The 1,153,433-nt window shown below is 43.2% G+C and overlaps 12 protein-coding genes and 5 long non-coding RNA genes across 77 annotated transcripts in view; 9 read left to right on the top strand and 8 right to left on the bottom strand.

The window, feature by feature from the left end:
• Positions 1–4,707: 4,707 nt before the first annotated feature.
• Positions 4,708–9,006, bottom strand: POU4F2 (POU class 4 homeobox 2). The gene is made up of 2 exons (XM_080588642.1): positions 6,277–9,006; positions 4,708–5,779 (listed from the first exon to the last, which is right to left on the bottom strand). The coding sequence occupies exons 1-2, from the start codon at positions 6,574–6,576 to the stop codon at positions 4,838–4,840; spliced, it is 1,242 nt and encodes a 413-aa protein (XP_080444768.1). The 5' UTR covers positions 6,577–9,006; the 3' UTR covers positions 4,708–4,837.
• A 13,046-nt stretch (positions 9,007–22,052) lies between these two features.
• Positions 22,053–29,021, top strand: LOC308193726. Its single transcript, XR_013949879.1, has 3 exons — positions 22,053–25,089; positions 26,248–26,314; positions 27,478–29,021. It is a non-coding gene; the product is annotated as an uncharacterized lncRNA (long non-coding RNA).
• A 1,547-nt stretch (positions 29,022–30,568) lies between these two features.
• On the top strand, positions 30,569–182,483 carry SLC10A7 (solute carrier family 10 member 7). 22 transcript variants are annotated; one of them, XM_080588679.1, is made up of 17 exons: positions 30,634–30,980; positions 34,267–34,349; positions 39,378–39,514; positions 44,063–44,138; positions 79,646–79,684; positions 126,025–126,060; positions 139,754–139,837; positions 150,681–150,846; positions 153,846–153,897; positions 155,439–155,512; positions 171,444–171,589; positions 174,833–174,871; positions 175,742–175,796; positions 176,089–176,211; positions 179,233–179,275; positions 180,077–180,343; positions 181,801–182,483. In XM_080588679.1, the coding sequence occupies exons 1-14, from the start codon at positions 30,881–30,883 to the stop codon at positions 176,091–176,093; spliced, it is 1,092 nt and encodes a 363-aa protein (XP_080444805.1). In that variant the 5' UTR covers positions 30,634–30,880; the 3' UTR covers positions 176,094–176,211; positions 179,233–179,275; positions 180,077–180,343; positions 181,801–182,483. The 22 variants fall into 22 exon arrangements, with proteins under 22 accessions (XP_080444815.1, XP_080444818.1, XP_080444817.1 ...); XM_080588697.1 differs by lacking the exons at positions 175,742–175,796; positions 176,089–176,211; positions 179,233–179,275; positions 180,077–180,343; positions 181,801–182,483 and adding an exon at positions 154,105–154,180 and having other exon boundaries at positions 30,628–30,980; positions 174,833–175,045; XM_080588690.1 differs by lacking the exons at positions 175,742–175,796; positions 176,089–176,211; positions 179,233–179,275; positions 180,077–180,343; positions 181,801–182,483 and having other exon boundaries at positions 30,655–30,980; positions 174,833–175,045.
• LOC308193725 lies at positions 79,693–100,670 on the top strand. Its single transcript, XR_013949878.1, has 2 exons — positions 79,693–88,392; positions 89,408–100,670. It is a non-coding gene; the product is annotated as an uncharacterized lncRNA (long non-coding RNA).
• On the bottom strand, positions 177,768–201,818 carry REELD1 (reeler domain containing 1). Of its 3 annotated transcripts, none has more exons than XM_080588669.1 (8): positions 199,012–201,818; positions 197,633–197,964; positions 196,300–196,522; positions 194,221–194,390; positions 194,042–194,107; positions 193,203–193,509; positions 192,405–192,468; positions 177,768–189,822 (listed from the first exon to the last, which is right to left on the bottom strand). In XM_080588669.1, exons 2-8 carry the CDS (start codon positions 197,850–197,852, stop codon positions 189,226–189,228), a joined length of 1,647 nt encoding a protein of 548 aa, XP_080444795.1. In that variant the 5' UTR covers positions 197,853–197,964; positions 199,012–201,818; the 3' UTR covers positions 177,768–189,225. The 3 variants fall into 3 exon arrangements, with proteins under 3 accessions (XP_080444795.1, XP_080444794.1, XP_080444796.1); XM_080588668.1 differs by having other exon boundaries at positions 198,929–201,818; XM_080588670.1 differs by lacking the exon at positions 194,042–194,107 and having other exon boundaries at positions 197,633–201,818.
• A 4,792-nt stretch (positions 201,819–206,610) lies between these two features.
• On the bottom strand, positions 206,611–212,331 carry LSM6 (LSM6 homolog, U6 small nuclear RNA and mRNA degradation associated). 2 transcript variants are annotated; one of them, XM_080588711.1, is made up of 4 exons: positions 212,186–212,331; positions 211,818–211,929; positions 208,472–208,585; positions 206,611–206,863 (listed from the first exon to the last, which is right to left on the bottom strand). In XM_080588711.1, exons 2-4 carry the CDS (start codon positions 211,909–211,911, stop codon positions 206,829–206,831), a joined length of 243 nt encoding a protein of 80 aa, XP_080444837.1. In that variant the 5' UTR covers positions 211,912–211,929; positions 212,186–212,331; the 3' UTR covers positions 206,611–206,828. The 2 variants fall into 2 exon arrangements, with proteins under 2 accessions (XP_080444837.1, XP_080444838.1); XM_080588712.1 differs by lacking the exon at positions 212,186–212,331 and having other exon boundaries at positions 211,818–212,185.
• A 38,476-nt stretch (positions 212,332–250,807) lies between these two features.
• ZNF827 (zinc finger protein 827) lies at positions 250,808–373,551 on the top strand. 13 transcript variants are annotated; one of them, XM_080588650.1, is made up of 17 exons: positions 250,808–251,199; positions 251,297–251,403; positions 252,791–252,855; positions 252,942–253,038; positions 292,720–293,730; positions 298,204–298,376; positions 307,970–308,453; positions 319,701–319,934; positions 334,217–334,465; positions 335,162–335,219; positions 340,236–340,339; positions 359,991–360,128; positions 361,662–361,833; positions 363,309–363,475; positions 366,083–366,274; positions 366,370–366,547; positions 369,424–373,551. In XM_080588650.1, the coding sequence occupies exons 4-17, from the start codon at positions 252,942–252,944 to the stop codon at positions 370,229–370,231; spliced, it is 4,065 nt and encodes a 1,354-aa protein (XP_080444776.1). In that variant the 5' UTR covers positions 250,808–251,199; positions 251,297–251,403; positions 252,791–252,855; the 3' UTR covers positions 370,232–373,551. The 13 variants fall into 13 exon arrangements, 12 of the variants coding, with proteins under 12 accessions (XP_080444776.1, XP_080444773.1, XP_080444769.1 ...); XM_080588647.1 differs by having other exon boundaries at positions 250,809–251,199; positions 252,472–252,855; XM_080588643.1 differs by lacking the exon at positions 250,808–251,199 and having other exon boundaries at positions 251,210–251,403; positions 252,472–252,855.
• LOC308193724 lies at positions 347,239–359,984 on the bottom strand. 2 transcript variants are annotated; one of them, XR_013949876.1, is made up of 2 exons: positions 357,520–359,984; positions 347,239–352,326 (listed from the first exon to the last, which is right to left on the bottom strand). It is a non-coding gene; the product is annotated as an uncharacterized lncRNA (long non-coding RNA). The 2 variants fall into 2 exon arrangements; XR_013949877.1 differs by having other exon boundaries at positions 347,239–356,568.
• Positions 373,552–394,240: 20,689 nt separating the features above from the next.
• Positions 394,241–400,697, bottom strand: MMAA (metabolism of cobalamin associated A). Of its 2 annotated transcripts, none has more exons than XM_080588678.1 (7): positions 400,514–400,697; positions 399,635–400,110; positions 398,448–398,570; positions 396,916–397,086; positions 396,316–396,401; positions 395,571–395,720; positions 394,241–394,598 (listed from the first exon to the last, which is right to left on the bottom strand). In XM_080588678.1, the coding sequence occupies exons 2-7, from the start codon at positions 400,053–400,055 to the stop codon at positions 394,311–394,313; spliced, it is 1,239 nt and encodes a 412-aa protein (XP_080444804.1). In that variant the 5' UTR covers positions 400,056–400,110; positions 400,514–400,697; the 3' UTR covers positions 394,241–394,310. The 2 variants fall into 2 exon arrangements, with proteins under 2 accessions (XP_080444804.1, XP_080444803.1); XM_080588677.1 differs by having other exon boundaries at positions 400,489–400,696.
• A 20,256-nt stretch (positions 400,698–420,953) lies between these two features.
• SMAD1 (SMAD family member 1) lies at positions 420,954–524,656 on the bottom strand. 6 transcript variants are annotated; one of them, XM_080588676.1, is made up of 9 exons: positions 524,640–524,656; positions 482,953–483,044; positions 475,788–475,868; positions 446,201–446,819; positions 433,039–433,296; positions 430,235–430,351; positions 426,494–426,715; positions 424,199–424,455; positions 420,954–422,370 (listed from the first exon to the last, which is right to left on the bottom strand). In XM_080588676.1, the coding sequence occupies exons 4-9, from the start codon at positions 446,598–446,600 to the stop codon at positions 422,227–422,229; spliced, it is 1,398 nt and encodes a 465-aa protein (XP_080444802.1). In that variant the 5' UTR covers positions 446,601–446,819; positions 475,788–475,868; positions 482,953–483,044; positions 524,640–524,656; the 3' UTR covers positions 420,954–422,226. The 6 variants fall into 6 exon arrangements, with proteins under 6 accessions (XP_080444802.1, XP_080444798.1, XP_080444799.1 ...); XM_080588672.1 differs by lacking the exons at positions 475,788–475,868; positions 482,953–483,044; positions 524,640–524,656 and adding exons at positions 450,317–450,468; positions 451,103–466,604; positions 466,796–466,963; XM_080588673.1 differs by lacking the exons at positions 475,788–475,868; positions 482,953–483,044; positions 524,640–524,656 and adding exons at positions 447,234–447,377; positions 468,253–468,393.
• On the top strand, positions 468,712–472,659 carry LOC308193723. The gene is made up of 2 exons (XR_013949875.1): positions 468,712–469,144; positions 469,262–472,659. It is a non-coding gene; the product is annotated as an uncharacterized lncRNA (long non-coding RNA).
• Positions 524,657–527,897: 3,241 nt separating the features above from the next.
• On the top strand, positions 527,898–557,730 carry OTUD4 (OTU deubiquitinase 4). 8 transcript variants are annotated; one of them, XM_080588662.1, is made up of 23 exons: positions 527,901–528,120; positions 529,942–530,453; positions 531,972–532,055; positions 534,999–535,049; positions 536,029–536,075; positions 539,020–539,092; positions 539,563–539,644; positions 540,452–540,596; positions 542,282–542,339; positions 542,716–542,833; positions 543,063–543,127; positions 544,363–544,463; positions 545,414–545,538; positions 545,646–545,826; positions 546,918–547,083; positions 548,116–548,236; positions 550,236–550,291; positions 550,840–550,923; positions 551,376–551,514; positions 552,587–552,666; positions 552,742–552,856; positions 553,602–553,642; positions 555,108–557,730. In XM_080588662.1, exons 2-23 carry the CDS (start codon positions 530,289–530,291, stop codon positions 556,338–556,340), a joined length of 3,330 nt encoding a protein of 1,109 aa, XP_080444788.1. In that variant the 5' UTR covers positions 527,901–528,120; positions 529,942–530,288; the 3' UTR covers positions 556,341–557,730. The 8 variants fall into 8 exon arrangements, with proteins under 8 accessions (XP_080444787.1, XP_080444781.1, XP_080444784.1 ...); XM_080588656.1 differs by lacking the exon at positions 527,901–528,120 and adding exons at positions 528,189–528,332; positions 528,619–528,705 and having other exon boundaries at positions 552,587–552,856; XM_080588660.1 differs by lacking the exon at positions 527,901–528,120 and adding exons at positions 528,189–528,332; positions 528,619–528,705 and having other exon boundaries at positions 530,103–530,453; positions 552,587–552,856.
• Positions 557,731–558,619: 889 nt separating this feature from the next.
• Positions 558,620–574,249, bottom strand: ABCE1 (ATP binding cassette subfamily E member 1). Of its 2 annotated transcripts, none has more exons than XM_080588667.1 (18): positions 574,110–574,249; positions 569,335–569,502; positions 568,705–568,790; positions 568,093–568,190; positions 567,599–567,716; positions 565,626–565,763; positions 565,412–565,481; positions 564,236–564,332; positions 563,359–563,448; positions 562,891–563,012; positions 561,984–562,205; positions 561,406–561,465; positions 561,262–561,320; positions 560,990–561,100; positions 560,750–560,892; positions 560,541–560,663; positions 559,383–559,494; positions 558,620–559,150 (listed from the first exon to the last, which is right to left on the bottom strand). In XM_080588667.1, exons 2-18 carry the CDS (start codon positions 569,435–569,437, stop codon positions 559,103–559,105), a joined length of 1,800 nt encoding a protein of 599 aa, XP_080444793.1. In that variant the 5' UTR covers positions 569,438–569,502; positions 574,110–574,249; the 3' UTR covers positions 558,620–559,102. The 2 variants fall into 2 exon arrangements, with proteins under 2 accessions (XP_080444793.1, XP_080444792.1); XM_080588666.1 differs by having other exon boundaries at positions 573,970–574,110.
• Positions 574,250–574,376: 127 nt separating this feature from the next.
• Positions 574,377–729,442, top strand: ANAPC10 (anaphase promoting complex subunit 10). Of its 6 annotated transcripts, XR_013949869.1 has the most exons (7): positions 574,378–574,513; positions 579,832–579,948; positions 581,325–581,415; positions 582,147–582,267; positions 689,151–689,238; positions 698,911–699,004; positions 699,944–729,442. XR_013949869.1 is itself a non-coding variant. In XM_080588706.1 (6 exons), exons 3-6 carry the CDS (start codon positions 579,834–579,836, stop codon positions 621,791–621,793), a joined length of 558 nt encoding a protein of 185 aa, XP_080444832.1. In that variant the 5' UTR covers positions 574,377–574,513; positions 576,049–576,173; positions 579,830–579,833; the 3' UTR covers positions 621,794–621,836. The 6 variants fall into 6 exon arrangements, 4 of the variants coding, with proteins under 4 accessions (XP_080444832.1, XP_080444833.1, XP_080444834.1 ...); XM_080588706.1 differs by lacking the exons at positions 689,151–689,238; positions 698,911–699,004; positions 699,944–729,442 and adding exons at positions 576,049–576,173; positions 621,563–621,836 and having other exon boundaries at positions 574,377–574,513; positions 579,830–579,948; XR_013949870.1 differs by lacking the exons at positions 689,151–689,238; positions 698,911–699,004; positions 699,944–729,442 and adding exons at positions 609,140–609,271; positions 621,563–621,699.
• Positions 669,824–748,695, bottom strand: HHIP (hedgehog interacting protein). Of its 3 annotated transcripts, XM_080588664.1 has the most exons (14): positions 747,975–748,695; positions 741,283–741,478; positions 733,775–733,931; positions 732,767–732,968; positions 697,031–697,182; positions 696,420–696,593; positions 695,191–695,334; positions 694,159–694,280; positions 691,998–692,121; positions 691,172–691,302; positions 690,499–690,580; positions 680,551–680,699; positions 677,900–678,024; positions 669,824–677,022 (listed from the first exon to the last, which is right to left on the bottom strand). In XM_080588664.1, the coding sequence occupies exons 1-14, from the start codon at positions 748,239–748,241 to the stop codon at positions 677,008–677,010; spliced, it is 2,040 nt and encodes a 679-aa protein (XP_080444790.1). In that variant the 5' UTR covers positions 748,242–748,695; the 3' UTR covers positions 669,824–677,007. The 3 variants fall into 3 exon arrangements, with proteins under 3 accessions (XP_080444790.1, XP_080444789.1, XP_080444791.1); XM_080588663.1 differs by having other exon boundaries at positions 669,824–678,024; XM_080588665.1 differs by lacking the exons at positions 669,824–677,022; positions 677,900–678,024; positions 680,551–680,699 and adding exons at positions 689,255–689,699; positions 689,975–690,092.
• Positions 748,696–748,827: 132 nt separating this feature from the next.
• On the top strand, positions 748,828–919,652 carry LOC308193719 (uncharacterized protein). 3 transcript variants are annotated; one of them, XM_080588709.1, is made up of 10 exons: positions 748,828–748,938; positions 758,454–758,560; positions 828,916–828,988; positions 897,481–897,600; positions 908,697–908,757; positions 911,172–911,327; positions 914,817–914,840; positions 915,980–916,053; positions 916,694–916,773; positions 917,319–919,652. In XM_080588709.1, the coding sequence occupies exons 3-9, from the start codon at positions 828,959–828,961 to the stop codon at positions 916,763–916,765; spliced, it is 537 nt and encodes a 178-aa protein (XP_080444835.1). In that variant the 5' UTR covers positions 748,828–748,938; positions 758,454–758,560; positions 828,916–828,958; the 3' UTR covers positions 916,766–916,773; positions 917,319–919,652. The 3 variants fall into 3 exon arrangements, 2 of the variants coding, with proteins under 2 accessions (XP_080444835.1, XP_080444836.1); XM_080588710.1 differs by lacking the exon at positions 748,828–748,938 and adding an exon at positions 748,973–749,376; XR_013949871.1 differs by lacking the exons at positions 748,828–748,938; positions 758,454–758,560; positions 828,916–828,988 and adding exons at positions 864,913–880,936; positions 883,698–888,903; positions 893,726–893,857.
• A 208,277-nt stretch (positions 919,653–1,127,929) lies between these two features.
• Positions 1,127,930–1,153,433, top strand: part of LOC308193722 — a 203,951-nt gene continuing 178,447 nt past the window's right edge. The window contains exon 1 of the long non-coding RNA XR_013949874.1: positions 1,127,930–1,133,590. This is a non-coding gene — a long non-coding RNA (uncharacterized lncRNA). The remainder of the gene's footprint in view (positions 1,133,591–1,153,433) is intronic.

Below are 1,153,433 nucleotides of genomic sequence, written 5' to 3' on the forward strand. Positions count from 1 at the left end.
GGGCAGCGGCTCCCCAGCCGGACCCACCGCACCGAAACCTCTTCGGGGGCCAACTGCGCAGACGGGGGTGCCCCCGGGTGCCCCCAGCCCCGGGCCCGGGGGGGGACAAAGGCTCCCACGGGTGTCCCCGGGGGCAGCACCGGGGGGGGCTCGGCGGGGCCCGGCTGTCAGCGCCGCCCCCCCGCAGCCCTCCTTAGCACTCTCATTACCGCGTTATTGCTTTCGCCCGGGGGAAGCCCGCGGAAGGCGGCGGGGGGGCGCGGGGGGCTCCCCGCAAGCAGCCCGGGGGGGGGCAGGAGGCGAGGATTTGGGGGAGAGCCTCGGATGCTCCCGAGGCCGCTCCCTCGGGGGGGGGGGCGTTTGGTGCACCCCGAAAGCGGAGCCACGGCCCCCCGGGGGGGTCCCCGAGCCCCCAGCCCCGAGGCCTTGGTGGGCGGGGGGGGTCCGGGGGGGCCCGGCCCCTGCCCGCTCCTTCCCCCAAACTCATCTAAATGCCATCAATAAGGGAGCGCGCTCCTTAATGAGCTCTCAACTTTAAAGACTTGAAGGATATTAACAAGCCGCTTGACAAATGGTGCTTAGAAGCACATTAAAGACGCTGCTAATGGAGCGCATAATGACGGCTAATTTTCGATCAGATATAAATTAGAGCCCCAACAGTTATTTGCCTTAAGGACTTTATGGAAATGAGCCCGCTCCGGATAAGCGGGGAGGCGAGGCCGGACCCTCTGCGCTGCGCGACGCCGGGTGGGGAGCGCGGAAACTGCGCGGAAACTGCGCGGAAACTGCGCCGCTCCCCGCGGCACGGCCCCACCGCCCCCGCCCGACGGGAGCCCCGCAGGAGGAGGAGGAGGAGGAGGCCGAAGGCTCCTCCTGGGGCAGGGCCCAGCTGCCCGGGACGCATTTTTCGTCCCCTGCCGTTTTGCTTCGGGATTTTGAGCCAGGGGAGCGAGATGTTGGCGTTGCCGTTTCTTTCTTCTTTTCTCCTTTTTTTTTTTTTTTTCGTTTTTTCTTTTTTTTTTTTCGCTCCGGCAACAAGTGCCGGCGGCGGGCCCAGCCCCGGGGGAGGCGAGGAGGCACCGGGGGCTCCCCCGGCGCTGTTAGCAGCCCCGCCGGGGGGGGGGTGGGTCCCGGCCGCGACCACGCGGAGTTTTCTTGGGGATTTTCTCCCCATCCCTCCCCTGGCTCCCCTCCCAGCTGCCCGGCCTCCTCTTCCTCCTCATCCTCCGGGCGCCCCTCCTGCCCGGACAGCGGGGACAGTTGCGGGGTGCCCCCGCCACGGCTCCCGCACCAACCACCCGCGTTCCCCGGGGGGGCGCACACGCACCCCCCCCCCCCCCCCCCCCGCGGGATTTGCGCGGCGGGCCCCCACTCACCCTGCGCGGCCCCGGGGCTGCGCCTCCGCCTCCTCCCCGCGCGCCGGCTGCCCCGCTCCGGCGATTTGTCCCTGGAAAAACGCGGCGCGCTCTTATAGCAGCCGCCAGCAATTAATATTGCATTAACCCTATTAAAAAAAAAAAAGGGGGGGGGGGGGAGGGAAAAAAAAAAATCGGCGAGGCCCGGAATACCGCGCCCTGGCAAAGCCATCTATTATTAACGACAGGGTAATTGGGGAGCGGGGCGGTGTGTCGTGGGGCAGGGCAGGGAGACGCGGCCGTGACAGCGTGCCGGGAAGGCAGGGGAGCCGAGGGTGGCTAATATTTAATTTCAGGTCTGTGGTTTTCTAATTCGAGATTAAAAGCAGTCACGTCTTTGAAGCCAGACACTTGGTGTAAACGTACAGTTAAAATATTCCATCCCGCGGTCCCCAGGCAGAGCTCCGCTACTCCCAGGCTTCATTAAATTTTAATTATCATCCCAGACTGGAGCGAGGGAAGAGGGGGAAGACCGTCCGCCTAATTGCGAGTGATAAAGGCGAGGAGGACGCCGGCAGCTTCGCCCTCCCGGAGCGCGCCCGGCGGCTCGGGGCCGCTCCCGGCCGGGGCAGGGGACGGCCGGGGGCTGCCGGGGAGCGGCGGCCGAGGAGCGGCGGAGGGGGCCGGGGCTCCCCGCGGGGCCGGCAGCTCATTGTCTCCCAAAACAAAGCGCTCCGAGGCCGGGGGGCTCCGGCAGCCTCCGCCCCGCCGCTGCCTCCCCGCTGCCTGCGCCGCGGCCGGGGGGCTCCGGGCGGCGAAAGGTGGGGAAAAAATAAAAATTAAAAAAAAAAAAAACACAAACGAAAGGCGTCTGCTTTCTGAGCGGCTGCCTCTTATCACCTCGCCGCTTAATTTTATTTCCATTCTCCCCGCGTTAAACGGGAAGCCCGGCTCGCAGGGGAGCCGCCGTGTGCCTGCAGACGGGGGATGTCAAGCGGAGACTCCCCGTGCAAAGTTAATTTCAATTCCCGAGGAGGATTTCGCCTCCTCGCTCGCTCTGACCCTCAGTAATTAGCTGAGATAACTAATGATTACTTACTTATTCCTTGTAATTATCTGGATTTAATAATTCGCTGTGTAATTTATTAATTCGCCCCTAATAGCCTCGAAGTGAGCGGCTCGCCGAGCAGGGCGCAGCGAGGCGGCGGAGCCCGCTGCCCGCCCGACGCCTGTCCCCGCGGCCGCCTCTGGGCTCCGGGGGTCCCCCCGGGTCCCCCCCCAGCCGCTGCCGCCCCCCGGGGGCAGCCCCGGCCCCCCCGGCCCCGGCCCCGCCGCCCCCCGCCTCCCTCCCGCAGCCCCTCCGCGCCCGCGGGGTTGCGTGATCCCGGCCCGCTCCGCCGCGGGGCTCAGCGCCAGGACAGCGCCTGCCCCCCCTCCTCGACCCCCCCGACCCCCCTCGGATCCCCCTCGGACCCCCTCGACCCGAAATCCCCGCTCCCATCCCCAACAGCCCGGCGGGGGCTGCGGGCAGGGGAAGGCGCCGACACCGCCACGGCAGGAGCCGGGGGCTGCGGGGCCCGGGGGGGCTCGGAGGGGTCGGGGGGGGGTCGGGGGGGCCTTGGGGGCACCTCGCCGTGCCCGGGCGGCTTTGAAGCTGCAGCTGGAGCTGGTGGCAGGGCGGAAAGATGAATATTTACGAGCGCTTTGCGGAGCATCTCCGCTCCCCTCCCCGCCCGGCGTCGGGTTTCCCCGGCTTTTGTGAGCGCCGCACGGTGAAAGCACTTTTTTATTTTTTCCCCCTTTTCCCCGCTTTATTTATACAGAAATATTTATCGATAATTTTTTGGTTCGCGACGCCAGAAGGAGCCGCGCAGGCTGCGGGGCCGGAGGGGACCGGGGGTCCCCCGCGTGTCCCCCCCGAGCCCCCGGGGCGGGGCGGGGGCGCGGAGCTGGCCGAGGGAGGGTCAGGGGGGGTCGGAGGGTGTGGGGGGGTCGGGAGCGCGTCCCCGCCGCGCTCGTCCCCCCCCTGCCCCCGGCTGCAGGTTGCGGGATTGGATTTCGATGGGAAAAGGGGAGCGGATGGGGTGGGGGGGGCAGAAAGAAGCAGCAAACGCGCCGTGCCAGTAAAACGTTAAAATCTTTTTTTTTTTTTCTTTTTTTAATGAAAGACGATTCAACACCATTTAAAAATAACGCGGTACAGGACTAGAATAAATAAACCTATTGACCGAATAAATAAATAAATAGAAAAACGGAAAGGGAAAAAAAATAAAAATAAATAAAAATAAAAAAGGGAAGCGAACCAAAGCAACGAAATCGGGTCATGTACAGGACTCAAGACTGGCGGCAGTCTCAGCTAGAACAGCAATACAGCGAAATCTGTACGAGGAGGTCCAGGTGCGCGCCCACCCCCACTATTTACAGGCGGCCGGGAGCGGGCAGTGCCCGCGCCCCCCCCTCGCCCTGCAGCGCCCCGAACAGCGGCACCGCGCAGCCCCGCGCCCTGCCCCGCACACGGCTTCCCCGCGGAGACACCTCCCAAAAAAAAGGGGGCCACCCCTCCGCGGCCGGGCACGGCCGTGAAAGGCGGCGAGCGCCCGGCGGCCCGCGTCAGTACGGGGCTGGCGGAGAAATAACGGGGCCGGGGCGGCTCGGGGCGGTGCGCCCCAGCTCCGGGGGGGAGGCGAGGAGGGGGCGAGCCGGGGTCCCCCCCGTGCCCCCAAATCTCTGTGCGACGCGGAAAACGAGGGCAGGAGGAGGGAGGGAGCGGCTGGGGCCGGGCCGGGCGCTGCGGGGCAATTTACAGCCGGCCGAAAGGGACGGTCGGGAGGCGAGGCGAGAAGCTCACGTTCAGAAATCCTACCAACACAAAATGTTCGATTCTCACTACCCTTTTTTTTTTTTCCTTTTTTTTTTTTTTTACTTTTACCAAGACTTAGATTAAAGAGGTGCAATTAACTCGAATGAGCACGAAATGAAGTTGCTAGAGAGAGAAATTAATAATTTACAAGGGGCTGTTTGGCGGCAATCTAATAACAGCTTTCGGAGACCAGTGAACACAGCGGGGTCGGCTCCTTCCCCGAGCGCTACAACTCCCGAGGAGGACGGGGGTGGGGGGGGTGGGGGTAGTAACCACAGTAAAAATATATATATATATTTATAATACGCAGTGTAAATGCAGAAAACCCTGCCATCTGTTTTTTTTTATCATTATTATTATTTAAATCAAAATACTTTAGAGGCGTCCCTCGCGGCGCGAGCCTCAACTCTGGATTCCAGTCTGGGTCCCGAGCCCCCGAGCGGGCTCCGGGCGGGCGCGGGGCCCCCCCCCCAAAAAAAAACTCTCCCCCCCCCCGACCCCCGTCCCCCCGGAGCGGGCCGCGGCGGTACCTGCCGGCCGGGGCGGCCCCCGGCCCCGCGCCCCCTGCGGAGCCCGTCCCGGGGCCCGGCGGCGCGGGGTGGGCGCGGGGCGGCGCGGCCCGTCAGATGCCGGCCGAGTACTTCATGCGCTTCTGCTTCTGGCGCTGGTTGCAGAACCAGACGCGCACCACGTTCTTCTTGAGGTCCAGCTTCTCGGCGATGGCGGCGATCTTCTCGGAGGAGGGCCGCGGCTGCAGCGCGAAGTAGGCCTCGAGCGAGCGCTTCTCGGGGGCGGCGATGGAGGTCCGCTTGCGCTTCTTCTCGGCGCCGCTGAAGAGCTCGGGCTTGGCCAGCTTCTCGCGGTGCGACTTCTCGGCCTCCTCCAGCCAGGCCTGCAGGATGGGCTTGAGGGCGATCATGTTGTTGTGGGACAGCGTGAGCGACTCGAAGCGGCAGATGGTGCTCTGGCTGAGCGAGCCCACGCCCGGGATCTTCAGGTTGGCCAGCGCCGAGCCCACGTCGGCCTGGGTCACCCCCAGCTTGATGCGGCGCTGCTTGAAGCGCTCGGCGAAGGCCTCCAGGTCGCGCGGGTCGGCGTCCACGTCGCTCACGCAGCCCATGTGCGCCGGCAGCCCGTGGCCGTGGGCCATGCCCAGCGCCGCCGGGTGCATGGGGTTCATGCCGGCCATGTGCGGAGCGTGGCCCGGCGTGGAGACCACGGCGCCGTCGGGCCCCGCCATGGCCCCCAGCGCCAGCCCCGGCGTCAGGTGCTCCAAGAGTTCCCCCTCCAGCGCCTGGTGGGGCTGGTGGTGGTGGTGGTGGTGGTGGTGGTGGTGGTGGTGGGCGCCCGACAGGGCGGACGGGTGGGAGATGGGCACGGAGGACGAGGAGGCGGCCGAGGTGCAGGGGATGGTGTTCATGGTGTGGTACGTGGCGTCCGGCTTGAAGGGGCTGTGGTGCGGCGGGTGGTGGTGGTGGCTCTTGCTCGGGGAGACGATGTCCACGGCTGCCAGGGCTTCGGCGCGGGCCAGCAGGCTCTCGTCCAGACCGCCGAATATATTGCTCTGCAATTGCAAATAGAAGGCGCACATACCGCTCAGCGGGGAATTCGCCTCCCCGCGCGCTCCGCCGTGCCACTAAAACCTTCCCCGCATGTTAAAAAAGAGATCCGGGGGGGGGGGGGGGAGGGGAGGAAAGGACGGGGAGGGGGGGGGGGAGGGGGGGGGGGAGCGGGAGAAGGAGCGGCACGGGGAGCGAGGGGAGCGGGCGAGGCGCGCGGGCTGCCACGGGCGCGCACACGGGCGGGCACACGCGCACACGCGCGCACACGAGGATGCACACGAGGATGCACACGCGCGCCGGCCGCCCCACGCCCCGGCGGCCCCACGCAGCGGCCCCAGGTCATAAAAATTCATGGGGGCGCCGAGCCCCGGCGCATGCATAAGTTGGGCGAGCGGCCCGGCGCCGCCGGGTGATTTGCTGCGCGGCCATGAAAAAATCATCAGGCGGCTCCGGGGGGCCGCCGAGGGGCTCCCCTTAAAGCGGGGCGGCGGGCACCTACCGGAGGGGTGGGCAGGCAGCCCCGCCGCATCGCCTCCGCGCCGCCGGAGCCGCCGGAGCCGCCGCCGGAGCCCGAGCCCGAGCCGGAGCCGCCGCCGGAGCCGGAGCCGGAGCCGCGAGCGGCGGAGCCGCCGGTGCCGGTGCTGCTGGGGGGGCTGGCGGCGGGGGCGGCGGCGGAGGGGCAGGGCGAGGCGCTGTGCAGGGCCGAGTACTTGGCTTCGTGGAGGCCGCCGCCGCCGCCGCCGCCGCCGCCGCCGTGGGGGAGGCCGAAGGGCTGCTTGCTGCTCAGGGACATCATCATCGTGCTCGCCGCCGCCGAGGAGGGCAGGGGCGCGGGGCCCGGGGGCCCGGACCCCCCGGAAAAGCCACAGGAGCCCCGCCTACACCCCTCCCGCGGAAAGAAAAAAAAAAAAAAAAAAAAGGAAAGAAAAAAAGCGAGATTTTTTTTTAAAAAAGGAAAAACTAAAAAAAAAAAATCCCTCACGGCCCCCAGCAGGGCGGCCGGGAGAGGCGGCTCCGGGGACGCGTGAGGGATGCTCCGGGGATGCTCCGGGGCTGCGCGGGGGCTGCGCGGGGTTTGCGCGGGGTTTGCGCGGGGCTGCCTCCCGCCCGGCCGCTCGCCGCCGTCCGCCGCCGCCTCCGCTCCGGCGCCGGCCCTCGCCGCTCGCCAAGTGCCCTCCCCGGCGCCGCGCCGGTGGGTTTTACTCGCTCCCCTCCCTCCCCTCCCCTCTCGGCTGTCACCGCAGCCCCGCTCCCCGCCGAGGGCCCTGCGCGCCTGCCTCCTCGGCCCCGGCCCCCTCCCCTCCGCCGCCGCCCCCGCGCCCACGCCCACGCGTGCCCCCCGCGCCGCGCACCTCCCGGAAAGGGGAGGGCGAAGGAAAACGGAGGGTGGGGAATTAAAAACAAAAATTAAAAAAATAAAATAAGAAAAAGAAAAAAGCGCCCCCACCCCGCCCTCGCCGCCCCCAAATCCGACCTCCGTTAGGAAATAAAAGGCGTGAAATAAAAGGGGAGAGGGGAGGGTCCCGTCCGGGCTCCCTCCGGAGCTCGCAGCCGGGGATGCGCAGCGCGCAGCGGCCGCGGACCGGGAGCCGCCGGGGGGAGGCGCGGAGCGGCCGCCGGGGCTCCCCCGGGGGCTGGGGGGGTCCGCCTGCAAAGAGCAGCGCTGTCCCGGCAACTTCCCTGCCGAAAGGGGGGGAAAAAATAAATATAGAGAGAGAAAGGGAAGGGAATCGGGGAAGTCGGGTTTAGTTAAGGTGGCCGGGTGTGTTTCCGTGAATTTTCGCTGTGCGCCAGGGAGGTTAAAATAAGTGCTTAGGTGTTTAATTCCTCACCTAAACAGCAGACTTGGTAATTTTAAGGGAAATAAAAAAAAATTGCATTGTATCAGCTCTCACTGTCGCCAGCTCAGAGAAATGAAATAAATCAAAGTTAAAAGCTTGAGTATCATTTAATTATGGTGCGAATAGCGCTTGGAAAGAAGTAGAACAACATCTCTAAACAAATTATGGCCGGGCCAGGAAGGAATTATTAGATTGAAATTTCATTTAGGCTCGGGAGACACAGCGCTTCAATATGTAATCTGTTATGCCTCATCTGATTTGTATGCTTAATTCAGCTTGACGAATTTATTAGTTTTCATAATAGTAAAAAAATTGAGCAGCACTATGGGCTAATGCATTGTGTGTACTATAAATTGTATGTCACCGTTGAAAGGCTGAAGTCTATAGAAATCTTTTATTAATGACAACGCAGGAAAGAGGATTTTCTTGCAAGCCTTTAAGGAGTTCGTGCCAAACCTCCGCGCTTTGCGTCTCGGTAGGCTATTAACATATCGTCATACTAATTAGGCTACTTCATGAGTGATATAATTTCAAACTTTAAATTATGTTCTAATTAACAAGGGTTGTCCAATTTGCTTAATCTTCAAAAGCCTTTTGGCTTGTCTAATTAGCCCAAACTACCGAGCCCCTCCAACGCCTGACCAAAGTCCGCGGCCGAGCTTTTCTGCCTCGCCGCCGGACCCCGTGCGATGGCCGGGGAGGGCCGGGGGGGGCGGCAGGGCCCGACCCCAGGCTCTGCCCCCCCCGACCCCAACCTCCGCACCCCCTGCCCCAGCTTCTGCCCCCCCCGACCGCAGCCGCTGCCCCCCGCGCCGCGCCGGGGGCTCTCCGGCGGCCCGGCGGGCGATGGGAGCATCATTCCCGTCCGGGGAAAAAAAAGAGAAAAAAAATTAAAAAAGGGGAAAATGAAGGAAAACGCCTCGTCTAGGCGCGGAGGTCCGGGGGCGGGCAGCCCAGCGGGGAGAGGGCTCCGTGCGCCTCGCTCCGCGGCTCAACTTCGGCGGCCGGATCCGGCGGGCCAGCACCTCCCCGCGGCGTGGGTGTAACCCCTCCCGCCTGCAGGGTAATTACGTGCGGTCGTTGTCCTAATGCATGCTGTCGCAGGGGAGAACGGAGAATGCATATCGTTAATATGAATTAATCTTGACTTTAATCGCGGCTGACAAGCCAGCTCCGCAGCGCCGGGCGCTCCTCGCCGCTGCGCGCCCCGGGACGGGGCTCCGGGCGCGGGGGGCAGCGGCGGGGACGGCCGAGGAAACTTTCCCTGCCGCGGGACATCCTCCCGCAGCCGGGCATCGCCGCTCCTCGGCCGCGGCCGCTCGCCGCTGCGCTCCCCGCCGGCCCGCGCAAAAGCCGCGCAAGAGCCGCGCAGCCCCCGCTGCCGCTCCGCGCTGGCCTCGCTGCGCCCTGCCCGCGGCCCCGCCGCCGAGCGAGCGCTGCGCTTCCCTCTCCGGGCTGCCCATTCGCTTGTTTCTTTGGGGTCTGGGCTATTTCGGCGCGGACGAGAGGCGCGCCGCGATCCGCGGCCGGATCCCCGGGGCGAGAGGGATGCTGGCGGCAGGGGAGGGCGCAGCCCCCGGTCCTAAATAAAAGGAGATTTCCCCCACATACACACACACACACACACACACACGCACACATACACACACGCCCACAGCCTGACCCACGCAGACACCAGGGGAGAAATCCCTGTCGCCTCTCATGTATCCGCGCTCTGATTTACGATTAAAATTTAACGCCGCGCATTCATATTTTACCGAACCTAATGCGCCCCATGAATTTTTAATCCATCGGGATGCGGGCCGCGCTCCGGGCGCGCTCCACCTCTGCTGCCAGCGCGGGCACCCGCCTGGACCCCCCCAGCATCCCGCACCCCGCACCCCGCATCCCTCCACCCCCATCCCAGCATCCCGCACCCCGCACCCCGCACCCCGCATCCCACATCCCGCATCCCGCATCTCCCATCCCAGCATCCCGCATCCTGCCCCCGCCGCCAGCAGCACCCAGCGGAGGAGCCACGAAAGCAAACTCAAAGCCCGGCACGATCAATGGAGATTTTTTTTTTTCTTTTTGCCGTCCGTGGCGCCTCGCGCTTCCTGGCACTAAAATAAATGCAAGAAATCGAAACTTAATTACTTGCAAGAAATCCTGAAATCCCCCTGCATAATTCGCCCCGCCGGTTCCAGCGGCGGTGGCGTTGAACCTCCGCCGTTCAGCCCCGCTCGCTGCGCTCCCTGCAAGGCCCCGGCCCCCCCAAGCCCCCCCGGTTCACCATCCCCATCCCCAGCAGGTGCCCACGCACCCGGCCCCGTCTCGGACCTGCCTGGGGTGGGAGGAAACTTTGCCACGGCCGCCTCACGGGGATGCGGAGGGATGCTGCGGGAGAACGAAGAGCACATTTGGGAGCTGCCTGGAAACCGAAGCGTGTTAGATTTGGCTTACATTAACAGCAACCCAGTGCAGAAGTCAGGGGATCTAACAAAACCGGTAATAACCGAAAAATAATTACAGGTGGCCTGTCCCCACTGCCCGTAGCCACCCAGCATCTCAGAGAAGGCTGAGCCCTGGTCCCCAGCAGGCTGCCGAGCAGCACCCAGGGGGGGCCACGCACCACCCACCGGGGGCTGCCTCCCCTCACCCCTCAGGGGTCCCGACGAGGGCAAGGCTGGCTGGGTGGCCGCAGCCTGCCTTGGGCAGGGCGTCTGGGCAGGCATCTGGCGGTGGTTTCGAGCCCCCCGTCCTGCTGTAGTTGGTGGTCAGCGTGGGCCTGGTCCAGCAGGGAAACCACGGATGGCCTCACACCTCCTGGGGCTTGTGAAGAGGGAAGTTCACAGACATAAAGCGGCATACAGTGGAAAAGGAAGTAATGGGCTACACAAAACTGATAAGAAAGTCAAATTTAAGTGTCACAGGGAACCTAGCTAGCTTAAAATAGCCCCACAGGTGGTATCCGTTCCCAACATCTTCCCCACTTGCTCCTTGTACAGAAAACATTAAGATCTCACAGATCACTAAAAAAAATAAATCCTATAAATCACAATGTGGATGTCCTCGGGACTCTATTCTTGCTGATCGAGACAAAACCATGGTACCTTAGATTACCCTTCATTATTATAATTTTTTTTAATCCATTTCACTTGTTATAGATGTATTATCACAAATCCCACAAATCTGCTGTCCCACACGAGAGGTGTACAACGTTCAGCTGCGGTATCTGGTGTGTGCCGTCGTATGTTCTGTGCTTCCCATGGTCTCCGTGGTTTTGGTGAGGTCTTGTCCTGCATTATGAGTGAGTACTGGAAGATTTCTCTGGATTTCTGCTTTTGTCCCTCGATTCAGCGTCCACAAAATCAGAGCATGAAGTTACTTGATCCTGACTGGAGATGAAGGATCTTGAGGGCTGGCATCTGCTGGATACGTTAGATATGTGCTGAAGGGCCCTGCGGGACCAGGGGTGCTGGGCTCAGACCTCCTCTACAGCAAACAGGCTCAACCTCCTTGAACACTGGGCTTTAATTCCCAAAACATGGATATGTGTGCGTAAGAGTGATAACCGTGTTGGGGGTGTCACCCTATACGTGACAATAGACACTTGTCTAAGTAACATTTAAGACTAATAACGAATCTTCAACCTTTTGCCTGATCTTGTTTTGTTTGCTTGGGTTTGGTTAAGATTCGGAAGAAATGCTTTCCATTTTTCCAACAACCTCCGGGCACCCAGCAAAGCCCTTCAGCAAAGCCCCTGTACACACACACACAACTTCAAATATTTTGCCGAATTGGAATGAACCAAAATTGCACTTAACTGCTTTGGTGTTTGACCAGAGACAACACGAAGAAGATGTGTTTTAAAAACTTTCAAACATCATCATCAACCGTGTGTTTATATATATGTATATAGCAAATACTAGCCCAAAGTAGGCCAAAATAGTGTTTTATTTTATTTTATTGTATTTTCTTTTGTTTTATTTTGGGGTCATTATGGCATTTTCATTGTAACATTTTATATTAAACTCTTTGAATGGGGGGGGTGGATTTGACAAAGCCTTTACTACCATTAAAACTCGTTTGCTGTGAGTGCTAGCAGCTGTGTAACAGCTTAATTATGGGCCAGGGAGAGATGGCTGCTTTGGCCTTGCTGAAGCTGTGCATGTTGGGGTTGGACATGTGGTGATGGCTGCAGCTTGCTGCCCCTGTCCTACTCCTGCCCACCGTTTTGTAGGGGAGGGGGATGATTTGTGTCTTTTTCCAAGTGGAGCCTGAAGCAGGCTCTCCCTGCCGTGCCTGAGAGGATGAGGGTTTGGTGGCAGGGAGTCAGGAGCTGTCCCTTGGCAGAGGTATGGCCTTGGTGGCACCTGGCTTTATTCTGGCACTAGTTGGTGCTTTGTGCTGTGCTGTGTCTCCAGTGTTGTGTGGTGTGATGTCTTATGGCATGTCAGAGTGTGTTGTGTGCTATACTATGACTTCACAGGTTGGCATGCCATTTTATTGAAATACGTAATACGAAATAATGTGTTTCTAAAAAGTAAGACCAGCCTTTGCCTTATAAATACACCAAAGGCAGGAGATGCTTCAACCTAGAAATACAATGGCTCACTCCATGCTCCTGAATTGCTCAGAGCACTTAAAGGTGGCCCAAAAGGCTGGAAAAAAAATGGTAACCTGACAAATAAGGGTTAAACACCTGGACACCAAAGCAAGTAAAGCTCAGTGAGCAGGACCCACCTGCTTTAGCTACCCATGGGCAGGAAAGAAGCTTGTGGGTGGAAAGGAGGTCTCCAGGCTGGCAGGTGAGGGAAGGAAGAGCGGTGGTTGCTCCAAGCCCATGTTTTCTGTTGGCTGAGCGGGTGGCAGAGTTAATTTACAGCATGGCATAATAAAACTGGATGGTCTCTGAGGGGATGGCTGGCTTACTCCTGTACCTAAATAATATCTTTTTAGGTAACGTTTTGATAAAGATTTTGTGTGTGTGCTGTAGTGCCGTGGGAGATGGTGGGAGGGTATCAGGTCACAGCAGGGGCTGCTGCATTAGCTCTGTCCCCACTGAAACCACAGTGTGTATCTAAAACCTCCCTGTCAGGCAAAGAGGGAGGGGAGAAATGCTAATTACGCATAGTTATGTAGCTAGATGTTGTTTATTTACTCCTTTTTAAGTCAGAAATAACTGAGTGAATTGAAAGCACATATGTTTCCTTTGTGTGCGCGCATGGAGGCTCTGAACGTTACGTGCTCTTGTGGAGTTAAACCTGGCCTGGGGGTGGCTGGCTAGCCTTCCTCTGAGGGAAGAGAAGCCATCTTCTGAGGGGCTGCTTGGGGGCCCCCCCTGTTTTAAAGGTGCAGGCTGATGTTACAACTATTTTTAAAACATTCTGCATTCCTTATTTAATTCTGTGTGACACCTGTCTTCTGTTTACTTCATTGGAATCACTTTTTTTTTTTTTGCACGTAAATCGAGCATTACACGTGAAGTGGTGAAAACACCAGATTTCTATATCTGCACGAGCAGGGGATGTTTATCTCCTTACTGGGGGAGCTGTTCACTTAAGGTGCTACAGTAAAGCAAGAGTGATGGGAGCTCCAAAGGAAAGCTGTGCTCGTGTGTTCTTCCCTATGGCAAAGCTCCTGCTGCAACAAACGAGAGTTTAGTCTCTGTCTAGAGGATAGACTGAGGCTGTACGAGTGCTATTAAAATTAAGAGTCTACACAGTTAAATTTGCAGTCTGGTTTTTCCTTTTTCTCAGTTTAAAAAGAAGTAACTCACAAACCGAAGGCTATAGAGTCTTATTCATGTAGCATATACACAGAGTTACTTTTTGAAGTCATCGTTATTCCTCTCTATAGTTTGTTGGCAGAAATTCCTGTCTGTTAGCATTTCCCTAGTTTGTTAGCTCATGCACATATGAATTGGACCTTCAATATTATGCTGGCCCACATCGCCATGTTAAGATCTTGGGGTATAGCAAATGTTCAGTTCAGGGTTATAACTTGCTTGAATTCCTTAATTTCATATAGTAGGTTTTTGTTTGTAAATCAATCCAGAAGTCAACACAGAAATGGTTTGAGTTCAACTTGCCATTGCTTCTGGTGTGAGAGCAACAAGTTTGTTTGCCTCCCCAGTTGGACAGGTTGTCTTACTGGAAGCGAAGAAGGGGTAAAATCATTTTTTGGATAAAACACCCCAAAATTTTGGAGAGGACAAAAAAGATAATTTTAGTCTTCATCTAGTCTTTTTTATTCTTATACCATGTTTCTGAAATGTATGCTAGTAGAAGATTAGCTGAAAGAGAAGAAAGTTTGGTCTGAATTGTCTGTGTCTACTTCAGATTGCCAGAGCTGTGCCATTCAGAACTCGCTTCAGGTTTTATAATTTATGCTGTTGTGCAAATAAGCTTACTTTTCTGCCATTACGTTGTTATAATCTGTCAAGAACAGAAGTGGATGGAGGATGATGGGATCTCAGGTAATGGCCTCGCAGGATGCTAGCGGAAAGCCCATGCCTCCTGAGGGTGACTTGTGGACCTAGCTAAATAACATTTCAGAGGAAAAGTGCTAGAGGGGGAAGGTAAACCCCTATATCTTCAGGATGAAGACATTTGTTCCTCTGGCAATGTGGAAAATAGTGCCATAGGGTTTGGCTTTTTTCTTTTTCCCATTTGTTTTTCATTAATATTTGCCTGTACAAAAGAACTCATCTCGGGTGTGGAGCAAGCTCACCCAGGAGCAGGGAACTGATGTGTTCTGCCTGCTGCTTCAGGTTACTGGCAATTATTGATATAAGGATGTCTTTGTGCATGTGGGACTTTAGCTAAAGCACCCAATTTCACACCCATTACCAAAATAAAGCAATACCAGCAGCATATAGAAACATTAAAATGTATGCAGGAGTGGGAGAAAACTGTATGTAGTGACTGGGATGGGGGTAAGAGGAACTGACCCAAGTGGGGTGTTAATAAACTCCAGAAGCAGGTAATGGAAGGAAAGGAAATGCTGGCTCAAGGAGATGAAGCAAACAGCGTACCTTCCTTTCAGTTTGGTCTCAATAGTTAATTACTGAGCAATGCCCAGTCCCCAGGTGTCACTGGGGTGCCCACATGCTGTTGTGTCGCCTCTGCAGGGGGATTGCTCCTGTGTCTTCAGGGGCTGCAAAGCGCAGTGGTGCCTGCTTCTGCTGGGCTCTGCAGAGCCTGCTGTGACATCAGTAAGTACGAGTTAATTGCAAAATTATTTCTGCGCAGCAGTAAGGGAAAAAACACTTGGGGCCAGTTTCCCTTAAAGAAAAAGGGGGAAAGCCTGTTCTACACTCATTTGATTAACCCCTGCTGTTAATCACTGCCAGGTTTATGAACCTCTATTACAAACTTGTTACTCTAAGGGGTTTCAGTTCAGTGATTGAAAAACAGCTGTAGGGCCTGGGTAGGTAGGAGTAGTAAGAAGTACAAGTAGAAGCGCCGAGACTTTGAAGAGGTGCATAAATAATTAGCAACATATTTCATGTGGACTTCTTCGCTGAGATGCACTGTCAGACCTGGGATTTTAGCAGGATGCGATGAAAATGTAAAAGGAGCTCTATACTCATTCTAATGTAATGACATTTAACCCTAAGACAATGCAGTGTGTTAGGAGCTGTTGTAGGTCACAGATACCAGTGCTGTGCTGCTCCTGCACCTGGTGCATGTTTTTTCCAAAAACCACCTGTGTCTGAAAGGCTCCTTACACTCTCATATCTTTGGAATCTTAGATCCATATTTCATAGTTGCAAAACATGCAACATGGGTGAAAACCTGAAATGCATCTTAATAAAGTGAAGTGATGAATAAATAGTGGCCTACACAGCTTCGGAAGATGGAGAGAAATATATGCAGGGAAAATAGAAAACAAACGGAGGAACTTTGGAAAAAAAAATTCAGTGATAAAACTCTAGGGCATACCCATGTAACCAGCTCCAAAGAAAGTCATGAAGAGTTTGGTCCTGTTAAAAGACACCAGTGCAAATTCTCTTAAAACTGTATGTATGGAAGCTGATATCACCCTACGTGTCTTAGGCACCAAGATTAAGACTGTTTAAAACATGGTTTGGTTCAGTGTCATCCCTTTTTTTTTTCCTGTTTGTGTTATAGCTGGTCCCTATTTTGGGCAATCCTTATTGTTTCCCATTAATCCTGATTTCTGGGATAAAGCCTGAACTCCACCTGTTTCACATGGCTTTGTTCATTCCCACCCTGTGGAAGAGCCCAGCGGTGTCAGTGTCAAGTTTGTCCAGTGGCTTGTTTCTGCCTTGACAGAAGCCAGCATCAGTCTCTCAGTTGACGGGAAATGTGCAGCTCTGTGTTCAGACACAGGTCCTTCTGCAGAGATGGATTGGTCTCTGCTACTCCCAGAAATGTTAACAGGATTTCAGCAAGGTCAGAACTTGCTGAGTGTTATTCCTCTTAACCTGAACAGAACAAACACTTCACTCCTCACCTCTTTCTACCAAGGCTTTCTGCTTAGCTTCAGAGCCTGTAATAATAGATCAAGTTCAGTGAGTGATCTTCACTTGGCCCCCACTTTCAGTGTGTGGGCTGAGTGGTGGTGATCACGGTGATCTTGCAGCAAGACCACAGGCCAGCAAATTTCCAGGTTATGGGCATGAGGATTTTTGTGCCGCCTCTGCTTATGTTAGGCATTGCATGGTCCCGCTTCGATAATGATTAGAGTTGCTCTCGAATACCTTCTTGCTTGGATGCACCTGTACGTTAAGACACTAGTACTTAGTTAGCCTGAAGCTGTATTTCCTCATTGTGCTTGACCAACAATTCTAGAAGAATACGCTATGCGAGGGAGGGTGGTGCTCTCTGCCTGTGTGCCACGTGGTGTGAAATGCAGTGGGGTCTCCACAGAATAGGATGCAGAGTGAAATGCCAAGTTACAGCTGATACAAGGAGGGGGCTGGCATCACCCCTCATCCTCCTGGGCTCGGCTTGGCAGCGTGCAGCCTCCTGGAGAAACAGCACGGGGTGCGCCTGGGCCCCGTGCCCATCTGCAGCACCATCCCCTGGCTCGCGCCCAGAGGCACTGGCACGGGCAGGGTCTGCAGCAACACAGCCTGACTCACGGTCAGCTCATCAATGACACCTCTTTTTGTGCCAGCGACGTCTGTCTTTTATTTTCAGTGGCCAACAGGGCAGGTATTCCACCTGACAACTGCGCGTGGCAGTGGTGCCACTCGGCTATTACCTTTTTAATATGCAAGGCAGGGAGGTGAGCCTTTTAAGTGCCAGGCTTGTGGGAGGTCATCATTAGTCTGTCGAGGTGTTTCTTTATTGCTGCCTTCTACAAATGTATTTGATATAGCAACTCCAAGCTCCGCTGTTTTGAGCAGACAAGATGTAGTGTTTATGAAAACAGACTTCTTGAAGCAAGCTGTGGGGGGGAGAAGGAGAGCTTGTTTACAGTGTTTTAAGCCAAATGGCTCCTTTGGCAGGAGGCTTTCTGTAACAAGTGAGAACAATGAGAATTAGCTCTCTCAGCACTTCAACATGCAAAGATTTTTGTCTGTAATGAGAAGAATGAAGCTTGTTTGACACAAACTACAAAACAGCACGGGAAAGATGAAGAAGGAGGGCAGAAATACATTACTGAAGGTGAGGAAAAACAAGTTTGCTGCTCTACTGTGAATTCAAGCGTCTTGCTCATTATAATGTCTAATTACAGCTGGCCTCCCTCCAGAGGAGGGGGAAAAGGTAAATCTTGCCAACTGTGCCAAATCCTGCTGAGGAACTGACCACGGCAGCATCCTACCTGACTCTGTATAATCCAAATAGTTCCCACTTTATTCTTCTGTACCCAGTCCTTCTTTATACAGAAATGCAAATTCCGTTTGGACTCCTGAGACTTCAAAACTGATTAGAATTTTTATGTTCCTCCGTTAAAGGTAAAAATAGGATATCCCAAGACAGCATCCCAAATTATAAACTGATCTGAGAAAATCGGAATAGCTTACGTCTGTCATTAGGTGAATGCTTGCTTTCAGCAAGCAGTGCCAGTGATGTGGTTGCCGCCTCATCTTAGCCGCCTTTCTGTATTTTTTTAGCTGTTTAGTAATAAATTAACATTATTCTATTTACTTGAATTGGGATATTCATCCATGTACCATTTAAAAGCAAACTTTTGTTTGTCTTTAAATCCAGTGTGTCACTGAGAACAGCAGAGAAGTTGCATTTGTGGTTATCCTGACTTTGCAGTCTTCCTGAGGACCAGAGCTTGAACTCTCTGCAGAGGCAGGGCTGATGCTCGGTCACCTGAATGTGTCTGGGTAGGTACAGGGGTGTACGGCCCCTAGGGCATGGTTCGCTGGTTTAGAAGCAGTGGTAGATGAGGACACAGTGGGGCAAAGGGAGTATTTATTGAGTTCAAGCTTAGTGTTGTCTGTTCATGGCCGGACATTTCCTCTGTAATAAAGGTGTAGGGCTCCTCTTTTTTCCTTTTTTTTTTTCCCCCTTTCCACTTTGCAACTGCAAGGCTAGCTGGTGTTGCTGGAGACCCACTCCTTTCCCACAGGCAAACAGTGTCATCAGTGCAGCAGTGGTTTGCAGGTGACTTTGGAGCCCAGCTTCCTGGCTCTGAAGCAGCTGTCAGCTCACTGGCCTGGGGACCACAGCCACTTTTCTTCTGGTCTGGTTCCTGGAGTCTGTTCACACATCGTGCAATCTAGTTACTCTGCTATTGCCCAGAGAAGCTGTGGATGCCCCATCCCTGGAGGTGTTCAAGGCCAGGCTGGATGGGTCTTTGGGCAACATGGTCTGGTGGGAGGCGTCCCTGCCCGTGGCAGGGGAGTGGAGCTAGGTGGTCTTTGGGGTCCCTTCCAACCCAAACACTTGTGTGCTTCTCCTCTACTCTTTCCAAGGCCTTCTGACAGCCTCAAAATGAGCTAGTCCTGAAGCATTTACTTTGTCCCTTACTGTCACCCATTCTTGTAGGTGCTTTGACAGTGTTTGTGAATTTAATTTCATCAAAAGCTTGTAATAGAAAGCTGGTGAAGTTGTCTGGGTGGAGGGGAAAAGCTGAGGCTGTGTGTAATGTAACAAGTCTTGTTTATGTAGCTTCCCGCTGTTTGGACACAGCTACATGCTGTTAATATTGCATTTGTACAGTACGTGCTTATTGCTAAGAATGGTGCTTATCTGGGCATAAAAAGGATGTTGGTAACTGATCTTATACACCCCTATGGCTTTCCAGATTCTTGGTACAGAAGTGACTTTTTGCCTCCTTAAGCTTCAATGCTGGGGTCTCCACTTGCTTCTGCTTGTCTCATCTCCCACATAAGTCCGTGAGTTATTGCTTGTATAATGAACATAGCTAAGGAAGTCAGGATATATATAGATTTTAAAGGAACTAAATAATTCTTGCAAAAGAGTCCAGGAAGAGTTATCTGGAACTATTGATCCTTTTATTTCTGTTGGCCATGCTATTTTCTTCATCAGAACTGTCTGGGAGAAGTAAAAATATCTGTTAAAATAGAGTGGAATGCCCCTCTTTTGGCTTTATCTCAAGTTCCCAGGTTAGACCCTGATCTGTTACACAGCTATAAAACAGGGTTAATGTGATTGTAATAGACACAAATCAGGATTAGGTCTGCAAAGCATAAAATGAGAATTATAGTGAAGCGGAGATTTATGGGGCTATTCCTAGTTATATCAGGAAAGGATAAAAACATGAATGTCTTCCGTAAGCACGTGGCTATATGTGGAAAAAGTTCAGTAGATATATATAACCTCATAATTTTTCTTCCATATGATAAAAGCTTTATTAAAATTTTCCTAGAAGAAGAGCAGCCAAGTTTGTTGCTATGAGAGAATCCTTACAACTTCAAGTCTGTGTTTGCACTCTGGAAAAACAGGGTGGTTTTTACTCTGTTTTGTTTTTTTCCCCTTCCAGCACTATTATGAAGTGTAATTAAACCAGGTACCCATATGTTTACATAGGAAGACAAATGGTCTGTTTATTTCAGCAGCTGCTTAACAAGCCACCAGCACAATCAATTAAATTAATCCCAGGAAATAAAACTTCAAATAAAGATGATATCTGAAATCATTTTTATTCATGGTTAGAGACCATGCAGATTCTTTTGACAAGTTGAAAAATCTTATGGGTGATGTTGAAAACTTCAATGTACAAGTGCTAATTCAATTTGAGGGGAAAAAAACTGACTTGATAGAATGGTTTCTGTAGAGATATTATGAGAATAGCAAACCCCCAAGCAATACAGAGGCAGCCAGAGTATTGTATGCTCATTACCTGAATTTTCAAACATTTAACAACTGTAAGAAGTATGAATATGCAAAGCTTCCAGACTCTGACCAACGTTTTTCTTTCCTGTTCCTGGAATGAAGAAGTCAGTGGCTTGCTGTCATTGTGCATACATGTATCTGCTATTAACTCGGTTTAAGTTGCATATGATTTAAAGTCATAGGTCTCTAACTCAGAAGAGCATTTAAATGAATCTGCCTCTTCACCTTAAAAATGTATGCAAGTGTAGCGTTGACCAGAATTTTAGCCACAGTTCGTTGTATCCACGTGGCTGTTGAGCAGCTTGGACCTTGTGGAGGCAGTGCAACATTCAACAATTTATTAAATCACAATAGGAAGATTAAAATGGGAGGAATACTCTCCTTGAAAGGGTGAGGGTCCTAAGCAACCATCCTCATCTCTAGGGGTAAGACCTAGAAAGGAAGGCCTTACAGTGGGTGTTCTCTGCCAGGGAATGGTTTGAATACAAATTCCTCTCCCTCATGGAACACCCCTTGACCTCTGTGAGGATTTTAGGGATGTGCCACCACAGCAAGTCTGAAGGATCCAACAGCAGTGTTAGTCTGCTTTATTTCAAGTTCTGGGCCAGATCCTGCAAACTCATTTGCATGAGCAGTCCGTTATGCCTGAATATTTTGTGGAATCATTTCATCACAGGTAAGTGTTGACCCAGGTCTTTAACTGGAAATGTGAAATACCACAGCTATATCGGTATTGCTCCTGGTACCTTACCTCTCGCCTCTTCTTGTGGGAACAGTGCCATCAATTTCTGATAGACAAAATAAACAAGATACATGTCCAAGACTTAAGATCCTACACTTACTGCTGCATATTCAAAGCTTTGATATCTAATCTTTGACAAGACAGTGGAAGCTGCAGGAACAGAGCTTAAAGAACAGTTTTTCTTTAAGGGTAAAATCATGTTGCTATAAATAAGGACACCAAGCTCTGCAGGTTAAGGCTAATGGGGCAGTAGCAAATCAGTTTATATTAGGATGTCTCTTAAGAATGAGGAAAATGTGTTTTAACAATAAAAATCTGAATTGTGTTCAGCACTGAAGAATGTAACTGAAAGGCAGTTGATGTGCTGCAAGTGCTTTTATCTCTTACAAACGGATTTTTATCCTTACACAGGCACTGAAGGATTTATTCTAGTGGATTTCCCTCTGCAATACCTGTGGTCTCTCTCCTCCTTTGCTGGTGCTATTTGCAAGAGACTTCTCAGCTGCCTGAGTGACTCAGTTCTGGTGAGCAGGCAAATGCTCTAGGTTATGACAAATGCTTCCAGGCTCCAAGCAAAGAGCTGGCAACATCTGTGTATGCTCCGGGTTCCTGGAGTCCTGTTCCTCTGGTTGTGTAGGTGGGGGACATGGGAGCACATCTGGCTGCCTGAATGTTCAGGTTTCCTTCCTGTGGAAACCCAAGAGTGCAGGGGAGAGTCGAGAACATTCCTTCAGAGTGGAGGTGGGGCACGTTACTATCTGGGAGCAGGGAAGTGCTGCAGGCCCCTAATGTGTGATGAGTTGCAGCAGAGGAGCATCACTGCTGCTAAGACATGTGGCTGCAGTCTCAGAGGAGCCTGTGGCAAGCAGAGCTCCTTGCTTGGCTGCTGGTGGCTCTATGCTGCACTTCCTTCATGGACTAATTGCCTACTGCAGATTTCCAGGTCTCTGTTAATTAACCCAAAACTTAAGTGGAAAACTGCACTGATTTTTAAATATCATGAAAAATATCCACCTACTCACCCACTGTAATGCATAGTATGTGTAATAGCTGAAGCCCATAGTATATGCATTTATCATGCTCAAGGAGTTCTCATAAAAGAAACCTGCTGGTCTTCAAAACACTGTGGAGTGAGTGTCTTGTGTGAACAAGGAGAGGATTGCAGGGAGGGCACAGCATCACGTTTGTGTGCCCAATGTTCAGAGCACAGCCCGGTCTAAACTACAGAGGGCACTGCCAACTGCTGGCTGGGGCTTGAGGCTTTAGCTGCCATGTGGCTTCCCAGCGAAGAGCTGACAAGTAATTTGATTGTGAGGAGTAATCAATATGCTGCTGCTTTCTTGAGTTGTACACGTTTCCTAGTAATCCAAATTTTTGTTTGGCTGTCATTGTTAAAGACGATCAGAAAAGAAAGGGTCGGGAATATAAATGAAGCATCCTATTGCTCTAGGCCATGCTGTGCCTAACTCGCACAAAATGCTGCTACTTGGTGCTAACTCCGTAGCTGTCTTTTTGCATAAGAAGGCTGGCTCTGGATTTTGGAATGCTGAATAGAAAATTAAAAATGCAGGCCAGTCGTTGGGAACATTGTACTTACTGTTTTAATAAACTTTTGTTTATGCCTAGAGGTGCCATTAAATTACCAGCCAGACATTAATATACAGTACACAAGGGATCTTGTATATAAGCAGTGATTATTACTGTGTGACTCAGACGGAGCTTGGTGCGTATACAGATAGCTGCTGGATGGCAGATGAAAAGTGAATACCTGTCTGGATAAGTAGTTGTGATACTTATACAGGGGATGTGGTGTTTGGTTGGCATGTTTTTCTTTTTTTTAAAGAATGGAGGAAAAAAAAGAAAGCTGTATCTTCAGAGCAGAAGCATGGCTTAAGGGGACAGTGGTCCGTCATGGTAGAAATGCCTTTACTGTCATGAAATAACAGAAGATAAGGACATGGTGTGATGATCCTGGAGCTCAGTGTACGAAGTGCTTCCAAGTGATGTGTTGTTCTGGACTCATTAAGCAGGCAGGTTCCTGATACCACCAAGCATCTGGCTCTGAGCATACAGGGATGCTGGAACTGGTCCATGCCAAACAGGGCTCGCGCCCTGTGACTCTGCGTCCGCAAGGGGAACAAATCTGAAGGAAGCTAAGGCTGCAAGGAGAAGCTGGAGCAAGCGTGGGCCATGGACAGCACTTGAATAGCAGGGTGGTGTGGCAAAATCAGATGTGTTTTGTTGCAGGCCTTGTGCTTGCATGCTTACAAAGACAGGAACAACCTCAAATGTGGGACTGCAGGAGTGTTGTGAGTTCATCTAGAAGGAAGAAATTCAAAATCTCTCCAGCTCCTGAAGAAAAATGTATGCCAATTAATTCTGAATTGGGATTTTCCTTTACATTTGATCTATTTCAGAATGCACCACAAGGAAAGCTTCCTATGAGGAAAGCTTAGAAACGCTCTCAGGGAAAAGGCACCATCGTAACTCTCCTGTTTCCTGAAGGGTTCGAGGCAGAGCTCTGCTTGATGAACATCCTATAAAGGGAATATAAGGCCCTAACTAATTCAGCCTCCTCAGACTCCTATTCTTCAGTCCAACTTACGTTACCAGATGATCCTTCCCTGTGTTTATCTGCCTTCCTTATTTCTAGTTTCTGTAGTGTGCTTTCTGACTTGCTTAAACCCACAAAAAATGAATCCCTTCCCTTGCTTACTACAGCACAATGCTTTGGCATATAAGATGCTTATGTGGAACAAAACTGGGGAGCTTGGATGAGACTTGAGAAATGAGCAACACAAAACCAGCCTTGGATGGCTTGTGTGGCATAAGCTGTGTAGATGGCAGGAAGTAGGGTGTGCTGCTTAAAAACCTTTGTGAGATCTGATTAACATTGGAATATTTCAAGGTTAGGGGTTTAAAAAGCTTATCCTTCAGGCTGTATCTTTCATTGTGCTGTTTATGTTGGGGTGGTACATACCCCAAAAGCCCTCCCTCAGCTTCCATCCCCTCTGTCTTTATCTAAATAGTCAGTTTGGGCTGGATGCTTCTGGAATAATGACTGCATCCAAAACTAATCACAGTGACTTCCAGATCTGGATCTGATAACTGACGACAACAACAAGAGGCAGTCATGTTTTCTTTCTATTAAATGTTTGTAGTGGAGGGACTGGATTTATTTCTGCGGTTTTGTTTTCCATTTATGTCATAATTTACCAGCAATACACAATTATGTCCTTTTTTGTTCAGCTTTATTCCCTTTTCCTTGTGTGATATTGTTATAGGCACAAAGTGTCCCAGTTTTTTAACACTTCGTTATTTATTAATGCCACAGATCGTGGGATGAAGGTTTGTCAGCATCCTCCTTTTTGCTTCTATTGACAGATACAGTAACTGTGCAGAAGCTGATTTGTTAATATATAGTTTTCAAAGGATCTCTTCCTATCTGGCTATATTTCTCCTCATTAGTTAGTGTACTTCCCATTAGCTTGTCTCCCTACCTGACTCAACTTTTGATGTTTTTGATTGTCTGCTTGCACACTTGAGATGAGTTTTCCATTTAACTCTGAATCTTTGAGGGAAGAGGAGGAGTGGAACTGATAGCAATAGTAGATGGGGCCTGATACACCCAGGTGCTCTTGTGCCTCAAGGACAGGGCTGGTGAGGGTGTCTGCAGGAGGCAGTGGAGGAGTTTGGATTTTGACTCTGTTCAGAGTAGTGCAAAGGGGAACCCTGATAACTTCGGCTTGGTGGTGCCTGTTTGTATGGAAGCCTGAATCTACAATGGCATTAATCACTGTGGTTGGCACTACGGAGGGCTCCATTAAAATGAGGTCCATTGTGTGCACATGCACTGCAGTTCCTTGATTGCAGTGCAAACGTACCTGGAATTATGCTAGCATGTTGCCTGGAGTTATGCTAGAGCTGGCGCAAAGAAGCGTTGTGGTGTGATCAAGATAGATCACACAAGATAGATCCTGGTAGAAATAACAGTTTAGGAAGAAAGCAAGCAGCCTAACTCGAGCACTGTGAAGGGGCCTGGTGCTGCAGGGACGGGTGGGAGCAGGTGCTCTGAGGACTGGCCTGTGCAGCACACGCACAGATGCTCCTCTGGGAGCACTTTCCGGTCCATTTTAAAGCAAATGCCAGATAAGGCTGTGATCAAAGAAATTGATTTGTGAATAATGTCGAATTTGCTTCCATGCAGGTAAATGACTGCATCATCAAGCTAGATGGCTGCAAGCTCCTGTGTTTCCCTGCACTTGGAATGGCCTGTATTTTTAGAAGGAGGGCAGGTAAAACTTCACTTTGTAAGTCTGTATCCTCATATGTATAACAAGGTTTTTTTTGTTTCCATCCTGCTGGGGGAAATCATGGTGGCTGGTGAGAAGTGAATGGTCAGACTTTATTTCAAGCATCAAACCAGTTCCATAACAATCAACAGAAGTCAACGCACCAAGGTAAGCACAGTGGATGTGTTTATGCTTGTACCTTTCTATTGCACATCATGTTGGTCCTGAGACCAGTCTCCCAAACATCCACATGGCTGTGGTCAGAGCTCAGCCCAGCTCTGGTTGGGGAATGCACTTGTCTTTTCTCTGGGGTGATGGAGGGCTGAACCCTGGCCTGCGGTGAAGATAGGATATGGTAATGGCATGCAGAGATCTGAGAAGCGATAAGCAACAGGTGCCATGGCATGGTGAAGACAGACTGATAAATCTGAGCCAAATATGTTCTCTGGCATCTTTGCTCAGGGAAGCTGGAGAACTTGCCCTGTTTCTCTGAACCTTTCAACTCTTCGGTTCTGTTAAAATCAAAAGAATACAAAGTTTGGAGCATGGGCTGTCCTTCCACATGGACAAGCCATTCCTTCATCAAAGATATACGTTAAGCTTCTAAAAGCCTGTTTTCAACAACCTGAAGACAAGTCCTTCTTCTAGCAGCTGCCTCTTTCTCAAGTCTATATGTGCTCGTGTATTTCTGGTTTCTCTGGTGGTTGCTCCTTGCAAACCTGACCTTTGTGACAAGTATTGTGGGCGGGGATGATCGCTCTCCTTGTTCTTCAACTTGTACGCTCTTCCCCTTGTGAGCAGCTAATTACTCTGAAACTGTAGTAAACAGCTGGCATCTGCACACATGTGCACACCCAGGAGCAAACATTGGCTGCTTCTTCCCTGTGCAAATATAGCAAAAGCTTTTATACTGAAACTGCTCATATTTCAGGGGTTTTGGTATGATTACTGCAAGACTAAAGAGCTATTTGTGAAAGTGCAGGGAGAAAGATATAAAAGTATTAGTATGTTCTTTCTGAAATGTCTTATCTAGCAGGTTAAATGTCACTGTTTATTGTGAAATCATCCAGAGAAGCTATTTTTACATTTTCACTTTCATTTTTCAGGTTTAAATGTGTACAGATTTTCATGTTTTTTTAAAAAGTTTTAAAATTGCAGTTCAAGAAGATTGGCATGATAAAACTGAAAAAAATTTCAATCATCTTAAAAATCCCAACATCTGAATGCATTATAGTCTTGCTGTCCAGTGTGAAACCATATTTCTCTGAAGAAGTGCAAAATATAAAAATTTTCTTCTTCCTCCCTCATCTATATGCTGTCCTGGAGGTCTAGACAAGAGAATATCGTGAGCAGAGGAGCCTGAAGCCAGTGCCTTGTGACTCCGTAGGAACAAGTAGGTTCTAGGAAAGGGGTCCCTGTTCCCTCAAATTTTCTTCCTAATGCCTAAGACTACTGCATGAGAATTTCACATTGGGCTCTTAAATAAAATAATAATTGCTCATTTGTTGGATACCTAAATATCTGAGGAGCCTTTATTATTAGTGTAAAAAAAAAAAAAGCATTATGCATTTAATGTCTCGGGGGCTGGGGGTGGGATCAAATCATTATAGAAATAAAAATAAAGATCCACAAAACCTTTTACCATCTTATAGCTTCTATTTAGAAAAGCATACCTATTTGTGTGTTTAAGTCCCATTAAGTGCTGTACTAAATTGAACTTGTACATAATTCCTACTACTGCATTGCACTAATGGTGGTAAGTTCTGCAGCTGGCAATCTGTAAGTGCTCATGGGCATTTTATAATGTCCAGTAGCAGCAACTAAATGACCCCTTACAGATAAGAGCATGAGCACCTGGGCCAGGACAGAGTAAGCACTGCGCACTCCATTTCCAGGAGCAAAACCAGCTAATGGGATCAGTACAGCCATTTCTTCCAGCTGCTGAGAAAACCTGAGATTATACCACTAAGTGCTTGTGAGAAATATAAATGTGTTGTAAACTGTCTCCCATATAGTTCCACTTTTTCTTCTCAACTTTCCTATTTATAATTAACACCTCGCTTTATCTTGTTCATTCTGAATATCTTTGTTCTTTTCAAGCTAAATTATTTAATACTCCCTTCCTCTCGTTTAAGCTCCCTTTATCTCATGATCCCCTCTCCTTTATAGTGAAATCTCTTCTGTCTAAATGCATAATCAGATGACACCTGCTACTATAGGACTTAAAAATCCCGGCACATTCCCTGAAGTACCTTAACTGTGTGTAGTTATTAGACAGCCAGGTATGTCATGCAGCTAAGAGGCTGAGGACTCAGAAGGAACAGGCTCCATCTGGCACAAGCAGAAGCCAATGTTTCAGCACCGGTTACAAACAACATAAGGCTGATCCTTCATGAGGTGAAGCCCAGAAACATGCAGCCCACTTCTGCATCTTTGCAAATGTGACAACTGGATGCTGCTCACACGCAGTCCCACTGATTTCACCAGGCTACCTGTGAGCAACAAAGGTCTGGTGTCATATAGTTACTCATGTCTCCATGCTTTTATATTATGCAGAAGGAAGCAACAGGGCCTTCAGAGGCAGGAAAGCATCTGGAAGCCCCGAGGTATGTTTGCATTCTGTTCTTGAAATAAATTGTACAGAAATGAAAATTTGGTCATGTGAAATCAGAGAGATGCTAAATTCTTGTTCTTGTACTGTGTCTGAGACACAGCTAAATATATCCTGACGCAGTTTTGTATGATGTAATGGAGAATGCACTTACACAGGTGCCAGATGACTCTGGGATCTGATGCAATCCCAGTGGTTAAATAGGTAATGCACAGTATCTGTATGGGAACCTGTCGAGGAAAGTGAAATGTTACAGGATGTGGTTCTGGATGGCAGATAGCGAACAAATGCTTCAACGTGGATGACAAATTGCTTATAAAAATAGTGATGCTGTCTTGCAAACAGACTTAGGACCCATGAGAGTCCTGTCAATTACACAATACATCCCTCGTATTTTCTTCCTTCCTGTTCCACATTGGTGGAGTAGGGCAGGGCTTACAGAGCTCTCTTATAAAAGCAGTAACACTTCAATCTTAAGAGATCTATATGCTTATGATATATGAAGAACTGCTTCTAAACAAAAACATCTAAAATACCTTTGTACAAGTCTTTTGATATGCAGCTTTGAATATCTGTGTAGGATCTTAAAGGTTATAGAAGATGACAGCCATGTGAATCCCTGTGTTTTGTAGTTCAGTGGGCAAAAGATGATTATTACAATGTTCAGATCTCTTAGAAAAATTTCCAGAAAAAGCATTCACTGAAAGCAATGGAGCTGTGTTAAAACTTTGTTTATACTTGCTAAAGAAAAAAAGTTAACATTTTTCTGTGATTTCTGACTGCTGGAAAAGCAGCAGATTTTTTTTTCTCTTAACTGTTCTAAATCTAATCTTCAGTGAGATAGCTTATCCTTCTCTAGAGGAGGAGAGGCGGCTGGGATGGTGTACAAGGAGTAACCCTTTGGGAAAGATGATGAGAATGTTCCAGAGCCTGGGGAGAGAACCCGAGGTTTCCAACTTTCTCCAGTTGGATCTGCTCTGAGCAAACACTCGCAACTCTCTGGCAACGTGTGCGCTCTACTTCCCACACACTAGTGCCCCACACTGCTTACAGCTGTCACTGGTTCCTGCCAGTAGCTCAGATGGCAGAGATCTGTGCTCTGACTCTAAAGATTGGAGTGACGGTGGTAGCCTGTGCATAGAAATGTTTTGGGGTAAACATTCAAAAGCTGAGAAGTGCTTTTGATGTGAAGCATGTTAAGATGTTCCTACAAATGTAACTTGTTCCTCTTGGATTCTGTGTGTAGGATGACAGTCCTGGGTTAAGTGATATCCCACCATATTGCCAGAGGATCTGTCAGTTGACACTTTGGCTAGGTTGGCTGGCGCTCAGCTAACGAACTCTAGTCTGAAGCCTTCCCCAACTCCCTGTGCAGCTCTTTGATATCCAGTTTGGTGTTCCATGCATGCATTTACTGCACGTCACTGAAGCCCTACTCAGAGACAAACTTCACTGTACAGTGGTTCCCCATTACTAAGATACTTGAATGCCTCACATATTAATTCATTTTTTCAGATCTGGAACAAAGGAATATTATTTTATTGGAGTGTATAAAAATATTTTTAACAGGAATGGGAATCCCGAGGTAAGTAAAAATGACTTTTTCAGAGTTCTCAGCAGCCGTAACCCTTGCTATACTCATATCATGGTTCTGACTAGCTTCAGCTACAAGTGTGAATCCTCAGTTTTGCCCCCAAATGAAGCTTGAATTAATTGGGCAATGTTAGAAATTAGCCATTAGTATTCATCTGTGAAGAGTGAGAGGCAAGGTTAGCACTGTATAAAAGCTGCAATGCAAATGCAGGGAGATATTGTCTTTGCTGCAGAAGGGAGTTTCATTGCCAGACCGAACACCTTCTATGCACACCCCTTCTTTGCATCAATCTGAAGCTTCTGCAGCAAGCGGTATTGTAGCAACTCCACACAGTATAAAATGAAGCTGCTTCTAACTTCTGGGGACATAACTTCTCGGCCTCAATAGATTATTCAGTATTTTGCTTTTCCCCAGTAACAATGCTTTTCTGAATTGCCCTAGAGGTGTTTGTACCTTTTAGCTGTGCTGGTGCAGAGTGAGGCCTCTGTGAGCTGATCTGTAGCAGCTGCACAGGCAAGTGCAGGAATGTTTTGCAGTTTGTTACTCGTACTTGAGCAGAGATTGAGGGCTAAGGTGTGCTTCAGTGATCTGGAGGAAAGCAGTGAACTATCTAATGGTTTTAAACTGTGTGTTTGGGATCCCCTTGTGAGAGGGAGAAGGCACATTCCTTCCATGCTCAAAAATAAATAAAATGCAGCTATGATGTATACATGTTAATAGAAGTGAATCTCACAGGACATACAGCAATACCTGCTTCCTGGAGTAGCTGAGATTACAGCTGAGCTCTCACTGCTTATTTCCCTGGTAGCAGAAACCATGTGGCACGGCTATTCCTTGAAACCTGAACACAGCTGTAGACACCGAAGTATAAAGTTACCCTGAATGTGTGGAAATTGCAGAGTGGAACTGTTGTGTGTTTAAAATGCCTTGGAACAAGGTGCCCGTGGCTGTGTGAGCAGCTGTGATGATAGGATGTTTTATACTTTATCATTTCCTTGTTAAGGTGATTTAGAGTGAGGGGGTCATGGCCAGGCAGAGACTAGGCTAATGAATCCGTCAAGGAAGCTGCGACAAGAGAGGAATGGGAAATTGAAAGCGCGGGTCGAGCGGCGGAATTGCACTTTCATGAGAGGGTGATTTAATGGAGATGGGTTTATTCCAACGTTAAATACGCTGAGTACTGCGAGAGGAATTTCCCAACTTTGGAAGCACGGCAATTCAGCGGGTGCTCCTACGTAATGAAGCGGGATAACTCAAAACATGAAGGTGCCTTTAGGGCACGAGGGGCGTTTTGATCCTGACGGGACGCCGGTGCCACCCGCCCACCGCAACCGAAGCCGCCCAACGGCCGCAACCGCCCGCTCGCGCCCGCCCTCCCGCGCGTCAGGCGCCGGGCGTCACGCGCCCGTCGTAATGTGCCGAAGCAGCGCGCACCCCGCCCGCCACCGGCCGCCGCCGCCCAGCCCCGCGCCTCACGGGCAGCTCCGCTCCCCCCGCCCCGAGCCCTCACGGCGGTGCGGGAGCTCCCTCCCCGCCCCGCGGCCGCTGCTGCCGGTGGCGGCCGCCCCCTTTGTGCGCGGCGGTATTAGGAGTCGCGCGGTAGCCATGGCGGCGGTGGGAGCGACTTGTCGCCGTCAGCGGATCCGGCCGGTCGTGGCGGCGGGCGGGCGGGCAGGCAGCCTGCGCCCCGCCCCGCCCCGCCCGGCCCGGCCCGGCTCTGCCCTGCCCAGCCGGGCGGCGGCGGCAGCGGCGCCATGGGGCTGCTGGAGCGGCTGCGGAAGGACTGGTTCATCGTGGGCATAGTGCTCGTCATCGCCGTGGCGAGGCTGGAGCCCGCCGTCGGCGTTAAAGGGGGTGAGTCCGCCCGCATCGCGAGGCGGCCGTTACCGGCGGCCGTTACCCGCGCGGGGCGGCCGTTGCCCCGGCCCCCCGAGCCTCCCTCGCGCCTTGGCCGCCGCTCCTCGGGCGGCCCGGGGCTGTCTCGGGGTGAATTCCCCCCGGTAGGCGCCGTGCGAGCCGCCTGAACTGCCTGAGCTCCTCGCGGCGAGAGCCGCCCGGCAGCTGGCCCTGGGCGGACTTGCGGTGGCTGAGCGGGAACTTGAGGAACTCGGAGAGGGGGGCTTGGCGGAGTCCGGCGTGTGACTGGCCTCCCGAGGGGGCAGCTCAGCGCAGAGCTCCTCGAAACCTCGGCTGCTTTCAGCCAGGGGATTTTCTCATCTTGGAGTAAGGCGCTTGTGCTCTAAAGATGGTTTTTCCATCCCCTTTTACCCCCTCACGGAAGGTGAGGGGAAACGGTGAAACTGCTTCTGTGCAAAATGGTGTTAAGTGCTCACGGTAAAGACGCCAGAAGGAAGATCTGTCGTCTCTGATGAAATGAAGCCTTTTGTGCTTGTTGCAGCCAGAGCTGATGAAATAGCCAGCGTTACTTAAAGATAAACAGCGTATGTTTAGGTGTACATATTGGCAGTATCAGCTGCTTAGTTGCCATTGTAACTTCAGTTCCAGATGCTCACAGTTCTCAAAAACAAGTTAAATTTTATACTTTTTTCTGATTGCATTCCAAAGATTTAAGAAAAGGAAGGTAGAACACTTCAGCAGAATTTGTTTAGCAACTCTGCGTTACAGGACTGGAGGAAGGATCTAGCTGTGCTTTAATATGCAGAGATTTTTTTTCTTAACAGCTGAAGTTTGAGGATAGACAGCTCCTCACTGAGGAGCTAACCTTTTTTTTTTTTTCTCAGGTTCTGGAAAAAAAAAAGATTTACAAATGGCTCTGAAAACTTGCTGTGGCAGCTAAGGCTCCCGTACTTCATGGAGTTCAGGGCAAGCAAATTCCTGCTCTGCAAGGATCCTTTCTTACATCCGTGTGCTGTTTTGCATAGGTGAATAGGGCTCATGTGGAGCTTCTCGCAGGATCCACGCTGTGTCTTTAGCAGATCTTAAAGACAAATTTGAGTTTATAGTATTAGGTGGTTTGTACCTGTCTGTTTGATTGTCACACTGATTGTTAGCAGCAATGTGGGAAACCCTGTAAATTAGAATATGAGATTATTTTTCCACAATTTATTTCCTGCATTTTATTGTGGAGGACTTCAATTTAATTATTCTATTGTAAGGAGATAGTACACATTGACATGGTATTGTTTCTGGGACAGTTAGCTTGAAAAAGCCTGTAAACATTGATAGTAATTGTCGGATGCGTTCCCAATAACAGTATCCCTTTTCTGAAGCCATGGAACCTCAGTGCTCATTTTAAAACCAGAGGAGGAAAAAAAAAAAAAAAGGTGTGTGTGCGTGAAAGGTGGTGGGGTGGAAAAAGTCAGCATATGAAAAAAGCTCAAAGTTTGTCATCCTCCAGGGGACAAAACCATGCACTGCAATCTGCAGAGCCCTACTGAATGACACGGAGGGCCCAGCACCCATACCAGTGGAATGCTGTGCCACAAATGAAGATTTGTGCTGGTCTCACCTTCAGGGCGCAAACCAAGCCCTTTTTGGCATGCTTCCCTAGTCAGTGAATGTGTCTATTTTGGTTTTTCATGAAAAGAGCTTTCCTGATCAGTCTTTGGCACACAAGATGAAGGGGATCTGTTCTGATTGGAATTCCCTGGGCCACATGAACGTGCGAGTGCTCTAGTGGTAGAGTTTTCTCCAGTGTAATAGAGTTCAGGCAGTCCAGTGAAAAACCTGTGACAGAAAAATTGGGTCCTAGAAGAACCCTCATCTTATCCAGACCACCTAACCAACTGTCTGTGTGCCCATATGTACATCTTCTAAATATTAGAAAAGTTACATAGTTGTCTATGTATGTAGAAATTATATATTTTTCTGTATAACTATTTATAGGATTCTTCTTTTTTTTTTTTTTCTCTGGCTTTTCAGTTAACGTTTTTTTGCAATTGATTTTGCAACTAGCCATGTGCTTTGCTGCAACTTTAACTTTTGCATTTCCTGGCTTATTTTTACATTGTGCTTCATATAGGCAGTTTGTTTTGCCTTTTTTTTTTTTTTGTACTTAACACACACACATTTTTAGTGCCTCATCAACAAGGTTATTTCAGAGTAGGATTTTTGGTTTAAACGACTTGAGATGCAAGCCTGAGTAGACTCAGTGTACTATCAAATCCCTCTAATTTAAGGATCATTGATGCTGCTCACATCAATGTGTCATTCATTCGAGAGAGCAGAAAGGATCTTCTCTTCTGGTGTGTGGAGTAAAGGCTTGCCTGTTTGCTGCTGCAGTTTTGCTCATCACAATTTATTGTCGCTTGCAGAGTTAGGATATTAGTTTGACCCCAAGTAGGCTGTTAATACTTTCTTTTTATTGAAATACCTGGTTGAATGCCTGTAAAAACATGCATGTATACTTTTTGCATTTTGTGGCTTTCAAAGTCAAAGGGTATTAAGATAATTCATCACTTTTATAGGAGTACAAAAACTACTTTATTTTAATCTCCTGAAAAAAAAAGTATATAACTATATATACAAATATAAGCTTTTAATATTGTGGAACCCTTGGAGGTGCAGGCATCTGCCCTGGATGCTCTCACTGCAGCAGTGTGTCTGAAATGTGTTCTCCTAGGGCTGGGATGAAGCATTTTGCCACAGCCCTGTTGTGGGGGAATAGCACAGAATTGCGTTGCTTCAAGGAGCTCATTGCAAGGAATGACTTGGTTTCCTTTCTGCAGGAAGCCAGTCAGGCATGTGTGTTGCAGGGGGGACGTCAGAGGTAGATATGGGAACGATGTAGATACCCTCGTGGAGGGAGCAGCTCATATTTTCATTTTAGTGTATGGTTTCAATTTTTGTTGCTGTGGGGGTACTCTGGTGACAGAGCCAAGCTCTGAAAACTCCCCCTTTTTCACACTTGCAGAATTTACCCATTAGTGGCCTGTAATCACGGGAGCCCAATCTTTACAACGCCATACCTCACTGGTCACTCACTGATTTGTTTTTATTTAGAAATGAGTAGCATGCTTTCTGTAACTTAACAGTTAAAACCCTACTCTTTTTATTAAGGAGACTTGAATGATTTGATTTTCTGCAGGTATTTTTCTAAAGATTCTCACTTACTTTGATGTAATATATGCATATAATTGTCTCTTTGACTACAGTTCACTCTGTTCTCTATATTTTTTAGGACCCTTGAAACCAGAAATTACCATAACTTACATTGCTGTTTCAGCTATATTCTTTAACAGTGGACTCTCATTAAAAACTGAGGTACTGTAATTTCTCATTGCTTCATCCTTGTTTTGCTTTAAAAGTTTTGTTGCTTTTGATCAGGTTTCAACATAAATGAAATACTTAATTACTATGCTGTTGTTGATGCTCAGAGAAGGGCCAACAAGAGAAGATCAAAATTAGACATTATATAATAACCCCTCCTTGATTTCAAGAGATTCTTCACAAGCTAGCAAGCGTGTTGAGAAGGAGAGCGTGAATAAATTGCACCCATCCGTAAAGACTTCGCTTGATTCTGTAGGGCTTTGGCTAAGTGGAAGTGCTGAGCACAATTTTGAGTGCAGAAGACTGGATCTACACCTGGGGTGCATCCCAACCCATATCAGGGTGAGACCCAGGAGCACACTGGCACCTGGCTCCTCCTACCATTGCGCATCTGCATTTCCCCACTGCCCAGTTTAGCTACTAGGCAGAAAACTCTGTGAATCCTAGGGTAGAGCTCTACAGGGACCTGGTCAGAGAGGGGTTCTGGGGATTCTCCATGCCTCCGCAGGACATGAAGAGAAGATGTGAGCTCTCTGTGCCCCTCTCCTTCATCTCATCCGCTGGTGCGTTCTCTAAGTAAGACTGGAGAGGCTAGTCACTACAGGGTTGATGCAAGCCAAGATCAATGGCTGGAAGTTAGCACATTGTGTAGGAATAGGACAACAGCTGGTATCAACACTGAAGTTCTCCTCTGCAGATGTGAGGCCAGTATGTACTTGTATGAGGTCCTGGCGATCTTTTCCTATGGGATTCATCTGTGGGCAGGTAGACTTGAGGTGCCTGTGCGCTGCTGCATATCACAGACATTGAGACTTGTTCCAAATTTGATGTTGCTTATTTTTCGAAGAGGAACGATCTGTGAATAAAAGGAGATGAGGGGAAAACCTCTTAGTGATGTGTCAGGGAGGGAGGGAGGAAGGGAAATGATGGCTGTGTGCCAAAAAAAAAAAAAAAAAAGGAGTAACCAGAGCTGAAGGGAAACACTGCATGTCTCTGCTGTTCTGGTTTCTTGGTTCCTTTTACTCTGTTGGCTGTGCTAATTGGTGATGCTGTCCGTATGTTGCATGATACTAATGCCTAAAGGAAGAAGCATGATACTGTCCAGAATTGCATGAGCTTCTGGGCAAAGTGGGATATAGATGAATGGCGTGTGTTAAACGTTTCTGTACCTGTGTCATGGTTATAATGGTAATATTTCTAATGGTGGCACTGTGTGAACTGATGGCAGCCCTCTTTCCCTGTGTCTGCGGGCACTGCTGGCACTAGTGCCTGGATAGTTCTGCCTGGATGCAGTAGAAGTGAAGCGAATAACTGTAGTCAATTCTGTAGCAGCTTTTTTTGAGCCTTGTGGTCTTGCATGGAAGCAGAAAGAACCATATTATCTATTTGCCTAGAATGGAAATTCATCCTAATGTAAACAGGCTGCAGAGAGGCACTTTCTCCACAGAGAAGAGGACCCAAAACCACAAAACTTCAGTGGTGTTTTCTGCTTTCAGGGTTAAGAATTCTTGTATACAGAGAAAAACATGTAAAACTTGCTTCTCTTCCGGTAGCTTGAATCCTTGAAGCATCATATTTGGAAAGCAGCTGTGAGGGAGGGAGGAATCAGTAGCACAGTCGAAGTCTTGGTTAGATTCTGAATGCTATTGCACCTCTAACTTTCTCCAGTTAAGGTGATGTGACTGACACATCCCTTGGCAATACGTCATGACCCACTTTGATAGCTTTCTTTCATTCTGCAGTTCTAAGATACATAGGTATCAGTGAAGCCTTTACAGAAGCTGGTGTTTATGTCTAGGTAGCTGATCTCCAGTTGTTTTGGAAGTACCAGTTAGGGGTGGTGCTGCATGTCCAGCTCTGTATTAGAAGCTAAGCCTTCTTTGAATTTCTGCAATGGGGATAGAAAATACAGAGGAAGAAAAACATTTCACTCATTGTACCTTGTGCTATTACTTTCTAAAATGGGTGTTGAAATCAATTTTTTAATGTTAGGAGGCCAGGTCATTATATTATTAAAATACTTTGGGGGCATGTTTTAATTTTTTTCGGCACAACCTAAAGTTGTTATTAATCAGTTAATCTATCTTTGTAATGGGTTGTTTCTGCTTTTGTCTTGATTAGTTCTTCACCTTCTGTGTGTTCTACCTTGGATAGTACTTTGATTGGAGTGAACTAGCGTTTGGTATGCTTTATGAAATAATAAAAAGTTGTGTAAGCTTTAGCTGATAAATCTGATAAAATTAGTACTAGCTGATGCTCTTCTTAGGTTACACTTCTGTTTCTATCTGCTGTGAAAGTGCATGCCTAAAAAAATTCCTCACTGTGCATTCAGAAAGCAGTACACAAAATAATTGCCAGCATTCAGGGGGAGTCTGTCTGCTCACAGCCTTGTTACAGTTTCAAATATAAAGAGGTCCTCTTTCCTTTGCAGAAATAGACGGTATCCAGGAATGACAAGAACATTTGATTGCACCTTACCATAATGCTCTTCCAGTTTGCAGCACCTGGATAGTTTGCTCTTTCCTTGTAGGGCCCCAGAAATAAGTCGCATACTTGAGTTATCCATTTCAATGAGGAATTTGGAAGGCCACTGAAAACAAGGTTTGCTTTGTTTGAGTTTTTGCCCAGAAGAGCCCACCTGTGACCATGTTAGTGTGACTAGGTGGCACCAGGTGCTGACCGGAAGGAAGCTTGGAGAAGCTCTCTGAAGGGTCTAAATTAGTGGGAAAGACAAGATAACCTGTTCCACCTGGTGTGCAGAAACTGAGTCATAACCGGCAGCTCCCAATGCCATTTCTGAGATTTCTGCTTCTTTGAGTGCTGTGGTGATGGAGGTATTTTGGGATAAGTCTTTGTAGATTGTTTAAGAAGGTAAAGGCTATTTTTTTCCAGTGTTCGTTCTATGCTGATACGGTCTAAGGAATAACTTTTTAAAACATGATCACCAGAGACATTTTAAAGACTGGTAATTTAGGTCTGCAAATACCTGTTCTGCTAGTACAGCATTCCTTCATGTGCTAGGTTGGCTGTGTTGTAATTGCCTTCCTTGCTCACTGGAACCTGTTACCAACCTTTCCCAAAGTTTTGGCTTGGATTTTGCTTTTGAAAGTATCAGACTTCTTGAAAACATCTGTTTTTAATGCATTTTCCAATTGTTGTAAAAACAGTAAATTAAGAGGGAAAGCAGGCAACAATGGTACAATACTAAAAGAAAAGGGTATCTTGTACAATGCTGTTGGCTCCAGTGTCTGCACGTCTGTGTGTGTGACATTGCCTAGACTGGGATTGCCGTCAGAGATTGGTCCACTAGGAGATCTGGGGCCGAAGGTGACATGGCAGGAAAGGAAAAATAAGCAGCTTTGCTGAAATAAGTTGCCTTATTAGTGTTTTTCTCAATTGTATTACTTACATTTAAAAATACACTTTTATGTAGGTATTTTGAAGTATCTTTTCTTCCCCTGTACAGTGTTTCTACTACTAGACACTTTATTTTTGCTTTCTTTTTGAGAAAGGATGAAATAGTGCTACAATGAAGCTTTCTGTAACTCAGCCAGTACTATGACAGCTTATGTATGAAGAAAGCCTATTTTTTCATGCAGAGTTACATGGTGTGTGCAAGAGTGTTCTTTATTTAAAAAATGAAGTAGTTGTTTCATTCAGTTAACTAAGAACCAAGAGTAGTGATTCTTTCTTGTTAAAAGTGGTTCAAGATGTACATTTCAAGTCCATGCTGTATGTAACTTTGTGAGAATGGGGTATGAACAGATGTGTAGATTTTCATGGAAGGTTTTTTTTTCCCAAACCCAAATTTGGAAGACAATTTTATTCCAAGAAATAAAGGAGGATATTGTGCTGAATTACTAGTACTTCCAGATGTGTATTTACATCAATGTGCATTTGGAGGATCGAAAATGCAGCATTTGATTGTTTTAAAAATAAAACAGCTGAATAACAATTCAACTCTCTCGTAGCTGAGAGGTAGCATGTGAAGATCTGCTGCTGTATTACTGTACAATACATATATGTATATTTAGTGCATCTGTGGTATCAGACCTAAGATACATGGAGAATCCTAGCAGATCTTGAATAAAAATGCCACCAGTTCTTTTTATGTTGCATTGTTTACTGAAGGGCGCAAGTTATTTTGAGAGATAGGAGAAGGACCTTGTCTTCTTGATATATGGGAGCTGAAATGTACAAGGCTTTTCTCTGATACTTGAAAACTCTACAGAAGATTCTTGTAGTGCCCGGAAAACAGAAACAGAGAGAGACATAGCTAACTGAAGAGCATATTGTGTAAGGATACTTGATCTCCTCTCTGGAGAGCTCTTACTGCTTTTGAGGAAAGACACCGTGTAACAGCAACATTTTATTTATTTCCTCAGTCTTCTAATCTGTTTTGCATCTTATTTCTCTGCATTTTATGGCTTAACTGTTGATAAGTTTTCATAGCCTTGGTGTTCTTTCTTAGTTCTTCTACATGAGCCTAATATTTTTGTATGAATTTCCTATCGGTACAATAAACAATCAAAATCTGCCACTGGATTATTTGCTTTTTATGTTTGTTAGATTTTAATTGTAATGTCAGGATCCCTTTTTCCTGGTGTAAAGGAGAATCACATTCTCTGTGGCTCTCTTCAGACTAGGGAAGCTTGAAATCACCCAGAACTACAAGTTTCCCTTCCTTTTGATACCAGCAGTCAATAAAGTAAACAGGCTGTCAGCATAGTTAACACAGGTTTTGAAACACAGTGCTGAGGCTGCCTGCCAAAAAGCTGTTGTTATAAGAGCTATGGTATTATTGAAGTGGTGGACAATTCTTTTGGAAAAACACCCAGGAGCAGATAGAGCTTTTATGTTGTCTGGATGTACTTGTTATTAAAGAGGAGATCAGATGATCCCTAAAGGTGCCTTTTTGACATGCACTTTCTATTATAAAGATAATCCTAGTTTTAAAAGCACGAATACGGTTTTACTTCAGCTGTTATGACTGCAACTTCCTCTCTTCTTTTTCTTTTGCAGGAGCTGACAAGTGCTTTGATGCATGTGAAACTACACCTTTTTGTCCAGATTTTTACACTTGCGTTCTTCCCAACAGCAATATGGCTCTTTCTTCAGCTATTATCAATCACACCTATAAATGAATGGCTTTTAAAAGGGTATGTGTAAACATAATGGAGTGAACAATATTTGTAGCTGTCTTCTTAAAGGGCTGCTTGTCCTGCAATGGGTGTTTGAAGAGATATTATGAGCAGATTTTGCTGTTTGCTTTTGTGCTACAGTGCTTTGTTGTTGAAAACAGCACGCACAAAATCATCTTTTCAGGAACCTGGTATCATTTTTAGAAAATCTGGTCAATTAGTTTCATATGGAGAGAGCTTGCAACAGGTTACCTTTTTCTTTCAAAAACACCTCTGAAGTGCTGTGCTGGGTCTCAAGGAAGGCTGAGGGGGAAAAAGAAAACATTCTGAAGAAAACCATAAGTCTGTGAATAAATACTAAACATGCCACATATTGGTATTCTGTTTTGTTTCTAAACAGTCTGTACTGAGCATCTCTTGCATGTGTACAGATAGGGGCTCAGTATTTGCTCCTAGCTAAATAACGGGGGAAAGAAAAAAAGATGGAATAAATTTGAGATGAGCAGAAGCTACGCTACCATGAAAACAACGTGTTTTAAATCTGTGGTGTAGTCTGCCAGTGTGTGCTTCCAAAGTTGTATTGATGGTTCAGTGGTGCTAGATGTTATGAAAAATCCAAAGAATAAAATGTTTTTTCAGAATCAAAGGTAAATACCTAGGACCATGCAGCTACGCTGGAATATGTGAATACAAAATCAATTATTTTAGAAACCTACTTTTAAAAATCCCTGTTGTTTCTTAGTACTTGGTGAAACATTGCTTGGGGAGAGTTCCCTATCTTTAAAAGTTTAATGATAAAGCTCCTTGTGTTTACATTTTTACAAGGCCTGAGCCTAAAAGAGTGTTTTGTTCTGAAGTGGCTTCTCCAGGCCTTCCACCAAGAGTGAAGTGGTCTAAATGATACTGAGAAGATGAAATCTGAGACAAAATCACTTAAAAGTACTTAGCTTTGCTTAACAGTGTTAGTACATCAAGCTAATAACAAGGTTGCAGAGAATGTTAATTTGTGTTTTTCCTCAGCCAGAATAGAGAAAGGATTTTCCATAGTGACAGTCTCAGTTTCTGAAGTGGAAGGTATGAGAAGGTTTTTTGCTTTTTCCTCTTTTCAGCACTTCTCATCCCATCTTTCCTGATGGCTCTTGAGCCACTTTTGTGCTTAGTATTTAAGGGAAGTGAGCTTTTATGTGCACAAAAAAACCTCCATGTAAAACTACAATATATATGTATAGCTATATATGAAATAATATAATAATATGGCTATATTAAGGAAAAAAAAAGACTCCTTGCTACACATGGAGTCTAAACTAGCCTAATTTTTCATGTTACCATGTTTTGTGTTACCAGCGAGCTAGTACACTTGTTGCAAGCTGTCTTGCAAGCACCTGTTCCTTGAGTACTATTTCTGCTTTGGCCACATCTTGTCTTAGTACAGTAAATCTATTGTATTGAGATTTCTTTTAAAGAATGGTCAGATTGGAAAGTTTAATGAAGGGTTATTTGGAAAGATAGCTTTCTTGATAAATACTGCTTTTTGGGACACTGCTTAGACTATTTGCTATTTCGTGGCACTGAACACATCCACTGCAACTGTACCTTCAGTGCTGTCTGTTGGAGAAGCAATTGAGCTCTGTTCTAATTAGTTAAAATAACTCATTTCAAAGCAGATACTCACACATATACATATGAGTACATGAAAGTAGACTGAAGAGAGGAAGTGAGGACTGCCTGTACTTTGCCTGCTCTATATATCTGGAGTTCATCGTAATGCCCCACAGGTGTAGTTTTTATTCTCTAAAAATACTGAAATAACCAAACAAAAATGGGGTTTGGCAAAGTTACTTCCTCATCATGGATGTTTATCACTGTTTTAGTGGGAGCTGGCTGATCACCCTCACAAAGGCCTGGGAAAACAGGCATATGCTCCCGAGGGTGTTCAGCTCCCTTTTGGCAGGGTGGCACACCTGGGGACTGTAGTTCTGCTCTACTCTCTAGACAAGGTTATGCTTAAAGGGCACAGTCAAGCCCACAGGTAATTCCCTGCATTGCTTCAGAATGAGTGGTAGATTCTCCCATCCTTCATAACAGTCTATTTCGCTGTGCTATTTGAGAGGCAAATTCAGGTGTTACCGGCTTTTCATCTCCGTTTCTACAGTTTTGTTTTGTTTTTCTCTGTGTCTGGGGTGATATTAGGAGGTTTGTTTTGCAGTTATTTTGAAATATATAAAATAGAGGAGGAACTGACATCACCAAGCATCTTTGAAGTTCGTTTTTTTGTTAACTGACTAGATTTTGCAATGACAGGATCTCTTTGAAAAAGAACATGATGCAGCTTATTAGTGTTTGCGCAGGCTCACCTCTTCTACTCTTAGCATATAGCATTTCCAGCACCGTTGGTAAGGCGCGAGATGCGAAGTCTAATACAAGATACAGCTTTGGTAGTTACATATCTGAAATACGTGAATTTGGAGCTTAGTACTCAGCTGTCTGCAGTATATCAATAGAACAGGTATTATTTATTGCCCTTCAGCAAGGGTTTAGACCCCTGATATTAGTGCTTATAACACTGCCTGAATGAGTAGAATATTTCAATTTTTTCGTTGTCTGTAATAATCTGTTGGCTATTAGAAGAACTAGTTTGTATATTGCTAGGGTTGCATATAGCTAATATAAAGCAAGAAAAAAAGGTGGTCAGGCGATTTACATGAATGTTTCGATACACATGATTAAAAGTATTTCCATTTAGTGGACTAGTGGACCAGGACTTTTGTGGATAGATATTTTCCTATAATGGATATTTAGAACCGTAGCTTGATAATGCTTTTTGTTTTTTAATTCCAAATATATTATTACAAATTTGAGAAGGTTCACAGAGATTGTGTTATTAAACCTTTCTCCTCTTACAGTGTGGAAAATCCCTGTCAACTGACATGCATACACTTGCACACATTTCATACCTTTCTGGATAACTTTGAACTTTAATCCACCCTTATTAGTGCAGGTGAGAAGTTCAAGGAGCTGACTGCCAAGAGACCACATAGGAAGAGGGATAGTAGTATTGCAGCTCATAGAGGGGATGGATATCAGAGTCACCATTTGTTCATCTGCTGTATATTTTTGTATATATTTGGGGGGGATACACTAAACTTTCCAGACCATTTTTTTTCCTGTGTTTCTCTTTTTTTCAATGTGAGCCTATCCTGCCAAGCACTGACAACTCCCTGCTTCCATAGACTTCACTCTAAGCTGGAGGTCCTATGTACTTCCAAGGTGGTGCTTGGCAGTTTGTGGGATTGAATTTATATAATGCTTACATTGGTTGCCTTTTTCCTTTTCCACAGTGTCTGTAGCTGACTGAATACTTTTGTTGTCATTTACCCTTTTCTTCTATTTAAGCTGTTTGTATTTTTGCAGTATATCAATTGCACTGTAATATGCTCCCTGTTGTTTGGATTTAGTGCTTCTGTTTGCTATAGCTTTTTGACACTGCATTTCTTGGGGATGGATTAACATAGTTACAAGTACAAAGCAGGTCACCACTAGTAATTGTGTTCTGAACTAGAATACTGTCTCAAACTCCAGTACTTTAAAAACAAAAGTAGATTCCATGTTTCGGGGAATTCACAGATCATTTAATTTCCTGCTTTCCTGTTCCTTCTAACTCAGCACAGGTGGTACTTCCCTCCTCCACCAGAAGGATTATTTTACTTAAGTTAATCATAACCTGTTGTGGTGTGTTCTTGTTTTTTCTCAATACATATATAAAACAAACCAGTTTTGTAATAACCACTTTTTTGTGGACTGTATTTAAAACAAAAGAAAGCTCACAAATTTCTCACTTTGCAACAACATTTACTATATACATTGGTAATTTTGCAGCACAAACAGTGGAAGAAATGACAGATGATATATTTTAGACTTCTAAAATGTTGGATAAAATTATTGACATTTCTATTAGTGGAAGTCAAATGACTTTACCACGAAGTGAAAACATATATAAAAATATAACATTTGATGGCCTCTTAACTTTCAGGAAATAAAAAGCTTAATTGTGATATATATATTTTTTGTAGTAATGGCTGATGGAAAACATAGTGGAAACCTAAAATAGCGGGCATGGTTCTTCTAGTTCTTGCACTTCTTAGTAGTCAATGTTTTCATCACTAAAGTTTGTTTTTTTTTTTTTAAGAAGTTAAGCTTTTGCATCCTTTTATTCTTTTTTTCCAAATCGATAACTGCATCTCAGCACGCTACAGACTTAACTACATTAGGACATACGATGCAGTTATCTTTGAGATATATGTGTAGATATATTTGTGAATGGTAAATAAAGTGATGTGTATAGGGAAATTAAGTCGCAGAGAGATCAAGCGTTTTTTTAGTAAATGGTGATATGACTTCTCGGTGTGGTGTTGGTGAGAGAAAGCATAGAAATTATGCCAGCTGGTACAGGGCTGTAACTACAATGCAAACTGATTGTGTTTGCTCAGCTATGTGGTATTTAAAGATTTTACCTTGTATAGTATTTCCACCTGTGGGGAACATAATGTTTCTTTTTGTTGTTTTCAGCTTGCAGACTGTAGGCTGCATGCCACCTCCTGTGTCTTCTGCAGTAATTTTAACCAAAGCTGTTGGTGGAAATGAGGTGAGTTTTCATTTTGTTCGGGAAAGTGTTTTTTTTTTTTTTAACAGAAGTGTGAAAAAATAGGTATTCATTTATTATGAACTTGCGTGGCAAAACACTAACTGCAGTGTGATGCTGTTGTGGTTTGTAAAAACTTCTTGAATTAAAGCTTGGGTATTGTGTTGGTGTCAAACAAAGGAAGTAGCGATGCATTCATTACCTGATGGCATTGGTCAAGCTGACAGAAGCTCAATTTTCTGAGGCAATAGAAATGTTTCTGATAGAAATTGGTATTAACATCTTTCTGCTTGTTGTTGCTTTGTAATTCCTAACCGTATAATGTTTGTATGCTGTGTACTGTTTATCTCAGAGACCACTAGGTTTTTGGAGGAAGAAATGTCCTTGCAGTGCTTGTCTGAACAGTGTCTATTATTAAGGGACCCTGTAGCAGGAGTTCCCCAAGCTAGAAGCTGCAAATGTAGCAAGTGAGATGATGGAGACACAAAAATGAATTTGAATCCTATAATGTTGTTTGAGACTGCATGAAATTAAATTTCTGGGAGCTCAGGGTTCTTTGTCAGTGATGTAATACAAAGTTCTCAACAGAAGGGAAATGCTGGAATTGAGGTTGTCTGTGGAAACTCAGTTTGGTCACATTATGTTTCTGCCTTAAAGTGGCATGTGCTGTCAATTCAGACTGTTTCTTTCTCCATAAAATACAATTTTTAGGAATACCAGGTAGCCAGTGTTTAGGAAATGAATGCAAGTGTGATAGTTAATAAGGTTCTTTCCTTTAGATCTGCTTCTTTGTAACTGCAGAAGCTGGATGAAACATGCTGCATAAGGAAGGGAGAGAAAAACCCTAGAAGAGGTTGGTTTCAAAGCTAGGATTGTTGTGGTGCACTTCTGGACTCTTAGAGCCAATTCTTAATTCAGTGATAGAGCTTCTGCATGAGGTTGGATGAACTGCATTTTTAAAATATGGCCATTAGGTGTGTACTTCTCATTTTCTGAGTTCAGACTCTTGGGACCGATTACTGTCAGCTTTGAAAACGCATGATAGCACTGAAATAGATTGAAGTTGTACTTTGTACTGACAAAGTGCTGTTTAATTGCTCTATCCTCTGAAGAGAGACCCAAAGCATCTCAAGTCAAGCATCTCTAATTATGGGCAATCCTGATGCACATCACTGTCTCACTTTGCTACCTGAAAACAAGGATCTTAAAATTGTCTGATGGAGGTGCTGTGAAGTGGATTAATTAGTGTAAAGAAATAATTCAGGTACATAATAGTGAGCAAAAGAGAAATAAGTTTTCTAGTTGTGATTTTAGATCTAGGTGCTGTAAATTATAAGATGCCCCATAGTGAACAGTGAGGATGAAATGAGCTATTGAATGAGTGATCATTCAGTGTTAGCAGTGTCAGTCCTATCCTCAGAACAAGGAAAAGATCCTCTGGAAAAAAAATAAGGTGTGATTGGTTAGTGGAAGACAGTATCATAAAGCATCTGTGTGTAGGGGTGAGAGAGATGCTTTCATTTCTTCATGATTAGAGTTTACTTTTATATGGTAATATTCTTTTGGTGCAGTGTATGTGTCGGTTTTTTATACCAGCTGAAAACCAGACATTCTATCATGTGAAGCTCAGGTTGTAATTGTATATGTCATGGACAAAGTAAGCTTGAACCTCTCATTCTTCTGTACTGAACTGGTGTTGGAGGAACGTAAAAATGCATATCTTGTTAATGATTTTTACAGATAACCGTTGACAGCAGAGGCAGAGTGAGTCAAGAATTAGGTCTTTGGACCTGTGAGTTCTCAGTCAGGCTCTAGGAAGGTAGGACATGAGTTGGACTCTGGTTCTTGTGGGTCCCCTTCCAACTTTGGATATTCTATGAATGTTTGCAAAAGAGAAACATCCTTTAAACATGTTTGCTGTAGGCGAAGTGTGTGGCAACTTTATTGCTAAAATTGAGCAAGTTTCCAGTGCAAGCAGATTTTTGAAATATGATGCTTCTCTGTCATTCATAATATTAGTTTTTCTTCTGAAGAGCAGCAAATCACATCCTTTGTGCTAGGGAAGAGCCTCTTATCTGTCCTTGCCACATTTCACCTAAGCTGTTGCTGATACCTTTCTCTTTAACACATGAGCAGAACAATGCTTTTTTTTCCCATTTTAATTTAAATCAATTCTCATGCATGAAGAAGAATTTAAATGTGGGAGTTGACTAGAAATACAAGCGTTTGTACTGTGAGAGCATTTGTTCTTAACAATGTCCCTTAAATTGCCGTTGTTTCATCAGGTGTGCTTCCGTAACCTGAAGAAATTGATTTGTCTGAGGGTGTATCTACACTGCATAATGTAATATGAAGATAAATGAGCTTGCTCAGAAGCAATATAGTGAGGGAGCACCACAAGAGCTAATTAGTCTCAGAAGTGTCCTGCCGCTATAGAGAGCAGGCACACCCTGAATAAGTGCTGTGTAGACCTCTGGATTTCTTGAGAGACAGCATATGGCAGTTATGGTAGTTGACTGTGTACAGAGGGTTTTAGGTTTTCTTTATTTAAGTAGTAGTGACTGTTGAATATCAGTTTGGACTTAGGTAATTCCTATGGAGGTATCAGGCACTGTGGTGTGGTGGGGCTGAGACATGGTTTCTGTTTTCAGCTCTGTCATTAACCTTTTGGGTGAAACTGAGTGGGGTATTGTACCTCTGGGGTTAGCAGTAATGGGTACTGGCAACTTCTTTGTGGAGTGTTTGAAGATCAGTGCTGAAAAGCCTTATGTAAGGCATGTTGTTCTGGGAAAAGGTGATTAAATATTTGGTCAAGTGCTTAGAAAGAGTCTACATCATTAGAAGCCGCTTCATATCAACTGGATTTTGTTGTATACCAATTAGAAAAATTGGTTGTGAGATGCTAAAATTGAGAGTTTTGTTAATCTTACAAGGATAGTTTTTTTAGTTGATACATGCCAGAGGGCAGCAAATAAAATGTTCTGCCTTTGCTGGCTAAGGAATTTGTGATCAGCAAAGCTAATAGTAAGAATTATCATTAAACGGTTTACTGTTTCAAAAGTTAGTGTTCTGGGATTTTGGGTAAACCCAGGTAAACTAAAAATCTTTTATTTAACAGTCAGTGTTTAATAGCAACTATACAATTTACCAGTATTGGCGCCTTTGCTTGCTGTAGCTGTGGCATTAAGGTGGGGAGAAGCATGCTGTTGTGATAGAGGCTTCCAAGCATTTTAGTGTTTGAACATGGAAATTAACATCTTCAGCTAGCTCTGATATGTGAGTGATTGGGTGGCTTGGGGGACTGGAAAGAGCTTTCTTCAAAGGTCATAGGAACTATAGGAGGAAAAAGATCTCTGTAGCTGTGTAAGGGAGAAATGGAAAGGGAACAGATAAATAGGCTGAAAAACAGTAGCAGAGTTCATAGGTGTGTTCACTTCTTTTTTTTCTGCTGTCAGTGGAGGAGAAATTCAATGTTGACATTAGAGTGCAAGAACAGAAGATTGTGGCTGCAAAGAAAATAGGAATGCCTAGTTCACTCTCAGTACTGGTTGTTAAAAGAGACTAAAGACAGGCTTTTCAAATCTCATTTCCTTACATATCACCAGTGATAGCAGCAGTAGAAGCGTTCAGCTGTTCAAGACAGTGTCTCCAGCGCTTCAGAATAACTTGTGTACCACTAGCAATACAGGTGCCACATCTTGGAAATATCTGACAGGCAGCATTGCAAGGAATTCAGCTGTGGGAGATGGAAGAAGAGATGGTGGAGATCAAAATATCTGTGCAAGTATCTACCTACATAATCCAGATGAGTTGCGAGCTGCTATTCTGTCTTGAGAGGTGTTGGCAAATGAGCAGTGTAAGTGGTAGGGGGAAGTCTTCTGTGCTTACTGAAAATCTTGGCTTTTGGAGGAGGAGGAAGGTTGGTAATGGCTACTCTTACTTCTCATGGGGTGGAAGTATGTGTTCTTGCTGTGATGAGTGGAAATAAAATTTGTGTCTAGCAGGGCTACCTGCTGACTCAGTGACCTATTCTTGGGTTTCTTCAGCTCATCTCCCTGATCTCTGTATGTGTGGATTGTTCTTTGAACTCTTTAAATTCTGGTTTCTTCTCTCCATTTCTCCCTCTAGCTCCTAATTTTCCATCATTTCTCATGGGATCTCTTCCTATATGTGGTTATTTCCGTTAACTCTGCAAACAGCTGTCTTAAATGGCCCATTCCTAGCTTTTGTTGCAAATAGACTTATTTCATCAGTAAAGCCTATGTCAGGTACAGAATTTAATTTTGTGCATATCAAGCTTATTTGAACAACAACAAAAAAAGTTCCCTTTCTCATGAGACCCCAGCTGGAGCACTGCATTCAGCTCCGGGTCCCCCAGCATAAGAAGGACATAGACCTGTTAGAGCAGGTCCAGAGGAGGGACACAAGGACACAATGTTGGAGCATCTCTCCTATGAGGAAAGGCTAGGAGAGCTGGGGATGTTCAGCCTGGAGAAGAGAAGGCTCTGGGGAGATCTCATAGTGGCCTTCCAGTACCTAAAGGGGGCCTACAGGAAAGCTGGGGAGGAGGGACTCTTTGCTGGGTAGTGTGGTGGTGATAGGACAAGGAGTAATGGCTTTAAACTAAAAGAGGGTAGGTTTACTTTAGATATTAGGATGAAATTCTTTACTCTGAGGGTGGTGAGGCACTGGAGCAGGTTGCCCAGAGAAGCTGTGGATGCCCCATCCCTGGGGGTGTTTAAGGCCAGGCTGGATGGGGCTTTGGGCAACCTGGTCTGGTGGGAGGTGTCCCTGCCCATGGCAGGGGGTTGGAACTGGGTGGGCTTTAAGGTCCTTTCCAACCCAAACCATTCTGTGAATCTTTGTACACTGGCAAAAATAAGGAGGTATCACCATGAACAATCAAAATCTAATTTTTAATTTTGTGACATTTTCTCATTTACTTAAATATTTCTGCCATCAGTAATGTTTATGAAATCTCATGATTTTTGAAGAGGACAGTCTTTGCTAGTTACAAAAATTGGAATGAAAAAAATCAGAAGGCCTCACTTGTGTTCTTAGCTCTTGTTGAGCCATGAAGGGTCAGAATTTTAATGACATTAGTGTTTGACAGCACCAAAAGCTGCTTAGCATCTTTTAAAAAAATCTTGTATTTTTTTCAATGAAATTATAAAACCTATTTCTTTAAAAGTCTACTTCTAACTATCCATTTCTGCAAGAGAGACAAATAAATGTCAGCATTTCAAGGTGCTATAAAGACAAACCTACTCAGAGCGTGCAGATCCTCAGACAGAAATGCTGCAGAAATGCCAGATATTACTACTAAGTATTCAGACAGCTAATGTCATACTCTCTTTAAGAATCAAAGTAATGAAGAAAAGAGGTTGACAATTAAATCTATAAGTCTATTATCAGTTTGGGAGGAAAAAACAATTTGTGATGACTTTTATGGCAACTTAATGGCATGTTTTTGAAAAGTATAACATAACAGGCAAGAACTGTGATGCAATTGTACAGATAAATTGTGGCGGACAGTTCATTTTATTGAAGAATACTTTGGCTATTTTGTTATCTCCTACACAACAAAGCTATTGATTTTTTTGTTTTGTTTTGGTTAAACTGTAGCTTATACAAAATCTTTTAAGGTGGTGTTTTTTTGTTTTTTTTTTCATGTTCCATATGGGTAGCATCTTTCCAAAAGGATGTTACGGCTTTTGTAAAACTAAGTGTTGCATATGTATGGCAAAATTTTGAAATATACAATAGAATATAATGAAGAAAGCTGTAAACATATTTCCAAAGTGAGATATGAAGTAAGAAGAAAGTTCTAAGAGTGATTTTTAAATTTATTTTTATGAAGCAAATGTAGACCATAAAACTTAATATAAATTTTAAAGGACCACACCAGCCTTTCTGGAAAAGAATTGGGGGAGAATAGTAACATTTTGTTATTATTGCCAACTGTTTGTTGGCAAAAATAAAAACATGCAAGAAGTTTAACTATTTTAAAGAACATTTAAGTTCTTACTGAGAAGTAAAATTCCTCTGTTTTTGAGTATTTTTGTTTTGTTTTGTTTTTAAGTAAAAACACAAAGGTGAACCCCTAACAGTGCTTCAAAGTCACAGGAAAGATTGATTTCTCTAAAAATATCCAAAGTTCTTTGAACTGTGTATATATGTACATTAACCTTTAAAAAAACCTGAAATGAATAAAAAAAAAAAAAAACAAGCTCTAATGGTTTGTGAGTCATACACTGCACCAGCATACCAAGAATGTTTATCCTTGGAAGGTAACACATGAACATTATGAAACAAAATTGTTTTAAGATCTTCAAATGAACTGTATGTGTCCTGGTCTTTAGTTGTCTTTGACAATATAGTTTTTTCTTCTCTAAATATAAGTGAAAACTTGCAATAACGTTATCTAAAATTTGATTTCTAAATAGCACTTAAAAGAGTGATAATTTTTAGGTTTTGTTTAAAAACAATAGAATGAAGTGACTTAATCTTTTAAAATTTAATACTGTAAAGGGAAAAACCTGTGATGAAATTTTTTTATTATTATTTCCTAAGTAATATATTTTGTCTACCCATGTAGACTAAGTACTTCTAGATGAGAATGTAACTAATTCTGCCGATACTACAGTGAAGTCTTTGGGAAATGTCTGTAGGTGTCAGAGGACAAATTTAGGGAAAATGTCTGTATTTCACATGTAGCAGTATAAAGAAATAACTGTAAGCATAAGCCTTGTATGTACATGGGAACTGTTGAGCTATTAAATTCACCCACTATATTCTAGTATTATGGTCTAATTTTTTATGTATCCTAAGAGTTTACTTTTCTTTTATCATTACTGTGCTTTGAGCAGATGTTTTTTATTGAACTATTTATTGACACTTAGGGTTTTTTCTTCCCTGAATAGTGAGTGCATTTTATATCCATCAATGCATAGGAGTAGCCGAAATTATTACTTACAATATGAATTTCATCACTATAATGCGTCCCAGTCACACAGCTCCATTAGATATCTCTGGAGTTCCTCATCATCTCAAGTCTTCTGTAACCTTAAAACAATTGTGGATTTTTTTTCCTTCCCTCCCTCATTGCTCTGCTTTCATTTATCATGAATAGTTCTAATACAGATCCACTATTACAACAGTTCAGAGCAGATGGGATTTCCAAAGGTACTCAGCACTGCTCTTAATTCAGTGGAAGCAAATTCAGCCTAATAGTGGAACTTCTGAAATCCCCAAATCTGAACATGTCACCTTCAAATTCTTTGCATCTGTTTGTACAAAGTTTAAGATTTTGCTGACACATTTGACAAGGAGCTCTTTTACTACAGTAAGGTGTCAGTGGATGAATTAGACTTGTGATAGACTTGTGAAAAAAGAATCAATTTTATTCCTGGTTGCCAGTACTTCTAATGCAGGGTCTTTTCACGTGGCTCATAAGGTGATCAGTGGAAAAAGCCCTTCTCCTACACTCCTGGGAGCCTGGAATTTTTTCACATCATCGTGCATTTTTGGGATTGGATTTTATGTCTCTTACTACTGGGTTTAAAATCGATTGATCTCTGTTCTTCCCTTTTCCTCACATTAGCTCTGAAGAGATCAGGCAGATGGACTAGATGATGTTTAAGGCCCCTTCCAACTGAACTATTCTATTCACCAAGTCACTGTGAGGACCCTGTTTCTATCCCCGTGTGTGTTTGAAAAAAAAATCTGTTCCACTGAGGTCACAAACCAAATGTAAGATGGTAGGCAAAGATGCTGTAGAGCAAAGAAATGAGGGAAATGCAATGAAAGATACTGCATCTTTTAACTGCATAACATTATTTACTGTAAGATGTATGGCAGAACTTGTAGGCTGTGCTTGTTCAGCCTTCTCAAATCTGGGGTGCTCGTAGCAGCTCTGCCATAATCTAAAATATAAAAAAACCTGTTTAAATTCTGCCAAACTGCCTGGGCTGTGTCTGGTATCTGGAAACTACCTGGAATTCTCATAGTCATGTGTTTTTTTTTTTTTACTGTGTTTGCTCAGCCATCCTAGATTTGCCTTTTTAAGTATTTTCAGAAGCCTTGCTGTCACTATTCTACAGGATGTGGCCATGGAAATGAGTTTTTTTGTTGTTGTTATTTTTTGTCTGCTATGGGACATCCAGTGTATGTTTAAGCTGTTCACGACAGCACAGGAAAAAAGGATGTTGTTCTCATGCTTGACAGAAATGGCTTTTTAAAGCAAGGTGGTTTTGTATTTGTCTTGATCTGCAGGTTAATTCACTGTAAAATTGTAGGGTGCAAGAGCTTCCTTTATTGAGCAGGGAGTGCTGTATGAAATGCATTGCCTTTGCAAAGCAAGGATAGGCACTGTTTGAACAAATCAGCAATGTTCTTATTAAAGTATTTACAGAGAGTGGGGTCTACTGCCCTGCTAAAAGTCAGCTTGGTTTTTAATCTTTATAGTTGTTCAAAAGAAATTGCAGATCTTTTACTGGTGAGGTAAATATGTTACTCTCCCTTCCACAGCCTTTAAAACAAAAGACCATCTTTTAGCAGAGTGATGGAGACTGGCAATACTTACTCTAAAGTGACAGCTTCAAAAAAATACAAGAGATTTGTTTGCAGTGGAGTGTCTTGTGGAGTCATAATTCCATTGAATGTCTGCACAATGACAACATTCACAGTACAGGGGTCCTTTTCAATGGTTACCTTTTGGCAAAGCAGTGCGGTTTGCTGGCCCTGAATCCTGGGGACATGCTGTGTTCTGGTTCTGCTGTCCCTCACCTGGTGGCTTGCAAAGCAAACACTAATTTAATATTAACTTTCATTTAACGATAAGCAAAGGGCTTAGTTGTTGCATGTGTTAGGATTGGTGTTAAATTACTGATTCAGGAGAAGACAAACTTTACAGCTTTGTTGCTTGTGTAAGTGGTTTATTTTCCGCAATGAACAATAAAAATGGTTCCTCTGACTTCTATTAATGTGCCCACTTGTCCATGTGGGCCTGGACTCTCTTGCATGAAGGGATGCTGCTGCAAATGGTTTAGCATGGTGGTTGGTGGCCTCAGCTTTGTGACTAAATGAAGGAATGTGTTTATAAGATTAGCTAAAGCTAATATGCAACAACATTAGTTGTCAAATATGGCATTAGTTCAGTATTTCTTTCTAAAAAAGAACATTTGAAATGATAATATATAGAACATTGCTAACATTTTGAAATCTCAAAAATACCTTTTATGTAAGATTGCTTGCAGCTCATTGCAGATAAACTGAAATCAAACTTGTCTATTGAGATAACAAACTGCCCTTAAGAGATATCTGTAGTGGATTTAGTCAAAGATAACATCATGGTTCTTGAAATTTGCAAGTTCTGAACAGTGACTTGCAAGGAGATAATGTGACATTGCTTCCCCTTCCTTATATCTGTCATTTGCTTGTTAAAATCAAAACCTGAGAGTATTTCACTTGGGAAGGTTTTTGTTTCTACTTAAGCACATTTTTAGCTGGTATGAATACATTTGCATAGTGGCTAATAGTAATATATAGGAAAGAAAGCGATCGGGTCTGCAAATTCAGTATTTGTTTTCTTCAGCTCCCTTTTTGGATATGCAAGTTAATTCCTGACTTGTACAAATCACTCGTGTACAACATTAAGAAGGATTTTCAGTTAAAATTACTATTATCTTTAAATTCACTTCTTTTTTTAAAGAAATTGAATTTATCAATTTATTCTTTCTTTCTCATCTTTATGGTTATGAAGGAACACTGAAGTTTTGGTCTTTTTTTTTTATTGTCAAGTGATTATATTTAATACATTTTAAAAAACCTGTCTTTAATACCGTAAAACCTCATTTACATTAAGAGACAAAACAATTTTCTACATTTGTTTGTTCATATAAAAATAAACTAGCCCAAATTTACTTCTCTCACAGAACTCTTATGAGAAGATAGGGTGTTCTAAGTGTTTCCAGTTTGTATTTTTCTGTTAGACTGTTTTTGTGTTTATTTGTTAGAACATTTGGCAAAAACTGTGGAGAGCAGTAGAGCAGCAAATTTTCTCTGATTCAAAAGCATTACTTCAGGCTCCAGTTTCTGGAAAATATTGGCCCTACTATGACTCTGAAAATAGCAAGCTGCTGTTAAACTGTTTTTGGAGATGTTGAAGAAAAGCCACATGCCTCCTGGGAGCTTTTTCAGATTTAAGGTCCCCATAGCCAGGTGTTTTCCTGCTCAGCTAGGGTTTTTGCTGGTGTTCCCTTGTGTGTATTGCCTTTTCTGTCTAAAATGTACCGGTTCTGCTGATACCTCTAGGTTAACAGGGACAGAGGGGAAATCACACCACTCAGAGTAGCTGTAGCAGGGGCTTGAACTCCTGTACTCACGTGGGGGGAGCCCCTGTGAGAAGATGGTAGAGTTTAGGAAATTTTGAGGGGCGAGGGAAGAGCAAAGGATCATCAGTGTGTTCAGCTTACTACAGGGTGCCCTGAAAGCACATCACCCCCCTATGATTTGTGTGTGGTGATGAAGTGGAAGTTTTACCATTAAACAGAATCTTTGCCAACGCATTCAGTACCTTGTCTTGTTCCCCCCCCCCACACTCCCTATGAGCTGGATTTCCAAACCATTTGCTTCTCTGGCTCACCACGTCCCCTTGCCGCCCTCAGGCCAACCTCTCAAGGCCCATGGTGTTTGCCTCCACATGCTGCTCTGTCTCAGGCCCACGTACGTGTCCCCAGGGAGCTGGTGGGAGCCAGCCGCTCGGCAGGGACGGCGCTACGTGGGAGCTGGCTGGAGCTGTGCTCACACCTGGCAGCATGTTACTGCTCATGGAAGTGCACTTCACGCTGCTTTTTAACCAGGGCTGCAAGCCTTATATTGAAGTGAATACAGTAGTTCCAATTTTATGTGTGTAGTTTTAGTAGTAAAAGGATGTGTAATAAGAAATACATGAGCAAATAAAATAGCACAGTTTATCGAAGAAAAGTCAGCAGCGAGAGACTGCTGCTGTAATGCAGCAGTTCTGATAATTATGTGGCTCATAAACTCAAAAGCATGTGCTTGAGCTGAATATTACTGTGTTTGAGTTGATAAGTCCAGAGCAATGGTATATTTCCTGAATTAATTTGCCAATTTACATATATTACTACTCCTGTGAAATTTTGAAACTCCTCGTTCTAGCAGATACTGTGCATTATTGCAGCAGAATTCCCGAAACATTCAATTTCTAGTGTGTGGATGGCTTTACTTAGCTAGACCTTTTTGTAGTTATATTTTATAACGATCTAAGTTCATTTAGTTTGTTGATATTGTTGCAGAACATCTGTAGTGTATACAGGATGTATGCTTTGATGCATACTGTGAGAGTGTTTCAGCTCTAACTGCATATCCAAAACCTTTTAAAAGGAAATCTCAATGAGTCCCATGGGGCAAAGTAAATTATTACATGTGGTGAACTCTTAAGTCATAGACCAAGGTCACGGCAGTGAGAGTGTATTTCAAAAAGGTTTTATCTGTGCTTGGAAAGCAAATGAAATCTCTCATCATTAACTTTAGAATTCTAGTTATGAGAGGATTTTCACTAGAGGTGAAAGATCAAGTTCATGGCGGACATAATGGAGTCTGAAAAGTTCTTTCTCAGACATAATACCAGGGCATGAAACATTCACTGAGGTTTTCACATCATCAACGGGGAGTTTACAACCTCTAATCCCGATACTGAAGATGAGAATTATTGTAATTATTTGCCATCCTTTGTGGCTTTATTTCAACCTTTTTAAATGAAAAAAAACACTTTTTTAATAATGTTGCAAAGACTTTTGGAAAATTTCGTAGCTTTTCAGCTATGTTGGTCTCTGTTACAGCATAAAGGCAAATACCTTCCTTAGTTAATAACAATAGTTCTTTCCTTCAATAGAAATATAATGTGGTAAACCTGAACAACGTTCCGGTCCCAACGGAATTAATCAAAGCACACTTGCATACAGTAATAACGGTATCCCTGTCCCGATCTGTTGATAGTCCACATAAAAAGAGACAAATATTGCAGTGAAACAGGGCAGAAAAGCATGAGTAGAACCGAGGTCTTCAGTGACCCAGACCATCATCCTGTCAGCAGAAATAGATATTCATTTGTCAGTTTATTCAGCAGACTTCTACATTGCTTCTAGACTTCACATGTGTGCATGCATGCATTTGAGTGATAGCAATGAGCAATAGAAATCTGCTCAATAGTGCAGAGTCTGAACTCTGTTACTGCGTCTTGGGAATGGTTTGGCAAATATCCCTGCCAATAACAGCACTCACTTGTTCACAGAGTTTACAGTGCTCAATTTGTTTGCTTGCAGAAGGGTTGAAATTTGCCAGGGTTGTGCTGCTTTTATAAGTAGAATATTAAGCAACCATATTCAAAAATGAAACCCTTTGTATTTGTACTCTGTCACGGAGGTTACTGAATTTACAAGAAGGTTTCATCTGTAGTGATTCAGTCCCATTTCTATGCCATTTCCCATCTAGATAAAATTCAAGGTTTGTGTTCTGTTTTCGTAAATCCTTTAATCTACTTTATGAAGAGGCATTTATTAAAAGGAATATTTGTTCCCTGAGTTACAGCTATAAATAACAAGGAGATGTATTTTTAGCAAGTGATACTTTAATTTCATTGAAAATACGAAAACAAAACCTTCTTTCTAGAGAATTAGCTTATACCTGGAACTAGAGAAAGCTTAAACAAGGAATGCCTATTAGGTTTCATTCATTTTGAAAGGAAGTACTTTGCTTAAGTAAAATGTGTTTTTAGGGAAACTTTTCATACATTCAATATACACGATTTCGTAAAAGTCCTATGACAAGAGGAAGCATGAGCTGGATTGACAGGTTACCCAGAATTCAAGAAATGACAACATTAAAGTTAGATTGGAATTGAATTTTTATGTCTATGGATATATTTTATGATTCTGTTTTTAAATTGCACGATCGCATGCCATTTTCAAAAACATATCCTGTAACATATTTTTCTGTAATGTTGATGTCACGTGTTATCTTAAAAGTACTTGCTATACTTTCATTATCCAAATGGTACAGACTATCTGTGTCAAGTGAGACTTTTTATATGGGTTATGTTCTCTAAGGTGTACATTTTAATAGTGTAGTCAATGGCCTCTCTTATACATTTTCTCTACAGCCAGCAGTGCAGCCTCTTTTGTATAGTTGTGGGGCGTTTCTATTTCTAAGCATAGACACAAACTTCTGTGACCTACCAATGCTAGCACATTTTTGCTATTCATACCACCCATGTCGATAACTTCTGCATGGCTTGATTCTCTGCAGTTTATGATCTGAGAAAGTCAGAACAATAGATGTTATTTGTAAGTATGGCATACCCAGAAAATACGCAGTGTTGTAAAATGCTGTCTGCAAATCCCTTCTGAAAATGAAGTAAAGCCACAAAGACATCTCTGCTCCGTAAGGGGTCTGCTGTCATGACCGCTTGAATAACAAACGTCTGCGTTGCTACTTGTGGTTTTTCAAACCTTCCTGATACTCACAGTAGTCATCAGCAGATAACAACAAAATACTTACCTTGTGCTCACATTTCGTTGTTTTAGTTGATTCCTCAGCATTTTACTTTTCAGTTTCCTTTGTATTACATTGACATTAAATCAGTTTGTAACATTTTTCTCTCTTTTTAAATAAAGGTACATTCAAAATAGTAGCCTCTGCCTTAGTTCCAATTACCTTGTTTTATTGAAATATGAATTGTAGAATGTTACAACACTTTATAGCCCAGGTATTTTGTGAGTCTGAACTCTCTGAGTCGTAAACAGGATTCAGATGTATTCACAGTTTTTTTTCTTTAAAGCATGCACAATTTCTTTCTTGTCATCTTATCAGTGCTGTTATGTTTACCACCCTGTCAGTCTCCCCTTGCCCCAGTATTTTTGCGTATTATTCACTGCATCCCCTGTAAGCATTTTGTCATGTCTTTAAATGATCACCCTGATTTTAATTTTCCTCCCCTTTCAAATCACTAGCCAGTTCCAGCATGTTGTTTGTCTTTCCTTACTAATATGCAGGCACGCTGAAATCTGCAGTAGACTATTTCCCAGCTGCCCAGACTGCTCAGTCCTACTAGCAGTCAGTGCTTCTAACTTTCAAGAGTATTTTACTTGAGCAAATCGCTTGCTATGCTAGTTTATCATAAAGTATCTGGTGAGGTGGATGGCTAATTTAGCAACACTTTCAGTACACTGTATTCATGGTTTCTTTATAAGCTCTTGTGGTTTTTTTTTTCTTGTTTTGTTTTGCAAGTGGCAGGGGGCAAGAGAGTCTTCTCATACTCTGTAATAATTTTTTCGCACCTAATGCAGATCTGCCATACAAGCAAATTTTAAGGAGATTTCCTGTCTTTCAAACTTCAAGCTCCTGAATTGTGCAGCGCAAGGCAATGGAAAATTTAATTTTGTCAGGTTATTTCTGCCTGTGGAGCATATTGTAATATGCTGAGACTTTATTTTGAGCCATCTCTCTTCTTAGATGTTTTTACAAAACTAGAAATAGTTGAATTTTGTTTTCCTGCCAATTAGCACATGCCAGCTGCTACCAGCAACAGAACACCTGTGCTGCTGTTGAGGCTACCTGGAAACTTGTGCCTGATTCTTCTCTTTCATCTGAGTGTAAATCAGTTATGTGTCTGTTGAAATCAAAGCAATGGGCTGAGTAAGTCGGAGTAAGACTTGCAAATGAAAACTGGGGTCTGTATGATTCACAGTAGGTGGATTCCAGCAGTAGTATTTGGTCCTAACTAGTCTCATTAAGCAAAAGTGTGCAGTTGATGTAAAACACTAGGTGGATATATAAATAAGTATGTTTTTGCATTTTTGCCCACTGTATTCTCATTTTGTTACTGCCATTTTGTAAATGGCTTTGTTTCAAAGAAATGAAACTGTGCCTATAAATTTAAAGTAGAAAATTGGAGACAAGTATCAGTATTGTTCATGCCATGAATGCTTCTGAAGGCAGAGCTGTATTTAAGTGTATTTCATTAGGTTGTAGAGTAACCATATTTATCTTTCTGTAGGAAGTGTCTTTGTCAGGAAATACCACCACGCTTGCCCTGTGCTATCGCCTTATGCAGGTATTAGAGGCATATAAAGACATCTTATTAGCTGATGAGCGGTTTAATTACAAGACAAGAAACAGCTTTGAGTGGAGGAAATGTGGAATTCTTCCACCTCCATTCAGAAGCCTATTCCCTTCAACCTTCACCGGAGGTAAAGGCAGCCTCCAAAACCTGGGTGAATTTCATCAGAGTTGTTTATGGATGTTTTCTCCAAGGTTTGCTCATACATACAGAAATAAACTATCCAAATGAAGAACTGCATAACGTACGTGCAGTCAGCAGTGAACTGTACAGTAATACTGTTAAATGGCTTAGATTAGGAAATAAAGAGAGGATGTAACAGTTGTATGCACAGCATTTCATGTACATGTTGAAATCAGGAGCCCTAGATAGACATTAGTACTTTGGAAGGATTAATGGATCTGCAGTGAGATCAATGCTTGTCATTAAAAATACCGTTCATGAACTGTTTTTCTGTAGACTGACCACGTTCTTGGAGAAGTTCCACATGTTGTTCAAGACATTACTGATATCCAAAATGGCTTTTCCTCTGTCTGTTCCACTGTTATGTCAGATATATGGAAGGTATTCCATTCCGTTTCCAAATTAGGAGAAGTGTTAACGTGAATTTTGTTTGAAGACCTTTTTTCTCTGGAGTTTACTTTCATATTTGATTTGCCTTTGTATGGATATATTGGCATTCCTGTCATGCTGCTGTGCTCACTTCTTCCAGCTGCTGACTTTTTGGAGAACGGCTGTGGGGGTTTTATTTATTGTTAGAAAACCTCACTGAATAGCTGTGATTTTCTGATGGATAGTGGAAGACGGCATTAGTTTCCACTGTTTGGATACCCATAGCACCTTAATTACTACTCAGAGTAAACCGAGGAGTATTTACTTGCTGAAACATTGGTTTATTTGCTGTTGGAGTTGTGGTGATGGCATATGGCTTTGAAAATATGTCTGTTGAATGTATGTGGAGTTGTAGTAGTAGTATTTAAGATGATCCTATAAAAACATGCTTACTTTCAGACACTGCAAGAAATCGTTGTTAGAATCTATGTCTACATCCTCTGTATTTTTCTGTCTTTAATATGTACGATTAGTAAGGGGCTCGCTTGCTTAATTGACTAACCATTTATCTTCTGTATATTTAGTGAAGTGATCTTATATATTCATGTGTGGAATATTGTTTGTTGTTGTTTTAAAAGGAGTAGGGAAGGTAAGTGTGAAGGATGCACCATTAAGGGTTCTGTGGCAAGCGAAGACAGCAGGTTTATAATTGTTTACAAGGCATAAAATACCAAAATTAAAAGTCCACATTGTACTTATTTTCATTTTTTTTTGTTACTTATACTGGTGCAATCTTCACTGATGTAGTCACATGCTATTTTTTAAACATGTAAATTTGACCTGTTTTACCTCAAATGCTTTTCTTATTACACTGTAGTTTGGATTGTTCTGCAATAGATGATGTACTAGTAAATACAGTATAAGTTTTTAATGTAGTATTGTGGAATATTTTATGAGTTTTTCTGACTTGTTTCTGTTGTGTAAAGCTGCATAGCTACTTGCAAGCTACAGCAGTCATAGAAGGCATCAACTAAACTGTAACAGGCTGACACAGCAAAGCTTTTAAGAGAAACATCTGTTGAGCAAATATTTTATATAGACAGCATACAAAACAGTTTGTGTTGTCCTGGTGTTACTGGTATTGTAAAATTTGTTTGGACAAATCCATGTTCATTTGAACAATGTACCTGCTTGGTGAGAGGAAGCAGGGACAATTTGGAGAATTGGGAGCATTTAATTCAGTCATATTCAGGAAAAAAAAAAAGCATCTTTTTGCACATCTCACAAGTATGCTGAACTGCACAGAAGTTTTTTTTTTTAACTGTCCTCATAGTGTAACTAGAAGCACAAGTTCTTTTCTTCTTGATTCAAATATTAGAGTGCATTAAGAAACTGCTAAAATACATGAGAGCAACTTTTTAGCACCACTTTTCCCACAGAGGAATGCTGTAGATGGTAAGAAGCAGGGTATCTGTGTTGTAAGAAATAAGAAGATAAAAGTAAAGTAGGGTGCTCTGTAACAGCCTGGTCCTCAGTTCAGCACACGTTTTTCAAACTGCTTCTGTCTGTAATACTCACGTAAGTTTTTGGCAAGGATTTGTTTACTTTGGGAGCTGATGCAATATGACAGAGTATTCAGAGTTTTGGGCAAAGCTCTGTTCTGAATGCTTTGAAAGTACCTTGAAATGAGGCTAAGTTAGATCATACAGGCCTGTATGATATCTTGGGAGAGGATTAGATTCTGCATTTTGTTAGTGCCCCTTTTAACTTGCCTTTGCTGAGGGAAGGGAAGAAAAGGTGTGGTGGTGGTTTTGAGTCAAGAAGTGATCTCTTATTACTGCTGTTATGTGCCACCCCTAGGTTTTAAAAATGATGCTGCTCAGAAGTATGTGTCTGGGATGATGTTCATGTTATGGGCATGCTTACCGTCCTCAGAGAAAGATGTGTGAGATTTTTATTTTCTTCTAGGTCTTGGTTCTTTCCCTTGCCTAGGACCACCCAGGACGTTGAAGTATAGGTGTAGGAGAAGGGTCTTCTTCTGCAGGGCCGCATGCTCAGCTCGAAGCCTACAGCGGTTCTTGTCCAGCTGCCCAGAGCACCACATCTGATGACACCTCTGGTTTGGGAAGGATGGGAACCTAACAGACTAGAGTTTGGGGCAAAACCCAGTTAGCCTCAGGTGACAGAAATGGTGGAAGCTTCTAGCCTTAATATTAAACCTTCCTTCCTTCACGTTAGTAGCCCATTTTACGCCTGTGGGCTTAGTGCTTTGTGAAGTGTGCTTTTTCTAAGCCCAGAGCAGCCAGTCCAGCACTAGGCTGATACTGCTGCACTTGTCAGAGGGTCATACTTTAATGATAACGTTGCTGGCAGTTAAAATCGAAGACAGGGAATTAGTCAAAAAGAGTGTTTGGATGTTGAAGTTATTTTTGTAGGGCTTTGAAAACATTATTTCGTCATGCAGTGTGTTGACCTTTCAATAAAATCTTTATTAAATCCACCTATTCCTTGCTTTTTTCTGTCTGTTTGCCCTTGCCACGTGTTCTCTCCTGGATTATCGTTCATTAGCTTCTCCAAAGAGATTAGCGGCTCCTTAAAACGGGATCATGTGTGTTCTGTGTGAAAGCTGAGCTGGCGAGCAGAGAAGCCACAGGATCCCCATAGAAATTCGAAGACAATTTTGATACTCTAGTCCACTCAAAAATCTGCTGATACTGTAATGTTTTTTCCCTTGCCAGGACCCTCCTTGCCTGGTGTCATTTCTTGAGCTCTCCTGGGAAGAGATTAGTCTAAAACAACAAAGTAGCCAGATGTCTGGTTCTGAGAGAGTCCCAGAGGCCAGGGTATGGTAGGCAACAGCAATCACTTGGGGCCGAAGATCAAAGGTACCTGAGAATTACTTATGGGCACATACTATGTGTTGTTCCCATTATTAACAGTCTGAGAAAATTTGTATCCCTAATTAACCCTTTTGTTGGTTAAATTTTCTTGCCAGTGCAGTCCTGCCTGTAATAACTATTTGCTCTTTTTGGTACCGTTACGTAAGTAGCTGTTAATTTAAAAACTAAACAAAAAATTGCAGTACTGTCAAAGTAGCAGATTTGTGTAACTCATTCAGATCCTCATTGTCATTTGTAAATAGCAGAAGTTAGCATGAGTTCTTTTTGTTTAGTGTGCCATTCTCAGGGCTGGTGTTATTCCTATGCAGGATTGTGTCAGTTAGGATAGTTAACTTGTCAGGATAGTGGGTTAGATCATTGCCTCCTAATCTAAAATGAATTCAGATCTACTCCCAGAGGCAGGATGTCTGCACATCACCGCTTTTTGCCATATCGATATTTCTAATGAAATGCTGAATAATATTGTTTAGTGATCAACATGTTTCTGTTATGTAGTCTAAAATAACGACTAAGATTGTAAGTATTTGAATTCTTGTAATGCTTTTAGGGTGGGTGGCTCTTGGAGAGAGAAAAAAAAATCTGATGTCAGCTTTCTGTGTTGTTTTTTTTTTTTATTCTCCAGATGAAAATATCAAGGTTATGAGTGGAATGGCTATTCTGCTAAGTGAAAACATTGCTTGTCATTGTAGAATTGTAGAGTTAGAACAATTTTTCTTAGTTTTAGAATAATAAACTGTAGTTATCAGATATGACCTATTGTCTGTGTTATGACTGCTACAATTTCACTGTCTCTAGTGTAATGTTCATGTGTGGTAAATACTGTGTGTATGTGTTTGAGTGGGAGGGTGTGAATTTCTAGTCATACTAAATATGTGTTTGCAATTTATTACCCTTGTTACATATGTTTAACAGATTTTTGAGTGATTAGTGAGAAGATCCCTGGAGTGATTTAAAAGACTGAATTTACTTACTTGTTTCAGTCTTAACAGTTTCTCTTCAAAACATGCTACTCAAGCAAGAACCCCCCAAAAAGCTGACTTGACTGGAAGTGCATTGAGTTTTTACATTTTTACCTTTGGGACAGGTATGTCTGTCTCTCTTCCAACATGGCCACAACTGCTGATTTGTTGACCCCCTGCTCCTGCTCAGTTGCATACCTTATCAGTATTGCTCTACACCCAAAGCAGTGTTTAAAAATAACTAACTAAATAAAAATCTGGTGCCTAAAGAAATGGCAGAGCAACATTTTCTAGTGATGCAGGTATATTTAGCCCTTCAAGCCCTATGGCTGTCAGCAGGTGTAGTTGATCATCTTATTAATATTTTGAGCCTCATTAAAATCTTGGTAGGATAGAGAACAGGTATTGTGCTTCTCAGAGATGTGAGGGAAGGGAGAGAATTAGAAGCACTACTATCTCCCTCTTTCTTTTTTCAAGTCCAAAGCTGGACTTGAGAAAAAAAAACAGGCTTTAGAGCAATTCAGATGCATGAGTAGACTGAGGAATAGGTGTAAATGCCCTATATAAGCTCAGTAAATTTGTGTATAGTTAAGGTGTTACACTGTATTCTGAATACTGCTTGCTTCTGAGCACTTCCATTACAGAAGAATCTTTATGAATCTGAAATAACTTTCAGAAAGGAAAAACATAGGAATGAAATAGTCTGCCCCCTACAAATCTGTGAGAACAGTTGATGAGCAGTTGGGGGCCAGGGAGGTATTTGTTCTGCTGGCAGTTATATACGGAAGAAAACATCTGTCTATTGCATTGATGTCATCCTCTCGGGTATGTAAGAATATAACCATAGAACAGTGTTATTGAAGAGCAGGGACTGTACCAAGAACTCAGTGAGTGAGTCTTGCAAATGGAAAGAAGAAAATTGTGAGTGAATACAAGTGTAAATTGTGAAGGAAACTAAAATACATCATCAGTGTGGACCCAATAGTTTGTCGCTGGAAGGAAATATGGTCTTTATAGGGATGTTGACATAGGAATTATGTTTTAGAAAATATGTATACATTTTCCTCCATGCAGCAACTTTTATATTTAGTAATTTCAGGAGTATTCACTGTTGTAAACACCCCATCATAGCCTGAGCACATCCTCTGTTAGAAGCTTAGGTCACAGTTTTCCTTTTATTATATCTCAGCTATTGCAACATTCTGACCCTGGGCTGTGTAAAACCAGCTACAAAAATCTCCTACTAAATTCATTGAGACACAAGCCTGATCTGTACAGACCATGAAATCAATGGAAAATCTGTATTTCCATTCACAAATGTATTTCCATTTACATGTTCCATTCACAGCAAGTGAAAAATGAGGAATGGAAATAACACTACAGCTTTCTGTTGTGGTTGGTGGCAATGCATCTGTAAGCACAAAACATTTACCATGAACAGCAGAAGGTTCTCGAGGACTTGATTATGCTTAGATTCTTGCTAGACAACTCCTGCTGTTGAATTTCTGGTTTTCTGGCATGTCTTGTGCAACTTACCTTTACTTCAGTTTGTGGAGGTTTTGACCTATAGCTTGGAGAAAGGAGAAAGTTAATTAGAATAAACCTCAAGAAAACGGAGTGTTAGGAAGGGATTTTTCTTCTAATCTCTTGTAATTAAAAATTGATCATTCCTTTTCCTGGTTTACAGCTAACCAAAGTCATGTATATCTAGCGATGTTGAAAGAGAAAGCCTGTAGTCAGTGTTCCAATTGACTTGGATGATGTTCACTCTGACATCGCCAACATGATGGCAGTTGGTTTGTGAGGCAAAGGAGAGGGTTTGAAGGATCATGAGATAGTTGAGAAAGCTTTTTCTCTAAATTGCAGACCCTAAAAGTCTAAATCAAGTCATAGTAGGTGTACGAGCTGGTGGCTGTATAAGAAAAACCCCTTGACTATATTAACATACTTTGCAGCCCCCTGGCTTATCCTGGTGTTTTGTCCATGACCCTTGTGCCCAAGAATGAATTCAATGCAGAGGGCTGGTTTTGAGCACTCCTCTCCCCGGTTCAGAGCGGTGCTGCTGCTAACAAGGTGCTGTGACTGTGCTGACAGGCGTGGACGGCCGTGCTCTGAAAATGAGCTGCTTGTAAAGCAACATTTTTTTTTTGTTGTTGACGTGTAGTTTTTATTACCGTTGTGGAGTAGAGGAGTAGTAGCAGGCAGAACTTCTATAGTGTCTGCTTTCTAAAATATTTAAATTACGTTGTTAGTATCATTTTATACGGTCTTTCTTTGACAGAGTATTGTGACATGAATTACTATCTATTAGACTTCTTTGCACTGATAATATAACAATGAAACAATTAAAATACAAATTTGCTTCTGATTACCTCCTTCTTCGAGAGGGCTAGATAAATGAAAATTAATGAGGTTAGGGAAATTTTGCTTCACAAGTGATCAAGTAAATCTGGGTCTGCACAGTCTGCAAAACATGATTTTAATAAGACTGTGTTACATTTCTGTTGTGTCTTCTGTCATTATGGGGAATTAGGGCACGTGTGTTTTTAAACAAAATTAGAAGTTGTTTTAGAGCCAAGGTCTTTTTTCCTTGTATTCTTTGAGATCATCTCCTACAACGTGAACTAAGTAGTATCTTTTACTGGTGTGTGTGTTTATTTTTCTTCTAATTAAGAAGAAATGAAGAAGAAATTAAGAAAAGCTAATCAGCTAAGTAAGTACCCGAGGTCTGCTCTGTTTAAGCAGCACACATGTTGTAAGTACAATGGCATGGGACAGGACAGCACTGAAACACGCGGCGCAATGGATTTACACCTTCCCTGTATGCAAGGGACTTGGCAGCATCAGGCACACAGGTGAGCTCCCAGCATGGCAGCACGCTGCCCCTGGTCCTCAGAGGGATCGGGGCACGAAGCTGTGGCTGTGCCCCACCATACAGCGGCAGCCCCCCACCCACCACCTCTTTCCCCACCCTGATGCTCAGGCCTGGGCTGAGGCTCTTGTGGGGGCCCGGCTGCAGCCCGCCCGAGGGCTGGGCCCATAGAGTAACGCCGCAGCCCCGTTGCCCACTGCTGCGAGGGGCGGCTCGGCTCTGGCAGCACAGTTACACACGGCGATTGAAAGGGCAAAGGGCTTGGCAGCAAAAAGAGCGGCCCTGCGCAGACGGCAGGGGGGGAGGCCGCAGGAGGGGCTCTCTCTAGGTGTGGGTATGGAGTTTGTTAGGAAACCAGTAATATAAATCCGCTAATTGAATTGTTATTTACAAGTCCCATTTTCTGATTTGTTTCTCTGTGCATTACCTCCCCCCCCAGTGCTGATGTACACTGAGTGCGAAGTGCTTACCAAAGCAGGCACTTAGGTTGATTTATGTTAAGCCAAGGTGCTATAATACACTGGTACCAGTGTACAATGCTGACAATGGTGTATTTTTCAGGACTTTGATTACTGTTTCATGCTCTGCTGCTATATAGCTACACTATGGCTTATAGCACTGATATGATTCTTTTATATATTATAGATAAGTATATCACTCTGAATTTTGTTGATACTTCCACAGGAGGAGGAGATACACAGATTATAGAAATATATTTGTTGTGGTGTTAGAGCAAATTGAACTTTAAATCGACTGGCTGGTGACTATATTGTGATGTTTTTCTGACATTTTTTTACAATAGACTTGACTAAACAGCAACTCAGGTTTAGAATGAATGTATGTAGCAGAGAAGAGAATGTTTTGTAAACAGCTTTTTTGCTTCCCCCTTTGATGGTATCACTGGTATGCAGAGGCTTTCTCTACCTTTTATCAGGCTTCTATTAGTGGCAAAACATCACTCAAAATACTAGCCAGACATGATTTCTAACATCCTTATTTGTCTGTTTCACCCAAAATGTGCTTATCACAGACAGCTCAAAGAAACAGTAACCTAAATGAAACTTTTTAAAGTGAGAGCTGTATTTATGAAAAGCAATTATCACGCCAGATACCAAGTTGTTAAGTGCTTATCTTTAGTTAGTCTTTGGTGTTTGTGTAAGATGTAATTTTGAATTGCTTGTGGAGTACAAGGTGACTTTTTCTGCTGCTTATGCTTGTTTGTGCATCCTAATTTTGTTCCTCAGTTTTGTGTTCACATGTGGTGACATTGTGCATTGCTGGTAAGGCGGTATGCCTGTCTTGGAACCAGGATCTCCTGCAGTACAGAAAAGTGAGCAGTTCTTCCACTTCTGACCTGGCTGTACTGTTCGCACAACACTGTCCATTTATGTATCATAGAGCATCTTACATTACTTAAGTGCTCTAAGGTGGAGAACATTCTGAATCTAGATTGCTTCTGCAAACTTATTAGGTCTACCTGGGTAGCTAATGTTATGTTCTGGGCTTAAATGGTGTAACAACACAATTTCGGTTCCATGCCTTTTGCCTTATTCAGTGCCTGTGATGAGCGACTGTCGCAGAATAGGTTGTAGCAGTGCCTGTGTTCTCCTGGAGCCTTTGCACTGAACACAAAATTATTGATTACTTCTTTTATTGAGTTCTCCTTGGAGTTCCCTGTGGGCAATTCAAAATGTATTGGCCTCGTCTCTACAGTTTCTTAGTAAGGTGAGAATATAGTTTTAAGCACAAAATACTAGAAAAAAGACACATTATAAACTGTTTTCCAGTTAGATTTCTTTTCCATGATTGTGTTTTTGTTTTTCTTTTACATTGTACATGCAATTCATTATTTAGTAACTGCTTTAGAAATACAGAATTTGGGCTACAAACCATGTTTAGTAGGAAATAGTTGGGGACTTTTTTTTTTCCCCTTCTCTTGTGTGTGTGCAATTCAGACTGTTTAGAAGTGTTTCCACTTTCTTTCAGGAAAATCTGTATGTAAATATTTTGTTTCAGGTCAGATTAACCTGGGTGAATCTTGCAGCTTTGCAAACAAGGTTGAAGTCTTCCACGTTTTTCACTGTAATTTAGGTGCTTCATGCCTTCATTTCTCTTGATAAGCTGATCTGCCTGGCTTTACCTTCTCAGTGCCTCATAAGAATTTGGTAACAGTGCTGCACCCTGGGAGATGTGGACCAGCTGAAAAGCTTTGTGCAGAGACTAATAGGGGTAGAGGCCATCTTCTGTTAGGTGCCTGAGCAATTCAGCAGGAAGCAGCAAAATACCAAGATGAAATGGTTAAGTTGTTTTGGTGTTTATTTTCTTTTTTCTTTTTCTCCAAATACTGTATGGGAAGTTGTGATTCTAGGGAAGAGAACTTGGGATTAAAGCAAATGTTCAAATACTGGAATCTCCCTGATGGTGGATATTCCAGTTTTCAGCCAGCTCTGGGTGTAAATGGAGAGTGTAGAAGCTCAGTGAATGCAGCCTCTAAGAGCATGGTTAATGCACATGGCAGGTTTGTGATCTCTTGCAGTAAAACAAGCTTGTGCATTTCTTAGACTAGCACTTGGCACAGCTCTTGGTGAGCCTCTGCTCTCTGCAGAATGTGAATGGGATTCTGTACATGAAACACTCAGATGTTTTCACCTTTTCTTCAGAGAAGTAGCATTTTTAAAGTATTTTGTCCCATTAGAGAATAAAGTAAATTACTTCAAGGAAATAATAAAAATGTCTTTAATTTAGCTGAGTCACTACATATCTTTTATTTATATGTACACAAATTATATATAAAATAAAAATTCCTACATTATATATGTAGGAATGAAAATTTCAAAGAACAGATCTGGTGTTTTTGTAGTTCATGATGTACTGCTACTGCTAGCCGGGTAGTTGTGAAATCAGGTCCGTGACCTAGACTTGACTGAGACTTGAGTGCTTATCCTTTAACTTCAGGGAAGACCAGCTGCCCTGGTCCTTTGGGTTAGAGGATATAGCAGGTCCCATGGAAAATGGGGCCATCTCACTGATTAGAATTGAAAGGTGGTTTGGGTGTGCTTCCAAAGGAAGGTAGTGGTAAGTAGCGATAATGTAGTTAGCTTTTTTCTCTGAAAGCAAATTTGGAGCTTCGGTTAGTACTGATACACTGCCGAACTCCTGGGACAAATTTTTGAGATAAGTAGCTTCTAAAGATGCACAGTTGCACACTTTTCCCCTCTTTTTTCCCTTCTGTGTGTGTGTATGTGTATAACTATTTCTAGTTAGACTTATGTGAATTGTGAATTTAAATTACAGGGGTGTCTGAACACTGCTTAGAAGACTGCTGTTGCACACGTAAAGATGGTTTCTTTTACCTGCAGGTAGTGGTTACAGTGCTAGTCTCTTCCTTATAGTATACTACTTTTCTTTCCTATCCCTTTGCATTTCTGCCACAATGTTGTAGCATGCAGAGCTTTGACTGGCCTCATGAGAGGGGAATTTCCTGTGCCATACAGTACTGGTTTGCAGGAAAGCCAAACGTTGTGCTATGGTTAAATAAAGAAAGAAGCTGTATTTCTTTGTGATATAACCAGACATTTGTTGATGAGATGAAAATCTCTGCATCTTGTAACTGTGACCTGTGACACATTCCGATACAAGCTCCGGAGGTGGAGGTTCGTGGATCTGTGCAGTGGGCCACTTTACACAGTGCACCTCCTTTAGATTAATGCTTTATTTCCTGGCTCCTGGCATTGCACGAGTAATGGTGAAGCTGTTCCCAGTGGCAGTAGTGACGAGGACTTTAATAACAATGCTATTCTGGGCTGGTTTGGATGGCGCTGCAGTTGAAATGTCTGGTTCTGCTACCAACTGCCCAGAAAGCAATATGACAGTGGGATATTTATAGAAAGATGCTGGTGCAGGCACAGCCTTACAGTTAATGCAAAGGGCACCTTTTAAAAAGTGGCCTTGTGCTTTCATTTCACTTCAGCAGGGAAGTAATACTCTTTGGAGTTGTGGGATGCATTGTTTAACTAGACCTCTAATCATGTTATGGATGATGTGTCTCCAGGAGAATCAGGGGACAAGACCTTTAAGTGTTTTTATCACAGCTTAAGATCTCAGAAAATGTGAACTTAAATAAAAGTATGTTTGGGAGGTTGTTATTGCTCTGTATCCTTTTGAGGATACCTTCTACAGTAATTTTTTTTTTTTTTTAGAGAAAGTCACTTACAGTTATGAAATGTTTGACCAGAAGAGAGGATCAAGTTGGCAGTTACTCGTATACCATAGTTTAGCTGAGCCTCCTTTATTAAATCATTGTTCAGCAGTCCATTTTTGCTGGTACAAGAGCTAGTGTCTTCACTGCTAAGGTAGTAAGCCTCAAGTCACTAACAAATACAAGATGTGAAAAAAGTTTGTGTAGGTTTCATACCAAAGTGTCAGTGACTGCTTATGTTCTATGTTTTTTACCCTCTAATTGTGTAGCACAGCCTGGTTCACATTCAGATGTCAGGTGTATGGCTGCTAATGCTCATACTTCACAGTACGTGGGTAGGAGGGAGAAGTTACATTTTGTGTCCTGATGTCTAGGAGAACTATGGAAATGGGCTTTCCATTTGGCCAAAAATTCATACAGCAGGTTTGGCTATATGACTGTCACAACAGGCCTTGGTGAAGTTTGTGGAGGAGGAAGTCAGATGCTAGAACAAGGAGTTTGCAGATAGTTAGGCACGTATATGTTCAGTGTGAGAAAGCATGTGTTGTTATGAGGCTGTCAGCTTTAAATCACTTGTTTGAATGTTTACACTGGCGCTGGACAGTAAATCTAGTATTTGCAGTTAAAATTCTCAAGTACAGGAGAAAAAAACACCCTGCCTCTGTTTATTCGTATTGGTAGCCAAAAAACCACTGTAGATGTTCAGGTTGCTTCCCCAGTGGGGTGCGTGGTGTAGGACCCACTGCTGGAAGGCACTCTATCTTATGAGTACTGTTTTGTGGTTTGTGCTGCAGCTGGTGAGAGGGCAGCAGACTTAGAAGGTTAAGCTACAGCTTTAGGGGTGCTGCTGGACTTGGAGTATGGCTGGTAAAGGACTCTGACACAAGGATGAAGTGAGAGCTGTGGTGGCCGCCTCCGCTGACAGCCCTTCTAGTTGCCAAAAGGCCACAGTCGCTAGAAAGAAGAAATCTCTGTTCTCCTTAACCTCATGAGGGCATAGACATGAGGTTGTAGAAGGGCTCTGTTGGCTACATTTATGTTTCTGTATAGAGCCTGGATAAGCCTTTTTTCCTGGTAAGTCGTGTGGGTAGCATATTGGTTTTGCATGCTATGCAGCCATGCAAGCATCTGATACGGATGGGTCTGTGGTATTTAGGATAAAGCAACGAAACTGCAGGACAAAGCAGCTCAGCGTTGTACAGCAGGTAGCATGTGTTGGTCAGGTGGTGTGCACTTCGTGTCTCATGAAGCATCTTGTCTGTACCTGAGGAGACCGTGTCTTGGTCCTTTCATTTGGGAGATGGGCATTCTGGCTCATGACAGAGGTTCTGCCCTCCTGGCTTTGTTCACGTGTCCTTTCTCGTGCTGATTCTGAAGGCTTTCACGTTCGTTCTGCTTTGTTTCCAACCCTTGCTCAGCATGGATTTCCTGTTGCTACTCTATAGATGATAAGTATCAATGGAAATTTGCAGACTGACACACAAATGTTCTGAAAGTTTGAATGCTCAGTGTTTGCTATTTGAATTGTTAACAAATGTTAACACACTCTGGTTTTATTCTCTCTTTAGTGTAAGTACTGTACTGGTTTTTAGTCTTCATCTCCTATTGCCTCTGTACAATAAATAGCAGGCTGACCCTCCAGCACTCCCTTGAGTCCTGCATGTTGTTCAAAGAAGAGGTTACCGTTTGTTGATGTAAGGAAATAGCAGGACAGTTTTCTTTCGTTCTCTCAGTATCGCTGAAACTATCGGTGAACGGAGAAATCCTTCAGTGGAGCAGCAAATACACTAAACAAGTGAGTCTAAAAGGCCTGCCTTCTGACACCCTTTTGATGGATGGTTTTGTATTTGTAAATATTATTACCAGCAGGCTGTGATGGTTATGAGGAACTACAAAAATGGGGGAGTGAAAGGCTGGTTTTCAACAGAGAGAACTTGGCTAGGAGTAGGCAGCAGGCAATAATTTGCTGCCAGCAGAGTCCCCAGCTCGTTTCCGTGTGCTGCTTGTGGCAGAGCACTGAGCCTGGCTGAAGCAGCACAAACTCATATTCAGGTGGTGGCAACCTCTGCCAGCGCAGAACAGATCTGTAGTGTGCACAGCCTCATAGCCTTGGCTCAATGATGTGTTCGGGAGGCATCATTCTCTGGATGATATTCCCCTGCTAAAATGCAAGCAGAGTGTTGGTTATTCTTTTTTCATATTCTAGAGCCCTTTCAACATTGTTTCCTTAAAACTGATGGTTACTGAACATTATTGAAATAAAGAAATGTTTTCATATTGTCAGCACAGCTCTAAAGGCAGGTTGGGGATGAGGTGGTAACTTTTTCACAGGGAACAGATGTGTTGGACCACAGGAAACACGGCAGTGGATAAAAACATAATCCCCTCCATATCTTGGTGGGCATTTTTGTTATTTGGTTGGTTGTTTTGGGGGTGGGGGGATTGTGCATCTTTTTTTTTTTTTTTAAGAGAATAAGATTATGTGTGCAGTTCCACTTCTCCACTGAAAAATGCAAGTAATTCAGTACTTTTAGGATGCTTTTCGAACATTGGATCATATTTTTATAAGATTGGATGAAAAATTTAGTTATTATCAGTGCCTGCAGGTTTTTTCTTTTTTTTTTCTTCCCCTCCATGAAATACCACTGCCTATCATGTATATAAACACCTAGGGCCAAACTCATGTGTAAGATGCATACTATGGCTTCTATTGAATTCAATATGGAGTGTATATACACCTCCAGGGCCAAAGCCAGGCTCTATTTGTTTCTCGAAGGTTATGCTGGAGTGTTAAAAAGGCATGTGCCTTGCCTTTGAGTGGGCAACTGTGCAGCCAGAGATTTTGCCGAACAGTTAACACTACCTCTTTTATTTTTGCTGTGCTGTAGCAGGATTTTATATGCATTTTAACAGTTATTTAAGAGTCCCCACATGCTTAGAAAAGAATCTGAATATATGTGCCTTTTTTAAAGCTGCATCATAACTAGGTTATTCCATCAATACAGCAGAGTGACTGGGAGCTGCAGTTGGAACAATATGTAAAAATACAGCTTGTAAAAGATTTCCTTTATTAACTGTCATCATCCACAGAATATATGTTCAAATAAACGTTGTGTAATAACTAAATTTGAGATTAATAGGCCCCTTAAGAAACAGCGAAGTCATTCAGGATAGTCAGTGAAAAATAGCCTGTAAGACTGTAACATGCACATATTGTCCTGCTTACATGCTCTCTCTGGTGTCATTGCCATTTATCAATGTCGGCAAGCTCTGTTCTCATTAAAACACTCTTGCACAAAAGCAACTTAATTTTCTTAAGAGAAGAGGACACCTGATTCAATTTAGTGCTCAAAACCAGGAACTTGAATATATATATTTTTTTCCCGTCTGAGCTCAGATGAATACTTATGAACAGCAACACAGATTAAACCTTATTAGGTATATTTATATTCTGTTTGCAGTAACAGTGCTGTGGCAAATAGCTTTCTACAGAGCTGTAACATCTTATTAATGGAAACAGCAGTTAAGACATGAGCTGCAGTAACACTCACATGAGATTTTATTTTTAAATAGGAGATGGAAGGAGTTGTTTAAAGGGACTCTGCCGACTCATTCAAGCTACTTCTGACGTCCTGGCTTCTTCCTCCACCTTCTCGAACTACACTGATCTCTTTGGGTAGATAAAATTTCCTTTTCTGTCCTGTTTGGTCAAGCCATTTCCATTACTTTCTTCAGCCTTTTTTTTTTCTTCTCTGACAAATAGGAGGCATGGATCTATTAAGTTTTTCATTAATAACACGGACACTATAATATGTTATACTACCACATCATGCTCTCTGTGTAATCCTGCAGTAGTACCACTGGAGTTCTTACCTTTCCTTCTCCAAATCTTTTCTACACTTCTAGGTTTTTTGCTCTCCTGCATTGTGCCATGCATGTTAACATGGATATTAACCTTATGTTTGGTACTTGAGCTGTATTTCCCACTAGTGTATGTCTGAAAATAAGGTTTTAGCTGCAGGTAATTGCAGGCCTACACAGAGTAGCTTCGTACAATGGCCAGACTGCTTCCTACTGAGATGCTTTGGGGCGTTTTAGTTTCCTTACTTTGCATCTTCAGCCTTGGCCCTTTCCACGAAGAGGGGACGGCTCATGGCCACGCAGGTCGTGGTGCATGGCACGTGCTCTGCATCCTCTCTGGGGTGCCTGGGAGGCACAGTTCCTGTGTAAGCTTCGGAGCAGCACAGTTGGGAAGGTTACTCAAAGGCTGCCAAATGACACTCAAGATTCGAATGTTTAAATGAGTTATTTTTATTTTTTTTAAAAATATAATTAAAAGTGAAAAAGCCTTTTTTTTTTTTATATGGCCCACATGTAAAGCTATGGGCAGCGTTGTTTGCCTGTGACACTGCAGTAAAAAGAAACTGTAGTTATGGTTGAGCTGTGCACAGCCATTTCATTTGAATCTTGACAAGAATGATAAAATGCCTTTTTTTTTTTGACCCAGGCATTCCAAATGTTGCCAGTATATCTTTTCCTCTCCTTTAGTGTAGTTCTGCTGCATTATTAGGGAAAGATATAGAGTCTAATTAATTCCAGGGTAGTTTGATACCAAAATAAAAGGAAATGGAACAGAGTTTAGAACGTATTCAGTATTTAATTCTATCAAAACCTTGGCATGCTTGTTTGATTTGCCACTTGAATCACATGTGCTTGAATGCTGCATGTACTTGCTGTGGTGTTTGGACACCCACCTGTGGGGGACTGCTCAGCCCCTTGGCTATGGCTTTGCTTTTTCCTTTTGTCTGTTTGTTGTTGTTTGTTTGTTTTTTAATAACTTTTGTAGCTGTGAGGATTGTCTTGGATCTTGTTGCTATCGCTGTTACAGATCTTAGCAGTGTTTTCTGTATATATATTCCAGGATAAGGTGGGAGATGAAGGGGTGAAGGTTTGCACTATTCTCAGGTATGGGAAGAAGAAAGTTTCTGCCAAATACTGCCAAGTAGGTTTCCTTCAGAGGTGGGCTAGTTCCTTCTCGCTTGAAAGTGCTCCTGGCCAGCCGATCCTCCCTGGTAATGCAGACCAGTAGGAGAACTCCCTCAAGCTTAGTGCCATAATGAGTTGACTGAAATTGTACCTGTTTAATATTAAGTGAATTTGTTGTTTAGCAGCACTAAGGCTTACTATTTCAAACTCAAGTGGAGATGTACATGCTCTTCAGTACTAGTCCTGTTAAGAGTACTGACAGTGACTTTCAGTCTTTGTTGTCTCCGAGTTGATATAAGTTTGAATAAGTGGTCTGGTTATTACCACTGCCGCTTTAGAACGCGGTCTAACCTTGCACTTCGATACATGGCAATGCATTTACCTCTTGAAAGGATCTTACCATTATTTTAGAGAGAACTCTCCCCTCCCATTAATGGTAAGTGCAATGTATGGTTTGCAAACACCTGCAAATCTGAACTTGGAATATTATAAGGACATCTAAATGTTTTCGTGTTGTGTTGCTTCAATTAAGTTGACTGCAGATAGTCTGATAACTGTAATAGCACAAAAGGAGCAAACACTAAAAAAAGTTGTACAATAATAATGACTAATAAATGTTTCAAATAGAAAACGAAGAGACTATTTGTATCATGTGTCAGCACTAATGTTTGTTGGTACTGTGCCTCTGAGGATCTCAGAGTGCTTTTTAAGCAATGAATTAATTTTGACAATACCCTGTGAGGTATGTAGGCAATATTATCCCTCTTGATAGAAGGGACTTGGAAGCACAAAAGTGTTTAAATTCTACAGGGTCATGCTACTAGGTGTGTTTAATTATAAACTGGAGCAGTTGATTTAGTTTACTACCAGTTTGTTTAATGCTAAACCAGAACCACAAATATAAACCTCGTTTTTGTGGGTGTGAGAAAAATTACTTCTAAGTTTATTTTGCAGGAAAAAAGGTTTATAAAGAAAACTGCAAATGTGGTCGCTGGCGTGTGTAAGTCCTCAGTCCCTGAGGTGAATCATCTGAATGACAACATATAGCTTAATTTGTGGTCTTCCTGATTTTTTTTTTTTTCCTCTTTTTGACTGTAATGAGTGTTTAATCCTCTGCCATGGACAATTCCTGACACTTTGGAGAAAGGGAGTTAAAAATTGCAAACTAATGTACCCCTGGACCAGTTGTGAATTACGACTTTTGCATGTGACTGGCTAAATACCTGAAGCATAACGTGTCTAAGATGGTCTTAGTACTTGTTAAATGCTTGAGAATAATAAAGCAGAAATCCTTCTGGTGAGTCAGGAAGGAAGGAAGTAACGAAGTTGGTTTATGGTCAAAATATATACCACCAGAACCATCTGGTGTCTCTTTGGCACCTTTCTGGGTACAGAATTTTTCCTGGCAGTAGAATTCCAGCATAATTTAAGCTTAAAAAAAAAAAAGTAATAATCGCGTCTGTAGATGACTGTCAGATCAGGAGTGGCAGCCAGTAGTGTGGCTAATGATAGATGTGCAGGGTCTTGCTGAGTGCATCGGTTCTTGCCAGCTAATGCTCTGTTCTTTGTGCGTTGTAGAAGTGCGCGGCAAAAAGGTTCAGGGCTGCCGGAGTTGGTTCTCTTGTGTCAGGAGATGCGCTTCAGCAGAGTCGGGCCCTGATCCAGCTTCTGATAGGGCTGGAGGCTTTTGAGATATAGAGTTAAGTTGAGCGTGTTAGGGAGGGAAGGACTACTATTTTTGGCCTCGGTCCATAGAGAGGACTTGACCAGCTTTCTTGAAGGGGAGGAGGAGTACAATTCTTTGCAGTAGATGGAAACGTAGCTGTCACTCTGCACACAAAGTCTGTGTGGGGAGGTGGGGACCCTTATGTTTCCTCCCAGCCTTCTGCTGCAGAAGTGGAGCCCAGATGCTTATATCTTTCAGATCTAACAGCTGATTTACAAAGTTTTATACAGCAAAGACTGTTCTGCAAATAAGAGGTCCTGAAGTGTGTTTAAAAACAAAAGTCTGGATTCACCTTCATGGAGTCGGAGGCAGGATGTTACAAAAGGCAGCTTTCTGCATCTTTGTCTGCTCGAAGTGATCAAATGCAATCAGTCTGTGTAAAAGAATGGCATGGGGCCAACAAATACCAAAGAGACCCCATAAACCTAGGTTGTTTTTTTTAACATAGCAATAATAGGAACTGCAAGAAGGATATATTAACAAAAGGTACCTGTAAGGACAACTCCTGATCTCCTGTACTGGAAATGATCATGTGCAGTGGGGTTGTGTGCGTGGGTGTAATGTGTCTCTCTTTTGCCACATAAAAGTATGAGTTGTACAGCTTCAAATACAAGGTGAAAATCTTGGTTTAATTCACACTTGTTGAAGAACCATTTTAAGTAATACTCTTGCTTTCAGCTGTGATCTCTGGCAAGAGAAGCTGTTTGGACTTGTGCCTCTTTTTTATGTTCAAAAAAGGAATGCTGATGAGGAAGAGGTGTTAAAATATGTTACTGTAGTTTACAACTGTCAACTATAATGTTTTATTTAGCTGTATCTATTCAGATGCTCCCTCCGCAACACGGAGTGCCATATGCCATTGTCCCTGTTAGTAGGCAAGTCAGCAAAGGTTTCCCAGTCTGCATTTGTTTTTGTATTTGGGCCACTGAGGAGCTGCAGTCCAGTGCCATCTTTTATTGATAGGGCCGGCAGAGGAGGAATCTAATGAAATTATCAAAGCTTTGAATTAATTATGAACTTGAATAAGAAAGCTAAGCTCTCTAGAGCCAAGGATCTCATTACCCATTCATTTTCATTGCATCCTCTTATGGAGCAGAAGGCAGGTTCAGCTACAGCTCCTACCCTGAATTTGGACTTTATTCAAACTTGCTAAACTCTCTAGCATCCACTTGTTATTAATCTGTGACTGAAAGTGTCCAGGGTGATTAATTTGACTCTGCTCTAAATCTTCATGTAAATGGTAGGTTTCCCTCCTCCCTTGCCTCTTACCTTTGCTGTGTGGCTTTTCATCATCAGACTGGCGGCCATACAAGAGTTTCTGTTCTTTCTTGGTAATTGGGGGAAGCTTTTAAAGACTCAAGTTTTAACTTTCTGGAATTTATTGAGTTAATGTTAAGAAATAATACGACTACCTTACATTTCCTGGATATTTAGGTAAGCACAAAGGTTTCAAAAGTCGTTATCAAAATTGTTTATTTTCCTATTTAATAAGACCATAAGAGTAAGAAGTAATGATTAGACATTTTGGCCTTAGAAATGTGGGGTGTTTGTGGTGGTTGTTTTTGTTTGTTTGTGTTTTGTTTGTTGTTGTTATTCCTGTTTGGAATTTGTTGTTCAAACTACAGAAACTTCTGTTAATACTTTACTATGATACTTTATTATGATGAACAATTAGCTTGTTTACCTAATTAATATTCCATTTTAAAAATTGTTGAAAGTCTGCAAAAATGCAGTGTTTTAGTTAAATCAGATTATATATATATATAAAAATATATTATAAATATATAATATTATATATATATAAAAATATATATATTTAATAGGTCAATGTGCCAAAACATTCTGGGCAAATTAAAACAAAATCAGCGAGATTAAGCTTCTGTGTGATATTCCTAGTTCTTGTGGATATTCCTCATAAGTTTACCGGCAAGGATTTTCTTCTCCTCCTGCTTTTGTCTGTTTCAGCACATTATTTATGAATGCACAGACTAGAACCTATCAGTCTTCATAAGTTACAGGCCACTGGCAATATTTTAAGCAGTGGCTAACTGCCTAATGGTCTCTGTGTATGTGTTTATTTGGAGAATCTAATAGCTTGTTGGGTGGGGGAATAACATTTTATTCTTGTACTGTAGTTATTTTACCATTGGTGATATTTATTTTTTCTCTCTTCAGGCAGCTGCTATATTTAATTCTGCTTTTGGAAGTTTTTTGGTGAGTAATGCTGTATTTATAAGTGCCTTAATAATCTTATTTAAAACAATGCCATTGGTATGTTTGTGTTTTTAACCCTGGTGTTGATGGAATTGTGCTATTCGTGTGGCAGAAATTTGAATCGTCTTTCAATTTAGTTCACCATGTCATTAAATACAGATATTACAGTTTCTTTTTGTTAAACTCTTGAGAAAAGTAGTGAATAAATTGCCACTAATCATGGTAAATTAATAACGTGTAAACACATCTTAATTTTCTCCTTAATGGGTTAACAGAATCTATTATTATGCAGATGTTTCAGACATGGGCATCAATATATTGATTTTTCTAATAAGGCCCATCAAATACTCATTATTTTCTATCAGGAGGCCGTGGATTTTGAAAAGAAAACATGACCCAGCTGATCAGAGAGTAGATGCTAATTTACTCAGTGACATGTCATTTGTTTAGCATATTTCACTGTCAGTGAAGCCACTCCGTGTCTCTGAGGAGCACACTAAAATAGCTAGATATGGGAAAGCAATCAATCCCGCTGGAAATACAGCTGTTTCTGTGAAAAGCTAAAACAGTATCTGTGGGCCTGGTGGTCTGCCAAGATTCAGATGGCACGCTGTTAAGAGCACTAAATAGGTATATTTGTGAAGAAAAGAAGAATAGATTTATTTGATTGTTAGGGAGACATTAAGGATTAAATACTAATTATTTTATACGTAGGCAAGCTACTGTGACTGATTTACTTGAGCAGATAATAATTGAATTTGCTCATATTTACTAAAATCTGTGCATGTTTAAAAGTGTGCATTTGTGATTTGAATTTTACGTCTCCAGAAAGAGGATGATGACATATAAAATGAATGAATGACAAACAATTCAGATTAGGAAATTAAAATGAAAACTGCAGGTGCAAAATAACTCACTTTATGTGTATTTTTATTAGGAAAAGCTGGAGTTGGGAAGTTTAGGTGTGTAAAGATATACCACCAAGAGAGTAAGGTGCCTGGCATTGTGAAGTTGTGCACTGTGCTGCTGTGTGGTTTTTTGTTTGTTTGTTTTTCTTTGTTTGTTTTTTTAGGGAATAGTTTACAGTTAGGAGGATAGAAACAAGTTCTGTGGGTATGGATGGCCATTCATGTTTTCAAAGTATCAGTCCCCAAATACTTGCTCCTTTTTGTCTCCTATCGTGTCCTCTAGAAGAAAGTACTTTCTGCTTCCGATTGCAGAATCCCAGTTTTAATGTGACTTCCAAGTCTTTGTGTGTGCATGGCATTTTGTCTTGTTGCTTGGCACAAGCTCTGGTTTCTCTGCTGTCCCTAGCTTTCAGTTCAGGAGGTTTCCTGGAATACCCAAAGGCTTCAGTTCAGCTGTCATTAGGAGAATGGCTTTTGACTTCAAATAAGAATTTAGGCCCCAGAGCATCTGACTGCAATGATGGATCCTAGTCAAGTAACATATACATATTTTAATTTCTAGAACCTGTTTGTAAGTCTTTGAAGAAATGTCAGTTTCAGAAGCTGAGGTAGTTTGTGGGTTCATGCAATATTCCTGATTTTGATCTTTGTTTTCTTAATTTGGTCACTGGAAAGTTCCATGTATTTATTGATATACAATACATATATTTCACAATGTACATATATTTTATATTTTATTGGCTTTAGGTATATATTTTTGAAATCTTGGAGTAGCATTGTTGTAGACCTTCTTATTTAAATAATTCCCTGGAAAGCCTTTTTCAAATATACTAAAGATTAGCTAAAATTAAGCCATAGTACCAGCTATTTTTCTCTATTTACTGATTTTTAAAATAAAATTAAAGAAAGTGGCCACTATTGAGTCACAAATATATATAAACATTTAGACAGCTACTGTGGTATCCTAATTTGAAAGCATGATTGTGTAGGGTAATATGTATATAGGACAGAAAACAAATCACAAATATGTTTACTTAAAGCTTTCCTTTGACAAACTTTTCCATTTATGATAATGATAGGGTGAAATGTGACTGAAAATGCAGGAGCAATAGGTAGTAGGACAGGGACTGTAATAAGTTGCTAGAGTTGTTCACAGTTTTTACAGTGCTGTAGTCTACATGGCCTTTAACTGAGTGATCCTGAACGTTCACTAGATCTGATCAATTACTTATTTTGTAAGCTTTCCATAAACAACCTGAGGAGCATCAAACATATATCAACTTGTTTGAAGTGAAAGCGCTTCTGTAAAATATGAAAGTAAGTGGCATATTACTGAGAGGTAGAAGTTCCAAGCAGTATTTTTGGAAATCCATCAGTTTATATCAGTGTCTAGCTTAGAGGCTCAGCTGGCTATAGTTGGAGATCCTACTTCTTCATACATCTTTGCTTCGTAATGAACGTAAATTGCATTTGCATTTTTCTTATTAGTGCCTGATACGTTGTCTGTGCATAGGCTTACGTGCATTAAAGTATCTTTGTGACCATAGCCATAGACATGTCCTAGAGCTAGTTTGGGAGGATCTGACCATCGGCAAGATTGCATTCTTTCTTCCTTTCCAAATCTTGCAATCTGAAGCACATGGGCAGGTTGCTGCTCTTGCATGTAGCCCTGACAAAGCCAGGAGGACAGTACGTTGCTCTCTGTTCTCAGGCTGTGCTCTGTGGGGCCAGCGCCTGTGTGTGATAGTGTAAAGCAAACCGATTGAAAAGGGCAGAAAGATGTGCTATGCTTTCTTCTTCTTCTTCTTTTTTTTTTTTTTGACTGGTAAATGGTCCCTGAGAAGTTAAATGAAAATAAACTGTGGAACAAAATGTCTGCAGGAAAAGTCTCACCTTAATGTTAGTGGTACTGAGATGAGCTTATTTGGATGTAAAAGAACATGTTGTGATGTGCAAAATGTTCAGCCACCAAATATGTCTTGATGGGCTGAATATTCTTAGATTAAGTACTCAGAGGTGTTTTCACTGGTAAGGAGATTGAAAATAAACTACCAAACAACAGCAAAGTAATTCCTTTTAAACTCCTCTGAAACCTATATTCCTGTAAATATGCCAGCAAAAGAATGCATGGAATGAGATTGTACATATTTACACTTAATTTAATAATGTCCCAGGTCTAATTAAAACACAGGATTTTAAAGAACTAATTGTTACAGAAAAGTGTTTTTATATAGCTAGACTGGTAATAACTAACGATAGATGAATTCAATTTACATAAATTTCAGCCAAGAGAATATTTAAAATCATACCACAGAGGATTGCTCTGAGTTGGGTAGTTAATATCATTATCTCCTTCCCTCACTTAAACAGTTTGGTTTACAATAATTGTGGAACTTAATAAGTGATTTCAGTTTTTCCTCTTAATGGGGTTTTAATAAAATCTTGATAGTGTTTTACTAATACTGGGTGGTTTGTTATCAGTAGGGGTGCTTCTGTAAAGCATACAAATGCACGGCAGGGTCTGCTTGAGTTGAAAAGCACTGAGATAGCTGCTTCCACTTACCGGCGAGGATACTTTTGCACCTAAAGATGGATTGGGATGTTCAGTATGGGTTTGCTGAGATTTTTACCACTGTATGCGTTACCACAATTCCTAAGCATTTATATTCTGCTTCTAGAAGTTGTGCTGCCACAGAAAAATAACGCTGGTTAAAGTCCAAAGCACAGAGCAATGCTGCAAAACATGCTGTGCTGGTGATTGTTCCGCTTTGTTTACCAGGATGTCTCAGCTTCTTTAGCTTTAAGTTCACCAAGGCACAGCCTGTCATAGAGGCTGTTCTTGCACTGAAGTGGAGCTGCATGCTCAGTTTGAGAGCTAAGCTCAAATTAAGGGGATATATGCCATCTGCATGGGAGAAGGAGAGGGCTGAAAACCTTGAAGACGATGTCTTCATGAAATGTTCTGCAGTGCTAGACCAGAAAGTCTGTTGTCTTACCTCTTTCTGTCTCATTAATCTACTTTCTACTTGAGACAGTGGGTTAGAAACTTGTAACAATATCCAGCTTGTGATATGAGTGAATGTTCTGATTCTTTGGCACCTTGGGATTATGAACGTTGCGTATGAAAAGAACAACCATCAGCTTCATCTTAAACAAAGAACTGTAACCAAAATCTGAAGGTCTGTGGTGACAGGAAATCAAGCAGAGAAGAGGGGATTTAGAGGGCTCTGATCTGGTTGCACTCCTGAAAAAAACAGAGCTAAGGACACCCAAAAATGAAAGAATGAGTGAATGTTGGTTGAGACTTCTTATGATGCTGTTGTGGATTAGCTTCGCTTTCTGTATTGAAACCTAGGCAGTACCGTAAGTTCATTGTCCAGGATACATCAGTCAGCCTGAAGGAAGGAACCCATTCCAGGTGTGTTTCATTTCATTAATCTCCTTTGTCCAAATTAAATATGTATGTATGTATGGCTTTCTTGTTTTATCTGACATCATTCTAAGGAGACAGAGATGGTTCATATTGTTCAAAAAACTCAAACATTTCATTTCTGGAGCAGTAATTTGGCTAATCGAACCAAGATTAGTGTTTTTATGTACATTGTCTTTCAAATGAAAGCTAAATCTGGAAGGGAGTATAGAAGTTAGCTTCTCACACATACACAAAGCCTAGTCGGTTAATGAAAATGTATGGAATTCTTATCTACTCTGTTTTAGCAGGCATAATGATTTACACAGCCTGACAGCACTAGTGCAGCAAGTAAATGCATTAGTCATAGTGTCCATTTTTCTTGCAAATTTGTGACACAGATTTAATTATGGGAATGACCAGCAACTTACAAATCTAATTTTGGTAGGCTGAGCCAACTTTTTTTATTTTAATAACAATGGATTTTTTAGCAATGATTTCATTACTATTTAAAGAAATCCACCCATATGGAAATAACCAATTGGCTGAATTTATTTATTTTACCTTAATGGACATTGAATGGTTTAGTTTTGTTTTTGTTTTTTAATATTTTTTCATCTCAGTTACTTCTGGAATGAATAACCTTACCTGGCTTAATGATTTCTATCATGAACATTGTAAATATTTTTCTAAAATCAGGTAAATGTATACCCCTTCGTTCCCTTTTACTTGTGTCTTTGCAGTATGAGAAGGGGGCAGAGCAGTCTTCTGGGATTCCCTTTTTACTGTGTTAGCTGTTTACAAGAAAACCTTGCCAAGAAATTCTGTACACAAGAGGTGCTGAATTCTGGATTCAGTAGTGTTTAATTGCAAAGCGGAGCAGCTTTATGTTGTGCCACCGCCCTTTCAGAAGTTGTCTCCTAGTTGTCTCCTCTTCCTTTTGTGAAACAGTGCAGTGGAGCTGCTGGTCTGAATTCTCAAAAATCCTGAGCAAGTTCTCCCAGTTAATCAGCCACTTGGGAATCCACCTCAGCCTTGAAGGATGGGTTTTTGCATGAGTGGAAGGAGATGGCAGATCTCAGCAGCAGTGAGTCGTTGGGCCAGGTATTCTGTACCAGGCAGGGAGAGTTTGGATTCCATGGAATTGGGAGCCCACTTACGTTGTCTTACTGTAACTTTCTCTTGTTATTTAGCATCCTCATTTGGATTTCTGCTAGCTTGATCTGAAATCTCAGTGTAAATTTGGACATCGTCAGCTCTTTCCAGGCCTACCAAGTAGCATTTTAAAACACGTAGGTCTTCACTCTTATTGTGTACTTGTTCTTTCAGTGTACAGCATGCTTAGTTTAATCCTTAGGCTTGAGTTAGCATATACTCTTTCTGGTACAAGCAAGGCAGAGTAACAAAGCTTGCTGTGATAGAGACCTGTTAACTGGTTAGTGTGGGCTTAAGGGCCCTGGATGCACATGACTACTGCGGGGATGGCTAGCCATGTGCACCAATCCCAGTATACTCTCTCTCTCCAAAAGCAGAGATGACAGAATGGGCAGCAGAAACAGTCAGAACTGTTTACAAAAAAAAATATCTCTTCCTATGAGCAACACTGAGCTCCTTTAAAATAAAAAAGTAAGTATAAGGATATGATGGTCAGAAAGTTAAGTAGAAGCAAATTAGATCCTACTGTCAAGGGACTGAGAGAAATCATGTAGAGGAATAACTGGAAATCTGAGTATTAATGTCTAGGTGATGTGTGGTGTGTTTGACAGTCTATTTGAAAAGACCAGTGAAGTCAGTAGGGATTTACACAGCTGGCTGGCACAGACTATCTGAGAACCAGTTCAAAAACAACAGCCCTGCGTTTGGTTATCTTTGAAAAGTCATGGAGAGGAGGGGCAGGTAACAGTAACCAGGAGGAAAGAAAATGTACTATTAAGCCTTCAAAAAAGAGTATCTTCTAGAAGACCAGTGATTAGTCCCTGTATTTTTTTTTTCAATGGCTAAAAGGAAAATGCATTGAAATCTATGTAGTAAGAAAAAATGAATCTATTAGCCGTCAACTGTTTATAAATGGCGTGGGCTATCGCTACTCTTAGTGCTTTCTTAGTTTTCCCATTAGCTTTTGGTACTGAACATTTAATTAATTCATCTCCGTTGGTCTTAAGGGACTCAAGCACCCAATTCTTCCAAAAAAGGGTTATTTAAAGGTAGCAAGAATTAAATATCTCTTTGCATTCTCTTTGCAGCCCAAAAGTAATTAACCACCATCTTTTTGAAAGATAAACAGATTTGTGCATTCCATTTTTTCCTCTTTCTCACGATAAACAACAGTGGGCAGGATTTTTTTCTTGCACCTACGTTTTTGGTCAGCATCACCATCTAGTGCTCTACCTTGACGTGGAACTTAGTGACTGGTTTTGAGACAGCACATTGATTCCCTGTCATATTATTTCCCCTTTGCCCCCCCCCCCCCCCCCCCCCCCAAAAAAAAAAAAAAATCTTTGCCAGTTTTATAGATAAACAGGCTCTCAGGGAAAGAAGTAGTGGAGGGTATTTGTGTAGTAGCATTTCTTGAGTTAGTAAAACAAGCAGTAAAAGTGGAAGTTGCTGGAGAAATTTCAGAGGCAGACCTCAGGCTGCTAGTTGTAAATCAGAAAGATAGCAGGAGAGTTCAGGCTGCTTTATTCTTCCAGTCCAGTTGTCATTTATGAATTGCAAAGTAAAGGGTGTGAAGTTTCAGGAGCTAAAACTGAGCATTCAAAGTACCTTATATTTTATGATCTGGCATATTTCTTCTGATCACATAGTGCATTGAAACTGGAGATGAAAGTGCCCTCGGACTGACTATGGTGCAATTTTCTCTCTTGTTAATGGAAATTGAATACTGGAAACATAAAAAGCTTGATTTCATTTTAAATGAATGCTAATGAATAACAGTCATGAGAATATGCATCTTTGGTAACTATCATTTGGGGAACATCTGGAGGAGGAGACGTATGTGTTTAATATTGTTATATAATCAGGCGATTTGTTGGATTAGTATGTAAATCACGTCTGTGCCTATACACAGTCCTAGCATAAAATCAGTTTGTTGTCTAAGATTACTTTTGTCATAATTTGTAGAATTCATCATTATCCTCTTCAGAGTAAAAATGCACCATTTTTGTCAAAAGAATGTTTGGAGATTTTTTTTTCTAGTTCTGCCTACTTTTTCTTAGTGCCCAGGATTTGACAAAACGATTGCACTGAGGTGGAGTTTGTGTGCAGGTCATCACGTTGAAAAGGTCCTGATACTAGTTTGTGATGCTTCTTGGCTTTTGTTTTTTCAGGACTTCCTGTCTTTCTACTCCAAGAGAAAGAAAATAAAATTAACAGGATGAAATATCAGTAGTTCTGTTACAAATTTAAGATCAAGATGTTCAACTTTTAGTCAGGTCGCTGAAGTTTGTATCATGGGATGACGTCATTCATATCACTTATTCAAAGATAGTTAAAAAAAAAAAATATTGCGTTGATAAGCTGCCCTGTGAAGTTTCCAACAAATATTTGGAGAACTGTTTGCATACTTTGTTTAAAAAGGTGAAAATTTACACAAAAATTTAAACAGTTTATTTGCAAAATAAGATTTAAACTTCTTGCAAGTAAGTGGTTGTGTCTCTGGGAACCAGATGTTTAAATTTTTTGGTTCTTTACCTTAGGTTGGTGCATGAAGGAGAAGTTGAGAAAGGAGGCTGTATGAAGGACAATTTGTTTTTTATTTTGCTCTTTCTGTAGCATCATTTAGTACTAGAAGAAGCAAAACTGCATTCCTCTAGGGCTGTGGTTGTATATAAGCATGTAGTCATTTCGCCTGATTGAAGGGTAAATGTTCCCTGCAGAAAGATTTGGAAATGCACAAAATATATAATTTCCCCCATCCTGTTTAAAAAATTCATCAAAAGAAAATGAATTTTTTTTTAGGATCTACTGTTAATGTGCTCCCCAGAAATTTTGGCTTCTGATTGAAAAGGAGCAGTGATCCTTCCTGTGTACTGCAGCTGTTAATCTCTTGCACAAGAAGAGTGTCTGTATTGGGGAAGCAGGGATGGGTAGAGAGGAATCACTCCTTAATTTGGAACAGAAGTATTTAAATGCCTGTCTTTTGCTACTTCACCAGCATTTGGAACTGATAACACTGCACAGAGGACTCATTTCTTGCATCTGTTTTTGTTCTAACATAGTGTTTTGCAGAATCACCTACATGGATGCAGTAATCAGTAATGCAGCATGGAGCTCTTTCTCCTTCTGTATCCACCAGATGTGGATTCAGCAACTGGCAAGAGTTGACTCCTAGAAAGCAGTATGCATGTTTCATGACATCCACTTACGATCAACAATGGCAGTGCTGTATCATTGTATGTGGACCTTCTTTTACCTTAAGTTGATTCTTTGGGGGGAGGAAAAAAAAAATCCCAAACACATTTATTTATTGAGCCTATTGATTTTTGGCCCAGATTAGAGCTCTGGCTGGATCTGGGTGGTGGGCTTTTTTTTTTTTGGTTGATTTTCTTTTTTCTTTGTGGTGTTTTTTTTTGTTTGGCCTAGCAGTGCCTGTTTAAGGCTCTGCAGTCCATGGGTTGGCAGTACTCAGCTGCATGGGGTATGAACAAGAGGGACGTCACTGTTGCTCTACACTGACTGGCTGGAAACCATTCTTCTTGCTCTCACGGTGACAAATAGTGTCTTATTGGAAGTGCTGGAGGCTAAGTCAAAAGCTTTCACAAAATTTTAAGCAAGGAAGGCATGGTTATCATAAAGCTGGATCCTTTGGAAATTTGTGTTTGTTATTTATTACTGACCTTTTAAAAAAAGCAGTTTGGGAAAACCATTGTGACCCTTCGGTATGAGACAGCAGTAGTTCATGAATTTTTTTGAATGGCTGTGCTCACGTTGTGGAGAGGCTTCTTTCATTATTATTTATACTTAAGCTCTTTCAAACTTTCAAAACAACTTACAGCTTTCATCCTTAACGGTACAGATTTGGGAATGACAGTTATTGTGAAAGAGGGGGAGAAATATTTGTATTAAAGGTCTGTCATTACCTGGCTTCTTTTAACAATGTTCTGTCAGTAGAATTAATTTTTCATTTTAACTTTTTTTTTTAAAAAAAAAAGGCAAGGGGAGGGTACGTACTGTCCTGGAGATTGCTCCTTCACCTCCCTTGAGACTTAGGTCTGCTCATAGAGTTTATCACCTTTCTGGGATGAAATGTGAGCAAATTTGGCTCCTTTCCACCTCATAGCATCTTCAGACTTTATTCTAATTCTCCACCCACACACCCTCTGTTTACTTTCCTGTAATGGTAAGTAAATTGTTAATTTGTTAAAAAGATTGTACCACAAAATTTCTTTTCTATAAAATTTTCTGAAGGTACCATCTTGGTCAAAGGGAAAGGACAGCCTAGATGATCATCCAACTTGATCGTCTGAAAATTGAGTAAGTCATACAAAACAGGGTTGCACTGAAAAGCGATGTGTGAGCTCTGACAGTGTTAACCATTTGAAAATTTGACATTTTTTACTTCCCATAAAAACAATACTTTCTTTTTACTTGTATCCAAATGTGGTGACCGCCCCACGTCAAATAGAAATTTTTCTATGTTAATACATGAAGATGGGATGTTGTTTCTGTTTTTATGAACTGTGCTGTGTACTATCTTCTGTTTCTCAACCAATGTCTTGAAAGCTCAGCAATGAACACTTCCATTGAATACCTTTTTTCTGCTAGTATTTATCTTGACTGAGACCATGCATCTGTGTTTGAGTGGGAACAGCTTTTATGCCCAACATAAACCCACTGGATGAATGCTGCATGTCATTTCACCCCTCTGTATCCTCTTCATGTATCACTTTGCACTGTGATATGCCACAGGTGCTGGTGTTGATGCCTACCTCAGTGGAAAAGTCATTCTAACTTCTTCCTCCTGGTGCATTTAAGGCATGTGCTAATGCCCTGAAAATGCACGCCTTGTCGTGCCTCGCTGCTTAATTGTGGTGTGGTTAATATCCCGCATTTTTAGTGCTGTCTAGAAAGTGAACGCTAACTATTCAAAAGAGAAATATATTACGTAGGATTAGATAACATGAATAATATGAAAGCCAGTTTTCTTTTTTTTTAATCCTACCTTTTAATAAAATGGAACGTCAAATATATGAGCATGTCTTTCAAGAAATGATCAAAAAACGTGAAAAGTTTCATATCCTTTTTAAAGTCAAATAATTATCCCCCATCATATATTTTTTTGTTAGATGGACAGTACGAAGATGAAAGAAGATTTTAAAGATAACATTGCACTTCACAGCCAACTGAAGCAGGTGTTAGAAATGCAGATGAAGTGTACTGACTAAAGGCTATATAAATTTGAAGTGAAAATGCCACTGGTCTGCTTGCAGTGCCCTGCACATATGAAGTTGCAGATAGTTAAATTATTAATCTTATTGTGTGAAACAGTGCAGCAGTTAGGGAGAAGGTCCTTGTGCATTTAAGATTTTTTTTCCTTGTAACTCCTTTAACTGTACATGTTGAACAGCTAACAGAATTTGCTTTGCTGTATAAGTTTCCCTGTGGAAAGGGAGTATATAATGGAGCTAGATATATTTGCAGTGTTAGTTTATTTGCCAGTTAGGTGTTTTACAGGAACATACGATGCAAGCACACAATTGTGGGTTAGGACAATTTGTGTGAGTGAAGGGGAAGACAACGTTAGTAGTGTTGCTGTACAAATCCACGGACACTGGGAAATTTAATTTCACTTGATCCTTAAGAACACTTCTGTGAAAGTGGTGTAAGGTGTTAATTTACAGGTCATTCTTTACTGCACTTCCCAGGCTTTGTGTGGTCAGTATTGCTCATGATATATAGGTGCCTTATTGGTGTAAAGCTTGTTAGGGTTTTGGTAGGACGGCATTCAGAGAGGGGTGAGGGTTTTTTCTTCGAGTAACTCAGTGACCTGCTAATAAACTGTACTAGCCTGTGAATTTAATTTTGTCATGACTTATCAGGTGCCTGGAGCTAGTAATCAATCTGTAGGAGATCTAATTCTCAGTAAGTAGAATTGGAAGTGGATTGAGAGATTTTAACTCTGAAAGAGGAACAGGGCTGAGGCCCTTGCTTAGCATAAGGGACAGTCCATTTTCTTCTCACTTGTGACTGTCACAGGAGAAGAGAGAGGTAGGATCTCTGCAACAGCCTGGGTAGCGTCTGACCATCGGGGGAGGCAATAACAGGGGCGTAGAGCAGGCCTCCATCACCTCGAATGACTACAAGAAATGGACAACTTTTGCAGTATTTTTGTTAGTAGGTAGTTCCTGGATCTGCTAATTCTAAATTAATGTTGTTTTTTTTTTTAAGACAATATTGTTTTGTCCATCAGCCCACAGGGTGTGATAGTTGCATTGGCAGCAGTTCTGCTCAGACTGGAAGAGCTGGTCTGTGAGTCTGTAAATATCCTGTCTATGGCTGAGAAAAGTTGGTTGTAAAGGGTGGAACGTATCCAAGTGTCTGTCCAATGCTTCCTTCTAGGTAGACAGCACCCAGCTGGCAAACCAGTCATCTGAAGTTCGAAAAGGCTATAAATGTTTATAAATGTCTTGTATTTATCTACTTTTTCCATAAGAGCAATGAATAAATCCCAGATGTTCAGTCATTCTCACTACCTGTTCAGTCTGCCCACAGGCACCTGGACTAAACTCTGTTTCTCTACAGTTTCTATGAACTGGTACGTAGAGATGCACGGTTTTGTTCCTTCAATGGCAGTCATTGTATCTTTTGCTGTGCTGCAGAACTGGGTGCAAAATTATATCAAGTCCTGTAAAGTTCCCAGAAAGACTACTGTGTGCTTTCATAATCCAGATAATGCACTATAATGAAGCAGTTAGCAAAGTAATGATGCTTACTTTACTCTAGTGTTAATTTGTATGTAGTGTTTCAGTAAGATTTTTCTGGTCATAAACTCTGAGGACCAGCTTCTGTCCATCTTTCATTCTTAGTTTGCAAGCCAATTAAAGCAGAGCAAAAGTGTATCGATAATTCATTTTATAGACTGTGGTGTCCCTAACAAAGAAATTTTGTGTGAAATAATGGGTAAAATGCATTTGTTACTATTGCTTTCCATATTTGTAGTAGATAGTTAAAAGATAAGCTAAGAGCATCACTGAAACACAAGTAGCATGTAAAATAATAAAATGTAGATGAAGCTTAACATTTAGAGTATGGCTATATTGCTTAGTTTACTCAGTCAATTAAAATGCAAGTATGGTTTTACTGCTCTTTTTTTCTTTTTTTTTCCTTTTTTTTTTTTGGTCCCTTCTTAATTTTAGTGCAGGCTTGCCAGCAAAACTGGCCTGTGTGCCTTGGGTCCTAGCTGTTTTGTCTTCCAGTTCCAAAATATAACCAATTGGTTTATGTATTCAAGTCAGAAAACTAAAACACAGTTTCATCATTAGTTTCTCAATTTGCTTACCCTAAAGCAAATAGTTAATGGGGGGCTGATGCTGCCCTCATTCACAAAGGCCTGTCAAAATGGGATACATCACTCCAAAGCCATTTGGAAAAATAGATCATCAGAGTCCTACTACCACAAGCTGCGGCATAATTATTGCATCATAAATGCTTGCAAAGCATTTGTTGGTTCTTTTTATTTTATTTTCCAATCTGATCTTTTTTAACTGTCAGAATTAAAGTTGTTAAGGCAATTCAGATGACAGCACAGCTCCCGTGGCAGCTGAGCTTGTACTGAGAACATCTCAAGCCCAGTGTTTGCTGTTGCAATTGTTTTAAAGGCCCTTAAACCCCTCTACAGCCTCTTCCAATTGCTATGCTTTCTTTTATGGGCAGAAAAGGCCATCACTGATGGGGGGAAAAACCCACTACTGCCTTAACATTTTACAAATGCAGTTTGAGCACCTTAAATTAGGGTGATAAAGATTAAGACTTCTTTTAGGCATATATTTTGACCTCTGGTAGTCACTGTCTTTGCTCATAGGTTGCCCAGGTAAATTTTAGGGTATATACACCTGGTGCATGGATTTCTTAAAGCCCTGTCAGAGGAAGGAGTTTCTTCCTCTTTGGAGAGTGAGCAAGAGGCAGATCCATCAGCCATCAGAGTTCAGTTGAGCACCGATGTGTCCAAGCAGTTTAAAAGAGGTTTGTGACAGAAAAGGGTTTGGGGACAGGAGGGGCCTGGAGCATGGTAGGTTTAAGTTAAGATGATGTATGGGAGGTGCAGGGTTGGCAGATCTCTGGGGAGTGCTTGGATTGCGGTGGCTTTGGCGCAGAAGGACGAACAGCAAGGTCTGGGTCAGGCCTTGGGGTTACCCTGAGGCATCCCCTGTCTGGCAGCTCCTGTTCCAGGAAGGGGCACACACACCGCAGCTGTCCCAGCCTTCCCTCTGCGCAATTGCCACGCATCCTCTGCCTGTCTGTTATTCTCCCTCCTGTGGCTCCTCCTCGTCGTCAGAAATGCAGAGGCCTCGGTCAAGTGATCATTGGAGAGCCAACACTAACACAGCACGTTTAATCTGAGACAGGAACATAGCTCTTCAGGGTGCTAACTTCAAACAGAAGCTGCTATAGTGATAAACTTTGGAATTAGATTTTCCAGACCGATTCTCTTACGAATATCCCAATAGAAAAATAATTGTTCTATGAAATTATATGATCAAGTTCTTGAACTGAACTCACAGGGAGTTTGGTTTTTATAGATAATCAGGCAGTAATCTTGTAAAGCCTTTGGACACTATTCTCCAGGTTTTGCAGGGACTATTTTAAAATCATGGTGAAAACCTAACTAGCAGAAGGACTGAGATGCTGAGGCGTGCCTTGTGCTATTAAGGTTCTTTTTCTTATCGCTTAAAAATTCATTGATAGAAATGGCTTTTTTTTTTTTAATGGAGATTTAGGAAGTTAAATATTGTGAGGTACTTCCTTCATTTTTAAGTACTTCTTTAGCTTCTCTAGTGCCCCAGCTTTGCAATAGAGTGTCAGTCCTTGTGCTGTGCAGGAGCTGTGATACAGATTGAATTGGGTATGTCTGGCACAGTGAGGGTGCTTGTGAGTGTGTTAAAAGCGTGTGGACAGAATTGTGTTTTTTTTTTCCCCCCCGCAAAAACTATTGTAAGAATTAGGACTGGCTTGTAAAAAGGAAGGTTTTTCTTACCTAATTGTTTTGAACTCTGAGCATACTTCCATCCTAGAACACAGGTATGAAAAATGGTTCTGGTAAATTAGAACACAGGAACTCTTGTTCCAGCATGAATGTGTCCATACCTGGAGCTGCCCTGGATTAGCTACTGCACGAAAGCCTGAATTCAGTCTGTGTTACACAAACAGCACAAGGGTCTCAAGAGGATATGTGCTTTCTGTGCTTCCTATTGGCAAGCGCAAAAGGAGATTTTTCACCGAGGTCTAGTAGTTGTGCGCACAACTGGCTGGTTTACATACAGAGCTATTAGATTTGCATTTAAAAGTATAAATATTTGAGGCAAACATGCAGTTTTATTTGTTTAGGCCATAATCTCATACACTATCTGTGCTTACAGTAACGTCTTACACAGACAGCACTGCTGTCAGCAGGCTGGATTGCTGACTTTTCATCCTGCTTTATAATGTGTTGAACACCGGTGTGCATGCTTGAGTGATAGAGATGGGGAGAGAAAAAACCTTTTCAGTGTAATTCTTATGACAGTATCTTTTTAGAAGCCGAATTTTTTTTTATTAGAAATACTCAGAGATTTTATTGTGTAAATTACAGAAAAAACATTTCTGAAGTCCTTAAGAAAGAGCCATTCTTTTCCTCTGCATCATGATAAATGTAGCAATTGTGTGTGTATACAAGAATAGATCATATTGAACATCCCCTGAGCTCCGTTTGCAGACAAGTCCTATCTCCACCATGACAAAATTCCCATAAGAGTTTAAATTATTAATGCCCTGGAATCTGCGGGGTTCAGCAGATATGTTCAGTGTTATTGATGGCAAACTTTATCCCTTTATTTCTAAGACACATAATGAAATAGGGAGTCCCTCAAATAACTGCATTTCGTGTTTAGGCTAATTTTGTAGAGGCCAGTGGGCTTTGCCTTAATGCGTGTAAATACAATTTTTCTCTTTTACAGCAGATTACATGGTAGATGGGAATGAGACTGATTTGGCACTAATTTATGAATCCTTCTAGCATCCTCTGTGTGCTGCACCCTGTGCGGGCAAGATGCTCTAATTAAGCTTACTCTATATAATGAGAGCTTTTAATGACAATTACTGATTTTAGTTACGGATGTTTAGGGACCATTTTTTCTAGCTTAAGATGATGTATCGACTTTCACAAGAGAAGACTTTTATTTTCACTTTATGCAATATCTCTCTTTTCTCCCCCCAGCATTCACAGCTGATAGGCTGACTGGTGAAACTGCTAAAGTGTAGCCACAGAGAATTATTGTTCAGTTAATTTAACTTCTGGAGCCATCATTTTTTCACTGTTTTTTATTTATGAATTCTAATCTGCACATTCACGTGTTCTTTTTCATAGCAATATAATATTTAGAGTGATGTTATACAAGTTACATTTGTTTCATATAACAAGATAAAACTGAACTTCACACTGAATATGTCACTGCCATGTTAAGCAAAAACATTTACAAAAGCTTCATTTTGCTCTTAATGTACTGGTATAAATGACAATTTAATGTGAGGCTGCCAATTTTAAATAGGAGTAGGTTTAATCTTTTTCTAATTTTCAATTAGATTAATTATAGTGGAAAACAGCAAATCCACTCCCAGTGCTAGATTGCAAAGATGCTTGACATAAGTCCTGCTCACTTTTTTTTTTAATAAGGCTGTAAGTATACTTCTCATTGACTGTTGTTATCTTTAAATATAAATACAGATTTGGACAGCTTCCAGTTTGGCGGTCACTTGAGAAAGTGAGCTATCAATAATTGAGAGATCAGTTTAACACTTGTGAGGAAGAGGCAGTTTAGAAGATTTTTTTTTCTTCACTTTCACTTACTCTTCGGGGGTGGGGCAAGAGGGGGCTGGGGGAACCTTTCATTGCTTTGGTTCCTGCTGCTGACAGTCCTGTAGTGATATTGGAGTTGTAGCATCTTGTAAATCCAGGGAAGCCAAAGAAGAGAACATGCGAATTTCCCCTTCTCCTTAGCACACCGTGGGGCCATTCATTCTGCACATCCCTTGCAGCTTGCTGTGCTGTCTTCTGTTCTAATGCAACTAGCTGCGGGGCTGGGCTGGAGGACGCACCTGGTCTGGCTATTGAAATAACCTGTTCTATGGCTGTTGTGGCTTTCTTGTGTTTCGTTCTGGTTTACATCCTAACTGTGTCAGTAGAGTACAGTATGATAAATCGGACAAGCGAGAAAATGGTATTCCAGGCTGTGGGAGCAGAAGTGAAAGGCTGGATGGAAGGGGAAAGGGAATGGCATCTTCTGGAACTCATTTACAGCTGAAGACAACGCTTGGGTAATCAGACCATGGGAATAACTTTGTGCTGCTTTATCTCTGTGTCCTACAAAACCTAAGGGCTTAAGTTTGATCTTAGCATTTTACAAATATATTTGTGTACTTCACATTTATTTCATAATTCTGTTCGCATGGTAACTAAAGGCTTTCAGCCTGTGGAAGACCACAGACTTCAGTCCCCTTGTTCTTCTGTCACTGCTGGTGGGAGTCCTGGATCTATGCCAAGCAGCTTTTCGTGCCCCCTTGGCTCAGTGGGCATATTTTTTGGCATTGTTTTTGACTTCTCTTGCTTAAAGAAGCTGCCCTGTCAAAGCTGGCTGGTTCCCAAGTCTCTCCGTGTGCTGCAAATTGGGTGGTGGTTTCAGGTCCCAGCCCATGTCTTAATTTCCAGCCTTTTCTCTCCAGTCCCTCCACCTCTCTGTAATTCAAAGTCCATGCTACAACTAGTGGAAAATAATGCTGTTGTACTGGAGAGAAGCCCTTCTATAGTGGTGTGCCCAGTTCGCACAGTTGCCACACCATCCACTTGGTGTCAGGCCTCTCTGTAGCACAGCGAGGACTGTGGTTGTGCTGGCCAGCATAGTTCTGGTGGCACTGTGGGGTATGAGCTGAAGGTTTCTTAATGCTCATGCCTAATGCACAGGCAAAAAAAAAAAAAAAAAAGTGTATCAATGAGGACTGCAGAACCACTGGGAGAGTTGCTGTGTATGAGAACATATCTGGAAGAAAATTTATTTTAGAGGTTTATACTCTTGAGTTATTTGGTCTGGATTAATAGGTGTGTTTTCCTTTCAGGGGGGACTGAAAATGTGTCCAAATGGGCAAAGTTAGCTGTGAAAAGCAGGCAGGGGGTTACAGAGAGAAGTGTCTCCAGATAAGTCACAAATAAAGTTAGTAAACGCGCCTACTAGAAATAACTTCTTGAAGTCTCGTGTTCTCTCTAGCGAGCTGTCAAGCCTTTCACTGTAACCTTGGAGTGATTAAAAGTTAACTTCAGTATAACATATGAGATAACATAAGATATGGCAGCCTTTTCAGGAAACAAGCTTGAGGTTATATCCTTTTTCTCAAGCTTCTCAGTGTAATTGTAAACTGCGAGGTCAGAGACTTGTGCTCTGTATGGTAGCTGCCACAGTGAGATCTTTCTGTGGGGTCAGAAGACTTCAGTGGTACAGATTTCATTTTGTAAAGCCCTGAACAGTGATGCAATTGAAATGGCTGGCTGAAGGGTATGTTGTGGGATGCATTGGATAGAGTTTCTGCAGTAAATCAAACCAGAGTCACTTCAACGTGATTTTGGGATCATTAGAAATGCATTAATTTTGATAGGTTGTCTAGGTGGATAGAACTACAAAAGGTATCAGAACATCTAAAAGTGACCTTTTAAAAGAAATGCTGTGACTTGGGAACCAATCTTGTTTGGGAAAAAAAATGGGGGCAGGAAAATGGGTTCCAAAGTGATTCAAGATGGGCATTAGGGAGTTTTATATATTTCAGTGATGACATCCCAGCTGTTCACAGTTCATTGCTGATGCCTGGCAACTTTGAAGCACACTAAGCTTCTTACTTGCTTGCTTTATCAAAGCAGCAGAGCAAGCAAAGGTGCTTCAGATGCTGCAGTCACGTGGGATTATACTACATGCTTCAAATAAGGGATAACTTTTCCTTAGCTTTTCCTAAATGTATTTATAGGTTCATTTCAAGTTACCCTGTTTCTAAGGTTTCTTTTAGTAAATGGAGGCAGGGGCTGCAGGTGTCACAGTGTCAAATGTTCCTATCCAGCACGTGTCAGGATATTTTGGCACCAACTCTGTTGAGCCCTTTCAAAAAAGAAGTGTGATCTAGTAAAATGGGACGTAGGTATATATAAACATATATGATATATAAATAATTTTTTTTAATCTGAGGTGCAATTCCTCACTGACTTCTGTGGTGACAGAACCGGTTTAAGAGGTGATAACCCTGCTTTCCCCTCCTCTCACACTGCAAAAGAGGTGACAATACATTGCTTTCTTGGGCCACGTTTTAAACCAGCACTGTGAAATGAACTGTCTTTAAAAACAAAACCTTGGTTTTTATCTTCCCCACTTGGATCATGTCTGTGATCCTTTTTAGAAATGGTCTCCAGAGTATGCCTGAAGAAGAGAAGCTGGTTAACTGTGGCCAAAAGAAGAGAGGCTAAGGATTACTATTTAAGTCAGCTTTGCTACAGGAGACTAAAGTGAAGCTGTGCCTTGTGTAAACTTAAAAGGTAGAATTTCTGCCCTGGTGAAAATCAATGGAAAAAGCTGCTCTGGTGCAGAAGTGCAGGGTTTCTTTAAATAATGTTTTGCTAGAAAACAGAAAGGTTTGAAGTAGTAGTTGATTTTGTTTGTTTGTTTTTTAGTGAATTTTGAAGTTTCTCTTGTCAAGTGTTGAAGTGCTCCGAGCCATAGCTAGGAAAGAACCAGGCCAGCTTCATATTTCATTCCAGTCTTGAGGTCTGAGCGTGGTTAGAAAAGTGGAAGTGCTATATGCTCATTCACATACCCTTACACAGCCTTTCTGATAATGTCCTTCTCATGGCTCTGCAGGATTCCCTTCCTGACCGCATGACAAATCATGTACAGAGCATTCTTTCTTTCCCCAACTAGGATGAATGTGTTCTCAGCTGGAGAAATGATATTGCTTTCAACCCCTTTTTGCTTGAATGGAACATCTGCAAATATTTTTAAGATAATGCTACTTTAAACCACTTATTTTTCAGTAGTGTTAAGAGTTGAGATACGAAATATTACAAAATGGGTATATAAATACAAACAACACTCCTAATATTATTAAAACTACTCTTTTTAGTTATTTAAAATCTTCCAGTTGCATTTTTTAGTATCTGTGATATGGGTGTCATGCCCGTCTGACACAATTTGTCAGTAAAATTCAGACTTGGTAATGATTCTGAGGGACAGGGATATTACAGAAAAGGGTCCAGAAAAAAATGTTAGAGTACACAAATCAGGTGGAGCCTGAACTCTTCTGGCTTTTGTGCAAAAAGCAGGAGAAATGCTCTGTGTGAGTACCAACGTTGTAACAGTGGAGCTTGAACTACATTGCTCCAGAGGGGACCTCTTACTGATCCTATCTGCTGCTTGGTAAAGCAAAGTGGGGGAATCTTCAGTCCTCATTTATTTATGGTCAGATCCTCTAATTCCCCCCAGAAAGATGAATAAACAGTCTTCTGTATTAGTCATTGTCAGTATGAACTGTGAGATGCATGTCAACACGGTGTTCTTTGTTTCTCCTGCTTGTAACCAGTCCTTTATTAAATGCCAGCTCTTAGCTTTTTAGTGCTCAAGCAATGGCAGTCAGCACAAAAATAATAGGTGTTTAACGCTTCCTCCTAATCAGTGGTCTTTGCTGCAAATTTTAAATGCTTTGGATGCACTGGGTGTGCACTTTGAAAAATCTTGTCTTGTGCTAGATCTCAATACCTTGTTCTTGAACTTCCTATATAAATGTCTGCTGAATCCATTCCATTCTGGAGCAGGTGAACAGATAGGCACACTTGTTCACTTCTTGCTATTACTAGTAACTTCTTTGACTCTTCAGGGATTTCTGTTAGAAATCCAGTAAAAAAGAAAAAGAAGACCAAAACAAAGAAACAAAACCCCTCATATATCTATCTGTCTCTTGGCTTTCTTTTTTGTCCTCTGGGATTTTTTAACGTGTGTTCATAAGACAGGTTATATACTTCTGAGGGAAGAGACTGCTTGATAAATAGAATACATATAGTTCTTTGCACATTGGGTCATCTAACCATTTAACGCTACTGTAAAACAAATAATGCAAATAACTCAGTGCTCAAAGTCCCTTGTTAATTTGTAGGTGAGCACTTATATCTTCCTTTTTATGCTTTTATTTCTCCTCTGTTAGTATATGAAGGTTGGATACAGATGAAATAGGAAGATGATTAACTGACAGTGTAGAAGAATCTGTGAAAGAAGCTACTCTAGCTGTTTGGCAACCATTTGCATAGTGAGCTGAACAAAAAGGAGTGATGCTTCTCAGTCTGTTTCAGTCACAGCAGCCTTGTGAATTGTAAATTATTAAAAATAGTTTTTACTTTTTTAAGAGTTTATTGTATTCCCTTTAAAGATAATCTGTGCTTTGAGTAAAAAAAGGAGCATTTATGTTTTCACTGGATTATTAAATAATTTGAGGCTATGTCATTTCTTTTTACTTGTATAACGTTCCTTTCTGGCTCTTGATTATACAGATAATATTCGTGATGTGAGAGAGAGTGAGTTAAAATTGTGGACAGGAACATTTAAAGAACCCTATTCATTTTTTAATTAACATTTACCTGTCTGTGTTCTCTCCATGTGCAATTAAGGTAACATTTAAAAAAAAATACTGTGCTCAAATAAGCCATTTCATAGTGGAAGACAAAGACAGTTTGCCAGGGCAAAGGGCAGGGTCATCAATTTGTATTCACTGAATGTGACATATATTGCATAAAGAGGATTTGATCAAACCTTTTTAATGTACTTTGTTCAAGAGGTTGAAAGCAGTCCTGCTATAATTGTCTACACTGTATTGGCCTAAGAAGGACAGATGGCTACTAGAGGACTCTTTACAGGTTTTCCCTTCAAATTGCAAGTATGTGATAAGTGAAATCCTGCCTTTGGATGGCATTACACTGTTGTTGGTAACTCAAATGCACAAACATGCATCTGCAAAATTTTCCCTTAATCCAAGTAGACTGGAGGAGAACTAACTGGTACTGTAGTTCATGTTCTGGGTGGTGGTTGTTTTTTTTTTCCTGTTGTTTTTTAGCAAGTTACTACTGTTCTTCATTTTGAGATTGAGGTTATCCCGAGATGGGGATAAACAAAGTATACAGAGAGCTGTGTTGTATGTATGTTGTTGACCATGGGTGATCATACAGTTTCAGTAAAATAATGAAGTTTTTCATCATGCCTGATCCACAGTGCATTTTTTGAAAATGATGGAAGTTTGTATTTTTTGCCTTGTATAAACACATTACTTGGGTGGTTAACTTTTCAGGAAGGTTCTCTAATAGAACAAGATTTTACATTTATATTAATGTAATTTATTTCTCTTAAGTTTTCCAACGTTTCTTATGTCAGCGAATACATTTGCATTTACTGTGAGCTTGTGCTGGTCATCTGAGATTCTCCAGTGTTCTGTTGTGCCTGAAAACCTGTCTCTGTTGAATACCTTATTCCGCTGGGTAACAGATTTTGTTGAAGAACTTATTTTTATCTGTTCTCTTTGTCCAAAGGAATAAGTATCATGTTGGAGGAAAATCTGATACATTTTGCTAGCAGATCTATAATACTGAAGTGCATAATTTGGCAAGAGCTTGGGGCTATTCTCCTAGCTGTTGGACATTTTACATCCCTCAGCCACCAGCGGTACATCTTGATTCATTAGAAAATGCTGAATGGGTAGGCTTTGTTTCCTCTGCAGCCTGGAAGTGTTCAGTCAGAAAGAGAACAGTGTCCTCCGTTATGGTGTTGTAGCTGTCTGTATAAGAAGCAGATGCACGATACCGAGGCAGTGGATCAGCAGAAAGCATCTAATTGCCAACAGAGATGACATTTCTCAAGTAATATTCAGACTGACCAAGCGGTCTTGAAGGCCATAGCTACAGATAAGTTCACCAAGGCTTGTACTGATAAAATACTTATTTCTAGAGTCTTTGCTGAGCTACTCAGAAGCTAACTTCAGTGAAAAAGGTGTTTTTGTGTCTCTTTGACCTTATAGCCTATTTTTTGAACTCACTATATTCTTTCATAGTTCTATCTGCAGATTATTAGGGAGCTTTCTGTTGGATCCATTATTCTTCAGTGACTTACTTAGATTAATTACACTTTATAATTTAATTATCTTCTTAATTTCTAAAGTTCACCTAATGTGTAGGTAATAGAACAATGGAGAGAGATTCCGTGGCTGCTAGGTTGTATTGTGAGTCTGGGTGGAAACAATATGGTTTTTTGATGGAAATAAGTTTATTTATTAATTGTTGGAACTGTATTGCAGTAAATAAAAACAGCCATCATAGGTCCCCCCTCTCCTTTTTTTTCCATTTTGGTTTAGATTAGCTAACTTTAAAAAATAATAAAAGCAAGTTTGGTTCTTTTTTTAATTTAAAAACAAAACACAAAATAGCTATTACATTTTGCAGTATTTGAGGAAAAGAGGATCAGTGTGATACTCTTTGCCATTTTTGTGCAAACTCACTGGGAATTTCTTCATTGTTAATAACGAATCACAAAGAATTGGGTTAATCTCCAGGTGATATATCGCATTTTTAATCATTGCTCTCTTGTTTTGCTGAAAAAAAAGTGTAGACATAAATGTGTCTAAATCCTTATTACCTCACAGCAGCTACAGAAGGTGCTCTTGGCAGATGTGTGTGATGTGGGTGACAGTAATGACAGTGAAAGGTGCAGGGCCTGATGGCTACAGCATGAACAACTGCAGCAGCATTTTGGTGCATGGCGCTGTTTCGGGGAACTAGAATTGGCTCCTGAGGCCTTTTAAAAATGAGTCTTCTGGATGGTTGGTGACAAGCGTTGAGGATTTTATGATGTGATATTGGCCCAAGTTAATCAGGTTGAGTACTGGCCCTGTGGTGATGGTTTCTTTCATAGACGGATGCCTATGAGCATCTGGAATGAATCTGTCATATTTCTTACAGCACAGGCAACTTGGATTAATTTAGGTTTGCGGTGGTGCGAGGAGGCACCTTTCAGTCAGTGTTTGTGAATGTATACTCACAAGTGGTACTTCCCAAAACTACTGATGGAACAAAGTTGAACTTGGCCACGGGGGCAACAAACTTTGAATGATGTCTTTGGAAGAACAAGGCAGGGAATGAGGCAGGAGTTCCTCGGAGGTGGAAAAGAAAGAAAATGAAGTCAGGAATGCATTTGTAGAAAGGTAAGGTGCTGGTTTAAAGCTACTGTCTTTAATGACTGTGGTGGACAGTCATTTTGATCTCCCTGTTGTAGCCATCTATGGGACTCAAGGTAACTGAACTCTGGTTCCCCATCCATTTGTTCTGTTGCCATGCTGGTGTTGTCAAATCACCTAACTGGTTGGGTGCATTCCATACAGCAGTCCTTTCGACAGGCAGAGGATCTTCACTCACAGCCTTTCTCTGTTTGCTATTCCAGTGAAGTGTAAGTTAGTGACTATATAGCATACATGTTTTACCTAGTTTTACAGTTTCTTTGTTGTTTTCACCATTTCATTGATCACTGTTCTCTTCCTTTAAGTGTTTTATCAACTTGGCAGCTTTGTAAGAGAAATATTCGGAGTGGCTCATCTTACTAAAAGGTAATGATGACTGGCCTCATCTCCATGACGTCAAAGTGGGATAGTTTTTATTAAAAAGTTAGGGTATTTTTTATTTAAAAAACAGAGATGTCCAACTGAGTAAGATGAGCACTTAACTACCCTATGCTGCTTTGAATACATCCCTTTTGATAATTTCAGCTGTGTATCTTGATTTTGGAAACAAGACTTCTATGCAAAACAGTATCTTTCAGTGGTCAAAAGCAGGTAATTTCAATTACACCTTCAAATAAAAGTCACAAGATGTCTGTGTGCACTTATAGAAATGTCTGTGTGCACCGTATGACAGGTTTATCTCATAGGGTTAAATATGAGTGGGGTTTTCCTTTTTTTTAAAATGTAGTTATTGATAGAAGAGGGAAATACAAATGTAACAAAGAATAACTAAACATGCTCTTCGAATTTCACTTGACAACAAGGATCAAAGATAAACACACTGCCACCTGTTAACATGGTATGAAAGGTGAGCATTGTGCTCTACTAATTTATTTTGTTCTATTTGAAACAAAGTTAACCAGCTCAGACTTAGTGTTATGTCAATAGACAGATCCTCTTTCAATTGCATTGTTTCTGACATACTGCTTCTGTTGTTGGTACGAGAGATGCCTCTGTTTCATGCTCATTTAGTCTTTCATGGACACTATAGATAAGCTGAGACAATAGTTTTCTTTCATCAAGCAGTCACTGAAAAAATAAGATATAACTATAGTGCTCATTAAAAATTATTGCTTATCTTTTCAGTGTATGCTCACCATTTTGTGCATGTATGCATTACACAGGACTTGCATAAATATCTTGAGTGATCTGTTGAGGGCAAAAGGAGGATGACTTTTATGAAAAATACCTCATGCTAACATAAACTTTCTGTAGTTTGCACAATCTTTAGTTCAGGTGCAAGTCTTCTTATCGATATGTTTCCTTTGTTATATGACTGTATTGTCAGCTCAATTTTCATGATGTTGTTAGAGCTTGAAAGCCTGAATGTGTGCAAGTGAACTATTCTACTGCTACTTATGATACAGCACCACGGTGGGACAGGAAGCTTCTCCATTCTTCGCAGTTTTGGTTGACTCTGAGTTATGTACTAATGAATTTGTATGCAATTCTGAAAAGTTTTGCCGGTTAAGGGAAAAGTGTCACTAATAGGCAGTGACAGGCTCAGGAAATATGTGCAGAATCTGCACCCTATGATACTATTGCAGCATTCTGATCTAGAAGAGTAGGGAATGAGTATGTATGCAGTGCAGCTAAGAGCTGGGCTGAGGGGATGTTGGAACATCCCAGTAGAGCTGCAGCTGTGAGGGCCCAGGGTTCACCACAGGGCGATTCTTATTTTCTGCACAGTGGGCAGGACTGAAGTCCCATTTTTTTGGCTCTGTCTCAGGTGTCCAAACACTCAGGCTAGAGGCACTCTGTATCCCATGCTCTGGTGGCTGCAGGTGGAGGGCCATGACAGCCCTGAACGAGTTGTTCAGTTTATATAGGTCAGGCGTAAATGAAGGTGAGCTCTGCAAGTGAGGCACCTATGTTTCCCTGTGCGCTCCTCTGAACAAAGAGAGGTGGGTTCAATTTGCCTATCCATACTTTTGCCATCTATGTAAAGTGAAATGTGTTTGTAAAGTGATAAAGATAATGCTGCGTGTCCTCTTCCTTCCTCCAAATGAAGTAAATCTCTGATGAAACAATGAGCTGCTGAAGCCAAGGAAGCTTCTAAGCAGGATGCGGAGATAAACTGGTAAACTAAATAAACATGAACTTATTTCTGTGGCCACATTTGACAGCATAGAAGAGGAATAAAAGTTTGAAATATACAAAAAAAAATACATCTTCGGCTTACAAATTTAAATTACTTTAATACATGAAATGGGTATGGAAAGTAAAATCATTAATTAAAGTTATTATCTCAGATACAGGAATTGGATAATGAAAAGGAAAAAGTTGAACTACCGGTATTTATATTGCATCTGCAAAGCCTACCATTGTTTTCCTCCTTTGTGCTTTATAATTTTAAGGTAGCAACACAGCAAGTTGAATCCTGATTTGACCTTACGTGCCTGGCTGTTCAGCTCAGTGGTTTCCCTGTAGAAATAGAAACTGACACTGCCTTGCTTGAATTTTCTTCAATCAATATGAGTGTGACACAATACAAATTATACAGTAGAATAGTATTTAAGAAACGCTTATCTATTGATACAGATGGATAGAGAAATAAGTTTTTATCTAAGAGCTTTCAAGGTATTCTTCAAGTGAAATGGAACCCATGGAATGACTTGTGTATTTCGTTACTTTTTTAGATACATTTTCTTCAGCTTTGTTTTTTTTTTAAACAGTATAGAATTCCTTAGTATAAAAGTTAGCAGAGTAAATGACTGCTACTGTACATCTAAAATGTAGCTATATAAAAATATTTATGCATATATTTCTTTAACTTTAAAAACAAACCCTTAGAGGGTATGCATTGTGAGCACAAGTCTACAGTAGCAGAACTGTTAATTTGCCTGACTAGAAATATTAACCATACTATATCAAATAACTGCCAGAAACAATTCCCCACCATTCCCCGTGACTTCATTTTAATTGATTTTTTTTAAACTTCCACCTTCTGAGATTTCGTTTACTCTGACAGAATGTTTATTAAATGTGTAAAAAGAAAATTGTTTTGTAAATTGTTTCCGAGAGTGTTTTTATCTTCCATAAATCGGTGGCTCATTTAACATTTCCCATCTACCTTTGTTTTCCACCCCCATGCTCTGCCTCATTTGTTTCCTTATTGGATTTGGTGATTAAATACTGATCAGCTGCTGGTCTGATCAGCTGGGCATATTGCTTTCTTTTAAACATTTTTCATATACACCCTGAGGACAGGGTTACACGAAGTTACAAACAGAGTGGGTGTGTGGTTAGTTGGTACCATTTGATCTGCTTTACAGATGATGTTCAACTTGACAATGAAAATTTGTAAAACTGATAATTGAAACAGACCCGTGTGTTACAGCAGAAATAAACAACCCACAGCAGTCCAAAAGGGCTCGCAGTTTGTCACTTTACATTGCAGAGCCCTAGTTTGTGTTCAGGCCTCTGATGCTAAACAGAATATAAGATACCATATGAATATAAGATACCATATGTTCAGTTGTAATACTGGATATAACTACAGTACTGTAATTAATGTAAATTAATTATTCCCTATTCTAAATCCGTTGGAATCGGTAGATTTACGGTGAGGGAAAGCTGGAACATCATGACAGCGAAGTGTGCATATTCGTTTGCTTTGCCCATAGCTGTGTATGAATGGTTTCTTCAGTGGGAGCCCTGAATGATAATTCCAGGGCTGGATTTGTCTTTTAATTGTTTACCCCTATTTCAGAAGTACAGTCAGAAATGAACTGAACAATTAAATAATTCTGTGAAGTGCTGATTCTTCTAAGGATGATTTAAATCTCTTCATTGTTGGCTTGGGAACAGTTATACCAGCCTGATGGCAGTAAGTTCTTTTGCTCTCAAGATTTCAAGCCTACTTCTTGATACACCGAGACTAAAACTTTCTGTGAATATTTACAGCATGTGTGATAATGAATATTAGTTCTGGAAAGCAGTTATCATTTTAAATATACATCCGTAGCTTTCTGTATGCTCCCTCTGTCCTTTAATGAACTAAGTAGCAGTACTTATTCATCTAAGCCACTTGATCTTCAAAAACCTAAGGAGCGAGGTAGGGTTGCGACAAGTATCACTTCACTTTAAGTACTGGGATCTGTGGCTGCTCTTTCCAGGCATTCCCTAGGTTTCACTCCAGCTGCCAATGAATTCTATTTCTTGGTTCTGTAATGTAAAAACAGGTACCAGAACACAATATTCATCCTTTGGTTGATGCCCTGATCAGATAATTGCTCATCTCTGTGTGTGGAAAGTAAACATAGAGGTGCTCTTCTCAGCCCAGATGGGCAGCAGCTGTGGGCATGCAGAACAGAGGGATTTGGGCACCTCTGTCATTCTGCTGATGTGTTACTAGGCCGCTACAGACTTGTTTGCACTTGGAGGCAATGGGATTTTATAGAGAACAAGTTCAGAGTGGGCATCACAGTTCTACTCTGGTAGCACTGTAGCCACTTTAATGACTGTGGCTTTCTACCTTTTTGATTACTTTTGGTAATTTTATTCTTTCTCTTCTTTCTTTATACTTTGCTCATTCTGTGACCTTTAGAAAATGCACAAATGCTAGGCAATTAGGCTGTATTTGTCTGGAGATGTATGCATGCACGTACATCGCATAATGCTACCAGTGGTGCAGCTGAACACACACAAAACCCTAGCCAACTGTACCTATGCTGTGCTTCTGTATGCCACGCTACAGTAGCTAGGTGTACCTGACTGCTAGTGAGTGTCCTAGCTGGCTGGTTATGACCCAGGTAAAACAGGTGGATACAAGCTAGGACTGAAAACTTCATAACAGGGAACGTCTGCGTGCTTGAGGAGACACATTTATACCATCTACTTCAGTGCCTGAGTTAGATTTCTGATGGAGCTTAAATGCAAAGCCCAGGCTGCTAACCTATAAGTTTAAGTTACATTCCTTAATGCTAAATGGTACAAAGAGCCTTCCTCTGCCGGCACACAGTGTTTAGTAGAGGAGGTTCTACCATAATATAGATTGATAATAATTTATCCTGCACACATGCTAATAGATTTGTGGAAATATGCTCAAATTATTTCACGTTTTTTCTTTAGTTTGAAGAGCTTTTCAGATCTTTCCTCATTCCTAATTTCTCAGCACTGTTGTGGATTGTAGTTGTGTCTTGCAAATTATTTCCTCCTTTTTGTTTGACTAGTAGAAATATTAGGCATGGTAACCACAATAAACATGTTTGTATAGCTAATAGTAAAACTATCAAATGGATTTTGCGTCATTAGCTGTCAGGGCTGCAGAAGATGAGTAGTTAAGTGAGTAAGTAATGTGTAACATTATCATTGACGGAACATTTCTTACCATTAAGCTTTCAAACTCTTATTCAGCTGTCAACACATGGGCACTTTCTGGAGCCAAATTCTCTCATGCTGTGCACTGCCTGCAGCTCGCCTGAAGCTCAACTTTGACTAAAATTGTTGATTTCGCTTCTTTTAGCCTTGTTCTCATTTAGCGTTAAAACCTGCTTAGAGTCTGCCTTTTATTCTGTAAAGTACACATGCATGTGTCATCCCTCGCACACTTCTGATGTGAAGTTAAGATGCTCAAAAGATATGCTAGTAATCGCAATGAATAATTGATTAGAAAGGAGTCTGGCAGTGTTAATTGTGAGGTGCAGCTGAGTGAATGCCAAAACAAAAGCTCTTCTAAATGTTTCCGAAAACCTTGTAAAGTCTTTAGCATTGAGCAACAGGGTCAGTGCACTGAAGTGGAATTTAAAGGAGGTTCTTGAATGTAATGGATTTTGACTTCCCTTTGTCATGTGCCTCAGTGCATCATTGATTGAGCACTCATTTGTTAAATCAGCTGTGTTTTTTGCCATTTGTCAGAGCATAGACACTTACTGCAGCCTTTTTCCCTTTAAACGTGAGTTTCTTGTCTTAATAAACCATGGGCGTAAATTAGTTTTTATCTAAGGTAATCAATTTTTCAAGCAGAGAAGCATGCGAAGGTGGTCACAAAGAAACACTTTGTGAGGTTTTGTTTTCATAACTGTTAGAAGAAAAAGGAAAGATCAGGGCTATATTTTAGCTGAAACATTGATAATTCATGTCTCTAAATTCAGCTCCCAGCAAAATGCTCAGAAATGATTTTATTTGGAAAGCTCTAAATGGTGTGCATTGAATGAGTAGTTCAAGGTAGCCAGTGTTCAGTCAATCCTTTAAGAAATGAGCGAAGGAAACCTGAGGGTTAAGGACCAAGCAGGTACTGTACGTTTGCAGCTATGCGAGATGTTCTCTGATTAGTGGAAAGGCTAATTACCTGGCGTATGCAGGAGTGCTGTAGGTGCCATGCATACCTGATTAGAGTTCTGACAGCAGGGCAGAAGAAAGAAGACCTTGAGAATGTGCCAAAAATATCCCTTTATGTAAGCAGATGCTATTACCCTTGGAAGAGAATAGTCACTTAGCCAGAATGGTTATTGCTGCTAGTAATAAGTATTCTACAGATGGGCCATCAACTTCTGAGAAATGTACATGTGCGGTATTTAATACAGCAATTACTTGTCAAGTCTGGAAATGTTCGTCTTGATGCTCTGTGCTTGCTGGATAAATGACCAAATCAGATTTATTTGCCGATTGTCATCAGAGCACAGAGTCTGAGCGAGGAGTCGGTAGTTGTCACAGACTGAAAACAAGCTGACATTTGGAGTTTTTTCAACATTGATACTGGTAATGAAGTTAGAAGGCGTTTCTTGATCTCATCACTAAGTGAGAGTTCTTCCAAAACGTATCTATGGGAAAACATGGGGAGAGCCTCAGCATCCTGCTGGATATAGGCTCCAGTGTGAGGTACGCTTGGAAGTGAACCCTCTAGGGGACTGTACTTTGTCAGTCTTTTAGGAAAAGGTTTTGAGGAGGGAAAGGACAGAGAGAGGGACGGAAAGGAGAGAGCCTGGGGAAGGCAAAAGCTGGTCACATTGACAGGAGAATTTAAAACGTATCGATAGCATAGAGTTTAGCACTGTAACTGTCTCAATATAGAATCACAGAATGTTAGGGATTGAAAGGGATCTTGAAAGATCATCTAGTCCAGTCCCCCAATATAACTAGAATGAAAAGGGATAGAGAATGAATTGTCAGCCCTGATATCACTTCTTTTTAAAAAATGGAAAACAACAACAAGAACAACAACAACAAAAAAAAACTTTTTTTTTTTTCCTGCAAGGTGCAGAATGCCGCCTTTATCCAGGATGAGATGTAAATGTTCAGCACCTTTAGGCTTGGGTCCATAATAAGCAGCAAAGTAAAATTGCCACCCAGTTGCAGGTGACTAGAATGAAGCTGCATTTTCACGTATTATAGTGAATTATGATAAGTTTAATTGCAGCCATGCGTTGCAATTAATAAACATGTTTTGTTTTGCTTTGTTGGCAAGTGCGCTGCAGTGACACCTGCCACAGTTGCAAAAGCTGTCCCACACAGCAGAGCCCTTTGCTCTTAAACCCGCTCTACAAGTAGCTTGTAACTTAAGCAGATGTTTTCATTTCTGATACTGTCAGGTGCTCAGGGAGAGTTTCTTTTTTTCCTGTCTCTGGCTCCCATGGCTCTATGAAAAGTGTGAGTTTGAAACCAAACAAAATAAACCTTCAGTCCACATCTTTGCTCAGCCTTTACATGTACATTTTCCTGTTTTGAGCTCTTTTAAACTGCAGCTATCAGAAAGAATAAAATAGTGCATCACCTAGTAGAGTACTGAAGTGATCATCCAAGCAATTTTCTTCTCCCTGAAGCCAGACAGCCAAAGCTTTTTATTACTGACTGACTGAACTTCCTCTGTCTGTCTGTCTAGGTTGCTAGGCCACCTACTTGTCATGATTTGTGATGTTAGATGCTTTTGATTGTAGGCAAAACAGAAATGCTAATTTAAAAATAATATTTACATTTAAAAAACTCTCTTGTATAAGATGTGCTATAAAACTGCTGGGTTATTTTTGATATATATATATATATATATATATATACACTTTTTTTTTTGTGGAATGCTCTGGCAGGCATCTGGCAGACTGCTCCCTGGGAGTGCTCTCTTGTTCACAGATCCCAAAGCTCTTCTCAGAAAAGCAGGGTGCTTAAAGTTTCCAAAGACATTTGAGAGCTGGCAGCTCATTTACAGCACCAATACTGGGAACAACCAGTCCATGTTATTGTTACTTTAACCTACAGGGTGATTGTTTCTGCTCTTAATATGAGAGAGGCTGGTCCCTTTTGTGTCAGGTTTGAAAATGAAGGTGATGGTGGCCTTGTACCCTTCTAATAGCAGGGCCTTGATTTAGCCACTGTCGTGTTACGCAAACCTGTCTTACGTGCATTTGCATTGCTGTACAGGTGGAACTGCCTTAGAGCTGTAACAAACAGTTATGTGCAATTGTAAATAGCCAATGCAGTTATTTTTTTGACTGCCACCTGTGTGAGTATGCAGCAAAACTTCAGGAATCTTTTTCACACTGAAATTACATTTATAACAAAAAAGGCTGATAATAAACTGATGGTGACTACAACACGGGGGTCGGGATCCCTTCTCTGAAATATATTTTGCATACGTGGACAGCCAGGAGCTGTTGTATTTCTCACTTGTAAGTCATTGTCTGCAGAATACTAGCAGGATCTGTGTTTAACACCAGGGTGAGGCTGTTGTTTAACCCCTCCATCTGATGGGGACTAAAGCTGCTTTATAATGAATAACCAGTAGTTATTGACAACTGATACTGAGCTGGATGATGGTGTTTTATTTTTCGTTATTCTTTCTTTTGGAATAGTTTCAGCTGGTAGATATCAATGGTGCATAACACTAACATGAGGTTGTGTACCTTAATTTGTGTTAGATCAATTGAGGAACCTGAGAACTACTTTGAAAATCAGTTCACTTATTAATCTTGGGATGGCTTAAATCTTACAACTCTCTGAGAAACTCACACGTTCAAGGTGGAGATGGCGGGTGATTTACTCCTTCCCTGACTCCTGTGGAGAGTACTGTTTGCCAGGTGAGGCAGTTCATGGAAGAAGTTAATCATGACAATAGACCCAAACAAGTCTCTTGTTGGTTAGAAAATCCTACAGGTCCTCAGTAAAAATTAAGAGCCTTAGGGATGTGTTGTCCAGCTAACCAGGTTCTGTGAATGTGTGTTGTCCTGTCATTTAACTGATTAGTTATAAGGGCTTTCACTTTCAAAAGGAATGTATCCTCTTTGCAGAATGGGAATTATCCTGGATATGGAGGACTGGGGTCTTTAGAAGTTGAATTCCACAATGATCTAATCCTGTACAGTGAACTTCCAGCCTGGCGGTGGTGCTGTGGGAAGAGCTGGGGCAAAGCCTGGGGAGGGAGACCAGAGCTAAAAAAAAAACAAAGGTAGGCTGAAGACCTGAGAAGAGGAAGGTAGAGATCTTGGACAACATCTTTCCATTTCGTAAAACATTTCCTTGTTTTACCTCTTCTAAAGTAGGAAACACCTTCCAAGTTAATACTGTCTTGCCATTTGAACCCTTGGGAGTGCAAATCAAAAAAGGCTTTCTCGTGGGGGCTGTGAAGGAAGTATTTTCTCTTAATTTGGTTCCACTCTCACACGCCATTACCCTTCCCTGCCTAGGCAGTCTCTGCTAGACTAGGACTGGTTTGTTTTCAGGAACAATTTTGCCCCTCCAGAAATACTCTGTTACGTTATGGAATCAAGGATCCACATTTCAGAGCAGATGATTTAAACCAAAACGAGTGTTCGTATCAGATGGTGGAAAAGCAGGCTCCTTCTAACAGCAAGTTTGAACAGTGTAACCCATACAGGAAGTTGGAGAACAAAGCCAAGTTTTTGTTTGTCCTACACTTCCACCTCTCCTTCCCCCACTCTTTTTTTTTTCTCTCTGATTCTTTTGGGCTAAAAAGTCAGAGTTTTCAGCTTTCTACAACTTACCTGTTCCAGTATGCCCAGTGCGTGCAGATGTCACCATTTCCAGGTGAACAGTGACATGTCACCTTTGGCAGAGGACACCCTACAAAGCACTCACTGCAGTGCACGTGGGTCTCTTGCTTGCTGCCTTACTCGGCTTCATGCCAGTTTCCTGCCTCTCCCTGTGCTAATGTGAAGTGGGCAGCGCTGGGCAGCCCGAGAGCCTTCCTAGATAGCACTTCTCTCTCTGTTTGCAAGGGAGATGGCAATGGTGAGCCCACAATGACTTGTGGAGGTGGTTTTTTGTTGGACCTGCTAGCACAAAATCAGTGTAGACAGCTCTCTTTTAATGAAACAGAGCTGTAGATTCAACCGTTTGCGTGCATGCTTCAAAGTGGTTATTTCTTTTAAGAAGGTGAGATGAGCGATTTAGGGTGCTCAGCTAAGTGGCATGCTGCTGTAAGCAAGACCTTGTTCAAATGGGTCACCTGTGACTTTAGAGATAGCATGTAATTGAAAAAATGCTGCTTTTTTTTTTCTGGTCATGAATGAGATCCTCATCCATACCCGAGGAATAACATTTTAAAAAATGTACATCTTCGAAGCAGATGGTTAAACTAAAATAAAATTACAAGATATTCTGAGACCCGTATGGCGTTATTGATAACAAGAATATGGGCTTTGGCCCACCCTACTCCAGATGAACAAAAAGCTACATTTTCTTGTTCCAAATGTGCATGTTGGGCATTTTAAGACATGTATTAAGCAGATGTCTATGCTGTGGGGATATCCAAAGCAATGCAAAAAAAAATGCAAAACAATACCAAAGTTTCATGCTTTCAACCCTGTGTTTGGACAATAGGCTAGAGAGGTGGATGAGCTCTTGCAAAAGCACAAAAACTTGTCACCAGGAGAAAAGAAGCAGTTTTTACTGCTTGTATAGAATTGGTGAAATGGATGATAATCACTGCGGTCGTGCTGAAGCATGTTTGGAGTCAGAATTCCAAAACAACTTCTCTGCTATAAAATAGTCTGGTAACTCTTCAAACAGAATAAAGATTTTTTTTTTTTTGGTTACTAAATGATCTTTGTCTGCACCTAGTTAATCTAAACAGAATCACTTTTCTACAGTTTGGTACTTTTAACCTTTGTGTGCTGTAGTGATTTGTGATTTTTGAGGCAGTTATTATATTATCTGCCACAAAAAGGTGCTTTATGTTCCCTTTTCCTTATTCACTCATTGATAACATATTCAACCTGTGAATGTTCAGCAATTTATGCACAATTCGGCTGAATACTGTAATAATCCATTCTAAGCATTAAAAACAGTTATCACAAGGTAACATTAGGTCAGCACACAGAGTAGGCTGTTCAAATCTTATTACTGATTGCTGAAGATTTTCTTCAGTTGTTTTTAAACCATGTAATTCCATTTACTATTTGCTTCTGGAAAAGGTGGTGTGGCAGCATAATTTGAGTTGAGACATCTTGCTTTTGATTCCCATTTGAAAGCAAATGCTTATATAATTTAATTTCTTACACAAATTATTTACTTCCAGGCTTTTTGAAAAGAAGGCTGCATCTTCAGTCCCATCTTCCAAAGTGGAGAATATTTACCCACCTACTACTGAAGTTCCTACAGAAGTTGATGTTATCAAAATACAGTGCAAGAGTTACTCTGGAATTTATGCAGATGTAGAAAGCAAGAAAGATTTAGGGTTACAACTGGGTTTTCAATCAGTTTAGTTTTTGCATGTCCTGTGGACATTTTGTAATCTGCCACCCACCCTCCCCAGGGGGTGGATTGGTAGTGTACCAGCTGGTGTGGTCTGTTTGGAAAATGCAAGATAATCACTCCTGCAAGACTACAGTCACAATGTCTGTAGAAATGTATTTGGGAAAACTAAAAAGAAATAATAGATTAAATAACCGCATCCTTTCTAACATTGTCTAACTAATTTATTAAGATCTGCATATGTTTAATAATGCTGTTGTTTTTATTGACTGTGTGGATATGTGTTTGTGTGCATTAAGTTTCTTCTTCAAAAACAATTTTATTTGAGGCTGAACTTGCTGGGTTTCCTGGAAGACAAAACCGTTTTTTCCCCTCCCTCTATGTAAACCATGCTATTTGACTCCTCTTCAGTATGTATTCATTATCTTAAAATAGAAACAACCTCCCCTCCCTGTGCTCAAAATCAACATTATTGTTGAATTCCCAGGCCTAAGAGAATACTGGTTGCATTACAAGCAAATAATTTTCTATTCTGTATGGTAGAAGAAACCATCAATTAGTACAAAAAGGGTTAATCATATTTCCCTTTTTAAAATACACCTTTGTTTCCTCTGTCTTGTGTTTGCCAAAGAAGATAGAATGAAATGGCAAACCTGTTTTTGTTCCTTTTCAAAAATCCCTGACAAGCCCATGACACAGGCTACTGCTGTAGCTGTACATTTCTATTCATTATTGATGACTTGGGGCCAGGCAGGCAGCACAGAACACAAGCAATATAGATTACCATATTGGGGGCTGGGTCTGGGGGGTTGTGTGTACGCGTGCGCACGCGCACACACGTGTGCGTGTATTTTGGTTGGGTTTGGCTTAACGCTTTGGAAATGCTCAATTCTGAAAGGAAATCATATCCGGGAACAATAAGGGAAAATAGAGCGAATGAGCTTTGTCATGCATTTTAATAAAACAATTTTGGGCACTTAGACTAAAGAAGAAAAAGAGAATATATGAGTGAGCTCGCTCACAAACTAATTATTATTAATTTAACTTTCTAGCAGTCTTGGCAGCAATCCTGAAGGGTCCTGAGCATCATTTATCCTAAGGGAATTTGGAGAGCATTTCTCACCCTACAGAGTGTAGGTAGCACCTTTGCTGATAAGGAATTTTGCTGACAAAACAAATGTAAGCTGTCTAATTTGTCTGTATTGATACTTATAGAGTAACAATGCTGTTGGTCTGATTTGAGAGGAGGGGTAGTATCTTATTTCACAGGTACCAGAGACCAAACCCATGGTTTGGGTGAGTGGGAGTAGTTATTCCAGCACTTTATAGATTTTGAAGTGGTATTCCTGAATAGTGAGTCACCAAGAGACCTTTGCAATCCCAATTAAGTGTTTTATTACTGCTGTTTAATGAATGAACGCTTACGGGTTTTTATTGGCACAACGTTCCTGCCCATTATATAAAGTTTTTCTTCCATATCTGATAGAGGAGTTGTACATTTTTTTTATACTTGTACTGTTTGAGTTTCTTGGCTTTAAGAAAAATGAGGGAGATAGGAGTTTATCTAAACAAAGTACATATGTTAAAAATATGAAATGTGTTTTGGTTCAAATATCGATGGTGTGTTTATGTTTTTTTTAAAAACTATTCAGTTTAGTTTTCAGTTAGAAGGAAGGGTATCAAAAGAAATAAATCCATTTTGACGACTGCTTATTTCTGTAGTATTTGTTATAGCTTCTCTTCCAGGTTTCTGTAATTTTCCCTTATGCTTCTGTTTTCTTTTGCACAACTGATAATCAGAGCACGAAAAGTTAATGCAAAGTTTAGTTAATTCAAAGATTATTGTTCTAAAACATTTTATATATATACATATACACTTCTGGAATAAAATACTGAGTTCTAGAGAGTGATTAGGTCCAGCTCACAAGGAAGATCAGAAAAAGCTGGTAGGGACCTTTCTCTGTATCTGATCTCTGACCTTGGACATCACTTTTCCAGTTCTCTTTTACATATTGAAGAAGCCTTTGAAAAAAAAAAGAGGCTGGTGTAGAGCATAAGAAAACCTGCTTTCTCTTGTTTTGGGAAGTAGAGGTGAGAAACCATTCCAGTGGAAGAGGGGCATTTAACTATCCCAAAAAGAAATATCAGGCAAAACATGATGTTTGTTTAGTGCATTCCTTTAATTTCTGTAGTTCTGGTTTCTCTTAGTTGTGACTGAATACTCTTTAATGTGTTTCAAAACATGGAATCAACTATATGGCTAATTTAATACTACAACTTCTCTTTTAGAAGGAATTTCTTTTCCCTGGAAGGTCCCACAGCACCATCTAGTGTGCCATCGTTTCCTGCTATTAAATGGTGTTGTGATAGGGGTGTTGAGGCTGGCATGTTTTCCTATTAATGTCTTCCTATTAATTAAAATTAGGATTTGCTGGTTAATGTAGGTAGATTCACTTGTAATTTTCTTTTTCAAGAAAATATACATGAAAATTAAATGGAAAAATAACTTTTTTTTTTCTAAAATGTGTATGTTACTGCATTTCTGTTTCCTACATTCAAAACAAGGAGAAATTGTAGTGCGTTCTTAGCACTGCACTACCATACATTGCACTTGACATAAGCTCCAAAGCATGTAACTGTGCCTTATATCCATATCATGCATGCAGCTGTTTATCAAGAAAGGGCCATGCTTACACCTGCAGGCACCCTGATCCCCCAAGCTGCTCTGCTTTCCTCCTCAGTCCCACTAAGGCCTTGCTAGGTGCTGTGGGAACCTTTCTGCCTGTGAGAAGTTACAGGATTGTGTCAAAATGACTTTTGCAAAGGGAAGGGGATCAGTCTGAAAAATGCACAGGTGGGGATGATTGAGAAGTCCCTTTCTTCCTTTTATGCCTCCTCTAGGGAAGGCCCACCTAATGGCAATGTGTAAATTGAGTTCCTGTGCTGATGTACAGAATTAGTGATCTTGTTCTCTGATGACACTGCACAAGAAATAAATCTGAACAGGAACAGACAGTGGTTTAATGAGCTGGAATTTGGAAAAAGTATTGTGCATATGAGGAAGTTTAAAAGATTATCAGGATGAGATGTGAAGGAGAGGGAGAAAGCATTGGGGCCAGGAATGATGGTCAGCAAGAATGACAGAAGAGGAAATGGGAAAGAGCTGGAGCTACTGTCTCGGCGGTATCATTGCATGCACTGAAGATGTTAACAAGACACCCAACTTCTTGCATTGTGCAAGAGAGCTAATAAAATGTTTCAGGAGGGCGCTGCAAGTTTGAGCAGGGAGTGTGGCTCGCTCCTGTCCCAAATAGGCATGCAAAGGCTCTCCACGACCCCTTTGGTCACGCACAGTAGCGAGAGGTTGCTGCAGCTGAAGGGAAGTGCAGCCAGGAGCAGTTTTCTCAGCCAGCAGCATCCCCCTGTCCATCGCGGGAGCTATTCCACATGCTGCCAGACAACTCCTGTCTCACCGAGTTTCACTCATGCTAATGTAAGCTATCAGGTTTCAGGATGCTTGACAGAAGCACTTATTTCCAACTCTGATTAAGACTTTTTTTTTTTTTGTATTTTGTGCATCATTTCAAGTGCTCTTCTTCACTTTCAAAGCCCAAAGAAGTTTTTATAGTTACTTTAAAACTCAGGGTCCTTACTGACTTTACTGTTTCGTAAAAAGAAAATTTCTGATGTGTTGAAGATGCCCTCTGCTGGGAAGCCAGGCAAACTATATTTATATGGAGTTTTACCTTTCTGAAATACTCATACTCTTCGCTTAACTCTCTACCCTGTACTGGAGCCTGACCCCTCAAAACTGCTGTAAACAATAGTTTCTCCTTTTGATTTTTTTTTTCCACTAAATTTACAACACAGGTAGTAATGTTATGCCAGTATTTCAGACCACTGTATTTCTGCCCAGGTTCTGTTAAGTACTGATTTCTAGCTGCTTTAATTAATTTTGATACCGTGTTGATTTCGTACTTGCATAAAGTGTGTGTAAGGGGAACATTTGCATTTAGTAATTCCTAATAAATAATGAAAATACTTTTGGTTTCTATGATTATCTGATGCTAGTACACTTTTTAATATCTTTTTTTTTCAAATTTCCCGTTCCATAGAAGAGAACACCAGGTTGTCACAACAGAACAAAGGTGGTGCAATGTCTGGAACAATTCACGAAGTACTATGCATAATCTCATAGTTGATATGAAATCTGGTTTATTTTGTCTCCTTCAATAAAGGAAAAGCCATTTGACACAGCACTTCTAATTTTACAGTTTTGTTATTAAAATCCAATATTGGCCTAATTCGATAAGTTGCAGCTATTGTTGTACTTATTTATAACTATAGTTGAATTTGGGTTATGCAAAGCTGTATTTTCAATTTTGTATTGTAGTTCGTTGACTTAGTGCTGTAGACTGAATTTAACAAAACGTGTGAATTTAACTTTGTTTTTTTCAATATCCTTTTGCATTTTCATATTGTATATTGTGGGGAGAATGGGTGTATCTAGCATTCTAAAAAGTATCAATTCATAAAGCCTTTGTTCTTCTCAGTATTCAGATCAGTCATTTGATATAAAACAGTACACTAAAGAGCTAAATTAAATATTTCACTCTGAAGTCCTACAATTGTATAATCCTTCTCAAGACCAATAACATCTTTGGAGTAGCTGACAAGGAAGGGATGTGAAATAGGAGACTTTTAGAAGCCCATGTTCTGCAGTTTAAATAATTTGGAAAATAATAAAATTGGAAAACAAAAGACAAGTGGTTATTTTGGAATCATGAGCTTCTGTGATGTCCCTGGGGGAGAACAACAAAGGAACACTGAAGATGCGTTGTGAGGCGGTGACTGAAATCACAAGCACAACGGAAAGTGTAGTTCTAACTCTACCTCTGAAATTGCAAGAGGTGAAAACCAACACTTACGTCATTTACATGGACTGTTTGTTGTTTTTTTTTTGGGGGGGGGGGGGGGGGAGGAGAGTGTATGCGTCAGTGTGGAAACTAAGAGATCTAGTTCAGCATCTAATTTAACACAAATTTGTCATTTCCAGTGTTGCCTTTAAGTAGGAACAAATGAACAGCATAGTTTTTAAAGCCATGCTTATACAAATACTGAAAGCTGCTCAAAGAATCCAGAAAAAGGATGTCTCAAATGCACCTGCAGTCACTTGGTCCATGTACTAATGCACTGAAATATTTTCCAAAGTATTGAAATTGTATTGAAATTAGACTTGAAATTGTATTAAAAAGGTTTAATAATCAAAACCTTGAGATGTGCAAAATTCACAGTTGCCTGTGCAACCCTTTTCTGTTAAGACTCCATTCATTACACAATGATGGTTTCACAAGGCCTTGCACAGGCCCTCACAATGTGACTTTTAGTTGTTTTGCTCTTCTGGTTTGAAACCAAAGAAGTATATTTAGCGTGGAGGTTTTAAACTTGTTCTGTGGTGTGTGTCTCGAGGCTATGCATCATCATTCTTGAGAACTGGGAGTGGGTGAAAGAAGCGGGTAGGCTCCTCTTTCCTGAGATTTTTGGCTGGTTATTCAGGTATATGAAAGCCCTGTTTCAGAAGTAGGAGTCGATCTTGTTGTAATGTCTAAAATTAAGATTACTACAGAACAGGTCAGCATGGGACTATATTTTAATTCAGCCTATTGAAGAGGGTGTGTAATGTAATGTCCTATCCAATAAGCAGTATTTTATGCAGGCACCATGTCACAATGTGGAATTGTAGAGCTGTGAGGGTTGAGTGTAGGAGAAGTCTTGCTGTCCTTCTCTTGAATAGATGGAGTTGACTTTAAGAGCTGTTGCAGTCTTTACAGTCTCTGTATCATGTTCTATAAGCTTTTGGGCCTTTGGGATAGCCCGCTTGTTTTCCTGTTGTGATGGTACCAGACTTTGAGAACATCTACTTAAGTGTATTGTCAGAAATTTGGTACTAGTTACCCTGTATTGCTCACAAACATACCTAATTCAGACCTGGAAGTACTTTACTAGGGGCAGGGCTACTATTTGAAATGAAAAACATTGTGAAGTGGTCTGCAAATTTGTCAAAAAAAAAAAAAAAAAGAAATATATTGGGTGGCACACAAAAAAACAAACCAAACCACCACCACCATTTCCAAGCACAAAAGCAAGAAAACAAATGACATAAGAAGAAACAGAAATAATACATGTTTTGAGGTAAAGTCCATCTCACACTGCAGGCAGAAAAACTGCCTAGATTGGTTTTAGTTGGGAGGTAGGGTGGGGAGGGACTTGCACTTTCTTTTCCGAAAAGTGGCACTGACTCTTGAAGAGGGAGCGAGGGGGACAACAAATATGCAGTACTGTTGTCTCCACATATGTGGAGATTGTTTTCTGAATGCATTTTCCAGAGTTCATAGCCAGTTTTCTCACATATTACCCTATCAGTAGTAATGGAAAAGCCATCCGGTTAACTTGTTAGTAACCTTTATTCAGTTTATAACTTAAGGAGGCTTATACTTTTGCTCCTTTTGTGCCCTGCACTAAATTACCTTTAAGCACATGAGTAGGTAATTGATTTCAGAAATTATGCATTTCTTCTGTGCCTTGATTACAAATATATATATATATAATATGCATGTATTATGTATTATGTATTTTTTTTGCCTTCTAGTCCTACTTCTAACAAACCAGAGGCTGCTTTGGTTAAACTTTTTTTTTTTCCCCACTTAGTAATTGCCATATGTGTGTCGTACTGATGACCTGTGAGAATGAAGAAAAATTGCATGGGAAATTTGTGGGTAAAGGAAACGAAGGAAAGTTCACATGTATTTCATGCCTCATTACAATAATCCTTACTTGTCTTCTACCATGTGTCCCTTTGGATCTGTGCCCACTTTGCTCTTACTATTTGCATAATTTCTTTCTTAATGATTTGCCATTATAGATTCAAATCCATTATGTTACTTCCTTTTGCTGTCCAATTTGGCAGCCAATTACATGTATTGATTCTACATATTCTCTTGGAGAAGAAAACACCTTCTAATATCTGCTCTACAGCAGTGCTGTACTGAATGAAACCTCTAAAAACCTTCTGAACATATTTTATCTATACAGGGCAAATAGCAATTAAATGCATCTCCATGTATCCTCCTTCCTGCTAAAGGGCATGTGCACATGCATGCACACACATGTATTTAAACTCTGTTAAGATAGTTTAATGTGAAGACGTGTTTTATGATACCGTAAAAAGAAGTGTATTTACCAGTACCTAATTTGACTGTTCAGACTCCTATTTTGTATCAGTGTCTCAGGTCAGGCTGAGATTTTGTTTTCTTCCTTTTCCACTAAAATCATTGAAATATATTCAGTCAGTCTCTCACATCAGAGGTGTAAATGGATTTCTTGAAAGTTTTTCTGCTGATGGCAAACGGCAGTCACTTTACAACTTTGACTCCATTGTGGGCAGCAGTCAGAAAACTTAACACTCCACCCGAACTTTGGAGATGCTAAAACTGTGTAATGACCTTGCATTCTCAAGGGCAGCTGCTCGGCTTCTGCTGGAAGTGCTAATCTACAATCTGTCTATCTCCATACACTGGGTGTTTGACAGCACTTGCCTGGAAAGCGAGGCAGGGAGTCAAAGTTAGATACTTTTGCTCTTTGATGGTGTTTGTGTCCGATGGACTTAAAAACAATAGTCTTATTTTTCCTTCCCACTCCTTTTTTTTTTTTTTGCCTGTCTTAGTCACATCACACAGGGCAAAACATGCCTGGTTAACAGCCTTCTAGCTGGACGGGGTAGAGTAACCATTCTCTTCCTCCTTTTCGTCTGGGTGAATTACATTTTGTTTTTACCTTAGAAACCTAAGTCATTGTCTGTAACTTCTGTCAGTTGGTTTTAGACTGAACGTGCTCTGTATGTTATTCTTTAGTGGGTCTGAATTGAGATGCGTCGCGTAGTGCTTATGAGCGTATTGAGGAGCACGTTTCTAACGAAAAGGTAATGTGTTGAAGTCAGGCAGTGTGTGCAGGGAAAGGTAATACCTTTTGTTAGATATGCTTTAGTCATGTGAATCCTTCAAGTCTGGAACAGAAACCTAAAGAGAAGGGCTTTTGCACATAAAAGCACACCAGTGTGTTCATATAACACATAAATGGGCTTTATGTACACAGGGTTTGGTTGTTCTTTTCCAGCTATATCAGGCAGTCTGATAGCAGGCTCTCTCCCCTAACAAATCTTGCCTTGTTTGCCCCTGTAAACAATCACAGTCAGCGCAGCACCACAGACTGAAAAAAATCCTTGGTATTAATGTAGTCCTTGTTTTTTCCAGCGAGAATTCCATATCAAAATAAAACATTAACATCAAATTAATCTCATTCTGCAACAGCATCTATTTTTTAGTATGAACTTGTCTGTACTGTCAGGTAATTGTTTAGCTTCCCAGGGAATTGCCTATGTGTTGCAAATGGGCAAATTCAACCTCATAAATCCTTTCTGTGGTGAGACAACGGGAAACTTACTTCTGATTATCAAGATCTCCAGGTTTAATTGCAAAACTTTCTAAAGAATTGCTGGAATTGACCTTTTGAACACTAGATTTTCAACAAGCACAGTCAGGATTCTATTTATGATGTATAAAGGGATTCTCTTCCCCTCCACTTACAGAATTAGGAAGAAGTGTTACTGTCACAGAGGTAACGTTTTCTTTTATGAAATTACATGCTTTGAACTAGCAGCTGTTGTTGCCCATTGCGTTAGTATCTCAAAGCTTCCATAGCAAATATGTACCAAGTCAGAGGTCCCGTCCTAAAGAGGAAGGATGCTGTCTTTATCCATCATCGAGATAAAGCAGAGGGTTGTTTTCTTTTGTTTTTACCTTTGCATTTTTCTGTAATGTATAAAAGTGCTGTGGGATGCTCTGAGGTATGAAGCACACAAGAAATGGCTAATGGTGCTGAATCATTGAGATCCTTCAGGTTTAGAGGAGAGCTGGCTGTAGGTGCATCGCCTCCTGCTCCATTCATGCTCCACGTTGCTCATGCCCAGAAAAATCTGAAGTTGGAAGCCTATTCCAATTGTTTTCTGCTATCCCAAAACTTCAAGGTGCTTAGGGAGTACTCAGCCACTTGCTACTGTTTGAGCTGTGCAATGTAGTTGTCAATGGGGAAAAGGGAAGAAGAGGCTCAGGTATTCTTAGTAGTTTTTCCAGAGTTTGCCCATTCTGATGAAGTGACTGCTGCATCCGCTTTATACAGATCTTACTGTCAGCTCTCCATTCTAAGCATCGTAGATGCTGCTGTTCACAAGTTCAGCTCTTAGTGCCTCCTCCCTTTCTCAGCTTCTGTTTCATCCTTTACAGCTGATGTACTTGAACATCTATATTTCTTTATAACTGTATCTGCATTTTGGTCTAGGCTTCCCTGTAAACAGTGAGTGACTCCCTAAAGCAATTCTTACTGCTTCTTCTATTTCTAGTCTTTTATGATCCATCTCAGCTGTGACATTTGCAAAAAGATAAATGATTATGGATAGCTAGGCTGTGGGGCAGTCAGATACAGCATATATTATTAATTTCAAAATATGTTTTAAAATTCTGCAGAGTCTTCAAGTTGTATAGCTTATCTGTTGTCTCCTCTACCCTTCTTGTGGCATTTACTTCTTGCATTTTGTTTTAAGAGTACAAGAGGAGCTCTGTGTGCATAGTGGGCACTAGTGTCTGAATTAGTGACTTGTTGTGGACCCAGAAAGTAAATACAAAACTAGTCATATAAGGTTTTTCTTTATATTAGCTTCCAAAATATTTAAGTAAAGGTGTGTTACTCAAGGCTAAATGAAAAGCTGTCTTTTTATTTAATTATTTTTTTTGTGTGGAGACAAAACCAAACAGAAAATAAGCATCCTTAAAGATGAACATAAGCAAATTTTGTACTGTCATTCCTTATACCATGAAGTTTATGAATAGCCAAAGGAACTGTTCTTGAGAAATGTTTGGATGAAGAACGGTCTTGTCTTAGAGAAATTCTGAGCAAGCTCTGTGAATTAGCATACATTAAATGATAAAATAATTTTGTTGAGCAACAATAAAATATTGAAGTCAGATGGAAGGATGATGGGGAATTGCTCTTTGCAGTCATGAAACTGATGCATGTCATGTTAACTCCCAACCCAAACAACTCATTTAAAGATTTGCTCTCATGAAACTTAAAACCCTCTGTTTTGTCCAATCATCAGCTTTAAACCTGTTCCTTGTCAGTGAAGACAAAAAATCCTTTTGCTTGCGTCTGCCTGGGGGATGTGGAAAACGGAGGTGGTCCTGTGTGATTAAATTAGATGAAAGACTTGCCTTCTACCAGTGAGACACGAAGTCTAATCAAGTGAAATGAGTTTTGAGATCTCAGCTCATTTCCTTGGGGAGTATCAGTTTACATTACACAGTCACGACACCTAATTCATCACAGTTGATGTGGCTTTTGCTCAGAAGAAGACTTGGGATTGGGTAGCACGGGACTCAATCACAAGTCTTCCCCTAAGGAGGGGCAGCCTCATGGAGTTAAGATACAGCACAGTGAGGGGAGAGCTCTAATATGTTTTTTAAAATAATTGATCTGTATTTCTGTCTTTCAGATTAGAAAGGCTTAGGCCCAAAATGGGGAAAGCTAGAGGTAGAAAAAGATAACTTTGTACTGAGTATAGTTGATAACATGATCGACATACAGATGCTAAAGAAAGTACACTGAAGAGTGAAGTTGAACTTTTTGTCACTTAATTTCCACGATGTTGAATGGCATTTGTGTATTTCCATGTATCATGGTAAAATGAAGAAAAGAGTATTCTACTTCCCTGACTAATGGACATTTTTTTTTATTTCTTCCAGGGCATTGTTGTAACTCCACTTCTGCTTCTGCTTTTTGTAAGTATTGTGATCTTAAGAAGTCTTTTTACTGAGTAATTTTGCATCTATTAAATAGCATATTTAATACAGAGATTTGGGTGGTATAGCCATGCTTAAGTAACGGGAGATGTTTCTGGTTGGTATTTGAAATAAACTGCCTTCCAGAAGGGACATAAAAGCGTGTCACAATGAAAGCAAACAGTAAGTGCACTTTACTGAAAGAAGACCAAAACTTGTTGCTGTTGCAGCATCACAAAACCCTGTGCTGCTGGGCTGGGTCAAATGCAAAGGCTTGCCACGTAAGGTGATCAACCAGTTAGGTGATCTCTTGAAGAGCTCTCACATGCAGGAGTTGAACAAGATTATAATGATCTGGAATGGGTGACAGGCCAGTTGGAGAGAGCGCTGCTGAGATCAACAAAGCTGCACTCTTGGGCAACTAAGCTCATGGGTATTTTTGTGGTAATGGTTAGTGATGTCGGAAGCAGAAAGACAAATGACTGGAGCCCTTGTTTATCACTAAGGTGATGCTGCTTCATTCCTGTTAGTTCAAGACTTTCTCAGTTGTTATGCTCAGTCAGGATCCTCAGAGTCTGGGGTAGAAGGGCAAAGACCAAGTTTTATCTTCAGAATGATAGTAGATATTATTGAATATACAATGAAGAGACTTTAACAGACAGGTGATGGCTCTTCAGTAAGTCCTGTGTCAGCAAGTCTTGATGCTTCTGGGGAATTTGCAGGCAAAGTATGGTGCAAGTTACTGGGGATTGTGGCTTCATGAAGAGGAAGGAAGTAGGCTGAAGCACTTCAAGGATTTCAGGAGAGGTGTCACTTGTCTTGCTTATTTATGTTACTAATCATATGATATGTAAGCCAGCACCCTGGAAAGGGAAGCAAGTGTGGAGTTAGTCTGAAATAATTTGTAAGCAGCAGGTTGTTTATAGCAGGGATGTTCAAGCAGCAGATGTACTATATACATATATAGCGGTGTATACTACTAAACTGGGACAAATAGGATTGTGAGAGTAGTTGTAACATCAGCTACTGTTTCAGTAAAGCTGTGTGGGAAGATTTTTATTTTAGAGTATTTTTATTTTACTGTAGCAGATTGTAATTTATGTGACACAGCTCTGTTTACACAAGACCTGCTTTGACTACATCATATACACACCAGCAGAGCTTTCCTTGTATTCTTGGGACCATGGACTTACCATGGTTGAGAAAGACAATTGCTCTAAGAAAAATGGATGGTTTGTTTTTCTTTCACCAAATAAATTGATTCCAGATGATCTGCTTCGCTGTTTTCCTCTCTTCTTACCTCCCATATGGAACATGTATCTTCCAGGCAAGCACTTATCTGGAGACTTGTGTCTTTATTTCTAAGCGACTGAAACTTCATCTCTTTTTACTTTATCTCTCTGGCAACTTTCCCCCTGCTATACCCCGCTGAGTTATGGTTCTCTGTATAGCCAAACCTAAGAAAGGACTGTTTTTTGTAGAACTTGAAACGTTAAGGAATGATCAGCATACCTTTTCAAGCAAGATAAAGATCTTTCTTTCAGTGACTTTATGGACAGATAACAAAATATTCTGTTCCCTAAATCGCAGTTTATTACTGTTACTTCTCAGTAGAGATGGTAAAACTTTTTGTGTGCAAGAACCAGAAGGCATAGCATATGCTTCTGTTCTTCCTACAAGCCCTAGAGATGTTTGTATAAGAAGTGTGTAAAATGCACATTAATTGTTCTGCTGTTTGTAACATGACTTCGAGCTGTTCTTTTTGAGGAAGATAAACACGTATTATTTTTTCATCAGAGTAATAACCAAACTAGTCTGGGGATGGGGGGAGTTGCCAAAGCTGCGGTCTTTGTCACAAAGCCCCAAACTTGAGGACTTCTCTTGGAGTTAAGTAAATATTTAAAACTCCTTGATACCTTTGCTGAGGTCTTGACACATAAAGAACAGTCATTCGGATCAGATCAGCCACACATCTTGTCAAGATGAGGCCCTCTCTGAAGGTTCAGTTTATCCAGTGGCAGGTATTTGGGACAGCAAACTAAATGTATGTGCTCTGCTGTACTCTTCCTGTACCCTGGCAGTCTACGGTTTGGACTGTTGAACACTTCTTTTCTTGTCAACCTCTCTAATTTTTCTTTGAATTTCCTTGATACATCTGTCTTCCTCAACATGCAGTGGCAGCAAGCACATAGCTCACACACTTCTGTTGGCTTGTTTTAAACCTGTTGCTTGATCATTTCATATGGTACTGCATCATTACCGTGGAATGAGAAACAGTGACTAGTAATTTCCTGTTTGTCTTTCTGTACCATTCATTAATTTAGTCATGCCAACTTAGTTTTAGAGCTTAATTAATACAGGGTGGGATTTCAAGTTTCAAGATACCGTTTACCTCAACAGTAACTGAGCTGGGCTTCTGAATACCATTCAGGGACCTGTGAACTCAATAATGCCTCCAGTGAATTTTGATTCATGAATTTGGTGCTCACTGGCATTAATTCTTCCACAGAGTCATACTACTATATAGTCTGAATGCTATATTCTATTAGTGATCCTATTTGTAAGGTTCCTTGTATATAGCACATAAAATATCCTTAGTGCTGCCAGAAGTAAAATAGATTGTTGTCCATTAGCTTGTTGTTGTTATGTAGCTTAACCTGTGGTAGTGATTATGGTTTAAATTTTGTCCCATGTGCACCGGAGAATATAGTGTTCTGTATTGCCTTTTCAGTTGCTAATTGCCTGGTAATGTAAATGTAAGTTGTCTAAACAACATTGATAAAGACATGTTGAAGCTTGTAATAAATAATGCATTTAATGCAAATAATTTGTCATCTTAAATGAATGGTGTTAAATGTAAGATTGTCAGTTACATTTCTGAAAACTGTATTTCTGCTATGAAACTTTTGGTTATAATGCTTACTCAAAAAAAGGTTTCTAAGAGGTTACATTTGATTTAATGAAACCTTAAATATTGTGCATGTAATTACCAGACTGTATCCTTGTGAGAACGCTTAGCTAGACTTTAAAGAATAGCAGCCTTCAGCATGGATACCTCTGATTAACGTTTTACCTAATAAGAAGCTATTGAATCTTGGCTTCCACATGCATTAATCTGCAATATCATCATCTTCATGTTAACTCTTATTATTAACAGTTAATATGATATATTCCCAGCAACGGTGTTATAAATGGGCAATGTCCCATAAACTATATATAATTGATTAGGGTTCATATATATGGTGAGGAGAAGCATTGAAACAAAGTACTGTAAGATACATCAGTTTCAAGTTAACATAGGTTTATGCTGTTCACATTTCTTTGCAACATTCTGCAATGTTTCATTAATGGTGATTAGGAGTGTGTGTACCAGAGCATTCAAAGAAGGATACTGTCTGTCTCCCTCTTGTCAGGTCAGGTACGTAGCTGAAACCAATTGATCATGAAGATTTTTAAGGCAGAGAAATAAGTTTTGATTTGTTTGCTCAAAAGTACATTGTAGAGAGAAAAAAAATGCTAGAAATTTTAGCAAAGAAGAAATTTTGCTTTTGGAAATAACCTTTTTGTAGTCATTATTTATTGATATAGTTAAGTAATTCCTGAGGAATTTAGTCACTTGGGTATGAAACAGTACTGTTACTTCCCTTTATTTTTGTAATAACATTTCCCCTATTTTTTTGTAATCTTTCAAAAGAAAAAGTTTTCATAAAGAGCCTTTACATTTCAGTGGTTTAAATAACTGCCTGTCCTGGCATAATTTCTGAGGAAATTATGAGAGCTAAGCAAGGTGGTTACTCGTGGAGGTGACAAAGTATCCAGTGAGCTAGCAGAGGGAGCAGAGGTAGGAGGAACTGACCCAAATCTGACACTCCAGCTTTGACTAGTGAACCTTGTATTTCTTAACCCAGTTCTATTGACTTAGCATAAACTCTCCATAAATATAGGTAAAAGAAGCTCCAGTCCATACTGATGTGTGGCTGAGACAGAGGCTAACTCCTATCCACCTGCAAGTATTTATGATTTAAATTCGTAAGTATGCTGCATTTGGGCATATTGACATTGCAAAAAGACAGTTAAACAAAAGGTATCATCATGCTGCGGAGATAATAGTGCTGTGATCTCTGATAGCCTCAAGTTGTCAGTGCCTTTTTATAATGTCTCATTTGAAAAACAGAACTTCAGGAGTACTGTATTCTGCAGCAGATATATATCACACACAGATATATATATAGATATATATATATCTATAATATCACACATGCATGTCTGTGACTGAAAAGCAGAAATAGCTATGAATGGAGTTTAATTTTCATTCAGAGATTTTATGTGCTTTTGTATCGCCCAGGATGGAGGGCAGCCTGATGCCTCAGCAACGTCCATGTCTCTTGGATTTGCCCTGGAATCAGTGTGTGTAGATACTGTACTACGGTGCAAGAGGAAGCAGTGACCTTTCGCCTGTGAGCATGGCTCTGCCCTTTCCAGCTGCACTGGAATAGGGCTCCCGCTCTGTTGTGAAATTTGGTTGAGCACATGGACTCACAGTCATACCAAGCCACAGAGGCTTATGATTTTGTTGATTGTATTTGGTATCAAAATACAAGAAATCAGTCATCTGCACAGTTGTTGGGGCCAAATGTGATGCTGCAGTTTTTATGGCACAGCATCCCAGCTCTGCCATGTTCTTAATTACTGTTTGAGGTTCAGTGCCTTGACAGAAGTGGTCTCTGCAGTTGTCGGAAGCACAGTCAGTTAGCTATCAAAGAAAAAGTCAAATTGCATGAAGCTATGCATCGTTATTGAAAGCTATCAAAGAAAATGTTAAAGATAAGTGTTCTAGATTTGTATGTACAGTCTTCAGAAGTGTGCCTGCAAACCAGTCAACATGGAATGTTAAAAAGCGGATACAAAATCCTTGTGTATTTTTAAGAAAACACTTGGCAAAACCTTCCTGTAACTGTCACACACTGCTTCCATGTTTGCTGTTTTACCAAAGGGGGCTACTGTGACATTTGTGTCACAGTGGACTCTTCCTAAGGCTTTATCAGCTTGCTCCTTTCCTTGATTTATTCAGTGATGTTTTCTTTTCTGGTAACTTTTTAAAGTTTTGGTGTTTAGAGTAGATGTTTTTATGGTGGCGTTGTCGTGGTGATGTCATAAGTGACAGAAATTTAGGTGTGGTCAGTGAAGGAAATTCTGTGCAAGTATTGCAGAGGAAACAAAAACAAGATGACTTCTTGCAGAAGTCAGATGACTGGTGAAGGAGGACATGAATGAAACTAGGTGTTGATTGAAATATTGAAGTTTAAAAATTTTCCCACTAAATTAAAAATTCCGAAATTAAAACTTTGTTTTAAAAGTTAATAATTCTCAATCTTTTGCCAAGTCTTCTCCAATCCTGTGCTACTGTATTCCAGATAAATCTTTTTATTAAAAGGAGCTCTCATTACTTAAAATAAACAAAAAAATGTATTTCTACACACCATGTCTTGTTTTTCCCCTCACACACTTGGTAAATGAAAGTTGATACTAGTCAAATGAATCGTTAAATATGCAAATATTGTAGTAGCTGGAAAGCCTTGGAAGTTGATAAGGAAGTTGATAATGGATTTCACTAGTATGTGACAAAAGGCTGATTACAGGGGGAGGGGGGGCAAGGGAAGAAGCACCACAGTGCATTAGCTGTTAAGAGATCAGCTCATTCATGTGAAAGATTTAAAGTGCATCATCATTTCTACCTGGTTATTTACCTCACCATTTACTTTCTCTTTAATCATTGAGAAGACAAAATACTCAGATCTGATCCAAACCCATTACAATTAACAAGAAGTTTGAAATGACTATTGTGAAATATTTGCATAAGCATTTTATTACATTTTCAAATGCAGGTTTTATGGCTTTATTATATAAAATTGCATACAGATAACAGCCAGGGAATAATCGGGGGTCCTTCTCTTCCTGCTGCATGTACAAATTATTGTATATTTGTCTAGGCAGAAAGCTCTAATATATGTAACATTTCTGTGGAAAACATTTTGTTACTTTGTTTTTGCTCTTGGAATTTTACATCTATACAGTGCTAGGGGAGTCTTTTATGCATGCATCCTGCTTCTACGCAGCAGACACTGAACGTACGTCTTGACAGGATGCATAGAAGCAGGACACTGGGAGGAACCAGTCACAGAACAGCCAGTCCTCCTCTATTTCATGCTGAGCGATTTATCTCAAAACGGAACATGTTTCATTTTAAAAGTTAAGATTTTTGCTCTCCCCTCCATCCTTGCAGTGCTAGAAACTTGCTGTCTCTGATAAGGAGATACTTCTAATTTTCCCTTGGTAAGTATTTGTGACAGGTCTTTTGCACATTTGTCGTTGCCAGAGTTACATGCACCTGAATAGCATTTCTGTGAGATTTATCTTCCTGGCTCAGACATAGTGCACATCTTATCCCCTTTCCTAGACTTCATTCAGCTAGGCTGAACAAACCATACGTTTTGAATCTTTGCTCATAAAACAGAACCCTCATTCTCAGGTGTTTTCCGCACCTGTTCTAGTTGTAATTCTTTCTTCAGTTCAGGTAAAAATAATTGTGCACAGTAGCAGGGTATTCTCAACAAGGGCTTATCCAGGCCTTGTACAAGCAGTTTTGAATAATTTATTTCTTCTGGTACATCGCTGCTGTCTTTTTCATGGATGCATAATATTCAAGGTTCTTAATTATCCTGTGATTTACTGATCTATTTGTTTCCAGTTAGTCACCCCATGTTCATAGCAGAGCGTTTGGATGCTAGTCCCAAAGTCGCAGCTCTCTAAGGGTACTAACCATCTAAATCTAACTCCTGCTTAGGTGCCTTTGGGTTGTATGTGTGGTCTCATTTCATTACAGGAGCCCTGAAGATCATTGTTCTGTGCTGAAGCAGAGTTGTAGCTCTGGTATAGTTTGAGAATTCCTATGGTTATGTTTACAGCTCTATAAAAGGCTTTAAAATTGACAAGTTTTTTTGGGTTGTCTTGGTATTTAATGTGTCATAGAGGAACCCAGCATGGGATTAGGAATCTGTGATCACTTCAACAAGAGATACCTAAAATGTAGTCTCCTTGCTCTACCAAGAAAAAAAAAAAAAAAGAAAAAGAAAATCATTTTAAAAGTTGGCAGTTTGTCAGCTTTTCTTTTTCTACACATCTGATTATGAAACTGACTTTTTTGGAAATGGGAGGATATATGCAGACAGGGTTTTTTATGTTTGTGCCAAATGAATTCCCATGGCCAGAGAAGTGTATAGAAATATGGAAGAATTTGCAAAATATACCATGAGACCAGAACATCTTTTTCCTTTTTCTTAGCAGAACTAAAGACCTATATCTGCATTTAAGTTTTTAAGAATAACAACAAAAGATCTGTATGTTAAAATACACAGTTGCCAAAGCACTGGACATGATCTGTGTTGTACCTTTAGTCCCTTTCTCTGAGGGAAGAGTCAACTTGCTGGTTTTGATAGGCAGACTTTAAAGCTTTATTTTAAAATTTATATATATTATTTTTGGTACCTCCAATTCTGCCAGTGCTAGGAAATTGAAGCTTATTTGCTTTTGAATACCAAACCTTGTTTCTTCTCATGGTATAGAAGCTCCATTCTCAATGATGTACCTCCCTTTCCCTTCCCTCTCCTGCTGTCCGCACCTATTAGAGGCAGACAGTTTCAGTACCAGTGACTCTTGATCAGTCTCTGGGAGCTGGCATCCCTTCCACAGCACCTCTGCCTCACAGAGCTATCTAAACATTGCTTGGGAAGGGTAAAGCAGTGGAGCAGGAAGAACATCCTAGTGACCTGCCAGCTCTGTGTAGACTGTTGTGAAATGTTAGGCAGGAATGACTATTTCATCCTTTTCAACCTCCTTCTGCAATTCCTATGATCAGAATAAATTAAAGACCTAAGGCCAGACAAGCGTGTATTCCCAAGAAGGTAAAATTAAGACTTACTGCTTTTTGTTTTCCTTCCCCTTTGGTAGTTGGTTAATGTAAATAGTTTGGCTTGCTACGTTCTTACTGAAACATCTTCAGACATCTTTCATAGAAATCTACATTGCAGAACAGGGAAGGAAGGTCAGAGTATTTAGTTTTTCAATTTTTGTGAGAAGGCTGATTTATACTTTCCTACCAGCGTATTTTTTGCATGCTTGAATAGATCAAAGAAACTTCTTTTGCTTGTTGTCAGACATCCAAGCTCCATTTCCTACCTGAAACCTGTAGCCAGGCAATGTAGAAGTTGTAGGTGCCTGTCAACACCATTCCCATGCAGTAGCACAGCCACTTCCTACTTCTCAGAGTCGGAAGATCACTGCAGTAACTGGCCAGGTACTTGGGTCATTTAGGGTGATGTGTATACTTTTCTGCTGTAACACAGCGTACCACAGTGACTGGGTCAAGATAAGGGTTCTGGCAGGAGTCAAGGCAAGGGAGGGTTTAGTTTAGCTGGTTGCCCTTGTTCGCTGTCCTTCATTACTGAAGAGGACCCCATCCACATCTTTTCTAAAAGCACATCACCTTCCACTTCCTTTCTGTAACAGGGCTGTCATCCACAGCAGGACGTAAAGGGCAGGGTGGTCCAAACAGGCCTCTGAGGCAGCTGAATCTGGACTGGATGAGAGTAACCAGAAGCAGTGATGAAGCAGCACTGAAGAAAAAAATTAAGAAGATAGGTCTCAGGGTATCCTGTCCCAAAGGTGGAAAGGAAAAGCTTAAATTTAACACCTCACATAAGAGAGCAGCCAGTGATCCTCCCTGACAGTTCAGTCCTGTTTTCACCCCTGCCTTACTTCCTTGTCTGTTCTTAACAAATGGTGAGGCTGAAGTTGGCTGACAGTGTTTTAGAGTACAAAGACACAATCTGAGGAAACATGTTAATTAGAGGAGAGCACTGGAAGAGTAAGGCCCCAGAGGACAGCTGCCTCTGAAGTGGACTCAATGTGTGCAACACATGTGACACCAGATTATAATTTGGAATGACTGGTAGGAGGTCAGTTTATTCTGAATCAGTGGCAGTTGTAGACATGGGAACACCCACTGTGATACCTACCCAGTCTGCCAGAAAGATGTGAGTGGAGAGGGCATCTGGCTTGCGGAGGCAGTCTAGGCCTGGAAGTGGAATTGTCTTAGTGTTATGCAAGCAAGGCTTTTGTTTGGTTTTGTTTTTACCACAACCAGTTGAGTACATCATATTAATTAAGGATAAGCCAATGTTTTTACCACAAACTCATAAACAAGCCCACTAAATAATTTGTTTTTCTAACAAGTCTCCTGAGAAGGAAAGTCTAAGACTGAATTAGCAAGAATGCAACAGGTGAGGTTTGAAGTACTGCATGGGGACAGCATTGTTTAAATTGTTTGGACAGGTTTCCCTGGAATTCTCTCTTATTACGGCCAGATCCAGCAAATACTTGCAGAAGGTGCAGTCCCTGCTCATGTGAGCTGTCCTTCTGAAATCACTCAGAATTTTTAAGTAAAAAGTGCCTGTTCCTTTCCACAGGAAGGAATCCTCAGGATTTTTTTTATTTTTTTTTTTTAATACTTACTCTATTCAAACATGTCTCACTCATTAATAAGCTTTTAACTGAAATGCTGCTATCCAGATTAGAACATGACAATCACTTTACAGTATTAAACTTCTCTTTAAAATAAGCACAGACAAGGACTGACGTGACAATATGCTGGCATGAAAATTTTTGATCACTTTTTGATAAAATGGTATGTTTTATTTCCATTAGAGATTGCAACCAGATTTTCTCTGTAGAGCAATAAATCATCAGCTTGAATCTGTTGATGTTCCTACAGCCGTTCTTAACAGGGCTTCTGGTTTCTTCCCTGTGAAGAAAGTTTTATATTTAGTTATGGATGTTGTTATAACAAGAAGGGCAGCCAAATATAAACAGATATTTTAACACAGCGCTAATTTCAGTGCAATGTGGAAGATCTAGGTGTTGGGGTTTTTTTGGCTTTGTGTTTTGTTCGTTTCTTGACAGCAAATGCAGTACAGATCTCAGTTTGATCCCACTAAAACCTGAGTAAAATCATAGTTATTCATTCTGACAATATTTGTATTTGTAAATGTTTAAAAAGGTTTGATCAACATTATATTGAATTTTGTTTCCTCTGTTCCTAAATTGTCACTACTCATCCTTACAATGGATGGGACCAGCACAGCCAAGTTCAAAGGAAGTCTAGAGCACAGGCAGCACCTGAGATCCCATGGGACACTTACATTTGTTAGCCTGATGACTTCGCATACTACAAACACTGAGGCAGTTCTTGGTCAAGTTCTGCATCCGTTATCTTCAGCTCCCTATGCATGTGCGATTCCTCATGGTTAGCCTCTGTGTGTCCAGAGGCTGAGTTAAAAATTCTTTTTCTTCTGGGTGATTGAAAAGTTCCTGTCTTTTTTTTTTCTTCAGCTTTTATCTATCTCCTGTGTCTTTCTCTGGGAATAGATTTAAGATTAAGATGATGCAGGAGTTTTTATAGGCTTGTTGTCTCAGATTCTTACCAAAAACCAAACAGCCCACTGAAGTTATTGTCACAATATACTGAAGGGAAGCAGAATTCAGAAATCTGCCTGAGGAATAAATAATATCAGTGCCGTAGATGGGACAGGGAAGTCTAACACCAGAGTAGTGCAGGAAGGGGACATGGAGCTGAGCAAACATGCTGCTCCAAACCTCTGTGCCTGTTGTGTAGCAGAGTATCGGGACCCCAGAAAGAAGCCAGCTCCACTCTGTTCTGTAGAAACTTAACGAAAGTGCTGGAGACTGGCACAATAATGGCATTCTCAACTACACAACTGAAACAGGATCAAAAATAGCGTGATCATAGGATCATCCAGAAGAGGGAGGAGTCATGTTAGAAGCAGCAAAATGACTTTTTTTGTCAAGAGAAGAGTGTTATTTTTTGTTTTGTTCTGTTTTTTTGTTTTTCCCTCCAAGCCAAATGTAGTTGAAGAACTCGCTTCCTCTGGGCAAAAGGAGTTAATGAATCATTCATTTATTTTGACGTTGTGGACTGATCTCTGTATTTTTGCCTCATTTAAAATGTAGTCAGGACATGACAGTTACCTGAAATGTCTGTGGTGGTCTTTTGCTGGTCCAGGTGACAGCAAGCCGAGCCTGAGTTGCTGGGGTGCAGTTGAGAAAGTGATGAATTATGCCCTACTACAGAAGATTTGTTTCTTTGAATACAATAATTTTATTTATCTTAGGGAAATTGGTCTGTGATATGAGTGGTTTCCTTTAGTATCCAATCACAGTATATGTAATTCAGTTTCTAATTGTGTAAAAATGTATCTATCTGTGTATATACTAAGTGCTACAAATCCATGATAACTTGAAGATGCTGTTTTAGAAGTAATATTTAAAAAATCTGGCAAGACAATTGATGTTTGAAAGGTTGCCTTTTCAGCAGTGTGTTACATTGTTAAACAGCTTTTCATTCCTGACTGAGAAACTGATTAAACACCCTCTAAGCATAAAACTTTAAAACAGAGAAGTCCAATCAATGTTTTTATAAAAATGCACAAGAGCCACTGTCAAAGTGTCACAGTTTCACAAAGCCGTGCAGGAATGTGGACTGCTTGGTTAGATTCTCTCCTCTGTGACTCAGGCAGATTTTAAAGTTTAAAAATCTTCACTTTCACTTGAAAAAGCTTCTTTGAATACACAGTAAGTAATGCTTTTAACTCCTCAGCATAGAGAAGGAAAAAAGAGTCCAAATACAGTTTGAAAAACTATGAACCTTTTAAAATTTCAAAAGCTCCTTACAAGAATTCAAACAAGGAGACCATGAGTGCTATGATGGCATTTTGATGCTCTGCTTTCTGCAAGGAATCAGGAATCGTGCAGATGAGCCCTGTTTCCCTTGGGAATGAGATATGAGTACTGTCTAACTTCAGGTACTCGTGTGGGTGATCTGAGTCTTCCCCTGGAAGCACTTCTCCCTCTTGCCTCCATGGGAATTTAGGCTCTGTAATCTTGGTGCTCTCACTTGCCACCCTTCTTGCAGACTGAAAGCCTCATCAATGACGTTATCTTCAGCTCCCCTCCAGCCATCTGCTGCACCCGCATCCCTTAGAGGGGATGGTGGAGCTGTGCATGAAATGGGTGAGCCCTTATTTGTTAAGTGGCCAGGCCGAATCTCACCTGATGTTGCCAGTCAAAGTAACACATAAGAAACAGACGTACCCTGGGTGTTCAGCCCAAGGCTCTCTACCTAGAGTACATTCAGAATGGGACTTATCAAAGAAAGTGGTGGGGTGTGTTTACAGGAGAATAGACTTTGTCTGGTCCTACTCAAGAGTCCCATGATTTCCTAGGGTGCTGGAAGGGAATTCAGTGTTGTGTTCTTTCCCAGTTTGGATGCCACCCACGCACCCCAAGAGCTCAGCTTGCATGCACACACAGCCCTATTGGTGTGTACACTGTTCTCCCAGGCAGTACATACACAGTCTGCAACAGTGGTCTACCTGCCCTTTACTCCTCAGGTGACTTTCTTTAGATACAGCTTATAGTTTTACATTTCTGAATAAAGTAAAATGCTTCACCATGGGAAACTTCTGTTTTTTTTCCGGTCTTTGAATTTCTGAAGAATGTTTTTATGCCAAACCCATTTTTATGGGCATATGTTGATTTTTCTAGGCAGAGTTATAGGAAGTGACTAGATTGTGTGATCACCTTGTCTATCATGCCTGCAGGTGGCTTTGAAAGGAAGACACATGTCAGAAGTGTAATGTGCAGTCAGAATGTAATTTATGAGAGTGATGTGTGTGAGAATGTAGGAAATCAGCATCATTTAGAAATGATTCTGAATTCTGTTTTCATTTTGAGGATTGTTAAGGTGAAGTGCAAAACGTAGAATAATGTGGATCTGTGAAATCCTCAGTTTAACATCGTTTACCCTCCTCCTGAAGCAAAGTTGTCTGAGGAAGTTCTGACAAGGCTGTTTCAGTTGTCCTAGTATATGTTTCTTAACATACATTCTATTGCTGTTACAGATAATATTAAACTAAATTACACGAAACTTTTCAATGACATAGCATAGAATAATTCCAATCAGAATGTAAAAAAATAGTGAGTATTTTCCTAAGCATTCTGAAGTAAGTTGCAAAAAATCACCTGTCTGAAGACAAAGCTCATCACTGTCTGTTTGTCGTAATGAGAGAATAGCTATATGCTTTCAGTAGATATCTCTTTTTTCAACGTCTTTGAAATAGAAACTGAATATCTTCACTATTAAATTTTCTGTTATTTTTATTCTGAAAATAATGACACCGTTTTTTTGTTGCTTGATATTTGCATAGATGGTATGGTTAGTTAAACTAACTGCTTCGTTAGGAAGAGGTTCACTCTCTGTCTTTTTAGAGTATCATCCTACAAATGCTTATATGCTTTACTTTGCACATGTGTGTAGTAGGGATTCAAGTAAATGAGTATTGATGGAACTACCATTTGAGGTTATAAAATAATCAACCAGGGATTGTTTTACTTTTGTTATTGTGGAATACCAAATGCTTTATTGGGACTTAACAATTAAACATGTGCACATACTTCCAAGTTTTTATGCATAAAATAAAAGTATGTTAACATGCAATATCTACATACTTGTAGATACTAAGAAAAAGTTGAATATTAATGGTATGTTTTTATTTTGTAGCTTGGATCATCCTCCTCTGTGCCTTTTACATCTATATTCTCGCAGCTGTTTATGACTGTTGTAGTCCCCCTTATTATTGGACAGGTATGTCTTTCAAATATACATCCTTGTTTAAAAAAATAAGATAAAGAAAGCGATCTTAAAGACAGACTGGCAACACTGTGTGCTCCACATAGGAAACAGCCTCAGGATAGTGAAGTCTAATATCAGAGAAAAGATGCTACAGTACTCCCTGGAGCCACATTGATCTTTGTGGAGATTGAGCATCTGTCCCTCACTACCACAAACACACACTACTGCATATCGAGAAGGGAGTTTGTGAACATAAAGCGGGAAAAATGGCAGCCCAGACTGTGAGAAATTCCAGCTCCATACAAATGAGCTTTGAGAATACTATATAGTCCTTTTGTCACATGTCCTTTGCCTGGATGATGAGGGAAGTTCTCCCTGTGTAGTGTCTGCTACTATTTACAGGAATAAAAAATTCTCTACCTTAAAAATATATGTAAGAGCTAAACAGCCAGAAGTTAAGAAATAGTAAAATTAAGGCTGCTTGAGCCATTTTGCATATGCTTTATGATAAGGGTGGTAATTGTACAATTGCAAACTATTTATTCTATGTGACTCCTCCATCATTTGTAACACTGGATGGAGGGTATTCATGGAATGAGCAGCTGTTCAGTATTTCATCTTTTACTCATTATTCATATTAGAACACAAGGCCTTATTTTTCATGGTGTATGACTGAAATATTTCACTGAGTGCAAATATACTAATTACAATATAAGGTTTTCTCTAACACTTGTCTCTGTGTTATATGCTTTTTCACAAATATTAATATTATCTTTTCTTCCACTTCATGGTGGGAAGTTGCTATATTAAGACCAAAAATCATAAGAAGTGTCCACTATATATTTTTTGGTTTTGCATACCAAAACACCTGGAGCCTAAATCTTAAATACTTGTCAGTATTTATTGTTCACAGGCATTCAGAATGCATTGAGAGAACATCAGAGGAGTTTGCTAGTAGTTCCAAAGGAGTACTGTTGCTGTCTCTGGAATCCAGAGTTTCACTCTGGGTTCAGCAGGAACTTTCTTAATTTTGTAAGCCCAAACCAGGCTTTGAAATGCAAAGTGTGGTTAAAATATATAGGTAAATGAAATTGGAGCCTGTAATGGAGTGTACTGGATAACATTAAGAATATCTGTCATTGCCTGTGCTATGTAGAACAGTGAATCAGTCTTGTATCAAACTGTAATAGCACATTTCAAAATCGGCATGTACTGTAACTTACTAAGTCCTAGTGAAGTTTGTTTCTTATGTGGTTAAAAAAAAAAAAAGGCAATTAAGCTCTAATAGGACAATGAGAATGATAAGCATAACAGTACTCACAGCATCCATACCTACATGACCTGGATTTTACCATATCATGTGGAAAATGGACATATTGGTCTCCATGTCCCTGAAGGTTACGGAATTGGTCATATGCTTTCAGTTAAATGCCTAAGAACCTCCTCATTAATTAGGACCACAAAAGATTGCTGATGAACATTCCTGTGTATCAGATTCTTATCTTGTCAAGAATAAATTAAGTCCCTTTCAAATGTGGAATGAGCAAAATTACTTGAGTCCTTCAGTCCTGAAAGGTCCAAAAGAAAAAAAAGGAAGTTCTTAGCTTAGTTGCCTTAATTTCTTGCCTTAATTTCTAGGAAATATGACGTTTCTGGGAAATCTTTATGGCAGCAGATCTAGGAATAAAGTAACCTACAGTGATAGAATATCATCAATCTGCAATGTGATGAGTATGATGATGATATTAGATCGCTAGATAAAGTATAAAATTTCAAGAGGACTTTGGGCTATATGTATATAATGGCATGTTACTTTGGAAAGATGTTGTGAGAAATTGCTATGTGAGATGACTGGTGGGTTGCAATTTTTAATGGCTACAACAAATAATAAGGATAAGTAATGTGAACTGAGCAGTAAGCATACAAAGCAAATGCTCTGAATGATCTTAAATTTAAAATCATAAACGTGATGAGACTTAACCAAGAACAGATGTGATTTAGGAGCTCTGAAAAAGACAAAAAGAAAACAAAATAGAGAATCTTAAAGCTTGTGTAACTCAATCACAAATTTATATAAGAATTTGTTTTTTATGAATACATTTCAGCAAGAAACAGAAGTATGATTCTCCTTTACAATTGTTTGAAGCAGCATCTGGAAATAAATGATGAACAGAAATAGCTCATATTCCTCCAAACATAAAGACTTTGTTTCTAAAGTTACTGTACTTGATTATATCTATTCAGAGAATATAGAAGAGAGGAAATGCTAAGGGTAGCTGCAGGTTGGAAGTGCCAAGGATGGTTTACATTGATTGTCTTCATCATGTAGAACTGTACGAAGGTAAACCAACCTGCCCAGATGGGAATAGAAGCCATTTTTGAAGGCAGATATCCAAAAGTAACGTGCAGTAACTCAGGGAAAAACAATAAGCAAGTAAAGCACTAACATCAGGAGGTGCAGGGATACGTCAGATTACCCTTGATCCAGAGGTGGCATGGATCTGCTCTGAATTAAGTGGGAGGCTGTGCGTTTCATGTGTGGACCACTGCTCACTCACTCCTGGACTGCTGCACAACACGTGGCGTAGCAACGTAGCAAAGCTTTGTGAATCGCGGGCTGCTCACTCTGGGATTCCAGATGCATTAAGAGATAATGGCCCACAATTCATGAATGACAGTTTCAGCAATTACTTCTAATTTATCATTTCGTGCCCTCAATTCCTTACCACGCAGAGCCACGCTGTTCAGCAGCACAGTCGGCACAAGAATGCCTGTTAAGGTTCCCTAGTAGCAAAGAGCTTGATTGGGAAAAACTGAGCTTGGAAGCTGCCTGCTTGGAGGATTACTGCTCTTCACCCTTCCTAACTCAGCTGTGATCAACAGAGGCTTTAAGCTCTCCCCACATCAGTGTAAAACAGAGGAGGTTGCTTAAAGGGAGTGTTCTCTAAGGGTGTTATTTTCCTTTAAAAAATCTTGCCTCTGGGAAAACCTGTGTTGCCTAAATGCTCGTTTCCTGAGCAGGCTGCAAAGCTGGCTGCTTGAGCAGCCCCCAAGGATATGAGCAAAGCAGATGAGGAGGTGCTTTTACGTTTGTTTTGTGGTGGTATTTGCTTTTTGGCAAAGCATATTGAGAGTTTTGGTTGCTTGGCTGACTTGTCAGATTTTTTTTAAATGATGGCTGGTAGAAAGAAGTCACGATAGTGTAATTGATGCTTGTTTTCTGCTGTGTCTCAAACAATTTTTTAGCATGTGGCAAGACTGCTGTTGACAGGAGTCAAACATGCTTTTCTAGCCGCTGACGATTAAAAGTGTAAAGGGCTGCAGGTACAGCCTCTGCTCAGGTGGTGACCGCCATTTGATAGTTAAAGAGAGAACTGGTAAAGAAGGAAGATACTGTGTTATCTGGAAGCCACCGAGGCTCACAAGTAGCCGTTGCTGATGCATGATCTTCAATAGGGAGGATTATTCAGTTCTTGGTCAGAGGTGTTTGTGGTGTCTGCAGTGGCCTGCATCTGCTGCGTCTATAGATGGTGTTTTGCTAGTAGGCAATATGTTACTAGGCAAATCGATATGGATGGCACGATATTGCATTTGTATTTACAGAGTTAAAAATAAGACCTCTCTGAGAAGAGGTCTCAAAGAGAGATACAATCTATAGTACTTTATAAAGACCTAATGTGCTATAAGCCTTGAAGGCCTGTGGTGTGTAAGAACTTATTTGTGTACCACTCTTGAACACCTCTAAGGGGAATTTGAGAATACTTGTTACACACTAAACATGCTTAATAGGTTGTCATGGAAAAGATTTTTGAATTTGTTCTGGTATCTTAAAGTTCTGATTATTATTTTTTTTTCTGAGCAGCAGAGTTCTGTAAAGTCTGATGAAAATTGCTGCTCCTGAGCCGTCATCTTGAAAAAAATAATTGTTTCCTTGGTTTTAGGTGTTGGTAATACTTCTAGGCAGCAAAATGTGTGGTTTCATGAAATGTCAAAACGGTTTCTTCCTGACCAGCTCTGAGAATTTGGCTGAAGACTGTTGTTTCTGTGCTGACTTTTGTCTTCTGAAGTGGCAGATAACAGGAACAGTGAAAGCCACTGCGATATTTCCTTTCCCCGTTCTGCAGACTTTCTCCATTCTCTACACCTAAGTGCTTATGACAGACTTATTTTATGTTTTATATTAAAGAGCGATTTATGATTAAATGTTAATGAAATAGAATTTTCACTGTGCTTTCATTATATTCTACTAGTTTGAACATTTTTCAAAGCAGCACACCAAAACCCACTGTTTTCTATGAATAAATAATAAAAAGCTTGTCTGTACATTATCATTCATGCATTCTCTAGTTGCCCCATTGGTAATTTGTCTGCCAGCGTAAAGTGGGCACTTCATATTAAACAGACCTTAACTAAAGCTAAAATTAATGTTATGATTCTAGTAGTTCTTCTTCCCAAATCTATAAAATGAAGTCAGTTGAACAGAAATCCTAGCTGAACGTAGTCACACTAAAAATCATGATGTTCTACAAGTAAAGGATTTTAAGTGCCTTCTGCGTCATTGCCCAGAATGTTCCAGAGGAACCCTATCAGCATTTTGGAGGTGTGTTTATAAATGCAACTTAAAAAGAGTTATTGCTATGTTGCAATACAAGTTGTCAGTGAAATTGAAACTAAAAGGCAATGTATTTATTTTTAAAGAATAAATCAAAAGGGAAGGTCATGTGGCAGTTACTAGTGAGCAGAAGGAACCATTCACCTAAACATAATGTTTGTGTATTGTGGAGAGGGGAAACAATACTCAAAGAAACTGTTATAAAAAGGGAGCAGTGTCAAATGCTTTTGTTCTTGTAACTTAAACTCATATGGAAGCAGCTCTGCTTTTTCTTCAGACTCTGGGGAGTTGCAGGGAGGAGGAGGAAGAGTGCTATCCTGGGAAACGAGTGCTTCTGGAAGCTTGTTGCAGAAAACTGAGATGGCAGATAAACAGCGTTCGTACCACAGTTCATTCCCTACTGACACTTGACTCAAAGAGGGAACAGAACCTAATCCCTACAGAAATATGAAGAAAGTAACGTACTGCTGTTACAGACTCACTTCACATTTTTTGCCATGTTGCACCTGTTCTTAATGTTTTAAAGCAACAGTTGTAAATTGCTCCAAAATGTGTAAGTTAATTTTCAAAATGGCCTCATGTGGGCTTTATAAAGCTTGGTTTGAAGGCGTATATGTGTCAGGAGTTACCTCTTGGGAGTAAATTGATGGGAAGAATGGAATAAAGTAGCTTTTAGAGGAATTTGATAAGCTAAGGAAAGAAAACAAGAGGCTTGTAAACATTTACTTTCCAGATTACAAAAACAATTTTGTGGTTTTCTTTCCTATCTTCAGAAATGACACACTAAATTAGATGCTCTAAAATAAGGGCAGATCTGACATTTGTTGATATCCTAGAAGCTACAGAACGGTGGGTGAGCTGGTACAAAGTTTGGGCCTTTATGACAGCATATAGGAGTAGATGAGAATGCACACCTTGACACGGGTACTGTCCCCGTGATGTGAGGTCTGCTCTGGAAAAGGGTCTGTGCGTTTGAGCTGCAGTATGGACCTTGGAGGTATGGAGGATTATGATATAACATAAATATGAGAAGTTGCAATTTATCTATTATTTCTTACAATCCATATAATCTCCCTTCTACCCCAGTATCTAATGCTTTCTAGTGGTTTTCACGATCTCTGTCTTCTTCATTCACTTTCTTTATTAATTTTTCAGTATATTCCCCCCTTTCATGTTTTCCAGCTTCAGTGAAGTAGTTCCATGCAGACTTCTTTCTTAGTTCACCATCACTATATAAGAAGGGATATTGAGAAGTCGCGGATCTGTTACAGGTATCCTTTGAGCCTGACTGATAGCTTTTCAAAAGAAAATTTTGCTTTGCAAAGTTCTGTTGCTATAAATAATAGTTAGGAATGAGTTAGCAATCTTACCTTAAAATACAAAGTATATTAGGTAACTGCAGCATTTAGGGCTAATGATAAATCCAGCATTGTTTCAGCTTGTTTCCGTGTGCATTTCAACACAAGGAAGAAGTGGCATGCATTTCTTTGTTGAATTGCTAAAGCCCAGGTGTTTTGTCCAGGTATTTTGAAGTCTGTACCAACAGCTAAAAAACAATAGGAGTAAAAGTGCAGTAAAAATGTTGTAAATTTTCTTAAAGGTTAAATCAGTCCCAAAGAATTGATAAATTCAGAAAAAAACTACTTTGCATAATGATGCAAATACCAAGAGATACTCTTGTAGGAACAGAAAAAATGACTTCATAAACATTTCCCCTGGTTTGTCATTTCAGGGGTTTACAAAAAAGTAAGTTAAAGACCTAGGTAGGTTTTAAAAGATGTACTTTATTACATATGTCAGAGATGGCTCCATTGCATATTTGTTGGTGGGAGAAAAATGCTCCTTGTTCTGTTTAGTTTAATTAATAATGAACATTAATGAATTACATTGCTTATTACATTTTTTTTTCAATCTTGCCTGTCCAGCATGTGAGTAGGCAGGTGGAAACAGTCTAACTGTATTTTACTGATGGATTTCTCTAGGTATGTAGTGTGACTGTTGTGAAGGTATAATAAGATAAGTGAATTGTTTTTCTGCAATGTATCTCATACTATTTTCATGTAAGATTTTGTAACGGATGAGTCTTATTTACCTGCTTTCCTGGAAGAGCAGATTGTGTTTGTACAGAGCACATTAAGTGAATTAAGCAGAAGAGCAGTTAGCCCATTTGCTTAGGAAGACTGGTGTTTGAACAAGAAGGTTATGGCAGGATACCAAGCAGTCTGGAGGAAAAATACTCTAGATGTAACCAGTCTGGTAGAAGAACTAATTTGAGATGGGTGTACAACTGTTAATTCATGTGTTATTACATTCCTTTGTTGCTGGAAAATAAATTTGGGGCAAGAGGAAATTTTGAGCCTGGAATTGTGTCTCTAAGTGAATTTGAGCTGATGCCTTTCAAGAACCTTTGGAGGTTACTTGGACCAAGGCACCAGGAGGTGGTTGCCTGATGGACACGTTTTTGTTTAGTTACCATCTAACTTTTATGTTTGTTTTTTTTTTTCTCAGCATCTCTCCTAATACAGTTTATTTATAAAATATCGCCTTATACTAAATTTTACTTCTCTTCCTCTCGTTTCTCCACTGAGCCGCAGTTTGAGGGAAAGATTCACCACGCCTGTTTTTTCACGTGCAACCTCTGGGTCAGCCATCTGGAATTCCCTGCACTTTTGAGGCTGGCGTGTGAATCTGCATGAAAATCCTTGCAGTTCTTCGTGTTTAATGGGATCGCTACCATAGGCCCAGAGGCCACAGGCTCTCCTCATAGAAGTAATTCTGCAGGAGTCTCAGCAGGGACAGGGGTTGCAAGGCCTTTGTACCTTAAGAGTTGTACCTTAAAAAATTGTGCATGCTTTCTCTGATGTGGTAACATCCAGCAGCATTTCCCCATGTAAAGTATGTTTTTAACTGCTTTTATATTTCACAGTGATTATTTTTCCAACATCTCTGCCTTTTTTCCCGTCCCTTAACAATGCATTGTTTTTAATTTCATTTCTTATGTGAGGAATTCCTTTTCACTAGGATCTGTGGATTTATTGCATCTAAAGAGTACTGTCCTTTTTGCTCGTTTTCATCAGTGTGCCAGTCTGATGCATCTGTTTTGGATGTCAGTCCTTCACATTTCTGCTCCAGGCTGTGGGTTCATCTGTTCACAGGAATATCACTTCAGACGTTTTCTCGAGTGCTTGTCTCTGGTGCTTGTCCCTCTCTTGTCCCCCCTTGTAGTGGCGTGTACTTCAAAATTGTGGGATCTATCATTTCAACTAAGAAGCAGCACCCCAGTATAGTGCTCGAGTCTGGCGTATTTAGTACAGCTCATAACATGCAAAAATCATTGTGTTAGCTCTCTCTGTGTTTGCAGACAAATGAAGCTTAACATTTCTGTCCAGGCTCCAACTTTACCTAGCAGATTCTTTATTTAATCATTTCAACCTGTGTTGTTCGTGGCTTTTCAACCTCTATTAGACTTGTTGTCAGTGTGTGCTGTCGCCACAGAGCTGCCAGGTTCCCTGGCTGACTCTGTACTCCTAGTGTGTGTTGTCTGTATTGTATTTGTGGGATTTGCCAAGATGTGTAGTGAAATAATAAGCTTGTTTTGTTTTGTTTAAGTTCCTATGTTTTAACACTGGAAAGTTATAAAATTGGGTTAAAAATTGAAAGGCTTTCAAAGTATCCTTGTCCTCAAACAACTCTGCAGGGCATGAATAAGTAACAAATAGATTGTTTTTCAGTCAAAATGAATCAGCAGACATGAGCTTCCCTGCTAAAAAATCTAGTTGAGCTCTTACAAATACCTGTAGGGTTATTTTTTTCTCCTCTTAAATTATATAAGAATTTGGATTACGTGGAATCAATGATCATAGGCTGAATTCACCTCTGAAATTATAGATTTTTTTTGAACCTGTGAGAAAATCAAAAGGTATTGGATACTGTGTTAGAGAGGATGTACTTATCTGTGTTTTTACAATCTATGTGTAGCATGACACTGGGTTGATCTGATGATTTTCTAAAGCCACAGTTTAGTCCTTCAGAATCTGATTACGTCTTTTTTTTTTTTTTTTTTAACATAAAGTGCAGTAAAAAGCCATAATGGTACTTATGCTTGCTCATTCACAATAGTTGCAGACTCAGTAAAGGTGGATATCTAAAGAAGGTGTCATCTGATTGAAGATTTTGAGGAAATACTGCTGGCAGCTTTAAAATGTTTTCCTTTCTCTTATACACCTGTCTATGTTAAATGTGTATGAAGTTCATATTGTCATGCACGTTGTATTTATACCATGTACAGACACAAGGTTATAGGTCCCATAATAAATACCTCCAGTTAATTATACCTGTGGCATAATTAACCATAACTTTTCTTTTTTCAGCATCTCATTAATGAGCTTGGTGGAAGGACCATGAATGTGTGGTCTCAAGTAGCTTTTCTTTTTCCCCAAAGTGACCTTAATTTAAGTTAAAATAGGAATTATTTTTAACTTCCTTAGAAAACACTCACTTTAGAGATGAAAATCTGTGCTTATTGCTTGCAAAGTCCAGAATAGGCTCATCTGGTCTTCCCAGTTGATCTCTGTCACACAACACACTGAATTTCTGCACACAGCTGTCCTGGCTCCCTTCCATCAGCGTGGCGGTCTATTCCTACCTGCTGGCCTGTAGGGAGGTGCCTGATGGACTCCTCTCAATGCTCTTTCAGAAGTTTGGCTGTATCACTGAGTTGTGTTCTCTCTCTAACATCTGGCAAATGTGAAATTTTAAAGTTGTGTTTTCACTGGGGTGCCGAGTGTTTTCTTGTGTGTTTTCCTGTAAATCTGTTATTCTTCATCAGCAGGAAGCTTACAAGTACTGTGAGGTGAGCACTGGTCTTCAGCCTGCTTAGCTTTTTGTGAACCTCAAGCGCAGTTTTTAGTGGGTGCCCTGCCATGTGGCTTATCGAGCCTATTTTCCGTGGTTACCAGGATAGCTGCTTACAGGACTTCCCTATTGAGAGATTTGCGAACAAGCTGGGAAGGCAGTGAGGAAAGCTGACAGCTCTGAGGTCAATCCAGCGGCTTTGGCGGTTAGTGTGTGAAAAGGTCCTGTGGTAGCTTTGGTGACGATGTTTTGATATTAATCTTGAATACCTCTAAAATGCTCTGTATTATTAAACTCATAGTGGCGTTGCTTATTAATGGTACTGCTATGGGAAGGTAATGAGATACCTTTAGAGCCTTCTTGGTAGAGTCGTTTCAGGATCTTGTGCTATGATTTCTGAAAGAGTATGGTAACAGAGAGTATTGGGAAGTCTCAGGAGAAATTAGGCAAGATAATGGGATCGCTGAAAAATTAACACAAGTCACAGCTGTATGAGAAAAGCTTTAAAAAGTTTTTTCAAACCATATAAAGTGAAGAGAAAAAATGAAAGTGGCTCCCCAGGCAGGGCTGAAATAGATGTATTATATCTGCTGATGCGTAGTCCTGTAGTGTTTGGCATAATTTGAAAGTTGAATTTACTTTAAAATTTATAGTTGTTTCTAAAAAAAAAATATTGAAAAACAACTTCATATTCAATTTCCTGAAATTGCAAAAGTTAGGCTAAGTAGAGTAGGTTTGCTTGTTTTCATGTGTTAATTCTCGTATTCTGAAAGCGTGCAAATGGCATTTGTCTTTGGATTTACAAAAACTCTAGATATTCAGAGTTTGAATTATTTAAAGTCCCACAACACATGCACTTTTGCTTTTCAAGCTTGAGTTATAATTTAATTAAAAACTTCTGGTGCATCGCTAGCTATTTAAATATTAAAATGTTCCATGGATCACTTTCGATTATCTACCATCATGAAATTCCTGAAGATGTCAGATTTTTAAGATTCCCAAAGTTGCACTTGGAATTGTCTGTTGATGCAATGGGGACTGTGATAATTACATACATCCATTAGTATCAGCAGAGGAGATAAACTTTGGGGAGGCTTAATGGGCATGTCTCAGTGACAGCTAGCAAAGAACATTTGGCATGATTAAGGATGGATTTGAATGTACTTGAAAATATACTCTCATTATGGACGCCCAGTGGAAGTTGCACTACAAATGTTAAATTCCCCAGAAGAAGAGTTGTGTGGCAGGGAAGCTTTGAAATCCACTGTGGCCGTCATCCAAATTACTCTCTTCTCTTTGTGTCTTTCCGCTGTCAGATTCACTTTGTGATGCCCAACTTGGTTCCCTGCATCTTTGAAAAGAGGCAACCTGTTGATTTCTGTGTTTCAGATTGTCCGAAGATACATCAGGGACTGGCTTGAAAGGAAGAAGCCTCCATTTGGCGCTATCAGCAGCTGTGTGCTCCTGATGATCATCTACACCACATTCTGTGATACTTTTGCCAATCCAAATATCGACCTTGACAAATTTAGCTTGATCGTAATAGTGTTCATAAGTAAGTTCAGTCTTAAAACATATTATTTATCAGTGATTCATGGGTGCAATGAGCTATATGTATTGCAAAGGATGGGGCTGGGGTAATGCTGAAATGGGGCTAGAGCTTGTACTTTTAATGTGTCTAGCAAAATAGATTACCAGACTTCTTAGGGGCTGGATGCTTTTAGGAGATTGAGTAAGCATTTTGACAAGGGTGAACCCTGCTACTTAGGTGTTCCTGAGACTACTCAGTGGACCTCCCCTTGTAAAGGGGCATGGTATTACTTTCCAAGTGTTTCTGACTGTTCTGATTTGCCTTCTTGTTTTTTAAACAGCCATATTTGCACAAATGAGACATTCCAAACAGAAAGGAAATATCTGGGTTTAAGCTGTTACTCAAAAGCATTGTTAAAACTTTTAAATAGTTCCTGACCATTTTACAAACCTAGAAACTAGTTGGGAGTTCGAAGGTGTTGATACATTTCTGTGGATGAACACATTTGGTGCAGAGTTTGTTTTAGAAGCACTCTATTCATTCAGCCTTAAATAATGCACACATGAGAATAGACTGCTGGTATCTTTGCCATCAGTTAAAAATACACTTGCAGATCACTACCTCCCAGGGAAGGACAGTGGTATACAGGCACTGTCTTCTCTCCCTGTAGGTAATTCCTGTCTTGCTTCAGACTGTGCAGAGACAGGAGTTTCAGTTTGCTTGAAGCAGAGGTAGCGATAGTATGCTACAGTATAAATCACGTTTTATGTTTTCTAAAACTGTTAGACTTTAAGAAATCAGTGCATCACTTTCCTGAAGTATGTGTATGTGCACGTTTCTGTCTAAGAAGAATCATGTATCTTATATAAATCCAACCGTCACTGAAGTCAGTGGGAAATTTGCCTCTGTACTTAGTGGGTCACTTTTTATTCCATTTTACATGTTCTAGTTGTGGCCTTTTTTTTATTATGAAACACTATATGTGTGTCAAATATTACATAGAATTATAACTGGTACTGTATAACTGCTTTATTTTGGAAGCAGAGAAGAGGGAAGCCATTCAAATGAGCTTTTGCAAAATGGAGGCAATAGTTGTTTGCACAGGCATCTGAGAAGGACCACGTGCCTAAATCAGTGTAGGATTGTCAGAGAAAAAGAGGGACATGGAAATTTCCAACTCTGACATAACATGCAGAGAAAGAGAACGAAGTAATTTCATTACTGTGATGACCACTACTTTGAAAAAAAGTTGCCTTTGAGATAAAAAGGCACATTTTTCCTTGAACAGTTGTGGAGTGGTTGCTTCCATTGCCCTTCTTTTACTTTCTTTTGACAGAGACAGCTCTGCATTTGTGCCATGTGTAATTATGTACACCACTTGCAGTACAATGCATTAAAATCATTATATATACGTTTTCGTTTCCAGTGTGCATAATTGGAGTTTCGTAGTACAAATATTAACATAAGCCTTGAAACTGCTAGGAACTTATTAGGCATTTGTTTTTGCTAAAACATTTATAAAACTGAACGATAAGGAAGTTGTGGAGATAAGTATGTATGCTATATTCTAGAAAAAAGTTTTTGAACCTACATTGGATATGTTGGCTGGATGCGTGTGTTATGTTATTACCAGGATGTGAAATTAGCACAAAGATTTTGAGATGAAACTGCATTTATTATTCTGCTGATTAATGTTGTCATGGAATTTTTATGTTAATATGCTAGCCACAGCAAAATATGCACGAGGGATAATTGGTAGTAACACATGCATATTGCTTTACAGAAGTATACGTATTAAGGGATTTTTTTTCTGTGCATGTTCAATTAATGTACTTAGCTGCAGAAATACTGTAATTCAGGAACAATGGATTGCTTCCGTAGTTCACGAAGGAAGTATTAAGTGCATGCTGAGGTGACATTTATACATCCTAGGAAACGTATGCAAGAGAATGGAAAATGTCACTGGTAATAGCTAATATCCCTGCCATGTTGCCCAGTTATAAACTGGGGTCAAAATCAAATGCATTGTCTTGGCTTGCACTACCCTCAGGGACACATTAGCCTTATTGCATTCACAAGTTTTGCAAGGAGAAGGGAGAGGACTCACCCCCAGATTCTGCTGAAAGTAAGAGCCCTCCCCCCAGCACACTCCCCCCGAAAAGGGCCGTACAGGTCATAGGGCTTCTCCTCCAGCTCTGCGGGGAGTTCCTGCCCTCCAGTGCAGAGCTGGTCTCTGCAGCCTCAGCAGCTACTCACAGCACAGCTGGGAAGCCGCCTCTGCTCCCTGAGCTCATTCCCTGCATCTCTGCAGATCGAGTGTGGGCTCTGCGTGTCCCAGAACCCCTGCGGGCATCACGTGAGCTGGCAGAGGAGTCCTCCCCTCAGGATGCACAAAACCCATCCACACTTACAAAGTTGACTGAGCTTGAATGAACAGCTGCTTTGTCTGATGTATGCTGCCCAGTTCAGGAATTAGCCTTTGTCTCAGAGGGAATTAAATGTGTATGATTATCTCCTGTTAATAGTGATCATTCATCAGGAGAGTAATATACCCACTGTGTGAGAATATTTATTGCAATCATGCTTACACATTGTACTTTCTTCTGTTAAATAGAAAGGGGGCTACATTTAAATACTTGGCAACCAAAGCACATCCAAGAGGTTTTATGTTGTTGATCCCATAAGCAAAACTAGTGAAAACAGATGTGCAGCATGCAACAGTGAATTTCTCTGTAATTCATTGTTTCAAGAAATACTTCATTCAGAAGTTACCTCGGGAAGAACTTGTGTAGTCAGAATACTAGCTCTGTCTTGGATGTGATGATACATATTGTTTTTGCAGACATGATTGTCCTAATCACCAGCCTTTAAAGGCTGTCATTGGATTTCTCTCAATTGACTTGGTCTAGCCTACCTTCTGATCTTTTCTGTGAGTGCAAAAGGCGCATACATGGTACTTGCAGAGATTTAAATGACGTTCACTTCTGTGATGCAAGTCCAGTTTTACCTTGTTTCTCTTTCAGTATTTTCTGTTCAGATGAGCTTCATGTTTTTGACCTTCCTCTTCTCTACAAGGTAAATGAGCGTCCTATAACAGAATGCTTGAATATTTTTGTGTGATATTTTGGTTTTGTGTGATACAAAAATGTGAAAGCACAGGTTTCCGAATAGGGGTGACCTCATTTTGATATTTCATATTGTCCTTACTGCATTTTCTGTTAGCATTTCATAGACTAAGAGAGCAGGACCTGAATTCTGTCCTTTCTTGTGTGTTAATTACAGAGTTGTTAAATCTCAATCAATCACTGCTATACCTCATCCACTGAAAAAAAATGGATTTGCACAGATGTCACTGAAGGTATAATTTGCCCTGCAGACATGCTGATGACATATGAGAGAGAGAACTCAGTTTGACTTTTTACATCTCAAGATGCATTTGCTGGGCTGGCAATCCACTCTTCTCTGTATATGTCAAATCTGTTACATTTATATGGTGATTCCTAAAAGGCAGTTGTCCCAAACTAACGTTTGGTATAGGTATTCTTTTTCTAAGAAGAACAGTTGTATGTACACTTCTCAAAAAACAGTACTGCAAGAATGGTGTTAGCCAAAGGCTTAGTGCATCACTTGAGCTAGTTAGAATATCCAGCACTGTCCTCTGATTTGTGCTTCCTGGAGTATTTTCCTCAGCAGCACTCTGCTGAATGTGAAGTGTCACAATATAGCAGACTCCAGACATATGCTTTATATAAATTATACAATATCTGTAAGGGGGAATCATAAAGAAAGGTGCCATGTCTTACAGCTACTTATGCTTTTTTTGGTGCCACAAGGAAATTTCTCTGTGACAAGGTCATACTGTGACCTTGGAAGGCAATTTTATATAACTTTTGAATGGCTATACTTGATCTGGAGGAAAGATCTGCCCCAACTGTAAAATCTGTAAAATGTAAAAAAATCTGTAAAACTGTAAAATGCTGTAAGTAGTAACCAGTTCAGACAGCATGATAAATATTTAGAATCTTAGAAAATTATTCCAAATTTGGACCAAAGAGTGATCCATTAACCAGTCATATACCTCTGCATGTCATTTTTCCACCTTTCCCGGCATTGCTTCCAATGTGTAAACCTTTAGATGAAGATTTTCTCTGAAGTGGAAGATAACTACCTGTTCTAAGCAATGTTTATAGTGTAGACTCAGTATACTGTCTAAATTGAGCTTCTTGTAACTGTTACATACTAGGAAAGAAAATCATAGGTCATGCTCTTTTTTATTATTTTTTTTTCACAGAGGCAAACCTGCCACTGCTGTGATATAGCATGTTTGCAAAAATAGCCCTGGCTGGAATAAAATTTGTCCTACATACTGTGTGTTCAGAATTCCTCTCTTTCACAGGGGAGCATATTCAGTAGAGAGTCTGCAACAACTGAGAAACAATTCTGCTTAAAAAAAAAATCAAACACTACTGTTCATTTGTTGGTAGAATTATTTCTGTCACTAGAACTGATCAAAGTGATGTGAACTTGCATATGGATCCTCAAAGTAATATATTTGATTGATGATGTTTTAAGAAGGTTTTTGCTATTAGAGGTTATTAAAACTCTTTCTTTTCTAGGAATGACTCTGGTTTCACACCAGCAGATACAGTGGCTATCATTTTCTGTTCCACACACAAATCCCTCACCCTGGGTAAGTCAGAAGATAAGCTTTTGAGCAAAACAACAGTAACGTTCATAGCCTGTTTTGTTGAAGAGGAAATAAAAGTAACTGTTTGCTGGCTTTTCTGCTTAAATGTTTTTCATTTCAGTGTGGCAAGTAATGCTACCAGTATGATATTAATTGTGGGATAATATTTTTGCATACATAAAATAAATGGTTATTACAGGACACGCAACGTAGTCTTTTCAGCTCAGATTTCAGGTGTATCGTTAAGACCTTATGGAAAGGTGGATTTTTCTTTCTGTTCTTATATTGCTGTTCTGTTGCCTATTCCGATATTGATAAAATTTCAGCTTTGTTACTAAAAATATTCTAAGGTATATCTTCCCAGTTTCACAATAAATTTCTTAAACCTCAAAACTAGGATGTACAAGTGAAAACAAAGCATGTAGTGTATTCAGTAATCACAAACAGATAATAGTCTTTTACTTAGTATGTGCGAAATGTATGTGTTTAAGTCTGCACATTTTGGGGGGCAGTGTTTTAATTATTAGAATTAATTTATCAAAATAATATTGAGATATTTGTCATTTAAAATCTCTTAGTGATAAGATGTTCTAGTGTAAAGTCACAAAATACTGTCTGAGAGTCCTGCTTAGAGTCACTTCATACTGCTTCATTCATTATGTTCAGTCAGTGAAATGACTAGTACTTGAATATTTTCGTGCTGTTTTTCAAAATATGAAAACATGTTTGATAGAGCATATGCAACTAAATATATGCCTTTTCAAGACATAAACACAGCTAGTGTCAATAAGGGAGTTAAGAGCTCAGCCTGAAGTAGGGGAAGAACGAGTTCAAACTTAGAGAGGTGAGATGTTTTCAGGTCAGTTTGATAAGGTAAAACTCATCTCAGGGTTCTTTGCTTCAGCCAGGCCTGTGCTGCAGAATGGTTGCAAGCATCCTTGGCAGACTGTGGGAGGTGAAGGAGTTCCTGGAATACAAGGGAAAGGCAAACATAATACCTCTTTTCGAAATGGAAATGAGGAGGGGCCAAGGAATTATAGATAGTGAGTTTAACTTAATTTCGTAGGAAACTACTGAAACAAGTAAATAATTTTAACAGTGTAGGAGGAAACGAGGAAATGAGTAAGAGTCCCATAGATTTGTCAAATGCGTACCATATCAAACCGAATTCGTTTCCTTTCACACAAGGTCCTGTGGTTTGTGGAAAAGTAGCAAAAGTTGCATGGGTTAAGAGCATCCTGGCTTTTGACACTATTGCATGGTGTTTTGGGTTCCACAGTTCAAAAACAATGTGGACCAATTGGAAGGAGATCAGAGGAGAGTGCCATAAATGACCCCAAGTCTCATAAATATGGCCCATGATAAAGGTTGAAACAACTGAGTTTATTGAGAGACAACAGCTGAAATACAGTAGTGATCTTCAAACGCATAAAAGGTTGATGCAAAGTAGGAGAAGTGACTCTTTCACAGTGGACTTTGAAAAAGGAAGAGCTTTGTTACAATGAATAAGATTGAAGCAGTCAGGGAAGCCTTACTGTAAAAAACACTTCAGCCGTGGAATATGTTGCCTATCAGTGTTGTGAAATATCTTATCATTGTAGACCAGCTTCAGTCAGGAATTAGATAAACTGGAGTTGACCCTGCCTTGGAGCAGTAGATAGATTAAATGACATTTGAGGTTCTTTCCAGCCGATTGTTCAAACTGAAGTTTCAACTAGTAAATGTGCTTGTATTCAGGAGGATGGTTATGTTTGTGTTTATAGAAAGCAACTCCACACCTAAATCATAACACACTACTGTACTTGCTGCAATATGGAGATGTATAGGAACTTAGGACACAAACATGATATTACAGAAGAAAAGTTGGTTGTATCTGACAGCACAAATGTGTAATTTGCTTCTTTCCTCCCCTGTGAAAACAGTTTTATATACACTCTATGAATACTTCTGCAGCATGTGATGGCACTGAGAAAATAACCACAAAGCCTTTTTAAAAAATATTTAAGTCCTGAAGGGGCTTGCTTACCTTCATCCAGGAAAAGCATTAGGGACTCTTCATCTCTTTCACTCGCTCTGCCAAGCATCCTCATGTAGCATCTTGACCCGCACCCTATGTGAACAGCTGAGTCGGTGCACATCTCATCTGCTAATACACTCTCCTTTTGATATTTTGTTTTCTTATCTAAAAGAGACTATTTCTAGGTTTCTAGTTTGCTTGTCTTTTTGACTTGTGTTTTCCCAATTCCAGATTACTGCTCTGATTAGCACAGCCTGAGGAGTCAGATATACTTTATATTTTGTTGCTGTCTTTGCCCAATCACAGCAACAACAAAAACAAAAAATATTTCAACCACCTTGACTTCAAGGACTCCTACAACTTCTCCTCAGCCATATATACTTTTATCTCATACAGATGTTTCATATGGATAAGTGTGCAAATTGAAACGAAAGAGAGTCATGGTGGAACACAGTATTACAGGACTGTTTCTTGGCTACAGACTGTTTCATTTGTGAGCTTCAGGACAGATTGCTTTACCTTCATCTTTGAAGAGCTTGTGTCTCAATTAAAGGCATATTCTGCTCTGTTTGGTATTAGTACCAGGTCTAGATAAGACAGAGGTGTGTAAGTACACATTTCTATGTAAATAAGGGGGATCGGGTTTTGTAAAGCCGTAGTGAGATGAGATATGCCCCTGAGCTGATGATGTAAACAAGAATTGTTAACCAGAGCAACTAGAATTTATTTCTTCACTGAAGTTGAAAGCAGAGTAGGTAAAATTAGTTCTTAAGGATCAGCCATTTCTGAATGACAGTTAAATCTATCTCTGGCAGTCGTGTCCACCCTGATCTTAGCAGAAACAAGAACAGACACATGTATTTTACCTCCTATTCTTTTGTTGTTCTGTCACATTTCTCCATGTCCAGAGGTGTTCACTATAAACCACTCAACAAGAAACCTTCTGTTCTCTTGTAGCAGAGAGAGTTTTTCTCTCTCTCAGTCATTTCAGTGCCTGAAAGCACAAACACAGCTCAGGGTCTGGTTTCATATCCATTGTGGAGCTGTGCTTTGTTTGTCTTTAAGATTCCAGTGGTAGTATATAAATGACCCCCCAACACTTGTTCTTTCACTTTGAAATTGATTTCTCTCAGCTTGGCAGGTAAAGCTCCAGATAGGTACGTCTGGTCCCTTCCCTGGGGAATTTACGATGGCACCGACAAAAGTGGGAGAAGAGCTGACAGCTTTAAAGCTTTAGAAGTGGTAATAGGAGAGGCATGAGAAGACTTTTATAAGTCACTTTCTCCCACACCATATTATGAAACCAACTAATTCCCATGCAGTGCATGCTCATGAGGCCAACTGCCACTTCCAGTGTTGAATCCATGAATAAGTGCTTGCTTTGCACGGAGATGAGTGCTGTTCCCATATGCTGGGTTTTATTTTGTAGACAGAACAGTTGACACACTTTTTGTCTCACAGATCAGAGTGCAGGGCATGTTTGTGTAAGGACAAATTACACAGGGTAGGTGCCTTTGTGTTTCTTAGTTAGGAGCACAAGCCGGTATTTCTGAATAGAGGTGGATGCTTTGGCAGTTTTTGAATACAGTACATCACACATGCAGAAAAAAATAATGTTATTTGTATTTCACGTAATGAGTGAAATGGGATATAAACTTACAAGTAGTGAAGATAAATATAGTATTCACAATGCCCTCTGGCATATTCACCCACACTTTGTTCTCTTTCTCTCCTTCCGCCTACTCACATATATGCATAGTGCATGTGAGCACACACATATGCGGACATTTGATGCATGGCTTTTATTAGTGCATTTGCCATTGATTGATTAGTACTTAGTATTAGTACTTCTTCTATTGATTGATTGCAGATGAAGTGACTATTTGACCTTTAATTATGAGCCTTGCTATTGAAAATGACATTGAGCTATGGCTTCACATAATCCATCTGGAAAGCCCGACATGATGCCATTCCCTGGAGTTCATTCAGTGAGAAGAGAAGAGGCCTCAAGGAAGTGCAAAGCTATCAGTGTGGCTCATCTAAACAATACTGCAGAGTTGTTGCTTGGACTTACATGAAAGTTGCAGCCAAGTACGGAACATTACTTTATCTTTGGCAGAGTTGGCAGAGTGAATTACTAGCCAGAAGTTACAACTCCAAAATAAAAAATTAGGATAGTCAAAAAATATTTTTAATTTACTTTGTGATACTTTTAATTTACTTTGTAAATTTATTTTATGAATAGAAAATGGAGTAGTGGTACTTATTTGGCTCTCACAAGTGCAAATGTCTGTAATGCAGGTATGATGAACAGCAGATTAGTTTAAAAAAAAACTTATAATGAAATCAGGGTATTTTGTGATGCATAGTGCATTTTTCCTTATTTGTATTTAACGATGTTGCTGTTCTTTCATTGTGGAATTCTTAAGGTAATGCAATCGAAGTTTCTAGGGTACAAAGTACTTCCAGGAAAGAATAATTTTCAAAAGAAAAGACAAAGCCCTTTGTATTGTTTTAATTTCATTCAAATTTATTTTTTTGAAATACTCAGCTACTTACTCTGTGAGTACAGAATTGATAGTCTGTCCTTGAACAATTTTTAAAAGCACTGTGTAATGCACAAGTGGATTCACAGACAGCTCAATTGTCTGTGAGCAGATCATCTAGGCTATGGATTAATCAGACCATGCCTTTCCTCAAGTTCCCCAGCTGCACAATGTGACAGTGCATCGTGCTCACATATAGCTCCAATCTGCTCACAGCTATCTAGAGTTTGCTCATGTTTTCTACAGATCTCTTTACAAGTTTTTCAGAGGTAAGTAATTATATTTGCACAACCTAAGCCACTGCTGTTTAATATTAGCTGTGTTCTTGCTTCATTTGGTTGTTCCTGTACCCAAAGTCAGTGAAATGCTGCACTAATCAAAAGCAGGCTCTTATTTTGTGGTGATAATCACCTTTTCCTTTAGACAGAAGAATGGCAAACTGTTCTAACTTGTGTTAAAATAAAAGGTAGATTTTAACAAGGAGGCCTCACTTAATTAATAATTCTGTGATAGAAGGTAAGATTGCAAAGTCAGATGCATTGCCCTAAGTGAATATTCAAGCCAAACTCTGTGGTTGCTTTTCTCTGCTCCTGGCAGAGAATTGTCCTCTAAGGTGGTTATTCACCAAGGGACGAACTGTGACTAGCAGTGAATGTGTGAATAATTCCATAAAGATGTAAAAAATAATCCTGGTTAATTGCTCTCTAAAAGTTTTCAAGAGTAAGATTTGTGATAGTATTTTCTACTTTCAAAATTTTCCTGTGAATGTTGAACAAGAGGCATTACTGCTGGTATCCTGTCATACTTCCTGGTGTTACTAGTGATTGAATTTGCAGATATTCTTACCTGTTCCAGACTTTTAATCTCATTTCCTACCCAGCTGTTAGAGTGATGTAAATGAAAATGATCTGGCTACTACTCTGACTGGAATAGGTAGGGTGTTGACCCTCAGAGAAGAAGGGAAGCCAATGTGAGAAATGTGATAGAAAGAGTGTGTCATGTGGATACCATGTCTGGGCTACGTATCCCTCACTTCTTCCAGAGGGTTAGGAACAGAAGGGCCCTCTTGATCCCATGCCTGCTTCTGAAATCCCAGGCGATTTAGTTGCTGCTAAAACCTTTCACCAGTTTTGTTAGCATGATTCTTTGGGTCAAACTGAAAAGTTTTTCTCATCTCTTCAGTTTTCACACAGCAATTGCTTGGAAGAAGCAGCAAGTCATTGGTTGGGCTTTTTCCTCTTCTCTATAGTTCACCATCTCTTTTTTCTCTGTCTCTGGAAAATAAGAACTGAGGATTTCGTATTACATGAGATGATAGGGGGGTGAGCAGAAGCACCCAAATCCACTAGACTTCTCTCCTGTCCGCATCTTTCTTCGTAGCCTAACTTGAGGGCAGCTGGATTGTCTTTCCTAGCTCATTAGTTTTGTAGAAGCAATGTTTAGTTCGTACCAAATGATATTATCAAACAGGTCATTATCATGTAATCGGCATGTAATTTTTCTCAGCAGACCCCTAAGGAAGCTGGGGAGTGCTGTTATTTCCAGTATGGCTGCCAGATCAGAATACTAGCAAAACCAAATTTAGGTTCGAGGCAAAGATTTATGTAATTGGAATAGTATACATGTTTCCTGATTGCACAGACTGCCTAATGCACCCAAGGTGACATGTCATTTTGCTGCATGTGCAAGCATTTCTCTAATACTAAGCGCACCACTCGCTTTAAGGAGACTTTCTGTGAGAAGTCAGACTGACAGTTTTGAGTAGGCTGTGGTCACTGGGATAGTCTGCATCAGAGCATATCTTTTATTTCTCCTTGCTACTCACATATGTCGCTGGGCAAGTGTCATTGCTCGTCTCCTTCATACCAGGGCATCCCAATGGGCTGTACTTTCAGGAAGGAAATGCCCTGGCAGGCCAACACGAAAGCGAGAAATGGTTTAGTCCAATGAGTTCTAGTGGCTCTCAGACACAGAGTACCTGATTCTCCGTTGCTTTTTTATCACAAGACTTGCAATGTAGCATATCTAATATATTGCAGTTTACTCAGTGTTGACCTCTTTGTGATTCCAGAAGGGAAATACTGGAGGAAATTAGGGAATCTCTTTTCCTTTCTGGCCTGAAACGTATGTTTCTTTGATTAGACTTTGAATGTGGCTAGAAATTCTGCACCAGCTCCCAGGGCTTCCTTTTCATCTGTATACTCTGCCAGTAGTAGGTTTTTTATTAATATTTAGAAAGTTTGCCTCCAGCAGTACTAAAATGTGCATCAGAGGACAACAGTTGTTTACTGTGTTTGAACTGAAGAATCTCACCCAGGAGATCTCATTCACTTGAAGTTTACATCTCTCAATCTCGACTTACAGAAAGAGATCGATGAATAACAATTGTCATTTCAGAGTTGCACCTCTCCAATTATTTATTTGGTTGTGTGTCTTCCCAGATGTACACATAATCGGATCAGACACTAAAAACCAGATTGCAGGTTTTTAATGACAGCAAGCTCGTACCTCTTTATAATAAAAAAATAAAAAAAACCCACATATCCATCTGTAAAATGATAATGACACAAGAGCCCTCCCAACCCTCCCTCCCCACCAAAAACAGTTAAAGTTAATTTATGTGCTTTAAGAAACTACATTATACTCAGCAGACAGCTGACAGGTTACCCTCGGGAAGATCCACGTTTGGACATGACTCAAGAATTTTTTTTTTACTTCAGTCTGGCAGAGGCTACAAGTGTCACCCATGCTAAAACTGTGAGTATTGAAGATGATGTTGAGTCTCCCTGAGAGAGTTGCATCTACATTTGCTGCTCTCAGTGCACCTTCTGGCAGCCAGTCTGAGCTGCTGACTCCAGACACTTCTGAAAGAGTGGGTGCAAAGACGTAAAAAAAAAAACAACACCAACAACAGCAACAAAAATTAGAAATCCTACAGTTCATGGAATTTTAGAATTTTAGGACGGGAAATAGTATCCCTTAGTATTTCTAGGTAGTGTGCTGTTTTCTCAAAATGCCTTCCCAAATGACTGGAACATTAAAGCTTTTCTGGCCTCATAGCTCTTTTTCTTGGACTCAGAAATCAGGTAAAGAGATGATTGAAGGAAAAATATGCTAGTATTCCTAACATTATTTTTTTTTCTTTGTGAAAAGAATGTTTTTTTGTTTTATCATTTATAATGAATTTGTGGTATCATGTTTTCCTTTGCGTCAAAGCTTCAGGAGAAAAAGACTTTAAAAAAAATCTAATTAGAAGATATGAAACAGTTTGGGATATAATCCTTTCCTTCTTGTGTTTACAAAAATAACAGGTGTGACTATAAAATAAAATTATACTTTTAAATATATATATATATGTAAATAAATCCACATAATCAAGATTTTAATGCTGAGAGAGATGTTGGCCTCAGCTGCATGTGGAAGGGGCAGTAATGTTGAAGGAAATAAACAAATCAAATCTCATCTTATGTTTTTAGGAAATTTGTCAGTCTGGTTGTCCAGAATTCCTTTCATTAGTGGATCTAACATATTAAACCTTCAAAAAGTATTGAATACAAGAATTGTAGAGAAGGGAAGGAAGTGTTTAAATTCTATTTATTTAAACTTCATAGCGTAGATATTAATAGTGAATTACAAGGAAGATTTTACCCTATGCCTTGACTATATTATGTGTGTGAAGAAAGAATTGATTCCAAGCAATAAAAAGCACTGAAGTGTTATGGTCAGCTTACAACATTGCTATGCCTGCGTTGTGGTCCCAAATTAAGGATGTCACATCTAAAATATGACTCATGATGGTTCAATTCATTCTTGTATTCCCTGTTAACTAATTATTACTACCATGTTGTCAGGCAGGTGGAGGAGGTGTTCTGGAGTCTGAGGCACTAGTCTTCAGTTGTTGATGTTACATGTTTCATTGTTGGCAGCTGGTAAGATTGCCAGTGTTGTTCACTAAACATCACTTCCAATCTGAACACATGCATTGAAAACCCAGAAACAAACTGTACTTTCTTCCTCTTCCATCTTTTACATTTATTTACTTAAAAATTTGATAGTATCACAATGTCTAGTTTTCTAGTAACTACTTAGATTTCACTTAAAATTGCTGATTTATGATGAGTATGGTGAGCCAGTTACCTGAAGAACAGGAATTACTAAAAGCATTCAAAGCATAATAGGTTTTTGTTTTTTCTTAGTTATGGCAAAAAAAGAAAAAATCCTTATTATTACTTACTTCCTTTCCTTCTCCTTCTTTATTTGAAAATTAGACCAGCTAAGTCTCTTACAACATAGTGTGGGTCTCAGTGAAATTCTTGCACTCTTATGGTAATTGTATGGACCACACTGTGTGATCACATCAGTCTGATTCAGTACAGAGCCTTCCCAATATTTCTAGGCCTCTGAAAGAGGTAAGTCCCCTAGTGTAGTGCAAGGGCCTGTTGAATGTTATGGTAAATCAGTTCTTTCCCAAGGATGGGGATGAAGGTGAAAATGTTTGATGATTAGGGTCCATGCAGATCTCCAACTTAACCAGGACAGCTCACTCACCTTTTTACAGTTTTCCCCTGCAGCCATTCCAGACTCCTTTAATCTCTCATCCAGTCCCTTGTAAAACCTCCTGATTAGATGTTTGTTTTTACCACTTCATGAGTCTTTTTTTGCTTTCCATACACTTATTACTGAGCTGAAATATAAAAACGTTATCTTTCCCCACCCCGATAATATTTTAAGCCCATGTCTTTGTACAGCACGTATATTTCTGTGGGCAGAAAGGCAAGGGGTAGTAGTCTCAATTGCTACAAACATTGCAGGTCCTTCCCAATCAGTCACTGAGTGTCATATCACCTGGAGACAGTTGTGGTTGTGTTGATGGATGATCTCCTTATCCCTACCAGTAAAAGTTAGATTTCCATGGTAACACTAGGTTTTGTCACCGAAGTGTGATTGAACCAAAAATGCCACAAACCGTTGTGCAGGCCTGTCTAGCCACTGTGAATGGAGTTTAACCTTGATATGGTTATTTCCTTTTGGACAAGAGAGTAGTTAATGCCATCTGTTACTTCTCTCAACCTTGATCCCCCTGCAGGGTACAAATTGACTTTAAGGTCTACAATCTCTTGATTAGGACTGAGAACAACAACAACAAAAAATCCTAGAGTTACAGGTGGAGATGGGCTGGAAAAGGATGACCAAATTCTACTCTGAGGAAGTTTTTGTCTGGGGAAGAGCTTGGCTGACTGTTTTAGGATGAGCTTGCAGTAATCTATTCTCCTTCCAGTTTAATGTGAATTCATATTACATTGGAAGGTGCTTTCTTCAGCTGAAAGTGGGTGTACTCAGTAGTGAGCGAGTATTTGTACTGTTACTGGTAGTCAGATATCATTCAGCTATTCCCATAACTGAAAGAAACTGGTCCTGAGGGAAGAGCATTTAACTTGAGTTCAGTGCATATTTAGGTGAGGGTAAAGAATCCTTAACTGGTTATTTTGTCAAAAGCATCATGATATCAGTATGTCATAGCAGAGTCTTAACAAGGGCAATAAACAACTTCTATCCCTGTGTAGCCTTCACTGAGGAGAGACACAGTATATGAACTTCTGCCTCCTCAAAATTAACCATTGCAATCTGATTTGCCTGGAAAAAAAAAAAAAAAGCAGGGAAATCCTTAAGAAAGTTTGCAAACCAGAGATTAGCAGTATGTTGCCACTCTGGCAGCTATCTGCGTGAGCAACCTCTTTCTAATACTGTGTACTGGATTTTTCAAGATCTCACCACCCTTTCCTACCATGCAGTCACTGGACTGCATGTGATGCTGTTCTGAAATTCAGCAGTAAAATTTCAGGTGCTCATTTGGCACTGTCTTTGCAGAGAGAAACTCAGAAAACCCCTGTTTTGGCAGTTTAGGAGGGGTTTAATGCAATATATGCCTCCCTTTGCGGGCTTCTCAGTTTAAAAAACGAAAAGCTTTTTGGCCTACTGATGTTCCCTTCACATCAATCCCTGAGAGGATTCTTCAGAACGACAGCATAGCATAGAGAGTGTCAGAGAAGCCACCATTCATACACCTGCTTCATTTTGTATATTGCAGTTGAAGATTATGGCAATTGAGAATTCTGAAATGTATAGATGAGGAGAAAAGGGAACTGAAAGTGCACAGGTTAAGGATTTTCTTCTGAGTATTTCCACTGCCTCTCTCTAACAGTTGTTTGATGCTCTGATTCGTTGTGATTTCATAGCCTTAGTGATGACCTCTTTGTTTTGTACCAAAATCTCTTTTCCAAAGAAGAAATGCTGGAGCATTTTGTGATTTGGAATGTGTTTCGGTAATGTAAGCAATAAAGTTTTAGGATAAATTGTTTGTTATAAAGACATTTAAGGGGAAAAACCTATACAGTGAAGTATCTAAGTAGAGCATCTAGCAATAATTCTGCTTTGGGTGTGAGAGATAATGGCCTGTGTTTCAGTGGTAATAAAAATGTTCTATTAAGTTCTCTGAATCCATCGCAATGTGATAGAAAACAGCAAATGATGAAACACTGCTTTGAGGGGAGCTTACACATCCAGTGAGCATAAAATAAACATATTAAAATAATAAAAAAAAAAACACTGATTTCCAGTACTTATTGTTTTATCACTTCCATCATGGGTATAGGATAAAAGAAAACTCTTACTTGCTTGTTAGAAGAAGAAAGCTCTTACTTGAAGTTCTTACTTGGCAGATGTCAGTTGAAAGCTCTGCTATGGAATATGCTGCAATGTCAAACTCTGTTGGGTAATTTTAGACAAATGTGTCATGTGTGACATGGAAATATGGCATGCTGTACATTAGTGATTTCCCAAGTGTTTGGATCAGGTAGTAATGTGCTGAGAAAGTGCTCTTTATCTCTCCGTGCTGTGTACTTGTATAGCAGTGGGGAAAGGCTTTTGGTAGAAATTACTTTAGTCAGAAAAAGAATCCATTTACAATATGTGCCTTCTAACATCCTTCAGACAATGCATTGTATTAAAGAGGCATTTTTTGATTAATGTTTTATAAACATTTTTCAGCATGACAGCTTAAAGTCCCTGTAAAATTGTAAATGCGTGCATAGTGCTCACTTCCATAAAGTCAAATGCCATCTCATAAAGTCTGGTTGGATCCTGTCAGTGACAGTGACACAGAATCAGTACCTTGGAGCATTAAAATTAATTTGCTTCATTTATATTACTGCCATGATAGCTAGATGAAAAGAGTCCTATATTTAAATTCTCTTAAAAATACCTTCAAATCTTTTAGGATTTTTATTATAATTATTTTACAGTTAACTAAATGTAGAGAAGCGCAGCATAATATTTTCATGGGCCTTTTACGAAGGGTGACTACAAAATATGAAAGTAGCAAAAGGGAAAGGGGAGCATGTGGGAGGTTATACTGGGTGCAAAGCTGGAGGAAGGATAAATAGCTTTCAGTTTTGTAGACTACTACAGGAACAGTGGCCTTAGACCAGCAGCTGATAAACCGCAGCCTTGGGACCAGACTGGGATACCCTAGAGCAATGGAAAGCAACGAGGGCTTTCCTATACCGGACCGTAAGAGCAGTCTTCTCACTCCTCCTTGCTTCAGTTCCTCAGGTGTGCGAAGTTCTTGCACGATGGCAACGGGCTGGTTGAGGATGGAGACGGAGAAAAGTGAACAGTACTCCATGTCACAGGGATAAGTCCCTTGTCTTAGTTGCAGTGGGCCTGTACCCCATTTCTGCTCTCTGTCCTCTCATCATACATAGTGAGTGAGGGTCATTGGCAGAGGAGTTGAACCAAGCTGCTGGAAGCCTGTAACTTCATAAACTGGAGCAGCATGGATTGGTGTTTGTGATGTGAGACTTCAGACCATGACACCAGTCTTAAAACTCACCAGTCTGTATACAACCTTTGTTAATTCCAGCATTCCTCCGTCAGTGTCAGTCAGGATGAAGACCCAAGAAAGTCAGTCCAACTTCCCTGAAATGCAGATAAGCATGATTTAATGGCTCTGTGAAAACAGAATGACAGATCCTTGCAGGTGTCATTCCTTACACATGTGAATGCTTCATTCTGTAAGTAAATGCCCTAGTGATACTGGGAGGCCACGGGGGAAGGGAGCATCTGCTGTATACTCTGAGGAAACGAGAATTATAGCTATGCTAGTGGCTTGTTTTCTACAACAAGTGATTTGATCCCGTGCAAAATTTTAGTTACCTTAGACTAAGCATGTAGCTATCATACTCCATTAATACCAAGAACAATATGCTATAAAAATGAGGAAAAGAATGGACAGCCCAAAATGAAGATAGCAAGCTCCATTTTGCTTAGCACCTTTATTCCTTGCCATCTATCCAAAAGATTTAGACTCTTCTTACAACAGCTCTTAAATTTAAACTCTTCTTACAATAGCTTCTTACAATGCTAATCTCATAATCTCATCTTGAAAATGCGTTCTGAGCTAAGATATAGCAAACAGCATCAGCCCAGTCATCAGATGGGATTTGTTTTTCTTTCTTTTTAGGTTGGGTCATTGTTGTTTTCAAATAATTTATTTAAAAACAAACAAGCAAAAAAACCACCACCCAGTTACTTATATTTTTAAGAGAGGAAAAAATAGCTGTTGAAAAATATTTTTCCTAAATAGGAATTGGTGTGAGCTTTATGCTCATGAAATAATACAATCATATCAATCATACTGATGCTTGCAGTTGCTATGTATTGGAATAAAAAAAGTTTTGATAATATTTTTAAAAAGTAAATAAAAAATATGTTTTTAAAAAAGTAAATAAAATCCCATGCTGTTTTGTTTAGGTTTGTGGTATTATGACTGACATAAGCATTTGTGACTGTAGTTTGTGGATCTCTGTCATGAAATATTTTTGGAGAGAGTTGCATACTGGCAAAGTTGGAATTGCAAAAATCAGAAGGTACATAAAAAGGGAACAGAGAATTTGCTTTTCTTTAAACTACTGCTTACCTGCAAAAATTATTACTTCTTCTTTTCACCAGTTAGTTTTTCCTAGTAAATAGCAGGAACTTTAATTGCACATTAGTGGCTTACAAGAACCTATTGTTGTGACATGTATTTAAACAAGCTGTGAATTAAGAACCTCTTTCCACCCTGCAATCTAATTACATTGTCACACTAATTATAGTATTTTGTATTTATATTTGACAACTTTAATTTTCTTTTCCTAGTTTACTGAAATAGCTTTCCTCTAGAGAATTTACATTTTAGTCTAGAATTTCTCCTATTTTCTTTCAGCTAGAAAATGTACAGTAATTTAAAGAATGCCTCAGTCACTTTGGATCCATTCTGTTCATGTCTCCACCATTAGTTTTCTGTGTGATCTTAGGCTGGTCATCTTAGTGTTCTCAGATTCTTTGTAGGAGTGCTGTTCAGCATACTGAAGTGTTTTAAAATCTGTGGATGACATTGCACCACCAAAATGCCAGGTGCTGTCTTATTAACATAAATATAGCGTGTTCATAGGTTGGGACTCTAGTTTATTTTTCTGTGGTTAGAGAACAGGAAAAGACATGTTAGGGTGAAGTTGAGACTGGAAACAGACAATAAAATCATTATCTGTTTACAAAAACAATGTGATGGGTATTTGAAGTAAATTGCACTCCATAATAGAATGCAAATGCCCATTTAATTCCTATCAAAATAGTGCCTATTCCTAAGCCCTAGAAATCAGTGTTAATAATAAGCAGTCCTGTTGTGTTGGTGATATGTCCCAGATACTGTTTTAAGGGTAATTATTTATTAATATTGAATTAAGTATGCAAGCCTTTAGTTTTTTGATTTAGTCTTTTGCTGGAAATAGCCACATAAGAACAGGCAACTGATATGGGGATGAGGTTGTTAGTGGTTTAATGTGATGAAGCTAATTAAAATAATTAAAAGAAATTGTGCTGTGGCAACTGTGAAGATTTTGGCAAGTTTAGCTGTGTGTCAGCAATAAAGGGGTACTGGCGGCGTAAATATCCAGCAAATAAGCTATGCTTCCTCCCAAAGGAAGGGAGACATTTTTATTAATGGAAATCTGGAAGGTTGTTGAGAACAGAAATTTATTCAAGACATAGATAAAAGTTGTTTATATGGCAACTTTGGTTGTTCTAAATCATCTACTAATGGGGAAATGAAGGTCATGTGCCACAGTGCTCCGTTTATTGTCACTGCTAAGAAAGACGACACAGATAAACTCTGTGAAAACTCTTGTCTAGTTTGGTTCGCTGCAAGGTTGATGCTGGTGGAAGATTCCTAGACTGACATGTAAACCAGGGAGAAAGTAAGGTATGTTCTCAGGGGGCTCCTGAGGACTAGCAGCAACCCTTGTCTGCAACTGGTCAAACAAGACAGGTGATGGTTGTGAGGATTGCCCCTGCCCATGCTTTGTGGAGCAGGTAACAAAGTTGCAAGATTTAAACAGACCATTTTGAACAATAAAATGTTCAGTGTCAGCTTAATCAGTTTCATTACTGCAAAAACTAAATCAAATGTAATCTTACATATCACTTCATCAAGTGGGAAGATTATGCATGGAGATGTCTAATAGAAGTAGCACTGTTGAGCACAAATTCAAGCTCTTCAGAAAAATGGCCTATGTCTCTCTCTTAAAATTAAGCTCTCCCAACACATAGCAACTTCTCTACTCCAGCTGCTCTCTGATTCTGCATAGGTATGGCCTCTTCATATTGCTCACTCAGTTCACTAAACCTTTTTTCTCTCAAGCTGTTTCTCTTCTGAAATATACAGGTAGAGCAGAGAGTTTTATTCTCTAACATGTGAGCACTCACCTGCACAGTCCTTGACTCTCCAACTGAACTGTGTGAATCAGTCTAAGGATGTCATTTGGGTACTTACTGGCAGGGAGTATGCCAGGAAAATGCAACCCTCCTCCAGTGGTGAATGGACTGAAGAAAAAGTTACAAGCAGGAGTTGGGCTGCTTGGATGGAGGACAATCATGAAAATATGAAACAGCACAGCAAGATAAAGTCATAAATAAACAGTACAGAGCTATGCTTGGCAACTGAGCATTCATGCTGTAGCACAGATGTATTTTATATCAAGTCTTCAGCAGGAGTTTGCAGCTATCAGCAAAATTAGAAAAGATCTTTATGGCATTCCCCTACTGCTTCCTTTCTGACAAAGCTTTCTCTGCAATGTATTTTTTTTTGTTGCTATTCATTTTCTTCCAGGTTTTTTTTGTAGTTTTTTTTTTTTTATATATACAACTTCTGTGCCTTCATGTTGTGTTTTCTTGGGGGGGGATTGGTTGGTTGGGTTGTTTTGCAAAATGCTTTGCTTTTGTCCTTGACTTGAAATCTGAATTGAGAATCTGTCTCCTGTTTTTCTGCCTGCAGGGATTCCAATGCTGAAGATAGTATTTGCGGGTTATGAGCACCTGTCCTTAATTTCTGTCCCCTTACTCATCTATCATCCTGCTCAGATTCTTCTTGGCAGTCTTTTGGTACCAACAATAAAATCTTGGATGGTTTCTAGGCAAAAGGTAAGAGTTGCTCTTTTTGATTTATAATAGAAAGTCTGCTATGAGGAAAAAAATACCTAAACACAAGTCTTAAACTCCTCAGTTTCCTTCTTGTAGATCCCATGGTAGGGATTTTTTGTTTTTTTAACTTCCTTTATGACAGTGGTAGTCACAATAGAGTTACATTAAAAAGGATGAACTTTATCCCCCTTGTCTTTGTAAAGGTTCAAATCCAGAAGTTAGACCTCTACAGCTTGTTCCTTTCACATCAGCAAGCATTCAGATTATGAATTCAGATTATATGCAGTAAAAATGGCTCAGTGTTCAAGTAATAATCACTAATAATAAAATGAGGACCCATTGTGAATTTAATTGAAGCAGGACGAGAACTTTTTAATGGCGGTAGGTGTTTTTTCTTACTTAGGTCACCCTTTACAATAGCAAGAAGTCTACAGACGTTTGCTGCATCACATCTCATGACAAAAATACAGCCTGGGGTAGCTTGTAGGATTATAGACTGTAACCTAGAGATTTTTGCATTGGCATCACTGATTCAAGTTGCAATTATTTCAGTACTGATTGAAGCTATTCACATCTGACGGCCATTCTGTGATTTGTATGAAATTGCAGTGGCTTCTGTCAGGTGCACAGAACACTAGTAGCCACCTCGCAGGCCAGTATTTGCAACTGATTATAGAGCTTTCTTTAATGTTTTGAGAGGATAAGGTGATGAGTGGCTGTGACAATGGAAGTAATCTTTGACAGTCATTTTAGGTGAAGGTTGAGACATATTGTGGAAAGCCTAGCTCCACCAGTGCTCTGAATTCTTCATTTGTCAGTGGTGAAGCTTTTTTGATGTCTTCTGTGTTTCCAATTTTCAGCAAAATTCAGTGGGCTGCCATTTTACTAGCTTCACTTCAGTAAAATCACCCTGCTAACTTGAATTCTAATCCTCAAATTACTCCCTTTGTGTGGCTCCATTTTGGTTACCTGAATTATGAGAAGTGGGAAAGCTCCCAGTTTTCCAGAAATCAGATCTTGTTAAGCTATACTTATCTTAGCATCCAAAAATGGAAAATTGTGTATCATATTTAATTTTGAGATTCCATCAGTTTCACGTAATGATAACTACTTAATTATCAGAATTAATTAATTATCAGAAATAATCAGGAGGCAGGTTGTTTAAAGAAAATTGCATGTTGTTCCTGAAGAATGATAGCCCAAAGTTGACGCTACCAGTGGCAGAACGATCCCTGCAATGCTGGCTTCTCTTCATTGTCTAGCTGCTCCCTGCTGCCAAGACCAGGAGTGTGGCTGGAGTTCATCCAGACCTCCCTGGTCCTCAGGGGTGGTAATGGCCTTCAAGGGCTGCTGTCAGTTGCTGCAAGTTAACACAGCCTTTAAACAGGGCATCAGAAAAGTCAGCCCAGTACTGGAGAGATTTACAGTTCACCAGCACTAGTTTCTTATTCATTAAGCTTCAAATAAACCTTCTGTGCTAATCAGACTGTAATGCTACCATAGAGCCACTTCAGGGGATTGTTGTTCTGTTGCAGCAGATTTATCAGTTGGTCTTCTGTATTATTCACAAATGTTATTTTAATTACTCTCATAAGAAGAATCAATGAGGTTGGGTCTGGTACAGTTGCAATAAGTATAACAGAAGTGAATATTGTGACTGGATAATGGTCTCCCGCTTTGAAAATAAACATGTCATCATCACCCTTGATGTTTATTTTCTATAAACACCTTGGCTTCATTTTGGCATCTCTCTTGCAGGGGGAGACGGTTATCCAGTCACAGTACTCAAGTGCAGTGACATTCTTACTTAATTATGATAGTACATGTGATCTGGTTGTATGAAATTGAATTTAAATATTTAGAGGTTCATCTGCAGTACGGTATTTCTAGTTTGTAAATATGGCAGCAGAATCTGCCAAACTACAAAGTTAAAATATTGTTTCCCCAAACAAAATGTGGAATGATGTCTCTCTCCAAAGTCTCTCGCTGAATAATACCCAAAAGACTAATCTCAAATGGCTAGATTTAACAATAGTTAAATGCTGGTGTTTCTGAGGGGAATATAGCCTATTTATTTTTAAAGGTTTAGATTTTTTAAAGGGTTTACATTTGTGCTAGAGTGTTTTTTCAGCAGTGCGTACAAGCTTGAAATGTACAATATTAAAGGTTAATATCTACAATAAGAAGACCCATCAGACTTATCTCTCAGACTGAAAATTGCTTGTTTAGCCAACAATCCTCCAAAAATAAGTGTCTTGCCCATCAAGCAAATGTCAGTCTGTCAGGGCACTTCCCCCAAAAGGACACGGAAAGCAAAGGTTCCAAATCTGATGAATTTCCCTCTCAGGCCACAAGAAACACTGAGTATTTTTTGTTGAACAGCACACTAAAAGAAGGCATCCTGCACAGTGCTCACATCTGTATAAAGGAGCAGCTGAAAACCTAACCCCATTTAAGCCTGTCACACTTGCCTCCTAGGTTAGAGAGGGTGCTTCCTGCCAAACTGGAAACATGAACACCTATCATTTGAGTTGAACCTCTGTCACATACTGAGTAGTTTAGCTACCATAATTGGCTGACCCTGCCATCGCTTCAAGGTTTCTCCATGGGGTTTCTCTCTTCCTTATAAAAACGTTTGGTAACAGCAGACTAAAGCTACAGACGTTTTAAACAGGATCCTCAGGTGTCAGTCACCTGGCTTAAGATCAGCTCTGGACTTGGCTTACTCTTACCTATCCTCAGAAAGGAAGGCGTAAACATCCAAGGTGCATGACATCCACCACTGGAACAGCGACTGTGCTCTGAGCAGGCTTTGAGCCACGTGGAAGGAGGCCAGGGACCAAAAAAGTGTTTGCAGAAGTTCTCATCACAGTCTTTCCCCTGAGGAGCTCAGAAGCTCTTGTATCTGTGCCACAGTTGGTTTCTTGACTGGGGTCCCAACAGTTGCTTTCTAAAAGACATCTGAGACCCATCCCAGCTTCCTTCACTGGCAATCTAGCCGTGTTCCTGAAGGTTCCTCTGTTCTGTCTGTCTGTCTGGATATGAGGAGGTTGTGATGGGCTATCAGAGAGAAAAAGATCGTCACAAAAGAGTGGCCTATTAGCTGCATGCTGATAACTTACTCACCATCCCAGAAGTACATGGAGCATTTTGTCTCCCCCTCAATGAAAAGCTTGTCTTGTACTGTTGATCTTTTTTTAATGTAAAAAAGTGACTGTTTTTTTCTTCTTTCCCTGTTCACAGGCACTGAAGTTAACCAGGCAGCCCAAAGTACCTGTGAAGGTATAATGATGGAGATGGCCTGTGTCACAGTGAATGTATATATGTACTATACTGTACACACAGACGATTGAGACAACTGGGTATTTGTGAATGTTGCTTCAGTGCATATTTTATTTTTATATATACATATATTATATATATATATATATATTAAAACGAGACCTGTTAAGTGCCTTACAGATGCATTTTTGGCAAAAACATTGTTTCCAGAAGCCACTTTGTTGGTTACTGCAAGAAGTTGTACAGTATTTTGGAGTCTTTCAGTTTTTATTTTTCTAACAGAGTGAAATGAAGAGGTCATGACTAACAGCTGTTTCTTCCATTATCCCTGCTTTGATGCCAGGGTGCACCAGCTGTAAGTTTCTGTTTTAAACTAGCCAAAATGACCAGAAGCCTATCCCACTGCTGGCTTACCCTGGAGAAGAGCTTTCTTGAAGGTTTTTTTCAAGATTGACTTGAATTCCTGTGTGATTCTGTTACACTCCCTAGTCATATGACTGTGACATGCCTTTTTCTTCTGAGTTTGTGTATACTCAGCATGGGGCCATCTATTGGATAGAAGCTGAGAAGCATGAATTATTTGCATTTGTTGACACAGTTGTCTAGACATTCCTTCAAAGTTAATGGTTTCTAAAGAAAATTCTTTCAATTCCATTGTATGATATTGTGCCATTGTATATCTTAAATGCCTCATAAGCTTCTTCAAAGAAATGGTCTGGTGCTTGGGTTATGAGTGAAATATTTGTGTTTGCAGCTAGGAGATCTTTTATAATTTACCCCTGAAGAACACAAATTTTTGTTTTTCTTTCTTTTTTCTTTTTGTTGTTGTTGTTCCTGTTTTTGTTTTCCTTCCCCTGGTGCAATGCACAGAGATCTGCAGTGACAGAATTTAGGATGTTAATATCGAAGCAGAGTCTTTATTGTAGTAAGCCAAGCTATGTTTTCTATATTGCTGCATTGGTAATGAATAATAGCTTGTGAGGATAAGAGTTGACAATTATTTTTTGTTGCCAATTAAAAAGATCCTTACAGTAACAAGAACACTATCTTAGCTAATTTGACAATCAGTGACAACTTTTTAGAAAATCAAATGTTACTTTTTTTAGTGAAACTATATAAAACATATACAAAATATTATTTCTAACGGGAGAGTTGAAGAGATGGGAACACAGGCATATATTTTAAGTACCTAGCCAGCACTGCGTCTTGTCTGTGAGATTAAGATTTCAGAAGAGGACTCTGCACCAGACTCTGAGGGTTCCTATCTGCAAGAGCTGTGCTGGCAACTGTGGATTAAAACATTAAAAGGAATGGAAGAAATTGGTCAAACACAGATCAATGTAAGTGCAGAAATGTCGTGTGTGTCACAGTTAACATTGCAGCAAATGGTGCGACTGAGCCAATCTTTAGCAGATGTAAATTATTATAGCTCTGACAAGGCTATAGGCATTTATGCAAGCTAAAGGTCTTTTTTATGGGAATAGGCATGTGAAATTCATATCCTTTAGCCTTACTGAAAAACAAATCGTCTTTGGTTTACCTAGTGTGTTTTTTCTAGTCTGGCATTCCTGTGAACAACAGGAAAGCAGTCTGGTACCAATCATCAGTGCTTTAGCTGATGGTCTGTGCAAGACTGCTCTGTAGCCATCTGTATGAGAAACTATCAGGAGCTGACAGTGTCACCTTATTCAAAATTGTTGTCACTGATAAATACAACCACATAACAAAGGTACGTGATGTGGTAATAAGCTGAATTCTTTCCATTCCCTGGAGAGGAATCAAACTCTGCACACTGAGTTTGTGGGAGGGCTGAGAGACGCCCACACTGTCCTCCAGGGCTGTGCTCTCTTCTCACTAGCCAGTAAAGCAAAGGACAGCCGGCAGTGAGCTCACCGTTTGGGTTAGTATGTCCCTAGATGGCAGTCAGATCCACGAACAGGCTAACCTGGGAGGTAACTGGAGAGAGTAATATGCATGTTCCTGGGCCCTTTCTTAAAAATTCCTTTGTCTGTGCTTAAAAACCCTCCTTGCAGCAGAGTCCAGACTCAGGACAGCTCCTTTTTGTTTGCTATAAACCTGAACATCCAGAATGTTGTAAGGATTTAATCCCACTGAAATTAATGTCTCTTTCCATGGGTTTTGAATGGCAAAGCAACAGTCCCAGGAAGAGTGATGGCTTTTTTTAATATATATATATACAGGACAAGTTCAAGCATACAGTAATTTAGTGTGGTTGTGTTGGCTCTAAATAGTCAGAACACTGCAGCTACCCTTACTGAGCTACCTCTGTGTACTGAATCTCCTACTTTCAGTACATCCAACAACTTGCTTAGATTCCACTGAAAACATCCTTTCTTTGTTAAATATTTTCTGCATTTAAGAATATTTCAGACTGTTTTAAGGTGGAGTTCTGTTAAAGCCTTTACAAAGTCATTTTTGCTTGGGGCAATGTAAATGTGTATGAGTGTTGGAGGTGTTGATCTGAAGGGCATATGAAGCAAAACTGAAATACATGTTTTAAATCCATACTTAATGAAACTTAGTTATGCATATCAATTCTGTTATGTTTAAAGACTATTAAGATGTTTCTGACTTGCTATGCTGATATGTTCTTAATAAACAGAATGATTTTGAATTTAATTTTGCAAAGAGGAAAACAAGATAAAATTACTTATTGAGGTCAACGTTTTACCTCTGTTACCTATGGTTTTTTGTTTGTTTTTTGAGAGTAAGCTTTTAAATTGTTTACTTGTCCTTTAAAAAAAAAAAAAAGATCTGTGAACTGTACTGAAATATTTTATGAACTAAACTTGGGGAAAGAAAGTTCTCAAAATACTGTAAATTATAATCAAATGGAAGTTAATTCATTGAGTTCCAACAATTTTTCAGTAGAGAGTTAGAAACGTTTTTTTTTTTTTTTTTTTTTTTACCCTTAAATTTAACAGAGATATTCGGTATAGAACATAATCAGGCAAAACTGGTGGCAAATGAGGACTTTGTGTATAAAACATAAGGATTTTCTTGATTGTTAATACTTAGCTTTTACATATCTGTAATCCTGTCTAACGTTATCAGAGCTAAAAAAAAAAAAGACAATAAAACAGCACTTCAGAGTTCACAGGGAATCTTGCCACCTCGTGTTGAGTTATTCAAACATTTAATTTTCCCTTTTGTGCAGTAAATTGAGAAGCTTATGATGACCCCAGTAATAGGTCCAAGATAAATCATTTTTTACATATTTAAAATTAAGATCTTTATTTTCTGGTTGTAATTCTTCTTATATATCCTTTAGCTCGTGTGAATAGGTTATATGACAGAAAAGCCACAGTCTCAGCAGAAGCTGGGCAGTTGTGCTTGTTCACGGACCAAAAGGAGAGTAATCTAGCAGTTTAGTTTTACAGAAGTAGTCCCCTCAGTTATTCTAGCAGTCAGAGAAAGAGGAACTTTTATTTGTGTATGGTTTTCTGTGAAAATATCTTGACAGCAGGAGGTTAGAAGGAAAGATGAAATATTGTCTGTCTGCAAGCACTTTTATTTATGTGTAAGTGCATACGTGCATAAAATATGAGCAGTTATATATGTAGAAATACTAGAAAGGACCAAGTCCCTGGTATACATTTTTTGCAAGTTTGCATATGGAGAAAGAGAGACTTTTTTCTTTTTGCTGTTATTCTGACATTAAAAATGAAATTTCAGACACCGAATCGTCTTTTGTATTGAATCATAATCTTATACAGAACCTTTACAGCAGATGATCACAGCATTGTATTTGTAAACTGTGGACTATTTTGCACTTAAATAGATGTTGATGCATTTGGGAATTACAACACAGTAAGAGGCTAAATCACGGTTTCACCATTCGGTTATAATCCAAATGTGTTTATATTACTATTATTATAAAGTGCCAGAAACACACAGAGACCTTTGCAAACACGTTAAATAGACAAGAGACTAAATTCTGTCCTTGGTTACACTTGGACATCTCCAGTGAAAAGGCTGTTAAGCTGTGGAGTAGTCTCCCAAGGGAAGCTGTATGAAAAGCCTTGCCATTGTTCTAACAATGCTCTGTGATAATGTAGCCTATGAAGAGAGTTAAATAAAGAGTATTTTATGTTTTATATTTGATGGCCTGCTCTTTCCAGCATGTAACAAACCTAATCCCTTTTGTCCCTATTTCCACGGGTAGCCCCAGTCTCCCAGACCAAAGGTACGGCGTCTTACTGGCACAATGTCTGAAGAGGGAGATTGTCTTCTCTTCGCAGTTTTCTTTTGTGAACCACGTATCACTTGCTATCGTTAGACTGTGAGCTCTTTTGAGGAGGCATTCTGAATTCATTTTTTTTTGAAATTTGTATGTACAGTTACTCTACAATTCTCATTCAGCAGAGAACACCCTACCCGATGGTAAGTAATCGTGAGTAGTAGGAACAAGTACTATCCAGTGGGTGTAGATTGCAGGAGTAGAAAAGGAAATGCCAGGAAACGGAGGTGCAAGGCATTGCTACAGGCAGGTCTGCTTCATTCTGGAATGCAGAGCTGTAGCAGAGGTCACAAAATCAGCCTCTAAATTGTTCTTTTGCCAGAAAGGTGGAGAGTGAGATCTTCAGTGAGAAGTGAAATTAAATTTGCTAGTGATTAAAAGGACAAGAGAGATGTGTTGGAAGCAATTGGTGCCAATGAGGCCTCTCAGCTGCTCCCCCTAAGCAAATTGCAGTCTCAGTGGAATATCGGCTTCTCAGTCCATCAAATTGCAGTAATCAAGTCTGGAGCTGATGGGAGCATGAGTCACCACTTAATTTTCTCATCAGTGGAGGCCAAGTTTTCAAAATATTTTTAGATGCATTTCTGTAGAGATTTCTGCCAGCCAGTGACCTATAAGAGTGACAAGGAAATGAGCAATAACTGCTCTTGAATCACACTCTGCTCCCTGCTACCTACACTGCTGACTGCTGTTTTGGGCATGGAGGGCAGGTAGACTGAAGGCCTTTGTGCAGAAAAGAGCCCCACTGAGTTGATCCCAACATCAGCATTCCCTAAGTGAAATACCGTTCCTAGATTTCAGTATTCCTCCTGAAGTTGAGCTCAGCTTACCTAAGGAAAAAAAAAATACAAAAGTCAGTGCAAGCTCTTACTGAAAAGCAATATAATAAAGGAGAACTACATGGCTATTAAAATAACCTATTTAACTCTTAACATATCTGATAGGTCCAAATCAGCTCTGGCTCTGTGTTGCTAGCCCAGACTGGAAGCAAGCAAGAGATTAGGAACTCGTTGTTATCCTTGCTCAGAGAGACAGCCAATACTTAGTAGCCGCAGCACACAGAAGAGGCCGTCTGTCTCCAAGGCATCCTGTGCGGGTGCATATTGTCTGCTCTTTACCTGTGTTCAGAGGTGCCGCCTGGCAAAACCATTTTTCACCCAGTGAAGAAGAAAAAACCCTCTCTGGACAGCATCAGCCATGGGTGGTCTCCAGTGAGTATAATTGTAATGAAATCAAAGGCTTGCAGATGTCAGCATGCAGATGTTCATCTCTGTAAGAGAAAAATTACTATTTATGGTCAGTTTTCTTATGAGATGGTTCCAAATTCTCAAGGAAATCAACTCTTAACAGGAAGAAAATGGGCTGCCTTGAAGGAAAGATGATTTCATTGATATGATTTAAAAAAATATGGAGGTCATGTGAGAACTGGCCTTTTGCCAGAGGAATTGTGGAAAATAAAATTTGAGAGTCCCGTGACAATAATTGGGTATGAAATTCTATTGACAAAAGCTTTTGCAATTCTGTGCTCTGTCCATTCCTTAGCATTGTGACTGCAGTCCTTCCCAATCAGCATCCTTTGTCTGCTGCACAGCCCATACCCGATGTTCCTAAATTGTGATGTCCCCATTTCCTGGGGCCTTCCCCACATAGTTCTGCATCTCACCAGTAGTGCTTGATGACATCTGCAATAACATGTCTTTTTTTCCCCTGTCTCTTCAACGTAACACTGAAGAACTTTAGACATGCAAATTCCGATTCCTATGTTCTTCATCGGGACTCGCAGCCCCCCTGTGCCACAGTGCCGGCACGCGTGTGGGCCTGCAGCTGGCTGTCGGATCTACTGCGGTGGCTGCTGCTCCGTCGGGCAGTCCCACCTTTGTTGATTGTTTCCTTTAGCCTTGGTGGCAGTCTAGGCTGTATATATAAATAGCTGCTAAAGCTAAAGGATTCTGGAAAAATTGCATCTCAGTCAGGGATCAAAGGATTCTCTAGGAAATAAATCCAGAGTCAAGATTACACTTTTCCAAGAGCAGAGTCTAATCCTCCTCTGCGTTCTTAGCTGTCCGATGCAACGTAGCGTTGCTGTAAAATGAGCGGGATTCAAGTCTGGATTGATGCCCCAGAGCCAAAGCCTCCACCCAGTGTTGGTGCTGACGGCAGTATGTAAAATGTATGTATCAATTACGGTGTGATATATTTTGCCAAGATCTTCAGCAAATCGTTGCCTGCTCTGTTTCATGATGTTGTTTTAAATTAGAGTCATTTCAGGAGGAACTCAATATTTATAACAATTACAAAGAATCTTTTTTATCAGTGAAATATTTTATATATTTCTGTTTCAGATTGTCTGAGAAATAAACTGTAATTTCCAAATAGTAGCTCAGGAGTCAGAAAGATGCATGTACAGTATTGACTCATGCATTCACTCTGCCCCTTCCCCAGAGCGCATGTACAGCCTTTCAAGTACTCGCAGAGTTGTCTGAAGTGCCCTTTAGGAAAATGGTATAACATCTCTGTTTAGGTCCAATTCCTCGATAAATAAAATATATCCCAGAGGCATAATATAGTGTACTAAAAATAAGAGTATGACAATTTCAGCCAGCTAATACAGTAACTCTGTTTGATGCAGCTCATTGAGTGTTAACGTGGGAAGTCTGTGTCTTTTCAGCTCAGCTGCCTACGAGCATCGAGCACGGCTCTTTCTCCAAGCCGGAGTCAAATCCCACAGCCACATTAACAGCAACGCGGGAGCAGTACTTCCCCAGCGCGCTCGTATTTGTGCCACCCTGTGTTTACAAACTCCTCTCCTTCTGGCCCTTCCCAATGTAAAAACATCGCCGAGCTGTGATACATGAGGTGTTTGTGAGTCAGCGGAACAGAAGTGCTGCAGTCTGTGGAGTCTTCGACCTGATCATGTTTCAGATCGGGTAGCGTGTATTTGTGATGCACGGCGCTAACACATAATCTCTCCACTTATGAAGGGCATAAAGAGCTGTGTGTTGTTATACAGTCATATATAAACGTGCCCAAATAATCTCATTTAAAGTATCTAACAGGGCATTGTTCTAAAAACAGCAAAATTCAAATCTTACTGGTACCATTCCTGGGCAGATTTTTAGTGTTTTTTTTTTTTTTTAAAGTAAGGTGCATATTGCATGTAGAAAAACTACCCTCCCAGTGTAACAGTATGTGTTACACTACCTTATATGTTCTGTAATTTAAAATTTTGCATGTATATAAGAAGTTGTGCTTGTCTAACTATTATTTTTGGCAGCAAACTCTCTCTGGTAATTCATCCCATTTGAATTTTTAGCTTTGGCTTATAAATAAATATGCTCCAGTGTACTGCAAGCAGCAGCTTTCTGTGTTTAAAAATTAAATTTTGTGAGAAATTTCAATGCATTTTTCAATATCAGTGAAAATATTCACAATTTATTTTGTTAAGATGGTATAGCAGTGTTGTTTGAATAACTGCTGTTTGGAACGTGTTTGATTTTTTTTCAGAAGCCCAAATTTAGGGTTTTATTGTCTTAGTAACAAAATGTTTGCTCTGAACAAAATCCCAGAAGCACAATACATTAGCAGAGAGAAAAGAGTATTTATAGCCAATAATTCAGCTGAACTCTTTTATAAATTATGACTGTAAACAAAGACAAAAGGGTGCCTTTTTAAAACCTTTTGGCAGCTTCTGGTTCCAGCGATGCTGAGTAAGGTAAGTAATGTTCTTTTGATTAACAGTCAAGCCTTGAGTGGTTTTCGTTTTAAAAAGTCTTTATTAAGCTTTTTTCTCAGTCATCTTTTTTGTTCTGTTTTGAATGGACTTCCATCTGAAGAAAACTTCCCATGACTTTTTAGCCTGCATTAAATTCACGCTGACAGATGAGAATTATTATTAATTTGCTCCAGAAAGAATTAACAGGCCGTGCCAAATAAATCCACTAAGTGTGCTATTCATCTCTTGTGCATATTATAGCTTAAAACTCATGACAGTGGTGCTGTAAAAATCAAAAGTCAAGTCAGTACTTTGACCTGAAGTGAAGAGACGGGCTTGGACTGAGGGTTGTCTGGGGCCTTATTTTTGTGTTGGCGGGTCAGCCCGGACTCTTGGTCTCTAGGAATGAATTTGTGCCTTCAACCTGTGCCTGGTTTAACAGGGTTGACCCCGGGGAGGCGCCAGGTGAGCCAGGGCTCCGCGCCCCTCGCCGGGGGCTCCCCACGGGCTCGGTGCCGGCGGGCGGAAGATGGCGGCGGGCCCCGCGGCCTGGCCCCGCACCGCCACAGGGGCACCGTGCTGCGGGCCCCGGGCCGGGGGAGCCGCCGCCGCCATCGGCGGGACAAGGCTGCCCCCTGGCGGCGCCGCGGGGCCGCGCAGGCCGGGCCCGGGGGTCGGTGAAAAAAACCTTGCACAGCGCCCACCTCTCCGTGTGCCCCTCCGCCATCGCCGGCCGCAGGTGGGCCCTTGCTCCAGGGCGGGCTTTTGCCCCCTCCTCACGTTCACCCCTTCGCTAACTTTCTTGTTCTGTCGTAACAGGTAGCTGAGAGGGCATGCGGCTGGGTGAGCAGTGGTTTTTGAGGTTCATCCCTAATTCTGGTGTGTGCACCCGATAACTGGCTTGCTTCAAACAACAGAAGAGCTACACAGATCAAACGTCCGAGTGAAGCAAGAGTCAAACAGGTACTCTGTTATTTTTATTGCAATAGCGTTAGGAGTTGCAGCCCAGATCTGAGCCCTGCTGCGCTAGATGCTAGAAGTGGAAAATGTTCTCATTACCAGGGTGCACAGACTGTCACAGATGTGAGCATGAAAGCCTGCACAAGCATTTTTCTAGGTCACTTTTACCTCTGTTAGAAATAAATAGGAAATATACATAAGGTGGCAATCACAGTCTTATTTTAATTTCTTTCTAGTTTGGAAAGATATGCATGAGAAGCTTTCATAAAACACTTTTTAAAAGGCTAGAAACTAGCTTGTGAGAGCATTTTCCTTCTCTTGTGCACTGTACACATATGTCTTGCAGTAGATGCAAGTGCCAGTCGCATCCACAGTAAGGCTGGAAACAAAATGCTTGCTGCTTGTTTGGCCAAGAGCTAGAGAGTTATGCCAGAGTTTCTGCGTGACACACTGCCCACTTAATTGGCCGGGTGTATGAAAGGAACATGCTATGCTTTCCCCACAGGAGAGTTTCTCTTATTTGTTGTTGTATCTTTAACCCTTCCCAGCAAATTTCAGCACAAAGGGTTGGTCTGCCTGCCATGTCTGATAACAGCATAGAAGATCGCAGTTAACTTGTCTGACATGTAGTGTTTGTACTACATTAAGCTTTGGGAATTACTGGTGACATTTTACTTGACTGGGTTAAATATTTTTCCACTTTGGGCCATGTGTTTGCATAATAAAGATCAGCAAGTCATATCTTCTGTGTTTCCCTCTATACCAACAGCATAATGTCCTTGGTACCTGGACACCACTTCCTAATGTACATCAGCGTACACTGATATACAGCAAGTCTGATCTTTGACTTGCCTTTGAAATAGGGACACATTTTCTGAACAACAAATTATGCTTTGACATTAGAAGGTGGCAATCTGTAATGGATATTGCAATCTGAAGATTCAAAGAGACTATCTGTGATCTTTGTCCTTAGCCTAGTAAGCTGGAGTCTCTCTTCCCTTCTGCGCATTATTTGATTGTAGTACATAACCTTGGGATGTACTAATAATCATTAGTCAGAGCTGATACATCCTTTACGGACCTGCCCTGCTAAGGAGATGTTCTCTAGAACAGCAGTAAATCAGCAAAACATGCACTTAAATATACAGTAAAATGTGGTTTGAGACATGATCCTTCATACATCATATAACAAAATGGTTTACTGAGAGAGTCACGCATACACTAATGAGAAAAGAGCACTTCTGCAATGAGACGTGAAAGGGGGAAATGATTCAGTGGTGGGAGGGAGGCTGGGGAGAGGTTCCAGATAAGCTCATTGTCCAAGGTGGTTGTGACTCCCCAGATCCTGCAGGAGAGCTGGGTGGGAAGGTGCATACATCTGCAGACCAAGGAGATGGCTGAAGCACAGGTGAACCCACAGAGGTGAGAGAGAAGTCAAAACCTCACCCTTCAGCAAGGCAGCTACTGTCACCTCTCCCTGTGTTCAGTTTGTTGTGGGGACGTGCTGAATGTTTTAGCCTCTGGGTTCCTGGCCTAGCTGCTTTGCCTCCCTTAGTTTATGTGGTCTCCAGTAGTTGCAGAAACTATGCCAAAAGAGCTGGCCAAGCCATCCTGCCAGATCTCCGTAACACCTAGGGCCTCTCCCAGCTCTGCTCTGTGGAGAGCGCTGCCTCCGTTGAGAACAGAGCTTGCAGAGGTTCGCCTGAGCTCGCACGTCCCTGGTGACCGCTGCAGCTGGGCCCACAGGGGTGGGCATTAGGTTTCACGCTTGGGGCAGGGATTTGAACCCGGGCTTCAAAAAGGGTTGATGGAAGAGCTCCCGTTTACCTCAACAAAGGAGAGCTTCCACACTTGGGCTTTTCCCGTGAGTCTTGTCACCCATTCTGGAGCTGACAAAAGTAGTGCATGTTTGGCTTTTTTGCTCGCGAGTGACAATTCAACCAGTGCAGGAAATGTCCGTGATGACTTAACCAAGCTTTGGGCCAAACGCTCTGCTTAATGTAACCTCTCTGCACTACGTTTAATGCCACTAATGTATTGGAGGGCTGCCATCCTCTGCTAACTGGAGTTGGGTCAGAAATCTTTTAATAGAGCAGATGCAGCGTAGTGTGAGACAACATCATCTCCCAGACAGAGGGGAACAGAGTCACAGAAGGGCTTGATCCAAACTGGTGTTGATACCATGAAAAAGCAATAAGAATCAGTAAGTGATGGTGTTACATGTTCAATACACAGGATTGATGATTTGGGGGCAGTGCTTGCTTTTTTCTTTTTCTTTTTTTTTTTAATGAAGCAGGGAGAAAGTGGGAATCACAGTGACACAAGATGGGAAAATGAGTATGCAAGTAAGGGAGCAATAAATGGGCATGTCCATAGAGTAGTTATTTCTAAAACTTTTTCTTTCTTTTTTTTAAATTAGGATAGCTTATACATCATAACAACAACAAAGTATTTCAGCCATAGGAGTTTTCACTGCTAAAACTGTGTTTCATGCCTGTTCGGTTGGTGGGGAGACAGACTTAGGATGGGTGTGAATTAGAGCTGAATGGAAGCTCCTCTGACACCTTCTGTCAGCAATTCAGACAAAGCGCTGTCACTTGGCTGAGGGATGGCGGCCTCACGTGGGCCACAGACTACTTCAGGCTGACCTGCAGCGGAGGAACTGAGATCCCCCACTGTTGAAATAAAGCCAACAGACTGACTGCATTTGTGACCAACACAGTCATACACCCAGAGAGGGAAATTCTTTCACTTCTCACTCTATTAAGTATTAGAATGGTTTGTGTCTTTCTCTCCCTAGGTCTGACTTTTTTTTTTCACTTAAATTTGCTACAAATATGAGCACAGGTTAATTTCACTAAAAGGTGAGTCACTTAAGAATGCGGGGCATTTGAATGATTGACCTTTTAATAAATTATTGCTCGTGTTTTTAGCAGCATTAAGAAGGGATAAAACCTCTATCCCTCTTGCCACGGCAACTACAATAAGCGAAACATCATTCAGAAGTCAAGAAAAAAACGCAAGCACTTTCAGTCTCAGCCAAGTCCACAAAGTAGCAGAACTCATTACTAATTCAAAGGAGATGTGTCCCTCAGAACACAACATTACTGTTTTTACTACTAATAATACTAGAGCTGCATAAATTTAACAGAAGGTAGAGTTTGGCAGAAGGCAAGAGTAGCACTGAAATGCTACTATCCTAATCAAACATCTCCCTCTTTCAGACTGAGGCCTTCATTTTCTGCAATCAGTCTGGTAAGAAGCAGTGCTGGATTATAGGGAAAGTGCTGGGGAGAAGAAGGGTACAGTTTTCAAGCTGTACCAGTCTGATAACATTAAACCTAGAGAGAAAGTGGAAGAGGACATAGGTATTTGTAATTTATTTATAAACAACTATGCCTTCATGAGAAACTTCTTAAAATAATATGTGATAGTTCTTTAAATATTTAAGAGTTTGTTGGCCTATTTTCTCAGTTAATTAGGAATTTTTTGGCTGCATTAACAATGAATTAAATGCAGTCTGCTTCAGTCACTAGACAGTTCAGCAACACTGAGATAGAGAAACATGATTTCTTTCTAAAGCATGACATAGGAGGCGAACTTCATTGTGTGTGTCTAGACTTGTGCTTAAAAAACTATAAAGTTCCTAGTAGCTAGTGCTTAAACTGGACTTACTGAACATAAAAGCATTCACCTAACACCCTTTGGAGTCCTGAAACAAATGTATTTTCAATTACAGCACTGCCCCTAACCTTGGCTACTCTGCAGTAGAAGTGCCTCGGTGCAGCCACCCTTCTCATCAAAGTGCGGTGGTTAAGACTGCCCAGGTCGTCTCTGCAAGCCGCATTTGTGAGTACATTTATTTTCTTACTCATTTATTTTATTGTTACTTGACAGGAATTTGGCCACATAGGGACTGTGAGGCTTCATGTTGCTAATCACAATGCAGCAGTATGGTCAGAAACGAGCTCTTCCTCAAGATGGAAGTCTCTATTAGCAAAAGATGTGCTGTGTTACCCTGCAGGGGTCTGAACAGGAGATCATATGTTTCCACTGAAGTCAGTGGCAGTGCAAAGGAGTAAGTGAGAGCAGAGCACTGACTGATTATCAAGCATGAAGATGGCCAGCTAGCTGGAGACGGCCACACTGCCCTGCTGACAGGGTTGTCTGGTCTCCCCATCATCGGGAAGGAAGTGTAAGCCGTCAAGATCCCGTCAGTATCTGCCTAACTTGGTGGGGCAGTATTGCGGGCTGGGACATAAGTTGCAGCACCACGGTTTAAGTCTGTTCTGCATTACACAGCTCAGTGGACCACAGCCCCTGCGCCATAGCAAAGGACACCAGAAGAGGGGATCACTGCTCTCTGAAAGGCTCTTAAGTTTACATCTCAGGAGGATTATTGTCAGGATTACTTCTTGCTCTTTTAAGGCTTCAGTAAAACAAACCTTTGCCCTTGTCTTCATCACCTTTCCTTCTTGGAACGTGTCAAGGGTCTTCATGTTTTCCGAGGGCTGTTTTAGTGCCCTCCTGCAGAAAATCACATGGTCGGAGGGAAGTTTGCAAACTCAGAGAAGGATGCAGTTAACTTACCATGCAGCCTCTGCTGGGGACCTCCAAAGTGACCTGGAAACGGCACTTCTCAGTGTGTGTTTCTGCACAGAGCGTTACTGAACTGACTCAAAATAAAAGACAAAGTAAATGATGGCTCTCAGGTTTAAACAAGCTTCCTCATCAGGTGCAAATGGATAGAAAAGGTTTTCTTCCATTTGCACCTGATGAGGTGGCATGTTTCTCCCCCAAAAGCTGGTGTTGGCTACCCTGTGTTTCTTTCCCTTAGATCAATTCAGCATCCTTTGGATCAATGTTCTCCACTAGTGAGTTATTGCTTTTTATTTTTAAATTGAAACTTTAAATCTAGTGGCAAATATTTTGTCATCTGAGACATACCAAGTGCACAGACCTAAACCTGTAAGCTTCTAAATGAGAATGGCTGTTTAAATCAGGGGTTTCTAGTTCCTAGAAAGGAGGAGAAAATATAACACTTGAAACGTTTGCTGAGATTAAATAGGAGACAACAGTACAGTGCAGAGGAAGAATTTCTATTCTTGGCTACACCCTTAAGGCAACAGGGGAAGTGTAATGGCTGCAATGACAGTTAATGAGCAGATATACAATATTAATTGTGGTAAGTGTAACACAGAACAGTCTATCTACGTTTATTTTCTTAGCAGCAGGAGCTTAGATATTTTTGACTAACACCTCTGTCTGAACTGGCTGCGTCACTTTTGTTTACCTCTACATGTGCATATACACAAACGACACTACTGCTTTCTAGAGTCCGTGTTCTGCACATCTGGGCCATTTTCACCTCTACGGGCAGCTGGCTTACCTACGTGGCTCTGCCTTAAGCGCTGCAAACATTTAGATTATTCTCCTTTTCCCGCTGCTGGGGGGGCTGACCCAGTTGTACTCAGCCTGGACCAGCACGAAGCTGTTCTCCCGGATCTTGCGGAAGTGCATCATCTCCCCGTTCTCTCTGACGGTGACGACGTCGCTGCCTGGCTCGCTGAAGGACACCTCTGTCCGCTTGTGGCAGTACTGGGTGTAGAGGCAGCGCAAGCCAGCTGCCAGAGCCAGGCCCAGGACGGCTGTGCAGACGAGGAGGATGCCAAGCTGGGCTGCTATGAGACGGGTCCCTCTGCGAGAGCCTTCTCCCTTGCCAGGAACAGCAGATTCAGGAGCTGGTCTGGTCACCCACGGCAGTGTATTCCCACCTGCTTCCTCTCTGACCTCCTTCTCCTCCTCCTTGCCCACGGAGCCTACCTCCTCCAGCGGCAGTGACGGCTTGCTTTCTGCCATCCGCCTCGAAGCCAACGACAAATTGCTGGTAGTGTCCGCGTCGCCAAACCAGGCTGTTGTCACAGCGGCTTCACCCAGGTGATGGCGCATCTGTAGGGCAGACCACGACGCTGTTGCCTGCAGGGAGGTTTTCAAGGTGGCCCCGTTCTCAGTGCTTGCCTTTGAAAGCAAAAACATGACAAAATATCCAGTGAGGGAACGGAAAGGAGGCGGATTAGATTCTCATCCACTACCAACTCCACTGTATTGTGCAGCTCTGTTTCTGATTCAAGCATCCCCTGGCCTTGGAAAAACTCTTGTTTCATCCCCTGTGTTACTCGGTAGCGTTTAGGAAACAAGCTAGATTCAGAACTGCTCTTTCTGTATCAAGTAGTCACAGGAGGTGAGGCACTGGTGGTTGATCCTGCAGGGGCAAGGTAAGCGTGTTGAATGGGCAGAGATGAAGGGCACAGGCAGAGAGGAAGGTCACTGCTTTGCATAAGTAAAGGTCTGCAGCTCCCATTGTTGATGTAGTGGTATTTTTCACAGGCATTGTTATCAGAAAAATCACTTAATTCCTGCCTTTAGTTATGCCACGGTCATGCTCAAAGGACAGGTGTGATCTTCCCAGCCAAGCTTTGTGATTGGGGTCACAGTGGGCCCCCTGTAATTCAGCGTTGCCCTTCTGAGATTGTGGATCAGGCCATGGAGCTGAGCGGCCTTGAGAAGGCTTGAGATGGCTCTTGGCATCAGCAATTCGGGGGCAGTCCCGTAAAAGCTGCGAACTCTCCCCAAGGCCTGTCCTGGTTTCTCAGTCTGCACAGCCAGTTTGAAATCTGCTGCCCTTCAGCACGGTTTAACCACACGTTATAGAGCTCCTTGCTCCGGTGCATTTCTAGGGGCTCTGCTTGGTGCCAGGCACCTTATTTCATCAGTCACAAAATGACAGCCACCCCATGCCAGGTCTGCAGTCCAGGCTTTGCTGCAAATATCATCCAAGACTAACTGTGAAACGATCTTGCAATTTAGGAGGCCCCCACAGAATTTTTCCATTCCCACTGCGCACCTGAGGCCCAATCTAAAACCTGTGAAATGTACTGGAGTCTTTTCTTTGGCTCCACTGAGATTTGGATCTGGCCCTTAGTAGCTGGCTACTCTCCAGCCTGTCCAGCCTGGCAGGCTTTTTCACACATCCATTAATTACACCGGAGAAAAATCTCACCCTCTCCCATCACCGGTGATTTCTAAAGCTTGCTGGGAAGGCCGTGTGACAGGAGCACAAAGCTGAGGTAGGAACCCTGGCAAGCTGTGACCCAAAGGGAGGCGGGGGTGGTGTCAGAGCATCCTTTGTGGAAGAGACAATTTCTGAAGAAAGGAAGGTGCTAGTAAAACACAGGTAGTAAATAAAAGAATTTCAGTGGTTGAACTGCAAGCTGTAGGGTAGCTGATGGGCAAAGTTAATATTGCGTGTGTATGGTTTGCTAGACCTCATAATGTCAGCTCACGTAGGGATATAGCGCAGGACTTGGGACTTTACTGTAGGAAATGGAATTTCCTTGCATGTCCTTGCCCTGTCTCACCATTTTTCTTCTTTCTCTTTGTACTGCTTCTCTCCTTTCAGTATTTTTATTTCATTATGCTCTTCTGGTCTTGCATTGCACAGTAACTTCCTTTCCATTGGTTACCGTCTTCTGCCATTTCTTCACTTCTCTCCATAGCACTGCCAGACGTGTGTCTCTACTCACTTACCCACATGCTCTTCCCAGCTCACAGCTCTCTCTCTCAGTGCAGCCCCACCACTCCCCCACGTCTGCTGTCACTTTGCACCTGTCCGTCCATCTCCTAGGGTCACTCCTTCCCAAAAGGCGCCCTCACCCGCTTGTCCCCTCTGACATCTCCAGCTCTCCCAGCTGTCTCGGGTGCACAGCAGAGAACAGAAGGACTGTGCTGGGCCCCAGCAGTCACCCTGCAGGGACAGGTGGGACATTGTCCCTGCAAGAGGAGCAGTGCAGGTCCCAGGAGTGCCATGCAGACTCTGTATGTTTAAGTTTTATACACAGAGCAGGCCCGCAGTGACACCACAGGGAGGTGACTACTTCAAAAGGCAAAAGAAAAAGGGCAGAAAGAGAGGCTAAATGCTACTAGGGAAATAGAGTCATTTTGGAGGGCACTCTGAGACTTAGTGTGCTATTAGGAAATAACATTTTGACTTGATGGAAAACAAGGAAACAGGCTTTAAAGTTTCTACCACCCTTAGGAGACTGAGGAGAATACTGGTTTGTTGTGTGCACAGAGTGGTGTGGAACTGCCCTCTGAAAGCATCCTCAGCTTTTACCAGAATGGATGAAATCTTTGACCTCCAGTGAATGTAACGGGCACCTCTGGAAAGGAATAGCTCAGCCTTCCACTGGAATAAAATGCACATATCCAGCAGCCTGTAGTCATGATCATGGTTACGTATGGAAAAGTTATCTCACATTGTTTTTGCAGTAGGACTCAGAAGTCCAGGCATCAGGCTCGAAAGGAAAAAAAACAACAACAAAACAAAAAGAAGACAGAGATAAAAAACAATTCCAAGTTAAGGTTAAAGAAATAAAACCTAACAGTCTCAAAGTAGTTTTAGTCACTCTGGAGACCTACGCAGGCTGCTTGGTCCTGTGAAGTAGCAGAGAGGTTTTATCCTCATCTTCTCTTAGAACTTTCACCAGCTTCCAACAATTCCTGCCATTGCAGAGGACATCCTCCCCATGCCCAGTGCTTACCTGCCCATCTTCTTTACACATCAAACACGGGTATGGTTTGGTAGTGCTGGCAGTGCTTTGTGCTCTAAAATATTGAAACAGGAAAGACACGGTTAATATACAGTATCTCTTGCTTCAGATCACATTAGAAGAACCCCTGGGGCCTACAGTATGCACATTTTGTAAAGAGTGCCACTTGTTGGAGCAACCTCATGATACACACAGTCAACGCACACCATACAGGGTCATATTTTTAGTAACATCTGATCATTTAGTCCTACCCTCCTCATTTACTCATTTACACCCACTGTATAAAACTTTGCATGAAAGGTCATATGGCCCGAACCTTTTAAGACGTCTGAGTAGACACCCTCAAGGCAAAATTTCATAATTGCCTGAAATCCTTTCTTCCTTTTCCCTGCAGGTGGAGAAATAGCTCTGCTAAGTTCACCATTTCTTTGAACATTTGCACACACTTTTAGAAAAATATTTCAGCAATCGATTGTGGTCAATAGCTTTTATCACGTTTTTCAGTCACCTGGCTAGGCAGCTCTGCTGGGCTAATCAGCAGAAGGCCTGTTCTCTGACTGCTCTCAGTTATCTCACTGCTACTGTCTGGCGTGTGCCATCTCCAAAAGGTTATTTTTGGAAAGTTCAGCAAGCAAACATCTTCTCACATCCCCTCTGCAGTCACAGATGCCTTGCTCCATGGACCCTCATCCACCCGCAGTGCAACCAGCATTGATTTCCTTCCCCAAGACTGCTGGGGAAGCGGCTGGTCCCACTGCCTAGTTATCGCATCGGGTGTCCGTGCAGTACCCGTCAGAGGGGCTCTGGCTGGAGGCGTAGTCCTGGAAGAGGAGGCTTTGCAGAGCGCTGGCCGTGCCCGGCTCTTGGAAGGTGAGTGATGGCTCCAGCCCCGGACCGCTGGAGTTGCTGCTCCCTCCGCTCCTGCTGGATGCGCCCAGCAAAGTCTGGGACAGCGTTGGCTCGGCAGTGGGCGATGTACCTGGGTGTGCACCAAAACCTGGCCCCGGTGCTGGTGTTGGGGTGAGGCCGGCCGGGCTGGCAGGAGCTGGGCTGGTGTGCTGGGGGGAGCTGGGGGCAGCAGCAGGAGAGCTGGAGCCTTGCAAGAAAGACATGGAGACAGAGCAAAAAGCAGAAGAGGAGCAGAAGTCGACTTTCTTTGCTTTGTTTATTTCAAATCCCACTTGGTGCTAGCATTTACTAGTAAGGATCATAGCAATGACTTTTTTTTTAAGTCACTTAATTTAGATAGGAACCCAGATGGAGAGTAAAGCAGCAGTAAAGAGCAAAGCCCACTGCCTAAAAGGCATTCAAGTAAAATAATTAAAACTCAGTCTTGATGCCATGCCAAAAAGGCTGAGAAACACATCTGATTGTAGTTTAAGTAAATTCTTTGAGTATTTTACCGATCAGAGGCTGCGTAAATACAAATAACTACATGCCTGAAGGGTAGTAGTCACATTTAGAGATGTTATTTAGGCAGTATTGCTAACTACATTTGCTTGTCTTTAGGAGATGGGATTTTAGGCAAAGTATGTTTAGTTTTTTCAGTAGCATTTTAGGTTTTAAGTCATAGGATCTGGCAGCTCTCTCTATCTTGTTGCTACCTTTCTTGGGACCGTCTCTGTTACCTTGGATGCCGACTTGTACCCTCACTTCAGGAAGTTCTTCACGGCCATTGCTGATCTCGCTGGCAGCTAAAAAAGTTAAATGGCCCTCTGTAGCTTGTTTATCACACTTGTCTTCAGTGGTTGCAAGAAATAAGCTGTAAAAATGCTCTGCTTGAAGCTGTCAGCAACAAAACACGTACCTTTGCTTGCTGTGCCAGCTACACGTGGGTCATCGGGTTCCTGCAAGGATGCAGATGTCAGGGGGCCGGCCTTCTTGGTGCCAGCAGACGTGGTGTTCAGCGCTTGTTGAGCCACAACAGCAGATTCAATCCTTGCCCAGTAAACAAAGTATGACTGGACTACAGAGATGCTGTTAAAAGATAATGATGAAGGAATTTAGTCACTCCGTACCATTAATAAAAGATCCGAATGCTTAGCTAATCACAAGGAGTGCTTTAATCTAAAGGCAGCACAAAAATATTTTAAAGGATTAGCCCATCACACATTTTATATTACAAATAAAAGATAGCAGGTCCCAAGTGAAAGATACTGGTTGAAGGATCACTCATAATTAAGGTCAATCAAAAAATGTGTGGGAACAGAAATGGAAGAGAAAAAAAAAGCCATTATATTAGCTGTGTTGGTAGGAGTACATTTGGAGAAGTTTGCATAGCTCTACATATAATCTTCCGTAGGCAGGGAAACAACAGAGGTATTTACTAATTAAAACAAGTCAGTGTAACTTGTACAAACAGCAGAATAGGTAGAAAAAAACACAGGCGCTCTGTCTTCTCAGCCCTTCAATATTTGCGCCTGCCTCACGCTCTGCTTTTTGTCAGGTGCCAAAGCTGCGCTTGGACAGCCTTTAGCCATTCGTCCCCAGAGCCTTATTCAAGCTGGATCTTTTTGGAGAATTTCAACCCGGATTGCTCAGCTGCTTCTGAAAATTAGATAGGGGGAAACAGCCCTGCTTTTCCTAGGCTGACTGATTCCTGGGAGAGGTTTTTAAGTGCAGCAAGGAGTCTTCTCAGATGCCATGACACAAGTTTTGAAACACAGATTTACGGTGTGGCTGGGGTCACCCTTGCAGGATGTGCCTTTTGCTGTCTGCCTTAAATCTGCCCAAATTTTACTGATTTATAAATAATTTTGTGGGGGATCTGAGAGCAGAAGCAACAGCAGACACAGGAGATGGGGCGAGAGCAGGGGAGAAGGGAACGGCTGGAGGTTTCTGCTGGAGACATGGCATGCGTGTGGGGGCACAGCCTGGCCTCGGCAGGGAGAGGCTCTGAGCGGTCAGCTTGGAGGGGCAACAGCCAGAGGGTGCAGGAAGAATTGCAGTGGGTGGCTAGGTTTAGGCATTGCTGCATTTGGGTTATTTTTATCTGCTTTCTTTTTCTTTTTTTTTCATGTTTTTAATAATATTTTCCAATCTGAAGCAGTGGGCAAAATGGAAATGCTGAGCAAAAATATTTTTGTTTCAATGGATTTGTGTTGAATCACGATGAGATGCACAAGCCGTGGCACTCACCGGGAAGCTTATGTTTTGGGGAGCAGCCAGGGATCTGGCCCAGCAGCTTCTGAGCAATTTTGTGAAGTCAAAACATAACAATTTATTCTAAAATGAAAAATCACTGTTCTCCCTCTAAGACAGCCAGTTAGAAAAATTTTAACTTCATTCCAGATCAGAACCAAAATACTTTGACTTCGGTGCAGAACAGCAATGTCAAGTTTTGACCCTGTTTTTTGACCCCAAGTTTTGCTCCCTAACTAATCCTACTGGGAATAATTCTGTTTGCATTTAACATAAAAACAAGGAAACACACACACAAAGCAAACAAACAAACAAAAAACCACTAAATTAAAAAAAAAATCAACACAGCAATGATATATGACATTGTCCTGTAGGCAGGGAAGTCCTATGGGCTGTGTTATTTAGAAAGGCAGGCAGAGTGATCACAGTTCTCTCCTTGTGCCTTAATATTTCTATGTCCTTAGTGCTTAGGCTGTCATCTCCCAGTGCATTTATTCTGAGAAAATAGTGGCCATGTAAATAAAAAGGAGCACTACCCAGCAGATACAAATGGAGATTTATACACCAGCTGGGGCACTGTTGCATCATTTGATAAGTATTTAGCTATATGGGGTTCAAAAGACATCAAACCACCACGCTGGACAAGTACAATGGAAAAGTACAGCCAAGTCCTTGAAAACTGAAAAATGAGAAAACCTGAAACTGCGCAGAAACTAGTTCTGGTTAGGAGCCAACATGTTCTTACAAAAATTTGATGTCTCCAATGGGTTGGTCTGGTGCCTTCCATACGAAGGACAGGTTTCTCTTCAGGGACTTGTCCGAGTGGGTGACAGTATCACCATCTTCAAAACACGTCAGCAGCTTGGAACCAGGAGGAATGAAGACAAATGTGCCAGCAATTTCATCGTTAGACACTTTGCGAGCTTGAAGCAAAAAGCCCATGAAATCCCGGCTGCTCCTCACCGTCACTGCAAGACAAGACATGGGACATGAAGGGATCTGTCTTGCAGTTCTCAGATTATTTTTTTTAAATGGAATTTCCATTGGCACTGTGAAATCAAAATAAAGCCATTGAAAAGAAACCAACATCCTACAATATTTGTCCTTACAATCTATGTTGGATGTGCTAGATTCAGGGGGCCAGACTTTACCCTTAACTTTGCCATATGACCTTGCACAATTTGCTCGAGTCTTTTTCCCCCTTGATTATATTGCTAACCATGCTGCGTTAGGCAGTCTGCAGCCATTTTTAAGGCGCGAGGTTTGGGTCTGTGCCTATGCAGAAGATTGTTCGCTGCCCTCAGAGGAGTATTATTTTGGATGGGAATGAACGGGCAGATGGCCAGGCTGGAGGACAGAACCTCGCAGCTCTGTCTGCTTCCTGCTTGGGTGCAGCACTGCTCGGGGTGGGTCATACTGCCCAACTGTCCCTGAGAGTCAAGGCAGTCACCTTACCCCCTTCATGGCCTGAAGAGAGCCCATCCCTTGCCGGGGATGGTTCATCCTGTCTCCGTGCAGGCATGAGAGGCAGAGAAGGTGGCTTGCCCTCTGGAGGTGCCTCTCACGTGCCAGTGCGTGTGATGGGTTCCTGTGTGGTTGAGACGCAGCTGAGACAAATCCCACCCAAAGCATCCGAACCTACCAGCTCGCTCTGGCAACCACTTGGTCTGCGACATGGTGAAAATCTGGAGCCAGGCACCACCTGAGGAAGCTTTAGGCAAAGTGCTGCAAACAGAATCTAGCTGTAAATACATTCAGTTCCCAGTGATGAGACACACAGCATAGCGCACCTGGAGCAGTGCCACGTGGAAGTTCTCTTCCCATCCCTCACAAAGATTAATGTCATCGCTTGCGATTAGTTAGCATGTGTTTTTTAGATGCATGAAAGTTTCTTAAATAATTGCTCTTCTGAGTCAGGACCACAGACCAGAAAGCTCAGTACACAGGGTTTTGAGTCACAAGTGGATGTAATTTGAAAGTCTGTGAAACTGCCACCAGCTAGAATTAATAACCACTTTTTTTTTTTTCCATGACTGGAAAGATCTGGCTAAGATATAAAATCAGCAGTTGTTCCTCACCTGGAACCTTGTCTCCTGGGAAGTAGAAGGACATGTTGGTGTGGATGGTAATGTAGTTGTTCCTGGGGCTGTGCAGCTGAGCTCTCAGGTGCTTGGGCATCATGTCAGCACAGGCGGAAAGACTGGCGCCATGCGAGAAGGCAGCCGTGTAGGAAACCAGGCAGAGGGTTGTGCACACCCAGCCAGCGATCACCAGGTGGACTTTCCTCCCGTCCTCCATGCTGCGTCGGGAAGACAGCAGGCAGGTTCACTTCAGAGCAGTGCCTTCTGGCAGCTGCAGTCTGTACGCGTGTCCGTCGCCTTTGAATTAGCTGAGCAGCCTTTCCCACAGCCTTTAAACGAAGAGGAATAAACGATCTCTGTAGCACAGGGAGCCTCTCTGGGAATCCACAGAATTTCACATTTTGAAGTAAATTGTTGGGGCTGGGAGGGAAGAGACCCCACCAGAGGATGCATTTCTTGTGAAGCATCTGTGGAGTGAATAGCTGGGAGAGATTTGCTCCGGAACTGTGGGTCATATTTAGCAGGAGGAGAAGGCTCTGTGCGGATATGCTCACGAGTCAGCTCAGGACCCTCTACCTCTTCTGAACTCTAGAAGTTCAATATTTCGCATGCCTTGCTTTTCGTGTCACTCAGATTTGGTGGCTGGCACAGAACATATTTCCAGATTAGAAAGAGTATTTTATTCCGATTTTTCAGACTGCACTTTAGAAAGTGAAGATGAAGAGTGAGAGCACCACGCTTACTGTGAGTGGTAACGTGTCATAAAGCAGGTAGCCCTGCTTTTAATGTAACTCTAGCATCTTTTGAACACGCAGCTTTTCTTGGCTTAGATTTCGTTACACTCAGTCAACAAATTAGATGCAAATGCATCAAAAGGAATCAGAGACCGAGGCGGTCTAGCCTGCACCTCCATTTACATCACTTCTGAAACTCACCAGCTGACGCTTAAAAAAAATCACATGATGAAGCTGGGCGCAGATGGATGCAGTTTAACTTTCTACAGCCGAGCATCATCACGTTCCCATCAGTTATGTTCCAGAAGATGGTCTGGGATTCACAGGAGCCTTTGCCAAACACCCCAGCCCCTGTGCTAGAGGCAGGATGCTGTTATGCTCTTAGTGCCAGCCTCCCCTCCAGATACACCTGAATCTCCCTTGCTGGGTGAGATTTCTCTCAGGAGCTCATGCAAGTACCTCTGAGCAGCAGCTCTGCTCCTTGGGAGGTCCCCAGGCTGCATTTTCCCCCTTCCCATCCCACCCCCATTGCCTCCCGCGCCCTTCACCACACACTCACGGGCAGCGGGGACGTCACCTCCAGGGCCCTGGACACCTGGTTTTGGGTCCAGGTTTGGGTCCGCGCTGTCTCCACGCACTTACCTCAGGACACACGCACCTCCCCGCTCACTGCCGCCGCGTCCCTCAGCCTGCCGGCGACGCATCCCGTCAGCGAAGTTCTTCGCTTTCTCCTCTAATGGGAAGTGCAGCAGCTGTTACTGCTGACACCCGCTGCCTACGGGAACGCGCCGGCAGTGCCCAAATCCAGCCTTAATCACATTAGTTTTCCCCTTTGTATCCCACCCCCCCTCCCCCCTTTTTTAAAAAAAAAAAAATCTCCAAGCTTCTGCAGTGAAAACAAAGGCAAATAGCAAGGGAGCGGGGGGGGCAGCAGCAAGCCATGGGGTGTGAGTGGGACACCCTGGGACCCCTCTGGGTGGGGCAGGGTGCCAGCTTCTCCAAGTACGCTCCCCTCGTCCTCAGGTCCCTGGTGAGACCAGGGATTACCCCACTCAAACCAAAAAGCTTGAAAGTGGGCTTTGTTGTGGCTGTGCTGTGCGCAGATTTGCATAAACAGCCTGTCTGTGTGCCAGTACGAAATCAACACGGCCATAAAAGCATCGCTGTTGCCTGTCATCACCCTGCCTGTGATCGGCTTTGCCATACTTGAGGAGGCTGCACGGTGGGTGACAGCAAAGTGGCTCTGGCCATACCAATGTCCTCTCATTGACTGACCTGGTCCTTGGTCACCCCTGGGCCCTGCCTGAGCTGTGCCAGTGCCCAACCATGGTGCTGGTCCTGGCCCTTGACTTCCCAGCTCAGTTTTGGGTCTTCCTAGTCTCTTCAGGGTGCTGTGGTGGCCTGGACTCGTGGCCACCATCGCCAGGTTGGTGCAGGTGCTGCTGGAGGCCCCTGATGGCACCGGCAGCCCTGTTTGGAAATCCCAATCCCAATCCTCATCACCCCAGAGCCCCCATTAGAAGGGGCTGAGCATAATGCCGGCGTGTTGCAGCCTCAGGTAGGGATGAAGGCACTGACCACCTCAGCGGCCATTTTCTCTTCAGGAGGCAGCATCAGGTGCCCACAGTGCCACAGGGCCCGGCCCTGGCCTTGTGGCAGGGCAACGCAGACAGCTGTGGCACTTACGGTTGTAGGGGTGAATGAAGAGGGTTTGGTATCCTTGAGTCCTCCTCGGCTGACAAATGTGTTCTTGCAGGTGCTTCGGCCGTGGCAGACACCACGACACCCTGCCCTGGGCAGTGAGTGGAGGTGGTCAATACATGCCTTAGCATGAAGCTGCTGTGTGGTGCTGGGGAGACGTGACTGGTGACAGCCCAGCTTTCATCTGCTTGACTGGTTTGAAAGTGTGGAATTGATGGTACTAGCCTCTCATCTGAGATCTGTACGTGAAAAAGGCTTTATATCCACTGATTTTCAGGATATAATGTAAGGCTTATAGTTTTCCTTCTTTTTGTCAGCAGAAGCAGAAAGTCTTAGCTGTAGTAGTTGAAGGAGAGGGACAGTTTGTTTTATTGCTTCTATTTCAGTTTGCAGTTGCCCATACTTTATATATTAAAAAAAAAATGCATTTAAGTAATGCTATAATAGTGCCTAATCCTTTCTTGAAACGAGGAAGGCTCTTCTGGCTATTCCTTACTAACTTATTCCCAAGTTAAACAATCCCTTTCTTGTAATTCCCGTGTAATAAGGAAGCAGTTCCAGACCTCTGCCCATGTGTAGGGAAAACATTTGAATCCACCAAACACCAGCATTGCAGGTAAGTGTGTCTTTGAGTCATAGTGTGGTGTTACAGTACCACACAGCCTTTTTCAGCTTCTGGTTGCCTTGAGCACGTGTTTTCATTGTGCCATCTCCAGTGAGCTCCAGGCCTCAAGTGGCTTTCAGCAGCACAGGGAGTGGTGGGGGTCCTGAAGCAAGTGGCCCCCAAGGGTTCATGGGGTTCATTTCTCTGTGGAAATGTATGGGAGAAAGCAGCAGAGCCTCAAACCGATGAGACCAGAACCAACCCACCTGCACCAGCACGGGATGTAACGCAGCGCGGAGCTGTCCCTGCACACTTCGGAGCTGGCACTGGGCTGCACGCAGTGTGTTGCGTGTAGGTACACCAGCTCTGCTCAGTGCCAGGTCAGAGAGATCTGCACAGCCTGAGCACATCTTTAACTGCTGGGCTGGTTTGAAATACAGCCTGGCGCAGAGTTCATCCCTGCTGTCTGCTCTCGAGCGGAGAACTCAGTGGCTTCAAAGCTGCAGTCAAACCAGACGTCACCACCACCTCCTGATAGAGATGGAAAAATCCCGTCACAGTCATTACCATGACATGAGCACCTACCAGCAGCCCCCAGCTGCAGGCTCTAATGCCAAGTGACAGGCATATGTTTCCTTAAGAAATATAGTCCTCCCCGTAGCCTTTGGTTGCATCACCCAACAGGACAGCATTGCCTCAGCCTTTTCTGGCCAGAGCTGTGACCTACTGGAGTCATTTTTGCTCAGCCAGGCTCTGTATGTCCTTCTTGTGATGGGGCCCAGACACAGACTAGGAAAGATCATGTGGCACTGCTGTCACTAGCAAGAGTTTTGGCTTTTTCCTGTCATAAATTTCTTTGTTAGTAGGAAGCTGGCACAGAGGAGGGGATGTAAGACAACTTACATCCTCTTCATTGATTTCTCAGCAACATTTGTGTTACAGATTTTTAGAAGAGAAAAATACTCAGTTGAGGCTTCAAAATAGAATTAGAGAAAATTGTACATGCTCCATAATAGCTTGATAATTAAAACAGTCTATAGACCGTGTAATTTGAAATTTCAGCAACGTAGTGCACAGAAAGATTGTAAACCCAGCAACAGTCCAGGCTCTTTGATGCAGAAACATTCTCCTTCTTGCAGGTTCCTTGTACATCTCCACATCAGCAGAGTGCAACAGGGACAGCAGGCATGGAGCAGCAGATGTGGAGAAGTACCGTGAAGATCACTCTGTAATGCGGGCATGGATGCAAGCAACCCCAAGCTGACACTGGAGCATGCTGGTTGCTTCATCGACAGGTTGAGAAATGCTCTGATACTGCAAGATAATCAGGGTTAAAACAAGTTTTAGCAGTCCATCCCACTCAGCCAGCAGCCACTTCAGTCCTCTGAACGAAGTTTTGGGGGCTTAGAGAAGAAGGAGCAGATTGATCAATTAGCGAGACAGAAGGTGGCAAGTTAGTTAAGTCGGGCTCACGAGGAACTGATCACTAAACCCACAAAGCTGGAAGTACTGTCTTATTTGAGTACTTCGTGTCACCTTTAAACTGGAAGCAGTGGCCAACATTTAAATGGGGAAGGGGGTTGGTAAAAACCTTGAGAAGTCCCACAAGTAGAATGAAGAATAATGCCTACAAACTGGCATCTCAGGGTTGACCCATGCATGTCTATGGCTCTGTGTTTGGGGAGATCAGGGAAAGCAGGATGCTTCTCTGACGTCTAGTTAGGAGGAAGGTCAGAAGTGCCAGCAGGTCCTTCTGCTTCTATTCCATCGGCTGGTTTTGCTATTCCTCTGTCAGACTTACTGGTTTGGCAGTGCATTCAGATGTTACTGGTGGGAATGTACTGACACATACACACATATGCAAAATACAGCGTGGCCTCTTGAGCCTCATTCTCTTACAAATTCTGCTTAACCACCCCCTGCCACTTTATTTTATTTGGTAACTACTGGAGCCTGCGTGGGGGTGCGGGTGGGGATTAGCGGAGAGGGATGGTGCAGGGCTCTTTCTGGAGTTCAGTAAGAGGCCTGGCAACAAAGAGCTTAATAAGAAAACGGGTTTAGTAAGGCAAAACGACAGGAATACAGATAGATAGTGAGTAAGCTGCACATCCCTTCAGATGCTGGGCACCCCACATTCAGGTAGCATCAGACAGCCTGGATGGATTTTTTTCCTATGTCGTGCTGTGCAGAGCAGATCTGACCCTGTCTGAGAGACGCTCTCCCTTTTGGCCATTTGAACTATTATGTGATTTCCTGTGAAAACAACTCTCTTCTTGAAGGCTGTTCTCATGAGAACGCCTGGCTGCCCTGCTCGATAAAGGGCAAGGCCAGGCAGGTGGCACAGGCAGTGGGAGCTGCCCGCGGGCTCCTGTTACGCTGCTTGATGCTGGCGATCCCGCAGCCAGGCGGCTTGCTACGCCTGCTCGGGGTGTCCTGATGTGCAGCGCTGACCCCTGCGCGTGAAACGGCCTCACGGGCAGGGTCAGTACCGGTCAGGGAAAGCTCGCGCCCGTGCGTTTTCTCTGTTTTGGAGACGTTTGGCACAGGAACCTCAGACTTTAAACCACTGGCCCTGCAGTTTGTTTGCTTTCAAAAATGACAATGAGCTGGAGCTGGCCGCAGGCATGGGTTGGCATATTAAAGCTCAGGCATCTCTTCGGTACCATCAGTGAAATGCTCTAAGGCGTCACTTTGCAAACACTTTCACACATTCTTTTGGCTACCATGAACAATGCAGCCGAAACCTACAGCGGTGTGGCGTAACCCGTTTTGGAGCTGGGCATGAACCTCAGGGCTTCATGGGCAAGTGGTGCCCAAAAGGATTCTGGGCGGCTGTCACCATAATGTTGTGAAAAAGCTGGGCAGAGCTCAAAGAAATACTGTTCAGAGTGCTTTTACATTAGATTTCCTTTCAGCGAGGACCCAGGTGGCGAATTGGGAAAGTGAGCAGTCAGCAGCGTGCACACCTTTAAAGCAAACCTCTCCCAGCACCCTCTGCTCCCTTCATGGAGGGGCACTGCAGGGCACCTGGGCCTTGACAGTAGCTGCACCTTTGCCTGCTCCATCACTGCTGGGGGTAAGTACCCAGCTCCTTGACCTCTTGCTCCCACAGAATGGGTGCCTTGCTGCTTCTGGTCAGGGTTTTGTTTAAGGCAATGTGGTGTGCTTTGGCTTTTCCACTTGGATTCTTGAGAAGTTCTGGAGTTACTGCTCTTCCCAGGGTCTGCCTGTGACCTGAAAGCATGGGAGGGGGCAGGACTGGGGCAGTGCTTGGATGGTCTTGTCTTGGTTTCGTGAAGTGAATCTGTGTGATGTTACTATGGTACGGAAACACCGCTCTGTCCTTTGCAACTCAATTAATTTGTTGGTTAGTTTTTGATTATTTGATTTTGGAGGCATTCTTTTAAGTGAAGTGGCTGCTGTTATGGCCAAGCACGTGTAAGTCACTCAAGGAAAGTTTGACATCCAGCTGCTAGGGAAATAGCAGCAGGACGTAGTAAATTAGGTAAAATGAAGGTCGTAAGTATTACTACCCGATAATGTCTGCATGAAGATACGCTTATAGTTGTAAGAGTACAGAAGATGCATCAAGTTGTTGGTGGCTCTTCTCCCAGTGGGGTAAGGATTTTATAAACTTGGCTGAGTGATTTCTAAGCATCAAGAGTTTGTGAAATACTTAGTTCTACTGTGTTTATATGCGTACATCATGAGAAAGATCGCCTTAAACTTTGGATAGCATTCCATGTGCTACTCTGAAAGCTGACTGTCCAGCATCTGATTTACTTGTAGCTGGTATGTTGTCACATATAACACAGTAAGTCAAAACAAAATCTAAAAGATAAGTAAAATAAAGATAAGTAAGATAAAACCACGATGAATGTTGTATCCAGCTCAAAACAAACATTGGAACGCTTAATTGAAATAAGGCTTAAATGTTCGCTTGACTTCAACACAGGGTCTGAAGCTTGAATTAAGAGGAAAATCTTGAAAAATGTACATGAAGGCCAGTGATTGTGGGACTTAAACATTTAATTAACTTATTTTAAAACTTGAATATGGATTGCAACAGCTCTTCTTTAATGCAAATTTTATCAATCTCACGTAGCAAATTGTGACTTCATAATCTAAAACACATTAAAATCTCAGTATTTAAACAGTCTTTTCCAAAGTTGGCGTTTAATTTGTGATTAGATCATGCACTGCCTTTTGAAGTAGCCAATCACAATTGAAAGTTGTTCCATAATTAGCCATTTAGAAACAGAACTGCAGCGATCAAGTTAGAGATGCAAACACTTGAGAATAAAGTCTATACAAAATGTATTGCTACAGCTGGGTAGGTAGAGGAGGAATAATAATAAAAAAATAAAACAAGTCTCAGGGACTGAAAAAGTACAGTAACCTGCCAGCTGTATAAAGACGACAAAACAAATGAGCAACTGCGTGCTTCACTTGGAGCACATCTTTCTTTTTTTAGAAGTCACTTACAGAAGAGCAAGCTGGTGATTTGTACTCACATTCTGGACCATTTTCAAGCCCTTGTCAAAGAATGATAAATTATTGAAGCATTTTATAAAGTAGCATCTCTATTTGTGTGTTCTGTAGTGGCTTCTGAAGTCTTTATTGTAGAAAGGTTAACTATTAATTGCAAAATAATTTGGAATTATTCCCTGACACTCTTTTTTTTTTTTTAGAAAAGCAACTTACATTTTCTGCCTTGTATAATTGAAATGTTACTGCTCCCTACTTGCATCAGAGTTACTGGTACTTGAAAAGAATGGGGCAATGTTACACTAACACAATTGTCTTGTGTTCATCCATCCACAGTTCAAAGTATTTTCTTATTCTTGGAGGCACTGTAAGCAGCTCAGAGAATAAAGGAGGGCTTCAAAAAACTCATTTAAAAAAGAAAAAAAGCTAAGTAACCTCACCATGAGGCACAGTACCCTAAATTATAGCCTTGTTCTGAGAAACAAGAAAGTGTTCTGAAAAAATCTGGATGTTAAGTGTGGTAATGGTCAGACTAAGAAACACCTGAACCTTCATATATATTTCTTGTCTGACTGCAAGTAAAAGGATTTTATAAATTGATGCAAGTACCTATCTAAAACTGAGCTGGATTTACTTGCTTGTCTTTGATTAACTGGGAGGGTTGCTGCAGAATGTAAACAAACAAGTTCTGACTTCACTGCCTGCGGAGATATTTCTCTTTCCCTTACACATACCCCATGCTATGAGCTCAGTATATTTTTTTCACATTTCTGGCTAGCACATAAAGAAAAGAGAATGTATGGATGGTGTTGAGAGAAAAAGCGCAAGCTATCTGAACAGAATCCGTGTGATATGTTAGCAAAAGCTTTTAGATTTCTAGTCTGTTTTGAGGAGTAGCTTTAAATAATAGCTTAAATTGCTTTTTATTGAAGAACTCCTTTGTTTTGGTTTTGCATCTCTTTACAAACACAAAGGTACCTGCAGTCGGGGGAGGGAGGGGAGTACGGAGGTGGGAGGTGAAGTGGCTGCTGGCTGTGCTGGGTTACCAGCTGAGAGCTTTTCACTGGTGACTGACTTCCACAGCGGGTGCAGTGCTACCCCTTAGGGTTTTTCTTCCATTTGACTCAATTCTTTCCCCACCCCTAATTGTTGAAGTGTCACTGTTGCATCCCTTGATTCCAATCCACAATTCAAGATGTTTCGGGTAATTTAACAGTCAGTAGCTGAACTTTTTACCCAATGACTCTTGCTACAGTTTGGCATTTAAAGCTGAATCTCTTCCAAAAAAGACAGGTCACTGTCACCAGATTCTTTTTCCTTCCTAACATCAGTTAAACGATTGTTTTGCCATGATTGCATGGCTGTGATTCTACACCTGCTTACCTCCCATCAGTATTTCTGTGACTGTTAGTGTAACCAAATGAGCTGTTGCTTTGAATTAGTCTTGTGGTACTGTTACATGCTTCATCTTTATTTTTTTCTGTACAGTGGAACAAAAGCAGTGTTTTGAAACAAAAACATTCAGGAAGCTTAGAGTGGTTTACATTTATTTAAAAAAATATTTAAACACTTGTGTATTTCACTTGTGAGTTATTAACTACAAATCAAATCCGTCTCGTCCCTTTGGAAAGGTTCACAAGTACAAATCAGCCTCCTTCTGGCATCTTCACATCCTTCTCTTCTGCGTGCTTATGTACAATACTGTGAAAACGAGAAAGCGGCACACATAAGAGGGCTCTGGTAAATAACGTGCAGGAGACTGTTTATTTAAAACATCTTAGTTCCATGGCTTGTCAAATAACTGTAATGAATCCCCTTCAGCATGAACAAAGTCAGAAACTTTCAAGTTTCAAGAAACATTATTACATTTACACATTATGTACTAACTTGGCTCAGTATTATATTCACAGCCAAACTGTACACTCCAGCAGATGAGAATAAACCCAGCTACCCTGCAGCATTACTGAGGAGAAAATCTTTAAGCAGCAGAATCAAGGGTGTTAGACGTGAATGTTACGGTCTTTCAACAAGAGCTGAAATCCCAAGCACTTCTGGCAAAGCTAATTACCCATGCGACAGCAGACATCTCTTACCTACTTGGCTGGTGATACCAGAGCACCATGTGAGGCAATGTTTCCCAGGCACTTAGGAATATTTTTTACCTGAGAGTGGGACTATGCAAACTGTATTTTGAATGCCCACAACATGAAATTGTATTGTGCTCCTAAAGCTGGGATATCTTAAGCTCTCTGCCCAGCCTGTACTTCATTTTCCTCCCTCTTATCCAATTGTTATTAACTTTTATAATAAATTCTTATTTCCATAATTGATTGTCCAGCTGCAGTGTCACAGTACTTCTTAGCATAATAAGCTAAATTCCTTGCAAAAAAAACACTTGGCCTTGCTCAAGGATTGTTTCTCCTCCCAAAACAGAACAGAATCTTTCATGCTGGTTCCACGGTCTCCTTGACTCTTCATGTAACGGGAGATTCAGTTCTTGTTTCTTTCCATTCCCTTTCCTGGCTTGCACTTTCTTTTCTGCTTAGTCAAACTCTGCTTAATTTACCTTTTCTACTAGTCTCTTCACATCTGGCTTTTGAACCTTTTATATTTTTAGATATTCTCCCTGGCATGTCCTGCTGCTACAGCCTCACTGATACCACAGCATCATTCCAGGAGCCTGGGACACCATCAGCCTATGATTAAAAGCAAGTCTCTTGCAGGGGGAAGGATGCTAACTGTCCTTGCAGCGCACTAAAATTCACGTACTGCACTGGGACAGTTGAAGGTTCAATAGCAAAGGGCAAGTGATTTTTCTTGACTGATCACAGAATCTGTACTACAAAAATAGCCTCCAGTACTAATGAACACCACTCATCCAGGTCTGTTCTTCGGGCTGGGGCATTCACACCTTAGGAACGCAGTGCTGTCTCTGTGTATTGTATCATCCATGCACCCAGCAGTTTACCTAGCAAAACACAGAACCTCCTGTGGAGGAGAGCCCACCTTGGCAGGCAGCAAGTGCAAAAGTAAACCTGTCAAGTGATAGGAACTTGAGGTCTATGAGTGGATAGAAAAGAGCACGCTTCTCCAAAAGACCTCTTGAGTTCAGAGGCAAAAAGGGCAACAAGAATGAGGAAAAGCACAGACCCTGAAAAGGGGCGCTATAAAAAGTAAACATATTAAGGTTTCCAAGGAAGTATGAAAGTAACATTCTTAAGGGAACCTGCTAACACCTCAGTCACACCTCAAATGCAGAAGTAAAATACCATTCTTTTACTGAGCAATAACACAGGGAGGAGGAGTTACCATTATTTCCTCGGATAAAGGCGTCACCATACTTGTTCTTTAATTGTCCATTTACGTATTCTTCTGTCTGTTCCAGAGCTATATTCATATACCCATCCAGGCAAGCCAGGACACCTGAAGACAGTGACAGTTTAACAGTGAATCAGCTTAAACTTATTTTTAAAGAAATAAAAATGCATTGCATTTGAACAGTAGAGGGAGGAAAAAAAAAACTCTTCACAACAAACTAAAAGCCCAAGCTTGCAGGTGAGTCAGTGGATCACAGTATTCTTAAAAGAACTAAGCTGTGAGTAAGGAACCTCAGGTTGTCTAGCAGCAACTTTATCAGTTGATATAAGGATGTGGGGGGAGTCATTGAGGCACGACTTTCAAAAGATCAACAACCTCCACTCTGAAAGTTTAGTTGTCCCTTCTTGCTTGTGTTTTATTCCTGAGAAGAACCTGTGACATTAAGTGTAACAGGGTAACCTAAGAACAAGACTACTAAGTTTAATTAAAACCTCTCAAGGATGGGACACCATACGCATTTTTCAGATTGGTTTTTATGCTTACAGACCCAGAATAATGTGGGCTGCCAATCTGTTTTTGTGTGAGCAAATCTAAGTCATTTTCAACAGGCAAGGGGTTTCCAAATGACACTGACATCTTCCCACAAAAATAAAATTACACTGTTTAATTAATGCACAGCATGAAAAAATCTGCTATATTAGATGGTTTCTTTATCAGGAAAATATGCATTAGAGTAGCACTGCCTTTAGAAGTTCTTATGTTCTGACTTCTCATAGCCGCTGTTCAGGCTGCACCTTGTTCACACAGTACTTGCACTGTGCCGGCAGTATGATGGCATTTTTATTCATAATCACTCCTCGGGATCTACACCCACCACTATGGCCAGAGCTAAATTTAACTTAGCTAATGAACAGACCGTTTGTGTAACAAACCAAATGTGGGAATTAACAGATGTAAAGAATTGCTCAGAGAATGCAATCTGATTTTTTTTGTGTGTGTGTGTACATGAAACAACTTCTAACAAGCTGTTCTTACCTCAGTCTTGCCTGTGCGTTTTCCCAACTTCACTGCTGCACAGACACTACTACTAAAATTACTGCCACTACTAAAATTAAGAACCTCATTTATTTACCTGGCATTAAAACTCAGGAATTATAGTACCTTGGCTGTATTGAGAAGGGGGAGAAAACTCCAGTCTGAGACTCTTCCTCTAGGGCATGTTCTCATTTTCCAGAACTGTTACTGTAATATCTTCCATTAAATAATTAGGAATTTAGTTTTTTCTGCCAACTTGTAATGGTTTGAGGATTGTTATTCTCCTGTGTGTTTTTCTTTTCTGTTTCCACGCAAAAGGGGAAAAACTGACCGCTCACAAAGTGTCTTTAAGCTCCTTGTAGGTCTGATTGTAGGCATATTAAACTAGCAGAGTTCCGGGCCTAGCTAAGGGGGCAGGTTACAAATGTATCTTAATGAGTAAAAGGTACCAGTGTTCTTATGGAAAACAGGAAGTACATCAAAAAACACCTTGCATGTACATTTAGGCAAGTGATGATGACTTGCTTTAATTAACTTTAATGAGCTGTCACTACATAATCCTGCAAGAATGAATTTACAGAGGCCAAAGACAGATGAGAAGCAGTGATGTTTTTCAGCTACCAACCCCACCTGACATGCTCAAACCATGTGGATCTCCAAAGAAATAACAGATTGCAAATTTCATCAGCTGAGAGACACTAAAGAGGGACAGGAAGGGATAATAAGGCACTGCTTGCCCTGTCAGTGAACAAGAATTTGAAACTGTCAGAATGCAAAGACTCCTTGTCACAGGACAAACAAGTCTTGTCTCACAAGCGCTAAGCTTAGCCAACTGTCCTGGTTCCAGTTAGGACAGAGTTAATTTTTCCTCCTAGTAGCTGGTAGGGTGCTATGTTTTGGATTAGGATGAGAAGAGCGCTGATAACATGCTGATGTTTCAATTGTTGCAGAGCAGTGCTTACACCAGGCCAAGGACTTTTCGGCTTCTCGCTCTGTCCTGCCAGCGAGCAGGCTGGGGGTGCAGCAGGAGCTGGGAGGGGACAGACCCAGGACAGCTGACCCAAACTGGCCAAAGGGGTATTCCATACCATCTGACGTCATGCTAAACAATATATAGGGGTGGCTGGCCAGGGTGGGGGGCCGGCTGCTCGGGGCTGGGCTGGGCATCGGTCAGCGGGTGGTGAGCAATTGCATTGTGCATCACTTGTTTTCTTACACATTATTATTATTAATACTATTATCATTATCACTATTATTATTATTATTGTTATTATTATATTCCTGTCTTAATAAACTGTCTTTATCTCAACTCACCGGCTTCACTTTCCCGTTTCTCTCCCCCATCCCAGAGAGGGAGGGGGGAGGGTGAGCGAACGGCTGTGTGGTGTTTAGCTGCCAGCCGGGTTAAACCACAACACCAACTGAATTAAACCTACCAGAAATAGGTATCTCTGGCACAACAGTAACGTTTAAATCATTCTAGAATAAAATGCCTAGCTTGTGTTCAACAGGAGATTATGATAGTTTTAGTTATGTTTGGATACTACTGGGGAAAAATTGGCAGGCTGATAGTCTTAGCCTAAGGGGAGTATGACCAGGCCACTTCACTTAACAGAAGTATAACTTACTGCTTAAAAAACAAACGCCCTATAATCCTGCACACAGTGCATGTGTGCAGGATGCAGATCAGCCAAAGAGTTCTGGAATAAAACTGCTGGACTGTGTTAAAAAACACTGGGCACACAGGTGCAAAGAACACACTAAGCTCTCTTCTGTATCCCTGTGTGTCTTGATCCAACACAAGTCTAGGAGTTGTTTAACCAAGCACACAACTAATTCTATTTTGTCCCTCATGTACTTCCTGATAGCACAGTTTATTGTTTGAAGCTTTTCTGGACCAAGGTCTGTGCTAGGAGTTGTAGAACATGAAGATAAAGAAAAGGGGTAGCTTCAAAAAGGCATGCTGTCAGCGCACTGAAGAGTGGCCTGACCATTTCAGGAGCTGTAATTCAAACCAATCTCCACAAAACTCAATTTAGAAACTCAGACTCATCCTGCGACTGCAGTCAGTCACTGTGGCTAAGGGTTGTAATGACTTAGATAGGTATTTTTAATCTGTAAATCCACCGTTAACCTCCTCTCCATCAGTTTCTCCAGAGCTGATTTCCTTACTGTCACCACTCTGAGGTCCATGTGCACGTACACCAAGACGCTAGCTCACTTGTGTTGCTTTTTGAGAGGCTCCAGACTCCCCGAACAAGGGGATCGCAGGCTTGCTGTGAGGGACAGGGCGCGAGCTTACCTCGGTAATCCACTCCGGAATTCAGCTTCACAACCACGGGCCTCCCGATGATCTGCTTCAGGAAGTCACTGGGGGTTTGCTTCCGCAGGCTCATCTTGGGCTCCCCGGGAAACTGGGGAGAGAGCGAGCAGCGGGTGAGCGCCGCTCGGGGCGGGCGGGCACTCCCCGGCGCTCAACGCAACACCCGGGCGGCCGAAGAGCCGCTAGAGCCGCTCCCGGAGCCGCAGCGCTCAGCTCCCGCTCGGCAAGGAGCCTCCCCAGGGCGGCCAGCCCTCCCTCCCGCCCGGCCCTGTCACGGCCCGGCCGTTAGCCCGCGGCCGTTGCCCGGCGACCGTTGGGCCCCGCGGCCGTTGGGCGCCGCCGCTCACCCGCCGCCGCCGCCTGCGCGCGCCCCGGCCCGCTCGCGGCCAATGCAGGCGGCCCCGCTACGGCGCGCCGGCAGGGACAAACCGCGCCGGGCGCGCAGCGCCGCCCGGGCCAAGGCGGCAGCCGGCCCGCCCCGAAGGACCCCGCGGGGGGTTTGGCTGATCCCCAAATTTAGGAACTGTCCCAAGTTCTTCAACAAGATTAATAATGATAATAATAATAAATAATAAAATAATAGTAATAATTAATTAAAAACCCACAAGCAAACAAAACACCGTGGTTTTTAGGAGTTTGGTAGCGTGACAGGAGTTAACCATCTGTGAAAGCATCTGGACTCTTTTTTTACTTTATTCTTCCATTATTGATAAAAAAATATTAATTTTTGTAATAGAGGGAAAATGTGCTCCAGAAAACGTGCTCTTCAGAACAGGGAAAAAAATTTTCTTCAGAGCATGGCCAAGCGTTCTCCCTTGGTTGTCTTCTCTTTTTAAATACAATTGCAGTCACATCTCCCCCACGCACAGCCCAAAATAAAGAAAAATAGCCCAAATCTCAGGCCAGGAGGCCTTCATCCTGGGGCTGAAGACCGGCCACAGTCGGGCAGCCATGCCTCACCACAGCCTGACGCAGCGGGCACCACGGGGAGCAGGCCGCACCGTGTCAGGTGGGTGCCAGGTTTGTTTTTTGGGTGTTTGATGCCAGCCACCCAAATCCTCCTAATTTCCTTCTTAATACCATTACTAAGCTTACAAATGTATCTATTCTGTAATACAGTAATCAAAATGGCCAAGTTTCATACCGTTAGCTCGCCGCTTCCATGCTCTGTGGCCAAGTCATGAATCCAAATCTGTTAATTTTTCCAGGATTGCCATAGGTCTCTAAACAATCTCACATGCTGTTCTTAGGGGTAAATTAACCTTCATGCAATAAGACACACATTTACGAGCACTTTGGTGTAGTGGGATTTGACCTGGAAAGAAAATTCCTATCTTGTAGATTCAGAAAGATTATGTAATCACATCTGTTAACACACAACCTAAAGAATGCTTTATTTCCTGAGTGATGAAATCCAAATGACCTCAGGAAGGTGGTCTTCAAAGGATTTAAGTAATCCACATCCAGCGGATTGCTTACAGAATTCAAAGCTTCAAGAATGAAAATAAAATTCAGACCTCATTGTTTAATGATTCTCTTTTTTTTGTTGTTGTTTCGGTCATCTAGATGAAAAAGGATTTAAATCTAAAACGTTGTGTGCATTGCTATGAGTAGATTCTTTTAAATACTGTATTGCTTTATCCTTTCATAGTGCAGAGAGAGTTTTTCCAGCTGTGCAACTCACTGAAGTCAGTGAGATGCTGCCCTTGTGTTTTAATCAAGATGAACTTGAAAGGTGAACATTGTAAGTGGTAGAAATTATTTATAATTTGGTAATAAAAGTTTATGTCTAACACTTCCAAATTTCATACATCTGCTATGTGCTGGCCTTGAGATATAGAACAGTTGTGATTGCCTTTACATTTGGCCTTAGATGAAAGGTCATAAATTACAATGATATTTTGTACTCATTCCCAGCTCGCAGAATTTCCATATTAACATCTTCACCTCAAACATAAATGGTTACAAAGTTACAAAGAAAAAGTTGCATTGGCCTTTGTCAACTGAACTTAATGATGGAAGTCGGCAGCTCGTATACTATCGCTAACTCTTAAACATGAAGCATCTCGGAATCTTTGTTCAGAGGACCTAATTAAAACTTTACAGTTAGCTTTAAAAAATGAAATGGGATTTGACAGTCTCTCTTTCTCTCTTTTCAATGCAATAAAAAACACTTCAAAGTTAGGGAGGTTTTTCTTTCCAGCCAGTTGAAATAAAAGCATTTCCGTAGAGCGAGATGGCCGTGTAACACAGAATGTGTTAAAAAGGACTGTCCAATTCTTCTAGCTCTTCTGAAAAGAACACCATTTACATAAGTTAAATGCAGGAGAACAACAATCCAGATGACAAAAGAATGTCTGTGAATTTGAATTCAGCCTAAATAATCCCTGGCTACAATCAGTGGATGAAAAAAGATGTATTAAACAATCCTCACCTGACAATTCTGTCACGGAGGACAAACCTGTCTGGGCCAAAGTCATGGCATACCCCAAGACTTTAAGAATCAACTTTGGAACCTACTTAGAAAAAGAAAAATGAGATGAAGTATGGGGCTGAGAACCAGTTCCAAATCCAGGGAAACTTCTTTTTCAGAGCCGCCGAGAGTGTGGGGCAGAAGGCATCAACCTCCGTGAAATAATATCAAGGTGGAGAACCATGCAATTCAGAATTAACACTGAAGTTGCAGGGTTTCCTGAGGGCCCTTAAGTAAACGCTGTACCACATTTCCAGAGTTTGAGAGATGGAGGGTGAGATTCTGCTCCTCCTGAAGTCAGTGGAGGTTTTGGTAATTACCTCTCTGTACTCTGGACACCTCTAAAAAAAAATCTTGAAAGTACACTGAAAATTTCAAAACAAATCCTTCTCAATGAGCTGGTACCAAAATGGTAACCAGTAGGGTGATAGTTGTCACAGCTTGTTTTTGGAAACCAAAGTCTCAGCAGAGGTTCCTGGCTGCTGAAAAATCACTTTGCCCACTGGCCTGATCCAACAGTCTCACATTTGTTCCACACTCTTCGCATCAAGGAAGCACCAAACATGTTTTCTCCAAAGCTATCCCTAAGGAAGAACTGAGCACATTGATGCCTTGTGCTGCTCAGCGTCACGACAAAAAAGCTTTTTCAATCCAAGTGGCAGGTCTTGAGGGAGCTGAGGATAACAACGTGAGAACCCAGCCCAAGGCTTTCTCTCTTCCTCCTGGACTTTCAGGTCTGTAGAAAAGAAAAGGAAGGTCTCTAGAAGCTTTCAGAGTTCATGTAACTCCCTCAGAGTTCCTGGCAGTGCTCTCCTTGGTTCACCCAAGGGATAAGCTTTCTTGTGAGCCTTAAGAGGTTTGAAATTCTCTGTGCATGCATTTTGATGGGAGGATTCAAGCCTTTCAGCATTTAAATGACACTCTATCTGCTCCTATACAGTGAAAGATCAAAGGTTTTTCCCTTAAATGAAGGCTTAGTTATCCAACATTATATCCAATGCTATGCTAGGATCATCAGAACTGCTGATTCCCAGCCATGTTCTCAATTAAAAAGTTAATGCATTTTTAAATTGGACCTTAATCAAATATATATATATATTGGTTCTGTGCTATAGATTTCAGACAAAGAGCGTAAAAAAATTCTGTTGTCTTCAGGTCCTTGCTTTGTGTTCCCCAGCCCGGGATGTTCATGTCATCCGATACGGATTAAGTGACATGATTACCTTTTGTCACATGTTTTTGTCTGCTGCTTTCTGTTTGGTTCAAGTATAGTTTAACAGATCACATGAAAACTGTGCTTTCTGTTACACTAAGTAAAGGCTGGATATATTTTTTTTATTATTATTATTTTGAAACAGCTAGATTATATCCAAATTACAATCAAATTGGACCCAGCCTTTTATGTTTAAACTTTCTAAAATATTTACATCAAAGAAACACAAGTTCTCTATTTTCTCCAGTACGGAATATCAATTCCAGATGACATTTCAATGTAAATTTTTCCATAGCCAGTTTGATGCTAATTCAGTACTTCAGGTTAAAATCCTGGTGTCAAGATTAAGCCCAGAGATGAGCTGAAATGGTTACTTTTAACTGACCTGCTGGTGTAAAGCATCTGCAAGGTTAGTTCCCAGCTCCCCAGAAGTGCTTCCGATAGCCACCTGAGGCTATGAAGTAAACATGGGGCTGTTCTAATTCATAGTGGGGTGAAAACAATCCATACCTTGTTTCAAAATTCCACGAATGAGGAGGATTGGGAAGCGTTCAGCCACCTTTCTGTCCCTCTGACCCTTTCCACCTAAGGATTCAGCTGATGCTCTAGGACAGAAGTAGACCTGGGGGAAGAATAATTCTCTTTTGGGGACCTGACTGGATCTGCCACCCCCTGACTTCTTCTGCCCTCTCAATGCATTTTTTCCATTTATCTGAGCATTCACAGGTATTTCATATATGGGAAAAAATTGTGTTGACCTCTCCTCAGAAAGAGCCTTAGAGCCTTTTCATGGATTTCAGCAAGCAGCAGATTGTGGATCAAGCCTAAAATAACTTGTGTTTTTGGTTTTTGTTTTGTTTGTTTGTTTTTTTCCATCAACACATTGCAGTCTTCCAGAAAATGTAAAACATTAAGCCTGAGCCCAGCAGTGCTACTTCACTGGATGGAGCAGCTAGCACAGTTTAAGGAACAGTTGTAATAGTAGCAAACTGAGTTTTATTGATGCAGACCACAGTACTATATATATATATATATATATACACACACAGTTATCTACACTTATATATACATATACTGTATGTATACCATACATATACAGTTACCTACACTTTTATATAATATATATATATTATATAAAAAGTGTGGATATGTATATTATATAAAAGTGTAGATAACTGAGGAATTTGAAGCATTTGCCCTGGAACATACCAAGAAAAAATACTGGAAAATGATGATGATGCAAACAAAGGATCAAGGCTTTAAGCTCTGGAGTTGTAAGCCCTTTGTTTCTGATGTTTGTACAGTATGAAGAAGCTCCTTAGACATTACTGAACTGCAAATAAAAATATTACTCAAATGTTAAAAAAATAAGCATGCAATGATTCAGTTTGTCTGTGTGAGGAGAGCCTTTCTGGATATTAGCCAGACTGGAAGCCACAAGTGGAGGCTGTGAAGTCAGTGTTCAGGGCTGGTACGTGTTACTCTTGTGAGGATACTGAAAAGAGGCAAAAAACACAACGGTGTTATGTTGTTCAGACTGCCTGGGTTCCCATATGCCTCTGCCAGAGGCTTCCAGGGTGACCTTGGGTGAATCACTTGCGTCCTCGGTGGCTCAGTTCCCACATTCATTTAATTAACAGAAACTTGATTAGATGGAAGAAGCTATTTTTATTAGTATACGTTATTTTTGAAGTGGAGGAAAAATAGGAAAGATATTTATAGAAAAAAATCAAATATTCCTACTTTCAGTAACTTTAAAAATAATTACTTAGTCTGCTGTTAATCCAGGAAACTAAACAATTAAGTATTTAAAATAATGGAGACTATGGTGTAATCACTCTGTTCTTTCTGTACCTTTATTAGCTGCAGAGCTGGAGAGCACAATTTCTCTAGAAATAAAATGTGATTTAATGTCAATGTTAGGTCACTCCTAGGGCATTTGTGAGCTGGTATTTTCCAGTACCCTTAATTCCTGGCCATTGACTACCAAATCGCTATTCCAGAGGAGAAGGAAGCAAAATTGAATAGGATGATTTTGTAATGTGTTAAAAAAAAAAAAAAAAAAAAAAAAGGTAAAATCAGGTGGGCGGACTAGAAACTCTGTATGCAAGATAAACAGTTTTGTTCGGAATAAAACAAAGACATAAATTTTCATATTAAGTCAAAAGCTAATTTTGAACTGAGTACATTATGCAACTCCTGTCTTTTTAACTTTATTATCCTTTTGTGCATATACTAGTGAAAATAAGGATGCCAGCTTTAAATATAGATCTGTCAATGTGGTGCGACTGCCTGTGACCCAGTCCCCAGGGTCTGCCGTTAACCTCGAACACTGTGTTCAGACCTGATTCCCTGGTGTTCGTGCACATGCAAGAAAATATTCCTATATATTTTACTCTTGACTATTTCGATGAGGAAAAGATATTGCTGGGAAAATTATATAAAAATGGTATTGAACACTATGACCTAAGTCTTTCGGATCTGTGATAACAGTTTTGATTATTACCTCTAGGAGAGGAGGATGATACAAGGAAATCGACATGCTGGCTCGTGGTCCATTTTTCGGCTTTCAGTTTTCACTGAAAGCTGTGCTATCAGTGCAGCTCCATTAGTCCTAGGAACTGTGGGGGCTTTAGGGCAAAGACAACACCCGTGTTTTCCCACTCACCCTATCCTACTTAGAAAATGTGGACGGCAGTAACGTGAAGTGCCTGCAGCTACCCAGACCCATCATTAAAATCACACCCTTACCACTGCCATGGACCTGTGTGGATGTTGGAAATGATGGTAAACGCTGAGAAGCCACTCAGCATAGACGTGACCTGTGACCGTGCAGCTGGAAAGGTTTGAAGGGTTCCTCTGAGGAGAAGAGAGAGGATACAAAAGCCTGATCAGTAGTCCTTGAGGGCTTTTGTGGCCAGGAAGGTGTTGGCAATATTGCTCTAAAACGGGTTATAAATCCTTATGGCTTGGTTCATTAAAGAGCTCCAGCTCTTGTTACTTTCCTCTGGTCTACATGAACAGAGGACTTCGTTCTAGAAAGATGAGGAAGAAAATCTCCTCTGCATTCAGGAGAAACTGGAAGATGAAGAAGCAAGCTATGTTTTTACCATGCACTGCTTTTCTTAGGTTTCTTGCTTCATTTCACTTCCAGCTCTGCTGAGCTGACATATGCTCTGGTTTCCTCCACAACGTATGTGGGATGCTCTGGTCTTGTCTCTTCAGACCATGGCCCGAGCAAGTCATCTTCTCAGCTACTGAATTCTTCCTATGCCACACGTTCACCTTCCTCGTGCAAATCATCATTTATCTATTTTTTCATGGTTTTCACCTGAACTCTTGCCTACTTGGAACTGACATTACGAATTGATTTCACGTAATGCACACAGCACAGTCTAAATATATTTATTTCCGTCTCTGGATGTAGGGTTCAGACATTAAAATCAATGCCTCGGAGGTGAAAAGTTTCATCATCCATAAATAACTCTTGAGCCATTCATTTCAGCTCCCCAAACAGAGTATCAACAATGGAGTATGTGATCTGGAAGATGAGATTGAAAATACATATGCTATGCTCCCATGCTGAAGTTTTCTCAATTGAACGGAATTCCAAATATTTAAGGAAGAAGGAAATAGGCAATAGCAGTGGATTGGTATTCTCTAAGAAAATGGAGGAAGTTTTTTTTATAATAAAGAAACATCTGTGATAATTTTATCCATTAATTAATAATACATAGATGACCACAAGCAGTGTGAGCAATTTGGGGATACACCAACAAAATTCTAGCTTGAAATAAGCACGCTAAGTATTGGGCAGGCTAGTCTGGAGATGTAGGATCTGTTCTCACTTTAGATGCTGAGCTGCTCTCAAATGTTTAGGTGGGTCATTTCACCTCTCCATGACTCAGTTTCCCTTCTGTAAAACACTAATTTAATATCTAGTGTTTCCAGATTGATGGATGAAAATCATTACCTAATAGCGAGGTATTAATATCCTAATCATGCCTTGAGAGTAATTTAGTAATTAGTAATTGGCACTGCTCAGTAATTATTTATATTTTTATTTGCTGTTTGTGAGGTATTTCTCTGCTGTGTGTTTTCTAAAGTCACATATATAACAACTGAACGTTGTCACTTTCCTGCAGAACATACAAGTCTTTCAGTATTTGTATGATATAAAGATGAAAAACAGGTTAGATTCTGGTATGTCATTTCACTCAAGGCTAGAGGGCCAAAGTCAAAGGGAAAATCTAATGATTTACTGCATGAGTAAGTGCACAGTCTATATATTAATAAATTCTACAGGACTGTATATTCACCCTGTTCTCATAGTGGGTTTTAAGCTTGAATTTTTTAAGGAATTGAAATAGAAAGAATTCCTTTTAAAAATTGTTCCACATTAAATAATCCATTTCAGAAATTGTATATTTATTTTTCAAGTAACCTCATTACTACCAGACTACTTTTTCCCTCTGACAGTAAAGCAGAGTGCTTATCTTCATATTTTCATAATGAAAACTCCCAAGCACAGGATACTGTGGCAGATTTACAGCCTGTGAGCAGCAGAACTGACAGGCATTTTAATATGAAAGGAGATATGATGTCTTTAATGTACAGTGATGTCACTTCTAACAAGGTAGAAGCCTGCTTTTTGCACTGCAATCACCATAAGGAGTGAAACCCGCCTGCTTCAGGAGCGACCTTTTAACCCAGGAAAAGGTCACAAATAATAGAAAAGAGAAGGGACTCTGCTTACTCAGGTGGAAGGGCACACTGACGTTGGAGGAGCAAGGCTATTGTGGATGTGCATTATCTCCAGGAAGTTGAAGCTAGAAATAGGCTAGCTGGAGCTAACCTTGAGAGCAGAAAAGGAAAGGATAATGAAAATCCTCAAGGGAGTGTTAAACTGAAAGCTAGATTGCCTGTTGACCACCTTTTTTCCTTTTATTCAACATTGATTGGACCTAATAACTTGAAAGTGATATTGACAGCCATATAGCGTGCCATTAGCTGGGCACATGATTATTTCGCTGGGAAAGGACAGCACCCCAGTACCAAAGCCTAGGTTTTCAGTTCTACATTAGACCAGCAAATTTAATACTTTGTCTAGGAAATATTTGCCTGTGATTTTAAAGGCTGATTTAAAATGTTCTTTTCATAAATCCCCTCTTAAATGCACTTCCAGCCCTTACCTGGAAGATTTTACCCTGCAATGCTGAAGCTGCACTGTTCTTAAACCTTGTATCTGCTGAAAAGGCCATAAAATGGCAAGAAATCTCAAGCCCCAATGAGTATCTTGTGCTAGCATTTGACTGGTGACTTCAGTTAAAGACAGGAAATTAAAGTATATGGGCGTACATATCCTCAAGAGAGGCTGTTCCTTTAAACTAAAATTCAAGAAAATCAACTTTGAGTGTTGTGTCATTTGATATTTTGACAGTTTGATCTTGAAAAGCATACCACAGTATAAAAATGTTAGCAACACAAAAAGTAACTCATTTGTTTTCCATTACCTTTGCAGGAATTGTAATTTTAAAAGAAAATGCTTCTCAGCAGGAATCCGAACCCTCATGTAGCTGGGATGATGGGGCACTGGAACAGTAATATTCAGGTGAGGCGAAACAGGGAGGAAAACAGTGTTGGCCAATCTCTATAGTAGTATTCCCAAAAGGAAGCACTAAAATCAACATAGCTGCCTATCTGTGGCCTGCAAAATCTGAAGTGATGGCTGATAGGGATCATGAGGATCCCTGTAATATTCCACAACTAATCCTGTATCATTTTGACTGTAATTTTTACAAACATGTATATTCTCCGAGGTGACATGACTTTTTTTTTTTTTAGTTTACTTTGAAACAGCTGTCTGTCTTCATCCCTCCTCAAAACGTAGGGAAGAGAAACTGCAGAATCGAGTTTGCATGTAGAAATAATCATCTTACATTTCAGTAGAAAACATCAGAAATAGTGGGAGTATCAGTAAATTATTTTCCCCATTTTGAGCCTGCTCTCCTGACCATGAAGAAACATTCCAAAGATCATCCCTGTGTGTGCTTGGAGATATGTTAATTATATTTTCCAAAAAGTAAAAATATTGGGAAGTGGGGTATGATGTGATCCTGCTGCAGATCCATAGATCGCCGGGGGCTGAAGGGGGGATCAGTTGCAATTAACGGAAGTTAATGATTTGAAAGATCCCATTATAGCTTTAAAAGATCAAAGATCCTTTGGCTGGTGACAAAAGCAGCTTGACACACCCAGGTAAGCTGTGCACTGCTTCACTTTCCATGCTATCTTCTAACTGTCAATATATTGGCTATGGACTCTGCCGAGGCCAGTCTCAGAAGGCAGGCTGTCACATTTCTCAAAAGATAAAACGTCCCTAAGGGTACAAAGAATACAGGGACACGAGCTGATAGACAGGAGCAGCACTGCAACTCTAGCATTTTACAGCTAAGTTCAATGAGTGAGTCCTTAAACGGATAATTGAATTGATAAAAGGCTTATATTTGCCCTGATTAAGCTTGTTCTGTCTCCATATGTAGGACTTGGGATAGTTTAAACAAAAATTGAGGAAGAAATTCAGGAGAGAGACATTCATAAGCTCTTTGAAAATGGTTTCACATGGAAAGCTTGCCAGTTGTTATGTCACATGTGCTGTTTGTCCCCACAAAAAATCCTATTGCCCAAGAAGGGTCATTTCCAACAGCCCCTTTTTTTTCTAGCTAAGGTTTTGTAAATATTTCTAGACTATGTCTCACAGCTTCCTGACTCATTTCCCCTCTCATCCTTGGTAGTTTTCCCATTTGTAATGGTGTAGCATCCCTGTGGCATAGAGTCACCTGGGAAAGTGCTGTAAGGCAAAAAAATTAAGAGATTCTAGCTATTTTTAATGACACTTGGAAGGCAGAAATACAGAAGGAGAACTACATCACATCAGCGTTTTTCAAGCTACTGCATTACATCAACCAATCTCATCGCTTGTGCTTTCCACGCTGCATACCTCTATTGGATCTTTGTTTGTAATTGAATTGTAAACTATCTGGGGAATGTGCTTTTGTTCTGTGTGTGCTTGTACATTGCCAAGTGCAAGAGGGTGATGGCCCATGACTCGGATCATTAGATGCTATGCTAATGCAATGTTTAAATAAATGCATGTCGGACTAGGGACTCATAAACTCCTGCTTTCAAAAGCTTTGGACTTACGCCTATGTCTGTCAACTTGGTTGACATTAGTGTCCTTTTTCAGAAAGCTCAGAGGGTTATGTTCTTTACCTCCTCAGCAGGCATGTGATGGCTTTCAGGGAATGAGTACTGTACCCTCATATGGGTAACAAATCTCTGAGCATTTAATAAAATTTAGGTAGTGTAGGGGAAGAACACCTCCTGTAAGGATGAATTTTATTTGCCTGTGAATTTAAGTACTGGTTCATTGCTATTTGGGGCATGAAGTTCAACTCATCTGTTCACTCTGGCCATGATTCAGGCAAATGTTTAGCGTCAGGGAGCAAACCTTGTATTGAAAGTGGTCAGTGAGCATCCCTGTACCTAGTCAAGGCAGTCTGAAATGAGCTAACGAGTTTGAACTCTATGCATCTCTAACATACAGCTTGTATTTGAGTTGAATTTTTGATGTTTGAGTCTCCTGTAAGTCATTTAATATGGCTTACAAGTTCTTCATGACCATGCTTGCATGCTTACACTCTCTCCCTAAAAATACATATATATATGTACATATATATATTTGTTGGGTATACGTATTTGTTTGAGTATTCTGATAGATTTTTGAGAACAATAGATTTCATTCACACTTTATTTATATGTATGTTTAGTGCTATTGCATATTTACACTAGTCTCACAGTATAAGAATCACAGAATAGTGTAATGTGCTTAAATACTGATTTTTCTTCTTTAAATAAGGCTGATTATATGCATATTTTTCTCTTCCACCCAAAGTGTTTTGGATTCCTTCCACACATGCAGCATCGCTCACCATTCTGTTTAAATAACTAGATTGGGGAGAATATTTGACTTTTTAGAACACCTTCTCTTTATGGAGAATTAAAGGTCATAGCTGGAAAACTGATCATCTGAGCTCAGTCATTTCTGTGTATTTTGTTAATTTTTCCTGGTTAATGGCCCTTTCAAATTCAGATTGCATGGTTACTTCAGACTCGCATCAGATGCTCCTTGGAAATAGCAGCTCACAATGGGAAAAGATAACCTATTTCCTTCAAGAGCTGTAGCTCTGTCTGTGAACTATTGGCATCATGTGAAGATTGATTAAAGTTCTGTAGACACTTTTTTAAAAAAAATGGGGGAGGGGGGGAACCCTTCTCCTTTCCTGTTTCAAAGAATAGCTATCTCAAATTCTAGCCACTTGTCTCTGAGGTCTGAAACTGTCTGATTCTGTTTATCAATTAGGGTGCCAGCATTTAGAACAACAACCAGAGGATAATGGTAATGAGGGACTACAGTCATGGCTCCAGGGGAACATATTAGTATTAACCTCAGTGCTAGGTCACGCACTACCCCTTTTAATGAGGGATATTAGGGCTTCCTAGACAGGTGCATTTTGAGCTGAAGAGTAACATAACCTTTTCTACCTTATCATGTCAGGTGGCAAATTTAAACCACAGTGGACTGAAATAGGCTTGCTCAGCACTCTGGATAATTTAATTCCTCAGCCATCTCTCCTCTTTATCTCCTGTTGACATGCTCCAGACTATAACATAATAATAAAAAAAACATGTTAAGATAAAAACCTTATGAAGGTGTACAGTAGGCTTTGTTCCCTTCCCCTTGTTCACCTTAGTGAACTGCAGCATGGGGTGCTGGTGATGGAGAAGCAATAGCTCAACCTGGATGTCGAGCGTGCTGGGCTTTGGGGTGCTCCTGCCTGCTGACAGACTGCTTTCAGAAGCTCTTGCAGCCTTACCCCACATAATGTGCAAGCCCAAGGGCTTCTAGGGATTGTGGGGGCTGGTGGTTGTAAATGGAGCTATACGAGGTTGACCTCCTGCTTTTCTTCGTGGTGTGCTTTTGCCAGTCTGTGCTCCTTTAGAATTTCTGTTTTTAAATATTACATGCGTACCTCCAGAAAATTACCTATTTAAGCTGACAATGAAAAGTTTCCTGGGACCCACCACCTTGCTTTCTGTTCCACAGTGGGCTCGCTCGTAAAATAAGCTTGAAGTATATCCTATTTCTCTTCAAGTTTTTGAGGATAAAAGCAGTTGATTTCATTAGCCATCAGTCAGGGACAGAATAGCTCATAGATCTGAATGTGCTGAATCCAGGAATCATTATTAATGGTTGGGAAGCAGTGTGATTCAGTGAAATATGCTGCTTTCCTCAGGAGTTGCATAAGAATTACCACTTTGATGCTGCTCCGTGATCTTGGATAAGACACCTAAACATGTTGTGACTCAGCTATCCCCTTTTCTAAAAAGGGCATATGGGAGCTTACCCTAAGGAAATATATTGTCACGGTGCAGTGCTTGGAGGCAGTGGCAGGGCCTCTTTGCGCTAAGGATAGCAGCAAAGGGTAGCACAGAGGTGCAGGTATACGAGCATTGCCTCTTCTGCCAGCAGCGTGGAGGCGAGCACGTCTGTTGAGCAGCAGCCAAGGTTACAAGAGCTTGGCAGTGCTGGGGAGCCCTTGCAGCCACCCAGCTGTCCTAGCTACAGGCTTGTGCTGCCTGCTGTACCGGAGGGCTAACCAAAAAGCCTTTTCCAAAGGGCTAAGATCATTAGTGAGTATCTAAAGGATGATACTTGTTGTAACATTGATTTATGAAGTCTTTTAATTACATTAGAATAGGTGTAGCCAGTCATGTGTCCGCAGTAGAACAAGATTTTGCAAGGCCAGACTAACGAATAAGCCCCTCTGCACCCCCTGAAGTAATCTGAGTCCCTCCCTTGTGTATGGATGGGAATTACAGCAGCAGCCACCATAGCATAAGTGTGCCAGTACCTAGAGAACAGCCCAGTGCAGACCCATCCGTCAATGTCCTATTGATCATATTAACAAAAGTGAAGTAGTCGTGTGTCAGTGCTAAAATGTAGCCCTGGTTTTATATCTGTGCATTCTTCTAGAGCTAATATAATTTAGTGATATCCTCTATAATTAAATATTATTAATAATCATGCGTTTTATTCAATTAAAGATGTTCTGGAAGCATCAGGCATCTTTTCACATCTGGCACAATGCAAAATTTCGTTTGGCAAGGGCTGCAATAACTCCACAAGGATCTCAAAAAGCCAGCTGAGACATCTTGAAAGAAGTTTCGATTAGTGGAGGGAGGTCCAACAGCAGAAAAATATATGCTGATGCTCTAAGCTTTCTTCTTTGACCCTCCCATTCACTGGTGCAGTTAGAGACAGACCTACAGTAGAGTTGCTACTGGAACTGAGCAGGATAAGCAATGGCTTTTCAGACATGATCTATTCCAGCTAGCCGATGATTGATTTTGGATGTTGGAATAAATGAGCTTACCTTTTTTTATAGTGGTAGAATTGTTTCTGGTGCATAAAAGTGTTGCATCACATTGGAACGCTTCCGGAGAGCAGCGGCAGCGATAGCTATATTTCAGGTGCCCTTCTTAATCATTCAGATCCAAGGAAAGATCGTGCCTTTGAACTGCTTGAGGGACAGTGTGACTGGCATCGGGTATAAACATGCCTCCTGCTACAGCTGAGGCACTGTGGTCAGTGAGAAGCTAGTGCTGATCAATGCCACCCAAGCATACCCATCAATAATAAAAGAAATCTATGACAGAAAAGGGTTGTTGTCTCATACCACAAAATGCCTCTTGTTAGCAGCAATGCTGTGCTCCTGAGGGGACAACTCACCGGCTAAGGAATAAGGTGGAATCCATTTTTAGGATGAAGGAATGCAGCTGTTGGTTCAAACTTGTGTGCTCTGTATTCAGTTGTTTTACAGTAGCAATGTCGACTGTTTTGTTTTTTAGGATTGTGATGTGAAACACTAGAAACAAGTAAACTAGTAACACTAGTTTAGCTGACAGCTAAACTTCGGTTTTGCTAACTGTATCCTTTACTGTAAACCAGAAAGTGTTTATCTTGCCCAATATTAATACTTGATTAGATTATCTACCTGTGGGATCACCATGAAACTGCTCTCTTATGTAGAATTACATACAACCACTTTTTCCTTCTTCAGCTACATGATATTTCTTTATGGACTGCAGAGTCAGCAGAGCTGTATGAACAGGATTCAGGAATGCCTCATGCCTTCTCTTAGCTCTGCTGCCTTAATTTGTAGGGTCCTGATCCAAGCCCACTTGAAGTTTTTGGATCAGGTCACCATTTATTTCAATGATCTTTGCATGAAGTTCCAAGAGATGTTTGTCATTTTATTTTATCTTTTTTTTCGTAGAAGAATTGTCAGATTATGGGGTCCCACTTTGGTCATTTAGGGATGGATCCTGGATCCTTACAGCAGAGGTCTCCAAACTTTTTTGATCACACGCCACTACCAGTAAAATCATTTTGAGTATGCAACCCCAATATCTATATTTATTTATCAAATGATATACATGTGCTACTGTACTAATATATTATGAATATATTAATCTGGTTTAAATTCAGTTTGTGCTAGAGAAATGACTTTAGCTTTTGCTTTGTATTTGTTGTTGTTTTGGGGCTGGTGCCTTTTTTTTTTTTTTTTTGATGAGTGTCAATATTTTGAAGCTTCTGTTCGCTGATTCCCATCAGGTTTGAACCCTGTTCATTTTCATTCAGGGTGAAAACATGGGCCAAGTTACACAAGGGTGTCTCTCCTATGCCCCTGACTACTTGAGCTGGTTCCACTTGAACTCTGTTGTCCAGGATAGCATTCATCCTGCCCAAGGCTGTTTGCCCATACATTTTTGCCTTGCCCTCATTGCCTTTGTCTTCAGAGCATATTACTAAATGTATTGGGACTAAATATGTTCATTTGTCTATAAGTAAGCCACAGGTAGAAATATTTACATGATCATCAAGAGTTGTAAATACATCGGAAAAAAAATCACATATTTTATGAAAACAGTAATTTCCAAAGGTACAAAAAAACACACATTCAACATTCACAGAAGCTGCTTACCTAAATGTCACTCTGAACTTTTGAAGTCTCCTTAAAGTCATCTTTCCCATCTCCATTTTACAACCTTGGTGCAGAGACCATGTCTACTTAATGTCTACATTAAAATGCAGCATGTCTACATCAAGATATTTAGCTACTATTAGGCACTGTAAAATGAAATGAGCACTAACTTCCTCATATCTTGCAATCCTATTAAAATAGCCATCATTCCCTTTCTCCAAAGAAATATTGTTTTAGCTGAACATACTAAGAAAACGTTTAAAAGTAGATTTTTTTTCTTTATTTTTAGTATATACTGTTTGTTGCATGCAAAATAAGTAATACAGAGAAAAGGAGGTATGGCTCTTTGGTGTATAACCTTGTTAACAATGCCATAACCTGCTTACTCAACAGGGAAAAAGGTTTAAGATAGCATAGCACACCACAGAATATAAAACCCCAACACCACACAGTAAGAAGTCTAGTATATCAGTCCCTGATTTAATATAGAAGATTTCAAAATGAAACCTTGGTGTAAGAAGCCCATCACAACAAATGGTTGGCAACATTGTCTTGCCATTTGACATACATTTAGAGGAGAGGAGCTGGAGCTTGTCCAACCATCGGCTCAGATGCTAGCTTGCCACTGTCCAGCGAGGAGTGCAATAGGAATGAACTCAGTACTACCTTATCTCCCGCTGTCATAGGAACTCAGTCACCATACTGGGTTTCATCCACTGGATCAATGCTGTACGTAATCTAAACTATAGCAGCTCATGAAAATGTATGACACTAAATGGCAACTGGTTTATCCATGGCTGGAACAAAGCCCACACAGAAGCTCAGCTCAAAAAATAGCCCAAGCAAAAGTGAACGGAAAGCTCTGCTTGGGTAAAATTGATAAAGGCAAGAGCTGAACTCAGCTGTGCATTTTGGGAGAGGCCAATGAGGGAGCTGCAAATTCTAGAAGGCCAAGGAATTCTCATCCAGAATATTTTGTTTAAGGTACAAATGTACATGCATACATCTGTGTGTGTGCAGTATGTATGTATTCTTGCATGTATTTATATAAAGAGCACAGCACTTACATATTCAGCAGTAACACCCAGTTGGTGCATAAGCTACAAGAAGAGAGAAGATAACTTGCTGCTAGCTACAGCGTACTTGTCCCCTTGTCAGCCTGAACTATAGCAGCAGTTTAATGTCACTGCTATCAGCGTCAGCAGCTCTTATGGGCAACTTGTTCATTACATGCATATTTGGAACCATTACTATGCAACATTAATTTTAATTTTAAAAGCTTCCTGTAACTTTAGCAATATGTAGCATTTACACATAAATAACCTTTGCATCAGAATCTAGGTCAACTCATTCCCTCTGTCATGAAAATAATACACCTGATACTGTCAGATTGAGGAAACTGATCTTAGCCACCTTTAATTGTTGTTTTAGAAGGCACGGGTTGTCAAACTGTTCTGTGTAGAGCAATATGACATGAAGAGTACCTCTGGCAAGTTGATTATATTTATCCATCTTGCAAGCAGTTGTCCAGCCTGTGAATTTCATCTCTTACCCTGCAGGACCATTTTGTAGCCAATATATACCTGCAGGATGCATAGGCAAAGAGCTGGTGAAGGCTTGCCAGGTTCCTGAACCTTAAAGCACTCGTGTTTACATATGCCAGTAGACCGACTGAAGTAATTGTGACTATTTGCATGGTTTAATTTAAGTGTTTTCAGATCTGGGTCTGCACCAATCAGCAGCAAAACTAATATAACAAAAGCAATAAATTAGTTTGATCACAGATCTTGTAAATGTTCAGTTGTGTAGTGTGAAGTGGTTTGGACAAAACGTTTGAGTCAGCTTGCCATAAGACGTGGAAGAGTTCATGCAGCTGCAGTCAGAACTGGGAACAGTAACCTCCATTGACAACCATATAGGAAAAAAAAATGCCTGAACAGAAGTTTATTCCAGTTCATAACCAAACATGATTTATAGTGTACCAGTTTCTATTCTTAAAATATTGCTGTATTTGTTTTCAGTACCAAAAATATGTCCTTGATTAGATAGCTTCAGTCACAAACAGCTGTGTATGTCTTCCTGCTACTTCCTAGCACAGACGGTAGTATGTGTTAGGACCTTACTAGAGCAGGAATTAATTGCATTGTATGGACAAATGCAACAATAGTGGGAATAAAAGATTTTCTAATTATTTTTTTCTCTTTATCAAATAAATATAGTGTTAAGAATACATCAAAATTCTGTATTAGTTTACATCTAATACTTTTTCCTGAATTTTTTTTAGTAATGACTTTTTTTCCTTACTTCTTAGCCAAAGTGGTTTGAAGTGGTCTTGACTTCTCCAGAAGCTTTCATAAATCATGTAAACAAGACACAGACCTTTGTTGTTTAAAGCTTGGTTAAGATGAGAATGTTAGTTACAGCTGTGCAATTTGAACTTTTGTTTCTGTTGTTTATGTTGATGCCACAACAGAAGAAGGGAAAAAATTCCCAAGACTCTCTCAATTTACAGGCCATTTGTAAATTCCATTGCTACTTTGAGGAAATACAGATTAAACCAAGAATCCTTGTCCTGGACTTCCAGAGGCATTTGAAGTGCACCCTGAAGTATAAATGAATAAATGGAAATACTCTTGTAAGGAATTACTGTATGTATTCTTGTATTCTGAGATAGGAATGTTTGTAAGGAATTATTGCCTCAGAAATTGGAATGCTTTGCACAAGTTTATTGAAACTTGGTGGGTTATTTTCTATGGCATTTAGATTGTCTGCATTTGGGACTTTTCCACTCATGTCAGTCTACGTTTAGCACTACCAGAGCCCTACGTGTAGATGAGACATTTGAGTCTTTACCAATAGATGACTTTTTTCCTGAGCAGGTTTGGGTGATACAGTAATACGAATGCCAGTATCTGCTGGTATATCAGAAGTACCATAGCCTGGCAGACAAGTCATAAGTGTCTTTCCTGAGACGTTGCTTTGTTTTATAGCCACTGTGAGAAACCTTGTCACATGTGAAGATGAGGTTACTGTACTCTAAAACTGAACAGAAACTCTTGTACAGAAGCTGCATGAAAATCTAAGGACCCAGTGAAGGGAGAAGTGGAAATTCGGTTGAGTGTGGCCAGCCCTGTGGCTGTCCTACTGACTGTCTGTGGCTTCATGTCTCCTCATGCCGTAATTCTCTGGTGACTCAGACCTGGTGTTTACCTGAAATACCACTGGGACAATGTTTGGAGAGCAAAGTCATGTGATGTTCTTGGCAGGCTGGGTTTCCTCTCTGGTTGTGTTTTCTAAATTAAGAAAAAAAACCTTGTGCTTTTGTATCTGGACATTAAGGGAAGGTATTTGCTGCACCACCACGTTACAAGCAAATGGAGCACTGTACGTGGAACACCAGAGTACCTGTCTAGACTTCACCAGCAAAATAATCCTTTCTGAGCCATCTGTTGACACTTAAGAACAGGATCTTAGAGTAGCAGTGCATCGTTGATGAAAATATCAGCTCAATGCTGAGCCGCAGATGAAAAATGAGAGGGTAAATTACACATTAGGGATTATTAGAAAAGGAAGTGTCATGGGTGAAACTGATGTCATGCAAGTGAGGAATTCAAAACGATTTCTTAACACAAGCCCGATACCCTGCTACGTTCCTCATTGCCCTTAGCAGTACCTCACACACACGCCTGCTTCGCGACCTCCCGCTGAGGGTGGCCGATCAGGGCAGACATCTTGCAGCGCCCCTTGATGCCCTGCAGCAGCCGGGCGGCTGGGGCAGGTTCGTTCTGACCAGTACCAGTTGGGGCCGGTCAGTACCAGTTGGGCCGGTTGGTACCAACTGTGTGAGGGGACGAGCTTAGCAAGGCTGGTCAGTCGCCCGAGTGCTATCTGTTGTCTCCTTCCAGAGGAGGCACCCAAGAGCCTGAGGAGCGAACACCAGCCGGGTACAGTAAGACATTTGGGTCTGGGAACGGGATGACAGAGAAGGGTTGTGTTATAAGATCAGGACTGGCCTGAAGACAGCAAGTAAGGGCTGATGGTTTGTTGTTTCCAGGCGCAAGCTAGTGTATAAGGAAGGTAACGTGGCAGGTCCCCAAAGTAGCAGCAAATCGTCACGTAATACCCAGGCAAGCTTTGTGGTGCTACTTGGTGTGCATATGTGAGGGATGACCGAAGTTTACATGAACTTGGAGGAGTGAGTACAATGTTACTAACCACACAGAAACCAGCCGGGGCTCAGGGAAAGTCTGAATCATCCTCACAGGCCGGAGTAGCCTGTGGAAGTACGCATCCGCAGCGAGCACTGCTCAGCTCTGTTACTGCTCTTTTATAAACATCTGCCTTAGGCCGCTGTGGGAGACGGGAGGCTGGGCTAGGTGCACCTTGGTCTGTCCTAGTAGAGGCACTGGTGTTCTTACCTACATACCGCTTTATCTCTGATGTGTGGCTCCTTCTGGACAGGAGCTTTGCAGACTCACAGACACCCAGAGCTCAGCCTGGTGTCTGTACCTGGGTGAATGGAAGTCTTGGCCATTGGCACTAGAGGATAGAGATAAGGAAGTGTCTTCAGCAGTATTGTTGACTAGCAGTTTTATGATATTTGATGGTTCTGAAGTCCCCAGTTCTTGGAGCTATGGGAGAATGCAAAAATACCCATTTCCTTGCAGAGGTTCAGGTTACACAAGCTCTTGGATTTGTAAGCTGTCCAAGAGGTCAAATCCAGTCAAATGCTTGTGTCGCTTATCTTGTATTAAATATTGCAGTAGTCATCTTATCTATCTGAGAAAGGTGAAGGGTTCAGTGACTCTGAGACTTGAATCTGTGTGCCAGAGAGTAAGGGAATTTTTCAAAGTTGCTGTATTATGCTTATCCTCTTAGAGTCAGACTTTTTTTTAGAAGGTGGTGTTAAAGACTCTTATATGGTTTAAAAGGTACAGCTAAAAAAAAATCACTTTGATTTTATTAATTTGTAAGCCACCACAGGTAAAGGGGTAACTTAACTTCTGTGGGCGTCAGTGGGAATTCTTGTGCTATGTGCTCAGCCAGAAATTAGAAGAAGACAGGAGCTTATAGAGGGTTCAGAAAAGTCTCTGGAGTTCACTCATATCAACCTACAACCTTATCACAAAGCCATGATTTTTAAGAGCTTCTGTAACTCTCAGATCAGCTGTGTAATATGAGGATATCTGTTGTCATCATACAAACAAATAAATGTCTAACCTTTGTGATTGAGAAAATCTGATAATATTAAAGACATTTGTCTCAACACCAGCAGACAAACCAGATGACTGCAGTATCACAGGGCTCTGAAGTACAGTTATTCTTAAGACAAGCTCATGGTATTTTTTTAATGCATTTAGGGTTAGCAGTCTTGGGATTTTCAAGCTTATTTCCTGTTTCTCCATTTTGCTTCCTATTTTAAGTTTTGGACAACAAAATGCTTGCATCTGTTTGCACGTGACAGTAAGCTAATGCTCTAAAAGTTTCTGAGACCAAGACTGCTTGTCTTGAAATACTTTGCTTCTAGCGGGTAAGCTGCTGGGCCACTAATGGCCCTCTTGAAGTTGACACTAATGCCTACAGTGAAAGGCCTTTCGCTACTGAAGAAGCTTTGCCATGTGTTACAAGGTGATGATGTTTTCACTACCTCTTCCTGATTTGCTTATATCTTCTGATACAGTCAAAATAATTTCACAATCTGTTCTTGTGGATTGTGTGAAAAACCAAGAAGCAACACCTTCCCTGTGAGCCCTTATTTTCAGTCTCCTTCAGGCTCTTATACTTAATTAATTAGCATTATTTTTGTTCAAAGCTTTTGGCTATTCTTTTTGGAGAGAAGCACTCTTAATTTCTTAAAAATTTTCAGAGCAACTCCTCTAAATAACACTGATACGCAAAAAATGTTTTTCTGTCTGGATTATGTAATCTTGTATCTGAACAATGTAATTTATTATCAATATCTGAAGTGGATGTCTGCAGCTTCCCCAGTATATTAATAGCTATATCCATTATTTTCTAAAGAAGAATCTCCTGGGCCTTTCCTGTGATATAAGCATTACTGCTAACTGGGTAGCTGGCTGGAAAGGATGATAGTGTCCCCTGCTATTATAAATCTAGTGAGCTCACCTTTAAATGTCTGTCTTTATTCTCCCCTTTGGGCATTGTTCCAGTCCCTTTTTGGCCATTTTATTTTAAAGAAAAATCCTGTCCATATGGTTGAAGAAGGAAGTGTACTTGCCCTCAGATTCAATTAATGTGTGCTTCTTCTATATATTATGGAACCAGACTGCCATTGTGCAGGAGAGAGAAAAGAGAGCGGTCTTCACTGAAAAACTAAATTACTAGCCCACATGCATCAAACAAGAATAAAAGCTCGTGCTAGAGGATACAGTAGATCTAAATATGCATGCCTTGATTCACGTAGACGGCCAAACTCTTTCAAACAGAAACATAATTTGACCTATGAAGTAATTAATGCCATGATTATGGGGAGGGAAGACACCACAGTTCAGACTGCAGCCAGACTGCTTTCCATTAATAGAAAGCTCTATTATCCCTTCCCCCAACACACATACTTATCTCAGTTTTTAAAATGATGGCTACAAAATTTCTTTGTCTGCATTGAAGGCATAGCAGATTGTTTCAGCAAAATTTCAATGCAAGTTTTTCAAGTAGTCTGATTCCGTTTTTTTTTTCCTCCATTATTTGAAAAAGGTAGCTTACTTTTTCTTTAGCCATGCCACATAAATCACTTTTGCCAGATTTTTGAGGAAGATAGATTGGCCAGTGTGGTACTCATGGCTACAGATTTTGTGAATCTCACAATTTATATATACATATATTGAAAATGTAATTAAACAACTTAATGAAGGGAAACCTACTGGGGACTTTCAAATATGCAGGTACTAACTCTGCTTCAAGAAAATCCCTGCATCACAGATCACTAGAAACTGCAGGACTAAACTGAGGATATGTCACTGCACATTTGCCCCTTTTTATTCACTTCCTTAGGCATTTGCTATTGGCTTCTGCTGGAGGAAAGGTAGTTGGTGGCATGGACCTTTGGCGTCTAGTGACGTCAACAAAAAGTTCATTTTGACTCAAAGGGAAAAAATATTCTTTTAGAGCTAGAACAACAGTTTTCTCATCCATCAGAGTAGAAAATCACTCTTTTTAGTTCGTTACAGAGAACAGTTCTTTTATGCTTTTCATATGATCATCTTTGATAATTATACGGAAAATTGCCATATTTTCAGCTTCTGGGGAAAAATATATTGACCGTTAAAATGTGATTGGAAATATTCACATTATTAAAGGTAATACTTTTTAAGATTATGAGCCTAAGATTGCTATTATACTTTTTTTTTTCCTAAGCACTTCCTATTTCTTTGTATTCCTGAAAATTACGCAATATAACTCAAAAAGTAGGAAATCCATGAACTGCAAGGGTAATAATTTATTAAGGAATTGTGGTTATTTTTGCAACTAGGTGTCTCTTCATTTCTGCAAGCTAATCAGTGGCAAAAAGGTAGGTTTTGTTATTGAGGTTTTGAGCTCTGTTGATCCCTTTTCCCCGAAGAATTGTCTTAGAAATACCTTTGAAAATTGAAAGACCTCTGGGATCTAATTGATGGCCATTCTCTTCCAAAATGCTTCTGAGGTACAGGGCCAAGCCCAGAACCCATGTCTTAGTTCTTCCACTGAAAATCTCCATCTGCAGTAGGCCTTACGAGGTCTGTGTTCATACCATTTCCAGAAGGGCAGACCCACTCCATTATCCCCGTTTTCCAGTGAGGTAAGTAGACATCTTGCCAAGAGTCACTAGAGAAGCCTGCTGCAGTGCTGCAGAGAAGTAGTATCACAGTTTATGCCTACATCCTTGATACTACCTCATTTTAAAACTGTCCCTATCTTTCCACTTAGAACAGCTATAAAATCAAGCTAATAATGTTTATACTTTATTTTGGAAGGAGCTTAGAGATTTAGAAATAAATGCTTGCTCTGCAAATGCAAAGATTTATTTTCCACATGGAGTAATTGCGGCTGAGTAAAAATGGGAAGACGATCAAATACATTAGAGAACTTCAGATCATGAATGGCTGTCAGTGACACTTCTTTTCCTAATATTTTAGATGCTTCTGTATAGATCCTCTAGGGAGGCTAATCTACATCCAAGAAAAAGCTTTGGCATCGTGTCACCTAACTTTTTGATGTCTGGCCCCTGACGCACAGTTCAGAACCTTATTTTAGGCACAGCCTTACTGGCTGTATGAATTTTGAATATCTTTTGCCAATGGGAGAGCAATGGAGTTGCATTGGAACACTGAGCTTGGAGGCAAGAGCCCTCTGCAAGTTGGAAATTAATTTTTCAAACGAACAAAATCTGTACTCTTCCGCAGACTTCACTGGGATTTAAAGACACTTCTTGTTTCAGGAAGCTACGTCTTCATTTAGGGGAGATTTATCCAAGTACCTCAGATACAAAACAGTCAAGAACTTTGCAGAACCCCATTTTATAATAAACCCTGTATAACAAACACTGGCCCTGGCCTTAGCAATTTTTTAAAAAAGGAGAATTTATGGCCAGAGTTTAAGACCATTTCCTTTGAAGATGCCCGAAGTGTAAACCGGGCATCTTCAAGCCCTGATAGGGCAGAGATGAATGAGAAGGTTGGCTGTCAGCCAGCAAAGCTGACCACAGAAAGAAGTATGATGTGTTGTACCTTGGCCAGCCTGTGCCGTCCTGACTTCAGGCCGTTCTAGAAAAGATACGTGAGGGCAAAGTCACAGTTCAGAAGAAGCCCATGCACTGAAACTCAGCAGCCTGGGACCACCTCTGCTGTTAATGCCAGCCTCTGAGAACAAACAAATTCAGTTAGACACAAAATCAGTCTTGTGGTTAAAAATACATGATTGCTCCAGCGTTTTTAAGCCCAACGTAATAGTTGAGTCCAATAGCTGGCTCTGAGAATGTAATGCTTAAATGCTGGGGTCCAGCCGCAGTACCCTGAAAGCGAAGTTCTGGCAGAAGGAATTGTTAATCCATCTTCCCTCTTTGCCTTTGCTGCCTACAGTTGCTGCTCGTTTGAACTTTTGTATCCTTTCCCCATTATGTAATGGCCTAGAGGTCACACATGTTCCTCTGCTTTGAATAATACATCTCTGTGAAGCCTCAGTATCTCTGTTTGAAAATTTATTTCTTTCATTTTAATATTTCATCAATTTTATCCTAAATGGATGACCTTAACTGGTTGCAGTTCATTTCATTTCTTCTCTGCTTAAATATTTTAAAGGTTCCAAAGTACAAACATCATTCATGCAGTGTGTAACAAAAATGCCCAGCTTGAGCTTTGGATTATTTAATTGTAATTGTCAAACTATTATTAAAATTGATTTTTTTTTCTTTTTTCCAGTTTCTTCTCCACCATTAGTTCTCCCCATTTCTAACTTCTTTTGTCACATTTTTTCCTGGTATTTAGCTACACTTCTCAGTGTAGAGCTATCCAATGCATTAGTGCTTTGCATTAGTGCAATGCATTACTTGTGAACATGAAGAACACTGTGCAAGGTGGGTAGGTATTGCATTCAGAAAGTACCTCAGTAAAATAACCGATCCAGTACTGAATACAGTAATCAGTGCTAGGTGCAAGCAGAACCTTCTGCCTTTTTTTGGAAGAAAAAAGAACTAAACCAATAGGTTTATGAGCTGGTACCACCTAGGTCCTGTGACTAACCTGGACTTCTTTAAGCTGAAAAAGGGTTGTATTTGAATGGTAAATCATCACAATATATAGACACACGACAGAGAATAGAAGGATTTAACAAATATCTGGTGTCTTAGCTGTCAAGTGGATTGTGCTGATAGAGGTGGCAGATCAGGTTCTTTGTAAGAGTAGCAGTCCTACCCCTTCCTAAGCCTTTTTAGCTAATTAATTTCTATCTTCATAAACTTCAGTACCATTTGGCTATGGCATTCTTGCTTCCTGTCCTGATCAGCTTAGCATCGCTACATGCAGCTTCACATTGACAGTTGCTGAGTTCCTGGTCTTACTGACCCTTTTGGTGTGTAAAATACCTTGGGCTATTTGGAAATGGAAGACAATAAAAGCTGTAAGTGCAACTTAATTTCATCATTGTTATTCTTCACTTATATGATGAGAAAGCAAAACTAAGATACGTGTCTTCATACTGTGGCATTTTTATTGAAAAGTAATAGTAGCATTCTGAAGAAATTCCTTGACTGCTTTTAAAAGAGGTGGCTGTTCTATGTTTGCAAAATATAAAAATCAGTATACAATCCATTTTTTAAATTGAAAATATTTGATTATTTAGGATGGGTATGTATTTTGCTGATTGCTGCCTTTATCTTTCTCTCATTCAGCACTACGGTCTTGCACTATTGGAACTATATCAGCAGTGTTAGTAAGACGTGGATCAATGTTTCACTTCTGACATCTGTGTCATGTTACAGTGTCATAACCTGTGCTCTGGTTTGGCTATGCAGTATTCCACACCAGAGAGAGACATTAAATCCTTTTCTTTCCCATTAAATCTCTAACTACCATATTGAGGAAAGGATGAAAGAAATGGCACCACCTCTCTTGAACTGGCTATAGGATTTTCTTTTACCTTGTGTGGTGTCACCAAAATGGAGGTCATTCAGATCACTTCAAGCAGGCATCTCTGTGCCTCCATGCAGACAAATGAGGACATCTTGTTTTCAAGTGTGGATCTTAGGCTGTGCACAGAGGTGAAAATGAGTTGAAGTGAGTGAATGGATAAACAGTTTGCCTCTTGTTTGTTCCTCGGATAGGGATCTGGCTCCTTGCACATCAGTCGTTTAGTCCTGTAAGGTGTTTTTGTGGTAGTTCCAATTTCCCTAAAGCCATAGAATAGGTGTGCCAAAAGCAGAGTAAATGCTTTGAATAGTCTTTTAAAGGATGCTCAAAATACTTCTTGTATATGTTTTGCCCTGTGGAAATAGCTCTTCTGGTTTCTGGAAAAATTACTGAAGGTAACCAGCACTGCTTCTGTAGCTACAGGTTTTCTTATTCAGGTGGTGTGGCAGGTAAGGCTGTCTTGCCTCAACAGGAAATGTGGTTAATACAATCCTTCAGAAAGCTTTTGCAAACATATTGTTCATGTCCCTCATTACGAAATTAAAAAGTATAAGCATTGAAAATCCTTCTAAATTCAGGTTTAAATCCTACAGGATCTCCTTAGAGTGGAGCATAGCTAGAAAGCTTAGAAATTAATTGTTAGTAGGGCCTGATACATTACAACAGTTGTGAACATGTTGTCTTTTTTAATTAAATGTTGTTAAAGGCACTTGGATTAGCGCACCTCATGCTTAAATTTAAATGGTTTTAATATACTTGTAAACAGTATTTCTGGGTAGTAGGCAAGTCAGACAAGGAATGGGAAAAAATACTAGCGCGTCCAAGAAGACCAGGAACTAAGGTACCGAGACAAAAGTACTGAGACATTTAAGTCTAACTCCCATGTCTTCTGTTCAGTAGAACAGCTCCAGTAACTGCATGGATATCCAGAAATCCATAAAGGAAATGTGGCATTTTTTCCAGAAGCAGGTTTGCCTGGGAATATGTCACTCTGGCCAAAGTGAAAATGCCCTGCTACTTTTTTCTTCAATAGGGTAAACATGCCCATGAATAGCAGTATTTTTTCTGTGACTACAGCTGCTCTTTTAACTCTCTGGTTAAAGACCTGAATTTGGGTAGCTAAAGGTTATGAATTCAAATCCCAGCCTCTACTTGCAGATGCATGTGTACACTTGACTGGTAACAATGCTGTCTGTATGTATACAATCATGGATCATTGCAGCAACACAAGTCAATTAGCCTTTGTGACACTCCATCATCCTGTGAAATAATTTTATGAACACTTCAGGGAATGTTGTCAAAAGGACAGTGCTGAGACCTACAGGACACAAAGAGTAAGGCGAGCAAAATGACCACCTTTGCCACAGGTTTCCAAACACTTCTGTGTTTACAGACATCTGAACTTCTCTGCATTCCCTTAGTGTCTCTTGGGAAATACAAAGGATAACAATTAACCTTTGCTTATTAGAAACCACAAAAAGCAACAGAAGAGCCTCTGTGGTGGCATGCCTCATTTGAACTTTCCAGGGATGTATGTCTGCAAGGACAGACATTTTGTGGTAGTTAAGATAGGTAGAGCTGAACCCCCTAATTACAATGTATTTTAGAGGACCCACTTTGCTTTTAAAGGCAATGGTACACAGTAGTCTTCAGCTTTGACCTGGGAAGTAAGAATCATACTGGGATAAGACAAATCTCCAGTCCTTCTTTAGTAGTTCCATTTCAATGGAAGCTATTTTGTGAAATAACAAAATACTCCTGATAGTTCACTTTTCCTGCCATTTTTTTAATTATTATTTTCTACTTCCATCCTTTCCCAAAAAGTCAATATGAATCTCTTAAGAAATACTATGATTTTGTACCCTCTTATTTTATTATTTTAATTTGCCAGCTGCTGTTGACCTTCTGTCTCTTTTTTGTTTGTTCAGATTTTTTTTTTTGTCTTCCCATTGTTGGAAAAGAAAAGATGAGTATGAGGGAAACTTTATTTTCTTTTTAACATGACTTCAAAGTAGAAAAAGCATCAGGTTATTAGTTTCTGGTTTAAGACTTTGGGTTTGAATTTCCCTCTGAGGAAAGCAGTAGAATTTTTTTTAAATTCATTGGTCTGTGTTTCATTTATTGTGGTGTGGGTTGGTTTGGTGTTTGTTTTTCGTTTGTTTGGTTTTTTTTTTTGGCTTTTTGCCCCACTGGATGAGTATGTAAAGGTGACAGTTTTTCTTCAATTCTACCTCCTGCCCAATTTTGAAATGTAAAGGAAAGTTTTAATTTTACAGAAAGTTTACAGGAAAGTGTGTTAATATTTTTTTTTTCCGCTGCATCCGCTTCGCTTTCCTTTCCTTTTCAGTAGTTTTCACTGAAGACTGTGTCTGTGACATTGCACACTATTAAGAGGTGAAATTAATGTAGAGGTGAAGTGTTAGACATGTGGGAAGCTTAAGAGGGGGCAATAGTTGAGGGAAGTAGAAAGAGAAGGAAATAAAATAATTTAGGAACACAACCAAAGATACAATTGTTTTGTTACTGTTTGACATGTCTGAGAAAGAAATTGAGACAAAAATCATAGGATAAAACTAAATGAAAACGTATGGTAAATCCTTAGAAGAAAGGAGTATTTTTTATAACTGGACAGCCAGCAGTGTAAAAACGAGGGCTTTTCCTGCAGGTGGCTGGCTATGCGGTGGCCGCCAGGCACTGGCCGGCCCCATGCCCACTTCGCCTGGCAGAAGTCAAGCATTAGGCTGGGTTGGAACTGGGGACTTTGAATTAGTCCGCCTCATGGATTCTCATCCAGGGATCCTGTCAGCTGCTCCCAAAGCCAAAGGGGCTTTCAGACCACCTCAGCTCTGCTTCTCCTCCTGCCAGGCCTCGCTTCAGGCCTGCTCACTCCTCTCCTCCGGCCCTGGGCTTTCAGCTCTGGCCTGCTTACTGCCCGAACGGCCTGTTCCCTGACAAGCTTCATTTCTTGGCCTTGCTGAAGCAGATTGTGATGTCTGATCCTGGCCCGCATTTCCAACGCCTTAAGATTCATTACTTTTCACAGGGAAGTATTACTGCTACCTCTTCAATTTTTTTTTCTTAAGCAAAGGCAAACTATAGGTCTTATAGGCTGCACACACATGCCATAGGCTAACCATGAATTAAAAACAAAAGATTGTCTTAAATAAAAAGCCCAATATTGTACAAAATTTGATAATGGGTTATATACTAAAGTAAGAGAGGTAATTATTCTATTTGACACAGTCCTGTGCAAGCCTCATTTGCAAGGCTTAGTTCAGTTGTGGGCACTAGGTTTTAAAATTACCTCAGTGTGTTGGAAAGAGTTCAGCTGACAGCAACAAAAATACCTAAAGGTTGAAAAATGAGGCCTTTGAAGAGAGGCTTGCATGGTCAGGCTAGGAAAAGAAAAAAAAAAAAAGGAAAAAAAGCTGAAGGCAGGTATAAAAATTTTAAAAATAACTAAAAAGGGAAACTATAAGGAAAAGAGGGCTCAGTCTCATTAGTGAAGAAAAACAGGATATGTCCAGTCTAAACTGTAGATTTAGGTGAAATGCATACATTATATTAAGAGTAGCTCTGTCTGAGTGTTGTGCCAGAAAAAAAAAAAAGGAAAAAAAAAAAAGGTAGAAAAAAACAGGTAGAAGGTCGGATGTCAGGGAGAAGACTCTGTGGTAGCAAAAAGTGACCTTCTGTCTTTCAACTCAAGTTGACAACCTTGACCAAGGAAGATACAAAGAAGCTGCTTGTGAGGCAGGAGGAGAGCAGCAGTCATGCCATGGGGTTTTTCAGATGATAGCCCAAACTTGTCCCTAGCCAGCATAATCTAATTAACTGATTTTCCTCCTTCTGAATCCACAGGAGATTCAGGCCATATTCACAAGAGCTGGTAGGTACAGTTTGATTTTGGCCTCATTTTATTTGCGTAGAACAAGAAGAGGTTGTCAAGGCAGTGTGCAAGTGGCTCTTAGGTATGCTTGAGGTGAGGTTGGTACCTCTTGTACAAAGGAATAAAACCAACTGTGTTCCTTGCAGAAGAATGAAAGTAACTTACAAACGGTTCTGTGTCACAGTATTGATTCTGTTCTTATATTTTCAATGCTTTGAAGCTGTTATGGTCTGTTGGTTCATTAAGTTACATTTACAGATTGTCCCTAAACATTTGCTTTTACGTAGTCTGCATTTTAACACTCTGTAAGTGCATATCAATATGTTCTGTCCTCTGTGCAAACCACAATCAAAGAAAACCCATTTCTGCAATGGCTAATGAGGTACTGGAGCAGTAAAATAAACAGGAGGAATTACACAGTGTCAGGAAACTTGACCAAAGAAATGTCACCTTCAGAGAAGCAGCAACTGAGAGATGACCTTTCACTTTATTACAGTGTGCCAAATTTGGCTGGATTTAGACAAGAACCTACAATTACTGAATATTTAAAAATGTATACTCTTATTCATGAGGAAGCTGAATAGAGTTGGGGGTGCTTATGTGAACGAAGCATATATTATGAAAGACATCTTTGACATACTGGCAAGAACCATGACTGAAATTACAGTTGAATTATGCAATTAGATTTTATTAACTATACATATTATTAAGGATTTTTTTTTCATTACAGAGGAAAGGATGTCAGGGTCTTGGTGATTGTACTGACCTCTTGTGCCACTGGGAAAGAAGTTGAGAGGCTTCCAGAAGAGCAATATAGTTCCTATTTAATCTTTAAATAAGAAAAAAGGTCAAGGGACCATTGCTGCTATTTTATTTCCTTCAAGTCTTCACCAAGGAGGCATCCCATTTTAATGTGTATTGCCTTAAACTTATACATATTTAAAAAACATATAATTCACTGAAACATTACATATTTTAAAATGAACTTTACAATGTATTTATAGCAGAACTTGCAAAGTGTAGGATATGCATGTATGTGGATCCTCAGAATTATGTAACTAACCTCTGGAGGTTTCTCACTTTAATTCACTTCATTTCTGATACAAAAAATAGAAAAGAGGAAAGAAAATCCTCCAACAGATTAGTTAAGATCTCGTAAAGATGTCATATCCACATAGATATTCACTTTTCATGCCAAAGGTAGGAAAAAAAAAGTGGTAATTTATATCTCTAATGCAGTGTTATTTAAGAATATTAAACACATGATTAAAGACAAGTAAATGAAAGTGAGCAGTTGCCTCAGGACAGGTAGGGGGAAAAAAATGAAAATAAAAAAAATAAGCATTTGGGTAATTACAGGGTCCTGCATTTTCCTTCCTGAAGTCCCCTAGTCATGCTACAACTTTGGCAAGCACCCACTGGAGAAATATGTAAAGGCTGTTCTAAGTTCCTTAACGTTTTTACTTCCCCTCCAAAATGGAAGAGTGCAGGGCAGGTGCAGCCCAGTTATTCAAATGGCAAATTGCTCAACAGCAACTGTACCAGAGCTGTTCCTTTCCTTGGCCTCTCTCACTTCAGTACAACCTTAGCCCATCTTCAGTCTCTACTTCTGCAACATGCAGAAAGCTATATTAAAAGCATGTTCAATTAGGTTCTGGAATTGAGCCTTCAGGATTTAGGAAGCGCCAGTACCAATGCCGCAACACAATATTAACTCGGTCTTTGGGCATATACACCTTACACTAATCTTCAACTATATGATTATTATTTTTTGCAGTGGGATGCAGCAAAGGCAAGCTGAAATTAATCGGAAAACCACTGGAAACTTAAGTTCAGCTCTGCGCCGTGGTCAGCAGCATGCCAATGCGCACACAGGTACTTCTGCCCATCTTTAACAGGCTTGAGCCTCTGCTTGTCTCAACTTTCATAAGCTGTCCCTGTCCCAGTCTTGCTGCTTTTCCATTCTTGGCCTCCTTTTCTATTCTTTTTGCTTAACCTTAACTCCTAAAGTTTCTCATCCTAAGACTGTCTACTGGGTCTCCTTTTCAAAGTCTTCCCATGCCATTCACTCACTTGCTTTTCACACCCAGGCACATTTCTTCCAATCAATTCCTAACCTTCCTTTGAATGTAGTTTTTGGTCTGTAGTTTTTGGTTGCTCAAATGAGAACAGGAAAGTCCATCAAACATGGCAGGTCAATTTCAAACAAAAAATTAAGAAAGGTAAAAAGAATAGCTTTTTTGTTGGCGGTGGTGGTATTCCCTCAGGCCTGTCCATTTTGGTTCAGGCATTAGCCAACCCCCCATGAAACTTCCCAGGGAGAAAAACAGCTGAGAGAAATAAAAATAAAGGAGAAAACAAACAAACCCACAACTGTCTGAGGCTTCAAAAACAGCTCATGTTACAACAGTTAAAAAAAAAAAAGGTATGGGGTTTGAAGGTCACAGTATCACATTTACATAGATAAAGAACTGGAGGGGAGCACTGAGGAAAGCATCCAGTGGTGCCCACTGCTTCCTGAAGAGCTCCAGTTGATGAGAAAATGGGAACAGTTGCCAGAACAACTCCCCCACTTCTGCCATCACTGACACAATACCAGACTGAAGGGACTACTGGTCTTAGGCCAGAGAGTGTTTCTTATGTTTGAATGGTATTTTATTGGAGGCATTCCTGGCCATCCTAGAATTCAAGAGGAGGAGTTGTGACAGGTTCTACAGAGACTTACTGCATAATTCTTTTATGTGTTAAAGAAAACTTTAAAGCAAAGTCTCAGTTTCCAACTGAAAGAAGAATATAGAGTGTTGTATAGAAGACAAGTAATACATGGAAGAAACTGCTAAGAGGAATATTCAGGATGGAGAAAAGTATGTAAAGCGGTATCTCACAAATCAGTGCATTTTAGTCCTTTTTGATTTCCAGTGTAGGTGTATGGGAAATGTTAACCTACTTAGAGTAAGTTTGCTTCTTTTAATTCCCTTTTGCAGATTCCTTAGGTTCTTCCTGAGTTCTGCAAACCACAGGTTAAAGACCGTTACAGAAAAGATGTAATCTAGGAAGTTACTTATTTCTAGAGATTCTTTCTCTAGTAAGAAAAGTAAGAGCAAATCTAAGTGGAGACTGACCAGATTATAGTATCAATCATCACTCTGTAGTAATATTTTATTTGTGCAGCTGAGTAATTGCAAATGCCTAGCTGACTTTGGGGGTTATATTTTTAAGCAGGTGCTCATCTGTTTAGGAAAGCAGGGGAAAGGCTCCAAATATTACATAAGATCTCCCCCCATGGTGCATCTGTTCAGCTCAGACTTGTCAAGGCACTGGGTTGTCATCATCTGTGAAACTGGATCACAAAATAAAACAGAATCCTAGATGGTCTAATAGGTCAGGAAGTAGTTTTGCATTTTTGTTTGTTTGTTTCTCCAGCACCTAAAACAGTGGGCTTACCCTTCTTTTTGGTTCCTAGCTGCTACTGTACTGAAATAATGAATAGAACTGTTTCTCTGATACCAAATATCGCACTGTTAAGCAAATCCTCAGCTACAATAAATGAACATAGTTCCGTTAAAGAGAATTTCATTTACAGGGAGTATTTGGTGCTGTATTTTGTATATAAGAAATAAATTAAATTGATTAGAAGAACTGTATCTTTTGCTAAACAATTATTCAAATATAAGTGAAAAATAAGATTGTGGAGAGCATTTGACAAAGAGAAGAATTAGCTAATAAATTGACTCTAAGCCTAAATTACGTGAAGACATGCCACACAATGGTTTTACATTATCTACTTTCCTCTGACTAGAGCATGTAGGCTTGATTGTGAAAGTACTAACATATAGTGCCATCACATATCAGTCCTATTAAGACAGAAAGAGAGAACCTGTTTGGACATTTTTTCATCTTAATAACACTACTTTACCACTTTAAAAAATTGAAATTAAAACTTTTTTAAAGAGAAACAATACCTCACACTGCTAGAACAAAGCTTCCCAAAACTTAATGATCCTGATTCCCATTTGCCTTACCTGCTCTGTAATCACTTTTGGCCCTTAAAAACTTTATGATGTTAATTCTTCTTTGAATAAATGTTAGTAGCCCAACCAAGAAGAGAAAAGAAAATCAGGTCTGGTGGGCCCATTTGCTTCTATTATTCATTGAAAAGCACGTGTGTGCGTGCTTATAACTGATAGAGTAAAACTTAAATACCGAAGTCAACATTATAAATTAGGAGTGAAAAAAATCTTTTTCTTTCTATCCTTGACATGTGAACTCTTTTCTTACCTCTTTTGTTTTCTTTCTTTCAAATGCTTTTGTTTTAATTCTCTATACTTACATTTTCCCTTTTCTTTCTCGATAGCTATCCTGCTTTTACCACTTAATGTTCTAGTTGTTCAGAGTTACTTCCAAAATCCTCACTGTTACATGTCAAATGAATTTCATTTAGGTCTGGACTGTGATCATCATTGAATCTGAAACCACGGAAGTTTTGGACATGCTACTGACTGGATTGCTGCTATTTAGCTTCCTGAGCCCTGTTTCAGAGTACGTATTCTTTTATTTGACTCACCCCCAAAGCACATTAGTTTTTGGTTTTACATAAGCTTGAATGTAATTCATTGGCCATGGGAGGTCTTGAGTCAAGTTGATTGATACACAGAGGTTAGAACAGAACTGGCCAGTCTGTGCCCCTTGAGCTGCTTGTAGCTAACTATTTAAGTACAACTCATGTGTTGGTTCCTGGGGGGCCTGTGGCATAATCTCTGCTCTCAGAAGGAGTGAGTCAGCTAGAGTCTGCAAGGCCAATATTACTGGATTTCTCTGGCCTCTGGCTGTTCATGTAGCTGAGCCCCATTCCTCAGGTGACTTCTGCAAGACTATGTCATCACTGAGCTCGCTGAACTGTTCCCATAGCCTCCCTAGCTCCAGAAAAGGATTGGCATCTTGAGGCTCTCAACACAATGAGATTTTTGGTATAGAGTTTGGAGGGCTGAGATCAGACATTCTGGGAAAAGACTGTAAAGTAGTCTGATCGGTTATGTTTTTAAGTGGTATCTTTTCCTCAACCACAGTAAATTCTTTTCCAAGCCATACGATCATCAAATTATCCCCCCCATCCTTCCCCCCCTCCCCCCCCCCAAAAAAAAGGGGGGGATTAATAGCAGAATCATATCTTTATAGGAAGCATCATATTTTTTGTGCCTGGAAAATATACCTTTTTTTTCTACTAAACTGAGCAAAAGCCTTCTCTTGGGCCTCGTCTTTCTGGATGGTGCCATCTTCTCAGAAATACATCATCATCAGAGTGCTTTGTCCCAGTGATGTATTACATTAATACATCTGTTGCTTTAATGATATATTAGTGTAATACCTTATCAGAGTGATGCATACCAATGACCTATTACTCAAAAGGTGGTGCCATTCAGGAATGAAAGAATTCATGGACATATTCAGTATAATTACAGAGATAAAAGCCAACATACATTACACTGGAAGCTGCTTTCATGGAACCAAGAACACCGGTATTATGCTAGCCTCTTCAGTGCCATTTTCTAGTGCCATTGCACTAGATTTCCAATGCTGAGGTTGTTACATCTCTTTTAAACCTTTTAAATATACTAAGAGCAACTACCATTAACCTTGGGTCACTGTGAAGCAGACTGTATCCAGCTACATTATTTTTACTATATAGTAGTACAGTACTTACTTACCCGTAACCGTATGAAACTAAGTAACATTAACCTCCAGATAGTCTGAAGAACATATCATATCTCATTATAATAATCTGGGCTTCATCCTTTGCTTGACTTTAATTATTGTCCACTCTCAAACATTCTCAGTTACATGACAGTTGAACTTCAGCCTGTCATTAACTGTAGGTTTCTTTAATCTTAACCTTCATTTTCTTTACCATTGCTTTACTTTTTTTCCAGTACTTTAGCCATTGAAAAACATGTGAAGTCAGTCTGGTTTACATTGTTTTGTGTAGTAAGTTAATTAAACATTTCAAAATACCACCCACAGAAGGTGGCAAAGAACAAATTCTACTTTCTACCTTTTAAACTTTCACTGTAAAGAAGGGCAAAAAATGTACAATTATATAAAAAACTCCTTTCTCCCCTCTGCCTTAACTTTCTCACTAATTGGGTTCAAGCTAAAGAGACGTTCCCATGACAGAGAATCAGAACCACATTTTGGCTTGTGGTAATTTAATTGAGGTACAAGGTATTGATTAGATTATTTATTTTTCCTCTAAATACACTTACACCGAAGTGTGAAGAGTGTTGCTTAGCAGAACACGGAGGCTTACGATTTGTTTCAGTTGTTTGTAGGGTATGGGGAAGGTTTGTAGGTGCCTGTAGATTTTTTTGTCAAATAATCCAGCGCAAATCTATTAGCAATTTACATACTGACACAAAGAGGGAGAAAAGGAAACGCAAAGAATTTATAGTACGTAAATACTGAATTTTTCCTCTTTACATTCTCTTCTGTTATGTTCGACTTCATTATTAGTGAGAGGTACCATTTTAATTTGCAGAAAGGATTGCTGAAACAACTTTCAGTAATGTATTTAGTCAGGCAGTCAGATAAATTCACAGAAACTTTGAATGGTCATACAGTATCATAAATGCAGAACATCCTACTCTTTACATTCCCACTCCTCCAAGGTCATTCAGCTGACCTGTCACCTTCTGGTTTGGAAAGCGCTGACCCAAATTCTTCTCCTGCCCCACTGGGGGAGGAAGAAGCAGAAGCTCTCTTTGGGGGAGTCTGATGAAAGAAATAGACTTGCTCTCATGCGTAGAGCAGTACTGAATAGAATAGCTTGTATAGGTGCTATGGAACTGCTGCAGCAGGAGGTGGCGTAACAGGTTGCAGTACAGGGGGAGGTGTGCAAATGTGGCAGCCACCAAAAGTGCAGTGCAGATCCAGGGGCAGCAAGTGGCAGTGGCGCTTGCAAGGGCCTTTCTGCCAGAAGGCTTATCACAGCCAAACTAAAGACTCAGGGCAAAGGTAGAAACCAGCATTTTACCTGAAAGTATAATTGCTCAAGTCACTGTACCTAGGCTATTTGCAACCTCTTATCTGAGGAAACTGGTTATTTCACTGAGCATTTGCTAGGATTCTTCAGTCCTGAAAATCTGTTGGGTCTGGCAGCTGAAGGTTCTGTAGTGTTGGCCTGCTGGCTGTAATGGGTCTAGTATGTTCCTGAGAGAAGTCTGATTTACCACAGAAACATTACAAATCATTATTAGCAAACACAGTAACAGTTAGTTCTGATAAACTACAGGTGAGCAGGCAGACCTTTGTGTAACGTGCCTTGTGTGTTGAGCAATAGGAAGGGACAGATTTGGTATGGGAAGAGTGACTAACAGGTGGGCTTCTGATACTACTGTTATTGATGTGGATATACTTAACAGAGCTTATGTAATAACATGCATTATCATCTCATAATATGTAATATATTTTGGGTCACAAACAGTCTTGTAAGGTGGGGAATAGGTTAGTCTTTTCTCAGGAGATGGGCATCTATCTGCATGGAGAGAATTAAATGAAATGCTTAGTAGTCTACAACAGTCTAGGGGACTGCAGGCAAAGTGTGTGGTCTCATCAGAATGGTTTAAATGGCCATTCAGTCGTATGCAGCTCCTGTGCCCTTGTTTTCTGCTTTAGAGGTACAGTTTGTGGGGTCTCTGGGAATCCATCTGAATGGTTAGTGACTTTGGGCTTTTGTTTTTCTGAGTTAATTTTAGCAACATCTGTTGTTCAATCTTGTTCACTGTGTGCTACACAAATGCTTTTGCTAGTGTGGTGCAGAAAAGAAGGAATGATAGGCAAGGTGGGTGGCAATTGCTTACACTTGCTCAAGCTGTACTGCCACTGAATGTCAAACCATGCCATGTTACTAGGCTGTGTCAGAGCACGTGTGGTGGCTTAGGACACCGCATTCCTTTTAGTTAAATGAATGATGAAATAATTTTATTTTAAAATAAATGAATTGGACTTCTCCTTTAAGCTAGATTTAACCATCTATAAATTTGATGTTTGGGGTTGAATCGATTGTTTATTTTCCTCCATAGTCCATGGAGAGAGCAAAGCTGCTCCAGGTAAATTCATCCTACCTTCCATAGGCTGGGGAACGATTGCAAACTGGCAGCACCTAACTGTATCTTCTGACAACAGAAATATGGGTTAATTAATTAATGTTATTAATTAATTAATAATTAATTAATAATTAATTAATTAATAATTAATTAGTTAATTAATATGGGTTAAACAGAAATATGGGTTATATTAAATGACTATGTCTCCCTCTTGGTGAAGACTAGCAGAATTTGCATTTGCTGTCTACTGTTTAAAATTGTTCAAGGCTGCTGTATTCCATTGATTTCATAAAACTTTGAAATAAAACCTTATGCTACTAGATGTCTAAAACTCTGTCAGCAACAAAGTGGACAGACTAGATGGAATTGGTTTGACAGAGGAGAACTGTGAGGTGAGCCACAACTTCTGATAAACCTACCGGTGTTCCTCAGGTGGATGCTGCTACCTACATAGCACAATCACCAGCAAGAGCTTAGTAAAATAACCCATATATGGTGTTCTTTAAAATAAAAAAGAAGTCCCTAAAACAATAATATGGAAGATCTGAACTAAAAAATGGTAAGGGGTGGCAGGGTATTAGAAATGGGTCAGCAACCACTTAATCTAGGGCAGGTGCAGCTAGCTGAGTTTGCCTCATTGTGTCCTAACACCTGGACTGCAAAATGCAATGGCTAAGGTGAACATATAGGATGAATTCTGCTGACTGCTATGGGAAAATTAACTTCTGGCAAAGAGATGAAAAGAGCAGTTGCAAGCAGTAAAGTGGCTCATGCCCTGGAACAATTTGCTTTGGTGCATGAGAGCTAGAGTCATTAGCCTATATGAGCAAAACCCTGGCTATGAGCAGATCAGTGAGGATTTTGACATTGACTGAATTGGGACCAGGATTTCACTGTAATTAGCGATTATGGCAAATGTGCAACAGTTGTGCTGCTGTTTTTAGAGCTGAACAGTTTGCTTCTGGTTTGTTGGTTTATTGTTGTTGGGTTTGTTTGTTTGTTTTGTGTGTGTTTTTTTACCAGTGCTAGAAACTGATTTATTCCTTCCCCCAACTTTTTAGGCCTGGGAAGCGGGGCTCATAAATCCCTGTGCTACTTGCTTTCAGAACGTGTGACTTAAAAAGTAGGGTTTGGCTGATGAGGATGGATGCATGAAAAGATCATTCAGGTAAATGACTGGTGTGTTCTGCATTAATTTCCTCTTCAGCCACTCAAGCAATGCTTGCTGACCAAAGTGTATTAAATAACCACATAAAATATTTGTGGATTATCTCTCAGGTACAGGAGGAAAAATGATTAAAAAAAAAAAGAAAAAAGAGGCACTTGTGGCAGGAAAGGATTTTTCTGTAAAATGTTGGTGCTGTGTCAGTAGTAATACAAGCATTCTCATCTCGTGTTGACATGATAGCCATTTCTGTTTATAGATAATTCTTGGGATGATATTTTTGCATAATAGCTCTTTTCTGGTTTAAGTCTTGCTGATCTCCAGAGAGCTGTGATAGTAAAAGATGAAATAATCTAGAAAAGGAGTTCACAGAACCAGTAACTCCATCAGGACAAGTAAAAACAACTGTTAAAATTTGAGGTCATGCCTACAAAGAAGTCTAAGAAAAAACAGTTGTTTATTTGGGGAGAAAAAAAAAAATCACTGTTTGGGGACAGTGTGTGGGGGAGTGTTGATCTATCAGAAGTCAGTTTTCTGCAGCAATGTTGACTTAGCTGACCAGCTGAATACCCTAAAACAAGTTAGATGACCTGGCTAGTGGGTCTACCCTTTAAAGCAGAAGAGGAGCATACTTAGTAGGGCTTCAACATCAGGATTTGATTCACCTTCTTCCCCTAACACCTGTTCCCACACAAAAAAAAAATAAAAGTAGAAATGCTGAAGTATTCCACAAAAGGAGGGGAAAAATAATACTTTGATCAGCTGTACCTGTAAATCTTGGTAAGCACCCTGATTGCCACCTGAGTCTGTGTTGGAATGACATCTGGCACCCATTATCTTCTGGCCTTCCTAGTTTCCTTCAGAGAGAAGTCGATGCATGGAGAAGGAGAGAGTAGTGATTAGCTTAGAGGACTTCCTGCAGCAAAGATGCAGTCTGAGAGACTGACAGAAAAGTAGTTGAAGACTAAGAGCAGAATCTTGTTATTTTAGCTCCTTAGCATTTGTCCTAAATCTTCACTCCATCTTTCCTTCAAACATTGAGGAAAGGCTATTACTATTTCTTTTCTACAGGAATGAACTATTAAAAGTGAGACGGGAAAAAAAAAAGGTACAGTGAGTTGTTTTGCACTTCCGTCTGCTCAGATCCTGTTTGTGGTTTAGAGTTCAACAGTTTTTCCAAAAAGAAGCAACAACAAAAATCAGAAACCTAAACCTTAATTAAGTCTAAAACTGCAATTAGAAGAAAGAAGAGAGAGAGAGAGGCAAAAACAAACATACAAAATAAACCCTCTCAGCTGCTATTTAGTTCTGGAAGTACTGAAGTTTAGCTTTCACTAGTAAAAGTTTTCCAGGCTTAAACTGAAAACAAACTATGGTGTGCTTTGACCAGTGACTGTAGTTTAGCCTGCTGTGGATCAAGAACGTTTCCACCAGTCTCCTTGGATAGAGGCAGTGGTAAGTGTTCTCCAAGTTTAAATAGGAATGTACTAACAGAATCGGGCTGCTTAGAAAATGCATTAGTAACTACTGTTTTCTTTCAGATGAAGGGAGCAGAGGAGAAGAGGGATGTAAAAGAAGAGCCAATGACACACAGTCTTTTACACTGCAGACCGATGGATAGGGAACTCCAGGATGCAGGTGAGTTAAGTTTAACTTTTTCTTGAAGGAACTGACTCTAACCCACAACTCCCACTTACTTTATAAAGTGTGCCTATATTACCTGATGCTTGGCTATGTAGGATGGGGAAACTTGTTGAGGAAAATGCATAAATAATTTATTTGGAAATAAGCATTAAATCTGTTTTTCACTAGCTCTAGGTAGTTTCCTAGTGTGTGGATTGGTCACAGGTCTGGTTCTAAGGCACCTCAGTCATAACGTATCTAGGGACCTCAGGGGCCTACCACAATTCAGGATTCTGCCCTAGAGCCGAGACTACAAAAGGATCTATTTTAACTTTTTTTTTTTTGTATTTGTGCATTTCATATGAGGCTCTCTCCCTCTCAAGTGTATGTTTACCGAAGCAGTGTTACTGTTATGACCAACTGCTAACAAGATCAAATGAAGAAGTAGAAGGTGCAGACCTGGGGAAATCGCTCCACATTTTCAGTGGTAAAAGTAGCAATTTTCTATATGCTCAGTATATGGTCATCAAAAAGATTGTAAAAATAGTAGAACTACAAAAGGTTAGTAGTGACAACTGAACACTTGGCTCCTGAATCCAGGGTGCGTTGGCACCTTTAGAGTCAAGTGACTCCTTTATTTTCGGTATGCGTCTTCTAATTCAGAACTTAAAAAACCCAGTGGTTTAGGATTGTACTGACTATTGCAAGCTATTGAGTTACAATGGCATAATGAGGTAGCTGACTGTGTGCTCTTCTCATCTCTGGCACATTTGAAGTGAAACAAAGGTATTTTAGTCTAACACATTGTACTTGCCATTTTAACAGTCTAAGAGGGTGTCCAAGAGCAGTTAGGAAAGTTCAGCTGATGAGCAGCAATTTATGAAACCATAGTAATTTATCATATGAGATTATCTATATCCTAATTTTTGTGTCTAATTCTTTCTCTGATCCTGCTCTGGAGGATATGAATTTTAGCAGCAGTTGCTCTCTGTGCTTTCCTGGTGGATAATAATGTTGCATGAATATCTTGAAAGGAAAAGGTGTGAGATTAGTGGGTAAAATTCGTATGTCCACTAGAGTCTCATTTACATATTCTGTGTTAATTCGCATCTTCTGTGTTAATAATGATCAGAAGTACCATTGCTAAGCCCACATGAGAACAACCCAAGTGTTTGAGTCCAGTGACAGATCTAATATGGAGCTGGACCAGGGAAGCTCGTGAGGTGGAAAGGTGTCGAGGAACTACAGCTTCAGCTCTCAGGGAGTCCAATAGAGTACGTGGGGCAATTTTAAAAGTGCACATGGACGTGCTGCGCTAACATGCTGTTTTCTTTAAAACACTGCTACTCCTCTTGTAATTTAATAGGAAAGGGTTGGCTGCAAAACATAGCATCTTTAAGCACATGGCGAGCCCTGCAAACAAACTACAAAACAGCTTGTTATTTTTAAGATGGTGTTGGATTCTCCTAAAGCTGTTTTCCTTTACTGCTTGTATTAATTTACTCAAAAGCTGACAGTGCTACAGTTTCCACAACATAGTAGCTAAAGGCCTGCCTGAAATTTGGTTCTAATTGTCTCATTTGTTGTGATTCAGCATATTTAACATTCAGGAGCAGAAACCGTAACGTATAGTTACATGTTCCCGGGGGACTTTTTTTTTTTAATCTTATCTTTACGGCACTCTTTTAACACAGAGGAAACTAAACGTTTCCTCTGAATGCACCACGGTTCCCTCAGACACCACGTTAAGGATCACCCCGTGAGGCCGGCAGACCAAAGCCAACAGCGGGGAAAGCCGAAGGTAGGGCTGGCATCGCCACAGCGGCCCCAATATCGCGACACAAGGCGGGGGGGTCACGTCCTTCGGGCACCTCCCCGTCAGGGCACCCACCCCGCGGCGACCCGCCCGGCCCCGCCGCTCCTCACAGCCGCCGGGGGCGGTTCCCCGGGGCCGGGGGGAGGCCGCCAGCGCCCCGCCGCGGCCCGGCGGCCGGCCCGGCCCCGCCGGGCACCCCCGGGCAGCACCCGGCAGCCCCTCACGTAAAGGGCAAGGCAGGATGGAGCCCCCGCTGCGGGCCGTGCCCGGGCTCCCCCTCCGGCCTCGGGAAGGAGGCAGGGTAAAATGGCGGGAGGGAAACCCCCAGAGGCAGGGGGTGCCGCTGTAGGTGCGCCGCCTCTCCTCACCTGAGGCCGGTGTCCTCCTGGTGAGAGGCAGTGAATGGTGTGCTGGGTGTAACGAGGTGGCCGTGGCATGGGCTGGTTGAGTCATCGGCTTGTTCTTGCTAGTCAGGTGTAAAACAGACTCGACCTTGTGCAGGAATTTTATTTCTGCACCCGTAAATAAGTCACTGTTGTATCTTCAGCATGCTTAACCTTGTGACTAGAAAACAAGTATTGGCCTGTCACCTAATCTTGCATTTGTGACTTTGTCATCCTCTGTCTGTTGACACAGCCTTTTCCTTCAGCAGACTTTCTCCCTTACACAAGAAGGATTTTTAATACAGGAGGTAAGGTGTTCTGTATTTTAAAGGACAGGTGAGCAAGGCCTGCAGCATTGCCTGGGTCTTGCACAGCGTAGGCCAAGAAAGAAGCACCTTCACTCCAAGCATCTGCTAGTGTAGTTGCCTCAGTCTGGGGTCCGAGGAGGTACAGTCCCTCAGGGCAGAGCTCTGAAGGCTAAGGGTTGTAATTCTTGACTACATGGCAAAATTGCATCTTACCACTTTGTGTATACAATAGCTTTACTGTGCCAGTAAAGACCTGAGGCTTGGTTGTACAAGGAGCAGCTAAAAACAATGGGACACTCAGTAGTAAGGGAAGCATCACAGGGGACAGTGTTGCTGAGATAAAGGGAGCCTTTAACAAGGCCTGGAGATTAGCAGTTTGTCAGAGAAAGTCAGTTTGAAGGCCAACTATAGAGAGCCTACGTTGTAAGATGCTGGACAGAGAAGTCTTCATACTACTGGAAAATGTTGAAGGCACAGCAGTTTGGAGATGGGGAGGAGTTTGATAAGGGTTTGATTTTGGCAGCAAATGAAGCATGAAGCTTTGAATTTGATAGGATGATTGAGCAGAGGAAGAATATAGAGTTTAGGTGTTCATGTAGGTTAGAAGAGTGTTGTGGGTCAGGATGAAGAGGAAGAACGTGCTTCAGTTGTAGAGGTAAAATTGGTGTTATTTTCAGCATGGGAGAAACAGGAATAGAGAACTGGATACAGTAACAGTTCATTGGTAACTTGGGAAGAGAAGGGGCCTTTAAGCTCGAAAGGTTTGCAAGTTAGATATTCCCTCTATTACATGATGGGATGACAACTTCAGTCAGCTGCAGTGTTAGAGCTGTCAGGCCAAAAGGTGAAAAGGTGTTAAGAAAGAGCACTTTCAGCAACTTGGATCTGAATTCTAGCTTTCCTAGCAGACGAAAATGTCTACATCTTTTTAGCACCTTCTGTTTTCAGTTGTGTTGGTTGGTTTTTGTTTGTTTGTTCTTGTGGGCAGCTTTTGGGTGAGGCTGTGGGTTTTTTGTTTGTTTTTGCTTTTTGGTGTTTTTTGTGTGTTTTGCTTTTTTTTTAATGTATCTAGTTCCAGGGAACTTGTTGTACTATTCTTTTTAATAATATAGAAGCACTGAGAGCATAAAGCAGGATGTTTGGTAAAAAAAAAAAAAAAAAAAACAAAAAGGCCATGTGTTGTGATGATCTGAAACATAGTCAGCAATGGAGGATGACAGTTTTCATATTTTTATGTTCTTCAGTGAAGAGTGTGATGAGCTTTCTACATCTTTAAGTTGATTAAAAGTTATTGATGGGAGGGAAGTAAGTGGGTGCCAGACTTGATTAACATATCCAGTTGAGCAGAAGGTGTAAATATGTCTGATGTGGTATCACCAAGTATGAGGCCTGGAAGGCTGCATGAATCCTATAAACCTAGTAAGCTCTGAACAGGAGAGTTCCTCTCATATTTTCTGCATTATCCTTCTCCCCAGGGCAGATTTCCTCTTGCAGTAGGATCAGAAAGACATTATACACCGTTTCTTTCTAATCTTGTCTCTGCTGTGGTGCCTTTTTCAGCTGTTTTCCCTTAGAAAGCTTGCATTTGAGTACCTTCATGGCCCTCTTCCCAATTGTTCTGCTACTCAGCTGATAATTTAAAAGCCACTGACTTTGCTTTTTGTCCCCATGTAAATGAAAGCATCCTAGTACCTCCTTCCTGAGTTGACTCTTACATGGTTCATGAATGAAGTAGCCAAAATGTGTTGTGTTTTGTTGTTGTTTTTCCCTTGTTCTTTGCACTGTGAGGTACAGGCCACCTAACTTCATGATTATTGAGACCAGGAAGGTTTATTAGTTTTCTCTTGGTTGCCATTCAGTACGTTAGAATGAACAGAATGTCCCAAATATAATAAATTTTCCAAGAAAACCCAACAAAAACATCTTAAAACTGATAGGCCTTGCACAAGTCAACTGCTTTGTTGGACCCCTTCTCTAATAGTCATTTGCTTTGACTTTTCCCTGTTATCACCTGCCTGATGACCTTCACAAGACTAAGTGGGCTTAATGCTCCAGCTGGGCAGGGAATATGTCCTGTTCAGGCTTCTGGCAGTGCCTGTAGATTTGACCTGTGCAAAATCCTCACAGAGTATAAAATATGGAAAAAATACTTCTCCCTTTACCTTAGGAGCACTTCTGCTTTTCTCTTCCCCACTTTAATACAAAAATGTGCGTTCTGTTGCACACATGCAAAGGGATAAATAGATGTTCACTCAAATGCTTTCTAGTACGTTCTTCCATTTTCTGACCATCAGTTCTTCATTTACACACTTGCTTTTCGATTGGGAAGCAAATAGAGCGGCAAAACCCCTGTCCCACAACTCTGTCATTTTGTTTGTTGCCCCAGTTAGGGGGGAAAGAGATGTGTGAGAGCATGTTGCCTTGGTCCATTACTCCCTCTGCAGGCAAGAGCATGCTACTCTTTGCCGAGATTCAGCGTCATCTCTCTGCAGTGCGAGCACCTTGGGTCTTGAATAGCACTGCTGGAATCAGCAGGTGTTTCTCACTGTACAGCAGCAGCAGTATCTGTTCCAAAATCTAAATGAGAGCAAGTGTAACAATAAATTAAATTGTGTACCTCATGAATTGTATATGTATCTTCCATGAAATAGGAACCTCTAGGGCAAGCAGCCAATGTATATGAGAGCATAAATGAGTAAATTGTATGCCTACTGGTGAAAGAAGTGAATTGCACAAAGGAAGAATGGGTGCAGGTTAGCAAGAAAAGCAATACATTAAAAAAATAGAAGAAAGAGCAAGAAAAAAAGTGTTTTCTTGTGTTCAGATGGAATTTTCTGGGTTTCTTGATTCATGCCCGTTGCCTCCTATCTATCCTGTTGGTGGGCACTACTGAAAGGCGTCTGGCTCCCTCATCTTCATTCCCACCCCTCACACGTTTGTATACATAAGTCATCTTTTCTCCAGCCTAAACAGCTGCAGCTCTTTCAGCCTCTCTTTATAGGACAGATGCTCCAGTCCCATCGTCATCTTTGTGGCCCTGTGCTTAACTCCCTCCAGCACGTCCGTATCTTTCTGATACCAGGGAGCCCAGAATGGGACACAGAATTCCACATGCAGCCTCACCAGTGCGTAGTAAAGGTGTGAGATTGCTTCCCTCGACCTGGTGGCAATGTTCTTCCTAGTGCAACAGAGGACACTGTTGGTCGTCTTGGCTGTGAAGGTGCATCGCTGGCTTGTGGTCAACTTTGTTGTCCACCAGGACCCCAAGGGCCTCCTTGAAAAAATTGCTTTCCAGTTGGTAGGCCTCCAGGATGTACCGGTGCCTGGGATCATTCCTCCCTAGATGCATTTCCCTTTATGAACTTCACAGAATTCCTCCCTGCCCAGTCCCTGCCTGGAGCCTGTCAAGCTAATTGAATGGCAGCACAGCCATCTGGTACATCAGCTGCTCCTTTTGGTTTTCTGTCATTTGTGAACTTGCTGAGGGTGCGCTCTGTCCCTTGTCCAGGTCATTAATGAAGGTGCTAAACAGTATTGGATCCAATATTGACCCCAAAAGCACACTGTTAGTGACTTGCCTCCAATGGCCCTTGTACCCTTGATTACAGCTCTCTGGTCCCAGTCGTTCAGGCAGTTTCCAATCCACCTCACTGTTACTCATCTAACCCATACTTGGTCACTTCATCTATGAAGACGTTATGAGAGACAGTCACAAAGGCTTTACTAAAGTTGAGGTAAACAACACCTACTGCTTTCCCTTTGTCCACCAAGCATGTTACCTTATTGTAGAAGGCTATCAGGTTGGTTAAAAATGATGTTCCCCTGCATAAGCCCATTCTGACTACTCCCAATCACCTTGTCCTTCAGGTGTGTGGAAAGCCTTTCCAGGAGGATTCTGTCTGTCAGCTTTGATTCCACACAGTCAAGGGTGAGGCTGAGTGGCCTGTAGTTCCCTGGACTGTCTTACCTGCTCTTGTTGCAGACAGGAGTGACATTTGCTGTCTTCCAGTTTTCAGGAACCTAGGCTTAAAAATAATTCAGGAGATGGGATCTGCTTGCTGGACACCAGAGCTTTGTGCAACCAGTCCTTTAAGAAAACTCTCAAAATCTCACCCATTGGTGCTGTTTTCATTGGCCTCTAAGAAAGATGTATTTCTGTCGAATACTTACATAACTACCCTTATCCTTTGGCAGGAGAAATAAATAGTTGTAATTTTTAATAAATACTTAATGCTTCTCTGACCAAATAGTAAACTGAGATGGAGTGAGTAGCTCCTCTTTTACAGGACAAGAATGGAAACATTTTAGTCACATTTCCTCGAATATACTCTCATAGGTAGAAATGATGATTTAGAGCTAGCATTTCATAAATTATGATACAGGTGTAAAAATAAGAGACTTCAAGGTAAAGAAAATGACAGGTTTCTTGGCCTTTCCATTTGTTTCTGCCTTAAAAAGGAAAACAGTAGCTCCCAATGTATGTATGATCATTCTGAGTCAAGAAGTTGAACACACAGGTGTTTGCCTTTTCCTGAGGCATACAAAGCTCCCTAGCTAGTGAATACTCAATTGATATTTTCCTCTCAAGGTTCTCCTGTGGAACCTTGCACTTCCCACCTGTTCCCTTGTGCTGCTTTCCCTTTCTCTAAAAGCCACGCTTCAATCCCTGTGGCACTGTTTGCTGTCTCTCTTCTTGTTATGTAGCTGCATCCCTCAGCTTTCTTGTGTGCAAATGTAAGCTGCTTCCTTCCAGTCATCACTTCTTCCCCTTTCTTCCTACTCATGAAGTTGCGTGCTACTCCATGTGTGATTTTTCACTATTATTAGCCTGCTTCTCATGGACAAATAATTTGCATCTTACTGTAAACTACAAGCTTGAAGACATTGGGTGGCCCTGGTGCTGAAAAGTAGGGGCTAGAAACAGTATGTCTGTCAAACTGTGTGAGCAGGAGTTGAGGAGACCAGACTATTCCTAGTACCTCAAAAGACAAATAACCTTTTCCTCTGTGCTGTTTGGTATGACGGGGAAGTGCCAAAGCAAGAAGATACTCCCTACAGGAGGGGACCGGCCACATGACTTCATTCTCAGCAGGCAGCGGTGACAGCAGGCTGACTTGCAACCCAAACCCTCCTGCCTGCCAGTGGGTGAGGGCTGATTACTGAGGACATGCGGCATGGTGAAATGTAGCTGAATGCCATGTGAAATTCATCACACCAGGCAGGTGAAGTCTGCTAGGAGCTTGATCTCCCCATACTCCTCCTATCCCTTACCTGCATGCGTTTCCTTTCCCTGGGAACATAAGATCTCATCACTGTCTTGTTTTCTTGTCTCCCAATTGCCCTTCTATTCTCTTTCACCCTTCTTTAAATTATTGAGGTGTTGGGAAGAGGGCATAGTTGGCCTAGTACTGCTAAAGTCTACTATGCCTTCCTTCTTTCCTGCTGCTGCTGGTAACATGCTATGTCAGAGGGAGAGAGCGATGAGTTTGGTAAATGCACAGTCCTAGATGGTAGATAAGCCCCTTGGGAGCTTGCCAGTTCTCGAGGTCCAGAGCAGTCTCAGTATTACTCCAGTGTTTTAACACAAAGGTAGCTAGTGAATTGAGAAACCAGAATTGATTTCCCTGAGGAATTTGCCACCTTGCTGGTGCAGTAGAAACTCTGCCTCTCAAAGTATATGTAACAAGGTGTTTAAGAACTTAGACACACTTCCATTTAGCAAACAGCTGTGGCTTAAAATGCTGTTGCCTTTCTACTAAACTAAGCTGCAAGACTTCACCCTGAAGTAGACAAGGAGGCCAAATGCATTCTGTTCTGCCAGTGTGGGGGTGGAAGCAGTTAGCTCCTCCAAGAGGGTGGTAATGCCTTAAACCATGGCAGGTGTTTGCTAATGTGCGTGTGCCTAAATCTTCAATTAACCAGTGACTAACAGGAGGCTAAGTGGAAACAAAATGATGGAAGGAATGGTTTTGGTCTCACTCTGATTTAACTTAAACCACTCTTAAGATGGGATAAAGCTACTGATTTGAATGTCTTTAAGTGGAGAATGGAAAATGGTGCAAGAAGATCAAGATTGGGGCAGATATATTTATATATATCATTCACATTTGTAACTGTAATAGCCCTAAGCTAAGTGTTCTGATTCCCTTTTGACACAAATTCTTTTCATCAGGTCAGAAGTTGCTTAGTATTTTACATTGCAAAATATGAAATTAAGTCTGTATGTTTAGTTTGTAGTTTGTAAGACGTTGCTGGTTTGGATTCTGGGGAGAAATTCTGTATCTTACGGATCTGTAAACTGAAGGCTGATAGTTAAAGGCTCAAGTGAGGTTTGTTTTTTCAAAACATGCTTACAGAAAAAGGGCATGAAGAGGTAGTATAGTGAATTATGTAAGTAAGCAGCCAACTGCACTTATGGTTATTAAAATCAGAAGATCTCCTTGGTAAATCTGAAGGAACACCACAGTAGTTGGGTAGCAACTGTGTCTCTAGGCCTCTAGTCTGTGTATTTCTGGCCTCTAGTCTGTGTATTTCTGGCCTGCAGACCCCAGGATTATTCAAGAGCATGGGTTTAAGGCTAACAGCCTGTAGTATTGTTTTTTGTTATAGTAGTGGTGGTTTGTTTGTTTGTTTTCTGTTTTAATTGGAATTAGGAGGTATATCACCTTTCCTAAGTAGTGTCCTATACTAGCAGCTGGAACATGTAAACACTGTAATTCTTCTGAAGGGATTAACATTCTGAACTTGCATTGCAACTAGAAGCAGCTTATGCTGAAATTATTATAAAATGATTATGGCTAGTTTTTTTTTTTTTTACCAGGATCTGGACAATATTCTGACACAGCTGGCTGTGGTTTAGCTAAGAGATACAGAATGCATTGCACTCTTCCTTCCTGATGCCTCCCCACTCTGAGGCTGCAAGACCATAGGGGGAATTCATGAGACTCGGGATCTTGAAGAATGTTCCTGCTGCAGTGTATTCTCTGTTCACGATCATGGCATAAGCAATTGAAGAGTCAGAAGAGTACTGCCAGTGATTTCAGTGGTTCCAAAAAGAGTTTTTGTCTAGTTTGCTCTCCTTGACCGTGGCCCTTGCATTATGTTTTCCATTTAAAAGACAAAGAGGTTAAAAACTTTGGGGAAGGAGAACTCAGTTGCCTCTTTCAAAAGCTAAAGCCTGTTTGTGGTTTAGGATCCACTGGTTATGCAACTCTGCCTCCCACTTTGTAACTGTTTATTATCTGTCCCAAGGTGGTAATCATCTGATAATGACTTCTGATCATTGTTTATTGGCCTTTGTGAAACCAGTCAGTGGCCTTGCCAGTTATTAACTTGCCATTATTTATTATTATTACAAATTGGTACTTAATGTTGTTAGCTTACAGAGCACTTGCAAACAAGGATGGTGGTATCCATGGTACTATGAATCCTATGGATTTGTTCGTCCCCTTATGTTTGCCTCTTAAACACTTCAGAGCAAGAAGTTTGTAATCCAATCTTGTTTGCAGGATTGATTCATAGTTACTGTTCAGTGTAGGAATATTGAACTCAATTAAAAGAGAAAAGAGGAGGAGTTTAGGCTACTGATAATCTTCCTCCAAGAGGTGTGGGAAGGAGTGTGATTTTGATGGAAAACAGGGTCCCTGGTTAGATATTGAAGATACAGGGGCTATAGGCAAATACCTTTGTTCAGTAGGAAATTAATCTAAAGATACAAGTAGCATTGAAGAGAGTCTGTATATCTTTGCATACACAGGGGGACACAGCAATTCTTCTGGTAGGCTGTACTTTAAGCAGAGGTGGCCTAGTGCCGTAGCTACCATAGTCTCGTGGTTTGGGGCCCAAGAACTGGATATAATGGCCTTTTTTCTTTTTTTCTCAGTACAATTTTATTTTTTCTTTTAAGCTGACCTTGACAACAGAATTCTTTAAAGCTTCAAAAAATAAAGCTAGGACATCAGTTAGTTTTTAGGTTTCAGTTTAGCAACCTTTTCAAGTGTTTGTTACATTATATGAAGATAGTTTGGATGCTAGATAACCTGCAAAGGTTTTAAGAACATTACATCATTTGTTACTGTGTAAAACCTTATTTACTCAATTTGTTTCATTTTTCTCATGTGTAAGTGAAGAAAATATTTACTTTGTTCAAAAGTGGTTTCTGGGGCTGAACTTAATTCATATGTGTAACTAGGGTTGGTGTTTGGAAGGTGCCATACGATCATTACTTATTAATAGCAGGACCTGCAGAGGCAATGCATTATTTATATTATGTTATCTGTGGAAGACTCACAACTATTTTTTTGTGTCTGGACTAGAAATGTTCGAAAGTATGGTCAGCCAACTTCTGTCTCTTTTCCTGCTATACCACCAAACATGTAAGGGAAGATTATTTTTTAAATGGCATTATGCCCTAAGTCATCTTCCTTAAACCACTGCATAAAAGCATGTAAATTTAGACCTGGTGTCTTTGATTTCAATGTGATTGCTGGATGCGATATTTTAAGTAGGACAATGCGCAGAGTAGTGCAATTAACCAGGAGAGGTACGAAGAACGAAGCCGTTCCCATATAGACTACTTCCAGGCATGGGATTAGAAACTCGTTAAAGCTGAAGTATAAAGTTTCTCCCTGATAGTTCATTCAGCCATTGGGATTTCTTTCACTGCAGAGCAGGCTCAAGGCTTGGCCCTCTAAACCCTTTGTCAAACTGTTGGGAGATCTGTTGAAGCCAAGGTCATCTTCAGAGATTTGGTGCTGCTCAGTCGCTTGCCAGCTCCCATGGCGCTCTCAAAGAGCGGTGTTCCCCCAGTGTCCTTACTGCAGTTGCCTTAACTCCCCTGAAGGGGGGTTCAAATGATGGAGGGGAAAAAATTAGCATATTGTAAATTAATGCTGACACTGTCAGCATTAATTTATGCCAGAAATGCGTGAGGAGTAGAGGGTGGAAAAGAGTGATGATGCAGAAAGCAGTATTTTCCGACATCCCGTTCTCCACAGAGCACCTGGAGAAGGGCTGCCACAGCGGTGGATGGCAGCACGAGGCAGGACTCGTCCCTTTCTGAGGCAGCTGCCTTGTGGCCTCCTGTGCGGGTAGGGGCATCCAAGCAGACAGCGAGCCGTTGCGTGCAAAGCTGGCTTAGTTAACACAATTGCCATTGGAGTGGTTCTAAAAGATAATAAGGAAGGGTTTATTCTTCTTAAGCTGCGGCTCCTGTTAAGTTAACAAAGTTATGTTGCTTAAGTCCCAGGCACGTCAAAATTGAGGTTTGGGAGCAATAATAATAATAAAAATACCCCTAATATTTTTGGTTAATATTACTCGTGCTATACGAATCTCCAAAACCAGTGTAATCTGGAGAACTGAAGGCAAAGACAGGACTTGAGTACTCTGGGACTTGGTACTCCGGTACACTTGGTCATGAGTAGGTAGGTGTAAGGTATTTGTTTGGATTCATCTCCAGCCCTGTATCACTCTGTTATGTACTTCTTTTTTTGGCTTCTGGATTAAAAGTAAATACACTTCTCCATGAAAACGAAGTATTTTAGCCATATCGGGAAATGAGAAACCAACTTTAGTCAGGAGGCGTGTTCTGTTTCAGAAGTCTCACCTTCTCTGTATGTTTGGTTTTAACGTCAGAACTGTACTCACGTCAGGGAACCTCAGATTCTCTCCTATAAACCTAATCTTTTAAATCTTTGTTTTTCCCTGCGTGGAAGAGGCAACTGTGCTGTGAAATGGGTGTAATATTATATGAAACCTTTCTAGCGTGAGGCGATTAAGAGTGCTGAGGTGACTGCTTAAAAGATATAGGCTGCAAATCTACCGTTTTGAGTTTTCCTAGACAGCTGTTTATAGAAAATAAAGTGTTTTGGAGTTAGGATAAAATACGGTGTGATAAAATGATGAGTCAGATTGTCAAAAGCAACCAACCTAATAGGTATACATGGGAGAATAATGCATTTTTTGTTTTAGTTGCAACATCTGACTCATGATTTCGATTATGTATTCTGCGAAGTTCAAAGTTTCCTTACACAAAGCGAGAGCTATATGAAACAACCGTGCTTCAAACCATTTTACTTCAATTGTAGTAACAGGTTTTAGAGTTTAAATCATTAACAACCTCTGTGTGAACTTTTATCCAAATGACTGCAAGTCACAAAGAGAACACTTCTCTTTCACGAAGTACCTTTTGTGCTTCAGTGAGACCCATTCCCTCTTCTATTTTTTCCCCACCTTCATGTCCGTCTTTGAAGAAAGATGTGTGATTTGTGAAGTAATGAAAGTATGTATCAGTTAATGAAAACTGCTATACTGCCTTCATAATGCACACCGAAATTGCTTCGGGATAAAGCTTCGTCTACCCGCATTACAGCAGGAAAAAAGTAAATTTCACAAGTCCAGCTTGCTGTGTGCACTGCAGGAGTTTCATGTGGCAGTTAAATCAACTATTAGGGGTGACCTAAGCGTGCTTTCCTCCCCCGGCACGTGCACTGCTCCAGGAGCTGGGATTTTCAGGGGGCTTGCATTTCGTCCCCTGCTTAGAAGCTGCCCTGGCACAGCTCAGAGCCTGGTGCCGGGCCACTGCATCCCCAGCTCCCTTCTCGCTCACTTTGTGCACCGCCTGGGGCAGGGGGAGTAGTGCTCAGCCGGCCTCCCTCCCCCTGACCCTGAAGTTGGTTAGGATCGGCCTCTCCACCCCTGTGCCTTTTCATCACGCTTTTTCTTTTCTATCGCAGGAAGGCAAAACGCCTTGATTTATTATTATTGATTTATTTTTTAAATAAGGGTGTGTGTGTGTTATTTTCTCTCTCCCCAGAACGGCGAGGGGCTTCCCGAGCGAGCAGCCGAGCCTCAACCCCCCCCCCCCTTCCCAGCCCCTTCCCTCCCTGCTCGTCCTTGCGGGGCGGACCGGCGGCGGGTGCGGGACCGGGGCAGCGCACCCCGGGGCGCGGGGGCACCTTCCCTTCCCTTCGTCCTGCCCGGCCGGGCGTGTGCGTGTGTGTGTGTGCGCGCGTGTGTGCGCGTGTGTCCCCGGCTGCCTCCCGCGGGCGAGCCGTGAGCGCCGCCGCTGCCCTTTGATCCCGGCGTTAGTGTTAGTTAGGGGCCGGCAGGAGCGGGGCGCAGCCCTCGGCACCGCCGCGCCAGCCCCGGCCCCGGCACGGCGCCCGCCCGCCGGGACCGCAGCCCCCGGCCGCTGGGAGGGAGCGAGGAGGGAGCCAGAGGAGAGAGCACGGCGAGCGGGGACAAGCCAGGTGCACGGCCGGCTCGGGGGGAGAGAGCAGAGAGAAAGAGCGCGGGGGGAGAGCCCTCGGCGGTGGCTCCCGGGGAGCCGGCTCCAGCCCCCGCTCCCCCGGCGGCGAGGGGAAGCCCGCCCCGGCTGGCGGCTCCCCCGGGGGGCCCGGCTTTGTGCCTGCCCGCGCCCCCCCTCCCGGTCTTATTTGATCTCCCGTTAACCGAGGAGGAGAATGTGAAAAAAGGGGGAAAATGCCCAGGAGGAAGCAGGAGCAGCCCAAGCGCCTCTCTTCACGTAAGTGCCCCCTCTTTTTGCCATTTTCTCCTTCCTCCTCTCCCCGTCTCCTTCCCCTCTGCAGCCGCCTCCGTCGTTTTGTGCATTAGTTTAGGGTTACAGAGGTGAAACTGACAAAGACACAGCCTGGGTTATTCCTCTTTTAGGTCTGAGCTAAGGCAGCCATGTTGGTGATGAACAGCCTTGTGCCCTTTTAATTTTTCCTCTCTCTCTCCTTTCCCCCCTTCTTTCTTCGCGGCTCTCGCCCTTTCCTCCCGCTCCCTCCCCTCGCCCGTGATTGTGCATTTGTGCTGGGGGGGGGGCGGCGTGGGCTTCTCTTTGGGGCCGGGGGGGGGGGGGGGGCGATTTATTGGGGTGGGGAGGGGGGCTAGCACCGGAGGGGAGGGCGGCGAGAGGGGAAGCGGCTGCTGGCGTCTTGCGCGGAACCAGCCGCGAGGTCCGGCCCCGGCTAAAGGTTGCGGCGGGGCTGGGCGGCCCGGGAGCGGGGGGAGGCGGCGGCGGCGTTGGGGGCACCCCGCAGCCGCCCCGAGGGGGGCCGGGGCCGGCGGGGGGAGGCACAGCGTGCCCGGCGAGGTCCCCGCAGAGCCGAGCGGAGCGGGGAGAGGCGGCGGCGGGCTCGGGGCTGCCGCCGGGGAGGGAAGGGTCAGGCGAGCCCCGGGCGCCGGCGGCGCTGCCCCGGGCGCAGGGCTAAGGGCATCCCGCGCATCCCCGGCACGGCTCGGCTCGCCCTGCCCTGCTCCTCCGCGCTCCCTCCCTCCCTGCCTGCCTGCCTCCCTCCTCCCCCCGCCGTCCCCCCTCTTCGCAGAGCAGTTAACTTTTCTCCCGCTCCCCGCACGAAGCGCTCGGCAGCCAGTGCGGGAGACGCGGAGGGGAGGGGAAGGCACCTAAAAATACCTTGCCCCTGCGTGGCCCCGGGGCCGGTTCAAGGCGACCGGGGGTGGCCGGGGGCACTGCCTGCCTGCGGCTGCTCCGCTCGGGGCTCGCCCGCAGCCCCTCCGCGCCGGGCCGGGGGCTGAGCCGGCGGTGCCGGAGCCGGGCTCGGCGGAGGGGAGTTGAGCGGGGCGGCCCCGGCCGGGGGGCGCAGCGGGGCCGGGCCCTGCGCTGCGCGGCCGGCGCCGGGCCGGGGCTGGGGCTGGGGCCGGGGCCGCGCTGCCCCCGGCACCCCCTGACCCCCCCGGCCGGGGGGCGGCACTCGCAGCCCCGCCAACAGCAGCGCCTCCTTCCCTCCCCGCTTTCTTCCCGCCGGGGTCGGGTTAAGGGCTCCACTTGGGCTTTTTTTTTCTTCTTTTTTTTTTTTTTTCCTTTCCTTTCCTTCCCCTCCTCCTCCTTCCCCTCACCCCTCCGCTCTCCGCTCGCCCCTTGCTGGCGGCCCCGGCGGCTGCTCCCCCCGCACCGCGGGGGCGGCCTCCGCAGCGCCCGGCTCGGCCCGGCGGGGGCAGGGGCCAAGCCCGGGAGCACCGGGCCTGGGGCGTCCGGGGGTGGGGGGGGCGAGCGCCGCCGCCCCGCTTCGGCCCGAGCCCCCCGGGGGCTGCCCGGCGGGGGGAGGCGGCGCCGCGGCTGGCCCGGCGGCTGACCTTGCCCTCGCCCCTGCCCCTGCCCTCCGCCCGCCTCCCGGGCTGACACGGCGCCCGGGCTCCATTTTAGCTCGCTCGGCCGCGCCGCTCCCGGGCGCTGCCTGCCGGGGCTCGGCTCCGGCGCTGGGCTTTGGCTGCCCCCGCCTCCGGGTTGCGCCTCAGGCTCGCCTCGGCCCCGACCTCCTGACCGCCTGCGCCGGGAGGGGCCGCGGCCTCTTCCGCGCCGCCCGGCTGCTGCCTGCATTGTGCCAGCCGAGCTCCGTCCGGGGGTGCTTTCAGCGTTTTATTTTAAATGCACGGCCTAATTTGCAGATTAATTTTTTAGTTAAATTCGTGGAAGATTTTTTTTTCTCTCCTGACGTGTGAAGCATGCACACACTGTATGTCCCACAGTAATGCTACTTGTGAAATGGGTTTTATTTAAGTTCTTTTACAACCAGATTGCACTGGATTAAAAACTATCATTTGACAACGTCCCCCCCCCCCCCCAAAAAAAAAAAACAAAACACCACCTAATAATACATTGGATAATTCAGGAGAATTGTAGGAATACTGTTACAGTCTGCAGCCCTGCAGGTTCAGAAGATGCCTTGGAATTCATTGCACTCAGTTCAGGGTGCAAATGCTATAAATAGTGATTTTACTTTTTTTAGCAACATATTGCTTTAATGGCTACTCAGGGTAAAATACATTTTTATTTTGCAATTCCTGCTGTTTTTAGCAATGCATTTATTAAGAGTGCATACATTTTTCATTTTTAAGTGTTAACAATAGCAAAAGAACGTGAAGCACACCATGCGGATCTGGAAGGGAGATGGCTGATACACTATTCAACCTTAACTCTGCCCCAGTGTGGATGTTACGCTGTGATTCAGCCCTAAGCTATGTTACAGGTTGTTGCTAGCACATGAACACTCCCCTGTGCACCTAAATGGCTGTGGGGCTCGCTTTGACACATGGCACCTTACTGAACCCCTCTGTGATAATTTGGGTTCTATCAGCTGGGGAAATAAACACTAAGACATGGTTCCACTGAATGATTTGGCAATGCTAGAATGCAAATGAGCAAATGTGGCTTAGTAGAGTAAGTCCCGTGGACTTTACTGTAGCTAAGGTAGGAAGCTGTGTTTTCAGGGTGTCTAGGCCTTACTTAGGCCTTACTTTCCTATAAATTGTGTACCCCGAAATGCACCTGAAGAACACAGTCGTGCTGCTTGAAGCGATGGTGTACAGCTGCTGCTGACTGGGATGCTTATTTTATACTTCTGTACATTGACTTCACTGGACAACTGTTCTGTAGATTTAGAAGTAATTTCACAAAAGAAGATGGCACTGCCAAAACACATCGTCTGGTGGAGAAATTTTATGTAAAAGAAGAAAGAGTTGTTTTAGGCTGTTGCAACAATTTAACTTGGTTTTAAGTGAGTTGCCAGATACTGATGCTGAAGAGGTTGAAGGAAAAAAGGGTTGATTTTATTAGATGTAATAATACTATGCTTCGGTGGTATTTGCTTAAAAGGGCAGAGTTAAGGCTGGGCCCTCAGTTGCTGGAGTTGTTTACAGCATAATTTGGTTTGGAAGGGTCCTTTGGAGGTCACCTGGTCTACCCCCCTGCTGAAAGCAGGGTGAACCTCAGAGTTCAGTCAGGCACAGGGGCCATTTGAAATGCCGCCGTTAAAATATTGAACTGGGGTTTCCACCTGTAAAGGCGTGAAGTTTTTGGAAAATCTTTAGTCACAGATGCTAGTGGAGTGTCTTTACTCACTGCAAAATCCAAGTGAATCCTTTTTAAGATACAAGTGAATAAGGACAGGACTTTAGGAATTCCTGGATAGACAGTGGCTTATTCATACAAAAATGAAATAGTAGGGCAGCTAGCCTCAGTTTACAATGAAAGAGTTAGGTTCATAAGTTAAAAATTTACCTAGTGCACGTGTGTTATGATTACTTCTGCATGCACCTGACTCAGACAAATCAATGCATCTTCACTGGAATGTTTAAAGGAAGTCTATTCTTTAGTGTGACTTAGGTTTTTTTGTTTGCTTGTTTTTGTTGTTGTTTTGTTCTGTTTTTGTTTTCCCTTTAACTACTTCAGTGCTTAGACCTAAATAAAGATGTTTTTTCTCCTCTATTCTGTGTCTATCAGAATCTTTAAAAATGTATGTATAAGTACAGCTTTACTTTGTTTTGTTCTCCTCATGGCCTTACCTACCACACTACCTCACACAATTTTCTTTTCTGAGAGTCCCTGAAAGTGCATTTCTTCTGAACTTCACAAATGTGACTTGGAAGAGATCAGCCGGAAAAGCAAAAGTTCTGGAAAGTTGTGAGACACTTAAGTATTATTTAGGATCTAGACCACTATGTTGCCTTAAGTATAGCAATCAATACTCTTTGGGGTTTGATTCAGTCTCAAAGGCTTGTTTGCAGTGTAGTTTGTGAATGAATGCCACAATACCAGGTATACAAAGCTTGCATTTGTTATATCAGACACGATTAGAAGCTACATTCAAAATTTTGTACTACTACTACTATCTGAAGAATGTGGTTCATTTAGGACAAACTGCTACCTACTTCTGTTCACAATCTTTTGTTGAAGATAGAGACGCTGCATGGATACAATGTTAGTTTTGATATCAAAAGCTAGATGTGTGATAATGAGGGGGCATAATTCTTCTCGCTTTCATGGTCAGGTACTTTGCTGAAGTTTTAAGCTGTCTCTATACCGTAAAAACAAAACAAAAAGCACAAACTCTGAAGCTATTTATTATATTGTTTTTTGTTGCTGGGCTATATCATCAGAGTGTAAAGAAAATACTGACAGCGGAATAAATTAAGAATAATTGAAAGTTTCCTACTTAGTTTATTTCAGCACCTTGCTGTATTTGATACTTTCTAATAGCATGAGATGGTGTTTTGGATGTTTTTTTCAAAAGAATTCCCAATGTCAGAAAAGCTTTCACCAGCATTTGAGAGTTTGTTCTGAGACACAAGGCTTTTACCAGGAACTGGAATCTCTCTTTTAATAGTGTTTATTACCTTACTATCAGGCATTGCATGTACAAGGGGAAGCTTTTAACATATTTTCTATTTACTATTTTTAACCTCTCACCACTGCAGGGATCATGATATAGCTCATTGTCAACAAGAGGATCCATGTAGGGAAAATTATTATTCTTAGTATGATTAGGTTAATAATTTCATTGCCATCATCATAGTTGTCCTGGTGGTACTGTAATGTACCTCTCAAATGAACAGCAGCATTTTGTTGGATGGAGTAGCATCTGCATTACTCCATCTGAAAACACTGTTCTTATTTTGTCCCACTCATTATAGCAAAGTCTTCACTGACTTTTCAGAAATACAATCCCCATAAAGGGAGAAGGTTTTTGATGTCTGAAGTTCCTGTCTCTTCAGATTTGCTTCTTTTTTTTTTTTGGGGGGGGGGGGGAGGGGAGGGGAACAACATTATATCAACTACATCGCTTGTATAAAGTCATTCAGTGGTCAGTGTCTAAAGTCATTCAATAGTAGACTATGTCTTAGTGTTGTCTGATAGTACAGAATATAAATCACACTGGAGTGTAAATTGGACTACCACAGAGTCAGTGTTGTGCTCATTAAAGTTACTTAAGTTTTTAGGATCTTACGAATTGCATTTCAGAGAGGGCAGGAGTACAAAAGACTGTAAAACACAAACAGGGAAACCTGCAGGTAGAGCAGTAAAATGAGATGTGTAAGAACATGCAGACAATGCATTTTTATTTTTAAGTCTTAAAATGGACAAAGAAAGAGTGCAACTTCATCTTTGTAACAGAGTGATTGTTGTCTTTTTTATATATAAGAAGGCAGGAGTAGGAAGAATTTAGTTTAAAAAAAAGAAAAAGAAGAACAGCCAGGAGGAGCTGGCTGTTCAAAGTGAAGTATTAGTAATTTCCTATAATTTAATCAGACCAGATCCCAGAGCAAGATAATGAGAGCATGACCTACAAAAGAGGACTTTTTGGAAGTTAAAAGGGTTTCTAACATGAAGCTTCACTAGGCATGTGATTTGTCATGAAGCACCATATAGAGGACTTTTTTTTCTTTCACATTGCAAAGAAATCATAATATAGACATTAGTTCAGATGGTTAGGGAGAGCTAATTTGGCTTATGCCTGGAATCCTTTTACTGTTACAGCTGTTAAACTACTCCAGAGTCATATTTGAAGAATTTATCTTCTCAATAATGTTTTGTTCTGGTTCCTGGTACACCATTTTTTTGGTGCCTAGTTTGCTCTTCATGGTACTGTGATTTGTATCAGTTCAGTTTACGTATACAGAACCCGCCATGGTGTATGTGTGAAGTGTCACGTGTTTTATGAAAATAATGTGCAGAAATCCTGAGTTCAAAGTAACTGGCAGTATGTAATGGATGTCAATTTTCAAGGGGGAGGGGGACTTCTCTGCTTCTCTTTTCGCCCCCCAAACTAAGACTTTTTATTTCACTTTTAAACATTGTTCATATGAAGAACAACAAATGACGTGGGCTGATATGATCATAAAGAATAACAGATGATATTAGGCTGAAGGAAAAAAAAAAACACCAACAACTCAAAAAGGTAGATATTATCCCTTTCCCCAAAGGATTATTAGTTTTTTTTAATTTAAATAATAAAACTCAGGCTTGACCAGACTTCAGTTCAAAGGAAGCATGCTGCAGGGTATAGTCAGCATGTCTCTGCACATATACACTGCATTATGGCTAATTCAACGTACGATTCAGTAACATATACCCATAAGTTCACTTAAGAGCTTGTCTTTCAGTTTTTCTTTTTTACAGATAACTCGGGGTCATAAATTACAGAACCGTTATGCTCCCAAAGACGATTTCTCTTTTTCTTCCGTACCTTCAGTAGCATTTACAAGCTGGTGTTCTACTGGGCCTAGACACCAAACATGCTCAGTCTCAACCTGTTGACTTAGCAGTTGGCTCTATCGCGTAAAGTTTCTCCTGCTTTTCCAGGGATTTCATGTTTGTGGTGTAATTACACCAAATGGTAGAAGCTCAGGTTAAGCCTAATGCTCAGGCTAACCTGTTCTGTTTTGCAGGTTAAAGAGTTATGATTTTTTTGAGAAGCATGCAGTAAGGAGAGAAAACCTGGACTGCGTAAGCAGCCCTTTCCCTTGTTCTTTTCAGTACTTAGGTGCTAGTGGTGGAAGTTGGGGGGGAAAGAATGGCTGATGTTGATAGCACAGTAGACCATGAAAGAAAATTTGTTTTGCAAGTCTGCTGATTTAGCTGCTGCTTAGAATAAGTTGCATTAAAAACAAAAGGGTTACCAGGTGGTAGAGGTCTTGTAACGCATGGCTTCATCAGCAGTTTCAGAAAGTCAAGTTAGGTTCCAAACATCTGCTCTGTTTCATTTCTTTTGTTTGGGACACTCTCTCACTAGGATAGAAATAAAAATTTCAAAACAACTCAAAGCAAGCTCCTGTCGTCGTTCCTTTGAATTCTGCGTGGTCCAACCTCTAGGGATTCCTATCCTCAAGAAGGGGTTATAACTCTGCTGGCCCTCATCTGAAGGTTGCTGCTTGAATGTCTTTTTCCTTTACCACAGGGTTTTCTAAGCAGGTACAAAGAATTTTTCCCTGCATGGTCTTAAACTAGTAGGACAGAAGTTTTACCTGAAAGTTTCTGTATAGGAGAAGATTTGGTAAAGGCTTACTTTAAAATTAGGGCTTCCTACTTTAAGTGGATGTTTTGGATGTGTCCTGGGTCTTGGTGCCTGTTAGGGTTTGTAAGATGGTGCATCAGGGCAAAAGTGGGAATTCAAGTGAATGCTTAAAAACAAATGGCAAGTAACTCTTAGAAAAATGCATTAAAAGAGTCGATGGTTTTAACAAGTGTGACTCCGCTTTGTGAGTGATCCTTATGTGTGAATTTATTAACGAACAGGAATTCTTTGCAAGTTGGAGTCTTTGACTGGTGTAGTAGTACAAATGAGCAACGATAATTCGTCTCAAATAATTTGTTTTCTCAAAAAAATTAAAATAGCATCAGATCTTCCACAGCAAGATGATCAGGGAGTCAAAAGTATGTAAGGAAAAGGGAGGGTGGTGGGCAACTGGATTTATCCAGCAGCTGGTGTTGTGGCTGTTTGTGTTTGCATGCTTTCCTGAAGCAGAGGCAGAATTACTCCCCTTATAGGCCACTGTGTCAAATCTAGACCTCGCTACTAGTGACTGAGAACTCACTTCATCTGTGATTGGAGCAGAATTTCCCCTTGTCTGCTTTTGTATTTCTAGCACTTTGAGGCCATGAAGAGCCCTTCTCAGGCACCGGTGTAAGCGTAACAACCCAGAGCTGCTCTAATTTCTGCTGCCCACTGGCTCTCATCCTGCTCCTCGTTCTGGAGAGGAAGGGCTGACATAATCCTTTTGTCAATTCTGTGTGGCCAGAGGGAGTTGTATGCACAGAGAATAACTCTGAAGGGGGCTCTTCTGCCCACCTTGAGGTACTTTTACATTGCCCATAAGGTCTAAATGGACTTCACGATAATTGCTTATATGTCTTCCTGCGGAGCGCTATGCCACATTGAGATAACAAAGCAAGCTCTAAATAAGCTACCTTGTGTATGGGAGGCAGTTATCACAGCAGTCTACCCAGGTTAATTCAGCTATAATACTTCTGGGTATACTCAAGCTGGCTCAGATATCACTACATAGCACTGTGTTATTTAGTATAGACATATTCTCATGAGAATCGGAGTTGTTGTCTTTGAAGGCGTTTACTGGCCTGCATAAAAAGTGTGGGTAAAGCCCACAGAGTTTTCAGCCAAGAAGTGCTCTTTGAAAAAATCAACTCAACTCCCATTGCCATTGGCACGCTTGTTTGTTTGTGCAGCAGAAAAGCCAGTGATGGAATGGATGTAGACACGAAACTTCCCCTTCACTTCCAGCATTCCTCTCAATCTGAATTTTAGGTGGATTTGTAAGGCAGAATACAGAAATGGACTGTGCCCTAAGTAGCCACAGCATTAGTTTCTCGTAGCATGAGCTCAACACAGAATCCTAAATCTCTTTAAATTAAATCATGTTTCCACTTTTTATTCGGTGCTTGCACATTATTTACGTGACCTCTAACTTTTCTTAAGGTTGAAAGCTGAGGCGGTGCCTTAGTGTGTCTAGGAGCGAGGAGTGTCTGTTCCACATGGAAAGAACTGCTCCTGTGTGTTAGCCTACCCCTACGAGTAGCTTCCTAATCCTCTCTTATTTGGCTTTGCTTGTTAACCCCAAGCAATCCTCTCAGGGTCAAAGAAAGCAGCTGTCTTTGGTAGCAAACAGCATGACAAAATAAATACTTCTTCAAGCTCCCCTTAGATACGTTACCATAATATCATCCTTGTGGGAGGAATTAGAGAAAGAGAGAATATAATTTGCCATGCTTTAATCTGACTTTGGGAGAGAGAAAAAAGTAAATTATAGGGGACTCGATTCTTGTGACATTTATGGGAAGGAATAATTTCAGTATCTAAAACCTAAACCTTTTGTTTCTGAACCAGTCAGCAAGCTAATGTGCATAAAGCACTCAGGTGAGTAATGGGGCAGAGTAAGATGGTAAATCAGGAGCACGTTATTTACCAAAAATAGATCTAGAGAAGCTGCATATAAGCAAAAATAAACAGTGGTTAATAACAAAGATCTTTGTGAGATCAGGTATGCTGCCTGATCTCACCTGCTGTGCTTGAGTATTGACACACGTACAGTTTGTGAGCTCCCCTCTTTGCTTTGTGACCCCTTGACATAGGTTGTAAACACAAGAGGCATAGTTAAAGGCATTGCAGCGGTTTGGTCTGAGGCTTCCCTGGTTTTCTTTATTGCAGCTTACATATTATAGTAGTGTTGGAATTTCTAATTGGTTTTGTTGTTTCTTTTATTTCACTGATCACTTGAACAATCTTCATAAATGTCTTCTAAAGCAACAACTCCATGTTTTTTAACAGTATTTTTCTAAGAATCGATGTTTTGGAGTGGTTACTGTGGGGTTTTCTCTTTCTGTATTTTAATAAGAAGGAAAGAAAGTTCACAGCATTTGCTGTCCCTACCTTCCCAAGTTCAATATTTAAAATAATCTAAAATGACTAGAATGAGTTCCATTTAACCAAATTTTTAAAACCAGACCATAGTGGTTTTTATCAACAATGGGCCAGCTTTGCAGTCTTCCTCTGATTGCCCTTGTGCTGCTAAGGTGATGCAGATGTGGTGGAAGTTGCCTTCGTCTTCCCTGACGGGGATTCTCATTGCATGGGGATGTTCCTAGGGGGAAAATAACACTGTTGTTTCTTACGTCTCAGTATCACTGAAACTTGAATAGGCTGTGAATCAGAGACGGAGCTGTGGTCACAGATGGAGCCGTGGCTGCAGCTTACTGGGATCTAGTTATTCCTAGTTAACAACCATTTCCAACTGCCCCTGAGGAGCCAATCCCCAGGTTTTGTGTTAGAAAATGCAAGGGAGAATCAGAGATCTGTAAAGGCTCATGCTTCATTCCTCCTTTGCCAATGCTCACAGGTTACACAGCAGAGAACCTGGCCCTTTACGTAGACTGAACAGAAGTGTCTGGATTATTGAGTATGTAGAGATAGTGATTCTTTCGAGCTGAGTGGAAGGAATTGCATTTGCCAGAATGCCACTGGGGCTGTTGGGAAGTTAAGATGTCTTATTTGTACTCAGAGAAGGAAATACTGAGCTGACCCCAAAGTCAAAGTAAGTGCAAGTCAGAATGTTCAACAGTGCATCATATCATCGAGGCAGGCAAATGCACACGCTTCTTTGACAGTTTTTTGAACTCCAATATGTCCTTTATAGGAAGAGCAGCCAGCCAGCCTCCTGCAGCAACAAAGATCGAGAGACAGAAAGAGAGGCTGTGTTCTTCTCCCTTCCTTAGAAGCTGGCTGAGTTACCTTTGTGCACAGGACGTGAAAACCTGACTTTAGCAAGCAAGAATTTTTTTCTTGCTGTTTTTCTGGCATGTAAGTTACAATTGTTGCTTGGAGTGGTCTTTGCATCTAAGAGATCTAGATTCCAATGACAGAGCTTTCTGGGTTATCTGGTGTTCATGAGGATGTTTGGAGGCTCAGTGAGACAGTTCACTGACAAGAAGTGGACAGTTTTTTGGAGTTCTTGTTTCTTTTTTTTTTCCTGTAGTTCAACAAGAAGTTATTTTCAGAGATTCTTCACACCTTTTGGGAGAGAGCTTCACAGACATCTCTATTTTTCCAGCTTTAATCCTTGTGTAGCACTACTGCACTGATGAGAATTAGTTTTCTTCCTTTTTCTCCAAAACCACGTGAGATGTAATCACTGCTTTTATCACTGATAATTCATCCTTTTTTTTATCCTTTGCCAGTCAATATTTATGGTAAGTTTTCTAGACCAGCTGGAGAGATTGGTCAGCTTTTTCCTATATGTGGGAAAGCAGAGATTTTTCATTTGGTACTTGCTATTTTTCATTTTGGTAATGCCACTACTTTGTCAGTGTCACTGCCTGAAGATTTGGCAGTTGTATAAGTTGATAGAATGAAAAGTTACTTGGAACTGGTTCAAGAGAAGACACAACATGCTTTTAACCCCTTGGGGAGAAGAGGAAAAGTTAATGCTGCCATTTGTGTTATTCCAGACATTTGTTGGCCTTGCTTGAGATACTAGAGCCAGCAGTCATGAAGAAAGCAGACGAGAAGTAGCATGTTCTTCTGTAGGGGTCTGATTTCACGTGAGTGTCTCCTAGACTTCTGGTTTATGCAGTAGTTATTAGACATCTGAAAGTGCTCTCAAGAACTACCTTGTGCATGAGAGACAAGGAAATATTGTTTCCTTCTCTTTTCTTGTGTTTGTATAGCACTTAGGGGTACAAGTCAGAGAGTCAGTCTGTTGTCCTCAGCATACATGGCCTAACAAAAAATAGTTTGTCTGAAAGACAGTCTGTATTCTAATTAGATGTACTGTAGGAAAGATGCATTTAGCAGTTTCTCAGTGAAACCAAGGCAGCAGTGAATGAAGTCATGCATGTGGACAGCAGTTAGTTGTCCCTCTGAGAAACAGAGGTAAGCAGGAAAAAAAAAAAAAAAAAAGGAAAGCACATTCCTTGAAATGACTGGGTATGTTCTGGATGTTGCTGTATGTTTTTTCCAACAATTTTGAAACCTAAAGAGCTTTCCTCAGGTATTGAAAGGATGCAGGGCTTATATTATTCTGTCACAGTACAAACCCTGGTGGGATTTCTTCCCTTCTCTGTTCCAAAACTTGACCATGTCTTTGAAAAGACACAGGAAACCAGATCTGTTGCATAGTCCTCTGTACTTATTGACTTCTGTGTGTAGAGAAAGAGGATGATGCATCATTTTCATTTTGGTTTCAGCTTCTGTGTCTTTAGTCAGATATTTTCTGTTCTTTTCTGGAAATCTCTTTCTATTACCAGTGAGAGAAGTGGTATGGAAAGGGAAATTTTACCTGAGATCATGTGCATCTACCTTGCCACAGATTTGATATTCCCTTTTGAGCCTAAACCAGCTCACTGCTTCCAAGCAAGGACAACAGCCCTTTGTGGTTTTCCCATGTTCTCTTGCACCTTTGAGAGTTGCCTTGTTCTTTAGATTCCCACAAGGGGCATTAAGGCTGCCTGCCTGACGAAGAAGTCAGTACCTGCAGTGCCTCAGTAGTATTTCTGCCCCACCACCTTGCATTGAACATTCATGACTTATTCCTGTTTTATGGGTGGTGGTTTGGGAGGGAAGGCACTTTGGACTTGGTACGAGGAGCTGAAGGGGGACTGGGGACTTCATGCGTCCTGTGTATATCCTCAGCCAGGCAGGAAGGTATGGATGGGGAGGCAGCGGGTGCTCTTGTTGGCGTGTTCGGGTGTGCTGAGGGATCATTGAGGGCTGTGCACTGAGCAAAAGTAAGTGTGGAGACATTGGCCTCCAGTAATGATAGCTGGGAAGCTTTACTTTCTGAAGCCATGGTTTCTGCTGTTTAGAACCCTTTTTTTTTAAAAAAAAAAAAAAAAAAAGCCTGTTGGCAATTAAGGATTTCTTACTAATTTAAACAGTTGGTTTTGGCAATGTACAGATCGTCTTGTCATAGGTACTGTTACTACTAATGCAAGGTTGAAAAATTTACACCAGAATAAGAGTCAAGGAAGCAGATAATTGACTGATTTATCAACCTTAGCAGACCATTTTTTTTCTGCTAACATTGTGGTAGCTATGGTAAATTTACTCTGGATTGCTTAAGGGTACAGATCGTATATAGTTAGTACAACACATGAGGGCACCTCCTTGAAATGAATGGGTGAAGGAGCAGGTAATCAGCCAGCATGGCTTTGGTGCCTCCGTTAGCCTTTTGGGCAGTGGTGTGTCCCCTAGGAGGGTTTGGAATTGCCCTGCCCAGGACAGCTGATAGCATAGGAGCTTTATGGCGTTTCCCTGGTGTTTCTAGATCCATCTCAGTCTTTCAGGTCATTTGAGAACTTTCTGTAAACTTATCACCATGCGTAAGCCATTATGCTGAATTGCTGTTGTGGTAAGGGGAATTATTTATTTTCATTGCAAATTGTTTGTATGCGACCAAGTGGCATGTTTGAACACTTTTCTCACTTTGGTCAGCCCATTTTGCCAGATGAATTGACGCTTGCAACTTCTCATGCACTTCTTTTCCGACTGTACGGGTGACTAAAATCTCGTTGCTGTGGTGACCCTGTCAGTTTTAAATGACTAGCCACACTAAAATGAGCTGCACATATTGAGGGTAAACCAATGTTACAATAATCTGCGCTGTAAACCGATCGCTTTTCTCTTGGCTGCTCTAAATTGCAAGGAACATGTAAGGATTTTTGTCCTTGCTTTCTGCTGTCGGGGCTGTGACTGTTCTGAGGCTTGCAGTACGTTTCAGGCAATGAAGATGCGCTTTGTCGCAGTAAAGAGTTGAGACAGAAATCACTGCAGCCAGTTCTGGGAGGTGGCAGGTCAGGTGCAGGCCTTAATTAAGATGAATTGTTAGCTGATGAAGGCACTGAGTGAGTAAGAGCAGGCGGTTCATAGATGTATTTCAAAAAAATAGAGAACACAGATATGCAAACGAGAGTGAACCACCGGTTTTATCTGTTACCAAGTTAAATGAAGATTAGAAAGCAAAGCTTTCCAGCCCTTTTTGGCACCTAGATCATACATAATATGATAAGAGAAACTGTGCTAGTCATGCTTAATGCCCTACTTCAGTTTTGCTATGGGTACTTCTTCTCTTGTGAAGTGCTCACTACGTAAAAGTGACACCTGCAAGGGTGCTTCTCTGAATTTTCTTCTGGTGTTTGCCAAAGCCTTTTGGATACCTCTGACAGCCAAGAAGAGTCCAATTGCTTTAAGATGCCTTGAGCCATCCAGTCAGCAGATAGATCCTCTAAACCCTCCGTTATGCCTAGTCTTTTTCTTGGAGATTGATCACCTCAGCACCAAAAAAGCGTTGCTGGGCATGCAGAAAGAAAATCTGCTGGTCTTATTTCAGCTATTCAAGGCAGATGTTTACCTCTGAAAATGTATGTAATTCCTCTATTTCCAAGCTTTTCATTCAGGGTCAGAGGTCAAGTTTTTGGCTAGTACTGCGATCACTCCTATGTGCTAACCCCTTTTTTAGAAATCCATTGCCTTTAAGGGACAAAAAGTATAAAGAACTGAGGTGGTTGTTACTTTTTTTTTTCTCCTTTTAGCTATCTTAATAGTGTAGTATGATCCTTCCATTTTCTCAAGTAGAAGTGTCCAAGTGAATGGATCTTGTCTTCTGTAACACCCAAACAAAATGTTATGCTGATGGATTGAGAATGCTGAGGTACTTCACTGCTTGAACTCATGGTGATTGTTTAGTCTGACCATAGTTTTCCCTCCTTCCCTCTCTTTTTCTTTTTTAAGTCAGAGATACTGCAGCCTGACATCTTCTCAGGAAAAAAAGTTAAGTCTTGATTTTGGTGTCTTCAGACACCAACAGAGGACTATGCCCTAGAATCAGACTACTACAAAACATGTTGGTGTTTGGAAATAAGTAATCAAGCCTCTGGTAGGTTCTAGTTTTGTGTGCAGTAAACAGTTCTTCAAAGAAGACTTCATTAATGGCCTGTCAAAGCAATAAAATCTCTTCTCGCTCATGGAGTTCATTTTCATCCAAGGATGTCTTTAAAATACAGATTCCTATACTGACCATTTGGCATTCATGTGATTATCCCCCACAATAATTTGATTTAGAGTGGAAACTAAATTCCTGCATTTAGAAATCTTAAGACCGTAGAAAGCTTTTCCAAATTCTTTGCTAGAATTGTTTGGGGTTTCATTTCTAATAAAGGCCCACGTTGGGAAATCTTAAAATATTTCTGGTCCTTTATGAGGTAGGCTGACATGGTAGGCCTCAACGCTTTATATGCTAAGGATAATCAAAGTGTTGAGAATAATGTTTAACTCTTACTTTGGAGATGCCAGCATCCCTGTTACCTTCTGGTATTTGACACGTTCTCAGTGTGACAGTCTATTGCCATAGACTTCTAACTAGAGCAAAACAAATTAACAAGCAAAGTGAATTTTGGCTCACTGGGAAGAATTATAAGGAATTTTTCAACTTGCTTATAACTAAGGAAAAGTAGAATTTGTAATCACTGTGCTGAACTTACTATGTAAGTGAGCCCACTGTGGTAAATGTGTGCTGATGTTAAAAGATCACTACAGCTTCAGGTACAGGGAACGTCTCTGGGTATAGACTAGCACATGAACCACTTGAACCATCAAAGATCATTAAAACTGATTCCTGTTTCAAATAGAGCTGTGGGAATAACAGTTGATCTCCTGCGTAGTTTGTCCTCACATTTATAATACTCTGTCAGAGTCTTAATCAGATATCATAGCTGGTTTTAAAAGACCTGGGGAAGCCTGAAATTCCTGATAAGGGGCTTTTGAATCTGGCTCAGAAGCTGGTGCCTGAAGAAGTGTTTAGTTTTGTAGCAAATAGTTTATCATATTGTCTTTTTTCATCAGGAAAGAAAGGTGTATTCCTTTGATATTTTAATGTACAGACTCCAGGTTTTCAGTTGTCCGTATTCCTGTGGTGTATAAATCAGCATGATCGCAATCTCACGCTTTATGAAAGGTGTGCTCACACTCAACTATAGCTTATTATAGGATGTTGATGAGGGCCTGTGGAAGGACATTTCAGTAAGGTGGGCTGTGGTATTTTGCTCAGTCTCCATAAAAGTGCTACAAGAAGAACATAGGTACCATAAAATACGGTTTGTAAGGAACGTGATTTTCTGTTGTTAGACTGACACTTTATGTACTTTAGGAATCCGTCCTGGGGCTACTAACCAAGCCTTTGCAGAGTAAGCTGACTTCAGGAATATTTGTTTCATCTAAAAACCTCATTCATAAAAATCAATTGTCTTTGTCTCCTTCTCTTCAGGAGTTCTAGGTATTGGTCAAGTCAATGAAAGCTCTTTAAGTAGGATGCTCTTCTTTGGGGTAATGCTTGAGAAATGGTCTTCAGAAACATTCCTCTGAGCCCACATGTGTCCCATTCTGTTTTGTGCATGCACCTTGAGTGCTTCAGCTCTGAGCTTCAAATAGGGGCAAAATCCTAGAACAAAGTCATTTTAAATTGTAAGGAGCCATATACAGTATATGTATAATAATACATGTAGATTAGTATACACACATATATAGTATGTATATATGTATCATTGATATATGTGTATAACACTGTGAGATGTACTTCCGTGCCCACATATTGGTTGCTGATTACTAGGCTTTGCTATCAAGATACTGTTTCCGTGTCTTTAAGGTTTTTCTTCTCTCAGGAACATGCTGCCACCCAGTTCTAGAGAGGAGTGTTTTTAATTAGTCTCAGAACAATCTTTGGTGGGCAACGCACCCATAGATGTCCTGGATAGGGCTTCTAAAGCAGCCTCTGTGATGTTGCCTACTGTGGCCATCCTGATCACAATGGCCAGGTCCTCCCTGAGAGGTGTAGTATATTGTGGAGGTTTGGGATGGGAGGGAGAATCCTCTGGTATTTTTCATTGGCAAGGCGTGATGTGCTTTGCACCATAAAGGACCTCAGGGGATAGGTGGCTCAAATTACTGGCTAATATAAATACTCTCAGGCCACCAAATCCATTCCTGTTTCCCCATTCCTGTCTCATTCATATCAGTTTTGTTCCAACTTCTTGGCAGAGTTGAAATTGGCTCACTAAGCAAAGAACTGAGCAAATGTAAGAGGGGGCACAGGACCATCACTCTTTCAGTTGTGAGCTTGTGTCAACGGTTGTTAGGTTGCTGTTCACTTGTTTAAATCTCCGAATCCCAGTGGAAGCAGCACTCCTCTAATACTGATCCTACAGCTAGCAACTATAACCTCTTGCCTAGAACAGAAGAACAGTGAATCTTGGAGGCAAGGTGTCAAACATCCGTTGAACTAGCAGTAATCTTCTGAAGAGCTTGATGTTTTAGGGGAGATGAGACTTCCTGTCCCTATAATGTCCTATCTTGTGGTTTGTCAACAGCCAGGAGAACCTTTGTGAAGTAGTGATAGCTTACCTCAGGAGAAACCATGTATTTCTGTCCTCTTTCATGGATGTCCAGCTGGTAACAGAAGGATCCTTTTGGCAGATAAGGAAACTCATTTGACATACTTATTCTGGGGCACTAGCTTGAAAATAAAAGGTCACTGTCTGTTTCCCATCTTTGACAAAATTTTCTCCTTTGAGGGACAGGAAATAAGTCAGTTTTACATTGTCTGTGATAAGCATTTTCCATAATCCATCCTGCCTCCCTTCTTCCTTGGAGTCCATAACACCTGGATCCTGTTTCAGAGAGGAAAGCATTGTACGTGCATTTTGACTTTCAGCTGTTGGCTAGCAGTTGGGAAACCTGGATGCATGGTATTTCTGCACACTCAGAGTTGTTTGTGCACACGGGCAAAGCATCTTGAAGAGTCCCAGTTACTGCGAGGTAATTAACTTGTCTTTCTCTAATCTTGTTCATCCTGGAGCCCTTTTTAAAAAAAAGGAGTGCTAGAGAAATTGCTAGGTGAATGTTCTGGGATTTTCTCGCAAGTGGATTTTTTTAAACTCATTTTAAGTTAGGGATAAAAGCAGAGGATATATGTCCTGTCTTTAAAGTCTGTGCCTTTCTTTTTCCCTCTTCTCCTTCCCTCCAGTTAGGAAAATCATTATTTTAGAAGATGTGGAGATGAAATACAGAGTCCTACCTAGGGCTTCTTTTCCTGTCTAATTGCGTGAGTATTTTCACACATATAAAACACAGGGGAGAAGGACAGCACAGGAGAGTTACCGCTTTTTGGCAGTTCCTTCTTGCAGCTGTGCTGCTCTCTGGGTCAGCCTGCAGTAGAGAAATTTGGTTCAAGCACCAGCAACACTGCTAAACCATTTTGTGATGAGGTCAAGAGTTGAATAATCATCCCGTTGATAAGCGAGCGAGCCAGAAATTCTGTTGAAAGAGGACAGTGACTTATTGTGCTGCTTACCTATTATAGGTCACAGGAACCATGAAGGGAAAACGGGGGACCGAGGGCACTCTAGCACATGACTGTTTATGTAACTGTGACTTCTAAGTTTTATTTGCTGCTGTTGATGTAATAAAAGGAGTTAAGGCAGGCCTTTGTGTCTTTATTAAAATCATGATTTTCTTGCAAGCATCCCTATGGGAAAAATCAACAGCGCTACTGCTCTGGATGTATAGTCTAATCAAATGTAGCTGTAAATGCTTTTTAGAGGCAGGGATGTCAGTGCACAGTGTGCCCAGCATCTCTGAGGTAGTCCTACAGGCTACACATCGACATAGTCTGGTGGGTGTGGGAACACACAAAGTTTGTTGAGCCCAAAGAAATAAAAAAAATATACAAATCGAAGTGCTTAAAAAGGCAGTCTGAATACAAAAACAGTAGTTTATGGGGAACTGGACCTAGTGATTTATACAGAATACCACAAAATAGACTCCCCAGATATGACTGCCATTTTTAGGCCTGTGAGTGTTGCTTTCAGTAGAACCTGGTTGTGAAATTAGCAAGGGTTTATGTGAAGCTGACAGCCGGAGACAATGTGTGTTAGAAAGTGATGCGATATTAGGGAGTGATCTCTTCTAATTATTATTTTTTTCTGTTGCTAAAATGATATGTTTACACAGTATATATGGTTTACCTAAGGTATTTACCGTATTCAGCCTTTAGCTCCTTCATTCTTTTATCTGGTCTGCACTAAATTCTGCCATGACACTTTTGTGACTGCTCGTTCTCATTGAATATTCTGTTTACAGTGAGGACTTCAAGTTCCTCTCCTCTTAATTTCATCCTGGAGCTTCTCCAGTATATCTTTGACTTTCCATATTCCACTAAAACTGTTCTGCCCAGGGTGACTAGCAGCCACTTTCTGGCAAATTTCAAGGCTCCTGTGCCAGAGGTACTTACCCAGCTTGGCTGGAGGAAGCGAGCATCCTTCTGTACTCCACTTCTAAAGGGCTTACGTTGGATGACTATTGCAGAGCTAAAATAGAGACTTGGTGGACCTGCGTTCTCTTCCTGAATGTGCTGCCATCGTGTGATGGGAAACTCATCAAAACTTATTTGGATATGATGCTGGTGGTGATAGCATGGTTCTGGGTTGCAGCACCTGTGAAGAGAGCGTATTCTGAAATGGGCTGCCAGAACGGCGTATTTTGGCCTGGGGCCCAATCTCTAATCCTTGTTAGAGGGATCTAAGAAAGGAGACAGGAGGGAGTATAGGACATGGTAATTTGATGTGTTCTGGTGGTAATTGAAGCCATCCTGGAAGCCGGATAGGAGCACAACAGTTTACAGTCTGTCTCACCTCTTCCTTGTCAGTGACTACTTTTACACTTCTCCATGCCTTCTCATTTCTCAGCTGCTGCTTCTCCTCACTCGCCCCCCTTTTCTTGCTGTTCTTGAGAGAATTCACATGAGGCCAAACTCTGGATCACTCAGGTGTTGTTTCTGCTTTATTTTTTATTTGTCTGCCTATTTACTTGGCTTTAAACTGATTGCTCACCTGAGTCAGTCTGTGGTTCCCCAGAACTCCTTACGGATGGCTTACTGCTTCATTTAAGTTTAATGTGACCTTTTAAATTCTTTAGGCATCTTTGCAGAGCTCCTCAGCTCCCCAGTGTGGACCTATCACTCAATCCTAGCTCTTTGAGTAGGCTATGGAATAGTGTTTAGTATAAAATAATATAGAAAATGGTTTATGATAGTCATTGAAGAGGGAATAAGATATGCTGTTAAACTGCTGCTTATACTTGTAGGTCAATCTAGCTTTAGTTGGGCTAAACAAAAGCTCAGGGGCAAGAAAATATCAGAGAGAGGAAACAAGTTGGAGCAACAAACTAGGAAGATGACTTGGGTGACAAATAGCCAACAAATGCAATTGTAACTTTATTTAGATTGAGGCAAACTTGAATGGTCATATCTGAAATCTTTATATAGATCATGATGCTTGATGCCAAGAAGTTGTAGTTTAACCCTGGCAGGGTGCTGAGCACCACCCAGCCGCTTCCTCGCTCTCCCCAGGTGGGATGGGGGAGAGAACCTGAAAGATAAAAGTGTGAGAATTCAGGGGTTGAGATCAAGACAGCTTACTAGGTAGAGCAAAAGCTGCACATGCAAGCAAAGCAAGGAATCCGCTCGCTGCTTCCCATCGGCAGGAGGTGTTCTGCCACGTCCAGGCCAGCAGGGCTCAACATCACACGTAACAGTTCCTTGGGAAGACCAACGCCTTCACTCCCAACATCCCCCTTCCTCCTCCCCTAGCCCAGCTGCTGTTGCTGAGCACGATGGCACACGGCATGGGACATCCCTCTAGGCAGCCTGGCCCAGCTGTCCCGGCTGCGTCCCCTCCTGGCTCCCGGTGCCTCCTCACTGGCCGGGCAGCACGAGAGGCAGCGAAGTCCTTGGCTCCGTGTGAGCCCTGCTCTGCAACATCTGAAACAGCCGTGGGTTATCACCCCTATTCTCATCAAAAATGCAAAACACAGCGTTTTGTGAGCCTGTGCAAAGAAAACTAACTCAATCCCAGCAGAAACCATGACACAAGGTAATAAAAAGAAGGTCTTTTAATACTGTGTATCCTGGTCGTGTAGATTCCCAGGCTTTTCTTGAAACGTAACTGCAGAAGTTAGGGCAATCTTACCTAATTTATCCCATCAGCAGTTTTCATGTGAGCATTTCTTTGAAGTGATTTGACTTCTACCTTCTTTTATATTTGTTTTAATTTTTGTTCTGTAATCTGATAATTATGATTTCCATATGTATGATATCACTATAGCATATGGATTTGCAGCGTTAATTCTGTTTTGGAGTTCTGTAATTTACTCATTGCTCTGAGTGATTAAAGTGAAATTATGTCCCTCTTAACATGCCAATTCAGTCTCTTTGGGGTAGATTCCCTAATTGTGGCCATTTCTCAGGTAATTTCTGGTGGTCCACATGGTGTTCTTGCAATCATGCTTTTGCTTTCACTGCCCATGTCTGTCGCTCAGTGCCATGCCTTGAAGACCCTTACTTTTTCCTTGTGCTGCATAGCCTGCATATGCTCTGCTGCGTTCGTATTTCTCCACTCCAGGTCCATACGAACTGGAATTGTTTATCATCTCATACTTGCCAGTTTCACAAATGGCACGTGTACATTTCATTAGGTAGAGTTAGAGCTTTCAGCATTTGTGTTGGGTGGCTCAGTATTTAAATCAACAAACATGTTTGTCTTTTTCAGTTTGCAGAGATAAGTAGTGTGTGCAGTTAATATTTACATTTTTATTGATATCATGGTCAAATTCTAATCACCGCTCTACGTCAAAAAGCAGATGGTCACAAAATCGAAATAGCGTAGCTTAGGATCAATAAGATTTGTCTGTCAAACCGATCTCTTGAAGGGGAAACAGAACTTCTCCGTATTTGAAAACAAGCAGATGAGTGGGCGAGCGCAAGAAACTGGCACTTCTTCAAGGAGTGCTTTTGCACACATCTGTGGCTTTGCCAGAGATTGCTTGATATTGGGCTACATCAGCGGCCCAGCAGTATTTTGGTGCTTTTTGTTGATGCTGGCAGGAGTGGGAAGTACGTGTTTGAGGCTCCTGGGTGAAGTGTGATGTGGTAGTCCCGAAGCACGCAGGACACCCCTAACTTCACCAGTCTCTGCCAGCGACAAATGGTTTGGGAAGCAGTTCTCCCTCCAGAACTGCCATGGAAGTCAGGAGAGAGAAGTGCTGACAGGTTTTGACTCTTGAATCATGTTGAGAAGAGGCAATCTGATGAGCAGTTACTTGGTAAATGTTGGCGGGATTCCCAGCCAGGTCCTGTTCAAAAGGAAGTCAGTGAGAATTTGCCCCTAACTCCTAAGTTACCTTTTCCAGCTTTGCAATTTCCAGGTGGTTTCTTACCCACATTTAGCATTTCAGTCTTAAATAGGAATGAAATGTTTGTAGCTGAACATTTGTAACTAATTCTGTAATAACAAACGGGTATGTTTATGATGGAGAAAGAAGAAACCTAAATGTGGTGTTGCATGTCTGCTCCAACCTTTCAAGGACTTCTCACTGGAGCTCCTTAGCTGCGTTGCAAAAGGGAAGAAACACGTCATGCAAATCTTCTGCCGCAAACCTGAAAGTCAGCTAAAGTTTCTTGACAGGCGTGGAGGTTGGCTCCTATTTCAGACAAACGTGGTCTGGTGTCCCACGAACCCTCTGAGTTCTGGGGGGAGGTTTTATTTGTTTTGAACTCGTATGAAAGTTGATGGGTTGGTCTGGCTTCCCCAGGAGTTCTCAAGCTTGTTCAAACTCACAGGCTTGCAAGTGTATGTGAATTCAAGTCCTGCCCTGAAGGCCATGAATGGCAACTTTGCTTAGAAATGAAATTGCCAGGCTTCACAGTTATGCTTCTAAACCAATTCACTAGTGTTTAAAAGGAGGCTTGACTGAGTTCATGATAAGACACTGATGCTGGCTTTTTCAGCATTAACCTTACAGCCTCAAAATACAGTGGACTTGATACTGCAGCAACTGAGGGAATTACTGAGAAGAGGAAAATTAGAACTGTGTCAGCAGTTAGAGGTCTGGTTTCTAGGTACTGAAAGAAGCTGTATGGGGAAAAAAAAAATCCATCTGTCTTTTGGGATAGAGATGCTGCAGACGAAACTTTTCCCTTTTTTATAAAGACTGCTTGAAGTTTTGAGACCCGAGTAGGTACAGGTAGATGAGCAACAGGAGGGGGAGCTCTCACTGCGTTACCCAAGGCGGAGGGAAGTTCTGGGCTTGGTAGCAAGCCTTTAAGTGAAAAAGAAGAGAGCTTCGTGGCTGCTGCTCCCTGTCGATGATAGGTTGGTGGCTGCCCTTCACGTAGGCAAGACCAACGGGGAACGTGCATGTCTGGAAAAAGAAAGGCGATCCAAGTCGTGTTCCTGTCCTGTCTGCCTTTGGTACCTTTTTCTTTGGTCCCAGCTGTTACGTAGTCTAAGAAAGCTGTTACGTTGTCTAAGAAAGCTGCACTGCAGCCCCACCATAGCAGACGTACTTCCACTCCCTGCATCTTTACAATCAATTTGCCAGTGACCTGTTAAAGCACTGTGAGTATTTCCTGAGGGGTCAGCCATAGAGAGGAGGGATAGTTAGCCAAAAAAAATAAAAATGTGCAACATTACTTTTATGGTTAATGCAAAAACAGGTACAGGTGAGAAGGAAGAGCTCATTTCCAGTGCAAGTAGAATGAATAAGATCTGTAAGAACGGTGTTTTTTTAACTGTTTTTAAAGGACTGGTTGCAACTAGGAAACATCAGTGTTAAGGAATAGAGATACATGTCCAGGAACAGAGAAATTTGGAGGTTTAATAAGTTGGAAGTTTCTCTAAAACAGAAACCCACTTCTTCTGTTAGTTATATACAATTAAATTTCTCTCAAGCTGTAGTTTTTTGTTGACTGAGTGAAGGGAAATATGATTATCCCTCACAATTTATGGGCAGGGAGCAGAGACACAGAGAGAGAGAAGGATTTGGTCCAGGGGTTTGGGGGGGTGTTTTAACCCAGACAAATGTAAATGTGCATGAATGTAAGTGGTAGGATGCAGGCAGGTTCTGGCTCAGAGCCTGTGTAGTGGTGTCAGCTCTGGGCTGTGTTGCAGGGGACGTGCCCTGCTCTTGGTGCATCAGTTCAGGAGAAGTGCCAGAAAGATGCTTTCTTGGCTTCCAGTCCAGAATTTGCTTGTATCTGGGATGAGCAGACAGGTCTCATCTGGCTGCACCCAGCTGTAAAGACATGCCTCAAGTTACTTTGCAGCATTCACAGGATGAAATGGGAATACCTGCAGTTCTCCTGCAACCTGCAGAAGTGCTGCCTCGACTGGTTAGCACGTCTGCTGTATTTCAGTGTACATGGTATTGGCCTGCTGTTGTTAACACTGCTGCCATCTGTGATCCTACATTGGATAGTATCAAAATAATTTTAGATAAGTGCTTTGGGTTTTGCTTGGCTTTTATTTGTTTTGAATAGGAAAGATGCTAACCCGCTTCTGTGTAAAATACTAATCTAAGGAAACGGGTGCTTTTATTGTGGGGTCTTAAAATATTGGTGAAAAAATTTCAAGGGGTTTTGAGTAAAAGGAACTTAATATGACGCCCTACTCCTCGTAATGTATGCAATGTTCAGAGTGTTTGTTGGTATATCTATACTTATGCAAGTGGCTAGGTTTTTCCTTCTTAAATTAATTGGATCAAAGCAGTAACATAAATCTAAGATTTTACTCATCGACTTCTCTCCAAGCTTTGTAATTTGCCGGAATTAAATATGGAATCTGGGAATAATACATGATCATAGGTACAGTACATATCATGCAGGCTTATTGCCAGAATGTCAGTGGAGGGTTATATTAAATTCTTTTGTTTTGCTGTGCTATGATTACAAAGATTCTTTTGTAGCTAGGGACACTGAGTCTAAAAGAAGAAATGTGAGAGGTATCTGGCAAGAGACGATAACATGAATTTAATCCTAGCATTGCTGTTGTTCTTGACCATGTTCTGATTGGCCAACAAGATCTGCAAAAAAAAAAGCCTTGGTCATGTCTGTATTACTTTGAATACTATCAGGAAGAAGAGCAATCCAGGGTCACAGCACTGTAAACACTGCCAGTGAGATCTGAGGAGAGACGAGATGTGTTGCAGTTACCCAAAAGAGAAAATGTAACTAACTGCATTGAGACCAACACATGCTTTTTTTTTTTTCTTTATAATTTCAGCTAAACTAACTTCAGTTTAGGATAGTCTTTAAAACCTTAATGAAGAGTGATAAGCGAATGGAAAGCAAGTAGTGTCTATGTGAGAAGAAAAAATAAAACCCAAAGGTTAGTTTTGTGTGTATGATATTCCTCTCCTAGGTAGGTGGAGAGATGAGACCTTTAGTTTGCATTCATGCATTAGTCATTTCAGCTATTCAGAAATGAACTGTATATTATTGGTACAAATTGTCTTATATTGTAGATAGGGGTAACTGCAAGATTGGGCTGAGATTTAAAGTCACTGAAAGAAACTCCTTTGAGTAGCTATACACCTGATCTGCTTTTGAAGGCACGCATGCCTGTTTTCTGTACTGAGACTCAAGTATCTAATAATTTCTGGGCCTGTAAGTCCCTGCTTTATACCACAGAGTTCATAATACTTTGCAGGGTGTGCAGACTGTACTGATAATAAAATAATTATCAGTATATATGGGTGGTGCCCTGGTGGTATTTAGTACATGTGGTATACTTGTACTGTTGCAGTTTTAACTGTTTTAGTAATGTTGACTGAAAGATGACAGGCTTCCTGAATTTGGTCCTCAAAGAAACCCTTGTTCATAGTCATAAAACTTTTTCCTGGTCACTCAGTCCAGGCTGATGCCAAGTCCGTTCACTTCAGGGGGATGTTAGGTGGCTATCCAGAAGGGTCATGCAGAGGCCAGGCATACTCCATGCTAAGAAGTTATTCTGCACAGATTTGGGAATAATACTGTTTTTCTTGGTTCCACACAGATGGTACCAGACAGGAAGAGGTGGAAGGTGAGCTCAGTGAAGAGGAACGCTGGTTTGGAAATTCTTCAGAGACTCCTTCAGAAGCATCTTATGGAGAAGTCCAGGAGAACTTTAAGTTGTCTCTCGAGGACAGAATCCAGGAGCAGTCCACTTCCCCAGATACTTCTTTGGGAAGTGCAACTCCTAGCAGCAACACAGCGGAGTTAGGAACCGTTGAAAATGAGGCACTGAGAGACACATTACAGGGCAAAGAGCACCTTTCTCCTGATGTGTCATCTCTGTGTGAAGAAGAACCTCCAGGTCCAAATAAGCCACTGAGCAGTAACCTGAGGCGGCTGTTGGAGGCAGGCTCCCTGAAGCTGGATGCTGCCGTTAACGTCAATGGCAGAGTTGAGTCCCCTGTAAATCTTGGCTCAAATCTCTCCTTCTCTCCACCTGCTCATCACGCCCAGCAGCTAAGTGTTCTTGCCAGAAAGCTAGCTGAGAAACAGGAACAAAGTGACCAATACAATGCAGGTAGTCACTTTATATGGAATCAAGGGAAGTGGTTGCCAAACTCCACCACCACCTGTGGTTTGTCCCCCGATTCAGCTATCCTGAAGCTGAAAGCTGCAGCCAATGCCGTTCTGCAGGACAAATCTCTTTCAAGGACTGAAGATACTATAAGATTTGAATCCTTTTCCTCACCTTTTAGTTCTCAGTCAGCCAGCTCCACGTTAGCAGCTTTATCAAAGAAAGTGAGTGAAAGAAGCATGACTCCTGGGCAGGAGCACCCGCCTCCAGCCAGTTCTTTCCTTTCTCTGGCTTCGATGACCTCTTCAGCTGCCCTACTCAAGGAGGTTGCTGCGAGAGCTGCAGGCACCCTGTTGGCAGAGAAGAAGAAATCACTGGTTGCTGAGGATCCCCTGCAGCTTTCAGAGATGAAGCAAGAGAAAGCAACTCCACCACAGTCTTTGGAATTATTGTTACTGCCAGTCCCTAAGGGAAGAGCATCCAAACCCACCAGTACAGGTATGGATACAGTTGGAGCAACTGAGTAGAGTGCATTTGTTTTGCTATGCACTTATATAACATCTCTTCAATGGGTCTGGATTTGTTTTGATTCCTCATATCATGAGAATAAGAACTAGGTACTCTGGGGAAACAGTAAAAAAGCTTTTTAAAATACCAGTTGAGGACCAAACTGTCACAAATGTTTCCATTTTTGAAAGATTTAAGTGTACAGTTCAGTAATTTTTTTTTTTTTTGTATTTCATACAATGGCATGTCCCCCCCTCACCAAGTTCAAAATAAGTCCACAAAAATATTTAATGGAGAAGATCAAAGAATCCCTGTTAGGGAGCTCACGGTATCAGTGAGCATATACAAAACTAGTGCTTTTGAAATACTGGACAAGGGAGAATTCTCCCTCCTGCTGTCTCTATCACAAATGGACTTTTGTATAATCGCTTACTACCCTGTCCTAATTTACCAGAGTATATTATTATGTTGCCACTTTTCATTAAATTTTTTTGCAGCAGCATGAACAAATCTCACATGTTTGGTCTTTTACAATCCTTTGTCATTTAGAAAAAAAAAAGTGAACTGCATTTCTCTAATTTAGCTCAACAAGAACCATTTTACACGACAGCCTTCCCTCCACCAGTTCCAGCTGTTGGCATTCAAGGAATCAGGCTTATAGGGAATAAGAAGAAATAGTCTTGGTAACAAAAGCTTTGAAGAACCGGTGGGCCATGCATGAAAACTTAACTGATCCATCTTCAAAATAAGGAAAAACAAGATTCTTTCTTTTTATAAAAGGTTCACGTCATTGATTCATATTTCTAGTAGAAAATCTAGGCTTCAAGTGTCTGATACCAGTGTTCTCCCTGCAGTGGCGTTCTGTGGGATACTGTGAGCTACACGTGTTCTGCAAGTGGTGTGCCGGTGTGTTTTGCCAAGGCAGCTGAAGTGGCAAGCTAGTCTTGGCACGGGTCTGACCTAAGGTTTCCATTGGTTTAGATTAAGTCCTTTCCAGAGTAATAGAAGCTAAACCAAAAAAAGACCTTTTTGTGTTGGACTAGGAGGACCCACGCTGGCTACACCAGTGCGACTGTGGGCATTAATTTAATTAACTTTGTGATGAAGATTGGCCTTCACACAGGAAGGACAGCAATGGATAGGAATGGGGTAAGGTTGAAATTTATTTGCAGTTATTAGTTTGTTTCTTGCTGGAGGAAAAGCCCTTCACATCAGAAGTTATTTACAAGGGAAAATAAATGGTTGGAATAAAATCCGGGTTCTGTGTTCGACTAATAAACTGTGGGATTTGTCCGTGCAGCTTGTTCTGGGGGAATGCTTTGGGGTGTGTGTGTGTGCTGGTAGTACCAGCGCTTTGCAAACTAACTCTGATGCAGCAAATTCCTAGCAACTCTTCTCTTTGCTGAGGGCCCAAGCGGTCTGTGCTGCTGAAGGATAACAATAGGGGCCGACTGCCTCAGGTCCTTGGTAACCAAGGCACAACTATTCATTTTTTGTAATATATGGGGCTAGTATCCCAAGGGGAAGGGTGTTTCCTTTCAGTTTATATGCACTGGGCCAACGCCAGTTGGCATCCGAGCAAACTTTATAGTGTGATGTTCATAACAAAAGTTCTTCTAAGTCGGTTTTCTGATATGCAATTAAGTTTTTCCTTTTAAATAATTAACCAACTGAAAACAAAAAGCAAGCGGTTGGCTTGCATATATGGATGTTGGTTGTGGAAGGCCAAACTCCTTGGTTCGTTTGGCTGTGGAGGAACGCAGCCTGCAAAAAAAGTCACTAAGCAATGACCTTTGATTGGAGACTTAATTTCTGTAGCACTGAGCTGCGTAGCAGAGCATCTGTATTTCCCATGAAAATAAATGTCACATGTTCCCAATTCCTTTTACACCTACAACCTTAAGGCACTAGAAGCAAAGAAATGGTATTTCTTTAACTAGTAAAGTTTAATAATGTTGTATCTGTTATTGTGTGTCTGATTGCTTCTGGGGACATAGGGCTTTTGACTTGTTCCCAGAGAGTTAAACATCTTTTCCCAGTAGGCACAGAGTGAGAGGTATTTTGTTCCCCTCTCATACTTGGAACATTTAAGGCATTGTTGAGTTTTCTTTGTTGTTACGGATCTGTTTTACTTACCCACCAGCAACATCTAGCTTTGGTTATAAGATCAATACTCTGCGAGATTAATTAGATGTTGACGAGCAAGGAACAGCAAAGGTGGAGGCTAGTATGCACGCTGCTCCTTTGCCCACCACGCTGAGCTATTTGGTCAGAGTTATTCAGGCAGCAAGCTGGAGCTGTGGCTTATCAGAACATTGTCACCTCTAATACCACAAGTCAAGCTGGGTGGACTTCATCCTTGCTTGTACAGGTTCTGCTGGAGTGACACAGAGAAGACTAACTTTTAATGAAATTATTAGTGTTGCCAACTTTGTTAAATGCTCGTGGGTTTTGGGTCAAACTTAAAGGAAGTCTGTAATCTCTGTTAAAATTCTGATGTCATTTCTGAAATACTGTGGGTGGCAGCCCCCCCCCCTCCCTTTTTTTTTTTTTACTGACAAAATACTTGCTTGGTAATAACTTTTTGCCTGCAATGCTTGCAATTCTGTTCCTGCAATTTTTTGGGGAAACACTAGCTGATTTTGTCCTCAGTATAATCACTTCTTCCGATTAATTGACAGCAAGTGGCATAAAATACACGTTAATATAAAGGAAGGAAAGCTGAACCCCCCTTTTTTTCTTACGTTAAGATTTGTGTAGTGTAGTAAAGTACTAATGTGGTTGAGCTTTGGAGGGGGTTGATGCAAATCCCACGTGCCATTAATTGGCATTGTTACTGGTGAAGTCTCAGGCATTTGGTCCAGTTCTTTGCGTATTTTGCAAAGTGCTGAATTGCTATTGATTGGTCTTGTTTGCAGATTTATTTTTAATGGTGTGGAAAATGGGTAATAGAAAGCTTGTTACACATTTCTTCTGTGGATCTTTTGTGATAACCAGAGGCTGGGGAAAAGATATAATAGAAGGAAAAGAAATGGTAGGTTAAAAGTGCTACCGATATGTTTTTCTGTGGATTGTCTTTCTCCTGCCTTTTGCATAAGTAAGTAAAGAAACTAAAAAAGTGAAACACAAGTAATTATAGCATTGGCTTTGGCTTGCTCCATAGAAAGTCAGAGAGGGGAACAATTTGATAATACTTTGAGTGTGATAGAAAATTTCACAAGTAGACATTTCTGGACTTGCAGAAGTGCATGCTTTGACAGTGTGTCCTTTTTTTGTGCTTACATAATGAGTAAGTAATCAGTGGAATTGCAGTGTCTGTGTTTCCTACCTAATAGCAAGAATTATTTTTTTTAGGATATGACAAATCTTCCTGGTGGTTTTTACCCCTTAGTTCCTTATTGAGGGAATTTGGTTTTTGCTCTATCCTTATCAGTAGGAAATAACTGATAATAATGAGATGAAATAATCCGAGAGAAGTTCCAAATAGCAGGATAGGCATTGCTGAGCTCTGGATATTTGAAAACAGTCTGTCTTTTATATTGAGGAAAAAGGGCTTCCAATTCTGTAATAATGCTAGACCTTTATAATAAGCAGAGGAAATTGTGGTGAGAGAATGAATGGATGGATGGTTGTGTGTAGTCAGCAGCAAGGAATTTCTCTTTCCATCAACCTTGAGATGGTTCCACACTCAGTAGTCTAACCATGTTTGCTTGACAAATGCCACCAAATGCTTTTCTTATCATAGGTGAATTGGGCAGTAAAGCAGAGTGAAAACATTTGGGAAGGCAGTAGATTTAATGCCCTGGTAACTAGAGGAGTACAAGGAAACCCATGACTCTAGGACCCCTGATGGCTGAAGTTGCGGCAGCATCTGCTCGAGCCATAGCTAAACAAGTTCAGCAGCAGGGGTTATGAAATCATTCACTTCTGGAGTTAAATATATCTGATATGCAATACCAGCGTGCCTGTCAGTTAAGCTGTGAATTGTCCTGTTTTCTATCCTCCATATCCACCTGGCGATCAATCAGATATGGGAATGGATCATTTTTGAACACAGTTAAGCATATTTTCCATACGCTACTAAAACTGGCATTTGATAGGAAATGAGGCTGCAAAGTTATGATTATGGGAGACATCCATCTCAGTTCAGTTAAATTATAAGGAACATTAGGACCAGGTGAGACAGAGTAGCATCCCCTACTGATTAGCCAAAGGATGTTTGGGGCATTAACCTTTATAAATTATGGTGACCTTTCTTAGAGGGAGAATAACTAGATTAACGGGAAAAGAGACATGCACGGGGAGGAACTGAAATTTCTGGTACATGTTGTTGTTTAACTGATGTGTCTCTTTGCAGATGAAATACTAGCATTGAAAAATGGTATCTTGAGTATGTTTACAAGGGGAAAATATTCGACAAGTGGCTGTAAAGGATGCTCTCTTTTTCTTCCCCCTTCTGCTAAGCCTCAGAAGAAGAAGGAGGAAAACCTTTCCAGTGTCCGATCTGTGGTTTGGTTATCAAGAGGAAGAGTTACTGGAAACGGCACATGGTGATTCATACAGGTTTGAAAAGTCATCAGTGTCCACTCTGTCCATTTCGCTGTGCCCGCAAGGACAATCTCAAATCACACATGAAGGTAAGGGAAGTGTTTACTAATTTTCAAAACACTTGAAGTGTCAATCAAAAAATGATAGCGCAACAAACCTATTTCAGTGGCATTTGCAAGAAGATTTCACTGTTTGTACCACTAATTATGTGTTTATTTAAATAAAGGCATCATAAAGAGATAAAGAAATAAAATATTTTCCTTTGCTTGCCTTTCCATTTTATGTCATGTGGAAGCTGCCCTGGGTTACATGCACTAGGTGCAGCACAAGCTGTCTGTGATGGATTTAGTTCTGGACCTGGAACCACCGGATGCAGGGATGGTAGCTGAGATGCGACACCATGCAAACATAGCAGTGCTGCTTTCTGGCTGCAAGCTAGTATCTGCCTTGCACTTGGCATTGCATTGCACTAAGGGAGCATACCAACTTGGCCTGCTGCTCTGCAGTTTGAACTTATTTCTTTCTGTGATTTTTAACTGCAGGTACTTCAGAAGTGAAGTATCCCCACAGAATGAATAACAAGTTATACTGTAATGTTTTGGTTTTGAATGTTTCTACTAAGTTTAAAATATGTTTTTAACTCAGCCTATGCTTTAGGTTCAAACTGAAGGTGACCATTTGAAGGAAGCAACATTCATGTTGGTATGGAGAAATACAAAAATGTAAAGAAACTAAAGTTTCGTTAGCTGAATTTAGCTGAAGTACTGCACGGTTGCAAGATAGGAAGTGTCTGGTCTTGTATAATGTAGGGCATGCTTGGTGAAGTAAAAAATGGTACCTGACCCATTAATCCATGGATGAAGAAGCTGAAGGGTAAAGAGTTGCCTTGGTTAATGTACTCAAGCTGTGATAATAACAGTGAATCAAAATAATGGTTAATATTTTGTTTGTTTGGGGCAAATGTGTGTAAGAGTACCAGACTGGTGTGGAGGGGCGCAGGAATGTTGGTTCAGCTTTTATATAAACTATTGCAACATCTGAGATCACTAGACAGGAGTCCCACCTTGTTTACACTTGAGTAACTATTCACTTAAGTATAAATTGAGATGATTCCACTGATCACAACAGCAGATCTTGTTGAATTTCAGGTCCTTGCTAGGTCTGAAAATATTCCCCCAAAGCCAGAAGGCTCACCCCGTACCTCTCCTAGTGAGAATCGGTGCACTGTTCCCAGACATCCTTAGTGAATTGTGCTGGTCCTTGTCAGGTACAAGTAGGTTTGGTATTTGCAACTATTTCTTTCAGCACTTGGTGTGTGATGTTGACTGGAGGGCTCAGATGACCCTCCGAAGTAGAAGATGTGAAGGAAGGGGAACTAAGCATAACAGGAAAGGTTTTTTATTTTCAGTTGTTGACAACCTGCACAGAGGCATGAACCACCTAAAAGCTTGCTGTTTCTTGGTGGAGGCCTGTTGTTGTGCCCTGCTTTGTGAAAGACATCCCTATTATTCCCTGCAGAAATTCTTCATCTCTGCTTTTTGTGCCTTTTTGGAATTATTTTTTACAGGTTGAAGGCCTATTTCTTCCTTTTTCACATGGTAATTTCCATAGGAGGTCATAGGTAGGATGTTGGAAAATCAGCGACTTTTTCACCATCTGAGTGCTGTCAGATTGATGGCTATCTGAAGCCCTTGTGCTCTTCTCAGCTCCTAACATAAACCCCTTCATTAACTGAGTCCACGTTGTCTTAAAACAGACCCCTGGTACAAGTATGTAACATGTAGCATTTATTATTTGGTAATTGTTTGGTAATTTGGTAATATGGTAATTATTAGCAAGTAATGCTTCCTTTTGATCTTATTGAGACCAGAGTCAGCCCCAAAGCTGCTTGACAGCGTAAGAGATTATAGCTTCCTTTAGCCTCAGTACGTAGGTAAAGTCTCCTCAGTCAACGCAGTCTGGTTGTGCAGGTCATGATGGACTCAGTGGTTTTTGCTGGTAAAACTGCTCCCTATTTAAGTTGAAGGCAATTGTTTTATAAAACTAGTTGGCCAGTATTTGGTATTTTATTTTTGTTATAGTCTTCCGGATAGGTGCATAAAATCACAAGTGCAAGAATCGGCAAGATAATGTTTTACCTTAATTGCAGTGGGTTTCATAAACTTTTCTTAATTGAGCAGGCCATTCATAAAAACACTGCCTATCAGGTCAAAAGTGATAAAAGTGGAAATACTTACATAGTAGCAGGTGAGTGAGATGTTAGTCTTGTGTTGAACAGTGTCAGACATACTTTGAGTTTGCCTTGGTGAAAGTCAATCAATACCAAGATTTTTAAAAATCACATTTTTTTTTCTCATTACAAAACCGTGCTGATCTTAAATCTGTCTGTAAATAAGTATGAGCGTATATATAAAAAAAAAATGACTGTTCAAAATGTGGTGTATACACACCAGAGGTAGTACAGCAGAGTTGGGAGTTGGGATATAGTGTTCTGGTTATGCCAGTTGGACAGTCCAGTGCTCTTTGTTGTCCCAGGACCCTTCGGGAGCTACCTGGTCTTGTATCTTTCCTGGCAGGCACCTATGAAGGCAGAGCAGATCTGCCTGTAGCTCTCCGCTTATCTCTTCTTCCCCATGAGTTGACTGTAGCTGCTGGTCAAGACTGAAAAATTATGGTACCAGGCTGGTGTTTGTTCTTATAAGTCAGTTTTTACTCTAGGATGCTATCACAAGCTAAGCTTGCTTTCTTTATGCTGCTCTTCAATTTTCAGCTTTTATGGTCCATTGATCAGGATGGCAGGCAAAACCTGTTGAGGTGTTTTGTCCAGCTGCGGTCTTCAAAATCTAATAGCATTGTCCGTGTTTCCTCCAAGGCAGCATAGCTCTGAGCTGGAGTACCTCCTCTTTTTTCTAGGTTCTTGTAGGCATTTTCCATTGAAGCAGTTAGTTTAGAGATTTGATTTCCATTAGTGGTTTGTGTGAGTGTCAACTTGGGGCTTCCTTATTGTGTATATCTTTAGGGTAATGATCAATTATATAAATAATGTTATTTTATGGTAAACTCAAACTCATTGGCCAAGAATACATTGCCAGTATTTTTGGTGTTTTGTCCCCTGCTAGAGAATATCTTAATAGAGAGAGAGCTGGAGCAATTCCAGCCCTGACCATATTCAGATCTACATGTGCTACCCACCATGTCGATGAAAGCTTTCTTTCAGTAAGGGCACTTTGCCAGGACGAACTCACAACTGGAGGCGAGGAAGTGAAAGGCAAGAAGGGAAGCAGAAGAAAAGTTTCCACGCAGGCACAAAATGAACAAGGGAGACGGAGTAGCTTGCCTTTTAAGGCACATTGTGTTATCTATAATTGTTATATGGCATTCAGATTCCACAGTGATAGGCACCTTAGAAAAGTCCTAAAATAGACACAGTACAGAATTTTATTAGTCTATTTTGGAGACAAATTATAGTACTTGCATAACCACAAGTTCTGGTCCTTCTTCACAAGAATCTGAGGGTAGCATCTGAGGACTTTATTCTGGTATCATAGTGCGGTTTCCAGGGGCCCAGAGAATGCTGAAAGTGAAGCTGAAGAAAATCAATGGGTAACTGAGAGAGGTGTCCTGTCCAGGCAGGCAGCAAGGGCTGTGTGAGACCTCCTCTCCATATATCGAAACACATACTCAGTTTGAACATGTTATTTTCTTCTTGAGCAAAAGAATATCTTATGTACTACTTCTGAAGCTGCAGAAAGCAACAGAAAGGGGTGGTGTAATTCAGCAAGATGTTTTCAGGCTTTTCTGTTTTTCCTGGTAGGGAAGTAAGGATTAAATTTACCTCAGAGCAATACCACAAGCATCAGTCAGATTTTGGCCAATTGATATCTTTGGATCATGCACATATCTTCCTCAGCAATTGGTGGAAGGACAGGCTGTGAGATCATACGGATATGTTCCAAGAAAGCAACAGGATATTAGCCTGAGTACTTGGAAGGGGGAATGAGGAAGAGGAGCATATGGCCAAAAATAATATCTATAAATGTTCCTTGTGCTGCTATATAGACATAATGCAGAAACAGTTGAGCCAGCTCTTCTAGCAGTGGAAAAGAAGTTTAGTGTTGTGAACTTGTGCTGAAGCATGATGGTAAGACAGAAAATGAAGAAACTGAAGGTTAAGCTTAACAGAACAGGCAGATGCAATGGCAGGCAGGTCACATGGTGCTCAGATACAGCATCTTCGTGCTACTGTTGCTTGTGAAGAAGGACCACGTAGTGAGATCTTAGATTAATACTTCTGTGTCATATTCAGTGGGTTCTAATCAACCTGCGGATCAGAGGGAGGCTGTTGATTACATGATAACAGGAATAAGAAAAGGCTCTGAAGAATGTATCTAAGTGCTTACAGTAGTGATTTGCATCTTCCTCTTTATCCCTCAGCAAAGGTCAGAAAACTGCATAAGCATTCACTGTCCTTTCTGGTGAAGTACAGAACAGGTTACTTTAAAGCATCTTCAACGTCAAGGAGAAGGAGGCTGGCTGTGTTTTATGAGAGTTTTTTGTTTAGTTTTGTTTAAGCTAACCTTAAAGAGCCAGGGGAGGCTCCTATGATTCCATTACCTCACCTCAGCTGACGGGAGGTACTACAGACTTGCAGTTCTTTTCAACAAGTGAAATCTGTGACTCGAGTCTCAGATATGTACCACAAGTGACTTCAAATACCTACCTTTTAATCTTGTCACTCTTTGTATATGGTACAAGAATACAACAGGAAAAACATGTATACCTTAAATCTGACAAATAAAATGAAATAAAGTTTTTGAACAGGTAGTTCAGTCCTGCAGAGAGGCTTTTCTTCTTCGCTTTTTAAGCAAAGCAAGGAAACGGTTTCAAAAAGAAAATCCTATATAAATAGTGTATGTGTCCTGAGGCGAAGGATCATACCAAAACTAGCACTGTAGCACTAAACTTCTGAAAGTAAAAGATTTTAAAAATGAAGGAGTTCATCAGAAAGCATGAAAGGAAATGGCAGAGGACACATGATAGATGCAAAATAGAGATCTCTCAAGTGTATCTGAGTGTAGTCTCAGTAGGTATTTTACGACAAGATTAAAAAAAAGGGGGGGGGATAGGTGAGGAGGCAAGTATGTATAAATGTCAGGTTGTCGTAACTGTTGATTGTGGTAGTTTCTTAAACAGATGCTCCTCATGTAAATCCACATCAAACAAAAGTTGATGAGAAAAATAAAACCTACAGTGGGCAAAGAAAAAATTGATAAATATGTCAATGAGAGTAAGTCAGAGTGAGTAGCCAGAAGCAAACAGAATTCACGCACATGCAATTACACCCTTTATGTGCTAATTTTGCTTAGGGATGAATGTCCTCTTTATTCTCCCCTTTATTTTGAGTGTGGAAAAAAAAAAAAGCAAAACCAAAACAAACAAACAAAAACCCACAGGCAACAACAAAACCAATAAAATCTGCAGAGTCCCGCAAAAGAAAGAGGAATGCCAAACTTTCCTTTCCTGTGCCTCGTAACTAGAAGGGAGAGTCTGTGCAAGCAGCATTACCCCAACTTTAAGGAAGTGGACAAGAGAAGATCTACCTCATTGGTACTACAAAGTTGCAGGAGTAGTCTATGTCATTGTTTCTCTCATCCCTACTTCCCCGTGTTCAGTGTTAGGTGGGGTCACATCACTTAAACTGGTTGGTAAATCTGCCAGGATGTTGCTTTTAAGTATGAAAAGATGATTTAACAAACTGCTTATGATACCAGGAATGTTAGTATGTCGACAAAAAATGTAACAAAATATAGGATGATATGAATGATGTGATATGATAGGGACACGTGGCTCCTGTAAAAGGAAATCATGTGTTCTTCCACTAAGATGTTTTGAGCATGTCAAGAAAATCATGGACTTGAGAATCATTTGAAATTTATTTGGCCTTTAAAAAAGCCTTTGGCAAAGCTGCTCACTGAGAAGCTGCCAAATAAATTAAGCAATGTGATGTACTATAGCAAATTAGAGATTCACCAAGAGATGATAAAACAAAGGGTAGGAAGAAATTAGCAATGTTAAACATGACACAAGGCTAACAGAGGGGTGTTCCGTTGCTAAGAGTGGCGTGTAGTTTAGAAAATATGATAGAAAATATGCACACAAAATAATGTCTGTGGTGTAAGAAAATTGTAGACGATACAACCTCATGTACACAAATCAAGATTAGAAAAGGCAAAACTTGAAAGAGAATAAAAAGAGGCTAGCTGACAGATAAATGCAAGGGCAAACGAAGTTACTGTTGACAAATACAAGGTAGTGCACCTTGGAAACAGCAGTCTAAACTAATCATGCACCTGACTATCTTTAATATAACGAACTGTAACTACTCAGGGAAAATATCTGGGTATCATTCTAGACAGTTCAATGAAAACCTTTTCTTTGCATGTGCAGTAGTGGTTAAAAAGTATGTTAGATATTCAAATGTGTGCAGAATAGAACAAAAATAACACTGAAAATATTACAATGCTATTACAAACATATGCTGTGCTGCCACTTCTGATATTCGTTTCTGATGCACGTTGTGCATGAAAAAGATATATTAGTATTAGAAGGAGTTTTAAAAGCTGGTAATGAAAATGAGTAGTGGGATGGCAAGAACTCCTTTGAAGAAAGAAACTGAAAAGATTGGAACCGCTTGGTTTAGAAGGTGTGATCAAAATAATGCATGTGGTAGAGAAGATAAATTGAACTGACTCTTCTTTGTCTTTATTGTAATGTGACAATGAGGAGGCAGCAAGAGAAAATGAAAGAAAGAAACAAACAGAAAGAACCAATAGATATATTGTACCCAAGTCTTCCAACTATGTCTAAAGTTTGTAGGAAGTGTGTAGATCTGTTGAAACTTACTGTGTGCTTCATATGAAGCGCACACAGCAAAAACTGTAGAACCACAAAAGACCATTTGAGACTGGGAAGACTGTAGGATTAAAAAAAAAGATAAGTATGCTTTGCGCTGTCAAGGAGAATATCCACAGTTAAATGAAAGAAACTCGGAAGAAGTCCTTCAATGTTTTTGACATAAGTCAGAACATGGTTTTATGGGATTTTGGAAGAGCCTTTCTTTATGTGCTCTGGTTTGTTGAAGCGTAATTCAGAGAGATCCAAATCTGTCAGCAGCCAGGCTCAGACTGGGACTCTGGAGAAAACTTTCCAGTTACCCTCTCATCTCCTCTTGCCTGTGGTTCTTGCTGTCACCAGGGAATAGGAGTCAGGTCAGGCTGCTGTGTTTGTCCTTGCCAGGGGTTATCCGTCCCCCATTGCAGTAGCTCTGCCACCACCAGCAGCAGCCTAGCTGAGTCTGAAGAAGACACTTGATGGTTTGGGAAGCACTAGCACAGTGTAAGAGCCATTCCCTGGATTTTAATTCTGTCATTCCTTGGCTGCAAGTTATAAAAGGCTTTAATTTAGGAGAAATCCATTGGTGACACTGCTGTTGTCTTCGGACAGGAGAGAAATCCAAATCAGATGAATCGGTCCCCTGTTCTCAAAAGGTACTGCAGGGGTGGCGTGCCGTGCTCCTGGGAGGTGAGGGTGGGCTCCCACACAGACTTTGCCACCTATCTGCAGCAGTGACAGCCTTCAGGAGGCATCGCATTGATGGTTGCGATACAGGGCCTCTGGAAGAAGTGGTTAAATATGTAGGCAGGGAAATGTTGATTGGTGGGGATCCTGGAGACAAACTCTGGCACACAGGATCTCAGTGGGTGTAAGAGAGAAAGTTGCCATGGTGAGAGTGCTTGCTACCATTAGTACCTCTCGGTGCTCTTCATGAAGGAAATAGCTTGCATACTGCTGCGCTCACAGACCAGCCAGTTTCCAGCAGTGGAGATAGACGATCTGGTTGGCATTTCCGTTGTAACCTATTAATACTTAGAATTTATTGTGCTTCTCTTCTTCTGCAAGGTTATTGCTTTAAAATTGTCTTAGGCTAGCATTAGCTTTAATTTTTTGTTGTTGTCAGTTGCAATTCTAAGATTCCAGAATTTGTCTGTAAATGTCATGCTTATACAATACCGAGAATGTCATTCTGTGAAGCGGCTGGCCAAGAGAAAGTCTCTTTTGCTGTTTATTTAGCACCTAATCTCCAGAGCCTTTGAAGAACCATTGAATAAAAAGTTCCGCAGAGCTGCTGAAATGTGTTTTCACTGAATGCAAAAAGGGCTGCAAGAGGGAGGTCTACCAGCTTCACATTTTAGCAGACCTGAGTTCAGGTGCAATGCACGTAGAGCTGGGAATGCTGGATAGGAGCTTGTGACTGAATTCCTTTTTGGCTTTTGGACTCCCAGGCTTCAGCAGCAAGCCGTGATTTCCTGGCACAGGTGGCAGCTTCTGAGCCAAGCCCAGAGAGCTGGGGATAGGGTGCCTCTCAGTAGGGTGACGCCTGCCTTGCCAAGAGTTCATCGAACCCCTCCATGTTTCAGGTGAAATATTTTACATTCAACAAATTGCCATTTTCCAACAAAAATCTGTCTCAGTGCAATGTTTCCAGCCAACTCAAGTCACAAGTGAAAATGAATGTGTGGAGCTCAATCTGGTGCCAATTTGTCTTAATCACGTGTTCATCAATTAGTAAGGAACAAACGTATGTATTTGCTAGTCTTTCTGGAGGGAGTAGCCCTGAGTGCTACTGTCAAGATTTTAAATTTATTTGTGAAGCTATGGAGACAAAACTTTTTAATACACCTGTGATTATTATGCTGAGCTCAATTATTCCTTCCCTTTCATGAGTACTGTGTTAATCAAGAACTTGTATAATTGTGTGTACATAGTTTATATTAATGAGTGTGTCTGTTCAGGTAGATAATATGTAAACCATTGCAGATGGATGGATGGATAGAGTTCTTTTTAAAACATAATCAGGATTAGGCCTGGGGATGCTAGACGTTATGTAGTCATATAGGAGCACGCAGTCTCTATGAGAAAGAGCGTACAGTCAAAAAATGAGGGCAGTAAGATTAACTGTAATCATTGACTGATAGAATTAGCTGTCAAACACCATCTCTCCTGTTTGTAGTTTATGATAACAGAGCCGTTTATTTTCTGGGAGGATTAATTTGCAGTGAACTGCTTCAATAGCACATTGGTATTGTCAGGTGTTGTGTGTTTACCCTAATAGTTCATAAATTGATGATGGACGTTGCTGTGCAGGTTGATATTTTGCTGGGTTGCTCTGAACAATTGTTATTTATGAGGTTGCACAGAATGATCGTACTTAGCAGGACATATAATAAATAGGTTATTGTGGAGTTTCTTTGGTTTTGTTTTTAATCAAGGAAGCTGCTAGTTATAGCTTGGAAATCTTTTTTTGCACACTGGCAGGTCATCAGGATCAGGTCATAAGAACTGTTTCACCCAAAGCAGCCTTCATCATTTTCATGCCACAGAAGCAGATGTTTCTGATATTTTTTCTTCAGTTGAGTCTGATGTTTATGTTGACTTACGTGTGAAAGAATCCTACTGTTCATAGTACCTGACCTCCTTCCAAGTGCTCTGAATGCAGAGTTCATTCATTAGTTAAATTTTCTTTTTTTTAAAAGCAGTGTCAGACATGTTGAGCTGAGATTTCTGTAATGCTAGTAAACTGCTCTGCTTAATACATGCTTTTATCTTTCACCTCTTGAACCAGGTTCATCAGCACCAAGACAGGGGTGAGACCTTTCAGTGCCAGCTATGCCCTTTTACTTCCTCCCGCCACTTCAGCCTGAAACTCCATATGCGTTGCCATCAGCATTTCCTCAGGACAGAATCCAAAGTGAAGGAGGAAATACCAGAAACTGAGGTGAAGGGGTCACCACAGCTAAATAGTGACTCCTGCTCGGGACCACAGAGGGAAGGAGTTGGACCTGACCTTATGGGATCAGCATCTGTATCTAAAACGCCTGATGTGGCTGGGCAGGCTAGTGGAGGAGTTCCACCTTTACTAGTGAAAGAAGAGCCCAAAGATGACAATGGCATCTCAGCTGCACCTTTTGCTCTTAGCACTGTTGACAGAGCCCCCAACAACACAAAGCTGAAAGAATCCTCTGACTTTGTGGCCAATACAGCATCAGCACTATTCAGCCAAGACATCTCTGTCAAGATGGCATCAGATTTTCTTATGAAGCTGTCAGGTAATTGAGCAGCAAGCACCAGCAGCGGCAGCTGCTCCTTTGATGGGCTAAGAAACCTTTTGCCTTGGGTCTGCTAAGTCATTGAATTGCAGGGAGAAAAACATTGCAACTTCTTAACTTGTGATTTCTTGTTTCTTTGGATAAGAAAAGAGGTGCTTGATAGAGGGAAGAGGGAAAGCAGTGAGAGAAGAGAAAAAGAGAGGGGTTTTGCTGTTTAATTATTAAAATCTGGGATTGTGAGTGAGAACTTGTTTTCCAGGCTTTGATATTCGCTGACAATTACCTTGGCAAATCTCATTTTGTGTGTTTTTTCAGGCCTGCTAAATATCTGTAGTTCTGGTTTAAATTCACTGAGGGTCACGAGCACACAGCATGTTAGAAAATTCAGCTCTTAACTTCTCTGCCTTTAACCATCTGTTAAATAGCACCAATAAGTGATTGGTGACCTTCCTTTCAGAGTAGCATATGATGTCTAACTAGTCAATGCTTGTGAAGTATGAATGTTATTGCATTTCTTGATTATTAACATGAAATTGGTAGTCCTAGAGAGTTGTGAACATTTTTTAAAAATATTTTAATTGAAATCCATATCTAATGCAAAACGTGTTTATTGTGGTTTCTTTTTTCATTGTCAGATTATTGCTGTGAGAATGATATTCAGATGTGTGAATCTGAAGTGGAGAATGTGTTTAGGGAAAATCTATTATTTTATGTGCTCTCTTATTGATTTGACTGAACATTTCAGAGCTGTGGACATGCTAGGAGTTTGTTCTATACTAAATGTTTTCAAAATTGGCCTTTAATTCTTAAAGAGAAAGGAGTCAGGAAAAACGTCACTGGAGGAACTTTTGTTTCACAAGGAGAAGACGGTCTGTGTTGCAAGTTTTAGGCTTCGGAGGCAGAAGATGCTCTTTTCAATAGAGAATAATTGGTCACCTTTTTCCTTTAGATAGAATGTAAGTTGCATTTCAGTAAATTTTATTGTCAGGTAAAGTAGGAAAGTAGCTCTGTCCTAATGCCCCTGCCCAGGTGCAACTGCAGCCTTTTATTGTGGAAAGGTTTGCAGTCCTCATCTGCCCAGGATGACCAAGAAAAAACGAGCAAAGATGAGTCTGTTTTGTCTGTACATTGTTTAATTGAGATTTGAATTTGAACTTTATACGAAATCCATTTTTGATGTCTGACAGCTGTCCTGTATATGTTGTCATTCTGATGTCTCTTTTAAATTTGTATTGTACACCCCGTGGCTCAGTGCATCGGCTGTACCGACCTGTGGATGGTAGTGCTCGTGGAGGATGCATGTAGCAAGAATGAGAGCAGAAAGCAGGAGAGGGGGAAAGGGCTGAATGCTGAAAAAGCATGCAACATTTTGATATGTTGTTTTTCATGTAGCTGTTGATGGGGAGCTGTTTACAGTTTGGCAGCCGGTCGTGTTTTCAGTGTCTGATCTATTGGCATGAGAAAAAGGATACAAATGTACATTATTCATGCAAAAGGCCTATGCAGTTATTTTATGGTGACTTACTAAAGGTCTTGAAACCTGACTTGTATGCACTGTTACCTAGCAACATGTTATAAAGTCACTGGGGGAGTGAGATGTATCTGTAATTTTGTATGTGTGCATATTTGGATGAAAATGTACTGCCAGTCTCCAAGTTTACTACACAAGGAGAGCATGTTCAAAGGAACGGAATTTCTTTTCTCCTGAGATTTGTATTGTGTTATATACATTTAGCTTGTGCTTTCCTGCACACAACGTGCATAAATTTAGAGAATAAGTAAAAGAAATTCTCTTTAAACAAGTTGGCTAAGTAATAGCTGCATTTTTTGACTGCTTGCTATGCTGAACCAAGTTTGTTTGAGTGATTTCTTTATTATGACACTCTCTTCTTAGGCCCATCAGAACTTCAATTATTGGCCTTACCTTTTCCATGATATAAATCTTTTGACATCTCAAACCGTATATGCCAATTTTAACAGCCAACACAGATTTGTCGAGACCAAATTATGTCAAAACAATCTAATTTTCTTCTCTGACAGTCCTTGTGGCTAAGAGAGAAGCAGTAGATAGATATCTAAGCTTTTAGAATTTGGCATTTATTCTTATTGAATATTGATGGCTTAAATGAACATTTATTTTTGCTTGCCAATGTTTATTGCTCCTCCTCTTCTTTCTTAGTTTCAGTTTCTGCGCCTCTAATTTCATGGGAAACCTCGGGGCCTGTTGGTTTTCATTTCTGGGCAGTTTCAGCCTCTTCTTTTTCCAAGTGTCTGACCCGGAGGCATACTTGCCTCCCTTCACACCCAAGAGATGCATTCTCCAGTACCATCTCAGAGCAGAAGCTTAACTACTGCATCTGGGGTGGAAGATGGTACCAAATCGGTGGCTATTAACTATCATCACTTTTGAAATCGAATCTTCATAAGCATGTATATAATCTTAACTGGATATTATTTCTGATTGCGCAATGCGGTACTTCTCTAGTCTAGGCGAAGTGGGTATCAGGTGGCTGGAAAACCGTACGTTGAGAGTAGCTTGCAGGCCAAAGACAAGGGTTGCCTTGAAAAGGGATCAGGGAGAAATGTGCAGCTATTCAGCAGACAGTTGCACAAATAGAAAACCAGGAACAGCAGCTAGGTAACAGTTCTGTAGGAAAGGAACAGGAGTTAATAACATCATACCGTTGCTAGAACGGCAGTCATTGTACTGGGATATGTAAGGAGAGAAACAGCCCCAAAGAAGGGGGAGGCGATCCCACTCTTAGACTTGGTAAAGTCCAAGTCTTTTTGGCGTTATGGTTCATGGAGAGCATGGACAGTTGCGAGGACTTCAGAGGAGAGCAGCAGAATTGACTGGAGGTTGAGGAAACATTTCCAGTGAGGATGCATGAAAGGGAGTGAGGTTGTGAAACCTATCGAGAAGACTAAGGAGAGTCACACCTTTAATGCGTTAAAACGTTTAGGGGAGTGAATAATCTAATGTTGATTCATGATGATTAGGACAAACAATAACACGCTTATCTGTTGCTATAGGTTTTATGCTAGCATTAGGAAAATCTTTCCCAAAGTTGAGGTTTTTAAACTTCTAATTGGCAGGAGAGACTGGGACATCTCCACCACTGGAGATTTTTTAAAAACAGATAGCTGCCTGTCAGATATCGTTGATCACGTATTAAGCAGTAGGATGGACTAGATACGTGTGTCTTGGTCAGTGAACCATACAACAGCAGAAGCAGTTAGAGGAAACTCCAGCTGAACGACAAGTAGCAAGCTGTAGAGTAGCAAAGGTGGGGGGAAAATTACAGATGTTCAAAGTTGGACCTGATTTTGAGTTGTTCATAAATGAACTGAGATGATAGGGCTCAAAATGGCTTCTGAATTTTAATTCAGAAAGACTTTGGGGGTCTTTAGATTCAAAGAGGTAGAGCAACGCTGGTGTAGGTGACCTTCAGAGATCCCTTCAATCCTCATTTTTGTATGATTCAATGATATTGGTTGCCACAAATATTTTTAGATGCATGCAAATCATGAACCAGAAAATAGGAACAAACATTGAAATCTTTTCCAGATTTCATTCTCTAGGTCTTACCTTAAGGCAGGAGATGTTTTTAAATTCATAGTGATATAAAAGGATTCTCTGAAATTTTGTTTAACTTTGGAATGATTATTGTTTATAAATAAAATTAGTTGAAGACTCTTAACATATAACCTTATACTAGAAGAATATTTAAGCATGGGTCTATTTTAACCTTCAGACCTTCCCCCTCTTATTTTCAGTGGGATTGCCTGTATGCTTTAAGTTGCCCAAATACTTTGATGGATCAGTGCTTTGCCAGGATGTTTTGTTCCCCCACTCCACTAATTCTTTGTCACTGCATTCGTATTGTAATTTGCAGAGTATTTGCTTTTCCTGTTTTAAAAATTTCAGTGGTAGACATTATACAACACATCTCTTTAAATTCTGATGCCCTTCCACCCACTTCTAAGGCTTGTTTTCTTCTGTAATAAAGCATGGCTTTCACAGTGATCCAAATTACCATGGCCACTATGCTCTAGTGAAGTTATTACTGTGCCTATGTTGTGCACAGCAGTTACTTTTCATAACATTCGAAAATAAATGAAACCCATCAAAATGAATGGGATTCTTGCACTATTGATCTCAAAGGAATTCTGTGTGGAAATAGTAATTGTAAAGCATACTTCATTCCTGGCCTCCTTCCCCGGCTTTCTGTGTTCACCAAGTGCATTACTCTAGAAAGCATCTCTCTTCATCTTCTGACGTTGTGTGCGCCTTGCTTCTGAAGTTCTTTTTATGTTCCCCAGGTTACTTGCATGGAAAAACTTTAATATAGAAAGGGGGAAGAAGGGATAACAGGCATGCTGAGTGTTTGGGGCTGGCCATATTAAACAAAGAGAAACAGTGGTTTCTCCCGGTTTAAGTCACATCTGATGTCACTGCCGTGTGAGGAGTCAAATCTTGATTTTGGAAAGTAATGCCACCGTGGGATTTTGGTGACTGTCCAAAGAACTTGGGCTTTGCATTCACGTTTCCTGAGCTGATTCCATTAATGGAGTAACAAAATTGTAAATCATCAGACAGCTACACACAAAATACTAGTAGATAAGCTAAGTAACCGCTTAGCTTACCCGTTCTGTTTGCTTTTTGAAAAGTACTGCATTCCTTAAAGGTAACACGAGTAACTTGAAAAGTTGCAGCATTTGCCATTGACAGTACTGAACTGGCTGGCTTTGAATATTCTTCGAGCAGCTATTTTTAATAAAATAAAAGCATGTCCAATTAAGTTGTCATAATTGATGCACTTGTGTAGTAGGTTCCAAAGAAAAGACCATGCTGTCTATATTTAGGATTCATAGTTTATGCCAGAATGTAAATTTTCAATTGGAATATGTAAGCGGACAGGGCTGGCAATTATTCAGCCATATCCTTAATTTAAAAATACTGTGAATTCCATAATGCTGCTGTCAGTGTAAATACCCCTGATGTCATTGAGATCTCTTTGAAGTGCTTCTCCAGAATCACGTTTTCATAATTTCTATATGAACCTTTAATTTAAAATAAAACTGAAAAAGTGCAATAGCACAGCTAATGAAAACTTGTGCAAGTCTTTGCCACTGATACGCCACCACTCTTCTCATCCCTTTTCAGCAATTGCTAGTCTTACGTCCAAGAATTTCCTGGTATTTTTAAAATCACATACATCATATTTTATACCTTGTAGAAACAGAGTTTAGCAAGATAAAGCAGTGTAGACTCTCCTCTAATTCAGTTGTTTAAAATGCAATATAACAAATTGCTTTTTTGTTTACTCAGCCCAATACAGCTTAAAAGAAGACATAAATATGATTCAGAACCATCTCTGTGCTTACAACTTTGTTTTATTATCTACAGAAACTCTTATATTTAGGAACAGTTAGACTGATGTCTCTTGCTTCCCTGATTACACCATTACTCTGGGCAGAAGTCCTAGCTCATGAGCCATTCTGTCAGATCTATCCAAAACAGGAATTGAGGACATTGTTAGTTCAATCATCTCTGATTATTTGTTTTGTTCTGTTTGTTTGTTTAATTTTCGTAAACAACTATAAAGGTCATTCTGGTGGCACATCTCTCTTTCTCTGTTCCTGTGTAGAGAGAAGAAATTTCCATACTCCAAATAATTATTTCCTATAAGCAACAAATTTTGCTTTGCTCCTTCTACGCTGTTCCCCTTCTTTTCTTCTGCTCCCCAGAAGTTTACGTAATCTGCTGTTATTTTGATTTTTACCTAGAAAGGAGAACATGGTCTTAGCAGATGTTACAATTTTGTTTAGCTGGTGGGATGTTGGCTGTATACCAGACATCTTAGGGTATGGGGGCATGTCTGGTCCTCCAGGTGCTGTAGCAATTTGCCAAATCCCTCCATTCCTGTTGCACTAGAATGCTGTAAAATTCTGAGAGGAGAGTAACAGGACTGGTCGCTCTCCAGTGTTGTGTCTCGTTTTGCTCCACTACAGGTCCTTAAATGCAAAACAGCTTTAGAGAAGATCAAGATAATTAGCGACCTTTTCTAGACCACTGCTTACACAGTTTCAACACACTTAAGCAAGATAATTTGGAAGACCATATATTTTAAGTGGTCTCTGGAAGCCCTGAGATGGCAAGTCGTGGCACTATCATACTTCTCGTGATCATCTATTCTGCCATTCCACTGCTTTGATAAAAAGCAGTGTTTTAAAGCCAAGTGTCCTTGAGCCATAAGTAGTTTCCCATCCTCTTCTTTGCAGCCCTGTATGCTAGTTTATTTGGCTGAGGGCAGAGTAAAGGGCTTTGAAAATGAGATGTAATTGAGTTAGCACTCCCAGGAAGGGTAAGTAAAATGACGTGCTCTTGGACAGGTCAGTACTCCAGGGCAGGAAGCACTAAAAAGAAATGAGAGACCAGCAGGATTGTCCTGCTAGAAGAATAGTATTTCTCCTTTTGGGCCACTTATGGTGTAGGCAGCCTCTGTGTATAATAAGCTGAACATGATTTATCAGCCAATTGGATCTTAGTCTGGAGATTCTCCAACAGATTCCAGTTGTATAAATGCTTCTTGCAAAAGCCACTGGTGGCTTCTTCTGCAGCATTTGTACCCCTTACTCAGTTCTTGAGTGTCCTCAAACATAAGCCATAGTTTCCATGCAGAATGCCAATACCTACCTGTGCATTTCAATTATTAGACTGAAAATAGTAGAAGACTCAAGTCAGAACCTTTATTGACCACAGATGCCTTCAGGAGGATGTTGTCCACCTTCAGGGAAATGTCTTTTGAAGCTATTGAAGGTCCTTGGCTTCTTTAAACCACTGTGGCTCAGAGCTCCTCCCTGGAAGAGAAGGCTCGCTGCATCGTTCAGATGCACTAGCTCCAGTGGGATCTGGCTAAAATACTGTTCTTTCTTCCTGAGGTAGAAGTCATGCTATGGTTCTCTTTCATGATGGGTCTGAAGAGAATCAAAAAGGTCTCAAGGAAATCAGCTCCATTTGCGGTGCATTTGGGAATCTATCCTCACTTTTCCCTCAGGCATGAGTGCCCTGCTCTCTCTCATCTTTCTGTCAGTAGTCGAGGATCGCTGTGATGGCGCAGCAGTGTACGGTGGCATTAGAGATTTTCAGCACTGCTTCTTCTGACCCAGACTGTAGATGGTTTTTGTCATGGCCTCCTCTTTTGTGGGGGCATTTTTGTTGTGGATTCCCCCCCCCCCTTTGCTCAGACAAACAAGGTGACCAACTCCTTGCTGTTTGTAACTTGTAACTGAACTTGGCTGAAGCAATCAGCCCATTTTTCCTTTCTCAATTAAAAACATTTTAAGCATTCAGAAATCCTCGGTGAGTGGACTGATGCTGTTAGCAGCTCTTATCAAAGCGTTTCAGATTAGTGGCAGATGCCCAAGGCTTTTCTTGTGGCATTTGGCAGTTTGAGAAAAGTGTTAAAACTTTGATCTTCTACTTTTGCCAAATGGGTCAAATGATCCCAGTTTCCAGGAAGATAAAAACTGGCAATTTGGAATCTTCTTTGATTTATTTCTTCAGGATATGGAATGGAATGGAATGGAATGAATGTAGAAGTATCAACCCTGCTTCAGAGACTGCTGCCTGTTGGTTGGATTTTCAGTGTTGTTCCCCCCCTCCCTCACTGTGTATTTCTAAATTAAATTGCTGTCTTTTTTTGGATTCAGTCCGCAGGCAACACATCCTTCAGTCTGTTCTCATTGCAATTCAGGATGAATGTAAGTTAACTACAAATTAAGTATATGTACGTGTATCTATTTTCGTATGTAGATAGAAGATGTTATTCCTTCTGGGGAGTAATGATTCTGTAGTTCAAAAATACTTTAATAGACTTCAACATCTTCTCTTTAATCCTTGTCTAGTTCCATTTTTAAAAAAAGATCTTTCAGTCTTAGGGGTTTTTGTTTGTTTGTTTGTTTCTAATTGGTCTAAGTCAACTTTTATTTCCCTAATTTGCAATTATTTTTCTTAGATCTGTTTATTGTTCTCCCTAATGTAACTAGTGGATGCATCATAATGGCTATTATCCATTTGTTAGAAATCATGACTTTTTTTTTTGTCTATAGTTTTAATGTATGGATCTGATAGACTGGACAACCTCCCCCCTTTTTTATTAGTCCTTCTCTTTAGGTTTCATTTACACTGGAATCTGCTTTAACAGGTTTCAAGGAAGAGCAAAAGCCCCACTAACTGAAGCAATAGTGTTGAAACAGACCTAGTAGTTGTCTGATTTTGTTTTTGTTTTCCTGGGAAAGAAAAGTGAGGTAAATATACCTGGTTTTGGGGATTTGTCTATGATTAAGATGTTTGATTTTTGGAAAGTGCGGTCAGTTAAAGGAATGTGCTGACAGTTAACAAAACAAATATCTACCTCTTTCCTAGTTTATTAATTCTATCTTTGGACTGTTTGGTCCAAAGCAAAGTGTCAGAACCAGCTACATAGATAAGAACATTAGTCTTGGATTTCTTTTTTCCTCTCACATGATATTGCCAAATGCCCATCATCAAGACTTCTCTGGGTTGTTGGACCTTGACTACATTTTATGTTTCTCATAGGTGAAGTCTGATAGACATACAGGGACAAAACGAGTGTACAGATCATGAAGAGCTCATTTGGACTACGACTAATGTTGTGCTGGTAGATTTGTTGTCAGGGTAGGTTTTGCATTGGAATCCTGGGTGGTGGCTCAAAGTGTGAGAGAGCAGTGGCTCATAGCACAAGCTGCCAAAGTAGGAGGGCTAACGTGGCCTAGGGAAAGAAGGGGAGAGCCAGAGGTGGGAAAGGAATGATGCCCTTTCAAAATCATTTTGGGTGTGCCTCAGTTTAAGCTCTGGCATGGCCTACCTTGACTTGTTGGTTCTCTGAGCTACTGGAGTTTGACTTCATCTCAGCAGAGCTGGAGAATAGCCCTGGGATGAAGGGCATAGAGGTAGCACTTGACAACTGCCCTTGGTGGGGTCAGATTGCCCCCCAAGTTTTGGCTCTGTGTTAAAGAGGGTTTAATAAATGCTAATTTCTTCCAGAAGTGCCCACACTGATCCTTGTGCTACTCCCCCTTCTGGTGGCAGGGGATCCCATAAGGCCGCTGTCACTGCCGACTAGGGCCTGATTCTGAATAAAAGTTCGTAGCTTAAGGCTATGATATTGTATAAATTTAGTTACGGTGGTTCTACTTGTGTGTAGATATTTTTGCTTTGATCTTAACATGGTTTTTGGTGGACTATGGTGAAAGCTTGCAAACACGCTGACCTATGTATGTCAGTTCAGTATCACCTCTGTATTTTACATGGTAATGTTGCCTGCTGACCTGGTCCATAATGCTTCCTCTACTTGGTTCATTTCGTGGGCAGAAACACAGCAGGCTGCACAAGTTAATGATTGTTCTCACTGTGTCTTCTTTACCTCTTCACTCATACTCATATTTCCTTTATTTTCTGGAACAATTTGAATTAATGCATTCTTGAAATGAACACATTCAAAAGAATTTTCTCCAGGTTCTCTGAAAGTTCAGGAAGAAATCTCTGTACCAGTTGCACTTTGCTCCTGGTGGAGGCTTTTTTCATATCTGCAGCAGCTAGAGAGGCTTATTTTAAAGGGGGAAAGACTTTTATTTTATTTTTTGGTGAAAACCAAAAGGTCAACCTCAGGTCAAACCCCAGAATAGATTGAGCTAGAAAGACAATGTAGAGGGCAGATGGGTTTTTTTGTGAGTACCTTGGTAAAGTTAAGATTGGTTTGGGAGTCTAATCTGTATTTTGGTGAATTGAAACAGACTTTAATGTTTCATATTTCTGCTTTTGCTATTTTTTTAAAAAAGGAAAAAGTAATTCCTAATACCGGTAAAAGCACTTATAGTTCATAAAAGCACTTAGTTCATAAGTGCTTGTAGTCCATACTAAAAACTACATGTATAAACTGATTTCATTTCTGAAATAGTGAATAGTCCCAGTGTGTATGTATGGGCTGAATATGTGTATACAGTTTGTGCCACTTCGTTTAATCTTGGCCATTGGTAATGGCTTCCCAACCAACAAGGGCAAAAATATAGATCATCAGAAGCCTGATCAAACAAGTCTGGAACATAAATGGGAGAGATTTAAATATTGTGTTACAGGGTAAAACAGTTGCTTCGGGGAAAAAGAAAAAAAAAAAAAAAGACACTGAACCATAAGAAAATGAACACATAAGCAAATGGAACTGACTGTTTGCAAGAAAGATGGCAATTGTGCTCCATACTTTGGGACTGAGGTCTCTGGGAGATGGTGAGCACTTCAGTGGCCTGCAGGAATTCACACGTTCCAGGAGTCAGATTTTGGAGGAACGATTGAGAAGGAGAGTATCTTGGGAAATAAGCCAGGAAAGTGAGGAGCCAGAGAGTTGGTAGGAAGCAGCGAAGTGGAGGAGGAAGTAGACCAAGGGCTTAAGCGAGTGAACTTTCCCAGAATTTGTGTTGATTTGACCTGTCAGTATCCTGCACCTTCAATTGAATGTTACTGTCCCTCTAGTATGCCATTTCCTCAGCTTTTACTGTTCTTGCCATGGGTTTGTAAAACAAACAGCTCCCTACAGCAGTTAATGCATATTGACTTCTAATGCCCTACTGTGCAGTAAAAAGTGTTGTGGGATGCTTCCCTCTTACAAGGGCTGAGCTTGTCTGTAAGAGTCATGAGGGTGGACAGGTGAATGTCATATGGAAGGAGGAAAATACCTGGGAGAGGAAACATATCTATGTACATATCTATGTACACCCCTCTTAGTTTTCCAGTCTTTCTACTCTTCACCTCTTGCCTCTTTTTCATGCTCTTAAGAATTCACTATGTAGCAGTGAACATGGACTTTGCCCAATCTGCCCTTATGTGACATGGTATTATAAACTTCCATCAAACGTATGGAAGACATGCAAACCAATGATTTTGTGGGATGCTTTGTAGTTGGAGTAGGGACAAAAGAAGAAGGAGAAGTAGGATGTTTTCCTGAGCTCTGGTTAGATACAGTTTTTGTGATTCAAAACTGTCCTTTGGTACGGAAGAAGCAGATGCTTGTTTACCTCTTGAAGCATCTTTGAATACTGTTTGACATTCTTGCTTCCAATACCTGCTCTATCATTTTTCAGGTTGTGGTTTCTTACTGTTACTAGCTGCTGTATGATTCTATATTACACACCTCATTAAGTCTACCTTTTTCCTTCTCTTGACAGCTGCAAATCAAAAAGAGCCCTTGACTCCAAAGTTTAAAGTGAAAGATGAGCCTAAGGATGAAGAAGCTGCAAGTTCAACCTTGTCTCAGTCCAGCTATGTGTTCAGCCAGGAATCCGAAGCCTCAGCTCCCAATGTCCCTGAGGAGAAACTCAAACCACAAGAACCGCAGACAAATGTGATGAGGCAGGACATGTCAGTCAAGGCAGCATCTGAGCTCCTCATGAAGCTGTCAGGTAGATTTTTAATTTAATAATATTCAGCTTAATATTTTTTCAAGTATGCTAACAAGGTTACCTTGCAGAAGGAGGGAATGAAGCTTTAGTAGCAAGTAAAGGAACAAATGAAAATGTCTAGCCACACAAGTTCATATACATAAGACATCTCAGTTTGTTCTGTCACCATAGTATCTAATTATCTGTGTTCTGCACAAATTTCAGTGGTCTTCAAATTAATGACTATGGAATAAGTCAAAAGAAATGAAACCTTAAAGCTTTTAGGTACTGTTATTTTTAAAATGTACCAAAACATTTTTATATCAATTTATTCATATCTGTGTCATTTCATTAACATCATAAAAATATATCTATACTGACCTGTACCTGATATAGCTTTAAAAATGCTTTTAAAGCTTTTTATTTTTTTTCCTGACAATATATTGTATTCAAAATTGTAAGAGGCTGTTGTTTTTTTTTTTTTTGTAAGAAAAAAAAAGTAAACTGAGCTGCCGTACTGCTGTTGAACACTTGAATTTGCCTACGTTGCCTTTCAGACAGTTGGACAGTATGCATGTGTATACACATAAGTACTGTTAGGTCTGGAGGGAGCCAAATAAAATGTATGTTCTGCTAATTATGCTTTGTCTAGCTGTCAGAGTTGATGTTTAACTTTAGGGAAAGTAAAAAGTTTGAGTTCTCCCTGCTGGGAACAGGATTTAAATGAATGATGAAAAGGATTTGAACTTTTAATACACTTAAATTTTTAGTAGTGAGAAACAAAAATTGGTCTGGGAGCCTAGGATTCATACTTTCCCACTTAAACTGGATCAGCTAGCTTTTAAATCTTCTCCAAAACTGGACAAGACTTTTTGGGGGGAGTGGAGGGGTCAAACAAGAAGTGCTATTGGAAACACAAGTTCACCAGTTTCTGAGATCCCTGCTGAATCTATCTGAAATTAATTGGCTTCATTGGATACTGTCAGAATTGAATTTGAGCTCAAGTTTATACCTGTAAAACTTCAGCTCACTAGGATCTCCCCTCATGAATTCTAACATGTAATTAGTTCACTCCTGTTCATACCTGCGCATTTTAATTTACAGAGGAATTTTGAATCATTGATTTTCAGGCCTTGGTGTTGTTGATGGTGCAAAACATGCATCCCAAGTATTAATAGTTGATCACAGAAGACGTTTCCCAATTTTTTGAGCTCTCAAATAATAAACATCTTGTTAAAGTGCACTGTTGCTGTTGGTATTTGGTTCAAGTATGGTGTTCTCGTAACAGAACTTTATGGCCTAATGAATGTTAGCCAGTGACTTTATTTTTCTTGGTTCATATAAATGTATATAAACATTTCCATAAAGAAAGAGCCCCGTAACTTAATGATTTTTCAAGTGCTTCAGAGACACTAGGGTTCTTTATTGTGAATGTTGAATTCAGTACTAGCAGGCTGTTTAAATAGTTCTATTACAGACTTCATTATATTAGAGCATTAGTGACTTAAATGTCTATTCATGTGGGTGAAACCTGGCATGTAGGAAACCTTGACCAAGTCTTCAGTCACTTATGCTGGGAAACCCCAGTGTTTAAAGGTTCCAGTAGGAAGTACACTAGTATAATATATATATATTTATGATTTCTTGGTGATTGCACAGTTTTTGCTGACAGTGGTTAATCAGTGGATTGAATGGTAAGGATTTACTTAGGATTTAGTCAGTATTGCTGCAGTTGACATTCCTGAATCAGCCAGTGGGTGGGGTTATACCAAGTTTATTTCTTGTGCTGCTTTCAACTCGCACTTTTCTGAATTAGCATCTAAAACAAAAAGTGTTAAGAGGAAAAATGCTAACATACAGTTTAACGTAGGACAAGTGTAAGAGGGAAATCTAAGATCAATAATCTCTTTAGTGTTTGTTTGATGTTTGTTTGTTTTAACTTGTTTACTTTATCTGGTAAAATATTCTGAAATTGCTGTTGACTTCCCAGATTATTTTAAGCAGTTGCGCACTTTGTTTCTAGTGATGTAGCATTTAAACAACTATACCACTTTGTCAGAACAAAGTGAAAACCAGAACAAACTTCCTTCTTTTTCATGATACTTTCAGTAAGAGAAAAAAAAAAAAAAAAAAGAAAAAAATTGAAACGAGTGAATGTCTGGATGTTCTAATGTCTGTGGGAAATCTTCAGTCAAGTGCAGTTATCAGACTTGATATATTGCATAATTGGGTTTAAGTCAGGTCCTTCTGGACTCTACATGGTCTTGGTAAAGACTGAATGGATTACATCCTTGACATCCTTGCCTTGTTATTTTCACGTTCTTCTACGTACTACTAATTAAGAAAACCTGGATTGCATACAAACTAGGCAAAGGATTTCCGACACAAATAGTGTTTTGCTTTCTGCATTCCTGCCATACGTGTTTCTGTTATCCCCTAGCAATAATATTGCCGACTGTTGCAGCCTCTTGGAAGCCCCTTAGGATTTAGACATGTACCTTACAGTCTCCCTTCATGTGAAGGGATGCATTGGCTTATATTTTTCACTGGAAAATATATTTTCCCAAACAGATATGCTGTTGTGCTGGCTCTTAGTTGAGCTAGTGCAGTTTAGTGGAAAGCCTTTCTGGCTCTGGACCCTAGTTTGGGCTGGTAGATACTGTAAGAGAGACTCATTTGTAAATCACCTGTACCTTGAGAATATAATGCAGAGACTTGCCAGCCACTCGGAACTCACTCTAAAACTAGGAAGAACTTTGAAGAATAAACATATTTTATTGAAATAGAATATTAATAGAACATTTACTAGTTGTCTTTGTGGACATAGATGTACAGAAATGGGTAAAAAATCACACATACAGCTGTCTATATTTTAGTTCTACTGCACAAGGTTCTCTCTGTTCTCTGAAAGCTAAAAAGCTGTCAGGACACTTGCATGCTTGTAGCAGCAGATAGCCAGTGCTTAAGGTCAGGCCCTTATCCTGGATATTACTTCAGGGGAATTGGACCTTATCTGGAGATATTATGCCCTTTCATATGAGTTTTCTCCACTGCGTTCCACTTGAATTCAGATCTTCTACCTCACAATTCGTAAGCTTGATAACTAATAAAGACCTCACATTTTGAACGCTTCTTCTAAAGGATTATTCAAACTAGGAAGGCTAATGTCAATCTAGGGCATGTCTAGGTGGAACTCATTTCCATCCAGATAGGCAAAACAAAACTGTAACAACTGATCCGATGTTTAAAAACAAATGGAACACCCATTTGAAAGAAATGGTCTTTGTGGGTTAGCAGTTCCAGCTTAAGTACAGACCTTCAATCCACGTTTTACAGAATGTAAAATGACTGCCGTGTCTTATACAAATGTACAAAGGTGAGCTGTGCGTGCAGCCCATTACTAAGTTTTCACTGAGATGCGATGCAATGGTAACCAAACAGATTTGAGGAACTAGTAGAGTGGGGCAAATTGCTCTCATCTCAGCCTGGGAAGGGTGCCATGCATGCAAGATTTTAAATTCCCATTCAACATTGCGTAGAATCACTTAAAATACATTGAAATAATGTATTTCAAATACACCTGAACCAGTTTTCTACATTCTTACCCATTCTCTTTTATGGAGCAGCTAATTTAATTCTCCAAATGTTTAACTAAGTGATGCACACAGTGATCTTTGGTCAATTTTATACCCTCAGTCTTGTAAGATGAAAGGTAGGTTTCAGAGGAGACTGAAATTTAAAATAAATTTTGCATTCACATGCCAACGTTGTTTAAAAGATCATTTTCTGTTGCAGTAATCATGCCGCTCATATGTTTTGGGCATGTATTGTGTTTCAGAAGCATGTGTTCCTTTCCCTTCTTGTCCAAAAAGGAATGCATTGTTGGAGGTGTATAAAATCTATTCCAGGTATGAGTGTTTTATAAATATTTTACCCTGGTGCCTTGAACTATAACATTAGCAAGCTCCTGTCTTTCCAAGAAATGTTGTCTGAATCCCATTTGCCTTTATTTCATCTGTATATTATTTGTGAGTTGTAGTCATTCTGCATTTCTGCAGTAACCTAGGTCTTTTTGTTCTTCTTGCAGTGGATCAATTCCCTATGTATTGCAGATATCCTTGTTATCAGTAGCATATCCACGACCTTTGTACTATTCAGTTCCTTTGTTTTATTAGTACTTCAGTCCTCAGGTCACACAGTGTTTCTTGTAATACACCAATTTCCCAGTACAAACAATGCATCGTAATTTTGGGTTATCAGCAGATGAAATTAGTGCATACTTATTTCTTGTGCCAAGATTGTGAAATAAAATGTTGCATACAATTGATTTCAAAGCCATCCTTGATCAACTCTGTTTATTATTACCTATTTATATGACAATTCAGAGCTCTTTCAGCACAACCGCTTGTTGTGGATTGATTTTTTTTAAGTCCTTATCTACTTGAAAATTTTTACACTAATTTCTTCATAATTAATTTTGTTTGACACTATATTTTAGGTTTAACTGAAACCACATGGGTTAGAGCTTCTATTAAGAAAAGTGAGGGGAAAAAGAAAAGAAAAGGGGGGGGGGGAGGGGGAGAGAGAAGGATTGTACAATTCTAGATGTAAGATGAAGGCCAGAACACGCCAGTGCTCTTCCCATTCCAGAAATGACCCAGCATGTATCAGGGCACAGTATACTGAAGGGCTTCCTGCGAAGGCTTTAAATTAGCTTGTACAAAAGCCACTCCAGTCACGAGAGGACAGACTTCCAGAGAAACTAAATGAGAATACCATTTTTAAAAATTTGTTAAATAGTAGTGCTACCTATGCCTGTGTTGTCTGGACAGTTGGTGTCAGAGTTACCTCATTTAAGGCTTTGGTAACTTTCTGCTTGACTCTCATCAGCAACATGAAATAGAAATAACAAAAAGGAGTCTGTAGCTGGTAAGCTATTATCCTTAGCAGTAACAAAATCTTCCAGGTTTAGTGGGTTGTGTTGGTGGTCTTTTGGTTTATTGTTAATATGGTGAAGAAAGCATACATTACTACATTCTTGGGGTGAATTGGGTGGCAGAGAAACTAGCCTTCCTATATATTTCTTTTTCCTAACTTTGTGGACTGTTCTGGGGAGTGCTTGTCTGAATCTCAGCTGCAGTCTTTGGGGACAGCTGTTGTCAGGACTTTGTAAGATATGTCCGTACCTAGATTGCAGGGGAGCTGTCGAATACTTTTATCCCTGCTTAGAGAGCCTTGATAATGGAGGCAGGAGTGAAAATACAGGGAAGTCTTTTGTTCCTTGGTCTCTAAATGGCTCGTTAGAAGGCTCTGGGCAGCAGCAGGTGCTTCTGCAGAAGCCTGAAAAAGTAAGCGGAGAAGTGTCTGACCCAAAATAAGACTTTCTTTGAGGGGAGCTGGAGAGATGCCGTGGCAAGTCACATCAACAGATTGAAGTCCGCTAGCCCAGATTTTTTGTGTGTGTTTCCAACAGAAATGTGAAAATCATTGTTAATAGTTAAGAGTGAAGCTTTATCTTTTTCTATACCATAATTAAACTACAGCTTTCAACAACAAAAAAAAAGTCTACAGAAAAGCAAGTACCTCATATCAGAGCCTAGCTTTTCAAGTTCAGTAGATGTTCTACTGTAGCTTTAAGCTAGTGCTACAGTGCTATTTTCTCCCTTTATTTCATGTCAGGGAAATCTTGACATTCAATGAAAACCATGTTAATATAAAAGATTACATCATTTGGAATAATAAGAAATCATATCTGTAGTTCAAATTTGGTTCTTTTGGTGTTCTGGTTGTTTTTTTGTTTGTTTAGTTTTTTATTAATTTATTTGTTTTAGGAAATTATCCCTGAAGAGTTCAAACAAAGCCCCTGATCCTTAGCTTTACTGCTGTTCCTTGATGATGTTCAGCCAGGTAGGAGTGGCCACAACCCTAAGTGATTGTGTCAATTTTTTCAATCTGTCGGAGGATTGTAGATGCACAGTACTTGCTGAAGGGCCTCTTGCAGTCCCCTGTGGATTTGGAGAGTCAGCTTGTTAGGGCAAGAGAACTGGAGCCAGGCTCTTTGTGAAGGCACAGCTTGCTGCAGAAATGAGCAGAAACTAGAGTTTTCTTCAACTGGGAGACTTTCATAGATTGGGATATGTTGTAAAATAACAATTCACTGCACGTGTAGACTTATCAAATTATTTTTGATTTATGTTTTGTGAACATTCAAAGGGTTGGCTGTGTTCTGCAAGTAGGATTTTTCTAGTAAGCACTATAACTCCTACTGCTCAAACAGAAAGAACAGCAGATGCATATTGCAACTTCAAATTCGTCTATTGCTTTAATTTTCTCTTTCTCTTTTTTTTTTTCGGTTTGCATTTCTGTGAAACTGAGCCTTTAGTTGAAAAATTCTATAGCATGGGATTTCTGAGTTCCACTAACAAATATCAGCCAATTTTTTGTTCTTTTTTTAATGCAGGATCGTGTTGCATTGATTCAAGGCTCATTGACATTGTCTTATATAAAACAGCAGCTTGAAAAAATACTAGCAAAATAAAGCATCAAGCACAGTGCCCTAGGGAACGTCAGATGTTACTTGTTGTGTCTCTGTAGCAGAACCTTCAGGGCTCGCCAACTGTTCCCTGCCTCTAAGGTTTTATTTAAGCTGTTTTAGGGCATGTTTATTTCTAGCAAATCAGAACAATTAGCATAACAAAATGCCCGATTCTCCGTACTGAAAGCTTTTGAAGTCGGTACAAGTTGACCCACTAGTTACCCTTGTCTGCTTGATTGCAAAAACTAGTACAAGTCCAATTTATAAGACATATGGGAAAGACTTTCTTTTCTAAGTTGATTCATAAAGTTGATTTGTAAAGCTGATGTTCATTTCAGCAAATATGAACATCTCAGAATTCTGGTGATAGGCTGAGGTTTTAAATTAAATGATCAGGAGAAGTATGAATCATTTAAAATGTTTCACTTGATTTCAGGAATGGAAAATAGTTGGACTGCTATTGTTATCAGTGAAAGCAGTATTTGCTATATGGCTTGTGGTTTTTTATTAATTCTGTGCACTTGCTTTTGACTTTTATCTCAAATAAGGTGAAAAACATAGTGTGCTGCATTAGAAGAGCATGCTTAGCATGTGCCCTGTATTTAGAGCTGGATGAGGTCTGCATGAGAATACTGTACCGTTTTGGGGCTCCGTGGTTTTAAAGGGCTGCTGAGAGTTTGTAGAGGGTCTAGAGGAGGGCTGCTAACCTAATTAAGGGTCTAGGGCTTATGACCTGCGAGGAAGCATTGAGAAAACTGGGCCTATCTAGTCTGGCAAAGGAGAGACTAAAAGCAGATCTAATCACAGCCTGCAACTACTTGAAGTTGTCTTAGAAAAGCAGTGGAGTCAAACTCTTCTGCGTAGTGGCAGATGGTAAAACAAGGTGCAACAGCTACCAGCTGCAGCTTGAATGGTTCAGCCCGGACATTAAGAAAAGTTTCCAGTGCAGCACTAGATCAAGTGTTTCCCAGGATGCTGTATCTTTCCCTTGCTTGGAGGTTTTGGAAATGCTGCTAGATAAAGGTGCAGCAGAAGTGATCTGGTGCTGATGATTCGTGGAATAATTAAGTTCAGATAGGACCTCCATAATCCAAACCCTTGCTCAGGGCAGATCCAACAATACCAGGCTGCTCAGGGTCTTGTTAAGTTTTGAATGTGTCCAAGAATGATGAGCCCAAGCATCCCTTGGGAACATGTGTGAGTATTTGACCAGTCTGGTGGTGAAAAATTTCTTCCATTTATGTGGAAAGAATTTCCCACGTTCCTACTTGTGTCTGTTGACTGTCTCTGTGCGTTTCTGAGAGAAGTCTAACTCCAGCTTCTCTATAACTTCTTTTTATTCCTTAGAGTCACAGACAGTAATAAAATGACTCTATAGTGTTGTTCTCGTAAGGCTGAACAGACCCAGTTCTCTTCACTCTTCTCTTAGGTTTTGCAGCTGCTCCCCAACCATGTTGGTAGCCCTCCACTGAACATACTCAAGGATGTCAGTGTCCATTCTGTACTGGGGAGCCCCAAACTGGGCACAGTACCCCAAATGCAGTCTCATAAGTGCAGAATAGAGGGTAAGAACCACCTTCCTCTACCTAATGACTACAGGTTTGCTAATAAGGCCCAGAATACAGTTGGCCTTCATTGCCATAAGGGCACATTGCTGACTCATGTCCAACTTGTTCACCAGGTTCTTTTTGGCAAAAGAGCTCTCCATTTAGTGACTGTCCAGCCTGTGTTATCATGTGCTGTGCTATTCTAATTGCAGTTCTCAGTGTTTTCCTATTTTGAGCTTCCTGCGGTTCCTGTCAGCCCATTTCTCTTCCCTGTTGAGGTCCCTCTGAAGAGCAGTGCTGCCCTCCAGCATATCCACCACTCTCCCAGTTTGTGTTTGCCTATGAGCTTGCTAGAAGTGTGCTCCTGTGCATCATCCAAGCCGTTAATCAAGATGTTGAAGAGAGTCAGGCCCACTATTCACTCTGCAGGACTCTGGCTGCCAGTTAGACCTCGTGTCACTGACCGCAACCCATTGAGCCCTGAGATCCAGCCATGTTTCCACCCATCTTGTAGTCCGCTTATCCAGTCCACACGTTACCAGTTTGCTGATACAGGTATTTATTAATGATGAAGCTAAAGGCCTAGTCAAAGTTAAGGTAACAAAATCTGTTCTCCCTTTGTCCTCACAGCCAGTCATTTCATCACAGGAGGCGATCAGGTTTATCAGGTGCAATTTGCCATTGGTAAATCAATGCTAACTTTTCCCAGACACAGTCCTGTCTTTCACAGGTTTGGAAGTGGCTTCCCGGAGGATTTGTTCTATAATCTTTTAGGAGACTGTGGTTAGGCCGACCAACCTCTAGACAGAGAAAAAAATACTGTTGTCAGGAACAGTACTTGGAGGAAATGACTAATGACTATTTGTCAACATTTTTGAGTACAAAACAGTATTTGTATACAAATAAACCTAACTATTGCCTTTTGCATGGGGGAAATGTGATCTTACTAGGTCACATGTAGTGCCAGGGGCTCGCTGGTTGTAGGTATCCTGCAGTGAGGTGCACTCAGCATTTTATCCCACAGCTCTGGTCCCATTTGTCCAAACCGGAGAACTTACTGAAATGCACTGCAGCTCCTCCCTGGTTATTGTGTTCCCAGGGCCACAGGGAAATGGTGTATGTTGAAGCCTCTTCATGACGTGTGGTTTGCCAGTTTGTACACCAAGTGACCAGGATGGCTGGAAATACCCTGACAACATCTGCCTGGCAGTGCAGGTTTGGCAGCAGTCACAGTGTCCTCCTCTGTCCCTCCTTAGTTCTAGACCTGCTCCTGCAACTGGGAGGAACACTGAATCTAAGCGAAATGCTTAGGAGTCAGAAAGTATGCTTTTGCAAGTGTATCTTGAGTCGGGGTGTATTATTACGAGGTTTCATCATGCATATTGGTTTATGTCACTGCAGCAAATGCACGTTTGCAAATGAACAGCAATGCTTATAACTTGAGCAGGTGCGTATTTTAAAGTTTGCCATTTCTGTTTCTTGTTTTGTAAGATAAGTACTATGTTAACACATCTTCTAAAGTGCTCTGGAAATCTAGAATTGAGAAGTGTCAAACAAGAGCCAATAGTTTTTGTTGTTGTTGTTTTTGTTTTGTTTTGTTTTTACCATTGTAGGATGTGTATTTGGTTTTAAGATAACTGGAACTGCAATTCCAGCAAAAAGTGAAATCTTTTCCTTGTATCTCTATTTGCAATGAGTGTATTTAAGTCTACTAGTTTGTTATGCTTCTTTTTATCCCCCGTTTTAATGTAAAAATGTGTTGTTTTTGTCTTGACATTGCTAACTTCTTGTTAATGTTTTCAGAACATAAGGAACTCCAGTGTTTCTGTTCTCACTTACTTTACGTGCCATTTTTTGCATTGTTTTCCGTGAGCTGAGGATTTATGAATTAGAATCCTATCTATTTTAAGATGGTGCTGAAGCAATGAAATCATATAGTTTGTGGTGGGTTGCTTTGGAAAGATGATTTTTCTGTTTGTCCCCGTTTCCATTTTCATATGTCTGTTACAGGTGTTGGACTGTGGTAGTCCCAGCTTTCTGACTGAGGTAGCTTGAATGAGCTTTCTAAAACTTGGCAATCTCTGTCTGAGGCTACAGAGAGGCATTGTCTAAGGGTAAATTTCATAGCCACTTTTGCTGCCACACATACCTGAGGTGACATTGTCATGCCTTCAGGGCTGAATGCCATACCCTGAGCTTTTAGGTAGCACAAGTATTGTTCTGTGCGTTCTTGTTTGGTTGTTTTGTTTTGTTTTATTTTAAACGAGTGCCACTATTTAGCAATTCCTTGCACTTGTGAATGCCAGAGAACTTGAAAGCTGTGGAAAAAATTACTTCCTCCTGGAACAGGACTATGAAATACTGCATTTTTGCATATCTGATGTGGAAAATTGTCTCACTTGATGTGAATAGGGTGAAGTTCATTGAGGGTTTTCTAAATCAGATGCTTAAACGTAGACTGTAAAGACCATCTCTGTGGCTTAATGATAGCACATCCATGTATGCAATAATTTTCTCTAATCTTGTTAAGCTGCTTCTATATGACAAAATTAACAGTAGGGAGAAAAAAAAAAAGGTGTATTAGGTCATTTAGTTGATCTTCTGCCAGAGAAGCAATGTTCACTGCTGTACTGTTGTTCTGACCTTCATCCAGGTTAGTTTTAAATGAATAGCAGACCACGTTTAAATGAATAGCAGACCAGATCACAGTCCAGATATTTTAAAGCTATTTGAATTGTTATCCCCTGATTTTTGTTAGGAATTAGATGTCTGTACTTTTATAAAAATCTGGGATGGAGGAAATTACTGTCATATACTAACTTTGTATTCTGATACATTGCCATTTATTTTACCTAGTCCATCTACTCAAGGAGAAATGCAGAAGTGGGAAAAAAGCCAAAGCTATCATGATTTTAATTATTTGAACCTAGAGACCTTTCAGTGTACTTTAAAAGCTTCAGCTATACCATGACCACGTGAGATACCTATGTAAGGAAATAAGGGCTGTCTCCTTACAGCACAAACGAACAGAAGGGAAAATAATCTTCAAGAAGTTACAGTTCGACAGTCTGTACTGTGAGATGTGCGTGGCCATAACCTTTATCCTGGTCCTTTCTTCAGCAAAAGATCTAGCACACGTGGGTTCTCTGCCTGCAGCTTGTGGTGTGGTTGTTGCTCATGGGACAGGCTGTATTTCCCTTTGGTTAGCTTTGTAAAATTATCATTATCACCCTCCCTGTCATCTGTGTGTGCTTGCTTTTGGGAATTGGACTATGACAGGACTCACATGTGGTAGGGACGTTCTGCAAGGTCAGAAGGGTGCAGCTGGGAAGATAAAGGTCAAAGGAAATTATCAAATATGTGAATTTAGTTAGGGCAATGTGACTGTTGGCTGGTTGTGAAGGAGAGAAGGTCATTGGTATTGCTCAACTCTTGCCTTAGTTGGGGTTGTATCAGTCTGATTGAAAAGCATTTGCAGGACAGGGAATTAAACTGTGTGGGGCAGGAACAGAAATAGAAAGAATATTTTAAAAGCAGAAAGAGCAGCAAAGGTCAGCCTGACTCTGAACCTAAATTTGGCAGCTGGGTACAGAGCTCAGTCTGTCAGACATCTGAAGAACTCATTTGTTTGTGGAGTTACCTGAGCTTTTGATTGACGGTGTTACCTGATGCGTTCCATTGCCATTCTGTGTTCAGTTTCAATGCACAGCATACTATTTTTGCACTTTTCAACACAGATACAATGTTCTGTGGCTTTATAATAAGAGGCTAATGGAAGCTTGGGAAAAAAAGGAAAAAAGAAAAAAGTCTGTTTAACAGGGGGGAAAAAAGGCATTATATAATAATATTTCTAACTCATCTTCAGTTGAAAATTTCCAGTCTGAAATGTATCTGGTGGATCATAGATGGTAAAGATTTTTATCAATGTTTATATGTTTCTTTTAAAGGTCATGAAATGTCATAAGAAAAGACTGAAAGCACTTCATGTAAATCATTCCTGGAGCATATCCAAGTAGCTTTTATCTCCTGGCTTCGATTTTTCTTATTTTAAGAGCTGCAAGCAGCAAAGCCACTTTTTCTCCACTTAAGTACAACAGGAATGTGGGGAGAGGGAGAAGCCGGGGGAATGAAAAAGGACTCAGTGGAAAACATCAGTTCAATTTTACGCAGAAGGTGTATACCTGCATGCTGAAGGGATTCTGATCATCTTGGCTGGAGGCTACAAGATGACACCAATCAGTTGACTAGCTTGAGGGCATTATCAGAGATGACCAAACCATGTTTTGGTGCCTCCACGTGTCATCGTAATGTTGGGTAATTAGAAACGTTCGTACTTAGAGTAAAATCTGTGAGGCTGACATATTAATATGTGAGTTAGAGAAGAGGGAAAAGGCAGAGAGAGTAGCAACAGATTCATTTCTCAAGTGAAGCTAGTCTGTTTTTTTTCCCCACTTTTTTCTCTGACACAAATTTAATAGAAAATATTGTTTGTATAGGTTAGTGTTTTTTGTTTTTTTTTTTTTTACAAACTGGTATCCGTTTATTTATTTTTAGTATCAAATCCTTATGAGTATTAAAATTAGACATCTGAAAAGGAACCTTCCAAGTGATGAAACTCATAGTACAGAGTACCTTCATCAGTGACCTGATGGTGTGGGGATGGCCAGATTGCCCGCACCAGTTAACGTGCTGGCCTGTGGTCATAGATTTGATCGCATCCCCCCAGTCTGGACAAGGGCCAGGCTGCTCTCTCGGGTCTTAATCCACTCAACATTTAAGGTCTGTGCTTCTCTGGCTCAATGTGCTGCAGTATGTCCCTGCCCATGACCTCTTTCCCTGGGTGCTAGATTTGCCTTCTCTGTCCTTTGGCTCATGAAGTCTGAGCAATTCAAACTTATGCTTTCCCTTGACTCCAGCTGTGGAGGATACCTAGGCTACATTGTAGGGCATGTGCTAATCATAAGTAAAAAGAAGCAGATTTTCCATAAGCTTTTGAGTATCTTGGTTAGTAGCAGAAGTACATATATAGGTTTAGGCAAAAATAATAAATCCCTTGTACATTTTTTTGAACAGAATCATACAATTTTGTTGGAATGGTTCCTCACCTGGATGGCCCTTCTGCTATACAATTGTGTTCGTGCATTTATTTATTTCCTTGTCTGTCTTTATTTTGTCCCAGGTATATTGCCTGTCTTCTCAGGCTGCCTGTTTCCCAAGTGTCTGATGAGCACCCAGACAGCAGAGGCAACACCTGGCTGGGGAGTTCTGCCATGATATCCACGTCCTTTCAGGAACACTCTGAAAGAAGTTCATTAGAAAAAAATCATTATTTGTCTCTGAAACTAAACTGAGAGTAAATTACACAGGTCTTCAACTTCTCTTTTCACAGCAGAAAGTCTGAATCAAGAAGGCTGTAGAAGTATTTGGGGCTGTAGTAGGCAAGTTACATTGGAGCCTTATTTTTGAGATTTTGGAGCTTTCTTCTGAAGAAAAAATAATCACCTTGCAACCAAATCAGAGCATTCAGCAGCACCAGGGGAATATCAAGTATAGAATGTGAACTACAAATTGGCTTCTAGACTATGGTTTTGTTCATTAGACTTGGCACACTGGAGAAAAACAAGGCAGAGAGGGAAGGATGTGGACATATGGAAGCTAGTGATTAAGGTTATTGGGTGTTGTAATATATGAGGGAGTATCAGTGACTGCTAGAAAAACACGCTTTAGAAAAGCGCGGGCCCCACAATACTCCTGTCATCAAGAGAGCAGAAGAGGAGCAGATCAGGTTTCTTCTTCTATCCCCATACCAATATTTCTAACTGTCTGTGCTGGTACTTCTGCTGATAAAGAGTAATGGAGAGTTTGGAAGAAAGCTTCAGTCCCTGCCTTTGAAGAGCTGGTTTATTGTTGTAACTTCAGCTAATAAAGAGAAGCAAAGCTTCACTAACTGGGATATGATCACCCAGTGTTCATAGAAAGTGATGTAATTCTTGTATTTACAACTATGTACTATTTTCTATACTCTAGTTTAAAAATATTTTTGAGAGATTTCTTCTATTTACAAACCCTAGAAGAATATTATAGCAGTCAGCTGCTCGCTTCCCTTACCATTTTGCAGTGATGTGGTGTACAAATTATGAGTTTGTAATTGTGATTCCTGCTTTGAGTGCTCTGAAAAATTGTAACCTAATTATTTTTTTTCTTTTAATACATATTTGCAGCTGAGAGTTACAAGGAAACCCAGATGGTAAAAATAAAAGAAGAACCAATGGAAGTTGACATTCACGATTCACAGGCTTCAGTGTCACCCAGCCAACCCAGCCAAAATGTTGGCTACAGCACTTTATTAGGGCGAGACATTAGTGAACACATACAGAAGGCACCAGAAGGTCGTGTGCTCCCAGAAAGAAATCTATTCAGCCAAGATATATCAGTGAAGATGGCATCTGAGCTGCTCTTCCAGTTATCAGGTAAAAGCAGTGGAAATAGTTGATGGAATTTAAAGAACAAAAAGAGATTGTGTATAACCATTAAGGTGTTATGAATGTGTGAGATTACTAAAAACTGGAACATGATAGGAATTAGAGCCCTTCTACCCTCACATTTGAAATGCAGAAGTCTTGCCAAATGTTCCCCATAGTTAACATATGCTTTAGAGCACTGTGACAGTCAGGTCAGGTTCATAATATTTGAACTGAATTGGAAAAGCCAGAGTTCAACTCCTGTATTTTTGAAAGCTAATTAAATAATTAGTGACAACTGGTTGATCGAGGCTTGGGAGTATAGGGAAACCTATAGATGGCAGTTCCCAGCATAAATGGGCAGCGGCTGCAGCACAGTGTTCCTGGGAATGTTCTGTCCATTTCATAAGGAAGGTGAACCTCAGCTACTACATAAATGCAATGATTTTAGCACTGTTTAATGAATGCTTGTAGTGCACACTGTACGTGGAGCACTAGCACTGAAATACGAAGGTAAGAAAAATTGGTGTGAGTTTTTTAAAAAGTGCCTATCCTCTAATCATGTTGTAATCAATTGCCCTAAGTTACTCTGGATAACGTTGTTAACAGAAAGCATTAAAATAGTGCTACTGAATAGAACTTGATAGGGAAAATATGATAAATGCTAATCACAAAATAATAATAATAATGTATGTTCCTCTGCAGAAAAGGTGAGCAAAGAGCACAATCACAATAAAGATAATGCCATCAGAACTACAGCCAGGTAAGTGCAGTCCATTGTTATCTATAAAGCTGTAGTGCAAATGGCATTTCATAATTCTGCCTTGGGTATGCAGATGTGTCTCTCTCTTGCAAATGTGACCTGATACTACAAGTGTAAGATATTTTCATGCAGCAATGTAACATATATCTGAAAAATTACACCTATAGGTCTGATTTCTTAGTGTCCATGATACAAAAAAAGGCCTTTGGGTGAAAATGACTGTTCTCCTCTGATCAAGTATTCACACATGGTTTTAAGAATTGTATTTTTCTGTTTTTTTTTCTACAAAAACTGAAACTTAAAAGAAACTGCATGCTACATGCAGTGCTTGAGGGAAGAACAGGGTGGCAACTGGATTTTAAGACATGGACCAATGTAAGATGAGGTGTTGTGATTCAGTCTTCTGGCAAGCCTGAATTTCTTGAACAAAATTTCAGTTTGGTATTTCTACCCTCTCGATGCCTTCTAGAGATGAATTTTTAAAAGCCAAACTCTAAGAGACAATGCTAATGAAACATTTGTTCAAGATTACAGTCACATTAACACACTAAGTGAAATTATGCAAGAATTAAAAATATGATTCAATGATAGCATGTGTTGTTAAAGAAATACGTACTTTCACAGAACCACAGAATCATCTAGGTCAGAAGAGACCTCCAAGATCACCGAGTCCAACCTCTAACCTAACACTAACAAGTCCTCCACTAAACCATATCGCTAAGCTCTACACCTAAACGTCTTTTAAAGACCTCCAGGGATGGCGACTCAACCACTTCCCTGGGCAGCCCATTCCAATGCCTAACAACCCTTTCAGTAAAGAAGTTCTTCCTAATATCCAACCTAAACCTTCCCTGGCACAACTTTAGCCCATTCCCCCTCGTCCTGTCACCAGGCACGTGGGAGAACAGACCAACCTCCACCTCGCTACAGCCTCCTTTAAGGTACCTGTAGAGAGCGATGAGGTCGCCCCTGAGCCTCCTCTTCTCCAGGCTGAACAATCCCAGCTCCCTCAGCTGCTCCTCATAAGACTTGTTCTCCAGACCCCTCACCAGCTTCATTGCCCTTCTCTGGTATTTTGGCTAGGAACAAACCCACAGGTTGTTTAAATATGTTAGCCGCAAAGTGAGGTGTCCCTAGGGGAAAATTCAAACTTATTATGTAATAAGTGGCAGCTAAAATTGGTGAAAACTTAGTAGCCCATGGTGAGGAGTGGGCAGGAATTGGCTTCCAAATCTGAAACTTAAATCTCTGATACCTTCTTCAGCTCTCACCTGGGGCAAGAATACGTTAATTTCCTACCTGAAAGCTCTCTAGTCAGTGCAGATGGGTTGGAGAAAACATGCTGGAGAGTCCCTTCAAAGATAGGATAAGACCTTCTGTGCCTCTGCAGCCCCTTCTGCAGAAGTTCTCAGGGTGTACAGCGCCTGCTAACTAAAACAACTTTGTCTAGACAGAATTTGAAAAGCATTTTGCTTACAGAAGAAAAGATCTCTGAAATATGTTGATCTTAAATTCCTAGACCCATCCCATTCTTTCATGGTAACTGTAATAAATTTGTTTTTAATAAACTGAACAACTCAGTAAATGCCCGTTAGGGACTTTTTGATGTTACGAGTTGAAAGAGAATTAAATTGAGCTTTTAACTTTTGGTTATTGTGAATGCTTTCCATATTTGCTAGTTTGGGAATTTATGGGTTATGGAGACTGCACAGCTTTCCCATTACTTCTTGAAAAAACATAAGCCTGAGAGATACATATAAAGATGAATGCACATATTGTCCAACTTCTCATTAACCATCCAGTGTGTATTGCGGAGAGGGAGCGATAAATAGTTGGTAAAAAATAGATTTCAATGTCTCATGATACCAGAAGGACTGGTGTGAGAATCCAGAGCTACTTTTGGATCTATCAAGGGAGTTCAAACTGGAAAGGTTAAGGACAGTTCAAACAACCTCCCCTTCTGGCTGCCACCTTGTCAGAGGGTAACGCAGTTGGCTGTTGTCAAACTCGCACTGAATTTTACTGAGAAGTCCTGATAAGGGCTGCTACCCCTCAGGGTATGAAAAGCTGCATGCCTGATTCAATTCTTCTGGGTGCTTTTCTTGTCTTACCTATCTATCAACAGAAGAAGACATGAATGAGAGGAGCTTCTTAAGGGGAAGTCAGTAAGTCTACTAAATCCTGCAAGTTCAAACAGATTAACTCAAAAGACCTTCCCAAAAAAAGAATCAAAACACCCCAAACCAAACAAACAGCTGGAAGCCTTTACTGGTAAGGGTATGACACCTTTTCAAAAATAGAATGTGATGGAGCAGGCAGTGGAGGATAGAGGCATGAAGGCTGCATTAAGAAAACGTGTAGTGTTGCAGTTTGGCTCACCAACCTACATCTGGAGTCATGACAAGAAGGCATTGGAATCACAATTGTTGTGTGAAGTTTGCTGACAGCTGCAGAAAGTCAAGGCGAGGTCATTGTTGTCCACCTGTGAGTAACTGGGGAGTGGAGAGATTAAGCTGTGTCATTGGTAAGAGTCTTAAATCAGCAAAGCCCAGCAAGATGGGGTATGCAAGCACTTTTTGCTGTCTTATTCCATGTTAACATTTCTAACCGTCGCTTATCTGTTGCTGTTCCTTCTGTGAGTATTCTTGGACTTTGTGAGCATATACATCCATATGACTTTGCTCAAGCAGATGAAACTGGCAAGGATTCCTCACAGCTCAATGGCTGAGTGAGGTGGTAGAGCCTGCCATCTGTGATCTGAAGACAGAAAGTGGAGAAGCAAATGATCTGGAAGTGAATACACCAGCATGAGATGCCAAGATAAGTTTCTTTCATCTAGAGATCTGTGTAGACAGAAAACTGGAGAAGTGCAGCCAGAAAAATAAAAAATCTTAAAGCCTAACCTTCAACACAAGGGACTTTACTTTGCACCGTGATTGAGAACAATATATGTAGTTTCTTACTACGAAGCAGGAGCTCTCCCTCCTTATTTTGCATTGGGGATTGGAAGGCATATCCACTGAAATAAAAACAGTAGTAGGGCTGACACTGAAGAGGCTCAGCTGCCATTCTAGAGAAAGGCAAAAAAGGTAAGGATGATTTTCTAATTCCCTGAAGGCTGATGGTGGAGAGGGGAGATTCTTACGACACCAACACAATGTAGTCTTCAACAGCAACCTGCACATGATACATGTCATAGCCTGAAATAGATGAGATCTGCATCATTTTGCTCAGAACCAGCAATGAGCAGCGTGCCAGTGATTGAATCTAAGACACAAGCAGGCAGGCCAACATGGAAACCTGAGTGGATTACAAGATTTTGAAGACTTACAAGAGTAATAAAACTTTTTTATTGGTGTTTTTCTTTCAAATCATTGTTAACCCAGTGAAAGGAATGTTGCAATAAATGATGCCATATTTTTATACAGCGTCAGTCTGTTTTATATTATTTCACCCCAGAGTGGGAGTGTGAGCCTTGGAAAAGTTAACTTTTGCACGTGTGGGCTGGAGCTGTTCATTTTATCCTGCTTAATCAGCTATCTGCATACCCTGAACTGTTCAAGGTTTGGAGCAGCTTCATGCCTTACCTCCAGCACAACCGGTTTGACTCTGCTTATGGTTATGTTCAGACTTCTGTAGAAATACCAAAATATCCCATTAACTGTCACATATAGAACAGCACAAAATAATAGTTAAAAAAAAATAAAACAAAACTTTTGAGAAATGAAATAATATGATTGTTGAAGGTGTTACTTGATCACAGTAACTAATTATCAACAAGTTTCCCAAAGGTTGAAGAGATCTGAATGGAATACAAGTGTGACTCAGTGGAGAACACAATGTTCACTCTCTGCAGAAAGACCATATGTTGGAAAAGCTCTGCAGGTGCCATTGTATAGATTGACGCCTTGTATATCAAGACTAGTAGGGTTAATATGGGTGGTCCTGCTGGCACATACTCTCTGGTTCCGGACTACCTGCTGTGCAGTGCTCCTCAAGAACTTGTACTACATTCCTTATCCTGAAAGGGTTCCTGGATTTTATTGCTCAATAAGAATAAAATGCAGAAATGAGCTGGCTTCCTGTCTTACACCTTTAAAACACCTCTAATACAGCAGCCTGTTAAGAAATCTCAATACTGTAAAGATCAGATTTAAATGTAATTCCCATTTTGCTTAGAAGAAGTTCATATTTTGTATGCAGATGGAATACACTACATTAGAAAACAGCTTTCCAAGAGGGATTATCCTTTTCCATTTTTAATTTATAATGTAATGCTTACTAATGTCTGTCTGTACTGTGGACAAGGGATCCTTGTTTCCGTTATGATCTTTAACTGAGCAGAAAAAAAATACTTTCACAGAAATGCCCATTCACTATTGAAATTAACGTTTTACTGTGTGTTAATTAAAACCAAAGCATGTTATACTTTTCAGAATCAAGTGGCTGGTGATTTATGCTCTATTTGGGAAGTCACCATTCAGTTTGCATGTGTGAATTGTTCCCTGCTTTAAAAATCAAACTGGTGGAGTTAATTTCATGCATGGGATGTTGTGTCAAAAGAGAACTGTTCAGCATAATTTTAACCTAAAATTTGAAAAGTTTTGTTTTGAACATAATTAATATATTCATCAGACTATTAAATACTCTAAAATATGTAATATAGTATTTTGCACTTTTCCTGGTTGCCCTCTCCAGATATGACAGTAGAATACAAATTTTTGAAGCATTAATTTTCATGATCTACGCTGTGATGTGATACAGCAAATGTGAGATGTTGAAATACTGTAATTAAAAACATTTTGGGAGGACTTCAGTTTTGATTCAGATGCAGTTTTCCCGAAGCATGCTCCTTCTCCACACCTTACCTCACAGTCTGCATATCTTTCAGCATGAATTCTGTAAATTAAATGGGGCTTTTAATATAATGTTAAGGTCAAAAATCGTGCTTGCTTTTTTTGTTGTTGTTGTTAACTGCTGTTTTGTTTACAAAAAGACATCTTATTTTCCCCATAGCCCTTTCTTTTCCGAAGACACATTTAGACAATCACCGTTCACTTCCAACACAAAAGATCTCCTGACTAATGAAACAGCTCTTCATGGAAGGACATCTGCACCAGGTCAGATACCTTTTTTTCTTTCATTAATTCCAGTCAATATAGGTTTTTTTATTGTTATTATTTTTATTTTCTTACTGTAAACAGCAACAACACCTGACCAGTGCTCCTAAAACGTAGTTTACTTTGTCAAAAGGTAACTGTCTTTCCATCACAGTAAGTGCTTAATGGGAGGAAAAAAAATGATTTATTTATATTACTACTCTTTAAACTGCTATTGTGAATTGTATAAGGAAACAAAGACTCTATAACAGATTAAACAGCAGTATTAACAGGTAGGTTTTTTTGGTGTGTGTATTCCATGTTTAAATGAACTTACATCTGATTACTGCCTGCCATTCTCTTGTTACTGGCCATTTCTATCTCCATCTCTCACAGTATGGATGAAATGTTTGCAGTATGCGCATGAGTGGCTGAGCTTGGCAATACAATTCTCCTGCCTTTAACAGTAATTTAGAAACATTTTTGGAAAGATACGGAGTTCTAACAAGATACCGAAAGGCCTTGGCCTTGGTGTCTGTGGGTGCGTTCCCACTGATCTTCTGAACCAGCTGACAGGCATTTTATGCCCAAATGTAGCTTGGGCTATATTCTGCATTAAAAGAGAGAATATAGACATATATCAGTACCATTCAAGGTGGCACTAAATACATGCAAAACCTTGATACGTGCCTTTACTGTCCTGTTGCAAAATATCTCGTTTGCTAGTTCACTGGTATCTGTTCTTAAATTAATAGCTCTTGAGTTCTAAAGGTCAGTAATTACACAGCCAGTAGCAGTGGGGGTTATTCACCTTTTCTTAGCGATCAATAAAGTTTTGGGCATGTTACTGCTAATTTTCAACTATAGACTGTCATTTAATTTACAACTTAACAGACCCTTCATTTTGTTTAATGCTTGAATAGTCATTTGACAGCTTGTGAAGTGGCAGATGAGGTTAAGAGCTAGATGTTGTCTAAGGGTAAATATTCATGGCAGAAAAAGAAGAAAAATTGTAGCAGGAGGACAAGGGTCTTCAGGCTATTCTCAACTACACTTTCCCAAGGAAGGTAGTGGTTTTTGTAACCTAGGACTAGGTGAACCAGATCAGTTTTGCGGTACTTCTAAGTATTAAAATGTAAACCAGGTTATCGCTTCAATTCTGGCTTTTGACCTTGGCATAATATAGAATATTCATATACGCAGATGAAAGACAAGAACTCTTGGACTCCTTAGGCAGTGCTCAATACCTCAGAGGACATGGCCTCTAGCAGTAATGCTCTTACATCATACCAAGATGAATGTCTAAGAATTCTGATTCTCAATAAGACTTCATTTTAAGTGAGGCCACTAAAACTGTGGATGGGTTTTGGTAACATGTTTAAAAGACGTAAATTATCTAGTTGGTTAGGACATCCTGGAGTGTTAAAATGGCTATTGAGGAACTGGTTTTTATATGTTCATGATGCCCCATATTGTACTTTATGGAATATAAGTCTTAGCTGGATAGGTCTGTGCATTATAACAAACGTTAAAAAGACTCCAATATGTAACAGCAGTATATATACTGAAAATCTAAAAATGTCAGTTTGTTTCATTTTTCTTTTTGCAACAACACTGTCATTCATTTTCTGAGCTTCATAATAAATTCTTGGACCTGAACAGCAACTTTACAGTAGCATCAGGAATGTGATTTAAATTTTTAATCAATTACAAATGTAAAATTCATGTAAAAGAACAGTAGAATATCCACAGGTAGATTTTCTACGAGTTTCAACCTTCTAAGAAGAAATAATCTACATGGTGCTATGGATAGCTCAGAAAAAGCTTCATCCCTGCATAGAGTAGCATAAAGGAACAGTAACAAACCACAGTAAAGGCCAACCGGATGTAAGAGAAAATGCTGTGGAAATGTATATGTGGTGTGTCCCATGGTTAAATTGTATGTATGCTTTTGGTTGACATTTGTTTGGGATTATTTCATCCCTGAAATGGGATAGTAAGAACTAGAAAAGAACAGCACACAAAATGACAGGAAATTTGCAGTCTGGTGTCATCTTCAAGTCATCAATTAAAATACAAGCAGATTAGCTTCTAACAGCCAGCAGCATTCAGTAAGCAGTGCCCACACCCAAAAATGCCACTCTGTGTCACTGTCACCACGGCTAACGGAGGCTAATGAACAAGTGTGGGATCTGAGCTGCTACTCTGCACTGGTGCTCTGTGACCTGGCACGGCTCAGGCAGGCAGAGTGGCGTGAGGAAGCCTTTAGGTCGGTCAGGGTGGCTTTGGTGAAACTCCATCTCCATGCTTCTTTCCAAGAGAGTACCAGCACAAACTGATGTATCCCCAGACTCCTGCCAATTTTCTGTGTGCAGACTTCTTGGCACCCTAGCTGAAGAGGAATTGGGAAAGTGACATGAACATGGGACGGTCAGATATCTCATGTGTCAGGTTCAATTCTTTTCTATATTAGGTAACAATATTATGTAATTGTATCATTTATCAATAATCCATCTTAAACCTGTCATCCTTACTTATTTGTATGAGGACACTGTTTCAGAAGCTCACCTGTTTTAAGAGTTGGACCACTCTCAGCCAAAATTTACTCACAACAACGTCCACTTTTTTTTTTCCTTTTATCATGGTATCCTTCAGCTTTGATAATTCTTCTCTTTTGTGGCCTCATCTGATGTGCTATTTTATATCCCCTTATTCCAGCCTTCATTTTTGGAAAAGTAAGCCAGTCAACATCTTTTAGTCTCTGTTGGTATGATAGGGTTTCCATTCCTTGACCAGCATCATAGCCTTTTTCTGTCTCTGTTTAGGGCAATTAATCTCTGCAAATATGTGTAGTAAGAACTACATATGCTATTCTACGTAAAGTCCTACCAATTACTTTTTCAGTAGCGTGAAATCTTTATGTATATTGGAAATGCCTCTACTGATTAATCATAGTCTTTAACTACAACACACTGATGACTTGCAAATCATTTGCTAATCAAATAGTGACATGTTTTTCTTTTCCTTTACAATTTCAGCTGATGATTCCACAGCATGCAACAGCAATTCTTCTTGTTACTTCATAGGCATATGACCTTGTAATTTGAATTGTTTCACTTGTTATTGTAGCTATCAAGATCATAGTTATTTCTTTAATACTCTGAAATTTCTGCATATTTATACTTTTGTTAATGCAATGCTTAAAAACTCAAAGAGGATTTTTAAGCTGGTCCACAGTTCAGTCTTTTAGACTTCGTATAGTAGCAGCCCTTCAGCCTACTGCCATCCTTCTTAGTGCAAACCACTTCTCTTCATATCCAGTTTATAAGGGAATTGCAAGATTAGGAATTTAAGAGGAAGTGCGCACTCTGTAGGGCACTGAGTATGTAAGATCCCCAAGGAGTATGAAACAATTAGGAAAGACCTATTAAAAGATGTGTGAAATGCACTGATTGGGGCACTTACTGGGAGAAAAAATAAGGGGGGGGAGGGGGAAGGATGGCATAGCAATATATTTAACCTGAGATAAAGGTGAAAGGAATCCTGATCAGCAGCAGTATCACAGGCAGGAGAAATAATTAGCATGTAGCAGCTTTTAAGTCTGGTAACCAATGAAAAAATCTCCACAGCTGTTAGAAGGGGAGTCCAGCAGAAGTAATGGTACCTCCCTGATAATCTGTGGTGAATTGTTAATATTTTGAGGAGGGAAGAAAGTTTCCTGTAGTACGTAGTTCAAAAGTATTAGATGGGTTTGGGGAATTATTTCCCTTCCTTTCTGAAGTGTTTTGTACCTTAATAAGCATATGAAATTAATTGCAGTTAATTTTCTGGATTATTCTACTATCTAAATATATTCACTTCTGTTAAAAAATTAAAATTAAGATAGTATTGATGACCACTTCAAACAGTTTGTGCAAAAAATACAGTAGTATCAAAGTCATATCCAATACAAAGGTATATTCAAAGCAATTCAACAGTTCGAGCTTTTTCCTTTAAGAACAGCAAAGTGACCTTTTTTGGCCTAGCAAAAGGTAAGGGGAAGAAATGAAAATTTTCATTTCAAACAGTTGCTTTAAAAGGGCATTTTTATCTCCTGTTTTATAAGACTGGTTTCTTTTGACAGAACAGTTTAGTTGTATGTCAGACTATGTAGTTCAGCCCAGATCCCTAGATAAATCAAAGACTTGATCTTATGCTGGTGTTCCTGACCCTTAGCCAATCTTTAATGTGTTTTAACAGTTTTCCAGTATCTCATTGACTCATTCTGTAAATCAAACCTGCCTCCATGAAATGCAGATGAGTGATATTTACTATTTTTTTTCCAGTCAGTTCATTAATATTGTCAAAGACTCTAACCATGGGTTTGAGAAGGATTTTTTCTCCATGCATATCTGTATGTAGTATAAGAATATTTCATTATTTTCTCTCCATTTCACCAAGAACTTTGTATCATCTTTCACTTACATTGCCAGTGCCAAATATTGAAACAATTTCATCTATAGAGGATTTTTATTTTTATTTTTTTAATTTCATCTTTTTGTGAAAATTTACTGTAACTTGCAAAACTGTAATTTTGATTGTGATAAATGAATTTCGCATGGATGAAGTGGACTTCTGGAACTGGAAGATGTAGGTTTTTGTGACTTGTAGCCCATGAATAGTTCTGGCTCTCCAAGCTAAATTTACCACTGGTATTTATTTCAATGAAATAAAGCAAATAAAGCTTCTGTCCTCAAGTCCCTTTCTGAAAATGCATCAGTCTCTTCTGTCACTGGGTCTCCATGTTCTGCAGTGACCTGTAAGATGACAGCCCATGCTTACTCTTCAGGAATGCCCATAAGCCAATATTGAATCAGTAGCGTGATACTTTTAGGTCAGTAAAAAATTGGAAACATTGTGCAAAACAATTGTCAGTTGTATTTTTAATGATGATGCCATTGGTGGCATTATCCTATATTTGCATTTATTGAATTAAATTAATATATGTGACAAAGATTCCTGTATGTTTACAGCTACTACAGGACTATTCAGCAGATGTACATGTTTTTCCTGTAACCCTTCATACTTGCACCCTCCTGTTTCTGTTCTCTAAAGCAGTAATTCCACAGTAACTTTAATAAGCTAAAATAGGCAAATCTGCCTGCTCCCTGGGCATGTTTTTGCACGTTCTCCAATGCAGTGGTACTGATGTTTGTGTGGCCATATTGCAAGCTGGATCGGGGGAACTAGCGGACTACTCTCTTTTTTCTAATAGTTTGTTGGGATGTGAGCAGGGTGAAGGTAAGGCCGTATCTTCTAGCCATATGACCCTTCAGCATTTATGTGAGATTGATGTGGTTGTGACCGCACTTACTTTGTTTCGTATCTTCTGTGACTGTAGTTGAAAATAACTCTTGGACATACAGGGTTTAACTTGGATGTGATAAGTAATTAAGCTGTTCACTGCTGTCCAGGTACCGTATGCTTTAGAATGAAGTAGTTAACATGTTTCTTCCTTCCTAATCCCTTTTTAAAGACACTTTAAGGTTAATGTTGTAATCTTGATGTTGTGATTTTGCATATGTGGCTTAAAGCATCTAGAAAGTAGGTAGCAAGAGCCCTTTTGGTCCAACCTACAAACATGCTCATTGATATACAGTATTTCTGGCAGTATTTGCACTGTGATTGTGGCTTCTGCAGCAAACTAAACTTCTGCAATTATCCATTGCAACTAGTTCTGAATTTTGGGTCATCTCTGGGTTAGTTAAGAAAGTCAGGATTTTGATAAATTGAATATGAAGTTAAGAGTGAATCTGGCTATAGTTTCAATTTCTCCACAAGTTGCCAGTGACTCTTTTCCAGCTTGGCCTCTTTTAGCCTGTTGCCAGACTTTCTATTTTTAACTTACCTTATGTTGTTCCTGAGACCACTGTAACTGCACTGTAGAGATGGAAGGAGACCTCGAGGCTTTTATTTCTGTGGCACTTCTGTCACCCTGGAAAATGTGCTAGGCCATAGGGGACTGTGAAATGCACAGGCCCTAAGGATTCGGCTGAAGTGCTCAACAACGAAATGTTGGCATTTAAATTGCCATTGTACAGCTTCCCAGCTATGTACCCATGGAGTTAATTAGAACAATTCACACCTTCTTACAGTTGTTGTTTACTTATATCTGCCAAAAAGCCTCTAACTTCACATTATAGGTAATTCCCTGCTTGCTTTATGAAGGTTTTCTTCGCAATCCTAAATGCCAGAATGTTTAAAGGAAAGCTAGGATTTAAGAATACAAATACAAGCATTTGATTTTCTAGTATATTCAGAGCAGCAGAACCTGTGGACTGTTATTTCTGAGAGAATCACAGAATGGTTGAGGTAACAAAAGACAGTTCAACTAGACCGGTCTAGTTCAGCCTGGCTGCTCAGGGCACAGTCAGTGGGTTGCTCAGGACCCTGTCCAGGCAGGTTTGGTATATCTCCAGGGACGGAGACTCCACAAGCTGTCTTGGCAACCTGTGCCAGTGCTTTACCACCCTCACAGTCCAAAAAAAAAAAAAAAAAAAGTGTTTTCTTATGTTTAAATGAAATTTCCTGCATTTCAATTTGTACCTCTGCCTCTTCTCCACTGAGAAGAGCCTGGCTTTTTCTTCGCTGTTCCCCCCATCAGGTATATATACATGTTGAAAAGATCCCACCTGCCAAGCTGATCCCTCCAGGCTGAGCAGTCCCAGCTGTCCTTGTATGACAGATGCTCCTATCCCTTAGTCATGTTTGCTGGACTTCAGACTTTTTTTTTTTTTAAGTCTAAAAGAACATTTCAAAATCCTAGGAGCGTTTTCTGGCCCTGTGATGGATTAGCAATTTTTTATTGCCTATGTAGTAGCAGAGGGAGTCCACTTGCACATGAATTGACTTACCTAGTGCACTTTTTCCTCCTTTATCCCTTTATTTTTGGTGTTTATGATCATTGCATTTGCTTACAGTTTTGCTCTGAGTTATGAGCTTTGCCCACCCAGGACATTTGATAACCCCTTCAGTTTCTTGATGATACTAGTGCCTGATCCCTGTTGGCTTCCTGGCAGCGTGGAAAAACATAGAGTGGCACTTGAATCGCTATGCAGGGTTTGCTCCACCAGGCATTTGTTCCTGTTGTTCATTTCCATCTCAGCATTGTTGTGAAATGTGCGTGTTGGAAGCAGTGCTGGAGGTAGATGCTACGCTGCTGTCATCACTGCCTGCAGTACACAGTGTTAGGTACTCACTAACCCTCCCAAAATCTGGTTCATTCGGTCTTCAAAAGCGACCATTTAATTTTATTTCTCTTCTGATACCTGTCTGGGGTGAAATTCAACCAGATACTCTCTTTCTGTGTATGTATATGAATCCATGCAGATACCTGAAGAATAGTGGAGAGAGCCCTCTGACAAATCCAACCGATGTGACAGCCTCATAAATGGTAGGAAAATACTTGTGACAGAGTGGCAAATTGATTTGAGTAGTTCATTTAAGTTCCTGATTCCCAACGTGTATTTTACTTTGATTCTTCACACAAAAAGTACATCTCTTGGGTACACGCTACCTGGTGTACGCTGTCTTTGCACACGTTAAGAGGCTAAGGATTGTCAGCCATCCTGGTTGCTCTCTGAAGTCTGATAGTAGGAGACAGATAACTGGCAAGTTGTAGACAGTGATTCTAGGAAACCGAGATAGTTGAACTGCTGAAGAAGTGGGCTGCGCTTGGCATAGTTCCACAAAGAGAGACAGATTTTCAGAATTTGTTCAACATAATTCAGTGCTAAACTGTGTGACAGTGGTTCTGACTCTTGCTTGTTTTTATCTATAGCATCTTGTCTTCAGGTTCCCCTGATCGTCTGCCTGGGCGCAGCCTTCTTTTGCTGTGTGCCCAGCTGCCTTGACAACCAGCTTGCACTGCAGCCTTTGAGCAGGGGGGTCTGAATTTCTGCTTCTTTCCTTGGAATCTCTTTACCAAGCAAACTTACAGGATTACATTTCCTTTTCAGTTTTTTTCTGGGTCTGCTGCCAAGCATGTTTGCATCTAATGCACGTGTGTTGCAGGTCTGTGGTGCAGTGATAGTGCCCATCTCCTGAGCAGCCATCACACTTCAAAACTAACAAGGCCCCTTTCAAAAGAGAAAGTATTCTTAGGCAGAAGAGACCATTTCAACTCATCAAATCTCCTCTTGCTCAAAAATGCACAGTGCGTTCTTTGGCTAAAATAGGACAACTGAAGTGTGCATCATGTGCAAATGTGTACATGTTCAAATTTTTCTTAACAATCATAATTTATTGGCCATTCCCACAGCAACTAAGGGGACTGTGATCAGATCCTTCTGAGGAACGCATGAAACTCCTGGTGAATTGTCCACTCCCTCTCTAAATACAGCATATGCTAAATAGCTGGGCTTTGCAAGAATTGCTGTGGGCATACAGGGCTACTACTTTTCCTTGTGAAGGCACTGCACTGATTATTTTGCCTGTTATTTACAGGACCTTCAAGATGAAAAGTGTTAATTATAATAGACAAACAGAAATACATTCAGGTCCATGTCTAATGGAAGTCTTTAAAGGCACTTCTATCTGAAAAGTTATGATTTTTTAATGGGCAATTTTTATTATGGGCTGCCTTTATACATGGTATTTTTTTCAGTCTTACACTGCATGATCTTCTCATACAGACAAAAATATTTATTTTCATTTCATTTCATTTCCCTTTGTGTTTGTTCCTCCTAAAGCAGGATCAGCTTCATGGTAAATGGCATAAGAAAGTCATTTTGCTCAGAACAAATACCTTCCGGTTTCATTCGGGATAAACCCATGTTAGACTCCTTTCACTAAATCCAGCAGACCAGAAGCTGTTCATATCACCATCATCAAATCCAAGTCAAAATGGGCAAAGGTAACAGTTTCATTCCACATGGAAAATAAAACTTAGCATTTGGGCTTTCTTTTTACCCTGAGTAGGGCAGGTTTTGCTACCTCTTAACATCTTTGGATGTGGCTTCTCAGTTGTTTGACAGCAAGTGATTTTTTAAAAAGTAAAGTAATTGTAGCCATCAGTATTTCAAAATAAATGTGTAACACAAGTGGAGGTCAAATCTGAGAAGGGCTTACTGAGCAGCTACACTCATCCAAAGCACAGAATGAGAAATGTCAGATTTTGCCTAACTTGTCTTCTGGGAGACTAATTCAGGGCAGCACAAGGTTGTTTAGCTGGTTCTTTGGACCTGTGTTTTGATGCAGGTGACAGAAGGCAACCTGGTGAAGAATGGCCATGAACTGATGAAATGTGATTTTCAGGAAGGGAAAAAGGGAAAACAGCAAACTAACAGCAGTTGGCCTCAGGGAGTACACTTGTTACAAACAGGGAGATCTGTGTGGAAAAAGACCTGACAATGGTTGTTGCCAGGCCATTAACGAAACTTGACCCTTACGTTGAGTGAAGCTTTTGGCGCTGCTTCCCACAACACAGTAAGGAGGAAAACCTAGAGCAGGTGAAACTTTAATCAGGTGGGTGAGGGTAGCTGTCAAACCCCAGGAACCAAGTGGGATTCTGCAAGGGTCTGCGCTTGTTCTCATATTGTTCAGTCCTTTAATTAATGTAGGTGACAGAAGAGAAAATGTGCTTATTAAATGTCCAGGTGACACCACGCTGGGAGGTGCCTTAATCACTTCAGAGGACAGAAGTAGAGTTCAGTCGTGTCTTGAGGAAGTGAAGAAATAGTCTGGAAAACATTGGCTAACTCAGTGAGGACAAAATTCCATGCTTGGGTGAATGGTGAGCGCCACAAAAAGGGGGGAGAGATGAACGGCCAGGCAGTGCAACTGCAGGGAAGAATCTGGATCAGTCTTGGTCAAACACTGTATGTGGAGCTGACAACATACACATTGCAGAAAGGCCAGATATCCCTTTGAGATGTTGGGAATGTTGTCTGTAAGGCACCTGTGGTACTTCTTGCTCTACAGCTGGAGCCCTGAATCCAATTCTGGGCTTTGTAACCCCAAACCAATGTGCACGAGAGCAGTGGTCAGAGGTTGAGAAACCACGAGCCATGCATAAAGGTTGAAAGATTTGTGTTTATTCTGGAGAAGAAAGAGGAGAGACACGATAATGCCATTCAAATATGTAAAATGACAACTTTAGGAGAAAAGGAATAAATCTTGCCTATGTTCATGTGAGTAAAATATAGAATAATGGATTTAAATGACAGCAGAGGAGATTTAAGTTAAACATCAAGTAAAACTTTCTAGCAGTGGGGGGGGATTTTGCACTGGAACAACTGCCGTGCAGGCTGTGTTGCCTCTGTCACTGGAGGATTTTTTTTTTAAATGTTAGACAAGCACCTGTCAGGACTGATAGGTATGCTTTGTGTGTGGTGGGTGCACCTTTGGGCGAAGGAGAGGAAAAAGTGGCTTCCTGAGGTCCCTTCCAGCTCCAATGCTGTGATATAAATTCAGTAGCAAAGCTGTAATGGTGATTAAATAACCTTTTGAAAGAGACTTGATAGATTGGGCTTTTGGCTTATAAATGCTCGGCATGCTGGGTTTTAGACTCTGCATGTTATTCAAACTCATATGAAGTCTCATGTCCTCTTTTGTCTGTCTTAATATCAGAAAATTTTCTAAAACAGACCGAATAGGAAACTTTTCCAAATACAAGCCCAACGTGAAATAGAAAGAGAGGTTTTAAAATGACTTTTCTCGCTCTGCAAAAGGAATAGGAAGACATTATTCTTTCGCATTTCTTTTCAGTTACCTTGGGACTCTCCAGTCCTCACCTGTCTTATTTTGTACAAGGTTGTCTTCTATGATATTTGTCTGCCTAGGAGTAAATTAAATGCAAAATTCATCAGGCTACTGGGACAGCTTAAGAAAAAAAAAAGGCCATTGTTGAAAAAATATCTAAGCAAGAGAAGAGGCTTTTTTCTTCTACAGCCCTATTTCAATCAGGGTACAAAGTTCCCTGCTGTTTCCTGGATGTTTTAGTCGAGTCCTGTTGGGGCCGGGGGCAATGCCGATTACCCTGGTGCCCTGCGGATGCAGCCCGAGCAGAGGCAGATGGGAGCAGTGCAGAAGGAAGGTGGGACACGTGTTTATGGAAGAGAGAGAGGAGAGGTGAATCTCCTCTTAAAGAGGAGTGAGTTAAGGGCTTCAAGGAAATGGCAGATTCGTTACTTATCGCTCAGGAAATTTGCAAGAAAAGCACAAGAATTGTTTTCTTTTACAGCAGCAACCATGTACTGTGAAGGGTGGTACCTCTCCCCCAGCAACTTGCAAGGTGGCTTTTGCTGGATGTTTGCAGTTACTTTCATTTAGTTTTGAATCTTAATTTATTCAGGTCAGGAAGAGGTATTCAGTCTGTGCTTGGGATTGGGTTTTTTTTGCATCCCCTCCACTGATGTTTCTGGTCACCAGCTTACGATTTCCCTCGTAAAGAACTTTTTACTCCTCTAGAAAGAATGCAGGGAGCTGAAAAGAAAAAAGTAATCAAAAGGCCAATTTGTCTTTATTTGTATCTGAATCCTGGATAGAGTACAAGTGTTAGACTCTGCAAAGTGCCCTAAATGTGCTATTACCTCCTCTCTATGGAAGAAAAGCCCCCACTTCAGGTGGACTTGCAAGTAGAAATTGGCATAGTGACAAAAAGAACTTTATACACATACGATAACAGTCCTAAATATGTATGACAGTCACTGAATCGTGTTTAAAAGTGTTTCTTAGAAAGTGTGTCTTAAACAGAATTGTAGGGAAGAAACTCAAAGGGTAGAAACCTATTGGCAATACAGAAATGAATCAACTGTGTTTTAAAAATAACAATAGGAGCAAATTATACCTTCATAAGTTCATTTGTATTCAGTATTGTAGCACCCAAAATAAATGTTACAGTGTAAATGGATGAGATAAATGTGAGGGCCACCTACCTGAGAGTGAATTGGAGGGGGAGCTTATGCAAATTCATCGTGGCACATCTTGCAGCTATCATGGAGAAAGTTTCAGGGAGACGTTGTAGTATTCTATTAAAATAAAGCATAGGACAACAGAGAGCACATTATCAAGTTTTTCTCTGACAATAGATACAGAATTTAACTTTTATTTATAATAGCTATTATTTCTAAACAAGAAAAAAAGTTGTGTTGATCGAGCCTTTTGCTACTCAGGGGACTCATAGCTCTATTGGCTGACAGTGAGCAGATAAGCTTTCAAAAACACATTTTGGGGGAATTTGCTGCTAGTTTCTTTCCCTTTCTTGCAATGTCTCAACTCTGTCTAAGAAATAAACCAGTTTCCATGTGGACCGTATTGCATTATCTCACATATAGTTATGAAACCAAGCTGACTTTCTTCACTGTGATAACTGTGAATGACAGAGGAACTGCTGGAGCCTGTGCAGTGAGCAAGATGGACTCTTCCATGACCACTACTTTCTGGTCAGAAATGTTACAGCTTAAGGCCTTACTTTGCATATGTCAAGAATTTTACATTGTTTTATTCCTTCTTACTGTGTATAGAACAAAGTTAGCAGCAAGAAAACCCTGATTATGCTTTATCCTAAAGCAGTACAGTGCATCATAGAAGCTGGGTGGTGTTGTCCAGTGTTATTCTCAACTTGATGTTGTAGTGTACATTGTTATAAAAATAATGTATTTCAAGAAATGACTGGAAAATTATTGCAGCTTTAGGATTTATTAAAAATCTGCAACTCCAGCCACCTTTCACAGAATTTACAAACAAAGACTGATTTAAGTTTGGAACTGGGAAGGAAATTTCTGTTTTCTTGGTTGTTTCTAAAGTTTCAAGTTTAAAGTGTACAGTAAAAGCAAATCTGACAGCTTGATAATGCAGATGAAGGTTATCCCAAACCTCACTGCTTGGTCAGAAGTTCTCTGTTTGATAAGTGAAGTTGTAAGAGAAGTTGATTTTTAAACAAAGGTGGGAAGTGGACTTGTGTTTTAAAGTCAGTGTATCCCTGCCTTATCTTTGTCATGATATGGGTTCTATTCTTCTCACCCTGCTTGTAACTGCCCGTTTTTGAGCAACGGGCTTAGTCTTAGTGGTGAAGTGCACCATTTTCCAATGTACCTGTGCAGAAGCATCTTTAAAGTTCGTCTTTTGGTTTAACTTTTTTTTTTTCCCCCACAAAAACAAGCATCTTTATCACTTCTCAGTGACCTTTTCAAATGTTGTCGCCTATCATCGTGCATTTGGAATAACTCAATGCATAATATTAATGTTTCTTTTTGTGGTTTATACAAGCTCTTTATTGAAATACTTTCAAGTCTTTTTGCTTGATGGCTTCAGAAAGAGCTACTTAAGCACCATACTTCTAATACATAAAATCATTTGGTTTCTATTTTCTCCCATACCAAGGATTTTAAATTACCATAACATGACTATCTGTTACCACACTCTATAGTAATGTTAGTTAGTTATGAAGAATTTGAGGAAAAAAAAAATAAGAGCCTGTTAACCTAGTTGGTAAAGTTGTTTTATTTAGCAATGAGGTGTCCTGTGCTTCCTCTTTGCAGTTTTTTTTCTGTCATTCAGACAGCTTGTGTGCAGTTTTTCAGGATTAATGAAATAAAAAGTACATGTCCCCCTTGCAAGTGGAATTATGGTTTGTATATTTGGGCAGTAATTTTTTTATTGAGTATTGCTGTAGTTATTAAAATCTCCCAAAATAACTTCTCTTATCTGATGCACGTTGTGACTGGGTACACAGGCTTACATAAGCCCTTCCTTTGTTCATGCTTCAAACTTGGTAGCTTGGCCACAGGGCCCTGCTGCCAGCACTAGACAGCTCCCAGACTGGTGCACGATCACCTCTGGCCAGCCAGAACACAAGCAAGGGGACTTGGGTTTATCTGAACAGATGCCCCTGAATTGGTATTGCAGCACTTACTGCCTTTAATAGCTACAAAAAGTCATTAAAAGAAAGCCCACAAAGGTGTCAGGCAAAACAGCTTGGAATTTCAGCTGAAGCTTTGTTTTTATTTATATACATATTTCTTATTTCTTTTTATTTTTGTGGGGTGCATAGATTTTTGCTTTTATGCCAAAAAGCTGTTGCTTATCACTGGCTAATAGTGGATGAGCCTGCTCACAGTAAAAGATAAATCCCAAAATAAGATGAGACAGGTTGCTGTGATGCTGGCTGAGACAAATGAAGACTGCAGGACCACTAAGGATCACAGATTCCTTAGATAACTAGCAAGACATATCTTACTTAAGAACTACAGTATCTGGAAGGATTCCACCATTTATTTTAACTGACTTACTAGAAATAAGAATTCTGGTGCCACAAATAAAACCTTTGTGAAAGTAAGTTGGGAAGGAAGTAAGATATATAGTATCTGGAGCACTGCAATTTCATACACTCAATATATTTTTGAGCTTGCAAGCCCTTCTCAGGCTTTCAGCAAACAAGCTTCCAGCAAAGCCTTAATTACATATTCCACAAAAGAAGTTCTTGATTTTTAAATACTGTGTGCTTGCCAGAGGTGATAGATGAACGCGTAGGTGGAAGGCTCCAAAGCAGTAAAATGCATCTTTGATGATGTGGACACTGCAGAGAACAGGAAGACATAATAACATAGATGAATGCAGAGGAAGAAAAGAAAAAAAAATCTGTGACCAAATACATGTTTTTAAAGCAGTGTTTGTATGATTGCCTGATCTGAATGCCTTGTTTCTGAATAAATCATTTCTTGAACTTTTAGTTTTTTAGATGCAACAGAATAAAAATAACCTTACAAATGGGACAAGTTCTTGTGACATTCCGATTCAGCTGCATACAGTATATTTACTTCCTGGGTAACAGTGAGGTACTTGAAAGATGATGCTAACAGCAATCCATTTCAGGCTGGTAGGAACCAAAAGTTATCTGGTGACTGTTGAATTGCCTCAGTCTTTCAGAGCAAAGCTGAGGTGTCCTGTCGTGGGACATCTGCACTTCTAGTTGTGTAGGTCCTCTTGCCATGAGGATCTATATGAGGATCACAGAAACCTGGTTACTTTATCCAGCACTGTTTTCTGGTCAGTTTATTCATTTTCTGTTTTTGTGGAGTTTTTTAGATGCTTTTTCCCTTGGGAGCTTCCTTCTACATCTCATATTCTTCACATCAAGTTTTGTCCCTGAGGAGTATGAGGAGGGAGGTATTGCACATTTCATTTTCCCTTTTTTTTGCATCAGCTATTATCTACCTTTTCCCAGTTCATCTCTTGTTCTGCGTTTGGCCATCTCTCCCTCTTAGTGCTCAGCCTCCCCCTGCACGACTGTTCTGCCACCAATTCCTCTAGATGTCTAACTTGTTTTCTTCATCACGTTTCGGTTGCAAGGGGGTTTGATCAAAAACAGTCTCACCACCACTCTTTATTTTCTCCCTTCACAGAATTTCTGTTCACTTCATTTTCAAAATCACTTACTTGATTTCTTCTTGACTGTCTACGTGGTATCAAACTGTCTGAACAACCCGAAGTGTAAATATGATACACGCTCCCAGAAGAATGGAGATGATAAATGTTGACCTTCCTTGTTAGGTCTCATCAGCACCTCTCACTTCTACCTTTTTAAGGAATGATTATTGGAAAGGACAATCTATTTAATTTTTATCTATAGGATTCTCTGGGACTGTAAGGATCTGCCCTTGCGAAATTTGTTGCTTCTGAGGTCTACGGAGTTGTGAAGATGAAACAGAGAAGCAGCTGTTTAAGTGATTTATAGGGTGTCAGAGCAGACAGTAAACCAGCAACGGTTATAAATATGAATTTATCTTCTTTGAAAAATGCTTCATCATATATGTTTTGGTTGTTTTCTTATCTTTATATTTTTCAGTTAAATAGTGGTTTCATTCTTTCAGTTATTGGTATAAAGATATAAAGCTAAGCATTGCAGTGAACCACAGATTGAAATACAATGTAGTATAAAGCACTGTGAAGCAGTAATTGAAAAACACACAAGCTAAGTAAAAGAAAATAAGTAATCAAAGTACCACATATCAGAGCCCAAATCCAGTCTCTTGGGAAGTTTCTTTGTATGTGAGAGCTTCTAGCAGTCACAATGCTGATTTAGTGACTCTAGACAGTTACTTATGTATTCAGGTCACACTTTGTTCTCTTCTTCATTTAGAGCTTCAGCCAGATACGGTATCCTCTCTCAGCATTTGACAGAAGTCAGACTAAGGCTTTTCAGGAGGGGTGGTTAATGCGTTCTTCATAGCGATATTACCAGTTTGAGGTTACAAAAAACGAGTTCACTGCTAAATGTGAAAACCAAAAATACATACATGTTCAAAATTATCACTAACAGCTTAGGAAAGGGGTAGGTAGTAATTATCTCAAGCCACTGGGCTTTGCCTACCAGAAATTATTCTGTTTGAAGGGGCAAGGGGAGGGATGGAGCAACATTTCTGCAGCTGTTGTCTGCCGTATCCTCACCACAGGGAAACTTGAGGTGGGGACAGTCCCAGCTCTTTCTAACCCCATGGGGAATGGTCAGCTTTAATACAGGTACTTGTTATGAAGTCGACTTGGGGTTAGTAGGGAAGTGATGCCAGGTGATGCAGAAGGGCAGGAAAGGTGACCATAAAAATGCGTTTCACTAAATTTCATGAAGTTTTACTTTTATATTAAAAAATAAAATCTAGCTCTTAAAACTTTCATGCAAAACTATTTCAAAATAATTTTATTACTAACCCTTAATATGCTGAGTCTTAAACTTTCTCTTACTTTTTAATGATGTACTAGAGAACTTGGAGGCCTTCCATTTTACTAAGCATACTTTGTTTTAAACTCCACAACCTATGCAGCCTCTTACTTATTTAATAATTTCAGTATTATTTTGTCTTTTTTTTTTTTTTAACATAAATGCTTTGGAATTTGCTGTTGAATGTTTAAAGCAGAAATCTTACATCAGGTCTTTTTTTTTTTTTTTAAGTATGAGAATGTCTTGGTGAAAGATGGATTTCTATGAGACATCTCTCGCAATGGTGACTTATTATTTAATGTTAGTTGGTCTCAGTCCATCTTCCTCCTGGCCACTGAAAGACCCTCTGTGTAAAGTATTCTTAAAACGATACTTTCTTGGTAAATGCTTTGGGATACACAGAGAACGCTGTGCACAAACCAGTGTTAGGATCTTGCTTCACAGAAAAGACCATTCCCTGGCATTAGACACAGAGCCCAAGGACTGAATATGGATGTTGACTCACCCGATTCTTCAGGTCACTGGCCAGGTCAGTTACTGTGTGTGTTTTGGGGAGTTTTCTGGACCACCACGTGGACACAGGGCTTAGGCTGCAGACAGAGTTTTCCAGAGGGTGAGGTGGGTAGAAGTAGGTGGTTTCCCTCGGAGCTGAAAAATCTCCCACGAAGTGCTGAGGCTCCTGCTGCACCAGAGACCAACTCTGGTCTGCCATGAACAAACTAAGAAGCTCGCTGAAAAGAAAAAGCTTTGCTATAGATAGAAGATTCAGTAGAAAGAGAAGAAAGAAGCACTGTAGTTAGGACTCCAGGAATAAATCTTTAAAGTAAACATAAGTACTTTCAAAACACCTACAGTATCCTCTTTTGCATCAATGAAAAATATGCAGCTGCTTTGTGGGGAACTAGCTTTCACCAGCTCGAGATAACCAGAGAGTTGATATTTTTCCGACTTCCTATGAGCTTCCCAGAACTGATAGCTATAAATCTGCCAGAGGGAAGAGGATATTTCTCCTACTTAAGAGATAAAAGAGAGCTGATGATTAATGCTGAAATGAATTGTTAGGAGACTTATTTACTTCTAATTGAGCCTACTTGTTTGGTATGTGTCCCAATTAATTCATTTTTGTTGTGACCATATTGAGGCAACCTGCACCTGTGTGACCTTCTCTTATAATTATTACCATATGCCTTTTTTAAAGCACTGTTTCGATGATGTCCTCAAGAAGCTCTGCTAAAATAACTGTAACGGTAGTACAGAGTCAGATTTTTCCATTGTTTTGAATTCGAGGATGGTAACAAAAAGAATCATTTGTTATTCAAGTTCTTGGAGGTTAAGGGTTATGGTCCCTTAGGGGGGTGGGAGTGAGGGTCTTTTTTAATTTCACAAAATGGCTATTTTGAAGAGGCAGGACTTGTTCCATGACTAGGAATTTTTTAAGAACCAATGTGTTGTTGTTGGATGGTAGTACTCAGAAGTGCCTCATAATTTCTCAGCTGTGCTGAACATTGTACACACACAGGGTCACACGAGAAAGGAACAGGAGCTGAAACAGGGCTGGCAAATACGACCATCCATAAACTTGTTGAGATTGCTATGTGCAATCTCAGCCCTAAATGAGGCATTGTTTTTGTTACTGTTTAAATTAATTACAGTATTTGACAACTATTTGCCTAAATCACAGCAGAGTGAGATGGACACCTATCTGTGAATGAGAGACTCTTCCAGACATGCTAGCCAAATTTGCAGTGGTAGGTAATGCTGCCTGTACACATGGGTGTTTATTCCTCAGTGTTGCACTGGATGAAGATTTTACCGTTTTGTACCAACCTCCAAGGTAGCAGCTTAAGCTCAGTAAGATATTTTTGCGCTCTTGTCCTCAGTTCTCCTTCTGTGTACTTGAAAATACCAGCGAAATGGCTTCCCTCCATCACACGTGCACCAGGGGAATTAGTTCTGGGCAGCAGTGTCACAGGTGGTGTGGGATTAGAGAAGGGTGCTCTGCATGTTGCATCTTTCATCATTCCAGTAGAAGTAGGCGGTCTTTTAGCAAAAATAAGTCCTCATATAGGTCTGAATAGTATCACTACTATCTTCAGTCTCTATTGGTTTCCTGCTCCCTTCTGTCCAGATCAAAACTGGTCATGCTTTTACCTTCCTCCTGAAGCACTGTGTACATTTTTTGTCTTCCTCACTTCCAGTCTTTTTCTCTCTGCATCTTTACAGAGTGACTTTGTGTTTTATGCCGTGTGGAGTTTTTTTTTTGATATATAGCAGACTCTCTGTCCTTGGAACAATTAAAACCACTTCTTTAAAGATAAGTGCTCTCTGTGGGTCTGAGTTTTTCAATGGACAGCCCTCTAAGCTGTTGGGGATTTTGATGCCTGAGGACCGCAGGTACTGGTTAGAGCTTACACCAGATGCCACCCACTCGTTGGCATGCTGGGCTCTCTTCACTTAGCTTTTGTCTGAGCAATCTTCTGCTCTCCTTCAGTGGAAGATGCTCATATTGCAGCAGTTTCTGCATCACTAGAAAAGGATTGGAAGTTTTCCTTCAGCCGTGAGTAATAATCCAGTGTAAAATAAACCACCAGCTCAAACCAGGTCTTCTTCATCCACCAGGCAAAAGTAGGTGATTGAAAAAGCCAAAGGAGGGGTTTCTCCACAAAATCAGAATTGGAGGTTAATGCTTTGCACTGCTCACTTTGACTCTCTCTATTTACATAATCCAGTTTAATTCTATGTCTAGCTCATAAGTGTTCTGCTTTAGAGTATGTATGGAATATGCTGTATGAAAGATTAATTTTCTTTCCACCACTGGGAAAGTTTCCGTTTTACATGAACTTGTGTGCCACATTACACTGCATATACCTGAAGTGCTGTGTTTTATATGATACCTACAGGACTCTGCTGAGTGAAATCTGAGATTCTTTACAGTTATTAAAGTACAACTTTCTGTTTATGTGTTTTTGGGCATAGAAACAGAAAAGCTAGGGTTGGAGGCAGGAAATGGATTGCCGTCTTGGAAATTTAACGACCAGCTCTTCCCCTGTGATGTGTGTGGAAAAGTGTTTGGCCGACAGCAGACGTTGTCCCGACATCTCTCGCTGCACACAGGTAAGCTGATGCTTTATTGTTCTCTGCAGCACTGAGGAAATCCTTGTGTTCATCATGGCCTGGGGAGAAGGTAAGCAGAAGAGTGTATGTGGAAGGAGCTATCCTCAGCTTGTTGCACCTAGAGCACAACCAAGCCCAGAAACAGGCCAGAATGTCATAGCAGTGGTACACAGAGGGTTAACTAACATTTCTTTACAGCCTATTTTAAATTAATTTTTATACAAAATCTGCAAGTTCAAGTTTGTCCAGGTTCCAGTAGACTTGCGTGTAGACCTCAGCTGTTTAATCAAGCCCATTAACACAGTCCTGAAGACACAGCTTTTGTCTGGCCTTTTTTACATTCACCTGACGAGCTTTTTAAACATTACTTAACAACAAAAGATTTGGCCTTGGTGTTTCAGATGTGGTGAAACTGAAAGGATTTAGTATCTGTCACTCACCTTTGCTCTCATCGTTCACTTCTTCTAAGAGGAACACGGGCTGTTCTACCCCATATCAGCTTTCTTAAATCCGATCAGCTTCAAATCAACTGAGACTAGCAGAGTTTTGATATGGAAGATGCACCTCGTCAGCCTGCTGAGGTGCACTGCACAAATTAAGACTTGAATGCAAGAATTTCTGATGCGGTGCTGAAAAATATTGTTGGCATAACACCAGTATGTATCGTGTCATTTAGTATAGCCATGCTGAAAAGGTTCAGATGCTCTTGCTCCTTGGCTTTATGGGGTTTTCTTAATCCAAAGCTTCTCCATTGAATTTGTTCCCCTAACACTTGTAGTATTATATTTCAAATATAGAGCAGCAGCTCTTCAAAGGGAAAGGTTGTAAAAGCTGATGTAATGTTTGGTTGTTTTATTAATCAGCTCTTCAGAAAATGAAGCCTGGCATGCACAAAAAGATTGCTGCCAGGATTTAGAAATGCTTAATTTAAAATAATTTTTATTTTAACAGTTGTGAAGCAGCATAACTTGTGTTTAATTTCTTTAATTGCTCTTTGAGTGGTTTTTTGGTTAGCTTGTGTTCAGAATTGGCCTGATGATGCAGCATTCCCTTTTCTCCCCACTCTCAGATTTTAATACAAAACCATCAACCATCAGCTCTCTGCAGGTGATCACATGGGCAACCTCAAGAATAACTGGGCCCAAAAATCAAATAAAAGATGCTAGGTAAAGGAAGTAGGTGTAGCTTATTGACCTGTTTCTGTACTGGCTCTGCTGCAGCTCTCAGAGCAGCCGTTACCCCACTTTTCCAGTTTATGAGGTTTTATATTATCTGACTACAAATGGTAGAACATGTTAAAAACAAAAACAAACAAACAAAAAAAAACCACCCTAGCCCTAAACTACCTCTGAGTGAGTTCTTTTTTCTGAGTAATTGCTGTGAACTCCTATAACTTTGCGAAGTGCCAGGCTTCCAAAGTACCTCATTCAGGAAGTTGCTCAGAGAGACTCCAAAGAATGCATATTTGGAAGCTTTGAAAATAGCTTGCTTCAATATGAAATATACATTGAAGGCTTTCTGTTTCTTTCTCAGAAGAGAGAAAATACAAATGCCACTTGTGCCCCTATGCTGCTAAGTGCCGTGCTAATCTGAACCAACACCTGACCGTCCATTCTGTGAAGCTGGTGAGTACAGATACTGAGGACATTGTCAGCGCTGTCACTTCTGAAGGCAGTGATGGAAAGAAGCACCCTTATTATTACAGGTGAGGACCCAGATGAGGGCTGTGCACCAGACACTGGAATCTGAATGTCTTAGCTTCCTGCTAAGGTGGTGTTACAGGGCCACCCTTCTGGCATCGCAGGGTGGAACTGCTCTCAAAGTATTTGCCTTGCCCGTATTTGACTTTGGGCTAAGCAGCAAAACCCATGTGGCTGCCTCATGCTGTTTGACTTGGATAGCAATAAGGAAGGAATGACATTTTTGGTGTGTGTTTTGTTGTTGTTTTTTTAATGGCTGTGTGAGGCAGATGGGCTCCAAGAAGCCTCTTTAACTTTTCATTTAAGTTTTGTGCTTCAAAATACCCCATTGTTTACACAGATTCATGGCAAATGTAAAGTGCTATGCTTCCAGTTGTGTCTGTTAGCTCCGTTGTTTTCAGCCAAATCTATGAAATCAAAGAATAAAGTTTTACAATAATTATAATGACTACATACACATTTTCCTCCTTTGCTAGAGGTATATACGTTCTGTGACCAGCATGATGAAAGAAGATCTTTAGGAGAATTTACCTGGAAACTTGGAAGGAATTGCCCAGATAAAATGGCTGTTTGGGCATTCTCCTTGTATGCGCTGTTGCGTGTTCTGCAAACCATGATATGTACCCTAGTGGCCAAGCAGACTACAAAATCACTCTTACTTTCAGTCAAAATGCCAAGAGCAGATTTAATTATAAAACCATAGAAGTAAGAAATAAATAAGACCTCCTGGATTAGATTATCTAGTCCTTTCCCCTGGGAAGGCAAAATAGTGCCCTAGAGTATACGCCTTTTTAATGTTTTTGGCTTGTTTTAAATGTTAATGGCCTAATCAAAACAAGAGGAGGACTCTGCACAGAAAGTTAAATTAAAGGGTCCCTTCCGTTGCCTCTCAATATCACTCTTTTTATGCACTGGCTGTGAAATCTGTCTCCTTGCTAATTATTTGTATAGCTGATGACTGCTGTTTTCCAGTCAAGCATAAGAAATGTTTGAACCCATTTTTACTTGCTTACACTGAAACTGCCAGGCAGTTTTGCACAAGATCCCAGTTTGGCACGGGAACCATTCCAGGGCTTGAAAATAACTCCTGGAGTGTGCAGCAAGCTCTCCGTTTGTCAGTGTATCAGCCATACTAAACATCTTGGCAAGGCTGCAATGCCTCTTATTGCCCAAAGGAATCGGCTAGGTGATGCGCAGCATCTGGAATCTGTAGTTTTTAATTAACTTTATGATTATTTAGCATCATTATAGCATGTACAGGATTGTTGCATTGTGCCTGCCCTTAATCACGTTGGCATGGCCATCAGTTCAAAGGCAGTTCAGCAGACAAAAGAATTTTCCAGTGAACATTCAACAGTGAAGAAGAAAATAAATCAGTGCAGTGAGTTTTTTCTTACAAAAATGAAGGGAAGGGCAATATGCTTCTGTTTGTGCTTTATTTTTTAATCCTTCTTACTCTTGAATTCCCTTCTGCCTGCAGCTGTCATGTGTGTGGGTTTGAGACAGAGATGAACGTCCAGTTTGTCAGTCATATGTCCCTCCACGTGGATAAAGAGCAGTGGATGTTCTCGATCTGCTGCACCGCATGCGATTTTGTCACCATGGAAGAGGCAGATATGAAGGCTCATGTCAACAGCAAGCACACAGGTGATGATCCCCCTCTCCCAGCTGCAGTGATCTCTTCCCTGCTTTTTAGGTGCAACCTTCACACTTCCCATTAGCACACTTTTTACTTTCACTGAAATGCTTGCTAATTAAGGCCTGATCTCTCAAAGCTGAAGTGAATTGGACTCTAGCCAGGCAAATAGTCTGGTACTGCAGATCGGTTTTCAAGCTTAGGGGAATAAATGAAGGACTACTTAGTCTTCCTTCCTCACATCCCCCAAATCCCCTCCCCGGTTGAAGCCAGCATACATTGTTTGTGTTTTTTTGACTGGTTTACTATTTCATCAAAATCCTGGTTTGACTTCAGAGGTGATAAGGTGACTTTGAGTGCTAATTATGCATACCTGGCTGTAAGTTTGTAACACACAAAATATTGAGCTTTGGTCTTCAGTTTGTTCACCTCCACAGTCCGTCAGTTTGGAATATCATGTTGATGCCTAGCCAACACTGTGATTCAGCAGTGCCTTAAATGCAACTCTGTATTGAATACCAGACCAAGTCACATACCAGACCAAGTCTCTTTGGTCCTGTTCACTTAATAGCCAAAGATAAGAGCAACAGCAGTTTTCAAACAAGCTCCACATGCGTAGTCCAGCTAATGAAGTCTGGCATAATTTAGGGAGAAGAAAATTAGAATGCTTTTAATTAATTTCTCTTATAACGCCAGGCAGAAGGACTTTGCTATCACAAGCTACAAATAATTGTGTTGACAATACTGAAGCTGAATTGCATCCTGCACAATTTTCCCATTGCTAAATTGCTCCTCCTTTTATCCTCCAGGGATAAAAGTGGGAAAATAGGAATATGGAGAAGGAGAAAGGAGAGAAGAATGCAGCTGTTTGTGCTTACAAATACATAAGTTAAATGTCCCTACAGAAATACAAACTACTGGAAAGCCCTCATGGGATTTTGTGCCAGCACAGCTCTCAGTACTACAACATTGCTCCCATCTCCCTGCTATCTGAGGTGTTTGTGTTCCCTTACAACTCTGTCTTCACCCAAACTTTTAACCTATATGTATTTCACATGTAGGAAGTCAAGGCAAATGGAGAAATGCCATCCACATGAAAAGCTTGCATCAGAGCTAAAAACTGAGCTGTACTCAATCGCATCTTTCTCTCTTGGCTAAAACTAAAAATTTGGAGCTGCTGCTTGTCTTTTAAAGCCTCTCTTTTAATTATTTGTTCCTCAATCACCCTGTCAAAATGAGCCGTTCAGCAGGCAATTCAGCCAAGGGCTTACACATAAGGCAAATATGGAGGCAAAAAAATAGAATGGATTTTGTGGGTCACTTGACTCCAGCCCCTTACACTGTAAGGTTACCAAGTCATAAAAGATCTGTTCATAAGGGTCTTGGCGAATGTCTTCAAGCAAGTAGAATTGTTGCAGACCAACTATTCCAACAGACAGGCAGCTGACGATTTTCTGGCATTAAAGATTAGGTACCTTTTTAAATTTTCCAGCATGTGTCTTACTGATAATCAGAATACACATACTTTGTTCTTGTGCCAGAGCTGTCTTCAGTCTGAAACAGCAGTCCACCTCTTGCCCTTCCACCTTTCTTCGTCCCTCCCACTGTATTTATTCCTTCGTATATTCCTGGAGAACAACTTAATCCCATCTAAACGTTCGTAGAGCCTTTTCTTACATGAAATACTCTTTTCTTACTGTACCAATCCCTCACTGTGTCTGTTCTTGTTACAATCCCTGCTCTTGACATACACAATCACAGCCATACGTGGTGTATTAGTTGAAATGAAATAAGTAATGGTGGTAGTGTAAAACAGCAGCAGCTACTGGGAATAACTCAGACAATAACATTCTGTGATCATATTTACCTTCCTTGGAGGCTCTACCATGCTGATAGCTCATATTCATCCCATGTTCTGCTCAAATTCTTCTTTTATTTTCCTTGACTGTTTCCAACTTAAGCACTCCTCATTTGTAGCAAAAATTCTTGTTACTGGCCCTTCAGGTCATAGCCTTGTACTCTGTACTATTAAATTTCATTCCATTTCTATTACTCTGGTCCCCAAGGTCAGTGAATCTTTCTGTATGATATCCCAGTCATCCTCCCTATTGACAGCTTGGGTCATCAGATTTCATTAGTGCATTCCTACATTTTTATCTCAGACTTACTTAAAGGTGCCGCTCATGAGTTGAAAGCTAGGCACACACTGCTCTTTGCAGACGCCTCTATCAGGGGACTTTATCCCATAGATAAAAGCAGACTTTGCCAACATTTCATATTAACACAGCTCTGAATAAACCAACTCATGGATGGGAGCTAATCATTTGCCCATCCAACTTTTTTGACGTGCAGCAGAATACGATGGACAAGGGCTTATGCCATTGCAGACAGAATACATTCTAGGATAAACAGAAATATACTACTGTAAACACTTATAAAATGGAAGGAGGTGAAATTATGATGCTTCCTTAACCAACCAGTTGATTTTAGACTTGTTTAGAAGCAAGTCTGAATTAACTTTAAATATAAATAAGATTTTTTCTGAAATTTAAAACTGGATCGCTGAGTTTTCATCTAATCTGCTGTACTAGTTATTGCTCTTTATTCCTGTTTTTCAGCTGAAGAGAGGAAGACACACAGTGAATCTAACAGTCCATCTTCATCTTCGCTGTCAGCGCTCAGTGACTCTGCCAACAGCAAAGAAGATGCAGATGTAACTCCAAAAAATAAAGGTTCAAACAATCTGCTAGTCATTTCTGTAGTGCCTGGTACTCAGACCTCACTGAATACTGAAGAGAAGTCAGAGAAAGGTAATACCCTGTTAAACAAACACAAGCTGTCACCTTCTGTGCAGTGAATCCAGCCACCATATGAGGAATACATTTTTCTCTTTTTCATTCTTCAGGCTTTGAATGCGTTTTCTGTAACTTTGTCTGCAAAACAAAAAATATGTTTGAGCGCCATCTGCAAATCCACCTGATCACACGGATGTTTGAGTGTGATGTGTGCCACAAGTTCATGAAGACACCTGAGCAATTATTGGAGCACAAGAAATGCCACACTGTCCCCACCGGTGGGCTCAAGTAAGGAAAGCAAGTACACAAACTTTTACTGTGTTAAGCATCTTTAATACTGTGGGGATAGAACAAAAGGAAGTCAACTAGAAAGGATTAGCTAAATGTCTGGGAATCCAGATTTGGGGCTTCCTTTGTTTAGATAATATAAGCCCAGTCCTTTACAGTTGCTTTAACATTGGCTTGCATCGTTATAGTAGATAGCTAGTAGTAGATCTAGTGTCCACTGGTTTTAGAGCTGTAACAAAGCATGGCCTTTTCCCATTTCAAGTCAAATAGGAGACAGTATGAGTCCTAAGATTATGAGGTAGTACTGGACAGAGGTGCTGCGAAACTAAGAGGGTTTTTTTTGAAGGAATCGGAGCAAAGGAGAGCTCACAGCGCATTCTCTGTTCTGCACCTGGCTTAAAGAAACTAAATCCTGTATGATCTGTGCAGCTAAGTCTGAAGTCAGCTTCTCAAAATCAGATCTCTGAGTAGCTTTATAACCCTTGTAGATGCTAATGCAAAGTCAGTCCAGCAACTAACAATTTTGATGCTCACTGCTTTGGTTTGCATGCCACAGAATAATCTCTATTGTATAAATTAAGAAGTAACAAATGACACACTCTTTTAAGAAAAAAAGCCCTTTGTCTTTGGCTAGGGTGCTGCCCTTTAAGGTCTTTTGGTGCAGAGCAGTTTGTAGCGAGTGAGTGTGCCCTGATGTCAAAGTTGGACCCCTGAGGGAAGGAGTGACTGCTGGGGCCATATGCTTGCTCTCTGCGCACAGTCAGTGTGACATTATGCAAGATGTATGCCCCTGGTCTCTGTTCCAGCTGCTGCAGGAAAAAGAGGCTGGAACCACTTCAAGGCCAGCTAGGGTTCAGCACAGGACTCCCTGCTTGTGTTGCTCTGGCTAAGCAAACCAGTGTTTTTGGTGCACTGTAACTGTCAGGTGACTGGTGCACCGCGTTTAGTGTTACCGTGAGTAGCTCTATCAGTTTGCACTGCAGTTTGTGAAACTGGTTCTGTTTGCCAGGCAGCGTCTGGTCTCCAGCTCAGTAGTTCCATGAATTGGGATCTGTGATCACTTGAGATGTGATGACTGAATCTGGGAAGAAGACCAGATTGAGAAACAAGTAGCGTGCCAGAACGACGGGATGTCTGTCTTGGATGTACAGACCAGTTGTCTAATGCACTTTGGGTTTAAGCTGCACAGAATCTGTTCTATTTACCAAGGAAAAACCATGACCTATGACTCAGACCTTCCTGACAGAATGGGCTTCTCAGTCTACATAAGTTATTCCTGCCCAGCTCAAGTAATAATGAGGTACCTTGAAAGCTGCACCTAAGAAAAAGCTCTGATTTTTTTTTTTTCTTAAGGCATCCAGAAGAGCCTGAAGAGATCTAAGTAAATTGTATTTTTGTGTCTCCTGTTTGCTGTGGGGGAAGAGAAAATAACATGATTCCTCCAGCTCCAGATCAAAATCTGAGATTCTGATCCAGAGAGCACCCAGCCCAGGAGAGGTATGTGTGTATAGACAGCTGAGTTCTCTGTTGCAATAGAGCTAATTGCTTTAGCAGCCTCAGTGCCAGGCTCCCTCTCTGGATCAGAGTACTTGATGTTGCATCAGGAAAAATGTCTGGATGTTCTACTATCTGTTTGTCCTCCTGTATTGTTCACTGTGCTCAAGAGTCTCTCGATTATTAGCTAGATAAAATTAAACCTGTATGTGCAACCAGTTGTAGCAAGGGAAAACAAACATGGAGCAAGAGGATCTCTGCTTAGAACTTATCTTAAACGATAGAGCACAAGTGGCAGACCTGCTAAATGGTGAATGCATACCAGCGGGAGATGGAGGCATCTGTAAGACAGCACCCTGGTCCATGAGCTCTATCTTTTTATCTAGGCTTGCTCTTCTAGCTCACGAGCTAGACCTAGAAGGCAGTACGCTTTGTTTAATGTAGCAGAGATTTCTGGCAGGTAGCTGTCTTCACCAGCTTCCTCTTAACAACATCAAGCAGAAGCTGGTGTGCTTTGGTTTCGCTGGTGTCCAGGCTTGTTCAGCTCAGGCTTACTTCCAAGCTTTCAAGGCTCCAGCCTTCTCAGCCCTTCCTGGTCCAGGAACCAGGGGTGAGGCCCTTTGCCATGTCCACCCCGGTCCGGACGCTTTCTGCTGTGAGTAAGCAGAGCCCACATCCTGTTCCCCCACAGGAACAATTCCTGCTGTGGCAGAGGCAGCTGTAGGCAAGCTCTGCCAAGCACACACACCCTTTGAGCGTGGACTAGCTCATCTCCCAGCACTGGGAATCTCTACAAATCATCCAGCAGACCAACTTTCAGCTGTTTCTAGCCGAATACCCAGCTAGCTTATTGTTCAAGGTCACATAAAAGGAATTTTCTAGGCTTTTGCTGTACATGTGGTATTACAAGTTTATTCCATCTTTACTTAAACAGCTGCTTTCATATTCGTCTGTAAGCATTCATTTTTTAAACCAGTTCTGAAAGGAAAAAATGGCAAAAGTGACTTTGTGCAAACACTAATATCATTACACAAAGTACCTGTGAGCCTGTCACCCACTCTGCACAACCTGGCCTGCTTTGCAGAACCTGCCCCACTGAGGTAAGCCGGTAAGATTAAGGGATGCTCCTTCAGAGTGAATAGGTGCTTTCCAAGGAACGAGCGAGCTCTGCCACCATTAGTGGGCAAAGCTACTCTAAGTAGAGGCATGTCAAGATCCACTAAATATTCTAAACAGACTGTACAGGGAGGGCTAAGTGCCTTTTTTTTCTGCTTTAGTAAGTCAGAGAGGGGCTGAATGACGGGGTTAACCCAGGAATGCAGGTCTTCCAGCTGAGTGACTCCTCTTTTCTCTCTCCATGCCCTTCCGTGTTGTGTTGCCAGGTGCCCGTTCTGCATCTACTCCACTAACCGCCCCGCAGCGATGGAGTGCCACCTGAAGACTCACTACAAGATGGAGTACAAGTGTCGGATCTGCCAGACAGTGAAAGCAAATCAGCTAGAGCTGGAGATGCACATCCGAGAACACCGGCTTGGCAACCATTACAAGTGCGACCAGTGTGGCTACCTGTCCAAGACAGCCAACAAGCTGATCGAACACGTGCGTGTCCACACTGGCGAGCGCCCTTTTCACTGTGACCAGTGCAGCTACAGCTGCAAACGCAAAGACAATCTCAACTTGCACAAGAAATTGAAGCATGCTCCACGCCAGACTTTCAGCTGCGATGAGTGCCTGTTCAAGACTACCCACCCTTTTGTCTTCAGCCGCCATGTGAAGAAGCACCAGATCGGGGACTGCTCCGAAGAGGAGAAGAAGGGCCAGTATTCAGCCTCCAAGGAAGCCAGTCCACTCCTACCAGTGAACAGCTCCAGAAACCTCCTGTCACCCCTCTCAGTTATGTCTGCCTCCCAGGCTCTGCAGACAGTGGCTCTGTCGGCTGCACACAGCAGTGGGGCAGAGCCAAACCTGGCGGTGAAAGCCTTGGCCATCAACGGCACTTCCCTGTGCTTTGATAAATACTGGAACTCAGAGTTTGCCCACCTTATTCCTTTAACAATGTTTTTCCCCAAAAACCACTACGATCTCACATTCCATCCACCCAGACCTCAGACTGCACCAGGAGGTGCCTCTTCACCTAAACACTCCTTCCTTGCCTATCTTGGACTAACAGAAAGGGCAGAAACTGTCTGAGGGCAGTTCCATTCTGTACCAAAAATACCCCGACAAACCCAGCAGGTATACATACATTGCTGCAAACCATAGACCGAAGAGGTAACGAACACTTGTACTATACCATTAGTAAGGTTTAGAAAATGGCTTTGTGTATACTTATTGCATTGACATGAAAGCTGCTTTATTAAATCTTCAAGAGGTGACCTACTGCATACTTCTACCTTCAGAGGCATGTTCCCAGTACTCTTATCTAAGAAACTATTTTGTCTTGTTAAGCTGAAAACGAGTGTCCTTAATGGCAATCAGCACTTGTAAGATTACATATTGATGCATTTTATTTTTGGTCTTCGTGTGCGTGTGGGTGTGTGAAAGAGAGTCTGTCTGTAGCGTGCCATGACACTGCTTTTGCACATCCCTTGTCTTGGCTTATTTAATTATTATTTTTCCCCTTTGAACACACTTGCTCCTTCCCTGCACTCTGCCCCCCTGAACTGTAGAGTTGTGGCAGGAGTAACTCTTGGTTCAGGGTGGCCTGGTGTATGATTTCAGTGCTGCTTGCAGCTTCCTTTAGTTGTTTGCTGCCTTGTATTGAGTTGTCAAGGTCTGAGGATTTTGGGTAGAGCTGATGAGGAAGAAATGGCTTTCAGCACGGCAGGGTGAGAGTATGACGATGGAAGTGTGTGTGTGTGTGTGTGTATACACGCACATGCATATGCAGTGTGTGCAGTCTACACACCCACACAGCAGGCCCAATTCTCAGCTGTTACGCAGGTGTAACAAACACCTGAGCCTGGGCCATAGCATACATCTTTTGTTTTAAAAGGGCATATAAATATTATGTATAGATATATATATGCTGTATTATGCAGTGGTTACCTTTTAGTTTGCAGGAACAACTTGTACAACTAGAAATCTATGGTGGAAAAAAATCCAGCAAAGGGGATTTTTACAAAGGGTATGGATAAATTCTGGGTATAAATACTCAGACTAAAAAAAAAAGGCAGATTTGCACAGTGCTTTAGTCTTGCACTAGTTTGTTTCTCACTTGCAAAAAAAAAAAAAAAGAAAAAAATTCTGTGGGGTGAAGGTAATATGACTGTATATTTGAAAAGGTACCAGTAACTTCTTTGAAATATCAAGCTATAAAAAAGATACTGTTTGAACCATACAGTTCTCTTTTATACCCTCACTATTTCAATTGTACTTGCAGATTCTATGGTCCTATCAATACCCTCTATGTTATTAGTAATACTTTATTCCTTTTTGTTAATGGCTGATAGAGTGTACACTGCTAGGAAGCTAACTTTATACTTATTTAATGCTCTTACTTTGTGGTCATTAAAATGACATGTTATATGTAGCACTTTATTGCAGGAAGAAGCAAATGTGGATTGGTTGTATAACCTTTGTTAATCTCAAAATGACAACAGCGATCTTAAAGAAGAAAAGCTGACTGTTAATTGATTTGTTTCATAGACAACTTAATATCCAGGAAGAAAGATCAGAATTAAAAATATTCTGCATTAAAATTGGAAGTATGAAATATGAAGCATTTCAAAATTATCACATGACTTACAGGAATGCTTTCTTACTGGATTATCATTTTCCATGGTGTCTCTTGGAATTGGATCTCGCTGTCTTTCACCACGTATTGGAGATGTCTGACCTAGCTTTTTTCAGTCCCCCCTCTCCCTCCCTTGGCCAAGCCATTGTAAGAGAGGTGCTGAGACGCATCTGATGTGCTACCCACCCTCATGCTGTCCTGAAGCAGCTTCTTCTACAGGTTGTTGTGGGATGGAGAGATCCTGACAGACCAGTTGGAGCCAGCCCCTTGTCTGTGACAGCACTAAAGCAGTGCCCCAGTTCAGGAAGGCATTTCTGGTCCACAAAGGCTCTGAGCCATACGCGCAAGTAGAAGCATAATCTCAATCTTCATTACTTCTTAAGTGAAGCATGTGTAGAAATACTTTTTGATGCAAAATTTGCATCATTTAATCTGTGATCAAGATTCCTACGTTTGTTTTGCACTGGGATGGCCAAACATTCTCCACTGTCATGACCAAACTCTTCCTGTTCAGGGAGTACATCCTGATCTGTGCACTCCTGTTTAACATCCTGGAAGCTATCTACAAGGGGGAGACATCCAAAACAGTAGCCAGTTATTGTTTGGAATTATTAATTGAAGGGCAGAGAAGTCCCACCATTTTGTTTACATTCCAGCAGACAGTTTTGGTTCTAACGAGCATGTGGCAGTTCTGTCTGTCTACGCAGTAAAGAAAAGCCATCTGTTCCAAAGCACGTATAAACCTTAGAAAACAATGCAAGTAACTCAGGGCCCTGTTTGCCATGCTTTACTCCATCAGAACTCCTGGTAACCCCCCTGGGAGTACAGACAAAATAGAAAGTGCTGTATTAGTAAATACACAAAGGGAAAAAAAAAAAGTATCTCAACAGCATGAAATATGCAATCTGCATCCGGAAACTATACCAGTTCTATACAATACACTCAACGCATCTATCTCTGACCCCACCATAGCAGAGGAAACACTTCCAACTCAGAAAGCTTATTTTTCAAACCAACAGGTAAAGTACAGCCGTCTAGGAGGAGGAAGTATAAATACTACTAGGCTACTTTCTGTAACTCAAACTGCAATGTAATTAGGGCTGGAACTTCCAAGAAGGAGCTGTCAGCATACAAACGCCATGTGTTCATCGATGGTCCACTGTAGCAGTATCTGACATAGTAATGTTTAATGTACCTGGGAAATTTGTTTAGCACTTTGGAAAGGATAAATTCATTCTTTCTGGTAAGTTATAGAAGTTTTCTCTGTAAGGAAAAGTGTGTTAGGAGGTTTTTATTTTTTTAAGAAAAAAGAAAAACAGTATTTATCAGAGCTCATGCATATTAAAATAATTGGTTTGCAGTTTCAAGACTAAAAAAAGGAATGTTCTCCAGAGATACCCCTTCCTACTATAAAGACCAACAGTTCTGATAAATTCCCCCCCACCATGAAGCTAATTTCATACTGGTTTATCCCTATGCATTCTTTAATGAAAGGTAGTGTGTTTTTCCATTGAGTAATTCAGTTAAAGTTCTCAGTACTTTTTTCTTTCTTCTGTCTTTTTTTTTAACTTGTTGTATTATGTTCAGATATCCTTCTGTCAAGGTTTGTGTACATTAATAAAAATTTGTATTGTATAAAGCTTTTTGCATTATAAGGCTGTACAGGGTCATTTTGACAGTAACTGGTATATTCCTTTGCATCTTATGTTGCATTGCCAATTTCTAGTGTATCCAGTTTGGAAGTACAATATACTCTAATTAAAAAGGTTGGCTATACCCTTAGTTTCTTTTTGCTTTTCCTTCCTGTCTTGTTATAGACCACCTTGAGTAGATTTTAGGCTTGATTTAAGGGGTGGGGGGTGGGGGGGAAGAATGGAGGCATATTCTCCAACAAGACAAGATGATACACGGAAAAGAGGTAAGATGTTAGCAACAATTTAAATCAGACAGGAAAGCTCTGGTTAAGCAAAGATGTTATTGGCCACATTGAACACAAAAAGATACTTAACATGTTAAGAAAAAGAGTTTATAAACACTAACCAAAGAAAAAAAAAATCTGGGTATGCATTAGACAAAAATTATCCATTAATATAAGTTAATGTTAACATTCAATAAATTTAATTGTCTTTTGCCCTCAGCTGGGACAGTGTTAAGGTCTAATCAACTGAAAAGATTTTATTTTTCTACTGGGAGAGGGATGTTAATTTCCAGGCCTTCTATCAGTACCTGGTAGAGAATGCAGTGCTGTTAATGCTCATGTGCTGAATCCACCGGTCCTCCTCCTGCTGGTGACTGCTTATGTGGAGGGAAGGCTTCTATAGCGCTGGCGTTAGAATGGTAAGTCGACTATGTTCACACAGAGATGGTCTTTCCTCTTGTGCTGTAAAAGGAAATTCTGTTGGTTTATTGTTGTTGGTTTGGTTTGGTTGTGCTTTTTTTTTTTTTTTTGCACTGTAGTTATCCTAGCAATTAAAAGCAGATCATGCAAATTCTTGGGTTTGATTTTGAAAGATATCTCAGAGATTGATCCACCAAACGCAGATTGTATCTTGATGGTTTTAAAACAGTAACTGTAAATTGTTACAGGTCTGTTGTAAATGATAGTAACTGTTCGGTGACTTGAGAAAAAGGTTTAAGACGTTGGTTGAAAGGTTCAGTCCAAACAAACAGAGAATGTGTACAGAGTGAGTCAAAGAGCATCTGGGCTGGTGGAGGAGAGGGGACACGGCTGGTTCTCGAAGTGTGTGCATCCCTATGACCTGACATGTTGTAGCATGCAATGCTGTGGTACTGTCCAGTTTCTCTTCCAAAGAGAACAATTTCTCTAGGAACGGCCAGAGCCAGAGGATTGAATTGTCCTGCCTGGACACATAGTCAGCTATCATTTAAGTCAGCTAGCAGGTCCTTTAGTAGCTCCTGACATTGTGTTTTACTGTAAACTTTTGTTTAAAAGATCAGGCCAAATCTCAACCAAAACATCAGCTGTCCTGTTAAGCTCTACCCCTAGCTCCCCCCATCCCACCTCTGCAAAACCATGTTTCTGTATTTGTGACAGAGGAACCTTATTTGCACCCAAACGGAGGTATTGGTGTCACATATTTATGTGATAAAGAGCCACTGTCCTTTCCAGCAGGTGGCTACAACGTGCTTGTAGATCTGCACAGTGTTAATCAATTAACTCAAGTTTCCCTGAACTAGTTTTCTTCTGTTATATACACACCAATATACATCTGTGTGGTCATAGAAAACAGCTCAGTTTCTGTCTAGACCCACTCCAGATGGCAAGAACTGCCCTGTTCACATTCTGCAGCTCCATATATTTTGAATATGCCATCAATGTTAATTTAAAAATATTGAAAAGTGGAAGAAATTTTTTGATTATTCAAAAGTTTCATTATTTCTTATGATCTTGCACCTGCCATAAGTCCACCAGAACAAGGCTTAAGGCAGAGACTTTGAAAAAAACCTTAAAGACAGAAACTCAACTGTAGAGTGATTTTTGTGGGGGATGGCGTCATTAATTCAGAGCCATGTTTTAAAATACATGTTGTGTTAAAAACGTATCAGTTGTGCTCCTAACAAACAGGCGTCTGCATTATATCATCTGCCATCATATCTGCTGCTAATTGGTTTCCTTGTTGACAAGTCTCGTCAGAAAGGTTAAGTACTGGCTGTAAAAGCAATCTAGCCTCTTGCCCGAGGGGTCAGAGCTCAGGCAGACTGTGCAGAGCCTGCATAGCCTCTTCTCTGCTATATATTTTCGGAGAGCTAATAAAGTGCTAGCACAATCACTCGAACCAGAGGTCTGCCAACCACGGCTTTGTCTGTGGGATGGCAGTAAGTGGAATGCCATCTTCTCATCACAGATGCACTCAAGTAGCCTGCGAGGGGAAGGTGTGTGGTCTTTTGCAATGACGTCTTTGAAACTAAATTAGCTGTTTTGAAACAGCTAATTCTGGACATGGGGAGCCAGGGCCTGAGTGTCCAGCAGAAGCCCTTGGAAAAGGGATGGGTGTGGATTTAGTGCCTTGAGGTCATACCCCCAGCAAGATAAGCATCTTCAAGGTGCCTCAGCTTGAGCAACTAATTCTGTTTATCAGTCACTTTTTAAAATCTTGTCTTCAGTCACCACCTGGGCCTAAGGAACCTGAGGGAAAGTTGCAGGGGACGACCTGCTGCCCACTTCAGTGGGAGGAGGACACGTCAGCTGGGGTACAGCACTTCCAGCATCAAGCCAGTCAGGGCTCTTTCGAAGTCACATGTGTTTTGGCAAATCTAGGCTGAGTTAACAGGTTACATCTGAAACAGAGCAGAATTCTACTTGGCTTGTGGGCTTGTTGTGTGCCTCTTGGGAAAATGCTGCTATGTATACCAGGAAGCCAGCCAGTTGCTGGATACCAGGCAACACATCAGAAATGCAGCTGTTGTGCTGCCACATGTGCACAACAGCTGCTTTTTGAAGAACCTGGCTGTGGATATACTTACATGTACGACCCTCTTAAGTACCCACTGAGGAGAGAAGAGAGAAAGAGAGAGAGGGAGGGAGAGAAGAGAGAAAAAGAAGAGAAAGAAAGAAATAGAAGAGAAAGAGAAGAAAAAGAGAGAAAACAGAAGAAAAGAGAAAAGAAAGAAAGAAGTGGGGAGAGAAACATGATTCAGAGCAGGCACAGAACAGTTGCAAGGGGCACCAACAGGAAATTTTCCATTAGGTTAAAAAACAAAAAACAAATAAACCAAAAAAAAACACCAAACACCAGCAACAACAGTAAAATGCAGTTGTAGACAGAGGTGTATGGAAGAGTAAAAAGTGATAATCTGGCATTTCTTGTGCAGCCATGTGAAGGTTCTGCAACCTATTTCCCTACTTTAAGGCTGTATGGGGGAAGCTTTTCATACTAGCTTTAAAAAAAAAAATCTTACTGTTCCATTTCCCTCCCCCTCAACTCTGATTAAAATAAAACACATTGCAAAACTCGGGGGGGAAAAAAATACAAAAAAGAAAAAAAATAGTTTTCCAATTTAGCATGAAGACTATTTGATTTCTTGTAGTATTCTCTGTTGTTTGCATATATTTCTGCTCTACATTACTTTTCAAGCCTCTAATTTCTATCACATACCTTCTTTTCCAGCACTTCTCAGACATCATTTCATTGGAACTGCGAACTTTGTGCTGTAACTCTTCTGGGAAGGTGCCTGTTTAAATAAAGAATAGAAAAATGCTATCACTGAGCTCCTAGAACTTCATGCCAACATTCAGCACAGCCTAATGTGACCAAAACCAAAAATAGGCCTCGCTTTCTGGCTGGTTAAAAAACAAAGAAAACAAACGAGAAAATAGCAAATGTTTTCTTGATTCTTTCCCTGTCTGTTATTTAGGACTGGAATTTTCATTCACACAGTAGACTGGAGACCTTCCTTTTTAACAGATTTAACAGGAAGCCAGTTGGGAGGGTCAAAGATGTAACCAACGTGCTCATGCATAGTTGAGTAGGACTTTAGAACCTATTTACATACGATTGCATGAATGAATATGAGCATGCTTTCCCTGGCTTGCTCTCCTCAAGCATGTTGCTGCAAATAACCACACTAGCCTGGTCTCGCCCCGATCAGAAAAGGCCTGCTGCTACACCCGCGACAGCAGCGCTACCAGCGCAATGCCCAGCACCGACTAATTTGCCACCAAGCCAGACCCCAGGGATGGAGCCAGCTTCAGGCACGCCCTACCCCACTGCACGTCTCACGCTGCGTAGCCTCATGCACACAGATTTTGTCTGGGCACTGAGAGCAACTGCTGCTTGAGGAGAGCACAAAGTCACTTGGCTTCCCTGTAGGAACAACAACTCTAAAATTGTGTGGGGAGATTCAGACAGAATTTCTTGCTAGAACCAGCAAAATAAATTATGCTAAACTATACATGTTTTGCATTTCTAGTGTTGTAGGGATTAACATTTTCCTGACATCTAGACTTTCTAGTACACAGCATACAATTGCATTCCATTACAGTTAGACACAGCAGTTGTTTTAGCAATAAAATCATAGTATCTTCTTTTTTCCCGAAATTGAGGAAAAATAAAAATAAAATGGCATGGGAATATAAATAAAAATAAATAGCTTTAGGAGTGTGCACTCCATCAGTTTGATTTGAAATAATATGCATACACTGGTGTCTGTCACTCATGCCTGTGACACTTTTAAAATACACCAGGATAGCTCCATTCACATGTATTATCAGCGATGTCTGTTTGCACTCTGAATATTTAGTAAGCAAGCATTAAGACTTCATGTTTTTATAGCTAGCTACCTATTTTTAATGGGACTGCACACCCAGCACTTAATGAAAAGATCTGAATATAATGTTAATGCAATTTAAAGATATGCATTGCATCTTTTAAGGTGACATGTCAATTAAAAATAAATAAGATCCAGTTATATGGTGATACTGTGGCAAGATTGCATTTTTACCAGTCAAGTTTCATTCCTATTCAAAGTGACAGATTCCTCTAAGACAGAGCCACGAAGAACAGTCCTCCAGCCATTCAAACCAGGAAAATATAATTAAGGGTGCACGTAATCACTTACCCAAATTCAGACACATCAGAATACCTCATTCTGTGATAAACACATGGTTATTTTCCTGTGACTAGTCTATTAAAACTAATTAATTTCATAATAAAATTTAGTTCACATCCAATTTTAATTGGAAAGCAATGCTGTGTACACTACAAAAGGTTACCATACACTTCTATACAGGTGTATCTGCTGTTCAGAGCACCTTCGTTAGCACGGTTGCAGCAGCTTTGGTTTACGACTGAGCCCGGGAGTCGGTCCCAGATGGAAGAACTCAGCGCAGGTGCTGGCCCCCTCACAAGCTGGCCCAGCTCAGCTTGTGTAACCAGGAACTTAACAGGAAAAAAAAAAAAAAGAGAGAATCTGGTGGTATTTTCTTTTAAGCTCTATTTAGCTAAGGGTCCTTTGGTGCTGCAATAGTAATTTATATCCAAGGTCTTCCTAACGTGACTGTGCAAGACAAAAGTACTTACTTATGAAAGGGAGGCAGGATTGGCCTCCTCTCACCGAATCCGGTCTTTAAACTTACATGTCCAGCACTGAGTTCCACAATTTACATGAAAACCCACTATGTGGGAAAAAGTACTTTGTTTGCTGCAAGCCTGCAACCCAGTAATATACTAAATTGCCCCCTCAATGCTTGGATTACACAAATAGTTCCTGATTAGCCTTCCCCAAGCTATTTTATAGCAGCCAACCATACGTGCCCAACGTGGCCAGCCCTGTTCTGCTCACTCTTACCAGGAATAAACCATTTTTCACTTGTGAGCAGCGCTGTTACCCTCCTCTGGACCTCAGCACGTGCACAACAAGTTCACTTCGCTCACAGTTTACTTTCATATGTGGCAAAAGTGTTTACCCTCCTCAACTGGCCCATTCACCCCGCAGCTCCTGCCAGTATTCTGCTCTCACGGTAATGCTGCTGACTAACACTTCAGAAGAAAGAAAGAAAGAAAAAAATCCATACATTGGGATTGCTCAGAGGTTTCTCCCAGTGGAATGTTTTGCTGTCAGACAAGTTTCTAAAGACGCAAGAATTTCCTGTGGAGCAGAGTGTGCGGTTCCTGAGGAGCACTACCAGCCACGGGCTGCCTGACTGCCTTTGGATCCAGCTCCCCAAATCCTTTATACAGAGAGGTTTTCCTGAGCTTTCCTTCAAAATGGACTTTTTCCACCAGAATTTTTTATTTCGTCACTGTAACGGACAGTTCTTCAACTTTTATATTTGCTGCCGACAGCACGAGTCATGCGAGTCCTGGCCTTAGCTTTTTGTCACCTAACCAATAACTTCTCAAGATCTATGCTCTTATTTTGAGACTTCAGGACCACTCCACATATAGGGAAGCAAAACAACATGGGCGTGGTATGTTTTTGTATAGTTCAGAATTTATTTTTCCTATTTTTTTAGGCTTCTCAGGACAGACTAACAGCGGGATTGAGCCACCTAACTTTTGCTTTTAGTAACCAAATAAAAATAAAGCAGATCATCAAAAAAATGTTGCTGGCAGCCACAAAGAGGACAGGACTCTGAAGTCACCATTGCAAATGTTCCCAAGCTGCCAAAAGCTTGCATGGTTCAAAGCTCACTCTTGGCACTGCCAAATGACCAGGGACTACCTCCTCCCAAGTCACCTGCCAATTCATGACAGGGCAAAAACTGAAAGAATCCCTTAGCTCTGCATCTTGCTCTAGAAACCTCAAAAAAGAAAGGCTAGTTACCTCTAACTCCTCTGAGATCTGCTGTCTGTACATGTTGACACTGAATTTACTGTGCAAACACTGAAACCCAGAGAACTGCTACCACAACAGTGCTCACAGAAGCGCACATACCTTGCCTCCTCCTGCTCTGCTCTTGCAGAGGGCAGCCCAAGAGTCATCACAAGTTGCAGTGTCATAACAAGTTCAAATCAATTATCCTGCTTCTACAGGGAGACTGCTCAATCCCTCCAATCTTCTCTTCACAGGCCCAGCCGTGGAAGTGGACTTACTGAAGACTTCTCTTCTGTTAACAGAAATGGAAAGAACACGTGCAATGCCCAGTAGTGCACGTAATATTGTTACTGAAGTGAAAGCTGAACGCTTACACCATCCCAAGGAAGCATTCAACAGGAAGCCTGATGGTAACCTTGTTCCCCCTTCCCTCCAAGGCGGTAAAGAGGATGGCCAACAAAGAAAGCTACCCTCAAGCAAAGGGCCCCTCCTGCCTGTTCCAAGGTCTTTGGAAGCTCTCCCAGGAAAGCATGAGGACAAAGAGAAGCCTCCCACCCGTGGGCACAGGCCAGAGACAGCTGCCACGTGCTCTGAAGCTGCAGGGAAGAAAACATCACCTTTTTCAACTCCAGAAGGCAATCTGGGACACCAGGCAGACAGCCTGAGAGGGGACAGCAGCCTGTCCACACACCAAACAGGAAACCCCATCCGTTTGCCCACGCTGATGTTTCTCATAGTCTTGTTCTTGTGAATAAGCAGAGTTTCTCCTACTCATGGAAAATCAAGCTTGTGTGAGACCCCCCACCCAGGCTTCAGGTCACTAAGTGGCGGAGTTGACACTCAGACCTGGAACCAACCCTTTCTTACCCACAACCCTGCAGGTTACTTTGGACATGAGAGGTGTCAGAAAAGAGACTGATGCACACCTAACTAGGAAACGGAGACTGCATCCATCATGGATCACAGGCTGACTGAAGTAAAAGGACTGGCTTTTCTTAATTTATAAGACATGGAAGCCAACCTCCAGGTACTTCCAGTCCAAAGCACAATTCTTTTCCTCCTTTTAAGACAGAACAGTATGGCATAGTTCCAACCTACATCCTAGAAAGGTGAAGACCAGACAGCCACACCAGCTGCTCAGGGCACCTGCTTCCAATGATCTTCATCGCACAATTAATGTCAGATAATGAAGATCTTACGTAAGCACTTATCCATCCTCATCTCTGGTAGCACATCTTATTTTGTCTGAGCTGCCAACTGTATCTTATGCCCCCTCAATTATACTGGATTTATTTTAGGCAAAATATGAAATAATGCAAACATCATATCAAATACTACAGTGCAGTAATATTTCTTTTTTAAACACTTTAACAACATATTTTCTTTTTCCTTTTTTTTTTTTTTTGTAGGATGAAACTGCAGGCAATCCATGTCAGCAGCCAAATTAAAACAAACAAGTCTTTCTGAGTGAAAGGTGCTCTTTCTCGAGACTCAGCCTCACTCATTAACTCCAGATTCCTCAGCTTTTGGGAGATGCAGGATGACAGTTTTTAGAGGAAGCCTGATTTTTATTTATATACATCTATAAATAAAGACTTCATACTCTAACACAAGTGACTCCATTGCATGATAGACATTCTGTCTTTTGAAGAGAAACAGTCAGGATATGGGCAGGAACTAGTGTGGATTCTTTTCGTTCCTAACTCCAACTCAAAATACATTTTCCCTTATCACACCTAGCAGCGGAGCAGAGGGCTGCATCTGTCAGGTGCCTCTTACTGCCAGAACCACAAGCTGCCTTCTCCAGCGAGAGAGAGGTCCGTCAGACAGCAGACAGCGACGCGGAGATACCATCAGGAAGGAAATGAAAGAGAGGAGCTTTGCAAAAGTGGGAATTTGCTCTTTGTAATTAAAAGTAGCATGAATTCCACACTGGCTCAAAGCAGCTTTCCAGCTAAGCCAGAAGTAAGGAAAAAGGGAACAAAATAGATGGTTATATATGTTCACTGCTGAAAGATTGCAGAAATACACCGTCATGAGAGTTATAAAATACAATCACACAGAAAAACAGAGGGGTGAATAGGTTGTGTAAGGGCACACCATGTAAACAGAAGATATCAAGAAGGGAAAAGGGGATGGAGAGGGGGATCCAAATGAACTTGGATCTATTAGGGCTAAAGAACCGAGGTTTCCTGGCTAATAGCAATGACTTGAACTATTTAACCAGGGACAGGCCTTTTGAAAAAGTTATGCCCTTGAAGTTATTTACACAACAGCTGGGAGTCTTGATCTTGCCTGCCCTGCATCTTCTCTCCTCCAGCTGCAAAGCCTTTTATATCCTCAGTAGTTCTTCCCCATCACAAACACTGAACGAGCCCTGGTCGAAAGCAAGGCAGAAACGTAGAACCCAGGAGAAGACAAGACCTGAGGCAATCGATTTAGGGCCCTGCTCACTGTTTCCTTTAGCACACTTCCCCTGGTTCTGAGCAGTCCAATGTGCTTCTGAGGGAGCACTGAGTGGTTGACGTGTTGGGGGGGGGGGCGGGAGAAGACGGTAACAAGTGGTTGTTCCTTTTACCTTGGCTGTAAATCTGAGTACAACACAGCGCACTGCATCAATTCCAAACAAGTGCAGGCAGATATACAGCAGGCTGCTTGCCCTGAGCAAGCCATAGAGCAAATTAAAAATAAGGCTGTCTAGCAAGAGGTAAAAATACTCAAATCTGTTGCAAGTCCAAGTCCAGATTTAAGGAGGTCTGAATTCTCCTAGTTCTAGAAAAAACATTACTAGCATGACAGAGTAAGCCTGCCCACAGATCCCAACCAGCCTGATAGCAGACACAGATTTCAGCCGTTTACATAAGCATTTTTAAGGAGCAGTGTGGTGGAAGAAGGCTATTCACCAGAAGGAAAAACTAATTTTCAAATCAGCTCGAATTGACTCTTCAATACAGATAACGTGGTACCTATACCTTGGTGGATTTTAGGGGGAAGAGAAAGAAATTCTGAGGAAGTTCAGTTTCCCCTATCTGAACTGTCCAGGAAAGTATACCTTACAGGAGGAGATATGGTCACCGATGCCATGCCTGCTTTTCTCTAACTCCAGCAGATCTGATAATAGATTACAAAAATCTAAGGGTTGTTTCATTGCATGGTTAGTGTTAAAATACTATGTTATGACAGACTTCTAGGAGGAAAGTTGAGGATTGACAGCAACTCCCCTAGTTCTCTGAAAGGATTCATTCCACGAAGAACCACTAAGCCAGCTGATGCCAGAAAATACAAACCACACAGACCTTGAAGCCTCCCTTTCTGCCACAGGGACTGGAGCTTAGCACTGCCCAAACAGCAAGATCAGGAGTGTGAACTGAGAGACTCACTAAAGAGAGCATTTGTCTCTTTTTGTAGGATGTTTTTTTCTCAGGTCTCTCTGGAGTTCCCTAGCAGGGAAGGCAGATGTACTCAATGCTGAAATTATGTAGCCATCAGCATTCACCAGGAATCATTTGGCATCAATCACAAGAGATTTTTTTTTTTCTTTCCTCAAGCTGAAAGTACACTGTTTTTCCTATGCAGGACTGTTTGACTATGTCTGGCTGGCTTGATCAGCAGGAGGAATGAAAGCAGGATGGCTGAACAAGTACCAAAATATCACCCAAAACCACTAGCATTTACAGTTCAATCTATGATGATTTATTTAACAAACTTCCGTTGTGAAAATTCAATTATGCTTTCAAAAAAAAAGAAAAAAAAACTAAAAAAATTCTGAATCCACTTACAGAGATGAAAAAAATAAAAAATATAAACAATTCAATACAAACAGTAAACTAGATACAGGCAGGGATCACTTAGATTGTTTTTTCAAAGCAGTAACTATTATGACTGTTACCTCTGAGAATTAAACAGAGCAGGCTCTCCAGTGTTTCGACCTCCAGTAGGTCATGTTCACAAGTCAGTGACTGTAAGAGCCAAGCTGGCATTCCCTCTGCCCACAACAATAGATCCAATTACTTCAACCAACATGTATTAAAAAGCAAATCCAGCACATAATGCTCTTATTGCTTTGTTAATTCGAATACATAGATCTGCAGATATAAAGATGAGAGAACAGCACCCTTGCCATTTCCCTATGCTATACATGCTCTGGTTTCTTAACTTTCCTTACACATTTTGTTTTCCTAATCATCAATCTATGTTTTTTTTTTTTGCTTTTGTTTTTGTTTTTTGTTGGGGGGGAGGTGCACTGTTTTGTTTTGTTTTTCTCTTGGGGTTTGCCTGTTTGGAAACACTTCACACTAACTCAAACCAAAACAGGGCTAAATAAATTGATTCAATAACTATTTGTTTTGTGAATGCCACTCTTCCCACCATCATTCACTGGAATTTTTCAGACTTGGCTAGCATAAAACACCATTTGTTCTTCTGTCAATTACAGATGCACAGATTTAGGTGCCCAGTAAAAGAACAAACTCAAGCTTCGTATTTATTACTCCATGACCCTTCTTAATTTGCTAAATAACCTGGAAGTTCAAATAATTCATTTAGAGGAAAAACAAGAAACAGAAACTTTCAGTAGTAGACTGCTGAAGCCAATAAGTTAGAGTGCCGCTACCATTTCTAAGTTCAGGATTTATAGAACATTATAACAAGCAAAGTAAAAAAAAAAATTTAAAAAAATCAAGCAATATCTACCAGGCACCCCAGCTCCAGGTACACTGGAGGAACTGAGTCTGGTTGTGATTAAATCTCAGTGACAATAACTTCACAAGTACTCACCTTCCTTTCCCCTGTCCAGCTGTATGGTGATGGGGTTTGCCTTCCTTCCTGGAAGCCCTGGAGACCACCAAACCTGGTGCCTTTGTGGAGTTCCATGCTTGCATCTCAGCTGCTACACTGCCAAAGTATGCCAGTGCTGGGTTGCTGTCACACAACACAGGGAAAATGTTGCCACCAAAAAAACCCTCTATTATCAGCCTTAGGAGAAGGTAATACACAGAAGGTATAGAAGGTAATATACAGCCTTCTCCAACAGCCCACATTTTTCTTCCAGGCAGACAGAAGTCTGCTTGATAGCTTCAAAGTTGCCGTCAAACTCTGAAGTGCCATGACAAGCACGTACTAACAGAGGAAGGGGAGCTGAACGGATCTGAAGGTGAGTCCAATATGAGGTCCAACATGACAGTTAACGGGGAGGCTATTTAACGCCTACTTTGTGAATGTGTCTGTTTCCTTTAAAGTGGTTTTAGAAGAGACAAAATAAAAATACCTACTGAGAGTAGACAAAACTAACTGTGGAAGTGATACCGCCCCAAAAAAATGCAATGTTGACATTTTTGCAGGGTTGCTAATTATGGATTATTAAGGACATTATACAGTGACCTATTAATACAGCTAGAGCCCTTTGTTGCCCTATTATCAATAACAAATGGGAACTTTCAGTACTATTTTGGGAAATGACCTTTCTACACAGCATTGTAGTGCAGCAAGAGCCAGGAACCTCCCAAGCTGTAATTCCAGCTCCACCATTGACTTGCTGTGTGGTAAGGGAAAGCTGGTTTAACCTCTCAGTGGCTGTTTCTTTTTCTGTAAAGCTGTAGTGACACTCGCCTACTCAAAGCACGGTGTTCTACTGAGTTCAAATATTTGAGCAGAGCTTTGAGGAAGCTAAATGCTAGATCAGTGTGACACTGCTGCAGCTGCTTAAGGATCTTAACGTGGCAGAAATTCAGCTGCAGCTGGAAGAACATAACTGAGCACAGCTACAGGAGTCCCTTTCCACAGGTGAGAGTCTATAGCCACCAGTTTTAGGCTACAAGTCACCACCTGGTAACATTTAACTTGTCAGCGATTTCAGTTACAGAGTTTCTCAACACACAGGAAAAAAAGACTTGGTATTTGTTCCAGCTATGTGCCTGCAGAATTTGGGGTAATGTTAACAAGGTGCATAATGGTAAAAGATACCATTATGCAAGTTAACATTACAAACTCGTTACCTTGCATAATGGTAAAAGATACACCTAAAATAACAGCATGCAGAGACCATAGGATGAAAATTACTGGGATGAGCAGAACACACAATCGATACTTAGTATATGCAGCGTGGTACATTTCAAAGGTCAAAAAAAAAATGGTTGGGTTGTAGGAAGTTACAGAGATTAAAAAAATAGTACTGAGATTGTAACAACACCAGCTCTTTCTCTCTCACTCTCTCTAAATAAATAAAAGTCACAACTAAATGAAGTCATGCTGGAAACATGAATTATTTAATTTGCTTTGGCAGGCTACTCCTAGGCTTAATCCCCTCAAATTGTGGTAAAAGGTGGGAAGCAATTCAATCCATTCCCAAATTACAGGAATGTGCATAAATACACAGTAAAACTACAGGAAGGCTGTACTCCCAACTTAGAAAAATTCACTCACTTAGCTCTTTTCCAAGGTGCAGGGATCAAATTATTTTCAACATCTCACTTCTCTCCTGCCTCACTATAAAAGAAAAGGCTAGATACTGATAGAGTATTTGAGAGTTGTCTAACAAATTCCTTTCAGAAATTCACCAAGGGCTTCCAAATAAAACCAACTTCGTGGCTCGAGATCCATCCCGCTGAAGGAAATTCCATTTCAATTTCTTTGCAATTAACAGCACAGCTCATATCCCCAGATCTGTGTCCCGGATCCAACAATTGTTTAGAAATGAAGTGAGTTCCACAGAATGGAAGATTTAACCTGAAAGCCCTGGTACCACATCCACATTTATGTGAGGAAGTTCCCAGGCTGAATACTGTTCTTTGATCACGGTGATCCTCTAATGCCCTCAAAAAATCTTTAGCTATTATTCAAAAGCACTTTATTTTACAGACAGACAGCAATATATCTGACACACTTTTAAACATGACAGGGTTCAAGTTTTATAAGAATTAAATTATAGCAGTTACTGAAATCTATGTTTGAATTTAATATTTAATATGTCTCTACTGACAGATTGCATTTACTGATTTCAATTAACAGTGCCCAGAGATACCTCATCCATGTTTGTAGACTTGAGCTAAGGCAAAATTTTCAGATCTGGGCTACGGATCCATGGATATATAGAAAACAAAGGACAGGAATAGACATTAGCTTGCCAGTTACTGGGCATAACACTTTGGAGAGAAAGAGGAGTGTTTCCTCTACTGGGCAGAAAGCTCTGACTTGTGTGGAACACCCTGCTGGGAACACCCAGGCCCTGAGAGTCACTTTCGCTTCCATAATTTATTCAAGCAACATTTTGGAATTAATTTTCTTTTATATGAGAACTTCATTAAAAAATAAAAACAAATTCTATCAGTAGTCCAAGATAAGTTGGCCGAGAAGTCAGGCAGTTGCTCAGGAAGTTTACCAAGTGATCACGACAGACCCTGACTTGGAGCAAAAGCATCCCTCGGGTGGCGTGACCCTGCGGAGGAGCTGCCACGCCGGATGCAGCAGGAGCACGGCAGGGCTGAGCGCTGCTGTACAGCACCATCTAAGGGCTCGCTGCAAATACTGCAGCTGAGACGAGAAGGCTGCAGCTGTTCCCAGAGAGCTTTCAGGTTCCCTGTCACATTGTGTGCCCTTTAGCTCTCCCGTTAGAAAGCTTCCTAAGCAATTTTGTTTTCTCCGTAAATCACTGTCACTGATTCATCAAGAAGAATCTAGTAAACGAAGTTACTGCGAATTTGGCTGAGGAATAAAATTAAAAAGATCTACCCCTGACATTTCTAGCAATTTGTTTGTTTCTGCTGCAATTTCTTGGTATGCAAACAAGGTGTTTACTACAAAAACTCCGGATCTATAAAACTAAAAACCCAGAAAAGCCTTATTCTATCCAGCTTGTCAATAATTAAATCTGCATTTTGCCTTTTCAGTGCAATATCATTTTTCTTTGTAAGTTGTGTAAGTCTTGTTTGTAAAAATCTTTCCTTTTTGGTGATTTTACGATGAAATTTACATGAGAAAACACCACATTAACTTCAGAATCCACTTACTCCAGTCTTACTCTCAAGCAGCAGCCAATAAAGGAAAAAATTAGGAAACCATAACCATTCAAACTGTCCCACAGAAATGTCCTTGCACTTTAGCTGCTTAGTAAGGAATACATGTTCAAAACATTAGATGAGAGAGATCCAGATTAGATTCATTTACAGGATCTGTGCCTGTCTCCAGAGCAATGTTTTCTAAGATGAAAGAGTTGGCAGTGGACCAAACAAGATTATTTTAATTATTCCAGTTCCCCTTTGAAATTTCCTGTCTCATTGCCCATGAATTTGCTACCTCGAAAGTGGAAAACTGACTCGCTAATGGGACAAAACTCAGCCTGCATTCTAGGACCCCTGTTCAATCACACTGAGGCACGTGCTCAGATGCCACCCTTCCTGATGTGAAGATGTAGAAAAATGGTACCATTTCCAATAAGAGAAAACACACAGCCAGGAATTGTGTGGAGTGGAAATGGGTGTGGGGAGCAGTGGCTGAAGCTAAACTAAAAGCCACGTGCATCCTGCAAGAGATGAAACGGAGCCCTCCCTCTTCGAAATGTTGTAATTCAGACGAACTGTTTAATCTTGGTACAGAAATAAAGCATACAGTGGCTTTTTTTGCTGCCATGAGCGGAGCATCTGACATGACAACCTGGGGACTAGCTCAGCTCCTTTTCCCCCGTAAGTGGCAGAATACGTCTTAGCGCAGCTGACTCATCTCTAAACTTTTCAATCTCCCCACCTTCCCAGGATGGTGCCTGTTTTCTTCAAAGACTTGAGAGAGAGAGAGAGAGAGAGACAAAGAAGACTAAAGGGCAAAGGTAATGAAGGGGTCAAGAAGAGATGGTTTGCCACAAATGCAGACACTGAACAGCGGTTTCACTTCAGAAATCCTTGTCTTCTGCTGGTGAGCTCTGTCCGTGCCAAGGTTCACCAAGGTCACAGGAAAAGAAAAGGTTGCACTTCTGCTGATCACTGCTGCTAAGCAACAAGCCATAAGAACTAACATTACGCTTGTCTTCCACCACTTGCAATTAGAAAACTACAAACAGGATCTTTGTGTCATAGATTCAGGACTGAGAGAAACTTTTAGCAGTGTGACTCTGTAATGCTACGAGCCACACAATCAGTGAGACAATCTTCTCGTTAAATCTACATATCCTCAGCCATCACCACCAGCCACAGTGCAGGTCAGCTCAGTACTCGGAATCTTTAGGTCTAAGTTTCTTTCAGTAGAAGAAGCAAAACAAAAATAACATTATTCATAATTAGGGATTATCTCAATAATTTTTAAAAGTAATAACTTAAATAATTGAAACTATTTTTTTTTTTTACAATACTCTACCAGTGAAAGACATCTAAACATAACAAACACAGAAAGTAACTAATGTAAGTCAATTTGCCATAGTATTTTATGGAGAAATACAGGAAATTCATCATGAAGGAGAAGTGCCAAAAAAGAAGTGCATTCTGAGTAGTAAAGCTTTTGCTTTTTGCTACAGGTGAACAATCATGTACTTAAACTACAAGTACTTCTGAATACATTAACTTTTCCACCCCTAGAGCATGATTACAAACAAAATCACCTAATTCCAAAGTACAACTGTCTACATTATTAAAGTAGTCGCCCTCAACAAACAAATCTAAAAGACAGAAAAGGGAATTGAATTTATCTTTTCTTTAAACCTCACACAGCAAACACTACGTATCACATCAATTTGTGAGAATTGCCAGTGAAACATCTGAGATAATTCTTATGTTCTCATGAGAGGAAGAGAGTAGACATCCTTCTTGCTGCTCCATAATACATCTTCTCCGTTGACTACGATGCATGTCAGCTCTTCTTTTCCTCGTTTATCAGATGAACCATACCTAGGTACGGCAGCAGGGAACAGAATATGCCTATCGTACATCCATTTTAAAAATGTACTGTAATTGCTTATGAATTTTTCCATTTGAAGAAAAGAAATTGCTCTCAATCCACAAATTTTGTTAATGTTCTAATACGGCAGAAGTGGGGGAGGGCTTATTTGTAAATCAACTGTAAGGAGTATGACCACTGAGTATCTGATCTACTTTTTACAAGAGGAATCCTGTTACTAGTTAAACTGTACACTGTAGATTGTTCAAATTGTACATTCCAGGGGAACATACTGATTTTGCTTTACATGCATGTTTTATCTACCCCCTATTCAATCATGTCTCAAATGATAGCTACTTTAGAACATCCAGAAAAAATGGTGTTGGAACCACTAAGCTCTGTAAAAACATTTCTCATTTTAACTGATGGATAATATTACTTCTTGACTGTGCATCCAAGGGGGGAACAACAGAACAATGAGCAAGAAAAAGTAAAGAAGTAAGTATATTTACACCAGAACAGTTGCTTTAAGAAAGAAAACTTTAGGAAGGGAGCCGCATAAGGTTAATTAAAAAGAAAAAAGTTAACGTGTATGCTCTAGCTTTGCTCAACACCCCTCCCCCCAATATCTCAAAACCCACAGAAAGACATGTAACACACTGCAGATTCATAAATAAGCAACATACATGAGGAAAACAGAAAGAGCGAGCAAGCATATGTAACAGGAAGCAATGAATTTACAGAAAGGTGAAGGCAGATTAGCTATCAAGGAACAGGTTTCTACTACTTAAAGCAGGACATTACCGCAGAACAGTAGTCAAGAAGGGGTCACTGTGTCCTGTCACTGAAGACAGAGAGATTAGATATGAAAGGAGTAAGTCACACTGAGAGCATGAACTTGCTAAGAGCATTTTTTCAACCTTAAGTAACATGGCCGTAAATATACATGGGGCTCAGAGTAAAGACTACTGAACTGTAACCCTTATACTCTACTGACCTGTTTCAGAGTCCTGGGTAAATCACTTGATCTCACCACACTTGTTTTTCCAGCTGTGAAACAGCAGCAACATCTACTATACAGGGACCTGGGGAAAAGTTTCACACTTACATACAACTGCAAGACTTCACAGGACACAACAGTTTGTGCATCTGGAAAGTTTGTTCCTCACCTCCCGTATCAATTTGTCTAACAGTTCATCGCATCTCTAGCTACAAACAGTCTTATTATTTTCTCGTACAGTTTTCTTATACTGCTTTGCAGTAGCTGTGGTTTTAAATGTTAATGTGAAAGAAATTTAACTCTAGAAACTAGAGAATATGTCAACATCCCACTCAACAGATTTATTTACTGTTTTTTTTTTTTTTTTTCCAGAAGCCTGTTTACTCGAATGACAATGTTTTAGTGCATTTTACCCCGTCTAATCCCCCAGAGTTAGAAGTGATGAGCTGCAAATGTCACTTCCCATTTTGGGAAATACTGAATCGTTTACTAAATTCTAGCCTACTGGCTCAAGCTATGCAGAGTCCTTCTGAAGACAATGCACTTCCCCATTTTGTTTATGTCAGTGAGGACATAAACAAAACTGCACAACTAATTGAACAGTTGGCTTCAAAACATTCTGTGGCAATATTCTACCAGCTAGAAAAAAAAAAGTTGATTCTTACATGTGAGGCTCAGCTCATAGTTCACACAGTACAGCTTTTCAGTTTTGTAGGGGAATCACTGAAAACAAAGCAGGGACCGTCATTTATCATGCCATTTCTGGAGACCCTTTTCGGTATAAGGCATTTTTCTGTCTACTGAAGCATGAAACACAAACACATAAAGAAGGCAAATGTAATTTTCATTCAATGCTCTCCTTTAGGAGCAAAATGCAGCTGAATGAAAAGTAGAACTTATTTAAACCACTGCACTATCTTCTAGGAGTTCATTAGTAAATTAACTCTACTCCAAGAGAAGCAACAAAATGAGACGATGATAACGCCATAGCTTGAGTAGATAGACAGATCTCGGTCCAGAAAACAAATCCTGAAGTGGTAAAAGGTATTCTGCTAGAACAGCCTCTATTCAAACAAAGCCAGAGGTTCTATTTTATTTACATGATGGCTGCCATATAGCAGACAAGGAAAAAAGCAGTCCCTGACAACAGAAAAAGAAATGACAATAGTGAAGACTAGATCTAGCAGATAAGCGCAAATTAGGTCATCTTAAAAACTGTCACCTGAAATAAATGGACTACCAAAAAGTTGAGAACTCACCAGTTAAAAAGCTGCTGCTCTCATCAAATCATTTTCCATCCGTCTTTCCTCTACTAGGTACCACCAAAATACAGTTAATTTTTAAATCTAAGAGGATGAAATAAATCACTTTAGGTTCAGGGTACTCTGTCATAGTCATTAGAGACCTAAACTGTTTTTATATAGAAAAGAAACATTTTTTTCCACAACACAGCAAGGCAATAATCAGATCCCTTTGCTTCTGGCACCCCCTGAACACTTCTTCAGGTACTTTTAAGTAACTGATTGCAGCAATCCTAAATTACTCATTTGGGATGTAAAGTTTAAGAAACAGGAATACGGGGGTGGGGGAGGTTGACAGTCTGTGTGGTGGAAACCACTAATACCAGCTACACTGGTGCCAAATTTCTTTAAAAAGAAATGTCTCAGCTCCACATCCTGCAAAACAACACAACGCACTTTGTTAGTATTGCACTGCAAATATATAAAGAGATCCTTGCCATAAATTATGAAGTATTTTTACTTTACACTGTAGTTTACATATTACTTCTTGGTCATGCTTCGTATTCTCAGAGCGACAATACGGAGAATTTTATTTATGGACAACAATACAGAAACCGTCCTACAATAGGAGAAATAACTGAAATGCTAGCACTGAGTATGAAGGCTTTTTCTGTATTTAATTGATGCCACTTTGACAAACCAAAGGAAAAAAATGCTCAGCATTTTCAACACTCATTCACCTTTTCTGATAGTTGCTAAATTATACCTACCCTGGAATGAAAATTCTGAAGCACAGAGGTCTTCCACAAAAAAGTAGACTTTGCTGGGGACACAATATAACAATCGGTGCTAAGGGAAGAGAAAAAAAACTGTCCCCAGGGGGAAAAAAATGAAGGCAAAAAGAAAGAGGATCAAATTACACAGATTCATTGCTACCCTGGAATTGCCTGAACAATTCAGACACAGGTTGCCAGAACTCAAATGCTGTGTGAATGACATACTACTTTGGAATTCAAATAGGTAAAACTGAGCTTAAATAAGGAATGAAAGTCATCATCCCATTTAGTACATGTACAGAAAATCAAGATTATAAAAATAATCACTAGCAATACTTAAAGTTAATTCATGTAAGCAACAATAGAGTCATAAAATCTCCTGCTTTTTACTGCTTTTCTGTCAAGTCTTCAGAAATCACCACTTTTCCATGTTACTCTTCATATTTAATAGGTACCAAATGAACCCTACTTTCTAGTTCTTGGATTAAGAAAACGACACCTCCAGACATGTTCTCAAGGGAAAAGGGAAAAAAAATATGTACTTTTGGTCCTAAGTAGCCACATTTTCTACAAGATAGGAAAAACCTGCCGGGCATTTTGTTTGAAGCCGAAGAAGTTACTTCAGTCAGATCAGAACCTCAAATCATTATTACTAAAAAGTAATAGAGTAAATCAATTACTCTAGTACAAAACCAATTGCAATTAAAACATTGTAGATAGCACTTGTTCCATCTGATGTCTGTATTTTAAAAAGTCTAATTAAACTTTGCTTTTTTATTAAAATGTCTATTTAGAATCTGGGTTGGTTTACATTCCCTTCTCCCAGCACATAGTACAGTAACTCCCAACCAGTTATCAAGCACTATGCTCTATTTATATGCATACAATTTATTTAAAACTGTGTCAGGTTCTATCAGGGAAGCTCACTGTTCTTGCAGTCACTAAAGGTGAGGAAGGAAAAGGCAACAGCTGATACTGTACCAGAATGGAAAGCTGCACTGCCAATCAGCTCTGAGATGGTTCCACAATGAGACTCTGCAACACCAAACTTTTATCAAAACCAGCCCTTTTGACACAGGCACACATTTGTGACCAGTAAATCCATGGTGTATACAGATGGGAGACTCAGAAATGTGCTTTTGTCCAAATACAATCTGTAACAGTCTCTGAGTCTGTGTTTGCATTTGTCACAATCCTTGCATATACAGGGTCCTACAGTATTTTGTGCCCAAATATTTTTTCACCTTTTTTTTTGGCAGATTACTGGATATGCATTCCATTAATGTCTGTTGTAGCAAAACAATTGAATCCACACATAGAAAAACTGTATTTAATGTTTATGTTAACATGAAGAATGTAGCAAGAACACAGTATACTACAGTGTTTAGAGACCATCTTTGAATGCTTTCAGCAGCAGGTCAGCTGCCAGCCCAGGAGACAAGACACCACTAAGAACTTTTTCTTCTAGAAGTGGAATCTTATCCTTGACTGCCAAGTGACTCCGGAAATGTTCCAACATATTTTCTTGGATGAGATTCCACATCCACACTTTCTGCTGTTTCCGTCGTTTTGCAAGCAGCTCACCACTCGTGAGCACGAGGTCACGGAATTCTGTCATTTTATCCCACATATCTGAGATACCTTCTCCAGTTTTGGCAGAGATACGCATTACCTGTTGGATTCAGAAGAATTTTTAAAGCCAAATAATTACTGGACTTAAGGGTTAAATTACTGAATCAAGTAGATCGAGTGAAAATTAGGAAATGTGGAAGGCAAGCTTGCTTCAATACACTCACCCAATGCTGCTCAAAGGAGTTTTGTGCCACTCACACTTTTTTCCATAAAGAATAAGAAAAAAAAATAAACTCAAAATTGGGATTCTACCAACTATAAGCAGACCTTGAGATCAACAGTATTTGGGATAAATAGGGTTTGTCCAACTGCTTGTGTAACTAGTGAGAATCATTTTAAATGAGACCCTTAGCTAAAATGTACAGTGTTGCTATTTTACTTAAATGTAGACTTAATTATTAATTCAGGTAGACACACTCTGATAGCTACCCTTTTGCACTTAAAATATTCCAGAAAGGAGGTATTGAAACTTCTTTTTACATATGTTTTCCGGAGTAGGAATTCATTTTACCAAAGTATTTCAGGCATCCAACTTCATCTTTAAAATGGAACTGCCTAAAAAAAAAAAAAAAAAACAAGCAAACAAAAAACCCTCTCTTTCTCTTTCTCTCCCCAATCTAATGGATAAAGTCCTCATCACTGAAACAGAGACAGATTTCTGACAGCCTCACTGATCTCAAACAGGTGTTTTGGGTCACATTTATCAGGCTGAACAAATAGGTATCCAGATGTATCAGTTGCCATTAAACAGTGAGGAACTAAACACAGACTGCTGAAAAGCAAAGAACCGTGTGCCACCTATATGAATGTTAAACAATAAACAATCAATATTTAACACGGTGTAAAAAGCTAAACAATCAAACTAATTTTTTTATCAAAGAGCTCAAGGAGTCTCAAACAGCTAAATGAGACAATAACAGTCCCAACGCATCCAGCACATTTTCTGGGAAAACAACAACAACAACAACAACAACAAAAAACCACCAAAAATACCACAGGGAAGTACACACACCTTTGGTCTCCAAACCTTTGAACGCTTGCGAAGCAGCTTCATGGCACTAACATATTCAGCTTGTATTCTCCGTGCAGGCACAATTAAATCACCATCAGCTTTATTTATAGCTACTAGATCTGCCATCTCAATTATACCCCGTTTGATACCCTGAACAGAACATGGAGAGAAATTATGAATATCCAGAATAATTGACACACTGATTTCATCACAGAAAGCAGGTCAGGAAAGCTTTGTTATTTTCTGATGGCTCCTGCTGGTGGGAGGATGAGCGTGCTAGTCACGCAGCAGTAGTACCAGTGGCCTCTGTCATCACCATTTATTACTCTGCTTTGACACTGGGACATTGAATACGGATATCAGAGTTTACACAATAACCTATTTTATGCATAGAGACTTAAGTTTAAACAAAACATGACCAAGTTTACAAAACTAATTATACTGATTTGTTTTCCTCAAAACCACTCCCAGTACCATACGTAACTAATAAACAGGTCATAATAATACTACCTGATACTACTCAGAGAGTATCAAAACCTTACATCCCAGTAATTCCAAGATCTGGAAAAAAAAAATCAGGTCTCAACTGTGTAATACGTTGGTAAGACATTGAAAAGACTCCAATAGCAACTATGTAATTTACAAAATACTATCGATATGGACTTCTTGCACAGAGAGGTACTACTTGGATTTAAATTTCTCCTAGTCCTAGGTAGTATAATTACAAAGAGAAACTAAACAATACCTGTAATTCATCTCCACCTGCAGGTGGCAGCAGTAATATAAACATATCGACCATATCAGCCACAGCAAATTCTGACTGTCCCACACCTGAAAAATTAAACCCAGAGTTCACTGTTTACAGCAATCTTTCACAGTCACATTTATGACAACGCTAATATCAGATCATAATATTGCACTACCTTTCTGATTTGAATAAAACCCACTAATCACAGAATGGTTTGGGTTGGAAGGGACCTTAAAGCCCATCCAGTTCCAACCCCCTGCCATGGGCAGGGACACCTCCCACCAGACCAGGTTGCTCAAAGCCTCGTCTAACCTGGCCTTGAACACCTCCAGGTATGGGGCATCTGCAGCTTCTCTGAGCAACCTGTTCCAGTGCCTCACCAGCAATAAATAAACACAACAGGGAAAATGCCGTTCCAGCATTTTTACAAAATATAAAGGCCTAGAAAATTGACAGAACAGGCATGCATTTTTACCCAGTGACCGTGCAAGAAAGCATGAGCAAATCCAAGATGAAAGCAGCCAAAGTATGCAGTTAGCGACACACCTGATTTAGGTGTCACAGCAGGATAACTGAAAGAAAACCCTAAGCACATACCTACTGTTTCCACAAGAACAACATCGTAGCCTCCTCCTTCACAGAGCAGAATGGCTTCATTTGTGGTCCTTGTTACACCTCCTAACGTCCCTCTGGTTGGAGATGGTCTGATGTATGCATTCATGTCTCTTGACAACTCAGTCATCCGTGTTTTATCACCCAACAGAGAACCTTAAACATTTACTATTAAATTATTTCAAATGTGCCAAACAGCTAGACTTTGCTTCCCTGCTCCCTGCCCCCACCAAAACGAATGAGAAAAAGGTAGATCTCTTGGAAGAAAGAAGTCATAAAACAATATTCCAATAATAGTTGTTCAAGACTTTGCTCGGGACTAGGAAATTCCTGTCTGGCTGGAAAGGCCTGACAAGTGGACCTTACTGCTACCAAATATGAAGAATTTGATCTAGGTCAGAATGGATTCCGCACTTCCTGAACAGCTCTTTTTTAAGAGCTATTAATTAATATTTGCTGTTTCTTTCCAAAGAGACAAATCTTTACCTTAAGATTTTGCTGTTGATTTTTGTTCATTTTTAAGGAAACTTAGATACATTCCTGCCTTCCTATTATTCATACAAACTTTACATCAAATTCATTGAGATCTACATATATAAAGCACATTCCAAAAGACAAGAGATGCTCAATTCATATAACTGGTACGGTCTTGGCACCACATTTTGCTATTCTACTCAGGCGTCTTGAATGTATACATACAAGAATATACTGTTTCTTAACTCTAAGTCATTGCAGTGCTTAAATCTGTTTTTTAAAATAGTTACATTGCAGCATCTTCTACGATGGTGTAGATACTGGAAAAAGGAATGATGTTCCCTGACAGCTGCCCATTAGAAAAGGATCAAAATCAAGGTTCTATTATTTATGTCACAGATATCATTAATCAAGCCTGATCAGCCTAGAATTTCCCTAAGAGTTTGAGAGTGGCACATTACAGCCACACAACTTTGAGGAATCTCAAATTTAAAAAAAATCAGCAGGCCATGCTACAAGTCAGACTAATGGTCAGTGACAATGCAGCAGGAAACCATGAAACTGATACAGTCAACAAAAAACTAGAAATTCTTATAGAGAATTAATGAATATTCTATACTCCAACCTGACAGATACATTTGAATTGCAGCATCTTCTAGTTTTAAATTAGCATTTATATCCTGCTCAGTGATCAGCACTGTCACTTCTGAAATTTAAGTAGAAATGAAAGCTCTTCTCCTTCATTGACGTTGCATTAAGTAAGTTAATAAAACTAGAGAGAAAACAGTGGCTTTGCAAAGTTTTAGACAAAAAAATGTTAAACAGCATTCAAACACTGGAAAGGAATAAACTTGACAAAATGAGGGCATTGATACATAATTCTCAATTTCATAATGTGTGGGGAGAAAAAATGAAAAAGTGATACAATATCAGTTTTGTAATAATTTCATAGGGCCCAAAATTTTCTTCCATTTGCCCCAACGAGACACTCTTACATTTGACAAGGTATTAGAAACCTGACTGAAACATTAAGTCCTACTTACCACCACTTGTACTAGAAGAAGGGTCTACAGCCAACACCGACACTTTGTGTCCTCTTTCTGTAAGCATTTTCCCAAAGCATTCTATGAAAGTTGATTTCCCAGCACCAGGAGGACCAGACAACCCTAATAATCACATTAGGAAAAGATCTTGTTAATTAAATAAATTATACATCATGTGAACACTTGATAGTTAAGTTGATAATTCCTATTTTAGCGCAAGATCACAAAAAAGTACCCCAATGAGCAATTGTAATTGACTTGAAACACAACACCATGGTTCACCCAAGACAGCAGTGCTCACTTCGCCACCCCTCATCCTACCCATACCATCTGGTTTATCCTTATTTCCTCTCCTCCAAAGAAATTTATCTATACTAGTTTATATTACAAAGTTTTAAATTGTAATATCCTAAAACTGTATTTTTCAGATTTATACAAGAGACACTTTAGGAGTATAAGCCCTTACCCTGAGCGGCTAATATTTCAAAAAATGAGCAATTTACTTCCATTTCAAAGCATATAAAGAAGGATTAGTTTGAAAACCTGCACTAGGTATTTCTTATTCCCATGCCCAAGTTCTTGTTCTTAATACCTCTGTACACACATGAGAGATGGCAGCTGGGCGCAACCGAGTTTACTTAGTCCAGCTCTTCGCAAGGGAAGAACATTTTACAGTTTCCAAGAGAGCCAGGTTCAACTCTCCTCAGTCAAAAAGTAGGCTGCTTTAAAGTAACACCATAAAACAGGAAGGTACATATTCTTCCTTTCGTGGATTAGTGAAAGGACTCAGAATGCACTCAAGAAAACACTCACTTCAGGAAAAGAACGTGTCTGCTTAACTACATCCTTCCCTATCTAAGTGTAGATAATAGCTGTAACAATCAGTTAACTACTTAACATTTCATCTTGTTATACATATTAAAAACAAACAAACAAACAGCACAACAACCAATGCCCCCAACCACTCAAGAAGCGTCAATTATACCTTGATTTTTTTCATTTTCCACATTTTCCAGCCCAAGCCATAACTCTGCCATACAACAGAAGTGATCTAGGTTGGTTACAAATCACAAGAAACCACTGATGAAAGACTATCGATCACAATGTTTAAAGAATAGCAGTAATAATGAAAGGTGAATGCTGTAATTCTGTCAAAGCAACTACTGGACAGACATAAAAGGACTAACCCACTCTAAAGGCAAGTGGTTTTCCTTGATTTAACTTTTCTTGTTCCCTGTGGTAGGATAATACCTTCTGAAGGAGCACCTGGGCTACTTTCTTTTTCCTAGCTTGAGTTGATTCTACAAGTGTAATGGCTTCAGCTAAACAGGCTCTGTGGCCCTGGATGAGTCCACTGTAAAGTCTGTCTATGAGTCTGTTTTCTCTGTCAGAGAGTCCCTCTGCTTGCTGGTCAGGGACAGCTTGGTGACACAGCTCTCTCTTCAAACCCTCTAATGAACACATCCATTTTGTATGATACCGGCGCACTGGCGTGAGAGACTCAACGCACGGGAAATCTGATCTGGAAGTGCAGTGAAAGTTCTTGAAATACATTCTTCTAAGGAGATAACAATGAGGAAACCTCAGCAGTACAGAGGGGATCTTCATCTTGCTTGGAATTAAACGCTCCAGAGGTACCAGTTCACTTCTGTTTGCATAGACCCTAAGGTGAGAGAGAGAAAAAGTTCACTTCCTTCAAAGTACTCCAAGTGCTTTTGCAAGGACACAAATGAAACGTGTATGCAGGTGCTGATATCTTATCTAAACCCAGCATTTTAAATGCATAAGGTGATTCTCTCTTCCTCTTGAAAAACAGAAAAAGACATTACAGAATGTTCATCAGCACGGCATCACTTTATTATCACACGGAATCATAACAAATTTTTTATAAATATGAAATAAAAAATACGTTTAAATACAGGCTCCAACATCCCACAAAAATCCAGCAACAACCCGGAATCCCCCAAACCTAGGACCCAACCAATCAACACCCCCCCCCCCCCGCCCCTCAGGCTTAACGAACTCAGCCCCCCCCCCCCACCTCCGCGGACTCCGGGGGTTCAAACCCGCTGTTGGGGACTGGCTCTGCCCTCGGCAGCCTCTCAGCGCCGCCGGCCCCGCTCGCTGCCGCCGCCGGCTCCGGTGGGCCGGGGCTCGCCTCAGAGCGCGGCGCCGCCCCGGGGAAGTGACGGCCTCAGGACGAGACGGAACCGCCGGGCACGGCCCGCGGCCGCTGAGGCAGCGCCGCGCGTGCGCCGCAGCGCCCCGCCTTTCCCGCCCCGCCGCGGCCGTTGTAACCGTTAGGCGGCGTCGCGTGAGGGGCTGCGAGGCGTTAACGGACACGGCCGAGGGGCAGCCAACGCAGGCGGGGGCGGCCCCGCTCCTCACGTCCGCACTGTAGAGGAAGGCGGCCTCAGGTTGCTGCCGGTGTCGTGCTGAGATAGGAGCAGGTCCTCTGCCCTGTCAGCATAAGGAAGGATGCGGCAACACCTCCTTTAACTCCCCTTCTGAAATCTTTAAGATGTCAAATTCAAATCTGTACACGACCATTTAATACCCTCCCATTTCATTTCAAACAATGGCAAAGAAATAACCCCCAACCGTTTATTAAGTCATACTTCCTATTTTTCACCAAGTTAAACAACCATGACTTTTTAAATACCCTCCTTATTTTTTATTTCTCTAAATATCCTCCTTATTTATTTTTATTTCTCTAGTCATGTTAGCAGCCTGGTGCTGCATCTGTTTGTGTTAAAACCAATGCATTTAATAAACAGAAATGCACACCATCTGCTGCTACCTAAGCTGTTGCTAGTACCTCACAAGGATGCTAACGCAATTCTGGAAAGAATACCAGAGGTGTCCACAGTCCTGCAAGAGGGACAGTGCAACTGATGGACTATGAAATGTCATAGATTTTGTTCTTAACTTCCAAACGCACAGTTTAACATCATTCGTATTCTTCCAGTCCATATGATGATCATACATGGAGAATTGAACAATCCACACTTTCTTGTCAGAACTGATGAAATGTGGGGTTTTGCATCCTCATCAGCATGTGATGCAGCAGAAAGAGACAGGAATTCCCATTTCAAAGTAGCCTTGCGTAGCCTCTCTCTGTAGCTATGCCTTTGTTCATCAGTTACCATGAATCACTATCATTTCTTCTTTAAACACACTTTCTAAGGCCGTTTCAAGCGCTGTTCTTAAACCTAGATAGCACAACACCATTAATAACAACAACAAAGACATTCCGCTATGGTTTCATCAGAGATTGTTGATCCTACATTTCATTCGACTTTGTGCGCTTTCACCTTGAATGCTTTCATTGTTGACCTTGTTACAAGGACTAGATGAATGGCAATGGAAAACTGCACGTTTCAGCAGCTCTGAAGGGGGAGAGTGGATTGTTCAGTTCTTGGTGCACCATCATCTTGTGGAACAGAATAGTAGGAATTATATTAAATTGTGCATTCAGCAGTTAAGAAAAAGTGTGCTATTTTATATGGTTCATCAGCTGCATTGCCAAGCTGGTATGACCATGAGGAAGTCACGTATGTATTTTTCAGTACTTTTCATACAAGAACCATTTTAAGACACTCACACAATGAGGCTCAACTAAGTAAAAGCATAGTTGTGCAAGTCACCTCCCCCTCCACTCAACTCCAATCTTAAACAAGTAAGTTTCTTTTCTCTAAAGACTATAATTTCCAAACATCAGACTTGACAGAAAGAATTCCTATTGCATTGTAATGGATATACACACATACTTTCAGTATACTGGAATACAGATTGTGCAGCTCTCCCACAATCACATGCTTTTCTTGCATCTCTGATTTTACATTACTCTGACCTCATCTAAAATAGGCAAAGGACTTCCTTGGAAGCTGTACCATATCCTGAGTCTCCTCGATCTGCATCCTGTCCTACTATAGTGTTTTCATGTTTTCCTTATTGTCACATACAGTAAGAGACCAAACATGCATCTTTTTGGTCTTTATTACACCCAACCCACTGAATTTTGGTCAGCTTAACGGGCTTTCTGCATTCTCACTTCCAACACAAGGAGTTCTGCAGGCTCACGTGGTCCTTTACCCAGTTATTAATTCACACAACATCCTAGCTGAGGTATTCAGGAAAGTCCTTCAGTAGCTTTCAAAGTCACTAAGCCTCATGCTTGCTTCCCTCGTATTTTCTATTTGTTTTTATTTCAAATGCAAGTCATCTTTCTATTGTGTTCCCCCTGCTTCTTTTCTCCAGGGATGTTAGAAGAATAAAAATGTGTATCCCATAGTTATCATCACAGTCTGCAACTGATCTGGTCTTAACCTCCTTATAGTAAATCTACCCCAGATGTTTAAGAAAACAGTACTGCTGGTTACTTGTGAAACGGCAGTCTTCCTTCTGAGCCAAGTGTTATAAAATATTGCACCATGGAGTAGGGGCGTGTGAGGATGCACTAGTCTTTGTGCAGATCTTTTGAACAAAGTGTTCAGTTGAATCACAATCGTTATAATAGAAAAATAGATTTCTGTAACTTCTCACAAGACAAACAGTATTAACATCTTTGCCATCCGTTAGTGCTTCCTTTCTCTGGCAGCACTCCAGTTTCCACTGCTCTGCTCATCTCCTTAAGAAGTTCTGAAGCAATCCTTGTGCACATTACTATTATAACTACAGTATTTAATCCATTCATAGATACAGATATAAGCAATGTGTTGCAAAAGTGCAAAAGTACAAAAGTAAGATTCTCTATGATCTAAATGAAAAATATTAAAAGGAAATTACAACAGGACAAATAACTGATGAAATCAAATGAACAGCACCAGCTTGAAACTCACTGGCTTTTTCCCAAATATGTAAAGATGTAATTTTTCTGTATCTAGGAACTACCTCTATTGGCCCTTCCGTCTGTATGTTAAAAGGTCTGGCATGACTACACATTACTGGTTATTGTTCCAGAATTATGAAATGCATGTCACTTACAAAAAGCAATGACAATTTCTTAGAGATGTGGTTTTATTTCATTACTTCATTCTCCCCCTGTGAGGATGGCGTGGTATTTAAGGCTCTACCATGTCCCCAAAATGCTTTCTCCGCTATGCCTTATTGCTAAAGAACTTCTCATTCAGGAATACAAATTCAGTGGCAATTCCTATGCTGACTACTCACATTGCACTTGCAGTATAGCACTGGGTCTCTTTTTACTCTCTCTCACTCACTCCAATATTTCTCCATTCTGCCTCTAAATACTCCACCCTCCTTACTTGCAAATGCATGCTTTTGGCTAGTATGATTACAACCAGACTAGTGGTTTTATTGCTATGATAAGTTCAAGAAAAATAGTCGTACTCCTTAGACTACATAAAAAATTTCGGCTGACGTAATGTAGATCCAAACTCAGTATCCAAACTCTGTCAGGCTCCCTCCTGCAAACACTACATGCCTGTCCCCCAGCTCCCAGGAACCAGCAATGCAGCACTTCCCGTTTTGTGGCTGAGAGCCGACACGTTGCATCCCAGAGCACAGGAGAAACAAGGGGTTCTCTTCCATTGCAACCTGCTACTGCCAACCAGAGCAATAAGCAAGTGTTTATTTGTGGTGTGGGTTAAATCCTGCCTGCATGTCGTGCTTAGGCAAATTACAGAAAAACTACAGTCCCTGCTACAGTACCAACTGAAACTACAGTGGTGACTGAATGAGCACTTGTCCTTTATTTCAGAGGACACCCCTCAATTCACTTGAGTTCTCAGAGAAAAATCTGAATCAATCCAAGCTTTGCAGAGCAACACTAAGCAAGGTACCTGCTGATTACAGCCTGATTTTCAGTAACGAGCAGTAGCCTTTAAATAAGAACAGTCTCAGAACTCCTAACAAAAAAAGTCCTTCCCCATCATTTTAAAGATAACTGGACACCTGAAAAAAAGCAATGGAAGCATATTCACATCTGAAAGTTTACTTCTTTAAATGTATCATGACCTCAGGACTCGGGTTTTACATTCATGACTCAGGCAAGGCAACAGCGTAAAAGAAGTGAATTTCCCCAAAGGCTCATTAACAGCTATACAAGCAGGTGTTTGCTGTGTAGGGGCACTTGAAGGTTTTAGGACAGAGCAGTAAGTCGTCTCTCTGGCTAGGTATGGAGACAAAAGCCTTACCCCAGCGTTCCCGGTTCAGCAACCTACAAATAGGGAGATGACTCCAACTGTTGTACAGATTCATTGTACCCATGCTGGTGAGGAGCTGTAAGGTTGCCAGAGCTGTTAGAGCTGCCTGGTGAACCTGGGAAAATGAAATTTGCTCTCTGAACTGTGGCTGAGACCTACAAGAGTAACCGACGAAAGAGGAGGAAAAAAGCATCTTAAAACACTATGGTTTATACTTGTATAACATTTTTATAAGCAAGGGAGCTGAACTTTATTCACAGAACTTTACAGCAGTGACTCCAACATTTTCTTTTTGGTATAAACTGAGCAATGACTGCACATTAGTGAGAAATGACATCAATCACTACTGGAAAATTTTCTACCATTTCTGCAGAAGTTTTTCAACAGTTCATGATGAACTGCCTGGTCTAAAATGACATGTGAAAGGGACAGATAAAAAAAAGTTTATCTTCTAAAAGCAATTATGTTTTCTGTGAATTTATTTGTAAATAACTGTATGGACAAGAAAACTATGCTAATTCATACAGACTAATGGCTGCAAAGGCAAATTAAATAATGTTTTCCAAGACTTATTCGTTGTTAAAATTATAAGCCTGCAAGGACATGTCACTTGTCAGTAAAATACTATTTTTTTCTTTCAATTAATAATGTAAAAATTTGGCTTAAAGAATGTTTTCCTCCATAGCCATCTATGGCTCATGACAAAAATATTTCTCATGTAGTCCATTATTGCACAAGCTGGAAAGGAAATCATTAATTGCGTCCTCCTGATTACTTTTATTACAGCAATGAAACCATAGCAAGCATATTAGTAAACGTAAGAGGATAATACGATCTGACACTTGACTTTGACAAGATATCTTAATTCCCAGTTACTTTGTGCCTGAAGACATGACTGATTGGCTGCAGTTCCTAAGTTCTTTCAAACTTGACAAAGATGGAAAAAAAGGACTGACACTTTCAAGTGAAATACAACCTCTTGCCTCCCTCCCCTGCCATCCCAATGTGTAAAACGTTTATTAGCTTTGTATGAAATTAGCACAATCTTATACAGCAAGAAGAAAAACCTTAGTTCACAAAGTAAAGCATACATTAGGGCAAAGAATGAATGATGAATGCATAACAGTTTACAACTTTGAACAACAATGTTAAACAGCATTAAGAGTAAAGATGAAGTCTTTCATGCATTCAAATGTTTTTCCCTGCATCTCTAAGAGCATAAGTGCTCAGAGATCTTTGTTTCAACATCCCTGTGCTGAATGGTTCACAAGCAGGTGAAAAAGACAATTGGTGGAAGTGAGATAGCGGGCAGGAGTGACCATAGGAACATAACAATAGCAGCAAAACATATCAAGACACATTTTCAGTTCCAGGATGACACTTACAGCCAAGATGAAGAGGAAGACCACGCCCATGATAAATGTGATAATTGGGATTCAAGACTAAGATATTGGAAAACCTAAATATTTCCAATTCAGACCAACTCCTCTGATATAAACAGAGAATCCTGTTTCCTGCAGTCAACATAAGCATCTTAAACATGAGGCTATCATTTATCATGCGGGAAGTTGTTTTTCTCATATGCATCTATGTGCCTGCATGCTGCACTTGCATGCTTAATCTCCAACATGCCCACAAAAGCAAGACTTCAGTCTTCTTACAATGCAAAATTATTTAGAGATTTAAATGTCCCATTTTCCAGGCAGCTGTAGCAGATGGAAGAGAATGACAAAAAGGAAAGATTCTGCTAAGATTCAATATTATGTGATCAAACCATCCAAAAGGGTTGCAGTACAACATTGTAAGAGGCTGGCAAACTAACTTAGCAATAGCTTTTTAAAAAGCATTTTGGATCATATTGTGCATTGTTGCCTTATGCCACAAAATAAACACCTTTATGCCAGTACATCTGTATTTACAAAATTTATGCTAATACTACAAAATATTGTACCCTAGAACTAAAATGAAAGAAAGATGTCTTATTTTAAAAACAAAAAGGCAAGCAAGAAAAGGCAAACCCCAAAATAAAAGTTAAAATCATAACAGACGCAGCTGCACAGGGAAGATTAGCATACAAAATATGGAAAGCAGTAAAATATTTGTTTCTAGCACCAGCTAATAGGGGTCTAAAAGGGACTGCAGGAATTTGTCTGTCCAAAATTTATTATTTTTATCTAGTTACTTTACAAATTAGGCCCACGTTTAGAGAAGAACTGCATCTTCCAACAGTAACCCTATCTCGATCCATCATTGTACTGTGATTCCAATAAAGATGTCTCACCGGCACTTTTTTCCTTCCCTCTCATTAGCAGTTAAGTATTAATTTGTTCTCTGAAAACTAGCATTTCTATCTTTAGCGTATAAAGGTAAAAAAGAGAAATAATTTGGGTGTCTCACCTTCAAGATCACTTACTTCTTCTGGCCAGGAGGGGAAGCTAGTGCTATGTATTTTTGTCACACAGCTTGGACATATTCTGAATACAAAGGAATTTATTATTACCTCATCATTACAACCATAAATCTATCCTATTCAGCTACAGCAGTGTTCTAACAACCTGAGGAACTTAAACACATTCATGTGGAGTACATTCAGTGGGATTCAGAATGTAACATACTGAAGTCACACCTCTGCCATTACGAGTTCCCACCTTGGTTTTATTTTTTTTATATTTATTTTTTTATTTACTGACATAAGACCAATGGAAAGTGGCTGTAACCCTATTTGGGAGTCCATCACAGTCAGCTTTGGACTTTCCAGCAGAATTACTGTTGGCCTCTCCTCGATTGCTGCAGTAAGTTAGGGATGTCCCTACAATATACACTGATGTGGGAATGTCATCTTATTTCCTACAAAAGACAAACAAAATACAAAGCATAACTTTAACCAGTGGCTCTGTTTCTGTCTTAAGAGACTTATTCAGAAAATCAGTGCGGAGAAGAAACTGGAAACTTCATATAAATGGTATGAAGACTTGTCCTATAGCACAAGTCATTATTCAAAGACTGTGCATTTTACTGTTGAGAATGAAACATTCACTGAGCATTCACCTCAGATGATTTGTGGTCATCAGCATCCTTCATCATTTTGAGATCAGATTCAACTGTACTTATTTTGTAATTTTAGAAGCAAAGGAGGTACAGACTGAATGACTGAAACTTTTCCTTCTGAACAAATATTCTGTTTCAGCATATCAGCTTTAAACAGAAATAGCTATTTTGTTGATTAAAGCACAGTGAGAAAGGGCATCTAACATTGCCGTGGAAAGAAAACAGTAGTCAGACGACAAAAGCTGTACCTAATTCTTTCCAAACTTTCTAGCTTTGTATCTATTTGTCCCTAGTTTGATGTAGGTTCAGACTTTGGAAAGGCCAGCAGCTCTACCAGCTCCCAGGAGTGCTCCAACTCTCAACTCTGTCCAGCCAGGCCAGATTCAAATCTTCAGGAGATGAAACATTCAAAGATGAATGCAGGAATACACAAAGAAAATGCTGTTTTACATATATACATACCATTCTTTGTCCTTGTTTGCTGCTTTTTTCCAGGAGAATATATTCCTGGCGTTATCTTCTCATGTAACAAGACTGATACTAGAACACAGTAAACAGATGCCAAATACTTCAGTTAGGACAACAGTCACCACTAGTCGAGGTCTGACAGAACACCTTATGTGCCAATTAGATATTAAAAATTTACTTGATATGACAAACAAGCAAAAAAATCAAGTGTTGCATTAAAAGTATTCAAGGTCTCCTTCACTGAAGCGTCTCCTCCCCACCACCATTCTGCTGACTTTGTGTGCTAACTTACTCTAAAAAAAGACTGAATGGGTGGGGACCCTGGATTAGAGCAGCAGGGTTACGAGGAGAATGAGATGTTTCTTGAAGGGTAAAGGAAGATATCTTGATTTTATCTTTAAATAAGCTTCTCATATTTTCTGCCAAATCTTGGACTATACAGATTTTTTTCTTAAAGTGCAACTGCTTAAAGAAAAAACATAATAATAATAATTAAAACAATCAGAGTTCAAATCGAAGCTCTCAGCTTTTTAATCACATCTTCAAGAATGACATTTCACCTCTTCTGCACTACTGTTCAACTGAAGGAAAAGTAAGTCATTCAAAGCCTCACTTGTTTTAATTGGTGTTCTGGAAAACAGCATTTTGTGAGTTAAAGGCTCATGATCTGTCCATCCAATTGTGCAAAGCCTAAAAATTCCGATGTCATCTCCTTAGAGTGAACCCATTCTTAGAACTAAGCTTATGACAAGAATAAAAATTGCATCAACAATCTGTTTTAATGACACTGTTTGTATCATTTCCAATTACAAAAGTAACATTTCTCTAAAGTCATTAGTGCCCTGCCATTATAGCTGTCACCACTTCTCCAGTCTCGCTGCTCTGAGAGCAAAGACTCCCCGTAGGTTCCTGAATGGAATATTGATAAGCCTCAGGAAGAGCTCTTCTCCAGATGGTCTCCTATCAGGCATTCATACTCCAGCCATTCCTACTGAGGGTTAAATGCTATTAGCAGAACACACTCTCCAGCAGAAAGTGAGGCTTGTCACTAGGATGAGCTGTGCAAACGACTACATCTGTTAACTGTAGCACAATTTCACTTTAACTTCATAGGCGTGTGGAACAAGGAGCAGAAGGGGAAAATATTCTTGCCTGTTTTATGTTAAATCAATCTGTCTCAGTAAGCATGAAAATATGCTCAAGTGACTAAGGGACCACTTCCTCAACATTGAGATCTCCGACAGAATTCAGTTCTTAAACATTCAGACCAGGCCCTAAACGTTCAGTCACAGCACAGAGCAGGAAAGCATCCAAGAAAGCATCAAGGACACCTGTGCTATTCCCAATGGGCATTTTTTAAGGTCCCCTCCAACACAAACCATTGTATGATTCTGTGATTCCCAGGTATGAAGCTACCTGTCTCAGTACCTCAGGGGCTTTGAGACTCAGCTAAGCAGAAGAAAAGCTGGCCTTCACGCCTATCTTTTCTGGTCGTTGTTACTACTATAAATAAAATAAAATAAAATAATAAAGGTGCTTGTCTCCCTTTTCCCCATCTTATTTCTACTTACTTTTAACATCAGAAATTGTCCTTTTTTCCCCCCCTAGAAATCTACATGGCAGATGACATCTTATCTTTACACCACAGGAAGTAGAGAAGCTAGCAAAAATTCGCTAGTCAAAGCCCTGACTCTGCAGGACAGAGACATTCCAGTATGCTACATAAAACTAGCCGTGTAGACCACAAAGGTACTTATGTTTAAACAGTTAAATCTGGTTTGGTTTTGTTACTGTAGTATTAAATGTCAAGACAGGTGGTAGACCAAGTTCCTTAACCGTAAAATAGAGTGTCTCCAGTCTCTTCAGTTCAGAGGCAGACCCCACCAACCAGAACCTTCAAAGATTTCCAACTAAGCAAGTACAATCCTCATTTGATATTCTTCAGCAAGCAGGACTATATCTACAGAAATATATAAATATAAAAATCAAACCTCCTTTATTTGTCATAGATCCATTCCTCTGACCTTTTCAGCTAACTTTATATCATATTTATTTACAGTTATATTTTAGAATAAAACGTTTAATAAATAATGTCAGTAATACAGTAAGCATTCTGAGTTCTGATGGGCAATTTCCTAACTGGATTCTCCCACCATGCACACAAATACTCCTGGATTACTTAAACGATGACTACAGCGTCTCAGAAGCTCAGACAACAGGGCAGCATGTATTTTAGTGAAGGTTATTTCTGAAAAGTTTATGGTTGGTCTTTCTGGATGAAGGCTACAAGTACAGACCTAATGTTAGTTATCTAACTACATGCTTTCATAATTCATGCATTGTAATCTGCAAAGACCAAGTTTTAATGTCTAACCTGCAAAAGAAATTTGTTACTCTTTTTTGTTCTTGATGATTTATGAAGAAAATCATAAAGTGTGAAAGCACACGCACTTTCCATTGAAATAAAAGGGGAAAAAAAGTTTGCCTCCTTCCTTCACTTTAACATAACTGTTGATTGTGGTTTTTGTTGTTTTGTTTTTAACTAATATTAAAGAATGACCCTCAGATGTTGGTTGGATAAATATTTTAACACCTACTTGAGAAAGAACAGTAAATTCTTACCAAAAAACTTGACTTGTTTTAGCTTAAAAAGGCATCAGAGAAACAGAGTCAAAAAAAGAAAAGGTAAGAACAAAAAAGTTTCATCCAAAGGATCTATCCTTGCCAATTAGCTTAATTAACCTTTTCTAAAGACTAAATCTGAATATTCCTCACATTCAGTGTCCAGAATATACAAAATTTAGTATTTTGACCCAATTATGAGTATAAGAATCCAGGAGTTAGGCCAAATCCCCCACCCCGCTGCTCCCCCATTGCTTATTCTCACACGAGTATTAGCCTTTTGTCAAGATTCACAGGAAAATAGGATTGAACCTTGCTGTATTGCTAGCAAGGTGACATTCACTATAGGTAAGTGCAAGATATAACTTTTTTTTTTTTTGACCCCCGTAAAACAAAACTATTTGGCTAAGCACTCATCCTTCTAAAAAGGCTTGAAAACCACAGACTGGAAATGATGTTGCAAAATGCAGTCCCAAAATCTATTAAGAGAAGTGCTACAAGGCAGAAATGAAGTAATTACTTTACTCAGCTCTCCAGTCGATAGCTTTGAAGTATTGGTGAGATCTCAACCAGACCATAACGCTGTTTCAGGCAGCTTACTAGAAGGGAGGTAAGCAAACTGGAATCCAGAGGAGAAAACTTCATCAAGTGCCTTTAAAAGCAGAAAAAAAAAAGAATGCATTTTAAAGATTAGTTTTTTGAAAAAAGGAGAAATGGAAAAGTAGGGCAATGGGCAGGAATGTACATATTTTCATAGGCATCATCGAGATGTCAGTGAATGACTTGCTGCATCACCAACAAAGGCAGACTAAGAAGGAATCAGGTTCATTTGTTGAAAAGCAGATTTAAACCAAAAGTAGAACAAACTTTCTAACTACAAAGATGATAAAGAGCTAGAAAAGGATACATAGGGAGACTGCAAAATATCTTCCATTTGATTTTTATCCAATCCCTATACTCAGTCCTTCCATCTATACCATATACCGCCTGAAAGAGCACATGATGCAGCCAACCCACCACTTGACTGGGATTTACTGCACTTCTCCATATGCATAACATGTACAAGGCTCAAAAACTTGTTACATACGACATTCGTGAAAACTGCTCTCAACTGTTAATGCACCAAAAGTCGCATTTTCCACCTGCAGCCTCTTGACAGCATCTGAAGAGCACACTTGCAAAAACAGGGCAACTAGCAGAGGGCTGCCACTATTCCCAACAATTCACCCTGCCCATCCATTGCTGCTTTTGCTTCCTTCTCCCTCATGAGCATTTCTCAAACCCAGATCAGAAAGCTGGCACAGGTCGGGTCCTACCAGCAACAAGAGCCCCCTGCTGTACCATCCTGAACAGGTAATGGGTACATGGACAAAAGCATACCAGCACTCTTGCAACAGGAAAAGATGAAGAGACCCAACTTACCTCCGAGAGCTTGCTCTTGAAATGCTTCTCAGGAAAACAAGTAGCAGCAGGACTGCTGACGTGCTAGAAGGCCAGAGTCTGAACAACCATTTTCTTGGAGGCAAAGCAAATGACCTACAGAGTTCCTGAGCTCCCTTTCTGCATTACATTTCCAAAGCACTGTTTTTGCTGTTGCTATTGTTTTTTTTAATGTTTTCCCCTCACCCCATAGCCCTCAGACTTTTAGATCAATCTGTTTAGAGGAAGCAATTCATATTTTCTCTGAAGAACACAGCATCTGTTCCACTCTGAGATCTCCCCCTGTTGCTGGGTAAGCTTGAGCCAGAAGGAAACCACATGTAGCAAGTCCATCCAGATTTTTCCCTTTCCTCCAGTATGCTCCTCAGAGGCAGAATTAGTTTAGAAGATGGGGTGGAAAGAATTGAAGCAGATCTCTGTACTTTTTTTTTTCTCCTTTCTCTTTTTAAATATCAGGACTATGATCTCTCATTTCCTTTAATCTCTTTATTCAACTTTCCAGACAAGAATAGAATGAGATTGTCACTTAAGCACATTTGATGAGACAAAAAAAGTGTTGTGCACCCCAAGCTTGGTTCTGTCATTAACATTGTGTACTTCCAACATTGTACCACATGATTATCACCGAAAAGTGCTATATGTAAAGAGAACAACCACCTATAGTGTGAAATAACTTCTGTATTGCATGAAAAATTGGGCCCTACAACATGGCTATGCCAGCTGGTAGCTAATTTACTGGGTACTCTACAGATGGGATTGAGCTCCATTTTTCAGGTACAGCAATTTTTAGGTACACCTCTATTTTGATATTCAGGGAAAATGCATGCACAACTCCCAACAGATACAGCTAGAGAACAGCAACAAGCACAGTTGGCTCCTACAAACACACAGACCCATTTGTACTGTTGTTATCCTCAAATCAGCGCTCCTATGAAAAGTGACTTTAAAAGGAGTGCAAACAAATTTGGTGCACAACAAACCCATGCTGAGCAAAGTAAATCGCTGCTCTCTGTTCCTACCTTTGCCTTGAAAATAACGTCTTATAAGGTTTGCCTTCCATAAGGAAGGTAATTTAAAATGTAATTCCAAATGCACTATTTTTACTTCAGTAGCAAACCAGCAATTCCAGGTTAAATTTGTCAGACTTGCAGTCTGGAAGTTCTGCTTCCCATAAGCAATAAAGAGAATACTTTTATTTAATATACATATATAAATAAAACTGTTGTTTTTCCAGGTACATGCTAAATGCCTTCTTACAGTACCTCATGTAATTTTTACTCTACTTTTATTAACCAGCCCTTTTACTATGCTCTCAGCAACTCCATAAGAACTTGGAGGTGGAAAGACTTCGGAAGGAGGGAGCAGGCTACATGGAACGAGGCAGGAACTTCACAAAGCACATTCTGGTTCTGCATTTGAAAAACAGACACAATACAGATCACAGATTATACACATGAAAGCACAGAAATTGAGAGTGCCTAAATTTTATATGACTAAAGAGGATATTGTCAGTCTATTGCTAAATTACATGGTATTGTTTCTGGCGATTTTAAGAAATGAAGCCAGCCTTTACTGATATACTAGCCAGCACTGAAAAACACATTTTATTCTATCTTTTTATGACAACTATATCTTTGTAATGAAAACATATCGTCAAATATGGTTTAAGTATGCTACCTCTCTGGTTTTGTTTTGTTTCAACTATTTATTGCCATAAGAAACTCAGATGATCAAAGAAACCTCAACCTTGTTTCTAGTGCTATAGGTCCAGCCCCGTTCCCATGTAAATACTTTTACACATGCAGGCTTTCACCCACAATTGCTGTACATAGAATATTTGTGCCTCAGATTGATTTTAGATAGAGACTTAAACATGTAAGGCAACATCTGGTATCTGTGCATCCACCCAGCATGTGGAAGCCAGTTACAACCATGTTTTCCAAACTTGCGTGGCAATGAAAGGTTACCATATGGAGACGACTAACGGCATTATTTAGATTAGGTTTGCAGCTACACTCAGTCCCCCACAAGGGTCATTTCCTGTTTATGTGACAGGCACGTCACGTTTTCAGGCATGCTACACACAGTTGTAGATACAATGAATTCTGACTGAGCGAGCTCCTTGTATACAACACCTGTGTGAGGCCACGGTGATTTCCCATGCAAGGAAGCACAGCAGTGTTTTTTACAAAACACCAGGGGTGACCAGAGCACGGAGACGAACAAAGGCAAGGCCACATACTCTGCATATGCTTTCATCCACCTTACTATTGAAAGAAAAACCATGCCAGACAACAGTGAAACACTGCACACATGATGAAACTACTCATAACGATCAGGCCATCCTTTCCCTACCCCAGTCCCACACAATGCTCACATACATGGCGGTCTCCTGCATGTTGAGCTGTAAAGCCCCAGGTCTGATCAACACGTCTAGGATCATTTCATGCAACTGCACAACCATGTGTATCCACCACCCACCCACAGCTCCTGGCACAGAAAGGAACATTCCCTTGATGTTCTCAAGTGACCATAAGAAAAATTTGTCAGGAAACACATCTGCCTGTACCTTCTCAACCAGTCACCCCTCTTCTGCCTGCCCTTCCACACTTGGTTCCCCAGCTTCATCAGTCCCACCACCACAGATCATCTCCCTCCCTCCCCGACACAGCCATAGGAGGTATATACACCCTAAATCTACCTCTGGCAGAAGAGTCATTCTGCTTGTGTAGCCCTAATCCTAACAGCCCAGCCTGTAAAAAAAATTCACCAAGTTCAACGACCTTTCCTTTCCCGCTATATACATAGCCTTTTTGCTTCTGTTCATCATTTGCAATCCAGATTAATCTGGTACTTGTATGGCACTAACAGATCACCCAAGACAAAACACGTGGCCCCTCACTGGAAGTATGCTCTGCAGAATCAGGCTCCTCAAGCAGAAGGCTCCTACCTCCAGTAACTCTTTATGATGCTGCATGTGCCCCGTCAACATTCTAGGAAAAGTTTTGAAGATATTTTTTTTATATATTTTGAATATAAAAATGCAAATGCTTCTTTCTATAACTGCGAACTCATTCAATTCAAACTAAACCCTACCGTTACATAGCTGTTCAAATTTTCTCCTGTGTCTTGCAGAAATCATGGGAACATTTACTGCAGTGTCACTATTCCTGAAATAAAAAGAGGAATACTATGGGTCAAGAAAACAGACTGGTCACACAGTGCACACATTGTATTCTGAATTAGCACCAAATTAACTGTTACGAGAAGAGGCACAAAGAAACCCCATACACAAATTAAAACCTACTCCATGAAAGAGTTTTTACAAAGCTCCTCTCCTGGCACAACATAAAAATCCATCTCCTGGAAACATAATTCTTCAGAGCACACAGATCAAGGTAGCTTCTTTCTGTACCGCTTTAGAAAGTGGCATGGACCAAATCCAACAGACACAGGCATCAAGCTGTGTTTGAGAGGTTTGTAAAGTTTGTTTGTAGTAAAACCATTGCCTGAGTCATGTTCAAAACGAAGCCATGTTTGGATCAATTTTTAAAACAGTGCTGTTGCCAGCACCATGGCCTATGGTGATTTTGACTTGAGGAGACCGGTCCACAAGTTTGAAGAAATATCTGATGGGACAGCAGCCATCTTTCAGTCTCTACACATGTATCTGAAAATGCTCAGGATTACCAATCCCAAAAGTATCACCAAAAGGCAGAAGTGAAGGGTTCAGAAATGAGACAGACTGTGCTTTCCTGCCAAGAACCAAGTGCTCTGGGAAATAGTCTTAGTGCAGCACTGCAGACATCCAGACTCATTCTCCTGCTTGTTCTAAGTTGGACTCGGTAAACTGAAGGAAAAAGAAAACCAAGAAGCCCAAGGTCATTACAAAAGTAAGAGAAGTAGCATTTAGGGACATAGTTTTTCTTCATATGAAAGAATGCGTCTGCCTGTTACAGGCATACTGGAGAAAGAAAGAAGCTGCAATACAAAAATCAGAATATTCTTTATAAAGACCAGCAGCAGCTTCCACCAAGTCTAAACAAGTGATATGCCCACTTAAACCAAACTCTGAGCAGGGAAAGCCTGCTTAGCAAGCAGAGAGTACCCACTGTAATAACAATTATATCTCACTTTCCATTTACTACAAGAGAATTGTAAGTAGCAGGTTTTTATCACCACCACAAGAGATTGCAAATCCTCTCTACAATCTGAAGCACATGAAGGTTCCATTTCTCCTTCAAAATTTACCTAGTGGCTGCCTTCAAGTTTTAGATTTAAAGTCTCAAATAAACTGGGATGATCATGAAGAAAGGTTGCAGATCTTTGAACTCAAACCTTCATGGCAAGATGCGGTCGCTAGAATCCGTGCTCACTAGAATAAAAAATCTTACATTCCTGAAAGATGACTGCATCAACTTCTAGACTTTTGTACTGTTTGTAGTTTGGTTTGTTTCACAAACTGGAGTTATTGTTGTGTTGGAGGCTATCTCTCTATTGCAACTGCTTCTTGATCACCACTTCATCAGACTGAGCTGCTGCAGCTGAAGAGATCATTACCTCCTACAGCTGGGATGAATGAAATAGGAGCCACCTCTGCTACCTCAACAGAACAGGAGTAGGAAAATCAGAGCCCTCTACCTCAGCAGTTCTCAGCATGTGAACGTACGGGGACAAACTGGTGGCGGTCTGCAGCAGGACAGCGGCCTGCGGTGCCTCAGAAGAGGCATGGCACCTCGTGAGGTCAGCAGCCCCTGGGCAGGGGCCTGCTCCAGCCAGCCCGCACGCATCAGTGGTCCGTACAAAGTAATGCCACGGCTTCATTTGTCCTGCAGAGGATTCCCCTCTGAGGAGGGGTCACCAGGGCTCGCAGAGAGTACATCAGCTTCATTCTACAAGCCAGACAGCTTGTTTATTCTGGAGTCCGCTTGGCGAGAGATGGCAAGAACACATGCAGTGCTTGCTTACAAAGCCAATGGCAACAGTCGGAGAACACAGACACAAGTACAAAGCCTGGCTGACAATTTCAGTCAGATGCAAACCATGTGACATACCTCCATACAAAGGAGTGAGGTGCATCTTGTAACTGTAAAAGTCTTTAAAAACAGTAATCCCAAGCAAAACTGACATCCAATAGCATTCACCTTCCTCCTCCAAAAAACGTACCATTTGAGAGGGCAGGGGCTGGAAAAGCCTGTGAACCATGCTTTACCTTTTTGGGTGGCTTCTAGGGCCTACAGCAATCCATAATTCCTCATTCTTCACCTGCCTTTGGCAAGCATATGTTACAGGGGGTTTTTTTGTTTGTTTTTCTGACTGAAACATAGACCATGCAGTAGGTATGAGAAAAGAATCTGACAAAAAGCTATTCGCAAAAAGTTAGGAAAAATAAGGAACATCATCAAAATGCAGAAGTTGGGGAGGTGGACTCAGAGTAAAGAAAGTTAGTTTATCCAAAAAGGATACCATGACAAGGGAACGCCTCTTGGTTGAACTGTTTAAGTCAAGGGCAGAATAGGACAGAGTAAAATAAGAGCCATTTTCACTTCTCTCCCTCACAGAATTATATATGTATTTAGAGAAAATGAACTGTGAGATGATGTATGTAAAAAATATATTGCTCTACCATGACTGGTGATGGTAGAGTCGTATTGTATATTTAGGCACAAATCCAGAAAAAGGTGACTGCCAGTTCACAGTTATGAATCATGAATCTCAAGAGCAGAATAAGAGGCTACAGTCTACTTACTGAACAGAATGAAGCAGCAGCAATTAATACATGAGACCACCAAAACAGAGCTAGCTTCCAGGGTGTTCATCAAAGGCTTGAAGTGTGGCAAGACAACAGAAAAATCAAAGAGAAAAAGCACATCAACAAAGGGCCACAGAAGTTTCAGACGTCTCTGCATTAATTTATTGTCTTAAAATGGTGATAGAGTCACAGAGGAGACTAGAAAAACCTGCAGTTGTGAAAATATGTCTGCATTAGCAAAAAAAAGTGATTCAGTAAGGGAATGTTTTTATCCAACTATACAGCAATGCCAGCTTTGTGAGCATTCAAAGATCAAGCCCATGATTCTCTGATAACAGGATATGTTAAAATATGAATTATTCTTCTCCAGCAGTTCCTGAAAACCACACAAGTAAACGTGACTACCTCCCTTAGCTCTCATTGAGCCTTTTTAAAGTTCACCAGAGGCTTTTATATGGTTTAAAAGTCATCCCCATCCTGGAAGAGTTATTTTCTCTCTAGCATTAAGAAGCCAAAACATGTTCAACTCCAAAGTGAAAAGACACTCCTAATAGGAGAGGATGAGCAAATACCTCCATAAAATAGTCTCTTCTGTATTTAGCTTGGTCATTCAGGAGATTAGACCCAGGAAAATATGGGGAAATATCACCAACTGACCCACAGGAGCTCACCTGGTTACAGAAGTGGCATTGTAGGCTCCGCTGGAGGTTCTAGCTCCCATCTTTCTCTGCATTCTGTGAGGTCAGCAAGAAAAACTCTTTTCCTCCTGTCTTGTCCCGTGCCTTTGCTGACTTTCTGACTCCAACTATCCAGAACAGGGCAAATCAGTAAGAAAATTTCTACAAGCCACTCCAAAAATCTTCACAAGAGCCTCAAGCTAGCAGTTACTTCTTCCAAGGTAATTTCTGGAATGTCTCCTATTTTTTGGCTATTAGTCTCAAGTGCTACTCCAATCCACTCAGCTCATCTATCAAAGTCCAGCCGGGATGTCCTGTGCCATCACATGAAGGTGTACTTTTTCCTGACACCTAATGTCTCCTCAACACAAAGAGCTGGATAACAGATAAAGAAAGTATTATGTACACTGCACTTCAACAGCAAAGAAAATTTCAAAATGGAAGAGAACTTCAAAAGACTAGCACCCCACAAAGTTTCTGACAGATTACAGGGTTAGTATTGGCTGATCTCAATCCCCACTTAGAATAAAAGAGACGAATTATGTAATACATTCATGTTCTTGAAATATAAATCAGTATTTTTCTGATTGCATCAAACTATGAATCTCAGAGAAATTTTATAAAAAAACAATACCTCAAACAATATAAGATAATATACATACTAACAGATTTGAGCTTTTGCAGCATCTCTTGAGGATGAGAATGGTCAGACTATGGCATCTGAGCTGGTTTTATTGGTTTGGTTCCCTACCTGGCAGCCCAAGACATACAAGACACTAACATTCAAAAACATTTGCAACAAAACAGTCTTTACTTACTCCAAAGCTATTTCAAAGTTTACTAAAGCTTTCACAGGACCATCCCAATATGGAAAGGCAGAAACACTCTTATTTCTTAACACCTGCATGATTGATGGTTACAGCACTTTAAAAAAGATGTCACTACCCAACTGCTGCTGTATTCCAACAAAAGGAAGGAACCTGGCTGGGAACAGCTGCAAGTTAATGTAGTAGGGGTTGCAGGCAAAAAACAGAGACTGAGCAAAGAGCAAACATTTCTCTTTTTTTTTTTTTTGGTCATCTTCAACTTTATGTACTTCTAAGACTTATGTTTGTGCCATGACTACTAAAAAAGTTAAACTGAATTAAGATTAAGAAAAGTTGATTTTGTTCTTAAAGCTTACAATCAATAATTAAAAATACAAAAAAAAGTCCCTAACCAAGTTCTCCTACATACGGAACTTGAACATGGATTTTTTTTCCTCCCACTTTACAAGGGGAGAAGGGTTAGTTTTAAAAACCTTTACTAGACCAAGCAATGGGATTAAGATTTTTGTAAAAGATAGGACTGGCTCAATCTCCAAAAAAGGGCTACTGCTCATTACAGTGACACTCACAGGCATAGGTGTGGCTGAACACACGTGGATCTCAGTTGCTCGACTTTCCCTCATGCTCCTGTTAGCAATCCACAACCCACTACAGCCAGGGCCAAGGGCTGGATTTCCAGTCAACTTCTGAACTCTGAAACTCCATCATCCAACTAAGTGGCACACTGCAGGTGTAAAGGGATCGTCCTTCCCTCACCTCTCCCCAGAGCAAAGAGGTGTGGAAAAAGGAGCGGGGAGGCTTGCCACTAGGGCAGGGAGCAGGTAGAGTCTTCATCTCCAGCAGGTCTCCAGCAAAACAGCTGGGAGGCAGCAACACCCTCCACAAGGTAAACCTGCCTAAGGCAAGCGGCCAAGAGACCAGGTAAAGGCTGGTACACAAAAGTGCTCTCCAAATACTTTCCTCGTGGAACACAGGCATTCAAACAATTCTAATGAAAAATACTGTAATGGAGGGAGGCATTTCTTTTGATGGAAACCTCTACATTTTTCAAGAAAGGAGATGAGACTCACTCATACATTTTACAACTACAGATAAAGACGCAAACAGATGAGGCCAGATCTCATCTGAGTTCCTATTTCCTCTAGGAAATGTTTCCTATGTGAAATATTTCTCACCATCTTTCTCAGAACTCTGTAAGCATGCAACAGTGCTTACTTAGAAGTTACTTCCACAGTTTTACTGAAACACCTAGCAGGCTGTAAAAGCACAGAAATTCAGCTCATTCAGATATCGTATGATCGGATCTCAAAGATCTCTTACAAAGTGGTTAGGATACTTCAGTGTTACTACACCCATTCTAATCTTGCCTAGTTAAGAAGTCTTTCTAGAGAGCTCGTTTTATTACTGAAGTCAGTATGAGAGATAATGTGTCTCTTCGCTTCTGGTTGTTCCTTCTCCAAGTTGTATCTGTATCTGGTTTGTCAAAAAAAAATCTACTAAGAAGTGGACAAGACAAAGTTTTAATCAAATGTAAGCAGTAACAACAGGTTTTATTCAAAACTTCCAGTAAAGAGGACCCACTAAGATTTGGAATAAAGGTACTTAAAGTACTACAGCTTATGTGAATATAAAAGATCAAAGAAAAAAATAAACCAAGCAGTAAAAAAAATAAAAATTAAAAATATATATTTTTAAAAAGTTTGAAATAGACCCACACAGGGATTTTGAAGTCCTCCAAACAATTAACAATTACTATGTTTGGCAAAACAAGATTCTCTTACAAAATTAAAAGCCTACTTCTGTTACATACACTGTATAAAACTGCTCAATAGTTAAAGAGCACGCTGTACAATTATGTCTTGAAATACATAGAGCTGCAGCCTTCAAACTGCAGGAATTAGTCATTTTGTCCTCTTCACAGGTAAAAGAATTAACCAGCTGCACAACTGTTTTGGGGAAAAGGAAGAGGCAAAAATAGTCAGAATTAACAAGACAAAGCCACTATAAAAATGAAACGCACAGCAAAAACTCAGACCTCAGTTTAAACTAACAAGCTATGTTTACAATATATTCTACATTTCAGTTGTCATTTCCCTTCCCACTCCCACCTCCCCCCATTCAAATATTCCTAACTCCTTTATGGTCTAAGTCTAATTAATTTCTAAACTTTCAAATACACCGTACATACATTTAGCAAAAACATACCTAACATTCTTACAGCAGTATGGTCAGGACACAATTTCCAAGATTATTACACAGTTATTGAGGTTAAGCCATATAACCTTTTTTGTCTTTTAAAGAGAACAGCAACTATCAGCTTCGACAAATGGTTTTAGAATGGACTGCAGAAATCCTGCAAAAGGCAGACTTCAACATTGGCTCTTAGCCCCAGAGGACACAGAAAAAAAAAGTGAGCAATGGACATAAGAAAGAAAAAATCGCAGAGTGCCAACTACAGGATGGTCCTTCAGGAACTTGCTCCAACAGATTGTGGTTTGGGCTTGGTTGTCCCCCTTATGCTAAGCCCTACAAATCAACTTTGCAATAGAATATTACAACGTAAACTAAAATTCTTGACACCAACAGTATGTCAAAGGGTTGTTGTGTTGTTTTTTTTTTTCTGAATCCAACAGTTGGTCACAGAAGTCAAGTATTTTCATGGCTCTTATTCAGCTGTTGCCAGTTCGGGGGGCAGAGGGGGAAGTGTGTGTCTGACTCATACGTCCTTCAAGTACATGCAAGGCTCAATTGTTTCCAAAATGCAGGAGCTTGGGACCTTTAAGACACTGAAGAAATAGGATTATGAGGAGAGCCCATCTGAGTAAGTACTTTATCCAGCCACTGAAGGGGACCATGAAGGTGTATCTCTATCCAGCATGGAGTGCTCGTTACATCTTGACGATGATATTCAGCTCCCCAGCCCTGGAAACAGAATGATAAGTGGGGAAAGAAGAAAAATCACCTTATTTTATAATAACGAATGTGTGAAAAGCACATGTGAATCGTTTTCTTCCTTACTGAAGTAATCTAGCTTTCAACAGTGATTATCAGCAGGATGACATTCATTTATCACATTTCAACAAACAAATCTGAAGTAAAAAAAAATTGGAAGTGTCATTTTGTGATCTCTTGGAATGAGACTCTAAGTTCTCAAAGACATAACTTCTGGCAATGCAACGTTTCCTCACACCTCACCACCAGTTACATGATGTCCCACCCATAAACTTTCTGAAAAGAGGGATAATCAAGTCTCCCGCGCCATGATCAAAAATAGAACAAAACTGGGAAAAATGCTGACAAACAGATCAACAAATTAAAAAATGAGCTCATAGACTGACATGATGGAATTGGAGGTGAGGCATCTGTCTGACAAGAACCAAAGCATGTTTTGCAGGACGGTCAGGACAAACACAGTGATAAATCAGAAACATTTACTCTCAGGAGAAAGAAGGCATGATCACTGTCCAGCAGGCTACTTCCAAGTTAAGACAAGTGCCAATAGGTCTTCTTTCAGCTCATATCCAATCTAGTAACCGTTACTACCAAGGATATAAACAGATACTTAAACAGCATTCAAAATCATTTTGTAAGAGAACTGTTTTTGGTGGGGGTCTGTAGACAACACAATGACGCTGCTCTGCATTAACCCCTAATTAAGGGATTACTCAGCTCCCAACACTGGTAGCAGCAGCTCCAAACACCGTGCAGTGCAACATCCAATATGCAGGAGGTCCTGTGCATCTGTTCAGACAGCACTGCTGTACAACTCTACAGGATGTGGAGCTATAAACAACCTACTCCATTTTAGCAGTCCCTACCCTAACACATCTGAGAAGTACCATCCTCCTCTGATGTGTGACTAGCCTTTTTTTTTTTTTTTTTTTTTTTTTTTTTACATCAGTACACATGTTGATATTCATAGCCACATAACAAATCTTGACTTTACATGTCCCCTTAGAATAGAAAGGTACATGTATTATTCCAAATAGTTACTGTGTCTCCTGATTTGCTAGCTGCTGATCAGGACAAATTTAGAAGATTATGCTATCTGCATTCCCACAACCACTACAATGACTTACACGGCTGTCCCAGCTCCCATCTCCAAAAATGCCAGCCAGGAACAGAAGCATGAAGTTCAGCTGAACAGCTTTAAGAACAGGAGTCGGCACAGACCAATAGCAGTGTAATTTAAAGGGGCAAAAGCTGATGCTATGTAATGAATTGGTGGCTTTTACATTTTTAGGCCAAGTAATTGACCACTCAACTCTCTTCTCAAAGCTTACTTGTATTGTACCACGCCATATCCCCCCCCCAAAATTAAAAAGACAAGCCCCATAAATCTAGAGTAATTATGCAAATAATTATACACACACACTATCTATATACACATTAAATAGAAGTATTCAATTGAATCATTATGTTTAAGAGAGGCATTTCAATGAAACTGGAGTAGTTAACAGACATGATAGCAACGCTTCAGAAAGCAACTAGAGAGAAAGCTGAAGAAAGACCATCTGCAAGTCACCTCAGCTTTCAAAGTCTATGCATCAGGAGATGGATTTTGGTCTGTAGACAACTTTATATCATTCAGATCTGTCTTACACTTCCAGAACACTATTCTATAAACATTTAAACTCAGAAATTATTAACAGGTTGATGGAGGAAGGCGATCGACAATTCAGAATCACCACATTAAGAAAAAAAATATTTATTTTGCTTACAAAATAAGCTCAAGCAAATTTTCACATACCTTTACGAAACTCATACGGAGAGTGCACATCTTAGTAAGCTCATACACTGTCTCAAAGCCATGGTTCACTGACTGTGCCAAAAGTTGAGCAAACTCTTGATTATTGAAAATCTTCAAACTGCAGCCACTAGGTATTTTGCACACTGTGGTCGGATGGAAACCGTGATGGTAGTTGCAGTTCCGACTTTGCACAAAAATACTGCTGTCACTGAGGCATTCAGCGTACACTTCTCCACCAACATAATAGAGATGAACACCTGGAAGGAGAATGTTGACATTAAGAGGTTAGATGAATTCACACCACGCATCTGTTTTTCACGGTATGTCTCCATATGTTTCTGCTTAAAGAGATTAACACTGCATATCAGACCATATTCTGCCTTAAAACTTTTTTTTTTTAATGTTCCATCAGTACATGATTTGAAAGTAGGGTGTGTATATAGGTATGCATATGCAAGGATAATCAGTAATTGCTGTATTTTAATGTGCTGTATATTCAACAACAATAAACCAGCAAGTACTGCAGTAATTTTGATGCTGTACAGTGGATGGCTTGGCCAGCTGAACTTTGTTCTCATTATATTTATGTGAAACAGTAACTGGAAATGCAGGGGGGGAAAGCAGATACTAAAACAGCCTCAAACTGGATTCTCTCAACAAAGTCCTGAACGCTATTTTTGTTAGCATGAGGCTTTTTTCAGCTCACTTTAATGCTTTCTCTCCAGAAAGCTGGAAAAAGAAAATTTCCCTTATATTCCTCATGTGTCTGTCAAATGAGGGTGCATGTCAACTTCCCAGTCCTCACTGCTATTTCCCACTCCCTCACCCATCACTGGTGGCAGCAATGCCCAAAAACGTGACATACAGGGAACCTCTGTGGAAATGTGCTTGGGAGAACTCAATTCCAAAGGCTTTGAGAAACCAAGAAAATTTGCCTTTGGTGTTTAGAAATGGATTATTTGCTGCTTAAACCTTTCACCTCTCACAATGTTACGAGTCAAAGAAGCAAACACACAGACTTTAAAAACTAAACTGAAATCCAATCAGAATGCCTTGACTGTGCTCTGTCACGTAAGATTTCGCTGTTGTCTATGTATGTACGTGTGTGGGAACACATATAACACCATCTGATCAGCAAATCAGTTTATGGCTGCTTTCAAGTTTAGGATTTACTCCTTTTTCCTCAAAGACTAACAGTTCTACATCATCAAGAATTATATACATACACTTATTCAACAGCTTCCCTGTCTTTTCTGCTCTACTTTGGCACACATACAGTTAAGTGCTTCAGCAGAAGGCTGCTTGCAGCTGGGTTACTTTTAAAGGGAAAATGAATGAGGTGTTAAATAAATATCCTCATACTTGGTAAGATGGATGGGGCGGAAAAGAAGGGAGAAGTGTTAGGACTTGAGTGGCGCAGCACAGGTGGGGTGTACTGCTGAGAGCTGCACAAGTCCTCCCGTAGAGAAAAGTTTTCCAGGCTAAGGGCAAAAACTTGATGACCTTCAGTTCCTTCAGTTTCAATTCTTTACTCCTCTAAGGAAGGAGAAGATACTTCATTAATTGACACTTATTGCAGATAACCACAGGTTGGGCATGCTCAACCCCCAACTGTCTCTGAAAATTTGCTAATAATGTAAGCTCCTGAAAACTTTGTCTGGCAGGAATACACCATTGCAGGGCCAATGTCAGATTTGAATGTCAACTGCATTATGGGCAAGTTCTCAGAAAAGAGGACTGTATTGAGTCAGACACAAACCAGAAGCTTTTCTCTTTTGCAGGACACTGTCACAGCCACAGAAGAGAACAAGATTCCCAATGAAAAAAAATCACCAGCTTCTTTAAAAATGCATTTGGAAAACTATTTTAGCAAGTTGTCCTTCTAAAAACATGCTAGGATAGCTAAATTGTGTTGGAACTAAAGGCAGCTAAAAATTTTGTGCCAAGAACTATCATTTGGATTTCCATATGCACCAATAATCAAGACAAATCAAGATATTTCATTAAAAAAACTGCCTTAAGCTCTTGCTCTAATTAAAGTTATGATAGGCTTTGGGCAATAAAGAATTGATTAGGGATAAAGATTTCCTGTAATTACACAACAGGTAAGAACAATACCGTGCTTATACGACCTGGCCAGAAAATTATACATTTACCAATATTCTAACAAGCACTTATCCCACATACTGAGAAGAGCAGCTTGCTCTTGAAGCAAATGGCCCAGGCTGTCAATCCTAGTGGAAATATCCCTGCGAAAGAAACTCCCCAAAAAGGATGCAAAGATCTAAAACTCACCTTTGCCAATGTGTCGCCTCGTGTTCTCAATGGTGGAATTGCGGTTAACATTGGAGAGCAGCCCCAGGCAAAACCTGTTTTTGTTGTTTGAAGGATCAGTGAAGCCATCCACCAGGATGCTGGTGGAAGAAGCATGGAATGCCTCCCCAACGCGATTATTCAGCTCGTAATAGACAATGGAGCACCAGTGCTTTGGCTCTTCGTAAGCGACTGCCTGAACATCTGTAAAGCAACCACACAAATGTTACAGTCTAGCGGCACTGGAATACAGGCCTGAGATTTAAAGATTCATAAAACTGCTGATTTTGGCTGAAGATCACTGAAAGATGATCTGGATAAGCAGCTGCAGTTAAAGAAAGGCTCTTCTGTCTTCAGTTGTTTTTGAACTTTTCATTACCACAAACACACAATAGAATAATTTCACCTCAACTTCACTTGCACGAGACTCACAAGTGGAAAAGGCTGGCACTACATATCCACAGAAAAGTGCAGGAAGCTCCCAAGAACATACCAAGCAGTGCCCCAATAACCCTGCTGCATTTTCTACATAATGCTAAGGTGCAGGCCCGGAAAGCAGAGAAACACTTCTGCAATCATACATCTCAACCCTGAACAAGGGCCTAACACACAGAATCCTAATAATTATGCTGGACTAAAGAGAAGATGAAATCAAGGTAGGTATTATTTAATGGGAACCTTTTATTCATCAAGTGCTAGCAAATAAAAAACTTGCAACTGTTCCCCAACAAAAGAATTACTTCTGGAGTAACAGCAAGGACTTCTCAGGACTTGGTTTTGCAGACTCTGGTAGCAACAAGCTCCTCCTAAGCAGCTCCTAAGCAAAGCTGGGAACTGTGCAGAATGCCAATAGGAAATCCATGGTTCGCAACGTCTATCTGACAAGCTCTAGGAACACATGGTAGTCTTGAGGTAACACTTGTGACTCTACACTGGGAAAAGTTTCTTCAGAAGATCTTTACCAAAGGGAGTTTCACAGTGGGTGTCCAACAACAGCACAGGCTTCTTCAGATGTCTCCACCCAGTACGCATTCTTTCAAGTGCCAAATACAGCTACAAATTATTAAACTGCCTCCAAATAAAAGGAGGCTAGTGAAGGGATGTGGTTGCTTTATGTGGTTTCTTTTAGATGAAGGAGACTATTTCCCTCCTCAGCCTAGCGCAGTTGGACTTGCTGCTAAGATACCAGCTTTGCAGATTAAAGCTCTAACTACAGGCCAAAGTGCTAACATGAAAATAAGACTGGTGTTACAGGAAAACTTGTTTCTCTGGCCAGAGGATTCCTTCTCCCAACCCCAAGTCTTAACTGAAATCAGCCAACCAAGTCCAATTAATATTTTCCCTCATATTCCTGTTCATACTTCCCTTTGTTCATACCACTATGATTTTTCTGACATGCGAAATGAAACAAAAAAAAGTTCCTCCCCAAACAAACATTATATAACAGATAAGAAAGGTGGCAAACAGTAGAAAGCAGGGTAACATCCTACATCATTGTGCAAAACTTCTGAGCATAATGTCTACTGCTGACTAATACCTTACTTAAAACAGTGGCAAAAAGGAGCTGGTCTTTCCTGATACCCTTGTTACTTTCTATCCTCTCATGTCATTGTTAAAAAATAAAATAACAAAAATCAGTCATTAATTATTAGTAAGAGGTTACTACACTTTGAATTCACATGAAGATGCCAGCAATTATCAAAGCTGCAGCTTTACCCCAGTTCTCAAAAGTCAGGAAGAAATCTTGCCAGCTGGCCATTCTTCCAGAATGAATCATATCTCTCTCACACAGATTTCATACTAACTTCCTTACATTTGCTTTAAGTCATGCAGAGCAGGTGCGCTTAGTCTCTCTATTCCCAGCATGGGCCAACAATGGAAATTACCCAACTTCATTGACAGGATGCAGCTTGTTAAGTCAAATCTCCTAAGACTAACAAATCACTGCGAAGAACATGCTTCTAAGAGCTTGCAAGAGAAGCGCTGCGGTAAGTTTACACTAAAAACTGTTCTTTAAAAAGTCTGATGCAGGTTGTAAAAGTGGTGAAATTACAGCATACACACACACAAATAACAAACACAGGAAGGCATACCGAGTTTTTGTTGTTTTCGTATTTTTTTTTTTAAACTGAAGGGGCAGAGGTGAGGCTCCACTGTACTAAACTATTAGGAGGGAAAAACACTAACGGACTTTTTATTCTGGAATGGTTGCACGTTACAAGGGAAGAAGAAAAATGCAAAACCTCTTCTTACTAATGGAAGAATTCTATGGTACACATGTATTTTAAGAGAGGCAAACATGCAAAAAGTCTGTAGTCAGGCATAAACATTGCAAATTTACTTTGGGCCTTCAACAGCAGCAAGATACACACACGCAGTGTATCGTATCAGTGAAAACTGGAAATGCTACACAGATGGGGTTTATCACATGCAAGATTCATTCCACACAGAGAGTAAATAGGTTACCAGGGAACCTATCCAAATTGTTTTAAGAGAGTAAATATACTTCCTGAAACCAGACATTAAGCTTAGCAACAAAACAAGTAAAAACTCAAACAATAGTTAAATTGTTCATACGCTTGTGATCTTTATAATCATTCTGGCACAGCATTCAGCTTGCTGCTCTTTCTTGGCATGGTCAGTAACTGTGTAAGCTTATGTGTTCTCTAAAGGGGCTATTTCTCACAATGTGACGAATGCACTAAATCCTTTACTCAGCAGTCACGGCTGGCTGCAAAGGCTTTAAAAAGCAATGTGTAAAAAGATGTCTGTGTCATAGTACATAAAGCAATAGGACATATACTTTTTTTAAATTATAGATTTCAAAGTCTGTAGCAATGCCAGCTCTGGCAGACAGCTCTGAGTTTTGAACCATGTGCTGCCATTGCCAGACTCAAAGATAGAATAAAAATGGGGAGAGGATGGAACAACACACACACACACACACAGAGAAGTAAAAATAAAGAAAGCTTTTTTTTTTTTAACCCAGGAGAAGGGTTAACTATTTGAAGCAGAGCATATTCTCTAAGGACGTTAATTTAAGAACTGAATTCAAAACAAAAACATAATGAGAACAGACATTTTATGACATGTACTGTCTCAGAGGAAAAAACACAGATACTCCAGTTGCCTGTGAAAAACGTCTGTGGGCATTTACATAATTGACAGTATTACCCATCCTCTGATCAAGTCTTTGTTTGGAGAACTATGCTTGACTATAGCTACTGTTATCCACAATTCAGTAAGCGCTGTATAGTGTTAACTGTACTGTTCCAATAAATTAATGTATTTAAGAGATACAGAGATTCCTTTCCTTGCACATATGTAATTTCAGCAGTGCACGTAGAAATGTGCTGCATTGTAAGAATTCTCGCTGTTCAGGGATTATAATTTCCAGACACAAAATATATAAAAATTACTTTGGTCATGACTTGTTTGGGAGTCAGAAAGTAATAAAGCCCACATACTTTCATTTTTAATGAGTTATGTTCTTGTTATAAATAAATATTTACTTTTTAAAAATCATCTCCAGATTTATTATTTTTCCCTGTTGCTGTAAGACATAAAAAGTTGTTTGTGTTTTTGTCCTCTTTTCTACAGCTAAAAATTTCCATAAACAACACACACACAATATGAAAAGTCAATTATTAACAGCATCCAAGAAGTTCTGAAGTACTTCACTGTTAAGAAGCAAAGCAGAAAACGAGAAGGAAGTATTTTTACCTCCTCTGTGTATGTCAGGATGGATTGCAGGTGCCATCATGTTGGTATCCATTGGCTGGGAGGTATCGTGTGTCATCTGATCTTCCGGAGGCAGGTAAGCAGGAGGGGGAGTATCAGCTAAGTATAGAAAAAGCAGAGATACACAAACCCTTTCCTCTCTTTAAAGTATATATATACATACCCACATAAACAGTTTCAGCCTGGAAATGCTTCCAGCCTGACTCAGCTATAAACTTTCACCCACCAGAAATCTGAGAAAGCAATCATGGACCTTGATTCAGGAAAGCAAAGAATTACTGTGCACATTAAGCACAACAGTTATAAAAACAAGTCACTCCCTGCCCCCCACCAAGCCACAAAAGAAAGCATAGCTACATTGCCAGTCCACATCTTCTGCAGGTTGGAAGTGCCATATAGACATTAACACACAGAGCTCTCAGGATCAGACCCAAAGTAAATATTGAATATGGTAAATACGAACAGAAGTTGGAGCAGAAAGCTTTCAGTTCCAGCTTTTCTGTTTCCAGCATGATTCCACCAGCAAAGTATGCAAACATCCCTGATACATCCACGACTTTATTATTACTATTGCAAAGTAATGCTTTACAATCTAGCTCCATTTCCCTAGAGAGGAAACAGTAGAAAGTATTGAGGAACCCAGATTTTACATAATAACTTTTGGGTCTGGAATTTATTTGCCTGTGTCTCCTACTGGCTGCACTGGCCAGTTCAGAATTGAATCGCTAGCATAAAAACCATCTCGTGAACTCTGACCGTACTCACTAAAACACTGCCACTGCACTGCTCGGAGTGCCCTAACCAGGTACTTGTGCTGCTCTCCAGCTACCTATGGTGCTTCCCAAAGGGCTTCTCAGAAGCTGCAGGAAGCCGCTGATAGCACCACCTCCCCAGTACACCACAGAACCCTCTCTTCCACATGAGTTGCACAGAGCTACATGCAAAAGAGTTCAGAAACCCTTGCCCAATTTCTGCAAGCTTTTGTTGCAAAAGCTGGGGCTAGATCACCACTGTTCTACCTCTGGTGAACACGGCTGCTGCTCGTCCCACGTTTACTCCATTGCTGAGAGCACTGACTGCAAACTACAACAGTAGTCTGGGGACTTCAAAACCCTAAAAACCATATCAGTATCAAGAAAAGGCAGGAGAACCGTACCACTGATTTGTAACTATTTCTCTCTTTTTTAACACAAGCTAATGAAATTTATTCACTGCTTGTTACTTAGGAGATACTCTCCTGTGAGCTTTATGTCTAGCACTGGCAGGTACACTGCTAATTCCCTTACGTGAATACCCTCGGTTGGAGGAATGAGCAGCAAGGAGAAGATAATGTCTACATGACTGCATTAAAAGCTTAACAGTCTGCAGTGGAATTTAAAAGCCTCCTGTTTTACTAAGCCTCAGCATTCGTGTGTGTGCAAATATGATGTTGGTGATGCACAGATAAGGAAACAGAACTGTAAGGCTATATGCAACAAATTAACCTGTATATGGAAAGTTTTCAAGATCTTTGGACATTTTTTTTTTTTTTTTGTATTTTCCGGAAGTCAATCTCCTCTTTCCCTAGCAGCGGACAATTGTCCAGAACTAAGTATGAAGGACATCAGTATCTTGACTTTGCTCTAATTCAATTTCTTCACTGCAGCTGCTGACACGTCTTTACGGGGATGTGGACAGAACAAACCCCTCAAAGATCAAGTGAGCTTCCACACGCCAATGTTCAGGAAGACCTTCCTGTTGGAAAAGCCTTTATCTCTGCCTGCTGGAAGAAACCCAACCACACCAATCATATTTAAAGCAAAACAAAAACACGGAGGGTAGACAGCTGTTTCTACCTCAACTTTTCACATTTTAAAACAAAAAAACAAAAAAAAAACAAACTTCTTCTTTCCCTCCTGCCTCTGCAAGTTCAGTAGTCTTCATTCATGATAGAAACATTTTCAAGAGAAACTCCTATCAGCAGCAGAAATCTATGGATGTTAATTTTACCTAATAGAAAACAGATTTTTACAAGTCTGCCACTTTTGTTTACACATGCTCTCCTACAGCCCCTGAAGAAAACATGCAACCAGGCTATCCATAAGCATTTGCACAGAGTCCTTCTAGCATTTAGATCTAGAGATCTCTCACAGGCTTTTCTGCAATTTTTCCTTTTTACCAATTTGCATATAAAGATGTAAAAAAAGACAGCTGCACAGAAAAAAACAGCTACAAACAGCTGTCAACAATAAATAAAGTTTGCAACTTCTTTGACTGTAGGAATTAAAAGAGCCTGAAGATTTCTTTTGGGGGCCTTAAGGAACTGTTTTACAGTTGAAATGTATTTGTTTCTTGAGATAATATCATTGCGTGAAGAAGTTTTATCAAGTAGCAGCTGCATGATCTCTTTGAGAAACATCCTTCTTTTGCAGAACTATATCTCTGTGCTAAATTTATGATGACCTCTTTCCTAAGGAAGAATGAGCCACAGCATTCTTCTTGTATATTGACTGTTATGCTCTATGGGCTACACTGTTAAACAACCATCCCAGAAAAATCCCTAGTTTTGAATCCCATCCACCACCGCAGAACAGTTTTAATCTTAACATTTTAATTGTGTTTGAAAGAGGAAAAATATTAAAAACCTCGATATTATTCCCATAGACAAACCAATTACATAGCCTTTATTACCTACCCTCTCAGCTTACTATTGAACACAAGTGTTGGCTGATAATCGCAAAAACATGAAGATACCTGTGATGTCCAACACATTGCCACTTCTCAAGAGTCACAGAAGTTGACCATACCTGGCATCTGGAAAGGACTTCCCGGGTCTGAGCTGGCTGGAGAATGGGGGTAGGTGCTGCTGCTGCTTCCAGGCGAGTTTGGATAGCTGCTGTTTGGCGAGTGGGGGAACGGGTGACTGTTGGGTTGCTGAAAAGAGTCCGGGAAAGTAGCGTTGTGCGGCATGTGGGGCTCGTTTTGTCCTAAGTTGCGGAACTGAGCCAAGAGGCTGTGCTGAGGGTTGTACTCGCTGTGCCTTGGGACCAGCACTGGAGGAAGAACTGAAAAGGTAGGAAAAAAAAAAGGGGGGGGAAAGAGCCACAGCGTTAGAGACTCAGCTCTGAAGGACTAGGCTATACCTGGAAAAAAACATTCTTCACCCCCTAGGGCAAATTTACAGCTGCCTTAAAAACAAGGTAGTCAAATCGAGGAACACATGTCTAAGCAAGAACTCTCTTCCTTATATCCGGTTACTGCATAGCTTGAATTTGTAGCGATCATGCTAGCTGCCCTGCTCACCAGCCCGGAGCTTGTTTTCAGAGGGCCAGGGGAGAAGAGCCAAGGACGAGCTGCAATTCCACATTTTGGTTTTATTCGCACAAAGAAATGCTGAGAAGCAGTCCCAGTGCAATGCTGACAGGCACTTCGTTCTACCGCACTTGTGAGCCTGCTAATCACGTAATGGCCTGTAACCCAAAACCTTGCTAATAAGAACAGGGATTTTTTTCTGAAGACAATACTAATATCATATAGGCCTTGAACTGAGCCTGGTCCCAACAGCTGTAATTTTATTTTTAACCTAGGCTATGCTCTTACCAGTTAGTACTAAAATGGTTATTAACCCTTCAAATCAGTTTACAAGTGTAATTTAAATAAAATTATCTAGTTCGAAATAATAATAATAAAACTGAGCTGCAATTGAGGTCCAACTATATGCTACTACGGGATCAGAGAAACGCACATCGGACACTGCTGGTCTCCCCATGCTCTCAAGGCCTCCTCACTCGAGGAAAACAAAGGTCTCTTTAACTGGGCACACGAACATGATACCAGCTACACCAAGATAAAAGAAGCCGATCTTTTTCCAGTGCCTCAGCCTCTACCTTTGAATGCCTCACAGCAAAGTCCAAGGTACTCAAAAGATTAAGCGCTTGTCTTGTTAGAGACCGAGATTCTGGGGTGATGAAGGAAGCGGAGGAGAAAGAAAGGCAGGGAGAAAGAGATCCATGCACAGAGAACTGAAATAAGAAGTTATTGTCCTCCATACTTGCCCCTTCCCTTCATTACCTCTATTTCCCAATTCCACAGCCCCACAAGACCAGAGGAAACCCCATGTGTGCCTTCAAGGGAAGGTGCCAAAACCCACAAAGTGTTAAAGCCCTCTCCCTGAGCCTCCTGCCCTGTCCCCAAAACCTGGTGGCCTCATGGGAGACAAACAGAAGGAAAAGGAAAAGCCTCCACAGCCAAAACTGTATCACTACTATTAAGAAAGGTGTTCAGAGACAGCTGCTTCACCAAAAGACGAATTATAAACTCATTGCAAAACAAGAACAAAATGTTAAAAAGTCATCTTGATAAAGAGGTTCTTCCAATGCCTCAGGACACCTTTACTCCTCCAGCACTCGGCTTATTCAGAAGTATTCAGGCTCTTACTTCAGTGTCCAGGGGTCTGAGAGCACCACGATATTGTTCCACCCACAGACCAGGCCTAAGGCCTAGGCCCACATTTAAACTGTATACAAAGGGATGCCACACATACAACTTGCTCTCTATTCTGAGAGCAAGCCATACATTAACTGAAGAAGCAGATTTTCCTCACTTTTTTCTTTTGCTTATGCATAACAGAAAGAGAAATTTATCCACCAGATTTTTGCCTGCTACTGGCATTAACACATGTAAGGTTTGATCCCAGAAACCTTCCTTGAACAGACACACTGGAAAAAAAAAAATCACACCTCATGACTAAAATTAAGGCTGTTTGTTAGTGTCAAAAGCAGGTTTTCAAGACTTAATCTGATGCTTCACTTTCTTAGAGCAGCTTCACTGAGTTTCAACAGATCTCAAGTACTTGAGACAGATGTCATTCCTAAGGAGATTTGTTTAGATACGAAAATTTTAACCAACTCCATCTTACAAGGAATATACAAAATTCCTAATTACAGCATTTTCTGAAACAAAGCACATCCATCTACCGCACTCTGGAAGCTCCCAACTGCGAAACGCCCCAGGAGGAGCTGCATCTCCCTCAGCCAGGCAAGCTGCCTCTTGCCTCTGACGCAACTGTTCTCATAGGTCACTGGTAAAAGCCACCAGAGAAAAAGCATTCAGGTGGACATCACAAATCCCCCTGTTCACAACACAGCAAGGGTCAAACCCTGTCCCTCTGAATTTTAGGATCTCTTCAAATTAAACGTGTTCTGTTAAGCCTAACAGTTCTTCTGTAGTGAGGTCAAGCAACACATTAATTGTTATGGCCAACGTTTGATGGACTCATAAATTACAAGTGAAGTGAAAAAACTAACAATGAGATCATGTGTTAAAAACTATTTTCCCTTTCCTGTCTTTATGATTCTTCCTTACGTTTCTGACCATTAAAAAAAACACAGCTTTCCTATCTCTTCCTTTCCTGCGGATGAAGGTCAAACCATTAACTTTTCTAAAGTTAATTTGTGCATAAAGTACATCACCTACCTTTCCCATCCCCAACCTCACATTAAACAATGACACACATGACATCACAGGAAGCCATGCGATTTATAGCATTCTAAAATAGCTGGAGAACAGGATATTTTCTGTATGTTTTCTGTAATTAAAATAAGGCTGTGCCTGATTTTCCCCAAGGAAAATATATGCATGTTTTCGCCTATTGGGCAGAACCACTGGTGAAGTTTAGAAAGACTTGAGACAGGAACCCATCTCCTCTTCCCTATACTTTTCCTCCAACTAGTCTTTCAACCTAAAATAATTAAATGTCATCTTCTTCAAAATACACATGGAGAGGGAAGGAAGAAAACAACTGGTACTGATACCACCTAAATAGACTCCAAAATATCACTACGGAATGTATTTGGGCACTGTCCCTATTTCACACTTCCCTGCTTACAACCTTAAATGAGGAGAAAAACCCCCAAAGGCCACGCCAGATAGGACAGAGACCACTCCAATTAGTCCAGCGCTGGGACAATCGCTCACTGCCATGCATGTCCCGATCTCTCTGCAGCTCAAGGGCTTTTTGGCTGCCTCGCTGCTCCCTTTGGAGTCCCTGAGGAGTTAATCTGAAGGTCGCTCACCCGTAAACGAAGACGTGATCAGGGACTGGACCATTCAGAAGTACGTTCAGAAGTACGGACGGATGCCAGGAGCTCAAAGTGTAATGGGGGATGCATACTGTTCCTGTTCCCCTCGCCCTGTGTAAGGCAGTGAGATTCTGGTCAGGTCGCAGCCCTCAGCCATATGGAATAACAAATTACTAGGGCTCCGTACGGCAGGGGAGGAGGCCGATCTCTGCTGCAGCTGCCAACTCCAGGAAAAGGTATCATTGGAGGGGAAAAAGCATGAGTGAGTTATTCTGTGCTAAGCCAGCACACCTGTTGCTATAAAATAATGAAGTGGTGCACATCTTTGTTGTGGGAATCTCTGCAGGATGCTGCTGTAACAGTTTGCAGACAATTTCCCCCTTTTTTGCTGTCTTTAGTGGAAGGGAAAACAGATACAGAGAAATGAAAGATTGTTTTTTTAAATGATCATTACTCAGTAGGATGCACTCATTTAAAGGAAACACACTACTAAATACACTGTTGTCTTAAAAAGCTACTGTAACAAACCATTTAATGGACTAGAGCCTTAAGTCATCAGACAGCTTGATTTTTGTGCCTTCTCAAACACCAAACTAAAAGGTTTAAGGGGCTAAACTGTGTCTTAATTTCGCTGCAGGTGTGGACCTGGAGGCCAGCATTAATACATGACTACTAGTAGTAACCCTGCTACTAATGGCTGAAGAAGGTAAACCACCCGGCAGTCAAGCTGGGTATGTTTGCAGAACTGTAGCAAAGAAGAGAGCCTGTATCTGTCAACTGAGTATGACAGCCTGGGAATTGGGTAGCTTGTTTTTAAACATGCAAATCATAATCAGAGTATGCCTGCACCAAACAAGTGGAGCTGTATTAAAGAAATTACAGCTACAGGGCAATTTCACCCACAGGGCCATTTCATCTAAGAGCCAAGAATGCCAAAAACATACAAGATAGACCAAAGACAACCTGGCTTTTCAGATAAATGTTTCAACTAACCACACCAAGAAAGAAATGCCTTTATGAAAATGTAATGGTGGCCTTTGAAGAAAGCTACTGATCTCCACTCTTTGTATCTCCAGTATGTCATCGTGTTCCTCAGAAAACTAACAGGTGTGCCTTCCTTAAGATTCTGGTTTTCCTTTCTGTTCTATTTTCACACTCCAGAGATAATGATTTCAGCAAACATAGGAAGTTGCCAGTTTTTGATTACAACCTCTTTTTTAAAGCCTCTCTTAAAAAAAAAAAAAAAACAAAAAAACCCCTACTCACCAAAGGACCTGCTGTACTTTCGAAGTAACTTGTTTTCAATTTGGATGGGGTATAGTTATCTTACATAAGACAAGGTGACAGCTAGTTTCTCTCAAGGGTTTATTTTTTTATTTTTTCCCCTTTGCATGTTACATGAAGATTTGGGTACGGGTATCTCTTTCCACGTCTGGAAATTCAAAGACCAAATACTGGAATAAACCGAGGGGCCATATAAAAGAAAGGAAGCTTTGATCACCCTTTCTTTCCAAAGTTTTCCCACTTTCCCACTCTTTCTGTGGCCTTTACAAAATAAAAGGATGAGCAACTGCTGCTGCACTTTCAACCATTCTGCTCTTAAAAATCATGACAACTTAGTGCATGTATGTTATGTACAAGTGTTTGTGCAGGCTTATACCAAAACATGGCCTTCAACCCTTATGAAGGCCTAAGGGCACTATCATTAGATGGTGCACTTTAATTTCCAAGCATCATATAGCTGTATTTTCATATTGATTTATGCAAAGCCACTCATGTTTTACGGGAAAAATAAAACTGCAGGTTGGGAAGGAGGGAAATCCTCACACAGCAGTTGGTGCTGTCTGGAAATGGGCATGAAAACGTGGGGCTGGGGGAGGAACTTGAGGCTTGTACCCTGAAAAGACAAAGTAGGAAAGGAAGTGGCAGGAAAACAAGGGAAAAAAAAAACACACAACAAAACCCCAAAACATAGCAGCGTTAAACTAACAAATTTCAATCCTTCTAAAGACTCTTAGCTTAATTTCCTGCTTTTGACGCCACAGCTGCTGAAATCGGCTGTGGCATCCTGGTGAGCAGCCCAGTCCCACGGTGGGAACAGAGCAGGTACCAGCGCATACCCAGCTGAGCGTGCTTAGCTCTGCTTGCTGTCTCCAGCATTAAAGAGTCATTGAAGCACGCTGACTGAAATGTCTTGCCAAGATCTTGCTTGTAAACAATAAAACACCAAGTAGAAAGAAAAGTTTTAATGTCATTAGGTTTTCTCGTGTTGCCTGAAACAAGACCTGGCGAAATTGAATATTCTCTGACCAGAGGACAAGTTCTCACATACAAAGACACTGACATGTCTACACTTAGGTTCGAGTTTACTCTTGGTTAAAAATAATTAATGCTCTTGTGGCAAACGCAATTCTCCAAGAATCTCACTACTTTATGTTGTTCCAATAGCACCTGGCTGAAGCAAGGCTGTGGTAGCACACCTTTGCTGTACTGTTTTCTCTAAAACAGAAGTGCCAGCCTTTTGGACTTTTGCTCCAAACCTAAATTCTAGTAGCTGCAAGTGAAAAGGCTCAGTAATAGCTGTCCAGCAGTCTGCTCCGGGTGACAGACAGACAAACATTCCAGACCTTCTATTCTGGGAGAAAGCTGAGAGCTGCCTTGTTTTCTCAACTCTTTGCTTTATTTTGCAGTTTCTGTAGACCTCACAGCTTCATTTGTCGTTTTACATAGTTGCAACTGAAGACTGTATTTAAAAACAGAAGGGGGAGGAAAAAAAACCCGCAGTTGTCGCTTTATTGACTTTACTTTTACATCAGACATCTGGTCTAAATGCATTTGGCAAGTAATATTAGTACATTTCCTGCGTTACAATATTCAGCTAACATTAGATTTTACTTGCGGATGCTCTGATAAGCTAACATTTTGATTAAACTGACATTTGTCAAGGCCAATTTCAGAATTTAGTACTAATTGTATGCACATTAGTGAGGGAGTTCTTGTAAGCTGATTTGGAGGGAGAAGCAGTCCTGATACAGGAGGAAGTTACAGTGTGATAGTGTGTATTAAGTTGGACATTTACACAGACCAGAGTTCAAATTACCTGTACGAAAACCACAGTCACCATCCTACAGAATAGGTTAAAACTTGGAAGTCTGGTCTTCTAAGTCAGAAGAAACATCTGAATCTGGTTAATTAAAAATAAAAGGAAACGAACACGTTCTTGACAAATTCTATCGTTTCATCATGGCTCTATTCTCTGACATACGGTGAGATAGGACAAAAAACCCTGCAGTTTAGGCCATCCTCTCCTTTTTGTCTCCCTATTTCAGCTCTGGTAGGGAATTTTAGAAGAGAATTCTGCAAAACTGAAGCGAGGAAAGTTTCCCACTACTTGCCAAACAAACTGACAGTTGTTTGCTATTTTGGGGAACCATCCTATAATTGTACCCACCTGTTGTAGCATGCTATTTTTAAAGTTACGCCCAACAGCAGGGTTACACAGCAATAAGGCAAAACTTCCCAGCAATGCTCACGCACCCCCAAGCCTGCAGAGGTGCAGAAACCCTGCTATGGGAATAAAGGAGCAGAATTTTGTAGATTGGTTCTGTGTACGATCTCCTCTTTCCCTGTTTCAAATCAGCTGCTGGCCTCTGTCACTCTGATTTCTTTTCCCTCCGTTTTCTTTTCCACTCCCTCTCTCTTCTCTTTCTCTCCTCCTCCCATTTCATGTATATTCTCCTTCCCCAGCTTCCTCCCCCTCAGACTCCCTACACCAGAGAAGCAGCAACTTCCCCTTCGCGTTCCCAGTGTCCCCGCAGTCCCTCCCCATCCAGCACCATCCTCCAGAAGGCCGGACAGCGGGGGAGCACCGCACGCAGCTGGTCCGCCTGCTCCCTGGAGGCCAGGCCATCAAAGCCTCTCCATCTGGCCGGATGCGAGCCGGAGGCTCTCCTGCCCCCTCTGGTCCTCCCAGGTGCTGGGACCACGCAAACCTCAGGCCCCTGAAAGCCCAGGCAAGCTGCGAGCCGACAGTCCCGCAGGGAATCGCCGCTCACCCCCAGTTTTCCCTCCTGGTTCCCCCCGTGGCCCTGTCAGAATTACGGCCCTTGCCTGTTGGACGAGGCCTACGACAAGCTGCACGCGGTGTTTGAACCCTGCTGCTTATCTAAAAAGCGCTCATTTCAGTCATCTGCCAGGTAACAGCTCGGGTATGTTGGTTTTATGCACAGTGATCCTGCCTGGGTGGGTACCGGGGAACGAGATGGGGGTGACTAACAGACCCACTTCATTTTTCTGAAAAGTACCTCCACAGAGAGCACGCACACAAACAAGCACAAGCTAGCACAAGTGCATGCACAACCATACAAATATATACAATCAAACAACTGTATGGTTTCAAATGGCATTCAAAAGCTCCTTTAAACATGTATTATTGTTCATTTACTAAGAACCAGACAGCACCACTGGGTATGGGAGCAGCCAAGGAGCATTTACTTCCAGGACGGCACAAATCTAAACCTGCCTGATCCAGGACTTCCACCATTTCAAGTTCCTTTCTGCAGCTCTGGTGCACACAAGTAGATGTGCAGCCTGATGGAGTCTCACTCAGAGCAAACAGCAGAGAAGATCAAAGGCAAGTATGAAAACAATCAAGTTAAAGTCATAGGCAAGGAGTCCATGCTGGGAGCAAAACCAGCACGACACACCTACTGCTCTTCTCAGAGCCTGGGGACTTGGTCTGTTCTTGTGGCAAAAAGCACCTATATGTTCACGTAAAATGTTTCTTGCCACCGAAGACAAGCTTGTTGAAGCAGACATCCACTTTAAATTCATGTTTATAATGGAAAGGAACATTGTGATCCTTAGGCAAAATTAAAAGCTCAGCCATTCTGACAGCGTATTCATGTCACAAACAAGCAGCTACTGCTCATCGTGCAATTTGGGTGGAAGACGGGCACCATCAGCCCCATAAAAGCCTCCCTGATGTACAGCAGAACACAGTGTGCTCTCCAAAGGAGAAGAGAAGCTGAACAGAGGAAAATCAATCATTTTTTTTTATCCACACTTTGTTGGTAACTATAAAAAGTTGAACCAGGGCAGTTAGTCTATCTCCAAGTGGATGCACTAATTGGTTGATGAATGCAGCCCTGTTATTTTGGAAGACAGATCAACTGGTTCTGGACAGATCAGCTTTGCTACTCCCTGGCATCACATGGTGATGCACAGAGGAGCATCAGTTAACACCTCCAGAAATTAATAGCAAAAAGTAACAACTGCATTTCCCAAGCCAGGTTTAAGCTTGCTCAGATCAATGAAAAGTAGGTTTCTTCTGAGCCTGATCTCTGTAAAGACACCAGTAGATTCTGGACACATGCCATTCGCTCTCAGAAGACAGCATTTAGTTGGATGCATGTATGTACCCTATAGACAAGTACTCTGCACCATCAACCATTTCTACACATGAAGCATAAAGGACAAATCAGCTGTTCTTTTGCCTTCTTTGTAACATATAAACTCAAAGCTTCTTTATCCTAGAAGGATAATGAGCAAGGACACCTAGCAGAGGCCATATAGTATTATTCTGCATCAGATGGAACCCACAACTGGTATCCACCAAGAGTATAAGAAAATGAAATATTCAGCTTCTCCATCTTCCTTCCTTCCCTTTAGCTAAAGCAAAAGAACTGAGCCTCCTCCCCTAATGCTGTGTTAAAGAAATAAATCACACTTCTCTTTAAATAGCAGTGTCAATTTAAGCACCTCTTCATCCTCCCTTCCCCCTATCCCATCCCTGTTTTGCTATTACAGGAAACTGGATCTGGGCTTAAAACAAAAATAATGTTTGTCCAGATTCTAGGTCACATCTTTCACCTGATCCCATTGACATAGCTGAGGACAGCAGCAAGGAACACAGGCCACACATCCACAAAAAAATAAAAGGTATAGAAGAAGAGAAAGAAGTATCTCAGGGGAGACTTTGGAAGGCCATTTCACATGTCCTCCAGCAAGACCAGAGATGTCATTTGTGACATTTTCAGACAGGCATGAGGAACAACACATTTGCTTTTTCCTCTCCCAGTCTCTACCAGTTACTTCTCGTGTCTCGATCAGACTTAAGAATCCCAAACCAGGCAGGAGCTTGGTATCCACATATCTCTAAACCAAAAGCTAAAACTGAGGAGAAAAAGAAGATCCAGCCAAGTAATCACACCAGTTTAGCTGACCGTGCCAGTTTTTAAAAGGCATCAAATTCAGACCCTGCCCTCCTTAATTAAAAGCTCTGCTTTGCCTTGCCAAGGGAGAAATTTGGCAGCCATTAACTGCCCTGCACCAGAAATAATTCTGCACCCAGCAGACCTATGAAACAGCATCAGTGAGCTACCATAACGCTTCTCCAGAAAATATTTCATCCCGGCATGAGATCGTGTTCCCACCTCCTGCAACCAAACAAGTTTTCCACTTTCTCCACTCCTTTCCCACCACCTCTGCTCCTGCCCACAGGTCACCCACAGGGCTGTGTGGGCACGGATGCTCCCGCAGGGGAATCACAGCGCTGTCCTGATGAGCCTGAGCAGTGATGGAGCAGGGGAGGGGAGAACTCTCCTCCATCCCACACTGGCTTTGCCCTCTCCTGACAAGTCCAGAGCACAAAGTAGGTTTCCGTCTGTTTTGGTTTTCGGGTACCGGCACCTGCGCAGAGCCTCTGCGACAGGTTGAGTTACTGCCTCACCTCCACGTCACACCAAGTCTCTTGGCAGATACTAGTGGTCAGGGATGCCTGGGAGGCTCTGTGTTTGAAGCTACAGGCAGTTCTCCTCTTCTCAGCCTCCCCTGGACTGCACACAAACAGTTTCTATCCAGCCTAGCTAACAGAAATAAAATCTTGCTTGAATTCAGACTACAGCATGCCAACTCCAGTATTTTCCAAGCTGAAAAGCAAGGATGGAGCAAGGTATCAAGGCAGAAAACCCATGCATCCCTCTGGCACCATGAAAACTGAGAAGCATCCACAAGATTAATTGCTCAGCTGGGAGAACTACACGATTTTAAGTGTCTGAGGATTTACCGTTAATCCACTCTTCAAAACTTGCACAACACCGAAACAAGTCACACGACGACAAACAGGAAAGTGCACAGACTGCACAGATCCCACCCCACGTACACGCCCTATGCACCAGCTCCCAAGTAGCTGGATCTGCACGAAGCAATTAGGTGTCAACCGCGCTGCCAAGCAGAGCCAGAATTTCACAATGTACTTGCACAGTCTGCACAAACTGCCCATCGGACGCTATCTAAGTTTCCAACTTTGTTTTGTCAAGTACGTTTCCAACCCTCCTGACTGCAATGATAACCTTGGAAACAAACCGTGGTATCTGCTCGAGTCTGTAGACTGTTGGAAATGGTGACTCATGCCTGAATTCCTACTAATCTTCAAGTGTAAGCACTTAGGCAGCAATAATGGTGTTTTAATTTAATGTCCAGGCAAAAGTGGGAAAAAATGGTTAGCAGAATTTGGGAGTGACTGTCAGGAAATGAAGACAAAAGAGGATGCTTGGAGGACACAGAGATCAGGGAAGGGAAAGGAAAAAAGAAGTTGTAACTTACGAAGCACGCATCTCCAGGCCAAAAGGCAGTTCAGTTACCGCCTGTTTCCAGAGGTAAATGCTTTACCACTCATCTCCATGCGATATCCCTCAAAACAAGGCCAGAGCTGTGGTTAACTAATGCAAAACCCTCCTTTACATACCCAGCCAGAGACCTCAGCAAAGACACGGCAGGCTTCACCTCCACTTGTGCACTTGGGACTCTGTGAGAAGTTCCTAAGATGCAACTTCAACATACTTACAAATTTGTACCTCCAAACCACTACTTAAAAGAGCATCTACAGAGAAGTGGAGCTAGCTCCTAGTTACCAGCCATCTCCAGAACATTTCAACTGGTTAGAGCAACACACTGATCTCCTGAAGGACTAAATACTTCTGTCAGCTCCATCAAACTGACTCCAGCACTGGTACTTACAAGAAAACTGCCCAGCTGCCAACTAAGCAAGTGATCAGAAATACCTAGTTTTTCCTGAAGAAAGGCATTCACCAGGCAAAAGGGAAATATTTGATTTCTACCATCTCCAACTTCATTCAAGTTATTGATGTTTGTTTTTCCCCCCAGCAAAAATTCTGTAGCTACAAGCACCTAGAAAAATTTTACCTTATACAAAACCAATTAAAAAGCAATCCAGAATTTTGGCTTACAGGTAGTAACTTTTTGCTGTCTCCCAAGTACAAAATGTGTTAGATGACTTAGCACCCAAACCCCAGCTTTCCAACCACTTAAGCTACTTAGCAGTACTCAGCCAAAATGAGTATTTTAGTTAGACACCTTTTGCAAGTTATACGCTATTTTTATCTTGTGTATCTCATTGAAGTGACAGGGCATTTACAGAAACTTATTTTAAATATGGTATAAGTGATCCAAATGAAAGTGTTCTCAAACTCAGTAATCGTTTCCAAGATTAAAGCAAAATGAGTTGTAACATGTCACTTGAAATTACAGTAACAGCAAGAGCTCAACTGTTGCTCAATGTGACTGAACTAGATGTCTTTCAGGAATCTTAATTCTCAATAGTTTGGAATACTGAACAAAAGCACCTGGTGCAGATGTGTAGAAAGCTAGCAGCACAAGGACGTAATTATTTATTTTACTATCCTGCTTCTGCCTAACACAGAATTGTTAAGAACTTTCTAAAACTTTTTCCAGGGCAGAAGACTCCTTTGTTTAAGCATTTGCTGCATAAAAACCCCTACTTTATGGGTACCATTCACATGATTTCCAAATTCATACTAACACACCACAGGGAAATATTTAAGACCTAGATATGCACTAAGTGTTGCAGATCCACGACAAACGCAATTTCCATTCACAGGAAAATACTCTTGTGACAACCTTATTTCCACTGTAGTTCTTAAGCTATCCATGCCACTCTGCAGATACAACTTCACAGCTTATAAAATGCCCAACACAGATACACTTCCCAAACCTAAACCAGGAAAGCCCATCACACCTGCAGTGCATTTCTGCACGTGTCCCTGCACCACCTCACAAGTAACCAGAGCCTAGTGCAGATATATTCAAGCACATTTTATCTTAGTCCCAGAAACACCCCCTGATAATAAACTCACATAAGCAAAATTAAGCACGGATTTATTAAAGATGGGCTTGGCCTTTAAAGAGAAGACAGAGAGAATGGGCTGCTCTTTAAATAATAACGAGCAGGGAAGTGGATAACAGGTTAACAACCCCAAGTTGCAGAACATCTGAAAGTAAAACTTCACGCAGAAAATAACCCTTGCTATCGAAGTTTCAAGGTGAAAGGGTATCTTTTGTTGACTAAAATCAGCCTTTTCAGAAGGCCAAAATTACGCAAGATCTTAAAGACAGTATTATCTTCTGGAGGACGAAGAAACAGAAGTGATAGAAGTGAATAATTTGGAAATTGTAAAACCTCGTCAGAATAGTTTTCATGCACAAGCTACGGTAATCATTACATAGCAATGTTTCATATGCATTCTATCTGCATAGTTCAATAAAAAAACAAATGAATTGAGGGATGGTGGCCACCAACAAAACCAGGTGACACCAGACCCAGCAGCTTGAGGCGTATGCTGAGACTATGCCTCCATGCAGTGATGAAATGCATTTACACATGTCGAGTACTCATCCTGTGAAAGGGAGAACTGCTAATTAATGATTACATCCAGATAAATCGCAGAGGAAGAATCTGACGTGTGCAAACAGCCACTTTTGCTTATTTAAGCTGATGAGTCACATGATTAACTGCCATACTTTGCATTGTTTAGATAAGGTGTGAAGCTACAAACAAGGAAGAACCTACCAGGACTCTCTACCCGCTTGTAGTGGTAGGGATTGATGCAAACCTCCTTCTGTTTTGAACCGAAGGGAAACTCGCAGCATTCCAGTGGTTTCAGTTCGTGATGGCTCTGCAGGTCTGGCCAGCGCCACACTCTGCAGTAAATTACATGTGGCAGCCCTTTCCGGTGTGAAACCTGAAGCCTGCCGTCCAAGGAACGAGGAATTGTGACACAGTTGCTGGGCTGACCAGGACAGCTTAACGCTTTCTCCAGCTCTTCCATAGCACCTTTTTTCTTCTTCAGTTTTTTCACTAACGCATCAACAGCTTTCTCTGCCCATTTTTCTTCTTCATCCCCCTGCTTCCATCCCAACAGCCTCTTCACCGCTGGGCTGGTGAAGGAGAATAAGCTTGTCACATTCATGGTGACCCAACTTGGTCACGCTGGACACCACAGACCAAGCAGGAAAGACCGTTCTGTTCTTCCACCACCACCACCCAGCAGATTGTATCAGTAGTCAAATGCAGTCTGCCCCAAATAATTCTGGTCCTTTTGCCTTTTCAGTCCTCCCGTCCCAGAACGGCAATGCTGACATTCCCCCGCGATAGACGTGACCTTCTCATTGTGCTAAAGGCTGAGAACCTGCAGGAGAACAGTGGGAGAGGAAAACAGATTTTACTTTTTAAGTTAACCAACAACAGTTAGAAACATTCCCCCCCCACAAGATCTGAGCTACCCAAAACCAAACGAACAACAACAACAAAAAAACAAACAAAAAAACAACCCACCCACCCCCGAAAAAAATCACCACAACACAAAGTGTTGACTGAGAACTGGACTCAAAGAACAGCCTGACACAGACTTGTAAGCAGCAGGGCTTGCTGGTGAAGCTTTCATGTCCCTCTCTGCAAAATAGTCCTGAAAAAATGAGGGGATTGCCCTGGAAAATAGTGAAGCAGCACAGACAAAGTCAAAAATGGTTGGGGGAGTTCGGATGAGGTGGAAGTAATGGACAGGGGTGGAGAAATGAAGAAGGTAGCAGGACAACTCCCCCACCTGCTCAGGTCTCCCACGCAACTTGCTGCATAGCCTCAGTGATTTTTGTGCCATGAAGCAAGGGGGACCACAACTGCATTTGCCAGCTTCCAACAATGCTTCTGCTCAGTGCCCAAACATAGCCTCAGTTAGTGCCGTGAGAAGCTGGATGGAAAAAAACAAAACAAAAAGACATGGCTGTATTCCCATACAGACCAGCCAGAAGGGCGAGGGCTCTGTATTAGGAACACAGCTCCCACCAAATCCAGCCTAAAACAGTCCCTCAACTTTCATCTTTCACTGCTAAGTGTGAAGGGCACACCGCAATCTATCAGCGGTGCCAACCTCAAACAGCAAAACGTCCCAAGGAAGGCGTACAAGAGGAGCAGCGCTTTTTGTTTTGCTTTCAAAGAGCAGCTGGAAGCAATACGCCCCAACAGCACTGTGCCACCCAGCCCTCCGCAAGCGATACTGCTCGAAAACCACTGCACCAGAGTTATGCATATCACAACCTGAGACAAAAAAAACAGTGCAGCTTCACCTCTGAGTTACTTTGATTAACAAACCAAAAAAAAAAAGGAAACTAGAAAGAACCTTGCCCTCACTGATCTCCCGCATGAAAGCAAAGCTCTGTCTTCCCACCCCGTCAAACAGCCCTCAGTTCCTAAGCAGACTGAGATCGGGAACTTACTGCACTGATTACATCCTGACCCCTCCCGCTGCAACGCCAGCCTGCTGTACTCAAGGACACGCGAAGGAGTGGGAAGGAGGAAGGACTGATAAGAGGGCTTCAGATGGCACAGAGGTCCCAAGCTGGGAGCCGTGGAACAGGGACGAAACAATGGGTGAAGGTGGGAGAGGAACTCCACGCAGGCTGGCAGAAGCCCCTGCTCCTGCTGCAGGGTCTGCTGTGAGCAGCAAGTTTCCACATCTGCCCAAGCTGGAAGCAAGCAAAAAGCTTACCTCTGCCAGGGGCAGAAAGGGGGAGAAAAAAATAGGCAAAGAGCACTAAACCATCGGTTTTCAAACACAGCATGAAGACAGACAGGAAACGTATCCTGGAGTGGATACCAACAGGTTGCAGAGGAAGAGGGAAGGGGAAGAGGATACGAATGTTTTTGTTACTATCAGAAAGACCAAAAAAAATAACCCATACACACACAGAATAGAAGGTGTAAGTGCAGCCGCATGAGACAGAATTACTTAGACTAAGAAATGACTGCAGATCTTGAAATTGTAAATGCCATGCCACACTTACCCTCCTGACTGTCATGAATTGGTTTCATAGGTGTGCCACTATACTTGGAGTGCTTTAAGCTGAAAACCATCCACTTGGTTCAAATTAAGTTGTCACTGAAACAATTATCTAATTGCAAAGGTTCAGTTTTATTAGGCTGAAAGCATAAACCATATTTATGTGAATAATGATTATGAACTAACAGAGACCATGTCTACTTGCTCTTCGTACTGGTAACTTGCCATTCCTTTTACGCTAAGACTTCTATCTGAAATAACGTCAATGTGATGCAAGATTTGCATGAGCCTGGGGCAAAGTTAAGAATTTATTTTGTTAGCTGGGCACGTGCCATACTGCTGACTGAACTGAAACTCCATTACTGCCGCTGACTGTACTCCGGGTATATTTAATCCTTACATGCATTCTAAAGTGCACTATTAAAATGTTGTCCTAGCGTAAGAACCTTTTATCAGAAGCCCAGTGTGTATGCTTCAAACGTGCTTGTAAGTATTGAGTTAAGAATAACTCATACATAATCTGTATGAATCTCATTGAATGCGCTGAATATCTTTTCTCCTGCACCTTTCAAACAAAAAATGCTAGTTCCACACACAAGAGGTACAAGGCACAATGGTACACCACAGAGCAATCAAGTCAAGCTTTCTACTTCACATCTGTTAGAATTAAAACAAGAATATTTAAAAGACTTGAGTTGAAGTTTTAGTGAAAAAGAAAGTACAAATTCTAAATCTCAATCCAAACTTCTGTCAACATTGGTAATGAACGCAGACACAGTTCTACCTAGGCACAATCTATTTCCACCAAGATACTTTAAAAATAAATGGCCAAACTACTTCTCCCTCCTCCCCTTCCCAAGTCCTGCCTATTAAAAACTGTATGTTTATACCACTGCCTGGAAATACAACCTGTTTAACACGTGCTAGCACACAAGCTCTGCAAAGCCTAGGACGACATTCAGATGTAGCCAAGAGTACATAGATCATAGGAATAGGCTTTCTGACATTCTTGGCTCAAATCCTGTAACATGCACGTCTCCCATTCCCATAAATACGGTCCAAAACACTCATCATCATAGTCAAAGGTGTTATCTTAACAGCTGGCACCTCTGGAGCAACCACTGTAGTGAGAAATGCCTTGGCAGCACAGGGAGAACGTTAGGCACAGTACTTGTAGATACACTTGAAGGCAACACGAGCCCCATTTTTGCCTGCCACTAACCTCAAGTCCTGGGACTACTGCTGAAGCCCAGCCTGCCCAAAGAACATCCAAGCCCTGATCAAGCCAGAAGACAAAGCAAAGGGATTGGGGGAAGGCAAAAAAGAAAAAGAAAGAAAAGAAAGAAAAGAGAGAAAACCACAGGCTGCTGTATACCACTAACACCGAATTCCAATGGCGGTATTAAACTAAAAAAGGGCCATGTAGGTGGAGTTTTTCATTTCCAAGAAGTCAAAAGCGTGCCCATAGCGCCAAGCTTTTGCCAGTACATTCCGTTTCCCTTTCTGCCACTTTTGGTTTTTGCAATGCATCATTTCCTGTATTACTTTTGCACAGTGGTCTTATCAGCTGGAAGTACAAAATAAAGATTAAACCACGAATCAGCAGATGACACAGCCTGAGTCTTTCTTCCCTAAATACACATGCCCTTCTGGGAAACCAGGAGCTAGCATTTCCAATAGCTGAGTGGCCACCAGCCCTTGAAGGGTACATTTACTCACAAGCTACCAGTGAAATAAAAATATGGTCCAAACAACAGGACACCCTCCAAAAGGCAGCCTGGAATCAGTTTAAAGGAAAGCAAGTTGTTACCCACTTATCAGCCACTCTTTACACATCAAAAACCACGCACTTTTTATTACACGTTCTGTCTGCTGATGGATGAGCTGGAATCAACAAACTTCTTTCAATACCAGCACTGCTTTATTTGTCCTCCTTCACTGCTGCTGTCTTTTGTGTCATCTTTGGACCGACACACTAACCCACATGCAGCTTGTGAGGAGGCTGTAAAACAAAAAAAAAAAGAGCATTATACATACAGCTGTTTAGCCAGCCTTGGATTTAAACAAATGTACTTAGGCAAAATGCCTAAAAGTGAAGTTCTGCAGCCCTCAAAGCAGAGACGGTTACCCTGTCAGCAACACGAAGCAGACAGTAAAATACGCAGTGAGACTGTTCTCAAATTCCCACAGGAGATCCCATAGGAAACTGTCCTGCTTTGCATAAATGATTGTTTTTGGTGGGTGGAGAAAGGGTTAGGACAATTAGATGATCCTCGCTGTCAGGGAGGTGAAACAACTCCTAGCCTGAGTTTCAGGCAAACAAGAAGCAGCTCTAACTCTCCTACTAATTTTGTTATTTGTTTTACAGGCTTGGTGATGCAGGTAGAAAGGATCCTATTATGTATTTTTAATATATGCCCAGAACAGTTAGACATAAAAAGGGGCGGGAACCACAGGGAAGAGAATCTACGTAATTGTTAACAGAGAAAGCTGTCTATTCTTTGACTACATTCTTAAAATTCAATTTATCTTATTTTATTCAGCATGCCTCCTCTAAGGGTCCATTAGGTATTGACAACATAAAGAAATAACAAGCAAATTTTAATTTGCTTCTTAAAAAATATTTAGTCATTTACCTTCTCTGAAAGATAACTTTTCAGCAATTCATGTTTCTTCTCAGTACAACTTTTTTTTTTAAAAATAAAAGGTCCAGAAGAAAAAATATCAAATTTTGGCATAGAAGCCAGAGAGCTGTCACTTTACTCCCAGCAAAAGCTATTTCCACGTATTACTAAAAAGTATGCAGTCCAAACATCTGTAATGCTAGAATGTGTTACACCATTTGTGCACCAGCTTCCTCTGGCTCCTTATCCTTGGAGAAAGCAGCAAAAAGTTTTGATTTCCTTCTTCATGCAATGTGACTTGTAAAACAAGAAGTCTGAAGTCTTCTGCTGAATTACTCTGTTTTTAATCAAAGACTTCTTTCTTTGCACTTTCTTATGGCAGAAGATCAGATCTGGTTCATCTTGAAAAAATGCACGGAAACCTGGTAAAAGCTTCAAGAGCATTACAATACACATGCAAAAAGAAAGCAAGTTTCATTTCAAACTGCTGTAAAACTCATTAGAGAGTTCACACAGAACCTAACTTGGCTTTCCTTGCATTTCTGAAAAGGATAATGAGAACCAAGAAAGAAAGTTAACTCTTTTGGATGTATTCTTGGCATGAAAAACAAAAAATTTAAAAACGCAATCACACGTTAATTTCTGCTCTGCATTGTACTGATACAGGTGTCAGTATGTGATACATACCTACATGTATCAAGCATTTGAGTAAGAAGCACTTCAATACTGGTGTTGAAAATACTTCAACATACTGCACAGGCTGTTTTCCTGGCACTGTATTAGACATCCAGCAAGGGCCAGCAAGATACTTTGAGCCTGTCCCGTAAGGCAGCCTCTGTCTTGGTTCCTGAGACCGAAGCACCATGCCCATAAAGAGGACTAGGACAACTAACTGCTCACTATATCTGAATGAGGGACTGATTATCCTTTCAAGAAAGTCTCCATTATGCCATTTTTTGGCCCAGAGAAAATCCCTGTAGACACCTACCTGCACCACTTAGTACAGCAGCTTGTAAGGGGGTTTGTGAAGTGCCAGCTTCTTGCAAGAAGCATCTAGCAGTTCTCAACAGAGCATATGGCTATCAATAGTGTTTGCCTTTAGAAGGACTTGCACAACTTCTCCCTCATTCAACAAGCCAAGTCAGACTGATGGAGTTCTGAACGTCACCCAAGCACCAAAGAGCAGATCCACCGCTCACTCAAAATGAGGAAGCGAGCCCAAGAGATGCTTTATGTACTGGGGTGGAGGGGGGCGCACATGACAGCAACCCAAATGACAAACCCCCCAGTGCTCAGTTACTCCAGAGCATGATGAAATAAACCTGATACCATCAGCATCTGCCAGCTCCTTGCCAATGATCACCACGGTTCAAACCACACACGCAGCCTCTGGCTGGTTTCTACCACCAACCAAAAGGTACACTTTCCTGCATTCTCCTACCAACTCAGCTTCTGGTTCCTACATTTGAAAGACTTAAGGTAACTTCACTACTGCTTCTCCAGAGAAAATGCTCCATTTCTGTATGCATTAGAAACTGAATACTGTGTTATAAACCAACTAAAATGGCTTAAGAGACTTTGTAAATAAACACGTAATTGTGAGAAGTGACACAGCAAATACATGTTCCCAATTTTAACAGATGCATCATAGATTAAATTTGCTCCCCCCTTTTTCATTAAGAGCAGCTTTTCTCAATGCCAGATACTGTTCTCTGTAACTGTTCTGACATTTAAAAATTGTACTCTGGAAAACAAATTGGAACAACACGTCTTGCAAGAAGCTTATCTACACCCTAATTAGAGCACAACTCCTCCCTGTTTACAAGAAACACTAACATGTACAGCCTCTTAAACAATCATCAAATCCTCAAGCCATGGAGCTTTAACCAAGTTTTAAAAAAACAATGGCAAACTCCTAGTTTGCACTGTTGAATTTTACTTACTCCTGTATTCAGAGACTCCATGAAGCCACAAACTGCCATCTGTCTCTTCCTTTAACATCAGCTGGTCTTCTCTTTGCACTGCTTCATCTTGCCAAGACTACAGATTAAAAAAAAACTAACACCAAGTTTGCCAAATAACTTGGAGTGGAAGCCGGATAAGCCCAGTGCACAGGAGGGCTCGTACAAGTGGGATGCACCAAACTATACACCCAGGTGTGGAGAAACCCCTTCTGGTGTCGGCAAGCAGCTGGACTGACTCAGATGTGTTATCATAGATTATCTCTAAAACCGCAAGTTAATATTTTAACTTAAGTCAGGAAGGAACTGTGATTTGATTATTCAGTTAAAGTTCTGGCACATACAGGATTACAAAGCTATGAGCTTCATTCAAATAACTCGTAAGATGAATACAATGCTGTGAACCACAAACCGTGACAGAATGGTGTTCATGAGGTTGTTTTGTGGTTTTTTTTTTTTTTAATGCTGTAAAGGGGGAGACGACTTCATTTTCTATACTCTTTCCAAGCAAAAGGCCACTTAAAGAAATCTTCAAGTGAAGCCCAATATTCAAAAGAAAAAAATATTGAAACAAATAATTGTGATAAGATAAAATGAATTACTAGTCGCAGTAAGTATTCATCATCACAGTGAGTATCTTATTGTGCATCTATGGGCAAATTTATCCACATTGCTTGTACATACCACATCATCCCCCCTAGCCACCTTAAGTGTGCAAGAGGACAGGAGAAGGTGAGGAACTCAAGTCAGCATCAGAAGATGTCACAAGCAATGTCTCGAAAATGCCAAACAGCCTGTAGCCCCGTTTGGACCACTGCCTACAGCTCTGTGAACATGGTGTATCCATAAAGATGCCATTACCAGCCCAGCCATCTACGTTAGAAGTCCTTCACTAAAGAGTCAGAAAGCCGTGGAAAATAGCTTCCCTTCCCTTTCATCATAAAACTTTAGTACAACTCCCTTTTTCCACAAAGAGCATTCCCTTTCCTGACTTTTTGAACTGTCTTCAGAAAACAGGTGTTGTTTACAACAATAACAAACACACATCTGTGTGGGTGTGTTACTACACACAAAGGCAGGATAACTGAAACCTCTTCCTATATTTAGATCTGTCTGGTCAGCTCTAATTGCATAATTTAATCAAAACCCTCTCCAACGGAAACACATCCATATTCATCACAGGCATCAAAGGAAACATCTTTACAAACTATATCCTTTTACAAACCGACACATGGTCCCACGCCACTTGTCCAATTGTTGAATTCCTCCTTTGGGAAGGGCATGGAATTTTATTTCTTTTTATCAGCTGAAAAAAGCACTTCCCTCCAATTCATCAGGGTAGGGCAGGAGGAACTTCCTTCACAGGTGAGATGGGGAAAATTTACTGACATGTCACTTTCAGGGTGGCTTTGTGTGTTTTTGAAGAGTAGTTAAAACATACATTTGCAACATAAAGCAAAAATCTTTGAAAAATGCCCATCAGCACCCAGTTTTCAGAATTTTTGAGTAAAGCCCATAAAACGCAAGATGTTTTGTCTTTACAGGATGGCACAGACTGCATGGAGTCACGACAGGCTGTCGCCTCATCTAGAGTAGCTCTACAACGGAGTATTTTTAAGGAGGGAACCACACCAAATGCAATCCAGTTATGCTCAGCTTATACAAGCCAGTGCTCCAACAAATGATTCATTTTACCAAGAGCATGCACTGATACAGTTACATCAGCTGCATTAAACCACTTCTAAAGACTGTGACCCAGACCTCATTCATCAGAGATTAAGTAAAGATGTTAAATTACAGCTCCAAATCCTCAGCTTTAAAGCAGAATGTTTCACCAATGAAAGAGGCAACAAAAACTGAGAAGGAAAAGTTACTTATTCATTAATGAAAGTGTTATTAGGTCAAGCCTCAGTAAAGAATAGGCTGATGAAAATTAAACCAAGAAAAAAAAAGGTCATGAAAATAAGTAATTCTTTTCACAGATTAATCCCCCACCCACCATTTATACACTTGAAATAAGAATGGCCTCTCTGGATTGCCACTACTGAAGACTTCTTCACGATGTATGAAGTACACACTTCTTTAGATGCACACTTTACTTTTAAAAAAAGGATTCCTCTAGTTTTCCTCCTTCTTGCCTGATTTGCAAAATCGATGGAAGTATTTTTTGCCTTTAGATGGTCTTCAAAGCACTATCTTCAGCATCTCTTTGAAACAACAAGATGCAGAGTGAAAGGTCCATATCCAGTTTCACAAACCGTCTTGCAATTCACGACTGTCATTCTGGACAGAGAAAGTGTTTAATGATGATACAGCTTCACAAGCCAAGTTTACACAGCCCAGAAACAAACAAGCAGATCTGCCAGATTTCCACCCTCCAGTGAAGCACTGTTTAATTACTGCTTGCCGTTAGCAGCCCTCTGAAAACTGGGACCGGACCTTCAACAACACCAATTCCTCCCATCCCTGGTCCCCAGAAGAGGCGGTGAGCAGCAGCCCAACACCGGGCCGCAAACACTCCCTGGCACTTGCTCCGTATCTGCCAAGCCTCCCGAACCTGCCAGGCCCTTGGCAAATGGAAGAGGCCAAGATCACAGCGTTTAGAAATGTCTCTTTAGCTATTACAGAAGGAAACGAGAATTGTTAAGATCTGCAGGTAAATACGCATTTAGAGATTCACCTGAGATCAGGTCAGGAAGTTTTTGATGCCCATTTAAAACACACCACAGATCGAGACCGAGGGAGGCCTTTACCAGCACATGAGTTATACGTTTGAGCTTGTCCACGCCAAAACCTTGAACTGCCTTCAACTACACACCACTAACACCTCAACATGGGCTATGCTCCCACCAACATTAAAAACTATACTGGTGGAAGAATAAAGTCACTGACACACAACTATCAAGGCATTTATGTGGTCTGTTACTCTAAACCAAAGTAGCAGGCACACCTGGCACAGAGCGGATCATGCACCACCATGGTTGCCAACTGGGTCAACAGCCTCACTGGTGACAGGTAGGCCAATGATGAAATCTAAAGGCTCCATGCTTAAGAGCATTTTTATGCCAAGAAGACAACTGACTGTTAATTTGTTATCAGTGATGTTTTCTTCCTGGCATCCCTAAGCCTGTAAAACCTCACCAGCGGGATGAGCACCGTCACACACAGTGCTGGGCTGGTGCTCAGAAGACAAATCCTATTTCCTTTGGGCAAGCCGCTTCCTTGCTTAAAGCCTCCGGTTCTCCCACTTACAAATGGAGAACAAAACTTGCAAAGGTAGTGCAGAGGTAAATAGACGAAGAAAGACAGTTTTCAGCAAGGATCTGGAGGGCAAGGCACCACGACCAAGACTGGAGCACGTGCCAGCGCTACTGCATCGATCTCAGCCAACCACAGGGCCTCCAACTACTGCCGGCAGGGAACGAGATGCACAGATCCTTTACTCTCAGACACATCTTCCCCCTTCTAAAAGCACAAAATGAGGGCGCACCCGTGTTTGAAGATTCAAAGAGGTCCAAAAGGCTGCAGAATGAAGCAAAACCACGTCACAGCCCCGAGTCAGAACATCTGCAGAATCTCACGTCAAACTGTTTTCTCCTATTCCTGAGATCAAGGCTTTGGAGGATTTTGAACAAAGGCTTCAGCCCACAGATAGGAACTGATGGTTCATACAGCACTCGCCAACTGCACAACTCGAAAGGAAGTGGGAGATAGCCTCCTACACTGCTTACTGGGAATACGGAAGTTTTACAACAAGCGAAAACGGTTGTTATCTGTCTATCTGGGCCCCTGGTTATCTGCAAGCTTTTTATGACTTTGGAAGAGGAATCAAGCCACATATAAAGAATCACTCAATATCCTTTTCTTATCTGAGAGGTGGTTTTTTTTTTTTTTTAATTAACAGAGCCTATACAGTTCTGCATACAGAATTCAGGGAACTTACTCATTCCACCACCATTTTCTAAGACAAGCTTAAAGTTACACACTTGGGGCTTTGCAGAACTGAAGCACTGCACCCTTACAGCTCAGACACCAAAACACAGCATTTCCTGACCAACACATGCCCTCTGCGGTCAGCAGCAAACTAGCTAAAAACCTGGCACAATGCTTCCCAAGCTTTCCATTGCTGCCTGCTACTGAATAAACAGTTGTGGCTGTCCCAGTACAGAGGACAGGAGAACTCCAACCCCCAAATAAGTTGCAAAGAAACACCAGGATGAATTTGCAGGACTTGCAGCTCTCCAAGACTACTTATTTCTAGGCTAAATGCCAGTGAGCAAAAAGAGCACAAAATAATTTCACATTCCTTGTCTCTAAGCTGAGAATCTAGATGCCTTTAATTCTGTGGCTGAAACCAGGACTCCAGGTTCTCCTGATAACAAAACTTTAGACTCAAACAACCCAGGCTTCTGGCTGGCCTGTAAGGCTGAGGACTCCTGTGTCCCAAGTAGGGAGAGGCAAGAAGCTAGGCAAAGGTGTGATGGAAACCTGCCTACAGTCAGAAATGAAGAACTGTGTTTATTGAAGTTCAGTGAAAGCAGCTTGCCACCAGCACTCCCCAGTCTCAGCTCCTACAGTGTAGGTGCTGAAATTCCTCCCTCCTGTGCACACACAGGAGTAAAGTGGAGAGAGAAGCAGGGGGTCACTTGCTGAATTTCTGGAAGGACCACCACAGCCAGGAAGGCATATTATTCACACAGTGTGGTTGAGTCAGCTCAGTGTCATCTCCTCTCCTTGCAAGCAGGATGAGCACTGCATGGGCACTAGGCCTATTTCCCAAAGTAGCACGGACGCTGGCCTCAGTGACAATGCTACTCGTGCTAAAAGCCAGTACCATATCTATCGCCAATACCTGGTCCTGGGATGGAGATGTGGGGACAAGCAGCAGTCAGACCAGTGTGATCAGCAATAACTTCACTGGAATCTTCTTCACGAGGCATGTCAGACTGATTGATATCTACTAAGCAGATGTGCACTCTGATGAACGTCCTGGAAGTTTCCCTCAGTATCTCCTCCAAACTGCAGCAATGCACACGAAGTCTAAGTTATTTAAACCTCCCACTTCCATCTAACCTGCCCACTTTCCGCCTCTCCCAAAACGACCACTCTCTAGTCTAGGATCAGAGTGGTACACACAAGCATTCATCAACTCTTTTCAGCCAAAATAAGCACAGGAAGCTCTCCAGCTGGCTCTGAGGCACGCATGATGGCACACAGGCATGTCTTCACATCAGGCAGATGAGGACACACATTTACAGTCCTACGCTTTCAGTAATTCCTTCAATAAAAGAAAATGCTTAGGTGGAGGTATCACCAGGAGGACTCTGACATCCACCTTTACCTACTTGCCTGCTCCCACTTCACAGACTCCAGAAGATACACTGCATGTGGTCACGAGTTATAGCTAATAAACTAGTGTGGGCAAGGGCAAAGGGAATAGTTAGCCAGGAAACCTTAGTAAATAGCCCTTGGAGTATTTATGCCAGTTATGTTAGGTGATGTTTTCTGGAAGAAAGAAAAAAAAAAAAGACATTACCAGTACATGCTCTGCCGGTTGTTTCACATTATTTCATACTGTAAAGAGGGGGAAAAAAGTTTCTACTACCATGAAGTTAAACTTGGAGGACATCCTTTTCCCCGTGAGAAAAAGAACATTTGTCCTATCTTATACAGGATGTTCTGCTCATGCAGTTACATTAAACTAGAAAAACACTTCCAATATAGCTTGCAGTTTATAGCAGCAAAACAGCACTTGACCAGAAAAGCTTGTTTAAGTGTTCCTCCCCATCCATCCTCCCTCACCCCCCATAAAATAAGCTACATCATTAATCACTGTCATTTTGCTGCCTATATAACTACACTGGGGCTTTGTGACTGACGTAACTGTTGGCAGCCTAACCTCACCATGCTAATCACCAACATAAGTATCTGGGAAAAAAAAATGTAAATTAGACCTTTCCTTGGCAAGCATTTTAAGGAAATCTTCATCTGGGAGTACTACAGTACTCGTTTACAACTGGCTACCTCCAACAGCTGCCTTTGGCCAGCAAGGTCACAGGTCCACAAGCAGATGAGCAGCTCAGACAGCTTGTTCCCACCCAAAACGAAAAAAAGTCTCCCTTCATTTCCTTACTCCAGCTTTGGTAGTCCAACATAATTCCATGCTCTGCTTACAGTCTGTCAGCCCATTCACCTTCCTAACCTGGAACAACCACAGAAAGTTTTCTGCAGAGCAGTGCAATCAGCTCAGAGCAGGATGAGCACCAAAGTCCCCCAGCAAAGAAATCTGTGGCCTGGTCTGAGAGGACCTGAGCTGTTAAGAGTCCTTTCCTTCTCAGGGAACTGCCACCTCCCTAATTTTAAACAATATCTGGGACAAAGATTTAGTGTTAGCTCCAACACAAGTACTTCAGTCTCTGCAGCATACAGCTCATTTGCACAACCCTGTCTCATTCCCAGAGCAAAAAGCTCTGCCCCAGCTGGTTCTGAACAACCAAAGGCTCTAGCAAGCACTTCAAGCAAGCTTAAGAAAAAAGAAAAGTGATTTCATACCCATCTGTCCAAAAAAACCCCGCGCTACAGCGTTTTTAGCTGAGAGTATTTATAGAATGTTTCCCAGATGAAATCTAATACCACATGTTACAGAAGCTATAATTAAGTTATCTCAAGTTTTTAAGTTAATATGGACAAAGTTTTCCTTTGGCTACTACACCCAAGTGGATGCACTTAACACTGACACTTGCATGGCTAAAATAAAAGGCCTATTATTAAATATGCCAGACTGCAAAGCCAGCAGTGGGCAAAAACAGAACAGGAAACTGTAATAGCTGAGATGGCAACCTATATATATAGGCAGGTTTCCCTAGATAGCCAGCAAGATCAAAATTCACACCTTTTTGAAACAGTATAGTTCTTCACTGCATTCACCAGGTAATGAACAAAACAGAGACAAAGACACAACCAACTCCCAGTTTATCCATCTCCTAGTCGTCTCAGTGATGAAAAAACAAAAGCGTCTGACGGCAAGAGCAATGACCAAGAGACTGTGTGAAGGGAGACCAAACTCTGGTCCTGAACTTTGGAGACTGATGGAGGGACCGCAATGATGCCACTTGATTTTATTCCACCTCCCTCTTCCCTCTCTGTGCAGGAAAGCACCCATCTTAGATGTCTGAGATTCCTGAAGGACTACACATGTGAAATTAAACTAATGTAATCACTTCATGCACTTAGCAATCCCTGAAGTCATCATGTATGTGCTATCAAGTCTAGAAGAAGGTCTAGGCAAGACATTTCAAAACCTCTTTCATAGCTGTTCTTACAAAAAAAAATAACGTTGTAAGACAACTGGAATAAATAAGTTTTCAAAACAAACCCACCTAATAATCATTTGAAAACAACAATACTTTGGTCTACGTGCATAAAAACAAAAAACAATTAGTTCGGGAAAATTAGACAGAAGCCTTCTTGCTTCAGTGCAAATACAAAAACCACATCAAGTGCCTATTAGGTAGGGGTAGGGACAGAGCATCATTTGCTTTGCACAGTCAGAGTCACAAGAGACCTGGCTTTTAAAGTAATATGGCATTCACCAGGAAGACAAACTCAGTGGATTCAGTACTGTTAATCAAAAGTCATACATTTCAACAGAGGATAGCAGATTTGGTCAGAATTCCACGAAGGACGGGCTTTCATGAATTATGATCAAAATCACAATCAGATCACTTGCTTCCCTGATTTTGACCACTTCAAGTTCTATTTAAAATGCCCTGTGACCTCACTGTACTTCTTTTAAGAATTTCAAATACAAACCAGATACACTAGAATGCAAAGCACAGAAAAATATTAACAACAATATCCCCCCCCAAATTTTAGACATTTGAAATATTTTCAAAGCATCTAGAAGTCTTGTGAGTTGCCTCACTCATCCTTACTTTGCTCCTTGTACCCTTGAAGTTTGCTTCACATATGGCTCTGTTCCATTAAAATGCCAGTCATTCGTCCTGTCGCCCTTGTTTAACACAGCTCTGGTTAGAAGCCACTCTTCCACCACTTCTTTCACTGTCTGTGCACTACTGAAATGTACTGACCTGCAGAGGGTCCCAAACCATACCCATTGCTATAGCACCTGATATCTTCAGCAACCATGCCCAACCCTTGTCATGTCCATGTGTTCACCTCCCAAGCTACCTGCAGAGCTAAGATGGGCTGTCTTATTTTAATACGTGGAGTAAGGGCAACAGAAGAAGAGAAGTGAGATAACTCATAGCTAAGTTTAAATCCCAACCAAAGCTGCTTTCCCCAAAGGAAACCACAACAGTGGTAAAAATACGTCAAATTACACAACAGAGTACTTAGATATCAAGAGAAAGACCCTTCAAGAAACAGAACTGTTTTATTAATGATCATATTTCAGTAACCTTTCCAAACCTGTGAGCAGAACCTATACTCTTAAACTGGGGCTAGCATCCTGACTTTGAAGTAGCTTTCTTGTTTCATACAACACAGCTCAGAAACCCTTGAAAAAAAAGACAACTGGCCAAGAGCAAGCAGAGGTGTTCTGCCAACATTTCGTCCCACAGGAACACTCAAAAGAGTTTGTTTTGCAATGTCTTGGGAGGGCTAGAAAGAAAAGAACAAAGACTTTAAGAAAAAACAACCTTCTCACACTCTTGCTATCCACTGTGTAATTTACAGGGACACCACAAAAAATTAAACTATGTTTGTAACCTTAAAGAAGTTATCAAGTGAAACAGCAGGAGATGTCAGTTCCAGATGGACTTGCTTTCGCTTCCACACTAACCCTTCCCCTTCCATATGTGTCTTGGAGAAAAGTTTTGAGAGTCCTCTTTCCACTGCCTCAGGAAATATAACTAGTTAAAAGCCACCTATTTTGTTCCTCAACATGTCAGCTGAATGAAACTCCCTACTACTAAAATAAACGCAAGCCAGCAAGTGCATTGCATTAATTCTTTCCATATTAATATTCAAAGGAAACCTAACAGATACAAAGGTGAAATACATTGCTAGTATAGTCAAATATGCAATGCGTTAACAGTATCTGACCAAGCAGCAGATGTTTCCTCCTTCTATCACCCTCAGAAACACATTTCAGTGAAAGCCACAGTTTGTTGCAACTTGATTCCCCAGATATTTACTTCATCTTCAACCAAAATTCCAATAATTTTATGCTTTTAAGTGTTTAAGCAGCTTTTAAGTATTTATATTCAAATAGTTATTATATGCACACACCTTAGTAAATTAGCAGACTCTACTCAACTTTATATTGGTTTACTCTACCTTTATCTGGTCCAAATCATTTAACTTCCAACAGCAGTGCATTTTATTTTAGGCACTGATATGTGCACATGCAAATAGAGCACACCTATCAAGTGTGAATAATCCCATATATATGCCACAGTAAGAATAAGGAGTCTTTAAGAGTCGTGTCCTGGTTTCAGCACGTTACACCAGACAGAATGCTGCTATTATTGGCAATCCCTTAAAACACTTGAAACCAGAAGTCAGAAGTGATTTATCAGAAAAATTTTCCCAGTAAATTAGTGCTTCATGAAAACACAAAACAATAAAATGCTAATTCCCAATATGAACAAACAGAGGAAGAAAAGCAAGCAAAAGTATTATCAACTATGGTCACTGCACGACCTAAGGAATCTGAACATAAAGGTTTCTTTAAATTCATAAAACCCTTTTTGAGCTGCTGCATAAGTGTCAAGTGTTAGCTCTGTGTGCATATATGTGTGGTTTTTTTCTTGTTGCCTACCTGGACAAGTTTTTAAACAGTCTTGTAACTGCTGCAGAAGAAACTCTGTAACGTGGTAAATCCTGAAATCCAACTTCAACTCTTGCACAAAATACATATTAAAATGATACATTTTCAGTTTCCCCTCTAACAAGATCTCTTCACACTGAAATAAGGTCCACCAGCTGAAGCTGTTAGGCACACATGCCTCTTACACCCATGGGTACAGAAGCTTCTGGACACAGAAGCGAGGAGAACGAAGACACTCAAGGTTCTGTCTATAGCACTAACACTGTCTGTCTCTAACACTGTAAAAAAATAAAATCATGGATATCTGATTTCCAAGTTATCCAATACTGGATTGATAGTCACATTTCACTTTGATGTGGATTGGCATTTTAATGCTTCTAATGACAAAAACTTCCAAGTTAAATACTTCTGAATACCATTAAGTGCTATTTAGACAGTCTTATCTGTTGCCATGTTGGGAAAAGTTCCCTTTATAAGCACAGAAATATGAAATAATGTTTCAAAAAAATCACTGGTGAACCACATTAATGATTTGCCTACATGCCAAGTCAACATAATAGTTGCCTTTGGATGACACTGCTTTGAACAGTGCCTAAATATAATAACTTATATAAAGGCATGTTTAAAAATAATTTGTCTTCCTCCTCGTACTCCAGACCTTTCCTCTGCATGCTAGGCAAAAGGGTGGGGGAAGACAAAAAGAGAAAGATGGGCGACATCTATTTTAACATCGCATTCCCATGTGGGTAGCCTATATCAAAATAAAAGTGACATTGGCCCAGACCAACTACAGGGTTATATCAGCATGACCACGTTGTGCAGGTGTCCAGAATTGCTGTACTGGTGAAGTTCTCCGCATTGGCAAGTCCCTCCTTCCACAGAAGGAAAAATAATAATAAAAATTGACCTGTCTACACAACTGGGTAGAGCTCAGTGTTATGTGTGCCGAACACTTTACCTCACCCTATCTAATTTGAAGTAGCGTGCTCCAGCTTTGCTCCTATTCAGCAAGGAGACACTTCCAAAGCCAACACATGCAGGCAAAAAGCTGAAGTGGGAACAGATCCTGCACAACCTGGCTTCATTCTGGAAAATATTTTGCATTCCTTGAAATTAGCCTGTTTGTTTTATGAAATGTTTGACTTCTCTATCCCGTTAAAAAACAAAGACACCCCCATTCAAATACACACAAAACAAAAAAGCTTCTCTAATGCAAATTAACGTTTGTTCTCGGGAGGAGGATAGAGATCTTTGTGGCAGCCATTAACAGCTCAGAGTGTCCTTCTCATCACCCCTGAACCCACCCACTGCAAAGGCCTTCACAAAAGGCCTAATCTAACATTTTCCCTTGTTGTTTGCAATCTTGAAGAACAGCCACATTCTCATGGAAATAGTTGTTATATAGCAGTCTGTGTGGATGCAGCTCTATCAATTTTTAAGAAAGTACCACTTTAAAATAACTTAATTCCCATCCCAAGCAAAAAACACTAACATGAAAATCCTCTATGCTGTTCTGAAGTTACACCATTGCAGCTGGTGCAAAATGGATGGAGCAGCATAAGATGCCTGTGTAGACGAGCCTTTAAATCGCAAGCATTTCAGGCTACGCTTGCCAAATTGGTGCTTATTGTTTAAATGCAACTTTTCTGTTAAAGAAACTTCAAAGGTAAATTTCTAGGAACTGTGTATCTTCTTTATTAAGACTTGTACACATTCTGTTTTTTGAATAAATGTAAGGCCTGTGGAACAATAATAGCCTGTAGATACCAGAGGGAAACAACTTTTTTTGAGGAGAGAGTAGACTTTTCCCTGCTCTGCAAGCACAACTGAGCCTGTCATCAAAACCTAAGCCACAAATTAAAAAAAAAAAAGATCGAAAAAATAAATCATCAGTAGAACCACTTCATTAACCATAAAGCATTTCATGAAATCCAATTTTCTTTTTCACAGATTTGTATGGCCTTGTTTTCAGTCAGGTCACTCCATTAATTCACCTGCACTGACACAGCAGAAGAGAGCTCCATCCTCACATGTTAGAAGACACTGCACCCAAATGCGAGTTTCAGTTCTTTTACTGACTGCTCAGAAAGCATCTCAGCTAAAGCACATCTTGTTGCGATGTAACTGAAGATGAACGCTAACAGCTATTTCGCCACTAGTGACTTTTCTTTGCTTCTCTCAAAATTAGCTTTCTAGTTACCCCCGAGTAAAAATCAGCAAGTAAAAATAAGATATGTTTCTTTCTTGGAGGGGAGAAGCTCAAGAGATGTAGAGCAGAGTTCACACCAACTCAGGTATGAAAAGTTGGTTTAATTACTAACACATCCAAAACCCTCAAATCTCCAACTACCACACTGACTCCTGGAAAAAAGAAAAGGAGCTTTAGCAGGATTTTCCCCAAAACACTTCATAGTGATTTTATCAGCAGAAGTGGCAAGACATAAGATGTGTAATATGTAATACATTAAACATTTTACTGTCTGTGGCACACTACTTTAAGCTATTTAGAGCAGAAACATGAATCTGAAGCTTGCAGTTGCCTCCACTAAGAAAAGTAGAGTGATCTATGCCAACCCATACTCAAAATTACAGTCTCTGTTCTAAAATAAGTTTGGTCATATAGTTCAAGTTATGACTAAGCTACTATGTCTTATAAAAGAACTCGGATCTGCAAGAATGTTTCCACAGGCAGTTAAAGCATCTAGTACGACAAAAATACAAGAAAAAAAAGTTAGCTTTTTTGCCTGTTTGTCTATTTGCTATCTGTCTGCAGTCTGCAGGTAAAGTCTAGTTGGTTTTGAGACTAGAGAAAGAATATATAAAATTCAGAGACGTTCACTCACGATCACTTCTCCACACACACACCTCCACGCTGCACATGCCTTCATCTATTTCAGTTGCTAATGACTACAAGAAAGAGGTGAAGAGTCAGCCTAAATTGGTTCAGTATTTATTCTTCACAGCACCACAAGCTTTAATTTCAGCTACTCTTTGCATAACTTCAATAATAAACATGGTGCTCTCTGTATTTGATTCTTAAACCACCCATATCTGAAGCACAATGGGACGTGTCACAGACACTTGCTTTGCTGCCCTCATAATACGGTTTAATTATGATGACTGAACTAACGGGCTCACATCATAGACTTTTACAGGTTGACCCCGTGTCATCCTGATGTATCATTTTGCACCAGTTCAGTGCTGTAAATCAATTTAAGATCTCCAGCAGGTTGAAAAGGCTGGTAATGATGCTTTCTCTGCAGTCTCTGGGGACTCCACATTATACACAACTTACATTATTTATAAAGCTGAGATGATGCCTCCATTAGGCTTGGTAAGACTACTCAAATAAGCTTTTATTTTACACACACAGCTTGGACTTCACAGAGCACACCACTGGCCATATGTGATATACAGCGCATTCATGCTTCAATTTAAAAAAAAGTCACAACCCCTTCATTTTTGAAATTTAAATCTTTATACCAAGCAATGTAACTCACAACTTAATCCAAATATATTGCCAGTACTCTAAAACACAGTAAATACTTTTCTGAACCTTTGTATTACTCTTGTGTACATTCAACTCCTTACTTTGTGTTCAGACTACAGAGGAACACCAAAACTAAACTCATCAGCTTTCAAACATCTGATTTGATACTTAATATTTATCCAGAAACAGAAACATCTCCATCTGCTTATTCAGTCACTTTTCTCAAACGTACCGGATCATCGCATCTTCAAGGGTAGACAAAAAGGAAAGCTGAACAGGACAGAGAAGGAAAAAATGTATTTGATTACATACCTAGCGGTTGATGGGGCCAAAACTGAAGCAAGGACAAATCCCTACCCTTAGGGTAACCTGATCATGCCTGGAACTGATCCTCTCCACTAGCTGTGGAAGGCTTCTGGATCACCCAACTCAAGGGAAATTTCTCTCAAGCTCCTACTTACAGTCTGAAGTAAGCTGCAAGGATTTGGTCCCTCTGACCTGGGCAAGAACTCCAAAAAGGGCTAGAGAGCTTTCACCGTCATACTGATGATCTCCCAGTCACAGCGAAGAAGCGAGCGCTCCAAACTCACACTGAAATCCAACGGGAACCGCTAATAAGCTTCACAGCACAGCTCTCCGATTCAGTGGAAAAATAAAATGAACATTAATCAGTTGCAACTAACAAACTAATCTCCTGTAATTCAGCCGAGCAATTACAGACAATTAAAAGAAAAAAATAAAGTCAATGTTGACACCCCAAGTTCCCTCACATGATTTGCTCCTATTGTTTGACAGGACAAGGTGCAGACGGCCACAGGAGGACCAGCAGAATGTGCCACACGCCTGGGGAGAGAAGCAGTCTCTGTGGGCTGGGTTAGCTGCAGCTTTTAGTCTTATTCTCGAGTGCTGCTTAAAAACACGCAGAACTATTGGGGGAAAAAAAATGAATCAAAGTTTTCTCTTTTTGACTACTCTCCTCTGTGCAAAAGAGATGTGAGGTATGAGTTATGACACGTGTGAAGCAGAGCTATTCTCTCAACACATTAGTTTCGGGATGCGGTATCTTTAAGCGCTGACATCCATTAAACAATGCCATGTTTCACGGCAGCGATCTTTTCCATTTGCTTGTATCTGGAATACACATCTACTTGCACTCCTCCCCACCTCGATCCAACAATACCTCTCCTTCCCCAAATAAAGCCGATACCTTGTTTTACATGCAGCGAACACCATTTTTTTTCCTAAAATACACCAAAATAACAATTACAGCTTATTCTTAAAGATCATTTGTATACCGGAAAAGCAAAGTATAAGGTCAGACCCCATATCTTCTTCAGATTGATCTACTAACAAAAGAGCAAGCACAGCAGTCCTTCCTCAGTCACAACTCCCACTGACTTCAGTTGATAAAGAACAAAAATTAAAAAAAAATCAGGATTTGGCCCATTTTTTGAATGCATGACTGAGTGTTTCCACACCAGGACGTTTCCAGCAGCCTCAGGGAGCTGTATTCAGGATAAGAGGACTCGGCTGTACAGCCCGAGTACATGAAGAAACGAGACGGAGGAGGGGAAAATCTCGGGCATCCAAACACGGAGGAGGACAAAAAAAAAAAAAAAAAGTGAACTTTCCTTGACCTCCGAGCAGAGATTTTTCATTTTAAACGTTAATTAGAAAGAGGAAAAAAAAAAAAAAAAAGGAAGAAAAAGAGGGGAGGGGGCCGCGTGAAGAAAGGACGGCAGGGAAGAAGGACGGCGAGGCGGGCCAGCCGCGGTCCGTCCGAGCCCCAGGGCTTTTTCCCCGCAAAACACAAAGGCAGGAGCCTGCCCTGTCCCGAGGGGGACCGGGGATAGGGTCGGGGCCGGGGTTGGGGTCCCCTTCCCTCCCGTCCCTCCCAGCCCGCGGCGGCGGCACCTACCCAGAAACTTGGAGCCCGCGCCCCGGCGGGGAGGGCCGCCATCATGCCGGCGAGGAGAGGGCACCGAGCCGCTTCCCCGGGGCCTCGCCGCGGCCCCTCGCCCTGCCCGGGGACCCCCGCGGGGAGGAAGGACGGAGGACGAGGAGAGCGCAGCCGCCCGCTGAGGCTCGGGGCCGCCAAGTTGTTGGCGGCTGAGGAGAAGAAGGGGGCCGGGCCGGGTCGGGCCGGGCGGGGGCTCCCCGCTCGCTGCGCCGCCGCCGGGCAGCCCCGCGCTCGCCCTGCCTCCGCGCCGGGGCTGAGCCGGCCTGGCTGGCGTCAGGCGGTCGGAGCCGCCCAGCCTCCGCTCGGACGGACGGACAGATAGACGGACGGACGGACCGGCAAAAGGGATCCTCTCCCAGTGACCGCCCCCGGGCTGGGCCGGGCCGGCTCGGCCCCTCGCCCCGCGGGGCGGCCGGGAGCCCGCGGGCTGCGGCTGGGCTTCGAGGAGAAGGGCGAGCACCGGCAGGCTGGCAATTAGCTGGAGTAATTGGCAGCACGCTGCTTGCCCGAGGTTTCGGCCTGCCTCTGGTTCTCGCAAGGGATTCACTCCCTTAGCCCCTGCTCAGTCCGTGTTTAATGCTGAAGGTGAGTTAGCGACACCTTCCAGTAACACACCGCTTCACCCCGAGGTGCTGTACGTGGGGGCCTCATCCTGGCTCTGCGTGCTTTTGCAGTTACTCCTAACGTCTATGAGGAAACCCGTGAAGGTGCGTGAGGCTTCTTGTGTGATTAGGTGTAGGGGAACGAGGTCTCACCCCTGCGGCCCTCTGAAATGGAGCCAAACTCTGAATTAGCACGCATCTGCTCTGAAGTGAGTCCAGTTGAACATTTGGAGCCTGCTCGAGGAAAGGTGAGCTTCACTACCAACTGTGGCTATAGGAATCTGTACTCAGATGAGCACAGCACACGTATGAGTGAATTGAAACTTTTTTTTTTTTTTTTAACAAATACCTTGGCTTTCACCCAGCCGTCATTTCTGGAAGGAGATGCGAAGCATGAAGTGGAAGACTTTTCTACATGAAAAAAGATCACGCATGATACATCTGTACTGGCATAATCACATCTATACCTACACCAGTACGTTTTCGTGTGCATAGGAAGCCCTTTGTACGGCATTAACCTCATTTTAAAGCACAGCGAGACTGAGACCCTGCAGATTACAGGAACAACAGCAGTCCAGGCTTGGCACATCCATCCTCCCAGGTGTGTGAGGAGTCCAAAGAAACAGATTTGAAATGGCTTGCCCAAGGTCAGGAGGAGCACAATGTAACCGAGATATTATCAGTGTAATGAAGACATTTCCAAGCAATGCACAGAAGAAACAAGAGGCTGTTACTCTTTTTGTACTGAAATCAGGGCCAGGTGTCCAGGTGCAGCAGTAGTGACTGCCCCAAGAGCTTGGCAGCACCTCAGCGCTCCAGTTTCACACGGAGAAATACGTGGAGAAGGCCTGGGATGGGCAGCAGGCTCCGAGCATCTATTCAGTGCATGGTTCACACTAAGCAGATATGACAAGACGATAATTAGGGAAGCACTGCAGTTTGTCAGGTGTCTTGTTAGAACCGCATTTTTACCTCTTTTGTTGTTGTTAGGGTTGACTGGTTGGTTCACTTCGGTATGAGAGAATTAAATTATTTTCTGCTTAGACTGAGGCTTGGGGAGGATCGCATTAATATGCTCCTATACCTATAAAGGGCAACAAAATAGCCCAGTGTGGCCTTTTGCTGATGTTTAATAACCTGAACGGCTGTTCTGGACAGGGTTGGTCAGAGGGTTGGTCAGAGCTGGCTTGATCAGTTGTGAGAGAAGACCTGAGAATAAGCAGAAACAGCGTGCCATTCCTGGCAGGGCTGCCTTTGTACACAACCAAGTCAAAACTGCAAGTCTGCTGCCTGCTTTAAGACGTGCAACTCACAGGTGACTGTCCAAACCCCTTACTCTGTATGAGTAGTATCAACAAGTGTCTTTCTTACCTGGATTCTGCACATTCAGCACCTCCATCTCCATCAGCTACTTTTAATACGCCCTAATTAAACATCACTAGAATCTAACTAGCCTTTCTGAATAACATGAGGAAAATGGAAAGTAGAGACCGGAAGGGCACATATAGCCAGGAATACAGCTTGATGCTTCTCCTACAACAGTGATCCTCCTCTGCATTGGGCCGGATAATTGTGCTACCTGAAGATGTTACAGAGGACATTATTTCTTTTTTTCATATCCTACTGTGCAATGACATTAGTGTTCAGTCTGCTGCAAGAAAACATGACATGGGGCTAGGAGCAATGAAGGAGACGAACAGTTTTTTTTGGAAACAGTCTGACTTTTCATCAGATCAGGTGTAAAATCAAATGAAACCATCAGTTATAAGGCTCATAAGCCTGAACTTCAGTGGAATTGGGGCACTTATGCAGATAAACTTCTAATAAGATTTTCAAAGGCAACATTAGTCTCTTAGACACTTTTTAAAATCTCAGCAAGCACCTGCCTAATCAGCTTTAAAATATGCCTCTCAAAAACAGCTTATTAGAAGGCACAGTGCTAAGACACTCATTATATCACATATTTTTATTCTATTACATCACATAACAAATATTTAAGAAATACTATGATGACAACTGCTACCTCCACTATTAGCTTTCAATCATCCTCTAAAATCAGAGTTTATATGCAGATTATAATTTAGTATTTCTCGTTAACCTCAGCCAGGCAGCATATGTTTCATCTTGCTTATTCACAGGGGTTCCAGGGCTAGCGAGTGCCTTCTGGAGACAGTTTAGCACCAAACACAGTAACTTTGCTTCACCTTTATGTTCACCAGGTTTGTGCCAGAAACTAGAGCTTCGTGGCTAATTAAATTGTATCAAACATGTAACTTATTATTTACATTAAAATCACTAGAGTGATTTTCTTTTTAGCCATTACAGTGTTGCCCTAGCATGGGAAAATATGAGCAGTATTTTCTGAGAGGAGGGGAGTTCTGTCAGGAAGAATAATGGCTTTCTAAGGATACTTGATTTCATAATTTCCTTCTTTCCTGGGCTGGCTGGTAAAAACAATACTTATCAGCCTCTGTCCTCCACGGCTTTTCTTCTTTAAATAGGTGAGGTATTAAACAAGCCTCCCACCACAGCATTATTAAAAGTGGATATGCAGACTGTTCAGCAGTTACACAGATCAGTTTGGGAAAGATGCCTCAGGCAGAAGACAGCATGTGGGAGAAGGTAGGAAGTATTTTTAAGAGGTCATCATAACTGCAAACAGCTCAGTACAGTTTTCCAAACCCCTTTGGGTACAAGGCACTGGCTAGCCCTGGTAGCACAGAGTTGGCAGCTGATTCCCATTGCCGAGAAAGGTGCTTGGGTCCGAGCTGGGCCAGGGTATTTCATCCCTGCACAGCAGCAGGAGTGGTATGGTGCACATAGCGTGGATGAACTGTGGCCATCCATAGGCCAACTGAACGGGGCATCGGAATGATGGCAGCCGCTGAGCTGCTCACCTGACGTCCTGTCCCCATTAAAGAGGACACAGTGGCCCTCCTCTCCCCCCTTTTCCCCGCTGAGCGCTCTACTGGCACCTGCAGGCAGCTGGGGCAGGGGGAGAGAAGGAGCACGGTGCCTCAGCAGCTGTTCTGTGCCAGAGGTTGAGCTTACCACATCCTCGAGCATCAAGATTCAACTTCGCTTACCCTGAAGAGAAGCTTTGAGCTGGCACTGTGTAGGTTGCACACAAACCTAAAGGAAGTAAGCTATAAAGGCCTTGAAGATGGAAGTTCTGAGGGTTTTCTATATGCCTTCTTCAGTGTGTCCAGCCATCTACTAAAATGAACCCTTCATGAGTTTGTCCCTGTAGAGTCAAAAGTCTGCTTGGGACCTACCTTTGCTTCCTGACTCGCTCACATATGCAAATAAACAAAGAACTCATTTCACTCTAACTTAGAAGTTCTTCCTAAACTGCCTACCACAATTAAGTGGGATTTATATAGAATAAATGTGGAGCTGATAATTTCCAAGATTATTATATGTATTTTCCTCTGTTGCATTAAATAAAGCTTCTGCTGTAAATCTGTCTAAAAATGCCAGAGAAGTCTTTGATCAGATTGAGCAGTCATTCATCTTTTCCACCCTTGAGATGATGGGATTCAGACCAAAATTCATTACTTGCCTAAGATTAATGTAGCTGGCTAAAGCTGCCAAGATCCTTATTAAAAGTTATGAATCCAAAAGGTTTGGGCTGAGAAAAAGTACTAAGCAGGGCGCTCCCTTATCTCCTTTATTGGTGTTTTTCTCTGTAGGCTCTGATGTAAGGACTTTGCTCCAGCAATATTATGTTACTGGTGAAGAAGGGAGGAATATTGGGTTGCTCAGTTCTGCCAGCAAATCGCATACTGCCACCAAGCACAGTTCTGCTGCCTGCTCTGCTGCACCAGGATTGTGCTGTTCTAGAGAGGGAAATTTTCCCTTTGGGTCTTGCCTGGGGTTGTTTAGAAACTTTTGAAGGTAGATTCACTTGGTTGCACCGTATGACCGCTGCACTAAAAACTGGTGCTCTGCGAGCAGCTGTGTGTCACAGCTTGCTACACCATTGCCCATAGGCTAAAGCAGCTGTGGGCTGGGACTGGATCGTGGTGATGGATGAAGGCTTGGTGAACAGTGGTAACTCTCTGGAGACAGAGATCTATCTCCTTTATACCCAAAGAGGAGACAACTAAATTACACCATTGGAAGACTAACAAAATCACATATATTGCATCTAAATGCAGCCTTTTACTTCCATGTTTTGTTAATATTTTGTGACAAAATAATAAGCCCTTTCTATATAGAGATTAAAAACTTAAAAAGGTATTGTGCCTCATTTTCATTCCCCACATAAATGGTACTTAATATAAATCTTGAGGAATTCAGAAACCTCTTTTCAATTTTTCTGAACTGGGGCAAGTCTAACTCACATTGCCAGAGTTCAGTGTCACTTTTGGCTGCACAAGTCAGCAGTAAAACAGTCCCCCCCCTTCCTCCTGCACAACTGCTGCTCATCCCTAACCCCATGTCACCCACCCCCTTTGTGCTGGCACAATTGCTGGTGCAGCTGCAAACTGAACAGGCCTAGGGAACTGATCTGGCTGGGAAAAACAAATGTTTTTCCAAGGGCCCAAGTTCATTTTTAATTTGAATCAGTTCCCTGATTTGTTCACAGTGTGGTTGTCCAAAACCTTGTGCTGAGCCTGTACAGGGGCAGGGCCGAGGTGGAAGAAAGGGCAAAACTTATCTTTTTAATAGCGTTGTTGGCTTCAGCCAGTTTAAAGTGGCTATGAAACTGCGATAGACATAGCGAGCTTCTTTTTAAGCAATGAAAAATTCTTTCATTCTGAGCATGGCTGCAAACATGGTGTTAGAAGAACTATGACAAGCACAGGAGCTGGGCTCACTGCTGAATAAGAGAATGTGAAGAGAAAGAGTGATTGGACTGAGGAATTCAGTGAGTCGGTGTGAGTAAATTAGCATTTAATTAGTAATCCAAAGGCAATGAGTTCTTAGTGAGTTCTCAATAAATGATAGCCATGAGAATAAATGTACATGTATCAGTTTCTGTTTGCACTTTCAGGAGGAAATTAGCTTGTAAATTTCAAACATCCTGGCAGTCACACAAAGAGTTGGAAAGGTTGCCCGCATGTCAAGGGCACTGAGACCAATTTTAAATTCCATTCTTTTCTTGCTTGACCAAAAATAGCCAAATTTATGACAAACAAGTTGAGTAGATTTAAAAGCAACCCTCTCTAAACTTCATATATTATTGCACAAGTCACATCTATAAATCCTCACTACAAATAAAAATTGCAAAATTAAACAGTTAAAAGCTGTCACCAATCAAAATCAATGTTGTTGGTATTATCTTAATCAAGTATTCAGTTGAGTTGCATCCTGACACCTGTCTTTGATTGCATGCTCGTATACATTCTTTCCAAAAGACCCATCTCATTCAGTAAACGGAACTAATAGTGGTTTTCTCCCCCAGGTTCATGTTGCAGCTCACCATTATGAAAAGTGCATTTTCAATACTTAGTTGCAAAACTGAGACTTAGCTGGTGCTGGTTTACAGCTCATAGCTCATCTCTTGACACAAAACTCATCTCTTCTTTCCCTGAGAAATGTCATGACTCTTCCCAAGTGGACAGGAGCACTACAGCCTCTCAAAAAAGGTTCTCTTATTTTCAGCCCTGACAAATCAATTTATTACTCTTTATTTTTGTGTAATTTTATTATTTTTTTCTATATTTATTTAGTCTTTATTCATGACCGAATCATGTCATGCATACCCAGAGATTCTGCTGTTGTCAGAAGCATCAGAGAGAAGGGAAAGGACTACATGGCTTACTAACACTTAGGAAAGCTGTTTTGTACAAGTCCACAGTCAATGATTCTTTAAAACAGGGGAGGGGAAAAAAAAAAAAAAGAAAACTAAGGTACCCATATGTGCCTCTGCACACAATCAGGTATAAAGTAGTTTTCAGTGTAAAGCATTTTATCTGGATGCCGAAAAGTATCGCTTTTACAGACAAGGATCAAATATTCAGTATGGATATCACCACAGAAAGCCCCCAGATAGCTGCAAATAGCAAGAGACAGTGATACTGCCTTACTCCAGCTGAAAACCTGCAACCAGAAAGTGGCCTCACAGCCAATGCGCAGTTGGTCCAGCTTCTGCAAAGTCCAGTCGCACAGCACGTGACCCCTACAGCTCAGTTGCTCATGTTCCTAAGGCTTTCAGCACCTAGAAGATGGCACTGATAGGGAGTCTATAACCCTGATTAAGCAAAGCATACGCTTGTCAGAGAGTAACCAGATGGAGGAGTACAACAATTTATGGCCTGCAGTTAGACAGTCTTGCACTGTGATCTCATCAAATCTTGCACAAAATAGGTCAGGCTTGGTCAGTGTTCAGATAAGATACACACCAGGGAAAACACAGATAGTGAAAGAAACAGTTCAGGATTCAGATTTAGGATTCAGCTGAGAACTGCTAAGGCATTATCCCAATTTTAGGCTACACTCACAGATGTCTGAGGTAGCCCAGAGTGGTCCTGGTTTGTCATGTTTGAGAGGCATTGTATTGCTGGGACCATGTTTCTCATTTTTCAGATGAGAAATAAAATTACAGTCATGCCTTATGATTAATTAAATAAATCACTCTTGGTTTTGCTTGCAGACATGGCATTTTCAGAGGCAACGTAATAGAGTAAGGGAGCTCGTTCAGTTTCTGTGATCCTGGTATAACGTGCCAGCCCTCTCTTTTCAAAATCCCATTCTAAAGCCTTTCAATATTAGATCCAAAAGCAAGAAATTTGAATTGCTGTAAGACTGCAAGCATCATGAGAACTTTCTAACAATGTGTGCAAAAATTAAGCACATTACATAACCTATTCCTTTACAGAGACATTCCCTTTCCTTTACATTCATATTTCCCACCCATTCACACTACAAACTAGCAACTTTTACCTCAACAGATTTCCACAGATCCTGTTCTAATGTGCGTTCATCCCTAGGTTTGCTTGAAGCTCCTTGGTTCCAATTCTTTGCCTGCAAAACAGAGCATACATGTAGAATTTTACGTGTAACTATCATACACTAACAAAACATGCAAAGTTTCATCTTCAAATAACTAAAGACAGCAACAACCATGCTTCTTGGGGAATCAAGTAGTCAGAATATAATTAACCAAACTGAAATTTAGCTGGGACAACAAAATGACACCAGTGGCTCGTGAGTAAAATGCCCGTGAGGACTCTGGTAATTCCAAGAGGTCAGGGCTCCTATCACCTTCACAGTATGCTGCGCCCACAGAGGGATCACTGAGGCCCAAATGAATTTATAAACCTCCCATTCTCTCTATGTCTATTGCATTTGGCTGTATCAGTCTACAGAAGAATTAATTTCTGTATTTTTTTAGCCTGAAAAGCATTCACATATTTTGTGCTTTCTTTGTTTCGATTTTTGTTTTACCTTGCCTTGTGTTCATTCATCTTTGACAAAAGTGAATCAGAGAAGCAATGCCTGCCTTATCGTTGATTTGTGGTGTATAATCTTGTTAAATACAGATCACTGGTCTCCTCGTTACTACAGTGCCATTTATAACAGGCAATTATCCCTGCATGGTGCAGTTCTCGTGATCTAGTGATTGTAAATGCTTGTTATCAGTGCAGAGCCAGCTAAATGCTGTGTGTTTCTCTTTAAAGCTGATTTGATTTTCCAGTGCTGTCATCCTTGAAGTTCTTCCTAGTGCAGCTCAGTCTTCAATTTGCACACACCAAGCGAGGTCCTTTTGATGTGACATGCATGGGGCAGAACTGGCACAGTGCTCCCACCTGCTCCAGGCAAGGACTGCAGTACAGAAAGAAGAAAAGCAGCACATCTTCTCTGGGAAATCTCCAGCCATGGCGTTATATTGAAAGGAAGCCCTACTAAAGGAAGTGACCACATGCAAATGCCAAAATAAAGGGCAAGGGGGGTTGGGGTACAGTGGCATGGTCCACAAAAGGGAAGTGTACCAAAACACTCCAGTTGGTTTTAAAATTAGTTGGAGTAGATGCAAAGAAGCCTAAGTCTTAATGACCTCAGTTCCATAATATGCCACTAATTAGTTCTGTGATGAATAAATGGGAATAAAATAAGGAGTGACAAGCTAGGTCAGCCAGTGGTTTGCCAACCCTTGTCTTGTCTTTCCTACCTGGGCCTGTATGTGATGCTTTTTTAATTATCTATGCTATCTTTTCATAGTAATCAGGACTGGAATTGCATGTGTTACACACTGTACAAACGTACACAGAAATATTCCACTTGCTCTTTGATCCTGTAAAGCACAGTAAGAGCTGCTCCTCCCTGCTGATACCTGTGCAGGTCCTTCTGGCGGGCAAGCACATGCCTCCATTTTTTCTCTGCCAGCCACCTCTCTGCCTCCTGATGTCCTAACCCAGTAAGCCCCACATTTGTTTCTCCCCTGCCTCTTTCTGCAGCCTACATTGTGCCTATTCTGCTTCTGTGATTATTTTTCTCTTCTGTGTATTTGCTTCCCTGCTCTCACTCCTAACATTTTGTCCTTTCTTTCCTTCCTTCCCACATAATGAAGACCTCGTTCATTTTCTCATCATAACAAAGGAGTATCTTATTTACCTCATTACATTTTAGAAGTGTAAGAAACTCAAAACACAATGGCCTTGAGTTCCCTATTCCTCCATTGAACAAGGGAAATGTGACCTTAATCTATCAATACACTGCTTACGTGTTGGGTGTACCAGAGGACCCAAAATACCTGTTGGAGGATGGATGCCCTCTCTGTTCTGGTGGGTCTTACCAGAAACAGAAAACCATCAGTGTGCAGCACTAATGCTCAGGTCACAGGCCTTCCACACTACCAGGGAGAAGCAGAAGCAGCTGAAGGTAGCCCCAAGCCTGTTAGTAAACTGACTGCTCCTGAGCATAGCACTCTAGTCCCTTGTGTAACTTCAATAACATGCGTTATTGAGAGGTAAAGAACATTAGCCTCTGCAGTTTTTCTGGAAGTTAACTATTCCTTAGTTAATTATTCCCAAATGCCTCTCTCCTCCTTTAAATCCATCAGGTTTCCTCAGACCCCAAAGAAACTGTACTTTCTGGATTCCAAGGTATGTTATACATTTCTCTACACCCAGAGCAATGGCACAGACCCCCAGTTAAGCTTGACATACATCATAAGCAGCCACTCAGCACTGAGAAACCTCTCTGAAACGCTAGGGGTTTGCTGAGAAGCCTGTTGCAGTTGGTCCCACAGCACAGAACTACCCACAATTGTTTGGTGCTCTTCTTGCTACCATCTGCTATTCTTGTACATGTCCTGGATGGGAAGGGCTCCCTTCTCCTATTAAAACTCATCAGCCCAGTGGCTACCAAGAATGCAAATATAGCAAAAGGACTACTAGCACAGCAAGTTACTGCATCACTGGGATCTGGACAAGGTCAGATCAATGTCCTTGTGTTAACTAAAGGGATGGCCATGCTGTGCTAATGAGACCACTCCAGCAACCTGAATTATCAAGGTGTACAAGCCATCAAGAAGAAAGCACCCTGCAGGTACGCAGGTGTTGCTTATGCAGGGGTGGGGCAGAGAAATAACACTTCGGAAGGGAGGCCAAGGCTTTTAAAGAGACCGTGCTTTGCTCACCAGAAAAAAAATAAAAAGAAAAAAACTATTAAAGGCTTTTCCCTAAGTAGGAGTGCCATAGTTCTCTTTGCATCATTAGTCTGCCTTTCATTCATGATCAGTTCTTTAATTACCAGGCAGGCATCTGCCAAGCTGTGGGCAGCTGGGAGGACTTCAGCCTTGCTTTCCTCCCATCTCTGTTTGATTAGTGCTGTGTTCCCTCTTAGTCACGTTTTCTGAAAGGTTAGAACAAATGACAGCTTAATTCTCATCTGCTGGTCATGCCTACTTGGGCATACATACAGCAAACACCCCAACAACAGAGCTTTCTTCCTCTTTGCTGTAAGGAAAGCGGTGTTGGCCTTCTAGCCTTAGCAGGCATGAAAGTAGGCACAGTTACACGCCGTTACCAGCAGGTCTTGTGAACCCAGAGCCTTGCTTTCAGCAAGGCAGACATGATAAAATCTTTCCTCTTTCTTCAACAACAAGACTAATAAATGTAGAAATTCCCTTCTCCTCTCTCCTGTTGCCAGTACCTGTCTTATCTCCGGTTCTTCCTTAGACACAACTTCAAACATGAAAGACATGTCTATACTGTGAACAGGCAACCTTAATTCTGGCAGGAGATCCCTGGCACATGGCAGCTCAGCTTCAGCTGAAGCTGAAGGCTTTGCTCCTACAAAACGCCTGCTCCTGACTCCCTGCCGGCCTGGGGCTGCTTTGCTCTGCCTTGTGAAGGCAGCTGCGGCTCCACTTCAGGCTTCTTGCCGCAGCAGGTGCACGACCAACAGCACGTGGCAAGCATTTGTGAAATGGGCCAGCCACTAAACACTGCACCCAGCCAGTACAGGAGACCGTCCTGAAGCCTGCCTGGAATCTTGGCAGCATTTCCCAGAGATCAGCTGCAAATTACTAGAGATGGGTACTGCATGCACGCTGTAGGCAATAAATAAGAGTGATTTTAAGGGATGGTGTACATCGACAAAGTAACACCTCTAAGAATAGAATATAATCACAGGCATAAGCAATAGAGACCAGTAAAATTGAGGCGGACCTAGGGAGTGTCTTGCAAGTATATGTAGTTGCATTACTTTAACCAACAAAATCCAAAGAATGCAAAGGGCTACCACTATACTAAAACCACTGAGATAACTTGCTATTTTATTGTTTCCAAAGATCACAATACCTATACCCAATCTCGAGCCCCCAGAACACTCCCAAACATTTCAGCCGCATACCACAGTGAGATATGGGCATTCATCAGGCTCCCACTTCATCTGCCACTACGGGGGAAGAAACACTGGTGCATTTGCTGAGGGGCAACCACAGCATGCTTTGGCCAGGCCCCTGGTCTAGAGGACTGGGAGACCATGAGCACGCTTGTCACTCAAGCCATTTTTACTGACCTTACTTTAGCGACTCTTACTTCCTATCTGCTCCATCCCACGGGACAGCTTTCTATCAAGGGAAAGAAGTTAAACCAACCAAAGCTGGTGTTTCCTGAGACCTAACTCTAATTCAGTGGGAATCAATAGGAATTGTTCCAGTGACTTTTACAGAGATCAGATCCTTTGCAAGTGATGGATATATCCATTTTAGAGCCACACTTTTTTTTTTTCCTTTTTTAATACTTTAGAGCTTTCTCGGGGTGAATTTTTTTATTTCAAAAAAAGTAAATACTTTGGTTTTGTGTTGACGATACAAAGCAAAATAACCAAAGTCCCTGAATTAATAAAAGATAACAGCCTACTCATATTTTGGCCCCAAAATCTGAATTTTGCAAAATCAAGCTTTTTTTTTTTTTTTCCTGAGACCAAATGTTTTTCCTATGATTATTTATTTATTTATTTCCAGTGCAAGTGGTTATTAGGAAAAAAAATCTGGTTGCATTGCCTAATATGCAAACACTGAACCCTTGTATGTGTGGAGGAAAACCTGCAGGCAACAGTGGTAAGTAGCGGAAACAAAATAGCTATATCCCAAACCAGGCACAAACACCACAGTACTGTGTTGTGAAACAAGTCACGATCATGGGCCAATACCGAGATTTCTCAGTGAGGGACACAGTATTTCTGCACCGTGTAAAGGAAGAGCTAGGACATATTTTACACACGTGTAAGCATTTCCATGTTTTACCTGCCCACATTCTTAAACCAGCAGGTTATGTGTCAGTTCTGGCATGGAGATCCTCTCAGTAGGATGATATATGCTTTATATCCACTGCATTTTCAGCAGAGCTTTCTATTTTTTGCTATGTTTCTGCCTGCTTTCTAAGCAGAGCTGGCTCATACCTTGTAGTGCAGCAAAAGCAACAGTACTATTGCTTCTTATTCGTGGGTGCCTTCGCATGGAACAACAGCAGCAACAAAAAATCAGTACTCTAACCAGAGAATTGTCTTGAGATACCTAGCTGGAAAATGCTGAGGCTTCGGCATACCTCTAAAAACCCTCTCCTCTTCAACAGTATTTACTCAGGGCTGTGAGTAAGATGCCTACCCTCAACTCACACTAACTGGAGTCCCCCTGAATAGGCATGACTATTTCTTAGTGGGAAGCTGAGGAAGAGATGCCACTGTTGCTGCTCTCCTCATCGTCTGCAATCTCTCTGCTGGCTCAAGGTCTGACATCGGATGCAGCTCCAAGTTGTCTTTTACCCCCTCCCAGCTGCAGCAGAGGAGCTGCCTGACTGCAAGGGAGAGGCCCAGGCACAGTCAAAAGGGAGCACGGCTGTGCTGTACCGTGCTTTGGGGCTCCATTGGATGAAGTGAGGCCCAGCTTCTGTACGCTGCTTCCAGGTTTATGCTTTTAGAAAGAAGTCTGCCCAAGCCCTGCTTTAGTCACCTCTGCATTATTTAGATACAGCCCAGAATGGTTATTAGAGAGAGGAAGATGTCTAACCTCACTGATCATGTAACATCAGAAGTAGCTTGACTATATAAAACAATATTAATACAGGAAACCACAGGTAATAACAAAAGTGGATGACCTACTTCTAAGTTCTTTTAAATTTCTCTTGTTGCATGATATTAAACTTGCAGCATGACATTAAAAGTTGTAAAATAGGGTTTAGCCCTGAACAAACACTCCTTACTTTACTAAATAAGTAAATAAATACTGAATAAGCACGCAAGAAATAAATTTTTCTCAAGGCACAATTCATTTCTACAAAATAATACCATGGAGAGCTGTAGCATTATTACCAGCCTGCTTCAGTAGGTTATGGCATTTCTTTTGCAATTCTTCTCTGAACCCAAAACAACTCCTGTCTGCATGAAACCCTCCTGCTCTACTCCAAGGGTCAATAAGATCATTTGCTGGGATACTACCCCTACAGTGACACGTTCATTTGGCATTCATAAATGTGTTTGTAGGGCAAGCTTTCTTGGGTATATCTATAGAAAATATTTTGTGCAGGTGACTATTTGTTCCAACTCGTGCTCCAAGCTGACCTGAAGTCTTGCTGCTTCATTGTCATGGCGCTGAGCTGAACCTAGTAAGAACTGCTGAAAGGCTTAGAACCGGTGCCAGGTTAGCATAGCTCTATAACTTTGCTGGCTAGTTCATAGCAAAAAGGCACACGGCCACAATGTATCATCCCATCTTTGAAGCCTTCCCATCAGAGGCCAGCTATTTGTTCTTCATCGTCATCCACAGATGTTTGAAAAAAGTGGAAAGACTCCTATGAAACTCAGAGGGATGCCAGAAGAGGCCTTAAGGCTTCTCAGTGACCTTTGCTAACCTAGAATCTCTTAAAATATACTTCAAAAAAATTAAAACTAATATTCTCCTTTATGGGAAAGGCAGTTGTCCAAGCTAAATGAGGTCAGTTTATAGTTTAAAAATAGCTTCTTAAACTGCATGGCTAACCAATCTACCTCAAATTTTAAAGCATTAGGCAACCATGTTACCCCAAAGTGAATGACCACTAGCTAATTCCAATCAACTATAAAGCAGCACTGTATTTTACACTATCTGTTTATATTATACAGAGTTGAATTTGTGGTTCTGCCAAACCTGGGGTCAAAGCAGAGTAGGAATTTGGTAAGAGTTTCAAACAGATCAAAGAGAAGAAAAAATACATGAAAATTCAGAGTTTGGCCAGTGACAAAAGCAAACTAGATTTTTTTTTTTCTTAACAGAAAAGATTGTGTTGTCCTTATGAGCAGAAATAACAAGATGAAGGTAGAGAAAAAACTTTTTCCAAATTGTCACAGATGTAAGATATTGTCAAGCCTTGACATTTTGCTGTCTCTAGACTTTTTTTTAACCTACTGCTGCTTTTGTCTGTGCATTAAGTCTATTCCTCTCACCCAGGAAAAGCAAATACTGGGCTCTGAATGCTTTACAGCTTCATGCTAGAAGAGGCCACAGATGGGGAAGCAGTTTGATCAATGTGGGAGGGATCAGCCCAAAATAACAGTAAGATATATTATACCATCAAAAAATGGCATGTCTGGAAGAAAGTTTTGAGCATAAATTAATACTGACCTTAGCCAGAATAACTTGCTCTCTTCAACATCTGCAGCTGTGTAGTTACTAGGGAGTTATCTGGCTTCATGTGCTTGTTTCACATCTGTCAACTAAATCAGAGATATAAATATAAAAATCTAGCACAAAGGGACAGAATATGTATTTGTGACACTCCCTGAAGGACTTGGGGTCTTTAAGCTAACAAAGATACTACCAAGGGACACAGGTATAATACTGTGACAGGTATAATATTGGTCCAATATTGTGCCTGCTCCATTGTGTCATCAAAAAACTGCATCTATTTCCCTCTGATGAGCTCTGAAACTTCCAAACATGGGTAACCAGAACTACAGTATATGAGACAATATGTTTGGCATAGATCTATGAAACTTCATACTTCTGAGATGAGCAAAATGATTTTTTTTATATATTAATTGCTTTACAACACCACATGTGAGCAAAAGCAACAGAGTGGGAGCAGACTGTGAGAGGACAGAGAGACTCTGACAGTTTAGCTCATACAACATTTTCACGATTCTTCATTATTTTCAACACGAGCAACTTCCGAAGACTAAACTGTGAAGCCTTAATAGAAGTACGCATGACAGAGTTATTCAACAGGAGTAACAACATTTTTCAGCATGTAGCATGCAAGCTAGTGAAATGAGTGGTATGTTGTATTCCCCCTGCCTGCACCATCTCAGGTTGTGTTGTGGTCCAGTCTAAATGACAAGGTGATGAAATTGCATAGGTGTAACATACCCTTATTTCAGCAGCACGCATGACAGAAAGTACTAAAATCCCTAAAGTATAACAGTCTTGAATAATACAGTTCTAAATCTTCAAGTGTCAGTGGGATATTGGTAAGTTACTGCCCCATGCTTACAGAATATGCGAGTTTTTCTTAAGTTATATTCTGAGCTTGTATATAAAAGAAACTCAAGCAAACAAAAATGCAATAGCCTTTGCCCACATTTTAAACTGTTGAACTTTTAATTCATAACAATTTTGCATTCTTTTATGTCTCTATAGTATCAAACTAGGTTTTACATTAAAAAAAAAAAAAAGTGACGTTCCAAATGGGAAACACAGACTGATGCAATTTTAATGTACTAAAAGATTTAAGGACGAAGAGCCATAAATATGTGACCAAAAGTCAAACAACCACATATGCATGCAGGCATAAAACAAACAAAAAAAGTCAACTTTGGTGTGTAGTCATTAGGCAAGGGGATGAAATTCCACATGATTCCCTCTGCATAGTCACCAACATGACTTATACCTTACAGCAAGCAAATAACATTTTCATACATGAAGAAGAGTGGAGAAGGGGACTGCAGAAACCAGCTAAACAAGAATAGGGGTGACAGGTGTGAATGGTAATCGAGGTACTCCTCATGTGGCAGAAAACTATTTTCTGTTGCATTTGTTTTCTGCTGGATTAGCATGAAGAAACAGCTGGGGCAAACGTCAGCACTAGTGCAAGAGAGAAGGGCTGCAGTGGTAAGACTGGATTAAACATCCACGAAGCCACTGGTTTGGAGACGGTCTGATCAGCAGGAAAGCCTCCCCTCAGAAATTTGGGTGGTCTCGGCCATGTGTCAAGCATGCAGGTCCACAGTGACCTGGCGGAGCTCAGGAGGAACTTGCTCAGCCCAAGCAGACAGCCCAAGGGCGCTGCAGAATACAGAGAGGCGAGCCTGCTGCTGCTGAGGACACACAGAACTTCAGCCAGGGCCAGAGCATGCCGCAGGGCAGCGAAAGAGTCAGGAACCGCAGTGGTGCAAATAGGAACTCGCTCGCCACAACATCCCAGAGCCTTGCTTGGCAAGCAGCGCTCAGCATTGCTCCGCCGGCATGACCTTCCAAAAATAAGGCTGTTAACGTACAAAAAGGCCAGCGTACAGAGCTGATGCCCTCAGTGCTGCAGAGGACAGGGAGTGGAAGTGCTTGGCAGCAGACAATATGGCACAGCTAAATTCTCCAGAGCACACAGAGGCTGAAGTCATCTAACAGCTTTGCTGAAGGAAACCAGTAAGCTGTTCTGACTGGGAATATATTTTCTAATTAGCTCGAATACCACACAGTATTATTTTCATCTTTATTAGTAGTAATGTGACGATACTAGCTTGCCACTTGATATTTCTTTCTCTAGTGAGAAAAGTACTTCTTGTCTTGTTTTTATAACAGAGTGGGCCTTGCCCAAAGACAACCTGTTCCTAAAAGCTTTTTATAGCACACTAAAAACCTATGTACAGGGCCAGCCTGGCTTAGGCTGATGTCAAGGATGAGGTCTTTAGGCAGAACAAATACTTAGGATTTGGGCTTACTCGTCTCCAATTTGGATGGACTTAAATTCTTGCATCTCATTGGGGTGATAGCCGCAGCTCTGACTCTCATAAAATAAATCTTTGAATTCCTGTGAACTCACCTAGTCTGTGAGTCCAAGCGTTAATTTGAAAGCACACAAATTCAATTAATATAGCAGTTCATTTAGAGCAGAGGAAGGTGGTAATGTGAATATTGCAGAAAATAAATACAAATCTAAAGTGAATTTAAATTTTAAATGAATTTTCTTCATCCTTTTTCCTGACCCTTCTTTTTTGTTTCCTCCCAAGAACGCTGAAGCTGTTCTTGCATACAGACAACAAATGTCAGTGTCCTGCCAGAAGAGCAGCAGAAGCTGAAATTATTTTCACATCCAAGCATAGGTATGACAGAAAAAAAATATCTGCACATTAAAACAGTGCCATTAAAACCTGGCCAATAGCAACCAACTAAACATTTGTATAAAACAGATATCAAAGGGCATTATAAATGTGCATAAAATGTAATTTTCAGTGTCAGAGGAAATAAACCAACAAAACAGAACCAGAAGAAGGTTACAGTAATTGGTTTCATTTTTATTGTGAACTTTTCACCAAATTGCAGCATAGAGGTTGTAATGTGGCAAAGTGAGGGCTTTTTTTTCTAACAACAAATAGAAGAGTAGTTAACCTAAATGTCTGTAAATAAGGCTGTAGCTGGTGTGAGGTCTCCCTAAACACAGCACGTGGTGGCAGGCTTAGTGTACTGCTGCTTCTGCTCTCACCCTCCATGTCACCACTCATTCTTTCTGCTGTGGCCCACCAGAATGTCCCCTCGGGTCACAGCTACACAGAGGTTTCTTTCAGGGCCCTGGATTTCACCCCTTTCCTCTTTCCAACCCCGCTACCTTGTTCTTGGCCTCCACTGCCTCCTCAGTCATGCAATGACATCACTTTGTGGGGTAGCTTTTTGGAGTTATTTTTAAGAAAGTGTGATTGTGCACTCAGCTCTCCAGCCAATGCATGGGCTACATGAACATCATCAGTCCAGATTTTCTATTTTTCCTCTGCAATCCTTAGCCTCGTGTAATCTAAACTTCAAGATTTTAAGCTTCAGCTGTTGCAGCCAACATTAAAACACATCCAACAACCTCTTAATATCTACAAAGTTCTTTCAAGTAAATCCAGCATTTCTTGAGAAGTTAAAGCTGTTTGTTTTGCGATGATTTGGAACTGAAAACAGACAGCCTGGGTAACTGGAATTTAAAAATGCAAAATCTACAGTGAATCCAGTTTAGTTTTTGGCATAGTATTGTGTTTGTCTCGGCAGTAATAACAGTTATTATGTTTTAAAACATATCTAGCAACCAAACAGGTTAGATGTATTTCAAAAAGCCAAACACGGTGTATTTTTTTTTTCTTGCTTGACAAGGTGATTCATTTACACGCTCCTTACTAAATCACAGAGTGATTTTATTTGGAGGAGAAATCTGGGATCTCCCAGGATGGATAACTGGGTCAAGTTACCCTTTGGAAGAAGTCAGTGAACAAAACGTGAAACACTCCTCTTTCCCCTCTGAGCGTCATGCAAATACACTCTGGAAACTCGGTACTTCTCATTTTCTAGGGTTCAACCACAGCACCAGGCCTCCAGGCGTGTACTTTCACTAATACCTTATTGCAGTCACTGCCACTGGAAAAAAAACACAGCCAGTCTTCCCCTCTGCTCCCATACCCTGCTCCTTCCTGCCCCCTTACCACTCGTCTCTAAAGCTGACCCTGGTTAAAGCTAAACAGAGTTTTTGTTCCTTGGGCTTCAGCTCCCCAGACAGCTCATCAGCCGGCTGTGCAAGTGCTGGCACTGGCACAAGGAGGGAGGTGGTGGGGAAACAAAAAACAAGAGCCAGGTGGGTCTGCAGCAGGGCTAGCTCTGGGTGCAGCTAAAAGATGCAGCCAAGCTAAAGGCTTCCTGCTGCCAAAAAAACATCAGTCCCACACCTTCCTCCCCTCTTCTCTGGACCTGCCTGCAGACGAAGAGCCAGGACTTTCTTCCTTGTGCCCAAGCAACCTTGCAGCTCAGCCCTTGAAACCACTGGGCAACTGTTTTCGCATTTTGACTGCATGGGAGCTGAGATGGCTTGCCGAAGGATCAGAGGAATAGCACAGCCAGTGCAGGAGGAGTACAAGGAGTGCACGGCCAGCAGCAGGGAGGCAGGTCTGGGGGACACACGGAGGAGCCAGCCCCTTTGAGCAGCAGTGACCTGTTAGTTAGGCTCAGCTGGATCACCTAACTGCACCCTTGCACTGTTTTGGCAGCAGTGCCGGCTTATGTCAGCTGAAAGTGTTGTGAAACTACATCCTATGTCTCATCTCAGCCACGTAGGTAAGCAAGGCTTCAGTAAGCAATTCGCACAGCTGCAGTTAAGAATATGCTGATATACATTTTGCATTAAAGCTCCGGAGCCACATATAATTTCTCATATATCTCAGGAGCCAAGTATAATTTCACAGGAAGCCCAGCAAATGGCCTTCAGAGAGGCTCACTGATTTGCATCTCAGAAATGTACACCATTACGCCAGCAGTACTCCTCTCCTGAATGATAGCTCGAAGCGCTTCTTACTGATTTAAATTTTGAACTAGTTTGTTTTGATTCAAAACATTATTACACCTACAGCTTCATTTGTGTTGAATTACTGACCAAGGCTTCACATAAATTAACTTCATCAGCTCGCCAGAGGTCTGAGGCTGTGGCTCCCTGTGCAGATGTTGCCAGCTGCTAGAGCTCCCAGCATCTCCTTTCTGTTTGTCCTGACCTCGTGCTGAGGCATCACGTCCCTTCGGTTTTGCCAGTTCACGGGGCTACACTGCAACGTAGATAACTGGATTCAGACACAGTAAAAATATTCCAGCTGCCCCCTTTTATTTTGGGGGAGCTAATGGCCTGCATTGTGCCATAAAATGGGCAGCTTGATGTCAGAGTTTGTAACAGTGTCTAAATAACAGAAATTCTCCATCCATCCTGTTATTTATGCAGACATTTCGTATTTTTCAACAAACCAAGGTTTAAAACATGCCCAGACTCAGCCAAACAGTCACAAAACAATCAATGGCACCCGAATCAGGTGTGACCACCTTAAGACGACCATCCAGCATGGAAAAGAAAAGCCGCTGAGCAAGAGCAAAGCACCCTCTAGACTACCAACAGGCATAACAGGCTGTCCTGGGTGCCCCAGGCACTATTGGCTTTGGCAGAGCAGCCCGTGCCACATCCAAACCAGTTAAACTGGCTTCAGAAGTACCGCAGGAGCCCACGGGCAGGTGGCTGTTCCTTTGACTGGGATGGGTACAGGAGCTGCAAACAGTGTCAGAGGTCCTTTCCCAGTACTGCTGTCTTCTGGGCCAGGGTCGCTGGGCTGACAAGTGCAACTGGAAAGTATGTGAGCTGTGTAGAAGTCACATCCAAATAGCAGGTCTCGTGTGAAATCTGCAGAGTGGCAGATAGCCATAGCACTGATTTGCACATAGCAAGTGTGATGGTGTGCTCCGGCAATGAGTTGGCCAACAGTGTTTTGAAAGTGAACGTTAGGTGAAGGGACTGCAGTTATTTCACAAACTGTTGCTGCCCTTGTTATGTCTGTGATCATCTTGGTGATGATGAAATAGGGTTCCTAGTCTGATAAGGAAGAGGTGAGGCACATAATTAACCAACCAAGTAGCTGGGAGCAAGTCCTGGAGCGCTTGTGTAATGGTTCCTTGGGTGGACTGTACTCATTCGGACAGGAGAGACAAGGCTTTTTATTAAACGCACACTAAGGATAATTTACATGTCAACCCCATTAACTATTTCAGCAGTAGGGAGGAGATAAAGTCATGGATCTGTTCAATCATCTCTGAGCAATGTCTCATTTTTTCTGTGTCTCCCAAGAAACTCAACTCCCTGGGGCAACTCAAAACATCTTCAAGACAAACCAAGACACCTAGGCCAGCAATACAACCTTCTGCCTTTTCATGACCTATATGAGCAGGACTTATTTTGTGAGCAGAACTTGAAAGAGAAGGGTCAACCTCTCTCTGGCCTCCACTGCTGTCAGAATAGCTTTGCTTTGTTAGACCTTCCAAAAAATGTTCAACACCCTCGTGGAAATGAAGTCACACAAGACGGGGACAGAGGATCTAGCAGCTCACAGCTCACCATGGCTGCTCATCTAGTCTCCTTGCTCTTCTCCCAGCAGGGTGATTGCACTGTTTCTGTCCTCAGAGCTTGTCAGACCTGTTTTCTGAGTCAGTTCAAATAGCTAATCTAGTAGAAAACTGATCCAGGAAAAAAAAATAATAAAAAAGTGGTGTCTAGTCTTTTATTGGGCAAGTGATCTGAACAAACAGAGTAAGAGCATACAGCATATATTGGAAATGATTCAAAGTTTGAGGCAGAATAGATGGCTGAGACAGTGATGGAAGTAGAGAGTTTTCTATAACCAGCTCTCGACTACACAGAGCTCAGTAAGATTCAAGATCCCCCCTTTCCTTTACATCCTCTGCCCCAAACTAGTCCACTTTTGCCTTCACTGTGATAATACAGGGGTGAATTTATTACCTGCTGGGCTGTGAACTCTAACACGGTCTAAATTTCTCATACTGACAAGGCAAACTTGAGTAGCATGTTCATGGTATTAGATAAGCACATTTCACAGAAATGATCTTTTATCCGAGCATATCTAAAGAACAAGAGATTCCACAGGCTCAAATACCAATTTTACCAAGAAACCTGATAATCCAGTGAATGATGCTTTTGCATTTTCATCTTAGAAATAGACACAGTCAATGGGGAAACAGTGTTAGCAAGAGATTAGTGATTGTGAGAAAAGCAATTTGCAAATTCAAAAGAAACTGATGTCAGTAAGAAGGAGTGATTTTGAGGAACCTGCAAATAATCTAATCTAGCTACTAGTGAAGAGTAGTTTAGGATCTTAAATCACAGAGATTTCAGATTGATAGAGCTATGTGGACTTAGCAGAAAAGTTGGCATAAAGCATTTCTCTGCTCCTGCCACTGGCTGTTACTCCCACAGCATAGTAGCCCACTGAGGCAGGTGAACCACTTGATCTATTTTAAATAGCACAGATGCAGGTCTTGTGGGGTATTCTAAAAAGCTGCATTTGTTCACTGATTTGCCTTACAAGAAAGGGAGTGTATTTCCCAACTACTTTCTATCACACAGAGGCACGACCTTGCAATAAGACAAAGTCCTTGCTGTCTTTGGACGGAGGTCACACTGGTGCATTGCTTACATAAAAGGTTTTATTGCAAATTAATTTAAGATGAGCAAACATCATTTCTGGGGCAACAAAGGCATGGAAAATTGCTTCTCACATTCCTAGCTAGCCAGAAAATTGTTCCACTTCTTCCAGTTAAGCTAGCTACTGGTCAGTGATTTCTTCACCTCCAGCCTTGCTTCCCAAAACAGTCTTCACCTGTTGCTGAAAGGAGAGGACAAGAGGAGTTCCAGGCTGATATAACCTTTAGATGACTATCAGTTCAGTTTTGGAAAGTTTTCCATCTCCTGTTTGTTCTTTAAAAATATTGTCCACATTTTCAGCATGTTTCTTTGTTCTGTTCCTGTTTATTTGTAGCTCCGCTTCCTTGCCTGCCCTAGCAAAGGTCTCCCAGTTTTCTAAGTGAAACAGCACACACTTTCTCTTCTCCCTGCCCCAAGTCTTTGCATGTAAATGTGTACAGCAAAGTACGTGCAGGCTCCATCCAGGCAAAGCTCTTCAATCCCTACTCCCCATGTTGCAGCAGGGGCCCCTTGCACCTCCAGCAGGTTCTCTGCACTCCGCAGAGCCTCATCAAAGCGCTGCCTCCGGGGCCTTCCCCTCATTTCCCTAATACCTGCATCTTCTGCTTGCAAAGACACCTCCTGAGACAACTGCCTCTTGCCCTACAGCCTTGCTCTTCACAGCTCCGTTGCACAGCTGCCTTGCCCAAACTGGCGGGCCGGGGCTCTTGCAAGAAGAGGAAGCACCGCTGGGCCTCGAGCACGGCGGCAGCTTGGCTTACCCTGGGCCAGGAGAGGGAAGAGCATGGAGCAGGAGGAAGCAGTTTCCTCCCAGTCCATTGGCACCGCTGTGGGGACAGAACGTGGCTTGGCCCCAGCTGCAGCCCTTATCCCCGTTTGTCTCCTTTCCAGCCATCCTGAGGAGGCTGGCAGGAACGTGACACTATTCACAAAACTGCCAGAAGCAAGGAAAATCTGGAGTAGGGCGAAGAGGGGCCAGAGGAAGAGTGAGAGAAAATAAGGAGGGAAAAGACAAAGGCTGAAGAGAACATTTGTGACCTTCCTCCATCCTCATCCAGGCAAGCCTCTCCCGCCTACCCCCATCCAATGTGGGCGCCTGCTGTCATCACAGGCAGAGTAGCAACAGAGCTTTGCACTTAGCATTTTAACATCACGTTTGATCCCTCATCACCATTTGCTCCATCTCTAGTCACCTGAAAGCAAGGACTTTTTCTATGACCAAAAGTAAATTTCAACTTACTGTGCCGTCTACTGTCCTACACTCTCCCCAGCCAGCTGCCCTTCCCTCTGCTCCACTTCCCCTTTCTCCCCTCCTGGGACAGGCATATTATTTCCTCTCCCTCTTTAAAGCTTCTTCAAATATTGGGCTGACATCCCTGGGGAGGTGATACCCTGACCCAACAAAAGTGGAAGACTGAAATGCACATAAGATCAGTGCCCTCCTTGGCATATGCAGCGTTGTCCTTAGCGAGACAGTGTCCCGGGGCTTAAAAGCTGTCTATGAGATTTGTATCGCTTTGCCATAATCCTTTTGTTCTTGTTGTCAGAGGAATATCCTGTAAACAGGGCTGCAGTCAGTATCAGAAGACTGAAGCAGGAATATTACTTTCAGTTCCTACAGAGTTTTTACTAAGTTAGCAAAATAACTCCATTTTAGTTACGTCAAATGGAAATCATCCACCTGAAAAAGGCAATTGCTTCTGAAAACTTAGTGACTCTTTCATTTTAACACAAAATGCTACCCACTGAACACATCTTTGGTGCCAACCCACTAAATTCAAGGCAGTCAGACCCCAATATTTCTCTGAAGGTTGGAGGAGAGACGTTACCACAAGATTTGAGGCAATAAAGGTGAATGTCAGGAAAATAATTAATCTTACTTCCTTTTCTCTTCCATTGCAATCCACCTCTGTTTCTCTGTGTTAGCTATCCTGGTGACACTCATGACAAACTTCTCCCTTGGTTCTATTTATACATTCTTGTAGAACATTAACAAAATATCACACTTCCCAAGAACACTGTTAACAGTTAATTACTTTAGATAACTACTAAATGGTTAAAGTGTTTGCTATACTGGGCTCTACAAAGATACATTTTAAATGCCACGGGATAAGCTAGTTGTTTTAAAAAACAAAACAGAAACACGATTCTGCAGTTTGGATGCTGTGGCATGCAATTAAGCAGATAGGGTTAGCCTGGCAAACATGAAAAACCTGAACACACTACTCCCATTTCCCCTACAAATCTATTTTAATGCAGAGAACTATGGATATAATTCTTGTTAGAAATAATGGATATTAACTTCTAAAAAAATATATTTGTAAATCACAAAAAATAATACATGCTCCTATTTTTCCTGCCCTATATGCAATATTTTTCATCCTCTGACTGCCCTTAGCACTAGAATTGCTAGAAATCATGGAATTCCTTTACATGCTGCAGAAAGCTATCCTGACGGGGCAACACTTTGATATTCCCAGGAGTCAACACTCTCGTCCTACAAGTCACCAGCCATGCGGATATCAAATGTGTGAGTAAGACAAGGTTAGCTCTCCCTCCTATTAAAGACCACCACCACCAAAAAAAAAAAAAAAAAAGGCTAAATTGCCAACTCCTTGCTGTTAAAGTTCAATTACTCATGGAATCAGTGGCAGAGCTGGCGCTGGAAAATAAGACCTCCCTGGGTCCAAAAGCACGTCCTAGTTACAAATCATGATGACCTACCCAGGTACATTATGTACAAACGATATAGTCACATAGATGTGGCAAGTGACATGCAATCTGACTGTGAACAGAATGGCTCCATGAAAACCATGAAAACTCTTTTTCACAGGAGTTTTCTAATCATGGAGGCTTCCTCGTAAAAATCTTTCTCTTATTTTAAATAAAATGTTGTATGCTACCTTACCCTATCAAGATTAAAATAACACAAACAGCATTTCCAATGCAGTATAAATACGGTGAACACAAACCTTGATCTGGTCACCAGGCTAGAGACTGCTGCAGTGAAAAAACGTCAGGGCAAAATAGCTGTCAGTCGTCAGTACAGGTGACAGTGGTTCACCCTGAAGGACCTACGTAGTCTTGCACTTGCAAAGCCCTTGTTACAAGCATCTCCAGGGCATTGAGATACAAAAGGCTTTTATTTTTTGGCTAGTTTAGTGCTTTCTGAAATGGCAAATCAATTGTTTCTTTACTCTTCTGCCACACATTATCTAGTATAAAACCTATAGACTACATTAAAAAATAATAGAACACAAGGCAAAAAGTATGTATCTGAAAACATGGTAGGACTGCAAGCACCCAGGAGGACGCCTTCTCTTTTCACACTCTGGAGTGCAGTCTGATATGCCATTCCCTAGAAAGGCAGCTACTTGTTAGAACCACATATTCCTGTTAAATCCCACTGCAAACCTCCGCTCAGCACATGGGATTGGATGATGGCCTCTCCAGCACTCAATTGAAAAATGATATTGAGGGATAAAGTTAAATTTGATGCCTTTGAAAAAATATTTGAAAAAAAAAAAAAAAAGATGAATATTAAAATTCATCTCTTCTTGCAACAGAGACCAGAAGCTAATAGGCATTAAGGACAGAGGGCATTTTACATAAAGACACAGAAGGAAAAAAATACGGTTTTTTTTTCCCCAGAGAAAAACAAACATTTGTATTTTTCCTCTCCAGTTTCACTGTAAAACCTTTGTTCTGCAATTTTGAGAGTGCCAGAGGTAATCAGGTGTGTTCAGTTTACTTTCTTTCTGCCATTCTTTTTTGATTTGTTATACTTCTGTCAAGTATTTAGCTCCCTCTCTAAAACAATCCTGATCTTTTCCGTCCATCATTCCTCTCCATAATAATCTCTTTAATTCCCTCTATTTCTGCTATACTTTATATTATAATAAAGCAAAGTTTGCAGGAAGAGGTAATGTTTTTTATTAGAACAACTATTAGGATAGGAAAAAACACCCAAGCTTTCAGATATAGAAGAGAGGATGCTTTTTGATGTAGACACTATTTAAATTGAGCAAAGGCTCCCACATGACTATCAATGAACTATATAAGGAATTAAAATGTTTGTTTATTGAGAAGACCCGAAATACATCTTATTTTAGAAGGTCTGTATTTAAGCAAGTCTCCACAAAGCATTAAGTGGTGTGAACTTTACCGACACTTTTTGTTAAATAGCTGATCCACACCCACATCAAAACAAAGACAAAAGGCTGAGCTCTTTACATATGAGAAGGTGACTTTTCACACATAAATTTAACAGTAAGCCTTTTGCTTTTTTCAGGATAATACAAAGCTCCAAGATAATAGTTTCCTTCATTTGCATATCTTCCAAGAAGTGGAAATTACAAAACTGCAGACAACAAACATTGGCTAATCAGTCCAGAGAAAAGGTGCAAAGGGAAATCTCAGCAATGGGTTTGTTTAAAAGCTACCACAGGCAGAAAGGACCTTGAGCTATGAATGTTTTTGTTTCACTAATCTCCCTAATGTTCTAGTGACAAAAAAACAACCCTTGAATAAATGGTTCTGACTCTGTGCTAGTGTGAATTCAGTAGCTTATTTTAAAAAATAATAATAATCTAATACCTAGTTTGTTTTTAAATAGGTCTTCCTGAAGACCTGTTTTCTCAAACAAGTCTTTATACAGGAAAAATAATCACGTTGATTTTGTAGTCATCATGTGAGTAACTTCTATTAAAGCCAGCAGGGCCTTGCCTACTGTGAGATTTTTTGAACCTGCAACTCTTAATCAGTACAGCTGTCAGCTGTGGAGCCCGAGGAAGCTGTCATACAGACAATATTCAAATGCAGTTGTGTTTTTCCCACAGTGCTGCTGAAAGGAAACCCTTTTGTTAGCAAAGCCTGAGAGACATTAGGGTCCTGAAGTGGAAACGAAGTGAAGAAACGTCTCCTTGACCCATAAACACTTTGCAAGTGCAAAGTGCCCCCAGAGCTGAAGCTACACACCACCAATGATTTTTAAATCTCTTTCACAAACACAGCTTAGAAGTGTTAAGAATTTGTGGGAAAGTTTTTCTTCAGAGTAGACCACAACTTGATGTTTATTCATATACCGTAGCAAGCAAATGAGAAGCTAAGCACTTAGTAAACGGTGCATCATTTTGACTACTTGATCCACGCTACTGACAAAACAGTTTGCCATAATTGCTGGCATACATAATATTTTCAAATGACAATTCTCCAAACAAGCCAGGGCCTGAGCTAACAGCAGTGAAAGGTGAAGAGAAGCTGCCTACATATTCAGCTGAATTCTCGATTATTAACTATAAATCTTAATTGCCTGTAGTGTTTGATATTGTCCGCAATAGAATGCATTCCTCTACCTGCTGTAGTTCCAGTTCTACAACACATACCGGTATCTTCCCTCAGCTGGTGCTTTAGAAGTGAGAAGCCAACTTTTCTGCTGTCCCCTGTCAGGTAAAGTTACAGTGACCACGTGGGGACCGGCGGTGAGAGTTCTTGTCTGGAACAAGAAAATCTTTGCAGGAGAGGACATTGATATTGATTTCAATACTACACTATGAAATAAAACTAGTTTTCTAGCTAGCTTCTTATCTCTTAAAGGAAAATATGAGATCAGGCATTCCTGCACTTGGCTAGACTCACTGACAGAACATAAGCTTGGGAGAGACCATAGGCCAGATCTACCTGTAGAAGGCTTTGCTGTTACAATAGAGACAATACTATCAACATGGATGAAGCGCAGCCAAAGCTTACACCTGCAGAACTGCACCTTTAGCCGTATCTTCTCTTCTGGTCTTTGAAAATCAGAATCAGCACGACTGCATTAGCAATGGATGTTTCTGCCTGCACAGCTATGTTGGCCACAACTCACTCCTCAGTGTGTACTAGCCAAGGTTTGCAGATCTGTTCTCACTTACTCCAAAATAGCTGCTGAAGTGGAAGATAAACAGATTCGTGACTCCCTTTTGGTGTTCTTCTACGCTCTCAGTAATACTGTATTTGATGCGATGGTAGGTCCTTTGAATGTTTTGGCCTGTATAACTTCGCATAGGTCGTTACTGTTGGAGCTGCCTGCCCCACCTGGTCAAACTGGGTCTTGTTTCTGAGATGCTTCTTCCTGGTACCTATCAGGGAGCTTGTCATGGCCTAACGCTCTCATAGATGGCTTCACAGACTGCCCTTCCTGCAATCCCATGGCATATAGTTCTGGAATGAAAAACATAGCTAAGCTTCTGCCAGAGTACTACAAATCACCTGTTACCTTGCAGAAAAATCTTCAGTCTTCAAATTCAATGATTGTTTTCTTTTAATCATGCCATATTTTCAAGGTTCTCTTCCTAAGGAGAAAGACTAAGTCTCTTGCATCTTCCAGGCCTCACAAATTAGAGAGGCTAGGCAGCCATGGGCTTTGGGAAGCTACAAAATGCTAGCTTCTGTTTCCAGCTGGTATTTTATCATCCTACTCTGACTACTAGTAAAGGTAATAATTGTGATGATGATTTTAATGATTTTGCTGTCAGATCAAAAAAGCTTCTAAAGCAGCTCGTCCAGAACTGCGGACTAATATAATCTGATCAATAACTTGAAAAGGATACCTATATGGTTAAAGAGGACTAGGATTGCCAACTTTCTAGAGACATATTCTAGACTATTTTTTCTTTCCCCAAATTAGATCATGATAAATTACCATTTCTCTCAAATACAGTAAGCTATATTTGCCACTGATGGTTACACTTTGCCTTCCTGAAAGGCACTACATGTCTACATATCACTCATAGCATGTACATTCATGCCCTCTTTGTTAGCTGTAGACCCATGGTCTGGGCAACTTGTGATTTTATTACAACAGAGGAATCAATTTGATGCATGTGGGGTGAGCATACTCCAGATGAGCAGCTATTTGCTAGACTTTCAGTATTTCCCATTTCATCAAGAATCTATTACTCCCCTCCTTGGGTACAGAGCTAAAGGCACAATCTGAAAATGACATCTTTTTTGGTTTTACCTCAGTAATGGAATGCTGGTTTTAGGCTGAACCACTCTCCTCATGTCATCTGTGATTATATTGCTACAACTTCCTTTACGGAAAGGGTAAAAGATAGGTATGTTGCATTAATACATTACATACTTTCCTTTACCATTATGGGTCTCAGAAAGCTGCAGAGTTCCTGACCTTCTGAAGTCTTAGTAATGAATTCTATCTTTAGATCTTGTTCTAATGGAAAGAAAATCATTATCATCACACTGTCTCTGCACATATCTTTCTGCAAACCTGAATAACATTTGTATCAGTCAGGCAACTACAGCCAAATTTGAGAAGGGAGGGTGGTATCAAGGCTATTACATTCTTATTAAGTTTTATGCAGAAAGGGAATGCACAAAGACCCTGAAAATGTCTCTGCGTGTATCCTTGCCAGGTATGCATCAGGGCAAGGTTGAAGCACAAAAGTATGAAATGTCTTGGAATCCACAGGGTCCTCCTTCATGGATTTTGTCCTGAGAGTTTGCCTCAGCCAAGATGGGTGAGGGGAAAAAAAATACAAACAAAACAACTCAGATCTTGCACATTCTTGGACAGTCTGTCAAACAACAGCAAGATGCAAACCAACAGGAAAACTAAATCTCAGCATGAAGTTAAATATGTCCACAGATCAGCCCATCTCATTTCAGCATTTGTCCTGAATACCATGGTCATTATTTTTCTGGGTTTTGACCATGAATAGTCAGGTTTATCTTACAGGGTTCCCTTTGGCCTTGGCACACCAGTTTTCTGAATTAATTGCCAAATCCAGCATGTAATGACCCTGTTTGTACTGGCACATCATACGCTGACACTATCTGAATGGGGCAACATTCATGAACGATTTGGAATGCTCTAGTACGCTGATGCAAGGCTCACCTAAATTTCCAGCTTGTTTTGAATGTGATGTCAGACTGGCTCAAAAGATTAACAACCAAATATCACTGTATGCTTGCTGTATTTTTATTGTCTATATCCAAACCATTTTTAACTGTCTACTGTTGCTCTAAAAGGAAGTTAGACTACACGCATTAGTCTGTCTTTGTGTGAGTAGCTCTAATTTTAAGGTATCCTAACTATGTTCCAGGTTCAGCATCAGAGACCAGAGCTTGTGTCATAAGCCATACTTGCTGCTTTCCATAGCTTCTGTACTGGGGTAACCTCCCATTTCCATGTTAATACTTAAAAAAAAAAATAAATATATTTCATATACTAAAATCACACACTGTGAAAATACTGAGAATTTTTATAATGTAAGATGGTATTTTTTAAACTTTAAGCAAGTTTTTTTTGCTCATATCATGTTGACAGTCTGGCTTGTGCAATGTCACCTTTTGTTTAATGACCATGCAACCTGAGATACATAACTGAGAGATGTTAGGAGAAAAAAAAAAGTGTCACTGTATAGAATGAAGATTAAGAGAGAAGCAGCATTTCAGAATGTCACTGTTTTTCAGTGACCTAGCCTTTCAGCTAATATCTGTTGTTAGCATAATGTGATTGGCAGCTCCCATTAATACCCATCTTTGTTTTAAAATTTAGTTTATATGAGTAAGTAGAAGCTTTTTATCAGACAAACCAACAAGACATGGGCAAAGCATGGACACCATTGCAGGACTGCATGCGAAAAGTGAATAGTGTAGCTATTCTGGAATAGTTTTGATGGTATAAGTCTGGAATGACTCCCTATTGTGACATTTTTATTCCACAAAATCATTGATTTATTTTGGAAGACAGCACACATACGCACAATTACCCTGAATAGCTATTCTGGCCAACAGCACTGTTTGGGCAAGCATAGAGTGTGATTTTCAGGGCCATATGTAGTTTTATTGTTGTCTGGGTCACTGCAAAATCTGTGGGAAGATAATGGTTTAAATCTCTCAGTTCTCAACACAAAAGCTCGAGTTCGCAGCTAGAGCAGTGTGAAGAGTTTTAATTTATGTCAGCAGTATTTTATTGCTGCTTATTTAAAACAAAAATATTTTTAGTGGTTCAATTATGGAGAATATAAAAAGAATCCCTTCTTTTCTTATACAGTCTTGTTCTAAAAACTGTTGACTGCAATTTTCAGGAATCCCTAAAAGAGAAGGCCTCGAAGAGGCCTTAAGAGGCCCTCTCGATCCACTGCCAGAGAAACAATACAACTTCTATCCCTCTTGAAAGAAAGGTGCCCAACCCATTCTTAAAATCTATTAGCTTCAAATTCAGAGTAAAACCAAGAGCAAACAAACTGGAAAAAAGATCATGAGTGTTCCTCCTCCTGTTTTAAGTATCTAAAGAATTAGCTGACCTTTGATAAACTTCAGTTAACATTTTATAATGAAAACAAAAGTGATTGTGTCTATGTATGTATGAAACAGTAAGGAGCTTTAAGATAAACTTTAAAAAAAATAATAAAAAGCAGTTCTGTTAACAGGCTAGAACTTAGGATAATTCTCAAACTGAGCCAGAGAACTGCAGGAATTTGAAAAGCCTCTGGACTGCTTCTGGGGGTCAGAGACAGATAAGGAAGAAAAACCAGCAAAAGAAAATTTGTCAGCCAGATACAGGTGCACAGCCATAAGGAATGTTTTGTCCATCTGCAAATAGAGAGGCTGATCTAAACTGTTATCAATAGTCACAAAGTCCATGTACAGAAGTGTCTAGAGAAACTTGCGCAGTCACTGTTATGTGTTAGCCTTGAATCCTATCAGTATCGATTAAAATATCAATATTGTTAAAGAGCTTGTCATAAATACAGTTATCTGTCTCAGTTAGGACGTACAATTTTCTAGTCTTACTGCTTAATCAGGAAAATAACTGTGCTAGACTTTAACCAACAGCATTTATTGTTTGTAACATTATGTAGGCAAGAAGTTTTAAAAGCCACATGATTAAGTCAAAAGTGAAGTGATAAAACAAATAAAGAAATTAGTGTCATAAACAACCCATATGTTGATGTCCTAAAGTTGTATTCTTCTCAGAGGACACAGCCATATTTATACTAGTGTTCCATGACTAATGAGTTTCATCCTTTTCATAAATATGCACTCATATGTCTTAACTGGTTTTGAAAAAAAGATGAGAAACATAAAAAGTAGGAGTAGGTACAAACGCAACAGCTAGGAACAGACTCCTCTCTTACTGGGTATATATTCAAACACACTAAGCTTTAACCTTCCAAACCACAGCAATAAGGTGAAACCTGCAACAGCCAAGCAGATACCTCAATATTTTCAGATGCACAAATACACTGAAGAACATCTCAATAAACTCCTACAAACAAGCTAAAAGAGAGCAAGCAGAAGAGCAAGGGTGGGTTTTGCTTGGCATGCTTCGAAATGTCAAGAGTGAAAAGCTTATTAATCGTAACGTAGCTGAGAACTCTCTCTCTGATTCAGCAAAATGTTTTAAAAGCCTGTATAAGATTTGCTGTAGCTGGTGACATTTAAAATACTTTATACTCTGACTCATGTTGTTATCTAAGACGCCAATTCACAAAACCAGGGAGTTTGTTTTAAAAAGGGAGAGAAACAAACATTTCAGACAATATTCATGGATGCACATCCTATCTAGAGCTTACCTTTCACTGAACTGAATAAATCGCAGAATAACACAAAGCGTATTTGTACATTTATTGAAAGTGAGCTGTGGTATCAGAAACACATTTAAATACAGAAATAGCTGTCAAGTCATTTAGCTCTGTCACGCAGGGCTTGTATATATGTACACGGAGGGCCATTTTCATACTGATAAACATTCTTTGAAACTGCCTGTTGGCAGGGACAAGAAGAGGCAGTCTTGTTAATACCTTGCATTTCAGTTTCCAACCAATTAAAAAAGCCACTAGACTTTGCTTCCAGTCTCAAGCAACCACAGAAATATAACAACAATTGCTAATAATACATTATACTAAAATCTCTTTTGCAGCCAGCTTGTGGCATTTCAATCACTACAGAATTTAGACACCATTTTTAGAAAATTCCTCACTATTTTTGTTATAAAGAAAATTCCTTTTTTACGTAATAAATACTTCAGATGGCAAACGTATTGTTCTTAGGCAATTATGTAAAAAATATCATTAATAAAGGAGACTGATAACTGGGAAAAGTAACGTGTATCCATGATATATTTAAAAGTCATTGTGATTGCTGACATGCTGCAAGATAAAGAAGCTCATTGGCAAATCGGTATCTAAGAGTTGCAAACTAACTACAAAACAAGAAAAAAGTACATTTCAATTCTGGAAATACATGACAACAGCAGCCTTTAGGATCTTAAATTAGCTGTTTTACAGACATGGCCTGTATTGAGGATTTAGCAAGTATTTTTCAGGAGGATAATGTATGACCCTGGTCACACGTTTATGGTCTGGAACAGCCATGGCAGCTGCCTTACATAGTTAAATGTAAAGTCTGTATGGAAGAGATGGTATTACTAACCAAAATGTGTGGTCTTGTGGTCCTGTTAGGACTTGATACAGCAGCAGTGGTGTTAAGCAGGGGGCTGGGCAAACATTCCCCATCCCATAACCAAAGCACAGGCTGTGCTCATGCTGTTACCACAGTAACCCGAGTAGGTCCCGAAATGATGCTTGTTCTCCACTGGGTACCTGTCACAGGTACTCGGAGCCATTTGGATGGGCTACTTTCCTGCTTCCTAGCAGCTGTACCTCCTAAGTGGGCTTTCGTGGCTTGACAGGCGTCCCTGAGTATATAACAATGTTTGATATGCATTAAAAGAAACACTATTAGGAAGATCACGTATGCATCTCTTCTGAGTGACATATATATATGGCAAATGCTGACTCAATGGAAGTAACCCTTGTGTTATGAATTCCAGTTATTTGTCTTACCAAAGCAAGCTTTTGGTTTCTGCCTGTAAGACAAGACTGACCTCTTGCAAGATCGTTACTTTTACTAAAGAATTCCTTAGAGGCATATTTTTACAGTCACACATAAGAGCAGCTGCATGCAATAAGGAATTTAGTAGCCCACAAGGGTGTAGTTTACAGCTTGTCCATTAGTTGGTATGTTACAAGCAACAATATTTGAGCTATCTGGCAAGTATACTATTGTCATTCTCTCAAAGGATAACCTGCTCTAAGTACGCGAGTAAACTTCATCCCTAGCCACAGTCAACTCCCAACAATTATCCCACTTACAGAATGAAATAGCAAGGAAATTGTCCATTTTGCTAAGAATATCTGGAAGAAGTGACATAAAAACAGCAGCAAACAAGCAATTTTGGAAAAAAAAAATTGACTGGTATCTGCGAGGGTGCCATGTTTACTAAGCAGCACTAGCATTACTTCCTTTCTCCTGAGCAGCAGGCCTCGGTTATAAAGGGCAAAGCACTTGGCACTCTCCAGTTACATCCTGTTCTCTGACCCCAGAATAGAAACTGACGTCACCTTGTGCTCACGTGTAAAAATCTCAACGTCATTAAAGCCTGAGCTTTAAGAGACACCTACCAGAGAGAAGAGGTGACTTACCTCTCTCCTGCTTCAAAGAGACCATGAAGAAAGCCTGTCAGCAACTTACTGTGATGACAGAGGGAAGGGGAATTTGCTGGTTAGTACCAGGTTATCACTGGCTGTCACACACGTAATGTGCTGCAGGGTATAAGTCTGGAAACAAATTTGCATTGCGCTATCACAGAGCTCAAACTTGGTTGATTAATGATATGGCCACACTGATGTAGCTGCTGAATAGAGGACCATGGGTTTGCGTGTGCTTATTAGACTTGTATACACACGCAATTCAGGATGATGGGAGCAACAAACTGCTTACTGCACCACAACTTGCTATTACCTCTATCCATGCTTATGCACTAGAAAGTTGACAGAGCAGTAAGAGCATATCTGTGTGCATTATTCATGTGCATTTATCTGTCAGCAGATACAGTTAAAATCCTCCCGACAATTACTTTCAATATCGATTAAAATGGTTTGCATCTTTTACCATAAGTAGAGACAATCTTTTACCTTCTATAGATTCGATAAGAAACACTTGATAACTCGATGATTAATTATCATGCAAATGAAGCAAGTTAATTTAAAAGAGGGAGCAAAATTTTAACTATCTTTTCGTTACATCCTAAACATCATAGGAATTTTAGTTCTGAGCTAAAACTGCCATGGCGCTGCAACTCTGTGTTGCTAAGTTTCTTGTTACATTCACCAGACTGTATTTATTTGGCTGTGCTAAAGGAAACTAATGGTTAAAATACTCATGTCTCTTTGTGGCTGAGAGAAAACATCAGAGCTCAACATTTCACAGATTTCTGGGAAGCTAATAAGATGTGTGGCTGATGCTGTGTGCCAAGAAGTGGGCAAATGGCAGCAGAAAATCATTTCGAGTCACTTCAGGATCTCTGCTGAGTCATATCAGTTTCAGTGTCTGCATAGAAAATGTTAAAGCCTGTGTGGATTCCACATCAAACTTGAATCTACCAGAAAGGATTTGTGCCTGTCTTTAATATTTTTATAGACAATTTACAACATCTGCCTGAAAAAAAAAAGAAAAAAAAAAACAAACCACAAACCAAATTGAAAAATGCAGACTCAGACTGCGTGTCTGAACATCACATACAGCCACTAATTTGACAGATCTAAATCCAATTGCACACATACCACTACTGAAAAAGTGTTTTCTTTAGTCTGTCTATTATATGGTGAAGCTATCATCAATACAGACAGAACTATGATAGTATAAAATTTCTACTAATTCCTTTCATTTTCTGATGAAGCAGCTGCTGCATCTGTTAGAGCATCCATGCCTTGCCTATTTCAGACCAAGAGAGTGGCTGAGGGCTCCTCCCTTTATCAAGGTGGGTGGGCAGAGTAGAAACTGATTTATTTTATCAGAGAGGCATTTTCACTCAGAGGTACAAGTTCTGGAGCACAGTTTTCCTCCCTGTTCCCTTCATTGCTCCATGAAAGGAAAAGAAACCATGCCTACCAATCAGCAAATCATAATAAATGTGCTCTGCTCAGTTCAACAGTTTTGGCTGATATATTTGGTCAGAAGGCAGAACCAAGATTCACTTTATTTCTCCTCTCTGCTCGTCTACTTGCTGAGAGCCAGAGGAGAAACAATACTTGCTGATTGTCATATCTTTAATTCAGACTTTGGTTAAAGACTGACCTAGCCTAACCCAACACAGTGCAAGCAATTTCTGCACCAGTTCCTCACTGCTGTGTTGATATATGAAGTAAGCTCCCACATAGCATATCGCAATAATCTATCCATGAGTAGATAATGGTAAAGATATACAGGCCGATGCTGATTCCTATTTTCTGATTAGATACAGACAGAACATAAGCCTTTGTTGAAACGAGTGTCATTCCTTTACTGTTGTTGAAGACCTTAAACGATCCAGATGGGGAACAAGAGAAATGGATACCATTCTCGCCTCATCTTTGTCTCCTTCCAACAGACCAGCATTACCTTAGAATTAGGCTAGCCAGCTCTCACCTGTACTCACCTAACCACACAAATGTTTCAATGATATGAGGTGGGTCAGGCAAGATGGAGAGGGATAAGCCTTGGTTTCACTGGCATATCAAAGCACGCCTGCAACCCATCTTTCTGTTGCAACCGTTTCAACAAATTCCAGTTGATACAATCAATGGATGGACTGAATGAGCTTTGGGATTGCCATTATTATGAAGAGCTTTGTTACACATTTATAAAATCAGTTCTTTAGTACTTTTTAAATTTACTATTAATTTGTCTTTTTTTAAACAGTACATCAAAAAATCATACTTGGAACATAAACCACTTTATGGGATCATAATTTCAAAATACCTGCAAAATAGAGTTTTGCTGGTAGACAAGAGCAAGTCTCCCAGGGAGAAATAAACATATTCACAAGCCTAGCACTACCATTTACATTGTCAGGGAGCTACTGTATCCCTAGATCATAAACACTTTGAACAATGTAGCCTAGCAGTTAGACAGTAGTAAAAAGATTTATTAAGTCATCCTACCTACAATAGCAGTGTGCTTTGTTCACTCTAGAGGCTTCTTCTATTTTCCTTCAAAGATCATTTGAATTAAAATAACTCAGAGTCAAAAAATTATCAGTCTGCATGCTGTAGTTTAACCCATCTGTCTCTAATTTAATCATACTAATTATCTGCACTAATGTAAATATCATATTCTCCTGTCATCACTGTTCATGTTCTTTGTATTTATCTGCAGATGCCATGAGCACTTATTTGTTCTTACTGTATGGTAAATATTGTTATGGCAAGAACCCTATTGTGATAAAGCTTCTCTTTAATAAATACCCACTCTAAGGGGAAAAAAAGAACTGTCTGCAGCTCAGTAGCAAGTGGTAATAGGCTAGCAGGTGGTAATAAATGCTCAAAGACTTCACATCTAACAGTACCATGGATTAGCAGTTTGAAGTAAATATTTTCAGGAGCCTAGGACTAATCACAACTATTTTCTTTTCTTTATTAACCTATTAACTACAGAGTCTAGCTTTGTGTTAGCTGTTATGCATGCATAAATAGTATACACTTTTTTTCCAAGCAAGTATAAGAGCTAATGTGATTAAATATGATACTATTTTCCAAACAGGTACAAAATGAACAGTGATCCTAATCTCTTGGGAGCACAGACAGGAGTTGCAGATGATCAAAGAGAAGGGAGAATAAGAGAATTCTTACAGTTTTGCCAGTTTTGGAACTATTTGGGAACCTGTTTTAAAGTGTAGTTCAGTACCATTGCTTCTACACGACGGTATCTTCTACACAGGACTTGTTTGGATGCAGCAGTCACAAAATTTAGCTTGAAATTTTGCAGTCAAATGTTCAATTTCTACTTTTTATTTCTCTATTGATATTCCATGAACTATCATCAGGTTCTGCTTTTTAAGAATGTACTTTGTTATATATAAATACATAAGTAATTACAATCAGATGTTCAATGTCAGAATTTAATTATGCAATTTAACTGCAATCCAGGTCATGGGTTTATAAGATATATTTTTCTTATGAAGAAGCACAGTTTGCATAATTCAGAAGTTTTACACAGAACCGTATTCTCAGATGGATAAAGATGTGTAAATTCCTCAAAATCAAAGAGAACTGATACCCAGGAGGGCAAAGCAGACAAAACAGCCCATCAGCAACTCAACCACATGAAAGACCACAAAGAAACTCCAAAGCCACCCACGCAGCTGCCTGAGGAGTCTGTCAAGGAATGAGAGGCTCTTGTTCAGCTCATGTTGCTGCTGGAAATGTGTTTGAAGAGCTTGGCAGTACATCTGGATTTTACGAGTGGCACACAAAGATGAAAAAAAAAAAAGAAATCAGATTGAATTATATGCTGCAGTACATTGCCAGTGTCACATCTCTGCTAACTAGCATGTAATATAATTTTCAAGATAACGGAACAATATCCTGCATTTGTTATTTCTAGAGGGGCAGCTGATAAACATATCCAGCATTTATGTAAAAATTTAACATGATAGTCACCTAAAAAGCAAAGAAGATGGGATCCTTTTCATAATATCTTAAAGTACAACTTTTTTTTTTATATATATATATATAAAAAACCTTTCTTTTTGTAAAATGAATATAGAGGCCTTCAACATCAGAGGTATATAACACCAGAATAGGTATGGTGAAAAATCAATCCATTTGTTTGTATGCCCTTTAGAAACCACCAGTACTTTCTCGTACAATAACAGAATAATAACAGCTATTATATCAATTGTTATTGCTTTCTATCTGTTTGTTTTATGTAAAGGGGGCAGAAATGTCCCCAGTCTGACTTTGTCTTCCCACAAACACATCTGAAGATTCCCCTTTCAAAATTCTTTGTTTTCCTCAGTCAGAAAGGAACATGACATGACATTTACATTCAAAGTATTTGTCAACAAACATTCAAAACAATTCGGCTTAAATTTTTATCTCTATTACAGCAACATAGCTCATCTAAGTGCATTGAAATTTGAAGAGAGTTTTTGATGAGAAAACACTTATTTAAAGTATGTTTTAAATTAATTATTTTAGATAATCCCAAATTGCTCAAGGGAGTAAAAGGAGGAATGAGGAGGAAGTCGAAACATTGTACACTTGTTAAATGCTCCCTTTTTGTTCATTTTGTGAATCTGTAGTAAAATGAACAGGATCTTAAATACACACAGGGAAGGCTGTGAACTCCTTACTCAGTTTCTGTTTAATCTTCCACAACACTTCTTGTTTAAATTTGTGAGTGACTCATAGCAGTGGCTTCAGCCAAGCTCAGCACAGACAGACTCTGTGCGTGCCTACACAAATACTGATGAGTCTATTCCCACTGTTGGCTTGTAAGATTCCCACTATCGCTGTCCTGAGCTTTTCTGAGGAGAGATTATTCTTTGCATTCATCTCTGCCAAAGTATCTCATATTCTGGTGATGGGAATAGCTGGAGACAATAGACTATAAATCCATTTTCATTTATGACCTAATATAGCAGATTATTTTTTGCATTAGTTCAAATGAAGTACTTGTCCTGTGAATTGTGCTTTTATAGGCCCCTGCATAATGCTGTTTTATTTACAGTTTAAAAACTCTGTAGGTAGTAACTTTTGTATAAAACAAATGTATGTAGCAACAACATTCTCAAAATAAGAATCTACTCATAAGCCACTGCTCTCTGTTCCACCCAGTTAGGAGACTTTAGGGGCCAGAACAAAAATTCACTAGCTTTGACCTTCTGATTAAAATCTTAAATCCTCTTTCACAAGAGAATCCTCTTCTTGCAAAATTCCAGCACATGACTAGATTAAAAAATTATTGTATAGTCAGTTCTGTGCTCTAGTCACGCTTCCATTCCTGCAATAATTAAACAGCATGCTTGTTTAATATGAAGATCTGCTTTTTAAAAAGCAGGCAGGATGTGATTATCCATTAAGTATAGGAGGTCCGTGCAAGGGGATCATTATTGTGCTAAAATTATCTAAAAATTTAAAGAAAGGGTTCTACCTTCAACTACTTTTCTGAGATGGATTACTTTCTGCTGGTGAGGTCGGGTTTAGCCTGATTAATTTTGTCACCTGACATATTTCCTGGCTGCTCATGTGCCAGTGTCAGGCCTGAGGGAGGCTGTGGAAATGCACAGCTTGGGGCAGAGTAGGATCTCCCTGGTTGGGGCTGAGCTTAGGTCTGTGTCAATGATCCTGGCACCCCACTTGAAGATTCTGGTTGTCTGTTTTTAAGTGCACCAGCAGCGGTGAAATGTAACAGGATTTAGCTCTACAAGAAGTTTGACAGCAGTCCATCAGAATGCTGCTCTTTGTAGAGCCAACCAATTCTAATTCCTGGCTTTTATCCCTTTAAATATGCAAGAGCATTTCATATATGGTTTATACTCTACTGAGGCACCAGGGGAAAGTATATGCAGTCTGGGATTAAGTTAGTGTTGAAATTCATGAGATTTGTCATCAAAATTGAGGCAAAAGTTGACTATATTGGAATATCATCCTCTATATTGGAATATCATCCTGAGAGCTTTTACATGAATTTTGATGTAAACCCTGTACATACTCTAATGGATTTCTATCGCATTGAAATATGTCTGAACTGTATTTGATAACAGGCTGCTTCTAGCCTTAGATCTGCCTCATGGTGAAAAGCATACTTCTGAAGCTTGTATTCAAGGAATAAAATTAAAGTTAGGAGTTCGCCTGAAGAAACTTGGTGCTGACATTTCTGGTTTCAAGTTAACATTTTAGGACTTTTCCTTAACATTTATGCAGGTAGATTAAGACCTTCTTTGTCTGCAGGGAGACTACTATTACCTATGGGCCTCATAATGCACTTACATCTCTGAAGATTTTCCTGTGTTTCGATGCAAGATCTCAAGCAGATAAATTCTGAGTTGATAAACCCGCATTTCTGGCCTTCACTTCAGCTCTCTGAAGAAGGCAATTGTGTCTCAAGCTTCACATAGGACTACTGTAATATTCGCTGTATTTAAAGTCTCAGTTTTATCACTGGCACTCTCGTTACTCTTCAGTCAAAAATTTCAGTTAAAAATCTTACCTTCTAGTTTCACAGCCAACTTTGGCTGACTAACGCTTCACATACTGCACACAGCTGGAAGACTCCAGATGTACCAAGAGGTGCGTTTTACAATTGATCAGCAAACAAAGATCCTTGAGAGAACAATGGCATGCACTAGGTCAGCCTAGACCTTAGGGCAGCAAATGTGACTCATTTCTCTTCTGATTATATCATGCTTTTTCCTGTTACTCTAATTATACCTATTTCTACAGCAATCGGATTGATTAGAATTTGTGGGAACTTGGCATTACGCAAGTAAGCTTAAGTACTACATAATGTAGCATACCTTAGAAGAAGTTACAGTAAGAGAAAGTATCTTCAGAGCTCCTTGCAGTTATTGCATTCTATAAAACAGTACTGACTTGTAAAATGAAAGCTGAAAGATAAGGTTCTTAAAAGATGTTAGTGCCCAGTGATGAAAATATTTCTTCTGTCCGCATTCTGGTATCAAGGTTCCATCAGACATGGGGGCAGAACTACAACAGGGCCACCTTTGACTACCAGCTGCCATGCTAACTATGATAACCAAAGTGATAAATAATTAGCCAGTTGCTTTCCTAGATGCTTTAAAAATAAATGATCTTTTATGCTTAAACCTATCCATCTATGTACTTATCAAAGGTTGTGATGAAAATTGACAGCTTCATATTCAAGCATCCTTCAAACTTCGAAAAGGCAGGAAAAAAGTCCATAAACTGTTTGCTGCTACCGCTGTGACACCAAACAAGCTTTGGACTTCACATCAGCTTATGATGGATGCCTCATCATAACAATAGGGTATATGGTGAAACAGGAAGGAAGTTGTTTCAAACACCAGCCGGGTTCACATCATCCGGACAGCTGCCAGGACAGGTGCTCTGAGCAGCCTGAAGACCCCACCTGGGTAGTTAGAGTTGCCCACACGCTCCGCAGCAGGATGAATGGGCTCTCTGTGTCGCCCCCTTCCCGAGCGTGAGGCCAGCTGATTGCATCTGGTGTGGATCTTGAGGTAGACCACTGGCGCAGGCATCAGCAGGGAGCCCATGGGCAGAGGGAAAGGCTGACAGTGTTTCCTACATTGTCCAGAAGTTCCTTAACTGTCAGTTTTACGTGATTTATTCTCTTTCTGGGATTAGGCAATAAGCTTCTGCAGCTAGAGATAATAGGATGGTTTTCAGTTCTGTCCTACCAGCCAAGGCTGGGCAAGGCTTCCAAAATCCTTTCTCAGCCAGAGGTGACGAGTTATAACAAAGGCAACATGAAATGAAAAAGGTAACTGAAATCTAACTATTTAAATTTCCATTAATCAAAATATACGATATAAAGACAAAAGCACACTGGATTACTAATCTCTAATACAGGTAATTTTAACAGCAATTAAAATGAATATTTTTATTTTTGGTGCATCAGGTTTAGATGTGTATCACACACCTAAAATACAGCTAATTTTCAGCTGTATCTTGACATCAAACTTGAAATGCTTGATCTCAGAGTTGGCAGGTAGATGTTTACCTGTAGTGACACTTAAAAATCAGAACAAATTTATACATTAGGCTATATGTACAGGCTTACTCTCTAACCCATACATCTTAGTCTTTATCAAAGACAATGCATCTCAAAGCACTTGAAAAAAGTAGAACTTAAAAATAATGTTAATTCACAAGGTTTTGTATTTGAATAAGTAGTTTGAATAAGCTATTTCATTTAGAAATCTACTTGTGCATTATTACACTTTTTTATATGCCTTGAATTGAAAAATGTGATAGTTTCTTAACTTTTAGTACTATATGCCGTGGATTGCATTGTTTTTGTTAAAATTTTCACTATTTGCTATTTTGCTTCTTGATTTGTATCTCCTTGTATACTTATATGACTGAGGTCAGGTCAAGAAGGCTATTTTGAACAGAGAAAAAAATGATGGCATGATTTGTGATAATTCTTAGGTGCTTTAGAGAGGTTGTTGAGAAAACTATGCCTCTCTTGCTGATGAGTTTCAATTTTCTTATGGTGAATATCATCACGTGACTGAGCTGGACACTATATCCCTCGTGTTCTGGTCCACCAGATTTTATGTATGCAAGATAACCGGTCCCACACTGGGAAAGGAGTCATCTTGTAGCAGTATGTAATTATGACTGCATAGTCAGACTGGACCGGTCAAAAGTCGTGGGCACACCAGAACAGGAGGCTTTCACAGTTTTGCTTGCCAGGGTGGAATTACTCCATTTGGAGAGGTGGTGATAGGACACCACATACCCTCCTGGTAAGCAAGAGGGAACAGCACTGGTTACTCCTTTATGATTTTTTATTATGTAGTCAAAATGCTGCAGTATGCATCTGCATATTTTGCAAGCTGAGCTTGTTGGGAAATTCTCATCACTTTATGCAAAAAGTACTGCTGAGTTACTGGAGACATGATTCCCAGAATGTTTTATTAGTTTTGGTTTATCTTGAAAGCAGACATCATGACAGGAAGCAAATCCGTGTCATGTTTTCATTCTTTTGTTGTCAACCATTAGGAAGAAACTATCCAGTTAAATGAAAACTTTAATTTTGTTGTAACAACATGGTTCCAAGAATAAGAGCTATAAAAACGAAGCTCTCATTAGTTATCTAATGAGTGGCGCTATTCTTTTTACTGACCAAGTCATGAACTCACAAATTTTGTGCTCCTAGAAGTGCCATTCCTTGAACAAGATACAAAACAAGAATCTATTACATACGATTAAATGAAAGATGAATAGAGAAATACTGATCTGGATAACTGTGTTCCACCAATAAGCTGAATCTTACTTCTGTTGCAATTGTCACACAGTTTTGCTCTGCACTGACATCCAGTCACCATGATTAAACCTAGAAGTAGCTGTCTTTTAACAATAACTGTAAAGATAATTCACATATACTTACTGATTTATCTTGTGTGCTATCTGCACTAAAATGTGGACACAGAAGTGTCTGTCTGTCTTGACATGTCAAACCAAATGAAACAAGAAAGCATTTAAATCACACAAGAGGTTGAGGTTTTCAATCTCATTTTCAAACTAAACCATTCAGATTTACTTCAGAAACTACTTCTTCTGGATCCTTTCTGAAGAAAAAAAAAAAAAAAGACAAACAAAAACAAACAAACAAAAACCCATCATCTTTATGCTTGAAAGAACCACTCTTATTTTTCAGCAATACCACACTTCCACTGATTTTACTTCTTGTTCAGACTGTTGGTTATATGCCATAAGAGGGAGACAGGCAGTAAGCAGTCTTCAAAACAAATTACTCCAGGTTGTATGGCAAATACTTTGATGTTCTATATCAAAGAGGCACATTCTGATCACATCGATGAAGAAGCATTGATGCAAAAATGTTCAAATCAAGGGGGAAAGAAACCCCAGCCTTCAAGGATTGCTGTAGAACAGAGTTCAGCTTTGAGATATGAAATGAAGCACAGTAGTAAAAGCTAAAGCAGGACTGAGGAGTAAAAAGGTAGTCTGATCAGTGTCTCTGAAAGGCTTCTTTTCCTTTACTGTTTTCTTCACAGAGAATTTATTTCTATTGTCCATTATATTCACTCTTCTTCTGCCTGATTTTTTTTAAGTGAAGCTGAATAAGAAAATCAAACAAGTGTTTTTTTGTAAAAGCTTGTGCATTTATGCTAAAATGTCTACTTTTGACAAAGCAGTTTTGTGTATTTTCTTTACCTGCTGTACAAAGGGGAAACAAAGTCTCATTCACTTTGTGCAAGCTGTAACCTTCTATACTCTTGTTTTATTGCACCTTGTGCCCATTGCTGCAATTATAGAAATTTAAAATGCCCTGAAGAAATATGCTTCCTATTTTGAATTTAAAAAAAGAGTATGTATACACACATACTCTTGAATGTTTTGCAGTCGGAAAGGAAAATTACTCACTGGCTCCTCAGTTTAGGGACTGATGCTTCACCTAGCATTGCATAGCAGAGAATAAAACTGATCTGTTCTAGGGTTAACAGAAATACGGTTACGTGGGCAAAGACTGCACACAAGCTCTGAGAAAAAATACTTAGACAACTGAAATTAATATAAGGAACCAAATGTATTTTCCTTCTTTCTGTCTCATACTCTGCAATGAATATGTTTATTTAGCTGGCTGACATTTATCCACCAAAAACATCAACTGACAGAAATTTTATCAAATGTGATATATTTGTACGAAGGTTGAAAATGAGCTGAATAATTCAATGATTAATATAGTGGTGAGGGACATAATGGCTTATTTCTGCTCGTAGATGACATCATGGCTTAATTTTCTGGAATTATTCAGGTCTCGAAGCGGGCCAGGGGAACAATGCTGATGCCTCTCAAAGGGAAGGGTGTGGCAGATGTCTAGGAGAAAGAGAACTGATAGAAACAGAACATCAAAAATGTTCATGAAATGTATCAAGATGAGCACTGCAGACCCAATCTGGTAAATCTACAATAAACTTCCACATCCTCAAAATTAAAGTTTAAAGTGTTTTGTTACACTGGTGGAAGAAAAACTTCAGTTAAAGGTAGGGTGGGAAGACAAGATTTTGCTGGATGGCAATCAGCCCAGTTTAAATTTTAATAAGGAAGTGAAAAGCTCTACACGTGACAAGCTTCTACTAATGCCAATTGGTGGTGATACCAATTTCTGTAGATAATCATAGGATAGATGACATGAAGTTTTCAAGGAGCTAATAATGGGCTAATAATACCCAGGCAGGTAAACTCATCACTTAGCCTTTATCTCTAACTGAGCATTCTTTTCCTTTTCTCGTGGTAGGCAGGATATATGGAAATTTTACCAACATATTCAAATGTTTAATTTTCTATATGATTCACATGATAATCCCTTTGCTTTCACTCATTTCTACTACTATTTTTTTTTCTTCTACAAATCACAGTATTCTGAACAAGGAAGAAAGCAATTTCAGAGGAGATAGTGGCAATGAACTGTCTACTAGTATGGAAATAATAAATTCAAGGGTAAGAATAATGCAGAAAACCAGAACCCTGCAGTCAGCTTAACTTACTGGCTAGCTAAAGAAACATAAAACACAGCTGGGGTGAAGCAGGGATGGAGTAGGTGGCTAGAATGTACAAGGCCTGGGCAGCAGAGTTCCAGCTTCTCAGCCTGTCCCATCCAAGCTCAACATTCGTGGAGCTCATGAGAAGCAAAAGCAGAGGGGAAAAAAGGTGGAGAAAGTGTAAGAGAAGAGAGATCACATGGCTTCCCTTAATGTGCATGAAAAGACTGATGAATGGGAGGGAAATAATTTTCTTCCTGATGATCTTCAAAATACGAGAAGTTTTTAAATCTTGAATTTGTAAATAGTGATTATATATGGATATATGTCTATGCATATGGGATATGCATGTAAATCCATTGCTTTGGATTGGAGATCACTGGCTGTTTAGCTAAGGGCGAAGATGTGACTTTCTGCACACAATACATTCTTCTCTGTCCATTCTTGCTTCATTAATATTAATAAAAACTTGTGTGTCCAAGGCATTTATAACACCGAATTACATTAGTCAGTGGCTCTAATTATGTTATTTCTTGAATTTGAAATTGACTCCCAGCCTTACTCATTCTACCAGGTTTAAATAAGAATATGATTCATCATTTACAGAAAGCGCATTACATAAGTTATACAGTTTCACAACTGAGCACACTGTCTACATGGAAACTACAAATAGGAATAGAAATAGAGAGGATTTTCAATCCTTACTTTGAAATTAAACTTAGACTACTGTATCAGTTATGTGAGCTCTGGCTTTAATGAGAACAGAAAACATCTGTCATGTTTTAAATGTTCCAAACTAATAATAGTTTGGGACTGGTTTTCAAAGAAAGATACAGCTGTGCTTAGGAAGGGTGTGAATCCCAAGTACAAATGCTGCATATAAATGTCTTCTCTTTTTTTTTTTTCCTGTTGGTTTCCTCATGAGGAAGACTTACTCCATATGTAGTACATATAACATTTTGCAATTCTAATGAAAAGCGTTAACTACAGGCAGATTTTACAGCACCAAAACTCTGGTAGATCCAGCACTGTACTGTGGCTTACAGATGTGATTCCAATAACAGTAAGTGAGCTCATCCTCAGTGTAGAAGATTATTCATTAGGGAGAGAATAATGTAAGTGATATGATCATTACATCACCTTTTCCTGTACATTATTCTCACTACAGCTGACAGGAAAAACATTTCTCAGTTTGAAGTTGCATGATGTTCACATTTTATAGAATATAGATAAAGTGTTATTTGAAAGTGCATGTACTTGTAAAATTTCATTTGAACCCAAAGAAGAGCTAATGCTACAGTGCTGAATTATTTGTTCAGAACATCTATCTGTTTTCTTCATACGGAATAGGTATTCCATAGTATTACATCCCACATCTATTAACACTAACAATTTTAATTTTAGGTAACTGTTAGGAAGAAAAGACATTTTGAAGCTCTATAAGGAAGGCTTGTGTTTGGATGATAAGATCAATCTGATTAGTGTAAAAGAGGTCTTAATACTCATTTCAAAAGAAAACTGATGGAGGTTACAAACTCAGTGAAATTTGAGTTCAGATTGCAGCAATAACATATTTCCATGAAGATGGAGACAATGAAGAAATATGACAAGATTTCTTGGATTTTTCTGTGCTTTTGGTAATAGCAGATTATATCACTATATTTGAGGATGGGGAGAAAAACACATTCATTATGATCAGAAAGGAATTCATCATGATTAACAGTGTGTTTACTGATACTACTGCAAAAAGGAGGGAACAATGCAAACCAACAGCAGAAATTCTCCTAATTTAGAGACTATGGCAATCACAGTTTTGATAATATGGGTATTTTGGTCTTATTTTTCCAAATCAGACTGGTGGTTCACAATGTTCTCAGCACCTACCATTAGAATAAGAATTATTATCAACAGTTTGTAAAACCCCTAGCCCAGACTATATAAGTACAGACATACACATTTGTATACCATGGCTTAGTTTTTAACATTTCCATGAAATAAGGATGTTGTGATGATTAGGCATGCTTATGTGTAAATCTAACTTCACTTTTTTAGAACTGAACTAATTGAACAACAAAAAATACTCATTTCAAAATGTAAAGAGTAGTCCTATCTGTGTTGTAGACATGCTTCTTTAAAATAAATTATTCACTCCATGTGGTGTATTTTATATTTTGCTTACACCTCTTTGCAGAACTACTTGTCACTGCCAGTCTCAGAAAAAAAAATGTTGTTGACTTAATCATTGGAAAGTACAACTGACCTAAGTATTTTGTAGAAGGAAATCACCATGAAATATTTACCCTTGTTTTGGCTTCTTTGCTATGGTATCTACTTCATGTAGTTACACTCACAAGGATTTCCTGCTGTTGTATACACCAAACTACTTTACTACACGTTTCTACTTTTGTACTATATTGTTTTTACTGCCCGAACAGTTACCAAGCAGTACTGTATCAGTCACTGTGCTAAATCTAAATCAACTAAATGCTACAACATCGATAGACAAGTCTCCCAAACATGGTTAAATGAAATTCTGGAAAAGTGCTTGTAAGCATAAAGTTCCACTTTCCTCTCAGTACTGTCATCCACAGATGTGAATGGAAGAGGAAATGTTTTCTTTTCTTAAAATTCAGACATTACTGTAGAACCAAGTGTGAAAACTATGACGAATAAGTGGTCTTTAAACAAGATTTTCCTGATCTAAATAAAGCATTGCAGTCCTCTGAGGGTCTACATTTTTCGCATGCAGATACACTTGTAGACTCACGGTCTCATAAAATGCTTTGCAGGGACCAAGCCCATTCAGTAAGCTGTGCAAGAAAGATCAGGTGACTACGAACTCACATCCTACTTAAACTACCATTACTTGCCTCTTTTCATTTTGTGTTCTCTTCTTCCCCTTCCTAGCCTCGGTGTTCTGTCTGTTTTGGATTAGCAAGCAGTAATATGCACTATGGCTGGCGTGGAACTATTTACAAGTAATTTGCCTCACTGGTACCCACATGGGTTAGGCAACTGGCTACAGATTCTTATAGGCAAAAGGTGATGGGTTGAAAAGCTCACTCCCATCATGGAGGGCAGAAATATATTTGGGTATCCTACAGTCTTTGACACCCCTACTTCTCCATCAAGTTTGGCTGACCAAGAGGTTTAAGGGTTATTACAATGAACTGGCAATAACAATCTGCAAGTAAAAGGCTCGCTTCCATAGAAAAGCAGAACAGAAATATAGTGAAAAAGATGAAGGCCTGGAAATAACAAAATCCTCATTTCCTTACAACTGAGAGTACAAAATGATGTTACTGTTACTGAGACTGATAAAATGATTTCCCCCCTGGTCCCCCTGCTGTAATTAAACAACTGAGATCTGTTTTACTAAGGTATTGTTATTACCTTTTCCCTTCAATCAGCATTTGCATAATTTTTTTTTTGTTAACTTTCAGGTTTCTTTGTCTGTTGTTCACATTTGTGGGGATTCAAACGTGCAAAATTTTCTCCTAAAAAAAAAAAAAGAAAAAAGAAACATCTTTGATCTTTGTAGTAATGGTATTATTAAATAATCACCTGATTATAGGTGGGCCTATAAGAAAAAGATCAGGCACTACAAGATCTTATAACTATAAACTATCCCTAATGATTTTTAAGCAGTAGTTTTTGTGATGTGAACAAAACCCCAAAGCTTATAAGGTTGAATTCAATCCTTCATACTAATAGTGTTACTTTAATCAGCAGACTCCATGATGAAGCCTGTAACTTAGCACTTTGATTATGGGTAGTAGGCGTTCAGAGTAGGTGTTATCCACATAAGCAAAGTGCTCATATGGAGCCCAATACCAGAATGTTTTACCATCTCCTCCCAGAAGACCTCCATGAGATAGCGAAGTATGAGTCCCATCACTCTACACGTGAGAAGCAAAAACATTATATTTCTGCAGCAGAAGGCCTTGTTGCTAGCATGTACTGCCTCGTACCTGCTGACCTTGCTGTGTCACTAGAGCATGTGCCCAGCTGGGTGCCTTCGCCAGGGCCACGTGTCTATCCCTGCAGGAAATTTCAAGGGTCAACTCAAAAAGTTTGCTATGAGCGGGAGCAGAAGTTTCTGGGTGCCAGTACTGTTATGTCATTTGCAGCGTGGTTTGTGGCTGAGGGTTAGTTTGGTAACGGGAAGACAGTTTTTGTTTCTAAAGAAGGGATATGTTTTGCCAGCTTACAAACTTGTGTAGGAGCACAGGGCAACTTTGCTTAGAAAACGTTGTAGTGTAGATGAGGCCTGAGGAAATGAGGCTGAAGTTATATATATTTCACAAATTTAAAACCAATAAAAGTACTTTAAAAGTTGACTTAAGCCCTAACTCAAAAATATACAAGGGCAACAGTATACCAAATATATTCGCATTAAAGATCTAATCAAATTAACTGTTCACACAAAATCTACACAGTCAGCTTGACATTGCTTCCTTTGCAGCCTGACTACCTCAATGTCTGATAGAGAGATTTAAAAGGTTTCCTTCCTTCCCCTGGGATTAAAGAATGATGAGCACTAATTAGCCACCTGCACCCACAGCACAGTGCTACAGCTTGTTTACCTTACAAAGGCTGCTGCACCCCTGGGGAAAGTCATGGTGTGATGGGTTTCTTTCTTTCAAACCTTTCAAGTTCAGTTCTTCTAAGAAAAGTTTAATTTAATTTTGGTATTACTAGGAGGAGAAAAAGGCCCCTTTTTTCACAGCGCTACCTGGATTCTATAGAAGAAAAAACAAATACCATTTATTTTCCTTTTCAAGCTTTCCTTTGTTAATTAGCAAACTGTGTCTAACATCAAGTGATTCACACATTTTGTTTACCTACAGCACTCTGTAACATGTCAAATGGGAACTTCGAAAATAAAAGTAACATCTAGCATTCATGTGGTTCTTCCATGAGTTTTACTCATGTTAGCATCACATAGAGTCCACTAACTAGCCAATTACAAGGAAAAAAAAATAAATAAATAGAAGAAGCCTCTTCTCCAATCCTTTAACACAGTGATGCTTAACTACTTTTTTTTTCAAACTATTTTTAAAAAATTTTCACACACTGTCTTTGACCGAAGCATTATTTAGCATTAGCAGCTGATAATAGTCATAATTTAAACTGTATTCTGCATCTTGTTCACTATGCTTCCTTACCATGCCTGGCTAAGAAGGGTAAACAACGTTCTCCTTTGTTTGTCTTTTATACGTCCTGACCCAGTGGCATGCAAGGACTACTTACGGGCCTGATCTAAAGCCTCATGAAGTCAGCTGGGATGTTTCCAATGACTTCATTAGACTTTGGATTGGGTCTGAAGTGCAGCAATTTACTCAACTCTGAAGCATAAATTACAGACATAAAAAAACAAAACCAAATTATTTGTGTGTTGCTGGATTACTGACAGCAAAACGTATGATGTCAGAAAAATAAAAGGCAGAGATAACCAGCACAAGTTGGAAAAGCTTAAAATACAGCCAAAGATAGAGGGGTACTCGTAGGCAAGAATTGAGACAGTCTCAGGTCCAGTGCTGATGGAGAAAAGATGAGTAATTTGTCAGAAAATTAAATGAGTAATCTAGCAAGAGAAGACACTATCTGTCTCAGTCACCACTCTGCTGCCTGATCATTGGATTAATATCTGGATGAGATGACGGTCTGTTATCACAGCAGGAAGAGTCCCGAATCAGTAACAACCGATGGAAACCCCTTTGGGAATGTTAAGAATTCCAGTGGCCTAAGCTCAGAGCAAATGCGGACGACGTCGGCCAAACACATCAGCCGAGTTTGTTGCCAGAATAAGCACTGCAATGTTAAAGGGAACTGAATGTGAATGAAACTTAAAACAACAAGAAATCAAACAACCTCCACCACAAACGCAAAATTTTGTTTTAAAGAAAGATCTCCCAAATATTATTGTTCCTAAATTTCATACTCTATGTCTTCATGAATTAGGGGAGATACAAGGAGCTAGGTACTCATTTCAGTCAAAACTTACTCAATTTCCTCTTGTTTGAAAACCTCAAGATGCTGGCCTCTGACCCTTAGCTACCTTAGGGGAACCAACAAAAATATTTGTTGCAAAGTGGCTGTTTGGTTTAATCAGCTCTTTTGGGGTGAGTCCTGTATTTCAGCAATAATACTACATTAATCCAATCACTGAAAAGTGGTTCTGCTTCGCAAAAGGATTAATTTGGAATAAGACCATTTTTGGTTCTGGAAGAGCCTACTCAATCAAGAAGTTGAATTTTTGTCACGAAGTAGCTGATTATGCAGCAGCTATGTCAGTCCACTTCTAAAGATGTGATCAACTGTAGTATTCAAATACTGATTTCCTGCAGTTCAGGAGTATTTCTAACTTAGAATTTGGTTCAGGTTACTCTTTAGCTAGGCATATATTTCCTTAGCTTCATCTTATTGGCAAATCAGGAAAGATTTTTAATTAGAGAGGTATTTATGTAAGGCATTTTGTGTTTTAAGGATGTTAAAAGGAATACAAAATTGGGATTTAATGTGGGTAAAATACCTTTTCATCAGACGGTAAAATTACGTTGCAAAACATAATTGAAAGACACAAATATTTTGTTTATAAAGTTGATATGCACGCTAAAAACATAGTTTTAAAAAGATACAAAAGTGCAAGTTCAGCTTTGACATAAGGTGCATATCTTCTGTTAACAATTTCACCTGATGTTAATTTATATGCACGATTAATCTATACAGTAACAATTACTGATTTCTTTTTAAGGAATGCTTTGCTATTAGAATTCATCTTCCTCTCCCAAAAGCAAACAAAACCACCTGTGAATAAGTTAAAAAATAAAACAAACAAAAAACACAAAACAAAACCAAAACAAACAAAACAAACCAAAACAAACTTTTAACATTCCTTTATTCAATTTCATTCAACTCCTTTGCTTTCACAAGAACAAAATTAAACAGGGATGGACAGGAAAATGGAAGACAAAAGGCAAGATTTTGAAAAATTATTATTAAACCAGATGACACAGTAACAAATACAGAAAAGGTACTGGACAAACCAACCTTTCCTTAGATCACACTTTAAGACATAGGTCTTAAACCATGGCAATTTTTTCCTTACAATATTAGTCTAATTACACATTCTCCTCACAATCGTTTCTTTACTCACTGCCTCAAATAGTTATGTTCAACATAGTCCTATCCAGGTTCGAGGAGGACGAAGGAACAAGGAAAATGAGCACAGAGAAGAAATCCTTCAAATAGGTTGTTAATACTTTGAAAGAAGAATTTTGAGTAACTGCAAATGTCTGCCTTTTAAAGATCACTATAGAAAGAAAGATACTTTTCTGTGATAATTTTCCTCTTTCTTCTAATACTGGTAATAATAGAGATATGTTTATTTTCTTTTTCTTTTTTATTTTTATTTTTTTTTTATATTAAACTTCATCTGTTTCCTGCTGGCAGATCACATTCAACCTCACCTTACAGGTGCTGCACACTCTTCGTTGCAGTAAAACATGCTTAATTTTATGTATGTATACTCCCTGTGAATTAATGTCAACAGATAATAAACTATTTGATGCAAAAAGCTTTGTTTCACTTTATTTAAAAAAAAATGGTAGGATTCCCAGGCAGGAGCTTTACAGACATTTTCCCACATAAGATGCCCATCAGTAATTATACAGTATGAAAAGTGACTTCCAGTTCTCAAAGTTTCATTTAATTTGGGAGCCAATATGATATAGAGCCCAGACTAGTTTAAAAGACATGGAGCCAGAAGAGTTCAAAATTTTGAGGAAGGCTGAGCCATTCACTGAATTACCTTGGGCTAATCACTTAACTGTTGTGTTCTGTAATGAAACCAGCTGCAATACAGGGTCAAAACACACACACACAAAACCTCATTGAGGAACAGATGCTTAAGTCTGGTTCAGTTCTCCAAAGTAAATAAATTACAAAAAAGAACACAACAAATATAGCATGAGAACAAGACAGTCCTTTAGCAGCCTCACTAAGTCAAACTGAGAAGCAGCTGCAATGAAAGCCTACTCAAATGCAATGTGGAGCAAAACGTCAGCACAAAATACACTCTGATGTCTATTTGATTATTAAAGGCTCACCTTGGAACTAGAAGACAAAATTCAGGCTTCTCAAACAGACACAATCACACTGATTTCTGGAAAAAAAAAAAAAAAAAACACAAAAAACCCACAGTGGAAATCCATTGAGAAGTATCGTATGAATTGGAGCCTAAATTTCACGCATACAAAAAGAGATATTTAAGTCTGGAAAATAGGCACTGTCAGCATTCAATATTTTGTGGGTTTTGTTGATACATGCGCTTACTCTAAAGCACTGTGCATTTTTATGGTACTCTATCAAAGAGAAAACAGCCATTGTCCTAATCTGAACACTAGCTCTGATTTATGGCAAACAGCAACGCTATTACCATATAAAGATGTACAGTAAACGGAAAATAAATCTGGCAATTAAGGCACAAGAACAGAGATCAGGAATCCACCCAGGTTCCATTTCCAGGTATGTCAGATACTTCATAGATGATAATGTGCACATCATCAAATTTTGATGTTCCAGTTTCCTCAACTATAAAATGGACCTAACAGCACTTATGAAAAACATCTTGTGCTTTCAGAGATGAAAAATGCTTAAAAGGTCTGCTGTTAAGGAAGGAGGAACTGCACATTGCTAATCATGACAGCCATAGTCGATTATTTTCCTTTTCAATTACTGCATCATTCAGTTAATTCAGCATATCATTGAAAATATTCTGGAGTAGAGGTAGGCACTGTTTAAATGCACCTGTGTCATCATCAGCTATATTGACACCATCTTTTGCACAGAATACACATGAATTTTGTACTTAAAAGCACGCGGAAGGCCTTTATCCTACTGAAATGCAACACAGTATCTAGAAAATGCATAATTTCAAGCAATATTACCTTCAAAAAAATAGGAACACAATGGCTTTTTCAGCAAAGCACTGTACTGTAGGTTATATTTCTTTTCATAATCTTAAACACAACTCCTTATTGCAATACTGTCACTTCACACATTAATGGTAGAACTAGACCTAACCACAGCACAGGGAGCCACTAATGTATCACTTCAGCATACAAAAGACCTTCTCATGGCATAAAGCCAACAAAAAAGGGTACTTCTGTGCCTGCATACAGCTGGCAGAGGCAGAATAGATAGGAAAAACAACCTGACAAGCCCCTGCTGCTTTATTTATACCTCAGAGCTGTTTCAGTACAACGCCTGGGGACAGACCAAGCTCAGAATTAGACATTCCTCAACCCTATGCTCTGGAGCTGGGCTGCATCTTTCATGCTTTCCATCAAAAATCTCTTTCATGTTTATCTTTCCCCCTTCGTGTGTGCATTGGGGAGGAGTGGAATGGGAGAGGGTTGGGGACAGGATGCTTTGAGCATACTGACTGTGCTCGCCTTTACAAAATACAAGTTCAGAAGTTGCTGGTGTGTTCCTTTTCCATTATCTCACACTTGAACATGTTAGAAAATTAAAAGCTAAAATGTTCAAGGAGCTAATGCCATCTAAAGGCTAATAAACTGAACTACAATATACTGTCACTGGCCTTACAACCTTAAAGAAGACCACTGTAGGGAATTGCTACATATATTCTCTCATTCTGTTGCTGAGAACAGTAGAGACACCACAACAGCTGGAAAAAAATATTATGTAGTAATAATTCAAAATCCCTCTTGTTGTGCATAGTTTATTATTATTATTATTTATTTATTTAGCACCAGAGCTTTATTAGTAACATGATTTATCCCAATTTTATTTATGAGCATTATTTCATGTCATTGCTTTTGCACTTACTTCAAGCAAAGCTGTTAGGAGTATGAACTGTTGCACATTTCAAAACACATCAGAAGTCAAAGAAGGAATATTCTTTAGCAATATTAGAGATTTCCATACTTGAGTGTTATTTTTTTTCCTAGCGTTGCTAACAGACAGGCTCCCCAGATCATCTGTAACCTTCTTAAATGTGAAAAAAAGTACCTGGTTCCTAGAAGTTTCAGACTTTGTTCTTGATTTACGTCTATGGCTGAAAAGTTGCTCTTCCAAGGTAACTTCTCCATGTCTCTAAAATAAAATAATAACAGAATTAATCAGATCAGTTAATTTAAAACTAAATAAAATTGCCTTACAAAGGCCAATACTACAAAAGTAGTATTACTAAGCAATACAGACTTTCTGTTCAAGCTACATGGGAAGTCAAGCTGTTGAATGATTAATTTCAGTTTGCTGAAGTGTTAAACAAGTTTTTGATAAGCATCTTTTTCTGCAAGCTAGGTGGCAATATTTTCTTCATTTCTGTTTATTCAACTAGTCCGTTTAAGTGAATTAACCCTAGCTGAGAAACTAAGTAGGAGATCAAAAAAAGCTGTTTTTCTTTTAATTATTTCCATCCATAAAGAAAAAAAAATGGAAAGAACAAGACAATCTCTACAAGTTCTGCAGGCTTAAAAGACTATGGGATCAAACCAATTTAATTATCTTGCTACAAGTATACTTCCAGTTTTTAATAACACCTTTTTCAACGCAAAACGTACTTAGATAATCTTCATAAGAAAAAAGTTCAAATACCTTGATAGTAATCTCGTTTAACTAAAAGCAGTAATAAAGATTTTTTTTCTCTTTAGATTTTTTTTTCAGTTCCCACATTTATCCACTAGGCGCTTGACGTGGAATCACAAGCAAAGTATAATAATCATCTAGTAAAAAAGAAACAGGACTAACAAATATAAAAACTAAGAATGGGTATAAATGTTGTGTTAAACTCTGAAATGTCTCAATGTATGTAGATACAGCATGTCCTCTTTGTTAGCAAACAGAAATGCTAAATTATGTATACAATATAATCAGCACATTTTAATGGTTTCCAATCACTGAAAAATCAATCTTTAAGAAAAAAATAGATTAAAAGCAATCATTAAAATCAAAGTTTCCTATGTGCTGATTTGAACCATTTTCATGATGGGTGAATTAAATCACTCCTCTAGTATTTGTTGCTGTTTACTCATTCTGAGTTACAGAAAACATTTTTTCTGCTTTTGAAACAAACTGCTGCTGCCAAACTCCTCACTTTTTCTAGCTGCAGTCACACATTTACTTCTGTAAATGTCTCTTTACTTCCTAACCCCCACCATGGACTCCCCCTGTCCACCTCTTACTGACATTAATGTACAACATCTTCAAGACACTTTGATGAAGAAAAGAAGTGTTCCTTAAGGGTAGGAGCAGCAATTTTTATCACCACACACTTTTTATCATTTCTCTCATACTGAATGGTAATCATTTGCCTAAAAAAAGCAACAAAGGCAAATTTTCTTCTCCAAATTGGAGGCTGCAGTGGAATATTCTAGCCAGAATCTCAAAAAGCACCCACTCAGCAGTGTCAAAAATACTTCTGGTAGGGAGTTACGAAATGTGAACATCATGTCAAATGCTGTCCTTTTATCCTATCTAATGCATCCGATGTGGGATAATGTTAATTAGTTCTCTCACAGGAATTTATTCCATTAACTCAAACCAACCCTTCTGTTGCTTGCTTCAGTGTGCTAAGATATTAAGCTGTTGACTATGCCATCAGCCCATCAGTTTTTAGGTACTACTAACCTGAAATGCTAAGCACCTTGAATGTGGTATGGCATTACATCTACATGGAACCAAAGCAGTTAAAATAACAGGCCAGGGTTCTAGCCTTTCCCAAAACTCTGCAGAAGTCAAAATGTTACAGGACTACTACATTTTTGAAGTACGATAATTTTAAACTCAAGTAGACTACATTTCTGTAGATGCAGTCATTCGTCCTGCAGCCATTCATCTCCTGAGATGTAATGGAATGTATGTAATAGGGGGAGCGTATGATCTTTCACTCGTGCATAAGGCACAGTCAGCTATAAATCATGTGCAGGAGCAATGCAGCCATTACCATATCCTTTCATTATTATTTATTAGCTATTATTACACTGCTATTCTGCAAGACAAAGATGAAGTCTGGGCCTATTCTTCATCAGCAGAATCACAAGGAAGTTTGACTACACACAGATCCATAAAGAAAATGGTTTTTATTGAAAATACTCTTATCCCTCTATATTTAAGCCTGATCCATCACCCACTAATGTCGATAGAAACCTTCCTGTCAACTCAACTAAATGTTGGATTGAACTATTCGTGCTATCTACCTCTGGTGTCAGGGAAAGCTTATTTTTTTCTTTCACCAGGTAAGAGTATACCTTATTTACTATTAAATTATGGTGTGTGTATTTTTTCAAAGCTTCTGCTTGAGGGACATAACTGTTTTGTAGGTATCAGTATGAAAACTACTTGAAACTGTGAAAACATTCACAGGAAACTCCCAAACCAAGTAATCCTAACTTGTCAGAATGAACACATCTGATGGAGAACAATCTTACTAACAAAGGATTAAGCTTAAACCTTGAGTAGGCTGTTCAGATTTGGTAAAACAGGTTTGGGACCACTCCAACTTAACATTTCTGGTCTCTCAGGCTGAAGGCTGACAGGGATCCGGCCTTGCACTACACCTAAACCGAAAGCAGCCATCTCTTCGTCTGTTTTTCCTTTACCACCCTCTCTCCCTGCTGTGCTGGTGTTTGTGTAGCAGGTGCACAGCAGAACAGCCCGAGGGCCTTGCCTCGCTGGAAAACATCCCAGGGCAGGGGATGGAGGAGGCCTGGCTGCCAAGCAGGTCAGTTTTGTGTGCCTCACTGACTGACTGAGCCCACGTGCCAGCACAAAAACAGACGCACGGAGGCACTGCCAGCCTAAACGTGTGCTGAAGTGTAATTTTTGGAAACCTAAGACCAGGTAGTGATAGCCAACGTAACCTGGATTGGTTTTGTAGCCGGCTGTTTTTAACGGTACTGTTTTTAAAGTACCGTCGCCTGCCAACCTCTTATTTAACGCACATAGAAAAGGCGCACTGAATTGCACCTTACCAAGTAAGCCTAATTATATAACCCCAGATTCTATTGCAACCAAAAATGGTCATTTCAGAAAAAAAAAGATTAAAAAAAAAAACCAGTCATAGTCGACTGCTAAGGCAAGGGGCAACGTAAGAAGTCCCTACCCGGGGCCTCGGCGCAGCCCGGCCCCCCCCAGCCCGGCCTCCCCGCGCCTTGGGCGCTGCCCGGTGGGGGCAGGGACGCGGTCCCCGGGCCGTACCACTGCGCGCCCCCTGCGGGGGGAGACACGCGCAGCCGCTGCACCACCACCCCCCCGCCGCCATCCTCTTCAGCCTGCTCAGAGCTCCCCCCCTCTCCTTTACAGCGCCTGGGCAATCCTCACCGGCCTCCTCCTCCTCCTTCCCTCCCCCGCGCGGCGAATGGTACGAGCCGCGGCCCGCCGCACAGGTGCGGCCGATGGACCGAACCAACAGCGGGGGAGGGGGTGGCGCCGCCGCAGCCTCCGCAGCTGTTGCCCGGGGGGAGGGGGCAGCGCGCCCGCCCCTCCGCCGGTAAGTGCCAGTCAGCGGGGGGGGGTCGGGGCTCGCCTGTGTGGGGCGGGAGGGGGTGCGGGGCCTGTCCGCGCTGCGGCTCCGTGGGGCTGGGAAGGCAGGGCCCTGGTGGCCGGCCCCGGGCTCGGGCGGGAGGAGAGCCGCCTGGCAAAGCTCGCCGTGGGGTTAAAGAATAAAGTTGTTGGGTTTTTAGCTCGAGTCGGCTGCCTGAGGTGGGGCGGGGTGCGCGCAGAGCAAGCGGTTGGGGGGCGCTGGGGGTTGGGGCTGGAAGCGGCGGTTGGGGGGAAGGTGCTGGCTGAAGGGGTTAGTTCGCTGGTCGTGGTGTCTGTAATTAATAACGAGTCGCAATTTGGCCATCCTTGGTGAAGGGTTTACTTTCACGCTGAGGGATTCCCGGGGTCTCTCAGTGCATGCGTGGCTCCCGCCATGCGCCTTGGAAATCCTGTGTGTGCGGACTAGGCGTCTTCAGTGAGAACTTCGCCTTTTTTTGGGATGTAGGTTGCTTCTTCTGTGGCAGTGCTTGAGGGGAAAAAAATCCCTGGGTCACCATTGCCTGTGCCACCTGAGGAGTCAGGCACAAAAAGGGTAGGCTTTTCAGAAACTGACTGCCGTAGGACTTTAATTCTGTAATTTTCTCTATAGTCATTTATCAGAACCAGGCTATGTTCTGTCACGTACTGGGTGACCTCGTGTGTACAGATATTCTTGAGAGAATATCCTCACAGACGTGATGAAAGGCATTTGCCCTTCCCCTCGCTGCCTTTACGATCATAATGGCAGGAGCTCAGGTATGAGGAAAGACAACTTGATGGACGTGTTAGGGTATAATTGTGGCCCTGCATGTGGTGAATAGAATGAGGAAGAAGATGAATATTCCCAAGAAACTCTTACTCTTTTACAGTTTGGATGACCTTTCCTATCTTCTGGTGAGAAGTCTGAGCTTTCCCTCCAGCCTCTCCCTAGTACTTATACCTCATGCTCCCTGTCTCAGGGCCCTTGCATCTCAGCACTGCCCAACAGCTGGCTTTCACTTCTGGGTGTCATCTGGGCTTTATACTTTTACTACTTTCAGTTTCTGTTCTCCTCCTCTGCAGCGTTCCCTGGGAATTTGCTTTTGTCTCCTGCAGACCAGTTCCTTTTCCTCACAAAAAGGCCAGGTTTGCCAGTAAGGAAGTTTGATACTGCTTAAATAGAGCTGCTACAGTGCTTTCTCCTGACTCAGCCTGGCTTGTGACTTCTGTTTATCAGTTATTGCTATATACAGGTCTCAGCTCAAGTCGTAGTCCTCCCTGGCCTTATTACTGTTGGCTGGAAGTAAAAATCTGTTTTCATTCCTTCTGTGCTCACCACTCTTTCGCACATCAAAATTTGTTCATTTAAGCTAAAGAGTAACTGGTAATGCTTTATCACTAGTGCCATGGAAAGCTTCTTAGCTTTCTAGGTAAGTTAAACTACTAGTGTAAAAAAAAATATATATCCTTGCACATTTGGAAAGCTTCCTTTGGCCAGATTTTGTGCACCAAAATCATCTAAAGCCTGTTTGCAGTGCCAAGCAAGATTCAGGCATGCAATTGTAATACAAATGTTGGCGGCTTCTCGCCAGTAAAAGTGACATACAGGAAGGTGGCGGGGCCCCGGTGGCGTGGGGCTGGGGGCAGCATGGGTGCCGCGCCTCTGCCGGGACTACCGCTCCCAGCAGCGCCCGGGCTGAAAGTGAAAATAAACTCCAGGTTGCGCTTCTTTTTTTCTTCCTCCCCTGTCTCTCCCCTCCTCCTTTGGGTAGCCGCACATGTCCTTTCTCTTTTGTTTTCCGCCCTGCAGGCTGGCTGCACGCTGCTAGGTCTGCGGAGACCGCCTGGAACCGCTGCCCCGGGAGAAGTTGGAGCAGGAGCCCGCTACCCGGAGCAGCACTTTGTACGTGGCCACCAGCCCAGGCCGTGCAGTAAAACTTTCCCGTTTCTCTCCGTGGTTCCCACATGCAGGTTGATAACGCCAGCCCAGCCCGCCTTTCCCCTCGCTGCTGCTACCTTGGGTGCTGGAAGGCCAACGCTCCGCAACCCGGCCTGCTGCCGCTTCCTTTCCCTGGCCCCAGGGCTGCTGGCTGGCTTTGTGGGGCCATGTGGGGTTAGGAGAGGTGCAGCCAGTCTCCGCGGCGTGAGGCACTAAACATGGAGGCGGCGAGTAAACCAGATGGCGGGGAGCGGAGCCATCACGGCAGCGGCACGGACGCTCCCGGGGAAGCTTCCATGGACTGCTACTTGCGATCTCAGGGCTTGTACAGGAAGAGAGTTGCCAAGGATGGATCTTGTCTTTTCAGGGCTGTGGCCGAGCAGGTAACTGGTTGCTTAAAGAAAGCCATTTCGGGGGGAACCACGGGGAGTGGGGCTCATTGGTGGGTGATAATGCTAAAATAGGGGCGAGCATAGGTTAAGGTTACACAGTTGTGCACCGAGGGGGGAAAAAAGAGGGAATTAGTGTCTTGGGGGGAGAAAAGTTCTATGTGCCCAGGCTTCTCATCTCTTCAGAACACGTTACCTTCTAAGTTTTGACCTTTTACTGCTGCCTCAGAGCATTTTTCAGTGGAAGATTTCAACATTTGGATACAGCTGCTTTGTATGTGACTGCAGGAAGCTGAATTCAGTGGGTTTAAGAGCCTCGTTCTGAGTTGTGTTAAGTAGTTTACTGTAAAATTAGAGAAAGTGAGTAATTTATCTTCAATTCTTCCTGTTGTGTTCCCCTCCCCCATTTCAATGGTACTGTTAAAGGAAAAAAGTGACAGCGTCATCTTGTCTTAAATACAAGCAAACAGCAGTGGGAGCTCTGGTGCTTCAGATTGTGAGAGCCTAAATTCCTGTACTAATTATACACAGTTCACATTCTCTTTTTTTTTTTCCTCCAAATTATTTTTCCAACTGAAATTAAGTTCAGGCAAGCAAACACTTGTTCTGTAGGAAGTGGTTTTTTTATTTCAAGGGAATGATCAGTGAATATGCATCGATATTCTGATGTTTTTCATTAGTTTATAGAGAAGACTTCTCTCACATTCCAGTGTATATAAAACATTTTTAAAACTTTTTATTAAGTTTTTGACACTTGATTCTTATTCTGTTAAAGGAAAGGTCTCTAATTCAGAGTTAATAGGTGTTTAGTCATAATTTTTGCTGAATCTCTGTACTCTTTGTGCACAAAAGCTGAACAGATCTGAATTGGAAGCCTCTTAAATTGAGGGTAGTATGTAAGAATTGCAAAAGGCTGCAATTTAAATTGACTGGAGCTTCCCTATGTTGTAGTGGTGATGCAGACAAAGTCATGCTAGACATAACTCTGAACCTATGATGAAAATAATATATATTTTTTTCCAGTAGAGATTTGAACAGGGGGGTATGAATGCAGGTGTCACTGGGTTCTGAATTCCTGGCTTTCCAACCACTGGTTGGGCAACAAAACTACTTCTCTTAAATCAAAGGAAAGCAGCCATGCAGTCTCTCGGATTTGGTTGGATTTCCTGACAAGTGCATGTCGGTAGTTTTCTTCATCCACTCCTGCTGTAACTTCAATCGAAGTTCTTTGTAAATGATTCAGTTCAAGAATGACTACAAATGCAACTCCTTTCACGTAGCAAATCCACACGTAGTTGAATGTTTCAATTTAGTAAATATGTGAACTCTGTGGGTACTTAATTTGGGGTAAGTAATTGAGGTTTCACCTCTATAAAGATGTTGTTACTGAATGAGTAAACATTTGAAATAGTCTTATAAATAAAACTAGAATATCTCCAAGGCTGTATTTAGACTATAGTCATCAAAAATCGTAAGACTTGGTGTCACTTTCTTTGATTTCTCCCATTGTAGGTGTTACACTCTCAGTCTCGGCATATTGATGTTAGGATGGCTTGTGTAGACTATCTTCGGAAAAATAGGGAGAAGTTTGAAGCGGTAAGTATTTTTGTTCTCTTTGTTAGCTTTTAATAAGAATATTCGTTTATTCCTTCACTTTTCCAAAGTATATTCTCCTGTTTGTGAGTATTCATCATAGCTATATACTAGTTGATGCTTTGTAAAGTGAGTGCCCTTTAAATTAATTGACAGGTGGTAGTAACTCATTTTAATAAGCCCAGGGCAAGACCTGTATACTGCTTGGACTGAGCAGACGTGGGGTGGAAAGAGTAGAAACTCCAGTGTTCATTTCAGAATAAAGCCAAACCTTCTTAAACTCTTCAGTCTGCAGTGGAGTGATGGAAATCTGATTTTTTTTTTAGTATAATGTCTACTCTAATAAAAATTACAAAATATTCTTATTGTACTAATTAATTGGTTTTACAATATACGAGGGACTTTACTGATGAGATTAGTGAAATTTGTTTCAGGGTCTGCTATTTATTATGTATTGCCTCTATGGGCTTTTTGTTTGTTTTTCCTCTTTTGTAAACATCTGTTTCAAATTTATCCATCAACTATGGACATCGAATATCATTTTGATATTAGTGTATATTTGGCCAGCATCATCAGTGCCAGCATTCTAAAATCCTTCCTTAGTTCGCTTTAAAAGAGTGGTAATAAATAATGGTGCTCCTTTTTGTGTTCCAGTGTATGCACTATCTAATTAATTACCAGGATAGCCAAAACAGGATTATAGCTAAGCATTTCTTACTAGAGAACTATTACTCAGGTCTCTTTGTTCTGAATTTACCCAGACACAGAATAAAAAGCCTGCTTTATGTATACATTGGCATAGGGAGGAGAAGAAGGAAAGTGGGATCGGGAGTTTGTGTATATGCTGTAATTTCTGACAAAGTGTCCTGTGCTGTAATGTGACTGGTCACTCAGTAATGTGGAAACTATCAAGAAAGACTTAAGCAAAGTGCAGTGAATCTCTGAGAGGATTCGACTGATGCTGACTTGACTATTTCCGTTTGCTAAGACCGTTTGATTTCTTTGTGCCCTGTCCATCTGATGACTTACCAACTCTTAAATCCCTCTCCTTTTTTTTATCCTTGCCCCTGCTGCTAATTCTCTGATCCGTTTCTTTCCAGAATTAGTCCATTCACTCCAAAGCTGTTTGTCTAGACTTGCTTTCTTGTGGCGTTATGAAATTTTTGGAAATGTTAGGATCCTTCCTGACTGTAAATGTGTGTTGTTTTCCCTTCCCCAGTTCTGCCATCTCGGCTGGGTAACTGCGTTGTCAACCCTAGCTGCTTTTACTGTCTTGGTCCTTGCCACCAAACTCCTAGGCTCCATGTGTATAAAATCTCGCTGGTCTTTTTTCCCCCAGACTTGAACCAAGCGATGTGACCTCTCCTCTAACCACCTTTTGCTGTACTTCTGAAAAGCCTCTTAAAAAAAAAAAAGGCATTTTCAAAATAGGTGGTTCGTGTACAGCATTGAGGTGTTTCATATCTTATTTCCTAGTGTTCCTATTCCCTCAGATACCTCACCACAGCTCTGCTGATCTTCTTTGCTTCCCTCTTTTGTCTCTTTTTTTCCCTCTTTTTTTTCCCCTCTATTGTCTCTTACTATACCTTGTGTTTTCTGTCTAAAATAGAGCATTAACTTTTTTTCTCTTTAAAAAAGAGGTATGCCTTGTTTCCCATGTCTCTTCAACTATTTCCGCATCTGCTGCTTTAGTAGTACTGACATGTATTGGTGGTACTCACTGAACTTCCTCTATTGCAACCATTTCAGCTTGGATTTGTCTCTTTTTGTCTCTATAGCATAGATCCTTCTATAACCAAAAGGTCCATGTGACTGCGTGTAATCACAATTTTCATTTTCATCCCCATCTTTTCTTGAAGTGTCATCTTTGCTGCTGTCTTCTCTTCATTTTTTTTTTTACCTCTTCAGTTTTCTATGAGAAATTTCTGCTGTCCTTCCTTTACTCCTTTTTGTGTTATCTTTATGAGCATAGACACTCAGAAACTACTGTCTATGCAGCTGTTACTCAGATCCACCTTTTTACTTTATACCTGATTACTTCTGCTAAATTTGGATCAGACTTGATGCTTCTTGGGAACAACACCATCAAGTCAGGTTCAAAATGGCTAAAGCAGAACTTCTAATCCCACTGTTCCTTATAATGTTATTTCTTAAAAGCTGTGATTAGAGAGGCTATTCTGCGTGCAATTTAAGAAGTAGTTCCTGTTATGAACCTTATTTTGTCTTCTCTGGATCTTTACTTGAGCGAAATCAAGCCGAATGTGTCTCAGTAACATTTTAAAAATACATCCACTTTGGTGGCCAGCACAGCTGAAACTTTGAGGCTAACATCTCTGTTAGTTCAACATCTCTCACCATGGCCTTGACAAATGTAAATCTGCTCTCTGTGCACATAAGGAGTGCAGCTGAAGGATTATTTTCTTATCCTATCACTTACATTGTCTGTTTGCATCCTTCCACTGGAAGTAAAAGCAGTTTATTTGAAGTGATACAGCAAAAAGTTCTTTATGACTTGCCTACACAAAGTATAGGTACTACAGAAACGTGACTCCTGCTTGTGCTTGTCCTTTGCTGCAAAGATACTTTGATAAGCAGACACATACTCCAGTGATGCCTTGCATGCCTGGGATGAATTCCTCATAAACGTCTATTTGATGGCCTCTTTGCTTTCTTTTGGATTTTTCTTTGGCTGCTGTTTTTTTTGTTTGTATTGTTTTAGTTGTGTGAGATCTCCGAAAGCTGTTTATATGGCTTTCTAGGATGCAGACCTATATGTTTAAAGCCTTTTTTGCCCTCATTTCTACATCACTTCATGTGATTGAGAGTGCTTTGTGGACAGGGTAGTCTTAAATTTCTAATGATATATTGTCATTGGTACAGTGGGTCATAGACTGGGGAATCCATTTGCTACACTAATAAAAATATTACTTTTGTATCTTAATACAGTTCATAGAGGGGCCATTTGAAGACTATTTAAAATGTTTGGAAAATCCGCAGGTATGGTACACTTATAGTAAAAAGCAGTTATTTTGTTGATTGGTAATTGGGATTTTGCAAATGTTTTTGAGTTTGAGGTTTTTGTATTATGTGATTATATAGATATATGTACTCTATTGTAAAATGTTTTGGGATTTTTTTCTATTCATTTAAACATTTTATTCCCTCAAATTGTATCCAAATGTTTCCAGCCTCTAAAAATGCCAAAAACCAAAGCATCACTGGCTTTTCCATCACATAATCTTTTTAGACCTTTATTCAAGGTTGTCTTAAAGAAAAACAGTTACTGACATAAGGAATATTATGTACAGTAGCCGCAGGCTGTTACAAAGACACAGATGTGAAGCAAAATTGATTTTTTTTTCTATTTCATTTTAGTCTTTTTTTGTTATGGCGTTAACAGTTTATACAAGCTGAGTCTATCTGCTTTGTGTTAGCACATTTCATAAGACTGTGTCAAGATAGCTGTGTTTTAAGCAGGAGAGTTAAACTTCAAGGCTCTTTTTCCAGTTCATCTTTAGGTTAAGGCCTACAAAACCAGACAGTTCTGAAGGCAGAGAGTAACTTTTTTTTAAAAAAAAAAAAAAAGCACTTGGTAGATGTGACACTTGGTAGACTGATGGTTGTTTAACAAACAACAAAAAAAACCCCAACAATATCACCTCTCAAAATCATCCTTTTTAATCATAGCTCTGTATTTATGGGATTGTTTTAAATTCTCAATTTAGTACAGAGCAATTTCTACTTTGGGGGAGAAGGAGAGAAGCTTCCAGCTTCTATTCCTTAACCTTACTGGAACAGTTGTTATTTCAAAAAATACTTGGAATACACTCAAAGTTCGTTGGCTGAACTCCTGACTCAGTGTCAATATATTTATTTTTGTCAGTGATTTCTTGCTTCTCTTTATCTGTGCGTGAAGTATACTAATTGTGTGTTTGATTGTACTTAATTTTCTTTTTTCCTTTTTTTTCCAATACAGGAATGGGTTGGACAAGTTGAAATAAGTGCCCTTTCTCTTATGTACAAGTAAGAAAACCTTTAAATACGTTTTACTGAGGTCAGTTCAGTTTTGTTAGTTAATCAGCTGGAATACAAAAGATTTAATTGTATATTGCATTGTAGTTCTTAGAAAATAACAAATACACTTTGAAAACTGCAGCTGTCAAGGTATTAAATAAAAATAAAATAGTGAGCTTTCAAAGTGACAATTTCAGATTAGAATAACAGTTTGCAGTATTGTCATGCTTCTCACCTGCACGAGTAATTGTGGGTAGAATCATACTGTTTGTAGTTTTGTTTATTTTTATATCTTTTCTGTTAAAACTGCTTTTCTTCCTATTTCTCACCAAGGCCTTAATAGTAGCCCTATCACTAAGCAGTGGTCTGTATCCATTTCTTTATTGCCTCACTACAAATACTCTGATGTAGATTAGTGAGATTAGGCTTTATGCAAGAAAGCCATTTTCATACCTCTCCTGTGTAAAGTTGTGTAAGACTGCCAGGTTTATTGCTGTTTTTTAGCTTTATTCTCTTTTCTGGGGATGTTTTCCTTTTTCTACTGTATCAGTACAGACAAAATAGAGTAACTGTATCTTGAGCTATGCTTAAGAAAAATTTTGGGATTTGTGCATAGAGAAACACTCCTCTTGGTGAAAGTAGGGATGGTGATGAAGGTAGAGGGAAAGAGTTGCTTCTCTTCCTGCATGCTGGCAGACTGAAGGAAAGCAAAAGTAAAAGTTTCCTGCTCTATGCCAAGTGGAGAAGTGAGAGAGTTTCAGACTTCTCAAGCACAGGATAAAAATTAAGTATCAATAGATATGTCTTCATTTCAGCTCCTCAGATCTGTCACATCTACTTTCGTTATGCTATTTTTTTCTCCTCCCTGAAGCAGGTGGCTTCCTGAGCTATGAAATTCTTTTCTTCTCAGAAATGCTCTTTTTGAGTTGTTACAGAAGGGTGGTAGGGGGTTGGTTTTGTTTTCAGTCCAAAAGCTGCAGCGAGTATACTTAATCATTTTGCAAGACTAATTCAACTTTGCTTTTGTGAGCAAAGTTGTTGTTGAAGGAAGTGATGGGCTAGTGAGCAAAGAATTCAAAGGGAGGACTGGATAAAAGAGAGAAGAAAAAATAATTTAATGTCAGATCATGACATTGATTTGTAACAGAAAAACACATAGCAAAGAATGATAATATTCCAGTTTCTAGGAAAAAAAGCATGTCAGTATCAGTTGTGGATTTTCCTTTGTCACTTTGACGTATTATACTTTAATAAAAAAAAATCTACGTTTAAAATTCAAATGTGGATAGCAAATTGAGAATTTACGCATATGTAGTAACTGTTCATTTATGGTATTTTTAATCATCTTAAGTGTAATGAGGGAGGCATGTCACCTTGGAAAGCAGTCATTGCATAGGGCTAAAACTTAGTTTGCAGAAGTAAAATTTTCTAAACCCATTTTGAGAAAGTATGCAGTGGCAACACTGCAGCAGCAGCACACAATTGTAGTTTTGATCCAGACTTTACCCAAAGCTTGTCTTCATTCTCTCAGTTGAAGAGACAAGTGTGTGTTTTTTTTTTCCTGCTTTAAATATGGCAATTTGAGTCTAATGAACACAACGTGATATTGGACTCTGAGCTGCTGGCTCTGTCCAAAGAGGAAAGGAAAGTGAGCCCTCTGAATGACTTTTTTTTTTTTAGTGTGTTAACTATTTTAAAAAGCAGCAGGCAAGAAGAGTTTCTGACCGCAGGTGTGGGCTGCTCTCTTAGCTGGCCTCAGTGCCCAGAAGTGTTCTTGGGCACGTGTAATCGATCCGCTAGGACAGATTTAGCCAAAGTCATTGCTCAGCTTCTGGAAACATATTGCTGTTTCCTGTTTCTCTTCATAAAATGTCCTCTTTCTTCTAGTGGATTTCCACATGGCATAAATGAATTTCTCTAGAACTGGGCAGCTATGAACTTTCCAGGCACAGTTCTGTGTTGACTTCATGGATGCGTTGCACTTGTCATCGGCTCTGTGCGTGTTGTGTCAGTCACTGTGTTATAGTAGGCCAATGTCTGTGCTTACAGAAAAAACACACCACGTTCTCTGCTCAACCTTACTGACTACTTTGGTGCCATTTTCATCTATAATGCTTTAAGTCTCTATGAATTGAACTTTTGTCATCTTTCTTGTGTTGGGAATGGTTGTAGAAAGAGTTTTGGGACAGTGCATGAGCATACAACTCCAAATCGAGGCAAATGGAAGAATATGCAAATGTGTTCAGAACACTGCATAAGATCATTTTTAAAAGTCAACCTAACAATCAAACAGCAATTACATCAAAATTGTCTATCTGAAAATATTGGTAAGATGGAAATAATGATTGTATTGCCACTTAAAGGAAAAAAAAAAGTAAAGAAAACACAAGTGCTTGTAGAAAAGAAAAAAGACAAGAAATCAGTCTTGTACTAAGAAAAGAGTACAAGGGGCACAGTAATGAAATATGGGGATATTAATATGGGATGACAATTTTGCAAGAAATCCGAATGTTTGCACTGAGAAGGGAGTAGAAATAGCTTGAAAAAAAAGCTGTGTATTTAAATCACTACCAACTGTTTCAGTGTTAAGTCTCCTTTGTGACATTATGAGCTAAGAATTGGTATGGTGTACTGCAAGCTCCTCTTCACGTGATAGAAGGCTGTGGTGCATCATAGCAGATGTGGTCTTGTGCAAAAATTTGACCTGTAGTGAAAACTGGGAGTACAAGACATCATACTGGATGTTAAATGTAAATATTTTCTGTTGGAGCTCTTCCTGAGAAAGTAAAATATTTCATAAAAGTAGGTCTCCTTTTGATCAGTGTTAGTTGCGCTGGTCTTCAGTATTCTTTTCCACTAGGTATTTTTTGTGGTTCCTTGAACTTGGCTTGAATATTTTTTTTATTGATAGGAGTTTTCACGTGAATTCTTAATTCCTATTTTTTTTCCTTAGGAAAGATTTTATAATATACCGGGAACCAAATGCTTCTCCTTCACATGTAACTGAAAATGGCTTTTCTGATAAGGTAAAGTAAATAAATGGCTACTGAGAAAGGCTGAATGAAGACTACTTTAATTAACAACAAATAGTATAATATGAGTTTTATTATTCAACAGAAAGAAAATGTTCAGAGAATTCATTTTCAACAAGTTATTTTGTACATATTTAAGGCAGCTATACTGTTAATACGGGTAGCTCTTTTAAAATAGCTGGTTCATATTTGGGGTGTGGCGTATCTTCCTGGTAGTCTAAAATTCTGAAAATCAATTCACAACTGATGTGGACTCAAAGCTATCAGTGTCGTAAATTCTTCTTGACTTTCGGTCAAATTGTTCTTGATTTAAAGGACATTTACTAAGCTTTTTGGCTGTTTTATTGGAGTTTAGAAATCTTGATATACAACAAAGCTCATTGGCACATTGAATTTAAAAGGCAGTGTTCATATGAAAAATCAAGTGAGATGCAAAACTTAAAATGTGTGTGTTTTTTTAATAGGTATTGCTGTGCTTCTCAAATGGAAACCACTATGATATTGTTTATCCCATAGAGTATTCAGAAAGGGCTGCTCTGTGCCAGTGTAAGTATTATGTTGGTTAGATAAAAGCATGTATTTTTACTGAAAACGATAACATCAGGTTTCAGTTAAAGGGAAAAGGCTCTGTATGAAGATTTATTCTGTAGGAGCTTAATTTTCCGTTTGAATTGTCAGTGATCGTATGATTTTGCAAGAAAATAAATTCTTCTGTGCTGATTCTTGAGACATGACAGTGCAGATTATCTACCCAGAGGGGAAATCTTACCTCCCTCCTTGAGTCTGGGTGCTCTAATATGAACAGAAAATGTTATACTAATTTATAATGTGTTGCATTGTCTTTGGTCAGCATTCGGGTTTTAATTTTTTGTTTCAGACAATGTTAGCAAGCTAGTTTATATTAAGTTACACATGCAAGGATAATTTTATCAGAGGAAATAATGGGAGTTGCATGTGCAAAAAAATACCGAAAACATCTACGTGGATTATTGTGTGTCTGTTTTTTTTAACTAGATTGAAGCAATGCCCAAAGGTTCTCAGCAGGCTTGATGGGTCACTTGGCAACCCCTGCAGGGATTCTGATTCTTCATGAAAATTCTGTCCATGTGCAGAGTTAAAGGCTAAGGCCCAATTTGCCTGTCAAGGGACCTGATTGCTGCTAGTAGTTTCCTGCATACTTGTTAAACCATAATAGCTGCAGCTGTTTTGGCTTCTAATGACTTCACTGTTTCAGTTAACACTTCAAAATGCTTGTTTGCTTTGATTGAAGTAATTTCAAATGCCTCTATCATGATAGTGTAAAATCTCATTTACCTTATAATTGTCCTATCACTTTCTTGTCCCTTTCTCCAGCTCTTCTTTATGAGTTACTATATGAGAAGGTATTTGATACTGATGTGAAGAAAATCATAGCAGAACTTAGTGCTGTTGGTATGACAGAGGAAAGTAATGGTAGCAGTGAAGTGTCTGCTTCAGATTCAGAAGATGACAGCTACAGGTAAATGGGGTTTAGAATTTAACATAAGATGCCTGTGAACAATACATGTCTCTTTACATAAGGAAATACTGCTGTTGCAATGTATCCCCCTTCTGTTGAAAACAGCAGAATCCCCTGGGAGAGCTGTCAGTATGCCAGTCTGGCATGGTAAAGTCCGTGACAATTCGTTGTTTTGCTCTCATAGCACAGTAGAATTACAAGAATTTAATCCAACCTGTCTTGTTTCTACACTTGGGCTGAAATCTCTGCTTGATAGAGGGTGCTTAAATTTAGCTAATGGAGAAATAAAGATGTAGCTTGCTCTGCTTTTGTTCCTTGATCATTATGAAGTGATTATATTCAAGGGTTTCTATTCCTCTTGCTGGACCTGGATGCTCTGGATAGCTTTTAGATATTTTTTCCTATTGATTCTTTTTGCACAGTAAGTCTTTTACAGTGCCAATTTTGCGTTTATGTATTGGCAGGTTTTCTTCTGTTGTATAAGACTGTTCTTAAAACCCTAGCTTGTGTGAAATTCCACTGAAGCTATGAAAATTACTGCAGCATGCCCCCTTTTCCTGTTGAAAGTCATTAAAGTCTCTTTTGGGGGCTTTGCATGTGGCAGAAGAAATTCATTGAGACTTAGGGAGCTGTTCGTTTTTTTTTTTGTCGTGCTCAAAACAACAGAGAGGAAGCTGATGGAAATGACCAGAGAAAGAATACCAAGTTCTGGGAATGGCATTAGCTTCCTTTCTTGTATGGAAAAAAATATCAGGGAACATTTCCAGTTAAAATACAAAGTATTTCTGCCTAGAGGAATGATCATTGTAGTTAAATGTCAAAGTATGGAAACCTCCTCTATTTCTCTTTGGTTTTGGAACTTTCCTGAGCTTCTTATGCAGCAGCATTACCCTTTATTATTGTGATTCATGAGCAAATACACTGCTAACCTCTGTAACACCTTTGTAAATTAAGGTCGTGCTCACCCGAGACCATCAAACTCAATGCTTTTGATTTAAACCATATGTCTTTTGACGCAAGAGCTAGTGGGTATGACTCTTGACCTACTTAACCTGAATTACGAACATTTTGCACTGTATATAAAGTCTTAAATTTTTTTTCATGTCCTAAAGTTGACTTCAGCTTGTATCTTCACTGAGTTTTCCAGATGATCTTTTTCATTTTGTAAACATTAACATTTCAGTTACGTTATTTTTAAATATTAGAAGCTATTTTGTTTTGGAAGAAGTTAATGCTGATAGTTGCCTACAATTTCCAGTGATGTCAGGTGTGGAAAATAGTAAGTTAGAGTGCCTGGTACTGGTTAACTAATGGAGCGTGTTTTTTGTTTGGTTGGCTTTGATGGCTTCTTTTGTCCTTTTCTTACTAACAGCAAAATATTAGTGGAATTTCTTATTTCCATTGTCACCCTTGCTTTCTTTCTAACTGATGGCTAAATTTGTTTGTATAAGGTAGACTTTCTAAAAATTGTACTTAGAAACAAAATCTTAGTTTTAGCTCAACATGGCATAGAAATAAAGTTAAATCTAAAGCAAGAACTACTAGATAAAGATGTTGCATGGTATGTTTAATGCAGAAGAATAGGAAGAGAATGGTAGCTTTATTTTATCCACTTCCAAGGTATTTCTTACTGGGTTTCCAGTCCTTAGCACTATACTATCACTTTTCCCTCTGTTCTTTTGCAGAGGTAAAACTACAACAGTTGGTGATATGAATGGATTAAAGTCTCTTTCTGGCAACAAGGTATTTATATGTTAAGATTAATTCTCCTCCCATTAAATTGTATTCTTATTTTCAGTGTTTAGCATTTGTGAGATAATCTTGAATTTTTAGTTATCCTAACGTAATATCTTAAAAACTATCCATCTTTTGGCACATTGAATGCAAACATTACTTTTGAAAGAAATAATGTCCTTTCTAGTGCTGTTTAGTTTTGATTTAGTTAATTTTTTTCTGGTATGGTTAAAAGAACACCATACAATTAATTTTTCAAAACTCTTTACGTATTTTTGGCTCATTTGTATTTCAGATCAGAATTAAAAAAAAAAGTGATAAAAAATGCAAAACTTATAAACCTCTGTGTAATTGACCATTTAGCACTTTGTTTCATTTCATACAGCACCTTAAGAGCAATGGAAATCCCACCTTGTTGGTTTTGCCTAAAAAAGTTCTGAGATCACTCAATCCATCAGTGTACAGAAATGTTGAATATGAGGTTTGGCTACAATCCAAATGGGGTAAGTAACTGCATACTTACAGTTCCAATTTTTGCATGCTGATGTATAAAGTGGAGTCCCCTAGAACAGTGATGTAAATAACAGTTTCATTTTAGGCAGGGGTCTTCCTCATATGAATCAGTGTGTGGATTGAGGGCTACAACTATTGCTTTTCAATTTTACTATATTAATAAAAAAAACCTTTTAGTGTATTTAAACTAATAGTATGTTACTGCTAATGTGTTTACAGATCAGCAAAAACAAGATTTTTCCATTGCTGCTGGCATGCAATACTCAGTCGGTGATAAATGTAAAGTAAGTAATACAGAATTACAGTTTATTGAGACAGTAATGTTTTCTTTTCAGGATGCCAATTTTCCCATTTAGGTAACTATTTTATTATATATAATTCAGTAGTTTCTAAGTATTTCATGCATGTGTATGTATGTAACTATTAGAGACATGGTTTAGTAGGTGATATTGGTGGTAGGGGGTTGGTTGGACCAGATGATTTTGGAGGTTTTTTCTAACCTTTTTGATTCTGTTATAAGAGGAAAATCATTTTTCTATTCATAGGAAAAACACCTCTCTAAACTTAAACACTAACCCCCCCCCCCCCCCAAAAAAGAAACAAACAAAATCACCAAACAGGAAAACAACCCAACCTTCCCCCCAACCCCCCAAAGGAGGGGGGAAAAAAAAAAGGTAAAACTCCTAATGTGGAGTTGATTATTTATTGCTTAATAGTGTGGGCTTAAATTTTTATATTGGAGATCCTAAGGTTGTCCTGTGTAGTATTGACTTAAAGGTACAGAGATTATTAGCAGAAAGAATTCTGTTAATTAACATACCTTCTGGGTCAAATTTTTATGTATATGGTGAAACAGTAAGTATATGGGATGAAAACATAGGAAGGGAAGATGAAGGAAATAGTGCAAAGTGAAGTTGACCAAATTAATACAACCAGAAAACCAAATGCTATAGCAGAACACTAAGTTTGGTTTATATTTAACAAAGAAATTTTAAGAACATGGAATGTCTATTTTTTGTAGGCAACTGACACTGATCATATCCGAACAACTTCTTCCTTTGCTTTAAAAAGCTTTCTAAAGAATTACTTCTGAAACAATTGGTGCCCTTTATGTTCTTTTTGAAACTAATTTTTACTGAAGTCAGTCAAGGATTTTTCTTTTCTATACCTGGATTTTAACAAGGAAAAGCTCTGGGATTTATTCTGAGAGAAGCTGAAAATTCTTGATACACCGATACGTTCCAAAACTACATGACAGTTCAGAAGTAAATGTTTCATTAAGTAATGTTACCTGGAAAGCTGTCTATGGTGGTGTGTTTTTTTGATTGTTTATTTTATTTTTTTAGGAAAGATATGAAGACTTGCTTTTGATGCATTTACTGAATTATGTAATGCTTATTTCTCAAGTGTTGTATTGCCTGGAGAAAAAGATCTATTTGTAATAATGCTAATAGTTTAAAGAGTTACATTATCTTGTTCTCTTCTTTGAAGCTTAGGTCCTTATTTCCTTTTCCCTTAGGTGCGCTTAGACCATAACGGGAAATTTTATAATGCCCACATTCAAGAAGTTCGCTCAGAGAGTGGGCCAGTTATTGTATTTGTAGAAGAGCTTGGAGAAAAGTAAGTGCTTCTTTTCTTTTGGAAAAGAGTGCCAAACTTATCCTTGGTAATGGTAGCATTACTTTAGTTCAGAGTTAGTTTCAGCCCCTGAAGTATTTCTACTTCTTTACTTAAAGCAGTACTGCTACAAAAAATTTAAGAAGAAAATATATTTAGAAAAAAGAAAAGGGGGTTATGCATTAACTGTTGCCAGACTTTTTAATACAATGTTTTCTGGATATTACTTGCAGAGTATATAAGTAACTACATTATTATTACTTTTTTATTTTAAAAAAAAAAACATAGCATTTTGTGTGCCTCGCTTCACTGTTGGTTGAGTAGCTCTGCCTGATTTCGTAGAGAGAGAGCTAAGCTGCTGTTCAGATCAGTGTAATCTCTTCACCCTGTCTCAGGACAAATTAACTGTTTAAAATTGGTGATGATGGTTGTGATGGTTTTATTTGTGGGGAGGCTGTCTATTTTTATTTATGGATGTTCTCTTGAGCTCCTCTGTAAGTTCTTTGACTGTTCTGGGACAAAAGAAAAGCCAACATTTAAGCATAATGTCTAACCATGTAGTTTGGGAAGAAAAAACACTTTTAGTCAAGATAAATGAGGGAAGGAGAAAGACTTCTGTTAAATCGCATGCAGTCTTTTGTAAGAAAACTGAAAATTTTTCAAGAACCAGGCTGTACTTCCTGTCTATACATAAAAATCAACCTTTTTGTCCTGTTGAATACTGGCTAAATTTGCATTGCCTTATCAGAGAATTTAAAAAGAAGAAAGAAGTTCCACACACTGCTTGAGTGTAATCCTAAACAACAAAGGACTTTGAGTCCAATGTTCTTAAAAATGGGAAGATCTGTCAGTCTTTTAAAACATGTGGTATTCATTTATGCACACCACAGACTGGTCCTAAAGCCATCTTTTTTTCTTCCTCCATCATCCTTTTTTTTATTGTTGTTTTGTAGGCATTCTGTGTCACTGAAGAGCCTTAAACCTCTTCCACAGGCCTCTCCTATGGAGGGCTGGAACACTGTGCCAGGGAAGAAGATGAAAAAGTTTTTCCCAACGTGGGGGCAGAACGCTCAGCCCGGTAGGACGATACCTGTCTATCTGTGGCAGAATCTTTGTCGTCAGATACTTTGTCCCAAAGAACTTAAAAAGTAACGAATAATTTCTGTCTTCCCTTGTCTATCGCAGATGCAGATTGCAGAGGGTCAAAGAATCAGAACAAGTCAATAAAACCCCAGTCAGCACTACCTCCTCGACTTCAGCATACTGTGGGAACCAGGCAGCATCAGTTCATATGTTCTGGACCCCAACCTCATCAGACCTCAACGGAGCAAAAAGCTCCAGGCAGGAATCCTTCCCAGAGTGGAAGGTAAAACTGAAAATAACATCTTCCTTGTCTTGAACTCTTAAATGAGCTTCTTGGAGCCCTAATTCCTGCTTCAGGTGCTTCCGACATATTATTTTGAAACATGTTGCCACTGAATTCCTAGGAAGTATTTTAAGTCTATAAGAATACACACAAGCACATTTAAAAAAAAAAAGAAAAATAGGATTTTATTCCCCCCCATTCGTTTTTCAAAATTGCTGTCATCATGAACTCCCACTTGCTTTCTTGCATGGCAATACCTGCCCTGGAAGCACTGTGCGTGAAGCTATAGTTTCTTCTTGGAAGGTAGATTTTTTTTTTTCTGTTTGAGGCTGAAGTAATGTTGAAAGTTGCACTTCTTGGGCATGCCTAAGATCTCCTCTCAGCTTCTGCAGAGCCTGTTAAAGATGACTGCCACATATGACTGATGACTTGGAGTATGAGAACACCATTTTGCCTGCATTTTTGGTAGTGATTTTTGATTCATTATGCTGCTGCTGCAGCAGCAGAGATTGTTTTGATTGTTTCCACTCTTTCCTATTGGAAATACTTTATTTGCATTCAAACTCTTAATGGTCTATTTTGTCATTCTTTTGTACTGTAACTTCTTGTGGAATAAATGACCTTGGGGTGTCTTTTGAGACTGCCACATTAAAATGTGGGATGGCCTCTTTCTCACTCCTTTAACCCAAATACATAAGTATCCTTTAAACATTTAGTTAAGTAGTCCAGCAAACTCAAATAGTGATGTTGTTAATTTTGTGTAGTGGTGTTTCAGGCATTGAAGATTATAATGCATTTTTCCCTTTTCTGTTGTATTTACAGAAATCTCCTCTCCTGATGTTTCTCTTGCACAGCCATAGATAGCTTATGAGTTTGGTCAGTTCCCAGCAGGCACAATTTTTTTCCACTTTCTTGAGTTTTATCCACATGAATAACTTGCAACAGGCAGGAAGAGTTCCAGTATATGTAGAATCACATAAGCAATGCTGTGTAATTATATTCTTTCTAAACCATGAATTTTTATTAAGTTTGATACTGATGATAATGGAATTTCTTTGATAAATGATCCTGTTTTGCTTTTTCCGTTATAGAAAACCAGATCGGGAGAGAACCGAGGATCTGAACCACAGTGGCAGAGATTCTAACTATTTTGGCCTATCTCCGGAGGAACGCAGGGAGAAACAGGCAATAGAAGAATCTCGTTCACTTTACGAGATCCAGCAGAGGGATGAACAAGCTTTTCCTGCCCTTTCCAATGTATGCTTTTTTGTTGTCATAATTAATAAGAGCATTCTTAGCACCTGTCCGTGAACTGTTAACTAGAAGTTGTAGATTTGCTGTTTTTGCAGTATGGTACAATTCAAAGGTTAAGGTATTTTCTTCACTTTCTCTACATAGCAAGGTGTGAATCTACAGTATATATTCCATTTGAGACATACTTAGTAGCTTCCCTTGTGAATAACTAATGTCCACCTTACACAGTTCTTTAAGCACATAAATATGGTAGAAATAAGAGCTTCTGAAGCCGTGGGATTCTTTCTTTGTGTTCTTCCTGTCTTTGGAAGGCTTTGAACTCCCCTACAGTTATTTATCTGTTGTCTTTTTCCTCATATGGTGGGATCAAACCTGAACGTGAGGACAGAACAGTCTCAGAAGTCCAGTTTATTACTGAGAAAAAGCTCAGTAAAATGGCACTGTGGTGCTTGAAGTATCACAGACATCTAAGCGGCTTTTTCTGAGTTCACATAAAAACTTGTTTTATTTAGAACTGACTTTTCTTTTTAGCCTCAGAACTCACAGATGTGATAACTTGCCTGGTTTAATAAGTAATGCAAATATTTTATGTCAGGCTTCCTTGCTCTTTGTGCAGTAGAGCCCAGCTGGCTTCAGGGGATTCCTCTCTCTCTGAAGGAAGATTGTATCCTGTAGATTTTCTGATAGATTGTTCTATTGAAGTTTTTTTTTATGGATTGAAGTCTCTGTACATCCAGGCAGTAAACAGATCCTGTGGGTAAAAAGATGCAATTTTAAAGTGTAAATTCTTCGACTGAAGCAGTTTTTGTTTGTCATGTAAAACCAATGACGTGAATGCTTTCAAAAAAGATGCTGCAAAATTTAGAAATGAACGAGAGGGTGGATGAATCTGAATACTGATGAAGGCTGCTTTTCCCCCTCCTCCTTCTGCACTTAAATAGGTATATCTGTCATGAAGGAAGGCCTAACAGTGTCACATCAGATGATGGTGTCTAATATATGTATTCGCATTTCTGCTTTTGTCAACTTCTTTAGAATCAGTCGGTCTGTCAGGCTGCTACACAGACTGTGGATAATATAAATCCAAAAAAGTTCTCAAATAATGAGAGAAGAAACAGCAAGTGGACAGCAGAGGTGGAAGAGCAAAAGGATAAAGGTAAAAATAAATGTTCTTACATCAAGGTTTGTTTACCTTTTTTCTTTTTATTACGAGCTTCAGAATTTATTCAAGATTCAATCAATTCTCTCCTCATTGCCTAAATAATTTTAGGTAACAGCACCCAGCTAACGTAAGGTTGAGGTAGTAGAGGTGTGATTGGGGAAGAAATTGCATGTTTTCCAGTTCTGTGAATGTGGCTGAGAGAAGTAGGTAGGTTCCTTACTGGGACTTTTGCAGTAAATGGGAAGAGGAATGAGGGAAATAAATAAATAAATAAATAAAAACCAAACTGGATTATCAGAGCCACCCTAAATTAGATCTTGTTGAAATTCTAGCAAGTATAGCAGAAAGTACTAGTGGGAGGAGTATTAACAATGCTTGCTGCAATAAGTCAAGAGAAAAGCAGGTCTAAGTATTCAATGAAGTCTGGTTAAGAACTAGCATGCAATGGTACAGAAAGCAGGGAGAGGATTGTGTACAGAAAAGGTGACAAAAAATACCACCCTGTTCATGTTAGAAGGGTTCCTCTCCTGAGTCTCTTGTAACACTCCCTAGCTTCTCTTCATTGACTCTAAGCTTTTCCTCTTTCATCAGGAAGTGGAAAGTGGCAGTAATAGATGAAAGCTGTAGCTGTCAGGAGGTACTTAATTAATCTTTGCCAAATACCTGCCCCCGGCCCAAAAAAAAAAAAAAATTTTGCCTGTCAGTTTTGTTATAACTAAACACCAAAATTAGTTGTAGCTGCTTCTGTTTTTTTGCCTTCTTCACTAAATAAAAACTCTAGCCTCTTCCTAGAAGCTGTTCTTTTCCTGCATTTATTTTTGTTGTTCTTTATATCTGGTAAAAGCAGAGGCATTGATGTGTACTGATGGAACTTTTTCCGTTTAGTACCTCTTAGACCATGAAGTACCATTTTAAATAGTCTTGCAAGGACTGATATTACCCATTTTTTCTTTACTGAAACACCTGAACCTTGTTTAATTTGAAAGCCAGTTTCACCTGTGATGCCAAAAAGATTCCTCAGATAGAGGAAGCTCTTTATTACAGTGTCATGATGGATTTTGCTGATGTTCATGGCATGTTGTCTTTTCTCTGATTTTTTTGTGATGTTTTGGATTGTACTGCTTCTGAAACTATGTTAAAATATCTGCAAGAATAAACTGTTATTTCCTTCTCAGTACTTTGGTATATCTGTCGGTACTTGGGGAATTGCCAGGAATTCTCATAGTCAATATTGGTTTTGTTTGCATTGTTGTCTAGGTGTTACAGTGGTGGTACACACACTAAGCTTTTAAAAAACACATACCTATTTAGCAGCTGCTTTTAAACTGGTGTGTGTGAATTTGGTTGACAAGCAGTGTTAGCCAGATTTGAAAAAAAGCTAGAACATAACAAATAAAACAAAAAAAACTTGTACTGATCTTATTATATGAAGATTATGCCAAGACTGTTCTTCACTAGCTTCTCCCCCCACCAAGTATTTGCTGGTGCTCAAGAAATTAAAGTTTCTGCATCAGTCTGAAATCTTATTAGATCTTTTGAACCAGTGAAACTTTCTAAACTCATATGTCTTCCATTGTTTTAACATTTGAATATGGAAATGCGGATCTCAAACCATTTTCACTTTATTCAAAGTACAAATTCATTTTTTTCACAGCAGGGACTTAGAATGAACGATGTGTGTTTAAACTGAAAAGACAGCTACATTTGGTGATGCCTGAGGGAAGTAGGAAAGAAAAATTGTTAACAAACATCAATAAAGAATTTCTGCAGAGGTTTGAAAACCCAGGTTAAAGTCTGTTTTGTTACTTCCCTAACTAGTAGTTACTTTAGGATGTTTTGATCTTTAATAAAAACTGAATTCTGAAGTAATATGTGCTGAGGTAGGTTTTATTTCGAGGTTTAACTTCGGAAAGACAAACTTTAACTGGCTTAAGTTGTGATAGCCATAAATGGTGTAATGGTTCATTTACTAGGTTATGTCTTGGTGTTACAGAGTCAAATTCCAGGCAGATCCACTTAAGTCAGAAGCTTGAGCCAAATTCATCCGAGGTAATCTTAAAGAAAAGACCAAATTTTTTTTTCTTTTAATGTTATTGCTTCTCTCTTACATGATTAGCAGAGCAATAGCTGCCTTTATAGCTGTGATTGCTTCTGCTTTACAGCTTTAATTGAAATACTTAAAAGATTTGAGGCTTGTATTGCCATCAGCTTTCCTCAGCCCCTGTAACAGATACTTACAGTCTTTCTTAACAGTCTGAGTTCCCAGATCTGGGCTATCGAGAGCACTTACAAATATGCATTTGTAATTGCTTAGTACAGTCTGTACTTCCAGCACAATGGGACCACAAGAGATGTGATGTTTACTAATAGTTACTGTGCTAACAGACCACGATCTCTGAAGTTCAGTGAAGATTTGTGGCCCATTGTTGGCTTCTATTCTTTGTTGTCCTTTCAATGAGCAAAATGTTATACTAATATAATAATGATTGGGTGCTTAGCCCACTTCGTATGTAGTATGCTTTAATATCTTTGAATGCCTCTTCAAAAAAAAATCTCATTAGACTAACTGTGTTCGTCTGTTTCTAACTTTGCTTTAGAAGAATAGTCAAGATGAGAGGTGTCCAAAAGCTTCATCACCTTTGGAACAAGTAAAAACAGATTCTCCAGTTCTTGCTGAACAAGTAAGAAATGTTTGTTTAATTTCAAAGTTTTCCGGTCAGGAGACTTCAGACAAAGGGGAGGTTCATCACAGCCACGTATGTATTGGGATACTGGCTTTTAACTATGCAGTCATTTCTATGGTGATAATGCTAGAATTCCATACCTTGAGTTAAGGGGGAATCTTTTATATCCAATGTAAAGAATGTGGAAAATACTACCCTTGATAGAAAAGTAAAAGCGTATCTTTACTGAGAAGGGTGTTGACTCATATCTCTTTATCTGAAGTTAATCATGTTTTTCACTTTCAATTCTTTTATGTATGCAACTTGATATGTTTCTAGTTGATGCTTTGCAATTGGCAGTCTGGGCAGTACTGAGTCTTCAAGCCTTTTTTTGGAGTAAGTTGGAGGTGTTAGGGCTCACCAACAATGCTGATTTAGAATAAATTCACGTGATCTTCTTGTTTCTCTAGAAACTGACAGAGTGCTTACCAAGTGTAACTCCAACACCCTCACCAGTCTTTTCTGAGGTGCATTTGCCTCCAACAGTGCCTTCTGTACCAGCCATTGTGCCAGCTTGGCCAAGTGAGCCAACAACTTATGGACCAGCAGGTCAGAAGAAATATTAATGTAAATTAGAAACTACTAACTAGCTTTAACTGTCTTGCTAAATTGAAAATGCCTTCAGGAGATGTTTTGTTTCTTGTAACTTTCCATCCCAAGGGCAGTCATCTATGGGAATGTGTTTACTCATTGCTCAGAGTTAGTGAGAGTTCTAGCAGATGTTTGATGACACATGCATAGCTCACTTGACTCCTTATCTGAAGGTAGAAGAGAGATGTGCACTCAACTCTCCATGTTCCCCCTGAGTGGGATTGCTCTGAGTTTTGATGGGGCTTATTCTAGAGTTCTGCTTAAGGTAGAACACAGTCAGCATGTGTAAGGTTGATAGGTGTTTTGGGTTCTGTGTCCCACACAATAAGCCTCTGATTTGCTAAGGACTCAGCTTGGGTCTGGTAGGTCAGGATCCCTTTGGAGCTCAGCTGACTTTTAGCAAAACCAGTGTAGTATTTTTTCTGTGCTGTGAAAGTTTCCTGGTAAATGTAGTTAGATTAGATTAAATTCATTATTGCTCATTAGATCAGGTGCTGTATTTTATCCTACTTTTGTGATTCTGTATAAGAACTAGTCTTGGAGTTGGCATAGAATGGTACTTTAGAAACCATAATAATCCCTTCATACGTGACAACATCTGTGATGGAAGATGCATAGCCCAGGTAATCTCAGCTCAGATTCAGGGTTGACTGTAAATGACTAGTCCGAATGAGAATTGCAAAGAGTCACACGTACATTTCAGTTCACACCCTTTTCAGCTTTTTTCTCCTTTCCTTTTTTTTAGTAAATACGATAAGGGTTTAGCTATTTCTGGAAATCTTAATTGTTTCACTTCTTTCTGAGAACTGTTCTTTGCATTTAGCCGAATCTTCCTTTGTTTCAAACTTCCCAACTCAAAAGAATTTCCTTTTATGCCTCCCTGAATACCTTTGGTATGTTTTCTTCTGTCTTTTGAAGCTTGTCTTTTCCACTTCCACTTTCTTTTGTAATCTTACATAGATTATATAAGATTATAGATTTTATAATCTTATATGTGAAATAAAATGTGTGTTTGTGTGTTTTCTGCTAGGTATTCCAGCCCCAATACCTGCTTCTTCATTGATGCCAGCCCCAACAACAGGACCTGACTCTATTGTATCACAGGCTCAGGTAACATCTGCTCCAGTTGCTGGAGTTCCTGTGTCGATGCAAGCAGTTAACCACCCTTTAATGCCTTTGCCTCAGACTCTGAATCCCTATCAGGATCTACTATACCCTGGATTCCCTTTTAGTGAAAAGGGAGAAAGAGCCATTGCACCCTCTTACTCCCTGTGCAATAACGGGGAGGACTTACCTAAAGGTGAGAAGCCAGAACATCTGTATTTTATACCGTTTTTCCCAGCAGGCTTTCTTTGCCTTGCAAAAGACAACTTCTTCTGACACTGGCTAGCAATAGGACCAAAGATTTATTTATTGCCATTTCATGATTTAAGGGGTGGGAGGGAATGTTGTATAGAGTCGTAATGCTTCACTTTGTGGTGTTAATATTGCAGTTATTTTAAGTGGCTACACCTAGAAATCTGGCATGATTGTTTTATGGGTCTTAGCTTGACCCACTGTAGCTCCAGGTTTTGTGAACTGATAGGATTTTATTTGGGGATCTGCTTCCATTTACACTAACAAAAGTAACAGATTGTCTGTTGCAATCAAAACCTTGGAAGTTGTTCAGCATTTCCTTACTGGTCTGTGAAAAGGCAGGTTTTGGCATACTATAAATATGGAATAATATGTTCATAAAGAACGTGCCATGTTTGACTGCATTGGTAGTGTACGTTTACTGAACTGTACCTCTAAAAATCAGAATTTCAGTTCCGTAAGCAGTTAAAACTGAAATTTAAACTGCAGGTATGTTCCATTTACTTTATTGGGGGTGGGGTGAGGAACAGGAACAAACAAAAAAAAAACCAACAACAAATCAAACAAGGACATGCAAAACAACACCACACCTGTGTTTCTCTACTGAAGTGGAACTTTATGCAAGGATTAATTTCTAGATCAGATGAAGTGTATTATTACAAGTATTCATAATTTTCTTTTCTTTCTAGATAAGAACATTCTTAGATTTTTCTTCAATCTTGGTGTGAAGGTAACTCTTCAAACTTACGTATATCTCAGTTAGCTCATACAATTTGCTTTTACTTGGTAGTACAGTGCTGAAGACTGGTTGCTGCAACTACACACTTCAAGTTTATCTTAAAATTTGAAGTACTTTATATTTGGGTTTTCTGTTGACTGGGATCTCATCACTGGTCCACATTGCAGTTCAAGTCAACAGAAATAAATTTCTCAACAACGGTAGTCAGAACTATCTGCTTCCAGTAGTGGTTATATGCAGTCCACATATTGTGCTGTACAAATTCACAGGTAAACCAATATGAGATTGAAGATGCATTCTTCTGGAAGCAGCATATAGTAAAAGAGAAATGGCCTCCAGACTTGGACCATGTCTGGGTACTGGCAAAGCCGTTGTAGTAAGAATACCTAGAATTACTTTCCCTGTGGAGACTCCCTCAAGTAGCTGCTTGTCTGTCCGATCTGCTCAGGTTGAAGACAAAATTCAGCACAAGTTAAAAAGCAAATTTAGATTTGATAACTGTGTACCTAATGCAAGTCTTTTGGTTTGTTTGTTGCGAAGTCTGTAAGTCAATAGGAAGTGCCACTGCATTATATTTAAACGGTGTTTGACTCATAAACCTGTGTGTATTTGGGACTGTCCTTACCCTAATATGAAGTGCTATAAAGCCTGTCATTTTGAGGCTTCAGCACCACCTAATGGTGAAAGTACTGTGTCTGGTAGTTGTGCAGCTGGTGACCAAGCAGTGCGGTAGACCTGGCAACTATCTTCTGGGTTCTCCTGTGCACTGCTTTGGTCCCAGACCCTGTCACCCTGTTGTCCACCATCTTCCAGCTGCTCGTTCAGAGTGGACTGACTGGTTCCCATTGCGAGCAGGTCTGGGTAGGCTTCTCCACAGACTTTCTGTACAGATGATGCAGACTGCTGAGTCTTGGACTCTACCCCCTTTCCTACTCCAGTGTTTTCTTAGACAGCCTTCTGCCTCCAGCAGCCTTGTATGGTGTTCTGTATAACCTGAAATAAATGTATTTGACACGCTGTACTATAAAAACACCCTACAGTGTTGCTCGTGAGTTGTCAATACCTGAAGTCGACCACCTCAGGTAGAAACCCCCTTCCCTCTCTCCTACTTCCATTTCAGCTAACAAGCACGTAGTGGCCTGTGATCACACTGCTCAGAGTTAAGAGTTGATAAATGTAGACTCTGTGTTCAAGTGTTTAAATTGACTATACAGGAATTGTGTTATTAAGTTTCCTTACTGGTCATAACTGATGCCTACTTCAGCTACTTTGGAAGGAAATCAAAAAATTAGAACATGATTCTGAAAGCCCAGAAACTCTCCAGAAGTGAGGACAGTCACTGGAAATAAAATTACCTTCCCATAATTAACTGTTTCAAAACAGTAAATTACCTGTGTGCTATTATGTCTGTCTACACATTCAAATGACCAAATACTTTTTCTTTCCTGTCTTGCAGGCATACAGCTGTCCCATGTGGGTCCCCCATTCTTACTTGTACCCCCTGCACCAGGCCTATTTGGCTGCTTGCAGAATGTACCCAAACGTGTCCCTCCCCGTGTACCCGCACAACCCCTGGTTCCAGGAGGCTCCACCGACGCAGAATGAGAATGAAACTGCACGAACAAGCAGGCACTTTCCTATTCAGAGTGAGGCCAGGTCCAATGGTCAGATTTCACAGGTTGACAGCAGATCTCCATCACTGCCGCTGATTATCCCGACAGCTCAGGTGTCCGAAAGCCAAGGACAGGTCTGTGTAGAATCGGAGAATCCAGTGCAAGCACTTCCTTATGATGAGTCCCTGAGAGGGAAAAATCTGTTCCCACAACCAGCCTTTGGACACAATCACTTTCTAGGAGCTGTTCCAATAGCACCTCCTTTCTTTCCTCACTTCTGGTATGGGTACCCAGTTCAGGGCTTTATTGAAAATTCGGTAGCGAGACCTAACGTCATGGCACCTGAGGACAAAGAGGCAACAACTAGCACATCTGCGAATATGTACGTGGCTAAAGAATGCGGTCCTCCCGTTCCTGCAGTAAACTGTGCAGAACAGCTTCAGAAGAGTAACAGCAGCGGCTCAAACACTGTCCCGTTCCCTGTGGCTGGTGTGAGCAGTGAATGCAGTGCCCCAAAAGAGACTACCACTAGGGCACCTCAGTTGGAGCAGACCTGCACCACTACTTCTCCTGCTAGGCAGGCAACAGCTGGGCTGCAAAACCGTTCTCCCCAAGCACAGGGGATTGAGAGGCAGCCAGGGGTGTCCAACACCACACCACCATTGGCAGAAGCACCCAAATATGAACTCAAAAGTGCTACACCCAGCCGTAAGGAGAAGACTGATAAAGGCAGAGATTCCAAGGGTGCTGGTAACCTACAGACAGAAAGCAGGGCACAGAGAACGAGGGAAGAGAGCTCCGAGGATGAGAGCGAAGTTTCTGATATGCTGAGAAGTGGCAGATCCAAGCAATTCTATAACCAGACTTACGGAGGAGGTAGAAGGCCTAGACTTGAGTGGGGTTATTCTAGTAGGGGAGGCTACCAGTTCCAAAGAAACGAGGAAGCCTGGAAAGGACCGCCCAGCAGAAGCAGAGAGGAAGGCTGCCAGTATCAGCGAAACTTCAGAGGAAGGCCATATAGGAATGACAGGAGAAGGGCAACGCTGGGAGATAATCAGAGGGGGCATCAAGCATAGAATGAATGGATAGTTTGAAAATTTTCAAATGCAAAAGGTAATTTGAAGTAGCAGTTGAAAATCTTAATCTTTCTTTTTAGTAAAGTCCAAGGATATGTTTAACTTTTGGTGAGTAAAGACTAGGAGGGTGTGAGCTCCTACCATTTTGTTTGGGGGGGGATTGCAGAGTTTGGTTGGCTTAGCGGTTTATCCTCGATGTCAAATTAGAAAAAACAATATAGGTTTAGTGTTTGAATTTTTTCCACAAAGGTTTGAGTTCATGATGTAAGATGGATACGTACGTTTACTAGGGTGTCAAATTATAGCATTTGATGTGAGCTAGATTCTAAAACTGATGGTAACATTGCACCAAATATGAATATATTTTATCATACAATGCCTTAGTTCTGAACTGAGCTAAAGGAATTCTCAGCCTACTGCACTGTTGTCTTTGATATGCTTCCAACCCAAAGGCCTTTCATCTCAAAAATCTGTCAGACTTGAATGTTTCTCTTCAGTGTGTTACATGTATGGCAGCCAGCTAACCCCGTGTCTTAGGTCTGTTGTATATAGTTCTTTTAATATTCATAGGGTATATTTTTGAATTTTAAAAAGCATTTATTTGTTGAAATCAAAATCAAGACAAGCAGTCAAGAATAGCTGTGTATGATTTGGTAAGAATGGCTGTTTCCACCAAGAATTCTTAATGCTGGTGTGACTAGAATGGTGCCTATGCCAACTAAATAATTACAAAGACAATAAAAATGTAGATGCTATGCATTTCAAAGATAATTCTGCATCTGTTATAATAGCAGAAGTTTTTTTAATGCCACTTTAACACTAATGCACTGACAAATCCTAGATATTTTGTGAGAAGAGATGCATAAAGTACATGTTACATTTTTTTTAAGTTTGTATGGTTGAGCTACTGTTCAGTATTCTTTTTGTTATTGCACTGTTAATGCAAATTTATGTTTTGCATGTACAACTCATTGCTGGAACTACTTTTTAAAAGCGAGATGGATAGTCTGTGTTTTGCTCTTCCCTAGACTTCAGAAGAAAGTGGCTTCTGCCTTATATTTTTACACTGTATCAGAGTTCTGATGCTGTTTCTTCTGACCCTTATAATGATCTCTGCTGCAGTGTTCCTGTTGCTCTTGCAGTTTGGACTTTCAGTTATCCAAACTCAGAGTGCAGTGTGCAGTGTTCACTCAGCTCTGCTCTGTAAAATTAACCGTTGTGTATATTTTTATATCTCTGTATATACTAGTGTAAGAGGTGATGGTACCCTTTCATTCATGTCTGAGATTGTACACCCGAAACTTGAGTGGTAGTTATGTGATAATTTCTTTTCAGATGCATGCGATGTATAAAACTCTTAATTAAAATAAATGTTTGTGTTTTCACTTTCTTTCTAAATTATATTTATGTATTTGAAACTGTTGCAATGACACTACCTGTATATTTTTGTTCTGTTTATATAGCTATTTGTAAACAGCAGGACTACCATCAATCAGCAGTCAGTAGGTAGGCAAGCTCCAAACTCCAGGTCAACAGGATTTCTAGTTCCTGTCTGTAGTGGTAGTGGTAGAGGATGTTTGTTTTTTTTGTAACTGAGACACTTTCCCTTCAGAACAAAGTATTTCAAAAGAGGCAATCGTCAGGTTTTCAGATTGAAAACTAAGCCAGCACTGAGGGCTGTAAGAGTTAAGCTCAGTGGGGTGCTATTCAAAGCCTTAGCAACAAGGTAAGTGTTGTATGCACATAAACTGAAACCTTACCCTGTTCAGCTTCTTAGAACCCCCCCCAAATCTGAGGGACACTGTGCCAACAGATGAGCTACCCTACCCTCTTATATAAGAGGATATATAAAAATTACCATTTTGTCATAAGCTTCATGTGGCTGTATTGTAGAATAGTGCAGGAGGAAGGTTCTGTTGACAGGCCCTCAGTACTTTGAGACCGTTTTACTGCTAAAAAACCTACTTCCCATAGTATACTGTAGAGTTTGTAAATCAAAGCACTGCGAAACAGTCAGCCCTTACCTGCCTTAAACCTGCATAAGTGAAGCTTGAAAGGATTTTAGTCTTTACTTTAACTGATTATTCTCCTGTAACTAGGTCTGAGAAGGTGCACAGGGACAGAAGACTTAAAGGATAGATGTCTGTCTTTATATTGTTAGAGGTAGTTTGTACTCCCTTTTTTGTTTCTTTTTGTAATATGAGAAGGTGTACACGACAAACACACAGACACTGCTGAATTAATGATTGAAGAATTTTTGCATTGTATCACAAAAGAAGTGTAAGTTAAGAGGATATTTATTTATGAAACCCTCATCCAGAGAGATTCAGCATCTTTAAAATTAGAGTATCTTCTGTATCTTGACATTCACGGTAAGTCTCCATATCTTGTACAGAAAACAGCTTCAAGGATTTTCAAAAAGGGGGAAGTCCAGTCAGCACTTGGTACATGAGTAGAATATTGAATTGGAAACCTCCCTTAAATTCTGAAAAAGCTGGAGACTCATTTGCATGATTCAAGATGGTCTATTTTGAATTATAACACTGAAAACAGGACCATGTCACCAAAATATATAAAGTGGCAGTTTTACTCAGCCTAGAATTTATGCACTGCTACTGATCTCAGATGTTACACGCAGCGAGAGACTTTAAGCTCCAGAAGATGAATTGTTCTAAAACCTGATTGAGCCTTCTTATCCACAAGTATTAAATTTCAGTATGCATTTCTATATGCCAGTTACAAAAGATGCTCAGATTCAATATTTAGTCATCCAAGAAAAAGTAGTTTCCACTCTTCTTTTGTTCCACATCCTGGGGAAGAAGAAAAAAGTTACTTAAAATAGTCTTTGACATACTTGAACATAGCTGAACTAAACAATGCCCATCTAAATTCCTTTCTGCTTTCCTTATTACTCTCATTCCTTGTGCTAGTCTCCAGCACAGCAAAAATAGCAGACTGGTCTTCCTTTTGTTTCTTATTTTAAAGCCTTAGCCTATGTTAAACTGTCATGGCTTCCTCACTGTAAAGGTGCTTCTCACTTACCTTGATTGAATTGAGTTTGTTTATTCTTGGTCTGTAGTTGTTAGGGTCTCTTCTGAAAGTGATTTCAAGTTGAGATAAAAACTTATTCATTCCAGCCAAAAGAGTCTGAGGACTGTTAGGAGAGGAGAGTGTTAGAAACAGCATGCACACTTCCCAGATAAATTTTAAGAAGTTCTATACTTGTACAGGCAGGTATGCCTGTAGTTTAGAGAGAGCTTTGATTTCAATCCTGAGCTCACTCAGTTCTGTAAGCTGGTATTTGACATACCAGCATGTGCTACATTTTCAGTTAAATGATGTCTCAAACAAGAAGTTTATAACTATCATCTTTCAGCAGGATCCCAGCATGTCACTACAAGTCTTCAGGCTGCTACCTTTGCTGCCTTTTCACTTAATATACACACTTCTGTGTTGGCACATGTTACTTGCATGAAAGGAAAAAAATGAAGTTGCACCAATAGTGAGGTGTAACAAATCGTAATATATGGTGCTGAGTAGTAGTAGTTATGTGATTCGCTTTTGTTTCCTAATTCAAACAAATATATTCCTATGAGGAATGCCATCAGAAACAGACTGGCACCTATGAAGACCCCTGTGTTTACTTCATCTAGCTCATATTAAGTACTTGATAATTACACTGGTCTAGAAGTCTGGTTTCTAATAGGGCTACTCCTCAAACTTTCCATAGTTTACATGGAATTATTTACAGGAACAAAAAGTAAAGAAGTCCAAGAAGGACACCTTTATACTTTACAATATAATGCACGCTGTCCGTGGTTTTTCTGTGTTGCTGTTAAGACTTGCACTTCACATACTATTTGCATACGTGCCAGAAAGAGCCTTAGTTCACTACTTTAACACGTCTGGAAGTTATTTTCCATAAGCATACTCAGGTTACAGTCAGCCATTTTTTCATTCTTCTCAACTGATGCCCCTGACTTCTCTTCCTCTGACTGCAATTTAATTGCTGTGCTGTTGCTTAAGGCTGGTATAAGCCAGGAGCTGGTCTAGCTTTTTCTGCTTTAATTGACTTTAATTGCAGTGTAAGTTTCCATAGGCAGAGATACTTCACCTCAGTTTTGTTAATGCTTCTGATAAACAATTTATTTCTGTTTTGTCATCTTATATATTGCTTACTAACCCGAACAAGTCCCTTACCTGTTTGCAACTGTGTTCTTGGAGGGAACACCATCAAAAACAATCACACGATCAGCAAGATACGTAGCCATGATAAAGTCATGTTCTACCACAAAAGCTGTTTTTTTAGCATGGAGAATGAAACTGAAAGAAAATTGAGATACCTGAATGTAGATTGACTGCAAAGCTACTGTAAAATTCAAGTATTTTCCCTACTATGTATACTTTACCGTTTCATGACTCTAGCAGCCATTAGACGTTGTTCAGAGTCCAAATATGCTGACGGTTCATCGATTAGGTAGACATCTGCAGGTTTACCAAGACAAAGAGCTAACGCAACACGCTGCAACTCACCACCAGACAACGTCTGAACCTAGTAAGAGGAGGAGAGAAGAGTGAGCCACATTTCTTTTTTGATGCTCAAGTGGTACCTGAATTAAAAGTTACGTGTTGTCTCAGGCCATTAATACCTCCTGGTCAATGATGTTTTCTATTTGAAGTGGTTTCATTACATCAGTTACAAACTGGGGGTGCGTATAGGCATCTCTTATCTTCTCATGCAGCAGCTGACGGACACTTCCCTATCAAAATAAAAATTTTGCCACTTAGTTTTATATGTCCCACTATAAGAAAATAAGAACAAAACCCTCTTAACTCTATTCTAGGCATGAAGAAATTCTGTGTACTAACAACATGCTTTTTGCAGCAAACACAGTACTTAACAAATAAGGCTTAAACATACTGTAGATTTAGGACTGATCTTCTGTGGCTTGTAGCTGACATTTAGAATTGGGACCTCACCTATAAAAGAGAGAAAATTTACAATGAAAACAGGAGTCTTTACAGTATCTTCAAAATAGATTTCAACTGATCTATTAAGTACTACCTCCTTCATCAGGTGTAAGTCTTCCTGCAAGCATTCGGATAAACGTAGTTTTGCCAGTTCCTAAAATAAAATGCAAGTTACATATATTTAAGACACTTTTAATAACTTAGACTTATAGCAATTAAGTCAGTGATACAACAAAATACTTAGTGAAGAACACATTTAAAAATTAGAGAGAATTCCTCTGTTTACTTCAAGCAATTAGTAGTTGCTATTTCTTGCTTTTTTGAAATCGAAGATACCTAATGCTATAATAGTCTAGACTTGCAGCTAAGCTCACTAGGTCAATCATCATCGTCCTGCCACCTGGAGTTCTTAAAATGGGATAACAAATCAAGAGAATTGCATCATTAACATTCATTAGCTTCAAGCTCCCACTGCATATAGAGGAAGCTCATGGCATAGACACCTTCACTAGGAAATAAGCACTTCAACTGGACTTAAAACCAGTAATTTAGAAGCCTGGCTCCCAGAAAGTAGAAAGTCTTCAGGAACGTATTTGGGGCTGTAAGAACCAGAAAGTCTTCAGGAACGTATTTGGGGCTGTAAGAACCACTTCCAACACGAATTCTACTTACCATTTTCCCCTAGCATCACCATAATTTCAGAATCTGTGAATTCTCCAGCTACAATGGATAGTTCAAATTCTCCCATCTTTTTTTTCATTCCTGGATATTTGTACATACACATCTTTTTAACCTCTTCTTCATTAGCTGTCTCAGCCACTTTAAATACCAGAGATGCATCTCGAAACCTTAGATTTTCCGTTGGGACGTAGCCATCTAAGAAAATGTTTATGCCTATGAAGGGAGAAAAGAAGATCATTAAAAATGCCTACAACAAAAGCAAGACGGAAGGGATTTTAGGTCTTGGCCGTAAATTCCAGGCAGATATGGAGAAGGTTGGATTTTAAATGGTTATGTTAAAAGAAGCAAGAAACATCTTGTTTAAAGTGTGGAAATGATGCAAATTCAATGAACGATCTAACCAAAAATACAAAAAGGCTCTAGGTTCTCTTCCTAAAAGCCTGTAATGAGTACTGTGCGTGTAAGGTTTAAAGGAACTACTGCTTCTGGACCTGTTATCACGAAAACATTTATTGCTAAATCTCAGTGCAAGATGGGTGGTCAATTCAGTTCAACACTACCTACCTCTGCACTGTGCAAACTGTCTCTTGCCCTTTCTTTACTATTTATAGGGTCTTTTGTGTAACTCCAGTCTACAAAAATACCTGAAAGTATCAAAATCATGTCCACAGCAAGTGACAAAGGGCCTTTTATAATTAAGGCTTTTGGAGTGAGTTATAATGTTTGGTTCATAAAAAATGAAATTTCTGCACAGAATAAAAAAGTAATTTTTTCGTTACCAAAATACTATGTAACAGGAAAAACATATATTCACATAATAGACTACCAGTATTTTGATACCTTTTTCTTCTACAATTTTTTTTGGTACGTTTAAAGAGCAAAATATGGCAAAAATTACCTTCTCTTACGCTGAAAGGCATGGTAACAACACCATAAGCACTTGGCACACCATACAGGCAGCAGATAAAGTCAGAGAGATAATCTAACACACTTAGATCGTGCTCTACGACAATAATGTACCTGAAAAATAGTCAGAGATTTTTGTTTTTACTTCAACACTGAACTTCTAAACAAGTTTATTCAAACACTAACTTCTTTCTTAGTGTAGTCTTGCAGACACACAAGCTATCAACACAATTTTCACATACATACTACATAATATACCCCAATGCTGAAATAGTAACTACAGAACCAGATTTCCAAAATGTGCAGAAGAAGATTCTACCGACTTAGAATATTTTAAACATCTATTCATGTACTATACTGAGAAATTAGCATTTACAGGGAGATAGACTGACTTTTTCTTTACTCTGCAACAACTCACCTACTACTACAGTCTAGCAAAACATTTTAAATTTATATTTACCTGTCAGGGTTTATTAGGGATCGAATAGTAATGGCAGCTTTCAAGCGCTGCTTGACATCTAGGTAGCTCGAAGGTTCATCAAACATGAAGCTAACCCAAAAAGAAAGAGTGAGACTTAGAGAATGTAAGCTTCAACATATTCAAATCTAACACTAACATTTCAACCAATAAACAAACAAAAATAAAAACTTGTTTTCATACTGAGAGAGAAGAAACAAGTATTATATACTGACACTTGCCTTGAATCTCTGATGACTGTAACATGAGATTGTTAAACACGCCAAATTAAGCCTTAGCTCCCCAAAAATTCTGGAAAAGTTATCACGTGCTATATGGAGTCACCAATCAGCTCTCTGTACTCATGCACTCTGTTCTGACTCATCTTAAATTTAAGTGAAAAGTGCAAATCCATGGACCTATGAGACTGGAAGAAGGATATTCTCCACCCCCACATCAAATCAAAACAACAAACAAAAAAAAGACAGAAAACTTAAGTCTTCCGCTCTTGCTTTCTTGATCCAAGGATGGACCAGACTTTTTTTAAATTTCCTGGTCACGATACATGTGAAGAATCTTATTTTTGTCTATTACTTATTCAAAAAGGATTACAGTGAGGTACACTGTCAAATAGCTACCTCTGAAATCAGACATTTCTGTTCAGATGAATTAAAGTACAGAAACAAAACAAACACATTATATATGGAAGAAATATAGATCCAAGCTGCTGAGTTAGTATGTAAAAGCTAATAAAATGATTTTCTTTTTGTTCAAACATTTCAAACAAAAGTATTATTTTTAACAATAAATGTAAATTAGAGGACCATACTATGAGACAGGTTATTAGAAGCAACGTGTAACAGAAGTAAATCAAACATACATATCAGCCTTCTGAATGCAAACAACCGCACAAGCAAATCTCTGAAGTTCTCCTCCTGAAAGGTCCTCAACATTTCTTTCTTTCAGATGGGTTAGGTCTGCAAATAAGAGGCTAGTTTTAGATATGTTATACCCAACACAACAATTCATATGTTTATTACCTATGGACATATGTATAATCACAGCAGACATCCTACACAGAGGAAAAAAAAGAAAAGTTAAATATACATTTAGTTTATAAGAAATCCTAATGCTGTTCTTAAGAGTCACAACAAGTTATGGCTTCTCTGCAGCACTAGCTAATTAAGGCTACTTCCTATCATTCAAGAAGGATTACATTCCTATTTGCTTTTCCACAATACGTTTAGTGATGACTTCTGTCCCTAAAAAGAAACTATACCAATTTTTAAATCATTTCTTGTTAGACTTTATTAAAAAGTTTTAATTTTCAGGAAAATCAAATCCTCCAAGCATTATACCAAATGGCTGAAGCCAGTATTTTCTGGTCAGCTTTATGAGCAAGAAATGTCAAGAATGTGACAATTTCACTAAGTAGTTAAGCTTGGCTCACAGACCATACTCTTGCTGGCACAACATATCGCAACGTTTACTACTCAGCTCTACCAAAAAGAACCCTATTGGTAATTTTGCAACACCTGAATTTAGGTAACAATTCAAAACATCTACAAAAATTATCTGGACTATGCAGATGTTCTCATTAATTACTTGATTCTCAGAAGTGAGTATTACTCCCATTGTAACTAACTATATACAGCTTTTTTGAAGAGTTTTTTTTTTGTGCTTGGATAATACTTCCTATATGCAATGGTTCTCACCACAGGATACCATAATTTTTCTCAAGTTGTAAAGCAAGCAAGAACAGCAGATGGTAACTGGATTTTTTCCAGATTTAAATATTACCATGAAAGAGAAACTGCATTTGATTGATCAACCAGCACATGTCAGTTAGTTTGTCACTAGAAAGCATTACTGGCATTGGTTCAGATAATACATATAGCAAGCCCTAGTCTTTATTCCAAAGCATCTTTGCATATTTGTTATTTATTTTTAAAGTTGGTACAATTTAAACCAACCATTATATTAGCAGTAACTTTTTTTTTTCAGTAAATACCAATTTCTCACATACTCTGCAGTTTGACCTTACAAAATTACTTACCAAGCTGCTGACATACAACAGTTTGTGTCTTAGTTTCATCCTTTCTATCCAGAATTGATCCCACTGTTCCCTAAAAGAAAAGCAATACAGAAAACCCAACAACATTTCAAACAGCAGTGGATTTTTCACATTAAAATAAATAAAAATCTTGAAATACAAAAGAATCATTACAGGAGAAGCCCCCAGTTTTCCTTTAGCTAATGAAATTACTTACCTTTGCAGCTTTAGGGATCTGGTCCACGTACTGAGGTTTAATGATAGCTTTTAGGTCATCTTCCAGGATCTTGGTGAAATAATTTTGTAATTCAGATCCTCGGAAATAAGTCAGAATTTCTTGCCAGTCAGGTGGATCCTGTGACAAAATTAAAGCCTATGTTTACTTATACCATTTTACATACATTAAAAATGTTTAATATTACAATTCCAACCAACACAGCAAATAGAATGTGCTTGCAAGATTAAAAAAAGCCTGGATAAAAGCTAGTTACTAGACGGCTGTTACAAAGTTTCCATTAAGAACAAAATAAACTAATTAGAAATGGAGGTCAAAAGCTAGGACTTTTTTTTTTTTCTTTCTTCAGATGTGCTGCCACTAGCTCTTCCAAGAAAAAGCATCTTAAATTTGCACCTACGAGGTAAAAAAAAACCTGTAAGACAAACTACCTCTCAGGGAAAAAAGATGTTATGGATTTGTGTAGCTGGATATTAGCTATCTGACCCAGCTAATAAAAAGGAAAAGGGCTGGACTGATACAATCAACTTCCACAAAAGATGCAAAAAAAAATAAATGGTTGTCTTCTCTGCTTCCAGCCAACGTTTCCAAGGAAACCAAGAGACCAAATAACGAAAAATTACAAGAAACCCATCTTGATTAACAAAAACAAAACAAACCTGTTCAGAGCAATCACCGGGGGGGGGGGGGGGGGGGGGGGACACAAAAAAACCACAACACAACCTAACCTGTAGAGTGTCATTTTGCACAGCATTACTACTTTGAATAGTGCTAAATTATTTTGATGGTTAACAGTACACAAACGGAGTGATACAGCTGCCGCATTTTCAAACCAAGCAAATACAAAGAGGCAATGCTTCCTAAGTTTTGGAGCAGAAGCAACATGTAACACTTGATTCATACCACATGCTTCTGTGGTCATAATGATTTGGCTCTTCACAGGGAAGTCTGATTTTGGGAGCAATTCCATAAAGTACATTGAAAGAATGAAAAGTTTTGCTATTTCTGCAGTACTACCATCTGAAACAAGAAGTCCACAAAATAAAATAAACCAAACTTGAATGAGAATGGAAAATATAGTTGGAAAATAATGATTTCTTTGCAGTTTTAAGTGACAGCCATGAAATGGATAATTCATTAAAATGATAATCTTTCAGATGAAAAAAGGCTCAACACACACCACAAGGTTATGTGAGGGTAAGAAGGTGATAACTGAAAGACTACCTGATAAGAAGAGTCACAATAGTGATTATTTACGTCTTTTCTGTAATAATATTCACTCTTTGGAGTAGTTTCTTTTGTAGATAAACAAATTTGTAAATTATTTTGCTTGCTTGCTGTACAGTTTGACACCATTGATATGTCTAAGTATTTAACAAGATAAACTAACAGTTTTCAGAACAGTGTTAAAGTCTACAGCGGGAAACATCATCAACAACTTATGACAACCACACACTTCCATAAATCATCTTAAAAAAAAAATCAAAGATATAAAAAAGGCCAACAGATCAAAATGATACATGGTGCTCATAGACACTAGAACCGTTCAGACTTAGTGGGAACTCCAAAACCTAAATCCCTTGGTGGGAAAGAAGTAAATTATGTAAACTGGGGGGAAGGGGAAGGGCTGGGGAGGGAAGTTGATTACATTTTAAAGACTGGTATTAAAAAAACAAAAACCTTGTAATTGCAAGATCAAAATGTGTTTCTGATAATCATCTTCATTGAGTTATAATTACTACCATTATCTTTCTTGAAAGATACAGAGAATTTGGAGAAAAAGCCTCTTAAAACCATCCTTCTATTGTTTCAGGGTAGAGTAGGTCTTTGGCTGTTACGAGGTAAAGTGCCACTATCCTTGCAAATTCTACCACATTAATAATTATGAAAACTCAGTGAAAACGTATAACCACAGCTATCTATAATGGCAATTTTATTTTATTGCTGATACATACATCATATTTTCCAAGATTTGGCTTCTGTTTTCCTGCTAGGATTTTCAAGGCAGTTGATTTTCCAATACCATTGGTTCCAACCAATCCCAGTACTTCCCCTGGACGAGGGATAGGCAACCTGTATGCAACATTGATAACTTCAGATTATATTGATTTAATGCCATCAGACACCAAGATTTAGTGGTAAAGTAAAAATCACAACCTGTTTTCAGACTTGCTGATTATTCGAGCCTACTTTGTTAACCTAACAATACATGATTCAGAAAAAAATTAGAACATGATGGTTTTTAACTAGTAGGAACACTCATTCTATAAAATGAGTACTAAAATTCAGTTTCATGATGGTCCATTTAAGTAAGAAAAATTGTCATTAACATTTAAAAACGAAGCTACTGAGCCAATAATCATGAACAACCGGATATGAACATCTAGCTTAGCTTAACATAAGCTTGAAAATTTTTGTGCCTTTTACACTGGTCTGGAAAATAAAATACCTGTGAAGTTTGAAGGCATTGGCACAGTATCTGTGTGTTGTTTCTTTCTCCAGGTTGCTAGGTAAGTTAACAATTGACAAGGCTCCAAAAGGACATTTCTGTAATTGAAACAAATATATATATTACTAAAGCACACAATTTATTAACAAAATTCTCTTATTTCCTGTACTGCACTTAGCTGTGCACTTAAGAGTTCTTTTATAAATATTTACCAAAACATTATTTCACTGCCATTTACTTAGTCAACTCCAAAGAAGTTCCATACCACACTTTTCAAATTGAGTACTTAGCAATTTAGACTGCAAGTCATACAGCATATATGCTAGATCTCTGAAAACATCCTTCTGCTGTTAGATCTCTATTGCCACGGTACCAACCAACCCCTCCTCCTGCCCCAAAGCAAAGCATTCCAAGACAAAGCTACAAACAAAATATACAGCCCACATCCCCAGCCCAATCAGTTCAGTAATCGGACCCAGTATTTTATATAAACAGTAACAGTTAACAAGGTCTGATTATTCTCAAAGTTACTTTATGAAATTACCATGTACATTGCTAAACATAACAGCATGATGAAGAAATGTTATCACTTCAAACAAAACAGCCTTTTACCTTGATGCAAATACCACAACCAATACAAAGTGTTTCTGAGATCCATGCTATTTTGCTCTGTGATGTGACTTCTATGCAAAGTTTTCCTGGTGATAAAGAATAAGATGAACTTTAGAAAGTTTTGAATGAATCACGTTTCTTGCTAGTACTACCGAATTCCACAGAAGAACACGTAACCAATTCATAGGAATAAATTCTTTACTATGGGGGTGGTGAGGCACTGGAACAGGTTGCCTCACCTTGATGTGTCCAAAGCCAGGTTGGATGGGACTTTGAGCAACCTGGTCTGGTGGGAGGTGTCGCTGCCCATGGTGGGGGGCTGGAACTGAGTGATCTTTAAGGTCCCTTCCAAACCAAACCCTTCTGTGATTCAATGATTCTATGAATAGTCACTGAAGCTGACTGTAATAGTCACGAATAGCCAGTGACAATCTGAAAAGTGGCATTACTGCTACCAATTGTTCATGCTTTCAATGATATTCAACTTCTAAAGTCTTCATAAAAAGAAAGCATGAATGACAAACAAAAAAATAGTTAGTTATATAAAAAACCAGTAGCCTCTTCCAGCTGAACATTACTTTGAACTTCTCCAAATGCTTAAATACTTGGTGGTTAAATTACATCTCTTACCCATTCGAACCACAGGACAACTCTTTTTGCATTCTTGACGGCATTTCTTTGGCTTACACTTGTCATGGTTGACAATAGCAATTCTTGTTAATTTGTCTGCCATGATGCGCAGTTTAAGGTTACACACATACACCAATTATGAGAAGGAGTGGTGGGAGTCTTCCAGATCTTAAGGAAAAACAAAAACCAGATAGGACGTAATTACTGACAGCACAGGAAATATCTTAAGTTACTTATCTGAAGTTATTACTAGTAGAGTTCAGAGACAAAAAAAAAAAGCAAGATTACTGTTTTTCCCCTCCTTTCAAACACGATGGCAAACAGGACAAATAGACTCAGATCCAAGTGCTGAGGGTACTGCTGTACAAAAAACTGCACAATCTTTAACATTGGCTTTCAATTCCATTCCTTTCTCTCCACTGCAAAATAAAATCATGATTATATCTGAGTATGTTTGTTTCCAAGAAAAGCATGCCATAGTAAGAAGGGTTGATCTTGATTCTGTGCAATACATATTAGAGGTTCAAAGATGTAATGTCAGGGAGTCCTGAAATACTTCCAGTTTTCACACAATCTGCACACGGACTTGCTTCCAAGAAAAGGATTTTAACATTTCTGATCAAAAAAGTATCTTCTATTGGATGTCTAGTTCATCTTCACCCACCAAACTAAAGCTTTACAGGTTACTTAACTACATATGGCTATTGTATGAAGAAAGGCTGTGACTTCAATACCCTAAAAGAAGCAACAGGTGTATGGCACATTTATTACATTAAACCCCAGCCCCTTCCCTAAATCCACTTGTGAACTTTAGCTAGAAGGAATCCTGCAGATATTACTAATATGAAAGAAAGAAAGAGACCAGCACCTAACACGGACCAAAGGTCAGAAGTGAGGATGTTACTGGATTTTTAAATCAATTATTACCATGATGAATATTTTCAGTACTTCCTTTTAAAAGTGGTGGTCTTATTCCTCTTCTCAATTTCCCAAGTACTTTTAAATTAATGCCTGAAGATATTCTGTCAGATATAAATGAATGCAATCCAAGTCATGCCTCCAAATTTATCGTGGCAGTTTCTACTTATAATATTTCTATTTTTTCTTGAATCCATAACCTTTTACAAAAAGACAAAAAGTCTCAATAACATCATTGATGTTATTAAAACTGACTGAACATTATAAAGTCACTTTTTAAAAATGTTTTAATCTCATATCATTAGACCACATTGACAAAATAGGGCCGAGTAAGCAGTGTGGTTGTATCCAGGCCAGTAAGACATAGAAACTGACCAACTCCATAGTCCACTGGTTGGTGCATTCATTGTAGACATGGAGCAATGGGTTTGCAATTCTCACTTTAATACATTTTTCTAACAATTGCAAACAAGAAACTCAATAATAAGATCTGTAAGGATGCTTGACTCAGGGTAATTTTCTAGAAGACGGAAATAATGGATTTTGACAGCGTTTCCAATACGGCAAAAACACGTTCTTCAGAAATACATCCTACTGCCTTTCACAGGAGCCCTCTGTGTTTGCAGCACACAGAGTACCTGGAGGTGAATCGCTCGCTCCCTTTGGTTTCCCAGAGAAAGTGCCTAGCAAGCCCTTTCTGCAGAACAGCTTGTGGCTGAGGACCTCGAGCAGACGCAGACTGTAACATCATCTGGGCAGGACCTTCCCTGCTAGTCATCTTGGCTCTAGCTAGCATTCAGGCTATTTCTATGGGTTCCAAAAGGAAGCTCTAGCAGACAAAGCTGCTGTACCCTACCCAATCTCCCAAACTTCAGTAGAGGCTAGTGCCTGAGCAACACAGATAGCAGACCAGACAGCCTCACTTCTCCACCACCCTTCCCATCTGGTGCTTGGCTTAAAGCAACACAGGAGGAAAATGGGGTCGGTCACTCTTAAAGACCAAGCCAAACATGGCTTGAAACAATTTGGTTTTGCCACCTACTTCGACAAGCTTTGCAGCCAATCTCAGTGGCCTAAACAGACAAGTTTTCACTGCCACCCATTGCTGAATCAGACCTTGGTTCCTAAGTAATAGAACAGCCTAGGGATTTCTTTTCTTGTAGCTGATTTATATGGGAAAATAACCGTATCTGTGATGAAGATTTTGGATGGTCTAACAGTCAAAGATGTAAGCGTAGCAAGCATTCAAAGAGACAGAACTACAGAACCAGCATGGAGGTGTGGGATCATGCATTGCTGCTTCCATCTACACGATGAAGTGTCAGTTTATCCATAACTCTCCAGTGGTCTTAAACCATTTTCAAAAAGCTAACTTTGTGATATCTGTCACTTCTGCAATATTTCCAGGACTGTCCTGATGTCTACGATGATAATTGTCCACAAGAGAAAAAGAAAATTCATAGAATTGCCAATTTAGAGCAAATTAAACAAGCGTCCAAAAGCAGACTGAGCTCAAGCTACAGTATTTATACACAGTTACTTTAGTGGCACTTTATATAACACACCAAATATGATTGTCTGATTTCATGGTGCAGACAGCAGACCTCTCAAAAGACAGGTGAGCAACACGAGCAAGATGTATATGCTCCAATACAAAACAGCAGTAATGGCTAGGTACAGTCAGCAGAAGGAACTGGTATTCAGAAGCATTAATATAGTTCATACCTGTATTTCTGCTTTCCAAATCAAGAAGCACGACAGACCAAGTCAGGAAACCATTAATTTGTTGCTAACTACAGAGCGATACATTATTTTGGATCAGTGAATTCTAATGGAGTGAACAACGGGTAATCTTTCTAGAACAATGGACCAGAGACACAGGTGAAAGGATGAGAGGAAGAGTAACAACTGCTAACAACAAAAGTTTTAAACGCTTTGCCAGCATCATTTACCGAAGCCAAAAGCTGCCTAGTAAGTCCAATTATGATAATTATACAACCACTAAGTCATGTCTAAGACACAAAAGAAGACCACTCTATCCTGCCACAAAAAGCAACAGAAATTTCGTCTACAGGTTGTACATTAAACGTACTTGCCTTAAGAAACACCAATATTTATTTCTTCTCTCAAAGGCATTAGAGTTTATATGAAAATTTATTGAACCAAGTCAATAACGACAGAAGGATTTGCAATTGCTTTGAATCACTCAGAATTAAGCATACAAACATTAACAAAAATTGTAAATGAAGACTGAAAAGCCACAGATGATTCAATTAAATGTGGTGAAGGAGAGCTGTGTTCAGAATTGAGTCACGCTTCAGTTACTTTGCAGAAAGAAATAATTTACTTTTTATTAAACTACACTGCACCTGATGTAAACTAAATACAGCAGAAAGAAATGAGGATGAGTAGCATCCTCCAAAAATCATTCATCTCAAGAATTCTCTCTCAATCGATTGGTAATGGGACTACACATAGTGACTCCACAACAAGAACAAAAAAAGATAGAATATCCAAAGGAAATTTAAATGAAACACAAAAAGAAAACAGACTTTCAAGCTGCATAGAGGAGATCAGTAAATTTATAAGCGTCAAAGCAGAAACAGTAGTATGTGGCACTGGTACAAACAAGATTTACTAGGAAATTAAGAACCAGTCTATGCTTGAGTTTTTGACATTTGTTTTAGAAACTGAAATGATGTTGTACAAGAGCTTTAAACAAGCCCCAAATCTAATGACTGTATTTAACTCGTATTGCTCATGAGGCACAACAAGAGTATGAAAATAAATGCAATGTTAACATGAAAAGCATATGCTCAAATACACTGACGCAGCATTACGTGTGGGTGTGTTCAGCTAGTACTGAATAGCATTAGCTATCATTCAATCTTTAATATTTTCTTTTAACGTGAAATGAAACGCCTGAGAATATGCCAATAAACTGGAAACGAACCACATGAAAATTACAGCAGGATTTGGTTTTTGGACCTGGGAAACCACAGTGGAGAAACCGAAGTTAGAACTCGCAGACAGTCACAGAAAGCTGCAGGCGAAATAACGACGTGCGTTCCAGTGAGAGAACGCTACCGTGGCCCTACAGAAAAGCCCTACCTGGTGTACCTGTTTTTTTTTTTTTTTGGGGGGGGGGGGGGGGGGTTGTTATTCATTTATTAACACACACCTCGTGAAAACGGCCTCACCCCACTACCTTGCCAGCCCTTAAAGAAGTCTCAATCTCTTCACCACACGTTACCTTTCTGAAAATAGTGTAAAACACGCCTTCCTCCTTTAGCAGGGAAAACCTCCCCAGGAAAAAAATAAAAATAAAGAAGCCCCCGAATCCCTTCTCTCCCCTCGAGGACTCCCGGCCGTCGGGACGCGATAAGCCCGCACAGAGGCCTCTCCGTCCACGCAGGCAGCTCCTACAGCCTCCGGTTTTGCTCTGCTGCCACACCGCAGAGGACGGCTGCCAAAACACAACCCCCAGCCGCCAGCAAGGAGCCGTCAGGCTCCGTGCGAAGCCCGCCCGTGCCCGTGCCGGGGTCTCGGCTCCCTCAGGAGGCGGCCGGGCCGCGGCGGCGCCGCTCGCTGCCACGGGGGGGGGGATGGACGAGGCCCGGCTGCCACAACGGCTCCTCCGCTTCCCCTCGCCCCCCATCACAGCACCGGTGTCCCCCCTCGCCGTGTCCCCGCGCCCCCCCCCCCGGGGCCGCTTACCGAGGCTGGGGGCCGTGAGGCGCCCCCGGTGCCGGGGCAGGGCGGCCGACCGCAACGTGCTCCGCTGCCGCCCGGCCAAGATGGCCGCCGCCCCCGCAGGGCGGGGCCTGCGCCGCGCAGCGCCGGGGAGACGGGCTCACCGTAGAGGATGCCGACGTCATCTGCGGGGGACGGAGCGGCGCGGGGCGCGAGGGGGCTCCGCTCTCTCTCCCCTAACCGCTGGCGGGCGGCGAGCCGAGCCCTGCCGAACCCAGCCGAGCCCTTCCGAACCCTGCCGAACCTTGCCGAACCCCGCCGAGCCCCTAGTTCAAACCGAGCTCGCGCGCCGCGCCGGACTCCGCGCGTGCGTGGCCGTTGAACGGTCACAGGGGCGGCGGAGGAGGAGCCCGGAGGGAGCCCGCGGAGCGGCTCCGCGCCCCGCCGCTCCTTTCAGCGCCCCCCTCAGCCCTTCCTCCTCCTCCTCCTCGGTCCCTAGGCTGTCCCTGGGGCTGGCGGCTTCTCGTTGACCGCCCGTGTGCTGCACGGAGAAGGGAGCCCCGAGGAGGTGAGTTGAGCGTGGCACCGCGGTCCGGGGATGCGGTAATTAATTAAAAACGGAAGCCCCCCTTTAAAAAAAAAAAAAAAGCCGGGGGGGAGGGCTGCCAGGGGTGCTGGGGTTAGAGCAGCTGGGCTTGTCAAACTGCATCCGTCCTCAGCTTGCTGTGCAATTAAACACGGCGAGTAATCAATATCAACACTTAAGACCTAATAGTCCTGGAAGCTTGCATTTCTGTAAAAGTGTATTTTAAATATACCTTCACAAATATTTTCTTTTTTTTGAATAATTAGGGGTGTGTATACATACAAATATTAAAAACTGCTAATATAGTTCTTGATGTGTGACTGCTCGTATTGTTTTCAGTAATATATATACTTACGGTCCTTACACTGGAAGGTTTAAGCTGTTACCTCAGAGAGACTTAAAGCAATGTAACACAGGCAGAGTAAAAGTAATAGGTGTTCAAAATGGTGTTGAGACAATAAGAGATCAAATGTACTGGAGAGCTGCTTGTTGCTGAAACAGGTTGCTTTTGAGCATTTGCTATCATTATTAAATACTAAATTAATAATTAAACGTTCAATATTGTTATTTAATCTTTCATCTGAATAGAAATAGTAAGCATGGTAAGAGTTTGGCTTCTGATTATATCTTGAGATCTTTGCAGCCCTTTGTTGTTTTAAGGCCTTTACAAAGAAAATGAGAGCAGCGAAAAGAGCTTGTGAGGTAAAAAATGGGTAGAACAAGCATAAAAGTCTTGCAATCTAAGGTATGAAATCCCTTTCCGTTAGAGCAAATAATAAAAACAGATTTTAATTCATGTGTGTTGCAAAAAGTCTGGAGTAGTGCTGCCTTTGTTCAGTTTTGAAGTAAAAGTTGTAGTCAGACACTTTCTGCAACTGTATGTAACAGTACCATGGGAATGCAGTCAGAATAATAAAAAAAAAGGGCAAACTAGGTGAGAGGGTCAGTGAAAGCTGATAAAAATCATCCTAGTGCACATAGGGCATTAGCTGAAGTGTTTTCTGAATTGTAGTAGGTTATTTTAAGCATTTGTGCAAATTGAGCGTACCTCTGAGGCCTGGAAAAGTTAAAACCTAGGATTTTATTTTATTTTTCAAGAGTGGGAACAGATGATGTGAAGAAGTCAGAGATCAGTGAACCTAGTTTTTATCCCCTGGAAGATTATGGGGAGGTGGCTTGGGAGAAGACTGTCAGTAAATAGAAGACAATTAAAAACCACGTGTGAACAGAAAATGGCCTACTTTGGTTTATTAACGATCTGGACCAAACTTCTAATGAGGATGGAATCAAAGTGATTTTTCTTGAGTTTTACAGGATTTCTGCCATTGTCTGGGTTGATGTTAAAAACAAGTACTGAAATGTGGTCAAAATAATTTATGTGAGATCTGTGTATAGCTGATTGAAAAACTGAATTCGAAGCTGACTTTAGATAATTCACTGTTAGGAATGTTATGAACTCCTGGGGAGTTCTGTTTTGAATGTGTTTTTTTTTTTTTTTAATGACAAACACAACACAGGTACATTGACAAGTTAGAAAGATTACAAGCAAGATGATCAAAATCAGTGTAATTAATCTCAGGAGAGATGAGAACTGAGGGAGGAACTGAACACAGGGACAAAATGTCAAAGGCAGGAATGGAAAAGCTATTACTGAATAGCAAACAGTATCCCCCAAAGTGTCTGAATGCTGTATTGTGTAGTAAATTAAATATTAACAATATGATGTTATTTGAGTAAGAACCTTTGTTAAAATGGTATGCCATTGTTTTTTAACCATAGTATGTAGATCTTTTAGACCCAGCAAAAATATTTGGTTTGCAACACCTCATTTTTGAAGAAAACTGAGTGGCATAGGCACTCTTCTAGAAAGGAAACTAAGTAAATTTGATTTAAAAAAAAAAAAAGTCGCTACATAAGCGTTAGTGATAAACTAGCCTTTGAGTTCTCTGTAAAACAAGAGAAGAAATCATGCTTGTTTTTAAGAAGATAAGATATGGGTTGGAAGTTAAAGCGAAACTGTGTTTGCAAGGAGATAAAGTACTGAAGCTGGCTCTCTGTGAGAGGAATGTGAATGGCTGGACAGATGTCTGATGGTTATAGTCTGGTCTCTCAAAGATCCTTACAGGTGTGCATTTTAAGTCTTTGTGCCCTAACATAGTGGAACTAGAAATTTTACTTTGAGAAGACTGCTTGGCAATCTGCAAAATTTTCACTGAGCTTGGGTATGAACAGAAAGGGTCAAAACGTGTCCTTCTCTGTCTCCTCTTCAGTGTGATGCAAGGGAGTGTATGATTTGTGAAAGGTTTGCTTTCAGGTGTGTATCTTTTAAGTGTCTTACACTGTTATAATGAGAACAACTTATCTGTTTTGATTATGAATGGTAGAATGCTTGAACCATCTAAATCCACTTTGTTGTGTTCATAAACCATATATTTGTTAAATTGGGTTTAATGGTTGCTATTTCATGGGGAGGTCATCCAGGAAAGAGCTAACTTTTCTAAGGAAGATGCTGAAGGATAAAGATTTCAGGGTGGTGGTGGTGGTGGTAAGAAGCTCAGCTTTCTTGTTTTAATTAAAGGAAGCATACTTTGCTACTGGAGAGTAGCAAAATGAAAGTGTGACATTGATTATGTCATTGAGTCATTAATATGTTCACGTTGCAATTAAAGAAACAGCAAGCCTACTAATGATCATTTAGAATAACTGGATCGGAAAATTGAAGATGTTTCCAGCCAATGCTTCTATAGATGTGAGATGTCTTTCCATTTTTAGTACATACTGAGGAGAAAGGCTTCTAGACAGGCTGCTTATTTTCTCCAGAGCTTGGGGGGAAAAAAAACCACCATTGTGTTCTTCTCATTCCATTGTCTTCTCAGTCTAAGATTCTTTTTTTTAATTGGGTGACTTAATTCAGATGCAAGTGTGGGTTTATTTTTAATAGTAACTATTTGTGTCTTTCCCAAAATAAGGAATTTGTACTTCTAGTAAAATGTCAAAAAGTGTTTTTTGAGTGAGTTGGCTTGTTACTGTATTATTTTCCCTTGTACTTCTATCACCTTTCTTGCTTTTAAAATCCTTTTTAGTAGGAAGCTTCAGCAAAGCTATCTAGAATGTATCGTTACGAAGCTGGTTAAACAGCTTCAGTCATGAAAAACTGACTAGATTAGTCCAACTCATTAGTTCACACGCTGAAGGTTTTCAGTCTTTCATTATCACTTGTCTGTGATCTGTGACTGATTTGTCAGTGATTCTCACTGTCCGTTTCAGATCCCCAGCATGTACGCCTCAAAACTCTGAACCAAGGCAATACAAAGTTGTTTAGGACGTCTGTGTGCCTTAAAGCTTGTAAGAAATCTCAGCGTGTTGTTCATTCAGGGATTCTGAATACTTTGGACAAATAGGTGATTTGAGTTTTAAAGTTCATGAGTCTAGGAAAATAGTCTCCTCAATGATTAATAACTTGAGTTTTGGTTATTGGGACAAAAATGTTTGTTTTTCAGATAACCCCGAACCAAGTGTTAAGTAACTTTTTCCAAGACAGTTTTAAATTCTCAAAAGATTAGAATACTTGTAATACTGTATTTGATTGAAGTTGCTATCAGTAAATATAAAGCAAAGTTGTCCTAAGTAGCAACTAGAGTAAATTATTTTCTGCTATGGTCTATGACCTGTTCGACACATGAAAACCCATTGGATTTGCAGTGTAGCCAATTCATCAGAGCACAGCTACATTTTAAAGACTCAATAAACATCTAAGTTTTTTTTTTAAAAAGGATAACACAATACTTAAATACAATGAGGAGCAAAGATTTGTGTTAGTGTCTAGCTAGTGGCTAAATGGTTTGTCCATTTCATTTTTTCTTAATATCATTTAGCTTTTGAACACAAACTTTGTAGGAAAATTTTGTGATGTTTTTAGAATTAGTAGATCTGTAAATTATACGAGTATATACAGGATATTTGGGATTGGGTTGGCTGTGTAGCATTCTACTCATTTTTTCCAAGATGATGGTATTTGAGCAAGGCTTTTTGTTTGTGGTCCTCTGCAATAGTTGCTGTCGTCAGTGCTAAGATTTTACTACATATGTAATTGTTTCTTAGTTTTTTTTAATGGTGGTCAGGACTGCAATCTTGTATCTGAATGAGTCATAAACAAAAAAACTGGAAGTCATTCTCAACTCTGCAAAATTAAACATTAGGCAAAGGCCAATAGAAAATCTTTGGTGCAGACAAATATATACTACAGAATTCAGATTTCTGGTGTTCAACAAAGTTTTCAGCTGCAGAAATATTCTTATACTGGAAAATATTGTTTTTGTCTATGGCTTGTATTGCTTCTGTAGTGGGTAAGGTCTGGATTCTGTGGATGCCAAACTAGTTCAGTATCTCATTCCCTGTGTAGGAGGGGTACTGGAAGTCTTTTTTTTTGCGATTTAGCAGAGCATAATATGCTGTCATGCATGTAATCAAAGGATTAGAAGTCAAGTCTAATTCCTTGACTCTTGAGTGCTTTACATTTAGTCTTAGGCTTTTAATTCCTTGCATGGAATTTGTTTCTTTGGAATCCCTTTTTTGGGGGGGGGGGGGGGGGGTTGGGGAAAGGAAGCCTTTAAAGCTATTTTCTAGGCAGTAGTAAGGTCCTCTACATGATATGAAGAACAACAACATTTAGTATATATGGCAGTAGGCCAGGTGTGAGACTGGATGATTACTTGAGCAGTATAAGTCACAGGTTAGTGATTCCAGATGAACTTGTGAAGTTAAGGAAATGGACCGTGGATACAATGCAATAACCAGTCTCTTCCAAATAAAGGGCTAAATGATTTATTCAAATTTTCCTTTCCTATTTTTACGAAGCATCTCAAGGAAGACTGGTTCGCTCTAGCCTCTGAACTTGGAGAATAGGAAAACTCTTATGTGTGCTAGGGCAGAAAATGAAATTTTAGTGCTAGCCTTTAAATCAACAGGGTCTGTTTCCATTTTTCTTCGAAACAAAAACTTCCTAAAACCCCCAAAATGAAAGAATAATTAATTCTGTATTTGTGTAAAGAATGATACAAGTAATGTAACTTAAGAATGTTTCCAGTGTACATCCTACTTTTAGACAGACAATTTTTTGCATTTTTTGCACCTCATATTTATAAGATTTAAGTATAGAATCTATGATAGTTTATAGAATATATGGTTTATACAAGTTTGAGGTCAAAGAATTAAAGCTTCTATATGAACAAATACAACCCTTTAGTTTTCCCATCAGCCTTAAAATATGTCAACTAACTTGTTTGCTTGTTTTTTATTAGAAATGACTACCCCAAACAAGACACCACCTGGTGCTGATCCAAAGCAATTGGAGAGGACTGGTACTGTTAGAGAAATAGGATCACAAGCAGTTTGGTCACTTTCGTCTTGTAAACCAGGTAGAATCACAATGTATGATTCTATGTAAATTATTCTGAGAAAATATAATGTGTTATGTTTTGATGAGAAGTCATACATGCAGAGTGTAGCAGTAGAACTGCTGTAATGTAAATTGTTAGGAGGGTGTCACTACAAAAAATTTCTGCCTAGTTTGTTTGATGCAATTTGAAAGAGTTATAACTACATTAGAAATCCTAAAATGAAGAAATGTCACATTAGCAAAACAGAGCTTTTGCTGATTTTAAACTAAATTGTTTTTTACTTGTTCAGTGAACAAACTGAACTGTGTAAGCACTGTGTAATTATTTCTGTAGTTTGGCATTCTGACCAAGTAAGTATCTTTTGATTTTAAGTCAGACAAACAATCCATGCAGTTAGCCAACCTAAATATTTCATCCAGACTTTGTGTAGCTCTCTAAAATCCTGCAAGTAAAATGAAGCCATTGTAAATGTTGCTGAGATATCATTAGTGATAGTTTACACCTGCTCAAAATATCTGCAAATCTGTTCTTTTCATTTGAAGCGGTTGAGCTGCTATTTCAGAAACATCTGTTGAGTGTTGATCTGATACCTAGCTGCAGCCTAGTGTCAGTGATCACTTTATACTGCAACATTGCACTCAGGCTGGTCTGATGTCCTGGTGTCTCTTATTTGAAGAAAAACATCATATGGCTCCGTCACTTCAAACAGAACAAAGATTTCTTATTGAAGATAAAACCGCCTCTGTTAAATTAAAACTGCAGCTTTTGAGGGCAGTCATTAATGATGTGATTAGTAGAAGGGTAGGTAATGAGGGAATGGAAAAATAAATATTCAGAGTTGTTTCTTTAAATGTGACAGCTTTTATGAATATTGGTTTTGGCAACTATTGCTTGTTCTAGCTACTAACTTCAAAAATATTCCAAGAAATGGCTTGTAAAAAAAAAAGTTATATTTGCTAAAATTTTGTAATAATTGAATGATCTGTTATTGGTAGTTGGGTATTGGTTGGACCAGATGATCTTGAAGGTCTTTTCCAACCTTAATGAGTCTGATTTTCATTTAGTTCATTAGTTCAATTATAGAATAGGTAGAAATCGTAAAGTATTGTTCTTGCAATTATGAATTATTTCTTACCATTTGGAATTCCAGGATGTGTTGAATGGTAACAAACACCCCCCAGATATCAATAGGAGATAGAACATAAAAACACTGTAGCACTGAGTTTTTATTGACAGATTCCCATTTTAGTTCTGTCACAAGTACAATTTGAATATTTAGAAATATTTCCTTATGTTATAGTTTAAAATGTGTTTTAGTTTGTAAAAGCTGTAAAAGTCTGTGATTACATCACAGATAAAGAATATTCAAGACTATTGCCTTTTCTTTTTCTTAGGATTTGGAGTGGATCAGTTAAGAGATGATAATCTAGAAACTTACTGGCAGTCAGATGGATCACAGCCTCATTTGGTGAACATCCAGTTTAGGTATTAAAAATTACTCTGTATGGGTTAGAATGTTTCACTTAACTTCGTGTTGATGACTATTCACCAAGACTGGAACTTGGGAAGTGCATGGACTCCTGGACTAGTACTGTGTTACCTTAGAGTGTTTATGAAAAAAAGTTTTTTTGAAATTGTTATGGCTACTGAATCCCTAAATGAGTAACAAAAAGGAATCTTTAATTGTAGAACAGTTGTAGCAGTTTCACATTTACCTACATCAGGTGACATTTGAATCTTGACTTTTTCTGTCATAGACTGTAATTCGAAGGGTAGATGACTGCATTTAAAGTAGTTCTGTATTTAGCAACTGATTGTCTGAGAAACCTTTTCCTGTTTTATTCTGCTGTGATTGACAAGACTGGCTTTTTGAGTCACCTCGAGGATTCTTTTGGTATAGTAGTAGAGCCCATATTTGATAAGCGAAGCATGTGTTTCATCACATATAAGTGCTTATTTGGCATTTTGATCTTTTGTTGTAGTTCTTGGTATAATGCAAGTTCAGAAGACAGGTGAAGGATAACAGTGAAAATCTATTATGTGTGCGTTATCTAATATGTGGAAAAAAATCTGATTTAACAACAAGGTTCTTATAAATCAGTAGGCACACTTTTGTATTAAGTTTTAAAACATTCACATTTTATTATAAAATAACAACAAACTCTTCCTAAATGTTTTTCTTTGGGATGCTTACATTGTTGCTTTTCTTCTTGCAGGAGAAAAACAACAGTGAAAACGTTATGTATTTATGCGGACTACAAATCTGATGAAAGTTACACTCCAAGCAAAATCTCTGTCAGAGTAGGAAATAACTTTCATAATCTCCAGGAAATCCGGGTAGGTCAATGGTATTTCACTCTCTAAGTAGTCCTCTCTACTTAGGACGTTTGATGCGTGAAATGTTTTTGGAGGTGAGATGGCATTGTTCTTGGAGGAAATACCTGGGTTGATTTTGGTGTTTGCTTTTATTTTCTTATTTTGTAAAATTGCTAGGTTGGTGTCTGTTTTTGTCAGGCATGATTACCAACATGGTTATAACAGGGTTCATATGTAGATCCAGTAATGGAATAAAGAGTGGGATTTTGCAGAATAGGGTTCTTTAGAATTACTGTCTGAAAAGCCTATGCTTGGAACAAAACAACAAAAGGGAGACTCAGCTTCTAAATACTTGCAATTTTAGACTTTAAAGGCGGGGGGGAGCATGAATTCAAATTCTTTTCATGAATTTAGAAGTATGGACTTTAGTTATGGCTCTAGATGATGTGTAAGTATCTTTGGAGTCAGTCTGGAGTTAGATTTCATTTCTGGGAGGCTGCATTTATTCTCATTAACTAGTAATGTCTGTTTCAGAGCTCATTTTGAGGCCCTGGCAAAAAGAAATTGCAGGGCAATTCCTCATCATCAGTTATGCCAAGTTTTCTTTGTATTCTATTAGGTAAAGAATCTTTATGTAAGTGAGAATCTGTTACATATTTCCTGATAGCTGACTCTAGCTACTGTTGATGGTGGGGCTAGGTAAATTGCAATGTTAACTCTTCCAAAATAATATATAAAGCAAACAATTCCCAATTTAAATTGAAAGCTTAACTACAATTAAAGAGTTCTATATTACAATTAGATATGTACATAAATGATGTTTTACTTTTGAGTATTGTTTTTGATCTTTCTCACCGCTTTCTTATAGCGGGCAGTCACTAAGATATACAAATTTTGGGAAGTGTACAATATTTTTGTCTTAACAGTAAGATGCAAAATCCAATTTCTACTAAGTAGGTGTGGTATTTGATGCTATAATATTTTATTCATTAACGTTCTTTTATTTACAAGAGATAATAGTCAACAGTGTTTTTCCATGATGATGCTTCTAGCTAGAAGAAAATTTCTTTGAAGGAAAAACTAAGATCAGATACGAGTTGCTTTAACTGTTTAGTTTTATTTGTATACTAGCCTTTTGTAAATAGTAAAAGCAGATTTCAAATAATTCATTATCTTTATGGGAGTTTGCCTCATAAACTAATCAGGTTACTCACGAGCAAGTATCTTTTGATAACTTTGAGTTATGGTAACCTCATGTTTTGTCCTCCTCATCTCTGGAGTTCAGCTGCTACTGGCAGCTGTTGTGAAGGTTTAGCGTACCTCTCTTATATGGCAGGTATTACAATAACAGAAGGATCAGCAATAAGTAGAAAAAGGAGGTGTTAAATAGTGGTCTGAATTTGGACTTCTCTGCTTTTTGTTTTCCTTCTTGTTTTTCTGTGTTTGAAGTCCCTACAAGAACAGCTTGTAAGTAGAAGGCTGTAGATGCGGTGGGGAAAGAAAGCTTAACGTGCCTTCACTATGTTGGCAGTCTATTTCCTTTCTCAGATTTGTGCTGTTCTTTCAAGTTTTGGGTAATTATGCTTTTATCCTAAATCTTAAATGGAAGAGCATTGCACTCTTTTGAAGTGTTCTTCTGATATAAAATGACACTACTTGAAGTGTCTTTCATCAACTGCATATTCTGTCTTTTCATCTTAATTACATCGTCATCGTAGCTGTTTGGGAGTTTGACTATGTCTAACAGTGAAAACAGTATTTTTCTCTGTAGTCTATAGGTCTGTTTTGTGAGTGTCCACTAGATGTCATGGTTGTCCTTAATTATCAGTTTCTGATTTTTTTGCTTGTAGTCTACTCTTCCAATAATTAAATGTCTTTTTATAAAAATGTTTATTGCAGCATTCTGTGTGTAGCCTCAATGACATAGGTTTCTTATAAAGTGGTGAACTTCCACTTTTGGGGGTATATGTGTTAAAAACCTATATAAACAATAAAACGTATTTGTAGAAGTATTTTGAACTTGTGCTGTTCATTATGAACATATTAGTCTTCTGCAATTTCTCAGGAAATATTTCTTCATTTTTTTCTCACTGAACACAGAATTCTGTAAATGATGCATTTGGTTAAAAAACCAAACTTGTACATGAAATGTTTTGTAGGTCTTATACTATATTAATGGGGCTGTAGTATGTTTCATGAGAGCAGTAATTGTTATGCATACCACGTGCTCATATGCTTTTTTACATTAAAACTGAAAAGAATATGTGGTCAAGCTTCTTACTAATGAGGTGCAATACTTTTGATGCTGTAAAATACTAAAGACTGATTCTCTGGCCACTCTAACATTAAATATTGCTATCAGTTTTCAGATTTTCTAACGTGCTTGATATTCAGAGTGTATTTCTAATTTTTTATTCAATGTAGAAACTTTTTCTTCAGCTTTTCTGACACATTAAAGCAGGGTGAACCATTATGAGCTCTTCACAGAAATCTACTTAATTACACAATGATTCCATTGGCTTCAGGAATGAGTGACAGGGTTGGAAGTCCAACTAAATCATTTTATATTTTTCATGAATGCTTGCCCAACTCATAGTGTCTAAAGAAAGTCCTATGATGCCTCCATGTTTTCTTTTCCAAATGGTCTACTTTTTGAAACAATGCCATGTGCTGTTAGGCTAGGTTTAATCAATAATATAACAGTAGCTTGAGTTTGTGTTTTAGTATGTAAGAATGTCCTTCTTTGGAACCTAAAATGAAATTATTTTCTCAATAAAGAGAAACAAGTTATTTGTAGCCCATTCTATAGGTGAGAACAATCCTTGTGATCTGGCAGTATTATACCTTTGTTCGGCTGGAGGTACTGCAGTTGAGATGGGTGTACAGTAAGCCTTCTCTGACTTAAAGTGCCTTTTTATCATAACTGTCAAGTTTGGAGAGCAAATATTTTCTCGTTTCCCATTTTAAGAGTTCTGCAGTGTAATGGTGCAAGTAGTTTGTATGGACAAGATAGAGGTATTTTTTAAACAGACTTCAGTATGTGAGATAAGTCGTCATACTTTTTCACCATATGAAAATAACCTGCTGTAAAGCAAGTGAATGAAAAGCTTGCTGTAGGAAATTGCAGGTCACCAAATGGTGCTCATCTTCCTGGTTGCCTTTATACCTCTCCCAAGACATTTAGGTCATCTGCAGTTCATCTTACCATTATAACATAATCTTTTTATGGCAAGCTTAAGTAGAATTTCAGATTATATTTTCGTATTAGTTTCAGTGGTTTCTGTTGTCAGCCTGTAGTGTAGGGACTTTACAGTTATCTCGCTTTGCTGTGTGAACTCTATTAGTGCCAATTCTATGTCGTTTGTTATAAATTATACTTCGGGAAGATGTTGGCCAGACTTGGAGAATAGTTACTTCTCACATCCTCTCAAACCTGAGAAGCTGCTAGTGTTTAGTCCCAAAATTAAAGTTGCTGTAGGAGGCAGAACCCCTCTAAAAACAAGCAAAGTTGTAGTGTGCATTACAGAAGACTCAACGATAGAATCCAGTGTATGTGTCTTGGCAGTAACTAGAGATGCAACTGCAAAGGTATAACTTGTTTCCTGTTCCAGTGAGAGTTCTCTTCCAGCATTCTTTTGGTGCTTTTTGTGATTTCTGATTTGGAAGACTTGCTTTTTCATTTAGTTTGTGTAGTTCAGAGAAAACAGCAAGATTTGTGATAGGCCCATACCTTTGCTAGTGCATGGCATTGCTACATGTACTGTTCTTCAAATTATATAAGGACAGTAATAAGCCACATGCTGGATAAGACATAGTAATCTTTGGGTTTGAAAGGGAATCATCAGAAATCCTGCTGTGAAGAAGAGTAGCAGACCATGGATGTGCTTTGTTTATGCAGTAGGACAAGTCTGCACACAGGGTAAGGTCCTGACTTTGTGAAACTCAGTAAGCGAGATCCTTTCTTGCTATTTGCCTGTTCTGGAAACCATCCAGGCAGAAGCAATGCTGCTAGAACAGGGTAACTGCTGTGGTTAAGAACTGTTACAGGTATCCAGTGATCTGTCACTGGGCAGTGATGGATAGCCTTATGTGGGACGAAGATATTTTGTCACTGGCAGTCCTACCTAGCAGACTTTGTATCAAACAGTGATACCAAGTATTAAATGTTGCTTTAACTCTGTTGTCCCCTTTTTTTTCCTGGAACAAAAGCACAGTTAACCTTTTCATCAAGACTCAGTTCTGGAGATGACTTTGCAATATCCTTGCTGGCAACAATGTGGGTCTTCTGCTTTTTGTCAGACAGTATAGCTGTCTCTTTTTGAATAGCTGTTTATATTGTTTTCAGCTTTTTTTCTGACCCTTTTGGTTTTGATTCGTGTTTTGTAACTGGCTGCTCCCCACCCATAGCAAGCACAGCCATATCCCTGGTGCCGTGGTATTTTGGCCAAGCACCACGGACAGGGGCGCTTCTTTACTGATTTCAGACATTCTGTGCTAGAGCAAGGAATTGTCAACCAGGAGAATGCCCAAGCTGGGAAGCTTTCTCAAAGATAGTTAAGGAAATTTGGACCCTTACTGTAATCTTGTTACTCTGCAGTGTCCACTGATTGTAGTGAGGAGGTTGGACTCCTCTAGATGAAGTTTGGAATTTATGAAATTCACCTGTTCCAATCTTAGCCTGTTCTTTGTATGTGATGTAAATAAATATAGATACTGAGAAACAAGAAGATGTGAACTTGTCGTAGTAGTGCTGCAAACTAATGAATTAAGGAAGTGTACTGTTTCTGAGTTTCTGGTCAGACATCTCTAATGTGCATTTTAAATAACTTTTCTCTGAAGATGGAATATAGAGCTGATAATTGCTTTTTATTTAGATTCCTCACTAAGTTTCAAGTACTTTGACTAGAAACCCTTCCTCCATATTCTTTTTTCCCATGTAAGAAAAGATGCAGTGCCAACCCCCAATTATTCCTTGAGTTCAAAATTTCGCTTAAAAATACTCAGCTTTCAGAAAACTACACCTGATGCTAAGAAAAGACTAAGTTTTACTTTCATAGAATTTCAAATGTAGTCTTTCTTGTCTGTTTCTAGGAGGCTGGGTCAGTAGATGAAGTCATCACACCAGATTGTTCATTTTGATTATCTAGCTGTTTTGCTAATTGGGCATGGATTTACTTCACCAGGATGCAGACAGTATCTGCTGCTAACACCTGCAGTTTACCAGTACTGGAAGTTTTCAAAGCAGGGGAGTAGAATGATCTATTGGTATTTGCTGTTTATTAAGCCTTGTGATTGTTGCCAAGGGGAGGGGGTCAAGTTCAGGAAAGAGGCCTATTCCCGCTGATGCAGCTGGTACTCCTTGTGCCTACCTTCCAAGAGAGGATGTTTTGCCAGTCTGGGATGTTTGCGTGAATCCTTCTTTGCAGGAGAAAGGCTAGTTTAATAACTTAACATCACCGTTCCCTGCAGATGTCATTGCCTGTGGAGATGATATGAACCACTCATAGTTCTTATGCTTTTGGACATCAACTAGTATACGCTTCAAACTTTGGAAGTTATAGAAAGGATGGCAGTTGTTTTGCTCTTTATGTCCTGGAATGGTAATATATTGGAACAGAGCTTCCCATGCAATTGTGAGAAATGCAGTTATTAAAAAAATATTTTGTGGATATGAATTGTGTGTACAGTGAGATCCACATTAGTTCTATCATCTCTGAAGAATGGAGACCTTCTTGGCCCCACAGCATAAAATCATTCAATATTTTTCTTTCCTTGCTTTAAAATGGTACTTTAAAAGAAACATCACTTCTGATGGATTCTAGAATTTCAAAAACAAACAAAAAACCCTAAACATTGGCTATTATGCTGTGGTGTATGTTGCATATAGAAATATGTGTTTTTCTTGTTTTGTATACCAGTGTTCAAAAATGAATCTTTATGAAGGGACCTTTTCCTGCCTACAGAGGGACTCAATCAGGAAAGGGTACGTTAAAGAGGCCCGGTATTTTTAGTACTGTCAGTCTGACTTTACCTACTGAAGTAGAGGAAAAGCCATGCCAAAGAAAGTGGCAACAGCTCTGTTGTGGTTTAACCCGGCTGGCAGCTAAACACCACACAGCCGTTCGCTCACCCTCCCCCCTCCCTCTCTGGGATGGGGGGAGAGAAACGGGAAAGTGAAGCCTGTGAGTTGAGATAAAGACAGTTTATTAAGACAGGAAAATAATAATAACAATAATAATAATAATAGTGATAATGGTAATAGTATTAACAATAATAATGTGTAAGAAAACAAGTGATGCACAATGCAATTGCTCACCACCCGCTGACCGATGCCCAGCCTATTCCCGAGCAGCCGGCCCCCCCACCCCGGCCAGCCACCCCTATATATTGTTTAGCATGACGTCAGATGGTATGGAATACCCCTTTGGCCAGTTTGGGTCAGCTGTCCTGGGTCTGTCCCCTCCCAGCTCCTGCTGCACCCCCAGCCTGCTCGCTGGCAGGACAGAGCGAGAAGCCGAAAAGTCCTTGGCCTGGTGTAAACACTGCTCTGCAACAATTAAAACATCAGCATGTTATCAGCGCTCTTCTCATCCTAATCCAAAACATAGCACCCTACCAGCTACTATGAGCTACTTAACTCTGTCCTAACTGGAACCAGGACAGATATCCACCCCTTATTCCATACCATTTATGTCATGCTCAGGTTACACTCTGTCCAATACATTCTAATTAATCACCATTTTCATCTATGATATATAGCAATCATGGTAGTGATGACATACATTATTATATAATAATTAACATACTACAATTCAACTCATGGGCTATTCTCACCCAGTATCAAATCCCCTTGAGGTACACACCGGACCTCCCCATTCTTTTGCATTACCCACCAAGTGCATCCAGGTCCCTGAGCAAAAGCAATTCCACGAATGGGTTTGCCTTTTCCTGAGGCAGGAGTAGCCCAGACTGTTTTACCCAGCATGTTTCTTACGTGCACTACAGGAACTTTATCCCCTTCTACAGTGCGTAACAGGTTTGATTGGGCAGGTCCAGCTCGGTTGGCAGATCCCCTGGTATTGACTAACCAGGTGGCCTTTGCCAAATGTGTATCCCAATTTTTGAATGTCCCAGCACCCATTGCTTTCAGTGTAGTCTTCAACAGTCCATTGTATCGTTCAACTTTTCCAGAGGCTGGTGCATGATAGGGGATGTGGTACACCCACTCAATACCATGTTCTTTGGCCCAAGTGTCTATAAGGTTGTTTCGGAAATGAGTCCCGTTGTCTGACTCAATTCTCTCTGGGGTGCCATGTCGCCATAAGACTTGCTTTTCAAGGCCCAGGATAGTGTTCCGGGCGGTGGCATGGGGCACAGGATATGTTTCCAGCCATCCGGTGGTTGCTTCCACCATTGTAAGTACGTGGCGCTTGCCGTTGCGGGTTTGAGGGAGTGTGATGTAATCAATCTGCCAGGCCTCTCCATATTTATATTTCAGCCATCGTCCTCCATACCAAAGAGGTTTTGACCGTTTGGCTTGCTTGATTGCAGCACATGTTTCACAGTCATGAATAACCTGTGCTATAGTGTCCATGGTCAGGTCCACCCCTCGATCACGAGCCCATCTGTAGGTTGCATCTCTACCTTGATGGCCTGAGGTGTCATGGGCCCATCGGGCTATAAATAATTCACCTTTATGTTGCCAGTCCAGGTCCACCTGAGCCACTTCAATCTTAGCAGCCTGATCCACCTGCTGGTTGTTTTGGTGTTCTTCAGTAGCCCGATTCTTGGGCACATGAGCATCTACATGGCGTACCTTTACAACCAGGTTCTCTACCCGGGCAGCAATATCTTGCCACAATGCCGCAGCCCAGATGGGCTTGCCCCTGCGCTGCCAGTTGTTCTGCTTCCATTGCTGTAACCACCCCCACAGGGCATTTGCTACCATCCATGAATCAGTATAGAGATAGAGAACTGGCCACTTTTCTCGTTCAGCAATATCTAAAGCCAGCTGAATGGCTTTTACTTCTGCAAACTGACTCGATTCACCTTCTCCCTCAGCAGCTTCTGCAACTCGTCGTGTAGGACTCCATACAGCAGCTTTCCATCTCCGATGCTTTCCCACAATACGACAGGACCCGTCAGTGAACAAGGCATATTTCTTCTCATTTTCCGGTAGCTTGTTGTACAGGGGGGCTTCTTCAGCACGAACCACCTCCTCCTCTGGTGATATCCCAAAGTATTTGCCTTCTGGCCAGTCCATAATCACCTCCAAGATTCCTGGGCGACTGGGGTTTCCTATTCGAGCCCGCTGAGTAATCAGTGCAACCCACTTGCTCCATGTAGCATCAGTTGCATGATGCGTAGAGGGGACCCTTCCTTTGAACATCCAGCCTAGTACCGGCAGTCGGGGTGCCAGGAGGAGCTGCGCTTCAGTACCGACCACTTCCGAAGCAGATCGAACTCCTTCATATGCTGCCAATATCTCCTTTTCAGTTGGAGTATAGCGGGCTTCAGATCCTCTGTATCCCCGACTCCAAAACCCCAGGGGTCGACCTCGAGTTTCCCCAGGTTCTTTCTGCCAGAGGCTCCAGGTGGGACCATTCTCTCCGGCTGCGGTGTAGAGCACATTCTTTACATCTGGTCCTGTTCGGACTGGCCCGAGGGCTACTGCATGAACTATTTCCTGCTTAATTTGTTCAAAGGCTTGTCGTTGCTCAGGGCCCCATTCAAAAGCATTCTTCTTACGGGTTACTTGGTAGAGCGGGTTTACAATCAGACTGTAATTTGGAATATGCATTCTCCAAAACCCCACGACACCTAGGAAAGTTTGTGTTTCTTTTTTGCTAGTTGGTGGAGACATAGCTGTTATTTTGTTGATCACATCCATTGGGATTTGACGGCGTCCATCTTGCCATTTTATTCCTAAAAACTGGATCTCTCGTGCAGGTCCTTTAACTTTATTCTGTTTTATGGCAAAACCGGCCTTCAGAAGGATTTGGACTATTTTCTTCCCTTTCTCGAAAACTTCTTCTGCAGTGTCACCCCACACAATGATGTCATCGATGTACTGCAGGTGTTCAGGAGCTTCCCCCTGCTCCAGCGCAGACTGGATCAGTCCATGGCAAATGGTAGGGCTGTGTTTCCACCCCTGGGGCAGCCGATTCCAAGTATATTGGACTCCCCTCCAAGTGAAAGCAAACTGTGGCCTGCACTGTGCTGCTAGAGGGATGGAGAAAAATGCATTAGCGATATCAATTGTGGCATACCACTTGGCTGCCTTTGATTCCAGTTCATACTGGAGTTCTAGCATGTCCGGCACTGCAGCACTCAGTGGTGGCGTGACTTCGTTCAGGCCACGATAGTCCACTGTTAGTCTCCACTCACCATTAGACTTTCGCACTGGCCATATGGGACTATTAAAAGGTGAATGAGTCTTGCTGATCACTCCTTGGCTCTCCAGTTGACGAATTAGCTTATGGATGGGACTCAGGGAGTCTCGGTTGGTGCGATATTGCCGCCGGTGCACAGTTGTGGTAGCGATCGGCACTTGCTGTTCTTCAACCCTCAGCAACCCCACAACAGAAGGGTCCTCTGAGAGACCAGGCAAGGTAGACAACTGTTTAATGTCCTCTGTCTCCAAAGCAGCTATGCCAAAAGCCCAGCGGAACCCTTTTGGGTCCTTGAAATATCCTCTTCTAAGATAGTCTATGCCAAGGATGCACGGAGCATCTGGGCCAGTCACAATACGGTGCTTTTGCCACTCATTACCGGTTAGACTCACTTCAGCCTCCAATACAGTTAACTGCTGGGATCCCCCCGTCACACCATAAATACAGATGGGCTCTGGCCCTTTATAGCTTGATGGCATTAGAGTACATTGTGCACCGGTGTCTACCAAAGCCTTATACTTCTGTGCGTCTGACGTGCCAGGCCATCGAATCCACACAGTCCAATAAACTCGATTGTCCCTTTCCTCCCCCTGGCTGGAGGCAGGGCCCCTCTAGTCCTGGTCAGAATCTTCATTTCTGTGTTTAAAGGACTGCCTGCTGGAAGTTGGAGCAGCAAACCTTTCAGAGAACTCCTTTTTCCCAATTGTTTTCCTTTGCAATTCACGTACCCGTGCCTCTAGGGTCGCAGTAGATTTTCCATCCCATTTTCTCATGTCCTCTCCATGGTCACGTAGGTAAAACCACAGGGTGGCGCGGTGTGTGTGCCCACCATATTGTCTTCCTTGCATAGATGAACGTTTACCCCTAATAGCTGAGACACTGGTTTGTACAGGTGGGGAGGAAAATAAACTCTCTTTAAGTTGGTGGATCTCTTCAGAAAGTTTCTCCAAGGTATTCTCTTTTAGCTGGTGAACACTAGTTCGTTCAGGTGAAGGGGAAGATAATCTTTCTTCAAGTTGGTGGATCTTTTCAGAAAGTTTCTCCAAAGCATTCTCTTTTAGCTGGTGGACACTGGTTCGTTCAGGTGAAGGGGAAGATAATCTTTCTTCAAGTTGGTGGATCTTTTCAGAAAGTTTCTCCAAAGCATTCTCTTTTAGCTGGTGGACACTGGTTCGTTCAGGTGAAGGGGAAGATAATCTTTCTTCAAGTTGGTGGATCTTTTCAGAAAGTTTCTCTAAAGCATTCTCTTTTAGCTGGTGGACACTGGTTCGTTCAGGTGGAGGGGAAGATAAATTCTCTTTAAGTTGGTGGACCTCTTCAGAGAGTTTCTCCACAGCTGAGACACAGGCCTTTAGGGAAGAGGAGAGATTTCCTTCGTACTGCCGGAGTATTTTAGTCACTTCATTCACTGTGGGATTCTCCTCCGTTTTCCAGGTTAGTATTGCCAATGAGTTGGCATATGATGATGGGGCACTCCGTACAAACTTCCGCCACATGGGTGGTGTACACTGGACTGCATCTGGATCTGTGGATGTTTGTGCGTCATCTAGGTCCTTATAAATTACTTCCCGTACGGCCAATTCCCTCAGGTACTGAATTCCCTTCTCCATGGTGGTCCATTTGCTTGGTAAACATACAAGTTCTTCCTTGAAGAGATACCTTTCCTTCACAGCTGACAGGAGACGCCTCCAGAGGCTGCGAGATTGTGCTCCATCTCCAATTGCTTTGTCAATGCATGCGTCCCTAGCAAGGGATCCCAGCCGCCTGGCTTCCTTGCCCTCCAATTCCACATAATTGGCTCCCGTGTCCCAGCACCGGAGCAGCCAGGTGACAAGCTGCTCGCCTATACAGCGACCAAAATCTTTTCGCACATCTCGTAGCTCACGCTGGTATAGAGTCCGGGTAATTACTGTTGATTTTCCGACATCCTCATCCTCATCTTCAGTCTCCTGCACCTTTGATGGCTGGTATGGAGTCCGGGTAGTTACTGTTGATTTTTCGCCATCCTCATCCTCATCTTCAGTCTCCTGCACCTTTGATGGCCCAGCCTCGTCTTCACTTCGCCCAGACTTAGCAGAAGACTGTCTGCGTTTTAAACGACCTGAGCCTCTATACCATTTTTTCACCTTGTCTACAGGGGCAACTTGCACTGCTACAGCTCGTTTCTCTGACCCAGCCACAGGGTCTGCCACAGGGGTTGGAATACCCTCTGCGGGGTCAACTTGCACTGCTACAGCTCGTTTCTCTGACCCAGACACAGGGTCTGCCACAGGGGTTGGGATACCCTCTGCGGGGTCAACTTGCACTGCTACAGCTCGTTTCTCTGACCCAGCCACAGGAGTGGGAGCAGCTGCACGAGCTGGGGCAGCTGCAGGAGCTGGGGCAGCTGCAGGAGCTGGAGCGGCTGCAGGGGCTGGAGCTGGAGCGGCTGCAGGAGCTGGAGCTGGAGCGGCTGCAGGAGCCGGAACGGCTGCAGGAGCTGGAGCTGGAGCAGCTGCGGGAGCTGGAGTGGCTGCAGGAGCTGGAGCTGGAGTAGCTGCAGGAGCTGGAGCTGGAGCGGCTGCAGGAGCTGGAGCGGCTGCAGGAGCTGGAACTGGAACGGCTGCAGGAGCTGGAGCTGGGGTAGCTGCAGGAGCTGGAACTGGAGCGGCTGCAGGAGCTGGAGCGGCTGCAGGAGCTGGAGCTGGAGTAGCTGCAGGAGCTGGAACTGGAGCGGCTGCAGGAGCTGGAGCTGGAGCTGGAGCGGCTGCAGGAGCTGGAGCTGGAGTAGCTGCAGGAGCTGGAACTGGAGCGGCTGCAGGAGCTGGAGCGGCTGCAGGAGCTGGAGCTGGAGTAGCTGCAGGAGCTGGAACTGGAGCGGCTGCAGGAGCTGCAGCTGGAGTGGCTGCAGGAGCTGGAACTGGAGCGGCTGCAGGAGCTGCAGCTGGAGTAGCTGCAGGAGCTGGAACTGGAGCGGCTGCAGGAGCTGCAGCTGGAGTAGCTGCAGGAGCTGGAACTGGAGCGGCTGCAGGAGCTGGAGCGGCTGCAGGAGCTGGAGCTGGAGTAGCTGCAGGAGCTGGAGCTGGAGCGGCTGCAGGAGCTGCAGCTGGAGTGGCTGCAGGAGCTGGAGCTGGAGCGGCTGCAGGAGCTGGAGCTAGGTTGCTAATAACATCAATTGCAGCTCGATAGGCACAAGCCAGACCCCAGCACGCTACAGTGATTTGTGTCACTTTGGAACTGCCAGAGTCATGACACCTTTTTTTCAAGCATTCTGCCAGCTTTTTAGGATTTTGCAGTTGTTCAGGGGTGAATGTCCAAAACACTGGAGGTGACCACTGCTCTAGAAACCTGCCCATATCCTCCCACACTCCCTGCCACTCGCAACTATCCCGCCTCAAGACAGATCTCCGGATGAGATTCCTAAGTAGTTGTTTAACCCTCCACAAAATCTGAAGCGCATTCAGGAGACATAACAACAAGAGCAGGCTGGTCTGAGTATCCCAAGGATATTCAACATCTCGGAGAACCACCGTAACTAACTCGGGGGATAAGAGGGTGGTGGTGAAGGAGAAAGGGAGAGTGAACAGGTAGGGAAACATGTCTTCCCCTGTCCCCTTCACAGATTGGCTCCCTAACGAAAACAGGCAATAGGTGTAATTGCTAATAGTTTCCGAGATATGGGTTCCAAAGTATAGAGTCGACGTCAGTGCTGAGTACAAATACCAGGTTAAAGTCGTGACCAGATATTTCATCATTTCATAAGCCATTGTTACACCGCACAGTACCATAACAATCTTAAACCAGGGCCCGGAAAGGATAAACAGTGCAACAGGGAGCACATACAGAAAGTAACGCACCATAAAACTCAATTTGGAATACAGGTACAGCAGACTGGAGATTAAGGCAATCAACATCGTGACTAGCAACTATTAAGCAGGTCCAATACTTATACCAATTTTAGTTTAACACACTCTGGTCAGATTTGTCGATATCTCAACCCTTCGGGCCCCACGTTGGGCGCCAAAAAGACTGTTGTGGTTTAACCCGGCTGGCAGCTAAACACCACACAGCCGTTCGCTCACCCTCCCCCCTCCCTCTCTGGGATGGGGGGAGAGAAACGGGAAAGTGAAGCCTGTGAGTTGAGATAAAGACAGTTTATTAAGACAGGAAAATAATAATAACAATAATAATAATAATAGTGATAATGGTAATAGTATTAACAATAATAATGTGTAAGAAAACAAGTGATGCACAATGCAATTGCTCACCACCCGCTGACCGATGCCCAGCCTATTCCCGAGCAGCCGGCCCCCCCACCCCGGCCAGCCACCCCTATATATTGTTTAGCATGACGTCAGATGGTATGGAATACCCCTTTGGCCAGTTTGGGTCAGCTGTCCTGGGTCTGTCCCCTCCCAGCTCCTGCTGCACCCCCAGCCTGCTCGCTGGCAGGACAGAGCGAGAAGCCGAAAAGTCCTTGGCCTGGTGTAAACACTGCTCTGCAACAATTAAAACATCAGCATGTTATCAGCGCTCTTCTCATCCTAATCCAAAACATAGCACCCTACCAGCTACTATGAGCTACTTAACTCTGTCCTAACTGGAACCAGGACAAGCTCTATGGAAGGCAGGAATTTGATGAAGTACAGAGCTTTCCTTAAGGGAGCTCAAATATATAAAGCCTAGGAATTTGAAAGCATCTCCTGGGATTATAACCTTTGTCGTGATTAGTCGATCTAAGTTCCATCATAGAAAAGGAATTAGAAAATGCATGTGATTTTTCATGTAAAAGTGAAAGAATTTCTCTCTCTCCACTGCAGTGAGAAAAGGCAAGATAACTTACTAATCAAATTGACATTACACAGCAGAGTGTAAATGACTGATACCTAGTTTGTAGTGACTGATTAAATTGTTACATCTCTTTTTGGTTCATGAAGTTCAAGTAGGAGGATTTGAAGGGAATTCTTAAAGCTTGTTGTTTAGATGTTCAAATTTTGGAATGATTTTTCTGGTATGGATAGCTTAAAACTCCAGTTGACAAATGTGCATCATCAATGCATGCAAACCATCCTTTAATACAATGGGGGAATTTTTCTTAGACTTGATGCAAGTGTTCTCCAGTGTATCCTAGTCATAATACTATAAACAAATTGTAGTCCTACCTCTGGCAGATGGGAACAGTTTGCAGATAGTGTCCAGTATTTGCTGTTGGTTAAAATGAGAGTTAGATAACTGATCTTTCTAAATTAGTATTTTTACAGTTATCTGAATTAAAAAAAAAAAAGTGATAAAATTGTGGCTTGATAGCAAGTATAGGATAGTATAGAAAACCGCAAGTTTAGATTCCTTCAATGCTTTTGAAGTAACATGATAATACTATCATAGAATGGTAATAGTGAATAGTATTAGTCATTTTGAAGGAGCGGTGGTTTGTTTGTAGTCTGTGCAGATACTCTATGCTGTTGAACCAATATCCCAAGTCAAAGTCCCCATCAAATTGTGCCTTTATTGTCTGGGTGATGTTTGAGGACTAACTGTAAGAGGGAGCTGAGGTATAAGACAAGATTCCAGTGTGCAATGTTGTGCAGTGTGCAGAATCCAGTGTGAATGTTGATCCCAACAGGTAAGCGTAGATGCAACTGTAGTACAGTGTCTTGACTCTGTATCCTGATCTTCAACCCCTTGCTCACATAGCAATGAAGCATGTTAAATCAGACTTCCTAAAGAGACTTCCTAGTTAAAACTGTTCTCCCACTTATACTGCAAAGTAGCAGGCTGAAGATTTGCTAATACTTATGTTTTCACGTGAATTTATATGCTTTTTCACAGAAACTGATTTGATACTCAGTTTGTACCTGACTGAAACTTGTAATTGTGATGTTCATTAAGATCAGATTACTTGAGAAGGCTTGGTAGTTTTGTTTACATCAATTAGTTCTGTCTAGAATTGGTTTGCACTGGTATAATTTACGTCTGCCTAGAAGAACCCAAGGTAAAGTTCCATACACACTCATGTATAAAGTTCCTTCTGTTAAAGCAAAATAGAGCACTCCCCCTTTCAGGCCTTAAAACCTCTTCTCACTTGTTCATCAGTTTCAGTAAGGCCTTTGTTATATTGACTCAACTTTTTTCGGTAATGTTTTTCTGAAAAACTATTTGTTTTCAGTGATGCTTTAACATGGATGAAATAGATGTTAGAGGTTTAATATACTGTGTATAATTCTCTGTTATTCATCAAGGTTATTGCTTTATGGAATACATATTTTGTTATTGATCATTCTGGGGATTGTCTCCTGTTCTCTGGAGTTCCCAGATAGTTTCAGTAGGCTGTTCAACTTTTGTAGTGAACTGTATAACATCCAAACTGGTAGAACAGAGCCATGAAAGATTGCCAGTTTTCCATGATAGTTAGCCTCTTCTTGATACCCATGAAGGATTTGTTCAGGGAAAACCTGAATAACGAAGAACCATTTACTACTAATGGACTATCCTCTTTACTGTGCCTAGTTAGTACAAATGAAGAATCTCTACTTTGCAAGAAACAAATTCCGTATGAGAATATAATAATAAAAGGTCTATGAGACTAAGGTCTATTACTCTTCATCTTCACACACTTAGCTGGCAGCATGGCCACACTGCTGACCTACAGAAATTCTAGCTAGAACTGTGGAATGTTCATTTTTTTTTTTTTTTACTGGCTCCTTCTGCAGCTGATTTCCCTCCATTTCCCTCGTCCCCTCCACACACACACACACCCCTTAGACCTTCTGTTGTGCTGGTGGCTTTTGTGAAAGCATTTTATGTAGCCTTTAACCCTTCATGCTACATATAGCATCTCTTTCTTTCTTTTAAACCACTACTTTACTTTTTTTTTTCCTTTTTAATGCTTGGATAGAGCAGAGAGGCTGATCTGTCTCTTTGACTGCATTACCAAATTTTAGGAGCTTCTAGGGAGATGAATTAAGTGTCTGTGTTCTTTAGTTCCTAGGAATTAGTCCAAATGTGTATATTTACGTACAATAGATCATATATATTTAAAACAGTAGCCCCCCTTCATTCCTTGAAATTCAAGCTGTAATCAAACTTGTGCTATCAGGCTGAGGGGAGAAAAGCATGTTTTTCTTTTACATGCCCAAAATGTAGTGAAAATCCCTGTGGACAGTTGTGTTTACAAGGGTAACTGTCTGCATTCAATTGTGGGTTATAAAAGTGCTTGCTTGAATAAATAGACTGAGCTATCAGACAGAACAACCAATAGTTCGTTGGACTAATTGACCTTGTCAGTAGAATAGAAACACTTGCAAATAAAATTCCCATTGCCAGCAAAGTTGCAATGAAAACCCTTGAAGAAACTGTGTATATCCTCTAACTATCTTGGAATGTAATGATTCAAGCAGCAGACATGCGGGGGGATGGGGGGGAGGCATCATTAACTAAGAAAGTTTTATATATCAACATTTTTCAGCGATCTCTTTCGTAGCATGAGATTATATGCATTCCTAAAATCATTAAGTAGTTCACTTTCTCTATTCAGAATTGTTTTCCAACAATTGTTGTTACTTTTACCATATCTCGAGTCCCCTTGTATTATTTGTTTTGCTGGTCTGCTTTTATTATAATGTACCCTTTTCAGAAAAGGCAAAGATGTTTGGCTAGTAACCACAGCATGTTGTAATGAGGGTGGAGTATGTTTGTCATTCTACAGTAATAGCTGACTTACATAAATGCCAGTGTCTATAACCACTCATACTGTGGCAGTTTATCTTTTTGAATATATTCAAATTGCGTAACAATGGAAAAGAATCACAGTAAATAACAGAATATCTGACTTTCCAATTGAAAGGATGCTAGAACTGTTATTTTACTTTACCAGTGATGAGTCATGTATCTCTTTATAAAAAAAAAAACATTTCACTCTTGTAACAAATATTCACAAATGAATTAGTCATATATCCAATATTTCCTTTAAAAGTTGGATAGTGTCACACAGGTGGAAGTAGAATTGTTAAAAAAAAAAAAAAGCAACAGTGGAAGACATAACAGGTTTTGCTGTGTACTATAAAAAGATTACTTTGGTTAGAAAACAAAACAGGAAAGATGGCATTTGGGAGAAAAAATCTGAAAAACAGTCTAGTTAGCTGCTAAATAAACTTTAGAGATGAAGGTTTAAAAAAAGCACCAAGATTTGTAAAAAGGGGGATAGTGTATTTCACCTTAAGTAAGGGACAATGTGTAATAAGGGATTTTGTGGTTTTACAGCTCGGTGCATGTGTTTGAAAGCTGTTCTCTCAGCAACGTGGGTGGCAGGTTATGCTACCATATAATGTATTGTAGTTGGCTCTCCACACTTGTCAGGGTTAGCGTTCAACCATTCGGAAAATTTTCCCATTGTTCTATCATGTGAACCAAAGCTAGTGTTGAATTCCCAATAACCTTCTGCAGGAAAAAGAGGTTTAATTAGAAAGTTTGAAATTTGATTACTTCTGTTATTGTCTTAATGTACTTTACGGTAATTTAGGTGTTTATCTGCAAATGTGATCAACTTTTTCTCAGAAAGCTGAAAAACCAAACTTAACACTGTACTGCAGTTGCTTCAACACTTTTAAAAGAAAACTTGTATACTCAATTCTGTCTTTCTTCAGCATTAACACTCTATTTCCATCTTAAACATGTTTGCTTTAGATGGATCATAGCTTTTGGCAGCTACCGCATTTTTAGCAAATAATACTGTTTCTAGTAAGAGTTGCAAAAAAAAAAATCTTTGTGTGAGGTCCTTGTAAACTGAACCTTGGGAACGTTATGTTATTTCTGCATTTTCCCTTCTTTTGTGCTTCTTCTCTATTTGTGACATGGTTATAAATTACATCGTTTGAACCAGAGAAATAAAAGCATTTTATTTAGTGATTCCAGTAATTTAAAAGAGAGAATGTTTGTTATACGTGTATTTTTTCTTTTTACCTGTTATTTCAGAGGCTGGCACACAGAAATAAGCAATTATGGTATTGAAATTCCATTGTGCCAGCACCTCCAGGGCATAATCCAAAAAAAAAAAAAAAAAAACCCGCCTGCTGGGTTGTATGCAGTATGCTTGTGTGAACATCAGTGTCTGCTGTTCACACATCATTTTTTACTGAAAGTTCCTGTTGGAATAAAGGTTCTGTGTTTGGAGAGTGCACTTTATTTGATATCTGTTGGTCAATGGTTTTTCAAAGTTTGTAGGCATTTGTGATTACAGTTTACCAATGTAGGCTTACAAGATACTTGCAGATAGTCATTAATGCTTCAGAATTAAGAAAAGCAGATGCTAGGTTCTGGCAATATAAATGAATATAGCAAGAAAGAGCTTGATGCTCTTTACAACTACATTTGAACATTCTATTTGGAGACAGAACATGGGAGTAAGGAGACAGGTGGGTGGAGGGGTAGATGACAGCATGACAGAAAAGACTCAAATACTTAGTTAACCTGCTTCAATATTTTAACCCCTTTAGTTCCTCTCTTTTCCCCCTTTTTTTAATGCAAGAGTGTTGGCTAGTTGACATTTTAAAGTAGTATGTGTACATCTAGCATTACAGCTGAGATGAGTTTGGGTATTCAGGATCAGGTAGAATGTCTTCTTGATGCTGGATCATCGAATCACAGAATGGTTTGGGTTGAAGGGACCTTAAAGCCCACCCAGTTCTACCCCCCTGCCATGGGCAGGGACACCTCCCACCAGACCAGGTTGCCCAAAGCCCCATCCAGCCTGGCCTTGAACACTTCCAAGGATGGGGCACCCACAGCTTCTCTGGTCCAGTGCCTCACCACCCTCTGAGTGAAGAATTGCTTCCTAACCTCTAATCTAAATCTTACCTCATTTAGTTTAAGACCGTTCCCACTTGTTCTCTCACTATTTGGCCATGCAAAAAATTGCTCTGCATCTGTTTTATATATGTATGTTTCATAACATACAGGGGAACTCCCCTGCTCCTCCTTCACTGCCTGTCTCTTCTGAAAAACTTGTATCCCTCAATTGCAGTATATCAGGTCACCCCTTTCAGTTGATAAGGATTCATTTTAACTGTAGCTTATAAGATATTTCTAATAGTATTCCTTTGCAAACTGTAGTGTGTAGCAATATTGATTTTTCTCATTTGTTTTTAAGGGAGAGATTATTACAATTTCTAGTCTTCTGCTAGGTTTGTAAAATTTAAGATAAAAGGAAGTTATGCTAAACCAGATTTTAAGGTTCAAGGTGGGTAAAATGTTAGTTTACCTTGATATTCAAGATGATTATCCATTTGCCTGACCGACTACTGCTTAAGTCCTTCTACAAGTATAATTACCAGTGACAAATGATTTTGATGTATGTTAACCAGAAGTATAACTTCTACACTGGTAATCTATCAAAATAAATAAATCAGACTGACTTCACAGTTCCCTGTCCCCCCTCCTTCCTACAATGTTTTAAGATCACGTCATGACCACAGAGCTACATATGTCTCTTTCCTTCAGTGAAGTAAGTGCAGAAGTGTATGCATGTCTTTACTTTTTCCTATTATTAGTAAGGTAATAGATTACTTCTCTTAGGTATAGATTAAATCTTTTTCGGACTGAAGCATAATACTCTTCTACTCAGGTGTGACATTCTGTGTTGAGGAAATCATGTAGGAGTTTGTTACTGAACTGTATCACGTTTTGTGAACAAATGTGCTGTAATCCATGGCAGAAATCAGGTCAGCAAGTTCTTGGGGAAAAGAAGTAATTAAAAAAAAATCTTGCATCTTTTTTCAGCTTTCCTTGCTTGTAAATACCTGGAGGGAAGTTTCAAGTAATACTTTTAATTGTGTGTCTCACTAAGGTGGAATTGCTTTGTGGATAGTAATTTTTTTTGTTGTTGGGTGTTTGAAGAGGTTCTTGGTCATGTAGGCTTCAAGGTTTCAGTTAAGTAAAAAATAAATCTTAGTTTTCTTTGTTTGCCTGCTGTATGGTGTATTTTTTGGGGGGGGGGGGGGAGCATGTGGGAGAATATGATGAATATTTTGAGAGGAGTGCAGACACCTGACTTTATCCCAGTTAATCAGCAGAGCAAGATTAGCAGGTGCCACTGAAGAAATTGTCTGGAGCAAGGGACCTTTCTTTCATCTCCAGGGAGCATGCTAGAGAGAAGATACTGGAGTAGCACGTTCTGGTATCAGCAGACCTCTATTTGAAAGGGAAGTTATTCTTTTCTGTAGCATGGGCATTACTAAAGAGAGCTGTTCACCTGTTTTGTTTTCTTCTCTCTTAACACATTCTGCAACAGTCTTTTTTTCCTGTCCTTGAAGTTCCCCAGTTGTCCAAAGTTATCTGCTCTGGTTTTGGATCCCATATGTGAAAGAACTTTTTGGGCGTCCAAGATTGAAGCATCTTCTTTGAAAGATCTTAACCACAGTTTTTTTGTCAAAGATGATACTAAGACCATGCTTGCTTACTATCACTTTTATTTTTGAAACGGAGAGGTTGTTAGCCAGTTGGGAATATTTTTCAGAGGCATTTGAGCTATTTTTTTCCTCACAAACTGTATATAAGGATTGAGAGGATAAAGTCAGTGAATTATAAATAATCAGCTTTGATTTACCTGATTGTCTTTGCAGGCTTAATTGTGGGAAGTAATCATTGAAATGAGTACTAGATGATTTCAAATAGTGAAAAGTGATGAAAAAAAAGTGTAGAAAAGCAAAGACAAAGATGGATGCTGATCCTCCCATGTGCTACTACTAACCCAGCATAGCAATTCTTTGTAGAAGGAAAAAAAACAGCAGTTGACATTTAATTTGTGTTAAGCATAAGGAAAGACGTGAAAGGAATAGGAACTTTTAAAGTTCGCTAAGCACTGAGAAAGTCTTGTGGTGTAGTCTCAACTGGTGCTGGAGGTTACCACACCTTATTTTTTAAGTAGCCAACTTGTAGACAACCACAGCTGGGAACGCCCTGTGACTCTCCTTAACAGTTCATCAATGGGCTGAGGAGAAGTGGCACCAATGCGGAAGAAATTAGGAGCCAGTTTGTCCACCACTTATTTTCTAGCCTGTGTGTGGCTTCTGTGTTATAAGCATCTTTATTTGTATCAGTACAAATTCACTGTGGTTTCGCTACTTGTAGTAGTATTTCCTTGTGGCAAAGACATTGAAGCATAAGATTTAAAAAATGGAGCAAAAGCCAACAGAAAACATGTGGCATGTGCCATGCTTTGTGTCAGGCCAACAGTGAAACAAATAACCAAACATTTCCATAAATTCACAAGTACTGTTAATATATGTAAACAGTAGTAAGAATATATTATTCTGTATTTATAAGCATGCAAACAGACTTTTTCTTAAAATGAAGTTAGATCCACAAATATATCCCATACAGGTATATGAGGAGTTTTTTATCGTTTAAAATTGTATTTGTATCTTTATTTCTGAAACTTAACATTTTGATGGCAAACATGGAAAGCTGAGATTCTCAGCATCACTAGAAAAGTAGTTTTATAACCTGACTTCATGCAAAAATTTACACAAAGGAATGTTGTTCACATGACAAAGTCATCCCTGAAGTTCAGAAGTAAATGCTACCTATACCTAGCAAATGATAAATATTCAGACAAAATACAAAGTTCCTGAGCAAGGACTTCAATTGCTCTAGAGCTATCTTCATGATAATCCTTTGCAGAGTTAGGTCTTTCTCCCTTGATTGCCTGAATGTTATTTTTGTTGGGAGACCTGTGTCTGCAAGGAGCTTTGGTCAAAATAATGCTAGATAGTGTCTACGTAGATTTCTTTTGAAGTTCTTTGGGGGGGCGGGGAAGGCAGCAAATATGTTTTTATCCCATTCCCTGTCTCAAGTAGACCATGGAAATGTTTCTACAGATCTAAAGTGTAATTTATTTCTTTCTGAGGACTGCTCTCCATCTTATTCTGTCATAAGATAAGAGATCAAGTATTTGAATCAGAAAAACCTTTCCCAGGATTTTCCTCTTTTCTGTAGAAACACACAAAAGAGTGTGGCATGAGAGAGAGAATGTGAGCATGTGTGTCTAGCTTGAGGGCCTGTGTTCTCTAGACTTCTTAATCCAGTTCCTAAACTAGGTTTATCTCATACTCCTATTTTATTTCAGAATGAATTCTGGAATGCTTTCTGTCTCATCTTAAAGGAATGTTAACAAATACAGTTTTTATTGAGGCTCTTTATGAACACTGTTCTCAGTCTTGAGTGAACTATGAGATTTTAGCCCCTAATTCTTTTTATGCTTTTAACTTTTTTGATTTCTTCTTTCCCCCTTTATCTGTCTGTGGTCAAATTCAACTGCGTATGAAGGATTTTTTTGGTTATTTTTATTAGCAAATGCAGAAAATCCTTGTTCTTCTCTTATGCTGTTTTTTATTTTTACTTCTTAGCAAAAATTAACCTATCAGATGTTACTGAGGCTAACTAGTGAGGTTAAAACAAAGTTGTTTTTTTGTCTTGCTTGGAAAGCAGTTGCAGTTCCTTATTGGGGTAAAGACTTAATAAAACTACTGAAGTAGGCTTCCATCTGTGTTGTAAAAGTCACCATGTCTAATGGAGAGGTTTTCATAAATAGGCTTTGGGTAAACCTAGCACTGCCGGTTTGAGAACTTCTGTTGTGGAGTTATTAGACTTTTTTCTTGTTTGTATTGTCTGTCATGAGGAGATAGATTTACTTGCATAGAATTAAATTAAGCAGAGGACCATATGTACGGACAGGTCTTTAAGACATGCTGTAAGACACACGACTTGCAATCCGATTCCATCAGCTTGTTACTGACTTTACATCTGTAAGCAGTAAGATGATGTCCATCAGTAGCTCTAGTTTTAGGACTTAGTAGGCCTATTGGTAAGCAAGTTTTCAATTATGTCACTTCTGGGACTTCTGGGTTTTGTTGTTCCCATATGCCCCCTCGTTCTTCAGGAGCACACATGATGTAATTCTATTTCCGTTCTCATACATTTGATCTTAAAGAGCTTGCATTCTTACATCTGTTGAATGTAAGGCTATGCAAGACTCCTGTTAGTAGACATGCTGTTGCAGTAAGATAGCATTAACCCAACCGAATATGTCCATCTGAATATCTTTTTGAGCTCTGCCTTTTCAGAGTGAATGGCTTCTTGAGGACTCTTCAACTTCTAGAAAGAAGTCAAGAAATAGAGTTAATCTATATTGAGTGAAGCAGAGTCTGAAGTTTGACTTCCATGTTACACAATGAAACACAGCCTTGCATTTTACTGGACACCCTTTCATATGGATTTGTAAGAAAGCCCAAGCAGAAGGTTAAAAACTACTGTATTTGTTCTGGTACACTAAAGAAGAAGAAATTTTATGTGGACTTAAAATTAAATGCTTCCATTGGGCAACAGTCCTGATTCCAACTTTGCAAATTTATGGAAGTGTATTCTGGCTCATATAAAACTAGCCAGCTGAACTTCTGTGACAGATGCATTATTTCTTCTCCTTTAAAGTTCATTCATATGAAAATATATCTCCAGTTAGACGTGTTTATGAATTTGGGATCCTTCTCAGATGAGACATAGTGTTGCCTTTTTAAATTTACACAAATAGTTTTCACAACAGTCTCTTGCATTTGTTTCCAATGAGCAAATATTCCTTGAGTTTAACGTTACATCTACTCTGGATCCTGTGAAATGTTAACCCTACATTTGCTTATTGAAATCTGGCATGCTATAACGAATTCGGGTAATGTTTCAGTTTATTGGGTTTTGCCCCACTCACTATCACTGAGTATCTGTCTCTATCAGTACTAGAGTCTTTATCCAGATACAAGAAAGGTTTACTTGCTTGTATACCGTACTTGTGCAGTATTTGGCAATTACCTGCATAGGTTTAGGGTCTTTATATCCTCTCTTTTAGGAGAGGCAACCCTTTTTTTCATTTATTTCCTTTGAAACAGATACTGCTCAGGAAAAAAAAAAAATATTCCTGTAGACCCAGGAGAAATGCTTTTGTATAACCCCACTTTTTCTTTTTTCTTTTTTTTTTTCCAAAGCAGCATATTCTTTACTAGTGAGACATTATGTAAGATTTTTTTCTTATTTGCTAGCACTCAGGTATAACTTATTGCATTAGAAATATAGTTCTCTTCAATGTGTAAAAAGAGCCCTTTACAGTGAGGGGAATGGTTTTCTTTTGTGTTAGATGAACCTTCTCTCTTCTGTACCTATAGAGGGTTTTTGAGAGCTGGCAGCTGTCTTCTGCTACAACCACTAACTTTAAAAATATTGTTTCCCCATAGTCATTTTCAAAAGTGCTTCAGCATTCTGTGGGGTGCAAAGTATAAAGTGTAGTCAGTAGGATATCTCTTCTAAGTTATTCAGAATGATTTGATACAGGATTAATTCAGTGTGACTAGTTTTCAGACACTTAGAACTTTATTATCATTTCATTTATATCATTTCAAATCATTTGATTTTTTTCAAATACTTTCTTTGTATAATTTAACTGTGGCTATGTCTAGACATATTTCCTGGGTATGGCTAAACAATTTTGAAGGTAAAGTATGAGCTGATTTTTTTTGCACTTTCACACAAACAAAATATGATTCCTTTATATATGGAAATGGAAACTGCAGACATGGGATGTACAGCTTTTCAAACCTCTGCACCTTTGCAAGAGTAGTTATTTCCCAGTAGTATTTTCAGTCATCTTACCTTCCATTTGTAATGGATTTGTGCAGTGCATTCTTGCAGTCCATTTATATTGTTTTCTCCTTGTGTTATTTGGTAGAACTAAAGTTTCAGACTACCCAGCAGTTCTGGTTTGGAAAAATTGATAGGACCTCTTCCTTTATGCTCTTCTGTCCCCTGGTTTCTCATAAAAACCTTAATTTTGTCTGCCTTTTAAGGTAATCTTTTATATGGCTATCTTTTAATGTGTAACTATTGTAGAAGTTTCTTTCAAAAATGCTTGTTTTTGTTTGATGCTTACAGGAAACTCCGCATATTTTATTCTTTCTTAGAGGGTTCTGTGGTGTTCTGTTACTCCTCATGGAAGGCAGCTGCTGATATTAATCACCTTCTTGTTCTGTTAACCAGTCAGCAGTCTCATTTGTAGTGTAAATTCACCTGAATTTCAGGGTGTTTTTTAAGTATATTTGCTGTGTAGTCCTTTATATATTCCACTGCTCTTGCTCAGTGTTTTCTGTCCTCTTTATATATTTGTCTGCTCTTTCATTTTCTGTTATACTATTTCCTGGTTTCCCCTACCTCCTTTCAGAAGATGGTTGAAGTGCTATTATCTTCCCTGAGAGCAGCCTGTCATCCTGAAATAGTAGGAGATGATGTCCCTATTTTGGATGATTGCTACACTGGAGAGTGACTAAAGTTTTTAGATCATACTACAGTAATTGGAGAAGTCATAATGTGTGTGTTTTTTTTTTTTTGGGGGGGGGGGGAGACCTCAAATTCACGATAAATATAAGAATCTTATTTAAAGGAGTAGTAATATATCCTCTTAGCTAATTGATAACTGTCTATTTTCTTTATTCTGGAAACCTTAGCTCCATACTTAACCAGATGTTTTTTGGTAGTTTTGTCACAAATGGGGCTATGACTTCAAAGTTTGCATGCAGAAAGTGTAGTTTATCAGAATGAATTTAGGAAAATGTACAGGGTTTTTTGTTCTTGTTTTTCGGGGGGACTGGAAGGGAGAGTTGCGTGTGGAAAGTGATCTCTTTTTTTCTTTCTGTATTCTGATTGGGTAAAAGTTTTCAAAGGAAACTAGAAGGGTTTTCAAAGAAACTCCTCTAGGAATCACATTTGCCATGTTTATGCAATAATTTTCTCAGTTTTTGCAGTGATTGATCCCTTAAACAACTGTCAGAGAATCTCTGAGTTCTGCATCATCACACAGCGTGCCAAAAATATGATTGTCATATCATGTGGTTCTAGTGTGCTGGGTACCTGCTTACTAGGATACTTACCTGTTACCTTGTTAGTTTCAGCTCCTCTTTAGTTACTTGTCTCTAAAATGAAAAAATGTTGCAGTGAAATAATCTTTTAGGGCTGAAGTGCTTCCTAAAAGGTACAAAATGTTTGATTTTACTAAATGTTTGATTTGCACCCCTTTCTAGAAGTGCTGAGCAGGCTGTATATTTTCTATTATTTTTTGCATTTTTTATGTGTATGGTTTCCTACCTCCCATCCGCATCTTTCACACTCTGAGCTACTGATAATTTTAGTTGGATAGTACCCTGTTTAAAAATAAAATAAAATTTCCCTGTTCTCTCTCTCATGAATGCTGGAATTCTGGAAAGTTTAAAGACTTGCAGCAACCATAGCTTTTCCAATCATTCATTTTCACAACCAGACTGTTCAGGTGCAGTCTGTTCCAGTATGTCTGCAGCTTAGACTTTAAACAACTTAGGTACCAGAAGTAGGCAAACTGAAGCAGAAAGTTTGTTTTGGGCTGCATTACCTATTTTTTACACTGTCAGCCTAGCACTCTAGAGCACAAGCTCAAGAATTTTTTGTTGCTTTTTTTTCAGCTTCAGCATATTATCTGCCAAGCTCAAGGGAACTAACTGAGATTCACATTGGAGCCAGGTCACTGTAGGTCTGAAAGATCTTCTCTGGTACCAAGAGTCTTCTCAAAGTTTAATAGCAGTGCACCTGCAAAGGTATGGCATTCCTGTCTACTGTGACACAGCTGGTAAATGAGAAGTAGGTCCCAGCAGGAGAATGCTAATGAGCTCAGGATATGCTTGTTCTCTCCTTTCTACACTCTTGATTGATCCATAAATGAATTTTGAAGAACATTTTTTGTTGAACAAGAGACCTGAAATGAGTTGTTGTGACTGATTTCAGTTAGAGACAGGGTTCTGGCTAGAGCAAAGGGTGAAAGAGGGAAATCTGTTTGAGCTGAAACCATACTATCCTTAGATGGCTTGCTCTGGAGTTTTAAGCTTTACATACAAATCTCTATGCTAGGCTGTGTTGTCACTGTTTTTCCTGATTTGATTGCTTTGCTTTCCAAAGGGACGTGGAGAAGGCTTTAATATTTTTCTTAGGTTCCAATGGACAGGATGATTACCACGTAAAACATGTGAAATGAGGCAGTTTTTCTCTAATAAAAACTAATTTATGGATGTATTGCATATAAGCTCTATGATGGAAAAGTTCAAGTAACCTTGGTCAATGAAAAATAGGAATTTGAAGATGCTGAACGTGAGAGCAAACTGTCCAAACCTATTTAAGATTTTTGCTCTTCTTTGAAACTGTATATAAATCTTGAGACACATCCCATCTCTTTTTTAATGAATTGGGAGCTGCCTAACCATCATCCCTCATAGATCATAAAAAAAATAAAACTAAAAACTTGTGTATATGGCACAACAAATTTGAAAAGTGTTTCTTTCTTTCCAGAGAGACTTTCATAGAAAGAAATATGACAAATTCCTAATGGTCACTGCAGACATATTTTCTAGAGTCAAGAATTGTTTTCAGATAAATTATAGAGGATGAAATATTCAGAGATTGCCTGGTTTTGTTTGCTTTTTGTTTCCTTTTGCTTGTTCTTTTTCTGCCACCCAGAATTAGGCAGAAAATCATTTCTGAAATGACAATTGAGTAAGATAGTTTGGGCTGACAAATCCATTGTATCTATGCATTTGGCAAACTATTCATTTCTCAGGCTGCATGCACCTTGAATGTGCCATTGTTGCTGGTAAGTGCTGTAAGCAGGTGCAGTACTGTGAGTCTGAGGGCTGGGGCAGGGGCTGGGGAAGTACCACGGACAGGGGCTCCTCCAAATGCCTGTTAACACAGTCCAGGGTCACCTGTGGGACTGTCCCAACATGGCTCCATCTGTCAGGAGTTTTTCATGTGGGCAGTTCAGCATGGTCTTAAGTCTTGCAGACATCAGCACTTATGATTATCACTTGATACTTATAAAACAGCTGCTTTTATTGTGATTCCATGTCATAAGTGTTGGAGATCCCAGAGCACGTGCAATTTCTCCCATTTGACAGTAGACTTATGGACATACTCACCAGGCAGTCCAGGAGCATGTCTTACATGGACTGTCTGACTGGACTTTCTGGTGAGTATGTCCTGGAGCATGTCTTACATGCTCCTCATCTAGTGCCAGAAGACTTCAAAGATGGAAACTGCAAAGACAATGACTGTAAAAACCTAACTTTTTCCTCTTTAACGTTTCATGGACTAAGATTCAATATGCTGTTCTTCATGTTGTAGTATTGAAATTCTCTGAATCAATGAAGTACATCTGGAAAGAGAGTGCATTGTTTTATAGGTAGAATCAAATTATTTGAACTGTTCCCTAAACCCACCCATCCTATGTGGGGAAATTCGAAACATCAGGGCACTCCGTTGTGAAGAATATCAAAATGCACTTGTCAGTGAAACAATTTCACAAGTTGGCTAGTGAATCACTTCTGCTAAATGAAAACTTAGATTGCATTATAACTTAGTTCACATTATCTGCTTAACTCGGAAATGTTCCAGTTTGTGATCTACAAGGGGGCAATGTGATATAACTCACTGACACTGTCCAGCATGTGTTGTGCTTCTGTAGTCTGAATATGATATCCAGAGAGGCAGTACAAGAATCTGTTTGAGCATCATAGCTGCTAATTCTTGCCTACCATGTAGATGGGACGTGGCATGCTGGTTACCCATGCTGGGAACCTATTGATGTGTTTTTGTAGAGTACCTATTTTCTTACAGTAACTGTGATTCTTGGAGGTGTTGTAGTTGGGCTACTGTGATTAACCCCCCTATTGTTCTTGGAAATGCTAGGAATTTAGGTGTTAAACTGTAAGGAAATGAGAATGGACCAAGACTTTTTTTTGTAGGGAAGGCAGTACAGGACTTGTGCATGACACTGACAATATACTGGTTTTGAGGATTTCTATTTCTTCAAATATATTTGTGTCCTTGAGATGATGCAAAAAGGGAATGCCCATATGCAATTCCATATCACAGTTTCCTGTTGGATAGCCATGGCAGACATGTATTGATGCTCAGGTTAGTAGTAATGGCAATGGGGTATTGGAGTGGGGGGCATGGTTCCAATAAACTTGGGATCAAGTTTCAAACATTTTTGTCATTCCTGATAAAATGCAAAAAACCAACAACAAAACCTGATCTCTGAAGATTATCCATCCATCTAGTTGGATTTCTCATGTGCAAAAAGTACTTAAAATTTTCAGTGATACCTGTGTAAGTGTTACGTTTTTAGTTCCAGACATCACACTAGATGAAACTTCGTGTTTTTATCCCATTTACTAAGTATTGTTTAAAAAATAAAAACAGTTGTATAGGGCTTGAATCCTTTTGTACCTCTGTCTGTTGTTCTTTTACAACTTGTGTAGTATTTGTCTTTTACTAGATCACTGTAAAAGATCTTCAAGAAGGTGGTGAGCTGCTTTTGCTTGACTCATTAAAGCAGAAGTGCCACTTTACAGTGTTTTCTAAAGAATATTTAATTTTCACAAGACTTCTTACCACTTCATTCCACAGTTTAGAAATGATTGAAAGGAAGAGTGGCTGGACATTTATGCACTGTCACAAGCTGTTTAATTGCGTAAACTGAATTGGAACACTTGACGCATTTCATCATTTATATGGGGACAAATAATTTTGAGAGAAACTCAACAAGATGTGTTGAAAACTGATCTGTACAAAATGACAGCAAATTTAATGTACTTCTGAAAATGTGGCCTCGTATTTTGGCATTTTTCATAGTGTTTTTCTGTTATTTTACTGAGCTGATTGAGTGTCCTTCTAGTAAATTTTTCAGGGTCTCTGGTCTAGTGGACTTCTGTAGTACTACTAGGCTTAGGCACATATTTTGTGACATGTTTATTGTTTTATTGCTATTTGTATTTCAATCAGGTACAATTCCTTACTACCTGGGTATTGGTTAACTTTGACTGTTTTAATCTGGAGTAGAATAGTCTAAAGAAAGTTCTCTAATTTTTTTTTTTTGCAAGGATCTTTGACCTCTGTTTTTCAGCCTTCCTAGTCTTCCTAAAAGTTTCTTTTCAGCTCGTTTGAACAAAAAGATTATATATGATATGAGTCTTAAATATCTGCATGTAGCACTGCCTAATGTGGCTTATTCTACAGCTAGTCTCCTGTCTGCCTAAATTACAGTTGAATCTTCTTGAGGGATGGGGTGTGCTCCTCTAGACTCTTCAGCAGCTACTGTTGGGAAGAATGGAAAACTTCTGCCTAATGGACTGAAGTTAGATTTCTTGACCGTTTAAGGAGGTGACTGATTAAGACCACAGAGCCACCTCCTTAGGTGGTCGTTGCTTCGTTAGAGCAAAGAAGTGTGCTTTTCACAGTGGGTTCTTTGAGCATGTTTCTGTGATTCTTGTTAAGCTGCTAATGTGGTGTCCCTCCTTTGACTCACTTGGAACTTGCGAAGTTTCTTTTGGATCTGCTTCATTTTTCTGTTGGAACTGGTGCATCACTGCTATTAACTGGTTCTCTTCCTTCCTAAGTGAAGTGATGGCTGAAGCCCAAGCTCTGCTACTTCCAGTGTTGACAGTTCAAATACTGGCATTATGCATAGGTCTACTGATTGTGAATTCTGATAGCTGTGTGGTAGGGCATGACAGTTAGGGAAAGAAAATTTCTGTAAACTGGACCAGCCTTCTTTCTTGTTAGTTGTTGTAGAAACATATTTGGATAGCTGGGAATAAAATAAGTAAGCTAAGCAGGGAAAAGGCTTTCACGTATTTAATTACACAACTTGGAGAAAGTCTTTGTATTGATAAATGCTTCATTTATGAAAACAGCATTTATTTTATTAAAATCTTCCTCTGCTTGGAAGAATACATTATTGAGAACACCTGCTTTGAAAAGGTCTTTTTTTAATATAACTCTATGGTAAGAACTAATTAAGCATGTAGAAAGGCAAACTTAGATTTATCATAGAATATCCTGAGTTGGAAGGGACCCATAAGGATCATCAAGTCCAACTCCTGGCACCGCACAGGTCTGCCCAAAAGTTTAGACCATGTGACTAAGTGCACAGTCCAATCTCTTCTTAAATTCAGACAGGCTTGGTGCAGTGACTCCTTCACTGGGGAGCCTGTTCCAGTGTGTGACCACCCTTTCGGTGAAGAACCTCTTCCTGATGTCCATCCTAAACTTCCCGTGCCTCAGCTTGCCACTGTTCCCACGGGTCCTGTCACTGGTGATAATGGAGAATAGGTCACCTGCCTCTCCACTCCCCCTTGCAAGGAAGTTGTAGACTGTGATGAGGTCCCCCCTCAGCCTCATCTTCTCCAGGCTGAACAGGCCAAGTGACCTCAGCTGCTCCTCATATGACTTCCCCTCTAGGCCCTTCACCATCTTTGTTGCCCTCCTCTGGACACTCTCCAACAGTTTAATGTCCTCTTTGTACTGTGGTGCCCAGAACTGCACACAGTACTCGAGGTGAGGCCACACCAGTGCAGAGTAGAGCGGGACAATCACTTCCCTTGACCGACTAGCGATGCCGTGCTTGATGCATCCCAGGGTACGGCTGGCCCTCCTGGCTGCCAGGGCACACTGCTGGCTCATATTCAACTTGCTGTCAACCACAACCCCCAGATCCCTCTCTGCGGGGCTGCTCTCCAGCATCTCATCGCCCAGTCTGTACGTATAGCCAGGGTTGCCCCGTCCCAGGTGCAGGACCCAGCACTTGCTTTTGTTAAACTTCATGTGGTTGGTGATCGTCCAGATCTCTCTGCAAGGCCTTTCCACCCTCATCCGAGTCCACAACTCCTCCAAGTATGGTGTCATCGGCAAACTTGCTCAAAACACCTAGTCCTACATCCAAATCATTTATAAAAACATTGAAGAGGATTGGCCCTAAAATGGAGCCTTGAGGGACCCCACTAATGACCATCCGCCAGCCAGATGTGGCCCCATTTACCACAACCCTTTGAGCCCTGCCCGTCAGCCAATTGTTCACCCATTGCACGATGTTTTTGTTTAGCTGAATGCTAGACATTTTGTCCAGTAGGATCCTATGGGAAACAGTGCCAAAAGCTTTGCTGAAGTCCAAAAAGATCACATCACCTGGTTTCCCTTGATCGACTAGATGGGTGATCTTATCATAAAAAGAAATTAAATTTGTTAGGCAGGACCTACCCCTCATGAACCCATGTTGGCTGGGACCAATGACTTCTCAATAATTTTCATCTTCTCAATAATTTTACCAGACACTGATGTGGGACTGACAGGCCTGTAATTGCTAGGGTCTTCTTTCTTACCCTTCTTGAAAATTGGCAGAACATTTGCCAGCTTCCAGTCTACTGGGACCTCTCCAGATTCCCAAGATAGTTGAAAAATAATTGAGAGAGGTCCCGCAATATGAAGAGTTTAGCCATTTCTTTCAATTTCAAAGGTGGCAAGTCACTCAAAAAGAGGTGGCTTTGACAGTCTTACAAGAAAAGTAGAAAGACCAAAATCAAGTGCTGCTTGTTTTCACAGCCTGTTTTATAGGCAGTCGTAGTAGTACAGATGATCAAGTACGAACATCTTGAGAATTATACTGTACCTTGCTAAAGCTGTGATGGCAGTAGTAATTCTCTGCTTCGTCAGGAAAAACAATTTTTCCAGCAGACGTAGAAAACGGAAACTGCTGCTTCTTCCTGTATATGCACCGAGGAGGTCATCCTTCTGGTATCTGGGAGCCCTGTCTAGCATATGCTTTGGGCTATGTTTGTAATGACCCTGAATATGAAACTACTTGTAATGGTTTTGTCCTTTCTATATCTTTGTAGGGCAGCAAAAATCCTGCATTGTTTGAATGGGTGTTAGCTACTGTAAATATAACAAACAACTTCGGTATTATAAGCTTAGTAGAAGTAGCAGTTTGAGTTACATACCACTTTCAATAGACCACAGGATTTAAACAGAATATCACTGAATATAGGAAAGAGGTCAATGTTCAATTTAAGAAGGATTAAGTACAATAGAAAAATTTGTTTGGATAAATCACTTTCTAAGAAACAACAGTGTGGTGCTCAGGTGTGAAAATAATTCATGGGCAGACTTCTTGCAGAGTATTTATGTACATTCTGGGGCTCTAGCCCTCTAAAGTGGATACCCTGTAGAAGATGAATTAATTTGAATATGACACCAGACTGGTCTCAAAAAACTACTGTATGGGAAAGATTGGGGAATGATGTAAGAAGGCCTTAACCACCTTTTATTTGTATATACTCTTTTAGGCAGGTAGCTGCAGAGAGGTCATAAAGGAGTTACTGTACTCAAATCATCCCTGTCTAAGAAGGCAAGTTTATCCAGGCCCTGTCCCACTTTAATGACCACATGAAATTAGTGGCTTCGTGTATCAGGAAAGACTAACCAATTCTTACTAGTCTGAAATAATTGCCTCAAGAAACAGTAAAACTGTTTGTGTTTTGAAATATGCTGTGTGAGGTAAAGGTTGTAGCATGATGATGTAATTCTTTAGTTAACAGTAGCTGCCAAGATCACGTTGCATTGTGTATCGGTTATCTTTAGGTGTTCTATGCTAGTTGTTTTCCTGATGTTTGGAAATAGCACGACTTGCTCATGATTCACTTGCTGTCAAGCAAATTTCTCTAATCTCAAAAATTGTAAGTTTCCTGGTCTAGTTGAGTTGTCCAACTTGAACTGTTCCTTTGTGGACAGATAAGGAAAACGTAGTCTATGGTCATTGTATCTGTGCGTGCTATTGTGCTGTTATTGGCCAACTGCAGTTGAAATTAACAACTGAATTGTGGGATTCAGCAGTGAATTCAGCTTGTTTTTGTGAGCTTACGACTGGCTAGAGGAGTTCAGCTGCTGAGGAGAATGTTCATTAGCTTCACAACCATCCTCAGCAGTGGTAGTAGATGGCTGACCAGGCAGGCAGCATGCTGCTGGCAGTCAGCATGCAGAGTTGTGAACCAACCATAGCTGGGCTTGTGTGCCCTCCTACCCAAAGAGTAGGTCCAGGGTAGGTGACTGGGACAAATGTGCAGAAAACCATGTTTCACTAATTCTGATGGGGATTTCTTGGGAGAGGTGCTGGGGGAGGGGAAGGGGTGTAGGATTGCTGTCTTTTTTTATTTTATTTTTACTTTTTTTTTTTGGTAAGACTTTTTCCTGTCTACCTGTGTTGCTTTGTCGTGGTTGATTCAGGATGATTTCTTTCTATCTGCTGCCCATAGCCTATTAACACCGTCCTTACTGTGACTTCTTTCTCTTTGAAGTGGTTAATGTAAATAGTTTTAATGCTATGCTGCTGGAAAGGTCTTGTAACTTCCTTATTAAATTTAAAGGAAGAAGTGTAGTAGTTGAATGATTTTGACTATCTATAAGGCCTGAAAAACCAGCATAGAACAAGTTTCTTATTAAAGTTTTGGTCTTGTATTTTATCATCTCTCTGAAGTGTAGTCTCAATTTGCTTTGGCCTTGATGTTTTGTGTGTGTGGAGTTTGCATCTTCTATGGTAGAGCATCCATTAGTGGTAGTAGTATCTTTGCCAAATGCGCATGGAGTTTTCTAGAACCTCTGGACTATACAAGAAAGCGAAGAAACAGGGTTATTAATTTGGTGATGGGGTTTTCCATTGACAACATTATTTCTACTTTGGCTTTCAAAATAACATATACTCCTACTCGAGTAATCCATATGTAAAGCCATAGCACACAAAGGACAGGAAAATAAGAAAGGAATGGAGAGAAAGCAGGAGAAGAGATAGATAAGAGTATATAACAGCAGCAAAGGACAGGTGAGTGACTTTCTATTTCAATTTTTATCCCTTTGTTTATTCCTTTATTTTGACTTTCACACTCTGCTTGTTTACCAGTGGTCACAAAATTTATCATATTAGAAATGAATTTAAAACAGCAAATTTTTAGCACATCATATATAGGATTAGCTTAGAGCTACAGGAACTGTCCAGAGCTACTAATATTTAACTCTCATTGATTCTTTACTTTGTTTAATTATTTGATCTTCTCTGATAAAACAAAGAAAGAAACTTCCAGTTTTTAATTTTGCTTAGGTAATTAGTAACATAGCTGATATTTAAAACTTTCCTGGAGGACCAGTTAATGGTGACTGATTCTTAATAAATGACCTACATAGGAGGAAAAAATACAGGAAAAAACTTAAATCCATTTTGAGGAAGTGTCACATTTTCTTTAGAGTTAGCATGGAACATCTATACGCAGTGTTTAGTATTTTTAAAGAATAGGGTTTGAAGCAAAGTCAGCTGAAATGGCTTTAAAGTATAGTATTTACTGCAGGTAGAATCGCTAATGGCAACCTGTACTTAAGGTTGTGTGACCCTTTCTATTTTAAGACTTAACTCTTAGTTACTTTAAAACTTTTGCCAAAGTTCAGTTCAGACTGTGATTTTTTCGTGCCAGATGTCTGCTTTGGGAGAATTTTTTTGGAAAGTTACAGCCAAAGGAGCTCTGTTCCAAGAATAAGGCTAGTGAAAAGTATGTTATTTTGCTTGTGTGAGAATATTCTGGTGTCCTTCTTTGATGCTCCAGTGCCCCCAAGCTCTGAAGCAAGGATTTGAAATTTGGCAAGACTTCAGCCTTTGTGTTGAGGATGTGCCTTTTGCCTCCCTGTAAAAATCCACCCAAATTTCCAGGCCAGTTTACAAGGCTTTGAAAGATTGCCATTTGCATGGGCTTAATAGGAATTTCTTAAAACTTCACAGTAAGTTTCCTTTAGATTCTGTTCGCACTGGGAATGCTCCAGGCAGAACTGAGCTGCATATTTCATCCCATTTCTGCTACAAATTGTAGTGGCTGGATCTGGGTGCTGACATTGAACTAAGAGTGGGCAGCATTTTGTCTTGTACTACTACTGCCTATTCCCATGTCCTATTCCTTCTTTAAAACGATGGACCTGGGCTCTTTGAAAAAAAAGAAATCATCTTACTTGTCTGAAAGAGTATGACAGATATAGAAGAGAATAGAGTTTAGGAGTGCTTGCGTGTCTCACTTGTAGCGTTCTTCTGGTTACACAAAATGTGTGCATCACTGGCAAAATATCACTTCATTTTCTGGTGGATGTTCAGATAATAGTTATTGTATTTAAACTTCAGTAGTTGAATGAACTATGAGTACTAGTTGCTGAGCTATGGAGGCATCAATTAAAAACAAGTAAATGAGAAACAACAAACAACAACAACAAAGTTATAGTACAGGAATGTTAGATTATGAGATCAAGAGCTCACTTTTTTTCAAACGTCTACATCTAACTCCAGACCTCTTGCTCTATTGTAGTCTGCCCTACAATCTCATTCAAGAGTCTCGTATATCTCTTCCAAGAGACAATTGTTGGATTAGAGTGGGGTCTATTTTGGGGATGAGTCGAGGATTTCTGCAATAAAGGCTTGTGTATTCAACTGTTACACAAGTTGGAACATGTGGAGTAAGCGAAGCAGAGGAGAGTTAAGGAATAAAATAATTCTCAGCCACAAAGACTTCTTTTGAGTACTGCTCAAAGAATTGCGTGCAATCTGTGCTTAGTCATGGTCTCTTTTACACAGTACACTCAAATAACCGTGTTCCTAGGTGGCTACTCATATATCGTGTGTTCCAGTGGCTGATTTGAGAATGTTATTAACTTGCAGAAATGTGAACACTTACAGCTGCAAGTGGACTCTGTGGGAGCTAAACTTCATGCAAAATACTGTATGTTACTAAGGTCAGGAAAAATCAGCTCCGAAGCATGCCAAATTTGACATCTGAAACTAGGGGATATTATAATTTCAGTAACTTAATGTCTCAGTTGACTGCTTTACAGATGAAGAGGCTACTAGTCCCACCATCCTAGAAAGGCTAGGGAAGAAATTCATTGCATATATAGCAGGATTGAAAAATAACATGCTACAGATAAAGCATATGACTAGCTTCCATTGATAAGGGATGAAACAAAGTATTGATAAATATTTAATTTAAAATGATGCCCTACGACATGGGGAAACTGAGCAGAGTTGCATTTGCAACTCTCAACATTGAAGTGCTCATCTTTATGACCTTAGTAGTTTTCTTAGGTTGTGATTGTGTGTGTGGAAGCCATAAGCATCTAACTTCCTTTTGAAAAAGTAGTCCAATTTTGCCAATCCCTTGGTACCTCGTTTGATTCTGGAGCTGGAGTCATTTCACTCTTCGCAATTTCTTTGCCAATAAAATAAACAAACCTGGACTGTTTTAGATCTGCCTGAAACCAATAGCGTCAACCTAAAGAAAGTCTATTAACTAATCCATTTCATACTGATCCAAGCATAAAAACCCAATTTTTTAGCTCTGGAACTTAAATTTTCATTTTGAATCATCAGTCAAAATTTGTAAACTTTGAAAATAATATTAAAATGCAAATTCAGTTAGCTATAATCTCTTAATTCTATTCCAAATCAGAGGCACTTTACCTTAGCGTTAGCTGAATAACATATTACTGGGATCCTCATCCTTTCTGTTTACAGTGGAGATAGAAAGCATGCTTGTGCTAAACAGTTCACTACTACCTCACAATGATGAATTTCCCTACATAAAGCTGCTTCAACAGTAGATCATTTTTATTCCTTTTTAAAGCTAACTGCTACCTGAAGCTTCCTATGCAAAAAAAAATAATCTGATAATTTGAAAATGATTTGTTGGAGTGCCTGCAGCACTGGAATCTTTTCTTAAAGTACAGGTGTGTGAGTTGTTTTTTTCTGTCTCTTTAACCTTAAAGCAGTCATCAAGTGTACTTTTGACTTCCCTTATTTCTTGGGTCATTCCCTTAGAGTGCTTGGTAATGCCTCTGGATCAGTAGATCTCGTGGATCTTTTAAAAAAATCTTCATCAAGGCTTTTTAAGCATTTGATGGGATGTTTGTCTTGCAGCGTGTTCAGGAGAAAAATGGGAATATTGATCTGCTCAAAGCATACCTCTTCTACAGAGGAACTCATCTGCTAAGAAGAGCAGTCTATTTGCTTAGCTTTGTGAAATTCACTTGCTTATGGAGAACTGATCTCCTGCCCCACCCCCCTCTGGAAGACTGCTTCTGACTTGTGTGCTCTTCTATATGTGTTTTGAGCTGTGCTTTGAAGTTGGGCAACTAGCTTTAAACAAAAGCTGTCACCACACTTCTGCATAACATCTAGCTGGATTTCAGTATGCTGACGTGTCAGTAGTGTGGTTTAGAGTTAACAAAATGCATTTCTTTGTTTGCTTTGACATTGGTTTCTGTAGGATCAGAAGTGGAAAAAAAAAAAAAGAAAAATAATCAAATTACACTTGGCTTGTTGTGTGAAAGTCAAGTCAAAATGGGCCTCAAAATGTGATTAAATGGCCATGCAGCAGTTATTAATTGGTTAGGCATTTGTCTTAACACACATAACTACATGGTGATATGAAGTCCATGAGTTATCCTGTATTTTTTCCTCTGTCACCTTCCCCTTACTCCTCTTCAATCCCTCTAATAACTGAAGGAATTCTGAAAACTTGCTCATGTGGATTTAATTTCTTATCTAAGTCATTCTAGCATACTTTATATCAGGGTGTGTAGATAAGGGTTCAAACAATTTAAAGATGCAGATTTTTGTCATTTTTGAGTAGTGTACTTTATTAGCAAGATACAAATAGTAGTGTTTTGACTTGATTTTATATTCAAGTCTATTTTTATATTCATTTTTTATTTTAAGCCTAAGGTGCAAAATGAAGGGCAGATTCTGAGAGGTAAAAGCAGACACAACTGTAGTCAAATGCTTTTTTATTCAATTACGCCAGCAGTAAATTAGCTGTGAGTTTTCAACTCTATTACTTCAAATTGATTTTAAAAAGTAACTAAAATCTGACCTGCAAGACTCTTCTGTATTAGGTTTAATATCATTAAATATCATGTGATCATTTACATTATGTATATTAACTGTTCCTGAATACTTTGCTTTTTTGTCTTGTTTTTGACAGCAACTTGAATTAGTGGAACCAAGCGGCTGGATTCATGTTCCTTTAACAGATCCCCATAAGAAGCCTATTCGCACATTTATGATTCAGATTGCTGTTCTAGCTAATCACCAAAATGGAAGAGACACTCACATGAGACAAATCAAAGTGTATACCCCAGTGGAAGAGAGCTCTATTGGTAAATTCCCTAGATGTACAACAATTGATTTCATGATGTATCGCTCCATAAGGTAAAATTTCCTAACGGGAAATAATAAAGGCATTTTTTTTGATGGCAGTATTGCAGTATTGTTGTTTAAATACTCAAATACCTTTTTTTTAAAGGTTTACCTTGGTGTATTATATCTTTACATTTATACTTTGTACAGTCCTGAAATAAAGAAAATCTTGTGTTATAGTATTTTGTAGTGTGTAACTTTTCATTGCTTTTTCTCTGAGCCTCTGGGTTCTTTTGAACCACCTGGGATGGGGAGGGGGAACTGGGCATGTTAAAAAGTGTGTTTGTGACTTGTAATCAGTAGTTGATTGATTTAATAGTCTTTTTTTTCCTCAGATGATTTCTTTTCTGATGATCCTGCATGGAAGTAGTTTGTTTTACAGTGCTACTGTTTCTACAGGAGTTTGCTGTTTTTACTGTTTTTATCAGGAGTTTTCTGTTAAATGTATTTTCAGTCATTTAAAGAGTATCTTACTGATATTTTACCTTTCCATGTAAAGAACGGATCAACAGCAGAATTCCTGTTCAGCAGAAGCTAAACTAGTGCCTTTCATCAAGTCTCAGGCAGTTCGGTGGATTTTATTATGTACTCTTAAGAAATTGTTGTACATTCTTTATTACTTACTTGAAGCAGAGATTATACTTGTGATGTAGCACTTCCTATTTTGATCTAGGCTTGCAAACAAAAACCCCAAACCAAATTACAGCAACCCCCGCCTTGGATGTATCCAGTTACTTTGTTGATAAATTATTGAGAAGAAAGATTGTTAAGTATGCAGTTTTCTGTTTTTTCTTTTTTCCCTCCTTTGAGAAGGTAAGGTTACAGTTACCGTTGCTAGTTTTGTGTTGTCACATCAATGTTCCCTATTTCATGTTTCTATCAAAGGATAACCCTGTTCAGGAACACTTGAAATACTTTGATTTAAAGCAACTCTCTGAAGCATCCTCTTCTCTTTCCGTATGTTATTTATTGTGTACCTCAATAATATAGTCATTTATTTTCTTATCTGTTCACAAGAGAACAGTCGTTGAAATCAACGTGAATACATTCTGCATGAGCCATCCCCATGAATAGCTGAGGTTGGAGTTCAAGGGTTGCATAACCAATCAAATGTGTCTAAGTTAAGGGTACGTATTTTAAAGCCACACCCGTTATCTTTAGGCTGATGAAGTCTAGGTCAAGTTCCTCGTAGTGCACTATGAAGAACATAAGCAAGTAGACTAGGAACAGTACTGTCAGCCCAGTCTTGTTCTGCTTATTTCTGCCCTGCCTCAGTAGGAATGGACCTTTTAAAGAGCTATTTCTGGTCTTGCTGCTTTTCAGGGCTGCTATATCCATGCAGAAGAGGTGCCAAATATTTGTCTCCAAAACACAGAAGTTGTCACTTCTGACAGTCACGTTGAATAAGCTCAAACCTAGCTTAACTACTTACCGTGCGACTCTGAAATCATAGAGGCTGTTTAAGTAGCTGTAAAAAAAAAATGGTGATGCTTACATTAAACTGGATGCTGTTAAATGTTTCTGTAGGGGAGGGGAGCAGTACTTACACATTAAATTTAATTTAAAGCTTATGTGATCTTTTAGTAGACATTAAGGCGCACAAAGCTTTTTAACGGTTAAGGCTGTAGTTACACCTGATTCTTCTGTCAACAGCAGGTTCAGTCTGAGCTTGCATGTTCCAGTATTTTGCTTCTGCTTTAACGCCAGAAGTTATCATTCCCATAGTTGTGCCTTTTCAGATGTTTCTCTGGCTGCTCTCTAAATTGTATCTGTGAAATTGTTAGATCCTTGGCCCTTTAAAATATATTTTTAGTATTGCATAGAAACAAAGTGGTCTGTGGTAAGACTGGGAGAGAGAACAGTGAGTCATGATGATGAGGGTGGGAGAAGATTAAAAGGGAGAGTACAACTGGTAACATCTTCAACTACTGCTGACAGAAAAATAATATATGACCATGCCTGAAAGGCAGTGTGAAAATGCAAACTCATTACTACAGTTCATGTCATCTTCTTTGATATTCAGTATTACTGGAAACAAGTACAGTGGCTATTCTAAATCCATCTGAAATCTTTTCTATGTTTTTCCATAACAACTGTAGCCTGCATTGGTATTTAACATCTGTGCAAATACTCTTTTTTTCTAACATTTCTGGTGCTTAGTCACATAAGGCTGCTGATTTAAGTGACGAGATCCTTGAGGATTGTGCCTGAAATAAGTTACTGCTTGTGTATGAATAAAGCACTTCGAATTTGAATAGGGTAAACAAACTGGTCTGCCAAAATATTACAGAAGTTATTACACATATATTGTGCATAGCTGCTACTTTTTTTGCTTGATTTCTTTTTTTTTGACATAATTCTTTGGGATCTTATCACTTAAATGCGCAATTTTACATAACTAAACTACAGTTGTTGGGAATACCAATTTTTCCAAGGACTGACTTTGAGAACAGAAAGTTCTTGTAACGTTAATTTAGTTGAAGCTTGTGTATTACCTAGCCAAGAGCTTCTTTGGAAGGTGTCAACAAGTGCTGTAAATTAGTTAACTGTTAATGTGTGCTAGAGATCCAAAATTGCAAACCTATAGAAAAGCCTAAATGTGTTATCATTGTAGTGAAAACTTGCAAAAAAATAAACATTCTTAGGCTCATGTATAAATAGTACTGGTGGAATACTATAACCATTTTGACTTTAATTTCTCGTGAATATGTGTCTTTTTAGTGAAAATGGGAATAACACTTTAGTTCAATATACTTGTCTCTCATATTCACTTCCTGCACAGTCTCAAAAAGAAATTTCCTTGGCATCCTTTAACAATATCTTACATTCATAACTACTTTTTAGTGTAGTTTTACTTTATTTTTGCCCGTGTGCATACTTTAGTCGCTGTTTGGAAAGAGGCAAGTGCTGGGAATCTGTAGTCTTCTGGATATTCAAGTTGTCAACTTCTTTGTGGAAATGAATACCGAGCTGTATCTCTAAAAGGCATGAAGTCAATAAATGACCTATTTGCCCTAGAAGGTGGTTGAACAAATGTTACTTCAAGGGATGCAAAACTCTGGCTACTTGTTGTTAGCTTTAATGTTTTAATACATTTTTCTAATGAGCAAAAAGGGGTGCTGCTTCAGTCTGGGGGGAGGGAGGGGGAATTGGATTTTCACAGATGCAGCTTGCTAAGATTGTGCCTAAACTTTAGGGTGGCTATGTGAGTATTCTGGCTTGTTTTGTGTTTTTTTTTGTGTTTTCCAAGCCTGAAAGAAGAAAGGTATACTGGTTACAAGGACAGGTGATCTTAAATAATTTTGGTGCATGGGGAAAAAAAAAGTAAGCTTTTATATAACTTCAAAAATTTCACAAGATGTGTGCTCAGAAAAGTCTATTTGACAAATAACAAGTAACATACGATCTTAACATTGTTCTTAGCAAGTTGACTACTGACTGAAGAAACCTTTTTTAACCAACAAGTGTCCGGAAGCTGAACCAAGGGAGTTCAGTCAGTTTTTTTCTCAAGAATTATAAAACTCTTCAGACCTATATGCTCAGAGTAGTGTCCTCATGGAGAGGAGTGAGAGCCAGGAGGCCACCTATATCCCATGATGACCTATTGTGGCTGTACCTTACAATAATTTGATAACTTTCTGGTGGCTAATGTAAAAAATGGAGAAAACTACAGAGTTGTTTATAAAGACTAGGAAGTTATGAATTTTCTTTTGATTAATAATGAAGAGAATAATTAATAATGAATAATGATTAATAATGAAGAGAAAATCCAAGGCTCAGAAGTTGATCTCTAAAGCCTGGTTTTCTTTTTTGAAAACATGCTTCAGTAAGTGACTGAATGAGTGTTTAATTTCTTTGTTTTCTGTTGAAGTTGATGGAATAGTGCTAATTTCAGTGGAGTACTGGGTTAGGTTATTTTGGATCCTGAATTAAAGTTACCTTTAAAGTAGTCTTATGTCTTTTGCTCTTCTAGTTTGATCTGTAAGGAAAATACTAGTGCCAACACTGTCTATAGGAACACAACTGATGCTGTGTATTCACTTGCTACCTTAAGTCTTCCTCTTACTTTACAAAAGGAAGCATAGCATACTGTTTAGCGAAGGATGTACACAAGCTACCTTGCGTGGAATATGGGATGCTTGACATGAGATTGATCCTAGCATGATCTGAGTCTGGCTCAGATCTGTGAACATGCTATTTTCCCGCTTTCTTTTGTGTAAATGTAAAATATGACTTCTATTGATTTATTTATTTATTTATTTATTTTTTTCCTTTCTTATCCCCTAGAGATACTCGGTATGTTGAGGCTTCAGATGATTCTGGCCCAGATCCTCAATTACTGAGATATGGGTGACAACTTCAAAACTTCATTTGCTGCGTAATTCTGTAGCTGCCCAAGTCTTCACAGATAGGCATGATTTTAGGCTGTGGGGAGCTTGGAGCTCTAGTTCAAGTTATTGATAACCCCAAATTCAAGCTATCAGATCAGGTGTTTATTGAACAGTTGGCATGTAAGTAGTTTTCTGAGAATTAAAGGCGTGATTTGTTTGACATGAAGTATGAGAGATCAAACACTGAAGGAAATCTTAATCTGGGACTTGTTTTTCTTCATATGTTATAATAGTGTAACAGAAGTAATTGAAACATGGTTTAAGTTTGTAATCTATTTATAGGCTAGAAATTGAACCAGATGCCCAGAATGCCAGTGCTGATTAGTAAAGCTGCATGAACTCATATGCGTGAAATGGTGCAGCTGAAAAGAGTGAAGGACCATGGAGAGCTACCCATTGTTGGGAAGGCAAGTGATCATTTCATCTAAGGCAGAGAGCTACATCTCTAGGCAGCGTGCTAGTGCTTGGAAAAACTCTCACCTTTCACAAAACATCCAGTAAGAAAATCATTGTGCTAATTCTGAAACTACAAGTGAAACACTTCTTCATGCAAGTTATACCTCATGCAATTTATTGCTCGTGCAATTTACTTCCCACCTTGGGAAGTAAGTTGAGCTAGCTACAGAGCAGAGTGTCACTTGCTCTAAGTCAGGGTAAAAAGACTGGACCTAGTAGCTACATCTGAGTCATATTAAAAGGGTAAAAAGACTGGACCTAGTAGTTACATCTGAGTCATATTAAATGTTATAAACAAAAGTCAGAAACTAGTGTAGTAAGCTTCACAGAAGCTTCACAGAAAATTCTGAAAACTTTAAACACTGTCGACTGTAAATATGTCTTTGTTTCACAATGGACAATGTGCTTTTCTATAACTCTTGTTTTCAGGATGGGTCTATGTTATTAATACAAAAAGTGAGAGCTCATTGCTATACAAGGTCTAATTTTGAGTGAAAGAATAATAGGCCATGATTGCTGTTACTGTGTTTTGGTATGTAAATAAACTGTGGAGATCATCTTTAGTGGATATTTTTCTTGAGTTTACCATCCAGATTTGTGGCTTAAGTAGAATGCATCATGATTCTTTGAAATGATTTTGTGATTGAGTGTATGTTTACACAAAAACATCGGTTTTACCTAATATTTTAACTACCACGTTAGTTTACTCATTTAATTAAATGTAGTAGGTTTTTGCTGGACCGTGAGATAATAATCTAAATGCAATTAACATGCTCATGGTGTTAAGAGTATGTACACTGCCCTCCAAAGATGGGGTTGCTGAGGCTTCCAGGCAAAGGGATTGGGTGTCCTGCTGTTGGTCTGTAGTAAATGTACTGTTTTAGATCAGGAAGGTGTTAGTGTTTCTATAAAACTGCATAAGTCATCGTTAGACGTTATTCATTGAAGTAAAATTTCAGTAATCCTTCATGTGATGAATTTGCTATATTTCCAGGCTGACATTTCAACAAGCTGCTTTACATCGGCCTAACAATTTACCTGTGACAGTTTCTCCATTTGTACCACAGAATGTTTTTCTGCAGCCAGACAACTGTATTAGCATGGTTTAGTTTAATGAAGGAGGAAGGAAAAAGTAAAGTAATGAAAGTGATGCTAATGCTGGATGCTGATAGAAGATATAATCCAGACATAATTGTATGTGAAATGAAAGTAAGTTTGGGATCACAGAAAGCATTAAATATCTGAACTCTGATCCTACTGAAATGAATTACCACTGTTAATTAAAGTAGGGAACAGTTAAGCCAATTTTTAGTATTTGAATTAAAGTAATTGAAATGGAGTCAGTTCTCAATTATGTAGATAAAAGCAGGCCAACCTTAAGCAGTTTTGAAAATTTATTTTTCAAGTACTACTTTCAATACACCAAATTCCTTTAGCAGTACACTTCAGATGAATACACTATGGTACTGAATATGTCAGTTGAGGAATTTTTACCCTCTGGTTTTAGAATTTCAACATGTAAGATGCTGTCATCTTGCAGCTGAGGTAGCGTGGTGCACGCACATACCGCAGGGTAGACAAGGAGGTAGTAGTCTTCCTGTTGCTGTATATAGAGTTGGAAGGTGTGACCTTAGCATCAGTACTGCTTAGACTTTTCATTGCTGTTTGTTTGAAGTGAGGTTTAGTAATTGGGCTAACAAAAGCTGAGAAGGAAAAGCACTTGGTTTTGGTTCTACAGAGAACTTGGTATTATAGATCAGTAAAAAAAACTCACTGACAGAACTATGTTGAAGCTTATGCAATTCCTTGAGTTGATTTTTGTTCACTGAAACCAGAATTGTATTCTCTAGTTTTAATCAATTTAGGGGAATAGTGGGGGGAAAAAAAGCTAATATAAATATTGCAACTAAATCAATTAAATCAGAATAAGATTTATAATGAAAAACTCATTTTTCTAACTGAAGGTGCTACTAAAGTAAAATGAGTATTTGATGGAAGAGGTATCTGGGTTTCTTCTCTTCACTAAAGAGCTGGCCTCTTTAAAAAAAAAAAAAATCATGGGACTGAAACCAACATAATTAATTTACATTGTGAACAAAAGCTTGCATTCACTTAGTCTGCTTCTTTGGTTTCTGGTGCAAGCCCTAGATTTCTTGCTTCAAAGTCATTGTCTCCAAACTCTTCTTTACCCAGTTATAACACTTGTTTCCTTCCCAGTCTTCATAATGGACCCAGTCTCATCTCCAAGTCACATTTGTTTTTCCACCCTGCCCTTTATCTATTTGTCCTTTCATTCCTGTTCTCTTTCCTTGGAGCTCCAATTATTGCTCTTTCCCAGGTTCACTGTTGCAGCGTCTTCTTTATCAGTCACAATTTTTTCTCACTCAATACCTGTTTCCTTAGTGTCCCACCCCAAATCCCCTAATCTGTCTATTTCCCCCCCCCCAGGAAAATCTTAAAGAAATTTCTTCCTTTCCTGTCTAAGTCCCAAATAATAGCACATGCTTCTTCCCAATAATATGTGATCTGCCTGTCAGCTCTCTTCCCATCCCACTAAAGTAGCAAGATAATGAGAATATTGAAAACACAGGGGAGAGCTTTTTCTGATTTTGGTTAGCCCAGCCCAAGGATACAGTACCTGGAAGCAGCTGCTAAATTGAAACTGACTTTGCCCTATAGTTTCACACCAGATCATGTTCAGGACTGTTCTGTGGGGTGTGCACATTTTAGTCTTGGCCAAAATTGGACAGATGTTCATAAATGGTTATATAGGTATATCCTCTATTCTCTTTCCCATCTAATTTCAGAAACCCTACTGTAAAGCATTTGAGTGCTAAAAGTTTCCAAATAAAAGGTGGTGAGAATATTTCTCTGAAATGGCTGAATAGTTTTGGCTGAAGTTTTCCAAAATAAATTCAGCCTGAGGCAGACAGCTGGTATGGGAAATTTCAGCTAAAAGAGTTGCAATTTGGCTAAGTTTCTCAAAACTGAGAAGAGATTTGTGAGGGGGATTAGCCCCGGGTAATGTTTTGGGTTTCACCAACTACTGTCATCTTGGCATATTCTTTGTTGCTTTGTGTAGACCTTCCCATTTGGTTTAAAATTCATTCTTCTTAGTAGCCAGCTTCATGGATGTAATTCTTGTCTATATTTCCTCTGGAGAAGATCAAAAAAAATCCACCAAAACTTCAATACAGTTTTATGTAAAATAATTCCGTTAAACTTCAGTGCTGTAAAAGAGCTATTTTTGTTAGGGGTTTTTACCAAAAAGTTTTTCAAGTAATTTGCTTCTCCACTGGTTCAAGTAGCTTTCTATATACGTGTAGTCTGCCAGGGCCGTTTGTATTGGAAATGTCTCAGTTCTTCATGATTGTTTATAGCTTACACCATGGATTTCTGCTAGAGAAGCGCTCTTACAGAGCTAGTGCTCTCAGACAGTTTTAACCTACCTTCTGTAGCACCATGATGCAAATCTGCTTCCCTAATGTGCAGTCTGTATGGCAAGAAAAGAAACAAAGCACACTCCTTCCCAGTTCTCCTTAACTACTTATATAGCCAGACTTACTTGCACTCTTGTTTTTCGGTTTTTTAATATCTGTCATGATTAAACTTTTCTTCTTTCTTTGTATGTTTTGAAAAGCTAGGGGGAAAAAAAAAATTGGTTTCAACCCTGGCTTACCTTCAATACTGCAGATCTCTTTGGGCTGATGGATGGCTCTTGATTCCTGGTATCTGGCTATGTCTGTGACCTCTCCAATCTATTCAAAACCGTTAAAAAGCCAGTGTTGTCTTCTATTCAATCTTCTATTCAAGGTTCTATTTGCTAGGTAGATATTCCAACCATTTTTATTCTCTCCATGTAACAGAACTCCAGGTACTTTTATCTATCTGGCCTTCACATACAAAACTCAGTCCTACAAATTAGGAGGGCTACCAGTGGTTTCTAAATCCTGTGCCTCCTAAATCCAGAAGTTCTACTGAAGGCAAGGAATTCCTTGACAAAGATGAATTTGATCATATGGAGTCTTTTTGTACTCTGTTAGTCCCGAGTCATAGAACGGCTTGTGTTGGAAGGAACCTCAAAGATCATCTAGTTCCAACCCCCCTCCCGTGGGCAGGGATGCCACCCACTAGATCATGTTGCTCAGGGCCTTGTCTAACCGGGTCTTGAACACCTCAAGGGATGGGCATTTACAGCTTCTCCGGGCAACCTGTTCCTGTGCCTCACCACCCTCTGAGTGAAGAAATAGAATCATAGAACCAATGTGAAAGCAAAGATGACACCACCACCACCCTGCCCCTTTGAAGGTGGTTAAGACTTTTCTCCATCCATTTCATGTTAGCTCGTATGACCCTCTGGATGGGTGGTTTGAGAGGAGTACCACCTCAAGACAGTCTCTTCGTAAAGTAATTTCTTGTTTCAAGCACCCATTAAAAAGCAGTCTGGTGCTAAAAAGGGGGCAGTATCAGTTTAACTGTTGGGCTCTTACTATTTGCAGTGGCTGGTTCTGCGTAACCTGACTTGTTGCCATTTGGCAGCAGCTCTCAGTGATGCAGAGGTCTGTTAGCACTTGCATTCAGAGTTTGCAAATGTGAAGATGGTTTTGAATCCATTCATGTTTTGCTTTCCCCATGGTGCCGTTTTATCCTCCATGCTAGATTCCAAAAAGAAGGTGGCTGTAGATCTTATCTCATTCCTAGTCCCCTCTAGAGGATGGGTTGGTTAATACAAGGAAAATGGATGAATACATGTAGCATAAATACATAAAAAGCTGATGCACTCAACGCTGTGTCCACCATTTTATTATGGACATCAACCTCACAGCAGCATGGGCATCAGAAAGGACAGTCAAGAAAAGAAAAATAATTTGGGCATTGGATGTTCCATCAGCACTTTACTTTTTCCTCTGTCGGGATATGCAGACAAGTTTCAAAGCATTTACCGTTGAACAGTCCCTGTACAGGATAAAGAAAAGCAAACAAATCGATATTCTATTTAGCTTCAGAAAAGTAAATTAACTAGAAGATAAGAATTTTAAAATACTTTTTCTAAGTGAGTTAAAAAGTGCTATTAGAGTCATCCCTATGGATGTTTTGGAGATCATTTAAAGATGTGGTATTTAAACCTCCAGAGCAAATACATACATAACACCTGAAAAAAAGAGAAGCAGGAAGGGAGAAGGAAGAGAATGAGATGAAACAAACACGCTAAGGGAAGTTCCTAGAAGAAGATGCTTTCCCAGAGGCTGAAGTTTTGTTCAAAGGAGAAAATAGAGACAAGTCTGGCAGATAAGGGTCAGAGAATAATAATAACAAGATAATTAGATTAGATAATAAGAGAATAAGGCATAGAAGAATTTGAAGAATAAGTTCTAAACAGCTTTGTTGCTAATAATAATTCAATTGAATTTGCATTAGGAGCAAAAAATATGTCAGTCATTAGGTATATTAGACAAACAAGTTACACACTTAAATATAACTAATATACATAAGCAAAGGAGAGTCTATACTCATCTCCAGCAGTATGCACATTCCTACTCATTTCTCAACTTGATAAGAGATGAAGTACAGCTATGGAACAATTGTGATAAATGACCAAGTAGACTAAGACTCATTGGTACGGAAAAGATAAAACAAGCAATATCTTAAACCATGGAGTGAGTAGGGACTGATTTCCCCGTCACCACCCCTAATGTCTTTTCCAGTACAGGAATAAGAGGGCATCAAGTTACATCAGCAGATGACAGGTTCAAAACAAATGAACATGGTTCTCAAAGCTGAATTTAAGCTGTGTACCTCCTGACTGCAGAAGGCTGTAGAAGTTTAAAGTTCATGTGAATTTTTAACATGGCTGCGAAAATTCATGGGAGAAAGATCTTTTGAAGATTACAGAATATAAAAGCCACAAATCATAAATTACTGGAGATTTCTGTAGGACTAGGGAAATATCCTTACCTGCTTGTCCTTTTACACTCCTGCCTAGGCATTTGTTTGCTGGCCCTGAGCTATATTAGTTCCTCTTTTGGAAGAGGTTGATGTTGAGCTCCCCACGCAAGAACTTTTGCTTGGAAGAGGAGAACAAGCTAAGGGAAACAAAAGTTCGGAAAAATCAAGTGATTACAAAGAATAACAGATGTGGAAGGGGTCTAAGGTTCGAAGTACTAAAGATAGAAAATCAAGGATATGCTGTTCAGAGCACCCTCTAAAGCACTAGAAACTTATTGAAAATGTCCAAGAACTCAGTTAATGCTTCCCAGGGCCTCCTAACAGGTTGTTGGACTACATGAACCAGATACCACTATTCGTGCGTTCTTCAATGGCTTAAGTTCTTGGCTGTTGGCAGTGTTTCCTTAAAGCATGAAATCAACTGAGAGCAGAAACACTGTGATCTGAGAACAAAGCATTGCATTTCTGTAACCCCGAAAAGCAGACTTACTCGAACTTTGAAAAATGTGGGGAAAAGAAACCTGTTTTCTCATCACAGTATGCTGAGAAAACGTTTAGACTGATATATAACCTTAGTAGTGTTATGTTCTATAAAACTGGCAAGAGCTTAGTTCTTAGTCTGAATGCTATGCTTGTTTTGAAATTTAAATAATAAACAATTTATATATGTATATATTTTAGCTTAAAATCACATTTTGTCGGATTTGGCTGTTAATAAAGGCTTATGGTGGAATCAGCACTCTGTCCTTCCAGTGAAAATATGAACAGGACCACACAAAATGCTTCCACTGTGTCATTTCTTTTACTGCTGTTCCATTAAAATAAACTTCTTGCCACAGAACTTACTTGTCATTTCCCACTTCTCAAAAATATTGCAACTAGTGTAGTTTCTAAAGCTTTTCCACTTCTAGCTTTGGTTATCTACTTCACTATATTTGTAGAAGATCCCTTTATATTCCTTCCTACCATTCCTTTTCAACCACATACGTTACTGGATCTTAAATATATTTTATGAAATACAGTTTTTTTGGCCGATGCTGCTTACAACTAGACTTAGGCTAGTCAGATGGTGCCATATTCATCTTGGTATCTGTGATTGTTGATTCCAGAAGGAGAGTGATTTTGATGTTAATGTATGTATTCTCCTGTCCACGTACGTCTCAGTATTTACTGAGATAAATTCTTCTGGTTACAGCATGCTTTTTCTCATTCTCCTGGATGTATAGCTTATTGAACTTCACTGAAGTAAAAAGAGACTTTAACTTTTTGACTAGTTTATCTTGCTTGTGTGTTTATGCTGTTTCCTATAATGTGGCCCTGTGTGGTTCTCACTTCTGCTGGGTTTTCTTGAATCTTTGAAACTATGGGTGTATTCTCTTATTCAGCCTCCTTGATTCCAACCTAGTTTTTGTCTCATCTGACAATGTTTTTTCTGGCTTTCTTTTTTTTTTTTAATAGTGAAAGAATAATATTTTCAGCACTCCTGAGGTTTTTCTAAGTTACTTTTCTGAAGGCAAGAGCATAACTAGAATTTGTTTAGAAAGCAGAGGAATCGGTTTAATAAGAAAAATATTTTTTGATTTCTGCTTCATATGCACAAATGAAAATTCACAAAATTTCTTTGAATATGTTCTTAAACCCCCCAAAAGTAGGTGGGAATACCTTCAAATCACTAATGCCCAGCAAGTTGTGAACTGGGATCCTGGAGGTTTTAGGATAAGTTGTTTTCATAAATTAATATTCAGTACCACCAACTTTAGTGTTTTCTTTGACATTATATCCCCTTCAGAGTAGATAGATGAATTTACTAGAATACTCTCTGTAAGACTTAACTAGAGCATCATGATTAAAAGATGGTCTCCTAAATGATAAGAATATGTAATATGAAGTGCCCTAACAGGGCTAAAGTTCTGTTCTGGTGACAATACACAGTAAAATGTTTGATGTGTTATGGACATGCTTAACAAAAGTGTTGTTTTTTATTAAAGCATGATTCATGATTTGTTTTAGCTTATAAATTGATCTAGTTCACCTCTTAAAAGCCTGGAATCAAATAATGGTGCTCACTTGCTCCTGCAGCTGAATCCCTACAAAATTTTGTTACATTTTTCTATGCAGTTAGTTTCCAACACTTTCTCTTAGTTTACAAGAGTGTGAATAATCTGTGTTTACGTGCACTGCCAGTAGTGCTCACAAGCTGGCAGGCAGGTAATACTAGCTCACAGGGCTGTGCTTGAATGCATCACTTCTGCTATGCTCTTACCCTCCACTGTGCCAACAGCTGAGAGAGCTGTGAGTTTTCCCTACACTCACATCTTCTGGCTCATTGTCAGTCAAGCCATGCCAACTGCACCAGCCAGTAAAAGCATATAGGAAAAATAAATTTGTCATAGGAAAAGTACAGAAAAGTGATGACTTTCATGCAAGACTACAGTAAAGGCACTGTTAGGCTACACTTTGCAAGTGATGAAGGAATAGCTTTCAAAATCAAGGTTTTTATCAATGATAGTGTCTGAGGATGCTTGTGCTCAAAGGGTTAGGACCAAATCTAGTTTTCTAAAACTGTTGTTATATAAGCATTTTTAATAACCTTATCAGCGGATGAGACAATGTGATACCATTGTGCTGTATCGTTCTCAAATATTTTTGTTTAAATAACAGTAAAGGGATACTCAGGGATGCTATCTGATACTCAGGAAGACAGAAGAGGTGTAAAACAAAAATTGTTTGACAATGAACTGAAATTTCTGCAGTGGTTCAGTTCAGTAATAGAAAGTAAAATAGTTGTTCAAGTACATTTATGACCACTAAAGAAACTCAGCAAATATTTGTTTTCTAATCTTCCCTAAACACACATTTTACATCTCTTTTTGTTATTATAGGGAGGAGAAATGTAACAGGACCTTTCTTTTTCTGTAGGTCTTTGCTTGTAATTGCAAATTATAGCTTCAGGATTCCTGTGATTATTTTCTGTCTAATTCTTCTGAGGAACTCTGCAGGACCTGCAGAAGGCATTGTGGTATTGAATGCTGAAGTTTAAGCTTAAAGTTGCTTAGTCTTGGTATACTGATCTAAATAACAGTGCTTTGCTTTTTGTTACTCATTCATGTTTAGCATAACACTAAAATTAACATGAAATAATGTACACAATGTTTGTTAGAACTGTCTTAATGGACTGTGGAAAGTGCATCTGTCGTTTAACTTGTGAGACTGAGGCCAGTCTCGCTGATCTGTATTTAAATTGCATTGACATACCAGAAACCTAAATTCTAGCCATCATTTAAGACGTACCCTCCATGCGTTACAGACAGCAATTGAGGAGAAATAATGAAGGAAATAAGGAGTACAGGTGATTGAATGGACAAATTTTCTGAAGTCAAAATATTCAGAGAATATAAAACGTGCAAAAGATTATAGGTGCTTAGCTTTGACATTTATTGACAGTTTTGTCAAAACTTGGAAAAAACAATCTTCACCGAAGACTATATTTTCCATTATAGTGAGGAGACTTAAAAAACCAAGAACGCTTAGCAGTAATTTTCATGATAAAAATATTCCCTACACAGCAGAAGACCTACAAAGACTGCCTTCTCTCATACCTCCTATTGCCCTGATCCTGATAAAAGGTGAAGAAGGTATGTGATAAACTTTGAGTAAAACAAGGTGTTGTGGTTTAACCCAGCCGGCAGCTGAACACCACGCAGCCGTTCGCTCACCCTCCCCCCTCCCTCTCTGGGATGGGGGAGAGAAACAGGAAAGTGAAGCCTGTGATTTAAGGACAGTTTATTAAGACAGGAAAATAATAATAATAATAATAATGATGATGATGATGATAGTATTACTAGTAATAATGTGTACGAAACAAGTGATGCGCAATGCAATTGCTCACCACCCCGCTGACCGATGCCCAGCCTATCCCCGAGCAGCCGGCCCCCCCCCCCCCCCCCGGCCAGCCACCCCTATATATTGTTTAGCATGACGTCAGATGGTATGGAATACCCCTTTGGCCAGTTTGGGTCAGCTGTCCTGGGTCTGTCCCCTCCCAGCTCCTGCTGCACCCCCAGCCTGCTCGCTGGCAGGACAGAGCGAGAAGCCGAAAAGTCCTTGGCCTGGTGTAAGCACTGCTCTGCAACAATTAAAACATCAGCATGTTATCAGCGCTCTTCTCATCCTAATCCAAAACATAGCACCCTACCAGCTACTAGGAGGAAAATTAACTCTGTCCTAACTGAAACCAGGATACAAGGGAATGGTGCTGGTAGACTACTTCATATCGACACCTTACCTGTCATGAAACGCCTGATCAGCTTTAATGATGGAAGAAGAGTGGGTCATCTATTGTCCTGTTAGTTCAATACATATAATGCTTATGAAGCTACCTATCAGGTGTAGAAAGTTGCATGTAACAAATACGAAACCAAGAGAAAAATAATTTCTGCAGTACAAACATAACTAATAGAAGATTAATGTGAAAACTAATACTAACATAGTTAGTAAGATACTCTGAAAGCAAGACTATTAGCAGTGTAGCTTATGACAGTCTTTCCTGAGGAGAGGAGGCAATGCTCTTCTGGCTTCTGAATGTAGGAAAAGCAGGTTTTCTATTAACAGAAAGTCAATTTTGATCAATGGATCAGAGATTCTTGTATCTGCATACTTACTGTGCCTGGGAGGTGAACTTAAGAATTCCAGAAAAATGCTCTGTCTTGCAATGTTTCTAATGGCCCTCCAGACACATTAGTTAAAGGTCCCTCTCCTTCTGCGATAATGTAAAACTTGACAGAAAAGCTCTATAAAGTAGGCATAAAAAATGATTCAATTTCCCCATCTTTTCGAATGTAGTTTAGGTGAGCAAAATTCCAAGAGATACATGTCCCAGAAAATCTGTGATGTTTTTTCACTGGTCTATCATGAGCCTTGTAAAGCCCCAGGACCTTAAGTTATTGTCAGTTATTGTCATATATGTGGAAAGGCTATGGCCTAGATCACAAAGATGATTTAAAGACTTAAATGCTAAGAGCAACCTCTGTTTTGTAATACACTTTTTTGATCTCCAAAATTCCCACTCAGTTATCTGGCTGTATCTAAGATCAGTGGGACCTATATTTTCACTGTTTCATTTTCTCAGAGGCTCAAGTGTTTCCCTCCAGATAGCTCTGGAATCACCCACATGTGATTTTGGTTGGCAATTGCTATGAGTCACAAGTGTGTGTTTATGAAAAAGAGCAGAGGAAAACATTCTAGCCTAGTCGTTCGGGTATGTCTCTAGGAATAGGAAAAACTTTTTTCTTTTCCTTGTGCTGGCCAAACCTGTGTTTCATTCCAGTGGGCCAGTTCAACATGAAGATTCAATAAACTATTTTCCTTCCTTTTCTTTCCTCATTCTTGCATCCTCTCTGACTTGCCATGCAAGCTTCTTGGTTAGTGAGGCAGTGAGGCATCATGTGCAGAGATAGATATGATTTCAAATCACTCCGGGTTAGTGAATTCTGGCCTTGCATGATCATGGTGAGTGTTCTCATCATGACATGGGTGAAAGGAGAGGGAATTTCACCATCACTTCCTTCTCCAGTCAAACCCCAGGGCAGGGTAGATCTCAAGATGTGCTCCTTCCTGTAGCCCAGAGTTAGGTCTTTAAGAGCACATCTATACCAGTGTCTCAGACCCTGGGCTGGATCAGATGCATACCAATCCTGAAGCTAACAGTACTGGAAACAGCAGCGTAGATAATGGTGTAGATTTACTGGCTGGGGTTCTGTTAGCATTGTGTAAACCATCCTTCAGTTTCAGGAGAAAAGCAAATGCATCTCCAAGGCATTTGCTGTATTCAAGTCTTAAACAGCTCCAGGCTCAACTTAGTCCCTTGGAGGACTCTTCCTTTCTGAAGTGTCTTTTTCTCACCAAACGTTGCCAAGCAAGCTGAGATAGCCAGCTTGGGACTGTGTTTTTCACTGTGTGGCAGAACAACAAAAGTTTGGGAGCTGTTTCAGTGAGTACCTTCTATTATATAGCTGTTTCTCTTTGAAAGCTCTGTGATGCTGTGTCTTTATATTGACTGTGACTAAGGGTCAGTAACATTATCTTGCAAGCTCTGGTAAACTGGGAAGGGAGAATAATATGAATTTTCCTGACTCTTTCTTTGTGTAGAGCCCAGAGGAAATGTGATGTTGCTACAGTGGTAGGTGAAACTGCATTTTATAAATGAGCAGAAGAGGAAGTACGGAAGATCGTTTTCATAGATGTATCTTAGGGATAGTTCCCACAGGCCTATTTGTGGGAGGAAGATATGTTAAAAGAGAAGAAAGCAAGCCCCGCCATAATGTGAATCTGTGCAAAACCGTCTGTGGATTGGAGTGGTAATTTATGGGCTATTCTGTTAAAAATGTGTTTTAATAGAATTCATATATGTCTGAGATTACTGTAATGATGGCTGCTTCTCTTGAACGGAAAACAGTGCATTCAATGAGAAATCCCACACAAATGGATTAAGCACGGATTGTGTCTTTCACTTGTACTCTCTTTTTTTTGAAATAATTTGGATTTTTCTTTTGAATTGACATAAACTGTTCTTGAGAAACTAACAACTTCTTTTCAGCTTATTCCACTCTCTTTTCCTGGATTTCTCATGCTTTGAAACAGCAGTGAGAATACATCTATCAGAATTAGTGCAGCTCTTCACTGTCGAAGGAGAAATTCATTGCTCTTTATTTCTCTGGTATAATAGGGAAATTACCACAAATAATCTTTTCTCATGGACCAGAAAATAGTCTCCAAACTGGATTGACACATATATATTAATATGGATGCATGTGGCTGCTTATCATTTTTTGTGTTTGGTGTTGTAGTGCAATGCTAAAAATGAAAATTTGGCTCAGTAGGGAGCATGAGCCATACTGTAGTGGTACCACTATAGTGGTTGACCTGCTCTTGCAGCACATTGTTCCAATGTTTAAGGAAGCTATATCAGGATACATCAGCATAGTCACAACATTTATCAAAGAGTGGTCTCAGGAAAAAAAATTGGGGGGGGAATTTGATTGAAATATCTACTATTTAGAACGTTTTTTTCAAGCTGTAATATTTCATAAACTAACACATTATTCTGTGAGGAGCTTATCCTCCTTCCACACTCTGTGGAGGAATAGCATTTTCCATTTTAATACAATTTTGAAGAGATTTTTGTAGAAGCCTTCCAATTGTCTGTTTCTCAACTGAGCAGACATACTCTAAATTGGAATTCAGAACTCATTTTGTTCCTATTGTTTGTCATTATTACTAAGTCTCAAACCAACATCATTAGATACTAATTTAGAATTCAATTTGACAATCGTAGTCTTAGAAGATTTTTAAAAAATGCTCTATTAATATTATATTAATCTAGATAATATCAATTTAGACCTACATGAAGGAGTTGTAAGCAAGACTGATCTTCCACAATTGATGTAAGTTTTACGCTGGTATAATTATGTTGATTGTGGTGGCTTCATTAGCTACAACAAAATTACTACAATTTACAACAGCCAAGGAGATCAAGTACAACAGTCACACATTGTTGAGTTGCTTCTTGAACATCGGTGGAACAAGACTGATTACTTACACCTTTTTTTTTTTTTCCTTTCCGTAAACATACACTGTAACTGCTTTCAGGTAGGAGAGTGGGCCATTTATTTTAAATATTTAATACGTAAACATGACTGGACACTAGAAAATATATAATTCATCATTTCAAATCATTTAACATTGACAAAAGTAATTTAAAGGTACTGTAATAGATTATATTAATATATATTATATAATAATATCATAAAATATATAAATATATATAATATAATCTATTATATATGATCTGATTTCATTAGATAAGCTGATAAAGCTGGATATTTTTTTTTTCAAGGTCTCTTTCAAAATATCATTTTGAACTCAGAAGTCATTCAATCCATGATCATGAAATGATTTTAAAGTAGACTGGTAAACAAGAGGAACTGTAAGTTTATTGTATTTTTTCATATGCTATTCAAATTCAGCTGGGAGAGACATAGGTAAGTTATTGAGCGCTTAGAAATCTTCAGGTATTTTTTAATACGTGGCTTTTTTTTATCTCCTGATATCTCAGAAAAAAAAAAAACAAAAAACAAACAAACAAAAAAAAAACTGTGAGGAGATTGTTGTGTTTGAATTGTTCTTCAGGAACGAGTTAGAAGTCAAGAAATCACTATTACATGTGGAATATTTCAGGCATTCATCCCCTTTTCTTTATCCTTTACTAGAATACTCATACTAACAAGATGTTATTAGGAAAGAAAGAATACTCATAGTATGTCACTAGTCCTTCTGTTTACAGAGTTTGGGCCTTTGGTGCTGTTGGTCTGCACCTTTGTAAGTGAAAAATATGGTCTTTAAATTAGAAGATAAAAGCTGGAGAGAAAAAAATAAGAGAATTAACAACAGTGTGTAGAAGTTTTTAGATCCTATCTGAAATCCTTTGTATTTGCCTGGTATTTTAAGTGACCACAGTTTTACGAAGCTTCTGCTCAGCTTCCAAATGGCAAAAATAATCATATTTTTGATAATAGGAAAGGTGGTGGTTATTCTGTTTTGCATTGCAGTCTGTTCCATATCCCATGTTGTGTCATGTCTCAGAGTAGGTCAGTATGAAATCAAGAATGAAAGAAGTGAAACTTTGAAGATATTTGTTTTTTCCAGTTCAGTAACTTAATATTTCATCAAGGGCCCTCTGGGAGCTGATCTGAATATCCTGCAGTGAAGAGAGCAGCCAGGGAGGAACTCTAATGAGTCCTCAGTATACATTCCTGACTGCGTTCAAACAATTTGGCGGCCATAATTTTTAAAAACATTCCAAACACTCATCTCTCATTGTCTTTTGTGGTTTGGACCGAAGATTGTTGATTGTTGGACTGGTTTTGAGGTAGTCCCTTGAGTGAAATTGTGGATCCTACCTCACACATTATCATCTACATTTGCATATAATTGAGACATAAGCTTTCTGGCAATCTACAGAAGGAATGCTGTAGAGCTGTTGTTAAATTTTCTAAGAACAAACACAATAGGAATGCCATCCTAGGATGTAGGTCAAGAATGTTTCCACGGAATATTCTTTATTAAATCCATTGAAATCCTCTGGATCTTGTTAGATACGAGTTAAAGGAAAGACCTGAATCCAAGACTTCCTTCACTGAATTATTGGGCGTAAGATAAAATGAGAGTTACATCTTTTTTGCCTCGACACTTGATTTTTTGGAAAATAAAATCATTCTAGGCTTGTTCATTATATTTTTTGGAAACTTTACTTGAAAACAAACAAAACCAACAACAACCACCACCTACTAAGCACTCCAAAACTCAGGCTGTCACTTATGTAAATAACGTCCGTGCATGAGAGAGTGTGTGTCTGTATCGGAGGTTCAGGGGTGAGTGAGAAACCACAGAGGTACTTTATACTGAACATTGCTCCTGCAGCAGCTAGTAGGGTGAGAGGTGACCTTAGCAATGACTTACATTACATAATACCTCCCATCTCTCTGCAGATGTGTGAGTTTGTTTAAATGTTTTATGAGATTTTTATTACACTGTAATATAGTCCCAACCCCTCTGCAGTTGCCAGTTTGGTCACAAAATATAATAAATTTTAAAATACCTAATGCTTCAGCTATTCAATAATTTTCTGACAGGGCCCCCAATGCAATTATGGTACCACTGTGTCACTGAGCTACTTTTGTTTGGGCTGTTTGGAATAGCACTTTTAATTCTCTCATCCCGTTCTACAGAATCCATGAGTATAAGCAGATTTGAATGTTCTGTACACTTGTAAAAAAAAATATATATTTTTCTGTTCCTATCTTTTATGTGTTGTGATACAATAGCCAGTTGGATTACAGTAACTTCTACTTTTATACTCTTTTGATGTTGCCATGCCTAGGTAATTTGTGAAGTAGCAATCTCAGCTATAATGTTCTTTGAGGTTCTGAAACTGAGTTCATGGGAGGCATCTGTACTACATGCTGATATGCTGCTTTTCACCTGTATAATAAAGTTTACATTGAAGTAGCCTTTGGCCACTGAACATTAAACACCATTTCACGAGAGACGTGAGTACAGGCCAGTCTAGTCTTCACTTTATATTAGAGCATTACTCCTCTGTATCCCACTCCCTCAGACTGATTATTTTAATGAAAGGGAGGAAAGTCAATGTCTAAAAGGAAAAAAAAAAAAAAAAGGCAGCAGCGCACTATGCCTTAAAAATAGACTTAATTTATAAGCAGCTGGTAATTTTTAACTATTTCATACACTAACAGAAGAAATATGCGCATAAGGAAAATGATTCCCTACTCGCAAATTCCAGTTCCAGTAAGGCAGCTTTCAATTAGGCTCTGAATACTCAATTGACAGCCAATGTTCAGATCTTGTTGGAGAAGGCCTATTTTCCATTTTGAAATCTCTCTCCAAAAAGCATGGCTCCTGAAATGCAAAAGCAGGCAAATAGAGCTTGAGGATTTCAGCTAAGAGTTGTGCTCCGAATGAACTTGTGTCACTATGTGATAGGGAAGATAAACCATTGGAAACAGCAGCTTCAACTTTGGTATGAAGTCTCTGAATTTAGGAAGAAGGAAAGTGGGTGCATTTACTGAACTGTGAGGAATATGCAAGTTCTGTACAATTTATTTTTATGATTATTTCTTTAAGGATGACATATAGGAATAGAAACCTCTAATTTCAGGCATTCAAACCCGAATGGACACCCAAAATTCTGGAAGAAAAAAGGTTTTCCATGGTTAGAGTCTACCTTGCACTTTCCAGCAGATAAATGACTGTCTTTCATGCTAAACTGGACTCTTTAAGTTGCCCTGTTAAGACAACTTCAATTAAAAATACACAGGCAAGGTACAATAAAAAAAAATCATACTGAAACACATTTAAAATAGATCTGTGAAGTGCCTGATTGTCAGACATTTTCCATCTCTGGCATACAGCCTTCTGAATATTCTTTGTAATAATAGGCTCGTCAAAGAATATATTTGGGTCTTAATTTATTTAGTTTCTATCTATTTACCTTTCTAGCTGTCTGTTAGAAATATCAGCATTGTTTCCTTAACATAGCTCTGTCAATTTTAAGCTCATCTGTAAATTCCTCAGGTCACTTCAGCAGTAACACCACCTTTCATTTAATTCAGAGGTCACAAATTTATACTAACAGGGATTACTACAGGAATTAATAGATACTGCTAATTTCATGCCAATGACTCAGTAGGGATCAGACTTAAATCCCTAGACCTGGCTCTACTGGTCTATCTAAAAAGTTAAAAAATGAAGAGTGACTGTTACCGTTGTCCTCTTCTATAGCACAACATCTATCAGATATCCCAAATTTAACAGAGTAAAGACAGATCAGTAGCAGGATGGCATCTTTTGAAGAACTGCAGGAATTAATGTAAAATACTGCATTGCTATTTTTTTGTCTGGATCAATAATCACATGCCAGTGCCCCAGCATGGTATTAGTAAGATATGAAACCATTGCCCACACATTTTAAATATTTTGTAACAATTATATGTATCTGTGCTAGCTAAAAGTAGATTTTGAATATTTCAATTATCCTTTTGATAATTTAATTATGATGAATTTGTTTTTATTCTGCTCTTTTGTGATGTGTCTTTTGTCTGTGTAAGTACTCGCTTTCCATTGGTTTGTAGCTTGTTGTGTTAAACGATTACCTGCATATTTGTACTGTGCTTTGGGGGTAGAAGATGGCATGCACATTTAATGTTAGTGGATAAATCCTGGTTATCCTTACATAGAAAAGAGTCAGTGAGATGTTCAGTTCAATGCTGAGTGTAACATAATATGAAACACTTTGGTAATTTGCTGTTTTTTCCCCCCTCTGGAAATGAAATATTAGAAATAGCAATCTAAGTTGAGAAGAAAGAATTTTAACTTAATTTTAGCCAGATGGAAACAGTTTATAAGCAAGGGTGAGATGGGAGAGGTTCTTCTCTGATTATGGCCTTTGTTACTTGGGTGAAGAGCAAATGGGTAACCTATAGGGAAAACAACTAAAGCATAGTTACCTTAATCTTAATTCCAAGGTACTGGGACTGAGGATGCTAAAAGAAAGTTGAGAAGGCACAGTCAGTACATCAGGGTGGACTTCGACTTGTGAAAGAGATGTGAAGAGAGTGAGATATCCCTGTCCTTAGCTGGTATATAGTTCAGTGGGAGTTAACTCCAATTGACATAAGAAGTGGGAGAAAGGAAGGGCAGAGATTCTTGGCTGATGCTTTATTTTCTTCTGTGTAGCTTTGTGAAGAAAGGAGGCTGATTTTGTTAGAAGCTTTCATCAATTCAGAAAGAGCCAGCCATCTCCTTTTCTGCTTTCCACCATCTGAATAGGAATCGGGCAGAAGGCCCAGAAGCTACATTCTCTACCTTACCCCAGTGATGCGTAAGGAAGCCAAGAGTCCTCTTCCAAGCAGTTGCAGTGGGAAAGGGCCAGCAGCTACTTAAGAGTGCCCCTTGCTCACATCACAGATACTTTGGGGGCTAGAAGGGAAGTAGTAGAAGGCAGCTGGGAGAGCTGCCAAGTGTCACACTTTTGGCAGCTTTGTTGCACATTCCTTTAATTTAGGATTTGGCTCTGGCACAGGGAGACTTGCAGGTTTCTGCTTGAAGTGTTCCTTATTTACCACTTGGGGCCACTGTGGCACTCTTGAGCAGGAAACGTGGACCATCTCCTCCCTGTTGTATCCCAGGCAGGAAGGAGCTCTTGGGAGGCAAAAGTTGCATGTAGGCAGGACCATTTCTTACTGTCCTTATTGCGTTTGCTTCACTCCAAGTGACTGAAACAACTAGAGCATCCCAGGAACTTGCTATCACTTCTCAACTAAGCAGGTTCCCTGGCAGTCCTGGACTAGCACAGGCAGATCCTAGACCCTGTTTGTTCTAATCCTCTTCACAGTTCTTCATCCAGCTGGGAGCACCTATTCCAGCTGCCAGGGGTTGCATAGTTTTTACTTTACCCTTACCTTCTTCAGGGTAGAGCATGCTGACAACAGAGTTAGGTATTTGGTTATCAAAAATTACACTAAGGGGACAAACTGAATACCAAATCATACAAAATTGTTAAGCTGTGCAAGAAAGCCTGGACCGTGGGACAACTTTAAAAAGTCATATAATTGTTGTTAAAGATACGTGCCTATCTCGAGGTAACGAAGTTCTCTGTTGGTAGCAAAGACACTAGAGTTTTTAGTTCAAAACATAATTGAAACAGTGTGTTAACTCTTTCTCCATTAGGCAAATGCTTTACTATTAAATTTAATACAGTTAAACTGTTATTTTTTCTGTAGCAGTACCTGAAAGAAAGTACCACTTTATTATTGCCTTACTACGTTATTCTTTAGTATGCAGTTAGGAAAGCAATTTTCTTTTTCTCTTATATTTGAAATATTGCTGTGTTTAGGCTAAATAACATTCCCTTTTCTAGTTGGATCAATGCTGGAAAGTTGGTTTATTTAATTTTGCTTATTATTAGAAAAGCACTAAATTGGAATGCTGTTTTCTATCCAGTTCTCTGTATGCTTCATACAAATTAAAAGATAATTCAGGAGACCTCACATTGACTCTCACTTTTGTTACAAACATTAATATGGCTTCTTCTAAAAACGTGTAAATAAAGAAAAAAGGCAACGGAGATTGTTTCTTTGAAGGAGTTGGAGAGAAAGACAAACTTGCCGTTCTCTCTCGTTTTCATGATAGCAAGTGACCTGCTTAGCCTGGAGCAGCAAATCTCCAGGGCCCAGACATCCACTTGAAGCAAAACTGACCACACTGACCCACCGCAGCTCTGGTTCTCCGTTGCGGGGGTGTGGATTGGTATTGGTTTTCAATTTAGACAAGATGTTGTGTGAGTCACCCTGCCCCCTGCCCTCCCACCAGTGCTTTTAATAATAAACTCAGTGAGAAGTTTCAAGCCAACTGATGTGCTGCCAGGGCACAGCTCCTTCTCCCCGTAGTCCTTCCCCTCTCTGCACTTTGCTGGACCTGCAGGGCTTGTTGTGGGTGGAGGTGAAACACATCTGGAACCGGCTGATTCAAATGACACTCGTAAGTGAAGAAGGAGGTTCTAAATCTGACCCACCCTGGGGAAAAGAGGCTGAGGTCATAGGAGGGTAGAATGCGGAGTATTATTATGATGAAAAAGTGAAAAAAATTACATCAAATGTTTGTTTAAGGATCAGAAGTCCTGGCCCAGCCCCTTTGGTTTGCCAAATATTACATGAAGCTACATAAAAACCAACCCTAACCTCTTACAGTTCTCCCATTAGGTCACATTAAGCTTTGGCAGGCAGGATGGTCCTACTTGGTGGTTTTCTGATTTGTGGTTTGAATTTGGCCAACCTTACTTATTTAAATTTATTTTATTTTGTAAACGCTCAATGATAGAGTAAAACTCTAGAGTAAACTTGTTCTGGCCAACATTTATTGTGGAAACATTCTGCATTATCAAGAGATCTTTGCAGAACAGCTAACAAATTAAAACAACGCATTTCAAGCACATATTGAAGTTCTTTTTGTAAATGAAGGAAATGTACTGATGGCTTCAAGCCATTGCTTTTGGTTGTTATCCACTTCTGTCCCTCTGGGCTTTTATAAAACTGGTGTCTTTTCACTCCCCCTGTGAGGACAGCAGTCCCTTTGGCAGTGGAGCAACCAGGGGAATGAATCAAAATATGTTCTCCTCCTTTTAGCTTTGTTAAATTTTTAAGAAGTTTGTCTTTCCTCCCTTTATGAATACCTTGGTGAGCCCGTTTGCTTTCTTGGAGGCTCAGTTTGACTGTTGCCGTTGAAGTATGGATCGCTGATTCCAAGCAGGGATTTTCCTAATCTGGAGCAATACTAAGTACATTGTGTGTAAGATATATTTTGCCCACTGACAGCAGAATTTATAGTATATGGAGAATGGCCTAGCGGTGTTTTCTCTGTAGAGAATAGCTTAACAAGGAAGGAAAAAAAAATCGGTTCCGTTGTCCTTAACTGAATATTTTTGATTTGTTAAAAATTATAGAAACACTTTATTTTGCCATTGGATTGATAGGCAGTGACTGAACTCCACCTACCAGTGGTAGAGTAATAGTTCTACTCTTTCTGAGAACTATGTTCTCCTGATTTACCTTCTCTCCTTTATAACTTTTCATTGTGAAGTTGCCAAGCTGTATCACTGGAGCATAGTCTTGCTATAGATGAACAAGTTGTACTACGTGTAACCCAAATAACAAGAGCTGTGAAACACTTGAACTAGCTTTGCCTTTGAACTTACTGCCATCTAACTTTCTCAATTTGGGAATGTTGAAAATTTCATTTAGATGAAAAACATGCAAAGAAACCAATTGAAATGTTTGTAATATTCTTTACAACTTAAGGATTTGTGAGCTTTCTTGATTTGAGGAGTAAAAATGGCATACAACTTTTTATAAAGAAATTTTGCAACAGTTTTAAAAATAAGCAACAACAGTGCATAGGGAGTCTAATTAGGATTTTATGTATAAGCTATTTTTCAAAAGTATGTCTCATAAATTGTTCGAAGAAATATGACTTCATTTTTTAAATTCAGCAATTACAGTTATGTCCTGCTAAAATTCATTATTTTATTCTGTGCATGTGTGTTGCATAAACCAGCTTTTCCACTATTCTACATGTGAATTTAGGCTCTGCACATAGCAGGCTGACAGCCCTGTAATCTGATGATTATACAGAACAGGTTCAATACACGCAGCAGTGTTCATACAACTTTCCCCATATTTGACTCTTAACTAGGTTTAACGCTCTGGTTTTTGGCAGGTTAATTAACCAAATACCGTGCTCATTGACACCTCAGCAGAATTGTTTCTCATCCTGGAATTAGCTTGTTGAAACAAGTTTAAATGTTCTTAAATTGTAGTGCCGTCAGCAGTTTAGATATAAAATATACTCTAAAAGTCACTTGAAAAAATATAATCTCTGTTTATTTATTTATTTTTATTCCTGTTCATTTTTTGGACTCTTGGCTGTCTTCTTCACAAAGGATGGCAACTATAGAAACAATTTTAGTGATAGGGTCAATTACCTGTTAATTGCTGTTAGAACACCAAACCATTCCACTAGAGTTACTGACGCACTGGTTATTGATGGCCTGGCTGGCAGTGAAGAGTGACATAAAGACATAAAGAAAAATTCCTGTATTTTCTGAAACTCTTGAAGCGTTCTGTTCAGCTTATTGTTTTTTTTTATTTTACAGTGAAAACACCTTTAAATACCAAAGCTGAATTGTCATAGCTGTCCCTGACCCTAGAAAACAGAGTTGCAGACACTTTTTTACAAGGAGATGTATCAATAGGTCCTGTATTGTTAAGAAGGATGTGGAATTATTAAAATATTGCAAAGCTAAAGATTGTTTCAGGGAGAGTTCTCCAAATCTGTTTGTACAATGTACAAATTGGAAGCCATCTGCCAACAGTATTTCCATTTCTTAATGAAATCTAGACAAATGTGACTATGAAAAGGACCATACAAAATCATAATAATTTGTTGGATGAAAAGTGTCTGTTGTTCATTAGCAGTAATCTGCTATTATAGTTTATGATTTTGCATTTATGAGGTTTTAGAGTTTCAAAAGTGGCAAAAGAAGTAGTATATGACGTTTCTCATTGCAGGGTCAGCCTGTGAGTACATCAGCTCCTCCAAGTTGTGGTTAGCAGTACTCACTAGCTTGCCAGAGGTTCAGATTAAATGCTTAACCACCATTATGCTAAATTCGAGAAAAGGTGATTACTTCCAGTTATATGAATGAATAAAAATGAGGAATATAAATAGTTGTTGTTCTCTGGGTCAGTATCAGTGATTGCTCTGAAAAACTGCTGCAAAATATGTATTTTGTGAAGCTGCTTATATTTGCTGTGTATTTGGCTTAGAAGTCTGTGTACTTAGCTCCCTTGAAATTTTAAATAGAAATCAACAAGGGAATTGTACATTTTTTTCTTACAAATCAGACTACTACATTTGCATTATAACACTTTGTTTTGGTTTCTCAACAAGCTTCTATGTCAGTAGCATTTATACTAAGCTTCTATGTCAGTAGCATTTACAGTAATCTTGGCTTTTATTGTGCCCTGGCCAGATTTATACAGTCCTACTTTATTTACTATAGACTGGCTGATCTCACAAACAGCCAACACAGTATAATAGTGGTATCCTGAATTTCGATTTGTGATGCTCCTCAGATATGGAGAAGTGTTCTGTCCTTGCCTGGCTCCTTACAATTTCCTGTAGCTTACCTCTGAGTCACTCCTCTTCAACAGTGTTGCTGTTGGTTATCGGTGCATAAATGTATCGCAAATGCATTATAGGGGTAAATCGGACCAGCAATAGGTTGCAGCATCAGGGCCCCCTTTTTGTTGTTTGACTCTTGATCTCTTATCAATATTCAAGCTATATTGATACAACATGTAGTCTATGTGTTTAAGTTCAGGATGCTGTATATAGCATAAGTAAGTCACTAAAAAGAAGCTAACACGCAAGAAATCTCCCTAAACTATAATTATTAAAAAAAAATAAATTGCCAGCAATCAGTAGAAGTAGTTGAATAATGTTAAGTTTAGGAAAAAAGGAATCGAATATTCACACACACACAAAAAGTTAAAATAGCAGTTGTTTAAGAAAATGCCAAATGTTGCTTTGTCATTAGATAAGCATAGAATTATTGAATCCATTGCATGGATATGTTGCTGTGATGGTATACTTCCATGATTCGGGAATGATCATAATAGGTGCTTTTTTGTTATGCTGGAATTCTTATTCATGTTTTTGAACCTCAGATGCATCTCCAGTACCATTCGTACTACCAGTTCAGAGCACAAGTTTGCTTTTGTAGCAGATTCACAATTGTCCCTACTTACTACGTTTTGGTTTGTATCACAGTGAAGTCTCAGAGGACAAACCAGGATTCCTTTCAGGTGGAACATGTTCCAGGAATTCACCTAATATCCTCCAGACCCTACTGGTTTTCAGTCCATAATCCCAAACTAGAGCGAAGTTGAACCAGAAAACCTCAAAATGCATATATATGCAGGAGTATCAAGTCCTCAATGCCGTCAGTATAGTTACTGTTACTTCAATAGATCCTTCAATGTTAGTTACTTCAATAGATCCACTTCTATTGCACCGCACTGTACACATGTAGTTGCAGTATCTCTTACCTTTTTCTCAAGATTAAACTTCAGTTTATAAAAGGTATACTCAGCGAGGCAGATAAACTGACAAATGCCCTTTCCTGTGTACTAAAATTTATTATGTGTCTATTGTCATTCTCAAGCAACAAAACAAGATACCTGCGCAATGCTAAGAAATAGTTTGAGATTCTATTGAGAAACATTCTGCTCTTATATGAGTTATGTATGGTAGTATTTGCTTTTTCTTTGAATGTTGGAGCTACCACTTTTCCCTTTTAAGACTCCCCTGTGGTGACAGTAAGCATTGCCAGTCACATGGCTAAGATTCAGAGCTGGGAGAACTGCCATAGTAAACTGAATTTGAACTCTGGTCTTCCCATGCCTCCACTGGGATCTATAACTGTCTAAAAGCCAGGTCTGGCCAGAAATTTTTTGTGTTGCAAAATTACTTTTGATGTGCAGCTGGCTGTGTAAAACATTTCTTATTTGTTTGTCCAAATTCCAAAGCTGAATTAAGCCATGTAGACTAATCAATAGTACAAGTTATTTTAAAAATTGAAAATATTTATCTTTTATATTAGCTCGTTTGATGGTAATTGAACCGAAGCATTTTTGAACACCGGACTCAAACAAAGCTCTTGAATTTATTATAGATTGGCTTATCTGGCTGGTGAATCAATGTAAATCTGTGTGGGGGCAATGACAAGCCTCAGGTAGGTCGCAGTTGTCAGGGTTTTGCATGTGGTCCTTAAAAAGCAGGTCATTCCTGTATTATTACACATTAACTTACTTGTAAAAACATTACTTTTTAAAGCACAATATTTTGTGCACGACATCGCGTAGGTCTGCTGGTATAAAACAGTGGAGCTTCATTGCATTCAAGCATTCATCAGTTTAAAGCAAGGACCCTGTCCAAGCTCCTTGTGTTCAGAAACTTTGTTTTAGAAACCTGGTAACACAGCAAGTGAAAGAAAAAATGTGTAAGGAAATTTGAACTAATGAAGTATACACTCATTTTGATGGTGAATTGGGTTGCTTAGGTTTATAATAGATATTCTTGGATGAAATAAGAAAAAAATATCTATTGTTAAAATAGATTAGTATACTCTCATTTAAAACTTGTGAAAAGGTTGCCAATAGAATCTCAGTGCTCAGAGAGCTATAGGAATTTGAATAAGTGGCATCATTCTCCTTCAACCAGACGTGAAAAGAAAGCTACTTGTTAGCCTGTTTACCTTCAAATGCATGGTAAAGACCGACAGAATGTGAAATACAGCCAGAGTGCATAGTAAATGTATTCTGCTATGCATGGATCACAGCCATTTGTTTATACTACATTTTTCACTCTTTCCACAATTTAACAAGTGTGATATCTCTTAGAACACTGATTGAAGGTAGATTTAGCAGCAAGGCAGAGGTTTTAAAGCTATGATGTTCCTACAGTCTTTGTGGAAATTGGATGGAGACCTGCATAAGTGCTCTCATTGAAGGAGGAGGGTTTGTCTGAGTTCGACAGTCATTTGTACTGATGGTTCCAGTGGCTGATCAGTCAGCAAATATGCTGACTGGCCGGTCAGCACAGCTGTACCTCCAAGCCAGCCATTGTATGTGCTGCTCTTCAACCAGCTCCGATCAGAAGCACTGCCTCCAGTCAGGTGGATGAGAGGGGTAGGGGAGAAAATACAAAGCTGCCATGAGAAACATTCTGACCAGTTCAGCAAAATGAGAAGGTCAGGGAAGAGATCAAAAGAAGAAATGTGATGAATGTAAGAGAAGAGGGTAGATCAGAAGAGGGAAAGTGATGCGTGGAAGGGGAGAAAGGATATAGGAAAGACCCAAAATACTACAGAGTGGAAGGGGAGGGAAGCAGGAATGGAGGGCACAAACCTTGCAGCAAGTCTTAATTTGTTTCACTGATCACTGGATACTGGAAAATGATCAGCGATCATTTATCACCAGGTTTATGTTCTGCTGCTATTTGTGTGACCCTTAGGCTTTCCATATCTTTTACTTCATGGTCTTCAGGTATTTTGTGGTTTGGGAATATAGGACAGGAGAATTCTGTAACCATTATTGCTCTGAGAAAGCATGCTTGGAAAATACAGTAGGTTTAAAGAGTAGGTGGAGGCATTTTTACTTTCTCTGCGTGACTAGAGATGTCTCTTGGACTTCCAATCTAGCATTTAGACTGGTGAACTCTACTGAGGAAAATGAATTAGAGGCCATAGTAACCTTACTAATTACAGACATTTTGCCATTGTTATTCAGTCTTCTAGTTCCACTCTATGTGTAAATGAAAATCTTTTGATGACACTTCATCATTTTCCCAACTAAGCTTTTTTTTTCCTAGTTTTGAATGAAGAATGTCATTATAAATAGGCTAATAATCTAAGCTGAGAAGTGCTTCTTAAGCACTTAATTCTCTAACTTTGTCTTCCCAGTTACTTTTTTGCTGATTTTGTAGGGCAAATACATAACAACTCTTGAATAGTTTTGTCACAGTCCTAAGATATTTGACAGGTTGAGGATTTTGTTTTGGCCTGCTACAATGCTGTGGTTTTTTAGTTTTGAGTTCTATTTTCTCAGAATATTTTCAGGATCTTGTTTTTAATTTACGAGGTCATATTAAAAGGGAATTCTCTCTATAAAGCTGGAAATCAATACTTCAGTTGTAAAGTAAACTAAATTATTTTGTAAATAATTACTTTTAAATTGTATATAAACTATGTAGATTCAGCTGATTCTAAATAAAAAGAGAAACTTATCTGAAGAGCTAGTAAAATGCTTTGCCTGTGCTTACTCAGACTCACTTTTTTTTTCCCAGACAGTGTCATGATTCCTATTTTTTTTATATCTCTTAAAATTATTATTTCAAGTATTTTGTGCATTTTGTAAGTAGGAAATAATTGGTGAGCTACCACTGATAGCATGAAATATTCAAGCACTTTTCCTTTTAAGTTTTCTGTGGATCTCTCTTCCATTTGAGTAGTGTACAAAATTACAAACCTGACCCTGCTAAGACCCCTAAAAGGTACCAGCACAACTCTTCAGCTGGTGTTGGAAGCAGATGCAGTTTGGTTCAGTATAAAATTTGTCCAAAGAAGGTAATAATGAAAAAAAAAAAAAAAGACACACCCCCAAGCCCTAGAATTTCTTAAGTTCTTGAGAAATACACACAGCTGTAGGAAAGAACTACCAATTAGTCTGATTTGCAACAGGTTTCAAAATCTTGACTTAGATTGTGAGTTGAGTTTAGGGAAGATATGTGGAAGGGAATGGTAAAGTTCAGGCAAAAGATGCAGTGGGGCAGGGAAAAATGGGTAAGTGACATCTGGAAACTAACTTGAAAGAAGAAACAACCAAAAGTGCAACTGGTAAGAGAAAACAGAATCCAGACTGCAGCACAACATTGGAAAAGATGAGAAGTAGCCAAGAAGAGAGCTTTGTGGTAATGTGACATGCAATAGGACATGAACGTGGTTGTTCCTTTTGACTTGGAAAGTTTTATCAGTTTCTTTAAGTATGTCGCCTGTGTAATTAGTTTGGCAAGTTGCAAGGTCTGAGATTAACAGAGATTTGTTTTCAAAGGTGGGAAGTAAGTAACCTCCACTGCTTTCTTCACAGTTTGGCTATCTCTGATTACCTTGTGGCTTTAAAAGTTCTTTCCTTACATGAGTATCGAGGTGATTTTATAGTCACTTTACTAAACTGTGTGTTTAACTACTGTGTGATGTGCCTCTAGAGGAGCATCTTTGGTTGTGTACACATAGTATATCATTAGATAAATACTTTGTTTGGCAGGTTGCTTTATAAGTCATGTTATCATCACCTTTGCCAGTCATATGGAGCCAATCATAGCTTTCCCTGTTCATTGCAAAAGAATGCAGAGCAATCCATTCAAAGCAGCACACAAACACTTGGTTTAACTGTTACCAGTTGCTTTTGTCATCCCTCGTTATTACTAATGGATGCTCTGCTCTGTGCTTATGGCAGTGTACATGCATGTATCACTGAAAGCACGTGCTGGCTATGAGGACTGGACAGCTAAGGGTAAATGTGTACCGAGAAAACAACAGAGAAGAGATGATTAATTTAGTGATTCTTTCTCATTAAAATTGACTCTTCATTTTAAGTTAGGACTTTTTTCTGTCTCTCACAAACCTGAGGAATGTGACAGTTCTTGGGGGTGAAAATTGAGACGCCCCAAGTTCCAAAATATCGTGTATCTGCTTATAGTTGTAAAAACACTGAATATTCTTATAAAAAGAGAAAAACAACACCATTTTATAAATTGGAAGCAAAGGAAGTTAATCTTCATGAGACTAGTTAGGCGATTTTCCAGCTGCCATGGTATTATTAGAATATCTTATTCATATTTGCATCTGCCTAAAGTGAAAATATTTTACTTCCCAATCTACACGTCAAGATGCTGGCAACAGAGTGCATAGGCTTGTGAAGACAGGAGAAAAAAAATCATCTGAATTTATAGGAGCAATTAACTAGTACTGCTACCTGAAGTGATGGATTTTGGGGGGAACAAAAGTCATCCTTTGGAAAACTGCATGTTAAGATATTCTTCTTCAGATATCTGAAATTGGATGTTATTTGGTCTCATCTCTCTCAGCTCCAGATTAATTTTTCCTGCTCATTTCTAAGGCATATGAGTTATGTGTGTGTCTGTCTTGTTTAGCATTGGGTAGCTCTTTTCTCATCTCCTCTATGGTAGAGAACTGCTTGGGTAGCGAAAAAAATTCAAGAATATCTACGTCCAAATAATACCTCATGCAGATTCCATCCTTAGCTACTCAGCAGAGAAAGTGTTGCATTTCATTTTACCTTCATGTACATTTTCTGTGCTGAATTAATTTTGGTTGTGATTTAGAGCATGTATTTTTAGTAATGAGTACTAAACATTTTAGAACTCTATTTTAGGCTAAATTCTAAATCCAAGGAGAACAAAGCTTGCAGGGTGGTCTGAGGCCCACGGGTGATTTGCAGCATGAGAAATGATAAATGTAGAACTGATCTTTCAGAGGAGAGGTTAGCAGTGTGGTTTGCTAAATGACAAAATCTGCACTGGTACAGAACAGGTTGATTAGACAGTGTAGAAGTCATTCACATGCTCCACTAGGTGGCACATTTTAGGAGACTTGGTGACATGGTGTTGTCAATATATCAATAACATTTTTATCGAAAAACTTTTCTTTAAGACATGTATAGCATGTGCTGTGTGCTTTTACAAATGTAAATTTTGCTCTGTGAGCTAGCATTATTAGTCCCATACTTCCTTTTGTGCAGTGTAAGGTATGTTTTCAGACCAGTAATACTTGTGTTTGTACATTTTAGACTGCAGTACAATATCCAAAGTAAAATGTCAACTATTTTAAAATCTAATCTTTAACATCAATCTTTCGTTTCTTTACAATCTTCTGAGGCTTCACAAAACTTTAACAATATTACCTTTTAGCTTCTCTTCATTTGGAATTTGTTTGAAACAAATAGCTTATGCAATGTAGGATAAAGAGAGAAAACACTCATTTTTTGTTTGTTTTGCACAGAATTTTTCAAAATAGTCCACTTCATACTTCTCCAGCTTTAGATAATTGAGTGGATCTTGCACAATGATAGGATTTTATTTTTTTTTAAATCACATTGAGTTAAGTTTGCAAATTTCAGAGAGGATGAATTTATTTGTAATTAGTTCTAAAGGTAAGAAATTTGAGGATTGCTACTTGCAAATGAAGCTGAATAGAACTACTTAGCACTAAGTATCTTTCTGAATCAAGTCTCTGTGCTAAATTGTCACACTGGCTTAAACTTGAACTAATATGCACTACATTGTTTTAAGTATTTATAGAAAAAAAAGTAAAATATAATGATCCATGATACAAGAATGTAATTAAGTAATTACCTTAAAATATATACATCTTTTTAGGAAGTTATACCTCACGCCAGTTGTTGATCAGATAACTCAGGAGTAAGTTTTGTTAAACAACTTAGCTGATGGGTGGTCTTAAGAATATTAATATTAAAAGATAAAATCAAAGAAAAGAAGCAGATAGAATGAAACTGGTTAACCTCCCACTCTGTTTAGGGAAGGATCCTGTTTCAGTAGAAGCTAGCTTTTTTTAAAGACCGTGACAGCTTTTGGATATTTCAACAGGCAAATAGTTTGTGGGCATAGGTATGACAAACTTCCACAGATGTTTAGAAAAGCCTTCAGGTTCACCTGAGGTTTCATATTAAACTTATCATGAAGAATAGTGCAGTGTGCAAACACAAATGAATAAATATTTTGAACATTTTTCCTAAAATCAAGCAGCTGTGCTGTGAAGAACCTGCAGGGTGGAGTGGGACAGGCTTCTGCATAGAAAACTTATTCTTTTCAAATAAAGAGTGATTGTCCTATGAAATCTTTCTGTGAGCACATATATAACAGTGTATTGGTTAATAAGAAAGAGAAAGGAAAAAATTGAGTAATTTCAATCATTTTTTTTTCCCAGATGTACTGTGCAGTATTTTACTGTATATTTTTCATATGTCAAGTTTTTTATTCAGTAACTATTTTTGTATTCTTCTAGCAGCAGAAATGTATTTTCAGAGGCAAGAAGAGTGAACATTGAAAATCAGGTTCAAATTCAATGTGCCAGCTTTCTTTTTTATTACTTTTCTGCCAGATGGGACAGACTTTTCTTATATGTTCAGAGAATAAGTTAGTCCTTTCAGAGTTATCTGAAACTTTGGGTGGAATGCGATATATAGATATCAATTTTGAATGTGAATATTTAATTTAAGAATAGAAAAATTGACACAGAACCTTTTTGGTATTGAAGTGCAGAAGAGAAATAGAGAAGAGACACGTTAGTCCTAATGGCCACCCTCTCAAGGAACATTGCTTATTTCTGGTATAAACAGTAGAGTTTATGTGCAGGAGGCAGTATTTATTGACTTGCTATTCATTTACTTGCATAAAGCATCTGTACAATAATTGTAGTAGCTATTGAGATGTAATTAGTTAAATCTTAATTTTCATCTATGGCTTAGATTAAGGTTTGTTGGCCAACCATATTGAAAACACTGTAGCCTTAAAAAGATTTTGACAGGGCTCTGTCACTCACATTTTTGAGAGACTTGGAATTCTTGGAATTTCATAGAAGTTTTGTCGTCTTCCATCTGGGATCTGGGACAGCAGTCAAATTCTTAAGAGATGAATGGTATTTCTGGTGATCTCCAAGACCATCAACAGTGAATGCCTTTCCTGACTACCAGCATAATTTGTTACAGTAATCTGTTGTATTCTGAGCTATCGCCTAATGCTTTATTTTTATAGAGTTGATGTTAAGTACACAATCATCAGAACATAATTTTGCTGAAGGTGATTCATAGAGACCATGGAAATATGTACAGAATATAAGAATACATGCTCTTAAGGGGGTAGATTTTATTAAATCAGTGAACTTTTATATCCGAAGGTTGACTCAGTTTAACTCTTGCATTATTTTCACTGTGTGTAATTCATCATTTGGATAGTGTCTCAAAATACAAATCTTAATGTTTGTGTAAAATTAAATAGACTTCAAATAGGAATATGTCAGCTTTAAAATTCCTGCAATATCATTTGTTAATGGCAATTTAAAGTAAGTGGAATTTTGTTAAATCCCTTCTAGTAGATATGAACATCTATAAATAATAATAAAAAAAAACCTTGATATGCAATTAACATGAACTTCATAGGCTTCCATTATAATTGTAATGGAAATCAGGTTAATATTAGAAGGATAACAAACTTACATTAGCTTAAAAAATCATGTACAGTCTATCATCTGAAACCTAATGAAATAAATAATCATTGCAGCTAAGACTGCAAACAGTTTGGATAATTTTCATTCTGATGGCTAAAACTTTCCGTGTAGTATTTTCTTGATGGGTTATATGAGTAATGAGCTTTGAATCTAAAGACTTGTTCTATCATCTATTTTCATGTTGATTCCAAGTTTCTGCAGAGAAAAATTTACTAATTAACATGTGGGTTGGAGTCCACCTTTCCCTGAGATTTACCATCATGCTTTGGTCTAAAGAGTTTTTTAATGCCTGTAGCATCAGTACAGACAAACGCACACAAAGTTCAGTAGTTTAATGAATACTGTTGGCTAGGCATCATAATAATTTAGATCTCATCCTTATAATCTTGAAGTATGATAAATCTGATGAAAGCTGCAAAAATGACACGTCAAAATATGGCCAGTACAGCGTCAGTTTTGGAATACTTTCATTACATAATTACTGCTTTCTCCAATATTTAGCTAACAGGAAATATTTCTTTATTTCATAGAATCATAGAATATCCCGAGTTGGAAGGGACCCATCAGGATCATCAAGTCCAACTAATTTGTCAGATGCCTTTTCTGTAATAGAAAACACACTGAGAAAAGACTGAGATGGCTCTGCGTAGAGTTTTGTGGGATAACTTCACGCAAGTGTTACAACTCTAGCAAAAGCAAGAACATGTGCTGAGTTATCTTCCAAGGCAGAAACTGATTGAATGTAATGTTAACTCAAGAAGTTGCCTCAGTACCTTGACCATTACTGGGGGAATTCTTACTAGGAGATATTTTATCATCTTTTTTTTTTGTTTGTTTTTGGTTTTTTGCTATTTGTAAGTGAGTTCAAAGTGATTATCAAGCAAGGAGTTGAAATGAGTCATTTTATTTTATTTTGCATTTAATTCAATTAATGTAGTTAAGTAAGAGATGCATAGTTAATCAACCAATAAATCAGTGCAGTACTTATTTGTTATCATAGTCAGGTTTAGTTTTGATAGATAACGGCCAATAAGAGACATTTTTAATGCAATTGATGAATACAGTTCTGAGAGCCTGGTTTCACGTTAAACGTCTGATTAACTTTCTGGGAATGTTCATGAGCATCTGCTTTTTTTTTTTTTCTCCCCTAAATTCCTTCTTGAAGTAAAATGCCAGAATATTTACAGAAAATAATATAAAATCCTGAGTACAAATGTTGTAAATACAAGTTTAAGATTTTAGATTTAATATTTCTCTGCAGACTAATTCCAATGTATTCATATCTATTTACTTATGTCACTTTTCTTTTAAAGATAGTGTTTGGTGATTGGGATCGTGCATGGTAGGGTAGAAAATGTTGAGAGAAGGAGGCATACATTCTAACAAATGACATGGAAGAGTCATATAGTACTAATATTTGAATTCGGATAAAAAGGAATAAGGCTTATTTAAGGGCCTGGATAACTGTAAACTAGAGAGGGGACTCACAAACACTGCTACTACAACACCATAATATACAAGAGGCTTCAAGTAGTACATACTTTGACACAAAGATGAAAGTAATCTGGAATAATCGTAATTACTACCAGTGATCTTGACTGCTGTTCTACTACTGGTACTACCCAATGCTATTTCCAATACTGATACCAACAAAAAAGTCTTTAGGAATCCTGGATAGAGCTAGGCAAAAAAAAAAAAAAAAAAAAAAACACTTTTATTATATTCAACCACAAATAGTTTGATTCACAGCAATGAAATATAAGCAAGAATTTTATTGTTCGTATCCCTAACTTTCCCGTCAGGCTTGTTATTCTATCTGTCTTTATAATTCTTCATTCCAATTTCACTTTTGTTGCTCTTTGACAGATCTCTTCCCAACGGTCTGTCTGCTTCTAGTTCCACATTCTTTTTACTGTTCTTCCCTGTCTTTTTCCACTTTGTTCATAGATGACAAGCTCAGGAGGTATAAGCAGTATTCTCTTTTGGAATAAATGAGAAAGAATGAGAGAGAAGTTAAGAAGAGGAACCTTCTCCTTATGATTTCTCCTTGGTAAGAAGAAAATGCAAAGGCATAGTCTTGTTCCACATTCTTTCAAGAGATTCTGGATGGTAGAATAAAGGTTACTCAAGCCCTGTTTTTCCCAGAAGAGCAGTCTTCTGTCCCAAGGGCGGAAGTAGCGTAGAAACTACGTACATCACAAAAGATATCCTTTGTAGCTGGATAAAATTGATCAAAAAGGTAATGTCTGTGAAAATCAACCAGTTCTACACTCTTGAATAGCTTGCTTGGTTATGATTTACAGAGAGCAAAGCTATTTAATGACTGTAAATTGTTTTAGGATTTGGACATCAATGTTACGTGGACACTAAATGCTACATCGTAGACTGTGTAAAAACTGATTTTCACATTTTATTTCAGTATTGGGAAAAAATGTCTTTCTTTTTCAACTCGGGAATACAAGTTTAGCTGACAAAGTCTCTTCTGTTACTGTGGCAGGGATGAGTTTCAAAGCCTTTATTCAAAAGTCAAAGTCTTATTCAATATATTTTTCACATAGACTGTTAATGAAATAAAATTAGGCAATACTATTTATTAATTTGCTTTGAGGTTTAAATTATTGATGTGGAAATGTTGAGCTTCTTATATTTTGTCTCTTCTGATTTTTGCCCTTTTTGTATTGAAACAGTACAACTATTCATAAAAAATAAAAAATAAAAAGAACCGTAAAACTATCATAATCAAATTAAAGTCTTGTTTTGATCAAGATACAAAGCATGTGTAAACTGCAGCACTTGCAGTTTTGTGTTCAGAGCGTGCCATTGCTTACTCCACTAGTTTAGAGTCCAGCACTTAAAATGCTCCTCTTTTTCATACACAAGAGTGTACCTCCAGCCCATCAAACTATTTCCTTGGGAAGCTGTGGTTCACTACAAGACTACCGAGTTAGTGTTCTAACCTGGAAATGAAAGGAAAGCAGAAGCTGAACTGTTTGAGAAACTGGCATGGAAAGGGATTACCCTGTCTCATTTTCCCCAAACCACATTCTTCTGAAATTACGCTTCCACTGACAGTCCCCACCCAGGCAGTCCTTCTCCCAGATGAGGTAAAGGAAGCCACCATCAAGCTGAGCTAGAAGCTGTGTTAGGCATCTCTTAGTTGGAAGCCTCTCTTAATTACATCACACCTGGCCATATTTCAGAGATTAATGAACAGCATCTTGTCAGTTTTAATATATCACAGTGCTTTAGTTTACATTGACGATGTAATCATAAATTCCCTGAGCTGTGAACTACACCTTAAGGACTTGCATAGAGTTCTAAGAAGAAATGGCTATAAACTAGAGAGTGTGCCAGTTTTGAGAAAAACCTGCAGATTTTCTAGGACATTAGGTTTCAAAAGAAGGATTACACACAGACTAAACAGAGTAGAAGTCATAAAAATTTAAAGACATCACAAATATAAGATCCTTTTTAGGTATGACAGAATACTAAAGGAAATTTATACTGAATTATACCACCCAAGCAGACCCATTAATTAATGTAATGAGAAAATATGTTCCATTTCCATGGAACTAAGCATTTGACACTTTCAGAAGGGGGTGAGGTGAAAACATATACTTCACCACTCCTGAAATTCTCAGATTTTAGCTTATCTATTCACATTCATATTTGGGCTGCTTAGGTGTTTGGATATGTGCTAATCAAGAGAGAGGAAGAAAAAATTACTGTAAGTGAGCAATGTGTCTAAAATAGTGTAAACACTTCTTGTGCTGTGTGACTTTGAAAATTACGTTTTATACTTGAACACTGTAGAGATTCTCACATCTTACTAGGAAATCAGAAGTGAAAAAAATCTTTCTATTATTGAAAACCGATTCTGAAAATAATGTACAGGTGAAGCTTTTAACTCCATAAGCAGATGCTGTGTGCTCATTCCAACTGCTTATACTTTTAAAGTTGGCAAGTAGGGCAGTTTGGAGGACTGGGAAATAAAAGCCAGGCTTTCAGGGTGGTGCAGAAATCAATGTCCCATGCAAATGATTTAAAAAACCAGTTCCTAATCCCTGTTCTTAGGGCTTTATTCCATTCCAGTTAATAAAATATTCCCCTGCATATTATTTGGAAATTCTTATGGTCATTCCTTGATAAACTGAAAAAAAAGTAAGTTTGATTCTTAACTTTTTTTGTTTTTTGGATGCAAAATAGCTTTGGTACACATACTTTTCATTTCACATCTGTGATGTCATCGTCTTAAGAGTGGGATACTGTACGAAGTAGCATCCTCTGCAGAGTGTTATGTAACTTTTCAGTTTGAATAGCAGCTTCCAGATGTTTCTGTCACTGTTTATTTGAAGAATTTTTGATAGATATGACTACCTTCTCCAGGTACAATTTAGACTTAATATGTTAGTCAGGCTCTATGCAAGTGAGGACCAAAGGCAACATTATGCTTTAATACAAAATATAACCATACCCTGGTTAACCATCATGACAGATCCATGTTACTCTGTTTTGTATGTTTTTTGAGTAGGACCTTCAGTTATCATTAGGCATTAGGTGCTGGACAAACACAGCAGTAAAAGGTGTTCAATTTCTGCGTTGTTTACAATGTAACTTAAACTAGTCCACGCATATGGCAAGGGCTTAGGAGAATTTTGTTCAAGTACAGAACAAAAATAAGTTGATGCTGAAGGATTTTCCATATTACAAATAAATATAATTATTATGCATGCAAAGTTTTAAGAGGGATTTCCACTTGTGTACAAGTCTGATCCAATTCAGTTAATCGTTTGATCTTTCAGAACCTTATCTCTTTTCACTTGTCAGTGGCAGAAAATGGACCTGCACATCCCTTTTCTGTTTTGTGCTAAGCAGTTTATGTGCAGGGTGCGCGAAGCTGCACTGTAGCCAAAATAATATTTTGAATATTTGGTCACCATGGATTGACAGAAAGAAGGCCAAACCTCATGCTTTTATGGCCTCATTAAAAAGCAGGAGATTAGTAGTAATAGCTAACCTGTCTGTGTGGTTGAAATGCAAGGTAGCAGGTTGAAATGCAGGTAGCTTCAAAATTTGAGAAGATTTTGTGTGTGTATTATGTTTGGTTCATATAAATACAAAATGGTTATTATGATGATTCTGTACTTGAAGATGCATTTCTAGCCCTAATAAATCTGAAGTCCGTAGGGAGAAAAAAAAAAAAAAGAGATGCTATCTCAAGTGTACAGGGGCAGTGTAGCTTATCCCACCGAAAATTCTTTCTAGTGGAGTGCATTCCAGATTATACATACTGTATCCATACTCAAATGTCAGGAAATTGTTTTTCTCACAGGTAGGAAGTGATGTTCTCACTAGTTCCTAGGCACATAGAGTTGTCAGATGAAAATAGGTGTTGGATAGCAGGATACTAGTCTGACCACCATTCTGTAGTCTCTCTTCATTAAAATGGCAGCATAATTGCATAGATTTGGTATTATTCATGACTGTTGTGAAACAGTTTGCTTCTTCGCACAGAATTAAGCATCAGAAATGGATGAAGTTTACCAACTGAATGAAATGACTATTTACATTAGCATTGTGATGGGCTCTAAGCATGGAAACTAATGCCCCAAAGACTTTTTGGCTTAGTGTTCTCTGTATGCTAGTTGTCTACCAGAAGATTGTCTAAACAAAAATAAAGCCAACTCAATGTTTTTCTTCTGCCACCGCTACTAGAAATAATTATTTCAGTGTCAGTTTTTCCCCTGCAATGAGTGATAATTTTCTGATCTGTGGAAGGTTTTACTTAAGGCAGTAATGATACTAAAGATGATTTTTCAGCTGTGTCTACACTGCAGTTAATAGTGACTGCAGCACATTGTGGAAATTTCTGAGTGACAAGTCAGTAAGCAGTTTAGGAGAGTGGTCTGCAGGTAAAAATAGTTGTGTGGAGCTTCATAGGCTCATCTGAGATGTTTCTTTGCTTCTCTAGACTTCCTGATTTCACTACTGGAATGCTGCTCATACTCGAGCTGACTTAAAGCTATCTCACACATCTCTACAACTCAGTAGCCACTAAAATCTTCAGCAACGACATATCTTTACTTTCATTTTTTTCCTAAGATAGAAACACTTAAGCATTTTCTTTTACCTGTTGGAAAGATGCAAGAAGGGATTCATTTCATCTTTTTATTTTAATGTCTCAGTCTCATAATCTGACAAATCTTTCAATTTGAGCTTTTCATAGGGATATTTATTTGTGAGGGAGCTGAAGTTTGAAACTCACAGTGGTAAGTTAGCCACACACCAATGAAGCTGACAACCCCATTACCATCTGAACTTGCCTTCCTGAAGACTGTTAGAGTGGGTTGGTGCGCTGGCACCACCAAAATCACAGGCAGGGCTCCTATGAATATCAACAGATCTGAATTTACACCCCGAGCTTTTTTGGCAGGAGGATTTTGAAAAAAAAAGAAATCATTTCTAGCTCTCAGGTGATATTTTTTTATATTGGGGCTGTCTTAACAGTCTATGTGATTTTTTTTTCTTTTTAGTCCTCTCTTCTTTGTAAATGTGTGCCTGTGATAAGAACTGGGGCTTTTATCATGGGATAGCAGTAAATAATTAAAAAACACGGATTATTCCCTGTAAACATACGCTTTGGGCCACGTCCCTAAATTCTTTTGCAAAACTTCTTGGAGATTTCAAGAAATGCTCTGCCACAGTAAGAGATAAATGAAGGAAAAAAAGTATTCTCAGAGTTGCCTGTTGAAAATGGACCCATATGGAGTCAGTAAAGGATCACAGAGGCAGAAAAGGGAGTTTGACTCTTAGTTGGAAGAGGAAGAACTTCTTGCTTCCTGGAGTGCATATAACTGAATTTTTGAGCAGAACTATTTTAGGAGCAGAACATTAGGCCATTCTACTTTCTGATAAGCTTTCAAGGTGAGGAGATTCTGACTCTGTTCCTCTCTCTCTTCTTTTGACACTCTGATTTTTATCATTTCTGGGTGCTTCGTAGCTTTGATTCAGCCAGAAGGATGGCAGTCAAAGCAATTTCTTGGGAAGTAACCAGAGGAGTTTAGATCCACCTCATTCTATAGTAGTGTTCTTATCATGAACTGGCACCACCACCCATGAAGTTAATTGAGGTGCTGACTATGACTAACTTTTTCAGGATTCTCCAAGGTCTCAAGCAAGCTTTGGCTGTTATATGTCTTATCCTGGCTTGCTATTAGGAGGAGATAACCATCTACCTCCACATTGTTCAGGTACTTCTGAGGATGTATTCCAGCCAGAAAAATTTCTAGCCAGATTAAAAGGTGCGTAGTGAATTCAGGTGCCAGAAAATTTTAGTAATACTGGAAATCGGGCAGATTGTTTTGTTGTTTGGGATTCTGAAGGATTTACATGCCTGGGACTTAATTTGAGTAGACCAGACATCAACAGTGCGTAGTTTGCTGACTGTTTATTTGTGAGCTAAAACCCTGATAATTCCACAGAACTTCCATCAAAAACAAAAAGCAATAATTATAAACGCAAAATCAATATGATTCTAGTAGTTCACAGGGGACCTCTTAGACATTAATCTTTCTAGTCATGCATTTAAAGAAAACTCAGAACATGTCAGACAGATGTATTCTCTGGAATAATTTTGATAAGCTAATATGGTAATGAGTTTCCTGGTTGTTTCCTGGTGCTTCTGTTCAAGTCTCCGTGCAACTCAGACACTTCAAGACAATTTTCCTTCTGCATAACCATCTTGAAAAAAAAAGCACAATTGATTAAGTACCTTTACATTCCTTATTTACACTATTGTAAAACCAAACGGTTTTGAATAAATGCACAGACAATGCATGGGGTATTACGCATGTGTGTGTAGCTGCATATTTCTGTTACAGATATAATAAGCAACAGGTATATGTAGACTGTACAGCTATGCATCTTGAAAACGTCATTTTTCAAGCTGACATAAGTGCCTTCTGATGGCTTCCTAGGCAAGATCTATCATGAGGCATCTCTAGGGATGAATTTCTTAAAAAAAATAAAAATGACTTCGACCACATTTATTTGATATTACATTCATAGGTGTAAAATAGCCGTTTATAGTTTCACTTGTCCACTTCCCTTGCTCTGGATCTGCCTCCCTGATCAAGAAATTCAATAGCTATTAAAAGCTGCAGCTGTACTAACAGTCTTATGCTTTATAGGAGGCATTTTGCAGCTATTACTTTAGAACAGACGTTCCTTGCCAGTACAGATGTTGCGCCTACCTTTTTCATAAGCACTTTATCTGCACCATGGGCATTGCATTTCTAATGTTTGCTTGAAATTGCTAAACACACTCCATAGCTGTAATTTATTTGGGCTGGTGCAGTTTAAAGAACTGAGAGCTAGGTCTGCACCTGTTCTATTCATCTGACCAGGAAAGCACTAATTCTACTGCCTAAGTGTTTGTTGAGTTTAGATCTCTTCTTTATAAATCTTGTGAACCAAATGCAGCCTGTCGATTCACACATATGTTCGCCTTCCCTGAGGTGGAAATTGCTTGCATATATATCACCAAATTTCATTTTTCTAATATTGAAGGGAGAGCATACTGCTAATGGAGGACAAGCATTGAACTCTTACGTTCCTTTCCTCAGTTAATCCATCTCCGAGTAATCAAACCTACATAGTGAATGATGAAACGTTTAGAAGTGTGTGTGTAAATGGAGCAAATTCTGCTAGTATGATGACACTGGCTTCATTGTGGAAAGTACAATGATGGTACTGATATCAGCAAATTTGTATTAATGTAAGATGAGTGACAGTTGAAGAAGTCTGTGATTTTGGCAATCTCCTAAGTAATAAAAGATAAATTTTAAATGCTGAATGTTGGACCGGTATAAGAACCCTTCATTCAACTGTTTCAGCCCAAAATTTTGGAAATCAGACAAAAGCCAGCCTAGCTTTGAAAGACAAAATTTCAGAAAAAAAATATTAAAAAAACAGAAACCACCCCAAACCAACCAAACAAGAAAGCCACTGTTCAGTGAGGTTTTTCAAAACCAAAGCTATGTCCCACTTTGCCCAATTCTGCCAGAGATGTATGTCATATGTAGACATGTCATCAAACATGACTCAAACCAACCCTTCCCCCAAAATAAATAAATGCAACCACATAGACCAAAATGATTCATTGGCATTTTAAAGATTCTACCCTACTTGCTTGTGGTGCATTTTTAATTTTGAGTTAAAACAGGAGTTGATCTCTTACTTAGTATTTTTGTTAAAATGGAAAAAAACAACCACTTATGCCATAATCAATCTTCTTAAAAACTTGTAAATATTTAGCAAATTTATTGCAATAGAATGGAGCAGAATATCTCTATAAGAGAACAAATAAGAACAAAAGAATTAAAGAATGGAGCTATATGTGGAAATAAAGAGAATGTAATAAAATGACAGAAGCTAATTTGAAGTATATATTTTGGGGATAGTGGTTAAATACTGAAGCAAAGATATTATTAGTGACTACATTACTAAAATGAAATGCTTCAGAATTGTGCATTTAAGGACTGAATTCCATTTGAAAGTTGTGATGACACTGACAAACCACACAAGCCACATTCAGGGGGCCAATACTTCATCTAATTCATTTAACAGCAGAACAGAATTTAGCCCTTTATATTTAGGATGTCATCAGAAGCTCTAGATAGAATTACAATCTTGCTGTGCATGGTTGAGTATATATAATTCTTTATGTAACATTCATGTGTTATGTGTTGTAAAAGAAATGAAAGGTAGCTGTTAATTCCAAGGCTTATAAATATGTCAGTGGGTTTTCATAATGTCTTAATAAATTATAAGAACAAACTCAAATGACTCATGATGTCACCAGAACTACATGCTGCACTGTATTTTTTACAATTATGTAGTATACCTCGTAGGATTCTTTTACTTTCTATGTGAATATGTAGATCCCACTAAAAAGTTAAAACAATCCTTGTTGATTTCTTCATTCTTTTTTATTTGCCATCTTTTGGCTGTTTTCTTGTTCTGAGCCCTTCTTCAAATTAAGAAAATTCATCTCTTTACGAAGATGTGTTTAAAAGAATATTGCTGCAACTGATATATTTATTCATTGAGAAGCTGAAAGAAAATACAGTTTCCAAATATCCTCAAATTTGGGTGAAGTTCAAATTTTCCTTGGATCTTAGTTCTCTGGCTGGCCACCATTCTGTATCACTAGTGGTATAACTAGCTGAAAAATGGAACATAAAATTCATGAAAATTTCAAGACTGTTTTGGCTTAGATCTGAAGTGTAGAGATAGCACCCGTATCTTAGTGTCAGTACTGCTTCATTCTTTAATCTAAAAAATGAACACATGATGGGCTGAACACTTTACGTAAGTTAAATGTATAAGACTAATATTCAACAGCATTTCAAAACCACCAATGTAAATTAGTGTGTAAAGAAACCCTTGGTTCTTTAGTGCTCCCTGTCTAAACTGTTTTTTACTCTCACAGGTATAAGTTACAAGTGCAGTTTGCAATTATGTGTCATGATTAAATGTTCCTTCATAAAAATACATATATATATATATATAGAGAGAGTGATCCTGCTCCCACTGATATGCTTAGGTGTTGATTCAATGGAACAGAACCTGTTACTTGAGATGGGGAGAAATTGAAAGAATCCAGTATTACTTTCATTTCTTATGACCCTTATTTAAATCACTGGAAATGGTACATCTGAATTTAACATATATTTATCTGATGACTTGCTTCTCTGAAGAGAGAATCTTCTCTGAAGATATTAAATAAAGAAAAGAAAGAAATAACCCCCAGTGTTTCTCTCGTATGTACTGAACTAGTTCTTCAACATATATATATATTCCAGAAGCCTGTACTGGAAATTCCCTTGTTCAAGCTGTCTGTCCATTCACATACTGCTTGCAATGAAACAGGTATCTTTTCAATATGGAGGTCTTAGTTTTTGCTCTCATTTATCCAGAAGCAAACAGGAAACCCCATTCCAAACTTTCCATTCCAAGAATAATAGCAGTGTTCAGTCACATTTTATAAAAGCATCTTAGAATTTATATAAATAAAACTAGAGTGCATTTCAAAGAATATATAAAATGCTGGCATTTTGCTTTTACTGCAAAGATCAAAGAGCCGATTTAAAATTAAAATTGTCATGAATTTAAATTATGCATTTAGTCATAATAAAATATTAAAAAGAAAAAAAAATAAAGCAGCACATATACCTTATATTGTAACATAAAGTTTAATATATTTTATTAGCTTAAGGGACACAGAATAACTATCTATCCAGAACTTCAGGCATGCATTTACATAAATATATTAAATTAAGAAAAGCAATTATACACTTAAACATCCTTTTGTCTAAAAAATCATTAAATCCACAGATTAACAATAAATCCAACTCTATGCATTTATCACTTCCAGATACAACTGTTCCATTTCTCAGATATTACACAAATACATTTGTTAGAATTTATATGCGTTATACATATATTATATATTACATAATAGTGTGTATACATACATGGTGTTCAATAATATAATAATAATTTGTACTTTTTATAGCACTTTTCATTTGAAGAGCTCAAAGCACTTTACAAGGATTGGTTTCACTAATTTTTAGATGGAAAGTGGAGGCACAAAGATGCAATTATTTAAGGTTATATGAAATTTGTGACACGCAGTAACTGAATTCTCTTGCTTTGAACTTCAGCCATGCTGTCTCCCTAAAAAGAATACACATATAGCATACGTAATCTACATAGGTAGACTTGCAAAGGCTTGTAAGGTCTCAAACCAAGAAAGCACTTAATTATATTAATAATGTTAAGCATATGACTTTAGTGAGATTCATATGCTTAAAATTACTTGTGTGTTCCAGTGCTCTGCTAGATTGGTGCCTGTATATGCTTAGTAGTATAGTACAGTCTACAGAAGATACTTAAACGTAGTTTGAATGGTATTTTCTAAACTAGTTTCCCACATTTCAAATGTACATACAGTACCTGATGGCTACTATAAAATAAAACTACTTGAACAGAGGAATATCAGAACAGTTATGTTCTCAAGTGACAGATTTTTGTTATTTCCTCTTCCTTTCCTGCTTGGCTCCCATTAAAATCTAATTGTTCTCAAAAGGGAATTGAAGTTTTCATTCTGTAGTATATTTTGGGGGGGGACAGCTAATAGCATTTCTGGATAATTCACAGGGCAGAATTACTGCTTCTGGTATTAACGGTGATCACTACAAGATACATCTGGTGACTTCATACCAGATGGTTTCTGGTCTCAGTATATCCTGATAGGAATTTAGAGCATTCTGCACACCAAAGTTGACTCCACCTAGAGTGTTTTTCTTTTAGTAACTCCTCTTAGGAGCATTCAGCAAATGGGATTTGGTTGTCACTGCCTCATCATGCAAACCACCTTTTTCTTGTACAACAAAATGCATCCTACACACAAGCACACAAAAACCAAACAGCCACCTCTCTGCTTTCTTCCCACTCAAAAAAATTGTGAATGCAGCCACTGCATATATTCACATGCTTTAGATGGCACCTTCTTTCTGAAATTTCCAGAAATTTAAACAATTCTTATTGAAAGATTTTTTCACTTTTCTTTTAATTGCAAAATGAAATTAAATGGGAACATCTCATGGATTGTAAAAGGAACTTAACTATATGATATGTGGCACCCTACTGACCACTTATAACAGATGGAAAGTTGTTTTTTTATCATAGAAATAAAACTCTTCTCCAACAATGTAGCTTGCTGTTTGAGCACATTCTTAGCAATAATTTCTGATATTTTTATTTTGGAAGCCAGTGTGTGTACAGTATACAATAGGCAAAAACACATTAAATTAATATTATATAAAATATTAATTTTTGTGACTTTCTATGGCATGAAATGATCACTAGAATTACGTGGTTTTGGTGCGTGGAGTTCTGGTAAGCAGGTGTGCCACTTGGCTTTAAAATCAAACTGTACAGCATAAAGTAAAGAAAAAGCTCCCATGGAAACCTGTGGGAGTTTTATTTGGGTTAGGGGATAACACGATAATCCTTTCCCAATATGTAGACCAAATTAGTAATTATTAATAACTCATGGGTGAACTGAAGGAAAAAGGTTGATGTGTCCGTTGAACTATTTATACAGAGCTATAAAATAGTAATGTTTCCCATATAGAAGATAAGGCATGACTAATACTGTCCGATTAGTCAATCTACACAGTGTAAATCTATACAGAATTGCCATATTGTTTTCTGTTGTGTATTTTTACATCATGATAAATCCCTATTGCACAGCAGTAATTGAAGTCAATGAGTACAAAGGCAAGCAGGTAGATCCTTTGCCTGTAGAATACCTGCTCAGGTCTAATCCTGCACTTGCTTACATCTGTTATTTTAGTACTTTGAGTAGTGTCATCGCTTTCAGTATTGCCATTTTTATTAGTAAGGATGGGAACAAAACTTTTTGTTGGATTAAGGTATAGTCTTGATTGAAATATTACACCATTCCTATTTAACATGTGAAGAAATGTTTGAAAATATGCCTTACGTTGAATGGAGTCTTTGTAATACTGGGCTTAAAACAGTTGCAGGAACTCATCCATTGATGTCTGTGAGCACTGGGATGCCATCCCCTCTGTGGGGGCTCTCTGAGGCCCTGTCTTATTATGTCTATTTCATAAAATGGGACCACTGACTTATTTAAATTACTTTCCTGCTTAGTGGCATACGCTTAAATATTTGAAATAAACACATACGTGTGAAAGAGAAAAGATGTGAGCTAATTGCTCAGCGCTTTTGAAGAAGTAACAAAATGTTTGGCAGATTTAACAGAATGCTTTGTGTAGCAGTTGGCAGTACCTGTAAGGAAACTCAACAGGATCGGATATGCTCACTACTTAAAAGACAGGCCTGAAACTGCAGTCTTACTCTGGAAAACCTGAGTGAGTCTAATGACTATAGATGCTAACAGAGAGGCAATGGGTGCAGTGATGTCTGTAGTGAAGTTCTTCTGCCAGCTAAGTGTCTGTCTTTGAAGGACATTGTCCTATAATTAACGAAATCAATTGGAGATTTTCAGTTGACATCAATGGACCTCAAATTGGGCCCTCAAAGAAAGTTTGAGGTAATCCTGCACTGAGCTTTCAGGTAGCTTCTGCTGTTTCACAGCTATATTCTGAAAAGTAAGCTAGTAGTATTTCACTGAATTGCTACCCTTTTTAAAGCAAGGAAAATTTTAGCAAAACTTTTTTTAGTGTTTCTACAGCATTTTTCTTTGAAATTAATGGAAATATTTATCAGGTTTTTGTAGCCCAAATTCAGATTATTTGGTAGGTCTTTACTGCAAATTTGGGTCAGAATGAATTTAAGATGTTGATTGCCTTTTTGGCAAAGTTCTTAGTGATAATACATATATTTTTTAATTTGACAAATGTGAAATGTTGGTCATTTTTTAGTATAATGAAAAGGGAAAAGTTAGTTTCGATTTACTTCATGACTCCCTTCCCTTTCTTCTAAGACAACAATCAGCCTGGCCAGAAGATCAATATGGTATTATTCCTAACTGAACTGATACACAGTTAAAATAAAGGATAGTAGATTAAAATACTTCAGTATCTTTTAAAGGATTTATGCAGTTAAGGAAAACTAAGCAGAGCAGGATGTCCTCAGAACTATTTTTTCCATGTGGGCCCAATCTTCTAAATGCCCATTTCATAGATGCACGTAGAATCACACATACGAGTATTTTCATTTTAATGGGACTCCACACCTGTGAAAGATTACTTGAGCTGAAGTGTTTTTAGAATCTCACTTTTGCATATTTGTACATGAAAAAGTCCTCATTTCTGATCCCAAATTAGAGAAAGAGTATAATGAAAAGCAACATTTCATCATCTTGGGAATGTTGTTCTGCTTTTTACTTGAGGCATCTGGTTACTGTATTGAAATTGGTAACTTTCTGACTAGTGTAGTGACTGTATAGTGAACAAATGCTTTCTCCCTTCTTCCATCTTCAGTACAGCTGATGCTGAGCAGCTGAAGGCTGTTACTCCTGAATCATTATACACAGTTAATGGCCAACCTCCAGCCAAACTACGGCATTAGAAGTCACTATAAAATGACAAGATTCTGTGGGGCAATCAAAAGATAACAAACTCAGTCTACTGGGAAGTCCCTTTGATGCATATATCTATTACACAGTTTGGAAAAAAAAAAAAAAAGAAAGAAAAAGCAACACCTGCAGCAACCAGTTATTGATCTTTGCTGTAGTTCTAGGAAGGAAGGAGCTACAAAACTGAAATGTAGAGAAGTGAACGAAAGGAGATAAACGAAGAGCTGTCATGGTTGCCAATATAGAATTTATATTCTTATTTATACCTAGCTTATACTTTGGATGCATGAAACAGAATAACTTGTGAGGATTCAAAGGTACAAAGAGTCTGTATCTGAGTCCCTGACTGTTAATGGAAGAAATATATTTCCTTGAGGGGAAGAGTTTGGGATAATATTTCTTAATGGAAACATTAGAAAAGCGTGCTTAATGTTTTTTTGATAGTTTGTTCGTTTGTTTTTCTGAAATGGAGTAAACCAATTTGGAGCTGATTTAGCATCTTTTTGTCTCAATACTTATCTATGGAGTAAGAACGTTTCTCCTTATATTCAAATAATATGCCTTTTTTTCTGATCGGTAGCATCTTAAAAATAGAAGGATGAAGGTTTTCCATCCTGAAATAATAAAATGAGGGTTGAAAACTAGCATACATCAGGAATAGAGTTACTTTTTTGCAACAGGTATATTTATTCTTTTTTAACAGTAGAAAGCCTGAAAGAATGCTCGAAATGTACCATGTATTGGGACAAAGAGAGGGCAGTATCTCACAATAAAGGAATAAGTGAATGGAATAAAAGATTAGGAGAGAGAGAGACAGAGACAGAGACAACTTGAACACATACATAAAATCCTTTCTAGAGGCCCTTATCTAATTGCCTCATTTATCTAGTTTCATTTATAAGCTCAGTTTTATTCTGGGACACTCGCAGAGATTGTGTGAGAATGGCTGTAGAATGACCTAACTGGCAACGGGCTTTCTACAAACCCTTTTTTTTTTTTTTTTGTATGCCAATTCTCAGGGCAATTACTGCAGTTGCCCTTTTTATATTAGCATCTTGGGTGGTTAGGCCTAGGGTTTACTCACTCTTTTTAATAGTATAATTTCTTTTGATAAATAAGCAGTTGGGATTTTTGTGTCTTTTTTTGAGAATACTTCTTTTCCACTGGGACTTCCTATGTATCCATGTGGGCTTAAAGCAGATGCCTGCTTTCACATGATACAAAAGATGATTTAAAAATGAAGCAGAACACTTTCCATAAGCTATTTCCCCTTTCTCTCCATTCTTCATTTAGATTACTTCTAAGTTTTGAATTTTTGATGGACTGAAACATTTTTTTTTTTTTAAGAAATAAACTGAAATATTTGCTTCAGTTTTAAAAGTGATTTTCTGGCTGCAGTGCAGTTGATGAGAGTTTTTTTTTATGCCATTGATTTGAATGAGCCCTGGATTTAATTCTTAACCTTTAATGAAATTTCATTTTCTGATTCCACTAGTAGACTAAATTGTCTTTATTATTAAGATGAAAACTGTATGGTCATTGTTATCCCTTCTTTTCACAACTGTGGCATATACTGGCTATATACATGACTACAGAATATACATTACTGGGGATCTTCAATTTATGTACAGCCCACTTTTTTTTTCTTTTTTTCTTTTTTTTTTTTTTAAGTCTCTAGGAATGAAGCAGTGAGAAAAGAACTATCACTTTTCCCCAGCCAGTTATTGAGAGTATTATGAACTAAAGTGGGGTTTATTTTTTTAATATATTCATTAAAGAAAGTGTTAAAGATGTTATCTCTGTCAGACATTTAAATGTTGCAAAAATACTTGAGTGACTTTCTTGCTTTGCTGATTATGAAGAGTGCAATAAAACTGCACTATCTGACAGGTTTAGACAGCTGGCTCATTCATGAGAAGTTCACATTTTTGTCACCCACGTTGAATAAGGGAAGATTAGATGGTAAGGTCAATTTACAAAAATGGTTGTCAGGACATTTTTTAATTGTAAAACTTTTTGTGATGGAATTCAGGAAAAAGACTAAAGGCAGAAAGCAGTGGAGACAAAGAGCTGCTATTAACCTACAGATGCTACTGCAGGGTTCATTTTAAGATTGGTCACACTGCTTAGCCAATGAAGTGTTGGTGTGACTATAAGGGACCACCCTTTTCTGGGGTGAGAGGGCAATTTGGTCTTCATGCTCATTTAATCCTGAGATGTCTTTCAATGGACTGTCAGTTGAATCTACATTGTGCAAAATTATGCATGCACTTTTTAATGCAGACCATTGTTCACTAAGCACTTAACCAAGATCTCAACCAATTTCCATTTGGCATGAGGTCACTTGAAACCCAAGCAAACATATATGGAAGGCAAGTGTAATTTTCTGTTCCTCTCAGCTGGAATGCTGAATAGAGATAAATACAAGTAACAGTTTTGCTGTACTTAAAGATTTAATATTTATTAAATGAAGACTGACAACTTTCCGTAAAGGAAAATTCATTACATGTCACTACCCTGGAAAAAGAATTTTGCTACTGGAGAGCAATATGGCTAGAGTATGCTAGAAGTTATTGCCTAAAGTGTTGTAAACTGTTGACGCATGAGTAGCTGCGTATAAGAACCATTAGCGTGTGCATGCTGTGGCTACTCTACTCTCTTTTTACAGGCAAGATTTTATAAAAGCCAGGTAGTGCAAAGGAAATCTGATAGCCAGTAAACAGTGAACAAAGAAACTGCCAATAATGTCCCAGAGCTGGAGATAACAGGGCACCGATTCTGAAGATACATCTAATTAGAATATTAATACTTTAGAAAACCTGACTAGAGCATGTACACCGTATTTATTGATACATTTACAAAAATTCAATTTCATGTTAGCTCTTCAAGGAACATTTACATTTAAAACCATATTTGGCAATAATTGTTATACGTTTTGTACAAGTGACATCTTACACAGCCAACACGTGCTAATGTGAGCTTTTGTCCAGTGAAGTTCCATTCAGTGTGAAATCTGTAGCAGTCTAATCATGTATAATCTGGCCCGTCCTGTTATAGTGAAAATCACTTTATGAACGCTTCTAACATATGCTGGAATTTTATTAGGATTGGTTGGTGGTTGTTTTTTCATCCGTCGTAAATGAATACAAGTTGACACAAGGATACATTTCTAGATTAGATCCACAACACAATAAAGAGTGTGTTTGCTCTCTCTTTCCCCGTCTTTCCAATTAAGTTGGTGAAAAATGTAACTTTAGTATTATACAGGACATGGCAAAGCTGTCTCATCTAGGTGATGTCTATATTATAAAAATAAAATAATATAAATATGTAACATGAACCCAGTGCCCATTGTTAAATAAAATATATGATAAAAAGCAGACCTTCTAGGATGACTGGTTTTGAAATATGCGAGTATAATTTAATTATTAAACACTCGAAACAATCTTGATATTAAGCTGCGATAACCAGATTTTTGCATCTATGCTAGATAAAGAAATGCGTAACATTCTGTAATAGAGTTACATTGATGAAGGTGAAGGTTACAGTCTTACAATGAATTGCCTAGATAGGAATGCATTAAGGAGATCTGAAATATTCTCTCATAACGTAGATCATTTCGCCTTAAAAACTGTTACAACTGGATTTCATTAAGTCCAGGAGTTTATACAGCGATGGTTCAAAACTGCTCTCTTATTGCTATAATCAGGCAGTTGCAGACACAAGGTTTCTGGGATGTCAGTGAATCCAAAATGACATCAGGAAAGTCCTTTGATGAAATTGTGGTTTGCAGTGGAATTACTTTGTAAACTATTTCTCATGAAGAAATATATATAAAAAAAATTCCACTACCTGTGAAACCGTATTTATGATAGTGCCTGCCCGTGTATGTGTGCATGTATTGGGTATCTGTACATCCGTGGGGATGTACAGGAATATTTACACACATACAACAAATTTATTGGCACATTTCTGGACAGTATATTTAAATTAATAAAGTAAATCAAATCACCGTTATTTGTTGCAGGATAACCAACCGTCTTTTAAAAATGACAGGATTCAAAACAAATGCCCGTTGAAAGTGTAGTTTCCAAATAGTCCCAGAAACTATACAATATAGCTGGTTAGGTCCAGCAAATAGGATGTCATGTCTAGGATCTGATCAAGAATACCTGCCCTTGTCACTCTTCGGATGTTTCTATCCACTTGTTCACACTGGGGGCCGAGATAGCCTTTTTTACATAAGCATTTATTAGGCCTTACACAGACACCTCCATGTCGACACGCTGGGTCACACTTCGCTGTGGGTAAAAAAAGAGCAGTTTTCTAATTTCTTTCAAGTATCACAAAGCAAAAAGCTACAAAATGTATTCATTAAGAACTACTTTTCTGAACTTATAATGGTAAAGCACATAAATTAAAAACAAAATAGGATAAAATATTGGATGTTTCAAAACCATATTTTTGAAAGTTGTAGAATACTAGGGGGAGGAAGTATATTTTTATGTCTGAGAGAATATCTCCTAGGACAAACTGTGAAAATCAAATAGGAAATTTTTGAAAATGTCCAATTCCTGTATTCAGGTGGGATTTTGGAGTGCATTGGAGACTCATCTCAAAAGATTTTAGGCTTCAAATATCATATCACTTAAACAAGACATACAAAATTGCTAGAAGTTTAGATAGTGGTGGTCTACGTCATCCCATTTCTTATGACGACAAGCCGAAAAAGTCCTGAAGTTGTAGAGACATATCAGCAACTGACCACATCCAAACCGGCAAGTACTATATCACAGATAAACTTCTTTCTCTGTACATGCAGAGTTCTGCACTACACTATTTCCTTAGCAGAGCAGAGTACAAGTGAGGCACAAAATGGGGCCCATTTGGCTCCTGAATAACTTAATATTGGAATAAAATGGAATTAACATTAAAAACAATAACAACAACAACAACAACAAAAAAAAGAACGTATTTTAGACAGCTTTTATCAGTTAAGCTTGAAAGATTTCCCTCTCTTTAGTCGATATTTGACAATTTACCAGTAGAGTCCTAGGTCAATCATCTTTCCCAAGTTTTTCAGATTTAAATGCTATATGAATCTGTAGCCAGTGTTAGCAAAAACAGTATTCATAACTTCCAGTTTTGAATGTGGTCTCTTCTATGGCACAGTCACTGCACTGTGATACAGGAAAGCTATAATATCTATTTACAAAGACTTAAAATACACTATACAAATAAAGATTCTTGATATTATTCATGAATTTCTTAATTACCTTAGATGGAAATTGATGCCTTGTAACTATTTTTTCTTATTTATATTATGTTTATAGCTTGAGCTTCAAGCTAGAACACCTCTGCTAAGTGCTGTGTGGGATGCAATGAAGAAAACTCCGTAGTCTACATGCTTTTCTGCAGCTTTCTTGTACAAACTTGTATCTAACAAACTATCTGTCAAAGAACAATAATTTTTTAAACAAAACTGATTCTTCAAGATACATTCATGGTCACACTGGAGACATTTTTTACTTTGAATTCCACTTGGACAAGGGCTATAGAATGGACCTCATTCTCCAAATCTAGGCAAGGTCTGACTGACAAGTGGGGACAAGCGAAGCTGGGCTATCTGGCTGGATTACCTCATCCGTTTCTCCAGCCTGCTTTTCTTGCACAGCTGTGTGATGCTCGGCTTATGCATCTTGTCAGTAGGATATATCGTTAGCGATTTCATCCATTGCATTTCAATCCAAACCACATCACTCTTGCTCATCAGTAAGAAATGCAAGGCTGCTGGAATTTACACTCCAGTCTGTAAGGGCTGCATGTCAACCTCAGTAGGGCCCTCCTGAGTGCCTTTCCAACCTGAAGTATCCTGGGGTCCATCGCCTGATCCTTGCTTTGTCTTACTCTACAGTTCTTCTCCTCTTTTGTCTTACCTCTGCATATTGACATCTGGTCAAACTCTCTGAGCAAATATGAGTCAGAAGACTGTGCTGATACACTAGTAGCAGCTTCTGGTTCCCAGGCTTGCTCTGGAAGATCTGTTAGGCCAGAGTTATGCGGCTCAGCCACAGTAAGCACAGTCTCTGTGAGACACTGATAGCACAGCTGTGGCATTCAAGGTCACTTGTTCATTCCTCTCTCCCCTTCGGTGGCATACGCCACGTTCGCCATCCATTGGGTTTGATCACTGTCACTTTTTCAAGTGACTCTTCAAAGATAGGTTACAGCAACAAGATGGGAGTTAATGAAAGCACCACAGTTATTTGTGATGGATCACAATTACTTTCCGATTATTAGCTGCTTTGTGACAAGTTGTACACAGAATTCTCTAGAATTCTCATTTTAGTCTTTAGGATCAAAAATAAGAATGTACCAAAACTAAATTAGTTGTATTAATTCACTAAGTGCAAAATATGCAGTAGTGACCTGCAGACCTGATTTTAGTATCTTTCCTGACCAGGTACTCCTATTTGACACGGACTGTGTAAGATTGCAGGCAGGAGCTCAATGTCCAACAGTGACCATATTATTGATTGCACTTCATTTTATTTTACAGAATTGGTGTAAAAAGAAGAATGCTGTTGTCTGACATACTTCTGCTCTCACCTGCATTCTGAAGTGGTTCCCATTGCATGAGATGTTTTGATTTTAACTGTTGCACTCACCTAAAGACTTATTCTGCTCCTACACCTCATGAGATCAGTATCTCTTTTATGATGTCTGAGGACTAAGTGTCAATGAAAATTTCTCCTAGCAAATTATTAAAAGCAAATTATGCCATGTCATTGCTTTATTCACTTGTTGCCATGAATCTATATACAAACCAGCTCTGCAGAACTCTCCTTCCCAGCCTTGATTACAGCAGCATTTTCCTGTGGGAGTGCAGTGCCCATTCCGACAGTGCCTTGAGCATTCAGATGTCAGTGTCTGTGCAGACTGAGCTGTTCTTTTGCATTCTTCAGGGACTAAAGGCCTGTATAAAAATATACGAACCAAGCGTATAGTTAAAATTCAGGGTCAAGGAGAAAAACTGCTTTTGCACATGAAATTGAAAGTTGTAATTTTCACTCAGTATAGTTGTTTTAAGTGGCTTCTATAGGAACGTGTACAGCTTTCCACAGAAAGTATATTGATACAAAAGAAAAATCCAAATCTCATTTAATGCTCTCAGTTGGGAACGTGCATACTTTATCATGAAGCACATACATTTCCTTGTATTCAGAAAGATATTGGCAATGAACATAGAATTCAAACTTTATTTTTTTATTGAAGGCCTGATTCTCATTTGTGCAATTATCAGCGGTGTAAATCAGTGTTCTTAGAGGACTTTTTTTTTCTTTTTTTTTTTCTCCAGAAGACCAGTGAAATAAAGATGGTGTGTTACATTGCAGAAAAATACAGTGTTACTTGCTATTCTTTCATATAACTACCTTCAGAGGTCTTTTACAAGATTAAATAATAGTCCTTGAGACTTCCTGAAGCTTGAATGTGGTAAAAAGAGCATCCCAAAGATCTAATCACGGGCAGCATATATCTCTAGAGGTTGGGAACTGAATTGCCTCTCAGCAGATTTCTTACGGTACTCAAGGTGTTGACTTCAGGCAGGCAGGCCCACAGTAAATTTTTGTAATAAACCTGAAAAGCTCTCTTGCTTCCAGGGAACACTTTTACTAAGGGTAACTGAGCACTGGCACAGGTTGCCCAGAGAGGTTGTGGGGCCTCCCATCTTGGAGCTGTTCAAAACCTACCTGGACAACCTCCTGTAGGTGTCCCTGCTTGGGCAAGGTGTTGGGCCAGATGACCTACAAAATATTTTTTGTCCTACAAGATATTTTGGATGTCCAGTATCTTTTTTATTTACAAAAGCACAGCATTATATTCCTTAACAACGAAGTATCTGTAGCATTTTAACTTAAGTCTGTCTTAACTGTTGATAGAATTTCAAAGTCTTTTTTACATGGTTTTTGAATTGAGCTGGTTGTCATGCTGACCACTTATTTTATTTGTGATTTGAATTCAGCAGCTAGAGACTGATAGGATCACCACAAGGCTACAGGTTCCAGGGACAGGTATCATGATTTGTCTGCGCAGCAATAAATTGAGAAAAGAATGTCAGGATCTACCAAGAGTTCTAAACAAGTAACTGAATGGAATTGTAATGGCAAATTAAGTTAATTACTGACAAATACAAAATGACTCATTGTCAAAGAAATAGTTTGAACTACTGCCATGCATTCCTAAACTTGAAATTGGAAGGAAAAAGATTCTACCAGTTTTATGGAGAGCTCAGTGAAACCTTGGCTAAGTGTCCAGCTGGAATTCAAAGAAAACAAAACAAAATTGTACAAGATAGTAAGAACAGAATAGAAGAGTACTAACATAAGTATTAAACCCCCAGCTATATGCAAGTAGCTGGAATAGCAACTTGTGTACTGGTTACCCTATCAAATATTAACATTCTAGATTGATACCCCTGTGTGAGCAAAGTAAAAGATCTTGATAGTCTTTGGAGTATGAGAAAGAAGGGGTATGTTGGAAAACAGTGTGGAAATTAGTATGTGGAAAACAATGGCGGAAAAAAAAAAAGGAGGAAAAATGGGGATTCTTGTTTACCTCCCATTTCAATGTCAGAACTATTGAGGAAAAAAATTAAGCTCAAGAAAATAAAATTAACTAGTTGAACCCATGGCTTCTAAGGTATCAATGAAGCCCATGTTCTAGCAGCATTTTAAAAAGATATTTCTAAGCACAATGGGACCATTCAAAGTATTATTAGATAGGGTAAAAAATTGTAAGAAAAATAAGCACATATACCTAATGTCACAGAATTCCCTTATTAGCTGACTGGACTTATATTTTTCCCCTATTTTGGCATGCAGCTTTTTAATGGTACATTACAGGGTTTCTTGCATTCTTCTTTGAAACAGAATAATAGAGTACAGGATCACTGGTTTGTTTCACCCTAGCACTTTCTCTGCTCAGGCTTAATTGCTAAGATGATTATTTAAACATCCATTCAGAACTGGTTGCCCAATGACATTAAGGACAGAAAGAATGTGTAGCTGCATCTTTCAGTGTAGCACCAAGTTCTGATTTCAAAAGCACTTTGGAGAATCAGATTCAAGCTCTTGTATTATTTAAGGTCTTTGAAGTATGCTTTGACACCTTTCGCGCAGCACATTTGAAACCCTTTTTTTGTGTTCACATATTTCCACAGCTGTCTTTTAAATATAATGCTTTTTTTTTTTTTTTTTTTTCCGGACCTGTAAGGAATTTCACTTCTATAGTAATGAGTGCATTACATATGCATTACATATGATCTGGTTAGGTAAGTTCCTACACTTAAAAATTATATGTGAGATTCACAGGCAGCACTGTTTTGAAAAGAGCTATACAAAATGATAAGATTTTCCGTTGAGACTTATTCAGATTCAAAGTAAAAAGATCTGTCTTCTAATTGCTATGTCAGGAAAAGAAAGGTGTAAATTTATGTTGATTTCTTTACAACCATCTGCATAGGAGGCAACATTTTTTAATTCATCTGTCTCAAAGCCCATTTCTTTCAGGTTATTTTAAACGGAGTCTTCTCTTTTTCTTGCTCAAACACAAGTACAGTACTGTGTTCAGCAGGAAGAATAACCTCAGGTTCCTGGAGCATCTCTTAGAAAAGAGCTCCAGTGGTATATCTTCAGCAAAGAATGACCTCACAAGTCACAGAGGTATTGTATTTGTGAAGACAATGATTTATTTTCTTAATAGATGCAAACTATTTATCTATGATAGTGCTGGAATATTTGGGTTCTTTCTATTCATATTTCATGAGGGAGGCAGAAATCATACTTTTTTTTTTTTTTTTGTATCCAGCACAGCATGGCTGGCCACTTTTATGATTTAAAGCTTTCTAATGCTTGTGGTGCTTGTGAATATAACCTTGCCTTTTATTCTACCATCAATCAATAACTTGCACTCATCAGCCTTGGATAATATTTATTAAAGGTGGGGTGGAGTAGAAACAAAGATGGAAAAAATTCAGGTTGGCAGAGTGCCTTAGGAGAAGAGTAATACAAATGCAGCTGCAGCAGAATCCTTTTTGTGTGTGAGAAGAATTACTGTTTTTCCTTATTTGTACTATGGGAAAAGCCACACTTCTTTCTCAGGATTTGAATGCCATTCTGGTACAAACACATATCATGAGAAAGTCTCTGCCCCACAATACTTACACTTTGCATTCTTAAGGCTTTAAGGGGTGGAAATTTTCAGGCTCAGTGTAAGTGTTTTGAACTGAATCTCAGAAAGATAACATAAATCTCGAAACTGACTGCTGGGACTTGATCTTTCCAGCACTTAGACAGCGTATGATTTTGTTTATACAACTAGTGCTTCACTCTGTCTCTTGACGTGGAAAATGGAGGGGGATAGATGTAGCCACACCATGGGCTGGAGAGAATTTTTTTACTTGTCTCCCTCAATCTATAAAACTCTAAAGGGTACAGCTTGATTACTCTTACAGTAAGCAGTATTTGGTCCACAGAAAGTCAGCCAAAAATGTAGCTGATAATGACTATTTATATGGTCTGTACAATTCTAGTTATCTTAAAGAGCTGTTCATATATACAGTACAGTACAGTATATCTTGCTTGTTAAAACATGCTTTCATGAAACTGTGTAACAACTCTAAATGTATGGAACATGGAGGAGAAGTTGTACTGGGGGCTGGGGCCCTTGCTGGGTCCCTTCACTGCCATGGTTAGTGAACTGAGAATTCCTGACTGTGCAATACGTAAAATAATTCTGACTACGTTACTGCAGCTGGTGTAGGAAAGTAGACTCTACTGTTAGTTTCGAGGCATACAAAAGTCTGACGTGCTTTATTAGATTAGGGTTCATCATATATTTGCTTAGAACTCCATGCTTTCCTTCGTCCAGCTTTTATCAGCTCCCCTAAGTGTGCAGTGATGTGCTCGTTGTATGCACCAGCCTGTAACTCAGACATACAGAATCAATGCAAATGGAGGGTCAAATTCAGCAGTTATACAATGGTACTGAACACAGCATAATTCCTCCATCAGGCCTTTGACACTATATTGAAAATCTCTACTATCCTGCTAAAGCCAAAAAAAAAAAACACAAAAACAACAGAAAAAGAGACAAAATTCCTGGATGTTCGAATTCGAACAAGAGATGTGGCCATAGAAATCCTGATTGTGGTACAAAATATGTGGAAGAACATTACACTTCAATTAACTGCACACAAGATACTAGGTATCAGAAAGATGCCTAAGTATATCACCAAAGTTTGTGCGCTGGTTTATTTTTTTTTCCTTTATAAGGGAAAATGTCAAGAAAAAATAATTTTACTTCACTGTAATTTACTACTTGTCATAGAATAAATATAGCATCTCTTCAGGTACAGTTTCTAAAATTAAAAAGTATACCTTTAGTCCTGGGAGAGATGCCAAAAGCTCGTTACTTGTCTCCAGATTTACTACATGGGAATAATGTGGAAAAAACTCACAGCTTTTAAGATTTAAACTCAGCAGCATATCAAATTTATTCTTATATGGTATACTTGTTCATGACCTCTAGTCTTAAGAAATTCTGTCATGTTTGAAAACTAGTCCCTAGTGAAGCCTGTATCAATGTTAATAGCTAAGAGGTCAATGCAACTGCTAAACAGTTTGTATTACTGTCAGGGTGGTCATGAAAACAACACCTGCTGCATGAGCACTTGGCAGCTGGGTCAACAGGCACTGTGGGAATTTATCAATTTAGGGGGCCACTTGCATAACACTTTGACTGATGAATTGGGAAAGACTGGCTTACTGGGCTAAAGCTGCTCTATTATGTATGACTTTCTTTAGGATGGCAGAGGCTTCCTGCAGGCTCCAGAAAATAAGCAAAAGATAAACTGAGCTGTTTTTTTTCCTTATAAAGTGATAAAAAGTGAGAACTCCTTAATAGCCAGTGCTAGAAAGACTTAGAAAAATCTAAAAAAAAATCCCAAACCAAAACAAAAACTTTTACAGTCAGTGAGCTGTGATGTGATTGAAAAAAATCCTTAGGTTTTTCCATCGTGGTTACAAAGGAGTTTTTGTGAAGTACTTCTGTAAAGTGAAACTCTCTAGACTGGTATTCGCAAAAAGCTCTAATTTCTCTTTAGTGTCTCTTATGGGAATAGTAACTGCATGTGGGTAGGTAAATGAGATAAGAATTTTGCATGCTATGGCTAAACTAAACATAATTAGACATTAATTCGGGCTTTCCATTCCCTCAAATGACTTAAGGGATAGTAACTTTCTGAACAGAAAGAAATCACATGGCCCACCTGGGTTGGTGAGAGCATTCACCAACAAAATTGGCTCATTTGACAGTCAGCTTTAAGTAGTAGCTTCACAATCTCTCTATAACCCATCAGAACTATGTTGATGCAGATTAGTCTAGTGCTGTATGTTTCTGACTTGCCATTTCCATAGTAATTAAAGTCTTCAAGAAGGCTACACTTTCATAAATGCTGCTCTTACACCTTACCATCTAACACTCCTGACTCATGCTAAAAAGGAAAATCACAACCATTCTTGTAAAGGGCCTGAACAATGTCAACATGAGATATAACCTAGATATAGTCCCTTAACGTTTGAAATCATTCTGTTTGGAAAGACTCTGGTAGTGGATATCCCAACAGTGGTGATGGAAAGGATGATAAATGGAATTACATACTCTGGAGGGGCATGAAAGAGGAGTGAGATGGTTTGAATCAAGTTCAAGTTTCAATCCTGCGGAAAGCAGCTATTCTGGCTGTTGATACAAAACATATTGAAATCCAGATCTATAAGGTGTTAAACACATGGAGAGGAAGAGGAATTCTTACATGTGCAAGGAAACTTATTAAGCTCCGCCTTCTTTTGTAAATATTAGCTGCTAGCTCCAGTGAGCCATGCTGGTCAAAACAGTTATTCTTTGGCTATGGAGTCACGGTATAGACAGTGGCAAAAGCTTGTAACTTCATAGGGATTTCAGCAGTGCATGAGTGTCCTTCTAACTTCTCTGGTTTTAGTCTCATCTTTTAAACAGAAATCTCTTGCATTGTCTGTCACTTTGACTATTCTTCTCTGAATCTTTTTCATTTTATCTAGAATTTGCTTAGAAGTGAACATGATCACAGTGTAAGTATTCTAACAGAAGAGTTAAAAAGCCAGACTGTCGCTGCTCTGCCACCTTCCAAAGTTTATTTTCTTTCTTTTTTTTTCTTTTTTGGTTTGCTCCACTCTATGGTTTTCATAGAACAGCTGGTAATAAGTTTGTATCAGCTATAATTTAAACATTATCAGCAAATATTTCTTATTTAAATTGTTTTTAAATTTTCTGTTTCTGACTTATCACTGCATTGCCTAATATGTCCCACATACCGATGTGTCAAAATAGCAACCTTGTTTTGAAGAGAAGGATTATTTAATTCTGGGCTTTTCATGGGAGGCTATTAAGTTATTGACATGAAGTATTTGGAGACCTGTTGGAGGGGTGAGGAACTAAAAAGAGGTTTCCTGTGGTACCTTGTATTCTGTGTTTCAAACTGCCTTGATGGAGGGATTCAGAACCTCTGCATTGATCCTATTCATTATCAATTTTCATATACCACCTCAGTTTAACTCATAATGTTTATTACATCTTAAGGATTGTTTTAGGATAGGACCTTCCTATTGCTAATTATTGAAGTTTCATGCAAAGGGTTCTCTGGATTACTCTCATTCTCTGATCTTCTAATGTTTTAAACATCCTATCTCTTTTGAAAATTTTCTACTGCTAGCAATATCAAAGTAATAGGTTTCTTTCTTAAGTTCTGTTTGAGATGAGGAAATCAGGCTCACAGTTATGTTTGAGAACAAGTTTGCTTACGCAGTAGTTTCCTACAAAGATCAAAAGAAACAAAATCCTGCACCTCTATATAACGTTTATTATTTAGAATAAAAGAGTAATTACATACTCTTATAGCAGCTTATAAGCACTAGCAGAAGATTGTTTTTTGCTTGAAGTTTTAAATTTCCAGCAAGGGGTCACCACAAGGAATGATAATTGTATTCTTCTGCACTGCCCCATGCATGGAAGGCTCACTCTGCAAATAGATTAGTCTGCCAGGGGCCACCCATCACAGGACTTTGTTATGTTAGTAATGAATTTCTATGATGTGACAAATCAATACCTTGATGACTATATACCTGATGCTCATAGCCTACTTGTAGCATCTTTGTTTTGTGTTTTAGAAAGTTCACTGCGCTAGGGTTTGCACTTTTATTTGATGTAGTTGTATGGCATGTAACATGAGGAAGGCATTAAACAGAAAAGCAAAATAACAGTATGCAAAAAGTATTAGCAGGTGATTAACAATTAGTATTTTGCTAATAAAGCGTTATGTAAACATTTGTCAAAGCCATGGAATTTTTAAATTGTTTACAAGTGTAATGTGAAATCAGCATGAAATGGTAAGTAGAGCTGCTATGCTCTTTTGTGGAAGTAATTGGTCATCTTTCACTTAAAAATCATCAATAGTATGAGATTAAAAAACAGTAAAATTCAAAACTTTGGCTGAATGAAAATTGTCCCATGTTTCTAGAAAGCATTACCAAAAACTATATCCCTTTGCCACAGTCTGTTTAATTTCAAATGTATGCCAATTTACAAAAGTATTTTATAGTTTTCTGGTTACTTTCACCAGTAACCAAACACAGTCCTGACCCTTTTCCATACATGAAAACAGCCAACCGTGAGTGCAGCAATGGGAGGTCTGGCCTTTCAGGTATGTCAGCTGAAGACCACCCTACTGGAAGAGGTAACAAGAACAAAAAGCCGAGGTCAAACAAGGCAGCCCCATGTAATTAGATACTAATAGTGGATTTAGGGTGTAAAATTCACTTAAAACCATATACCAACAGACTAAACAATCCCAATAAGAATGGCAAGTTTTGTTCTAAAACAATGTTTTTAATACCAGAAAGCATAAATAAAACATACATAATAACCTTGACTGACAGACTGCACTAACCTGCAGTAACATCTGCTTCCAAACCAGTTGCCGTGGGTTTGGGTAGCATAATTAAAAAACTCTGAAACTCTACTGTAACTTATAGAACAGTGTGCACCCAGTTTCATGGATTTATTATTGATTTCAGATGTTGTCCCATAACAATTTTTAGAAGTTAAATTCTGACAAGAAAATAAATTCTTCTCTTAAACAGTCAACAGCAAAATCAATAATGGATATCTGACTGTATGTGATGCTAAAGGATAAACATGCTGAAGTAGGTACTGAACGAATAGACATACTAATCTAGGTTGTTCTCATGGGAATGATGAGGTCAAATTAATTAGTATGACAAAATTTATTTCTGTTGGCCTTTTAATTTTGTGTTAATTTTTGATGCTTTTGCAGGATGCATGTGGTAGCCGTATATGCCGTGAACTTGGTCTGATGGAGCAGCATGATCCATCATGAAGAAAGTGGTATTTCACCAGCCAAAGTAAGTGTCTGCTAGTCACTTTCTCCTATTACTTGTGGGCACACTGGACTGCATAGGGGACTGGCTTTGTGCAGTCTTTCCATGTCCCCTGATATTTCCACGGCTGTAGCTGCTCTACAAAGATCTTGAAGGTGATCACATCTCAAGAAATTCTGGTTTGGTAATTTTCATTTATTCTCATTTTACAGCTGGTAAATTAGTTTAAATAACTGTACTGATCATATTAATTCTGCATCTTATAAATCATTTGGGTGGGATTCATAAGCTGTGGTTTAAGAAAAGTTAATGAAGAACACGAGAACATTAAGAAATAAGTAGATTTAAGAAATGTTAATGACTTGAGTGTATTTTTGGCACACAGTCCAAGGACAGAAGTTTTCCTTCCTTAGATTCTCTCTTTGTGCTCCAAACCTTCTGAAGGAGAGACAGGTGAGTGCTGCAATGTGGAAAGATCTTGAAACCTAGTAAGCAATAACAATGCACACCCGCTGAGGATTCAGTCCTCTGTATACTTCTCAGTTGGTGGTGTCTCCTATACAACAATGGAGATGTTTGGGAAAGACTGAATTTGTCCCTCAGACAAGTTTGCTTATGGCAAAACCGAAATTGTGAGGAAGTGAGACTGGAACTGACCAGGTAGTAGCCAAAGAAATTATTGACCTAAAGCTAGTACCGTCAAATTATTTCTGTAGTAGCTTTTCAGTATGCAGAGTAGATATTGTCAGACAGTACTAACCTTTTGAGCCAGCTTCCTTTGTGAACTGTCACACCGCAGTGGCAGGTAAGGCAGCAGTAGCACTAGGGGGAATTCCAGCGTTCTGCCTTCCATAGACCCTTTATAACCTCTGTGGTACCTACAAGGCATTCGGCTTCAGTACTACCAGAAGCATCTTTTATCCTTAGTGGTCCATATGGTTGCACTTTAAATATGTCTAAACTTCTAAGAAAATATACAAAGAATGTGAATCTAAGTGGGAAAGTGGGCAGCACTTATCATAATGTTGAAGAGTAAAAATTAGTGGTGGCTACACTGCTACTGTTCTGACAGTCACTTTCTATGAGACAGCGATTACTTTTAGAGAATCTATTTAGTTTGCTGCTGATGGTACATTGGCTTTTAGGAAACCCCTGCACTAAGAATTTTCCTTCTTATTTAATATAAGTATTGCACAATATAGCTACATGAAAGAACTACACTTACCTTTTGGGTTTTAACCTGCTGAAAGGAAGATTGATCTTAGGGAGTAGTGCAATGCTCACCTTTTTGGGTCAATGATCTTGTAGAGCTTGCCATTGTGAGACTGCGTCATACTTTTACTGCTTGATAATATGTAAATCTCACCTGTTAAAGAAAACAACACAATGAAATAGTTCCCCTTTCCTAAGATGTCAAATGTTTTTGTGATCTAGCTGTGTTTGCAAGATGAGGTTAAAAAACACTTTGGAGACCACTCACCTCACTGAAATATACAACACAATCATTGCTATCTGAAAATTTAAATAAGCACCTGTCCCAAATTGATGCTAAAATGTGAAATATACTTTATCATGAATGTTTTTTATTTCATATTGTTCATATGTATTTCATATTGTTCATATATATTCATAAAATATATAATTGGGGAATTATAAAGAGGGATCCATCTGTAACACAGGGAACTAAAACAGGCATATGAGTTGTGTCATAGTGAGTGACACGGTTCAAAGAATGTGAGAGAAAATAAGGACCTTTGACCCTTCCAATAACCCTTTCTCTTCTCAATTCTTCTTACACAGCTGGTAAGGTGTAGCTGAAACAGCAGTGAAGAAAGCTTTGGCAAAGGATAGCTAGCCTTCAGATTTCTTGTTTTAAAACATTTACTATGATTTTTAATAGCTTAGCAGGCAATACTGATAAGACTTATAATTTAATAACATAGTTTTTTCTATTTACCTAATTCGTCTTCACCAAATCCCAAGACAGGGCCTGAAAAGAAACCTCTACATGAACCGCTGTTGCCAAGACAGAGGGGTTTCTCTTGCCACTGTTTAGTTGCAGGATTCTGTTGCAGTGTTAAAAAATTTCTATATTCAAAAATACATTAAAAAAATATTGTTATATTACATTTTAAATATAGAATTTTCACTATCCAGATAAATAAGTACACACTTGCAGGAAGAAGCTCCACAGATACATATATGCAGTTCATCACATCTTATTTCCTGCCTGTTATTTTTCAGATGCTTAAAAAGCATAGCATTTCCCTTCTTTTCATTTAAACATTGCAAAATTGGGTTCAAGCCATACTATAGATAATCATTTGTGAATACTGAGCTATTTGGCATGGGAAAACTATACCCATTTATTTAAAAATAATTCTGTTGCTCCATCAATGATGTTTCCATAAAACCCCAAAAGTTTTCCTTATCTCATCATTTAGACCTGTTTGGCAAACAATTCCATGATTAACATTTATTCCCATTATAATGTAAATGATGTATGTAAGTGTTTGTAGAACTAAAATCTTTAGAAAGGTGTGATGTTAGTGTCTTTGTCTGTACTTTATTCCAAGGATTAGACATGTTATGTATGCTGCCATTCATTAGAATGTCATGCTGTTTGATTTCCAAATCTTGAATTTAATCTGCATTGTCACATTGCTACATGGGCAAAGTGACACAATTTAAAATGACTGTTGCTGTTCTTTTATACAGGAAGCTCATAACTAAATACACCTTATGTTCACTTTTGTTTAAGGCTGAGATTATAAGAAACCTACCCATTGCGGTCTCCAAACACATAACTTCCATAGAGTCTTTCAGACTGGCAACCTCGATAGACAAATCCACCAACCAAGGCTCCACTGCTGAATGGTTTGAATTCTAGAAGCGAAGGCTCACTTTCTAAAAAGGAACTACCATAGCATTAGATCATATGCAGTTTCATATTTTGATTCATATTTATGAAAAGTATTATTACTTCAAGAAATAGGTTAATTCTCTTTAAATGTTCTATAAAATTCAAGGTGTGTAGCTGGAAAGAAAGCATTAGGAAAATCAGAACATTGCAACAAAACCTGTGTGTGAAACAATGAGTTAGGGATTTAGATAGGAGACATTATAATTACCTTCTTCCATGCACAAGCCAAGAGAATAAAACTGTATCAGGATTAGGTCAGACTTCCATTGAAGTTAATGTGATTACAGCTATTAACTTTTTTGTGCCAATACAGTCTACAGAATAGATCTCTTGAATGTTAGGAATATAATTAAACCCCCCTTCACTGAAAAGGGTGCTCAGATTTTTCACCAGTACCTAAGAGCATGAATTCCTGTGATTTTCAGCAGAACTTGTTTTCAAAGCTATTCAGTGGTTTGAGAAACTCTTTCAAAATCACAGTTTTAAATACAGTTTGTCTCTTACTTCCCATAAAACATTAGTATTGCTGGATGTAGCTACTTATGGTAATTTTTCCTGCTGCTATTATAATCACAGTTCCTACACACACACACATATATATTTTTTTACAGAACTGCAGAGTTTAGTCACATCAAATTGTGTCTTTGAGGAAGTTTCAATGCAAATGTTCCTATGCATGCAAACAAATATTGCTCAGGGTAAAAGCAGGCTCAAATTGAAATCCTAACTGCATAATTTTAAATTAAAGCCACAGCCAACAGACTTTTTTGTTTCATAGGAACTTCATTTTTGGTTGAAGTAAATAAATAAATGAATTTCCTAGATTATTCTACATGAGAAAGCGCTGAAATTTTATGTGTGGGAGAAAAGGATGATGAGCTCTTTTTATTTAAGCAGTTGACCCACAGCCTAGTATTAATACTGGCAAGCTGTTCTGGATAGACACAATATTGCTTAGTTCACTCTACAGTAAAGATGCAGTCAAAATTCCATTGGAGCAGCGGTTTACCAAATATTATTCTTTGGTTTGGCTTTTATAAAATGCACACAAAAAATACATGCAATAGCTAAAGTAGAACAATTGCATTACACGTTGGGACTGTACTACTAGCCAGCACAGCTGCTTTGCTTTTAAGTACAGTACAGGTGGAAGAACTGGAGATGTGAATAAAACCTGAAAACATTATGTTCCAGGAAATATGTCAGTTCTTGATCCCTTTAAACACCTTTGAAATTTACCACCTTTTACCACCATATATTTAGAAGCTGGGAAATGGTCAACCAAGGCAGAGGATAGCTCAGAGTAACTACCACCTGGCTTCCCTGAACAAACAAGTGATCTTAGTAGGTATCAGAGTTAAACATTAAATTAAAATTGTGAGTGGCAATCATACTGATTCAGAGAGCACATAAAACATTCTAAAATTTTAAGTTCCTAATTGAGTATGTTTATCCTATTGCAATCTAAACTAGTCTTTTTTTATGAAGTAGTAGCATAGTGCATTTCTCTAAGTTGTTCATTTTTAGTAACATTTAAACAGAGCTCAGTCATTTCCCTGTTTGGTTTTGTTCTGTTGTTGTCTATCTCATTTTTTCCATTATAGGAGGCACATTACATCAGATTTCCATTCTGTACCTTAAAAGGTTATTTGTGAATGACTAAGAATACATTTTCATCACTTCCTGATATTCCAAAATCTTTTCTTTATGAACCATCATTTGCAATTACAGTGAGATCTTTGAGAGACTAGCAACTAGCATATTTCTTGAATCTTATTTACATGATATTCTGCAAAAACAAGAACAAAGTTCAGACATTTAATTTTTGTTTCGTCTTTCATCTTTTATCTACTTGTACTGTACTTTCATATGTTCTGTCTTATGTAGGTTACCTATCCTGACTATGCAGTAAGTTACTTGTCATGGCTTTACGGTCCTTTATTGTTTTCCGTTTTCTATTTATTATTCCATAGTCAGAGAAACCTACTATTCCCAGTAGCTTTACCCTGGATGGAACTTACCATAGTCTTTACCCTTTATTATCTGTAAGATTCTTGCTGAAGATCTGTTCTTTCCATTTGAATCTGAGCAAAGTATTGTTAAATTGATGTTTACATCTGTTGGGTGGCGATCCACAGCACAGCTGTAAGACAAGACAATAGAAGAAAATTCATGAGATATATGGATTCAGTAGAATGGCTTCAATAGTATGAAGCGTCACATTTTGAGGGATTACTGTTTCATTGTGGCTCATACACATTTGAGGGACCTGCTTCGTAATGAGCCAAAATATCTGAGAGATGCATCAGATTTGAATATAAGAGAGAATATCTTTCCCATCCCTGCACTATTTTTATATAACATGGAGTAAAACTATGCTTTTACTTAGTGTTGAAATCTACTCTGCTCAGCAACACTGGAAATAAGTAATGCTTTAACCAAGCTAAATAAGTTGACTTACATGGTGTAGAAATTTTTGACTGTTAAGAAGTCTGATGGTCAACTCTTGTCTGAACAGCTTCTGAATTTCTGAATTTTTTAAACCATGACTTTAAATGTCACTTCAGTAATACCACCCACCTAATTTGCTGAATTATGTGTTGTTTAGTTAAAGTGTTGCTCTCCTCCTTGTTATTGTTTAGATTTCACCAGATGTTCTCATTTGTTTTCTATGTGCCTTTTTTTCTCAATCAAGATTCTACTGTTCTAATTTCTCAGATTCCCATCCCAGCTGTGTTTTACCAGCTCTCTGCATTAACTTCTCGTGTTTCATAAAGAAAAAAATATAGAGGGGGAAAAAAAAAAGCCAGTATGTTGTTTCTTCCATTTCAGTCTTGACTTGTAATAGCTGTGCATTCTCATCTCCTTCCTTACCCTTTTCCAATACGCATTTGTTTCTAACTGTGACATGTATGTGAAGATGGAGGAGTGGCTGTTAGAAAGGTTCATGAGTGCCTTTATTATGAAAATTTTGTTACCAGACTAAATAAAATATTTCTGACTGAAAACGGTACCTGCTCCAGAGTAATTCAATTTAATTGTAATTTACTTACCGGCCTGGATTGTGGAGTCCATGTGCAAAAATTTCAGGAGGTTGGTTTGTGCTATTAAAATGTGGGTTGCTCCGCGGTATGGAATAAGGGACACTGCACAGGTCAGTATTTACGTCGAGGCGTAATACAGAACCTGTAAAATCACTGAGAAAGTTGGAGGATAAAATAATTGTCTTTTTAAAGTATTTTACTAGTATATTTAACCCATATAATACTACAGTGAACCAGCAAAAGAAACCGTGTACTTTACTTAATATTCATGTCCCGATTGGTCTTTTATGGTATGTGAGAGTCCTAAGAATTGTAGCAGAACCCATCAAAGATTCATTTTGACCAACACATTGCCTTGTTATATCTATACTAGAACTCCTCTGACCATTCTGCTGGGGAGTAACTTGATAACAAGAACAACTTTCTGTATCACAGCATCTGTTTCAGTCACCCCCCTTTTTCTATATTAATTTAAAATAATTGCTCTCTGGTCTTGGTGTTAAGGATATCCTGATTGTAAGGTTCAGGAGCACCTGCTATTCTGCTGAGCCAAAGAAGCCTTTGAGCATAGCAACTACTTTTAGGTCTGTAAAGGCTCAGTATCACTCTTTCTCTAAACTAAAGCAAATATTGGGCCAACACTTTGCAACTCTAACATAGGATAGGGCTTTGGGCAACCTGATCTAGTGAAAGGTATCCCTGCCCCTGGCAGAGGAGTTGGAACTGAATCATCTTTAAGGTCCCTTCAAACCCAAATGATTCTATGATTTTATAATGTAATAAAACAGGGTCAAAGCTAGTTGAGAAAATTGTATAGGTAGAACCAAAGCAGGATTGCTTCATAAATTTTCTAGACATTTTCCTAAGGGATACAGTGTTGTTATTGACTCTGGTATGTGTCTGTTAGAACATTTGCTCAATAAAGTTGTCCTGTTCATAGAATAATAGTTTGTAAAAAAAGAAGTCTAATTGGTGTTTAAATAGAATTATATGTGCTGGTGATGTATGAAACCCAATGTTTATGGGGTCTGATAGCACACAACTACAACAAGATGTTTCTAAGTAGTAAGACTGTTCTGAAAATTAACTGCTAAATTCAGGTGTTGAAAATACTGGGGTGATGTAGTAAAGAAAGGGTAAGATTTGTGCTGACAACTGTTGGTCATTTTTGGTTCTGACCCCAAATACTGTGCAAAAAGAGAAGACCACATAAATCTATCCATTGGTAGTTTTTGTACCTTAAGCCATCCATCTCTTCCATATCATCTAGAGTAATCATGCCATCTCCAAGAAAAATGTATAGGAAGCCATCTGGGCCAAACAGAAGCTGTCCTCCTAGGTGTTTTCGATGTAGCTCTGCTACTTCTAAAAACACTCTTGCTGTTCTCATATCAACTTGGTGTGGGTTTTTCCTGCAATACAAAGATATGAAAACAGTTTTCACAGCTCACTATCATAGGTTTTCTTTCTAAAAATAAACTTGAGTCATTCAAATTATACTTTAAGAGGTGGATGTTTTAACTTGGTAGAAAAATGCCCAACAATAATTTCTGAGAAATTTCAATTTTTCAGCATTCACAAAAATTATTTTGCTGTCCATACACAAGGTAGGAAATAAATATAATTTTAAAATGACAGAATAATTAAAAAGAAATCTTAAAAAGGATAAATCATTATACTTACTGGTATTCCAAAAATACTGTTTGAAATACATATCAGCAATAATTTTTCTGCAAGTGCCCAAGTATGTGCTTTGTAAGTCTGAGTTCATTTTAGAAATAGGATATACAAAACTGAAGAAGATTGCTGATAAATACAAAATTTGTGAATTTTAGACTTCTAATGATACCTGGATACTGTGTATTCTACGACCCTAAGGATGTGATCATGAGGTCCAATAGCCCACCGTTCTTGGTTGGTGGTATAAGACACATACAGCTTTCCATTTTTCTTGTAATTGGGATGGAATGCAAGGCTTAACAGTCCTCTTTCATCTCCTCCCTGCAGTCAAATGAAAAACACAAAGAATTGTGAAGTTAATTATGTTCCTTATTGTGTTGCAGCTGGAACCCAAAAAAAAGTTTCTTTCTTGTGGATAATCTTTGCCCAAACTCTTTTATTTCTTTCCTGACTACTGCACAAAAAGGATTATAAAACATTTCACTTTGGAGAACTCTTTAAGAGTTAGAACAAGACAATTGTCTTATGTAGTTATCTATGCACAAGTCTCTTGCACCACTTTTGTGGAATGATTTGTGTATGTAATCTTTGGGAAGCCATGAAGACAAGTTTAAGTGCTGCGAAGGATTCTTTGCTGGGTTACTAGGTTGCTTGTAATTCGTAGAGGACACATAAAAAGGTCTATAATCAGCAGTCAGTTCTAATCCAAGTATCCAAAACCTAAAACACAGTGCTGGCTGCCAACTCCCACTGTCTTGGCAATATGTTTAGAAAACAGTTAAATTGCTTGTGTAATATGTAAACCTTTGTTTTACCCTGGAGGCAGCAACATCAGTTGTCACAACTATGGTGGTCTGTTCATCATAGCTAGTATACTGTAGGTAATAAGCAGCCTTGGTCTCTGTGCAGAGAAACCATAGTTTTTACATGTGGTCCTTCAATAGAAACATTTTTGTTATTTTTTTTTAAATAAAAATAGAAAAATCTCCAAACAACTTTCTTTTGTTATTACATTTGCCACAAAGATTAGTACAGTTATATGTTAAACATCAGATCCATGTAATGTACTGTGACAATGCAAAAACCCTGTGTACTTAAATAGAAGGCAATTTTCTCTTTTGGCTTCTAAAAAAGTATGAAATATTACTATGACTAAAATTTTAGTTGTTTAAACTAAGAACAAAATTTAACTTCATTTGTTTCTGCAGAGGTAATATACGGGAGGGTAGCTGAGGCATAGAAATAAACAGAATATTTAATTAACAATTCAAATTCAGTTCATATATTTGATTATTCACAAGCCTGCAGTTGTTCTGGAGTTTAACTCAGGGTTTGCCAACCTCTGAAAACCAGTGACTCTGTCGTAGATTCAAGCACTCCAACTGTACACATAAGCAGACAACATTTTGCAACTCTACCACACCCATGATAACTAATTATGAAATTTTAAATTATAAGAGAGAATGAAGCTTTTAAAATGTATTTGCAATTCAGACTGATGGATGGGCCTGTCTTCCTGATGAAAGATGTCCCACAAAAGGCCTAATTGGGAAAGTGCACAGCTTTAATTTATTTTAATTCAACATGATAGCCATGCTTTCTATTTAATCACAACAACCAACAAGAAACCTGATTCAGAAACGGAGATGTAAATAGGTCAAGAGATTTCCATAGAAAGAGATTTGTGCAATGAAATCTGAATCCTTCTAATTTAGAGGCAGCCAAAATTTGCTAATTTGTTTGCTTGAAAAATTTAGTTTCTGGGGGTTACCAGAAAGGTTAGTTTTGAAAGTCTAGTTAGAGCTGCCAAATCAGTTGCAGTCATTGTGGATGAAGAGACTGGTAATCTAGCTCTTTCTCCTTTACGAGCCAAAAGCAATCCTGGAGCTGAGTCTGAACTGATTGTAGATATTATTGTATAAGTTTCTAAGAGTTTTGACCACGTTACTCAGATAAAGCCTGAAGCAAACAGAGGCAAATCCGTTGCTTTGGGAACAGTAAGGCGTATTGCAAAGTTTCCTGATGAATGTTTCTATCTGTTGTGCCCAGACAAAGACAGTCCTATTTCTTCTCCTGAGAGTTGAGTCTGAGTCATTTAAGGGCCCAGGAATGTCAATGAGTCACACTAGGCCTGCCATTCAAGGTGAGTTATTGCAAGTATTAGTAAGAGAAGATCATTCCGTTATTAAGCTGAGGATTTTATTTAGCACTTGATGTCATGGGAGCAGTCTCACTGTGAAAGTGAAGTTGTTGATAGAGCAAACAGGTGAAAATTGAATTAAGAGCTTTTAATGAAGTACACATGAAGCAAGAACTTGACGAATGAACCATGAGACCTGCGAGGTAGTAAGTATGGCCAGTTGCATTCATAAGATCAGGACAGTATTTCTACTAATTTCTGTTTTGCATTATTCTAGCAGACTGCAATATATTACTTTCTTTGTATCTAGAATGCATTTATGCTTCCTGAAAAGTCATGTTGCTTTCTGTTTTTCAAAGTCAGCCAATCCCACTGTACTCTAAAAAGTCAATTTACTATTGCACTTAATAAAAACTTTTGAAACGTTCCTCTAAGACATGGAAATCTGCACAGCATCAAGCCATTAGGTGACTTACAGTCAATTAGAAATCTAGCTGTTTTTCCATACTTACTTTTTCTGGGTTTGGGAAACAATTGTTCATGTAGATTTTCCGCATTATTACTAATTGGCAAACCTGTTATTTCCAATTTCATCACTGCCACAATTTCCATAGCTTTTGAAATGATCTCTGTTATGCAAGAAAGTATATAGCCTTCTGTAGTGTTATATCTCTTAAGTTGTGATAATTGACAGATATCTTGTAAAATCCCTTAGGAGTGTTCATTTCGGTACTGTCAAACTGAATAATTGTATACCAAATTTCAGATTTTTGCAGAATTATTCTCATTTTTATTTTTCATTGATGGACTTCTGATGTTGTGAAACCAGCAACCCAGCCTTTATATTTCATTTGTGGCTTTTTAGAATTAGATACCACATGTCCAATTTCTGTATCTTTCTCTTGACATCTTAACAACCTCTTGACATCCTTCACTTTTTAGGTTTCCCCTTGGGTGTAACCAGCAGCAAGAATCTGTACATGACATATTAGCTTGTAGGACATTCTACGCTACACTGTTTGAAGGAATAACCTTTAACAGTTGTATAAGGAAGGGTGAGAAGAATGAGACATATCTTCTTATTCCATTGGGGTGTCTGCTGAAGACAAAGAATGATGGTTGGCTGAAATGAAGATTTATTATTCAGACTGTGACTTAGGTCAATGTGCAATCTCTTATCATAACTAAAACTGGAAGCTCACACTTTCAATGTCTGCCTATGAAGTCCTTTAGCTTGAACACTCTTCTACTCATGGTAATTGCAGATTTTGCATCTATCCTATATTTTTTTCAGAACTGATTTTCCTTAGGCCAGATTATAAACTTCAGCTAAGGAAAAAACATTTCTTTAAAAACTAGTTTGATCTAATTTAGGATGACAAATATTTTAATAAGAATTACATTATTGTAAGTCAATACAAAGCTGGGTAAAGATTAATTGTATGCATTGAACTTAAAATGTTTCTTTATTTTTTATTTTCCAATGGTTGGTTACCTACATTATGTTAGCTCTTAAAGTATATTTCACCCATAAGTAGTGATATTATGTACTGGTGTTATATACTGAAGCGTTATTAAGCATTATTATACTTTAATACAGAAACACATGCCGCAGTTATTCTTAAGAGATGCTGGCATTTCAGTATACCAATAAATGTGTTATTTCCTATAGTATATAGAGTAATACATGGGAATATTTTGACTGGTATCGCTAACTAGTTCATTTAAAGTAGATCATATTTTAAGCATGACCCTTAATTAAGTAACATTAATAATACTCCATTTTAGTATGCAAAACCAGACATATCCATTTTTTTTCGTTGTTCTGTATGGCTTCATAGTAAACAATATGGGTAGCAGATTCAGAGTATTCCTTTAAAATTGATTTCACAATTCATTCATTCATATAAAATTGTGGTATTTATACATAACATCTTTTTCATTTACACAATCCCACATTCATGTTGGAAATGAGTAGCAGCTCTTTAAAAAAGGCTTAAAGTGCCTTTTAAAACTTGCTTCAAATATATATATATTATGGTTGTGATTACTGTCATTTGTGGTGTAAAATATTAACTCTAATGTCTTTATTATCATTTGTTTTCATCTACTGTTATAAAATAAATGCTGGGTAACTCGTTCAGGCAGTTTGATCACCCTTAATTTAGTTTATTTCCTATGTAATAAATACCATAACATGCATTACCACGTGTTTGATCTTAAGGAGTTTTATTTGTTAAGGACATGGGGAAGAGGTCATGGAACATCTTATCAGACGGTACCATATGAACTCTTCAAATAGATTTCTAATTAGGAGATCCCAAAAGAATCTCAGCTTATTTGAACCTTCCTTTACTGGACCTTACTATAGGGCTGAAGATCAATGTCAAGTATTTTTCTCAGAGGCAAATATTTGCTTAGTGGACATGTTTTGGAAATTTGGCTCCAACACAGGATGGAAATTTGACTACAGCAAAAAGTAGAAACCAGAAAAAGGTTTGCTGCAAGGGCACACCTTGCCTTTCAAAGCTTTATCAACTATTTTGAGAAACACAAGGAGGAGTTCTCTCTGACAGGTGAAAGAGGACGAGAAATATAGAATGAGAAAAGCAGAAACTGATTGGACTGTAACTATGGTACAGCAGTGGAGCTCCCATAGACCTCTTGGGTGTTGAAAACTCAAGTGCTTTGCTATCTGAACATCTGTGGGGCCTGAGGCCTCTGGCAAGGGAAGAATTTGTAACATAAGACATTTACCTTAGGGAAAAATAATTACACTGATGTCATGGCTGAGTATAGTATATATACACTAGACCCTATCTCCAAAGCATTTCCTTTTTCCTGTTGTGCTGCAAAGTTGTTTTTTTTTTTTTTTTTTAATGGGCTTTGCCATTATCTAAGGATTTTTTATAAAAAAATAGCAATATTTTTAACTGATTTAACCATTTGACCAATGCACTGTTTTAATACTTCAATTTAAAACAGTTTTAGATACAGAAATGCTTTACATTTGTATTTAAACAGGAAAAAGAGGGCCATATTTGAGTTTAAGCACAAGTTCTACTGAAGCAAAAGGTGGTTTTTGTTCAGCTATGTACAGGGCAGGATTTGGCTAAAAACACTGATGGCCAAAGTGCACCTTCCACAAAAAGGAAGTTTTCTGCTCTGATGTCTTCAGTGTCATTAAAATGCTCGTTTTTTACAGGACAATTGAAATCTCCAATAAAATAATGAAGTTTCACTCCTCTAGTGCCAGTGGGCCTGAAAGTTAGACCTACCAAAAGGTAGTAAGATGATGATACATAAACATAATTCTGCATGGATTTTGAGTGGGGCTTTTCTGGAACTAGGGAAAAGTCAGAGTACCCATTTACAGGAATCATGCATGTGTATTTATTATGCAGGATAATTTTTCAGCAAAGGAAAACACTGGAGTGACCAGAACAGAAGTGACTTGAACAGAAATAAGTAAAAATGGTTAAAGATCTAAAGGTAGCACTGAAACTTAGAACCGAATTCTTACTTTCTTCTTACTTCTGTTGCAGCAAATACAAAATTTCAACATGGCCTTGATCATTTTTTCCTTTTCCTTACCTCCATAGTCCTTTGAAGAAGCCAGCCACTAAATGCAGGACCTTTCACTTCTAGTCCTGTACTTTTTTTTTTTTTTTTAATTCCTCAACTCCAGAGTTTGCTGTACTGCTGGGCAAGTCTTTAGTTTAATCCAAATGAAAATCCTTGTCCCCTGATAATACAATTCTTTCTTCCCGTCCTCCTAAGGAAACTATATGAAACTTATAAATGCAGATACCACCCCAACACAAACCCACAGCTTGCCTCCTTCACACTCTTCTAGTAAGACATGAATCCTGCTTTGACAACTCTCCCAATTATTGGTTAGAAGTAGCTAAAAACTTTGAGACTGCCAAAAGCCAGCCAATAATTGAGAGGTTTTGGGCAGAGTGACATACGACTGTGAGTGTGCTTGCAAGGAGGTGGCCATGAGCCCATGTGAGGTCTGCATCTGGACTGGGAAACTTTATGTACTGTACTACTTTAGGAGAATTGGAATAACAGAAGACAGTGGAAATCAGTCCCGGAAGAGGGAGATTCAAATAAAGACCAGATGATTATTGCATTCAGTAAAGCTGGCTCAAGAAGGTGTGAATTACACACTTTCCTGCACCACAGAGGCCTCTTGAGCTGTAAGCAGCATTCATCCTCTGGGAACACAGGTGGTGATTCCACCTCTGTCCCCAGCTGGATTTATTTTCAAGGAAGCTTTACATTCCACCAGCAATTCAGTGAGTGGTTCACCAGTGGAGGCCACTAAGGGAAGGTAAAAAATAAGCACACTCCTTCTTATTTCCCTGGCACTCCTCCATTTTCTGGTCATTATTTATTTATTTAGTTATTCAGTTGGCCTGTCTCCTCTCCTATACTTTTCGTATTCGGTATTCTTCCACTGTAGACTGTCTTCTCCTAACAGCTTTTTAGCTGCGTTGGTTTGGTCTTTGTGCTGTAGAATCAGCCTTCTAGGAAAGTGATAAAGCTTCATTCAAGTGAACAAGGGTGCAGTAAGTATTAAGAAATTTATTGACCATGAAAATCCTTTTTTAGTAGGGAGAAGAGACTTGATGACCTTTGTATTTTTTCTTGTTCTTTCTGTTACTTCTACGCTTTACTCATCTTCTGTGATAAAGGCAAATTTTACCACTATTTTTCAGTGGATAGTTCAATAAAATGGGTTCAGATGATACCCCAAAGAGAATGGACTACGTTACGTTAGCTTTCACAAATATATTACACGATGACAAAATGCTAATAATCTTTTTTTCATTCACCACCAGTACTGTGACCTCTTCCAATCAAGAGAGATTTTTTTTTCTTTTTTAACTTAGACCCTGTTTTAATGCCACCAAACATTATTTCTGTAGACACATAAACAATACCAATTAATCTTATTGGTGATTTATTGTTCTACCAATGCTTTTATTTGACCATGGTCCTCCTAGCCATCTCCTTGGGTTTTCTCATGTTCTCATTCCTTGACTATGTATCTAAAACTTATCTTCATTTTTCAATAGCACATTTCATAAAATCTGCCTTTTTGGTTAAAACACAGAATCTAATGACAGAGAGCTGTCAAAAAAAAGTTTGTTAAGAATTATAATTCAATAGATAAGATGCTTTTAAATGGCATGACATTTCAGCAGATCAGTGCTGCTTTCGTCATTGCTAAAGATAAAAATATGCCATGAAAAGAAATCTTACAATGCTGCAAAGATCTCCCTAGGCTGCTAAAGTAAGACTTTTCGTAAGTGTCCACAAAAAAGTCTACAGCACTTCAAAATGAGTTGCAAGACTTTTTGTGCTGAGAGAGGGAAAAAAAAGAGGATGTATGGTGACACATAGCAAATTTGACAGTGCTTATGTAAAATGAACCAACCTACAACAAATTCTATACTCCGATAATTGAAAACAAATTCATGCTGTTTTACCGTGACCACTTTATATGGAAATTTAGGGATATAATTCAGAACAGAATAACAGTAATTATCATGCTCTCTGCATTAAATTAAAACCAGAAATGTTGATCTGTCTAATTGTAGACATTAAAAAATAACTAGTTTCAAAAAAAGAGAGATGCAAATGGAAAGATGCCCTGATGACATTATTCTGTCTTGCAAAAAATTCAGCCTTTCTCCTGTGGCTCTTGGTAGTGAACTGTTGTCTGTTAAAGCAGGTACTTGCCTTTTCTCGTTGCAAGGGGAATGCTGCACTTGCATGAGGCATATATTTAAATACTGTGAGGCAGGGGTAGAAAGCAGCAAACCACACCCAACTAGAAGGGAAAAGCTACAGATTTCCATTTAGATGGGTTCCCATATCTTTGCTGTTGTATGTATGCTAATGCATATTAAAACTTGCTCAGTGAGTTGTAAAAGTAAGTTGCTAGCAGTCTGCATCTTGCCAAAGAAAAAAAGAAAAAGGGAAAAAAAAACACACCTTAAAGAAGGCACCTTTTGCCAGAGTGTCATAGAGACTAGAGGCACTTCTTTACATACACCCCACTTACGTTTTTCTCCTAGTACATTACTACAGTAATCACTCATATTTGCAAAATAACCTTGATTTAACTGTGGGCCTTAGGAGTATGGCTATCACTGTTTTAAGAGAAGAGTGATTTCTGGGGCTTATCAAACTGATACTAATCTACAGTGTAAAATATAAAGGTATTCTTCACTGAAGGTTATTTCTTTAGCAGATTTCTACCTTTAGGCTCTGAAGCTATGTAACAAAGATAGGATAGTGTTTTCTGCAAGACAGCTCAACATGCCTTTCTTTTTATTTTTTGAAACTGGAAAATCTTATTATCTGAATGTTTTTTGATTGGGAAATTGAAGACAATTCATAGCAGAAAAGTTCAGGTGCCTTAAAAACATGGGGCAGAAACAGGAAGCATATGAAAGGATAACTGTAATGGATGCTTATCTTGCACCTATCCGCTTGTCTTGGATTCTCTCAAGACAGAACCCCCATGTAAGAGTGTGAGGCTTTCCTGCAGGCACAGAAAATGGGAACACGTCACTATTTTTCAGTTGCCAAAGAATGTGTGTTCAAATTCTAGAGATAAACCAAATGCTATTCTGTTCCCTAACATCCAAGGAACTTTTGGACTGCTGAAATCTGGGTGCATGGAAAGGGATATTTCAGCCTATATTTAGCATCAGCATCCAGCATAGTTTTGATAATGATGTGTCATATCTTCAAAGCAAATGCTGGTTGCATATGTTACTGGTTTCTCAGTAGATGGTTATGCTAAACATAATAGACAAAATCAGAATTTTTATTCTTAGAAGCTCTGTAAGTATTCTTCAACATTTTACCATCAGACATACAACAGATCTACTGTATGAAGTCTAGACAACTGTTATGTCTATTTACTCCAATTTTAATTTGTTTATACCTGTGTTCTTTGTCCATTCAATTGTTTCAAACAGTAAACAATCTTATATTATTGGCACAAATGCAAACAGAAAAGAAATTTAGAAGTCCAGCATCTGCTACTGGGTTTTAAGCTTCCACATGCTAGCACATCAGAAGAGTATTCATTGCCTGAAATCAAACTGTTTGAAATATAAGGATTGCACTTGCTGGAGTGCTGATGCAAAGGCAGACAGGAAAAAAAAAAGCTATTATCGCATCTTTTTTCAACCAAAACTGTGCATGCGCATCATGTTTTGTACCTGGGTCAAAAAGATACTTAAGTGACTGCACCCTTGTGTTTCCGAAAAAGTGCTGAATGGGAGCTGAAGACAAAAAAAAAAAAAAAGCATTCACATTCTCTGGTACCGTCTAAGCATTTTTCTCACTGTTATCTTGCCAATCCCATTGGCCTCGCAGTGCCTCAGGGATGGACAGCCAGGGAGAGGGCAGAATGGCTATCATACAAGTTAGCTAAATTGTTGCAGCTTAGCAAAAAGCTTGGATTTCAAATACTGACTCAAGTAATCAAATAATTTGAGTTCTTTCAGTAGGTCTTAAAAAGTATATGTAATTTGCCAGCAACATGAAAATAAGGAGTAAATAAATCCAGAGAAATCCAGATTTTTTCACCAACATTTTGTGAGCATCAGGGCAAGCCAAAATAATCAAGTATTTTTGTGGATCACTCATATAGATCTTGTCTGTACTTCTCAACTAAAATTGTGCAAAAATATTAATAATTTGAAGACAGACATGAATATTTTTATGAAATGTGCCAAATGGAAAAACCAGGGTGGTGGAGGATATACGGTTTGCTCTTCATGACTAGAATCTGTACATAAGAGGAGAATGATGGCAATCCACAGCCGTGTTGACAATTCAGACATACAGGAAATACCCTTGTAGGAAACTAATACCATCTGGGTTTGGCCCAAGATGTGTGAATGAGAAATATGTTTCTTGTTGAGAATGCAAAGATAGTTTTGGACATTGCAGAGAAGGAATGCGTTAAGCATGCACAGTTATAAAAATGAAATAGGGTGAGGCATTGCATGCATATGGAATAATTAGAGGAATATGTTTACGTGCGTCAATAGTTGATGCAGACACAGAACTGCAGAATTCAGTTGTCCTAAGACAACCAGTAAATTATTATGAAAAATATTTTCAGTGTAAGTGGTCAGGAGCTTTCTGAGTAAAGGCTGTGTTTGAAAATGCTGATTTGTCTAAGCCACTGTGTTCCCAGATAGAAAGGGAGGTTTGCTTGTGATAAGTTATATTTTGGGAAAAAAAGAATAGCTTTGAAACTGTTGAAACATCCAGTTCTAATATTTGTAAAAATGGGAATTTGGATTATTTTGGTGGGTTGTTTTCAGTTTGGAAATTAGTTTTAGTTAAAAGAATGTCAACACTGAAATGGAATATTTCATTTGGCCCATCCTGAGAACCTTTCAGTCCACACGTGGTGAGAGTATGTTTTCAAAATCTCAGAATATTCTCACTCCTGTCTATCCTGTTCTTGCATTAACTGTCTGAGATTTTAGTGTCTGTTCTTGGCATAGGAAAGCTTTCTGGTTTCTAACGAAGCCACTGCCAGCATTCTGAGGTTCCTGAGACTCGCTGCCTGCGGGATGGATTTTTGCCTCTCCCTTGACACCCTCATCTACTTGTGAAAGCCCTAGCAGTGCTGATTTTTCGGTTATTTGTGAGGCTAATGAATGCCTTGCATGGGCAGGAAAAAGTTCGAGGCTTTCTTTTTGGTGCACATTTGACTTCTCCAGACTAGCCAGGAGTACTATCATCCTTTCTCTAAGTCCAGTCTCTAAATGCTCTTTTTAAAGGAAGTTATTGAAAATAAAAGTTTTTCATGTTTTTCATGTCTGTCAAGATCCTGGATTAACCCTGTAACAGGTTCAAAGACACTCATTATAGAGATTACCTGTTCCTTAAATGAGCAGTGCTCATAAAATGACAGTAAACTGTCTGTTAATGTATCTTCGGTCTTCATTTGTTTTTCAGCAGATGTTTGACATACCTGCACAGGATTATTCTTATCACTGCCAAACACTGCTGAAGGCACTTACTTAAGATGTATTCATCGTTTTAGTGCTTACCTGCAAGGCACAATGCAAAAAAGGATGGAAAATCAAAGTGGCCAGTTTGAATCTTTTATTTTCCATCCATTCTTAGTATGTATTGAACCTGTGTAGCACCCAAGATCTTTGTACAGAATGATCAAGGTCAGTAGAATAAAATGTTATTAATGCACCAATGGTGTACCATTGCATGTCTTTGACTTATTACATTCAGGTTGGTACAGGCTACCTGACGAAGCAGGCAGGCTAGAGGTAGGAATAGCAGCCCATTGCAGAGTCCATTACAGCTTCAAGTTTGAGCAGATCAGCAGTGTTAGAGTTCGGTGCTTGCTAGTTAATAGACTATGAATACCTGAGTTGATGGTAAATCCATTCCTTGTTCTTTCAGAATGAATTATTAGTACTTTTGCCTTCATTATAGAACTGTGTTATTACTAGTTCTAACTTTGCTAGGCTGTACTCAAAGCATTGCTTTCATTTCTATCTACTATGGAACGTGTGCACATCTGCCTCTCAGGTGAGAATTTATGCCTGTACAAGGCTTGAATTTTCCAAGTTGTTTATGCTTATACATATACTCACTACATACACATATAAACATACACATGCATCCAGCATTTAGGTGAACACAGAGTTGCTTGTCCCTATAGTTTAAATTCTCATCAAATTTGATTCTTTCTTGTTAACCCAAAAGGGTTACATGAACAGATATAAACCATGCATACATGCGTGATTTGCATATCATAAGGCTTAAATAAATGGTGTTTGAACTACCTAAAATAAATTATTTTATTGTATAGAATAACTTAACATTCCTAGGCCTAGGATGTTCAATTCCAATGTTGGGGAAAAATAGTTTTGAAGGATGTGCATTTCATGTATGTGCTGTTTTTTTTAAAGAACTCATTAAATTATGGTCATACTACGTATTTTAAATATTGACATTTCTGAGAGGGGTTTAATTTTTATTCTGCCAAGCGTTGTAAATTCCTGTTTTGGATCCTGAGGATTTTGGTGGAGGTGGAAAACCACTAATAATTTCTTCTTGTTCTTGCAACTTGTGTTCACTTGCATGTTTTAACCTGAAGCAGGCTTTTTCTGTTGATGCTGATAACACTGTTCTGAGTGTCCACTGGAGTAGTAAAGAGTCAAATTTCCTCTATGTAATGGAAATGATAATTACCTTAATACAAAATTTTGTTTCATAAAGCCCTAATTCAGCAAGTATTCAGGCACGTGCACAAATTCCACAGAATTTTTTTTCTAGTGCTAAGACAGGGTACCATGTGGCATCTGATTCTTTAGAGTTTACATGACTTTTGGTGCCAGTAAATGAGATCTGATATGATAGTGATGAGGGATTTTACCAATCAAAAATGCTTCTGATTGAGGGGGGGGGAAAAGACTGGAAAAAATCGAGATTTTTCTCTTAATGAATCTGACCCTGTGATTTCATAAAGATTTCTTTATGGTCTGTAGCTAATGTGGTGGTTATGCAGCTAAAGGCATTATCTTCACATCATTATAATGAAACATAACACTGGTATCCCTGACTTTATTAGCCAGGCTTCATTGGTATCTGACGTTATATATTTCCTATCATAAATCTAAATAAGAACTTACATTGACCTGCATTAGACCAAACATTAAACAATTTACTAAGATTACAACTTTGAAAGGGAACTTTTTTTTTTTTTTAAAAAAAAAAAGTCTTTTAGACCACCAAGAAACAACCATAAATTTAAGGAAATATGAGGTTTCCACCATGTGACTTCCCCTGCAGAGTTATGCAACAGACTGCAGTTACTTAAAGGTCATACATAAAAAATTTATGGTACATTTTTTAAGAGATTTATAGTGTTTCTATTTATACAACTTATATGTCAACAATTTAAAGGTATAGTGTACTAAAATAACAAATTAAAGTCTAATCCCTTTGAATCTTTGATAAAATAGAATGCTATAATATGTCATACATATATAAGGGGGTTAATAAATGTATCTATATTAATTGATGCGATATGTGTGATGTAATGATTAGCTGTTTATTATCTATTACAAATCATTTATGCTTACCCTGAAATTCATTTGCAAATAGAGTTCATTAGGGCAGCATTCTTTGTCTCATATATCCCTTCTACTGTTGGTATTTAGAAGCTCTTCCATCTCTTTAGAAGAGCTCTGCAAATCATTCTCAGAATTAACTTCCAGTGTTGAGATGAATGATGCCATGGCCACTATCTAGACCTCTTGTTTTGGGATGTCTTTGAACTCAAATACATTATCATTTACCCAAGATGTTGCTGGATTCCCTGGAGGCAAAATTTCTTAGTGCTATATGAAGATACCACCTTATTTGCTGAGCTTTATTCGCTTTGCATTGAAGTGAAGTGGGAGCAGTTACACACTTACTCAGCCTAAGCTTAGGCAAGAGAGAACACTGAGAGGGGGTAATTTCTCATATCAATACAGCTGCTTTACCAGTAGTGTTTGATCTCAGCCATAGCAGTTGTGTTTTCAACCTTGCCTTTGCACACTAAATCCATATAGTTATGTATATTTACATGGGAGTTGAGACCGCAAATGCATCATTTCACTCCAAGAGTCAAAGTCCTAAACACAGGTCTGTCAGTGATTATTGATGCTGAATTCATCCCTGGATTTTGCATGTTGAAATAATGCATGAATGTGAAGACTCCATTAGAGCACAGTATTTTAAGCACCCTTATTTGTGTGAGCACTTTGACACCATAAATATTCATTTATTGTGAAAACAAGTGTTCTTAGATATACAAAGGTCCTAGTACATGAAACCCCTGCGAACGTGCTCAGTCATAAGCATTTTGATAAATCCATTGCCTTCAAAGTCAAATACAAACACACTGCTTAATGGGACATAAGTATGTGGAGGAATACACTAACATGTGGTCATGGAATAAAGACAGATATGGTCATGGAGATTTGTCTCTACCTGGTATTATGGCCTAATCTTGTCCTCAGCAAAGAACCTGAGAATGCAGTCCATTGGTGGAAAGTTCATAAGTACAGGGAGGGGAATTCTCCACAGGAGACAACCTTTGGGTTGCTGTGCCAACAACCAGATTTAAGTTATGGAGTCTCTACTGACTTGAATCATCATGCCTTGTCCGTTGACGCCCCTCACAATATTTCTGTAGGGATGCCCTTCATTTGGATTTATTTGGAAAATAATGTTTCTTACCTTCCTGTGGGAGATAATGTTCTGTTGGTCCCCCTGTCTACTGCTGTCTTCAGCTCTGAAGATAACATAAAAAGCCTAAGCAGCCCTTCAGAGCTGGAGCTGATACAGTATTTGTTGGTAAGCGGTCCTCAGCAAAATTGTCCATTACTTGGATTACTTGAATTACTGCATTTTTGCTGTGAAACAGAGTTACACTGGTTCTGTGGATTTTGTGTGTTTCTAAAGCTCTGGCACGCTGTGATTTGCCTTTGCTGACTGAAGAAACATATCATTATTCCTAGGCTGGTCATCACCCCTTCATCAGCATAATTCATTTCCATAGTAAGCGATTGTTGTCAAGAAATTAGGCTACAACTATTCCAGCAGAGTTTATAGGTTCACGGGCCAACCCAAGCAGTAATTAATTTAAAAGAAGATGTGGTCATTTCCTATCTTTTATGAGCATCAAATAACACAAATTCTTTTCGACAAAAAAATATTTGATATGTCAAATGACTAGAATAAGAACTGATCTATGGGATTTTTAAATACTAACATCTTTTACAAATAAAAAAATCATAAAGTGATAGAAAAGAATAACAGGTACAGCATTTTACAAGCTGTTTTTCTTTATAACTGTAAGTCTAGAGTTTTGGAGAGAAAACTAATAAAAATTAGTCAGTCATCATTATGATGTCATTCTCATAATTTCCCTTGAAGTAAACTAGCAAGTACAAATAATATTTGTAATGTCTGACATCATCTATGTAGCTTTCCATTGCTCAAACTTTGGGTTAAATTTAGTGATGTTTCCCATTTGTTAGAGAGAACACCTTCTGGGTGGAATGGATTCCATTAAGAAAATTTTTCTGAAGTTAAGCCATCTTTGTAAGTTGTTTGAAACATTAAAAATAATAATATCATGCCAGGAATGATAGGAGTACAGCAGTAGCAATTTGTCAAAAATGTAATCACCTGTAACAACCACAGTTTCAGTCTTGTTTTGATAAAGTCTGAGTGCTCACATGAAAAAAAAAAATCATGCTTTTCTGTGATGTTCTCTTTAAAAATAAGTAAGCATCATCATAATTGTTTTATGTGCACAATAGTGCCTTCCATATGATGTATGTTTATTTATCATAGTTTGACCTGCAGAGGGTTATAATCACTCAAGCTATAAAAATGTTTCAGAATAGCCCCAGACTCATGTTTTGTTGCTTCTGCTTTCAGATGTTAAGCATTAAAGGACATTTCTAAAAATTATTCCTTGTTTTTAAGATTTAATGTAAAAAAGCTAAAAGTGCATAGGAACTATATATAGAAAGAGGGATCAATATTTCCTGAAAACTAGTCCCAGGTTGACCACAAACACTAACTCACATTTGCAAATCTTAGTGTTATATTTACATTAATTAGAATACTGTTTATTCAGTATAAAATAGCCAGCCACTGCCTTTCATATTCCTTTTTCATTCTTAAGTTTTCCACGGTTTTAAAATGGTAATTTCATTTCACCATTGCTCTATTAGTGACAGGAGTTAGATCAGTACCACAATATTATTGCAATTCTATGCAAATCATATGCTAATAACATACGTAGGTGGTGACAAAGGTGACATAAAACAGGTCTTGTTCCATTTGTGGAACACACAGTCTTGCTCCTTCTGCCTTTTGTCCACTGTGTCCTTTCCCAGATGAAGGCCAGTGATGTCTGAGCCATCTCTCCTCTCCAAGAAAGAAGCAAAGGAACAGGAGAGAGGTTGGTGAGACATGGATCCCCACTGCCCTGCCAAGACCATCTCTGCTATTCTGATCTACACCATGACGGGCTTAACAGCTCCTTTGTCCTTAACTTTCAAGCTAGACAAATAAGTACTAACTGAACTCATTTTAAATGAATTCATCAACTCGAATTATACCTTTCATTACTACTTCTCACAAATAAGCAGTACACAGATGACTTGTACCAATTTAATCCTAACACCCCTGATAACCTTTTCAAATAAGCCATTGTAATACTTAATACAAACTTGAAATTTAAGAAAATATTACTCATTATTACTGTTTTATTTTTTTCTGTGCGAAGATTTGGGCATCTGTTTTAAATGGTGTCATTGTTTACTCTTGGTGTCTACTGAAAGGCTATTAGCTAAACATGACAGTTATTCAAATTCAAAGTAGAAAAAATGATTAGTGTCAGAATATTGCGATAGTTTAATTCATTATTCTCTGATAAATGTTTCCTTCTACAAACGCTTCAAATGCCAAAATTTGGCACCACCACCACCTCCCAAAAAAAAAGAAATAAGGAATTAATCCATTTACAATCTATACTCAAGAACTGAATGGCACATTTCCTTAAAGCAAAATAGTTAAAATAGCTAAAATATGCATAGAATCATAGAATATCCTGAGTTGGAAGGGACCCACAAGGATCATGGAGTGCAGCTCCTGAATAATTTCTTCTTTAGAAATATGAGGTACGTGAGAATTAAAAGTGCTTCACTGAGTTATGAAAATCATATTCCCTTGGAAGAAAAAGAACAGTGACTACTGAAAAAAATGACAGGTTATACACAATTTGTATACTTGCTGGAGAATACAAACAAAACTTATATATATATATAAAGTCATAAATTCACTTCCTCCACAAATTCATAAACTCAAAAATGTTTCCTTACAATTGCTCTTGGAACTGATAGAGGAAAATCTCCCAGGGACACATGAAATGTAACAAGTATGGTATGAAAATTGCCCTTTCTCTTATGAAGATTTAAAAAAAAAAAAAAAGACAACACAAACATTCTCCAGAAAACCAGTAGGTTTCTCTGCTCATATGCTCTCTTCCCACAGTCTCAATGCATGAAGGACTCATGAACTTCATCAGAGCTGAGTGTATGGAAGGAATGTGCACTCAAACTTTTGAAGGCATGCCACAGAACCTCAGCAATCCAGTCTCTTGTTAATTACAACTAATATTTCATTATGTTGTGGAATTTTCAGCTACATCGATGTGTGTGCACATCTTAGTATGTAGCGTAGCCAATGCTTGCAGTTATATTACAATTCTTGCAAAGCATTTTCTTGAAAGCTGAAGTTAGAATAAAACATTGCAGTAGGTTTTCAGCTATTTAATTTGAAACTTTCAGACTTCATGATTGCAGGAAGAAGTTTGAGAACACAAATCAAGTGAAAGAGTGAGAAGGCAGTGAATTTCCACTCCCCTTGTTTCCAAATGGATTTTTTAAGCACATGGCTTTTAAGCCAATTTCATGATTTTGAAGTCTGCCTCTTGAGTGTCTGAATGGACAGGATTGAAGGTACTTTATATGGCTTATTCAAAAATAACATCCTAACCCAAGCTATAAATCAACCATAAGTATTTAATGCCTTATGTATATAATAAATATTCAAGTCTAAGTATCTGGTTACAGCAGTGATTAAGAGTTCTGAAAATCAACCCCTTAAAAGACACTCTTCACTGGAAATGCTCGCAGTAGTGAGGCTTCTGTCACACCCTTCTATGTACTTGTACAGTTGGCAGCCAATAAGTCAACAACAGAACAACATCTGTTATTTCTGAGGTGTTATGCACTTCTGTACACTTGCAAATCTTATTTGAGTATCATTTTTTGAAAAAAATATTTAAAACCCTTATGAGAGAGAGGAGCCAGTCTGATGGAGCAACAGCTCTCTACCTTACAATGATTAAATCAGCTGGATGGGATTTACAGCAGGAAGAGGGACAGAAGGGTAAGAAAGACATTACAGAGGAGGCTAACTAAGATTAAGACTTTAATGAGAAAGCTCAGCCTTCATTGAAGTGGGGAAGAACTACCTCTGGTTGCAAGGTAATATAGAGAAGGAATTTTTTTGGACTACAGATACAGATTTCTGCACACTTTCCTTCTCCTTTTTCAAATCCTATTCCATTTGCATCAATGCAGGCAGAGGAGTGGCTCTGCTGAAAGGGACTTTGGGGTCCCAGCAGACAGCAAACTGAACATCAGCCAGTGGTGTGCCTGACAGCAGAGAAGACCAACACCCTCCTGGGCTTTACTAACAAGAGCACAGCCAGTAGAGCACATGATGGCCCTCCCACTACTCCGCACTCATTGACTGTACTGGGAATACTGCATTGGTTTTTGTAGTCTCCACAGCAGCAGAATGATACTGATACACCAGTATGAGGTCAATGAAGGGTGGTGGACACTGCAGCATTTTTCCAACGTGGAGAGACCAAAAGATCAGGGTTTGTTCAGCCTGGCGAAAGGAGGCTTTTGGAGCCTGTTTTGCAAGTGGTGCAGTAAAGTATAGCGCCCAATACAGATAATTACTAATGATGGTCTAGGATTTTTGGCAAAACATTTCTGTGGTAGTTATTGTTGGAAAAACCTGATCAGTCAAAGAGTTACTGATTTTGAAAGGCTATTGTTTGCAAATGTTCCCCAAGTTCTGACAGCCCCAGAGTAGAAGACACATGAATACCTAATATCCCAGTACTGCCTGATTTAAACTAGATGGCTACACTTCCAGTTCATCTATCCCATGTAAAGACCTAATCTATCAAATTATTAGTTATGGTGTACTAGACTTTTTCTTGTTGTCTTTTTCTGTTTTTACTAGAATTTCTACTCTTGACCTGAAAAGCTTTCTGAACAACAGTTTCCTGAACATTGAAAGAGGAATTCTGCACTAAATTCATGGCAGGGACTACAGTCTGTAACTTGCATATGCTGAATAACTTCCTCAATCAGCAATGAGTCTCTTTTACCAAACAATATTTAATTTCTTGCACACAGTAGGACAGCAGGTCTCTTTAAGAGCAAGTACCATTGACTTATATGTGCCTTTGGAGCTGCTTCTCTGAATTTCATGTGTCTTACTGTATATTGTGTCCAGTATTTTTCAATTTTACAACTGTCCCCAGAAGTATTTCTTGACAGTTCCTAGTCACAGTTGATAGCCTTGGAAATGCTTACTGTTGCATCTAACCCTCATATAATGCAGACTTTAGATGTGGGTCTGGCAGCCTAAATGAGTTCCCAAGTCACCCAGCTTTGCAGAATATTCAGAGTTTCTCATAAAAGATAATTTTGAGAGGTCTTAGTTTTGTTCCCCACAGAAAAAAAAAAAAAAAAAGAAAAAGAAACATTAACAGGAGGATATTTCCAGACAAGGAATCTGAAGCACATATTAAAGGTGATTGATAGTTGTATAGACTGTGATACTAGCAGAGCTAGGACCTCCTTGCACCCAGTTTTTATAGAATCGTAGAATTTTTTTATTGACATATGACCTGATTCCCTAACAGGAAGCCTACAATGGCCACTGTATTTTTTTTAGACAACTGGACAGTAAATTATGATAGTAAGAAAGCTAAAAGCGAATCCTTCATTAATTGGTGTTGAATCAAAACTATCAAAGCAGCAGCATTTAACAGAAAAGTGATTATGTTGCTTAAGTGTCATTCCTTTTATCAGTGACATTTCCATTTGTTAAACTTTTCATCAGTGAAAGTGAGAATAAAAAGGCAATAAAAAGGCAATATTGCCTTCTCTGAAATTCATTACTTCACCCATTTCTGGTAGATCTTATTATTTTTTTTTTCTAAATTATATTTTTATATGCATTAAACAAGAACCCTTTTTAACCCTAGCTAACTTACTGAGTCTTGCTGAACTCCTGAGGATGCTGCTGGATTGTGTAGTGACAGTGTTCATTCTCCAAAGTACTTCAAACCCTACTTTATACCGCTTAATAACTGCTTTTTTTGTAGTTGGGTAGCTACCCTGAGTTGTCATTCATGCTTCTCAAGTGTTTTTCAGTAGTGAATACAATAAGGTGAGAACTCTGTGTGTGTTTAAAGATTCTTCCTGAGGTACGTTATACTGAATGTAGTGTTGCATTTCATGACCTAGATTTATAAAATTTCTCTAGACTTCTTACCAATGTATACTAAACTTGTATCACCAGCAAATTCTGCCACCTAGTTAATCATGAACTCTTCAAATCATTAGTAAGCATACTGAGAAGTACTACCTGATTTTCTAGAAAAAGAATCCTTGATTATGCATTTTTTAATTATTTCCAAGATATCTGTCATTTATTTCCTCTATTTGTTTTTCACCTCCTAATTTGTTGGTATGCCAATTCTGGAGGTCTGTGTGAGGCATTAGTATAGAGCTGTTCTTCCTGAATGCATTCTGAATCATAACAGGTTTAAGTTTTTATACTATGACTAGCAAGTTCTTATACTACTTTCTTCAGAGACACTGTATAAAAACTTGTAAAAATCTAAACTACGTTATTCTTCATTATCTTACTAATTCTTTGACGGAATTATGTTTGTGGCAGCAAATTAACACTTAAGATGCTTTTATGACTTAATTTTACAATTCCCTTAATTTTTCTCACGTAGGGTTTTTCTAGGTTCTCATTTCTTTGTAGTCTACAAGATGATCTTCAGAGCTCTTTTATAGCCAACCTCACAGATATTGGTTATTTTTTATAAAAATAATTAGTACAACTTTGTTATCTCAACTGCTCTGATTTTCAATTTTCATTTCCTTTACAGCACTTATTTTTTGAGTGTTTTCCACCACTTCTCTCTCTCTCTTTTCTTGTCATCCCACAGGTAGAGAAACAGAAAACGTTAAACACAAACTATAGGGTTTGTCTTTCCCAGTCTCTCTTATGCAAGGAAATCCACCTTTATCTTTTGCTTTTATACTTTGTTAGTCTAGTTAACTACCCTCTGCCAAAGACCATCATCTAGGTTAAGGAAGTTCTTCTTTTATCACAATTTATTAAAAATTTCTTTATATTTTTCCCCATTTGTTCTTTAAATTTCCTCTCAAACCTCAGAATGTTGTTCTACCATAAATGTTTATGGGAAACTCCTACTTACTTTGCCCGTGAAACAATGGCAGGATATAACCCTTACTCTGGTGTTCTTAATTTATATTCCGCTCTATTAGTGTCGCTTGAGTTGGATTTCCATTTTATTATAGGATTATTATTTTTGGGGGGCCTGAACATTCCCTTGTACCTTGCTATATTTCTCACCTTCTTGATTCCTAATTGTTCCAGTATATACATACTTTCTCTGAGTCTAATAAGGTACTTTTAAACAACCTCCATGCTGCTTCCACGGATTTTAATTTCCTAACTTTCCCCTTCAGGCTATTTCTAACTTCCTCAATATAAAAATCTTCCTTTTTTGAAAAGTACTGTAATATTATTACCTCATGGTAGGATCCCACGGGAGGATGTTGAAGTTAATTATATTATGGTCACTTTTATTTAGTGGCTCAACCACGTTAACTTCCTGAATCAACTCATATATTTACTCAAGACTTGCATCAAGAGTAGATTCTCCCTTTCAGTATTTCAAGAATTTTTGTAACAAATGATTGTCTTTGGTGTCTACATGTTATTCCAGTAATATACTGAGAAGGCTAAAAAAATGTGCCTGTGATATACATGAACAAGTCACCAGGAAATATTTGTTTATTCAACACACTTTTAAGAGTGCATAAAGTCTAAAGGGCTTAATTGTCAGTGAAACCACACAGAGTTTTGTAAATTCAGAATTTGTTCCGTGTGCATGAATCAATTTGTATATTCAGTAGGTCAGTTACACATCTAACTCGGTGTTGAAATTCAGGTTTGTTCAGCATGAATGCTTACAGTTTAAATATCCTCTGATTATTTAAAGTCAACACATACAAACTACTGATTCTGAGAGCCTAATCCCATTGAAGCAGCTGTTGGTTCATTATGTTATTATTTTTTTCCTGCGTAAACCTGAAACCCAAACTGTAAATCAATGATTTCAAGATCTGTAGTAAATAGAAATTGTGACACCTTACAACTGAAAGCACATTACAGTGTCCAGCAATGTATCTCAAGTAATCAGTTGTTGTTAGGAGAAGATTCAACTGTAAACAAAAGTTGGAAATGAACTATATGGTAATTCTGAATAGCAGATTGAAATATGGTTTGTCTTTGAACTAGATCCACTGCTTCTCTGAACTTATAAACATGACTTTGAAAGAATGTACACTGTTTTCCTGATTAGAAGTCCCTTTTCTTTTTTTCCATTACTCATTTATTTCAATCCCAATTTTAAAATCTCACTCATTAGAAAAGCATTCTCAGTAACAGAAGTTGAGAGATGTGTATTCTCATTCAGCACAGTATGAGACAGCTATTACTATTACATGTTACATGAACACTACTATTTGTAATAGACTAAATTTCTTTATTGTTTTAAGTCCAAATGTGATTACTCTTAAATGTAACCTTTACTTAGATTTGCCAAGTGAGAATTGTTTGCTTCATTAATATTGTAACTTGTGGTTCATGTTTCCAAAGAAAGCTAAAAATAATTTCTGAATTGGTGTGTCTTGCTGACATAAACACCGTTAACTTAAATTTTTTTGCAGTTTCCAGGATTGTTTCACTTTTATAAAGCAGTAAAAGTATTCCACTCTTTCCATTTTTCTAGTACTATAAGAACTAAGAAAGCAGGAATTTGTTTAGCTCATTGGCTCCATTTATCCTGAGCCAAGACCATGATCTTGGAAACCCTTTAACTTGGCTGAATCCAGTACAAAGTTCTTTTCAAAAAGCCAGTGCAATTAGAACAACACAGTGTATGTTCAGTTTCAAAATTACGACGATAAAGTTTCAAACAGCTAGAACTGAAACACAGAGTATCATGGCTTGGACCTTTAATCAGTTAAACATAAACCCTAATTCCACCAGTTTTTGATCAAATGAAGAATTGTGTAGTTGAGAACAGCATTAAGAAAGCTCTATTCTACTTTTTGCAAATGGACAGAACAATTAACACAAAACCCAAGGAAACATAATGGAAGAAGTGTAAGTTTTATGCAGTCCAGCCCTAGGAGCTTCTCCAAATGCTTCAGACAGAGTGATACTATAATACAAGAAATGTCTTTTGTACTCTCTGTTTTGTCACTGTTTACTGCTAAATATATATTTGCTAACAAATTGGTACATTGCAGAGTCTGTTTTGAAATCTGGTGCGTCGTTTTTGGAGTTTTTTTTTTCCTTTTTGTTTCCAAAACCTTTCCTTTAGTACATATCTATTATATAAAACACGTGAATCAGATATTCTCTTCATTTGTTATGAAAACAATAAAATTGGTATTTTTATGAATTACAGCACCTAAGAAAGAAATCAAATTCTGTACTAAGGATTCTAGTTAATTGTGTCTAATTTTGCCTTCTAAATTGTTCACCAGTTGTTAAAGGTTCTTTTTTTTTTTCATTGAACAAAGGTAGAAATTCTCAGATCTTATAAAAAGATAACTTTTTACCTTTTAATAGCTCTACAACTGATAGTAGAGTAGTAGTTTCTTTCATGCATTTTTTAAACCATTCATATAAAGAGATTCAAAAGCTACTAGGTAGTAAGTAGCTAATTAAACTAATTTCCCTTAGTCATTTGTCGGTGTTTTTCACTTGGAATACTTGTTCCTGGAAGTTGAAATATTTATGCAGAGAGTAAAGTACAACTAATTTCATGCAAATTGATAAAATGCATACAGATTTTGTACAAAATAGTCTTATATTAATTACACTTAACTATGCTCCGTTTGTTCTTTCAACTGCACAACATATATTTAACACATTATTTCATAAGTGAAATTATTATAAGTTCTATGCAATTCATAAGGAGAAGGTATCCCTAGAAGAAATGCAAAATGCTGCAAGTTGCAAAATACTGGCATATTAAACTACAACAAAAACATAGTTTTGAATGCTTCTTCTTCAAGCACTTAATTTACTTCTAAATTAACTGATTGCCTTTTTTTTTTTTTTCTTTTACATTCAGAAATATAGGGGATTTATCCATTTTAATCTTCCCTGCCATCCCTGCCACACAGACCTTCGGAGAAACATGGCTACCGGCTGCCAACTGGTTCCAATTTACCCTTGCAAGGGGCAGACTAGCGGAGGGGGTAAAAACTGACAAGAGACCAGTTTCTATTAGGCAGCTCCCTAATATTTGCTGCTTTGGGATTTGCCTGTTGCTTCAAACTTTTGAAACAACATTTGGAACTTCACTCTGTTTGGCAGGGCTGTATACTGTTTCAGTGACCTGTAAGTAACTGTAGGGGCAAATTTGTGTAATCTCATAGGTGGCTTGTTAAGTTTTATTTGATCTTACTGACTTACTTACACATGCACACACATGCTTTTTAGATTAGAACACTGATTTCTTGCTCTTTCCCTCAAACAGTCACTGTAGCAATATTGTCCCATCATATCCTGTAAGACAGTAACAGGGGAGGAAAATAGCAGTAATGGAACTACCAACATTGTGCATTGCCTTTCTTCTCATCTGAAATTCTATTTAGCTAGATCTGTAAAGCATTCAAGGTTTTGTTGCCTGCATTAATGTACCTCAACTATGTTTTATACCTGATAAGCAGTCAATAGTGCTTTGTTACATCTTCAGCTAGGCTCCTATGAAGTGTACAATATTATTTACATTTATAATGCACAATTAAGCATTCAAAATGTAAGGGAGAGGCATATGTTTTCTTTAAGGAAGAGCTTGAAATGATGACCTTAAAGGAGCTAACTTCCTACTAACATGGTTCCTTATGAAAACTGATTACACTTCCAAAAATTATATGGGTACTTCAAGTTTAAGTAAGTACTAATTTTCTTATGTAGTCTGATACTAAAAAAAATCTCTCTTCTTCATACTACCAATGTGACTCAGATCCATTCATCTATTAGCACTTCTGGTATGTTGTCTCTGGGCTGTTGAGAATCTAGCTGATAGAAATTCACAGATTTTTTAGGAATGACAAAATATAAAAGCCTTTGGTGAACTACTCCCTCTTTCAGGGCATTCAGTTAGCATAGAAGTAATGATTATTACATAAATTAAAGTTGTTGCAATTCAGCTGTAGGGACTGAGATTCAATGCCAGTGAAGATAGATCAAGGTTTTAAAAACTATCTGCTGTAAATTAAAAACAAATGGTTGAAAGTATTTTGCAGACCTCTCTCCCACAGATCGTATATTCCATTTTCCAAATTAAATCTAAGAGAGAATATTACTTTATTGAGATTTATGGAATAATTTCTTTTAAAATTCCAGCAATGAGAATACAGGCAGACACTGACAGGGCTGACAAAAATAAGTGTCAGCTACTAAGTAGTTTCATCTTTTGGAGGATTTTTTTTTTCAGTAATGGGAAAAATTAGTTCTGACTGTTTTTTAAAACTAAAATTATATACAAACCATTAAATTAAGGACAGATCACTTTGTCCAATTTTAACTGCAATGGGGATAAAATGGGTGGAAAACATGATAATATAGCAGTGATCCACTGAAGGAAGTGTTCCTCCTGCAATCCAACTTGCTGATCCTGTCTAAGGAATAGGACTTAAAAGCTTGTGAGAAAACGTGTAAGAGGATATAGAGGAAAATTGTTCTGTGGCATCTGGGGGAAGTACATGTAGGCAGAGCAGTTGGGCTGTATTAACTATGAAAGCATGTATTTTATTCAATTCTGGTTCTCTTTGAAGACAAAGAAATGACCTGTTTTCTATAAGGCACAGTACAAGGGATATAACACCAGAGGGAATCACATAGCTCTGATGGACAGGAAGGTACACAGAAGTCCCAAGGACACTGGGTACTGTTTCTGAGAGCTCCAATCTGTATTCTAGGACCTCATTACAGAATTTGGGGTGTCCAAGAGCTTAAAGGGATGATGAATTTTGGAGCCTTAGTGGACTGTTAAGCCTCCTCCCATTAAAGAAAAACATGTGGTTGAAACTGTGTTGGCTAAAAACCACGGAATTTTCTGCGTAACTTTATTCCTTCTTTGCCATTTTGTGTTGGATATCATGATCTGCTTGTTATATTTCAGCAAACGCAATAATTTTCTTTTAATTAGATAATTACCATGTTTCTCATTGGTTTTGATCACTTCTAAATTCAGCTTTTGGTTTTAACAAATGCAGTTTCAAAAGATGATGGATTTTTACATTTTTAAAACCGCTATATGTTCAAAAAGGATTTGTACACATAACAAAATTAAAGTAGGGATTATCTAGCACTGTGTGTGGGATACAGCTATAATCTATACAGTGCATGGAAAAGAAACTGGCACTCTCAATTGCACTACACACATCTCAGTAATAACAGGGTATGAGGCATACAGTTTCATGGAACACCCACAATGAAAATTATTCTTTCCAAACAGAGAATTGTTTTGGAATAAGTTAGGTTAATTGGCACCATGGGATTCCTCTCAAGGAAACACAGAACATTAAAATCTACACATGTGCATGTAAAATGATAAAGTATTATCTTCTTTCCCCTCTTAGCTCCTCAAATCTAAGACACGCTACCCAAAATCAACAGAAACAATTATGTTTTGTTGATTCAAGTTTCCTTAGAATAAACTGGCAATTCTTCATCTGGTCAGCTTACAACCTGAGAGTCACTGCTGCACTGTTCCACAACTGCTAGCTTGGGTATGGTTATCTCGTTCATTCTCTCACACAAAAATAGACGCCTGTAGAGCATTTGGCACATGCTTTACAGAATTGTAAGAATCTTTATTTTCTTTGCAGGCAACATAGCTATATCACGATAAGATACGGCCTCTTTCAAAGGACTATTGTGCGCCCTTTAGGATTAGAACCAAAATCTACAAATGGTTAATGGGAAATCCAGGCATATTTCACTGTCATTATGCAGTCCTCAGTTAAAACACTGACTGTATTTTACAGTTTCTGAATGCAGTGGAAGTACATTAAGTCCTCACAAAAGCATTATCAGCCTCTCAAAAATCGTAATTATAAAAAGGACTTATGACTAATAAAGAAAAAAAATCCTTTTAATGGAGAAGGCTGAATTCTCGTGCAGGCTGTTAAGTGTTGTGCTGTGTGCATTGTGACTATTTCATTAATAGTTTAAGGTCATCATAAACAAGGACATTGGTTTTGGCTTGTTGTAAAATGTCCTTTACTTTGAAATTTGGGCATATGTACAACTTAACTGTTATTTGTTTCCTAGCTTTCTACCCAAATTATGGCAACACATTTAAAACCAACTAATTGTGTGATTCCTAGTGGGCAGGTCACAGATGAGGTGTGGCCACAGGCATGCTGTCTGTGTGTTGCAAGTCTGGCCGAATCTGTTCTGGCCTCTTGAATGAATGAGAAACTGCTGTGTCCTGTGACCCCAGATGACTTCACATATAAGTCCTGTGCTGAAGAACAGCCTTCATCACTTCCCAACCTGCAGTCTCCTAGTGGAAAATTGAGGTGTATATTGATTGCCATGTCATTTTTTGCCTAACCTCAGAAGAAAAGCAGCACCATGTACAACACAGCATTTCAGCTTCTCACCAAAGACATTCCAGAGTCTGCCATTACATTACTCTGAAATAGGAGTTCCAAGAAACCAAAGAATACCCCAGAACTTACCATTCTTCTATGCCAATAATATTATTTCCTTTGCCACTCTGCCTGGGCCTACTCACATATCTTAAACTGACTTACTATTTAATTATTCTCTGTTAGGAGTACAGGAAAAAGACAGCAAATAGAATTTACACTTAGCATAGGTGGAATTAATTCTAGAATGAAATGAAAATTAAATCTTATGCTGTCCATAACGGGATATGTCATATTTATATTCTATACTATAACATTATTATTTTAGAAGACTATCCATATTCTTTGCAGAGAGATGTGAGCTTGGTCTGGTAGACCAAAGTGGGTTTACTTTCCAGAGTTTTCATAGATAATGCTTCTGAATAACTCTGAAGAGTTGCAGGCCCACTAGGTTGCAAAAGGAAGAAATTTAGACAGGATCTCCCAATTCTACTCACAATCCTAAAGTCTGGAGAGAAATACACCCTTTCGACTCCATGCACCAAAATAATCCCCTATTTGAAAGTAATTGGTCACAAATTTAGTAGCCACTATAAATTTAGCTCTCCAAGGAACAGACGGCAGAACATAACCTTTGCCAGGAGTATAAACTATTGCTTAATGAAGCAGAGCCCAGTTTGTTCTGTGGTGTCAAGGCAAAGATGAAGCTTAAGAAAGGTTCATTGATTTCATCCTAATCCACACAAGAATTCAGAAGAAAATAAATTCATTAAAATTACCGTGTGTACAAGGGAGGATTACTACGAATTGTGTCTTTTGTCAGTAACATAAATTCTGTCTATATTGATGGACAACGTATGTGCTAAGTGAGGTTTGTGCAGCAACATGATGAAAAATTGTATATATCCACTGTCAAGAGGAATGTGTAGGAGGCTTTAGAAATGATAAAATTGAGCATAGAATTTACTAAATAACACAGTCAATCTGATTCTATTCACACACTAAGGTTTAAATAGATTTTATCACTGGTTTCTTGTAGTTTTCTGTAGCAGCACTCCTCACTGCAGAGGCAGTGCAACCTATCGTAAGCTCCATGAAATATGTTGTGTCAGTGCTGGAGGTAGTAGTATTTTCTTTTCTATATTTTAATTTGCATTTTATACTGAGTGATCTGAGTAATGTGTAATTATGTAATTAAAAGTTATGTTGTGATGCAAACACACTTGAAGGCATAGTAAAAGTTTCACTACTAATCCTGCATTCCTGCAAAAAGCTGCCTATGGTGACAAGGTACTCATTTCACCCTGAGAAGCTCAGGAATAACTGATGTTGTAGCATCACAGCATATGTAATACCTGAAGGTCTACTATGATAGTCTTATACTGTCACTGAAAATTGTTATGGGTGGAAAATGGGTTTACTGCGTGTTCCATGCCACTCCTCATTGCATCACCTTGAAAATCCTTTCCTGTATACCCACTCATAGACAATTCCTGTCTGAATCACTGGATCACTTATGAGTAAGACTTTGTAGGACTGCAAGTACTTGTGCTCTGATATAAAAACTAACTAACATACAGTAAGGAATATATCTTACTTATAACTGTTCTTGAGACTGTTACTCAGAAGCTTGCTATGCATGTGCATACACTTAAAATAATGGTTGTTGATATTTATATATATTTTCATTGTAAAGAGAATTGGGTGTTAAAATGTTTACAAGGAATTATATAGGAATATAGCATTTTAAAAACTTTGGAGATTAAAAAAAAACACATAAAGTTAATTTTACTGATTATTTGAAAGTAAGATGAAATAAAAAGGTTAATGTGGCTTAGGATTTAGGGGAAGTTTCTGTTAAAAATTAAGTGCTTGTGACAAGGAAAACCATAGTCTTAGAGCAGAGAAGGTGACAAGTCAAGGAGTCAAGTATTCTTAACATCAATCTTCAATCCTATTTCACTGAGATTTTCTGTCCCTTTTCCCTTCCCTTCCCTCCCCTGCCCTGCCCTTTCCTTCCTGGCTTTGCCATTTATCACAACGTGTCCATGAGATGAACTATGAACACTTCACTAGTTCAAGAGAGAAAAAAAAATCTCTACACAAGTAAAAGTGGTAGTTCCATAAGGGCAGTTTTAAGTTTTTACCCCATTTTGCAAGGGTTTCTACTCTAGGAACCACGTCTGCAAAGGCCAACAAATTGCAGCCCTCCTTGCTGGCTGTATAATCTATGACCCCACAGACAGCAGATACACGCCAGAACAACACATCTACAGTTACAGGCAACAACAGTAACAGTATACTCAAAATTACTTAAGGATCAGAAATGACAAGCAATGAACATGAAGCCCAACTGAAATACCGTACTTCAAGAGCTAATTCAGTCAGTGGATTTATAAATAGGAAAGTACCAAGTAGATAACAGGGACCTAATCTTACCATTGGCGGTCGTGAGATGTAAACTTGGCTCTTGTGTATGGTTTTGAGGTCCTTCATTTTAAAAGGATGTTGAAAAAGTGGAATGATTGTAGGGAAGGACCACAAAAATGCTTTAATGACTGGACAAAGCTCTCTACAATGACAGCCCTAAAGGCATGTAGCTTTTCAGAAAGTATATTGATAAGTGATTACAGCATGTGACTTCTAAGAGAAGCAGTAGGCTCTTCCTTTTTTGTTGCCAAATCACACTTGGATGCTTTCCAAACAATATACTTTAGACCAATATATGTTATTGAGCTCAGGAGACAAGAGAGTGAGTGAAAATTAATGTAATAGGTTATGCTACATTTTATGGTGGCGTCTACTGATCTAATGGCTTCCAATTCTAAGGAAATAATATGGCTAATAATGTAAAATACAGCCACGGGAGTATGGAAATTTGGAGAACTGCTAGGGTATTTTTCAGGACTTTTCTGTAAGTTAGATACAATCCAGAGTACAAGGGGACTGATCTGATAATAATATGTTCAGCATTGCTACATCTCATTAAATTCAAATATTTCAAATATTTTGATACTTTTTTTTTTTTCTGCTGAGTGCATTATGGGCTAAATTCCTATTTGCTTGATACATTTAATTATTTTATTCAACTTTTTGACAATATATTCAGATAATCAGGATTTTTTCTTGAGAACTGGTTAAGGCCTCCTTAAACACCTGTGAAATCGAAGTACTACCATTATTAATTCAATAGCTTTTCACTCAAACTTTACACCTCTGTTCTACTTGGGAATAGTTTAAGACAGAAAGAAAACTGCAGTGAAAGTCAGTCCAAAAGAAAAAAAAAAATAATGTTTTCATATTAAAATTGTCTTTCCTACATAATTTTGAAGGAACAACTGTAGAATATTGCTGTATGACTAACACCTGTCTTCACCACAACATAATGGTGAAGTAAATTCAACAGATCAAGGAAGCAGACTCTTAGAGTATGGTTATTTTTTCAAGTAATGCTTATCCTATTCTTCTACATATATGTCACATACTGAGGGTAGTGTGCAATGTCAGTGGGCACAGGTGATGCAATCAGACAGTATTTTCTTTACTATGCTGGAATATATATTCCTAAATGTTTGAGCCCAGATGGATGTCCTAGATTCAAGTTACAGGTGCATGCCCCTTATGTCTTTACTCACCTTTGGGGCAAGACTGAGGTACACAGCTCCCTCCTTTTCACCACATTCTTGAGATAGAGAAGAAGAGGCCGAAAGTGACAGGAGGGACTTGGCCAAGTGCCTAATCCATCTGCATGTAGTGCACCACTTATGTAACCAATGTGACCTAAAATAAGTTGGGGAGGGCCACAGATGTTGAATTAGCAACTTCTTGGTTAAGATCCATCCATGTGTTCCAACAACTCAGTTGAAAAATAAAAGATCAAAAAGGCATCCCTGGTAACTGTGCTGTCAAGAAGGATTAGCAACTGGGAGATGTGCAGAGAAGAATTGTTTCTTAGTGCTTCAGAACTTTTTTTTTTTTTTAAGGGATTCTGCATCTAATTTCTGCTGAGTAGGGCATCCATTAAGAACAAAATACAATCATCAAGGCATCTCTCTTACGAAGTACTTCTGCATATTTGCACTAATTCCTCTGAGATGCTGACAACATATAAAATTGTCACTTCTCTTTTACTTGAACTTCTAAAAATTGAATCACCTGCCAATAGGTTTTGTCGCAACAATGATTTTTAAGCAGGGATCCCAATGACTTCAATGATCATTGGAAGCTAATAGAACAATAAAACATGCATCAGGTTTTGCTGCTCTTCTTACTTAATTTCCATTTATATTCACATGGAATAGCATTAGGACTATTCCTAAAATGCACCTTCACAGGAGCAACTGCCAAGGAACAGCGCTAGATAATCCTATCTGTGTGCTTAGGTTACGAAAACCAGGGAAGAAGCCTATGGAGCTCATTTGTAGCTACATCAGGGCTCCAAATGAATTTCATCAACACAGGGACCATTAGTTCCACTAGAGGGACAAAATAGCATCATTTTATGACAGTATCATGGCTGAATCCTATACAATGCAGTCCCTTCTCTTCTTCTTTTCCTGGTATGCTCTTTCCTTCCTTATCTGACTGCCAGTGCTGTGATGAGGGAAGTGATGTTAATGAGGTCAGAACTAAAGGCCAAGATTATTTTATGAAGGATATATCTTATTTTTGTTTATATCTGCCTGAAGATAGTTTTAAGAATATTCTTTGGAAAATCATGATGCAACAGACTTGGTGCTCTGTGACAATGTAATGATTTTATCACCCCAAAATTTCCTCTTGACAACAGAAAAAAAAAAAGAGAAAGTCATCCACCACTATTTTACTCCATCTATCAACACAAGAAATATCTTCCTGGGATAGCTGTCCGAAACACTTTCCAGAGGTATCAGTTTATATTACCTGTCATTCAACCATAGCTGTATTGTTATTTTTATTTACTGGATACAACTGATATCTAGGAAAGCTTGAAAAAATATTTGACTGTTGTCAGTAGAGATAAGTATTCGTTAGTATTTCAGATACAAGTACAAAATGGAAATAAACTGTTACTTTTAGTATGGGATATAAAAGAAAAATTACACAAAGTCCTAATTCAATATTTTTACAGAAAAAGAATAATTTGCCTTGTCTTGCCACCGTTGCTCCAAGCTTTGGAAAAAGGTGAAGAGTTTTTGTTTATTTCAGTGAACAGTCTTGATGTTAATTCAGGAATAACATTGTGTGGATGATGTTACACAGGAACTGACTAGATGTTTGAATTAACATCTATGAATGTGTGTAAATGAACAGAGAATTAAAAAAAAACACAACATGTTACCTTGGCAAAACATTTCACTGCAACATATGGGCCAGAGTTTGACAACTAAAACTTTGTTAATTTCATTTTACTTTTTCACTTGCATTGCTATATGAGAAGAATAAGGCATGTTGAGCAAAATGTATGCATACAACTTAATCTACCTTACATTAGAAGCATGGCTCAACTAGACACAGAGGAGACATTCTGTGATTCTCACACCTTGCATGTGGATGCAATGTTTTGCATGGTGTCTTTGTAAATTGCTGGCTGCAGACTATCAGCACTGCCAGCTAGAGAATTGTCTATCCACGTAGTATTCTCCATTACCAATTTCTAGTTTTAAACTGTATAAAAGGCAAATAAAATCACATTCCCATCAAGGACTTTATTTTGATAAAATAATTGGAATGGAATGGAATGGAATGGAATGGAATGGAATGGAATGGAATGGAATGGAATGGAATGGAATGGAATGGAATGGAATAGAAAGAATAGAATAGAATAGAATAGAATAGAATAGAATAGAATAGAATAGAATAGAATAGAATAGAATAGAATAGAATAGAATAGAATAGAATAGAATAGAATAGAATAGAATAGAATAGAATAGAATAGAGCAGAACAGAGCAGAACAGAGCAGAATAGTTCAGTTGGAAAGGACCTAGAATGATCCCCTAGTCCAACTGTCTGGCCGCTTCAGAGCCAACCAAAAGTTAAGGCGTGTCATTGAGGGCATTGTCCAAATGCCTCTTGAACATTGACTGGCCTGGGGCTTGAACCACCTCTCTAGGAAGCCTGTTCCAGTGTCTGACCAATTGTTACTTTCATCACAGTGGTCTTGTATCCTTGTAGGTAAAGGACAATAATTATAGCAATCAGGCTGCAGGGGATAAACATAAAAATGTTTGAGAACCCTTGTTTTAAAACTAGCATTTGGGTTATGTGGTTTTTGTTTTATTCTGTTTATTTATTTACTATTTTATATAATGTACTAATTCCTCAAATTCTTTTCCTTTCCTCTTTCCATTTAAAAGCTGGTGTTTTGCTTCTAGGCACATTCCCTTTCTCCTTATCTGTGAAGTACATAAAGCCTCTGTTCTTGCCAGCCTGCATTAAACACTGCAATACAATTATCCTTAAGCACTGGACTGTTATCTAAGGGAACTGATTTAGTCTTTCTAGCTAAAAGAACGTCACATTATTTACACAAAATGTTATAGTTGAAACAGATTCACTTTAGAGTATTATATAATGGTTAGGGTAGTAAAGAGACTAAAAAGATCAGGTCACTGATTTAAAACAGAACAAGAAGTTGTGTCTGAATTGGAGGGTATCTGTTGAGGGTCTTCCCAACTAGGCTATTGCCTATTCAGAAGCATGGAAAATCAGTTTTGCATTCAGTCTTGCTTCCGAGTTCCAGCTGGAAAAGCTTCCTCAAGGAAGGTTTATTTGGGACTGAAAGAAGTTCTGCAGAAAGTTTCAGCGTCAGTTTTTCACAAGCACAAACTATCAGAATTTTCACATAAGAAATACAAATCAGCTTTAAATTGGTTTTGAAAAAGATCCCTCATAGAATCTCTTTTGTTTTGGTATCCTGGACATAATGGCAGGAGACAGAAAGGGAAGTGTTCAAGAAATCACAGTATCATATGAATTGCTTCTTTTCCTTTAAAAAGTGTCATATATTTCATTTATCTCGTTTCAGCATAGAACAAAACCATTTCTCTCAGAAAAGGCTATCTTAAATTAGCTTAGTGATCTTATAGCTGAAATACAAAATAATGAGTTAGCATGTTCTATGCATTTTAAATATCTTGAATATAGATTGCCACAAGTATTATTTAAAATTACTGTGTCAATAGTATGTCAGTATACCTTTCATCCATGATATCCAATTGTGACTGATCTACACAAAACCTTGTTACAATTTAAATTTGTTGTTTGTATTTTACTTGTATTACCACTCTAAAATGTGACAAAAAATCATCATGGAACAACACTTAAGACATTTCATGAGTAAAATATCAGCCAATAAACTTAGGAGTTTTCCAGTAGAAGTCACTCATACCTAGATTTGATTTCTTACCTCCACCCTCCCATGGATTCCCATCATTGCCCATTCACAATCACGCCCCTGACCACGAAAGCCAGGAGCAGTCTAGCCATTAAGCATCACAAATGCTGCTGCACCAATCTGCCCACATGTTCAAATTTAGAGTGTCAGTGACTTTTTATGAGCATCTCAAATATGAACTGTTTGATGGCAGCCTCCCATCAAGGACGGCTTGTTTCCCATCTGAGGCTGAGCCAAGAAGGACCAAGCAGCCTCTCCTGGCATCCTCAAGTGTTCCCCAGGCCCTCTCCTGTCCCTGGCTCCCGGGGCCTCACCGAGCACCCGCAGGTCAGGTGATGCTCCAGCCCAAACTTGCTCCCACTGGAATCACAGTGAAACTCAACCAAATTCAGTAGAAATGAACACATAGGGTGAAAATACAAACATAATGCTACATGGTGTCGGTGTTGCATAGTTTCTTCCGAATTTGAAGTGAGGAAAAAATGGAGGGAAAGAGAAAAATGTGAAGACAGTTGCTATCTTTTCCCCTTGTGAATTAAGGAAGAGTTTTCATTTCTTTGCCAGATAGAGCTGTAGTGACTGTTGTCCTTACTCTTCTTTTTATTATGTAAATTAAAATAATTTCTGAAAAAAAGTTTCTTCCCTTTTTCCCCATATACAGGCTAAAATATAAACAGAAAGAGATAAGTAAAAATTCCAACCTTTATTCCACTTTGAACAAGCTTGTGTATATCCAAAAAAGGTTCCTTGATTATGTCTCCTTCAGGACTGAAAATCTTCACATATCCTTCTTTTTCAAGTATAAAGAGGCGATGAGATCCATCCCCACAATGTACTGCTCCAACAGGCTGCCTTAGTCCACTCACAACCTCCTGAATACAGAAGCAGTTGTGCTTGTGTTTTCTAAAAAAAATTGGAAAAAAAAATAAGAAATTTCTTCTTTCTCATAACCATGACACGACAATGTCCCTAAAAGATAAAATGACTGCTCTGTAGTGGTAGTACAAACACAGTCATACAATTCAGAATAAATTGTTTCCTTGAATGTATGCACACAGATAATACTGAAAATGAATTTATGCTTCACTCAAGCAAATTTTTTCTTGTATACAAGAGAAAATTAAGTCATTTTAAATCTAAAATGTAGAGGAATAGGTAAAATGTGGTAAAAGAGAAAATTTATAAAAATTCTACAGTACGTTCCAGCAATTCTACAATTTGCCAAAATTTGGCTTTGAAAGTCCATTAATGACTTATGATGGGACAGTTTATTTACACAATCTAATTTAATTATTTTCACAATGAAAAATACACAGAAGAAATACATTGAAAATCGTAATATAGATAATTTAATAATAAATCTATTACAGTTGTTTAGTAATGGTAAATTCAGGTAGAAATGACATCCTAGAAAGATGTATGATCCACAGTGTGGACCCTAAACGAGATCCACAGGGTGGATCAAACCAAGATTCTAACACCTTATTAGTAACTTAAATATCAAATGTTACTGAAATATTGAAGCTAATGTAACTTTCTCTTTTGACGTACACTAGCTGCAACAAAAGAAAGTACCATCTGGAAAACACAGCTGCTGAGCATAAGCACAGACTGAGCTGGTTCACTGTGAAAACCACAGGCTTTGTTTTTTGTTTGTTTGTTTGTTTGTTTGTTTGTTTTCAGATTAAACAGCATTTATCTTTATGAACCTGCTGATCTCTTCCTCTTTGTCATATTCTTCCATGTGGTCCAAGGAGTTAGAAGCTGGCCCTCGCACTTGTTTTCTTGGAAAATCTGGAAAGCATACACCACCATCTTTTCTTGCATAGTAAAAACAAAACTCATCAGCTGTAGTTTGGAGAAAACCTTAAAAATGCAAAAGAGCATACAAATATTTAGTGTGTTGTCATGTCTGCAGTTTTGTGCCGTCAAACTAATCTTTAAATAGATTATATTCTGAGTGGAAAAAGAAGTGGTTTTAAACAAAGTACTATCTTCAAAAAAGGCCTGCTCTGAATAAATACAAACTGACTATTACCTTTTATAGTTTTTAATTTGTATCTGTAGTAAACTTTATTTTCAGTGTGCATAAATAAGAAAAAAACAACTCAAAAAGACACTACAGTTACTCATAAAAAAAATGAAGGGACAAAGTTCAGAGTTAAGGCTGTCATATATTTTTTCCTGATTTTAACCCTACTAATGAAGTGTAGTATATGCTGTAAAATAGCTTGAGCAACTTTCATTTAACTTTTTTCTTGCTTTAAGCTTTGTATCTTATCCCTTTTATATTGCTTTAGCAGAACTCAGTATCTTTTGCTACTATCTGTCATGCCAAAAAAATAATGAAAATGGTAACTCTTCAGTGATTTAATAACAAAAAAGTGGCTTGTAGTAAAAACTTTGGTAAAGACCTCTGTAAAAGACATGCAGTAAAGACTTTGTGGAATGCTGGCACCAGACATCAGTCGGAGAGGTGAATAATTAGTTGTCTCGGAAAGCAAGAAGTACTGCTTAAAACTGCACCTTGTTGACATGCAGCTGGCCTCTGGTTGACTCCTGACAGTGCTGTGGGTGAAGGCAGTGTCCCATCGCAACGTCTACTTCCTCGGCCCCCAACCCTGAGAAAAGGGACGTGTCTCATGCTGCATTGGAGCTGGCTTTAAGCTGGCTTGGATGAAGGGTGGTCTTTAGGTTTTAGGTTAAAATGGGAGGGAGTTTGAAGACAAGGGAAACAAGACGTTGGTAAAACAAAAGCCTTTGAGGAAAATCCCTGACACTGCTGATACTACGCTATGTGTAATGACAGCAAAAATATCTTTCTGTCCAAAAACCTTTTTCTAGTAATTTCCATCCAGTTTTTAATCATTAATATTGAATCTAAGATAGAATTTGGCTAGTTACATATGCACTGTTTTACTAAAACAGATGTTAATACAATGTGTCTTATGACACCTTCATTGCTCTTAGTGTTATTGGCACAATGTTAGGATGTACTACGGTCCAAGACCTAACTGATGGAATACACAAAATTAGCACTTAATTGGAATTAGAGGCCTAATTTATGCATGGCTTTACCACTTGTGAATAATGCAGTAATCCATAGATCTTGCCCATAAAACCTCTGGCTTACAACTTACAATAAGAGCTGATCAGGGACAGCTGTGTTTCTTTGGAAAATGCCAATTCCTTAAAAGCAAAGGTTTTTCAGAAACGTTATCAGTTTTGACAAAATTTTAGTTAAAATGCTGTCTCTGGTCCAAGATGAAACTTCTGGTCTAAATGAAAAAGAGAGAAACAGACAGCAAACCTCATATCACTATACTCCAATGTCTTGTAATTAGGGTGTTTCATTAGGAAGAGGAATATTCAGGTCAATGCCCCTCATCTGTCAGGCAAGAGTGTGACCCTAAGTCTCCCATTTCCCAAGTAAATGTCCTAACAACTGCTTTATTAGCTATCCTGGGGTGGTCTCTCTGTGGCTTTCTTCATGGAAAATTTCGAAAGAGTTCAATTTCTTCCTTATGTGGAATAGGAAAATTTTTTAGATCCCAGAATTTTTGTGGAGTGGAAAGCCTTTCCCACCCAACTATACTTCTTTTCATATGCATCTTCCTTTAAAAATATTGGACAAATAATATGACAAAGCCTGCCTTTGGCTTCTATAAAATAGTATCTGGAAACACATGGTAGTGTGTTGTGGTATAAAAGTTTAATTACCATGATTTGAGCTTCAGTAAATATCATTTGTGAGGAGCTGGTTTTAATTTATAGTAGTTATTTGGAGAAAATGTGAGATACAATTTCAAGTGGAACAACTGAAGAGGAACTCTGATATAATCATGGACTGGTATTCCAAGGCTTTGTAGATATAATGCCAAAATCAAAGGTAATCTACAATCTTGGTGTTGAATTATTTGACTTAAGAATACATAGTTTTCTCTTCAGTGATTTCTTTCTCTAGGCAAAGGAGATCATTACAGAAAATGCAACAGTGAATTAGAGGTGTACAATTTCTGAGAATTTCTAGAATTTTCTAAGTATATCATCTACTATTTATTACAAATAAACTACTCTTAGCTTGAATTTTACCTTTAGTCAGAAAAACCGAGAACATACAATGATCATATTGTTTACATAGTACATGTGCATTTCAAATAACAATCAGATGCAAACTCAATTGAGTAATGCATTAAGCAATGCCTTTTCTTGCATGTAAGACTAATCTGTTTTCTTTATGAAATATTTTATCATGCATTTAGGTACATCTTGCACTACAGTGGCCTATAGGGTCTGCTATTTAGCAAACCCATCAGCAGGTTTGAAAAAAGACTTACATTCCAATTTCCTTAGAAATGTTCTTAAAAACAGGTTTGAATTAAACTATGAAAATCAGTCTGTAAATCGCTAAATTGTTGCATTATTGGAAGGAATGTGACCTCTGTAAATACAGTTTCACCTGTGCATTAAGGATGGAATTTTGTTCTATAAGAAAACAGTAAGTTACCAGAAAAATCTGCTTCTATGTTCCATATGCTAGATTAGCCATACAGTTTCAGTAAAGACAGTTAAAATAAGATGCTTCTACTTTCCTATCTGATAGTAGCTATTTAATGTTTCCTTTATCATGCTTAATTTGTGACGTCTTTAGTTGAGAGGTTGCCAATTTCTTCAGTGTTTGTACAATGTCCGTAAGAATGGTCCATGACAAGCGCCCCTAAGCACTGGAATTATGTGGGGGGGAAAAATATTGTTTTTCTCAGGCAGAGTTTATTCAGATCCAGCTCTGTCACTGCCTCTGTGAGAGCTAAGCCCAATAGAGATGGTGACATTTATTCCTGTGTGAATTTCTGAACATATTACTTTATTTTAAAGGAGTAATACATACCATTACAAATTTCCTACCAATTCCGTGTGTTGACAGAGCAGTTCCCGTGTTAAAAAAGAAAACTTAAATCACAAAGGAAAATTAAACACAATATTTAAATGTTGTATTTGTTGGATTTTGCATCGGCTTGCATTTCTGTACTTTTCAAATGTCTTGCAAGCCAGAGTCGACTAGTTTTTGATAAACAAACCTTTCAGTTAAGAGAGTTACAGTGAAGTCTTTCTGAGTTCTTATTTGTTAAAATCTGCAGGAATAAGCTGCATGATTTCAAACTTTTTCAAAGAACTTTTGCTCTCGTATGATCCTTACCTCCTCTCTCCACAAGTATTTGTGGTCGGTTATTCCTCACACTGAATTTTATTATTCCTATCCTGCCTTCACTAAATTCTGCTTTGCTGAATTCCCTGCTTGACCATCACCTTGCCTCTTCTTTCTGATATACAACTTAATTGTAGCAGTTGTCTTGATCTTTAAGACAAGGGAAGTTAGTATTCACTCCCTTGTTTGCACAGCACACAGGATTGAGTATCATCCACTTGTCTGCATGGACCTGCACCTGCTTAGAGAGCATATGGAAATCACACTCGCCTACTTTATTCCTGCTACACTGTTGACCATAAGCATACAGTTCTGTATTGTGTAGATGAGGCCTTTGCCTGTTTGTTTTTTTCCTGGTTTGCATTTCCGACAGGTAGATGTGATTTTTTTCACAAAAAAAAACACCCTACATTCTCCTCTCTCTTCTCAATTCTCAGGGAAAACTAAATCAAGGAAGTGATTCCACACTGATTTTTTCAAAACATAACAGGCTTAGTGGTAGCTCACATCACTTCCTATTGATTTTGAAGCAGCTAGTGGCCCTCTTGTCACACTGACACATTGCACGTACTTGCACAAAGGTAGTGCCAGGGTTAATCCCCCTGCTGCTCTTATTAGCAACAGCAACGCTACTATTTTTCTCTTCAAAAATAGTTGACTGTGATGACTATGGTTATTAGTTGACTACATTAGAACTTCAGGAAGTGTTGCGTGGGCTGCAGAACTTCTCAGAAAATTTCTACCATTTTGGGCCGAGGTGCTCCTGTTTGGAGTTAAAAAATTCTTATCTAGCATCTCTTCTGGCAATGACTGTGTTCAGATCTGGGCCTGGATCTGGATTCACACACAATCATCTGGAATCCATTTCTTCAAATGGAAATAATGGAGAGCATGTCGTTCAAAATTTGTCCAATATCCTCGGGTGGCAGAGGCACATGTTTGTTCCTTAGAATATGTTGCTTCCACTGGCACGAATCAAGTTTCTGCTCATGCTGAAAGGGAGAATCAGCCATGCCTTTCTTTACGTGGCCATATTAATAACAAATATTAGACAGTCTTCTGTTCTGACCTTGGAAAACTTAAAATTCCTGTTGTTTAAAGAGACTTCATTAACTCCAGCTCCTCATCAGTAATCACTGCAACTGAGGTTCGCAGTAATGATTGGATGAGAAATAATGAGAAGAGTCAGCCAGGATGAAGCAGGGAAGTTCTATACTCAGAGATTTTGTGAAACATTCCACCCTCCTGCAGTAACAGATCCATAAAATCCTAACAGCTATTCTGGTCATTCTGCTTCAATAAAGAATTGGTCCACTTATACTTTGGATATTCAAAATTGCTAAAGAAGTCAATGGAAATTCTGATACAGTCATAACTGGTGGGCAGACTGCTATCTTCAAAAGAACGAACCGAGGATCTACTTACAGTTTTCATCTTTGCAAAGGCAAAAAGAACAATAAATGAATTTCTGGAGCAAACTCATCAAAAAACTGATGTATAATTTCTCAGTCTTCTTGGTTAATGTGTACTGCTAAAATTTCAGTTCTAGAAAAAATGCTTGCTATCTTGAATCACTATTAAAATTTCTGATTTGTGCTAAAATTAGGGCTTCAGGGCTAAAATTATTTTTGTAGTCAGCAATTTCCTTAAAATCCTTTGTATTGGTGTTCAGAAACAATTAGCACTCCTTAATGAAGGAAAAGTAATTATTTGACTTTTTAACAAATGCACAGTGAATCATTGGCAGAGACCTCCAGTTTGGGGGCATGTTAATTTCCAACTCTTTGTTTAATCCTCCAGGCTAAACTGAAAACATAGCTTCCATAATTTTTATTTTTATTTTTATTTATTTTGCAATAAATGTTAGGGATATATGGGTCTCACAAGTAAAACAGAAAACACAAGTAAGCTGTCTTTTTAATTATTCATATTTTAGAGTGCATATTATACTATATTAAAACCCTATAAGCCGTCTTCTCAAAAAGCGGGACATGAATCTTAATACCTTCATGAAATACTGGTATAGGCATCAAGAACCATGTGTACCAATCAGAAAACTAACTAAATTAACTCTGCTGGTGATGCAAGTACACAACAACTTGGTTTTAGTACTGCCCACTTTCAGAACCACTATATAGAAAGATTATTAGCATCTGATTGACGTAGGAAAAAATCCTATTTTAACTGATGCTAAAGTATGTAAGCTCTTTTTCTGCAAAGCACAGTGCTCTGTCCAGTGCTAAAGTTAGGCTTTCATCTGGTTATCTTTCAAGGCAACCTGGGTGGTCACAAAAAGCACTTGACATCTTGATGCACTTCAGCAGTTTTACATATACACAAACTTTGTAGAAAAATAAATTTGTCATTCGTCACCACATATGTTGATCTGAGGAGTGAGGTTCCTGTGGCTATAGCTCCTGTGCTGCTCAGCCCTTTCTCTTTCTCTTTCCCTCCCTACTTCTCCTCGTTCTTTCTCCTTTTTCACCCTTTCACTTTTTCCAATTAAAAAAATTGTTTCCTCAGAAACAGAGAGTTTCACAAAACAAGTATGAAGGACTTGCTCTGCTGAATATGCTAATCCTTTGCATTAGTTACAAACTCATGTCAAAAAAAAAGTCTTTGTGCTGATTTCTTATATGGGCCAAACATTTAGAATATCTAATCTATTATCGCTGTTCAGCAGGCAGTCTTGGCAACTGTGACCTATTCTGCTTTGCTTTGGAGAATGTGATAAAGAGCAAGAAACAGCTGGTTTAAGAAAGCCTTAGAAACATCCCTTAGTTTATAAAGACAATAATAATATTTTCATATTTGAATGGGTTGAGATACATGTTAAACCACAGTAAAGGGAAAAAGTAAGTCAATTCAAAATGTTTTCTCAAGCCAATAAAAGAACGCTGCAAAAAATCCCTGCACTCTCGGGATTTCAGAGAAAACAAGTACACGCTGTACACACGCAATTAAAAAACCCTCCTCCAAATCTCATCCACTTAAACTATCCCCTTTACTCAAATATGTTTATGTTCTATTACAAAGCTGCGTTCATATGTCAAAAATGACTATTCATAAATTCATTTTTCACATCCTTATTAACTCTGCTTTCCAGTCTGTGTTGCTAGTAAAAAAATCTTAGCAGTTTAATTATTTTCTCCTGTGTGACATTATTTATAAGTAGTGTTTGGAAAAGGAAAAAAGCATAGTTTAAAAATGACAGCCTTAAACATATAAATAATTTACTATTGAGAATACCAAAGATGTTATTTAATATAATAGTGTATTACAACAGTATTTCTAAAAGAACCATCTTCTGTGGTTATTTTGTTGATTTAGTTACAAGTGATAGCACACATTTGGTGACTGCCCTAGACAACACCGGTCAAATTCTGGTTTTGGTTATGTCCAGCTAACTCTACTGACTGCAGTGAGGAAGTGTTAGGTTAGTTAAGAATTTGGTTGTTAACAGCATGTTGGAACCGATTCAAAGATCACAGAAGTCTATCAAATAGCTCCCTTTGATTTCAATGGGCTTTAAACCCTGTGGAAAAATACACCAGTTTCTAGGGTAACAAACCCAGAAAAAACACTTTACTCATCAGCTTGTAGGGTCTACAGAGGACAGCCAGCATCCTTTCTTTCTTGCATCTTAAAGCTGTATGTACTTTAGGACAGCCTTTTGGATGGCCAGATAATTGTTTACATGATTTGAATGAACACAGTAGCATACCAGTAGAGGTAATATTTTCAGATATTTTCAGGTGCCTTTGACAAAAAGTAATCCTGAGTTTCATGGAGAGTTTAATAGGAAGGTGGCAAGAAAGTGCTCAAAATGTTTACCTCCCCATGTAAAAATCACCCTGGAGGTCCTGAGCTATTCTGTTTTTGCTTAGGCAATATCTCCTCGATATCAATGGTGATTTTACTTAGCTAAAGACCTGGATCTACGACTGCTCAGGCAATATCAACATTTGAAAGCAGACATCCTTTAGTTCCATATTTTGTTATAGGTTTTACCTGGTATGTGACCTCTGCAAGTATAATAGAATTCTTTACAATAGTCTTTGCACAGGTAGGGAAGAGATAGCTCTCTTTCAGATGTTTCCCCTTTCTCAGGTGAGTGGAATAGATTCTGGGCATGAGGTGAGCAGTGTGCACATTTGATTTCCTCCAGTAGCTTCGCACATTCTGTGTTGTTCGTAACAGAAAGTATCTGCAAGCCACAAACCAGAGACAAATAAACACATGACCTGTTTCCCCATCTTATACAAAAAAGATTTTATGATCCAATGTAATAAATAAGGCTAACAGAACCAGTACAGTTAGTATAAATGCATCACGTTTCATGTCACCATTCCAGAAGAATCAAGTGCAAAAAATATTACTATGAAATGTGCAATATGCCATTAGTACAGTGAGACGTCAAGTGTTAGCTTCTCTTTCCCAGAGAAGAACAATAGTAGTCAAATTATTTTATGGACTCAAGCCTGCAATCTCTTATCGCATAGGCAATCTCTGAACTACAGCAATGATTTGTACGAGGAGCTACAGCAGCAGGCCGTCTGCCCACTGATGAGAAATGCTTAAAAACACAACTTGTAGTGTGCCCTATTCAAATATTTAAGAGACTAAAAGTTGTAATTCTACCACCAAAACACATCAAGGAAACCATATCTTGGTATTTGTTGAATAGGTGTATCTTGAACTATGCCACAGTCCAGCTACTAAAATGATTGCATTGGAGTTCTGCAGGTGCCTTGGCTTGTTTTAAGTGCTGCTTTCCTTTTTTGCAGTCTGTAGTGCAAAATACTTGGTGGTGGGAAAAGCTGTATGTTTTCAAACATTTCATAACTGAAAAAACAGAATTTGTCTGTAGCATCTTAATTTGTCTCAGTATTGAAAGTGTAAGTTTGTCCTGAAAAAAGAGCATATATTATGCATAGTACTTGAAGAAGCACTAAACCACGATTGATGATGTGTTTAAGTAAACACAGGAGCCTAAGGAGCGCAATGTCATCAAATCGTGAAAAATAATAGAAAACAGCATAGTTGTCTTTATTAGTCTTTGAATGCAGTGCACTTTGTTAATCTATTGTTAACCACATGGATTGTTTTTTGATCATTCATCCCAATGGTGGATAATGGGAAATGTGTTCTCAGTTGAGAGGGACTGAATCTGATCCAATACAAAAACAAAGCTCAGGTTCTTTTTACAGTTTGTTTAATGCAGTTATAAACAAAGACTGTAAGACGCTTATTTTAAGAAATATTAATGCTGTAAGTATTTGTATTCTGTAAAATTTGTAAATATTTGTAAATTTTGCATTTGAAAATATCAAAACAGTTTTGCAGTAGTTCATATCTCCGAGTTGATTTGTAGCATGACTTTACAATGTGTCATTCCCTTGCAGCATAACATTGATAGGAATCATCTAAATTATTTTGGATAAAAATTGTTATTTAATACATGAAGACTCTTGATATGTTGGAGTATGCTGTCTCATAGGTTGTCTGTCTTCTGGGATGCAGCACTTTGATAACAGTCCTGAACTCATTTTATTTACAGATCATAGTTATATGAGCACAAAACATCAAAGAGAAATGCACTCCCTGTTGTTTTAAACAGCTATGTATTCAAAATAGGATACAACATATGGCCTGTACAGTTAAAAAACTCCTAATTAAAAGAACATTAATTTAAAAGGTAAGCTCTTTCCAGGAAAATTCAGTCTTAACCATATATTGCCAAAAGGCCATCTGAAACGTGTAGTAAAGTTTCATGGCCAAGTTAGAACCCTGATTAGAAGAACACCATTTGGTCTCTACCCTTAATCTAGAAGAGCTACCATTGTCAAATGTAATTCCTCCAGATTTGCTGGGATCATTAAATGCAATACATGCTCTGTTCTTTACACTATCTGTTCTTAGTTCATCCTCATCATCATAGCACCTGCAATTAAGTAATGTGACTAACATGTACGGTTTATCATCTCCCTTCAGGTCTTCCTTGGGACTCTCACTGTCTCACATGTTTTTTGGCAAGGGCTTAACATTTGTCTTAAACTTGAAGACTAATGAATTAATTGCATGTTGCATGCACAGTGAAGTTTGCCTTTACCCTGAATTCACCAGGGAATTCTTTCCACAGCCCCAGCTCCTTCTCTCCTGAAAAAAATACATTCTTTTTGCTAGATATCTTATTTGGGCCACAGCTGCAGAACTATTAGTGGAACATGGTCTTAGTTCTTGAGTTTCAGGTGTTGTTCTAGATATGGCAGATTTGGGAAAAATGCCTCAAGGACAAGAACTAAAAATATAATGATAACTACAATAAGGTATGACCAAAATAAATAATAACTATAAGTTTGAACTTGACTTAATATTCTCTGGTAGTAGAGAACAGACTTCACAGAAGTCTTGCAGAACTCCACACTGCTGAGGCAATATGCTGCATGAGCTGGACCTTCTTAAGGGGGAGGATGGCATCCTGATGAGGTACCTATTGTTATGATGGGAAGTAGCTTATATAATTCAGTCAAATCATTGCCAAATAGGACAAAGTCTGAAGCTAATTGGAGATGACTGAAAGCACTATCCATAAATGCTATTTTTAAAGAACTTTATGTCACTAAGAAGCCGGGAGGTTTCCTTAGTAAGGGTGGAATGACCAATTTTGGTGTTTCCACCAAAGGAAAGCGCACCTGACTACAGACTCTTACAAGTACTTGTCTATTTTCAGTAGTATCACCTGCTTTGCAAGAGTCTCATTTTTTTTCATCAGTGAGTTGATCTCAGGCAGTAGGCTTTCTTGCGGTAGCAGTATGATGGTACGTTTAGAAGTACAAGTAAACATTAGGTATTACTAGGTAAATATTCGGTGTGTTTATTGAATTAACTCCACAGTGATGCTGATATAAAATTCTACTACTTCTGTTACTTCTGCTGGAAGACTCCAGAAAGAAAGAATTGTGAACAGAAAAAAAAAAAAGGAAAAAAAAAAAAAACAGGATAGCAAAGCTAATTTACTGTTTCTTGTGGAAAACGTAATTGACGTTGCCTGGTGATACAGGAGAAGAAATGCTTGCCAACATTTCAGTCCTCAAAGTTAAGACAAAAGGATCCTAATCCCCCTGAGCAGCTGCTATCCAGGAATTAACCACAGGAATTCACCCCCTCATGTCATTTCTGGAATGAATCTTGGTCATATAATAGCTAATCGGAAGATTAAGGAATCAGAGTCAATCAATTATCTGAAAATCAAGTATGTTATTTAACTTTTAGAATGCTCAAGCAAAATCAGGTGGTAACATTTGCTCTGTGTGAGGTCTGATGTATAACTGTACTGGCTCAGAGATAGGACAACAAATCGATAACGTATTTATCCTGGAGTATATTAAATCGGTTTTAAGTGAAAGCCGAAATACTTATTGAATGAAGCTTTTTTCTGTTGGATCTCTACTTTGAAAATGACCTTACAGTTGACAATGGCTTTAGTCTTTTGAAGAAATGTAAACTAATTTCCTGCTTCAATTTTTAAAGTCGTGTGTGAAACCATCAAACTACAGTGGTTTAAACTAACTGTGCTCTGGAAAATATGTAAAACTTCCAAACATTTATTGCAACATGCCTAATAATGATTATGCCTGCTGCTGACTAATTTACAACATCTGTAAGATCATCCTTTAATCTCTAGCCACATGAATGTAAAACTGGTAGACTCAAGGTAAGATAAATCCTGGAATGTGCAGGAAAGTATAGCATACAAAATTGGTTTATCATCAACAAAAAGAATAGTGCAAAGAAGAAACAGAGGAAGGTACAGTAAACAGAAATTCTTTACATTGAATATAGTCATCTGTTTTGTGTACCCTGTCGTATCTAGTCTGAGAAAGGCAGTGTAATTTTGATGTTACCAGAAAAAAAAAAATCAACCCACAGTGAAATAAGTCATTGCACTAAGCTGTATTAGATATACATGCATTTATGTCTAAAAATCATATGCTTACGAGATTGTTCAGCTGTTGGGTTGAACATATGCTTCTTCTGTACTATAGAACTGGATTATGTCATTAAAGAGTTCGGTTTCAATTTTAGGGTAATATGTAAATAGATCATTGTACTAAGGCAGCTGTTAAAGGGACCCCAAGATGAGTTATTTGTTTAGTTGGATGTGTTCAACAATAGCCTTTGTTCGTGAAAGAGCCAGAGCAAACAAATGATTGTAAAAGGGCACACTTGAAAACAATTACTTTTCACCCATTCCTTGACAGCCTTGGCTGTGAAGCCATCCAAGGTAGGGAGGACTTCTTTGCCTGTCGGGCTGTAAGCAGACTTTTAGAAAAACTGATATTACAATATTTGACTGGGATGTATTAGTCCTTCCTAATCAAGGGGAGAGTGCAGTGAACTAGAAGACAGAGAGTTAAATGTCAACAAGAGTATGTAAAAATCTTACTTGAGGCAGTGCAGCGTGGTATCTGCTTATTATGGTAGCTCCATTTCTGCTCCCAAAACCACAGGCAATGGTAGCATTTTCATTATAAACACAGATCAATAATTTGGTCAAAAATTTTCTTAACCAAGAAGCTCTTATGAAAATGAAGACGTCTACTGAGCACGCTCGACTCTTTGTCTTTAAAGAAGTTAGCTTTCACATTTCTGTTACTGTCATAGCCACTCCATCCTGTGGATAGATATATGATGGAGTACTGCATTTAAATAAGCTATTGTTTGAACTGTAATAGACTAGAGTTTTATAAATGTGCTTTTTGAAAAGGTCCATCCATGTGTATTCCATAATAGTTTGCCATGTCTCTTATGGAAGACCACCTCATTCTGCAAAGTACAAATGACATATTTTGACATTTTTCCCAAACAGATATTGACATGATAAAGCAGATGAGAGTTTCATAAACGTTAATCTATGGTGAAAAATCATCTGATTTTAAAATCCTGTAAAATTATATTCCTTAAAAAGTCTAACCGATGTTTAAAAAAAGAGTTTTGACAGCTCAGAAATAACTAGTGTGGCATATACGGTTAACACCTGACGTTTATATGAGGTTTTGAGTACTGTTAGCCCAAAGAAATCCAACGGGAATTAAGAGATATTTTCAAGTGATACTAAGAAGAGAATAAACCCTTCAACTGCCTGGAGATTGAGAAGTTACTGAAATGCAGCTTCCAGTTTACTGCATTGAGCCACTTACTAGAAGGGTCTCCAAGCACTGAATAATCTCAGAAGCCTATATGCCCCTGAGCCATTACAAACAGGGTGAATTAAGGAATTAAGGACATATTTTCCAGTCCTTAGTCTTTTTTTTTTTTTTTTCTTTTTCTCTTTTCCTCTGCTAGATCTTTCAGGTTATCTGCGTGTGGTTAGTTTATAGTTTAATTCAATTATCACAGAGGAGCTTAATGACACTGTCTCTAGACAACATGAAGAAATATATCTGCCTTGAATCTCAAACTGCTGCTGCATATGGTATGAATAAAGAGAGATCTGCAGCTGAAAACCTGCAGTAAGACAGTTCTCACTCATCTGGGAATAGAGGGGGTAGGACAAATGCTCCCTCAAAAGGCATGAACATTTGGACAGAGCTGGGGACTGAAGGAGAATGATGTTCTCCAGTTTCACCCATTAGTGAACCAACTAACAAACACAATGGTGTTGTTGTTATTCTTTTGCCATAAGCAACAGGACTCTGTGTGTGGGCAGCAGTTTAGTGGGGAGGAGGATAAGTCGACCCCTTTTTGTCCTATTGATTTTTTCCTATTTGCATGACTTGAGCAAATTAAATGATGCAATATGGCTTTTTGTTACAAAACAAAGTGAGAGATACCACCCAGACACATATGTTGATTCGTAGAAGCTGTTTACATGAGAATGGAGTGAAATCTACCGTGAACCGAGCATAAAAATTCGATTCAGGCTGGGCATTTTTTTTATTATGCCTGGGCCAGCAAGCCTGAAACGCAAGTTTTCCAAGAGTCTCGCAGACCTTGACAACTACAGAGTTGTAACCGAGGAATTCTTAATTAAACCTAAACCGGGATGGAAAAGGGAGGGAAAAAGGAAAAAAAAAAAAAAGGAAAAAAAAAAAAGACACCTGATTGTTGATTTCACGTGCAGCGCTTCCTAATGCCGCTGCCCGGCCGCGGGAGGACGGGGGCACGGCGCCGGGCGCTGCGCGGAGCGGAGCGGAGCGGAGCGGCCGGGCGGGCAGAGGAGGTGCCTCCCGCCCTGCCTCTCCCTCCCTCCGCCTGACGGCGGCTTCAGATCCGGCGGGGAGGCCGCCAGGTAGCGGGGGAAGGAGGGGCGGCCGGCACCTGGCGCCGCGGGGGGGGGACCGGTCCCAGCGCCGACACCCCCGGGCACCCCCGGCTCGTCCCCGTGGGGCTGCGGCCGGCAGCTCGCCGCGCTCCCACCCCAGACCTGCCCGAGTACGCGCGGGGAGAACCGGGCAACGCTTTTCCTTTTTCCCTTTTTTTTTTTTTTTTTTTGGAACCCCAGCAAAACAAACCGCAAAGCGCCGCCAAGCCAATTCCCAGCCCCGCCGCTGCCCCGCCGCCGCGGACACCCGTGGGCAGCCCCCGGGGCAGGGGTCCGGCTCCCGGGGCCACCCGCCCCGCCAGGTTAGCGCGTGGGAAGTAAAATCGCACACCCCCAAGCCCACCGAAGCAGCGGTAACTCCTCAGGTGGCGCCTACCTTGGTGTCGGCGTGCAGCAGCCCCTGCGTGTCAGCGCGGGGGCAGCAGGAGAGGCGCGGGTAGAGGCCGCGGCACATCGCCTCCCCGCCGCCCGGCGCCTCCGGGGCCAGCAGCCGCCGGTCGCGCTTCTTCAGCCGCCGCGGCGGGGTCCCGTTGAGGCACCTTCTCCTGCGGGCGCCGCTCTCCCCGAACTTGGCATCCCCCTCGAAGAAGCACAGCACCACGGCCACCAGCAGCAGCTTAAACGGCAGCATCTTGAGCATCATGCCTGAGGGAGCGCGTGGATGCACCCAAAAAAAAGGGGGGTGGGGTGGGGGGGGGCGAGGGGGAAGGAGGGGAATCCCACTGACTTTGCTTTGCACTTCGGGCCGGGAAAACACCTCCCTCCCGCACGAGGGGGAAGCCTGCGGCCGCGCTCTGAATGCCTCGCGGAGGGCAAAAAAAGCAACAACCCGAGGGGGGGGCGCGGACCCCCGAGCCGCGCCGCGCCGCGCCGGGAGGACGGGATGCTCGGCGGCGGGCGGGAGGAGCCGTGCGGGCGGCACAGGTTCAGCAGCAGCGGCCGCTGCCGCGCCGAGGCGCCGGGGCTCGGGGCGGGCCGGGCAGCGGGCGGCGGCAGCCCCTCGCTCGCCGTCCCATAGGAAGGGTGTCCCCGCGGCGGGGCGGCGGCGGCGGCGGCGGTGGCGGCGGCCGTGCCGGGCGATGCCCCGTCCGCTGCCGGCCGCGGCTCAGCAGGGCTCTCATGTTTCGCTCCCTCTTTTCTTCTTCTTTTTAAGCCGCGCGCGGGGAGGTGCTGCCACCGCGCGCCCTGCACGTCACCCGCCGCCACCGGCCGCGCGCCGCGCACCCGGGCAGGGAGCGAGCGGCGCGGGGGCGCGGCCGGCCCGGGGGGCAGGCGGCGGCGCCACGCCCGGGAGCGGCAACGGCCGCCCGGCAACGGTCAGCCCGTAACGGCCGCCCGAGGTGGGTCTCGCCGGACGAGCCCCGAGGGGCGCCCCCCCGGCGGGGAGCGGGGCACGGGGCGAGCCGAGAGGGGCAGCCCCGCCCGGGCAGGCTGGGGAGAGGGGAAAGCGAGGGCCCGCAGCACGCCAGGGGTAGGTGCAGCCACCTAGGGAGGAACGGGAGGGGGGCAGACCTGACGCGGAGGAAAAACACCTCACAGCCCACGGGGCTCTTTGGGAAGAGGAAGGGCAAAGGAGGGCTGCAGGGAGTTCCTCGTGTGCGGCAGCGCTTCTCACGGCGCGAGGGCCCGTTACTGTTCGCCTCACGTTTAACTAAATCTCTTCAGATGTAGTTTCGAACTCTTAAGCAGCCCGCTGTGAACTAAATCGGAATTTGGCATGGACAAGGAGTGCATCAGATAAAGTGTTGTGCAGACATAAAAAACTGTCCCCTTTCACTGTAAGTACATTTCTTGGAGGCTGGTGGCTCCCGAACTCATGACCGCCACTTGACTTGCTACTGACTCTTGTTTGGCTGAAAATGTTCCCGACCAGGGCCTGAGCCACACCGAGTACAGTGAGTTCTGGGTACGTGCTGTAGGGGTTCTGGGACAGCATGGGCCCCAGCACTCGTGTCGATGAGTGAAGTCAGCGTGGCACCCTTAGAGTATCGCGAGCACTGGTGGTGATCCAGCTGTCCTGCTTTGTTGTTTTCGAAAAAAGCCCTGCTTGGCAGTGGGGGAACGTGTCCCGTGAGCAGCCTGGCTGGCAGAACTGTAGCAATGTGACTATACCACAACAGCCGTGCCACATTTACTGGGTTATTACATAGGTTGTTCTGAAAGGAAAGCGATTCTGGTGTAAAGCAAAGCAGCGATATCAGAAAGAAGTCACTTTTATTCCCAAGCAGTTTCCACACTGAGTGTTATGCTGGAGGAATTGTAGTGGCAACGTATGCAGCTGAAGGTCCGACTGCCTCTTTCCCTGTGTAGGCAGGTGGTCAGACTTTTCAAACAGATTTTGCATTGCTTCTCTCTTACTGGAATGGGAAAATGGAACTGAGTGGAAAGAAGTGACTGTGGGGCAGATACCCTCTTGAAAAAATAAATGTTCAGTGAAAGTGTCTGTTGAGCAGTTGCGGCCCGATCCTCACAGTTCCCGTCTCTCTGGAGGAAAAAGGAAGTGAGGAATATAAATCTATATGATCAAAGTAACGCAGCTATTAGTAAATAACATTTCTTCTTCCTTCAAGTGTTGCCTGCGTAAATATCCGTTTCTATGTATACCTGTACTGGTTCTCAGAGGAGGTGAGTTTGAGGTGTAGTAATTAAATAGAGAATGATTTCCCGAAATGGGAAGTTACCAAGCTAAGAAAGAGCTGTCAGTTTGTGAAGGTCAGATTCTACATAGAAGTTTTACACAGAAAGTCTGTGGAATGGCCAATGTCTATTGACCTGGTATAACATGAAGTGCTCAGAACTTGGAGCTCTGTAGTGATAGAAGGATATAAAGGTGTATAAGCAAGACTTGAAGAAGGTTGAATTTTCTTTATAAGCTCTGAATAGCAAATGCTGATTCTTGGGGTTTTGTGCAAGAAGACACAATTTAATCTTATGTTCCTTTCCACACTTCAAAAAAGTTCATGATGGCTTCTTTAAGAAAGTCATTATTTTTTTTTTTTCAAGCCGGTTAGTATAGGAATTTATTTATAAACCTTTTTAATAATGCAAAGTTAAGGTCAGTATTAGTATATGCCATTTCAGAGTGTCAGCTTCAGGTGTCTCTCAGCCTCTGATAAACAGAGATAAGGGAATACTTAGGAAGTGGAAACATATACATAGGAAATATGGTTAATAAACACATCAGTCTTTTAACACAACCTGGATTCTGTCATGTGAACTTCATTACTGGAAATGATTAAACATGGTAATGCCATAAGTAGAGGTGAATAAACTCTGTAATTTGTTTCTAGGATGTAGGTGAGAATCTTTCGGTTTTGCTACAGTTATGTGTGAGAAGGATAGCAAGTTAAAAGGAAGCTACTACTGCTGTGGTATTTGAACATAGCTAGATTTTCTTCTAGTTTTATCCAGCAGATAAGCAGACTGTGCTTATTTATACCATTACCTTTACTATCTTTATTATTGTCTATATCATAATACATCATGGTATCTGTATAGCATGAGTCAAATGTGTCAGAATACCCTTCAAAGAACATAAGGCTAAGACTGTGACATACGCTTGAACTTATCATTTACTATTTTTCAGTTGTGTTTGTTCTTTTTAATTTGTGTGGCTCAGCAGTTGAATTCAGATCGTCATAAATATTTTGCAAGGGAATTTAAATGTACCAAGATACCTGCTTTCAGATTTAAAGTTAGTGAAGTCCTTAGTATTTTGAACAGAAGAGAAAATATGTGGAGCAATTAGTGTCAGTTTTGGGAAGTGCAGTTATCTTCTGAGTTTACAGGTAGGAGCAGAAGCTGAGCGAAGGGATCTAATAGCATGATGAGGATTGTGCCTGATGGAAGTAATTGGTAGCATCACATTATTCGTAAACCGCCAGCAGATGTTGTCTGGCAGCACACCTTTAGGTATTTTTGTGATTCACACAAGAACTTTGTGTGCAGTCACCTCACTTTACAGCTAAGCTGTGTAAGTTTACCAGTACAGGTTTTTTCTTCTCAGCAGTGAAAGCAAGGCTACATTCTGTCCTTCCACACTGATGGATAATACTCGGCATGCCATGAGGTGGAGTTTTGCAGCGTTGGAGCAGGCTAGGAGACAAACCAATGCTCACCTTAGTTTGCATCTGAGAAAGTGCAGTATTTAAGACATTGGTACGGGAAGGTTGCACCCCCGCCTCCATCAGGGACATTTCACTGGGTGAAGCAGGTGGACTTCAGCTCTTGGAGAGTGGCTCTGGTTTTGCTTTAGCTGAGTGGGACTTCTCAAACACAGTTTTGTCTTGCCAGTTATTTTAAGATAAAAAGCTTTCATTGTCAGGTGAATTCACTGTCAGATGAAATGAGAGTGGAATCTCTCCATAGCTCATCAGCAGCACACTTTTCAGTGAGTCCGTTATAACATTATATGTGTTATTTAAAACACTCTCCCTAAACTGTGGGATGTGTGATTCTACTTTATAGCTTATTTATTCATCTCCTTGTTGGGGCCAGTGTATATCACAGCAAATTCTGCATCATAGAAACCACAGCGTGAGAAACACTCAATCACAGATTCCCCAGCGTATACGCTCAAAGTTAGTGTTCCACTTCCAGAATAAATTCTGAGAAAAAAAAGCGTTAAATTCTGAATTTTGTATCTTTCACTCAGAAAGAAAAGCAGAACAGTCTTTCTAAAGCAGTCAGAGAATTCATTTAAATTACTTTGAAACAAAGCTGAGCTTGAGAGTCCAGGATCAGAGGCTTCTGCCTAAGCTGTGGCTTCTGAAAGTTAATGGTCCCAGCTCCCTGTTTCCCTGTCAACTGGGTGGACAGAGACCCAGGAATCTGGAAATCTGGAGTGAGAACTTGGGCAGGAATTTCAAGGTTTGGCAGTCTGAGCTTCTGTGCTTCTGGCTTTTTTTGGGTAAAAGCCTGACTGTGCTGAGAGTCCTATTAGAAGTGAAGCTGAGAGTTTTTTCTGGCTCTCTGCTGCATCACCGGGGTGAGGGTTCCTGTGGCTTCAGGGCAGAGAGCTGGAATATCAGGCAGCCCTGACTCTGGGACAGTCTTTATGGCGGGAGTTCCCCACAGCTGTGAACTCTTCAAGTCCATTTGCCATAGCAGCTCCTCTGGTAATGAAGAAGGAAAACTGCCGGAGTGGTTTCATTAAAGCATCTTGCGGTTAGTCAGAAGTTTATAAAACCATTATTTTTTTGCTTATATTTCTGCTTGTGATGTAACAGAAATTTTCAGTTTGGTCAGAACATTTCTGGTTGGTTCTCTCCACCATATACTACAGCCCACATCATTTCATGGTGTTGAGAATAACATGTTGCTTGTCTTTGCATACCACAAATACGAGGTGTGAAAGCTGGTGTAACATGAATGAACAGGACTTGCAAGAATATTTTTTATGGGAAAATAGGTGCCCAGACAGTCACAGACAAGTTTTTAGGGTATGTCTTTACCACAGAGTTCCCCATGGCTCTTAACAGAAATCCTCTAAACCAGCTGAAGCCACCTGGACCATTTGGGACTATAAACCAATGTGTCTGGTCTCTGAACATGACTTCAAAAAAACCTGAGTCCTGTCAGGGTACAAAAGCAGTATTCGGCTGATGTTAACTCCACTTGATTGGCCCATCAGGGAATATGAAGTACAGATTATTTTAGCACATCACGTCAGCTGCTAACACAAACCTTCAATTACCTGCGTTCAATTTTGCAACATAAGCTAGGCTAACTAGAAGGCAGATAAAGCAAACCATTTTGTGAAGGAATGAAGACTCAAGAGGCCCGCTTGCCTATGGTCTGCATACTTTTACTACCTGCTGTAATTCACCTCAACAACATGTCTCTATTTATGTTTGTTACAAAGAGACAAAAGAAGCCGCTGTGGAAAAAAAAAAGTATTTCTTAGCAGGGACTTTAATAACTCCACTGACGATTGCAGTTTACCAGCCATGTGTATGCCATCCCTTGCTCCAGTGCTTGGGGTGTCCTTACGTCCTCTAAGAACGCTTTGTATAAGATGGCAATCGAGGAAGCTCTGAAATGCTTTCAAGAGTTATCAAAGAGGTAAACGTCTTTCTGAATAAGCAATATTGTGCATGACAGAGCTAAATAGTGGGCCTATATACTTCTGCCTCATAAGATTTGTTGCCTGCCGAGGGCAGGGCTGGGAATCATAGCCTGGCAGCGTTAAAACCAAGCAGTCACAAAACTCTGCTGAGTAGCTCAGTGACTGGCATGTCAGATAGGATTTCACAGATTTTCTCCGTGGTGATGTGGTGCATGTGCAGTTCACTCTGTTACATAAATTGATGTGAATCAATTCATATTTGATATGGAAGCTTTGGTTTGGGAAATTCTTCACAGTAGCTTTCACATAATATGTGCTAAGGCACCATGCGCTGCATTGCTGCATATAGAATGTATATTCTGTATGAACTGTGCTTTCCGAGGCTATTTTTCCGAACAGTAAAAAACATTTTTCCCCACAGGTGGGAAATAACAGTGGAATCGGTAACCGTTTGTCATATATTTTCCTAGACAATGTATGTTCCATTCAGACGTGTAATGTAGCTTTTAGAAGAAAGATTTTTCTAATTCAGTCGCATAATTTGTCCTTAGGAAAGCAGGGAGTTCATCTCAAACAAATATGTTTCTCGACACATCATTCTCAGAACTACCAAGTCCCTTGGCATATGCAGGAATGTACCCGTGTATACCTAGCAGTCATTCTCATGAGTGTTCTCCTTTGAGCATGCTAAGAAGTCAGTGTTTTTGGCTCATGTTGAATGATTTCAGAATGGTGCAGAAAACTACCTCACACTTCTTGCATCACGCATACTTCTGGAGGTCTATGCACACTTCTGGGCCGTGTTGTCTGTGCCAGTGTAGCACATACCTAGTGTCGTCTTTCTGAAGTGTCCATTTAGCCTGTGCTGACCTGAGGTTACAAATTTTACCCTTAAATAATTTTCTATTATGCCTCAATAAGGGACATTGAGAGCATTTTGTCAGCAGCCTAAATCCTGACTGTATTAGATCAGCCTAGAGAAGATTAGAGCTATAGTCTGAGTCCCAGTCACGCACAAGAAAAGCTGGAAGAAGCAGGTGATTTTGTAAACAGCTAATTCTTATGGAGGCTGCTTTTTTGGGAGCCCATCATTCAAGGGACTGAGCTTGGCCTGGGTGCCCTCTCTCCTACTCCTGGGATGCACAGTAAATTTCAAGCATGTAGATCTTTGATTATTTACAATAGTCAGCCTTTGACTAGAAGTGGTGCTTAACATAGTTGTAATTAAAATGAAATACAGACTCCAGTTTGGCTACGAGTTAGCATGTGGTTATAAAGCCACTTTATGTGCGTGGAGCACTGTCCAGCCACTAAATCTTGGAACTTCTGGCTCTGCAGGCTGATATTATTTTGCCAGGAATGTAGTTGTCAAAGACAGGTTGGACCATGTATGTTCTTCTAAACCTTGACATGAAGACTCCATTAACTTTGGCGAGAAACGAATCTAAGTAGGTGGTAGGTTCACATGCAGGTGGTGATGTGTGAATCATTTCTTTCATTTGACTGGAAGATGTATGGACAATGAAGATCCTTGGATGTAGATGTAAACTGATGTGGATGCCAGATGAACTTGGACTGAACTTAAGGCCAAAGTATATTAAAAAAAAAAAAAAAGAAAAAAAAGATGCTGGTTAAGGAGACACAGTGGCAGATGTTCAAACCGTATGTTCCTGGACAGGTCTAATAGAAAACTTCTTCCAGTCTATTTTGTGTTTCCCTGTTAGAGAGGTTGTGGTTTGCAAAAGAATATGCTGCACCTTCTATGCGCACTTGCAATCCAATTCTCTCAAGTTTTCCTCATGCAGGCAGGCACATAGGGCAGGAAATGTAAGACAGCCACAAACTGAGCTGAAGGTGTTTTTATTGCCAGAACTGAAGAACTAAGCACCAGAAATAACATGAATCTGTCAGGAGTGACCAGTACACCAGCTCATTGTTATCATCTCTATCTTCAGGAATCAAAGTTAATACATCGAAGAGCTCATTGCTGTAGCCCAACATGAAAGCATTCCCTGGGGAACCTGAGAGTCCTTAGTGATAGATGCACTGATCCTTCGTGTTTGCTTTTGTCATAATAATGTTAAAATGTTGTATCAAGAAGAAACATCCAACTTTGGTATCTTTCAGTTATACTGGACACGTTGAACACATTCAGTGTATGTTAGGCCATTTCCTGGAATAGGGAGCAACAGTTGGGATCTGCTAATGAATATAGCACTTCAAAATAATACAAGATATAAGATATACAGTTCATTTTGTAGTATTCTCTGCATGAATGTAGTCGACCTGTGGTAAGATACAAATAATAAAGGCCCAGCAGTCCAGGTGAGCTGCACTTAATCCCCAGATTTTTGTATGCAGCCTAGCTTCTACAGGATTTGAAATTCTGTGTATAATCAAGTGATTGAGTTAAGCACTGCATCCTAACCTTAAGGCATGTATTACAATCACTATCAAATGAACTTTAAGGATGAGTTGTACTGCTTCACATAATTCGTTACAGATGTGAGGGAATCCCTAATTTCCCTAGGAATGGTCACTGCAGAGTAGATGTTGTTTGAATGAGGCAAACAGACTGCACTTAACCCTTCCTGCAAAGGTTTGGTTCTGACTCTGGCAAAAACACGATTTAGAGTGATTGATTCTAGCATTTTGACCTTTCCTACTCCCCGTATGACTCTTTAGGGTGGGGCCTGAATGGTGATTTAAAATAGGAATCATAGCATTCCAGGGATGGTACAAAGTTACAAATTACTTTGTGTGTCTGGGATAAGATTAGTAGGTAGAGTAGTAGGTAAACTAGTAGGTAAAAAGTAGGTAAATACTTGGCTCTTCAGGGAGGCTTGTCTATCGCTCCACCAAGCATGGCTTTCCAAATGGTTTGAACTTTAACATCAAGGGGCCTTGTTTGTCTCAGGAGTAGGTAATCTGTACAGGCAAAACTTTGGGTAATGCTTCTAAGTGACAGCTGTATGTTCCCTGAGAGTGCTGTCGTACCAAGAAATCAGTGAACTTGTCTGGAAATCTGCAGAATTGAATTGTTTTGACATAGCTGAGTGGACAGGTAATAATTCTAGAATTGCCAGTTTTTGTTTGTTTGTTTGTTTGTTTTTTTGTAGGAAACAGTTTTTAGAAGTTTTAATAGTTGTTTTTAACATGATGGAAAAATGTGATTTCAAGCAGATGAGGTAGTAATTATGAGTTATTTGTCATTCTGGTTTGCTACAAGGAGGGAGTCATGTAAGACACACAAGGGACGCTTCTAGGAAAACATCTTGATGGGCAAACAGTCCGTTGCTTCTTTTGTTTCTTAATGATCTTTGATTTAGAGATTTCTCAAATAGGATTCCACACAGTGTCTTGAGATCCATCTACCTACAGCCACTAGGATGAGGTGGAGTTCTGAAAAGATGTAACATTTAAGTGGACTAAATATCCTCTTTGACATCATTTTTTTAAAGTAGCCAGAAATTCACCCATTGATGGGTAGAACTAGGATAAAAGCCTTTTCTTTGAAGAAAAGAAAATGTTACTAATAGAAGGAAAATTAGGCTAGCACTCAAAAGTAGAAAAAAATAATGGATAACAATTAATGACAAAACTGAGAAGGAAAGGTGAATAAAGAAATCAAGGTTCTGTCAGACATGCTTTATCATCTCAGTCATGACTTATTCTAGAGCCTGCTGTACCTGTTTCCCTTAATTTTTCAGACCTCTTGATCATTGCCTTGTTATTTATGACCTTCTAGCCCAGGCCCAAACTTCAGCAGTACAGCACTTTGACACTTTATTCCTTGTGAGAGCAATGATCACCTACAGTATCTGTTTAGTTATGTACTTTGTTCATTTTTATACTTGTTATTAATATTACATTAATATGGAATACTTTCAGTCATGCATTGATAGGACAATGAAATTGGTTTATGTACCACTTACCTTTTGAACAATCAAGGAAAGCATGGCTTCTGGTTAGCTCTGAAACGGAAACCATTTGCCATGTACTCTAATTCTTATGTGAGAAAACATTTTTTAACCTTTCTCATAGAAGGATGTCCTGTTTCAGTGACCTTACTTGTACGGTGAGCACAATACTTGCTTGTTTGGGAAGTATTGTGAAAATGCAAAGCACTACATAAGTGCTGTTTATAATAGGATATCTTTCTGGTATTCTAGCTGCCATACTAAGATCTTCCTGGAAGTTGGCTTAACCAGGCTATGCTGGAGCTTTCCACAATGTTTAAATGAGAATAATGAATGTTTCATTGCTTCATTTGGCATGTAAGATATAGGCACTTACTGTCTATGACACTCCATAAAGTAGAAAAGAACTGTAGCACTGCAGTTTATGTTATTAAATTGTTATATGTGATAAACATGCATTTTTCATCAGTATCATGTTCTGTTCTAACATAAAGCAACAAAACCTGAGAAATATTATGCTTCGTCATATAGGTTTAATGCTTTACGAGTCTGCGTATTCATAAACATTGTGTAATGTCTATTATCAACCTGGTGAAAAACAGCTGAGGTTCTGTTGGATCAATATATGTCAGAAGCGAGTGAATACTCAATTATTCCTATTTAAGTGACTGATAAAAATTCTTCCATTTTGGTAGGCATAATTTTGCATTTTCCAAACAGGTAAAATATTCTGGAGTTTCAATTTCTTGAATTTACTTTACTTGTGGAAATAAAGCTTTGCTAAGAGACATACTGCTTGATACTATGATTTTGTTTACATATCTCTAGAAAGGAGACAATTGGAAATGATGATATCACTGTTTTACAGGTAGCCAACACCCTTGGCTGTGTGAATTTTGGCTGAGATGGTGAGGAGTGCTGCCACCCAAGTATGATTCCACCGCCAAATCCATCGATGTTTCATACTGAGAATGGGTAATTAGTTTTCACTAAAAAACTTTAGTTGACAATAAAAAATGCAGGTATTGCTACAGAAGGCTATTTGCAAAACCCATACTGAGTTTCTGGTACAATGTGCATCAAAATTAATTTTTGAATTATGGGTGAAACTGTCTGAATCACCTTGCTTTGGGAAATTTACTGATTACAATGATGATACTGGAATAAGGCACATAATGAAATAGCTGAATACAGTTATTCTCAGAGCCGGTATAATCTGCCAGTTTAATATATTTCTAGCCTTTTCTTTTAAGCCTCTTGGAACTGAATCCACCATCTGTATTCTATATTTATTTATATGTTGCCTTGCACAGCAGCAATCTACATTTGATTTTGTCATCTAATTCATATTATGGTAGTCAACAGAGAAATATTAGAGTAAATTTTAAAGAAACTATGGAAGTAGTGTTGTATATGGAGAAAATACATGCTTCCTTCTGTTACTAAACATAAGTAGGTAGCAATTGGGACTTGTTGAACTCTGGTGTGAACTCTGAGCTACAGACTCAGAATGGTTATTTCTTGTTTTTGTGCTATAAATAGTTCTGAGTAAATGAGCAAAGATGTCATGTAATGAAAAAAGGGAAATGATAAATTAATACATTCATTTGTTTACTTATTGCTTGTCTAGATTCTAATGTGAATTTTAAATTTGGAAGAAGAAATCATACCCCTTTACATCTCTAAGAGATTGAAATTTTCTAAGTTACAGAAAAATTGAAAAATTCTAAGCTTTTGAAGTGTTCACGCTCTAACAATTAAAGAAGTAAAAATAGCTGGGTCTTGTTAAAATCAGTAGCACATTTGCTAAAACCTTTAGCAGAGACACGTATGAAGCATGGAAAATCTGTGGCAGGACTTTCGGTGATCCCTTTCTGGCCATATTCAAAATGCACTCCTAAAAAAAGAAGAGAAGGCTCATCAGCTGTTTGAAACCGTCATGTCTGTTGATTTCAGTTATGATAACTTCTACTACGTTGGAATCTGCCCCAGGTTCTTTCTCTAAAGACCCTTCAGTGCTGTCTTCTTTGAAAGGCAAAACCATACCCTTGAAACAACAAAAAATTGACTTGTGCTCCATCTTGTGCATTATTCTTTTAGAATATGAAAGTGTAGTGGTATAGTTTAATCCTGGTGGTATAGTTTAATCCTGCCATCCGAAGTGGGATCCAGTTTCTGTCCACCATCTTTGATGATCTTACAATGCCTTCTTTGCTAACCAGACTCTATTGTACTGAATTATTATATTTGTTACTTTAAATTCCAAATATAGTAATATTATTATTACCAGTAAGGCAAGTGAACCAGAAAAATGTAGCATCCTTTTCAGATTGTACTTGTAGCATTGGGACTTAGAAAAAGGAATCTCAAGTTTTTCCACCAGTAAAATTAAGAGCTTTGGTACACAAGCACATTCACTAAGAGATAAAGATCACTGTTATCTCTGTGTCACCACTTCAGAGACAGCCACCTAAAAAAGTGGTGACTTAAAGATGCCATGGAAATACCTAGAACTTTGGCTGTTTTGCTGGCCTTAACTGTAAGGAGAGTTCACCAAATCCAAAGAACTCCAAAGTGATACTTCTCCATTGCTGTCCTGGATGCTTCACATTCCATATGTCCTGCAGGAAAGAAATATCCTTTCCCCCCCCGCCCCCCCAAGAACAAAGTGTTATTCAGCAGAGTTCACTTTGCAGGGCAGGAAGACTTTTTAAAGCTTCTAGCCTGCTGCACAAACATGTGCTGCATATGTTGTTTTCATTAGCAGTTTAAGTATCCTAGCAAGTCCTACTTAATAATCTATCTGATAAGGCTTGATTGTGCTTCACTGTGTTTAAATTTTTGGGGGAATTGTTTAGATAACAAAAGTGCTCCAGTGCCCACATTTGTGTAAAACTCCAAAATAAGAAAATGCAGTCTTTTGTATCTCAAGGTCTTAGATGAGTGAAATACCAAAAGGAGTTGCATATTGCAGTATTTTATTTAATATCTCAACATTAGCATACATGGTACCATGTTTAAATAATGTGTTTATACTTTATTTTCTGTATTTTTATTGATTGAGTTTCATAGCTCTTTGCAGTAGCAGAATCTATGGAAGGAAAAGGTAATGTAGATCATCAAAGTGCCCTGTATTTTTGAGAGATTCTTCTGACTTTGCCAGATTTGAACAGTAACATCAAATTATAGGTGATGCTATTTCTATTTGGCATTACATTTTCATTAAATAGTGTGCATTGAAAATAATGTGTCCTCACAGACATTATATCCACATGGTAAAACAATATACATTACATCTTAAGAACTGATACTGGGTAACTAGTAAAGGGTTTATTATTATTATTATCGTGCGGCAACTTTCTCCTGTCTAACTGCTCTCATTTATACAGCATAAGTGATAGAATACAAGCTTTCAATGTCTACTGGGCCTGAGTCTTAATATCTCAAAGCTATGTCTTCAAGGAAAACAATTCAAGCTACAAACCATAGCTGCTGCAACAAATAAGGAATTCCAAAGGAGGTTACAAGAATCTTGTTAAAGTTAACATGTTACAGACCTTCAAAATTCTGTACTTCTGGACACATGCCTTTACCTTTCATCGGAGATATTCGTGCGTGGTTCTAGTGATAGCATTGTTGTAGCTATGGCTGTTTAGGGGCTTTTTCTGTTTACATAGAACTCTTCCTTTCCCCTCTGCCCTGGCATTATTTTCACTGTTCCCAATGTTTTTACTTAAATCCATCATTTTGATAATTTTAACTGGACAACTCTATTTCATGTACTTATGGCCCTTCATGTGAAACAGTTCTGCCTTCATTTCCTGTTTATTTTTAGTTGCTAATTTTCAGACTTTTTCCATCCCCTTGGGTTTTTTAAAATCCTGTTTGGTACAAACCAGGGTGGTCCAACTGGCAGCCCAAGGAACAATTCCATCTGGCCTGCTGCATTTGCCAAGGAGGAGCTAAGAAATGCCTGTAAGGGCATGCACTGCCCTCACAAGCAAATATTACCTATTGCTCAGATACATAACCATGCTCAAAGTCCAACTGTTGTGCCATGTCCACACAGAAAAAAAGATTGGGACTAGAATTATCCTTTTTCCTGAGCACAGCCAAATATCTAGAGGGGCTAGCCGCTCTTTTAAAACAATCTTCAAAGGGGCTGCTACAAGTGCAAACTAGCACCTGTACCTAAAAAAGCTGGGCCACCATTGTTCTTCCTGGCTAGATTGACAGGAAAACTTAAGCCCCAGATCAGTTGGAGCTGATCAGAATTTCAGTATCAACCTCAACAAAACCGGTATTATTAATTCATGGTACCATTGCAGGATTTGCAGTTGACTTCTACATGTACTGTCTGTCACTTCACTCTGTCTTTTTTCCTTAGGCAAGATGAGTATAATGATAATAACCAAGCACTGCGCATTGAAATCAGTGTAAGAACCAACTATATTTTGTCTAATTGACAATACAATTCAAAAGGATTTAATTTAGCTACTGTTTACTTACCTCTTTGTTGGAGAATATTCTACATTCAGATGTATGTGGGTACCTCACTTGAATTAAGTGCATCTGTGAACATGCAATTTCTCATAAGAAGTTATCACACAAGCTGAACTTACTTCACACACTGTATTATGTTGTACAAGAGTAGCCTCCTGTAGCAAAGTGAGCATGACTAAACATGAGCTCTAACCAGTGCGTCATAAAACAATAATATCATGTCTTTTGACGTGTATTCCATTTCCATTAAAAATATTTATAATGTTTAGCCGGAATAGAACAGACTACAGCTTGGCAAAAGACTGAAATAAGCAATCAGGAGCAATTTACCCAAGTGTACTTCTACTATAACCGTATATCACTGAGTGATGACAGCAGAGCTCTGCCAGTTTTAGTATCCTGGTTCAAAACACCGTAGCACATGGGGTTATCAAAAAGCATATAGTAGAAACATAAAAAAAATACATCATCTCAATTTTATACTAATGCCTTTTAGCCTCCTGCTACCTTTTAAGTTGTAGAAAAACACCAGATTAATGTTCATAACTTAAAACCCCTTTCCTGTTTAGAGTGTACAGCAGCACAACTGCTCTATTCAGTCTGTGCTCATTTATTTCGAAATATTTCTTCTGTTTATTGTCCTAGGCCCTCTACACTGGTCTGTAGTGTTTCCCATTCTACTCCGCATCTCCAATTTTGGTTAAAAAAAAAACTTATTTCTGATACAGATCATCTCTCCAGGGCTTTTTTTTTTTTTTGTCTTGATTAATCTCCTTTGTTTTCTGTCTCCTGTCTGTCTGTTCTTTCTTACTGTCTTCTGTCTTACTCTTTATGTTATATGTAGTTATGATGTTTTCCCTATGTCTTTGTTTCCTTTTCCTCCTTTTCCTCTTTAATGCTCAGCTGGTTTCTTTCATACTGATTTACCTCTGTCTTTGGTGTTCCTTTTCCCCTCTCTAATTTTCTCCATGTATCTTTCAATCTGACTATTTCTGTTTCTTTTTGCCCTGTTCACTTTGCTTTCTGTCCTGCACCTCTTTTTGTTTACCTTTTTTTCCCTTAATATTGTCTAACATCTGAGAGATGACTGATGATGACAGAAAAGAGGAAGGGAAGACAACAGCTGAAGGAATTAAGACATAAGCTAACTTTCAGAGAAGGCTTTTGTTCAGGAGCAAATAATTGAATGAAAGCATCAAACAAGAACAGCAGAAAAATAAGCCTAATTGTTCATGGCTAATTATTCATTAGTGAAACTGGATTTTACTTGAAAATTGCAGTTGGTGATGTCGTAGAAGGACTATGTGGCAGCTTACTTAAAAATAGATAAAGCTTACGTAGAGGCAAAAAAAATGTGACTATTACTTGTAGGGTGCATGTCTATGGCAATGTTTATAGAGAAAGAAATGACACTGGAGGATACGGAGAGGCTAGTGAAAGAAATAAATACAGAAATAAGACCAGGAAACTATGTGGTCATACATGAAGTATGAAAAGATGGTGAATCAGAGGCAATAAAGACTTGCATCAAGCATTTGGAGCAGGTTGAAAAACAGAAAAAGTAGCACAGAACTGAGAACAAGCAGTGATTATTCTGTTACAGAAGATGGAAAAAAGAGGAGCAGTGGAAATGGCAGCAGAACCAGCCGACTGAGGGTATCAGACACACTATTCATTGAAGTAATTTCAAGCAGGACACTAAACTATCTTGATAAGACAATGAAGTGCGAGGAAGCCAGTGGGTTTCAAAGGGGGTGTGGTGCACACTGATTAAATGCTCCCTGGTCAGGATAGTAGAAAGTGTTCAACTAGAGGAATTTAGGTCATACTTATCCATTGGATAGTGGTTTCTCAGTATTTTTAAATTTACTTGTGATAGCATCCAAAGTTTTTGTCTAGATTCTATTACTTGTATTCATATTTCCTGAACAAAAATTTATTCACAGAATTGTTACCCTCATGTAGGGTATCCATCCACAGCCACAGGAAGAATCTAGCCAGCCATTGGCATGACTGGAGTAGCAGTCCTATAAAAATGCAACAAGCTTTTCAATTGCAGTATGCTCAAGGAATCAATTTTCAATATAATTGTATTTTATTATCTTCTTCAGCATTTCTGAAATGCTAGTCATGCCTCTTTGGTTAGCAAAGGTTATCTTTAGGTGGTGTGCATTATCAGAGCATATTGCTTGGCGAAAACCTGACAGTAATACCCATGCATCGTCTATAGTTTCCCAGCACAGTGAATAATTTGATGGTATAACATTTGTGGCCAGAATGTTTTTCAGCTTGAAAGCCACGTTTCCTGGAAATACTATGCAAGAAAATGGTATCACACACCTGAGTACTGTAAGTTTCATTAAATGAAGAAGAAAAAAGCATATTCTTAATTAAAACACAAACAGAGCATGCAACATTTTAGAGAAAACCCAACTTACAGGCAAAGATGGATAGAAAGGAAGACAATACATAGTAGTGTAGCCGATGCTTGCTGTGCTGAATAATTCTCACCAGTGTCTGTGGAACTTATATATAAAGAATGAAGAGTAATAAATGTTTTCTATGTTAATTGTTTTCAATTGTCCTCTCAAGGACGAGAAAAATAAAATGGATTAAAAACATTTTATTTTAAAAAAAACTAAGCAACATTTTATCTGGGAAGAGATTGCATATTGGAGGTTAATTACAGTAGTGTTATTTTAACATGGGAATGATTCATTTTTATTGCAGTTTAAAGATGATAAGGGAAAAAGAACAGGCAGTACTGTACTTTGAATAGTTACAGGCACTCATCCTCTAGTCTTACCACTCACGGTAAGTATAAGCTGTCTCAGGATCTGATTAAACCATGCATGTATATCCCTTGTTACTACATAATGTATATACCTAATCGATTTTCATGACCTGTGAATCTGTTCAAAGCAATAGCCACTGGATAGGGGAAAAAAAAACTTCCTTAGCTTGGATCATGTAGGACAAGGAATGGTTACAGCAGCTCTTTGCTTTTTCATGCTGTTCTGTCCCATTCCTTACTGTGCATTAAATTTTCTTTGAGAGTATTTGGGGAGGGAAAATACTCCAGCATGGAGCTGTAAGCTTTTTTTACAGATACAAGTAAGGACAGAAAAGATGAGTGCAATGTAGACTTCTCCTTTAAATTATGTGTTGGTTTATTTTTCCTTTATATTACTTCCATTACATGCTCATGGTGGTAGGAAAGAAATGAAGGGGATTCTCTCCCCCAAGTGAAGCAGATGTTCTACTGAGCCAAGTCTGAGATTTTGTTCTTTGTAATGAAGCAGAGGGAATGCCTATTTATGGTATTTTGCAGCTGCACTGAAGGAAATATTCTCTTCAGATCATGTTGAGTGGTTCCATAGTACACAACGTTTGTGGTCCCTCAGTTGAGCCAAGACCCATGTAAGCAACTTCTGTGCAGGCTGGACTTTAATGATCTGATCCTCAGACATGAAGACAGTGCTTCATAGGTTTTACATTATGTGAATTCAGAACTTTCTGCAATAAGCAGAATTCACTCCTGTCCTAGTGACATGCGTTACTGAATCAGTTGCTAGTTGTGCTTTTCAAGTGTAGCTCTGCGTTCAAGGAGTTACAAGGATCTCACGAGCTCTCCAAAAGAGAAAGTGAAAATTGTGATCTATACTGTATCTCCAAAGTTATTCAAGTTGGAAGTAAAAGATGGTGCAGTTTTGAGTTCTGATGCAGCGTCTTATAGTTTAGACTAAAGAGCTAAGGGTTCATCTGCTTCCAAACTAAATGTGCAAAAAGGGAATAGTATTTGAGAACCCTATACTCCTGGCTACTTCAGAACTTACGGTCCCATTAATGGACATAGGAGCTGGGGATGTCTTACTTCTTTTGTGTTCCTGTAGCCCTACATCCTAGTTCCTAGCATACACTAGTTATTTACAGGAATATCAATAAATTCTGGACAATAAGTTTGCTTTAATTAATTCAGGAATCTTTAATCTTCATAGCCTTGTTGAGCAGTAGGGTGTTTTGGCCCAAAGGGAGCAGTACATATCATTCAGAGCAAGCTTCTCTGTCCGTATATGGTACTGTGTTGCTCCAGTTAAATATACCTCAATTGAGTTGACAACACAGCATAACTTCTTGGTTGCATAATTAATGTTTTCCCCTTTTGCTTTGTTTGTGACCTCTAGCCAAACCCTGCTTTGAGTAGCTGATTTCCATGTGGGATTTTCTACGTGATTATTACTATATTAAATGAGTTCTCTGCAAACAAAAAATAATTTATTTCGTGAAATGAGCTGCTGTCTATGTCCCTGCAGAAGTATGTGTGTACTTGAAACACTGAAAGAGCAGATCCTCTTTGTCAAAAATGTCCACTGCTTAGAATTTAGGAGACTTTAGGCCTGATTGCTTATATGGTTTGGAGCTGCTTATAGAGCTTGAAGTGTGAAAAACAAAGCTCTTGTTGAGTTCTGCTGCTGTTGTAAGAACTCACGTCTTCTGGCAGAGTTCAGAGGCAGAACACAGTTCCAATAAAGCAGCCTTCCATTGCATTGGTAAGACCTTGCTTTCTCTTTTGCCTTTCTCTTGACACACTCTACTCCCTCATTATCCATAGTGCTGCTCCTTCCCCCAGGATCACCTCCTGTTCAGCTGAACAGACTTTTAAATTCACATTCAGATGACAGGACTGATCTTTGATTTTGCCTGGTCCTTCCAGGGCACCATCTGCCTTCTGGAGCAAATGAGGCCAACGTCTAACAAAAATATCCTTATTCAAAGCTTAAGTCTTAGTCATTCCATGAACAGTGTCTTTCCTGACTGTTGAATGATCCAGGACAGCATATATTAATGTAAAAGAGAAGTCATTATGCATACAGGAATCAAAGGTTGCACAGGTGAGCTTAATACTGATATGTTCTAAATTTTGAGTAAGACTTTGCAGCATGTGTCATACTTTGTACAGATTTTAATGTAGCATCCTGTTTACAAGGTAGGATAAAGTAAACAAAGTAAGACCTTCCTGAAAAACAGAATTGTCATTAGGTGGAACTATATGGACTGCTACATCGGTATTAACAGATATTTTACAGACCTGTAGCACAGATTCTTGCATGTCTTCAAATGGAGTATCTGGCACCAGCCATAAGCTGTCATGTCTTTTGTGGGTTGGCCACAGCATAGAGAAGATGCATGCAATTTAGCAGTGACTTTCCCAACCATATACCTACAGCAGAGGGATGTTGAAAATTGAGAACTGTGTGTCCTCTTCCACGTTCTTGTGCGAAGTAGTTGTACTAATTAGTTTTCTGCACACTTTTTCCACTACTTTGCCCCTTCTGCTCTTGTCCATTAGAATATCTCACAGCAATCTTTTCTGGTAGTCCTTTGTCTGCTGTCAAACCCTCCCATCCACACTGATTCTCTTTTCACTCATTTTTTTTTATGAGCATTGTGTCTTCCAACCCTTCTTTTTCTGAGTTGTGTGTGTAACAAGAGGAACATTGAGAACACAGGAAGACTGTTCACCTCTCTTCTGTTCCAGTGCCCAGTGCCATAATTGTTTCTGGCAGCTATGAGGAGCTGTTGCAAGAAAAAGCTGTGTTCAGTTCTGGAAGACAAAATGGGAAGGCAGATTCCATAAAGGATGTTGCTTGATACCCACTTTCATTGGGTACATGCAAAGGCTTTCACTGAGCACGTGCAAACTCTTGATATTTGTCAGAAGTTTATAGCTTGTCCAAACAGGGTGAGACTGCATAGTGACAGTGAAAAGCATCCTGCCAGATTTTAATTCCTTTCTTCTAAGAAAGAAGGCTGAAGACCCTCTCAGTGAAACAGCTGTAAGAATTTTTTAACACAAGCAGAGCTGTATAATTTAGCCTTTTTATTGGTTCTTTTACAGAAATGGGGTTAAAACCATAAAATCAAAGTGTGTAATGGCATACGTGTTTAGAAGGCTCCTAGAGATAGCAGCATTTGACTAACAGTACAGAAATTTCCAGATTTATCCGTAGAACAGGAGTTTCTAGGAGAAGAAACTTTTCTGGAAAAAAAAATCAGCTGAAACTTTTAATGTGTATTGGACTCTTGACATAAAATAAAGGTCATCAAGTTTCTCATCAGCATGTTTCTTTTGGGAACAGTGCAGCATTACAGTAGCTCCAAAATGTATGAAGGATGGGAAACTGAGATAACCGAACTCTTTGCCACAGTATGACCCTGGGTTTTTCCTCCCACCCAATGTAAATGATCCTTATCAGTGATGTGGATGAGGGGATCAAGTGCACCCTCAGTAATTTCACAGACAAGTTAGGTGGGGCTGTTGATCTGCTTGAGGGTAGGAAGGCTTTGCAGAGGAATCTGAACAGCCTAGATTGATGGGCCTAATTCTTCATTAGGAAGAATTTTTTCACAGAGAGGGTGATCAAACATTGGAACAGGCTGCCCAGGGAAGTGGTGGAATCACCATCCCCCCAGAGGTATTTAAGAGACGTGAACATGACACTTAAGGGACATGGTTTAGTGATGGGACTCAGTAAGTCAGGTCGATGGTTGGACTTGATGATCTTGAAGGTCTTTTCCAACCTAGATGATTCTATAAACTGTACTGAACTGTATACTTCTATAAATTGCATTCAAATGTTTATTATTATCTCCTTCTGCTTGGACTATTTCCTTTTCCCTGTTGTGTCATATTCTTTGCTCTCTGGATTCCAGATTCAGTCAGCTCAGCTTAGTTTGCAATGTTTCATGAAGCTGTAATAAAAGCTATGTGCTCATTGCTACTAGGTAAATTAGTTCAGTTTGCTGTTGTGATAATTTGGATAATCAGGTGCCTCCCTTTCTCCTGAAGGAAGTGCATTGTTTTAGTTTGTCTGCAATTAATAAGATTGTTTCTTTTCTGTTTGATTTTGAGATATTTTTAGTGAATTAAATGATTTTGATTTTAAGCGAAATCTTAGCTGGATGGAATTAAAGCCAGACTCTGATGACTAGCAGCAGCAGCAATCTGAGAATTACAGGCATATATGCTTAATACCTCCCTTGAGAGTAGGAAAATTCTTCAAATGTTGAAACTGGCTTAAATAATTTAAATTCATAAGACTGGTAAAATTTTTTTGGCTGATAATGTTAGTCTGATTTCTTCACTTCCAATTTAATGTAAAATATTTGAAATAGTTGCTATTAGCATATTGATTTATTTGAATATCTTATTCAACAGCATGGTTTGCATCCTTATACTACTTGCATCTTAGAACTGATGAGGTGACTATTATCAAGTTGCTATAAAATTATAGTTTTGTCAAGCAAACTATTAAGGTTTTGGACATACTGTTTTTTGACATACTGGTTTTTGCTTGGTGTAATAAGAACAAGCAAAATTTCTGGCTATTTTTCCTTTTTGTTTCTGTGAAAACTGTAGGGAATGATACAGTGATGATGATGATCTTGGCTGGAAATGCTAATTCATTAACACTTTTACTGGGAATGAAGAAGAGAGAAAAAATGAATGAAAAATGAATGGGGCACTGTGACTGCATTGCAGAAGCCCAAGTTTTAAATCCCTGCTCTGACGCTAAAATAAAGGCAGACAGTGATGCTTCTTTGGTATTACTGAGTCTCTCTTCCTTGCTCTAATTTTATGGAAAAACTTTGAAACTTCTGAGGTTAATTGTAACATGGAGCAGAAATATTTTTGAGATTTCACAGTTTCACAGGAAAGGAACTATTTACCACCTAGCTATAGAGTCAACAAATATCATGAAGTAAAACCATTGTCAGCAGCATTCACTCTAAGTCAGCTTTTGTCCACATCTAAAATTTCTCATTCTTAGCCACAAGATATCCAGGATATTAATAGGATGGTGCTTATGTTTGCTTTACAAAAATGAAGGTATTTGGTCTAATGATAATGGAATCTTTAGGAATAAGAAATGGAATTTTACAACATGAAAGCTGTTAGGTAGTACGGACAGTACATTACGCTTTCATCTCTTTTTTCCTTTGACCCATCCATTTTCTTTCTGCATGATTTCAATACCTAATATCTCTGTACTTCAGCGTTTGTAGGACATTGCTATCTACCTTCTTGCAGACAGAAATAAGGAACGCTATATCACACGCCCATTTGATTCCAGTGGTTTCTGTTCATTATTAGTTCTATGATAGCTTGTTTGGGGATTTCCTGTGAACTTCTGCGCTACCCCTATCAGCCCTCCTTTACTTTCTTTTTATCCTCCTCCTTTAGTCAAGCAGAGATCAGGTCTTTCTGTTCTGTCATACAGTCAAGCCACATAACTATGAGTTTGCTTTATTGTAAATACTTTTAAGTATTTATTTATTTATTTGTTTGTTGTTTGAATTCAATTTTATGATAAGAGAAATCACATGCCGACATAGACAACACACACGTGAGCTATATTTAAATAATACTGTGGATGTTGTCAAGTTCAGCAATCACATAATAGGACTTAATATATTAACATGACCTGTGCTGATGGATTTGAGCTTCTGTGTATGCACCATGTTTAATTACATGACCACACACATTTTGTTTGACAATGCTCAGAACAGGCAAACACATACTAAGGCATGATTTCTGCTGTTGTAAGCAAGCTCATAGTACTGCATGTTCCAAAAGTTGCTCAGTACAAACTATAAGAAAATGATACTTTCAGTTTTGTTCTTTAGATAGTAACCTTGAATACAACTCTTGCTTTGTACATAAACATCCCTGCAGTGTTTTAAATTGAAGTGGATCTAGGTCCAGTCACTGGAGCGGGTCAGGGAAGCTGTTGCATGTGCTTCTTCTTACTTCCATGCAGAACCCAGGAAACATGGAAGAGGAGTTGCCTTTTGGGGACTTGAGGGGGAGGGGAAAGGCAAACATATATAAATACAAGGAATGAACTGGGACAAGAGAGGAGAGGGATGGACAGTGGGGATAAAAGAACTGTGATTGTAGGTGGAGAAAAAGAAGGAGAAAGAGCCTGGGAGCTTTTTTTTGATGGAGTAAAGTTGGTCCCTCATATGTTTACATTTAATTATGAGATTACACTATTTTTCCACAGAATTCCTACCTCATGCAGGATGCACTTAATGAGCAGCTATTAAATATATTGCTTTACTCTTATCATGCATGGCCTGAAGCCCTACTTACTGCAGACATTTTAAATCCTCATCCAAAGGCAGAATTATTCATTTCTTCAGAGATTTTTGTAAGGCCTCTGTTGCTCTAACATTTTAGGTAGGGTTGCACCAAACAACCCTAATTCCAGTACTTGCTAACTTTTCAGTACTTAAGGTTGTAGTCTTAATATTCTTTTAATGTCTTGTTATGTATAATTATACATATGCATGCATATTTATACTGTATGGTGTGAGCAAACAAATTGGTCTTACTGAACAACATAAAATTTTCTTTTGTAAGATGTGAGGAACAAAAAGTTATGTGAGGGCATGAAGAACTCTAGTAGTGACTGGCAATAAAAGAAAGCAAAAATATTCCTTACTATTTTTAACCATTGTGTTACATCATGTAATTTTGCAGCAGATTAGTCATCACATCAAAAGGCTGATGGAAATAATAGTGAAAAAGACTTGGCGGACTTTGAACATGTATGAGGTAACTCTGTAAGAGTGACAAATGACTTCTGGCATTTTAAGGTGAAATGGAAAAACTACAGCCAGAATGCCTCTTTTCTGATACCTGATTGAAGTATGGTGATACCAGTGGAAGTTTGGAAGCTTGTACTGGAATTGGGTAGAGTAGAAGCATGCCAGTTACTGTCAAGTAATTTTGTCATTTTTAAGTATAAGGTAGTGTGGTCTGGAGGGCCCAAGGGAGGGATAAGCAAGACAAGGATCTTGCTGGAATAGCTAGGAGTATTATATTTAAGAGAAGGAAGGTAGTGATTACTTAATCTCATCACTGTAATGGGACAAACGTCTCCTCAGTAATATGTAATAGCAGATAATAGTCTTGAATATTCTTTGAGAAAACTCACTTTGATTTTTCTACAGAGCTCTGCAATAACATTTTGTGGTGCTGATTTAAAATTATTGACTGGCTAAAGTTGACAGTTCAGAGCTGAGCTGAGCAGTTGCCAGTAGTGAATCCCTGGAAATGCTCTATGTCGAGCATTGTATGGTTAAAATGAAAAGAAAGGGGAAAAAAAAGAATTTGAACCTATTTTTTAAAAAATTTATTTTAGGAGCAAAATAGTTTCAAGAGATATGAATAGAAAAATTTTAGAAAATTACTGTCCTGTTTCTCACTCAATTAAATTATTTGATTTGTCTGTCTTATTTCACATATCCAACATTTATGTTTACCTGTTGGGGTTTTCAGTAGGGCTAAAATGAATGGAAGCAAATAAAGCAAAACATATGGACAGTGAGGAAGTAGATGAAGCCTGCTCATGAATATATGAATTAATATTGGACTGATCAAAACAATATGTATCCCCTTTTTTTAAAAAGGATATAGCAGGTATGCATATAGTAGTAGTAACGATCATTTTTAAGGGAATTGGCTTGACAGAAAATGAGGATAAAATTTATTTAACGTTTTCAATGTATGATGAAAGAGGAATCCCAGCGTTTGTTGTTAGCTAAATATTAATAAGAAGGTTTATTTTTTGGTTTATTATATTTATTGCTTGAAGCAGAAAAAAGTAGCTGAGCAAAAATATATCTAAAAGGTTCCCTTTTCAGTAAGATTATAAAATAAAGATGAATATAGAATAGTATGCATTTTAATAAGTTACATAGTGCTTCTTAAAATCATATGTTAAGAACTAGTCTTAGAGATTTGCCCTGTCTCATTAACAACTATTTAATTGACAGAATATGAGCAATATTCAAAGTGCCCTTTTGTCTGGATCAGTGTTAGCTCCAATTTTATTTATTGTCCCCATTATTGAAGAAAATGGTGATCAGCATGTTCGGTTATGTTACAAGTGATTTTGAGGCTGCAGTTTCACAATTGGTGTAAACCAGTTTAAGTCTATTCTGCTACTGTCCCACCACTTTTCTGCTCCAGGCAATGGGTTATAATGCCTTCTGCTGGCACCAGCATTCATGCAGCTGTGTAATTGGTTGGATCAGAGAGCTGATCTGCCTGAAAACTAATTAATTAATTTTGGTAGTTTTCAGCTGAATAGAGTCAATCCATCTGATCCCAGCAATCTAGTACTGGCACAAAGGAGGGGACAAGGGCTCAAGGAAATAGAACTTTCCCTTTTGGTGGCAGCGTGGACGTGGATTGTGAAATATCCTAGTTGTGAAACTGTGCCTGAATTGTGATGAACAGCATGCTCTAGAGAGGATGGAGAAATAAAAAATGAACTAACAAGTTGTAAATGGGTACTGCATAATCAGGGGAAGTGTTTGTAGGAAACAAAACATTCAGTTCTGTTTATCATGGAGTGAGAAGGGATTATTTTTTCTCCATGAGTCTAATCCAGTTCTCTTCAGAGTCCATAGAAAAAGAAATCAGGTTTTCAGTGTAAAGTGGATTAATTCCTGCTTGATAGTAGCATGTTTCAAAATGAATAGCTAACAGAATAATAATTGCAAGAATTTTGCCAAAGAAAAAATTTGTTACTGAATATGCATTAACAAGTGAACTGATCTTAAATATAGTTATTTGAAACCGAAGCCATTAACAAAGCATATCATAGGTACAAAGTATAGTATGGCTTGCTGTTTGAAAAAAATATTTTTAAAGCTTTTTTTTTTATTTGGCTAGTAGAGGTCAGGTAACTTATACATTATTACTTGTGTGTCCTGGTCAAATACATGCTGTAATTTGCTTAAATTCCGTTTTCTGATGCAAATGCTTATAAAGGGAACATGTAATTTTTTATTTTCACTGATATTAAGTTTAAAATTAGTTCCTGGGCCATAGTGGCAGTACTTGCTGAGGTGAATGCAATACGGATGCAATCACAATTAGTTGTTTTCTACATCATCTATATCTTGGTGGAGGTAGGGAGATTATAACATTTATTTAACCTGGAAAACTGCAATTCACTTCTAAGCACCAAATTTCCAGAAACGTTGGAGAGTGCAATGAAGAGGCTGGGTTACAGAAATTATTTAAAAGATTATATGCTTTCAATGCAGCTGAGTGAGTAATTTGCTTTCCTGGAAAAGATTCTTGAAGTTAACTTTAGGATTCTCTCATTTAGCTGTTAGGTGAAGGTCAGTGACTAAGTCTTGCTGGCCATGTTATCTACTTTCCTTTTTCCTCTTTTGCTTAACCCACCTTCCAAGGGTGCCCTACTCATCTGATAGGCATCCAGAATTAGATTTATAAAGTTCTCTGGTCTTCTAAGTTGCTTTTCTCAGATTCATATGATTCTCCCCTGCCAACTTAGCCTTCTGTCCTCCACCCATCCCTGTTTTGATTCATTTCCCTCATGCCGCGTGCCTAAATATTGCCCAACCCATGTGGAAAGTCCTTAATTCTTGTCAAGACAGGGTCATGACTAGCCCACCCAGGAAGATCAGAACCAAGGCTCCCAAACTGGGAACAAGGCTCGCCCACCAGTATAAAAGCCATTATTCCCTCATGCTCATCCAGGCCTTTGGGTTAGCAGACAGTTGGAGCAGAGGCACAGAAAGTATGTGTTAGGAGAGATGGGATAGACTAGGAAACAGCAATAGATTTATCAGGGACATGAGGGGGAAGATGTGAAGCACACAGGGGACAACCAGGGTGGGAGGACGGGATACAAGAGAAACTCGACTGAGGTCGAACGTATGGGACAGAAAGGGCCAGTGGGTGAATAGGATAGGGGAAACCAGGCTTACTTACTTACTTAGCCAGTATGTTTCCCCTTAGTTGTGTCTGGTCATTTGGAGGAGCTGGGGAAACAAGCTTGGCAGGGGACCAGCAGGCCACCTACTCCAGCTTTCTCAGCCTCATGGGGGAGGCTTGAATTGAAAAGAATTACTGAGTAGACTGAGGCTATGCAGTGCTTAGTTGTGGGACAGGCCCACCCTCAGTTCTGTGATGCCTTTGGCCACCTCCATCAAAGTCTTTGATGAATATTGCCCTTGGTCCACTGGCTTATTTAACTGTACTGCCTATCAGTCCACATTGACCAATCCATAGCCTGTAGGATACTTGGAAAATTAAAAAAGCTAGTAAATATTAAGAGGAACAAATCAAGTTCCTTGGGGATTTGGAAAACTGAGGTCTGGCTGTACAAGATTTTTCAGGAAAGGCAACATTTTGAGGATGGCATGGACATGTAGCAGGATCTGAATAAATATTAGAAAGCTCCATTAACCCCAGCTGTGCCTTCATCATACGGTAGTAGACATATGGTATGAATATAATTACCATCTCTTATACTAGCCTCTGTTTTATATACATCTGTGTGCCCTTTCTGGGATCTGCATACAATCTGTTTCCAGCCCATGAGATATGCTTGAGCCAAGGACAGTTCCCCAGTAGTTTTATCTTTGCTAGTGCTTTCCAGGCAGCAGACATTTCCAGCTATTCTGCTACTCTACTCATCTGCTCTCAGGTAGCAAAAATGTGATGTGTATAGCGGTATCATTTCCTAGGCACATTTTATTAGACAGTAGCTTCTGTTGCCTATCCTTGGAGTCTGAACGTATCATCCACCAGAACTATTCTTCACAATAGGCTACTAAAGACATGCTTTCCTGGAAATGAATGGGAGGAGGCAATGGTCATACTGGGAAAGCTGTCATTATTTGTTAACTTAAATCTTTTTGAACTACATAAAATAGGGCAAACTATGTGGCTACCTGCACTCATGTTGTTTTGCAGATATTTCTTCTGTTACCTGAAAGAGAAGGCTTATCAAACATAGGAAAAACACCATTCTGTGGCCTCAGTCTTTTTTCTCATGCATTCTTCCACCCGTGGCATGAAGAGTCCCTTTTCTGGAGTTAAGTCATCACAGTAGGCTTTACACAGTGCTGCAAATTTCTGGTTCAAAAGCAGTTTCCTCATTCTAGTCAGGCTATGCTATTTGCTCCTTTTTTTGTGTACTTTATCCTATGGCATCTAGCCAAGTAGCATAAGTTCCTATGACACCTTCTAAAGTCCTTGACCTTTCTGATGATTGTCTGGCAGTGTATAATGAACTGGAGCAGCTGGTCCTAAATACATGGCCCTCCTATGTGATTTTTGTGTCTTGGAGTTGTCAGCAAGGTGGCATGTTTTGCTGTGAAGTGGCTAATCTCAGTTTCCTGCCTGTGTTATTGGACAGACTTCTATACAGACCATCATTTTGGTTTTCTCAGTGTTGTCAGTGGAGGATGTTCTTAGGAGTTTGTGTATTAATTAGCAAGTTTCCTTCAAGAACCCTCTTAGGCAAATGGCTACATCTACTTGTTTCCTCTCAGAGCTCATCACCAGTTCATATGGAATTACTACAGGAGAGGAACAGCAGAAACCAGGGTAAGACAAGGATGTATGTAAGAGCTATGCATTGTCCAGAAGTAAAGAAGGGCTAGGGAGAAGAAAGAGTGCCCGTGGCTCTGCTCAGAAGTAGTGGTGTGCTATGACTCTGAGTTGACCAGTGAAACAGCCTGGAAATCAGACTCTGGTGATGATTCACGTCTTGGAACTGGAAGACTGGGAAATAAATCGTAAGTGGAGAAAGAAGAGATTTATTTGGCAGTTAAAAATGGCCTACTGTCTTAGCTTAAAAAGCTGTCTTAGTATATAAACCTATATTCTGTTCATATTGAGTCAAATCATCTCGTCTACTCAAGTCCTAACTGTACAGTAAGAATGCAATGTGCTTTTCAATTAAGATGTTTTAGGCACAGTGACCTAAGATGAAGGACAGCCCATTACCTCTCCCATGTAGCAAGCAGATGGAACTGGCATGATTTAGTCTGGGTCATTGCTGAGACAGGTACTCTGGTAGAGTTCCTAAGGTGAGCACTTTTGTTCTGGGCTATGCATGCAAAGTGTAGTGAGAGAGGTAAATAGAGAGTTGTAACACCTCTGGCCATCAAGAGAGACAATCCTAATGTGGATGTATTCAGTAGAATTTGCACATCTTGCAAAGTTACTGTATCTCAAAACAGACAGATATTTAGGGAAAATGTTTTGTAGCACTTTCACAGAGTAATAATCTGGCAAAACATCAATTAAACATAGAAGTTAATTATAACACAATGTCATAATGAGCAGAATCTTTAGAATAATGAGCAGAAAGGTAACAAGATGATGTCGGATAGAACAGAATGCATGAAAGGTGAAAATATCAAGGAGACAAAAAAGTTTCCTAGGAGCCTATAGAATAAACTTCCGTAGGAGTAAACTCCCACAGGAATTAGGAGAAATCCTTTGGCTTCAGTCTGCTCATGATGGTATAAGTGAACTGAAAAAAACAATTCTGAATGTTTTAGAGGCTTCAGTGCAGACCAGGTTTGCTGCAGTGAACCTGTTTTAAACCCTTCTCTGGTCCGCTGGTCACTAGTAGCTGCAACAGCTGCTAGAACAGGATGACAAAAAGAATTGAAGGCAGATACCAGCTCCACTCAGAATGAGAGCTGAGGGCCCTCACAAAATCAGTTCTGGAACCACAGTCCTGCACGGACAGTGTCTCTTACTTGCGTTAGTTTTCCAGGATACCTGCACGATCTTACATTATGGAGCTCCAGTGTGCAAACATTCAGCCCCAGGCCTGCCCTTGACGTGTCCTCTATACGTAGATGTTGAGGTAGCAGATAGCCTGAGGTGCTGAAACAACATTTTCATTTTAATGGGGTCCATTCCTCTGGCATATTTATAACTGACTTAGGTACACTGTCTTCTGTCCTTTTGAGCTTTCTTGATGTCTCAAAGAGGACTGATTTTACACGGTCTTACTGATCATATAATTGTATGGTTTATGTGGAACTAGGGCATGAAAAATATTTTAAAGTGTATCTTGGGCATGTTACTTCTCCCAGTTAAATTGATGTTTGTCATAATTGACTCCAGTCCTGTTAGACTGGGCTCTGAGATTGTAATTAAGAACTGCAAGGGGCTTATTTTGTTCAGAATTAGTTTTGAGACATAAGTGCAACATCTTCCATTCCTTGTAGCGTGCCTGGAGCTTCTCTGTTTATATCATAGGACACACTGGTACTGTTTTAATTTTTATCTGGAAACGTAATTCTTGTTTCCTTTGGCTGAAATTGAACTGATGGAAATTACTGCTTGTAATGTCATGCAGTTACTAATTACCAGGGTAGACAACATTTCTCCAGTGTTCAGGAACTTGATGTATAGTTATGTCAAACAGTAAGTAATACTCCTTGAAGCCTGTTTCTTTATTCATGACTAGCAGATTCTAGCATGACTAGCATGATTATTTTGAGTAAGAACTTTCTGAAGCAATAACATTACAACATCCAGGAGTTTTTCATCTCTTACTCCAAATCTTCATGTTGTGCTTTTGAAATAAATTGGAGTAACAGAAAATGACTTACAAGTTCTGTTTTGTTCATTTCACTAAAAATGCTACATTTGCATGAATGTTCAAGTCTTTAATACTTCAGAATCTTTCATACTTGCTTTCAGGAAGAGTGTTGTATGGTAAATCAAATTATTGAAGATGCCTGGAAAGACTATTTCAATTGACAAAAAGTTAGATAAATATTTATTTGGCTACATTATCAACAAGTAATTTTCTTATTGTTCTACAAACTGTGACAAGACATAAACTGATAATATCACTTCTTTGACACCAGTAAATGCTGCAATTCTATTTTAGTCCTTTCTCTGAAAACTTACCATTACTTTCTAGAATGCTGATTTTCAAACTCAAAGAACCTGATTTCTTTAAAATACAACATAATTTTTTCTGGGTGACAAGTTGGAAATAAAATCAGTTGGTTTTGTGAATGATCACATTCAGAATCTTAATTTTCTGATTGTACTCGTATGTTTTTAGCTTAAGTCCAAATATAAGCATTTGCACCCAAGCGTTTCCAATATGCAACATGGTGCTAACTTCAGTAAAATTAATCTAAAAGCAGTAAGAGAAAAAACCCAAAGGTTTTGATCACCTCAACTTCAGTCATGTTGTCAAGCTTTCTCCTGAAGCTAATACAATTTTTAAAGGCTGCAGAGAAAAAAAAAAGTATATAATTAAATTGCTTCATCATAAAGAATGAAGGGATGTCATCACAGGAACAGGAATTGCTGCTTTGTATTTTTATGTTCTGTGACCATCGTGGGGTTCACTGTTACTTCAGTCACCTTTAGATGTGTACAGATGTAGTTATGCAGGAGACTGAAATTGCTATTCCCCTGCCCCAAGGTATACAGTAATTATGTGAGTATGCAAAGCATTAAGCTATGAATTGATAGTCAGAGATACAGCTGCTAAAAAGCAAATATATTTTGTGTCCATAGTAAGTATGCACATATACATAATGTGCATACTGTGTATATGTGTATACTATGTATACCTTCAAACATATTTCTACAACTCTACAGAGTATTTTCTAAGATCCATGAAAGCTATAAACTAGCTATATTTGGCCATAGGAATGGCCCTTTATATGAATTATTTTGTACCTATTGTAGTATATTTGACTAGATGATCTTGGAGGTCTCTTCCAACCTAGACGATTCTGTGATTCTGTGATTCTGTGATATTGTCTTCTCATTCTCTTTGTACCTGCTAGCATTTTGGAGCTGTCTATGAGGGAGCTAGCAATAGCTTTCTGAAAGTGCTGAACATCTTTAATCCACATTAGAGAAGTTGGTCCAAAAGGATCGGACAACCTCTGAGCTCACATAGAAATATACGTGCAACCTCAAATAAAATACATATACAGAGCTATCAGAGTAGATGAAGGATAGGAGGATTCAGCAACACATGCAATATATATCAAAACATGAAAATTCCTGGTGGCAACTTAATGTTCTTTGTTTTGGGGAGGAAGTGACTATTCATTAAAGAAGAACAAATTTATATTTTCAGATGGCTTTCCTGCACCAAATGGTTGCAGGTGAAAGTGAGACTGATTTGCAAATATAATAGGTGACATTATTAAATAATGTATTAAAATGCATCTCAACAAATATATTTAATTTACATAAGAAGAGGTATTAGTATGTCTCAACTGTTATTATTTCACTTGCAATGCAATTGAGACTGAAGAGGCTAATCTGAGGTAGTTTTTATTGCATTGGCATTTTCCCATCAGAGGTCCTGATTTCAAGAAATTTGTAAATATTGTACCAGAAGGAAACAGGAAGGGTAACTTCTGATATCTACTTATATGACAAATATGAAGTAAATAATATTTTTAGAAACATCATAAATTATTTGAAAACCATCATGTTTCCTCAAAAACATTTTCATGATATGTAATGTTCAGTTTTAAAAGGAGCTGGAAAACCTTCTGCATTCCTTTTCTATTTAAACCTTAAACTATATTTCCAGTATTCTGATCTCTTAAAATTGCTAGTGTGATTCCTTATGCTTGTTCTTTTTCTGGTGATACTTGACTAAAAAAGAAAGTTTTGATGGTTTATTCTCATTGTATTTACATTAATGGTTTGAATACTTTGTAGTATTCTGTAAGAGCATTACATATTTTTTTTTGAAAAAAAAAGTCATATAAGCTTAAAAGAAGTATCACTGAAAAATTTTAAGTTGGAAGAAGAAGAAATTAAAGGACATGTCAACTGTGCTGTGTGCTATTTCTTATAGCCACATTTAAAGAGTTTTTATAGATCGTTGGAAATACAGAACTAAAATACGTAAACAATTAATAAAATATGGAACATACCATGAATACACATCAGTGAAACTCTGGAAAATGTTAGAATAAATTATTTTTGTGCAACTTGGTGTGGCTTTTGCTTTGGAAATCAAGCATCAATTTTCTAGTTTTGACTGAAATAAGGACCACCCTGAAGCCAAGCTTAATTGAAATAAATCCCTTAGGAGGATCTATTTATCATTTTGTTATAAATTTGGAAGCTAAAAAGGACATAACAAAATATGCAAATGAGAGGTGGAATAACTTTTACGTTAAAACAAACACTTAATTTTTGGTGTTTTGATTTTATCACTGACAACTGATTCTTTGGGGTGACAGAAAATTACATTAAAATGCTTCTGAAAAATTGTCAGTCTTAATCGGGATACATGATACTAAGAGATGAGGGGCTTTAGTATACCAAATTTTAGTCATTCTTTTGTAATGAAACACTTCTGGAGAGACATAAATATAATTAGAACCCTAAGTCCATTAATATTTACCAACATGTATAACTCTTTTCATCTGTTTCCTTGTGTTGATAACGGAGATACTCTAGAAATAATTATCTTGTAGGAAAAAAATCATGACCTCATTATGTTTAGTATCCGCTGTTAGAAGAGTTTTGAAATACTGAGCCAATCACTGTCAGGCAGTCTTTAGATTAGCAATTGATATGGAGTGTGATGTTAATCTCCGTTGGAATGCCTTTATAATGAATAATTGGAGTTTGGAACTGAAGGAAAATGTTATTAAAACTATGATATCACTCTGACTAAGTATCAAGGTGATGTTGGTAATAAATCATTCCAACTTTTATATCAGTTCATCTAATGGATGACCACTGTAGAAAAAGGGGTCTTGCTGTTGTTGATACCTGCCATTGTTTTAAAAGCAAGTTGTGAAAGCACTGAACCAAGGTAGACAGTATTTTTAAAATTAAATTTTACATTTTGTTTCCATGTGTCAGCACAATTTTGTAGAACTGAACATCTTCTGTTGATCATATATGTGTTTTGTATTTGCCTTTTGTCAGGGTAAGGAGATGAACCAAGGTGTTCCCACATTTCACTTCTCACAAAGCTGTAATGTAACAAGAAGCTTGAAAGAATACATACAAATGAGTAAAAGCAGACAGCTCAGGTTCTCTGATGCAGTTGTTCTCAACTTCAGAAAGGCCCAGAAGGTGCAGAAATTCCTGTTCTTCATTGCTCAATAGGAAGAGAAAATGCTGTTTCCATGCTGCGTTCAGCTTGTCATGAGGACTATGGTAGGTTTTTCTACTTTTCCTCACCCATCTTTCAAAGGGATATCACTTATTGACCACATTTTTAACTGTTATCTGACAGCTAATTGTTGGAATATATTTTTGTTGATTCACCAACCCCTTTTCGAAGATGTGTGAAATACGTAAATGGGTGGTCCCTGTAGAAGTACTTAGGTTATTTCAGAATATTTTTGGTATTTCTTGGCTCTGGCAGCATGCTATTTTTCTGCTGTGTGCTCTGGTATATCTTGTCATGTTTTGCACAGAGCTGTTTTTAATAGTGATATGTACCTGCGCATTTTCTTGTTTGCAAAGCACAAGTTTTGCGTACAGTTTTGATCAATCAACCACATGGTTACCAAGTAAAAAAAAAAAAAAGATCCTGTGCATGATTACTCCTATAAACTCTTACGGGATTTAGTATCTCAAGAAACAAGAAGTAAAGTTGAGAGAAACAAAAATCTTTGTTTTTACATGGTTGCTACATACATAGCTGATACAACTGCATTATAAATACAGTAAGTAGTGCCAGGCAAAGTAAGAATAATCATAGGAACATGCTGTTACCGCAGATACAGTCATGGTCAATATGGTAATGGTCCTTGGTGTGAAGAATGGTAACAGGTAAGGTTCTAAGTACCGCATCCAGGTTTGGGGCCCCCAGCACAAGAAGGATGTGGACCTGGTAGAGTGAGTCTAGAGGAGGGCTACAAAGATGATCAGAGGGCTGAAGCACCTCTCCTATGAAGAAAGGCTGAGTGAGTTGGGGATGTTCAGCCTGGAGAAGAGAAGGCTCTGGGGAGACCTCATTGTGCCCTTTCTATTCTTAAAGGGATCTTATAAAAAAGAAGGAGAAGGACTCTTTACTCCTGTAGATAATGATAGGACAAAGGAGAATGGTCTTAAACTAAAAGAGGATAGATTTAGACTAGATATTTGGAGGGAATTCTTCACTGTAAGGGTGGTGAGGTACTGTAACAGGTTGCCCAGAGAAGCTGTGGATGCCCCATCCCTGGAGGTGTTTGAGGCCAGGCTGAATGGGGCCTTGGCCAACCTGATCGAGTGGGTGGCATCCCTACCCGTGGCAGGGGGTTGGAATTAGATGATCTTTAAGGTCCCTTCCAACCTGAGCTGTTCAATGATTCTAAGCCTATGAAATGACAAGTTGCTCTGTGCTTGTCAGAGGCAGACAGACAAAAATGGCCACCTTTATATTGTCCCTAAGAGACATCTGTGGCGTGGTTGCCTAAAGAGCTTGATTTATAAAACTCCCTTGAAGTCTGTGATTAATCAATTCAGTACCTGAACCTTTTGATGCAAACACTCCTATTTATGCTTTTGGTTTCACATTTAAGTACAGGAGGATCTAATTCTGAATCATCTCACAGAAAGAAATAGCATTTGCAGTTGATCAGACATCTCTCTGTAGGAAAAGGTGATATATGGAAGTTGGTCTGCTAGGGACAGGCTGTTGTGAGTATAATGAATCTCCTGAGATGTGTAAAAAACAGCATGCTAAGATGACAGGTGCTTTACAGCCTCCTCTTGCGCACCTTGCAGTCATAGTTTCTGTGGTATTTCATGGCCTTAATAAAATGTCAGGATTAAGGTGTTATATGCTTTTCATTTATTTCAGTATTTTAAAAGCAAAGTGCTGCACATAGTAATAAGTTCAAATTATTCACCTGAACAACCTCAGCACCATAAGTTAGAATTCCATGCAGTGAAGTAAAGACCGTAACTCTTACCTCTTTCATGTGTAAGAGCATGAGCACTGGTAATTATTTATTGTTATGTATAATTTTAATCTTGAAAAAAAATGTATTTTAGTGATATTAAAATTTTTCTAAGGCTTATATCCACTGAAATTATGGGAACATTTTGAAGAAAGTTGTTTTGAAATTGGAAGGAAGGTGGCTTGAGAATTTGCAGTCAGTTCATCACTGGAATAGTCAGTTTATCTCTGTAAACTTTGATCATTGTTTTCCATTCCTACAATTCTACTAGAACTTAACTTTATTATTGTAGACTCATTCTTAGCAATAAAGAAATCTTTAAACAATGTAATGTACCATTTATAACTAGCGTCTTACGGATGATCCTTGTTCATTGCCAAGAGCAAGGGAGTGAGATTAGTCAGGTCAAACAAATCCAAAAATGTCATCTTGTTAACAGTTGAGCTAAGTAAAATCTACTGAGATAGATTCTCAGGGGGAGGAGGCAACTCAAAATATAGCAGAGAAAGCCTTAAGTGTTTCTATATATTACACCTTAATAGCATATAGTATTCTTTAACTCCAGGTTTCTGATTCAGCAGAGCTCACTGAATGTATGCTTGCATGATCAGACCAGGAAGAGTGCACCTTTATTTTACAGAGACAGAATGTAAAAGCAAGTGGTACATTTATAACAAGCATTAGTTGGAAAATATTCTGTGCCCCCATGTTTAGCCAATTGCACTTGTTAATGTGTTCAATAGGAAGTTCCACAGTATTCTATTCATTTCACACTATTGTAAGAATTCACATTGATAGACTATTTCATACTCTACTGTTTTTTGATAAAGCAGATGGAATTACAAGCTAAGAAATAATGATTTAAAAATGGCATAAAATGTTGGATATATTTCATTTGGATCTGTGTGAACAGGTTTGTATTGGGAACCGATTACACGAGCAATTCCATTATTTATTATTTCTGCATCTTTAAAATGCTGACTAGCATGCAAGCTGTCTTCATGGAAATCCTAATTACACAGTTATTCAGTCAGTTTATAACATGTTTTCAATTTTCACTACATATTCTGCTGTCAAAAAATCCTCTGACATTTCGCTTTATGGAAATATTTAAATCATAACACCAAGCTACTGCACTGGAACTCTGGCTTTTGGAGACAAGGATGGGCTGGTGAAATTGTTCTCTTGTAAGTGGGATGTTCAAAAGAATTCCCAATTGTTTTCAGTAACAGATGAGTTAAGTCAGGGTGTATTTGTTTGTTCAGAACTTAAGTATATCTTTATGACCCAGAAGTTATTAAACTATTCCTGCTGCTATAACCTAGGTGCTTTTTAAATATTTGTTACCAGATCAATCTTTGGTTGTATCTTTTATATTTATACTTAGAAGGCTAATTTTTGCTCATGCAAAGTTTCAGTGGAAACAACTAGAGAAATCCTTTTACTTTGTACTATACATTGATCTGTGTTTTAGAATCATGCATGATTTCTTTCCAACTTCTGACTTAATAAATAACAGCATGCAATATTGATAGTGTCATTAAGTAAGGCCTTAAAAAATGTACCTACAGACAGGGACCAGGCTTGAGAACTCTCATGAAATAGCATCTGTTACCACCATTGTTAAAAGCAGAACAGTGGGCTCGGTGGACCATTCTCTGACCCTGTAAAGCATTTTGTATTTTCTTGTGGTCTTATTGTTAGCAGCTCACTTCTGTTAACTCGATCTGAAGTTTTTATAGTCAAAGACCTTAGCTTTTGCTACTGTTAACAGTGTGTAATGCCCCCATCCACTTGAGTTTTCCCCTCTAAAATCTTCTGAATATTTGTTCTGTTCAAGTCTAGAACTGCCTGAGTCTTGACTGTCCTAAATAATTAGGTACATTGCTTGTGCTAACATCCCATCATGATTTATAAAACAGTTATTGCTCTCTTTGTCCTGCCTGCAGGGTCTGAGAACTTGCACTGCCATTGGCATGGAAGTAATGGCATCTCTTCCTTGTTGAGTTCCACATAGTCTCTGGGACTGTAGGAACACTTCTTCTCACTTTAATTTTAAATGTTAATGCAAAATGGAACAGGTTCAATGAAGAGAGCATACAAACACTCAGACCTTAAAAGGCTCTGGTGATTAAAAAATCTCCTGGGATGTGTATGCTTGGAGACAGAAAGAGAGAGAAAGGAATCTTCTGTTGCCTTTATGACTTTGTCAAATTGTTTCCTTTATTCCAAAGACCTTCTGAATGAGAACATTATTTCCTACATTTGTATGTATAATCTAGAGCTACAGTCTCTAGACTTTTCTGTTCGTGCTTGGAAGGAATTGACCATTACTGACTTGCACAGTATATTAAATGTTTCTCGAAAGCTTATAAGATATATGCTGCAGAAAGTCTCACTTCTGAAGAGTCTCACTAGTGTCCTGAATGACCAGACTTCTACTCCCAGTATTAAAATAACTAATTTCAATAACTTCCACCTCATCTCTTTCTTAATGATTTTGCAGTAACTTGCAACGAGCGAGTACAAGCTAGCCACTGCATTTCCTGAGTGTCCTTTGGTCACTATTGCATCACACGACTAGAAATATACTCCAAATAATGGTCTGACTCACATTCCTTCCTGGCCCATTGTGGAAAAGTGGGTCCAGGAATGAATTTTGTCCAGTTGCGTAAGAGATGCAGGTGCAAGGTTGGTCTTTCCAATCTATGTATAATGATACGAACTTGGCACATTTTGCTGTACTGTGCAATGTATTTTACTTCATGCATAGGAAAATACAATTTTAATCCAAGACACTGCTTGAGTGGACTTGCATAATCAGAAGGGTAATGATGATAGCATATGAAGTGTCAGGAAGTGACGAATAAGATGCTTACTTTTGTCTGTAGGTTTTTGTATGCATTTTTCTGCTTCATTAAATTTGCTCACACACTTCACAAGCTATTCCTGTGGATAGTGTTGCTAGCTATTATTCTTCAGAAGTTTCTAGTGAGATTGCTGTGTTAAGTATACTATGGAAACTAGACAACAAAACTCCTTCTTGAATTTATGCCATACTTTCTACCCTATGTTTATTGTTCAGCAATGCAAAATGCTAAATTGCAGTGATGTCAAGTATTACCATTCATTTTGCTATTACATAGCCAGGAAAATATGTGGTAGATCGCTGTTATACAACATTGGAAGACTCTAGCCAAAATTCTGAGAACCTGGACTTCATGAATCTCACAATAATGATTTTCAATTATAATATTCAGTCATTTCCTTATTAGCGTATGTAAAGAGCTCATAATCTCAACTAGTAGTTAAATGGGTGATGTAGTGCTAACTCAAGGGCAGAGTAAGACGATACTAACTTCTTTGGCTTTTACCTCTGAGATTTCCATTGTTGGGGACCTTAACAAGGGCAATGTAGATTCACTGACAGGCAAGCAGGCAACTCTCTAAAATCCTGTTTTAATACTGTGCATTTCTTTGCATTCTTGGTCTCACTTTTTTTTCACTGACCTTTTACTCCTTTCAGTTTGTGTCCCACTGCTGAAGTCATTGCCACTAAAACTTCCCTCTGCCAAGGTTTACTTCCTGATATTGTCCACATAAATATATTTAAAAGACTTACACATAATAAATAAATAAAGAGTAATTGTTCAGGTTGTATATGTTTACTGGCTCGTTTGCCCATTTTCATCTAATTTTCTAATAGTCCTGTTCTCTTCAAATCTTGTAAAGCTTCAGATATATTTAGTTTAGAGTCATGATGTAACAGAGTCTCACAGTTACTTCACAGAGTATTTTGGCATAAAGGTTTGCTTGCTCCAAATCATTTACATGACTGGGGCTTAAAACTATGAATTCTATAGGGCTGGAACATGTCCTTTTCTTACAAAATCATCACACACCATAAAAAGGGTGTTAAGGTACTTGAAAGCATCCAGAGGAAGGCAGCTAAGGAGGTGGAAGGGCTGGAAGGCACGTCCTGTGAGGAGAGGCTGAGGACACGTGGGTTGCCCAGTCTGGCGCAAAGGAGGCCGAGAGGCAGCCTCCCTGCCCTCTGCAGCTCCTGAGGGGATGCGCAGAGCGAGGTGCCGGTCTCTGCCCCTTGGTCTCCCATGACAGGACACATGGGAATGGCGCAGAGCTGCCCCAGGGGAGGTACATACTGGACATAAGGGAACATTTCTTTACTGTGAGTGTGGTCAAACACTGGATCAGGCTTCCTAGGGAGGTGCTTGATGTCCCTGAGTAGATGAGGCCTGTCAGTGTTCAAGAGGCGTTTGGACAATGCCCTCAATGACACGCTTTAAGTTTTGTTCGGCCCTGAAGTGGTCAGGCAGTTGGAATAGGTGGTCTTTATAGGTCCCTTCCAACTGAACTATTCTGCTCAATTCTATTCTGCCACTTTATTTTCAATTTAAAGATAATATTGATACAGAGAAGATAGGGATGGAGCTGAACTGAAGGTGTCAATGAAAACCAAGTGTTCAAAAACTGTACTACACTAAAATATTTTTAGAGTTACTGTCTTCTTGCAAGAGATGTTTTAAGACTTTCCCTAGTGTCTAAGTTTTTCAAGTCATAAATGGGAATTGTATGCAATGAAAAGAGACTTTGGCTATCAGTGTAATATAATGGCTCACAGTCAGTTTCTTGTCATGCTTTTTTAGGTCAGCAGATTCATTCTCAGTAGAAGTACTTGCTTTATGGAGCTTCTAAGAATCTCGGAAGTCTTGAAACTGGAAAACAATTTAGATGTTTCTGTATGATCTCAGGAGAGCGGCAGTTTTTGATGTCATAATTCTGATATTTAGATTTTTTTCAGCATCAGAATTCAATGTATATTTTAAACATAGTACAAAGTCTTCCCATAGTAATAAATGCTTTGGTTTGTTTAAATTTTTAATTAACAAAAGTCTTAGTATTAAAGCTGTCTATAAGGTAGCATAACACAAGACAGTAGTAGGCCAGGGCTGTCAGTTTAGTTCCTTTGAGCACTGAAATTGAACTGCTGGCTTTATTTATTGCTAGCTTTGTGAGTTACGTATTTTATATTCTAACAGTAAGTACTATTAAAGTGCTTTTATTCTGGGGAGGAAGGGTAAAACGTCTGCTCTCCCTTCAAACAAGGAAATTTGAACCCTGTTTTCAGTGCTAGACCAGAATGTAACATGAATTATAGTGTTTCTAGTAATGCCTTCCTAATACAGTGGTGAAGAAGTAGCCAAAACAGTGGAGTATGAGCACTTCCCCAGTAGTTCTGCCCCTGCCCTCTACCCCAAAAAGTAATTAGCACCTGCACCTGTGATATCCAACAGGAAGCTGTTTACTGCTAGTGCTTCTGTCTTCCCAAGGCAATGAAGAAATAGTACATAATTTTTACATACACAGTCTTTAAGTGGAGATCCCCCATGCTGCCCTTGAGCAGCAGTGCTAATTTCAGGTCTGTCATCTGAATCAGTAGCTAAGTAAGTCACCTAATACAGGGCCGTATTTGGTCTCCCCTGAAAACAGTTGGAATTGCATCCCTTTAGATAACAAGTTGATTTGTATTTCCTCAGAAATCTAAACTGGTGGCATTCACCATATGCAGTTATTAAACTGTATCTGCAAAAGCAGGGGGATTAATTATGGCCAAGCTCCAGGTTAGATTTGCCTGTGTGCATCTCCTTGTTAGTTTCAGTTAAGTTTGGTTCTTTGCTTCTTGTCTAAACTTTAAAAGTGTTTCTGAAGCTAACCACTGTTTAACAATTGCCACATTTCCTCCCACAGGCAGTTATGTTTCACTTGTGGTTTAAGTAATCCATAACATATTATTGGTTACTATGAGTTTGTCAAAGCATTAGTATTTTTTGAGTTACTAATATCACTGAGAGACAAAGAAAATCTCATTCATTTCCAAAACTGAGTACTACTGGCACAGAAACTCACTAACTGCTAGTAGTTTCTCTATGGCAAGGGACTATTAAAAGAGAAGGATAGAGAAAGAGAAATATTGTTCTGGAACGAGATCCTGTACTGCGTCACTGCTCTGGTATACCATCAGAGAGAAACATAGCTAAAATACAAACAGAGACTGGGATTTCTGAAGAACTTTTGGCCACAATAAATTTGGTTTTGGAACTGAAAAAAAGAGGTGGAAAGAGAAGACATGCATGCCTAATACTGAAGGAGAACTTGTTTGTATCTAACATATTGGAGAAATTGTTTGAGAACAGTTCATTCTAGTGAAAATATTACTTTTGTAACACTGCCAAGATCAGTGTTTTCTCATTCATGAATCAGAGTTCTTGCTCATTTGCGGTTGCTTTCTTCTCATCCTCTTTCTGTTCCTACTGTCTTTTTAGAGCAGAAAGCCATATACAGCTGCCCAGCTAACCACTTGCTCAAGTAAATATCAGTTGTGAGGGTCTATAGAACAAGTTAGCCGGGCTTCATGCATTTACACAAAAGCACTGATGTTCTCTTATTTGGGCGGTCTACGCAGCCCTCTGATTTTGTGCAGACACACCAGGATTCTTTTGCAGTTATTTAGCTCTGCTGCAGAAGAACTCGTATGTCTTCTGGTAAGAAGTGTGAAAAAGGTATTGGAAGGCCATCCTTACTGTAAGCGTGGGGGGTCCAGCACAAGCAAAAGCACAGTGTGGGCTTTTAATTCTTGCCACCAACTGCAAGTTAAGCATGGGTTCAAAGAGCAAATGAGCATATACTTTAAGATGTAAAGGAACTGGGCAAAACCACAGAGGACTATACAGGTAACACAGGTGTGGGTATCTCTCTTTTAGTAACAGCTGTGCAGTGCCTAAATGTCAGTATAGGTCTGTCACTAGAGGCACCTAGGGTTTCCTTTACTGAGATGGATTTGCTGGTTCTATCTAATTCTGTTCATGTGAAACCTGGAGACTGCTGAGGGTTACATAGCTGTGGATGTTCTGTGCAGAAGAGTATCGGCCATTTCATTATAACAAATCCAACTAAAACAAAATGATGGTTGGGGAAGGAGTGAGGGAGAGAAGGGAAATGAAGGTATTATTCCTTACCACAAAATGTTCCTCTTTTTCTTCATCCCCTAAGCAAATTAACAGACTAGGTCCTCTATACATGCAGGCCTGTGCAGGAAAGCTACTGGAGCACTGACACAGAAGGAAATCATACAAGATATTGTACCTGGCTCCAGTAAAATTTGAGTGTGTGGGTGGCATGGAGTTTAGTTCCATGTGCTTTCCACCCCACAGGCAGCTCCACAACTTCCTGTTGTGGAGGTTTCTCCTCTTTCATATGTGGCTTTGTGCAGTAGGCTTGCCTTTCCCTTCGTTGACGTATTTGCAGCCTGTGTACAGTAAGTAGCCTTGTGCAGTTTGCTCATCCAAAAAGGCTGCATATAAATTTGACTTACGAACTCTGTAGGGTGGTGTTATGGAGAATTATCTCAACTAAGAATATTTTTTTCATTAGTTAAACAGGAGATGACATAGTGAATGTTTTTTTTTTCTTTTTTCCCCCAGACGTTCAATATGTCCCATTCAGGAATCAGGACCAAAGACAATGTTATTTTAGTTCTTTTTGGAATATATTTACTCACTCCCAACATGTTCTGTCCTTTTTAAAATGACACGTTTACTCAGAAAGGAGTATACTAATCACTATAATAGTGTATTTTCTGTTAATATGAAGTGTTTTCTGGCAGCCTGAAAGAAAATTCTGAGATTAAAATCTGAGCTCACAGTCAAAGTAATAGGTCAGGGTTTTAGTGATTTATGAGCAGAATTATATAGCTACTCATTTTGCTTGTGAGTTTTCAAACTAAGGGTCAACATGAGGTCAAACTGTATCTTGCTAAAATATAGACAAGTGTGACTGAACCATTAAATGTATTCCTTTTTTGAGTCCTCTTGATTTATTAAGGGAGAACACAGCAAAATGAATAGAAGCGTAGATCAGAACGAAGATCTTCATCTTCATTGGGAATCAGATTTGGATAGCAAGGTAAATGTTTTGTGGTTGAATGACTCTCAAGGAGTGCTTGAGGAGATAAAGTAGCTCAATGTAATGGCCATTTAAATAATTTTTTTAATGACTGCAAGTCTAAGTGTTTTGACCACTAAAATGAAGAGGTACAAAAGCCAATTAGATATTATAAGACATGGTTAAAGAGGATGGAGGGCTTACAACATTTTACGTTGGAAATATTTATCTTTCTGTACCTGTCAGTCATCATAAACAGGCATTCAAAATCTGTTGACACAGCAGTATTATAGTTGTTTCAGCTTCAGTAATGCGAGTTTATTTTACATTTCAAGGGATTTAGCTAAAAATTAGTAATGAAAACATAATACATATTCCCATTTACTGTTTTGGTTTGACTAATACAGGTCAAACAGCTTTGTATTTTATTGCCTTGAATGTGTAGAGTAGACTATTGGGTTATTTCATGGTTAAGACAAACTAATGTTTTCCAAATTGAAGGCAATCACATTAAATTTTTATGGTGTAAGTAGCATCAATAAAGCTTGAATAGGCACATATGTCAATCGCTTCATGTACCAGATAGTTTAACCAGGGTACTCAAGTTCAATAACAGATTGGCTGACTTTGAGGAAACTATTTCATAGGTCTAAAGAATGCATGTACACTCTTTCTGGGGAAACTATAGGTATGATTTGAACACATAAAATAGATCGAGAATTCTGTTTTACCATTTATCTTACTAGCAGAGTTTTCACTTGTTGTCTAACTAGAATTGTATACAACTTAAATACAGAATATAAAAAATACCAACCTCTGGTTTAACAGCGATATTAACTGTGTGCTATTAAGTCTATTTTTTTAGTCGATTAAGCCTTTATATAGTTCAAGTAGGTCTTATATTAAATATTTTGGAAAGAATGAGAAAGTGTATAGATTTTGATCCTCAGTGCAAAATCTGTTAGAACATTTTGTTTAGTCACAAAATAGAGTGCATTTGGTGGGTCCAAGCACCAGGCACATGAGTCCCAACTGGATAATTTCTGTGGGAGTGTGGGTCTTGCATCTCCACACCTCATTCCAAGCCACTATTTTTTCCCTTTAACCAATCCTCAGTAAGCAGCTGCATACACATTAATTACGCTGCTGCTTGGAGAGCAGACAAGTAGTCTTTCTGTTTCTACCATAAATGCCACTCAATGAACCAGCCACTAGGTCATGCTCAAGTGCAATGGAATCTTGTTTTTCCCTCCCAAAGATCTAGCATCACCTCCACTGTGACTTAAGCTTCTGTCAGGCCAATGAAGTTGTTTCACAAATACACTTATTGTGGTTGGTATAAAGGAAATTTTCAAGGATGAGAATATATTAAACTTACAAACATTCACAGGAGTGGAGTCTGGAGATAATTGTGGAATTAATCTTTTTTATCAAAAACTTTTCTCACATTTTAAAAATTACTAATTTGTAAAATTAAACAATACTGTAAAAAAACTCTTAAGATTCAGCTTCTCTGAAACCACCAAAGAGACTGTCTCACCAAGTATCTTCTCTCTAATGAGGAAAACATAATTGAGACATAAGATTCTTTATGCATCTTCATCAAAAGAGATTATTAGTCACCTTCCAATTTTAACTAGGTCCTTCTTCAGGATTATACGTCAGAAAAAATATTTAGTGAAGATTGTTGCCTCTGAAAATGGCTTAAAATACTATTTTTTCATATTTTCAGTATAAATTTTAATGGCAAAATGTGATCAAGAAAAGGAGTTACTAAAATGCTCTGAAACAAATAGAAGAAGTTTGTGGGAGAACTCCATTAAGGAGAAGTTGTAGATTTTCTGAGAGCAGTTCCTGAGTCACTGCTATGAAAAGGATCTTTTATATGGATAAGATTATCAGGCATATCAGACTGAAATGTAAATCCATTTACTATATATGTGTTGTAGCTTTGCTTACAGCCTTTCTGGAAATTAGAGAAGACATTCACTTTTAAATAAGATTCTTTCTGATTGAAGACTTTTATAACAGGAAAATGATGCTTTAGCACTTGAAACCTATTTTGAAGTATGTTGCTATCTAAAATGACTGAGAACTATTGGCTTAAATAGACATTACCTAACCCCGAAAAGTCGGTGTTTGTGGAATTTGATGAATATATGGAGAAATACATTTAGTGCAGCACTCTTTCCACTGGCTTAATCAGTCCTACGGAATGAGCTCACCTTGATGACTTTTTCTCCAGCAGCTTCCTTTTGAAAAATTTCCTTGCTTTTGGGCAATACCACAAATGTGACAGTGCCAATCTCTTCCAATCACTATTGCCTGTTTCTGTAGCTTCTACCACTCATTTGCGACCGGTTTACACTGTATCACTTTGGATGCAGTCTTGGAAACAGCAGAAAAGTTGAAAAAAACAGTTAAGTAAGTGTTCTCTCTTTAAGCCATAGTACAGAACTTATGCTCTAGACAAATCGTGAAAGAGGGAGCCAAGAAATAACTAAGTTCATCTAGCATATCAGGTATAGAGATAGGATTAGAATGTAGAATCAGAATCACAGAATATCCTGAGTTGGAAGAGACCCACAAGGATCATTGGGTCCAACTCCTGGCTCCACACAGGACCACCCAAAAATCAAACCGTGTGACTGAGAGCGTTGCCCAAATGCTTCCTGAACTCCGTCAGGCTCAGTGCCGTGACCACTGCCCTGGGGAGCCTGTTCCAGTGCCCGACCACCCTCTCGGTGAAGAACCTTTTCCTGACATCCAGCCTGAACCTCCCCTGTGGCAAATTCATGCCATTCCCTCGGGAATGAAAGACTCCTGAATCATGGGTTTAGCTTCTTTTCACTGTATCACACTTTTTTTCCGAGTTCTGGATAATCTTTATCAAATCTTATTACTGATATGCAGCTACTTAGCTCTTATATTGCTAAGCATCTGGCAGTTAAACAAATGTATATTTGAAAGCAAGGTGAGAAGACTGTTAGGTAAAGTGGTGAGTTAATCATGCATTACTACATAGGATTGTGGAAAATGAAACTCGTGGTTGGTATTTATCATCAAAAGTTTCCATAAAGTTGCTTGCTAGGAGTCACCATGCAATGAATATTTGTCTGACTGCCAGCATTTGGTTGAGGAATGGTGGGATAGAATAGACAGCTGCTACCCACAAGGAATTTTGCTGATCTCTATTGGAGGCTGCAGGAAGGGACTTCAGGAATGCTAGAGACTCATCCATTAAGGATGTTAGACACTGGGCTACTGGGAAGATGATGCTGAAGAAAAGATCAAAGAGTATAAAACCCAGTAACTTCTGAGAAGGAGGATTAAACTGACATCTGCGATAAAACTTTTCTCTGCCCAAGAGGTTCAAAGGAAATCTCCAATGAAATTTATCTAATCATGACTTCTTAGCTGTAAATAGTAAGTAAAAGTTCATTAAGTTACTCTAAAGGGGACCTACAATGACAAACTGTGACTGGAGACTGTCTTGAATTTAAATGCAGAATTAAATGTGTATTTTTTTCTTGTGGCAGCAGCTACATGAGGCATGGGCAGGAGAGGCATGGGTTGTTCTTTTACCTGAGGTAAGAGAGCCATTCCTGCGGTGCACTGAAATAACCGTTTCCCCCTAAGCAGACCTTTGTATACCTATTTGGTGAGAATGAGGAGCTATAGTTTGTTCAGCACCACCAATCAGTACAGAATCATGTGGTAGATGCCAATGAGAGGGCATGCTGTGCCCTTACGTTCAGGTGGGGGCTTCACTGGTCCTTGTTCATAGCAAGCAGTATTGCAGGAAACAGCAAAAGCGATGGCTATTTTGGCTATTTTGTTGATGATATAGAAAAAAAAAAGTCTTGTAAAAGTCAGCTGACATTTTCTTTAATTGTAATTGGGGAAGTATTTTAATGTCTGTCTTCATGGTTTCAGGGAGATTGTAAAAGAAGCTATGAGGCATTTTCTATCTTCTTTTCGTTTTAAATTAAATCTGTTGCTCATTGCTTTAATTGTTTAGCAGTAATTAAGATACAGGAATTTTGCTGAAATTGCCCAGTAAGTTTGCTGTTATTTTCTGGTGTACACAAGAACTATTTCATTACATTACAAGAAGGCAGAGTATGATTTCCTTAATATTCTGAGCCTTGCTCTTCCCTTTTTCCATGAATAAGAACTCAAGACAGAGAGATTCTTAAACCTTATGTTGCAGTTCCATCTTATTCGCCATCTTTTTCCCCTTTGAGGTATCCATTGACCTTTGCTACTTATTCAAGAGGAAACATATTCATATTGAAGGCTTATTATCTGAAAACACTGTCTGGACTCTGTCTGAATAAAGACCTATAGACTGATACAGGTATAGGGAATTACTTTCTGCTTTATTACAAAACCCCACCCACCTGCTGATCTCTTTTTGAGTCATAAGCTAATTAACAGTTTATGCTTGGCGTGAGGACAATTACTTTTTACTCTGCCTACCACTCAAGCCCTGTTTCAACCTCTGAAAAAGCAATGAACTTTTTTCGTTTTCCTGAAAATAAGATAGCCACCCTCATGATTTCTGTGAAAGTAATGAGCTCATTCCAAACTGAGATTTGCATTGTCTTTGATTTGTATGTATAGAAATTATCTCAAAAAGATAAATATCTGAGGTAATAGTTGGAGGTGGCTGATCCCTGCAGGCGAGTCAGCAGCATTCTTTGGACATATTTTGAATTATAAGGCAAAAATAAATTAAATCATTTCAATATTGGTTTAATTTCAACCATTGTGGAAGATAAAGCTAGCCATTCTGTTACTGATGTTTCAGAGTAGTGTGTTTTCTTCCTGATTTTACTCATTTGCTCCTTCTCAAAATGGATATCTCAGGTTAAGTTTCACTTGAACTGTCTACAAAAGTTATGATGTGAATTTTTATTTTATTCTTTGAGAACGTTTATAGATATTCCCAATATATGTTTGTGCTTTAGCAAATATTCTATAGGCATTCTTTCTATTCTCAGTTGCACTGAATTCATTCTGCTTAAGTTGGGGTTAGATCTCTTTGGATTGAAGGAAAATTTTACTTATGTTTTAAGTTTATTCATAGTGTTACCTAAGATCTCAAAGAGTGGTAGGATAAATCATCCTGTGTAAGTACTTGTCTGTCTGAATCTACTAGAAATAGAATTCAGACTGTAAATTTGATCTAGATGCAGTTTTTAGAATTAGGGGAGATGAATTCCATCCATAATGTTTTGAAACGTTAAAACACATTTTAATAAGTATCAAAGGTTTATTGTTCTCATTTACTGGATTACAGTAGACAAGATCATATTCTGCTGATCTTGAGACCTTAGAGACAGGATCTTTTGTGTTTTGTTGTACTTTCAGTACTGAATGTATACATGGTATTTAATACATGCTGTCTGAGTGTGATACCTCACATTATGTAATAGCTTAGTTGTTTTTCTTAGACTTACACAAATCACCCCTGAGTAAATTAGAAAAATACATGTAATAATTGATGGATCACTTTGAGAAGGGAAAGTCACAGGAGATTAGTTGAAAATTACTGGTATTGATCTGTAACACAGCACTAATTGATAAAGTGGGCTGGCATACACCACCCTCAAAGATTTTTCATCTGTTCGTAACTTTAACATGCAATGATTCTTCCAGTTAGAAACTATGATACTGTTACTGTGCTTAAGCTTAGGCCTACTGATGACATTTCATGGTTGGGTTGTATTTTTTTTCAGATAAAATTATGGGACTTGTGGAGAAATTGCAATTGTGTTAGTAAGGCCTTCAGATTTTTAGCCCAAACAGATATAGTTGGGGAAAAAAAACAAAACAAAACAAAAAAACAAACCACACACACACTTTATTTGCTCTTCCTACAGCATTTCCTTTGGCCAGTTACTATAAGCATTTCAAACTCAGTATTTGATTACCAGTTCCATTATTTTAGGTGCCTTGCTTATTGTTCTTTTTTGCATTATAGCAATATGGAGGTTACTGATGTTACTTTTGTATTTTCAAGTGACATTCAGCATGTTGTCTAGAAACAACAGTTACATTTAGAGGTAACTCTTTCCACCACCTGCATTATGTTGTGAGTACTCTGAATGCTTTGGTACTGAATATGAAAAAAAAAAAAACAACAACAAAAAAAAACACCTGAAAATGCCATTGTTTATTTTGAAATTGACTCTGCTCGATTTTCAGGCTAACACCCAGATTTATCTTTGTATCTCAGATAATCCAACGCATATACACAAATCAGCCTAAAATGTCTTTTCCTTCACCTCTGTTCTATCCATATAATTTTTGGAAAAGGTGAAGAAAACATAGATTGAGAAAAAGAAATCAACGAAGGAATTTTGTTTATTATGATTGGACAGCTGCAGTTGGTCCACTAAGGATCACTTTATGTTTTATTTTGATTGAGGAGATACCAGTCTGCCAACCATAATTTCTACAATGCTGCTATTGCAGTTGAAAAGAGATGACCTTTTGCAGCAGACAGTGGTACTAATTAAGGTGTCATTGCTTGACAAGATTTTCCTTACATGACATAATCAGTGGTGGTTTTTTTTGTTTGATTTCTGAATATTGTTATGTTGCCAATTTAATCAGCCTTTGTGAAGATATTTCCCCCCTTTCACTTGCAGGACATTTAATTCTTATCTTGCTCTGTTAATCATGTATTTAATAAATGCTGCTGAATAGCTTGCACGTATGTTCGAACTTAATTATTTTGCTGACTATATATATTTTTTCACTTAGTTGGAGAATGAATATTTGTCCAAATAATATATTTTTTGATTCTCTTAAGAAAATAAAGGTATTCTTTTTTCATATTACCATCTTCACAGAGTGCATTTCTTGCACATCATATTCTTGGATCTGCAGTCTTTGCCCAGGTGTTTATGTATCTTTTCTAGCCTTTGTGCTGTCTCTTAATCCTGCAGGAAGACATAGTCATCTTAGTCATCTTCAGTTTGTTTTTCATTTCACCCATTTTTCCATCTCAGGAGATAGATATGGAACAAAATTATACTCTCTTGTCAAACTAATAGCCGCTGAATCCAGTGATCATGTTTTTCTTTATCTGTGCCTCCCCCCCTGATTGTATTATTATTTTCTCTATAAAAGAGAAAAGTAAATCTCATTCTACAACCATCATGTGGATTATGCATTGTGTCTGGATTATGCAAATTTATTTTGTACTGGGGAATGATTTCACTCAAATTAATGTCCATACAGCTGCTTAATTTAATAAAAAAGCAACCGATACAACACTGCATGTCCAAGAAGAAAGTATGATACTGGTTTCAATTTATAAAAACCACAAGTACAGTTCCAACACCTCTTACCCTTTGCTGATTTTCTCCAAATAACAGGAACATGTGAGAGAAATGTTGATTTGTTTTTCATTATACAAGTCTCAGATGTGACAAATGAGCAGGACCTTGCCTTTCATGAAGTAGACGTCTGCTAGTGGCTTGATGGATTCTGGTTCTGGAATTTGCCCAAATGGACTTCAGATTTATTAATGTGTTGGGCATGCTCCAAAAACAATTGAAATGTACTTTATGCAAACAAGAAGTAATTGTATTTTGGAAAAAAAAAAGGACAGTAGGATAAGACAGGCTTGATGAAAGGTACTCTCTAATGGGCTTTACCAATTGTCAGCTTTGAGGTAATATTCTGTTTTTATATAAAAAAAACCAACAAACTTTAGAAGATGCTGTACAGCATTTAGAGAGCAGCAGAGTAGCATTGTTGCAATTCTACGTCCAGATCAGTTGAGAAGTAAAGCAAAAATGCTCTCAGAAACCGGAAGTCCTGGATCACTGCACCATTCTGTAGTGTTTCTGTACAAAATGCATTTTAAAATATCCCTTTTTAGGTGCTAATAAATCTTGTTCATCTAATTTTAGCTACACTACTGAATTTGATAGATTTTTTTATTTTCTTTATAGGATTTAGTCTTTACTTTTTCATCAATAATTATTTATTTTCAATTAAATTTTGAAACACTTTTCAGTTTATTTTTAAAATTCCTCACTAGCAAAATTCTCACTAAGACCTGCAAGTTTTGCATCACTGAATACTTAGTAAAACAGGAAGATTTCAGAATCTTATTTTAACGAATAATAATATGAACTTCTGCTTTTTCATATGGGATGTTAATTTTTTCAGTGTTCTAGACATACTCCTTATCTGAAATACTTGCAATCAAATGTAAAATAGGGATGCATGGTTTGGAGAATGAAATAGGGAAGAAATGCATGGCTTACAAACACTATCATAAAGTGTTTATTTCTTGTATTTAAACCATCAGGCACTGTACTCTATGGATTTCAACACTGAAAAGTATTAAAAGATTGAAGACCTAGAGGAGTGTTCACTCTTTTTTTACATTGTACTGACTCTGCCTTTCCTGTGACTGTCAAATAGTTGTATTTCCACCAAATGTATCAAAGTAATACTATTAGCTTTGATACTTTCCAGAGAAATACTCAAGGTTCTCTCTTCAGTGCTAACCAAGGCCATTTAATGAAGCATGTATGCAAGGACTGGATTAGCTTCACTGAGATCACAAAATCAAGCCTAGAGTCACTTGCTTAACATAACAGGCTTCTAAGGTAATGCTGATGTATTTGAATTTGCAATTTGGACAATTTAGATGTAGTCTGGTTTTGAACTGTTTGTTCCTGTGAAATACTCATTTCAATACTGTTATTTAAAGTATATATATTGTAAAAATTCTCACCTCCATATCCCAGTTTTGGAGATAACTGAAATGGAACCACTGTCTCTCACTATAGTGTGTGCCAAATTACAATGCATTGTAGATCATTTTAGAATAAAAATGTTGATATAAGGAATTCCATTTTTATTGGCAATGTGCTTATAATTCTTGTACTGCTAGGGCAACATATCAGACATCTCACTTGCGTTCATTTTGAGAGATTATTTGCTATGATGCAACAAACACAGCTGACACGATAATTTAAACTCAGTGGCATTCCAGCAGTTTTACAACACACTAGGTTTAGGGTTGCCAGAAAAGCATAAAAAAGACATGCCATACGGTGGTGAGATTTTCAAAGAGGAAAAGGCAGCTGTAACTGAAAGTTTGCCAGAGTGCTTTCTTCAAAGGCCTGCACATGTCATTGCCTGGACTGTTGTCCTTAGTTGCTGTATGTTGCAGGGACCGTGACCGACTCAGAAAGTATTTTAGGTTTACTGTTGCATCTGTGCAACCCATCAGTTTTCAAAGGTGGCTCTGATTAAATAGGAGCAAGACCAGTCCCTATGTCTTTATATGTTGGTTCACTTCACTGCAACTAATTCCAGTAGCTTTTTGATGCAAGATGTGATGTAACAGGGAAAGTACTCAAATTCCAGACGTTCTTGATCTTTCTTAGAAACATGCTGATTTGCTTCGATCATGTACTCTTAAGTCTAGTTGTGTAATCAGTACTGTGTCTATTAAGTTTTGATCAAATACTTTGTAGTCCTGACTTCTTTATCAAACTACTAGCAAAAAAAAAATAAAAAAAGGAGATGTCTAGATCTATACTTCAGCGTTCAGAAGAATTATTTCATGCCATCAGTGAATTCAGTCTTTAGTACTCAAAGAAATCTGCAAGATGACAGGGTTGGACAAGAACCCTGCGTTTTGTTTGCATGATTTTGAAGAGAGATCTGGTCATAAATAGAATTTATGAAAGAAAGCAAGTTAGCTATTATTCAGAGGACAATGAAAATGAAATGACATACCAGTAAAGTAGGCTTTACAGGAAATAATGGGTTTTAAATTCCACCATGTCTGTGTGAAAAAAAAATCACGAGATTGACCATAATTACAGCTCATAAATTTGACTGGAGACAAGGGGTTACATTTTTCATTAACAAGAGATTGATAGGTTGGTTTTGCTTTCAAACAACACTGTGGTGATCTCTTCCTTTTCCTCTCTAATTATTTCATTGTACCTTGTAAATGTTGATACTGGGCTGGCTCGATGCTGTCCCAGGTCATGTAGGTGAAAGGCCGTGGCATATCATGACAGCTTATTTCTTCATTGTGGATGGCAGATATTGTCAATGTACACATTTTTTTTTTCCTTCATATGAAATAATAATGACTGCCTCCGAGACACTGCATAGGAACAGTGAAAAGAAAAAATAGATTAAATAAGACAAATCAAAAAGAGAAAAAGAGATTAATGATACTTAGAATGAATCAAATCCATATACTGTATTTGGTCATCTTTAGTTAACAGGCAACTTAATGAAAAAGTCCCCCATGATGTCCTTCTGCTGTTCTGGGAGTGCCTTTTTTCATCTCTCTGACTGACCACCCCAACAGCACTGTGCACTGCTCCTTCTGAGAGCACATTCCTCAGCAGAACACTGACAACAGTGGGTGAAACAGAAGTTTTTTAATGAACCCCTACTAACAACCCAAAACAATGTACACACTGAAAATATCTACACTTCTAAAACATCAAATATGAGGAAAACTTCGGAATGAAGAGAGTGCTCCAACTCATCCCCGATTGCTGTTAGATCTATTATCACTCATTATTGCCCACCCAGTTTTCAATGTGCACTTGGCAATTTCTTATTAATATTCATAGAACTACATGCAAAAGTCAAAACCACAGATTACTGGGATATTTATTAGGAAATTAGACTCCTGAATAAGAAATGTGATTCAAACAATCTTCAAGCAATATATTATCTTGACCTCTGCATATGCTTTTGCCAATTTTGTGATGGAGCAATGTTAAATTGAGTGGGTGGTGTAAGCTAGGAAGGATTATATGGGCCAGAGGGAATAGATCCTTTTAATGTTGAATTCCAGATACTTGTAAGTTAAGGGTTTTTACAGGACAATAGTTTTAGAACAGAACATGCAGTACTTGTTTACAGGAGTTAGCTGGACTTCACTGAAACATATGTTCAACTTTCCTTCATTTTTGAAGGAAGATTTCTGTTTCTTCACCCCGGTTTGTGTGAAGATGCACTAGATACGTAAAGTGAATTGTGTGTAGGGTATGTGGGAAGACCCACACAGGGGATGTGTGAAGTCCCGTCTTTGAGGCCTTTCAAAGCAGGTTCTTCCAGAGAATTGTGGTGGGTTGTGGGAACAACGGATGGTGAAAGGGAGCTGGCAGACGTATATTCACATGGAATATATTAAGCGCATTCCAGTCACTCCTCTGGGTTTCCCCAATAGCTTGAACCTCTGCATCTGACTTGCTTGGTTTTATGACCTCCTGTTGCCCTTCATTCTGTGCTCTTGATGTTTCTTTTCCTTCATCATGTCTTTGTCTGCCCACACAATTTGTTTCTGTAATTTGCTTCCTCTTTTTAGTAGTTGAAAGCAATGTGCTTTCCATCTACTATTCATATACCCTTAGTTCTCTTCCCTTGTTCTCCACCATATTTTGCTGGCAGAATTTCATCATATTAGTGTATCATTGAATAGATACGCAGTTTTTTTATATTTAATGTCTTAATACACATTTGCCAGCTGATTCCTGAATCATTTCTGAGTATGATTCTGTTATGAACTGTAATGGACTTGCCTTTTGCCTTCTGAGTTGAATTCAGATATATATTCCCAGATTCTTTCCCTGCATTTCTACTACTTTTTTTTTCCTTTTTTAAGAGTAGTGAGTAAACTAGTAATACTGCTCCACATCAAAACTGTGAGATGGATTTCAGAATACCATTTGTAATTACGTTTGTCATTCCACAGCACTTGGCGTGCTGCTGCTGGTGGCCTAGTTGTTGACAAGTAACAGATTTTGTGACAGGCCACACAATATACCATAAAATACTGAGTATCAACACTGGGCAATCAATCAAACCAGCTTAGTAATACAAAGACATTACTATTAGAGGAATACTAAGTATTCTTAGGACCCTACCCAGAGATGAAGGTGTCTTTGCTGGCTCACACTACCATTAGACCAGCCAGGCCTACTTGTTTCAATACAGAAGAAGAAAAGAACTTTTGTGTTTCTATGTTGTCAAAGTAGATGAGGGAACCCCTAAGTAAGGGGATGAGGGACAAAAGTGGTTGCTCTAGCGATGAAAAAGCCTATAGAGCAGGCAAGTTCAGATGATAACTCAAACTTTGATTGAAACTTTGCAGCCATTGCTGTGTGAGTTTGAAAAAAAAAGACAGAGCCCAGGGCAGGAAATATTTGGACTGTATTCACTGGATGTAGAAGCAGAGTGGGAACTGAGCACTCCTTTTTTAAAACCATTATTAAACAGGATAGAAATGAGTTGCAGTGTCTCAGCTAAGCTTCCATAGGACTAATATATCCCCTAAAGATACAAATTTTCAGGCAGTTAGCTGACTTGAGATCCAGTGAGACATTCATTTTAATTAAAACTTTATTTTCAAAGGCTGTGTATTTCATAATGATGATGTGCTAAGAACAGCCTCTTGCACTATGACAGTTCACATGGATCTTCTGAATAAAACGTTTGCCAAACTCAAATATGATGCTGTACTTGGAGTTATGTCTAAATTAGCCCCCATTGATTCCTTCGCTGGCATTTTTGGAGTGCTCACCCTAGCTTGTTTTAAGGTGAGCTCATGCATGTCTGCATTGCAGTCAATACCATGTTTTGTAAGATGGCAAGATTTTTGCCTTTTCAAGTGTTCAATAGAAAGTTCTAACCTGAAAGTTGATTAAAAACAAACAAAAAATGTTGGAAAGCACATGAATTATGAGTTTGTGGATAAAAAGGCTGAATGATTTTGGGAATTTACTGTAGAAGTAGTCTATGTGGAAAGAAGAGACACGTTAACCATGGAAGAGGATCACAATTTAAAAATGTCTGTTATTTAGTCTGAACTGCAGATGTCCACAATGTTTTCCTGTTGGATAATACTCCAAATCACTTTAAAATGGAGAGAGATGTACACACTGATGAGGAACTAGTCCAAACTCTGCAAACTCTGCTTTTAGCAGCAGCATGGAAATAGCCAACACCTAAGTGGAATCATTAGCTGCCTTGCCTGATTTTCTAGAGATTATTCAGCAAGACCAACAGCTCTGAAAAAATAAGTTGGTCTTTGCTCACGCTGCCAGGAACACCCGCTATGTCATAGTCCTCAGGCCACCGTGCTACCTGAGTATGCAGCCAAGCCTTCCCAGATGACCAGTAGGTAGTTACATTCTTCAGCTTTGGTGAAAATGCTCCGGAAAGCAGCTGTCTTTTTCAGAGGAAATTTCAGGGGATAAAGGACCACTGCTGATGGCAGCTGGTACAGGAAGAAACAGTGCCAGCAGTGAGTGACTGGGCGAGAGAAAAGGGAAAGACTGTAAAGACTCACAGTGAGCAATGAATGCTTGCGGTCCTGAGAGCCTGTGTGTTTTTCACTTAGGTACCCATAACACTTATCAGGGACAAGGTACGCAAGTTCAGCCTCGTAGATGGCACTTGTTTTACAGCTAGACCAGCATCTCCAGTGGTATTGGGTTACATATGGGTAGCCTTAGGAATCTCTACCTATTGGTACCAGTTTTGGTGAAAGGGTGTAGTGTGCTAGGGGTTTGTGAAACAGACTGTGAGAATGCATTTGGTATTTCAGACACCAGTGGCTAGGTGCACAAATATCACAGTTTACCATTTTTCTTCTAACAATCCAAAAGACATGTTGGCCATTTTGTAGGAACTCAAAACTTAGATAAGAGCCTGTGAGAGTTATTCTTGTTTAGCCAGGGGTGCGTGACAGTTTCCAGAAAAGGGTGCGTATATTGGGTTCAATACAAATCGCTACCCAGAGCCTACTAATGCTGCTGTCTGTGAGTGGAAAGGGGATAACAGTCTGGCCAAGGATGAAGAGGGCTGGATTCTCATTACACAGCAGTCTTTTATATGCCCCATCGTAATGTCCATACTAAGTCCCAGCTTTTATTGTGATGTAGTAGAGTCCCTTTCCAATAACACCATTGTAGTTCTTTGGGAGCTGGTAGATGTATACAGGCACAAAGCTGTTAGGGACAACTGATGAACCCAAATGGAGCCCTGCAGAAGTATTATGTAGGTGCAGCCGATATGATAGACAAATAACGCCTAGTGATCCGGAAACTATTGGTTCAAGCCAGTAAACATGAGCCTGAAGTCTGACACAGCCACTAAAAGAAACTGAGCTGTAGCCAAGAAGATCCTTTAAGGTGTCTATGGAGACTCAATCCTAAACTTTGGACACAATTTTTATTTATTTATTTATTTATTTTTTCCTTCACAGTTCTCTTAAGCATCATTCAAATAGTTTTAGCGAATCGATGTCTTAGGTTGCTACCAGCTTAGGTCCAGCTAAAGATTTATGGTTCAAAATAAGCCCAGATAAATAATTATCAATGGGAGTTGCTTCCTGGCAGTGTTTAATTTTAGATTCATTTAGACCAAGAAGCAAGACATTTGTACCACAGGAAGTAGGAATAGTTCGACATCTGTCTTTCAGTTTTCATTGAAAAATACCTGTTTTGATTCTGTGCTTAATTAGACTGGATTAGAGCTCTCACTGAGAAGACCTTTACGGAATTTTTTTTTCTACAAAAATGCTATGTGTTAAGCGATTTGAAAACTCAGCTTCTTCATATAAAATGTCACCTTCTTATACTGAAGTTGAGCAGAATGCCATATCTTCATGGCATTTCTGCTTCAGTTTCCACTGAAGTTCAAGCAGTATGTCCTAAAAGGAAAAACAAGGTCTGACTCCTGGGTACTTTCATGCTAGCCAAAATCTTGGAGTGTTCAAAAATTTTCAAATAATATATATAATTATATATATATGTAATTATATTTTTAAAAAATAATTTTTAAACCAGTAAAAACTGCCTTAATAAATATTTGGCAGTTAGCATGGAAAAAAAGCAGTTCTATTGCAATTACACTCACTCAATATTATTAATATATGCTTGAATAGAAGAACTCTTCAATCTTGTTTTTAAAGAAAGAGTTCTAAAATATTTACTGGGGTGTTAATACTGTGAGGGAGGTGTGTGCTTACTGTGATCTTGACGATGTAAGTTTGAGAAAGCCTAAACATGGTGATTAAAATCTGGCTACTGGACCATCCGGTTTATGGTGAATGCCTTAGATTCTCATCTCATTTACAAATTAGCACTTTGTTATCCTTGTGTAATGGTGTTTGCCTTTTCCTGAGCTACTACTGTGAGAAGCGGGACTGGGTTTGTCCTTGCCATTTCACTAGGGAGTTATCTGTTAATAGAGAAAGCAGAAGTCACCTATGGGAAGGAACATAATAAAAGCCTGCAGCAAGAAGAGATTTGGAGGTTGGAGATGGTTAAGGATAATTCTTTTGACTACATATTTGCATTTACGTTGAAGCTTTATAAAATGGAACTGCTAATGTGGGTTTCTTCCTATTATTTGATCTCATACTTTGGGATTACTTTGTTTCTTAAAGGGTCAAATTTTAGAATTTTTACTTCATAAGCCAATTAACTGATCTACTTGTAAATATCCAGAATACAGGCTTTCAAAGAATAAGTGCTATCAGTGATCCCGTAAAGCATTTTTAAGGAGGAAAGTGGTTACTTTAAGGACAGAAATCGAATCAGCACTACATTAGTCAACTAGTAGAAGCACAGTTTCAGTCTCAGTAATTGAGATTCAGTTTTTCTAGCCTGACTCTTGAAGGTTTGGACTTCCTTCTGTAAACAGGGTACATGAAACCAATATATGTCAGGAAACAAAAAATACTACTCTGAGTATGTCACAATAGGAGATTTAATTTTTGTGTTTGCAAACCATGTGTCATCCTTTAGATTCCTTAAAGTGGTCGACTCTTCAGGTTAGTTGGGACAATTAATTAAGTAGGGTTAATTAATTAATACAGTAATACATTAGTTAATTAATACATTAATAAGGATTAGCATGTATATAACAGAGAAGAAGAAACTGTCAATGCTAAAATAAAGTCTCATACAGAGGTCCTACCAGAGGCCACTGGGAAATACGTCACTAGGAATTACTACTGCTTTTGCTGGTAGACAGTTTCAGCAACACAATACAAATTTTCTGGCAATAAAATTAGCCAGAAAAGTGGTTAATAATTTCAAAGCTTTAGAAGGTTTATCATAGTAAAAAACAAAAAGAGGAGCTCTCAGTATGTATTGTGAATGAACACAGGAGAGTCATCCATACCAAGCCAGCTATTCACTAGGCCTCTGATGTGACAGACACTCAAGTTTGAGTTGTTTTCTCAGTGAAAACATGAACATAACTTCAGGGTTCTTTCAACCTAAGAGAGCTCCTGTGCTTACTAGTCCTTATTCTTTGTTTCTTTTTTCTGTGTCCTATTTGCTTTTTCCAGAAACATTGAAATAACTTTGCCAGGAAAGACTCATTTGGTGTTGCACTAGTTAGGATGTTATGCTGGAAATCAAAGTTGTGTTCTTGCTTCAAATTCAGCAAACCAGAAATTTGAATCTGTGTGTCCCACATTGTGTCTTAGTGCTGTAACCTTCATGGTAGGTGCAAGAACGATGTTTCTGACTTTAGATTTGCCTAGACATTTCTGCCTGGCCAGGATAGAACTTCCTGGGGAAAGTTTGGTACAATTCCGTGAAAAAAGTTTGTGTTGGTGTGTGGAGAGTCTGAGTTAGAAGACCAAAATTTATGGGAGGCAGGGGAAGGAAGAGGAGGGGAGGAAAAAAGAAATCTTGACTGGTCCTGTGCAGTATTTATCTAAGTGTGATTATTTAGGGCATTTGCCGTAGTGGGGACATGCTGCATTCTTCACAATGGCAACTCCTTAGTCCTAATAAGAGATTGTACCCCATCTTGTGTGGTTCTTCCAGACATGGTGATTGAGAGAACGTGGCTTGGCGTGGCCACAGGAGTGGAGAAAATAATGTTAAAAATTATTTTAAAACTCTAGTTTTATTTAAAAATCTGCAGTGACTAAATGATTCCTGTAAAATGCTAGTGGTGATAGTGGGGAAGAAGGTAGCAGTTCAGGCTTTCAGGGCAAACTGGATTTATACCTTGAAATAGCTACCAATGCTTGGCAGTAACATTTGACATTTCAGTTAAATTACTACTGACTTCTCATCTTAGTGCCAAAACATTCTAGAGTGCTTTCCCAAATGGAGATGAAGAAATTCACAGACTACTGTTCTTGAGACTTTTTTTTTTTCCTTTAAGATTATAGGACATGCTCTCATCACTTGTGGCCTCTTGATTAAAAGTAATTGGACTTTGGCAATTTCACTTTTCCTCTTTCTTGGACCGCTGGGTGTTTTGCATGCTTGCGTGGGTTATCCGCTGGAGGTTAGCACAGTAGGTTATTTTGTTGCCTGATGCCTGTACACCAGGGGTGGCCAAACTTTTTTGACGTGTTGGCTGCACAGTGATTTACAGATTAAGGCTCTGGTCTGCAACGGTGCCAGCAAGGCTGCTGTTCTCTCTCGCTGACACATTGCACTGCTTTAAGCCGCAAACTCTTTGCTTACCCTTTCAGTCTTATTATAGTTCTTACCCCACATTTCCTTTTGGCACAAAACACTCCTTTATTTCTGCTTTGTGCAAGGCTCCACTCCTATCTCTGGCTCAAGTAACTTATGAAAATGACACAACAAACAGAAGCAGCTGACTGTAGCTTACCTGTCTTATAAGGGGGCCATGGCTGGGACTATTTCTGCTGCAGCATGGAGCACAAAACAGGGCCAGGTGTTGTCCTCAGTGAACACTCAGTGAAGACTTGTGTTTAAAACAGGTGTTCTTAAAGGAATACATCAGTGCTTTTCTCTCAAAGACTGCATGTGTATACTGGCTTATGTTTAGTTTCCAAATAAAAAATAATAATTTAAAAGTCACGTGAAAGCATGCAGCATTTCTGGGGGTGTAGTAACTTTGAGTTTCTTGAAGGAATACCTGATGCTCTTAAGAAAACCTGAAAGGAGAGGGAAGTGTCTTGCCACTTCTTTTTTTCTTTTTTTTTTTTCTAGTTTTACTCTGTAAGTACTAAGAACAGTTGAACCAGTTCAGAGCAAAGGATCCATCTGGTCTAGTATTTTTCTTTCAACAGAAGCAATTATTTCAGCAGTATTTTGTTTTTGTCAGTTGTAAGATAGTGCCTAGGGAAGAGTAGCAACAGGAACAGTAGAAACATATGTGATTCTTTCCCTTTAATACTTCTTCAGCCACTAGTAGCTTTTAGGTCAGAGGATTATTGTGAGCCTGATGTGAATCATCTGTTTGGTTACCTGCAACAGATATTTCTTTCAAGTACTTACCCAGTCTTCCTTGAGTCCATGTAAACATTTTGCATTCACATCCTTTGGCAAGGAGTTGTATTGAATTACTGCTTAGCATAAAAAATGACTTGTTTTTGTGGTTTTTTTTTTTTTGCTTTTTTGAACCTGGCTCCTACTAACTTATTTTTTTTTTCCCCTAACAATTTATGTATCTGACATTTGGGATTAAACATAAACTGGCTTTTAGTTTATTTTCATTATCTTACAGGCTGAGGAGGACTGTGGACTATGCTCGTTATTGCCATCATTTCTCTCAGTAGTCACACTTCAGTTATTCTTAACCTTTTAGGATGAATCTAAATTCAGGTATCCATGTAATGAAGGCAGAGTTCACAGGGCTTCATAAGAACTAATTAATGTATTGAGGATACACATGGGGAATAATATATTATTTAATTCATCCCTCTCTTGCTGAAGGCAAATAGAAAGAATAATTTTTTTTTATAAGCTCCAGATAACTCCTTCTGTTTTCTGAATGAAAAATAGGCAGGGTGTGTGGGTATGGTCCTGCGTGAGACTGATCAGGGCCATTAGAGCCTATTAGTGCACTCGGAGCCCTGCTGTATCACACGCACAGTATGGCTGATGTATGAAACACTATTGCAGAGGTAACTCTCCAAAGACTTTTTTGTCTTAAGTGAATTAGGAAAGGGAGAACTGATTTAGAAAAACAAACAAACCCAGTCTGTTGTTTTAAAATGTTTACAGACTGATTCCAAGCCTTTTTCAAATGTTTGCATTGATTCAGAATTGTTTCTTTATTTTATTTTGCCCTATCCCTTCTGTTTGGGTCTCTTGTACTGCTCTGGTGGTCTTATGTTGGTGGCAAGAAACAGTATAATATTCACCACCGTGTCTGTCAGCCTACCTCTGCCTCTTCAGTGTTCCTGCTGAGCTCCTGTTTTTTTTTTTTAATGTTACTGCAGGAACTGCAGTAAAGTAAGTAAAACCATTGAAACTTTATCAGCAGGATGTGTAGGGGTTGGGAAGCATCTTCCACCCAAATGCATATTCAAATTTAATTTAAAGTTTCTACGAGCTTGAAGTGTGACTGGTTACAACCAAGAATAGGAATGTCTCCTTCTCCAGCAAGCAATCCCTTCAAAATATTATTAAGAGCTCGTAGAAGATAGTGGCAGCAGGTAGAAAACTGAAGGTGTCACCTACAAATGGTTGAGCTTATCATTATGTATTGAAGGTAAAGAACTGTTTATATTTTTGAATTTTCTCTTGTGTATCCATCTGGTCGCATTAAGTCCTATGACGATTGCACCAGAGTTCTGCATTGGGCCTTTTAGGGCATGACAAAGTTAGAGACTTCAAATAAACACTTAAACCATATTGTAGTGCAAAATTTGCTCAATATTCTGACTATCCCCATTAAAAAATGGTCCCTGGCTTTAGCTCACTATGTGGCCAAAGCCACAGAGAATCAGTGGATAAGTGGTAACTTCTGAGCACATTAGAAAGGGATGTCCTCATCTTAAAAGTGTCTGTGATGTAGTTGTATTTATTTGGAAACTCTGTTTCATGAATGGTAACAAAGGAATTGGTTTTCAGTAGAATAATACAAAGTTGTATCATCTGTACATAATGTGCAGTTTCTGAAATTCATCCAGGAGAAAACAAGAGTGAATCAAGTATCTGGAAAGCTAATAAAGACTCCAGGAGGTCCTGAAATACCAGAAGGACTGTTACCTAAAGTGATTAGCAAGTGCTGACTTAAAGCTACTGAAAATATAATAGGTTTAAATTTACTGTTAGGAATGATAAAGTGTAGAAGGTCTGGCTTTGATGTATGGCCAGAACCACGGGTATGATAATTCCTGCCACTTTGATGTGGGTACCTGTGCTACCGATTTTGGAATTCTGTGTGGTTTTAGCCAACCCAGTTTCTTCCAGGGCCAAAACTGAACGGGAAATGTGCTATCCATAAAAGTCAACCACGGAAAGACTCAACCACAGAAAAACTAGTCAAATAACATTAAGAGTCTCAATTAGCCCATGAATGTCAATACACATAGCATGAAATTATGTTCTTGACCTGATTTGTTGGGCTTAAGTGTAATACTCTAACGTGATTTGTAGGAAGTTTCCTTGAGTGCAACAAAAAATGATGGCCACTGACACATTGCTTAGTCTGCTTTTGATGAGCTGAGGTATCTAGAGCAGCCATCTTAATGGAGGCTGCTACTGTTTTGATAGGAGGAAAACAAAACAGTGGTTTATGGTTCCAGTTGTTCGTCTGCGATTAGTGTTTCACTGGCACTATTGTTTGACATCAGAAGTAATTGCAATGAGCTAACAGATCGTTAGAAAACTGTGTGCTTTGCAGCAGTATGGTTTGTAGGTTTCTACACAGGTAGTTCTTGAAACATACAAAGCAGAGCAGAAGTCAGTATAGACTTTTTATACAAGTGTGTGCTCATGGATACTAGTCAGAGAATTCTAAGTCCTAAGTAGCTGTGTCATTTAAAATGCAATATTGTAAGTTAAACGTTTTCCAGCACTGCTTACTTGGTGGGCACTCACAACTTGCAGTTACATCTGAAGAAAGACTCATAGCTGGAAGTTCTCTGAAATCATCATCTCAGAACGCAGTAGCGGCCAAAAAAGCCAATAAATTGCTGCCGTTATCTGGAAGGGTACAGAGAGCCGAATTATGTAAAACCCTGATGTGCTGGGTACTGTGTGTACTGTGTGTACTGTGTGTACTTCTGATCTATGCATCTCAAGAGCGTGTAGTGGGGTTAAAGAAGGTCTATAAGAGGGCAACTAAATGATAAAGGGGATGGAACAAGGAGCAACTGAAACACCTAGCACTGTATTACAGTCAAGGTTTACAAACACATGGAGGTGGTAAATTAAGGTGAATAAAAATATTCATTAGCTGCTAACATGGCAGTGTTAGAAGGCACTTGTAGAAACTAATAGGACATCCATTTAAAACATAGTATGTACGTGGCAGACAGCTAATTTTGGTACGTGTTGCCACAAAAGGTTATGGAGATGGTCAGTGAGTTCAGAAGGGTTTAAACAAATCCACGGGTGTCTGGTCTGTAAACAGACAGTAAACAAAATAAGAGATTTGTTTGTTAGAGTATGAGGGGAATGACCCCAGACGGAGACCAGGCTTGTGTATTCCTAGTTAGCCTCTCCCGTTGTCACTGTTCAGGATACCAGGGAAAGAAGGACCATGGGTCTTAATCAATATGACATTTTCCTGGGTTCCTATGTTTTTAAATGTAAATGTTAGTAATGAATAATGGAAAACTTGCAATAAGGCATTACAAATTTCAGGCACTGTCTATGATTACATTACGTTTTTTCCAAAATTAATTTAATAAGTTAGATTGCTAACCAGAATGCTCTTTGTGTCAATTAACTGAAGTCAAAAAGGGTTTTCAGAAGAATTGAAGACATTATATGGTAATTATTGATAGTATACATTTATTTACTATACAATGTTAGCAATTTGCAACAAATGTCACTCCCATTATATCCAGTTACCAACTGTATCTGCTTTTTAATTATTATTCTGATTACATTACTCTTGAGTAGAGAGGAGAAAAATGCTCACAGAATAACAGAATAGTTTTGGTTGTTCTTTTAATTCCAGAGTTGGAGGGGAAAAAATGGTTGCTCATTTGAACTCCTAACCTTCTGCTCTTGAATTCTTGCATCAGGGTGTTTCATGAGAATACTGCCTTCAGACACGTCAGAAATATCACTGAGATAGTCTCTCTTGCAGATATTTGATACTTCCACTTCCAGCTGAGATCAGAAAGTGTGGAGAAGTGTGCTTTTTTGCTTGTTTGTTTCAGTTAACCGAAGTCTCTGAAAGCTTGGAAACAAAGCCTGTTTTTCACTCAGCTTTGTGGCATTAGAATAGTTGGTATTACATGACCTTTAAAGTGCCAGTCCAGGTAATACTAGGGTATTAGCATTTTTCTTTTGTCCAAACTAATTTGTTGTACTTTAGTAACAGAGACCAATAGTAGCACTGTGGGATGTACAAAGTAACAGAAAAACAAATCTGTTGACTTTTATATTTATAAATGGGTTGTGAAATTTCTGTAATAGTCATTTGAAAGATGTTTTTACATTGTAGACAGTAATTGCCAGTGTGACATTTTTGTCTGTTGGAAGAACTTCATCAACTTTGTGGGTTTCATAGTAGACTTAGAGAGAAAAAGCTAACTAAATTTGGATTGATAAAGATTAGCGTACTTCACCCGCAAGTATTCCATAGAAAGCTTACGAGCTAAATATCACAGAGTTTGGGATGGTAGAATGTGGACATTATAATGTTAGTCAATCCTTAGTGCCCAACGGTGTGAATCTTTCCAAAAAGTATGTACTGTGGAAGTAATGAAATTGAATACTGCCATTGGTAATTACTTACATGTTGTCTTACAGAACTGCTTGCCTTATAGTACTGCTGGTATTCTCATATTATGGTGTGCAAAAGCCTGGCTTGACTTTTTTACTGGAATGCAAGTATTTTTAATACAAAGCTTCATCTTCCTATCTTCTAATTTATGCAGGTGTTTATTCGTGAGAAGTAAAAGGAACAAGATAAACAGTAGGAAGTGCAAGAGCCATTTCTGTCAGTCTAGTTGCTGGCTCTGCAGATTTTTTAACTTACTACATGATCTCTCCACCACATGCAAGAAGTGAGTTTCTAATTTAAAGCGCTTCTGTATCTAAACTGTCAGTTTGAGGTTTTTGCTGGAGAAGTAGTTCCCAACAAGAAGTGAGTTAGCTTTGCTACTGTGTTAATTTCAAAAAAGATAGTTGGGGCTTTTGTGGGAAGAAATAATTTGAAAGCATTAAAATAAGAGTAGTTATTTAGAAGCATTAAAATAAGGAAAAGCCTTTTCATTTTTCTATTTTCTGCTAAAAGAAGCTGCTTCCCTTTTTCCCCTTATTACAAGAATCTGTGATTTCCGTCTCTTGATGGAGCATGGCATTAAATTGCCCATTCAAATGTGGGGTGATTCTTGATCACAACCTTCTCATGCATTGGCACAGAAAGTGGAAATTTCTTTTACGTGGTACTGTGACAAGCCAGTGATTTAAATATTTTTATTTGGTTTGTATACAAAGATCTTTTTCAAAGAAGGTTGGTGAGTTTTGTCTCTCAGCTAGACTATCATCCAAAGGTTTTTCTCCCTCCTTCTACTACGCCAGCAGAGTGCTGATCTTCCTGGAGGTTATCCAGTACAAGCCTGAAAAAGATTAAGGTAGTCTGCAGAGGTGAGAGAGATTTCATCAGCACTTATTACTGTTCAAAGCCACCATAGTGGTTTCCACTTAACTCTTTACTCTTAAAGCCTATGAAAATTGTCAATGCTTTGACAAGTTAGAAATGTTGTAGGTGTTTTTCATGGAGTATTCCAGGAGACATCACAAAGAATCAGCAGCTGAAAACTTGGCTAACTTGTCCTTAGTCTTTTGCCGTGTTGAAGCCAGGTCATAACTTGGTTCGTGCAAGGCAGAGGTACATACGCGTCTACATACTTTCTGCTACTGTCAGTTAGCGTAGCTTAACTTAATTGAGCGTATTTTCTCTGCTTTTCCTCCACCTAATGGAATGACTCAATTTGAGATATCAAAGACCTCAAGAAGGTAACTCAATTAAAGGATTTTTAAATAAACTTTAGAAAGCAAAGGCATCTACTTCCTTAGAAAACATTACATGGATAGCTGTCGTATTTGCCTCACCACTAAATATTTGTACTGTACCTTTTGGAATGCAGTCCAGCTTCTTTTAACTCTTCCTGAGTACATTAACCAGTTGTAAAAGGTATTTGAGCTTTTACTAAATGCTACAGACAAAAACTGTGAAAAGGCCGTGGTAGTGCTGAATTCTTTTTGATGCAAGCACCTTAGTTCCTCTCACCTCCAAAGGGTAACTGTAAGTGTACTTTTGTTTAATACAATTGTGATCAGGACCTGTGTATCCCTTGTCTGACCCTGACAAACAGGTTATTAACGTTATTCCCCTCTTCCAGTGTTCAATGCCACATGAAAGAGTATGACCTCTCTGTGCAAAGCTACAAGGAAATTTGTTTTTATTCTTTCTGCCGGCTCTCCACCCACTGGAAGTTGATAATGCTAAAGTATATTGCTTTGGAGACCGGACAGATGAAGTCTGGCTTCAGGCGAAGGAATAGGTTTGTCCAGGTGGCCACTATAAGCTTGCATTGCAGAGCACCAGGCTAAAAAAAGACAGCTGTCAGGGATGGAGAATTAATGTTGCTGGGTCGTTTGCTTTCTAAAAAAGGGGATTGTTACAGATAGTAGCAAGCGATTGAGTCACGCAAGATCTCTGAGTGAATGACTGTCTCTTCAAAGACACTATGAAAGTATCACTTCAAGGTAAAAGGATGTAGATATTTGTAATTAACCATAAGTGAGGGGAACTTTCAGCACTCTTATCTAAGTAAACTAGGACTTGATGGGAAATGGCTTCCTGTCCTATGAAATGCTGGGATTACTGGAGAGAATTTTTTTCCTGGTCTGTATCGTGGCAGGGTAAAACAGCTGAGGTCTGTGCTTCCAAGGCTAGCTTGTTGCTGTTACCTGAACTAGCTTCTTTTAGCCTCAGTATTCTTATATTGTAGTCCACTTAGAGTTGGTTGGTTGTGAATAAAGAAATTAAAGGGCCCTGCCACAGAATAAATCTACACCAGATTCTAATGAAGAAAATCTATGTTCAACAATTTCACTGTCCTGCCTGGTGCTGTAAGAATCTCTGCTGTCTGTAAGTCGCTGAATCAAGAGGCAGTAAGCAAGTTATCAATATGGTAGCAATAAATAGTGGGGCATAAGACAGATGCCCTCAGACTGCCAGGCTGCTGGGAAACTTGTCTGCAGCCTGAGTCACTCTGCTTCAAATGCTTGTGAGAACTTTGATGTTTTATGTGCTAGGCAAAAGCCTTAGCCACTAGGGTATTGTATATGTTCATGAAGATACATATTTCTTTCTCACCGCTTTAGGTCAGAAATTCTGTTCAGGGCCTGAGATATCTTCTGCATTTTTTTTTTTTTTTTTTTTTTTGCCAAACCAGAACATGGTGATTATACCATGATTTTCAGCATCATTGCTCCACTATCTGCAGGCTTGACTTACCTTTATGTCTGTATTTCTCTATCCTGTTTCTATTGGGAAATTGCAGATAAAGTATGACCAATCCTACTTATTTAAAGAAATAGGCTGTTTTAATTATCTTTTGCCCATTGTTGCTAAAAGATTCTGTAATGCCAGATTGCAGGTTCCAGTGTGGGTATGGAGTTGTTTAGTTAAAAGGGAGTATACTGATAATCTCTAGAATTAAGAAGTAAGTACAACCTCTTCCCCAACTCTACCGCCTACCTCCCAATTAATGCAGGGTTGTGTTGATTTTTTTTTGTTGTCTTTTTTTTTTTTTAATAAATAAGCTAACATTCATTCAACAAGTTTAACAGGAGAGAAAAAAAAAAGGATTCACACCAACAGAAGTGCACATAGTCACATGGTCTAAAATTTTGGGTAGACCTGTGCGGTGCCAGGAGTTGGACTTGATGTTCCTTATGGGTCCCTTCCAACTCGGGATATTCTATGATTCTATGATTCTAAGTCACCATTGCAATGCCATGCATCACAGTCATAGCTGTTGTTCGTATTTGTATTTATTTCTGTGTTTTGTTTGTTATCCTGGCTAGCTCAAGTAATGCTGAAGTCAGTGGGACTTATCGGCAGCACAAAGAGTGCATCTGTTTAGACTTAACTTCGGGATCCCATTCAGGTATTGCTGTGCAAAGCGGCAGTAAGAGTCTGGCTTCAGGAATAATGGCAAGACACTGCACATGACTGTCATTTGGAGAAAGGTATCATAATACACCAGAGTCATCTGCAGTTGTTTAGGAAGCTGACTGCTGATTCTAATTCATATAGGTTTGTCATTTCGTTTGCTGAGTTCATCAGTTAGCTCTGCCATTTTGAGCAAGACTAGTTGTTTTCTGTGTATCATGTGTGAACTGAAGGGAATGCTGGTGGATCATTACTTGTTTCAAACTATTGAAACAACAACATTCAGTATGTTTTTTGTTTTTGAAAGAATGTTAATGACCTTGTCATGGTTATTTTTCTGGGATTTTCCATAGTCAATAATTTTGGAGAAAATGTTTTCCATATAAATTATGATAAATTATACAGTAATGTATAGTGGTAGAGTAACAAATCTTAGGCTGTCTACATTCCACTTCAAGGAACATACTATTTGCCATTGCATCTTTTCTATTTCTGGCTGTTGTTGGCAGTAACAAAGGTATGAACACATTGAGACCAACTTTAGGAACAAGTGCAGTAACCTGTGAAAATCAAGGTTCTTTAATTCATCTTCTAAACGGATGTAGAAACTGAGGAACTCAGGTTGGTGTTGAAAACAGCAGTCCTGATTTTTGCAGTTCATTGTATATCCAAATACATCTATTTTTCTGAAGCTCATGTAGCAGGTATTTTTTATGTCAGGAATCAACTCACTTGAGAGAATGCTTAGATTGAGAGCGAGTGATACCGTGAGGGCAAGCTGTGTGTCTTTCATATTATTATCTTTAAGTTGTGTATCAGGTGCTTGAGTCTCCTGGGTGAACCAAGAGATTCTCTTCTCAGTTATGCTAGAAGGAAACATTAAGTCTGTCTCAATTGAAAGTCAGTGAAAGACCAGTGGAGCATGATGATACAGTAATTTACCATTTAATGGCTTCCTAAGGGATAACCAAAATATTTGAAAATCATTTAGTAAGAACTCTGCTCTTTCTCAGACATAGGTGACTAGAAGAATGTTCTCATAAACAAGGAGTTGCTGTCTGTTTCTTCATCCTAAAATGATACTCAGTGATGAATATCATCTTCTCCAAATCTCTGTTAACTCCCATCTGGTTTTACTGGATTCTGTATATTCTAAAGAATTATTCAAGTGCCACAAAACCAGGCTTTAATGTACAAATATTTTAAACCTGTTAATAATTAGGTATATACCTTATACATTTCCAGTGCTTTCTCACCAGAAAGAAAAACAATAGCTGAGAATACTAAATATTAGATCGGGTAAGAATAGTTTTACAATATTTAAGACATGTTCTTCAGCAAGGCAAGCTATAATAAGGGCAATAAATCCAAAACATGTATAGAACTTTTTAAAATAATTTTTTTTAGTAAGTGCCATCTACCTTGCCATCTTATCCAGAAAAAAAAAAAAAACCAACAAGTAATGCTAAAATCAATTAAACTATGTAAAGAGGTCTCTTTCAGATATTTGTATTAAAAAAAAATACTGAATATGATAGTGAAAAAAATGTGGTGCAGCATTTGAAGAAGCTCTACATAGGTCTTTGGATGAGTGTAGTTTGGCAAAATCTGAGTTTCTGTAGTTCAAACTGATTTCACTGGAATGTAAAGCTTCTTAGAGCTGACAGTTTGCCTGTCATTCATACCAAACAGATCTTACGCTACAAAGATGTGTTCCTTTGCATATAGCTATTTTGGCAGTCTCAGTCTGCTTTTCCTTGAACGAAACAAATTTTACGGCTGTGGTATATGCCTTTATAATGTCTGAGTATCTTCCTGTTCTGATGTAACAAAGCTGTGAGTCTTTCTGGGTTAATCAAAAAAGTTTAGCAGTAAGAACAGTTTCCCACACTGCCTTTACTGCATAGTTACATCCAGAAGTGACTTTCACAGCTTTGGAAGGTTTTAGTTAGGTTTTCAGTAGTGATGTTGCATGGCTGCATATATCTGCAGGACCGTTCTAACTCCTGTAGGTAGTGAGGTACAGGATCACCATCACGGCCTTTTGTTTAGAGCCTGCCCCCCCGAGAATGCTAAGCTCCTGTACCAGGTATGACACTTTCTGGAATACTCTTCATTAAGATCTCTTCATTAAGATCTCTTCATTAAGTTTGAGCCAAACTTCTGCAAATATAGATGTGTATGGTGAAATTCATACCCAAACGTATGCATTTTTAGGTTTTTCAGTTGTTGCACTCACACTTTCTCTGAATGTTAATCTATTGTTCTGAAATACTGCTTTTGAATATGCAGCACAAGAAAGTGAAGTTCACACAGTACTGTAACATACAAGCTAATGGAATCCTCAAATTGGATTTTTCTGTCTAAACAAAGTTGTGCTTTTATGGCTCATGTTCTGTAAATTCATTTGGTGTTGTAAGACTGAAATAATTTGTGATCATATGCATATTTTTACAAACCTATTTTATAAATGTACCCAGAGATTTAAAGTAGGATCATTCTGAAGCTTCTTAAAGAGCCCATGGGACATTTTCCAGATAGCTCCAACTTCTGTGTACCTTGCTTGTAGAGGTGACATTGGTATGAAAAGGATGACTGAAAACAATGAACATGAACAAACCTAGAGAATTTTAATTTCATTGCCAAGTAAATGACAAAATTCCTATCTAGTTTAGTGGTGCTGAGATTTCATTGTACTTTGCATACTAGAGGAGCTGGGCAACCCATTTGTTTTAGAACATTGACAGAATAAGCTCCTCTTAAAAGCTTATTAAAAGCTTAGGGTTTCTTGTGATACACCTGCTCAGAAAAGTTTGGCTCTTGATCCAGCTTTTGCATGAGTTTGTCAGTCTGTCTTTTGTTGGGGCCCAGGACTGTGTGGGGAGTATATTTTTTGCCTCTATAAACTGTTCTAAATAGAACGTACTTTCTGCATTAATAGCCTTTGAAACTGGATTTCTCATCTTTAAATCATACAGAAGAGATTTTGTAAAATTTCCTCTACAAGAAGATTTTTAATTCCCATTTAAGAAATAACTAAACCAAAGTAAATCACTATATGAAGGTTACTAATCAGGATGATGGCAGATCTGACATTAAGGTAGCAGTCCTGCTGCTTAAGCAGCAGGAGTAAAATTATTTATTAGTAAATAATAATAGTAAATTATAGTAAATAATAACCTGCTGAGAAAAATTATTTCTTTTTTGGTTCCTGAAAAACTTTCTCAGTGCCCTTGTGTTTATGTTTAAAGAAATTCAAAGGCACCTACATAATTCCTATTTTTTTGTACTTTTGTCATTGTCTAAGTCTCCTTTGGCACTTGACTTTTTTTCTCTTAGTGCAACTAAAAAGAAGCTAACTTCTTTCAGAACATTCAGCTTATTCTTCTTTCTCTACACCTTTCTTTGCCTCTTAATTGCAAACCTTTCCTCATTCTGATTCACTTACCTCTTACATCATCCGAAATGGGCTGCACCCACAAGCATTCTTAAACGTAATCACAGAACTGGGGGAATTATGAGTTACTCCTAATATGCAAAGCTTACATAAATCATTTTTCCACTAACTGAGATCCCAACTTCACTGCAGTCCCAAAGTGATAAGATGCTGTGCTAAAGGAGGCCCCAGTACTACTTGTTGGCTTTAGAAGGCTGATTTCAATAGGGGTTGGCTGTATTAAAGAGCCATTTACGCCTTGTTGTCAAGGAGAACTTGCCAGGGGACCTAAAGGGTCATTAGCCTCCACTTAGCACCATACAGTGCAGCAGATGCTTCATGACATGTCACAAGGAAAGGCTTTAACTGAGTGTCAAGAAATCCCAGCCTCATCAGCTTTATTCTTTTATTTATCTGATGCTATCTATCACTGAGTTGCCATTGTATTGGTAGGTGGGCATTTACTTATATGAATCAATGATGACATTGCCAGTGATATTGCATATTTTACTCCTGCTTTTAGTAACTCATCCTTCTATGTAGAGTGATTTGGTCCTTAGACAAGAATTAAACCTAGAAATGTAAATGCAGTGAGGTTTTAAAATTCTACTTGAAAATTGTGAATGCAGACAAGCCACCCATTTATTTTAGAAAATCACCTAGAATTACCAGGAGTACCCCAACTGTCAACTTCCTATGTGCACTACAGTTACAGCAGTGTTGTGATCCACAGGTTTCCGATGTGACCTACATACAGTTCTAGGACTCCTCCTCTGTAGTAGAACACAGAGAGTGGAATCTGGGGAACTTGCAACAGAGAATGTGTTCTTGCAGTTGCTTTAATCTTTGTTTGTGTATGCATTTTTCAAATACACAAAGCATGAGGAAACACAAACTACAGCACAGCTTGCCTTAAGAGATTGTAGGCAAAGTTTTAAAAACAGCAAAAACCCCAGCAGAGCAGAAGCCCTTAGAAGGAGATTGGCTGGTTAAACAGTATGTGAGTATGTCAGGTTTTACGTGGTAAACAGGGCAATTTTCTAAGAGAGTTTGAATTTGGCCACTCTTTTAACCATGATGGTGGCCTTACAATGTGATTTTCCTTCCTCTCTTTTGTTTAGACAACCATGTCTTCAGCACTACATAAATCATCTGAGTTAATCTGAGAAGTGAAGGTTTCCAAGTAAGAGTAGCCACACCCTGAAAGCATGGCATGTGAGACGCTATGCCTTCTATTTTAGGAATTCTTCCTTTCATCCAAAGAAAATCTCTCAAGAAGTTGTACCTAAGCAATAAGGCCCCCCTGAATAAATGGGAACTTACTGTGTCATCTTGTCACTAAAAAATACTAATCTTCATTCCATCTAAATGAGTTTACAAAGTGGCTGGTGGAACTTCGTGTCCAGGGTGGACAAACGGATTTCACTACCATGCAATAGCCAAGGAGAAGCCCTTTGTCCCATGGAGAACATCTATGCCTATTTCTTCTTTACTCTGTTGGAATGAGGTAATTTTATTAGTATTTACACTGTGAGAGAACGGAAACCTCTGAAATTGCTCAGAGGAAAAAAAGGAGTAACAAAATAAATAAGATTCAAATTCCCTCTCAGGGAACACTTTCATGAGGATCACTGAAATTTTGTTAAGCAAGGTTTTCAAAATTACTGATACCTCTGTCTGACTCTCTGAACAGAAGTCTTTGCATAGCGATAAAGTAGTACATGTGTGGAGAGTTCAAGAAGGCCAGCTGGTATTGGATCGACTGCATGAGTACTGCCCAGATAGTTTGCGTAGGTGCAGCCCAGGTCTACAGCTAAGGCTTCCTTTTTCTTCTGGCTGTCTGTAAATCCCTGAACGAATCATCAGAGTCAAAATTTACAGCTGGAAAAAGGATGTCATGGCTGGAAGAACTATAGGAAAATAACACAGAAATCAGCAGCATTTCTTATGGACACCAGAGTGGCCATTGTACCACAGAACAGTGAAATTATGGAAAGTCATTCAGCTTTTCTTTAAAAAAAAATGTTTTCTTTCAAAGTATATTTATTTACAAAATATAATTCGATCTATGAAAGTGCTTACAATTCATGGTACATTCACGTTTCTCAAGGCTCCCAACCATTTTAGTGTGGATCACATCTAAATACAGAGGTGATTGTATAGAATACTTCTTTGCATGTTTGCAGCCACACTAGCTATGTTTCTTCCAATTCTTGGTCACAGTGGGGCTCTCAAATTTGCAGCTGTGCAAAGACAGGATCTTCTGTTTTAACAGTATTTAACTGTGGTTTGGTAGATAGGAATGATGAGGGATTGGGACTGTGTTACTGACCAGAATTTTTGTGCCCCATGAGACCAAGATCTGTGAATCAGCTGTGTTGATGAGCCCCATTTTGGAACCTGTCAGTGTAGTTCTATCAGTGCAATATTTTTGTAGTCTTTTTTTTTGAGGACATGGGGTCAGTTAATGATTTTGAAGCAATTGTCAAAAATGAGACCCAAAGAAGACTGAAACAGAATGTTTCCTTTAACAGTGTATTACTTATTTAAAAGCATTGTATTCCCATTAATTTTGATATATGTTTATCTAAGTATATTGAAATCTAGTGCATATGAATATATAGAATATCTATGGATGAATCTAAGGGAGGTCTCCAAACATACATTCTTGAAGTATTGTACCCTTGTGAAATTTTTAGGAAAGTTTATCTTTGTCATAGACAGGATCAATAAAATTACTCTTGCCACTGCCCGTCTCAATCAAGTGGCTTTGCTTTAAAAATAGACAAAAATAAATCAAAAGAATGCCAGGTAATGCCCTGTTATTAAAACATCCAGCTACTCATAATCTGAGTGAAAGAGATCTTGGGGTGTGTGTTTGGGGGAGTTGAAATAGACATACCATTTGAAGAATGAGAACTTCTAGGACATTGTTCCATGTTTCCTTGCACAAATATGCCTTCAACCCCATCCTTGCCCTTGTTTTATTCCAGTTTTGAAATGAAATTCTGGCTTGGTAAAACAAGTATTTTACTGTGTAATTCACTGGTGTCAGGACTCAGCTGTTGTCACTTTCACCAAGACTGGCTTTTTGTAGAGTTGTTCTGTGATGGAAGCAAGTGTTCACCATGAAGCAGGAAAAATCCAGTGATTTATTAGAAGGTTCTGGTGGAGGATAGTAGCTTCTTGAAAATACAGACAAACTTTTTAATAATAAAAGAAACACTATATATGAAAAAGAAATGAAGGAGCCATTCTCATTATAAGCATCTGTAATTAGAAGGGAGAAAATCTGCTCTGAAGAGAACCAGCAACAAAAAGAGGAAAAATCAATAAATCAAAAGGTAATGGGATCTGAACAGTCTACAGAGTTGTATCTAACAGCTGCCAGCAGTGGAATGTTTGAGAATAATATCGTAGCTGTTACCTGGTAAATCGTAAGAAATCTGAGAAATGAAAAGATCAAAATGCAACAGCTCGGAGTAAAGCCAAGTGCCATACTGTGTGTATCTGCCTAAACAACAAAAATGTAGAACACTAATCCATTAAAAGCTCCTGTAGTGATAATAACCTAAATTAGGGCAATGATTTCTGAACTTTGGCATAAACCCTGGAGCCTAGTAGATCTCAGAACATGAGAATGGGCTTGAGCTGCAAACTGAGCATCCAGACGTTTAACACAAGATTTTCTGGACCACCTCCGTTTCAGCTATTGGAATAACATGCAGGAAGCAGAGAATAGACCCCCTTAGAATAGTATTCACTAGTGAAGCAGAAGCAAAGTCAAAGTAGATGTATTTTGTAGTTTTCTCCTCTGAGGCCTCCCACAGTAGAAGAAAGCAGGGAAAAATCATGGCTGGTGCTCCATCCAGCTGACAAAAAGTCCCCAGGGTGTGTTGTCAGATGACATATGTTTTCTTATTACCTAGGGTTTTAGCTTTTGTTTGGGTTTGATGATTTTTTTATTTGTTTGCTTTTCGCTCTGGAATGCACAAGTAATTTAAAAACTGTTTTAAAGAAAAGGGGAGAGTACAGTTTGAATTATTTGGATTTCTCTTTTCTCTTTGCAAGAAAACTTACAGAATTTGGCATCTTAACCCAGCCTTGCCTGATCTGATCACAAACACAGTCAAATTTTTATTAAAATGTTTTCAATCTTTCAAACATGATATTGATAACTGAAATGGACCAAAGAGACAGTAGCATCTGGTTTTAATGAATGTGGTCTGCTTATACTTGAAAGCAAAACCATGCAGGAAAAGACTGGAAATTCTTGTTCAGAGAATCAAAGTGCAATAGTGTTTTCCAATACCTGACATCTGTATGCTTAGAATGACCTGGGTGACTTCACTCAGCCAGTTGTTCATATTTTTTAGATTAAAATGTCATATTTGAATCTGAAATATATTTGGTACTTTTTTTTTTTAGCTTGTTGTGTACTTCTTTACACTCCTGCAGTCTTAACAAAGCATTTGCTTTGAGTGCTGTCATACCTTTTCAACCTGGCCAGCTTCTTGCATGTAGTCTATATCAATCTACTTTTTATATTAGATGTGTGTGTGTTCCAATCACTATAGAGTAGTCTGGGCAAATTGGGGGATCCTTTCTGGAGATAGTTTTCTGCCATATGCTTTAACATCTGAAAGAAAAGAATAACCTGAAATACCCTCATAAACTGCAGAACCATGTAAAAACCACTTTCAGACATACCCGGTATTTCAGCAAAAAAAGCGAGGACATTGTCAAAACAAATTGCACAATAGGCCACCCTGTCCTACTACCTTCAACTCAAGTTTATTGGCATTTCAGCCATGCCCTTCACAGGGAACCTGCACACCACTGGGGCATCTTCCAGCAGAGTAGCAGTAGTTAGGCTAAGCTAATAAAGCTTCCTGATCTTTTCTAGGAACTCGCATTTCTTATGCGAGGTGCATAAACTTGTTCTGAAGTGCAGTCTAGATAGCTGTTTAGGTTTTATACTTTGAGGTCCTCCCAGTCAAGATGATGGTGGTGCATTTTTATTACCCGACCTCTTTTTCTTTGCACCCTAATTGTCTCTCTTAGATTCGAAGAAGCAGTTGCCAGGGTGCCTAGCACAACGTAAGGCTCTGAATAATCACAGGAAAGATGTTGTGTGCATTTTCCGTACCACAGTGGAGTTACATGCATGATGAATCCATCTAGCTGTAAAGAATACACCAGGTGCTTGAAAATGGTAATTAAGTTCCGGTGTATATATTTCAGCATAGGGTTGTCCTTGAACTAGTATTTGAATTAAGAGTAACGGTTTAGAAAAGAATAAATGCATTTGACCATAAGCACCAACCTATTGCCTGTATTTGAAGTTTTAACTCAGTTTTTCACATGAAAGACAGAGGATAAGCACCCCAATTAGTTAGCAGTACCTACATTCCTAAAAGTTTCTAGCTTTTAAAACTGTAGTGAAAGTGGCTTTCAGTTACTGCTAACAGCTTCTTTGAATCCTTTTGTTACAATCCCAAAGCTGAGAAATCAATGAGGTTGGCCAGTTTGATTAAATAGTTTTCTTAAGTCAAACTATTGTAAAGTTAGCCTTTAAAAACAAATATGCTGCATTGCCTTTGACCATTTACAGTTTTTCTTTGGCTCCACCAAGCATGTGGACGTCTAATCAGGGGATTATCAAGTAGACTAGAGAAATATAACAAAGTTCTGTGCTCTAGTAAATATTTGTGTAGCACAAGCCTGGAGAAAGTCCATGTTATATTTTACTGTTGATAATTTAATAACTCTATGGCATGCCTGAAACTGTACAGTAAATGTCAGGATGTGTCAAATGTGGTATCTTGTAAAATTTAATAAGCTCATATGTAAGATGAGGTGCGTGCATGGGTAAGCAACACTGTCATTGGAAAATGCATTTTGTAATAGTGTTTAAGGCAATCATCTGAATTTTGCCAAGAAATTAAGTGAGCAATAGCCATCCAGTTTATAATTAATAACTGACAACGTAAGTGACAAACTGAATAACTCATGCAGAAATGGTCCAGTCTATCAAATGATGATGAGACCAGCCAACAGATTTCATATAACAATCAAAAGATCTGTAATTTCCTCTTGCTACAGAAAATAGACCATAGTGTAAACAACTGATTAAATTAACTGAATCTGTGTTCCATGTGCTTAAGGGATAGCATACAGCATGCTGTCTGCCACGGTAGTTTGTTTGCACTGAAATTAAGCAATAATGATTGAGGCACAGAGCATTTCCTGGGGATTAATGACCGCCTGAGAGGAACTGATGGCCCAAAGAACAGCTCCTGGCCATTAACCCCAGCCAGTCATTAATCCAAAGGAAATGCCCTGCCCCAAGGTCGTTATTACTCCTAGAAAATGAAAACGAAGAAAAACAAACCCGTAAGGACCTAGGTATTTGTTCTGTGTGGTGAAGTTTCAAATCATTTTGTGTGTGCAGATTTTGATAAAACAAATACTTTACCAGTTATTTAGCTGGAGTGCTCGGTTCTGTCTAAAGCATCTTGATATCATCTAGACCTACAGAGTTGCCAAGAGGCTAACAGGAGAAACATGATCTTCTTTTCACCTTTATTAATCTGTTTCTCAGTACGGAATGCAACTTATATTTAATTCTAATGTGATTTAAGCAAGGTGAATGTGTACTTCAAATAAGTATCTTTAAGTAGTCTGTATCATGTAAAGTATTTAGAGTAAGCGCTGGCAGAACAGCAAACAGATGTAGATACTGTTCTTGTTATGTTTAAACCCTTCTTTTCCTAATTCTGGAATCAATGGACAATCTATGCGTTTATAAGCAAAAATAGTTATAAATGTTAAAAGAACACGGTAAACTGTAATGTAGCAAGTGTATGGATTGGATTTCTTGAGGTAAATTGTAGTTCTTGGATGTTCATTGTTTCCTCTGTGCTTTCTGAAGCTGAAGAGCACTTCAGAAAATTTTAAAAAGATGACTGTTCAAATATATATTTATTGTCATCTCTACTGTGAATCAGCATTACAGCGTTCAGGAAATCTGTGAAACTTTTGTTTTCAAAAAAGTTGCAAGCCATTTCCATGTGAATATCCATTTGCAATAAGGTGATAGTGATATGCATTCATTACATAAGTTGATTCAATGTTAACATAAACTGTGAATTTACATTATTAATTTAGAGATAGAAATTTTGCTTTCTAGACTATGCTATCAATAAGATTCATTTATTCACCTTATTCTTTATGGATGTAGCATTGATAGAACTAGGCAACTTAGATCAGTTGTAACTGATGAGAGTTAATGATCTGTCTCTAGCCACCTCTAAAAGAAGAGAAGCTGGGATAAAAGCTGTGATGAGGCAGCTTAGTTTCATGTCATATATTAATCTATACAGGCTGGAGATTTGCGATATGGTTTTTCATTTTTTTGTGGAGAGATGCTACAGCACAAATGAATAAGGAAGACTGTTCTTCTTCTTGCTTTATTTAAGTGTAGATTTATGTAGTCTATATAGTTAATAGCAAAAAGTTAATTTGCAACTAAATATCTGCTTAGGTGAACTTCAAGAGTATGGCAACAATTCAAGGAAAAGAAACTGATGAAGATAAAGGTTCACAAAGAAGTTGAGGTAAGATGCCTTTTAATTTTTTTTTCTTTGTACATTCAATATAATCCAAAGGAATTTGTTGCTAAGATATGTTGTGCTTTCCATGTGTCATTCGTTTTACACCAAAGTAATAAGTATAATGTATTATTTTCAAAAGTGATTGTAAAACTATACTTAGCTGTAGCTGTGGGAGGGCGTCCCGAGGGACTACAGTGACAGTGGCTTACTGCCAATCAGGGGGAAAACTGAAATTCTATTCTTGCCTTTTCATCCATATAAGTATCTATATGTGGAACAGAAAACTTCTAATAAAGAGCTCTTCATTCTAGCAGAACTTAGAAGTCAGTACAACTGATAGCTTAGCTAGAAAAATCTTGACCTCAATCAAGGTGTTATGTTGAGTAGAGAAGGTAATTAACCTTTGGAATAGTGCACAGACAGAACAGTTGTGATAGATTGTCACTGGACATTTTTAAGTTATATTTTTAATACTTACTCATATCCAATTCTTTCTAGAAGATATCCATTATTTCAAACAAGATAAAACTCTAGAGAGTCCTTGGCCAGTGTTATTCATGAGGTCAAACAGGATGATATTGTGGCCCAATAACCTGTTCCTAACTTGTTGTGTGATACTAAGAAAATTTCTTTGTTGCTTTGTCTTTATTCTGTAGTACCTTCATTTCTTAAAAAAATAAATATATGTATATATATATATATCTTGTAAGTACTTATATTTTATTTTGATTTCCTCAAAGGAAAGCAGGCAGAAAACATAGTAGAAACCCTTGCAGTAGATGTCATTGATGCAAGGATTTAACTGTCAAACTGTGCTAAGAAAATGTTGACTCATAAACTTAAGTGATTATAGAGCTGAAATTAAGGAAAATGGTTTTCATGTAAACATATTTTTCAGGTTAGCAAAACTCAGAGTGACTTTATTGAGAACGGGGTTTACAATGCTGTACCTGAATATACTTGTCATCTTCCATTTACATGGAAGAGAACATCCAAATCATTGGAAAGGTGTTAGGTAGCAGGTGATTCAAAACCCACTGAATTTGCCCTGTTTGTCGATGGGGGTTGTCTTTCAGCTATACTCACTGGGATTTGGATCAAGATCCTATTTTGAAATATGTAGTCTAGTCTTAAAGGAAGTCTCAAACTACTGCAGATTACTGCAGAATTCTTTGTGGCGCCTGCTTTCTACTGACTACAAAAGGAATTATTTCTGTTTGGATACTTGACATCCCCATTACTCCCTTTAGAACAAGAGCTATTGTAGATATAGGAAACTACATAAATCAGGATTGTAATAAATACAGTATAAATCATCATGTTGTGTAGTGCAATGTGGAACACATAGTATAATCATTCTAGCAAAAATAAAAATAAACAAAAAAACAGCCTACTTACTTATTTGAAGAGGAGACAACTGGTTTCATTTTAAGCTCTTCTTCCACTCCTATTCTGGGTACTATTTATTAGGAAAAAACTAGTGCTAAAAACAGGAAGTACATAGGGAATCATCGCTTGGCACTTGCAAATCTAAACGTTATGTGCAATGTTAAAAAAAACAACACAGAGATACTAAGGTACAAGCAATGTCATTCCACACTAAGGGCCAGATCTAAAAAGTGGCCAGAACTGTCATTCCATCCTGTCATTCTGGTGTTCTGCAATGTGTTCTTTTATATATCTGGCTAGCACAGTAGACTTAAAACAGTAATGTTACATATAGGGAGTGGAAGGCCCTGGGAAGTACCAGAGCCACTGCACATCTGTCTATCCACAATTCAGTAGACAACAACGAAGGCAGAGGTGAATATTGAATCCTGCCTTAAGATGTTTGAGACAGAACCACTTTCTTCTGTTAGTGCTTTGCAGAGGAGGTCCCTCTCCTGATATAACTTCTAAATCTTTACAGAGTAAAGTTCAGTAGTAGTTTTTTTTTCGATATTTCCAGTGGTCATGAACACCTCCCAGACAATTAAGTGCTTATTATTAGTGCTTATACACATATTAATGCTTATTCCACATGGGAAATGTGGAGTCCAACCTCCACTATAGAGGACTCAGATCTGTCCTCTACTGTGAGTGAGTATTGACCATACCTGACTTGGAGGGATAAAAGGGCAGTCTATAACTTCTCTTTTGAATCTGAACTAGTGTAGGTAAACAACCTGAAGCAAATACAAGCAAAATTGTCAGACTTGGTGATTAAGCCTTCACCTGGAAAGGGGGAGACTGTAGGACCCTACCAGTGGTAGGATCATCTTGTTCATTATGCACTTATGCAATTTTTTTCATATAAAGTATATGCACTGTTTTTGAAACATGAGTCAAAACTGCAGTTTCTCACCTTTTCCTGTTGTGTTCTAGTCTTGAAACAGAAACAGCTTGAGCATAATGTTTCTTGTTGCTTTCTACACATACACGTGCTTTTCTTTTGCACCCTGCAGTGGTTAACTTCCCTTGCAGGTGAGCAATCATAGCATGATTCCTTTTAGGCAGAGGAAGGAGCTGAACCTCTACCACCTTCATATATGGAAGATTATGTAAGCTCTGAACTATTAATAAAAGGAATTGGTAGCCTAACCTCTTGCCATGTCTTCATGTCTTTAAAAACAAAAAACAAACAAAACAAAACAAACAAAAAAACAACAAGAAGCTGTAGTTACTGTTGCATTGGTTTTGGAACCTGATCTAGAAGGTCTACAAACTGCATTGTCAGAGATTCTCAGGATGCTAAGGAACTAAGGTCGTCAGGAACTAAAGTCTGAGCTGCTGTGCTCTGTGGTAACTGGCACGTTTAAAGGCAGGCATAGAAGCAGCAATGAAGGCACTCAGCGATCTTAAAAATGAAAGCTAAGGTGTTTTAGGGTTTGATTATATTTGATGGTAGCTAAATAGTCTTTTCAAGATTGCCTAAATTCTACCTAAATTTCAGTTAGATTCCTGCATTCTTTTTTTGCGTCTGACCGTGGCTGTTCACTGAATAAAGATCAAAAGCACACCTTGCGCAGTCACCATATATGGTCAAAACCCACTGCTTTTGATTTTCCTTTTAACATCAAAGCACTAGAAAGAGCATCTTCACTGAGTTCACTAATGTTCTTTAACAGGGTGGTCTGTAAATTTTATAAAGCTTTGCTTACTATATCAAAATACAAGACTTGCCTCACTTACATACAGTCTATTTCTTCTCATAATTGAGAATTGCAACATATTCTGGGGAAAGATGGGAATTTTAATCTATGAGGTAAAGATTTTCATCTCAAAATGAAAAGCAGCAAATATGAGCCGTACCTGTCTGTATGGAACACACTGACCTGGAACAGTTCGTCGCTTTGTCTTCACCATGATTAAAGAGATTTTTAACCCATGTTGCTGTTTTCCAAATAGGGCTTATTTATGTCAGTCATGAAGACAAGGCAACTATAAACCAGAATAAAAAGAGACCAGACCAGTGTGAAAAGCATGTATTATGCATGCACAAGGGAAACTGGAAGTGTCATCTTTGAAAAAAGACATTTCACTATGTGTGTAAGGGAAAGTTGAGACAGTCTTAGGAAGCATCAGCTCACACCTTCTTGTACCTTGAGACAAAGATGTGTTATATTAACTTTAGGTCACTGCAATAAAGACCCAAAAGATGTATTTAAATATGCTCCAACTATTTAGCAGGGCTAGAGTAGTGTTAAAATCCTGTTGCATTTTTCTCTCAAATAAACTTTCTGTCCTCATCATATAAAACATTTACAGGGACCGAACTTATAGCCATAGGCGTGCTCCTGTGTTCAAACACAGCTACCCTTTACAACCAACTCAAGATACTTCTGTCTAAACCCCAATTTTCAAATTGTGATGGGTGTTAGGAAACACAAGGCTATCTCTTTCTATATAAATTCATGTAAAGTAATTCTGTTAGATGGCACGCATTTACTCATGGGTTAAGATTATAATTGCATTTCAAAGCAGTTCTCTTGAAACATTCTAAAACAGATTATGTTCTTAAAAACTCTGTTCTTTACTTTGCATGTTTTAGTACCACATCCCATTAAAGCTGTGTTTGAAGTTACCAGGATTTGTTAAAAATTTGATAATGCCTAAGCAGATAAGAGATTATATACTTTATGTATATATTTGAAGGATTTGTTCCAGCTTGGATACAGTGTATTAATTGGCCACCTACAGTGAACAGCAGTGTTTAATATTTAGAACCCTTTTCCTCATTGTTTTCCAGGCAGAAGAGCATGTAAGTATTCTTTTAAGTAAATTTGCTAACTTTCTGGAACACATTTAAACAATGTGTGCTACTTGTGTCATATTACATTAACTTCACTTCTACAGACAGGTTGTATACATATGTAATAAATAGCCCCTCAGGGATCAGATCTAGATTAACTGAGAAAAACGTACTCTGCTGTACGTTAAGTAATTTACAATATCTCAGTAAACATTAGAAAAGACATGTTTGTCTCACCAGAACAGGTTAACAGTGCCTGCAGACTCAGTAATGATTGTAGAATGTTAAACTATCAAGTGGAAAGTTATAATTGCTTTAAATAGTCTAATTTTTCCCCTTAAAACCTCAGCCTATCTGGAGTTTGATACCATGATGTCTGTAATAACACTGAATGTTTATGATACAGAATGAAAGTAGTAAAGAAAGACACCAGTTCTGCAAAGGATCTAAACAGCGTAGCTAAGAGAGAAAAAGCTCATAGAGAAAACTTGTTTAAGTGGGTAATCTTTTATTTAAATATTACTCCTTTTTAATTAAATTACAATATCTGCAATTAGAAAAGAAACAGATTTTAGGCATGCTAATTTTATTTACATATCACAAAATCCCTGTAGCCTCCCTATGTCTATCAGCTCAATCTTGTCTGATAGTTATTTAAATACAGGTATGGCAACTGTGGTTTTGCTGGCTTTGGTTTTTATTTTCCCCATCTAAATCTAATTAACAAAGTGTTCTAAGTAAGCCTACAAAGGTTATTTCAGAAGAGTTCAGATGCTTGGCCATTCATCACAACTCTAGAACATATTTATTAGATTTACCAGCTACTGAGGAAAGGAACATATAGTATAGTGAGAAAAATATTATCTTTTCTTCAGGTAAAATTGATGCATCTGGTGGGTGCATTGATTGACTGTGTAGATGTAAGTTTTCCCAAGCCCTAAGAAAATTGCACTTATCACACAGCACTCATAGAAGCTTAGGATAAAGCATAAAATATATGAAGTACAGTGATTTCAGGATTTAGCCTAGCTGCCTTGTCTTTGATACATAGAAGGGGATAGAAAGTAGGCTAAACTCCAAATGAGGAAGCGTGTTTAGAATTCTGTCTTAATTGATCATTTAAGGACAATCATCTTAATTGTTTAATTACATTATTTAACTGTCGTAAAGTCAGGCAAGAGGCCCACCAGCATGGAGAAATAACAAACTGTAGCAGGAGAGTGGCTGGAGCAGAGGGCCATAAGCCCTGGATTCTGGAGAAGCCATTTAACACTGTTTGCTTGTCCTGAACTAGAAATAATAAATACTTCATTATACTCAATTATTGGAGATCCTAAGATAAGAAGCACTGTATTACAAATAATCATTATTATTATGTTATATATTAGCTTTGCAGCAAAAACAACTGAAGACTTTTGTACGTGGGGTAAAGAGAATTTAATATACATTACATAGGAATGATTCAAAATATGTATTAAATGCATATGAGAACGTTAAAGTAACTGAAAAGTGGTTGATGCAAACGTTATTAAACGTTGTGGCTATCTATGGAAGAGGTATAATTAAGTTAGAAACTAAGGAGTCGTATTTATGTAGTCTTATGGTACAGAAACAGCTTGATTTGTTGTATGCATACTCTTTGGGGAGAGAGAAAAAATATTTTTTAAAAGACAAAAGTAAGAGTCAAGAGGACTGAGGGAAAGCCAATTTTAAGTTCAGAGCATGGAAGTACTGATGAGGTGTAATCCCATAAAAGTGATATCTGTTGGGGTCAGAATCCCTGAGTACAGTTTGTTTCAGGTAGGCCCGGCTACATGCTGTTCTGTTCCATTTGTCTGTAAACAGTCATGGAAAAGGCATAATCGTTTTTTTTGTTTGTTTGTTTGTTTGTTTGTTTGTTTTTCATTTGAGGACTTGTCATACTGACAAATGTGTCAGGCTCTGAGAGAAACTTAAGAACTGAATTCAGTGGAATTTACCTACCAATTGTGCTTTGTACTTACTGTGCAGATGAGTGAATTCTGTGCTCTCCTTGTTTAGTTGCTCCTTTCTGACCAGGAAATAACTGGAATCCAAGGCACAAGTGTCATGCAGTGCCAACAATCTAACATACAGGTTCGTCTATAATTACTATACCTTTATTTTTTAAAAGAGAGAGAGAAAGAGAAAAGATTTCTTTTTAGAAAGAAATCAGTATCTTTAAATAATGACATTGATTTTTAAAGGGTGCTATGTTGTATTGTATCATACCAAAAATAAGAAAGTAAATTAAAAACCTACCATGAACTCAAGAATTATGTGGACACAATCCCTGTTACTTTAAAGTGAGATATAAATCCAGAGATTTCTCATGCCATCATTTTGTAAATAATTACAGTTCTGCTGAATCTGTTGTATAAAGTTTACATGGGAGGTTCAGTGCACCCTCGCTCTTGTTTAGAACATTCGGAACCACCAGAGAGATGTTGACATATGGCTGCACTGTTTTAGTGCACGAGACATCTACTACATGGGAGCATAATAAACAGGAGCATAAAGACAGGTTTGTGCAAGCAGTTTGGATTGACCTTTTTGGCAGCTGAAATCCATCTTGAGTACATGGTGCTGATGTGGACAGACATGTAAACTTCGTCTTGTTACCACAACTACTAGTTTTACAAATATACTCCAATGCTCAAAATGTATATCATTTGAAGTAAAGTGATTTTAAATGGGAGACAGGATTCAGCAGCAACAATTCATAATAAGACGCAGCAGAAACTGTCTCTTTGGTTTGTGGCAATACACCTATTGATAAATAAAGAGTTACGTAAGTATGTTTTATGCCAGTAGGATTTCTCATGATAAATTCAGAGAGATGGCTTATCTCATGTATTTTTTCCCCAGCAAAATATTTGACCAACTGGTTCAGTATTTTAATATTAGGATTTAAAAAGGATAATCTGCTGTTCCTTCAATGAGTTCGTATATCAGAATTCTCAAAAAGTAGGAATATTTGTGTAAACACCTTTTACTCTTGAATAAGAGTCTGAGAATCTGGTCTAGATTAGTATTCTTAAGAACTGAATGAGTCCAATTGCATTGTACTTTTGAAGAAACATTTTTTTAAACTTAACTTTTTTTTTTTTTGACAAATATCTAAGGGATAATCAAATCTGATCTTGTTTTATCAAGTCCTAATCTACCACTGCATACCAAGGCCTCTGTATGGGCCTCTGTGTATAGCTCTAGTAGCATTTGGCTCTGTTTTCTTTTCATCCTTCACTCAGATGTTTGTACACTCCAAAGAGATCCCCCTGACTGTTCTCTTCTCTCGGCTAAACACTGCCAGCTCTCTCAGCCTTTATTGATATGAGAGATGCTCGTACCCTTTTTTTATAGAGTATATTGCATCAGTTGGTTTGCACTGCATGAAGATGTGAGTTTTCACGCATCTATACTGTTCATGGCATTTGATTATTGAAGACAAAAGACCTCATATTTATAGGGCACAACTTTGGTCTCCTGGGATTTGTATGACTGTTTTGCTGGTGATGATACTCATTGGTGCAACAGAAACCAATTCAGAATAAACTGTCAGATACAATTCTTCCATTTAAATATCTGGAGTTTATTTGCAGAGATAGGAGTAATGCTATACAATGGGAATAAATGCAACTGTTCTAGGTGTTGTAAGCTGTAGCCCTTGCTATCTCAAGCATTCGTATGTTTTCTTGTCATTACGTTTGAAGACAGAAGCCACGTACTGTGTTGCTAGTATCACCTGTTACTAAGGATTTAAACATTTCCCCATCTCTTTGTTTGCAGAAGAGCAAAAATACATGAGAATTTCTGTATTCTGTGAATGGCAGAGCTAATTCAATTGTAAGCTTCAATTGAGCTATGCTCACTCTTTCCAAAGGATGGCACTCAGGCAGAGGGAGAAAGTGAGGGGGGGAAACTGGCCTTTTATCCCTTACCTGAACCTCTTAGACATGTGTAACAGCTGCAGAGCAATTTCCCTTCTGCTTGCTTTGAGAAAGCCTTTCTTCCCTTCCCTTACACATATTGTCTTATCCTATCCTGTGCTCATATACCCATTCCAGAATCTGGAGAGAACATTTGGCCTCACAATATTGCCACTTTGTTTAAAGCTCGTTGTAAGTAAGGGTACTTTGAAAGTAGCCAAGTTCAAATCTGTAGCTATCCTTGTATTACACAAGCTTATGAAATGTTTTATGTTGCTAATGTTCATACACATTTGGACAAAACAAGTATATTTGTATGGTTTTCATTTTAAAATTATTGAAGTGGTATGCTTGGTTCTTGCTGCTAGTAGAGTTTAATATTGCTGTCCTCACTCAAGCAAATCTCCCAGTGAGATCAACACAAGTTTTGCCTGAGGAAAAGTTTAAAAATTTGGCTTATAATGGCCAGGAGGAGAAGGGAGTTCTGCTTCACTCAACTTCTTTTGGTAACCGCATCGATACGAAATCTCAAGTGTTAGAGATCTTTGGAGCACTCCACTTTCAGGAAGGATGCTCTATATGATCTGTCTAAGAATATTTTTCACTTTTATTGTTGTGGAAAACATGTATGAAAAAGTTAAATGCTAGCTGTCCCACTGGTATGAGTGAAATCCAAAATTTTACACTGTTCTCCATTTTTCCACTGAGGGATTTTTATTTATTGTTATTCTGGTTAAAGTGGTACTTAATCCATCAGTAAGAATTCCATGATAAAATTCAGGCTATGCCTTCGAAAACTGTCAGAAACTATATATCTTATTGCTAGGAATCTTTTGAGAGCTGGGACTTGATTTTTCTCCTACACGTATATGAGATGTCTTTGGCAAAGGTCACACAAGTTTTAACCCACAATATTAAGTCACAAATGAAACCGATTTAAGTGGTCTTGCCCTACTCCCTCGTGAGTACTTGCTCACATCTCAAAACCACCATATAATTTGTCACAATTCAACATGATTATCTGTCTTTACTCAGGAGTACTATAATAGCTAAAGCATAAGTTATATAGCAGGTAAGGATTTAGGATTACTGGTAGAGCTGATTGAAGGAGCTTTCAAAACTGTGGCCTAAGCCTCTCTGACCCTAGCTGGTGCTTACTTTCTTTTCTTTTCTTTTTCTTTTTTTTTTAATCTATTCTCCTTTGGGCTTGTTTGGTTTGTTTTTATTTTTTTTTCTCATATGCATTTTTTGTTGTGCTAAGAAATATCCTAGATTGCATCTGAAATGCCAGCACAAAACAGAATAGCCAACAAAGGTTCAGCTGACAGTGCGTAAATAGACCCAGCAATCTTTGATTCAGCTGCCCTTCCTGCTCAAAAAACTTTTTCAGCATGTAGACAGTGAAGCATGTAAATTTTCTAAACACTGCATGTCCAAGCGATCTAGACAGGATCATGGAACAGAACATAGTTTGAAAAGCCACCCTCCCACACATTCCCCCCCAGCCGCCCGCCCCATCCGAGTGCTTTGAAAAACGGGGCATGTTCTAGTTGCCAATCAAGCTGTTATGTAAAGTCTCTCAAAAGTTCACTGCACTTTTAAAAGTATTTCAGGGGTTGTTACATTTAAAAGAAATGCTTAAGAAAGGCTCCGTAGCATAATTAACTGTGCATATCTTCTTCATGTTCATTAGTTGCATGTTAATGGCTATGTTTAAAATTCCTTCTTATCTTATTTCCTGATTGATGGGAACTTGAACCAACCTCTGGACTTCCAGACCTTGCTTAGTTGCTGTCATTTTCATTGGCAGAATAAATCATCTGATGTGAAAAATACTGTACACTATCTTGATTCCCTGTTCAACCCTGTTCAAATCAGCATCTATTTTGTTTTACCCTGGTATCTGATGAGCTCCTATATTGTGTGACAGCCTCTATTATTTAGCAAAGTACTAGGAATTTTTACCTTCTGCAGTTGCAGCATAGGACAAGGGAATTGCATGCCGCTCTTTTTATTTTTCTCTGCTTTTATTCTTCACTGTAGCTGCTTGGGTTAAAAGACAAACAAACAAACAAATCTCTGTGGACTTCAAAGAGATCAAATTTTTAAAAGCAAATAATTTCTTAAAGCTAGGCTGTTTTGCAGTGTTTCTCTCCTGTTTTTCTTTTCTTCCTTTTTTTTTTTTTTTAATTCTGAAAAGAAATAGCAGGCTGTAGGCACTGCCTGTGGCTTGCTAGCCTTGCTTCTTGTGTGGTCTGTGCAGACTTTATGATTTATTCAGCTAATGGGAAAGGAGCATGACCCCCAGTGGCCACAGAAAGAGAGCTGCATGTGGGTTTAATGCTTTCACCACAAAAATGTCTGCTATGACTAAGCTGTGTGGCTGAAGTCACTGTCTGAATGGTGCTAAAAAGGAACTTAGGCATTAAGTGTGCGCTATTTACTATAGATTGGCTCTTGGGATTAGGCCAAGGGTTTCTTACTCAGTTTCAAAGAATAGCATGGAAGCTGCTAGGAAAATTAGAGCCGTGCAATTTATTTTTACCAGTCTCCCCAGTGAGTGACCCAGTGAAGGATTTGCCTCATAACACTTTTTTTCATCAGTTACCAAAGAGCAATTCAAAATGTACTGGTTTGTTCGTGAGTTTTATGGGGCTTATTGTTTACATTTTCCCATCTCCTACTTTTCTTCATGTTAACATGACTTTATAATACTGTTTTTCTTTATATATTGCATATAGCTATAAAGGAAAATTGTTTTGAACAAAATGTAAGTGTCATTGGTTGACTGGTTACACTTCTATCTCTGATTTAAAGGATGAAACTGTAGGCTAGATTAAGAGTCTGCCTCTGTTCGTATTCAATACAATGGCTAAAATGCATGTTCTTCATTGGGAGGAAACGGGCATCAGTCTGTTTTCTTACAGCAACATTGCCTTTAATTTTACTTGATTTTGCTGACTTTTAAGGGCAGACTATGGTACTCTTTGTCTGTTTGCATACTGACAGGTAACTTTATTTACACGGATATATTAAACAAACAAAAACAACACCCACCAACCTATGTTGAAAGAAAACAAATCAAGGTGTTCTGTAGCCTTTAAAAAGCATTTAGAAATTCTGTGTTCCCAGTGCTAATCTTACCTCATGCTATGTAAGAAGACCTGTCGATATTAAAAATTAAACACACTTTGCTAGTGTCTTGTTTTGTTTTGTTTTCCTGAAAAAATATTCTTTGTTATCATAAGACAGTGAGGACTCCTTTTAGAAAGACATTAAGAAGATTAAAAAAACAAAGAAGATACAGAGCTTTAAGAACTGGCATTCCAAATTCTTTCCATTTTTAGATATTAGTCAACTCCAGTAAGTTTAAGGGAATATAATGTAACCGAAAGCAAAATTTAGTGTTGATATTTATCTTAGCTATTGAATTATTGGCAAGCATGTAGAGAAAGACTTAACAACCAAACAAAAAAAAAAAGTGTATATTATATCCCTTTGGTATCAAACATTTAGCAAAGCAGAAGTGGCCATTTTCTGCCAACTAAGTTTTGGAAAAAATGAAATTTAACAGGTTTTATCTAAATAACAACACTTAATGCGTATGTTTTTGCTTTTTGTCGTATCCTCTTGTGATCTTTTGCCTTGTAGCAAAAGTTTTAAAATCTAAATGATGAGTTTTAGTGTCCTAAATCCATATTTACATACACCGGCATCAATTTCTGTATATGCTAAGAACCCGCAAAACAGAAGTGAATCAAGTGAGAGAGAGCTGCAGTTGTTTTGTAGTTTTGATATTTAGGCCTTTTTTGCTTGGAAATATTATTGGAAAAAAATCATGCAACCGTTTAATTTACAGAAAGTCAAATTCAGACATCAAATGAGAGGTATTGTATACATGGGCAAATATGGTGAATTAGTTGGTGAAAAATACCTTGTTGAAAAAGTCCAACTATGTTATTTCGTCACTTAGTAACAGAAAATACTTTAGCTTTGCATTTTGAAACAATCTTGTGTTTTATTTTTAATTAATTCAAAAACATCAGTGGCATCTTGTCAAATAAAACACCTGAAAATAAGTTGTTAAACAGTTTTTAAAAATCCTTTTTCCCTTTAGACATGAACGGAAGTTATTCATACAGTTGTATTTCATAATATTAAGACACAGATTTGAAATTTTTGCTTCACTCTGGTTTGAAGTTTATCCATCCTGTTCTGTTTTCTGGGACATCTGAAATGGGTTTAGAAATCTTAAGGTGGAAGATGTCATGTTGTTCTTACTTTATCCCTGTTTCTTGCACAACCAGGAAGAAAGAATGCAAAGAAATCAGCAATGATGTTATCTAAGCACAGAAATTTGAACAAATGTAGTGAGGGTGTCCTGAAGTAGAAGATAAGGCCTGCTTTTAATCTTATAAATGTCTGTATTTCCTGATTATACAAGGGCTCTGACTTCATGCTGCCCTGTAAGCCAACCCTAGAGTGATGTGGTGATGGTACCGTATGAGAGTTTGAAAAGTCACTGCTTTGGGATATACAGCATGTTTTTGCTGGGCTGTTATACTTCAGGAGAACTTCTCCTCTTCAGAGTATGGGGGATGGTAAAAAGAACTATACAAGAGCAGTGGGACTAATAATACTAAAGGGCTACTTAGCTGTTTTGCAGAGATCCTTTACCTACAGCATGCAAACTGGTGTGTGTGGTGTGCAGCACAGATGCCTTGTCAGCAAGAGGCATGGGAGAAGACAGCTGTATGTGTCTGGCACGCAGGTGTTTCAGCTGGTATTCACACTGTCTACTGGCAAACAGATTTTTTTTTTTCCTGGTGGAGGAGGAAGAGACAGTGGGAGGTAAAGAAAGAAGAGGGATCACCCACAGTCATTTCCCAGAATGGAAGGGGAGAGAAGCTCAACCCCTGTTTACACATACAATTGGCTCAGCTTTCCTTTGCAAGTATAAATCAAATGGTACGGACTTGGGATGTTTTTCTCTCTCCTGTGAAGACAGCCTCTTCATTTTTGACTTATGGGGATTGTGTTAGTATGCCAGGAGTTCTAGGTTGCAAGCTGTAAACTTGACTCTGGGCTTTCTTGACACAAAAACTCGACTTTCTCTCCATTTGGGATTATGTTTCCCTGGCAAGTGACTTTTTTGTCACTGTGAACTGCTTTGGGGACATGAAGTGGCTATACATTCAGTAACTTTACATCTCCCTTGGAAACATCTTTTCTGAAGATAATATTTTCCAGGTGTCATGACTGCATCTGCCTTCTGTGGCTAACAATGTGAAGGGCATGGAGAAGTCCTTTGAACTTCGGAATTTGTTGTAGTGATTGACAGCTGGTAAAAGCTAGAGTAGCTCTTGGGGTATTCTTACCTAAGTCAAGATACACACCAACTCAGAGAAAGTTGTAAGCAGTTGTGTTCTGTGATCTGCTGGCTTAACTTTACTTTTTTTGTGCAATTTAGGCTTTTGGTAATGAGGTCCTAGTATAATTTACTGGAGTCTGCCAGTACCTACATAAATACTACAGATAAAAAGTTGATTTTCCTCATTTTTTTCTCCTCATATAAATGTAACAGTTGGGAATAAAGTTTTACATCTATATTGGACACAGGCCATTTAGTCCTACATCTGTTCTCTGACAGTAGCCAGTTTCAGATGCCTTAGAGGGGAGTATATAGAAATCTAAATTATTATTACTGTTATTTTATTTGCTACAGTACAGTATTACTACCAGATGCCACAGGGGGGTTGAATCTATCCTCATTTGGGATCCGTGTTATACTGAAACCTCATCAACAGTCTTTTAGTTTTGTCAAGGCTGCACTGGAATCCTAACCCCCTAGTGCTTCCACATGGAGGCTATAGAACCAGGTAAATATGTTCACAGCACACAGAATTCATGGGGCAAAAGAAAAAAATCTGAACAATTTTTTCAGCTGGTTGCTCTTTCCTGTCACTTCATGTAACCTATACTCTGGCTTGATTATAGTTAGGTAGTTCTCTTTACTAACTGCCAGCTTTTACTGCCAGTCTATCTAAATGTTCGGTTTGCTTTTGCTGTTTGTACAGTGATAGCTATCACTTACTTAAAGCAGAGAAGATTATAACATGCTTCTTTTGTTTGTTCTCCTTTCATTCCTACTCTGGCAGCATCATTTCCAATAAAGCTTGGTTTTGCTCTTGAGTCGTAGGTCAGAGTATCCTCATGATTCCCTGTTAGCCAGTCATAAGATCAGAAAGATTTTTATGTTATTTTATGAGAACATTTTCTTTGACTTCCACGTCACCAAAACCGACAGTGAGATGCCTTTGCTTTCTGGAATTCCTGATACAGTTTTAGGATGTTTAGTATAGTTAAAGTATTGTAGCTGAAGTCAGGTTGTAACCTGTTTCTTCATCCTCGAGGCATATTTTCCTTGCCCAGGGAGCTGCTTTATTAGTATCATGCAGTAGTTTGTTGAGCATGCTTAGTGGTAGTCTCATAGACTATTATATGCATCTTCTTGGACCAAACTATTGTTAGTAATATGTTACGTAAGTCAGTGATGCAGCTGTCCAGGAGAAAGTTTTCTAAAAATTGGAATTTTGCCATTCAACAATCAATATACTAGTTGAATATCACTTTTTTTTTTTCAGATTTAGAATCAAGATTTAACATCAGCAAATGCTAGATGGAGCCCCCAACCCTGTACTTTCCACACGTAGCTTATTGTTTCTTTTCTGCCTTTTTTTTTTTTTTAATATACATTTTCTATTCATTACACTAACTCATCTTCATCTGTGTTTTTGTATGTAGAAATTTATGTCCTGTATGGTGATTTGCCAAATGCATTCTGCAGTCTTAGGAGAGGAGGATCACCTTATTTCTCCTGTCTGATTTTTCAAGACTCTGTGTTTAGCAATATACAACAGTCAAGCTCAGTCTGTGAAAAGTATAAGATGAATATTCTTTGGAAAAAATGTTCTAAGAATTCAGCTTGAGGCTGTTTAGATCTTACTGTCTAAGAAAACCACAGTTGGGGTGGTGGTTTGATGCTCAGAAAATTCTCTGTTCAGTCAACCTTTCTAATCAATACCATCTTTCGTTGCCAAAATATTTCACAAGAAATTGTGTCGTGCCTGCATGTCAGCTGATTCTCTTATTTGTTTTTAACGCTGTATCATTTCTTGATTCGTTGATTTACCTGTTGCTTACATGCTTGCTACTTGCCATTATATCTCATCTGATCTAACTGCCTGCGGCTGGTTGCCACCAGAAAAGGAGGTGCTCCTGTCTTCTTCCTTTTCCTCCTAGCAAGAATTTCATTCTCCTTGACATTAGGTCTAGCACTTTTCGCCACTGGCAGGGTGTCAGTTCAGCAAACATTTTTGGATGGGGAGAGAAACGAGTTTTCCACTGGAGCAGCTCACTGAACTGATTTAGCCTGAGGCCTCTGGACCATTGCTTCCAAATGGAAGTAAGGGGAGGGGAAGAGCATGGGCTGGGGGGTAGGGAGCAGGATTTCCCCTTTTGGCAACCACCTGCAGCTAGACCAGATTATGTGTAATGTCAGGCCACATTCTTAAATAACTCATAGTGTTTCTGATCTAGTGAGACTAGAGTGTTTGATGTACTTAGTGGAGATCTGACTTTTCAAATAGGTCTGGCAGCAAGTACTAAAAAGCAGGTGTCCTCCAGATTGATGTATGACTTACATAGCCAAGAGAAGGCTTCACAGAAGAGCAGCTACTAGAAAAAAAACAGTCATAAAACAAATAAGACACCATTAGTTTAAATGGGCAAAAGTTCACAAAGGAAAGGACCTGGCAGCTGACACCAATATTATTATTGGCTGAAAAGACATTTGAACTTTTTGGCAACAACAAATGTCAGAGTGTTGGATTTGAACAGGTGAAATTTATTATAACCTTTACACACAAGGAGTCAGAGAAAATCATTGTGGGTGTTCAAATGATGAGGAATATCTGCAGCAGTAGGTAAAGAAGAGGCTTAGAGTATATAAAGCAGTCATTGCTAGAAACTACAGGCAAGAACTGAAGTTTTCCTGAGAATATGTGCCACAGAAAATCAATGGGAATTGGATGCCTTCTTTTGAAAAGGCTCCAGCCAAGCTCCCTGAAATGACACTACTAAGGAAACGTGATCTTTCTCAGGTCTTCTGAATACAGACCTGTTCAAAGCACAGGGAAGTCACATATTTCAAGGTCTTAAGGGAGGTAGAGGAGGACAAATAAACAAATAATTAAAAAAATAAAAATTTGAAGGAGAGAGATTGCTATTGTGCTCAGTAGATGTGAACCTTAGGGTTTACAGCATTTGTGGCAAACTATCATCTGAGACTTTGAAATTGCATTTTCTATTACTCCACCTAGAAACTTAAGATAATGGCATGATTATTAAGGAGGCTTTGCCCATTTTTGCTGAAAATTGTTCCTATGTTGTACTGAAATGTGTCATGTATAAGCCATGATTCCTCCCATTCTTTGCTTCAAAATGGAAAATATCAAAAATTTACAAAATTATATGCATTACACTTGATATATCTACTGCATATGCTCTGCACCCGATCTCAGTAAGAATATTTGATAATTAATGCGAATGGTCATGCAAGCTCATATGTTGTGTAGAAGAACATAAGATACTGCCCTACGTACCATATGTTTCAGCTGGCCAGGATTTACAGCTTCTGTTGTCAAGAAAATATGGTATGCAGCTGTTTTTAACATGTTTTCTCTGTTGAAATATATAATGATACATATTCCTGCCTTGCTTTTCTCCTGCCCTAGGACATCATTGGAGATAAAAGATTTTATCTCAATGGACCATTTCCTATGGAAGTATTTTAAATAAACAAAGGAAAAGAATTGCTTATATGTAGATCCCTAGGTACTCTCATTTTCTATATGCTTAATAAATAGTCACTCACAGTTTTTTAATTTTCTTTTTCTTGAGTGGAAGAGGGATTGTAATAGATGGTCTGCTTTTGAAATAGCAATTATTTTTTTTCTGGAAGAAAGGAGCTTTGAACAGACTCTTCTCAGTCATAGCAAATGACCAGACAAGAGGCAATGGGCCCAAATTAAGCACATGAACATGAGCCTCCCTCTGAATTAAAGAAAACTTTTTCTTTGTTGTTGTTACTGTGGTGTGGTCTGGCACAGGTTGACCAGAGAGGTTGTGAGTCTAGATCCTTGGAGATAACCAGTACCCAGAAGGACATGGTAGTAGGCAACCTCCTCTAGTAGGTGACCCTACTTGAGCAGGGTTATCTACAGGGGTTTCTTCCAACCTCAGTAATTCTGAGATTTTAACCTGGTGACATGTCTGTTGTTGTTGGGATTTTTGTTTGTTTGTTTTTTTCAGCTGGGTGGACATGCAGAGAGAAATATACGTGGAGAAAAGTAGGGTTTTATAAAGAGTTAAATAGCTGAAAAGTGGCTGAAAGAAATGAAAATCAACAACAGGCACCCTCTTGTGCTGACAGTTCATGGACAAGGTAGCAGTGAGAGCCTGCGAGGGCAAAAGCACATCCTGGCAAGGAGCTCTTTTCAGTACAGTGAAAGGGTTCAAAATGATCGATAATGAAGAATCCATTCAGCAATAATATCTTTGTTTATTTTTTTATTTAGTTTTCTCTGTCTTGAGATTTTTCAGGGATATTTCTTTCAACATCATCCAGTTTTCTCAGTTTTACCAAAGGGTGAGACCTGTTTTTCTTAAATGCTGGAAATGCTACTGTACGTGGATTACTGATACTTCCAAAGCTGTTGACAGTCTCTGACATGCACAGATCCGTTGAGTGAGTCATAAAGCCCAGTCAGCTGTATCTTTTCCTTGTTCATAGGTGAGATTTTGTGTGTACTGAGTTTGTGGACTTTGAAAGCTGGCCAGGACCTTTGCCAAAAATCAATCTGAATGTTGCTGCTAAGAGTTTAAAAATAAAGCAACATTAAAAAAAAATCATACTCCAAAATTTGTTTTCTCCTGCAAACAGGTGGAATTATATTTTCAGGAAAGCCCTTTCAGTAGTGTATGGTGAGATTTGTAGTGGGCAGAAGGCTGCCTTTTGAAGTAGTATTGCAGTGACACATGTACAAATATATTTAAATCTAAATATATAGCTTATTATGCATATAATAATAACAAAATGTTCTTTGTAAGTAAATTTCAAAGTAATCTATTGTATATTTACCTCATAAATTTGCTTTCTACCAGCCTGGGTATGCGACCCACTGCTATAGTCTTCGGCAATGTAGTACGATCTTCTGTAGAAAAACTTGGTTATAAAACTGAGTTCACAAAAAGGAGTTACAAAACCAGTTACAAAAATGAGTTTGTTCTTTAGAATGAGTAGAATTTGCTATGGGAGAAGACTTATAACCATCCCTTAAGAAATCTATGGATCACCTTGTATCGAGGTAAATCACGCAATCTGAATACTTAACAGCTATGCTACTGGAGATTTGGTTGGAAACGTCTTAAAAGATATGAGTTTTCTTTGACAGTAAAGTAGGAACCTTCTTAAATCAGTTAGTTAATAAACTTCTCATGGGTATGAATTTATTCTGCTAGGAGTATATTCTGTTTCTTTAGAGCAAATGGGTGGACTGTGTATTGCTTGTAAATGGAGAAGAACTTAAGCTGTCCCTATATAAATTTCTTAATGTTAACAGTCTCTTTGAAAGGCTACAGTTCAGAGGATCTGAAACAGAGTTTTGAAACCTTTCAAATGGTTTTCTATGCTTTTTATTCTTGCTGTAAATGTCTTTTTTTTCCCTTTTGTTTGAGTTCCAAATTTACTTGCAAGTATTTTACACATTGGAAAAATTACTGAAGATTAAAAGATAACTGCTTAGAATTAGGAACTTCATGCTGCAATTGGCAGAGCTTTGTTTCTTTGAACTATTAAGTTGTGATAGGCCTGATTCTTACCTGCAGAAATAACTTGCATTTTTAAAACTTTGGAGATCTACTAGTTTTTTGAAAAAAACCCTGAACAAGCAAAGTTCTTAACTCCCATTGAGATCAATTTGAATCAAGCCCTAATCTACAGTCCAGCAAAGCAGCTATTTGGGTAACTCGGCAAAACTTTAGATACTATATTTTAGATATTATGATACCATGACTCTGGTACACCAAGACATAGTAATGAAGCCATAGATTGGTGTTACAAGGGAGTGAAAGAGGATATTAATGTAAATGAAAATCAAACAGAGTTATTTCTTCAGTAGTCTTTGTTATTCTTTGAAAATGCCTTTTAATAACTGTCTGGATGTCACCTGCATGTATCAACAGTTTCTGGATACCAAATACTTCTTCAGGATAAAAATGCAGGAGATGGCCAAAGGTTCAAGGTCAAGTGCAAAATGGGACAGGGGAGGGAGGACACCATTTTCGAGTGCCTCTTGGTAAAATAACCAGAGAAGACAGTAAGCCATTCATAAGGATTAGAGCTAATGGGTGAAAGTAAATTGTTTTAATTAGGTTTCTGAGTTTTAATCCAAAACAAAACTTGCAAAAGGCATATTGTAGATATCAGCATTTGATCTTACCCTATTAAATACATTTTCAGCATCTCAAGAAAAAGCAGCAATGGGATCGTCATCATCTCTCACCTCTCATAATATCTGTAGCACTCTTCTTAAATTATCAGCTGCCTCCCTGCCTGGCATGAAACTGCCTTGATCTTGATTTACAATGGTGGTAATGCTTTTGTTTAGTCTCGTGGTTAGCCATTTAGTAAATATTTTTAAGAGCACATTTAACTAAGATACAGAATGATAGTCCTTACATTTAGTTTATCAGGTTTCAGAGTGAATAGATTCTACTTCACTTTTCCTTGGTAATGGTATTGCACCTTTACCTGTTTTCATGCAAGGCATTTTGGAGGCACTGTTTTAGGATAACGTACAGTTTCTGACATATATCCCCTGCTATTAGCAACACTGTTCAATCCAATTGCCAGACTGCAGGTTCTTTACTATGCTTGTCATTTAATGTACAAGTACATTTTCATTTCATTTTGGTAAATATATGGCAACAGATAACTATGTCCCCAGTCGAGTTTAGAGGCAGGCAGGTAATAACCATAAAATTTGGTAGGGCAGGCAAAAGAAACCCATGTAATTTTTTATGACTTTCTATAGTGGTTCTAAATATAGCATAGGCAAAGAATAGAACTTATACCCTACTGGTATTGCCAATGAACTGTTTATATGCCTAAAAGAGAAGATACGGATGAGGACAGGGGCATGGATTTAGCATTTTTCCATATCTACAGAAGAGTTGTCCACAACCTAAAATAACAACAGACGTTTCCTGATGTGTGCAGTCCATGAGACTCCTGGAAAAGAACAAAGATTTATTCATCTGCTCTTCCTGTATGTCATTATTCAATGACACTTGGATTAGTTTTGTTTGCTCTCAGGTCTGTGACATTTAGACCAAACTTCAAATGTGCATGTTCTTAAGCTCGATAAAAAGTCAGCATTAAAGAAGTATAAAGTGAGTAGAAAAAGTTCTGAACATTTTTTATAATAATTTTAAATGAAAGTGCCTTTGCTTTTTCCAGAGGAAATGGATGTAAAAAAGTGATCATTAAACTTGTTACTGTAACTATACATTGACAAATTCAAATTTTTACAGTTGGAAGTCCAGTTCTGGAAAAATTTAGAACATTTTGTTGTGGGAACAACAGCTTATGCATCTTAATTTGGATATAATTTTAGAGCATTTTTAATGGCTAAAGGCCTATTAATAGAAAACTGTCACTTGTAATGGATCTTACTGGCTAAAGTACACCCGCTTTGTGAGACATACAGAAGCTGTGCCCATTCACCAAACGAGAAGTATGAAATACGTTCTTGAACTTGGAGAAATAATATTGAAAATTGCATGTGTAGTCTTTCTATCGTAGTTTCAAATGATCATTTGAAACTACGATTCCCATAAACAGGGTGATTTAAAACTAAGCAAACACATTGCTACTGTAAGTACTCTTTAGGACTTAGTCCTAGGGATGATCCTTCAGTTAGTGTTTCTTCAAATAATTATGTACTCTCTCTCTGTTGAGAAGACAAAGGGGAAACATATGCTTTTAGAATCATTTCTTACATTTCAGCAGTGTTAAAAGGAAGTAAGTCAGATAACACATAATTTTGGATGCAAAGAAGCTAATGGGAAGCTTCCTTAATTTTGACGCTCTCCCTGCCAGCCTGCACAGCAGCTCCAACTTTCTTTTTCCTGGCAGGAAGGAGAAAAGAAGAAAAAAGCAGTGGATTCCTCAGCATTACTTCCTCCGTTCCTTGAAGTTTAGCCATTGGTCTAATCTCTGAAAGTTTTTCCTGGCTGGCATTGACTTGCTGCTCAGACAATGAGCACTATTTTAACCTGTCAGGAGCTGAATTGCTTGCTCTGCCATTGGGCTGACAGTATGCTGCTGTTTCTGAGATGCAAAGCTGGCACAAATCTGTACAAGGGATGATTTTGTGAGTGCCCCAGTGGAATTCAACTGCTGTCTAGTTAGTAAGGTTCAGTCAGTACTCAAGGGGAAACTCCTTGGCACTGGATTTTGCCTTTTGCAGGAATTTTGCGTTGGAATTCTTAGCTTAGGATGGCTCTGTTGGTCTGTGTGTGCTTTTAAAAAAAGGCGCTCAGCCTGCAGTTAAGTTTTGTTTATGTTTCTGCAGTTGTTTAAAGTTGTTCCTTATCTGTTGACTATGCTCTTTATCATTTGTAGGTCTGAGGAAGATAGAAAAGACCTGCTGTTTAAACTAGCACATCTCACATAGACGGGAACAGGCTGGAGGGATCAGCTGAGCATCTCTCTCTGCTGGCTGATATTAGGACCTAATTAGGCTCCTTCAGGGGGCAGTGATGAGGATCTGAGAGCTCCTCAGCTGGCTCAGTGGAGGCTGGGGAGGGCTTTGTATACATAACCTCAGCCTTATTGGTTGTATATGCATGTTTCTATTAGCCTTCTAGGTCAAGCTACCAAGCACCAGGGACTGGGGACAGGGGAAGAGGGAGGCAAGCAGGCAAGCTAGGAGTGGAGACAGAGGCAGGGCCTGTGCTTAGGAGCGATTGGCTATACAGAGTGACATTTCCTTGTTACTCTTTTATCTGCAATAAATGTGCTTCTTATTGCAGTGTGTCCAACCAGAAGTGCATGCACATATACTTTGTGTGTGTGTCTGTGCAACTTTAAGGACTGTGTATATTGATTTGGTTTCAGAGGTTGACTATCACCCCTAGTATACCTGCCCTCAGAAGATGACATGACGCTGCACTGTAACGTGATTAATTCATTGCACCCACAGACAGATGGACGTCAAAACCAGATCAAGACTATCCCAAGCAATGCACACAGGCCTTGTCTGCATCGGAGAGTGTTGTGTAGAAAGTGACACGCATAATAATTCCTTGTAGTAGTTGCTTTGCATTAAGCTTGTTGGCTCCAATCAGCATCTGGACCTCATTGTGTGTAGCATTTTCCAAACACACAGGAAAATCTGAGCTCTCAAAATTTTATGTAACAGTATTTGGATTTTCTTCTCATGTTTATACGTACTTAGGTTTTGAAGTTTTTTTTAAACCTCACTTTTGGTCTGTTAGGAACAATATTTTGTCATATCTGTAGTAGGACTGAAAAGATAACTTTTCCAAAAGGTGTGGCTGTTGGGATATTTGCCTCACGCTTACTGTTTAATTTCCTATTTTGCTGATAACTTTTTTTTTTTTTAAAGGCCATATTGTAAAGGAAGATTGGGCTCAGAATGCTGTTTTAACTTGTGACTTGAACACCTTCCATTTCCCATTAGGGGGCAGCTTGCAGGATTGGGCCCATGCTGAAGAATTTACACAAAAAGCTCAATCAGATTTGCTGGGCACAATAGTGAAAACTGTTCAGTATATCCTGTTTTCTAAATGTCAGCTTCTTTTTTTTTTTTTCTTCCCTTTCATAGTGGGTGGGCTGACTAAACAGAGACTTTTTTTACATGGTACTTTGCTGTTTTCTAAACAGAGCAACTATGTATGCTATCTAGTTTATATACAGCTTTTTTTTTTTTTTTTAAAGCAGGGCACCCTTATAAATATGTTGGATTTAAAAGAAGCTAGTCCTACAGAGAGTGCTTTGCTTGTAATATCTGAAACTTTTCTTCAATTTTTTTTTTTGTTTATTTTATTCATTACTTTTCTGTCTTCCACTTTCTGGGTGTTTTCAAATAATTATGCATAGGTCCTACAATACAGTAGGGCCAATGTTTTTAAGAGTTTTTGTTCTGACACATAGCATGGAATGGAGCTAATCAAAACATAAGTGTTTACTTTGCACCACTGACTGCAGTTTTTAAGATACATATTAAACATTATTTTGGGCCTTACTACAGCGTATGGCTTTAAAGCATTAACGAAAGACCATTCCAAATTAGGAAAATTAGAACAAAGAGCCATTCTAAAATAAATAATTAGTATTCTTAAAATATATCAGCGTATAAATACTTCTAGGATAATTCAGCTGCTGTGTTGTTGTTTCTTTTTGGCTTGCTGGAGAGGCAAAGGAAAGCATGCTCTTGCTGCGATTAATGACTCTAAATGGACCACATACAAAATGATTATCCTAAATAAGCTGCATAGCCACTGCCTGGATAATCCTGCAGGCAGCATATCAGATCAGGTTTGAGGTACTGCATGGCAGAATTCATAGTGAAATTAAAGGCTCTTCTGATCGAACCTTGTTCCCAGCCAGAGCAATCCACATAAGCACTAGGAAAGTCACTAGAAAGTTGCCACTGGGCATGTTGTCTAGTCTCTTTTAACCATGAATCTGAAAATGGGTTTCTCTGCATCTGCTGGTAGCTGGGCCATGCATGCCAAGAACTTAGAAAGTGTGTGCTCATCCCTCTTCCTACAGCTCTGCCAACATAGCTTGATCTTTTTATTCATGTTGTTCTTTTTCTTCATACTCTCTCCTAGCTTTTTTTTTTTTTCCTTGATTTCTTCTTGTCTTTTTCATCATTCAGTCCATTCCTGGCAGAAGAGGGAACAACCCTTGTAATCAGCAATAACTAGAGTAAGACCGAACTCCTTTTTTTAGCCCTGCCCCTGCCATGTAAGGGTTCTTGACTATGATACCTGATTTGACAGTGCCTGTCAGGTGATGTATTAGAGTTGAAGGCAATGCTAACCAAGCAGCTAGCCAGTTAAAAACTAGGTCTTACTTTTGAAAATGACTGGTTACTGATGCATTAGCTTTCTATTTTGCTTCATAATATTCATTTTCATTTTAATTTGCTGCTGTTCCTGCCACTGCACAAATGTGTTTTACAAGGATGGGTTTTACTCTTAGGGTAACCCTGGCTTTGTTCCTGTGACAATGTCAATATTCTGGCCTTGATCCCCAATAATGGTTAACATTAGGTGCGTCAAGAGTTTCTGTGGGTTATTGATATAATTCATATGTTTAATTCAACGTGTTAAATGTTCTGCTTCAATGATGGAAACGTGTTTATCTAGGAATAAACATTGGAGGGAAATTCTGTATTTGGTATGATCCAGTTTAATCAGCCATTTTTGTTGTGGAGATGATTTTTGATGCTTCATTTGGCCATTTGCACTACCACAGAAATATTCCTGGGGAGCAGTTGAATTTCATACTGAAGAGAGCAAAAAGGCAGCCTGTTACGTTTGCTTCCCAGGTTCCAGTGCCCACAAAACAGCATCACTCAGTGGGGAAGTAGGAGGTTCTAGCATTCCTTTGGACGTGTGGGAAATGGCATGTGTGTTTATATGGCCGTGGTTTCACCTTACATATGGACCACCAGGTTTTAATGACAAATTTGGCCACAGGAGGTTCAGGCCACTGACCACTATGTTTATTCCAGTGAGCCAACCCGTTGGCATTGGGAAACCTTTTACCCCAGTTTACACCAGGACATTTAAATCGGACAACAGAAGTGCCTTTTCAGTAGTGGCACTGGGTATTCCTAGGGAATGCATTCTTTTTTCCATGTATTACAGAACCTGTTGAAGGGAGTTGTCATGGAGGGGGTTTTGTCAGAAAGGTATAGCACATGGTAAGGAAAAATGAATTTATGTAGCCCTTCTTTGAAGAAACTACAGGAGTATGAGGAAAAACAGTTTAGCTCCTCATCGTGTCCTATTTCTAATGAGTGTTTTGTTCCACATCAAATTCTTGCTTTTCAAAGTAAATAAGTCCGGATGCTGGTATTTTCTTTAGAAACCTCATGGACATTAAGACTGTTTGTATTAAAAAAAAATAAAATTGTAAGGGAACTGAGATACTCATTTTAAAAATATTCTTCATATCTTTCTTTTTTCAAATCTACTCTTAAAATTACTGGTGAGAGAGAGGACAGTCAGATATCCCATCACTTCCTAGCGGATTCTCCTCTGTCCAAAGAAGGGTGAATATGGATCCCCTCCTTTACTGATGAATACTGAAAGGTTCTTACTTATGGCAAAGTTAATGACTTACAAACTCTGATTTAAAGGAGGGATTTCATGGAGGTGCAACTCTGAGAATCACTAACAAAGTGGTGTTAACAAAATGTTGTAGAAAATGATCTTCTGGAATTGGTTTAAGTCTGCATATATCTTGTACTAGATCTATAAAGCTTAATCTGTTCTTGATTGAGTCGACCAGCTGAAATATCTAGTTGGAGGCATTTGTATATTTACTAATGAAATCAACCCTGAAAACTTGTTGTGGGATTGGTGAAAGCCTGGTTGTGTTTGGTTCAGAGTTTTTAACCGTGCTGGCCACAAACTACCTCAAATATAAAGAGCCTCCTTTTTACTCAATTCTTTTCTGATGCTAAAAAATACCGCCTGTTTGGCAGTTTGACATGATGGAAGTGCCCTCCCACTCTGTTATGTGGACTATGCTTGCAAAGTAGTGGCAAGTTTCAATTAAATACTTCACAAGCTGTTATTTATAATTATTTGTTTTAAAAGGTTTGAAGGATTTTGCTTGTCAAAGTCTTGCTGTCTTAGACGTTTCCTCAGTAACGAGGCTTTAGTTTTTATAGTATGCTATTGAATTCTCTTATTTTCCCCATCATGCCTCCTCAGCTCCTGTTTATATTGTTTTGACCACTAATAATACATTCTGCCTACATACTGCATGTATTTATTTCCTGATTCTCAGTATATCACCAATAATGATCAAAATATAGGCTGTTTACTATGAATGCGCACACATACAGAAGCATTTGCTGAAGTTCTCCTATTGACCAGAAACTTTTTTTTTACCATTAGCTCCTCCTTCCAACCACAGTTCTGCAGTGCAGGAAAAATGAGACACCTTAGGAGGTCTGCAGCTACATTTTGTAGCACAAACTAATTAGTTACTACATGAGTTATTAGGCAATCTCCACTCCCACTAGTTGCATTTAGTAATGAGACATTCCTTGAGAAGTGCAGTGAGGATTAATTAACATTTGGTATATTGAACTTGTAAAGTATAAAGGCCCTAATTCAACACTATTTAAGCATGTGATCAACTCCAAGCACATCTGCTTTATTTCCATCGGAATCAATGGAATTTAAGCATGTGCCTAAAGTTAAACATGTACTAAATCACTTTCCTGAGTACAAACAAACTGCTGATTTAGAGCTTATAAAAACTATCTTTTTTCCTCCCTGAAATCTATAGAGGCAATTCCTATTCAGAATGAAGATTAGAAGCTGTCTCTAATTTCTAAAAATAATGTTCCATTTTCTTTTCAAAGTAACTTTAATTTATTCCCATCAATAAACCAATATTCCCATGGGCTTTAATGCCCATATTTCTACATGATAAATGTCTTCCATCTTTTTTGAAATAATTAAAAAATATGTGAAGAAAAAAAAAACATAAAATTTGTCCTGAACCATCACAGACTCTCATTCATGTACAAGGAGATATTCCAGGTTCTAGTGGGAAAAATATATGAAACAGAAATTCTCATAAATGTGACTTCTTATCATGTGTATTCAAAATGACGTGCAATTAAGTAAAGCAGTCTACCATATAATTAGTTTGATTAATGGTTAAATAAATGCAAATCTGTAGTTGTTATTAGCTGTAACTTTTCTGTACAAAAAAGATGCATGAATTGTTCATGTATGGTATTATTGATATTAAGTATGTAGTTGATTCTTCAAATATTTGTAGTTCACAAATGAGGGTCATTCAGAACTCTGGGCATCTCAGAAGAGATAACAGAACCTAGCAGGCTGATACTGGTGAGACCTGGCTGTATCTAGAATTTCCTACCATTGCCTTCACTGAAGCAGATTTCTGTCCAAAGCGCTGACGTTAAGAGACTTTTATTTGAGCAAGGATCTAATATAAGCTTCTCAAAGTGAGCTATATCATGTCATTCTATAGTAGAGAAGTAACTGGTTCACAAAGAACAGGCAAAATCTTCTTGGCTTAATTTCATTATCTAGGAAGTGTAAAGACGTGATCAACAATTGGAATCTGTGATATTCCAGGACTCGGCAAGCTTCAATAAGTGCACACAACTAGTAGAAATTTCTGCTAGGGCAAACATGGTTTTTCTATTCTTCTTTCCAGATGTTAATCCATCCCAGTAAAATGGGAAGTCTGGAAATAATCAATCTTCTTTGTGAGAACTCTAGTAAACATATAGCAGCTTTGTTTCCAGATGGTGAAATCTGCATTCACCCGGCTGTCCACCAACCATTTAGATTCACCTGAATGAGGCTCTGTGTGTGCTCACTCGGTTGCTTTCTTGCTTGCACATGCACATGGACATGTTCACACACCCACACCCCACCGCACCCTTTCTGCACTTTGTGGTTGTTCGAAGAAGGTCTCAGTTGCAATCAGTATACACAAAATGTGAACTCATTGACAGTCATCCTATGTCATGTTTCACCTGTAATATTATGCACCTGGTGAATGATGGCTCAACCAGTTAACTGTTCTGTGCTCTCAGACAGTGACATCTAGATGCAGCTGTCATTTTTAACCCTGAAGTCTTTGTCCCTCTTACTTTTACCAATCACAAATTCTTAAACATCTTGAGTTTCATTTTTCTGATAACATCTGCAATGAGTTTCCTGCAGAATGACAAATAGAATTACTAGTGAGCAAATGGTAAGTAGATTACAGATTTGCTGTTCTTTAACACAGCCCCATGAATCCTTGGGAAAGTAGGGGAATGTGGCAGTTTGAGAAGAGCAAGGAGAATTCAGAACCACTACTAAAAAGGATGTTCCAGAGAACAGCTAAGTTTATATATGCTCTGAAAGTTGACTACAGTAGAAAATGTTTAACTAGAAACTAAGTTAATTAGCATTTAAGTAATATGTTTTAAATATCATATGAAGTCTACTACCAGTAACAACCCTCCTGTTTAAAATTAGTTTACCTCATCTAGATTAACTAGTACTAATACCTCTTGTGGTTTACCCCCGGCAGGGAGCTGAGCACTGCACAGCCGTGCGCTCACTGCCGCAAGTTAGATGGGGGAGAGAATCAGAAAGGTAAAAGTGTGAGTACTGATGTGTTGAGATAAAGACAGCTTACTAGGTAAAGCAAAAGCTGCATGTGCAAGCAAAGCAAAACGAATCCATTTGCTACTTCCCATCGGCAGGCAAGAGCTTAGCCACTGCCAGGGCTCATCATACCTAACTTTTTTTGGGAAGACAAATGCCATCACTCCAAACATGCCCCCATCCTCCTTCTGTGCCCCCAGCTTTTATTGCTGAGCATGACATTACATGGTATGGAATATCCCTTTGGTCCATTTGGGTCAGCTGTCCTGGTTCTGTCCCCTCCCAGCTTCTTGTGCACCCCCAGCCTCCTTGCAGGCAGGGCAGCACAAGAAGCAAAAACTCTGTGTAAGCACTGCTCTGCAACAACTACACCGTTGGTATGTTATCACCATTGTTTTCATCAGAAATCCAAAACATAGCATCATAAGAGTACCTACAAAGAAAATTAACTTTATCTGAGCCAAAACCAGGATAATATTCACCCCTTCATACCATTTGTCATGCTCAGATCCCACACTACCCAATACATCCTTACTAACCACTAGTCTTCAGTTAATACATAGATGCCATTCCTTTCATCTATGAAACACCCCTGTGAAATGTCTATAAAATTCTCACTAAGTTCTTTTAGTCCATGACTTAGGTTCTGTATGTTCCAGTAGTCACTCAGTACAGGAGAGGTGGTGTGTTGCATAAAGTTAATGGATGCCAAATCCAGTTCAGGTCAGGTCAGTGCACTTGCACTGCTTCTTGTGAGGTTCATCCCTCTGTCGGTTTCATTGATTCCTGCTATATGACTTCCTATAACATGCAACTCAAATCACGGGTTACAGCAGTGTAAAGGCATATCCATCACGATCTCCATCCCTTGTCGGTTTGGACCAGGCCATAGGGTTTAACAATGTAATGAACTCTTCCCCTCACCCCTACTCCAGCCTGAGGCTGTCCATTGGCCACAGTCGCTTAGAGGTGTACCTGCTCTGGCATGGCTTTATCCATGAACCACAGTTCTTTCAGACGTGTGCCTACTGTGTTGGGGATTTATCCATGTCTATAGATGCTTTGAGATATACCTGGTATGGTGTGGACTTTTCAGAGCATGCTTGACTTCCCTGAATTGATAAAAAAAAAATAGAACTATGGAAACTATGGAAATATGAATCTACCTAGTCAGGTCCTGTTCTGCGGCCTGTGGAGTAAATGGAGAAGACTCCAGTTGATTACCACCGGCTTTTACACAAGTTTCCAAATGGTTAATTTAAATATTATAGAGCATTCAAATGATGTTTTAAGTTAGTATTCTGATTTCTTATTATTTTTGTCAGATAAGTACTGTTCTGCATTCTGTGAGTTAGTGAGATGTTTTGAAGCAGTTCAAGCAAAGTCAACTCCCAGCTGCCAGTGGTGCTACTGATAGTCTCCAATTTTGTTTAAATAAATATTTAAACAAAGTGCAACACCCTATTGAAATAATAAAGTTTTATTGTGGCAGAACCAGTGGTTACCAGGAGTTGTGGAAACCCATTCAATCTAGACCACCAGCTGGATCAATGCCACGCGATGATCTATTAGGCCAGCAGGGTGCTCTCATTAAATGACCTTTATGTCTTGTGTTAAGCCAAATCCATTGCCAGTGTTAAATTACACTAATAAATCTCTACTAAATTTTAGAATCCAAGTTCATATACTTTTTTATGTTAGTCCTTGTTCTAGTTATTTTTCTTTCATGTGTGCCTCTGAACTTCCTAGCTGTGGATGACAATAACAGCAGCACCACCAAATATTTGGCAAAAACTTAGCAAATTTTTGGCCTAGTTTTAGACTCAGTTGGCTTAGTTGTATTCTCAGATACATGTTCACAGATCCCAGGGACTTAAGTAGATGTTATATGTCTCCTATTTGAAGAGAAAACTGAGACTAAAATATTTAGCTGTTGAGCCTTCCTTAACTGCAGTCAGAATACTTGTAATGTATAAAATTCCTAGGAAGACAATCATTTTATTCTTCCCCTGTTAGGAAAAAATGTTATCTTTTCTGTCCTTGTTTTACAGTACCTTATTCCTTCTATTTAGAAAATCTATTTAGTTTATTTCTAAAATGTAGCTGCCTAGTTGATAATTGCTTGACTTATTGGCAATACAGTTCTTTTCTGTACTTTTTGACAGGGTTTCTTCTAACACTGATTTTAAAAAAAAAGTAATAAGAAAATGGATTCACTTCAATATGGATATTCTTAGGAGCAATGAAAAATAGTGGTTTATTTTAGTATCTCAGTGTACAAGTCAAGATTGCTGTCCCTCTCTGCTGGGTGGTGTGAAATGCTCAGTGATATAGACAAGTTAAAGAGTAGAGGAAAGAAAGCATCATTATCCCCACTTTACAGATAGGTGAAACAACATTCAAAGAGTTTAAAACTTCGTCTAGACTGAGAAACTAAGGTGTGTTTAGCAGGTGTATTAGCTAACACATTTTGATGAATCCATTTGTAATCATCTCTTGATGACCAGAATGCACAAATAAACTAGAATTTAAAAACTAATGGTGCAGCACTCACAAAGGTGGTTTGCCAACAGCGAAGTTGATGTGCATCAATGGACAGCAGACAGAAGCTTTAAAAATAGATGTGTCTAATTTAACGACAAGAATGATCAGATTCGTTACTCTAACATTCTTTTTCTTTCCTGCCATTTGCACCTTAGAACAACTTTTTGCAAGAGTAGGTGTAACCTGTGGCAGCCAATTACACTGTTAGATACATAACTATTTTACAGTTTTGAAATGTATCAGTAAACTAACTTCAGTCAGAAAGTTGCAGATTCAACTCCAAAAGTTGAGTGCAATTTGAAAATAAGGTTGTATTTTCACTACTAGTTTGGTTTCTGCTTGCCGGAACGTAACACTAAGTTGTGTGTTGTTGTTTTTAAGTCAATAAAAATATAACAACTCAATAATGACACAGAATAAGTAATGCTTTCTTAAAAATGCCTGTCAAATGGAATGAATGATACTTTACCAGCAGTTTAGCAGAGTAACTACTACGACAGGATCAATGTCTTGTGCTTTACAAATAAACTTCTTTGCTCTGAGTCAACATCTGCTTTGCCTTGGCCTTCATTTAGCAGCAGGAGACCATTATCCTGTGATGACTTTCTATTCCACTGACATCTCATCTGGTGCACTGATATTCTTAGCATTTTACTCCCCTGCTGTGCCCCTTCCCCTCAGCCACACACACACAAACACTCTTTATCTCAGCCTGTAGAATGCTATGTTCTGCTGTTTCTGTGAATAACAGATTACACATAATGTAATCAATCAGTTGCTTCTACCATTAAGAGAAGTGTGTCCTTCCAATTAACTTCTTATATCCTAATAAGCAAACAGCAGCAGTCTTGGATAGATGCCTGAACATTATCATAATCGTGAACGTTTATCTAAACTGCCCCGATATTTGGAATTTGAGATGGAGAACTAGGCCATCAGAGATGGCAGACTTTCTTGTAAAAGTTTCAGCCTTTCTGATCCTATTGCCGAGGATAGGAAAATGAAAAATAATAATTAAATAAACCAACTAATTTTTTTAACAGTTTGAATTATTTTTGTTATGGAGCAAATATTTGGAGTCAAACTGCTTTCCCCAGCCATACTTGAAAAAATTATTATTCAGATTTACTAATTTGTTAAATTTGCATTTTGGGGGGCAATTCGTTTGTAACGCCATGTCTCTTTAATACAAAAGAAGGCGTTAAAGCAGGAGTTTCTTCAGCTTGATTTCACAGTTTTTTTGCCACAAACGCAAAAAGAAAAGCATTACGTCAAAATATAACAATGCCTGTACTGGAGCAGTCCAGAGGTCCATTTAACCTGAGAAGTAGACAAGAGAATGCTTAAGTATTAAGTGTAAGGAATTGTGTGAATCATATTCCAGAATTGTGTGATCATATTCCTTTTACAGCCTTTCTGCTTTTATGATGGTGTAAGGACTAGATGAACCCTGGGGGCAAGGCAGGGAAGGAAATTGCTGTTATGCTTTGCAGAGCTTCTGGAAGCACTCAGTGCGTAATGGGGTGAGAAGTTGCCTCCTTCTCTGTCTTTTTCTGTGTCTCCTACACAGACATGTATATCCCCATGTGTGTTACAGTAATGGAAAACCATTCTGTTATGGGAGCATGTGCATGCTTTCTTTAAGTTGGTTTGCTGAATGCACCCAGAAAGCATTCTGGATAAGTCAATCAAAATGCATGTTTTCCCTCTATGTCCTTTTGAAGTGTCTGTAGCGAGTACAAAAGCCAAAGCTTATCCTTCAGTAGGATAAGTAGGACTAAAAGAGAATGTGTTATATGATAGGCTTATAGGCAGGGTTTGAACTTGTCACTTACCAGCAGTGAATTACATCTCTCACATTAAAATATAGCCTCCTCAATACTGTTTATTATACCTGAGTGTAAGCTGATTGTGATGGACTGTGATTGTCAACTGATGCAAGTAAGCAAGACAAAGATGTCTTTGTTTGGTTTTCTTTTTTTTCTTTGAGAGGTTTAAACTAATGCGTCTGTGTATGATGAACTGAAAACCTCTTCCATTTGCTTTTTTCAGTGTCGAAGTATGATCCATACATTTTCTTCTCTGTCTTACCTTCTTTAAAGAACTACTGTTGGATCTTGCAAGATACAGCTGCTATTGCTGACTCCTCCCTCAGATTATTTAGCTCATACTGCAGAACTCCAGTGTGTATTTTTCTTATTCATGGGTTGTTTCACTGCCTCATACCTAAACAGCTAGAATGAATTGGTGTTTAGTATTAGTAATTTATCCTAGGTGAAGTTAACATATAAGTCTTTATAGTATGTAAAACTAGTTTCTGTTGGAACCGCATTTTCCCAGTTCTGTTTTTTGGCTGTATTGTAGTCACATATTCTTCAACTATTGCCAAATGTAGTCGATATTTTGTGGAGGTAATTAAAAGGGGAAAGGAGAAGAGTGCAGACCTTCTCACAAATGTGTCCTGGATTTATTTGGAATGTTTTCAGAAATGCTATTTTCATCTTGTACTTGAGTATCTTGTGTTTTGGAATATTTGCAGTCATACCATGCTATATATACTCAGCCAGGTTAGGTGTCTATATGAGGAGAAGGACCAGCCTAATCATGCCCTTTTATGCACTGTCTTGGGGTAGACATAGACTTAGCACATGATATCTCTTTAGATCACAAGAGATGTGACAGAAGAAGCAAACTGTGTTGAAAAATCCTGATTTGTATTTGAAGAAGATTGAAAGTGTCATCTGAATCAAAGGCTATGTTAGAAATCTATGTAAGTGGAATGTAAGTGGAATATAAGTTTTGAGTAATGTAGAGAGCATCACAGCTAAAGCATGGTTTCTGTTAGTTCTCATTTCTTTACTATGAGAGGAAAACTTATTAATACGAAGGTGAGAAAATGATATTCGTATTTTAGACTGTTTTCCATATTGTCTTACAGTTCATTGCCATATTGAAGAGCAGTTATTTTCTGAACTTACTATGCATGTTTCAGACATGGTGGACTGCCTGAATTCATTTGGGGGTAAGGTTCTAATACTTATGTCTTAGGCATCCACAATGTAACGCTGCTATGTCTGCATCTGAGTTTTCCAGTAGAAGAATACATGCAAATACACTTTAGAGTATTAGTAAGGTATATCTGGCAAATATTTGATCCACTGCACGTACACAGCGGAGATGTTCTACACATAAGCAGCATATCTAAAAGTGTTTGAGATAATGTACTTATTGTGCAGGCACAAATCAAATGTACAGTACAGGGACAGAAAATTTGCCACTTATAGAAAATGACAAACTTATTTATCATGCATTATCCAGTAGAAATGTCTGTTTGCTGCGGAAATGCCCCTTAGAAACTACTGTATGATAGAACCAGCTGGCCTGTCATATATCCAGAAATCAGAAATGTAAAACATACTCAAATGCCTCCAGAAACTAGTTTTCAGTGCAGAAAAAAAAGAAAAATCAAAATTTGTCATAGCCTAACCTATATGTTTTTCCTTCAGATGCAAAACTGACTCAGAATTAGTCTGTAATCTGCCCCGTGCTTTTTTGAAAAGGTAGTATTTTCAGAAGTTTCCTTGCCATGTTTATTGACATCAGGAAAAGAAGCAATTATTCTGTTCATTTATGAAAAAAAATAAAATTCCTCAACCCCACCTGTACATGAAGAGTTTATATTTTTGTGAAGATGAAAGGAAAGATGAAGAGGAGCGAGGGGAGAGATTCTGTCTGAACATCAGGAAACACTTCTTTAGTGTGAGGGTGACTAAGTGCTGGCACACATTGCATAGAGACATTGTGGAGCCTTCATCCTTGGAGATCTTTAAAAGCCACTGAGACACGGTCCTGGACAACCTGCTGTAGGTGGCCCTGCTTGAGCTGGTGGGTGGGACCCAATGGCCTCCAGAGGTCCCTTCCTGCCTCAACCATTTTGTGATTCCAAGTATCCCAGTGCTTCGGGAACTTAATGTTTCCTGTGAGACACTGGGGCGCTCTGTCACTCACTCAGGATTGTGAAGTTGTGTCCTTGCACAAATTCATGAGATTGTTTTCCTGCGTTGTAAAAACATTGCTGCTTGCTGCTGAGGTTCCAGAGAGATGCTCTGAAGAAAAGATGCAGAGACATTAAGAAGAAAAGCAATGAGTAAGGCAGGAGAAATTGTCAGTGTGATTCTTTGCTTTCCTTCCCATATGGACTGGAAAAAAATACTCTGTCAAGGCCAATTCTTGAGTTAATGCATAGCCACCTATGAATTGTTTTACTGGAGGAGAACGTTGAGCTCTCTGTGCCAGTACTCTGTCCTGACAGTGACCAATAGACCTCTTAGACTGTTCTTTGAGTGCTTCACTGAAGCCACATTTCTCTCCAAACAGATAGTGAGCCTGCAAGTGTGGGAGCCAGCATGCATAACATATGATGGGTCTGTTATTAGGTAGTTTGGTATGCCACACAGATAATTATGTGTGCGAGACGTCTGAGGAGGTGAAGGGCATACGTAAGGAAAGTGGGAAAGTCAACAATATTGAAATGCTTGTAGTCCTTTCTGAAAGGCTTTATAAACAGTCATTGAACCTTTATATATCTGTAACTTACAGACACAAACTGTAAAGGTGTTACGGTGTTTAATTCTATTAAATATATTCAAAAGTATTAATGGAGGATATTTTTTTTCTCTGCAAATGCTCTAAATAATGAAAATTGCTTGTATGAATGATGAGGTAAACCAAATACCATCTAAAGTACTTTGTGGTTTTATTCAAATGGATGTTTGTAAATACTTCTTGCAAAGGGTTTCTTTACCCTGTATTTGCTCAGCATTAATCCTCAAAAAAAAAAGAATCCTGTGTGGTCAATGAAGACATCCAGTAGAAAATTGATCTGCTGAAGTACTTCTCTCAGAATGTAATTTGCTTATATAACTTATTTCTTTAAACTTATTTTTCTTAAAATCACAGAAACTGCTTATGTAATCTGTTCATTCAACTCTGTCTCTACTTTCTTCCATGTCCTTATTTGATATAATTCCTTTTTACTTTCCTTTTTTTTCTTCACCTTTCTTACTGTCCTGCTAGATGAAGTTAGAATATCAGCTTTTTACTTGTGTGCTTTTTCTACTTCTTAGTTCAGCTAACTAATACGTATTAAAAAATATAATTTCTCAGTTTTTTCCAGCACAGGTTCTTTTTCAGTGCTGACAGTACGCTAAAGGAAATGTGTAAGCAACAGCTCTGCTGGGACATTTAATGTACTGTCTGGTTACAGCTATGGCACCCCACCTACCAATCACTCACAGGAGTTTTAGTCTTGTTCAGCAGTCTGTTCTTTGATGCTTCTGGAATGCAAAGGATTCATTTCTAGTCTATGCAAGATATACTGCAGAGTATATAGATGTACGGAAGTTGGAGCTTAGCTGTTTTTTGGGACTGCCAAAGTTTCACTGTAAACACAACTTCAAACAGAGCTGCTTTCTCTAGACTTACATTTATCCTGAAATTCACAGCTTGTTTTCATTGTGAATGTGCTTGTAGGAAAAGTATGTTAAAGCAGATAATTTTCACCGTTGCCCAGAAATCATTGCTGTATAGCTAGGTACAACTACACTGCTTGTGCAATACAAACTGTCCTTTCTGGGTTTTATTTGAATATGTTGGCACTAGATTCAAGCCCGGAAGGTAAACTTGATGGCTGCTTTAATAAAGGCCTGTTCCTGCTTTCACTGAGGTTGTCAGCTGCGTAACTGTAGTAGTCCATAAACTATTGAAACTTTTACCACTTCCAGCTTTTGGATCCATGTCTTTGCTATACTGAGAGTTCTTCCCAGTTTTGGGACAGCAGCTTTCTTCAAGAGCCTGGGCTCCATCTCATTAGCTTGAAGCACCCTCTATTTGTGAAAATCCAACCTCTGTCACTCATCACCATGAATCTTTGTTCAGAACATCCTTCTCCTGCCTGAGTATCACTCTTCCTTAGCATACCATGTTTTTCATTAAGTCTAGGTCAATACAGAGTCCATTCAACAGGTTGAATTCTTTGACTCTTTACACAATGGGTAACAACAGACAACAAGTTTCCATCTTGGCTGAGGATAGGTTTGAATTGATATGCACAACACACCCGAATTCCAGAGAGCTCAGAATCTTCTTCTGATTCATTAATGGCCATCATTAATCTTGATAGAACCTTTAATGAACATAGTAATATTCACATTTTGTCCAATCCTATTACTCAGATAACTGCCAACAGTTAGGCAGTACTGTGTTATCCTAGAATTAACAGATAAATCTTCTCCATGCACTAATGCCTAAGTAGCTGGAGTTTTAACAGAAAATGCGGCAGGTCTTATGATGTTAATTGGGGCAGAAAATGAAATATTTCTACTTGGTAGAAAAGAACAAATGTCCCAACTTAAGGTGGAGACGAGGTCTGACTTGCCAGTAACTTAAAAAGAAATGCTTATGGCTGTCTTTACTGTTCTGTGTCTAAGATTGCACTATGTAAGTTGTCAAAAGTGTTTTTCTTAGCTTAATAATTAAAAAGGGTGAAACAATAATTCCAAGGGAAGATTCTACCTCACACAATATTAATTTATTTGCACTGCTTACATACATTGGATATACAGTTCTTCTAAAAAGTATCTGTAGATCTAAAAATTATCTTTCGTGCAAACCACAGATTTGAATTCTTTGCCCAAATATGCATGTGAATATAAGTACATGAAGTTCATTCATGTAGCGTGTAATTTTCTGTTGATGAGAACTGACAGCTTCACAGTATAAATCCATATATAACACTTTTTATATACATGTACATTTCTAAAGTTTTTCTTAACAATGAATTCTTTTAAATGCAACAGGAAAACATTTTGCTTTTAAGCTAAGTAATCTTCAGAAGAACTGGAGGTGCTGATAGAGTAATTGTGTTTATTCTTCCAGTTTCACAATTTCTGTCTTATAAACATTGTTTTGCATTATTGGGCTCCACGTTTCCCCTTCTCATCTGATGTTTTACAAATATTTTTCTAATTGCTTGAGACAGTGTGGTCCAATAAAATTACATCGACTTTCAGCTGAACTTGTTTGTCTGATCCACTGCCAAAAGTTGTAGGCAGCTAGGCAGCACACTTGGTCTTTCACTCCCCCTCCTCTAAGGCGATACTTTCAGGCAGACCTATACCCTTAAAAGAACATGGATGTGGTGCCTTATGATCATGAAGCATGGAGTTGACGTTTCTGATGCCATACAAATGCTTCAGCAAGCCACTGCATCCTAGACAAATTTTAAGACAAGTGAATCTGTTTCTGTCTGTAGATTGTTATGTGAAGTTAATACAGGTAGGTCATAAATTACATTTTAAAGCAGAAGTAGTTGTTTTGACTCTAGGCCCATTCATGTTTCAGCTGTTCTCAGCCTTAATGCAGTATTTCTTCATCTGATAAAGGCCAAATTACAGCTAGAAGTGTCCAGAAAGTAGGGTACTGTGTTGCCGTATCACTTTGAGAGCCCAGAGAAAGAAGGTACAAAGCGATGTAACAGCTGACATGCACAGCTATAAAATATTCTGTAATTTTACAGTAACAGAGAAAAATTCAGCTAATTGTAATCCTGTGGTACTGAATGTCTGAAAGAGCTAACAAAGCAATGAAGGATTATTCTTGAGTCTTGATAACAGAGTGCCATATATTGAGGGATGAACTGTAACTAGCTGCGGACAGAAAATAGACCCTTCCCTTTCATTGGCTTGAACATGTTGCTGTTTATGATTTGTTTGCCGGAGACTTCCTTCATGATATTACAGCTGTTCTATTTTCTTTGCCCTCGTAATGAGATGAATCTGTAATTTCTTTCCTTACAGTGCATAGGCTTGTTGAATTCTCTTTTGGAACAACACGCATGTACATTGTGCACCTCATTACATATGCATTCTTGAGCATTTGCTTACCATGTGCCACATTTTGTGTGATGGAACACGATCGCATCCAAGATCTCCTAAAGTAATTGGTTGCTTGATGTCTGGAAGCATTCTAATGTCTGGAAGCATTCTAAAAAAGTACCTCGAGGAAAATAACAAAGCAAATAGTGCTGGTTTACCACAGTGAAACAGAGGTATGGTATGTGATCAGTTAGCTGCAGCCCACAGATAAACACAGACAGGCAAGCTAGCAAGCATAAACAGAAACCACGTTATTGTCCCACTCAGACTTCTGGCCTCATGTTTGTTAAATGATTTCTAGAGTCTGAAAAACAAAACAAGAAGTTTCAAGTAAGCATAACTGAATTTGACATTATTTAATATTAGGCATCTATGGATCTTTTTTATTTTCAACATCGATCATTTTTTAGTCTTCTCTCTCTACAGCTGATTAATAAAGACATGCATTGTTTAATGGATCATATTTATCAATTCTACCTTGTTTCATTTTTGAAGAACCGCATAAAGCATAAACATTATATTGCTGGCTTGGGCAAATTTCTGGACATCCTCAGTAACATAAGAATACCTGATAGTAATTTCAGAGAGAGTTTGTTGAAGCCTCCAGATGTCAGGGGCTATGGAAGTGTAAAGTGTTATTACAGATGTTTCTCGTAATAATAATAGATCTGATAGCAGGTCAGAAAAAGGAATTAAGGGCCAAGTACTTCAGTCCTTAACTGAGCTGAACTCCCACTAAGGTCTATGTGAGTTCTGTTCAAATAAGGATTACAGAATTCAGATGTAAGTAATTATTTCCAATATGGGATGATTTATTCTGCTTTTCCAGCCTTGTCTTTCTGGAATCTTGAAAATAGAGTATATTGACTTACTATACACAGAAATAAAGCTCGCCAGCATAAGGCTTGGTAGCACAAGGAAAGCATGACTGAGTCGTCGGTACACAAAATCAAGCAGGGTGACCATGTCTGCAAACCAATCAGAAGTGTCACTGCAGCAGAAAGAGACATAGCCCAGCTAGATTCAATTCAACTGACGTGAATACCAGAATCCCATGTGGATGAATCAGATCCTATGTGTTGAAACCTTTGCTGCTACATTTACAGTGTTGTTGGCAAGACTGGGACTAGCTCAGGAGTACTTAGACATACCCCTGGCACACCTCCGACTGCAATGTAGGCACATCTCTAGACAGACAAAAGAATGAAAGGATAATCAGGCTGCCGTTTGGTTTGATAAAGGTATTTTCAGTGAGAGCTTCACCTTTGTGGAGTGCAATTTCTAAAAGTTGTTTTTTTAAGTTACTGATGAAATAAATAGCTTTAAAAAGCACATGTACTTATGGGAAAACACCACAAATAACTGCTTTGTTGCAAAGTCCAAGTACAGTGACAGTGCTAAATGCATTAAGATGCAGTTTGGTCTTACAGTATGAACAGAATTGAACTTGTTCAAATGATGTTCCTCAGCACTCTGAAATTCCAATAAGGTTCAGATGTTTAGAATTATTCCTTGTTAAACTTTGTTAAAATACATTTAGCTATATATTTGTTATATATTCATTTTATATATTATATATTCATATATATAGCTATATATTCATTTTAGAAGCTGTAGGTGTGGGATGTTCTTTGTTGTGCAATCAAATCCTGCAAGACCCTAGCTTCTCTTGGTGTGAGCAGTAGGTTGCTCTTCTGAAATGCTGTTGCACAAGATAATAGGTGGAAGATTATTTTGGCAACTCCAAAGTTTTTGAAGGCCTCCATGCTTGCTCCACATCTGTGTCTGTAACACAAAATTGTAGTTGTTTAGCATTGGTGTATCTGTTTATACACATAGAGAACAAAAAGAGGACTGACATAAACAAAATGTCATATACATTCAGATTTTGATTCGAAGAAAATAATCATTCTGACATCATCAGAAAAACGGAGTGCCAAAAAATATTAATCTGCCAACTCACGAAGGGCAAGCCTCAAATTTCTGTGGTTTGGTTCATTTAAGCACTAAGAAAGTTAAAAATGTTCATGAATTTTCTCAGATGCAGGCTCTGTTCCTACTTTTTCACACAGCATTGGAGGCTCATATTATGTTCCTTTCTGTTGTTCAGTAGCTCCAATTCAGGTAACCTAGGTAAGATCTTGATTTCTGGAACTTTGGAAATCAGCAGTATTAAGACCAATATATAAACTAGTCACCTAAACTCCCTTTAAACTCGGTGGGAAGAAATAGGCATCTTGAGTGTGACTCATCTTATCTGTGCAACCTTGAAATGAGATGTGTCAGGCCTTAGTGGTATTGGTTCCTCTTCACAGGCTGTAAAGGGATTCTTGAGAACTACTTCAGATATATCAGACATATCCCACCCATCTACTGCTTGTCTTTCAATACTATCATGTTAATTAGCATATTATTAGCATTATTGTGGTGGTGTTAATCAACAGGCAAGCAATTTGAAATTTAAAATTCACAGCTGGAACCATTTTTTGATAATGCTCTGGTATTTAATAGCTTTTGGAATTTTTACTCTTTTCCATTCTAACTACTCCATGACACCCTATGTCATTTAGTGCAAGAAAATAAAGTATATAGCAATACTGTCTTTGTGATTTTGGAAAGGGTACTTTGTGTACTTCAGATATTTACTATATCAGATATTAATGCCTCACATGCTTTAATAAAGTAGGTGGAGATTTTAACCTGATAAACTGTAAGGCATTTTGTTCGCAGTGGTAGGATTTTCAGAAGATAATATGAACAAAAGCAAATTTAGCAGCTGCTTGAAAATTTACTGGAATGGTGATGCAAGTTGCAGGATTTTTCAAAACTTTAAAATACTTTGAAGTAAGTCTCAGTATCCCATAATGTTATGATATAATAGTTAGATGACAAAACCAATGAGATATTCTGGTTGTTTTATTGAGGAGTGCTGAAAGAAGCTGTCATTAGTTCAGAAACAGCAAGATTACCCAGAATTCACAGTTTGAGCAGAACTTGTCATGTGTGAATTACTTCATGGTTTTTGCCGAATTTACTCAACAGTGTAAATGTAAAATATGAAGGTTGAGGAATAATGATAGCTGTGATGGTTGATAGTGTCTCATGAAAAGAGAGTGGTAGTATTTAGGAAAAATTTGAATACTGGAAAGCTAAAGTAGATCTCTTTACTGAAGAAACGTCTGGAAAATTCAGCTACTTCCATGAGAAATGCTGGCAACCCTAAAGAAAACACCACTCATAATCAGGTATAACAGAAAACCCACTGGAAATGTTGGTTTCTTAAGTTCCAACAGCTGAAAAATAACTTACAATTCATCAGACAGCTGCATGGAGTCAAGAAGGACAATTTCTAATTGCAGATCTTTAATGATCTAACATATTTGTAGCATCATTTTATTTTACATATTTTCGGATATTTTTTGTGTTTTAAATGCTCATACTGACAACTAACCTGTGTCTTACTGAAAAAGTATAATGAGAAGAGGTAAACATCCTTTTTCTGATCATACAGAGACCACATAGATTGCTCTAGGATATTTACCAATAAAAATGCCAGACAAATGAAATTGTATTTTGCCTGTATGTTTAGCATACAATTTAAAATACGAAGTGTTAGCAAAATCTAATGCTAAATATGATCTTTAGATTTTTACAAAGATGTCCTCCCAGCCTGTGCACTAGACCTTCTTAACCATACTCTTTTACCATGAAGTTGATTAAGGTGGCAGAAATGTTATACTCAGCCATCAAAAATGTCCTATGTAAGTAAATTTTCATAACAGCAGTAGTAGATATTAAAGATGGTGATGATTCACTGGTTACAGGTAGCCTCTTGAGTCATTAGTAAGCCATAGGAGATATCCCTTTATTTTTCAGTTACGGTCTGGTGACTCACCTTTTCTTGCTGTCTACTGTATCACACTTAGATTATAAACATGAGCTTGTTCCTTGTTCAGGCATGCATAGAGTCCTGTGTTAGGCGCTGCTGTTACTTAGCTGCCACATCTCCAAGTCTTCAATGAAGAGTATGATGTATACAAATCTGTGTATATAAATCTGGATGACAAAGTCCTGTACAATCATCAAAAGAAAGAAATAAACCATCCTCTGTCAAAGGAAATAAGTTATAGTTTTAAAAGTGTAATACCTTAATTTCATTGAGAATTCTGTGCTTCCTATCTGTAAAGTTGGTGGTTTAGCAGAGTACTGAGTTCTCTTAAGTGAGAGAAATCTCCTCAGAATTCTTAACAAGATGTAATTTGAAGTGAATCTTAATCTTAGAATTTTAATTCTCTAATGTAAAATTGGTTTTACAGTGATGTACAGTGTCTTTAAACTTTCCAAAGGCTATGTTTGCCTTTTTTTTTTTTCTTTTTCCTATTTTAACAATAGGTGTATAATTTCAGGAGAAGACTTCACTCAGAAATTCTAAAATTTTCTTCACTTTTTTTTCCCTAAAGCAATCCTACTTCTACCTTGGATATACCTGATTATTGTTCTTTCTGAATTTTTTTTCCTAGGTACAGGACTTTCAACATTGATATATAGTTATTCACTTCATCATGCTGTTTCATTTGTGGTACATGCTTGTATTATTAGTCTTAAAAGCAGAGTTACATCAAACTGTGTGTTAGTTCAGTGAGACAGAACTAGCTTTGAAACTATATGTGTCAGGGAGCATACTCCCACAGATATAATATATGCAGGTATTTTAGTCTGGTACTGTATAAGATATTAAATGATTGGTTTAGGTGTTTAAGGTCTGAGAAGCTTCTTTCTCCTGGAAAATTTTGTTATAACTGCACTGTCAGAGAGTTGTTCCTCTATGATCTAGTGATAAGATTTTGACTCTCACTGTTCCAGGTGGGACTGAGAAGGACCATCAACACAGAAATTAGTGTGTAAACTAGACCTGTTGTCTCGCCATCTCTTCCAGTCAGCTTCCCAAACTTGTAAGGAATGCAGAAACCCAAGTAATGGTCCAGGGGTAATCCCCTTTGGTAAAAAGTAATGTGTCTTGGAAAGTATGTTCAGTTATTGGCAATTCCCATCTCAATCTCCCTCTTTGACCAGTATTACTTTATATTTTTGGATCATGAAAAGAAAATGTCCTGTACAGATGTCTTTGTCATGAGCTTCTGAGACCAGAAACATTCCAGCCTAGACCTGTCACCTCATCTAGATAAAACAGACCTCCATTGGCTTAGTTTGGGAGAGGAAGTTTTGGCATAAATATTTTGCCTGTTTTTAGATGCCCATAGACACTATTTCTTCCTTTCAGACTACCTAATACATAACTGGAGGTCACCATGTAATCCAAATTTCCCCATATGTGATTTCACACTGCAAATAGCTATTGTTACAAGAACATGCCACTCCTGGAGGATCTTCGTGACATCAGGAGAGGTTTTGAGATCCATGTTCTCAGACCAGATTTCACTAAACCTTTGGAAATGTCATTTTCCTAACATTTCTAAGTTATACATTTGAAGTATTTCATCAAATACAGTTATTTTTCTTATGTATATTTAATACTTCCCATCAAAGACACTGGCAATTGTGATTATTGCAACTCAGAGCTCAGGTCTCAGTGCTGTAGTACATGACAACTATGTACATTATCTCAGTTGCAATAAAAATAGGATATAGAACAAGATGCCTTAAAAGGGGACTGTTGCCGGGATTTCCACAATTAATTATCATTAATAATTAATGATAATTAATTAAGTTAATGTTTGGCTGTAAATTTTATCTGAAAGATGCTCATATGCTACTTTGTGCTAAGTATCAATCTGACACAGTAAAATTGCTTGGTAGACCTAGTAAGCATATAGTGTCTTTTTATCATGCAGCCTTCTGTTTAAAAGAGAAGCTTTATTCATACCAACAAAATGCTCTTTTACTAGGTTCTGCAGAAATGGTGTCTGAAGATTAATAGCTAGGGTCAAGGGAAAAATATTATTGTAACCAAAAAATGGCCTGGAAAGATACGGAGATTGAAAAGACCTTACCTTTACTTAAAAAAAAAACAAACACAACACAAGTGAATAGAGATGAGTAAGGGGTAAGTAACCGTTTTTACTAGCATCATTATCAATCAGCGCTTTGGAGTATCTGATGTATCTGTTAAGACAGAGGCATGGTAATTTACCATTTGCATGGTAAATATGAAGACAGACCACCAGTTTTTACTCCAGTAAGTTTTCAGCCTTTTAAGAAACGAATCCAGTTCCTATGCTTATGTACTTTTTACTTGGAAATGCAGTGTCATTTAAAATCAATCACTGTTCATCAAAGGCATGGACTACCTGGCAAAGGAAAGGACCACCTCTCAGTAAGTTGTAACTGTTTTTTATATTTGGTGCAATGAAATCAGGATTAGGTTCCAAACAAAACTATTTTACTGAACAGAAATAAAACTCTGATCATTATGTACACAGAAGTCTGTATTTGTACTTTGACTAGAAATGAGACTAAACCTTCTGAGTCTTCTTCAGTTGGCACTTAAAAGTCTGTGTATAGCTCAAGGTAAATAACAAAAATATAGGGCTTTTTTTCCCCATTTAAATCTCTTGATTTCTGAACGAAAGGTGATGGAGGTAGTTTGCTGCATCTATCTAAAGGCATTTCAGAAGCTCGCTGGCTGCCAGTGTTTCTTCGGCACAACTGTTATTGGATTTATCTAACAAGTCTAATGCGTATGCTGCTGAGAATAATGATAGTGGTCAGCCGAGACCTTCTAGAGTTACTAGTCTTTTCCATTTTTTAATGCAAATAAAAACAGACAGTTTCTCATGAAGCAAAACTCCAGCCATTTAAAAAAATGCTTGAAGTGCAATAAAACATGCATTTCTAGCCTACAAAATAACAAAGAAGGGAGGCCATACTCTACATACGGAAGGAGGTTGTTTGCATAGAGCTCTGCTTATGGAATGGGCAACAGGCCTACCAGTAGGTTGTAAGTCAGAAGGGAGGCCAACAGGGGGTGAGCTCCCAGCTGCCTGGTAATATTGCTCTACTGATGCTACTTCTCAAAAATACGCAAGACATAGTCTGAACATGCTGGTCAATGACATCCGTTTCTAGCACTTAAAATTTGCAATGACAGTGCCTCAGCTGTCATTTTGCCCTTTTGAAAGCATTCAAATAGCTCTGTCAGTCTGAAGAGAAGGCACTGTTAGCAAAATATTCATGCTTTTCATTGATCTTCTGGGGTACAAATACTGCAATAAAAATAAAACAATAGAATATTTTTTTTAATTTAAGAAAATAATTTCTCTCTTTTAATGAGAAATAAGTCAGTGAAACTGTAAATATTGTCCTATAAATATCACTAGTATGGAGATAATATATATATATATGTATATAACTTTTGTTCATTCTATGTTAAACTACATTAAAAGACTGTTTTTTCCCTGACTAGCTTCTTCAGTGTAGTTGTCCCTTGCTAATAGCATCCTGAAAAATTATACAGGTGGTCAGAGAAACTGCTTTGATAGAATTACTCCTGTTGATAAATTATAGTAACCATAATGTATTTTTCATAAACAAGACTTGGTAGTTTCATGTTTTGCCTTTTAATATTCCTTCCGCTGAGATGTAAAGAAATTGAAAACTTAGTTTTCATTTATTAGTGCTCAAGTAAAATATTTTGCAACATATCGCAGCTTTAGAATGGCTATATATTCGTCATTTTGTCTTCCCAAATAAACTTGTATAATCAGCAGTAAAATCTGCTGATTGTACATTTTTCTACTCTTAAGAAAGTACTTAGCCCCATGGAGAATCATCAGAATGTGAATCTCATTGTAAGATTCATGTTTTATGGTTTCATTTTACTTTGGGACAATAAATTGAAACCCTTCTCCAGAAAGGACTTCTTAAGCTGTCATTTAGCCCTTCTGTTCCTCTATTCAGGCTTTCAGGAAAGTCGCAGGAAAGTTTTGTAAGTTAAGAGGGGATAAGTTGTTGTACAAAGTTGGTTTTAATTGCTATTTTTTGGAGATGGGACTTCAGCATAATTCCAGATACACATAGACGTTAACTTTGAGGAAACCTATATCCAGACCTTGAATTTGTGGTCAAGGTAGAGCTATAATGTGACCTAGTAGTATTTGTCATGTCTAGGAGTAGAGTCTGTTAGCAGAGAAGTGTTAGATTTCTTGTAGAATGCTGTAGCCAACTTTCTTGATAAATGTCATTATGTATATATAAGCACATACATACACATCTATTTTTCCTTGACTGTAGAGAATTTAGGATCCTGTTAGGATCCCATTTTCATGCTTTCACAAGATATTCTAACTCGCCAAGCAAACCTAGAGAATTCATGCCAAGGCATAGACAGTTTTGTATTCTTCAAGTGAATAATATGTTAGCAATATAGTACAAAGAATCCCTGCCACGTGAACCAAGAATTCAGAACACAATCCATCAGGCGTGAGTTTGTTTTATCTGAACTTGGAAGAAATGGACCTGTGAAAACAAACCAATTTACTACTTTCAATCCAAATGATCAGCTGGAGGGATTCTTCAGAAAAGAAAAAAAAAAGAAAAGAAAAAGAAACAGATGTTGATGCCTTTCCTCAACAATTGGAAGCCAGTCAGTTTGGTTTCCAGTTTTCTCCCTTTATGACAAAACCTCAAGTTCTCATCCAGTTCAGGCAAAGGAAAACCTTGAAGTAATTTCATACCCATGTGGCTCTGTTTCTTGTCCTTCCTGAAGATAATGGATGAGTTACCAGTCATCTTGATTATGTGGCATGTATTTACAGTATTTCCAGTAAATAATCTCATTGGGAAATATTTATTTCCTCTGTAGGAAGAGCCTTTCTCTATGGAGATTTTAGAAGTTCATACCATGGAGGGTTAATAGTCTCTGGAACAAAGGTGGCTTATGAATCAGCTTAGTCTGTGTGGCATGTACTATATTACTTGGTTTTACAATTGAAGACTAAATTCTAGACTGCAGACCTCACTGTCTGTGTTAGTGTGTTAATACGTTGTCTTTTCACCGTTAGAAAAAATTGGTTAAAAGTTACTTCACTGAAAAGTGAAAATGAGTTTAACAGCCTGGGATGACTCTGTTTTCTCTATCACACCATGTAGCAAAGTTAGTACAACTGACAGATACCACTCAAGAAAAATCAGAGACAAGAGCAGCTTCTTCTTTTCAAAAAGAGTTCGAAAACCCACCCCTCAGTACTTAAAAGTAAACAACAAAGGGCAAGAAAGGGATACTTGCTTGAGGCAATTTCAACTGTACGAAGAGTTGAAATTTTACTAGTGTGCCATTGCAGTCAGTTCTTTGTTTTGCTCCCTGATTCTACAAGACTGTATCCCTTGTTATGGAATGCAGATCACAAATAACAAAATGGCCGTGGCTCTTCAAAACTTAACTCCGTTCTGGTTTCTTGATATTTTAGACAGCCAGAAACATCACATTTTAAAAGTCTGTAGGGTAAAAATACATCCTAAATCTTCTGTTTGTTGTAATAATGAAGCTTTGAAGTTAGTGTAATGTGCTTTCAGTGGATGTTTTCAAAGCATTGGTGTCAGAAATAATTTTTAAAGAAGAAATTTTCATCCCTAAGAGATACCAGGAACCCTATAAAATTCAAAGGAAATTTTGTCTTTCTCTTCATTGGTATGAGATTCTACATTATCTGTCCTCTTTTCCTCATTGCCTTGAAAACATGCAGCAAACCTCGATAACTTCAGGAACAAATTTACTGCAGGGGAGAGTACAGTGGGCTTTTCTGCTGCTAGGTGCAGCATAAAATCTCATATTGCATGATGAGCTTGGCAAGGTGTCTGTACAGCTCTAGCAGTCAGACTGAGGTAGCACAGCAGCTAACAGTTACTACTGATTCCACGTATGTTACAGTGTTTAGATAACCTCAGTACCCATAAGTAGATTCCAGGACAAGATTCTCAGCTCAGGTATGTTCCCTCTGCTTTAGTTGGGACAGTTTATACAAATTGAAAACTTAGCCCCCAGATATTCTTATTGATTCATATAGATTTCTTCTACAGAGAATAGCAGTGAGATAATACAAAAATATTTAAGTTAAATTAGATGGAAATATTGGCAGAGAATGAGACATAGATTTTTATTACTGAATGAAAATCTACTGAGTTCTAGAATTTCTGGCATAGAATATATGTACTGTGAAATACAGAGAAAGAATACATTTTCATGTCTAGAATACTAAATGCTCTAAAAAGACAGGAAGGTATTACTGCAAACCCTTTCTCTGAAGCACAAACAGACAGGGTAGTTTTCTATGATCACAGAAGCCTGTTCAAGTAGCCAGCAATGGATTTGCCCCAGACCCAGTCCAGTACTCACTGGACTCTGTTCCCACTTAAGAGCAGTTTAGTGTAGTGAGCAGCCTTTAATACGTTAACAGGATACTATGCTGATCTTTATTGCATCAAAGATGTGCAAAAGTTACTGTAGTCTAGGCAGAAATATTTTAACCCACTCAACTTTTAAGTCTGTGGGTGGGCCATTGGGGATCCACAATTATTTTCAGGTTTTGGGCACATTTCTGCAGCAGACATATCTGTTTTCCTCTCTTTATTTTAGTCAAAGAACAGCACATTATCTGTGGCAACTTGTAACCACTTTAAAATAGCCTCGAAGTGGCAAATTATGAGAAATTTCGTGCTCTGCAAAGTTTTCAGGGATCAAAAAATTTTGGCCAAGTAATTTTTTTGAAGGCTTCAAACAACTCTTCTTAATATCAGCATCTTTCAGTTTTCTGTATTCTCTTTTTAATAGAAACATGCTTACTTTTTAAAAAAGATTTTGAAGTTAAATAATCTTTCAGAACCTTTGATTTTGTGCCTTGATATGTTTTAACTTCCTGTGTGGCCAGTGTTCTAAGTTCAGTGGCTTCGTTGTCACTCATTAAGTCTTAATTGCTGCAGATTTTGTCTGAAAACAGTGCCTTGTCTATCTATTATTTTATTATGGAGAGTTTTGGGATGCTATACTCACAGTAACTCATTGAGACAAATGCGTATGAATGTGTAAGTACAATGTTGTTATATAAATGAAGGAAGGGAGCAAAATGAAAATCTAGAAATGTCAGGTTCATGTATAAAAGAACAAAAGTCTCCCAAGGCTTTAATTTTTGGAGGAATGCTCTGCAGAAAGCAAAGCAAACCAACATCTGTCTGTTCAATTGGATTCCTCTGGAGTAAGTGGAGAATGATAGACAGACAGCTTGTAACTCCATTCCTGGACCCCAGGAGTTATACAGAGAGCTCTGGCAGAACTGGCTTGTCTGGCAGGCTAAAATACAGAGTCTAGGCAGTGAAATGGCTGGCGTGAATGAAAAAACTCAGCACTGAAAGAGGAAAACAATGAAAAGCAGTGTTACTTCCCGGAACTCATCTGCAAATAGATCTTCACCAGGTCCCACCCTAGGAATGACCCCAGAGGAGTTTTGCCAGATGGCACAGGGAATGTAATGAGTCGTAGTTTTGTGGTTTTTTTTTTCTCTTTTTGTTCCTATATCCTCCCCTGGATTTTGCTGTATTTTTTTCTCCTTTGCTGTCCTTTCTGCCCAAATGACTGGGTTTTCTGAGAAAGAGCTGGAGGAAGGACTGGAATGTAATCTTTAGGGGAAAGCCAATCATATGAAATGTCCTCAACAGGGAGCCGGGGTGGTTATTTAGAAAGGGTTAGAGATGTGGAGAAGTGCAGGGGTGCAGCAGCACAATGCTGAAGAAAACACCACTTCTCTGTCTTCACCACCAAGTAAATCTCCTCTGGCTTGCCAAGAGTTTTGTGCCTGAAAACAATGTGAGATATGTCTGCCATAAACTTCATGTAAAATTAAAACAGATATAACACGTTCCCAAGGAAAGCTATCATTCAGTGTTTAGGAGCACTATTGTTTAGAGAAGATGTAAACTGAGTTAGAAGTCAGTTAGATGGTATATTTTTTACCAGCTTTTATTTCCTGTGCTAATAGATTTTTATTTTTTTTTAATGGAAGAGTGAAGGCACATATCATAGTAGCCAACTATAACATTTCTCTAAAGCTGTATCTCTCTGCTACTATGCTTTTAGTTGGCTCAAGTTTCACAAACATGAATCTTGCTCAGTGTATGGTTTTGACATAGTTTGCAATTTTGTACCTTAGAACTATGTTTCTTGTCTAGACAATAATTGTTGATGAATGCTTTCAATTTTGGATGTTGGTATAACGCAGTAAACAACCTAATCAGTTCTGACCTGACACTGGCTATCTTCAGAATTGGAATGTCATTCTTGGAGGGTGCTTATTTTTTCTTGCAATGTATCCTATGAACCAGGGTGTCCTATCAATTATTTAAAGAGTTGAATAATACGAACAATTATTTCATCAAAATCCAGAAACTGAGGAAAATAAGCATATGCACACATTAGTGAAAAATATGGGACATATATTCAAACAAGGACATCCTTGCTACCACTATTTCTCTTTTGGAAATGTAGGCTTTAAGTATGACTACATAATGTGAGCACAGAAAGTTGGGGTGCTGGATGATGTTGAAGTAATGGAGTCATTTATCTAACTGTGAACTCTTTCTCGTGTTCTGAAACTTATCCAATGCAACAGTAAATAGAAGTGATCAAAATTTTGAATTTTTCAGTTTTATGAGTAAAAGATTAATTATTTGGAAAAAATAATCCTCTTTCCATCATTCATTCAGGGAAAAAAAAAAGAAAAACTAGAAGTGAATCAAGGGACATCTTTTGGTAAATATATTTTTTTTTAATTTTCATTTGCAATTAGTGATCCTGATAGGTTCTTAAAATTTTGGGGCTCAGCTTGTTTTAATTAGGATTAAAATGGAAAGATACTTTGTATAAGAATTCTGGCTTCCTTCCTGATTAATTAATACCACACACTTTCAAAATATGTGAATAATAAAGTCTGCAAAGATACTGTTTTTATGTTTTCTCACACACAGTGTAGTAGTGAGCCAGAAAATGAAGTATTCCATGTCAAGCCACTCGATGGGATATACTTCTGTTATGGAGCTGAGTTTAAATTCAGTCTGGCAGATCATTTGCTCACACTGTCATAAAAGAATCTATTTTCATGCTGTCTTTGTGCCATCTAAAAAAAAAATATTTATTTTGAATCTGTATGCACTACTACCCCCCAAACTCACTTTTTCTAGAATAGTGGCCCTTTTTTCACTCTATTCTAAGCTCCCATCTTTATATAAAATGTTAGATGCTTTTATCAAGAGAGATTTCAGTTTTTACAGCAGTATTGCTCATTGAGGAGGCCTCAAAAATCTCCCTACTGAAAGGAAAAGCTCCAAGAGCTCCTTGAAAGATGCCTACTCTACAACAACTGTTTTTGCAAAGGCCTTCTCACATGAGGAGCTGACATTTTCTTTCTGAAAGGAAGGAATGGGGAGGAGAGGGAGAAAACTTAAACACTGAGGATAATTCCTAGCAAGCAATTTTAGTGTTGTCTTGTCAGAGGAATGACCAAGCTGTCACTGTAGAGCAGCCTGCAGCTACCAAGCAGTTCAAGCACATCTTCCATACCAGACCTTGTCAACTAATCAGCAACAAGCGGGTAGTCACAGGCTGCTGGTTTGGGGTCTTCTCTGGCTATAGGAGGAAGCAAACCAGCAGGAGCCAGGAGGGCCAGCTCTGCTAGGTTGTCCTGAGGTTGTGCTGCGTAACTAGTAGAGGCCCGGTGCATGGTCAGCAGGCCCTAGGAAGCCATTGCCACCTGGCTCTGAGCCTTTCTGTGAGCTCCCTCTCCAATCTGTGAGGTATGTGTCTTTTAGCACTTGAAATGTGAAAACTTGGGTTGCAGAGTGAGAACATTCCCTGTAAATTTTAGAGGAAACTTTCCTGTAACATCAGGAACACTCTTCCTCAACCCCCACTCTCAGGCTACTGTTTGTGGCTCTCATTTCTGTACGTTAGCTATCCATGCATTTGACTTCACTGTTAACATCCTTGCTTGTTATGGTTTTCCTTCTTTTCTTCTTTTCTTCTCTGTTTCGTTCCCTGTTCCAATTTTATTTTCCCTCTTCCATACTTCTTGTGGGAAAAAGGAAGGTAAAGGATGGGGAATGACACATTATTTTTCTCTATGAGAAAGAATGCTTATACTGTACCTTTTTTAACCTTTTTCTCTCTATTTTTGCTGGATTTCATTCTTTGCCATGCGTCTCCAAATCTCATCTTCCCACATTTGTCCTTGAGTGCTCAGTTACACCTCATCCTGGGTGTATTGGACAGTACATAAGGGTTTTCACATTGTTGGTTGGGTTTTATTTCCTCTGTAATCTCCAGTCTTTTCTCTACAAAACAGTCCACCTGGGCATAAAGTGTCTTTTCTACCCCTGCCTTCAGTAGTTTCAATTCTATTGTGAGTCACGAGAGAAAACTCCAGAAAACTGATTGCACACATCCAAAATTAGGTTTGGTGTAGGATGTGGAAAATAGCAGATACAGCAGAACAAAGAGCAGAAAAGTTGAGTAACTTGGCCATGGTCACACAGCAAAGTGCTGACAGAGAGAGGAATAAAAAGCAGGAGTCCTGGTTCTCAAGTCTGTGTTCAAAACAGTAAACCATGCAATTTTTCCACAGTGTTATCTAGAAATTTCAAAGACAGAATGACATTCTGTTGTAAAACTGATAATAGAAAACTACCATCAGGGAAGCACTATTTATAAATGAGAGGGTGGGAAGACATATTCTGTGCTGTATGCCATAAACAATGAGCACCAAGGGACTAAGGGAGATATTTTGATGTTTGTGTGCTGTGGAAAGTTGTATTTAAACACAAACATTGTTAATAAACATGGATTTACATAATGTTTTCTTTGATCAATGAGCTCCAATAGATCTTAAACTTCCTGCCTATCCCATGACTGCATGTCTTAAAGGAAAGGAAGAAAGACTCAGGAGCACATTATTAAATCTGTTACAGTCTTATTTTGTACAAATTTATGGTAGTATCATGAGTACAGAGGTATTTTCTAATATGATGTAGGATTGCTTTTTCAAACCAAAGGGGTCTAAGTTGCACCAATTAAAATGTGTCTGAGAACCTTGTCTTATATTTTACATTCACAAAACAGACATGTAGGTACAGAATATACAGGTACAGAATGAACATTTGGTTTTATAACCTCATTCAAAGCCTTCTGAAAACAAGGAAAGCCAAAAATTTTCAGCAAATTGATTGGGTTCTGGTTCAGGACCCAGAAAAGGTGCTACATCAGAAAAAATCCACCTGGAAGCTGTATTGGATGTGTGCTGAAATCAAAGCGAATAATTAACATTTTTTTTCCTGCACTATGTTTTTTTCCTGCTGTATCCGTGGACACAAAAGAATAGGCATACTTTATTTTAATTAGTCCCTGAACTTTCTTCTGTATATACTTTTGATGATCCCAGACCCGTGGATATTATATCCCAGGGATGTTGTTACAGTTTATTCTCTGACTCTCACACACAGACTTTTATTCTTTTACTTAGTATGCTGCAAATTGCCTGCTCATCTGTGTCCTTTGCTGCCTGGATTACTTCATACTGTTTACATAGCAAAACAAACTATATAACATCCCAGGGACCCAATGCTGCTGCCCCTGAATACCGGTGAGTCTAATTGACAACAGGATGTGCCTGTACTTTATGTTAAGAGAACCAAGCCCTCATCACAGCCAGCCAGGCTGGAGCAATAAAACTCAGACTTCATATTCTTGCTCTTCAGTCCTTGAGATACAGGAATCCCTAGTTAGCAATATCTCAGATTACCTTTAGTATTATTTGCAATATATAATAATGAAAATTAGTACCAATATTTATACCAGTTCATTTAAGCCGTTAATCCCATTGAAGCTAATTTCACCAGTTTTAAGGTTTAAGACAATTACTTGTTAATTTCTAAGGCTTAATGTGTGGGTTGTCACCTTACTGTGGAATACACCATGCTGTGAGGGATACAAAGGTGCCTTGACTGAAATCCTTGCTTAAGGCCAGTGTTTAAAGCAATTCAGAGCTGGATCATTTTCTATTGTTTTGCCATTCATCCTTTTCTCTGCGGAAGGCAGAAGTAGTCTTGTTTGTCACTCTGTTATTAATGAGGGAAACAGAAGATAATGCAACAGTAACTGAGCAGGCAAAAACAATTTATCTCTTTCGTTGAAGTTTCACTTGGAAAGCAATTATCTTGTTCTTGGGAGTAAAGATCCTCAGGAGCAGAATATGAAGAAAACTTCTAGGTTAAGCCTGTGGCTACTACTTAGCCACAAAAAAGGAGGTGGTGTTGAACAGCAGCAGTGAGACAACTAGCTTTCTGGGTTTGGTTACTTCTCAAAGCTGCAGAGGGAGAAGCATTTTGTTCCCACAAGAGCAGGAAGGAGTGGGGGCAAGAGTGGGTGCATAGACTTACAGGAGATATCAGACTACAGGAATCATTCAGGAAAATCTTCATCGGTTGCTTGGAGGATATCCATGCCATCCCTCATAGACCATTAGAGGAAGGCAGAGTCACAGCCTGACAGATAATCCTGCCAGACTACACCACTGCTGTTTCATTCCACCCAGTCCTTCCTTTTCTAGGTCTCTGTTTCCTCCCACCCATAAATTTATTTCTCTGCCCAAGAAGCCTGCAAAAGTGAGATCTGTCTCCAAGAGGGAAGTCAATAATAAATAAAAAAATGACCAACCAAACCCTTTTCTAGCCTGACCATACCAATTCAGTTCAGCATGCTGCACACCACATCCAGGGAGAACAGCACAGCATGGAAATACCACTGACTCAGTTGTAACAGACTGCTCTAACATGCACTCTGACCTCTTATGTGGAAGAGATATGACTTGAGCATTCACAGCTTGTTTCTTTGAAATGAAACAGTGAAACCCATGAAAACTGACTTTTTTTTTTTTCTGAAAAAAAGATAGACTATATAAGACAAATACTCCAAATGTCTTTTTGAGCACAGGAGCAAGTTTACTATGAGAGTATGCATGTGCATTACTGATCACAGGCTAGTAGCATCACTGGATGCAGTGATGATCCAGGTGGGTGAACTGCCCACTGGTTGACTAAGTTTCATCAGATTGAGGCTAGAGTTTAGCTTGCATTTTTGTCTTTTGGCAGCAGCACAGACAGAAACCCCTGCTTCCTCTCTTTGTCCTCCACCAGTCTGACAAACGATGCTGTAGTAGCATATATGAACAGCCAGGGTAGAGACTGAGGTAGTGAGGACCGCTTAGTAATAGCCTGAAGAGCACAGCTGCTGAATGTGTAACTAAACCCTATGCCTGGATGTTTTAGGTCTAATTTAGGGGCCTTGAAAGTTGTGATGACAATTTTGGTATCAATTGTGTCATTAAGGATGTGTTGGATCTGTAGTTCATCCACTCCTTCAGGATAAGGGGAAGCATGGTGAAACAGTGTTATACTTCTCATCCTGCTTTATGGCTAATCCTGTTTTTTCTGAAGAGCATGAACTGTAGAGTCTATGAATGAGCAAGCACATCTATTTTATCCTGCTGCTTAAAACCCAGTCTAGCCTTGCAAGCATTGTTTTGAGCAGCTGACAGTCAAACTGTACCAGTCTACAGTAGTTTTGAGTGATAATGTCGTGATCTCATGCCCCATGCATGTTGTTGCCCTTTTCTTCTTCTTTTTTAATCAACTATTCTCCTGCTAAGCTATGTCAGTGATGACAGAAGAGTGGGTCAGTAGTGGAAAGGAAGCAATAGAAATTGGATGGCAGCACTTTCTAAAAACGCTGATCCCTTCTGTTCTGAGTAACAGAGTATGTATTGAGGTAATGCATCATTCAGTGATTGGCTAGAGAAACATTCCATTAGGTTATAACTGAATGGAGAAATTATTTCAATAATGTTATGCCTTTACTTAACAAAGTAAAAAATACAAGTGTACTCTTTATGCCCTCTTTATTTGGCCTGTTAAGAAAAGCATAGCCTGTCAATCAAGAAAAAAGCTTCCAATTGTGTAGGCTGTTAGAATCATTTCATTAATAACATGTGTTTACTACTGGGAGAAGCAGACTCAGTGTGCTAAGATTTTGTTTGTCAGTCAGTCATTGGAACCCCACTGTTAATCGCATACAATGGTTTGTGGTTATGCCACAATTTAACCCAGGTTTAAAAATACAAACTAGAGCCTTGGTGGTCTGCTGAGAGCAGTGAGTGAAGCAAAGGTATTGGTTGAACCTGCCTTGTGGGCTGCTGGCTTGGAGTACTGTGCGAGCTAATCAAATTTATTAACTTGAGTCATGACTAGAATGCATATACTGGTGAGTGTGGGTGGGTGCACCCAGGTTGGACTACGTTTTGGCTGCTTTCTGCAAGGAGGAAGAAAAGCCTCCTTTGGCCTCCTTTCCACAAAGACAAATTGGAAACAGATACCTGCTCGATTTTGGGATCTCTGGCAGTCTAATAAGAAAAAGGTATTTTTTTTTGTTGTGGCTTTTATTTATTGATGTAGAGAATTGATTAGAAAAAAATCGAAGGAGATTCAAAGCTGAATACCAATGGTATTTGGAGCATATATGTCCCTGTCTTATCAAATTGCCCCCAGCGTGCCACTTTAATAGTAATATTAAAGGCAGAGTCTCTGGCTCTGCAATAACAAGGACTGAGTGTGATTGCCAGAAAAGGGAGAGGCATTTGGCTACTAAGAAGGGGAATACTGGAGAGATGGTTGTGTATCTTTATATGAATCTTGACCTTCTGGCTAAGATAGAAAGAGACATAGCAACGAAACCATCTTTCTTAATTATAGCTAGTGTATGGTAAGCTAAAATTCCTGTTTACCACAGCATTATGGAAAGTATCATTCATAACTGCAAAATTTGTAATACTCTGTGAAGGATATATTCATCTCCAGAGAGAATTATATCCATTTCTCTGCGTTACTTGCAGCCTATGATATTTTGTAGGAACCTCTTCCAGATTTAGAGCAATGTAAATGGTATTTTTAAATGACATCTTTTGGATAAAGTAAATCTCATGCATTTTTATTCAAATAAAATATCATTAGCCTTGATTCTTTTATACTATGGAAAGATTTCATAGTTTCATTTATCCTAATCATTGAAATTATAAGTAGTCTAATTGTGATAATTTTGAATTAATTCCTGAAGGCAGTGGAAAATTCGCCATTGTTTTAATTTTGTTTATTTATGTTTCAGATATTTAGGTTATTAATATGCATTATATCAATATGTTACAATTTCTTACTAAGAAATTAAATTAGATCAAGTAACTTGTACTAAAGAAAGCCTTAAGCCTGAAAATTTTTGTGTGTTGGGCAAGGTTAGATTTCTCTCTTACACTAGCAGTGAGATGAGACCATCCTTTGCACACCAGGTCATATTCCACAGCGAATCCATCCTCTTCTCCCCCTACCATCTCTACTACTAACAGTATACACCACGACATACTCTTTTTCTGTTTTTATGGGAGCTAAACGGGGGTTTGGAACTGAACAGCATCTGCGACTGCTTGAACTGTGGTAAAGAAGCAAAAGACAAGTGCTAATAAGAGGTGAAGAGATGAAGACTGAAGCATCCTTACACCCAACCATAAATCTGCACCTACTATAACTATTAAAGTCAGTGGGAACATTGTTTGTGGTGGCCTTTTGGGTAAGACTGCTATATAAACATCTTCTTCCGCCCAATAGCAGCGAATTATCTTTAAAAAAAAATCTGGCACATGGACCTTATTTGCATTTTGTCTGCATTGAGTCCGACTGTTCTTTTAAAGGGTATTTAATTGTTTTTTTGTGTGTATGCGTTTTAAAGGTTCCTGTATACAAAGTAGTTCAGTGGCAATATGCAGATAAAATTCAGACTTGTGTTGTACTTTAAGGAAGTATTTTACAAGGAATGTTTTTAGCAAAATGGGGAAGATTTTATGGGTTAATTGCTCTTCAGAGATTTAATACTGTTTATGTGTCCTGTGAAATAAATTTCAGTATTTAAATTAATTGGACTTAAGTCTATGATATCCCCAGTCATGATGGCCTAGCATGGCATGGTATCTGAAATGTTGTAGCAATAACTCCAAGTTAGGTGTCGGCGAGACATACGCATATACTGACTGCAGTATAGTTTCAAAAAGGCTGGCATAGGCGACATCACTAGTGCATGATGACAGAACCAACATTTGGAGAAATTCTGTTACTCCCACGAGAGTTAGCAATGGTACTTAGATATCATGGTACTTCATCCAGCAGTTCTTGAATAAGAGCCCCATAGTTGAAAACAGATGTCTTCCTGATGAGCAATATACATGATCTCTGATACCCATTCCACCAGGGTCACTCATTCTTTCCACAACATATGTTGACCATTCCTTTCCTTTTCTTGTAAACAGTATTAAACCATGAGTGAAGCAATGGCTTTTAAGCAACTACAGCTAATGTCAAATTTAGTAATTTCTGTCTTCCAGATCCAGTGTATCTATGTCCAGTCATGATTTTCCCTTTGTTTCTCTACTCAGGATCTAACTTACATTTTAGAAAATGTTCTAAATCAGAAGAGGGGAGAGGGTGAGAAAGAGAAAGGAAAAAAAGAACATCTAGGCTTAGCCATACTTGGAAAAACATGGTTGTGTTAATCACCACTATCCTTGACACCTGGGATGTGTCCATTCTGCAAAATCATTATGTTAACTTGATCATGGTGTTGGACTAATTGAGGTGAGTTAACTGTGGAAAACTAAACCAACAAAGTCAAAAAAAATAAAAATCAGGAAATATTTTAACCAGATTTTCATCTTTGGTTTAGCCACAGTCAGTTTATAGGCTCTGTTTGTTTTAGCTCTTACATAGATTTACATGGTAGATAGCACCTATTATTGTACATGGCGGTCCGTGATAGTCAGATCTGTGTAGTCTATAAGTTTGCATTTTTCAACGTTTTATGTTTTCCATTCTTGTTTTGATACGTTCACTGTTTTTAGAAAAACTACAGCTTTGTGACTGAAAATCTCATTTGCACATTGTTAACACTTTGAAAATCACTGTTGCTGACAAAATGTACCTGTAAAAAATGCAAATGAATGGGTGCTTATCCTCAGGTAGATGCAATTGCAGACAAGGATAAAACATGTTCACTTACATGGCAGAATGTGTGGTCGGTTGGTACTCCATGCATATTACCTTACCCTGCACACATAGAGTACTGGCTGAACTTCACACATTGCTGTCACCTATTTATACAACAGGTTTTTTTCTAGACCACACAGACATGTCCTTTAGAAATGTTTCATATCAAGGAAACAGGAACGTTAATTAGGAGATACCAAAGAGCACTATTGCAGATCATACTTCTAGGGGTTTATTATATGCATGTTGATATTTTAGAAACTGCGTTTGTTCTTAGTTGTGTGTTGGTATGTCAAAATCTTACCAGTTAAGTCTTCTTTTCCTCTTAACATCCTCCTTTTTCTATCAGCTGAAAATGCTTAGCTTCTGTGTATAGGAACAATCCTACTTAGACTATAGGTTCTTGTACGCCACTATATATTCCTTCACATTGGCTAACATTGGTGTTTGTCTAGAGGTGCAGAAGAGCAAGGATAGAGCTTTGTTTTATCAGAATACCATCTCAAACTCCACTAATTTGTGACCCAGGGACTTTGTGTGCAAGGGGTAGAGTAACTGTATTTAAAATCACTAGAATTTCCTTCTGTTTTTACTAGAATTTACTTTCCTGCATTTTTTTATTGTTATTATTTATTTAACTTTCAGCATCCAGAAGATACTGCTGTCAAAGAATCAGGTGCTTGTATTCATTTTGAACCTACTGTTTTCTTAGGATTTCATCCTGGATTTTGTATTATAAGAGACAATGAATAATCCTGTTCCCTATTTACCTTCTCTGTGCTATTTATTTTATACAATATATATTCTGTCCATGAGTTGTCTTTTTTTTTTTCTAATCAGAAGAGTTCTAGACTATTTAATCATTTCTCGTATGGAGGCCATTCCATGTGTTTCACCATCTATCCTGCCTTCCTGTGAAACTTTTCTGATTCTATTATTAGCCTAAGAGATGCTGGGAACAAGAGCAGCATGTAGGATTCCAGATGGATTCCCCATGGATTAACACAGTTGCATGATTATACTCTGTGTTTTATTCCCTGTGTATTTCTTTTGATAACAAATCTTAAAAGTCTATCTGATTTTTGAGCATTGAGGTGGTGTTTACTTATAAGTGTTTATTCTAAATCAAAAATCCTAAGAGTTGACAATCACCAAAAATCTAATTCCTGAGTGTTAACAATCAGCTAAAAATATATCATTTAAATATCAAATTAAGGTTCTGTTGTCTCGGCATCATTTTACATTTATCAACATTGAATTTCATTGCCATTTTATCACCCGTTCATTCACATTGATAAGACTTTCCTATAGTGAGACCCCATTTCTGCTACCTTGACATTGCATCATCAGCAAACTGTTCACCCCTTTTCCAAAGCATTTATAAATAAGTTAAAGCATGTCCTGGCACAGAGAACTGCAACACTCCTTTTATATTCATCCTCCAATGGAAAGCTCACTTGTTCACTCTATTTCCTACGTTTTAACTAGTTCTTTCATCCGTATAGAGATATTGATACAGGCACTACCCAAACTCTTCATCGTCTTGCTTTCAGATGAAATAACTTGGCTATTTAAAGTGCTAGATAAAGATTAAAAAACAACCACAAGTACTAGTAGGGAAAGACAACGATTCCTTCCTCTCACAATATGCCATTAAGGCCCCCATTGCCCAGAAATTCAAGGAAGTCTGGTCTCCACTCATAGATTTATGTACACGTTTTAGAGAACACAGCTTTGAGGATTCTTTCTACCCTGCAAGGTGAAAAGGATTAAAAACGGTGTACGTTTCTGGCTCTGTAGTAAGGTTCAGTCCCTTCAAGTCACTGCGTCAGTGCTCTCCTCTTCATAGGAAGTAGCCCAACAACTTTTGACAAGCAAAAGTTGCCACTATAGATTCACCAGTTGTTCACAGAGCTTTGCAGCCTTGCATCTATCAGCAGCTCTATTATCACATGCTCAAGAAGAATTGTCTGGAATTTGACCTTGCGTACTTACATATACTGTATGTATATATATATATTTTATACATGCACATGCATGCACACACATGTATATGGAAAGCTCAGTGGAGAATTTTTACTTAAATACTAGGCTGCTGCCATATGCTCTTACTCTAATGCAACTGTGAATAATACAAATGTTTCTAATCTTTTTAATATATTTTGCCAAACACAAAACAAATAACACATTTCAGGTTGCCTTGTAAAAGAAAAGAGAGTGAAATCCTTTGGCTGAAATGCGTATCAAAGCAAATATATTTAGTAGGTTCTTAAATGAAATTGAGTGGGGTGAACAGCAAGCATAGTTACCCTTTGGTTTTTAACTCTGCCTTAGTGTAAACAGGAGTTTGTTTGTTTTTTCCCCTATTTGATCCTTAGATTTGTTCTTTGTTTTGCACATTGTATTAATTTTGTAATTAGCATTCCTGGAAAAAGAATTGAATCTACAGAATTTGGATTCCATTGCCAGAAAAAATATGGGTCAAGGAAGTCAAGCTGTAAATACCTTTTATTGTGTTTGTGTGTGTATGGATATGACCAAAAAATCCACCCATGAAGAACTTACCAGTTGTTGTTGTTTTTTTTTAAAAAAAAAAGCAACCACAAAGAACATCAACAAACGGTTACCAATAGCCAAAAGAACAGATTTATACATGGTACTTGCAAGATATCCATAACCCATTTGAAGCAGAATCCAGTTGAAATAAGCCTACTTTTAGGGCTTCTGGAACAGCCGACATGGTCTTTTTCTTCTACATTTAGTGAGATTTCCCCATTTTCCCATTTCTGAATTTCAAGCTTTGAATTTTAGAGGCGGGAAGAACAAAGGAAAATAATTTGCAATTTTTTGCAAAATTAATCCAAATTGTTTTTGTCTTTATCACCAATTCTGCATTTCACTAAGAACATTTTAATATAAGACGGTCTGTTCAGAGAACATGCAAAGGGGCTCCAAAACAGCCATGTGTGGAATGGTAAAAAAATTACAGGATCTGTACAACCTAAGACATTCTAGCAGCTTTGAATGTTCTAAGGTTCAAGACTCAGATCTGTATCTTTCATAGAATTTAGCACTGTATATGTATTTATAAATTATTATACTAATGATAATTGGATAAGCAAGGATTTTGGAACACAAAAGGAGTGTGAGGATCTGACAGTGTGACATCTGAAAGGCAGGTTATCACAGCGACACATGGATATATGTAAGTGCCTGCCGACTTTCATTTTCTCGATCTTTCATTATGCTGTGAGTACTAGAACTTTCCTGACTTGGGATTTATGAACTTGCACCCAAAAAGGGTTCTTCACCACTTAATGCCTCTGTCAGCTCAGCTCTAGGGTGAGCGTCCTGTATCAGGGATGGCAAGCTGGTGCACTACTGAAGGACTTGTCCTCTGATTAAAGATAACTAGTATACTCATCTAGTTTTGCCTCTGTAATATATAAATGTTGATGTGCCCCTGTTCTGTTTAATATGGAGAGAAATAGCAAGCCAGTTATTTGCCAAAAAGCACAGAGCATATGGCATATTTAAGTGGGACCTACCAAGGTTTCAGTACATAAGAAGTTCACTTTTATTGGAGATCATGTATACATGTTCTGTGGCCAGTACAAAAACTAAGATCCGTTAGAGTACATGTCAGGTATAAAATGCTTATGTGCCCTTCTGTTTTTGCTCTTCCGACCTTTCCCTTGCGTCAGAACAATTTACCGTAGATACAGAGGTGGTTCCATGTGGGCCCTATGCTCCCAGTCTGTACTGGGAGTTTGCACACACAGAGCAATGTTTGACTAATAATTCTAATTTATAAACCATCAACAATCCTAAAAACAGATTAGCCAGCGAGGACTTTTTGTGACAAATACCATGGCACTTTTCCACACCGAACCACATAAAAGGACTCTGGGTCAGAAAAATGCATTCATTTAGGATCAAGTCTAGCAGAAGTCCCACGATTGCCAATGGAACAAGAATAACACCCCTGTTGCCAGACTTTTTCTAGGCAGTGGGTGGCCATGGATATAGTGCTGTCCCTTCCCCCACCAACAGTCTCTGTGTTACAAGTTGATTTCTGTTGAAGTCCAGCAACTACACAGTCTCAGGATAGCTGGATATCAGCCTGTACTTGCATTCCTGCTTTGACTGCAGGGGCTCTGACAGCAAAGGTAACCGTGATGGTTAACTTCACTCCTGGTATGGCAGAAGTCTGGTAGAAAACCTCAACAACTTTCTTTGGAGATGCATGCTGAAGTCTGCAAACAAAGCACACAGGGAGTGCTAAGCCACCTCTGTCACCTCCCTGATGTTGCAGAGCTATGTGTGCTCTGTTCTTAAGTCTGAGCAGTTTACGTGGGCCAAAAGTTATGCTGACTGACTCAGCAAGCCCAAGCTCTTATTCTTCTCTTGTTAGGAACAAGAACCGTGAGCAGCCAGATTCCTCTGAGCCAGCGTGGTGATGGCTGCAGCCTCTTCTCTCCTTGAGCACAGACGCAGACCCAGCTGAGGGGAACTACTTGCAAGCTGTTGAGGGAGCCACAAATGCGTAAGTAAACCAACTCACTCTGTGAGATTAGTGCAAAGCAGGTAAAGAAAGGCCAAGACTTGGGAAACATGTTGATCCACTGTGGAAACCAGCTACTTAGAGGAAAAAGTCAGGAAACTGATGCACTTGGCCTCTATTGGATTCACCAGTTTGAGCATATGTTCTCCTAATCAGAATGCTATTTTCCAACTGAGCAGAGCTTTCTAATCAAGCAGACATTTTTAAGGAAAAAACCAACAACAACAACAAAAAAAACCAAACAAAAAACACAAACAAAAAACCCCACAAAACAGAAAAATTGAAATAAAAGCATAATTTTGGAAGATGATGAAAGTTAAGAAAATGGGAAGGGACCAGAGGCATAAAATATTATATTTGCCAGGTCCAATATTTACTTCCTCTAGTTCCAGAGCTATATGATGGGTGGATGAAGGTAAATGAGCCTTGTTTATAGTAGATTTATGTAAATACAGAAGAGCTTTTCCAGGACCTACATATATTCAACAAATATGCAAACTGCCATGACTTATTACAGGAAAAATGTCAAAAGCTTCCCTGGGATCAGCTAAGGAAAAATCCTTGGTTCTTCAAACCCAGCCACATAGCCCTATCTCGTATGCTAGTACCCCTACATTCTACTGACACCCACATCCACAAAAGCATGGAATGAGCCTACTAATATAAGTGTCAACGTATCTGGATGTTTTACTCGAAGGGTGAAGTTTAGGGCCCACTCTCATGTCATTTGAAGCCAACTTCTGTCTTTCAGGGGCTTATTCATAAACTACATGCTTCAGTTCAGTGATGACTTTTCAGTCACACTAATTCAGACTTTTTCCAAAAGGATTGGTCCCATCCATCTCTTCCTGTATTTGCTGTGTTGTGCCAGCATCAGCATTTGCACCCACATAACACAGACTTCACTGCCTACAGGATACAGGCAACAAGAAACTGATCCAGCTGAAAACTAACATGTGGTTGTGGAGACCTATATCTCAAAATCCAATATGCAACTCCCTTTCTTCACTGGTACCGGCCTTTTTATGAATGCAGTGAAAAAAAAATGTGTTTGTTTAATTAAATCCAGTTCAGACTTACCAAATAAATACTGTGGGCAATGAAGACCACATCTGGTATGTACTGATGCTACTTTGTACTGGTGGGTTGCCCAAAAGTAGCAGAAAGCAATTAGATTTGCCTCACGGTGAATCCCCATTCAGACACAGCTCTCAGCTGTTGGTGGCGTTTCATCCCCTCTCCCATGTGTTTTGACCCTGGTATACGAGATACCTTTTGGTAGGCACGGGCATGGCACTGCTGGCATAACCAGCCACATTGTGCTCCAGCAGTGCTCGGGTGACATTTGCTCTTGGCTAGCAGGAGAAGAGGGAGGATGAGAAAGGGGAAAAAGCCCACGAGCAGAAGCGGCAGGAGCTCACCGGAAAAGACCCTCCACCAAGTTCTGTGTCCCAGATCTGCTGCCAGACTCACAAAGCTTCACACAAACCCTTGATAGTCTTCCCTGCTGAGCTGAGCTGTCTTCCCTGCGTACCTTTGATCATAAGTAGTGCTTTAACTTGTATGCCATAGTGTTCTTATTTTCTCTTGCTAATCCAGGGGTGTATGTGATGTGGATAAGATTCACATATAATCTCACATTCTTTTCAGAAGGATGTGGAAAAGTCAGAACATAGCTAGAAGTGTCATTGCGTTTGATTTTTCTTTTCATTAACTGTATAGGAGATGCTATATGTAGGGTATTGTAGACCAAAGTTTTTAACACTGCATTTAAGTACACCTTTCACACAACTCATAAAGCAGATTTCCAATAGCTGTAATGTTAAACTTGTCTCCTTGGATGCAATGGAAAATGTGACTTTCATGCTTTTCTGTATGTTTACAGCATCATAAATAACACACAGATCTGAAGTGTTTTAAGTACACCAATATGCTATTTTAAACAAAGTAGTGAAAATATGTAGCATACAGTGTCCAGTTGTTTTTACTTCTTTCAAGAGTAAGATTTCTCCTGCCTGCTTAATTTTTAACTTTGCGTAGCTTTAAAAATTCTTTATGTACTGCACCTCAAAGTGAAAGGAGTTCAAAGTTAGATTAAACCTAGGTGAAAAAAGCAAGCATGAAAATACCCTGTGTGGTATTTCTGCTTAATGCAGATTGCAGGGCCCACAGAGTTTCAATAGACTTTTCACCAAAATTCAACCTGTGATAGCTTAATATCCAAAATCTTATGAAATCCTTTCACAAACCAAAATATTTTGATATTTAGCATGGGAAGAACTTTCAGCATTCCAAGAAGACTTTTTGTTAGGTAATAGTTTGATTGCAGTCTGTCTCCATAATTGCAGTGCTATGTTTATTACACTGTAGCACTTCAATGCTTTTATAAGATGAATCATTGCTAAAAAAAAATGCTTTGTATTTCAGATGTTGTTAGTATCGTGCATTATATAAATAGCTTAGAGAGAACACAGATTTGACAGTTGATAAATTTAGATATTGATCTGGTAAAAATATTTTAAGTAAATAGCCATTTTCTTGAGGTTAAAAGATAGATATGTATTCTCTAGGGATTGCTGAGCATTTCTGTGCCTCTTTGCATGCATAAGGACTTGGGGGGGGTTGTCATAAGCGTCACTCAGAAATGGAAAGTCTGAATGTATTAAAAGATGGTGTGGTCTCTTACTCAAAAATGCAATTGGTGTTCTTGAACGTTCTGCTTCAGTGAACCCTTCACACACCACACATGGAACCAGTAAAGGAGCACTGTTTCTTTCTTGAAATGGGCCATGCTGTTTCGTTTGAAACAACATGTGTTTCTGCTGGGTGTTCTGTGGTTCTGTCTCAACAACATTACTCAGAGCTCAAATACAGCAGGTATCAGCCAAGGAATTTTCAAGTATCAGATGGACGAATAAATCATATTTTCAAGAGACACCATCCCTTTCAGATAGATACATAGCTATACATCTGAGACATATCGTGCTTGAAAGAAGTAGTTTAATCTTCTCACTCTTACAAAAACTGAGATGCCAAAGGACTTCCAGTAACAACTTAAATGAAAGTCACAGGAGAGGGATAGAGGCCTCTGCATTGCTGAGGATCATAAAACCAGTCCCTTTCCCCGTGTCTGTACCACTGGTGACCTCTAGTGCCCAAGGAAGAGAACAGGTATTCAAAGTTCCTGCAAAGTATTTCTTTCCAAGAACACGAAATGCTGTAACGTCCATTTCTTCAGAGTTTCACTCTGACATGGCTTTCATTTTGCAATATTTTAAGTGCAAAGTAGTGATATAGAAACATCGTGAATTTAATTAATTTTAAGCTTCATTAACAGCAAAGAAGTATTTCACAAATTTCCTACTGCAAACTATAAGATACATTTGTTCACCTTCTTAATTTATTTTGCTGTCTTGGGATTACTGACAGGAGTATCTTCTCAGGGGAAGCAAAGAGATTTACGCTAATTGTAAGAATATAGAAAATTGTTTGTTTGTAAAAATGAACACAACAATGTAGTACAAAGTTTGCCAAATTCTGCTGCAGAATACATCTGAAAGCTACTTACTGTGCAAGAATATTCATATTTGGATCATCTGTTTCAGGTATTTGTTACTTCCTCACTCTGTGAAAAGGAACCAAACCTCCATTGGAAATGCCATGCTTCAGCCAGTGCAGACTGCAATGCAGAGGCTCAGAATGTCCTACAAACGAGACTTAGAGAGGTAATGTTATTAGCCAGTTGGAATTTAGCCAGAAAAATGGTGTGCCTCAGTATTCACTGATAGAAATACTGGTCAAAGACCACAATGGTTCAGAGCTTGAGATTTTAGTTATTATGATGCATAGCAGACTGTGGCATAAGATCAACCTGTTGTTTCCTATGGGAAAACGTAAAGATAGGAATATGTATCTTATGTATTTCTTTCACAACAATATTGGTGAACAGAGATCAAACTGCAAAGCAATTCTGAACTTCCTAGGTATCCTGTCATCTATGGAAGCTATGGGCAGCTACAAAGGTCCAGGCACTCCATGACACTTAGGCAAAGAGCCTTGGCAGATCTCACTTCTGAAGGATGTTTGGATGCCTCCCTTGAAGTGAATCTCTTTACTTCACTCGGACTAAATAATGAGAAATTTTCTTTAGCTGATGTTAACTTGGTGATATATAAATAGCAGGTAGTCCCTATATAACAGTCTTAATAGAAGGGTATTAAACTATGTTCTGAGAGCAGCAGTACTAGAAAATGATATATGTATGTGTGTGAGTTAATAACAGATTGTATGCATTAATGCATTGTTGTTACGTATTTAAAAACAAAAACAAACCAAACCACAAGATAAAGTACAGAAATTATGTATTACAGCAGGGCTGGAAATCTCAGATCTCTTCTTCCAAAACTGTACGCTAACCAGTATCAAGAAAAGTTTTGCTCTCTCATATTTTCCACCATTCTTAAACACTTCATTGCACGGTAATCCAGTTTTAAAAGAAAGACTCACAGTAGTCTCGTTGTTGTGCTAAAGGATGCTGGCAATGTGAACTTCAGTCTTCTCATATTGATGAAAGAATTGAATCTCTGAGTGCTCTGTTATAGAAGAGGTGGGCAGTTGTCCCTCTTCTCTGATTACCTTTTAAAAGAGAAGGGTCCTGAGATGGATACTTAATTAAAGATACTGGATGAATGAACACACCTTCTTGCAGCACTACGTCAAGAGGCTCAGGGTTGCAGAGAGCCAGCATGATCAACATTTCCTATGAGATGGTAGCACACAGTTCAGCGTGCAGGCCTTCATCTCACTCATCACCACACAGACATCAGCAGAGTTCTGGTGATTTCTCCAGAGATCAGATGCTTAAAACTCTTAGCTCTTTCAGTTGTTTATTGGGTCTGTCCTGAGAGGGCAAATGGCCTAGGGTCAGAGAACTTTAGCATTACAGTTATTGAGCATCTCTTGAGGAATACCGTGTGTATGTTTGTGTGAGAAAGAGAAAAAGAGTATGGGAAGAAAAGGAGGTCTGTACAAAAGCTGGTCTTCCCAGTAATATAAACCATGCCAAATCCATTTACACATATAGAGACATAAATGCAATCTTAAAATCTTTCTGTTGGGTGGCAAAGCCAATTACACGACTTCATTTCTGATGCAATTTGATGACTATGGGCAGTGAACACAGGCCACCTAGCTACAACCTTTTAAATTTTTCTGGTTTATGTAAGAACTTAGCAGGACATGAGTTACAGTAGCTTGCTACATACAAAGTACAGCAAACTTTTTTTAGTTTAATAACATCTCAGGATCCAGAACACAAGAAGCACACTTTTGGAAGCAGTACAGTGGTGCGACTTACTACTAGTGAGTATTGATTTATGTGTCACAGAAAGGGAAGTGCATTGTGTTAGTCAGCCTCTTTGCCCCTCAGAGCCTGTTCAGGAAGCGTAGTCCTTACTTGCAACACACAATCATTAGCTGCTTACAGATCTTCATAATCAACAGTCCTTCTACCCAGGCTTACATGTCCATCATGAAAATTTAGAAGTGGTGAATCTAACTAAGCCTTAAGCCCTATCCTCTGATAGGTGCAAAGTAAAACTATTATTTGGCTCCAAAAATAAAAATAACATTGTAGCTTCAAATTTGACATTTTATTTAAATTGAAAGTATTTCTTAAACTAAGTAGAATCTGAAGGTTGGGAATTTATTTTGAGGGCTAAATCACCATTATAAATGAATATGTAACACAGAGTAGCAGTACTCAAGTAATACATGTTCACTGCTGATGCTTTAAAGAAAAACTGTAGTGGGAGACATTAGTCAAGTACCTGAAGGCTGCGGGGTACCTTAGATCTATTCTAACAACAGTAGCCTATTCTGAGGACTCAGAGAAGATAATTCCTGCCTTTAAGTTTGTGTTAATGACTGATTCATTCACAGTCTGAGCCTGAATGAGAGTAAAATTCACAGGAAAAATCATGAGTGTGAGGATATAAGACCTAGTAGTTCTGAAACATTTTCCGTTGAAATCCAATTTCCTTCCAGGTGCAATTTGATAAAAAATGCAAGGAAAAATGAAGCATGTTAGGGTGCAGGAAGTGAGTCACTCACCATTCACAACCATCAAAAAATTAGGTTTCTAAGCATGTTCAAAAACATATATATTTTATATACATAAAGTACGTTTATATTTTATATTGTATATTGCATTTACATCAAAATGTATAGCTATCCTCCTGCTTAACCTGAAAAAAATTAGGTATTCAATTGTATCAATAAACAAGGTAAAATAAGATTAACATTCTAGGTAAAATTTCCTCTTCTAATTTAAATCATAATTCAAATTTGTAATTTTGGCAGAATTGCCAGAGCTGCATTTGGTAAACTACTGGTTAGCAGAAGGAGCACAATGTGGAGGACAATTCTTGCTCTGCTCCTCTGTGGCTTAGAGCAGTAGAGATCCATTGCTGGTCTCTGAAAACTGTGAGTGAACAGACCCAAGGAGGATCCTTTCTGGGGGTCTCTATTGCCTTTTATTCTTCTGAATAACTGAGGGTACCTGAAAATTTTGGTTTTCAGGTCATCTGAGAGCTGCGTAGACTTGCTAAATTTCATTGTTATTATTCTATTTTACTTGCACAGAATAACAAATCAGGCACAATGGAATTAATAAACTCAATTATGAAAAGGTTAAATTTAAAAATGTTGCAGCCATCTAAAAATGAAATGCTTTACTCTCTAAACATTCCTACTAAACATCTGGGAAATCTTAGCTTAAAAATAGTGCAGCAGGCACAATGGAAAATCCTTGAGAGTGATGACAGCTCTGATTTCACATGTATTTATAATCCTGCACTTCGTTTATTTTCTTGGGATTTCTGAATTTGACATAGACAGATATCTGAAAATAACTGACATGCTAGCTGTCAGCCTCTCCTTAAAATGTGTGGTCAATAGATCAAGGGAACTAAAACACAAGGGGCTCAATGTTATTCTCCGTTACAAAATGCAGAGAGGATGAAGCATTTTATAGTTCCTGAATGAAATGCTCACGTGAAAAATAAATATCTGACAGTCTCTCACTTCAGCAACTTCTAGGTGGTGCTGAGTTCAAACTGCTACCTGCAGTTTGTGAATGAAGAACTATGCCACTGTAAAACAAACATGGAAACAAGAAAACTAGGGCAGTATGAAACGTTTGCTACAGGAGGGGAACTTTCATCTGCATTAGGCGTTAGGTTTTCACCAGGCATGTGAAAGATCCTTCCTAAATAAATTGGATCATTTTGTGGAATAACTTCAAGGGAATTTAATTCAATACACAGCTCAATCTCCTGTGTTTCTGTAGGCGTTATGGGGAATCCATAGTTTTGTCAGGCAGGAGAAACAGGACAGACCTAAAGAAAACTAAAACTGCTTTGAGACAGAAATCTTGCATTGTAGTCATCTGCAGTTTCTGGTATAAAAAGGACCATTTCTTCAAATTAAACACCATTTGCTGTCATAATACAGATAGATAGGACTCTGAGTTAATGTAAAATGCCAACATGTTATTTTCCATTCAAAAAGCAAAGATAATAAAATGAATTTTGAAGTCCTCCAAATGTGAGGTAGAATACAGCGATGATATCTGTTTGCTATCCACAATACTCAGACTTCTTTTGTGGTGTCAGTAGTTACGCCAAGGTAAGCAGGAAGAGGAATGAACTACTTACCTCCACTTCCTATATCCATTGGGCTCTGCATTTTTTTTTTTGAGAGAGAAACTACCTATAACTTACTGCAGATCAGACTAGGCAGAATTTCTTCCACATGTCAACTATGTTATTATGTTCATCAGCCACAGGGATTCAAGAAGTCTGCTCCGTTCAGTTATCTCAGTGTGGATGGTGACATTGTACAATGTGCAATGTCAGTATTGTACAGAGTACTGTACAAGTAAGCAACAAATGGCAACTAGCTCTGTGAAAACTTACCTGCAGAAGAGGGATCCTTGTTTCCCAGGGGGTTAAGCCCTACTTGTTCAAGGGAATAATTCAGAGGAAAATTCAGCAGGCTTGTCTGTAGACCTCCTCCTTGACCTCACTTAGGAAAAAAACATAACTGTGGGTGTACATGTGCATATTTATGTGTAACAGAAAAAGAGACCAGTGAACGATAATGCCTATGGCTTAATCTGCAGCAGCAATGATTTTTTATTGCCCTGTAGTAAGTATCTTTTGTCTTGGCAAAAGCTTGTTGGTTTAGGAGGTATCTCACTTTTTTAATAAGTAATAGAAGCTGCCTTGCAAGTATGTCACTAAATGTAGAACAATTTCTGTTTTAATGGTTATTATTTTTCTGAATCATAATTTTCTCTTCATACCAATTTGCTACTTTGCATCATTCCACGTCTCCAAGCCACACAGAGCATAGACATGCAAATCAGTGTGTGTGACACATGATGCAAAAATTGCTCTTTGCAATCATATGATACTTGAGAAGATTCTGAATATTTGGAAGGTTCCACACTACCGAAAACACTAACAATCTCATTCTGTAAGTACAACTTAACCTGCTATGTAAGGTGCAAGGCTGTGTCATTAATGCTGAGTCACACAAGTGCTTCCTAATGTATTCTTTTTTCAAATTAAGAGCTCTGTTTAGAAGATGGAAAGTATCATGCATTTATTTAACTTGACATAACATAGCATTACTATGAGGTACAGGGCAAATAAGAGAGTGTTTTTCAACTTACTACTTGGACTTTTCTGTTGGTATGCTATTCTGAAAAAAAAACAAAATTTTAGAACTACAGGCCATATGTTTCTTAAATGTTGTAACAAGTCATTGTCTGATCACATGACACTGAAGTCACTGGAAAAATACTTAACTCTTCAGACATTTTGCAAGTTGCTCCATAAGGATAAATTCGTACTATTCTGCAGTATTTATTGACAGGAACAATTATTATCAAAGACAGTTAATTTTTTTACAACATATAAAAGCTGGGGTTTTTATGCACAAATGTTGAGACAAGCTTTCTGCTCCATAGAGCTAGAAGGTTTCATTTAATGTTAAATGAATTATATAGGGTAACAAGATATGGAAAGACAGGGCAACTTCTATAATAGTAAAACACTGTACTTCCTCGCTTTTTGTTCTGCATACTTGATGGTATTATTACTTTTCACAGTTCATTTCTTCCAGGGCAGGATCAGCACATGCTTGCAATTAAGTCAACTACTGCAGATAACTCTTTTGTTATTGGTGATTAATATACTTACATGAAGAGTTGTTAAGTGCACTGATACTGGTTCTCCTTTCCATTACCTTCACTCAGCTGTACATTTGCCTAGCAGTCTGCTCTCACCTGAACTTCAGGGTGCTGAGAATGTGCTGCCAACATGAATACTGTCTATTTTCTTGGCTAATTATTTCTCTGTTGCCTGTACCTATATTTGCTGTCATTCCAGGCATCTTGAGGTGCCTATATGTGATTGTGTGACAGGAGACAGGAAAATGACTGCAAATGAGAATACGGAGGCGAGGAGGGTTGGAGTGAGAGTTCCAGATGTTTAGACAGCTTACTAGAAAGAAATGGACTGACAGAATGCTTCTTAATTTTGCAGTTTCATCAAAGAAGTTTACATGTGGCTTCCTGAAGCTTTTTCCCTATTTCTCCTTTTTTTTTTTTTTTTAATCTACTGTGGTTTGTCATACAGTGCACCTATTGCTGCTGTGGCACTTCTTAAAATTAGAAGAACAGATTCATTCTTTCACATCTGTTCTTCAGCAGTCAATAACCAGTCAGTGACAATTTCACTGACATTTTGGTATGGATTTCCTGTGGGGAAGGTCTGTATATGATACCACCTTCAGGGGGGACTGACGTTCCCCCTCATGGAGGAAGGAAGATACATTAACAGCCTGTCGCTCAGTACCTCACCTCTGCGCTTGAAAACAGAATTACAGTTGAATCTGAACTCACTGGCCTGGGGTCAGGTCAAATGAGTCATAAACACTGATTCAGGAAGCTGAGCTTGAATCCACATGTCTATAGACTATGCTATGTGTTTGGTATATAGAATCGGAGAGGCAAGGCTCAAGCACTTCTTAAGCAAGCATTGTTTCTGGTCAAGCATCTGTACAGTGCCTGCAGCATGGCAGCACACCATCTGGTGCACCATGTAGAATCACATCAAGTATTTTTTTAGACAGACAACCCATCATAAATACTGACCACTTTTTATATTAAAAAGGTCTGTTACATTAATTATTGTTCCTATGATTTCTACTAAGAAAATAAAATTTGGCATGGATGACCAAATTCTTCATGTATTAATAACTTCTACAAAACAAAGCAATTCTGGTTGGTTTGCCGTAGGTTTTTTGCTGTGTTTTATTTCAGAGATACATCTTCAGTTTAATCACCTTTACTTTGTTTTTTAAACGCTCTTTTATAACACAATGTACAACTAACTTAGCATTCAGCAACATGTAGGTGGTGCAGCAGGCATGATGTTTATGGCATGCAAATTTGGTGGAATGCACAAGGATTCTAAAGCACTTCATATATTTCTCTTTTAAAACCTTCCTCTTTGTGAAGAGATGACAGTGGCTCTCCTATATACACTGCTTTGCCCCCAGTCCTTCTTTCTGAAAATGTGTATGTGACAGGCAGTAATTCAGGAAGGGTCATGAAGTAATAGGGATCAGCACTTCCCAGTAAGTCAGGTGGCCTAGGTGAGGTGTCTGTCCTAAAGAGTGGATCTGTTTTTTTGGTACCATTTTATAAAGTATACACTGGAAAGAGGTTTTGTCAGTACTGAGAGATTTTTCTGTCAGGGTACAGTGGATGTGAAGGTTTTACACTTTGCAGCTGGGGGAATGGAAGCACTGTTGAAATGGTGCTGACCTTTATGGGTTCCAGAGCTCCTCTGTAGTCAAAGGTAAGTTTTCTGTTATGTTTAGTTCCAGATGAGCATCCTTACGCATTTTCTTTACCTTCTTCCTCTCCTGTAGGTGCATTCAGTGAGGGCAGAAAAATAAGGAAAAATGGCTGACTTCTAGACAAGTTAATGAGACAGTAGGACTTCAGGCAAAAGAGCTCAGTCTTCCAAAAGGTCCCTTTGAGGCTTTGGCATTGCAGAAATTTACACCACTGGTTTGGGGCTGTCCCTCTGAATTGCCTCTTTCCATTGTCTGCACAAAGAGCCTTAGTTCTTCTGTTATGTAGTGAATCTGCATGAAAACTTTTCATAGTGTACACAGGAAATGCATGAAAATATTTATTTCTTACTCCAGTAAAAATCTGTGTAAGATTCGAAGGCACAGAAAACATAATTTTATTAGAGACACGCTCTCTCAAATAAAGTCTGAGAAGAAAACATCTGTTATATAATAATTTGAGAACGGTCTAAAAGAAAAAGGATGCATAATGAAAGTGATTCTTATGCCAGTTAGCAATGAACTTGGAAGGCAGAAAACATGGTGTCAGCATTTCTTTCTGCAAAGGTCTGCTATGACCTGATAAAGAAATGTTCAGAAGAAAAGATAAGGGTGTGCGCACTACAAAAAAAGCTGTTAATGTAATATTGTTAACGTACTATTATGCTGTCTTGTTGAACTGAGATGTCTACCCAAATGCATGTTACCCGTTAGCTTGCTTGGTTTCAGTGCTGTTAGGCACTCTTACAGAAAGACTGCAAGTGTTTGTGGTTTTTTTTTTGGTTAATATTTGGTGATGCAGCAACTTTCTGAATAAAAGGTCTGGCAATTATGAAAATGAATTTTTTTGTTTGCACCCATCCTTGAAGAGGTAAGCAAGCTAATAAAGCAACTCTAGAATCAGAAGCCAGTTGGATTGCATACCTTAGTTTGTCAGTTGGCTGAATGAAGAGGTTTTTCAAGTGTTGGACAACTGGTTGTGACAGAAACTCCATGCAGAGACACATTCAAATTGTGTACTTTAGTTCCAGTTTGTGATGCTGAAAAAATACCCTGTCCTGTCCTAAGTTTCTAGCATGTCTCAACCTCCAGATGATTTCAAACTGGTGTCTGTAAAGCTCTAAATCCAACAAATCACTTAAGCATGGGTTCAATTTTAGGTGCCTATGATGTTAATCTGCTTCTTTCAAAAATAGTAAGTTTCTCAGACGAATAGTTCCTTTTTAGAGACAGGAGTTGCTTGAACATCTATTGGTGTACCACTGTGATTAAAAAGTTTAACCACCTGGGCCTCAGCATTGGTGGCTATTAATCCAGTAGCAATTTAAGTGCAGCGTGTGTTTAGTTAATCGTAACTAGTGAAGTGTAGATATAGATCCTTTTGTGATGAGGACATAAAGGACAAAAATATGTAGTCAGCTGCATCCAGTTACATCCTGTTACTCATTTCCAAAATAAGTAACTTTTTCAATACTCATGCTAACAATATACATTCAAAACTTCTCAGAAGAATTTTGTGTTTGACAGTTGTATATGACACCCCAGCCATGAGCGTTTTGAGGAGTGTTTCAGATACAGTAGCTTTCCAGACCTCAATGTTCAATTCCAGTTCAGTTCGTGGTAAGCTTGTACACCAGGACCCCAGCTCCATTTCTGTACTACTGCCTGTGGTGTTATATGGGATCGTTTTGTCCCAAGTGCGGGACTTTCCATTTGTGACATCTAACAAGAGTCCCTACATCCCCATTACCACACCTGCAGCTGACCACTAACACATAAATCATTTTCAGTTCTCAGTTTTGTAGCATTTACATTTATCTTAATAAGATAAAGTAACTATGCGAGAATTACCAATACTATGAGTTTCAGAGGGAGGATAACACCTGAAATGTCTTAATATGCATTGCTGTAGCACACACACTTTATTGACATATTCCACGTAACTGACAGCTGAAAATGGTGTCAAAGTGAAATAACAGTACTGGAAGCTTGGGTGTGTGTGTGAATGCATTTTTTTGGAATGCATGAAGGTGTTTGGAGAAGTATTTTTGACCTCATGAATTACAACATAGGGATCCAAAAGGCTGGAGATATGGGCAAGCTCTGTCAGTTGGCAGGACACAGTATTTCCATTCTTTAGCATTTAGATCCACGCTGGGTGTATGGATCCCACACCCAAGGGTTATGACATTTCCAGTACTTGAGAGTCCTGAGACATTGATTCTCCCCAAATTTTCTAATCAATTATAGACATTGGGATTAAGCATTCCCCTTTTAGAATGAGCATTGTCCCTTTTAGAATGAGCATTATGAATCCCTCCCTTTCCTGCCTCAAGCTCTTCCTCTTTCAGATCTGTCAGTTTCCTTTGGTTTTAGGCCTTTTTGCTTCAGGCTCTCTTTTTGTTCCATCTTCCAAGTTGCCACAGAGTGGAAGCCCATCAGTCTTGCTTTAAAGAGCCTTTCCATTGTAATACCTGCTAGTAGTACTACCTGGATTTTTCTCTTAGATCGTGTCTTGATAACAAGGGCTGGGTGTGAACCTTGGAAAACTTTTCTGACCCCAGGATTGTCCAATTTCTATCAGAATTCCTCTAGACTTCCCTAAGTCTTGGGGACTGCAGAGTTACTCTGTGCTTTCATTTGCCATTCAGATGACTATCATGTCATAGGCCTACCTTGAGTCCCTATTTTAAAACAATGAAAAAGGAAACGTCTACATTTAAAGCAATCAGACTGTGGCTGAAGAGGAAGATACAAACCATGTTGTTCCAGCTGAAACTTGCTCTCAGCCAAGATTCTTATATCTATATAACAAATGGAAATTGTGCCTCTTGGTATATTTTTCATGCGTGGAGTTTCCTGGTTGATGAACATCCAGGAAAAGCCTACTAACATAGCGTGGCAGTACTTTGCATGAGCCCATAGAGACACAAGTATTTCGTGTTACACAACACTATGCTTTGACAAAAGTAGTCTCAGTAGAGGAAGAAGGTAAGAATTTTGACCATGTGATGATAGTTCGCCAAGCAGACTCTTTTTCCATGACAAGTTGAATTCCTTTTCATTCTAATTATCAACAGTTAACTCAGCATCATCTGTGGCATATTATTGGATGAAGTACATACCTGTGTCAGACCACCTGGAACACTGACAAACAATGTTGAGGTGCACTTGGGAAGCAGTTATGGAACGTGTAATACTGTTTCTTTAAAGGATCCCAAATAATTAGGTGTGCGAGTAATCATTTAAACTTTACAAACTGGCAATGCTTTTGCTCTGAGTACTTACTTTTATGGTGCACTGAATATTTAGGATTATATTAGGATTATATTAGGATTATATTTAGGATTATATTAGGATCTGTGACTAGTGCAAAAGAACATGGTTGTCCTTTGTGATCAACAGGCATTTCACTTCCATGTGCCCAGGCTTTCCCATCTGTGAAAGGATACTGTTTCCGTGCTTTCAAAGTGCTTTAAGATTTTCACAAAGTCTCTCTGTAGGTGTGAAGTGATAATATCCTCATCACAACTAGAGTATTTTTCTTAAAGTGTAGTTCATAACTTGTTTTTACATCTGAATAGAGCTTGTTGTTTAGTTGTTGGCTTTGTGATTTTTGTCCTGCACATTTCACTTTGTAGTAAGTAAATGCTTTTTACTATATGCAAAGTTCCTGTAGTTACACAACTTATGTGGCACAGGAGTCCTACTAACAGCTGTTTTTTGAAACAGTCTGATACAGCCAATAAGTGGCTCAGGAAATGATAAATGCAGCAGGGTTAGTCTTTTGAGGTCTGTTGCCTTAGGGGTAACAGTCAAGGTTTCTTTGCTGTTGGGACAGTGACGTGGGGATTTTTCAGGTTTGTTTTCTGTCTTTTTTGCACTGTGGCAGATACAAAACAAAGAAGTGAAGATGTGTAAGACAATGCCTACATTCATCCTGCTGTTTACAGGTGAGTGAACATCTCTTTATATTTTTTTCAGCTATTACTTTCTCTTTAATACTTTTCAGTAGTTTTTGAAAATATTCCTAAGCTTATCTTAGATGATGATTAATATGACTTGATCTACAAATCATTATACAATTATCAAAGGTGTTTCTCTGTGCATTATTATGTTTTACCACATGAAAGATTACCTTAGTTACATCTCTATCAGTAAGATAAAACTCACTTAAAAAGCATAAAAATATTTTTCCATACAATTTTCTGTAGCACTTCTAATAATCAGACTTGAAGAATAAGTCAGTCTGTTGTATTTAAAGAAATCCCTTGCAAGTACAGAAAGAGACACATGCCAATAAAAGGTAAGGCTTCTTTTTGCAGCATTTTATTTTCATTAAAGAATGCTGAAAATAAATGTTAACATCAATAATGATAAATATTCTATCAATAGTAGAACTAGAAATACGTTAATAGATACAGATCATGCCTTTTTTGTTAGCACTGCTAGTTACAGTAACAGTGGTAGTATCACATTTATGCTGCAGGGAAGGCAAAAAAGTTGAATTATTTCAAGTCATTTAACCATAAACACCAGGTCTTCCTCATCGTCGCACAAAGATTTTGTAAATTTACTGAGAAGTGAGAAAGGGTAGTGTCTTACTCTGAGTTTCATGGACTTCTTCACAACTGCACCATTTGTATTCTAAGGACTGGCAGGACCCCAGCCCCTTATATCATTTGTGTCTGGTGAAAACATCAATGTTTAAAGCTCAGAACTTCTGACTGAAAATGATATAGCAGAGTCCCCTTACAACACATGTCCAACAAAAGGATATTATATTTAGCCATTAGAATTTGTGACCAGCTGTATCAGTTTCATAAAATCTCACTATAACATTGTTACTCTGACAAAAAGAAAAAATATATAATTAGCTTGGTGCAAAGACATACTTCTTTACACCTCTGTCCCACTAAAGGCAGCAATAGACCAAGAATTTAAGAAGGTGCTAAGAGGGTTGGGGGGAAGGTGGCTTATGGACCTTCTTATCATGACAGCGCATGTGCTCTCAAGGTCACAGGCCTGGCTTAGCGTTTATGCCATCCGCCTTCAAAGCAGTTCATGGAGATATGTATATCTTCAGACACACGCTGCGGAGTGGTGCTCTGCTTGGCAGAGTCCTGTAAAAGCTTCAGCAAAAAAGCAAGCTTTTCTCCTAACCGCCAAGCAACTTAAGCCCATTGCTAGTGAGAGTAGTATATTCTCAGAGAGAGGCGGCCTCCACCCCTAAGTACTGTTCTTTTTTTTTGCAATGTATTGCATCTGTTTGCTCCCTCTCAGAGAAGCTGTGGAGGTTTTCCCTGGAGGTTATGCTGTAATTCTAGGAAGAACCTGATAGAACGCAAGACTTCAGGGGAGACCATAATTATGTAAGATGTTTGAGGGTGTTAATCTTTTGAACTTGTATGTCTAAGATTATCATGTGCCAGTTTTTTTGTCCCCCTGTGCTGTTTCAGTCACTTATTTCCTATATGGAACCTCCTGGGATTTCACTGGTTAAACTTGCTGCCATAGATGAGGTTTTGTTTTGTTTTTGATGTCACAACAGAGGAAGTATAGGAACGCACCTGCTTAATTCTCCAGTAACTCGACAAAGTGTAGGGATTTCCTCTCTTCCTGTCATTCAGAAAAAGTTCAGGGAACTTTCACCCCTCCCCACATCTTCTTTTTCATTAATTTGCAATTGAAGTTGAGGAGGCATTTGAAAGACAGGATGTTTTCATTTGTTAGCTAAAGCAACGTAATGTGTTTCATCTGTATTAACATCATTGCTTCCCATTTGAGAAGCATTAAAGGCAAGAAGAAAAGTGAAAAAGAGGATGAATATCAGTAAACATCCCAGGTGAATTTAGCTGCCTTTTCCTTTCAAGCCCCATCAAAGCAAATGAAAATGAAAATGGAAATGGTTTTTCTAATTTTCATAGAGTGCTCAGATCTAGTAAAAGCTACAGCTTTGTTACTATTCCTTTTTGGATTTCATGCTCTTGTTCCAAAGCGTGGAAGCACTGCAATATCAGAGGAGAATTCTAAGAAGTCTGTGAAAATATTTTTTAAGCTGAGTAAATGAAATGTCTTAACAATTGCAAATGAAATGTCCAAACAGAAAAGTTAGATGGAGGCAAATATTGCAAATGCAAAATAGAAGCCAAGATTGCCCAAGTTACAAGCATTTGAAAGCAAGAAAGCATTTATAACAGAAATTGTGAGACAACCTTAATAAGAAATACTCCAGCAATAGTTCTAATTTTTAATTTTGTTTTTTTTAATTTTGTTTATTTTTTATTTTTTTTTAATTTAAAATATTTTTATTTTTTAATTTGTTTTTAATTTAGTTTGCTAATTTTTAATTTCATTTAATTTTTAGGATATTTTGTTAAAAATATGCATGTTCATGCAACAGAATCATCACTGTTAAAGATATCTACTTCCTATGTCACAGAAGCTTCTGAACAAGAAACAGCAGCAGCTGAATCAAAAACAGTAACAACCAACCCAGAAACTGGGTTCAGTCCCGTTCCAGGTTCATTTCTTAATTTATTGCTTTCTACAAATCCTGTGTCAGTCCTTGCCTCAGTGTGCATACCTAAGCCTTGTGAATTTACTCTTTTCATTTTTTTCCCTGTTGTTTTCTACCAGCTGACTCTTGCAAGTTCTCCACTCTTTCTGTGCATATCCTGCTGTGCCTCTTCCTGTTTGCAGTCTGATTTTGTCCTACTGCGTCTTGACACTGTCACTATAGTGGAAGTTGCTTCTTTTCTCAGCTACCGCTAAGCCTACTGCCTAAGATATTGAAGTCATAGTATCATAGAAACATAGAAACATAAGGCTGGAAAGGACCTACAAGATCATCTAGTCCAACTGTCATCCTATCACCAGTACTACCCACTACACTACTAAATCATATCTTGTAGCACCTTGTCCAGGCGCTTCTTGAACACCATGAGGGATAGTGACTCCACCACCTCCAACCGGCAGGCCGTTCCAGTGCCTAAGCACTCTTTGAGAGGAAAAGTTTTCCTGATATCTAATCTAGATCTCCCCAGGCACAACTTGTGGCCATTTACTCAAGTCCTATCATTAGTTACCTGAGAGAAGAGGTTCCTCATCACAACCTCCCTTCAGGAAGTTGTAGAGTGCAATGAGGTCTCCCCTGAGCCTCCTCTTCTCCAGACTAAACAATCCCAGCTCCCTCAGCTGCTCCTCATAAGACACGTGCTCCAGACTCCTCGCCAGTTTTGTTGCCCTTCTCTGGACATGCTCCAGGGCCTCGATGCCTTTCTTGTAGTGAGGGGCCCAAAACTGAACACAGTACTCAAGGCGCAGCCTCACCAAAGCTGAGTACAGGGGGACGATCACCTCCCTGCTCCTGCTGGCTACACTATTTCTAATACAGGCCAGGATGCCATTGGCCTTCTTGGCCACCTGGGCACACTGCCGGCTCACGTTCACCTGAGCATCAATCAGCACTCCCAGGTCCCTTTCCTCTTCACAGTCTTCTAGCCACTCTACCCCAAGCCTGTAGTGTTGTATGGGCTTATTGTGGCCAAAGTGCAGGACCCGACATTTGGCCTTGTTAAACCTCATCCCATTCACCTCAGCCCAGCACTCCAGCCTATCCAGATCCCTCTGAAGGGCCACCCTACACTCAGGCAGGTCGACACTATCTCCCAACTTGGTGTTGTCTGCAGACTTACTGAGGGTACACTCAATCCCCTCATCTAGGTCATCAATAAAGATATTAAACAAGATAGGCCTCAGTACCAACCCCTGGGGGACACCACTTGTAACGGGATGCCAGCTGGACTTAACTCCATTAACCACAACCCGCTGGACATGGCCCTCCAGCCAGTTCTTTACCCAGAGAAGAGAATACCTGTCCAGGCCACGGGCAGCCAGTTTCCCCAGGACAATACTGTGGGAGACAGTGTCAAAGGCTTTGCTAAAGTCTAAGTAGACTACATCAACAGCCTTTCCCTCATCTACCAGTCTGGTCACACGGTCATAGAAGGACATGAGATTGGACAAGCATGACCTGCCTTTCATAAACCCATGCTGGCTGGGCCTGATCCCCTGGGTGCCACGCAAGTGCCGTGTGATCTCACCCAAGATGATTTGCTCCATAACTTTCCCTGGAACCGAGGTCAGGCTGACAAGCCTGTAGTTCCCCAGGTCTTCCTTATGGTCCTTGTAGACAGGAGTCACATCGGCAAGTCTTCAATCCTCTGGGACCTCTCCAGATAACCAGGAATGCTGATAGATGGTGGAAAGCGGCTTGGCAATTACCTCCACCAGCTCCCTCAGGACCCTAGGGTCTTAGAAGTTTGTTCTTTTCTCTTAGAAAATCAGGAAGTACTGTTTTCTTGAAATGGAAGACTGAAGTCATGATCCAAGTTGATTGCACTCCTGTGGGGGCCAAGCAGCCTTCCATCATATGGCCCTGCTATAATAGATACACTGAGCCCATCCCAGGTGTAAAATAAAACATAGTAGTTAAAATAGTGTGAGTTACTTCATGACTGAGATGAGCTAAGAATGGACTTACTGCTACTTACTGTGACTCTGCAGAGGTGAACTTGTTAAGTCACTCGATCAGTTTTACCCTAATCCTGTGTTTAAAATGAGGTGCAGCTTGGCATAGCTATGGAAAGACAGCAAGTTGCAGGTGCCTTGGTCTTGTTTTGTTCACCATTATGTGATGGACACAGGACCAAACCTCTAGTTTACTCGTAGGAGAACACTTAAATGGGACTGAGTCGCTTTTGTTTCAAGATGTGAGCAAAACTCACTTTATCAGTATTTATCTGTTCTTGAATCCATACTGAATGCTGAGCAGGCTGCTGAGAGTACCCTGATGGTGCCTCTGCCAGTACCCTTGCATTGAAATACAGGTGAATCTGGGACTTTCATACTGACATGCCTTTTGAAAGTACTTTCTATTCAAAAGTCTTTTAAAAGTTTTGAACATGACCCAATTTAGCGGCAGTATAACCCCGTGATGGATTTAAACAGGTTTCCCACTGTTTTTACAGAGGTGGAAGCTGAAGCACAAAGAGTATTTGAGACATCTCAAATAACACAGCCTAAATAATTGTCTGTCAAGAAGCAGAAAATGAGTCATTAAGTATAAAATGTTAGGTGCTTTTCATGATCAGTGGATAGCTTGGAATTCTGTGCTAAAGGAAGAAAACTGATGAGGAAGATCACAGCAGAAATATTCCCCCACAGACCCGCTAAGTGTCTTGCTTCTTACTGTGACACCCCCCTGTGCAGGGTCACCAGCACCTGCCTGTGTGCATATTTGAGATGATACCCAGCTCCTACTCATCTTTCTTTATGAAGTGGCTGCTTTCACAAGCCCCGTTTTTACTCATGATCACAGCTACAAGCCACACAAAACTTTACTGGGTACAGGCCAGGGCTTCAGATGCAAGTACTTTCTTAATTCCTACATTTGTGAGGTTTTGTCTGGTGTTCTCTTAATCAGCTGTTAGGGCAGTGTTGCTTACTGAAGAGCTGGGGATTTTACTTGCCCTGTTTCTTTCTCATGTCTCCTCTCTGCCTGTTATGCTGAGACTTCTTGAGGTTCACTGGTGAAGATGGGAGAAAGGCAAGAAAAAGAAGGAAACTTCCAGCTGCAAGAGTCTTATTTGCTGACTTCTTCCTTGTTCAGCATGTCAGGATCTGAAAAATATCAACATTCCGATTTGGACTTAGTTATGCTAATTATAAATATATGTAAATATACAATTGTGAGTATATGAGAGGCTTTGCACACAAAGCCTTACCTGGTAAACAGAAATCAGCATACAAGTAAAGTGAACGTAGGTACAAAGTAGTTAATAAATGCAAACTATTCTTTTGGCTGGAAAAAATGAGTTAATTTGCTTCTAGCATGTGACTAAATTTGGTGCTTTGTAGTTGCCAAAAGAACACCAGCTTTCAGCTTGATTACACATTGTTGTACAGTTTACTCATGTTTCTAATTTTATTTCTCTTTTTTTTTTAACAGAAGAAAGTTCGTTATATGTAGCAGGTAGGTTGACAACTTCAAGATGCATAATTCTATTTAAATATTTTTTTCTTTACCTAAGTTTTGAATTTCCGACTTCTTTTACTGCCATTGGCTATAGAAACAAAAAAATATGTATGGACTTGCATACATTGGGCTGAAAAACTTAGATTAAACCATAATAATTTGCTATTTTATTACAATAATTTATATTTGAGGCTTTTTCTTTCCGTAAAAACTGTAGCACCAATAATATTGTGAGCAGTAGTAACTGTTGGTATACTAAGACTGGAGACACATTTTGATGTGTGATAATAAACAGAAGAGTTAAGTCAAGGAAATGTTATTATACTACATTTACAGACCTATTTTGAGACAGAAATAAATTTTATTTAACTTTACATAATTACATTAATATTAGCATACATTATGTGCAGTAATATTAATTGAAAATGACATTAACACAATTAACATTAACACAGCATTATTAACATTAATTACAATTTAAGTCAGCTTTTTTTATATATACATAACTAGACAGAGTTTTTCCCTGGTGTTATGTATCTGGTCTCTTGTACTGCTGAATACTGTTAAAATGCAAGGAAAAGCATGGTCAGTCAAAAATAGCACATTGCTTAAAATTCTGCAAAAGCAAAGCTGAGATTGTTGTGGTCTTAGAGTGTTCTGAACCTCCTCAAGGTAGGGTCGCAGAAATTGTTGAGAAAATTGCAAAATCTGCTTCATTTTTGAATGTTACAAAGAAAAATGAAAACCGTAAGGCCTTACAAGGTCTCTCAGATTTGGAAGAGAGTTACTCAGTATAAATCTGTTTTTAATCTTAGTATTATTTCTCATGACTGAACAGATGCTTTAGAATGTACTGGAGGTGAGTTATGTGGAGCTGATCTGTTCAAGTTTAATCTAGATGAAAGTTTCTTTGTATTGCCAAAAAATCTTCAACTGTAATGAGCTGTAATATGCTTGGCTCATTTCTGTACTCAGCCAGACTTCAATGAGATTTCTGTTTGTAGGAAAAATAAAGATCCAGATTTCAGTATAGCATTTAGTGTTGCATAATTGCCCACCACAAATTATTTAATTTTTTTCCTTTTCTCAGTGACTTAGAGTCATGAGTACATTTCTTTTTGCTCTTTCATTGTCAGCAACCAGCATTTCCCTTGTGATCATCTTGATTTGTATAATTGTTTTTCTTTGGTTTAAATGGAAATTGTCTAAGGTAAGTCCAAGTTTCTACCTTTGGTTATTTGTTTATGTGTACGTATCTATCTACACATTATAGAATACGAAGTGTCAGATGCCCAGTTTTTCCACTTTTCACTCAGATATGTGGCGCTTGTTTGTATTGTAGTTGCTTCTTCTCTGGGATTTTTTTGCCACTGCAAAAAAATATTCTTAGTATTCTTAAATTAGTCATCTTGTAATCAAGGTTTAATTTACTGTAGCTGACCTCCCTTCCTGGTCAGTACCTGCTCACATTTTAGTAGGAATGGTTCCTGTTTTGCAGTTCTATTCTCCCTTTAATGACAGTTATTGTCATTAAAGGTCCTGCATCAGAGATGATACTCAGCATTTCGAGTAAGTTTTATCTGTCTGGGTTACTTTGGGTGCAGTAATTACATTGCAACCATAAGTTAATATTGCTAACAAATTAAAAAGTAACTTATAATAAGAATAATACAGTAACACTAAAGGTTCAGGTATGCAAACATACGCTACTGCATTAATGAAGCAAGTTAATGTAAGGAAAAAATACCAGACAAACTAATACTATTATTATATTGACATTATTGATTTTGTGTTTGCATAGCTTAGATGCATACTGCAACAATAATAACGTATTTGTGTTTCTTGCACAGGGAAGTTCAGCTGAAATTAATCCTGTCCCCTCCAGTGAAGCTGTGGTGACCTTAAAAAATACCAAGTTATGAGAACCAATGTGAGTGGCCATTTGATAGAGCATTACAATGACAGTGGGAGAGCTGTTGTGTGACCCCTTGGTCTGTGCACCTGTATGGCAGAACAGTGTAGACTAAGGGACTCTGAGCCAGCAGTTTCCCCTTTTTCAGTGAATATTTCAAATCACTCAAAAATAATTTGGAATGTCAGATGACAAGTAATCTCTGTCACCAAAAGAGTCTTGGACAATGCTTTTAGGTAAAGCATTAAAACTGGGGGAAACATTAAAACCAGGGAGATTCTTAAATACCACCTGACTTGGCATGCATTGCCTGTAGTATAAAAAGGGAAACGTTAAACTGCTGCAGAGCCCCAAGCCTTATAAACTCCTTCCTCATCAATACCATAACTAAATCAAGTTCTGAGAAACGTGTGTGATACTCGGGACTCCGGGAAAATTAATCATTGGTATTTATGGCCTTTACTATGTATTTGATCTGCTATATATTACAGTGAGGTGTGTTTCCATCTTACTCGTATTCCAATAATATTTTTCATTTTTCTCTTTTCTTATGTCCTTTTCAGGAGGAAAGAAGAAATGAAAGTCCTCTCAGATGATGGCTATTTAAAGGGCTCTTCCACAAGAGCAGTATATTCAAAAAATAAATTCTCGAAACTAGAGAGATCCAAGTTATAGAAAATGGCACATTTAGGCTATGTATACACTAATGAATTAAACCTGCACAGGCACATTGGCACTGTTGAGGCTTAGCTGGAATAGCCCTTGTTTAAACTTGTATTGTGTGTATTACCTATTGGGAATGGCTCCTGGAAGCCTCCAACTTCCAAAATTTGGCTAGTGCCACAACCAAGTTACCTGTATAAACAACAGTATTCCAGTGCATGGGAGTTTCCTAGACATTGTTTAATTTACTAGTCTAGATACATAGCCTTACTGTTTAAAGCTATTTCTAAATGCCATATTTCATGTACATATTCACTCATTTAGGGACAGTTATTATCAGTGATTAATCAAAGCTGGCCACTGCAAACCTTCATTTACTCACTGCACTGTGTTTGGCTTCTGCATTGTAACTGTGTAAAAAGCTAGTCATTTAAATGTAAGTCTTGTTGTCATAAGCTTATTAAGATGTCTCAGACCGGAGCATGAATTTAAAGTTGAACTATGTTGCACTCTCTCAGTAAGTAGATGATTTCATGGAACAAAATAACAGAATAGTCTCATACCTTGACCTTAGGCAAAAAATAAGCATACAAACTAAGTGAATGCAGAAATCACTAGTGCAGCATAAATTCATATCCTGGCGTATACTTTTGAGAAGCTGCATAAATTTAAGTGTGTGAAACCCCATGTTGTGACAAAGCTGCCTCTACTACCCAGAGAAATTCCATAACTTCAACAAGACATGCAATTCAGTTTTCAGCACATTTATTTTGTAAGAAAGGAAATAAGGAAATTTCTGGAAAAACTATTTCCATAGAGTGTGAAAGATATGTTAATACACTGATAAAAACTTGTCCATTAACATAAGCAACGGTGTCTATAAAGGATTAACTGCTCGGTATAATTGATGGACCTTCCTTACTCTAATTCCAGTCCTTGATAACAATACTAATAATTCTAATAATCAAGAGTCAGTTAAGGCTGAAAACCTGAACTTTACTGGATGATACCATCATTATTCCACTACTTCCCCTAATTGAGTAGCACTTACTGACTGGTGTCAGAGGCACTCAGCAGCAAGTGACTTCAGTGGGGTTCTGCTTGAGGAGGGTCTGGGGGATGTGGGGCAAAAGGGGTGAGCAGACACATGCCCAAAGGGCTGCCCTCCTGTAATGTGTCAAGGGAAACAGAACTGAAGAGGTAAGTTTGAGACAGTGTCAGATTGCACTACCAAAACGTTCCTGTGTGAGCTTTGGCAAATGGCTTTTACTTCTGAATCTGAGCTCCTGTCCTATAGGACAAAACTGGTAGCATGTCCCTTCCTCATATTTATCTGTGAAGATGAATACATTTAAGAGCATGCCATGTCTAAGTCCCACAGTAACGAAGCTGTACCGAGAGTTGTAAATATGCGGGAAAACACAGATTCTGTTTCTCTGTAAATCTTACCAAGCCAGTTATTTTCCTAGTAACAGTAGAGAAGAATGCTATATCAGCTTTCAGCTTGAGGTATTGATTGACATTCTACGCAAGTAAAAGCACAAAAGCAGTGTTTTTTTGTCAGGGTCTGGACTTACTTCATGAAAGCCAAAGATACATTTTCATTTTACTTTAGTGAAATAAAAGTTCATTCTCTGTGCAAAGGAATGGTTAAAAGGTAACCACTTTGTCCATCTGCTCAATAGATAAAGGTATTTTTTCTTTTCCATGTGTTTAATTCCGAGCAGCAGTATTATTTGAAGTGGGAAGGTTGTGCTATAGCTGTTCCTTTTTTTTTTTTAATGTACATCTTATGTTTTTTTTTTCCATTAAATAGAAGTGCACTATATGCTTAAATGCTTTACTAAATACTAGGTCAAGGGTGCCCTTGGCAACAAACAGTGTTTAGCTGAATGCAGAAATAAGTATAACAAACATTTGTCCATTTTCCAGGAATAATTCATAGAAACCATGTTTATGTTACTTTTAACTTGATATTTGCAAACCCCTGTGTGAATGACTCTGCTTTTGGAAATGTTTTCAGAATGGCTGTATTTTATCTGAACTTTTACAGAATCCATGTACTAGAAATTATATTTACTATTTGTAATTTGGTGTTCACTTCTTGTTTATTGCACTGTCTAAAATGTTTGTGATTGTTCAAATAATCAGAAAAAATGTCTCTAGCTTGGGTGACCAGTCCTGCAAGAGTGGATGCTGAATACTTTGTGGTTAAACTACCCATGAACTTGAAATTAGTTGTGTAAATGAAGTCTGTGCAACATATGGCTTGACACATGCACTCACAAAGCAGTTTGCTTGGCTCATTACACTGCAGTTTCATAGTGTGCTGATCAGCAAAGACTGATGGGCATTACAAACGGATGGGGTAGGTGGCAGTAGCAGCTTGCTGCGAAACAGTGGGGAGATGGTATTGAAAACGTAGGTTTATACAATGAGATAAAAAAAACTAAAAGAACAGTGTGCCGTGGCTCTGATTTGGAAATGAGACGTTATAGAAAAGCTAGAGAGGTGTGGCAGGAGACTGGGGAATTTCCAACTTGTAACAAATAACGACAGCAGAAAGCTAGCTGTATTTATGAGTAACTTGCAAGTGAAAATAATGGAAAATCAACTCAGTACCTCTGGAATGATAAATTCAGTCTTCTTTAGCATTGCTTTACAGATTTGAAGACTGTAAGAATAATTCCTTTTCCCACTTGTCATGTGTGTGTCCTTTTCAGACAGAATTCATGAAATCAGATCTGTCAGAAGAGGCTTATTGTGGCTGCAAGTGGATGCTTATCATCCCCTCTGTCCTAATGTAGCAATACCTTGGAAAAACTACACACACATCTGTACTGTCACAGCAATAATGCAGCCCATGCCATTGGTTTCTTTAGGCACTTCTGATTTGTTTCTTGCTGTACTATAAAGTCGTACGAATGGTCATAGTAGGTAAGACCAAAGGCCTACTGAGCCCAGTACTCTGCAGTCAGCAATGTTAGTAATAGGTGCTTAAACGAAAAGGTGAGAGCAGGGCAGGTTTAGAATAACTTTCCTCCCTTTGTGTTAAGACTTCTTCAACTTTACAGACTTTTCAACAGTATAGATTTGGTACAACACCCCAGAGACATGGAGGAGATCTTGAGCTACTGAGTTCTGCAGCTCAAGATCTCCTTTTTCCCTCTTTTTTTTTTTTTTTCATGTACTGTGTAGTAAGCTTATTCATTGTCCTCTTGATCTTTTTACTATGAACAAAATCAGTGGACAGTTACTCTCTTTTCTCCTTTTCCACGTTGTTCAGGATTTTATAGGCCATGAACATAATTGCTTTGTCCCCCAAAGTAACAGTGTTGCTTACAGTACATTGACCTAAGGTTTAACACCTTAGAAATGTGAAAACACATCTGCTTTTAATAACTGGAGGCTGAAAATTGCAAGCTTACTGTACTTTCTGAGGTAATAGTTGCAATTTTTACAGTTTCTGCAAAATGTTTAAAAGTTAGTGTTGACACTATGGAACACAAGTTAGAAGCAAAAAATCGTGCTTCTTCGGTTTCAGTATGCTTTGTTTAAAGAGCACTGACAGTATTTTATATTGTCACCCCTGTATTAGTTCTGTATCATCCCTGTGTCTATACATGCTAGTTAGCCTTGTTCAATCCAAAAGACTTACACATAACATAAAGATGAACGGAGATTGGAGGATTCACCCATATGTCCCATGAACCTCTTTCTCGTGAGCAGAGAAAAACATTTTCAGACTGACAGTGAGAAGTTAGGCATTTTTAATCCTGAAACCACTCTTTTGAATCTGCAGCACTTGCTTTTAGAAGATATAATAGAGCTGACAAAAGCCTAAAATAAAGAAGGAAGATACTGAGTTCCTTTGAACTCCTTTGGGATGTAACTAAATGACTTAGCAAACAAGACAAATTGAAGGTTATACAAACTTTAAAATAATAATGTAAGTATTTTTGAATATTGATCTTGCTAAGAAAGTTTTATTCTGATTGTTCAGTCAGGCATATATAAATACTTCCTGAAGCATTCTAGTTTAAGCAATACCCTGGAAGATGACTATGTCAATTTTTTCACACAACGAATATCTCTATTACCTACTCACTGTCAACAGATAAGTAGTATCTAGTTACAGAATTTATTTGTGGGGTATAATGTAACCAAAAAGTAAACCCAGATCTGGCAGATCCTGGATAACAACTGTCAAGCATTGCTGAATTTTCCTAATTATAAATGTGCATGTGGTGAAATACACACTCAGAAGGAAAGCGTTCAACTATTACATTCACATCAGTGTCTGAGTGTAGTCCATTTGTTTCCTTACACGTTAATGGTTGCTCCCAACAGCAAGTGAGTAAAAATTTGAGAGTGGAGATAAGAAATATATCCAGAGTATTACTGATAATATATGTGTCTTTATTTAGACAGACAGCAGGTGCGATCACCAGCAAGCCATCTCACACCATCTCAGACAGGACTGTGAAAGCACCTTGCAATGAATTGTCAAAAATCAGTGGGACAGCATCTGATATTCAGCACTCCTTGCCAGGAAGCGAAATGTTAGACACTCTCTGGACTCATTGAAGTGCATTCTCAGTGGTGCCAGTGCACTCTCTGGACTCACTGCAGTGCATCCCCAGTGGTGCCAGTACACTCACTGGACTCACTGAACTGCATCCCCAGTGGTGCCAGTGCACTCTCTGGACTCACTAAACTGCATCACCAGTGGTGCCACTGCACTCTCTGGACTCACTGCACTGCTTCCCCAGTGGTGCCAGTGCACTCACTGGACTCACTGCAGTGCATCCCCACTGGTGCCAGTGCACTCTCTGGGCTCACTGCAGTGCATCCCCAGTGGTGCCAGTGCACTCTCTGGACTCACTGCACTGCATCCCCAGTGGTGCCAGTGCGCTCTCTGGAGTCACAGCACTGCATCCCCAGTGGTGCCAGTGCAATCTCTGGACTCACTGCACTGCATCCCCAGTGGTGCCAGTGCACTCTCTGGACTCACTGCACTGCATCCCCGGTGGTGCCAGTGCAGTCTCTGGAGTAACTGCACTGCATCCCCACTGGTGCCAAAGCACTCTCTGGACTCCCAGCACCGCATCCCCAGTGGTGCCAGTGCACTCTCTGGACTCACTGCACTGCATGCCCAGTGGTGCCAGTGCACTCTCTGGACTCACTGTACTGCATACCCACTGGTGCCAGTGCACTCTGTGGACTCACTGTACTGCATCCCCAGTGGTGACAGTGCACTCTCTGGACTCACTGCAGTGCATCCCCAGTGGTGCCAGTGCACTCTCTGGACTCACTGCAGTGCATCCCCAGTGGTGCCAGTGCACTCTCTGGACTCACTGCACTGAAGCCCCAGTGGTGCCAGTGCACTCTCTGGACTCACTGCACTGCATCCCCAGTGGTGCCAGTGCACTCTCTGGACTCACTGCACTGCATCCCCAGTGGTGCCAGTGCACTCTCTGGACTCACTGCAGGGCATCCCCAGTGGTGCCAGTGCACTGTCTGGACTGACTGCAGTGCATCCCCAGTGGTGCCAGTGCACTCTCTGGACTCACTGTACTGCACCCCCAGTGGTGCCAGTGCACTCACTGGACTGACTGCACTGCATCCCCACTGGTGCCAGTGTACTCTCTGGACTCACTGCACTGCATCCCCAGTGTTCCCAGTGCACTCACTGGACTCACTGGACACATCCCCAGTGGTGCCAGTGCACTCTCTGGACTCACTGCAGTGCATCCCCAGTGGTGCCAGTGTACTCTCTGGACTCACTGCAGTGCATCCCCAGTGGTGCCAGTGCACTCTCTGGACTCACTGCACTGCATCCCCACTGGTGCCAGTGCACTCTCTGGACTCACTGAAGTGCATCCCCAGTTGTGCCAGTGCACTCTCTGGACTCACTGCACTGCATCCCCAGTGGTGCCAGTGCACTCTCTGGACTCACTGCACTGCATCCCCAGTGGTGCCAGTGCAATCTCTGGACTCACTGTAGTGCATCCCCAGTGGTGACAGAGCACTCTCTGGACTCACTGCAGTGCATCCCCAGTGGTGCCAGTGCACTCTCTGGACTCACTGTACTGCATCACCAGTGGTGCCAGTGCACTCTCTGGACTCACTGCAGTGCATTCCCAGTGGTGCCAGTGCACTCTTTGGACTCACTGCACTGCAGCCCCATTGGTGCCAGTGCACTCTCTGGACTCACTGCCCTGCATCACAGGTGGTGCCAGTGCACTCTCTGGACTCACTGCACTGCATCCCCAGTGGTGCCAGTGCACTCTCTGGACTCACTGCAGTGCATCCCCAGTGGTGCCAGTGCACTCTCTGGACTCACTTCAGTGCATCCCCAGTGGTGCCAGTACACTCTCTGGACTCACTGCACTGCATCCCCAGTGGTTCCAGCGCACTCTCTGGACTCACTGCAGTGCATCCCCAGTGGTGCCAGTGCACTCGCTGGACTCACTGCACTGCATCCCCAGTGGTGCCAGTGCACTCACTGGATTCACTGCACTGCATCCCCAGTGGTGCCAGTGCACTCTCTGGACTCACTGCACTGCATTCCCAGTGGTGCCAGTGCACTCTGTGGACTCACTGTACTGCATCCCCAGTGGTGACAGTGCACTCTCTGGACTCACTGCAGTGCATCCCCAGTGGTGCCAGTGCACTCTCTGGACTCACTGCACTGCATCCCCAGTGGTGCCAGCGCACTCTCTGGACTCACTGCACTGCATCCCCAGTGGTGCCAGTGCAGTCTCTGGAGTAACTGCAGTGCATCCCCACTGGTGCCAAAGCACTCTCTGGACTCACTGCAGTGCATCCCCAGTGGTGCCAGTGCACTCTCTGGACTCACTGCAGTGCATCCCCAGTGGTGCCAGTGCACTCTCTGGACTCATTGAAGTGCATTCTCAGTGGTGCCAGTGCACTCTCTGGACTCACTGCAGTGCATCCCCAGTGGTGCCAGTACACTCACTGGACTCACTGAACTGCATCCCCAGTGGTGCCAGTGCACTCTCTGGACTCACTAAACTGCATCACCAGTGGTGCCACTGCACTCTCTGGACTCACTGCACTGCATCCCCAGTAGTGACAGTGCACTCTCTGGACTCACTGCAGTGCCTCCCCAGTGGTGCCAGTGCATTCTCTGGACTCACTGCACTGCATCCCCAGTGGTGCCAGTGCACTCACTGGATTCACTGCACTGCATCCCCAGTGCTGCCAGTGCACTCTATGGACTCACTGCACTGCATCCCCAGTGGTGCCAGTGCACTCTGTGGACTCACTGTACTGCATCCCCAGTGGTGACAGTGCACTCTCTGGACTCACTGCAGTGCATCCCCAGTGGTGCCAGTGCACTCTCTGGACTCACTGCAGTGCATCCCCAGTGGTGCCAGTGCACTCTCTGGACTCACTGCAGTGCATCCCCAGTGGTGCCAGTGCACTCTCTGGACTCATTGAAGTGCATTCTCAGTGGTGCCAGTGCACTCTCTGGACTCACTGCAGTGCATCCCCAGTGGTGCCAGTACACTCACTGGACTCACTGAACTGCATCCCCAGTGGTGCCAGTGCACTCTCTGGACTCACTAAACTGCATCACCAGTGGTGCCAGTGCACTCTGTGGACTCACTGCACTGCTTCCCCAGTGGTGCCAGTGCACTCACTGGACTCACTGCAGTGCATCCCCACTGGTGCCAGTGCACTCTCTGGACTCACTGCAGTGCATCCCCACTGGTGCCAGCGCACTCTCTGGACTCACTGCACTGCATCCCCAGTGGTGCCAGTGCAGTCTCTGGAGTAACTGCAGTGCATCCCCACTGGTGCCAAAGCACTCTCTGGACTCACTGCAGTGCATCACCAGTGGTGGCAGTGCACTCTCTGGACTCACTGCAGTGCATCCCCAGTGGTGCCAGTGCACTCTCTGGACTCATTGAAGTGCATTCTCAGTGGTGCCAGTGCACTCTCTGGACTCACTGCAGTGCATCCCCAGTGGTGCCAGTACACTCACTGGACTCACTGAACTGCATCCCCAGTGGTGCCAGTGCACTCTCTGGACTCACTAAACTGCATCACCAGTGGTGCCACTGCACTCTCTGGACTCACTGCACTGCTTCCCCAGTGGTGCCAGTGCACTCACTGGACTCACTGCAGTGCATCCCCACTGGTGCCAGTGCACTCTCTGGGCTCACTGCAGTGCATCCACAGTGGTGCCAGTGCACTCTCAGGACTCACTGTACTGCATCCCCAGTTGCCAGTGCGCTCTCTGGAGTCACAGCACTGCATCCCCAGTGGTGCCAGTGCAATCTCTGGACTCACTGCACTGCATCCCCAGTGGTGCCAGTGCACTCTCTGGACTCACTGCACTGCATCCCCGGTGGTGCCAGTGCAGTCTCTGGAGTAACTGCACTGCATCCCCACTGGTGCCAAAGCACTCTCTGGACTCCCAGCACCGCATCCCCAGTGGTGCCAGTGCACTCTCTGGACTCACTGCACTGCATGCCCAGTGGTGCCAGTGCACTCTCTGGACTCACTGTACTGCATACCCACTGGTGCCAGTGCACTCTGTGGACTCACTGTACTGCATCCCCAGTGGTGACAGTGCACTCTGTGGACTCACTGCAGTGCATCCCCAGTGGTGCCAGTGCACTCTCTGGACTCACTGCAGTGCATCCCCAGTGGTGCCAGTGCACTCTCTGGACTCACTGCAGTGCATCCCCAGTGGTGCCAGTGCACTCTCTGGACTCACTGCACTGCATCCCCAGTGCTGCCAGTGCACTCTCTGGACTCACTGCACTGCATCCCCAGTGGTGCCAGTGCACTCTCTGGACTCACTGCAGGGCATCCCCAGTGGTGCCAGTGCACTGTCTGGACTCACTGCAGTGCATCCCCAGTGGTGCCAGTGCACTCTCTGGACTCACTGTACTGCACCCCCAGTGGTGCCAGTGCACTCACTGGACTGACTGCACTGCATCCCTACTGGTGCCAGTGTACTCTCTGGACTCACTGCACTGCATCCCCAGTGTTCCCAGTGCACTCACTGGACTCACTGGACACATCCCCAGTGGTGCCAGTGCACTCTCTGGACTCACTGCAGTGCATCCCCAGTGGTGCCAGTGCACTCTCTGGACTCACTGCACTGCATCCCCACTGGTGCCAGTGTACTCTCTGGACTCACTGCAGTGCATCCCCAGTGGTGCCAGTGCACTCTCTGGACTCACTGCACTGCATCCCCAGTGGTGCCAGTGCACTCTCTGGACTCACTGAAGTGCATCCCCAGTGGTGCCAGTGCACTCTCTGGACTCAATGCACTGCATCCCCAGTGGTGCCAGTGCACTCTCTGGACTCACTGCACTGCATCCCCAGTGGTGCCAGTGCAATCTCTGGACTCACTGTAGTGCATCCCCAGTGGTGCCAGTGCACTCTCTGGACTCACTGCAGTGCATCACCAGTGGTGCCAGTGCACTCTCTGGACTCACTGTACTGCATCACCAGTGGTGCCAGTGCACTCTCTGGACTCACTGCAGTGCATTCCCAGTGGTGCCAGTGCACTCTTTGGACTTACTGCACTGCAGCCCCATTGGTGCCAGTGCACTCTCTGGACTCACTGCACTGCATCACAGGTGGTGCCAGTGCACTCTCTGGACTCACTGCACTGCATCCCCAGTGGTGCCAGTGCACTCTCTGGACTCACTGCACTGCATCCCCAGTGGTGCCAGTGCACTCTCTGCACTCACTTCTCTGCATTCCCAGTGGTGCCAGTGAAGTCTCTGGACTCACTGCACTGCATCCACAGTGGTGCCAGTGCAATCTCTGGACTCACTGCAGTGCATCACCAGTGGTGCCAGTGCACTCTCTGGACTCACTGCAGTGCATCCCCAGTGGTGCCAGTGCACTCTCTGGACTCACTGCAGTGCATCCCCAGTGGTGCCAGTGCACTCTCTGGACTCACTGCACTGCATCACCAGTGGTGCAAGTGCACTCTCTCGAGTCACTGCACTACATCCCTAGTGGTGCCAGTGCACTCACTGGACTCACTGTACTGCATCATCTGTGGTGCCAGTGCACTCTCTGGACTCACTGCAATGCACCCCCAGTGGTGCCAGTGCACTCTCTGGACTCACTGCACTGCATCCCCAGTGGTGCCAGTGCACTCTCTGGACTCACTGCACTGTATCCCCAGTGGTGCCAGTGCACTCACTGGATTCACTGCAGTGCATCCCCAGTGGTGCCAGTGCACTCTCTGGACTCACTGCACTGCATCCCCAGTGGTGCCAGTGCACTCTGTGGACTCACTGCACTGCATGCCCAGTGGTGACAGTGCACTCTCTGGACTCACTGCAGTGCATCCCCAGTGGTGACAGTGCACTCTCTGGACTCACTGCAGTGCATCCCCAGTGGTGCCAGTGCACTCTCTGGACTCACTGCACTGCATCCCCAGTGGTGCCAGTGCAGTCTCTGGAGTAACTGCAGTGCATCCCCACTGGTGACAAAGCACTCTCTGGACTCACTGCAGTGCATCCCCAGTGGTGCCAGTGCACTCTCTGGACTCACTGCAGTGCATCCCCAGTGGTGCCAGTGCACTCTCTGGACTCATTGAAGTGCATTCTCAGTGGTGCCAGTGCACTCTCTGGACTCACTGCAGTGCATCCCCAGTGTTGCCAGTACACTCACTGGACTCACTGAACTGCATCCCCAGTGGTGCCAGTGCACTCTCTGGACTCACTAAACTGCATCACCAGTGGTGCCACTGCACTCTCTGGACTCACTGCACTGCTTCCCCAGTGGTGCCAGTGCACTCACTGGACTCACTGCAGTGCATCCCCACTGGTGCCAGTGCACTCTCTGGGCTCACTGCAGTGCATCCCCAGTGGTGCCAGTGCACTCTCTGGACTCACTGCACTGCATCCCCAGTGGTGCCAGTGCGCTCTCTGGAGTCACAGCACTGCATCCCCAGTGGTGCCAGTGCAATCTCTGGACTCACTGCACTGCATCCCCAGTGGTGCCAGTGCACTCTCTGGACTCACTGCACTGCATCCCCGGTGGTGCCAGTGCAGTCTCTGGAGTAACTGCACTGCATCCCCACTGGTGCCAAAGCACTCTCTGGACTCCCAGCACCGCATCCCCAGTGGTGCCAGTGCACTCTCTGGACTCACTGCACTGCATGCCCAGTGGTGCCAGTGCACTCTCTGGACTCACTGTACTGCATACCCACTGGTGCCAGTGCACTCTGTGGACTCACTGTACTGCATCCCCAGTGGTGACAGTGCACTCTCTGGACTCACTGCAGTGCATCCCCAGTGGTGCCAGTGCACTCTCTGGACTCACTGCAGTGCATCCCCAGTGGTGCCAGTGCACTCTCTGGACTCACTGCACTGAAGCCCCAGTGGTGCCAGTGCACTCTCTGGACTCACTGCACTGCATCCCCAGTGGTGCCAGTGCACTCTCTGGACTCACTGCACTGCATGCCCAGTGGTGCCAGTGCACTCTCTGGACTCACTGAACTGCATCCCCAGTGGTGCCAGTGCACTCTCTGGACTCACTGCACTGCATCCCCAGTGGTGCCAGTGCACTCTCTGGACTCACTGCACTGAAGCCCCAGTGGTGCCAGTGCACTCTCTGGACTCACTGCACTGCATCCCCAGTGGTGCCAGTGCACTCTCTGCACTCACTGCACTGCATCCCCAGTGGTGCCAGTGCAATCTCTGGACTCACTGCACTGCATCCCCAGTGGTGCCAGTGCACTCTCTGGACTCACTGAAGTGCATTCTCAGTGGTGCCAGTGCACTCTCTGGACTCACTGCACTGCATCCCCAGTGGTGCCAGTGCACTCTCTGGACTCACTGAACTGCATCCCCAGTGGTGCCAGTGCACTCTCTGGACTCACTGTACTGCACCCCCAGTGGTGCCAGTGCACTCACTGGACTGACTGCACTGCATCCCCACTGGTGCCAGTGTACTCTCTGGACTCACTGCACTGCATCCCCAGTGTTCCCAGTGCACTCACTGGACTCACTGGACACATCCCCAGTGGTGCCAGTGCACTCTCTGGACTCACTGCAGTGCATCCCCAGTGGTGCCAGTGCACTCTCTGGACTCACTGCACTGCATCCCCACTGGTGCCAGTGTACTCTCTGGACTCACTGCAGTGCATCCCCAGTGGTGCCAGTGCACTCTCTGGACTCACTGCACTGCATCCCAACTGGTGCCAGTGCACTCTCTGGACTCACTGAAGTGCATCCCCAGTTGTGCCAGTGCACTCTCTGGACTCAATGCACTGCATCCCCAGTGGTGCCAGTGCACTCTCTGGACTCACTGCAGTGCATTCCCAGTGGTGCCAGTGCACTCTTTGGACTCACTGCACTGCAGCCCCATTGGTGCCAGTGCACTCTCTGGACTCACTGCACTGCATCACAGGTGGTGCCAGTGCACTCTCTGGACTCACTGCACTGCATCCCCAGTGGTGCCAGTGCACTCTCTGGACTCACTGCACTGCATCCCCAGTGGTGCCAGTGCACTCTCTGCACTCACTTCTCTGCATTCCCAGTGGTGCCAGTGAAGTCTCTGGACTCACTGCACTGCATCCCCAGTGGTGCCAGTGCAATCTCTGGACTCACTGCAGTGCATCACCAGTGGTGCCAGTGCACTCTCTGGACTCACTGCAGTGCATCCCCAGAGGTGCCAGTGCACTCTCTGGACTCACTGCAGTGCATCCCCAGTGGTGCCAGTGCACTCTCTGGACTCACTGCACTGCATCCCCAGTGGTGCAAGTGCAATCTCTTGACTCACTGCAGTGCATCACCAGTGGTGCCAGTGCACTCTCTGGACTCACTGCAGTGCATCCCCAGTGGTGCCAGTGCAGTCTCTGGACTCACTGCACTGCATCCCCAGTGGTGCCAGTGCACTCTCTGGACTCACTGCACTGTATCCCCAGTGGTTCCAGTGCACTCACTGGATTCACTGCAGTGCATCCCCAGTGGTGCCAGTGCACTCTCTGGACTCACTGGAGTGCATCACCTGTGGTGCCAGTGCACTCTGTGGACTCACTGCACTGCATGCCCAGTGGTGACAGTGCACTCTCTGGACTCACTGCAGTGCATCCCCACTGGTGCCAGTGTACTCTCTGGACTCACTGCACTGCATCCCCAGTGTTCCCAGTGCACTCACTGGACTCACTGGACACATCCCCAGTGGTGCCAGTGCACTCTCTGGACTCACTGCAGTGCATCCCCAGTGGTGCCAGTGCACTCTCTGGACTCACTGCACTGCATCCCCACTGGTGCCAGTGTACTCTCTGGACTCACTGCAGTGCATCCCCAGTGGTGCCAGTGCACTCTCTGGACTCACTGCACTGCATCCCAACTGGTGCCAGTGCACTCTCTGGACTCACTGACGTGCATCCCCAGTTGTGCCAGTGCACTCTCTGGACTCAATGCACTGCATCCCCAGTGGTGCCAGTGCACTCTCTGGACTCACTGCAGTGCATTCCCAGTGGTGCCAGTGCACTCTTTGGACTCACTGCACTGCAGCCCCATTGGTGCCAGTGCACTCTCTGGACTCACTGCACTGCATCACAGGTGGTGCCAGTGCACTCTCTGGACTCACTGCACTGCATCCCCAGTGGTGCCAGTGCACTCTCTGGACTCACTGCACTGCATCCCCAGTGGTGCCAGTGCACTCTCTGCACTCACTTCTCTGCATTCCCAGTGGTGCCAGTGAAGTCTCTGGACTCACTGCACTGCATCCCCAGTGGTGCCAGTGCAATCTCTGGACTCACTGCAGTGCATCACCAGTGGTGCCAGTGCACTCTCTGGACTCACTGCAGTGCATCCCCAGAGGTGCCAGTGCACTCTCTGGACTCACTGCAGTGCATCCCCAGTGGTGCCAGTGCACTCTCTGGACTCACTGCACTGCATCCCCAGTGGTGCAAGTGCAATCTCTTGACTCACTGCAGTGCATCACCAGTGGTGCCAGTGCACTCTCTGGACTCACTGCAGTGCATCCCCAGTGGTGCCAGTGCAGTCTCTGGACTCACTGCACTGCATCCCCAGTGGTGCCAGTGCACTCTCTGGACTCACTGCACTGTATCCCCAGTGGTTCCAGTGCACTCACTGGATTCACTGCAGTGCATCCCCAGTGGTGCCAGTGCACTCTCTGGACTCACTGGAGTGCATCACCTGTGGTGCCAGTGCACTCTGTGGACTCACTGCACTGCATGCCCAGTGGTGACAGTGCACTCTCTGGACTCACTGCAGTGCATCCCCAGTGGTGACAGTGCACTCTCTGGACTCACTGCAGTGCATCCCCAGTGGTGCCAGTGCACTCTCTGGACTCACTGCACTGCATCCCCAGTGGTGCCAGTGCAGTCTCTGGAGTAACTGCAGTGCATCCCCACTGGTGCCAAAGCACTCTCTGGACTCCCGGCACCGCATCCCCAGTGGTGCCAGTGCACTCTCTGGACTCACTGCACTGCATCCCCAGTGGTGCCAGTGCACTCTCTGGAGTCACAGCACTGCATCCCCAGTGGTGCCAGTGCACTCTCTGGACTCACTGCACTGCATCCCCAGTGGTGCCTGTGCGCTCTCTGGAGTCACAGCACTGCATCCCCAGTGGTGCCAGTGCAATCTCTGGACTCACTGCACTGCATCCCCAGTGGTGCCAGTGCACTCTCTGGACTCACTGAAGTGCATTCTCAGTGGTGCCAGTGCACTCTCTGGACTCACTGCAGTGCATCCCCAGTGGTGCCAGTGCACTCTCTGGACTCACTGAACTGCATCCCCAGTGGTGCCAGTGCACTCTCTGGACTCACTGCACTGCATCCCCAGTGCTGCCAGTGCACTCTCTGGACTCACTGCACTGCATCCCTAGTGGTGCCACTGCACTCTCTGGACTCACTGCACTGCTTCCCCAGTGGTGCCAGTGCACTCTCTGGACTCACTGCACTGCATCCCCAGTGGTGCCAGTGCACTCACTGGACTCACTGCAGTGCATCCCCACTGGTGCCAGTGCACTCTCTGGACTCACTGCACTGCATCCCAAGTGGTGCCAGTGCACTCTCTGGACTCACTGCACTGCATCCCCAGTGGTTCCAGCGCACTCTCTGGACTCACTGCACTGCATCCCCAGTGGTGCTAGTGTACTCTGTGGACTCACTGCAGTGCATCCCCAGTGGTGCCAGTGCACTCTCTGGACTCACTGAAGTGCATTCTCAGTGGTGCCAGTGCACTCTCTGGACTCACTTCAGTGCATCCCCAGTGGTGCCAGTACACTCTCTGGACTCACTGCAGTGCATCCCCAGTGGTGCCAGTGCACTCTCTGGACTCACTGCACTGCATCACAGGTGGTGCCAGTGCACTCTCTGGACTCACTGCAGTGCATCCGCAGTGGTGCCATTGCACTCTCTGGACTCACTGCACTGCATCTCCAGTGCTGCCAGTGCACTCTCTGGACTCACTGCACTGCATCCCCAGTGCTGCCAGTGCACTCTCTTGAGTCACTGCAGTGCATCCCCAGTGGTGCTAGTGCACTGTGTGGACTCACTGTACTGCATCCCCTGTGGTGCAAGAGCACTCTCTGGACTCACAGCAGTGCATCACCAGTGGTGCCAGTGCACTCTCTGGACTCACTGCACTGCATCCCCAGTGGTGCCAGTGCACTCTCTGGACTCACTGCACTGCATCCCCAGTGGTGCTAGTGCACTGTGTGGACTCACTGTACTGCATCCCCAGTGGTGCCAGTGCAATCTCTGGACTCACTGCAGTGCATCCCCAGTGGTGCCAGTGCACTCTCAGGACTCACTGGACTGCATCCCCAGTGGTGCCAGTGCACTCTCTGGACTCACTGCACTGCATCCCCAGTGGTGCCAGTGCACTCTCTGGACTCACTGCACTGCATCCCCAGTGGTGCCAGTGCAATCTCTGGACTCACTGCACTGAATCCCCAGTGGTGCCAGTGCACTCTGTGGACTCACTGAAGTGCATCCCCAGTGGTGACAGTGCACTCTCTGGACTCACTGCAGTGCATCCCCAGTGCTGCCAGTGCACTCTCTGGACTCACTGCAGTGCATCCCCAGTGGTGACAGTGCACTCTCTGGACTCACTGCAGTGCATCCCCAGTGGTGCCAGTGCACTCTCTGGACTCACTGCACTGCATCCCCAGTGGTGCCAGTGCACTCTCTGGAGTAACTGCAGTGCATCCCCACTGGTGCCAAAGCACTCTCTGGACTCCCGGCACCGCATCCCCAGTGGTGCCAGTGCACTCTCTGGACTCACTGCACGGCATCCCCAGTGGTGCCAGTGCACAATCTGGAGTCACAGCACTGCATCCCCAGTGGTGCCAGTGCACTCTCTGGACTCACTGAAGTGCATCCCCAGTGGTGCCAGTGCACTCTCTGGACTCACTGAAGTGCATTCTCAGTGGTGCCAGTGCACTCTCTGGACTCACTGCAGTGCATCCCCAGTGGTGCCAGTACACTCACTGGACTCACTGCACTGCATCCCCAGTGGTGCCAGTGCACTCTCTGGACTCACTAAACTGCATCACCAGTGGTGCCTCTGCACTCTCTGGACTCACTGCACTGCTTCCCCAGTGGTGCCAGTGCACTCACTGGACTCACTGCAGTGCATCCCCACTGGTGCCAGTGCACTCTCTGGGCTCACTGCAGTGCATCCCCAGTGGTGCCAGTGCACTCTCTGGACTCACTGCAGTGCATCCCCAGTGGTGCCTGTGCGCTCTCTGGAGTCACAGCACTGCATCCCCAGTGGTGCCAGTGCACTCTCTGGACTCACTGCACTGCATCCCCAGTGGTGCCAGTGCACTCTCTGGACTCACTGAACTGCATCCCCAGTGGTGCCAGTGCACTCTCTGGACTCACTGCACTGCATCCCCAGTGCTGCCAGTGCACTCTCTGGACTCACTTCAGTACATCCCGAGTGGTGCCACTGCACTCTCTGGACTCACTGCACTGCTTCCCCAGTGGTGCCAGTGCACTCTCTGGACTCACTGCACTGCATCCCCAGTGGTGCCAGTGCACTCACTGGACTCACTGCAGTGCATCCCCACTGGTGCCAGTGCACTCTCTGGACTCACTGCACTGCATCCCCAGTGGTGCCAGTGCACTCTCTGGACTCACTGCACTGCATCCCCAGTGGTTCCAGCGCACTCTCTGGACTCACTGCAGTGCATCCCCAGTGGTGCTAGTGCACTCTGTGGACTCACTGCAGTGCATCCCCAGGGGTGCCAGTGCACTCTCTGGACTCACTGAAGTGCATTCTCAGTGGTGCCAGTGCACTCTCTGGACTCACTTCAGTGCATCCCCAGTGGTGCCAGTACACTCTCTGGACTCACTGCAGTGCATCCCCAGTGGTGCCAGTGCACTCTCTGGACTCACTGCAGTGCATCCCCAGTGGAGCCAGTGCACTCTCTGGACTCACTGCAGTGCATCCGCAGTGGTGCCATTGCACTCTCTGGACTCACTGCACTGCATCTCCAGTGGTGCCAGTGCACTCTCTGGACTCACTGCACTGCATCCCCAGTGCTGCCAGTGCACTCTCTTGAGTCACTGCACTGCATCCCCTGTGGTGCAAGAGCACTCTCTGGACTCACAGCAGTGCATCACCAGTGGTGCCAGTGCACTCTCTGGACTCACTGCACTGCATCCCCAGTGGTGCCAGTGCACTCTCTGGACTCACTGCACTGCATCCCCAGTGGTGCTAGTGCACTGTGTGGACTCACTCTACTGCATCCCCAGTGGTGCCAGTGCACTCTCTGGACTCACTGCACTGCATCCCCAGTGGTGCCAGTGCACTCTCAGGACTCACTGCACTGCATCCCCAGTGGTGCCAGTGCACTCTCTGGACTCACTGCACTGCATCCCCAGTAGTGACAGTGCACTCTCTGGAGTCACTGCAGTGCATCCCCAGTGGTGCCAGTGCACTCTCTGGACTCACTGCACTGCATCCCCAGTGGTGCCAGTGCACTCTCTGGACTCACTGCACTGCATCCCCAGTGGTGCCAGTGCACTCTCTGGACTCACTGCACTGCATCCCCAGTGGTGCCAGTGCACTCTGTGGACTCACTGTACTGCATCCCCAGTGGTGACAGTGCACTCTCTGGACTCACTGCAGTGCATCTCCAGTGGTGCCAGTGCACTCTCTGGACTCACTGCAGTGCATCCCCAGTGGTGCCAGTGCACTCTCTGGACTCACTGCACTGCATCCCCAGTGGTGCCAGTGCAGTCTCTGGAGTAACTGCAGTGCATCCCCACTGGTGCCAAAGCACTCTCTGGACTCACTGCAGTGCATCACCAGTGGTGCCACTGCACTCTCTGGACTCACTGCAGTGCATCCCCAGTGGTGCCAGTGCACTCTCTGGACTCATTGAAGTGCATTCTCAGTGGTGCCAGTGCACTCTCTGGACTCACTGCAGTGCATCCCCAGTGGTGCCGGTACACTCACTGGACTCACTGCACTGCATCCCCAGTGGTGCCAGTCCACTCTCTGGACTCACTAAACTGCATCCCCAGTGGTGCCACTGCACTCTCTGGACTCACTGCACTGCTTCCCCAGTGGTGCCAGTGCACTCTCAGGACTCACTGCAGTGCATCCCCACTGGTGCCAGTGCACTCTCTGGGCTCACTGCAGTGCATCCCCAGTGGTGCCAGTGCACTCTCTGGACTCACTGCACTGCATCCCCAGTGGTGCCAGTGCGCTCTCTGGAGTCACAGCACTGCATCCCCAGTGGTGCCAGTACAATCTCTGGACTCACTGCACTGCATCCCCAGTGGTGCCAGTGCACTCTCTGGACTCACTGCACTGCATCCCCGGTGGTGCCAGTGCACTCTCTGGACTCACTGCAGTGCATCCCCAGTGGTGCCAGTGCACTCTCTGGACTCACTGCAGTGCATCCCCAGTGGTGCCAGTGCACTCTCTGGACTCACTGCACTGCATCCCCAGTGGTGCCAGTGCACTCTCTGGACTCACTGCACTGCATCCCCAGTGGTGCCACGGCACTCTCTGGACTCACTGCACTGCATCCCCAGTGGTGCCAGTGCACTCTCTGGACTCACTGAAGTGCATTCTCAGTGGTGCCAGTGCACTCTCTGGACTCACTGCAGTGCATCCCCAGTGGTGCCAGTACACTCACTGGACTCACTGAACTGCATCCCCAGTGGTGCCAGTGCACTCTCTGGACTCACTAAACTGCATCACCAGTGGTGCCAGTGCACTCTCTGGACTCACTGAAGTGCATTCTCAGTGGTGCCAGTGCACTCTCTGGACTCACTGCAGTGCATCCCCAGTGGTGCCAGTGCACTCTCTGGACTCACTGCACTGCTTCCCCAGTGGTGCCAGTGCACTCACTGGACTGACTGCAGTGCATCCCCACTGGTGCCAGTGCACTCTCTGGGCTCACTGCAGTGCATCCCCAGTGGTGCCAGTGCACTCTCTGGACTCACTGCACTGCATCCCCAGTGGTGCCTGTGCGCTCTCTGGAGTCACAGCACTGCATTCTCAGTGGTGCCAGTGCACTCTCTGGACTCACTGCACTGCATCCCCAGTGGTGCCAGTGCACTCTCTGGACTCACTGAACTGCATCCCCAGTGGTGCCAGTGCACTCTCTGGACTCACTGCACTGCATCCCCAGTGCTGCCAGTGCACTCTCTGGACTCACTGCACTGCATCCCCAGTGGTGCCACTGCACTCTCTGGACTCACTGCACTGCTTCCCCAGTGGTGCCAGTGCACTCTCTGGAGTCACTGCACTGCATCCCCAGTGGTGCCAGTGCACTCACTGGACTCACTGCAGTGCATCCCCAGTGGTGCCAGTGCACTCTCTGGACTCACTGCACTGCATCGCCAGTGGTGCCAGTGCACTCTCTGGACTCACTGAAGTGCATTCTCAGTGGTGCCAGTGCACTCTCTGGACTCACTGCAGTGCATCCCCAGTGGTGCCAGTACACTCTCTGGACTCACTGCACTGCATCCCCAGTGGTGCCAGTGCACTCTCTGGACTCACTAAACTGCATCCCCAGTGGTGCCAGTGCACTCTCTGGACTCACTGAAGTGCATTCTCAGTGGTGCCAGTGCACCCTCTGGACTCACTGCAGTGTATCCCCAGTGGTGCCAGTGCACTCTCTGGACTCACTGCACTGCTTCCCCAGTGGTGCCAGTGCACTCACTGGACTGACTGCAGTGCATCCCCACTGGTGCCAGTGCACTCTCTGGGCTCACTGCAGTGCATCCCCAGTGGTGCCAGTGCACTCTCTGGACTCACTGCACTGCATCCCCAGTGGTGCCTGTGCGCTCTCTGGAGTCACAGCACTGCATTCTCAGTGGTGCCAGTGCACTCTCTGGACTCACTGCACTGCATCCCCAGTGGTGCCAGTGCACTCTCTGGACTCACTGAACTGCATCCCCAGTGGTGCCAGTGCACTCTCTGGACTCACTGCACTGCATCCCCAGTGCTGCCAGTGCACTCTCTGGACTCACTGCACTGCATCCCCAGTGGTGCCACTGCACTCTCTGGACTCACTGCACTGCTTCCCCAGTGGTGCCAGTGCTCTCTCTGGAGTCACTGCACTGCATCCCCAGTGGTGCCAGTGCACTCACTGGACTCACTGCAGTGCATCCCCAGTGGTGCCAGTGCACTCTCTGGAGTCACTGCACTGCATCCCCAGTGGTGCCAGTGCACTCTCTGGACTCACTGCACTGCATCCCCAGTGGTTCCAGCGCACTCTCTGGACTCACTGCACTGCATCCCCAGTGGTGCCAGTGCACTCTCTGGACTCACTGCACTGCATCCCCAGTGGTGCTAGTGCACTGTGTGGACTCACTGTACTGCATCCCCAGTGGTGCCAGTGCAATCTCTGGACTCACTGCAGTGCATCCCCAGTGGTGCCAGTGCACTCTCTGGACTCACTGAAGTGCATCCCCAGTGGTGCCAGTGCACTCTCTGGACTCACTGCACTGCATCCCCAGTAGTGACACTGCACTCTCTGGACTCACTGCAGTGCATCCCCAGTGGTGCCAGTGCACTCTCTGGACTCACTGCACTGCTTCCCCAGTGTTGCCAGTGCACTCTTTCGAGTCACTGCAGTGCATCCCCAGTGGTGCCAGTGCACTCTCTGGACTCACTGCACTGCATCCCCAGTGGTGCCAGTGCACTCTCTGGACTCACTGCACTGCATCCCCAGTGGTGCCAGTGCACTCTCTGGACTCACTGAAGTGCATTCTCAGTGGTGCCAGTGCACTCTCTGGACTCACTGCACTGCATCCCCACTGGTGCCAGTGTACTCTCTGGACTCACTGAACTGCATCCCCAGTGGTGCCTGTGCAATCTCTGGACTCACTGCAGTGCATCCCCAGTGGTGCCAGTGCACTCTCTGGACTCACTGAAGTGCATTATCAGTGGTGCCAGTGCACTCTCTGGACTCACTGCACTGCATCCCCAGTAGTGACAGTGCACTCTCTGGACTCACTGCAGTGCATCCCCAGTGGTGCCAGTGCACTCTCTGGACTCACTGCGCTGCATCACCAGTGGTGCCAGTGGACTCTCTGGACTCACTGCACTGCATCGCCAGTGCACTCTCAGGACTCACTGCAGTGCATCCCCAGTGGTGCCAGTGCACTCTCTGGACTCACTGCACTGCATCCCCAGTGGTGCCAGTGCACTCTCTGGACTCACTGCACTGCTCCCCAATGCTGCCAGTGCACTCTCTGGCGTCACTGCACTGCATCCCCCGTGGTGCAAGTGCAGTCTCTGGACTCACTGGAGTGCATCACCTGTGGTGCCAGTGCACTCTCTGGACTCACTGCACTGCATCCCCAGTGGTGCCAGTGCACTCTCTGGACTCACTGCACTGCATTACCTGTGGTGCCAGTGCACTCTCTGGACTCACTGCAGTGCATCCCCAGTGGTGCCAGTGCACTCTCTAGAGTCACTGCGCTGCATCCCCAGTTGTGCCAGTGCACTCTCTGGACTCACTGCAGCGCATCCCCAGTGGTGCCAGTGCGCTCTCTGGAGTGACTGCAGTGCATCCCCAGTGGTGCCAGTGCACTCTCTGGACTCGCGTCACTGCATCCCCAGTGGTGCCAGTGCACTCTCTGGACTCACTGAAGTGCATCCCCAGTGGAGCCAGTGCACTCTCTGGACTCACTGCAGTGCATTCCCGGTGGTGCCAGTGCACTCTCTGGACTCACTGCAGTGCATCCCCAGTGGAGCCAGTGCACTCTGGACTCACTGCAGTGCATCCCCAGTGGTGCCAGTGCACTCTCTGGACTCACTGCACTGCATACCCAGTGGGGCCAGTGCACTCTCTGGACTCACTGTACTGCATCCCCAGTGGTGCCAGTGCACTCTCTGGACTCACCGCACTGCACCCTGAGTGGTGCCAGTGCACTCTCTGGACTCACTGAAGTGCATTCTCAGTGGTGCCAGTTCACTCTCTGGACTCACTGCAGTGCATCCCCAGTGGTGCCAGTACACTCACTGGACTCACTGCACTGCATCCCCAGTGGTGCCAGTGCACTCTCTGGACTCACTAAACTGCATCACCAGTGGTGCCTCTGCACTCTCTGGACTCACTGCACTGCTTCCCCAGTGGTGCCAGTGCACTCACTGGACTCACTGCAGTGCATCCCCAGTGGTGCCAGTGCACTCTCTGGACTCACTGCAGTGCATCCCCAGTGGTGCCAGTGCACTCTCTGGACTCACTGCACTGCATCCCCAGTGGTGCCTGTGCGCTCTCTGGAGTCACAGCACTGCATCCCCAGTGGTGCCAGTGCAATCTCTGGACTCACTGCACTGCATCCCCAGTGGTGCCAGTGCACTCTCTGGACTCACTGAAGTGCATTCTCAGTGGTGCCAGTGCACTCTCTGGACTCACTGCACTGCATCCCCAGTGGTGCCAGTGCACTCTCTGGACTCACTGAACTGCATCCCCAGTGGTGCCAGTGCACTCTCTGGACTCACTGCACTGCATCCCCAGTGCTGCCAGTGCACTCTCTGGACTCACTGCACTGCATCCCTAGTGGTGCCACTGCACTCTCTGGACTCACTGCACTGCTTCCCCAGTGGTGCCAGTGCACTCTCTGGAGTAACTGCAGTGCATCCCCAGTGGTGCCAGTGCACTCACTGGACTCACTGCAGTGCATCCCCACTGGTGCCAGTGCACTCTCTGGACTCACTGCACTGCATCCCCAGTGGTGCCAGTGCACTCTCTGGACTCACTGCACTGCATCCCCAGTGGTTCCAGCGCACTCTCTGGACTCACTGCACTGCATCCCCAGTGGTGCTAGTGCACTCTGTGGACTCACTGCAGTGAATCCCCAGTGGTGCCAGTGCAATCTCTGGACTCACTGCAGTGCATCACCAGTGGTGCCAGTGCACTCTCTGGACTCACTTCAGTGCATCCCCAGTGGTGCCAGTACACTCTCTGGACTCACTGCAGTGCATCCCCAGTTGTGCCAGTGCACTCTCTGGACTCACTGCAGTGCATCCCCAGTGGAGCCAGTGCACTCTCTGGACTCACTGCAGTGCATCCGCAGTGGTGCCATTGCACTCTCTGGACTCACTGCACTGCATCCCCTGTGGTGCAAGAGCACTCTCTGGACTCACAGCAGTGCATCACCAGTGGTGTCAGTGCACTCTCTGGACTCACTGCAGTGCATCCCCAGTGGTGCCAGTGCACTCTCTGGACTCACTGCACTGCATCCCCAGTGGTGCTAGTGCACTGTGTGGACTCACTGTACTGCATCCCCAGTCGTGCCAGTGCAATCTCTGGACTCACTGCAGTGCATCCCCAGTGGTGCCAGTGCACTCTCAGGACTCACTGCACTGCATCCCCAGTGGTGCCAGTGCACTCTCTGGACTCACTGCACTGCATCCCCAGTAGTGACAGTGCACTCTCTGGACTCACTGCAGTGCATCCCCAGTGGTGCCAGTGCACTCTCTGGACTCACTGCACTGCATCCCCAGTGGTGCCAGTGCACTCTCTGGACTCACTGCACTGCATCCCCAGTGGTGCCAGTGCACTCACTGGATTCACTGCACTGCATCCCCAGTGGTGCCAGTGCACTCTCTGGACTCACTGCACTGCATCCCCAGTGGTGCCAGTGCACTCTGTGGACTCACTGAAGTGCATCCCCAGTGGTGACAGTGCACTCTCTGGACTCACTGCAGTGCATCCCCAGTGGTGCCAGTGCACTCTCTGGACTCACTGCAGTGCATCCCCAGTGGTGCCAGTGCACTCTCTGGACTCACTGCACTGCATCCCCAGTGGTGCCAGTGCACTCTCTGGACTCACTGCACTGTATCCCCAGTGGTGCCAGTGCACTCTCTGGAGTAACTGCAGTGCATCCCCACTGGTGCCAAAGCACTCTCTGGACTCCCGGCACCGCATCCCCAGTGGTGCCAGTGCACTCTCTGGACTCACTGCACTGCATCCCCAGTGGTGCCAGTGCACTCTCTGGACTCACTGCACTGCATCCCCAGTGCTGCCAGTGCACTCTCTGGACTCACTGCACTGCATCCCTAGTGGTGCCACTGCACTCTCTGGACTCACTGCACTGCTTCCCCAGTGGTGCCAGTGCACTCTCTGGACTCACTGCACTGCATCCCCAGTGGTGCCAGTGCACTCTCTGGACTCACTGAAGTGCATTCTCAGTGGTGCCAGTGCACTCTGTGGACTCACTTCAGTGCATCCCCAGTGGTGCCAGTACACTCTCTGGACTCACTGCAGTGCATCCCCAGTGGTGCCAGTGCACTCTCTGGACTCCCTGCACTGCATCCCCAGTGGAGCCAGTGCACTCTCTGGACTCACTGCAGTGCATCCGCAGTGGTGCCATTGCACTCTCAGGACTCACTGCACTGCATCCCCAGTGGTGACAGTGCACTCTCTGGACTCACTGCAGTGCATCCCCAGTGGTGCCAGTGCACTCTCTGGACTCACTGCACTGCATCCCCAGTGGTGCCAGTGCGCTCTCTGGACTCATTGCAGGTCATCCCCAGTGGTGCCAGTGCACTCTCTGGACTCACTGCACTGCATCCCCAGTCCTGCCAGTGCACTCTCTTGACTCACTGCACTGCATCCCCAGTGGTGCCAGTGCACTCTCTGGACTCACTGTACTGCATCCCCAGTGGTGCCAGTGCAATCTCTGGACTCACTGCAGTGCATCCCCAGTGGTGCCAGTGCACTCTCAGGACTCACTGCACTGCATCCCCAGTGGTGCCAGTGCACTCTCTGGACTCACTGCACTGCATCCCCAGTAGTGACAGTGCACTCTCTGGACTCACTGCAGTGCATCCCCAGTGGTGCCAGTGCACTCTCTGGACTCACTGCACTGCATCCCCAGTAGTGACAGTGCACTCTCTGGACTTACTGCACTGCATCCCCAGTGGTGCCAGTGCACTCACTGTACTCACTGCACTGCATCCCCAGTGGTGCCAGTGCACTCTGTGGACTCACTGAAGTGCATCCCCAGTGGTGACAGTGCACTCTCTGGACTCACTGCACTGCATCCCCAGTGGTGCCAGTGCACTCTCTGGACTCACTGCAGTGCATCCCCACTGGTGCCAGTGCACTCTCTGGACTCACTGCACTGCATCCCCAGTGGTGCCAGTGCACTCTCTGGACTCACTGCACTGCATCCCCAGTAGTGACAGTGCACTCTCTGGACTCACTGCAGTGCATCCCCAGTGGTGCCAGTGCACTCTCTGGACTCACTGCACTGCATCCCCAGTGGTGCCAGTGCACTCTCTGGACTCACTGAACTGCATCCCCAGTGGTGCCAGTGCACTCTGAGAACTCACTGAAGTGCATCCCCAGTGGTGCCAGTGCACTCTCTGGACTCACTGCACTGCATCCCCAGTGGTGCCAGTGCACTCTCTGGACTCACTGCACTGCATCCCCAGTGGTGCCAGTGCACTCACTGTACTCACTGCACTGCATCCCCAGTCGTGCCAGTGCACTCTGTGGACTCACTGAAGTGCATCCCCAGTGGTGCCAGTGCACTCTCTGGACTCACTGCAGTGCATCCCCAGTGGTGCCAGTGCACTCTCTGGACTCACTGCAGTGCATCCCCACTGGTGCCAGTGTACTCTCTGGACTCACTGCACTGCATCCCCAGTGGTGCCAGTGCAGTCTCTGGAGTAACTGCAGTGCATCACCACTGGTGCCAAAGCACTCTCTGGACTCACTGCAGTGCATCCCCAGTGGTGCCACTGCACTCTCTGGACTCACTGCAGTGCATCCCCAGTGGTGCCAGTGCACTCTCTGGACTCATTGAGGTGCATTCTCAGTGGTGCCAGTGCACTCTCTGGACGCACTGCACTGCATCCCCAGTGGTGCCAGTACACTCACTGGACTCACTGCACTGCATCCCCAGTGGTGCCAGTGCACTCTCTGGACTCACTAAACTGCATCCCCAGTGGTGCCACTGCACTCTCTGGACTCACTGCACTGCATCCCCAGTGGTTCCAGCGCACTCTCTGGACTCACTGCAGTGCATCCCCAGTGGTGCTAGTGCACTCTGTGGACTCACTGCAGTGCATCCCCAGTGGTGCCAGTGCACTCTCTGGACTCACTGAAGTGCATTCTCAGTGGTGCCAGTGCACTCTCTGGACTCACTTCAGTGCATCCCCAGTGGTGCCAGTACACTCTCTGGACTCACTGCAGTGCATCCCCAGTGGAGCCAGTGCACTCTCTGGACTCACTGCAGTGCATCCGCAGTGGTGCCATTGCACTCTCTGGACTCACTGCACTGCATCCCCAGTGGTGCCAGTGCACTCTCTGGACTCACTGCACTGCATCCCCAGTGCTGCCAGTGCACTCTCTTGAGTCACTGCACTGCATCCCCTGTGGTGCAAGAGCACTCTCTGGACTCACAGCACTGCGTCCCCAGTGGTGCCAGTGCACTCTCTGGACTCACTGCACTGCATCCCCAGTGGTGCTAGTGCACTGTGTGGACTCACTGTACTGCATCCCCAGTGGAGCCATTGCAATCTCTGGACTCACTGCAGTGCATCCCCAGTGGTGCCAGTGCACTCTCAGGACTCACTGCACTGCATCCCAAGTGGTGCCAGTGCACTCTCTGGACTCACTGCGCTGCATCCCCAGTACTGCCAGTGCACTCTCTGGACTCACTGCAGTGCATCCCCAGTGGTGCCAGTGCACTCTCTGGACTCACTGCACTGCATCCCCAGTGGTGCCAGTGCACTCTCTGGACTCACTGCACTGCATCCCCAGTGGTGCCAGTGCACTCACTGGACTCACTGCACTGCATCCCCAGTGGTGCCAGTGCACTCTGTGGACTCACTGAAGTGCATCCCCAGTGGTGACAGTGCACTCTCTGGACTCACTGCAGTGCATCCCCAGTGGTGCCAGTGCACTCTCTGGACTCACTGCAGTGCATCCCCACTGGTGCCAGTGCACTCTCTGGACTCACTGCACTGCATCCCCAGTGGTGCCAGTGCAGTCTCTGGAGTAACTGCAGTGCATCCCCACTGGTGCCAAAGCACTCTCTGGACTCACTGCAGTGCATCCCCAGTGGTGCCAGTGCACTCTCTGGACTCACTGCAGTGCATCCCCAGTGGTGCCAGTACACTCTCTGGACTCACTGCACTGCATCCCCAGTGGTGCCAGTGCACTCTCTGGACTCACTGCACTGCATCCCCAGTGGTGCCAGTGCACTCTCTGGACTCACTGCAGTGCATCCCCAGTGGTGCCAGTGCACTCTCTGGACTCACTGCACTGCATCCCCAGTGCTGCCACTGCACTCTCTGGACTCACTGCAGTGCATCCCCAGTGGTGCCAGTGCACTCTCTGGACTCGCGTCACTGCATCCCCAGTGGTGCCAGTACACTCACTGGACTCACTGCACTGCATCCCCAGTGGTGCCAGTGCACTCTCTGGACTCACTAAACTGCATCACCAGTGGTGCCACTGCACTCTCTGGACTCACTGCACTGCTTCCCCAGTGGTGCCAGTGCACTCACTGGACTGACTGCAGTGCATCCCCAGTGGTGCCTGTGCGCTCTCTGGAGTCACAGCACTGCATTCTCAGTGGTGCCAGTGCACGCTCTGGACTCACTGCACTGCATCCCCAGTGGTGCCAGTGCAATCTCTGGACTCACTGAACTGCATCCCCAGTGGTGCCAGTGCACTCTCTGGACTCACTGCACTGCATCCCCAGTGCTGCCAGTGCACTCTCTGGACTCACTGCACTGCATCCCCAGTGGTGCCAGTGCACTCTCTGGACTCACTGCACTGCTTCCCCAGTGGTGCCAGTGCACTCTCTGGACTCACTGCACTGCATCCCCAGTAGTGACAGTGCACTCTCTGGACTCACTGCAGTGCATCCCCAGTGGTGCCAGTGCACTCTCTGGACTCACTGCACTGCTTCCCCAGTGTTTCCAGTGCACTCTTTCGAGTCACTGCAGTGCAACCCCAGTGGTGCCAGTGCACTCCATGGACTCACTGCAGTGCATCCCCAGTGGTGCCAGTGCACTCTCTGGAGTCACTGCAGTGCATCCCCAGTGGTGCCTGTGCGCTCTCTGGAGTCACAGCACTGCATCCCCAGTGGTGCCAGTGCACTCTCTGGACTCACTGAAGTGCATTCTCTGTGGTGCCAGTGCACTCTCTGGACTCACTGCACTGCATCCCCAGTGGTGCCAGTGCACTCACTGGACTCACTAAACTGCATCCCCAGTGGTGCCACTGCACTCTCTGGACTCACTGCACTGCTTCCCCAGTGGTGCCAGTGCACTCACTGGACTGACTGCAGTGCATCCCCAGTGGTGCCAGTGCACTCTCTGGGCTCACTGCAGTGCATCCCCAGTGGTGCCAGTGCACTCTCTGGACTCACTGCACTGCATCCCCAGTGGTGCCTGTGCGCTCTCTGGAGTCACAGCACTGCATTCTCAGTGGTGCCAGTGCACTCTCTGGACTCACTGCACTGCATCCCCAGTGGTGCCAGTGCACTCTCTGGACTCACTGAACTGCATCCCCAGTGGTGCCAGTGCACTCTCTGGACTCACTGCACTGCATCCCCAGTGCTGCCAGTGCACTCTCTGGACTCACTGCACTGCATCCCCAGTGGTGCCAGTGCACTCACTGGATTCACTGCACTGCATCCCCAGTGGTGCCAGTGCAATCTCTGGACTCACTGCACTGAATCCCCAGTGGTGCCAGTGCACTCTGTGGACTCACTGAAGTGCATCCCCAGTGGTGACAGTGCACTCTCTGGACTCACTGCAGTGCATCCCCAGTGCTGCCAGTGCACTCTCTGGACTCACTGCAGTGCATCCCCAGTGGTGACAGTGCACTCTCTGGACTCACTGCACTGCATCCCCAGTGGTGCCAGTGCACTCTCTGGACTCACTGCACTGCATCCCCAGTGGTGCCAGTGCAGTCTCTGGAGTAACTGCAGTGCATCCCCACTGGTGCCAAAGCACTCTCTGGACTCCCGGCACCGCATCCCCAGTGGTGCCAGTGCACTCTCTGGACTCACTGCACGGCATCCCCAGTGGTGCCAGTGCACTCTCTGGAGTCACAGCACTGCATCCCCAGTGGTGCCAGTGCACTCTCTGGACTCACTGAAGTGCATCCCCAGTGGTGCCAGTGCACTCTCTGGACTCACTGAAGTGCATTCTCAGTGGTGCCAGTGCACTCTCTGGACTCACTGCAGTGCATCCCCAGTGGTGCCAGTACACTCACTGGACTCACTGCACTGCATCCCCAGTGGTGCCAGTGCACTCTCTGGACTCACTAAACTGCATCACCAGTGGTGCCTCTGCACTCTCTGGACTCACTGCACTGCATCCCCAGTGGTGCCAGTGCACTCACTGGACTCACTGCAGTGCATCCCCACTGGTGCCAGTGCACTCTCTGGGCTCACTGCAGTGCATCCCCAGTGGTGCCAGTGCACTCTCTGGACTCACTGCACTGCATCCCCAGTGGTGCCTGTGCGCTCTCTGGAGTCACAGCACTGCATCCCCAGTGGTGCCAGTGCACTCTCTGGACTCACTGCACTGCATCCCCAGTAGTGCCAGTGCACTCTCTGGACTCACTGAAGTGCATTCTCAGTGGTGCCAGTGCACTCTCTGGACTCACTGCACTGCATCCCCAGTGGTGCCAGTGCACTCTCTGGACTCACTGAACTGCATCCCCAGTGGTGCCAGTGCACTCTCTGGACTCACTGCACTGCATCCCCAGTGCTGCCAGTGCACTCTCTGGACTCACTTCAGTACATCCCGAGTGGTGCCACTGCACTCTCTGGACTCACTGCACTGCTTCCCCAGTGGTGCCAGTGCACTCTCTGGACTCACTGCACTGCATCCCCAGTGGTGCCAGTGCACTCACTGGACTCACTGCAGTGCATCCCCAGTGGTGCCAGTGCACTCTCTGGACTCACTGCACTGCATCCCCAGTGGTGCCAGTGCACTCTCTGGACTCACTGCACTGCATCCCCAGTGGTTCCAGCGCACTCTCTGGACTCACTGCAGTGCATCCCCAGTGGTGCTAGTGCACTCTGTGGACTCACTGCAGTGCATCCCCAGGGGTGCCAGTGCACTCTCTGGACTCACTGAAGTGCATTCTCAGTGGTGCCAGTGCACTCTCTGGACTCACTTCAGTGCATCCCCAGTGGTGCCAGTACACTCTCTGGACTCACTGCAGTGCATCCCCAGTGGTGCCAGTGCACTCTCTGGACTCACTGCAGTGAATCCCCAGTGGAGCCAGTGCACTCTCGGGACTCACTGCAGTGCATCCGCAGTGGTGCCATTGCACTCTCTGGACTCACTGCACTGCATCTCCAGTGGTGCCAGTGCACTCTCTGGACTCACTGCACTGCATCCCCTGTGCTGCCAGTGCACTCTCTTGAGTCACTGCACTGCATCCCCTGTGGTGCAAGAGCACTCTCTGGACTCACAGCAGTGCATCACCAGTGGTGCCAGTGCACTCTCTGGACTCACTGCACTGCATCCCCAGTGGTGCCAGTGCACTCTCTGGACTCACTGCACTGCATCCCCAGTGGTGCTAGTGCACTGTGTGGACTCACTCTACTGCATCCCCAGTGGTGCCAGTGCACTCTCTGGACTCACTGCACTGCATCCCCAGTGGTGCCAGTGCACTCTCAGGACTCACTGCACTGCATCCCCAGTGGTGCCAGTGCACTCTCTGGACTCACTGCACTGCATCCCCAGTAGTGACAGTGCACTCTCTGGAGTCACTGCAGTGGATCCCCAGTGGTGCCAGTGCACTCTCTGGACTCACTGCACTGCATCCCCAGTGGTGCCAGTGCACTCTCTGGACTCACTGCACTGCATCCCCAGTGGTGCCAGTGCACTCTCTGGACTCACTGCACTGCATCCCCAGTGGTGCCAGTGCACTCTCTGGACTCACTGCACTGCATCACCAGTGGTGCCAGTGCACTCTGTGGACTCCCTGAAGTGCATCCCCAGTGGTGACAGTGCACTCTCTGGACTCACTGCAGTGCATCTCCAGTGGTGCCAGTGCACTCTCTGGACTCACTGCAGTGCATCCCCAGTGGTGCCAGTGCACTCTCTGGACTCACTGCACTGCATCCCCAGTGGTGCCAGTGCAGTCTGTCGAGTAACTGCAGTGCTTCCCCACTGGTGCCAAAGCACTCTCTGGACTCACTGCAGTGCATCACCAGTGGTGCCACTGCACTCTCTGGACTCACTGCAGTGCATCCCCAGTGGTGCCAGTGCACTCTCTGGACTCATTGAAGTGCATTCTCAGTGGTGCCAGTGCACTCTCTGGACTCACTGCAGTGCATCCCCAGTGGTGCCGGTACACTCACTGGACTCACTGCACTGCATCCCCAGTGGTGCCAGTCCACTCTCTGGACTCACTAAACTGCATCCCCAGTGGTGCCACTGCACTCTCTGGACTCACTGCACTGCTTCCCCAGTGGTGCCAGTGCACTCTCAGGACTCACTGCAGTGCATCCCCACTGGTGCCAGTGCACTCTCTGGGCTCACTGCAGTGCATCCCCAGTGGTGCCAGTGCACTCTCTGGACTCACTGCAGTGCATCCCCAGTGGTGCCAGTGCGCTCTCTGGAGTCACAGCACTGCATCCCCAGTGGTGCCAGTACAATCTCTGGACTCACTGCACTGCATCCCCAGTGGTGCCAGTGCACTCTCTGGACTCACTGCACTGCATCCCCGGTGGTGCCAGTGCACTCTCTGGACTCACTGAAGTGCATCCCCAGTGGTGCCAGTGCACTCTCTGGACTCACTGCAGTGCATCCCCAGTGGTGCCAGTGCACTCTCTGGACTCACTGCACTGCATCCCCAGTGGTGCCAGTGCACTCTCTGGACTCACTGCAGTGCATCCCCAGTGGTGCCACTGCACTCTCTGGACTCACTGCACTGCATCCCCAGTGGTGCCAGTGCACTCTCTGGACTCACTGAAGTGCATTCTCAGTGGTGCCAGTGCACTCTCTGGACTCACTGCAGTGCATCCCCAGTGGTGCCAGTACACTCACTGGACTCACTGCACTGCATCCCCAGTGGTGCCAGTGCACTCTCTGGACTCACTAAACTGCATCACCAGTGGTGCCAGTGCACTCTCTGGACTCACTGAAGTGCATTCTCAGTGGTGCCAGTGCACTCTCTGGACTCACTGCAGTGCATCCCCAGTGGTGCCAGTGCACTCTCTGGACTCACTGCACTGCTTCCCCAGTGGTGCCAGTGCACTCACTGGACTGACTGCAGTGCATCCCCACTGGTGCCAGTGCACTCTCTGGGCTCACTGCAGTGCATCCCCAGTGGTGCCAGTGCACTCTCTGGACTCACTGCACTGCATCCCCAGTGGTGCCTGTGCGCTCTCTGGAGTCACAGCACTGCATTCTCAGTGGTGCCAGTGCACTCTCTGGACTCACTGCACTGCATCCCCAGTGGTGCCAGTGCACTCTCTGGACTCACTGAACTGCATCCCCAGTGGTGCCAGTGCACTCTCTGGACTCACTGCACTGCATCCCCAGTGCTGCCAGTGCACTCTCTGGACTCACTGCACTGCATCCCCAGTGGTGCCACTGCACTCTCTGGACTCACTGCACTGCTTCCCCAGTGGTGCCAGTGCACTCTCTGGAGTCACTGCACTGCATCCCCAGTGGTGCCAGTGCACTCACTGGACTCACTGCAGTGCATCCCCAGTGGTGCCAGTGCACTCTCTGGACTCACTGCACTGCATCCCCAGTGGTGCCAGTGCACTCTCTGGACTCACTGAAGTGCATTCTCAGTGGTGCCAGTGCACTCTCTGGACTCACTGCAGTGCATCCCCAGTGGTGCCAGTACACTCTCTGGACTCACTGCACTGCATCCCCAGTGGTGCCAGTGCACTCTCTGGACTCACTAAACTGCATCCCCAGTGGTGCCAGTGCACTCTCTGGACTCACTGAAGTGCATTCTCAGTGGTGCCAGTGCACTCTCTGGACTCACTGCAGTGCATCCCCAGTGGTGCCAGTGCACTCTCTGGACTCACTGCACTGCTTCCCCAGTGGTGCCAGTGCACTCACTGGACTGACTGCAGTGCATCCCCACTGGTGCCAGTGCACTCTCTGGGCTCACTGCAGTGCATCCCCAGTGGTGCCAGTGCACTCTCTGGACTCACTGCACTGCATCCCCAGTGGTGCCTGTGCGCTCTCTGGAGTCACAGCACTGCATTCTCAGTGGTTCCAGTGCACTCTCTGGACTCACTGCACTGCATCCCCAGTGGTGCCAGTGCACTCTCTGGACTCACTGAACTGCATCCCCAGTGGTGCCAGTGCACTCTCTGGACTCACTGCACTGCATCCCCAGTGCTGCCAGTGCACTCTCTGGACTCACTGCACTGCATCCCCAGTGGTGCCACTGCACTCTCTGGACTCACTGCACTGCTTCCCCAGTGGTGCCAGTGCTCTCTCTGGAGTCACTGCACTGCATCCCCAGTGGTGCCAGTGCACTCTCTGGACTCACTGCACTGCATCCCCAGTGGTTCCAGCGCACTCTCTGGACTCACTGCACTGCATCCCCACTGGTGCCAGTGCACTCTCTGGACTCACTGCACTGCATCCCCAGTGGTGCTAGTGCACTGTGTGGACTCACTGTACTGCATCCCCAGTGGTGCCAGTGCAATCTCTGGACTCACTGCAGTGCATCCCCAGTGGTGCCAGTGCACTCTCTGGACTCACTGAAGTGCATTCTCAGTGGTGCCAGTGCACTCTCTGGACTCACTGCACTGCATCCCCAGTAGTGACAGTGCACTCTCTGGACTCACTGCAGTGCATCCCCAGTGGTGCCAGTGCACTCTCTGGACTCACTGCACTGCTTCCCCAGTGTTGCCAGTGCACTCTTTCGAGTCACTGCAGTGCATCCCCAGTGGTGCCAGTGCACTCTCTGGACTCACTGCACTGCATCCCCAGTGGTGCCAGTGCACTCTCTGGACTCACTGCACTGCATCCCCAGTGGTGCCAGTGCACTCTCTGGACTCACTGAAGTGCATTCTCAGTGGTGCCAGTGCACTCTCTGGACTCACTGCACTGCATCCCCACTGGTGCCAGTGTACTCTCTGGACTCACTGAACTGCATCCCCAGTGGTGCCTGTGCAATCTCTGGACTCACTGCAGTGCATCCCCAGTGGTGCCAGTGCACTCTCTGGACTCACTGAAGTGCATTATCAGTGGTGCCAGTGCACTCTCTGGACTCACTGCACTGCATCCCCAGTAGTGACAGTGCACTCTCTGGACTCACTGCAGTGCATCCCCAGTGGTGCCAGTGCACTCTCTGGACTCACTGCGCTGCATCCCCAGTGGTGCCAGTGCACTCTCTGGACTCACTGCACTGCATCGCCAGTGCACTCTCAGGACTCACTGCAGTGCATCCCCAGTGGTGCCAGTGCACTCTCTGGACTCACTGCACTGCATCCCCAGTGGTGCCAGTGCACTCTCTGGACTCACTGCACTGCTCCCCAATGCTGCCAGTGCACTCTCTGGCGTCACTGCACTGCATCCCCCGTGGTTCAAGTGCAGTCTCTGGACTCACTGGAGTGCATCACCTGTGGTGCCAGTGCACTCTCTGGACTCACTGCACTGCATCCCCAGTGGTGCCAGTGCACTCTCTGGACTCACTGCACTGCATTACCTGTGGTGCCAGTGCACTCTCTGGACTCACTGCAGTGCATCCCCAGTGGTGCCAGTGCACTCTCTAGAGTCACTGCGCTGCATCCCCAGTTGTGCCAGTGCACTCTCTGGACTCACTGCAGCGCATCCCCAGTGGTGCCAGTGCGCTCTCTGGAGTGACTGCAGTGCATCCCCAGTGGTGCCAGTGCACTCTCTGGACTCGCGTCACTGCATCCCCAGTGGTGCCAGTGCACTCTCTGGACTCACCGCACTGCACCCTGAGTGGTGCCAGTGCACTCTCTGGACTCACTGAAGTGCATTCTCAGTGGTGCCAGTTCACTCTCTGGACTCACTGCAGTGCATCCCCAGTGGTGCCAGTACACTCACTGGACTCACTGCACTGCATCCCCAGTGGTGCCAGTGCACTCTCTGGACTCACTAAACTGCATCACCAGTGGTGCCTCTGCACTCTCTGGACTCACTGCACTGCTTCCCCAGTGGTGCCAGTGCACTCACTGGACTCACTGCAGTGCATCCCCAGTGGTGCCAGTGCACTCTCTGGACTCACTGCAGTGCATCCCCAGTGGTGCCAGTGCACTCTCTGGACTCACTGCACTGCATCCCCAGTGGTGCCTGTGCGCTCTCTGGAGTCACAGCACTGCATCCCCAGTGGTGCCAGTGCAATCTCTGGACTCACTGCACTGCATCCCCAGTGGTGCCAGTGCACTCTCTGGACTCACTGAAGTGCATTCTCAGTGGTGCCAGTGCACTCTCTGGACTCACTGCACTGCATCCCCAGTGGTGCCAGTGCACTCTCTGGACTCACTGAACTGCATCCCCAGTGGTGCCAGTGCACTCTCTGGACTCACTGCACTGCATCCCCAGTGCTGCCAGTGCACTCTCTGGACTCACTGCACTGCATCCCTAGTGGTGCCACTGCACTCTCTGGACTCACTGCACTGCTTCCCCAGTGGTGCCAGTGCACTCTCTGGAGTAACTGCAGTGCATCCCCAGTGGTGCCAGTGCACTCACTGGACTCACTGCAGTGCATCCCCACTGGTGCCAGTGCACTCTCTGGACTCACTGCACTGCATCCCCAGTGGTGCCAGTGCACTCTCTGGACTCACTGCACTGCATCCCCAGTGGTTCCAGCGCACTCTCTGGACTCACTGCACTGCATCCCCAGTGGTGCTAGTGCACTCTGTGGACTCACTGCAGTGAATCCCCAGTGGTGCCAGTGCAATCTCTGGACTCACTGCAGTGCATCACCAGTGGTGCCAGTGCACTCTCTGGACTCACTTCAGTGCATCCCCAGTGGTGCCAGTACACTCTCTGGACTCACTGCAGTGCATCCCCAGTTGTGCCAGTGCACTCTCTGGACTCACTGCAGTGCATCCCCAGTGGAGCCAGTGCACTCTCTGGACTCACTGCAGTGCATCCGCAGTGGTGCCATTGCACTCTCTGGACTCACTGCACTGCATCCCCTGTGGTGCAAGAGCACTCTCTGGACTCACAGCAGTGCATCACCAGTGGTGTCAGTGCACTCTCTGGACTCACTGCACTGCATGCCCAGTGGTGCCAGTGCACTCTCTGGACTCACTGCACTGCATCCCCAGTGGTGCCAGTGCACTCTCTGGACTCACTGCACTGAAGCCCCAGTGGTGCCAGTGCACTCTCTGGACTCACTGCACTGCATCCCCAGTGGTGCCAGTGCACTCTCTGGACTCACTGAACTGCATCCCCAGTGGTGCCAGTGCACTCTCTGGACTCACTGCACTGCATCCCCAGTGCTGCCAGTGCACTCTCTGGACTCACTGCACTGCATCCCCAGTGGTGCCACTGCACTCTCTGGACTCACTGCACTGCTTCCCCAGTGGTGCCAGTGCTCTCTCTGGAGTCACTGCACTGCATCCCCAGTGGTGCCAGTGCACTCTCTGGACTCACTGCACTGCATCCCCAGTGGTTCCAGCGCACTCTCTGGACTCACTGCACTGCATCCCCACTGGTGCCAGTGCACTCTCTGGACTCACTGCACTGCATCCCCAGTGGTGCTAGTGCACTGTGTGGACTCACTGTACTGCATCCCCAGTGGTGCCAGTGCAATCTCTGGACTCACTGCAGTGCATCCCCAGTGGTGCCAGTGCACTCTCTGGACTCACTGAAGTGCATTCTCAGTGGTGCCAGTGCACTCTCTGGACTCACTGCACTGCATCCCCAGTAGTGACAGTGCACTCTCTGGACTCACTGCAGTGCATCCCCAGTGGTGCCAGTGCACTCTCTGGACTCACTGCACTGCTTCCCCAGTGTTGCCAGTGCACTCTTTCGAGTCACTGCAGTGCATCCCCAGTGGTGCCAGTGCACTCTCTGGACTCACTGCACTGCATCCCCAGTGGTGCCAGTGCACTCTCTGGACTCACTGCACTGCATCCCCAGTGGTGCCAGTGCACTCTCTGGACTCACTGAAGTGCATTCTCAGTGGTGCCAGTGCACTCTCTGGACTCACTGCACTGCATCCCCACTGGTGCCAGTGTACTCTCTGGACTCACTGAACTGCATCCCCAGTGGTGCCTGTGCAATCTCTGGACTCACTGCAGTGCATCCCCAGTGGTGCCAGTGCACTCTCTGGACTCACTGAAGTGCATTATCAGTGGTGCCAGTGCACTCTCTGGACTCACTGCACTGCATCCCCAGTAGTGACAGTGCACTCTCTGGACTCACTGCAGTGCATCCCCAGTGGTGCCAGTGCACTCTCTGGACTCACTGCGCTGCATCCCCAGTGGTGCCAGTGCACTCTCTGGACTCACTGCACTGCATCGCCAGTGCACTCTCAGGACTCACTGCAGTGCATCCCCAGTGGTGCCAGTGCACTCTCTGGACTCACTGCACTGCATCCCCAGTGGTGCCAGTGCACTCTCTGGACTCACTGCACTGCTCCCCAATGCTGCCAGTGCACTCTCTGGCGTCACTGCACTGCATCCCCCGTGGTGCAAGTGCAGTCTCTGGACTCACTGGAGTGCATCACCTGTGGTGCCAGTGCACTCTCTGGACTCACTGCACTGCATCCCCAGTGCTGCCAGTGCACTCTCTGGACTCACTGCACTGCATTACCTGTGGTGCCAGTGCACTCTCTGGACTCACTGCAGTGCATCCCCAGTGGTGCCAGTGCACTCTCTAGAGTCACTGCGCTGCATCCCCAGTTGTGCCAGTGCACTCTCTGGACTCACTGCAGCGCATCCCCAGTGGTGCCAGTGCGCTCTCTGGAGTGACTGCAGTGCATCCCCAGTGGTGCCAGTGCACTCTCTGGACTCGCGTCACTGCATCCCCAGTGGTGCCAGTGCACTCTCTGGACTCACCGCACTGCACCCTGAGTGGTGCCAGTGCACTCTCTGGACTCACTGAAGTGCATTCTCAGTGGTGCCAGTTCACTCTCTGGACTCACTGCAGTGCATCCCCAGTGGTGCCAGTACACTCACTGGACTCACTGCACTGCATCCCCAGTGGTGCCAGTGCACTCTCTGGACTCACTAAACTGCATCACCAGTGGTGCCTCTGCACTCTCTGGACTCACTGCACTGCTTCCCCAGTGGTGCCAGTGCACTCACTGGACTCACTGCAGTGCATCCCCAGTGGTGCCAGTGCACTCTCTGGACTCACTGCAGTGCATCCCCAGTGGTGCCAGTGCACTCTCTGGACTCACTGCACTGCATCCCCAGTGGTGCCTGTGCGCTCTCTGGAGTCACAGCACTGCATCCCCAGTGGTGCCAGTGCAATCTCTGGACTCACTGCACTGCATCCCCAGTGGTGCCAGTGCACTCTCTGGACTCACTGAAGTGCATTCTCAGTGGTGCCAGTGCACTCTCTGGACTCACTGCACTGCATCCCCAGTGGTGCCAGTGCACTCTCTGGACTCACTGAACTGCATCCCCAGTGGTGCCAGTGCACTCTCTGGACTCACTGCACTGCATCCCCAGTGCTGCCAGTGCACTCTCTGGACTCACTGCACTGCATCCCTAGTGGTGCCACTGCACTCTCTGGACTCACTGCACTGCTTCCCCAGTGGTGCCAGTGCACTCTCTGGAGTAACTGCAGTGCATCCCCAGTGGTGCCAGTGCACTCACTGGACTCACTGCAGTGCATCCCCACTGGTGCCAGTGCACTCTCTGGACTCACTGCACTGCATCCCCAGTGGTGCCAGTGCACTCTCTGGACTCACTGCACTGCATCCCCAGTGGTTCCAGCGCACTCTCTGGACTCACTGCACTGCATCCCCAGTGGTGCTAGTGCACTCTGTGGACTCACTGCAGTGAATCCCCAGTGGTGCCAGTGCAATCTCTGGACTCACTGCAGTGCATCACCAGTGGTGCCAGTGCACTCTCTGGACTCACTTCAGTGCATCCCCAGTGGTGCCAGTACACTCTCTGGACTCACTGCAGTGCATCCCCAGTTGTGCCAGTGCACTCTCTGGACTCACTGCAGTGCATCCCCAGTGGAGCCAGTGCACTCTCTGGACTCACTGCAGTGCATCCGCAGTGGTGCCATTGCACTCTCTGGACTCACTGCACTGCATCCCCTGTGGTGCAAGAGCACTCTCTGGACTCACAGCAGTGCATCACCAGTGGTGTCAGTGCACTCTCTGGACTCACTGCAGTGTATCCCCAGTGGTGCCAGTGCACTCTCTGGACTCACTGCACTGCATCCCCAGTGGTGCTAGTGCACTGTGTGGACTCACTGTACTGCATCCCCAGTGGTGCCAGTGCAATCTCTGGACTCACTGCAGTGCATCCCCAGTGGTGCCAGTGCACTCTCAGGACTCACTGCACTGCATCCCCAGTGGTGCCAGTGCACTCTCTGGACTCACTGCACTGCATCCCCAGTAGTGACAGTGCACTCTCTGGACTCACTGCAGTGCATCCCCAGTGGTGCCAGTGCACTCTCTGGACTCACTGCACTGCATCCCCAGTGGTGCCAGTGCACTCTCTGGACTCACTGCACTGCATCCCCAGTGGTGCCAGTGCACTCACTGGATTCACTGCACTGCATCCCCAGTGGTGCCAGTGCACTCTCTGGACTCACTGCACTGCATCCCCAGTGGTGCCAGTGCACTCTGTGGACTCACTGAAGTGCATCCCCAGTGGTGACAGTGCACTCTCTGGACTCACTGCAATGCATCCCCAGTGGTGCCAGTGCACTCTCTGGACTCACTGCAGTGCATCCCCAGTGGTGCCAGTGCACTCTCTGGACTCACTGCACTGCATCCCCAGTGGTGCCAGTGCACTCTCTGGACTCACTGCACTGTATCCCCAGTGGTGCCAGTGCACTCTCTGGAGTAACTGCAGTGCATCCCCACTGGTGCCAAAGCACTCTCTGGACTCCCGGCACCGCATCCCCAGTGGTGCCAGTGCACTCTCTGGACTCACTGCACTGCATCCCCAGTGCTGCCAGTGCACTCTCTGGACTCACTGCACTGCATCCCCAGTGCTGCCAGTGCACTCTCTGGACTCACTGCACTGCATCCCTAGTGGTGCCACTGCACTCTCTGGACTCACTGCACTGCTTCCCCAGTGGTGCCAGTGCACTCTCTGGACTCACTGCACTGCATCCCCAGTGGTGCCAGTGCACTCACTGGACTCACTGCAGTGCATCCCCACTGGTGCCAGTGCACTCTCTGGACTCACTGCACTGCATCCCCAGTGGTGCCAGTGCACTCTCTGGACTCACTGAAGTGCATTCTCAGTGGTGCCAGTGCACTCTGTGGACTCACTTCAGTGCATCCCCAGTGGTGCCAGTACACTCTCTGGACTCACTGCAGTGCATCCCCAGTGGTGCCAGTGCACTCTCTGGACTCCCTGCACTGCATCCCCAGTGGAGCCAGTGCACTCTCTGGACTCACTGCAGTGCATCCGCAGTGGTGCCATTGCACTCTCAGGACTCACTGCAGTGCATCGCCAGTGGTGACAGTGCACTCTCTGGACTCACTGCAGTGCATCCCCAGTGGTGCCAGTGCACTCTCTGGACTCACTGCACTGCATCCCCAGTGGTGCCAGTGCGCTCTCTGGACTCATTGCAGGTCATCACCAGTGGTGCCAGTGCACTCTCTGGACTCACTGCACTGCATCCCCAGTCCTGCCAGTGCACTCTCTTGACTCACTGCACTGCATCCCCAGTGGTGCCAGTGCACTCTCTGGACTCACTGTACTGCATCCCCAGTGGTGCCAGTGCAATCTCTGGACTCACTGCAGTGCATCCCCAGTGGTGCCAGTGCACTCTCAGGACTCACTGCACTGCATCCCCAGTGGTGCCAGTGCACTCTCTGGACTCACTGCACTGCATCCCCAGTAGTGACAGTGCACTCTCTGGACTCACTGCAGTGCATCCCCAGTGGTGCCAGTGCACTCTCTGGACTCACTGCACTGCATCCCCAGTAGTGACAGTGCACTCTCTGGACTTACTGCACTGCATCCCCAGTGGTGCCAGTGCACTCACTGTACTCACTGCACTGCATCCCCAGTGGTGCCAGTGCACTCTGTGGACTCACTGAAGTGCATCCCCAGTGGTGACAGTGCACTCTCTGGACTCACTGCACTGCATCCCCAGTGGTGCCAGTGCACTCTCTGGACTCACTGCAGTGCATCCCCACTGGTGCCAGTGCACTCTCTGGACTCACTGCACTGCATCCCCAGTGGTGCCAGTGCACTCTCTGGACTCACTGCACTGCATCCCCAGTAGTGACAGTGCACTCTCTGGACTCAATGCAGTGCATCCCCAGTGGTGCCAGTGCACTCTCTGGACTCACTGCACTGCATCCCCAGTGGTGCCAGTGCACTCTCTGGACTCACTGAACTGCATCCCCAGTGGTGCCAGTGCACTCTGAGAACTCACTGAAGTGCATCCCCAGTGGTGCCAGTGCACTCTCTGGACTCACTGCACTGCATCCCCAGTGGTGCCAGTGCACTCTCTGGACTCACTGCACTGCATCCCCAGTGGTGCCAGTGCACTCACTGTACTCACTGCACTGCATCCCCAGTGGTGCCAGTGCACTCTGTGGACTCACTGAAGTGCATCCCCAGTGGTGACAGTGCACTCTCTGGACTCACTGCACTGCATCCCCAGTGGTGCCAGTGCACTCTCTGGACTCACTGCAGTGCATCCCCACTGGTGCCAGTGCAGTCTCTGGAGTAACTGCAGTGCATCACCACTGGTGCCAAAGCACTCTCTGGACTCACTGCAGTGCATCCCCAGTGGTGCCACTGCACTCTCTGGACTCACTGCAGTGCATCCCCAGTGGTGCCAGTGCACTCTCTGGACTCATTGAGGTGCATTCTCAGTGGTGCCAGTGCACTCTCTGGACTCACTGCACTGCATCCCCAGTGGTGCCAGTACACTCACTGGACTCACTGCACTGCATCCCCAGTGGTGCCAGTGCACTCTCTGGACTCACTAAACTGCATCCCCAGTGGTGCCACTGCACTCTCTGGACTCACTGCACTGCATCCCCAGTGGTTCCAGCGCACTCTCTGGACTCACTGCAGTGCATCCCCAGTGGTGCTAGTGCACTCTGTGGACTCACTGCAGTGCATCCACAGTGGTGCCAGTGCACTCTCTGGACTCACTGAAGTGCATTCTCAGTGGTGCCAGTGCACTCTCTGGAGTAACTGCAGTGCATCCCCAGTGGTGCCAGTACACTCTCTGGACTCACTGCAGTGCATCCCCAGTGGAGCCAGTGCACTCTCTGGACTCACTGCAGTGCATCCGCAGTGGTGCCATTGCACTCTCTGGACTCACTGCACTGCATGCCCAGTGGTGCCAGTGCACTCTCTGGACTCACTGCACTGCATCCCCAGTGCTGCCAGTGCACTCTCTTGAGTCACTGCACTGCATCCCCTGTGGTGCAAGAGCACTCTCTGGACTCACTGCACTGCATCCCCAGTGGTGCCAGTGCACTCTCTGGACTCACTGCACTGCATCCCCAGTGGTGCTAGTGCACTGTGTGGACTCACTGTACTGCATCCCCAGTGGAGCCATTGCAATCTCTGGACTCACTGCAGTGCATCCCCAGTGGTGCCAGTGCACTCTCAGGACTCACTGCACTGCATCCCCAGTGGTGCCAGTGCACTCTCTGGACTCACTGCACTGCATCCCCAGTACTGCCAGTGCACTCTCTGGACTCACTGCAGTGCATCCCCAGTGGTGCCAGTGCACTCTCTGGACTCACTGCACTGCATCCCCAGTGGTGCCAGTGCACTCTCTGGACTCACTGCACTGCATCCCCAGTGGTGCCAGTGCACTCACTGGACTCACTGCACTGCATCCCCAGTGGTGCCAGTGCACTCTGTGGACTCACTGAAGTGCATCCCCAGTGGTGACAGTGCACTCTCTGGACTCACTGCAGTGCATCCCCAGTGGTGCCAGTGCACTCTCTGGACTCACTGCAGTGCATCCCCACTGGTGCCAGTGCACTCTTTGGACTCACTGCACTGCATCCCCAGTGGTGCCAGTGCAGTCTCTGGAGTAACTGCAGTGCATCCCCACTGGTGCCAAAGCACTCTCTGGACTCACTGCACTGCATCCCCAGTGGTGCCAGTGCACTCTCTGGACTCACTGCAGTGCATCCCCAGTGGTGCCAGTACACTCTCTGGACTCACTGCACTGCATCCCCAGTGGTGCCAGTGCACTCTCTGGACTCACTGCACTGCATCCCCAGTGGTGCCAGTGCACTCTCTGGACTCACTGCAGTGCATCCCCAGTGGTGCCAGTGCACTCTCTGGACTCACTGCACTGCATCCCCAGTGCTGCCACTGCACTCTCTGGACTCACTGCAGTGCATCCCCAGTGGTGCCAGTGCACTCTCTGGACTCACTGCAGTGCATCCCCAGTGGTGCCAGTACACTCACTGGACTCACTGCACTGCATCCCCAGTGGTGCCAGTGCACTCTCTGGACTCACTAAACTGCATCACCAGTGGTGCCACTGCACTCTCTGGACTCACTGCACTGCTTCCCCAGTGGTGCCAGTGCACTCACTGGACTGACTGCAGTGCATCCCCAGTGGTGCCAGTGCACTCTCTGGGCTCACTGCAGTGCATCTCCAGTGGTGCCAGTGCACTCTCTGGACTCACTGCACTGCATCCCCAGTGGTGCCTGTGCGCTCTCTGGAGTCACAGCACTGCATTCTCAGTGGTGCCAGTGCACTCTCTGGACTCAATGCACTGCATCCCCAGTGGTGCCAGTGCACTCTCTGGACTCACTGAACTGCATCCCCAGTGGTGCCAGTGCACTCTCTGGACTCACTGCACTGCATCCCCAGTGCTGCCAGTGCACTCTCTGGACTCACTGCACTGCATCCCCAGTGGTGCCAGTGCACTCTCTGGACTCACTGCACTGCTTCCCCAGTGGTGCCAGTGCACTCTCTGGACTCACTGCACTGCATCCGCAGTGGTGCCAGTGCACTCTCTGGACTCACTGCAGTGCATCCCCAGTGGTGCCAGTGCACTCTCTGGACTCACTGCACTGCTTCCCCAGTGTTTCCAGTGCACTCTTTCGAGTCACTGCAGTGCAACCCCAGTGGTGCCAGTGCACTCCATGGACTCACTGCAGTGCATCCCCAGTGGTGCCAGTGCACTCTCTGGAGTCACTGCAGTGCATCCCCAGTGGTGCCAGTGCGCTCTCTGGAGTCACAGCACTGCATCCCCAGTGGTGCCAGTGCAATCTCTGGACTCACTGCACTGCATCCCCAGTGGTGCCAGTGCACTCTCTGGACTCACTGAAGTGCATTCTCTGTGGTGCCAGTGCACTCTCTGGACTCACTGCACTGCATCCCCAGTGGTGCCAGTGCACTCACTGGACTCACTAAACTGCATCACCAGTGGTGCCACTGCACTCTCTGGACTCACTGCACTGCTTCCCCAATGGTGCCAGTGCACTCACTGGACTGACTGCAGTGCATCCCCAGTGGTGCCAGTGCACTCTCTGGGCTCACTGCAGTGCATCCCCAGTGGTGCCAGTGCACTCTCTGGACTCACTGCACTGCATCCCCAGTGGTGCCTGTGCGCTCTCTGGAGTCACAGCACTGCATTCTCAGTGGTGCCAGTGCACTCTCTGGACTCACTGCACTGCATCCCCAGTGGTGCCAGTGCACTCTCTGGACTCACTGAACTGCATCCCCAGTGGTGCCAGTGCACTCTCTGGACTCACTGCACTGCATCCCCAGTGCTGCCAGTGCACTCTCTGGACTCACTGCACTGCTTCCCCAGTGTTTCCAGTGCACTCTTTCGAGTCACTGCAGTGCATCCCCAGTGGTGCCAGTGCACTCTCTGGACTCACTGCAGTGCATCCCCAGTGGTGCCAGTGCACTCTCTGGAGTCACTGCAGTGCATCCCCAGTGGTGCCAGTGCGCTCTCTGGAGTCACAGCACTGCATCCCCAGTGGTGCCAGTGCAATCTCTGGACTCACTGCACTGCATCCCCAGTGGTGCCAGTGCACTCTCTGGACTCACTGAAGTGCATTCTCTGTGGTGCCAGTGCACTCTCTGGACTCACTGCACTGCATCCCCAGTGGTGCCAGTGCACTCTCTGGACTCACTGCACTGCATCACCTGTGGTGCCAGTGCACTCTCTGGACTCACTGCACCGCATCCCCAGTGGTGCCAGTGCGCTCTCTGGAGTCACAGCACTGCATCCCCAGTGGTGCCAGTGCAATCTCTGGACTCACTGCACTGCATCCCCCGTGGTGCAAGTGCAGTCTCTGGACTCACTGGAGTGCATCACCTGTGGTGCCAGTGCACTCTCTGGACTCACTGCACTGTATCCCCAGTGGTGCCAGTGCACTCTCTGGACTCACTGCAGTGCATCCCCACTGGTGCCAAAGCACTCTCTGGACTCCCGGCACCGCATCCCCAGTGGTGCCAGTGCACTCTCTGGACTCACTGCACTGCATCCCCAGTGGTGCCAGTGCACTCTCTGGACTCACTGCAGGGCATCTCCAGTGGTGCCAGTGCACTCTCTGGACTCACTGAAGTGCATCCCCACTGGTGCCAGTGCACTCTCTGGACTCACGGAAGTGCATTCTCAGTGGTGCCAGTGCACTCTCTGGACTCACTGCAGTGCATCCCCAGTGGTGCCAGTACACTCACTGGACTCACTGCACTGCATCCCCAGTGGTGCCAGTGCACTCTCTGGACTCACTAAACTACATCACCAGTGGTGCCTCTGCACTCTCTGGACTCACTGCACTGCTTCCCCAGTGGTGCCAGTGCACTCACTGGACTCACTGCAGTGCATCCCCACTGGTGCCAGTGCACTCTCTGGGCTCACTGCAGTGCATCCCCAGTGGTGCCAGTGCACTCTCTGGACTCACTGCACTGCATCCCCAGTGGTGCCTGTGCGCTCTCTGGAGTCACAGCACTGCATCCCCAGTGGTGCCAGTGCAATCTCTGGACTCACTGCACTGCATCCCCAGTGGTGCCAGTGCACTCTCTGGACTCACTGAAGTGCATTCTCAGTGGTGCCAGTGCACTCTCTGGACTCACTGCACTGCATCCCCAGTGGTGCCAGTGCACTCTCTGGACTCACTGAACTGCATCCCCAGTGGTGCCAGTGCACTCTCTGGACTCACTGCACTGCATCCCCAGTGCTGCCAGTGCACTCTCTGGACTCACTGCACTGCATCCCTAGTGGTGCCACTGCACTCTCTGGACTCACTGCACTGCTTCCCCAGTGGTGCCAGTGCACTCTCTGGACTCACTGCACTGCATCCCCAGTGGTGCCAGTGCACTCACTGGACTCACTGCAGTGCATCCCCACTGGTGCCAGTGCACTCTCTGGACTCACTGCACTGCATCCCCAGTGGTGCCAGTGCACTCTCTGGACTCACTGAAGTGCATTCTCAGTGGTGCCAGTGCACTCTCTGGACTCACTTCAGTGCATCCCCAGTGGTGCCAGTACACTCTCTGGACTCACTGCAGTGCATCCCCAGTGGTGCCAGTGCACTCTCTGGACTCCCTGCACTGCATCCCCAGTGGAGCCAGTGCACTCTCTGGACTCACTGCAGTGCATCCGCAGTGGTGCCATTGCACTCTCAGGACTCACTGCACTGCATCCCCAGTGGTGACAGTGCACTCTCTGGACTCACTGCACTGCATCCCCAGTGCTGCCAGTGCACTCTCTTGAGTCACTGCACTGCATCCCCTGTGGTGCAAGAGCACTCTCTGGACTCACAGCAGTGCATCACCAGTGGTGCCAGTGCACTCTCTGGACTCACTGCACTGCATCCCCAGTGGTGCCAGTGCACTCTCTGGACTCAATGCACTGCATCCCCAGTGGTGCTAGTGCACTGTGTGGACTCACTGTACTGCATCCCCAGTGGTGCCAGTGCAATCTCTGGACTCACTGCAGTGCATCCCCAGTGGTGCCAGTGCACTCTCAGGACTCACTGCACTGCATCCCCAGTGGTGCCAGTGCACTCTCTGGACTCACTGCACTGCATCCCCAGTAGTGACAGTGCACTCTCTGGACTCACTGCAGTGCATCCCCAGTGGTGCCAGTGCACTCTCTGGACTCACTGCACTGCATCCCCAGTGGTGCCAGTGCACTCTCTGGACTCACTGCACTGCATCCCCACTGGTGCCAGTGCACTCACTGTACTCACTGCACTGCATCCCCAGTGGTGCCAGTGCACTCTGTGGACTCACTGAAGTGCATCCCCAGTGGTGACAGTGCACTCTCTGGACTCACTGCACTGCATCCCCAGTGGTGCCAGTGCACTCTCTGGACTCACTGCAGTGCATCCCCAGTGGTGCCACTGCACTCTCTGGACTCACTGCAGTGCATCCCCACTGGTGCCAGTGCACTCTCTGGACTCATTGAAGTGCATTCTCAGTGGTGCCAGTGCACTCTCTGGACTCACTGCAGTGCATCCCCAGTGGTGCCAGTACACTCACTGGACTCACTAAACTGCATCCCCAGTGGTGCCACTGCACTCTCTGGACTCACTGCACTGCATCCCCAGTGGTTCCAGCGCACTCTCTGGACTCACTGCACTGCATCCCCAGTGGTGCTAGTGCACTCTGTGGACTCACTGCAGTGCATCCACAGTGGTGCCAGTGCACTCTCTGGACTCACTGAAGTGCATTCTCAGTGGTGCCAGTGCACTCTCTGGACTCACTTCAGTGCATCCCCAGTGGAGCCAGTACACTCTCTGGACTCACTGCAGTGCATCCCCAGTGGTGCCAGTGCACTCTCTGGACTCACTGCAGTGCATCCCCAGTGGAGCCAGTGCACTCTCTGGACTCACTGCAGTGCATCCGCAGTGGTGCCATTGCACTCTCTGGACTCACTGCACTGCATGCCCAGTGGTGCCAGTGCACTCTCTGGACTCACTGTACTGCATCCCCAGTGCTGCCAGTGCACTCTCTTGAGTCACTGCACTGCATACCCTGTGGTGCAAGAGCACTCTCTGGACTCACTGCACTGCATCCCCAGTGGTGCCAGTGCACTCTCTGGACTCACTGCACTGCATCCCCAGTGGTGCCAGTGCACTCTCTGGACTCACTGCACTGCATCCCCAGTGCTGCCACTGCACTCTCTGGACTCACTGCAGTGCATCCCCAGTGGTGCCAGTGCACTCTCTGGACTCACTGCAGTGCATCCCCAGTGGTGCCAGTACACTCACTGGACTCACTGCACTGCATCCCCAGTGGTGCCAGTGCACTCTCTGGACTCACTAAACTGCATCACCAGTGGTGCCACTGCACTCTCTGGACTCACGGCACTGCTTCCCCAGTGGTGCCAGTGCACTCACTGGACTGACTGCAGTGCATCCCCAGTGGTGCCAGTGCACTCTCTGGGCTCACTGCAGTGCATCCCCAGTGGTGCCAGTGCACTCTCTGGACTCACTGCACTGCATCCCCAGTGGTGCCTGTGCGCTCTCTGGAGTCACAGCACTGCATTCTCAGTGGTGCCAGTGCACTCTCTGGACTCACTGCACTGCATCCCCAGTGGTGCCAGTGCACTCTCTGCACTCACTGAAGTGCATCCCCAGTGGTGCCAGTGCACTCTCTGGACTCACTGCACTGCATCCCCAGTGCTGCCAGTGCACTCTCTGGACTCACTGCACTGCATCCCCAGTGGTGCCAGTGCACTCTCTGGACTCACTGCACTGCTTCCACAGTGGTGCCAGTGCACTCTCTGGACTCACTGCACTGCATCCCCAGTAGTGACAGTGCACTCTCTGGACTCACTGCAGTGCATCCCCAGTGGTGCCAGTGCACTCTCTGGACTCACTGCACTGCTTCCCCAGTGTTTCCAGTGCACTCTCTGGACTCACTGCACTGCATCCCCAGTGCTGCCAGTGCACTCTCTGGACTCACTGCAGTGCATCCCCAGTGGTGCCAGTGCACTCTCTGGACTCACTGCACTGCATCCCCAGTGGTGCCAGTGCACTCTCTGGCGTCACTGCACTGCATCCCCCGTGGTGCCAGTGCACTCTCTGGACTCACTGCACTGCATCCCCAGTGGTGCCAGTGCACTCTCTGGACTCACTGCAGGGCATCCCCAGTGGTGCCAGTGCGCTCTCTGGACTCACTGCACTGCATCCCCAGTGGTGCCAGTGCACTCTCTGGACTCACTGAAGTGCATTCTCAGTGGAGCCAGTGCACTCTCTGGACTCACTGCACTGCATCCCCAGTGGTGCCAGTGCACTCTCTGGACTCACTGCACTGCATCCCCAGTGGTGCCAGTGCACTCTCTGGACTCACTGCAGTGCATCCCCAGTGGTGCCAGTGCACTCTCTGGACTCACTGCACTGCATCCCCAGTGGTGCCAGTGCGCTCTCTGGACTCACTGCAGGTCATCCCCAGTGGTGCCAGTGCACTCTCTGGACTCACTGCACTGCATCCCCAGTCCCGCCAGTGCACTCTCTTGACTCACTGCACTGCATCCCCAGTGGTGCCAGTTCACTCTCTGGACTCACTGAAGGGCATTCTCAGTGGAGCCAGTACACTCACTGGACTGACTGAAGTGCATCCGCAGTGGTGTCAGTGCACTCTCTGGAGTCACTGCGCTGCATCCCCAGTGGTGCCAGTGCACTCCCTGGACTCACTGCACTGCTACAGCCGCGGCAGCCGCTCCAGCCGCGGTAGCCCTCACTGGAGTGCATCACCTGTGGTGCCAGTGCACTCTCTGGACTCACTGCACTGCATCCCCAGTGGTGCCAGTGCACTCTCTGGACTCACTGAAGTGCATTCTCAGTGGTGCCAGTACACTCTCTGGACTCACTGCACTGCATCCCCAATGGTGCCAGTGCACTCTCTTTACTCACTGCACTGCATCCCCAAGGTGCCAGTGCACTCTCTGGACTCACTGCACTGCTCCAGCCGCGGCAGCCTCTCCAGCCGCACCACCCGCGGCATCCGCTCCAGCCTCGGTATCCGCTCCTGCCGCGTTAACCGCTCCAGCCGCGGTAGCTCCTCCAGCCGCGCCAGCCGCTCCAGCCGCGGCAGCCGCTCCAGCCGCGGCGGCCGCTCCAGCCGCTCCAGCCGCGGCAGCCGCTCCAGCCGCTACCGAGTGGAGCGGCTGCCACGGCTGGAGGGCTACCGCGGCTGGAGCGGCTGCCGCGGCTGGAGCAGTGCAGTGAGTCCAGGGAGCGCAAAGGCACCAGTGGGGATGGAGTGCAGTGAGTCCAAAGACTTCACTGTCACCACTGGGAATGCAGTGCAGTGAGTCCAGAGAGTGCACTGGCACCACTGGGGATGCAGTGCAGTGAGTCCAGTGAGTGCACTGGCACCACTGGGGATGCACTGCAGTGAGTCCAGAGAGTGCACTGGCACCACTGAGAATGCACTTCAGTGAGTCCAGAGAGTGCACTGGCACCACTGGGGATGCACTGCAGTGAGTCCAGAGAGTGCACTGGCACCACAGGTGATGCACTCCAGTGAGTCCAGAGAGTGCACTGGCACCACGGGGGATGCAGTGCAGTGACGCCAGAGAGTGCACTGGCACCACTGGGGATGCAGTGCAGTGAGTCCAGAGAGTGCACTGGCACCACTGGGGATGCACTGCAGTGAGTCCTGAGAGTACACTGGCTCCAGCGGGGATGCCCTGCAGTGAGTCCAGAGAGTGCACTGGCAGCACTGGGGATGCTGTGCAGTGAGTCCAGAGAGTGCACTGGCACCACTGGGGATGCAGCGCAGTGAGTCCAGAGAGTGCACTGGCACCACTGGGGATGCCCTGCAGTGAGTCCAGAGAGTGCACTGGCACCACTGGGGATGCACTACAGTGAGTCCAGGGATAGCACTGGCACCACTGGGGATGCAGTGCAGTGAGTCCATAGAGTGCTCTGGCACCACTGGGGATGCACTGCAGTGAGTCCAGAGAGTGCTCTGGCACCACTGGGGATGCAGTGCAGTGAGTCCAGAGAGTGCACTGGCACCACTGATGATGCAGTACAGTGAGTCCAGTGAGTGCACTGGCACAACTGGGGATGTAGTGCTGTGACTCGAGAGAGTGCACTGGAACCACTGGGGATGCAGTGCCGCGAGTCCAGAGAGTGCACTGGCTCCACTGGGGATGCGGTGCCGGAGGTCCAGAGAGTGCATTGGCACCACTGGGGATGCAGTGCAGTGACTCCAGAGAGTGCACTGGCACCACTGGGGATGCACTGCAGTGAGCCCAGAGAGTGCACTGGTACCAGTGGGGATGCACTGTAGTGAGTCCAGAGAGTGCACTGGCACCACTGGGGATGCAGTGCAGTGAGTGCAGAGAGTGCACTGGCACCACTGGGGATGCAGTGCAGTGAGTCCAGAGAGTGCACTGGCACCACTGAAAATGCACTTCAGTGTGTCCAGAGACTGCACTGGCACCACTGGGGATGCACTGCAGTGAGTCCAGAGAGTGCACTAGCACCACTGGGGATGCAGTGCAGTGAGTCCAGAGAGTGCACTGGCACCACTGGGGATGCACTGCAGTGAGTCCAGTGAGTGCACTGGCACCACTGGTGATGCAGTGCAGTGAGTCCAGAGAGTGCACTGGCACCACTGGTGATGCAGTGCAGTGAGTCCAGAGAGTGGCGCTCCAGCCTCGGTTTCCGCTCCAGCCGCGTCAACCGCTCCAGCCGCGGTAGCCCCTCCAGCCGCGGCAGACGCTCTAGACGCTCCAACCGCGTCAGCCTCTCCAGCCGCGTTAGCCCCTCCAGCCGCGGCAGCCGCTCCTGCCGCGGCAGCCGCTCCAGCCGCTCCAGCCGCGGTAACCGCTCCAGCCGCTACCGAGTGGAGCGGCTGCCACGGCTGGAGCGGTTGCAGCGGTTGAAGCGCCTGCCGCGTTTGGAGCGGCTGCCGCGGCTTCCGCGGCTGGAGCGGCTGCCGCGGCTGCCGAGGCTGGAGGGCTACCGCGGCTGGAGCGACTGCCGCGGCTGGAGTAGTGCAGTGAGTCCAGAGAGTGCACTGGCACCACTGGGGATGCAGTGCAGTGAGTCCAGAGATTGCACTGGCACCACTGGAGATGCACTTCAGTGAGTGCAGAGAGTGCACTGGCACCACTGGGGATGCAGTGCAGTGAGTCCAGAGAGTGCACTGGCACCACTGGGGATGCAGTGCAGTGAGTCCAGAGATTGCACTGGCACCACTGGGGATGCAGTGCAGTGAGTCCAGTGAGTGTACTGGCACCACTGGGGATGCAGTGCAGTGAGTCCAGAGAGTGCACTGGCACCACTGGGGATGCAGTGCAGTGAGTCCAGAGAGTTCACTGGCACCACTGGAGATGCACTTCAGTGAGTGCAGAGAGTGCACTGGCACCACTGGGGATGCAGTGCAGTGAGTCCAGAGAGAGCACTGGCAGCACTGGGGATGCAGTGCAGTGAGTCCAGAGAGTGCACTGGCACCACTGGGGATGCACTGCAGTGAGTCCAGAGAGTGCACTGGCACCACTGGGGATGCAGTGCAGTGAGTCCAGAGAGTGCACTGGAACCACTGGGGATGCGGTGGCGGGAGTCCAGAGAGTGCTTTGGCACCACTGGGGATGCAGTACAGTGAGTCCAGAGAGTGCACTGGCACCACTCAGGGTGCAGTGCGGTGAGTCCAGAGAGTGCACTGGCACCACTGGGGATGCAGTACAGTGAGTCCAGAGAGTGCACTGGCACCAGTGGGGATGCGGTGGCGGGAGTCCAGAGAGTGCTTTTGCACCACTGGGGATGCAGTACAGTGAGTCCAGAGAGTGCACTGGCACCACTCAGGGTGCAGTGCGGTGAGTCCAGAGAGTGCACTGGCACCACTGGGGATGCAGTACAGTGAGTCCAGAGAGTGCACTGGCACCACTGGTGATGCAATGCAGTGAGTCCAGAGAGTGCACTGGCACCACTGGGGATGCACTGCAGTGAGTCCAGAGTGCACTAGCACCACTGGGGATGCACTGCAGTGAGTCCAGAGAGTGCACTGGCACCAATGGGGATGCAGTGCAGTGAGTCCAGAGAGTGCACTGGCACCACTGGGGATGCAGTGCAGTGAGTCCAGAGAGTGCACTGGCACCACTGGGGATGCACTGCAGTGAGTCCAGAGTGCACTAGCACCACTGGGGATGCACTGCAGTGAGTCCAGAGAGTGCACTGGCACCACTGGGAATGCACTTCAGTGAGTCCAGAGAGTGCACTGGCACCACTGGGGATGCACTTCAGTGAGTCCAGAGAGTGCACTGGCACCACTGGGGATGCAGTGACGCGAGTCCAGAGAGTGCACTGGCACCAGTGGGGATGCACTGCAGTGAGTCCAGTGAGTGCACTGGCACCACTGGGGATGCACTGCAGTGAGTCCAGAGAGTGCACTGACACGGCTGGGGATGCACTGCAGTGAGTCCAGAGAGTGCACTGGCACAACTGGGGATGCAGCGCAGTGACTCTAGAGAGTGCACTGGCACCACTGAGGATGCGGTGCAGTGAGTCCAGAGAGTGCACTGGCACCACAGGTGATGCAGTGCAGTGAGTCCAGAGAGTGCACAGGCAGCACTGGGGATGCAGTGCAGTGAGTCCAGAGAGTGCACTGGCACCACAGGTGATGCACTCCAGTGAGTCCAGAGAGTGCACTTGCACCACGGGGGATGCAGTCCAGTGAGTCCAGAGAGTGCACTGGCACCACTGGGGATGCAGTGCAGTGAGTCCAGAGAGTGCACTGGCACCACTGGGGATGCACTGCAGTGAGTCCTGAGAGTACACTGGCTCCACCGGGGATGCCCTGCAGTGAGTCCAGAGAGTGCACTGGCAGCACTGGGGATGCACAGCAGTGAGTCCAGAGAGTGCACTGGCACCACTGGGGATGCAGCGCAGTGAGTCCAGAGAGTGCACTGGCACCACTGGGGATGCCCTGCAGTGAGTCCAGAGAGTGCACTGGCACCACTGGGGATGCACTACAGTGAGTCCAGAGAGTGCACTGGCACCACTGGGGATGCAGTGCAGTGAGTCCATAGAGTGCTCTGGCACCACTGGGGATGCAGTGCAGTGAGCCCAGAGAGTGCACTGGCACCACTGGGGATGCAGTGCAGTGAGTCCAGAGAGTGCACTGGCACCACTGGGGATGCACTGCAGTGAGTCCAGAGAGTGCACTGGCACCACTGGGGATGCACTGCAGTGAGTCCAGAGAGTGCACTGGCACCACTGGGGATGCACTACAGTGAGTCCAGGGATAGCACTGGCACCACTGGGGATGCACTGCAGTGAGTCCAGAGAGTGCACTGGCACCACTGGGGATGCAGTGCAGTGAGTCCAGAGAGTGCACTGGCACCACTGATGATGCAGTACAGTGAGTCCAGTGAGTGCACTGGCACAACTGGGGATGTAGTGCTGTGACTCGAGAGAGTGCACTGGAACCACTGGGGATGCAGTGCCGCGAGTCCAGAGCATGCACTGGCTCCATTGGGGATGCGGTGCCGGAGGTCCAGAGAGTGCATTGGCACCACAGGGGATGCAGTGCAGTGACTCCAGAGAGTGCACTGGCACCACTGGGGATGCACTGCAGTGAGCCCAGAGAGTGCACTGGCACCACTGGGGATGCGGTGCCGGGAGTCCAGAGAGTGCACTGGCACCACTGGGGATGCAGTGCAGCAAGTCCAGAGAGTTCACTGGCACCACTGGGGATGCAGTGCAGTGAGTCCAGTGAGTGTACTGGCACCACTGGGGATGCACTGCAGTGAGTCCAGAGAGTTCACTGGCACCACTGGAGATGCACTTCAGTGAGTGCAGAGAGTGCACTGGCACCACTGGGGATGCAGTGCAGTGAGTCCAGTGAGTGTACTGGCACCACTGGGGATGCACTGCAGTGAGTCCAGAGAGTGCATTGGCACCACTTGGGATGCACTGCAGTGAGTCCAGAGAGTGCACTTGCACCCTTGGGGATGCAGTGCAGTGAGTCCAGAGAGTGCACTGACACCACTGGGGATGCAGTGCAGTGAGTCCAGAGAGTGCACTGGCACCAATGGGGATGCACAGCAGTGAGTCCAGAGAGTGCACTGGCACCACTGGGGATGCAGTGCAGTGAGTCCAGAGAGTGCACTGGCACCACTGGGGATGCAGTACAGTGAGCCCAGAGAGTGCACTGGCACCACTGGGGATGCGGTGCCGGGAGTCCAGAGAGTGCTTTGGCACCGCTGGGGATGCACTGCAGTTACTCCAGAGAGTGCACAGGCACCAATGGGGATGCACATCAGTGAGTCCAGAGAGTGCACTGGCACCACTGGGGATGCAGTGCAGCAAGTCCAGAGAGTTCACTGGCACCACTGGGGATGCAGTGCAGTGAGTCCAGTGAGTGTACTGGCACCACTGGGGATGCACTGCAGTGAGTCCAGAGAGTGCATTGGCACCACTTGGGATGCACTGCAGTGAGTCCAGAGAGTGCACTTGCACCACTGGGGATGCACTGCAGTGAGTCCACAGAGTGCACTGGCACCACTGGGGATGCAGTGAAGTGAGTCCAGAGAGTGCACTGGCACCACTGGGGATGCACAGCAGTGAGTCCACAGAGTGCACTGGCACCACTGGGGATGCAGCGCAGTGAGTCCAGAGAGTGCACTGGCACCACTGGGGATGCAGTGCAGTGAGTCCAGAGAGTGCTCTGGCACCACTGGAGATGCAGTGCAGTGAGTCCAGAGAGTGCACTAGCACCACTGGGGATGCAGTGCAGTCAGTCCAGTGAGTGTACTGGCACCACTGGGGATGCCCTTCAGTGAGTCCAGAGAGTGCACTGGCACCACTGGGGATTCACTGCAGTGAGTCCACAGAGTGCACGGGCTCCACTGGGGATGCACTGCAGTGAGTCCACAGAGTGCAGTGACACCACTGGGGATGCAGTGCAGTGAGTCCAGAGATCGCACTGGCTCCACTGGAGATGCAGTGCAGTGAGTCCAGAGAGTGCTCTGGCACCACTGGGGATGCACTGCAGTGAGTCCAGAGAGTGCTCTGGCACCACTGGGGATGCAGTGCAGTGAGTCCAGAGAGTGCACTGGCACCACTGGGGATGCGGTGCATTGAGACCAGAGAGTGCACTGGCACCACTGGGGATGCACTGCAGTGAGTCCAGAGAGTGCACTGGCACCACTGAGAATGCCCTTCAGTGAGTCCAGAGAGTGTACTGGCACCACTGGGGATGCACTTCAGTGAGTCCAGAGAGCGCACTGGCACCACTGGGGATGCAGTGCAGTGAGTCCAGAGACTGCACTGGCACCACTGAGAATGCACTTCAGTGAGTCCAAAGAGTGCACTGGCACCACTGGGGATGCAGTACAGTGAGTCCAGAGAGTGCACTGGCACCACTGGTGATGCACTGCTGTGAGTCCAGAGAGTGCATTGGCACCACTGGGGATGCAGTGCAGTGAGTCCAGAGAGTGCACTGGCACCATTGGAGATGCAGTGCAGTGAGTCCAGAGAGTGCACTGGCACCACTGGGGATGCAGTGCAGTGAGTCCAGAGAGTGCACTGGCACCACTGGGGATGCAGTGCAGTGAGTCCAGAGAGTGCACTGGCACCACAGGGAAAGCACTGCAGTGAGTCCAGAGAGTTCACTGGCACCACTGGAGATGCACTTCAGTGAGTGCAGAGACTGCACTGGCACCACTGGGGATGCAGTGCAGTGAGTCCAGTGAGTGTACTGGCACCACTGGGGATGCACTGCAGTGAGTCCAGAGAGTGCATTGGCACCACTTGGGATGCACTGCAGTGAGTCCAGAGAGTGCACTTGCACCACTGGAGATGCAGTGCAGTGAGTCCAGAGAGTGCACTGGCACCACTGGGGATGCAGTGCAGTGAGTCCAGAGAGTGCACTGGCACCAATGGGGATGCACTTCAGTGAGTCCACAGAGTGCACTGGCACCACTGGGGATGCACTGCAGTGAGTCCAGAGAGTGCACTGGCACCACTGGGGATGCACTGCAGTGAGTCCAGAGAGTGCACTGGCACCACTGGGGATGCAGTGCAGTGAGACCAGAGAGTGCACTGGCACCACTGGGGATGCAGTGCAGTGAGTCCAGAGAGTGCACTTGCACCACTGGGGATGCAGTGCAGTGAGTCCAGAGAGTTCACTGGCACCACTGGGGATGCAGTGCAGTGAGTCCAGAGAGTGCACTGGCACCACTGGGGATGCACTGCAGTGAGTCCAGAGAGTGCACTGGCACCACTGGGGATGCACTGCAGTGAGTCCAGAGAGTGCATTGGCACCACTTGGGATGCACTGCAGTGAGTCCAGAGAGTGCACTGGCACCACTGGGGATGCACTGCAGTGAGTCCAGAGAGTGCACTGGCACCACTGGGAATGCAGTGCAGTGAGTCCAGAGAGTGCACTGGCACCACTGGGGATGCAGTGCAGTGAGTCCAGAGAGTGCACTGGCACCAATGGGGATGCACTTCAGTGAGTCCACAGAGTGCACTGGCACCACTGGGGATGCAGTGCAGTGAGTACAGAGAGTGCACTGGCACCATTGGAGATGCAGTGCAGTGAGTCCAGAGAGTGCACTGGCACCACTGGGGATGCAGTGCAGTGAGTCCAGAGAGTGTACTGGCACCACTGGGGATGCACTGCAGTGAGTCCAGAGAGTGCATTGGCACCACTTGGGATGCACTGCAGTGAATCCAGAGAGTGCACTTGCACCACTGGGGATGCAGTGCAGTGAGTCCAGAGAGTGCACTGGCACAACTGGGGATGCACTGCAGTGAGTCCACAGAGTGCACGGGCTTCACTGGGGATGCACTGCATTGAGTCCACAGAGTGCACTGGCACCACTGGGGATGCAGTGCAGTGAGTCCAGAGATCGCACTGGCTCCACTGGAGATGCAGTGCAGTGAGTCCAGAGAGTGCTCTGGCACCACTGGGGATGCAGTGCAGTGAGTCCAGAGAGTGCACTGGCACCACTGGGGATGCAGTGCAGTGAGTCCAGAGAGTGCAGTGGCACCACTGGTGATGCACTGCAGTTACTCCAGAGAGTGCACTGGCACGACTGGGGATGCGGTGCGGTGAGACCAGAAAGTGTACTGGCACCACTGGAGATGCAGTGCAGTGAGTCCAGAGAGTGCACTGGCACCACTGGGGATGCAGTGCAGTGAGTCCAGAGAGTGCACTGGCACCAATGGGGATGCACTTCAGTGAGTCCACAGAGTGCACTGGCACCACTGGGGAAGCAGAGCAGTGAGTCCAGAGAGTGCACTGGCACCACTGGGGATGCACTGCAGTGAGTCCAGAGAGTGCACTGGCACCACTGGGGATGCAGTGCAGTGAGACCAGAGAGTGCACTGGCACCACTGGGGATGCAGTGCAGTGAGTCCAGAGAGTGCACTTGCACCACTGGGGATGCACTGCAGTGAGTCCAGAGAGTTCACTGGCACCACTGGGGATGCAGTGCAGTGAGTCCAGAGAGTGCACTGGCACCACTGGGGATGCAGTGCAGTGAGTCCAGTGAGTGTACTGGCACCACTGGGGATGCACTGCAGTGAGTCCAGAGAGTGCATTGGCACCACTTGGGATGCACTGCAGTGAGTCCAGAGAGTGCACTGGCACCACTGGGGATGCACTGCAGTGAGTCCAGAGAGTGCACTGGCACCACTGGGAATGCAGTGCAGTGAGTCCAGAGAGTGCAGTGGCACCACTGGGGATGCAGTGCAGTGAGTCCAGAGAGTGCACTGGCACCAATGGGGATGCACTTCAGTGAGTCCACAGAGTGCACTGGCACCACTGGGGATGCAGTGCAGTGAGTACAGAGAGTGCACTGGCACCATTGGAGATGCAGTGCAGTGAGTCCAGAGAGTGCACTGGCACCACTGGGGATGCAGTGCAGTGAGTCCAGAGAGTGTACTGGCACCACTGGGGATGCACTGCAGTGAGTCCAGAGAGTGCATTGGCACCACTTGGGATGCACTGCAGTGAGTCCAGAGAGTGCACTTGCACCACTGGGGATGCAGTGCAGTGAGTCCAGAGAGTGCACTGGCACAACTGGGGATGCACTGCAGTGAGTCCACAGAGTGCACGGGCTTCACTGGGGATGCACTGCATTGAGTCCACAGAGTGCACTGGCACCACTGGGGATGCAGTGCAGTGAGTCCAGAGATCGCACTGGCTCCACTGGAGATGCAGTGCAGTGAGTCCAGAGAGTGCTCTGGCACCACTGGGGATGCACAGCAGTGAGTCCAGAGAGTGCTCTGGCACCACTGGGGATGCAGTGCAGTGAGTCCAGAGAGTGCTTTGGCACCAGTGGGGATGCACTGCAGTTACTCCAGAGAGTGCACTGGCACGACTGGGGATGCGGTGCGGTGAGACCAGAGAGTGCACTGGCACCACTGGGGATGCAGTGCAGTGAGTCCAGAGAGTGCACTGGCACCACTGAGAATGCCCTTCAGTGAGTCCAGAGAGTGTACTGGCACCACTGGGGATGCACTTCAGTGAGTCCAGAGAGCGCACTGGCACCACTGGGGAATGCAGTGCAGTGAGTCCAGAGAGTGCACTTGCACCACTGAGAATGCACTTCAGTGAGTCCAAAGAGTGCACTGGCACCACTGGGGATGCACTGCAGTGAGTCCAGAGAGTGCACTGGCAACACTGGGGATGCAGTGCAGTGAGTCCAGAGAGTGCACTGGCACCACTGGGGATGCAGTGCAGCAAGTCCAATGAGTGCACTGGCACCACTGGGGATGCAGTGCAGTGAGTCCAGAGAGTGCACTGGCACCACTGGGGATGCAGTGCAGTGAGTCCAGAGAGTGCACTGGCACCACTGGGGATGCAGTACAGTGAGTCCAGAGAGTGCACTGGCACCACTGGTGATGCACTGCTGTGAGTCCAGAGAGTGCATTGGCACCACTGGGGATGCAGTGCAGTGAGTCCAGAGAGTGCACTGGCACCATTGGAGATGCAGTGCAGTGAGTCCAGAGAGTGCACTGGCACCACTGGGGATGCAGTGCAGTGAGTCCAGAGAGTGCACTGGCACCACTGGGGATGCAGTGCAGTGAGTCCAGAGAGTGCACTGGCACCACAGGGAAAGCACTGCAGTGAGTCCAGAGAGTTCACTGGCACCACTGGAGATGCACTTCAGTGAGTGCAGAGACTGCACTGGCACCACTGGGGATGCAGTGCAGTGAGTCCAGTGAGTGTACTGGCACCACTGGGGATGCACTGCAGTGAGTCCAGAGAGTGCATTGGCACCACTTGGGATACACTGCAGTGAGTCCAGAGAGTGCACTTGCACCCTTGGGGATGCAGTGCAGTGAGTCCAGAGAGTGCACTGACACCACTGGGGATGCAGTGCAGTGAGTCCAGAGAGTGCACTGGCACCAATGGGGATGCACAGCAGTGAGTCCAGAGAGTGCACTGGCACCACTGGGGATGCAGTGCAGTGAGTCCAGAGAGTGCACTGGCACCACTGGGGATGCAGTACAGTGAGTCCAGAGAGTGCACTGGCACCACTGGGGATGCAGTGCAGTGAGTCCAGAGAGTGCACTGGCACCACTGAGAATGCCCTTCAGTGAGTCCAGAGAGTGTACTGGCACCACTGGGGATGCACTTCAGTGAGTCCAGAGAGCGCACTGGCACCACTGGGGAATGCAGTGCAGTGAGTCCAGAGAGTGCACTTGCACCACTGAGAATGCACTTCAGTGAGTCCAAAGAGTGCACTGGCACCACTGGGGATGCACTGCAGTGAGTCCAGAGAGTGCACTGGCAACACTGGGGATGCAGTGCAGTGAGTCCAGAGAGTGCACTGGCACCACTGGGGATGCAGTGCAGCAAGTCCAATGAGTGCACTGGCACCACTGGGGATGCAGTGCAGTGAGTCCAGAGAGTGCACTGGCACCACTGGGGATGCAGTGCAGTGAGTCCAGAGAGTGCACTGGCACCACTGGGGATGCAGTACAGTGAGTCCAGAGAGTGCACTGGCACCACTGGTGATGCACTGCTGTGAGTCCAGAGAGTGCATTGGCACCACTGGGGATGCAGTGCAGTGAGTCCAGAGAGTGCACTGGCACCATTGGAGATGCAGTGCAGTGAGTCCAGAGAGTGCACTGGCACCACTGGGGATGCAGTGCAGTGAGTCCAGAGAGTGCACTGGCACCACTGGGGATGCAGTGCAGTGAGTCCAGAGAGTGCACTGGCACCACAGGGAAAGCACTGCAGTGAGTCCAGAGAGTTCACTGGCACCACTGGAGATGCACTTCAGTGAGTGCAGAGACTGCACTGGCACCACTGGGGATGCAGTGCAGTGAGTCCAGTGAGTGTACTGGCACCACTGGGGATGCACTGCAGTGAGTCCAGAGAGTGCATTGGCACCACTTGGGATACACTGCAGTGAGTCCAGAGAGTGCACTTGCACCCTTGGGGATGCAGTGCAGTGAGTCCAGAGAGTGCACTGACACCACTGGGGATGCAGTGCAGTGAGTCCAGAGAGTGCACTGGCACCAATGGGGATGCACAGCAGTGAGTCCAGAGAGTGCACTGGCACCACTGGGGATGCAGTGCAGTGAGTCCAGAGAGTGCACTGGCACCACTGGGGATGCAGTACAGTGAGTCCAGAGAGTGCACTGGCACCACTGGGGCTGCACAGCAGTGAGTCCAGAGAGTGCATTGGCACCACTGGGGATGCAGTGCAGTGAGTCCAGAGAGTGCACTGGCACCAGTGGAGATGCAGTGCAGTGAGTCCGGAGAGTGCACTGGCACCACTGGGGATGCAGTGCAGTGAGTCCAGAGAGTTCACTGGCACCACTGGGGATGCAGTGCAGTGAGTCCAGAGAGTGCACTGGCACCACTGGGGATGCACTGCAGTGAGTCCAGAGAGTTCACTGGCACCACTGGAGATGCACTTCAGTGAGTCCAGAGAGTGCACTGGCACCACTGGGGATGCAGTGCAGTGAGTCCAGAGAGTGCACTGGCACCATTGGAGATGCAGTGCAGTGAGTCCAGAGAGTGCAGTGGCACCACTGGGGATGCAGTGCAGTGAGTCCAGATAGTGCACTTGCACCACTGGGGATGCAGTGCAGTGAGTCCAGAGAGTGCACTTGCACCACTGGGGATGCACTGCAGTGAGTCCAGAGAGTTCACTGGCACCACTGGGGATGCAGTGCAGTGAGTCCAGAGAGTGCACTGGCACCACTGGGGATGCAGTGCAGTCAGTCCAGTGAGTGTACTGGCACCACTGGGGATGCACTGCAGTGAGTCCGGAGAGTGCATTGGCACCACTTGGGATGCACTGCAGTGAGTCCAGAGAGTGCACTTGCACCACTGGGGATGCAGTGCAGTGAGTCCAGAGAGTGCACTGGCACCACTGGGGATGCACAGCAGTGAGTCCACAGAGTGCACTGGCACCACTGGGGATGCAGTACAGTGAGTCCAGAGAGTGCACTGGCACCACTGGGGATGCACTGCAGTGACTCCAGAGAGTGCTCTGGCACCACTGGCGATGTAGTGCAGTGAGTCCAGAGAGTGCACTAGCACCACTGGGGATGCAGTGCAGTCAGTCCAGTGAGTGTACTGGCACCACTGGGGATGCACTGCAGTGAGTCCAGAGAGTGCACTGGCACCACTGAGAATGCACTTCAGTGAGTCCAGAGAGTGCACTGGCACCACTGGGGATGCACTGCAGTGAGTCCACAGAGTGCACTGGCACCACTGGGGATGCAGTGCAGTGAGTCCAGAGAGTGCACTGGCACCACTGGGGATGCACTTCAGTGAGTCCAGAGAGTGCACGGGCTCCACTGGGGATGCACTGCAGTGAGTCCACAAAGTGCACTGGCACCACTGGGGATTCACTGCAGTGAGTCCAGAGAGTGCACTGGCTCCACTGGGGATGCAGTGCAGTGAGTCCAGAGAGTGCTCTGGCACCACTGGGGATGCAGTGCAGTGAGTACACAGAGTGCACTGGCACCACTGGGGATGCAGTGCAGTGAGTCCAGAGAGTGCTCTGGCACCACTGGAGATGCAGTGCAGTGAGTCCAGAGAGTGCACTGGCACCACTGGGGATGCAGTGCAGTGAGTCCAGAGAGTGCACTGGCACCACTGGGGATGCAGTGCAGTGAGTCCAGAGAGTGCTCTGGCACCACTGGGGATGCAGTGCAGTGAGTACACAGAGTGCACTGGCACCACTGGGGATGCCCTTCAGTGAGTCCAGAGAGTGCACTGGCACCACTGGGGATGCACTGCAGTGAGTCCAGTGAGTGCACTGGCACCACTGGGGATGCAGTGCAGTGAGTCCAGAGATCGCACTGGCTCCACTGGAGATGCAGTGCAGTGAGTCCAGAGAGTGCTCTGGCACCACTGGGGATGCAGTGCAGTGAGTCCAGAGAGTGCTCTGGCACCACTGGGGATGCAGTGCAGTGAGTCCAGAGAGTGCAGTGGCACCACGGGTGATGCACTGCAGTTACTCCAGAGAGTGCACTGGCACCACTGGGGATGCGGTGCGGTGAGACCAGAAAGTGCACTGGCACCACTGGGGATGCACTGCAGTGAGTCCAGAGAGTGCACTGGCACCACTGAGAATGCCCTTCAGTGAGTCCAGAGAGTGTACTGGCACCACTGGGGATGCACTTCAGTGAGTCCAGAGAGCGCACTGGCACCACTGGGGATGCAGTGCAGTGAGTCCAGAGAGTGCACTGGCAGCACTGGGGATGCAGTGCAGTGAGTCCAGAGAGTGCACTGGCACCACTGGGGATGCAGTTCAGTGAGTCCAGAGAGTGCACTGGCACCACTGGGGATGCAGTGCAGTGAGTCCAGAGAGTGCACTGGCACCACTGGGGATGCAGTGCAGCAAGTCCAGAGAGTGCACTGGCACCACTGGGGATGCAGTGCAGTGAGTCCAGAGAGTGCACTGGCACCACTGGGGATGCAGTGCAGTGAGTCCAGAGAGTGCACTGGCACCACTGGGGATGCAGTGACGCGAGTCCAGAGAGTGCACTGGCACCAGTGGGGATGCACTGCAGTGAGTCCAGAGAGTGCTCTGGCACCACTGGGGATGCAGTGCAGTGAGTCCAGAGAGTGCAGTGGCACCACTGGTGATGCACTGCAGTTACTCCAGAGAGTGCACTGGCACCACTGGGGATGCGGTGCGGTGAGACCAGAGAGTGCACTGGCACCACTGGGGATGCAGTGCAGTGAGTCCAGAGAGTGCACTGGCACCACTGAGAATGCCCTTCAGTGAGTCCAGAGAGTGTACTGGCACCACTGGGGATGCACTTCAGTGAGTCCAGAGAGCGCACTGGCACCACTGGGGATGCAGTGCAGTGAGACCAGAGAGTGCACTTGCACCACTGAGAATGCACTTCAGTGAGTCCAAAGAGTGCACTGGCACCACTGGGGATGCACTGCAGTGAGTCCAGAGAGTGCACTGGCAACACTGGGGATGCAGTGCAGTGAGTCCAGAGAGTGCACTGGCACCACTGGGGATGCAGTGCAGCAAGTCCAATGAGTGCACTGGCACCACTGGGGATGCAGTGCAGTGAGTCCAGAGAGTGCACTGGCACCACTGGGGATGCAGTGCAGTGAGTCCAGAGAGTGCACTGGCACCACTGGGGATGCAGTACAGTGAGTCCAGAGAGTGCTCTGGCACCACTGGTGATGCACTGCTGTGAGTCCAGAGAGTGCATTGGCACCACTGGGGATGCAGTGCAGTGAGTCCAGAGAGTGCACTGACACCATTGGAGATGCAGTGCAGTGAGTCCAGAGAGTGCACTGGCACCACTGGGGATGCACAGCAGTGAGTCCAGAGAGTGCACTGGCACCACTGGGGATGCAGTGCAGTGAGTCCAGAGAGTGCACTGGCACCACAGGGAAAGCACTGCAGTGAGTCCAGAGAGTTCACTGGCACCACTGGAGATGCACTTCAGTGAGTGCAGAGACTGCACTGGCACCACTGGGGATGCAGTGCAGTGAGTCCAGTGAGTGTACTGGCACCACTGGGGATGCACTGCAGTGAGTCCAGAGAGTGCATTGGCACCACTTGGGATGCACTGCAGTGAGTCCAGAGAGTGCACTTGCACCCTTGGGGATGCAGTGCAGTGAGTCCAGAGAGTGCACTGACACCACTGGGGATGCAGTGCAGTGAGTCCAGAGAGTGCACTGGCACCAATGGGGATGCACAGCAGTGAGTCCACAGAGTGCACTGGCACCACTGGGGATGCAGTGCAGTGAGTCCAGAGAGTGCACTGGCACCACTGGGGATGCAGTACAGTGAGTCCAGAGAGTGCACTGGCACCACTGGGGATGCACAGCAGTGAGTCCAGAGAGTGCATTGGCACCACTGGGGATGCAGTGCAGTGAGTCCAGAGAGTGCACTGGCACCAGTGGAGATGCAGTGCAGTGAGTCCAGAGAGTGCACTGGCAGCACTGGGGATGCAGTGCAGTGAGTCCAGAGAGTGCACTGGCACCACTGGGGATGCAGTGCAGTGAGTCCAGAGAGTGCACTGGCACCACTGGTGATGCACTGCAGTGAGTCCAGAGAGTTCACTGGCACCACTGGAGATGCACTTCAGTGAGTCCACAGAGTGCACTGGCACCACTGGGGATGCAGTGCAGTGAGTCCAGAGAGTGCACTGGCACCATTGGAGATGCAGTGCAGTGAGTCCAGAGAGTGCACTGGCACCACTGGGGATGCAGTGCAGTGAGTCCAGAGAGTGCACTTGCACCACTGGGGATGCAGTGCAGTGAGTCCAGAGAGTGCACTTGCACCACTGGGGATGCACTGCAGTGAGTCCAGAGAGTTCACTGGCACCACTGGGGATGCAGTGCAGTGAGTCCAGAGAGTGCACTGGCACCACTGGGGATGCAGTGCAGTGAGTCCAGTGAGTGTACTGGCACCACTGGGGATGCACTGCAGTGAGTCCAGAGAGTGCATTGGCACCACTTGGGATGCACTGCAGTGAGTCCAGAGAGTGCACTTGCACCACTGGGGATGCAGTGCAGTGAGTCCAGAGAGTGCACTGGCACCACTGGGGATGCACAGCAGTGAGTCCACAGAGTGCACTGGCACCACTGGGGATGCAGTACAGTGAGTCCAGAGAGTGCACTGGCACCACTGGGGATGCACTGCAGTGACTCCAGAGAGTGCTCTGGCACCACTGGCGATGCAGTGCAGTGAGTCCAGAGAGTGCACTAGCACCACTGGTAATGCAGTGCAGTCAGTCCAGTGAGTGTACTGGCACCACTGGGGATGCACTGCAGTGAGTCCAGAGAGTGCACTGGCACCACTGAGAATGCACTTCAGTGAGTCCAGAGAGTGCACTGGCACCACTGGGGATGCACTGCAGTGAGTCCACAGAGTGCACTGGCACCACTGGGGATGCAGTGCAGTGAGTCCAGAGAGTGCACTGGCACCACTGGGGATGCACTTCAGTGAGTCCAGAGAGTGCACGGGCTCCACTGGGGATGCACTGCAGTGAGTCCACAAAGTGCACTGGCACCACTGGGGATGCACTGCAGTGAGTCCAGAGAGTGCACTGGCTCCACTGGGGATGCAGTGCAGTGAGTCCAGAGAGTGCTCTGGCACCACTGGGGATGCAGTGCAGTGAGTACACAGAGTGCACTGGCACCACTGGGGATGCAGTGCAGTGAGTCCAGAGAGTGCACTGGCACCACTGGGGATGCAGTGCAGTGAGTCCAGAGAGTGCTCTGGCACCACTGGAGATGCAGTGCAGTGAGTCCAGAGAGTGCACTAGCACCACTGGGGATGCAGTGCAGTCAGTCCAGTGAGTGTACTGGCACCACTGGGGATGCCCTTCAGTGAGTCCAGAGAGTGCACTGGCACCACTGGGGATGCACTGCAGTGAGTCCAGTGAGTGCACTGGCACCACTGGGGATGCAGTGCAGTGAGTCCAGAGATCGCACTGGCTCCACTGGAGATGCAGTGCAGTGAGTCCAGAGAGTGCTCTGGCACCACTGGGGATGCAGTGCAGTGAGTCCAGAGAGTGCTCTGGCACCACTGGGGATGCAGTGCAGTGAGTCCAGAGAGTGCAGTGGCACCACGGGTGATGCACTGCAGTTACTCCAGAGAGTGCACTGGCACCACTGGGGATGCAGTGCAGTGAGTCCAGTGAGTGCACTGGCACCACTGGGGATGCACTGCAGTGAGTCCAGAGAGTGCACTGGCACCACTGAGAATGCCCTTCAGTGAGTCCAGAGAGTGTACTGGCACCACTGGGGATGCACTTCAGTGAGTCCAGAGAGCGCACTGGCACCACTGGGGATGCAGTGCAGTGAGTCCAGAGAGTGCACTGGCAGCACTGGGGATGCAGTTCAGTGAGTCCAGAGAGTGCACTGGCACCACTGGGGATGCAGTGCAGTGAGTCCAGAGAGTGCACTGGCACCACTGGGGATGCACTGCAGTTACTCCAGAGAGTGCACTGGCACCACTGGGGATGCAGTGCAGTGAGTCCAGAGAGTGCACTGGCACCACTGGGGATGCAGTGCAGTGAGTCCAGAGAGTGCACTGGCACCACTGGGGATGCAGTGACGCGAGTCCAGAGAGTGCACTGGCACCAGTGGGGATGCAGTGCAGTGAGTCCAGAGAGTGCACTGGCACCACTGGGGATGCAGTGCAGTGAGTCCAGAGAGTGCACTGGCACCACTGGGGATGCACTGCAGTGAGTCCAGAGAGTGCACTGGCACAACTGGGGATGCAGCGCAGTGACTCTAGAGAGTGCACTGGCACCACTGCGGATGCGGTGCGTTGAGTCCAGAGAGTGCACTGGCACCACAGGTGATGCAGTGCAGTGAGTCCAGAGAGTGCACAGGCAGCACTGGGGATGCAGTGCAGTGAGTCCAGAGAGTGCACTGGCACCACAGGTGATGCACTCCAGTGAGTCCAGAGAGTGCACTTGCACCACGGGGGATGCAGTCCAGTGAGTCCAGAGAGTGCACTGGCACCACTGGGGATGCAGTGCAGTGAGTCCAGAGAGTGCACTGGCACCACTGGGGATGCACTGCAGTGAGTCCTGAGAGTACACTGGCTCCACCGGGGATGCCCTGCAGTGAGTCCAGAGAGTGCACTGGCAGCACTGGGGATGCAGTGCAGTGAGTCCAGAGAGTGCACTGGCACCACTGGGGATGCAGCGCAGTGAGTCCAGAGAGTGCACTGGCACCACTGGGGATGCCCTGCAGTGAGTCCAGAGAGTGCACTGGCACCACTGGGGATGCACTACAGTGAGTCCAGAGAGTGCACTGGCACCACTGGGGATGCAGTGCAGTGAGTCCATAGAGTGCTCTGGCACCACTGGGGATGCAATGCAGTGAGCCCAGAGAGTGCACTGGCACCACTGGGGATGCAGTGCAGTGAGTCCAGTGAGTGCACTGGCACCACTGGGGATGCACTGCAGTGAGTCCAGAGAGTGCACTGGCACCACTGGCGATGCACTGCAGTGAGTCCAGAGAGTGCACTGGCACCACTGGGGATGCAGTGAAGTGAGTCCAGGGATAGCACTGGCACCACTCGGGATGCACTGCAGTGAGTCCAGAGAGTGCACTGGCACCACTGGGGATGCAGTGCAGTGAGTCCAGAGAGTGCACTGGCACCACTGAGGATGCAGTACAGTGAGTCCAGTGAGTGCACTGGCACCACTGGGGATGTAGTGCTGTGACTCGAGAGAGTGCACTGGAACCACTGGGGATGCAGTGCCGCGAGTCCAGAGAGTGCACTGGCTCCATTGGGGATGCGGTGCCGGAGGTCCAGAGAGTGCATTGGCACCACAGGGGATGCAGTGCAGTGACTCCAGAGAGTGCACTGGCACCACTGGGGATGCACTGCAGTGAGCCCAGAGAGTGCACTGGCACCACTGGGGATGCAGTACAGTGAGTCCAGAGAGTGCACTGGCACCACTGGGGATGCACAGCAGTGAGTCCAGAGAGTGCATTGGCACCACTGGGGATGCAGTGCAGTGAGTCCAGAGAGTGCACTGGCACCAGTGGAGATGCAGTGCAGTGAGTCCAGAGAGTGCACTGGCACCACTGGGGATGCAGTGCAGTGAGTCCAGAGAGTGCACTGGCACCAATGGGGATGCACTTCAGTGAGTCCACAGAGTGCACTGGCACCACTGGGGAAGCAGAGCAGTGAGTCCAGAGAGTGCACTGGCACCACTGTGGATGCACTGCAGTGAGTCCAGAGAGTGCACTGGCACCACTGGGGATGCAGTGCAGTGAGCCCAGAGAGTGCACTGGCACCAGTGGGGATGCAGTGCAGTGAGTCCAGAGAGTGCACTTGCACCACTGGGGATGCACTGCAGTGAGTCCAGAGAGTTCACTGGCACCACTGGGGATGCAGTGCAGTGAGTCCAGAGAGTGCACTGGCACCACTGGGGATGCAGTGCAGTGAGTCCAGTGAGTGTACTGGTACCACTGGGGATGCACTGCAGTGAGTCCAGAGAGTGCATTGGCACCACTTGGGATGCACTGCAGTGAGTCCAGAGAGTGCACTTGCACCACTGGGAATGCAGTGCAGTGAGTCCAGAGAGTGCACTGGCACCACTGGGGATGCAGTGCAGTGAGTCCAGAGAGTGCACTGGCACCAATGGGGATGCACTTCAGTGAGTCCACAGAGTGCACTGGCACCACTGGGGATGCAGTGCAGTGAGTACAGAGAGTGCACTGGCACCATTCGAGATGCAGTGCAGTGAGTCCAGAGAGTGCACTGGCACCACTGGGGATGCAGTGCAGTGAGTCCAGAGAGTGTACTGGCACCACTGGGGATGCACTGCAGTGAGTCCAGAGAGTGCATTGGCACCACTGGGGATGCAGTGCAGTGAGTCCAGAGAGTGCACTTGCACCACTGGGGATGCAGTGCAGTGAGTCCAGAGAGTGCACTGGCACCACTGGGGATGCACTGCAGTGAGTCCACAGAGTGCACGGGCTTCACTGGGGATGCACTGCATTGAGTCCACAGAGTGCACTGGCACCACTGGGGATGCAGTGCAGTGAGTCCAGAGATCGCACTGGCTCCACTGGAGATGCAGTGCAGTGAGTCCAGAGAGTGCTCTGGCACCACTGGGGATGCAGTGCAGTGAGTCCAGAGAGTGCTCTGGCACCACTGGGGATGCAGTGCAGTGAGTCCAGAGAGTGCAGTGGCACCACTGGTGATGCACTGCAGTTACTCCAGAGAGTGCACTGGCACGACTGGGGATGCGGTGCGGTGAGACCAGAGAGTGCACTGGCACCACTGGGGATGCAGTGCAGTGAGTCCAGAGAGTGCACTGGCACCACTGAGAATGCCCTTCAGTGAGTCCAGAGAGTGTACTGGCACCACTGGGGATGCACTTCAGTGAGTCCAGAGAGCGCACTGGCACCACTGGGGATGCAGTGCAGTGAGTCCAGAGAGTGCACTTGCACCACTGAGAATGCACTTCAGTGAGTCCAAAGAGTGCACTGGCACCACTGGGGATGCACTGCAGTGAGTCCAGAGAGTGCACTGGCAACACTGGGGATGCAGTGCAGTGAGTCCAGAGAGTGCACTGGCACCACTGGGGATGCAGTGCAGCAAGTCCAATGAGTGCACTGGCACCACTGGGGATGCAGTGCAGTGAGTCCAGAGAGTGCACTGGCACCACTGGGGATGCAGTGCAGTGAGTCCAGAGAGTGCACTGGCACCACTGGGGATGCAGTACAGTGAGTCCAGAGAGTGCACTGGCACCACTGGTGATGCACTGCTGTGAGTCCAGAGAGTGCATTGGCACCACTGGGGATGCAGTGCAGTGAGTCCAGAGAGTGCACTGGCACCATTGGAGATGCAGTGCAGTGAGTCCAGAGAGTGCACTGGCACCACTGGGGATGCAGTGCAGTGAGTCCAGAGAGTGCACTGGCACCACTGGGGATGCAGTGCAGTGAGTCCAGAGAGTGCACTGGCACCACAGGGAAAGCACTGCAGTGAGTCCAGAGAGTTCACTGGCACCACTGGAGATGCACTTCAGTGAGTGCAGAGACTGCACTGGCACCACTGGGGATGCAGTGCAGTGAGTCCAGAGAGTGTACTGGCACCACTGGGGATGCACTGCAGTGAGTCCAGAGAGTGCATTGGCACCACTTGGGATGCACTGCAGTGAGTCCAGAGAGTGCACTTGCACCCTTGGGGATGCAGTGCAGTGAGTCCAGAGAGTGCACTGACACCACTGGGGATGCAGTGCAGTGAGTCCAGAGAGTGCACTGGCACCAATGGGGATGCACAGCAGTGAGTCCAGAGAGTGCACTGGCACCACTGGGGATGCAGTGCAGTGAGTCCAGAGAGTGCACTGGCACCACTGGGGATGCAGTACAGTGAGTCCAGAGAGTGCACTGGCACCACTGGGGATGCACAGCAGTGAGTCCAGAGAGTGCATTGGCACCACTGGGGATGCAGTGCAGTGAGTCCAGAGAGTGCACTGGCACCACTGGGGATGCAGTGCAGTGAGTCCAGAGAGTGCACTGGCAGCACTGGGGATGCAGTGCAGTGAGTCCAGAGAGTGCACTGGCACCACTGGGGATGCAGTGCAGTGAGTCCAGAGAGTGCACTGGCACCACTGGGGATGCACTGCAGTGAGTCCAGAGAGTTCACTGGCACCACTGGAGATGCACTTCAGTGAGTCCACAGAGTGCACTGGCACCACTGGGGATGCAGTGCAGTGAGTCCAGAGAGTGCACTGGCACCATTGGAGATGCAGTGCAGTGAGTCCAGAGAGTGCACTGGCACCACTGGGGATGCAGTGCAGTGAGTCCAGAGAGTGCACTTGCACCACTGGGGATGCAGTGCAGTGAGTCCAGAGAGTGCACTTGCACCACTGGGGATGCACTGCAGTGAGTCCAGAGAGTTCACTGGCACCACTGGGGATGCAGTGCAGTGAGTCCAGAGAGTGCACTGGCACCACTGGGGATGCAGTGCAGTGAGTCCAGTGAGTGTACTGGCACCACTGGGGATGCACTGCAGTGAGTCCGGAGAGTGCATTGGCACCACTTGGGATGCAGTGCAGTGAGTCCAGAGAGTGCACTTGCACCACTGGGGATGCAGTGCAGTGAGTCCAGAGAGTGCACTGGCACCACTGGGGATGCACAGCAGTGAGTCCACAGAGTGCACTGGCACCACTGGGGATGCAGTACAGTGAGTCCAGAGAGTGCACTGGCACCACTGGGGATGCACTTCAGTGAGTCCAGAGAGTGCACGGGCTCCACTGGGGATGCACTGCAGTGAGTCCACAGAGTGCACTGGCAGCACTGGGGATGCACTGCAGTGAGTCCAGAGAGTGCACTGGCTCCACTGGGGATGCAGTGCAGTGAGTCCAGAGAGTGCTCTGGCACCACTGGGGATGCAGTGCAGTGAGTACACAGAGTGCACTGGCACCACTGGGGATGCAGTGCAGTGAGTCCAGAGAGTGCACTGGCACCACTGGGGATGCAGTGCAGTGAGTCCAGAGAGTGCTCTGGCACCACTGGAGATGCAGTGCAGTGAGTCCAGAGAGTGCACTAGCACCACTGGGGATGCAGTGCAGTCAGTCCAGTGAGTGTACTGGCACCACTGGGGATGCCCTTCAGTGAGTCCAGAGAGTGCACTGGCACCACTGGGGATGCACTGCAGTGAGTCCAGTGAGTGCACTGGCACCACTGGGGATGCAGTGCAGTGAGTCCAGAGATCGCACTGGCTCCACTGGGGATGCAGTGCAGTGAGTCCAGAGAGTGCTCTGGCACCACTGGGGATGCAGTGCAGTGAGTCCAGAGAGTGCTCTGGCACCACTGGGGATGCAGTGCATTGAGTCCAGAGAGTGCAGTGGCACCACGGGTGATGCACTGCAGTTACTCCAGAGAGTGCACTGGCACCACTGGGGATGCGGTGCGGTGAGACCAGAGAGTGCACTGGCACCACTGGGGATGCACTGCAGTGAGTCCAGAGAGTGCACTGGCACCACTGGGGATGCAGTGCAGCAAGTCCAGAGAGTGCACTGGCACCACTGGGGATGCAGTGCAGTGAGTCCTGAGAGTGCACTGGCACCACTGGGGATGCAGTGCAGTGAGTCCAGAGAGTGCACTGGCACCACTGGGGATGTAGTGACGCGAGTCCAGAGAGTGCACTGGCACCAGTGGGGATGCACTGCAGTGAGTCCAGTGAGTGCACTGGCACCACTGGGGATGCACTGCAGTCACTCCAGAGAGTGCACTGGCACCACTGGGGATGCACTGCAGTGAGTCCAGAGAGTGCACTGGCACAACTGGGGATGCAGCGCAGTGACTCTAGAGAGTGCACTGGCACCACTGCGGATGCGGTGCAGTGAGTCCAGAGAGTGCACTGGCACCACTGGGGATGCAGTGCAGTGAGTCCAGAGAGTGCACAGGCAGCACTGGGGATGCAGTGCAGTGAGTCCAGAGAGTGCACTGGCACCACAGGTGATGCACTCCAGTGAGTCCAGAGAGTGCACTTGCACCACGGGGGATGCAGTCCAGTGAGTCCAGAGAGTGCACTGGCACCACTGGGGATGCAGTGCAGTGAGTCCAGAGAGTGCACTGGCACCACTGGGGATGCACTGCAGTGAGTCCTGAGAGTACACTGGCTCCACCGGGGATGCCCTGCAGTGAGTCCAGAGAGTGCACTGGCAGCACTGGGGATGCAGTGCAGTGAGTCCAGAGAGTGCACTGGCACCACTGGGGATGCAGTGCAGTGAGTCCAGAGAGTGCACTGGCACCACTGGGGATGCCCTGCAGTGAGTCCAGAGAGTGCACTGGCACCACTGGGGATGCACTACAGTGAGTCCAGAGAGTGCACTGGCACCACTGGGGATGCAGTGCAGTGAGTCCATAGAGTTCTCTGGCACCACTGGGGATGCAATGCAGTGAGCCCAGAGAGTGCACTGGCACCACTGGGGATGCAGTGCAGTGAGTCCAGTGAGTGCACTGGCACCACTGGGGATGCACTGCAGTGAGTCCAGAGAGTGCACTGGCACCACTGGGGATGCACTGCAGTGAGTCCAGAGAGTGCACTGGCACCACTGGGGATGCAGTGAAGTGAGTCCATAGAGTGCTCTGGCACCACTGGGGATGCACTGCAGTGAGTCCAGAGAGTGCACTGGCACCACTGGGGATGCAGTGCAGTGAGTCCAGAGAGTGCACTGGCACCACTGATGATGCAGTACAGTGAGTCCAGTGAGTGCACTGGCACAACTGGGGATGTAGTGCTGTGACTCGAGAGAGTGCACTGGAACCACTGGGGATGCAGTGCCGCGAGTCCAGAGAGTGCACTGGCTCTATTGGGGATGCGGTGCCGGAGGTCCAGAGAGTGCATTGGCACCACAGGGGATGCACTGCAGTGACTCCAGAGAGTGCACTGGCACCACTGGGGATGCACTGCAGTGAGCCCAGAGAGTGCACTGGCACCACTGGGGATGCGGTGCCGGGAGTCCAGAGAGTGCTTTGGCACCGCTGGGGATGCACTGCAGTTACTCCAGAGAGTGCACAGGCACCAATGGGAATGCACATCAATGAGTCCAGAGAGTGCACTGGCACCACTGGGGATGCAGTGCAGCAAGTCCAGAGAGTTCACTGGCACCACTGGGGATGCACTGCAGTGAGTCCAGTGAGTGTACTGGCACCACTGGGGATGCACTGCAGTGAGTCCAGAGAGTGCATTGGCACCACTTGGGATGCACTGCAGTGAGTCCAGAGAGTGCACTTGCACCACTGGGGATGCACTGCAGTGAGTCCACAGAGTGCACTGGCACCACTGGTGATGCAGTGAAGTGAGTCCAGAGAGTGCACTGGCACCAATGGGGATGCACAGCAGTGAGTCCACAGAGTGCACTGGCACCACTGGGGATGCAGCGCAGTGAGTCCAGAGAGTGCACTGGCACCACTGGGGATGCAGTGCAGTGAGTCCAGAGAGTGCTCTGGCACCACTGGAGATGCAGTGCAGTGAGTCCAGAGAGTGCACTAGCACCACTGGGGATGCAGTGCAGTCAGTCCAGTGAGCGTACTGGCACCACTGGGGATGCCCTTCAGTGAGTCCAGAGAGTGCACTGGCACCACTGGGGATGCACAGCAGTGAGTCCACAGAGTGCACTGGCACCACTGGGGATGCAGTGCAGTGAGTCCAGAGAGTGCACTGGCACCACTGGGGATGCACTGCAGTGAGTCCAGAGAGTGCTCTGGCACCACTGGAGATGCAGTGCAGTGAGTCCAGAGAGTGCACTAGCACCACTGGGGATGCAGTGCAGTCAGTCCAGTGAGTGTACTGGCACCACTGGGGATGCCCTTCAGTGAGTCCAGAGAGTGCACTGGCACCACTGGGGATTCACTGCAGTGAGTCCACAGAGTGCACTGGCTCCACTGGGGATGCACTGCAGTGAGTCCACAGAGTGCACTGGCACCACTGGGGATGCAGTGCAGTGAGTCCAGAGATCGCACTGGCTCCACTGGAGATGCAGTGCAGTGAGTCCAGAGAGTGCTCTGGCACCACTGGGGATGCAGTGCAGTGAGTCCAGAGAGTGCTCTGGCACCACTGGGGATGCAGGGCAGTGAGTCCAGAGAGTGCAGTGGCACCACGGGTGATGCACTGCAGTTACTCCAGAGAGTGCACTGGCACCACTGGGGATGCGGTGCGGTGAGACCAGAGAGTGCACTGGCACCACTGGGGATGCACTGCAGTGAGTCCAGAGAGTGCACTGGCACCACTGAGAATGCCCTTCAGTGAGTCCAGAGAGTGTACTGGCACCACTGGGGATGCAGTGCAGTGAGTCCAGAGAGCGCACTGGCACCACTGGGGATGCAGTGCAGTGAGTCCAGAGAGTGCACTTGCACCACTGAGAATGCACTTCAGTGAGTCCAAAGAGTGCACTGGCACCACTGGGGATGCACTGCAGTGAGTCCAGAGAGTGCACTGGCAACACTGGGGATGCAGTGCAGTGAGTCCAGAGAGTGCACTGGCACCACTGGGGATGCAGTGCAGCAAGTCCAGAGAGTGCACTGGCACCACTGGGGATGCAGTGCAGTGAGTCCAGAGAGTGCACTGGCACCACTGGGGATGCAGTGCAGTGAGTCCAGAGAGTGCACTGGCACCACTGGGGATGCAGTACAGTGAGTCCAGAGAGTGCACTGGCACCACTGGTGATGCACTGCTGTGAGTCCAGAGAGTGCATTGGCACCACTGGGGATGCAGTGCAGTGAGTCCAGAGAGTGCACTGGCACCATTGTAGATGCAGTGCAGTGAGTCCAGAGAGTGCACTGGCACCACTGGGGATGCAGTGCAGTGAGTCCAGAGAGTGCACTGGCACCACTGGGGATGCAGTGCAGTGAGTCCAGAGAGTGCACTGGCACCACAGGGAAAGCACTGCAGTGAGTCCAGAGAGTTCACTGGCACCACTGGAGATGCACTTCAGTGAGTGCAGAGACTGCACTGGCACCACTGGGGATGCAGTGCAGTGAGTCCAGTGAGTGTACTGGCACCACTGGGGATGCACTGCAGTGAGTCCAGAGAGTGCATTGGCACCACTTGGGATGCACTGCAGTGAGTCCAGAGAGTGCATTGGCACCACTTGGGATGCACTACAGTGAGTCCAGAGAGTGCACTTGCACCACTGGAGATGCAGTGCAGTGAGTCCAGAGAGTGCACTGGCACCACTGGGGATGCAGTGCAGTGAGTCCAGAGAGTGCACTGGCACCAATGGGGATGCACAGCAGTGAGTCCAGAGAGTGCACTGGCACCACTGGGGATGCAGTGCAGTGAGTCCAGAGAGTGTACTGGCACCACTGGGGATGCAGTACAGTGAGTCCAGAGAGTGCACTGGCACCACTGGGGATGCACAGCAGTGAGTCCAGAGAGTGCATTGGCACCACTGGGGATGCAGTGCAGTGAGTCCAGAGAGTGCACTGGCACCACTGGGGATGCACTGCAGTGAGTCCAGAGAGTTCACTGGGACCACTGGAGATGCACTTCAGAGAGTGCAGAGACTGCACTGGCACCACTGGGGATGCAGTGCAGTGAGTCCAGTGAGTGTACTGGCACCACTGGGGATGCACTGCAGTGAGTCCAGAGAGTGCATTGGCACCACTTGGGATGCACTACAGTGAGTCCAGAGAGTGCACTTGCACCACTGGAGATGCAGTGCAGTGAGTCCAGAGAGTGCACTGGCACCACTGGGGATGCAGTGCAGTGAGTCCAGAGAGTGCACTGGCACCAATGGGGATGCACTTCAGTGAGTCCACAGAGTGCACTGGCACCACTGGGGAAGCAGAGCAGTGAGTCCAGAGAGTGCACTGGCACCACTGGTGATGCACTGCAGTGAGTCCAGAGAGTGCACTGGCACCACTGGGGATGCAGTGCAGTGAGACCAGAGAGTGCTCTGGCACCACTGGGGATGCAGTGCAGTGAGTCCAGAGAGTGCACTTGCACCACTGGGGATGCACTGCAGTGAGTCCAGAGAGTTCACTGGCACCACTGGGGATGCAGTGCAGTGAGTCCAGAGAGTGCACTGGCACCACTGGGGATGCAGTGCAGTGAGTCCAGTGAGTGTACTGGCACCACTGGGGATGCACTGCAGTGAGTCCAGAGAGTGCATTGGCACCACTTGGGATGCACTGCAGTGAGTCCAGAGAGTGCACTTGCACCACTGGGGATGCAGTGCAGTGAGTCCAGAGAGTGCACTGGCACCACTGGGGATGCAGTGACGCGAGTCCAGAGAGTGCACTGGCACCACTGGGGATGCACTGCAGTGAGTCCAGTGAGTGCACTGGCACCACTGGGGATGCACTGCAGTCACTCCAGAGAGTGCACTGGCACCACTGGGGATGCACTGCAGTGAGTCCAGAGAGTGCACTGGCACAACTGGGGATGCAGCGCAGTGACTCTAGAGAGTGCACTGGCACCACTGCGGATGCGGTGCAGTGAGTCCAGAGAGTGCACTGGCACCACAGGTGATGCAGTGCAGTGAGTCCAGAGAGTGCACAGGCAGCACTGGGGATTCAGTGCAGTGAGTCCAGAGAGTGCACTGGCACCACAGGTGATGCACTCCAGTGAGTCCAGAGAGTGCACTTGCACCACGGGGGATGCAGTCCAGTGAGTCCAGAGAGTGCACTGGCACCACTGGGGATGCAGTGCAGTGAGTCCAGAGAGTGCACTGGCACCACTGGGGATGCACTGCAGTGAGTCCTGAGAGTACACTGGCTCCACCGGGGATGCCCTGCAGTGAGTCCAGAGAGTGCACTGGCAGCACTGGGGATGCAGTGCAGTGAGTCCAGAGAGTGCACTGGCACCACTGGGGATGCAGCGCAGTGAGTCCGAGAGTGCACTGGCACCACTGGGGATGCCCTGCAGTGAGTCCAGAGAGTGCACTGGCACCACTGGGGATGCACTGCAGTGAGTCCAGAGAGTGCACTGGCACCACTGGGGATGCAGTGCAGTGAGTCCATAGAGTGCTCTGGCACCACTGGGGATGCAATGCAGTGAGCCCAGAGAGTGCACTGGCACCACTGGTGATGCAGTGCAGTGAGTCCAGTGAGTGCACTGGCACCACTGGGGATGCACTGCAGTGAGTCCAGAGAGTGCACTGGCACCACTGGGGATGCACTGCAGTGAGTCCAGAGAGTGCACTGGCACCACTGGGGATGCACTACAGTGAGTCCAGGGATAGCACTGGCACCACTGGGGATGCACTGCAGTGAGTCCAGAGAGTGCACTGGCACCACTGGGGATGCAGTGCAGTGAGTCCAGAGAGTGCACTGGCACCACTGATGATGCAGTACAGTGAGTCCAGTGAGTGCACTGGCACAACTGGGGATGTAGTGCTGTGACTCGAGAGAGTGCACTGGAACCACTGGGGATGCAGTGCCGCGAGTCCAGAGAGTGCACTGGCTCCATTGGGGATGCGGTGCCGGAGGTCCAGAGAGTGCATTGGCACCACAGGGGATGCAGTGCAGTGACTCCAGAGAGTGCACTGGCACCACTGGGGATGCACTGCAGTGAGCCCAGAGAGTGCACTGGCACCACTGGGGATGCGGTGCCGCGAGTCCAGAGAGTGCTTTGGCACCGCTGGGGATGCACTGCAGTTACTCCAGAGAGTGCACAGGCACCAATGGGGATGCACATCAGTGAGTCCAGAGAGTGCACTGGCACCACTGGGGATGCAGTGCAGCAAGTCCAGAGAGTTCACTGGCACCACTGGGGATGCAGTGCAGTGAGTCCAGTGAGTGTACTGGCACCACTGGGGATGCACTGCAGTGAGTCCAGAGAGTGCATTGGCACCACTTGGGATGCACTGCAGTGAGTCCAGAGAGTGCACTTGCACCACTGGGGATGCACTGCAGTGAGTCCACAGAGTGCACTGGCACCACTGGGGATGCAGTGAAGTGAGTCCAGAGAGTGCACTGGCACCACTGGGGATGCACAGCAGTGAGTCCACAGAGTGCACTGGCACCACTGGGGATGCAGCGCAGTGAGTCCAGAGAGTGCACTGGCACCACTGGGGATGCAGTGCAGTGAGTCCAGAGAGTGCTCTGGCACCACTGGAGATGCAGTACAGTGAGTCCAGAGAGTGCACTAGCACCACTGGGGATGCAGTGCAGTCAGTCCAGTGAGTGTACTGGCACCACTGGGGATGCCCTTCAGTGAGTCCAGAGAGTGCACTGGCACCACTGGGGATGCACTGCAGTGAGTCCACAGAGTGCACGGGCTCCACTGGGGATGCACTGCAGTGAGTCCACAGAGTGCACTGGCACCACTGGGGATGCAGTGCAGTGAGTCCAGAGAGTGCACTGGCACCACTGGGGATGCACAGCAGTGAGTCCACAGAGTGCACTGGCACCACTGGGGATGCAGCGCAGTGAGTCCAGAGAGTGCACTGGCACCACTGGGGATGCAGTGCAGTGAGTCCAGAGAGTGCTCTGGCACCACTGGAGATGCAGTGCAGTGAGTCCAGAGAGTGCACTAGCACCACTGGGGATGCAGTGCAGTCAGTCCAGTGAGTGTACTGGCACCACTGGGGATGCCCTTCAGTGAGTCCAGAGAGTGCACTGGCACCACTGGGGATTCACTGCAGTGAGTCCACAGAGTGCACGGGCTCCACTGGGGATGCACTGCAGTGAGTCCACAGAGTGCACTGGCACCACTGGGGATGCAGTGCAGTGAGTCCAGAGATCGCACTGGCTCCACTGGAGATGCAGTGCAGTGAGTCCAGAGAGTGCTCTGGCACCACTGGGGATGCAGTGCAGTGAGTCCAGAGAGTGCTCTGGCACCACTGGGGATGCAGTGCAGTGAGTCCAGAGAGTGCAGTGGCACCACGGGTGATGCACTGCAGTTACTCCAGAGAGTGCACTGGCACCACTGGGGATGCGGTGCATTGAGACCAGCGAGTGCACTGGCACCACTGGGGATGCACTGCAGTGAGTCCAGAGAGTGCACTGGCACCACTGAGAATGCCCTTCAGTGAGTCCAGAGAGTGTACTGGCACCACTGGGGATGCACTTCAGTGAGTCCAGAGAGCCCACTGGCACCACTGGGGATGTAGTGCAGTGAGTCCAGAGAGTGCACTTGCACCACTGAGAATGCACTTCAGTGAGTCCAAAGAGTGCACTGGCACCACTGGGGATGCACTGCAGTGAGTCCAGAGAGTGCACTGGCAACACTGGGGATGCAGTGCAGTGAGTCCAGAGAGTGCACTGGCACCACTGGGGATGCAGTGCAGCAAGTCCAGAGAGTGCACTGGCACCACTGGGGATGCAGTGCAGTGAGTCCAGAGAGTGCACTGGCACCACTGGGGATGCAGTGCAGTGAGTCCAGAGAGTGCACTGGCACCACTGGGGATGCAGTACAGTGAGTCCAGAGAGTGCACTGGCACCACTGGTGATGCACTGCTGTGAGTCCAGAGAGTGCATTGGCACCACTGGGGATGCAGTGCAGTGAGTCCAGAGAGTGCACTGGCACCATTGGAGATGCAGTGCAGTGAGTCCAGAGAGTGCACTGGCACCACTGGGGATGCAGTGCAGTGAGTCCAGAGAGTGCACTGGCACCACTGGGGATGCAGTGCAGTGAGTCCAGAGAGTGCACTGGCACCACAGGGAAAGCACTGCAGTGAGTCCAGAGAGTTCACTGGCACCACTGGAGATGCACTTCAGTGAGTGCAGAGACTGCACTGGCACCACTGGGGATGCAGTGCAGTGAGTCCAGTGAGTGTACTGGCACCACTGGGGATGCACTGCAGTGAGTCCAGAGAGTGCATTGGCACCACTTGGGATGCACTGCAGTGAGTCCAGAGAGTGCACTTGCACCCTTGGGGATGCAGTGCAGTGAGTCCAGAGAGTGCACTGACACCACTGGGGATGCAGTGCAGTGAGTCCAGAGAGTGCACTGGCACCAATGGGGATGCACAGCAGTGAGTCCAGAGAGTGCACTGGCACCACTGGGGATGCAGTGCAGTGAGTCCAGAGAGTGCACTGGCACCACTGGGGATGCAGTACAGTGAGTCCAGAGAGTGCACTGGCACCACTGGGGATGCACAGCAGTGAGTCCAGAGAGTGCATTGGCACCACTGGGGATGCAGTGCAGTGAGTCCAGAGAGTGCACTGGCACCAGTGGAGATGCAGTGCAGTGAGTCCAGAGAGTGCACTGGCAGCACTGGGGATGCAGTGCAGTGAGTCCAGAGAGTGCAGTGGCACCACTGGGGATGCACTTCAGTGAGTCCAGAGAGTGCACTGGCACCACTGGGGATGCACTGCAGTGAGTCCAGAGAGTTCACTGGCACCACTGGAGATGCACTTCAGTGAGTCCAGTGAGTGCACTGGCACCACTGGGGATGCAGTGCAGTGAGTCCAGAGAGTGCACTGGCACCATTGGAGATGCAGTGCAGTGAGTCCAGAGAGTGCACTGGCACCACTGGGGATGCACTGCAGTGAGTCCGGAGAGTGCATTGGCACCACTTGGGATGCACTGCAGTGAGTCCAGAGAGTGCACTTGCACCACTGGGGATGCAGTGCAGTGAGTCCAGAGAGTGCACTGGCACCACTGGGGATGCACAGCAGTGAGTCCACAGAGTGCACTGGCACCACTGGGGATGCAGTACAGTGAGTCCAGAGAGTGCACTGGCACCACTGGGGATGCACTGCAGTGAGTCCAGAGAGTGCTCTGGCACCACTGGCGATGCAGTGCAGTGAGTCCAGAGAGTGCACTAGCACCACTGGGGATGCAGTGCAGTCAGTCCAGTGAGTGTACTGGCACCACTGGTGATGCACTGCAGTGAGTCCACAGAGTGCACTGGCACCACTGGGGATGCACTGCAGTGAGTCCAGAGAGTGCACTGGCTCCACTGGGGATGCAGTGCAGTGAGTCCAGAGAGTGCTCTGGCACCACTGGGGATGCAGTGCAGTGAGTACACAGAGTGCACTAGCACCACTGGGGATGCAGTGCAGTGAGTCCAGAGAGTGCACTGGCACCACTTGGGATGCAGTGCAGTGAGTCCAGAGAGTGCTCTGGCACCACTGGAGATGCAGTGCAGTGAGTCCAGAGAGTGCACTAGCACCACTGGGGATGCAGTGCAGTCAGTCCAGTGAGTGTACTGGCACCACTGGGGATGCCCTTCAGTGAGTCCAGAGAGTGCACTGGCACCACTGGGGATGCACTGCAGTGAGTCCACAGAGTGCACGGGCTCCACTGGGGATGCAGTACAGTGAGTCCAGTGAGTGCACTGGCACCACTGGGGATGCAGTGCAGTGAGTCCAGAGATCGCACTGGCTCCACTGGAGATGCAGTGCAGTGAGTCCAGAGAGTGCTCTGGCACCACTGGGGACGCAGTGCAGTGAGTCCAGAGAGTGCTCTGGCACCACTGGGGATGCAGTGCAGTGAGTCCAGAGAGTGCAGTGGCACCACGGGTGATGCACTGCAGTTACTCCAGAGAGTGCACTGGCACCACTGGGGATGCGGTGCGGTGAGACCAGAGAGTGCACTGGCACCACTGGGGATGCACTGCAGTGAGTCCAGAGAGTGCACTGGCACCACTGAGAATGCCCTTCAGTGAGTCCAGAGAGTGTACTGGCACCACTGGGGATGCACTTCAGTGAGTCCAGAGAGCGCACTGGCACCACTGGGGATGCAGTGCAGTGAGTCCAGAGAGTGCACTTGCACCACTGAGAATGCACTTCAGTGAGTCCAAAGAGTGCACTGGCACCACTGGGGATGCACTGCAGTGAGTCCAGAGAGTGCACTGGCAACACTGGGGATGCAGTGCAGTGAGTCCAGAGAGTGCACTGGCACCACTGGGGATGCAGTGCAGCAAGTCCAGAGAGTGCACTGGCACCACTGGGGATGCAGTGCAGTGAGTCCAGAGAGTGCACTGGCACCACTGGGGATGCAGTGCAGTGAGTCCAGAGAGTGCACTGGCACCACTGGGGATGCAGTGACGCGAGTCCAGAGAGTGCACTGGCACCATTGGAGATGCAGTGCAGTGAGTCCAGAGAGTGCACTGGCACCACTGGGGATGCAGTGCAGTGAGTCCAGAGAGTGCACTGGCACCACTGGGGATGCACTGCAGTGAGTCCAGAGAGTGCACTGGCACAACTGGGGATGCAGCGCAGTGACTCTAGAGAGTGCACTGGCACCACTGCGGATGCGGTGCAGTGAGTCCAGAGAGTGCACTGGCACCACAGGTGATGCAGTGCAGTGAGTCCAGAGAGTGCACAGGCAGCACTGGGGATGCAGTGCAGTGAGTCCAGAGAGTGCACTGGCACCACAGGTGATGCACTGCAGTGAGTCCTGAGAGTACACTGGCTCCACCGGGGATGCCCTGCAGTGAGTCCAGAGAGTGCACTGGCACCACTGGGGATGCAGTGCAGTGAGTCCAGAGAGTGCACTGGCACCACTGGGGATGCAGCGCAGTGAGTCCAGAGAGTGCACTGGCACCACTGGGGATGCCCTGCAGTGAGTCCAGAGAGTGCACTGGCACCACTGGGGATGCACTACAGTGAGTCCAGAGAGTGCACTGGCACCACTGGGGATGCAGTGCAGTGAGTCCATAGAGTGCTCTGGCACCACTGGGGATGCAATGCAGTGAGCCCAGAGAGTGCACTGGCACCACTGGGGATGCAGTGCAGTGAGTCCAGTGAGTGCACTGGCACCACTGGGGATGCACTGCAGTGAGTCCAGAGAGTGCACTGGCACCACTGGGGATGCACTGCAGTGAGTCCAGAGAGTGCACTGGCACCACTGGGGATGCACTACAGTGAGTCCAGGGATAGCACTGGCACCACTGGGGATGCACTGCAGTGAGTCCAGAGAGTGCACTGGCACCACTGGGGATGCAGTGCAGTGAGTCCAGAGAGTGCACTGGCACCACTGATGATGCAGTACAGTGAGTCCACAGAGTGCACTGGCACAACTGGGGATGTAGTGCTGTGACTCGAGAGAGTGCACTGGCACCACTGGGGATGCAGTGCCGCGAGTCCAGAGAGTGCACTGGCTCCATTGGGGATGCGGTGCCGGAGGTCCAGAGAGTGCATTGGCACCACAGGGGATGCACTGCAGTGACTCCAGAGAGTGCACTGGCACCACTGGGGATGCACTGCAGTGAGCCCAGAGAGTGCACTGGCACCACTGGGGATGCGGTGCCGGGAGTCCAGAGAGTGCTTTGGCACCGCTGGGGATGCACTGCAGTTACTCCAGAGAGTGCACTGGCACCAATGGGGATGCACATCAGTGAGTCCAGAGAGTGCATTGGCACCACTTGGGATGCACTGCAGTGAGTCCAGAGAGTGCACTTGCACCACTGGGGATGCACTGCAGTGAGTCCACAGAGTGCACTGGCACCACTGGGGATGCAGTGAAGTGAGTCCAGAGAGTGCACTGGCACCACTGGGGATGCACAGCAGTGAGTCCACAGAGTGCACTGGCACCACTGGGGATGCAGCGCAGTGAGTCCAGAGAGTGCACTGGCACCACTGGGGATGCAGTGCAGTGAGTCCAGAGAGTGCTCTGGCACCACTGGAGATGCAGTGCAGTGAGTCCAGAGAGTGCACTAGCACCACTGGGGATGCAGTGCAGTCAGTCCAGTGAGTGTACTGGCACCACTGGGGATGCCCTTCAGTGAGTCCAGAGAGTGCACGGGCACCACTGGGGATGCACTGCAGTGAGTCCACAGAGTGCACGGGCTCCACTGGGGATGCACTGCAGTGAGTCCACAGAGTGCACTGGCACCACTGGGGATGCAGTGCAGTGAGTCCAGAGAGTGCACTGGCACCAATGGGGATGCACAGCAGTGAGTCCACAGAGTGCACTGGCACCACTGGGGATGCAGCGCAGTGAGTCCAGAGAGTGCACTGGCACCACTGGGGATGCAGTGCAGTGAGTCCAGAGAGTGCTCTGGCACCACTGGAGATGCAGTGCAGTGAGTCCAGAGAGTGCACTAGCACCACTGGGGATGCAGTGCAGTCAGTCCAGTGAGTGTACTGGCACCACTGGGGATGCCCTTCAGTGAGTCCAGAGAGTGCACTGGCACCACTGGGAATTCACTGCAGTGAGTCCACAGAGTGCACGGGCTCCACTGGGGATGCACTGCAGTGAGTCCACAGAGTGCACTGGCACCACTGGGGATGCAGTGCAGTGAGTCCAGAGATCGCACTGGCTCCACTGGAGTTGCAGTGCAGTGAGTCCAGAGAGTGCTCTGGCACCACTGGGGATGCAGTGCAGTGAGTCCAGAGAGTGCTCTGGCACCACTGGGGATGCAGTGCAGTGAGTCCAGAGAGTGCAGTGGCACCACGGGTGATGCACTGCAGTTACTCCAGAGAGTGCACTGGCACCACTGGGGATGCGGTGCGGTGAGACCAGAGAGTGCACTGGCACCACTGGGGATGCACTGCAGTGAGTCCAGAGAGTGCACTGGCACCACTGAGAATGCCCTTCAGTGAGTCCAGAGAGTGTACTGGCACCACTGGGGATGCACTTCAGTGAGTCCAGAGAGCGCACTGGCACCACTGGGGATGCAGTGCAGTGAGTCCAGAGAGTGCACTTGCACCACTGAGAATGCACTTCAGTGAGTCCAAAGAGTGCACTGGCACCACTGGGGATGCACTGCAGTGAGTCCAGAGAGTGCACTGGCAACACTGGGGATGCAGTGCAGTGAGTCCAGAGAGTGCACTGGCAGCACTGGGGATGCAGTGCAGCAAGTCCAGAGAGTGCACTGGCACCACTGGGGATGCAGTGCAGTGAGTTCAGAGAGTGCACTGACACCACTGGGGATGCAGTGCAGTGAGTCCAGAGAGTGCACTGGCACCAATGGGGATGCACAGCAGTGAGTCCAGAGAGTGCACTGGCACCACTGGGGATGCAGTGCAGTGAGTCCAGAGAGTGCACTGGCACCACTGGGGATGCAGTACAGTGAGTCCAGAGAGTGCACTGGCACCACTGGGGATGCACAGCAGTGAGTCCAGAGAGTGCATTGGCACCACTGGGGATGCAGTGCAGTGAGTCCAGAGAGTGCACTGGCACCAGTGGAGATGCAGTGCAGTGAGTCCAGAGAGTGCACTGGCAGCACTGGGGATGCAGTGCAGTGAGTCCAGAGAGTGCACTGGCACCACTGGGGATGCACTTCAGTGAGTCCAGAGAGTGCACTGGCACCACTGGGGATGCACTGCAGTGAGTCCAGAGAGTTCACTGGCACCACTGGAGATGCACTTCAGTGAGTCCAGTGAGTGCACTGGCACCACTGGGTATGCAGTGCAGTGAGTCCAGAGAGTGCACTGGCACCATTGGAGATGCAGTGCAGTGAGTCCAGAGAGTGCACTGGCACCACTGGGGATGCAGTGCAGTGAGTCCAGAGAGTGCACTTGCACCACTGGGGATGCAGTGCAGTGAGTCCAGAGAGTGCACTTGCACCACTGGGGATGCACTGCAGTGAGTCCAGAGAGTTCACTGGCACCACTGGGGATGCAGTGCAGTGAGTCAAGAGAGTGCACTGGCACCACTGGGGATGCAGTGCAGTGAGTCCAGTGAGTGTACTGGCACCACTGGGGATGCACTGCAGTGAGTCCGGAGAGTGCATTGGCACCACTTGGGATGCACTGCAGTGAGTCCAGAGAGTGCACTTGCACCACTGGGGATGCAGTGCAGTGAGTCCAGAGAGTGCACTGGCACCACTGGGGATGCACAGCAGTGAGTCCACAGAGTGCACTGGCACCACTGGGGATGCAGTACAGTGAGTCCAGAGAGTGCACTGGCACCACTGGGGATGCACTGCAGTGAGTCCAGAGAGTGCTCTGGCACTACTGGCGATGCAGTGCAGTGAGTCCAGAGAGTGCACTAGCACCACTGGGGATGCAGTGCAGTCAGTCCAGTGAGTGTACTGGCACCACTGGTGATGCACTGCAGTGAGTCCACAGAGTGCACTGGCACCACTGGGGATGCACTGCAGTGAGTCCAGAGAGTGCACTGGCTCCACTGGGGATGCAGTGCAGTGAGTCCACAGAGTGCTCTGGCACCACTGGGGATGCAGTGCAGTGAGTACACAGAGTGCACAAGCACCACTGGGGATGCAGTGCAGTGAGTCCAGAGAGTGCACTGGCACCACTGGGGATGCAGTGCAGTGAGTCCAGAGAGTGCTCTGGCACCACTGGAGATGCAGTGCAGTGAGTCCAGAGAGTGCACTAGCACCACTGGGGATGCAGTGCAGTCAGTCCAGTGAGTGTACTGGCACCACTGGGGATGCCCTTCAGTGAGTCCAGAGAGTGCACTGGCACCACTGGGGATGCACTGCAGTGAGTCCACAGAGTGCACGGGCTCCACTGGGGATGCAGTGCAGTGAGTCCAGTGAGTGCACTGGCACCACTGGGGATGCAGTGCAGTGAGTCCAGAGATCGCACTGGCTCCACTGGAGATGCAGTGCAGTGAGTCCAGAGAGTGCTCTGGCACCACTGGGGATGCAGTGCAGTGAGTCCAGAGAGTGCTCTGGCACCACTGGGGATGCAGTGCAGTGAGTCCAGAGAGTGCAGTGGCACCACGGGTGATGCACTGCAGTTACTCCAGAGAGTGCACTGGCACCACTGGGGATGCGGTGCGGTGAGACCAGAGAGTGCACTGGCACCACTGGGGATGCACTGCAGTGAGTCCAGAGAGTGCACTGGCACCACTGAGAATGCCCTTCAGTGAGTCCAGAGAGTGTACTGGCACCACTGGGGATGCACTTCAGGGAGTCCAGAGAGCGCACTGGCACCACTGGGGATGCAGTGCAGTGAGTCCAGAGAGTGCACTTGCACCACTGAGAATGCACTTCAGTGAGTCCAAAGAGTGCACTGGCACCACTGGGGATGCACTGCAGTGAGTCCAGAGAGTGCACTGGCAACACTGGGGATGCAGTGCAGTGAGTCCAGAGAGTGCACTGGCACCACTGGGGATGCAGTGCAGCAAGTCCAGAGAGTGCACTGGCACCACTGGGGATGCAGTGCAGTGAGTCCAGAGAGTGCACTGGCACCACTGGGGATGCAGTGCAGTGAGTCCAGAGAGTGCACTGGCACCACTGGGGATGCAGTGACGCGAGTCCAGAGAGTGCACTGGCACCATTGGAGATGCAGTGCAGTGAGTCCAGAGAGTGCACTGGCACCACTGGGGATGCACTGCAGTCACTCCAGAGAGTGCACTGGCACCACTGGGGATGCACTGCAGTGAGTCCAGAGAGTGCACTGGCACAACTGGGGATGCAGCGCAGTGACTCTAGAGAGTGCACTGGCACCACTGCGGATGCGGTGCAGTGAGTCCAGAGAGTGCACTGGCACCACAGGTGATGCAGTGCAGTGAGTCCAGAGAGTGCACAGGCAGCACTGGGGATGCAGTGCAGTGAGTCCAGAGAGTGCACTGGCACCACAGGTGATGCACTGCAGTGAGTCCAGAGAGTACACTGGCTCCACCGGGGATGCCCTGCAGTGAGTCCAGAGAGTGCACTGGCAGCACTGGGGATGCAGTGCAGTGAGTCCAGAGAGTGCACTGGCACCACTGGGGATGCAGCGCAGTGAGTCCAGAGAGTGCACTGGCACCACTGGGGATGCCCTGCAGTGAGTCCAGAGAGTGCACTGGCACCACTGGGGATGCACTACAGTGAGTCCAGAGAGTGCACTGGCACCACTGGGGATGCAGTGCAGTGAGTCCATAGAGTGCTCTGGCACCACTGGGGATGCAATGCAGTGAGCCCAGAGAGTGCACTGGCACCACTGGGGATGCAGTGCAGTGAGTCCACAGAGTGCACTGGCACCACTGGGGATGCACTGCAGTGAGTCCAGAGAGTGCACTGGCACCACTGGGGATGCACTACAGTGAGTCCAGGGATAGCACTGGCACCACTGGGGATGCACTGCAGTGAGTCCAGAGAGTGCACTGGCACCACTGGGGATGCAGTGCAGTGAGTCCAGAGAGTGCACTGGCACCACTGATGATGCAGTACAGTGAGTCCAGTGAGTGCACTGGCACTACTGGGGATGTAGTGCTGTGACTCGAGAGAGTGCACTGGCACCACTGGGGATGCAGTGCCGCGAGTCCAGAGAGTGCACTGGCTCCATTGGGGATGCGGTGCCGGAGGTCCAGAGAGTGCATTGGCACCACAGGGGATGCAGTGCAGTGACTCCAGAGAGTGCACTGGCACCACTGGGGATGCACTGCAGTGAGCCCAGAGAGTGCACTGGCACCACTGGGGATGCGGTGCCGGGAGTCCAGAGAGTGCTTTGGCACCGCTGGGGATGCACTGCAGTTACTCCAGAGAGTGCACAGGCACCAATGGGGATGCACATCAGTGAGTCCAGAGAGTGCACTGGCACCACTGGGGATGCAGTGCAGCAAGTCCAGAGAGTTCACTGGCACCACTGGGGATGCACTACAGTGAGTCCAGTGAGTGTACTGGCACCACTGGGGATGCACTGCAGTGAGTCCAGAGAGTGCATTGGCACCACTTGGGATGCACTGCAGTGAGTCCAGAGAGTGCACTTGCACCACTGGGGATGCACTGCAGTGAGTCCACAGAGTGCACTGGCACCACTGGGGATGCAGTGAAGTGAGTCCAGAGAGTGCACTGGCACCACTGGGGATGCAGTGCAGTGAGTCCACAGAGTGCACTGGCACCACTGGGGATGCAGCGCAGTGAGTCCAGAGAGTGCACTGGCACCACTGGGGATGCAGTGCAGTGAGTCCAGAGAGTGCTCTGGCACCACTGGAGATGCAGTGCAGTGAGTCCAGAGAGTGCACTAGCACCACTGGGGATGCAGTGCAGTCAGTCCAGTGAGTGTACTGGCACCACTGGGGATGCCCTTCAGTGAGTCCAGAGAGTGCACTGGCACCACTGGGGATGCACTGCAGTGAGTCCACAGAGTGCACGGGCTCCACTGGGGATGCACTGCAGTGAGTCCACAGAGTGCACTGGCACCACTGGGGATGCAGTGCAGTGAGTCCAGAGAGTGCACTGGCACCACTGGTGATGCACAGCAGTGAGTCCACAGAGTGCACTGGCACCACTGGGGATGCAGCGCAGTGAGTCCAGAGAGTGCACTGGCACCACTGGGGATGCAGTGCAGTGAGTCCAGAGAGTGCTCTGGCACCACTGGAGATGCAGTGCAGTGAGTCCAGAGAGTGCACTAGCACCACTGGGGATGCAGTGCAGTCAGTCCAGTGAGTGTACTGGCACCACTGGGGATGCCCTTCAGTGAGTCCAGAGAGTGCACTGGCACCACTGGGAATTCACTGCAGTGAGTCCACAGAGTGCACGGGCTCCACTGGGGATGCACTGCAGTGAGTCCACAGAGTGCACTGGCACCACTGGGGATGCAGTGCAGTGAGTCCAGAGATCGCACTGGCTCCACTGGAGATGCAGTGCAGTGAGTCCAGAGAGTGCTCTGGCACCACTGGGGATGCAGTGCAGTGAGTCCAGAGAGTGCTCTGGCACCACTGGAGATGCAGTGCAGTGAGTCCAGAGAGTGCAGTGGCACCACGGGTGATGCACTGCAGTTACTCCAGAGAGTGCACTGGCACCACTGGGGATGCGGTGCGGTGAGACCAGAGAGTGCACTGGCACCACTGGGGATGCAGTGCAGTGAGTCCAGAGAGTGCACTGGCACCACTGAGAATGCCCTTCAGTGAGTCCAGAGAGTGTACTGGCACCACTGGGGATGCAGTGCAGTGAGTCCAGAGAGCGCACTGGCACCACTGGGGATGCAGTGCAGTGAGTCCAGAGAGTGCACTTGCACCACTGAGAATGCACTTCAGTGAGTCCAAAGAGTGCACTGGCACCACTGGGGATGCACTGCAGTGAGTCCAGAGAGTGCACTGGCAACACTGGGGATGCAGTGCAGTGAGTCCAGAGAGTGCACTGGCAGCACTGGGGATGCAGTGCAGTGAGTCCAGAGAGTGCACTGGCACCACTGGGGATGCAGTGCAGTGAGTCCAGAGAGTGCACTGGCACCACTGGGGATGCAGTACAGTGAGTCCAGAGAGTGCACTGGCACCACTGGTGATGCACTGCTGTGAGTCCAGAGAGTGCATTGGCACCACTGGGGATGCAGTGCAGTGAGTCCAGAGAGTGCACTGGCACCATTGGAGATGCAGTGCAGTGAGTCCAGAGAGTGCACTGGCACCACTGGGGATGCACTGCAGTGAGTCCAGAGAGTGCACTGGCACCACTGGGGATGCAGTGCAGTGAGTCCAGAGAGTGCACTGGCACCACAGGGAAAGCACTGCAGTGAGTCCAGAGAGTTCACTGGCACCACTGGAGATGCACTTCAGTGAGTGCAGAGACTGCACTGGCACCACTGGGGATGCAGTGCAGTGAGTCCAGTGAGTGTACTGGCACCACTGGGGATGCACTGCAGTGAGTCCAGAGAGTGCATTGGCACCACTTGGGATGCACTGCTGTGAGTCCAGAGAGTGCACTTGCACCCTTGGGGATGCAGTGCAGTGAGTCCAGAGAGTGCACTGACACCACTGGGGATGCAGTGCAGTGAGTCCAGAGAGTGCACTGGCACCAATGGGGATGCACAGCAGTGAGTCCAGAGAGTGCACTGGCACCACTGGGGATGCAGTGCAGTGAGTCCAGAGAGTGCACTGGCACCACTGGTGATGCAGTACAGTGAGTCCAGAGAGTGCACTGGCACCACTGGGGATGCAGTGCAGTGAGTCCAGAGAGTGCATTGGCACCACTGGGGATGCAGTGCAGTGAGTCCAGAGAGTGCACTGGCACCAGTGGAGATGCAGTGCAGTGAGTCCAGAGAGTGCACTGGCACCACTGGGGATGCACTTCAGTGAGTCCAGAGAGTGCACTGGCACCACTGGGGATGCAGTGCAGTGAGTCCAGAGAGTGCACTGGCACCACTGGGGATGCACTGCAGTGAGTCCAGAGAGTTCACTGGCACCACTGGAGATGCACTTCAGTGAGTGCAGAGACTGCACTGGCACCACTGGGGATGCAGTGCAGTGAGTCCAGTGAGTGTACTGGCACCACTGGGGATGCACTGCAGTGAGTCCAGAGAGTGCATTGGCACCACTTGGGATGCACTGCAGTGAGTCCAGAGAGTGCACTTGCACCACTGGAGATGCAGTGCAGTGAGTCCAGAGAGTGCACTGGCACCAGTGGAGATGCAGTGCAGTGAGTCCAGAGAGTGCACTGGCACCAATGGGGATGCACTTCAGTGAGTCCACAGAGTGCACTGGCACCACTGGGGAAGCAGAGCAGTGAGTCCAGAGAGTGCACTGGCACCACTGGGGATGCACTGCAGTGAGTCCAGAGAGTGCACTGGCACCACTGGGGATGCAGTGCAGTGAGACCAGAGAGTGCACTGGCACCACTGGGGATGCAGTGCAGTGAGTCCAGAGAGTGCACTTGCACCACTGGGGATGCACTGCAGTGAGTCCAGAGAGTTCACTGGCACCACTGGGGATGCAGTGCAGTGAGTCCAGAGAGTGCACTGGCACCACTGGGGATGCAGTGCAGTGAGTCCAGTGAGTGTACTGGCACCACTGGGGATGCACTGCAGTGAGTCCAGAGAGTGCATTGGCACCACTTGGGATGCACTGCAGTGAGTCCAGAGAGTGCACTTGCACCACTGGGGATGCAGTGCAGTGAGTCCAGAGAGTGCACTGGCACCACTGGGGATGCAGTGCAGTGAGTCCAGAGAGTGCACTGGCACCAATGGGGATGCACTTCAGTGAGTCCACAGAGTGCACTGGCACCACTGGGGATGCAGTGCAGTGAGTCCAGAGAGTGCACTGGCACCATTGGAGATGCAGTGCAGTGAGTCCAGAGAGTGCACTGGCACCACTGGGGATGCAGTGCAGTGAGTCCAGAGAGTGTACTGGCACCACTGGGGATGCACTGCAGTGAGTCCAGAGAGTGCATTGGCACCACTTGGGATGCACTGCAGTGAGTCCAGAGAGTGCACTTGCACCACTGGGGATGCAGTGCAGTGAGTCCAGAGAGTGCACTGGCACCACTGGGGATGCACTGCAGTGAGTCCACAGAGTGCACGGGCTCCACTGGGGATGCACTGCATTGAGTCCACAGAGTGCACTGGCACCACTGGGGATGCAGTGCAGTGAGTCCAGAGAGTGCAGTGGCACCACTGGTGATGCACTGCAGTTACTCCAGAGAGTGCACTGGCACCACTGGGGATGCGGTGCGGTGAGACCAGAGAGTCCACTGGCACCACTGGGTATGCAGTGCAGTGAGTCCAGAGAGTGCACTGGCACCACTGAGAATGCCCTTCAGTGAGTCCAGAGAGTGTACTGGCACCACTGGGGATGCACTTCAGTGAGTCCAGAGAGCGCACTGGCACCACTGGGGATGCAGTGCAGTGAGTCCAGAGAGTGCACTTGCACCCCTGAGAATGCACTTCAGTGAGTCCAAAGAGTGCACTGGCACCACTGGGGATGCACTGCAGTGAGTCCAGAGAGTGCACTGGCAACACTGGGGATGCAGTGCAGTGAGTCCAGAGAGTGCACTGGCACCACTGGGGATGCAGTGCAGGAAGTCCAGAGAGTGCACTGGCACCACTGGGGATGCAGTGCAGTGAGTCCAGAGAGTGCACTGGCACCACTGGGGATGCAGTGCAGTGAGTCCAGAGAGTGCACTGGCACCACTGGGGATGCAGTACAGTGAGTCCAGAGAGTGCACTGGCACCACTGGTGATGCACTGCTGTGAGTCCAGAGAGTGCATTGGCACCACTGGGGATGCAGTGCAGTGAGTCCAGAGAGTGCACTGGCACCACTGGGGATGCAGTGCAGTGAGTCCAGAGAGTGCTCTGGCACCACTGGGGATGCAGTGCAGTGAGTCCAGAGAGTGCACTGGCACCACAGGGAAAGCACTGCAGTGAGTCCAGAGAGTTCACTGGCACCACTGGAGATGCACTTCAGTGAGTGCAGAGACTGCACTGGCACCACTGGGGATGCAGTGCAGTGAGTCCAGTGAGTGTACTGGCACCACTGGGGATGCACTGCAGTGAGTCCAGAGAGTGCATTGGCACCACTTGGGATGCACTGCAGTGAGTCCAGAGAGTGCACTTGCACCCTTGGGGATGCAGTGCAGTGAGTCCAGAGAGTGCACTGACACCACTGGGGATGCAGTGCAGTGAGTCCAGAGAGTGCACTGGCACCAATGGGGATGCACAGCAGTGAGTCCAGAGAGTGCACTGGCACCACTGGGGATGCAGTGCAGTGAGTCCAGAGAGTGCACTGGCACCACTGGGGATGCAGTACAGTGAGTCCAGAGAGTGCACTGGCACCACTGGGGATGCACAGCAGTGAGTCCAGAGAGTGCATTGGCACCACTGGGGATGCAGTGCAGTGAGTCCAGAGAGTGCACTGGCACCAGTGGAGATGCAGTGCAGTGAGTCCAGAGAGTGCACTGGCAGCACTGGGGATGCAGTGCAGTGAGTCCAGAGAGTGCACTGGCACCACTGGGGATGCAGTGCAGTGAGTCCAGAGAGTGCACTGGCACCACTGGGGATGCACTGCAGTGAGTCCAGAGAGTTCACTGGCACCACTGGAGATGCACTTCAGTGAGTGCAGAGACTGCACTGGCACCACTGGGGATGCAGTGCAGTGAGTCCAGTGAGTGTACTGGCACCACTGGGGATGCACTGCAGTGAGTCCAGAGAGTGCATTGGCACCACTTGGGATGCACTGCAGTGAGTCCAGAGAGTGCACTTGCACCACTGGAGATGCAGTGCAGTGAGTCCAGAGAGTGCACTGGCACCACTGGGGATGCAGTGCAGTGAGTCCAGAGAGTGCACTGGCACCAATGGGGATGCACTTCAGTGAGTCCACAGAGTGCACTGGCACCACTGGGGATGCAGTGCAGTGAGTCCAGAGAGTGCACTGGCACCATTGGAGATGCAGTGCAGTGAGTCCAGAGAGTGCACTGGCACCACTGGGGATGCAGTGCAGTGAGTCCAGAGAGTGCACTTGCACCACTGGGGATGCAGTGCAGTGAGTCCAGAGAGTGCACTTGCACCACTGGGGATGCACTGCAGTGAGTCCAGAGAGTTCACTGGCACCACTGGGGATGCAGTGCAGTGAGTCCAGAGAGTGCACTGGCACCACTGGGGATGCAGTGCAGTGAGTCCAGTGAGTGTACTGGCACCACTGGGGATGCACTGCAGTGAGTCCGGAGAGTGCATTGGCACCACTTGGGATGCACTGCAGTGAGTCCAGAGAGTGCACTTGCACCACTGGGGATGCAGTGCAGTGAGTCCAGAGAGTGCACTGGCACCACTGGGGATGCACAGCAGTGAGTCCACAGAGTGCACTGGCACCACTGGGGATGCAGTACAGTGAGTCCAGAGAGTGCACTGGCACCACTGGGGATGCACTGCAGTGAGTCCAGAGAGTGCTCTGGCACCACTGGCGATGCAGTGCAGTGAGTCCAGAGAGTGCACTAGCACCACTGGGGATGCAGTGCAGTCAGTCCAGTGAGTGTACTGGCACCACTGGGGATGCACTGCAGTGAGTCCAGAGAGTGCACTGGCACCACTGAGAATGCACTTCAGTGAGTCCAGAGAGTGCACTGGCACCACTGGGGATGCACTGCAGTGAGTCCACAGAGTGCACTGGCACCACTGGGGATGCAGTGCAGTGAGTCCAGAGATCGCACTGGCTCCACTGGAGATGCAGTGCAGTGAGTCCAGAGAGTGCTCTGGCACCACTGGGGATGCAGTGCAGTGAGTCCAGAGAGTGCTCTGGCACCACTGGGGATGCAGTGCAGTGAGTCCAGAGAGTGCAGTGGCACCACGGGTGATGCACTGCAGTTACTCCAGAGAGTGCACTGGCACCACTGGTGATGCACTGCTGTGAGTCCAGAGAGTGCATTGGCACCACTGGGGATGCAGTGCAGTGAGTCCAGAGAGTGCACTGGCACCATTGGAGATGCAGTGCAGTGAGTCCAGAGAGTGCACTGGCACCACTGGGGATGCACTGCAGTGAGTCCAGAGAGTGCACTGGCACCACTGGGGATGCAGTGCAGTGAGTCCAGAGAGTGCACTGGCACCACAGGGAAAGCACTGCAGTGAGTCCAGAGAGTTCACTGGCACCACTGGAGATGCACTTCAGTGAGTGCAGAGACTGCACTGGCACCACTGGGGATGCAGTGCAGTGAGTCCAGTGAGTGTACTGGCACCACTGGGGATGCACTGCAGTGAGTCCAGAGAGTGCATTGGCACCACTGGGGATGCACTGCAGTGAGTCCAGAGAGTGCACTTGCACCCTTGGGGATGCAGTGCAGTGAGTCCAGAGAGTGCACTGACACCACTGGGGATGCAGTGCAGTGAGTCCAGAGAGTGCACTGGCACCACTGGGGATGCAGTGCAGTGAGTCCAGAGAGTGCACTGGCACCACGGGTGATGCACTGCAGTTACTCCAGAGAGTGCACTGGCACCACTGGTGATGCACTGCTGTGAGTCCAGAGAGTGCATTGGCACCACTGGGGATGCAGTGCAGTGAGTCCAGAGAGTGCACTGGCACCATTGGAGATGCAGTGCAGTGAGTCCAGAGAGTGCACTGGCACCACTGGGGATGCACTGCAGTGAGTCCAGAGAGTGCACTGGCACCACTGGGGATGCAGTGCAGTGAGTCCAGAGAGTGCACTGGCACCACAGGGAAAGCACTGCAGTGAGTCCAGAGAGTTCACTGGCACCACTGGAGATGCACTTCAGTGAGTGCAGAGACTGCACTGGCACCACTGGGGATGCAGTGCAGTGAGTCCAGTGAGTGTACTGGCACCACTGGGGATGCACTGCAGTGAGTCCAGAGAGTGCATTGGCACCACTGGGGATGCACTGCAGTGAGTCCAGAGAGTGCACTTGCACCCTTGGGGATGCAGTGCAGTGAGTCCAGAGAGTGCACTGACACCACTGGGGATGCAGTGCAGTGAGTCCAGAGAGTGCACTGGCACCACTGGGGATGCAGTGCAGTGAGTCCAGAGAGTGCACTGGCACCACTGGGGATGCAGTGCAGTGAGTCCAGAGAGTGCACTGGCACCACTGGGGATGCACTGCAGTGAGTCCAGAGAGTTCACTGGCACCACTGGAGATGCAGTGCAGTGAGTCCAGAGAGTGCACTGACACCACTGGGGATGCAGTGCAGTGAGTGCAGAGACTGCACTGGCACCACTGGGGATGCAGTGCAGTGAGTCCAGTGAGTGTACTGGCACCACTGGGGATGCACTGCAGTGAGTCCAGAGAGTGCATTGGCACCACTTGGGATGCACTGCAGTGAGTCCAGAGAGTGCACTTGCACCACTGGAGATGCAGTGCAGTGAGTCCAGAGAGTGCACTGGCACCACTGGGGATGCAGTGCAGTGAGTCCAGAGAGTGCACTGGCACCACTGGGGATGCACTTCAGTGAGTCCACAGAGTGCACTGGCACCACTGGGGAAGCAGAGCAGTGAGTCTAGAGAGTGCACTGGCACCATTGGAGATGCAGTGCAGTGAGTCCAGAGAGTGCACTGGCACCACTGGGGATGCAGTGCAGTGAGACCAGAGAGTGCACTGGCACCACTGGGGATGCACTGCAGTGAGTCCAGAGAGTGCACTTGCACCACTGGGGATGCACTGCAGTGAGTCCAGAGAGTTCACTGGCACCACTGGGGATGCAGTGCAGTGAGTCCAGAGAGTGCACTGGCACCACTGGGGATGCAGTGCAGTGAGTCCAGAGAGTGTACTGGCACCACTGGGGATGCACTGCAGTGAGTCCAGAGAGTGCATTGGCACCACTGGGGATGCACTGCAGTGAGTCCAGAGAGTGCACTTGCACCTCTGGGGATGCAGTGCAGTGAGTCCAGAGAGTGCACTGGCACCTCTGGGGATGCAGTGCAGTGAGTCCAGAGAGTGCACTGGCACCAATGGGGATGCACTTCAGTGAGTCCACAGAGTGCACTGGCACCACTGGGGATGCAGTGCAGTGAGTCCAGAGAGTGCACTGGCACCATTGGAGATGCAGTGCAGTGAGTCCAGAGAGTGCACTGGCACCACTGGGGATTCACTGCAGTGAGTCCAGAGAGTGTACTGGCACCACTGGGGATGCACTGCAGTGAGTCCAGAGAGTGCATTGGCACCACTTGGGATGCACTGCAGTGAGCCCAGAGAGTGCACTTGCACCACTGGGGATGCAGTGCAGTGAGTCCAGAGAGTGCACTGGCACCACTGGGGATGTACTGCAGTGAGTCCACAGAGTGCACGGGCTCCACTGGGGATGCACTGCATTGAGTCCACAGAGTGCACTGGCACCACTGGGGATGCAGTGCAGTGAGTCCAGAGATCGCACTGGCTCCACTGGGGATGCAGTGCAGTGAGTCCAGAGAGTGCAGTGGCACCACTGGGGATGCAGTGCAGTGAGTCCAGAGAGTGCTCTGGCACCACTGGGGATGCAGTGCAGTGAGTCCAGAGAGTGCAGTGGCACCACTGGTGATGCACTGCAGTTACTCCAGAGAGTGCACTGGCACCACTGGGGATGCGGTGCGGAGAGACCAGAGAGTGCACTGGCACCAAAGGGGATGCAGTGCAGTGAGTCCAGAGAGTGCACTGGCACCACTGAGAATGCCCTTCAGTGAGTCCAGAGAGTGTACTGGCACCACTGGGGATGCACTTCAGTGAGTGCAGAGACTGCACTGGCACCACTGGGGATGCAGTGCAGTGAGTCCAGTGAGTGTACTGGCACCACTGGGGATGCACTGCAGTGAGTCCAGAGAGTGCACTGGCACCACTGGGGATGCACTGCAGTGAGTCCAGAGAGTGCACTTGCACCCTTGGGGATGCAGTGCAGTGAGTCCAGAGAGTGCACTGACACCACTGGGGATGCAGTGCAGTGAGTCCAGAGAGTGCACTGGCACCAATGGGGATGCACAGCAGTGAGTCCAGAGAGTGCACTGGCACCACTGGGGATGCAGTGCAGTGAGTCCAGAGAGTGCACTGGCACCAGTGGAGATGCAGTGCAGTGAGTCCAGAGAGTGCACTGGCAGCACTGGGGATGCAGTGCAGTGAGTCCAGAGAGTGCACTGGCACCACTGGGGATGCAGTGCAGTGAGTCCAGAGAGTGCACTGGCACCACTGGGGATGCAGTGCAGTGAGTCCAGAGAGTGCACTGGCACCACTGGGGATGCAGTGCAGTGAGTCCAGAGAGTGCACTGGCACCAATGGGGATGCACTTCAGTGAGTCCACAGAGTGCACTGGCACCACTGGGGATGCAGTGCAGTGAGTCCAGAGAGTGCACTGGCACCATTGGAGATGCAGTGCAGTGAGTCCAGAGAGTGCAGTGGCACCACTGGGGATGCAGTGCAGTGAGTCCAGAGAGTGCACTTGCACCACTGGGGATGCAGTGCAGTGAGTCCAGAGAGTGCACTTGCACCACTGGGGATGCACTGCAGTGAGTCCAGAGAGTGCACTGGCACCACTGGGGATGCAGTGCAGTGAGTCCAGAGAGTGCACTGGCACCACTGGGGATGCAGTGCAGTGAGTCCAGTGAGTGTACTGGCACCACTGGGGATGCACTGCAGTGAGTCCGGAGAGTGCATTGGCACCACTTGGGATGCACTGCAGTGAGTCCAGAGAGTGCACTTGCACCACTGGGGATGCAGTGCAGTGAGTCCAGAGAGTGCACTGGCACCACTGGGGATGCACAGCAGTGAGTCCACAGAGTGCACTGGCACCACTGGGGATGCAGTACAGTGAGTCCAGAGAGTGCACTGGCACCACTGAGGATGCACTGCAGTGAGTCCAGAGAGTGCTCTGGCACCACTGGCGATGCAGTGCAGTGAGTCCAGAGAGTGCACTAGCACCACTGGGGATGCAGTGCAGTCAGTCCAGTGAGTGTACTGGCACCACTGGGGATGCACTGCAGTGAGTCCAGAGAGTGCACTGGCACCACTGAGAATGCACTTCAGTGAGTCCAGAGAGTGCACTGGCACCACTGGGGATGCAGTGCAGTGAGTCCAGAGATCGCACTGGCTCCACTGGGGATGCAGTGCAGTGAGTCCAGAGAGTGCTCTGGCACCACTGGGGATGCAGTGCAGTGAGTCCAGAGAGTGCTCTGGCACCACTGGGGATGCAGTGCAGTGAGTCCAGAGAGTGCACTGGCACCACGGGTGATGCACTGCAGTTACTCCAGAGAGTGCACTGGCACCACTGGGGATGCGGTGCGGTGAGACCAGAGAGTGCACTGGCACCACTGGGGATGCACTGCAGTGAGTCCAGAGAGTGCACTTGCACCACTGAGAATGCACTTCAGTGAGTCCAAAGAGTGCACTGGCACCACTGGGGATGCACTGCAGTGAGTCCAGAGAGTGCACTGGCAACACTGGGGATGCAGTGCAGTGAGTCCAGAGAGTGCACTGGCACTACTGGGGATGCAGTGCAGCAAGTCCAGAGAGTGCACTGGCACCACTGGGGATGCATTGCAGTGAGTCCAGAGAGTGCACTGGCACCACTGGGGATGCAGTGCAGTGAGTCCAGAGAGTGCACTGGCACCACTGGGGATGCAGTACAGTGAGTCCAGAGAGTGCACTGGCACCACTGGTGATGCACTGCTGTGAGTCCAGAGAGTGCATTGGCACCACTGGGGATGCAGTGCAGTGAGTCCAGAGAGTGCACTGGCACCATTGGAGATGCAGTGCAGTGAGTCCAGAGAGTGCACTGGCACCACTGGGGATGCAGTGCAGTGAGCCTAGAGAGTGCACTGGCACCACTGGGGATGCAGTGCAGTGAGTCCAGAGAGTGCACTGGCACCACAGGGAAAGCACTGCATTGAGTCCAGAGAGTTCACTGGCACCACTGGAGATGCACATCAGTGAGTGCAGAGACTGCACTGGCACCACTGGGGATGCAGTGCAGTGAGTCCAGTGAGTGTACTGGCACCACTGGGGATGCAGTGCAGTGAGTCCAGAGAGTGCATTGGCACCACTTGGGATGCACTGCAGTGAGTCCAGAGAGTGCACTTGCACCCTTGGGGATGCAGTGCAGTGAGTCCAGAGAGTGCACTGACACCACTGGGGATGCAGTGCAGTGAGTCCAGAGAGTGCACTGGCACCAATGGGGATGCACAGCAGTGAGTCCAGAGAGTGCACTGGCACCACTGGGGATGCAGTGCAGTGAGTCCAGAGAGTGCACTGGCATCACTGGGGATGCAGTACAGTGAGTACAGAGATTGCACTGGCACCACTGGGGATGCACACCAGTGAGTCCAGAGAGTGCATTGGCACCACTGGGGATGCAGTGCAGTGAGTCCAGAGAGTGCACTGGCACCAGTGGAGATGCAGTGCAGTGAGTCCAGAGAGTGCACTGGCACCACTGGGGATGCAGTGCAGTGAGTCCAGAGAGTGCACTGGCACCACTGGGGATGCACTGCAGTGAGTCCAGAGAGTTCACTGGCACCACTGGAGATGCACTTCAGTGAGTGCAGAGACTGCACTGGCACCACTGGGGATGCAGTGCAGTGAGTCCAGAGAGTGCATTGGCACCACTTGGGATGCACTGCAGTGAGTCCAGAGAGTGCACTTGCACCACTGGGGATGCAGTGCAGTGAGTCCAGAGAGTGCACTGGCACCACTGGGGATGCAGTACAGTGAGTCCAGAGAGTGCACTGGCACCAATGGGGATGCACTGCTGTGAGTCCAGAGAGTGCATTGGCACCACTGGGGATGCAGTGCAGTGAGTCCAGAGAGTGCACTGGCACCATTGGAGATGCAGTGCAGTGAGTCCAGAGAGTGCACTGGCACCACAGGGAAAGCACTGCAGTGAGTCCAGAGAGTTCACTGGCACCACTGGAGATGCACTTCATTGAGTGCAGAGACTGCACTGGCACCACTGGGGATGCAGTGCAGTGAGTCCAGTGAGTGTACTGGCACCACTGGGGATGCACTGCAGTGAGTCCAGAGAGTGCATTGGCACCACTTGGGATGCACTGCAGTGAGTCCAGAGAGTGCACTTGCACCCTTGGGGATGCAGTGCAGTGAGTCCAGAGAGTGCACTGACACCACTGGGGATGCAGTGCAGTGAGTCCAGAGAGTGCACTGGCACCAATGGGGATGCACAGCAGTGAGTCCAGAGAGTGCACTGGCACCACTGGGGATGCAGTGCAGTGAGTCCAGAGAGTGCACTGGCACCACTGGGGATGCAGTACAGTGAGTCCAGAGAGTGCACTGGCACCACTGGGGATGCACAGCAGTGAGTCCAGAGAGTGCATTCGCACCACTGGGGATGCAGTGCAGTGAGTCCAGAGAGTGCACTGGCACCAGTGGAGATGCAGTGCAGTGAGTCCAGAGAGTGCACTGGCACCACTGGGGATGCAGTGCAGTGAGTCCAGAGAGTGCACTGGCACCACTGGGGATGCACTGCAGTGAGTCCAGAGAGTTCACTGGCACCACTGGAGATGCACTTCAGTGAGTGCAGAGACTGCACTGGCACCACTGGGGATGCAGTGCAGTGAGTCCAGTGAGTGTACTGGCACCACTGGGGATGCACTGCAGTGAGTCCAGAGAGTGCATTGGCACCACTTGGGATGCACTGCAGTGAGTCCAGAGAGTGCACTTGCACCACTGGAGATGCAGTGCAGTGAGTCCAGAGAGTGCACTGGCACCACTGGGGATGCAGAGCATGTGAGTCCAGAGAGTGCACTGGCACCAATGGGGATGCACTTCAGTGAGTCCACAGAGTGCACTGGCACCACTGGGGATGCAGTGCAGTGAGTCCAGAGAGTGCACTGGCACCATTGGAGATGCAGTGCAGTGAGTCCAGAGAGTGCACTGGCACCACTGGGGATGCAGTGCAGTGAGTCCAGAGAGTGCACTGGCACCACTGGGGATGCAGTGCAGTGAGTCCAGAGAGTGCACTTGCACCACTGGGGATGCACTGCAGTGAGTCCAGAGAGTTCACTGGCACCACTGGGGATGCAGTGCAGTGAGTCCAGAGAGTGCACTGGCACCACTGGGGATGCAGTGCAGTGAGTCCAGTGAGTGTACTGGCACCACTGGGGATGCACTGCAGTGAGTCCGGAGAGTGCATTGGCACCACTTGGGATGCACTGCAGTGAGTCCAGAGAGTGCACTTGCACCACTGGGGATGCAGTGCAGTGAGTCCAGAGAGTGCACTGGCACCACTGGGGATGCACAGCAGTGAGTCCACAGAGTGCACTGGCACCACTGGGGATGCAGTACAGTGAGTCCAGAGAGTGCACTGGCACCACTGGGGATGCACTGCAGTGAGTCCAGAGAGTGCTCTGGCACCACTGGCGATGCAGTGCAGTGAGTCCAGAGAGTGCACTAGCACCACTGGGGATGCAGTGCAGTCAGTCCAGTGAGTATACTGGCACCACTGGGGATGCACTGCAGTGAGTCCAGAGAGTGCACTGGCACCACTGAGAATGCACTTCAGTGAGTCCAGAGAGTGCACTGGCACCACTGGGGATGCACTGCAGTGAGTCCACAGAGTGCACTGGCACCACTGGGGATGCAGTGCAGTGAGTCCAGAGAGTGCACTGGCACCACTGGGGATGCACTGCAGTGAGTCCACAGAGTGCACTGGCACCACTGGGGATGCAGTGCAGTGAGTCCAGAGAGTGCACTGGCTCCACTGGGGATGCAGTGCAGTGAGTCCAGAGAGTGCTCTGGCACCACTGGGGATGCAGTGCAGTGAGTACACAGAATGTACTAGCACCACTGGGGATGCACTTCAGTGAGTCCAGAGAGTGCACTGGCACCACTGGGGATGCACTGCAGTGAGTCCAGAGAGTGCACTGGCACCACTGGGGATGCACTGCAGTGAGTCCAGAGAGTGCACTGGCACCACTGGGGATGCAGTGCAGTGAGTCCAGAGAGTGCACTGGCACCAGAGGGAATGCACTGCAGTGAGTCCAGTGAGTGCACTGGCACCACTGGGGATGCAGTGCAGTGAGTGCAGGGAGTGCACTGGCACCACTGGGGATGCAGTGCAGTGAGTCCAGAGAGTGCAGTGGCACCACTGGGGATGCAGTGCAGTGAGTCCAGAGAGTGCACAGGCAGCACTGGGGATGCAGTGCAGTGAGTCCAGAGAGTGCTCTGGCACCACTGGGGCTGCAGTGCAGTGAGTCCAGAGAGTGCACTGGCACCACTGGGGATGCAGTGCAGTGAGTCCAGAGAGTGCACTGGCACCACTGGTGATGCACTGCAGTTAGTCCAGAGAGTGCACTGGCACCACTGGGGATGCGGTACGGTGAGTCCAGAGCGTGCACTGGCACCACTGGTGATGCACTGCAGTGAGTCCAGAGAGTGCACTGGCACCACTGAGAATGCCCTTCAGTGAGTCCAGAGAGTGCACTGGCACCACTGGGGATGCACTGCTGTGAGTCCACAGAGTGCACTAGCACCACTGGGGATGCAGTGCAGTGAGTCCAGAGAGTGTACTGGCACCACTGGGGATGCACTGCAGTGAGTCCAGAGAGTGCACTGGCACCACTGAGAATGCACTTCAGTGAGTCCAGAGAGCGCACTGGCACCACTGGGGATGCAGTGCAGTGAGTCCAGAGAGTGCACTGGCACCACTGAGAATGCACTTCAGTGAGTCCAAAGAGTGCACTGGCACCACTGGGGATGCACTGCAGTGAGTCCAGAGAGTGCACTAGCACCACTGGGAATGTAGTGCAGTGAATCCAGTGAGTGCACTGGCACCAGTGGGGATGCACTGCAGTGAGTCCAGAGAGTGCACTGGCACCTCTGGGGATGTAGTGCAGTGACTCGAGAGAGTGCACTGGCACCACTGGGGATGCAGTGCAGTGACTCCAGAGAGTGCACTGGCACCACTTGGGATGCAGTGCAGTGAGTCCAGAGAGTGCACTGGCACCACTGGGGATGCAGTGCAGTGATTCAGAGAGTGCATTGGCACCACTGGGGATGCAGTGCAGTGAGTCCAGAGAGTGCACTGGCACCACTGGGGATGCAGTGCAGTGAGTCCAGAGAGTGCACTGGTACCACTGGGGATGCAGTGCAGTGAGTCCAGAGAGTGCAGTGGCACCACTGGGGATGCAGTGCAGTGAGTCCAGAGAGTGCACTGGCAACACTGGGGATGCAGTGCAGTGAGTCCAGAGAGTGCACTGGCACCACTGGGGATGCACTGCAGTGAGTCCAGAGAGCGCACTGGCACCACTGGGGATGCACTGCAGTGAGTCCACAGAGTGCACTGGCACCACTGAGAATGCACTTCAGTGAGTCCAGAGAGTGCACTGGTACCACTGGGGATGCACTGCAGTGAGTCCAGAGAGTGCACTGGCACCACTGGGGATGCAGTGCAGCAAGTCCAGAGAGTGCACTGGCACCACTGGGGATGCAGTGCAGTGAGTCAAGAGAGTGCACTGGCACCACTGGTGATGCGGTGCCGGGAGTCCAGAGAGTGCACTGGCACCACTGGGGATGCAGTGCAGTGAGTCCAGAGAGTGCACTGGCACCACTGGGGATGCACTGCAGTGAGTCCAGAGAGTGCTCTGGCACCACTGGGGATGCAGTGCAGTGAGTCCAGAGAGTGCACTGGCACCACTGGGGATGCAGTGCAGTGAGTCCAGAGAGTGCACTGGCACCACTGGTGATGCACTGCAGTTACTCCAGAGAGTGCACTGGCACCACTGGGGATGCGGTGCGGTGAGTCCAGAGAGTGCACTGGCACCACTGGGGATGCAGTGCAGTCAGTCCAGTGAGTGTACTGGCACCACTGGGGATGCGCTGCAGTGAGTCCAGAGAGTGCACTGGCACCACTGAGAATGCCCTTCAGTGAGTCCAGAGAGTGCACTGGCACCACTGGGGATGCACTGCAGTGAGTCCACAGAGTGCACTAGCACCACTGGGGATGCAGTGCAGTGACTCCAGAGAGTGCACTGGCACCACTGGGGATGCACTTCAGTGAGTCCAGAGAGTGCACTGGCACCACTGGGGATGCAGTGCAGTGAGTCCAGAGAGTGCATTGGCACCACTGGGGATGCAGTGCAGTGAGTCCAGAGAGTGCACTGGCACCACTGGGGATGCACTGCAGTGAGTCCACAGAGTGCACTGGTACCACTGGCGATGCAGTGCAGTGAGTCCAGAGAGTGCACTGGCACCACTGGGGATGCAGTGCAGTGAGTCCAGAGAGTGCACTGGCACCACTGGGGATGCAGTGCAGTGAGTCCAGAGAGTGCACTGGCAGCACTGGGGATGCAGTGCAGTGAGTCCAGAGAGTGCACTGGCACCACTGGGGATGCACTGCAGTGAGTCCAGAGAGCGCACTGGCACCACTGGGGATGCAGTGCAGTGAGTCCACAGAGTGCACTGGCACCACTGGGGATGCAGTGCAGTGAGTCCAGAGAGTGCACTGGCAGCTCTGGGGATGCAGTGCAGTGAGTCCAGAGAGTGCACTGGCACCACTGGGGATGCACTGCAGTGAGTCCAGAGAGCGCACTGGCACCACTGGGGATGCACTGCAGTGAGTCCACAGAGTGCACTAGCACCACTGGGGATGCAGTGCAGTGAATCCAGTGAGTGCACTGGCACCACTGGGGATGCAGTGCAGTGAGTCAAGAGAGTGCACTGGCACCACTGGGGATGCACTGCAGTGAGTGCAGAGAGTGCACTGGCACCACTGGGGATGCGGTGCCGGGAGTCCAGAGAGTGCACTGGCACCACTGGGGATGCAGTGCAGTGAGTCCAGAGAGTGCACTGGCACCACTGGGGATGCAGTGCAGTGAGTCCAGAGAGTGCACTGGCAACATTGGGGATGCACTGCAGTGAGTCCAGAGAGTGCTCTGGCACCACTGGGGATGCAGTACAGTGAGTCCAGAGAGTGCACTGGCACCACTGGGGATGCAGTGCAGTGAGTCCAGAGAGTGCACTGGCACCACTGGTGATGCACAGCAGTTACTCCAGAGAGTGCACTGGCACCACTGGGGATGCGGTGCGGTGAGTCCAGAGAGTGCACTGGCACCACTGGGGATGCAGTGCAGTCAGTCCAGTGAGTGTACTGGCACCACTGGGGATGCACTGCAGTGAGTCCAGAGAGTGCACTGGCACCACTGAGAATGCCCTTCAGTGAGTCCAGAGAGTGCACTGGCACCACTGGGGATGCACTGCCGTGAGTCCACAGAGTGCACTAGCACCACTGGGGATGCAGTGCAGTGAGTCCAGAGAGTGCACTGGCACCACTGGGGATGCAGTGCAGTGAGTCCAGAGAGTGCACGCGCTCCACTGGGGATGCAGTACAGTGAATCCAGAGAGTGCACTTTCACCACTGGGGATGCAGTGCAGTGAGTCCAGAGAGTGCAGTGGCAGCACAGAGGATGCAGTGCAGTGAGTCCAGAGAGTGCTCTGGCACCACTGGGGATGCAGTGCAGTGAGTCCAGAGAGTGCACTGGCACCACTGGGGATGCACTGCAGTGAGTCCAGAGAGTGCACTGGCACCACTGGTGATGCACTGCAGTGAGTCCAGAGAGTGCACTGGCACCACTGGGGATGCACTGCAGTGAGTCCACAGAGTGCACTGGCACCACTGGGTATGCAGTGCAGTGAGTCCAGAGAGTGTACTGGCACCAGAGGGAATGCACTGCAGTGAGTCCAGTGAGTGCACTGGCACCACTGGGGATGCAGTGCAGTGAGTGCAGAGAGTGCACTGGCACCACTGGACATGCAGTGCAGTGAGTCCAGAGAGTGCAGTGGCACCACTGGGGATGCAGTGCAGTGAGTCCAGAGAGTGCACTGGCAGCACTGGGGATGCAGTGCAGTGAGTCCAGAGAGTGCACTGGCAATACTGGGAATGCAGTGCAGTGAGTCCAGAGAGTGCACTGGCACCACTGGGGCTGCAGTGCAGTGAGTCCAGAGAGTGCACTGGCACCACTGGGGATGCACTGCAGTGAGTCCAGAGAGTGCTCTGGCACCACTCGGGATGCACTGAAGTGAGTCCAGAGAGTGCACTGGCACCACTGGGGATGCAGTGCAGTGAGTCCAGAGAGTGCACTGGCAACACTGGGGTTGCAGTGCAGTGAGTCCAGAGAGTGCAGTGGCACCACTGGGGATGCAGTGCAGTGAGTCCAGAGTGTGCACTGGCACGACTGGGAATGCAGTGCAGTGAGTCCAGAGATTGCACTGGCACCACTGGGGATGCAGTGCAGTGAGTCCAGAGAGTGCACTGGCACCACAGGTGATGCACTGCAGTGAGCCCAGAGAGTGCACTGGCACCACTGGGGATGCAGTGCAGTGAGTCCAGAGAGTGCACTGGCACTACTGGGGATGCAGTGCAGTGAGTCCAGAGTGTGCACTGGCACCAGAGGGAATGCACTGCAGTGAGTCCAGTGAGTGCACTGGCACCACTGGGTATGCAGTGCAGTGAGTGCAGAGAGTGCACTGGCACAACTGGGGATGCAGTGCAGTGAGTCCAGAGAGTGCAGTGACACCACTGGGGATGCAGTGCAGTGAGTCCAGAGAGTGCACAGGCAGCACTGGGGATGCAGTGCAGTGAGTCCAAAGAGTGCACTGGCACCACTGGGGATGCAGTGTAGTGAGTCCAGAGAGTGCACTGGCACCACTGGGTATGCACTGCTGTGAGTCCATAGAGTGCACTGGCAGCAGTGGGGATGCACTGCAGTGAGTCCAGAGAGTGCACTGGCACCACTGGGGATGCACTGCAGTGAGTCCAGAGAGTGCAGTGGCACCACTGGGGATGCAGTGCAGTGAGTCCAGAGAGTGCACTGGCACCACTGGGGATGCACTGCAGTGAGTCCAGAGAGTGCACTGGCACCACTGGGGATGCAGTGCAGTGAGTCCAGAGAGTGCACTGGCAGCACTGGGGATGCACTGCAGTGAGTCCAGAGAGTGCACTGGCACCACTGGGGATGCACTGCAGTGAGTCCACAGAGTGCTCTGGAACCACTGAGAATGCACTTCAGTGAGTCCAGAGAGTGCACTGGCACCACTGGGGATGCACTGCAGTGAGTCCAGAGAGTGCACTAGCACCACTGGGGAATGCAGTGCAGTGAGTCCAGTGAGTACACTGGCACCACTGGGGATGCAGTGCAGTGAGTCAAGAGAGTGCACTGGCACCACTGGGGATGCACTGCAGTGAGCCCAGAGAGTGCACTGGCACCACTGGGGATGCGGTGCCGGGAGTCCAGAGAGTGCTTTGGCACCACTGGGGATGCACTGCAGTTACTCCAGAGAGTGCACTGGCAACACTGGGGATGCAGTGCAGTGAGTCAAGAGAGTGCACTGGCACCACTGGGGATGCACTGCAGTGAGCCCAGAGAGTGCACTGGCACCACTGGGGATGCGGTGCCGGGAGTCCAGAGAGTGCTTTGGCACCACTGGGGATGCAGTGCAGTTACTCCAGAGAGTGCACTGGCACCACTGGGGATGCAGTACAGTGAGTCCAGAGAATGCACTGGCACCAATGGGGATGCAGTGCAGTGAGTACAGAGAGCGCACTGGCTCCACTGGGGATGCAGTGCAGTCAGTCCTGTGAGTGTACTGGCACCACTGGGGATGCAGTGCAGTGAGTCCAGAGAGTGCACTGGCACCACTGGTGATGCACTGCAGTGAGTCCAGAGAGTGCACTGGCACCACTGGGGATGCACTGCAGTGAGTCCAGAGAGTGCACTGGCACCACTGGGGATGCAGTGCAGTGAGTCCAGAGAGTGCACTGGCACCAGAGGGAATGCACTGCAGTGAGTCCAGTGAGTGCACTGGCACCACTGGGGATGCAGTGCAGTGAGTCCAGAGAGTGCACTGGCACCACTGGACATGCAGTGCAGTGAGTCCAGAGAGTGCAGTGGCACCACTGGGGATGCAGTGCAGTGAGTCCAGAGAGTGCACTGGCAGCACTGGGGATGCAGTGCAGTGAGTCCAGAGAGTGCACTGGCAATACTGGGGATGTAGTGCAGTGAGTCCAGAGAGTGCACTGGCACCACTGGGGATGCACTGCAGTGAGTCCAGAGAGTGCACTGGCACCACTGGGGATGCAGTGCAGTGAGTCCAGAGAGTGCTCTGGCACCACTGGGGATGCACTGAAGTGAGTCCAGAGAGTGCACTGGCACCACTGGGGATGCAGTGCAGTGAGTCCAGAGATTGCACTGGCAACACTGGGGTTGCAGTGCAGTTAGTCCAGAGAGTGCACTGGCACCACTGGGGATGCAGTACAGTGAGTCCAGAGTGTGCACTGGCAAGACTGGGAATGCAGTGCAGTGAGTCCAGAGATTGCACTGGCACCACTGGGGATGCAGTGCAGTGAGTCCAGAGAGTGCACTGGCACGACAGGTGATGCACTGCAGTGAGTCCAGAGAGTGCACTGGCACCACTGGGGATGCACTGCAGTGAGTCCAGAGAGTGCACTGGCACCACTGGGGATGCAGTGCAGTGAGTCCAGAGAGTGCACTGGCAGCAGTGGGGATGCACTGCAGTGAGTCCAGTGAGTGCACTGGCACCACTGGGTATGCAGTGCAGTGAGTGCAGAGAGTGCACTGGCACAACTGGGGATGCAGTGCAGTGAGTCCAGAGAGTGCACTGGCACCACTGGGGATGCAGTGCAGTGAGTCCAGAGAGTGCACAGGCAGCACTGGGGATGCAGTGCAGTGAGTCCAAAGAGTGCACTGGCACCACTGGGGATGCAGTGCAGTGAGTCCAGAGAGTGCACTGGCACCACTGGGGATGCACTGCTGTGAGTCCAGAGAGTGCACTGGCAGCAGTGGGGATGCACTGCAGTGAGTCCAGAGAGTGCACTGGCACCACTGGGGATGCACTGCAGTGAGTCCAGAGAGTGCAGTGGCACCACTGGGGATGCAGTGCAGTGAGTCCAGAGAGTGCACTGGCACCACTGGGGATGCACTGCAGTGAGTCCAGAGAGTGCACTGGCACCACTGGGGATGCAGTGCAGTGAGTCCAGAGAGTGCACTGGCAGCACTGGGGATGCACTGCAGTGAGTCCAGAGAGTGCACTGGCACCACTGGGGATGCACTGCAGTGAGTCCAGAGAGTGCACTGGAACCACTGAGAATGCACTTCAGTGAGTCCAGAGAGTGCACTGGCACCACTGGGGATGCACTGCAGTGAGTCCAGAGAGTGCACTAGCACCACTGAGAATGCAGTGCAGTGAGTCCAGTGAGTACACTGGCACCACTGGGGATGCAGTGCAGTGAGTCAAGAGAGTGCACTGGCACCACTGGGGATGCAGTGCAGTGAGTCCAGAGAGTGCACTGGCAGCACTGGGGATGCACTGCAGTGAGTCCAGAGAGTGCACTGGCACCACTGGGGATGCACTGCAGTGAGTCCAGAGAGTGCACTGGCACCACTGGGGATGCAGTGCAGTGAGTCCAGAGAGTGCACTGGCACCACTGGGGATGCAGTGCAGTGAGTCCAGAGAGTGCACTGGCACCACTGGGGATGCAGTGCAGTGAGTCCAGAGAGTGCACTGGCAGCACTGGGGATGCACTGCAGTGAGTCCAGAGAGTGCACTGGCACCACTGGGGATGCACTGCAGTGAGTCCAGAGAGCGCACTGGCACCACTGGGGATGCACTGCAGTGAGTCCACAGAGTGCACTGGAACCACTGAGAATGCACTTCAGTGAGTCCAGAGAGTGCACTGGCACCACTGGGGATGCACTGCAGTGAGTCCAGAGAGTGCACTAGCACCACTGGGGAATGCAGTGCAGTGAGTCCAGTGAGTACACTGGCACCACTGGGGATGCAGTGCAGTGAGTCAAGAGAGTGCACTGGCACCACTGGGGATGCACTGCAGTGAGCCCAGAGAGTGCACTGGCACCACTGGGGATGCGGTGCCGGGAGTCCAGAGAGTGCTTTGGCACCACTGGGGATGCAGTGCAGTGAGTCCAGAGAGTGCACTGGCAACACTGGGGATGCAGTACTGTGAGTCCAGAGAGTGCACTGGCACCACTGGGGATGCACTGCAGTGAGTCCAGAGAGTGCACTGGCACCACTCAGGGTGCAGTGCGGTGAGTCCAGAGAATGCACTGGCACCAATGGGGATGCAGTGCAGTGAGTACAGAGAGCTCACTGGCTCCACTGGGGATGCAGTGCAGTCAGTCCTGTGAGTGTACTGGCACCACTGGGGATGCAGTGCAGTGAGTCCAGAGAGTGCACTGGCACCACTGGTGATGCACTGCAGTGAGTCCAGAGAGTGCACTGGCACCACTGGGGATGCACTGCAGTGAGTCCAGAGAGTGCACTGGCACCACTGGGGATGCACTGCAGTGAGTCCAGAGAGTGCACTAGCACCAGAGGGAATGCACTGCAGTGAGTCCAGTGAGTGCACTGGCACCACTGGGGATGCAGTGCAGTGAGTCCAGAGAGTGCACTGGCACCACTGGACATGCAGTGCAGTGAGTCCAGAGAGTGCAGTGGCACCACTGGGGATGCAGTGCAGTGAGTCCAGAGAGTGCACTGGCACCACTGGGGATGCAGTGCAGTGAGCCCAGAGAGTGCACTGGCACCACTGGGGATGCGGTGCCGGGAGTCCAGAGAGTGCTTTGGCACCACTGGAGATGCACTGCAGTTACTCCAGAGAGTGCACTGGCAACACTGGGGATGCAGTGCAGTGAGTCAAGAGAGTGCACTGGCACCACTGGGGATGCACTGCAGTGAGCCCAGAGAGTGCACTGGCACCACTGGGGATGCGGTGCCGGGAGTCCAGAGAGTGCTTTGGCACCACTGGGGATGCACTGCAGTTACTCCAGAGAGTGCACTGGCACCACTGGTGATGCAGTACAGTGAGTCCAGAGAATGCACTGGCACCAATGGGGATGCAGTGCAGTGAGTACAGAGAGCGCACTGGCTCCACTGGGGATGCAGTGCAGTCAGTCCTGTGAGTGTACTGGCACCACTGGGGATGCAGTGCAGTGAGTCCAGAGAGTGCACTGGCACCACTGGTGATGCACTGCAGTGAGTCCAGAGAGTGCACTGGCACCACTGGGGATGCACTGCAGTGAGTCCAGAGAGTGCACTGGCACCACTGGGGATGCAGTGCAGTGAGTCCAGAGAGTGCACTGGCACCAGAGGGAATGCACTGCAGTGAGTCCAGTGAGTGCACTGGCACCACTGGGGATGCAGTGCAGTGAGTCCAGAGAGTGCACTGGCACCACTGGACATGCAGTGCAGTGAGTCCAGAGAGTGCAGTGGCACCACTGGGGATGCAGTGCAGTGAGTCCAGAGAGTGCACTGGCAGCACTGGGGATGCAGTGCAGTGAGTCCAGAGAGTGCACTGGCAATACTGGGGATGTAGTGCAGTGAGTCCAGAGAGTGCACTGGCACCACTGGGGCTGCAGTGCAGTGAGTCCAGAGAGTGCACTGGCACCACTGGGGATGCAGTGCAGTGAGTCCAGAGAGTGCTCTGGCACCACTGGGGATGCACTGAAGTGAGTCCAGAGAGTGCACTGGCACCACTGGGGATGCAGTGCAGTGAGTCCAGAGATTGCACTGGCAACACTGGGGTTGCAGTGCAGTTAGTCCAGAGAGTGCACTGGCACCACTGGGGATGCAGTACAGTGAGTCCAGAGTGTGCACTGGCAAGACTGGGAATGCAGTGCAGTGAGTCCAGAGATTGCACTGGCACCACTGGGGATGCAGTGCAGTGAGTCCAGAGAGTGCACTGGCACGACAGGTGATGCACTGCAGTGAGTCCAGAGAGTGCACTGGCACCACTGGGGATGCACTGCAGTGAGTCCAGAGAGTGCACTGGCACCACTGGGGATGCAGTGCAGTGAGTCCAGAGAGTGCACTGGCAGCAGTGGGGATGCACTGCAGTGAGTCCAGTGAGTGCACTGGCACCACTGGGTATGCAGTGCAGTGAGTGCAGAGAGTGCACTGGCACAACTAGGGATGCAGTGCAGTGAGTCCAGAGAGTGCACTGGCACCACTGGGGATGCAGTGCAGTGAGTCCAGAGAGTGCACAGGCAGCACTGGGGATGCAGTGCAGTGAGTCCAAAGAGTGCACTGGCACCACTGGGGATGCGGTGCCGGGAGTCCAGAGAGTGCTTTGGCACCACTGGAGATGCACTGCAGTTACTCCAGAGAGTGCACTGGCAACACTGGGGATGCAGTGCAGTGAGTCAAGAGAGTGCACTGGCACCACTGGGGATGCACTGCAGTGAGCCCAGAGAGTGCACTGGCACCACTGGGGATGCGGTGCCGGGAGTCCAGAGAGTGCTTTGGCACCACTGGGGATGCACTGCAGTTACTCCAGAGAGTGCACTGGCACCACTGGTGATGCAGTACAGTGAGTCCAGAGAATGCACTGGCACCAATGGGGATGCAGTGCAGTGAGTACAGAGAGCGCACTGGCTCCACTGGGGATGCAGTGCAGTCAGTCCTGTGAGTGTACTGGCACCACTGGGGATGCAGTGCAGTGAGTCCAGAGAGTGCACTGGCACCACTGGTGATGCACTGCAGTGAGTCCAGAGAGTGCACTGGCACCACTGGGGATGCACTGCAGTGAGTCCAGAGAGTGCACTGGCACCACTGGGGATGCAGTGCAGTGAGTCCAGAGAGTGCACTGGCACCAGAGGGAATGCACTGCAGTGAGTCCAGTGAGTGCACTGGCACCACTGGGGATGCAGTGCAGTGAGTCCAGAGAGTGCACTGGCACCACTGGACATGCAGTGCAGTGAGTCCAGAGAGTGCAGTGGCACCACTGGGGATGCAGTGCAGTGAGTCCAGAGAGTGCACTGGCAGCACTGGGGATGCAGTGCAGTGAGTCCAGAGAGTGCACTGGCAATACTGGGGATGTAGTGCAGTGAGTCCAGAGAGTGCACTGGCACCACTGGGGCTGCAGTGCAGTGAGTCCAGAGAGTGCACTGGCACCACTGGGGATGCAGTGCAGTGAGTCCAGAGAGTGCTCTGGCACCACTGGGGATGCACTGAAGTGAGTCCAGAGAGTGCACTGGCACCACTGGGGATGCAGTGCAGTGAGTCCAGAGATTGCACTGGCAACACTGGGGTTGCAGTGCAGTTAGTCCAGAGAGTGCACTGGCACCACTGGGGATGCAGTACAGTGAGTCCAGAGTGTGCACTGGCAAGACTGGGAATGCAGTGCAGTGAGTCCAGAGATTGCACTGGCACCACTGGGGATGCAGTGCAGTGAGTCCAGAGAGTGCACTGGCACGACAGGTGATGCACTGCAGTGAGTCCAGAGAGTGCACTGGCACCACTGGGGATGCACTGCAGTGAGTCCAGAGAGTGCACTGGCACCACTGGGGATGCAGTGCAGTGAGTCCAGAGAGTGCACTGGCAGCAGTGGGGATGCACTGCAGTGAGTCCAGTGAGTGCACTGGCACCACTGGGTATGCAGTGCAGTGAGTCCAGAGAGTGCACAGGCAGCACTGGGGATGCAGTGCAGTGAGTCCAAAGAGTGCACTGGCACCACTGGGGATGCAGTGCAGTGAGTCCAGAGAGTGCACTGGCACCACTGGGGATGCAGTGCAGTGAGTCCAGAGAGTGCACAGGCAGCACTGGGGATGCAGTGCAGTGAGTCCAAAGAGTGCACTGGCACCACTGGGGATGCAGTGCAGTGAGTCCAGAGAGTGCACTGGCACCACTGGGGATGCACTGCTGTGAGTCCAGAGAGTGCACTGGCAGCAGTGGGGATGCACTGCAGTGAGTCCAGAGAGTGCACTGGCACCACTGGGGATGCACTGCAGTGAGTCCAGAGAGTGCAGTGGCACCACTGGGGATGCAGTGCAGTGAGTCCAGAGAGTGCACTGGCACCACTGGGGATGCACTGCAGTGAGTCCAGAGAGTGCACTGGCACCACTGGGGATGCAGTGCAGTGAGTCCAGAGAGTGCACTGGCAGCACTGGGGATGCACTGCAGTGAGTCCAGAGAGTGCACTGGCACCACTGGGGATGCACTGCAGTGAGTCCAGAGAGTGCACTGGAACCACTGAGAATGCACTTCAGTGAGTCCAGAGAGTGCACTGGCACCACTGGGGATGCACTGCAGTGAGTCCAGAGAGTGCACTAGCACCACTGAGAATGCAGTGCAGTGAGTCCAGTGAGTACACTGGCACCACTGGGGATGCAGTGCAGTGAGTCAAGAGAGTGCACTGGCACCACTGGGGATGCAGTGCAGTGAGTCCAGAGAGTGCACTGGCAGCACTGGGGATGCACTGCAGTGAGTCCAGAGAGTGCACTGGCACCACTGGGGATGCACTGCAGTGAGTCCAGAGAGTGCACTGGCACCACTGGGGATGCAGTGCAGTGAGTCCAGAGAGTGCACTGGCACCACTGGGGATGCACTGCAGTGAGTCCACAGAGTGCACTGGAACCACTGAGAATGCACTTCAGTGAGTCCAGAGAGTGCACTGGCACCACTGGGGATGCACTGCAGTGAGTCCAGAGAGTGCACTAGCACCACTGGGGAATGCAGTGCAGTGAGTCCAGTGAGTACACTGGCACCACTGGGGATGCAGTGCAGTGAGTCAAGAGAGTGCACTGGCACCACTGGGGATGCACTGCAGTGAGCCCAGAGAGTGCACTGGCACCACTGGGGATGCGGTGCCGGGAGTCCAGAGAGTGCTTTGGCACCACTGGGGATGCAGTGCAGTGAGTCCAGAGAGTGCACTGGCAACACTGGGGATGCAGTACTGTGAGTCCTGAGAGTGCACTGGCACCACTGGGGATGCACTGCAGTGAGTCCAGAGAGTGCACTGGCACCACTCAGGGTGCAGTGCGGTGAGTCCAGAGAATGCACTGGCACCAATGGGGATGCAGTGCAGTGAGTACAGAGAGCTCACTGGCTCCACTGGGGATGCAGTGCAGTCAGTCCTGTGAGTGTACTGGCACCACTGGGGATGCAGTGCAGTGAGTCCAGAGAGTGCACTGGCACCACTGGTGATGCACTGCAGTGAGTCCAGAGAGTGCACTGGCACCACTGGGGATGCACTGCAGTGAGTCCAGAGAGTGCACTGGCACCACTGGGGATGCACTGCAGTGAGTCCAGAGAGTGCACTGGCACCAGAGGGAATGCACTGCAGTGAGTCCAGTGAGTGCACTGGCACCACTGGGGATGCAGTGCAGTGAGTCCAGAGAGTGCACTGGCACCACTGGACATGCAGTGCAGTGAGTCCAGAGAGTGCAGTGGCACCACTGGGGATGCAGTGCAGTGAGTCCAGAGAGTGCACTGGCACCACTGGGGATGCAGTGCAGTGAGTCCAGAGAGTGCACTGGCAATACTGGGGATGCAGTGCAGTGAGTCCAGAGAGTGCACTGGCACCACTGGGGCTGCAGTGCAGTGAGTCCAGAGTGTGCACTGGCACCACTGGGGATGCAGTGCAGTGAGTCCAGAGAGTGCTCTGGCACCACTGGGGATGCACTGAAGTGAGTCCAGAGAGTGCACTGGCACCACTGGGGATGCAGTGCAGTGAGTCCAGAGATTGCACTGGCAACACTGGGGTTGCAGTGCAGTGAGTCCAGAGAGTGCACTGGCACCACTGGGGATGCAGTACAGTGAGTCCAGAGTGTGCAATGGCAAGACTGGGAATGCAGTGCAGTGAGTCCAGAGATTGCACTGGCACCACTGGGGATGCACTTCAGTGAGTCCAGAGAGTGCACTGGCACCACAGGTGATGCACTGCAGTGAGTCCAGAGAGTGCACTGGCACCACTGGTGATGCAGTGCAGTGAGTCCAGAGAGTGCACTGGCACCACTGGGGATGCAGTGCAGTGAGTCCAGAGAGTGCACTGGCACCACTGGGGATGCAGTGCAGTGAGTCCAGAGAGTGCACTGGCACCAATGGGGATGCACAGCAGTGAGTCCAGAGAGTGCACTGGCACCACTGGGGATGCAGTGCAGTGAGTCCAGAGAGTGCACTGGCACCACTGGGGATGCACTGCAGTGAGTCCAGAGAGTGCACTGGCACCACTGGGGATGCACTGCAGTTAGTCCAAAGACTTCACTGGCACCACTGGGGATGCAGTGCAGTGAGTCCAGAGAGTGCACTGGCACCACTGGGGATGCAGTGAAGTGAGTGCAGAGAGTGCACTGGCACCACTGGGGATGCACTTCAGTGAGTCCAGAGAGTGTACTGACACCACTGGGGATGCGGTGCAGTGAGTCCAGAGAGTGCACTGGCACCACTGGGGATGCAGTGCAGTGAGTCCAGAGAGTGCTCTGGCACCACTGGGGATGCACTGCAGTGAGTCCAGAGACTGCACTGGCACCACTGGGGATGCAGTGCAGTGAGTCCAGAGAGTGCACTGGCACCACTGGGGATGCAGTGCAGTGAGTCCAGAGAGTGCACTGGCACCACTGGTGATGCAGTCCAGTGAGTCCGGTGAATGCACTGGCACCACTGGGGATGCTGTGCAGTGAGTGCAGAGAGTGCACTGGCACCACCTTTGATGCACTGCAGTGTGTCCAGTGAGTGCACTGGCACCACTGGGGATGCAGTGCTGTGACTCCGGAGAGCGCAGTGGCACCACTGGGGATGCAGTGCAGTCAGTCAAGTGAGTGCACTGGCACCACTGGGGATGCAGTGCAGTGAGTGCAGAGAGTGCAATGGCACCAATGGGGATGCAGTTCAGTGAGTCCAGAGAGTGCACTGGCACCACTGGGGATGCAGTGCAGTGAGTCCAGAGATTGCACTGGCACCACTGGGGATGCAGTGCTGTGACTCCAGAGAGCGCACTGGCACCACTGGGGATGCAGTGCAGTGAGTCCAGAGAGCGCACTGGCACCACTGGGGATGCAGTGCAGTGAGTCCAGAGAGTGCACTGGCACCACTGGGGATGCACTGCAGTGAGTCCAGAGAGTGCACTGGCACTACTGGGGCTGCAGTGCAGTGAGTCCAGAGAGTGCACTGGCACCACTGGGGATGCACTGCAGTGAGTCCAGAGATTGCACTGGCACCACTGGGGATGCAGTGCAGTGAGTCCAGAGAGTGCACTGGCACCACTGGGGATGCACTACAGTGAGTCCACAGAGTGCACTGGCACCACTGGGGATGCTCTGCAGTGAGTCCAGAGATTGCACTGGCACCACTGGGGATGCAGTGCAGTGAGTGCAGAGAGTTCACTGGCACCACTGGGGATGCACTTCAGTGAGTTCAGAGAGTGCACTTGCACCACTGGGGATGGGTTTCAAGCCAACTGCATTAACCGCTCATGCTTCTTTCTTATGAGACGTTAGTAAACCAATTACATAGCCTTGTCAAGACTAAATCACAGGTAAAAATCCTGTACATCTCATGTGGCCAACCACTCCCAACTAGGATTCCAAGAACCAGGAGGTTCGGTGAAAATAGGGCTAGTGCTATTAGAGGGGTGATTATTAGGGTAAGCCCTAAGCTGTCTTTAATGGAGAAGTATGGGTGGAATGGGATTTTGTCGCAGTCTGATACGATTCCTAGTGGGTTATTTGAGCCTGATTCGTGTAGGAAGGTTAGGTGGACTAGGGTGATTCCTGCAATTAGGAAGGGCAGTAGGAAGTGGATGGCGAAGAATCGGGTTAAGGTTGGATTGTCTACTGAGAATCCTCCTCAGGCTCATTCTACTAGAGTTTGCCCAATGTACGGGATGGCTGAGAATAGGTTGGTGATTACGGTGGCCCCTCAGAATGACATTTGTCCTCATGGTAGGACATACCCTACGAAGGCAGTTGCTATTAGGGTGAGTAGGAGGATTACTCCTGTGTTTCAGGTTTCTTTGTATAGGTAGGAGCCGTAGTAGAGGCCTCGTCCGATGTGTAAGTAGATGCAGATAAAGAAGAGCGAAGCACCGTTGGCGTGGAGGTTGCGGATGAGCCATCCGTACTGGACGTCTCGGCATGTGTGAGCTACTGAGGAGAAGGCGAGTGAAGTGTCTGCGGTGTAGTGTATGGCTAGTAGCAGGCCTGTTAGGATTTGTGTGGCTAAGCAGATGGCTAGAAGGGAGCCGAAGTTTCATCAGGCAGAGATGTTGGAGGGGGCGGGTAGGTCGATTAGGGAGTTGTTGATTATTTTTAGTAGGGGATGGGATTTGCGGATGTTAGGGGCCATTAGTGAGTCTGTGTGTTATTAGGATTATTACCAGGATGGAGAGGGCGAAGGATCCTAGGTAGGCCTTAATTAGCCCTGTGTGTATTGAGGTTGCGGCTTTGCTTGCGGCTACTTGTAGTTCAGCAAGGCCCTCTGGCCCTATTTTTTTGAGTCAGGAGAGGTCGATCAAGTGTAGGGCAATGTTTTGTCCCTTTTCTAGTAGGTTTTTGGAGAAGAATCGGTGTACTAGGGGGTTGAAGTACCCTAATGCAGAGGAGAAGTTTATGAGGGGGTTTGGTTTGGGGTGAGTGAGGGTGTGTGTTATGTTCGATAGTTCTAGGGCTAGGATGATTCCTAGGATTGTTATGAGGATGGCAGCGGTTTTGGTGATAAGGGGTATGGTTATTGGGGGGGTTTTGGTTGGTGTGATGAAAGAGGTAATGATTATTCCTGCTGTAATGCTGCCTAGGGCGAGTCGGGTTAGGGGGGCGGTGATTAGTGGGTTGTTTTCATTTATTGATACTATTGGGGGGATTCGGGTTTGTCCAGCTTGGACTAGGATGGTTATGCGGATGCTGTAGGTTGCGGTGAATGCTGTGGCTATAAGGGTTAGGAGTAGGGCTCAAGTATTTAGGTATGATGTGTTTAAGCTTTCGATGATGAGGTCTTTTGAGTAGAATCCGGCTAGGAATGGGGTTCCTATCAGCGCCAGGTTTCCGATGGTTAGGCAGGAAGTAGTGACTGGGAGTATTTTCTGTAGGCCTCCTATCTTTCGGATATCTTGTTCTCCGTTTAGGTTGTGGATGATAGACCCTGAGCATAGGAATAGTATGGCTTTAAAGAAGGCATGGGTTGAGATGTGTAGGAAGGCTAGTTGTGGGAGGTTTAGTCCGATAGTGACTATTATTAGTCCTAGTTGGCTGGATGTTGAGAAAGCAATGATTTTTTTGATGTCATTTTGGGTTAGGGCGCATGTGGCAGCGAATAGGGTTGATAGAGCACCTAGGCATAGGCAGGCAGTTAGGGCTGTCTGGTTGGTGGCTAGCAGGGGGTGCATGCGGATGAGCAGGAAGATTCCGGCTACTACTATGGTACTGGAGTGCAGTAGGGCTGATACTGGGGTGGGGCCTTCTATTGCTGCGGGCAGTCATGGGTGGAGTCCAAATTGGGCGGATTTTCCTGCGGCTGCGAGGATTAATCCTATGAGGGGGAGGATTGGGGTTTGGTGGGGGTGTACGGCTTGTTGGATCTCTCAGGTGTTGAATGTTGAAGCTAGTCATGCTATGCTCAGGATCAGTCCGATGTCTCCGATTCGGTTGTAGATTACGGCTCGTAGGGCGGCGGTGTTGGCATCTGCTCGGCCTTGTCATCAGCCGATGAGAAGGAAGGACATGATTCGTACTCCTTCCCAGCCTACGAATAGGAGGAATATGTTGTTTGCGGTTGTTAGGAGGAGTATGGCGACTAGGAATGTCAGTAGGTAGGTGAAAAATTTTGTTACGTATGGCTCTGAGGCCATGTATCATATGGCGAATTGTAGGATTGATCATGTTACAAATAGGGCGATTGGAAGAAATGTTATTGAGTATTGGTCTATTTTTAGGCTCAGGGGGATTTTAAAGTTTATAATGAATTTTCACTCCCAGTGGCAGGTGACAGATTCTACTCCCGAGTAGATGAATGCGGTTGTAGGGGCTAGGCTAATTAGGAATGCGGTTTTAACAGCGCGGGTGGTGGCTTGTGGGGTGTTTTTAAAGTTTTTAAATAGAAATGGCAGGATGATTGGGGTTAGGAGGATTGTCAGCGTGAGTAGTGTGAGGGAGTTGATTAGTAGTGTGGGGTTCACTCCTTTTACTTGGATTTGCACCAAGATGGGTGGTTCCTAAGACCAGTGGATTGCTGTTATCCTTTAAAAGTAAGGGGGCTGAGGTTTTAGGCTCAGATGTAAGAGTTAGCAGCTCTTGTTGGTTAAACCCTCCCCTCGGCAGGTAAGAAGGTTTGAACTTCTATTCTTAGAATCACAGTCTAATGTTTGGTTTAAACTATACTTGCATGAGGGGATTCCGGAGATCAGTTCGGGTTTGAGGATTAGGAGGAATATTGGGATAATGTGGAGTGTTATGAGCAGGTGTTCTCGCGTGGTTGAGTTTTGCATAGATGTGATGTGGGAGGGGATTGAGCCTCGTTGGGTCATTAGTAGTATGAATAAGGTGTAGGAGGCGGTTAGTAGGGTTGCGATTCCTGTTAGGATGATCGTGAAGGCAGATCAGTTGAATAAGGTGATTATAATGGTTAGCTCTGCTATGAGGTTTGTTGTTGGGGGTAAGGCTATGTTTGTTAGATTGGCCAGCAATCATCAGGTAGCTATGAGTGGTAGGAGAGGTTGTAGGCCTCGTGTGAGTAGTAGAATTCGGCTGTGCGTACGTTCATAGTTTGTGTTGGCTAGGCAGAATAGTATGGAGGAAGTTAGTCCATGGGAAATTATTAGGATCATTGCCCCTGAGAATGATCAGTGGGTTTGGATTATTCCTGCGGCGATAACTAGGCCTATGTGGCTAACGGATGAATAAGCGATTAGTGATTTTAGGTCTGTCTGTCGTAGGCAGATTGAGCTAGTCATTAGGGCGCCTCATAGGGCCAGGGTTAGGAAGGGGTAGTGCAGGAGGTTGGACAGTGGGCCCATAAATAGAGTGACTCGTATAATTCCGTATCCTCCTAGCTTTAGTAGTAGGGCGGCGAGGAGTATTGAGCCTGCGATGGGTGCTTCTACGTGGGCTTTTGGCAGTCAGAGGTGTAGGCCGTATAGTGGGGCTTTTACTATGAATGCTATGAGCAGTGCTAGACCTGATAGTATTCCTGTCCATGAGGTGGATAGGGTTGGGTGGGTTAGTTGTAGGGTTGGCAGGTGCAGGGTGCCAATTTTCACGTATAGGTGTATGATTGTGATTAGCAGGGGTAGAGAGCTTACTGGCGTGTAGAATAGCAGGTAGATGCCAGCGCTTAGGCGTTCTGGTTGGTTCCCCCATCGGGTGATTAAGATTAGGGTGGGAATGAGGGTTGCTTCAAATGAGATGTAAAATAGTGCTAGTTCTGTGGTGGAAAAGGCTAGTAGGATGAATGGCTGGACTGCGACTAAGGTTGAGATAAAGATTCGTTTGCGTTGTAGGGGTTCTTGTTGCAGGTGGTTTTGGCTTGCTATGATTATGAGTGGGAGTAGTCAGCAGGATAGTACTAGGAGGGGGGATGAGATTTGGTCAATTCCTGTTCAGTTGGATAAAAATTTGTAGGGGTAGTAGGTTGGGATTAATCGCTGTAGGCTTAGGGCAGCGATTAGGAGGCTGTATAAGGTGGTGTTAGTCCATAGAAATTTTGGTGGAGACAGCAGGGCTGTTGGAAGAAGTATGATTGTGGGTAGGATGATTTTTAGCATTGCAGGAGGTTTAGGTTGTGTAGATGGTCGGAGCCATGTGTGCGGGTGGAGGCTACTAGGATGGCCAGGCCTGTGCCCGCCTCACACGCTGAGAAGGTTAGCATGAGAATTGGTACCATGGTGAATGAGGAGACTTGGTTTTCGATGGATCATATTGATAGGCCTACGAATATCGATAATATTATGCTTTCAAGGCGTAGTAGGGCGGATACTAGGTGGGTTCGGTGGAAGGCTAGTCCTAGTCCGCTGAAAATGAAGGCTGAGTAGAAGCTTAAATGTAGGGGCGACATAAAAAAGTTACAGGGTTGGCTGTAATCTGCTGGGTCGAAACCAGCTATCTTTTTGGTTAGACTAACTTTCTGTTATTCTGCTCATTCTAGGCCCCCTTGAATTCACTCGTAGGCCAGTCCGAGTGTTAGGAGAAGGAGGATCACTACAGTTCAGGTGAGGGTCATTAGGGGGGATTGGAGTTGGACGGCTCATGGCAGGGGGAGTAGGAGGGCGATTTCTAGGTCGAATAGGACGAACAGGATGGCTACTGAGGAAGAATCGGACTGAGAATGGTAATCGAGCAGATCCAAGTGGGTCGAATCCACATTCGTACGGTGAGAGTTTCTCTGAGTCGGGGTTTATTTGGGCGAGTCAGAAGTTTAATGCGGTTAGGGCGGCGCTTAGGATTGATGATAGGGCGAATATGAACATGAGTGCGTTCATTGCTCTCCTCTGGGTTTATACCAGATTCTAGAGATTGGAAGTCAATTGTAATTAATATACTAGAAGAGCAAGATCCTCATCAGTAGATGGTTATGTAGAGGAATAGTCAGATGACGTCTACGAAGTGTCAGTATCAGGCTGCTGCCTCGAATCCGAAGTGGTGGTCTGATGTAAAGTGGAACTTGATCAGTCGGAAGAGGCAGACGGTCAGGAAGGAGGATCCGATGATTACGTGGAGTCCGTGGAATCCAGTGGCAACGAAGAAGGTAGATCCGTAGACGCTATCGGCGATTGAGAATGGGGCTTCGTGGTATTCTATTGCTTGTAGGGCTGTGAAGTAGAATCCCAGGAGGATCGTTAGGGTTAGGGCGTGGATGGCGTGTTTTCGGTTTCCTTCTGTGATGCTGTGATGGGCTCACGTTACGGTAACGCCTGAGGCTAGTAGGATGGCTGTGTTTAGTAGGGGGACTTCTATCGGGTTGAGTGGTTTAATTCCTGTTGGGGGTCATTGGCCTCCTAGTTCTGGGGTTGGGGCCAGGCTCGAGTGGAAGAACGCTCAGAAGAACCCTAAGAAGAAGAATGCTTCGGATGTGATGAAAAGGATTATGCCGTATCGTAGGCCTTTTTGGACTGTGGGAGTGTGATGGCCTTGGAAGGTGCTTTCTCGTACAATGTCTCGTCATCATTGGAGTATTACTAGGAGTATTGAGATGAGGCCTAGGGTTAGTAGTATGGATGAGTTGTAGTGGAATCACATGATTAATCCTGAGGTTGTGAGTAGGGCGGCGGCTGCCCCGAAGATTGGTCAAGGGCTTGGGTCAACTATGTGGTATGAGTGTGCTTGGTGTGCCATTAGATGTTTTCTTGTAAGTATAGGCTTAGAAGGAGCACGAAGACGTAGGCCTGGATTATGGCTACTGCTACTTCTAGGATGGTTAGGAGTAGTAGGATGATTATTGTTAGGATGGATACTGCAGGAAGGGTGGGTATTAATGCAATGGAGGCTGTAGAGATGAGTTGGATGAGTAAGTGTCCTGCTGTAAGGTTGGCTGTAAGGCGGACTCCGAGGGCTAGGGGGCGGATTAGTAGGCTGGTTGTTTCGATCAGGATTAGTGCGGGGATTAGGGGTGTAGGGGTACCTTCGGGTAATAGGTGGGCTAAAGAGGCTGATGGTTGGTTTCGTAGGCCTGTTAGTAGTGTGGCGAGCCATAGTGGGAAGGCTAGGGCTATGTTCATAGATAGTTGGGTGGTTGGGGTGAATGTATATGGAAGGAGGCCTAGAAGGTTGATTGTAAGAAGTATGATTATTAGGGATGTAAATATTATGGCTCATTTGTGGCCATTTTTGTTGAGTGGGACTATTAGTTGTTTTGTGATTAGGTGAAGGAGTCATGTTTGGATAGTAGAAAGGCGGTTGTTGATTCATCGGTTGTTTGGGGACGGGAATAGTAGGGCTGGGAAGAGTAGGGATAGTAGGATTAAGGGGATGCCGAATAGATTGGGGCTGGAAAATTGGTCAAAGAAGCTTAGGTTCATGGTCAGGATCATGGTGTGGGTTTGGTAGTGAGGGAGGTCTTATTTGATGGGGGGTTGGTTGTGGTGAAGGCTAGTAGTTTTGGTTGGATGAGGAGTGCTAGGGTTAATCAGGTTATAATTATGATTGAAAATCATGGTGCGGGGTTAAGCTGTGGCATATCATTAAGGAGGGGGAAGTCCCTCTTTGGCTAGCTTAAAAGGCTAGTGCTGTTGCATAGCTTCTTAATGATTAGGATGATGATAGAAGGGACGATCAGGCCTCGAAATGTGGGAGTGGGGTTGATTCTACTACAATGGGTATGTAGCTGTGATTAGCCCCGCAAATTTCTGAGCATTGTCCGTAAAAAATCCCAGGCCGGGTGGTAATGAATGAAGTTTGGTTTAGTCGGCCTGGGATTGCGTCTGTTTTAACTCCGAGCGTTGGGACTGCTCAGGAGTGGAGTACGTCTCCTGCAGTAATGATCACGCGGATGGGGGATTCTATTGGGATAACTACGCGGTGGTCAACTTCTAGCAGTCGGAAGTGGCCGTTGGGTAAGTCTGGGGTGGGCACTATGTAGGAGTCGAATGATAGGTCTTTGAAGTCTGTGTATTCGTAGCTTCAGTATCATTGGTGGCCGATGGCTTTTAGGGTGAGGTCTGGTTCATCGATTTTGTCCATTATGTAGAGGATTTGTAGGGATGGGAGGGCGAGGAGTACCAGGACGATAGCAGGTAGGATTGTCCAGATCAGCTCTACTTCTTGGGCGTCTACAGCATTGGACGAGAGTTTTTCTGTTAGTATGTGGGCTAAAAGGTAGAGAACTAGGCTGCAGATAGCTAGGGCAACGATTAGGGCGTGGTCGTGGAATTCAACGAGTTCTTCTATGATGGGTGATGAGGCGTCTTGGAATCCTAGTTGGGAGTGGTTGGCCACATGAGATGTACAGGATTTTTACCTGTGATTTAGTCTTGACAAGGCTATGTAATTGGTTTACTAACGTCTCATAAGAAAGAAGCATGAGCGGTTAATGCAGTTGGCTTGAAACCAGCATGTGAGGGTTCGATTCCTTCCTTTCTTGTACTTGGACGAAGGCCGGTTCCTCGAAAGTATGGTATGGGGGAGGGCAGCCGTGGATTCATTCAACGTTTGTGGTAGTTAGTTCTGGTTGTAGGACTTTTCGTTTGGCCGGAAAGGCTTCTCAGATGATGAATATTAGTATGATTACGGCTACTATTGAGATTAGGGAGCCGATGGAGGAAATGGTGTTTCATAGTGTGTAGGCGTCGGGATAGTCCGAGTATCGTCGGGGTATTCCTGCTAGGCCTAGGAAGTGCTGGGGGAAGAACGTTAGGTTTACTCTTGTAAATATTACCCCGAAGTGGGCTTTTGCTCATGTTTGGTGTAGGGTAAACCCAGTGAGTAGTGGGAATCAGTGAGTAAATCCTGCTAGAATGGCAAAGACGGCGCCTATGGATAGGACGTAGTGGAAGTGGGCAACTACGTAGTACGTGTCGTGCAGGGCGATGTCTAGGGAAGAGTTTGCAAGAACGATTCCTGTTAATCCTCCGATGGTAAATAGGAAGATAAATCCTAGAGCTCATAGTATTGGGGGGGGTCTCATTTGATTGTTCCTCCGTGCAGGGTGGCTAGTCAGCTAAATACTTTGATTCCGGTAGGGATGGCAATGATTATAGTGGCTGATGTAAAGTAGGCTCGGGTATCAACGTCTATTCCTACTGTAAACATGTGGTGAGCTCAGACGATGAATCCTAGGAAGCCGATGGATAGTATGGCTCAGACTATTCCCATGTAGCCGAAGGGCTCCTTTTTGCCTGAGTAGTACGTGACTACGTGTGAGATGATTCCGAACCCCGGTAGGATCAGAATATAGACTTCTGGGTGTCCGAAGAATCAGAATAGGTGTTGGTACAGGATTGGGTCTCCTCCTCCAGCGGGGTCGAAGAATGTGGTGTTTAGGTTTCGATCAGTTAGTAATATTGTAATACCGGCGGCGAGTACGGGGAGTAATAGAAGGAGTAGGATGGCGGTAATTAGTACGGATCAGACAAATAGTGGGGTTTGGTATTGTGAGAGTGCGGGGGGTTTTATGTTGATGGCTGTGGTGATAAAGTTGATGGCCCCAAGGATGGAGGAGATACCGGCTAAGTGGAGTGAGAAGATAGCCAGGTCTACTGAAGCTCCGGCGTGGGCAAGGTTACCTGCTAGGGGAGGGTAGACAGTTCAGCCTGTGCCGGCGCCAGCTTCTACAGTGGATGAGACTAGTAGTAGGAGGAATGATGGGGGGAGGAGTCAAAAGCTTATGTTGTTTATTCGCGGGAATGCTATGTCGGGGGCACCGATTATGAGGGGGACTACTCAGTTGCCGAATCCTCCGATCATGAGCGGATGCAGTGCAGTGAGTCCAGAGAGTGCACTGGCACCACTGGGCATGCAGTGCAGTGAGTCCAGAGAGTGCACTGGCACCACTGGGGATGCACTTCAGTGACTCCAGAGAGTGCACTGGCACCACTGGGGATGCAGTGCAGTGAGTCCAAAGACTTCACTGGCAAAACTGGGGATGCAGTGCAGTGAGTCCAGAGAGTTCACTGGTACCACTGGGGATGCAGTGCAGTGAGTCCAGAGATTGCACTGGCACCACCGGGGCTGCAGTGCAGTGAGTCCAGAGAGTGCACTGGCACCACTGGGGATGCAGTGCAGTGAGTCCAGAGAGTGCACTGGCACCACTGGTGATGCAGTACAGTGAGTCCAGAGAGTGCACTGGCACCACTGCGGATGCACTGCAGTGAGTCCAGAGAGTGCACTGGCACCACTGGGGATGCACTACAGTGAGTCCAGAGATTGCACTGGCACCACTGGGGATGCAGTGCACTGAGTCCAGAGAGTGCACTGGCACCACTGGGGATGCAGTGCAGTGAGTCCAGAGAGTGCATTGGCACCACTGGGGATGCAGTGCAGTGAGTCCAGAGAGTGCACTGGCACCACTGGGGATGCAGTGCAGTGAGTCCAGAGAGTGCACTGGCACCACTGGGGATGCAGTGCAGTGAGTCCAGAGAGTGCACTGGCACCACTGGGGATGCACTGCAGTGAGTCCAGAGAGTACACTGGCACCACCGGGGATTCACTGCAGTGAGTCCAGAGAGTGCACTGGCACCACTGGGGGTGCAGTACAGTGAGTCCAGAGAGTGCACTGACACCACTGGGGATGCAGTCCACTCATTCACTGGACTCACTGGACTGCATCACCAGTGGTGCCAGTGCACTCTCTGGACTCAATGCACTACATCCCCTGTGGTGCCAGTGCACTCTCTGGACTCACTGCACTGCATCCCCAGTGGTGCCAGTGCACTCTCTGGACTCACTGCACTGTATCCGCAGTGGTGTCAGTGCACTCTCTGTACTCACTGAAGTGCATCCCCAGTGGTGCCAGTGCACTCTCTGGACTCACTGCACTGCATCCGCAGTGGTGCCAGTGCACTCTCTGGACTCACTGCACTGCATCCCCAGTGCTGCCAGTGCAATCTCTGGACTCACTGTAGTGCATCCCCAGTGGTGCCAGTGCACTCTCTGGACTCACTGCAGTGCATCCCCAGTGGTGCCAGTGCACTCTCTGGACTCACTGTACTGCATCACCAGTGGTGCCAGTGCACTCTCTGGACTCACAGCAGTGCATCCCCAGTGGTGCCAGTGCACTCTCTGGACTCACTGCACTGCATCCCCAGTGGTGCCAATGCACTCTCTGGACTCACTGCACTGCATCCCCAGTGGTGCCAGTGAAGTCTCTGGACTCACTGCACTGCATCCCCAGTGGTGCCAGTGCACTCTCTGGACTCACTGCACTGCATCCCCAGTGGTGCCAGTGAAGTCTCTGGACTCACTGCACTGCATCCCCACTGCTGCCAGTGCACTCTCTGGACTCACTGCACTGCATCCCCACTGCTGCCAGTGCACTCTCTGGACTCACTGCACTGCATCCCCAGTGGTGCCAGTGCACTCTCTCGAGTCACTGCACTACATCCCCAGTGGTGCCAGTGCACTCACTGGACTCACTGTACTGCATCATCGGTGGTGCCAGTGCACTCTCTGGACTCACTGCACTGCATCCCCAGTGGTGCCAGTGCACTCTCTGGACTCACTGCACTGCAGGCCCAGTGGTACCAGTGCACTCACTGGACTCACTGTACTGCATCACCAGTGGTGCCAGTGCACTCTCTGGACTCACTGCACTGCATCCCCAGTGGTTCCAGTGCATTCACTGGACTCACTGTACTGCATCTCCAGTGGTGCCAGTGCACTCTCTGGACTCACTGCACTGCATCCCCAGTGGTGCCAGTGAGCTCTCTGGACTCACTGCACTGCATCCCCAGTGGTGCCAGTGTACTCACAGGATTCACTGCACTGCATCCCCAGTGGTGCTAGTGCACTCTTTGGAATCACTGCACTGCATCCCCAGTGGTGCCAGTGCACTCACTGGACTCACTGAAGTGCATTCTCAGTGGTGCCAGTGCACTCTCTGGGCTCACTGAAGTGCATCCCCAGTGGTGCCAGTACACTCACTGGACTCACTTCACTGCATCCCCAGTGGTGCCAGTGCAATCTCTGGGCTCACTGCACTGCATCCCCAGTGGTGCCAGTGCACTCTCTGGACTCACTGTAGTGCATCCCCAGTGGTACCAGTGCACTCTCTGGGCTCACTGCAGTGCATCCCCAGTGGTGCCAGTGAGCTCTCTGGACTCACTGCACTGCATCCCCAGTGGTGCCAGTGTACTCACAGGATTCACTGCACTGCATCCCCAGTGGTGCTAGTGCACTCTCTGGAATCACTTCAGTGCATCCCCAGTGGTGCCAGTGCACTCTCTGGGCTCACTGCAGTGCATCCCCAGTGGTGCCAGTGAGCTCTCTGGACTCACTGTACTGCATCCCCAGTGGTGCCAGTGTACTCACAGGATTCACTGCACTGCATCCCCAGTGGTGCTAGTGCAATCTCTGGAATCACTGCAGTGCATCCCCAGTGGTGCCAGTGCACTCTCTGGACTCACTGAAGTGCATTCTCAGTGGTGCCAGTGCACTCTCTGGACTCACTGCACTGCATCCCCAGTGGTGCCAGTGCACTCTCTGGACTCACTGTAGTGCATCCCCAGTGGTGCCAGTGCACTCTCTGGGCTCACTGCAGTGCATCTACAGTGGTGCCAGTGCACTCTCTGCACTCACTTCACTACATCCCCAGTGGTGCCAGTGCACTCTCTGGACTCACTGCACTGCATCCCCAGTGGTGCCAGTGAAGTCTTTGGACTCACTGCACTGCATCCCCAGTGGTGCCAGTGCACTCTCTGGAGTCACTGAAGTGCATCCCCAGTGGTGCCAGTGCACTCTCTGGACTCACTGCACTGCATGTCCAGTGGTGCCAGTGCACTCTCTGGACTCACTGTACTGCATCCCCACTGGTGCCAGTGCACTCTCTGGACTCACTGTACTGCATCCCCAGTGGTGACAGTGCACTCTCTGGACTAACTGCAGTGCATCCCCAGTGGTGCCAGTGCACTCTCTGGACTCACTGCAGTGCATCCCCAGTGGTGCCAGTGCACTCTCTGGTCTCACTGCACTGAAGCCCCAGTGGTGCCAGTGCACTCTCTGGACTCACTGCACTGCATCCCCAGTGGTGCCAGTGCACTGTCTGGACTCACTGCACTGCATCCCCAGTGGTGTCAGTGCACTCTCTGGACTCACTGTACTGCACCCCCAGTGGTGCCAGTGCGCTCTCTGGAGTCACAGCACTGCATCCCCAGTGGTGCCAGTGCACTCACTGGACTCACTGCACTGCATCACAGGTGGTGCCAGTGCACTCTCTGGACTCACTGCAGTGAATCCCCGGTGGTGCCAGTGTACTCTCTGCAGTCACTGCGCTGCATCCCCAGTGGTGCCAGTGCACTCACTGGACTCACTGGACTGCATCCCCAGTGGTGCCAGTGCACTCTCTGGACTCACTGCACTGCATCCCCAGTCGTGTCAGTGCACTCTCTGGACTCACTGCAGTGCATCCCCAGTGGTGCCAGAGCACTCTCTTGACTCACTGCAGTGCATCCCCAGTGGTGCCAGTGCACTCTCTGGACTCAGTGCACTGCATCCCCAGTGATGCCAGTGCAATCTCTGGACTCACTGTAGTGCATCCCCAGTGGTGCCAGTGCACTCTCTGGACTCACTGCAGTGCATCCCCAGTGGTGCCAGTGCACTCTCTGGACTCACTGCACTGCAGCCCCAGTGGTGCCAGTGCACTCTCTGGACTCACTGCACTGCATCCTCTGTGCTGCCAGTGCACTCTCTGGACTCACTGCACTGCATCCCCAGTTTTGCCAGTGAAGTCTTTGGACTCACTGCACTGCATCCCCAGTGGTGCCAGTGCACTCTCTGGAGTCACTGAAGTGCATCCCCAGTGGTGCCAGTGCACTCTCTGGACTCACTGCACTGCATGCCCAGTGGTGCCAGTGCACTCTCTGGACTCACTGCACTGCATCCGCTCATGATCGGAGGATTCGGCAACTGAGTAGTCCCCCTCATAATCGGTGCCCCCGACATAGCATTCCCGCGAATAAACAACATAAGCTTTTGACTCCTCCCCCCATCATTCCTCCTACTACTAGTCTCATCCACTGTAGAAGCTGGCGCCGGCACAGGCTGAACTGTCTACCCTCCCCTAGCAGGTAACCTTGCCCACGCCGGAGCTTCAGTAGACCTGGCTATCTTCTCACTCCACTTAGCCGGTATCTCCTCCATCCTTGGGGCCATCAACTTTATCACCACAGCCATCAACATAAAACCCCCCGCACTCTCACAATACCAAACCCCACTATTTGTCTGATCCGTACTAATTACCGCCATCCTACTCCTTCTATCACTCCCCGTACTCGCCGCCGGTATTACAATATTACTAACTGATCGAAACCTAAACACCACATTCTTCGACCCCGCTGGAGGAGGAGACCCAATCCTGTACCAACACCTATTCTGATTCTTCGGACACCCAGAAGTCTATATTCTGATCCTACCGGGGTTCGGAATCATCTCACACGTAGTCACGTACTACTCAGGCAAAAAGGAGCCCTTCGGCTACATGGGAATAGTCTGAGCCATACTATCCATTGGCTTCCTAGGATTCATCGTCTGAGCTCACCACATGTTTACAGTAGGAATAGACGTTGATACCCGAGCCTACTTTACATCAGCCACTATAATCATTGCCATCCCTACCGGAATCAAAGTATTTAGCTGACTAGCCACCCTGCACGGAGGAACAATCAAATGAGACCCCCCCAATACTATGAGCTCTAGGATTTATCTTCCTATTTACCATCGGAGGATTAACAGGAATCGTTCTTGCAAACTCTTCCCTAGACATCGCCCTGCACGACACGTACTACGTAGTTGCCCACTTCCACTACGTCCTATCCATAGGCGCCGTCTTTGCCATTCTAGCAGGATTTACTCACTGATTCCCACTACTCACTGGGTTTACCCTACACCAAACATGAGCAAAAGCCCACTTCGGGGTAATATTTACAAGAGTAAACCTAACGTTCTTCCCCCAGCACTTCCTAGGCCTAGCAGGAATACCCCGACGATACTCGGACTATCCCGACGCCTACACACTATGAAACACCATTTCCTCCATCGGCTCCCTAATCTCAATAGTAGCCGTAATCATACTAATATTCATCATCTGAGAAGCCTTTCCGGCCAAACGAAAAGTCCTACAACCAGAACTAACTACCACAAACGTTGAATGAATCCACGGCTGCCCTCCCCCATACCATACTTTCGAGGAACCGGCCTTCGTCCAAGTACAAGAAAGGAAGGAATCGAACCCTCACATGCTGGTTTCAAGCCAACTGCATTAACCGCTCATGCTTCTTTCTTATGAGACGTTAGTAAACCAATTACATAGCCTTGTCAAGACTAAATCACAGGTAAAAATCCTGTACATCTCATGTGGCCAACCACTCCCAACTAGGATTCCAAGACGCCTCATCACCCATCATAGAAGAACTCGTTGAATTCCACGACCACGCCCTAATCGTTGCCCTAGCTATCTGCAGCCTAGTTCTCTACCTTTTAGCCCACATACTAACAGAAAAACTCTCGTCCAATGCTGTAGACGCCCAAGAAGTAGAGCTGATCTGGACAATCCTACCTGCTATCGTCCTGGTACTCCTCGCCCTCCCATCCCTACAAATCCTCTACATAATGGACAAAATCGATGAACCAGACCTCACCCTAAAAGCCATCGGCCACCAATGATACTGAAGCTACGAATACACAGACTTCAAAGACCTATCATTCGACTCCTACATAGTGCCCACCCCAGACTTACCCAACGGCCACTTCCGACTGCTAGAAGTTGACCACCGCGTAGTTATCCCAATAGAATCCCCCATCCGCGTGATCATTACTGCAGGAGACGTACTCCACTCCTGAGCAGTCCCAACGCTCGGAGTTAAAACAGACGCAATCCCAGGCCGACTAAACCAAACTTCATTCATTACCACCCGGCCTGGGATTTTTTACGGACAATGCTCAGAAATTTGCGGGGCTAATCACAGCTACATACCCATTGTAGTAGAATCAACCCCACTCCCACATTTCGAGGCCTGATCGTCCCTTCTATCATCATCCTAATCATTAAGAAGCTATGCAACAGCACTAGCCTTTTAAGCTAGCCAAAGAGGGACTTCCCCCTCCTTAATGATATGCCACAGCTTAACCCCGCACCATGATTTTCAATCATAATTATAACCTGATTAACCCTAGCACTCCTCATCCAACCAAAACTACTAGCCTTCACCACAACCAACCCCCCATCAAATAAGACCTCCCTCACTACCAAACCCACACCATGATCCTGACCATGAACCTAAGCTTCTTTGACCAATTTTCCAGCCCCAATCTATTCGGCATCCCCTTAATCCTACTATCCCTACTCTTCCCAGCCCTACTATTCCCGTCCCCAAACAACCGATGAATCAACAGCCGCCTTTCTACTATCCAAACATGACTCCTTCACCTAATCACAAAACAACTAATAGTCCCACTCAACAAAAATGGCCACAAATGAGCCATAATATTTACATCCCTAATAATCATACTTCTTACAATCAACCTTCTAGGCCTCCTTCCATATACATTCACCCCAACCACCCAACTATCTATGAACATAGCCCTAGCCTTCCCACTATGGCTCGCCACACTACTAACAGGCCTACGAAACCAACCATCAGCCTCTTTAGCCCACCTATTACCCGAAGGTACCCCTACACCCCTAATCCCCGCACTAATCCTGATCGAAACAACCAGCCTACTAATCCGCCCCCTAGCCCTCGGAGTCCGCCTTACAGCCAACCTTACAGCAGGACACTTACTCATCCAACTCATCTCTACAGCCTCCATTGCATTAATACCCACCCTTCCTGCAGTATCCATCCTAACAATAATCATCCTACTACTCCTAACCATCCTAGAAGTAGCAGTAGCCATAATCCAGGCCTACGTCTTCGTGCTCCTTCTAAGCCTATACTTACAAGAAAACATCTAATGGCACACCAAGCACACTCATACCACATAGTTGACCCAAGCCCTTGACCAATCTTCGGGGCAGCCGCCGCCCTACTCACAACCTCAGGATTAATCATGTGATTCCACTACAACTCATCCATACTACTAACCCTAGGCCTCATCTCAATACTCCTAGTAATACTCCAATGATGACGAGACATTGTACGAGAAAGCACCTTCCAAGGCCATCACACTCCCACAGTCCAAAAAGGCCTACGATACGGCATAATCCTTTTCATCACATCCGAAGCATTCTTCTTCTTAGGGTTCTTCTGAGCGTTCTTCCACTCGAGCCTGGCCCCAACCCCAGAACTAGGAGGCCAATGACCCCCAACAGGAATTAAACCACTCAACCCGATAGAAGTCCCCCTACTAAACACAGCCATCCTACTAGCCTCAGGCGTTACCGTAACGTGAGCCCATCACAGCATCACAGAAGGAAACCGAAAACACGCCATCCACGCCCTAACCCTAACGATCCTCCTGGGATTCTACTTCACAGCCCTACAAGCAATAGAATACCACGAAGCCCCATTCTCAATCGCCGATAGCGTCTACGGATCTACCTTCTTCGTTGCCACTGGATTCCACGGACTCCACGTAATCATCGGATCCTCCTTCCTGACCGTCTGCCTCTTCCGACTGATCAAGTTCCACTTTACATCAGACCACCACTTCGGATTCGAGGCAGCAGCCTGATACTGACACTTCGTAGACGTCATCTGACTATTCCTCTACATAACCATCTACTGATGAGGATCTTGCTCTTCTAGTATATTAATTACAATTGACTTCCAATCTCTAGAATCTGGTATAAACCCAGAGGAGAGCAATGAACGCACTCATGTTCATATTCGCCCTATCATCAATCCTAAGCGCCGCCCTAACCGCATTAAACTTCTGACTCGCCCAAATAAACCCCGACTCAGAGAAACTCTCACCGTACGAATGTGGATTCGACCCACTTGGATCTGCTCGATTACCATTCTCAGTCCGATTCTTCCTCAGTAGCCATCCTGTTCGTCCTATTCGACCTAGAAATCGCCCTCCTACTCCCCCTGCCATGAGCCGTCCAACTCCAATCCCCCCTAATGACCCTCACCTGAACTGTAGTGATCCTCCTTCTCCTAACACTCGGACTGGCCTACGAGTGAATTCAAGGGGGCCTAGAATGAGCAGAATAACAGAAAGTTAGTCTAACCAAAAAGATAGCTGGTTTCGACCCAGCAGATTACAGCCAACCCTGTAACTTTTTTATGTCGCCCCTACATTTAAGCTTCTACTCAGCCTTCATTTTCAGCGGACTAGGACTAGCCTTCCACCGAACCCACCTAGTATCCGCCCTACTACGCCTTGAAAGCATAATATTATCGATATTCGTAGGCCTATCAATATGATCCATCGAAAACCAAGTCTCCTCATTCACCATGGTACCAATTCTCATGCTAACCTTCTCAGCGTGTGAGGCGGGCACAGGCCTGGCCATCCTAGTAGCCTCCACCCGCACACATGGCTCCGACCATCTACACAACCTAAACCTCCTGCAATGCTAAAAATCATCCTACCCACAATCATACTTCTTCCAACAGCCCTGCTGTCTCCACCAAAATTTCTATGGACTAACACCACCTTATACAGCCTCCTAATCGCTGCCCTAAGCCTACAGTGATTAATCCCAACCTACTACCCCTACAAATTTTTATCCAACTGAACAGGAATTGACCAAATCTCATCCCCCCTCCTAGTACTATCCTGCTGACTACTCCCACTCATAATCATAGCAAGCCAAAACCACCTGCAACAAGAACCCCTACAACGCAAACGAATCTTTATCTCAACCTTAGTCGCAGTCCAGCCATTCATCCTACTAGCCTTTTCCACCACAGAACTAGCACTATTTTACATCTCATTTGAAGCAACCCTCATTCCCACCCTAATCTTAATCACCCGATGGGGGAACCAACCAGAACGCCTAAGCGCTGGCATCTACCTGCTATTCTACACGCCAGTAAGCTCTCTACCCCTGCTAATCACAATCATACACCTATACGTGAAAATTGGCACCCTGCACCTGCCAACCCTACAACTAACCCACCCAACCCTATCCACCTCATGGACAGGAATACTATCAGGTCTAGCACTGCTCATAGCATTCATAGTAAAAGCCCCACTATACGGCCTACACCTCTGACTGCCAAAAGCCCACGTAGAAGCACCCATCGCAGGCTCAATACTCCTCGCCGCCCTACTACTAAAGCTAGGAGGATACGGAATTATACGAGTCACTCTATTTATGGGCCCACTGTCCAACCTCCTGCACTACCCCTTCCTAACCCTGGCCCTATGAGGCGCCCTAATGACTAGCTCAATCTGCCTACGACAGACAGACCTAAAATCACTAATCGCTTATTCATCCGTTAGCCACATAGGCCTAGTTATCGCCGCAGGAATAATCCAAACCCACTGATCATTCTCAGGGGCAATGATCCTAATAATTTCCCATGGACTAACTTCCTCCATACTATTCTGCCTAGCCAACACAAACTATGAACGTACGCACAGCCGAATTCTACTACTCACACGAGGCCTACAACCTCTCCTACCACTCATAGCTACCTGATGATTGCTGGCCAATCTAACAAACATAGCCTTACCCCCAACAACAAACCTCATAGCAGAGCTAACCATTATAATCACCTTATTCAACTGATCTGCCTTCACGATCATCCTAACAGGAATCGCAACCCTACTAACCGCCTCCTACACCTTATTCATACTACTAATGACCCAACGAGGCTCAATCCCCTCCCACATCACATCTATGCAAAACTCAACCACGCGAGAACACCTGCTCATAACACTCCACATTATCCCAATATTCCTCCTAATCCTCAAACCCGAACTGATCTCCGGAATCCCCTCATGCAAGTATAGTTTAAACCAAACATTAGACTGTGATTCTAAGAATAGAAGTTCAAACCTTCTTACCTGCCGAGGGGAGGGTTTAACCAACAAGAGCTGCTAACTCTTACATCTGAGCCTAAAACCTCAGCCCCCTTACTTTTAAAGGATAACAGCAATCCACTGGTCTTAGGAACCACCCATCTTGGTGCAAATCCAAGTAAAAGGAGTGAACCCCACACTACTAATCAACTCCCTCACACTACTCACGCTGACAATCCTCCTAACCCCAATCATCCTGCCATTTCTATTTAAAAACTTTAAAAACACCCCACAAGCCACCACCCGCGCTGTTAAAACCGCATTCCTAATTAGCCTAGCCCCTACAACCGCATTCATCTACTCGGGAGTAGAATCTGTCACCTGCCACTGGGAGTGAAAATTCATTATAAACTTTAAAATCCCCCTGAGCCTAAAAATAGACCAATACTCAATAACATTTCTTCCAATCGCCCTATTTGTAACATGATCAATCCTACAATTCGCCATATGATACATGGCCTCAGAGCCATACGTAACAAAATTTTTCACCTACCTACTGACATTCCTAGTCGCCATACTCCTCCTAACAACCGCAAACAACATATTCCTCCTATTCGTAGGCTGGGAAGGAGTACGAATCATGTCCTTCCTTCTCATCGGCTGATGACAAGGCCGAGCAGATGCCAACACCGCCGCCCTACGAGCCGTAATCTACAACCGAATCGGAGACATCGGACTGATCCTGAGCATAGCATGACTAGCTTCAACATTCAACACCTGAGAGATCCAACAAGCCGTACACCCCCACCAAACCCCAATCCTCCCCCTCATAGGATTAATCCTCGCAGCCGCAGGAAAATCCGCCCAATTTGGACTCCACCCATGACTGCCCGCAGCAATAGAAGGCCCCACCCCAGTATCAGCCCTACTGCACTCCAGTACCATAGTAGTAGCCGGAATCTTCCTGCTCATCCGCATGCACCCCCTGCTAGCCACCAACCAGACAGCCCTAACTGCCTGCCTATGCCTAGGTGCTCTATCAACCCTATTCGCTGCCACATGCGCCCTAACCCAAAATGACATCAAAAAAATCATTGCTTTCTCAACATCCAGCCAACTAGGACTAATAATAGTCACTATCGGACTAAACCTCCCACAACTAGCCTTCCTACACATCTCAACCCATGCCTTCTTTAAAGCCATACTATTCCTATGCTCAGGGTCTATCATCCACAACCTAAACGGAGAACAAGATATCCGAAAGATAGGAGGCCTACAGAAAATACTCCCAGTCACTACTTCCTGCCTAACCATCGGAAACCTGGCGCTGATAGGAACCCCATTCCTAGCCGGATTCTACTCAAAAGACCTCATCATCGAAAGCTTAAACACATCATACCTAAATACTTGAGCCCTACTCCTAACCCTTATAGCCACAGCATTCACCGCAACCTACAGCATCCGCATAACCATCCTAGTCCAAGCTGGACAAACCCGAATCCCCCCCAATAGTATCAATAAACGAAAACAACCCACTAATCACCGCCCCCCTAACCCGACTCGCCCTAGGCAGCATTACAGCAGGAATAATCATTACCTCTTTCATCACACCAACCAAAACCCCCCCAATAACCATACCCCTTATCACCAAAACCGCTGCCATCCTCATAACAATCCTAGGAATCATCCTAGCCCTAGAACTATCGAACATAACACACACCCTCACTCACCCCAAACCAAACCCCCTCATAAACTTCTCCTCTGCATTAGGGTACTTCAACCCCCCTAGTACACCGATTCTTCTCCAAAAACCTACTAGAAAAGGGACAAAACATTGCCCTACACTTGATCGACCTCTCCTGACTCAAAAAAATAGGGCCAGAGGGCCTTGCTGAACTACAAGTAGCCGCAAGCAAAGCCGCAACCTCAATACACACAGGGCTAATTAAGGCCTACCTAGGATCCTTCGCCCTCTCCATCCTGGTAATAATCCTAATAACACACAGACTCACTAATGGCCCCTAACATCCGCAAATCCCATCCCCTACTAAAAATAATCAACAACTCCCTAATCGACCTACCCGCCCCCTCCAACATCTCTGCCTGATGAAACTTCGGCTCCCTTCTAGCCATCTGCTTAGCCACACAAATCCTAACAGGCCTGCTACTAGCCATACACTACACCGCAGACACTTCACTCGCCTTCTCCTCAGTAGCTCACACATGCCGAGACGTCCAGTACGGATGGCTCATCCGCAACCTCCACGCCAACGGTGCTTCGCTCTTCTTTATCTGCATCTACTTACACATCGGACGAGGCCTCTACTACGGCTCCTACCTATACAAAGAAACCTGAAACACAGGAGTAATCCTCCTACTCACCCTAATAGCAACTGCCTTCGTAGGGTATGTCCTACCATGAGGACAAATGTCATTCTGAGGGGCCACCGTAATCACCAACCTATTCTCAGCCATCCCGTACATTGGGCAAACTCTAGTAGAATGAGCCTGAGGAGGATTCTCAGTAGACAATCCAACCTTAACCCGATTCTTCGCCATCCACTTCCTACTGCCCTTCCTAATTGCAGGAATCACCCTAGTCCACCTAACCTTCCTACACGAATCAGGCTCAAATAACCCACTAGGAATCGTATCAGACTGCGACAAAATCCCATTCCACCCATACTTCTCCATTAAAGACAGCTTAGGGCTTACCCTAATAATCACCCCTCTAATAGCACTAGCCCTATTTTCACCGAACCTCCTGGTTCTTGGAATCCTAGTTGGGAGTGGTTGGCCACATGAGATGTACAGGATTTTTACCTGTGATTTAGTCTTGACAAGGCTATGTAATTGGTTTACTAACGTCTCATAAGAAAGAAGCATGAGCGGTTAATGCAGTTGGCTTGAAACCCATCCCCAGTGGTGCAAGTGCACTCTCTGAACTCACTGAAGTGCATCCCCAGTGGTGCCAGTGCACTCTCTGCACTCACTGCACTGCATCCCCAGTGGTGCCAGTGCAATCTCTGGACTCACTGCAGAGCATCCCCAGTGGTGCCAGTGCACTCTGTGGACTCACTGTAGTGCATCCCCAGTGGTGCCAGTGCACTCTCTGGACTCACTGCACTGCATCCCCAGTGGTGCCAGTGCAATCTCTGGACTCACTGCAGTGCATCCCCAGTGGTGCCAGTGCACTCTCTGGACTCACTGCACTGCATCCCCAGTGGTGCCAGTGCACTCTCTGGACTCACTGCAGTGCATCCCCAGTGGTGCCAGTGCACTCTCTGGACTCACTGCAGTGCATCCCCAGTGGTGCCAGTGCACTCTCTGGACTCACTGCACTGCATCCCCAGTGGTGCCAGTGCGCTCTCTGGAGTCACAGCACTGCATCCCCAGTGGTGCCAGTGCAATCTCTGGACTCACTGCACTGCATCCCCAGTGGTGCCAGTGCACTCTCTGGACTCACTGAAGTGCATCCCCAGTGGTGCCATTGCCCTCTCTGCACTCACTGCACTGCATCCCCAGTGGTGCCAGTGCACTCACTGGACTGACTGCACTGCATCCCCAGTGGTGCCAGTGCGCTCTCCGGAGTCACAGCACTGCATCCCCAGTGGTGCCAGTGCACTCACTGGACACACTGTACTGCATCACAGGTGGTGCCAGTGCACTCTCTGCACTCACTGCACAGCATCCCCAGTGGTGCCAGTGCATTCACTGGACTCACTGGACTGCATCACCAGTGGTGCCAGTGCACTCTCTGGACTCACTGCACTGCATCCCCAGTGGTGCCAGTGCACTCTCTGGACTCACTGCACTGCATCCCCAGTGGTGCCAGTGCAGTCTCTGGACTCACTGCAGTGCATCCCCAGTGGTGCCAGTGCACTCTCTGGACTCACTGCACTGCATCCCCAGTGGTGCCAGTGCACTCTCTGGACTCACTGCACCGCATCCCCAGTGGTGTCAGTACACTCTCTGGACTCACTGAAGTGCATCCCCAGTGGTGCCAGTGCACTCTCTGGACTCACTAAACTGCATCACCAGTGGTGCCAGTGCACTCTCTGGACTCACTGCACTGCATCCCCAGTGGTGCCAGTGCAATCTCTGGACTCACTGTAGTGCATCCCCAGTGGTGCCAGTGCACTCTCTGGACTCACTGCAGTGCATCCCCAGTGGTGCCAGTGCACTCTCTGGACTCACTGCAGTGCATCCCCAGTGGTGCCAGTGCACTCTCTGCACTCACTGCACTGCATTCCCAGTGGTGCCAGTGAAGTCTCTGGACTCACTGCACTGCATCCCCAGTGGTGCCAGTGCACTCTCTGGACTCACTGCACTGCATCCCCACTGCGGCCAGTGCACTCTCTGGACTCACTGCAGAACATCCCCAGTGGTGCCAGTGCACTCTCTGGACTCACTGCACTGCATCCCCAGTGGTGCCAGTGCACTCTCCCGAGTCACTGCACTACATCCCCAGTAGTGCCAGTGCACTCACTGGACTCACTGTACTGCATCATCGGTGGTGCCAGTGCACTCTCTGGACTCACTTCACTGCATTCCCAGTGGTGCCAGTGCACTCTCTGGACTCACTGCACTGCAGGCCCAGTGGTACCAGTGCACTCACTGGACTCACTGTACTGCATCACCAGTGGTGCCAGTGCACTCTCTGGACTCACTGCACTGCATCCCCAGTGGTTCCAGTGCATTCACTGGACTCACTGTACTGCATCTCCAGTGGTGCCAGTGCACTCTCTGGACTCACTGCACTGCATCCCCAGTGGTGCCAGTGAGCTCTCTGGACTCACTGCTCTGCATCCCCAGTGGTGCCAGTGTACTCACAGGATTCACTGCACTGCATCCCCAGTGGTGCTAGTGCACTCTCTGGACTCACTGCAGTGCATCCCCAGTGGTGCCAGTGTACTCTCTGGACTCACTGAAGTGCATTCTCAGTGGTGCCAGTGCACTCTCTGGGCTCACTGAAGTGCATCCCCAGTGGTGCCAGTACACTCACTGGACTCACTGCACTGCATCCCCAGTGGTGCCAGTGAAGTCTTTGGACTCACTGCACTGCATCCCCAGTGGTGCCAGTGCACTCTGTGGAGTCACTGAAGTGCATCCCCAGTGGTGCCAGTGCACTCTCTGGACTCACTGCACTGCATGTCCAGTGGTGCCAGTGCACTCTCTGGACTCACTGTACTGCATCCCCACTGGTGCCAGTACACTATGTGGACTCACAGTACTGCATCCCCAGTGGTGACAGTGCACTCTCTGGACTAACTGCAGTGCATCCCCAGTGGTGCCAGTGTACTCTCTGCAGTCACTGCACTGCATCCCCAGTGGTGCCAGTGCACTCACTGGACTCACTGGACTGCATCCCCAGTGGTGCCAGTGAACTCTCTGGACTCACTGCACGGCATCCCCAGTGGTGCCAGTGTACTCTCTGGACTCACTGCAGTGCATCCCCAGTGGTGCCAGAGCACTCTCTGGACTCACTGCGCTGCATCCCCAGTGGTGCCAGTGCACTCTCTGGACTCACTGCACTGCATCCCCAGTGTTGTCAGTGGACTCTCTGGACTCACTGAAGTGCATCCCCAGTTGTGCCAGTGCACTCTCTGGACTCAATGCACTGCATCCCCAGTGGTGCCAGTGCACTCTCTGGACTCAGTGCACTGCATCCCCAGTGGTGCCAGTGCAATCTCTGGACTCACTGTACTGCATTCCCAGTGCTGCCAGTGCACTCTCTGGACTCACTGCACTGCAGCCCCGGTGGTGCCAGTGCAATCTCTGGACTCACTGCACTGCATCCCCAGTGGTGCCAGTGCACTCTCTGGACTCACTGCACTGCATCCCCAGTTTTGCCAGTGAAGTCTTTGGACTCACTGCACTGCATCCCCAGTGGTGCCAGTGCACTCTCTGGACTCACTGAAGTGCATCCCCAGTGGTGCCAGTGCACTCTCTGGACTCACTGCACTGCATGCCCAGTGGTGCCACTGCACTCTCTGGACTCACTGTACTGCATCCCCACTGGTACCAGTGCACTCTGTGGACTCACTGTACTGCATCCCCAGTGGTGACAGTGCACTCTCTGGACTCACTGCAGTGCATCCCCAGTGGTGCCAGTGCACTCTCTGGACTCACTGCAGTGCATCCCCAGTGGTGCCAGTGCACTCTCTGGACTCACTGCACTGCATCCCCAGTGGTGCCAGTGCACTCTCTGGACTCACTGCAGTGCATCCACAGTGGTGCCAGTGCACTCACTGGACTCACTGCAGTGCATTCCCTCTGGTGCCAGTGCACTCTCTGGACTCACTGCACTGCATCCCCAGTGGTGCCAGTGCACTCTCTGGACTCACTGCAGTGCATCACCAGTGGTGCCAGTGCACTCTCTGGACTCACTGAGGTGCATCCCCAGTGGTTCCAGTGCAATCTCTGGACTCACTGCACTGCATCCCCAGTGGTGCCAGTGCACTCTCTGGACTCACTGCACTTCATCCCCAGTGGTGCCAGTGCACACTCTGGACTCACTGCACTGCATCCCCAGTGGTGCCAGTGCACTCTCTGGACTCACTGCACTTCATCCCCAGTGTTCACAGTGCACTCTCTGCACTCACTACACTGCATCCCCAGTGGTGCCAGTGCACTCTCTGGACTCACTGCACTGCATCCCCAGTGGTGCCAGTGCACTCTCTGGACTCACTGAAGTGCATCCCCAGTGGTGCCAGTGCACTCTCTGGACTCACTGCAGTGCATCCCCGTTCGTGCCAGTGCACTCTCTGGACTCACTGCAGTGCATCCCCAGTGGTGCCAGTGCACTCTCTGGACTCACTGAAGTGCATTCTCAGTGGTGCCAGTGCACTCTCTGGACTCACTGCACTGCATCCCCAGTGGTGCCAGTACACTCACAGGACTGACTGCACTGCATCCCCAGTGGAGCCAGTGCGCTCTCTGGACTCACTGCACTGCATCCCCATTGGTGCCAGTGCATTCTCTGGACTCACCGCACTGCACCCTGAGTGGTGCCAGTGCACTCTCTGGACTCACTGCACTGCATCCCCAGTGGTGCCAGTGCACTCTCTGGACTCACTGTACTGCATCCCCAGTGTTGCCAGTGCACTCTCTGGAGTAACTGCAGTGCATCCCCAGTGGTGCCAAAGCACTCTCTGGACTCCCGGCACCGCATCCCCAGTGGTGCCAGTGCACTCTCTGGGCTCACTGCAGTGCATCCCCAGTGGTGTCAGTGCACTCTCTGGACTCACTGCACTGCATCCCCAGTGGTGCCAGTGCACTCTCTGGACTCACTGCACTGCATCCCCAGTGGAGCCCGTGCACTCTCTGGACTCACTGAAGTGCATCCCCAGTGGTGCCAGTGCACTCTCTGGACTCACTGCAGTGCATCCCCAGTGGTGCCAGTGCACTCTCTGGACTCACTGCAGTGCATCCCCAGTGGTGCCAGTGCACTCTCTGGACTCACTGAAGTGCATTCTCAGTGGTGCCAGTGCACTCTCTGGACTCACTGCACTGCATCCCCAGTGGTGCCAGTACACTCACAGGACTGATTGCACTGCATCCCCAGTGGAGCCAGTGCGCTCTCTGGACTCACTGCACTGCATCCCCATTGGTGCCAGTGCATTCTCTGGACTCACCGCACTGCACCCTGAGTGGTGCCAGTGCACTCTCTGGACTCACTGCAGTGCATCCCCAGTGGTGCCAGTGCACTCTCTGGACTCACTGTACTGCATCCCCAGTGTTGCCAGTGCACTCTCTGGAATAACTGCAGTGCATCCCCAGTGGTGCCAAAGCACTCTCTGGACTCCCGGCACCGCATCCCCAGTGGTGCCAGTGCACTCTCTTGACTCACTGCAGTGCATCCCCAGTGGTGCCAGTGCACTCTCTTGACTCACTGCACTGCATCCCCAGTGGTGCCAGTGTACTCACTGGACTCACTGCACTGCATTCCCCAGTGGTGCTAGTGCACTCTCTGGACTCACTGCAGTGCATCCCCAGTGGTGCCAGTGCACTCTCTGGACTCACTGAAGTGCATTCTCAGTGGTTCCAGTGCACTCTGTGGACTCACTGCAGTGCATCCCCAGTGGTGCCAGTGCGCTCTCTGGACTCACTGCAGTGCATCCCCAGTGGTGCCAGTGCACTCTCTGGACTCACTGCACTGCATCCCCAGTGGTGCCAGTGCACTCTCTGGACTCACTGCACTGCATCCCCAGTGGTGCCAGTGCACTCTCTGGACTCACTGCAGTGCATCCCCAGTGGTGCCAGTGCACTCTCTGGACTCACTGCACTGCATCCCCAGTGGTGCCACTGCACTCTCTGGACTCACTGCAGTGCATCCCCAGTGGTGCCAGTGCACTCTCTGGACTCACTGCAGTGCATCCACACTGCTGCCAGTGCACTCTCTGGACTCACAGCAGTGCATCCCCAGTGGTGCCAGTGCACTCTCTGGACTCACTGCACTGCATCCCCAGTGGTGCCAATGCACTCTCTGGACTCACTGCACTGCATCACCAGTGGTGCCAGTGCACTCTCTGGACTCACTGCACTGCATCCCAAGTGGTGCCAGTGCACTCTCTGGACTCACTGCAATGCATCCCCAGTGGTGCCAGTGCACTCTCTCGAGTCACTGCACTACATCCCCAGTGGTGCCAGTGCGCTCACTGGACTCACTGCACTGCATCATCAGTGGTGCCAGTGCACTCTCTGGAGTGACTGCAGTGCATCCCCAGTGGTGCCAGTGCACTCTCTGGACTCACTGCACTGCATCCCCAGTGGTGCCAATGCACTCTCTGGACTCACTGCACTGCATCCCCAGTGGTGCCAGTGCACTCACTGGACTCACTGCACTGCATCCCAAGTGGTACCAGTGCACTCTCTGGACTCACTGCACTGCATCCCCAGTGGTGCCAGTGCACTCTCTCGAGTCACTGCACTACATCCCCAGTGGTGCCAGTGCACTCACTGGACTCACTGTACTGCATTCCCAGTGGTGCTAGTGCACTCTCTGGACTCACTGCAGTGCATCCCCAGTGGTGCCAGTGCACTCTCTGGACTCACTTCAGTGCATCCCCAGTGGTGCCAGTACACTCACTGGACTCACTGCACTGCATCCCCAGTGGTGCCAGTGCACTCTCTGGACTCACTGCACTGCATCCCCAGTGGTGCCAGTGCACTCTCTGGACTCACTGCACTGCATCCCCAGTGGTGTCACTGCACTCTCTGGACTCACTGCACTGCATCCCCTGTTGTGCCAGTGCACTCTCTGCACTCACTGCACTGCATATCCAGTGGTGCCAGTGCACTCTCTGGACTCACTGCACTGCATCACCAGTGGTGCCAGTGCACTCTCTGGACTCACTGCACTGCATCCCCAGTGGTGCCAGTGCACTCTCTGGACTCACTGCAGTGCATCACCTGTGGTGCCAGTGCACTCTCTGGACTCACTGAAGTGCATCCCCAGTGGTGCCAGTGCACTCTCTGGACTCACTGCACTGCATCCCCAGTCGTGCCAGTGCACACTCTGGACTCACTGCACTGCATCCCCATTGGTGCCAGTGCACTCTCTGGACTCACTGCACTGCAACCCCAGTGTTGCCAGTGCACTCTCTGGACTCACTGCACTGCATCCCCAGTGGTGCCAGTGCACTCTCTGGACTCACTTCAGTGCATCCCCAGTGGTGCCAGAGCACTCTCTGGACTCACTGCACTGCATCCCCAGTGGTGCCAGTTCACTCTCTGGACTCACTGCAGTGCATCCCCAGTGGTGCCAGTGCACTCTCTGGACTCACTGCACTGCATCCCCAGTGCTGCCAGTGCACTCTCTGGACTCACTGCACTGCATCCCCAGTGGTGCCACTGCACTCTCTGGACTCACTGCACTGCATGTCCAGTGGTGCCAGTGCACTCTCTGCACTCACTGCACTGCATCCCCAGTGGTGCCAGTGCACTCACTGGACTCACTGCCGTGCATTCCCTCTGGTGCCAGTGCACTCTCTGGACTCACTGCAGTGCATCCCCAGTGGTGCCAGTGCACTCTCTGGACTCACTGCAGTGCATCCCCAGTGGTGCCAGTGCACTCTCTGGACTCACTGCAGTGCATCCCCAGTGGTGCCAGTGCACTCTCTGGACTCACTGAAGTGCATCCCCAGTGGTGCCAGTGCACTCTCTGGACTCACTGCAGTGCATCCCCAGTGGTGCCAGTGCACTCTCTGGACTCACTGCACTGCATCCCCAGTGGTGCCAGAGCACTCTCTGGACTCACTGCACTGCATCCTCTGTGCTGCCAGTGCACTCTCTGGACTCACTGCACTGCATCCCCAGTGGTGCCAGTGCACTCTCTGGACTCACTGTACTGCATCCCCAGTGGAGCGCGTGCACTCTCTGGACTCACTGAAGTGCATCCCCAGTGGTGCCAGTGCACTCTCTGGACTCACTGCAGTGCATCCCCAGTGGTGCTAGTGCACTCTGTGGACTCACTGCAGTGCATCCCCAGTGGTGCCAGTGCACTCTCTGGACTCACTGAAGGGCATTCTCAGTGGTGCCAGTGCACTCTCTGGACTCACTGCAGTGCATCCCCAGTGGTGCCAGTACACTCACTGGACTCACTGCACTGCATCCCCAGTGGTGCCAGTGCACTCTCTGGACTCACCGCACCGCATCCCCAGTGGTGCCAGTGCACTCTCTGGAGTAACTGCAGTGCATCCCCAGTGGTGCCAGTGCACTCTCTGGACTCGCTGCACTGCATCCCCAGTGGTGCCAGAGCACTCTCTGGACTCACTGCACTGCATCCCCTGTGGTGCCAGTGCACTCTCTGGACTCACTGCACTGCATCCCCAGTGGTGCCAGTGCACTCTCTGGACTCCCGGCACCGCATCCCCAGTGGTGCCAGTGCACTCTCTGGGCTCACTGCAGTGCATCCCCAGTGGTGCCAGTGCACTCTCTTGACTCACTGCACTGCATCCCCAGTGGTGCCAGTGCACTCTCTGGACTCACTGCAGTGCATCCCCAGTGGTGCCAGTGCACTCTGTGGACTCACTGCACTGCATCCCCAGTGGTGCTAGTGCACTCTCTGGACTCACTGCAGTGCATCCCCAGTGGTGCCAGTGCACTCTCTGGACTCACTGCAGTGCATCCCCAGTGGTACCAGTGCACTCTGTGGACTCACTGCAGTGCATCCCCAGTGGTGCCAGTGCACTCTCTGGACTCACTGCACTGCATCCCCAGTGGTGCCAATGCACTCTCTGGACTCACTGCACCGCACCCCCAGTGGTGCCAGTGCACTCTCTGGACTCACTGCAGTGCATCCCCAGTGGTGCCAGTGCACTCTCTGGACTCACTGCACTGCATCCCCAGTGGTGCCAGTGCACTCTCTGGACTCACTGCACTGCATCCCCAGTGGTGCCAGAGCACTCTCTGGACTCACTGCACTGCATCCCCAGTGGTGCCAGTGCACTCTCTGGACTCACTGTACTGCATCCCCAGTGGTGCCAGTGCACTCTCTGGACTCACTGCACTGCATCCCCAGTGGTGCCAGTGCACTCTCTGGACTCCCGGCACCGCATCCCCAGTGGTGCCAGTGCACTCTCTTGGCTCACTGCAGTGCATCCCCAGTGGTGCCAGTGCACTCTCTTGACTCACTGCACTGCATCCCCAGTGGTGCCAGTGCACTCACTGGATTCACTGCACTGCATCCCCAGTGGTGCTAGTGCACTCTCTGGACTCACTGCAGTGCATCCCCAGTGGTGCCAGTGCACTCTCTGGACTCACTGCACTGCATTCTCAGTGGTGCCAGTGCACTCTCTGGACTCACTGCAGTGCATCCCCAGTGGTGCCAGTGCGCTCTCTGGACTCACTGCAGTGCATCCCCAGTGGTGCCAGTGCACTCTCTGGACTCACTGCAGTGCATCCCCAGTGGTGCCAGTGCACTCTCTGGACTCACTGCACTGCATCCCCAGTGGTGCCAGTGCACTCTGTGGACTCACTGCAGTGCATCCCCAGTGGTGCCAGTGCACTCTCTGGACTCACTGCAGTGCATCCCCAGTGGTGCCAGTGCACTCTCTGGACTCACTGCACTGCATCCCCAGTGGTACCAGTGCACTCTGTGGACTCACTGCAGTGCATCCCCAGTGGTGCCAGTGCACTCTCTGGACTCACTGCACGGCATCCCCAGTGGTGCCAATGCACTCTCTGGACTCACTGCACTGCGTCCCCAGTGGTGCCAGTGCACTCTCTGGACTCACTGCACTGCATCCCCAGTATTGCCAGTGCACTCTCTGGACTCACTGCACTGCATCCGCAGTGGTGCCAGTGCACTCTCTCGAGTCACTGCACTACATCCCCAGTGGTGCCAGTGCACTCACTGGACTCACTGTACTGCATCATCAGTGGTGCCAGTGCACTCTCTGGACTCACTGCAGTGCATCCCCAGTGGTGCCAGTGCACTCTCTGGACTCACTGCACTGCATCCCCAGTGGTGCCAGTGCACTCACTGGACTCACTATACTGCATCACCAGTGGTGCCAGTGCACTCTCTGGACTCACTGCACTGCATCCCCAGTGGTGCCAGTGCATTCACTGGACTCACTGTACTGCATCTCCAGTGGTGCCAGTGCACTCTCTGGGCTCACTGCAGTGCATCCCCAGTGGTGCCAGTGCACTCTCTGGAGTGACTGCAGTGCATCCCCAGTGGTGCCAGTGCACTCTTTGGACTCACTGAAGTGCATTCTCAGTGGTGCCAGTGCACTCTCTGGAGTAACTGCAGTGCATCCCCAGTGGTGCCAGTGCACTCTTTGGACTCACTGAAGTGCATTCTCAGTGGTGCCAGTGCACTCTCTGGAGTAACTGCAGTGCATCCCCAGTGGTGCCAGTGCACTCTCTGGACTCACTGCACTGCATCCCCAGTGGTGCCAGTGCACTCTCTGGACTCACTGCACTGCATCCCCAGTGGTGCCAGAGCACTCTCTGGACTCACTGCAGTGCATCCCCAGTGGTGCCAGTGCACTCTCTGGACTCACTGCACTGCATCGCCAGTGGTGCCAGTGCACTCTCTGGACTCACTGCAGTGCATCCCCAGTGGTGCCAGTGCACTCTCTGGACTCACTGCACCGCATCCCCAGTGGTGCCAGTGCACTCTCTTGGCTCACTGCAGTGCATCCCCAGTGGTGCCAGTGCACTCTCTGGACTCACTGCACTGCATCCCCAGTGGTGCCAGTGCACTCACTGGATTCACTGCACTGCATCCCCAGTGGTGCTAGTGCACTCTCTGGACTCACTGCAGTGCATCCCCAGTGGTACCAGTGCACTCTCTGGAGTCACTGAAGTGCATTCTCAGTGGTGCCAGTGCACTCTCTGGACTCACTGCAGTGCATCCCCAGTGGTGCCAGTGCGCTCTCTGGACTCACTGCAGAGCATCCCCAGTGGTGCCAGTGCACTCTCTGGACTCACTGCACTGCATCCCCAGTGCTGCCAGTGCACTCTCTGGACTCACTGCACTGCATCCCCAGTGGTGCCAGTGCACTCTCTGGGCTCACTGCACTGCATCCCCAGTGGTGCCAGTGCACTCTCTGGACTCACTGCAGTGCATCCCCAGTGGTGCCAGTGCACTCTCTGGACTCACTGCACTGCATCCCCAGTGGTACCAGTGCACTCTGTTGACTCACTGCAGTGCATCCCCAGTGGTGCCAGTGCACTCTCTGGACTCACTGGACGGCATCCCCAGTGGTGCCAATGCACTCTCTGGACTCACTGCACTGCATCCCCAGTGGTGCCAGTGCACTCTCTGGACTCACTGCACTGCATCCCCAGTATTGCCAGTGCACTCTCTGGACTCACTGCACTGCATCCGCAGTGGTGCCAGTGCACTCTCTCGAGTCACTGCACTACATCCCCAGTGGTGCCAGTGCACTCACTGGACTCACTGTACTGCATCATCAGTGGTGCCAGTGCACTCTCTGGACTCACTGCAGTGCATCCCCAGTAGTGACAGTGCACTCTCTGGACTCACTGCACTGCATCCCCAGTGGTGCCAGTGCACTCACTGGACTCACTATACTGCATCACCAGTGGTGCCAGTGCACTCACTGGACTCACTGCACTGCATCCCCAGTGTTGCCAGTGCATTCACTGGACTCACTGTACTGCATCTCCAGTGGTGCCAGTGCACTCTCTGGGCTCACTGCAGTGCATCCCCAGTGGTGCCAGTGCACTCTCTGCACTCACTGCACTGCATCCCCAGTGGTGCCAGTGCACTCTCTGGACTCACTGCAGTGCATCCCCAGTAGTGCCAGTGCACTCTCTGGAGTGACTGCAGTGCATCCCCAGTGGTGCCAGTGCACTCTTTGGACTCACTGAAGTGCATTCTCAGTGGTGCCAGTGCACTCTCTGGACTCACTGCACTGCATCCCCAGTGGTGCCAGTGCGCTCTCTGGACTCACTGAAGTGCATTCTCAGTGGTGCCAGTGCACTCTCTGGACTCACTGCACTGCATCCCCAGTGGTGCCAGTACACTCTCTGGACTCACTGCACTGCATCCCCAGTGGTTCCAGTGCACTCTCTGGACTCACTGCACTGCATCCCCAGTGCTGCCTGTGCACTCTCTGGACTCACTGCACTGCATCCCCAGTGGTGTCACTGCACTCTCTGGACTCACTGCACTGCATCCCCAGTTGTGCCAGTGCACTCTCTGCACTCACTGCACTGCATACCCAGTGGTGCCAGTGCACTCTCTGGACTCACTGCGCTGCATCCCCAGTGGTGCCAGTGCACTCTCTGGACTCACTGCACTGCATCCCCAGTGGTGCCAGTGCACTCTCTGGACTCACTGCACTGCATCCCCAGTGGTGCCAGTGCACTCTCTGGACTCACTGCAGTGCATCACCTGTGGTGCCAGTGCACTCTCTGGACTCACTGAAGTGCATCCCCAGTGGTGCCAGTGCAATCTCTGGACTCACTGCACTGCATTCCCAGTCGTGCCAGTGCACACTCTGGACTCACTGCACTGCATCCCCAGTGGTGCCAGTGCACTCTCTGGACTCACTGCACTGCAACCCCAGTGTTGCCAGTGCACTCTCTGGACTCACTGCACTGCATCCCCAGTGGTGCCAGTGCACTCTCTGGACTCACTTCAGTGCATCCCCAGTGGTGCCAGAGCACTCTCTGGACTCACTGCACTGCATCCCCAGTGGTGCCAGTGCACTCTCTGGACTCACTGCACTGCAGCCCCAGTGGAGCCAGTGCACTCTCTGGACTCACTGCACTGCATCCCCAGTATTGCCAGTGCACTCTCTGGACTCACTGCACTGCATCCCCAGTGCTGCCAGTGCACTTTCTGGACTCACTGCACTGCATCCCCAGTGGTGCCACTGCACTCTCTGGACTCACTGCACTGCATGTCCAGTGGTGCCAGTGCACTCTCTGCACTCACTGCACTGCATCCCCAGTGGTGCCAGTGCACTCACTGGACTCACTGCAGTGCATTCCCTCTGGTGCCAGTGCACTCTCTGGACTCACTGCACTGCATCCCCAGTGGTGCCAGTGCACTCTCTGGACTCACTGCAGTGCATCCCCAGTGGTGCCAGTGCACTCTCTGGACTCACTGCAGTGCATCACCAGTGGTGCCAGTGCACTCTCTGGACTCACTGCACTGCATCCCCAGTGGTGCCAGTGCACTCTCTGGACTCACTGCAGTGCATCCCCAGTGGTGCCAGTGCACTCTCTGGACTCACTGTACTGCATCCCCAGTGGTGCCAGAGCACTCTCTGGACTCACTGCACTGCATCCTCTGTGCTGCCAGTGCACTCTCTGGACTCACTGCACTGCATCCCCAGTGGTGCCAGTGCACTCTCTGGACTCACTGTACTGCATCCTCAGTGGAGCGCGTGCACTCTCTGGACTCACTGAAGTGCATCCCCAGTGGTGCCAGTGCACTCTCTGGACTCACTGCACTGCATCCCCAGTGGTGCAAGTGCACTCTGTGGACTCACTGCAGTGCATCCCCAGTGGTGCCAGTGCACTCTCTGGACTCACTGAAGGGCATTCTCAGTGGTGCCAGTGCACTCTCTGGACTCACTGCAGTGCATCCCCAGTGGTGCCAGTACACTCACTGGACTGACTGCACTGCATCCCCAGTGGTGCCAGTGCACTCTCTGGACTCACCGCACCGCATCCCCAGTGGTGCCAGTGCACTCTCTGGAGTAACTGCAGTGCATCACCAGTGGTGCCAGTGCACTCTCTGGACTCACTGCACTGCATCCCCTGTGGTGCCAGTGCACTCTCTGGACTCACTGCACTGCATCCCCAGTGGTGCCAGAGCACTCTCTGGACTCACTGCAGTGCATCCCCAGTGGTGCCAGTGCACTCTCTGGACTCACTGCACTGCATCCCCAGTGGTGCCAGTGCACTCTCTGGACTCCCGGCACCGCATCCCCAGTGGTGCCAGTGCACTCTCTGGGCTCACTGCAGTGCATCCCCAGTGGTGCCAGTGCACTCTCTTGACTCACTGCACTGCATCCCCAGTGGTGTCAGTGCACTCTCTGGACTCACTGCACTGCATCCCCAGTGGTGCAAGTGCACTCTCTGGACTCACTGCAGTGCATCCCAAGTGGTGCCAATGCACTCTCTGGACTCACTGCAGTGCATCCCCAGTGGTGCCAGTACACTCACTGGACTCACTGCACTGCATCCCCAGTGGTGCAAGTGCACTCTCTGGACTCACTGCAGTGCATCCCAAGTGGTGCCAATGCACTCTCTGGACTCACTGCAGTGCATCCCCAGTGGTGCCAGTGCACTCTCTGGACTCACTGCACTGCATCCCCAGTGGTGCCAGTGCACTCTCTGGACTCCCGGCACCGCATCCCCAGTGGTGCCAGTGCACTCTCTGGGCTCACTGCAGTGCATCCCCAGTGGTGTCAGTGCACTCTCTTGACTCACTACACTGCATCCCCAGTGGTGCAAGTGCACTCTCTGGACTCCCGGCACCGCATCCCCATTGGTGCCAGTGCACTCTCTGGACTCACTGCACTGCATCCCCAGTGGTGCCAGTGCACTCTCTGGACTCACTGCACTGCATCCCCAGTGGTGCCAGTGCACTCTCTGGACTCACTGCACTGCATCCCCAGTGGTGCCAGTGCACTCTCTGGACTCACTGCAGTGCATCCCCAGTGGTGCCAGTGCACTCTTTGGACTCACTGAAGTGCATCCCCAGTGGTGCCAGTGCACTCTCTGGACTCACTGCACTGCATCCCCAGTGGTGCCAGTGCACTCTCTGGACTCACTGCACCGCATCCCCAGTGGTGCCAGTGCACTCTCTGGAGTAACTGCAGTGCATCACCAGTGGTGCCACTGCACTCTCTGGACTCACTGCACTGCATCCCCAGTGGTGCCAGTGCACTCTCTGGACTCACTGCACTGCATCCCCAGTGGTGCCAGAGCACTCTCTGGACTCACTGCACTGCATCCCCAGTGGTGCCAGAGCACTCTCTGGACTCACTGCACTGCATCCCCAGTGGTGCCAGAGCACTCTCTGGACTCACTGCACTGCATCCCCAGTGGAGCCAGTGCGATCTCTGGACTCACTGCACTGCATCCCCAGTGGTGCCAGTGCACTCTGTGGACTCACTGCAGTGCATCCCCAGTGGAGCCCGTGCACTCTGTGGACTCACTGCAGTGCATCCCCAGTGGTGCCAGTGCACTCTCTGGACTCACTGAAGGGCATCCCCAGTGGTGCCAGTACACTCACTGGACTGACTGCACTGCATCCCCAGTGGTGCTAGTGCACTCTGTGGACTCACTGCACTGCATCACCAGTGGTGCCAGTGCACTCTCTGGACTCACTGCACTGCATCCCCAGTGGTGCCAGTGCACTCTCTGGACTCACTGAAGGGCATCCCCAGTGGTGCCAGTACACTCACTGGACTCACTGTACTGCATCCCCAGTGGTGCCAGTGCAGTCTCTGCACTCACTGAAGTGCATCTCCAGTGGTGCCAGTGAACTCTCTGGACTCACTGCAGTGCATCCCCAGTGGTGCCAGTGCACTCTCTGGACTCACTGCACTGCATCCCCAGTGGTGCCAGTGCACTCTCTGGACTCACTGCACTGCATCTCCAATGGTGCCAGTGCACTCTCTGGACTCACTGTACTGCATCCCCAGTGGTGCCAATGCACTCTCTGGACTCACTGCACTGCATCCCCTGTGGTGCCAGTGCACTCTCTGGACTCACTGCTGTGCATCCCCAGTAGTGCCAGTGCACTCTCTGGACTCACTGTACTGCATCCCCAGTGGTGCCAGTGCACTCTCTGGACTCACTGCACTGCATCCCCATTGGTGCCAGTGCACTCTCTGGACTCACTGCACTGCATCCCCAGTGGTGCCAGTGCACTCTCTGGACTTGCTGCACTGCATCCCCAGTGGTGCCAGTGCACTCTCTGGACTCACTGCACTGCATCCCCAGTGTTGCCAGTGCACTCTCTGGACTCACTGCACTGCATCCCCAGTGGAGCCCGTGCACTCTCTGGACTCACTGCACTGCATCCCCAGTGGTGCCAGTGCACTCTCTGGACTGACTGCAGTGCATCCCCAGTGGTGCCAGTGCACTCTTTGGACTCACTGAAGTGCATCCCCAGTGGTGCCAGTGCACTCTCTGGACTCACTGCAGTGCATCCCCAGTGGTGCCAGTGCACTCTCTGGACTCACTGCACCGCATCCCCAGTGGTGCCAGTGCACTCTCTGGAGTAACTGCAGTGCATCACCAGTGGTGCCACTGCACTCTCTGGACTCACTGCACTGCATCCCCAGTGGTGCCAGTGCACTCTCTGGACTCACTGCACTACATCCCCAGTGGTGCCAGAGCACTCTCTGGACTCACTGCACTGCATCCCCAGTGGTGCCAGTGCACTCTCTGGACTCACTGCACTGCATCCCCAGTGGTGCCAGAGCACTCTCTGGACTCACTGCACTGCATCCCCAGTGGAGCCAGTGCGATCTCTGGACTCACTGCACTGCATCCCAAGTGGTGCCAGTGCACTCTGTGGACTCACTGCAGTGCATCCCCAGTGGAGCCCGTGCACTCTGTGGACTCACTGCAGTGCATCCCCAGTGGTGCCAGTGCACTCTCTGGACTCACTGAAGGGCATCCCCAGTGGTGCCAGTACACTCACTGGACTGACTGCACTGCATCCCCAGTGGTGCTAGTGCACTCTGTGGACTCACTGCACTGCATCACCAGTGGTGCCAGTGCACTCTCTGGACTCACTGCACTGCATCCCCAGTGGTGCAAGTGCACTCTCTGGACTCACTTCAGTGCATCCCAAGTGGTGCCAATGCACTCTCTGGACTCACTGCAGTGCATCCCCAGTGGTGCCAGTACACTCACTGGACTCACTGCACTGCATCCCCAGTGGTGCCAGTGAACTCTCTGGACTTGCTGCACTGCATCCCCAGTGGTGCCAGTGCACTCTCTGGACTCACTGCACTGCATCCCCAGTGGTGCCAGTGCACTCTCTGGACTCACTGAAGGGCATCCCCAGTGGTGCCAGTACACTCACTGGACTCACTGCACTGCATCCCCAGTGGTGCCAGTGCAGTCTCTGCACTCACTGAAGTGCATCTCCAGTGGTGCCAGTGAACTCTCTGGACTCACTGCACTGCATCCCCAGTGGTGCCAGTGCACTCTCTGGACTCACTGCACTGCATCCCCAGTGGTGCCAGTGCACTCTCTGGACTCACTGCACTGCATCTCCAATGGTGCCAGTGCACACTCTGGACTCACTGTACTGCATCCCCAGTGGTGCCAATGCACTCTCTGGACTCACTGCTGTGCATCCCCAGTAGTGCCAGTGCACTCTCTGGACTCACTGTACTGCATCCCCAGTGGTGCCAGTGCACTCTCTGGACTCACTGCACTGCATCCCCATTGGTGCCAGTGCACTCTCTGGACTGACTGCACTGCATCCCCAGTGGTGCCAGTGCACTCTCTGGACTTGCTGCACTGCATCCCCAGTGGTGCCAGTGCACTCTCTGGACTCACTGCACTGCATCCCCAGTGTTGCCAGTGCACTCTCTGGACTCACTGCACTGCATCCCCAGTGGAGCCCGTGCACTCTCTGGACTGACTGCACTGCATCCCCAGTGGTGCCAGTGCACTCTCTGGACTCACTGCAGTGCATCCCCAGTGGTGCCAGTGCACTCTTTGGACTCACTGAAGTGCATCCCCAGTGGTGCCAGTGCACTCTCTGGACTCACTGCAGTGCATCCCCAGTGGTGCCAGTGCACTCTCTGGACTCACTGCACCGCATCCCCAGTGGTGCCAGTGCACTCTCTGGAGTAACTGCAGTGCATCACCAGTGGTGCCACTGCACTCTCTGGACTCACTGCACTGCATCCCCAGTGGTGCCAGTGCACTCTCTGGACTCACTGCACTGCATCCCCAGTGGTGCCAGAGCACTCTCTGGACTCACTGCACTGCATCCCCAGTGGTGCCAGAGCACTCTCTGGACTCACTGCACTGCATCCCCAGTGGTGCCAGAGCACTCTCTGGACTCACTGCACTGCATCCCCAGTGGAGCCAGTGCGATCTCTGGACTCACTGCACTGCATCCCCAGTGGTGCCAGTGCACTCTGTGGACTCACTGCAGTGCATCCCCAGTGGAGCCCGTGCACTCTGTGGACTCACTGCAGTGCATCCCCAGTGGTGCCAGTGCACTCTCTGGACTCACTGAAGGGCATCCCCAGTGGTGCCAGTACACTCACTGGACTGACTGCACTGCATCCCCAGTGGTGCTAGTGCACTCTGTGGACTCACTGCACTGCATCACCAGTGGTGCCAGTGCACTCTCTGGACTCACTGCACTGCATCCCCAGTGGTGCAAGTGCACTCTCTGGACTCACTGCAGTGCATCCCAAGTGGTGCCAATGCACTCTCTGGACTCACTGCAGTGCATCCCCAGTGGTGCCAGTACACTCACTGGACTCACTGCACTGCATCCCCAGTGGTGCCAGTGAACTCTCTGGACTTGCTGCACTGCATCCCCAGTGGTGCCAGTGCACTCTCTGGACTCACTGCAGTGCATCCCCATTGGTGCCTGTGCGCTCTCTGGAGTAACTGCAGTGCATCCCCAGCGGTGCCAAAGCACTCTCTGGACTCCCGGCACAGCATCCCCAGTTGTGCCAGTGCACTCTCTGGGCTCACTGCACTGCATCCCCAGTGGTGCCACTGCACTCTCTGGAGTCACTGCACTGCATCCCTAGTGGTGCCAATGCACTCTCTGGACCTCTGGCACCGCATCCCCAGTGGAGCCAGTGCACTCTCTGGACTCGCGGCACTGCATCCCCAGTGGTTCCAGTGCACTCTCTGGACTCACTGCACCGCATCCCCAGTTGTGCCAGTGCACTCTCTGGAGTGACTGCAGTGCATCCCCAGTGGTGCCAGTGCACTCTCTGGCGTCACTGCACTGCATCCCCCGTGGTGCAAGTGCACTCTCTGGACTCACTGGAGTGCATCACCTGTGGTGCCAGTGCACTCTCTGGACTCACTGCACTGCATCCCCAGTGCTGCCAGTGCACTCTCTGGACTCACTGCACTGCATCACCTGTGGTGCCAGTGCACTCTCTGGACTCACTGCACCGCATCCGCAGTGGTGCCAGTGCACTCTCTAGAGTCACTGCGCTGCATCCCCAGTTGTGCCAGTGCACTCTCTGGAGTGACTGCAGTGCATCCCCAGTGGTGCCAGTGCACTCTCTGGACTCGCGTCACTGCATCCCCAGTGGTGCCAGTGCACTCTCTGGACTCACTGCACTGCACCCCAATGCTGCCAGTGCACTCTCTGGCGTCACTGCACTGCATCCCCCGTGGTGCAAGTGCACTCTGTGGACTCACTGGATTGCATCACCTGTGGTGCCAGTGCACTCTCTGGACTCACTGCACTGCATCCCCAGTGCTGCCAGTGCACTCTCTGGACTCACTGCACTGCATCACCTGTGGTGCCAGTGCACTCTCTGGACTCACTGCACTGCATCCCCAGTGGTGCCAGTGCACTCTCTGGACTCACTGCAGTGCATCCCCAGTGGTGCCAGTGCACTCTCTGGACTCACTGCACTGCATCCCCAGTCTTGCCAGTGCACTCTCTTGACTCACTGCACTGCATCCCCAGTGGTGCCAGTGCACTCTCTGGACTCACTGCACTGCATCCCCAGTGGTGCCAGTGCTATCCCTGGACTCACTGTAGTGCATCCCCAGTGGTGCCACTGCACTCTCTGGACTCACTGCAGTGCATCCCCAGTGGTGCCAGTGCACTCTCTGGACTCACTGAAGTGCATCCCCAGTGGTGCCAGTGCACTCTCTGGACTCACTGCAGTGCATCCCCAGTGGTGCCAGTGCACTCACTGGACTCACTGCACTGCATCCCCAGTGGTGCCAGTGCACTCTCTGGGCTCACTGCAGGGCATCCCCAGTGGTGCCAGTGCACTCTCTGGACTCACTGCACTGCATCCCCAGTGGTGCCAGTGCTATCCCTGGACTCACTGTAGTGCACCCCCAGTGGTGCCAGTGCACTCTCTGGACTCACTGCACTGCATTCCCAGTGGTGACAGTGAAGTCTTTGGACTCACTGCACTCCATCCCCACTGGTGCCTTTGCACTCCCTGGACTCACTGCACTGCTCCAGCCGCGGCAGCCGCTCCAGCCGCGGTAGCCCTCCAGCCGTGGTAGCCGCTCCACTCGGTAGCGGCTGGAGCGGCTGCCGCGGCTAGAGCGGCTGGAGCGGCTGCCGCGGCTGGAGCGGCTGCCGCGGTTGGAGCGGCTGCCGCGGCTGGAGCGGCTGGAGCGGATGCCGCGGCTGGAGCGGCTGGAGCGGCTGCCGCGGCTGGAGCGGCTGGCGCGGCTGGAGGAGCTACCGCGTCTGGAGCGGTTAACGCGGCTGGAGCGGATGCCGAGGCTGGAGCGGATGCCGCGGCTGGTGCGGCTGGAGAGGCTGCCGCGGCTGGAGCAGTGCAGTGAGTCCAGAGAGTGCACTGGCACCTTGGGAATGCAGTGCAGTGAGTAAAGAGAGTGCACTGGCACCACTGGGGATGCAGTGCAGTGAGTCCAGAGAGTGCACTGGCACCACTGGGGATGCAATGCAGTGAGTCCAGTGAGTGCACTGGCACCACTGGGCATGCGGTGCTGTGAGTCCAGAGAGTGCCCCGGCAACACTGGGAATGCACTACAGTGACTGCAGAGAGTGCACTGGCACCACTGGGGATGCAGTGCCGTGAGTCCAGAGAATGCACTGGCACCACTGGGGATACGGTGCCGGGAGTCCAGAGAGTGCACTGACACCACTGGGGATGCGGTGCCTGGAGTCCAGAGAGTGCTTTGGCACCACTGGGGATGCAGTGCAGTGAGTCCACAGAGTGCACTGACACCAGTGGGAATGCGGTGCAGTGAGTCCAGAGAGCGCACTGGCACCACTGGGGATGCAGAGCAGTGAGTCCAGAGAGTGCACTGGCACCACTGAGAATGCATTTCAGTGAGTCCAGAGAGTGCCGCTCCAGCGTCGGCATCCGCTCCAGCCGAGTCAACCCCGCGGTAGCCCCTCCAGCCGCGGCAGACGCTCCAGCCGCGGCAGCCGCTCCAGCCGCTCCAGCCGCGGCAGCCGCTCCAGCCCCTCCAGCCGCGCCAGCCTCTCCATCCGCGGCAGCCGCTCCAGCCGCGGCAGCCGCTCCAGCCGCTCCAGCCGCGGCAGCAGCTCCAGCCGCTACCGAGTGGAGCGGCTGCCACGTCTGGAGGGCTACCGCGGCTGGAGCGGCTGCCGCGGCTGTAGCAGTGCAGTGAGTCCAGGGAGTGCACTGGCACCACTGGGGATGCAGTGCAGTGAGTCCAGAGAGTGCACTGACACCACTGGGGATGCACTTCAGTCAGTCCAGTGAGTGTACTGGCACCACTGGGGATGCACTGCAGTGAGTCCATAGAGTGCACTGGCTCCACTGAGAATGCACTTCAGTGAGTCCAGAGAGTGCACTGGCACCACTGGGGATGAAGTGCAGTGAGTCCAGAGAGTGCACTTGCACCACTGGGGATGCAGTGCAGTGAGTCCAGAGAGTGCACTGGCACCACTGGGGATGCACTGCAGTGAGTCCAGAGAGTGCACTGGCACCACTGGGGATGCAGTGCAGTGAGTCCAGAGAGTGCACTGGCACCACTGGGGATGCAGTGCATGGAGTCCAGAGAGTGCACTGGCACCACCGGGAATGCAGTGCAGTGAGTCCAGAGAGTGCACTGGCAACACTGGGGATGCACTGCAGTGAGTCCAGAGAGTGCACTGGCACCACTGGGGATGCAGTGCAGTGAGTCCAGAGAGTGCACTGGCACCACTGGGGATGCAGTGCATGGAGTCCAGAGAGTGCACTGGCACCACCGGGAATGCAGTGCAGTGAGTCCAGAGAGTGCACTGGCAACACTGGGGATGCACTGCAGTGAGTCCAGAGAGTGCACTGGCACCACTGGGGATGCAGTGCAGTGAGTAGAGAGTGCACTGGCAGCACTGGGGATGCAGTGCAGTGAGTCCAGAGAGTGCACTGGCACCACAGGTGATGCACTCCAGTGAGTCCAGAGAGTGCACTGGCACCACTGAAAATGCACTTCAGTGTGTCCAGAGAGTGCACTGGCACCACTGGGGATGCACTGCAGTGAGTCCAGAGAGTGCACTAGCGCCACTGGGGATGCAGTGCAGTGAGTCCAGTGAGTGCACTGGCACCACTGGTGATGCAGTGCAGTGAGTCCAGAGAGTGGCGCTCCAGCCTCGGTTTCCGCTCCAGCCGCGTCAACCGCTCCAGCCGCGGTAGCCCCTCCAGCCGCGGCAGACGCTCCAGCCGCGGCAGCCGCTCCAGCCGCTCCAGCCGCGGTCACCGCTCCAAACGCGTCAGTCGCTCCAGCCGCGGTAGCCCTCCAGCCTCGGCAGCCGCGGCAGCCGCGGCAGCCGCTCCAGCCGCTACCGAGTGGAGCGGCTGCCACGGCTGGAGCGGTTGCCGCGGTTACAGCGCCTGCCGCGTTTGGCGCGGCTGCCGCGGCTTCCGCGGCTGGTGCGGCTGCCGCGGTTGGAGAGTCTGCCGCGTATGCCGCGGACGGAGCGGCTGCCGCGGCTGGAGCGGCTGCCGCGGCTGCCGCGGCTGCCGAGGCTGGAGGGCTACCGCGGCTGGAGCGACTGCCGCGGCTGGAGTAGTGCAGTGAGTCCAGAGAGTGCACTGGCACCACTGGGGATGCAGTGCAGTGAGTCCAGAGAGTGCACTGTCACCTTTGGGGATGCACTGCAGTGTCTGCAGAGAGTGCCCTGGCACCAACAGGGATGCAGTGCAGTGAGTCCAGTGAGTGTACTGGCACCACTGGGGATGCAGCGCAGTGAGAACAGAGAGTGCACTGGCACCACTGAGAATGCACTTTAGTGTGTCCAGAGAGTGTACTGGCACTACAGGTGATGCACTGCAGTGAGTCCAGAGAGTGCACTGTCACCATTGTGGATGCAGTGCAGTGAGTCCTGAGAGTGCACTGGCACCACTGGGGATGCAGTGCAGTGAGTCCAGAGAGTGCACTGGCACCACTGGGGATGCACTGCAGTGAGTCCAGAGAGTACACTGGCACCACTCGGGATGCAGTGCAGTGAGTCCAGAGAGTGCATTAGCACCACTGGGGATGCATTGATGCGAGTCCAGAGAGTGCACTGGCACCACTGGGAATGCGGTGCAGTGAGTCCAGAGAGTGCACTGGCACCACTGGGGATGCAGTGCAGTGAGTCCAGAGAGTGCACTGGATCCACTGGGGATGCGGTGGCGGGAGTCCAGAGAGTGCTTTGGCACCACTGGGGATTAAGTACAGTGAGTCCAGAGAGTGCACTGGCACCACTGGGGATGCAGCGCAGTGACTCTAGAGAGTGCACTGGCACCACTGGGGATGCGGTGCAGTGAGTCCAGAGAGTGCACTGGCACCACCTGGGATGCACTGCAGTGAGTCCAGAGTGCACTAGCACCACTGGGGATGCACTGCAGTGAGTCCAGAGAGTGCACTGGCACCACTGGGGATGCACTTCAGTGAGTCCAGAGAGTGCACTGGCACCACTGGGGATGCAGTGACGCGAGTCCAGAGAGTGCACTGGCACCACTGGGGATGCAGTGACGCGAGTCCAGAGAGTGCACTGGCACCACTGGGGATGCACTCCAGTGAGTCCAGAGAGTGCACTTGCACCACGGGGGATGCAGTGCAGTGAGTCCAGAGAGTGCACTGGCACCACTGGGGATGCACTGAACTGAGTCCTGAGAGTACACTGGCTCCACCGGGGATGCCCTGCAGTGAGTCCAGAGAGTGCACTGGCGATGCTGTGCAGTGAGTCCAGAGAGTGCACTGGCAGCATTGGGGTGCAGCGCAGTGAGTCCAGAGAGTGCACTGGCACAACTGGGGATGCAGCGCAGTGAGTCCAGAGAGTGCACTGGCACCACTGGGGATGCACTGCACTGAGTCCTGAGAGTACACTGGCTCCACCGGGGATGCCCTGCAGTGAGTCCAGAGAGTGCACTGGCGATGCAGTGCAGTGAGTCCAGAGAGTGCACTGGCACCACTGGGGATGCAGCGCAGTGAGTCCAGAGAGTGCACTGGCACCAGTGGGGATGCACTGCAGTGAGTCCAGAGAGTGCACTGTCACTACTGGGGATGCAGTGCAGTGAGTCCAGAGAGTGCACTGGCACCACTGATAATGCACTTCAGTGAGTCCAGAGAGTGCACTGGCACCACTGGGGATGCACTGCAGTGAGTCCAGAGAGTGCACTGGCACCACTGATGATGCAGTTCAGTGAGTCCACATAGTGCACTGGCACCAGTGGGGATGCAGTGCAGTAAGTCCAGAGAGTGCACTGGCACCACTGAGAATGCACTTCAGTGAGTCCAGAGAGTGCACTGGCACCACTGGGGATGCAGTGCAGTGAGTCCAGAGATTGCACTGGCACCACTGGGTATGGAGTGCTGTGACTCCAGAGAGCGCACTGGCACCACTGGGGATGCACTGCAGTGAGTCCAGAGAGTGCACAGGCACCACTGGGGATGCACTGCAGTGAGTCCAGAGATTGCACTGGCACCACTGGGGATGCAGTACAGTGAGTCCACACGGTGCACTAGCACCACTGGGGATGCAGTGCAGTGAGTCCAGAGAGTGCACTGGCACCACTGATAATGCACTTCAGTGAGTCCAGAGAGTGCACTGGCACCACTGGGGATGCAGTGCAATGAGTCCAGAGAGTGCACTGGCACCACTGGTGATGCACTGCTGTGAGTCCAGAGAGTGCTCTTGCTCCACAGGGGATGCAGTGCAGTGACTCAAGAGAGTGCACTGGCAGCACTGGGGATGCAGTGCAGTGAGTCCAGAGAGTGCACTGGCACCACTGGGGATGCAGTGCAGTGAGTCCAGAGAGTGCAATGGCACCACTGCGGATGCACTGCAGTGAGTCCAGAGAGTGCACTGGCTCCACTGGGGATGCACTGCAGTGAGTCCAGAGAGTGCACTGGCACCACTGGGGATGCACTGCAGTGAGTCCAGAGAGTGTACTGGCACCACTGGGGATGCACTGCAGTGAGTCCAGTGAGTGCACTGGCACCAGTGGGGATGCACTGCAGTGAGTCCAGAGAGTGCACTGGCAGGACTGGGGATGCAGTGCAGTGAGTCCAGAGAGTGCACTGGCACCACTGGGGATGCAGTGCAGTGAGTCCAGTGAGTGTACTGGCAGCACTGGGGATGCACTGCAGTGAGTCCAGAGAGTGCACTGGCACCACTGGGGATGCACTGCAGTGAGTCCAGTGAGTGCACTGGCACCACTGGGGATGCAGTGCAGTGAGTCCAGAGAGTGCAGTGGCACCACTGGGGATGCAGTTTAGTGAGTCCAGAGAGTGCACTGGCACCACTGGGGATGCAGTGCAGTGAGTCCAGAGAGTGTACTGGCACCACTGGGGATGCACTGCAGTGAGTCCAGAGAGTGCACTGGCACCACTGAGAATGCACTTCAATGAGTCCAGAGAGTACACTGGCACCACTGGGGATGCACTGCAGTGAGTCCAGAGAGTGCAGTGGCACCAGTGGGGATGTACTGCAGTTACTCTAGAGACTGCACTGGCACCACTGGGGATGCAGTGCAGTGAGTCCAGAGAGTGCACTTGCACCAGTGGGGATGCACTGCAGTGAGTCCAGTGAGTGCACTGGCACCACTGGGGATGCAGTGCAGTGAGTCCAGAGAGTGCAGTGGCACCACTGGGGATGCAGTTTAGTGAGTCCAGAGAGCGCACTGGCACCACTGGGGATGCAGTGCAGTGAGTCCAGAGAGTGCAGTGGCACCACTGGGGATTCACTGCAGTGAGTCCAGAGAGTGCTTTGGCACCAGTGGGGATGCACTGCAGTTACTCCACAGACTGCACTGGCACCACTGGGGATGCAGTGCAGTGAGTCCAGAGAGTGCACTGGCACCACTGGGGATGCACTGCAGTGAGTCCAGTGAGTGCACTGGCACCACTGGGGATGCAGTGCAGTGAGTCCAGAGAGTGCAGTGGCACCACTGGGGATGCAGTTTAGTGAGTCCAGAGAGTGCACTGGGAAGACTGGGGATGCAGTGCAGTGAATCCAGTGAGTGTACTGGCACCAGTGGGGATGCACTGCAGTTACTCCAGAGAGTGCACTGGCACCACTGGTGATGCACTGCAGTGAGTCCAGAGAGTGCACTGGCACCACTGGGGATGCAGTACAGTGAATCCAGTGAGTGCACTGGCACCACTGGGGATGCACTGCAGTGAGTCCAGAGAGTGCACTGGCACTACTGGGGATGCAGTGCAGTGAGTCCAGAGAGTGCACTGGCACCACTGGGGATGCACTGCAGTGAGTCCAGAGAGTGCACTGTCACCACTGGGGATGCAGAGCAGTGAGTCCAGAGAGTGCACTGGCACCACTGGTGATGCAGTACAGTGAGTCCAGAGAGTGCACTGGCACCACTGGGGATGCACAGCAGTGAGTCCAGAGAGTGCATTGGCACCACTGGGGATGCAGTGCAGTGAGTCCAGAGAGTGCACTGTCACCATTGGAAATGCAGTGCAGTGAGTCCAGAGAGTGCACTGGCACCACTGGGGATGCAGTGCAGTGAGTCCAGAGAGTGCACTGGCACCACTGGGGATGCAGTGCAGTGAGTCCAGAGAGTGCACTGGCAGCACTGGGGATGCAGTGCAGTGAGTCCAGAGAGTGCACTGGCACCACAGGTGATGCACTCCAGTGAGTCCAGAGAGTGCACTTGCACCACGGGGGATGCAGTGCAGTGAGTCCAGTGAGTGTACTGGCACCACTGGGGATGCAGTGCAGTGAGTCCAGAGAGTGCATTGGCACCACTTGGGATGCACTGCAGTGAGTCCAGAGAGTGCACTTGCACCACTGGGGATGCAGTGCAGTGAGTCCAGAGAGTGCACTGGCACCACTGGGGATGCACTTCAGTGAGTCCACAGAGTGCACTGGCTCCACTGGGGATGCAGTGCAGTGAGTCCAGAGAGTGCATTGACACCACTTGGGATGCACTGCAGTGAGTCCAGAGAGTGCACTTGCACCACTGGGGATGCAGTGCAGTGAGTCCAGAGAGTGCACTGGCACCACTGGGGATGCAGTGCAGTGAGTCCAGAGAGTGCACTGGCACCAATGGGGATGCACAGCAGTGAGTCCACAGAGTGCACTGGCACCACTGGGGATGCAGTACAGTGAGTCCAGAGAGTGCACTGGCACCACTGGGGATGCACTGCAGTGAGTCCAGAGAGTGCTCTGGCACCACTGGTGATGCAGTGCAGTGAGTCCAGAGAGTGCACTAGCACCACTGGGGATGCAGTGCAGTCAGTCCAGTGAGTGTACTGGCACCACTGGGGATGCACTGCAGTGAGTCCAGAGAGTGCACTGGCACCACTGAGAATGCACTTCAGTGAGTCCAGAGAGTGCACTGGCACCACTGGGGATGCACTGCAGTGAGTCCACAGAGTGCACTGGCACCACTGATGATGCACTGCAGTGAGTCCACAGAGTGCACTGGCACCACTGGGGATGCACTGCAGTGAGTCCAGAGAGTGCACTGGCTCCACTGGGGATGCAGTGCAGTGAGTCCAGAGAGTGCACTGGCACCACTGGGGATGCAGTGCAGTGAGTCCAGAGAGTGCACTGGCACCACTGGGGATGCACTGCAGTGAGTCCAGAGAGTGCACTGGCACCACTGATGATGCACTGCAGTGATTCCACAGAGTGCTCTGGCACCACTGGGGATGCAGTGCAGTGAGTCCAGAGAGTGCACTGGCTCCACTGGGGATGCAGTGCAGTGAGTCCAGAGAGTGCACTGGCACCACTGCGGATGCAGTGCAGTGAGTCCAGAGAGTGCACTGGCAAAACTGGGGACGCACTGCAGTGAGTCCAGAGAGTGCACTGGCACCACTGGGGATGCAGTGCAGTGAGTCCAGAGTGTGCACTGGCACCACTGGGAATGCAGTGCAGTGAGTCCAGAGATCGCACTGGCACCACGGGGGATGCACTTCAGTGAGTCCAGAGAGTGCACTGGCACCACTGGGGATGCACTGCAGTGAGTCCAGAGAGTGCACTGGCACCACTGGGGATGCACTGCAGTGAGTCCAGAGAGTGCACTGGCACCACTGGGGATGCAGTGCAGTGAGTCCAGAGAGTGCACTGGCACCAGAGGGAATGCACTGCAGTGAGTCCAGTGAGTGCACTGGCACCACTGGGGATGCAGTGCAGTGAGTGCAGAGAGTGCACTGGCACCACTGGGGATGCAGTGCAGTGAGTCCAGAGAGTGCAGTGGCACCACTGGGGATGCAGTGCAGTGAGTCCAGAGAGTGCACAGGCAGCACTGGGGATGCAGTGCTCTGAGTCCAGAGAGTGCTCTGGCACCACTGGGGATGCAGTGCAGTGAGTCCAGAGAGTGCACTGGCCCCACTGGGTATGCAGTGCAGTGAGTCCAGAGAGTGCACTGGCACCACTGGGGATGCACTGCAGTTACTCCAGAGAGTGCACTGGCACCACTGGGGATGCGGTGCGGTGAGTCCAGAGAGTGCACTGGCACCACTGGTGATGCACTGCAGTGAGTCCAGAGAGTGCACTGGTACCACTGAGAATGCCTTTCAGTGAGTCCAGAGAGTGCACTGGCACCACTGGGGATGCGGTGCAGTGAGTCCAGAGAGTGTACTGGCACCACTGGGGATGCACTGCAGTGAGTCCAGAGAGTGCACTGGCACCACTGAGAATGCACTTCAGTGAGGCCAGAGAGCGCACTGGCACCACTGGGGATGCAGTGCAGTGAGTCCAGAGAGTGCACTGGCACCACTGAGAATGCACTTCAGTGAGTCCAAAGAGTGCACTGGCACCACTGGGGATGCACTGCAGTGAGTCCAGAGAGTGAACTAGCACCACTGGGAATGTAGTGCAGTGAATCCAGTGAGTGCACTGGCACCAGTGGGGATGCACTGCAGTGAGTCCAGAGAGTGCACTGGCACCACTGGGGATGCACTGCAGTGAGTCCAGAGAGTGCACTGGCACCACTGGAGATGCAGTACAGTGAATCCAGTGAATGCACTGGCAACACTGGGGATGCAGTGCAGTGAGTCCAGAGAGTGCACTGGCACCACTGGGGATGCACAGCAGTGAGTCCAGAGAGTGCATTGGCACCACTGGGGATGCAGTGCAGTGAGTCCAGAGAGTGCACTGGCACCATTGGAGATGCAGTGCAGTGAGTCCAGAGAGTGCACTGGCACCACTGGGGATGCAGTGCAGTGAGTCCAGAGAGTGCACTGGCACCACTGGGGATGCAGTGCAGTGAGTCCAGAGAGTGCACTGGCACCACTGGGGATGCACTGCAGTGAGTCCAGAGAGTACACTGGCACCACTGGAGATGCACTTCAGTGAGTGCAGAGACTGCACTGGCACCACTGGGGATGCAGTGCAGTGAGTCCAGTGAGTGTACTGGCACCACTGGGGATGCACTGCAGTGAGTCCAGAGAGTGCATTGGCACCACTTGGGATGCACTGCAGTGAGTCCAGAGAGTGCACTTGCACCACTGAGGATGCAGTGCAGTGAGTCCAGAGAGTGCACTGGCACCACTGGGGATGCAGTGCAGTGAGTCCAGAGAGTGCTGTGGCACCAATGGGGATGCACTGCAGTGAGTCCACAGAGTGCACTGGCTCCACTGGGGATGCAGTGCAGTGAGTCCAGAGAGTGCACTGGCACCATTGGAGGTGCAGTGCAGTGAGTCCAGAGAGTGCACTGGCACCACTGGGGATGCAGTGCAGTGAGTCCAGAGAGTGCACTGGCACCACTGGGGATGCAGTGCAGTGAGTCCAGAGAGTGCACTGGCACCACTGGGGATGCACTGCAGTGAGTCCAGAGAGTTCACTGGCACCACTGGGGATGCACTTCAGTGAGTGCAGAGACTGCACTGGCACCACTGGGGATGCACTGCAGTGAGTCCAGAGAGTGCATTGGCACCACTTGGGATGCACTGCAGTGAGTTCGGAGAGTGCACTTGCACCACTGGGGATGCAGTGCAGTGAGTCCAGAGAGTGCACTGGCACCACTGGGGATGCAGTGCAGTGAGTCCAGAGAGTGCACTGGCACCAATGGGGATGCACAGCAGTGAGTCCACAGAGTGCACTGGCACCACTGGGGATGCAGTACAGTGAGTCCAGAGAGTGCACTGGCACCACTGGGGATGCACTGCAGTGAGTCCAGAGAGTGCTCTGGCACCACTGGCGATGCAGTGCAGTGAGTCCAGAGAGTGCACTAGCACCACTGGGGATGCACTGCAGTCAGTCCAGTGAGTGTACTGGCACCACTGGGGATGCACTGCAGTGAGTCCAGAGAGTGCACTTGCACCACTGAGAATGCACTTCAGTGAGTCCAGAGAGTGCACTGGCACCACTGGGGATGCACTGCAGTGAGTCCACAGAGTGCACTGGCACCACTGGGGATGCAGTGCAGTGAGTCCAGAGAGTGCACTGGCACCACTGGGGATGCACTTCAGTGAGTCCAGAGAGTGCACGGGCTCCACTGGGGATGCACTGCAGTGAGTCCACAGAGTGCACTGGCACCACTGGGGATGCAGTGCAGTGAGTCCAGAGAGTGCACTGGCTCCACTGGGGATGCAGTGCAGTGAGTCCAGAGAGTGCTCTGGCACCACTGGGTATGCAGTAGAGTGAGTCCAGAGAGTGCACTGGCAAAACTGGGGATGCACTGCAGTGAGTCCAGAGAGTGCACTGGCACCACTGGGGATGCAGTGCAGTGAGTCCAGAGAGTGCTCTGGCACCACTGGGTATGCAGTGCAGTGAGTCCAGAGAGTGCACTGGCAAAACTGGGGATGCACTTCAGTGAGTCCAGAGAGTGCACTGGCAGCACTGGGGATGCAGTGCAGTGAGTCCAGAGAGTGCACTGGCACCAGAGGGAATGCACTGCAGTGAGTCCAGTGAGTGCACTGGCACCACTGGGGATGCAGTGCAGTGAGTGCAGGGAGTGCACTGGCACCACTGGGGATGCAGTGCAGTGAGTCCAGAGAGTGCAGTGGCACCACTGGGTATGCAGTGCAGTGAGTCCAGAGAGTGCACAGGCAGCACTGGGGATGCAGTGCAGTGAGTCCAGAGAGTGCTCTGGCACCACTGGGGATGCAGTGCAGTGAGTCCAGAGAGTGCACTGGCACCACTGGTGATGCACTGCAGTTACTCCAGAAAGTGCACTGGCACCACTGAGAATGCCCTTCAGTGAGTCCAGAGAGTGCACTGGCACCACTGGGGATGCACTGCAGTGAGTCCACAGAGTTCACTAGCACCACTGGGGATGCAGTGCAGTGAGTCCAGAGAGTGTACTGGCACCACTGGGGATGCACTGCAGTGAGTCCAGAGAGTGCACTGGCACTACTGAGAATGCACTTCAGTGAGTCCAGATAGCGCACTGGCACCACTGGGGATGCAGTGCAGTGAGTCCAGAGCGTGCACTGGCACCACTGAGAATGCACTTCAGTGAGTCCAAAGAGTGCACTGGCACCACTGGGGATGCACTGCAGTGAGTCCAGAGAGTGCACTGGCACCAGTGATGATGCAGTACAGTGAGTCCAGTGAGTGCACTGGCACCACTGGGGATGTAGTGCAGTGAGTCCAGAGAGTGCTCTGGCACCACTGGGGATGCAGTGCAGTGACTCCAGAGAGTGCACTGGCACCACTTGGGATGCAGTGCAGTGAGTCCAGAGAGTGCACTGGCACCACTGGGGATGCAGTGCAGTGAGTCCAGAGAGTGCATTGGCACCACTGGGGATGCAGTGCAGTGAGTCCAGAGAGTGCACTGGCACCACTGGGGATGCACTGCAGTGAGTCCAGAGAGTTCACTGGCACCACTGGGGATGCAGTGCAGTGAGTCCAGAGAGTGCACTGGCACCACTGGGGATGCAGTGCTGTGAGTCCAGAGAGTGCACTGGCAGTACTGGGGATGCAGTGTAGTGAGTCCAGAGAGTGCACTGGCACCACTGGGGATGCACTGCAGTGAGTCCAGAGAGCGCACTGGCACCACTGGGGATGCACTGCAGTGCGTCCACAGAGTGCACTGGCACCACTGAGAATGCACTTCAGTGAGTCCAGAGAGTGCACTGGTACCACTGGGGATGCACTGCAGTGAGTCCAGAGAGTGCACTAGCACCACTGGGGATGCAGTGCAGTGAATCCAGTGAGTGCACTGGCACCACTGGGGATGCAGTGCAGTGAGTCCAGAGAGTGCACTGGCACCACTGGGGATGCACTGCAGTGAGCCCAGAGAGTGCACTGGCACCACTGGGGATGCAGTGCAGTGAGTCCAGAGAGTGCACTGGCACCACTGGGGATGCAGTGCAGTGAGTCCAGAGAGTGCACTGGCACCACTGGTGATGCACTGCAGTTACTCCAGAGAGTGCACTGGCACCACTGGGGATGCAGTTTAGTGAGTCCAGAGAGTGCACTGGCACCACTGGGGATGCAGTGCAGTGAGTCCAGTGAGTGTACTGGCACCACTGGGGATGCACTGCAGTGAGTCCAGAGAGTGCACTGGCACCACTGAGAATGCACTTCAATGAGTCCAGAGAGTACACTGGCACCACTGGGGATGCACTGCAGTGAGTCCAGAGAGTGCAGTGGCACCACTGGGGATTCACTGCAGTGAGTCCAGAGAGTGCTTTGGCACCAGTGGGGATGCACTGCAGTTACTCCAGAGACTGCACTGGCACCACTGGGGATGCAGTGCAGTGAGTCCAGAGAGTGCACTGGCACCAGTGGGGATGCACTGCAGTGAGTCCAGTGAGTGCACTGGCACCACTGGGGATGCAGTGCAGTGAGTCCAGAGAGTGCAGTGGCACCACTGGGGATGCAGTTCAGTGAGTCCAGAGAGTGCACTGGCACCACTGGGGATGCAGTGCAGTGAGTCCAGTGAGTGTACTGGCACCACTGGGGATGCACTGCAGTGAGTCCAGAGAGTGCACTGGCACCACTGAGAATGCACTTCAATGAGTCCAGAGAGTACACTGGCACCACTGGGGATGCACTGCAGTGAGTCCAGAGAGTGCAGTGGCACCACTGGGGATTCACTGCAGTGAGTCCAGAGAGTGCTTTGGCACCAGTGGGGATGCACTGCAGTTACTCCAGAGACTGCACTGGCACCACTGGGGATGCACTGTAGTGAGTCCAGTGAGTGCACTGGCACCACTGGGGATGCAGTGCAGTGAGTCCAGAGAGTGCAGTGGCACCACTGGGGATGCAGTTTAGTGAGTCCAGAGAGTGCACTGGCACCACTGGGGATGCAGTGCAGTGAGTCCAGTGAGTGTACTGGCACCACTGGGGATGCACTGCAGTGAGTCCAGAGAGTGCACTGGCACTACTGGGGATGCAGTGCAGTGAGTCCAGAGAGTGCACTGGCACCACTGGGGATGCACTGCAGTGAGTCCAGAGAGTGCAGTGGCACCACTGGGGATTCACTGCAGTGAGTCCAGAGAGTGCTTTGGCACCAGTGGGGATGCAGTGCAGTTACTCCAGAGAGTGCACTGGCACCACTGGGGATGCACTGCAGTGAGTCCAGAGAGTGCACTGGCACCACTGGGGATGCAGTACAGTGAGTCCACAGAGTGCACTGGCACCACTGGGGATGCAGTGCAGTGAGTCCAGAGAGTGCACTGGCACCACTGGGGATGCAGTGCAGTGAATCCAGTGAGTGCACTGGCACCACTGGGGATGCAGTACAGTGAGTCCAGAGAGTGCACTTGCACCACTGGGGATGCACAGCAGTGAGTCCAGAGAGTGCATTGGCACCACTGGGGATGCAGTGCAGTGAGTCCAGAGAGTGCACTGTCACCATTGGAAATGCAGTGCAGTGAGTCCAGAGAGTGCACTGGCACCACTGGGGATGCAGTGCAGTGAGTCCAGAGAGTGCACTGGCACCACTGGGGATGCAGTGCAGTGAGTCCAGAGAGTGCACTGGCACCACTGGGGATGCACTGCAGTGAGTCCAGAGAGTTCAGTGGCACCACTGGAGATGCACTTCAGTGAGTGCAGAGACTGCACTGGCACCACTGGGGATGCAGTGCAGTGAGTCCAGTGAGTGTACTGGCACCACTGGGGATGCACTGCAGTGAGTCCAGAGAGTGCATTGGCACCACTTGGGATGCACTGCAGTGAGTCCAGAGAGTGCACTGGCACCACTGGGGATGCAGTACAGTGAGTCCAGAGAGTGCACTGGCACCACTGGGGATGCAGTGCAGTGAGTCCAGAGAGTGCACTGGCACCAATGGGGATGCACTTCAGTGAGTCCACAGAGTGCAATGGCTCCTCTGGGGATGCAGTGCAGTGAGTCCAGAGAGTGCACTGGCACCATTGGAGATGCAGTGCAGTGAGTCCAGAGAGTGCACTGGCACCACTGGGGATGCACTGCAGTGAGTCCACAGAGTGCACTGGCACCACTGGGGATGCACTGCAGTGAGTCCAGAGAGTTCACTGGCACCACTGGGGATGCACTTCAGTGAGTGCAGAGAGTGCACTGGCACCACTGGGGATGCAGTGCAGTGAGTCCAGTGAGTGTACTGGCACCACTGGGGATGCACTGCAGTGAGTCCAGAGAGTGCATTGGCACCACTTGGGATGCACTGCAGTGAGTCCAGAGAGTGCACTGGCACCACTGGGGATGCAGTGCAGTGAGTCCAGAGAGTGCACTGGCACCACTGGGGATGCAGTGCAGTGAGTCCAGAGAGTGCACTGGCACCAATGGGGATGCACAGCAGTGAGTCCACAGAGTGCACTGGCACCACTGGGGATGCAGTACAGTGAGTCCAGAGAGTGCACTGGCACCACTGGGGATGCACTGCAGTGAGTCCAGAGAGTGCTCTGGCACCACTGGTGATGCAGTGCAGTGAGTCCAGAGAGTGCACTAGCACCACTGGGGATGCAGTGCAGTCAGTCCAGTGAGTGTACTGGCACCACTGGGGATGCACTGCAGTGAGTCCAGAGAGTGCACTGGCACCACTGAGAATGCACTTCAGTGAGTCCAGAGAGTGCACTGGCACCACTGGGGATGCACTGCAGTGAGTCCACAGAGTGCACTGGCACCACTGGGGATGCAGTGCAGTGAGTCCAGAGAGTGCACTGGCACCACTGGGGATGCACTTCAGTGAGTCCAGAGAGTGCACGGGCTCCACTGGGGATGCACTGCAGTGAGTCCACAGAGTGCACTGGCACCACTGGGGATGCAGTGCAGTGAGTCCAGAGAGTGCACTGGCTCCACTGGGGATGCAGTGCAGTGAGTCCAGAGAGTGCACTGGCACCACTGGGGATGCACTGCAGTGAGTCCAGAGAGTGCACTGGCAGCACTCGGAATGCAGTGCAGTGAGTCCAGAGAGTGCTCTGGCACCACTGGGTATGCAGTGCAGTGAGTCCAGAGAGTGCACTGGCAAAACTGGGGATGCACTTCAGTGAGTCCAGAGAGTGCACTGGCAGCACTGGGGATGCAGTGCAGTGAGTCCAGAGAGTGCACTGGCACCACTGGGGATGCACTGCAGTGAGTCCAGAGAGTGCACTGGAACCACTGGGGATGCAGTGCAGTGAGTCCAGAGAGTGCACTGGCACCAGAGGGAATGCACTGCAGTGAGTCCAGTGAGTGCACTGGCACCACTGGGGATGCAGTGCAGTGAGTGCAGGGAGTGCACTGGCACCACTGGGGATGCAGTGCAGTGAGTCCAGAGAGTGCAGTGGCACCACTGGGTATGCAGTGCAGTGAGTCCAGAGAGTGCACAGACAGCACTGGGGATGCAGTGCAGTGAGTCCAGAGAGTGCTCTGGCACCACTGGGGATGCAGTGCAGTGAGTCCAGAGAGTGCACTGGCACCACTGGTGATGCACTGCAGTTACTCCAGAAAGTGCACTGGCACCACTGAGAATGCCCTTCAGTGAGTCCAGAGAGTGCACTGGCACCACTGGGGATGCACTGCAGTGAGTCCACAGAGTGCACTAGCACCACTGGGGATGCAGTACAGTGAGTCCAGAGAGTGTACTGGCACCACTGGGGATGCACTGCAGTGAGTCCAGAGAGTGCACTGGCACCACTGAGAATGCACTTCAGTGAGTCCAGATAGCGCACTGGCACCACTGGGGATGCAGTGCAGTGAGTCCAGAGCGTGCACTGGCACCACTGAGAATGCACTTCAGTGAGTCCAAAGAGTGCACTGGCACCACTGGGGATGCACTGCAGTGAGTCCAGAGAGTGAACTAGCACCACTGGGAATGTAGTGCAGTGAATCCAGTGAGTGCACTGGCACCAGTGGGGATGCACTGCAGTGAGTCCAGAGAGTGCACTGGCACCACTGGGGATGCACTGCAGTGAGCCCAGTGAGTGCACTGGCACCACTGGAGATGCAGTACAGTGAGTCCAGTGAATGCACTGGCAACACTGGGGATGCAGTGCAGTGAGTCCAGAGAGTGCACTGGCACCACTGGGGATGCAGTGCAGTGAGTCCAGTGAGTGCACTGGCACCACTGGGGATGCAGTGCAGTGAGTCCAGAGAGTGTACTGGCACCACTGGGGATGCACTGCAGTGAGTCCAGAGAGTGCACTGGCACCAGTGATGATGCAGTACAGTGAGTCCAGTGAGTGCACTGGCACCACTGGGGATGTAGTGCAGTGAGTCCAGAGAGTGCTCTGGCACCACTGGGGATGCAGTGCAGTGACTCCAGAGAGTGCACTGGCACCACTTGGGATGCAGTGCAGTGAGTCCAGAGAGTGCACTGGCACCACTGGGGATGCAGTGCAGTGAGTCCAGAGAGTGCATTGGCACCACTGGGGATGCAGTGCAGTGAGTCCAGAGAGTGCACTGGCACCACTGGGGATGCACTGCAGTGAGTCCACAGAGTGCACTGGCACCACTTGGGATGCAGTGCAGTGAGTCCAGAGAGTGCACTGGCACCACTGGGGATGCAGTGCTGTGAGTCCAGAGAGTGCACTGGCAGTACTGGGGATGCAGTGCAGTGAGTCCAGAGAGTGCACTGGCACCACTGGGGATGCACTGCAGTGAGTCCAGAGAGCGCACTGGCACCACTGGGGATGCACTGCAGTGAGTCCACAGAGTGCACTGGCACCACTGAGAATGCACTTCAGTGAGTCCAGAGAGTGCACTGGTACCACTGGGGATGCACTGCAGTGAGTCCAGAGAGTGCACTAGCACCACTGGGGATGCAGTGCAGTGAATCCAGTGAGTGCACTGGCACCACTGGGGATGCAGTGCAGTGAGTCAAGAGAGTGCACTGGCACCACTGGGGATGCACTGCAGTGAGCCCAGAGAGTGCACTGGCACCACTGGGGATGCGGTGCAGTGAGTCCAGAGAGTGCACTGGCACCACTGGGGATGCAGTGCAGTGAGTCCAGACAGTGCACTGGCACCACTCAGGGTGCAGTGCGGTGAGTCCAGAGAGTGCACTGGCACCTCTGGGGATGCTGTAGAGTGAGTCCAGAGAGTGCATTGGCACCACTTGGGATGCACTGCAGTGAGTCCAGAGAGTGCACTTGCACCACTGGGGATGCAGTGCAGTGAGTCCAGAGAGTGCACTGGCACCACTGGGGATGCAGTGCAGTGAGTCCAGAGAGTGCACTGGCACCAATGGGGATGCACAGCAGTGAGTCCACAGAGTGCACTGGCACCACTGGGGATGCAGTACAGTGAGTCCAGAGAGTGCACTGGCACCACTGGGGATGCACTGCAGTGAGTCCAGAGAGTGCTCTGGCACCACTGGTGATGCAGTGCAGTGAGTCCAGAGAGTGCACTAGCACCACTGGGGATGCAGTGCAGTCAGTCCAGTGAGTGTACTGGCACCACTGGGGATGCACTGCAGTGAGTCCAGAGAGTGCACTGGCACCACTGAGAATGCACTTCAGTGAGTCCAGAGAGTGCACTGGCACCACTGGGGATGCACTGCAGTGAGTCCACAGAGTGCACTGGCACCACTGGGGATGCAGTGCAGTGCAGTCCAGAGAGTGCACTGGCACCACTGGGGATGCACTTCAGTGAGTCCAGAGAGTGCACGGGCTCCAATGGGGATGCACTGCAGTGAGTCCACAGAGTGCACTGGCACCACTGGGGATGCAGTGCAGTGAGTCCAGAGAGTGCACTGGCTCCACTGGGGATGCAGTGCAGTGAGTCCAGAGAGTGCACTGGCACCACTGGGGATGCACTGCAGTGAGTCCAGAGAGTGCACTGGCAGCACTGGGAATGCAGTGCAGTGAGTCCAGAGAGTGCTCTGGCACCACTGGGTATGCAGTGCAGTGAGTCCAGAGAGTGCACTGGCAAAACTGGGGATGCACTTCAGTGAGTCCAGAGAGTGCACTGGCAGCACTGGGGATGCAGTGCAGTGAGTCCAGAGAGTGCACTGGCACCACTGGGGATGCACTGCAGTGAGTCCAGAGAGTGCACTGGAACCACTGGGGATGCAGTGCAGTGAGTCCAGAGAGTGCACTGGCACCAGAGGGAATGCACTGCAGTGAGTCCAGTGAGTGCACTGGCACCCCTGGGGATGCAGTGCAGTGAGTGCAGGGAGTGCACTGGCACCACTGGGGATGCAGTGCAGTGAGTCCAGAGAGTGCACTGGCACCACTGGTGATGCACTGCAGTTACTCCAGAAAGTGCACTGGCACCACTGAGAATGCCCTTCAGTGAGTCCAGAGAGTGCACTGGCACCACTGGGGATGCACTGCAGTGAGTCCACAGAGTGCACTAGCACCACTGGGGATGCAGTACAGTGAGTCCAGAGAGTGTACTGGCACCACTGGGGATGCACTGCAGTGAGTCCAGAGAGTGCACTGGCACCACTGAGAATGCACTTCAGTGAGTCCAGATAGCGCACTGGCACCACTGGGGATGCAGTGCAGTGAGTCCAGAGCGTGCACTGGCACTACTGAGAATTCACTTCAGTGAGTCCAAAGAGTGCACTGGCACCACTGGGGATGCACTGCAGTGAGTCCAGAGAGTGAACTAGCACCACTGGGAATGTAGTGCAGTGAATCCAGTGAGTGCACTGGCACCAGTGGGGATGCACTGCAGTGAGTCCAGAGAGTGCACTGGCACCACTGGGGATGCACTGCAGTGAGCCCAGTGAGTGCACTGGCACCACTGGAGATGCAGTACAGTGAGTCCAGTGAATGCACTGGCAACACTGGGGATGCAGTGCAGTGAGTCCAGAGAGTGCACTGGCACCACTGGGGATGCAGTGCAGTGAGTCCAGTGAGTGCACTGGCACCACTGGGGATGCAGTGCAGTGAGTCCAGAGAGTGTACTGGCACCACTGGGGATGCAGTGCAGTGAGTCCAGAGAGTGCACTGGCACCAGTGATGATGCAGTACAGTGAGTCCAGTGAGTGCACTGGCACCACTGGGGATGTAGTGCAGTGAGTCCAGAGAGTGCTCTGGCACCACTGGGGATGCAGTGCAGTGACTCCAGAGAGTGCACTGGCACCACTTGGGATGCAGTGCAGTGAGTCCAGAGAGTGCACTGGCACCACTGGGGATGCAGTGCAGTGAGTCCAGAGAGTGCATTGGCACCACTGGGGATGCAGTGCAGTGAGTCCAGAGAGTGCACTGGCACCACTGGGGATGCACTGCAGTGAGTCCAGTGAGTGCACTGGCACCACTGGGGATGCAGTGCAGTGAGTCCAGAGAGTGCACTGGCACCACTGGGGATGCAGTGCTGTGAGTCCAGAGAGTGCACTGGCAGTACTGGGGATGCAGTGCAGTGAGTCCACAGAGTGCACTGGCACCACTGGGGATGCACTGCAGTGAGTCCAGAGAGCGCACTGGCACCACTGGGGATGCACTGCAGTGAGTCCACAGAGTGCACTGGCACCACTGAGAATGCACTTCAGTGAGTCCAGAGAGTGCACTGGTACCACTGGGGATGCACTGCAGTGAGTCCAGAGAGTGCACTAGCACCACTGGGGATGCAGTGCAGTGAATCCAGTGAGTGCACTGGCACCACTGGGGATGCAGTGGAGTGAGTCAAGAGAGTGCACTGGCACCACTGGGGATGCACTGCAGTGAGCCCAGAGAGTGCACTGGCACCACTGGGGATGCGGTGCCGGGAGTCCAGAGAGTGCACTGGCACCACTGGGGATGCAGTGCAGTGAGTCCAGAGAGTGCACTGGCACCACTGGGGATGCAGTGCAGTGAGTCCACAGAGTGCACTGGCACCACTGGGGATGCACTGCAGTGAGTCCAGAGAGTGCTCTGGCACCACTGGGGATGCAGTGCAGTGAGTCCAGAGATCGCACTGGCACCACGGGGGATGCACTTCAGTGAGTCCAGAGAGTGCACTGGCACCACTGGGGATGCACTGCAGTGAGTCCAGAGAGTGCACTGGCACCACTGGGGATGCACTGCAGTGAGTCCAGAGAGTGCACTGGCACCACTGGGGATGCAGTGCTTTGAGTCCAGAGAGTGCACTGGCACCAGAGGGAATGTACTGCAGTGAGTCCAGTGAGTGCACTGGCACCACTGAGAATGCACTTCAATGAGTCCAGAGAGTACACTGGCACCACTGGGGATGCACTGCAGTGAGTCCAGAGAGTGCTCTGGCACCACTGGGGATGCAGTGCAGTGACTCCAGAGAGTGCACTGGCACCACTTGGGATGCAGTGCAGTGAGTCCAGAGAGTGCACTGGCACCACTGGGGATGCAGTGCAGTGAGTCCAGAGAGTGCATTGGCACCACTGGGGATGCAGTGCAGTGAGTCCAGAGAGTGCACTGGCACCACTGGGGATGCACTGCAGTGAGTCCAGTGAGTGCACTGGCACCACTGGGGATGCAGTGCAGTGAGTCCAGAGAGTGCACTGGCACCACTGGGGATGCAGTGCTGTGAGTCCAGAGAGTGCACTGGCAGTACTGGGGATGCAGTGCAGTGAGTCCACAGAGTGCACTGGCACCACTGGGGATGCACTGCAGTGAGTCCAGAGAGCGCACTGGCACCACTGGGGATGCACTGCAGTGAGTCCACAGAGTGCACTGGCACCACTGAGAATGCACTTCAGTGAGTCCAGAGAGTGCACTGGTACCACTGGGGATGCACTGCAGTGAGTCCAGAGAGTGCACTAGCACCACTGGGGATGCAGTGCAGTGAATCCAGTGAGTGCACTGGCACCACTGGGGATGCAGTGGAGTGAGTCAAGAGAGTGCACTGGCACCACTGGGGATGCACTGCAGTGAGCCCAGAGAGTGCACTGGCACCACTGGGGATGCGGTGCCGGGAGTCCAGAGAGTGCACTGGCACCACTGGGGATGCAGTGCAGTGAGTCCAGAGAGTGCACTGGCACCACTGGGGATGCAGTGCAGTGAGTCCACAGAGTGCACTGGCACCACTGGGGATGCACTGCAGTGAGTCCAGAGAGTGCTCTGGCACCACTGGGGATGCAGTGCAGTGAGTCCAGAGATCGCACTGGCACCACGGGGGATGCACTTCAGTGAGTCCAGAGAGTGCACTGGCACCACTGGGGATGCACTGCAGTGAGTCCAGAGAGTGCACTGGCACCACTGGGGATGCACTGCAGTGAGTCCAGAGAGTGCACTGGCACCACTGGGGATGCAGTGCTTTGAGTCCAGAGAGTGCACTGGCACCACTGGGGATGCAGTGCAGTGAGTCCAGTGAGTGCACTGGCACCACTGGGGATGCAGTGCAGTGAGTCCAGAGAGTGTACTGGCACCACTGGGGATGCAGTGCAGTGAGTCCAGAGAGTGCACTGGCACCAGTGATGATGCAGTACAGTGAGTCCAGTGAGTGCACTGGCACCACTGGGGATGTAGTGCAGTGAGTCCAGAGAGTGCTCTGGCACCACTGGGGATGCAGTGCAGTGACTCCAGAGAGTGCACTGGCACCACTTGGGATGCAGTGCAGTGAGTCCAGAGAGTGCACTGGCACCACTGGGGATGCAGTGCAGTGAGTCCAGAGAGTGCATTGGCACCACTGGGGATGCAGTGCAGTGAGTCCAGAGAGTGCACTGGCACCACTGGGGATGCACTGCAGTGAGTCCAGTGAGTGCACTGGCACCACTGGGGATGCAGTGCAGTGAGTCCAGAGAGTGCACTGGCACCACTGGGGATGCAGTGCTGTGAGTCCAGAGAGTGCACTGGCAGTACTGGGGATGCAGTGCAGTGAGTCCACAGAGTGCACTGGCACCACTGGGGATGCACTGCAGTGAGTCCAGAGAGCGCACTGGCACCACTGGGGATGCACTGCAGTGAGTCCACAGAGTGCACTGGCACCACTGAGAATGCACTTCAGTGAGTCCAGAGAGTGCACTGGTACCACTGGGGATGCACTGCAGTGAGTCCAGAGAGTGCACTAGCACCACTGGGGATGCAGTGCAGTGAATCCAGTGAGTGCACTGGCACCACTGGGGATGCAGTGGAGTGAGTCAAGAGAGTGCACTGGCACCACTGGGGATGCACTGCAGTGAGCCCAGAGAGTGCACTGGCACCACTGGGGATGCGGTGCCGGGAGTCCAGAGAGTGCACTGGCACCACTGGGGATGCAGTGCAGTGAGTCCAGAGAGTGCACTGGCACCACTGGGGATGCAGTGCAGTGAGTCCACAGAGTGCACTGGCACCACTGGGGATGCACTGCAGTGAGTCCAGAGAGTGCTCTGGCACCACTGGGGATGCAGTGCAGTGAGTCCAGAGATCGCACTGGCACCACGGGGGATGCACTTCAGTGAGTCCAGAGAGTGCACTGGCACCACTGGGGATGCACTGCAGTGAGTCCAGAGAGTGCACTGGCACCACTGGGGATGCACTGCAGTGAGTCCAGAGAGTGCACTGGCACCACTGGGGATGCAGTGCTTTGAGTCCAGAGAGTGCACTGGCACCAGAGGGAATGTACTGCAGTGAGTCCAGTGAGTGCACTGGCACCACTGAGAATGCACTTCAATGAGTCCAGAGAGTACACTGGCACCACTGGGGATGCACTGCAGTGAGTCCAGAGAGTGCTCTGGCACCACTGGGGATGCAGTGCAGTGACTCCAGAGAGTGCACTGGCACCACTTGGGATGCAGTGCAGTGAGTCCAGAGAGTGCACTGGCACCACTGGGGATGCAGTGCAGTGAGTCCAGAGAGTGCATTGGCACCACTGGGGATGCAGTGCAGTGAGTCCAGAGAGTGCACTGGCACCACTGGGGATGCACTGCAGTGAGTCCAGTGAGTGCACTGGCACCACTGGGGATGCAGTGCAGTGAGTCCAGAGAGTGCACTGGCACCACTGGGGATGCAGTGCTGTGAGTCCAGAGAGTGCACTGGCAGTACTGGGGATGCAGTGCAGTGAGTCCACAGAGTGCACTGGCACCACTGGGGATGCACTGCAGTGAGTCCAGAGAGCGCACTGGCACCACTGGGGATGCACTGCAGTGAGTCCACAGAGTGCACTGGCACCACTGAGAATGCACTTCAGTGAGTCCAGAGAGTGCACTGGTACCACTGGGGATGCACTGCAGTGAGTCCAGAGAGTGCACTAGCACCACTGGGGATGCAGTGCAGTGAATCCAGTGAGTGCACTGGCACCACTGGGGATGCAGTGGAGTGAGTCAAGAGAGTGCACTGGCACCACTGGGGATGCACTGCAGTGAGCCCAGAGAGTGCACTGGCACCACTGGGGATGCGGTGCCGGGAGTCCAGAGAGTGCACTGGCACCACTGGGGATGCAGTGCAGTGAGTCCAGAGAGTGCACTGGCACCACTGGGGATGCAGTGCAGTGAGTCCACAGAGTGCACTGGCACCACTGGGGATGCACTGCAGTGAGTCCAGAGAGTGCTCTGGCACCACTGGGGATGCAGTGCAGTGAGTCCAGAGATCGCACTGGCACCACGGGGGATGCACTTCAGTGAGTCCAGAGAGTGCACTGGCACCACTGGGGATGCACTGCAGTGAGTCCAGAGAGTGCACTGGCACCACTGGGGATGCACTGCAGTGAGTCCAGAGAGTGCACTGGCACCACTGGGGATGCAGTGCTTTGAGTCCAGAGAGTGCACTGGCACCAGAGGGAATGTACTGCAGTGAGTCCAGTGAGTGCACTGGCACCACTGAGAATGCACTTCAATGAGTCCAGAGAGTACACTGGCACCACTGGGGATGCACTGCAGTGAGTCCAGAGAGTGCAGTGGCACCACTGGGGATTCACTGCAGTGAGTCCAGAGAGTGCTTTGGCACCAGTGGGGATGCACTGCAGTTACTCCAGAGACTGCACTGGCACCACTGGGGATGCAGTGCAGTGAGTCCAGAGAGTGCACTGGCACCAGTGGGGATGCACTGCAGTGAGTCCAGTGAGTGCACTGGCACCACTGGGGATGCAGTGCAGTGAGTCCAGAGAGTGCAGTGGCACCACTGGGGATGCAGTTCAGTGAGTCCAGAGAGTGCACTGGCACCACTGGGGATGCAGTGCAGTGAGTCCAGTGAGTGTACTGGCACCACTGGGGATGCACTGCAGTGAGTCCAGAGAGTGCACTGGCACCACTGAGAATGCACTTCAATGAGTCCAGAGAGTACACTGGCACCACTGGGGATGCACTGCAGTGAGTCCAGAGAGTGCAGTGGCACCACTGGGGATTCACTGCAGTGAGTCCAGAGAGTGCTTTGGCACCACTGGGGATGCACTGCAGTTACTCCAGAGACTGCACTGGCACCACTGGGGATGCAGTGCAGTGAGTCCAGAGAGTGCACTGGCACCACTGGGGATGCACTGTAGTGAGTCCAGTGAGTGCACTGGCACCACTGGGGATGCAGTGCAGTGAGTCCAGAGAGTGCAGTGGCACCACTGGGGATGCAGTTTAGTGAGTCCAGAGAGTGCACTGGCACCACTGGGGATGCAGTGCAGTGAGTCCAGTGAGTGTACTGGCACCACTGGGGATGCACTGCAGTGAGTCCAGAGAGTGCACTGGCACTACTGGGGATGCAGTGCAGTGAGTCCAGAGAGTGCACTGGCACCACTGGGGATGCACTGCAGTGAGTCCAGAGAGTGCAGTGGCACCACTGGGGATTCACTGCAGTGAGTCCAGAGAGTGCTTTGGCACCAGTGGGGATGCAGTGCAGTTACTCCAGAGAGTGCACTGGCACCACTGGGGATGCACTGCAGTGAGTCCAGAGAGTGCACTGGCACCACTGGGGATGCAGTACAGTGAGTCCACAGAGTGCACTGGCACCACTGGGGATGCAGTGCAGTGAGTCCAGAGAGTGCACTGGCACCACTGGGGATGCAGTGCAGTGAATCCAGTGAGTGCACTGGCATCACTGGGGATGCAGTACAGTGAGTCCAGAGAGTGCACTGGCACCACTGGGGATGCACAGCAGTGAGTCCAGAGAGTGCATTGGCACCACTGGGGATGCAGTGCAGTGAGTCCAGAGAGTGCACTGGCACCACTGGGGATGCAGTGCAGTGAATCCAGTGAGTGCACTGGCACCACTGGGGATGCAGTACAGTGAGTCCAGAGAGTGCACTGGCACCACTGGGGATGCAGTGCAGTGAGTCCAGAGAGTGCACTGGCACCACTGGGGATGCAGTGCAGTGAGTCCAGAGAGTGCACTGGCACCACTGGGGATGCACTGCAGTGAGTCCAGAGAGTTCACTGGCACCACTGGAGATGCACTTCAGTGAGTGCAGAGACTGCACTGGCACCACTGGGGATGCAGTGCAGTGAGTCCAGTGAGTGTACTGGCACCACTGGGGATGCACTGCAGTGAGTCCAGAGAGTGCATTGGCACCACTTGGGATGCACTGCAGTGAGTCCAGAGAGTGCACTGGCACCACTGGGGATGCAGTGCAGTGAGTCCAGAGAGTGCACTGGCACCACTGGGGATGCAGTGCAGTGAGTCCAGAGAGTGCACTGGCACCAATGGGGATGCACTTCAGTGAGTCCACAGAGTGCACTGGCTCCACTGGGGATGCAGTGCAGTGAGTCCAGAGAGTGCACTGGCACCATTGGAGATGCAGTGCAGTGAGTCCAGAGAGTGCACTGGCACCACTGGGGATGCAGTGCAGTGAGTCCAGAGAGTGCACTGGCACCACTGGGGATGCAGTGCAGTGAGTCCAGAGAGTGCACTGGCACCACTGGGGATGCACTGCAGTGAGTCCAGAGAGTTCACTGGCACCACTGGGGATGCACTTCAGTGAGTGCAGAGAGTGCACTGGCACCACTGGGGATGCAGTGCAGTGAGTCCAGTGAGTGTACTGGCACCACTGGGGATGCACTGCAGTGAGTCCAGAGAGTGCATTGGCACCACTTGGGATGCACTGCAGTGAGTCCAGAGAGTGCACTTGCACCACTGGGGATGCAGTGCAGTGAGTCCAGAGAGTGCACTGGCACCACTGGGGATGCAGTGCAGTGAGTCCAGAGAGTGCACTGGCACCAATGGGGATGCAGTGCAGTGAGTCCACAGAGTGCACTGGCACCACTGGGGATGCAGTACAGTGAGTCCAGAGAGTGCACTGGCACCAATGGGGATGCACTGCAGTGAGTCCAGAGAGTGCTCTGGCACCACTGGTGATGCAGTGCAGTGAGTCCAGAGAGTGCACTAGCACCACTGGGGATGCAGTGCAGTCAGTCCAGTGAGTGCACTGGCACCACTGGGGATGCACTGCAGTGAGTCCAGAGAGTGCACTGGCACCACTGAGAATGCACTTCAGTGAGTCCAGAGAGTGCACTGGCACCACTGGGGATGCACTGCAGTGAGTCCACAGAGTGCACTGGCACCACTGGGGATGCAGTGCAGTGAGTCCAGAGAGTGCACTGGCACCACTGGGGATGCACTTCAGTGAGTCCAGAGAGTGCACGGGCTCCACTGGAGATGCACTGCAGTGAGTCCACAGAGTGCACTGGCACCACTGGGGATGCAGTGCAGTGAGTCCAGAGAGTGCACTGGCTCCACTGGGGATGCAGTGCAGTGAGTCCAGAGAGTGCACTGGCACCACTGGGGATGCACTGCAGTGAGTCCAGAGAGTGCACTGGCAAAACTGGGGACGCACTGCAGTGAGTCCAGAGAGTGCACTGGCACCACTGGGGATGCAGTGCAGTGAGTCCAGAGTGTGCACTGGCACCACTGGGAATGCAGTGCAGTGAGTCCAGAGATCGCACTGGCACCACGGGGGATGCACTTCAGTGAGTCCAGAGAGTGCACTGGCACCACTGGGGATGCACTGCAGTGAGTCCAGAGAGTGCACTGGCACCACTGGGGATGCACTGCAGTGAGTCCAGAGAGTGCACTGGCACCACTGGGGATGCAGTGCAGTGAGTCCAGAGAGTGCACTGGCACCACTGGGGATGCACTGCAGTGAGTCCAGTGAGTGCACTGGCACCACTGGGGATGCAGTGCAGTGAGTGCAGGGAGTGCACTGGCACCACTGGGGATGCAGTGCAGTGAGTCCAGAGAGTGCACTGGCACCACTGGGGATGCAGTGCAGTGAGTCCAGAGAGTGCACAGGCAGCACTGGGGATGCAGTGCAGTGAGTCCAGAGAGTGCTCTGGCACCACTGGGGATGCAGTGCAGTGAGTCCAGAGAGTGCACTGGCACCACTGGGGATGCAGTGCAGTGAGTCCAGAGAGTGCACTGGCACCACTGGTGATGCACTGCAGTTACTCCAGAGAGTGCACTGGCACCACTGGGGATGCGGTGCGGTGAGTCCAGAGAGTGCACTGGCACCACTGGTGATGCACTGCAGTGAGTCCAGAGAGTGCACTGGCACCACTGAGAATGCCTTTCAGTGAGTCCAGAGAGTGCACTGGCACCACTGGGGATGCACTGCAGTGAGTCCACAGAGTGCACTAGCACCACTGGGGATGCGGTGCAGTGAGTCCAGAGAGTGTACTGGCACCACTGGGGATGCACTGCAGTGAGTCCAGAGAGTGCACTGGCACCACTGAAAATGCACTTCAGTGAGGCCAGAGAGCGCACTGGCACCACTGGGGATGCACTGCAGTGAGTCCAAAGAGTGAACTAGCACCACTGGGAATGTAGTGCAGTGAATCCAGTGAGTGCACTGGCACCAGTGGGGATGCACTGCAGTGAGTCCAGAGAGTGCACTGGCACCACTGGGGATGCACTGCAGTGAGTCCAGAGAGTGCACTGGCACCACTGGAGATGCAGTACAGTGAGTCCAGTGAATGCACTGGCAACACTGGGGATGCAGTGCAGTGAGTCCAGAGAGTGCACTGGCACCACTGGTGATGCAGTATAGTGAGTCCAGTGAGTGCACTGGCACCACTGGGGATGCAGTGCAGTGAGTCCAGAGAGTGCACTGGCACCACTGGGGATGCACTGCAGTGAGTCCAGAGAGTGCACTGGCACCACTGATGATGCAGTACAGTGAGTCCAGTGAGTGCAGTGGCACCACTGGGGATGTAGTGCAGTGACTCGAGAGAGTGCACTGGCACCACTGGGGATGCAGTGCAGTGACTCCAGAGAGTGCACTGGCACCACTTGGGATGCAGTGCAGTGAGTCCAGAGAGTGCACTGGCACCACTGGGGATGCACTGCAGTGAGTCCAGAGAGTGCATTGGCACCACTGGGGATGCAGTGCAGTGAGTCCAGAGAGTGCACTGGCAGCACTGGGGATGCACTGCAGTGAGTCCACAGAGTGAACTGGTACCACTGGGGATGCAGTGCAGTGAGTCCAGAGAGTGCACTGGCACCACTGGGGATGCACTGCAGTGAGTCCAGAGAGTGCACTGGCACCACTGGGGATGCAGTGCAGTGAGTCCAGAGAGTGCACTGGCACCACTGGGGATGCAGTGCAGTGAGTCCAGAGAGTGCACTGGCAGCACTGGGGATGCAGTGCAGTGAGTCCAGAGAGTGCACTGGCACCACTGGGGATGCACTGCAGTGAGACCAGAGAGCGCACTGGCACCACTGGGGATGCACTGCAGTGAGTCCACAGAGTGCACTGGCACCACTGAGAATGCACTTCAGTTAGTCCAGAGAGTGCACTGGTACCACTGGGGATGCACTGCAGTGAGTCCAGAGAGTGCACTAGCACCACTGGGGATGCAGTGCAGTGAATCCAGTGAGTGCACTGGCACCACTGGGGATGCAGTGCAGTTACTCCAGAGAGTGCACTGGCACCACTGGGGATGCAGTGCAGTGAGTCCAGAGAGTGCACTGGCACCACTGGGGATGCACTGCAGTGAGTCCAGAGAGTACACTGGCACCACTGGAGATGCACTTCAGTGAGTGCAGAGACTGCACTGGCACCACTGGGGATGCAGTGCAGTGAGTCCAGTGAGTGTACTGGCACCACTGGGGATGCACTGCAGTGAGTCCAGAGAGTGCATTGGCACCACTTGGGATGCACTGCAGTGAGTCCAGAGAGTGCACTTGCACCACTGGGGATGCAGTGCAGTGAGTCCAGAGAGTGCAATGGCACCAATGGGGATGCACTTCAGTGAGTCCACAGAGTGCACTGGCTCCACTGGGGATGCAGTGCAGTGAGTCCAGAGAGTGCACTGGCACCATTGGAGGTGCAGTGCAGTGAGTCCAGAGAGTGCACTGGCACCACTGGGGATGCAGTGCAGTGAGTCCAGAGAGTGCACTGGCACCACTGGGGATGCAGTGCAGTGAGTCCAGAGAGTGCACTGGCACCACAGGGGATGCACTGCAGTGAGTCCAGAGAGTTCACTGGCACCACTGGGGATGCACTTCAGTGAGTGCAGAGACTGCACTGGCACCACTGGGGATGCAGTGCAGTGAGTCCAGTGAGTGTACTGGCACCACTGGGGATGCACTGCAGTGAGTCCAGAGAGTGCATTGGCACCACTTGTGGATGCACTGCAGTGAGTCCAGAGAGTGCACTGGCACCAATGGGGATGCACAGCAGTGAGTCCACAGAGTGCACTGGCACCACTGGGGATGCAGTACAGTGAGTCCAGAGAGTGCACTGGCACCACTGGGGATGCAGTGCAGTGAGTCCAGAGAGTGCTCTGGCACCACTGGCGATGCAGTGCAGTGAGTCCAGAGAGTGCACTAGCACCACTGGGGATGCAGTGCAGTCAGTCCAGTGAGTGTACTGGCACCACTGGGGATGCACTGCAGTGAGTCCAGAGAGTGCACTTGCACCACTGAGAATGCACTTCAGTGAGTCCAGAGAGTGCACTGGCACCACTGGGGATGCACTGCAGTGAGTCCACAGAGTGCACTGGCACCACTGGGGATGCAGTGCAGTGAGTCCAGAGAGTGCACTGGCACCACTGGGGATGCACTTCAGTGAGACCAGAGAGTGCACGGGCTCCACTGGGGATGCACTGCAGTGAGTCCACAGAGTGCACTGGCACCACTGGGGATGCAGTGCAGTGAGTCCAGAGAGTGCACTGGCTCCACTGGGGATGCAGTGCAGTGAGTCCAGAGAGTGCTCTGGCACCACTGGGGATGCAGTGCAGTGAGTCCAGAGAGTGCACTGGCAAAACTGGGGATGCACTGCAGTGAGTCCAGAGAGCGCACTGGCACCACTGGGGATGCAGTGCAGTGAGTCCAGAGTGTGCACTGGCACCACTGGGAATGCAGTGCAGTGAGTCCAGAGATCGCACTGGCACCACGGGGGATGCACTTCAGTGAGTCCAGAGAGTGCACTGGCACCACTGGGGATGCAGTGCAGTGAGTCCAGAGAGTGCACTGGCACCACTGGGGATGCACTGCAGTGAGTCCAGTGAATGCACTGGCACCACTGGGGATGCAGTGCAGTGAGTGCAGGGAGTGCACTGGCACCACTGGGGATGCAGTGCAGTGAGTCCAGAGAGTGCAGTGGCACCACTGGGTATGCAGTGCAGTGAGTCCAGAGAGTGCACAGGCAGCACTGGGGATGCACTGCAGTTACTCCAGAAAGTGCACTGGCACCACTGAGAATGCCCTTCAGTGAGTCCAGAGAGTGCACTGGCACCACTGGGGATGCACTGCAGTGAGTCCACAGAGTGCACTAGCACCACTGGGGATGCAGTGCAGTGAGTCCAGAGAGTGTACTGGCACCACTGGGGATGCACTGCAGTGAGTCCAGAGAGTGCACTGGCACCACTGAGAATGCACTGCAGTGAGTCCAGAGAGCGCACTGGCACCACTGGGGATGCAGTGCAGTGAGTCCAGAGAGTGCACTGGCACCACTGAGAATGCACTTCAGTGAGTCCAAAGAGTGCACTGGCACCACTGGGGATGCACTGCAGTGAGTCCAGAGAGTGAACTAGCACCACTGGGAATGTAGTGCAGTGAATCCAGTGAGTGCACTGGCACCAGTGGGGATGCACTGCAGTGAGTCCACAGAGTGCACTGGCACCACTGGGGATGCACTGCAGTGAGCCCAGTGAGTGCACTGGCACCACTGGAGATGCAGTACAGTGAGTCCAGTGAATGCACTGGCAACACTGGGGATTCAGTGCAGTGAGTCCAGAGAGTGCACTGGCACCACTGGGGATGCAGTGCAGTGAGTCCAGTGAGTGCACTGGCACCACTGGGGATGCAGTGCAGTGAGTCCAGAGAGTGTACTGGCACCACTGGGGATGCACTGCAGTGAGTCCAGAGAGTGCACTGGCACCAGTGATTATGCAGTACAGTGAGTCCAGTGAGTGCACTGGCACCACTGGGGATGTAGTGCAGTGACTCGAGAGAGTGCACTGGCACCACTGGGGATGCAGTGCAGTGACTCCAGAGAGTGCACTGGCACCACTTGGGATGCAGTGCAGTGAGTCCAGAGAGTGCACTGGCCGCAGTGGGGATGCAGTGCAGTGAGTCCAGAGAGTGCATTGGCACCACTGGGGATGCAGTGCAGTGAGTCCAGAGAGTGCACTGGCACCACTGGGGATGCACTGCAGTGAGTCCACAGAGTGCACTGGTACCACTGGGGATGCAGTGCAGTGAGTCCAGAGAGTGCACTGGCACCACTGGGGATGCAGTGCTGTGAGTCCAGAGAGTGCACTGGCAGTACTGGGGATGCAGTGCAGTGAGTCCAGAGAGTGCACTGGCACCACTGGGGATGCACTGCAGTGAGTCCAGAGAGCGCACTGGCACCACTGGGGATGCACTGCAGTGAGTCCACAGAGTGCACTGGCACCACTGAGAATGCACTTCAGTGAGTCCAGAGAGTGCACTGGTACCACTGGGGATGCACTGCAGTGAGTCCAGAGAGTGCACTAGCACCACTGGGGATGCAGTGCAGTGAATCCAGTGAGTGCACTGGCACCACTGGGGATGCAGTGCAGTGAGTCAAGAGAGTGCACTGGCACCACTGGGGATGCACTGCAGTGAGCCCAGAGAGTGCACTGGCACCACTGGGGATGCGGTGCCGGGAGTCCAGAGAGTGCACTGGCACCACTGGGGATGTAGTGCAGTGAGTCCAGAGAGTGCACTGGCACCACTGGGGATGCACTGCAGTGAGTCCAGAGAGTGCTCTGGCACCACTGGGGATGCAGTGCAGTGAGTCCAGAGAGTGCACTGGCACCACTGGGGATGCAGTGCAGTGTGTCCAGAGAGTGCACTGGCACCACTGGGGATGCACTGCAGTGAGTCCAGAGAGTGCACTGGCACCACTGGTGATGCAGTTTAGTGAGTCCAGAGAGTGCACTGGCACCACTGGGGATGCACTTCAGTGAGTCCAGAGAGTGTACTGGCACCACTGGGGATGCACTGCAGTTACTCCAGAGAGTGCACTGGCACCACTGGGGATGCGGTGCGGTGAGTCCAGAGAGTGCACTGGCACCACTGGGGATGCAGTGCAGTCAGTCCAGTGAGTGTACTGGCACCACTGGGGATGCACTGCAGTGAGTCCAGTGAGTGCACTGGCACCACTGAGAATGCCCTTCAGTGAGTCCAGAGAGTGCACTGGCACCACTGGGGATGCACTGCAGTGAGTCCACAGAAGGCACTAGCACCACTGGGGATGCAGTGCAGTGACTCCAGAGAGTGCACTGGCACCACTGGGGATGCACTTCAGTGAGTCCAGAGAGTGCACTGGCACCACTGGGGATGCAGTGCAGTGAGTCCAGAGAGTGCATTGGCACCACTGGGGATGCAGTGCAGTGAGTCCAGAGAGTGCACTGGCACCACTGGGGATGCACTGCAGTGAGTCCACAGAGTGCACTGGTACCACTGGGGATGCAGTGCAGTGAGTCCAGAGAGTGCACTGGCACCACTGGGGATGCACTGCAGTGAGTCCAGAGAGTGCACTGGCACCACTGGGGATGCAGTGCAGTGAGTCCAGAGAGTGCACTGGCACCAGTGGGGATGCAGTGCAGTGAGTCCAGAGAGTGCACTGGCACCAAGGGGATGCACTGCAGTGAGTCCAGAGAGCGCACTGGCACCACTGGGGATGCACTGCAGTGAGTCCACAGAGTGCACTGGCACAACTGAGAATGCACTTCAGTGAGTCCAGAGAGTGCACTGGTACCACTGGGGATGCAGTGCAGTGAGTCCAGAGAGTGCACTAGCACCACTGGGGATGCAGTGCAGTGAATCCAGTGAGTGCACTGGCACCACTGGGGATGCAGTGCAGTGAGTCAAGAGAGTGCACTGGCACCACTGGGGATGCACTGCAGTGAGCCCAGAGAGTGCACTGGCACCACTGGGGATGCGGTGCCAGGAGTCCAGAGAGTGCACAGGCACCACTGGGGATGCAGTGCAGTGAGTCCAGAGAGTGCACTGGCAGCACTGGGGATGCAGTGCAGTGAGTCCAGAGAGTGCACTGGCACCACTGGGGATGCACTGCAGTGAGTCCAGAGAGTGCTCTGGCAGCACTGGGGATGCAGTGCAGTGAGTCCAGAGAGTGCACTGGCACCACTGGGGATGCAGTGCAGTGAGTCCAGAGAGTGCACTGGCACCACTGGTGATGCACTGCAGTTACTCCAGAGAGTGCACTGGCACCACTGGGGATGCGGTGCGGTGAGACCAGAGAGTGCACTGGCACCACTGGGGATGCAGTGCAGTCAGTCCAGTGAGTGTACTGGCACCACTGGGGATGCACTGCAGTGAGTCCAGAGAGTGCACTGGCACCACTGGGGATGCACTGCAGTGAGTCCAGAGAGTGCACTGGCACCACTGGGGATGCAGTGCAGTGAGTCCAGAGAGTGCACTGGCACCACTGGGGATGTACTTCAGTGAGTCCAGAGAGTGCACGCGCTCCACTGGGGATGCAGTACAGTGAGTCCAGAGAGTGCACTGGCACCACTGGGGATGCAGTGCAGTGAGTCCAGAGAGTGCACTGGCAGCACAGAGGATGCAGTGCAGTGAGTCCAGAGAGTGCTCTGGCACCACTGGGGATGCAGTGCAGTGAGTCCAGAGAGTGCACTGGCACCACTGGGGATGCACTGCAGTGAGTCCAGAGAGTGCACTGGCACCACTGGGGATGCACTGCAGTGAGTCCAGAGAGTGCACTGGCACCACTGGGGATGCACTGCAGTGAGTCCAGAGAGTGCACTGGCACCACTGGGGATGCACTGCAGTGAGTCCAGAGAGTGCACTGGCACCACTGGGGATGCAGTGCAGTGAGTCCAGAGAGTGCACTGGCACCAGAGGGAATGCACTGCAGTGAGTCCAGTGAGTGCACTGGCACCACTGGGGATGCAGTGCAGTGAGTGCAGAGAGTGCACTGGCACCACTGGACATGCAGTGCAGTGAGTCCAGAGAGTGCAGTGGCACCACTGGGGATGCAGTGCAGTGAGTCCAGAGAGTGCACTGGCAGCACTGGGGATGCAGTGCAGTGAGTCCAGAGAGTGCACTGGCAATACTGGGGATGCAGTGCAGTGAGTCCAGAGATTGCACTGGCACCACTGGGGCTGCAGTGCAGTGAGTCCAGAGAGTGCACTGGCACCACTGGGGATGCAGTGCAGTGAGTCCAGAGAGTGCTCTGGCACCACTGGGGATGCACTGAAGTGAGTCCAGAGAGTGCACTGGCACCACTGGGGATGCAGTGCAGTGAGTCCAGAGAGTGCACTGGCAATACTGGGCATGCAGTGCAGTGAGTCCAGAGAGTGCACTGGCAACACTGGGGTTGCAGTGCAGTGAGTCCAGAGAGTGCACTGGCACCACTGGGGATGCAGTGCAGTGAGTCCAGAGTGTGCACTGGCACCACTGGGGATGCAGTGCTATGAGTCCAGAGATTGCACTGGCACCACTGGGGATGCAGTGCAGTGAGTCCAGAGAGTGCACAGGCAGCACTGGGGATGCAGTGCAGTGAGTCCAGAGAGTGCACTGGCACCACTGGGGATGCAGTGCAGTGAATCCAGAGAGTGCACTGGCACCACTGGGGATGCAGTGCAGTGAGTCCAGAGAGTGCACAGGCACCACTGGGGATGCAGTGCAGTGAGTCCAGAGAGTGCAGTGGCACCACTGGGGATGCAGTGCAGTGAGTCCAGAGAGTGCACTGGCACCACTGAGAATGCACTTCAGTGAGTCCAAAGAGTGCACTGGCACCACTGGGGATGCACTGCAGTGAGTCCAGAGAGTGCACTAGCACCACTGGGAATGCAGTACAGTGAGTCCAGTGAGTGCACTGGCATCACTGGGGATGTAGTGCAGTGACTCGAGAGAGTGCTCTGGCACCACTGGGGATGCAGTGCAGTGAGTCCAGAGAGTGCACTGGTACAACTTGGGATGCAGTGCAGTGAGTCCAGAGAGTGCACTGGCACCACTGGAGATGCAGTGCAGTGAGTCCAGAGAGTGCATTGGCACCACTGGGGATGCAGTGCAGTGAGTCCAGAGAGTGCACTGGCACCACTGGGGATGCACTGCAGTCACTCCAGAGAGTGCACTGGCACCACTGATGATGCAGTACAGTGAGTCCAGTGAGCGCACTGGCACCACTGGGGACGTAGTGCAGTGATTCGAGAGAGTGCACTGGCACCACTGGGGATGCAGTGCAGTGAGTCCAGAGAGTGCACTGGCACCACTTGGGATGCAGTGCAGTGAGTCCAGAGAGTGCACTGGCACCACTGGGGATGCAGTGCAGTGAGTCCAGAGAGTGCATTGGCACCACTGGGGATGCAGTGCAGTGTGTCCAGAGAGTGCACTGGCACCACTGGGGATGCACTGCTGTGAGTCCAGAGAGTGCACTGGCAGCAGTGGAGATGCACTGCAGTGAGTCCAGAGAGTGCACTGGCACCACTGGGGATGCACTGCAGTGAGTCCAGAGAGTGCTCTGGCACCACTGGGGATGCAGTGCAGTGAGTCCAGAGAGTGCACTGGCACCACTGGGGTTGCAGTGCAGTGAGTCCAGAGAGTGCACTGGCACCACTGGTGATGCACTGCAGTTACTCCAGAGAGTGCACTGGCACCACTGGGGATGCGGTGCGGTGAGACCAGAGAGTGCACCGGCACCACTGGGGATGCAGTGCAGTCAGTCCAGTGAGTGTACTGGCACCACTGGGGATGCACTGCAGTGAGTCCAGAGAGTGCACTGGCACCACTGAGAATGCCCTTCAGTGAGTCCAGAGAGTGCTTTGGCACCACTGGGGATGCACTGCAGTGAGTCCACAGAGTGCACTAGCACCACTGGGGATGCAGTGCAGTGAGTCCACAGAGTGCACTGGCACCACTGGGGATGCACTTCAGTGAGTCCAGAGAGTGCACGCGCTCCACTGGGGATGTAGTACAGTGAGTCCAGAGAGTGCACTGGCACCACTGGGGATGCAGTGCAGTGAGTCCAGAGAGTGCACTGGCAGCACAGAGGATGCAGTGCAGTGAGTCCAGAGAGTGCTCTGGCACCACTGGGGATGCAGTGCAGTGAGTCCAGAGAGTGCACTGGCACCACTGGGGATGCAGTGCAGTGAGTGCAGAGAGTGCACTGGCACCAATGGACATGCAGTGCAGTGAGTGCAGAGAGTGCAGTGGCACCACTGGGGATGCAGTGCAGTGAGTCCAGAGAGTGCACTGGCAGCACTGGGGATGCAGTGCAGTGAGTCCAGAGAGTGCACTGGCAATACTGGGGATGCAGTGCAGTGAGTCCAGAGAGTGCACTGGCACCACTGGGGCTGCAGTGCAGTGAGTCCAGAGAGTGCACTGGCACCACTGGGGATGCAGTGCAGTGAGTCCAGAGAGTGCTCTGGCACCACTGGGGATGCACTGAAGTGAGTCCAGAGAGTGCACTGGCACCACTGGGGATGCAGTGCAGTGAGTCCAGAGAGTGCACTGGCAATACTGGGGATGCAGTGCAGTGAGTCCAGAGAGTGCACTGGCACCACTGGGGATGCAGTGCAGTGAGTCCAGAGAGTGCACTGGCACCACTGGGGATGCAGTGCAGTGAGTCCAGAGTGTGCACTGGCACCACTGGGGATGCAGTGCAGTGAGTCCAGAGATTGCACTGGCACCACTGGGGATGCAGTGCAGTGAGTCCAGGGAGTGCACAGGCAGCACTGGGGTTGCAGTGCAGTGAGTCCAGAGAGTGCACTGGCACCACTGGGGATGCAGTGCAGTGAGTCCAGAGAGTGCACTGGCACCACTGGGGATGCAGTGCAGTGAGTCCAGAGAGTGCACTAGCACCACTGGGGATGCACTGCAGTGAGTCCAGAGAGTGCACTGGCACCACTGAGAATGCACTTCAGTGAGTCCAGAGAGTGCACTGGCACCACTGGGGATGCACTGCAGTGAGTCCAGAGAGTGCACTGGCACCACTGAGAATGCACTTCAGTGAGTCCAGAGAGTGCACTGGCACCACTGGGGATGCACTGCAGTGAGTCCAGAGAGTGCACTAGCACCACTGGGAATGCAGTACAGTGAGTCCAGTGAGTGCACTGGCACCACTGGGGATGTAGTGCAGTGACTCGAGAGAGTGCACTGGCACCACTAGGGATGCAGTGCAGTGAGTCCAGAGAGTGCACTGGTACAACTTGGGATGCAGTGCAGTGAGTCCAGTGAGTGCACTGGCACCACTGGGGATGCAGTGCAGTGAGTCCAGAGAGTGCATTGGCACCACTGGGGATGCAGTGCAGTGAGTCCAGAGAGTGCACTGGCACCACTGGGGATGCACTGCAGTCACTCCAGAGAGTGCACTGGCACCACTGATGATGCAGTACAGTGAGTCCAGTGAGCGCACTGGCACCACTGGGGATGTAGTGCAGTGATTCGAGAGAGTGCACTGGCACCACTGGTGATGCAGTGCAGTGAGTCCAGAGAGTGCACTGGCACCACTTGGGATGCAGTGCAGTGAGTCCAGAGAGTGCACTGGCACCACTGGGGATGCAGTGCAGTGAGTCCAGAGAGTGCATTGGCACCACTGGGGATGCAGTGCAGTGAGTCCAGAGAGTGCACTGGCACCACTGGGGATGCACTGCTGTGAGTCCAGAGAGTGCACTGGCAGCAGTGGAGATGCACTGCAGAGAGTCCAGAGAGTGCCCTGGCACTACTGGGGATGCACTGCAGTGAGTCCAGAGAGTGCACTGGCACCACTGGGGATGCAGTGCAGTGAGTCCAGAGAGTGCACTGGCACCACTGGGGATGCACTGCAGTGAGTCCAGAGAGTGCACTGGCACCACTGGGGATGCAGTGCAGTGAGTCCAGAGAGTGCACTGGCAGCACTGGGGATGCAGTGCAGTGACTCGAGAGAGTGCACTGGCACCACTGGGGATGCACTGCAGTGAGACCAGAGAGCGCACTGGCACCACTGGGGATGCACAGCAGTGAGTCCACAGAGTGCACTGGAACCACTGAGAATGCACTTCAGTGAGTCCAGAGAGTGCACTGGCACCACTGGGGATGCAGTGCAGTGAGTCCAGAGAGTGCACTGGCACCACTGGGGAATGCAGTGCAGTGAGTCCAGTGAGTACACTGGCACCACTGGGGATGCAGTGCAGTGAGTCAAGAGAGTGCACTGGCACCACTGGGGATGCACTGCAGTGAGCCCAGAGAGTGCACTGGCACCACTGGGGATGCGGTGCCGGGAGTCCAGAGAGGGCTTTGGCACCACTGGTGATGCACTGCAGTTACTCCAGAGAGTGCACTGGCAACACTGGGGATGCAGTACAGTGAGTCCAGAGAGTGCACTGGCACCACTGGGGATGCACTTCAGTGACTCCAGAGAGTGCACTGGCACCACTGGGGATGCAGTGCAGTGAGTCCAAAGACTTCACTGGCAAAACTGGGGATGCAGTGCAGTGAGTCCAGAGAGTGCACTGGCACCACTGGGGATGCAGTGCAGTGAGTCCAGAGATTGCACTGGCACCACCGGGGCTGCAGTGCAGTGAGTCCAGAGAGTGCACTGGCACCACTGGGGATGCACTGCAGTGAGTCCAGAGAGTGCACTGGCACCACTGGTGATGCAGTGCAGTGAGTCCAGAGAGTGCACTGGCACCACTGGGGATGCACTGCAGTGAGTCCAGAGAGTGCACTGGCACCACTGGGGATGCACTGCAGTGAGTCCAGAGATTGCACTGGCACCACTGGGGATGCAGTGCACTGAGTCCAGAGAGTGCACTGGCACCACTGGGGATGCAGTGCATTGAGTCCAGAGAGTGCACTGGCACAACTGGGGATGCACTTCAGTGAGTCCAGAGAGTGCACTGACACCACTGGGGATGCAGTGCAGTGAGTCCAGAGAGTGCACTGGCACCACTGGGGATGCAGTGCAGTGAGTCCAGAGAGTGCTCTGGCACCACTGGGGATGCACTGCAGTGAGTCCAGAGAGTACACTGGCACCACTGGGGATGCAGTGAAGTGAGTCCAGAGAGTTCACTGGCACCACTGGGGATGCAGTCCAGTGAGTCCAGTGAGTGCACTGGCACCACTGGGGATGCAGTGCAGTGACTGCAGAGAGTACACTGGCACCACCGGGGATTCACTGCAGTGAGTCCAGAGAGTGCACTGGCACCACCTGTGATGCAGTGCAGTGAGTGCAGAGAGTGCACTGGCACCACTGGGGATGCAGTGCTGTGACTCCAGAGATCACACTGGCACCACTGGGGATGCAGTGCAGTCAGTCCAGTGAGTGCACTGGTAACACTGGGGGTGCAGTACAGTGAGTCCAGAGAGTGCACTGACACCACTGGGGATGCACTGCAGTGAGTCCAGAGAGTGCGCTGGCACCACTGGGGATGCAGTGCAGTGAGTCCAGAGACTGCACTGGCACCACTGGGGATGCAGTGCAGTGAGACCAGAGAGTGCACTGGCATCACTGGGGATGCACTGCAGTGAGTCCAGAGAGCGCACTGGCACCACTGGGGATGCACTGTAGTTAGTCCAGAGAGTGCACTGTCACCACTGGGGATGCAGTACAGTGAGTCCACATAGTGCACTGGCACCAGTGGGGATGCAGTACAGTTAGTCCAGAGAGTGCACTGGCACCACTGGACATGCAGTGCAGTGAGTCCAGAGAGTGCACTGGCACCACTGGTGATGCACTTCAGTGACTCCACAGAGTGCACTGGCACCACTGGGAATGCAGTGCAGTGAGTCCAAAGACTTCACTGGCACCACTGGGGATGCAGTGCAGTGAGTCCAGAGAGTGCACTGGCACCACTGGGGATGCAGTGAAGTGAGTGCAGAGAGTGCACTGGCACCACTGGGGATGCACTGCAGTGAGTCCAGAGAGTGCACTGGCACCACTGGGGATGCACTACAGTGAGTCCAGAGAGTGCACTGGCACCACTGGGGATGCAGTGCAGTGAGTCCAGAGAGTGCACTGGCACCACTGGGGATGCAGTGCAGTGAGTCCAGTGAGTGTACTGGCACCACTGGGGATGCACTTCAGTGAGCCAGAGTGTGCACTGGCACCACTGAGAATGCACTTCAGTGAATCCAGAGAGTGCACTGGCACCACTGGGGATGCACTGCAGTGAGTCCAGAGAGTGCACTAGCACCACTGGGGATGCAGTTCAGTGAATCCTGTGAGTACACTGGCACCACTGGGGATGCAGAGCAGTGAGTCCAGAGAGCTCACTGGCACCACTGGGGATGCAGTGCAGTGAGTCCAGAGAGTGCACTGGCACCACTGGAGATGCAGTACAGTGAGTCCAGTGAATGCACTGGAACCACTGGGGTAGCAGTGCAGTGAGTCCATAGAGTGCACTGGCACCACTGGTGATGTAGTACAGTGAGTCCAGTGAGTGCACTGGTACCACTGGGCCTGCAGTGCAGTGAGTCCAGAGACTGCACTGTCACCACTGGGGATGCAGTGAAGTGAGTCCAGAGAGTGCACTGGCACCACCGATGATGCAGTACAGTGGGTCCAGTGAGTGCACTGGCACTACTGGGGATGTAGTGCAGTGACTCGAGAGAGTGCACTGGCACCACTGGGGATGCAGGGCAGTGAGTCCAGAGAGTGCACTGGCACCACTGGGGATGCTCTGCAGTGAGTCCAGAGAGTGCACTGGCAGCAGTGGGGATGCAGTGCAGTGAGTCCAGAGAGTGCACTGGCACCACTGGGGATGCAGTGCAGTGAGTCCAGAGAGTGCACTGGCACCACTGGGGATGCACTGCAGTGAGTCCAGAGAGTGCACTGGCACCACTGGGGATGCACTGCAGTGAGTCCAGAGAGCGCACTGGCACCACTGGTGATGCAGTTTAGTGAGTCCAGAGAGTGCACTGGCACCACTGGGGATGCACTTCAGTGAGTCCAGAGAGTGTACTGACACCACTGGGGATGCGGTGCAGTGAGTCTAGAGAGTGCACTGGCACCACTGGGGATGCAGTGCAGTGAGTCCAGAGAGTGCTCTGGCACCACTGGGGATGCACTGCAGTGAGTCCAGAGACTGCACTGACACCACTGGGGATGCAGTGCAGTGAGTCCAGAGAGTGCACTGGCACCACTGGGGATGCAGTGCAGTGAGTCCAGAGAGTGCACTGGCACCACTGGTGATGCAGTCCCGTGAGTCCAGTGAGTGCACTGGCACCACTGGGGATGCTGTGCAGTGAGTGCAGAGCGTGCACTGGCACCACCTGTGATGCAGTACAGTGTGTCCAGTGAGTGCACTGGCACCACTGGGGATGCAGTGCTGTGACTCCGGAGAGCGCACTGGCACCACTGGGGATGCAGTGCAGTCAGTCCAGTGAGTGCACTGGCACCACTGGGGATGCAGTGCAGTGAGTGCAGAGAGTGCAATGGCACCAATGGGGATGCACTTCAGTGAGTCCAGAGAGTGCACTGGCACCACTGGGGATGCAGTGCAGTGAGTCCAGAGATTGCACTGGCACCACTGGGGATGCAGTGCTGTGACTCCAGAGAGCGCACTGGCACCACTGGGGATGCAGTGCAGTGAGTCCAGTGAGTGCACTGGTACCACTGGGCCTGCAGTGCAGTGAGTCCAGAGAGTGCACTGGCACCACTGGGGATGCAGTGAAGTGAGTCCAGAGAGTGCACTGGCACCACCGATGATGCAGTACAGTGAGTCCAGTGAGTGCACTGGCACTACTGGGGATGTAGTGCAGTGACTCGAGAGAGTGCACTGGCACCACTGGGGATGCAGTGCAGTGAGTCCAGAGAGTGCACTGGCACCACTGGGGATGCTCTGCAGTGAGTCCAGGGAGTGCACTGGCAGCAGTGGGGATGCAGTGCAGTGAGTCCAGAGAGTGCACTGGCACCACTGGGGATGCAGTGCAGTGAGTCCAGAGACTTCACTGGCACCACTGGGAATGCAGTGCAGTGAGTGCAGAGAGTGCACTGGCACCACTGGGGATGCAGTGCAGTGAGTCCAGAGAGTGCTCTGGCACCACTGGTGATGCAGTTTAGTGAGTCCAGAGAGTGCACTGGCTCCACTGGGGATGCACTTCAGTGAGCCAGAGTGTGCACTGGCACCACTGAGAATGCACTTCAGTGAGTCCAGAGAGTGCACTGGCACCACTGGGGATGCACTGCAGTGAGTCCAGAGAGTGCACTAGCACCACTGGGGATGCAGTTCAGTGAATCCTGTGAGTACACTGGCACCACTGGGGATGCAGAGCAGTGAGTCCAGAGAGCTCACTGGCACCACTGGGGATGCAGTGCAGTGAGTCCAGAGAGTGCACTGGCACCACTGGAGATGCAGTACAGTGAGTCCAGTGAATGCACTAGAACCACTGGGGATGCAGTGCAGTGAGTCCAGAGAGTGCACTGGCACCACTGGTGATGTAGTACAGTGAGTCCAGTGAGTGCACTGGTACCACTGGGCCTGCAGTGCAGTGAGTCCAGAGAGTGCACTGTCACCACTGGGGATGCAGTGAAGTGAGTCCAGAGAGTGCACTGGCACCACCGATGATGCAGTACAGTGGGTCCAGTGAGTGCACTGGCACTACTGGGGATGTAGTGCAGTGACTCGAGAGAGTGCACTGGCACCACTGGGGATGCAGGGCAGTGAGTCCAGAGAGTGCACTGGCACCACTGGGGATGCTCTGCCGTGAGTCCAGAGAGTGCACTGGCAGCAGTGGGGATGCAGTGCAGTGAGTCCAGAGAGTGCACTGGCACCACTGGGGATGCAGTGCAGTGAGTCCAGAGACTTCACTGGCACCACTGGGAATGCAGTGCAGTGAGTGCAGAGAGTTCACTGGCACCACTGGGGATGCAGTGCAGTGAGTCCAGAGAGTGCACGGGCTCCACTGGGGATGCACTGCAGTGAGTCCAGAGAGTGCACTGGCACCACTGGGGATGCACTGCAGTGAGTCCAGAGAGTGCACTGGCACCACTGGGGATGCACTACAGTGAGTCCAGAGATTGCACTGGCACCACTGGGGATGCAGTGCAGTGAGTCCAGAGAGTGCACTGGCACCACTGGTGATGCAGTTTAGTGAGTCCAGAGAGTGCACTGGCACCACTGGGGATGCACTTCAGTGAGTCCAGAGAGTGTACTGACACCACTGGGGATGCGGTGCAGTGAGTCTAGAGAGTGCACTGGCACCACTGGGGATGCAGTGCAGTGAGTCCAGAGAGTGCTCTGGCACCACTGGGGATGCACTGCAGTGAGTCCAGAGACTGCACTGACACCACTGGGGATGCAGTGCAGTGAGTCCAGAGAGTGCACTGGCACCACTGGGGATGCAGTGCAGTGAGTGCAGAGAGTGCACTGGCACCACTGGTGATGCAGTCCAGTGAGTCCAGTGAATGCACTGGCACCACTGGGGATGCTGTGCAGTGAGTGCAGAGCGTGCACTGGCACCACCTGTGATGCAGTACAGTGTGTCCAGTGAGTGCACTGGCACCACTGGGGATGCAGTGCTGTGACTCCGGAGAGCGCACTGGCACCACTGGGGATGCAGTGCAGTCAGTCCAGTGAGTGCACTGGCACCACTGGGGATGCAGTGCAGTGAGTGCAGAGAGTGCAATGGCACCAATGGGGATGCACTTCAGTGAGTCCAGAGAGTGCACTGGCACCACTGGGGATGCAGTGCAGTGAGTCCAGAGATTGCACTGGCACCACTGGGGATGCAGTGCTGTGACTCCAGAGAGCGCACTGGCACCACTGGGGATGCAGTGCAGTGAGTCCAGTGAGTGCACTGGTACCACTGGTCCTGCAGTGCAGTGAGTCCAGAGAGTGCACTGGCACCACTGGGGATGCAGTGAAGTGAGTCCAGAGAGTGCACTGGCACCACCGATGATGCAGTACAGTGAGTCCAGTGAGTGCACTGGCACTACTGGGGATGTAGTGCAGTGACTCGAGAGAGTGCACTGGCACCACTGGGGATGCAGTGCAGTGAGTCCAGAGAGTGCACTGGCACCACTGGGGTTGCTCTGCAGTGAGTCCAGGGAGTGCACTGGCAGCAGTGGGGATGCAGTGCAGTGAGTCCAGAGAGTGCACTGGCACCTCTGGGGATGCAGTGCAGTGAATCCAGAGACTTCACTGGCACCACTGGGAATGCAGTGCAGTGAGTGCAGAGAGTGCACTGGCACCACTGGGGATGCAGTGCAGTGAGTCCAGAGAGTGCACTGGCACCACTGGGGATGCAGTGCAGTGAGTCCAGAGAGTGCACTGGCACCACTGGGGATGCACTGCAGTGAGTCCAGAGAGTGCACTGGCACCACTGGGGATGCACTACAGTGAGTCCAGAGATTGCACTGGCACCACTGGGGATGCAGTGCAGTGAGTCCAGAGAGTGTTCTGGCACCACTGGTGATGCAGTTTAGTGAGTCCAGAGAGTGCACTGGCTCCACTGGGGATGCACTTCAGTGAGTCCAGAGAGTGTACTGACACCACTGGGGATGCGGTGCAGTGAGTCCAGAGAGTGCACTGGCACCACTGGGGATGCAGTGCAGTGAGTCCAGAGAGTGCTCTGGCACCACTGGGGATGCACTGCAGTGAGTCCAGAGACTGCACTGGCACCACTGGGGAATGCAGTGCAGTCAGTCCAGTGAGTGCACTGGCACCACTGGGGATGCAGTGCAGTGAGTCCAGAGACTTCACTGGCACCACCTGTGATGCAGTACAGTGTGTCCAGTGAGTGCACTGGCACCACTGGGGATGCAGTCCAGTGAGTCCAGTGAATGCACTGGCACCACTGGGGATGCAGTGCAGTGAGTCCAGAGACTTCACTGGCACCACTGGGAATGCAGTGCAGTGAGTGCAGAGAGTGCACTGGCACCACTGGGGATGCAGTGCAGTGAGTCCAGAGAGTGCACTGGCACCACTGGGGATGCACTGCAGTGAGTCCAGAGAGTGCACTGGCACCACTGGGGATGCACTACAGTGAGTCCAGAGATTGCACTGGCACCACTGGAGATGCAGTGCAGTGAGTCCAGAGAGTGCTCTGGCACCACTGGTGATGCAGTGCAGTGAGTCCAGAGAGTGCACTGGCACCACTGGGGATGCACTTCAGTGAGTCCAGAGAGTGTACTGACACCACTGGGGATGCGGTGCAGTGAGTCCAGAGAGTGCACTGGCACCACTGGGGATGCAGTGCAGTGAGTCCAGGGAGTGCAATGGCACCAATGGGGATGCACTTCAGTGAGTCCAGAGAGTGCACTGGCGCCACTGGGGATGCAGTGCAGTGAGTCCAGAGATTGCACTGGCACCACTGGGGATGCAGTGCTGTGACTCCAGAGAGCGCACTGGCACCACTGGGGATGCAGTGCAGTGAGTCCAGAGAGTGCACTGGCACCACTGGGGATGCACTGCAGTGAGTCCAGAGAGTGCACTGGCACCACTGGGGCTGCAGTGCAGTGAGTCCAGAGAGTGCACTGGCACCACTGGGGATGCACTGCAGTGAGTCCAGAGATTGCACTGGCACCACTGGGGATGCAGTGCAGTGAGTCCAGAGAGTGCACTGGCACCACTGGGGATGCACTACAGTGAGTCCACAGAGTGCACTGGCACCACTGGGGATGCTCTGCAGTGAGTCCAGAGATTGCACTGGCACCACTGGGGATGCAGTGCAGTCAGTCCAGTGAGTGCACTGGCACCACTGGGGATGCAGTGCAGTGAGTCCAGAGACTTCACTGGCACCACTGGGAATGCAGTGCAGTGAGTGCAGAGAGTGCACTGGCACCACAGTGGATGCAGTGCAGTGAGTCCAGAGAGTGCACTGGCACCACTGGGGATGCACTGCAGTGAGTCCAGAGAGTGCACTGGCACCACTGGGGATGCACTGCAGTGAGTCCAGAGAGTGCACTGGCACCACTGGGGATGCACTGCAGTGAGTCCAGAGATTGCACTGGCACCACTGGAGATGCAGTGCAGTGAGTCCAGAGAGTGCACTGGCACCACTGGTGATGCAGTTTAGTGAGTCCAGAGAGTGCACTGGCACCACTGGGGATGCACTTCAGTGAGTCCAGAGAGTGTACTGACACCACTGGGGATGCCGTGCAGTGAGTCCAGAGAGTGCACTGGCACCACTGGGGATGCAGTGCAGTGAGTCCAGGGAGTGCAATGGCACCAATGGGGATGCACTTCAGTGAGTCCAGAGAGTGCACTGGCGCCACTGGGGATGCAGTGCAGTGAGTCCAGAGATTGCACTGGCACCACTGGGGATGCAGTGCTGTGACTCCAGAGAGCGCACTGGCACCACTGGGGATGCAGTGCAGTGAGTCCAGAGAGTGCACTGGCACCACTGGGGATGCACTGCAGTGAGTCCAGAGAGTGCACTGGCACCACTGGGGCTGCAGTGCAGTGAGTCCAGAGAGTGCACTGGCACCACTGGGGATGCACTGCAGTGAGTCCAGAGATTGCACTGGCACCACTGGGGATGCAGTGCAGTGAGTCCAGAGAGTGCACTGGCACCACTGGGGATGCACTACAGTGAGTCCACAGAGTGCACTGGCACCACTGGGGATGCTCTGCAGTGAGTCCAGAGATTGCACTGGCACCACTGGGGATGCAGTGCTGTGAGTGCAGAGAGTGCACTGGCACCACTGGGGATGCAGTGCAGTGAGTCCAGAGAGTGCTCTGGCACCACTGGGGATGCACTGCAGTGAGTCCAGAGACTGCACTGGCACCACTGGGGAATGCAGTGGAGTGAGTCCAGAGAGTGCACTGGCACCACTGGGGATGCAGTGCAGTGAGTCCAGAGAGTGCACTGGCACCACTGGTGATGCAGTCCAGTGAGTCCAGTGAATGCACTGGCACCACTGGGGATGCTGTGCAGTGAGTGCAGAGCGTGCACTGGCACCACCTGTGATGCAGTACAGTGTGTCCAGTGAGTGCACTGGCACCACTGGGGATGCAGTGCAGTGAGTCCAGTGAGTGCACTGGCACCACTGGGGATGCAGTGCAGTGAGTCCAGAGACTTCACTGGCACCACTGGGAATGCAGTGCAGTGAGTGCAGAGAGTGCACTGGCACCACTGGGGATGCAGTGCAGTGAGTCCAGAGAGTGCACTGGCACCACTGGGGATGCACTGCAGTGAGTCCAGAGAGTGCACTGGCACCACTGGGGATGCACTGCAGTGAGTCCAGAGAGTGCACTGGCACCACTGGGGATGCACTGCAGTGAGTCCAGAGATTGCACTGGCACCACTGGAGATGCAGTGCAGTGAGTGCAGAGAGTGCACTGGCACCACTGGTGATGCAGTTTAGTGAGTCCAGAGAGTGCACTGGCACCACTGGGGATGCACTTCAGTGAGTCCAGAGAGTGTACTGACACCACTGGGGATGCGGTGCAGTGAGTCAAGAGAGTGCACTGGCACCACTGGGGATGCAGTGCAGTGAGTCCAGGGAGTGCAATGGCACCAATGGGGATGCACTTCAGTGAGTCCAGAGAGTGCACTGGCGCCACTGGGGATGCAGTGCAGTGAGTCCAGAGATTGCACTGGCACCACTGGGGATGCAGTGCTGTGACTCCAGAGAGCGCACTGGCACCACTGGGGATGCAGTGCAGTGAGTCCAGAGAGTGCACTGGCACCACTGGGGATGCACTGCAGTGAGTCCAGAGATTGCACTGGCACCACTGGGGATGCAGTGCAGTGAGTGCAGAGAGTGCACTGGCACCACTGGGGATGCACTTCAGTGAGTTCAGAGAGTGCACTTGCACCGCTGGGGATGGGTTTCAAGCCAACTGCATTAACCGCTCATGCTTCTTTCTTATGAGACGTTAGTAAACCAATTACATAGCCTTGTCAAGACTAAATCACAGGTAAAAATCCTGTACATCTCATGTGGCCAACCACTCCCAACTAGGATTCCAAGAACCAGGAGGTTCGGTGAAAATAGGGCTAGTGCTATTAGAGGGGTGATTATTAGGGTAAGCCGTAAGCTGTCTTTGATGGAGAAGTATGGGTGGAATGGGATTTTGTCGCAGTCTGATACGATTCCTAGTGGGTTATTTGAGCCTGATTCGTGTAGGAAGGTTAGGTGGACTAGGGTGATTCCTGCAATTAGGAAGGGCAGTAGGAAGTGGATGGCGAAGAATCGGGTTAAGGTTGGATTGTCTACTGAGAATCCTCCTCAGGCTCATTCTACTAGAATTTGCCCAATGTACGGGATGGCTGAGAATAGGTTGGTGATTACGGTGGCCCCTCAGAATGACATTTGTCCTCATGGTAGGACATACCCTACGAAGGCAGTTGCTATTAGGGTGAGTAGGAGGATTACTCCTGTGTTTCAGGTTTCTTTGTATAGGTAGGAGCCGTAGTAGAGGCCTCGTCCGATGTGTAAGTAGATGCAGATAAAGAAGAGCGAAGCACCGTTGGCGTGGAGGTTGCGGATGAGCCATCCGTACTGGACGTCTCGGCATGTGTGAGCTACTGAGGAGAAGGCGAGTGAAGTGTCTGCGGTGTAGTGTATGGCTAGTAGCAGGCCTGTTAGGATTTGTGTGGCTAAGCAGATGGCTAGAAGGGAGCCGAAGTTTCATCAGGCAGAGATGTTGGAGGGGGCGGGTAGGTCGATTAGGGAGTTGTTGATTATTTTTAGTAGGGGATGGGATTTGCGGATGTTAGGGGCCATTAGTGAGTCTGTGTGTTATTAGGATTATTACCAGGATGGAGAGGGCGAAGGATCCTAGGTAGGCCTTAATTAGCCCTGTGTGTATTGAGGTTGCGGCTTTGCTTGCGGCTACTTGTAGTTCAGCAAGGCCCTCTGGCCCTATTTTTTTGAGTCAGGAGAGGTCGATCAAGTGTAGGGCAATGTTTTGTCCCTTTTCTAGTAGGTTTTTGGAGAAGAATCGGTGTACTAGGGGGTTGAAGTACCCTAATGCAGAGGAGAAGTTTATGAGGGGGTTTGGTTTGGGGTGAGTGAGGGTGTGTGTTATGTTCGATAGTTCTAGGGCTAGGATGATTCCTAGGATTGTTATGAGGATGGCAGCGGTTTTGGTGATAAGGGGTATGGTTATTGGGGGGGTTTTGGTTGGTGTGATGAAAGAGGTAATGATTATTCCTGCTGTAATGCTGCCTAGGGCGAGTCGGGTTAGGGGGGCGGTGATTAGTGGGTTGTTTTCGTTTATTGATACTATTGGGGGGATTCGGGTTTGTCCAGCTTGGACTAGGATGGTTATGCGGATGCTGTAGGTTGCGGTGAATGCTGTGGCTATAAGGGTTAGGAGTAGGGCTCAAGTATTTAGGTATGATGTGTTTAAGCTTTCGATGATGAGGTCTTTTGAGTAGAATCCGGCTAGGAATGGGGTTCCTATCAGCGCCAGGTTTCCGATGGTTAGGCAGGAAGTAGTGACTGGGAGTATTTTCTGTAGGCCTCCTATCTTTCGGATATCTTGTTCTCCGTTTAGGTTGTGGATGATAGACCCTGAGCATAGGAATAGTATGGCTTTAAAGAAGGCATGGGTTGAGATGTGTAGGAAGGCTAGTTGTGGGAGGTTTAGTCCGATAGTGACTATTATTAGTCCTAGTTGGCTGGATGTTGAGAAAGCAATGATTTTTTTGATGTCATTTTGGGTTAGGGCGCATGTGGCAGCGAATAGGGTTGATAGAGCACCTAGGCATAGGCAGGCAGTTAGGGCTGTCTGGTTGGTGGCTAGCAGGGGGTGCATGCGGATGAGCAGGAAGATTCCGGCTACTACTATGGTACTGGAGTGCAGTAGGGCTGATACTGGGGTGGGGCCTTCTATTGCTGCGGGCAGTCATGGGTGGAGTCCAAATTGGGCGGATTTTCCTGCGGCTGCGAGGATTAATCCTATGAGGGGGAGGATTGGGGTTTGGTGGGGGTGTACGGCTTGTTGGATCTCTCAGGTGTTGAATGTTGAAGCTAGTCATGCTATGCTCAGGATCAGTCCGATGTCTCCGATTCGGTTGTAGATTACGGCTTGTAGGGCGGCGGTGTTGGCATCTGCTCGGCCTTGTCATCAGCCGATGAGAAGGAAGGACATGATTCGTACTCCTTCCCAGCCTACGAATAGGAGGAATATGTTGTTTGCGGTTGTTAGAGGAGTATGGCGACTAGGAATGTCAGTAGGTAGGTGAAAAATTTTGTTACGTATGGCTCTGAGGCCATGTATCATATGGCGAATTGTAGGATTGATCATGTTACAAATAGGGCGATTGGAAGAAATGTTATTGAGTATTGGTCTATTTTTAGGCTCAGGGGGATTTTAAAGTTTATAATGAATTTTCACTCCCAGTGGCAGGTGACAGATTCTACTCCCGAGTAGATGAATGCGGTTGTAGGGGCTAGGCTAATTAGGAATGCGGTTTTAACAGCGCGGGTGGTGGCTTGTGGGGTGTTTTTAAAGTTTTTAAATAGAAATGGCAGGATGATTGGGGTTAGGAGGATTGTCAGCGTGAGTAGTGTGAGGGAGTTGATTAGTAGTGTGGGGTTCACTCCTTTTACTTGGATTTGCACCAAGATGGGTGGTTCCTAAGACCAGTGGATTGCTGTTATCCTTTAAAAGTAAGGGGGCTGAGGTTTTAGGCTCAGATGTAAGAGTTAGCAGCTCTTGTTGGTTAAACCCTCCCCTCGGCAGGTAAGAAGGTTTGAACTTCTGTTCTTAGAATCACAGTCTAATGTTTGGTTTAAACTATACTTGCATGAGGGGATTCCGGAGATCAGTTCGGGTTTGAGGATTAGGAGGAATATTGGGATAATGTGGAGTGTTATGAGCAGGTGTTCTCGCGTGGTTGAGTTTTGCATAGATGTGATGTGGGAGGGGATTGAGCCTCGTTGGGTCATTAGTAGTATGAATAAGGTGTAGGAGGCGGTTAGTAGGGTTGCGATTCCTGTTAGGATGATCGTGAAGGCAGATCAGTTGAATAAGGTGATTATAATGGTTAGCTCTGCTATGAGGTTTGTTGTTGGGGGTAAGGCTATGTTTGTTAGATTGGCCAGCAATCATCAGGTAGCTATGAGTGGTAGGAGAGGTTGTAGGCCTCGTGTGAGTAGTAGAATTCGGCTGTGCGTACGTTCATAGTTTGTGTTGGCTAGGCAGAATAGTATGGAGGAAGTTAGTCCATGGGAAATTATTAGGATCATTGCCCCTGAGAATGATCAGTGGGTTTGGATTATTCCTGCGGCGATAACTAGGCCTATGTGGCTAACGGATGAATAAGCGATTAGTGATTTTAGGTCTGTCTGTCGTAGGCAGATTGAGCTAGTCATTAGGGCGCCTCATAGGGCCAGGGTTAGGAAGGGGTAGTGCAGGAGGTTGGACAGTGGGCCCATAAATAGAGTGACTCGTATAATTCCGTATCCTCCTAGCTTTAGTAGTAGGGCGGCGAGGAGTATTGAGCCTGCGATGGGTGCTTCTACGTGGGCTTTTGGCAGTCAGAGGTGTAGGCCGTATAGTGGGGCTTTTACTATGAATGCTATGAGCAGTGCTAGACCTGATAGTATTCCTGTCCATGAGGTGGATAGGGTTGGGTGGGTTAGTTGTAGGGTTGGCAGGTGCAGGGTGCCAATTTTCACGTATAGGTGTATGATTGTGATTAGCAGGGGTAGAGAGCTTACTAGCGTGTAGAATAGCAGGTAGATGCCAGCGCTTAGGCGTTCTGGTTGGTTCCCCCATCGGGTGATTAAGATTAGGGTGGGAATGAGGGTTGCTTCAAATGAGATGTAAAATAGTGCTAGTTCTGTGGTGGAAAAGGCTAGTAGGATGAATGGCTGGACTGCGACTAAGGTTGAGATAAAGATTCGTTTGCGTTGTAGGGGTTCTTGTTGCAGGTGGTTTTGGCTTGCTATGATTATGAGTGGGAGTAGTCAGCAGGATAGTACTAGGAGGGGGGATGAGATTTGGTCAATTCCTGTTCAGTTGGATAAAAATTTGTAGGGGTAGTAGGTTGGGATTAATCACTGTAGGCTTAGGGCAGCGATTAGGAGGCTGTATAAGGTGGTGTTAGTCCATAGAAATTTTGGTGGAGACAGCAGGGCTGTTGGAAGAAGTATGATTGTGGGTAGGATGATTTTTAGCATTGCAGGAGGTTTAGGTTGTGTAGATGGTCGGAGCCATGTGTGCGGGTGGAGGCTACTAGGATGGCCAGGCCTGTGCCCGCCTCACACGCTGAGAAGGTTAGCATGAGAATTGGTACCATGGTGAATGAGGAGACTTGGTTTTCGATGGATCATATTGATAGGCCTACGAATATCGATAATATTATGCTTTCAAGGCGTAGTAGGGCGGATACTAGGTGGGTTCGGTGGAAGGCTAGTCCTAGTCCGCTGAAAATGAAGGCTGAGTAGAAGCTTAAATGTAGGGGCGACATAAAAAAGTTACAGGGTTGGCTGTAATCTGCTGGGTCAAAACCAGCTATCTTTTTGGTTAGACTAACTTTCTGTTATTCTGCTCATTCTAGGCCCCCTTGAATTCACTCGTAGGCCAGTCCGAGTGTTAGGAGAAGGAGGATCACTACAGTTCAGGTGAGGGTCATTAGGGGGGATTGGAGTTGGACGGCTCATGGCAGGGGGAGTAGGAGGGCGATTTCTAGGTCGAATAGGACGAACAGGATGGCTACTGAGGAAGAATCGGACTGAGAATGGTAATCGAGCAGATCCAAGTGGGTCGAATCCACATTCGTACGGTGAGAGTTTCTCTGAGTCGGGGTTTATTTGGGCGAGTCAGAAGTTTAATGCGGTTAGGGCGGCGCTTAGGATTGATGATAGGGCGAATATGAACATGAGTGCGTTCATTGCTCTCCTCTGGGTTTATACCAGATTCTAGAGATTGGAAGTCAATTGTAATTAATATACTAGAAGAGCAAGATCCTCATCAGTAGATGGTTATGTAGAGGAATAGTCAGATGACGTCTACGAAGTGTCAGTATCAGGCTGCTGCCTCGAATCCGAAGTGGTGGTCTGATGTAAAGTGGAACTTGATCAGTCGGAAGAGGCAGACGGTCAGGAAGGAGGATCCGATGATTACGTGGAGTCCGTGGAATCCAGTGGCAACGAAGAAGGTAGATCCGTAGACGCTATCGGCGATTGAGAATGGGGCTTCGTGGTATTCTATTGCTTGTAGGGCTGTGAAGTAGAATCCCAGGAGGATCGTTAGGGTTAGGGCGTGGATGGCGTGTTTTCGGTTTCCTTCTGTGATGCTGTGATGGGCTCACGTTACGGTAACGCCTGAGGCTAGTAGGATGGCTGTGTTTAGTAGGGGGACTTCTATCGGGTTGAGTGGTTTAATTCCTGTTGGGGGTCATTGGCCTCCTAGTTCTGGGGTTGGGGCCAGGCTCGAGTGGAAGAACGCTCAGAAGAACCCTAAGAAGAAGAATGCTTCGGATGTGATGAAAAGGATTATGCCGTATCGTAGGCCTTTTTGGACTGTGGGAGTGTGATGGCCTTGGAAGGTGCTTTCTCGTACAATGTCTCGTCATCATTGGAGTATTACTAGGAGTATTGAGATGAGGCCTAGGGTTAGTAGTATGGATGAGTTGTAGTGGAATCACATGATTAATCCTGAGGTTGTGAGTAGGGCGGCGGCTGCCCCGAAGATTGGTCAAGGGCTTGGGTCAACTATGTGGTATGAGTGTGCTTGGTGTGCCATTAGATGTTTTCTTGTAAGTATAGGCTTAGAAGGAGCACGAAGACGTAGGCCTGGATTATGGCTACTGCTACTTCTAGGATGGTTAGGAGTAGTAGGATGATTATTGTTAGGATGGATACTGCAGGAAGGGTGGGTATTAATGCAATGGAGGCTGTAGAGATGAGTTGGATGAGTAAGTGTCCTGCTGTAAGGTTGGCTGTAAGGCGGACTCCGAGGGCTAGGGGGCGGATTAGTAGGCTGGTTGTTTCGATCAGGATTAGTGCGGGGATTAGGGGTGTAGGGGTACCTTCGGGTAATAGGTGGGCTAAAGAGGCTGATGGTTGGTTTCGTAGGCCTGTTAGTAGTGTGGCGAGCCATAGTGGGAAGGCTAGGGCTATGTTCATAGATAGTTGGGTGGTTGGGGTGAATGTATATGGAAGGAGGCCTAGAAGGTTGATTGTAAGAAGTATGATTATTAGGGATGTAAATATTATGGCTCATTTGTGGCCATTTTTGTTGAGTGGGACTATTAGTTGTTTTGTGATTAGGTGAAGGAGTCATGTTTGGATAGTAGAAAGGCGGTTGTTGATTCATCGGTTGTTTGGGGACGGGAATAGTAGGGCTGGGAAGAGTAGGGATAGTAGGATTAAGGGGATGCCGAATAGATTGGGGCTGGAAAATTGGTCAAAGAAGCTTAGGTTCATGGTCAGGATCATGGTGTGGGTTTGGTAGTGAGGGAGGTCTTATTTGATGGGGGGTTGGTTGTGGTGTAATTTCCCATGGACTAACTTCCTCCATACTATTCTGCCTAGCCAACACAAACTATGAACGTACGCACAGCCGAATTCTACTACTCACACGAGGCCTACAACCTCTCCTACCACTCATAGCTACCTGATGATTGCTGGCCAATCTAACAAACATAGCCTTACCCCCAACAACAAACCTCATAGCAGAGCTAACCATTATAATCACCTTATTCAACTGATCTGCCTTCACGATCATCCTAACAGGAATCGCAACCCTACTAACCGCCTCCTACACCTTATTCATACTACTAATGACCCAACGAGGCTCAATCCCCTCCCACATCACATCTATGCAAAACTCAACCACGCGAGAACACCTGCTCATAACACTCCACATTATCCCAATATTCCTCCTAATCCTCAAACCCGAACTGATCTCCGGAATCCCCTCATGCAAGTATAGTTTAAACCAAACATTAGACTGTGATTCTAAGAACAGAAGTTCAAACCTTCTTACCTGCCGAGGGGAGGGTTTAACCAACAAGAGCTGCTAACTCTTACATCTGAGCCTAAAACCTCAGCCCCCTTACTTTTAAAGGATAACAGCAATCCACTGGTCTTAGGAACCACCCATCTTGGTGCAAATCCAAGTAAAAGTAGTGAACCCCACACTACTAATCAACTCCCTCACACTACTCACGCTGACAATCCTCCTAACCCCAATCATCCTGCCATTTCTATTTAAAAACTTTAAAAACACCCCACAAGCCACCACCCGCGCTGTTAAAACCGCATTCCTAATTAGCCTAGCCCCTACAACCGCATTCATCTACTCGGGAGTAGAATCTGTCACCTGCCACTGGGAGTGAAAATTCATTATAAACTTTAAAATCCCCCTGAGCCTAAAAATAGACCAATACTCAATAACATTTCTTCCAATCGCCCTATTTGTAACATGATCAATCCTACAATTCGCCATATGATACATGGCCTCAGAGCCATACGTAACAAAATTTTTCACCTACCTACTGACATTCCTAGTCGCCATACTCCTCCTAACAACCGCAAACAACATATTCCTCCTATTCGTAGGCTGGGAAGGAGTACGAATCATGTCCTTCCTTCTCATCGGCTGATGACAAGGCCGAGCAGATGCCAACACCGCCGCCCTACAAGCCGTAATCTACAACCGAATCGGAGACATCGGACTGATCCTGAGCATAGCATGACTAGCTTCAACATTCAACACCTGAGAGATCCAACAAGCCGTACACCCCCACCAAACCCCAATCCTCCCCCTCATAGGATTAATCCTCGCAGCCGCAGGAAAATCCGCCCAATTTGGACTCCACCCATGACTGCCCGCAGCAATAGAAGGCCCCACCCCAGTATCAGCCCTACTGCACTCCAGTACCATAGTAGTAGCCGGAATCTTCCTGCTCATCCGCATGCACCCCCTGCTAGCCACCAACCAGACAGCCCTAACTGCCTGCCTATGCCTAGGTGCTCTATCAACCCTATTCGCTGCCACATGCGCCCTAACCCAAAATGACATCAAAAAAATCATTGCTTTCTCAACATCCAGCCAACTAGGACTAATAATAGTCACTATCGGACTAAACCTCCCACAACTAGCCTTCCTACACATCTCAACCCATGCCTTCTTTAAAGCCATACTATTCCTATGCTCAGGGTCTATCATCCACAACCTAAACGGAGAACAAGATATCCGAAAGATAGGAGGCCTACAGAAAATACTCCCAGTCACTACTTCCTGCCTAACCATCGGAAACCTGGCGCTGATAGGAACCCCATTCCTAGCCGGATTCTACTCAAAAGACCTCATCATCGAAAGCTTAAACACATCATACCTAAATACTTGAGCCCTACTCCTAACCCTTATAGCCACAGCATTCACCGCAACCTACAGCATCCGCATAACCATCCTAGTCCAAGCTGGACAAACCCGAATCCCCCCCAATAGTATCAATAAACGAAAACAACCCACTAATCACCGCCCCCCTAACCCGACTCGCCCTAGGCAGCATTACAGCAGGAATAATCATTACCTCTTTCATCACACCAACCAAAACCCCCCCAATAACCATACCCCTTATCACCAAAACCGCTGCCATCCTCATAACAATCCTAGGAATCATCCTAGCCCTAGAACTATCGAACATAACACACACCCTCACTCACCCCAAACCAAACCCCCTCATAAACTTCTCCTCTGCATTAGGGTACTTCAACCCCCCTAGTACACCGATTCTTCTCCAAAAACCTACTAGAAAAGGGACAAAACATTGCCCTACACTTGATCGACCTCTCCTGACTCAAAAAAATAGGGCCAGAGGGCCTTGCTGAACTACAAGTAGCCGCAAGCAAAGCCGCAACCTCAATACACACAGGGCTAATTAAGGCCTACCTAGGATCCTTCGCCCTCTCCATCCTGGTAATAATCCTAATAACACACAGACTCACTAATGGCCCCTAACATCCGCAAATCCCATCCCCTACTAAAAATAATCAACAACTCCCTAATCGACCTACCCGCCCCCTCCAACATCTCTGCCTGATGAAACTTCGGCTCCCTTCTAGCCATCTGCTTAGCCACACAAATCCTAACAGGCCTGCTACTAGCCATACACTACACCGCAGACACTTCACTCGCCTTCTCCTCAGTAGCTCACACATGCCGAGACGTCCAGTACGGATGGCTCATCCGCAACCTCCACGCCAACGGTGCTTCGCTCTTCTTTATCTGCATCTACTTACACATCGGACGAGGCCTCTACTACGGCTCCTACCTATACAAAGAAACCTGAAACACAGGAGTAATCCTCCTACTCACCCTAATAGCAACTGCCTTCGTAGGGTATGTCCTACCATGAGGACAAATGTCATTCTGAGGGGCCACCGTAATCACCAACCTATTCTCAGCCATCCCGTACATTGGGCAAACTCTAGTAGAATGAGCCTGAGGAGGATTCTCAGTAGACAATCCAACCTTAACCCGATTCTTCGCCATCCACTTCCTACTGCCCTTCCTAATTGCAGGAATCACCCTAGTCCACCTAACCTTCCTACACGAATCAGGCTCAAATAACCCACTAGGAATCGTATCAGACTGCGACAAAATCCCATTCCACCCATACTTCTCCATTAAAGACAGCTTAGGGCTTACCCTAATAATCACCCCTCTAATAGCACTAGCCCTATTTTCACCGAACCTCCTGGTTCTTGGAATCCTAGTTGGGAGTGGTTGGCCACATGAGATGTACAGGATTTTTACCTGTGATTTAGTCTTGACAAGGCTATGTAATTGGTTTACTAAAGTCTCATAAGAAAGAAGCATGAGCGGTTAATGCAGTTGGCTTGAAACCCATCCCCAGCGGTGCAAGTGCACTCTCTGAACTCACTGAAGTGCATCCCCAGTGGTGCCAGTGCACTCTCTGCACTCACTGCACTGCATCCCCAGTGGTGCCAGTGCAATCTCTGGACTCACTGCAGAGCATCCCCAGTGGTGCCAGTGCACTCTGTGGACTCACTGTAGTGCATCCCCAGTGGTGCCAGTGCACTCTCTGGACTCACTGCACTGCATCCCCAGTGGTGCCAGTGCAATCTCTGGACTCACTGCAGTGCATCCCCAGTGGTGCCAGTGCACTCACTGGACTGACTGCACTGCATCCCCAGTGGTGCCAGTGCGCTCTCCGGAGTCACAGCATTGCATCCCCAGTGGTGCCAGTGCACTCACTGGACACACTGTACTGCATCACAGGTGGTGCCAGTGCACTCTCTGCACTCACTGCACAGCATCCCCAGTGGTGCCAGTGCATTCACTGGACTCACTGGACTGCATCACCAGTGGTGCCAGTGCACTCTCTGGACTCACTGCACTGCATCCCCAGTGGTGCCAGTGCACTCTCTGGACTCACTGCACTGCATCCCCAGTGGTGCCAGTGCAGTCTCTGGACTCACTGCAGTGCATCCCCAGTGGTGCCAGAGCACTCTCTGGACTCACTGCACTGCATCCCCAGTGGTGCCAGTGCACTCTCTGGACTCACTGCACCGCATCCCCAGTGGTGTCAGTACACTCTCTGGACTCACTGTACTGCATCACCAGTGGTGCCAGTGCACTCTCTGGACTCACTAAACTGCATCACCAGTGGTGCCAGTGCACTCTCTGGACTCACTGCACTGCATCCCCAGTGGTACCAGTGCAATCTCTGGACTCACTGTAGTGCATCCCCAGTGGTGCCAGTGCACTCTCTGGACTCACTGCAGTGCATCCCCAGTGGTGCCAGTGCACTCTCTGGACTCACTGCAGTGCATCCCCAGTGGTGCCAGTGCACTCTCTGGACTCACTGCACTGCATCCCCAGTGGTGCCAGTGCACTCTCTGCACTCACTGCACTGCATTCCCAGTGGTGCCAGTGAAGTCTCTGGACTCACTGCACTGCATCCCCAGTGGTGCCAGTGCACTCTCTGGACTCACTGCACTGCATCCCCAGTGGTGCCAGTGCACTCTCTGGACTCACTGCAGTGCATCCCCAGTGGTGCCAGTGCACTCTCTGGACTCACTGCACTGCATCCCCAGTGGTGCCAGTGCACTCTCTCGAGTCACTGCACTACATCACCAGTAGTGCCAGTGCACTCACTGGACTCACTGTACTGCATAATCGGTGGTGCCAGTGCACTCTCTGGACTCACTTCACTGCATCCCCAGTGGTGCCAGTGCACTCTCTGGACTCACTGCACTGCATCCCCAGTGGTGCCAGTGCACTCTCTGGACTCACTGTACTGCATCACCAGTGGTGCCATTGCACTCTCTGGACTCACTGCACTGCATCACCAGTGGTTCCAGTGCATTCACTGGACTCACTGTACTGCATCTCCAGTGGTGCCAGTGCACTCTCTGGACTCACTGCACTGCATCCCCAGTGGTGCCAGTGCACTCTCTGGACTCACTGCTCTGCATCCCCAGTGGTGCCAGTGTACTCACAGGATTCACTGCACTGCATCCCCAGTGGTGCTAGTGCACTCTCTGGACTCACTGCAGTGCATCCCCAGTGGTGCCAGTGCACTCTCTGGGCTCACTGAAGTGCATCCCCAGTGGTGCCAGTACACTCACTGGACTCACTGCACTGCATCCCCAGTGGTGCCAGTGCACTCTCTGGACTCACTGCACTGCATCCCCAGTGGTGCCAGTGCACTCTCTGGACTAACTGTAGCGCATCCCCAGTGGTGCCAGTGCACTCTCTGGACTCACTGCAGTGCATCCCCAGTGGTGCCAGTGCACTCTCTGGACTCACTGAAGTGCATTCTCAGTGGTGCCAGTGCACTCTCTGGGCTCACTGAAGTGCATCCCCAGTGGTGCCAGTACACTCACTGGACTCACTGCACTGCATCCCCAGTGGTGCCAGTGCACTCCCTGGACTCACTGCACTGCATCCCCAGTGGTGCCAGTGCACTCTCTGGACTCACTGTAGCGCATCCCCAGTGGTGCCAGTGCACTCTCTGCACTCACTTCACTGCATCCCCAGTGGTGCCAGTGCACTCTCTGGATTCACTGCACTGCATCCCCAGTGGTGCCAGTGAAGTCTTTGGACTCACTGCACTGCAACCCCAGTGGTGCCAGTGCACTCTGTGGAGTCACTGAAGTGCATCCCCAGTGGTGCCAGTGCACTCTCTGGACTCACTGCACTGCATCCCCAGTGGTGCCAGTGCACTCTCTGGACTCACTGTACTGCATCCCCACTGGTGCCAGTGCACTATGTGGACTCACTGTACTGCATCCCCAGTGGTGACAGTGCACTCTCTGGACTAACTGCAGTGCATCCCCAGTGGTGCCAGTGCACTCTCTGGACTCACTGCAGTGCATCCCCAGTGGTGCCAGTGCACTCTCTGGTCTCACTGCACTGCATCCCCAGTGGTGCCAGTGCAGTCTCTGGACTCACTGCACTGCATCCCCAGTGGTGCCAGTGCACTGTCTGGACTCACTGCAGTGCATCCCCAGTGGTGTCAGTGCACTCTCTGGACTCACTGTACTGCACCCCCAGTGGTGCCAGTGCACTCACTGGACTGACTGCACTGCATCCCCAGTGGTGCCAGTGCGCTCTCTGGAGTCACAGCACTGCATCCCGAGTGGTGCCAGTGCACTCTCTGGACTCACTGCACTGCATCACAGGTGGTGCCAGTGCACTCTCTGGACTCACTGCAGTGAATCCCCGGTGGTGCCAGTGTACTCTCTGCAGTCACTGCACTGCATCCCCAGTGGTGCCAGTGCACTCACTGAACTCACTGGACTGCATCCCCAGTGGTGCCAGTGAACTCTCTGGACTCACTGCACTGCATCCCCAGTGGTGCCAGTGTACTCTCTGGACTCACTGCAGTGCATCCCCAGTGGTGCCAGAGCACTCTCTGGACTCACTGCACTGCATCCCCAGTGGTGCCAGTGCACTCTCTGGACTCACTGCACTGCATCCCCAGTGGTGTCAGTGCACTCTCTGGACTCACTGAAGTGCATCCCCAGTTGTGCCAGTGCACTCTCTGGACTCAATGCACTGCATCCCCAGTGGTGCCAGTGCACTCTCTGGACTCAGTGCACTGCATCCCCAGTGGTGCCAGTGCAATCTCTGGACTCACTGTAGTGTATCCCCAGTGGTGCCAGTGCACTCTCTGGACTCACTGCAGTGCATCCCAAGTGGTGCCAGTGCACTCTCTGGACTCACTGTACTGCATCACCAGTGGTGCCAGTGCACTCTCTGGACTCACTGCAGTGCATCCCCAGTGGTGCCAGTGCACTCTCTGGACTCACTGCACTGCAGCCCCGGTGGTGCCAGTGCACTCTCTGGACTCACTGCACTGCATCCCCAGTGGTGCCAGTGCACTCTCTGGACTCACTGCACTGCATCCCCAGTTTTGCCAGTGAAGTCTTTGGACTCACTGCACTGCATCCCCAGTGGTGCCAGTGCACTCTCTGGACTCACTGAAGTGCATCCCCAGTGGTTCCAGTGCACTCTCTGGACTCACTGCACTACATGCCCAGTGGTGCCACTGCACTCTCTGGACTCACTGCACTGCATCCCCAGTGGTGCCAGTGCATTATCTGGACTCACTGCAGTGCATCCCCAGTGGTGCCAGTGCACTCTCTGGACTCACTGAGGTGCATCCCCAGTGGTGCCAGTGCAATCTCTGGACTCACTGCAGTGCATCCCCAGTGGTGCCAGTGCACACTCTGGACTCACTGCACTGCATCCCCAGTGGTGCCAGTGCACTCTCTGGACTCACTGCACAGCATCCCCAGTGTTCACAGTGCACTCTCTGCACTCACTACACTGCATCCCCAGTGGTGCCAGTGCACTCTCTGGACTCACTGAGGTGCATCCCCAGTGGTGCCAGTGCACTCTGTGGACTCACTGCACTGCATCCCCAGTGGTGTCAGTGCACTCTCTGGACTCACTGCACTGCATCCCCAGTGGTGCCAGTGCACTCTCTGGATTCACTGCACTGCATCCCCAGTGGTGCCAGTGCACTCTCTGGACTCACTGCAGTGCATCCCCGTTGGTGCCAGTGCACTCTCTGGACTCACTGCAGTGCATCCCCAGTGGTGCCACTGCACTCTCTGGACTCACTGAAGTGCATTCTCAGTGGTGCCAGTGCACTCTCTGGACTCACTGCACTGCATCCCCAGTGGTGCCAGTACACTCACAGGACTGACTGCACTGCATCCCCAGTGGTGCCAGTGCGCTCTCTGGACTCACTGCACTGCATCCCCATTGGTGCCAGTGCATTCTCTGGACTCACCGCACTGCACCCTGAGTGGTGCCAGTGCACTCTCTGGACTCACTGCAGTGCATCCCCACTGCTGCCAGTGCACTCTCTGGACTCACAGCAGTGCATCCCCAGTGGTGCCAGTGCACTCTCTGGGCTCACTGCACTGCATCCCCAGTGGTGCCAATGCACTCTCTGGACTCACTGCACTGCATCCCCAGTGGTGCTAGTGCACTCTCTGGACTCACTGCACTGCATCCCAAGTGGTGCCAGTGCACTCTCTGGACTCACTGCACTGCATCCCCAGTGCTGCCAGTGCACTCACTGGACTCACTGCACTGCATCCCAAGTGGTACCAGTGCACTCTCTGGACTCACTGCACTGCATCCCCAGTGGTGCCAGTGCACTCTCTGGACTCACTGCACTACATCCCCAGTGGTGCCAGTGCACTCACTGGACTCACTGTACTGCATTCCCAGTGGTGCTAGTGCACTCTCTGGACTCACTGCAGTGCATCCCCAGTGGTGCCAGTGCACTCTTTGGACTCACTGAAGTGCATTCTCAGTGGTGCCAGTGCACTCTCTGGACTCACTGCACTGCATCCCCAGTGGTGCCAGTGCACTCTCTGGACTCACTGCACTGCATTCCCAGTGGTGCCAGTGCACTCTCTGGACTCACTGCACTGCATCCCCAGTGGTACCAGTGCACTCTGTGGACTCACTGCAGTGCAACCCCAGTGGTGCCAGTACACTCTCTGGACTCACTGTACTGCATCCCCAGTGGTGCCAATGCACTCTCTGGACTCACTGCACTGCATCCCCAGTGGTGCCAGTGCACTCTCTGGACTCACTGAAGTGCATCCCCATTGGTGCCAGTGCACTCTCTGGAGTAACTGCACTGCATCCCCAGTGGTGCTAGTGCACTCTGTGGACTCACTGCACTGCATCCCCAGTGGTGCCAGTGCACTCTCTGGACTCACTGAAGGGCATTCTCAGTGGTGCCAGTGCACTCTCTGGGCTAACTGCAGTGCATCCCCAGTGGTGCCAGTACACTCACTGGACTGACTGCACTGCATCCCCAGTGGTGCCAGTGCACTCTCTGGACTCACCGCACCGCATCCCCAGTGGTGCCAGTGCACTCTCTGGAGTAACTGCAGTGCATCACCTGTGGTGCCAGTGCACTCTCTGGACTCACTGCACTGCATCCCCAGTGGTGCCACTGCACTCTCTGGACTCACTGCACTGCATCCCCAGTGGTGCCAGAGCACTCTCTGGACTCACTGCAGTGCATCCCCAGTGGTGCCAGTGCACTCTCTGGACTCACTGCACTGCATCCCCAGTGGTGCCAGTGCACTCTCTGGACTCCCGGCACCGCATCCCCAGTGGTGCCAGTGCACTCTCTGTGCTCACTGCAGTGCATCCCCAGTGGTGCCAGTGAAGTCTTTGGACTCACTGCACTGCATCCCCAGTGGTGCCAGTGCACTCTGTGGAGTCACAGAAGTGCATCCCCAGTGGTGCCAGTGCACTCTCTGGACTCACTGCACTGCATCCCCAGTGGTGCCAGTGCACTCTCTGGACTCACTGTACTGCATCCCCACTGGTGCCAGTGCACTATGTGGACTCACTGTACTGCATCCCCAGTGGTGACAGTGCACTCTCTGGACTAACTGCAGTGCATCCCCAGTGGTGCCAGTGCACTCTCTGGACTCACTGCAGTGCATCCCCAGTGGTGCCAGTGCACTCTCTGGTCTCACTGCACTGCATCCCCAGTGGTGCCAGTGCAGTCTCTGGACTCACTGCACTGCATCCCCAGTGGTGCCAGTGCACTGTCTGGACTCACTGCAGTGCATCCCCAGTGGTGTCAGTGCACTCTCTGGACTCACTGTACTGCACCCCCAGTGGTGCCAGTGCACTCACTGGACTGACTGCACTGCATCCCCAGTGGTGCCAGTGCGCTCTCTGGAGTCACAGCACTGCATCCCCAGTGGTGCCAGTGCACTCACTGGACTCACTGCACTGCATCACAGGTGGTGCCAGTGCACTCTCTGGACACACTGCAGTGAATCCCCGGTGGTGCCAGTGTACTCTCTGCAGTCACTGCACTGCATCCCCAGTGGTGCCAGTGCACTCACTGGACTCACTGGACTGCATCCCCAGTGGTGCCAGTGAACTCTATGGACTCACTGCACTGCATCCCCAGTGGTGCCAGTGTACTCTCTGGACTCACTGCAGTGCATCCCCAGTGGTGCCAGAGCACTCTCTGGACTCACTGCACTGCATCCCCAGTGGTGCCAGTGCACTCTCTGGACTCACTGCACTGCATCCCCAGTGGTGTCAGTGCACTCTCTGGACTCACTGAAGTGCATCCCCAGTTGTGCCAGTGCACTCTCTGGACTCAATGCACTGCATCCCCAGTGGTGCCAGTGCACTCTCTGGACTCAGTGCACTGCATCCCCAGTGGTGCCAGTGCAATCTCTGGACTCACTGTAGTGCATCCCCAGTGGTGCCAGTGCACTCTCTGGACTCACTGCAGTGCATCCCCAGTGGTGCCAGTGCACTCTCTGGACTCACTGTACTGCATCACCAGTGGTGCCAGTGCACTCTCTGGACTCACTGCAGTGCATCCCCAGTGGTGCCAGTGCACTCTCTGGACTCACTGCACTGCAGCCCCGGTGGTGCCAGTGCAATCTCTGGACTCACTGCACTGCATCCCCAGTGGTGCCAGTGCACTCTCTGGACTCACTGCACTGCATCCCCAGTTTTGCCAGTGAAGTCTTTGGACTCACTGCACTGCATCCCCAGTGGTGCCAGTGCACTCTCTGGAGTCACTGAAGTGCATCCCCAGTGGTGCCAGTGCACTCTCTGGACTCACTGCACTGCATGCCCAGTGGTGCCACTGCACTCTCTGGACTCACTGTACAGCATCCCCACTGGTAACAGTGCACTCTGTGGACTCACTGTACTGCATTCCCAGTGGTGCCAGTGCACTCTCTGGACTCACTGCAGTGCATCCCCAGTGGTGCCAGTGCACTCTCTGGACTCACTGCAGTGCATCCCCAGTGGTGCCAGTGCACTCTCTGGACTCACTGCACTGCATCCCCAGTGGTGCCAGTGCACTCTCTGGACTCACTGCAGTGCATCCACAGTGGTGCCAGTGCACTCACTGGACTCACTGCAGTGCATTCCCTCTGGTGCCAGTGCACTCTCTGGACTCACTGCACTGCATCCCCAGTGGTGCCAGTGCACTCTCTGGACTCACTGCACTGCATCCCCAGTGGTGCCAGTGCATTCTCTGGACTCACTGCAGTGCATCACCAGTGGTGCCAGTGCACTCTCTGGACTCACTGAGGTGCATCCCCAGTGGTGCCAGTGCAATCTCTGGACTCCCTGCAGTGCATCCCCAGTGGTGCCAAAGCACTCTCTTGACTCCCGGCACCGCATCCCCAGTGGTGCCAGTGCACTCTCTGGGCTCACTGCAGTGCATCCCCAGTGGTGCCAGTGCACTCTCTTGACTCACTGCACTGCATCCCCAGTGGTGCCAGTGTACTCACTGGACTCACTGCACTGCATTCCCCAGTGGTGCTAGTGCACTCTCTGGACTCACTGCAGTGCATCCCCAGTGGTGCCAGTGCACTCTCTGGACTCACTGAAGTGCATTCTCAGTGGTTCCAGTGCACTCTGTGGACTCACTGCAGTGCATCCCCAGTGGTGCCAGTGCGCTCTCTGGACTCACTGCACTGCATCCCCAGTGGTGCCAGTGCACTCTCTAGACTCACTGCACTGCATCCCCAGTGCTGCCAGTGCACTCTCTGGACTCCCTGCACTGCATCCCCAGTCGTGCCAGTGCACTCTCTGGACTCACTGCAGTGCATCCCCAGTGGTGCCAGTGCACTCTCTGGACTCACTGCACTGCATCCCCAGTGGTGCCACCGCACTCTCTGGACTCACTGCAGTGCATCCGCAGTGGTGCCAGTGCACTCTCTGGACTCACTGCAGTGCATCCCCACTGCTGCCAGTGCACTCTCTGGACTCAGAGCAGTGCATCCTCAGTGGTGCCAGTGCACTCTCTGGACTCACTGCACTGCATCCCCAGTGGTGCCAATGCACTCTCTGGACTCACTGCACTGCATCCCCAGTGGTGCCAGTGCACTCTCTGGACTCACTGCACTGCATCCCCAGTGGTGCCAGTGCACTCTCTGGACTCACTGCACTGCATCCCCAGTGGTGCCAGTGCACTCACTGGACTCACTGCACTGCATCCCAAGTGGTACCAGTGCACTCTCTGGACTCACTGCACTGCATCCCCAGTGGTGCCAGTGCACTCTCTCGAGTCACTGCACTACATCCCCAGTGGTGCCAGTGCACTCACTGGACTCACTGTACTGCATTCCCAGTGGTGCTAGTGCACTCTCTGGACTCACTGCAGTGCATCCCCAGTGGTGCCAGTGCACTCTTTGGACTCACTGAAGTGCATTCTCAGTGGTGCCAGTGCACTCTCTGGACTCACTGCACTGCATCCCCAGTGGTGCCAGTGCACTCTCTGGACTCACTGCACTGCAACCCCAGTGTTGCCAGTGCACTCTCTGGACTCACTGCACTGCATCCCCAGTGGTGCCAGTGCACTCTCTGGACTCACTTCAATGCATCCCCAGTGGTGCCAGAGCACTCTCTGGACTCACTGCACTGCATCCCCAGTGGTGCCAGTGCACTCTCTGGACTCACTGCACTGCAGCCCCAGTGGTGCCAGTGCACTCTCTGGACTCACTGCACTGCATCCCCAGTATTGCCAGTGCACTCTCTGGACTCACTGCACTGCATCCCCAGTGCTGCCAGTGCACTCTCTGGACTCACTGCACTGCATCCCCAGTGGTGCCACTGCACTCTCTGGACTCACTGCAGTGCATCCCCAGTGGTGCCAGTGCACTCTCTGCACTCACTGCACTGCATCCCCAGTGGTGCCAGTGCACTCACAGGACTCACTGCAGTGCATTCCCTCTGGTGCCAGTGCACTCTCTGGACTCACTGCACTGCATCCCCAGTGGTGTCAGTGCACTCTCTGGACTCACTGCAGTGCATCCCCAGTGGTGCCAGTGCACTCTGTGGACTCACTGCAGTGCATCCCCAGTGGTGCCAGTGCACTCTCTGGACTCACTGCAGTGCATCCCCAGTGGTGCCAGTGCACTCTCTGGACTCACTGCACTGCATCCCCAGTGGTGCCAGTGCACTCTCTGGACTCACTGCACTGCATCCCCAGTCCTGCCAGTGCACTCTCTTGACTCACTGCACTGCATCCCCAGTGGTGCCAGTGCACTCTCTGGACTCACTGAAGTGCAATCTCAGTGGAGCCAGTGCACTCTCTGGACTCACTGCAGTGCATCCCCAGTGGTGCCAGTACACTCACTGGACTGACTGAAGTGCATCCCCAGTGGTGTCAGTGCACTCTCTGGAGTCACTGCGCTGCATCCCCAGTGGTGCAAGTGCACTCCCTGGACTCACTGCACTGCATTCCCAGTGGTGACAGTGAAGTCTTTGGACTCACTGAAGGGCATTCTCAGTGGTGCCAGTGCACTCTCTGGACTCACTGCACTGCATCCCCAGTGGTGCCAGTACACTCACTGGACTCACTGCACTGCATCCCCAGTGGTGCCAGTGCACTCTCTGGACTCACCGCACCGCATCCCCAGTGGTGCCAGTGCACTCTCTGGAGTAACTGCAGTGCATCACCAGTGGTGCCAGTGCACTCTCTGGACTCACTGCACTGCATCCCCAGTGGTGCCAGTGCACTCTCTGGACTCACTGCACTGCATCCCCAGTGGTGCCAGAGCACTCTCTGGACTCACTGCAGTGCATCCCCAGTGGTGCCAGTGCACTCTCTGGACTCACTGCACTGCATCCCCAGTGGTGCCACTGCACTCTCTGGACTCACTGAACTGCATCCCCAGTGGTGCCAGTGCACTCTCTGGACTCACTGCACTGCATCCCCAGTGCTGCCAGTGCACTCTCTTGACTCACTGCACTGCATCCCCAGTGCTGCCAGTGCACTCACTGGATTCACTGCACTGCATCCCCAGTGGTGCCAGTGCACTCTCTGGACTCACTGCAGTGCATCCCCAGTGGTACCAGTGCACTCTCTGGACTCGCTGAAGTGCATTCTCAGTGGTGCCAGTGCACTCTGTGGACTCACTGCAGTGCATCCCCAGTGGTGCCAGTGCGCTCTCTGGACTCACTGCAGTGCATCCCCAGTGGTGCCAGTGCACTCTCTGGACTCACTGCAGTGCATCCCCAGTGCTGCCAGTGCACTCTCTGGACTCACTGCAGTGCATCCCCAGTGGTGCCAGTGCACTCTCTGGACTCACTGCACTGCATCCCCAGTGGTGCCAGTGCACTCTCTGGACTCACTGCACTGCATCCCCAGTGGTTCCAGTGCACTCTCTGGACTCACTGCACTGCATCCCCAGTGGTACCAGTGCACTCTGTGGACTCACTGCAGTGCAACCCCAGTGGTGCCAGTGCACTCTCTGGACTCACTGTACTGCATCCCCAGTGGTGCCAATGCACTCTCTGGACTCACTGCACTGCATCCCCAGTGGTGCCAGTGCACTCTCTGGACTCACTGAAGTGCATCCCCATTGGTGCCAGTGCACTCTCTGGAGTCACTGCACTGCATCCCCAGTGGTGCTAGTGCACTCTGTGGACTCACTGCAGTGCATCCCCAGTGGTGCCAGTGCACTCTCTGGACTCACTGAAGGGCATTCTCAGTGGTGCCAGTGCACTCTCTGGGCTAACTGCAGTGCATCCCCAGTGGTGCCAGTACACTCACTGGACTGACTGCACTGCATCCCCAGTGGTGCCAGTGCACTCTCTGGACTCACCGCACCGCATCCCCACTGGTGCCAGTGCACTCTCTGGAGTAACTGCAGTGCATCACCTGTGGTGCCAGTGCACTCTCTGGACTCACTGCACTGCATCCCCAGTGGTGCCACTGCACTCTCTGGACTCACTGCACTGCATCCCCAGTGGTGCCAGAGCACTCTCTGGACTCACTGCAGTGCATCCCCAGTGGTGCCAGTGCACTCTCTGGACTCACTGCACTGCATCCCCAGTGGTGCCAGTGCACTCTCTGGACTCACTGCACTGCATCCCCAGTGGTGCCAGTGCACTCTCTGGACTCCCGGCACCGCATCCCCAGTGGTGCCAGTGCACTCTCTGTGCTCACTGCAGTGCATCCCCAGTGGTGCTAGTGAAGTCTTTGGACTCACTGCACTGCATCCCCAGTGGTGCCAGTGCACTCTGTGGAGTCACTGAAGTGCATCCCCAGTGGTGCCAGTGCACTCTCTGGACTCACTGCACTGCATCCCCAGTGGTGCCAGTGCACTCTCTGGACTCACTGTACTGCATCCCCACTGGTGCCAGTGCACTATGTGGACTCACTGTACTGCATCCCCAGTGGTGACAGTGCACTCTCTGGACTAACTGCAGTGCATCCCCAGTGGTGCCAGTGCACTCTCTGGACTCACTGCAGTGCATCCCCAGTGGTGCCAGTGCACTCTCTGGTCTCACTGCACTGCATCCCCAGTGGTGCCAGTGCAGTCTCTGGACTCACTGCACTGCATCCCCAGTGCTGCCAGTGCACTGTCTGGACTCACTGCAGTGCATCCCCAGTGGTGTCAGTGCACTCTCTGGACTCACTGTACTGCACCCCCAGTGGTGCCAGTGCACTCACTGGACTGACTGCACTGCATCCCCAGTGGTGCCAGTGCGCTCTCTGGAGTCACAGCACTGCATCCCCAGTGGTGCCAGTACACTCACTGGACTCACTGCACTGCATCACAGGTGGTGCCAGTGCACTCTCTGGACTCACTGCAGTGAATCCCCGGTGGTGCCAGTGTACTCTCTGCAGTCACTGCACTGCATCCCCAGTGGTGCCAGTGCACTCACTGGACTCACTGGACTACATCCCCAGTGGTGCCAGTGAACTCTCTGGACTCACTGCACTGCATCCCCAGTGGTGCCAGTGTACTCTCTGGACTCACTGCAGTGCATCCCCAGTGGTGCCAGAGCACTCTCTGGACTCACTGCACTGCATCCCCAGTGGTGCCAGTGCACTCTCTGGACTCACTGCACTGCATCCCCAGTGGTGTCAGTGCACTCTCTGGACTCACTGAAGTGCATCCCCAGTTGTGCCAGTGCACTCTCTGGACTCAATGCACTGCATCCCCAGTGGTGCCAGTGCACTCTCTGGACTCAGTGCACTGCATCCCCAGTGGTGCCAGTGCAATCTCTGGACTCACTGCACTGCATCCCCAGTGCTGCCAGTGCACTCTCTTGACTCACTGCACTGCATCCCCAGTGGTGCCAGTGCACTCACTGGATTCACTGCACTGCATCCCCAGTGGTGCCAGTGCACTCTCTGGACTCACTGCAGTGCATCCCCAGTGGTACCAGTGCACTCTCTGGACTCGCTGAAGTGCATTCTCAGTGGTGCCAGTGCACTCTGTGGACTCACTGCAGTGCATCCCCAGTGGTGCCAGTGCACTCTCTGGACTCACTGCACTGCATGCCCAGTGGTGCCACTGCACTCTCTGGACTCACTGTACAGCATCCCCACTGGTACCAGTGCACTCTGTGGACTCACTGTACTGCATTCCCAGTGGTGCCAGTGCACTCTCTGGACTCACTGCAGTGCATCCCCAGTGGTGCCAGTGCACTCTCTGGACTCACTGCAGTGCATCCCCAGTGGTGCCAGTGCACTCTCTGGACTCACTGCACTGCATCCCCAGTGGTGCCAGTGCACTCTCTGGACTCACTGCAGTGCATCCACAGTGGTGCCAGTGCACTCACTGGACTCACTGCAGTGCATTCCCTCTGGTGCCAGTGCACTCTCTGGACTCACTGCACTGCATCCCCAGTGGTGCCAGTGCACTCTCTGGACTCACTGCACTGCATCCCCAGTGGTGCCAGTGCATTCTCTGGACTCACTGCAGTGCATCACCAGTGGTGCCAGTGCACTCTCTGGACTCACTGAGGTGCATCCCCATTGGTGCCAGTGCACTCTCTGGAGTAACTGCAGTGCATCCCCAGTGGTGCCAGTGCACACTCTGGACTCGCTGCACTGCATCCCCAGTGGTGCCAGTGCACTCTCTGGACTCACTGCACAGCATCCCCAGTGTTCACAGTGCACTCTCTGCACTCACTACACTGCATCCCCAGTGGTGCCAGTGCACTCTCTGGACTCACTGAGGTGCATCCCCAGTGGTGCCAGTGCACTCTGTGGACTCACTGCACTGCATCCCCAGTGGTGTCAGTGCACTCTCTGGACTCACTGCAGTGCATCCCCGTTGGTGCCAGTGCACTCTCTGGACTCACTGAAGTGCATTCTCAGTGGTGCCAGTGCACTCTCTGGACTCACTGCACTGCATCCCCAGTGGTGCCAGTACACTCACAGGACTGACTGCACTGCATCCCCAGTGGAGCCAGTGCGCTCTCTGGACTCACTGCACTGCATCCCCATTGGTGCCAGTGCATTCTCTGGACTCACCGCACTGCACCCTGAGTGGTGCCAGTGCACTCTCTGGACTCACTGCAGTGCATCCCCAGTGGTGCCAGTGCACTCTCTGGACTCACTGCAGTGCATCCCCAGTGTTGCCAGTGCACTATCTGGAGTAACTGCAGTGCATCCCCAGTGGTGCCAAAGCACTCTCTTGACTCCCGGCACCGCATCCCCAGTGGTGCCAGTGCACTCTCTGGGCTCACTGCAGTGCATCCCCAGTGGTGCCAGTGCACTCTCTTGACTCACTGCACTGCATCCCCAGTGGTGCCAGTGTACTCACTGGACTCACTGCACTGCATTCCCCAGTGGTGCTAGTGCACTCTCTGGACTCACTGCAGTGCATCCCCAGTGGTGCCAGTGCACTCTCTGGACTCACTGAAGTGCATTCTCAGTGGTTCCAGTGCACTCTGTGGACTCACTGCAGTGCATCCCCAGTGGTGCCAGTGCGCTCTCTGGACTCACTGCACTGCATCCCCAGTGGTGCCAGTGCACTCTCTGGACTCACTGCACTGCATCCCCAGTGCTGCCAGTGCACTCTCTGGACTCACTGCACTGCATCCCCAGTGGTGCCAGTGCACTCTCTGGACTCACTGCAGTGCATCCCCAGTGGTGCCAGTGCACTCTCTGGACTCACTGCACTGCATCCCCAGTGGTGCCACTGCACTCTCTGGACTAACTGCAGTGCATCCCCAGTGGTGCCAGTGCACTCTCTGGACTCACTGCAGTGCATCCCCACTGCTGCCAGTGCACTCTCTGGACTCAGAGCAGTGCATCCCCAGTGGTGCCAGTGCACTCTCTGGACTCACTGCACTGCATCCCCAGTGGTGCCAATGCACTCTCTGGACTCACTGCACTGCATCCCCAGTGGTGCCAGTGCACTCTTTGGACTCACTGAAGAGCATTCTCAGTGGTGCCAGTGCACTCTCTGGACTCACTGCACTGCATCCCCAGTGGTGCCAGTGCACTCTCTGGACTCACTGCACTGCAACCCCAGTGTTGCCAGTGCACTCTCTGGACTCACTGCACTGCATCCCCAGTGGTGCCAGTGCACTCTCTGGACTCACTTCAATGCATCCCCAGTGCTGCCAGAGCACTCTCTGGACTCACTGCACTGCAGCCCCAGTGGTGCCAGTGCACTCTCTGGACTCACTGCACTGCATCCCCAGTGGTGCCAGTGCACTCTCTGGACTCACTGCACTGCATCCCCAGTGGTGCCACTGCACTCTCTGGACTCACTGCATTGCATCCCCAGTGGTGCCAGTGCACTCTCTGCACTCACTGCACTGCATCCCCAGTGGTGCCAGTGCACTCACTGGACTCACTGCAGTGCATTCCCTCTGGTGCCAGTGCACTCTCTGGACTCACTGCCCTGCATCCCCAGTGGTGTCAGTGCACTCTGTGTACTCACTGCAGTGCATCCCCAGTGGTGCCAGTGCACTCTCTGGACTCACTGAAGTGCATCCCCAGTGGTGCCAGTGCACTCTCTGGACTCACTGCACTGCATCCCCAGTGGTGCCAGTGCACTCTCTGGACTCACTGCACTGCATCCCCAGTCCTGCCAGTGCACTCTCTTGACTCACTGCACTGCATCCCCAGTGGTGCCAGTGCACTCTCTGGACTCACTGAAGTGCAATCTCAGTGGTGCCAGTGCACTCTCTGGACTCACTGCAGTGCATCCCCAGTGGTGCCAGTGCACTCTCTGGACTCACTGCAGTGCATCCCCAGTGGTACCAGTGCACTCTGTGGACTCACTGCAGTGCATCCCCAGTGGTGCCAGTGCACTCTCCGGACTCACTGCAGTGCATCCCCAGTGGTACCAGTGCACTCTCTGGACTCACTGCACTGCATCCCCAGTGGGGCCAGTGCACTCTCTCGAGTCACTGCACTACATCCCCAGTGGTGCCAGTGCACTCTCTGGACTCACTGTACTGCATTCCCAGTGGTGCTAGTGCACTCTCTGGACTCACTGCAGTGCATCCCCA

The sequence above is a fragment of the Anser brachyrhynchus genome (assembly GCF_964034855.1).
Source record: "Anser brachyrhynchus genome assembly, chromosome: 4".
Lineage (NCBI taxonomy): Eukaryota > Metazoa > Chordata > Aves > Anseriformes > Anatidae > Anser > Anser brachyrhynchus.

What these genes read in the sequence shown, in the direction of transcription:
- POU4F2 (XM_080588642.1), bottom strand. Translation starts at nt 6,576, where the DNA reads ATGATGATGTCCCTGAGCAGCAAGCAGCCCTTCGGCCTCCCCCACGGC. An exon ending in GCTGCCTGCCCACCCCTCCG is followed by an intron (nt 5,780 to 6,276) that starts GTAGGTGCCCGC and finishes TTGCAATTGCAG; the next exon opens with AGCAATATATTCGGCGGTCT.
- SLC10A7 (XM_080588679.1), top strand. Translation starts at nt 30,881, where the DNA reads ATGGGGCTGCTGGAGCGGCTGCGGAAGGACTGGTTCATCGTGGGCATA. An exon ending in AAGCTGTTGGTGGAAATGAG is followed by an intron (nt 44,139 to 79,645) that starts GTGAGTTTTCAT and finishes TTCTCTCTTCAG; the next exon opens with GCAGCTGCTATATTTAATTC. An exon ending in GGATGGTTTCTAGGCAAAAG is followed by an intron (nt 171,590 to 174,832) that starts GTAAGAGTTGCT and finishes CCCTGTTCACAG; the next exon opens with GCACTGAAGTTAACCAGGCA.
- REELD1 (XM_080588669.1), bottom strand. Translation starts at nt 197,852, where the DNA reads ATGGAGGACGGGAGGAAAGTCCACCTGGTGATCGCTGGCTGGGTGTGC. An exon ending in ATTGGAGACATCAAATTTTT is followed by an intron (nt 194,391 to 196,299) that starts GTAAGAACATGT and finishes ATCTTTTAACAG; the next exon opens with CATCTCTGTAGTCCAGTCAT. An exon ending in TGTGTAAAGAAGATGGGCAG is followed by an intron (nt 189,823 to 192,404) that starts GTAAGCACTGGG and finishes TTGCTTTCAAAG; the next exon opens with GCAAGCACTGAGAACGGGGC.
- LSM6 (XM_080588711.1), bottom strand. Translation starts at nt 211,911, where the DNA reads ATGAGCCTGCGGAAGCAAACCCCCAGTGACTTCCTGAAGCAGATCATC. An exon ending in TTCCGGAGTGGATTACCGAG is followed by an intron (nt 208,586 to 211,817) that starts GTAAGCTCGCGC and finishes CACTGTCTTCAG; the next exon opens with GTGTCCTGGCTTGCCTGGAT. An exon ending in CTTTATCCGAGGAAATAATG is followed by an intron (nt 206,864 to 208,471) that starts GTAACTCCTCCT and finishes TCGTTTTCACAG; the next exon opens with TATTGTACATAAGCACGCAG.
- ZNF827 (XM_080588650.1), top strand. Translation starts at nt 252,942, where the DNA reads ATGAAGGGAGCAGAGGAGAAGAGGGATGTAAAAGAAGAGCCAATGACA. An exon ending in ATCCAAACCCACCAGTACAG is followed by an intron (nt 293,731 to 298,203) that starts GTATGGATACAG and finishes CCTTCTGCTAAG; the next exon opens with CCTCAGAAGAAGAAGGAGGA. An exon ending in GCTCCTCATGAAGCTGTCAG is followed by an intron (nt 319,935 to 334,216) that starts GTAGATTTTTAA and finishes ACATATTTGCAG; the next exon opens with CTGAGAGTTACAAGGAAACC.
- MMAA (XM_080588678.1), bottom strand. Translation starts at nt 400,055, where the DNA reads ATGAAGATCCCCTCTGTACTGCTGAGGTTTCCTCATTGTTATCTCCTT. An exon ending in TTCTTCTAGTACAAGTGGTG is followed by an intron (nt 397,087 to 398,447) that starts GTAAGTAGGACT and finishes TAAATGTTTAAG; the next exon opens with GTTCTCTGTTGGGTGATAAA. An exon ending in TGTTCTTGTGGAAACAGTAG is followed by an intron (nt 396,402 to 396,915) that starts GTATGTGCTTAG and finishes TTAATTTTTCAG; the next exon opens with GTGTGGGACAGTCAGAATTT.
- SMAD1 (XM_080588676.1), bottom strand. Translation starts at nt 446,600, where the DNA reads ATGAATGTGACAAGCTTATTCTCCTTCACCAGCCCAGCGGTGAAGAGG. An exon ending in CAAGCGGGTAGAGAGTCCTG is followed by an intron (nt 433,297 to 446,200) that starts GTAGGTTCTTCC and finishes CTACCTTTTCAG; the next exon opens with TTCTTCCTCCAGTGCTGGTC. An exon ending in AAGTCCTTTCCAGATGCCAG is followed by an intron (nt 430,352 to 433,038) that starts GTATGGTCAACT and finishes TTCTATACTTAG; the next exon opens with CTGATACTCCCCCTCCTGCT.
- OTUD4 (XM_080588655.1), top strand. Translation starts at nt 530,289, where the DNA reads ATGGAGGCGGCGAGTAAACCAGATGGCGGGGAGCGGAGCCATCACGGC. An exon ending in ATAGGGAGAAGTTTGAAGCG is followed by an intron (nt 532,056 to 534,998) that starts GTAAGTATTTTT and finishes ATCTTAATACAG; the next exon opens with TTCATAGAGGGGCCATTTGA. An exon ending in TCTTCAATCTTGGTGTGAAG is followed by an intron (nt 553,643 to 555,107) that starts GTAACTCTTCAA and finishes CCTGTCTTGCAG; the next exon opens with GCATACAGCTGTCCCATGTG.
- ABCE1 (XM_080588667.1), bottom strand. Translation starts at nt 569,437, where the DNA reads ATGGCAGACAAATTAACAAGAATTGCTATTGTCAACCATGACAAGTGT. An exon ending in TCCCTAATAAACCCTGACAG is followed by an intron (nt 563,013 to 563,358) that starts GTAAATATAAAT and finishes ACTATTTTTCAG; the next exon opens with GTACATTATTGTCGTAGAGC. An exon ending in GGTGATGCTAGGGGAAAATG is followed by an intron (nt 561,466 to 561,983) that starts GTAAGTAGAATT and finishes ATTTTATTTTAG; the next exon opens with GAACTGGCAAAACTACGTTT.
- ANAPC10 (XM_080588706.1), top strand. Translation starts at nt 579,834, where the DNA reads ATGACTACCCCAAACAAGACACCACCTGGTGCTGATCCAAAGCAATTG. An exon ending in ACTTTCGTCTTGTAAACCAG is followed by an intron (nt 579,949 to 581,324) that starts GTAGAATCACAA and finishes TCTTTTTCTTAG; the next exon opens with GATTTGGAGTGGATCAGTTA. An exon ending in ATAATCTCCAGGAAATCCGG is followed by an intron (nt 582,268 to 621,562) that starts GTAGGTCAATGG and finishes TGTTTTTGACAG; the next exon opens with CAACTTGAATTAGTGGAACC.
- HHIP (XM_080588663.1), bottom strand. Translation starts at nt 748,241, where the DNA reads ATGATGCTCAAGATGCTGCCGTTTAAGCTGCTGCTGGTGGCCGTGGTG. An exon ending in TTGCAGAGGTCACATACCAG is followed by an intron (nt 733,932 to 741,282) that starts GTAAAACCTATA and finishes TGCATTTTTAAG; the next exon opens with GTTTTCTCCAAACTACAGCT. An exon ending in AATAAAGGGTAAAGACTATG is followed by an intron (nt 692,122 to 694,158) that starts GTAAGTTCCATC and finishes GTTCCTTTTTAG; the next exon opens with AAAGTGAGCCTTCGCTTCTA.
- LOC308193719 (XM_080588709.1), top strand. Translation starts at nt 828,959, where the DNA reads ATGAAGATAAAGGTTCACAAAGAAGTTGAG. An exon ending in TACAAACGAGACTTAGAGAG is followed by an intron (nt 897,601 to 908,696) that starts GTAATGTTATTA and finishes GCACTGTGGCAG; the next exon opens with ATACAAAACAAAGAAGTGAA. An exon ending in AAGTTCGTTATATGTAGCAG is followed by an intron (nt 914,841 to 915,979) that starts GTAGGTTGACAA and finishes TTTCATTGTCAG; the next exon opens with CAACCAGCATTTCCCTTGTG.